Raw genomic sequence first — 957500 nt, forward strand, 5'->3', positions numbered from 1 at the left:
AACACTTCAGATACGGTGTTAATTGGAAAGTATGAAACATGACGCACGGTTTTGAACAGATTTAATTTCAGATGCTAATAATGACAGGTTAGGGTCTCACACAGATGCTGCATATTTCAATTTAGGCTGTCAAGTGTTTTATAAAGAAGCAATTTTATGGAAGTTGAAGAAAGGGAGAAGTTTCTATGCAGGTGCCCCAGCATGCGGTTAGCATTGTTAGAAATAAATTCCACGTGCAGATTCCAAGAAAGATTAGAATTTATGTGCACACCAAGGCACTTATTCGAAGACACAGTTTCAAGAGGAGTATTATTGACGTCGTAAGTGGCTATTACAGTTTTACGTCGAGCAACACGCTTATGTTTACACTTATTAATTTTAGGTTAAATGTGCCATAAGTTACACCATTAAGAAACCTCGTAAATATCAGATCAAAGGACCGATGTGTCAAAGCGACAGTTAATTTCAAGAAAAAAAAATCGTCAGGAAAAGGACATACGGAAGAAGAAATGTTGTTAGGCAAGTCAATAATATAAATGAGAAAAAGTAGGAGCCCTAGGACAACCCTGGGGAATGCCTGAGCTCACTGGAGAGGAACGATAGTTGGATTTATTAGCAGTCACGTATTGAGAACGAATAGTGAGGAAAAACTGAAGGCATGAAATGATATTAGAGTTGAGATTGAGATTATTTAATTTGAAAATATAGTAATTGATGATAAACCTTGTCAAAGGCTTGGAGAAACCGATGAACATACAGTAAGCCATGGAACCACGGTCAAGAATGAAATGAATATCCTGTGTAAAACAAAAGCAGCGTCTCGCATGAGAATGATTTACGAAACCCATGTTGGCAATCACTGAAAAAAGAATTTGACTCACGAAAATTGGCAAGGTGAGAGCAGATGACATGTTTCATGCTCTTACAAGGGATGCTAAGAAGTGAAATGGGCCAATGATACTTAGGTGAATGTGTGACCCCAGCCTTGTGAAGCGGAACCACCTCGCCCCCTTCCAGTCCTATAGGAACACAGCCAGAATCAAGAGATTGTTGAAAGGGTTCGGCAAGAATAATAGCGCTATAGACTATGATATTTCCAAAAGTTTCGAGCTGATGCTATCCACTACGTGTTATGATGACATCTTCACCTGTTCAATTATTTTTTCGACGCCAACAAAATCCATTCTGATGGGGTTCATAATCAAAACGTCTTATGATGGGTACTGAGAATTTGCGGTGATCAATTCGATAGTAAAGAAGCTGTAAACACATCATTAAGAAGATCAGCACACCTTTCACTGAGAATTACTTGATTGTCTAAAGTGTTAAGAATAATTGTAGATGAATCATTTTTTAACGACGTTTCAAAATTATATGGGATTACTTAATAGCATCGATAGAGGAGTACGAATAACAATGACTCCTTAGCCTGTTTTATTGCTGACTTATATTCAGACGCAGCGGTCTGATAAGCATCCCACCGCGGCACAGAATTGGATAGTTTTGCGGAGCGAAACAGACGTTTCTTTTTGTGAGGTAGCCTTCTTATTTAAGACCTAAACCAAGGCGAACAATTGTTAGTTATTACTTTTCTGAGCGGCACATAATAATTTGTCAGGGACGCAACTTTGTGCTTCAAAAGGTCCAAGTTACTTATATAGGGGAAGTATACATCCATAGAAATAGGGGTTCACGATTTGTGGCCTCGATGTTTGTATTTTTGTAGTCACGGGTGTATTTAGAATTGTTATTTTGACGTGGTGACACGACGTTCAATGAAAAACGGAGTGTACAATGATGACTTAAGCCCGGCAAACAAGATATTGGAGATATAAGACCAGGCGACTTGGTATGAACAAAGCCTAACAGGTTGGACGATGAAGGCGTAACACGGGTAGGCTGAGTAACAAGATGCGAGAGAATAAAGGGAAGCTGAAACGGTTTTCAAATCGCTTGAAATGCTGTCGTTGGGAAGAAATTACCTTGAAAATCATGTGCGTAAATTTTGTCCAGATTCTTTCCACAAACAGAGCTACAACCGGTTCTTAAAACCCGCCGTCGGCACGCCCTCATGGCTTCCGGAAGCGCCGGGTGGGGGGATGGCCGAGAGGGAGAACTTGCGGAAGTGACGCCATTCACGAAGAGTCGGCTGGCCGTCCGACTGAGCTTGTCCGCTGCGGCCAGCGCTTTGGCGAACCACATATCAACGTAATCTTCTGCCAGTGCCGTTTGCTTTCTCTCGTTCGGGCGTTCCTTTTAATCCTTGAAGCCTGCATATAAACCAGTTTTGGCATGGCACTTTTTTCGAGCAGCGCTCAGCACACACCTTGGTAGAAACCGTCGGTTGTTCTTCCCCAGCCTCTTTCACGTTCACCAGGCAATCTGGTAGTACGCAGCATGCCGAACTGCCTGCACAAAATATGTGCATCAATACTTCTCCTTTTGTTATATAACTTTCTAACCTGTTTTTAAACTCTGCCTTTTCCAGCGGGTTCATATCCATGCTGAGCCAAGGCCACTTCCAGCACTGTATCTGAGGCACAGTCTTGAACTCCTTTGAGCTTGTTACACACTGTGTGCCTTTTTGCTTTTTCCTGATTGCTTGTGCCTCATGGAAGCACAAGGAATTCTCGTACTCTTTCATCAGCGCGCAGCACACGCAGCTGCCCCTAACTGAACAAAAAAGCGATTATATAGGCCTAGAATATTTGAGCAAAGCCAACATTTGCATTCATGAGTTCTTGGTTATGGTTGACGATCGGCAATGGTGCCAGAAATTATCATAATTTGTCTGAACAGGAATGGCAAAGTTGTCGAGCCGCGGGACGCGTACATGTATATCATCCACAAGTAATTCTGCTGGTTATGTCGATGCGCAACAGCAGCAAATATATGTCGCAGCACACTAGTTTTGATGAGCAGCACTGCAAGCTTCGAAACTCAGCCATAATTATTGTTCAAAAGCATGTTCGGCGCGCAAAAAGAAAACAACGCACGGGGGTAAGTGCAGGAGTTTCATTGTTGAACAGTAGCCCGAACATGCGACAGGAGCAAAGCGCACACGGGAGCTTCCTCCCGGTCGCCTCGTCTCTTCGCGCTGCATTGCAGCAGTCAACCCACTCCAGCTCATCAAGTGTGGCATTCTTTTGTAGTTCTAAATGGCCTTCGGGACTAAACAGGCAAGTAACTATAAATATATGAACAAACAAATGCTCTGCCTCGCACGACATGTGTAAGTTTGCCGTTGATCTGATTTAGGTCATGCTTACAAGCGTTACAAGTTGTTGGTCAAGAGACAAAAAAACAGCGAAAGAAAGACGCAGGACAAGTAGAAGAAACACACAGACTGTCGCCGGAAAGAAGTTGGTGGCCAGGCTTTTATGCAGCAGCGGTAGACAGCAACGTTCCGGCGCAATTTCCTTTTGCGCATGCACTTACCCAAAGATATGCGCACGCATGCCCCTACGCAAACATACGTATCAGTCATGATTTGGCTTTCGTGTTACCCTGGCAGGACGTGAAAGGCCCATACTCGGTTAATAAAATTTCCGGCTTGCAGGCACCACCATGCGGTCGCTTCTCTATTACTTAGCTTCTGATCCGGCTGTGGCGCCAGATTTCTCTTTAGTCTGAGTTCTCAACGATTCGGAATAGGTTTTCGCGCTCTCCTCCAGGTTCCGACAGTCCGGCGGTTCCACGGTTTCCCGGAAGCAGAGAATATGGGAATGCGCTGACTACCCCGTGGTCGACGCAGTTAGCAGAGAAAGCTGGGAAGACCTGCTGCGCAGCGAAGATCCCGCTCGGCAGAAACAAACCCATCCCTCTGGCGGCTGAGGCCGCTAAGAAGCACAAACTCTTTGTTTTCCTTTAGTAACGGAGGCTGCGGCCCCCACCCTTCCGGACTGCGTGCCGGGGGCGGTGAGTGGCAAGAGGTCTCCATTTCTGGTGGAAATAAAAGCTTTCATTCATCCATCCATCCATCCGTCCATCCGTCCGTCCGTCCGTCCGTCCGTCCGTCCATCCATCCATCCATCCATCCATCCATCCATCCATCCATCCATCCATCCATCCATCCATCCATCCATCCATCCATCCATCCATCCATCCATCCATCCATCCATCCATCCATCCAATCATCCATTTATCCAGTCGACATTTCCAACACGAGACTTCACTTTCGCTGCCCACGCACTCCGCGGCGTAGTTGGTTCCGCCGTTTTATGAAGCTGCTGATGGTTCGAACATATATGGTGAAAGTCCAAACTGTTTAACACTGCTAGAATTATCGATCATTTCCAAAACATAGTCCTTAAAAACCAGCTAAAGCAACGCACTGCGCAGCAGCGCCGTGGGTGCCGGCCGAAGATCCCCGGGGATGACGTCACGACAGTCCCGGCCAATCGCGGGTATGAGCGGGGTTCGCTCGGCGTCCTGAGGCGATGGGGTGCGCTTTGTTCTAAAAAACAACTCTTTGCGTTTTTTTTATTGCCCTCTTTTTGAATGAAATGTTCTTTTTCAGCGGACTAAAAGCTATGAAATGAATTTAAAAAATAAGAGCGTGGAAAACGGGGACTAGAGGGTAGAAAAACACAGGACAGGCGCTGACTCTCAACTAAAGTTAAATCACAGTAAACAGGCAAATATAATTGATGACAAATATAAGCGATCCTTCCACTATAGTGACATTGTATAAACACCCCGATCATTTGACAAGGGAAATCGTAGAAGCCTACAAAGTGAGAAAGAAACCAAGATTGTGCATCAGAAAATCATTCCTGCTCCTGCGTGACAGTGAGGTTGCTTATCTTGACTCAACATAGTGCACGTGCCTTATGGTTTTTTGTTTGGTTGTTGGCTGAGCGCTTATATTTGCCTGTTTCCTGCGATTAAACTTTAGTTGAGAGTCAGTGCTTTTCCTGTGTTTTTCTACCCTCTAGTCCTCGTTTTCCGCGCTGTTTTTTTTTTAAATATATGTCACCAACTCGCCCGCCTTGCTTTTGTGTTGTATGAAAGGAAGTAGAGAACTCACTTTTTTTCAAAAAGTGCGCCGGTTTCCCTTTAAAGTCGGCACATAAGCGCAAAAAACCATCACATTCAGAAGAGAAGGGTCGGCATAAGAACGTATATTGGACCAAATAATAATTGAGAAGTTGAAGTTTCCTACCAAACGAATAGGAACATTTGGAGAACTTACGAAAACCGCGCAAACAGCAGACAGATTTAGCTGAGAGTTTTAACGGCCAGCGGAGAGGAGCGGACGAGCCAAGAAGCCACTGCGCATCCTCACGTCGCTGTGCCGGCCAGCGTTTTTGGGGAGCGAATCTTATGCTCGCTAGGAAGCTCTCTCCAGCGGAACGATAGGCAGCGCGCGAGCGTGCGTAAGAGCGCGCGCGACTGTATGGGTATTCAAGATGGCAGCCGTCAACACAAGCACCCGCGCTGCTGCGCTGTCGTAAAATTAACTAAAAACACATAACCTATCATTATTAAGCAGTTTCAGGGCACTATTAGCAATATTCTTTTCGCTCTAATTCAAATTGTGACCGATACGTGGAGCAGCAGAGCAAGCGACTCTACTCCGCTCGAGAAGACGGGCGATCCGCCCAGCTAAAACTCTGCTCGCGGGCCTCTCCGCTGGCGTATCCACTCGCCCGCACCGCCCCGCTGGCCGTAAAAACGCTCCGATAAAAGTGTCCAGGATCATGAAGTTCTGCAATGACAGCGGCACTGTACGAGGTAGGGTGATAGCAAACGCCCAAAAGTTAGTTTTTTCAGGTGCCTTTCCCGTTCAACCAAAACAAGTTCTAATCTGGTAACAACATCAACAAGAGAAGAAAAAATTGTGCCGGCGACAGCTATCGAAACGCCACCACCTCTTCTGTCGCCCCTGTCGTACCGATAAGAGGTAAAGTGCTTGTGGAAATGAAAGATTTCCGAGCTATCAACTTTTGCTGGAAGCTACGTTTCAGTGAGCCACATTTCGTTGGTACCCGGAGTCTGAAGTAGTGCTTCTGCGTGCTACTTGCTACGAGGTAAGTACGTCAGTATATATAAAAAAAAATTACGTGCCCTACGTTCTAGAGTTTTCTCTGGAACGGTAGCTGATCAAACAATAATCAAAATGTGATAAATTACTTGCCTCATTGTAACCTCAGCACTGATTACAGAGCCACATTGTGTACAAGAGACTTTTGTAAAAATACTAAAAATTATATCTAGTGGTCCACTGCCTCCATAAGACTCTTTTTAAGAAAGTAGTAACAACAAGTTATGAACGGCGTAATTGGGATAGATTCCAATGAAGAATTCCTTAACAACATGGGTTTCACTGATGATATTGCGTTACTAAAAGTTCAAGAGACGAATCGAAAAGAATGATCAGTGACCTAGACAGGAAATCCAAAAGGCTATTTAAAATTTCGATAGACACAAAACTTTGGCGAAGCGTTGGAAGTGGTAAGTAAATACATGAACTTAAGAGCAGGCTATCCGAACCAAGATGGCGCCTACCTTCGAAAATACATCCATGGCGGCACTCTAAACAAAATTTCAGGGCTCAACCTTCGCAGCCGCTGCTCTACATGCGCTTTCTGGACAATTTCTTTCTGGTGTGGCCTCATGACCAAGCTAGGCTACTAACATTGATGGCATATTACAACAAATTTCACCCCTCAATATCATTCGCCCAGAGCATGTCAAGCACATCTATAAGTTTGTGGACGTTACAATACTGAAAAAAAATTACCTGTGATTTAACTACTGCTGTAGCTGGTGAGAGAGCGAAAGGTGTGGTGTATCGGGCAAGCAGACGCGGCTTGATGTCTTCCACGTTGAGTGCGTTCCGCGCACTGGATAGGCAGCGCGCCCACCCTGCCTTGTTTGCAGTTGGCAGTTAAAAAAATGGTTGATGGCGAGAGATTTGTCGCCCAATGAACGCTGTGGCCTATTCCACCCTCTCTACCAGCGAATTGAAAGGTCAAAGGTCACGTGGTAAGAAACCATAATGGAGCACGTACGGTTAATATATCCACTGTTGGCCTTTCGCTCACGTGAAGGTAAATCGGCAACGCATGACGAAATAGGCTTTACCTAGCGTAGTGAAGCTTCCGCTGCGAAAGGAAATGTGCTTAAGACAAGCCCTCTACAGGAAACCCATCAACCGCCAGAAGTATCTACTAGTTGAGAGCAGCCACCAGTACTACTCATACCTGACTCACAGGCTCACAGATAACAGATATGCACTGCGCTCCATATCTTTGACCAACGGGCTGAGCAACTAAAGAGAATTGTATGTTTTACGGTAGGAACATTTCGCTTTCATCGTCGCAGACGCTATCCTGAAAACTGTAGGGTGGTCTAGACGGGAAAAAAATACTCAGTTTAGAAAAATCGCAGCAATAGGAAAGGCCATCCAACCTCGTTCTCACGCTTTCATTAAACATGCCACGCGTCAGAAGAGCCCACTCGGAGCATTTGAAATTTATCAAGCAAAGCAGTCACTTGTCACTCATTTTAAAACAGCCACAAAGCTACAAAGGTGCATTGGGAACCTCAACAACATTTTCGTGAAGTCCAAAAGAATGCACACTTGTTTGGTAGACATTTTGGACCCGTTTTACGCTATAGCCCATGATGAACGTTTTATAGCGATGCATGAATTAATTGAAAGACCCGGGAGAATTTCCTTCCAGAATAAGTGCGGCACCCTGTGCAATATTTTCTTGAAATCTTGAAGGTGTGCTTGAGTCCAACAATCTGCAAACATGACAACCGTGGCATCTATAGTGCCTCTCCAGTCTTGCCAGTTGCTTGTAACATATGTTTAGCTAAGTTCGAATCCTGCTGGGTAATCTTTAAGAAACAAGCGATGTAAGGGCTTCTATGTATGTAGACAGTGGTTAGAAGTTGTAAAATTTACTGAACCTGACCATCTTACTTTTCTGGCAAGCAAGATTTTAAACTCTTTTTGCATGCGCTAAAAAACCTGCTTTTCACTAACGATGTCCCTCATGACAGTACTATTATGATCCCAGATTTTGACCAGATTTTTTTTCTCCCCTGAGCAGTGTGTAGGAAATATATACTTTTCTTAAAAGGTGCTGTTGCCGTATTACGAGACCTATTCGAGGTTGGTAAAGCACATCATCGCGAATTTGAATTTTTATATGCTTTGAATAAACGTAGCCCGCATGTGATGCAGCAATAACTGGTGGGGGATGGCGACCGGTTTAAGTCTTCCTGGTTCCCTCCTGAATTATTCTGGCGGTCGGTAAATGCTTGGTGAATAAAATAATATGCTTTCCTCAAAGTCTGCAAGTCTAGCAGAAGAGGTCGGAAAAATATTTAAGAGGTCTTTTACTTCTACAAGGCGTCACGGGGGCTGTTAAATGTGGCTGAAAAATGCCGTGTCATTTTGATGTTTATTGCTTGCAGTAAACTCTGACGGTTTGGCTAACAAATATTTGCTGGCCAACCGGAAACTGGCGCTTGCAAAGCAAACCACCAGACGATTTCCTCTATGTGTGCATTGGATGTGGTCGATTTCACCAAATTGTCTTGCAGCTAAACCTTGGCGAAATTGGAAGATACCTAAATGAACGTCTGAGGCAGGATTGAACAAGTTTAATCTTAGGCAGGGGAACCCACTTAGTCATTCATTTCAAAGACGTCCGCCACTGTTCCCTTTGATTCTACCTCTCTAGATTTATCGGTCGGATGACACCAAGACGTGAGCGTGAGCTGCTGACAGTGCTTTCAATCAGAAAATATGGACCTCCTTCACCCCGCGACGTCACGAAGATGCGGTGGCGCTGATGTTAGCAGCGACTTTCGCATGGTAGGCAAAACAGGTTCCGCTTGCCAGTGCCTACCGCAGCTGCCGCAGTTACCGGCGGCTGCTTCAAGCCTGTGCACTGCAGAAGCAGCGTGTATTGACCAGCTGCGTCACTGCTGGATCCGCGTAGTAGCATAAAAATATTAAATTAGCCTCGATAGGTTTCTCGCGCATAAATGCCGCATTCGGAAACTGGCTAACAGGCATTGGGCCACGGTAGTAAAGCGCGAAATCAGGGAGTCGATAGGCACTGCCACTCAATGCACTTAATAGCATGCAAGTTACTGCGTTCATTCACCTGAACTTCAGGATAGTAGGCTGATAATTGCTCAAGTAAAAAAAAGACATATGTAGCTGCACAGGTACTTATCACCTTGAGCCGGAGTGCACGGGGCGCCGACAGGTTCACTCGCCCCCAAGGAATGCGTTTTTTTTGTTAATAGCACACCATGTTTAAATGGTGCGTTTTGTGACATTTAATATTTACTTGAAACTGTTTCTTGTTATGACGACGTAATTATTTCATTCGAGCAGAAACAAGTCTGGTACGTTGTGTCAATCTTGCGCGGTCGCGTTGGTGTGCTTAGAATAGCGTACCTTAAGTGTGCTAAACGCCATATGCTTTTTCATTGCATCATGCATGTGTCATGTTTCATGAGGTAATACATGATCGCGAAGCTTGTTTGGAAAGAAGTAGCCGTAGGCGTGCTACTAACAGACACGTGGCGAGATTGAGAGGGGACGCGGCATGAAAAGTGTTTTCGTTATTCATGCATGCGATATGTAAGTAAACTTGGTGCAAATATGAAATTCCTACGCTAGTTTCAGTCGTTCCTTTTATTTATAGCTATACCTGGTGGAGTTCTGGGTAATTATATTTAACACCGTCGTCAAGTCCCTCAAGCTAGGTCTCAAATAATTGAGTAGATAGTGCGCAGTTTTTTTTATGCCAGCATGTGCATAAAGCCCTGTTCTGTATGATGACGCGATTAGTTCTTTTTTCTATATGATCAGTACTTATGCATGCATAGTTACATGAAAACGTTTCTTACAAAATATAACTAACACAATACTGCATGTGTGGGGAAAAAAATCGAGAGATTTATTACGCTCTTCAACGTCTCAGGAATAGTTTGCGACAAATGGAATCATTTGATTTTCATGCGAATTACGAAGGTGAGTGATCCAGTCGCAGAAAATGCGAGAGGTCAGAAAACGAACCTTAAAGTTTATTCCCTCGTTTATGCATCTTCGCTTTCGCTTTGGTCAAAGAAATGCGGCACTGAAATCAAAGAAATTACCTCACAATTTTTTACGACCACACTTCTAAAAAGTGTAATTTATAAATTTGTACTCAATATTTTGCTATAATTTTTCGTCACGAAACTAGACTTCAGGGCTAGGAAAGAGAATAATTCTAGAAATCAAAAATTTTCATCAAATCGACCAGCTTAACAAGAGGACAAGTCGGCCTGGCTGGTGCGTGGTCATGCGGCTAATAACAGCGCTAAGCGAGACAGGAGATCGGGGACACGACGCTGTCCCCACTTTTCGCGCAGCGCGACACGTACGTATGTCAGCAGACGGTGAGCGCATGTCTGCTCCGACGAAACAACGCCAGCACTTCCCCTCACTATTGTCCCGAAGTAAAATCATTCCGGCTAGTGCAGAGTGTCAAAACTTGTTTTATTCAATGACTAGCGCATAAATAAACGGCAGGAACGCTTTCTACATGTTTACTACTAACCATATATACAATACCGAGTGGCAAACTATTTCTCTTTATAGGCCGCACGTGGCCAACGCGAGCTCGTGTACTTCGACAAATTGCTAAGTTGGAAGCATCGACCATTGCTATGATTCGCAGAAACTGAAAACGCGCCTACAAGCCTTGAAAACCCGCGCACAACACCTAACCGCGACGCCACTCCCCGACCTTTTGCCTACCACGAGCTCGCTAGCGACTGCAGCGCCACCTCGTTTGTTTACAAACATGCAGGAGGTCCATAGGAAGACATGCTACGGTAATCCTCCAATTGTTGTAACAAAAAACGAGTGTCTGTTTTATCGTCGTAAACGCCGTTCCGTCACCTTGATCTGATTGTGCACGTGGACAGGAAAATGATATATCTTCATCGCAGTAAATAACTTGTAATACCTGCAGTGGTGTGTGTGTGTGTGTGTGTGTGTGTGTGTGTGTGTGTGTGTGTGTGTGTGTGTGTGTGTGTGTGTGTGTGTGTGTGTGTGTGTGTGTGTGTGTGTGTGTGTGTGTGTGTGTGTGTGTGTGTGTGTGTGTGTGTGTGTGTGTGTGTGTGTGTGTGTGTGTGTGTGTGTGTGTGTGTGTGTGTGTGTGTGTGTGTGTGTGTGTGTGTGTGTGTGTGTGTGTGTGTGTGTGTGTGTGTGTGCGCGCGCCCGCGCCTTTCATGTTTTGTCCAGCGTCCGCATTCGACGGGTCCACCTTCTTGGAAGGTATAGCGCAAGTGGCGTCATCTTTGTGGCGTCATCCTTTCTTACGGGCGGCACATTTATCGTGATGAGCGGCAAACACGGTACAAAACCTACCATTAAAATATCTAACCTTGACTTCATGAGTTTTTCTCCTTTATAATTAGATGTCTTCAAGTAATCTTTCAAAAAGCCCTCAGTTTGTTAGCATTCGTGCTCACAGTTCAACGAGCCTCCCTGTCTCTACTGGCATAACAAAAAAAATGTTGTGGGGTCAATTCTCTTTTCAACCAGATATTATTTATGTTGCCGTCATGCAAAATGAATCGGTTTTTTCCTTAGGAAACTGCCCCATTGGTCGAGTGGATCATTCCATCAGGAGCAGAGCTGAATTCTAAAAACTGAGGACATGATGTTCTAACACTTGATAATAATTTTTTTTGTGTAATTTATGGACCCAACCATCTCGTCCACCACATTTCAGGAATTAATCTCCACTTTTCCATCCACAAATCCCCAATAATTCATATTATTCTACCCCTTAATCTCCAATTATCCGCTTTATTTTTCCCACTAATCGCCTCAATTAATTTTCTATTGTTGGCATACTTACAAAATTCAGGAGCCCTAATTTTTTTGCTTGTGGTCTAACGTCGAAATGGTCTCGCATTTTCTTTTTTAGGAGCTTGGCTAATATGACCACAAGTTTCTGGCCCACACAAATGCCATTGTTGGTGTAAGTAGTTATTCTCTGCAAATCAGGTTCCTTGCCGATGAGTGTGTTTTGTTCGAAGAAGAATGTCCTGCGAAGGTAAAGTGATTGCTATTTCTGACATTCAGAAGAATCGTGCATGGCTCAGTCGTTGGCAAATGAAATCATCAGGACAAAAGATTTTATGAAGTCTGCTAATAAAAGAAATAGCCATTAATTTCCATATAGATTTCTATATTACCCGCCTGAAGAACGCAACGAATACAAAAAAGAATATTTTACTCTAAGCAAAAACGTCCGGTAGAATGAGCACATAGTACTCATTTGCTCGTCATCCTTTGGAAAACTTGGCTTCCTGAGGCATGAATTAAGGCTGCGGTGCTCGTGCAAAACTATTAGCCACACATCAAGCATCAAACGATCGAACAAGTCGTAAGACCAACGCGTAGAATACGAGCAAGCGAAAATCAGTTGAATTCGTTTTAATGCAACGTCGTTCTTTAACCTTTGTCAGTGAAGTTCCGCGACTGAGTTCATTAAAAAACTGCTTTTAACTTTGAAGTCATTTAAGCAACACCCCTTATAATAGTCTCTCTTGCAGTCTATACAAAGCTTACAAAGCTTCTTGAGGTCTTCGAAACAGTTGGAAAACGCTTCTGTTGAAAAGACTGCGAGCTCCTTTGTCGTGGCGTCTTTAATGGCCTCCATGCTCTCCATCCAGCGACCTTTTCGAGTTCTCTTCACACGAGGAAACAGAAAAAAAATCGCATGGGGAGAGGTCAGGCGAGTATGGCAGATGGGGAAGTACAGTAATGCTGTGCTAGAGGAGAAGTTTTGTCACGCTTAGAGTAGTGTGCGGATTTGCGTTATCGCGGAGAAAGCTCCATTGTCCAGATGTCCATAAGTCGGAGTGACGGCGTCGCAGTGAATCACGCATGCGTTGGAGCACCCGGATATAAAACTCCTGATTCACCGTCTGCGCTTTTGGGACGAACTCGTGGTGTATGAAACCTGGCATCGAAAGAACCTATCATCATCGTCTTTGTTTTGGTCTTCTGTCGCCGCACTTTTCTCGACACCGGCGAGCTTGCGGACCACCATTCGGCGCTCTGCTTCTTTTTTGAGGATCGTATTGAAAATACCTTATTCCGTATTCAGCAATGATGCTGTCCACGAATGCAGCATCCTTCTCTGCCTCGGCGAGCAAATCAGCGCTCACTGATGCCCGCGTGTCGTTCTGGTCCTGTGTGAGGAATTGCTGCAGAAGTCTGGCATTCAGCTTTCCTTTCCCCAAGTTCTCACGCAAAATTTGCTGGCACGTTGTCTTACTAATGTCGAGAGCATCTGATAGCATGCGGACTGTAAGGGTGCGGTCTTGCTGTACGATTTACCTGATACGAGACACGTTGTTTTCATTCCGTGAGGTTGAAGGGCGCCCCTGCCTTGTGCCGTCGTCCACCGACGTTCTCCCCGAAACAAACCTACTGTGCCATTCGAAAACTCGCATCCGCGATAATATCTCGTTTTCGTAAGCGTCACGAAGGAGCTCATACGTCTTTGTGGCTGTCTTGCCAAGCTTCACACAGAATTTTATGTTCACACGCTGTTCGAGGTGGACGTACACCTGTCCACATTCACTCACAGTAGATTGAGCAAACGACTAGCGACAACGTAGTTTTCTACATGTTGCGCTATCAAGCGCCTGCCTCAGCAATTAACATAAATAGCTCGGGCTAGCCTGAGAAGATGGCGCTACACATACGCACTAACATTTGTTTTGTGGAATCTTTTCTAGAGAAGAAAATATATTAGTCTCGAAACTTTACGGACAAAGGTTATAGTAGCTTTCCGAAGACTCTCATGGCACAACACAATATGTAGAACTGCGAACTCAAAAAGAATTCTGATATTGAAATTTGATTTCTTACCCAAAAATCACATTTCAAACAAAGCCCACCACGACGCGACTAAATCAACGTCCTCACTAGAAGCCACAAAGCGCTAGAATCAGTGTTTTTAAATACTCGTTTTTTCTGTGCACAATGACGGATTGGAATGACCGGCCCCCTAAAATAACAAAGAGCATCTATTTAATTTAGGAGGTTGCAAACTAAGACCTGCTAAGTTTCTTATTATTCCTTTCTCGGCGCTCTCAATAGCGTTTTTTTCTTTTCGTATATTATTTTGCTCCTTTCTTTTACGTGCTTTGACCCTCGGGATAGGACCTATTTGATAGTCCACGGTATACGGCATTTAGAAGAAAAAATAAGGGTGCAGGAAAGTCTTTATTCATATTGTTATGATTTCAGATACCCATATTCCGAGTAAATCATTTCATAATAACCAGAAAATCATCGTTAGCAATTCCTTTTTCAGTGTGGATAGTGTCCCTCTGAGAAGTGTCATTATACCTCGATGATATAATACCACAATATAGTATATGTGAGTTATATGTCAACTACTACACACTGTCTGAGCGCAGCGGCGGCCTAGTGGCTCGAGCATTCGCCACGAATGCTCTAGGTGCCCGGTTCGATCCGCAGAGCCGCCGGGTACCCGCCGGTGATACAATGAGTACAAGGTCGTGATCGGCTTCTGAGGGTGAAATGAAAACAAGCTTTTGCCATGGCGCTCTTTGGCTAAAGGTGCCGTTGCGCCAAAAAATCATCATCATCATCATCATCATAATCATCATCACACTGTCTGCCTTAAAACGAATGTCTTCTCATAAAACACAAGCACGGCAAGCCTCACTTAAAATAAAAACCTCGCTCGCAATTATTTCTTACACTCGACAATGTGAAAATACGAATTTTGATTTTTGAGTAATGAACAGGCCTCGTGGTTGACGCGAGGAACTTCAAAACAGACGACACGCTTAAGCTCCGCCTTGAGGGTATGGCGTGATAGCGCTACTGGATCTTTTAAACGGCTATGGGGTCCTCTTTTCTTATAATTTCGCAGGCACTGTAAGTATCTACTATCCATTCGTAGAACAGCGGAGAGTGCTCATGCAGTGGTGCACTAGTTAAGCGATACGCCACTGCCCCGTAGGCGACTGTTTCGAACAGAGCCATCGGTGATGCTTGTGAGAGCTATGTTGCTCTTTCCGAGCATTCTCTCTAGGCCGATCATTAAGTTAAGTACCGCCTGCCATGGTGGGTAGTTTGTCGAAACTTCGGTGGGCAGCTTGTCATTACATCATAAGGTCACGTGACCTAGGCTGGAATAAGGCCAGATCTGTTTTCGGTCACAATGACGGCATCGAGAATGCCGGATTTTCTGAAGAACGGTAGTCTGACCGCCATCGCGTTTTAAGTTATACGGAAAGAAGGGAAGTGGCCAATAGTGCAGTGGGCTGCTATATCACTGTCGCTAGCATAACCAGCCTTGCAATTGGTCATTGTTAGTTAAGGTGCGCTCTTTTTTTCCCTGTCTGCTTCGTCAAAGCAGCGTTTGTCGCTTGCAGGCGCAACGCATCCAACGCAAAGGGAGTCTAATATAAGCACGTTGCGACTGCTAGACTCAACCTGCCACCAAATATAAACTAAAAACAGTATTCTTTTACGATAAGAGAATTTTTACTGCCCTCTGTTTTCGGGCTGAGCTTTATTTCGGAAAATTGTTTTTTATCGCCCAGCTCGCAACCAGAACGACGAAAACCTATTATTTTCTTTATGAAGAGTAGAATCAAGTCTTGCTATTTTTTTTCCTTTTTGATTAGTTAGTGTTCTGGTTGTGAGTTTTAATTTATGAAGTGAGAAATTTCATTTTTATGTTCAGTGAAATAACGTTTGTCATTCATTTAGGGTGTCATTTGCACTGCTGCTTTGATGCTCAAAACGTTTTCGTCGCCAGTTCCTTGACCTTGCCTGGCAGCGACGATAATGGGCATAAAAGCACAGCGCGCTCTGGTTTCGCGTTGGCTGCAATACTGAGAACACCGCTAATAAATATAAAAAATAAGGCAAAACAGCTAAAAAATGGCATTGCACATCATGTATCAAAATAAAATTTCTGACCCATATGTCTGCGGTGGCTCTCTATGCTCCCACGACGAAGAAAAGAAAGACAACGACAATCTGCTATCCCGAGGTTTTCGCTTGAAACCATCGCCCAGGCCATCTTGTACGGCTTCCGACAGCCGAGAGCAACAATAAAATGGAAGAAGGTGAGTCATAAACCTCCGCCCTCTCTATGGTAGCACTGCCTGCGCGGATTTGCGTTTAGCGTTGCTTTTGAGCCGAACAAGAGGGGCACTGATCAATGATTGTTGCAGAGCTGCACCCTTTACTCTTAGGAGGGCGTCTGTAGGAGGCGATTAGCTCAGTGGGTGACTGTGCTGCATAATGAAAAATGAGCCCCATGTCTTGACCCCAACCACCTCGGCATTGTCTAGCTCAAGGAGGGTTGTTCTCTATTGAAAGAGCAGTCCGGCGCACAGTAGTCCTCGCAAGTCGCGAAAAAATTGTGCCCCACCGTGTGGTTACCAATTGCGAGAGAGAACACTTACGAATTTCATTTATAGCGAAACAAAGCCTGACAGAAAATCTCCACAGTGCACCGCCGTTTTGCGCTTCTGAGGAGCGCAAGCTGAGGCGCTTCCATAGAGCCAGCAGAAATGTTATTCAAAGCTATATGGTGTTCGTCAAGCGTGCTGCTTTTGTTACGGTACGTACGGCTTTTCCGCAGTAAAATAATTGCCATGAAATAAAAAGTATTTATTTTATCCCTAATTTAGTAGCACGTGCGCTACCCCGTGTCGCGAAAATATGCTATTGCATTCGCAATTCGCTGAAGTATGAATGCTGCGCTCGCGAATGCGGTTCCAAATCTGTAATCACTGCTCACAATGAATTGAAATAAATAAATAATTTTCAGACGATTTTATGAAAGTTGATAATTAATAAAATCTAGTTATTTTCAGTGCGTTCACAAGAGCTTCGTGTCAGCCAGTCGAGTAAATGTTCATGTGAAGGCTTTAATATTTCTAGTTTTAAACTATAACTGCTTTATGACGCTGACCTTATTGTTCATTTTCCACGTTTGCGTGAGATTTTACAGACAAGGTATCGGCGTTGTGCTGGCGGCGGTATTTTTTTTACTAATGTAAAGTAAGGGCTTGCGGGGAACAGGATCATGAATTACTGCACCACACACAATGAGAAGGGACGCACAGAGACAAGTTCACAGCAGAGCGCCGACTTTTAAATAACCTTTATATAAAAAACTACGACTTCTACACCTATTCGTAGTAATTACGCAAACAGCCAAAGAGCGATACTAGGTTCCTCATGAATATTCTCAACTCTGCTTTCACCAGGAAAACCAAACGCGGGTACACTAGCGCAGTAATCATGCAGTGTACTTATCTGAGCCGCCTCTACAATCTCCAGCACTACGCGTACGCAGTTTCCGCTCACAACAGAACAGCTAACATATCAACTGCGAGAAAGTGAGGTTTAAGGCCGGAAGGCATTGCGCATTGATCTTGCCAAATTTCCTCTGGTTGGCAGGTATTCTCACCAAATGGCGTCGGAGAACGTAGAGGATGCTGAGATATCAAGGAGTATGTTTATTGTGGCATCGAACGGCGAGTTTATGTTTATTAAAACACTTTAGCTTTGAATTTACAGAAATACCTACGGGTCAGGGACAAAAGGCACTAAGAAGTGCCTGACACGGTCCACTGACCCCTCAAGAATGCTGACAGCCATGCCTGGAACACCAAATGATTTGAAGCAACGGAAATAAGCTGAGGAACGAAAACGCAATAAAATACACTTCAAGAAGTGAACAGTTGAAAAAATTACTTGGATAGGTTACGCATTACTCCTAAAAATCACTGAAAACACATAAAAATAATTCAGAGGAAAACTAGATATTTAATAAAGACCCACTAAAACACATTCAAATCATAGAAACACAGTAAAGATAAGAATCAAATTATTAATCACATGTGTCATTGAAGCGATAAACAGTGAATAAAGAAAAAAAAACAGAACACAACAGAACCTTAAAAGAGTTTTAGGTAATAGACCAAATTACATGTACATCTGCATAAACAAACATTCACGCCATACCCTTTTTAATGCTATAGATAGCAAGTGAATTTACGATTTCAGCTGGAAAAGCGTTCACATTTAGAGTGGTAGGAATAACATGTTTTATACTTTGCCCTCCGCAGTTAGTCCGAATACGTGATAATATATAACTAATTTTTCTCCAGCCAAAGCTCGCCTTCTTTACCCGATATATGTTATTAAAACTGCGGGTATCTTGTGTTTCTTGGGTGTATGTGTTTAGTGCAAGTTTTTACAGAGCCGCTCAAGATAGCACAATATTTATTTGAAAGTGAACTACGTCGTGCTTTACTTGTAATTCCGGTGTTTCTATAGCCCTAGTGGATTGTTATGTTTCCTCGCGAAAGCAGAGCTGCACTTTTTGATGAAGTAATGCATCATTTATCCCACAAGTTATTGTGCTTTTCTTGTTTGCGTAATTTATTCCAGAATATCCACTGGTATTTTAAAATATATTATATTGCATGGCAGTCAGCTCTTGTGTATATGCTTATACCGTTACGTTGTTTTTCTTCTGGTTTGCAATGCAATTCTTCGTCATTATTTCTTTCTTTTTTCAAATGAAGGATCTACTCTTATAAAATAAGCCTTCCTTGTTTACGATCAAATCCCACAGTCTATGGCATCTGCGTTGTCAAAGTCCTCTTCCTATAGGGACACACATATTTTATTAGTAGTGAAAGGGGGTTTGTACACAAATAAGTCAGGGGAAAGACTTCACGGCGGGCGACTCAAAACAACGAGCAGGACAGCGAGCAGCGCCGACGGCCAGTCCCAAAAAACCAAGCGATCTCGTGCCGCGCGGCGCAACTTCGTCTTTCATCGGTGCCTTGTCTTCATCGGCGCTTGGTCAATGATCTGCCTATGCGGCATCAGGCGAGGCCGTCATGGTTCGCTACAAGAGTGTTACTTGTGCACTGGAAATTTTGGTGTTAGACAAGGGCGAAAGCCATGCTGGAGAAAGTAATCAAAATATCATGGTGCCTTGCATGTTTAATGGAATAAATTTTATTCGCGTTGAGCACGCAGCAACAAGCCTTGTAGCTGATTGTTTCAATGTTTTTCAAGAGAGCGGAATAGCCTGCACTAATTTTTTAATTACGCTTTCACAGTTATGTGCACATCATCATCATCATCATCATCAGCCTGACTACACTCACTGCAGGGCAAAGGCCTCTCTCAAGTTTTTCTAATTAACCCTATCCTTTGCCAGCTGAGCCCACCCTATGTCTGCAAACTTCCAAATCTCATCCGCGGCCACTTAACTTGATGAGACGCCCTGCTACGCTTGCCTTCTCTTAGAATCCACTCCGTTGCATTTAAGGAACAGCGGTTATGTTTTTGCATTACATACCCTGCCAGAGCCCATTGCTTCGTCTTGATTTAGACTATAAATGCCATTAACACGCGTTTTTACGGACACTATGTTGTTATAAACAGGATTTGAGGGTTACTAACGCCTTGTGCGAGGAGATCACGATTATTAATTGTGATATTCGTGAAAAAATACGAAAGATGTGCTGCAGTGTTAGGGTGCGACCGAAATAGTATCGTCGGTTTCGATTATATGTTTGAACGCACCGAAAGGGGGCGAACAATACTTCAAACGTAAAGTTGAATTGACTTTTTTAAAGAATCTTGAAACTTTGTTTCGAATGACAATAACAGGGATTCACATTTTCTCTCTGATTCGCGAAGGTAGCAGAAAAGCCTATCTCGCACTGAGAAAATTAGGTAGTTCCGTTTTATTAGAACTCAACTCAATAGATGAAAAGCAAGGAATGACAACTAATACCGCGGCCCTGCTGCCGCAAAACCCTGTTATGTTTGTGGTCGCCGGCACACCGCCTTATTGCTCTCACTGCGACGTACGATTCGACAGAGTTCCACGCAATATACTAATTCCACTCGTTTTTTTTCCAATTTTCGGGATTGTTCTGCCTGTTTTCAGCGTCTTAACAAGAAATTTTTCGGCCATCTCTAAACGAACCATGGCCAAAGTTTATGATAGTATTAATCTCGATTAGTGTTCACAACGTTTGTCGCCATTCCCGCTGCGAAATTTTTGTACGGCTTAAGTCCTGCAATATGCCCAGTTTTCTAAGCAAGACTTCTGAGGTCTTCATTTCTGCATTATTGTCATATCTACCCGTGACATCTGAAAGTAGTGCCAAAATATTGTTCTACTGGGCATCTCGAACATATCTTGGTGCACAGTTCGAGCTGGTTGCGTTTTCCAGCACCGTGGTCTGTAGACTATCTCAAGATGATGTCGATTTGAATGATATTTGTACAAATTTGCGGCTGATAAAGCTGTGAAAAATCACACACGTTGAAATTTCTTATCTGCATAAAACTGTCTACGCCAAAAAAATTATGGAATTGTGATTGTTCACCAGAGACCTGTAAAGATTAAATAACAACAACGCGGAAGCCGTTGCAAGGCTATTACGTAAGAAAAGAGCCTGAATGCTTCTTAAAGTTCGTTCGAAATATCAACCCGTAAGAGGTATGTGTACGCCAAAGGATGATAATTTTTTTATTTATGAAACAACGTTTTTTTCAAGAGCGCTTTTACCGAGTCTTTTTTACGCTATGTTTGCGTCAAAGGAAAGTCCACAATTTCAACCGATGTACAGCAATAAAAATATGTTAGCTGAAAAGCGCACAGAGCGAAGATCTCATGCGTACAAGCTAAGGAAAAAACCTCTAAATATTATTGCTGAGTTCCTTAACGAAGAGGCCAACGTCAAGGGGCCTCAGGACTTGAGGCGAATACCCATATGAAGTTGGGAGTATTCTCACCAAACCATTAAGATGCAACCATGAACAACACTAACATTGAGGAGTTCATTTACGAGGTCTTTTGTGAAGAGCTGTGTCAAATTTTTTTGTCAGTAAAAAAATTATGAACATTGCTCTAAGGGGGTAGCACATTTGATTAGGAGGAGTGAATCATAGGGTCGTATTAACGCAGTCACCTCTAAAGGTCCCAGCCAAAATCACTAGACCGTTGGATGTAAATCACATTCCAACAGCCGAGGCTGCCTGCTCGACATATCTCTTGTCCGCGAACCAGGCAGTGCGGAACAAGTCGGCGCCTCTTGTAATCACAAGAGCCTCTCTGACGCCTGCTCTGTTGGGCTGATGCCCCACCATGTCCCTTGAATTAAGACCTCGGGGCCACGGCACCGCTTGCATACTCCTTAGGAAGCGGTGCTGGCGGTCCAGGGCAGAAGAGGGAGGCAATCATCTTCACGCCTTCCCTCTTACACGCTGTGACAACTGCAGCGGCTCGAGGACGAATGCGAGGTCAAGGGTACTGCAGACGGCTTGCGTCAGAAGGACTGCAGATTTCGTGGCTGACCTCCCCCATTGACCGTGCCCCCAGCGGCAGTGCCTGCCAACCGACGGGCCAGCCTTCCGTCAAGCGACGTAGTCCTGCTGAAGAAAAATAACTTCATCGTCATCTCTAGTCGAACTACGTCCGATTCTCGAGAAACACCACCAGCATTTCGTTCCAATTAACCGTCTCCGGCAAAACGATCATATGAACAGCACCTAATCCGAAAACGGGGCGAGATTGCCCAGAGTAGAGGTCACAATTCAGAGAATAAAGGGGCGGGAATCTGCTGCTGTCTTCGCCCGCCATGAGTAGTTTATATCTATTCTGCAATTACTCACCCGTCTATACTTCCGTCCGGCCTATCTAGGCGGCTACAAACCAGCTTCAACCTTGTATAGATCGCTATCTTGAGTGGAGTGAACCATGCTAACGTCGATTTTGCGCAGCTAGGTTGCCACGTGATTCCGCTTGCTGTGGCAGAGAGCAGGCTAGAAAAAATTTCTGCTTTTTAATAGACACAAACCACTTTGTTTTGTTCAATTTTAAGTTTTCGACCTCCTGCGCTGAACATTGTGGTTAGTGGCAATAGGGTGACGTAGTTTATGCTTTTTTCACGGTAGTTTTTTAGTACCTTACTGCTAGACGTACGCGGCAGTACTCTGTACGACTTATTTCAGTCCGAAAGAAGGCAAACAACGACAATGATGAGATTTTGCGCTGACAATGGAGTTAATGTCAAGTTCATATTGTAGTGTGTGCATAATAACCTCAGGGAGCAAGTTTACAATCATTCAGATTCCGCTGACAATCCTGTGCATATGAGCCGATGCCGGATCAGCTTTATTAGGCACACTTCCACAGTTGAACTTTTTACACATTGGGCTGTGCTGTATAATACCTGGCACCGTTCGACCTGATTACTCAAAAATAGTGCAAATAAACAGTCTAACGGTGTTCAGTCCGCCGCCACTTACCGAAAATCACAGGCTCAGATTTAACCTGCAGTGCATCGATATGTCGCGATTTCTGCGCAGTGAGCCACATGTAGAAATCTTTCCATCAGAACTTCACCTAGTGCTCGCTCATCTGCGGCTTATTTCAGAGCAGACTGAGTTCTCTACAACGACCGCGGCCGGTATACTTCATGATGGATGCGGAAGGTTGCGCGCTGCACAGTTTAAGTGTCGAACAAAAATCGCCTCGTTATGCAGCGACAAACGGCTGCACTCGCTGAGGTGCTTTGTTGCCGAATCTTCTACGTCGTGACAGAGATTAAGTGAAAAGATAACCTCTCAGCCACTCTTCTCCACCAACAGCAAACACTCTAGCATCACTTGTGTCCTTGGAACGGAGTATCAAAGATGCTAATATTATTAAAAGAAATGGAGAGAAATAGATGATCCCGCCTTTTTGCACTTTTTACAGATATCATTCCCTTGAAAAATATCCCTGTCGCACTCAAATACTACCACTGATGGCTTGCTTCAGGCGTATGCAGTTGCGCTCATATTTTATATTTTAACAATCCATTATGTGTAATTCAGTTTCCTTCGTTTCAAATTTAGTTATCTTGCTTTTAGAGGACCTTTTGGTATTTAATCCTAGAGTGATCTTTATTAGTTATTTTCCTGAATAATATCAAAATCTTTTATTTTTATTCATGTAAGTTTTTTTTTACATTCTGGGTGAACGTCCCCTTAGAGTTTTGCACCCTCACTGTTGCCCTGTATTGGGCCTCCTGGGCCGCGTCAAGATTGAAAGTTTAAGCCGTGAAGACTTTTCCAGGTTTTGGAATAAAACGTGTGTGTGTGTGTGTGTGTCTGTGTGTGTGTGTGTGTGTGTGTGTGTGTGTGTGTGTGTGTGCGTGCGTGCGCGTGCGTGTGCGTGCGTGTGCGTGTGTGTGTGTGTGTGTCGCACTCAAATATTACCACTGATGGCTTGCTTCAGGCGTATGCAGTTGCGCTCATATTTTATATTTTAACAATCCATTATGTGTAATTCAGTTTCCTTCGTTGCAAATTTAGTTATCTTGCTTTTAGAGGACCTTTTGGTATTTAATCCTAGAGTGATCTTTATTGGTTATTTTGCTGAATAAAATCAATATCTTTTATTTTTTCTTCATGTAAGTTTTTTTACATTCTGGGTGAACGCCCCTTTAGAGTTTTGCACCCTCACTGTTGCCCTGTATTGGGTCTCCTGGGCCGCGTCAAGATTGAAAGTTTAAGCCGGGGAGACTTTTCCAGTTTTTGTAATAAAACCTGTGTGTGTGTGTGTGTGTGTGTGTGTGTGTGTGTGTGTGTGTGTGTGTGTGTGTGTGTGTGCGTGTGCGTGTGCGTGTGCGTGCGTGCGGGTGTGTGTGTGCATGTGCGTGTGCGCGCGTGCGTGTGTGTTTGTGTGTGTGTGTGTGTGTGTGTGTGTGTGTGTGTGTGTGTGTGTGTGTGTGTGTGTGTGTGTGTGTGTGTGTGTGTGTGTGTGTGTGTGTGTGTGTGTGTGTGTGTGTGTGTGTGTGTGTGTGTGTGTGTGTGTGTGTGTGTGTGTGTGTGTGTGTGTGTGTGTGTGTGTGTGTGTGTGTGTGTGTGTGTGATAGAGAGAGAACCCCCTGGACACTAAACGGCCTGAGGTGAAGCGGAAAGCAGCAGGCTGGCACATGTTATCCCTCCTCTGCCGTAATGCGGGAGCTGCCTGCAGTTGGTGCCACGCTACGTCCTTGCGCCCAATATTATTCATTTCGTCTCCCTTACTTTTAGTTCGTGCGCATCACGATATCGGCGTAGAGAAGCATTTCAGAAAAACACACTGGCGGTGATTGCGCAATTAAACCCCAGGCAATGCTTAACGTATAGGCTCGGATTTCGTGAGCACATTGTGCTTACGGTCGTGGTTCACACCACTGACGTCTTAATTTATTTCCCTGTGCTCGGCTGGGGTGGTTCAAATCTCCCTCCATTCATCTTGCCTGCTGCCCCTGACTACGAAACGTCGCATCAAATGCTTTGCACCTCATGCACCTTCATGCCATGTCACTTTGTCCACACGGCATGACGCAGATTGCGCTTCCTTGACAATTTAGTTTTTAGTTTAGATGACCTGTCACATCTCAGTTCAGAATGCCGCATACAAGAAGACGCCAAATATGACGACTGGGTCTGCGGGCGCGAGGCTGGCAGAGAAGGAAGCTGAAGTGCAGGACGCTTTCTCGTTGACCAGTACACCGTTTTTATCTTTAAGCCCTTCATGGGGCTCTACGGTGTCGTGACAACATGAAAGCACAACGCAATAGGAAAGCAATTCAATGCGCCGGGCGACTATCTGCAGAGGCACCGAATTTGATCTGTTCGCTCTTCAGCGTGCTCGCACCCAGCTAGAGGGCGTAAGTATGGCATTTTTTACAGTGGCAGGTGTTATTTCCGGCTCCTATGTTTGTGTCGGTGTTGTAGTAGTAGAGGTTGTGGTAATACTAGTGGCCGTAGCCCATGGGTCGTTGCCATGGGAACCGCCTTGAGTGTAGTTACCGCGCATGAAGGACAGTCTGGCAGCAGCGAGAGTCCCCAGCTACAGGATGGCTACTGTGAAAGAAGAGTATCGAATGCACACGAATGAGAAATTGGTTTGTGGTTACCTCAGGAAACAGGAAGGAGGAGAGTGCGGTGAGAGTGGAGGGTTCCCCAACCGGAGGATGATAACCGTGGAAATATAGTATGGCGATAACGTACGGATGCTTAACCTGTAGGCGGTTAACACAGCAACCATCCGGTGGGGGTGGTTATCGTCAAAGGAGGAGGGTATACGAGAGGTAGGAATCAACTCCAGGAAACGGGCTGCCTTAAGACACGTCCGGAGAGAGGTGACTGCGCAGGGAGGAAGGCATGGCGAGAGAAAAAATCCCCAATCCCACGATGGTTGAGAAAGGCGATGGTCGAGGATCGTATGCGGACAGTTAGGAAGCTGGCAGATTGAAGAAATGCACCGGATCAACACCGTCAGATATACTCAAGAACTTGTGTGCCTCGGACGAAGTCAGCCCGTAGGACGAACTGATATAATGGCCCGGATGCGAGTTGCGCAGTGCGGTCTCCCACTGATACTCGGAAGTGACAGAGGGAATAAGGTGATAGAACAGGTCCTCATTAATGTGGGATAGCGCACACAAAATCTCTTCGCGCCAGCTCAAACGCACGCCTTCCCAAATCATGCTTTTCTCTCATATATCTAGCGCACTCTCTACTCTCCGAACTGCATATTCTGCTGTGGGCGCGCTTCCCTACCTGCAGGTGGTTACCTGGAAGCAAAGTAATGTTCAAGAGTCTAGGAAAGAAACAGCAGTTCACAATTAGCAGCCGGGTGCTGGAAGTGGTAAAGGAATAAGGATTACGTTTACTTAGGGCAGGTAGTGGGAGCTGAACGGGATCATGAGAGGGAAATAACTAGAATGATATGAACGGGGTGGAAAACATATGGCAGGTTCTCTCAGATCATGAATAGCAGGTTACCAATATCCCTCAAGAGAAAAGTGTACAACAGCTGTATTTTACCGTCACTCATGTACGGGACAGAAACGGGGAAGCTAACAAAAATGGTTCAGCTTAAATTTAGGACAACACAGCAAGCCATGGAAAGAAAAATGACACGTGTAAGGTTAAAAGACCGGAAGACGGCAGAGTGGGTAAGGGAACAAGCGCGTTTTAATGACATCATAGTCGGAAACAAGATAAATAAATGGGCTTGGGCAGAGCATGTAACGCGAAGGCAAAATAACCGCTGGTCCTTAACGGTAACGGGGTGGATTCCAAGAGAAGACAAGCCCAGCAGGGGGCGGCCGAAGGCTGGGTGGGTGGATGGGATTGGTAAGTTTGCAGGCATAGGGTGGGCGCAGCTGGAAAATGACAGTGTTAAATGAAGAAACAGGGGAGAGGCCTTTGCCTTGCAGTGGGTGTAGCCGGGGTGATGATGATGATGATGATAGCCTGGAACCAACAGGATGCGGCGACAATGTGGGACTCGCCAACCAGAGAAGGGTTACCGTAGAAGCATGATGGTATGGCGAGAGTGTAGGAATGCTTATTCTGTGGGTGGTCACCACAAGAACTCTTCGGAGGATAGTTATATTGAAATCAGCAGGGCAATGTGAGAGCGTAATCAGGTGCAACCGGAGGATGGCTTCCACTGGATCTGCCTGGAGCATAGCTACCTTCTACGGAAGAGCGTTGTGGGAGGAGGAGGGTATTGCGGGAGCGCAAGAATGCATAACATAGTGGGCGGTTATCAAGGAAACTATATAGAAGGTGGATGCCGTGGAAGTAGAGGGAGTTTACGGCGAATATGGATCGAGGTAGCATGGCCCTTGTGTGGCCGAGGCTGCAAAACGAGAGGATCCGCGCCAGTAACGCAGCGCCCCAATGCCATTATTCAAAGTAGTAGTAGTGTGTAGAACAGAAAAGTGCTGTGCACACCTTCAAAGATTTCATGTCACTCTCGCTTTATCTGCTTCGTGAAATGTAAAAACGTTAGCAGCGCTACGGAGTCTAGCAGAACACAGGGGTGACTACACTATGAATTCATTTTTTCTACTTTCACAGAGGCTGGCGACCGACAGACGGCATAAGCGCTCTAATCCGAACGCTTTATTACGGCTAAAACGAAGTACATTCATTTCATTTGTTTATATTCAAGCCTCAGTTTTGGAGGAATCAAGTTAGGAGTGGGGTAATCATCCACTGTTATTATAAATTGACAAGATGATAAATGATATGGCATTGAAGTGCGATGGGTAGTTGACAGCAGCGGCTGAGTTTGATAGGCGTTGTCTGACGCGGCGCATTGAAAGCAGGACGTGGAGAAGGTTACATCACGGGCGCAAGGAACGAGTAAGTTTAAGGGGATGGCTAAAGCCATGACAATGCGGGGCACAGATGCGCATACATGCTTCTTGACGGATGGGGTAAACAATTATTTAAAAAGAGATAGGATTGTGTTCTTGGGACGGCAATAAATACGGCACCGCGATTTCAGAGACACACACTAATTTCATATTTTAATTGGCAGTTAAGCAAAGCCTGTTGAGTTCAGCCTCTGTGGCTAGTTTTGCTAGCGCCGTCTATAGACGCGTCCTTTAATAAGAGGCAGTTCACAGATTTGTTGTAATAAAAACTGTTTCTCTCCTTGCATTTATAACTTGAAAGTTGGCTCTTTATACGAAATATGGCTTTAAAAATCCGTACTTATATATGCTGTGTTTTACAAGAACGCTAACTCCAAACTAGTGTGAGAAAGGGAGAGGGCGTGTTTCTGGCCCGGAGCTTCTTCTCAAATGCTAAAGCAGTTGCAGAGCGCAGAATACTTGATAGGAGCGAAGCCCTCCTGTGCGCAGCACCTCGCTGGATGACAGCTCTGAAGCTTTTTTTCTTTCCCGCTTGCTGGTAGTGGCGTGCCTTTGGGCTAGCTCAAAGGCAGTGTTAAGAAAATTAGAAATCGAGAATAACGCATTGATAATGGTGGAAGGAACGTTTATGTGCGGGCTGTTCATTTTAATCGATACGAAGAGGCCAAAGTGAACTAATACGAGCTTTTGGGCGAGTTGGTGTAGTACTTTATTCTCTTTGCAGCAGCGCTAGGTGTCAAACAGCGTGTATTAAGCCTAAGAGGACCTCAGCAAATGTACATTTGTGTAAACTTTATTTATTGTGTCTGCATATATTGTTGGATTGGAAAGGCGATATTTGTGCGCGCTGCGCCGTTGACCAGGGTAACCGGTTTGTTCGCCCGCTCTGTTACGGCTTTGACACTCTTAAGTGTGCCTGGATATTCGAGATTTGAATGCGTTACGCAAAGAGCTTGTTATTGATGCAATTGACGGCGCACCTAAACGAATAATGACAAGTTTGTCCTGAAGGTTACCAATGTTTCAAAGTTCTAGCTTATTTAAGCTCGCTGCTTTTCATCACAGCATCGTTTCCAAGGGAAGGTTACGAGCAGAAATCATTCGCTCTGCTCAGACTAGTATCTTGCTTTTATCCTGCGAAATGGACTGCCAGTACTTATTACGCACGTGCTGTAATGCTAAGTTTTTCAAAAAGCAGGTCTGGCAGCCATCGATAAGCCGATGCGCCTCCCGCGGCGGCTGCGTGCTGCCTGTGGTTGGGGCCAGCGGAGCGGTCTTTCCCTTAATGATGCTGTCCCAGCATTGATAGAAACAATATAGAACGATACTTTCACATCAAAGAATTCTTTGGAACAGCAATCAAATTAAAAGGAAAGGAAAAACTGCTTTAAAATTTGCAATTCCGGATGCTGATACGAGGTGAACCAAAAGCATTCAATCTGTTCCAATTAAAGCGATTTGTGACGATAGTTTAAAATTTTCCTGTTATTTATTCAAGTGGGCCAATTCAATTCGTATCGCATACAATAATTTTTATCTATGTAAGGTGCCACATCAATGTCGCCAAGAAAAATAACCGGTCAACAACGAACCTAACGGTATCCATGTACACTCAGAAAAATTACTGGATTCCGGAAGTTTTTGAAAAGATATAAAAACGCAAAGAAATGCATTTCGACATCTAACGCACGCCAAATTTGAAACATTCCTGCTCCCGCTTTCCCGCTGATGTGTCTTATGGTGTGAAGATGAATTAACCGTTTTTGTGTTCACTTTGGAGGCATAATGGAAGGGACGTTCTGCTTTCCATTCCAGATCCAGAGATGTTCGTAGACTTGGATGTTCCGGTAGAGCCTGAGTAAGTGCCGAGATAGGGGTTTTGTCCGCCATGTGCATCACGGGGGCGCATTCAGTGAGGCAGAATTAAAGTCAAAGTTTTCATGTTGATGATGAGGAAGAATTGCTACGTCATATTACATTTCATTTTGCTGAAAGCTTCAAATCAGAACCTGTGTTGTATTGGAAATGACGTCACTGTGAAAAACACTGATCGGGGGATGGTCCGAGATGAGAAATTAAGGAAAGTACCAAAGGGAAAACGCAACCTACGTCTTAAGTTTCTGGTTATTTTGAGATAAGTTGTTATGAGGTTTCCTCTACTGGTTATCGTTCGGGAAATACATACATACATACATACATACACATACGTACGTACATACATACATACATACATACATACATACATACATACATACATACATACATACATACATACATACATACATACATACATAAGCTGTCACGGTGGCTAAATGGTAATGGCGCTTGGCCGCTGACCCGAATGACAATTGTTCGAACCCGGCCGTGGTGGTCAAATCTCGATGAAAGTGGTATTTTAGAGTCCCGTGTAATGCGCGATCTCTCCGCACGTTAAAGAACCCCAGGCGGTAGAAAATTGCGGTGACTTCACCACGGCGCCCTTGATAGCTTCAGTCACGTTGTTATCTTAAACCCCATGAACCACGCATACATTCATGCATACCTACATACATACATACATACATACATACATACATACATACATACATACATACATACATACATACATACATACATACATACATACATACATACATACATACATACATACATACATACATACATACATACATACATACATACAGACATGCATACATACATACATACATACATACATACATACACACACACACACACATACATACATACATACATACATACATACATACATACATACATACATACATACATACATACATACATACATACATACATACATACATACATACATACGTCGTCAGCCTGAGTACTCCCACTGTAGAGCAAAGGCCTCCCTATGCCAGCTGCGGCCATCATATTCCGGCCACCTTCCTTATGCCGGCTGCGGCCATCATATGCCACACAAACTTAATCTTATCCGAGAACCTAAGAATTGTCCCCTTCTGCTACGCTTGCCTTCTCTTGGAATATACTCCGTCATCCTTACCTACAGTTGGTTACCTTGGCTTTGCATTACATGCCCTTGCCGAGCCCATTCCTTGCTCTTAATTTTGAGTGGGATATCATAAACCTGTGTTTTTTTTGCTGACAAATCTTACCCTCTGTATCTCTCTTAACGTCACACCTATCATTTTTTCGTAGCGAGTTCGCTGAGTTGTCATTAACTTAAGCTGAACTCTTTTCGTTAGCCTCCACTTTTCTGCCGCGTAGATGAGCGTCGATAAGATATATCTCTTATATACTTCTGTCTTGAGAAATATTGATGAACTGCCATTAATGATCAGAGACAGCCTGCCAGATGCGCTCCACCCTATTCTCATTCTTCTGTATTCCTAACTCTCGTGATCCGGCTCTCCGCTCCCCAGCTGTCCTAAGTATACGCATTTTGCATCTCGCTAACAATTGAAACTGCCGTTCTTTTCCGAAAGGGTTGAACAATTCCGCTTTCTGCACATTTTACACGAACTTGTCTAGTTTGCTTTTCTAAGTTATTGATATTGTTTTGAAAATCATGTTCTGAGCAAATTAGGGAGCCATTCTCATCAGCGAATTGAGATTGTTAAGCCGTTCTCCGTTAATTCTTATGTATAACTGTTCCCAATCAAGGCCTCTGAACACGCCCTGAAAAGAGGTGGTGAATAGCACTGTTTAAATCATGTCTCCATGCTTTGCAGGCTTCTTATTGGAATTTTATTGCTGATTTTAAGTAGCACAGTGGTAGCTGTGGCGCGATTAAAGATATATGCGAGTATTTTTAAATTAGACTAGGCTTCTATACTTTATTATTCAGTGGGTAAAAATTCTTGTGCCAAATTGTCTTATCAGATGCGTTCTCTGCTCACAGCTGGCCTAGAGGGAGAGTTTCGCCGCTCTGCACTGCCCACTCATCGTCGTCTTCTACGTGGCACTTATCCGATGGTTCTGACCAGAGCAAAATCGTCTCCTCCATGTCCACAGCTGGCCTAACGCGAGTGCTCAATCCCATTGCACCCACCGCTTATCGCTGTCTTTTGCGTAGCGTAAATCCTTGCTTTCGCGCTAATTCGAATGTAGTAAACATTCTCTGGAGTCTATTTTTGCGTACGGATCTCCGACACGTTGATTCCGCATTGCCTGCTGAAGATTCTACTTAATCGGATGCTTTCTAATAATATATGAGGGCTGTATATAAGGGTTTGTTGCATTATGCACATTCCGCTATCACCTGATTGATAGCATAAATATTGTCACGGAGTGGTGACGGCATTAAAGGGAGCAGAACGAAAACCAAGAAGGCGTCAATCAAAGCTCTTTATTTGGGCTGATTTCCGCCCACAATGGACTGAATCACTTGGCGGCAGAGTAGCAACAAGCGTGCTCGGCGGTCGTCGAACAGTATCGCCTGCGCTGGCGGCCCTGTAAAATTTAAAGCTGGAAGAGAACTTTCTAGATACGGTGTGAAAAGCTAACTGCAACATTCATGAACAATCTAGAATAGGCTCTGCCTCGGTGCGCATAATCGAGATAAATCTCGTGGTGTCTTGCACTGCAAAGTAAGCGATAAAGTGGCATGCCGGCAGCTTTGAAGAATGAAGAAACACGCACTAAAATGATTCGCGGCATTACTGCCCTCTAAAAGAAGCATCGACCATTTGCTTGAAAACAAATAAGGCGGCTAGATACTAATAAAACGAATTGGGCAAAAATAAACAGCGAGTGTGGAAACACAGTTCGTTTAGACCACATAACAGGACATTACACGGACGGCATGGACAACCTCTGATCGCATGCGGCGTCGGTGGGATGCAGTCATTACATCAGGGACGACTTCATAGTCCAGTTCGACTAGCCGACGAAGAACCTTTTACGGGCAGAAATAGCGGCGCGAAAGCTTTTAACTCAATCCGAGCCTGAAAATGAGCGTCCAAACAAGACTCGGTCTCCTGGCTTGTATTCCGCGTTGCATCTCCGTAAGTTGTAACGTCTGGCGTCTGTCCGCTGCTGGTCTTTGATCCGCAATCGGGCAAGTCATCGGGCTTCTGCGCGTTCAAGGTAGGCAGCGACGTCGACTTTATATTGTACGTTAGGCAGCATGGCGTCCAGCGTGGTCGTGGCCACATTGCCACGGATGAGCCTAAAAGGCGTCATCTGGGTGGCCTCTTGCACTGCGGTGTTTTAGACGAAGACGATGTAAGGCAAGATTATGTCCCAGGTTTTGTGTTCGGGATCGAAATACATGGCGAGCATATCGGGGATAGTTTTGTTCAGACGCCCGGTCAGTCCGCTGGTTAGCAGAGGAGATGCAGTTGTCCTTCGGTGGCTGTTTTGGCTGTAACTCAGGATGGCTTGCGTCAGACCCGCCGTGAATGCTGTTCCACGGAGCGTAGTGCCAGAGGATACTACACTGCACGAAGAACTTGGCGATTTCTCCTGCTGTTCCGTTCGATAGGGCTTTTGCCTCGGCATAGTGGGTCAGGTAGTCTATCGCTATATTGATCCACTTGTTTGCAGACATCGACTTTGTGAAAGGGCCATGCTAGTCTAGGCCGATCTTCTTAAATCGCCTTGAGGGGCTTCAATGAGTTTCATAAATCCTGATGGAGGGGTGGGAGGGGCCTTTCGTCGATGACAATCTCGACAGTTTTTCCCAAAATGTGCGACATCGGCAGCCAGTCGGGGCCAGTAATACTTGTTCAAATTAGGCGCAGGCTGCGAGAATTCCCGAGATGTTCAGCCCCCGGCTCGTCGTCTGAAGCCCGAAGAACTTCACTCAGACTTGCCGGTACCATAAGAAGGTACTCTGTTCCAAGAAGGAAGACAGATGGAACACAATACTCGTTTGAACGACGCGGGGAGTCAATAAACTTTGCCTTGCGAGTACTCGAGGCGTTTTAGGTCGCGGTCCGGGCGTTGATGCTGTGTTAAAGAGCTGCAGCTGATTGGTCCCAGGAAGGCATCCTCATCGTCGTGCGGGGCGGCGCATCTGCAGGGGCTTGTGATAGGCAATCGGCGTCAAAGTGCTTCCGTCCGGACTTTTAAAAGACGGAGACGGCAAACTCCTGGAGGCGCAGGCTCCATCGAGCGAGCCGGCCGGATGGGTCCTTCAAACTTGCAAGCAAGCACAGTTTGTGGTGATCACTGACCACAATGAACGGCCGTCCGCACAGCTAGGGGCGAAATTTCTACGTAGCCCAGATGATGGCAAGACACTCCTCAGTTATCGAATTGTTACTCTCGGCCTTGGACAAGGAACGGTTAGCATATGCGATTACTTTCTCAAGTCCGTCAGGCTTCTGAACGTGAAGGGCTCCTAAAACCACTCTACGTGTGTCTGTATGAATTTCAGTCTCGGCATTTTCACCAAATGCGCGAGGATCGGTGGGGACTGTATATGACGCTGATGATCCTTGAAGGCACCTGCTCGAAGCGCTTCCCATTTTAATGACACGTCTACATTTGTGAGTTGGGTGACAGGCTCCGCGATGCACGAAAAGCTTTTTTCGTCGGTAATATTTGCACAGACTGAGTGTCACGGACCTCTCTGGAGAACAGTCGGACCGAAAGAATGAACTAGGTGACGGGTGTACCAACACAAACGCACATTTATTACACCCTACGTGACACACACACTAGAACACAAAACTAACACAATGCACTAAGACTATAAATACACACGACCCGGGCACACTACTACCAGCGTCTACTACTAGCGTTCTACTATTCGTGGTCGGCGTTCATGCTCACGGTTGGTTCGGAGTGGCTGCGGCGTTGTATGGATCCAGTAGGCGGCGTCGAGGCGGCGTTCGCCGTGCTTGGGCTGGCGTCGCTGGCGGTGTTCGACGTGCTCGGGCTGGCATCGCTGGCTGCGTCGTACAAGCTCCATGTCCAAGCGCCAGTGGAGGTGATGCCGGTGTTGTTCGCGTTGGGGGCACCACCCGGATGGGTTGCAACAGCTCTGGAGACACCCCTGGCCGTAGCAGGTGGTAGCGTCCTCTGTTGACTCTCCGGAACGGGCTCAGGCACGGCAGAAGGTCCCCGACGCGGTGTCATAGAACGCGAGCTCACCGGAGCACCAGCCGAAGTCGCTCTCTTCCAGCCAGTGTCCCTGACCCGCCGGAGCCTCCGCTTCTCTGCTGTTCCCTCCTGTGCCTCGCTCTCGCTCGCCCTTTTATAGCCTCGGTGTTAGTCCACGTAAGCCTTGTCGTCGTCTTCTCTTCTCCACCAATCATCTCTCTCCACGTCACCGTATGCTTCTCCACGAATAATATCCCTCCACCTCAACGAGTGCTTCTTCTTCCTCTTCTTTATTCTTTGGTTAATTCGCGTCGTCTTCATCACACCTCTTTCGTTTAAAATTTAATTTAGGCTCCTTAATATATGTGACAAGGGCCCCCTCTCTCAAGAGTTTTTCCATGAAAAACTGGTCACGTCATCCTCATCTTCAAGCCATCCAGCCAACCGACTATCTTCTGTGACGATTCTGGACCCAGCACACACCACACCGAAGATGTCCATGACACACCAAAAGCACACCACTAGCTCAGCACACCAAATTGCGTTTTCAGAACACTTGCACTGACATCGCACAGCACACGGGGGCCTTAGCGTTTTTCCTCCATAAAAACGCAGCCACCGCGGTTCGAACCCGACCGCGGTGGCTGCGTTTTTATGGAGGAAAAACGCTAAGGCGCCCGTGTGCTGTGCGATGTCAGTGCACGTTAAAGATCCCCAGGTTGTCAAAATTATTCCGGAGCCCTCCACTACGGCACCTCCTTCTTCCTTTCTTCTTTCACTCCCTCCCTTATCCCTTCCCTAACGGCGCGGTTCAGGTGTCCAGCGATATATGAGACAGATACTGCGCCATTTCCTTTCCCCAAAAAACCAATTATTATTATTATTATTAACACTAACACACCACCGCCGCTGTCCGCACAGAGTCCTTTATAAACATGTTCATGTCCACAACACGCTCCCTTGTATGAACACATAACACCAACAATAGCAACAACAACAACAACAACAAGGTAAATCCCAGAGACGCCTTAACACAGCAACAACATGATATATCGCAGAGACACCCAGAGCTGACCAGTTAGCTCTATCTCTATACAAGTGTAATTTGTGACATATGACCTGAATTTGGCTTGGCCCATCCCAAAACGTCTCCATCTTGATTTGTAGTAGAGCTGTAATCCTCTGTCTGCATTCAAATTGGGCTTCTCAAGTACTTCATCCCCTCCTGCATTTTTATTCTCACTGAACGTAGACACCTCGACAGCATCACCTGTCTCCTCGGCCACTACCGAACAAGCTTCTCTGGGGGCGTACCGCAGCACAGGACCTCTTTCTTCATATTTTTTCAACATATTTACATGTAAAATCCTCTTAATGTCATCTATCAATACCTCATAATCGATATCCTTTTTCTTCCGTGTCACAAGGTATGGGCCCTTCTATTGCATCATTAACTTATCATGATCCATGTTTAGCAACACAAGAACCCTGTCGCCCGGAATCAGATTTCTGTGAATGGCTTTCTTTTCACAACATCCCTTGTGGCATTCACGCGCCTTTTCCAGGCTTTGATGTGCAAGCCTGCATGATTCCTTCAATCTATCCCGCAACTCAAACACGTATGTGTAAGATGTCTTGAGATCTGATGCAATCTCTTTAATAGCCCAAAGCTCATTGAGTATTGCAAGTGGACTTCTAACAGTTTTCCCATACATCTCGAAGGGCGAGAAACCAAGACTCGCTTGCGGTACTTCGCGGTATGCGAACAAAAGAGCTGGGAGATATCTATTCCAATCAGTAGACCTCTCCTGGCACATTTTCTTGGTCACATTTTTGAGGGTGCCATTGAACCGCTCTACAAGCCCATTACACATGGGATGATAAGGCGTCGTCAGTAACTGCCTCACTGACAAAAGGCGGTTCACGTCCTTCATTAGTTCCGATGTGAAGTTCGAGCCCCGGTCACTCAAAACTTCCCTCGGGAACCCATAACGCGCAAGCATTTGCACGAGACCCTTCCCCACTTGGATACTGTCAATAGTTCTCAGTGGAACAGCGTCAGGATAACTAGTGGCCAGGTCGACTAGAGTAAGCACATATCTATTGCCTTCGGCGGATTCTGAAGATATTGGCAACACAATGTCAATAGCCACTCGCTGAAACGGTAGGTCGATGGCTGGCATCTTTCCCAGAGGTACGGGACCAACTCTTCCCTTCGGAACTGTGCGCTGGCACACTTCACATGAGCGAACAAAGCGCTTAACGTCACTCTGAACACCCGGCCAAAAGAACTCGGTGATCCTAGACACCGTTTTTTGAACACCCTGGTGGCTGGCCTTAATGGCGTCATAATCTAATCGCAACACGGTCTCTCGCATATCTCTCGGTAACACGAGATGTTGGACCCGCCTTCCTGAACTAAATACGCATTCTCTGTGCAAAAGACCATTTACCAATTGAAACTCGAATGACGTCCAACTCTTCTTTCTTATCACCTTTTCCTCGACTCTTTCGAAGCAAGCCTTCAAGCTCGGGTCTTCCTTTTGCCTAATTGCAATTTCGCGCGGTGTTACGCTCAGGCACATCGTAACAGGAGCAGAGAGCGGACGCTGCGTTGCTCGGGCTGTCGCTTGAGCTCTTGTCTCCACTGCCGACGAGAAACTTACTGCATCCATCTGAGCTGTCACGGGCCTTTCCTCCTTAGGATGTTCCTCAATGCCGAGCATCCTCCACTCGGGATCGGGGTCTTCGACACCTCTTGCACCCGAAATGTTTCCAAGGATGAGATCATAGATGGGTTGGTCTACGCATTTTGCCACTACCTGCCCAGTATAATATGGCGTGAACACTAGAATCCTTGCTGCAGGAAGGTACCTCACTGTGCTATCTACAAGAGTGACGACCGACGCTTCCCCTGTAAGATCCTAGTCCTTCACCAGGCTTCTACGAACCAAGACTGTTTTAGCTCCGCTGTCTCTAAGCACCAATATAGGACGGTCCCCTGTTTGCTCAACCACCACTGGCATTGCTGCTTTCGACTTGGGTGTTCCACTCACTGCCTCACTTTCCAGCGGCGTTTGCTCTCCTTTCCGCTGTGGAACTTCGGGTGGCGTGACATGTTCTACCGTAGAGTCGACAACGCATGCAGCTCGGTCCTGCGTTCTGTGTCGGCACTCATCCAGAGTATGACCCCTCCTCTTACAACCTTGACACACAACCTCTGTTTTCTGGCAGCGTTACTAGTCCGACAGTCAGCTGCACGGTGTCACACCTTGCTGCAGAAAAAACGCCTTACTGGCGCCTTAGACGCACCGCCATAAGCTCTTGGTTTTGCCGCATCTGTCTCTAGGACATTTTGGGCTTTCTCCTTTGCCTTACTCAAATTTCTTAGCCCTTGAGCCTCGAGGAATTGATCTGCAGTGTCGGCGAACTCTTCTAATGAACACAACTTTCTTTTCTTCAGGAACAGCGCCAGCTTTGAGCTGCAACACGCTAAAACTTGCTCTGGGACCAGCTTGTCACACACCCCTTCAATAGTCTTTTCTTTGTTTGACATATCAAGCCACCTGTCGAAATAGTTGGTCAGCCTGCAGGAAAACTGCTTAGAGGTTTCCGAATCCTCAGGTTTCGCGGTGCCAAATCTCTCACGAAAAACCTCTGCCGTAAGCCTGAATCTTTGGAGGAGTGCCTTTTTGACTTTATCGTAGTCCATGGATACAGCAGCGGGCATCCTTCCAAAAACATTTAGCGCCTCTCCGACTAAACACATGCTCAATGCCGTGGCCCATTCACAGCGCTCCCAGCCTTGCCCCAAAGCTATTCGATCGAATCGTTGCAGATATGCATCCAAGTGATCCTTCTTGTCATCAAAATGAGCCATCAGCAACCTTGGGCAAACTCTGGCTGGTCTAGGAAATTCTGTACCCGCTAAGGAACGCTGATCATTGTCCGTGAACTCCTCATATCCTCCCGCGACATGCGCCTGTTTCCACAAAATAAACTCCTTCTCCCGTTCTATCCTTCTTTTCTCCTGTTCTTCTGCCTCGCGAGCTCTTTTCTCTTCTCGCTCTTCCGCCTCGTGAGGTCTCCTCTCTGCCTCGCGAGCTCTTTTCGCCTCGCGTTCTTCTGCTTCACGAGCGTCTGCGCGTGCTTGTGCCCTTTCCTCTCTCTGCCTTCCTGCCTGTTCTTTCTGCCTCTTTCCCTCCTCGTCATATAGATACAACGCCTCTACTTTGCTTAACCCCAGCTTGAGCGCCAGTTCTAACGTTTTTTGCCAAATCCATACTTTCTGCCGTCGAGAGATCGGAAAAATCCGGGAAGAAGCAAAAAAAGGAAAACGAAATGTATCCTGGCAGGCTCGCCACTTATCTTTGTCACGGATCTCTCTGGAGAACTCTCGGGCCGAAAGAATGGACAAGGCGACGGGTGTACCCACACAAACGCACATTTAATACACCCTACGCGACACACACACTAGAACACAAAACTAAAAAAACTAACACAAAGCACACAGATTATAAATACACACGACCGGGCATACTACTACCAGCGTCTACTACTAGCGTTCTACTATTCGTGGTCGGCGTTCATGCTCACGGTTGGTTCGGAGTGGCTCCGGCGTTGTATGGATCCAGTAGGCGGCGTCGAGGCGGCGTTCGCCGTGCTTGGGCTGGCGTCGCTGGCGGTGTTCGACGTGCTCGGGCTGGCGTCGCTGGCTGCGTCGTACAAGCTCCAGGTCCAAGCGCCCGTGGAGGTGATGTCGGTGTTGTTGGCGTTGGGGGCACCACCCGGATGGGTTGCAACAGCGCTGGAGACACCCCTGGCAGTAGCAGGTGGTAGCGTCCTCTGTTGACTCTCCGGAGCGGGCTCAGGCACGTCAGGAAGTCCCCAATGCGGTGTCGTAGTACGCGAGCTCACCGGAGCAGCAGCCGACGTCGCTCTCTTCCAGCCAAAGTGTCCCTGACCCGCCGGAGCCTCCGCTTCTCTGCTGTTCTCCCCTGTGCCTCGCTATCGCTCGCCCTTTTATAGCCTCGGTGTTAGTCCACGTAAGCCTTGTCGTCGTCTTCTTCTCTTCTCGACCAATCATCTCTCTCCACGTCACCGTATGCTTCTCCACCTCAACGAATGCTTCTTCTTCCTCTTCTTTATTCTTTGGTTATTTCGCGTCGTCTTCTTCACACCTTTTTCCTTTGAAATTTAATTTAGGCTCCTTAATATATGTGACACCGAGTAATCTGCGCACAGCTTTCTTGTAGCAGCTGTATTTTGCAGCGATAGCTACATTATGCCAGCCACTTCGCGAGGTCAGTGTGACTGCGCTTTGAGCTATGGCACCACCACTCCGCCAGCTGTACGCATGCGCGGAGTGACATCAGAGCACGCAGCTGGTGTGCGCGCCGCGCGCGTACATAACGCTAGCATTTCGAGCCTTTAGCGTAGCCTCCGGGGCAGCTGGCGACAGCGCGGCGCGCGGCGATACCGAGTGAGGGAAGGGTGAAGACGGGGAGAGGAAAAAAAGTGAATCCCAGAGCAGGGTCGAAGATGAAGAAGGGAGAGGCAGTGGCAAACGACTCACTTTGCAATTCGACTGAGCAAGTTCCACTCGGCCAGCTGTCGCTATCGCGTCACTCCAGGTTTAACCAGAGCTAAACCGCAGCCCTTTTTGTGAGTCTGAGTGTATTCCCTCCTTGCTAACGATGTGGCCTGGAAACAGCAGTTTTTCATTTGACAATGTGGTACTTTATTGGTTTGAAGGCTAGGTCGGATGACTTGATTGCGTCTAGTATTGTTCGAAGGCTTTTCAGGTGCACTTCAAAGTTCGAGAAGATAACATCGTAATCTAAATATACCATAAAAATTTGGACCTTCAGTCCTGCCAGCACTCTATCCATTACTCGCTGAAACGCCGCAGGTGTGAAACAGACACCAAATGGCGTCATCTTGAACTTAAGAAATCGATCTGGAGAGAGGATTACGGTTTTCCGGCGATCTATTTCATCGACCTCAGTTTGCCTGTAGCCGCTCTTGAGATCCAGTGGTGAGAAATACTTGGAGTTGCAGAGCCGGTCCAGTGTGTCGTCGAGGCGCGGGAGGCGGTACACGTTCTTCTTTGCTATGTTGTTCAAGCGGCTATAATCGATGCAGAATCGAAGTGTGCCGTCTTTCTTTCTCACTAGAACAACCGGTGCCGCCCAGGGGCTGTTTGAAGTCTTTATGACATCGTCGCGACGCATTTCTTCCACTTGGTCGCGGATCGCTTGTCATTCTCACGGCGACACACCGTAGGGACTTTGGCGGAGAGGTGGGTCGTGCTCGTCGGTTATAATGCGATGCTTGGCAATCGGCGTTTTTCAGACCTTCGGCGATGGCGAGGAACACTCACTGTAGCTTTGAGCAGATGGCGGATCTGGTATTGTCTGTTCCGGGGCGAGCTGGGTTGATGTCGAATGCGGGCAAGTCGTCTTGGCCAGGCGAATCTTCTGCAGATGAATCGGAGAGGGCGAACGATTCTCGTAAGTCGGATATTTCGCCGAAGAAAGCAATCGTCGTTCCTCGGTTAATGTGCCGGTATTCTTCGCTGAATTTAGCAGTACTTTGGCCTGGCCATTTCGGAAATGTGCAATGCCTCCTGTGATGCTGATACCGCGGTCTAGAAGAAACTGCATGTTCCCCTCGATGATGGCTTCACCTTTAATGGCTTTCGTGGCGCCTAAGGTCAAGATTACGCTTACGGTATAGAAATCGTGGGTACAACGGGTATGGAACGGGTATGGAACGGTTAGAATGGGTATGGTAATCGTGGGTAGAACGAGTCGTTGAAGCTTTCTCGGTAGCGGCGTCGTTTTGAAGGCTGTTCGCGCCGCAGTGGTGGCTGTCATTTTGTGCGGCGTTGGCGCAGCGTCTTCATGGGACGTGGTTGGTGGAGGATCTTCATTGTTTCGCTCGTGCTACGTCCGCTCCAGAGGTTGCTCCAGGCGTGGTGACGCAAAGCGCAAGGTTGGCGGCGATGGATGGTGAGTACGAAAGGCAGTTCGACGCGTACTCCTCGCGACGAAGGTGCTCTTCGATTTCCTGCGAAGTTGGCCGATCCTTGGTCGTCGGGAGTCAACGGCAAATCCTCGAAGACCGATGCGTCGGTACATGCAGTGACAAAAAGTATGGCCGGCCTCACTGCAATGGAAGCAAAACGGCCGGTTATAGGAAGTCCTCCAGGCGTAGTATTTCCTGGTGCTCGAGCATCGCTCATAGGCTTGGCGGGCGGCTGCAGACAGGCGGAGTTCGCAAACAAGTTGTTGTCGGAGAGGACGTAGGTATTGTCGTTGGAGCTGAGGAGTGCGTACTGCAGTGGCGTTGTTCATGGCCTTTGGTTCTGTGGCCATCGGGGCGCCAAGTACCTGTCGCACTTCTCGCACCACATCCATGATAGTCGCTGCTTGCGGTTGTGGGGAGGATGGCAGTAATTGGCGCAGCTCCTCGCGGACGATTTCGCGGATAACTACCCGCAAGCTGACATTTGTGGCGGTCGTCCTGTGCGTACGGATTGCACAGACAGAGGAAGGGCGGTTGTAGTGCCACTCCCGGTCGTCTAGGGTCTTTTCGATCGTGCAGGCTTCTTGCATGAATTCTTCCACTGTTGTTTGACGAGTGGCGGACGAGGCAGCCAAAAAGTTGTTCGCTTAGGCCGCGCATTAAAAACTGAACTTTTTTTACTCGGTCATCTCGGGGTCGGCGCGGCAAAAGAAGCCCTTCATCTCTTTGACGTACTCGCGAATGGGCTCGTTCGGAAGCTGAATTCTGGACTTGAAGAGTGGTTCGGCTCTTGCTCCCTCACGACACTGGAGAATACCTTCAAAATTTGCTTTTTGAATTGCTCCTATGTTGTTAGGAACGACTCGTGGTATTCGTACCACGTACGTGCTGCGCCCTGCAGGGAGATAAATACGTGTCCAATTATTCCCGCATCATACAATTTACTGGAGGATGCCACGGGCTCAAATCGGTCCAACCATTCTTGGGGGCTTCGTCTAGGGATCCACTGAATGTTGGCGGCAGCCGCGGTTGTTGCTGTATGATCGGTGTCGACACGTTTGGCGAGGTTGTGTTCCTCAGAGTAGCGTCGTTTCGTTGCGGGCTGTGGTCCGGCCGGTTCCCTAATTCAGGTAGCTCTCCATGGAGTCGTCGGCTGGACCGCTGAACTCGGGACTCATCCTCCGATGGGAAGCGCGGGGGGGGGGGCGGCGTCGCGAGTTCAAGTGAGCATCCTGAACATCGTAGGCTACCCAATACCTCCAACAGATTTCACGAAATGGTGGCGACAATCCGGAGAGAAGAACGACAGTGAAAATCGCGTCTCAACAAAACTTTATTTGGGCTGACTTCCCTGTATGGGGGCGTCTGCAGCCTCCAGGCGTTGGTGATTGGCGACCGCAAGGACATCCCCGCAAAGGGATGACGGTGAACAGTGCACCACCACGGACCCGAGCACCCGCGCTTCGCCGTGCGTGGCATCGCTGTGTTCGGGGAGAAGTGGATCCTGGTGGTTGAGCCGATGACCAGCCTTTCGACCTTTAAGGCGCCTCGGCGGAGGCAACAAAGCACTTTGGCCCCAGCTTTTTTAGACGCCTCCTCCGGCCTGACCCGGCCGGGGGAAATCGGCAGTCGCCTTTTCCTGTCCTCCCCTTCATCTTTCACTTTCCTAACTTCTTTCTCGCAACTTTCATGTCCTCTCCTCTCTGGTTTTTCCTTCCTTCCTGGTGACTAGGGTTAACCTTGTGTGACGAAATACCCTGCGTTTAGTCATATTTGGTTATAGTTGAGGTGTACAGCTGGCATGGGCAGGACATACCTGCAAGTTTTTGTCTCGTCCAGCTCTTGGGCTCCGTGGTGGGTGGCTGGCACCATGACCGAAAAGCATAATTTTTTATGGCTCCACTTCATACCAAACAAGATCGCCCTCGAAAAAGAGGGCAGAACAAGGCAGACATTTTATTTCAGAAAGAAAGATATCATTTCCGAAGTTTCACGTCATCCATAGCCAAGCAGAAGAAAAACCAGCAAATCTAATATCCCCACTTTTTGTAGTAAAGTGCCTGACAGATGACTTGGGCCTTAAGTACAAGGTATCAAATTTGACCAGCATCGACTTGCTGCTCGAGCTACGTAACACCGTCCAGCATTCAAGGCTTGCAAACATTGAATCTATAGGGTAGATTCCTGTCTCCATCATGTCACACCTATCTCTGAACACAGTATGAATCGTCATATCTGAAATTGATTTCATCCACCTTTCTGAAAAAAAAAATGCTTGAAGCTCTTGCCATCTAAAATGTCATGAATGTTAAGCGGATAAAGATCCGGAAGGATAAAAGGAAATAGACACGAAACACCTGACCCTCACTTTCAACACAAGCACACTGCCTGAAAGCATTGAAGCAGGCTATTTGAAATAAATATCAGACCATATACACCAAACCCACGCAGATGTTTCAATTGCCAGAGGTTCGGCCATGGATCACAGGTTTGTCACGGCCGCAAAACGTGGGCACAATAGGCTCCGAAGGATCACAATTCTGATGAATATAACACAGCCCTACGCTGCGCAAAATTTGAAGGAGACCGAGCTGCATAGTACAGGGCGTGTCCGTCCTGGAAAAAGAAAAGAGAGATAGTCACCATAAAGCCCAAGGAAAACATTTCATTCAAAGAAGCGAGGAGGCTTTTTGCGCTCACCAACACATTCTCCTTCACAGCAGAACCCAACTTTGCTGAGGCGATGCGCAGGGGCGCAGCACCACAGAGCACTCCGGCACCTGCCAAGGCCGGTTCTACGAAGCCGATGGCAGGGCTATCCACGCCCTAGGCAGGGACAACGAAGGCTGCTCTACCGCCCCCAAAGCAGGGAGCGCCGGTCCTAGGGACGGAATCCCGCGAGACTTAACCCGTCGGGGGAGGTCTGAAGGGCACACACCCCCGGCGAAGCCGCGGTCTTTCAGTACCTCTCGTGATGTGATGAACACAACTCCTCCCTCGCCCCCGCTGCAGCGGCGGCAAAGCTCTCTTGAGCGCAAAAAAGGGATGAAGTCCCTGTAACTGGTCCGGAAGACCCACGACCTAGTTCCTAAAACTTATCCCCGACTTGTCTAAAATCGATGCATTCTACTTCTTTGGAACTGGCCAGGACTATTAAAAATCTAAACTGACGTAACAGATATTTTAACTTCATTCTCCCCGGTAGCACTCTGTCTCTAGCATAATAACCTAAGACCACAGAAAAAATTCTTAAAAAGTATCAAGTCTTTCGCTGCGACCGAGCGAACTCGAGCAGGGTCTCTGGAGGTGCCGCTGTTGCGGCCCACGGGGTTTTGGAACTCAAAGAATTGACCTTGAATCAATAACAGTATATTTCATATACATTTAACTTCACCTAGCCATCACACTTCACGACTTAGAAAGTCTTTTAAATACAACTGCTGGAGATATACCTTTTAGTTGGGGATTTTAACGCTCACTAGTTGTTTTGGGGAAGTGAGCAAACGGACATCAGAGGACGGATTTTAGAAGATTTTATCCCCTGGAACAATGTCTGCCGCCTGAGCACAGGCAAACACATTTATTTTCCAAGCAGGGGGAAAATGAGCTGCCCGGATTTATCTTTTTGTTCACCGAGTGTTTCACCAAATTTAAATGGGATGTTCATGACAACTTGTTTGGTAGCAATCATGTTCCTGTCATAATAAGCCTGTCATCCTCACCAGCTGTCATACCAACCAAACCACGTTGTTGGAAGATACATTTAGCTGACTGGGAAATGATTAGAGCAAAGGCTAGTTTGGAGAATATTGCTTTAGAAAATCTCAACATAAACGAAATAAATAAAATTTTGACAACATGCATTCTTGCTGCTGCTCACTAACAATTCGAAAATCCTCAAGAGTGGTCTGCCAGAACCACAAAGTGTGGCACACATGTTAATGCAAGGAGGCAAAAAAGCAACAAAATAAAGCCTCTCGAGTCTCTCGCAGATACCCAGCACACGAGAACCTTGTCCTTTTCAGAAAGGCGAGGACACAAGCCAGATATATTCGCGCAATGCCCAAAATTTATTCTGGAAAGCTTACGTGTCTTCTAAAATTAGTTCTAACCCATCGAAGAAAATGTGGGAGCAAGTTCGAAAATTAAATGGTAGCAACAAACCTTTCACAGTTCCTTTTTTGTCAACACCCGGCACACAAAAAGAAGAACAGGCAGACATATTGGGGGAGCACTTTGCTGCAGTTTAAAGTTCGTCACACTATGTACCACCTGGAGGTTTGAGTTTCTTAGCGACCTTGCAGACATAGGAATCCACAGAAGGATGTTGAACTGTATAAAAGATTTTCTGTCTGAGCGCTCTTTCAACGTACGTCAAGGTGCCACCCTTTCCAAAAAATTCCTTCAGGAAGATTGGGTACCGCAGGGGTGCATTTTAAGTTCTACTTGTTTGCCGTGAAAATGAATTGCAAAGGTAAGTTAATTCCAAGGTCTATTATGTATTCTCTATATGTTGATGACCTGCAAAATGCATGCATATCCTCCAGCTTTCAACCTGTGAGCGACTGATACACCTAACAATAAATAGAAATGCGGATTTGGCAGACAGAAATGGGTTTATGTTTTCCCCACAGAAATGTTGCTGTTCTGTTCTCGCTTGACCCACCCTTGACTTGAATGAAATAATACTTCAAGTAAAACAAGAACACAAATTTTTGGTCGTAACATTAGACAAAAAACTCGCACTCGTGCCACACATAAACATCACCAAAAAAAGCCTCCCAATTGCCTAATATACGAAAAATATTCTCAAAGGAACGCTGGGGATCTGATAGAACAAATCTATAGGTTTATAGCACGTTCTACCCTAGACTATTAATGCGACTTGACCCAGTGCATAACCTCGGCTTACGTCTTGCGACTGGCGTATACAGAATATCCCCATAAATAGTCTCTATGTCGAAAAAAATGAACCCTCCCTTACAGACAGAAGAACTATGCTCACACGCAAATATGTCCTTAAAATTCATTCACTCCCAAAACATCTCTGTTATCCCATGGTTATGAAGTGCACCTCCTGGACACTGTTCAACAACACATCCCACTCAGTCAGACCTTTGCTTCTCGGCTTCGAGGATATTTTCCAAAACTTGGAAATACAAGATGCCCTTCCTGACATCGCCTCAAGGCACGACCCACTGCCCCCATGGTACATCCTTCGCACATTATGTGACTTAACGTTGACACACCTCCGAAAAACAAACATCATACGAGCATATATAACAGAAATACCGAGCACTGTAAGAAAATACGCCAACTACAAGGATTTTTACACTGATGGCTCAAAAACAGCAGAATATGTTGCAAGCGCAGACGTCAAAGGAAACTGGCAAAAAATAGGCTGCCAAACTGTACATCCATTTTTACAGCGGAATGTTATGCTGTCTCTGTAACTGTAAGCAGAATAATAAAATACATTCATAACATTAAAAACAGCATAATCTACACAGATTCACTTAGCATGCTCACGGCATTACACTGCATAACGCATTCGAACCGTTCATTGGAAATATAATACACAACATAGAAAGGTCAGAACACGGGGACATATAATAAAGGTCTGCTGGGTACCGAGCCATATTGGAATATATGGTAATGAAAGAACCGGCAATTGCGCTGCACAGGCTGGCAGTCGTGCAAGCGACGATTTCAACATGCCCTTTAGAGACTGCAAGAAATGAATACACAGTGATCTCAAGGCTAAATGGCTAGAAACCTGGCACATAGAAGTAAATATCTGCATGTGATAAAGCCCGTACTGGGCGAATGAAAAAACTGTAGTCACCAGGATCGTTTCGTGGGAGTAATTTTATGCTGCCTCCTTGTTGGACATACACACTTTATCCACAACTTCTTACTCACAAAAGGAGACAAACCTATTTGCGACAAATGCGGAGATGAAATTACAGTACACCACATCCTATTCTCATGGAGAGTACATGAGCCACCAAGGAAAAAGTATTTTACTCGATTCTACAAAGAACTCATTCCCCTTTACTCAGCATTGATTTTAGGTCAAGATGCATTTACTGATACCCCAAACGTTTTTAGCTTTTTAAGGTAAGCAGACCTTTTTGAAAAAAAATTCAATTCGGACCCTGCGCATTCCTACGTATGGTGGTACACCTCAACCACTTTCTCATTTCTGAGAGGAGGGCAGAGTTTTTTTATATTGATGGGTGGGGAGCCTCGAGATTCTTGCCGGGGCAACGATGGTTGCTGAGGTTACCCGACTCACTTTAAAACTTTCTCTAATAGCCATTTTAAAGTTTCTTTACTTTAGCATTAAAACAAACCCGAACTAAAGTTTTTGGCCATCTACACCACTAATATGCTTTGCACGCTTGTAATATCCTGCAAAAAGCAATTTTCCTACATCTTGAGTTTGGCGCATGATAGCCTTAGATGCTTATGCGTCATTAAATCCAACACAACACAACTTTGGGCAGACTTGCGCTCAAAATTAACTTAATCACACGGCGTTGGCGTAGCAACAAGCGTGCTCGGCGGTCGTCGAACCGTATCGCCGCCGCTCTCGGCCCCGCTCAATTCAAATCTGGCAGCGAACTTTCAAGATACGGCGTGCAAGGCTACTACAACATTCTGGAGCAACCTAGAATCGGCTCCACCTGTGTGCCAACTATCGAGATAAACCTGGTAGCGTGTTGCATCGCAAACAAAGTGATAAATTTGAGTGTCGAGAGCTTTGAAGAAAGAGCAAACAAACAATACAAATATTCGCGGCAATATAGTCTATTGTCGAGTAGCCTTTAAGAGAGCCTGCCTGATCATTTGTTTGATTGAAGTCTGTGGTTGTTTTACTCTATTAGCGATAACCTGGTAATTATCTTACAGACAGCTCAAAGTAAGCTGATCGGTTTAATTGCTGAAGTATACGTCTCTTTTCGTATGAATGAAGGTTATGCATGTTATCGTCCTTGAAAGCTTATGGTACGCCGGACGTCATATGGCATTGCGTATACAGGTTGGATAATTTTATGTGAAAAATCTCCCCGCCATTCTTACAAGGCATCTCTGATCCTTACCAGCGGCTTCCTTCGAATTGCGTAGCTCAAAACGTTTTCTTTACTTACTTTTTCTTTACTGGCGGTATGTCCCATTTGCGTGCCCTACGGCCTATTCATTAGCATCCTCAATATATTGGCTACTGCATAGATTCGTGTAGAACTATTCGCATACTGTACCTGTCTTGTGCACATTCGTAATGACATTTCCCTCTTCGTCGCTAAACAAAGACATGTTATTTCTGCCTACCCCTAGATTTCCCTACACCGCTTTTGGGTTGCCTACGTTCTTCAGAGCATGCTCGAATCTCTCCGTATTACGCGAGAGTGTATACAGCTCGTTCAGCAGAAAAGCCGTTGCTTAGTTCTAGAATTGAGGGGAAGGCCTCAGAAAGAAGTATGGGGAAAAAGCAGGGAGGCCATGTATTAAGGTTATGACGCGATCTCTGATAATAGTTCATAGTACTATTATGAACAAATTATCAAGAATTTGTCGAGCTGACGCTTGTACGAGTCCTTGACAACTGCACCGAGTGAAATCGCCAACCCATTCAACAGTTCTCTGCGCGTTCCTTAACATCCTTAACTGGTGCACAGATATGCTGCTATGAAGCACATGGTCCTCAAGCAACGATCTGAATAGAGTAGCGTGTAGCTACACTATAGTTTCTCAGCTAGTTTTAATGTAGACACCGCATATAACTAGTTGTGCTGTACTATGTCGTGACATAAAATAGAGATATAACAAAAGCGCCGGATGTAATGAATGCGCTGTAGTAGCTCACACCGGAAAATACAAACAAGAGAACACCGGATATTATGAACGTGGTGCAGTAGGCCATGGCCGAAAGCACGAATATATGTGGTAAAAGCAAACACGGAATAAAAAGTATCTGATATAATGAAAAGTAGTGTAGCACATCGGAGCCGGTCAGCTTCTTCCTCATCAGCCTCACTAAGCCTACTGTAGGGCAAAGGCCGCCTTCATGTCCCTCAAATTAACCCTCTCCTTGGCGAGTGGCGACCACGTATCCCCGCAAATTTCCTAATCCGATCCAACCACCTAACTTTCTGCGGCCCTTTGCTATGATATTGCTACGGACGCTGGGAGGACGACGAAGTGGTTGGTAACGAAGACGACGCTGAGGTGCGCGCTTGTGTGCTGAGAGTCTACTCGAAGCCATCGGTTCCTTGCGTAGCAGGTTACCTCTGCTCTTTCTACTGCTGCTTCTAGCCGCCACGTATCATTTGGTGGAGGTTGCTAAATTCGATCCCCGACCTCAAGCTGGCTCTCCGTCGTGGCCGCCGTCTCGCCAACAGGTCTACCGAGTCCGAGCCATCTCCCTCTCCGTCAACACCGCCAGCGGTCGTCGTCGGCCACCACCTCGAACCGGGCACGTTCTGCGGCACAGACGACGTTGATGTGGACGACTGGCTGGCCCTTTACGAACGCGTCAGCACGCACAACAGGTGGGATCCAACGCTGATGCTCGCTAATGTGATATTTTACCTGACCAGCACCGCGAGAGTGTGGTTCGAAACCCACGAAGATGACTTGACCTCATGGGACATATGTAAGCAGAAGCTCCGCGACCTCTTCGGAAAACCCATCGGCTGCCAACTCGCCGCCAAGAAGGCACTCGCGTCCCGTGCCCAAAACTTCCTCCGAGCCATACATAGCCTGCATACAAGACGTCCTCGCCTTGTGCCGTAAAGTTGATAAAGACATGTCCGAAGCAGATCGAGTTGGCCACATACTGAAAGGCATTGCCGACGATGCTTTTAATCTGCTTCTATGCAAACACTGTTCCACGGTCGCTTCTGTTCTTGAGGTGTGCCGCCGTTTCGAGCAAGCCAAACACCGGCGCATTTCTTACCGGTTTGACCGGCTGCCGAACACTGCTGCTAGCTCCTCCTGCGAAGATCTGCCAACATTGCGGCAGCCTTTCGACCCGGCTAACTTAACCCGTATCGTGCGCCGCGAACTGGAGGCGATGACGCCCGCTGTTTCTTCCTTGCCACTGCCGGACAACACCTTGGCCCTCATCCAAGCCGTTGTTCGCCAGGAGGTTGCGAACTTGGCCGTCCCTTCTCCTCGCGTCGTGGACAACGCTCATGCCAGCTTTCCCCATTAGGTCACCGCTCCCGTTCTCCTCCCACACGCCGCAGCCCTTCTCCTTCGACCTCCCGCCATTTCTCGGAATACTAGCCGATGCAGCCCCCGGAGGTGACGCTGCATCATTGACCCGGCCTGAAAATCCTCTCTTGACCCCCGCTGCCTAACATAATCTCTTGAATGTTCTCGTGGATGGTGTCCCGGTCCTTGCCCTCATTGATACTGGCGCCCAAGTGTCTGTCCTGAGCTCTTTGTGCCGCCGTCTGAAGAAAGTTTTAACGCCTGCCGCCATGTTCACGGTTCGCGTCGCTGATGGCAGCCCCGCTGCCGTGATTGGAATGTGCACTGCGAGAGTCAGCATTGCCGGGCGTCATATACCCGTTCTGTTCACCGTCCTGATCCGGTGCCCTCAGGACATAATCCTTGGCCTTGACTCTTTAACCGCCCATTCAGCTCTTAATTACTGTTCCTCAGGCCTTCTTCGATTGGATCTGCCCCTGTGCAATGACGACTCCACCAGCTCACCTCGTCTTCAATCCACCGAGTTTGCTCTTCTCCCGCCACAAACTGCTGTCTACATCCCTCTGTCGCCTTCTCCTCCCGTCTCTGATAGAGACTACGTCGCCTGCCCTATCACCGCTGTGATTCTGAATCGTAATGTCCTCTTTCCCCACACCATTGTCCACATCACCAACAACTGCACCTGCCTCCCTGCGCTCAACTTCAGCCTGTCCCCTCAGGTACTTCCGACCGGCATTTCCCTTGCTGATCTGTCCCCATTGACCGATTGCACAGTTTCTGTCCTGGCTCCTGACCCAACGACTGCCGTCTCCAATGTCCCTACATCGCAACCCTCCCGTGAGGACTCTATTTCCCGGATGATCGCGGCCGATCTGCCCTCTGCTGATTCTACAGCTCTTCACAGCCTTTTGTCCTCCTACAGTGATATTTTTAACTTTGGGCACCGTCCCTTGGGTCAAACCTCTGTTGTCGCCCACCACATTGACACCGGCGAAGCCCGCCCTATTCACGGACAGCCCTATAGGGTCTCCCTCGCCGAGCGCCGTGTTATTCAGGCCAAGGTGGACAAGATGCTGGCCCGCAACATCACCGAGCCTTCGAGTAGTCCTTGGGCGTCCCCTGTCGTGCTTGTTAAAAGGAAAGATCAAACCTGGCGATTCTGCGTCGATTACCGCCATCTGAATGCCGTCACAAAGAAAGACGTCTACCCTTTGCCTCGAATTGACGACGCTCTCGACTGCTTGCACGGCGCCAGTTACTTTTCCTCCATCGATCTTCGCTCAGTGTACTGGCAGATCGCTGTCGATGAACGGGATCGGGAGAAAACCGCTTTTGTCACCCCGGACGGTCTGTAAAAATTTAAAGTCATGCCTTTCGGCCTGTGCAATGCCCCTGCGACCTTCGAGCGCATGATGGACTCCCTCCTGCGCGGTTTTAAGTGGACGACATGCCTCTGCTACTTAGATGACGTGATTGTTTTTTCGTCCACATTCCAAAGCCACCTGCATCGCCTTTCAGCCATCCTTGCCGTCTTCCGCCGCGCTGGTCTTGAGCTGAACTCGAAGAAATGTACCTTCGGCCGCCGTCAGCTCGAGGTCCTTGGCCACTTGGTCGATTCTGCTGGGATCCAACCCGACCCCGACAAAGTCCGCGCCGTGCGTTCATTTCCTACTCCGCGCTCCTCCGGGGATGTGCGCAGCTTTCTCGGCCTATGTTCCTATTTCCGCCGGTTCATCCAGAACTTTGCGGAAATAGCCCGACCTCTTACCACGCTCCTCAATAAGGACATCCCGTTTTCTTGGGGACCCCCCCAAGCTGACGCCTTCAGAGACCTTATCAGTGCCCTAACTGCTCCACCTGTGTTGGCGCACTTTGATCCTTCAGCCCCCACGGAACTTCGGACCGATGCGAGCGGCCATGGCATTGGTGCCCTACTTGCTCAGCGGCAACGCAACAAGCTTCGCGTTATTGCGTACGCCAGGCGTCTCCTTTCTGTGTCAGAGCGCAACTATTCTATCACCGAGCGGGAATGCCTCGCTCTGGTTTGGGCTATTGCAAAATTCCGCCCTTACTTGTTTGGGCACCCTTTCTCTGTTACCACGGATCACCACGCCTTATGCTGGCTTTCTTCGCTCAAAGACCCTACCGGCCGGCGGGGGCGCAGGGTTCTTCGCCTTCAAGAGTACACATTTTGTGTCGTCCACAAGTCCGGCCGCTTGCACCAGGACGCGGATTGCTTGTCCGGTTACCCTGTCGAACCGCCTTCCTCCAACGAATGCGAGGCTGACGCCTGCGTCTTATCCATCTCGGCCTACCGCAACATTGCGCAAGAACAGCGCTTGGATTCGTCGCTACGTTCCCTCATCGACAGCCTCACTGCCAACCGCTGTGATGCGTCCCTCGCCCTGTTGGTGCTCCATGAGAACGTCCTCTACCGGCGCAATATGCGGCCTGACGGCGCTGACCTCTTGCTCGTGGTCCCTCAACACCTGCGCAGCAGCGTCCTTGAACAGCTCTATGACGTTCCCACGGCCGATCATCTTGGAGTCTCCCGCACCTACGACAGCGTGCGTCGCCGCTTCTTTTGGTCCGGTCTATACCGTTCTTTCCGCCGTTATGTGGCCGCTTGCGAACTGTGCCAACGGCGTAAGACGCCCTCTGTTCTCCCTCCCGGGCACCTTCAGCCGATTCCCATCCCCGTAGACGCGTTTTCCTGTGTCGGCCTCGACCTTCTCGGCCCTTTTCTGGTGTCTGCTATGGGAAACAAATGGATCGCTGTCGCGACGGACTACTCCACGCGCTACGCTATTACTCGAGCGATCCCAACCAGCTGCGCAACTGATGTCGCTGACTTTCTCCTGCACGACGTCATACTCCACCACGGTGCTCCCCATCACCTGCTCACCGATCGCGGTCGCTGCTTTCTTTCCAAAGTGGTCGCCGAACTCCTCCGCTCCTGCTCCGTCCGTCATCAATTCGCCACGGCCTACCATCCGCAGACGAACGGCCTCACTGAACGTCTGAACCGTACCCTCACCTACATGATTTATATGTACGTCTCCGACCATCACCGCGACTGGGATATTAGCCTCCCATTTGTTACATTCGCCTACAATTCTACGCGTCACGATACAGCCGGTTTCTCCCCTTTTTACTTTCTCTTTGGCCGCGATCCTTTGCTGCCCTTCGATAGTGTACTGCCCGCCACCGCCTCCACGAGTCCTTACGCTCGGGACGCCATCGCTCGCGCCGACGCTGCCCGTCTTGTCGCCCGCCAGCGGCTGTCGGCCTCCCAAGTCAATCAGAAACGACGTCAAGACTGTCGCCGTCGTGAAGTCACCTACTCTCCTGGCTCCCTTGTGTTACTCTGGATCCCTTCCCGCCGTGTGGGCCTTTGTGAGAAATTGCTCCCCCGATATGTAGGCCCTTATCGGGTCGTACGTCCGGTGACCGCGGTGACGTACGAGATCACCCCGCTACATCCGGCTTCTCCGGCCGCTGCACCCCGCGCCGACATCGTCCATGTGTCCCGCCTCAAACCTTACAACTCGCCGTCTAGCTCGCCGGTGTAGTGCGCCCCGGGACGGTGCTTTTGCCGCGAGGGGGTCATGCTACGGACGCTGGGAGGACGACGAAGTGGTTGGTAACGAAGACGACGCTGAGGTGCGCGCTTGTGTGCTGAGAGTCGACTCCAAGCCATCGGTTCCTTGCGTAGCAGGTTACCTCTGCTCTTTTTACTGCTGCTTCTAGCCGCCACGTATCAATATTATTCGCTTGAAATTCACTCAGTTACCCTTAAGAACCAGCGGTTATCTTGCCTTCGCAATAAATGCTCTGCCCAAGCGCATTTCTTCCTGTTGATTTTGACTAGGATGTCATCAATTCGCATTTGATCCTTAATTTAGTTTGCACTCTTCCCCTCTTAACATTATACCTGTTATTTTTCTTTCAAGAGCTCCTTGTGTTGTCCTTAACTTAAACGTAGCCCTTTTCGTTAGCCTCCGCATTTTTGCCTCACAAGTGAGTAGCGGAAAGATAGAGCAGTTATATACGTTTATTTTCAGTTATATCTGTGAACTGTCATTCATCACCTTCGAGAGCCTGCCATATGCGAACAAACCTTTTCTTATTCTTCTAGTTATTTCATTCTCATGTTCCGGATGAGTGTTAACTACGTGCTCTAAGTAGAGGTACTCCATTAGCGCTTGCAGCATCTCGCTACCAGTTGTGAGCAGCTGTTTCCTTGCGAGACTCTTAAAGATTACTTGGGTTTCTGCATGCTTTATCTGGTTTTCTCTTACTTACTCATCATTCTTTGCAGCTAATCTAATGAGTGACTCATCAAGGCAATCTCTTAAGCGAATCACAGATTACTTAGGTATTCTCTGTTATCTGTTATCGACAACAGTTCTCAGTTCATTCCACGAAACACCTCCTTTAAACAGGCGCTGAATAGCATTGGCAAGATCGTGCTTTCCTGCCTGGCGTACTTCCTTATATGTTACAGCTTGATTTAACGCGGACTATAATAGCTGTGCCGTCGTTATAGATATCTTCCGTTATTTTCACATACGACACTACACCCTGAACTCTCGCTGCCTGCATGACTGCTGAGTTTTGCACTGAGTCATATTCTTTCTAATAATCAATAAAGGCTCTATGTGGGAGTTGGTTATATTTTGCACACCTTTTATCGCGTGATTGATTGTGCGAATATGGTCCATAGTTGAATATCTATTAGTTAAGCCTGTCGGATGATTTGGTTGATTGAAGTCTAAGTTAGCTCTATTTCTGTTAATTATAACCTTCGTAAATTGATCGTCGGTAACGGACAGTAAGCTTGTCTCGGTAACTTTTAAGTGTTTCGTGTCTATTTTGTTACAGACACTCTGAGATAACAAACTTCTGGTACGCTCGAGATTTTAAATCACTGCATATGCTGGTTGGCTAGTTTTTCAATCGCAAATTCCCCCCATCTTTGAAGAGATATGTTATTTGTTCCTCACCGGCTGCTTTCATCATTTCCATTGCTCCTGCAGCCTTCTTTACTTGCTCTATTTTTAGCCTAGGAATTTTCTATTGCAGCGAGCTAATGCATCTCTCATTAACGTCCTGATTACATTGGCTACTGTATAGGTTCGTGCGGAAATTTTCGCCTTCTTTAACACTCTCTCAATATTGCAAACGTCATTGCCGTCTAGGTAGTCGGCACCACCTGTCATAAATAATCGGGAGCTCCGTAAAAATTTAGCATCAAAGTAATTAACGCTTATCGTGACTGATTGGTTTCTGATCAAATATGATGAGTTAATGAATTCATTGAAATTAAATAAATGATTATTGAAAGGAAAAAATGACAAATGGGGAAATGGGGGCTCAAAGGTGTAATACTGCTCAAAATAGAACGTTACACCTATCATTTTTGCCATGGATCGCTGTTCTGTCCATAACTTGTGTTGAACACTTTTTGTTTGACTCCACGTTTCCGCCCCGTAGGTGTGCACCGGTAAGATACAGCTGTTGTGCACTTTTCTCTCTTAGCTAATATTGGTAACCTGCTATATTCATGATCTGCAAGAACGTGCCATACTCGCTCCACCCCATTCTTCTTCTTCCAGTTATTTCCCTCTTATGATCCGGATCAGCTGTCATTACCTGCCCTAAGTAGACGTATTCCTTTATCACGTCCAGCATCTCGCTGGTTATGCAATTCCATCGACACGCGTTTTTTTTTAAACCCGGTGGAGAATTGGCCGGCACCGGGATTCGATCCCTGGTCCACATGCACGCGATGCGGACGCTCTACCTCTACGCCATAGCTGCATAACCAGGCCTGGTGTGCGGCCTGATCTCGGTGACAAGAACCAATAGCACACTTCCTCACCAGAACAGGATTTGGTCACTCTGGTGTAGTATTTGGCCAGAACCTTTCATGAACAAACCAATTAATCCTCGGCCCTCAGTCCCTAGCGGCTGCGGAGCCACTGACCACGGCGGCGGTCAGATGTGTGACGCAGCTGAGGGTGCGAAGAATTTCTGGCTCCGGACTGGCCGCCATTGGAATCTGAACCCGGCAACGTTTAACGCAAGATCTTTATCCACTGAGGCTAGTCTAGCAGTGCTGTTCGAGGAAAAATCGAGGATTAAATGGGATGTCATAGAACGTAGTAATGGTAGGAGGACAGTTGAAGCGTATACACTACTAAAGGACGGACACATGCAGTGCTATCGCGGATTTGCGAATAGACGAGAACTAGGTGTGGGATTCTTCATTAATTAGGATATATCTGGCAACGTAGAGGAGTTCTATAGCAATAACTAGAGGGTAGCAGCTATTGCAATAAGGCTATGTAGGAGGTACAAGATCAAAGTGTTGCAGGCCTACATGCCTGCATCCAGCCACGGTGGCAAGATTTTTGAAAGCTTGTGTGAAGATGTGCAATCGGCAATGAATCAAGTAAAATCACAGTACACTGTACTGATGGGTGATTTCAATACGAAGGTGGGCAAGAAGCAGTCCGGCGACCACGCGATAAGTGACTATGGGATAGGCTCTAGAAATAGAAGGGGAGAGTTACTAGTCCAATTCGCAGATAGAAATAATTTACATATCACGAATAGCTTCTTCAGCAAAGGAGAGAACAGGAATTGGACCTGGAAGAGCCACAATGGTGAATCTAAGAATGAATTCGACTTCACACTATGCGCTCAGCATGGCATCGTTCAGAATGTGGCTGTCCTCGGAAAGGTGCGCTGTAGCGACCACACAAAGGAAAGGTCTCGAATAAGCATGGACTTGAACAGGGAACGGAAGAAGCTAGTGAAGAGGCAGTCCATTAACGAGTCAGCGGTAAAAGAGGAAGTTGACGAATTCAGAATATCGCTGCAAAACAGATATTCGGCTTTTCTGAGGACGAAGATTGGATGTTCATACAATTAACGATAATCTGACAGCCATCATTACGGAGTGAGCAGTATAAGTAGGCGGTAGGACCTTTCGACAGGATACCGGAAAGCTTTCTCAGGTGACGAAAGATCTGATCAAGAAACGCCAAAGCATGAGGGCGTCTAACCCTACCGACAAAACAGAACTGAGAGAGCTATCGAGGTTAATAAATAATCGCAAGGTAGCCAACATAAGGACGTTCAATATGAAGAGAATCGAGCAAGCTCTCAAAAATGGAGGAAGCCTAAAAGCAGTGAAGAGGAAACAAGGCAAAGAAAAAACCACATGTATGCGTTAAAAGACAAGAGCGGCAATGCCATTAGTAATATGGATAAGATAGTATTGTAGACGAAGAGTTCTCTAGAAATATGTACAGAAGCCAGTGTAATCAGCGAATTAATGAGAGAGACAGTAGTGCACAGCAATGCGCCATCCCGCCAGTAAAGAAAGAGGAAGAAAAGAAAGCCTTGGGAGCAATGCATAGGGGAAACGCAGCTGGGGAGGATCAGGTAACAGCAGATCCGTTGAAGGGTGGAGGAGAAATCGTGCTAGAAAAACTAGCCACCCTGTATACTCAATGCCTTATGACCTCGACCGTACAAGAAACTTGGAAAATTGCAAATCTTACCTTAACTCATATGAAGGAAGACGCCAAGGACTAGAAAAATTACAGGCCGATCAGCTTACTATTCATTGGCAACAAGGTATTTACTGGGGTAATCGCAAATAGAGTCAGAAAAACCTTAGACTTTAATCAACCAAATGGATCAGGCAGGCTTTCGTAAATAGTATTCTACAATAGATCATATTCGCACTATTAATCAGGTGGCAGAGAAAAGCGCAGAATATATAACCTACCACAATATATAGCCCAATATATTAAGAGAAAGCATTCCGCTAGTGTAAACCTCAGCAGTCATACAGGCACTGCGTAATCAAGGTGTAGAAGAACCTCAAGTCAAAATATTGGAAGATATATGTAGAAATTGCACAGCTACTATAGTCCTCCACAAAGTCAGCAATAAAATTCCAATAAGAAAAGGCGTCAGGCAAGGAGACACGATCTCGCTAATGCCAATCATCACATGTGTACAGGAGGTATTCCGACGCCTGAATTGGGAACATTTAGGAATAAGAGTAAACGCTGAATACCTAAATAATCTGCGATTGGCCGATGGCACTGCCTTGCTGAGTCACTCAGGAGGTGATCTGCAAAACATGATCAATGAGTTAGACAGGAAGAGCAGAACGCTGGGCTTTAAATTTAAATCCAGAAAACGAAGGTAATGTTCTACAGTCTAGCAAGCGAAAAGCAGTTCTTGTCATAGTAGCTTCTTTAGCGTTCGCGCGTCGTTTCGAGGCCTTGATGTGCAAGCCTGCATGTTTCCTTCAACTTGTCCCGCAACTCAAGAACATCTTTTTTATTTATTTATTTATTGATTTATTTAGCAATACTGTAAGCCTTTGACAGGCCTATACAGGGAGAGGGCTACAAAGGTATTCACAATGTACAACACTTTGTAAAATATATTAACACTAGAACTTGTTATCTGAAACAGAACATCATTCGAACCAAAATCAAACGGTAGAAAAGAGAAAAAAAAAGCTTCCGCGTTATGGCACTGAGTGAAAGAAAGATTCTACCTTATTGACAAAGCTAGACACAGAATCGTCGTCAACAACATCCCCCGGCAAAGAATTCCAAATCTCTACGGACGACGGAAAACAAGAAAACTTAAAAGTATTGCACCGTGTGACGTATGGCCGGATGTGCTTATCATGATTTTTTCGTTTAGTGTGACGGTGTGGTGGCTGCAGATACTGATCTTTATTGATACGGAGCGACCCATGGTAAAGCATGAAAAGAAACTTCATGGCGGCAACGCGACGCCTGCTCGCAAGTGTGCGAATGCCTGCTTGTGTTCTATGAGCTCTGACACTTTCAAACCGGGAGTATTTCGTGTAGATAAATCGTAGTGCTTTATTTTGCACCCTTTCCAAGCAATCTATCAGGTACTGTTGATGCGGGTTCCAGACTATGCTACCATACTCCAGAATTGGTCGGACTAGTGTTTTGTAGGCTTTAAGTTTTACTTCAGGAGGAGCCTTGCCTAATTTTCTTCGTAAAAATGCTAGTGTTTTAAACGCTTTTGCACAGGTGTTGTTAATGTGTACATCCCATTTCATTGTGCGTGTAAGTGTTACCCCTAAATACTTAACAGTGTCTGTTTGGCTGAGAGCGGACCCCCTAATGTGTAGCTAAACCTTAACAACAATTGTTTATGACTTACACTTAAATACTTAGTTTTTTCTGCGTTCATTTTCATGCCCCACGTTTCGCACCAGAGAGCAATGTTATTTAATGACAGATTGAGTTTCCATTGATTCTCGACTCCCCGCACGACTGTGTAAATCACACAGTCGTCAGCAAAAAGTCTGATTTTCACTCCATTGACAATACAAGAGCTAACATCATTTTTATATATAAGGAATAATAAAGGTCCCAGGACGGATCCCTGCAGTACACCTGAAATTACTTCGAGGTTCTCCAATTCATTATTATTTATAACTACATATTGGGTGCGATTTGTCAGATAAGCTTCTATCCATGCTATAACTTCCGAATTAATGCCAATGAGCTTTGGTTTGTGAATTAATTTACAGTGCACAACACGGTCATAAGCCTGAGAAAAATCAATAAAAATGCTGTCAACTTGTTCTCGGGAATTGATTGCTCTCGTGAAGTCATGCGTTATTTCAATTAATTGCATGACTGTGGACAGCCCTTTTCGGAAACCGTGTTGGGTCGGATTCAATAAGTTGTTTTCTTCCAAGTAACTCATAATTGCTTTGTTAATAATGTGCTCCATAAGCTTGCAACAACCACTTGTAAGCGATATTGGTCTGTAGTTGTCAACTACTAATTTGTTTCCGTGTTTATGAATGGGTATTATTTTCGCGCGAAGCCAGTCAGCAGGGAGCATGGCAGTTTTCAGTGACTCGATGAATATAGTATGCAGGAAAGGGGATATCTGCTGCGCATATCGGTTCAAAAACAGATTTGGGATACTATCTGGGCCGGATGATTTTTTCGTGTCAACCTGCAGAAGTAGGTTTAGCACGCCTTCCTCAGTTATTATTATCTCGGGCATCAAAGAATGAAAAGTTGTCTCAGCTATGCTTACCGCATTTGTTCGCGTGAAAACTGATTGGAAGTACGTGTTGAAGGAATTGGCTATTTCGTGTTTGTCCTCGAAGACTATGCCAGCAATTTCTAAGTTTCTGGTGTGGTCTCTTGGTTCCGCCAAATATCGCCAGAATTTCAGCGGTTGTGTTTTCAAGAAATTTGCTAATGTGTCTGTAAAAAATAACCTCCTTGCTGCCCTGATCTCCAACCTCAGTTGACTTGACAGCGCAACCACCTCTAATCTATTGCCTTTTCTTTTTCTCTTTCTACGCAATTTTCTTTTCAGGTGAATTATTGAACGTGTTAACCACGGAGCTTTGTGTTTAATTATTTTATGTCTCGTCGGAATGAAGTTGGATTCGCAGTGCGCAATCGCATTGTTTAGTTTTACCCACAGGCTGTTTACGGACACTGGTCCTCGGGATTCTCCGGTTGAAAAATCATCTAGCGCTATGTCAAGGAAGTCTATTACACTCTCATCTTCAGCCCTGCTGTAGTCTTTCACTGCTTTCATCGAAAAACTTTTACGGCGTTTATTATCCGCGCTGAAGTTACAGCATGTTAATACAAGCATCTTGTGATCAGAGATACCTTCTTCTATTGTTATTACTGGATTTAATGATTCTGACAGGAAGGCAAGATCAAGAATTGCGTGGGAGTTTCCTTGCACTAGAGTAGGTTCTTTAACAATTTGTGTCAATGAGAGACTGAACATTATATCTAGGAGCCGCTCACAGCTATGCACTTCTTTATTTCCAATCGTCATTGTATCCCAATCAATTCCCGAGAGGTTGAAATCCCCGCTTATCAACAGTTTAGTCCGGTTGTTGACTTTGCTGTGTAATAAGTCATGCATTTGCGTAAGATAACCTTCAGTCTCCCCAGGACGTCTGTATATGGCACCTATTAATATCGATGATTCTTTAAATCTTAAATTGCACCAAGTACTTTCATGATTAGCTATTCCGGGGTCTTGGTGGAATGTCAGACTTTGTTTAATGGCAATCGCCACCCCGCCTCCCCGGCCATCACGATCTGAACGAAGTAGCGAGTAGGAGGGAGGGATTATTTCATGATCGTCTATACTGGAATGCAACCATGTTTCTGTGATTATGACCACATAGGGGGAATACAACAGCAAAAGTTCTAATTTGTCAGTTTTATTGACAATGCTTCCGGCATTAAAGCTTAAAATTGTAAGTTGTGCTGTAATATTCTTGTGTCAGTCCTGCTCACTTGTATTGCCGTTGACAGTGTTTTGTTTTCGATTCACTAGAATTCGCTTGTTTTCTGTGTCGTCCCACACATACATATCATCATTAACCTTGAGTTTGTAAACACTAGGGCTACCTTATCGCCTTTCGAGCGCTTGATTTCAGATGATTCCCACAACTTTCGACGCGTTTCTCGGACACTTGCCGAGAAATCCTCTGATATCGATATGGCACTGTTTTTCAACTTGAAGCAATTGCGCAATACTTCCATCTTTTCAGCAAAATCGTAAAATCGCAGGATAACTGGTCGTTCAGGACGGGCCTTTTTAGAACCAATTCGGTGAATTCGTTCTACAGAACGGACCTCGATGCCCAGAATGTCTTTAAATGTCTCTTTTATGACTGCTTGTTCCAGTGCTGCTCTATCTTCTTTAGCGCCTTCCTTTAAACCGAAGATGACCAAGTTATTCCTTCGACTACGATTCTCTAGATCGTCGATTTTCCTGTTTACTTGTGTAAATTCTTTTTCCATGTCGCTGACTGCTTTCACGCAATCTTTTACCCTTTCATGGTCTTCCCTCAATGTGGCGAGTGATGCTTCCATTTCGGTCAGCCTACGCTCCACACATTGCAAGCCATTTTGTAAAGTAATATGTGACGCCCTAATCTCTGGCACCATAGCGTGTATCTCATCCAATTTATCCGGACCGGGGTTCTCCTCTACGTCACCGCTAAGCTTCAGCAACAATTTGGCTACACAGAGCATTTCACAGCAACAGCACAAGCACTGCGGGCTCGGCAGCACAAGACCAACGCAATTGTTCTTTACAGATTTGACATTGGACCATTTGTCACTAACCTGAAGAACGAAGAGCACACAGTTTAGCATTGTGCGCCGATAGGTGCCGCCGAGCCCACTGAGTCGTCCGCTGTGCTGGATCTTTCTTTTAAAGGCTTCCCACGAAGTCCCGGATGACGCAGGTGTCCCGGATGTCGCACCGAAATCGTGTTCCAGCCGGGGGATATCGTCCACGTGCTTCTGCGTTGTCGGCTTTAGTGCCAGCATGATGACCGGGCGGAACATTGCAGCGTGTCCTGTTGAAGTTGGCAAAGTGTATCTGCCCGAGGGTGGTGGAAAGATGCCATCGCCGGGTGAGCCTACCGCCAAGAATACCTGAAGAACGAAGAGCACACAGTTTAGCATTGTGCGCCGATCGGTGCCGCCGAGCCCACTCTTTGATGCATGTTGTCTTGAGGTCTGGCGCAATCAATGTATTAGCCCACAGCACCTTGAACACTGAAAGTGGATGTATAAGGGTCCTCTCATATAACATCTCGAAGGGCGAGAAACCAAGCCCCATTTGCTTTACTTCGCTGCAAGCGCACAAGAGAGCTGGGAGATATCTATCCCACTCAGTAGGACTCTCGTGGCACATTTTCCTGCTCATATTTTTAGGGTGCCGTTGAACCGCTCTACAAGCCCCTTAGAGATGAGATGGTATGGCGTTGGTAGTACCTTCCCTTCTGACCAAAAGCAGTTAACCTCCTTGATTAGTTCTGACGTGGAGGATGAACTTCGGTTACAAAAAATTTCCCTCAGGAACCCATAACGCGTGAACATCAACACAAGACCTTTACGCCACTTAAATATTGTCAATAGTCTCCAATGGAATAGCGGCAGGATAACTAGTGGCCACCCCAACCAGATTAGACACATATCTATTGCATCTAGCGGATACTGGAGAGCTTGGCCCCACAATGTCAATTGCCACACTTTGAAACAGTAGGCCGATGGCTCACATCTTGCCCAGAAGTACGAGACCAATTCTTCGCTTCTGAACTTTGTTCTTGCACATATCACACGAGCGAACAAAGCATTTAACATCACTCAGGACACGTGGCCAGAACTCCTCTTTGATTCTAGACACCGTTTTTGAACACCCTAGTGTGCTGCCATAAAGGCGTCATGCCCTAAGTGTAACACTGTCTCTCTCATGTCTTTCAGTAACACGAGATATTGGACCCGCTTTTCTGAGCTAAATATCTAATCCCTGTGCAGAAGTCTGTTTACCAATTGATATTTGAATGACGCATGCCTCCTCTTTATTTTCAGTTTTTGCCCCACTCTATCGAAGCAAATATTCAAGCTCGGGTCTTCTCTTTGCTTAAGAATAATTTTTCTGGTGTTACGCTCAGACACGTCGTAACGCTGCGTTGCTCGGGCTGCCGCTTGAGCTCTTGTCTCCACTACCGACGAGAAACTTACTGCCCCATGACCCACCTGAGCTGTCGTGGGCCTTTCCTCCTTTGGGTGTTCTTCAACGTCGAGCATCCTCCACTCGAGATTGGAGTCCTCAACCCTCGGACCCGCAATGTTTCCCATGATAAGGACGTAGATGCGTTGCTCTACGCATTTTGCCACTACCTGAACAGTATTATGGCGTGGATACTAGAATTCTGGCCTCAGGAAGGTAGCTTATTGTGCTCTCTACAAGAGTGACAGCCGGCGCTTCACCTGTAATATCCTCGTCCTTCACCAAGCTTCTACAAACCAAAACTGTGCTGGCGCCACTGTCTCTAAGCACCAATATAGGACGGCCTCAATTTTTCCAACAACCACCCGCAATGCTGCTTCGACATGGGTGTTCCACTCACCGCCTCATTGTCCAGCGGCGTTTGCTCTCCTTTTAGCTGTGGAACTTTAGGTGGTGTGAAAAGTTCTGCCCGAGAGTCGACAACGCATGCAGCTCTCTCCTGCGTTCTATGTCGGCACTTATCTAGAGTATGACCCCCTCTCTTACAACCTTGACACACAGCCTGCGTCATTTGGGCAACGCTAACAGTCGGACAGTCAACTGCACGGTGTCCTACCTTCCCACAGAGGAAAAACCTTAATGGCTCCTTAAACGCACCGCCATAGGATCCTGGTTTTATAGTATCTGTCACTAGTACCTTTGTGTTTCTCCCTTTGCCTTACTATAATTTCTCAGCCCTTGAGCCTCGTGGAATAGGTCTGCAGTGTCGGCAAACTCTTCCAGTAAACACAACTTTCTTCCTTTATTTCTTTCAGGAATAGCGCTAGCTCTGGACTGCAACGTGCTTTGCAACTGCTCTGTCACCGGCTTGTCACGCACCCCTTCAAAATTCTTTCTTGTGTTGGACATATCAAGCCACCTGTCGAAATATACATTGACTTGGTCAGACTGCAGGAAAACTGCTTAACAGTTTCAAAATCCTCAGGTTTCGTGGTCCGAAATCTCTCGCAAAAACCCTCTGCCGTAAGCCTGAGTCTTTTGAGGAGTGCCTTCTTGACTTTCTCGTAGTCTATAGATTTAGCAGCTGACATCCTTCCAAACACATTCTAGCGCCTCTACGACTAAATACACGCTATATGCCGCGGCCCATTTACTGCGCTCCCAGCCTCGCCCCAAAGCTATCCGCTCGAATCGATGCAGATATGCGTCCAAATCATATGTTTGGTAATCAAGTGGAGCCATCAGCTTTCATGGACAAAGTGGCCTGTCTAGGAGATTCAGTACCAGCTAAGGAACGCTGCTCACTGTCCGTGATCTCTCTCATATCCTCATTCGACGTGTGCGTGTTTGCAAAAAAGAAATGCCTCCCGTTCTATCCTACTTTTCTCTTCTGGTGCCTCGCGAGCTCTTTTATCCTTCCGCTCTTCAGCTTCGCGAGCTATTTTATCCTTCCACTCTCCTGCTTTGCGAGCGTCTGCGCATGTTTGCGCCCTTTTCTCTCTCTGCCTATCTGCCTCCTGTGTCTGCATTTTTTTATCCTCGTCATAAAGGCGCATAACCTCTGCCTTGCTTGACCCCAGCTTGAGCGCCAGTTCTATCATTTTTGCCAAGTCCATACTTTCTGCCGTCGAGAGATTGAAAAGATCCAAGGCAAAGCAGAAATAAACAAGGAAAATAATCCTGGCATAGGCTGGCCACTTTGTCATGGACATCCGAAAGCACTCGGGCCTAAAGAATGGACAAAGCGACAGCTGTACCCACTCAGATGCACATTTAATACACCCTACGTGACACAAACACTAGCACACAAAATTAACAAACCTCACGCAAAACACAAAAACTAACAATGCACAAGACCAGACCCAGAAACGCTACTAGCAGCATCTAATACTATCGTTCTACTGCTAGCGTTCAGCGTTCGTGCTCAGGGTTCGGTGCTAATGCAGCGGTGCACGAGTCTAGTAGCCGGCGTCGATGTGGCGGTCGAAGTGCTTAGGCTGGCGTCCCTGGCAGTGTCGTTGGCGGCGTCATACAAGTTCCCGGGCTAAGTGCGTGTAGAGGTGGTGCTGGTGACGCTGCCGTTGGGAGCACCACCCGCATGCGTTGCAACAGCGCTTGCGGCACTCCTGGCTGTAGCTGGTGGTTGCATCATAAGCTGAATCCCCAGAACGAGCTTAGGAACCGCAGGAAGTCCTCGGCGCGGCGCTGTAGATCTTGAGATCACCGGAGCAGTAGCCAGCGTTGCTCTCCTTCATCCTAGGCGTTCCTGACACGCTGGCACCTCCGCTTTTCTGTTCTTCCCACCCTTGCCTTGCTCTCTCTCCCGCTTTAACCTTGGTGTTGGTACACGACATCCTTATCGTCGTTCTCTTCTTCCCCACCAGTCATCTCTTCCGACTTCACCGCATACTTGTTCATCTTCGTTATTCTTCCGTCAATACACATAATCCTTATCTCCATCCTCGGCGTCTTCAAACATCTTTCGTTGGTACTTCTATATCAAACCCAGTATTACATGTGACAGTGAGGGCGATAGGTTTAGCGGCGAATGCTAGAAAGTATGGCTCTCGGTTACCTGGCAAAATTATCGTGAAATTGAGTACAGTTGAGTGGTTATTGAGTGAGGGCGTATGGTTTAGCAGCGAATGAAACACGTGTGGCTCGTTGTTACCTGGCAAGCATTATAGAGAACTGGAGTATAAATATGAGTGTGTCGTGAATGACACGGGTATTTTGCGTCCCATCCTACTACTCTTTAGGCCATTCGATGGGTATGCCTATTGTCGACGCACTTATGACGCACCGTGCATTAATTGGCAATATTTATGAATAACTTGAGTACAATTTGAGTGGTTCTTGAGTGAGGGTTTATGGATTAGCGGCAAACGATTGAGAAGTGTGCTTATTGGTTACCTGGAAAGTATTATGCAGAACGTGAGTAAAAGATTAGTGAGTGAGCGCGAATGTTTTAGCGTGCCAGCCCACCACTATTTATGCCAGTTGATCGGTATCTATTGCCAATGCACTGATGATACCTCATGGGTTACCTAGCACGGATTATGGAGACATTGAGTACAGTTTGAGTGGTTTGTGAGTGAGAGAGTGTGGTTTAGCGGCAAAATTAATAGAAGTGTGTCTCTTTATTACTTGGCAAGAATTACGGCGAACTTAACTACAAGTTGAGCGGTTCGTGAGTGAGGAGAATGGCTTCGTGGTGAATGAAAGGTCTGGCTATTTGTTACCTGGCAAAGATTATTGGGAACATGAGTAACATTTGAGTGGCTCGTGAGTGAGCGCGAAAGTTTTGGAGTGCCAGACCACCACTGTTTAGGCCAGTCGATGGGTATGCCTACTCTCAACCCGCTGATGCTGCGTATATTACCTGGCAAGTTTTATGGGGAATTTCCGTGCAACTTGACTAGATCGTGAGTAAGCGTTCGTGGTTTCGCGGCGAATGAGAGAAGTGTTGCTCTTGTTTACCTGGCAAGGATTATGGATAACTTGAGTACAATTTAAGAGGTTCGTTAGTGAGCGCGAATGTTTTACCGCGGAAGCCCACCGCCGTTTTGGTCAGTCGGTCGGTATGCCTATATTCGTGACTCTGATGATGCAGCGTTGGTTACCTGGGAAGGATTATGAAGATCTTGAGTACAATATGCGTGATTCGTGAGTGATGGCGTATGGTTTAGCTGTGCATGAAAGAGAAATATGGCTATAGGTTACCTTGCAAGAATTATGCAGAACTTGAGTAGTGTTTGAGTGATTAGTGAGTGAGAGAATATGGTTTAGCAGCGAATGAAAAATAAATGTGGCTGTTGGTTAGCTGTCAAGGATTGTGGAGACCTTGAGTACAGTTTGAGCGGTTCGTGAGTGTAGGGTACGGCTTAGCGGCGAATGAAAGAAAAGTGTGGCTCTTGCTTACCCGGCAAGGATTATGGAGAACTTGAGTACAATATGAGTGGTTCGTGAGTGAGTGCAAATGTTTTGGCGTGAAAACCCACTCTGTTTAGGCCAGTCGATCGGTATGCCTATTGTTGACGAACAGACAATGCAGCATGGTTTACCTGGCAAGGATAATGGAGAACTTGAGTAAAGTGTGAGGGCGTTTGATTTAGCAGCATATGAAAAAATTGTGGCGATTGATACCTCGCAAGCATTAAGAGAACTTGAGTACAATTTAAGCCGTTCGTGAGTGAGATGATATGCTTAGAGGCGAATGAAATAGAAGTTCGGCTCTGAGCTACCTGGCAAGGAATATTGAGAACTTGAGTACAATTTGAGTGCTTCTTGAGAGAGGGCGCTTAGTTTAGAGCCGAATAAAAGAGAAGTCATGATTTTGATTACCTGGCAAGGATTATGGAGCACTTGATTACACTTTAAGTGGTCAGGGAGTGAGCGCGAATGTTTTAGCATGCAGGCCCACAACTCTTTAGGCCAGTCAATCGGTATGCCTATTGTCGACATCCTGATGATGCAGCATGTGTTACCTCGCAAGGATTACGGAGAACTTCAGTACAATTTGAGTGGTTTGTAAGTGAGGGCTAATGGATTAGTGCAAATGAAAGAGAAGTGTGGTTCTTGGTTACATGTTAAGGATTATAAAGAACTGGAGTTCAATATTAGTGGTTCGTTAGTAATGATGCATGGTTAAGCAGCGAATATATATGAAGCCTGGCTTTTTGTTACCTGGCAAGCATTATAGAGAAATTGGGTACAATTTGGTTGTTCTTGAGTGAGGGCATACACCTTGATGGCGAAAGAATGAAAAGTGTTGATCTTTATTGCCTGGCAAGGATTATGGAGGACTTTAGTACAATTTAAGCGATTTGTGAGTGAGCGCGAATGTTTTAGTGTGCCAGCATACCACTGTGTAGAACAGTCGATCGATATGCCTATTGGAGACGCACTAATGTTGTATCATGGGTTACCAGGCAAGGATTATGCAGAACTTGAGTTCAGTTTGAGTGGTGCGTGAGTGAGCATTTATGTTTTGGCGTCCCAGCTCTCCAGTTCTTAGGCCGGTCGATTGGTATGCCTATTGTCGATGCACTGATGATGCAGCATGTTCTATCTGGGAAATGTTTTGAAGACCTTGAGCACAATTTGAGTAGTTCGTGGGTAATCGTGTATGTGTTAGCGTCCCAGCTTTCCATTTCTTAGGCCAATCGATCGGTACGCCTATTTTCAACACACTGATGATGCTGCATGGGACACCTGGAAAGGAATATGGAGATCATGAATACAATTTGAGTGGTTCGTGAGTAAGGGCGTACAGCTTGGTGGCGAAGGAATGAAAAGTGTAGATCTTGATTGCCTGGCAAGGATTACTGAGGACTTTAGTACAATTTAAGCGGTTTGTGAGTGAGCGCGAAAGTTTTATCGTGCCAGCCTACCACTTTGTAGGCCAGTCGATCGGTGTGCCCATTGTCGACGCACTAATGTTGCAGCATGGGTTACCTGGCAAGGATTATGCAAAACTTGAGTTCATTTTGAATGGTGCGTGAGTGAGCGTGTATGTTTTAGCGTCCCAGCTCTCCACTGCTTAGGCCGGTCGATTGCTATGCCTATTGTCGACGCACTGATGATGCAGCATAGGCTACTTGGCAAATATTATGAAGAACTTGAGCCCAATTTGAGTGATTCGTGGGTGATCGTGTATGATTTAGCATCCCAGCTCTCCACTGCTTAGGTCAGTCGACTGGTACGCCTATTTTCAACGCACTGATGATGCTGCATGGGACGCCTGGCAAGGAATATGGAGATCATAAATAAATATTGAGTGGTTCGTAAGTGACCGTGTATGTTTTAGCATACCAGGTGTCCAATGCTTAGGGCAGTCGATTGGTATGCCGCCTATTGCCGACGCACCGATGATGCAGCACGGGTTACCTGGCAGAGATTAAGGTAGAATTTGAGTGCAATTTGAGTGCCTGGTGAGTGAGAGCATAAGGTTTAATGGCAAATAGAAGAGAAGTATGGCTCTTGGTTGCCTGGCAACGATTATGATTAACTTGAGTGCAATTTGAGTTCGTGAGGGAGCATGAATGTTTTACCGTGGAAGCCCACCACTCTTTTTGTCAGTCGATCGCTTTGCCTATATTCGAGACTCACATTATGCAGAAGTTTTTACCTGGCAAGGATTATGAGGAACTTGAGTACAATATGCGTGATTCGTGAGTGAAGGATATGGTTTAGTGGTGAATGAAAGAGAAGTGTGGCTCTAGGTTGCCTTGTAAGAATTATGCAGAACTTGATTACAGTTTGATTGATTAGTGAGTGAGAGCGTATGGTTTAGCAGCAACCTCCTCGCAACCTCTTCTAGTCTCACACTCTTCTGCCTCGTAAGCTCTTTTATCCTTCCGTTCTCCAGCTTCGCGAGCTCTGTATCCTCCCGCTCTTCTCCTTCGCGACCGTCTGTGCAAGCTTGCGCCCTTTCTTCTCTCTGCCTATCTGCATCCTGTCTCTGCATTTTCGCTTCCTCGTCATAGAGGCGCATCGCCTCTTCCTGTTTAACCCTTGTTTGAGCTCCTGTTCTAAGGTTTTTGCGAAATTCATACTTTCTGCCATCGAGAGATGGGAAGGATCCGAGACAAATCAAAAAGGAGCGAGGAAAAAAATCCTTCCATACGCTCGCCACTTAACTTTGTCACAGATCCCCAGAAAATACTAGGGCCTAAAGAATGGACTAGGCGACAGGTGTAACCACACAGATGCGCATTTATACACCCTACGTGATACAACCACCAGCACACCAAACTAACTAACCTCACACAAAACACAGACTAGCAATTCACACGTCGAGACCAGGGAACACTACCATCAGCATCTACTAATGTAGTTCTTCTACTAGCGTTCGCAGTTCGTGCTCACGGCCCGGTGCTGATGCAGCGGTGCATGGGTGTAGTAGCCTGTGTCGATGTGGTGATCGAAGTGCTCAAGCTGGCGTCGCTGCCAGCTTCGTTGGCAGCTTCGTACGAGCACCCGGTCTAAGTGCCCCTTGATGTGCTGCTGGTGATGTTGCCGTTGGGGGCACCACCTGCTTGAGTGGCAGCAGCGCTTGCGGCACCCCTGGCTGTAGCAGGTGGTTGTGTCATTCGCTGACTTCGCTGTCTCGCGCGTTTAAAACTTTGGCATTGGTACACGGCATCCTTCCTGTGGTCTTCATCTCCACCAATCATCAGTTCCCACCTCACCAGGTACTTTTTCTTCTTTAATCTTCCATTTATACACACCATCTTTATCGCCATCCTCGGCGTCTTCTTGAAACATCTTTCGTGCTTACTTCTATTTCAAACCCCCTATTATATGTGACTGAGGGCATTTGGCTAAGCATGGAATGAAAGATTAGTTTTGCTCTTGGTTACCTGGCAGGAATTATGGAGACCTTGAGTACAATTTGACTGGTTCAAGAATGAGGCGTATGGTTTTGTGGAAAATGAAAGAGAAGTGTGGCTCTTGGTTACCTGGCAAGGATTATTGAGAAATTCAGTCCAATTTGAGTGATTCTTGAGTGAGGTCGTATATTTTAGCAGCAAATAAAGAGATTTGTGTCTTTAGTTACCTGGCAAGGATTATGGAGAACTGCAGTAAAATATCAGTGCTTCGAGAATGGCACGAATGTTTCATCTTGCCAGCCCAGTAGTGTTTAGGCCAGTCGATTTGTATGCCTATTGCCGACGCACTGATGACACAGCGTTCATTAACTGGTAATGGTTATGGAGAAGTTGAGCACGATTTGATTGGTTCTTGAGTGAGGTTTTATGGTTTAACTTCAATTGATTGAGAAGTGTTGTCCTTCGTTACCTGGCAACGATTAAGGAGAACTTGAGTAAAATTTGAGTGGTTCGTGACTGAGCGCGAATGTTTTAGCATTCACGCCTACCACTATTTATGCCAGTCGATCGGTACGTCTACTGCCGACTCACTGATGGGTTACCTGGCACAGATTATGGAGAAATTGAGTGCAGTTTGAGGGGTTCATGAGTGAGCGCGTATGAATTAGCGATGAATGACATAGAAGAGCGGCTCTTGTTTACTCGGCAAGGATTGTAGAAAACTTGAGTACAAATTCAGCGGTTCGTAGAGTATGAGCATATGTTTTAACGGCGAATGAAAGTGTGGCTCTTCTTTACATGGCAAGAAGTATGTCAATCTTGAGTACAATTTTAGCGGTTTGTGAGGGAGGCTGTATGGCTTAGCAGCGAATGAAGGAAAAGTGTGGCTCTTGGTTACTTGGCAAGCATAATGGATAACTTGTGTAAAATTTGAGTGGTTCGTGAGTGAGCGCGAATGTTTTAGTGCTCCAGTCCACCACTGTTTCGGCGAGTCGATGGGTATGTCGTTTGTACTCGCAATGATGACGCAGCATGCATTACCTATCAAGGGTTATGGACACCTTGAGTACAATTTAAGTGGTCCGTCAGTGAGCGCGAATGTTTTAGCGTGCCAGCCCACCACAGTTTACGCCAGTCGATCGGTATGCCTATTGTCGACGCTCCGACGACGCAGCATTGGTGACTTGGCAACGATTATGGATAACTTAAGTACAATTTGAGTGGTTCATGAATGAGTGAAGAAGGAAACCAGCGCAAAAGACGAAGACACAGGAACAGGGAACACAGGACACCGCTGGTTCCTGTGTCTTCGTCTTTTGCGCTGGTTTCCTTCTTCAATCATGTACCGACTGGCCCAGCTCTCCACTCTACTAATTCATGAATGAGGGCGTATGTTTTAGTAGCGAATGAAAGACATATGGTCCTTGGGTACCTGGCGAGGATTATGGAGAACATGAGTACAATTTAAGTGGTCCGTAAATCAGGGCATATGGCATAGCGGCGAAAGGGAGAAATGTGGCTCTTGGCTATCCTGGCAAGGAGTATGGAGAACTTTAGTAAAATTTGAGTGGTTCTTGAGTGAGTGCTTATTGTTTACCGGTGAGTAAAAGAGAAATGTGGTTCTTGTCTACTTGGCAAGGATTATGGAGAACTTGAGTGCAACTTTAGTCATCCGCGAGTGAAGGCGTATGGTTTAGCGGCGAATGAAAGAGAAATGTAGTTCCTGGTTACCTGGCAAAGATTGTGGAGAACTTGAGTAGACTTTGTTGTTCGTTAGTGAGGGCGTTTGGGTTAGCAGCGAATGAAGGGGAAGTGTGGTTCTTGGTTACCTCACAAGGCATATAGAGAACTTAATACAATTTGACCGGTTCGCGAGTGAGGGCATATGGTTTAGCAGCAAATGAAAGAAAAATTTGGCTCTTGATCACTTGGCTTGGAATATGGAGAACTTGAACACAACTTATTTGGTTCATGAGCAAGCGCGAATGTTTAGCGTGCCATCCTACCACTGTTTTGGCCAGTCGATCGGTATGCCTATTGTCAACCAACCTATGATGCAGCATGGGTTACTTGGCAAGGATTTTAGAGAATTTGAGTACAATTTGCGGTTTTCGTGCATGAGGGCGTAATGTATAACAGCGAATGAAAAAGAAATGTGGCTCTTGGTTACCTGGCAAAGTGAAGTAGGACTTGAGTATAATTTAAGCGGTCCATGAGCAGCGAATGAAAAAGAAGTGTGGTTCTTGGCTACCTGGCAAGGAATAAGTAGGACTTGAGTAAATTTTGAGTGGTTCGTGACTGAGGGTGTTTTCATTTAGCAGGGAATTAAAAAAAAAGGGGCTCTTGTTTACCTGGCAAGGATTATGGGGACCTTTAGAACAATTTGAGTGGTTTGTGAGGAAGACCGTTTGGTTTAGCCTCGAATGAATTAGACATCTAGCTGTTGGTTGCCTGGCAAGGATGATGGAGAACTTAAGTACAATTTAAGTGGCCCGTGAGTGAGGACGTATGGCTTAGCGGCGAACGAAAGTGAAGTGTGGTTCTTGGCTACCTGGCAAGGACATCGAGAACTTGAGTGAAGTTTGAGTGGTTCGTGACTGAGGGCATTTGGTTTAGAGGCGAATGGAATAGAAGTCTGTCTCTTGGTGACCTGACGAGGATTTTGGAGAAATTGAGCACAATTTGAGTGAGGCGAGAGTGGGGCATATTTTTTAGTGGCGAATAAATGAGAAGTGTGGCTCTTGATTACCTGGCAAGGATTATGGAGAACTTGAGTATATTTTGAGTGGTTGAATGAAGGCGTATGGCTTACCGGCGAATGATAGAAAAGTGTGGCTTCAGGTTACATGGCAAGGATTATGCAGACCTAGGGTAAAATATGATTGCTTTGTAAGTCAACACGAATGATTTAGCATGCCAGCCCACTACTGTTTACGCGAGTCGACGGGTATTGCTATTGTCGACGCATTTTTGACGCGGCATGCATTAACTGGCACTGGTTATAGAGAACTTCAGCACAATTTTAGTGGATCTTTAGCGACAGTTTATGGTTTAGCGTCAAATTATTGAGTAGGAGAGCTTGAGTAAAATTTGGGTGGCTGGTGAGCTAGTGTGAACATTTTAGCGTGCCAGCCCACCACTATTTATGCCAGTGAATAGGTATGTCTATTGCCGTTGGACTGATGATGCATCATGGGTTACCTTGCACGGATTATGGAGAAATTGAGTACAGTTTGGGTGGTTCAAGAGTGAGAGAATATGGTTTTGCAGCGAATTAAATAGAAGTGTGGTTCTTTCTTACTTGGCAAGGATTGTAGAGAACATGGGTACAAGTTCAGAGGTTCGTGAGTGAGGAAGTACGGTTTAACAGCGAATGAAAGAGAAGTGCGGCTTTTGTTTACCTGACGAGAATTATGTAGAGCTTGAGTACAATTTGAGCGGTTCGTGAGGGAGGGTGTATGGCTTGGCAGCGAATGAAAGAGAAGTGTGGCTCTTGGTTACTTGGCAAGAATATGGATAACTTGAGTAAAATTGGAATGGTTCGTGCGTGAGCGGTACATTTTTCTGTTCCGGTCTACCACTCTTTAGGCCTATCTATCGGTATGTCTAGTGTCGATGCACTGATGATGCAGCATGGGTTACCTTGCTAGGAATGATGGAGAACTTGAGTAAATTTTAATCGTTCCCGTGTGGGCGCATATGATTTAGCAGCGAATGAAAAAGTAGTTTGACTCATAGTTTCCTGACAAGGAAAATGGAGAACTTGAGTACAGTTTGAGTGGTGCTTATGTGAGGGCGTGAGGTTTAGCGGCGAATGATAGAGAAGGGCGCCTCTTGGCTACCTGGCGAGGATTGCACAGAACTTGAGTACAACTTGAGTGGTTCGTGATTGAGAGCGTTTGCTGTAGTGGCGAATGAAAGAGAAGTGTGGCTCTTCGTTACGTGGCAAAATTTATGGAGAACTTGTGTACAATTTGAGTGGTTCGTGAGAGAGGGCGTAGGGTTTGGCGGCGAATGAAAGAAAACTGTGGCTCTAGGTTACCAGGGAAGGATTATGGGGAATTTTGGTTTAGCCCTGATACATGAAATAAACTTTGAGTGTAACGAGAAATTATTTTCTGCCTTAATTGTTAGTAGAGGAAACAGCGATTACGAAAAACCTTTATTGCGTATAATCGAGAGCCCTGGTATCACATATCCGATCTGTCCCCAAATGAAGACCACAGGCTGTAAGCAGGCATTATTCTCTGGTTTAAGTACACAGGAAATATATATGACAAAAACTTATTGAGCATCCATACTAGATCACTGAAAGAAACAATTGCAATTCAAATTGAAATGCTGAAGTTTGGACTTGCCCATTCCGCATAACACTGTGGAAGGACTCTAAGAACGCAGGACAGAGAGGGACGTTGCAGTGACCGCAGAGGTACCTTTTCTTGCTGCGGCTGGAGAGACTTCGACAGCGGCTTTCGTAATTTTGGTAGCTATTTTTTGTGAAATGGCACCCTCCACCTTGCCTCTTTCCAGGGACACATGATGGAGCACTCTTTTTAATACATGCTGCCGAAAGATTGTTCGACGGCCAGCCTCCGCGTTTCGAGCTCTGTGCTGCTTCACCGCGAAATCTGAGCGCCTTGGCAACACGACGACGGAGCACAAGTTGGTCCATATATATCTGCGCATGTTTTTCAAACCTCCTTTCGATCCAGGCGCTCACATCTACGGAGTTTAGTATGTGAAAGACGATTCTAAAGCAGCCCTTCTTGTTTCGGACGTCATTTTCATACATTGAAATCAAGAGATCCAAGTGGTCGAAACCTACCATGTGTTTATTGGAAGCTTCCACGGAGTACGGCCTGGTGACATCTGTGACATTCCTTGTGTGTGCTACGAGGTACATTCCTTGTGTGTGCTACGAGGTACATTCCTTGTGTGTGCTACGAGGTACATTCCTTGTGTGTGCTACGAGGTTCCGCGTTCGACGGCGCGGCGTAGACGGAGACCCAGATGACAGCGGCATCATCAATTACCCAGCCATGCTCTGAGTGACGACCAGAACGAAGGGACCCGCCGCCGTCGCCGCGGGGAAACGGGCTTATCCTCCCCAATTAACGTGGCGGTTCCAGGGGCGGCCCTCGCAAGCACATTCCAGGACAAGGGAACTGTCAGCGGGCCAGAGCGCGCCTTACCTTGAGGAGCGAGTGTCAGTTGATGGATGGAGAATGGAGGCCGGAGACCCGCGGGAACTGTCAGCGGGCCAGAGCGCGCCTTACCACAGCCGACGCTATGCGCTACCTCGAAGACAACATTCTTTCCCTCGGACTCAACACGTGAGGGGGGCGAGACAATAAGTGCGGTGGTATGTTTGTGCGCCCAAGTGAAAGCCCTAGCCCCCCCTCCTTCCCCTCCGGCGTGGGCGTCCTCACCCTAGGGAGTGTGGAGAAGAGGATATAAAAATCGAGAAGCAGTACGGAAGGGGAACGCTCAGGACGACATCGTTCGCCAAGAGGGCCTTCAGCGCCGAAGCCCGACGGCGTGCAGCTTCTGCCAGCAACCGCTCGAGCCCAACTCCGGAGCCACTCCATCGCCCCCACGAAGTCGTCGGCACGTAAGCTCGGACGCCCCAGCCTCGGATGTATAATCTTAATCATGTGTAATTATTGAATATACCTGTTTGTTTAAACTGAGCCATACGGTGTCTCTTTGCCTCTCCGTCCCGTGTGGACCTGCGCATTATGGGGGTCATCACACTGGTGTCAGAAGTGGGGTCTCAAAAGCAAATGTCCTCTGAATGCTGCGACATTCATGACTTCAAAATTGTAATCAAAAGGGAAACACGGGACTGATTGTGGGACTTTTACCCCCATTTGAGAGGCTTGAGGCACCGGAGGGCTTGAAAAAAAGTCTTTATCTGAGGGAGCTCCCACTCCACAGCCGTCGCTCGGAGCAAGCATGCTGGCATTAGGAAGCGTCATTCCGACGTTTACGGGAGATAAGACAGGGGTTCCAATCTGCGATTTCTTTTCCATGCTAGAAGAGATTGGGAAAATGGGGGGATGGTCCGATGCTCAAATGCTGGGAATGGCGAGGTGTAAGATGGCAGGAGCTACTCATGATTTTGCATGGCGAGACGAAAAAGTAAAATCCACAAAATCATTTGCGGAATTTAAGAAGCTCGCGTTTGAGCATTTTGACACTGAACCACGTCACGTGCGAGTACAGAGGTTCCGTGACGCCGGACAGATGGTAGGGGAGGACGTGCGAACGTTTGCGTCGCGGCTTCAGCGCTTAGCGCGCGATACGTTAAGCAGGGAGGAGGAAGGAGACCAGCTTAAGAAGAAATACGCGGAGGATATACTTAAAGAGGAAATGACCGCTTTGTTCGTGGCTGGTCTGCAAGACCCCGTGCGCCGGTTCGTGCTCTCGCGCAAGCCGAGCAATTTCGACCAAGCCGTGGAGGCCGCATTGGATGAGGAACAAAATGAGGCGTTAACGACAGCCGCAGCGAGAGTACGCGTCATAGAGAGAGCGGTGCTCAACCCTGAGGTTGCTCTCTTGACAGAGCGGTTAGATCGCTTAGAACAGCTGCTATCTCAGCAGGTAGAACGCCAGGTTGAAGCGCGCGCTCAACAGCGCCCATTCGCTGGAAACCGGAGACCGCCACAAAGCTACAGGCGCGGTATGCGAGAGTTTGAAGAAATCGTATGCTTCGCTTGCCAGGGTCGCGGACACATCGCCAGGTTCTGCCAAAACGTGCGCCGTGGGGAGCCACAAAGAGAAGCAGGCGAGACACGCCCTAAGCAAGCCTACAGCGGGGCTCCAGATACCGAGACAAAAAACTAGATAGTCCTCCCCAGCCTGAGGAGCGTGGGGAGGGAGCAGTGGATGATGAGGTGGTTGTAGTTTGTGTGGCCGACGAGGCATGCCCTGTTGTGCGTTGCAAGTTAAATGGTTGTTGCATGGAATTGTTGATAGATACGGGGTCAAAGGTGACATTGCTTAAGGAGAGCAGTTTTAACACGCTTCGAAGGAAGGGGGACCGCGAGGTGTTGGAAGCGTCTGGTGGTATGGCAACCAAATTTGTAGGCATAACGGGGGATCCTCTTGGCATAAGTGGACTCTACCGGTTACACTTCTCTCTCGGCGGAATTGCATTGGAGCACCCCTGCTACGTATGCTCGGACACGGTGTCTCTGCCAAACGGAGTGTCAGGTATATTAGGGCAGGATTTTTTGAGAAAAGGGAAGGTAGTAGTCTCATTCTCTGAGGAAGAGGTTAATGCGGGCGGATCAAAAGTTCTGTTTTTGAACAGGAGAGGGGCTGAGATTCGCGTTACCGATATTGACACCCGTCAAACAGTGGGATCTTTGGAGAAGGTATATTCGCGGGTTGCCGTCAGGCTGATCGATGAGGCGGTCGTCCTTCCTTGGTCGGACCACATTTTGTACGCGTTTGTGCCTTCAGATGTAGAGAGCGGCGCCGTGGGAGTGCTTGAGCCGGTCGACTCTCTCAGCAATGGCCTGAAGGCAGCCGCGTGCCTCGTGACAGTTAATGACGCCCACAGAGTGCCCCTACGGGTGGTTAACTGTAGCCAACAGCCACTGAGTCTTCCCAAGAACAAAACAGTGGCTTTCTTCACCTCTGCGATAGAGAAACGTGAGCCCACCGATACGGTACTCGCAACTGTAGAGCATGCTAGTCCTTCGGCTGCTCCAAAGGGGTCGTTCGATCTTTCTCACGTAAAATCCAGGGAGAGGGAGGCTCTGGCTGGTTTGCTGAACGACTACTCGGAGGTATTCGCCGCGTCCAACCTGGATTTGGGCTGCTGTGGCGTTATAAAGCACAGGATAGAAACCGGCACTTCATCGCCCGTTTACCAGCGTGCGTACAGGATTCCTTACTCCCAACGTGAGGAGATAGAGCGGCAGGTGCAGGACCTGATTGATCGCGGCATTGTCGAACACTCAAAGTCACCCTGGGGAGCACCAGCACTATTGGTGGAAAAGCCAGATGGCTCGTATCGATTGGTAGTGGACTACCGCAAACTAAATGCCGTAACTCGCATCGATCCATACCCCATCCCCAATATACAGGAGACGCTTTCTCAGCTGGGCTCTGCCAGGTACTTCACGGTAGTGGACATGGCGGCGGGATTCTGGCAGATAGCAATGGATCCGGCAGATGCCGAGAAAACGGCATTCAACACGCCCTCAGGGCACTATGAATGGAAAAGAATGCCGATGGGTCTGGCCAACAGCCCTGCTGTCTGGCAGAGAACCGCTGATGTTATCCCGGCAGGTCTTCTGGGGAGGCTGTGCTTCGTGTATATGGATGACATTATCATATACAGTGACAGTTTTGATAACCATTTGCGCGATATTGAGCAGGTTTTGGTGCGACTAAGAGCAGCGGGTCTCAAGCTGAAGCCCTCTAAGTGCCAATTCCTCAAAAACGAGGTGAAATACCTCGGGCACGTTGTTTCAGCTGACGGCGTGCGACCGGACCCTGAGAAACTAAGGTGTGTCTCGGATTTTCCATCCCCGACTAGCGTCCGCCAGGTCCGGCAGTTTCTCGGCCTGATCGGTTACTACCGAAGGCACATAGAGGAGTTCGCCAAGCTCGCTAAGCCGCTCACCGCCTTAACAGCCAAAAATGTCGCCTTTCGCTGGGACGAAAACGCGGAGAATGCTTTTGGGGCCCTGAAAAGGAAGCTAATGAGTGCACCGCTGTTGCGCCACCCGGATTTTAATTTGCCCTTCGTTATGGCCACAGATGCGTCAAAGTTCGCAGTTGGTGCCGTGCTATCTCAGGTTATCGAGGGCAAAGAACATCCCGTTGCTTTTGCTAGCCGACAGCTGAGCCCCACAGAGCAAATGTACGGAGCTACGGAAAGGGAGTGCCTCGCCGTTGTCTGGGCAGTAAAGCACTTCAGATGCTACCTTTACGGCCGCAAATTCAAGCTAGTCACAGACTGCCATCCTCTGAAATGGGTGATGAGTGTCAGAACCCTAGCTCGCGACTCGCTAGATGGAATCTACACCTGCAGGAATACTGCTTTGAAGTTGAGCACAAGTCAGGAAAGACACATCTGAATGCTGATGCACTCAGCCGCACAGCTGCCGTGGCAGCTATAGATGAGTTTGTCCCCGTAGTCGACCCCGCCGAATTACGCACAGAGCAGTGCAAAGATCCTGACCTGAAGCAAATAATCGAAAGCTTAGAGGGCGCACTGTCTCACCCCAAACAGCTAGGTTATTTCATTGACAAAGACGGCACCCTGTGTCGGCGCACGAGGACAACCAGGAAAGGGAGACCAGAGAAAACCGCTTGGGAGAGAGTCGTCATACCTCGGTCGTGGACAGAAAGGGTTCTTCGCGCGTTTCACGATGCGCCATGCGCCGGTCATTTTGGCGTAGCGAAGACACGCAGGCGTGTGGAGCGTTTGTACTTTTGGAGTGGCATGCGACAGGATGTTAGAGACTACTGTGCGAAGTGTCATTCCTGTCTCGAAAGAAAAACACCCAAGGGGCGAAGACCAGCTCCAATTCAGCCGTTCTCTGAGGTTTCGGCTCCCTTCGAGCGGACAGGTATGGACATAATGGGCCCATTGCCCACGACCACTTCCGGAAACAGGTACATTTTAGTATTTGTCGATCACCTTTCAAAATACGCGGAAGCGGTAGCACTCCCAGATCAGAAGGCAGGCACGGTTGCAAGAGCATTTGTCGAACAGATCGTGCTCCGACATGGACCCCCGAGGCAACTCTTGACAGATCGGGGAACGAACTTCGTGTCGCAGCTAATGAGGAGAGTTTGCGAGCTGCTTAAGATCGCTAAGAAGCAGACAACACCGTACCATCCGGCTTGCAACGGCGCGGTGGAGCGACTGAACCAAACCGTGGCCGGGTTCCTGTCGCATTTTGTTTCGCGCGACCAGCGGGACTGGGACTTGTAGCTCCCGTATGCAATGTTTGCCTACAATTCCGCAGCACACGAGAGCACGGGGAATCGCCATTCTTTCTTCTCTACGGCCGAGACCCGGACCAGCCTAGTGAAGTGCCAGAGGGCCCCCGTCGTGTCCCATACGCTTTACTGGACGACTATAAGGTTGAGCTAGAATCGCGCTTGCAATTGGCGAGGGACATTGCAAAGGAGGCCTTAAAGAAAGCGGCGAAGCGCAGGAAGGAGGTGCACGATCGCAATGCTAGAGACGCGCCGTTTAATGTGGGGGACAGCGTGTACATTGAAAACTGCCAAAGGCAGATTGGGCTAGCTCGTAAGTTCCAGACGAAGTGGAGAGGACCGTGCGAGGTTGTCGAGAATCTTTCTCCGGTAAACTTCAGAGTCCGAGACGTAAACCGGCGCTTGATAAGGATACACGCAAATCGCCTCAAGTCGGCACCGGTTCAGTATTCAGGAAATGAGGAAAGGGAAAGCGCGGATTTTGATGGGGACAGAAGTGAAGCGGAGCGCGCAGATAGTTCGCAAGAAACGCCCTCTCCTGCATTTGTTCGGCAGGCGCCAGAGGTGACGGCCGGAATGCCACCGGATTTACTTCATGCATTGCTAGAAGAAGAAGCGCGCGAGGTTGCCGCGCAGATAACGCCAGGAGAGGCTCCTGCCACGAGCCCTCGCGAGTCCCAAAGCAGACAAAGGGTCACAGACTTACTTAGTATGACTCATGAAGGCCGATATCCGCTGCGAAATCGGAAAGCTAAGTCGGACTAATGGCGTAAACAGAGCGGAGTTTTGAACTGGTTAGAATTGTGTAATGCCACAGCTCATAACATTGCTATGTGCTTATGTGTTAAGTTATCGGAGTTGGTAGTTAAACCTTTCTGTCATTAAGTAACACCTTCACAGGAGAGCATGCGGAGCGCATGCAGAACCTGCCCTACTTCCTTTCGTTATCTATATTTTTGTCTGTGCCGTGATCGTGCTAGAAGTGGGAGCTCCTTTGTAACTGTGGTAAATTTATTTCGTCCAGTTTGGACTAGAAAGGAGAGGCTTGGGTGCTGAGTTTCATGTTTATCTGTAAAAGAAGATCAGTGCTGCCCCTGGAGACGCCAGTTATGACAGCGGAGGCATAAGGTGTTGTGCAGTGGTGTTGAGTGCAGCGAAAAGTGTTTTGTCGGACGCACTGTGCGAGGCGATTCAGAAAGACAAGGGGAGCTGCGTGGACTCAAATGTTCGGAGAACATTCTTCTGGAGGGTGAGCGAGTGTGACATTCCTTGTGTGTGCTACGAGGTACATTCCTTGTGTGTGCTACGAGGTACATTCCTTGTGTGTGCTACGAGGTACATTCCTTGTGTGTGCTACGAGGTACATTCCTTGTGTGTGCTACGAGGTTCCGCGTTCGACGGCGCGGCGTAGACGGAGACCCAGATGACAGCGGCATCATCAATTACCCAGCCATGCTCTTTGAGTGACGACCAGAACGAAGGGACCCGCCGCCGTCGCCGCGGGGAAACGGGCTTATCCTCCCCAACTGGCGTGGCGGTTCCAGGGGCGGCCCTCGCAAGCACATTCCAGGACAAGGGAACTGTCAGCGGGCCAGAGCGCGCCTTACCTTGAGGAGCGAGTGTCAGTTGATGGATGGAGAATGGAGGCCGGTGACCCGCGGGAACTGTCAGCGGGCCAGAGCGCGCCTTACCACAGCCGACGCTATGCGCTACCTCGAAGACAACATTCTTTCCCTCGGACTCAACACGTGAGGGGGGCGAGACAATAAGTGCGGTGGTATGTTTGTGCGCCCAAGTGAAAGCCCTAGCCCCCCCTCCTTCCCCTCCGGCGTGGGCGTCCTCACCCTAGGGAGTGTGAAGAAGAGGATATAAAAATCGAGAAGCAGTACGGAAGGGGAACGCTCAGGACGACATCGTTCGCCAAGAGGGCCTTCAGCGCCGAAGCCCGACGGCGTGCAGCTTCTGCCAGCAACCGCTCGAGCCCAACTCCGGAGCCACTCCATCGCCCCCATGAAGTCGTCGGCACGTAAGCTCGGACGCCCCAGCCTCTGATGTATAATCCTAATCATGTGTAATTATTGAACATACCTGTTTGTTTAAACTGAGCCATACGGTGTCTCTTTGCCTCTCCGTCCCGTGTGGACCTGCGCATTATGGGGGTCATCACACATCCATTGCTTTGTTTTCTTTTCTGTTGCACCTTCTGGCGGTCCTTTCCGGCTGCCGTCCTGCATAGCTAGAAATAACGTGAACAAGCGAGATTTCCAGCCACCTTGTTACTCAGATGTTGTCTGCTCAGGTGCAAATTGATGCGCTTCCCCTTCCGTCCGCCTTCAGCTCCTTGCAGGCGGTTTGCACGGCATGTCCCAAGAAACATTCCTCCATCGTGTCTGATTTTCCGGGAGAGGGCCATGGATATGAAGAAGTTATCGGCGAAAAGTTTATGATTTTTCTCGTCAAGTCCCTCGGACAACCTGATGAAAACATCTCCGGCCATAACAAATTCGCCTGAAACATTGCATCTCCCGCCAGCTGCCCCTTGGTACACCTCAAATTGATAAATGTAGCCATAACTTCTGCTCTAACCCGCCCCTTGACGCCCCAGCGTTTCGGCTCACTTGGGAGGTATTTTTTTATGAAGGAGCGCCTCTTTGATGGAATCACCATCTCGTCCACGGATTGATATTTCTCAGAGTCAACTGCCGATCAAAATAATTTGCCTCGGAATTGTCATCAAAGTCAGGTAAGAGGTCTAAAACAGCATCGATATCCTCTCTGAGCAGTTCTTGCTTTGAAGACATCTTGGAAAACTCGTTTTTCCTACGGTCTCCGAAAATGCGGCACTTATACACACCCAAATACTTCCTCAAAAGCTGACTCAACCGCACCCATAAAGTGCGGCAAATTGCAAGCGCTTCCAGCCCAGGTCTGGCTTTCTGCGATAACAATTTTTTTGGTGCCGCTGCAGGTGAGGCTACCCAATTCATGCATAATGCCCCACTCAATGACACCTGTTCATTTCCTTGTATTAAGCCCATAGTCATGAAAAAATGGCAACAAAAGCAGATAATATAGACCACCAGTTCTGCTTTGCGCAGATAGTTGAGTCCAAGAGCACCATAGCGTGTCGAGCAATTATTTTTTGTTTTTTGCCACATTGACTGACCTCTATCAAGACTACTCGCTTAAAGACAGAGTTTCTTACTATTAATAGTAAGAAACTGTATGCATTCAGAGCCTCGCGCTTCAAAAAACATGGACAGCAAGCGCCATCTGTGTAACAGTTTAGAAACCTTGGCGTGTCCTCAAATGAGGACACCCTGTATCTAGTGACTCGCCGCAAGCAACTCAACGACTTTTATAGCAGGATGAATATGTGTCCTCACATGAGGCCCGTATGCATATGAGTTAGCGGGAAAAAAATAGAAGTGTGGCTTTTGGTTACTTGGCAGGAATTATGGAGAACTTGAGTACAATTAGAGTGATTAGTTAATGAGGGTCACGATTCCCTGGAAAACACTCGGGCCTAAAGAATGGGCTAGACGACAGGTGTATCCACACAGACGCATATTTAATACACCCTACGTGACACAAACACTTCCACAAAAAACTAACAAACCTGACACAAAGAATGCCAATAACCACGTCCCGGGTAAACTAATACAAGCGTCTAGCAGCATCGTTCTACTACTAGCGTTCGGAGTTCGTGCTCACGGTTCAGTGCTGATACAGCGCTGCAAGGCTCCAGTAGCCGGCATCAAGGTGGCGTTGGAAGTACTGAGGCTGGCGTCGCTGGCAGCGTCGTTGGTGGCGTCTTAAAAGCTCCCGGTCGAAGTGCCCGTAGAGGTAATGCAGCTGATGTTGGCGTCGATGGCACTCTACGCACAGGTCCCAACAGTGCTTGCGGCACCCCTGGCCGGAGTAGGTGGCTTCGTCACTCATTGACTCACTCCACAAAACGAGTAAGGAACGGCAGGAGACCCACGTTGCGGCGCTGTGCAACTCTAAACCACTAGAGCAGTAGCTGGCATTGCTCTCTTCATTCCCAGGCAATCCTGAGCTGCCGCATCTTCCGCTTCTCTGTTCACCCCCTTCTGACCTGGCGAAAATTATGCATAACTTGATTAAAGTTTGAGTGGTTCGTGACAGCACGATTGTTTTAGCGGCAAATGAAACAGAAGTGAGGCTCTTGGTTACCTGGCAAGGATTATGGAGAACTTTAGTTCAATTTCAGTGGTTCGCGAGCGAGCGTGTATGTTTTAGCGTACCAGCTTTCCACTGCTTAGGCCAGTCGATTGGTATGGCTATTGGGGACGCTCTGATGATGCGGCATCAGTTACTTGGAAGGTCTAGAACTTGAGTACAATTTGAGTGGTTCGTGAGTGAGCCTGTATGTTTTGGCATCCCTGCTCTCCAGTACTTAGGCTAGTAGATCTGTATGCCTATTGCCGACACACTGATTATACAGAATCAGTTGCCTTGCGAAGATTATAGAGAACTTGAGTAATTTTAAAGTGGTTCGTGAGAGAGGGCGTATGATTTAGCGGCTTATGAAAGAGAAGCGTTGCTCTTGGATACCTGGAAAGGATTATGGAGAACTTTACTTTTGCGGTGAATTAAAGATAAATATGGCTCTTGGTTACCTGGCTAGGATCATGGAGAACATGAGTAAAATTTTTGCTCTTCGTGAGAGGGTACACAATGCTTAGTGGCGAATGGAAGAAATGTGTCGATCTTTTTACCTCCCAAAGATAAGGATGGACTTGAGTAAAATCTGATTGAATCGTGAGAGAACGCGAACGGTTTAACGGGCCAGGCCGCCACTGTTTATGCCAATCGATCGGTAGGCCTATTGTCGATGCACTGATGATGCAAAATGGGTTGCCTGGCTAGGGTTATGGAGATGTTGAGTATAATTTGAGTGTTTCGTCAGTGAGGGCGTATGGTTTAGCAGCGAATGAAATTGTGTGGCTCTTGGTTACCTGGCAAAGATTATAGAGAACTTGAGTAGGATTTGAGTGGTTTGTGAGTAAGCGCGAATGTTTATCTTATCATCCCACCATTGTTTAGGCCAGTCGATCGGTATGCCAATTGTCGATGCACTTATGATGCAGTATGGGTTACCTGGCGATGATTATGAAGATCTTCAGTACAATTTGAGTGGTTCTTGAGTGCGGGCTTACGATTTAGTGGCTAATGAAAGAGAAGTGTGGCTCTTGGTCACCTGGCAAGGATTATAGAGAACTTGAGCACAATTTTAGTGGTTGGTGAGTGAGCGTGTATGTTTGGGCGGCGAATGAAATAAAATGCGGAATTTGTGTACCGTTTGCATTATTGGCAATGTTTCCGTCCGCAAAATGATAGCATGACACTACGCGCCCGCTGTGCTGCAGCAACAGTGTTCGCAGTGTGCAAGAGAGGAATATTGCACTGGTGGTCCGAGGTGAGCGATGAAATGTTATCGAAAACGCGACAAAATCATGCATTCGCCACAAATAAGTTGTTCAGCCTCCATCTATACTTCTCAATTTTTATACAATAAAATTTACACAAGGAAAATACCTGTAAATACAATAAGTTATTATGTTATCTGAATTATTTTGCAGTATTTAATAAAATAATGTATTATATTTGATTGCCGCATGGGCATTCACGGACGCTTTATCAGAATTAGGATGTTTCGGCTGTTTAGATGATCATGTCAGGTAGTTTCAGCGTGGATTTTTATTGTTGATAGGTCTTCCTCGAACAAGCAGAGCTAAGTGCGACTATTTTCGTAATAAATATTGGCATATCGACTGCTTATCGACGGCATACTTTATTGCATGCTTACTGCATCGGTTTGTACGCAGGTTTTTCTTATTGTTCACTTACTTCTACCATCGAATTGCGGCCGTGCATCCGCGATTAGATACCGTCCCTTCGTTCTCCGAAGCCGGAATGCGGTTAAGCCGTTCACGCCCTTCACTCGCAAGGCAGTGCACGTGTACAGAAGAGGGCAAATACGGGCTGGTTGGTACATGTTTTACGAATTTGGAAAACAGCGCAATCAAAGACGAGACACAAGAGAAGCACAAAACACCAGCGCTGAATAACAACCAAATGGTTTATTGCTACAGGTGAGGCAGCATACAAATGAAATGGCACGAGTAACAACACAAAATAAGCATGAGAGAAAGATACCGCACAACCACACAACTTGACTAAAAAAAAGGGGGAACGTCACTGATTAAGATACGCAAGTTCCTTTGATAGTAGATTTATCGATGTGCTGCCGATACAGGTGTTACCGAGCTTTCTGATATGGAAAGCCTCAGAAATGAGCCTTGTGGTCTCATCTTTATAACGGGCGATGATAGTGGTCCTATTGAGGTGCGCTTCGCAATCATCACACCCAGCACAGTGCGCAGCAAGATGGTTTCTGCGAGACTTGTTCTCTATATCTTTTGCATGTTCACGCAGTCTATCATTGATGCATCGTCCCGTCTCACCGATGTAGAAACTGCCACAATGCTGTGCACTGTGCTGGGTGTGATGATTGCGAAGCGCATCTCAATAGGACCACTATCATCGCCCGTTATAAAGATGAGACCACAAGGCTCATTTCAGAGGCTTTCCATATCAGAAAGCTCGGTAACACCTGTATCAGCAGCCCATCGATAAATCTACTATCAAAGGAACTTGCGTATCTTAATCAGTGACGTTCCTCTTTTTTTTTAGTCAAGTTGTGTGGTTGTGCGGTATCTTTCTCTCATGCTTATTTTGTTTTGTTACTCGTGCCATTTCATTTGTATGCTGCCTCACCTGTAGCAATAAACCATTTGGTTCTTAGTCAGCGCTGGTGTTTTGTGCTTCTCTTGTGTCTCGTCTTTGATTGCGCTGTTTTTCAAATTCGTAAAACATGTACCAACCAGCCCGTATTTGCCCTCTTCTGGAATTCATTTCTTCTACGTCGGGCACTTTTCTACCCTCTTTATGCCTCCGCTCTTCAGTTATATGTGTCAACCTTTTGGCCGCAACCACATGCCGGGCTCGTCTTCTCACGTTTTCAATCAAGAACTCTTATCTGCCTCCTGATGTTCTCAGCTTATTTGGGGGACTCGCACCTTCAGATGGTCATGCAAAGCGAGTGTGCCACATTCTGCGATCTGAGACTTGGAGGCAAGCCAGGTTCTACACCGAGTGCCTGAGCATCGCGTGCAGAAGCGAGTTATCTACACAAGCAGGGTACAAAAGATATGGACAAGACCTCCGATTGTCATCTAATACAGCAGAATTCATGTGGCGCCAGATAGTTCCTTGGCTTCCACGGAAAAGGAGACCTCCAGGGCCCGTTTAACAGGAAGTGGTTGTGCTTGGCAACGTCAACATCCCTACGAAAGTCAACAGCCTTCTCAAGCAGGGACCGAAGTTCTGTGAACATCCGCGTCTGGACAAAACTGAGCTACTTTCTCTTGTGCGGACGGCTGCAAAAAGAGCCACCATAGATGACGCCAACAGGTGCATCTTGGAAGGAGTTGAGTGCCTCCCAAAAGACGTCAAGAAAGGAAACACACGTCTTCTCACCTCCGCTGCGGAAGTCCTCAGAGATGCAAAGGTGAAGCTACTACAGTCAGACAAGGAAGGTGGCTTTGTCATCGTGTCTAATGGCCTGTACAAAGAAAAGGCTCAAGAAGCAGTCCAAGCCAACTTCAGGGAATTAAAGTCCGTCAAACCTGCCAAGGTGCAAGAAAAAGCGGTCCAGCTTTGTGAACAAGCCGGCCTCTCGAGGCTGGCTTCGTCTGTAGGGTCATCGAAAGGAACCTGCCTTTCTATGTTCTTCAGTGCGAAGACACACAAGGATCAGTGCCCATTCCGCGCAATCGTGTCTGAAAGAGGCACGTGGCAACGTGAAGTCGCTGTTTTCTTGCAGAAGTGCCTTTCTCACCTGGAGGTGGACGACCCATTCCTCATCAGGAAGCCCGAGACTGTTTCAGACTTCCTTCGGGAAGAGTGCCCACCACATGTAAGCGCTTTCTCAATTGACGTGAAGGACCTTTACTATTCCTTGCCTCAGCGCTCTGTGACCGCGGAAGTCAGCCTTTGCATCGACCGCTTTGGCGTAACAAAATTCCAAAACGCATGTGGAATGGACGTTAGCAGGTTTTTAGAATTGCTAAGTTTTTACATGAGATCAACTTTTGTCACTATAGACAGCAAGTTTTTTATCCAAAAACAAGGAGTCTGCATTGGCTCGAGCATCGCTCCTGTACTAAGCGATTTACTTCTAGCAAGTTATGACAGGCGTCTTCGAACTAAGCTCGATGACGCGCCCATTGTTAAGATAATGCGATATGTTGATGACTTTCTAATTTTATATCGCACTAATGACGCACAGCAAATGGTTGCAGAGATTTTTGATGTGTTCTGTTATGAACTTAATGACCTCCATTTGACTTCAGAGCTCCCCTCTAATAATAGGCTCAGGTTTTTAGAAATGGAACTGACAATTTCTTACAACCATATTTGTTGGGCATACTCGCCGCGGTCCAGGAAGAGCCTTCTCCCTTCACGGTCAGCTCACTCGAAGATTGTTAAGCGCGGTATCGCTAAGGCATGCCTAAGAGCCGCACTGCAAAGATCATGTCTCCATCAGACAAAAGGCAGTTTCCACGCACAGGTGAACAGGCTATCTGCAGCAGGATACCCCACGAAGATGGTGTCAAATGTTGCTGAGTCCCTGCTTGCAGAATTTAGTCTGCGAAAGATCAAGGGCACCGATGCGGGTCTGGCAGAAAGAAAAAACAGTGTGCATCCCGTATGTGCACAAAGTTTCGCACAATCTAAAGACGATAGTGAGCAAAGGAGGCATTAGGCTGGTTTTTTCAGCCAGGAATAAACTTAGCGGATTGTGCAAGCGAGTTAATGAGGATAGAAGCAGAAAAGGCTGCCAGAAGAAGCATAAGCGGAAGTTCGTTCAGTGTCGTGTTGGTGTCGTTTACAAGATCCCGACCTCTTGTGGCAGTTTCTACATCGGTGAGACGGGACGATGCATCAATGATAGACTGCGTGAACATGCAAAAGATATAGAGAACAAGTCTCGCAGAAACCATCTTGCTGTGCACTGTGCTGGGTGTGATGATTGCGAAGCGCACCTCAATAGGACCACTATCATCGCCCGTTATAAAGATGAGACCACAAGGCTCATTTCGGAGGCTTTCCATATCACAAAGCTCGGTAACACCTGTATCAGCAGCCCATCGATAAATCTACTATCAAAGGAACTTGCGTATCTTAATCAGTGACGTTCCCCCCTTTTTTTTAGTCACATTGTGTGGTTGTGCGGTATCTTTCTCTCATGCTTATTTTGTGTTGTTACTCGTGCCATTTCATTTGTATTGCTGCCTCACCTGTAGCAATAAACCATTTGGTTGTTAGTCAGCGCTGGTGTTTTGTGCTTCTCTTGTGTCTCGTCTTTGATTGCGCTGTTTTTCAAATTCGAAAACACGTGTACAGAGCCGGACAGATTCTTGTACAGCCTCTGTAACGCAAATCTAAGGTTTAAAATATTTCAAAACACCAAGGGAGTATGTGGCCTACATGGAGCACATATTCGAGCAGGGCAGTTGGCGAACAAACACAATGGCTGAAGAAAGAAAGAACTACTTCAGTGAAAGACAGCGGCTTTGAATTGAATCGGATGAAATAAAGGACCCGTTGAGGAATTAGATAAGCGACGCAAAGAAAAAGACGCTGAAAAAATCAAGGAAATGTGGGAAGGAAATCACAGGAAAAGAAGAACAGAAGAAAAATCAATATCAAAGGCCAAGATAAAGACAAATACAGTATCTGAAAATGGGCAAAATATCTAAACGTTGAGCACAGTTTTTAATTCATTATTTTGAGTGATCATTACATAGACAACGCGTTTTGGGTGGCAATTCCAGAAGCTATTGAATCTCGTAAATTTTGGAGAAAACATTTACACAAAGAAGAACACACGAGTATGGGCGCTGAACTCAATGATGGCCGCTTACAAAGCGTAAAAAATTCACGTTTGAGATCTAAAGCTCGTCTCAAAGATTGTTCAGCACTGTGCCCATGTCAAAGAGATTCATAAATTATTTGGATCCTTCTCTTCTTGCATGGCGATAGATTTCAATCTTGTTATCGCAGGGACATGGCATGTGGGCAGTAAGCGATATAGAGAGCCCGCGAAAAAGTTTCTATGCTGATCTTTTCGCCGTGACAGAAATATTATAGCGACATGGGGAAGCACAGTTTAAGCGGACCCAAACAGCTTTTCCAGTCCATCTGTCCACGCAAATAGGCTTTAGGTTCCGCGCCTTATTAAAGCCACCCGTGGCGTGCGTCATTCATCCGAGGTAAGAAAACAGCACCCAAACGAGCAATATTATATACCAAAAACGCCCTTACAATCCTTTAAAAACATGGGCACCTGTTTCTGATTAAATGGCTGAGAGAACCGGTTTCTATGTGCGGTCGCAACAATGGCAGCGCCACGTGCGCGGTGCAGGGAGCGGATAGGCAAAGCACAAAGCCGGCGACAAATGGACTTGTGCTGGTTTGGCCGCAGCAGCGTTTCTTCTCTTTTACTTCGTAACATAGTACACTACCTACAGACAACTCGCTCTGACAAAAACGCGACCACGCTCTTAACTGTAACTGTTACAGGCATCGTAGCGTTCATTGCTTTTGTGCATAATAGCTGGTTCAAGGGAAGATATACATTGTGAAGCTTCGATATTGCGTGGACGTTTCTGCGTCGATAATACGCACGCAGGCGGTGTCTTGTAAATGCTGTGCATCCTTTTGAATCTTTTTGTAACGATAGCTACATTACGGCAGCATTTCGAGCCTTCAGAGTGGCGACGCCGCCACCCTGTGGCTGCGCCGCTACGCTGCCACGTGTCACAGTGTCACGTGGTTGGTAACGTGGTGCGAAGTAGCTGCCGGGGGCGCGGTGCCTTGGCTGATCACGTGGTTCGTCATGTGATATGTCACGTGACGAAATTTAACTCGGCCAGCTGTAGCTACCGCGTCACTCCCGGTTTAACCAGAGCTAAACCACCGCCAATTATTTCTTGTCTGTTTTAGTTTTTCTGGCTACGGTAACATTAACAGCAATTTCGATATACGCGGCCTCGCCTGTCAGCGGATCGTCATAGGCGATGGTGGCTTGTCCAGAGAGCGCAAGCGGACTCTTTAGTACCATAACAACCGCGCACATACGGCAATCAGACCATCGCTTACCACCGCTACTTCCCTGAGGAAAAACATTTTAAGGCTTGTGGGGAGCCGCACTCATGTTCTGGTAGGCCAGTCGGCTTCGGATTGCTGTGCAACGTGTCCTATTGAGAGATTTTATGCGCCCATGCGATGGCATTGTCGTTCGTTCTGGCTTCTTAAAATCTAAGTTAGTTTGTCGAAACCGAAGCTCAGTGAGTAAACAGAGAAAGGTGAGTTTTGATAGGTTGAAAATTGCGGATTTCCATTGCTTAAAGAAAAGCTGAAGGCCTTTTCGAAAAAAATCAGTTCTCTACGTCATTTTATAGCTTTTGGTCCGCTGAAAAAGAATATCTCACTCAGAAAGAGGGGAAATAAACGCAAAAAGCTGTTCTTTAGAAGAAAACGCGCCCCGTCGCCTCAGGGCGCCGAGCGAACGCCGCTCTTGCCCGCGATTGGACGGGACTGTCGTGACGTCATCCACGGGGATCAGCTGCCGGCACCGACGGCGTTGCTGCGTAGCGCGTTGCTTCAGCTGGCTTTTAAGGACTACGTTTTAGAAATTATGGTTAATTCAAGCAGTGTTGAACAGTTTGGACTTTCACCATGCATTTTCGAGCCATCAGCAGCTTCAGAAAACGGCGGAATCAACGGAATCAACGACGCCGCGGAGTGCGCGGGCAACGAAAGTCAATTCGCGACATTTTCACGTGTTGGAAATCTCGACTGGCTGGGTGGATGGGTGGATGACAGATTTTATTTCCACCGGAAATGGAGACCCCTTACTACTCACCGCCCCTGGCACGCAGGCCTGGAGGACGGGGGCCGGAGCCTCCGTGACTAAAGGCAACAAAGAGATTTGATCTATTCGCGGCCTCAGACGCAGGGCGGATTGGCTTGTTTCTGCCGAGCAGGTTCTTCGTGGCGCAGCAGGGCTTCCCAACTTTCTCTGCTGTCGATATCCACGTCGACTCCGGGGTAGTCAGCGCATCCCATATTCTTTGGTTCCGGGTAATTGTGAAACCGCCGGACTGTCGGAACCTGGACGAGCGCGCGCAAACCTAATCCGAAATCGTTGAGAACTACAGACTAAATAGAAAACTGGTGCCACCACCGGATAAAAAGCGAAGTAATAAAGAAGCGACCGCATGGCGGTGCCTGCAAGCCGGAAATTTCCTTAACCCAGAATGGGCCTTTCACGTTCTACCAGGGTAACACGAAAGCCAAATCTCGACTGATACGTATGTTTTGCGTAGGTGCTTGCGGGTGCATTTCTTTTGTGTAGGTGCATGTGCAAGTGGCAATTAAAAAAATGAAATTTCACCGAAACGTTGTTGTCTACCGCTGCTGCATAAAAACCTGACCACCAACATCTTTGCGGCGATAGCTAGTCTGTGTGTGTCTTCTCCTGGCATTAGCTGCGTCTTTTTTTCGCTGTTTTTTTTATCTTGACCAACTTCTTGTAACGCCTGTAAATATGATCTAATTAAGATCACCGGGAAGCTTACACGAGTCGCGCGAGGTAAAGCATTTGTTTGTTCATTTATTTATAGTTACTTGCCTAATTACTACCGAAGGCCTTTAAGGACTACAAAGAATGCCAAACTGGATGAGTTGGAGTAGGTGCACTGCTGTACCGCAGCGCGAAGAGACGAGGTGACCGGGAGGAAGCTTCCGTCTGCGCTTTCCTTCTGTCGCATGTTCGGGCTACTGTTCAACGATGAAACTTCTGCACTTACCCCCGTACGTTGTTTTTTTTGCATGCTGAACACGCTTTTGAACAATAATTATGGCTGCGTTTCGGAGCTCGCAGTGCTTCTCATCAAAACTAGTGTGCTGCGAGATATAATTGCTGCTGTTGCGCATCGAGATAACCAGCAGAATTACTTGTGGATGATATGCATGTATGCGTACCGCGGCTAGACAACTTTGCCGTTCTGACTCAAGGACAAATGAGCACGAATTATGGCGCCATTGTCGATCGGCAGCCATTACCAAGCGCTCATGAATGCAAATGTTTGCTTTGCTTAAGTATACTAGGCTTACATAATCGCTGTTTTGCTCAGTTAGGTGCAGCTAGGGGTGCTGCACGCTGATGAAAGATTAAGAGAATTGCTTGTGGTGCCACGAGGTACAAGCAATCAGGAAAAAGCAAAAAGAGGCAAAGTGCGTAACCAGCTCAAATGAATTCAAAACTGTGCCTCAAAGACAGTGCTGGAAGTGGCCTTGGCTCAGCATGGATGTGAACCAGCTGAAAAAGGCAAAGAGTTTACAAACAAGAAAGTAATATTACGAAAAGAGAAATATTGATGCACATATTTTGTGCAGGCAGTTTCGGCATGCTGCGCACCACCAGATTGTCTGGTGAACGTGGAAGAGGCTGGGGGGAGAACAAACGAAGGATTCTACCAAGCTGTGTTCTGAGCGCTGTTCGAAAGAAGTGACATGCCAAAACTTGTTTATATACATGTAGGCTTCAAGCATTGCACAGAACGCCTGAATCAGAGAAAGTGAACGGCACTGACAGAAGATTACGTTGATCAGTGGTTCGCAGCCAATGCGCGCGCCGCAGCGAAGCTCGCGCAGCCGGACGGCCGGCCGACTCTCCGTGAATGGCGTCACTTCCGCCAGTTCTCCCTCTTTGCCGTCCCCCCACCCGGCGCTTCCGGAAGCGACGAGGGTGTGTCGGCGGAGGGTTTTTAAGTAGCGATTGCAGCTCTGTTTGCGGATAGAATCGGGAAAAAATTTACGCACACGAAATTCAAGGTCCTTTCTTCCCGACCACAGCGTTCCACGCGATTTGAAAACCGTTTCAGCTTCCCTTTAAAGATATTACCACATAACTGTAATCTTAGGACGATCGCGTTAAGAGTCCCGTTGTACAGAAAATTCGGCGTCGTTGTAGTCGGAATCGCCGTTGTGAGTGAAAAATCCCCACAGAAGCAACATAGGTGGGCAGACTAGGTCACCTCACTTTATTAAGGCATCACAACCGGCCCATCAGAGACGATGAACAAATCGACCACCCTGACAGTTGGTAGCTAAAATATTGAATTTTGTTGAGAAGTTTCTGAGAAGGAGCAACATTAGTGGCAGAAGCTCTATCGATGACAGTATCTGCCGTCGCAGGACAATCGCCTAAATATTACACCACTGCGCCATGTGTTGTTGCCCCGCCGCGGTGGCTCAGTGGATAGGGCGCTCGACTACTGATCCGGAGTTCCCGGGTTCGAACCCGACCGCGGCGGCTGCGTTTTTATGGAGGAAGAACGCCAAGGCGCCCGTGTGCTGTACGATGTCAGTGCACGTTAAAGATCCCCAGGTGGTCGAAATTATTCCGGAGCCCTCCACTACGGACCTATTTGTTCCTCTCTTCTTTCACTCCCTCCTTTATCCCTTTTCTTACGGCGCGGTTCAGGTGTCCAACGATATATGAGACAGATACTGCGCCATTTCCTTTCCACCAAAAACCAATTATTATTAATATTATTATTATTAAGTGTTGCATGAGAAGTATAAGACTGAATCAATGTCAAGTTGATGATGACCAATTCCGCATATATAATCGTTATCCCACTAAAGCTATCGCGTCGTACAGTTAAGGCGGAGCTTAAGTGGCCTCTCCAGTTTTTTTTATAGTAGACAAGTCAACCGTAACCAACTGTATACGCTACACTTTCAGGCATTCCATAGAAAACATTTTTTTCGGAATGCATTGTGGCGTTATCGTTTAGGCAACTAGTTTAAAATATTTCAGTGGGTCTCGTCGGTTACAAATAATGCGTAAAATAGAGTTGGTCTCGTCGGTTACAAGTAAAGCGTAAAACACCTCTTTTGTTCATCCTTGTTCTCGATGAAACCAAAAAGGAACGTGATTTATTGCGATAGAGTGTATTCCTGAACGATCTCATCTTCAGTTAAAGGAAGAAAATTTTATCAGGTATTTCCTAAGTCGTCGGAAAACTTTTTTTAGCGTTATGATAATTGCTGTTCATTAAGTGCCTTTAAAGTCACCTATTTTTTAACTTTGCACAGGTTCATAGAAAAAGACAGCGAGGACGACGTGCAGACCTCCCTGGTATACATGATACTGCTCAGCGCTCTGGCTCTTCTCGGAATCATGGTTATTTTTGTCTTTGCATTGGCTGCTGCTAGCTCAGGTAAGGTTTGTTTGCGACACTTCACATTCATCATAATACAGCGCAATGTGAAGGAACTGTTGTAAGATAATACTGAGGTTGACGATTTGATTTCAGTCTGATTTTGAAGCAACAGTTGGCTGAAACATAACCATGACAAGCATGTTCCACCTAAAGTTGGTTGTGTTAAGAACAGAATAGGCAAATTTGCAATAATTCATGTTCTCAGTATCATAGTAATCATCAGAGCCCGTAGTTATTTCAGACATAAAATATATGACAACATATTACAATAAATGAGGCGTTGGTTTCTAAATGTAACCCAGGAAAACAATCGAGTTCAACCACGAAAACTCGCGTAAAAGATAGTTTCGCATATCCTAAACGCACAATTGGTGTTAACTTAGTCTATGTGGTCAAATTGACAGCTTGATGATAAGTTAAAAATCAATTTGACATGCGACACCTCATGTGAGACCGAACAATAAAATTCACGTAACACGAGAACGCACAATTGGTGTTAACTTAGCTTATGTGGTGAAATTGATGGCTTGGTGATATATTAAAAATCAAATTGGCATGATCTCACATCATGTGAGACAGAACAATAAAATTCACGTAACAGGGTACGCAGACGGGGATCAACGATGGCACCTAGCATATCCTAGGAAAGGATACCTAAGGCGTTTTTTCTGCTTGAGATCACTCATACGAGCGTCAGAGCCGAGCAGAAATTTTGCTAGTGCATCTTGCCTGTGCATCGCTCGATGCCATAACAACTTGACGCCAAGCCGCAAGAATTTGTCACAGGCCATCCACAAAATTTGACCATGGCGGACTTGAGCAAAAATCGATGTCCAACCTGAATTGTGCGTGACTGACACAACGGTGTCCTCTCAATTTGTCCCAGACATTAACCAAGTTTGGCCCGACCTACCTCTGAAATTTTACTCTTGCCGATTTGGAACGAAATCAACATCGAAACATATTTTACACGGCTAGAACCGGTAGCGACCACGAAATTTGGCCCACATCATTTTCAGAAATTTGAAAATTCGGCCGAGGCGACCCTCAAAATTTGACCTTGGAAGGTTATGATCAGAATCTGTGTCCACCATAATTTAGCATGCCCTGCATGATGGTGACCTCCAAATTTAGCGCAACCTTTACCAAAATTTCGCTTTGGCCACCACCACAAATTTACCAAATTCGTTGTGCAGGCTTAACTGATTGTGCCAGACGTAATGGCCACTCCCAAATTTGTCCCGTGTCGCCCCAAAATCCGACCTCGGTCTATCTCTGTTCAACCATAATTGATCGTGCCCAACCCGATGGCGACCTCCAAATTTGACCGGAGTCATTTGCCAAAAATTTTTTCAGGCGAGTCCCGAAATAATTGTTCATATATCTCTGGGATTTGCGCCACCTCGTTCTAAAGGTGCCCCTCTGGCGTCGCAATTTACGTCACGGCGCATTTGCACGTGATACATCAGTGATACTCCGGCTAATTCTTATAGCGCTTCAAGGCCTTGAAAACCAAGGGCAACTTCCAGCGACGACAGCGGCAGTTGATTCTTGCGAAGGCATGCATACTGCCCGGTCAACATTTACACTGCTACTCTGCCCTTTGTTTACGTCAATCCATAGCATTATTGAAGAGGCTGAATAACGCATATCTACTGGCGCTCCTCACCACACCCTGCAAGAAAAGCCACAGTAATGACTCCTGGCCAACCGGTGTTTTTGGAGGCCATGGTGGAGGTTAGGGTTAGCCATACCGGCTTCAGTTAGGCGAACCTTTGAAAATCAGACCAGGGGAACCTAAGAATTGGAGTGTGACCTTTTTGCGCTAATTTTCAAGTGCTATAGCGCGAAATGTTGAGCATGCATCGGATGATTTGTTCCCCCGTCATTGCTATGATTATTGCCACGATTCATGGCGACGGCCTTAACTACGTTGAAGTCTTATCAATAACTACGAACAAATACTTCGCCCCAGGTTGTGGGCACGCGACGAATGCATGTACAACATGATTCCCCCTACCCAACAGTGAAGTATTGATAAAGAGTAATGAAGCTTTATTGAAATCGTGGAAAACGTGCACCAGCGAACTGATAGCCATGTTCTCCAGCCAGCGCCGCCAACACTGTACTCAAGACGGGCTCCCTTCCTACCAGATGCCAAACAAGTGCGCCAGAAGCCACATTTAGGACGTACTTGTGCCTCTGAAACAAAGGTCATTCATTTTTACAAAGAGGAATTCTATCCAAAAATATCACACCAATTAGTATGTCTCTGGTAGGAATTCATGTTTTGCATGCTAGATATATGAGTCCCTGATTTGTTTCGTATGAAGTCGCATGCAGTCAATATAAAGGATTTATCTCAAGATGCGTGCATCGTGTAAACGCACATATTTGTCACATATGATTCTCATATGAACTAATTTCAATGTCCGTGTTATTTCGGTGGTTTTTCGACATTTTAGACATAATTAATTAACTAGCCGTTCTATCGGTACCAAAATTTTTTAGCATTATCATCACAACCTCTATGATTGATTCTACTTTTTATGAGAATGACGCCGATGCAGCGCACACGTTTTGAGGACGAGCCCTTGTCTACATAGCGTTCTACTGCTTTCGCATTATTAATATTCTATACGTGACACATCTGACACGTATAGCATACATAGGCACGTATGGTATATGTGAAAACAAATTAAGCATGTACCAACATCCCGTATGAGCTAGACACGATTGACACAATTACGAGATTTTTCGATAGGAAGGGATGAAAGCACCGTAATGATATGTTTAGAAAGCTGTTTAGAAGGCCGTATGCACTCTAAGAAAAGAACTGCAGGAATAATTCCCGAACAACTAGAGCGCGGGGGCGACATGGACTGTTCTCTGCAAATGAATAAGCTCCTACACCAGCCCTTCTAGCCTGGCACCTTCTAGTCTGAACATCGTTAGCCTCGCCAGTTATAGGCAAATTTACACTCAAAGATGTACTACAAGAGGTCAAGTTGTTCTTGGCTCAAGAACCGTCTGCTCCTCTTTTCGTCTTGAAAGCGGGGTGAAGTGCAGCTACAGGCGGTCTGAGTGCAGTTCGTTCCAATTGCGTCAACTGCCGAACAACAAACTGGCTGTTTTGTAATTCTGCCGTTCTCTATTGGGAGCCTCAGTCACTCGCCAGTATCACCAGTTTGCCTACGCATGCTTTCTGCGCCAGGAGCGCATCGAGCAGCTTGCTGGCGGCCGGAAGACTGATGACCAAAATGGACCGATAACAACCGAACTGCAGACGAAGCGTCTATTAAGATTTCATTGGAGTGATGACGGCCACGCGTATCGCGCTGCCCTACCGTGAGCCACGCACTCCCCACCAAAGCAAAGGGAACGTCTGTGACATATACACAGGTGACTTCCACTTTATCAATAGCTGGACCGATCCGTACATTGAATCTAGCTAGTGATCTCTCGGTTAACAAGCTGCGCATCTTCGCGGGCTTTGCAGAGAGAAATTCTCCCCTCTGCCCCGTAAGGGAGTCCAAGTACAGCGACGGCTAGAGGTGGCGCTGCCATAGTCAGACACAGACAAGACCTTCCTTGTATGTTGGAATAGCGCAGCACAAGCCAGGGCCATCCCGGAAATGACAACATATTTTAAAAATATCTTGTATATGTATCTTACGTGCCAGGTCTATTCCAGGCGCATATGATGTAGGTGTCTTATCATATGTGATTAGGCGAGGAGAGAAAAGCTTACTGAAAACATAGGACTGAAAAACAGATGTCATATCATATGAAAAAACTTACAGGTGAAAAAAACATGCCTTTAGCGCGAATTCAACTGCGACGCTTAATATTTTGCAGCTGAGCGCACCATCCAGTACACCATCTTCACCACGTGAGCACCGCAACAACGCAAATTTATGCAATCTTTAACATCAGTTTCAAAAGATTTTTGTCAAGAAATCCAAAGTGCGAAAGGCATCAATCTCCAATGCTTCAGTCATTGATGATGGTGCAACTCAGCTCATTGGTCAATTACAATATTGAGCTTCCAAGGAGGAAAACAAAACATACGGACTAATGCGTGGAATGATAAATGCGGATGCCATACAGCATTCGCAGCAATTCATGGTCCTCACATGTAATGACGCTCTTCTGGAAACTAGCCACATATGAACACCACAGAATAAAATGCATTCAGTTTCAAAGGCTGTTCACCTTATTCATAGGCATGTCCGAACGCGCACCTCATTTCGATATATTTGCTCAATAATTTGAAAAAAACCTCTGCTCTTGCCAGCTTTGTCACAGAAACCTTAAAGGGAGACTGAGGCGGTTTTGAAATCTGCTAACCTTTTAGGATTTTGAAGTATACTCATTGTTGATCATGCTTGTGAAGTTAATTTTTCAGTTGTTACAAAAGCACCGCCACAATCACAGATTGAATGCGCGCCGTTCAAATCTCCCGCGTCCCGAGAGAGCGCAGGAGAGAACAGCAGAGAGGAAAACCTCCTCCTTGTCGGCGCCTGTGACGTCATTATGAGGAGCCGGAGACTCTCCAAGTCACCTGAACGTGCTTTCAGCGCGCGTTGTTCCTCGTGCTGCCTGCGTTGTGGTCGTAATCCCAAAGTGTTTCAGCCAAGTTTTCAGCATCCGACCACGTGCAGCCGATCTAACATGAGGTACTGCTGTGCGTTCGGGTGTACGAGCACCTACGGCCACGACGATGTCGTCTTCCACACCTTCCCGAAAGATCAAAAGCTCGCAGCGCAGTGGGTCGTTGCTGTGAAGAAGGAGAATTTCAAGCCGACCAAAGCAAGCGTACTCTGCTCGAAGCACTTTCGTGACAGCGACTACGTGCAGAGCTTGTCCCTAATGCGATCGCTATAGGGGTTTCTGTCAAATGGGCACGGCTGAACCATGACGCGGTTCCTTCGCTATTTTTGCACAAAAGAAGCATGCCACCACCGCCAAGAAGTGCATTTGCTAAAAGAAGGAAACATGAAGTGAGTGCTTCTACTTCCGATTTTAAATTCCTTACTCTGCGGCAATTCTGGTCTCATTTGCGTGTGGAGCTTTGCATGAAGCGTTGACCGCAAGTAGCGCACGCGGAGAGCAATCCCGCGAAGGTACGGGCACAGCGCCGCGCGGCTGTACTCGGGTTTCCTTTTCTTGCGCAAGGGGATATGCTATAGAGACCCCTGCGCTAAACGTCACTTAACTCATCAATGAAACACTGCTGATGATTCCTCGCGTGCAGACGGGACGGGCAATTATAATGGTAATTGTCCTGCGCATGCGCACTGGTTCCTCGCTATTCCCCTATGTCCCTAACCGATAGCTTCACACTTTTTAAATCTGTCCAATTCCTATGTGGTTATGCAAATTCGATAAGTCGGCAAGCGTCATAGTATTCTTACGAGGTAAACATACATTTCGATGATCACCAAACAGCCGAGAACGACTTTACATACGCGGTTTTCTTGCTTTCGATAGAAAAATTTTCAGTAAAGAGCAATTCAGTAATTCAGTACGCTTTTTATCCTTTCAGGTCCTTGCAGAACTGCTTGGAGAAGGATCAAGCGTGGAAAAACTTGATCCAAGATTGGGCAATCCCTCTGCTAGCTCTACAGGTAATGACGCTACATTTAGTCTGAACATTTAGTTGTGCATGCCTATACTGTGCATCAAATCATGTCTCAGTCTGTGCTGCAGATGTCACAACAGAAGCTGGAGCAGATCTCTGTGCAATGCCACATGAAAACTTCGGCGTGGAAAATTCACTAAGTATCCTCGCTCTCACTGGTAATAACCAATCTTCAGCAAGCAGAGTAATGCAAGGCATTGACGCCTTACACATTATATGATAACCTGCTCATTATTGTAGATCAGCACATGATGTAACGCTGGAGGTCAAACTGACAGAGTCTTGTGAAGGAAGACACAAGTCTGTCCAAGCAACGATGCGGCCAACGACCAAAAGCACAGCTGTGCAGGCATGTGTGAAACGAAGCATGGCATCACACCACTCTCAGACAAAACCACACACTGTATCTATCGGTATGTGCCTCCAAAATCAGCGTGCATTTTTGATGCATGCATTTGTACAATGACGGAGAAGAGGGCAAAGCGTTATATAGAGGTTTTCAGTTGTACTAAAATTTCTGCATATTCTATGTTGCGTGCAGTGGTAACAACTAATAAATGCAGCTGCACATATCACATGATTTTTAGGCATTCAGGTTGGCAGCCCCATGATAAATGTAGCCACTCAAACTACCATGCCAATCCAAAGAGAGGCCATTGAAAATGATGACAGCACAGAAGACGAAGGTGGAGATGAGATCTACGATGATGAGGACTACAGTCCATGCGAAGAATTTGAAGAGAAGCATGCGATTTATTAACAGTATGATAAAAACCTGTTTGCCTTACTTTTACTCTGGTGCCATAAACATTCACTCCTAATGTTTTTCATGCAAGGTAGCGTGTTTAGGCTGTCCAGTGCGATAGAAAATTTGCCCATTCTCTTCCAGGCAGGGATGTGTCGGAAACTCCCGAGATGAACCCGGCAACAAAATTTTTGTTGGTGCAGGAGAAGTACCTTTGGAAGCTTTTCCAGCTGTGCACAGAGTGCCTCGCACATCGTACAGTCAGATTCGAGTGTTAAGGCACACTCCTAGAAGTTTATGGGGAGTGTGCATCTGGCCATTTCGTTTACTGGTGTAATCAGGACGTCGAAAAACAGCAGCCGATGCTCAACCTGCAGCTTTGCGCAGCAGTTCTCTTCTCTGGATGCAATCCAACAGCTACACTGAGAATGCTGGCTTCAATTGGTGTACCGGTTGTGAGCAACAGGGCATTTTTTTGCAATCCAGCGTTCATATCTGTGGCCTGCAATTGAAAGGTAAGGAGTCACTGTGAAGAAGTTTCCAGCTTTCTTTGCATGGTCAAGGTTCAATGTGCACCGTTTTTTTTTTCAGGTTTCGAAAGAAGAGCAGAAAAGTCTGCTGCAAGAGCTGCAAGGCCAGCAGGTGAACCTTGCTGGAGATGGGCGGGCTGACTCACCAAGATTTAGTGCTAAATATGGCACGTATACTCTGATGGACGTTGAACGCCACAAAGTCTTGCATTTTGAAATCGTGCAGGTGCGTTTCCACTTTGCTACAACAACGTTCTGTAAATTTCTATAGCTCACTAATGCCGCCAAATGAACTGTAACGCAACATTTAAATAATATGACTTCTTTCTACAGCACATGCATTATCATTGGCTTAGCCTTGAATCCCCGTGCTGGTAGATGAAGCATCAGCACAGCACTGCCATTGTTAGAAATACAAAAATTTATTTTCTCAAAAATAGTTACAGCTGGGAAGGAGAGACCTCAATACATGCAGTCTTTTTTTTTTAATTGGTAGACACACTGCACATCACTCAATATCCTTTGCCATTATCCTTCCACAGTCCAATGATGCTGGCGGGAGCTGTCGCATGGAGTTAGAAGGCATGAAACAAGGCCTTGCTTTTCTGGAGAGTGAGAGCATCAAGGTAGCAGTGCTGGTGACCGACCGTCATACACAGATCAAGTGCTTTCTCCGCAACAACAAAGCTGCAATCACCCATGAGTTCGACGTGTGGCGCATGGCAAAAGGTATCTATCTAGCAGCTGTGGCTTTACGGTGGCTGATAAAATGTTATTTTCAGCATATTTATGGAATATATTACATTAGTTCTATTTTTTTTGCATGCATTTTAGGTATCACCAAGAAACTGCACACAGCTGCAAAACAAAATAACTGCAAGGAACTTGCACCCGGGATTAAGTCTGCGTGCAACCATCTGTATTGGGCGGCAGCATCTAGCGAAGGCAAAGCAGAACTCATTGTGCCCAAATGGCTGTCACTTCTTAACCACATAAGGGACATCCACACACACGACCAGGCATCGTTCCCCACGTGCTTGCACGTTCACAATGAACCCAAGCAGTAGCTCAGAGAAAGTATGTTACATTTTGTAATGAAAATATGTGAAAGGCCCTAGTAAAGCATAATTAGGCACATCTAGGTTTGATATATAAAATAATAAAATTACAATAAGAGAGGATTACAGGTAGGGAGACATAATCTCTAGACTACTATTCACTGCGTGTTTACATTAAGTATTCACAGACCTCAAAGGAGAAGAACTGGCGATAAGAGTTAATGAAATTTGGTGATCACGTTGCCTTGCTAAAGAACTCGGAACTCCAGAACAGTGGCAAATCGGGCTAGTTGGTGCATGTTTGTCATTTTTCGAAAGCGCTAAAACGACATGGACAAAGAAGAAACAGACAGGGATGAGCGTTTACCCATGTGTGTTCCTTCTTTGTCCGTTTTGTTTTAGTGCTTTCAAAAAATGAACTCGAACAAACTGCAAAGCATTATCGATGACCTCGACAGGCAAAGCAGAACAGTGGGTCTAAACACTTTATGCATAGAACTTTAGTAACGTCCAACAGTCTCTGAAGCGAGCAGTGGTTTAAGATAGGCAGCAAAGCATTAAAAGTGGGAAGTGTAGGTAATAACCGCAGATCCAGACCATGAGAGTGAAAGAAACAGGATAAGAAGAATAAGGACCAGTGCATTTAACAAGTATGCTGAAATCATGAATGGTAATTTACCAGTATCGCTCAAGAGGAAATTGTACAACAGCTGTATCTTACCAGTACTCACTTATGGTGCAGAAACAAAATTAGCAAAAAAAGTTGAACTTAGATTGATTACAATGTTGGAAGCTGTGAAACTGAAAAGTGTAACATTATGATATGAAGAGAGCAGAGTGGGTAAGTGAACAAACGAGTTAATGATATCCTAGTAGAAATAAAGAAGAAATGGCAGGGAATGCAATGGAGAGGCTGGAAACCTATGGTTGTTGAGGTAATAGACTGGATTCCAAGATTTCAGCAGCCTGTGTAGTGCAGCAGAATTTCAATAAAAAGCTTCATGAGCTAAGTAAATAATGGCTGTTTCAGTTTCTTCCATACCATTTATTACAGTGCACCTCAAATACCAATGTTTATTAAAACTATCGAAACTTATAAGATGTGCATTACTGAGCAAACGTTTATTTACAAGTGTACTGAAACACTTTTTAACTGGTTGATGCAAAGCATACAGCAAGCCGCACACTTAGAGCTTTACAAAGAGATAATAATGGCCGTTTCTTTTTAGAATCAAAAGCTTTCCAGAAGCTTCAAGACATTTCAAATTCTAAGGCCCTTCTGCAAGACATGCCGCGGCTATCTACTAGACATCAAGCCTATGGATTAGAGGCTTTTCATAGCCTTCTAGTGTATTTTGCACCGAAGACCTACCATTATTCGTATTTGGGAATGAGGGCCACGTAAGCTGTTGTTTTCTATTCTCTACATTTACAGTCAGAAACCATCGATATCACAAAACAATTGTGTTAAACAAAACAAATGTTAGACATGCATCTGCAGATAAAGTGAAAGGCATGTAGGCACGTGGCACAACTATATGAACAGGTGCCCATCTTAAATTACACTTACTGAAATTGTCGATAGTTGCATCATTTCTTATGTCGTCTAAACAGAAATTAAAAACACAGTCGACCGAATCGGAAGGGATTTTACATGCCGACACTTTGTGGGCATTTAGAGTTTCGGCTGTGTTCACCATGCAAGCACTGCATTTTCATTTTGAATCCGCCCGGCAACTGAGGCGATGCTTTGCTCTCATAGCTCTTCAAAAGTAGTACTTTGCTCCTTCAGTATTTTCATCACGCGTGCTCATGGTGCTTTCAAGAACTAATTGCTAGCATGGTGTGCTCAACGCCCATCAGCGACCTTCTTTTGTCACACGATCTTTACAGTTGGACTGTTTACATATATTACAAGGTAACACGTTTTCATACTGTCCTGTGCAACTTTTTCAGGACCCAACTTGCTGTACTTCACTACAACGAGAACAGTGGACGTGGTCAGGCACGCACAAAGGATGTCACACTTCGATGGTGTGTGCGTTACCCAAAGGCAGTAGGTGGTGACCCAACAGCTGGTCCAGTAAAGGAGCCACCCACTCATGGTAAGCTTGCACCACCTAGTTTATTTGATCACGAAGAAAGTGAATATTGCACAAGCTACAAGATGAAATGCTCACACAGGCTACGTCAAACGCCTCCTCGACAAGGTTGTGGCCATGGCTCAGAGCATGCAGCCTCAGGAGAGGAAAACTGCTCCAGAATCTCGTCCACCACTCAGCAGCAGTTTTCCAAAGGCTCAAAAAGAGAACCTGGTCGAGAAAAGAAAGTCAAGGTTCAACAGACAATGATAAGTTTATACCATCTGCAGAGAAAATACTGGTAAGTAGTATGGGGTTTACCACATGTCCCAAATCTGAATGTGGCTTGATAGCCATTGTGACAGGTAAAAATGTACAGCAAAGGATGTGATGACATGCACCGTATACTTTAATTAGAGAAAACTAGTCACTAAAATGTTTGGTTCGTCAAAAAAAAGAAAAAGAGATATTACTAAACATAAGAAGGCAGAGTAGGAAAAATCATGCATCCACTAGAAAGTATGTAGACCACTGTGCAGTATATGCTCGGGATTGCTTAGATTATAAAAGAAAAGAATGCAACCTTGATAACCACTTTAACGCCTCTATCCTTTCCTTTATAGCATTTTTTTCTTTTAGCTTTTTTTACTTTTGCTCTTTTATTGGCATTGTTCATTTTGATTCTGTTGCATATATTTTGAAAAAGGGGGTCTGTTTATGCATTCTCTTCATGTCAGTATGGCTATTAACCTGCTTCTCTCCTACCTGTAGGTGACAGCCTCCATGGCCAGACAAGAGCTGTTCGAAGACCAAGTGCACCATCTTCCCACCCTCCTCACTCCACTCCTCACCATAATCCCAGTCCATCCTCCTTAGAGTGAAGGGCCTATATAACCGCTGGCAATGATGACCGCACTTGACCTGACAAAGGCCAGTCCTCTTGTTGGAACGCTGGTCGCTGGACTGAGGCTCTCCCTTCATTTTATTTTTTTCAAGATTGAAATCTCCCATACTTCTTATCTGCCATTACGAAAGAAGAACCAATGCACTACTACCACATATTTAGCAACCATTGCTGTCTTCTAGAAAATATTACTAGCGACAGACTGTGGTGAACACACCATACGCTATACGACAGTATCTGCATGATCTTAAAAGCACTATGCTTCTCATTTCTCGATAATTTGCAGGCTAGCACGAAAGAAGACTTAATCACTTTGCTTAGTGTGCTTCATGGAATAGTCATTTGGTAAGCAGAAAAAAAACGTTTTCTTGCCACCTTTCTGCTCTGCATTTTTTCGGTAAGCATTTTGCAATTTTTTGGGCCTTATTGAATGGAAGGGCAATGATGGTGAAGAAATGGACACAAGGCACATTTATAGCTAGGAGATCAGTGTGTTGGCCCTCGACTACGGCACTTTCCACCAGACTGTAGACGTACCTCAATTTTTCACAAAATTTAGTTGGACGATATTGTATCCATCATTGTATCCAGTGTTGGATATCTATGCCCAACCATTTAACCATGCATGAACTGCAAACAGGCCTACTACCTCAATCCAAAGCCATACTAGGGAGACAGCTAGATGCCAGGGCAGACTACAAAGGAAAGTTTCACCCCAATTACAGATATTCAGAGGTGATTTTTTGTCCTTGACACAAGTAGGTTTTTCATTGCCAACAGGCTTCCAAAATGGTTTTTATTTTTTCTGTGACAGTGTTTAATTTATTTTATTATCCGCAGTAGCAATTCTGACATGATTAGAGTTTTATTGCTTTAGCTTGCCCTTCTAAGTGTTCGATAAGCCAAACAGACCTCTCTCTTATTTCATTTCCCTAAACAAGTGTCTACTGTGCATGCATCCATATGCTGCTGGCGTATAATTACTGCATGGAGCCCTCATATTTGCATATATGCCCAAGATTTAAAAAAATAATTTAGCTGCCTTAAAATCTCATTGAAGTGGACTTGCGAACTCTTTCAGCGGTAGAAGCTATGATTTTTTTAGTCCCTGCAGCTGCATCTTTCAAGTTGGTGTTAGTTCAGCCTAACTGCCTTATTTTTTTCTGTCATACTGAAGAGCCTCATGTGATCGAGAATTCTAGGGCAGCGTCATCAACTCCCCATAAAGGAATGAAGTTTTGCTAACTCAGACATACTTGCTTGGCACCGGCGGCAATAAATGCCACAATACAGCTATTCAGTGTAGTAAAATGCAACTTGATATTGGTTCAACATGTGCCTAACTGTTTTGTTGCTGCTGACGTAGTGGATCATCACAAGCAGTCACTGAAATGCTGGATGCCAGGAGGCTGTCGCCTACTACCTATAGCAGAACAACGCTCGGCCAGCTTGTACATGACCGCTCAATGGCAGTGGTCATTGACTGAAGTTACAACCCGTGTAATTCCTGCTGTCTTATCTTGCAGGTTGGTATTGGGACACAATTATCTTGTGTGACCTCGCTGAATAGTAAGAGATGTTCTGCCAATCTTCGCAAGTTAATGCACCTTATTAACATTTTTAGAGGACCACAAATACTTTTTCCTGGCTTCAAAGCGGAATAAAATTCTGGTTTTTTGCCATGTGGTTTCTTCATGTCAATCACATTAGTGCCAGGTTCCTGCACAGTGATTGCAAGAAAACCTGCCAGAACTTAGCAGACCCAACTAATTGAAATTAGTCTTCACTCCAAACAGCCCTTTTTCTTGCTCTCAATTTGCAAAAACCTCAAGCACTGAAAACAACACACACCTCTGTAGAAACCTCTCTCTGCAGGAACACATAAAAAAGGGGGTTTTCTCAGACTGTATCCAGGAGACAACTTGGTAGAAAGCGTCGACTGTTTCTCATTTGTTTTCAGATAAGCCAAACAGCAAGTACACTGCATTTCGCTATAGCCTGTGAATGACAAGTGCTAAAATTTCCCCCAGGGTTGATTCAAATTTCTCACTCATTAGTGGAGCATTTGCTGTTTGTTTTTTTCAAGAATTGTTGTGTTAAACCAAAGGCTATCATAAATTTCGCAGTAGCCGCACAGAGCAGGTCTCTCCTAGCGATTTCTGGCACCTGGTAATAAATGCTACAGAAGTACTCATCTTCAATTCCGTGCATGCATACAAACACCTGCTATGAACGAGTAATATTGCAGCTTGAGCGAAAATACGGTTATGCACAAGTGGGTGCCACCCTACATGCGAAAAAATCGCGTACCGGCATCAGACACGTACCGGACATTTTTTCGCGAATGGTGCCGGTGGGCGCACGCACAACTAACTACGAGAGCACTGTGGACGACTCCTTTCGAAAGGGAGGCCCCTACCGACAGCAGCGAGTCTTGGCGCAGTACATGTGAGCTAGCGAAGTCGCCTTTCCATTGCATCAAGCTTCGGGTATAAATGCCGCTATCCAGCGTAACCAAAGCAATATTGCGAATCACATCGCAGCAGACGAACGCACTCAGATCACGCACAATCAATTAATTGTGCAGCAAAATAATACTTTCTACTCCATGCAACGCTTTGTACGTTGTGCTATTGCCAGGCGAGAAAAATGTGGCCGCGGGTCTTTTCACACACCATGCCACAGCACGATCAAGAACATCGTAGGGCAAGCGAAAGCAAACACATTCCGGTTTAGTCGTTTCAGTGGACTACAGGCGCACTGTCACGACCTTCCGAATCTTCCTCAAAGTCCGGAAGGCATTGTGCGAAGTGGCTTATCGCGAGAAAGTTATCGGACAGTCGTCAAGCTTTTGCCGATAACGACATGCAACTTCGAAAAATGATGTACTACGCACCAGAGCAAGTTTCAAACCCCGGTAGACGTTCCCGGCTGCCCTTCGCTCCCCGCCACGGAGATACTGCGTCGTTTGTGTACGCAACTGGTACGAACACATACAGTGAAACACCGATGTTCACGTGAGTGTCAAAAGTGCCCTATAATCGCTTTTACAACACCGCGAAGAGCTGCAATCAGCACGCAACGCAGCCCTACGCAGCACAGGAGCCATATCGGCAGCTTCGCCCGTCCTCGAAATGTCGTCACGTCTTCGCGGCCAATCAGAGGCGCCGCGCGACCCGCGATGTGCACAGAGGCGCCGGCTGCGTATTTCTGCTAAAAACGACAATTATCGATTGTTTTTATCCAATTTTAGTTCGATATTCGAGTTTGCAGCATCAAAAACTCTAAGGGGCCGCCGCAAGCCCAATTTTTGCAAAAAGTGCTTCAGTCTCCCTTTAAGAGGTTTCTCGCACTGCTTCAGCCTTTGCTGAACGATGACGTTCGACATGCCACTTGCGCTTTTACTTCCGCTGCAATGTCGAGGGAGCGCTCGTAAACAATGAAACGCTAGATTACGCGAAACGCAAATTGATTAGAAAGTACAATTTTAGACAGGAGCTACTAGAGCTTTGTCAGTAGAGCGCACGTACCCTATACAAAGCATCGATTTCATGAATTCGGATTTGATGCTTGTCCTTTGGCCGTTATTTCGCCCACATTGTAACTATTTTTTTTCAAGTAGGAAAGGTTGGTACCAATAAGTACCCATTAAAAATACCACATAATGTTAAAAAGCACAATCCCTGATGATTTCGTTCATTTTTAATATCTGCTGGCTGCCTTCATATGTAGCACATGCCTCATAACAGTCTTCTCATTTCTCTACCCTTGTACAATCGTCAGCACGGCTGTCTAGAGCGCTCGAAAGGGCCGCTTTTGGCTGCATGCGCGACGCCTACCTATAAAGCCTGGTTTGAGATAGCCTGCATCTCAGCATGTGTCGCCACACTGATGACAATACATTCGCCTTTATCGCCGCGCTGGTCGGCAGCCGGGAACGCAAACAATTGCCGCTGAAGGAGCTGCAATTGTTTGCGTCGCCGCGATAACACGTCTCAAGGCGCGCTGCAGCAATTTTTTTTTGCATGCAGTAACTCTGACGCTGAGTTTCCCCGGACGCCGTCTGACTCAAACTTACAAAGCAGGCATACACAAAAGAGCTGCAGCAGAGAAGACATACCTTGAAGAATCCCATAAAGAACAGCGCCGCGTGTTTGCTTTGGTTGTCGAGGAATGGACGCCTGAAATCTGGAGGGCTGAGGTTTTTATCGATGAAGCAACTTTCGACAGCTGTCGAAACCAGCAGAAACGTGTGTGGAGCCCCGTTTGATATATCCTTTTAATACACTATTATTAAGTATAGTAAGTATAAGTAATAAGTATACGTATATAAGCATTAAGTATAGTAAAATCACAAATTTGATCGGAAGAATTTGCACAAGCTATAACCCGACAGACTTCCCTCTCTATCACTGCTTCCTAACGTTACCCATTCAACAATTTCAAATATATCCCCTACTTTGCAGGTAGGTTGAGGACTAGGTGTTGAATGTGCGGTCCAGCGGCCGCATGTCACTCAGCGTCTGGGGAGCAATAAGCTACAAAACACTCAGACCCTTCTAAAGAATCGAAGGAGGATCACAGCTGCTTCCTATGTGGACATCATACAGGTGGTCGTGACTTCCTATGTGCTGGATGTGCCATTTCCGAATAGACTATTTCGCTTCCAACACGATGGCGCTTCTGTCCGCATTGCAAATGTTGTGAAAGATTGAACAGAATCAGCAATAATACTTTCGACTCGCCGCCAAAGAGTCCGGATTTAAACGTTATTGATAATGTGTGGGTGCTTATGAAACAAGAATCTTTCCGATAGTGCGGCCTCACTACTGTGAACTCGGACTAGATATGAGAAGCTGTTAAATAAGAGCGGGAACGCCTTCCTAGAGACCCCACAATTGTAGGACTAGTTTATGAGTCACTGCCGAAAATGATTTTGAGTGTGACGCAATCGAGAGAAGCCGCGACTGGCTACTAGAAAAAGTGATTTTTTTTCATGGTAACAGGCTTTAGTTGTTACTTTATTAGTGAAGTGTCTTATTTTGTGTTTTATTGGCCTTTTGTTTTTCGAGCTTGTTGATACGATGTGTACAATATCAACAAAGCAATCTAAATATCTACACGATCTGTGAGATGATAGCTCTGAACGCGATATTCGGAAGTCGTGATATTCGGAAGTCGTGGGTTTGGATCCCACCTGCGCCTTGGTGGTTTTTTCAGTTGCTGTATAAGTAATTTTTTTTAAGCGATAGATTAATCTAAATTATATTATCCCACTGATAAGCACAACACAAAAAAATTAAACATTCCCCTATGCACGTTCGTTTCGGTGACTGCTAGCTCCCTTTATAGGTGTATATATATATATATATATATATATATATATATATATATATATATATATATATATATATATATATATATATATATATATATATATATCAAAAGTGAATTCTGCCAGCTGATTTGGTCAATATAACATAAAATCATCACCAAAAATTGAAGAAACCTAACAGAATTTAATTCACGACGTTTCGGCTGGAGGACTAGCCTTTTTCGAATGTAGTACAGCATATGAAACGGCAGTTTTTATAGAGCGTGCGCGAGGTACAAGTTTTACAGCAAAGCGTGAGTTCAAAACACTAGGGGGGGGGGGGGGGTGAAGAGACCAGGCAGAACAATTTTTTTTTAACAAAGGAAGAGAGAGAATCGGTGACAAGCGTGAAGGGCTCGACCCCTATACGAGGAGGAAGCTACATTCCAGAGAAACTGGTAGGGGGGGAAGAGGGGGAGTAAAGAGGAATGCAAACGAAGCCTCTAAAAAGAAAAAAGACAAAAAAGAAAAAGAAAGAAAGAAAGAAAGTAGTGAAGAAAGGAGAGAAGAGCCATTGTACAAGGCTTGGTAATATGCATTCAGAGAAGGGTGGTGGCAACACGAGAGAATACAAAATCGGACATAAAAAATGGGGGGTGGCAGATTCTTTTCCACCACCTCAGGGCTGCCTTGGAAAGGCGTGAAGGGCGCATTTTGGTGACAAGCGTGAAGGGCTTGATCTCTCTACATGCAGAAGGCAACATTCCAGAGGAAATGGCAGGGGGAAGGGAGGGGGGTAAAGACGAATTCCAACGAGGCCTATAAAGAAAAAAGAGAAAAAGAAACAAAAAGCACTAAGAAAAAGAGAATAAGAAAAAGAAAGAAAATTAAGAAAAAAAAGAGAGAAGAGCCATTGTACAAGACCTGGAAATATCCATTCAGACAAGGGTTGTGGCAACACGAGAGAAATAAAAAAATGCAAGCTCCTAATCAATCCTTAGAAGGGCACTCCGTACACACGCATGCAGATAGAGACAAAAGACGAGGCTAACAATAAATCCAACACCAGAAACGAACTGCAATGAATCGCAAGTACAATCTACTTTTGTCAGTCATAGACGATTCAGTCAAGAAAGCTTCAAAGAATGACCGGCGCGAACTCATATATGGCAAAAAGCAGCAACGCCCGGACTATCAAGTCAATCTGGTCCTTACCCATTCGGCTTCAATGCCCAATGTTAGCACAATTCTTAAAAAACACCACAACATCCTTCAGCAGAGTGAAAAGATGAAAGAAGTTGTCCCTGATCCCCCACGTGTTGTGTATGGGCTCCGTGCGCTGCAGTTTGGCGGGCGCGAGTGGCGCCACCTGGTGAACAGTGGTGGCGAAAGGCGGACGCAGCCAACACAGCTCTCTGGTTCAGTTTGCAGTGAGCGAGGCGAGCGGTGAGGTGTTTCGTCCGAAGGCGAAAACAAACTTGGATAATTATGGGTGCTCGACCTACTGCTGTATTTACCAATGTCGTAACAGCTACAAAAACGCTGCAGCCAAGGTACCGAATATATTTTAAGGCTTTCCTTGGACATCGCGCATGCTCGCTCATGCACAGAGGGTCTGCTGGAATTGAGTGCACTGTGAAATTAAATTCATGAGTGGGAACTGGGAAAGGGTTTACACTGATGGGTGTTTTGAACGTGCCATCATTGGTAGGAGTTGGTTTATGTCTTTATGTAGAGGGAAAGAATACGCTCAGTCAGTCACTGGAAGTGGTCTACGGTGAAGTTCTTGGAGCCATCATCGGAAATTTAATACTTCGTTTGGTATGGTGATCTGTTGTTCAGCATGTCAATTTTGTTTCTTTTTTTTCGTGCATGTGTGTATGCTGTGGGAGCGACGTCGTACTTCTGAAAATTCTTAAGTCGTTTTTCACATTGTTTCACCTAAGTTTTTGTGCATTTACTTGCATCATTTTATTTCCCGCAGTGGTTTAAAACTTTGTGTCTTTACTTGTTGCATTTCTGAGATCTCAAATCCTTTTCTGGATGAATAAAGAGAAAAACAGAGAGTGGTTCAAATTTGCCTATATATATTTCTTGGATTTCACAACATCGCTAAACCCTTAATTTCTGGAATTAATATTTTGATTTTAATGGGGTTTATCGTCGCAATGTGACACAGACTATAAGGGGCGCCATAGTAGCAGGCTCCAGATAATTTCGACCCCCTGGGTTCTTTACGTGCACTGATATCGCGCATTACGTGGACCGCTAGCATTTCGCCTCCATCGAAATGCGACCGCCGCAACCAGGATCGAACCCGAGTCATTTGGGTCAGCAGCTGAGCACCATGACCACAGAGCCACCGCGACGGCCTTTCTAGAGTTAAGTATTTTCAAAAAAATACGACCAAAATAATTCATGTAATTGGTGCCTTCATGAAATTCCTGAAATGAAAGTCCTCTCACTGTGGAAGATAATCAGCACGAAACCCATCGTCTTTTTGTATGCTTCTCTGAGGGGAATACACAAAGTAAAGCAGTGTCGATCCTGCGGTATGTAGATCACTGTCATCTGATATGTGTAGTAATAATAATAATTGGTTTTTTAGGGAAGGAAATGGCGCAGTATCTGTCTCATAAATCGTTGGACACCTGAACCGCGCCGTAAGGGAAGGGATAAAGGAGGTAGTGAAAAAAGAAAGGAATAGGTGCCGTAGTGGAGGGCTCCGGAATAATTTCGACCACCTGGGGATCTTTAACGTGCACTGACATCGCACAGCACACGGGCGCCTTAGCGTTTGTCCTCCATAAAAACGCAGCCGCCGTGGTCGGGTTCGAACCCGGGAACTCCGGATCAGTAAGTTTTCGTTTTTCGCAATTCTCGCCAACCATTGTCGTAGTGGATGTCACAGTGGATGTAAATTACATAGCTGATTTCATTATCTGAGTTAATCAGAAATTTGTTTCTCAAACTGTAAAGGCACTTAATCTCAATAAGCTCAACTGCGCTGCCCGATATTGCAGTGCCGTCGGCACTGCAACACAATCACGGTTGCTCGCAATTGGTGATCAGCCCAACCTGAAAGCAATTGAAACTAAATTTAGCAGCGGTGACGCAGCGGTAGCGTCAAGGCTTTCAATGCGTGGTAATCCGCAGAGAAGCAGGCGTTGACTCAGAATGGCATCGCGGTCAGTGCGCGTCTGCTATGCGACCGGGCTGACGCGAACGCATCGGGCATGGAGGAAGGCGCAGGGCCACCACGGCCAGTCTCGAGGGTGGCGCGCGCTCTCCCCTCGAGAGACCGGCCGTGACTGAGCATCCGGTTAACGCGGCGAGTGCCACGAGGCGGCGCTGGCAATGTGGTCGCTGCTGGCGCCACCATACCAGCGCACGGAGCCCAAGGAACATCCGGGATATAACATCGTCTACAATCGGCAATCGTAGCTTCAGAGGATCCGCGCCATGCAATAAACCTAGGTGCAAACTCTGTGTGATGATGTTAACAACAACCAGTGCTAAAAGCACAACGTCATTCTTCTCATTTCAGATAAAAGGTAACTTTTCATGCGAAAGCGCTAATGTTGTCTACCTCCAGGAATGTGGCACCTGTAAAGCTCAGTACGTAGGGCAGACAGTTACACCTATCAGAATTCGCATCAACAACCACAGATCGCATGTGCGGACCACCAGCCAAATTTCAAACTTTCAAAACACATGAACAACCTTGGGCACCCATTTGATAACTTTAAAGGTATTGTACTCCAATCGGGGTTCAGAACTAATTATGAACGCGAGAGCTGGTAATCGTACCTGATTCACAAATTTAACACAGTCTCGAGTGGCATTAACGAAACAGTAGGCTGGCTATCATGCTTACACACTCAATAGATGTAACCAATAGTTATCCCAGACTACTAGAATAATAATTATTCCAGACTATCCCAAATAATTATCCCAGACTCATAGAACGGGCGGCAGCAAGCATAAAAAGCATAGCTTCCGACGTGTTTTCCTTCTTTCACTTGCATTGTCCCCATTTTTTTTCACTTGCATTGTCCCACATTTACTGCTATTTTCTTTCCCCTTTATATTAATATTCTAATCTTGTATTGTCGCGCTTTGTATTATATTGTCACGCAATTGCTGTTATCCGCCCTCATTTTTTTGCGGTCATGTCGGTCTTCGCTTCATACTTTGATGAACTGCCATGGTGACCACTACATTTTTTACTCTGAATGGTCATTTGTCTTGCGGTAGATTGTAGTTGCGACTCATTGCAGTTCGTTTCTGGTTTTGGATTTATTGTTAGCCTCGTCTTTTGTCTGTATCTGTATGCGTGTGTACAGAGTGCCCTTCTAAGGGTTGATTAGGCACTTGTACTTTTTTATTTCTCTCGTGTTGCCACAACCCCATGTCTGAATGAATATTTCCATGTCTTGTACAATGGCTCTTCTTTCCTTTCTTCCATATGTTCGTTCTTTTTTCTTATTCTTATTGCCTGCGTTTTTTTCTTTTTTCCCTTCTTTCTTTAGAAGCCTCGTTGGCATTCCTCTTCACCCCCTCCCTTCCCCCTACCATTTCCTCTGGAATGTTGCCTTCTGCATGTACAGGTGTCAAGCCCTTCACGCTTGTCACCAAAATGCGCCCTTCACGCCTTTCCAAGGCAGCCCTGAGGTGGTGGGAAAGAATCTCCCCCTTTTTATATTTTATTATCTTAATCTTTTATTCTTTTGTTATTAAAAATTTTTTTCGGCTCCCTGGGAACACCTGCATTCAGGTTAGGAGACGCCTTCTTAGATTGTCACCGATTCTCTCTCTTCCTTTGTTAAAAAAAATTGTTCTGCCTGGTCTCTTCCCCCCCCCCCCCCCTAAGTGTTTTGAACTCACGCTTTGCTGTAAAATTTGTACCTCGCGCACGCTCTATAAAAGCTGCGCGTTTCAAACGCTGTACTACATTCGAAAAAGGCTAGTCCTCCAGCCAAAACGTCGTGAATTAAATTCAGTTAGTTTCTTCAATTTTTGGTGATTTTATATATATATATATATATAAACCCGGCAGAAGGACGCATCTCGGCTTCATCGCTGTCCTGCTTTCGATTGATCCCACTGTAATAAACCCCAGTGCGTGTTAAACGCGTAACAGTTTTTGTGAGAGGTACCGGGTATCGACCACGGAGCGTTCCATCTACCGACAGAGCCGTAGACTCGCTGGCTTACCACCTATGACATCGGACATGACAGGAAACAATACCGAGAAACCAGGACCATCCAAAAACTATCCACATTATCGAGAGCCCCGGACATTCTTTGGCAAACGTGACAGAACGTTGACGAATAGCTGAAACGCTACGAAAGAGTGAGCAAATATAATCGCTGGAACGCTGCTACTAAACTGGCTAGCGTGGTGTCCTTCCTTGCCTCCGCTGCCTTCGACTGGTACAACAGTCATGAAGATTGCACGTAAGTACACGGACTACCCATACAAGCAAGATCAAGAAAAAATTTGGGAACGAATCGGCAAGAAGCATGCGGAACAAAAATTGCTTCACCGGGTGCAAATACCTGGAGAAACTTCCACTCCATATCGAAGCTATCTTTAAGCTGTGCAAGATAGTGAATTACAGTATGCTTGAAGAAGATAAAGTCGGCCACCTCCTAAAAGGAATTGCGAATGACGTTTATAATTTCCTAATTAGAAAAGAGAGTCTAGCACCACAATTGACGTTATAAAATAGTGTAGAACAGTTGAGGCTCTCAAGCTGCGTCGAATCACTCGTAAACTCGGAAGACTGGTCAAAGCTACCTCTGTAGCCGGCGTTGAAGCCTGCCATCTACATTCTTTAACTGATATGATACGGAAGATTGTGCGCTAGGAATTGTCCAGATTCAGGGACACGTTGTGCCGTGCAGAATATCTGCGGCATAGTTGTGCACTGCAGGCAGATTTCGCCGCCCTGTCCACTTCGTGGGCCCAGCCTAGCGGCGCTTCGCATATGGAAGATCGGAGCAACTACGCTCAACGTTATGCCCACCAGGCGACGGGAAAGCGGCCCGCCTACCCTGAAAACGTGGTTCGTCAGCAGCGAGAGCCTGGATACCACCAAAGTCGCGACATTGTTCGCCAGGATACTTATGGCGATCGCTGGCGCTCTCTACCTTTGTGTTAACGCCGTGGCATTGCGGGCCATTTCGCTAGATACTGCCGCCGCCATTTCCCGACTGCTCAAGACTACCAACCCCCGACTAATATTCACGAAGAACTGCACACCGAAAAGCAGCGATCCCCGATTGTGTCCGCTTGGGACACGTACCATTGTGTTTAAGTCATGTAAAGTTAAAAAAAATTTTGCACACATCAGTAAAACTCTAATACGCAACATTCCTCCGCCGTCACGTAGTGTCCAGCGCTAACAACGAACACTAAGGAGAAAACACTTGTCCGTGTTTGCGCTAGAACACTCTTCATTGACCAGAGCGCAGTGTCAATGCGTTGATGAGCACTAGTCGAAATGCGAGCGCTGAGTTCGCGATAAGGTGGACGCACCTCCACGACGTCTACCAACAACAGCAAAATGTCTGCAAAAAATTAAGGACGACCCTGTGCCTCGTCTCGAGCGTCACCATCAGTCCCTGGCCCAAAGGCTCACGCTAAATGACGCATCTATGATGTTGGCGTTCACAGTGTTGCTTAAGCGACCATGCAATTACTGCCAATTTAGCTCTAGATTGATGAACTACGTGCCATAAAACTTTACCCTGCAACGACACTCCGAACTGTGAGGTACTGTGTAAGCCCCGCTTAAGCATATGCAAAAGATTGGGAGAACGGCTTGCCTGATTATTTACTCGTTGTCGCGCTTGTACTTTCGCTACCCCTTATTGCGTTCCACAACGACAGCGAATCACTTGGAGAAAGTGCCAACGGCCTTGATCGTAGAAAATCTCACGCCGACATCAAACGCAGGTGCGAGTAAAGTGTAAGAAATGCGGCAGAGTGTGCGGACAAAACCCCTGTGAACAATTTATATTATCAGAATTAAACAGGGCTGTGACAGGTTGCCGTAGATGCAAGAAATAAATAACACACGCTACTAATAGAGGAGAATATTTTGGGGAGGAGTGTATGGCACACATTAAAGCTATTTTCTTAAAAGAGGCTGAACAAGGTTTGTGAGCCTATCCCCAGGATTCTGGACCATGCGCCTCGAAAAACTGGTCGCGCCATCTCGCGACAGCCGGCGGCGCGGCGGCGCGTAACTCAATGGCGACGAAAAATAAAAATTGATACTTCGTCGCGCATAACAGTTAGAAATTAGCTCTCTCGCCTAGATGTTAAATGCATCTTAAAGTTTCATTTAGTCGAGTTTCATCGATGTAGCTTACATATTGCGTTTGCCATGAGCAATGATGTATGACAGCATGGAGCCTATGGCGAGGTCCTGAAAAATACCCCACTTGACTTCAATTTATCGCTCACTACAGCCCTATTTTAAAATATATCGACAAGCTCTAGCAGGTTCACGTAGGGTAATGTCCTACCTTTAAGGAAGTATAAGGTATTTTACATTTCAATGGCGTAAAAGTCTTCCTGCGCTATTTCACTATTGATCATGCATCATCAGCTTTTTCATGAAACTTGTGGCGCCCTCTCTGGGTGCGTTGGAAAGGCACACATCCCTGCTCGCGGCCGGGCTCGAGTAGCGGAGGCGGCTCGATTCCGGCCGTGCCCTGCTACAGTGTCCCTGCTTTGGTAGGTTGCTTCGGGAGGTTGAGCCTGCCGTACGAATGCGCAGTTTTATCAAAAAGTGCCCCCATCAGAGGGAGGCTATGGCCATGGGCTGCTACATAAAATGCTACAAGAAAGCGTGTGCCTTCTATGAGGTATATAGAGGAAATTATAAGAAGACTCTTTTGCTTGACAGGTACATTTTTCATTAAGCGCGTACAGTGACCACACCGGCATAGGTGATAGTGGAATTGCGTACGCAATAACAGTGCAAAGCAATGAAGCTTCTAGGTACTTTCGTTCAAGCAGTGAAATTTGTAATTCCCAGACGCTCATACTTAGAGCTCACTCACCGATACTTGTATATGGTTCTTGCACTGTGCATTCAAAATTGTAAAATCGTGTCTTAATGTCTACATTTCAACACTCATGTTATTAGCCTCAATAGCAGAAAGCTCTTCCAATCTTTTGTCGATGTGGTGCAAGTGCAGCAAGGATGCGTTGAAGTGAATCTTGCATGTGTTGCACATAAGAGGCGGCAAACCTGATGCTGCGTTTTATGCCAGTAGGTTATTTGTCCAATGTAACAATTAGTAGTGTGGTAGTTCACATTTTTGTCTAGGTTGGTAAAGTGCTTCTCACGATTCGATCGTTCGCCGTCGAGAAGGGGTTCACCATTGCTGTAATCGATGCTAGTTTCGGCAATTCTGTCAAAGATGTACGTGAAGGATGAACCGCTAACGAAGACTTCATAGAGTGGCATGCCGGGAACTATTCTGAAGAGTGTGCCATCAGTTCGGCAAGCCAGTAACTACGCCGTTACCCAGAGCAGCAATCAAGAGTCAAACTCTAGTTAAATGTTCTTGATTATAATTTAAATCTGCTAAGAAATGAACAGAAGTTATTGTCGGATAACACGATGTTTAAAAGATTACTGGTTTTCTCCAGTACGGTGACTCGGCACTCCACCCAACCCGTTTGTGCAATGCGCCGCTAGCGCGATTCATTAGCGACAGGACGCTACATGCTCGCGGCCCTGAATATGCAGTGAATTTACCGTGTTGCGAATATGTGCAACAATACCCATAAGCACTTTCGCACGAGTGGCGCGAACATATTTTTTTTTTTTTGCATAAGTTCCAACCTACCCTCGTTTTTTTTTTCTGCCGCTCTCCTATCTACTTTTCGCTATCCTCTCTCTTTGCTTTTAATTCCACCGGTTGCAGTTCCAGTGCTTTAGATAGCAATCGCTGGGCCGGCAACATTTTCAGCTTTCTTTTTGTATTCTCGTCAGTTGTTGCCTCTGAAGTTGTTGGAAAACTACTACTTCTTGGATGTGTGACTCCAGGGGAGTTAGCGCGGCTTTTTAAGCGCACAAACCGCGGGAGTCAGAATAGGGAGCCGTTTCCACGGAACCATCCAGCGACTTTTAAATGCGCCATGCATCTCCATGTTCCTGGTGCTGGCTCCCTTCCCCTGTCGAGCGGACGGAGAGAATTTCAAGTCGTGGAGAGAAGAGGTTGGGGGGCGATGAAAGAACAACTTAAACCGCGAAGAAAAGTTCGGGGAACCTGAAATAGCTTCAAGCCATGAAGAAAAGAGCCACCGAGAGCCCGGCGATCCTTCCATTGTTATAAACCGGACCCCCCTTCCAACGCGTACACAAGCGCCCGCGCGCTGATGCCGACATCTAGCACGGACGCCTCACCTAGGCTTGCTGGCGTCTCCTGCAGTGCGCATGCGCAGACCGGTTTCAGCTTACGCTAAGAGCGCGGACGCTGAGCACGTACGCTCAGGAAGGGCCCTTCGAGTTGGCGCCTTTAGGCCTTTTTTGGGGTGGGATGACTGTCTTTGAAGTGGCACAGGAGGCCTCCGATAATGATGTCCGGCTTGTGTGTAGTTTGCATCCCTTCCTTTCTGAGAACACTGGCCAAGGTTTCGCAGACACCCTTTACGTACTAACTGCATACGGGTTTTCGCCACCAGCGTGTCCTTAGCTTAAGCATATCGAGTTGTTTTCGTTGCATCCTTTTCAGTTTTAGATGATACATCGAGTGAAGAATCTTGGGTATCCATTGCCTGGAAATGTTTTCTTTTGCTGATGATGAGTTTTAATGGCGCACTGGCAAGCTCGCACCAAGCGCAATGGGTTGAAGTGTTTTCTTCAACACAATGTTAGGTGGAAGACCATTTTCCGAGCACTTCAACTCAATGAAACCAAGCGCCAGGCTTCGAGAAAACTTCTACCCATTGGAAATCAGTGGGTACACGGCGACACTGCGGAACGAATCACACACCGTCCTCGAGCCGCATGCTCAACGCGATGTGTCATTGCTGTTGTCGCTGATTTTAAAACAAATATGCAAGAATTGGGAATCGTCTTAACCAAAACTTGCTTGAATTCCACCCTACCCTTAGGGCACAATTTTCAGCACTGTTCCTCCCAAAAAGGCTACGGGAACATGACGCACAACACGCAGCATCAAACGGATGAAGAACGTGGAGAGGCGGTAACGGAAAGGGCCAAGGATGATTTGAGCAGGTGCTTAGGTACGGAGAAATTCTTTTTCAAGAGCTACACGGGCAGCCGGTAGCAGGGTGGTAAGAGGGAGGAAGAAAAGGACAGTGGGGAGGGGTCCCCTGCTGTGCCTTTGCCTGCCTTTCTTGTTTTTTCTCCTTTTGCTTTTCCTCGAATCGTGGAGCGCAGTCCATGGTTGCTTTTTGGATGCGCTATGTTTCTGTTCCCTATGGTGCGAAGCACGAGCTGCACGACATAGTCGGCGCCTCTGCGAAAACGGCCCGGAAAGGTCATGGACGCACTCTTGCCTCCAGGCTGTCACAAAAAAAAACTTACAACCGCTAATGTGTCAGTCCTGGCAAAGGGTTTCTCCACACGCAGACAAAAATCTCCCCAAAAAGACATCAGAATTTCTGCAGAAGATTCTTTACTGCCTTCCGCCAAACTAAGGAATTCCACCAGCCTTGTTAAAAGCACAGCGCATGGCACAGGTAGACAGTGCCACCAAAATCAATTTCGGACGAGTTAGCGTGGTTACGCCAGTTGCAACTCGGAGTGCTAGCACTTCGGTTTTCAGTGGTGTTTCAGTGTTCGGTTCCGTTGCGCATAGATGCAGCTGATGAAGACGACGATATCCAAAATACAGCGCAAGAGACTGGTATTTTATGACGCAGAATGTTTGGCTGCGGTGGTGTGGCAGTCGACGGCGGCAAAAAAGCGCTCCGCTGCCGCCGACGCCGGCGAATCTTCCGGAAAAACGCTCCATGCGGGCCACGCTTAACGCAGTAACCAGCAAAACGTATGCCTTCTCGCCGCCTCGGGTTCGAAACTCACTCGCGGCCGTAAAACATTTTCGATTATTTTATTTCAGGTCAAGTAAATTTCAGACATACAAAGAGGCCACGTCGAAATCCAAATATTGAAGCCTCAGTGCTGCAATGAAAAATGCGACCCCGTTAGCCCGCTGTTTTACCAGCTTGTGGAGGCAACGGTTGGTACCAATACGGCCACTCGATGGAACCGCATCACTGAGTGGCCGTGGCTCTCATCTGCTCACTCACTGAAAAAGGCAGCGCGTTGGAAATGTTTTCCTTAAGCCCCAACTCGATGGGCGCATCCTAGGCGTACGGCAGAGCGCCTGCGCGCCCAGCCCCGCGCCGCGACGAGGCAACACAAAGCGGACGTCCGACAAATGAACCGTGACCGCAGCGCTGCGGCCGAACACTGCGAGGCATGCGACCACCGAATGGACGTTGACGGCACAAATGTACTGGAAACCGAAGCTAACCCGCACAGGAGGCTTCTACTTGAGTCGTGGCACATCCAACAGACAGGGAAGAATGTTAATCGCTCCCTGGGGACACTTCCCGCTTCTTACATCCATGGTTTGCAGCCACTGACCCGGATGTCTTCAACACGAGGGCTTAAAAAGCCGAGGTTCGAACCATCCGAGGGTTTGTCGACAGCCCGGCGCCAAGATGCGGCGATTTCCCTGTTAATCCCCGTCAGCAGAAAGCGTGCATGGCGAGGCAAGCGGGCGTAGACCGGCGAAGGCAAAGACCGAGCCAGAGGAAAGGAGCCAAGGCGTTTTCCCGAAACCGCCTGCCCCCTTTCGCCCGTCTAAGGAAACCACCGCAGTGATAGCGCAGCATAGCGCATGGTCAGCGCGGACGCGGCAAGCAGACGCCGCGTCTAAGCCGCGACGGCGTCGAAGTCAGAGGTTGGGGCATACCAACGGGTCCCGAGAAGCGGGCCTGCTTAACGAAACGCTGAAGCGTGTTCAGAGGCAGCAACGACAGACTGGCGCCTCTTTCCAGATTTTGCGGGGATGCCTGTCAACAGTCGTCCCGAAGACGAGTAGTCTACTACTCGCAGCGGTAGCGATCGGTTGAATATCGGTAATTGGCGTAAAGCTGGGAATGTTTTGATGTATTTTCATATGTTTCTCTTTTTACTTTTTAAGGGAGAGAGTTTGAGTAATACTGTGGAAGAATGGGGCGTGGCACGTAATCCTGTTGGCCCAAGCATTTCGAGGGTTCATTCCCGGAATTACATTTTCTTATAGCAATTTCGATGTGCTGTGTATTTCAGGGAGAGAGTTTGAACGTTGCCGAAATTGGAGGGCGTGCCATGAAGTTTGTAAACCAATGATGGGTTAGTTTGCTGTTGATTGGGCGATGCAAGAGGTGGGCTGGGTTTCTAGGTCTTTAAAACCAGGGTCCGGAGCCATGGGAGATCGTTCTGAGCTAGATTTAGATCCCTTGAATCTTCGGCGGTGCCAGTGAAGGAAGATTTTCCCTTAGCCAGTTCCATGTAACCGCCATCGCCCCCCATACACCTTGCCCTCGTCTCCCGCATTCTTTAAGCTCCTCAGGACCTGACTGTCTCGCTACTGTCTGTCATCAGCTGCATCTGGTTAGCCAGTTCCCTGCGTCCATTGACTTTCTTCTGCTGAAGTTTTGATGTACCACCTGGTCGAGAGAGTCATTGCCAAAACGGTAAGTAACAACCTTCCCAAGCCATTTTTTTAAGCACCTCGGTCCATGTTACGTTTTGTGTTTGTTTGCATGTCCTGATTACACAATTCAGGGCGGTCTGTAGAGCTTGTTGGTAACTTTTTTTTAATTCCTACAGCATGACAAGCGTAGAGATTACATGCGTGTGCAATCACTGTGGATTTGGTTTGTGTGGAAGGATTGTCACGGAAATTCAGTGTGGGGTCATCGTTTTGATTAAAGAAGATAAGAGGCTTAGGCAGAATTCGACACAACCACTAGGTTGCGAACCAAACGCGCTCGAGGCCACAAGCACGCTTTGGTGTTTTGGGGAAAGGAAATGGCGCAGTATCTGTCTCGCATATCGGCGGCCACCTGAACCGCGCCGTAAGGGAAGGGATAAAGGGGGGAGTGAAAGAAGAAAGGAAGAAAGAGGTGCCGTAGTGGAGGGCTCCGGAATAATTTCGACCACCTGGGGATCTTTAACGTGCGTTGACATCACACAGCACACGGGCGCCTTAGCGTTTTTCCTCCATAAAAACGCAGCCGCCGTGGTCGGGTTCGAACCCGGGAACTCCGGCTCAGTAGTCGAGCGCCCTAACCACTGAGCCACCGCGGCGGGTAATGACCTGGGAACAAGAACAAACAAAGGACGCGTCTTCGTTTGGAGCTATCCACGAGGGCCACGATTAAACATTAATTCTTTCGCATTCCATGATTTCACAAGCAGTCTTCAGTGTCCTCAAAATTTCTTCGTTTTTTTTCTGATATATAACTGCGAATTTGTAAAGATAATACTTGTACATAGTTCCTGACCACTCTCCCTCCTAAAGTTTATGGCTATAGTTATTTCATTTCTCTAATCTGCCTGATATCCCTTTATTTGCGCTGCCCCAGCTCAGGTGCTCGCAGCAGGAAAAATCTTTCCCTTCTTTTCTTTTTATTATTTGGATAAAATCACCGCTACTACTACTACATAGAATTGCCACCCATCACAGTTAGCATTCAACATTGCACATGCGACACGTGACACGCCGCCGCGGTGGCTGAGTGGTTATGGCGCTCGGCTGCTGGCCCGAAAGATGCGGGTTCGATCCCGGCCTCGGCGGTCGAATTTCGATGCAGGTGAAATTCGAGAGCCCCGTGTACTATGCGTTGTCGATGCATGTTAAAGAACCCCAGGTGGTCGAAATTTCCCAAGCCCTTCACTACGGCGTCTCTCATAGCCTGAGTCGGTTTGGGGCGTTAAACCCTCATAAAACAACGACCATAAAAAATGTACACAACGACCGGTCGTTCATGTTTATAGCATGCAAACAGCTTAAGGCCCTTTCTTACATGGTGCTAATTGCGGTTTACGTAGTGCTCTCATATTTTATTCGGTAAAATTACAACATTTGGCCAGAAAAAAGCAGTACAGGGAGACGTCGGAGCAAATGTATTATTATTCCAAAGGATATGCAAGGCACTGCAGATAATTTAGCGAAGCTTAAAAAGATAACTTGCAAAGGTCCGAATAATGCAGAAATACAGCAGGCGCCTTCTGCTGGACATAATATTTCTGAAGTACGTAATTAACAAGTAGCGCTATCTCTCTTGTTATTCATAACTTTAGCTCAACATTTTCAACATAAATGTAGACCAAGTGAGGACATTATTTACTAATGTACGCATGCCAGTGTTACCAGATACGTTGTCATTCACAAGTAGACATGATGCAAAGCATGCAAGGCGAGCGAATTAAAGAGGAATCGCTCGTGGGCGATGTAAAACGGTATAGCATACCTACTGACAGAGGAGTGAAGCGGCAAGATTTAACACATAAAAAAAAAACCTGCAGCTGGTTCGCTTTCCCATCTCGAGGAATAAAAATAAGCGCACAACAATATGTTTGGATAGAACAGATGACAACCTAAACCTTGCAAGTGCAGAATATTTGCAGCGCGCGCATTTGTTTCTTCAAGCTTTCCTTAGCATTAGCTGAGCGACTCTGAATACCAGGTGTTACCTGGAAGACGTTTCAAAAATATGCGTTTTGGCTTTAAAATATGGCTTTTACGGCACAGTATTACCAGTGTGAATTGTTTCCGGTGAATCGTTTTAACTATTCAGCTGGTTAACTAGATTTTAATAATTAACTTTTAACAATTGCAGTTAGGCGCTTAGTCGTAATTTCAGATTTGTAGCCGGTAGTTAGTAATAGCCATATAAGTTTTTAGAATTTCCAAAACATGGTTACCTTTGGCCATATGGATCGACAAAATTTGGCTGTTTCGACTAGTTACGCGCACTGGAATTGGCGCTAACTGGTTCTTGAAAATTGGCTTTTGAGGAGAGGAAATGACACAGTAACTGTCCCGCCTATCTCGGCGGGCACCCGAATTGCACCGTAAGGGAAGAGATGAAGGAGGAAGTTAAAGAAGAAAGGAACAAATAGGTGCCGTTGTGGAGGGCTCCAGAATAATTTCGACCCACTAGGGATCTTCAAAGTGCAGTGATATTGCACAGCGCATGGGTGCCTTTTGCGTTTCGCCTCCATAGAAGCGCAGCCGCTGCGGTTGAGTGCCAACCCGGGTACTCCGGCTCAGCAGATGAGCACCTTAACCACTGAGCCATCGCATGATGTAGCCAAATTTTGTCGAGCCACTGCGATGAGGGTAATCGCGTTTTCGAAATTCTAAAAACTGATAGGGATATTAGTAACCTACCTCTAACTGCAACTAGGCGCCTAACTAATAGTTAAAAGTTAATATCAGAATTAGTAAACCAGCTTCCTCCAGGTTTGCTGCCTGTTAACTACTGGGAAACTACCGGTTAGCTACAGTTTGCGGGCACTGGTATACTATGCCGCAAAATCCATATTTTAAAAGCGAAAGCTTTTCCTGCTTTCGTCGGAGCGATTTCGCCGTCACCTCACGTTTGATCTTGAACGTCCTTGCTGCGCCGCTGCCATAGCAACCCAGCAAGTGACTTCGCCGCGCCGCCAAGCCTAGTCTTCGCCGTCTCTGCGCAGGGGCTCCACAGCCGTGCAGCGGCTGCTGCCTGACCACGTTATCTAGCCGAGTATCAGCTGGATAAAAAAATATTAGCTGTTGCTCAACTACTGCTGAACCTTGTTAGAGAGCGAGAGCTGTGATGTATCGTCCAAGCAGACGCGGCTTAGCGTCTGTAGCGTTGAGTGCGTTCCGCACACTGGATGAGCAGTGCGCCCAACCTGCCACCCTGGCAGGTGGCATTTGAATTAATGGCTGATCGCGAGAGGTTGGTCAGGCTGCGGCCTATTGCTGCAGTGCCGCGTGTCTGCCACAACGTTGTCAGCGCTAATGCATGCAGCCCACATCTTTCTCTCACCACCATCACGTACCTCAAAGCGCTATTGAGGCGCCCACTTACACAGGTGGCCAGTTATATGCGCCCTTCCTTTCCACAAAATCACCAAGAAAGTTGTCAACGCCAACACCAATGAACACAATGAACGCCGACGACTTTCGCTTTGTTAGCTGAGCTAATCCGAGAAAGCTTAATTTTGATGATGACTTAGTCTTCCCTGTAACACCTGGTATGTGTTACTGCTGTTATCTGTATAAGAGAGCCCAGAAAAATTCAAACCTTTTTCTTTTGCATTTGTTTATTGATGTTTGAAAAAATGTTGTTAGCTTGCATATAAATAAGCTGCGAGGAATATAAACTTAAGAGGTGTCTTGATCACGTTTTCTTTAGGTTTTTAGGTTTTCATTGACTAAAATGTGTTAGAGAAATTGGTAAAATTGCACAGTAGGAGGCCCCAAAGCGCGGCAGTCAGGGAGACTTCCTATAACAAAATGTCTCCGCAATTGGTATACCGCCAGTTTTCACTCGGACTCACAAAAGGGACGACGAAAGGCGCGAGTGGACTACCTGCGCCGCACACACCGACAGGCACGAAATGCTGTATACGTCGACGCAGCCATGTACCCCAATTCCACGAACGCGGTGGCGGTAGTTTTGGACACCAACTTCAAGAAAATCGCCAGCGCCCCTCTACGCAACTGCTCTCCCACAGTAGCAGAAACGGCCGCAATCGGTCTCGCCATCCAGCACGGCGATACCACGCGGAACGGACTAAAAATTGTTACAGACTCCCAGTCGGCGTGTCGGCTCTTCCTCACTGGCAGACTTCCACACTCCATCGCTCCCATTCTGACTACCCCACATGTTAAAAATTCCACATGCAAGCACCAAATCACTTGGGCTCCTGGGCACGAGGGGCTCGAGGGAAACGAGGTCGCGGACAGTCTAGCTCGAGATACACCAACCGAGCGACTAACCTCCCCGACGTCACCCCTCTTCCCTCTATGTACGGCGAACGCCTCCTCCTTCTCCGAACGCAAAGGCAAGTCTATCCCCCACCACACTCGAAGCTAACGGCGGCAGAGGCGAGGGGCTGGCGACAACTACAGACGAACACCTTCCCAAACCTACACAAATACCATATCATGTTTCCCGATAGATACGACGGAATCTGCCCCTGGTGTGGCGGAATTCCAACATACCATGTAACATGGGGCTGCTCCGGTAGCAAGCCCCCCGAACTAGACAAACATCAATCCGAGGAACAGTGGGAGTCTGCCCTGCTCAGCTCCGATTTGGTGACCCAGCGTAGCCTGATATCCCAAGCAAGAGCAACTGCGGTGGACATTGGGGTCCTGAAATAAGGACTCCACCCAAAATCTGTTTTTTTCCCGCCTCTTTATCCTACCTTTCTATGAATAAATGTTTTCTACTACTACTACTACTACCGCCAGTTTTGAACACTCGACTTCCAAACTTAGTGATGATGCCAGAGACAAAGCATTTTTCATAAATATATTTTTTCGCGCTAAGCGGGCAGCCTGAGTTCAGTAAGGTAGATAACGCGGTCAAGATTTTGAGCAAACCCTTCAATCCCCAGTAACTTAAGTCCTCTAAGGCACTCATTTCGTCACAAATGGATATGTTAACATTTGCATAAATTACCATTCAAGTTCATTGGCTCTTCATTTCGTAGTGACATATATTTCCTTTGTCTTTTCTTTGGTTCACTTGTGCTTCGTTTTGTCGTTCCTCGGCGTGTGTGAGTTTTCTTGCGCTAAATGTTTCACCATGCCATCTTTTTTTTTCCAGAGCAAGGGATACCTTATAAAATGGAAAGGATATTCCAAGTGGCATTGCTCCGTTGAACCAAGAAAAAATCTGAACGGCGCCTGTCTCCGGGAATTTAAGCACCCAAGCAAGCCATCGCCACAACGACTGGAAGCTGCTGCTGAGGAATTAATTTACGCTGTGCAAAAGAAACTTTCCAACAGCCGTCGATCCAGCGGGCTTGTCAAGGTGAACATAGACCTGGACATCTTTAATGGGTTTTCAGTAGGAAAGGAAGGCCGCTCGAAAGGGGTTGGATTGTTTGCAATGAGTCAGACTTTTCAAAGCTGAATCTTCCCTTTGGGTGGCATACTCGAGAAACGAAACTTGGCAGTGTAGTGGCAATTGAGTTCCCAGTGCGTGTGAAGGCTGCTGTGACACGACAGAAAGCTTGCAAGCTCTTTCCAAACTTCTATCCTGTGGAAAGTCTGCAAATGTTCCTTGTGTCGAAGGTTGTTGCATGCAGAACCTAACCCACAGAAATAGTGAGCCTTCCGCCTTTCACATATATGTTGCCAGCAAACGTTTTGGAACGTTGTTTTTTTTTCGATATAGTATTGATTCTTGCATTTCAATTTGTGTTGTTTAGAATTTCTTAAAAATGAGTTCGGGAGCTTTGCGCTTAGAGATTTCTGAATGTGCAATTTCATTTACATTGACAAATAAGACAGTTCTGGAAATCTTTAGCAACGAAACGGTTTTGGAGAAATCTTATTTTGAGACAATAACATCTTTTATTCCACTTGGCATGTCCATCCCAGAGAGTTTAAAGGTTGCAGTAAAGACAAGATTTAGAAGCCTCTGCTCCTCGGTAGATACTCAGTACAGAAAAATTAATGGCCGAGCAAAAGAGGGGTTCCTTAAAAAAGAGCGCCATGTAAAAATTCCCTTCGATAAGGAAAGTTCTGTTCAAAATTCAAATAACAGTATCAAGGACATCATTATTCAAGCTTTACAAGAAGAAGTGAAGCGAATGGAGGGTGTATCAAAACGGTCTCTTTCTGAACTGCGTAAGTCCATTCAGGATTTTGAGGCAAAATGCCTTCAGCTGCAAAAAGAAAACAAAAGCCTGTCATCACAGGCAAAAAACTGCCGCTTGCTCAACAACTGCGGAAAAAGGGTGGGGGAATTTCGAAAAGCACCGATAGAAGAAAGCTGCATTCTGTAGGCAGCGTGATAGTTCAAGGGCTAGAAGAAATTTTGGAAAGCTATGGCTTGGACTTATGCCAGTTGGTAGTTGAAGACCTTCGATGGCTACTGCACAAAATTACCTTTTCTGACATTGACGGAATCTCCGTGGAGCGAGGAATCAAAAAAGAATACCGCAGTAATGGTAAAACTGACTATCAGGATCTTTCTTCCCCCGAGAAGATAAGCGTCCGTGCAATCACCGCGCTCTTAGACAACCACTTTGTAAGCAATGTTTTTTGGGAAAAAATGTCTTCAGCTGTCCCTAATTTACCCTCGCTCCGTGTCATCAATTGACACAGGCAAAAACTAGACGAAAGCACAGCTGTGTTTAAAACCCTAGGAGAAGCAGCTGGCGCTCAGGTGTCTTTTGTGCACGAACTTGAAACTGCCGTTGCGGAGTACGCAGTGAATAGAGGTATGACAGGAAAACAGCTCAGGTCGCAGCCAATTTTGGTCAAAATAGAAGGAGATGGCTGTGTAGTCAGCACACGAACAAGCTGGACAACTCTATCTTTTCTCCTGATTGACAGCAGCCGGAGGCTGCAGAGCCATACCTTACATCGCCTGCTCGCAGTCGTCGAAGTCTCTGAAAACTATTTTCAGATTAGAGAAAGTTTGAAGGATTTGATAGACGAAGTTAACAGTGTTGTGAAAAGGGGCAGTGTCAGCTTGGAAGGACAGGAAGTTGCCGTCATAGTCTGTCTGGGCTCAGATCTAAAATTCTTGCTCATGGTTCAAGGATTGCAGTCAGCGTCTTCTAGGCACCCATGTCCTTTCTATCGTATTAATTTAAAGGAACGAAGCAGAGCTGGGGCAAACACAGAGGAGTGTAATAAGCCGCCTCTTCTGCGCACTCTAAAAAACATGAGGGAGGACGGCATTGTTGAAGAATTCGGAATGAAAGTGTTCCCCTATTTAACATTGAACCTGCATTTGTGGTTCCAGACATTTTACACGTGCGCATTAGAGTCGTTAATCGCCTGGTTGATGGATTGATTGTCGAAGCAATGGACAAAGACAACCGCGATAAAGTTACGAACTTAAACACCAAGAGCACTCATGTGGAAGCAATAGTGCAGGCAATTAATAGCTGTGGTGTAAAATTTGAACTGTGGCAGGACGAAAGAAAAGGAAAAAAATTCACCTGTATTCAAGGAGACTCCTGCGAGCGCCTGCTCGAAATGCTGCCAGAGAGGCTCACTGGAAAACTCAGCCCGGAAACAGAAAAAAAAATCATCTCACTTTGGAAAATGCTTAGTCGCATTTTTGATCATTTTGAACATAACACGACCGGCGAAAGCATCGAGCAAGAAATAGCCAAATTCCATAAAACGTACTTAGAACTTAGAGAACGAGGGCATAAGGGTTACGGGGCTGAAAGAATGACGCCATATATGCATATTCTTGTCTGTCATGCCTCAAATAAGCACAAAGAATTCAAGTGTTTGGGGTGGTTTTCGAGCGAAGGCATTGAGAAAAAGAATGATATTCTGAAGCATTTGCATCATGCAAGATCCAATAAATGGAATGCGGCCGCCGATGCGCTGAAGCTGGCAAAACGCCTTGAGAATAGCGCGCACGTAACAACAAGTCGAGCGTACAAAAAACACGATCGTTCATACTGGGTTGAGGGTATGATTGAAGAGAGTCGCACAAATAGGGCTCGAAGCGCTCCTGAAATGGAGCGCGAGGATACACCTCCCGCTTGCATCGAGGATATGGACGCGGTTGAACTGCGGACCGAATTGAAAGCTGCTGGCATTTCAACGAAAGTAAAATCAGTTCCCAAACTGCGTGAAATGCTTCGCAAAGAAAGAGAAAAACGATGTTTTCAGCAGTCGACTTGACTTCTATTAGCAAAAATTGTCTGCAATTAGCAATTGCCTGCTCGCGATGTTCCACAAGTCTGTATGCCTCAGTTTTTATCATTTCTTACTTTTTTAATGAAATATTCATCAAAAATTTTTGTAGTGCAGTATGTGCACACTTGCAGCTTGAACGGTTTATTATGTCTCTTCACTCAATGCTAAAACTCGCATTCTCGCTAGTACGACTAAACGAGAGTGAAATGCTTTGTTGTAAATGTTCTTCGTTCTTCGCCATATTTGTGATAATCTTCCTTGATGTGCAATATTTACACGCTGTATCTGTATTCACGTAAGATATGTTTATATTTTTTGTGTCGCGCCACGCTGTGTTGTTTTGGGTTTTTTGGGTTTCATAAAGATTAGGCCAATTGTGTTTTATAATTACTGCAGTGCACGCTTGAAATGCCTTCGCAGTGCACCTCTGGCTGCCTATGTTCCCTGCGAAACGGCGCGGTTCATGTGGCTGACCTCATTGTAGCGCGAATGTTGCACCTCTCCTTTCCTCACAACCAGCCTAGTGATGTGTGGCGGTTGCAAGTGGTACACGTCTATGTAGAAAGTTTAAAGTTTTGCCATACTTAATATTTACTACCGACACTTTCTCAAGCTGGTTCTGTGCATAAGTGCATTGTGTATTTCTAGCAAACTGTCGAAATGTATCGTTTAGACTTTTTCTGCGCCATGATGTGATGCGATAATAAATGTATTCTGTCATGTTAAGTAAACTGCCGCTTTGATTTTTTGTACGAGTTTTTGTAGCGAATATTACGGCAGCATTTCGAGCCTTCAACGTGGCGGCGCCGTGGTGGTGGCGGCACCGCCACCCTGTGGCTGCGTTGACACCCTGTAGATGCGCCGCCACCCTGTCACGTGGTTGGTCACGTGGTGCGGCTGATCACGTTGTTGGTCACGTGTTTGGTCACGTGACCAAGTTCCACTCGGGCAGCTGTAGCAGGCGCGTCACTCCAGGTTTAACCAAAGCTAAACCACCGTTATTTTTTTTTGCAACTTGCACAAAAGGACATGAACAAAGAATTGAGCAAAACACTGAACAGGTTAGGAAATTCGGTAGGCTGAAGAATTTAAACTGAATGTAGGCATTGCTACATTTAATTTTCGCTATTTTCAACTTCACTCCTGAACCTAATATGGCCTCCTTTTGGAGATTCTCATTTGCGATGGCATGTTCTATCTGCGGCCGCCTCAGCATTCACAGTTGACGGCGAGGGGACCGAATTCCCGGGGGTATTCAGCGTCGGTCGTAATCGAGTCACGTCACCGTGCTGGTGAGTAACGTCATGTAGATCCGGGCGTCAGGGTACGTTAGTGAATTTCAGCTTTAACATAAGTGATGTGTCTCCACTTGGATCCCAATTTAGATCAGTTACGAAAAACAACAGAAGGAACGAAGAGGACCGGGTGGGACGCATTGCTGCCGTTATATGATCTCTAATCGTCTTTGAAACATTTGTCAGGCAGTGCTTTCAAATACGTGAAAAGGTATGTTTGGCGCATCACAGCTCCAGCTGCCGCTGAGCGAGTTCTTACAACGTGAAAAAGCAATGCTTGCTTTCCGATCCCTCATAGTTATGTCACACCCAAAAATAATTGTGGAATCTCCTTCATCACGCTTTTCCATAAGCCGTATAATATTTCCATGCGTTTTGGTTTATGGTTTATCGTCCCAAAGCGACTCAGGCTATGAGGAACGCCGTAGTGAAAGACTCCGGAAATTTCGACCAGCTGAGGTTCTTTAACATGCACTGAAATCGAACAGTACGCGGACCACTAGCATTTCGCCTACATCAAAATCCAAACGCTCCATAACGATCGCAAAGTACAACATTGATGATTTGACTACACAACTCCTCATTGCGGCAGCACTATGAGCAGTACTTTTGAACAAAGAAAAGAAATCGCGCTGAAATTAAGAAATTTGGGGAACACTTAGCTCCGCCTTGTTGGTATGATGCTATAGCATTAACAGGTCTTTTCTGCGGCTTGGTGTCCTCTGCATATTTTGTATTCGAAATTTCAGGCTATTTCGCATGGTCTCATGACGTAACGTTTAGCCCGGCGAGCAATGAGCACTCGACCGTATAACCAGCCAACAGCCACCCGCTAGTGCACCTCCCATCTCGGACATGTGACGGCGCTTGGTCATGTCACCAGGTATCGTAATCTAGTATCTTAACCCCGCTCAGCCACAGCGTTTAATGCAGGGATGCATGAGGCGTTTTTACGGCGTGAGGCCGGCGATTTTCACCCGATGGTGAGCGCCGCCACCAATGTGGACCTACCAGATAATTTTCGCACGTCGTCCGACGGCGGTTGATGAGGCGGCGGCTGACGCGAGCGAGTAGGTGCGCAGAAAGCCCGCTCTTTCCCGATATGACTGCTTGCGCACGTCGCCGTCGACGAGGCCGCCATGGCCGACGAGCACGTGGCGACTTGGGGGGCGGGCATGGAAACGTGATTGTCTTGAAGATAAACGATTCATCAAGCATAGCTTGTCTTTTTTTATGGGGACATGAATTACTGTCGTATTAAAATGGGCGCGCGCTTTTCCTCAAGGCCGGTGGAAGAAAACCACGCGCGCAAAAAGCCTGTGTTGTCTCGAGCGTGTGGTTCTCGATATCTGGACATGTTCATGCGGAGTAATGTGATGAAAAAAAAAAATCCGAGGGATCTGGTTGCATGTTACATTCTCGAATTCCCTGTTTACATTATCCCTACGTCATAAGACAGGCTGGTGATCAGCCATGGAATTTAAAAGCTTCACATCCTGAGCCGGCCCTCGCCCTCCTAACCAAGCCAAACTTGCGACAAGCCAAGTGGGAGCTCCGCGTTTTTGCACCACTGCATGCAATGGACTCTACCGTGGCGCGCGCGCGCACACCCACACACTCAGCCCAACACACACACACACACATATGCAGAAAAAGGCAGTGAACTAGGGCGCCAGAAAGTCACGTGCATGCAGGTACAATTCCTATACAAGCGCATCCCGAAAATGGTTACACGTTTAAATGGTATTATTCAATAATTTGTACGCTGAGCAACCTGTCACCATGCTTGTGTATAAATGCAGGAAACAAATGTTGTGTGCAAGCAGCCTAGGTAAAATGATCAGCGCCGTTCGTAAGTAGAAGGCAGCATATTTTCATTTTTGCGAAAGCATAGCAGCTCATAAGGAGGAAAATCAGGCGTTGTCCTCCCCAGAGGTTTGGAAAAACCACGTGACCTAATCAGAAAAAGAAAAATTAAGTTTCGTAAGTAAAATACTTTCCGAAGTGGGTTCCGCACCCACGAAGGGAACCCGCCGCATTGGCTCAGTGGATAGGGCGCGATGTCAGTGCACGCTAAACATCCCCAGGTGGTCTAAATTATTCCAGAACCTTCCACTACGGCACCTTTTTCTTCTTTTTTTTTCACTCCCTCCATTTTCCCTTTACGGTGCGGTTCAGGTGTCAGCCGACATGAAAGACAGATACTGCGCCATTTCCTTTCTCAAAAAACCAATTTTCAATTTTTACTTTCAAGGTTAGTTTCTAAAATTGGTTTTGAGGAAAGGAAATGGCGCAGTAACTGTCTCAAATATATCGGTGGACGCTCGAACCACGCCGTGAGAGGACTGACCTCTGGCCCACTTGAAGGTCAAAACCGTAAGCACCGCGAAATCGTTACGAGGTAGCATAATGAAGCTTTCGCATCAAAAGTGAAGGAAAATAATGTTGCCGGCCGTGGCAATTGCTATCTAATATCTTAACCACCCGAGCTGCAGCCGGCGGAGGAGAAAGGGAAATGATATCGAGGAGAAATATAAAGGGGAGCGATAGCAAGGAAGCACAGGATCGAGTATTCGGGTGTGGCTCAATCCCCGGTCCGCTTTCGAAGGGGGATGCCATTCACATACCTGGCTTAATATCTCATATGGGCCCTTGAGGCTTGGGTGTTACGCATATTTTTAAAAGTATGGCGGAGTGCTTGGCGTAACGCACTCTGGCACAGGTCAGCCCGGTATTGCACTGCCTCCGGGATTGGCCCGTGGCCTACGGGCTATTACGCGTGCTTTTCTTCTGTCTCTTTACTCCCATCTTTCACCTCCTACTATCAGCACGCAGGCAGCTGGGCGTGGCTCCGCATTGAGCCAGTAAGCAAGCCCGTGCTTTTCCTTTCGTCCTTCTGTCGACAACTCAACTCGAAAAAAGGAAGCACAGGGGCTCGAGCTGGGTTTGGGTATCGTCGCCTTCATCAACTTCCATTCGGGCGGCGTGAACTGATCAGCTTGGCTGGCCATTGCATTAGAGCAGCACGCCATCGCCGCAGCCGAACACCACGCTGCAAGCTTTCTCCTTCACAGCTCGTAAGTAGACTTAATTGTTGTCCGTAATTTTTTTCCCCGTTGCGAAAAAGCTTGACAATTATGGTGAGTCAGGTTATAACTGCAACCTCTTTCGAAAAAATAAAAACACCGACGTGTAAACAAATGCGCAACACAAGGTTCTTACTGATGCTTATACGGCCGCTAGTTCTGTTCTGTCACCAGTCATCAGATTTTCTGTACAGCAAAACACCATTTACCATGAAGACACAGACCGTCCCACGGGGAGAAGTTGGGTGCAGCGCCAAAAAAATTCTATTCCACGCATTAGGCTCTGGACTCACTGAGTGATAGCTGGGCCTTGGCACAATTCTGGAACGTTTAGCCATATCTTGTGTGATGTGCATATATACCGCCAGTAGTTTTTGACAAATGGCCCCTCAAAGTCGGACAAAGACGGGGCGTGTACACCGCTTCAACCCCAACCCGACTTCTTTCTTTTCTTGCACCGCAGTAAAGGAACAGACTAGGGGAGCCGCACAGTCAGCCCGTTTCGAACACGCTGGGTGGGAAAAAAAAAACAGAAACGCGAAGGGTGCCCCCCTCCCGAGGAGCTTGGCTTGAGGGGAGGACACACAAAGCGGACAATGGGCGAAGCTTACTAGCGTCTCTCTCTCAAACCGGGAGGAAGAATGTAAGAGAAGGAGGAGGAGCTCAACTTCATGCGGCCCGTGGTGGCGGCGTTGTGAACTAGGAGCGGATGAACCAGAATCCTGGCCATGTTTTATGTTCCCAAACAATCGCTGGGCTTCACATCCGAGGCGCCGAAAGTTTTGAACCGTGGATTGCCTACCGGCATCAGAGATTGCAAACTGTGGTGAAAGTAGCAGTTATCTGATTCTGGGTGCACTTACTAGTAAACTGAACACGATGCTTTGAAGATCGGGTGTAAAAGCGCCTCCTAATGTCACGTCCATTGTTTTGCCCCAGTCATTGTGGACGTCACCGATACACATTTTTTAGAAGTGCATCTTTTTAATGGGCGACATAAATTATTCGCGCTTGGAGCTTTAAAATGTACTTTAGAGAGAAATATCGCTGATGTGAGTGCAGAAAGACAGGACCGCATGAATAATGTACACCCGGCCTATTCTTTAACAGTACGACGCAAGCATCGACTAAACTGCTTCTCAGCGCCTTATCACGGCGCGGAGCGGCGAAGTCAGTGAGAATAACCGCGTGCGCACACGTTTTCCCACAGAGGAGAATTGTTTTGTGATCGAACTTGCGCGCACGCCGTGATTCTCGCCCTCTTCGCTGCTCCGCGCCGTGATAAGGCGCTGAGAAGCAGTTTAGTCGATGCTTGCGTCGTACTGTTAAAGAATTGGCCGGTTGTACAATTGCAAGTGTAATGAAAAGAACGGGATATCTATCGCATAGCCTGCCATGACATCTATATCGAGCAGACCTTTAGGTAATCCCTCAGAAGTCCCAGTAGGAATAACGCTTTGTGCCAATGATTAGATATCCCTGGGACCTAGTTTTGTCACCAGCATGGGGGTTATAGCAGTTACCTCGTCGGGTACTTCAGCATACGCATCACGAATATCATTTCTATGCAGGGTAAAAATATAAACGTAAGTGTCATGTAATGCTTTAGTGGGCAATGAATGTCAAGTGGCGGGGCTGATCAAATCGCCATGCCTACATTCTGTCGTGCATGATGTTCTTTTTTTACCGAAATTTTAATATGCGTACCCATTATTTTGTCTTACATACTCATATAGTGAACACCATAAACCTCAGAAACGACACAGAAAGGGAAGATGTGACTCTGACGCTATTACAAACTTTAAGAGCGTTAACTCTTTCGGCTTACATTTGTCAAGCACGCTTCTTTCTTTAGTGATGGTCAAATTGAGCAGAATCGTTGCAGTGTGACCGCACTATATCGCATAGAAACAGTGATACCTATACTATTGGTACCTATACTTTCGATTCGGTACGTATATGTGCCGGTATAGCAACCATCGAAGCGGCCATCGCAACTGGAACGTTGCGTTTCCGAAGGCGTTGTCGTGCTCAATCGTTGCAAGTCAGCCACGAAGAGACTGCCTAAGGAGAAGATTGTGACCTACCTCAAAAAAATGAACTTTGCCTTCGTCATGCAGACAAAAATAAGGCTTTGCAGTTTTACTAAAAGGACACTGCGTGCTTAAGGCCCTTCAAGCCACCAATTCGTAATTTTTACAAATGCAGCAGCGTGTCTTTAGCCAAGGTAACAAACAGGGCCAAAAAGCTGTGAATACCTGAACCTTTGGAATTTATTTATCGCAATGGGTCACAAGTACTTGTGCTCACAGAGGATCGACCCATAAGGTCCATCCTCTATTTCGTGTCACTCTTTTTTAAACAGAGACTTGCAGAAATCTTATGCATTATTTTTACAAAGCAATTGTTGGTAATAAATGCTAAACATGTTCATTTTCTTAAAAAAATTGAAGGCGTTAGTAGGAGTTTTTGTTGACATAAAGGACTAATGATATGCCATCCGTCATCACGACTTGATCAAATGCATCAAGTGCTGCATAACCAGCATAGAGATGTAAAATTGCATAACGTGAGTAGTATCTCCACTGTTGGCTTCCTTAAGCTGCTGGCCCCTTAGGATAGACCTCTGTGTAGCCTAGAGGTTCGTTTTTTATTAAGAAAAATAGGATTTTCACAGGTTTGTCTATTGCACCGGTCCTTAATGATCATCACTTCGCGATGCAGGATAGGGCGTTATACAGGTCGTTTCAATGCATCAATGTTACGCAACTGCTTCGATTTGTCGACGATTATCTTCTGATACTAGAATACGAACATGAGGCCGCCAGTCTGAAGGTTCAAAAGTCCTTAGTAATTTTTCAAGCACTCTGAGCCCAATTTTGGAAGAATTCTGTGTCCACAAAACACTGATAAAGAATAATTTTGCTGTGTTGAGCGGTATAGGCTTATTACGCTATTTGATGTAGGTTGATTTTTAGAAACGTCTTTGTGAAACGGCTGCAGTTCGTTATGTCGAGTTCTCCTCGACCTGACCAAAAATAAGGCTTCACGGGCAGTTTCACTCAAACTGACCAAAACGATGTCTAATAATGATTCCGACTTTTTATCACGCACATAAAATGGCACGCCGTGTCCTTGTTGCGCCTATTTGCAGTAGTAGGGAAAATGTTCCGAAACCCAATTGCAGCTCTAACTGGAGGCATTCACTTTGTGGTTGCTTGTGCTATTCCTTTCCGTGCATGCCAGTAGCTGATCTGACAGTATGAAACTATGAATAGCGACTTCTATGCGCAGCGCCGTAAGGCATAATTTTTGTGGAAGGAGGATCCGAGCTCTGGATAATCAACAGCCATTACCGGGAGTGTGGGGCGAGCAGGCAGCAGTTCGAACCGTTTGTAGTTTGTGGAAGGCTGAAAAAACAGGACACAAGTCAACAGTGATCGGGACCAAGCCCGCACGTGCGCCGACTGTGATGACGCCGTGCGCGCACACAAGATGCAGTAAGAGCTTGTGGCGATAGCTGTCACGGTTTGTCAGGAGATACCCTCGACTCAGTGTAAAAACCTCAGCCGGAAAGAAGCGAAGTGTCAGAGGGGTGGCACGTGCTGCCTAGCTTTCGCCGAGTGCAGGTCAGACGCTGAGTTATAGCCAAATGTTCAAGAAAAAAGGCAAGCTTTATATAGCAAACCGGCGATACAGAGCAAATACACACCACCCATAAGGGCTTTCAAAATGATCGACAGAACAATGCATTAGATACAAAACAATCCTAGACAGAGTATTCAAAAACTGCAGCTGATACTTGAGCTTCTCCTGCAAAGGTATAAAGCGATAGTGGTGATAGATTTAAGTCCATATATGCGGAACTTATAGCAATACATGCAAAATATTCTTAGAGTCTGCAAAAACTGGACGTCACACTTAAGCTCTTCCTGAATAGTAAAGCTCGATAGATTTAATGGATTCAAGTTCATATATGTAAACTTTGCCATACTTTACATTCACAGATAACTGGGAGTCCTCATGCCACTTGTGGCGCAGTGTTGCTATTAAGCGACGCGGCACTTCCTCGGCAGGTGGCTGTTTCAAACATAACCATCGGTGGGGCTTGCGAAACCCAGATTGCTCTTCCCAGGCAACCTCCAATGACCAATCATTAGTTCAGCCGGCGCCTCCTGCGCTGAGCATTTTGTTATAGTGTTACAAGGTAACTAACACAGGTGGCAGGTAGGCCACCTAGTTTTGCACTCAAAGCACCACCGACTGTTGTGTCTTCGTCATGCTAGAGCGCTGCTCGTGCGCAGTACACTTCCATTCTTTCTTTCCGCTCCCACTTCCCTTCCCACTTCAGGGGATAAAACCTATCACACGCCCCAAATAAAGGTCTTCTATGTTCGAGTTGTCTGTGCCTGGTAACTGTCCGTGCCGCAGGCCTTGGCTATTCTACAGTGGCGACTAGCCAGGATACCCGTCATTCGATGAAAGAAGACCCGGAATCGGCAACCGCAAAGGCAGCCTCGCAGAAGACAAGCATAGTTCATCATACGCTCCCTGCATTCAACGAAGATACAGATAAGTGGAAGCCGCATCTCACTAAGGCAGATTCCTACTTTGAAGCTAATGAAATCACCGATTCAGCCAAGAAGAGAGTACTGCTCGTGGCTGCATGGAGCATTCAAACCGTGCAAATATTAGCCTGCAAGGTCGCACCGCGAGCCCCAAATGTTTTGAGCTTCGAGAAAGTTGTGAAGGTGCTGAACGGGTACTATGATCCGAAGCGGCATAAAATAACGGGGAGTTTCAAGTTTTTTAATCGCTGCCAGGCGGAAGGCGAATCTCCCACGCAGTTTCTAGTGAAAATACGGCGCATAGTCGATAATTGCAATTATGGCAACGCCCTGAAGCGGATACTCAGGGATCGTATTGTGTGCGGTGTCCGGTCAACGACCCTACAGAAGCAACTACTGGAAAAGGCCGACCTCACGCTAGCGGAAGCTGAGGCGCTCACAATTTTAGTTGAAACTGGTGAGAATGATGCTATGAAAATGTCATCGGAGCCAAAGGCGTTTTTGAAATTGCAAGCGGCTCTAAAAACGCCCTTCGGGGAAAACAGAAACCTTGAAGAACGTCTAGAGTGCGGAAGGTGTGGCAGCTCAAAACACGATGATGTCAGTTGCGGATGGGCAAATGCGCGTTGTTATAGCTGCGGGCGGTGGGGACACCTTGCTAAGAAATGTCAAAGCCACCCTAACGCGGAAGGTTAGGTGCCAGAGCTAAGCACGCAAACGCACTAGCTATAATGGAGACCACTCCAATTGAGGATGGCAGTGACGAAGTCCACCTTTGGAAATTGGTTCCCAAGCGTAAAAAGTTTCTTGAGACTCCAATCCGCCGCTCATTTATATAGGGCGGCGTTCAAGTAGCAACGGAAGTCGACACTGGGTCGCCAGTTTGCGTCGACTTTCGGGAACTGTACAAGAAGCATAAAAACCATTGGCCATGGCCTTGAAGCCGTCACGTGTGAAGTTGTGCTACGCAGGGCGGTTACCGGTGCTGGGCGACCTGTCATTACGTGTCGGCTTCAGAGACGTGCTCGTGGACTGTCACCTCACAGTGCTCGACTGCTAAGTGCTAAGACTATGCGTTTGAGACCTGCTGACGCTGCCGGACAACGCTGGCGCTCCGGTGCTACATGTGACACCGGCCTGCGGAGCCACAGAAACGAGCGAAACGGACACCTGCAAGGTTAAGGCCATTTTCACAGACTACCAGGACATCTTCACCACGGAACTCGGCTCAATGAAGAGTCTTCCAGCAAGCCTGCACCTCAAATATGGGGCAATACCAAAGATTTGTAAGGCGAGATCTCTTATGCCATACGCGACAAGGTAGCTTTGGAGCTAGACCGTTTCCCTTGGCGTTTTATCGCCAGTCAGCCATTCGGATTGGGCAACGCCCATAGTAACGGTTGCGAATGTTGTGGAGGTAGAGCGTCCGCCTCGCGTGCAAAGGACCGGGGTTCAAATCCTAGTGCGATACCGGTGGTCTACCAAGGCAAGCAGCACGATGCTGCGCCTGTGAGAAAAAACAGCATTAAAATAATATTTCCAAAATCATGGACATGTGCAATGACTTGTGAACTGAAGAGTTTTGCACTAGCAAATTCGTAATGCTGCAATGCTGCCTTTATGGCTGCAATATTTAAGCTCTACATAAGCAAAATATGTAGCAAGCTTCGACTATATACCGGAACGTCGAAAGAGTCACACGGAAGTTCTGTGTAAAGTACCGCTCATCGAGATGGGGGAGAGTGTCCTCGAACCAGCGTTCTTTTCGATTGTGCATCCAACTTCCCCGCTGGCCTGTACCATCGCATGCAACCGCAGCTGCGATACACAACCCGTTCGCAAAAAGGAGCCGCCTTTTTACACCGTCTGTCTGACCTTTAGCCGCCTCAATCTCGACTTCGAGGTCAGCAGCAGCCACCATCATAAGAACAATCTCACGCTTCCTTTCCAAACTCATAAAAATCTACACAGCTGTGACAACAAAGCTATTGGTTTTGGTGCCAACCGCTATCACGTCTGGCTACGGATTTGGCTGCTGCTGCCCCAGACTGCACAGTGTTGCCGGACATCATCATGTTATGGCTGTCGGTGGAACATCTGGCGCCGCCTAACACACATGAGGGAAACTTCTTAATGAGCACTGAAAATGCCCTTGTAGAACCGGATGTTTCGAGCGTGCTCGAAAATCTCGATGCAGGTCGAGTTCAATGAGGATCGAAAGTGCCCGTGTGACAGGGGTATAAGCAATAATGGGGGACGACTAATGGGACAGCTAATGAGTGTGCCTGGATGCATGCGGTGAACAACCAGCGGGTGAACTTGGGCGGGAAATACTGGGTAGACAATGAGTGGCTGGATGCCTGTAATGAACCACCAGTGGATAAGCTGGGGCGAGAAAAATTGGAGAGCCGCTGAGTTGGGCTGGCTGCCTATAATAGATACGCCAATGAAGAATTTTGAGTGGCTAATATAGGATGCAGCGATGACCTAGAGGTAGAGCATCCGCCTGGCGTGCAAGAGGACCGGGATTCGAATCCTGGTGCCGCGCAATTCTCCACCGGGTTTCAAAAAAAAAATCCGCATGTCGATGGAATTGCATAACGAGGCCTGGGGAGTGGCCTGATCTCGGTGACCAGAATCGACCACACATTCCCTCACTAGAACAGGATTTGGCCACCCTGGTGAAGTACTTGGCCAAAGCCTTCTATGATCAAATCAATTAACCCTCGGCCCTCAGTCCCCAGCGGCTTCGTAGCAACTGACCACGGTGGCGGTGAGACCTGTGACGCAGCGGGGAGTGCTAAGAATTTCTGGCTCCGGACAGGCTGCCATTGGAATCTGAATCTGGCAACGTTTAACACTACAATTTTATCTAATGAGGCTAGCCTAGCAGTGCTGTTCGAGGAAATAGCGGGAATTAATTGAGATGTGATAGGTCTTAGCAAAATTAGGAGGGCAGGTGAGGCGTAGACAGTACTAAAGGGCGGACATATACTGGGCTATCGCGGATGAGAGTACAGACACTAGGCGTGGGATTTCTCATTAATCATGATATAGCTGGCAACGTAGAAGAGTTTTTCAGTATTAACGAGAGGGTAGCAGCTATTGTAATTGGGCTGAATAGGAGGTACAAGCTGAAAGTGGTGCAGGCCTACGCGCCTACACCCAGCCATGATGACCAGGCCGTTGAAAGTTTCTATGAGGACGTGGAATCAGTAATGAATAAAGTAAAATCACAGTACACTGTACTGATGGGCGACTTCAATGCGAAGGTGGGCAAGAAGCAGGCTGGCGACCACGCGGTAGGCGACTACGAGATAAATTCTGGAAATAGCATAAAAAGAGTTGTTGGTAGAATTCGCCGGTAGAAATAATTTACGGATCATGGATGCGTTCTTCCGCAAACGAGAAAACAGGAGGTGGACCTGGAAGAGCCCCAAAGGTGAGATCAAAAATGAAATTGACTTCAATTATGCGCTCAACCTGGCATCATTCAGGAGCTGGCCGCCCTCGGAAAGGTGCGCTGTAGAGACCACAGATTGGCATTGTCTGGAATTAGCTTAGACTTGAACAGGGAACTGAAGTAGCTAGCGAACAGGAAGTCCATTAAGCAGTCAGCCGTAAGAGGGAAAGTACAGGAATTTAGGATAACGCTGCAAAACAGATATTCGGCTTTTACTGAGGAAGACGATCGTGATGTTCATACAATGAACGATGATCTGACAGCCATCATTACGGAGTGCGAAGTAGAAGATGGCGATAAGACAGTTCGACGGGATACCGGAAAGCTATCTCAGGTGACGAAAGAGGTGATTAATAAATGCCAAAGCATAAGAGCGCCTAACCTTACAGACAGAATAGAACTGACCGAGCTATCAAAGTTAATAAGAGCAAGGTCGCCGACATAAGGAAGCTAATTATGGAGAGAATCAAGCATTTCCTAAAGAAAGGAGGTAGCCTAAAAGCAGTGAAGAGGAAACTAGGCATAAGTAAAAGCCAGATGTAAGCGTTAAGAGACAAGGAGGGCAATGTCATTAGCAATATGGACAAGATAGTTAACGTAGCCGTAGACTTCTACACAAATCTGTACAGTAGCCAATATAATCAGAGCGTTAATGAGAAAGACAGTAGTGTACAGTGATGCGTCACGGCGCCAGTAAAAAAAAATAGGAAGAAAGCATCAGGAGCAATGGAAAGGGTGAAAAGAAGCTGAGGAGGATCAGGTAACAGCAGATCTATTGAAGGATTGAGGGGAGACGGTGTTAAAAAAACTAGCCACCCTCTATACGCAATGCCTTATTACCTCGACAGTACCAGAAACTTGGAAGAATGCAAATTTTATCTTAAGTCATAAGAAGAGAGGCACAAAGAACTTGAAAAATTACCGACCCACCAGCTTGCTATCCATTGCCTACAAAGTATTTAATACTGTTTGGTTTATGGTTTATGGGGGTTCAACGTCCCAAAGCAAGTCAGGCTGTGAGGGAGGCCGAAGTGAAGGGCGCCGAAAAATTCGACCACCTGGGGTTCTTTTACATGCACTGACATCGCACAGCACACGGGCCTCTAGAATTTCGCCTCCATCGAAATTCGACCACCGTGGCCGGGATCAAACCTGCATCTTTCGGGCCGGCAGCCGAGCGCCATAACCACTAAGCCACCGCGGCGGCTGTATTTACTATGGTAATTGCTAATAGATTGTGGGCAAACTTAGAGTTTAATCAACCAAATGATCAGGCAGGATTTCGTAAAGGATTTTCAACAATAGATCATATTCACACTATCAATCAGGTGATAGAGAAATGCGCATAATGTAACCAACCTATATATAGCCTTTATTGATTACGAGAAAGCATTCGACTCAGTGGAAACCTCAGCAGTCATACAGGCATTGCGTAATCATGGTGTAGAAGAGCTTTATGTAAAAATACTGGAAGATATATATAGCAACTGCACAGCTACTATAGTCCTCCATAAAGTCAGCTATAAAATTCCAATAAGGAAGGGCGTCAGGCGAGGAGGCAAGATCTCGCCAATGCTATTCACCGCCTGTTCACAGGAGGTATTCCGAGGCATGATTTGCGAAAAGTTAGGAATGAAAGTAAATGCCGAATGCCAAAATAATCTGCGATTTGTTAATGACATTTCTTGCTGAGTCACTCAGAAGTTGAACTGCAAATCAGGATCAATGAGTTAGACAGGCAGACCAGAATGCAGGGTCTAAAAAGTTAACACGCAGAAAAATTAATGTTCAACAGTCTAGCAAGGGAACAGCAGTTCACAATTGGCAGCGAGAGCCTGGAAGTGGTAAAGGTATACTTTTACTTAGGGCAGGTAGCGACCGCTGATCCTGATCATGAGAGGGAAATGACTACATGGATAAGAATGGGTTGGAGAGCATATGGCAGGTTCTCTCAGATCATGAATGACAGTTTACCGATTTGCCTCTAGAGCAAATTCTACATCAGCTATATTTTACCGGTACTCCCCTACAGGGAAGAAATGTTGAGGCTAACAAAAAGATATCAGCTTAAGTTAGGAACAACGCAGCAAGCCATGGAAAGAAAAATGATATATGTATCGTTAAGACACCGGAAGCAGGCAGAGTGGGTGAGGGGAAAACGTTGGTTATTGACTTCCTAGTCGAAATTGAGAGGAAGAAATGGGCTTGTGCAGGGCATGTAATGCCAAGGCAAGATAACCGCTGGTTCTTAAGGGTAACGGAGTCGATTCCAAGAGAAAGTAAGCGTAAAAGTGGGCGGCGGACGGTTAGGTGGGCGGATGAGATTAAGAAGTTTGTAGGCAAAGGGTAAATGCCGCTTGCAAAGAACAGGGTTAATTGGAGAGACATGGGAGAGGCCTTTGTTCTACAGTAGGTGTAGCAAGGTTGATTATGATGCTGATGATGATTATGAACGTCCATGATGCTCGTGCTAAAGATAGATGGCTTGGTATGGATTTGTGGCGATTTTGAAGTTACATTGAGCCCTGTTTGCGCAATCGAACAGTATCCTATTCCTGTAATCGAGAATATGTTCGAAGTTTTAAGTGTCGGTGGATGTTTCAGCACCCTCGACTTGCGAGACGCTTACAGTCAGGTGCCTCTAGACAAAGCCGCACGCAAACTTTGCGTCATCGATACGCACAAAGGTGCTATAATCGGCTCCTGTTCGTAATATCGTTGGCACTGTCGACGTTCCAGAGAAAAATCGACACGATGATCCGTCGTTCACTAGGCGTTCAATCCTGCCTTGATGGTGTAATCGTGTCCGAGAAGAAAGCCGATAACGGAGAGCGACTGAAAGTCGTCTTGAAGCGATTTGGGAATCATGGAGTTCAGTTACGGTATGAAAAATGTAAATTTCGACAACCGCCAGTTATATTCCTCGGACATCGCATTGACGGCTAGGGCCTCCATCCAATAAAAAACCGCGTGGAAGCTATTATGAGCCCACCTTATCCGCGGAACGTGACCGAACTGTTGCAATTTATCGGGATGTTGAAGTTCTACGCGAAATTATTGCCAAACATGTCAACGTACCTAGTACAGCTGTATCAACTATTGGGGAAAAAAAAGCGTGGTGGCAATGGGAAGAACCGCAACAGGCTGCCATTGATGCAGAAAAAGAACGTCTGAAAAATGCTCCAATTATTGTGTATTTCGACCCTACAAAGAACCTCAAGCCAGAATGCGATGCTTCGTCGCTCGGGGTCGGAGCAGTTCTCTTTCACTCTATCAACAACGTACATAGACCTATTGGTTTTCGCTCAAGAACACTGACTCAAGCAGAGCGGAACTACTCGCAGTTAGAACGTGAAGCGTTGACGCAGATTTTTTGTGTAAGAAAAATCCGGGATTATTTTCTAGGTCGTGAATTTGCGTTGGTAACGGATCATCAACCACTAGTAAGCCTGCTGAGACCTGACCGCCAGACACCGATTATGGCGGTGCGCGAATTCAACGCTGGGCACTGTACCTCGAAGGCAACAGTTACAAGCTTCAGTATATTCCTGGGAAGCAACTACTCAATTCGGATGCTCTCAGCAGACTACCGCAGCAGACCACCAGAGACGGAGGGGAAGGTGAGCCTCCGAAATACGTCCTCGCACTCGAAAGCTTTGATGAAGGTGTGGTCTCAACGCCTGAACTGAACAATCTAACGGCTGTCGACTCGACATTGCGTAAGGTTCAACATTACGTGTAGCGCGGTTGGCTACCAAGGAAGACAAACATACAGCCCGATTTAGCACCTTATTATGGACGTAGACTAGGTTTGTCCTTGTCCCACGACCTCGTATTACAGGGTAATCGCGTCGTCATACCACGTGACGCCAGAGAGCGCTTCCTGCAACTTCACGAAACCCACCAAGGATCATCGGCTATGAGAGCAGTGGCACGCTCTCTATTCTGATTGCCAGGACCTGACCGCGACATAGATCAGCGCGCGGCCAACTGTGGAAATTGCGCAGCAATTTTACCTATGCCACCGGCTGCACCTCCCCTAAACTGGCCGAAGACGGAAGAACGGTGGTCTCGGATCCATGTCGACTTCGCAGAACCCGTAACTGGGAAGATGATCCTTGATGCAGTGGACGCGCACTCCAAATTGATCGTGGCGATTTCTAGGAAGCATGCAGACGTGGAAAGCACAATAAGGGCTCTGAATAGCATTTTTGCCCGTTTTGGTGTGCCACGTACGTATCTAACAACGGCACAGAGTTCAAGTAAGGATGTTACCGCAATTACAGCAACAAACAACATTACGCATCTGTGCACGGCACCTTTTTATCCACAGATAAACGGAGCTGCTCAAATGGCGGTGCGAACAATAAAGGATGGTATTCAGAAATTAAATGGCGGCGATCTCGATGAGAATAGGTAGGGCTACTGTTCAATTATAGACGAACACCTGTAAAGACTGGGAAATCTCCTTCAGAGATGCTCTTCCGGTATCAAATAAGATCGCGTCTAGACACCTGCTTCACTGTGAATGTTGGAGTTTCAACTGAGGGGAGCCACGACTGGACACTGCCGCCAGTCAGCAGCGTGTACGTCCACAATTGCTGACAGGGAGAGAAGTGGGTCTCTGGTCGTGTCAAATCGGCGACAGGAGCACGGATGGTAACCGTAGAGACTCCCACTGCCATCGTCAAGCGGAAAGTCGATCAGGTGCGCCGCCATCGGATCCATGACCAAGGTTTCCGGTCACCGATACGACTGCTTGTAGTCCAGGGTAAAACGAAACACCATGTCCCAGCACGGCCGCCAATGCAACCACTCCGTTGGAAGCGGCCGCCCTAGATAATTCTCCAGATACAGCCCAAATGGTGGGAAACATCATTCGACCTAACACCCCTCCCCTCCCACCTACCTTGAGTCCGGCTGAAGATTCGCAGCAAGTCCTGCGCCGGCCAACGAAGCAGCGCAAGCCAGTGCAACGGTTCCATTTTTATGGAGAGGGCAGTGTTGTGTCTTCGTCATGCTAGAGTGCTGCGCGTGCGCAGTACACTTCCATTCTTTCTTTCTGCTCCCACTTTCCTTTCCACTTCAGGGGATAAAAGCTATCACACGCCGTAAATAAAGGTCTTCTATGTTCGAGCTGTCTGTCCCTCGTAACTGCCTGGGCCGCAGTCCGTCGCTAAGCTACACCGACAAAGGCGAGGACGGCACCGACAACACGGGCTTTTCTGCAGAACGATAGCCTAAGGCTATCAAATTAATAAAGAAAGAAAACCTGCAACAAAACTGCACTGATTCTTCAAAGAGGCAGCCAAAAAGCAACAATTTCTTCAGCGGGCACTGAGAAGGTCCGAAGACCGGATGATTATTATGAAGCAGTCACAAAATTAGTCCAGAAGATAGTGCGGTTTCTCTCGCATGCCCGTAGCTGGACGAGTGGCGTTGAACGGGGGATCCTATAGTGGAGCACTTCCTCGTTGCTTAAACCATGGCACTGGCTGAATAATGAAGCTGAACATTCTTCATTTATTGGTCTCGCCATATCTGTTCGCCATTCTATGCACGTCTCACCTATCACGTAGTTCATAGACATACGAAAATGGCCTGCCACGTTAGCGCATAAAAATTTTTGACAGGAGACGGTGCCTTCAACGTGTGTCGAGGCCATTTGTTTACGCCCTTATTGAAAAACCCGGTGCAGTTGGGGGCCAGCGTCCCAGCGCCATACCTGATTATGGGCCTAGAATGGCGCTATCTACTGGCACGCGGTAGAACGCTGCGTACTAGGTGCATGCTGGGACGCTGCACTGGTTTCCGGGGCCGCAAAAAATGAGCCTGGATTTTAAGAAATAAAACATGAAATAGGTGGCATTAGGTAAGAAACTAAAAAGTTAAAAAGGGGCCATATGAGTTTTGGCGCAGAAGGATTCAAACTAAGCACCTTAGCACTATATGAAGGACGGACAGTACCCTGCATGGAAGGATTTTAATTTAACAATTTTCATCGCTCTGGCTGTTTCGCAGTGCTCTTATGCCGCGCACGAAATTGTCGCTACACACAGAGCTCCAGCGCAAAGCTTGCTGGCGTACTGCGCGACGTAGCTTCACAACCGGCCTACGGAGCAGCGAAGGCCAAATTTTGCCTCCAACTGAGCCTGGTATAAATGTCAACACATCAGGAAGCGTTGGGCGATTGATGGCTCAGCATTGGTACTCAGGGCAAGGAATAGTGCAACACTGAAGAAGCACAAATGAAACAGCGCACACACGCGCTGTGTGTTTTGTATCGATAGCTACATTACGGTAGTATTTCGAGCCTTCAGCGTGGCAGCGCCGCCACGCTGTTACGTGGTGCGGAGCAGCCGCCGGCGGCGCGGCGCCGTGGCTGATCACGTGACCAAGTTCCACTCAGCCAGCTGTAGCTATCGCGTCACTCCAGGTTTAACTAGAACTAAACCACCGCCAGTGTTGTAGCTATCGCTACAGTACGGTGGCATTTCAAGCCGGATGGATGAATGGAAGGTAGGAGCGTCCCCTTTGCAACGGGGCGGTGGTAGTTGCCACCATGATCAGTTTTTTTTCCTTTATTTTTGTTTGACTGTGCTGTGTGTTAATAAAATTCGCCATTTTCTTTAAAATACGTTTTCCTACAGTTTAAAACTTATGTCACCTCTCTGATTTTGAGCCACCGATCCTCCAATCGCTTTTTGCTAATTTCCACCGCAGACTTATTTACATGACTATTATCTCTAAACCCGAAGGCCTCAGGAAGAGTGACTGTGCCTGCATCGACATCGGGATGGATACCATCACATTTTACACTGAGGTGTTCTATTGGTTCTACAGATTTACCACGCCCAGCACATGTGTATTTTCTTTGTTAAATTTCTTTTTGCAGCTGCGCGTTCTAATACACCCTGACCTAGCTTCAAAGAGGAGGGCACTGCCTCATGAGTTATCATAAAATGTTCCCTTCCTGATCTATCTATTCCATTATCGATACAGTTCCACACTATGCTTCTTTTCCATTGAATGTATCCAATTTTTACCTTCGACGTTTTTAACCTGTCGTTTAATGCTCTTTCTTTCTCCTCCCTCGTGTCTGGCAAACTTACTGGCCAGTTTTCTAGTTTGTTTGCGCCACTGTGAGTCAACGCTCTTTCTGTATAGGTATTTAAATACCTTAGCTGCCCACCTATAATCATCGAATTTCCCCAGGCGTTCTTTGTATAGAATTTACCCTGAGCTTCTCGTGGTTCGAACGTTGCCCAGCCCATATCCCCCTGTACTGCCTCGTTTGTGGTTTTCCCGTTGGCACCTAGTGCTAATCATCCAACAGCTCTCGGATTTACTTCTAATCGCGACTGAACTTCATCCCTTAAGCATAGAACCGCATTCCTGAAAGTAATCCCTGGCACCATTATTCCTTTCCAAATACCTTTGAGGACTTCATACCTGTTGTACCCCCACAATGCCCTATGTTTTATTATTCCGGCATCTCTTTGCCCTTTTGCTATGAGAGACTGTTCGTGCTTTTCAGTGTACATATGCCGTTCATTTACCCATTCTCCGAGGTATTTGCATTCGGCCACTCGGGGTATTTCATGGTCTTGTAATGTAAGCTCCTGACCAGTTGTACCGTTGAAAACCATCACACCTTACTTAGTTGTGCTAAAACTGAAACCTAAACTGTCTTCTTTGTCTCCACAGCAATTAACCAATGTTTGCAAATCTTCCTGGCTATCTGCTAACAGTACAATATCGTCCGCATATATTAAACCCGGTAGTCGTTGCTCAACAACCTTTCCGCCTAACCTGTACGACAGATCATAACCTAGACTGCTTCCTTGTAGCCTTCTTTCCTCACTTATCACATAAAGCATGAACAGCAGCGGTGATAGAGGACAACCTTACCATAATCCTTTGTGTACCTCGACAGTAGTTGTACTCTTAATTCCTTCTCAAGTTATTTCAACTTTACTTTCTCGATATATTTCATATCGAAAATCAACAACCTCATGACCAAAACCTTAACATTTTAATATGTTCCACAGGAGTTCCCTGTTTACGTCGTATGCACCGCTTATGTCCAGGAAGGCTAAACACGGAGGTCCGTTTTCCGCCTTAGCAATTTCTATGCACTGGGTAAGCACGAACAGGCTATCATCCTAGCGCCTACCACTTCTGAACCCGTTCTGAAGTTCTCCGAGCATTCTATTACTGTGTACCCGTGACCGCATTTTTATTTTCCCCGCCTGCATCGCCAGCCTGTATAGAACTAATGTTATCGCAATCGTTCGGAATCATTATATGTTCGTCTTATCGCCTTTCCATTTATAAATGAAATTCATTTCACTTTATTTCCAGCTGTGCGAAATTTGCTGATTTTTCATGACTGCCTCCTATATTTTTAACACCGTTTCCATGCCTCTTGGGCCAAGTTCATTAATTACAATGACTGTAATTTCGTCTATCCCTGCGGACGTACCTCTTAGAATATTTGTTTCCGCCTTTTTCCTGTTAATATTCGTTAGTTCCAGTCTGCTTTTTACTGTGCTGTCCTGTATTGATCCCTCATTTGAGGTGATTACTCTATTGTCTGTCTTAAATGACTCAGCTATAACTGATGAAATCTAGTTCACAGCGTCATCTCCCTGTGACCATTTTCCCCCAGCATCGTGAATCTGTTCCTGCTTTCTATGATTCTCTTTGCCCAGCCAGCTTATATGGTTCCAGATTTTTCTTGGCCCCCCTTTAGTTGCATCGCGAACGTCAGCCGGCCAGCGATCGGAAGACTGCTTTATTTTACCCTGGACGAGGACCAGCACTTGCTGTTGCTTTTGTCGATTAGATACCCATTTTCGGCATATTATCTCTTCAGATAACTGCGCCCTCTTTGCTTCTCTGTGTTCCCGTGATGCCAACCAACCGTCGTTGTTCGCTGGACTCCCTAATTTCTTTATTCCACCAACTTCATTGCTTCCTCTTTTCTCTCCAGCGGTTTACTTCTTTTATTTTGGTACTAATGAGTAGTTCTAATTGATTATAATCCCACTTTTCCATGAGATGTGTCTCTATTGCTTCTTCTCTGCCGGCCGCTATTTGCGCTATTTGTTCGTCATTTAATTTTGGTACTCTTTTTGACTCCCCTTTATTTCTGTTTTGAACAGGGCTCCCAACTTTAGACTAATACACTTATGATCACTACCGAGGCTGTACTTCCCTCTTCGTCTAATTCCCTTATTGCGAGCTTGCTATACATCCCCACCGAGATGAAGCACTGGCCAATGGTCTTTTGCTTGTTACATCATTCCCACCTGATTTGCCCCTCACCCTTATTTTCTCTATTTAGAATAACTTGATTGCGTCGCTCACAGAAGTCTAGCATCAACTTCCCGTTGCAATCTGTGTATCCATCCAGATCCTCGATGTGGCCATTCATGTCCCCCAGTAGAAAATATCGGCGCCATCTCCAAACTGCTTTATATCGTCATTGAGACACTTAACTAGATTCCTGTTCCTAAATAAACTACTCCGAGTGATGTCCTTTTACCGGCAATTGTACCTGATTCCGAGACATGTTCTTTGCAAGTTTGCTTTATTCATTGCCAATTAGTTCCTTTGTGTATCAGCATACCTACTCCTCTTCCCTTCCTCTCCGTTGTTGTTCTGTTGCTCCCTTCCCAGACGTAGCCAACAATATATGGTGGCTCTTCTAGATCCCTGCGATATGTCTCGCATAGCGCGTATACACCTACTTCTTCGTCCTTCAACCGCTGTTCTATCTCTACCCCCTTCGCTCTCTTTCTGCCGCCTTGCACCTTTATGTACCTAATACTGGTGTTGAATTTCTTTTTTGTAACTTCTTCCTTGGCCTCCTAGTGGCCATTTTATAGGCGCCAGCCTCCATTGTAATACTTTCTACTTTGCCTCTACCTACACCTACACCCTGAGATGCAGTAGACCCCCTAAAAAGCTATTGCCCGGCCTGCCAGACGCCACCCGATTTCGGCTCCTAGCCTTCCAAAAAGTGGATGCCATCTCGTGTAAGGTCTCCACCAAAGCCTGCTTTCTGCACTTCGCTGTTTATGTCTGCCACTTCAAACCCTTTCTCCTGGCCTAAATTTCTTATCTCACGATTAACCGCCACAATGTCCGTGGCAATTTCTCCCTTCCCTCTTTGCACTTCCGGCACTGTGCACACCATGATCTAGACATGCTGTGCTATCGCCCTTTAATCGTCAACTCCCTTCGCTAATCTTTCTACTACTTTTGCGGCTTCACCATTCAGGACATCATTTAGCCCCACCGTTACCACTGCCAAAATGCGCTCTGCAACATTCTTAGAAAGTTCGCTTTTTGTCTCTCTCAGTACTGCATCCATTTCCCTGCCTGGAAATTCCCCGACTGATGCCCACTTAACACCATTTACAGGCTCCATTATAGTTCTTTTGCACATACTCATATTTGAGTCACCACCGATAAAAACAAGGCTATTCCCTTCCTCCATGCTAACTTCCGGATTATTATGCTGCCTCTTATCTGTGACTTCATTCCTGGGAGTTAGCTTGTTCCCCTTCTCTCCATCTCCTCCAAACTTCCCACCTGCCACGTGTGCGTAGCTGTTCCTGTCTGAACCTGCCTAGCCTAATTCCTTATCGCTGTCCATGCCAGCGCAGGCCACATCCACGCGGCTCGCGCTGGAATGTCCGCCAATGTCACTTCGCTTGGAGGTGTAAGTCATTTTTGCCTCCAACACTGACTAAGCTGTTCTTGAAGTTTTCGCTTGTCTGCCCTCTCTACCTCTATTTCTCGGGCATCCATACGTAGCGCCTAGCTGGTGTTCGCTTCGTCAGCCCTGTCCAGGCGTGCACTTAATACGCAGAATTTGCACATTAAATCCGCGCCTTCGGCCTCCTCTACAGATTCGAACTGCATTTTCTTCCAATTCACCGACGCTCACAGTCCTTGCATTTAACCTTCAGTTGCTTGACCATCTTAGCAGCACTCTATCATTACTGCCACAAAATACTAGAAAAGATAAAAACCACTTGCAACCATGTGCTCAAATAAAATTCTGCCGACCGCAAAAGCCAATCACCTAAAAAGGAATACTAACTACCTGTTAAAACCAGTTAACTCACAACTGAACTCTGCAAATCTATAGCTGCCGGCCGGAAAAGGCCCGGTCGCTGCGTCAATGACCTGCTCTTTCGTGAGCCTTTCACCTAACTAGCCTAGATCTAAAACTAGGCTAATACTAAACTCTCAAAATATTGAATAAAAGAACTCATCTATTTGTCGTAGTCACGGCGCTCTCGCAGTCATCCGTTCGTCAGGTCCCGGTCAGCACGCGTAATCCGAAGAGCACCGAAACAAGCGCCCGCACCGCACGGCTGTCAACTGTCAACTTCAGCGTGCCTTCAGCGTGGCTGCGCGCCACCCTGTGCCTGCGCCGCCTGGCTGTCACATGGTTGGTCACATGGTGCGGAGCAGCTGCCGGCGTCGCGGCGCCGCGGCTGATCACGTGGTTGGTCACGTGACCAAGTTTCACTCGGCCAGCTGTAGCTATCGCGTCACTTCAGCTTTACCCAGAGCTAAACCATCGCCGAATTTTTTATCTTCTTTTAAGAGGAAAGCCTTGAATGACTCATTGTTGTCCGTCCGTCCGCGAAATCTGTCACACTACGGCGTCATCAATGGCATAATTGCTATAACCAATTTACTGTTAGCGGTTACTATGTAATGGGCGATTAGTAATTAGCCAGTCATTAATTAGTGATTATAAAATATTTAATAACCAAAAAGCTAAAACGTAAAAATATAGAGTACAAAAATAAACAAATAAATTCTTTAAACAAAAAACAAAGTAATAAACAATCAAGAATTAACCAAAAATAAAAGTAAAGAACGAGAGAAAAAATTTCGATGCCTACAAAAGCCGTAGAAAAAACCCACGCTCTAGAAAGTTCCATGATTTCGCATTCCTGCACGTAAGCAGGCTTAAGTGCCGTCATATTTTTACACACTACTGTATAATTTTTCTGCAGACTACTGTTTTCTTGAATTACTTTTTACTTAGTCCGAGAGTGTGCTCCTAATTTCCTTGATGCGACGGACGTGCTCTGCACGATGTCTGAGCTTCTGTCGTTTGTTCGCGAACGCAAAACGGTCTTCGACGCTTGGCACAAATGCGGCTGAACAGTTATCTGAGCGCTAGTACTGGAAAAGGCATTTTGATACTCGTCTTTATTCGCTGGAATTTTGTTTGCCAACTAGAGAAGACTGCTCATGAGTTGGACTTATGACCTAACAACAGAGAGTACTTGACAGTTTTAATGCATAACCAGCATGCCTTAGAGGAAATCGACCCATGAGACACTGATGGCGGTAGCCAAATATACCCCACCACATCCTGTCATGCTGCGCGTCATTGTGATTGTAAGCGCACCTCACCAAAAACTGATGGGTCATGGCCTTTGTCTTGTCACGACACCCAACCAAAAAGCAATAATTTAAAACAAGTATTCGATGTAGGATAGCGCAATCTGATATTCATGCCAGGGCAAAGTTTGCGCGGCATCGGAGGTAATTACAGTTTTCATGTATAAATATATACGGCTAAATATTATGCCACAGATCATACATAGGCTACTTCTTTCCTCGTTGTAAATTGTTGAGTCCTTTTGTAAACAGTTTTTTTTCTCTAACAGATATAAAGCATAAACGAAGAGAACAGGTTGTGTGTGACAGGAACCGCATTTGCAGAAGCCGTGGTGTCAATATGTTAATATATTCCGTGTTTCCTAATTTTCCAGCAAATGCATGTTTAAGAGATTGGTCCGTAACTAAGTGGTGATGATCGGCTTCCTTATTTGCAGACTAGTATAACGTTCCCGTTCTCTGGATGTGAGGCTAAAGAAAGCGACGGTTGAAAAATGACATGATATCGCATTACACTTGACCTTAGTATTTTTTTGGAATTTCGTGTATAATGCCAATAATAGCTGCGAATGGTGAATTTGCTAATGAATCTATAATATCTGGTTCTACAGTCGCCTCAAAACTTTTGTTTTTCATCGGGTATTTGTTAAAGCTGGGGTCTTCAGGCAGGGTATCAAGTTGTTCATGAGTGCGTATAGAGCAAAACTGCTCAATGAGGATATTTGAAATGTCTGTCTAGAGATGCAGAAGTCCATAATTTTCAGTTATTGCAATTGGGATAGATATAAGGTGAAATAGTTTTCCAGAAACGCTTTGAATTATTATGCTCCATGTTTAGTAAGGTGCCAGAAGAGAAGGTATACCCTTAGCTTGGGCAACTTTCGCATCATAGTGAACAAAGGCAGTGTAATATTTTTTAGAGCGTGGCCCTTATAAATATGTTTAGCTGCACAAAATATTGTGCCACAAAAGTAAAATGTATGGGCCAATTATTGTAGCATATGCATTTCAACTGCACCTCTATGCTGGTGTTTATGAAGATAATTCGTAGACAAAGCAGTCCGCCTGACTTCGCATTCTGCTACATCTTTTCACTCCTAAGTAAGGTTGAATTTCTGGTTAATGTTTACGATAATATGGCTAGAAAGCAATTTTTTCATTTTTTTTCGTTGTACGCGATCATGGGCTATAAGAGTTTTCTATTCATTTCGTTGCATTCGGTTAAGAAAAAGGTACCCCACCAGGGAGCATGGCAACTCGCCCTAGACATTCACACAGTCCCACTCCTTAATCCTTGCCGGACCTTACGGTTTTCTGTTTTATATAACGCTTTGGCTTTTTTTCATTCCTCACTTTGAGGTTCTGACTCATTTGTTATAATTTGTCACTAAGATTAGAATTTGTTTTTCAGGGGGCCATGAAAAGCAGTCTGCAGGTACGCACTTATTCGTAATTTTTTCAACTGATAATAACTAACGTTATTCGGCATTACTATATATTAATTTTGGACATGGTGGCATTATGGTTCTGTCAAACATCTTATTTTGAAACTAAATAGCTGCCCAGTATCTAATATTTGCATTCCTAACATTTTGTATTTAAGGAACTTTTTTTACCTATTCCCGTTTGTTCCAGGTTACTCCTTTGAGCCAATCACAGGTAAGCTTTAATTCTCTCCAATCAAAGCAGGGTAAAACTAGAATACTATAATAACGCAGCGTGTTGCCTAGAAAGCGAGAACTATTTTTTTTTTCAGTCGTTGATCTGTACTTTGCGCGCTATGATTGCGCAGAGGGCTGCTTAGGGGCCGAAAAATAAAAATGACTTGTCATGAGATAATGCGTTAATGTGATGCACTTCATATTGCAACGGTCGGGACGACAATCTGATACTGTTTTTTTATATTATAGGGGAGCGCTTAACTTCAGAACGGACAAAACGGACGAAACAACACGAGACACCAAGCGCAGTGCACCGTGCGCGCACTGCGCTCGGTAGACAGTTTTAGCTGTGCGTACGCAAAGAGTTAGCGTACGCGAGGAGTTTGCGGGGACGGTAGTGCGCATGCGCAGAACGCAAGCGCAAGCCTTGCGTCTTGCGTACGGTAGCCTTGCGTACGCTAGCCAGCGGAGTTTGCGTTGCGGCGCTTGCGTGGCTTGCGTACGCTAACTTTGACAAGATGGCGGCGCCCTGCTCGCCCGCTTCTGAATAAATACATGTCGCCGCTGGATTCTCCGACGCAATAGCTCGCTAAAATGGTAGCGGTTCGCTTTTATTTCGCCTAATCTTGCCCACACGTAGCGGTATAAGCGATAACTAGCCCCTGTTTTTCAGATAATTTGGCGATCTTCAAGCTCCTAGGCCTTACTATATTCAGTGTGTTTTCCTCGTAGCAACGACACCTGGCGAAGCAGTTTTCTAACTTTTAGCCAGATGTTGCATTTTCTTCGGTTTGCATAGTTTTTCTTCTTGGAACAAAAAAGGCGCCCAATGCACTCACAGTAGTTATCAGTAATCACGGATGAAATTTTCTTCAACCGAGCGTTGATGTGGTTTGACTTCTTGTCACTAGATGGCGCCACGTGCGCCTGAGGGACGCTACGGCACGGTCAGCTAAAACTATACTTCGGAGCGGACAGCGTAACGCACGCAGCGCCGTAGCTCTTTGCGTACGCAAGCACTTGCGTACGCACAGCTAAAACTGTCTGGTGTCTCGTGTTGCGCGCCCTGCGCTTGGTGTCTCGTGTTGTTTCGTCCGTTTTGTCCGTTCTGAAGTTAAGCGCTCCCCTATAATAATGAACGACCAACTAGTCCTTAAAGCACTGCTGATAGTACCATGTGCCTCCTAAACAACAATACGTTCCCGGAACTCACGCGCTAGGCCCAGAAGAGGCTGGCTGCTGGCACAGGGAATCCAAATGGACCCCGTCTTCCCTGAGCGCTCGACTCGTAACAGCTTGGTGAAAGTGCTGGGTATCACATGCCAAAACCAACGATGGGAGTTTAGACAGAACCTCGCCAGAGTCGCTATTTTGCCAGCCTACCACCTTCCTTACCTGAGGTGTGCATTCACGGAGACGCCACTCCAGGTTGGCATCGAGCAGATTCTGGCCCTTGAGACCACGCTTTCGCTGTCGCAGCCGTTGAGGACGCTGACAAGTGGCTCACCACTATCAATGCGTCAGCCGACATAATAAGCAGGACAGGAATGCCCAGCAGAGAAAAGAGGTGGGTGGCCTCGCTCAAGACAATGCTTATTGTCTGGAATCAGAACCATTAAGATGCCTTCACGTCCTGGGCGCTCTTTCTGGAGTAAGTGACCAAGTTCTTCTGTGACTTCGCCGCGAAGAAGCGAGCAGAACGAACACTGGCTAACATGGCTCAGCTGCTTGGAATGCCCATTATATACAAGCGATCCTTATGCCATGCAAGGTGGTCTGCCCTTGTTTGCATGATGAGGAGACAATTGGCCACCTGCTCAAAAGCTTCGACGAAGACATCTACACCTGCCTGATCAGCAATAGGCATGGCTCCTGGCTCAAATATCATCGACCACTGCCCCACATTTGAGAAATTGAAGGTGTGGCAAATAACACCGAACCTTCTTCACTTGGCCAATGCGTCTACGATGGCAACAACTAACACCGCTGCTTCCAGCGATATTGCAGTCACTATTGGCCAGTTTTTCTGTTAGGTCGCTACCAGGAACTTACTAGTCTTCTCACGCAGCTCTCATCAGCATAAGCGCTGGATGAGGCAAAGCCTCATTCTGAACGCAGCAGACTTGGCTGGTTACCGCCTCCTCAGCGATCCCCCAAACGCCGTGTCCCATTCTGGCACTAGGAACAATGTGTGCGAAACAGCGAGCAACCGCCAGCCATTCACGAAGGTGAATCACAAAGAGATGCCTTTACTTTGGGTCCAGAAAATAATGACGACTTCAGGGCGAAGACATTCTTTCGTCTGTCTGTGGTTTGCTACCGGTGTAGGCATCTTGGCCACATTTAGCGGTTTCGCCATCAAGTCAGATCATCTCACTGCAGATCCATGATGTTCATTGAGTGGCCAACTTACTGGACTGTTCCTCTCCGGCGGTCTGCCCACTGCGCTGCTGGAGCAGACATTTGCAATTCGAGCCTATGGACTCCTTTTCCGGCACCGGGTCGTAGCCTGACTCGTGTTGCGACCCACAGCTCCCGTTTGTCTCTGTCAACTCGACGGTACTGCTCCTTCTGTCATCCAGAAAAATGTGTGGTCTATGCAGGTGAGGTCGCGCGGCGTCCTGTATGTGCCGATCCAAATCCGCCGGCTTTAATGCTACAGAACATAGTTGTGTCCGTCAATGGTGTGCGTATTTCCACTCTTGTCTATACGAGTGCACTGTCGTGTCTAAGATTAAACCTCTTTCTGGGAAGCAAACATGTGTTTCAATGTCAACAAGCGTCAACGTTTCGTGGAGTGACCGGCGAGTTGCTGCCTCTTCTTGTAGTCTGTTGTGTGAAAGTCATGTTGGCTGCAGCTGTTTTCTTAGTGGAATTCATCGTTCTTTCTTGCACTACACATGTCATCAGTTCGGTGATCCGCATTTCTATAATGCCGGCGACTACATTTTTTTATGCTAAATTTATTGCCCAGGGCATCAGTGATGGGCTATATTTGACTGTCGAAGTGCAGCGGTTCATTTTGAGCGAGGTGTTGTGCTCGGTCGGCTGGAAAGTCCGTGAAACAAAGAAAATGTTTTCTGTGTCCCGTTCGAGGCAGAGTCAAAGTATCGAAGTCCGTTGTGTACGGCGTCATTAACCTGCTACAATGGTACTTTTGAGGCAGTTGCAAACCGGTCTATTCTGTCTTCGTGAAGAAGAATGTTTATTTCCCCACACTGTCTGATATCTGTTGTGCACGGTACCGTGTGTGTGTGGACAAATATTTCTTCCACGGAGGCCGCCGTTTTGCCAACAGGCTTGAAGATTGACTTCTGCGGACACGATGGCAATGGAGGGGAAGCTCCGGCCTATCTCGCCCAGCCTGAGTCCGCTAAACGTAAAATAACTAGCGAGGTCAAATCCGGCCTCCACTCCCCGAAATGCCGGGCACTGGTAGATCTGCTCCAATACTCTGTAGCTAACTTCGCTCAGCTGACTGCGCATCCCTCTATCTCTACAGCTCGCACTCGTCACACCATCTACATCGGTTCTTCCTGACCGATCGACCAAAATTTTTAGCTTGTGCATTCATAAGAGCACAATGCGATTAAAGAACAATTTATGAATAAGATCCACAAGCATGTAAATCAGGACTCATATATCCCTCGGGCGGCTCCAGTAATTCTGTTGCGCAACAAGGATTGAACATGACAGTTTTATGTTGATTATCGCTGTTAGAATTTCATTGACAAAAAAAAACGCACCTGCTACTTGATGTATATGATGGCATAGACTGCATTTCTGCCGCCTCGCACTTTTCTTTCTTTACCTCAGATCCCGCCAAATGCAGATTCCTGCGCACTCAGAGGATAAAGCAAAATCGCCCCTTTTCAAGCCTAACGGTCTTTTTAATTGAATATTGCGCCCTTTAGGCTTTACAAGAGAGAGAGAGACTAATGAAGAAACAGAGAATTTAGCCGGCGTTTCAATATCGCTGGCATGCTACTCTGCGTAGGGAGGGGAATTTGGGAGATAAAGACTGAAGGAGAGCAGCGTGGAAGAGGTGGAAAAAAAACGAAGATAAAATGCAGCCATGAAATGGGTACTAAGGATGCAGTGGCGAGTATTGATGTAACCTATGGAATGATGGAGTGCATAGTCCGACGAATGGGCTGACGAAGTTCACTGCAAGAAGAATGCATGAAGGTAACCTGCTAGTGAATTTAGAGCTTATCGAGATGTCCAATGTCTTTAAATATGTAAAAAGAAAGTTCATTGCAAGTCTCTGTTGCCTGAAGCAGGCTAAGGGACCTAAAACGTTGTCCATTGTTAGGGGCACTGGGCAGAGCTTCTGCATGCAATGTTCATAGTACGCACGCTCGTTAGCATACGCAGGGCACTCAAGCAGGATATGTTCCACAGTTTCTATCGAAGCACAGTTGTCACAATGCGGACTGTTCATTTGTCCAAAACGGTATCGCAGGCCATTTGTATATGCAGCATTCAGACGAAGTCGGTGATAGTGTTTCGAGTTGTCGAGGAATTCTGGGTGAGAGTATTGATCTAAGATGTGGGTCGATTGAGTGAAGAAATTGGTACTGATGTGTCGGCAAACTCCAAAGCCGATACGTTTCTTCGTACGAAAAACTTTTAGCCATTTGGGACGCATAAGATTTCGTGAGAAAACTTCGAATGTATCTCTGATGTTGATGGCCCTTACGGACCGCTTCATCTGCTTTTTCATTAGCCATAATGCCACAGTGAGCAGGTACCCACTGAAATGTTATGCAGTGGCCTGCGGCAATAGCTAAATGATGGATATACCCAATGTCCAGGGAAACTGGCTGGTGATTCGTTTTTTTCAGCAGGTTGGCCAGGATCTGCAGAGATGCTTTTGAATCGGTGAAGATAACCCAACGGCCGGTGGTTCGGCGCAGGATGTAAGAAACAGCTTCCTTAATGCCGTGAAGCTCAGCTGTTGTAGAGGAGGTCCTCCGCTGCAGCCGGTAAGAAAGGGCATGGCCTGTTGAGGGCACATAAAGGCCACAAGAAGAAGTTTCTTTAGTTGTTGAACCATCGGTGAAGATATGGGTGTGCTGCGTATAATATTCGATTAAGTAGGCGAGAGTAGCTTGCAGAAGTGCTGCCTGTGGCATGCGGCTCTTTGCATTCACACCTGGAACAGACTTCTTCACCTTTAGAGGAGAGAGTGTCCATGGAGGAAAGGCCAGAGGTAGTAGTTTTTGAGGCTGATTAATAGTAGGAAGGGGCAGGAGCTGCACTGCCTGGCCAAAGCTAGAGTTGCTGTGAGTTAGGTGGACACGGTGTAGGAAGTGCTTCTTCCCTTGCAGGACATGGCAGAGATGGGTACGCATAGTTTCCTGGGCGGCATTTACCTATAGTGGGAGACATCCTGCCTCCGCTACTGTTCCTGATGCAGAGGAACCCTTTGGGAGGCCAAGACATATTCGCAGGCAGTTGTTCCGTGCGGCATTGAGAGTCTTATTGCTTGATGTAGATAATCTTTGAAGCACTGGTAGACAGTAGCGCAAGATTCCTTCAACCGAGGCTTTTTCAAGCAGAAGCATTGATCGGCAGTTGCTACCCCACCTTGTTCCCGCCATGAACCTGAACACTTGCGATGCTGCAGTAATCCTCGCACGGAGTTTTTTGATCTGAGGTGACCATGACAGATTATAGTCGATTACAACACCCAGGAATCGCTGAGATCGTACATATGGCAGCGATCGTCCGCCTAGGAGCAGCGGATATCGGGTCATCGTTTTTCTTGTAAACGCCATTGCAACACTCTTTTCTGGCGAGAGACCAAGACCTCTGGAAGCCAGGTACATCGAAATGTCCATTAGTGCTCTCTGAAGACGTTGTTGGGTAATATAGCGCGAACGTGACGCGGTCCAGATGCAGATATCATCAGCATAAATTGTTATGCGGACCCCTCGCGGAAGGTGTCTTCTTATGCGAATAAGGACAATATTGAACAGGAGAGGGCTGTGCACCGCTCTCTGTGGTACGCCCCTCTCCACTGCGTGAAAGCGTGTTGGACCGTTTGGAGTGGTAATAAAAATTTGTCGTTCTTTTAAATAATGCCCAATCCACTTGTATAGCCTTCCTCCAAGGACTGCCAAAGGCTGCGAGAATTGCATGGTGAAAGACGGAGTCAAAAGCGGACTTGATGTCTAGGAAAACGGCTGTTGGGATGTACCCAGCATGAAGGTACTCCTCAATTGATGAGACGAGGGCGATGATATTGTCAGTCACAGACCTGTTTTGACGGAACCCGTTCATTTCTTGGGGGAACTCATTTCGGCTTTCTAGGAACAAAGTTATGCGCTTGCAGATCATGCGCTCCATGAGATTACCTACACAGCTCAGTAGGGCAATGGGCCGGAATGATGCGTAGCTTGTTGGCTGCTTAGAGGGTTTCAAAACGGGCACGATTTTCGCCAGCTTCCAATCCGTGGGGACCTCACCAGCCATCCAGGAAGAATTGTAATACTCCAGGAGTCGAAGACGGGAGGTGTGGGGTAGCTTTGCAATGGCTTCATAGGTCACCTCATCATGACCCGGAGACGTGTGCCTGTTTGTCTCCGCGATAGCTGTGGATAGTTCTTCCATTGTGAAAGGCAGGTCTAACGCTGGCACTGCCGCCTTTGGGATGCCTGTTTGACCATCTGCGGATAGTGTCGAATGCCCTGACTCTGCCTACAGCAGCTTGCAGTATTCTTCTGAGACTTCTTTTATAGATTTTTGTTCGTGAAGGGAGAGTGCAGCGAAGGGGTGGAGTTGTTGAAGTGGCGTGCGCATACCTCTAACTATCTGCCAAATATTGGTTACTGGTTTGCGCACATCCAGCGTAGAACAAAAGTCACGCCACTTTTGCCCACTGAGTTTATCCATGTAGCGTCGAATGTGACGTTGTGCCCGTCGGCATGCACGTAGGTCATTGAGGCTTTTTGTGCGCAGAGCTTTCTTTTCAGCTCGCCTGCGTATAGCGCAAAGCCTTTGAATATGTGATGTGAATATGATTTGAAGTTAGGTTATCATATTCAGCTGTAATTTGTGTACTCGCCCTCAGGCAATACGCAATTGTCGATGCTAATTCCTCATTGCGAGTTGCCGCAGTAACTCCTCTGCTTACAGCGTCCTTGTATGTGTCCCAGTCTGTAGATTTTATAAGGAATTTCTTTGGGTTCCTCTGCGCATGGAAAGCCGATATGAGGATTGGGTAATGGTCGCTTCCACGTGTCTCCAAATCAGTGCACCAGCCAAAGTTGTGGGCGAATGAACTTGTGACAAATGTCACGTCGATGCTGCTGGTAGTCGTCGGGCCTCGGAGGTAGGTGATGCTGCCGTCATTTAATGGCTGAACTGAATGCTTGGAGAGAAGTTTTGCGAGGTTGGCACCTCGGGCACATGTATGTCAGCTGCCCCAAATTTCATTATGAGCATTGAAGTCTCCGCAAATAATATGCGGAGAGGGCGTCCTTGCTATCAAGTCTTCAAGTCTTAAAGCATCAAATGGCGTGCCTGGCTCAAGATATACTCCAATCAGAGTGTACTGTTGTCCGGCAATAACTGTAACAGCGCATACGTATTCATTGGCGCTGTGAGGCGGGACATCAACCGGTGAGGCCGGGATATCCTTGCGAAAGCCTATCAGCAATCTGCTGACGTTATCTGGTCGTTGTGAATGATGTAAATAGTATCCATTAAGTCGGAAAGTTTCCTCGACGCGTGATTCACAGATGACTATGAAGGGGAAGCGGTACGCTCGCACGAGCTGTCGGAAATCTGAGAGTTTAGAGCGTAGCCCGCGAGCGTTCCACTGGAAAATGGTGCATGTACGAAATATGTTGTGGATTGGCAGCTGCGGTGATGTTCTCGCTGTGGAAACCATGATTACTGAAGTGTGGTATTACGCCCCTGCGGAGCGTAGGAGACCGACACCAACGGCTCCATTGCAAGGACAGCTTCTACTTCAGGGAGTCTTCCTGACGAGGGGTTTGCACGGATAAGAGCCTTGATGGCTGCAAACAGCATCGCAATCATTTGGCATGTGACATCTTGTTCAGAGCTTCCGGTTTGCTGCCTGCCGCTGATCTTCTTGTCATGTTGTGGCACTCTAGGGTCAGAGCAAGCGACGCTGTTTGTCGGGTCTTGTGTAGTGCGTTGCAGTAGCTTTTATGAAGGAGAAGAACCAACGGACTTCCCACGCTTCTTTTTTACCGCATCTGCGTAGTTCTTGTCAGCTGCTCTGCCACGCTGTGTTGACTGAGTCTCGGAAACAGCTGCCGTAGTCGGGAAAACCACGTCGGGGTTAGGTGGTGGTTCATGGCGCTTAGGGGGTTTCCCTTGTGTTTGCTCTGCCGTGCGAGCAACTGTGGCTGCTTTTTTTTTATAACACCCTCCATTGGAAGCAGGGTGTGGGCCACCGCAGTTAGCGCATTTAGGTTGCGCTCTCGAAGTGCATTCTTTGTGCGAGTGGGAGCCAGCACACACTTTGCAGCGCACGAGGCCGTTACAGTGTCTTGATATGTGGCCATGCCTCTGACATTTATAACACGGAGTTGCTGCTCCGACGTATTCAGTTACAGGGTAACTACAGAACCCCAGCGTTACTCGTTTTGGTAGCGGCGCATTTTTTACGAATTCCAATATAACTGTGCGACGGCGTACCGCTTTTATCTTTCCACCATCGTCAGGAGTGTAGGCCATTAGCCTCCTTGCTGAGAGGACACCTTGGTCGCGTAGATATTCCTGCAGATCTTCGTCTGTGTAGGTGACAGGTACATCTTGTATTTGTCATAGCTTGCCATGTAAGAGTATGGGACTCTGGCCTCTACAGCCACTCCAGCCAGCTTAGTTACCGTGAGCAGACGGTTGGCGGCGGGCAGCGTCGATACTGTAACCATCAGGCACCCATCCTTGTGAATGCGATGGCTGAGGACTTTTTCTTGAGCCGATGCTACAACCGCCGAAGCCACAATGTTGGGGTTGGCTTTCCATAGGCTTCCTTCTTCCTCAGTGGGCCTGAAAACTACAGGAACACCGGTAGCTCTCTTTTTCTTGTACGATACAACTGTAAATGATGCTTGGTCCATGTCCTCTGGATGGTCGGTCAGAGGCTCGTTGCTGGCTTGGTATTCGCGCAGTCTCTTGTTTGGCGGGGCCTGGTCTGTAGCCGCAACTACAGGGGCCGCTGGACCCGCCGCTGGCGCTGCTGCCATCATTGCAGGATAGAGTTGAGCTGGCGGTGATGTTCCGTGTGGGCGTTGATACGGCGCACAGCGCCGAGGAGGTCGCTTGACGTGCTTTTGCCGGCGGCCAGGGACCCCCAGGTCGTCGCACGTCGAGGACACACGCCAAAAAGACTGGAAAACCTCTGAAGTGAGAAAATAAAGCCGAAAATTACGGACCGGTGTCAGACAGCCGGCCCACTAATCGCCGTCTTCTTCTTCCTTCCTAGGCTTTACAATACGGCTGCAACTTTCGAACGATTCATGGAGACTTTTTTCCGTGGCTAAAAATAGGACATTTGTATGTTCCTTCTCAATGACGCCGTCATACTTGCAAAGACCTGCGATGAATATGACGAACGCTAACTAGTTTTCTTGAAGTGCTTGCCTCACGCCGTTTTAGTCTTCAATTGGGAATGCCGCAGAAATGGCAGAACAAGTGCATGAAGAGGGAGTGCGGCCTGCCTGATCCCCAGGAATTTACGGCTGTGTCATTTAAGCCACCATAGAACGTCAAAGAACATCGAAGTTTCCGGGTGTTATGGCTTTATTAGAGCCGTTTTATACTCCGCTTCGTCGATTTGACACATTGCGTCATACAGAATGTCTCCTGTGGTAATGTCGGATCAGCTCGAACTCTTCGCCGTGCGCAAGGACGGTTTTATGGGCCGAAAATGCACTCCACAACTGAAGGGTACGCAGCCAGTTGCCCGCAATTTGAACGCTACAAACGCCCTGCTGCCGCTTTAGATGGTGTGGTGCAGCCTGCGACGTTTGCCTACGCTCCGCTCGAGCAAGTCAGAAATATGATGGGTCCGTTTCCGATGACATCCGATGGCAATCGGTAGGTCATCGTCAGCGCCGATCATCTTACTCGCTACTGTGAAATGACAACCCTCCCATCGGCCACTGCGCAGTGTGTCGCTCATGTAACTATTTCTACTCCGCAATAACATATTACGTCATGAACCACTGCAAGTTATAAGCTACCGAGGCCGTCAGCTGAGCTGCGGATGTCGTGGAGGCACTCGCGCACCGGGACATAACTTTCCATCACTACGCCCCTTATGACAGACAAACGAATGGTATAACAGCGACCAATACCACAACTTTAACTTGTATGGTATCAATGTATGTGGCCCCGATCACGAACACTGGGACACCATGGTGCCTTTTGCAACCTATGCTTTCAGCACTGCGACGCATAAGACGACGGAGTACAGCCCTTTCTTCCTCATGTACGCCCGGCCATCGCGCTACACCCTGGACACCATCTAGACTTTTTCCGCCCGTCAGGTTTCCTGCATCGCAGAGACACTTTGTCTTGCTTCGCTAAAATGCGCTAACACGCGCTATAATGGGCGCCATCGGCACGTCAGCTATGTTGCGATCTATGTGGTCTGGGTTCGGCGACCGTTGAGGTGGCGCAGACTTGTCCAAAATCAGTTGGCGCACAAAGACGTTCCCTACGTCGTTACTGCATCCTGAGTCACGTCACCTACGAGATTGGATGTCTCACTGCAGCTGACCGCAGTTCCACAGAAACCGAACATACTCACGTGGCATTGATGATGCCCTTCCACTCTCGTGAGTCGCCTTTAATTTCCCCGTAGGCTGTGACCACGTACGGGAAAAGTGTAGCGGCCACGACGACGTTCAAGCACAATGGGTATCCGAAAAAAAAAATCGGTGTCCCTGATCTCGCGCACTAGGTTTTTAAGGCACACGGTGGTGGCAGAGGGGCTTAAATTGGTCCCGGTCTCCGTAAGGGCTTGACCCGTAACAATAATATTCTATCGTCGGGACATGTTAACCACAAAGAAACAGTTATTTTCGATGAAGCTCTATCTGTGCGTATAACACAGCTGAACGAGATCACTAAAAGCGTATTGCTATGCGAAAAAAAAGAAACGCATAAGAAAGCATCCCGTTATAATTTTAACGTGTTCAGAAATGCTCCAGTTTTTCTAAGGCCAGTTTTCTGCAGTTGTTACATTCAATAAAACGGGAAATTTTCGTTGGTACAGCACAGTTTGTTAAAATACAATAGATTGCACTCCCTTACGCTTCGCGCAAAAAAAAAAATCAGTATGTTCCTCACAATACAGCATTATTGATTTCGGATGTCACAGTCAGTTTTTTTGGACGTGTAATGTGTAGGACAGGGGCTTGGGTTGACGCCGGCATCAGCAAAAAACAGTGTCAGCCAGATCGAGCATAGGCACATGTGGCCATAGCAACGCTGCTGAAGCGCATACATCTTCATGTTTGTCAGTGTGTCTTCGCTCATAACGTAGAAGCATTGAGGCACGCCTGCCCCCGACAAGAGAGAGTGGCAGAGGCCGACACCGAGGTTGGAAAAGCGGCTAAGCCAACCCGGTCCATAGAGACCACGGTTCCCCGTGGTTTGGTCGCAAAATTGAGAACAATGCCCGTTTGCTGGCACCGCCCGCATCCGAGGACCCCCGGCCAAATAGGACTGTCTGCGACAAAAAAAATCTGTGGAGAAGGTCTTGTGGCGTTCTTACACATTAACGGTGAGAACTGCGATTGGCTCCACCGGGGCATCGTTAAAAGCTAAGAGCCGCGTTTTTTTGTGGCTGTCAAAAGGAGGTGGGGCGCGTTAGCGACAAGCGATTTGTCCAGTACATTGATAGCCGCTCCAGTGTCTAACAAGGCCCTCACATGCGGTCAAGCAGAGCAACGTCGACGAGCACGTAAGGCGCATCAGGTGTAATCGCAGGTGACGAAAGGAGGGGACGCAGAGAACGAAGAAGCGGGGAGACGGAATTTATTCGGCTGTACTCCAGTTTCCTACGTTTCCCGACATGCGAGGACCGGCACAGTCTCTCGCCTAGTGACCCCGCTGGCCGCAGCTGTAGCAGGTCACGCTGAGGTCGCTGCGAACATGTAGGGCAGAGACCGCAGTAGGGGCTTTGGATTGAAGAGCCTGCACCGGCACGCTGTATTCGGCAGACGGTAGTGACCCCCGCGTGGCCAGCAGTCATTGCCGCCTCGTTGACAAGTGCCATAGCGACGCGGATGGAACCAGGGCGCCCAAAACGAACCACGCGCTGCACCTGGGGATCACGTATGGCGTGCACAAACTCCTCGATCACCATCATTCTGACCAGCACTCTTAGGCGCGACCGACCGCGACTGCCGAGCCAGCTGCTCATCGCCTGCGGTGAGGTCATGGTACGTCTCCTCAGGTTTTTGACGGCGGGCCCCCAGGCGGTGGTACAGCACCCGGGGGCGACCTGATGCACTGTAGTGGGCGTCAAGGAGGCACGCCATAACAGTGTAGGAGCCGAGCTGGTCGGGCGGCACATTCTGAAGCAGCTATATCACCCGGCCTCTCAGTGGCAATGTCGTCGAGCTGGATGCGGTAAACATTCCACAAGACATTACCGCCAAACGCGTGTATATCCACAGCTCCCAATGAATACTGCGGCGAGGACGTACCCACACCGAGCACACCATTGGTGGCTGCGACAAGAAGCCCAACGATAGCAGTGTCGCAGGTATGCTGGCACTACGCGATGAACGTCGTGCCAGAGAGCTTCCATATTCACAGCCTGGGCAACCAGTAGAGCCTTCCGTGCATCCAGTCGCTAAGAGACTAGATCCAGAAGACGCTCAGAACCGGGCTCTAAATGCTGGGAAACACCGAGCCCCTCAGAGCCTCGAAGCCTAGCAGCGCCGGCCGCTGCGTTGTCGGCGCCATCGGCTGGTGGTGGACTCCTGTCGCCCTCTACGTCAGGTCTTTGGGGCACCATCCCTCTGCTGCTACCAAATATGTTGGGGTACGGAATGACACAGGAAGAAACGAACTCAGGGTTCTCCGGCAAACCGCTGACTCACTGTCCTTCTCTTTCACATTCTCGCATTCACGCCCTCGCACCGCGCTTCATTCTGGTACCTGTCCTGCGGCGCGGCCTCATCGTCCAGTTCTGTCGTTACAATATATTGCCATATTGATCATTTACCTTTACTGAATATGGAGGCCATTCTAAGCAATATTATCTATCGTATCCGTTAAAGGTCTGCTAGGTCCTTTTCCTTGCACAAGAGGCCTGCCATAGCTTTGCGAAGGGAAGGCTGGTCGCACCTTAGGTGCTCCGTCGGTGGCGGGGTATTGACGATCACGACGGCGGCAGTTAACGAGAAAATGAACTGAAGTTTAATTCATGAGGGTTACAAAATGTTCAATCATTTAAACAGAGTGGCAATAATATGAAAGAAGCCAACAGCGAAATCTTCCCTCATCGGCATAGCCCAGAACAAGGGATTGGCCTCCCGTGCTCGGTTTTAAGCCCTAAGGAGCCCGTCTCGCACTTAGAACCCTTAGCAAAAACTAATATGTCTGGAATTACGGCGGGATATTTATAATGTATTTTAAACATATTTTATATTAAGGAATGCACTAAAAATATGCTGGATGTAGGTTCCAGAAATTTATGCTCGGTATTCGAAATACATTCTTGAAATTAACCAAATATACGTCACTGAAAGCAATCTTCGAGAACGTTTCATATACATAAAATAATATGTATGCGGTTTTAGCATCTTGTCAATGTATCGAAAGTGTACTTTCGTAAATATTAAATTAATTCTTCTGAAGTATACGACAGTTAAAGCATGTTTTGAGCACGTTTTAAATACGTGAAAAAATTTATATGCGGTTTTAGCATCTTGTCAATGTATTAAATTTGTACTTTTGTAAATATCAAATCAGGTTTCAAATACGTCGAAAAATCTTTATGTGGCATAAGCATCTTTGTCAATGTATTAAATTTGTACATTTGTAAATATCAAATAATTTTATACGTATTTGAAGAACACTTTTAGCTGCCGTGAAACAATCCAGTCCTCATGATCACGTTCGAGGAAATGGCCTTTGCATGTTGGCAATTTATTCAAAGTGTACTTACGCAAATACGACATTTACTTGTCCAAAGTATGCTTCAATTATAACGAATGAGCATTCCGGGTAAACTTAGCTGCAGCACACGTCAAGCTGCCGTTAAGCATTTAGTGCTCAAAACAATGTTTCGGCAAATGACTTATTGTTAATATATTTAGTGTACTTTCGTAATTACTTAGTTAATGCGTCCAAACTGTACCTAAGTGTAACAAATGAGCTGTCCGCGTAAACATATTTGCAGCACACTGCAAACTGCTCTTGAACAACCTGGTGTTAGTAATCGCGTTTTGGGAAAGCGGATTTGCATGTTGACAATGTATTTAAAATATGCTTTCCAAAATACAAAACAATTCTCCAAAGTATACTTAAAATCTCACAATTGGATAGTCCGCGTCACCATATTTGCAGCCTACTTCAAGCTGCCGTGGAACAACGTAGTGGTCAAAATCACGTTTCCGGAAACAGTGAATACTCTCCCTTTTCTGTCGTGCATTCGTTTATGGTAACTTCTAGGAGGAAGGCTATCCCCACATTTTAAATTACGTGTGGACAGCGTGATAGCATTGTATCGGCAAGAGAGCCATGCGAACCTTCGGGCCCAAACATGCCACCGAAAAGGACAGCGGCTGGCACGGCCGACCGGCTCCCATAGACGCCCATGCATTTGTTGGCTAACAGTTCGACTTCCACTGAGTCGAATGGCTTCTCGTAATCAATGAAGGTAATATATAGAGTTTGGTTATATTCTGCGCATTTCTATATCACCTGATTGATAGAGTGAATATGATCTATTGTGGAATATCCTTCAGGAAAGCCTGCCTGATCAATTGGTTGATCATTTGGTTGATCCTCGTCAGTCATAGACGCATTGCGTAATCAGGGTGTAGAAGAGTCTTATGACAGGAAAATATATATAGCAACTGCAAAGTTACCATAGTCCTCCATAAAGTCAGCAATAAAATTCAAATAAGGAAGAGCGTCAATCAAGGAGACACGATCTCTCCATTGCCATTCACCGCCTGTTACAGGAGGTACCCCCATGCCTGAATTGGGAACAGTTGGGAATAAGAGTAAATGGAGAATACCTAAATATTCTGCGATTCACTGATGATATTGCCTTGCTGAGTCACTCAGGAGGTTAACTGCTAATCATGATCAATGAGTCAGACAGGTAGAGCAGAATGCTGGGTCTAATAATTGACATGCAGAAAACCAAAGTAATGTTCAACAGTCTAGCAAGGGAACAGCAGCTCACGATTGGCAGTGAGCGCCTGGAAGTGGTAAAGGAAAAGGTCTACTTAGGACAGGTAGTGACAGCTGATCCGGATCATGAGAGGGAAATAATTAGGATAAGAATGGGGTTGAACGCATACAGCAGGCTCTCGCAGATCATGGCAGTTTAGCAATTTCCCTCAGGAGAAAATTCTACAACAGCTGTATCTTACCAGCACTCGCCTAAGGGGCAGAAACGTGGAGGCTAACGAAAAGAGTTCAGCTTAAATTAAGCACAACGCAGCGAGCCATGGAAAGAAAAGTGATAGGTGAAAGGTTAAGAGACCGGAAGTGGGCAGAGTGGGTGAGGGAGCAAACGCGGATTATTGACATCTTACTCGAAATCAAGAGGAAGAAATGGGCTTGGGCAGGGCACGTATTGCGAAGGCAAGATAACCGCTGGTGCTTAAAGGTAACGGAGTGGATTTCAAGAGAAAGTGAGCGGAGCAGGAGGCGGCAGAAGGTTAGGTGGGCGGATGAGATTAAAAAGTTTGCAGGCAAGGGGTCGATGCAGCTGGCAAAGGATAGGGTTAATTGGAGAGACATGGGAGAAGCCTTTGCCCTGCAGTGGGTGTAATGAGGCTGATGATGATGATGAGTTCGACTTCTGACTAACGCCTGACGCAAGTTGCGACTAATAATTCGTTTCTAGATAGGCCACAGATTCGAACGCGAAGACTCCGAAGCTTGTGCGACAATTTGGGGGCACACAGTCCTCGCGCAAAAACCGCCTCACCGTGCAAGATAATGTGTCTTCTCTGGGGGGGGGGGGGGGGGGGGTTGCATATCAGCCGAGCCAGGGATCGCGCTTGTAGGAGCAGTTCCTGTTTGCTGTCGTCACTTTCCGTCAGCATTTGCTTGCGTGGCGACATCATTCCCGTTCAGGCCCCGGCGCGTGACCTTGCCTTGTCATAGACTTCTTGATGACAACGCTTTTTCTCTGGAAATGTCTCCTGAGGCTTATTACCAGTTCAGACATTACTTCTGATGTTGAGAACATTCATCAGTATTATCCGGTTAATTCGACTGGTACACCCTTTTTAATCCGAACCGAGGTTCATGTATTTTAATGTATTATATGTATATTTTTAGTGTTTCTTGTAATGTAATGCGTATTTTAATGTGTATTTGTAGTATATTTTATTCTATAAAAATACACTAAGCGCACAAAAAATGTATTTCTGATTCAATCCTAAGAATGCCAGAAATAATACTTCTAAAATACTCAGAAACCATTCGTATTGCAATTTAAGCATAGGGACAAACGCAAAATTAATATGAAATTAATAAATATAGTTTCAGTAAGTAAGTGGTTTTAATAAAATAATATTAAATAGGAATAAAAAAGATTTTTGCTAGCCCCCGCATCTGCTATCGATACTGAAGCACCTGAGCTGGGGCAGCGGAAATGAAGGATAGCAGGGAGAACGGAGAAATGAAATGAAAGAGGTGGGGGGGACAGGAAGAGATGATAGGGGGGAGGTAATACCCGCAAACTGTTTATACAATAAGAAATGTGTCCAGGTTCTTCGCGTGATTAGTTGTCGATGGAGCAATAAAACACACGTACACAGAATTATGTTTACTGCTGGAGTTGGGCGTCCAGTTGTTAACCGTCCAAGGTAGAACTCACGGAGCGCTCAGTCACTGGGTGTAACTACCTGGCGGAGAACAGACGGGATGTCAAGACCGTCTGTTCGAGGAATGCACAGAGGCTCATCAAGGTGCGCTCACGGGTACGCGCACTTCGTTGCGGCCACAATAGCTTCTTGAGGGAGTCTGATAGTATGCCTAGAAGCCTATAGGCCGCAAGCATATCGCGAAGAGCATCGGCGAACGCGGCACAGTGAAGGAGAGGTTGCTCTACTGTTTCCACTGCACCGCATCCGTCACACATATCACTCGTCGTGGTCCGTGACGCTCCTGTCGCTCCCCGGGCCACGCGCAGCCAATGCAGGCGCGGATGATCATTGCATGTTGCACGGCGTAAATGTGCTACAGCCGGTGATGCTGTCGATGCGCTCACCTCCTGCGATGCGTGGGTCGGGTTTCTGTTTTCAGAGATGTTCCTGGATGACCGCACGCAAGTCTTCCAGCGCTAGGGGAAGATCACTGGGAGGTAGCAAATGTGCAGCGGTCGCGAAGTAGTCAGCTTCTTCGTTGCCGCCGATGCCGCAGTGACCGGACACCCACTGTGGACGCACAGCGCTTCCTCTCTGCGCAAGGCGCTCGATGCGCGAGTGAATGTACCGCACTAGTGGGGTACCGCAGCCGTTGTATCGCAGGTGGCTAAGGGGGCGCGGGAGTCGCACAGCAGAGCACTCCTGGGCGGCGAAGAGCCAAGGGTGAGCAGCAGGTCCAGCCCTAGCCGGATCCCCATCAACTCCGCCGTGGTGCAGGAGCCCAGGAAGGTTGCGTGTTGCTGGCTGTGCAGTCGCAGGGCGGGGATGGTATCCACCGCTGCAAGGGAGCAGCTTTCGCGGGTCACTGAGCCGTCGGTGTACACGAGGAGATGGTCCTGGAGCTCCTCGTGTATTACGGCTCTACACACCTGCTGCACAGCACAGAGGGGTGTGCTCCGATTTCCCGCTATGCCGACGATCTGTTGATGTACCTCCGAGGCAGATGGCCAGGGCGCGCAGGAACAGCCGGGGGGTGGGCCTTGTGTCAATTGCTCATACTCAAGAAGCGCCGCGGCCATTCGCGATGGCGGGTGCGAGCGCATACGCTACAGCAGCGAGCTTCCATCCGGTGCGCGGTGAAGCCGGTCGATGTGATTCAGTGCCCTGCGCGCTGATTGGTGGCCAAGTGGCCACGTTCCTGCCACGGCCGACGTTGCGGCGTAGTGCGAGTTTTTTGGCAGGCCTGACCACAGGCGCTGGGACTTGCGGTGCTGGAGCTCGAGCTTCTTTCAGCATGGCTTGCGCACCGTGACGAGTGGCAACGCATAGAGCACCGCCCCCAAAGCTGCGGCATTGTATAGCCGCAGCGCTGCTTGCTGGGAGATGCCCTGGCCTTGAGCGGTTAGTTTGTGCATGGCTGCAGTGACCCTCTTCATCTGCAGACAGGCCTTGGTCGATGCAGGGCGGAAGGAAATGCGCCAGTCGATGTCCAGGTCAAAGTACCGCACCGATTTACGCCTAAGAATCGGAGTCCCGTCCAGTGACAATGGCGCAAGGTGCGCGCGCGAGCGCGAAACGAAGGCCATGACCACCAACTGGTCCAAGATCAGCGACAGACAAAGGCCGCGCAAGCCGGCGTCGATTACAGTCAGAGCTATCTGAAGACACCCCCGCACGTGGAGCGCCTCGCCCGGGGGTCCCTGGCACCACAGAGCTATGTAGTCTGCATATATGGACATGTACACATGGTGTCGGCCGCTAGTGGGGAGGGAGACCGCTACCACCGACATGGCAACATTAAACAGAAATGTTGATAAGACAGAGGCCTGCGGCACACCCAAGCCGATCGGACGAGGCTCGGAGAGCTTATCCCATACTCGTATGCATTGTTAGCACAGCCTTTTTTCGCTAACGACAATGCTAGCATATGAGCAGTATGCATAGCTGACTTTAGTATGGTGTTGAAGCAGAAAAGCTTACTACGCAGTTAACTTAATCTTAATCGTGCAGTGATAACGTGCAATAATTTAGCGCACCAAATTAAGCACACGCGAGACCACAAATCCATCAGGTTGATCAAATTACAGAAAACAAAAAAAATACGAACGAGCCGCCCTCTCGAATCTCGAAACACTCGAGACCACGCAAATAGGCCACTTGACAAGCGGAAATAGCCGTTTGCTGGTGCCTTCCTCCTGACACCCTACAAAAGTAGGGGTTAAAAAATAAACCAAACGCAATATCGAAACCTCTGTAGAAACGAGCATACGGGGCCTGGTAAATTAGAACAAAAATTGCATCACCAAAGAGAATTTTAAAACCTTGTAAGACCTCAATCCTGAATTTGAAGTGTGTAAGTCACTGCGTTAGCAGGCCTTACGCACCGACATAGCGCTGTCGAAATGTACCCTTGGCCGAAAGTTCACAGAGCGCATCAAGGAAATTTTGCCTACGTAGTAGTAATTGCTGCTTTTGAGCCTCGCGCCCGTCTACCATCGTGGACCTAGGTGACGCCCCCCCCCCTTCCATACTGCGAATCAAGCCACACTGCATGCGGGTTCGAGCTTACGTTGCACTCCTGTAGAAGTCGGCGCTGTGACTTTTAACGCGACAGTGTTAATGATCTCCTGTCGAAGAAAATCCGGCGTCGTCGCCGACGATGGTGTCCGTGTCCGTCGGTAACCCAGTAGCGTTAGCGAAAAATCCATACAAAATACCAAGAGAAGCTACCTAGACAGAACATAGGCAGCTTGGTCACCTTGGTACGTAAAAATGTCGCGTCACGACCTGCCCACCTAACTGTAAGCGCACTGCGTAACATAGCAGCTGCCAGGTAAATTAAGACCTGGTCGCCAGAGCTTGCTCGGAAAGAGCAAACTTGGCCACGTAAGCCCCGCCGGTGGCAGCAACTGTTATTGAAGAGCAGTGGCGCATCGCATAACCGTTGCTCCTCTACGCCCGGTTGCTCCTCCGCGCCCGTTGCTCCTCTTCGCTTCCGATTCGCGACAATTGGCGTCCGCAGCAGGACGAAGCTGTTTAACTTATATTGAGGGACTTTTTTTAAGAATAAGAACCAGATGGGCGCGCTAAAGGAGTTAATTGAGTTAGGGAAATTGTTGGGGTTGACAGACGCCGAGCTGCGCACGTGGGTGGCTGCTGAGCAAGAGAAGGAACGCGCAGCACGTGCAGCCGAACGCCTGGCTCAACGCGAGCATGAAAATGTGCTAGCAGATGCCGAACCCGAGCACGCCAAGGAGCAAGCAGAGGCTGAAGAGCGCAAAACACAAGCCGAACGCGAGCATGCAAAGTTTTTAGTAGAAGCTGAACGCCAGCATGCCAAGTCGCTGAACAGCGTAGATTGCAGCTCCAATTAGGACTCTCAGAAGCTCGTGGGGTAATCGAGAACACGCACAGGGCGATCAGTAGCGGTTAGCCCACACAAGTTGATCCCACCTTTCGACGATCGGAGGGATGACTTGGACGCATAATTTAAACGTTTTGAGCGCATCGCAGAAGGGCAGAGCTGGCCCAAGGAAAAACGGGCTACAGCAGTTAATTTGTCTTTGACTGAGGAGGCTCTGCGTGTGTCCAGTCTCTTGTCTCCAGGAGATTCATTGGGCTATGATAAGGGAAAAGTAGCCTTGGTCCAACATTTTCGGTTCACAGAAAAGGGTTATCGCAAAAGGTTTCGTGAAAGTTAGCCGCTCGGTAAAGAAACAGGCACGCTTGCTCAGTTTATTGATCGATGGGTCGAGATGTTGGGAACTGCCACTAATTACAATGATTTAGGTAGCTTCATGGTAACCCAACAGTTTATGAGGAACCGTCATAGTCGCCTGGCGATTTTCCTTCGAGCAAAAAAGCGCAAGCCGCTGTACAAAATGGCTGAGGCAGCAGAGAACTTTCTGAAGGCCCAGCGGCAAAGAAACCTGTCTTCGTTCAAAGAATCGTTCGAGGTGGGCATCCCGAGAGAAAAGGATGTTCTATCAAATAGATAGTCAGGAAGGTGCCTCATGTGTAATCGCCCTGAACATAAGGCTGTCGACTGTGGCTCTATGCCAAAACAAGTTTATTGCATTTATTTCCGAAAAACAGAACATGATGCAAGTTCCTGCTCAAGGAAGCGCGAAAACCAGGAGAAGTCGTCCTTTTTCGTCGGACCAGAGAGTGGTGCGTCTGAAACGGTGTCTACAACAACAGGTAGGCTTGAGACAGCGGAGGACAAAGAGGTGGTAGGACTTGCCCGGAAAAAGCCTGCAGACGCACAACACACGCCTGTTCTAGAGGGGGAGTTCCAAGGGCTACCCGTGCGTGTTTTACGAGACTCTGGGAGCAATACGGTGGTTGCACAGAGAGCCCTAGTTTCAGGGTCCGCTCTCACTGGCTCGAGATCTACGGTGTTCCTTGATGACAGTAGCCATGAAGTTCCCGAGGCAGAAGTCCATATCGCTTCCCTTATTTTACTGGCACAACCCTGGTGAAATGCATGGAGACACCATTGCAAGATGTCATAATTGGAAATATACCGAAGGCCCGTGAGGCGAAAATCCAGATATTAATTGGAAGAAATCAGAGGGTGCTGCTAAACTGTGTCTTGGCATAGACAATGAGGAGCTTGCCAGTGAAATTGGCAAAGGCGAGAGCCCAAAATAGTGTTAGCTGGAAATAAAGTATTGAACGAAGGCCGGAAGAAATTGCTTTAAGCGTTGGTTCTAAGAGGTTCGCCAAGGAAATGGTAGAAAAATAGTAAAGAGACGATGAGTCGGTGAACGCGTGTTTGGTGAAAGTAGGAAATGTGTTCCATGGAAAGCACGGCACTTCGCCCTCGTATACTTTTGAACAGGGTTTGATGTACCCCCTCTATTATCTCGCCTCTGGAAGAGAGGTTCAGCAGGTAGTACTTCCAAAGTCTCGCAGATAACAGGTCTTAAGCCTTGCCAACGATAGCCTGTTGGCGGGGCATCAAGGCAATAAAAAGACAAAAGATTGAGTTCTAGAAGAATTATACTGTCCAGGAGTGCAGGAGGCAATTAAGAGGTACGTGAGATCGTGCGACACCTGCCAAAGAATGTGCACGAAAGGCAAAGTATAGAAAGCTGCATTGGGGCGCCTGCCTCTTTTCGCAACTTTGTTTGTTGTCGATATTATCGGTCCCCTGACGCCCACATTGGGGAAACGGAAAAGATATATTCTCACTCTTGTCGATTTTGCAACGCGGTATCCCAACGCCGTGGCTCTGCCAAATATATATATTCAGAAACCATAGCAGAAGGTTTGGTAGAGACGTTTTCACGAATCGGTTTTCCGAGACAGATCCTTTGACCCAGGGCTCCTGTTTCACTTCCGAAAAGATGAGCGAGCTCAACGATTTCTTGACGGTGAAAAATCTCAGCACAACCCCTTACCATCCAATGTGAACTGGGATGTGGAAAAATTTAACGGCACACTCAAACAGATGCTGCGGAAGCCCAGTCAGGAACAGCCCAAAACATAGGATCATTATATCGCTCCACATCTGTTCGCATACTGAGAGGTGCCGCAAAGAAGACTAAGGTTTTGATCGTATGAGTCAATAGTTGGACATGTGCGAGGACCGCTCGCAGTGCTTAGAGAGCTCTGTAGAAGGTAAGAGCTGGGAGAAAACATGAAGACGACGTGTGGTTACGTTCTAGATCTAAGAGACGACTCAAGAAGTCTGACAGCTGCGCACCAAAATTTCTTGCGTGCGCAACAGTCTCCCCAGAGATATGATAGGAACCGCAAGAAGTGGCATTTAAGTGTTGGAGATCGAGCCCTCAGTCTTTTGCCGAGTAGCCACAATAAGCTCTTGATGCAGTGGAAAGGTTCATTCGTGGTTTCTGGCACAAAAAACCACATAAATTATTGGAGCGACTTGGGCCACACTAAGAAGCTATTCTACATCAATATGCTCAGACGTGACGAAGCGCGTGCGTGCCAAGAGACAGTGCATGCGCCATCGTTCGTCGTAATCGAAGGTTACTCAGAAGAACAACTGCCTAAGGTTAGCACGGACGATGGCAAAGGGATTGAAGCTGTGCAAACCTCCATCATGCTCGATGAAGACAAACGGCAGAAGATTTGGAGCTCACTTGACACGTATGCCAACATTTTTTTCGAAAAACCCGGGAAGACTAATCTAGTGAAGTGGCAACTTACGTTCTTCACTTCCGAAGTTCCGAATACCCCGAAATACCCGTTGCCGTTTGCCATGTTGGACGTGGTCGAAAAGGAGATAGACAAGACTATAAAATTAGGGGTCATTGAACGTTCTGAATCTCTCTACAATCCCCCCTGTTTTTAAATGTAAAGGCAACACCTATCGGGATTGCATCGCTTTCAGTGCATCAATGATGCTCTTGTGTCTAATGCACAGCCCATTCCAAGAACAGATGTCATATTTACCGAGGTTGGAACCAATGTGTACTTTTCAAAATTTGACCTTGCTAAAGGGTACTCGTAAGTACCCTTGGAGGAAGCTTCGAGACCGAAAACAGCGTTCTCTATCCAATCGGGCCACTATCAGTTCGTCTATGTGCCCTTCGGCATTAAGACAGCATCGGCTATCTTTACGCGCCTGATGGGCATTCTATTACAAGGCCTAGACAATGCCGTTCATTACATCGACGATGTTCTCGTAGTGACCTCTACATGGGAAGAGAATCTTTGAACTTTAAACAGGATATTTAGCAGGGTACGCGAGGTCGGCGTCATTGTCAAACCGCATAAAAGTGAAATCGGAGCAACTAATATGTCTTTTTTTGGACACCACCTTCGAGAAGGGACAATCCGACTGTTTGAAACCAGCCGGAAATGTTTGTCAACGTACCGCTTGCGAAGACAAAGAAGCAAGCACGTTCCATCTTATTGCTTACCGGATGCTACCGAAATTTCATCTCTGGCTATTCCGACAAAGTCCAACCACTCGTGGAGATGACACGCAAAAATGAACGCAACCTTGTATCTTGGACACAACAGCAGCAAGCCGTTTCTGACGAGCTCAAGAACGCGTTAACTTCCAGGCCCGTATTAAGAGCTCCAATTCTCTTTAAGCAATTCGTGCTTCACACAGATACTTCCGAGGTCAGCGTAGGCGCCGTTTTTCTGCAGAAAAAAGATTGAACCCTCCACCCGGCATCATATGGGAGTCGAAAGTATTACCTCGCGAATCTCGCGTCTCAGCGATTGAACGCGAATGTTTGGCGATAGTCTGTGCTGTTCGGAAATTCCTCATATTCTTGTACGGGACGTCCATCATTCAGACTACCCACCAACCCTTGCAATATTTAAGAAAGGCAAAGCACTTGAACAGCAGGGTACTGCGTTGGAGCTTTACATTACAAGAGTATACTTTCCGTGTAGAGTACACCAAGCGCTCCTAAAACGTTGGCGCCGATTACATGAGTCGTTTTTAAATTGCCGGAGGGTCATGCCCAATGTATAGTGCTACTATCCGGTGTTTGCATTGGTTACCTGTGCAAATGCAGTGTGGTTGTGTTTGTGGTTGCTTTTCTTTCTTCTTTCGTTCTCCGGTTATGGGTTGTTCAGTGTGTGAATATTCATATTTATTGTAGAGACGTGTCTAAAGCTTGTGTCTGATGTTTTGTATGTTTTTTATTTTTCCTTTTGCCAGATGTGTAATGTTTTACCCCATGTTCCCTCTGTGCGCGTCTCCTTGTGCCGCCTGCGTAAAACGCCTTCGGTGACTTCGGCGCCGTCTAACTTGTCTGTTTACCACATGAACATAACTGCTGTGTGCATCAACGGCATTCTTTTCTATGTAAAAAAAACTTTTCCGAAGGCGGGGGCATATTTGATGTGCACACGGAATTGACGGGAGATTTTCGAACGCTGTGCGTCCACAGTATTGCGTGGGACAGCGGAGCGCTGCACGTGCCAGCCCAGCGTTGTTGCGCGTGCGAATGATGTGTGCGAGGAGACGGCGACGAAGAGCGCGGCGAGCACGAGGAGCGGAGAGCTGACGTGTCAGAAAAGCGAGGTGTGAAGGGAGGCAGCGTAGCGGAGGTCGTATCATTCAAGCGTGGACGTGGCAGCCATCTGAGTTGGGTCCGTGCTGCCGTGGACCTCTCTTGGATCACCGACGCAAGCCCCCTGCGTTCCTTGCCAGCGTGAGAGAGGCAGCCGATGGACTGAAGGTCTGTTCTGCCGAAAGGCACTCTTGAATAGCCTGTTTTAAGCCTCCGGCGTTTTGGGACGTCGTCGACACGTCATGGCTACATTTCTCCTCTTGCTGCCAAGTTCTTTGGGCTGTTGACTGGAGACCACCAGCGTCTTCCTGCCGTTATCTCTACTCCTAATACCATCTGGCTCTCTTTAGCCGCTTCCATGGACACAACGCTAGCGACACGTCGCAGTTCATCAACCCGCGTTCCGTTCTGTCTACAAGGCCTCCTTGCTTCACCTGGAACGCTCAGTACCTGAACTTCTTACTTTAATCTGTAGTGTTGTACGCGTGTTCAGTTAGTGTTTTTTTCTTGTTTTCGTTTAGTATCGGCTCTTTTTTTAATTATAAATACGGCTTCGTTTTGTATTGTTTGATCTCTGTGTTCTCTTGTTCGAACCTGCACGCGATAGCGTTCCCCTTCGGAAAGTCGGTGACGCGTTTTTGATTCGCGACACCATCCTGGCGACTCAAGGCGAGAAAACAACCTGGGGGTCGTCGTAAGGCTTGAGGCGGCGGGCGTGGACAATTTCACGCTCACGACGACGTGGATCCAATGAGGAGGCATGCGGCTCGACAAGGTACTTGACCGGCGAAGTTTGCTCACTAACACGGTGGGGACCGTTATAGTGAGATATAGGTTTTGTGCAAGGCTGGGGTTGAACAAAGGGACCCAGGGCTAGACAGGCTAGTCTAGAGCGTAGAAGCGTGCTGTAGTGAAACTTTTTCGGCTATGGTGCTAGCGTTGCTGAGTTTCGGTGGTGAATTCACGGAAAAGTTGGTGGCACTCTTCGGTGCATTGAGCAGCCTCAGAAAGCGGTATGTACTCGGAAGCGTCAGGGCGGTAAGGAAGGATGACATCCAGTGTGCACGTAGGGTCCAAACAGTATAGGAGGAAAAACGGCGAGAACCCAGTGGTAGCTTGCACAGGAGTATTGTACGCGTAATAGGAAATCGAAGCACTTTGTTCCAATTAGAATGATGCAGGTTCACATACTTAGCGAGCTTGTGTCCGAGAGTGCGACTGAAACTCTGAACTAAGCCGTTGGTGTGAGGATGGTAAGCAGAGGTAGTGAGATGAATAATTTAACATTCCTTGAGGACTGTCTCGGCGAATTCCGAAAGAATGACGCAGCAGCGATCACTAAGAAGTTCTTTGGTTGCGCCATGCCGAAGGATCAGGTGATGAAGGATGAAAGATGCAACATCAGTCGCGGAAGCAGATGCCAAAAGCGCAGTTTCCTCATAACGGGTGAGGTGGTGCATGGCGACGATGACATAACAATGGCCGTCAGGAGGAGGTGGAAGTGGACCGTATTGGTGGATCCAAACTTTCTGGAATGGGCGGGTAGGGCATGTGAGTGGCTGCATGGGTGAGGTGGCAAGGCGAGGCGGTGTCTTCAGGCGTTGGCAAGCTGGGAAAGGGCGCACATATTGCCGCACAAAGTGGTACATGCCTTGCCAGTACTGCCGCAGACGCAAGCCTGCATATGTTTCAACACACCGGCATTAGCACACTGGGGATCGGCGTGGAAATCGCGCAATGTCAGAGCGCAGTTGGCGGGGAATAAGCAGGAGCCACGTGCTCCCCTCGGAGAGGTAGTTACGGCAGTAGTGCAGGTCATTGCGAACGGTGATGTGACGAGCTTGGCGTTGAAGAGTTCGAGAGACAGAGAGGTGGGAAGGAGACTGCAAAGTGATAAGGGAGGCAATCCAAGGGTGTTTGGGCAGTTCAGACAGCAGGTTAGATGTCAAGGAACGACGAAGTGTAAGCGCTGAGGAATGGTAGAAACGGGCCACGCGGAATAGGTGAACTGGAAAGGGCGTCATCATCGGAACGTTTGCGGCCGGAGCGGTGAACGACATCAATGTCGTACTACAACAGGCGGAGGGTCCAAGGAGCAAGACGTCCAGACGGATCCTTCATAGAAAATAGCCAACAGAGTGCGAGGTGATCTGTCACAACGTATCACGGGCGGCCATAAACGTAACGCCGAAATTTTCCTATCGCCCAGATGATGGCCAAGCATAAATTTCCTGTCACCGAATAGTAATTCAACTTTTGTTCACCAGAAGCCGATTACCGCTGTACGAGCATTCGGCCTAGACCCACTCGGCTGGCGTCAGTGTGGATTTCAGTCCGTGCAGTAAGGTGTAAAGGTCGCAGAATCGGATGTGAGACAATAAAGCGGCGTAGGTTGGTAGAGGCATCATCGCAAGCTGGTGTCCACGTCGAGACATAGTCGCTGGTAGCGAGGAGGCGTGTGAATGGGTCGATTATGGAAGCAAAATCCCGAATAAAGGGCCTAAAATGCTAGTATAAACCAATGAAGCTGCGCAGTTTTTTTAAAATTCGATGGTTTGGCAAAATCAGAAATGGTAAGAAGCTTTGCGGAATAGAGAAAAACACCCGCCTTCGAGACTGCGTGGCCCAACATATAGTGCTTAGCGGCGAAGCAGCACTTCTTCAATTTAGTTGCAGTCCAGCAGCAGTCAGGCAAGTAAGCGCGCATTCTAGGTGGCAAAGATGGGTAAGAAAGTCCGATGAAAAATGCGGCAATATTATCAAGGTAAAAAAGTAAGGCGTGTAACTTGAGGCCGCTGAAAATAGTGTCCATAATTCGTTCGAATGTCGCATGTGCGTTGCATAACACAGCGGCATCACGCTGAATTCATATAAGCCGTCTGGAGTGACAAAAGCTGCTTTCGCACGGTCAAGTTCGGCCATCGGGACCTGCCAGTAGCTAGATCGTAAGTGCAAGAATGAGAACTCGGCTCCCTGTAATCAGTCCGCAGCTTCATCGATACAAGGAAGCGGGTACACGGTTTTCCGAGTAATTCTGTTCAGCCGTCAGTTGACGACAAAATAAACGGATGGAGCCATCTTTCACCTTAACGAGGACCACAGGGAGGCCCACGATCTGTGAGAACCCTCTATAAAACCACGCTCAAGGATGTCGGTGACGTGGGTGTTGACCGCATGCGCTTCGCGGACGATACCCGATATGGGCGCTGACGTAAAGGGGCATGTGTACCGGTGTCATTATGGTGGGCTACAGTGGATGTGCGACCCAAAGTCGTCTGCGGGCAGTCAATCGACGCAAGAAAACGGTGAAGCAGGGTGACGACCACATCACGTTGGGCAGGCTAAAGGTTGCCGTCGATGGCGGTGGAAAACAGAGTAGGGTTGTCAGGGGCAGGTGTAGAAGAACAATGGCTGAAGGCGTCGACGTGAAGCGAATGTGTATCTTCGGGAACCGGATAGGTAACGGCGGAGTCGCATGCTTCAATGCGGCCGAGGTATTCGCCACTCCACGGAGTAAGGAACAAGGAAAGAAAACGTGTTGGACACATGAATTGCTGTAAAGCCACTAAGAATCGTCAGAACTGCGAACGGAAGCAGCAGGGTCTTGCGTTGCACTCCAGACTCCGTCGGATTGAAGAGAAAGGCACTATCAGGGCTCGAAGGAGAAGACACGGGTCGAGGGTGAAGAAAACAGAGGAATTTCTGTGTCGGTTACGAAAACTGGTTGGTGGAGCACAGGGAGACGTCGCGCAAGGGTGGCTCACAAAGCGGAGAAAAGGCAATGGAACCACTCACACAGTCAATCAGTGGATCGAAAGAGAGTCGCAACGTAAAATGATGTAGTGAGAACAGCGCGGAGGAACAATAAACTCAGTAACATATAAAACGTCCTGAATAGTCACTCGGGCGATGCACGCGCCGATGGGGTGGATGCGGTGCCATGTTGCGGTGCGGTGGGAAACGTTTGAGACACGACTAGTAACCTTTTGAGGCGGGCGACAGAGTGCTTTGTTTGGAACCGACGGCGCAGCTCTGGTGTCACCGAGGGCAAAAACAGCGATACCGTCGACATGTACAGGAAAAAATGGAGGACTGTTAAAGTTCGACGAAAGCGCAGTGTTTTCCTGAGCAGCTGGAAGGGCTGACGGTTCATAGGAGAAAGTTATCGGCGGCGAGGCGAAGGTGACCTTCGGGTGGCGTGATCATTACCCCCTGAACAGCTTTCAGGCCTGCGCGTCACGTGACGCGACGTCAACGACGTAACTGCGCGCCGACTGAGAGCCGCGAGTGATTGCCGCGCGCTCGCCTCGCGGGAGCTGATGCCTCAGACAGACTCGTCAACCGCCAGGTCCGCGCGATTTATCAGGGCAAATAAAAATAATTAAGATTACGGACAGAATTATACATATTTATTTATCACAGCAGACTCTGTATGTATGCATATTTACAGATATTTACGACTACACATCGTTCGTAGCCAAAATACATGACAGACGGAAAAACGATATTGCGCTGTAATGAAGACGGATATTGCTTTTTATACTGCGTGCTATAAAATTGTAAACAACTAACAGCCGAAACAAGTTGTTACACCGATAAGAGATACACACAGTTACAATACGAATCTGTATATTAAAGTAGGCTCTTTGGCACGGTACGAGTTTCAGATGAATGAGAGGAGGCATAACATAGCGCATTGCAATGCCAAGAGGTAGAAAACGAAAACCATACTCGCATCTTAACTGTAGGTTAGAAGAAAATATTATTTCATCCATTTTTCAAAGTAGGTGGCCTCCCTTCAATGGCATAAAGCACAGCATATTACTTTGTAGAGTCGAAGACATGCAAAGAATCCACAGTACATTAAACACACTTGTGACTAAACTGTGGACTAGGTTATAATAAGTGACACAAAGAACCACTTAGTTAACTTCTGCAGGTACAGGAATGCACAAGGAATCCACTGCACAATTTGCATTGCACAATAATATAGACAGTAATACAATAATACATAATAGACACTGCACAAGAAGAGCACACACAGACAAAAGGTGTGACAAATAAGTCATTCACCTTCCACAGCAGGCACTGTCAGAGGCTCAGCTCAGTAAAAAACAACACCACTGCAGTTAATTGCCAAAATACTTTAAAATTTCAGATAAAAACAAACCTGTCATTTAAACTCTGGGCTAAAAAGCATGCATGACGCAAACAAATGAAGGCTCATTGCACTACAACTGGCAGAAGTTCTCCAAAGAAATCACATGAGGTAACTGCAATAAATTGCCTGCAGCGCAATTTAAAGTAAATAAATGTGCGGTGTACAAGTTATGGAAAATTACTTTTCAAGAAAGAATTCGGCTTTTCTGTTTTTTGCCTTCTGTTCTTTTATATTATGAAGTTGACCATTCCTTTTTTTCCATAAGTTGTTCACCATTATGTTTTCTGCCTAGTTTGCAGCAAGTGTGACAAGGAGCTCGTAGACATGCCCATTTTCACATGCATCTATGTCCTCAAGCCTCAGTAGAGAGGTGAGCGTCAGTTGCCTAACGAAATTCCTTTGGTTGGGCCCATAGAGAAATTGTGTGCAGGCACGTTGTGTCACAAACTTTGTAACTACAACCTCCTTGTACATGACTATTGTGATCACGAGGGCAAAGAGAAACTTGAGTCCACCTCGGTGCAGTTGTGCGATTAAGGAACAGGTGTCTTCTTCCATTTCCGTCTCACTTCCTCTAACAACCAAGTGTCCTCGGCAACTTTCACACTTTAAAACTTTCATTGTAGCAGGCGCACAATACCCGCCAACATAACCAATAACTGGCATTCGTTCTCTGAGTGCATCAAGGTCGGCGTCTGCATCTTGAACACTAAAGGAGGTTCCTACATCTCTGACACTGTTTGTCTCTTCGATGTTTCTAAAGTCATCAGTGCTCATCTTTGGCAGGGCATTTTGAAGGCGAATCCTGCCCTCTGTCTCACAAAGCTGTCAAACAGATATGTGGTACTGCCCACCAGCCATTTGCCGGTACTGTCCAAAACAACTCTCGAGAGGATCCGTTTGAACTTTCCTTAGTAGGACGTAGTTAAAATGAAGTTCACTTACGCAGTACTTTGCCAATGGCAGTAGGGATTGAGCAGATAGCCTTAGGGCACTCAATGTGTCCTGGGTAAGGACCCCAGTGTCATGCCCATTAAATACCCAGATATCAAGCTTGGTAATGAAACCATTCAGAAAAGCTACTTTTGGGTCATCTGTACTGCAAGACATAGGTTCTTCGTGAACAGTACGATGATGGAAGCTTTTATTTGGCGTTTTTACGTTGACAATACTACACCAGCGAAGAATGATTGTGATGAAAACTGTTGTTGCGGCCGGATGTTGAAAATCAGCTTCCCCATTGCGAGCTGCCAGGGCTGTGGCTACGTGCGGATTAAAACCTGCAGTACCAGCTTCACATTTTGCCGTTCCAAGTTGTTCGAATTATGTGCCTTGGATGTCAAGCTATACCCAGACTTTATCATTATAGATGACTCCTCTTTATGTAAATCTCTCAAATTCTTAAATGAGGCAGTCAATTTGCATTCAGGACGAACAACATTGTTTGATAGCTCAAAGCGTGGGTAGAAAAAACAAGTCCCCGCATTTTCCTGATTCAGCTAATTGTTTCTGATAGACTTCAAAAGATGTATAGCACCTACCATATAAAATAATGGCCGATCTAGATCTGCCGGATGTGGATAAACATGACGAAGCATTGGCTTTGGCAGAAACATCTTTATTACCTTTCTGTTTAGAGTTATTGTCACAAACAATGGCTAAGACCCTGTACCCAATCTCTTGTAAGCGTATGATCACCTTCTTCAGTATGGCATGAAGTTGGTAGCCCTGTATGGTTTTTACCGGAAGAATGTGTGCTACCTCCTTTAATGAGCTCATCAGAATTTGTATCATAAACACGTGTACAGATGTGGCTGCCTCGCTGGAATTCACTGCAGCACCACATATGCTGCCCCCCTTATATTCAAAACAAGGTTTGATATGAATTTCGTCAAGCATAAACGTCACTGTCTTTTCATGTGGCTGCAGATGTGTAAATCTCTTGGAAACATACTGAAGAAAAGTTGCATCACAAGAATCAATTTCTGGCCACATTTGTAGAGATGAGCGCACTTTCCTAATAGCGGTCGGATGGGGCAAGGCTAGTGCACTTGTTTTTTTCAAATACTTGTAGGCATGCGGCGATATTGTTTGGAGAATGCATGCAAACACCATTACCTGTGTGCTGTACTGATTACGCTCTGCAGAGAGCAGTGTTAGCTGTTTCTTTAAAATTTTCACAGTCATTTTCTTGTTTTCACTAATGCTTACTTCCAATTTGTCTAGAAGAGAATTTACTGAAAGCGACAGGTGGCGAGAACTACAACGCTCGCCAGACTCGTCAGACAGCATGCACAGGTTGTTCAAAATTTCCAACAAGGAGCTTACTTTGCAAACCGAGTCGGGTACAACAGCGCTACCAAGATTCTTGATCGCGGATCCTTGGTAGCAGGCTGAGACTTGGAGGTTTTCGAGCACTGTCAATGACACCTTTATCCAAGGTTCACGATCGTTGGTGATGTTCAAAAACATCATACACTTTTCTTTATGAATCACAGTCCACTGCACTCACACTGAGGCCACTTGCAGGCGCGCCTTTACTTCGAGTGACGAAAGTTGGTCTCTCTCCTGCTCCGCTTCGTATGATGCCAGTGATCCTTTGACCACATGGGCGAGTTGGGAAGCTTCTAGCTGGCTCCTCTTACCATCAGGTGCTTCTCTCTTGCTGTTGTCTGGTGCTGAAGGGCACGAAGGGCAGTTGGGAAATACGGTGGGAACCGATCCACGGCGCAACCGCGGTACTGGAAATAGATACGTAAGAACATTTCCTGTTCTTGGATCCGTGTACGATGTCGTTGTCTCGATGCATGAAGCGTCGAAATGATCGGCGCAAACCTGCACAAACGTACAAACGTTTCGTAAACATCTCAGAATTCACTTATTAAAATAGCCTAATGCCCGCCCCTTTGTCTATAAGCGTGTTTTCAGCAAATAAATGTGGCCACAATCAATCTATCTGGGCTTCGGAAGTATTACAATAAACGTGCTGATTAAGCAAAAGCAACCAGGAGCACATAACAGTACCATAAACATTATTTAGCTTAGTGTACGAAGTGGGCACGAAGTCCTTCCATGGAATGGCGCGTAACCACCTCTTGAAAGTGTCGTCGTCTTTTCGGAAAGAAAACACTTGTATCTTTCTGCCCTCATCGTAATTGCCTGTGCACTCCAGCACACAGAACTTGTTCGGAATTCTACTATTTACTACACATCGCACACGGAAACAAAATAGCCGCAAAACAACGACGAGAGACGACAAACGCAACCACGCCGCTGCAACCAACCGGCTCGCGCTGCGCAGGGAGCGTGAAAGCAAGAACAGCAGGGACTAAAATAATGTCGCTGGCGATGGGGCTTCTGCAAGTGTCAGCCTGCCGGATGTAACGTCAAAATTTTGGGCGCAGCCTGAAAGCTGTTAACGGGGTAATGGCGTGATCCGAGGAGAGAAACGCCGGAAGAGGGTCAGAGAAGGCTGGCGTGGGTGCACCGTAGCGATATGCTAATTCAGGAGCCCCAAAATATGACATCGGCAGCCGCTGACGGCACAGCCGGGTCACATGTCCTGGGAGACAATATGCGTAGCAGATAGGGCGGTTATCCAATGTGCGCTGCGGGTTAAGAGCGCTTGAGCGAAGCCGAGGCACCAGTCGGGGAGGTGGCGGCGGTAGTGCAGTGAATTCTGGGGAACGAGAAATATAGGCGCTCACAGAAGCGTAGGCGGCAGGGATGAAAGGGCGCCGCGGTTGTGCCAGAGCTTCTGCGTACATGAGCGGCGGGCTCACCTGCGCGGCAGACGAAGCAGGTGAAATTGCCTCTGACGACGTGAGCACCGCGCTCACCTGCCTGACAAGTGAAGCAGGGGGAATCGCCTCTGTGATCTGCTCCTGGATGACTCGGCGGATTAATAGAGCAACCGCATGTGGGAGCTGGGAGATGGACGGCAAGCGAGACAGTTGGCGGGCAACCTCTTGACGAATGAAATCCTTCACTTCAGTTAGCAATCACGGCTGGGCGATGCCACCACAGGACAAACCAGCGAGGGCCTCCACAGAGTTGGTAGGAAGGCGGGTGGAAGCGTGTTGCTGCCGCAGTTCGTCATAGCTGAGGCACAGGGTGGTCACCTAGGCAGGTGTATGAGGATTCTTTGCCATAAGCATCTGGAAGGCGGCGTCGTCGATACCCTTCATTACGTGGTGAATTTTGTCTGCTTCGGTAATCGACGGGTTGAGACGGCGGCAAAGGTCTAAAACATCCTCGATGTAGCGAGTGAATATCTCGACGGTTTGCTGAACGCGACCACGGAGCCATTGTTCGGCGCGAAGCTTGCGAACGGCAGGCACGTCGAATTCGTTCTCAAAAGCAGTCTTAAGCGCCAACCAACTTGGAAGGATAGTGTTCTGATTCCGGAACCACTGGTGGGCAACCCACACTAGATAGATGAGGACAGACGACAGTTTAACGGCGTCATCTCAGTGCTTCTAGCGGCTCACGCAGTCATACGTGGAGCGGCAGTCGTCGACGTCTTCATCGGCGTGGCCGAGAAAGAGAAGTCGGTCACGTTAACGAGCGGTACCGGAAAAAATGATGGCGGCGGGACGGGTGGGTGTGGTCTCTCTGTGTTCGCGAGGTGGAGCGGGCGCCGGCGGCAAGGTTCTGTTACGATCTTCTAGTATGGGGATTCAGTAGCACCTCCACCAAAATATAACGGGGCTCAGGAGTTCTTGGCGAAGAGCAGAAGGGAGCGGCAGGGCAGCAACGAAGGCGGCATCAGCGTAACGTTCAGTTAATTAAAAAGGCAGTTCAGCTGGCAGGTCTCGCGCATCGGACACGACCGTCTTTTTCCTCTTCGGGAGATGCCTGCACTGGGACAGCGCTGGCCTGCTATTTTACAATATGAAGAAAACCGCGCACATTCATACATTTTAGGAAACCAAGTGAGAGATAATCGCAATACCAAATTAAAACACTAAAAATACTTAATTTATTGCAAGTAAAATGGAAAGCGATTATTAGTGAGCAGTCGAAGGAGAAGTGAAATTACTTTTCACGGAAGTCTCAGAGATCGGAATGCAAGAAATTTAACACAATATAGCAAAAAGCTAAGTAAATTGCAGTTCTTGATAATGCGACATATCAACTCTAGATAATGAGACCTGTGATTCGTGTAAATCAGTTTCCGTTAGTGTTTTTTATTTGCTCGGTTATGTTAGTGACTGAATGGTCCAGTTTGCTCCAAAAATTCATCTGGGGAAAATAATAAAATTTAAAACTATTTTTGCTGTGTGATTAATAGGAGAATGTTTGCGCCTGATTATAAAGCGTAGGATTAGTGCTTAGGAGAGTCATTTAGCCTGTACCTTATCAATATAATTCTCAATGCATTACGCTGGTACCGCTTCGATCTGTCGCTTAGTCACTGAGCATGAGGGACCAATAAAATACCATATTCTGGTGATGATGTTATCAGCGTGTCACAACCAAGTTGTTTTGTTGCCGGCGGAACGACGCGCAGGTGTCTGCTGATGTAGAAGAATCGTTTCAATGCTCTTGAAGTAATGTTAATATGAGCGCCCCTTGGGAGGTTATGCGCATGCACTCAAGGTATAGCCTGCCGAAGACTGAATATGTGCACTTATATCTTTGTTTTTTTCCCCGGTTATCGTTTGGATGGGAAATTAGATAATGCTGCGAGATATTTATCTTAGCACAGCTGCAAAGAGAATTTAATTGATTATTAAAGCTATTATTTCGTGGTCATCGGGCCAATCATTTCTCGGTGGAGGATGCAATCATATGGAAAAGCCGAATGTTTACTTAGCACTTGGCAGCAAGAAAGTATCAGGATTAAATGTTACAGGTACTAATGCTACAGGATGTTACAGGTACTAATGTAGATGTTTCGCGGTGAGACTGAAGAAAATGAGAGCAGTCAGACTTTGTCACATATGATTTAATTTTTGAATACGTTTTTTGTGTAATACGCAATCATATGCCTGAGAGAGGTATGGCAATATTATGCCGATCTCTTTTTGATTGTCTATTCTTAGGTACATATGTATAGCGTTAAGTATATGTATATGCTTAGGTATTAGTGTATATTATATGTTAGCTCCGTTAGGTGAGTAACATTCACAGCCCTCTTTGGAAATCGTGTTGAATCACAGAAATGACATAGCCCTCTTCCTGATAAGCTGTTAATTATTAATTGTTTCAAGACGAGGCCTTCAACGAGCATCCAGGCAGTGCAGTTTGAAGAAATGGGCCTGAAGTTCTAAAGCTCAGATTTGCTGCCAGATTTCTACAGAGGAATGATTTCAACTATTTTACTGTCTGCTTGAACAACCATCGTTCTGAGAAATTTGTTTAAAAAAAGGTGCCGCTTTTTGCAATTTCGCTCGGCATATCTCTTAATAAAGATCCTTGAAATTTTATTTGGGCCAGTGCACTTTCTCGTGCCTGTATTTAACAAGATCTTAAATACGCTGCAGTCGATGTGGATTACAGAAATGACTTTTTAGTCCTGCGGGTTGCCGCGATCTTTGCAGGGCTTGTTTGTTCATCCTTGAAAACTGCGGGCACTACGCTTTATCGCTTCGTTTGCGATGCAAGATGCGGCCAGATTTATCTCGATTGATTGCATCCAGGCAGAGTTGATTCTATCTTGTTTCAGAATATTCCAGTAACTCTGCACACGTTATCTCAAAAGTTCCCTATCAGCTATCAATTGAGCACAGCCAACAGCGACTGGCATACTGGGCGACGACCGCCGAGCGCGCTTGTTGCTACGGCGCTGCCGAGTGATTCAGTTCACTGTGGGCGCAAGTCAGCCCTAATAAAGAGGTTGGTGTAGACACCATTTTCGCAGTCTTTCTGTTCTCAGGACTGCAGTCACCGCTTCGTACCGGACACCTCCTGCAAGTCGTAACGCCAGCCCTCTGCGCTTCGCACCCGAGGGCGATCCAGTAGCTCACCGAGCCAGCCGACATCTCCAGGGAGAGCAGCTTGGGTTCGGCACCCTACTGGACGGCACCAGACCGCGAAAAGACGCTGCTACAAGCACCACAACCTCGCAAAAAGGTGTCGACGCCGATTATACTGTAACAGCCGCGGGTGCCGCCAACATTCAATGGATCCCCATGCTAAGACCCCAACGAATGGTTGGACCAATTTGAGCGCGTGGCTTCATTTAACAAGTGGGGTGATGCGGCAAAAATTTAACATATTTTTCTCACTGGAGGGCTCAGCACGTACGTGGTACGAATACCACGAGTCGTCCCTCACGACATGGGAGCTATTCAAGACATAATTATCGAAGGTATTCACCAGTGTCGCGAGGAAAGAATGAGCAGAGCGACTCCTTGAGCCCTACATGCAGCTTCTGAATTAGCCCGTCCACGCTTAAGTCGAACAGATGAAGCGCCTTTTTCGCCGCGCCGACCCCGAGATAAGCGAGGAAAACAAAGATCAGTTTTTAATGCGCGGTGTAAAAGAGCAACTCTTTGGCAGCCTCGTCCGCCAGCCGCCAGAAGCAGCCGACGAATTCATGCAAGAAGCCTGCACGATTGAGAAGACCCTCGAAGTCCGGGCTCGGCAATATAACTGCCCTTCCTCTGTCTGCGGAATGCGTCCGGGCACAACGATTACCACCAGCGACAGCTTGCAGGAAGTTATCCCCGAAATCATCCTCGAAGAGCTACGATGGCTGCTGCCATTTTCCGCACAGCCACATGCAGTGATTCTCATGGCTGTGGTGCTGGAAGAAGTCCAAACGGCACTTGACAACCCTGCGGCCACAGAACCCTAAGCCATGACCTACGCCGATTCAATACGCACTCCGCATCCCAAAAGTCCTCTCCGAGATGAGCCACTTGTTCCATAACGCCGTCTCCCTACCCCAACCCGCCCAGACCACGAACGACGCTCAAGCCCCAGGAAATTCGACGCCTGGAACTCTGACAACCAACCGTCGTACTTCAATTGTGGTGAGGCCAGCCATATTCTTCGTCACTGCCCGTACCAACGCGTCGATCTTCGTGGATTTGGCGCTCACGCGCCACCGCTCCTGGGCCAACGTCTCCAAGATATCGACGAGTACCTGCGTCGAGAGGAGTACTCGCCGAACCGCCTTTTGCGCTCACCACTGCCATCATCGCGCTTTAGGTCGCCACGCCGCAGCTACCCAGCCGCGGTACAAGAAAAGTCTCCCAGCCCACGTAGGGAAAACAAAAGTCATCAATCTCTGGAGGTGAGGTTGCTCCCGTGCGAGACACCGAAAGTCCTCCAACGACCATGCCGTGCGAAGACGCCGCCCCCTACACGCCGATGCCGCATACAATAATAACCTCGACCACAACGCTGACCACCTACAAAACGATGCCTCTACCGAGAAAAGCTTCAACGGCACGTTGTACCGACGATTCTCAGATCCGAATAATCCGTGACCCGACGCCCAGGATAGCGTGCAACGCAAGAACCAGGACATCCTAATTAGAAGCAGTTATCGGCGGCCCGGAAAGTTACCGCTCTAGTCGACACAGGAGCCGATTACTCGCTGACTAATGGAACATTCGCTGTGCATCTGAGAAAAGTTATGTCCCCCTGGGACGGCACACAAATTCGCACCGTCGCAGGTCACCTCATTACACCATTTGGGCGATGCACAGCGCGAGTAAACGTCAAGGGACACACCTATCCTGCGACCTTCGTTGTTCTACTGCAATGTTCGCGCGAAGTGATCTTGGGCATGGAGTTTCTTGACGAGCATCAGGCGATCATCGACCTGTGATCCAAGCTGATCACGCTTTTGACGGACGAGGCTATCCCTTCGGTGACACCTGTAGAAAATCACGTTGCCTTGAGTGTCCTGGAGGAAGATGTGAGCGTCCCACCCCGTTCAAGCGTTATCTTGACTGTAGGTGCCATGAAAGCCATTAACGCCGAAGCCATCATCGAGGGGAACATGCAGTTGTTTCTAGACCGAGGAATAAGCATCGCAAAAGGGATCGCACATTTCCGCAATGGCTAGGCCGAAGTGCTGCTGATTAACTCCAGCGAAGAATATCGGCACATTAGCAGAGGAACGACGATTGATTTCTTAAGCCAAATATCCGTCGTACGAGACTCATTCGCCCACTCCGACCCATCTGCAGAAGGATCACCTGACCATGAGAACTCGCCCACCTTTGACATCAAACCCAGCCCTGCCCCGCAATAGACAAGTCCACATCCACAATCTACTTCGAAGCTACAGCCAGTGTTTCTCGTCGTCGCCGAAGATCCGACAAACGCCAAGTACCATGCATCGCATTATAACTGAGCAGCAAGCGCGACATCTCCGTGAAAGCCCCTACCGTGAATGGCCGCGAGAACTCCCAGCCAAGTAGAAGAAATGCTTCGCGACGGCGTGATCCAGCCTTAAAACCACCCATGGGTGGCACCGGTTGTTCAGGTGAGAAAGAGAGACGGCGCACTTCGATTCTGCGTTCATTGCCGCCGCTAGAACAACATAAAAAAGAGGGACATTACCCCCTCCCCCGCATCGGCGACACACAGGACGGGTTCTGCAACGCCAACTATGCAACGCCAACTATTTATCTTCGATGTACCTCAAGAGCCGCTGCTGGAAAATTCAGGTCGATGAAAGAGATCGCGAGAAGACCGCATTTATCACTTCGGATAGCCTCTTTGATTTCAAGGTGAAGCAGTTTGGTCTTTGTTCCACACAAGCGATGTTTCATCGAGTGATGGACAGAGTGCTGGCAGGCCTAAAGTGGCAAATTTGTCTGGTATATTTACATGACGTCATTTTCTTCGCCTCGAACTTTGAAGAGTACCTCAAAAGACTTCGCACAGTACTAGACGGCGTCAAGTCGTCTGGCCTAAGCTTGAAAGCAAAGAATTGCCACTTGGCCTATGAAGAGCTGCTGTTTCTAGGCCACATCTTTTATAAGGAGGCAGTACGCCAGACCCGCAGTAACTAGCTGCTTTTGAAAAGTTTCCACCGCCAGCCGGAAAGAAAGCAGGGCGCAGATCCCTCGGACTTGACGAAAGAAGAAGGCGCCGACCAAAAGAAAAGATGGGATGACGTTTCGGCTCCCCCACGGGAGCCTTGTTCACAACAAGGCTCCCACAACAAGGGGGAGGCTCGTGAACAAGGCTCCCGTGGGGGAGCCAAAACGTCATCCCATCTTTTCTTTTGGTCGGCGCCTTCTTCTTTCGTCATGTACCATCCAGACCAGACGGGTTTCCGTCAGACTCTAATCCCTCGGACTGTGCGCAAATTACCGGCTTTTCGCGCGTCGCCGAGCCCCTTACCCAGCATACGAAGGCAGGCGTGCCATTTAAATGGGGAGCGCCGCAAGCAGGAGCCCTCAAAGATCTTCAGCGTAGTTGACAGTTCCCACCGATCTTCGCGAATTTTGTTGAAAACGCCGATACCGAAGTTCATACCGATGCAACAGCGTGGGCGCAGGCGCCGTCCTCGTTCAAAAAAGCGACGGGCTGGAGAAAGTCATCGCATACGCTAGCCGTTCCATTTTCTACGGCACAGGCTAACTATTCGACAACTGAGGATGAGTACCTTTCCATCATCTGGACTACGTCGAAATTCCGCACGTACCTGTACAGATGACCGTTCAAGGTGGCCAGCGATGACCACGCGCTGTGCTGGCTTGCAAATTTGAAGGACCCCTCTGGCCGTCGTGGTCTATAGAGTCTGCGCCTCCAGGAGTTTGACGTCACCGTCGTTTACAACTCCGGATGCGAGCGCTCTGACGCAGATTGCTTCGCACTAGCGCCTGTAGATGCACCGCCACCGGACGACGATGATGACGCCTTCCTGGGACCCATCAGGCACAGCTCTTGTGCTCAGCAGCTACGCTCGGACCCGCACCTAAAACGCCTCCTCGAGTACTTGGAAGGCAAGATTGCTTCATCCCCCCCCGTTCCACTCGATTCTGTACACAGAATGATGTCCTCGTTAAGGAGAACTTCGCAACGAAGGAAACAGCTTACCTCCTCTTTGTACCTGCTTGTCCGTGAAAAAATTCTACAGGCTTCACACGGCGAGCCGATAGCTAGACATCTCGGGTTTTCTCGCAACCTTCGCCGCATTCACGACTAGTATTACATGCCCCCCCCCACCCCCCCACCCCCCTGTCTGCCGATGTCGCACATTATGTGAAAACTTGCCGAGATTTTCAGCGACGAAAGACCCCTCTATAAGACCAGCAGGACTTCTTAACCCCATTGAACCCCCCACCCCAAAGACTTTCAGCCGATCGGCATGAACTTGCTTGGCCCTTTCCCAAAGATAACGTATGGACGACCAAGCTAGACGCCATGCTGCCTAACTCTACCAAAGAGAAGAACGTCGACGTCGCCGCCTACTTTCAACACTTGCTCGATTAAGGAACGAAGACCAGCAGCGGATTGACGCCAAACGCGAAGACGCAACAACCTACGAAGAGGCAACGCGGAATGCAAGCCAGGAGACAAAGTCTTTGTTTTGGACGGCCATTCACCGCCATGAATTTAGTGAAAAGCTTTCGCGTAACTATTTCGGACCGTAAAATATTCTTCATCTGCTAGGTCAACTGGATTGTGAATCATCTCTCACGCAATGACTGCATCTCAGCGACGCAGCGTACGACCGGACGTTGTTGATGTCGTCCGTCTAAAGCCCAATTATGCGCGCTAAAGGACGCTGTGTCACCACTCTTTGTGCTTATTTTCGCACGATCCGTTTTATTTGTTCCTAGTTGCCTTATTTGTGTTAATGCATGGGATCATCTTCTTTGAGAGGAGAGTAATGTCGCGAATCTTTCCGGTGTTCGTTTCTTTATTCTTCAAAGCTGCCGTTGCACCACTTTAGCGCTTTGTTTGCGATGCAAGACGCGACCAGATTTCTCTCGATTGATCGCATCCAGGCAGAGCTGATTCTACGTTGTTCTAGAATATTCCAGTAACTTTGCACGCTTTATCTCGAAAGTTGGCTATCAGCTTTAAATTGAGCACGGCCGACAGCGGCGGGCATTTTGTTCGACGTCTGCCGAGCGCACTTGTTTCTGCGCCGCTGCCGAGTCATTCAGTTCATTGTGGGCGCATGTCAGCCCAAGTAAAGAGTTTTGTTTAGGCACAATTTTCGCAGCCTTTCTGCTCTCCGGACAGCAGCCACCACTTCGTGATATCAGTTAATAAAAATAAATATTAAGAATTGGTGTTGGGGCAAATGAAATGGTGCTATATCTGTCTCACATATCGGCGGACACCTGAACCGCGCCGAAAGGGAAGGGATAAAGGAGGTACTGAGAGAAAAAAGAAAGAACGACGTGCCGTAGTGGAGGGCTCTGAAATAATTTTGACCACCTGGCGCTCTTTAACGTGCACTGGCATCGCATAGCACACGGGCGCCTTAGCGTTTTGCCTCCATAAAAACGCAGTCGCCGCGGTGGGGTTACCACCCGGGAACTTCGTATCAGTTTCCGTTTCCAACAGTGAAAACTGACTGCGGCATTGTTGTGGGCATTTTTTTATCATCGTGGAAAAGCCAGTGATTGTTCTGTGTTCCAGCATTTAGACACTTCGAAATATCGGTGCAGCTTTATTGATAAAGCTGTCGGGTGGGGATAAAGTCCGGAGGGTTGGGAAACATCAGTTGACTAGTTTTGAGTTTTGGGCTCCCTAGCACCACACAATGTGCTGGTGAGCGCGTTATGCCGTTGTATATTTTCTTGTCTCGTGTTACTGCTCTGTTTTTCCTTATCATGAGGAGGGTTTTAGCGAAATAACCGTTTTCCTAGCGTAATTTGTGTTATGCCATGTGTGGCACTGAACAACTTGTTACTAGGTGTGATGATGGGCCTAGGCTTATGTAATTTGCTTAATCTTTTCGCTTTTCATTTTGCGTGAATGCTGTTATCTGCAGTTTTTTTGGTTTCGTTGGTATATTGTTATAAATACAAAAATACAAGCCCCTTGAGCTTACTGCGAAGGATGTTGGTATCTGTGGGGTCATTACTGGACAATTCTCCGAACTATCAATACTGAAAAATCGTTAGATGAAGGCTTAGGTTTATGAGGGCTTAACGTCCCAAAGCGACTCAGGCTATGAGGGACGCCGTAGTGAAGGGCTCCGGAAATTTCGACCGCCTGGTGTTCTTCAGCGTGCACTGACATCGCACAGTACACGGGCCTCTATAATTTCGCCTTCATCGAAATTCGACCGCCGCGGCCAGGATCGAACCCGCGTCTTTCGGGATAGCAGTGGAGCGCTATAACCACTCAGCCACCGCGGCGGCCCTTCTTAGATGAAGGATACTCGTGTCACCTTCCATAGTAAAATTATAGAATGTAGAGTGCATTTCTAACAGCCTGCTTTTTTCATATACGTAAAGTGAACACATACTAAGGTGGCATTCAGATAATGCTTTACATATTTTTAAAGCAATGCTGTCATGTTGACAGGGTCGACTTACAAAAATAAAATCCAAGAATGTTCGAAGCGGTACCGATTATGCGCGTGGGCTGCTTGACTACTTGTGAGGGAAAAAAATGAAGCATCTTATCTTCATCTTATCTTTATCTTGTCGTCTGAGTCGCAGAATTGCTGATTCCTATTTGTAGCTTTTTTATAGCGCGCATTCACCCTCGACGGGAACTAGATTACCTTCAACGTCCTCTTGATACTAAGATCAAAATTAAGCTACAGTTTGGTGCACATCAGCCAATCCTTCTCTCTAGCACTTTTTCTTGGGTATCCGTAGTTCTGAAGATATATCCTTATGTTAAGGTCTCTTATGTAATAAACATTCTTTTTAGCAGTGTTATTGCTTTACAGAAAATTTATACAAGAAGCTTTATAAGTTGAAAGGACAAAGGGACCGGTCGAACATTTTGGCAGCAGGAGAGTGGGTGATATAATATCTATCCGTATCTCGGTTTTGTCACCCTCGGAGGAAACAGTTCTAGGGGAACTTTAAAAAAATGACATAAAAAACTACAAAGATTGATTTAGGTGTATGAACAATGCATTTGGCGTAATAGATCCGTAGTGAAATATAGGCTAGCAAATCGAAAATTGTGAAGTACACTTTCAACTTCAGGTTTCTAATTCATTGTAAAGACAGCTTGTGTTTTCTGTAACGTAGGTAAAATTTGAATGTTTTAATTTATTGTTGGGCATAAACATATCGTTAGTGCTACGACCACGGCCGCCGGAGATTGTTTCCGCGACCAAACTATAACCACGGAAAAATTCATGTCTCCTTTTTTGCGTGTGAGAGCAATACTTTGTTCTCTTTCAGATCACCGATACCATGCCCGTGAAAACTACTCTGGTAAGCGTAAATAAATATAGAACTGCATGCTATTTCGTAGTGCTTGTCGTTGATGCTAGGTTCTCAGTTCCGGGGAATGACTGGGCAAGAACTTAGTTTGTTAGGTCAACATAGAGCATAATTACAATAATGCAAGCCATACTGAACCCAATGGCAAATTATTAAAAAATCTTTGAAAAATGCAGTAAACATAAATGTCACGAATCACAAAACTATAGCTTGGGCGCACAATTTCAAAGGCCTGTGCACCGATAAATGCAGTAGTGTTACTTTACCGCCTGAAAGCACAACGTATATTTGAAACATGAAACCAGACGGCACTTTATAATGACACTTCTCGAGGCTCACAAATAATGACAGTTCACTTGCTAAATTTTCTGGCCAATTTCGATCCAGAGAGCCTGGGACATATCTTATCCCGATCAAATTTGAGTATCAGACGATAGTAATAAAAAGCACAATGAGCAACATTCTCATTTTCACACTGAAACTTGACTTCTGGTTGACGACTCTGCTGCTTTTGGTTATATATAGAAGAATACGTAATGGGTACATAACCCGTGTCTTGCCTTTTTTTTTTTTGGCGTGCACAGTTCTTGCTAAAATACTATGCAGGAACTGGAGGCGCACCACACAATCAGCTGGAAATCAGGAACATTGTAACGCGGTGTGATGGGTCCAGGGATAAAACGCAGCCTTTGATCTTTGTGCGTACTTAAATGCCATGCTTCGCATTTAGACATTAGAGTGAGGAGAAATACCGGCCGGCAAGACACGCATTTCGAATGCAGGAGGAAGGCAGAGAAATAATTATGTCTGTCGAAGAGGGCAGTCAATGCGAAAACGATGAAAAGTTTTTAGGACGGCTAAATTTCAAGTAGAATCGTCTTAATACGGACACTGACAGGATGAATTTTGGTATAAGTGGGAAATATTTTCATAGAAGGTTAGGTTAGGGCTCGTGTGCATGCAGTAAGGTTTTATGAGAAAAGTTGTTTAAAACTACTTAAACCGTGCTGGAACACATATATTGAAACACTTTACTCGCCACACCAAATCACGTGGTTGAGCCAATAAGGACAATGAACGTGGACTAACAGGAGCACACTTTGCCTCTGATTTTTGAAGTACTTGGCCCTATCGGCAGCTGACGCGCTTTTTTAGAATTCGACGATATTGAAAGATTCCAGTCTAGGCTGCTTTAACGCGCTCGTGGTGTTCCTTCTGTTATTTTTTTTCGTTGTATTTGGTTGCGCTACAGTGTTCTGAAGTTCAAAGTAAAGCTTGCCAAGTTACAATACGCTAACATTTAAAATGGCGATGTAACCACGAATAAACCCCATTCAACTGCGGAGATGCTTAACGGGGACGGCACGGACGTTGAGATTTAAACTCTCTGCCATTTTTTCTACGAACTGCTGTGGGTCGTCGGGTGCCCGCAAGCAATGCTGCACTTGCTTTGCCTAAGCTGCCGATCTTCTCGCTTCAAACCAGCCGTTTCTGCCAGTGTGGATGACGCCATCAATCATCCTCCCCCGGCGCTGTACGTTGCAAAGAAACATAAACCTGTGGTTGATTTTAAACAGCGATTACATAATCACTTCAACATCAAGCCAAAATATTTCACTTGCTATAGTTGAGATTTTCATACATTCGACGCTTTTAGAGAGGAAACAAAAGCGCCTGTAAAGACAAACACCACGGAAGAACGGCGCACGCCACATGTTAACTTCATCTAACTTTATTCCCTGTGAAGCTAACGAATATAAAAAAACCAAGGCGTGTGCTGAAGCAAACCCCGCAAAATCAATAACACCAATCATGATATGACATCTCGGTCTTAAAAAGGGTCACATGAGTATCACTGGCACAGTCTTTACCTTCTTTTTATGTGGTAAGCTTGCAAAACGTCCCGTGCCTTAGTACCTTCGCACCCTTGTAGAATTTTTTTTACACGAAGTATGGTTCGCATTGTTTGCAAGCATTTATCTGTGGCGAGTGTTCTGCTAATCGGTGACTCAAATTATATTCAGCACAATAATGCCAAAGATGCGTGCCTCCTCCTCCTTTTAGGAACCGCATGTGTTAAGCTACATGATCATTTACGCATCACCCCGTTGGGCCCGCATATGCCTTCCCGCGGGCCAGAGGTATCTCATACACCACACTGGTGCATCACTTCACATACTGTTTGCCAAGTTTCTTTTTACTGGAAATGCTCTTCGTACCTTCACCGTCTACCAGAGCTCAGCAAGCTTTCGTGGAGCCGAAAATACAACAAGAACGCCCCGTCTGTTAGCCACCATTTTCACAATGTGAGCGATGCGATGAACATAAGGAGACGCTTCTGGTTTCACAGCTTGTTTTCTTTGCTGACACGGCTTTGCAAACATTGTACATTTGATCACTGCTGTTTCTTAGGAGGGCCACAGTAACAGCGAGGTTATTAATTATGTTATTATTGATCCTTTGCCTGTTTACAACATTTGAAATAGCGGTCTTATATTATAATCAAACTGCGAACCAAGAAATGTAAACATACAGCGGATCACCTCAGGGATGTTAGAGACATTTCGATGCAAAAAAATGAACGTATATTAGGAATAATTTCCACTTCTTCGACTACTGGTAGGGCGTTTAGTTGTCCGGAGATATTCCTTTGCATATATCGTAACACGTTTCAGTACACAGATATAAAAAATACCAAAATGAGCTCGTAAGCCTTCGATTACCTCGCATTTTCTTAGAATGATTTCCAGTAAAAATCCTCTTACCGAAACAACTTGAAAATAACTGAGGAAAGCGAGGAATGATTATCACTTTGACAAGTTCGATGGCGGGACCGATGAAAAGAAAGATTGGAATAGGATGAATCGACTCTTAAACCGTAAGTCGGCAAGTAGAACTGACAGTATTACAATGAATGACATTAGTTATAGTGGACTCGCACTCGCAATAGAGTTTAATAGCTGTTTCAGTACACTTGTTGATAGTGAACACAAAATGGCATTGAATTACACTGCTAACCATACAAGCAAAACTGCTCCTCTAACATGCTGTGATGTAAATGGGGTGATTAAAGTACATAAAGGCATGAACATTGCGAGCAGTGAAGACGCCTTTGCACTGAAAATGAAACCTGCCATGTACGTCTTGGAAAATATTTGCCCGATTTTAACTTACATTTATAAATCGTCTGTAACTGCAGGAATTTTCCGTTCACACAAGAAAATAGCGAAAGAAGTTGTTTTCTATAAAGCTGGTTCAAAAAACGATCTCGGCAGTTATAGGCAGTAACTATAATGCCTATACTTGTTAAGAAGAAAAATAAAGCATTAATGGCTTTTTAATTTTCTCCGCAAGTACAATGTGATAACAACAAAAGAGTTTGGATTTACACCTAACTACTCATCTGAGATGGCTGTCCTCAAGCAAAAAGAAGTAATCCTAAATAACATAGAATGTAAACGAATGACTGGGAATATACATAGACTTCTCCAAAATTGTTGGCAGGATTAATCATGAGACTATTCTTAAACTTTATGAATACGGTGTCCGGGACAAGGCACTATCTCTCATCACCAGGACTTTAACTAACCGAGATCAGTATGTTTCCATAGACAACAATAGTTCAACTCATAATAAAATATAGCATAGTGTACCTTAAGAAAGTATATTTGGCGCCCTATTATTCAAAGTATACAATAATGATTTAGTACAGACTAACTTTGAAACAGAATATGTAATTTACGCTGACGACCCAACCTGATTTCGTCGGACACCAACGCGAACGATACAGTCGAAAAGTCGAACAGCGTGGTGGCTAGACTTAACTAGTGGTTTGAAAAAATAACTAAAAGACACACGTATAACGAAGGCGAGATTTTTAGAGCCGAAATTGTGAAATGGATTGTAAATACAGATTGTCTTGGGTGATAGTAGGATTAGAAATAACTAGTGTTGTAAAAAACCTATTTAGCTATTTCACACTACAGTGAGCCTTTGCCAGGCTCTGATAGGAGTGAAATGATGTAACATAGCATAAAAAATCACGTTCAATGTGTTCCGAAAAATTAATCAAGGACACAAAGCGCATGTGAATTGTCGCATCAGCGGAGAGCACAGCTGTAAATTGAGTCAACGACACTCATGAACAAGAAATACGAAAGCATTGGCTAGCAATAATTTTTTCAAAAGTGAGTTTTCCTCAAAGAGGGAGTCAAGATTTTTAACAGAAGCATAAACTGACAAATCATTCATAAGATAGTGGGGCAGGCTATACAATAACTGTATGGCGCGAGGAAAAATGAAAACTTAAATACGACGCACATTGCAGCCAACCGTCTAATGCACATGTCGTAATTGATTCTTTCAGAGCGGTGATGAGGTGGCCTTAGGTAGGCGTTTTTATCTGTGCTAATACAATCGTAATAAAGCAGAAGAAATTTTATGCTTGCTACCTGACGTCGGCAGTCTAACGGCGATATGCTTGCCCTATTGCGCCGAAGTGTCACCCAATCGCAACATGAGTAACGCCAAGAAAACTAACAGCAAGGTTCTAAATTCTTTCTGATTTCTTTTGGAGATAACAATGTTAAGAGTTACAAACTATGGCGCTGCACTAGAGAATCGATCTTATTAGGCGCTTAGCTTTACATGTGAGGGCGCAGCTGAATATTTTCGCTCCAGGAATACATGTTGTCAGTGTGCTTTTGTACAGATGTTATCCATGCGTGATTTCCAGCTAAACCTTTCAGTGAATATCACGCTTAAGTATTTTAAGGCGAAAGCCTTTAATGACTCATACTCGCGGTGTCCGTCCGTCCCTGACTCTCTTCAACTCGATAAAAAAAAAATTGTGCACGATGGGATTGGAACCACTATACACACGTTCCGCAGCTGCGCGCGCTAACGACTACGCTACTTCCTGCCAACACATATGCAGTTCTCCTTGTCTAGGACGCTGGAGAGTGTTTGCAGAAAGGCGTCGAATTAGATAGATGCCTCCCGAATGCCCTCCAGTGTCTCCAGCATTTAGGCTCCAAAACCATCGTTTAATAACATCTAAACCACACATCAGTTACACAAGCAGAAACACCACGATAAAGGCTTTCACCTCATCGCACCTTTTATTTGATTATTATTTATAACAGCAGATATTGGCAACAAATGAGCAAAATAAATAGGATTCCTGTTTATCGTAAAGGTAATTGACAGTGTTTTATGGACATTTATTTTCATGCTCCAAGGGTCACACCAGATCACAATGTTAGGCAGTGTTAATTTTATATTAAGTTGGTCATCTTCAGAATGAACGATAGTGCCCACAATGCCGTTGTGTGCGAACAGTATTAATGCTAAACTTGGAGAGACGCAAAAAGAATAACATTGATGTATATTACAAAAAATGCAGGCCCTAATACGGATCATTGCGGTACACCTGGTGTTCACTTTAATGAATTTATGTTATGTGATAACAACATCGAGCAACTGGAGGGTAAACTAGCTCGCGTTGTCCTCATACTCAAAACGTAAAAATGCATGGCACCTTCTAGGACGAAACTTGTAATCTAGCACACTCTGTTTTACTCTCATGTTAAATGCTGTCAATGTGTTCGGTGTACATGACACAAACTAATATTCAGACGATGTTAATATTGCAAAAATGCAGTGACAGCAAAAGCAGATGCTTCATATTCAGCCTGTACAAGTTATTATTTTTAAAATACCGCATTATTAATTGAAGGGTCGTCCATCAGTACCGTATGATTCAGCTGCATAATTCTAAAGTACTCAACGGCACTATTTTTTAAATGACTTTGCTAATCTACGGAAAAATATCTTTCTTCATAATACAAGACCCTATAAATACCAGTATGTACCTTGTCGAAAGACAAATTGCGGACTTTAAACACCAAGATATGTATTATCACCGTTCCTAAACAGATACACTTTCACTAAACCAACAGCATGAGAAATACAGCCTTTGTTCGTAAATTTCCGACACTGAGTCAATTAAAAAAATGACTAACATTGAAATCATTTGTGCAGCACCCCTTCAAACAGTCGCCCTTGCAGTATATATGCAGCTTGCAACGCTTCATGAGGTCTTGTAAAGAGTTGAACAACGCTTCTTTTGGCAGGGCTGTCAGCTCCATTGTCGTGGCGTCATAAGCGGCCTCCACGCTCCCCATCCAGCGACCTTTTAGAGTTCTCTTCACACGAGGAAACAGGAAAAAATTGCATGGGGAGAGGTCAGGCGAGTATGGCGGATGGGGAAGTACAGTAATGCTGTGCTTAGCGATGAACTTCGTCACGCTGAGAGCAGAGTGCGGCCTTGCGTTATCTTAGAGAAGGCTCCATTGTCCATTTGCCCATAAGTCAGGGTGACGGCGTCGCAGTGCATCACGCATGTGTTCGAGCACGCGGATATAAAACTCCTGATTCACCGTCTGCCCTTCTGGGACAAACTCGTGTTGTATGACACCTGCGGCATAGAAAAAAGCTATCAGCATCGTCTTTGTTTTGGTCTTCTGTCGCCGCACCTTTCTCGATGCCGGACAGCCTGTGGACCGCCATTCGGCACTCTGCCTCTCTCTTTGAGGATCGTATTGCAACCACGATGTTTCGTCTTGAGCAGTCATGCTGTCGACGAATGCAGCTTCGTTCTGTGCCTCGGAAAGCAAATCAGCGCACACTGATGCCCGCGTGTCCTTCTGGCCCTGTGTAAAGAAGTGTGGCTCATGTCTGGCTTTCAGCTTTCGTTTCCTTAAATTCTCGCGCAAAATTCGGTAGAATGTTGTCTTACTAATGTGGAAAGCACCTGATAGCTTGCGAGCTCTAATGGTGCGGTCTTGCTGTACGATTTCCCAGATCCGAGCCACGTTGTTTTCATTCCATGAGGTTAGAGGGCGCCCCTGCCTTGTGTCGCCTTCCACCGACGTTCTCCCCGAAACGAACCTCTTGTGCCACTCGAAAACTTGCTCCCGCGATATTTGTGTCGTTGCCGTAAGCGTCACAAACGAGCTCATACGTGTGTGGGGTTCTCTTTCCAAGCTTCACAAAAAAATTTGTTTTTACACGCTGTTCGAGGTGGACGTCCATCTCTCTACATTCATTCACAGTAGAATGCGGAGACGGCTAGTGACAACGTATTTTTTACATCTAGAGCCATCTAGCGGCTGCCACAGATATTAACATAAATAGCTCAGGTTAGCCCGAGAATATGGCGCTACACATGCGCACCAACATTTCTTTTGGGGAATCATTTCTAGAGAGGCGGCTGCGTTTTTATGGAGGAAAAACGCAAAGGCGCCCGTGTGCTGTGCGATGTCAGTGCACGTTAAAGATACCCAGGTGGTCGAAATTATTCCGGAGCCCTCCACTACGGCACCTCTTTCTCCCTTTCTTCTTTCACTCCCTCCTTTATCCCTTCCCTTATGGCGCGATTCTGGTGTCCAACGATATATGAGACGGGTACTGTGCCTTTTCCACTCCCCAAAAAACAATTAAAAATTAATCGCTTCTAGAGAAGAAAACAAATCAGTCTCGAAACTTTATGGACAAAGGTTGTATGTTCCTTCAAAACAATGAATAGTATCCAAATGTACGAAGTACATAGTTTCCATGTGATGTGAATAATTTGTTGTCACTTTCCGGTTTGTAACAGTACAGAGACTATGCTGGTAATCTATTATCAAGCTATAGTACATATGTGTTAATTCACGCATTTTCTTGTTTTTGTTTTTACTGTTATCTGCCATGGCCGTGTCGAACCTCTACAGGAGATGGGAGCTTTGTCAGGACTAGGAGGGGGGGGGGTCCTTTCTCCTCAGTCATTGTACAACATGACGGAAATGAACGCAACTGAATTGAATGACCGAGCATGGGAACCGAGCCGTTATCAACAGTTGTACTCGCTTTTCAAAACTCGCCTGCATGGCATGGTGGCACAAGTTCACAGTAATTCGAGGCAAAGACTTTCAATGATGCGTTGCAATCTTTTTGAATGAGTCGAATTGTAAGGTGCAGTATGCCCCTCTGTGCTTAAGGTGCATGCTGCCTTCATAAACTTCGAACACAGTGACATTGAAATTGAACAAGTTTATACACCCCAACGAAGGGAGCGCATCCAAAAACAGTTAAACACGGCGTTGCTAGTCTTTGCCTTTAGCTTGCTTTCTTCAAAAAGCGTCACCATACCATGTAGGCGAGTTTGTGAAGCGCATAGAATGGCTGGGGACGGCATAGCTCCTATGTATGGTCATTACAGCATTACTGATACCCTCCTGCGAGGAATCCAGGGAACAAAGTTTGCTAAGCCGCGCGAGGAATAAAGCAATCTGTGAAACCAGAAGTGGCTCCTGATGTTCGAAGGATCCCCCACAATGTGAAAAATGGCCAGCAGTCAAGGCGCGCCAGTAATGTTTTGGCTCCACGAAAGCCTGCACAGCTCAAAGCGTGCCCTGCTAACGAAAGTACTAAGCGCGGTTGCTTAAAAAAGAAACGTAGCAAAGCGTTTGTGAAGTGCTGCTCTGGTGTGGTGTATAAAACCGCTGATCTACGGAAAGGCATAAGTGGACCAAGCCGGTGTAAAAATCTGTGCGGCTGAACACATAGAGCAGCTGAAAGAAATAGGAGGGGCGCATCATTCGCAACTTAGTGCAAAAAGCAATATGTGCCACTGACCAGCACGGCATTCGGCACGGGAAAAATGCTCGCACTGCAGAAAGTGTGAAACGCGGTTGCGTGAAATGAAGGATCTGGGCAAGAACAAATATACTAAGGTATTAAGGTTTTCGTAGCTCTCCACCTAAGAACGGGAGAAAAAACAACTTTATTAGCGATATTTCTGTGACCCTTTTAAGACCGAGATGCGATGATTTCAACGGTTTTTGTTGACCGTGGTTTGTTCAGCTGCACGCCTTGGAGTTTCTGATAATTGCTGGCTTCCCAGCCAATGAAGTCAGATGAAGTCTATGCTCGTCCTGCGTCGTTCTTTCGCTCTGTTTGCATTCGTAGATGCTACTCTTTCCTGTCTCAAATAATATACATACACATACACATATTCTTTAATTCTGGAAAATAGAAAAATGCCACTGCGCAAAAAGCTACTTCAGAGTAGCTTGACAAGGCCCGGAACTCATTATAATGCAGCAGAGATATAGGGAGGTCAAATTTTCTGTTTATAAGGAGACATTGAGGGTGTACAGTCATGTACAAGAAACAAGATTTAAGAGAAAAAACTGGCATTATCCTCGATAGGACTGAAAAAATTTCTCATAAAAACATGCCTATTCTGGCCGGCATTTGCACACCACCATTCATTTGATTTAAGTTTCGTAGGATCTAAGAATTACATCATTTCTCTGCCATAGTTTTTGCGAACTTGAGATACCGTGCATTTCTTTTCGACGTATATCTGGGTGGATTCATTTTTTGCAAGGGTGCAAGTTTGAGAAAGAATTTACTACGGTGGGAGGTCATGGATTTCATAAAATGCAGGGCATTGTTTTCTAACATTTTGTTTACTTTTAGAATACTGGGACATATGAATAACGGTGATGCACGTGCCACGTAATCGGCGGAGGAAATAATACGGATGACATTTTTCTGCGTGATGTAAATGCGGTTGATATCTGTAAGGCTGTGGTCCGCCAGAGTAAGTGGCAATAGTTACTTTGAGAGTGAAATACTTCATGGTATATCATTTTCTTAATTTGTACAGGCAGTATATCGTGACATCGACAGGCTACCCCTACAGGTTTCCTTAAGTTCTCTATCATCTATCATCTCTACCTCTACCATCTTGTCCAAATTGAAGTTCATCATCTTTCGAAAACTAAGGGTCCTTCTCTGTATGACACCACGCCATTTGCTCGGTCTGATGCGCTTATTCCCTTCATAGTGGCGTCAACATGCCGCGGAAGGTGAATATCGCTTTCCCTTTCAAAGAGACTTGTACGAAGGTTTGCGATTTATCTTCTTGGCTACTATGGGCCACCTGTTGGACCTTTGAAGCGTATTTAAAGGGTTTCAAAACTGAGCTGTGGCAATAAATTGGAAGATAGGAAGACTATGTGCGTGCTCCTTTTTACATCATTCCGTCATAGCCGGGAGAGAACAAGCTTCATGCGGTTCGCCACTTGACAAGATTGAAGTGTGTTTTGATGCAGAAACAAATGCGGATGTGTGATGTTCTGAAGAACAAAATGCCAGCGCTTGGCGTTCGTCGGAGAACAAGAGTTTTTGAGTGAAGTAAACTGAGTGTTCAACAATGGTTTCAAATTTAGACATGAACCACACGTTAAGGCACTGGGCGCCTGCCACTGAATAGGTGCATAGCAGGAAAAGCTTCAGAAGAAGAAAAACAAATGTGCCAACTGGATGGCATGCATGCATTTTCTGAATTCTCCAAATTCCACTGCCTCGATGCCCAGCAAGGATCCAACGGCAAAGGTAGTGTCGCATTTTATACAAAACAGTCTCCGGCTTGTGCAAGCGCCTAGTTGGTGGTTCCGCGGTCTTCTCCGGAGAACTTCGGTTTGGTTTATGGGGGTTTAACGTTCCAAAGCGACTCAGGCTATGCGAAAATCCGTAGTGAACGGCTCCGGGAATTTCGACCACCTGGGGTTCTTGAACGTCCACCGACATCGCACAGTACACGAGCCTCTAGAATTTCGCCCCCATCGAAATTCGACCGCCGCGGCTGGGATCGAGCCCGCGTCTTTCGGGCCAGCAGCCGAGCGCCATTACCACTTAGCCACCGCGGCGGCTCTCCGGAGAACTGTTCTGGACAATAGCAGGGCAGGGGAAGCGAAGACCAGCAAGTTTATTCCATTAAAACCCTTTGCGAAGAGATTAAAAGGCAGGACTGCTGGTATATGTGACGACTTACATTCGAGTATGTTGGCTAACTACATTGGCAAGAGTAAAAGCAATGCTATTACTGTATTTTTTGTGTTATAGAGCAGGAGTTAGTGAAATGGTACATGGCAGCTTGTTCTGAGCAAATACTTCCAGAAGCACCGTGATTTTAATCGTGCTCATGATTATTGGGCTACAAACAGTTTGAAGGATGTTAGGTTTTTCGATGGAAATGCTTCTATTGGTAATTGTTTTTCACTAGATTTTAAACAAGAATTTTATTATGCGCCCCACGGTGCCTTTCATTCTTCTTTAAGGGATGCTGCAGAAATTATGCCACCAGCGTCTGGAAGACGTTGAAGTAACGAGCGTTAGATGTTTGCTGGCGCCATCTATCGCTCATGCGATGTTTTACCACGTCATTAGGCTACTTTTCTATATCTCATGGCGAGCGGGCGCCTACCGCCTTGTGAGCTTCCGAGTGCTAACGTCCCGACAGCTATGTTAAGCCTAATCTTAACTAAAAATTAACTTAATTAGGCGATATTGGCGTCTAAGATATTCTACTCATTGATCCCGTTACGAATATGCCAATAGTTAGATAATGACGTCATCAGTTAATTAATTAGAAGTAATAAAATTTAAGCCAGAGCATAAATAAATATAAATTCATTAGTTTATATTTGTGTTTAACGTGTTCTAGACATCTGGACTATTTCAAATATATAATTTGTTTAATGATGAATTCATTTTTACTGAGTTATAGGCGATTAAACATAGTCACGTGACTAGGTAATTTTGACGTCACCAAAATCAGCGACCTCGCCAATAAATCACCAGTTCGATATACTAATGATGTCACCAATCAATCACCAATTGGGTTATTTTATCGATTTACTATGGGGGCCACCTTATTGAATTGCTCTGACTGAAAATTTTATGCCCAAGGGAGGTGGTAGCAGACTCCAATAAATCAAGAAACGTGATGAATAAGAGCTAACGCTCTTAAGAGTGGTGTTGCTCTTAGTTTCCAGAACTCATCAGCGTGTCAGTAGGTAATCTCACGTGGATGGTTGAATTTTACGTTAGTGTGCAGTTAATCTTATTCGAGAAGAAATTTTATCGTCAGAAACGAGGCAAATGTATCGGGTCAAGCAAAGCCCCGGTAGTTAGTAATATATTCCTAGCCTTCAATAAACGAGCCCTAGAACTGAGTTTAAGACGGAAGTTACTACTGAAAGTGTTCTAGTAGCAGAATATTTTTTCTATATTTAGAAAAAAGTGAATAAATTTAGAATGATGCTGTACGCACTTTGACAGCTTTGAAGAGTACGAGCGGTTCTTGGTTTTTATGCGAGAAATCTTATTGTGGTGGTGACTGCATGTTTTGGATCTTAATGTTTCTTTGGGCGTAGATCATGCATGTTGGCAGTACTTACTTAGTGCTGGCAAGGAGCTGTTGTCTTAAGAGTCGGCTTTTTCAAAACCAGTTAAACACTAGATTGCAAGCATTTGGCGCTAGTCTGCTGTCAAGAAATTGTGTCGTCTAGCCATGCAAGCGTGCTTTGTCTAGCAAGTAAAATGTTTGTTACCGGCTTAGTTTCCATGCTCGGCACTCAGAGCTCAGCTATTACGGAGGCCGTCCTACGATATATTAAATGTACCATGCTTGAAAAGCCGCGTCAGCACAGGAATCAAGATTTTAAACCAGAATGCATTTCTAATGTTCACAGGATCCCCAATAACGTTTAATATGCACCACCTGGCTCAAATTGAATTTCTTCTTACTAGACCCCTTTAAGCTCGTCAATTTCCAATATTGGTTCGCCTGGTTTGCACCAAGGACATTTACCCGTTAGAAAAGAAAAATGAAAAGCGCCACTCACTAGAGTGAGTACGTTTTCCTGGCTGAAGTACGACGCACTCTTCACGTGACATTTCTTCCTAGAGAAATAAAAAAAATATACTATTACTGACTGTACATCAGTAGCCTCATGCCGCTACCACTCGTGGCGCTTTTGGCGCAACAAAAACGAACGCTCAGAGTGCGCGTTGAATTGGAAGTCCGCGTGTGCTGTAAGCGTTGAATTGGAAGTTCGCTTGGGCTGTAAGACTTGGACTGGAAACGCTTCGATTGAAGTTCCTTACAGCATAACGGGTGCTTGAAACTGAGGAGCTATCTGGAACAATAAGGTATTTTCGTTCCAAAGAGACCTGAGACTATTCAAGAAAGGTCAAGCTATAGTATTTAATGAAATCAAAAAGAAACATGTTTCGTCGCTGCCAATTTAGTAGCGAAAAAAATTAAGCAAGCTGTACTCATAGAACAAGAAGCCCGATATGTAGACAGCAAAAGAAATCGCTTTAAGTTTTACCTCCGATTTATTGTAATGTTCGTGACCACCACAATTGCAGAGCATCTAAACATGAATCGAGGACTCACTACAGAGGAGATATTGGCTCATTAGTTGAAGTGAAGGTTTGTTCCCGCTGGTGTGGAAGGTTAGACGATAAGATTTTTTTGTGAAGCCGTACGCTATATTTGAAAGTTTTAAGAAATTCCAGTGCAGATATTTTACGCCTGGAGAAATAAAAAAATCATGACAATGATGCGTGTTACACCGTTGTACATTTTCGATGCAAATAACGTGCTGCACTTCAAAATAAACAAGACAAAACGACGTGCGCAAGACAAGCACGCACTGAAAAATGGGGTTATTTAAAAACGGATGCATTAATACAGATCATACACATGTGCAATTCAGTCCATTCAAGCAGCTCTCTACCATCACCTATGTCATATTCATTACGCTCCTTCGCTCCTTTATAAGTTTCATCCCCTCATCTGTTTTCGTTACGCGCTTGTCTGCGGCAGCCTCCGATGTCTCAGAAGCTTCTTTTATTTCTTTCTTTGCCGTCTCTCGGACGAGCTAGTTGATTCAAAGCAAAATGATCAATTGGGTGTTGCGCAAGGGTTGGATGGCGTCGAGAGTTCGCCATCTTGTACACAATATTGCTTTGCTCTCTCAAACTTCAGTTCGGACATCACCGGGTTGGCCTATTTATGTCTTGTCGCATGAGAGGGGAATATTATAAAGTATACCTCAAATAACATGCTGCGAATTATTCCTGGTGTGCTGTTCCTCATATATTAGTACATTTTTTTGTATCATTATAAATTTCCTGCAGAGGCTCAATAATCTCAGGGAGCAGCAAACACCAGCTGAATGTCATACCTACTTGCCATTTGTCTTAGGGAATGGAAAACATTGTGTACATATGGCATGGCGACCACACTAGTAGCAATCCTTGTATTCTCCTTTTGCTGCGTTGCTTAGTTCTCAACCGGCTTCTGTAGGTTTTTTTGCCATGGATACTATAGCCGCTTCCCGGTACCTTTTCAGTTTTAGCCTCTGGACACGTCAATTTATCCTATGAGCTACTTGATGAGAACATGATTTCTTAACGCGTTTTGACAAACTGTTATATGCTACACTCTTTTTCACTAGCGCAGAATGTTTTTAATGACTTATGAAAAAGTTTTCTTAATACTTTGTCAAGTACGTCCAACACGTGCGCTTCCACTTTGTTTAATCGCTTGTCCAGTTCTCTAATCTCACGACTGATTTCTGTGGAACCTCTTACATGAATTCGAGGCCGGGGAAACTTTCCCGGCTAGTGTCTGCCTTCGTAACACGGAAGCAAAGCATGAAATGTTTAACATATCTAAATGCCTTTAGCAACTTTAATTTTGCCAACTTTGATTTCAAGGCGTTGTTCTCATTTGACATGTATAAATCAGAAAGTACCGGAACAGTGCAAGTTTCTCCAATAATACCACTATTGTGAACGTACAATATCGTGTCGAATTTTAGAAACAAGAAACGAGCGTATTTTTCAAGCTGCTGTAAGAACCCTAGGACACTACTCCAACTCCCATCCTGCAACTGTACTGCCCCAAACCGGTCAATGCATTCTTAAACTACAGCTAAGGCTGCCACTTCAGGGATACAAATTACATGTCTTTTATGTCAGCGGTCAAACAGGTGAACAGAGTGTCTTTCTTAGAGATTGCAATGACGTCCTTGGAGCCTCCAAGAAGACCAGGAGAATATTATACATATCGAGCAACACCCGATCTTATCGACATATCTAAACGCCTATATAATTATAAATCTTACGGATGTGATTTCAATTCCCGGTTCTTTTTTCCATGTATACGTATATCCGAAATTACCGGCGCAATGCAAAACCATAATACCACTCATTAAGACTCATGTCACTAGCGTGCCATTCTACAAAAACGGAACGACGTCCACATAGCCTCCGAAGAACACATTTTTGAAGGAACGCACACCGATAACCTGTGTGCCCGTGGATGTAGGAGGCGCGCAGTCTTGTATCCTAGTCCGGCCAGCTTTGAGTGCGTAAGAATAATGGATTAGTTGATTTAAGAGAATCAGGTTTAAAATTGAACGCTTCATTTGTGTCTCAAGTTTCTTACAGTTGCTCGTAAATTACCTCAGTTCCTTGTTCGCAAAATTCAACTCAAATTTATGTTAATGATAGTACGCTTAGTATAGAGTCTTTCATTGTGACGGTTATTTTATTATTTACTTTGGAAAAGGAAAGTGGACCTTCAAAATCACTATTGGCGCAGTTTGAATTACTAGAGGCCTTATTTTATGTTGGTGATTTCATGTTTGGCTGCTCTGTCGCGAAGCAAATCGTTAGTCAGTAGGCAATACCTTCACGTTTTCCAGGAAATTTTCGCCGGCCTAGAATTGATGTACGAGCTTCCGCACAACTCCATGATTTCGTTCCTGGAATAGACATAGAGATAAAAGTGCACACATTTGTGTGGATTGTACTTGACGAAATATCGAAAAAACTTGTTACGCTATCATGCCGCGACATCTAAGCTAGTTTAAAGGAGCATAGCATGCACAAGTTTGTTCAATTATGTAAAGACATCACGTTTTCATCAAGCAGAGCGGACCATCAGTTGACAAGTTGAAACGATAACACTCAGCAAGTACCCGGAGTCTGTTTAGCATCTAAAGTGGGAAAAACCTAGAGAACCAACTATATAGTAAAGCAGCTCATGAAAGGAAGAGTGCATAGCATGGTACAGGTGTGATCGTCATGCCATATGTATGCACGTTTTCTATGCCTTTAGGGAAGTAACAAGTAGGTGCGATGCTCTTCTAGTCTTTACTGCACCTGGAATATAATGCGCCTCCGCCATAAAATGAGTACAATGAAAAGAAAAGCACTAACACATGTTCAATAGCATATCAGAAAATCGCGGAATGTGATGCAGGTATTGTTTATAATATTCCTCCTCATATAGATGCAATGAACGATAATCTGACAGCTATCATTACGAAGTACGCACTAGAAGTAGGTGGTAGGACGGTTCGACATGATACCGGCAAGCTATTTCAAGAGACGACCGATCTGATAAATAAACGCCATAGCATGAGGGCGTCTATCATTACAGACAAGATAGAACTAGGAAAGCTACCGAAGTTAAATAAGCGCAAGGGGGGTGCGGGGGCTGGCCGACATAAGGAAGTTCAATATGGAGAAAATCGAGCAGGCTCTAGAGAACGAAGGTAGCCTGAAAGCGGTGAAGAGAAAACTAGCCATAGGTAAAAACCAAATATATGCGTTAAGAGACAAGAAGGGCAATGTCATTAGCAATATGGATAAGATAGTTAAAGTAGCCGAAAAGTTCGTGGGATGTCGTTTCTACTGAAGGACGAATCCCAACAAAAAAACGTAACAAGGGTTTATTCGATTGGGGATGGCAGTGGACGAGCATATTGACGCTACGCTCGTCTCGGTAGCGGAAGGTAGACTAGCGATCTGCCCAGCAGGGCAGCCTGTTTTTGTAGCCACTGTCGGCGACGCATGTCTCGGGTTACGCAGCGGTGGCGATGTGTTTTATCGGGAACGAACTCCAGCGTGTGGCCGTGTTATGCTGGACAAGATGATAACAAGGCGGAGGCTGCGCGGAAATATGGGCAGAGTGTGTCGCCACATCACTCCGCCGCGGAGTGGAGAGCTCTCAGGGCTTGTAAAATCGGTGCAGCGTACCCGACGTTCATAGCGTGTCCATAACAGAAGCAGGCTGCGATGTCGGGGGTGGTGTATGGACACCTGTGGGTGCGCTGACATTTCCTAGTTCCTAGAGACGCGCACGTCGTTCTCGTTAACGCGCAGGTTGGTTTTGTCGTCGCGACGGAGAACTGAGTAGGGTCCGCTGTAAGATGGCTGCGGACGGTAAGACCTGCGGACGGTGTCTTCGCACGGAAAGGTGTGCGTGCATGCTGCCAGATCCTTGAAGACGAAAGGGACAGCCTTACAGTGGTGAGCAGCAGATCACGGGTGGAGGCAGTGGTGGTGCGTTGGAGCCGGGCGTCATAATCGGTGGCACCTGACGGCACGGTGGTGGATGGTGGGGCAGCAAGAAATTCGCCTGGGCGGTGGAGCGGTTCCCCGTAGACGAGCTCTGCCGGTGTGGCCTGAATGTCCGGCTTGAAGGTGGCGCGAAGACCTAGGGCGACGGCTGGGATAACTTCGAGCCAGGTTGAGTTCTGGTGGCACATAATGGCTGCTTTGAACTGACGGTGGAAACGCTCGATCATCCCGTTGGCGCAGGGGTGGTTACTGGTGGTCCTCGAGCGCTCGAACCCGATGGTCAGCCCTAGGAGCCGGAAAAGGTGCGAATCGAACTGTCGTCCCTGGTCGGTGGTGACGCGGCGAGGGGGCCCGAAGCGAGCAATCCAGCCGGCGAAGAAGGCCGAGGCGACGTCTTGGGCGGCGATTCCCTTGAGGGGCCATGCCTCAGGCTATCGAGTATACCGATCCATGGCGGTGAGGCAGTGGCAACAGATTCCAGTTGAGGAAAAGGGACCTCTGATATCAAGGTGGACGTGTTGAAACCGACCACAGGTCTGGGGCAATGCTCCAAGCGGTGAAGTGAAATCCCTGATCACTTTAGCGGACTGCGTTGAATGCAGGAGCGCGCCCAGGTGCGGCGATCCCGCTGTATGGAGGGCCAGACATAGCGGTCGGCCACGAGGCGTGTAGACGCGCGTATGCCGAGATGGCTGAGATTATGCAGCTGGTTGAAGAGGCCACGGCGATGGGAAAGGGGCACGTAAGGCCTGCTTCGTACTGTTGACATATCGCAGTAGATAGTTGTTGTCGGTTCAGTCATGGAGACTTGTTGCAGCTGTAGTGAGGACCCGCGCTTAAGAAGTTCTTGCAGTCCGACATTCGTAGTCTGAGCCTCGGCGAGGATGTCAGCTGTTATCTGCGAAGAGCTGATAGCTGCCACTCATGAAAACGCGTCGGCGACCACGTTGTCCTTCCCGCTGACATGTTGGATGTCGGTGGTAAACTGGGCAATGAACGAAAGCTAGTTCTGCTGGACCGACGGGAGTTTGTCGCGGCATTGAGAGGAGGCGTAGGTCAGAGGTTTATGGTCGATGCAGATAGTGCATTGCTGTGCTTCGAGAATGTGGCGAAAGTGTTAAACTGCTTCGTATATCGCCAGAAGTTCTCTCTAGTAGGCTGGTGAACGCGACGGCGCGGTGGTCGTGGTTTCGTTGGTGGGACTGGCCCTCGTTTTCCGAGCTGAGACTTTCTAGGAGAAGAACGCCAAGGGATGCCAGGTGTTGCTTACGCGTTGCATAAGGGCGGCGCAGACGGAGAACTTAGAGACGTCCGTGAAGAGCCCCAAGAGAGCGTCTGCCACGCATGGGAGAGAAGTGTGGCGTTGCAGGGAGCAGCTTTGCATTCTTCAAAAAGTTACGTTAAAGCCGGTGTCCGCGTGACTGGTTGGTTTCCTCGTAGTCCAACCAAGGCATCATGGAGGGTAGCCTGGTAGTCGACTGCGTGTGGCAAGAAACACCTGTAAAAGTTCGGCATGCCGAGGAAACGGCGAAGGTCTTTAGAGGTTGTGGATTGGAGTAATTTGGCAGGCATGAGATGCGTTGAGGCAAAGGTCGAATTTCCTGTGATGAAACTTTATAGCCGAAGAATTTGACGACTGAAGCGCCGAGCGTGCTCTTTGGAACATTGACGAGTAGGCTGCGGTCGAGACGTTGTAAAAGCAGACGGAGGTGCGTGTGATGTTCGTCAGCGTTACGAGAAAATATCAATATGTCGTCAAGATAGACGAAGCAGAAGTCGAGGCCGCGATCTAGTTCGTCGATGAAGCGTTGAAAGGTTTGTCCAGCGTTCCTCAGGCCAAAGCTCATGAAGGGAAACTCGAACAAGCAGAGAGGGGTAATGATTACAGTTTTCGGGACGTCATCCGGATTGACGAGTATCTGCGTGTAGGCCTTCACCAGGTCTAGCACGCAGAAAACATGGCAGTCATAACTCCGGGGGGCGAAGTCCTGTATGAGGTTAACGGGGTACCTGTCCGGAATGGTGAGGGCGCTGAGGGCACGGTAGTCACAAGGCCGCCAACCTTCGATCTTCTTCGGGACAAGGTGAAGTGGCGAGGTACATGGGCCGTCGGAGCGGCGGGCGATTCCCTCACGGAGCATGGCTTCGAACTCTGCATCGGCTATGCGCGTGCGGTCCGGGGCAAGACGACGGACGCGGCAAAAACCCGGGGGCCCTGGGGTGGTCCGGATGTAGTGCACAGTGGTGTGCTGCTGCACATCACGTGGCAACCCGCTTGGGCGCGTCAAACCGGGAAATTCGGCGAGGATTGCATAGTACGGCGAATGATTTTCAACACCGAGTACTTTGATGCTCGGCTGGTGGGTAGTCATTCGCTTTCCTGGCGAAGAATTTCCCGTCGTGGCGTCGATGAGGCGGTCGTGGCGGCAGTCCGGAAGGAGGTTGTAGTTCACCAAAAAGCCTGAGCCGATTATTCGCTCCTTGACGTCGGCGATGACAAAATTCCAATGAAGGCTATGGCGTAGGTTTTTAAACTGGACGTGCAGACGGAGCAAGCCGCAAGTTTTGATTGTGGACCGGTTTCCCGCACTTAGCCCTAGAGACGTAGGAGGGCGGGTACGTTGAAGGCGGGTTCGTAGGTAGCAGCAGATGTCGGAACCCCTGTCGACAAGGAACCGCTGCTTTGTAATATGGTCGGTGACGAAGATGCGACGGCCTCCAGGTTGGCAGCTCGCGGCCGTGTCTACGAGCTGCCGTTGTCGTTTCCCTTATGTCCAGCGCAGCAGGGTGGTCGACATTTTTGTGCTCTGCCCCTGAAGCGTCGATGGTAATAGCGCCGGTCATCGTCACCAGGCTGCTGTGCAGGGGTGGTATTAGGGTCACGGATTTGCGGGTGGCGCGTCGGCAAATGTTGATCCAGGCGTCGTTGAATGGCGCTGAGCTGTCGATTGATGTCATCGATACGGCGCGCAAACTCTGTGGTCTTCTGCGGTGCGGCTACTGCATGGACGGTGGGCTACAACTGCGGCAGAGACCTCGATGACGCGATCAGCGATTTCGCCAAGTTGGTTGAGAGGTACCGTAAGCTGAGCCTGCAGAATAACCTGGGCCTGCGATGGAAGTCGTTGAAGCCAAAGTGCTCGCAGAAAGCAATCGTGCACTTCCATGTTTCCCGCGAGAGCACGCATGTGGCGGAGTAGCAGAGAAGGCTTGCGCTCGGCAGGTTCTGCTGACTGTATTGGTCGCACCTTCTGGTCTTCCGAGAGTGGCAGGCGGCGGATAAGTTCAGTCTTTAGATATTCGTAGAGGTTGGCCGTTGGTGGATATCCCGGACCTCGTTGGCGTAGCGGCAATCAAGGTGAGCGACGACATAAACGTAGCGGGTCTGGTCTTGCGTAATATGCGCGAGGGAGAACTGGGCCTCGACTTGGGCGAACCATACCTCGGGTGAGTCGGCCCTAAACGTCGGAAGTTTCACAGCGACGCGCCACACGTTGTGCGGGGCAGCATGCGGGATGCAGTCCGCCGGGGTTCTGACGTCCTCGGCGGAGCCGGCAGTATGGTGCTGCATGGAAGCATTAAGTTGGCCGTGACGTACTTCCTGAAGCTGTTGGTCTTGCTTCTCCATGTCCATGGCTGTGCGTTCTTTTCCGTTGTCCGGGTCACCTTGGTGTGGGATGTCGTTTCTACCGAAGGACAAATCCCAACATAAAAACGCAACAAGGGTTTATTCGATTGCCGATGGCAGCGGAGGAGCATGCCTCCGCTACGCTTGTCTCGGTAGCGGAAGGTAGACTAGCGATCTTGCCAGGCGGGCAGCCTGTTTTTTAGCCACTGTCGGTGGCGCAGCCACGGGTGCCGCAGCAGTGGCGATGTGTTTTATCGGGAACGCAGTCCAGCGCGGGGCCGTGTTAGGCTGGGCAGGATGATAACAAGGCGAAAGCTGCGCGGAAATATGTGCAGAGTGTGTCGCCACAAGTTCTACACAAATTTATACAGTTGAAAATGCAATCAGAGCATTAATGACAGATACAGTAGCGCACATATACAGTAGCGCGTGGCCGTGTTAGGCTGGGCAGGATGATCACAAGGCGGAGGCTGCGCGGAAATATGTGCAGAGTGTGTCGCCACAAGTTCTACACAAATTTATACAGTAGAAAATGCAATAAGAGCATTAATGACAGATACAGTAGCGCACAGCAATGTGTAATTCGCCAGTAAAGAAAGAGGAAGTAAAGAAAGCCTTAGGAGCAATGCCAAGGAAAAAAGCCGCTGGTGAGTATCAGGTAAAAGCAGATCTATTGAAAGACTGAGGGGAAATTGTGCTAGAAACATTAGCCACCCAGTATACGCAATGCCTTACGACCTCGACCATTCCAGATGCTTGGAAGAGCGCAAAAATTAATGTAATCCATAAGAAAGGAGACGCCAAGGACATAAAAAATTGCAGGCCGATCAGCTTACTGTCCATTGCTTACAATGTATTTGCTAAGGTAATACCTAATAGAGTCAGGGCAACCTTACATTTAGTCGGTCAAACAATCAGGCCGGCTCTCGTAAAAGATATTCTACAATATATCGTATTCACACTAGCAATCTGGTGATACCGAAATGCGCAGAATATAACCAAACCCCAATTATAGCCTTCAATGATTACGAGAACGCATTGGACTGCGTGGAAACCTCAGCACTCATACAGGCCCGCGGAATCAGGGTGTAGTAGAGCCTTATGTCAAAATACTGGAAGATACATAGAGCGACTGCACAGCGACCATAGTACTCCATTAATTCAGCAATAAAATTTCAATAAGCAAGGGCGTCAGCAAGAAGACACGATCTCGCCAATGCTGTTCACCACCTGTATACACGAGGTATTCCGAGGCCTGGATTAGGAACAGTTGGGGATAAGATAAAGAATACCTGAATTATCGGCGATTCGCTGATGAGATTGCTTTGCTGAGTCACTCAGGAGATAAAATTCAAAGCATGATCAATGATTTGGACAAGCATAGCGGAACGGTGGGTCTAAAAGTTAACATGCAGAAACCAAAGTAATGTTCAACGGTCAAGCAAGGGAACAGCAGTTCACAGTTGGAAGCGAGGTGCTGGAAATGGTAAACAAATACGTCTGCTTAGGGCAGGTAGCTACAGTTTATCCGGATCATGAGAGGGAAATGACTAGAAACATGAGAATGGCATGGAGCACATATGTCAGGTTTTTTAAGATCACGAAGGGCAGTTTACCAGTATCCCTCTATAGAAAAGTGTACAACAGCTGTATCTTACCGATACTCACCTACGGGCAGAAACGTGTAGGCGAATGAAAAGGGTTCAGCTTAAGCTAAGGACAACGCAGCCAGCCATGGAAAGATAAATGATTGGTGTAACGTTAAGAAATTTGAAGTGGGCAGAGTGGTTGAGGAAACAAACGCGAGTTAAAGACATCCTAGTCGAAATCAAAAGAAATAAATGGACTTCGGCAAGGAATGTGATGCGAAGGGAAGGTAACCGTTGGTCCCTAAGTGTGACGGAGTGGATTTCAAGAGAAGGCAAGCGTGCCAGGGGGCGGCTGAAGGTTAGGAGGGCGGATGATAGTAAAACGTTCGCAGGCAAAGGTTGGGCGCAGCTGTCAAGGAAGAGGTTCTGTTGGAGAGGCATGGGAGAGGCTTTGGCCTTGCAGTGAGTGTAGTCAGGCTGAAGGAGAAGATGATGATGATAATACAGGATTAATTACATAGTCCAATCTGGCAGATGTCTCAAAACAAGGTGAAGATGGCGCAGCAATAATCTGAATAAATTCATAAAACCTCGATACGTTGTGCCTCTTTGCGGAAGGCACAACAACTTGGTTTCTTTAGTTGCAACAACTACCATATTAGCTCGTGCGAGAGATAGAAATAATAATGTAAATAAAAGAAGCTTATGAGAAATCCATTCCTGCTGTAGACAACCGCCAAACCGGAGCCTCTGCCTTGTTAAGAGATGAGACGACAAAACTAATAAAGAAGCGAAGGAGCAATCGGATGGGACACAGTAGGCGCTAATGAGCTGCTTGAATACACTGAATTGAGCACGCTCATTGCGAATGGAATTTATTAATGAACCCTTCTTCTAATAAGCTAATTTGTTAGTTCACGCTTGTTTTGTGCATCCTGTGTTGTCTCGTCTTTTTCCTTGTTTAGGGCGTTAATTCCGTCAAAAATTAATTCCAAGTCCTTAAGACACACTGGCACAGTTTGCGCAGGAAGATTTAAGAGTGCTACTAACAATAAATACATTATAGAGGAGCTCAAACTGAGAAAATTGTTAAAGGAGCTCATTAATCAACTGTTTATTTTGTTTGAGTGCGCAGTCTTTTATTGCGAAATTTAAGGCCGTCAACTTGAAAGACAACTCCGGTATTGAATTTTCTCGAGCAGCACTTTTAAAATACCGTGCTGCCCGAGATCTTGTAACCGAAAAAATGCTAACTTCTTTGACCGTGTATGTTGTCAATTAGTAATGTGAGCAAAGTCAATTTATCATCGTCAAATGCAAGAAAACTAAATTAGCCAGCTTTTTTTACCTTCGCGCGCATTGGTTACTTTCCATATTTTGATCCACAGTGCGGATTCAGAAAATTTAAATATTAGACTAGAATACGCCTTAGAAATTTGTCCCCTAATTTTCAGGATCCAATCTTTTGGTTGCTTTTAAAGTTTTTAGGTAAATGGTGAGCAATTAATAGAGCTTTGTCGCCTGCCTACGTAACGCCTATCTTCCATATAAAGAACATGCACAAAGAGCACCGACTTACCTTTGTTTTAAACAAAACTATAAAGTGAGAAGCTAGTCACCCAGAACATTAGAGGCAGAGAGGACATTAGAGAACATGATGTGCAGAAAATTCTAATAAGATAGGGTGCCTGCTCAATTGAAAGCGAGAGCCGATAAGAGAACCGCGATCCTCGTTAGTATGTGAAATTTTTGCTTTGAATGTATTGAAATGGAGTGAGCCCTTCACTACGGCGTCCCTCATAGCCTGAGTCACTTTGGGACGTTAAACCCTCATAAACCTAAACCTTCATCTAACAATTTTTTAGTGTTGATAGTTCGAAGAATTGCCCGGCAATGACCCCACAGATACCAACATCCTTCGCAGTAAGCTCAAGGAGCTTATACATTTGTGTTTGAACAATATACCAACCAAACCAAAAAAACTGCAGATAACAGCATTCACGCAAAATGAAAAGCGAAAAGATTAAGCAAATTACATAAGCTTATGCCCATCATCACACCTAGGAACAAGCTGTTCAGTGCCACACATAACATAAGACAAAAAATTACGCTAGGAAAACGATTATTTCGCTAAAAGCCTCCCCATCATAAGGAAAAACAGCAGTAACACTAGACAAGAAAATATACAACGGCACAACGCGCTCACCAGCACATTGTGTGGTGCTAGGGAGCCCAAAACTCAAACCTAGTCAACTGATGTTTCCCAAGCCTCCGGACTTTATCCCCACCCTACAGCTTTATCAAAAAAGCTGCACCGATAGTTCGAAGTGCCTAAATGCTGAAAAACAGAACAATCACAGGCTTTTCCACGATGATAAAGAAATGCCCACAACAATGCCCCAGTCAGTTTTTCCTGTTGAAAACGGAAACTGATACGGAGTTCCCGGGTGGTAACCCGACCGCAGCGACTGCGTTTTTATGGAGGCAAAACGCTAAGGCACCCGTGTGCTGTGCGATGTCCGTGCACGTTAAAGAGCGCCAGGTGGTCGAAATTTTTCCAGAGCCTTCCACTACGGCACCTCGTTCTTCCTTTCTTCACTCAGTACCTCCTTTATTCCTTCCCTTACGGCACGGTTCAGGTGTCCGCCGATATGTGAGACAGATGCTGCGCCATTTCATTTCCCCCAAAACCAATTATTATTATTTATTATTAAAGAACCCCAGGTGGTCGAAATTTCCGGAGCCCTTCACTACGGCGTCCCTCATAGCCTGGGTCGCTTTGGGACGTTAAACCCCCATTAACCTATCCAAATTACTTTATTCAGAAACAACATGCATTATTGTTGGCAACGAACGCGTGCCAAAAATGTGTCATCGAGTAAACCGCACGCGCAAGGGCCCCTTACGTTCTCTTCCTTGGTACAAAGATAACCATTCGGCTTACTCACGCATGGCTGCCTTTTCACGTGTTTAGGAAAACAATTTGAGTGCGTCTCACTCTTTCTTGTCTAGATTGACAGAATTAACGTACGTTTCTTCTTAAAAGAACGAACAGTCTTCGTCATCGTGTTTACATTGTTTTCAGCGCGCCACCAAATGCCCAAGTCCTGATATTGAAGCTACAACAGTCTTGTGCTCCATTAATCGAACGTTGATATATCTACCAGTTTGGCCAGATTAAAATTTTCCGCATGATAAGAGTTTTGTCGTCCACAATATTCCAGCAGGCGATAATGAGACTGTCTTTGTTTTTTGGACGGCAGAGCAATTTTTTTTGCTTGGTTGAAATATTACTACTTAGCAGACTGCATACTTTATTGAGTGCACTAAGCTCGGCTCTGATCTTCCCTCACACTTTCACTTTCGAAATGTGGCGCGTGAGCAGTGTAAAATCTGACAGTGCGACGCATGAAGCCGCGTCTTCAGCTTGTCACGCCAGCGTCGTTCTTATTTCTTCAACTTTCATCTCCTTCATCCAGCTCTTAGCCACCGAAGCCACTAGTCCTTTATATGCCTTGCGCGAGCAGGACTTACATGAAGACGTGGGCATCAGGAAGGAAGTCCTTAGTAATGCCTTTTGTTAACAATTTTTAGAGAGCGAAAACGAAATGAAAAACTATTTTTTGAAGCTTGGCTTGTGCATGAAGCAAACGGGTTAGTTACTCAAGGAGAAACGAAAGTATAGAAACTATAGACTTGTATAGGAAGCAAGTTCATGGTTGAAATCAAGAAAATGGGCACATGGCCTAAATAGTTCTAAGGTATGTCGGACAATATCTTGTTTCTGTTTTCTTGACAGGCTTATATGACTACTGACTGCCAGAAAATCTTCCATAAATCTAATAATCCTTAAAAAACATGTTGTTATTAGAACGTGCTTCAATGCGCTTGTCCAGGCCGGCTAGGGATAGTTCACACAACAATGCGGCGACGTGCATAGGAATTCACACGCGCTGGCGCTGAAAAACTGGCCGCCTCTGAATTTACTTGGTAAAAGATAAATAAAACACTAATAATGGGAAAAAGGCTCCCCAGTTAAATTTCTGCTTTATTATGAAAGCACTATTTTCGAACTATATTTTGAAATGATGGGGCTGTAGGTTTTCAATATATCGCAAGAATTTTTCTGGACAACGTTTTATCGCTTTTACTGTTTTGTTTTGCGTACGGACGTGAACTGCTGAGACAGGAATTTCTTCAGCGTGAAGGTTTCTGCCTAATCACGTGCATTGCCGAATTGTTGAGTGAACAATGGCCTGGGCATGCACAGTGAAGTCCGCCCTCACTGAATCCTGCCCATAGACTCCCATATTTTCACCCGCATTGAAACCCACTTTGAAGCCAGCCCACAGACAGATTGAAGAACTACTTAATAGCTGCAAGATTTTAATGCTTTTAAAATTATTCGAAGATTCACTGGTAGTTGTACCAGTAACTTGTGAACACAGAAAGCAGGATGTACTCCAGAAACTCTTAGAATTATTTAAGCCGTGTGCACATGTTCTTAACACAAATGTATGTACTGCAAGAATGCTTAAAATTATTTATTTCGTGTGCACATGTTCCTAATTTACCCGATGAAATTGCTGACTACGGTAGCCTACAGCATCTGGACGTTCGTGTTTTCTTTAGTGCCTCCCATGTTCACATCTACAAGCCAAGGGCTAAAAAAAATCTGGACTTCTTATTCGGGCCGCTACAAATTCGTAAAAATATGCACTGATAAGGCATACCTGCTTGCTACACTAGAAACCCCTGCTCGCGCAAGGTTTGAATGTCTGCAAATGCCGGCACATCCCATGAGAAAGGCAAGGTTCTCTACAGAAGTGATAACATCACTGGCTGACAACCTGATAAACAAAAGAAAACTGGGGAACGGATTACGACGGTGGCGTGACCACCTCAAAACGGCGTCATAGATTCTTCAGACTGCCCAATATTCCCCTGCTTACCCGCCGTAATAAGAAGGTGGCGGTGAAAGGCTACGTCGAAGTCGTGCTTACGACACGGAGTAAACACGGCAAGCTGTAAAAATGTCAGTATTCAACCAACCTAAATCTGCTATGCTAAAAAAAAGGAAAGCCGTTTGTGGCTTGCATGACTAATGCCGACTACAGAAATCTACAATGTACTCTACAGAAGGAAGCACTTGCTATACAGATGAATAGACGCAACATGCCCAGCCGAACCACATGTTTGCAATTCAAATTTTTTAATTACGGATGTTTTTCTGCACCAGAGCAGCACTGGCGGCTGTATAGAACTCTGTATCGGAACGCTTCAGGACTGTCATCGCCCGCTTACGGCGGCAGCTTTAGTCTCATAAGTGCTGATGCCTCGTGTGACCATGTACTCCAACGCCCGAAATTTAGGCTGGCATGTGGCTGATTGCGCGAAGTTGCAAAGAAAATAGGAGAAACTAGAAACAGTTGTATGCGTAGTCTGGGTGAAGCCCAAGTCGATGAGCTTCACATCTGCCTAGCATTCACAGGTCTGCGGGTATCCTACATGTACTTGTAAGGAAGCTCGAGCCTCTAGATAAGGTGGTCATTCCTCCTCTTTTACAGAATGCTTGGGTCATCAAAAGGGAGCCACACTTAATAATTGCAAAGAAAAGTCGCCAGGATGAAAGTCACAGTGCTAAACAGATAAGTGACAAAAAATTAACGCAAACAACCAGGCTTTTTAAGTTCACAACAAAGAGTTTAGGAGAAAAAGAAAGCAACCAAAATTTGACAAATTAAAATAACACAATACGTACCCTGAACTTCGCAACAGGCAAGCGCTTCTCTCGCCGAGAGCAGGAGCCGTGCACTGTGCCAACATTCATACGATGAACTTAGGTACCTTGATGCCGCCTCGCCCACCGGTCGTTATCCTACACCTGCTCAAGTCATCCGCATCAATTTATCCTTATATTGATTAACCCTTTCTTTTGGAATTCTTGCAGGCCGTGCTGAGAGAAATCCCCGAGGTGAGCAATAATCGTTTCATATTTCTTCTAATGTTTGACAGAGCGGCGTTTATATTTGAGAAACGTCCTCAGAAAACTGTAGATGTCTGGTCCAACGGCGATACACTCGCTAGCCGAGGAGTTGTTATACACGTGTGATCAAAAAATGCGCACAGCAAAGCACACGCAGAGGACAAAGACGCTTCACAAAAATATAAAGTACCAACTGCAGTGTTTTATTGCGAAGCAATACTACTTTAGGTCGCACTTCAGCCCGTTCCGTGGCGAGGCGGTGGTAGGCACCATTGACTTTTAGCGTGACCTCGCTGCGTGACGTCACACCACGTGACCTAGAGTGACGTCACACCAGCTGTGTAAAAACGGGGCCCCATCTCACGCCGTCGCGAGGCGAGGCGGTAGCCACCAACGGCGGCCTAACTCCCGCTCCTCTCACCAGGGGCGCTACGGTCAGAGTGACGTCACACCAGCTGTATAAAACAGCTCCGCTCCTCTCGCCAAGGCAGTCATACAGCGCGATGTTACGATGGTGCCTACGAACCGTACGCTACAGTACTTTAACGAACGCTACTGCAAGCACCGAGTGGGCATATCTTACGACGCGGAGAAAATGGAGTGTTACCGCACCGTCGGCCAATCGATACTGGAAGATTTTGTAATGGGCCCGCTCGTGAGGGAAATGTTTGTCGGCATACACGGATTCGACGGATGACTTCCTCTTAGATGATTCACTGTAAGCCGTAACACTAGCATGACAAAAGACTGCCACCAGCCATACTACCAGCTGATCCGAGAATAACACACTATTGCTTCGCAATCACCAGGCTTAACCAAGCTAAGCCACGGCCATTTTTTTTCAAATGCTGTATTGTGTTTTGTTCAAGTGTGGGTTTGTCAGAATTTTTATTATTCTTTTGAATGTACTAATGTGCTTCCCAAATTTTCTTGTGCCTAATGCCATTATCGCAGACATTTCTTTTTCTATTTTCTTTCTTCTGCTTCAACATCTAACATATCCACAGCATTTCATTAATGCTATAAAAATAAATGAACTTTATTCCTAAGCAGAGTTGAAAATTATGCAGAGAAAGAAAACAAAACGTAAAAAAGATGGAGAGAGTGCTTGCCAAAGCACGGGCTCAGAAAAATTTGCTTCTCGCACGGCTCCATCTGGGAGGCAAAGTCATAAGAGTAAAACGTAATAGCAGACTTTTACTTTAGATCATATTCTAAGGCAAAGTTCGGATAACGACCGAGCATTGCAGATATGCGGCTCAGCGTCTCTGGCAATTCTGTATTTATAGTAACGTAGAAATATTTTTATAAACAGATAGAGTGGTATTTTCGGCATTTATTGACTTCAGTGCTGCTGGTGACAGGGTAATTATTCTGAACTAGACATGCGCTACGGTACTTTCAGGCACTCAGGGTTAAGATGTCGGTAACTGGCAGCTAATTCCTGTTCAAATATCAAACTGTGGCTCGAAATGTACTTTCAAAGGAGATAAATTTACAGCCCTGGAATATCCAGGATTGTATTCAGAGAGAGCGTGAACTATACTGATGCACGAATGATATTGGATGAGATTGACTCAATCAACCAGCAGGTCAAAGTTTTTTATTTACATTTATTTCTTACTAAAAAATAAGAAAATTGCAATTTTACTTCACAGAGCTTCGCAAGAGTTCCGCAAGAACAGTCAGGTGATGAAGTATTCATTAACCAATAGATACTTTTTCATCGGTGGGCATAAAAGAATTAAACCGCCAACAAGGCGATTAGTATTGAACCATCTCTTGCAAAAAAAGAAAATTAATTGACGTGTTAATATGCTACAGGAAGCAAACATTACTGGAGACAACTTCGGATTTTAGAGTGAGAAAATCTTATCATCCTTCACAATCAGGTATTGAATATTACTTTTAAATCAGTTTTGCTCACAGATGATTCTAATTGACATTGAACCTATTACGCTAACAGGGAACCTGGAATATAGCGATAGTTAATCAGAGGGTTTTGCACTCTCCTGATGAAGCATTCTGGACAAAGTCAGAATTGCTAGTCAGGAATTTTGACATATTTTCTAAGCTGGTCGTTGTAAAAAAAAGCGAGACTAATAATTCTGGCTCGATTTCAGCATGCTGTCGTTCATAGACTTGTCGACTAGGTATGCAGATGTATTGCATTTGCGTGTACCCCTCAATTGCTCTTAGCAGAACTTTTTCCGACCATGGGCCCGTCATAATTTCTACAAGTCTCATACCCAAATGAGAATGCAAGGTGCTGAGTTTCCGAAAAACACAATGCATAATGTAACTGACCGTTGAAACACAGCAAAATTATGCAATACAAACGATTTTATACCTTAGGCAACCGTCTTCTTTAAGGAGATTGTTACCAGGCTGTGAATTTGTTCGCTTAATTGTATTCTGTAGCTTTGGAAACGATTGTTAGTGCGAACGCATCAGTAGGCTATGTCAGCAGCGGAAGTGTCCGCAAAAGGTGGATACAAAATGTTGAAGCAAAATGTGTCGCACGATATGACATCATCAGCTAGTGTATAGTAGTCATGACTTAATGTGTGAGACAATTCGTTTATAATGTCAGATCATGTCATGGTCATGGGATTCATTGTAGCTGAGTCATCAGTCCAAAATCATGAGTTATGACCGCAACCGTAATCAATGTGGGGATGACTGGAGTCATTTTCTGAGGAAGGAATTGAGTCGCGGTCATCAAAGTCTTGTGTCATGATCTTAAGTCATGGACAGAAAATGGGTCACACAAAGCGCTGAGTCATTGGTCGCAAAGTGAGTCACAAATTGTACTGAGTCATGAGTCACATGAAGCGATGAGTCATGGGTCAAAAATGGGTCACAAAAAAAGTTTAAGGCGAAGGTGACCTGTCTACCCAGATGTTGAGATCTCAGAGCTACTGTGCCCTTTCTTTCCTTTTCATGAAAAACGTGTCCTTTCCTCTAAACACATGATTTCACATTCCTTCACGTAAGCAGACTTAAGTGCCCTTTTTTATTGCCAGTAATTTCTTGAATTTTGTATTTTAAATGTGGCGTTAAAAGATGCTCTAACGAGGATGAATCAGTCGGAGTATCAGGCAGAGATGCAAGATTTTGCTAATGCTGTTCACCACTGGATGAGAGGAAATATTCAGTGGCCCTAAATGGGAACAGTTGCGGATAAGAATGATCAAATACCTTAGCAGTATGCGATTCCCTGATGACATCGCCTTGCTAAGGCGTTCAGGATATGAGCTGCAAAGGTTGATCAATCAATTATACTGGCAGCGCACATCGATGGGTTAAAAAGAATATATTGCCGCGTATCTTTGTGGTTTGTTGGATCACGCTCAGAGATGCTAGCATACGGGTTTATCATTTTGTTTTGACGCGAGCAGCAGCCAGACATTTATCGATTGATGGTGGCCAAGAACAATTGCTTCCACATTTTCCCTCATTGGTGTTGTTTCATTTAGTTACCTATCTCCAAAGTACCTTGAGAGATTAAATTAAGAGCGACAAGAACAGCAAACATTCCGTCCGACGACCGCCGAGCACGCTTGTAACTTTTGCCACCGCCGGGTCATTCAGTACATTGTGGTCGCAGGTCAGCTTCAATAAAGTTTCTCTCAGAAACATTTTTCACTGTCTTCGTCACTACCCGGACTGCCGTCACCACTACGCAACGTCTAGTGGAGGTACTAACATATCTCCTTATCATCCTCATCATATGGGAGCGGCCAAAGCAGCCCGAGCTACCCAAAGTACTAGATGTCCAGAAAGCCACAGCAGCTGTCCTAACCGAAGACGAAGTGCAAAGCAGCTGTCGTCTCCAGGAGCGTTCACCTGAACACGCACTACTAACAGATCGCAGGCGAGCCTAGGACTCCTCACTGCCGATGTCAACCATGGCTAAGACACCAACTCCCGTTATTTTGCACTAGCCCCGACTGCCGCCTACGTTCAGCATATTACCGGGCGACGATCCTGAACAATGACTACACGAGTTCGAGCGTGCCTTCCAATTCAACAGTTGGGGTGGCAAGAATAAAATGAGCTAACTTTTGGACCAGCCAGAATTTGGGTCGAAAACCCTGAATCTTCTCAGGCCACGTGGAAATCATTCTAGCTAGAGTTTCTCAAGGCGATGAGAAGCATCGCCATGAAAGAAAGAGCGCTGCTCCTACAGTCATGCTTGCAGCACCTGAATGAGACAGTGAGAGCTTACGTAGAAGATCTGAAGCGCTTTTTTCAAAGTGCTGATCCTGCCATGGCGGAAGAAAATTAGGTGGAGATTTTGATGCGTTTTGCTAAAGAGGCACTTTTCGTTCGTCTGACCTGCCATCCCCCGAAGAACGCCGCTGAATGCACCAGTGAAGCGGCCACCATTGAGAAAACTTTGGAAGCATGAGCCTGCAATTTCCCTCGACAGCTCCAAGAGACCATGACAACCCGCTCACAGGGCACAGCATTCAAGGGCAACCTGGGGATGTTATGCACGAAATTCTACGAGAATATTTGCGTACCATGTTACCATCTTCCAACTAGCCTCAAGTAGCAACCCCCGGGGAAATCGTCCGCTAGTAAGGGCACCACGCGCGTGTCCCCCCGTCATCGAGACGTCAAGCGGAAGCACAAGCCATGCCCTACGCCGTTGCAGTACGCAGTCCATGACCCCGAACACACCTCTTAAGCCCCTTTCGAGGTGAACCAGTTATACCAGAACGCCGCCGCTAACCCACGCCCGCGGAGACAACGAAGGCAGCCGCTCTGCTTCCATTGCGCGTAAGTCGGCCATATTCTTCATAATCGCCCATAAGGATGTAACGGCCTGCGTGGTTTTGCCACTGACACACTGCAACCAGGCTTTGACCAACGCCCGCAAGAAATGAACAACTACATATTTTAAGAGGAGCATGTACCTAATCATCATTCCCGCCACCATAGCCGTCAGCCTCGCGCTTCGCATCACCGCACAGCACCTGCCCAGCAGCTCTTCGCGGAAGGTTCCCCAGCCCCTGCTGGGAAAACTAAGGAAAGCAACCTTTGCAGGTGAGGTTCGTAATCAGCGAAACAACGCAGATTTTAAACCGATCACGCCGCATGAAGACGACGCACCAAAAGCGCTGATGCCGCACACAAACACCAGCTCGACCAAGACACGATCCGACTTCGGAGTGGCGCCGCTTACGTTGTTGTTCTCGCTTTGAACTTTGATGACCACCTTTAAGGTCATCAAAGTTCAAGGCTATGAACAGTGTTCGAGGCATTGAAATTATACGATCTAACCTTGAAAGCAGAGAATTGGCACTTTTTCTTTAAAGAGCTGCTGTTTCTAGGCCACATCCTGACCCAAAGATGGAGTACACGCAGACCCACAGAACACATCCACTATTGCACTTTCGTCACCTACTGAAAAGAAAGCAATGCGAATATTCCTCAGACTGTGCACGTATTTTTGACAATTTATCAAGACGTTTTCGCTTTTCCAGCCGTCTTACCCAATTGACAACAACAGACGCGCCATTTAAATGAGAATAGCCGCAACCGGAAACCTTCACAGAACATCAGCGTCGTTTACAGACCCCTCGGGTCTTCAGGCAGTTTGATGAAAACTCCGACACTGAAATTCATACCGACGATAGCAGCGTGGGATTATGGGCCATCCTTGTTCTGAAAAGCGACGGACTGCAGAATGTATTCGCATATGCATGCCGTTCTGTGTCGAAGGCTGAGGCTAAGTATTCGACGATCTAGAAGGAGTCCCTCACCATTGTTTGAAGTATGTCGAAATTCCACCCCTTGCTGTGTGCAGGACTATTCAAGGTGGTCAGCGATGACCCCGTACCGTCTTGGCTTTCCATCTTGAACGATACCTCTGGCAGCCTCGCTCTGTGGACCCTGCACCTCCATTAGTTTGACATAACGTCGTCTTCAAATCTAGACTGTAGCAGGCCAATGTGGTCTGCCTACCTCGAGCCGCTGTTGAGAAGGCGCCTGAAGAGGATGACGAGAATGCCTTTTTAGGGGCGATTCGGGCCAGCGACTTCGCGAGGTACCAACGCACGGATTGCAACTTCTAGCGTCTTATCCAATATCTGGAAGGCAAGTTTTCTTCACCCCAGCAGCGTTAGAGCGTGGTTTATCCTTTTTGTGTCTGCGAAATGGCAGGCTTCCGAAGAACTTTGCCTCTAGCATGATCGCCTACCTAGACACCACAGTTTTATCCGCATGTTTTGCCCCACATGTCGGTTATGTGCTGACGTCGATGTATGTCAAAACATGCCGGAAGTGTGAACGACAAAAGACACCAGCGATGAGGCCAGTTGGACTTTTGGAGCCCATACCACTACCATGCAAGCCTTTGAACAGATTGGTTCTCCTCGGCTCCTTTTCTACGCCAACGTCGGGCCACAAGGGTATGAGAGTAGCGACCGACCACTTTACCCGCTACGCCGAAGCAAAATACCTGCCGAGTGGTACTGCGGTTGAAGTCGCAAAATTTCTTGTCGATGAGATCCTTTTGCGTGACTGCGCCCCAGAAGTTCTCATCACGGATAAGGACACGGCATTTACAGCCGAGCTCATGCAAGCCATTGTTAGCTAAACGCACGCAAGGCACTGGCAGACTGCTGCGCACCATCTGCAGGGCAACAGTCTAGCAGAGCGTCTGAACCAAACTATCGCTGACCTGCTCGCCATGTACGTCGACGGCGAACAGAAGACCTAGGATGCTGTCCTCTCTTACGCCGTCATTCCCTACAATACCGCAGTACAAGAGACTACCCAGATGCCATCGTTTAGGCTCGTGCATGGCAGGGAGATAACCAAAATGCTTGACGCCATGCTCGCGAATGTAGCATATCAAGACAACACTGACGTAGCTGCCTAACTTCAGTGGGCAGAACCTCCACGACTTGCCCGATTGCACATCAAGGATCAACAGCGCACCGACGCCTGCAGTACAACCTACGCCGACGTCATGCGGAATACGAGCCGGGTGACCGCGTTTGGGTGTTGACGTCTATTCGCTACCGCGGACTTCGTGAAAACCTTCTGCGCCGCTACTTTGGCCCAAAGAGCACAATTCGCCGACTTGAAGAGCTTGACCACGCAGTGTCCCCCGACGCAGCGACATCACAGCGGCGCCTCTTACGCCCACAAGTTCTGCATGTCGTGCGCCTAAAGACTTATCGTGGACGCTAACGGACGCTCTGTATTTACAGTGCTAGTGTTTTTCTCTTTTGTGTTTACTTCCGGTTGTTTGCATTATTTTTTTTGTTGCAAAGCAACGAAGTGATGCTCATTTCAAAGGGGAATTCTGTCGCATATATTTGTACTTTCTTCGTTCACGCTTCAAGTCGCCGGCAGGCGGCTTTATCATTTTGTTTTTGACGAGAGATGCAACCAGACTCTCATCTGAATCGACCGTGGCCACGAACATCTACTTCCAAATTTTTCCAGATTTCTGTAGTTGCTTTTAGTTCCTTATCTCGAAGGTTCCTTGCCAGCTTTAAATTGAGCGCAGCCAAGAATGGCAGGCATTCTGTTCAACGACCGCCGAGCACACTTGTTGGTTTCGGCCCCGTTGAGTCATTCGGTTCATTGATGGAGCACGTCAGCCCAATAAATTGTTTTCTTTCGGAAGAACTTTTGTCTGTGCTCCTCACCGCCTGGACGGCCGTCACCGCTACGCGAGAATATGTAAAAACCAAAGTAATGTTCGACACTTTCAACAAGTTCACAAGTTTACAATTGCTGGCCAGGTCCTGGAAGTGGTGTGGCAAGACGATTACTTCGGGCGGGTAGTGAATGCAGGTCCGAATAACGCGAGTGAAATAGCTAACAAAACAAGGATTGTATCAAAATCTTTTACCAGGTTATGAATAACTTATCAATATATTACCAATAGCTTATTACTATCTCTCAAACGATAAGGACATAATAGATGTATCTTGTCCGGTAGTCGCCTGAAGAGCAGAAACAGCAAGGATAAAGAAATGGGTTCAAATTAAGGACAACACAACGAGCTATGAAAAGCAAAATGAGAGTTGTACCATTAGGGTTCAGGAAGGAGGCAGACTGGGTCAGCAAATAAACGAGTTTTATGACATTCTAGTCGAAATCAAAAGAGTAACTTAACAGATACGCCCACTCACCGTGATGAATAGTGTGGGTGAAAGAAGAAGACAGTCCAGAGGTCTGAAGATCGCTCGTAGCCCGAACGCTTGGCCTGACCCTTTGTTGGGCATTTCAAAGCGACCTAAGTTCTGGTGAGTCACAACCCTCTCTTACATTTCGTGGAGGCTGCGGTATGTTCCCCCTCTCATCCAGGAGCTCCGTAGCCGCACCTTAGCTCTGGCGTCCGTTATTCCCGAAGTCACCAGCATGACAGCACCTATCTATTCGCCTAATATCCTCTGTTCTGGCGCGCTCCGGCAGCGCGATCCAAGCGTCTTCAGTGGCGCCGATGACCACTACGTTGACAACTGGTTGTCGTCGTGGGGGTGCGCTGGTGCGCACTGCAAGTTGGACGATACTACCAAGCTCGGTAACACCCTATTCTATCTTACCGACGTAGCTAACTATTCGTTCGGAAATCATGAAGCCGGCTCGCATACCTGGTCTTCATTCAAGACCAGTTTCTCGGAGGTATTGGCACGCCCAGCATGCGCAAACTGCGCGCCTAACATGCCTTCGCGCTCTCTCTCAGAATACCAACAAAACATTTGCGAGTTATATAGATGTTGTCGACCTGCGCAAGCGCAACAACCCTTAAATGTCTCAGGCGGATAAAATTAATAACATCATGAAGGGTATCGCCGACAACTCGCTCGAGATATTGGTTAGCAAGTGTCCACAAACAGTCGTGGATGCTATCCAGCTTTGCAAAACCTTAGCCGTCCTTAAGAAGCATATGACTTCAACTCGCCGGTGCGGCGTGCAGGACGAGTCGTTTCATGCGCCGGCGGATGGCAGTCTGGTTTTTCACCCGGCCTAACTGCTTGTCGAGGCCGACACCTTTATACGGGAAGAGGTGTCTCACCAAGTGTCACTCCTGTCTGTGTCTGGCGGCCCATCGCCATGAAGCACCATTCATGAGCAGGTCGCGGATGATTGGCCTCCCATCCTTGGGCTTCCGCCTGTGATTGCCCCATACACATACGCTGAGAGGGGCAGCTTCGTGTCGCCAGATCATTATGCAGGACATCTACGTGTCCCACTCATCCGCCGCGCCATTGTCACCTCCACCGGCACCTATCCGCCATAACCCGCCGCCTTGCCGCGCTTTCATGAACCAATGACGCACCAAGGAAAACCGCCCCTGTATGTTATTCAGATTCCGGGATGGGGAACACCTAATCTACTGCAACCCTTGCCTGCTTCGCTATCCATTTTCTCCACGCCTCTGCAGAATTCTTCAAACTTGACCGTTCCTCCTACTCTACGTGCCGGTCGCCTTCTCTCCGTCGCCAATCACTCTCTCCCACCCGCCCTCATTCTCCTTGCTGCCTGGAAGAAAACTAACAGCCGCAGTTACGGTGGCCAGAACTGCGCTTCTATTGATCTAAGTCCTCCGTCTTGCACCGCCAATATTCAGGAGGCGTTTATCTATGCCGTCGCTGTACTCGCCCTTGTGGCCACGGGTGCTGCTTTATCAGTTAGCGACGCCTTTTGCCGAAGACTACATAAATTGAAGACGCTGTTTCGAACTTTTGCCTCCGCACTGCAAGCTCGCACCGCATTCAACAGTTTCCACCGCTGGCCTGCTTATGCAGGACGTTATATTCATCGCCGAGTTTATTGCGCTGCCCCGCTGTTCTTACGATGTTATTCCAAGCTGTGAGCCTCCACAGTGGCACAGTGGTTATAGCGCTCGGCTGCTCACCCGAAAGACGCTGGTTCGACCCGGCCGCGGGGGTCGAACTTAGATAGAGGCGAAATTCTAGAAGTCGATGTGCAGTGCGATGTCAGCGCAGGCTAAAGCAGCCCTGGTGGCCGAAATTTCCGGAGTCCTTCACTACAGGGTCCCTCAAAACCTGAGTCGCTTTCAAAAATTAAACGCTGTGAACATTAAACCAAACCATTTTGGGCTGTGTCTTTCTCACCTTTCACCAAGCGATCGTCGGCTATGTCCGTGCCAGCTTTGAATTGTCTGCGCTCTGTCCAGCCCTGCATTGCAGCACCTCTCCGCGAGCCGATAAAATGTTTGTCACTGAAGATAGTGACCTCCCTGCCTTCTCTACAGGCCTGATCTCCCTCACGTGTGCCTGAAGTTCGGATTGCATGGTTTCCTTTATGCCGACTTATATTGCTGCCCTTCGCTACTGTTTTCTCCGTCCTTTGTCTGCTGTGACTATCTTTGTTGGCCGCAACGATATTTACGTCGCCAACCTTTTTTCTTGCTCATCAACGACTCTCCGTGGTGAATGGCCGGGACATATCGATTCAGTCGATCACGCTTTTATGTAATCTGTCTCCGAAGATCCTGCCCTCTCCAGATAGATGCCATCGATTCACCCCCTGAGGCGCTAAAGCAGTGCACCTCTTCTGTTTTCACCTGATGTTTCGATGCTAGCCTTTCGCCAGCCCAGGTCGCTCAGCTTGTCGCATTACTTCGTTTCCGTCCGTACTTCGACTTTCCGCACACATCTCTTGGCCGCACATCCGCCGTCACAAACTGCCCCGACACCGGCGCGCGTCCCCTTTGCGCCAGCACCCATATCACGTGTCGGCCCCTGAAAACTACGCAATTACCAAAAAATTGGACGACATGCTTCAGCCCAGCATTATGTAGCATTCCCACAGAGCCCTGAGGCTCCCCCGTTGTGCTCGTCAGGAAGAAAAACAAATATTCTTCTTTTGCCTTGATTACCGTGGATTTAACAACATTACGAGAAAAGATGTGTATCCAATTCCCCGTATTGATGATACCCTCGGCTACCTGCAAGGCACGGAACTCTTTTCATCACTTGACCTGCCCTCTGTCTACTGGCAGGTGCCCATGGCTGCTGCTGACCGGAATAAAATGGCCTTTTTTACACCTGACAGACTCTAACAATCTAACGTCATGCAGTTCGGCTTGTGTAATGCGCCGGCTACATTCGAGCGCAAGATCGACAGAATTCTTCGCGGACTTAAGTGGTGCACGTGTTTCTGTTGCCTGGAGTATGTCGTCGTCTTTTATAGAGACTTTTCATTCCACCTGGTCTGCTTGGAGCTTGCCGTCACTTGTTTCACCGAGGCCGGCTTGCACTGAACTTGTAGTGCTGCATCGCTGCCCGCGGCTTACCATCTCGGGCCATGGCGTCTCAAGAGAAAGCGTCACTCTCGGTCCAGACTCGACCCATTTCACTGAAAGAGCTGCGCAGCTCTATCGTGCTGTGCTCTTATTTCCACCCGTCCTTGCGCAATTTTGCTTCCTGTCGTAATAGACACGAGCCTGTGAGGCGGCTTTCAACACACCTCTGCGCCTGCTTATGTCCCCTTTTATTCTTCGCCACTTTGATCCAAGCCAACACACTGAAATTCCCCCTGATGCCAGCGGCGTGGGCGTCGACGCCATTCTGGCAAATGCTGCTGCGAACACGTTGTTGCGTATGCCAGCCGCACTTTGACAAAGGCCGAAAGAAAGTGCCCCGTAATGGCTGTCGGCTGTCGAAAGCTCCGACCTTTAATATATGGTCGCCCAATCTTAGATGTACCGATCGCCGCTCGCTCGGCTGGTTCTCGGCCGCTTTGCTAATTGGGCGCTACACTTACACAAATATGACACAAGCATTCTGTCGATCTCGCCGTAAACGTTCTTCTGCCGACGCTCTATTCAGCTAGCTCCTTTATCCACCCAGGCTGCACAGCAGCATTGGCGAACACCGCGCGATAATTGGCAAGAATTGGCATGAACGCTGGTCTTACACTGAAACTTAGGCAAAGCGCTACCACTCTGACACGTTGGCCGCACTTTCAGGCCAGTTTTGGGCGAACCTTCGGCTGGTCAAACGGCCAACGCAGGCCTGGCGTTCATTCCGCGACAAGGGCCAGTAAAGACCTCGGAATGTCTTTCCAGCTTTCGAACACTGACACCCAGCTTTAAAATTTGGAATCCAGCTTTCAATCTCTGGCATATCCAGATTTCGAACATTAGTATCCAGCTTTCAAACACTGATACCCCGCTGTCGAAAATTGGTCCATGCAAGATAACAACCCACTGGCCAATGGCGAATTGTGAATGTACCAGTCAACCTAGTAAATATTCATAAATGAGGCTGCAAAAGAATTCAGGAAGAAGACCAGTTTATTGCATCGAGTTAAAAGGATCACGCTTCTAGGGCATGCAGGATGCTTGCGCTGCTGCCAGCTAACCTAGGAATAAAGGAAAGGAGGATTCAAGGGCATGATGATAGAGGCTTTGAGAAAATCGTTTATTATCACTTTTGCTGCGTGCCGATGATTCATGTCGGACAAATCAGCTCAGCAAGCTGCTTTGCATGGCTAAGGCACTCATAGAGTGCTTAACGGAGCAGTCCTCCACTGAATTGATCAATCAGATCAGAAGTCATCGTTGCAGTCCTCTTGCAAGAGGACGCTTGCACTGCATTCAAACGAATTTCTCGTCCATCTCTTGCACGATGATCTCACGACACGTCGAGCCTGCAAAGAGATGCGCGAGGTTGTCATGAGCCTAACTATGGCCGTCACAGAACATAAAAAGCAATAATTAAATAAGACTGATTTTTGTGTAGCGCAGTCGGCGTGAAGACACTCGCAACGCATTTTACAGGATCATTCGTAAAAAACTAACACTGCTCTAAATGCACAAAGGGAAATTTTATTCGCCTTGTAATAAATAGCTCATTTTTAGTTTAATGCGTCGTGTCGCACCTAAAAATATTGATATTCAATGCGACAAAAACAAATTCTTGTGCCATTGAAAGCAAATTAATGTATCATTTTGTTTCATTATCATAACTTCGTATCACTAAAATTGAGAGCTCATTTTTTATTCAGATGAAGATGCTCAGGTTATAGCACCTCCTCCACATGGACGTCAGGACAAGTTTTTAACAAAGGTTGTTTTCTTGGATGTGGTTAAAAATAAATACGCTGGCAAAAAGAAATTAAGGCACCTTTTTGTTTTTTTAAATCGAACAGTTTATCTTAGTCGCTTCGAATCCATGCAATATTGCAATTGAAACTGACTTTAAAAACACGCAAAAACACCCATCTGACAGTCCAGAGTAATGCCTTCTTGTCATTGACAGAAATCTTGGGCAAAAGCTTAAACCAGGTATTGCGGATTTTGTGTTGCACCTGCAAATGTGGAAGCCAAAAACAAACAGTGCTGAAGTAGCACACAACACCTTACCGAGTGGCCTGCAATAGAATACTAAGCAGCTCTGATTACTATCCTGAATAAGCGGTACATAACAAACGTATTGCTGAATACATCGGATGTCTGGTCACATGAATTCAAACCCGTTCTTCGAAAGAGTAGTGAATGTTTCGTGAATTCATCGCACCGACGACGAAAAATAAAGTTCTTACTATTCGGGCAGATTTGCACTGCGCACGACGTCAAGCCAGACATTTCGCAATGAGAGTAGGTACGTAGAGGTCGTCCTCGTGCTTTGCATTGTTCTCTTTTCCTGCTGGACAAAATAAAACCGTATGTAGTCAAAGCAACACTTACTCCCAAAACTGCATTCATTTCCGAACGTATCTCAAGATAAAATATTTGTAGTACTTACAATGAAGGTATTGCAGGCCAGGATAGTGAACCGCGTCAGAGCTCTCATACAGTATCAGATGTGGCTGTTTGCTTGCGTAGAATACGAAAGGCTCTAGCTCGAGTGTCCATGCTTTTTAGTCACGCTGGTTGTGGGGTTGGGCGCCGCCATGCCAGCCAACGGAAGTCCCCACCAGTCACGGATGTGTCGTGGTGATGCATCGCACTGTGACGAGTGGCAGGGGACGACGGTAGGGGGGGGGGGGGGGGGGAGCTTCAGGGGCAGGGTAATTGGGTAATTATCTTTTACACAGCTTTTGTGGTCGCAAGAGAAGGTATCCAGCTGAAATGTGCAGAAATAAAGATCTTGGGGAGGGGGGGTTCACGAACGGCGAAGCGCGTAGCTGTGCACGGGGGATAGAGCTAGGAGAAAGTTAGTAAAAGTACAAAGAAAAAAAAACCTGCTTTGTGGGGTAGGGGTTAGCTGGTTAATGGAAAAAGGCACTGCCGGCAGAAGAGTTGGGGAGAGAGAACGGGGGCCGAAACAAGCAAAAGTGGTTAGGAATTCTTGGAGAACGAGTCATGGGGAGTTTAGTAGGCAATATCTGTAAGAAACAACGGCATGGGAAACGCAGAATCATCAAAGTATTGTTGCGAAGCCGCAGGAAAAGTATCATGTTCGGCGGTCGAAAATTTTCAAGCGAAAAACGCGGAGCTTCGAGATGGTTTTCGCCAAATGATTTCAGACACTCGCGTATTTTGTGGGACCGTGTGTTAGTTCAAGATGCCTTAAAATATTACCATAAAATAGCAGAAATATATACCATCATTAAAATACTATACAAGCAACTTCGCACTTTTTCATAATTTGTTATGCGGGACATGTGGCAAACAAGCTAGATTAATATTCCGCGCCTAACAACATTTGTCAGTATATTTATTCGCTGGTCGTCGATGAATCCTGTTTTTTCTTGGTGTGGAAGTTTTATGCAGAAAAGCTAAAACAATCAAAAACGTGTTGAATTGTTATTCGAAACTCTTTCCTAAGCTTTTAATCACTAAAGCTAATGTCCGCAAGCAAAAGACAAATAATTTGCGAGCAAATAAGCAACGACAAGAGCAAGAGCTCTTGCCCTCGATCAAATTGCAGAACAATAAAATGAACAAAAACGACAATTTGCAACATTACGATTTGCAGAAAACGAAGGAAAAATCAAAACGCAAAACACAGGGAAAGGCGCAATCACAGGGAACGACGTAAGGAAGCGTAAGGATCTCACAGCGCGTGATCACGTGTGTTTATAACGCGGCGGCGTAACATTTCGCGCGTGCGCAACTTATGATGGCGCGGCAGTAAATTTTCTAGAGTGAAGAAAAAAAAGTACTTTTTCTTTAAAACAATTCATGAAATGAAACTTATTCCATTTTTTTAGGAGGATGGGCTTTAGGCCTGGTTTTCAGATACTCGCGCATGCAGAGCGTGCAAAAACGCTTCCAAATGCATATATTCTATAAAAATAGGCGGATTATTATGCCCAGAAATGGGACAAAAATAACAGCGTGAGCTCTGTGTGTGCACATCTCAAAGAAGAACATGCTTTGTTGATTAGCGGCTTGGGTCAGCCATACATAATTACAAGCATGATTACCACTAGGTCTTGCCAGCGCGCATTCGTTAGATTAAATTTATGGGACCTTTTATAAGAAATTTGAATTGTTAGTTGCAACCGCTTCTAGTTGCCCATTATTAACGATTGAAATCTATAGATCTGTTGTAGCTGGTCTGGACTATGTCGTCGTCGCTCATATAAGACAGACCGGTTCCTCTGTGGCGGAAGAGTAAAGTCCACTGGTCATCACCGAAGTCGTCATCACGCCGTTGCACCACTCAAAATCAACAAACGGACAGAACAAAACTCTACGACAGCAGCACCATTACTATCCAGCAAGAGAACGCGTTTGGGACGCTGCCGAATGTGTTTTGAAAGTGTTGTGAAGCACCTTAGAACTCCATTTGGTCCGAATGTCATTCGAAGTGTCGATTACTATCTTACTGAAATGCAACTTAAAATTCCGCGTATCATGAGTATTAGATATAATTGCAGTAGTAATAGAGGGATAGCACAACGCTACCACTATAATACTGCTCAAATATTATGGTGTGCTCTCGAAACATGTGTTTTGATTTCAAGGATAAATATAAGACATCTAGTTTGGACGCGTATACATGCCAATAAGAGTAAAACTGAGATGAGCCATGCCTATAGAGAGGTCTGAAACCTCTTATGGAGAGCTCAAGTCAGTTTGTACGAGTGCGAAAATTACTCTGTCTCTTGTGGCATTATTGAACGTCGCCATGTGGATTTTGCAGATGGAACAATGCTGACCAGTGATCGCCAGTAATAGTTTAACTGCGGAATAGTAATGGAAAAGTTAGGCCAACATAGACAGCTTTCTAGATTGGCATAGCCAGTTATGGCAAACATTGGGCAAACTCTGGCTAATATGGCACGTGATGGCCATGATTTCAAGATGGCACAGTCAGTGATTGCGACAAATGGGAGAATTCCGGCTAGCGTACGTGGCCCGTGATAGCCATGAGTAGATGATGGCACAGTCAGTACCGGTAAAGCGATGGAGAACTATCATTGGGTGGCCATTATTGGATGTATAAACGAGTGGTTCAACAAATCTCAAATGCTCATTTGGAACTCTGGGCCTACATAGGGCAATGCTTTGCCAACTGATTTTTAATATTGGCGCGCTGTAATGTGCTACTTGGGCTTTTACTAAGATTCCACATCTCTCTCCGCCGCTGATTCCTCTTCCTTTGATATTGCCGACATGAACTTTTAATAGAGCTAGAATCCCTTGAATAGGTTCCCTCCTCGTTCTCCTGTGTGAACCCTCTACGCGTGCAGCGGTCTGGACTCTCAGCCGTCAAGCCCGCCACTTTTCAATACGAGAAGGCCTGGTTTACTACCGAAACTACCTTCCCGACGGGCGCAAATGTCTCCTTGTCATTCCTCGGCACCTCCGTTCCGACATATGCGCCTCACTCCCTGCCGACCCCCACTGTGCTCACACCGGTATGGCGAAGACTTACAAGCACCCTAGACTTCGTTTATACTGCCGGGGAATGTTCCCTGTAATCCGATAGTACATCCGCTCCTGCCCGCAATGCAAAAGTCACAAAAGCCTCCTCGCCGCTACATTGCTCCGATCCCGTTCTCACCTTGCCCAAAGCGCCCATTCGAACGCGTTGCGCCGAGCTCTGCGCGCCCCTTTTCATCTCTCCTGCTGGGCACCTCTGGGTCAAAGTATCAGTGGATCACCTCAGTCGCTACGTTGAAACCTCATCCTTTCTATGTTCCTCTGCGCAAGACATTGCGTTTTTCTCATGCACCATCTCGTTCTGCGCCATGGTTCTTCTAAGGAACTTCTTAGTGACAGCCGTCGTGTCTTCCTCCCAGACAACACCGAAGGCCTACTTAGCTAGTGCCGCATTGTACACCGTTATGCAACTGCCATACACACTCCAGCAGATGGCATGACTGAACGTTTCAATCCCACATTAAGCGACATGCCCGCCATGTATGGTGCCGCTGAACACTCAAAGTGGGAACGCATTCTCCTTTCGTAATATAAGCTTTCATCACTGACGCACGGCCACGAGCCTACTTGTACCTTGTATACCGTGCTGCCGTAGTATCGCGCTGGTGTGTCTGAGTCTAACAATTTCTCAAGCAGCGACATATGTTGAAGAATGCCGCCAGCTTGCCCGCTCTCTTAAGAAACGAGCACTTTCACGCCCATACTCGTCCTCTTCCTTCCTATGTCCCTGACTTGCTCGTCTGGCTTTAGGTTCCGATAAAAGGTCCTGGTCTCTACACGACACTCATTTCAAAGTAGTACCAAGACCCGTACGTGTTATCTGCCAGAGCTCAAACGTAAACTACGTGGACTACAGTGCACGTCGATAGCCTCAAATAGTACTACGATCCCCCTGTAGTGCGTGCTTCCTCAGTTGGGAGGATGCCTCCTTTTTTGCCGGGAGGTAATTGTACCAGAGCAGCAAAGCTCACTCTCTGTGTTGAATTGTGTGGGTGAAAGCAGACGATGGTTCAGAGGTTTTAAGGTCTTTTGGAGCCTTGACGCTTGGCCTAAATCTTTGTTTGCTTTGCAAAGGGACCTAAGTTCTGGAGAACCACAGTCCTCTCTCCTCTCTTGCAAGAGGAATAAATTGGATTCGGCAGATCACTGAATGCAAATGCAAAATAACCGAAGCTACTTAAGGGTAACGGACTGGATTCAAAGAGCAGGCAACCGTAGCAAAAAGCTGAAAACTTCTGTGGTCGTATGAGATATTTCGAGATAAGGTGGCCGCAGCTAGCACTGATCAGAAAAAATAAGATATGGAAGAGTGTTTAGGCTTGCAATGGGCCTAGTCAGACTTATGATGATGAGACAATCTCAAAGTATTTAAAAACATTGCTTATAGCGTTATCGAAATCTATAGGTACCGATGATATGATATCCAAAACTGCTTTCCTAAATAGTGTCAAAGGAGGGTAAATGCATGTTTCTTGTATCTAAAAGCCTCCTTCATTTCACAAACTCTTCGCGACAGACTGGAAAAGCAGCAAAATTGTCGTTTTGCTTAAGATTACGTTTAGAAAATTGCAGCCGATTGGCAGCTATTCAAATGCGTTGTAGGTGCGCTAGCACTGCTTACCCCTACTATATTGCTCTATGCATTGTTACACTTTGTTATGCTTTGGTATTAAAGGTTCTCTTGCAAACTATGCGGTGAGCGGCGCGGAGCAGAGCTCTAGGGAGCATCGCGCGTACACGTCTGCAGTCCGTAAAATCTGACTGGTAAATGTTGCGAGGGGAGAGAGGCCGCGGTTGACGGCGCAGGAGCGACAGTGGAGTGACACGCGCTTATACAACACTGCCCGAAGACGCCGTGACGGCCGCAACTGTAAAGCCCCAACTCGATGCACACATCCTAGGCGTACGGCGGAGCGCCTACGCGCCCAGCGCCGCGCCGTGCCCGGCGTCCAAAAAAGTCATACACCTCCATGCTCCCTGTGCTGGGGCGTTCACCCTCTCGAGCCGACCGAAGGAATTTCAAGCGTGAAGAAAGGGGATTTGGGGGGCGCTGAAAGGACAACTTAAACCGCGAAGAAAAGTTCCAGGAACCTGCGATAGGTTCAAGCCATAAAGAAAAGAGTCTCCGAGAGCCCCCGCCTTCCTCCTATTGTTGTAAACCGGACCGACGCGCGCGCAAGCGCGCGCGCTCAGGCGCGGATATCTAACATGGACAGATATCTGCCCCTGCTCGTGCCTGCGCGCGCGTCGCGCTTTGCGCATGCGCAGACAGGATCCAGCGTACGCCCGTGCGCGTAGGCGCTCCGCCGGTACGCGTAGGATGTGTCCATCGAGTTGGGGCTTAATACTTGCCTCTCTCTTATTGGCGTCAGCTGTGCTGCCTCACACACTCATCTCGCCGCCTGACGCGTCCGCCGCCACTTTCTTTTTCGCGCTTCAAAATCACGGAGAGAGAGAGATCGGCCTCGGACAGAATGCGGCGAAATCCGTGATTGCAGCTTGAATCTTTATGCCCTAAATCAGCGTATTTTCTACTTTCAGATAGTTCTGACGTCTACAGCTTGCTAACTGTTTGAGTATATTGTTTGCAATGCCGTAAGAAAATATAGAAATCTTAACAAGTTTTTACAGATGGTCCACATGACGTCCAGCAGACAGTGCCTACTGTCATTCATAGAGAAGAAACAGCACACGATATTTGAGCAGGATTGCTTCGCAGAATCAAAGACAATATATTCTCTCTAGATTTGAAACGGTTAGCCACCAAAACTCATGCTCAAATGCTAAATTCTTCTAAGGAGAAATGCTGTGCTATCGAGAAAGAGAGAGATAGAGAGAGACTTTATTTGGTCCATTAAGGGTATAGAGTTCGGTCTTCGTCTTCATAGCTGCAGACTCTTGACCTTCATAGCAGGGTTGGGCCCCTAGTCCAGGGCTCCGCTATACTAACTCTTGTCTGTGCTAAGGTCCAATTCCTCAGTGTCGCATGGCACATAGATCGATTACAGTTTACTGAGCAGCTGCCAGATAGCTGCGAAATTGGCGGCTGTTTTACCAAAAGAGGGCAAGCTTAGCAGTCACGAGATTAAGATGTCACCCACTGACGGAGCTCATATGCCCTTGCTGATTCACCGAGGCTCTTAAACTCAGCTTTGCTTAGGAGACGATGTCAAACGAACGAGTGCAAACTGCGCGACCAAAACGAGACGTAAGACAAACAAATGGACAGACAAAGCGCAGTTCGCGCAGTTTGTAATCGTCCGCTTCATTATGAGCTAACTAGCCCGCCAGAACGATGACAAGGACGGGTGAAGGGTTCGGTGTGCTATGATAGAATTGCTTGCTTATTATCTTGAAGGTGGTCGTAGTTTGTGACGATGTGGTTCCCTCAACGATGGGCCTCCAGTCTGGTGACTGGGTATGCCTAGGTGATCACAGGTGCTCGGCGTCAAGTTATACAGACGGGGCCAATGGAGAGCACATTAATTGCTTCCGTCAGCTCTTTGGTGACGTGAGATGGAAGGTAGCCTGTTTGAATGGCTCGGATAGGTGCCTGAGAGTTTTCGAAAACAATGCATCCGCGCGATTTTAAAGCAAACTTTGCGGCACCTTTCTCCAGCAGACCTTCTGGCATCGTCTGTGTGAATAGGCTGGGAATGGTTTGGTTTATAGGTGTTTAACGTCCCAAAGCAACTCAGGCTATGAGAGATGCCGTAGTGAAGGGCTCCGGAAATTTCGACCACCTGGGGTTCTTTAACGTGCACTGACATCGCACAGTACACGGGCCTCTAGAATTTCACCTCCATCGAAATTCGACCGCCGTCGCCGGGATCGAACCCGCGTCTTTCGGGCCGGCAGCCGAGCGCCATAACCACTCAGCCACCGCGGCGGCCTAATAGGCTGGGAATGGTTGAAGATTGCATATTTTTTTATTGCGCCCATGTAAGTGCGCGAAGCGTCGATGTAAGCGCGGCTGCTACTAGGAACTGTCGTCTGCCCCGGAGCTAACAGAAAGTATGCACAACTTGAGTAAAGCCATTAGATCGCCATAGTCATAGTTCGTGCTAATAGACGTCTTAAAGCTTTGATTCTGTAATTCACAAAAGAAGCTATAACGTCATAATGTTTTTTATGGTGATTGTGAATACTAAAGCCAGCAATCTTTCCGGTGTGCTTTTACTGAAAGGGCAGAGTCAGTCACAGATAAATCCTCTGACTGCACAAGGGCTGTGTCTCTCGATCGTTCCTCCCTTTTTTCTTCGGCGGCATGGCAGTGCTGTATTAGATTGTTTAAATCAAAATAATAGCTCTTATCAGGAAGAGTGCAAGTCTGCAAAGATCGACGCCTTTGTTTATAATAGGCGGCTGTTCTTGAGTAAGAAGCGGCACAGACATCATACTTGCTGCGTGTGCCGCGGCGTTTCACAAAGCTAGATCCTTGCTCCATTGCTTATTTGTGTTATTTGCACTGAAATCAGGCATGTAAAGCCTAAGTGTTTCTTTTAGATTGTAATATCTCACACTAAACTGAAATCAAGAAGTGTCTAGATAAGGCTTAATGCTCAGCTGATAAGGAGAAATGATAAAAAGAAAAAAATGGTACAAAAAATTATAGAAGAAAATGATAGAGAGAAGATATCCTTCAACTTGAGCAAAACATATTGAATATTCCGCGAAAACGCTCACCTCACGAACATAAATACACACTGAGAGCACAGATTTCGTAAACGGTACAGAACATAACTGTTTAGAGGTTACAATTTATATTCTTCGTTAGTCCTTGCCTATAGGTAGCTTATTAAGGAAATAAAAAAAAACACATATCGGAGATCGCTGCTGAGACTTGCGACAGGAGAGTCAATAGGTTGGCAAAAATTTTGTTGCCTCAATTCTGGAAATACGGCTGTGTGAGACTGGCATGCTTATACTGAGTGCCTAATCATAAAAGCTGAAGATAGGGCAAAGGTTCCCGGCAAGGTTCCCGGAGAAAGCAATACTGCTCTAGCCAAACATGGCAAGAAATGTAAAAGCGACACCTGCGTCCCAGTGTACGATGGATGCGTGATTGTCGGCAAAGGACGAGATCGTTTATCTAGGGAGATAATTGAAGCCATTGAAATCTATCGTGCCAATCACTACAGTGTTAGCACTCCATCTATCTGCCTATCTGAGAAAGAATTGATGTTCCTAAGGGCAGCTGGCCATGCGTTTTGAGCGGTGGCTTGACCCTTGGTATTTCTGTGTTTTAGCAGCCAACCTTCCTCGTTTTTAGTTTTAACAGACATTTTAACCCTTTTGGACAATATAAGCTTCAGATTTGTTGAATATATTTTCCTTTTTATGTGTTTGGCCCTCTACACCGCGACAATTTTATCGTTCTTTTACTATCGTTTCCATTAGTATTAAACACTAAAACCCCCTTTTGCGCCGTACTTTCGCATCCTGTTTAATCCTTCATCCGTTCCCTCTTAATTTGCGTGACGGCCTCAACACCGTGCAGATATCAGTTTTATCGCCTTCATCCATACGTCATTCTCAGCTTCAGGTTTTTATTATATTTCGTTATTTTAAGTGGTTATCCCCTGTTTACCTGTGACCGCGCATGCCTGAATGTACCCCCCCCCCTTACTGCCACGTTATATATGTTTGTGCTCCAAAATAAAGATTCACTTGATAGTCAGCGCTCGTGTTTGTGCTTCCAGGTTTGTCTCCTGTCCCGTACTTAGCGCTGTTCCTTCATTATGTTTTTTCAACACTGGCGTCATACTCGAAAAAAATTTGTCCAGCGCACTCGGTGGTTACTAAGCATGAAAATTTCTGGAAAAATCATGAAAATGCAGGGGAAAATCATTAGGTCAGCGATTCCTGTAACATGGGAAGGCATATTTGCTTTGACAGAGGACGCACGCGGCACAAGAAAAATGCAGTGAACATTGCTTAAAACTGATAGGTACGATCAGTTGTACACCAACATACACCATGGCTTTCAAACTTTTCTGCTTCGGGCGCGAGGCCACTTTAGTAGCTTTTTTAATTGCTTTGCTGGCGTTTTCTCCAATCCAAATACGCAGTTCTTGATTTTCAAGCCCTCAGCCAGTAGCTAAAAGCGACTAATTGACGAATCCTTGAGGAAAGTAAAACGGGTTGTTCTGAAGACAACCTTAGCAGCACAGGTAATCAGCCTAAATATTGGAAATGTCTTGGCAAAGACTATTACTAGAAAAGGCCAGTGTGAAACCATCACTGATCCTCAGTACGAGGTTGATCCTCAGTGCCGCCGTGTACCCACCGGCCATACAATGGGTATAACTTTTCCCCTGGCCTGGTGCTCGGCTAGTAAGGGTTGATATACATGGAAAATGGGCTTTGACCCCACCTTGAGTAATCGAAAAATACCTTGTGCCATGGTGCTCTTTGACCATGGACGCCCTTGCGCCATAAAAATTCATCATCAAGTTAAACGGGCTATCTTTTTTTCCCTGTCCCCATCGTTAAAATTTTCGCATTTACGACACTGCACACAGGCTTCGTGGCGAGGAATGTGATAGCCTTAGGTCTGCATTGTAAGACATGCAGTCATCATTATTCTCTGTTTGAAAGGCAAGAAGTGACATGCATATTTCATCGGTATCGTAGTACGCCTCACTACGCCAACTGTAAGGTAAAATCCTTTGTCATAGCTCAGCAATCGACCCGGTCCTGTGGCAACTGTAGGCACCTTAACGCCGTAAAATGGATGATCTTATCTTTCCACATATATATTCTGCACCAGTGCTCATTTCTGCTTATTTATATGTATTAAAAGAAAAAGAGAATCGGCTGTAGCATGGTTGAACTTATTTCGTCAATCCCCTTGCTTCTACGGTTCCTACCCTCGTATTTTGACAACTAGCTGTTCGGGCGATGCTATCGGTTCGAGATGAGTCTAGCAAAGGCATCGCGCGTTCACTTGCGCATTGCGACAATATATTTTCTGCTCCGCCTTCAGATTGGCTTAGCGAGGAAGGGGGCATAGAACATAAATGAGCAATGTCGCGCGTTCAGCATCAGGCGCGATTACAAAGGCGTAAGTGTAGCCTCTGTTTTAATTAAAATTTTAGGTCAGGCCTTTTACGCCAAAATGGCTAATGCGTTTCACGTATTTCCTGTTCGTATAGAAGCCGTATTGAGGGAGCTGTCAACCTTCGTACCCTAGTAATGGCGGGTAATCTTTGTTTGTTGATGCAGCACACGCGTCTCGCTTGTACAGATGGGAAAATTTCAATTTTCGGTTGGCAAAACTCTTTGGTTCCGTGCATCTCTCAGTGCACAGAAAAGGCTAAAGTGAAGCATGGCTATGTGCACACTTGTTGAAAGCCCTCGATAGTAAAGAAACACGTTTTAAAAATTCGTTTCCCAACGATCGCTCCGGCTCTAGTACAGTCAGCTAGACGTATAAGGGTCCCGAGCACGAGCAACTTCTCTTTGTATTAAGCAGATGTACTCAAATTTCTCTCTGGTATACGTTAGCATCAGAAGGGTGTACGCGAATCGCGACCGCCGCCAGTCCCTAGGCGGCGCCAGGTGGCCCACCTGCCACGGTTGGAAGGTGGCGATCTGCCCGAGGGGCTACAGTATAATAGATACTCGAACTTGGTATACTACCTGAGATACAACGACCCTAAAATGTCACCTAATTTATAATGAGCTTTCCTAGGTAGGCCTCGGTTGTAAAGAAGATGAGTGCGCCACCTCAAATACAGGAAACGTTGGATATACAACTCATTTGGCTCCTTATCCAATCACGATCCATCTAAGATCGCCTCATGGTGTTTAGCGCACTAGAATTCATAATGACCATTCGTCGCATTTGGGCATTGTGTGTTTATTTGCGTGTCTGTCTGTGTGTCTGTTTGTCTGAAGCCGGTTTAGTGGCAGGCTTCTCAGGTGCCCACCGGGTAGTGGGCTACCTGCCCATAGTGTCAGGTGGCAGCCCATTTAATCGTGAGAGGCTTCTCAAGAAGAGCAACCTCGATTGCAGTCGAACCCAAGCAGCCTAACTCCCACCCATGGCAAGACCTGCCATAGCACCTGCCTTTTGCCACTGCGCTACTTATCACCTGCCCGGCGTGTTCCTTATTTGCTAAGGAGTAGCCCGTGGTAACCAGGCGGGAACCTGGGGCGTTGCACGAACGCTCACATACCCACCGGTTGCCTTACTTGCCAAAGTGTTGCCGGTGGCGCGGTGAGCAGTGAAAAAGGGTATTTGCTATGGCAAGTGTTTCCATGTCCTCCTCACATTTGCATGAAAGAACACATGCACCAACAACAAGCTTAGCATGTGAGAGCTGCTCTGCACATAAACTTATCATGTTTGCGCACTTATCATCATTTCGCCTAATTAATGAAATAGTTTGATGTTTTTTTCTTTAACATTTCGCTCCACCCATCCTGATATATTTTCTCATGCATCTATCCATTTCATCAAAAAATGTACATGCCAAAGATATTTTTTCACATCAACGCTGGATCATGTAGCCAATTGGCCACATTATTTAATAGCATTCATAACTTCAAATACTCTAAAGGTAATGATTAAAATTTTCTCATCTTACTTGAAAGCCCCTTGACCTCGTTTATATCAATTGCAGATACTGGTGGACCGAAGAGGAGCAGTAAGTATTTTTGCCTTATATTTTTTCCGGCAGCACTGAGTAGTCTTAATTGAAATATTGAGCTTGCTTTTAGAGTAAAATGTCCTCATAAGTGATAATGGAATCAAATTTTGCACGGAAGAATCACAGGCCAGTGTGGAAAATACGGATCCAGGAAAATTTTGCGTTGTGTATGTGTACTGCTGCATTTATCTTGATTTCATTATTCTCAGGCCACGAGGGCATCACAAAGGAATTTAAAGATCATAATTCATAATATTGTCGAGCTTCCACCTGTAACGAATCTAAGAGCTATATCCGGCGTAGCGAAGCTGGTCAGATTACTCATGTATTGCGTGAACTGCAAAAAGGAATAATGATGATGAAGTGACTTTTCGGTATTTTTCTGGGTGCCAGACTGTGCGTTGTGAAGTAATTTGCCTATGCGTGCGCTCAGCTAAAGACTGTAATCAATGTTCTACGGCAATTGTCTCTTTTTATATCATTTTTATACGATCTAATGTGTCGAGACAAACTAATCAACCGCGGAACTTGTAGAACGGGGGTCACTTTTTTGTAATTAGAGCAGAAAACGTCTGCAGGATGCAGCGTCAGCAAGCTTTTTGGCGCTCAGGAATTGAGAGAAAAATATTCTCTAGGATCGCTCAAAAAGGCCAGTGTTCCGGCCAGTAATAGAACCCAAAAAGAAGGAACTTTATGCTTAAACTTCTCCTTTGTACACACCACTTTTTCTACTACCAACAGAGATTATTCGTACTTATATAGCAGCAAGTTTATTTCTTGTTGCTTCTTGAAACCTACTAGAATTAAACAATTCCGAAAGACAACAGTTTTTTCTCCATTTAAAGGCACAATCACTGCCTATTTTTTGTAAATCTTCCCTCCAACCTTATCAGAACATTGTGAATCTAGAGCAGCAATGATGTTGGTATTATACTGAGTGAAACCCTAAATACCTTGTGCGGACCCTATTTTGCTCTGTTCCCATAACTGGGTGGTGTCCGCTGAAAACATTAAGAGCCACGAATTTCATTTCGAGCTGAGAGCATATTGCTTCATTTTAATTGCCCAATAGCACCATCTCAAAAATATGTTATAAACAAAATTTTGTTATGCTCGTTAATAAGTCCCAATACCATGCTGGACTTCTTCGAGAGGCTTCTGAAGGAATGGCTTATGCGACTCGAAATTTGGCCGTAATTCCTGGGTATTCAACGGAATCTGCCTTGCGAGCAGGTTTTCAAAACTCTTGAATTTATCTTTCACGGTCTTCTGGCGAAGAAGAGCATATCGTTTAGAACGTAGACCAAAGCTGCGCGAAAATATGCAGTTGAGCTTTCTATTCCTGGCATGGTGTCAAACAAGATCCCAACCGAAGGCATAGACTTTCGCCACCTTGAAACTGAACTCGAAGAGGAATTATCGAAAAGAAACCTTTCGAACTGGTCGGGGACTCTCTTCAACCCCACTTTTCTTTCAGAGAATATTATATGTGTTAAAGTGGATATTTACTCACCAAAACACGTGTCCACCAGGCGGTGCGAAAATGGCATTCAGTACGCGAGGAAACCTGTGAGATCTGGAGTGCGGGAAAATACGGAATTGCCACTTATTTTTTTTGTGCTTTCCGCAATTCTAAAAAATTACATCAAAATAATGCGAAATAGTCCATTCAATTCACATGTTTGCAGATAGTTTCAATATTTTTAGCACTGCTCTAGCACATATGTAGCAAGTGAGAATAGCATCCGTTTCTTTGCGCCACTTAACATAAACATACGAAACGTAGCTGCAAATAACCACCACTTTGCACAATGTCCACTTTCGTAGGCATTTGTTTTCTCAAACCGGAGATACAAAGTAGGACCCGCCACGATAGCTTAGTGGCTGTGCAACAAGACTGTTCAAGGCGAGGCGCATGTTTTGACTCAGTCCACATCATCACATTTCGATTGTGGTGAAATGCAAAAGATACGCGTGCGCCATGAAATGACAGCTCAGGTTGAAGAACTCCAGGTGGCCAGATTTAAAGTGCATTCCTGCGGTACAGCTTCCGTCGAAACCCCCGTGTCGTTTGAACACGTGCTACTTAGATAGTATTGTTACTATTGTAGAATAAACGCTTCAGAAATTGATAAGCTTTCATTTTTCAGAGCCAATACATTCTTTGTTGCACGCGACGCCAATGGGCAAGGAAAGTTCGGAGCACTCAAGCCCCTCCTTGGATTTCATGACGCGATAGCGTTAATAAATCGCGCCAGCGAGACTACTTGCAAGTATGGGGAGGGGCTGTCTTCCCCCCCCCCCCCCTGCGCACTTTCACTCCGCGCATGCAGCATTCCCGCCCGCTAGGCGCGGAGAGGTTCGAGCTCGAGGGAAAAAAGAGAAGTGACGACAGTGTAAACACTCACATGCTATTTATTAATTTTGCAATTAATACACAGAGCGAGCCAGTTAGCTACAAAACATGGAGGCATTCCTCGGAAATAGAAGGCTACGGAAGGTCTTATGACTTACCGGCTGGGGCAGGGGCCTCGACTTCGGAAGTATTGGCGGCGAACGCATGTATGCGCCTACAACGGAGGCCGAGTTTTTCCGTGCGCGCTGCACTCTTCGGGCAGGGCCATTCCCGAGCATATGCTGGGGAAGGTGACGAAAGCGCGCGTTTGCTGGGCTCGCTTTGCTGCCAGGAACCAGAAGTCCAGCGGCAAGGCACGACGGAACTCCATGCGCCTGCCGCGGAGGGTGACGAGAGTGTGCAACAGCAAACGCTCTTGACGCTTGCCTGATCCCGAAGAGGCTCTAACCAGTTCCGTGGAGTTCCGCGCAGCCTTCGAGGTGGCGCTCCCGTCGCTGCTTTTGCTTCTCCGTGAGGAAGACTTCCCTCCTCGCCACCCGGTGCTGTCCTGACGCACGATGATGAAGGTGGTAAGCCGCGTCGAAACGGACGGGGGAACAGGTTCTCAACATTCCTCCCTCCATAAATGTTGGCCTTCAGTTGAACTCACCCATGGATGCCAAAGACGAAGTGTCCACGAGCGCTGCGGTGGTGACTGCAAGCGAGCTCGTACAGGCGGAGTGCCGGGGTCATCCGATGAGCAGCAAGGTCACCGGGCACCGGCACCCGTCTTTGTCCCGCGGCAGGCATCCAAAATTAGCGTGCCGGGAGGGTGTTGTTCGCCCTGACGTGCCTTTGTTGGAACGTAGGGGGGCTGGCCCCCCGCTGTCGTGTCCGCTGCAAACTGCTCGCCGGAGACTCCATAGCTCGATTGCTAACGGCCACAAGACAGCATGCCGGGGCCCATACAATGGACCGCAGGCCGGGGCAGCTGCTATCGAACTCTTCATTCTACTCCTATAATCTCCAAAAGTTTTATTTGAAGGCAATAGAGACCGCGCGAACTGACCATTTGCTAAAATGTGGAGAAATGCGTGCTACACAACTCTATCCGCACTGTCCAAACGGTCGGTTCATCTGAACGTACCTGGCTCTCTTCGGTCGCAGCACATTCGCGGTTCGCTTTCCGTCATGGTGGTGTTAATTTCACTTGAACTGCATTAGCGTCTCTGGTTTAGCGAAATTATCAATTAGCTTCGCAGCCGTAAAAAAAATACGACGTTAGTTTGAACAAAGTAAGCTTTCTATAGTTGAGCGAGACTTCTCGGCTCAGTGAGGTTCATATAAAACAAGCACACAAGTTTGCGCTTGTTTGTGCTACGTTACACGTTACGACTATGTTCTCGCAATAGCGACAGGTCGCCTCCGAAGCATCTTAGCCTACTCGCTGTGACACTTGCCGGTGCCAACAAAGGGCCAAAGACAATATCTAGAACACGACGCCACGAGGAAATACGTTTCTGCTAAGGGGACCGTACTCGCTCGCTGCTATGCCAGCAACTTCAGGGAGAAACCACCCCTACCGCTTCCCGCAGTGTCGGACTGCCCCGGGGCTTTTCCTGCAATCACGGCTGAAATGCAAGTCAGCTGATTACGGAACCCGGCCTCCAGAACAAAGGGACGGAACCGAGAATATTTACAAATATATACAATAAAAATTGGGTCACCCTTCAGGCTTCCGCATTCACTGGCTTCTGGCTTGCTATTCTCCGTGGACGGCTCGGTCGCGTTCTCCATGTGGGGAACTCGTAGGTTCACCTTCAAAAAGGTCTCTCGATTAAGAGATCATCAAAAGCGTAGCATGCATGGCAATTCTCTCATGCTGCTATTCCGCTCATCACACTCTTAAGAAATCATCTTAGCCTTGTTGCAATTCCGAATTCGTGTCAGGCCTAATGCTGTTATAAATCCGGGCGGGCATTCCACGAACCGAACCGACTCCCGTCCCTCGTCACAACAGCTTGCCACACGTTGGGCTGCCATTGAGAAAATATGGCGGGGACAAAAGGGAGGGACGACAAAATGTGAACACTCTTATGCTATTTATTACACTTGAAATTAATGCAGAGTTGGCCAGCTAGCTACAGAACACCTACGAGGCATTCCTAGAAAATAGAAGGCTCCGTAAGGAGGACTTTTGACTTACCGGCTGGGGCGGGAGCGCGACTTAGAGGTATCGGCGGCGAACGATGTAAGCGCCGATAATGACGGCCGGGTTTTCTCATGCGCGCCGCATTCTTGGGGCCAACCGATCCCCGAGAATTTGCTGGGGAACGTGGAGAGAGCGAACGTTGCTGTGCTCGCTTCGCTGCCTGGAACCATAAGTGCAGCGATAAGGCACAACATATCTACGTGCGCCTGCCGCGGAAGGTGAAGAGAGCGTGCGGCTGCGACCGCTCGTGACACTGGCCCTGATCCCGAAGAGGCTGTAACGGGTTCCTCGGAATTCTGTGCAGCCTTCGAGGTGGCGGTCCCATCGCTGCTTTTGCTTCCCCCTTAGCGAGACTTCCCTTCTCGCACAGCCGTGCTGTCCTGACGCACGATGATAACGGTCGGCCGCGTCGAAACGGAGGGATGAAACAGGCTCTTCACAATCTCATTACTATATTGCCGAGTATCAGCCTACCTACTTGTACCTGCAAGTTTCCGGGAAGAGGTTCTAGAGGGTTCACATGATGAGCCGATAGCTGGACATCTCGAATTTTGTCGTACCCTCCGCCGCATTCGACAAGTACTACTGGCCCCGACTGTCAGCCGATGTCGCACATTGTGTGAAAACCTGCAGGGATTTTCAGCGCAGAAGGACCTCTGGCACCCGTCAGCAGGATTTCTGATCCCTGTTGAACTTTCTGAAGGCCCTTACAGCAAATGTGCATGCACTTGCTTGGTACTTTTTCGATGTCGACGCCTGGAAATAACTGGATCATCATCCACACTAAACTCGAATCAGACAAGATAGAAATTTTATCGTTGTTCTTCTGCCCTAAACCAACGTATCGACAGACGCGAACACCGGTAAAGCAAAGCACATGATATCATGTGCACCAAAGTAACACCAGCTAGATTTGACGGCGTGCTAACGACGTACGCAATCGTTCATCAGCCGTCTCTAACGGAGGGTTACCAGGAATTTCTAACCTTACGAACGGTGAAGAAAAAACACCGTACGTCAACTGAGACGGCGCAAGGTCGAATTGCTGCAGCTGTTCAAAAGAACGCGCCATGGGAACTGTTTACTTTTTTCTGTTTTGCTTAGTTCAGAAACGAAGCCGCAATTTTTGGTTTCGGTCGAGTCGGAATCGAGAGCAGGTGGCGCAACGGATCAGAAGACGGCGAGAGAGTTGTCAGTGCGGACGCTGCTACTCTGAGCGGCCTAGGCGCTGGGCCTAGCAGCGCCAGCGGGGCCGCCTCGGATTGCGTTGCAGAATTGAGCACGGCGGGTTGTCTGGAGCCTCTCTTGGAACAAACATCGTGAGGGGCGACTTCGCGTTTGACTCTCCTGTTTTTTAATGTGCGACGGAGAAAGGAAATGCGAATGCTTAACCGAGTTTTCTGAAGCGAATATCGTAAACGACGGCTGAGCTTGCCTCTCGCTCTGGTTTGAGAATGATGGTACGGCGCCATTGTGAGCGAATCGAGGAAATCGCTGGCTTGGTCACGCCCTTGGTCACCGGGAAAGGTTGTGCCCGGAAGGATATTCTTGAATTCCTGCCATCTCACTACCGTCTCGCCGTCATGGTAAGTGATTTTGCATCTTAAATATTGTTGCATGATAATGACGTGAGCAGGCTTGTGTGGAGCGCTGGAGGACTGTGCTGCGGAATGGAGCAAAATATTAGCGCAGTTATCTTAACGACACGTTGCTAGTGTATGGGTTGTATTATATGACTTTGCACCTGTGTTTGAGCGCTGCACTGTCGGTCAATCCCACTGCCTGCATAATAAGTTCACCTTCATTAGCAAAGCACGAGCGCTCTGTACAAGTCTCCTTACGTCCCCTTACGAAGTACACCTTGCAAGCGGATGTAGCGTTTCGGCATTTATATTTTAGAGCTCTCTGAAGCATTTGTCTCATTTTAGTTTGGATATGCGCAGCAATTTTTGGAAACATTTATTTTCATGCCTGTTCGCAGAACGAGGTACGCAGCATCGCTATTAACACAAAAAAATCAGGCTGCGTTTTCTAAAATCGAACGGTTCTCCACAAAAAAAACATAGTGGTGGTTCGACAGCGCAACAGCACACACAGACCAAGTAGGAGACGAGACACACGCGCTGGTTTGTGTGTCTCGTCTCCTACTTGGTCTGTGTGTGCTGTTGCGTTGTCGAACCACCACTATGCATCACCAACTAGCCCAATCTGCAGTTCTACAAAAAAAATAATTTTGATTATCGTGCGCGTCGCAGCAAATGAATGTGCCCAAAGATTCTGTAGTGCATACTTGTATTCGTCGTCATAGATTCAGCCGCCACATTTAAAATTCCAATCAGATTACTTGTCGCTTTTAGCACAATGGTGAAATCACTTTGTCACTGGAACACGAGTGAGAGCGAGAAAGAAACGGCTGTCAGTTTTTGCCTTATGCTCTGCGGTTCGTTGCGGCATAACTTCGATGGGCGCAGTATAAGTGTGTTGTCACTATTTGTGAAAATATACCAGCTGGTTTAATTTTAAAGCATCACATACTTCATTGTCTTGTTCACTATCAGTATTGGAGTCAGTATTTCGAACAACATACATTTTATTCATAATGATTTACTTGCTACCAAACCTGACTGAACTTTGTTCTATTCAGTTTCTAATCTATGAAGAACTCCAAGGTTGCATCAGTTTAATATACAAGCAGTACCATACATTTCAGAGTTAAGTCGCAAAGAAAGATGCTGCCTGCAAGACTTGTAGGTATTTTTCTGCAAATGACTGATGCGCATAGCCAAGAACGAAAATTTTTGAACGAAAATAGCAGCTCAGTATTTATCTGAGCATATGATGACTACCTTCTATCCGTAGAATTTACTCAGATTTAAGCACTGATGTGAGGAGCTTTAGCAAAGTTTGGAATTTGTGATTATTTTTTTAGAAATAGGGCCGTCACAAGGCCTTGGTGTTTCGTATCTTGCAAAGAGGCGGAATGCAAACAGTGACAGGAGCTGTCGAACCCCAAGAGATCTTTAAAAGTCAGGCGTAGTTACCTGTGCAATTAAAAAAAAAATAGTAGGAAGAAGGAGCCAGTGTAACTGCTGTAACTATGCACAGCTCTCAAAATAGATTACTTTCATGGACTAAGTCAGATACAGCGTACTGACACGTTGCTATTTTGGGATTTGCATAGCTACTTTCTAGTCTTCCCGCATGTGCACTCCCACTCTTTTCAAATAACCAATAATCCAATGTTGAGACGGATGTCCTTTCTTTAGACTTGCATGAAACTATGGAGAGGCGATCGCCATGATTTGCTTTTGCGACTACGGTTTTGTCATTTCATTCACAAATGGTAGTCATATCTGGATACGGTGCACCTATTTTTTATTTTCAGTTGGAAAAGAGTGTTTTGGCTTGTAGTCTTCATTGGCATCCAATCCTTGTGGAGTGCTACTTCATAGGCTGTATTAAATGGCGATACACACTTTGAACAACACCAGACCAGTTTTGTATTCTAGGTCTTCATTATACACATGCATATATGATTCATGAGCAGTAGTGATTGTTGGTTCCCGGGCTGTTATAAGTACTCTAAATCTGATTCCATAGAGAAATTTTGCTTCTTCGATGCTCGGCTAAAATTCCTGTAGTTGCCATATGTATCAAATGTCAAGGAAAAACCCAGAGTGATAGTTTTTTCTTGTGCCGCTGTACCTTTTGAATACGCACTTTGTACCACACTCCCGTGTGGGCAGTGGCGCACCATTGTTTCTTTAGCCTCTAGTTCGATTAGAGTTAGGCTGTTGCTCCACTGGTTGCAATTAATTTAGATTGAGCAGCTCGGTTGCCTTACATCTAGAATATGATTTTCAGATCTTTGGTAGAGAGGCCATTGCAGCATTTTGATTAACGTTTGGATAGTTGTGGTGGCCCACTAAATGTGATCATGGCTGTGATGAATAAATCATATGTACAGTCACGCCTCTGTAATATGAACACTGGTTCTTGAGCAAAATTCTCGCGAAGGGATTCACCCATAATAACGAATCGGGAATTAAAATTTTTTTATACAAAACTTGTCGCCAAGGTCTCCTGCACATAGTGGTGGGCAATGAAGTGGAACTAGACAGTGTTGATAGCTGCAAGTACATTAGCCTGGTTACCATTAACTTTAATAATCGGTCATTGACATATTTGAACCTTGAATTTATTTGACTTCATTCATAAAAAAGATGGGTTGAGCATGGTTTTTCTATGAAGAATTTATCACTTTCGGCAGGGAAGACCACTCCTTCCTGAATTCATCCCTCTGATACTTAATTCATAATGTAAATGATACTGGAATGCGACAGTATTTCTTTGCACTTCCACAAGTGTTAGAAATGTCAGTGATATTTCGTTTTTAATTTTGCAGGACCAAGCACTTACAGCATGCCTCCTCACCTATCAAGGCGCAGTTTTCCTCTTCATTGGCCTGCACCTTGTAGTGAAATCGTCATCGCTTCCGTGGGGTTTGTCCTGTTTGCAGCTTTCTGGGTGGTCTGGAAAATCTAAACAAGGCACTCTGTCTCCTGAGCTTTCTTGAAAGTGCTTTTTGTGGTTTGGATGAAGATAAACCACGCTTCGATGGTATTGAGCTCATCAGTTTTTAAAAACCACTTCATCTTTACTTCACAGCTGCCTCTTCTATCTGCTTGTACATGTGGTACATGTCTCGTTTTTTTAGTATTGTTTTCAACACTTGTAGTGGAACACCAACTGTGCTGCTATATTTTAGCAATGTTATCTTGATAGGTTGGCCAGAGTGAAGAAAAAAGATAACAATAACAGCATGAATCTGTGAGAAAACTGATGTATAGCCTTTCTCATAAAGTAAACAGCCAAAGAGTTTGGCTTCTAAGCCATGTAATAATTCCTCTGAGCATCCATGGACGTCCAACATTCATGGTGGTCAGGGCAAAATTTTCTGTACGTTCAAGAGACCTGGAATGCTAGCGATACACAACAAGGCTCAGAAGAACATTCCTTGGGTTCTAAACGTCGGCAAATGCTGTACTTGCATTATGTGGCAGCATGGCAAGACATGACAAACAGGAACAGCAACATTTCGTTGACCCTAAGGATCGTCACCCCATTGGTTTCTTCCCCCTGCATGGGTTAAACATAGTTATTAACTTTTTGTATCTACCTCGGACTGCTTCCTGGCTGAACTGTCAGCATTTTGGTATTTCTCTGTTTTGTAATAGTTTTCCCGTTCTGCCACATGACGCAGTTGCAAGAATATATGCCTATCTTGCAAGTAGAAACAAAATTAATCGTGATAATAGATTTGGTGAACAATTCATTTTTCAGCAAAATTGCGCTTAGACACAGGTCCTCAGAAATTCAATTACTTGCTTAATCAAAAAGTTAGTAGTCATTAGTGTGGTCAGTTGCCATGGGAACTTTTCTGGAATTTTACTTCACTTCGCCCTAAAATGAACTTTCTGAATGCCTTTCTCTCGATGAAACACAATGCCTGTGCCCTTATCGCTTTTGCCTTTGGCCATGTGTTTTTTTTTGCTTGTAGTGCCCGCCGTCAAAGTAATACCAGGTTGATTAACGCCTACTGTTTGAGCATTAGTCATTACTTGTTAGCTAGATTGAAACGCATGTGTGCATGTGTTTCTGTATTCTAATTTTCAATATAAGTTACGAGTGCTGCAATTTATTTTCGACAGGCTCCAAGAAATGGGTGGATAACATAATTTTCGGGGCACATAATATTTCTCCACAGCGTAGAACTCCTTATATTGAGTGTATATTTTTGTTTTATGATGTTTTTAGGTGGTTGTGTGTTAAATTGAAAGTATTTTATACATTTTTAAGGCTATGTTCTTTCAATCTGTTTCTCGAGAACAAACGTGAAAGTTAGATTGGTTTTGGTTTATGGTTTATGAAGGTTTAACGTCCCAAAGCAGCTCAGGCTATGAGAGACGCCGTAGTGAAGGGCTCCGGAAATTTCGACCATCTGGGGTTCTTTGACGTGCACTGACATCGCACAGTACACTGGCCTCTAGAATTTCGCCTCCATCGAATTTCGACCACCGCGGCCGGGATCGAACCCTCGTGTTTCGGGCCAGCAGCCGAGCGCCATAACCACTCAGCCACCACGGCGGCTGAAAGTTAGATTGGATACCTGTAATAATTTACTGTAGATTTAGTGGGCTGCGTTATGATGTCTGTTTAGTATTTCTTTTACTGTAGTCTGTAGATCTGCATCTTGAAATTAGCCACTTGAATTAGGCACTGGGAATTGTCTGGTGCATAATATTTTTCAGCTAATCTTACCTGAGTGCATAAACCTGAAGTGTAGTGAAGTTTTGAAGTTATCTCTTTGTGATTTTTCAAAATTTGCTGTTATATCGTTTTGAATAAATCTAGGTGCTGATTTCAACTTCGTCCCTATTTCTAATACCTGCCCAAGAATTGTGGTTGGAAATGTTGTTTATTGTCCTACATTGAAAAAAAAGAAATTGTAATCTAAAGGTCTTCATGGCCTTTTCCTTACATTACGCAGGCTATTAGATTTCTTTTCAGTTGAATAAATTTGACATGTGATAGTTAAGCAGCCTTGTAATGCTGATGGCGTTAATATTACAGGTATATGTGTAGGTTAGTAACTGACATTTGTGGTAATTCAGTGGTATTTGTAACAGTGGTCTCTGTAATTGAGTGTTTTCGAACATCCAATGAAATGAATATGTCACAGGAACAAGTGAAATTGTGAAGAGTGTTTTGAGGACGTGCTAGTAGCAATGTTGTGTAAAGTGCTTAAAACTACAGTCTCGAAAAAAAGTCTAAGAAACTTATACAGCTACCTTGCATATGAAGGTAAAACTCATGAACTATAATTTTGTTCGAAAATAAAACCACGGAGCACAAGCGATATGTCATGTTTTGGTGTGATCCTTACTGCGAATCCTTCTGCTTTTATATTTCAATTTTAAGGACTCATAGACTGGATTAAAATAGTATTCAAAAATAATTTCAATGCGCGAGTGGAGCATGGCATTCAAAATTCTCTTTAAAAAGGCCCATTAAGGACTGAAAAAATAAGCGCCAGTAAGAGAGATAGCAGAGAGATAGCAAAAATTATTTGTCCAATGCGGAGATACCCGCAAATGGCTTCCTTGTGCACCGTACAGGATCTTTCACTTTAGTGATTCGGTTTTTAGACCACAGTGAAGAGACGGTAGACATTTACGACCAGAAGAAAAAAACAATGTGTAGCAGCAATTTGGTACGTAGATTTGTTACGAAGGTCTTGTTTTCAGTTTCATTGCCTGCCGTCTCCCCAACTCCTCTTTTCTTGTCCATTGCGGACCATACTGTCAAGATTATTTCCAGCTTGCGGCGGTGCCATGGTTTTTGTATTTTTTACAGAAGAGCCGTATACACAGCGGAGTAAGATTAAAGACGTTTCCTTGCCGCCACCGCTGGTGTCGTTTTGTTTCCGCAATGTACGGCAATACGCTCTGACTTGACTGCGACGTCGTGTGTATGCATGGCGCCACGATCGTGCAACGCAAGCATCTAGGAGAAGGAGGTGAAGACAGCGGTCCGATGCAAATTGTATCCAGCGTTTTTGCCCTGTTCCTTACAGTACTACTTTTAACGACACGGACGAATGGGGTTAATTGGTATATCTCTGCATTAAGGTTTGATTGGGCTTTCTTCTTGATTGCGAAGCGCATTCGAACCTTATTAGTGTGATTAACAAACTAGCACCGTTCCGCCTATATCGATCTCTAGATTTTCTAGTAGCGCTGTAAGAAAGAACAAAAATGCAATTTAGAAAAACGGATCCTTGTCACCACCTCCTCTTTTTTGATGCTGGCGTTGCGAAATCTTGGCGCCTGTATACATACGACACCGTAGCCACCGCTCGCGCATCGCCGTGGTTGAAACCTCCCATTGCTAACCGTAAGTGCTTCGTATTTTTTGTTTTAAACGTCTACACCAAATCTTCTGACATTTTTAACCGCAAGTGATTCGTATTTTTTGGTGTAAAAATCAACACCAAATCTCTTTCGTTCGCCAACCGCACGTTGCTCCGAATTTTTTGGGGCGGAAATCTACACGAAATATAACGGTGTATTTCGAACCTCGATTAGGGATTTGATTTCCAGTGAAACAGCGCAACGGCACAAGGCCAGAGGACAAGAAAGGACGATACACAGCGCTGACTAACAACAGAATGTTTTATTCAGTGAGCCATGCTTATAAAGGCGCTAGGGACACTGAAAAAACAGAAAAACAGGAAAAAAACACACACAGAACCGTGACAGATATCCCTCCAACCAGGCACGTATATGATAACACAAGGCTAACACGTGTGCAAAAATTCATGTTCTTTCTGCAAGATAGCGACAGAAGGGGTGCTTACGCACCTCTGACCCATCTTCAAGATCTCAGACGCTTCGATAAGTTCTCTAGTCATCTGATCTTTGTGTCTATCAACAATTCTGCTTTTGTCATACAGAGGCTGGCACGAACAATCACGACAGTGAACACCAATGTGGCGGGCAGCGTTTTTGACATCATTGTTGTGTTCCCTCAGCCAATCGTTCAAACAACGACCAGTTTGTCCAACATATGCACCACCACAACTCAAAGGGATCGAATAAACCAGATTCTCTACGCACTTCACAAATTTTACCTCATGCTTTTTTGTGCAGATGGGTTCACCCTCATTTGACTTTTTGGGGCCATTTACACGCGCGCACAGACTTCTCAATTTCACAGGAGCTGAAAAGACAACATCTACTCCGGCTCTCTTACCAATTCTTTTCAAATTATGCGATACAACATGAATGTAGGGTATCACAGACACATTTTTTCTTCTGGTACTATGGTCGACAGCGGCAGAAAGTTTTAACTTTTTCAGCATCCCCTCCGCTACAGCCGCTAAGACGTTGAGGGGGTATCCTGCAGTAACGAGCCTCTGAACCTGATAATAAAAACTTTTGGCAATCCTGTGGGTGCAAGATTTTTTCATGGCGTTACTGAAGCAAGACGCTATAATGCCCCTTTTTACGAGCTTCGAATGAGAGGAACTGTACGGAAGCAACGGCTTTTTGCTCCTAGGTTCAAAAGACCAGCACATATGTGCAACAGTGAAGTACAGGGTCAAGTCAAGACATTTTATGCAGTCATCAACAGGTACTTCGTGTGTCACTTCAGGAGGCGCGAGGACTTCAGAAAAAACTGAAAGAATGACATTAAGTTCTTGATCAAAATTCACCGCATCGGATTTTATCAGAATCAGGTAGTCATCTACAAAACGGAAAACTTTTTCAGCATTTGAGCTAATGAGACGATTTTCAATGGTCCTGTCTAGCATGGCTAAGTAAAAATCGCTGAGCAATTACCGAATAGGGAGGAGCTAGAGGACAAGCCAAAAACACCCATCTGGGTTGATTTGTGTTAAGTGTGTAGTGACCGACTACCTGACCCGCTACGCCGAGGCAAAAGCCGTACCGAACGGACAAGCAGCAGAAGTAGCCAAATTTTTCATGCAGTGCATCCTTCTGCGACATGGCGCCCCCGATGTGCTCATTACAGACAGAGGAACAGCATCCACGGCAGAACTGACGCAAGCCATCCTGTGTTGCAGCCAACCGAGCCACCGGAGGACAACTGCATACCATGTGCAGACCAACGGACTGACCGAGCGCCTGAACGAAAGCATCGCCGATATGCTCGCCATGTATGTCGATACCGCACACAAGACCTGGTTCGTCATCCAGTGTTACGCCGTCTTCTCGTACGACACCGCCGGACAAGAGATCACCCAGATGACGCCTTTTGGGCCCGTCCGTGGCAGGGAGGCCACGACCATGCTGCCCAACGTTACCGAGGAAGGGAACGTGGACGTTGCCGCCAACCTTCAACGCCCAGAAGAATCCCGAAAACTTGCCCGATTACGGATCAAAAAGCTGCAGCGGACCGACGCCAGACGATACAACCTATGAAGACGCAACGCGGAATACAACAAGGAGACCGAGTCTGGGTTTGCACGCTCATTCACCACCGCGGATTTGGTGAAATGCTTTTGCGCCACCATTTCGGCCGATATAAGCTCTTTCATCGGCAAGGCGACCTGGACTATGAAATCGTCCTTGACGAAATGGCTGTAACACAGTAACGTCGCGTACGACGGGAAGTTCTCCATGTCATTCGTCTAAAGCCCTATTATGGCTGCAAGAAATGAAGGATGCTATGTTTCCACACACGGTGTTTATTTTTCACAACGTTTTGTTTGTAGTCGCCTTATATTTTAAAATATCGGGTCGATGCTTCTTCGAGAAGAGAACAATACCAGAAATTTTTGTAGTGTTTTTTTACTCTTCATAGCTGCCGGACCGCCGCTTTATCGCCATTTTTGCGAAGCAAGACGCGACCAGATTTATTTCGATTGATTCCATACTGGTGGAGACGACTCTACGTTGTGCCAGAATGTTGTAGTATCTTGCAACTCTTTATCTTGAAAGTTCGCTGTCAGCTTTAAATTAAGCACGGCCGAGAGCGGCGGCCTTTTTTTCGACGACTGCTTAGCATGCTTGTCACTACGCCGCCAAGATATTCAGTATATTTTGGGAGCATGTCAGCCGAAATCAAGAGTTTTGTTTACACGCCATTTCCGCTTATTTTTGCGCTCCAGATTGCAGTCACCACCACGGGACCATTCTACCCGAACACGTGCTCTACTAATGTTATCAAATCTCGTGACACACCAACTGTGACGTGACACAACATGAAGTCGTTCTCGAGTCGTTCGCGTACGCTCTCCCTGACCGAAATGAATTTTTCTGCTCGCTTAGTAACTAATCTCTTAACAAGTGCCTTGAATCACTCACACACTCCTTAGCATAGAGTCGTAATCTACTACATTATGTGAAAGACCACTATAGATATGTGTAAAAACTTGCTTTAAGCAAGCCCTAACAGCATGCCTGCATGGCCTACTGTGGCGTGACTCGAAGCCACAGTGGTCAGGGGTTTGATTCCCTGCTAATTATCGCCGTTTCATTTTGAGCGCTACTCGTTTTCTTTATACACTTTTGAATCCCGCCGCTCCAGTCAGGAGTTTCGTGACACAGCACCGAGAGCCGCCAAACGACAGCACATTTTCCTCAGAACGGGAGCCTTAAATCTGTCGCTTCAAAAAACGGCATTGTGGGAGCGGTATAGATAATGAAGAGGAACCAATTCAAATAGCGATTACAGAAATAGGTAATGCGAAAATGCATGCCATTGCTGGCAAATGCGATATTCAATATGCACAGAAAGTTACCGCTACAATGAACTTTTATTGCATCGTTGGGCTGAAATGGTTATACATGTAAAGGATGGAGGGGGTTTAGCATTGCTAACACGAATTTTTGAGCGAAAGCACGGTGGGTCACACAAATTTCGGTTTGGGCCAAGTCCATTTTGGGGGTGTCCCTAGATGGTTCCCAATATGGGTCGGCTCATTTCTCCAGTTTTCATGAGAATAAACACAAATTTCACGGTACGCAAGGACCATTTTTGGGGTGTCCCAGTTCCGAACGTGTGTCAACTCGTTTGCCAATTTTCCGGGTGGAGGGCGGTCGATGTTGTTTTGAGATGCGGTCAAGCATGTCTTCCACCTGATCTTACTCAGATTTACCTGAAGTCCAATTCGGCCAAGGTGTTTCCGAAGCCAAGATTTCAGTTAGCCCGTGTCATATGTGGGCAAAGGCCACGCTGGGGATGTCCTATATTACCTCTTATGAACGCACCGTTAAACTTTTGTCGATTTTGGCCGAGATCACTTCATGGTCAAACATCAGGTGGCTCATGCCATATTTGGGCACCGGCCACGTTAGGGACATGTCATACTGGCTCTTACGCTCCCACCATTATATTTGAGTCGATTTTGGCGAAGGTATATTCAGAGTCAAATTTATTGTTGTCCATGACTCACTTGCGCTAGGGCCGCATTGGGGCCGAGCCACGCGTATTACCTCTCTGGAACCCACCATTGACTTTTCGTCGATTCTGGCCAAGCTCGCTTCAAGATGAAACCTCTTGCTCATGCCATACTTGGGTATGGACAATGTCAGGGACTGCATAATCCCATCCCCAACCTTCAGGGCCACTGCCAAATATGCTCACAGCTGTTTTTACATTCACTGCAAGTTTAATCATGTGATGCGAAATCAGGCTTCAGATAAGCGACGGCTATCGGCGAGAATGAAGCTAAAAGTGATTTAGCACTAAAATAAAGATGTCAGTTTGTAGCCGGCAGGTTCGGATCGCTGTTCTCGAACTGCTTAATACTGAACTTTCTGCTGGCCGGATTATTTTATCACTGGCTAGCGCAGAGGAGCGGCATATGCTTATTGGCGTCCCTCCATCGAACGCTTGCCGGACGGCATACTTCAGCAATCACAGACAACCTAGGCTGCACGATATCAAATGTCCTAAGTGCCCATTGCCAGCAAATAATGCAAAAATAGTCGTGAAATCGCAGCTGATGTGAAGCACAACACGATGGCAAGCAAAGCCGAACATGAAGCAGATTATATCCGATATATCACAAAACATTTCCATGGAAAGGTATCCGCCGTAACAAAAAATATCAATTTTACACATAGTGCATTCAATTTCCTATTCGGTGAAGATTTAACTGTAGCTTCTGTGTATAAGGGTACTTCTCGAAGATGAAGGAATTCTCGAGGGTGTAGGTGTTGTTATGATCATACTTTTTGCCACGCGGGACTGTGTAAGCGACATTTTAGAACTGTGAAGGAAGCCGACAGCCTCACGACGGCTGTATACTGGATGCCCTTTTTCTTGAGAACAAAAAGGTTCCCACTATCGCGCCTGCTGGCCGCTTCCATGAGGCGCTGGAAGACTTAGTCCTCCGCGACTGCAGCGGACTCTCCCACGGGCTACCAATGAGTACCGGGAAGCGATGCGGAGCCAATTTCCGGCTAATCCTTGACAAGGGTGCTAGTTGGCATTCATTTAAAGCCGCCGGCGCAGCTCTGCCAGCCTGTCAGAAGCTAGCGCCACACTGCGGCGGGCGAAGACGCTCAAGAGGAAGCAAAAAAAAAGAAGGAGACGTAGCGAAGAGCGCGTGGAAGAGAGAACGGTTAGGACGCGGTCGGCGACGGACGTGGGTAAGATCTGCTGGCTCCCCGAATATCCAGACTTGGGCCTTAGCCGCAGACGTCCGGGCTACCAGACCTGGACAGCCGTCGTCGAGGGCCAGGCCCACCAGATCTAGGCACCACGGTTCCCTTCCTGTGCGGCAGCTTCAGAACACGGGCCGCTTGGTCTACTCCGCTGCTTCCCGGACTACCAGACCTGGGGGCCGCCTTTCTATCCACCACGGCATCCCCGGATTACCAGACCTGGGGGCCGCCTTTCTATCCACCACGGCATCCCCGGATTAACAGACCTCGGGGCCGCCTTTCTATCCACCACGGCATCCCCAGATTACCAGACCTGGGGGCCACCTTTCTATCCACCACGGCATCCCCGGATTACCAGACCTGGGGGCCACCTTTCTATCCACCACGGCATCCCCGGATTAACAGACCTCGGGGCCACCTTTCTATCCACCACGGCATCCCCAGATTACCAGACCTGGGGGCCACCTTTCTATCCACCACGGCATCCCCGGATTACCAGACCTGGGGGCCGCCTTTCTATCCACCACGGCATCCCCGGATTACCAGACCTGGGGGCCACCTTTCTATCCACCACGGCATCCCCGGATTACCAGACCTGGGGGCCACCTTTCTATCCACCACGGCATCCCCGGATTAACAGACCTCGGGGCCACCTTTCTATTCACCACGGCATCCCCAGATTACCAGACCTGGGGGCCACCTTTCTATCCACCACGGCATCCCCGGATTACCAGACCTGGGGGCCGCCTTTCTATCCACCACGGCATCCCCGGATTAACAGACCTCGGGGCCGCCTTTCTATCCACCACGGCATCCCCAGATTACCAGACCTGGGGGCCACCTTTCTATCCACCACGGCATCCCCGGATTACCAGACCTGGGGGCCGCCTTTCTATCCACCACGGCATCCCCGGATTACCAGACCTGGGGGGCTGCCTTCCTCTCCACCACGGCGTGCCCGGACTACCTGACCCTGTCGTCCACTAGAGCGTCGACCTGAGGGCTTGATTGCGCCAACGCCCCGCCACACCTCCTCGCCCGGCGCACCACCTTCACAGAGCACACTCAGGACGATAAACATTCCACCGTACGTAGAGTGAACGCTTCCTCTTTGTCCTTCTACCTTTCCTTTGTCGCGAGTGTTCTCTTTGTCAGCTTTCCTGTTTATGTGTTTTTACCTCCTTTCCTGTTAGTTTCTCACAATAGAGTTTCCTTTTTTCCCACATGCCGCATGGGTTTATTTCTTCGACCTTTTACGCTGAGATAATGTGAACCTGCAGTCCTCTTTCCCATCACAAATTTGGCGTCCACGACAGGATACGGCGGGTTTTTTGTTTTTTTTCCCTGTGATCAGCGAATTATTTTCCTTCAGCATGAGTGCGTCAGAGTTGGTTGATTTAAACGAGCGCATGGGCTTGCATGACGCCGAGTTACGCGCGTGGGTGGAGGAAGAGCTACGTAAGGTGGGCGAATAAAGAGCGGCTGAGCGTGAAGCCACAAAGGAGCGTATGGCATTAGAGGCTCAGATTTCTGAGTTACAAGTGAGGCTTATGGAGGGCGGTGAGCGACTTGCAGATGCTGAACCAAGCATTCCCAGGGCTGTATCGTTTGGGGCCATCAACCCTCATGGGGCTCATTCTCGTTTTCAATGAAGGGCGCGATGATCTTGACGCGTACCTCAAGCCATTTGAGCACGTGGCCACTGGTCAATGTTGGCCAAGAGACAAATGGGCCACGGCATTAAGCCTGTGCTTGGGGGGAGAAGCTCTTCGGGTGTTCGGAAGGTTATCGCCGGAAGACTCTCTAGATTACACCAAAGGTAAGCTAGCGCTCCTGTAATGGTTCTGTTTCACGGCGGAGGGGTACCGCGAAAATTTTCGCCACAGTAAGCCCCACGACGGCGAGACCGGTAGGCAGTACTCTACGAGACTGTTTAGTTTTTTATCGTTGGGTGGAAATGAGTGGTCGTGGCAAAACATACGAGGAGGTTCGCGACATGATTGTCACCGAAGAAATTCTGAACAACTGCCACGCGAGGCTTGCGTTTTCATTCGCGAACGGGACTGCAAGACAGTCGACGAGATCACAGTAGCTGCGGATAATATTATGGAGGCTCAGCGGCAAACTAATTTGCTCATTCTCAAGGAGAAGGTGGAACCCAACAGCCGGACGTCGAGGGACAGTACTCCGGAATCCAAGACACAGGTGCGATGCTTTCTGTGCGATAAGGCGGGACATAAAGCTTCGGACGGCAGGACCCGGCCGAAACAACCGTACTGCATGGTCTGCCGCAAGCAAGGGCACGATGCACAGTCTTGCCGGCGCAAGAACCCAGGAGACCACGAGGTGTCAGCATGTTGTATGCATCTTTCCAGGCCCTTGGTTGAAGTTTGTCTAATGTCGCCAGTGTGGATGTGGGTTACCGGCCAGCTGGATTCAGTGTCAGCATGCCTGTGCAGGCAGGCGAGCTGTTTGGGCAGCCGGTTTCTGTTTTGCGTGATACCGGCACTAACAGTATCGTGATGCGGAGGGACCTGGTTCCCGAAGCAGCTCTTACGGGAGATAGAGCTACTCTACTCCTGGCGGATGGCAGTAGTTTGAAGGTCCCAGAGGCGGAGGTCCTTATCTCGTCGCCATATTTCACGGGCAAATCCATCGCTCGGTGCTTGGAGACCCCACTGTACGACGTCATCATTGGGAACGTGCCAGGCGCGAAGGAGCCATTTTCCATCAACGGGACGGGGCCGCCAAGACATCTGACTGTCCCTGAGGGGACGGGAGAGACTGAAGACTCTGCCATGCTGGGAACGGCGAAGGTTGCTCCGGCGCACACGGATGAATCCCTCAATGCGTGGGAGGTGTCCAGTCCCACCTTCCGAAAGAACCAAGAGTAGGACACCACACTGGATGTGTGTCGGAGCAAAATTGGCAAGACTTATCCAAGCAGGAACAACACCGTCTATACGTTTCATTTCGAGGGCAGAATTTTATTCCGTTCGTTCCAGTGTTGTCCAGGAAAAACAATACAGCAGGCTGCGGTACTACAAAATTTGCGTAATCAAGTCCTAGCACTTGCGCATAAAAGTGCTCTCTCCGGCCATCAGGGCATCCGCAAGACCACTGAAAGGGTTCTCAGTGAGTTTTATTGGCCAGGAGTGCAGGCGGATATCAAGAGGTTCGTAAGGTCTTGCGACGCATGCCAGTGGACACTACCCAAAGGGAAGGTAGGGAGAGCCCCCTTGGGTCGTCTGCCGCTCATTGATACACCATTTGAGCTAGTGGCTGTAGACCTGATTGGCCCGTTGCACCCCACTTCATCCAAGGGAAACCTTTATATACTTACGTTGGTGGACTTCGCAACACGATATCCTCGACGCGATACCTCTACCTTCGATCGACTCGGCCACGGTGGCAGAGGATCTTCTGGAAATATCCTCACTGATTAGTTTTCCAAGGGAGGTCCTCTGTGATCGAGCATCGAGCTTTTCGTCTTCGTTAATGAGGGAAGTTAATGGAATGCTTGCAATCAGGCATCTGTCTTCCACATCATACCACCCTATGTGTAATGGCTTGGTGGAGCGATTCAACGGGACGTTAAAGAGCATGCTCCGCTAGTTGTCTCAAGAACAGCCCAAAGCTTGGGACCGTTACCTCGCGCGTCTGCTCTTTGCGTAACGGGAGGCACCGCAGGCTAGCCTGGGCTTTTCCCCGTTTGAATTAATTTACGGCCGACAAGTTCGAGGACCTCTGACGTTTCTCAAGGAGCTCTGTACCGCGGGCCAGCTAAGCGAGTCAGCGAGAACCGCAAATGGCTACGTGCTGGACTTGAGAGCGAGGCTACAAGAGACGTTGCGACTTGCGCATGACAACTTGGCGAAGGCGCAGAAGTCGCAAAAACTATATTATGACAGGCGCACTACCCGCCGGCACCCTCGCGTTGGAGATCGCGCGCAGGTTCTTTTGCCTACGTGGCAAAATAAATTGCTAATGCATTGGAAAGGCCCCTTTATTGTGACCGGCAGGAAGAACGACTTTGCTTACTGGCTTGAGGTCGGCCACGCGGAAAAACTTTTCATATCAATATGCTAAAAAAGTATGAAGAGCGTCAGCCGGTGACGGCTCTCCAAGCGCCGTCATTCGTCGTCGTAGAAGAGGTTGAGTCGGAGCAACCTATACCTACCTTCGCTGCGAAGCCGGGTGTCGGCATTGAAGCCATCAAAAGGTCTAATGCGTTAGACAGTTCCCAGGCGGCCCAGCTGGACTCGCTGCTGGCTTCGTACGGTGACATATTCTCGGAGGTTCCAGGGCGGACCAACCTTCTTCAATGCCGCTTGGACCTGATGACAAAGGAACCTATCAATACTCCTCAGTACCCGCTACCGTTTGCCACGAGGGATGTGGTGGAAAAGGAAGTTAGTGACATGTTGGCGCTGGGGGTCATTGAATGCTCCCACTCACCATAAAATTCACCTTTGGTCCTTGTGAAGAAGCCGGAAAACACATACCGCACTTGTGTCGACTTCCGGCGTATCAACAGTGTGCTCGTCGCCGACGCCGAACCCATCCCGAGGAGGGACATTATGTTCGCGGAGGTTGGCACTAAGAACTACTTTGCGAAGCTGGGCCTCACAAAGGGTTACTGGTAGGTTCCTATCGACGAATCATCTCGACCTATTACTGCCTTTTCGACTCAGTCAGGACACTACCAATTCCGGTCTATGCCTTTTGGGATCAAGACCGCGTCTGCTATCTTCACTCGCTTTAAGAGATCACTCTTTGTAGTCCTTCCAGACGTAGTTCATTATATAGATGACGTCCTAGTCGCAACCGCTACTCCGCTACTTGGGAGCAACACTTGCGCACCTTGACAGAGTTGTTTCGGCGCATTCGAGCGGCTGGTCTTAAAGTCAAGCCTAAGAAATGCGAGATTGGTGCGACCCACGTTATTTTTCTGGGGCATACGTTGGGTGATGGAGCTATCCAGCCGGTAGATGCTATCGTGGCAAAACTGCAACTTGCCGCGAGACCCGAAACAAAAAAGCAAGTTCGGTCCTTCCTCGGTTTGGCTGGCTACTACCGCAGTCTCATTGCCCACTATGCTGATCTCGCTTAGCCTTTCGTCGAGTTAACGCGGAAGACGGAAGGCAACCACGTACGGTGGACGCCAGAACGAGAACAGGCCTTTGACAGGCTTAAACAAGCCCTGACATCCAAACCAATTGTTAAGGCGCCTGACCTCACAAAGGATTTTATTCTCCGCACGGACGCTTCTGGTACCGGTCTCGGGGCGGTCCTTCTGCAGGAGTACGACGGCAGCCTTCATCCCGTGTCTTATGTGAGTCGACAGCTCGTTCCCCGAGAAACGCGCTACTCAGCTATAGAGCTAGAGTGTTGCGCTAGTTTGGGCGGTAGACAAGTTTCACATCTTCCTTTATGGACGCATGTTCACTATTCAAACGGACCATCAGCCCTTGGCATACTTGGCTCAGGCCAAGCACTTAAACAGCCGGGTGTTGCGTGGGAGCCTTGTACTACAAGAGTACACTTTTCATATTGAACAAATCAAAGGTTCCGCGAATGTTAGTGCTGACTATTTGAGCCGGGCATGAATGACAGAAATGTTCTCATCCTCTAACTCTGGTACATAATGGTCATTGTATTGATGTTTTGTGAGTGTGTTCCGGGGCTTCCCTGTTGTGTTCTATTGTGTCCCCTTATGTTTGGTTGACTGCCGTGTGTTCAGTGTTTTCTAGTCCGAACTGAGGTTGTGAGAACCGTTGGGGCGGTTCATCGTGCGTGTGTGGGGTGATGTGATGTGATGTGATGCGTGCTCAACAGTGACCAGTGTCTTCTCGTCGCGTCTTCAACTTCTGTCTTGTGTGCCGCTGCCCCACGTTATAATTTTTTCCTATGGAAAAAACTCTGAAAAGGGGGCCTTTGTCAGAACCTAGCGCCACACTGCGGCTGGCGAAGACGCTCAAGGGGAAGAAAAAAAAAAGATGGAGACGTGGCGAAGAGCGCGTGGAAGAGAGAACGGTTGGAACGCGGACGGCGACGGACGTGGGGAAGATCTGCTGGCTCCCCGAATTTCCAGACTTGGGCCTTAGCCGCAGACGTCCGGGCTACCAGACCTGGACAGCCGTCGTCGAGGGCCAGGCCCACCAGATCAAGGCACCGCGGTTCCCTTCCTGTGCGGCAGCTTCAGAACAAGAGCCGCTTGGTCTTCGCTGCTTCCCGGACTACCAGACCGGGGAGCCGCCTTTCTATCCACCACGGCATCCCTTGATTACCAGACCTGGGGTCCGCCTTCTTCTCCACCACGGTGTGCCCGGACCAGCTGACCCTGTCGTCCACCAGAGCTTCGACCTGAGGGCTTGATTGCGCCAACGCCCCGCCACACCTCCTCGCCCGACGCACCACCTTCACAGAGCACACTCAAGACGATGAATATTCCGCCGAACGCTGAGTGAACGCTTCCTCTTTGTCTTTCCACCTTTCCTTTGTCTGTCGCGAGTGTTCTCTTTATCACCTTTCCTGTTCTTGCGTTTTTACCTCCTTTTCTCTTTGTTTCTCACAATAGAGTTTCCTTTTTTCCCACATGCCGCCTGGGTTTATTTCTTCGACCTTTTACGCTGAGATACTGTGAACCTGCAGTCCTCTTTGCAATCACAAAGCCTCATTGACCGTCTAGAGAATCTCCAGGGTTCAACGGGGTCCAGTCATCGTGTTTTGACATCGGAATTCGTCTCCAAAAAAGCTGACAGCCTGGTCTGTGCATTGAAGAGAAACATGTGCGACCACCTGCAAACCGTGGGCACGTCACTTGTGGAGATTTTGGTGTGTGCACGACGTAGATGGCAGACTCCTCTCAAGTTCAACACGTGACGGTGTCGTGTTCCTCGGAGAGAGTGCGTAATGAGCTGTCACAGTAAACTTGTTGGACACGCCTGCCTCGGCAGACCCGCCTTCCATCTGGGACCTTCGCAGAAGAAAATACCTATCAAACTCGGTGCAGAGTACGGCCATGGAGCTTCCTCATATCTAAAAGTCCCTAACATCTAGAGCTCCCTTACATCGAGAGCTTCCTCACATGAGATTCTTTCACTGAGAAGCACTCTCAGCTGTTTTACGTGTACGTAATGTAAATAGTTGTATGCCGTTTTCCTTGCCTTCCTCCTAACCCGGTGTCCGACCATCCTCATGCCATCCCCTGTCCGCTCATGCTATCCGTGTCGCAAGAACTGGTTGGCAGCGGTGAGATCGTCTGCGTAGTGTCCTGGCTCCGGTTTTGGTGAGTGTTTCGCCTTCTATCTCTTAGGTTTGCCAGGCTTAGCATTTGTGCGACTCTTCCTGATAGGAAACGTTTGTGGCAGTAGCCTGTTTGAATTTGAACTTTGCTCTGCACGAACGTCCTTGAGACACTAGTGATTAATTTACTAGCGAGCACTTAAGGACATTCATGGAATGGCGCAAGCTGCGTAAAACGGACCGAATCTTCTTATGTCGAGAATTAAGGATTGATTGAGAGCAAAGAGTGAAGAAGTGGCTGGTTGCCAGTGCGATAGATGACCTCGTTCTCGAGGACGAGGAGATGGTGGAGCAATGGAAGGAAATAGAAAAAGAAGTATTGGAATTGAAGCAACGAAGAAAACAAGGAATTGGAGGTATGGAAAGGAAAAGAGGATTTGCACGAATAGTTCAGGCAAGCGGAAGTGGAGTTAGAGGAGAGGCGACTCCAGATTTGAGTGGTAAAACTCAAATCCGGAAAATGCAAGGTGAAAATTTGGAAAAAGGGAAAGAGCTAACCGCAAACGAGAAGCCGACAGGTGAGACAGACCATGGCTGTGTTGGAAAATTGTAACGCCGCGAAGGTATCACAGGGCGTCCGACTTGCGGGGAGAAGATGGGGAACAGCTGATCCTAGAGAGAAGTGTCAAAAGGGCGCGAGTGTCCGTCGCTGTGTCGGTCAGTCATGACTCAGTGAGCGAGGCCGCCCGCGAGATGGACAGTAATGGTGCATTGCTTCGGAACCACACGTATGCGGTAAGCATGATAACAGTAGTGGGTCAACTGAAACCAGAGTGATTTACTTTGAAACAATACCAACAGACGGAAACGTCTCAGCACAGGCATGATGCCCAAAGTGAGTCTTCAGCAGCTCAGATGGTCGATTCGGGAGTGTTGACGCACTGCTGCGAGAACAGTGCTCTGGATTACTGCGGGCTGCTCAAAGTTTCATTGTTACTTGGTCGGCTCTTTATTTGCACATCGATACCATTCCCAATTACATACATGGCCCCAGTCTCCGTAAACCGAATGTATGCCGCCCTGGAGTCTCGCCTTACAGGAGAATGGTTTTGAAGTGTCCGATTGGAGGAGCAAAGAAAATTGCAGTGCTGATGGTCTCAGCAGATGTTTTGTACCCAAGAGAAGGTTAGATATTCCAGGCGCTCTCTAGGCGCAACTCCCATTATCAAGGGAGTCGATTTTCTGTGTATCTCTTGAAACACTTTAAGGACAGCATTTTAGCGTATTGTTATCCGCAGTCGCAGTGGGCAGGTGATGCTTTGTACGCCGTATGCTATGTAAGGTTGAGCGTTTAAGGTTATGATACTTATAGTTGTAGTATAGTTGCACTGTACTATCCTCGCAACAATCTACCGGCCGTCCGTGTGTGGATCGCAACGGCACCTGTATATTCTTCCAACCTGAAACCTGATTCAAAATTGAAAGATGCGGTGACAATAAATCGCCCGCATAGGTGATGTCCGCTACTCATCCAAGCAGACCTCCTTAGAGGGGGAGCCAAAAAGAGGAGATATTCTGGAAGCACAGTTAAGGCATTGTTCTTTATTTGCCTGGCACAACTAGGGAGTGGGCGGTGCTCTTGCGTTACCCGGTGGGGGGGATGTGCAGTCTTGATCGCTAAGGCTCTACTGCATACCCTTGGCCTGCAGATAACGGCCCATGGATCACCCAAGAAACAGGGGAACTGCCCAGCTGCTGCCGCCTTTTCGCTGGACACCGAGGAGCCGTAACCGCTTTCGAGGCCTCTACTTGGCAGCTATTGTGACCCTACTTCAGGCCACGCGCGCCGGAGCAAGTGACATTTGAGAACTGTCAAGAAAAACGACATCCTCACGACGGCTGCATACCGGATGCCCTTTGTTTTGGAAAACAGGTTCCCTCTATCGCACCTGCCGGCCACTTCGACGGGGCGCTGAAAGACTGAGTGCTGCGTGACTGCAGCGGACTCTCGCACAGGCTACCAATGAGTACCTGGAAGTGATGCGGGGTCAACCCCCCCTTATCCTCGAAAACAGCACCAGTTGGCCTTCCCTGAAAACCGCTGGCGCAGCTCTGCCAGCGTAATTGACCGTCTCGAGAAGATCCAAAGGTAATCGGAGTCCAGTCATCATGTTTGGACATCGGCATTCGTCACAAAAGGGGGAGCTGACAGCGTGGATTGTGCATTGGTGAGAAATACGTGTGACAACATGCAAACCGTAGGGACGTCACTCGTGGAGATTCCGGTGTGTGCAGGATGTAGATGGCATCCTCATCTCAAGCTCAATAACTACGAGGGTGTGTTCTCTGAAGAGAGAGTGCGTGATGACCTGCTAGAGTGAACATGCCGGACACATCTTCTTCGGAAGACCTGGCTTTCATCGAGAGATATCAGGGAAGAAGAATCCTATAAGACTCGGCGCAGAATACAGCCAACGAGATTCCTTACATCTAGAGCTTCCTCATATCTAGAGCTCCTTCTCGTTGAGAGTTCCTTCCCATCGAGAGCTTCCTCACAACGAGACTTTCACTGAGAACTCTCAGTTGCTTTACGTGTACATAATGTTCAAAATTCTTATAATGTTTGCTTTGACTTCGTAAGTCCGTATTCATTCATCCTCGTCCCATCTCCTGTCCGGCCATGCTACCCGAGTAGCAACAGTGTGCGGAGGAGCGTATTCATGGGAGATGTATATTTTTACCGGCCGGTACCAGAAGGTGCACCCAACGAGCGATGCTCCCGGAGGGTAGTGTAGGAATGCCTTTCATAGGATAGGGTTCGGCAGGTTTCGGATGCTGTGTCTTAAGTGGGAGATGCATTTTTACCAATGTGTGCCCAGAGTTGCATCCATCGGTGAATCTTTGTAGAGAGTGGAGATGGCCAGTCGGTGAAGAACTTCTGAAGAGGAAAAGATGTGGGAAAATTTATTTTGGCAGCCTTCACTCTAGAAGGCCTCCATGAACTAGTGAAGGTGCTTCAATGTGGGGTGAAGGGTCGCAGTTGGGAGATAAATATTTAACAGTAGATGCCCGGAAGGAGGCGACTGTTCGGAGAATGCTACCGGAGGCTGCAGGTTGATGGTGGGTGTTTGGTGGCTTGAGGCTTTGTGGAACATGGAGGTCATGGCGGGTGAAGGTTGGTGATTGGCGAAACCCTCAGAGGTTCGAGCTTGTTGTGGCTAAATGTGTGAAGGGGGCACGGAAGCCTAGCAGCTGGGACACGCAACCCTTGGTTGCCTCGTTAATCGAAAATTCTTGTATGGGTCTTTGTGGTGACAATCAATGTTTCTCATAAAACACTGCGTCATCGTGCAACCTAATAGGTGTATGGTAAATTAAAGACTGTCCGAGCGAGGTCGCTCAGCGAGAGCTACCTGGATCACACAAACTGCTCCTGCCATGCCAGGGAAGTGGTGACGCGCCATAGCGTTCACAAAAGATGGCGTCCACATGTAACCTGAAAGGTTACGGGTAACCTAATGGCTGGGAGCGCGTGGCTACTGTTAAATTCCTCACATAAAGCATGATGCTGCACCCGGCCCATGGTTTTGTGCAGGTTATCAGCTTTTGCTTCTCTTCGGCCTTTATGTGCTCGAGAGTTCATATTTCAGGGGGGAGGCTTTACGGTTATCCTTTTTCATATGTTGTTGGCATAGCTTGGGGGAGATCTTGTCTGAATCCCCAGCCTCTCGAGTATTCTCCTGCCGGCGGGAGTGCTAGATAGGCGGGTTACTGGGCAGTTTGTTGTGTTTGCTTGAGTTCATCTTAGGTATTGTGGACACCAAGTTTGAGTAGCTACTCGTTGGGAGCCGAGCGAACCAGGCCCATGGCTATTTGGTAAGCCATTTTCATGATCATTATTTAAAACTTTTGCTGGGCGAGTTGGTTCATTTTACTTCAGGGGTTACTTGTAGCACGACATAAAAACCGACAAGGGACAGAAGTTGAACGAGGCAAGCGCTTTTCAAAACTTTTTGCTTGGCAAATTTGTTAAGTTTACTTGATGGGATGCTTGTAAGGCGACAAAACACAAATGACAGACGATGAACAGTAGAACCGTTTTTAAAACTTTATGCTGGGAGAGTTGCTTCACTTCACTTCAGGGGATACTTGTAGCGCGACAAAAAAACAGACAAAGGACAGGTGAACGCGGCAAGCGCTTTTGTAAAACTCTTTGCTGGGTGAGTTGGTTCATTTTACTTGTGGGGTCGCTTGTAACTCGACAAAAAAAACGGACAAGGGACAGAAGATGAACGGGACAAGCGCTTGCCCCGTTCATCGTCTGTGCCTTGTCTGTTTTTTTTCGTGCTACAAGCATGCCTTCAAGCATTTTAATTATGGCGTCAACTGTTTCCGTCTATTGTGAGTTTTAGATACGGTAAATGTCAGAAGGAATACACAAGGCTACTACGGAGCTCCAAAACGAAATGTTCGCACCATGACCTTCGAAATATCCGCGTTACCAAAGGAAGTTCTGGAACTGCGATACTCCTGGCAAAAAACGTTTACGTATTTTTTCTGGGGTAAAACAAGTTGGCTCACGTGTCACAGAAGACGAGAGGTCTAATCTTATGAATTCGTATTTTACGTCAAAATTTATCGAAGAAACCACACACAATATTTCTGCATTACCCGACTCAAATTTTTCACAAATGCTTCCGTTCAATACCACACCTGAAGGTAATAGCAAACTTAATGAAAAGCAGAAATTTTTTAGTGTTCCGGGACCAGGTACCTAACTGCCAAGACACTAAAGGGAACGAAGTCAATTTATAGCTTAATATTGCAAATCATTTTCTGGTAGCATTTAGGTAATAGTGAAATTCCAAAAGACTGGAAAGTAGGTAACGTTACCCAGTGTTTGAAGGAGGCGAACGTTCCGATCTCTATATATCATCCCACCTCGTTAATATGCATTTCATGCAACCTTCTTGAACGTATAGTACACTCTCAGTATGCATCACACCTCGACAACAGCACTTTCTTTTATGATAAACAGCAGGGTTTCCGGTCAGTATACTGCTGTGAATCCCAACTTTGCGAATTTAAACAGACCTCCTTGTTTCCAAACTGACATCATTCTTGATGTTTCAAAGTGTTCTGATCGTGTTCCGCATCAGCAATTGAATAAACTTTCATGCCTTCAATTTAATGCCTTAATCTAATCGTGTATTCATTGCTTTCTTTGAGACCGCTCGCAATACCGCGGCAATCAAAACTGCGGAATAACGAAAGCTATCTAAGGCGTTCACCAAGGCTCGGTGCTAGGACCACTGCTCTTAATATTTATTAACGATCTTCATAGCACCATATCATCTAGTATACGTCTTTATGCGGATGACAGCGTTCATTATTGTCGCATTCCCACTAACTCCAACCAGTCCTTGCTCCAGCGCGATTTAAGTCTCATTGAATCATGGTGTTACAAATGACTCCTGCAACTTAATGTTACAAAGTGCAAGTTTCTGCATGTTTCTCGAAAGCAGCAAGCCTCAGCGACCCGTATTCACTAAAAAGCCCACACTGAAACCGTTTCCTATCGTTTCCTCGGCTTCACTATAAACTACAAACTAACTTGGTGAGATCGCATTCACAAGCTTAGTGCAGACGCTTCCAAATTACTCAGTTTCATCACAAGTTCGCTCTCTGTTTCCCCTCCTTTCGTTCGAAAACTCGCCTATGAAACATTCATCCATACCAAACTCGAGTACGCATCGACAATATGGAGCCCCCCTCTAGCACACCGATTTAATACTTTGCAATCCCTTCAGGATTGTGCGGCCCGTTTCATCTCATCCCTGTACGACTTTCGCCTTAGCATTACTGGTATAAAAGCCGCTCTCGACCTTCAGCAAATGAAAATCCGACAAAAAATTTCACAAGTTTGTCTGTTTCATAAATTTTACTATCATTTTCTTCATCGACCAAGCACTCTTTTACAGCCACTACTACGAAATTCTCGTCGCCATTTTAATTCAATCAGTGTTCAGCGTCTGAATTGTCACACTGATGTTTTCAACACGTCCTTTTTTCTAGCAAAACTAATTAATTACATGAGTCAAAAGCCTCAGAGCGCGATGCACTTGAAATTAAGTACTAAACTAGCTGCTCATCTCAAGGAATACCTACAATGGTTTCCTGTTTGCGCAATTAATATTCTTTCAAGTTTACGTGATTGTGGTCCGTGTTGCGTTTTTTCCTAATATGGCACTTATACTTCAATAGTAGGTTTAGGAGTTTCCAGTTTTGCTTTGGTACAGTGTTTGGTATCCTTGTATTGTTATTGTATTATTGTATTGTTGTGCCGGATCTCGTTTTTCTTTTACTGACAATTGATATGTATGTTATCGACCCCCCCCCTCTTATGCAATAACCCACTTAGGTTCCTTTAAGAAATAATAAATGATGATGATGATGATGAGGTGGGAGTACATAATCGTATGATGAAGGCGCCAATTAGATTCAAGAGGTCGTCTTCTTTCATTCCTCTTTTCTATTGATAATTCTGTGCATTAGTTTGGCTACTTCGCGGACTCCCGTTTGAGTATATTGATCATGCGCGCATTTCTGTTTGCAGACTGATCCCATGGATGCTAAGCTCCTGGACCTCTTTGACTTCAATGCGTACTATAATGACTGCCATGAAGCGCGCGTTTAATATGTGTTTGTTCAATACATTCGAGGCTTTTTTTCTTGGCCGCTTCACCGAGGAAATCGGCGGCGTGGAGATGGCCCTCTATTTCGCCCAGAGAGCACTCTATTTCCCATACTGTAATATCGTTCGCGTATGGGCTGTAATCCGCACCTGAGATGCAATCCGGTCTATTCACGATCTTGATGTGTGCCGGAATAAACAGGAAAAGAGAGGGCAGAGCCTTTGAGGGATGGCCCTGCTTCCCAGCTCTATTGCGTCGGAATTGGGAGTGCAAAGTGGAGTTATACTGTGCGCTCATTAAGAAAATCCCTAATGTAACACTAAGTCTTTTTCCCACCAATAATTTTGTTTAGGTGCTCCAGTATAGTATAATGGGAGACATTATAAAACGCTCTTTTCGCCGATACCCAGGGTGGCCCGTATGTTTGCCTTTAAGATTGTCAATGTCATCCGACAGTTGCATCATGATCCCCTGCGTAGAGTGTGTCTTCTGAAGCCAATCAAAGTCTGCGGCGGGAGCGAATGGTCTTCGGCATTTGCTCGCAGTCTGTTAAGTACGTGTTCCGTTAGCTCGCTTAAGCAGGTGTTAGGGATATCGGTCTAAGTTATCAAGGTTTTTTCCTCTTGTTGGGTTTGGTAATAAAAATCATCTTTGCGTGCTTTCAGGATTGCAGTATGCTCCATGTGTCCCAGCACTCGTTCTAGTAGTCCATAGATGCGGTGACCGACTTCACACCTAGGTTCCAGCGCATATTATTGATTTCATCTGGTCCGGGCGCAGATTTCATCTCGAGACAGTACGGCCCAGATCTCGGGGCCCATGAAATGCTCGCCCAGAGTTTAGTTATCACGTTCAGTGGGTTGGGGTAAATTTCGGCATCTTCATGAGAGTCCATGGAATTGTCTTCTAGCGACGAGACTAGGTCTTCTGCGCTACCTTCGTATGCGTAGATGACCTTTTCTTTGGCGTTTCTGGCGACTATCTTAGACTGAGCTGGGTAAAGAGGCTGGCGAGAAGATTCCATGTGTTGTTTCGCAGGTGCTCGTTAAGCGTGTCCCATACTTAATACCAGTTCTGCCTTGTAAGACTTGGCAAGGTCTTCAAATTCCTTATATAGCAGCGCAATGTGTAGCTTGAGCCTTCGGTTGGTTGATTCTCTGTTTCTTCCATTTCGTCATGAGAGCGCCTGATCTCCCACATCTTCGCCATCCTGCAGTCTATGACGGCTTGCTCTCCATTCGTTTCTATGCTTGTGCTTTGAATAAGGGCATCCTTCCATATCTTCTAATCGCACTTCTCGAGACCGAGGATGCTTCACGAAGCATTATTGTCCCTGCCATTCCTAAATTTATAGCAATCGGTGTGCTTGCACGAGTTCGATGGATTCTTTTACTTTAGTTAGTTTATACCATAGCCGCGGTTATGTAGTGGTCGCTGTTAACGTCTTCCCCGCTTTTGAGCCATGTGGAGTTCATTACGTTTCGAGCTATTGAAAGATCTGGATTGATGTCCCTCGATATACTACTGCCGACTGTCGTGTGTTTGGTACTGTCATTTAGTAGCATGAGGCCGAGTTCTTGAATCTTCCCCAGTAGTGCTGTGCCTTTACCGCTGGGTTTCGGGTGCGCCATTTGGTATGATGGGCGTTGAAATCCCTGACTATGACAAGCTGATTCATTCTGGCTTTCCTCAAGGTATTGTCTATGTGTTTAGCGGTTTCCTGAGTGTGTTTTTTGGCAGAGCTGTAGACGCAGAAGATTCAGGTGCTCCTCGGTCCCTTCTCACAGGGGACACTTTCTATTAGAGTATAATCTAGGTTTACATCCTCAGTTTTGCGCTACACATAGCTGATGTCCCTTGTGAATAGAATAGTGTTTGCTGGGCGCCCGCAGAAAGTTCGGAGTTGAGTAAGGTTGATGTGTCCTGGAAGAGTGGCCACTATGGAGGGATTGTTTAGTGCGTTAATATCCGGTTTGGGTGCGGCGTTGTGAATGTGGATCTGCAGGTTGACCTTCTTGCACTGCGTACCCACTGGAGTTCCACTGCAGACTCTAATTAGTTTCTAGTTGGCGGAATCTATGTTTTATCTTGGGGTGGCATCATGCCGTGCAGGACGGATCCGATCTGCTTAACCTGCTGATCTCTGCTCTTATGCTCGATCTTAAATTCTTGCAGGATCTGGTGGCCTCCTGCTGCCAACGCCTGAGGCCAACGCTTTCTTACCACATTCACAATATTGGAGACGGGTCCTTTGGTGCACCGCTGAGAAGCTGTCCTCGTTATTCTTCCAAAGGGAAGGAGGGTCTCGGACTCCTCACTGGGCGCCTGTCTTTTTGATGGGAAGAGGAGATGCGTTTCCATAGCCAGATTTTGTTTAGTGTGTGTGACGAGGTCCTTATCAGAACCCTCATTTCTTAGTGCTCAAAAGAATTCTCAGTGATTTTATCAATTGTTCTAGCTTATCTATGCTTGAAAAAAGCCTCTCTATAACTCGCATCTTATCCTTTAGCTTACGGCATTTGTCTCATTTTCTTCTTTGTTCCATGAGCTGGCCTGTCCGTACGCTGCGTTCCAGGGGAATTTTTTGTCTTATTTTGGCTGGGGTCCTTTGACCTTGCTCTGGATTGGCTTCTGTGGTTGGACTTTACCCTTCCCTTTTGCAGAGGCGGGAAGGAAAATGAATAGTCTCTTAGGTAGCTGTATGCATTCCGGGTCTTTGATCCTTTCGCTTGGCTTTGAGGGTCTTTGGTGCCTGTCTTGTAGGTGTTTGTCTCTGGTGTTTGGCCATTCACAAAGCGGAACATGCAGTTTCTGCTCCCGTTGTTATACTATGCTAGATGTTATACTATGTTTGGTGTTTGGCCTGTCCGTACGCTGCGTTCCAGGGGAATTTTTTGTCTTATTTTGGCTGGGGTCCTTTGACCTTGCTCTGGATTGGCTTCTGTGGTTGGAATTTACCCATCCCTTTTACAGATGCGGGAAGGAAAATGAATAGTCTCTTAGGTAGCTGTATGCATTCCGGGTCTTTGTTCTTTCTCTTGGCTTTGAGGTGTCTTCGGTGCCTGTCTTGTAGGTGTTTGTCTCTGGTATTTGGCCATTCACAAAGCGGAACATGCAGTTTCTGCTCCCGTTGTTGTAGGGAATTTTGCAAGCGATGCATTAGGACTGGCCGGTCAGTTTCTGGCATTCTGGGAGTGGTGGGCGATTATTTGCGCATCAGTGGCAAGTTGCGCGCTTGGCTTGGGGACATACGTTGTGTCTATGCTTTCATCTGCTATTGAAGCACGCTTCTGCCCGGTTGTGGAACCGGGTCACTTTATGTAGGGCTCTCGGATATCGGAGCCCTCTGGTTAATACACTGCCAGCCGTTGTTACTACTGCGTGGTTGGATTTTCCTTAACTTCTTGCTGATGTAATAACTCACCCGGGTTCTTTTGTATGGAGTTGTTTCAGCTGAAGTTCCAGCAAATGTCTTGATAGAGAGATCGCAGGCCGATATGTACGCTTTGATGGGACACATCTTGCCGATTATAATCAACGCCTCAAGACATCCGTATGCTTCGCCCTGAGCCCTGTTCAGTTTTCTGCTGACTAATCCTTTGGTTGACCGGTAGTCGCTGGACCATATCTTCTTCGAGCACTCAGCCGTCCTGGATACCAACGGCGGTGTCGAGGACATGAAGTAGGGCGGCCGCTCGCTTGAGAGGGGAGTCGATCCAAACTTGCGGTCAGAGAAGTGTTTGGTCGGAAGCGGCGGAAGTTGCATCTCCTTCATGATTGGCGGCCTGGTTTTGTAGCGTTAGCTACATTAGAGTAGTTTTTCGAGCATTCAGTTTGGTGGCGCCACCACCCTGTTGCTGCACCGGCACCCTGTGGGTGCACTACCATCCTATGGCTGCGCTGCCAGTCTGTCACGTGGTCGGTTACGTGGTGCGGAGCAGCTGCCGGCGGCGTGCTGCCACTCATCAGCAACGGCGGAGCGCCGCCGTGGCTGGTCATGTGGTTCGTCACATGGTTGGTGACGTGTCCAGCCACATGGTGCGGAGCAGCTGATGCTGCTGGTGGCGCGGCTGGCCGGCGAAGCCGAGCTGTAACAGCTGTGCGGATGCGCCGTGTCAAGAGGCAAGAAGATAAAGAAGAAACGCCCAGCTAAATGGAGCGGCGGAAGACTGCAATTCATTTCAGCATGTTCCACTCGGCCAGCTGTAGCTATCGCGTTTCTCCAGGTTTAACCAGAGCTAAACCACCGCCAGTTTTTCTTGTGTACAGTTGTCCCGCCTGGCGTTGTTGTTGTTGGGGCTTGCATCTACGCTCGTTTTTTTCCATGGCACGGCTAAGGCACAGCGTCCACCAGTGCTGCCGCTTCCACTAGTGCTTGCGGCGTTAGGCTTGCGGTAGAGCTCCTGGTACCTGAACGGAGTAATCCGGGAATCGTTTTTAAGCTCTTCAGTGGTAATGAGGCGCCCCTCCACCGTGACTTCTATAGCGATAGGTTCCGCCGCTCGCGGAAGGCCGAGAACGCCGACGAAAATGGCGGGAAACGCAGCGCTCCTCGCTTCTGTTAGTTTTAAAAAGTGCGTCACGCACCGATGTCAACCAAAATATAGGCGTAAAATTATACAAATCGGTCGCATGCTCACAAATATTGGCTTTGCCGGGCCTGAGCCCGCTTACGGAGTTGTGAGACCAATAAAAACTGAGCTCACTTAAGTGTGCTTTAATGGAGGAGTGCGAAAGCATCTTTGATGTTGTCGTTTTTTCTGACCCACAACATAAAGTGTGGCATTTAGTCATCTCTGGTTACGACATAGCTAACCTGGTCTTCAATTTCGATTATGACATAGTACACCACTTCAAAATTTCAGGTTACGACGTACTACGACATTTTGTCATTTATGATTACAACATACACTTCGTCATATCCGTTTACGACATACTACCCCACTTCGTAACTTCTGGTTACGTCAAATTTTAAGCAATGTGGTTTTGTAGAAAAGAAACGGCGCAGTAGCTCTCGCATCTCAACATGTCTGTGGAAACCTGAGCCACGTCTAATGGGAAGAGGTAAAGTGCCAGAAAGCATGCAATTGAAAGAGCATGTGTTATCGGCCCGAACCCTTGTCGCAAGCTAGCCTCCAACTTGACTAAAATGTAAGCTACATGCAAAGAGAGATGTTATGACACAACCAGAAAACTGCACAACGAACGGTTCCGCATAATTATGGTGCGCATTTAGTCGGGAATACTGCCACCGCATTGATATAAGCCAGTGATGACATCGCCGAGATTTCATCTACTTTATGAACTTCAAGTCTCATTGAGCCCATTAAGTTTGACTCAGACGTATGAAGCCACATAAGGAGTACCATTTCCTGCGGACACATTTTGAGGACACAGTTTGTCGACAACTTCCGGTGGTGGCTTTTCGATCGCATGGCGCTTACAATAGATCCAAATTAAAAAAATAGGCAAACACTTAACTCGCCTAAACCTTTTTTAACAAATCGTAAGCTTGAAAGTTATGCGTGGCAAAGCTCGGCTAGACTTCGTTTTTGCTTGCTGGTAATGACTGATATATAGCAAAAGTTTACCAGGCTTAAATTTAAAGCTTTCGCTTTGGTTACTCTTCGTCTCTGCGGCAGCCTGTAGGCGAGCTACGTCCACCGGACGATCGGACTCAGCCAGTCATCTCCGCAACCTCTGAGACTCAAACAGTTCACGAAGCACCTCGCCTGGATCCTCTATGTCCGCTGTTGCGGTTAAATTGTCGAGAGCGGTTGCAATACGCTGGCACCAGCAGATAGGCAGCGGAGGCTGTCAGAAAGGCCCAGCACACGGCTCCGGCGCAGCTGCGGTTGTTACGTCATGGATTTCACGAGACTAGGGACAGGCGAGCGATTGATTTCGGCAGCAGGTGAGTGACATCATTGTTGCCACATGGTTTCCTGTCGTTCAAAGCAAAACTCGCGCACACGGCGAAGAAGCTACAGAGGGTAGTGAAAGCTATCGCTTTAAATATGACTGTGGATTAAACTGCTAACCCTGAAATTCAGCGAAAAGCAAGTACGCTTGCTAAGCATCTGAGGATCGTCCAATGTCAAAGATGAGAGCACAACTCAAGTTCAAAGGTCAACTAACAGTCATGGGTCAAGGTCAGGGGACAAAAGTTCCACACGCAATTGTACCACATATTGTCATACATGGCTAACATGGTTGGGCAGAAAGTCGTTCAAGGTCATTCTCCTGCCTACGCGACTTCTTCACCCAGCGTAGTGAAGCTTTTCGCTCCATAAATAGCTGCGTTCTAGCTACGGCTGAACCTGGTTAGAGAGCAAAAGCTGCGTTGTATCCGGCAAGTAGACACGGCTTGGCATCTGCAAATTTCAGTGCATTCCGCACACTGGATACGCAGCGCGCCCGCCCGGCCACCCTGCCAGGTGGCAGTTAATTTAATGGTTTATCTAATGAGGTTCATCGCGAGACCCTGCTAAGAAGCCCGGTCCCTAAGCTCCAGCACACCACAATCCATGTGGCGGAAGAGGCCGCCACTAGTCAAGGACTGCCAGCCAGCCTCTAACAGCGGACGCGCAACTACCCGTCTTCCGGGCCGGCGCGCCGAGGGCGCCGAGAAACGTCTTTTCTGATGGCAATAAATGTTCTTCAGTCAATCGATCTGAGGCCACGGCAGCTGAGTGGCGTTATAATTTTCAAGTGGTTTCTCCTAGGTTCACGGATACACTCACCCACATGGCGAAGAAGCTGCGAAGGGGAGAAGTAAAGATTTCGCTTGAAAACAGAGGGGTTCAACGCTTCTGAACTGAGAGCCGCCGCGGTGGCTGAGTGGTTATGGCGCTCGGCTGCTAGCCCGAAAGACCTGGGTTGGATTTCGGCGGCGGCGTTTGAATTTCGATGGAGGCGAAATTCTGGAGGCATGTGTACTGTGCGATGTCAGTGCACGTTAAAGAATCCCAGGTGGTCGAATTTCCCGGAGCCCTTCGCTATGGCATCTATCATAGCCTGAGTCATTTTGGGACGTAAAACCCTCATGAAACGAACCATCTCAACTGAAGGTTGAGCGATAGTTCCGAAGACACAACACTCTCCTTGCCCGGCCGGGAGCTTTGCCTGTGGGAGACCGGGCGTTGCATCGACCGCAAGCAGCGTTCCGTTGAACGCATCAAAGTTTACCGTCGTTCTATGCAGGCCTCACTTTCTGGCCCTGCACATGCGACGCCAGCAGAAGTTTAACCGCTCCACTCGGTCAAGGTGTGTCACCACGAAAGGAGTACGCGGCACGTCTGCTGTGCATCATTTTCTCAAGAGTGACAGATTGTGCGAGCTGGTTTTGCATAGTAACTCATAAAACAGCGCTAGGAACACAAGACTGAAAAAATAAGGACGAACATTGTGTGTCCCCTTCTTCTCTGTCGTGTGTTCGTAGCGCTATTTTATGGCTACCTTCTTTTATCCTCTCTTAAACGCGGTGACGTGCTATAAGACGTTCCAGAGGCGGAACATTGAGACTGCAGAGGAAGTTGTTATAGCGCTCGATTGTGTAGGAACAGAAGCAAAATGAGTAGTCAACGACAGTAAGACTGTAATTAAATGGTTTGGAAGAGGAAGGATCTCACTGGAAGCACCCAACATTTTTAGCCAACGACCGCTGGTAAGGAAAATTTCGTTGATTTCGACACCCACACGCGCCGGCGTTCCTTGTAATGAGGCGGCTCACGAGCTAGCCCGAGTTGTCTACTTTCGGCTTGCTGTAGAGCCCCCAGAGCACAGAGGGAAGAGGAGCGTCTACAACATTACGTGGAAATTGCTGACGATTGCAAATTTGGACCTAGGCTTGTTCCCCCACCAGACCTAAAATTAGAGAAACTGTCTCGTGGAGGCGGTTACAAACTAACATTTATGAATCCGGTATAGGCTTATCACGTATACCCAGAGCTGAGGTCGCATAATCAATGCAAACACTGAGACGAGAGGCACCCTCGACCACGTAATTTCGGAGTGCTGAAAATCTCCCGGAGTGGGCAAAAGTATCGATAGTATAGACGCCTGGGAGACCCTGCTGTGAAGCCCGGATCCTGAGCTCCGGCGCACCACCATCCATCTGGCGGGAGGCCGCTGGAAGTCATGGACTGCCAACCAGCCTCTAACCGCGGACGCGCAACTCCACGTCTTCCAGGCCCACATGGCGGAGAAGTACTTGCAACTGGGCTTGTTGGTGCATATTCGTGAAAGACATAAGAGCGCAAACTGGCAACACGGACAAGGAAGGGAACAGGACGTGCGCTACACTTTCAACAGGGTTTATTCAGGGAAGAGCGTATATATAGCCTCTGACCTTATCCATGCTCTTTATCTCAATTTGATAAACATCTACCTTTCACAGATATGCCTCAAGGAACATCAGTTCACTGTGCCGGATAATAACCGAGGTATCACTGATGCAATTGTCCCCTCGTTTTTTGATATAAAAGGCTTCCACGAGCTCACGTTCTGAATAAGAAAGGAGCCGATCTTCCAGACCACTGCCAAGCATGCTCGAAAGAGAAACGTATAGTCTGCAAGCCCCGACTGCCTGAATGCAAAGTGCTACTGAAAAGCCGTGATAAGACCGAACGTGAGCTCGTGGAAGCCTTTTATATCAAAAAACGAGGGGACAATTGCATCAGTGATACCTCGGTTATTATCCGGCACAGTGAACTGATGTTCCTTGAGGCATATCTGTGAAAGGTAGATGTTTATCAAATTGATATTAAGAGCATGGATAAGGTCAGAGGCTATATATACGCTCTTCCCTGAATAAACGCTGTTGAAAGTGTAGCGCTCGTCCTGTTCCCTTCCTTGTCCGTGTTGCCAGTTTGCGCTCTTATGGCTTTCACCACATGGCGGAGGCGGGTACAAGCGTCTTTTGTGATGGGAATAAAAGTTGTTCAAAAATTTTAAATTGGGGTCCAGAGGCCGAAATTCATGAAGCCCATGCGAACCACTTCCGCTACCGTCGACTCCCTCTTCGTTATTCGGAAAACAAAAGTGCATCACTGGCTTATCTTTTAGGCGGACATATGAATCAAGCAGTGAACAAAATCTGTAATGGGTGAGAGTGAACGCGTTACACGTAACGCATTACATCTGCTGTTGTAACCTCAAAGTTTTTCTTGCTGCATGGTTTGCGCAGGGCTATTAGTGCTTTCCATGTACACTCTACACCTACTTGTTTTTAAACCAATGGCGTCGCAAGCAGAGAAGCTTCATTTTCCAATGCCCTAAAGTTCTCGGCCTCCTTTTAGTTTGAAAGCACTCTCAGCCTTCTACCCCACAAAATACGTAGGCGGACGTGAGGGCGCTAATATATTCTTGAAATGAAAGTAAACGCGCATAAATGGAGATAATATTCTGGGCGCACTTATGATTGCTTTGGTGTTGTAACGGCAAATGCATGTGTGTACCATCACGACTTTTGGACCACAATACTGGTTTCCCAATGAAATAAATGAATGAATGAGCCCTTTATTTAGAAAGGAAGGCTGGAGGGCATTTGTTGGGGTATTAGGTTGTGAAGGAAGGGAACAGTTTGGACATATTGAATATTAATGAATGGCTGCGGCGGTCGAGCCATGCTTTAAACTGCTTTGTAGAGGCCCTTAATTATATTTTTGATATCTTCCCTAATTCATTTCGCTCCGACACTGTTAATTGTACGAAATTCCACGCCATCGGTGGGAAAACCATGCTTGGTGACGAGGTTATTGCGTCCTTAGCAGAACTCTGAGCAGCGTCAAACTATGTGGTGCATATTAGCACTGCACATACAGCCGCGAGTACGGTAACTTCATGACGGCTATATTGCTCCCATGATGCCAGTGAGAGCTGGTAAGCCATTTAGGTATGATGTTTGGTGTGTAGGTGCAATAGGCGATGATATTAATAATAAAGATCTGCTCATGCCGTGTAAGAACAGTTGAGGTAGCAAGGTAATCCGGTGGTTTAACTGCCTCTAGCCAAGCAGGGCTTGATTATCGCGCTAAAGTTGGCACGTTAAGAGAGGCAAGTTGGACATATCCGTAGGGCCGTCGGTAACGGCGGGGTATGCCAGCGGAGGAACGAACGAGTCACTCTCCCGAGCCGCGTTGTGAGCGAACTGGTTCCCGTCGTCATGGCCCGCGTCTCCACAAATAAACGTGAGGTGAATGCGCACATTGCGCGTTGAGCGGGCTCCGCGTATTAAGTAAACTGCTGTGTAATTGGGTGCGTCGATAATGGTTTGTGGAGATGATGCATGGTTTCATGTTAATTTGGGAGCATTAGAATTTTGCGTGACATCTATGTTTGTAGAAGTGGATTCCCGGCCTGAAGTTTTTCCAGACGTAGGGGAGTCCCGAATATCGTGAGCTGTAGCCCTTTATGCATGCAGCCATCGGGTGCATGATTAATATGGCAGCCGTTGCATTTAAGATTCTCACGGCTGCGCTATGCGATTGATAAGCCACCGTCTTTCGAAGATGCATCTACGCATATGTCCTGCTCATTTTGTTCCCTATCAATGGCCATGTGTCGAGCTAGGCGAAGCCGTGAAAACCAAATAAAAGAATAGATGAAATTAAGCTCAGCTAAGTGTGGTTATGAATATGAAAGGTTTGTTATGCTTGGTTGTGTTGTGGTTTAATCCAGGTTGCGCTCAAAAGGCTATAAACATGTGTTTCATTGTTCAGCATTGTTTAATATTTTTTTGTTCCTGATTGTTTAGTTTACAGGTGCGGCATCCCATGCGCATTGCATGAAAGTCGGTTCTTCACCGAACGGAGGTGCACTTTGATGCGTTCAACGAAACGCTGGTTCCGTTCAATACAACGCCCGCCTTGGAGATTTCCGGCAGGTGTGTGCACCGTCGCCGTCACCGTTTTTCAGAAAAGAGGAAAGGAGGCAACCGAGGTGTGCTCCCTACTGCCTCCGTATAATCACACACATTGACCATACCTTCACCGTGTAGAGCGGGAAAGCGTCTGCCGGCATCGCATGCGCAGAGCATGAAACTTGGTTCTGCGTACAACGGCGGTGAACTATGACGCGTTCGGCAGAACACTGGCTGTGTTCGTTGCAGCACCCAGTCGCCGAGAGTGAATACTCCTGGCCTGGCAAGGAGTGATGTGGCATGCCACTTGGCTGCCACACCTCCACTGCTCCTCCACTTAGATGACACATTGCGGCACCGATGACCTTGACTTGCCTAATCCAGCATAGCTTTACCTAAAACGTACGTCTGCAGTGGACGAGGTGTGGACGAAACCAGGGTGGTGCCAACCAGCCTTCATAATCAACCGGGGCGGACACTTGGCTGTCCCAGAGTTTAAAACCTTGTCGTCGTTTCGTGCAAATTCTGCGCGTTTGCTGCCGAGTTTCGGTTCCCTCAACGACGTGTTTAGAAGGATGGGCCACCGCTTCTGCTACAGCCTCCTATACGCGTGTGTGGTGGTACTTCAGTTATTATTTTAAAGAGATCCCTGTGCATTCGAGCTCGGTTTCCGTGAATTTTTGTGGTCAGTTCGTATGTGGCAGCGCCTTAGTCGTTCTTGCCGACTGCTACCACTCAAGTCAGCGCGTGACCGTCTTGCTTGTCTGACATGCAAGCGAAGAGATGTAGGGTACTCTTACTGGTGCTCTTGAGGCGTTTGTTTCAAGTACGAAGACTGTTACAGCTGCCCATGGGTACACCAAGAAGCTTGACTGATCAGTTATGAAATGTGAGCGCCTTGCCTGCAATGAATAAACGCAACTGTTGGGATGGATTAGTACGAATCTTGCCATCAACGCTAAAGAATTTGGTCTTCTCATGCGCTAGCTCGAGGCCAAGCTCTCTTCGTAATGTCTTCAGGCTATGCACCGCCTCTTGAAACTCGGATTGAGTGTCATCAACAGACTTAAAACCTCTACACAGCTTCGACCCACACTGTTGTGTCGTCCTCATAGATCGGGAATAATGCTGCAGCGTCTTGTTTTAGGTGTCATGCTGCCTTCCACAGAAATAAGCTGTAGAGATGCGTGGCTTGAACCCTATGGAACTTGCTTGTTGAGGAAGTATGCCCGAGGGCTCCATTCTTGGGTACTGCAGATGAGACCTACTCGGCTGCCTTGAAGAAATCTCCGGATCCAGTTCAGCGCCTGTGTACTGGGATATGGTTTTGCAAGTTCCGAAAGGATGACTTTTAAGAGTGTTAGCTCTTAATATTTACGTTTGTCAGAGGACGTGTCTGTATGCAATGAGGGTCAAATTGACCGAGACCGTTATTATGTGACCACACTATCACAGGAATAGTGGGTGCGTGGTGGCTCAATTGATTTGATGCGAATACTCTCTATTCGTTTTATACATGCCAGTATACCGGCCATCGCAGTGGGACTCCCCCCCCCCTTCCCGAGAGAACCATTTGCATAAAATTTGTGGGCCACCCGTTTGGCCCAAAATGTTCGAAGTAGTGTCAAATGACTTGGATAAAATTGCTAATTGTGCTGAACTCAAAAATATATGTTGGACACCCAGTGACGACCTTTCCGCCCCAAACCGAGAATTCTGACACCCTTAAGACAGACATTACGGGCGAAGTGTTTTTCGCAAGGTGTACCAGATGGTGTCAAATGCATCCTCATATTGAGAGGCACACGCTTAAAAAGTTTATTAACTTATTAAACGAGGAAATATGCCGAATATAGTGAAGGTGGCTGTAGGTCACAACAGTACTGCAGAATCTTTTAAGTAGATAGCGCTGATTTCGACTTTGAAGGGGTCCTTCGGAAAAGGAAACGTCAGCGGATGCTTCGATTTGGTCCTCTCCACGTTTGCTGAGCACACTGGTGTAAGCAATTGAAGCTCCGGTAGATATGGTTCTTAAGTCGAACGCTGATGCAGTGTTGGCGGAGAATTTTAAAGGCGACAGCATTTACTGCTTCCCTCCGTTTCCAGGCAGCACAATAACATAGGGCGAACACTGGGCGACCATTAGCAGAACGTGGCAAGAACGGTGGTCCTACATTGACAATTAGGGAAAGCGCTACCATTTTGATTCATTGGCCGCACTTCCAGGCCAGTTTAGGGCCAACGTTCGGCCGATCGAGCGGCCAAAGCAGGCCTGGCGTTTAACCCACGACATGGGCCAGTAAAAGTCTCGGATTGCTTTCCATCTCTCGAATACTAGAGTCCAGCTTCCGAACATTGTATCCAGCTTACATACACTTGTATCCTGCTTTCGAAAATTAGCACATGCAACATAAGCCACTGCCCAATGACTGGAACTTTGAATGCACCATTCAACCAAGCAAATATTCATAAATGAGAGTGCCTAAGAATTCAGGAAAAAGACCGGTTTATTGCATCGGGTTACAACGATCACACTTCTAGCGTATGCAGGATGGCTTGGGCTGCTGCCAGTAATCCTGGGAATTAAAGGAAAGGAGGACTCAAGAGCATCCTGGCAGATGCTCTGGGAAAATCATTTATGTTCAACTTTGCTGCGTGCCGATGATTCAGGTTGGACAACGCAGCTAGGAAAGCTGCTGTAACACGGATAAGACACCGATAAAGTGCTTAACGGAGCTGTCCCCCTGTGAACTGATCATTTACATCTGAACTAATTGTTCCACTCCTCTTGCAAGAGGACTCTCGCACTGCGCCCAAAATCCTCGTCCAGCTCTTGCACATTGACCTCACAATGCGTGGAGGCTGCAAAAAGAGGCATGATATCATGATGAACCTAAATATGGCCGTCACAGGACAAAAACAAATGATTAAATAACACTTAATTTATTGATGCACAGATGGCTTGAAGACACTCAACACACATTTTACAGGATATTTTGTACCAATAGGACCGCATTTTTTGACAAAGTGATATTTATTCGCCTTGTTTCAAAATTGGTAATTTTAAGTTTAATGCGCCGCTTCGCACATCCAGCGAAGATATTCAATGCGCATAAAAAGCAATGTAATGTGATATTGAAAGGAAATTAATGTTTTATTTTTTAGTATCATAACTACGTGTCTCTACATTGAGAGCACATTTTTTAGTCAGGTAAAGATGAACAGGTTGTAGCATCTCCTCCGTATAGACGTCCAAGCAACAGGTTTGAACGAAGCTCGTTTTTTTTATGGGGTTATAAATAAATACGCTGGACGGAAGAAACTCAGCACACCTTTGATTTTTAAATCCAACAGATAAGTTTAGTCACTTCCAAAGCATGTAAAATAGATTCAAAACTGGCTTGAAAATCACACAGAACGCCAGTCTGACAGTAGAGAGTACTGCTTTTTTTAACTGAGAGATAACTTGGCAGAAGCTTTAACCGTATATTGCGAAATTTCTACAGCACCTGCAAGTGTGTTACCCAAAGAGAAACAGTGCGGAAGTAGTACACATATCCTTACTGACTGGTTTTTAATGCAACACAAACAGTTCCGATTCTTATCCTGCATATGCGGTACATGACAACCGCATTCCTGAATACATCGGATGTCAGGTCACATGAATTTAGACCTGCTGTTCAACAAAGTAGTGAATGTTTGGTGAATTCGTTGCAACAAATAATAAAAATAACGTTCTTACCATTCGGGGCAGATCTGCACTGCTCACAGCGTCAAGCCAGACATTTCGCAAAAAGAGTAGATACGTTGAAGTCGTCCTCGTGCTTTGTCTCGTTCTCGTTTACTGCGGGAAAAAATAAAGCTGCATGTAGTCGAAACAACACTTACTCCCAAAATCACATGCATTTCCGAACGTATCTCGACATAAAATATTTGTTGTACTTACAAGGAAGATATTGCAGGCCAGGGTAGTGAACCGCGTCAGAGCCCTCATATAGTTCTTGTAAACCAGCGCAACGGCTCGAAGCCTAACAGAAAGGGACAAAACACAGCGCTTAACTAACAGAATAGATTTATTCAGGGCACCATGCAGTGGTTAAATACACGCTGGTATCACAGAATAACGGAAAAACAGAAAAAAACAAGACAAAATAAGAAAAAATATATAGCGTTTCACAGCCTATCATTGTGATTGTGCGAAAGCTTTGCCGAAACACGTAATCTATGACAATAGGTATCCGTGTTCTTTTTCCGAGATAGCAACAGAAGGGGTGCTTATGCATTGCGTACCTATCCTCATGATTTCTGATGCCTCAATTATCTCCCTGGTGAGCTGGTCTTTGCTTTTTGCTATAATTTTACTGCTCTTGAACATTGGGCGGCATTAGCAATCACGACAGTGAATCCCGATATGGTGGACGGCATTCTTCACATTATTGTTGTGCTCCTTAATTCTTTCATTTAGACACCGACCTGTTTGGCCAACGTACGACCGAGCACAAGACCGAGGAATTGAATATACCAAGTTGTCATGGCACTGAACATATTTCTTCTCATGCTTTTTTGTGCACACAGGAACATCGCGACGTGTTTTGTTTGGCCGATTTACACGCGCACACAAGTTCCGCAGTTTTACAGGGGCTGAAAACACAACATCTGCTCCAGCTCGTTTTCCTATTCTTTTCAAATTGTGCGATAAAACATGGATGTAAGGAATTACGGATACATTTTTTCCTCGGCTAACTTGGTTGGCAGTAGGTCAAAGTTTCAACTTCTTCAGCATTCCCTCCGCTACCGAAGTTAACAAGTGAACCGGGTATCCTGCAGCAACAAGCCTTTCAACCTGGCATGAAAAACTGTGCGTGGCCTCATGCCTACAAGATTTTTTCATGGCATTGCCGAAACAAGATGCGGCAATGCTTCGTTTCACTAGCTTAGAATGTGAAGAGCAGTATGGAAGTAGAGGGAAAAGAACACGGATACCTATTGTCATAGATTACGTGTTTCGGCAAAGCTTTCGCACAATCACAATGATAGGCTGTGAAACGATATATATATTTTTCTTATTTTGTCTTGTTTTTTCTGTTTTTGCGTTATTCTGTGATACCAGCGTGTATTTAACAACTGCATGGTGCCCTGAATAAATCTATTCTGTTGTTAGTTCAGCGCTGGGTTTTGTCCCTTTCTGTTTGGCTTCGAGCCGTTGCGCTGGTTTACAAGAACTATGTCTGACCATCTCGCCCACCAGTTCATGTTGTACAGCCCTCATATAGTATCAGATGTGAGCTTTCGCTTGCACAGACTGCGAAGGAAGCCAGCTCGAGTGTGCATCCTTTTCCGTCACGCTGGATGTGTGGTTGACCGGTGCTGTGCCAGACAAAGCAAGAGCCGTCCAGTAAAAAATGTGTCATGGTGATGCATCGCGCTTTGAAGATGGCAGGGGAGACGACAGGGGGGGGGGGTAGTGGGGGACGGGGGAAGAGTGGTGGCTGCCGGAGGGGAGAGGCACTATATTTTACACAACTTTTTTGGTGGCGAAAAAAATTGCGAGCTGAAAGGTTCAGAAAGCAAAATCTTGGGGGTGGGGGGGGGGGGGGGGCGGGTGTATCAACGATCGGCGCAGCGCGTAGTTGTGTACGGGAGAAACACCTAAAAGAAAGTGAGTAAAAAAGATGCTTCGTGGAGTAGGGGGTTAGCGCACTGCCTTGAAAAGGGCACGTCTGGGAGAAGAGTTGGGGAGATACGAGACTTCAAAAGAGATGTGACAGGGGCCGAAACATGAGAAAAAGGTTTAGAATTCTCGGGGACTGAGTCACAGGCAGTTCAGAAGGCAATGATGTGGCAAACGCGGAACCGTCAAAGTATAGCTGCAAAGCCGCAGGAGAAGCATCATATCCGGGAACCTAAAATTTTGAAGCTAAAAACGTGGAACTTCGAGATTAATTCGGCCAAAACGACTTCAGACACTCGCGCGCTCGTTCTGTGGGACCGTTTTTTAGTTCAGGATGCCATAAACTGATATGACATAAGAAAACATAAAAAAATAAATAAAATATTATGCAAACAAATTCGCACTTTCATAGTAATGCCACCGTACCAAGCAATCCAGTGGCGCCATACCTCAGCCGAACTGTTTTAGATGGAACTTGCCATGCCTTACGCACTCGAGGGGCAAGGGGATTCGTCTTCTTCCTCGCTCGAGCTACCTGCTGTCTTCCATTCCCAGCACGTCTAATTAATCCTGGTTTGCGTGCTTCGCCCGTTTGTCGGTGACATATTTGGTGGAGGTGCTGGTAGCCGGTCCGCGTACGCTGACCTCGAGGACACTCTTGACGTTAGTTCTCAACGCGTGGCTACAACACCAGTCGACAAGGCGAGCCGCCGCCTATGAGGCCTACAGCCAGAGTTCGGCCAAACTTGCAAGACCAGCAAGAAACATGACGTCCACTACGGCTAGCTAGACAAGTCAGCATTCCGGGAATGCCCCGCCGTTCGTCGTTCACACGCCTCGGTAGCCCCCATTATTCCACGGCGAGAGGTTTGAGGACATTGAAGACTGGTTGGCCAGCTTTGACCGAGTGGCGAGTTTCAATGAGTGGGACGGCGAGCGCCAGCTGCGCAACGTCTACTTTGCGCTGCAGGACTCTACCAAAACATGGTTTCAGAACCACAAAGCTTCCTTTACCACCTGGGAGGCTTTTCGTCGAGAGCTGCTAGCGACGTTTACCAGCAGCGAAAGAAACGAGAATGCTGAAATCGCCCTGCGCTCAAGATCACAGCAGCCGAATGAGAGCGTCGCGATGTTCGTAGAGGACATGACGCGACTGTTCAACCGGGCAGACCCTGCTATGCCCGAAGCCCGGAAGGTACGCCACCTAATGCGTGGCGTAAAAGAGGAGCTATATGCCGGACTGATCTGTGACCCGCCACGAACACTGTCCGACTTCAACAAGGAGGCAATGGGTATCAAGCGCTCTCTGCAGGGACGGGGCGCCCACTTCGGACGTCAGGCTACTGTAGCAGCCGCTTCCCAGTACACGCCTACGTGGCTGCCCACGGAGGATCTTCGTGAGCTTGTAAGAAGCCTTGTGCAGGAGTCAGCGCAAGTCAACGTCGCTGTCGTAACGGGCACGGTCCGCGAAGAAATCCGACGAGTTGTGCAGCCACCCCCAGCTCGACATCCGGCGCCCTCTGTTATGACGTACAGCGAGGCGATACGAAGTCCGGGCCAGCGATGCGAGCCTTTTCCTCCGTCGCTTCTGTGCCACACCTGCAGGAGCCAGTCGCAACTGTACCCTCCGTGCGGCAGGAGTTCAGGCCATCCGTGAGCAAAGCGCACGTTTGGCGTAAGCCAAACAATCGGCCGCTCTGTTACCAATGCGGGAAGCCCGGCCACATCCTTCGCCACTGCCCCTAGCGCAGAATGGGTTTAAGAGGGTTTTCACCTGTCGCACCTCGACCACGCTATGGTGAAAGATCACAGGATATCGAACAGTACTTGGCTGATAACGTGCAATCTCCGACCTCGCAGCGACGGCAGTCCCGATCGCCATCCACAAGACGGTTCTCTTCGCCCGGCCGCCCGTCATCCTCTGGCCAGTTTAGTGAAGACAGCGTCCTCCGGGGGTAAGGCTGCCGCTACTGGACCGAGTCAAGAGCCTCCACCCGACGATTCGCCGCGATGCTCCGACCGACGGCGACCTGAACCGACGACCTCGACGACGCACTGCGACCGACTGGTCTCCACCGAAATACCGGTATCCGCCGACAACGACGACTTTACCGCACTCGTGGATACCGGCGCCGATTTTTCTGTAATGAGCAGACGGTTAGCCACGGCCTTGAGGAAGGTTCTGACCCCTTGGTCTGGGCCGCAGATCAGGACAGCTGGTGGCCACGTGGTAACTCCGATCGGTGTCCACTTCGCAAACCAGATCCGCGGTGTTACTTTCCCTGGCTGCTTTGCTGTGTTACCCGAGTGCTCCAAAGACCTCATACTCGGTTTGGATTTTCCTCAGGAGTACGGTGCCGTTATCAACCTTCAGGAGCTAATAGTGTTGTTTTCCACCCAAGGCCCTGTCGACGACGACAGCGAGCCACACAGGGATAAGTTAGGCGTCTGTGACGACCACGTATTGATCCCGTCCAGAGCCAGCATGTTTGTTACCGTCGAGTGTGATAACAGCCCCAGCACTCGTGGCATCGCTGAAACCAACATCTCACTGCTCCTGAGTCGGCAAGTCTGTGTAGCTCGCGGAATTATTGAATTGAACAGTGGGCGAACCGAACGTTTAGAGACCAATTTTGGTTCTGAACCCCAGTCTTTGCCTTGCAAAACAGCTATAGCGTATTTCGAAGAACTTAGCGAATTTGTGGGACAGCACTCGCTTTCCTAAATCCCGGCATCAGTGGAGGCACCGACCACTCCCATAAAAACCGACGGGAACCCGAACCTCCCGTCTAATCAGAAACGCTGTCTCGAGAGCATTATCTAATCTTTCCGCGACTGTTTTGCCTCGACCTCCAAGGTTGGGCAGACTCCGCTCATAAAGCACCGCATTATAGTTTACGCAAACCAGCGACCGCTATGCCAGCTGCCTTATCGGATCTCTTCGAAGGAACGGGATGCCATTCGCCGACAAGTTCAAGAAATACCCCATCAGGACGTGATACAACCGTCGACAAGCCCGTGGCTATCGCCTGTTGTTCTTGTGGCGAAGAAAGATGGAACCGTATGGTTCTGTGTTGATTACGGGAGTCTAAACAGTCACCAAAAAAACGTTTATCCTCTGCCACGCATTGATGACTCCCTGGACAGGTTACGCCACGCCACGTACTTCTGGTCACTAGATTGACGCAGTGGCTATCGGCAAATCAAGGTGGACGAACGCAACCGGGAAAAGACCACCTTTATAACACCGGATGGTCTGTACGAATTCCGGGTGCTTCCTTTCGGGTTGTGCTTGGCTCCTGCTACCAAGCAGCGGATAATGGACACCGTGCTTGCCGATCTAAAATGGCAGTCCTGCCTCGTGTATCTAGCTGACGTAGTCATCTTCTCCGCCACGTTCGAAGAGCACCTGAGGCGCCTGCGAGCTGTGTTCGTAGCAATTCGTTCGGCCGGTCTTTTCCTCAAGCCCGAAAGTGTCAGTTCGCCTTCCAGGAGTTGAAGTTTCTCGGCCACATCGTGAGCGCTAAGGGAGTCAGCCCTGACCCCGATAAGACAACCGCCGTCGCTGCTTTTCCCGTGCCAACCGATAAGCGCAGTGTGCGCCAATTTCTGGGTCTCTGCGCCTATTATCGGCGTTTTGTGCCGAACTTCTTCCAGATCACTGAGCCCCTCTCCCGCCTCACGAAAGATGCCGAACCGTTAATCTGGGGCCAGTAGCGACAACAGGCCTTCGAAGACCTCCGCACTAGTCTCCAGAGTACGCTCATCATTGGCCACTACGATGAGTCAGCCGATACTGAACTGCAAGCCGACGCCAGCAACATCGGCCTCGGTGCGGTCCTTGTGCAGTGGCATGATGGTATCGAACGTGTCATCGCATACGCAAGCCGCACCTTGTCACGCTCGGAGGAGAACTATTCCACTACTGAAAAAGAATGCCTGACAATTCTGTGGGCAGTGACCAAATTTCGCCCGTATTTATACGGCCGCCCTTTTAGAGTCGTCAGGGATCACCTTTTCGCTTTGTGGGCTGGCGAACCTCAAAGATCCCTCGCGACGGCTTGCACGCTGGAGCCTTCGCCTTCAAGAGTTCGAGGTCACCATCGTTTATAAGTCCGGTAGGAAGCACAGGGATGCAGACTGTCTATCTCGTGCTCCTATCGAGGATAACCGAGCTGATCCCGACGACGATTCTATTTTTCTTGGCGCCATCTCCACGTCCGTCCTCACTCAACACCAAAGAGACGACAATGAACTGCGGCCTCTCATTGAGTATCTTGAAGGAAGCGCTGCGTCGCCCCCGCGAATCTTCTCACGTGGACTGTCATCATTCTGTTTGCGCGATGGCGTTCTGTATAAGAAAAACTACAACCCGACGGAAGCTGCCCATCTGCTCGTCGTACCTGTGGCCTTGCGCGACGAAGTCCTGCAGGCGTGCCATGATCACCTATCTTCTGGTCACCTGGGTTTTTTCCGCAATTTGGCGCGGATACGCCAAAAGTACTACTGACCCAGGGTTGCTGCAATTGTCCAGTGTTGCGTCAGAACTTGCCGAGAGGCCAACGTCGCAAGACGCCGCCGACTAAGCCAGCCGGACTACTGCAGCCTATTGATCCGTCACAAGTCCCCTTCCACCAAATCGGCATGGACTTACTCGGCCCATTTCAGGAGTCCTCGCTGGGTAAACGCTACATTGTGGTCGCCACCGACTACCTCAGCTGGTACTGTGAAACTAAAGCTCTTCCTCGTTGTACCGCTGACGAAATTGCGAACTTTCTTGTTCAAAATATTGTGCTTCATCATGGTGCACCCATCATCGTCGTAACTGACAGGGGAACGGCGTTCACCTCGGCCCTTACGCAGGAAGTTATGCGCATGAGCGGCACAAGTCACCGCAAAACAACAGCTTACCACCCTCAAACGAACGCACTCACCGAACAGCTCAACAAGACAATCGCCGTCACAATTTCTATGTATGCTTACGCAGACCACCGCAACTGGGACGCCATACTTCCTTACGTCACATTTGCCGGCAGCACTGCTCTACAAGAAACGACACAATTCACTCCATTTCATTTAGTGCATGGTCGCGAAGCCACAACCATTCTGGACGCCATGATGCTTCCGACTAGTAGTACCTAATATGTTATGGGTGCTGCCCAATTCGTTCGTCACACCGAGGCCGCCCGCCAACTCGCCCGACAGCGCATCCGACACCAGCAAGCCCTCGACGCTCGCCGCTATAACCTCCGCCACCAAGCTGTTAGTTACCAGCCCGGCGAACAAGTCTGGGTTTGGAGCCCAATCCGCATGCGTGGGCGCTCCGAAAAGCTTCTGCGCCGATATTTTGGCCCCTACGAGGTACTCCGCCAAGTCAGTGAGGTGAACTATGAAGTTCCCCCCAGAGAAAAGTTTGCTCCTCTAGACGGCCGGCCCCCGAAGTCATCCATGTCGCACGGATGAAGCCTTAACACGCCCGCTAGCGCTTCAGGCGTGTCTACACCAGCCGCCAGAACATTCGCCGTCTCTTGCCTTCCTGGTTCTCATTGTTGCGGCACCGAGTCGTTGCCCATCAGAGAGGGGGAATAATGCCACGGTACCAAGCAATCCAGTGGCGCCATACCGCGGCCGAACTGTTTTAGATGGGACTTGCCATGCCCTGCGCACAGGAGTGGCTAGGGGATTCGTCTCCTTCCTCGCTCGAGCTCCCTGCTGTCTTGCACCCCCAGCACGTCTAATTAAACCTGGTTTGAGTGCTTTGCCCGTTTTTCAGTGACAGTATTATATACAGAACATGTAGCTAAAAGCCAGGTTAACATGCGCCTAACACCATTTGTCAGTAGATTTATTCGCCGGCCATCGGATTCTCCATCGAAGAATCCTCAAACTTTTTGTTCATGCGGAAATTGCACGCAAAGAAGCAAAAACAGGCACAAGTGCATTGAATTGTGCCTCGCAAGTATTTCCAATGCTTTTAATCAATAAAGGTAATGCTCAAAAGGAAACAATTAATTTGCGAGCAAATAAGTAAAAACGTAAGCAAGAGCTATAGCTGCCAATGCAAATTACTCAGCAGAACAATAAAATGCACAAAAAGCAACAATTTTGAAGCATTACAATCTGCAGAAAAAGGAAGGAAAAAGCTAGTCGGAATACACAGGGGAAGATGCGATCACAGGGAGCGACATACGGAAGTGTAGGAATCTCTTACAGCGGGAGCACGCGTTTATGAAGCCGCGGCCTAATATTTCGAGTGTCCGCATCTTATAATTGTAAATTCCGATGCCACTGTTTCGTTTCTGGACGTTGCTATAATTGCGCACAAACTCGGCTTTGGGAATGCACTCGCATTAAGTTATTAGGTTTCATTTATGATCTCCATTAATCAGACACCCACTAAGCAGTTTGGCAGTGAATACTCTAGGTGAAGGAAAAAAGCGATTCTTTAATTAAAAAAACCTTATGAAATGAAAATCATTTGATTTTCTTCAGATGAAAGCTCTGTTTGGCTGGCTTTCAGATACTCGCACAAGCAGAGCTTGCAAAAATGCTTTCAAATCGGAAAAGGCAAGAGCATGAGCTCTGTCTGTGCACTTCTCAAAAAGTATATATTTTTTAATTAGCGGCTTGGCTAAGCCATATATAATTACACGATTCATTACAAAAGAGTTATGCCAGTTCGCATTCGGTAATTCCTAAATTTACGATACCTTTTAAAAGCAATTTTAGTGGTTACTTGCAGCCACTTCTAGTGGCCCTGTATTAAAAACAGAATTCTATAGATCTGCAGTTGTTAGTGTGGATGGTGTCGTCGTCGGTCTTGTGCGACAGACCGATTCCTCTGTGGCGGAATATGCACAGTCCACTGGCCATCATGGAATTCGTCGTCACGTCGTTGTACAGCCAAAATCAGCGAACGGAGAGAAGAAAAGTCGATGGCAGGAGCATCATTGATATACAGCGAGCGAATGCGTTCGCAATGCTTCCGAATGCTCTAGGAAATTATTGTGGAGCAGCTTAGAACACCGTTTGGTCGGAATGCCATTCGAAGTGTCGGTTAGCATTTGACTGAAATGCGACATAAACGTCCGCGCAGCGTCGGTATTATGGTAGAATTCCGCTAGTAGTAGTAGAGTATAGCACAGCGCTAGTACTCATATACTTCTTAAATGCTACAATGTTCCCCTGAACATGTGTTCTTATCTCGAGGATCACCATAAAAGGTCTACTTTGGCCATGTATAAATGTCAATTATAGTTAAACTGACATGATAAACACCTATACAGGTCCCAAACCTGTTATAGAAGGCTCAAGTCAGTTTTTGCGAGTGCGAAAAATTATAAATTATCTCTCTCTGTTTTGGCAATATTGAACGTTGCCATGTCGTTTTAGCAGATGGGACAAAGTTGACCAGAATTTGCCAGTATATCTGTAGCACGATGAGTGATGGCAAAGCTACGCTAATACATGAAGCTTTCTTGAATGGCATAGCCAATTCTGGAAAACAGTGGGAACACTCTGGCTAACATGTTTTTTGAAAGCCATGATTTCAAGATGGCACGGCCAGAAACGGCAACGAGTAGCAGAATTCTGGCTAACGGGGCCCATGATAGCCATGATTTGATGACGGCACAGCCAGTACTGGAAAAACGGTGCAGAAGCAGAGCTATCATTGAATGTGCTAGTAATTGGTTAAGGATATATCAGATGCGCATTGAAAAATCTTGGCCTACTTAGGGCCATGCTTTGAAAACGGATTCCTAATATTGGCCCGCTGTAATGTGCTACCAGAGCACATCTCTCTCTCTTTCACACCACCGCCACGTACCTCAAAGGGCAAATGAGACGGCCACTGACCAAGGCAGCCAGTTATGCTCCCTTCCTTTCAAAATAATTTGAATCTAGAAAGTTGTCAACGTCAATGCCTGTGAAGAACACAATGAATGCCTAGGGCTTTTAGCTTCAGCGCCGCATTTCTGCCAAAACATGGTCAATTCTCAACGCATGAAGCCCGCATGTGTCACTATCGCCACGTAGCTTAAAGAGGGACTGAGGTGACCACTGTCCCATGAGCAATTGCCGGCAGCATCAGCAAGGCTAATCCCACCTGTAGCATTCAACACCTCAACTCAACTCCAGAGGCCAGTTACGTGCCTTTCCTTAACTTTCGAAGCTCCCGCCATTAATCGGTTTCGGCGACATCAGGTGGTTCTCCTCTGTTCAATGCCATATCATACACACACCAAGTAAGCTAGAGAAGGTTATACTAAAATTAGGCAAAGTTTTAACCCACCTAAGCTTAAGTAACCAAAGCGAGAGTTTTAAAGTTAAGCCTGGTTATCCTTAAAGGGAAGCTGAAACGGTTTTCAAATCTCATGAAATGCTGTGGTTGGGAAGAAAGGACCTTGAAAGTCATGTGTGTAAGTTTTTTACCGATTCTGTCCGCAAACAAAGCTGCAATCGCTTCTTAAAATCCTGCCGCCGGCACGCCCTCGTCGCTTCCGGAAGAGCCGGGGGGGGGGGGGGACGGCAGAGAGGAACAACTGGCGGAAGTGACGCCATTCACGGAGAGTCGGCCGGCGGTCTGGCTGCGCTTCCTTCGCTGCGGCCTGCGCTTTGGAGAACCACAGATCAATGCAATCTTCTGCCAGTGCCGTTTACTTTCTCTCGTTCGGGCGTTCCGTGTAATGTTTGAAGCCTGTATATTAACGACTTTTGGCATGGTACTTTTTTCGAACAGCGCTCAGCCCTCAGCTTGGTAGAATCCGTCGGCGTTTCTCCCCCAGCCTCTTCCACGTTAACCAGACAATCTGGTGGTACGCAGCATGCCGAAACTTCCTGCACAAAATATGTGCAGCAATATTTCTCTTTTCGTTATATTACTTTCTTACCTGTTTGTAAACTCTTTGGCTTTTCCAGCTGGTTCACATCCATGCTGAGCTAAAGCCACTTCCAGCAATTTTTTACTGAGGCACACAGTGTTGAACTTTTTTGAGCTCGTTACGCACCTTGTGCCTTTTTGCATTTTTCCTGATTGCTTGAACCTCCTGGCAGCACAAGCAATTCTCTTAATCTTTCATCAGCGCGCAGCACATGTAGCCGCACCTAACTGAACAAAAAACCGATTATATAGGCCTAGTATACTTGAGCAAAGCAAACATTTGCTTTCATGAGCGCCGCTTGGTCATGGCTGACGATAGACAATGGCGCCAGAATTCATGCTAGTTTGTCCTTGAGTCAGAACGGCAAAGTGGTCGTGTAGCGGTACGCATATATCTGCCACAAGTAATTCTGCTCGTTATCTCGATACGCAACAGCAGCAACTATATCTCGCAGCACACTAGTTTTGATGAGCAGCACTGCGAGCTCCACAACGCAGCCATAATTATTTTCAAAAGCGTGTTCAGCATGAAAAAAAAAACAACGCACGGGGGTAAGTGCAAACGTTTCATGGTTGAACTGTAGCCCGAATTTGCGGCAGAAGGAAAGCGCACACGGGAGCTTCCTCCCGGTCGCCTCGTCTCTTCGCGCTGTAGTACCGCAGTGCACCCACTCCAACTCATGCAGTTTTGCATTCTTTTGTAGTTCTAAAAGGCCTTCGGGGGTAATTAGGAAATTAACTATAAATAAATGAACAAACAAATGCTTTACCTCGCGCTACTCGTGTAAGTGTGCCGGTGATTTGATTTAGATCATGTTTACAGGCGTTACAAGAAGTTGGTGGCCAGGCTTTTATGCAGCAGCGGTACACACAAACGTTCCGGCGCAATTTACATTCTTTTATTGCCAGTTGCACCTACACAAAACGTATGCACCTACGCAAAACATATATATCAGTCGAGATTTTGTTTTCGTGTTACCCTGGTAGGACGTGAAAGGCCCATACTGGGTTAACGAAATTTCCGGCTTGCAGGCCCCGCCATGCGGTCGCTTCTCCATTAGCTTCTTATCAGGCGGTGGCCCCAGTTTTCTGTTTAGTCTGTAGTTCTCAACGATTCCGGAATAGCATTGCGCGCGCTCGTCCAGATTCCGACAGTCCGATGGTTCCACGGTTACCCGGAAGCAGAGAATATGGAAATGCGCTTACTATCTCGGAGTCGACGAAGACATTGATAGCAAAGAAAGCTGGCAAGACCTGCTGCGCAGCGAAGAACCCGCTCGGCAGAAACAAGCCAAACCGCCTGGCGGCCTCAGCCGCGAAGGGATAAACTCTCTTTGTTAGCCTTTAGTCACGGGGGCTCTGGCCACCGCCCTCCAGGCCTGCGTGCCGGGGGTGGTGAGTAGTAACAGGTCTCCATTCCCGGTGGAAATAAAAGCTGTCATCCACCCATCCATCCAGTTGAGATTTCCAACGCGTGAAAATGTCGCGACTTGACATTCGCTGCCGGCGCACTCAGCGGCGTCTTTGGTTCCGCCGTTTTCTGAAGCTGCTGACGGCTCGAACATGCATGGTGAAAGTGAAAACTGTTCAACACTGCTTCAATTATCCATAATTTCCAGAACGTAGTCCTTAAAAGCCCGCTGAAGCAACGCGCTACGCAGCAAAGCCGTCGGTGCCGGCCGGAGATCCCCGTGGATGACGTCACGACGGTCCCGACCAATCGCGGGCAAGAGCGGCGTTCGCTCGGCGCCCTTAGGCGATGGTGCGAGTTTTCTTCTAAAAAACAACTTTTTGCGTTTATTTCCGCTCTTTTTGAATCAGATATTCTGTTTCAGTGGACTAAAAACTATAAAATGACGTAGAGAACTCATTTTTTTCGAAAAGTGCTTCAGCTTCCCTTTAACTAAACGTCAGTCATTGCTACCAAGCAACAACTACGTCTAGCCAAGCTTTGCAAGCCTTAAATATAAAGCTTTCGCTTTGGTTAGTTTTTTTCGGTTAAAGCTTTCTCGTATTTTTTTTTATCGACGTTGTCAAAAGCTTTTCACGTGTAGAGTGCAAGGAAGTAATCAGGTACGAAGTTTCGGGAAATTCGATTAGCGATTTGCCGAATAAGGCATAAGCAATCTTATTCTTGTGAAATGAAACGACGAAGTGGCTCCGATCGCTTAATCGACAAATGGTGAGGGCCCTCAGCGAACGCGCAGTTCAACGGACGTGCCTCGCCTGGACTTCGGGCTTCTTGACTCCTTTCCACCGGAGTTCTTTGATTTTTCTTCACTAAATTGAACCAGCGCATACTTGAAGGTGTGGTGATCTGTTTCGCACTTTCGGAGCTCAATTACATCCGTTTGCGACGATTTGGACCATTTTTCTGCTGCGCTGTGACCCCGACGCGCCAAGCCTTGGGCGCGGCACAGTACAGTGCTCTTCGCCACCCCTGCGGCCATCGCTGCCCAGCTTCACCGCCTCCGCCGATGCATTTAACAGAACTCCAAGTAATCAACATGGCATACAAATTCGAAGGCATCTCCGTCACACCTGCTGACTTTGCAGCCTACTCACTCTGGGTACGCGTACGGAAGGCACACCGTGCAGCAGTGGCACCCTAGCTCACCGTATCGCCATTGCCTGAATCGAACCCAACCACCTCGTCTCCTCCACTGCTCAACACAAGCTCCTGTGCTGGCACTCTACTTCGCCCCGCTCCCCTCCCTCGCTTCCCAGAAGAGGACTTCAAAATTATCTTGAGACCGGGAGAGAGCCTTGACCATCGCACTACCACCAGCGGAGCCCTGCTGAATCATATGCAACCTTGGCAGCGTCGACTACTCAACCGCCCGCACCACCGCCCTTGTACAGATAAATCCATAAAATAATCCATTACTGTGAGCACTCCATCTGAGCCGCGCACTTGTCTCTACCTTCAGGTTTTCGTACTTCGTCTTGATTCCATTTTGTACCCCCTGCGTGCCACATAGGCGCAAACGACAATGCCCTCCACGGCATCATATACACTATCGAATCCCAAAGTCAGAAAGAAATATTTCAAGGCCATCAATCTATGAATGTCAACAACCCCTACGAATCGCCGACGCGCACCAGATAGGCACTTCAAATAGATACTCATCACCTTCATGTGCACCACCATACTCGCCAGCAACATCGTTTTCAACTGCGGGATCTACCGATGCCATGCATTCCGCCCGAAAGCAGAGGCCTCCACGAACTACTGGGCTCCAGGCCACCGCGCCGGCGTCTGTATGAGGCGAAAGTCCGCCATCTGCCATCGCTGCGGCCATGCTTACAATGCAGTAGACACCACGACCGCGGTCCCCTGCTTAATCCTGTGCAAGCGGGCACATGTTACGGGCTCGCACCTGTGCAGGCTCCGATCCGGCTGGATCGTTTCTGGACGTTCTGGACGTTTCAGACTGTGCCCATTTTTTTCCTGAAATCCTTCCCATACGCCGCACTGAAGCAGGCTTGTTTGTTCTCAATGTGTACAGTCCTCCGAAATCCCCTCCAACTCCTCTTCTACTCGTGCTCATAAAAGCGCTCTCCTGCGCTGGCCGCGATGCCCTATTAGTTTTGAGCGACGTCAATGCACCTCATACCTTTTGCGGATTCTCTCAGAACACCCGAAAGGGCAATTCACTTTTGACTTTCGTCCAGAACGCATGCATTTCTGTTCCTAATGATTCGCCCGCACCACCATTATCTGATACAGTCTTCAACCAGACGTCAATCCAGACGTTCCCTCGCAAAAGTGTTGAAGATTCACCAAAAATTAACAAAGGGGGCCTTACTCGGTAGCGACCCCTACGTCCGTTGCACTGATCTCTCTTCAATCTCTTGCTCGTATCTCTACTTGTCTCACCCAGATAGCTAACTGGGACCGTTTCCGCCCAACTAGTCTATAATTCCTCTTCCGATCCTGTCACCAATATATCTGGCTCGACTGATACTCTATTGGTGGAAGTCTGCGCTGCCACATCCGCACTCCCTGCAGCACCATACTCCACTATGGCAGGCAACTATCTGCTGCACCTTTGAAAGGCTACTCGCACTGTCCACCGCCGCTGGCAGGCCCAGAAACACAATTTGCGCCTGCGCCTCCGTTTGGACCAGCTGCTTGGCCCAGCTGGCCCGTTTGGCCCGTTTGGGCCATAACAGAGCCTTACTCTGTGAGGACGCTAGAGGTCGTCAGCCTATTGTGGTGGCCACCGCTGCTTTTTTCCATGCCGTATGCTTGCCCACACACACACAACTAATGCACGTCTCCGACGTTTCTAGTAATAGGACTTATATTTCGGCATATTTAATCGGGTGATTTAAACAAGATAGCGCATGACGCACGAATCATGCCGAAAATTTCAATTTGAGAAAATATAATATATTTTATTGTTATTGAGATTTAAAGAGAAAGGAAAGGACAGTGCACCGGCATGCCCAATGGCTCAGGCTGTGCCATAATCGCTGCCACGTGAAGATAGTGGAGATTTATAAGGAATGTTAGAGGAAAGATTGAAAGAAAGTAGACACGTTGCGACAGCCACATCATCCGAAGCTACGGTGGTGGTTTAGCAACAGATACACCCGGTGACCTTCTAAATTCCAGCCCCATAGGGCCAAGAAACCACTCTATATACTTCGTTCATCCAAATATATATACTCCCCCATGGCAGATCTCAATGTCGCGCCAGATTTGCAGACATTCGTACCGAAATTGTGGCGCAAGAGTTTGTCGCACTGCTTTCCAAGTGGTGTCACAATGTTGGACGTTGTATATAGCTTACATGTGCTGGTAATGTTGTACGATATCTTGCGAAAGGGATTCGAAACGACAGCATATGTACCTACACTTGCATGCCTTCCAACAATACCTATCCTCTAGAGGCTGGATTGAGGTGTCCACTTGGATGTGATACAGTTACTGCGCCATTTTAAAGTTCGAAGCTTGAAGTTTATCTTCCTTTCTGTAAGAAATGAGGGATCCGAGACAAAAAGTGAACGTTAATTCATTTGATGGCGCTCGGGCCCCATTACATGGCAAAACAGCGAGGTGTCGGTAGTAACATTTGGTGCACTTACGATTTAGGCAGTACATGCCAGTGCATTTACAGACATTTTAGCTCTTACTACGCATAGTTCAGTCTTTTTGTTGTTAAAAGTAAAGGCACAATATGAATGACAAACATGATCAGCGAATAATAGCAACTGTACATAGCAACAAACTCGCAAGAAATCCAAAAGACAGGAGAAACACACCTCACGAAAAGCAGAAAAATTACATTTGCGAGAGAAAGAATGAATGTATTCTTATTTACGTTTTCAATATTAACTTTATTTTGGTGAAAATAGTTTAACAGGGTGGGCACAGTATGTGCGAGCATTTGCTGGCCAAACGTCGTTCTTACGCAAGGTACCGCCCAGTTTTGAGCAGAACGCGAAGGATATGTTCGTGTAAGTGTTGTTAGATTGGCGATGGAAAGCATTATACTCTCAGAGGTAGTTACGTGCTGTTTGTAGCAAACTGCTAAGTTAAACGAGTAGAGATAGTTTATTGACATTACTTTAAAATTCTGAAAAAGCGGTGCAGTATTAGTGCAGCAGTCTTTTCCAGCTATATGGCGAGTAGCTTTTTTTGGAGCACATATGTTCGATTTAGATTTGTTTGAGTAGTTTTAGCCCTTACAAGGAAAAAGTAGTTTAGTTGAGACAAGAATAACTATATATATATATATATATATATATATATATATATATATATATATATATATATATATATATATATATATATATATATATATATATATATATATATATATATATATATATATATATGAAGCTTAATTTTCGGCGGTAGGAATAAATGGAGTTTTGCTAAAATACCTACTGTTCTTGACAAGCGTGAATTTACTTCATTAATGTACCTATCGCAGGACATATTATTGTTGAAATAAACACCGTGTTTTCATTTCATCAACAACTTCAATAGGAGCATGGTCAAAAATTAGATTATTATTTGAGGACATGATAGGCATCGGACACTGCCTTCTGGAAAAAAGCACGGCTTTTGATCTGGTTACATTTATCTCCAGTGTATTAAGTTTGCTGCAAGCGCTTAAATTTTCCAATGATTGAATAATGTTATATAAAAGCTGGCTGTGATCATTGTTTCGAAATAAAATTGTTGTGTCATCAGGGTATAATATACATTCCGGCTTTGTACTAATGTTTACAATGTCACTGATATAAAAGTTAAACAATAGGGGCCCTAGGATGCTTCCTTTAGGCACGCCTGTAGTAAAACGCTTACAAGAAGAAAGATTTTCGTTATTAAACCTTTTGTGCACGATGCTTCTAGTATGAACGTATTATGTCTAGGGGTATACATCGAATTCTATGTTTCTAACATTTTTAGTAAATTGTGTTGATTTATGCTGTCGAACCCTTTGGAGTAGTGAATGTATACACCAGCAACCATCTCTTTGTTTTTAAATCCTTTCAGAAGAAATTCTTTCTGTGCCAGGAGAGTTAGTTCCTCAAAACTAATTTCTTATTAAAATGTGATAGAAATGCTCTTAGTACACCGTTGCGGGTTTTTCCATACGATTTCTTGCAGCCTGCAACATGCGTCTTAAAATGAAACCTCGTTCTAGACAAGTGTCTCCCAACGAGTGTCTATATTCGAGCATTTCTGGAATCAACGTTCGAAGGCGCGTGGACGGTTAACATCTCAGTGCAAAACCCTCGTCGAAGTCGAGCCAGGAAATAACACAATAGCCTCGTGTACCTGGGCAATATGTTGCGGGTCAAGTCGTGGAACGCCAGATATCGGTGGTGGTGGTAGAAAAACTCACTATGCGAGAGATGTTTGGGGCACTCAGGCCTAAGGCCCCCGAACCACCCAACTTCACTCAAACTTTCATGTTTCTATGGTTCAAGACGTGGGCAGCCAGGTCCATGGCGGTTTACTGCCGGACAGGGTCCTTAGAGCGTAGCAGGGTCTCCCAGTCCTCCAAGCTGGTGAGGTGCTCCAGGCACCGCGAGAAAGTGTGCCCTGGGCAGTGCAATAGAATGGGAGCGAGGGTGGCGGTGGGGTAGTTGCAGAGTGCAAGAGGGGTTCGTGAGCGTTTGATGAGAGGTTTGGCGGCTCGGTGAGCATGAGTAAGCTCACTGAATCTGTGCATGCGCTCCCGGGATAACTCCGACGCGGGGCCCTCCTGTTCCCGGTGTATCAAACCTCGGGCTATGCTATAGCCCCGCTCATAGCCGGTGTGTCTCTAGTGCGCAGGCATTGAGAGCAGCTCCACGTGGCGGTGCGGGTTGGCACCGAGCGAGGTCAGTATGCAAAGAGCAGGCTCATGAAATAGCCCGTATGCGACATTTAGTAGGCTGTTTTCGAATCAGTCAGAATATAACGGACTTCCGTGAGGGTAATTGCAAGGGTGATGGCTTCCTACTCCGACACGTCTGAGGAGGAAACGGAAAAAAGAGGCAGCGCAGCAAGGTATTGAATGTTATGGCCCACCCCGGCTGCCGCCGCTTCCTCGCTCGAGCTTGTGGTGTCCACCCAGACAGCATACTCCTCGGAGCCGTAATATTTGTGGACTGCATTTTCCCTTCCTCGGCGGCGTGGTGCGTGGCGTTGCAGATGGGTTTTTCTGTATAGGGGTTTGACGAGGCGGTAAAGTGATGCGGTGTGGTATGGAGAAGAGCTTCGAGTCGTTAGCCGGGATGTGAAGGCCGAGGGTGTTGAGTATGTGGTGTCCAGTGGTAGTCTGTGTTAATCAGATATACTGAGTCTGTCTTGGGCTTCCACAAGCTCCCCAACCGTATCGTTCAGAACCAGCTAAAGCGGTTTTTCTGTGTAAGTGTTTAGGGGTAAGTGGAGGACTGCGGTATGAAGCATCGCGTCCAAGGTTGAGACCTCACCGCTAAGTCTGGGGTACGGCAGCGTGTATAGCAATCGGCTGAGGATAAAGGCGTGAATGAGGTGATATAGGTCGTGCTCCTTCATGCTCTTATATTGACCCGGAACTGCTAATGAGGCGCGAGGTCGCACCTGTCACCTGCTGAAAGGGTCCTTGAAAAGGGTGTTTGAGGTTGCCTATACAAAGATGGCATTATGTACAGTACAGGTCAACAAGCTTTCATGCCGCGTACAAGACCTCAAAAGCGGGCCGATAATCTACAATACAATTTTTAACACTACCGCTTCCGTGCCTAGCGGCGACCTGCGGTGCTGCTCTTTCACCCGAAGAAGATGAGAAAGATGAAAGTTATTTTCTGCTGATGTAGGAGGCCCCTACTGCCCGCCGCTGGCACGCAGACTCAAGGGACGGGGACCGGGGCCTCCGCAACTAAAGACTGGCAAAATTACAGGTATTCTTCGCGGCTTTCGTCGCCGAGCGGATGACTTGTTGCTGTTCGACGGTGGACTCGCTTCGCAGCAAGGCGCCTCCCAGGCATCTCTATTTTTAATATTCTTTCTGACGCCTGGAACCTCAGAAAATTGCCAGATTTTTTGACCAAGTGCCCCTTTCTCTGCATATTTTACATTTATAATCAGGTATGTCTTATATTAAAGCGAGGAACAACCAGACTGGATTTGGGAAATTCCCAGCTTGCAAGCGTCGCAAAGTGACAGCCTCTCTGTTGCCTAAATCTCGGTTCGGTGGTGGCAGAGACATTATTCCAATTCTATAGTGCTCGACAATTTCAGGGTAGGTTTGCGCGCGTTCATCCAGTCTCCGGCAGCGGGGTGACTCTATCGCTACCAGGAAGTAGAGAGCTCGGGCGAACTCGTGTGCCGCGTCATTGCCTGGGACTGATTTGTGTGCGGGGGTCCAGATTATTGTAATTTTACGATTCAATTCAGATCTTGCTAAAATATTCTCTGCCTCTTACGAGACCCTTCCTTAGCCAAACCTCCAGGCAAGCGTTTTGCTACCGCTGATTATGCTTCCCCAGGTTTCTTATTTTCTATGCGCTTCGTAAGCACCTCCTATCTTTTTGCCCCCGTTCCTTGTTGTAGGTCGGGTGTGTGTTTTGGTGAAGAGGGGTACGAGTATGTTTTCGCGACATTTTAGATGAATATCTGTTTTACCGTTCGCACTCCTGCCTGACTGCAGCCCCACCCAGCCCAGGATAGTTCTGCCCGTGTTAGTTCGGCTCAATCTTTCCAGCTGCGCCATTTGCACTCCTTCCGCCAATTCAGTCCATTATTATGCACCCCGATTTCGAGGAGGCGGTTCGTTAGGTCGTAATGGGGAGGTCCAGCGCCCTGTTTACGCATCGCCTGTTAAGTGCGTCTATTTTGTTTTGTTTTTTCATCTGTCCTCATGTTCAGATGTGGAGTGGATAAACATATGGGGCTGATAATATAAGCGTGCATCACTTTCAAGAGTCTACGTTCTTTTAGGCCCCGACTCTTTTGCGAGACTTCTGAATATCCCAGTTACCTCTGCGGTGAAATTGTTGAGCTTCTTAATTATTGTATCATTATATCCGTGGGCTCGTAAGAAAAGCCCTAGGGTTCTAATCTGTTTGGCTGTTGGCACCGTTTGTCCGTCTACTGTGATGCTGCGATTTATTTCGCGCTTGCACGTGAGCGCTTTTGGATTGTATATAAGGAGTTAAGATTTCTGCGGAGAGCATAACAGGTCCCTCTCGACCGCATAGGATAGGACAATATCCTCTGCTGCCTTCAGACGATCCTTTATGCTCGCGTCGATGCCCTGGATGATCCAGAGATTGACACCATCCGCGTACATGCTGAATTTCAAATATTCCGCTTCTTTTAAGGCTACCGGGAAGTCTCGCTAGTCTACTTTGAAACAGAAGAGGGAAAGCACCAATCCCTGTGGCATACCCCGGCTCCCCAGTCGGAGGGTGGGGAATTCTGTGCCCTCAAATTTCTTTTTTATTGTTCTTCTCCATAGAAAGTCCTTTATGTGGACATATGTTATCTTTCCAGCCCAAATTTCCTGGAGGCCAGTGGGAATCGCTGCGTGTTTTACATTATCGAAGGCTTTGTTCTGATCTAGGCCTAATATCACCTCAACATCTTTGGTCCTAGTCTCTATAATGTCGTCTTTTAGACAGATCATCACGTCTTCTGTGCGCAGGCCGGGCCGAAACCCAACCATTTCGTGCGGCCACAAGTTGGTTTGCTTCATAAAGCGTGTTAGTCTAGTTTCCATTACGGGTTCTATTAGCTTCCTAACACAAGATGTTAAGAAAATGGGCCACAAATTTTCCAGTTTCGGGGGTTTGCCTGGCTTAGGGATAAGGACTATATTTGCCGTCTTGCACTGTTGTGGGAGGCAGCCTTTGTCCTATACTCCCTGCATATACTTTGTGAGAGCTGTTATAGATTCATTGTAGTTCATCAGCATTTTCTTAGTAATCCGGCCTGGTCCCGAGACCGATTTTATTTTTAGAACTAGTATTTCGGCGAGGACCTCCGCTTCCCGGATCGGTGCGTCTAGGACCTTGTTTAGAGGAACCTCGTCCCAGGAGGGCAGAGGTCTGTGTGTTGCTAATGTAAAGGTCACTAACCTTGTCATGAGCTCCGTGTCTGTCCCTTCAAACGCATGTCTGGCCTTCGCTTGCCTTATTCGTCCTTGGGTTTTCATATTAGCTTGATCTAGCAGTTGTAGCAGATTCCACGTCTCTGAGAGACTTATGCTACCCTTCATATCGTCGCATCTGCTGCACCGATTCTGTTCACAATCTTTGATTACGGAGTACTCAATTTCTTTGTTATGTCCAGCTATCCTACGTCGGAGGTATCTATTCCATCTTTGCGAGCGGAGTCATTTTTTGATGCTCCGCTTTGCTTCCCACATATGAAGGAGTATGTTGTCGGCTAATGCTGGCGCATCATCCTCTTGTAGGACTGTGGAAGCTTTATCGGATTGTTTCTTTAGCGCCTCTGCCCATTCGTCTATGTTTCGGATCTGTTGCCCTGTTTCATTTTCCTAATTTTCCTAAATTTGTCCAGCCTAGTGTTTTTTTGTTTTTTTTAGGTGACGCTTCTTAACGCCGTTGCCGAGAGTTAGTGCTACGACAAAATGATCACTGCCAAACTTTAGTTCTGTGTTTCTCCGCTTCATTTTTCTTACGTTTATGTTAAGGGTGACGTCTGGGGTGGAGAGGTCTGAGGTCGTGTCTGTACACATGCTATTTCCCACTCTGCACGGACAGCAAAGGTCCGTTTGTATAGTAAGACTTTCTTCCTGTATTATCCACCCATAATCACCTTCCCTTTGGATTCTGTCTGTTGTATCCCCCTTCTTGAAGGGCAGCGTTAAGATCAACTATCACCAGGGGTTACTTCTTGGTGATAGATCGGTCATGCGACCACCTGCCCGCTTCTCTCTAATGGTGTGGAATCTATCACAAGCAGTAATTTTTACCAGGTTTGTTCTGCGTTTGCGTTGCGCCGTGTCAAAGGTAACAGGCAGCACATAGTAGTCGCTGCCCAATGGCACGCCTGTATTGAGCAGCTCAACCTTCTGAACATTACCCGCCAGCGTGAGGCTGAGGCTCGTATACTTACTAACTCTATTGCCTTTACGGGTTGGTTTTTTTCGAGTCGCTCAGGATGGTTAACCCCAGGACTGGAATAATTTCCCACATCTTTGCGCTCTGCGGGCCGGCTCTAAGATATCCCTACGCAGAATTTCGCGCGTGAAATTCTCCTGAAACGACAAGCTGCGCTCTACCAGAACGCTTTAACCGAGCTCCTGTCCTTAGAGGGCCTGTATATGTTAGGGATGGAAACTTTCGGTTCCCCTTTTAAGACGAAAGGCTTTATATGCGGGGGCGTTCACAGAAAACTGTCACACTCTCGATCTCAATCAAAAAAGGCGAAGGTGTCCACCGAGATTTCGAGATCTGAGAGATACCGCGTCCTTTCCTCAAAACACATGGTTTCGAATTCTTCTGTGTAAGCATACAAGTGCCTTCACAGTTAAATAGGAATAATAATTAGTTATTTTGAGTAATTTAAATACTAATTGGTAATTATTGTTGAATGATTAGTAATTTGTAGTTATTAATTCCTCAATTGGTAATTGGTTAATTAGTAAATTATTAGTCAGTGATAAGTGTTACTAGTGGTTGCTTAGTATGTCATAAATAGGAACTCGGTATACGATAATGCACTCTGCATGCGCTTGGTGCGAGCAGACAATGCACATGTGCTTCATCCTACTGTGCATATGTGTGACGTCATGGAGTGGCGCCATCATCTTTCGAGAGGAGTGCTTCGCAGGAAATCTTGCCAGACGCCTCCTGAACGCTGATCAGGAAGGAGCAGCCTAAACGCTCTTCTGGGTCTGCAGAAACTAAGGCTGCGCGCTCTTTTGAACGTTAGTGAAAGTGTCATGAAGCGAACAATTGTGTAGTCTTTTATCAATATCTTCAACACACTTTGGTGACACAAGCAGCAGCACCGCGCTGAACGCTTTCGTCCCGCCGCACTTTAGGTCAGCAAATTGCCTCGCCCCTCTAAAATGTTATATAACAGCACCTTTTCCCACGAGTTATAATGTATTGTACTCTTTTTTTAATTAGCTAAGTTGTTGACATTCAATATTTGTTTTCTGTTCTATATTTCTTTTTCCACTGTTTGTGTGCGAATGAAAATTTCCATTATATTTTTCTGGGAACCACTTCTACTGGCGTGTAATCCGCTTTGGCGCCTTCTATCTCATGCTCAATCGCTGTGATACTTCTGGGAGCTGGGATGGTAGTGTGCCTTAAAGTTCGCCAGGTAAACTTGCCCTCTATTTTATTGCAGTGTTATAATTTCGTGTTTCACATAGGTATTTTGAATATGCAGCTGGCTCTTCTTTCAAAATCACCTGCAGTCGCCCTGCCGGGTGCTAATTTTTTATGGGAGTATTTAGTTGCGTGTCATCTTGAACTCCTAATTTCTGACAAAAGAGCTGCGTGAGCTCATCGAATCCTTCATTCATGAACACAACTAAATGCTCCATTTCGCTCTCTAGAGCAGTGACCGTAGCCTCCAGCTGATTTCTGAAGCCGTTTAATCTAGCATCTTGAGCATCTATGCTCTCCTTCAGCTGCGTTAAGAGGTCTTACCTAGACATCAAAGTACACCCGCCCTCCTGCGAGCGAACCTGCCTCCTCTTCAGCTCGTTCTGCTCAATCTCCTCCTGTTTATTGAGACAGGTCTGCCTTTTGAGCGCGTTCACTGTTCCGGTGCCAATCGCGTTGTTGCTCTGGCTTCCACCCGCTCTCACCGTGCCTTCATATCGTTGTAGTTGTGGTCTTAATGGTTTTGGTGCCAGTACAGGCGCGCCTGCTGCCATTTATGCGCCCGATTTTGTTTTGGCTTCTTGTCCTTCAGGTGGGACTGCAGATCTATTAATTATGGAATTAGACATATCCCTCACCAGTTAACAACAAGCTTCTATTTCCGCGTCCTGTTTACACTCGATCGACTTGCGCCCGACCGATTGACTTCTCTCTCGGCTGGAACTCCTCTTTCTTCAGGGGTTGGGGCCTTTCCACGAGGGCCATCCGCGATCATCAGCGAGGGGCAGCAAGAAGGATGACCGACACCTGTGCACATTCTCCTGCTGGTGCTAGTCCCGGGGTCTCATTGGATGGAAAAACTTTATTTTTGTCAGAACTATTGTGCGGTCGATTCCGTGCCATAGGGCCATCAAACCATGCCTGATGGCGACCTGGGTGGCCCACTCTATGGCCCTAGTCTGGGCGACCGAGTTTAAGGTGGCCGACACGGCTTCCCACTGCTCGTGAGAAGGGTCACACATAATATCCGCCGGAAGTCCTCTATGCTCCATAACATGCGGTCATAAAATGTGGTCATAGGTTGCCATTTTCTGACACCATCTTCGTTCCCACTTAATGTATGGGTATATTTTGCTTAACACGTACAGGTTAAAGAACAATCTCGTCTGCAATCTCCGCCAGACGCGTTTCTGCGCCTTTACCAAATGCTTGACCGGGGCGGGTAAATTCTGCCCTCAAGTTTGTAATGATTAGCAAAGAACACCAGCCCATCTCCCGTGGACTTCCCTGGAACGTCCGGCTCACCTCCTAGGCTCAAGAAACTCTGAGCATTCATGTCAGCCGTCTCGTTCCCAGGGTTGCCAGAGTGTGCCCGAAACCAGGCAATTTCCACCTCCCCGCCCTTGGCCCCCGCCCGTGGCCCGGTATACGAATCGTGCCGCTGTGTCAGATAATATGCAGGTCGCCTAATTTCTGATAGCTGTTTTTGTGCCGCTGAAAATCAGGTCAGGTTTAGTGCTAGCTATAGCTAACGCTATCGCCGCCTCCTCTACAGTTTCTGGGGAACGGGTTTTCACTGATACAGAGGTGGCCAAGCGTCCCCGCCCGTCCACCACCGCAACTGCAAATGCGTCCTTGTCTTTACATTCGGTGACATCTATGTAGACTGCCCCGTTTTAGTTCCATTATTTATCATGTAAAGCTCTGGCTCTTGCCTTCGTGTGGTCCTCGTGATATATCAGAGGCATATTTTTGGGCAAATGTTTTATGTACAAGCCTTTGTCCATTTCCCGCCTCACCTGAATTTTTATGTCCGCGGCTGGAGCATCAACTCCAGTGCCCATCCTCTCCAATAAATCCCTTCCTGCTCTCGTTTTTGAAAGCCTACAGAGCTGCATCACCAAGTGGGCCTCCCGTAGTTATTACAGGATGTTGTGCACCCCTAATCCCAGCAGCTTTCGGTAGGCGCATTGTTAGGTATCACAAGGGCTGCCTTATACGCTTGCCTAATCATAGCCTCTATCTTGCCTTATACGCATGCCTAATCATAGCCTCTACCTTGCCTTTCTTCCTCACGTCCACCACAAACGCCTGCACCAGCTTACACAAGTCTTTTCCCTTCACCCATTGTTTGCGATTGATCATTGTACGGGTTCACCTCACGGTAGCATTGACCGTATTTTTAAGCCTTTCATTGGTCTCCCTATTCTTCCTGTTAGACTGCATATACACACATGATCCTCATCGTTCGGACCTCCGCGACGGGTGCTCCCCCCACTTTCACTTTTAGCCTGTATCCCTTTTGGTTTATTGCTAAGCGCAAAAAGCTCGAACTTGGGCTGAGAACAGGGGAGTCCTGCTTCCCTGATAGCTACTCTACAATACTGTTTCCTCCAATTGTGAGTCGCTGCCCCTAGTTACCCACCGAATAATTTCATCGGCATGAAATGTGTGTTCAAGTCCCGATTATCCTGTCAGCCTCGGTGGTATCTTCATCAAGGCGAGATTTAACAGGAACGGCGATAAAACCGACCATTGCGGTGTACCTACACCCCAACGCGAAGGGATCCGATTTACCTTCTCCGTCAACAATCTCCGCAGTCCTAACCTGCAGAAATAATCTGATGTACCGGAAGGTTCTACCCCTCGGCCCTATAGTTCGATAGGTTCCTTACTATTGCGTCATAGGTGAGATTGTCATACGCCTTAGTGAGGTCAAGCCCCAAGATAGTTTTGGTGCTCTTGCCGTACGCAAGATATACCACGTTATTTTAGAGCTTTGTCATGATATCCTGCGTGCGTAAATTAGTCCTGAAGCCAATCGTTTCAGGTATCTACCGTGCCTTGATATCGATGCACTATCCTAGCCATTTGCCCCTTCTTCGCCGATTTGGTTGCTGCCGGATCTAAAAGGTGCCTCAACAACTGTTATGATTTTTTCATCCGAACTGCCCATACTTCCGGTCAGAAATCGCCCCCCACTGTTTTACTGCAAGTTCAAACGTGTAGGTTTTGATTTCTCGTTCTAGCTTGGCCACCTTCCTATGGAGGACACCATTATGCCTTTGTTTCTGCCACCTCCGAAGGAGACTCGGAAGCGCTTCCCACATGTGTAACAGCCCAGAGTCCGCCGTAAACCCTCCTCCTCCGTAGAAACTTCCTCTGTGGTACCCTTCACGTCCTGCTTGAGCACCAAAACTCTGGCTGCCAAGTCCGCGGTTTCTCATCTCAGTTCACTGTGTCTCCTCTGACTTTCCGAAATATGTCCTAATCCATCACTCTAGTTCTTTTCACATTGTCTTTGTACATAGCAGCTATAAATACACTGGAGATGATATAGTGATCACTTCCCAGTGGCTGTCCCGTGTTTACTCCCTTTGCATATCTAATACCCGGCAGAATTGTGAGGTCCGGAGAGGTGTATATGCTCACGCTGCTGCCTATTCTCATATGATCTAGTGTGCTGTTCGTCTTTCGCAGGTCCTGAGCTACCTGCCAAAGACTATTTCTATTTGGGCTGGCTCGGATGTAGCCCCACTCCGGATGAGGCGCATTGAGATCCCCAACCACGATCAGTTGAGCCCTAGCCGCTAGCCGCAACACCTTTAGCAAGAGGTCTGGGAAGCCCACTGCATTATCTTCTGGAGAACGTTACACGTTAAGAACAAAGAGACTCTTATCTTCATTTCTTTTGGGCAGAATCTCTAGCAAGACGGAGTCCTCCCTGCTGCTGTCTTTAGTATGCTTAATCGGTGTGGTGTTGCGATGGATTAGCGCGGCCGTGAAGACGCTCGATACCCCCTCTCCCCCCGATCGATCTCTGGCACCGCAAGTGCCTCAAATCCCGGTAATTTTACAGATTCACTAGCCTTTTGCAAAGCTATAATGTCCGGATTGTATGTGTAACTGCGGGTTACCCCGCTTGTAACGGAAGCCGCTGCAGTTTCTCTGCCAAACTTCAATTTGCTTGCGAGCGGCGATGATTAGGAACTAGGTTCACTAACAATGGTCCCTGGCTGACTACTGGAGGCAATTTAGCCTCTAGCATAGCATTGGGTAGTTGACGCAAACTCATACCTTGGGTTTGGAAAGCCCGAAAGTCATTGATGAAGGCTTCAAGAAGCTCCTGAATCTTTTCTAGTGTGGCTTCGCCCCTGCCGACATGAGCTTCCAACCTATCCTGACTCTCCTCCTGTTTTTTTTACTCTGTCCGCAAGAGTAAGCATGTCCCCTTAACAGCAGTGACTAACTACTGGCAGCGGTGTGTCCGCCGTCGAAGCTTCTGCTCCTCTATTTGCATTATCAGCTTGATTCGCCGGCGATGGCCTCTAAAACGTCCCCCGATTCTCCCTTTAAATAGCTGTGCTTTCCACCGCGCCAGAAGCTGTCGCCTGCGCCACTTTCTGTGGAGTCTGGACCACCGTTGTCTGTACCCTTTGTCCTTTGCCGCTTTTAAGTGCGCGTTCTATATCTCTGCCATCCTGGCTTCCATCTTTTCAATCGTCTCGGCTTGCTGCTGCACCTGCCTTTGTAGCTCAATCTCTCGAGCAGCCTCACTCTGGGAGCCCGCGTTGGGCCAGCTCACCTTTTTCCTCGTGCCACTTTTCCTCGTGACTTCTTCCATTACTGGAACCTTGTCCTACTCCTTTGCCAAGCTCGGGTCCGGGCCGTGGTGGGAAGGAACCCAACTGCTCCCTGCTCTTGTTATCTCCTCTCGCACCGCTGGATGACCGCTCCTCGGACGTCGAGCGCCGTTCTTCCTTGCCAGCCTGGCTGTTATTCTGGCTGCTTTGCTGTAGGCCCGTCAGCTGCTTACGGGCTAGACAAAACTCTCAGTTCTGCCTCTCGGTGCTGTGCGCCTCAAGACACACGATGCGTTCCTGCGTGCACACTCACAATTTCACCAGCGCTGCGACTAGGAACAAGAACAGAGAAGGTCAGCCATTCTCCTTCCGGTGGTACAGGATGGTCCTTTCCGCAACGGCGACACAGATTAGTCTTCACAGGATAAAGAACGGCCGCCCGATGTCCAACTCGTCTGCGCTAGTCTGCAGTTATAGCAGGTCTCGGCAAACTCTCTTTACGGATTCACAGCGTACAAACAGTTCCAGTAAATGACATGCCTGGGAAGATGCTTCCCCACTGAACTTGATGTGAATTGCCTTCAGCTTGCCCAGAGGTCTGGCATCCAAAATTTCCATACCTTTGTTCTCCTTCAAGAATCGCGCCCGAACTTTTGCCTGTAGTCATCCGATGTACGCATTGAAAATACTCCGCGCACTGAGTTTTCCGGCGCCGCTACGTATGCCAAAACCTCAAGTTCACGACCGCCCAGCTTGAGCTTCTTTACATTCGCATATGTCCCACGATTCATACACGACATGCTCACTGTCATTTTGTTGTTTGTCTCGTTGACCTGCACCAGGTATTTTTCCGCCGCAGTCGCATTCGTCAGCTCGGCTGCCAATCTGAGATACATCCGAGCTCCCTCGACGTCAGCATACTCAAGTCCCAATTCTCGGGCCGGCACACAACCTTGAAATTCTTGGTTGGCATCTTCAGAAACGGTCCCCAATTCTTCCTCACAGGCGCTTTCCCTCGCTTGATTTGCTCTGCTGTGGGCGCCTGGCGCGCGTCGCTGCCCGCATGCTTCTCGCTAGACCTACTCTCGGAGTGGTACCCTTAGACAAAGTTCTTGAATCGATATTGCACCCTGAGAACCTAGGCCCATTCTACCGCCTCGAACTCTTCGGTCGTTATAGACTCTCCCTGTGTAGAGTATTCCATGGTCTCCAGCCTCACAAAGGGCGCCAATCATATTTCAAAGCCCCTCCGCCTGGTGCCGCCGGCGTTTTTTCGGCCTAATGATGAAGCGTATCCTTGGCGCACCATGGTTGAGTAGAAAATCGTGAAAAAAGCCCTGAAAAGGAAATGAATTTGCCAAAATTAGGTGTCTGTCGCTATGGGGCAACTTCCTGTGGACGATCCCGCCAAAAGCAAGTCCAAAGCACCGCTTGTTTTGCCAAAAATCAATCTCAAGGCGGGAGACCGTGGTCAGCACGTCCGCACAGCGCCCGCTCAAACGCCAATCAACCCCCAGGGTCTGGACTTGCCTAGCTCTTCCGCTCGTCCAGGCGTTCATTGCTTCACGTCAGTGTCAACGGTACTCCCGTATTGCGCTTGATAAAGTGGTACTTGCAGTTTTGCTAGCGCTGTTGTGGCTTCCAGTGCATATGATGCACTTGGAGGTGCATGTATTTCGGTCCTTTTGTGGGGTGGTGGAGGGGCTGTCGGATGATCTCCGCCACAACAGCGACACAAGTTCCGGTGAAGTAACGGGCACACAACTGTCTGATGCGCCGTCTTCTGGCAGTTATAACATGAATCGACACATCGTGAAATTGAGTCAAAGGTCACACGGCAGGTATCGGATCGACCACGGCAGCTGCGTCCCTGCTATCCTATTATGTGTATTGAATTGCTCAGCCGGAGTCCACCGTCTACGTTTGAGAATAGCATTTCGCTTCCGGAAATCGGCATAAATCTTTCCTTCGCTTTCGTAACTGTTGGCATTGAAAACGGATCCTAGCCTTGAGTGGTCTGGCGGTGGAACATACGCATCCATCTTGTACTTTTTTCTTTCCGACGCTAAGGCTATTAGCGCTGCGTAGGCTCGGGCACGCGTCTCGTCCGGCTTGTTTTTAGTAACGGTGTTACTTTCCGGGTGGATCTGCAGGTGATCATTTCCAGCCACCACCGGTCCCAGAATAATCTGTATGGTGCAAACCATGTGCAGTAACTGACACACACCGAAGTCAGTGAGCTTGACTGGGTAGCTGGGACGAAACGCGCTCTTATACTCCCCATCCGGCAGTCATAGAATGGGGCCCTTTCTCGTCTTGGATGGTGGTCGGGGCTTCATTTCGCTTGCTGTGTAGGATGTCGTGTCCTTTGTTGTTGCGTCAGCCCTTGTGCTAGCGGCTGGCAGCGTCGTTGGTGGGGACGCAGGCGCTCCGGATAGGTAAACGAGGCGTCCCGCTTCGGCCTTGCTCTCTCTCTCTCTCACTTGTCTTCGATTGGATGGCAGTCGATCGAAAATATCAAAAATGAGATAAAAGAGTATTAGAAGGCACAAAACTGAAGGTGCACACTGCGTCGGCTCGAACCCGTCTCAAGCTATGCTCCAGCTTGCCTAGCACATGTAAGCTATATGCGACGAGAACTTTTATGACATGTCGAAATGTCTCTACGACGTATGGTTGCCACATAACTGTGCACGAAAGTAGTCGGGAGAACTGGCGCCACATTTGAGATCTCCCGGTAGGTAGTATACATAGGTGGACGAACAACATTCACATGATTATACCTGATTGTGAGTGATGCACAGGTGGTAAACCGGTTTTAAAAGCGAAACCTTGTACTACTCCCTTCGACAGCTTCTTCGCCGCGTGCGCCGTGTACGCCTGTTTGAACTTGAACTTGAACCAAGGAGAAAGTTTAAGTTGAACTTGAACCGAGGAGAAACCACGTGACAGTTATGACATCACTCAATCGCCGCCGAAACTGAGCGGTGGCAAATATTATGTTACTCAACGGCAGCTGCGCCTAAGCCCGTGCTAGCACTGCTTCCACGGGCTCCGGCGTGGCTGCGGTTGTGTGGCACCATGCCTCTGCCACCACTGGAGCAAACTTCAAGCAGCAGAGACACTATAACTTGGCGACGCCTGCAAGCTGGGAATTACTTAAATCCAGTCAGGCTGTTCCACATGCGAATAAAAGATAGAGTTTATAATAAATGTAAAATCTGCAGAAAAAGGAGTACTCTTGATCATATAATCTGGCAATGTACTGATCGCCAGGCATCAAGAATAACAGTAAAAGTAGATATGCCTGGGAGACCTTGCTGTGAAACGAGTCCCCCGGCCAACAGCAACGATTCATTCTCCTCGCAGCGCAAGTCGCCAAGATTCACTAATTTCGCCTGTCTTTAGTCGCGGAGGCCATGGCCCCCGTCTTTTGAGCCTGCGGGCCAGTGGCGGGGAGTAGGGGGCCTCCTGCATCGGTGCAAAATAAAGTTATTCTACGCCTGAGCCGTGTGCTTGGTCTGTATAGATAGCCGCTGCTGCCTCTCAGCCGGTGCCAACGGATTGCAATAGCACTCGACAATTCAATGGCAGCAATCATCATGGACATTCGTTAGTTTGGGCAACCTAAAAAGAATGAAAAATATTAAGCCCCTGCCTGCGTCACTAGTGTACAACAGGTTTATTTCACTCTCAAGATAAATGAAAAGGCCCGAAGGCAATGATTTATTTTTAAACTCGTAAACGGGGAAAGTGAAAAAATGAGGGGGGGGGGCTAAAAAGCTACATAGCAACCGAGGGAGTGAGCCGGGGGAGACTCATCTGATCACCCCTGAGATGGAGCGGAGAGGAATGGGTGAAATAGGTTATAGGAATTGGGATGGGAAGATGACAGCGAGTGTTTTGCTCTGATCCTTCAAATATCTCGACTATTACTGGCCTACCTGGCCAGGACAGGGAAGGAGTCAAGATTGCGTAATGATGCTCGCGGGATGCCCGACTACCCACAAACGCAGCGGGCTTCGACCGCCAGGGACAAAAAACCCTAACCCGGGGTCATCTACCTCGGGCCCTTCCACGAATTTTAGTGTTTGTTTCGGACGTGCCAACTACTTGCCGTCGAGTGCTTTTCGCGGATTTTCAGAGACCGGAAGTATGTGTGTTATGATCCGGCCAGTAGAGACAGTTCGTCAGCCTGTCGGCCCTGCTGCCCTTGGCACTATGGCTTAACACCTCCGGAAAGACGCACCTGTGCTTCCAACCAAACAACCATGCACTAATTTTCTCCCTTAGCTTGCTCCACGCCTACTGCGGAGGGTGTGTTCAAGGATGGGCTGACCGGGCCACAAACCGAGTACGTAGTTTAGGGTGAGATGACCCGGGCTTATGCCGCCAGCACCCCACAACATCGGCAGTTTTTGCACTGGTCGTACTACGCACCCCTACCTCGGCATCCCACATTGGCCACTACAGCCCCGCGGTCAGCCGTGAGGCCGCTTCTCTGAGGCATCACTTCTGAGGAGCCCGGCTGCCTCTTAGTAGCCAGAGTCACCTACGCCGCACATGCCAGGCGCCGTGGAGAGGACTGGATGGAGTATTGGCGTACGTAGAGAGCGCCGCGCCGCGGGGAAGCGAGGAGAGTAGTTGCCACACTGCGCATGCGCGCGCCGCAATAAACACTGTTTTGGGTCGTAAAAGTAAAAGTTCCCTTCCGGATGTTTTAACACATGAAGGTGGTGAATTGAACGGTAAAGCGCTTGCGGATTACCTTAACAATCATTTTGTGAGTATTGCAAATCCTTGTGACTATCCTCCAGATACAACTGGAATCTCCACTAGTACAATGAAAACAATATACCTTCAGCCTACTGATGAGCAGGAGATTTATAACACTTTCATGTTGCTCCGAAACAGTAAGGCGCTTGATTTGAAAACATTCAAATCATGCCGATAAAGTATGTATTGACCTTACTTACATCCGTACTTGCTTACATATTTAATTTAATACTGGATTCGGGCGTCTTTCCTGAAAAAATGAAATGTGCCAAGGTTTCTGTAATCTTCAAGGGCGGCCACCCAAACTTGGCAACAAACTATCGCCCAATTTCAGTCCTCCCTGTATTTTCTAAGACACTAGAAAAAATCATTTTTGCTCGTATAACTAACTTCTTTAACAAAGCAAACATAATAACAAATGCACAGTTCTGGTTTAGGAAGGACAGATCGACGGAAACTGCTTTATTAACATTAAAAGAAAATATTTTACGAAACATAGAAAGTAATTTGTTCTCGTTGGCTGTTTTTATAGATTTCAGCAAGGCTTTTGACTGTCTGGACCATAACATTCTTCTATCCAAAATACAAGCTTACGGGATCCGCGGCACGTGTCTAGCTTTGCTGAAATGCTACCTCAGCAACAGGTTCCAGAGAGTGTTTGTCAAAAACTGCAGCTCATCCCTTTTTCCGATAAAGAGTGGCGTACCCCAGGGAAGTGTGTTAGGTCCGCTGTTGTTCAATACATACGTTAATGACTTGGTGAATATTGATAATACAGTAAAACTAGTGATATATGCTGATGATAGTACTATTCTTATTTCTGGCCCAAATGCTGATGGTTTAATCATGCAATGTAATGAATTTTTAGCTAAGCTATCCACATGGTCCAAGTTAAACAGACTTCAAATCAATTGCACTAAAACTAAAGCTATTATATTCCGCGCTAAAAACAAATTAGTTGAAATAAATCACACTATAACCTATGAGCACCAAGAAATTGAAATCGTTGACAACCATAAAATATTAGCTGCACATTTTTCCTCACATCTAACCTGGGATGCTCACATTGATCACCTTCGTAAAAAACTTTCCTCGATTACAGAAGTTATATCGCGCTTTTGTACTGTACTTCCACCCAAGATAAAACTTCAAGTATATAATGCTTTGTTTAACTCTCATTTAAGATACTGCAGTCTAGTTTGGTGCACAACCACAAAAACCAATTTAAATAAACTCCTGGTTTTACAGAAAAAAATCATCCGTTACATAGCAAATATTGAGCCCATGGAAACTACAAAGGGTGCATTTGAATCATTCAATATCATAAGTGTAGACAAGTTGTATGAATTTCGCCTATTACAGTCAATCTACTTTTCCTCCCCTGAAGTTACTAACCTTCTAATGTCCTTGGCATCCTTAGAGCGACGAAATATTAGCGTGCAAACAAGAAATGTTGATGCGTGGGCAGTTCCTCTTTTTCGTACATTTTATAAATATCAGTCACTTACCCATAACCTCCCTACAATACTAAACAAATATAGACACACAGTGGGCTTGAACAAAAAACAATTACATTCCTGTTTTGTGCAGTTGTGATCCATTAATTTTTGTTTGTTATTTCCGCGTATGTGCTTTTCAGTTGTTTTATTTTGGTTTCAGTTCATTACTGGTAGCTTTATGTGATTGACATCATTATTACCTGTCACAGTAACTGTTTTATTATTTCCCTATTACTGTCTACCTATGTACTATTCATCTATTATGCTTCTATTCATTACGCTGCTGCCTTGTAATGGTCTCTTAGGCCTCGTCAAGCTTTTGTGTAGCTTTTAGCCCAAGAGACCATCCAGTTGTCTTCTGGAAATAAAGATAAAGATAAAGATCTGCCGTAGAAGAGCGCTCCGTCGCCATCGCCGCGTTACAAAGAGGAGAAATGTAGAAATCCCAGGTGTGCTGCGTCAATGGATGGATGTCAACATTTATTTCCACCAGAAATGGAGACCTTTTACGGCTCCTTGCCCCCGCCACGCAGACCTGAAGGACGGGGGCCGGAGCCAATGCGACTAAAGGCTAACAATGTGATTTTGTTTCTTCGCGGCCTCAGCCGCCATGCGGAGTACTGCCACCGTGTTGTCACAAACCTTGACCGACTGGAGCAGATTCTAAATTTAAATTGGTTGTTGGGAAAAAGCAATCGCACAGTATATGTCTAACATCTCGGTGGAAAGCTCAACCGCGCCTAAGGTAAGGGATAAAGGCGTGGGGTGGTGAAAAACTAACTGCTTGCAGAGAGGTGACTGGGTTGCGTTCTTATGGTCCCCTTCTGCTCACAATGCAAGGTAGAGCCCCTATTCTGAGGCCCCATTGGCAACCAACGCCGTCCGCGTCAGTTGAACCGAGGCCTTTTGAAGCGAAAATCTTCACTATGCTAGGTAAAGCAGTCGTCACGTAGGCCATACAGTGACGCTGAACGACCGTGAGCACACCCACATTAGGGGCGCATGATCGTATGTGGTACAGTTATGGTGCCGAACCCTTGACCCCTCACCTTGACCTATGACCTTCAGTTGACCTTCGACCGTGTACATTAGCCGACCTTTGGGTTGACCTTTGAGCTTAAGAACGTCCGATAGCTGGATGTGACCTCCCATGATGACATCCGATGGGGCTGTCGTAAACCATGTGACACCACGTCGTAGACACGTTTTCGTGTGGGTATAATAACAGAAGAATGGTGAGTTGGGCCAGTACGATGTAGTTCATTTTGGCGGCTTATTTTGTCCCCTTTCTGTCTCCATCGTCCGTCCGCGCTGAATTTCCCTCCAAAATGGGTATAATAGAACGGCTGTCGCTAGCGAGTAGCGGAGCTGCAATGGACCAGCCTCAGACGCTTGGCAAGCGTCCTTTCTTTTCGCTAATTCCAGGGTTAGACAAGTTAAGCCACTATCAATTATTTTGGGTCTTGAGGTATTGACAGCGGAGCAGGGCCGCCTCGCAGGCCACTCTGGTGGGGCTGGGGTTGTGCAGGAGTGATTGGTTTGATTGACACGCCAAAACAATGTGTACGGTGTCAGACATCTCCCCGCAGAACTGGCACACGTCATCAAAGGATCGGTTGAAGTGCTTAAGCACCGCTGCGCACAATACAGTGCTGGTGAGGAGTTTGATAAAGGAGCGCTCGTCAGCTGGATCCAGACTCTTCGGAGGGTCCAGATAGCGCCGGTGCTCCTCTTTGTACTAATCGGGTCGTGTTTGAATTTAAGGGTCTAGTTTTGATTGAGAGTACGCTTCCAAAGACAGGGAGGTAGCCAGGCGACAGACTGCGCGGGTGGCCTGATCGGCCTGTTCGTTTTTCCAGCAGGCTCTGGTGACCGGGGGCCCAAATCAGGTTCCGCGAAGTGGGATCTTCGTATTGGCAGCGGGATTTCAGTATGCGCCGGGAAGCGGGGGAGCCTATCGCAGCTCACAGATAGGCCGCTCGCGACTCGGCTATGATGTGTTTGACTTGGGACTAGTGCGAGCCAGAGCAATGGCAATCTCTTCCGCGTGTGTTGCACTGTAGGCTTTGGAAGTGAGTCCGTTAGCTGTGTTTGTGTTATGTACGAGTGCGACCGTGTATGACTACCAACAACACTTGTATTACATGGACGCTGCTGGAGCGGGAAAGCGTCTGCCGGCATCGAATGCATACTGTATGAAAGTGGGGCCTGCATAGGACACCGGTGCTTTGATGCGCCAAACGGAACTCTGAGCTGTGTACGAAGCAACACCCGATCACTCACAGGCAAAGTTCCAGGCTGGGCAAGGCGATAGAGTTTGAAACCGGAGCTTTTTCATATCACCGAAGCTATCGCTCGACATTCGGTTCAGCTGCGTTCAGCCTCTCTAAGTATTAAGGGTGTTAGCTCTTACTACTTACGCTTCTCAAGGACACGTATACCTGCAGAAAGGAGGGGGGGTGGGGTGGGCTTATGGCGCTTCAGTCTCGCAGCGCTGACCAAAACATTCACCGGTGTCGGAAGTCATTCTGATTTTTTTCATTTACAGTGTCTTTTTCAGATAATAAAAGAAATTTTGGGGCGCACATTGCTAAATCGTGTTGGATTTTATGGCAACTCCCATGGCCCTGGAGTCATGTAACGCAATGGGCCCCATCCTAGCACAAACTTTCAAGGGCCTATCGATGGCTAACTGTTGTGACTAAAATTTCGGTGAAATTACTCGTAATACATGACCGGTGACAGCTGCTGCGGAGCAGTACACTGGAACGAAGGACAGCGTCATTGACACTTTTCCCTGGCCGTTGCATATGTACAAAAATGTAGTTTGTTGAACGACAAATATACATTAAAATATTTGCCCTGTACTTGCTAATTTCATGGCCTTTAGGTTTCTCATATCAGCGGCATGCACTGCTTTGCTGGTTACGGACCGTTACAGCTCCAGGCTTCGTGTGATATTTTATTTACTTATCTAATACGCAAAAACATGGAAGCATTGGTATCAGTTATGTCTGCCACGAGTGAACGATAAGGGGACAGTTGTTATGACATGATTACAATACATAAAACTGAGCACAGGACCGGACACAGAAGAGAAGCAAACAGGATGAACTTGTATTGCTTCCTTCTCTCCTGCGTGTTGGCTCCTGGTCAGTTTTATGTTTTAATTATGTCTGCGACGTTTTTTAAGAGATACGAACCCATTATTTTTTTTAAATACATATTTCACTTCTTTATATAGTGCGTAGAGTTATCTAATACACAATGGCATTGTCAATGGCAATGCAGTTATTATTGTTTCGTTTGATACTTCCTTAAGTTCTTTGAGGAGGCCGCTCTGCAAAATGAGCCCCCATCCCCCCATCAAAATTTCTGGCTATGCCACTAGTCTGCAGTGAAGATCAAATTGACGAGACCGCGCAATAGTACATGGTAACGGTGGGTGCATCGCGCCTAAATTGAGGCCTGCACTTTCGATCTGTTAGATTTGCGCCAGTATCGCAGCCATTGAAGTGCGATCCCCAGGACGGCCATTTCCATAAAATTTGAGGGCCACCCGTTTGGCGCTTACAGCCGAACCGTTTATCGCAGAGGGTTCCAGATGGCGTCAACCGGTTCGTCGTGTTTTGACGCATTGGTTTATAAAATTTATGAACTTACGCGACAAGAAAACATACCAGATAAAGCGAAAATGGATGTAAACTGCAAAATTTTTAGGGTAGGTGGCGCTACTTCTGTCTTAGGAGCAGCGCCATGGATATCAACGGAGCCTACGACAACGTTAATCAAGAGTATCTGTGTTACATACTGGGCACACTGGACGTCGAAGATGAAGTAATTAATCTTTTAAAAGATATATATTAAGGTACCAGAGTGCTTATAAAATGGGGAAAAATGTATCAGCCTGTAGAGGTACAGCGGGGGCTTAGACAAGGATGTCCTCTGTCTCCTTTGTTGTTCATGCTATACCTGTAAGGATTGGAGACCAAGCTAGAGAGGAGCGGTCTAGGCTTCAACCTATCTTTTTTCAAGCAAGGAAAATTGGTTAAACAGTCATTACCGGGACTAATATACGCCGATGATATTGTGCTAATGGCTGACGACAAGGAAGATTTACAGAAGTTGATAGACATATGTGGTACAGAGGGAGATAGATCATGTTTCAAGTTTAGTACGAAAATATCTGCACTCATGATATTTAATGATGAGGACGGCGAGCATAGAATACAGTAGTTCACGCTAGAAATAGTGTATGCGTACGTGCATCTCGGGTGTGGATAAGGGTGTTGAGTATCTGACAGAGCACGAAAAATATGTAAAGAATAGAACTAGTAGGAATGCAGCTGTCATGAAAAATAGGGCACTGTGGAATTAAAATAGGTATGAAGTGGTAAGAGGGATTTGGAAAGGGGTGATGGTTTCTACCCTGACTTTCGGTAATGCGGTCCTATGAATAAGACGAGATGTTCAAGCAAATGTTTGAAATTAAACAACGTGGCGTAGGGAGGCTAGCTTTAGGAGCAAAAGGCGATACACCAAATCAGGGGGTACAAGATGATACGGGATTGGCGTCGTTCGAGAAAAGAGAAGCTAGCAGTAAGATAGCCCTTGAGGATTGATTGAGAAAAATGGGGGAAAAGCATTGGGCTAGGAAGGTTTTCAAATACCTGTATATAAGGAATGTTGATACGAAATGGAGAAAGCGAACTAGAAAATAGACAAGCAAATATCTGGACATCTGGGGGGGGGGGGGGGGGGGGGCAAATCAACAATGATCGGTTAGGAAAAGGGCTAAAGAAACAGAGAGTGGGGGCTCTGTGGAAAAGAGGAATGCTGGCGAAATCAGCACTGGGAACATACTCAAGATTTTTAAGCAGCAAATTGCCAAAGAAAGTATCTATGATGATTCTAGGGGAAGCTCTGTTGTTTGAGGCAAGGACGGGAGTTCTGCGGACTAAGGCATATAGAGCCAGGTACCACGAGATAGACATGTTGTGCTTTGCGTGCGGAGAGGAGGAGGAAACGGCTGAACACTTGATACTTTTCTGTAAAGGGCTTCACCCTACAGTGGAAAGCAGGGGGGGGGGGGGATGATTTCCCATACAAAAATGTCCTATGGCCGGCTATAAAGTTTTGGCCCAAATAGCTATAGACCTTTCCTATTTCTGTCTATAGCTGTCTATACAGGCTGATATATTTTTCTATAGAGAGCTTAAGACAATTGTATGGTTCCAAAGCTATAGCTTTAGTGGCACAGATTTTTCAATAGCTGTCAATAAGCACCTCTATGGGTGCTTATAGACGTTCATAAAAGGCCATAGACGGACATAGCTTTTTCCATGGACGCCCATAGGACTTTTTGTATGGGTTATCCAAGGCATGGGGGGTTTAAAGACAGTGAAGGGAAAGTAGATTTTATGCGGGTAGAATTAACCAAACAAAGGTTATCTGATTGGTGGCTAAAATCAAGAGAAGAGTAAAATTTCATAAGTCATGGCTAGGTGGCCTGAGCCACCGCCCGATGTAAGGGGTTCGGCCGTGTTCATCCATCCATTCATCCAAGGGACGTTTCCGGAAAGTAAACATCGCGTATGTTTGCATATGGTCTTCTCCACCATTCCTCAGCACACCGATCTAAAGACTCAGAGCTGCCGTAGCTAACGCTCTTGAGCCGAATTGTGGGACTGTGTTGCGGGATGATTTTGTTTTCGGGCGTCAGTAACCGTTTCCTACGCGCGGTCTGACAAGGGAGGCTTAGGCGCGTGTAGCCATATTTTCTTGTGTTCACCAATCACGTTTCTGGGAGGATTTTTGGTTACTACACAGAAATTCGTGTTGTTTTCTGAGAACGCGCTTCTTAAACGTGTATTTTTGTCAGATAAACAGGGAAACTACCGGGCCATGAGCGATATTGTTTTTCCGAAGCTATTCCTAAAGGTCTTGCGCAGTGGAGGCGCACGAATGATGTTATTAGAGTCAGGAATAAAGCTTCTAGGGGGAACGTTACCATTTAAGAAGATTTTAGTTGTAACAGTTTTCTTTGCACCGTGGAGATCACACTGCCTCATTTATAATAGACTAAATTTCCTAAAATGTTGGGAAGAGAGAGAAAGAGCCAACTTTATTGAAACACCAGTCACTGAACGCCAGGAGAGAAGTCAATCTCTCCCGTCGCACGTAGCCATCCGGCGAAATCCCTTGGCACAGAGCAGCAGCAAGAGCTTGACTGATAATTTCCTGCTTGACGTCAGAGTCTGGGCTACAGAGCAAAGTCTCCCAGGATGTTAAGTGTGCGACCTATCGTATTGAGTCGGAAATGTTGACAACATGTGGACCAAAGTTACTTCCTTGTCAGAAATTTCCTCAAGATTTTAGGATGCCACTTGCTGTAGAGTACTGGGCTAGGAAAAACCACCGGCTGTAATTTTCTCCACATAACCTCCCCTTTATTATTGAGCATTTTGTCAGCTGGCTGATAAATCTCCCCGACATAGTATGTAGTATAGTGCGACTTCCTGCTATAAGCGTATATCCTGTCTCATGTTCATAGTTTCGGTGACATGGGAGGTTACAGGGGTCGACAGGTAAGTGAGACCTCGGGTAATAGAATGATCCTCCTCTTTTGCTCTATGTCCCCCGTGAGCTGGTGCCCAAACGAGCAGAACCAGTTCTTTAGGCCTTCCTTGTCTGTTTATTACACAGATGGCAGCCTCCGTCACCCTTTCCGATTTATTTCTTACAGATTTCTTTAGTCGCTGCTGACCACCTTGACCACGCCTCGGTTGGCGGCCAAGGCTATGGGCACTTCTTGATCTTTACCTTCTCGATGCCATAGACTGCGCAGCATGCCACCGGAGTTCCGTCTTTTCTAACCGCCACGGCCGCGTGTGCCGCTTTGATCTCGTCTACTGCAGCGTCCGCATATAGGACGGAAGAAAAAATTTTTGGATTTATTACAACGAACAATAAAGTGGTTGTCATGTTTGACGAAAGAAATTGGCACAGTAATTGTATCATATATTGTTGAATACCCGAGCCGTGCCTAAGGGAATAGCGGAAGGTGGGAGTTTGGTTTATGATTTATGGGGGTTTAACATGCCAAAGCAACTCTGGCTATGAGGAGCGCCGAAGGAAAGGGCTTCGGCAATTTCGACCACCTGGGGTTCTTGAACGTGCAATAATATTTCACGGTACACGAACCTCTAAAATTTGACCTTCATCAAAATTCCACCGCCGCGGCCGGGATTGGCAGCCGGGAGTTAAAGAACAATAATAATAATTGTTTTTTTTTGGGAGGGGGGGGGAGGAAATGGCGCAGTATCTGTCTCATATATCGTTGGACACCTGAACCGCGCCGTAAGGGAAGGGATGAAGGAGGGAGTGAAAGAAGAAAGAGAAATAGGTGCCGTAGTGGAGGGCTCCGGCATAATTTCGACCACCTGGGGATCTTTAACGTGCACTGACTTCCTACAGCACACGGGCGCCTTAGCATTTTGCCTCCATAAAAAAATCAAGGGCCGTAGTGGAGGACTGCGGAATGATTTCGACCACCAAGGGATCTCTGTGTACTGACACCGCACAGCACATGGACACCTTTCTGTTTCGCCTTCATTGATACACGGTCGTGGTGGTGATGGTAAAATACTTTTATTGCTCTGAAAACAAATGTACATGGAGGGATGTATGAGCTCGTTCATAAAGTTCGCCACTTAAAAAATAGCACTAGTTTAACTACCGCTGAACCTGCGTAGAAAGCAAAATTTGTGGTGTATTGCGAAACTGGAAACCTCGGCATCTGTGACGTGAAGTGCGTTGCGCATAATGGATTGGCCGCGCGCTCACCCTGCCGTCTGGACAGGTGGCCGTTAAATAATTATTTATTGCGAGAAGTTCGTTACCATTGAACGCTCAGGCCTATTGCTGCATGCCGCTGTCTGCCGCAACGCTGATCCAGTTCTGGTTTATCGCTGCCTTCATCCGAATAATCCTGCTCGCACAGGTCTTGATCCTGGTTGAGGAACTGTGAGCGCAAGACGTTCGCTAGCTGCTCTGTTTCCTTGAAAGTTTCTATCGAACGACTGAGGTGTTTCTCGGTTTCCGATCTTGCTCGTGTAGTCTACGGGGCTCCTAAAGAGCCGCGAAGTTTTACGGCTCGGCATCTTTCTTGCTGCGCTACAATTTTTCACGGACCACTTGATCAATATACGTAAACAAGAGACCGAGTACGGCCCGATGTTAAAACAGGGCACACTACAAGGCGCAGCTTTTCCCCCGCTTCTCTTGAACATCTCCGTAATGCACCTTCAGGCACAGCTGGCCGGTATCGGCGGTGTTCAGCATGCGCTGTAGGCCGACAATATCACCATCTGAGCCACTACGGATGCATGGGAGAGGTAGAGGAATGCATGCAAGCAGCGGCGAGCATAGTAGACCACTATGCTACGTACTGCGGTCTCCAGTGCTCCGCGTCTAAGTCTGAATTTGCGCATATTCTATTTTCTCCGAAATACAAAATTTCCTTTGAGTCAGTGGCCCCATTCGTGAAGCGCAGGAGCTTCGAATACTCGGTCTCTTCATTAATCAGCATTGCAAGACAGCCACAACTCATCCCAAACTCCAAAAAGTCAACAACCAGGTGGGCCGAATGGTTCGCCGCTTTTTTCAAAAAGCGAGGAGTGTTGCATATTAATAATGCAGTGCGTCTCGCCCATGCCTTCAAAACTAGTCGAGTAGTGTACTCGACTCCTTACCTTCACTGACAGAAGCAATACGAAGATTGCTTGAAGGTTGGACTCCGCAAAATTTTCAAGAGAGCCCTTGACCTCCCGATCTCCACTTCGACCGCGTGACTCCTCGCGATGGGGTTGGTGAACACCTGTCGGAGGCATTGCAAGGCGCATCTCGTTAACCAACACACACGTCTCACCCAGACTGTGTCCAATCGCTGTCTCTTGAGACAGGTTGCATATCAAACATAACCACCGAAACATGGAATGGTTTTGAGTGCCCCAACTGTGTAGATGAGCTCTCTGCGTTCGCCCCCTTCCGACATAGATGAACAAGGGAGACCATAATGGCCAGCGCCAAGCGCCGGCGGATGCTCTGCACCGCCACTGTGGCTCAAAGAAACACGTATTCTGCGTCGATATTGCGGACTCTTAAAACTCCAGGGGCGTATGACACACACCTGCAGTCATAAACGAGGGAAAACAGTAAGACGGCCTCTAGTTTAGCTCAACGCATGCGGAGGTCGTAGAGATCGCCCTGACAGCCCTCCATCCCGACAGACTCTTACAGAGCTTGTCGTAACTTCTGTTCGGTTGGATCGCTCTACTTGCTCACCAAACCCTTCGCCACAGCACTCGCGATTGCGATCCAAATCATCACTCAATCATATGGGTCGCCGGCCACCAATGCATGCCCAGTAACGAAGCCACCAATGAGGCAGCCTGCAGAGCACCTTTTCAAATATTCTATTAATGACACTTAATAACAAATCTGTCTATAGTTTGAGAGAATGCACCGCTCACAACCTTTAAAGACAGGCGCGACCTTCGTGGCTTTGAGCTCGTGAGCATACACTCCACTTCTCAGGGAATTATTAAAAAGATGCAACAAATGTGTATTGTAGGGTTTGGCGCGCTGTCGCATCTTTTTGTACATGTGTTGCGAATATTCCGCGAGAGGGCAGTGACCAAGGCTGCGCGTCCGGCTTTGTTTTATTTTGTTTTGTTTTGGTGCACGCCGTTAGAAGGGGACTCGTGCCTTTGGTTAGTCTCCCCATTCGTCTTTGCGGTTTCCTTCGTCGCTCCGGACGGCGGGGCAATATGCCGGCCTCGACCTTGGACCCCTATCCCCTTGGCGAAGGATTGCGCGATCACCTAGGGAGGAACTCGGGGGTAAGGGAAAACGCTGACATCAGTTCTGAGCTTTTCCATTCGTCAAAACTGATGAGCCGCAGGTAGCAGTTTATTTTTACGTGTGGGAAGGAGCGCGGGCATCTTCGGGGTGTACCCGCGAAGGGAGCCGCGCCCGTGTGCTTTGGTCTCTAGCTACTCCTAGCTGGCAGGCGCTCGGTCTGGCCGAGTGCGGAGGAAGTGGCCGTTGAGAGCCGGTGTAAGGCGCGCCAGTTTGACTGTTGGGACGCGGTGTCCCTCGCCTCTGTGCAGGCGGTCGGCTATGCCGGCCACGGGTAGTTGTGGCCGTAAACTGACTTTTGTTTGTACCCATCTGTAAATAGCCTGTATAAAAGTTCGTTTCTCTATAAATCGCTTCGCCCGCAAGTCGTATCAACGAGGAGGCTTCAAGCGGTGCATCCAGTTTCTGGAAATCACCGGACCAACACCACCGGCAAACCTTTTACTGGCGCAGTCGACAGTACTGGTACCGCTAGAGCGAGCTCAGAGCCGATCACCCCCTCCGGGTAGAGGAGACGGCAACGAATCGCTGAGCAGTGTAACAGAGGATGTGGTTAGTTGCTGCAGCTTGAAGCCGGTAAGGATCGAAAGCGCTTCGAGCAAAGCGCAAGTCCCGGCAGACAATGTAGAGATCGCTGCCGCATTCAGGTGTTCTAGTAGGCATTATGCCAGGTTCGCCTTAGGGTCCGGGCGAGGTAGTTACCTAGAAAATAAGCTGGACGATGTCAGCCTTGAATCTTTCGAGCGCAAACTAGCGATAACCAAACAAGAGTACAAGGAGATGAAAGAAAATCTCCAGAAAGAGCGAAGTGCGCAGCAGGAGGTGGTACCGCTAGAGCGAGCTCAGAGCCGATCACCCCCTCCGGGTAGAAGAGATGGCAACGAATCGCTGAGAAGTGTAACAGAAGAGATGGTTAGTTGCTGCAGCTTGAAGCCGGTAGGGATCAAAAGCGCTTCGAGCGAACCGCAAGTCCCGGCAAACAATGTAGAGATTGCTGGCGCTGAGTTGCCGGATGTTGCTCAGTCAGCAATCCAGGTTGAAAGAGAACAGTGGTCCCTACCTGCCGGCTAGGAGATGAGCCCCGTGGAGGGGAAGGCCGATGAAACCCACCCAGTGGGAGACGCACGCGAAGGCTGACGGACTTTTGCGCTGAACCTCATGAACATGAGGAAAAGGGCGGCTCGCCATGCGCAGGCGTTCAATGTGAACTTTCTTTGCGCATCGACATGGAAGGGGTGCGTCGGGGGTTTTTCACCAATGACGCGGATGAAACATCGAGCTCAGCGGTAGCGGCGTCGCTTGAGGCGCAGGTGTCGCAGCTGACTGGAGCTGATTCTGAGACAGCGGACACGGGTACAAGCAATGCTACAGTGGAGAGATTGCCATGCGGCAGATCAGCTGGGGTGGACAGTGTATGCATCCTTTACCGTGAACAGAGCACGGAAACACCTCAAAAGTTAGCGACGCACGCCAAATCACGGCACGATCTTGGCGTGCTTTTGCCTATGCAGCCCGAGGGACTGGCGTCCAGCGTAAAGACGCTACAGCAGTTCAGCACGCAAAGCATGAAGGCCTCAGAAAACATGGCTCTGTCCATAGTGAAGGCGCGTGGCCTAAGTGCGCTGACTGCCAACGAGGGTCGTAAGTTAGATAGACAGCGGCGCAAACGGAATGTCACTGCGCTGACCGCCTGTGTCGCACCGATATTTGGTCGTAGACGGCGGGTGCGAGTGTTCAACCCGGGAGGACGCCGCTGAATCGTAGGCTGCGTTGGCCATGCCCACTCCACCTTTAACAGGCCTCGCCATGTCCAAACAAGGCCCCGTGCGCAGGTATGCAACACGGCTAGCCTTGGTAGCACGTCTCGAGATGAAACAAAAGGCTCGAGTAAGCGTAGATGCAGTAGGTGGGTATGGGGGATCCAGAGTTGTCAGGATTCAGTGTTCAGGGACTACAGACATGGACATGACCGAATGTTCTTGTGCGGCAGTTATGCTGATTTTACCTTGCGTGCTTCAGTCATTACGAACAGTGTGATGTAAACAGCTCCAAACTGTCTTTTTTTGCATATTACAGACCTTTGAGTGCCCCGAGAATGATGGGCTGTCTTAGTTACAAGATTGAGAGTATTTGTCATTGGCACAGTCATTAGCATTTCCATAAGCATTGTCATTAGCATTGTCCTCGGGATTGGTGTGAGTGTGTGACGAAGGGTCGCAGCATGCGGGCTCGCAGGCTCCGGTTGCTTGCTCATGCATAGGTACTCAACCGCCACTTGCCGAACCTTTTTTGTTGTTTGTTGCCTCGGCTTATCTCTGATTAGATTAGCCGAGTCTTGGGGGGAAGGTGTAGGGTTCGGCGCGCTGTCGCATCTTTTTGTACATGTGTTGCGAATATTCCGCGAGAGGGCAGTGACCTAGGCTGCGCGTCCGGTTTTGTTTTATTTTCTTTTGTTTTGGTGCACGCCATTAGAAGGGGACTCATGCCTTTTTGGTTAGTCTCCCCATTCGTCCTTGCGGTTTCCTTCGCCGCTCCGGACGGCGGGGCTATCTGCCGGCCTCGACCTTGGACCCCTGTCCCCTTGGCGAAGGATTGCGCGATCCCCTAGGGAGGAACTCGGCGGTAAGGGAAAACGCTGACATCAGTTCTGAGCTTTCCTATTCGTCAAAACTGATGAGCCGCAGTTAGCAGTTTATTTTCACGTGTGGGAAGGAGCGCGGGCATCGTCGGGGTCTACCCGCGAAGGGAGCCGCGCCCGTGTGCTTTGGTCTCTAGCTACTCCTAGCTGGCAGGCGCTCGGTCTGGCCGAGTGCGGAGGGAGTGGCCGTTGAGAGCTGGTGCAAGGCGCGCCAGTTTGACTGTTGCGACGCGGTTTCCCTCGCCTCTTTGCAGGCGGTCGTCTAGGCCGGCCGCAGATAGTTGTGGCCATATACTGACTTTTGTTTGTACCCATCTGTAAATAAGCTGTATAAAAGTTCATTTCTCACTAAATCGCTTCGCCTGCAAGTCATATCATCGAGAAATCTTCAAGCGGTGCATCCAGTTTCTGGAAATCACGGGACCAACACCAGCAGCAAACATTTACTGGTACCTAGAATATCAGTGTCGTTTATAAACGTCACAGGTATTGCGTCTGAATTGCCACTTTGCCAATTCAGAGACTGCTAACTGATGCTATAAATTCCTCTATTGATAAGTGAGGCAATGCGAATGTACTTGCAACTCACTCAGGCATTCTTAACGAGGCTATACCAATATTAATCCGTGAAGCCAGCGAAGCTCCTAGGGAGGCAAAATGGGCATTAAATAATTGAGCCATGCCTTCGTTACCTGATTCAGGCAAAATATGCACTCTTGAACGAAGGCCAATTGAATCAATTACTACGTCCCACATTTCTTTCGTATTACCCCGAGTCTGCTCTACATGTGACGAAAAATATTGTGTTCCTCTTCCTCATAAGAGACACAGATAGGTTGCGGTGGCGTTTTGAAGTGGCTTAGATAATAGCCGTTTGTTTTTAACTGCTTCCATTTATGGTACCATTTGCCCTTTTCCTTCAACATGTTTAAGATCTCAGTTCTCATCCTGAGACATGTTGGCTGGCTGTATTTTTAGCGGCCACTCTAGAGCTCCGGGAAATATTGGTTTTTGGAAGAGCTAGGAATTGTGCGCACTCAACATTAACATCCTTGTCATAGGCAGAAGTAAATGTGGTTTGTTTAAACACTTCGCGCGGTAAAACGTAATTGAATTCTTATTATGCATTTTTCTGTGTGATGTCGGTGTTTGCATACGTAGATCTGGTTCAAATAAGATCAAAATCGGCAGGTGGTCAGCAATCATAAAAGCACAAGCACCAGCTTTCACACCTGCATCAATGTTGCATAGGGCATGATCTATTAAAGTGCATGAGGTACTCGTTTTATGGGTTGGTTCTGAGATGAGATTACGCAATTCGAACTATTCGAGGACAAGGGCAAAGTTTTTCACTGTGCCTGATGATGGATCAATATAAAGATTTCCCACAATGAATACATTGCATTTCCCACCAAATGAATGCGCAAGAATGGTTTCAAATATTTCAAGAAATACGGTTATTGATGAGTTAGGTTGCCAGTATAATGCCCCAACAATAAGTCTACTGGAAAGCTTTGCAAAAAGTGTTTCAGTGCAATTATTGCAGAGATGCCACGGTGAATACTTGGTAGATAAGGTTATCTTTAACACAGAGTGCAAGCACAGCTCTTGTCGCATGTGATTCACGAAATCCAGATAAGAATTTATAACCAGGAATACAGACTGGTTTATCATCCTTGAGCCACGTTTCACTCAATGCAATGGCATAAAAAGACGATTCATAGCTTACCAACTGTGCAACCAGATCATTTAGGTTTTTTCTAACCTTGGGTACGTTGCAATGAAAAACTGATAAGAAATTTTTCGCGCATCATTTCGTCAACTTCAGAAAATGAAAAAGCCATGATGAAGGACAAGAAAATTCCACATCGGGAAAAACAGACCCACACAACAATCACTAAGGCATGTTGTTGGGCTAGTTGGTTTTGCGCCAAGGTGGATGTTTTCCAAGCTTCAAAAAATCACAAAACATTCATCAGACCATCCTCACATGTGACGTGTAATATAGAGGTATTTTTTGTTCTGCGCATGAAGGCCTTTCCCTGCGTCACCAAACAGATCTCTATCATCTGCCCCGCTTTGTTTGCTTCCTTTCACATGGTTTGCGCATGTAAGAAAAATCCTTCTCTTCCCCCGACACCCCTTCCCCAGGCACAACGGGCCGTTGTTCGGGCGGCCTGCGCAGCGGTCAGGACCAACGGAATCCCGGAATGAGAGACTCTACCTTGTATTGTAAAGGGCGAGACCCACTAGGAGGCTCTCCCCAAGCACCTCTTTGTATATACATCCCAATATATGCTTTTTACCACCACCTCCACAACGCTGTCAGGGCTAATGCATGCAGCACACATCTCTCTCTCACCACTGCCACGTATCTCAAAGTGCGATTGATGCGTCCACTGATCCAGGGAGCAAGTTATGCGCCTTTCCACAAACTCATCAGAGTCTAGAACGTTGTTAAAGCCAACGCAAATGAGCACAATGAACGCCGAAGGCCAAAGCTTCAGTGCGCGTTTCTGCCACAAAGCTGATAATGTTATGCAGCCGGCAAAACTCACGGCCTTCAGTAACTATCTGAATTTCGGGAAGATGACATACAACTATGTCACAGTCTTCCTGAAACACAGGATCGCACAAATCCAATTCGACTCCACCTAATTCGACGACCCCTTCCATCTAGGCGGAACTGGTACCCCACAACGCGCAGTCTTCTGGCTGTTGCTTTTCAACGTCACCTTCATCCTACTGGCCAATAAACTCGAAGAAATTCCGAAACTACAATATTCGCTGCACGCGAAGGACATTACCCTAACGGCTGCTACCGAGAATTGTGGCCAAATTGAGCAGAAACTTCAAACCACCGCATATGTCGTCCCGTCTCATGCTAGGAGCATTGGCTTCACCTCGTTCCCGAGTAAATCAGCACTCCTCTTCTTTCGTTTAAAACCCCGAGACTTCAACACCCTAATTTGGTAATCACCCTCAATAATGCCCAAATGCCTGAAGTACAAACCATCTGGGTACTGGGAATGCTTCTACAGAGCAGTGGAAGAAATAATGCGATAATTCTCTAACTCAAAGCAGGGGCCAACGCTACGTCTCTCCTAATTCGCAGAATTACTAACACGGGAATGATGAAGGTGGACACATGGTAACTACTGCAGGCCTTCGTTCTCAGCCGTATAACCTATACTATTTCTAATGGTCATGTCTCCTGAGCTGAGAAAGTGTCCTTTAGGCAATATAATTTGCGCGGCCTACAGAACGTCGCTCCATCTACCAAAAAAATACTCCCACGAAAACCTGTTCCAGGTAGGGGTACATAACACGGTCGATAAACTGGCTGAGGCACATCTTGCCGCTGACTACAAACGCCTCTCCCACACGACCACAGGAAGGGCTACCCGTAGAAAACATAAAATTGCGTACGCTACCACGGCCCCCCCCCCCCCCTAACTTCAGCTCCCTAATGAAATTGCCAACCGTATATTTATTCCTCCACTTCCCAAAAACATGCCCCAGTGCATTACCAAGGCCGGCACGACAGCAGAGCCAAGGCACCGAATAAAACCTTTCCCCATTTGCCGGAAACGGTTCACATGAATGCGGCATAATACCCCGACAAGGAGCATTTGCATTCGTGGTCGTATGCAACCACGGAAAACCCGTGGTGACGGCAACCTCTCTCAACATGCGACTATCAGCAGAGGCTGAGGAGGCGGCCATAGCGCTTGCCATAGCTGCAACAATGGCCGGACACATCCTCAGTGATTTGAAGACAGTGATCAGGAACTTCACTAAGAGAAGGCTTCGTGCCCCATCTCTCCCCACCCTAGTAGGAGCTAAATTTTCCACCGAACTGCTCTAGCTCATATGGGTGCCAGCACATACCTCCCACACAAGAAACATTGCAGCTCATGAATGTGCCTGGGGATTCGTCAACCGCACACAGGGCGACCAGTGCTCCTGGTTCATTAGGGAGCGCCTGGTAACCTACCATGAGATCACCCTCCATTATTAAAAAGATCAAATCAAATACCCAACCCCGCATAAATCTCTCACCAAAGCAGAGCAAGTTCCTTCGCGGCAACTTTAGACGGGGACATTCTCAAATCCTTATATCTACTTTTTGATGGATCCTGCAGAATACGATTTTTGCCGCACACTCTGCAATCTTTTAAAATTAAATCTCAATCACACACTACTCGAGTGCCCTGAGGACCCACCACCTCTGAGTTTCAAAATCTGTAACCAAAATCCGTGGGAGACTACATTCCCCTTATCCGGGAGCTCTTACCCGAAGGTACAACTCCGGATAGTGAGCTGGGCCCTTGAGGTCGACAAGAAGCGTGGTCTTCTAGCCACCAAGCACCGTCGCGATGGCCCGCGCACCTGTATAAGCCTTATCTCTAACCCCTACCATCATTGTCTTATGAAAAATAAAAGTTTCTTCCTCCTTACGTCAACTTCCTCTGTGCGCTGCATGCCTAGGCATGGAGCGCACGTCTGTCACTACTGCCACGTAGCTTAAAGCGCGATTGAGGTGTCCGCTGTCTCAAGGGGCCAGTCATGCTGCTTTCCTTCGATTGCGAAGCTCCCACTCTTTATCGGTTTCAGCGCAGCTGCAGCTAAGCGACGTCAAGTGGTCCTCCTGGGGTCAAGACCATATGAAACACACATCGAGGAAGCCATGGAAGGTTGTAGTAAAGGTTTCGCTTTAAAATACTAGGTGGGGTCCCTATTACGCGCCACAGTGGCGTCTTCAGCGTCTCGAGCGTGCTCTACCAAGAAATTTTGGGCCTACAGTTCATAGCTGCTGAGCAAGTTCGCCTCCTAGTCCTCCCGAGGAGGGTTTGGTGAGGGGGAAAACCGAGGTTGGATGGGCAGGCCCACATCATATGCTAGATGTGCGAAGATTTTTCGGCACAGTGCGGAGAACTGCCCTCCACGGGCGGAAATTTTCATGAAACTCTCAATACGCTCACTAATTACGCGCAAGAAATGAAGACGGGATGCACATTGAGCTGTTATTGCCGATCCTCCACTCTGTATGGCACTAGAGAATAGCAGGAAACCACATAGATTCGGTTGTGGGATCTCCTTGAATATATTTGCATCAAAGCATGCATTGGTTTTCCGGAATCCAAGAAGAGGTGGCGTAAACTCAAGAGTAGAATGAAGAGTCGCTCTCTCTCAAGATAGGAGCCCTTTATATCTGCACGATTTTAAAGAGGACGAAACAGACCTGTGGATGGCGGATGCAGCGTCGCCAGATGTACGTACTTCATGTATATAAACATAGCGTTCTGATTATGCTATATTTGAGTTTCTTGTAGCTGTGTATTGTTTGTTGTTTTCCTGATTTTGCTGTGCAAAAGTCCGGTAGTAAATGAAAAAAAAAATGGGGGCGGTTTAAGTACTGCTCAGCCTTGTTAGAGCGCGGAAGTTTTAGTGTACCGGGCAAGCAGACGCGGCTTGGCGTCTGGAACGTTCAGCGCGTTCCGCACTCTGGATAGGCAGCGCGCCCAACCTGCCACCTTGCCAAGGGGCAGTTAATGGTTGATAGCGAAAGGTAGATCACCAAATAAGTCCTGTGGTCTATTCTACCGTCTTCTACGGGTGAATCGAAAGGTCAAAGGTCCAATGTTAAGGCCAAAACTCAAGTGTGTGACACTACGAGGGACCACATTGGGCGTTTACGTAGCGCAGTGAAGCTGTTGGTGCAAAAGCATGCGTCCTACCACTGCTTCATACTGTAAGCCTATTTTTGTTGCCATCGCTCTGATTTTCTGTGCCATCTTCGTGTATAGCACAATAAGACACGCCGCCTGCTTTTCACCTAATGGGATATATAACACGTTCGCTTTAAAAACTCTTGTGGTTTAGCATTGCTAAGCATAAAATAATATTCGAAAAACTAAACTTTCAGGGAAAGAAATGGCGCATTAGTTGTCTCACATCTTGATGGACACCCGAATCTGGAAGGGGTGGCTTCCTGGCCATACGAGGCTGGGATCTCGGGGTTCTCACACATCTGGTGAGGGCTCCTTGTCACAGGGGGTATTTTTTGATAAACCATCCTCATCGCTTAAGATGACGCGGTTGTTGCGACGCGCGTCATTTCTGTTCAATCTTTCCTCTCATATCTCTTTCAAATCTGCTAATATCTGCAGGTGGTAGTGAGAGAAGCTCAGCTTCAGTCGATGAGCAGACCCATGTACTTTCTGTTTCATTCTTCCTGCAGTCGCAAGAGACGACAAACTCGAATCGCACCGTAAAGGAAGGGAGCAAGGTGGGAGTGAAAGAATAAAGATTAAAAAGAGGCTCTGTTGTGGAGCTCCGGAATAGTTCAAGAAGTACTTTGGTTTGTGCTAGTTGGTGCATAGCTTTTTGATAGTGCCGACCATTTGGGGGATCACCAACCAGCAGTCGCGCTGCTAGCGGGTAGCTTTTGCATTTGGCCTCCACCCAAACGTGGCCGTCGCTGCCGGGTTCGAACAGTGAAACTTCGGGTCAGTAGCCGAGCGCTCTAACTACTAAACTACCGCGGCAGGTAAATTATTTGCGAAAGAATGGCTTTACAGCGAAACCTCTACTACTTCCTTCCGCAGCTGGTTCGGCGTGCGTTGCGTGTGGCATTGAACAAGGGATATGTGTATGTTTGGAATCTTCTCCACGCGACTACGTGTGTATTATTTAAAAACGGGTCTGGTGCCGATCCTGACGAACCATATGTACCCGGAGGTACGACCAGTCGGGTGTACACGCTGCGGGTTCAGAGGATCCCTCGACCATATAATCTTGGGATATCAAATTCTCCTGGTTGGCCGCGGAATATAAATTGCAGAGTTCTGGGAGACCCTTCTTCATAGTTCGGACCCTTAGCTCCAGCTTCGCCTCGTCCGACTGGCTGAAGAGGCCACCGGGACACAAGACCTTCCGGCTAGATTGTAAAGCGGTGCCTCCTGCCTCCTCGGGCTAGTGCTGAGGGAGGTAGTGAATGCCATATCTGCGGGAAAATAACGTTTTTTCCTTCTCCTTCTTCGTCAGTTGTATTTGAACCTACGTGGCGCTGGCAACAGATGTTCGCTGAGTGCGTTGGCAGTCACAACGTTGTAGCAGAAACGTGGAACAGAAGCGAAATATCGCGGCGTTCATTGTGTTCGCTGCCGGTGGCGTTAATCACGTTCTAGACTCGACAATTTTGAGATACAGGAAGGCGGAGAACTGGCTCCCTGGTACAGTAGACGCCTCAATCGCGCTTTCAGGAATGTGGCTATGGTGGGAGAGACTTGTGCTGCCTACAGTACCGCTGACAACGTTGTGTCAGTCACGCGGTGCTGCTGAAATGGGCCGCAGCGTTCATTGGTAGCAGCCTCTCGCGATCAACCATTAACTTAACTGCCACCTGCCACGGGCTCAGTGCCTCTGCTGTGCTCGCTCTCTAACCAGGTTTAGCAGTAGTTGAACCAGAGGTAATTTTTTTTCAGAAAACAATAATTCTTCAGAAAACTATAGTTCTCTTGAGGGAGCCTCCACTTCAGTGCTCCATGTGCCTCCGCGATGCTGCGTGCCCGCCAGAGCAGCTGTTACTGGTCTTGCGGAATTGTCCAGGTCTGGGCGGTTTCAAGAAGTTCTCAGTACATGGCCCCGTTTGAGACCGCTATTTTCTCGGCACGCTCGATGAGCCGGCGGTAGTCGATCGGCCCCGTGCCTGGCAGGGCATTCTCAAGAGGAAGGAGAGAGGAGCGTTATGGGCGGGGCGCCGCTGGGTGGTGCTGTGCAGGTCCAAACGGAACGGCACTACGTAGGTCGGTATTCTTGGCAGCTGGGACATTTTCTGTGCAGAGGGTGGGAAGGAACAACTTAAACTCCATCATGCATATTTACGTAAAAACGTCACTCTCAAAAATAAATTTCTAAAGTCATGCCTTTTGTCTTAATAAATTTATTTTATTGCGTAGTGTAATAAAACACTCCAGAACGTTTGAGGATCATGTGCATGAAAAGAAAACAGATATTGTAATTTCATCCCTCAAGAAACTCTGAGTGATGAGTGATATGAAGTGACGAAAAATGAGAGCTGATACATTCAGTCTTCATATTTTATTCCCTCGTTTGCCTTGTTCATCCCCTCGTATGATTATGCTTTTGTTGAAAACAAAAGCGCCGTAGTAACCAACGGAAGCTCTGGTCTGTCCGCATTATGGTAATGCTAATTTGTGGGTGTTGTGCCGCCGTACTCCGGCGGAATTTACAATTATAAATGAATATATGAAAAAGCCAGTGGCCTCTTCGACATACTCATAAGAAAGGTAAGCGATATAAATATTCAAGATTTTCAGCACAGGCAGAATATTGGCATTCAGAACCCGATGAAAGAGTATAAAAGTGCAAATAAATTGCCGGGTAACGAGGGGCTCAGCATATAACAATGTTAATGACAATGCAAGTGACTGTTACGTGGCCTACACCACCGTTTCGCAGAAGACTCAGTTCTGCACTGGTGTGCGGTTTTTTGAGCACCCCTCCGGTGTCAAATAGCGACATGAACGTTTACATTTTATTAGCAAGGCAGTTTGTAACGACTTCATGTATATACTGAGTTAAGAGGTCTGTGCACGATGCATTCTGTAGGCTAACTTTGCCCTTTAGGATCAACTTATAACCTTAACACGCTATACAAATGTCCAGGATAAATGCAAACAGTCATTTCAGAGAGATAACCTCCTACCCAATAAATCCAAACAAGGGCTGTTCAGAGTCGCGCGGCTTAGCCTTCAGAATTTTTCGATCTTCACTGTTAATAAAGAGTAAAGATAACTTAGCCAACTTTTTATTTCTTGGATTCAGAAACGGCGCGTCATTACAGAAATGGTAGATTGCCTCAAAAGACATCTAACAGCGGTGTTCCCACCTAGGGACGTTTCCTCAAGTTCTCATTACTGGCCGACCAACAAAGCTAACATATGACTAACGGCTGGCTCACAACTGTGTCCCAGTACTCGCGCAGAGCTCTCTACTGGTGGCAGCACTTCATACGAAAGTGGATATTGTTCGCAGAGATCCGCCTAGGGGCATAAAGTGGCGCCATTTTCACGTGACGGTGTTTTTATTTTGCCGTGGCTTACGGCCTGTTAAAAGCTACTTTACGCAAGGCATATCTTGGCGCAAGCTATTCATTCAGCTTTTTTTTTTATACGATCACCGCCTTTTGTACTGACACTATTCCTGAAGCCGATAAATAAATATAAAGTCTCTACACAATGAATTGCTTGGAGAATGAAAAAAACTGGAAATTCTTCCAGCAGAAGTCAAAAGAAATCAGTGGGTTCCTTGGAGAAAGCCTTGACAGTCTCATGACTCGCCATCGGGGATGTTCGCAGAAAAGTGCCACACTACTCCTGTCAATTAAACATGCTTGAGGTCTCCATCGAGACTGCAACATCCGAGCACTACTGCGTCCTTTCCTCAAGCGCCTTTCCTTCCTTCAAAAGACATTCTTTCGCATTCCTCCACGTAAGCAGACAAGTGTCCTCACAGTTTAATAATAATTAGTAATTAGTCAACCGGCAATTGCATTATTTGTTAATTAGTAAATTATAAATTAGTTAATTAGTAATACTAGCGGTTGATGTAGTAGGTCGTAACTGCGACTCAGTATACGATAATAGACTGCACGTGTGCAAGGCGCCAGCAGACAATGCACCTGCGTTTCAACCTACTGGGCATGCATATGTCACCAAGTGGCACCACCTTCATTCGAGAGGAGTCCTCTCCAGGCAATCTTTCCAGACGCCTACTGAACGCTGATCTGCCGCCTAAACGATCTCCTGTGTCTCCAGCAACCAAGCATGACACGCTAATCAAAATCAGCGAAAATGCCGTGAAGCAAAGATGTGCAGTCTTTAATCAACATCCTGACCACACATCAGTGACACAGTAAGCAACACTTCTCTAAAGGCTTTCGCCTCACCGTACTTTATGTCAACCATGTGGCCACCTGAAATTTTTAAAAATCTGGCACCATTTACCAGGCACCTCTTATCACTATTGCATTAGAGCATAGTATTCAAATGTGCTCCTGCTGTGCTGTCTGGTAATAGCATTTCGCGCACTGACTTGCTCCTCGGCCTGAATCGACCAACCAGTTAAAACTGCCTTTCCCATTCAGGGATTTAGATTAACATTAGAAAAAACGCCCTTCTAAAAAGCACCAGCAATATTATCTGCTGCTAGCCAGCGGCCATGTAAACCTTATATATAAGAATACTGAAACGAAAGATACACAATAAACAATATAGCTTCAGGCAGGTCGGTGGTCGTAGATGAAAGAGCGTCACGACGAGCACACTCCCAGGAGGCACTCAGGATCTCCCACGGCACTTCGTCTCCACCATTGTCCCGCTGCTTGAACTGCTGCAGGCCGTTCCGATTATAGTTACTTCCTCGCCGAAAAAGAAGCCATCCTGGAGACTTACGGGGAGGAAAAAATGACCGGATCTTAGTAGAGCTAAAGACATTCGACGCGTACTGCTCCGCGCCCCCGGCAACGATGATCCGGAGAGGCGTCATGGGGCTGCCCTATGTGATTCACGGGAGAAATTTGTTGTAGAACACGGTAAGGTACGTGATAGCGGGAAAGAAGTTTCGAGACTAGGCCGGGAATGCAGGAAGCCACCCAGATCCACACAAGAGCGCCGCAGGGATATGGCGCGGGAGGGTCTGAGGAGTACCGACGGTGCTTCTGGTGCCACTAGAGCTGTGCGGCGAAAGAACGCGCAAGTTGCCGACATTTTTCGGCATACATGCGAGCTTCGGAAGGGGTCTGGTCTGGGAAGGCTCAGGGCGACAGGGGAGGACGGTGTCCATGATGGATGCAGGCTCTCGACCATATAAGAAAAAGAATGGGGAGAATCCCATCGTTGCCTGCGTAGCCGTATTATACGCGTACATGACGAAAGGGAGTACTTGGTCCCAGTTGGACTGGGGCGGTATCAGTGTACATGGCGACCATATCACTCAGTGTGCGGTTGAACCGCTTAGTCATGCCGTTGGTTTGGGGGTGATATGCGCTGGTACAGCGATGGACGATTTTGTCTTGCTTTAGCAGCGCCTCGACGGCGTCCAGGAGAAAACATGGCCGCGGTCACTGAGGAGTTCTTTCGTGGCGCCGTGACGAACCAAACGGCAGAAGATGAAAGAAGCAACATTTTGTGTGGTGGGATGGAGAGCCGACGTTTCTACGCAACGCGTAAGGTGGTGAACGGGCAAAACGACCCTGCGGTTGTCAGCAGAAGTGGCTGAAAGCAAGCCATAAAGATCAATGCCGACGATGCGAACAGAGAGGCGGTCAAGGCAGGACAGCGGCGGTAACGGAGCGGCGCCGTGGCGGGAAGGGTTCTTGCGGCGTTGGCAGTCATGACAGCAGCTTTACATACCTTGTCAGCAGTATCGCACACGCACGTAAACATAATTTTCAATAGACTGGTGTGGCTGCATTGTAGATCTGCGTGGAAACAGGCGCATATGGCAGCGCGGAGTTGGTGAGTGATTACCAAAAGCCCTTTCCTCCCGTCGCAGAGGTAGTTACGGCGGTATAAAATGCCTTTCCGAAAGGCAAAATGGTGGGCTTGGGGGCGTAGAGTCCGGGACGAAAAATGCGGCAAGGGATTAGACAGGAAGTTGAGCAGCGAGGCGACCCAAGTATTTTTCAGATTTCGGAAACCATAGCAGGGGCGTCGAACGAAGAAAAATCGTAGGCACAGAGGAGGGCAGTGTTTGTATAGCATGGGAGCGGTGAACTAGAAAGGGCCTCGGCGTCAGAGTGCTTGCGGCCAAAGCATTAAATGACTTGAATGTCATACTCCTAGAGGCACTAAGGCCGTTGGGCGAGATGGCCAAGAGATTTTTGAGGGAAGACAGCCAGCAGAGGGCGTTATGATTAGTGACGGCAAAAAACGGCCGGCCGTAGATGTAAGGGCGAACTTGGCAATCACCCAAATTATGGCGAGACATTTTTTTAGTGACAATATACAACTCCGCATTGTTGAGGATGCGGCTGGCATAAGCGACAACATAGTCCGGCCACCCAGACCCGCTGGGCGCCCGAGCCCACATCGCTCGTGTCAGTGTGAATTTCTGTCGGACAGTCGGGATAAAAATGACGAAGGATTGGGAGAGAGGCCAGGAGGTGACTTAAAGTGTTGAACGCGGCATCGCAGGCTGATGAACAAGGCGGAAGGGTCAGGCTGCCGTCAAGTAGCTACGTCAAAGGGGTATTGATAGAGGCGAAGTTGTGGGTGAAACGGCGAAAATATGAGCTCAAGCCTATAAAACTGTGAAGTTATTTTCTGGTGGTGGGTTTAGGGCAGTCTTTAGTGATGGCGCGAAGTTTGGCAGTACCAGGAAGACCTCCGTCATTGAAGATGATATAGCCTAATGTGATCAGCTCGTAACACCAAAGTAACATTTTTTTTTTAAGTTGAGTTACAGCGTGGCGTCAGAAAGGCACGGGAGTGCGCGCTGAAGGCGTGGCTGATGGTAGGGGAAAGCTTTTGAAAATACGGCATTGTCATCCAGGTAACAAAGAGAAGTTTCCCATTTCAGCCCGCTAAGAATAATATGCATCATTCTCTTAAATGCGGCTAGGGCATGGCATAGACCGAATGGCATTACATTGAATTCCTACAAGCCTTCCAGGGCGACGAAGGTGGTCTTCGACCGGTCAGCGGCAGCTATGATGACTTTCCAGCAGCCGGAGCCTTAATATAGGGATTAAAAATGCTCCGCGCCCTGCAAGCAATACTGTGCGTCGTAGATTTGAGGTAGAGGATAAACATCGTTGCGGCTAACCTTTTTGAGACGGCTGCAGTCCACACAGAACCTCATGGAACCATCTTTTTTCTTCACCAGGACAACAGGCAGGCCCAAGGGCTGTGCGAGGGCTGTATGACTGTGCGCTGAAGCATATCGCGGACACTGTCATGGATGATCCGGCGCCCAGTGGGCGAGAAACGGTACGGTCGCTGACACAAGGGGGCGTGTGTACCTGTGTAAATTTCCTGGGGCGGCCAACGCATGGCCGAATGAAGGTTGGGAATGGTTGAAAGACGTGCTGAAGTGCTTAAGAAGTATGAATATCTGCTCAGGTAGAGCGGGCGGAAGGTCGGCTGCGATGGCACGATTGAAGACGTCGATGGGAAGGGGATCGGGCGTGGTTACACAACAGGCGAGAGCAGCAACCTCGGGACAGGCTCGGGGATCAGAGAACTCGTAGGGAAGAGCAGGGTCCAGTTCTTCAATACTGTCGAGGCCTTAATCTCGAAGGACATACGAAGGGCAACCAAACTGGTTTGAGACTGCGATGGCACAGTGACCATCGAAAATTGTGAGAACCAGAAATATCATAACATTGTAGCGGGTCGCTGCTGCAGTGGACGTAACGAGAACAGGGCTGCTACGTCGTTGATACAAATGCGAACCGTGCAGGCTGCGATGGGGTGTATGGACTGCGAGCTGGCTGCACGGAGCGAAAAGTGAGACAGTGACGCCGTCACCTCGCGATTTTGTGGCGAAGTGTCACTAATATCCGACACGGCAGCTCGCGTCTCAATGAGTCGACAACGAAAACGCTTTCGACAAACACCCGAATCAGGTTAGCGGAAGGAAGCGGAGGACTTTAAGAGTTCGGAAAACACGCAGTTCCTCCCTCCTGAACTGCGGCATTTAGTATACCGATCGTCGATCGCCGGAGCAATGCTGAAATTGAATGTCGGCTAGGGGAACGCGAGCGGCAGTCGAATACTGAGGGCCAGGCAGAGACTGAGTGAGTTGATGATACTGAGTGAGTTGATGGGTAATACAGACTTTAGTAACGTTAGAACGTAATGAAAATGAATCTAAAGTAAAGCAAGTTGACATATGGTTTCATCAGATTCTCCCAGTGTGCTAACAGAAACGTTGCCACATGGAGAAAAACTAGTGACCGTTACTCTCTTTACTGAACCGCATTGTTACAAGGAAATACTATTTGCATTTATTTACAACTGTTGGGGTTAGAATGAAGAGTTCCTAGCAGGGAGCGCCAACACGAACAGGGAGCTGCATTAATCTCCTACTCTTCGTTCGTCCTTTCACGCGAGAGGCCTATTCGGCTTCCACTGTCACATCGTCGTAACATGACTCCCGGCGGCGCGGGTGCCGTTTCGGCGCTAGGCCGGTGGTCGAGAAGCGAAATGGTAGGACTTGAGGCGCACGACGTGAACAATATCGGCGGGTGGTCTGCTTGACGAGGCTGCAGGCGTATGAGAAGGAACTTCATACGTGACGTCGGTGATCTGACGCACCACACAATAAGGACCATGGTATTGAGACAAAAGTTTCTCGGAGAGACCGACGCGGCGGGAAGAACGAGCGACCCCGGTTCGTAGGTGACGTGGTGATGGCGATTGTTGTACAGAGCCTTCTGTGCTTGCTGGGACGCTTGGAGCCGACTACTGGCAATTAGGTGAGCGTCTGCAGCTTGAACAATGGCGCCACGAGGTAGGCGTTGACGGCACGGTCAGCGGATGGTACAAGTGTGTCTAAAGGCAGGACGGCGTGTCTATCATATATGAAATAGAACGGAGAGTAACCAGTTTTGTCATGCCGGGAGGTTTCGTAAGTGAACGTTATATCGGGCAAGGCGAGATCCCAGCTTTTGCGGTTGGGGAAGACGTACATAGACATGTCTGTTAATGTCCGGTTCACACGCTCGGTTAGCCCGTTCTTCTGCGGGTGGTATGCTGTGGCAATCTTGTACTTGGTTGAACGTGAGAGCAGGGTGTTGTCAACAACTCGAGACATAAAATACCTTCCGCTGTCCGTGAGTAATAGACGAGGGGCACCGTGTCGCAGAATAGGATTGTGCAAGGAAGTTAGCGACATCGGTCGCGCAGCTCGTAGGCAATGCACGGGTGATAGCGTACCGAGTGGCATAGTCGGTGGTTCATCATCATCATCATCAGCCTTACTACACCCACTGCAGGGCAAAGGCCTCTCCCATGTCTCTCCAATTAACCCTATCCTTTGCCAGCTGCATCCACCCTTTGCCTAAAAACTTCTTAATCTCATCCGCCCATCTAACCTTTTGCCGCCCCCTGCTACGCTTACTTTCTCTTGGAACCCACTCCGTTACCCTTAAAGACCAGCGGTTATCCTGCCTTCGCATTACATGCCCTGCCCAAGCCCATTTCTTTCTCTTGATTTCGACTAGGATGTCATTAACCCGTGTTTGTTCCCTCACCCACTCTGCCCGCTTCCGATCTCTTAACGTTACACCTATCATTTTTCTTTCCATGGCTCGCTGCGTTGTCCTTAACTTAAGCTGAACTCTTTTCGTTAGCCTCCATGTTTCTGCCCCGTAGGTGAGTACCGGTAAGATCATGCTGTTGTACACTTTCCTCTTGAGGGAAATTGGTAAACTGCCACTCATGATCTGCGAGAATTTGCCATATGCGCTCCACCCCATTCTTATCCTTCTAGTTATCTCCCTCTCATGATCAGGATCAGCTGTCACTACCTGCCCTAAGTAGACGTATTCCGGCACAATTTCTAGGCTCTCGCTGCCAATTGTGAACTGTTCTTTCCTTGCTAGGCTGTTGAACATTATCTTGGTTTTCTGCATGTTAATTTTTAGACCCATCGATCTGCTCTGCCTGTCTAACTCGTTGATCATGATTTGCAGTTCACCTCCTGAGTGACTCAGCAAGGCAATGTCATCAGCAAATCGCAGATTATTTAGGTATTCTCCATTTATTCTTATTCCCAACTGTTCCCAATTCAGGCCTCGAAATACCTCCTGCAAACATGCGGTGAACAGCATTGGCGAGATCGTGTCCCCTTGCCTGACGCCCTTTCTTATTGTAATTTTATTGCTGACTTTATGGAGGACAATAGTAGCTGTGCAGTTGCTATATATATCTTCCAGTATTTTGACATAAGGCTCTTCTACCCCCTGATTACGCAATGCCTGTATGACTGCTGAGGTTTCCACTGAGTCGAATGCTTTCTCGTAATCAATGAAAGCTATATATAGAGGTTGGTTATATTCTGCGCATTTCTCTATCACCTGATTGATAGCGTGAATATGATCTATTGTGGAATATCCTTTACGAAAGCCTGCCTGATCAGTTGGTTGATTAAAGTCTAACGTTGCCCTGACTCTATTAGCGATTACCTTATTAAGTACTTTGTAGGCAACGGATAGTAAGCTGATCGGCCTGTAATTTTTCAAGTCCTTGGCGTCTCCCTTCTTATGAATTAAGATAATGTTTGCATTCTTCCAAGCTTCTGGTACAGTCGAGGTCATAAGGCATTGCGTATACAGGGTGGCTAGTTTTTCTAGCACGATGTCCCCTCCATCCTTCAACAGATCTGCTGTTACCTGATCCTCCCCAGCTGCTTTTCCCCTTTTCATTGGTTCTAAGGCTTTCTTTACTTCATCTTTCGTTACCGGCGGGATGACGCATTGCTGTGCACTGCTGTCTTTCTCATTAGCGCTCTGATTACATTGCCTACTGTACAGGTCTGTATAGAACTCTTCGGCTACGTTAACTATCTTATCCATATTGCTAATGACATTGCCCTGCTTGTCTCTTAATGCATACATCTGGTTTTTACCTATGCCTAGTTTCCTCTTCACAGTTTTTAGGCTACCTTCGTTCTTTATAGCATGCTCGATTCTCTCCATATTAAACTTCCTTATGTCGGCTACCTTGCGCTTATTTATTAACTTTGATAGCTCCGTTAGTTCTATTCTATCGGTAGTGTTAGATGCCTTCATGTTTTGGCGCTTCTTAATCAGATCTTTCGTCACCTGAGATAGCTTCCCGGTATCTTTTCGAACTGTCATGCCGCCTACTTCTACTGCGCACTCCGTAATTATTGATGTCAGATTATCGTGCATTGAATTAACATCAAGATCATCTTCCTCAGTTAAAGCCGAATATCTGTTTTGCAGCGCTATCCTAAACTCCTGTGCTTTCCCTCTTACGGCTAACTCGTTAATGGTCTTCTTCTTCGCTAGCTTCTTCCGTTCCCTCTTCAAGTCTAAGCTAATTCTAGACCTTACCATTCTATGGTCACTGCAACGCACCCTTCCGAGGACGGCCACATCCTGAATGATGCCAGGTTTAGCGCATAGTATGAAGTCGATTTCATTTTTAATCTCACCATTGGGGCTCTTCCAGGTCCATTTCCTGTTTTCTCGTTTGCGGAAGAAGGTATTCATGATGCGTAAATTATTTCTATCCGCGAATTCGACTAATAACTCTCCCCTGCTATTTCTAGAGCCTATCCCATAGTCACCTACCGCGTGGTCGTCAGCCTGCTTCTTGCCCACCTTCGCATTGAAGTCGCCCATCAGTACAGTGTACTGCGATTTTACTTTATTCATTGCTGATTCTACGTCCTCATAGAAGCTTTCAACGGTCTGGTCATCATGGCTGGATGTGGGTGCGTAGGCCTGCACCACTTTCAGCTTGTACCTCCTATTCAGTCTAATTACTATAGCTGCTACCCTCTCGTTAATACTGTAAAACTCCTCTACGTTGCCAGCTATATCCTTATTAATGAGGAAACCCACACCTAGTTCTCGTCTATCCTCTAACCCGCGATAGCACAGTATGTACCCGCCCTTTAATACTGTATACGCCTCACCTGTCCTCCTAACTTCGCTAAGCCCTATCACATCCCATTTAATTCCCGCTAGTTCCTCAAACAGCACTGCTAGGCTAGCCTCACTAGCTAAAGTTCTAGCGTTAAACGTTGCCAGGTTCAGATTCCAATGGCGGCCTGTCCGGAGCCAGAGATTCTTAGCACCCTCCGCTGCGTCACAGGTCTGACCGCCGCCGAGGTCAGTTGCTCTGCAGCCGCTGGGGACTGAGGGCCGGGGGTTAATTGGTTTGATCATAGAAGGTTGTGGCCAAGTACTACAACAGGGTGGCCAAATCCTGCTCTGGTGAGGGAGTGCGTTGTCGGTTTTGGTCACCGAGATCAGGCCGCACTCCAGGCCTGGTTATGCAATTCCATCGACACGCGGATTTTTTTTTAAACCCGGTGGAGAATTGCGCGGCACCAGGATTTGAACCCCGGTCCTCTTGCACGCGAGGCGGATGTTCTACCTCTACGCCATCGCTGGTGCGTAAAATTGAACTTCATTCCCTCTGCATGCCACCACTCGAGAGTTCGAGAAATGTGCTCACCTCTGTACTACGTGGACAGAGATTCACCATGACTGTGTTTGCTGTGATTATGTAATTTGAAGTATGTGTATATTGCTTGTGTTTATCACTTCGGAAGCAGTCTTCTCGTGCAATAAATTATTGTTTGTTGCATCCATTGCTAGTTATTTTTGTTCTTAAAAAAACCAGTGGCTTGTCGAGACACTGAGACACAAAGGATGCAGAAACAGCTAGAATAACCTGGATATGCATCCAACCCTTTGATGGTGCGAGAAATGTCCGAATGTCCGCGTTCGGATGTCCGTTGGATAAACTACAGTCTGCTGTCTTGCATCGGATGGTTCGACGGACGTCTGGTGGTTGACTTTGGGTAAAAAGAATGGGTCTTTCAAAGGCATCCGAAAGCCCGAAACGGGATAACTGTCGGACTTCCATCGGACATCAATGGCCGTGTAGGTGCAGTCGGATGCATGCGGAATCCCCATGCACAATCCACATTGGTTTTTGGGGAATGGAAATGGCGCAGTATCTGTCTCATATATCTTTGGACACCTGAACCGCGCCGTAAGGGAAGGAATAAAGGAGGGAGTGAAAGAAGAAAGGAACAAATAGGTCCGTAGTGGAGGGCTCCGGAATAATTTCGACCACCTGGGGATCTTTAACGTGCACTGACATCGCACAGCACACGGGCGCCTTAGCGTTTTTCCTCCATAGAAATGTAGCCGCCGCGGTCGGGATCGAACCCGGGAACTCCGGATCAGTAGTTGAGCGCACTAACCACTGAGCCACCGCGGCATTTATAGATGCATTCAAATACATCATCCGCATGCCTTTCGATGCATCAAAAGAGGTTGACCAGTTACCCCCTGCTCGTCGAGCTTGAGCAGCTGCTGCTCGGTGGCCGGACCAGGCACGGCCAACCGCAGGCACGACGTCTGCAGTTCAGGGGCGGCCAGCTCAAGCAGCTCCCGCACGGGCAAGCTGCCGCTGCTGCCTCCGCCCAGCCGGCCGTTGCTCACAGCACCACCCAAGGACTCCTCCGCCAAGCTTCACCGAAGCACGGCCAGCTCGCTTGTTACTGCTACCTATTTATGTCCGGATTCCGAGGTCGGTAATGGTCCAAAGAAGTTGAGCCGTACATGGTGGAACCGCTCCACGGCACGTCTATAGGGTGCAGAAGACTAGGAGGTGGTGCCGAAGGCTTCTTCCTGCGTTGACAGAGGTCGCAAGTGGTGACATAACGCAGGACTGTGCGGTATAAGTCAGGCCAAAAGAAGCGGTACCGTATCCGGTCGAAGGTTCTTGCCACACAAAGGTTTCCAGCTGCAGGCAGGTCATGGAGTTCTGCAATCATAGAAGAGTGCAGCTGCTGGGGAATGACCAAAAAGGTGGGAGGCCCGTGAGGACGGCAGTTGCGGCGATAGAGGATGCCATTTTTCGTATCGAAGATCTTCAGGGAGCACATCGAGCGTCCAGAGTTGCGGCCGTCGATGATGGTTTGCAAATATGTGTCCTTGCGCTGCTCCTCCGCGATGTAGTGTAGATCAGAAATGCCAAACATGGAAGGGATATTGTCAGTGTCACTGAGATCAGGTGGCTCGACAGGGTACCGAGACAGGCAGTCAGCGTATTGATGAAGACGTCCAGACTTTTACACAACAGTTTACGAATACTCCTGAAGGAATGGCGCCCAGCGGCCAAGACGCCCGGAGGGGTCTTTCATTGAGGACAGCCAGCAAAGGGCATGGTGGTCTGTGACAACAGGAAAAGCACGCCCAAACATGTATGGCCAGAATTTCGCTACCGCCCAAACCAGGGCGAGGCACACCCGTTCGGTAATCGAGTAATTTCGCTAAAGCAGGCGGCTAGCATACGCAATGACGCGGTCTGGACCCCTGGAGCAATGTGCGAGCACTGCTCCGATCCCGTAGCCACGGGCGTCTGTGCGGAGCTCAGTATGGGCCGCGGGATCAAAATGTGCCAGAATCAGTGATGACGCCAGTATTCGGACAAGCGTGGAAAACGCACTTTGTTGATCAGGGCCCCAGGTAAACTCTGTGTCGGTCTTCAGTAGGTAAGTGAGGGGACAAGTGATAAGAGCAAAATCTTGAATAAAACGGCGAAAGTAGGAACACAGTCCATGGAAACTGCATACTTCTTTTTGGGGCTGTGGACGAGGAAAGTGTTGCAACGTTTGAATTTTAGCGGGATCAGAACGTACGCCTGAGGCGTCGTCCAGATGACCAATAATGATGAGTTTCCGGCGGCCGAATCGGCATTTGAACGAGTTGAGCTGTAGTTGAGGTGTACGAAATACAGTCAGGATACTGCTGAGACCTTCAATGTGCGAGGCAAATGTGGGTGAGGAGACAATATCGTCGAGGTAGCACATACACGTAGTCCACTTAAATCCGTAAAGCAGGTAGTCCATCATCCTTTCGAAAGTAGCTGGTGCATTACAAAGTCCGAAGGGCATGACTTTGAGCTAGTATAAACCGTCAGGTGAGAAAAAAGCTGTTTTTTCTTGGTCTTGCTGCTCATCGACGGCGATTTGTTAATAACCGGAATGAAGATCAGTGGTAGAAAAGTATTGAGATCCGTGGAGGCAGTCGATAGCGTCATCAATCCTTGGGAGTGCGTACATGTCTCATCTTGTGATGCGGTTCAGGTGGCGGTACTCAACGCAGGAACGCCAACTGCTGTCTTTCTTTTCAACAAAGACTACAGGAGAGGCCCAAGAATTGGAGGACGGTTCGATGATGTCCTTAGCGAGCATCTTTTCGACTTCCTTTTGTGTCACTTGGCGTTCGGAACTGGACACCTTGTAAGGTCGGCGGCGCAGAGGAGCGGCGTCACCGATGTTGATACGATGCTGCACAATAGTCTTAGGCGCTAAAGAGCGGTCATTGAAATCAAATATGTCCTGAAAGGATGCCAGTAAATGGGTAAGCGCCTGTGCTTGGTCTGCGGAGAGATCGGAAGCGATCATATTGGCATAATGGTCAGGTCTCCAAATTGCTGTGAAAGGACCGTCCAAAGAGGACTATACACAGTTTGTGAATGCGGAGATCACGTACTCGTCGATCGGGGACAGCGTGGCAAGGCACATGCCTTGAGGAAGCGTCTGGACGTGCATACTGAAGTTGAGAACAGGTAGACATGCGCTGTTTGCCGATACTGTGACAACTGTTTGTGGAAGGGCAGCATTCTTTGTGATGGGCAAATCAAGGTCAGGAGTGATGACATAGTGGTTGTTGGGAAGAGGTGGAACAAATTTAAATGAAACGTAATTAGCGGCTGCAGGTGGTAAGCGGGTGAACTCGGCAGTAAAAAGACGGTGAATAAATGGGGCAGTTGGTTCTGAGAGGAATGCTAGGTCCAACTTAACAACACATTTAGCGCAGTCAATAAGGGCTCCGTGCTCACTAAGGAAATCAAGATCGAGTATGATTTCATGACGGAAGCGGTTGAGAACGGTAAAGAGCACGCTGGTTTGGCGATCAGAAATCGTCACACGAGCAGCACACAGGCCGAGGACTGGGGACGTCGTGCCATTGGCCACTCGAACAACGGCTGCAGGAGCAGACCTCAGTACTTTGCGGAGGCAGCGACGTAGGTCGGAACTCATCACAGAAATGTGGGCGCCCGTGTCAACCAGAGCAGAGACGACAACTCCGTCGACTTGCATGGTCAGTAAATTCCACGGGGCACGAAGAACTAAACGACGATTTTGGTGCCCGGTCGTCAATGCAGCATCCCCTCTAGACGCTGAAGAAGCTAGTTTTCCGCCTGTTATCGTCTATAGGGGCTAGGAGAGGAGCGCGTGGTCATTGGGGCGAACTGGACTGGCGCCGCTGTGGGGATGGTGAGCGGCTGAAGCGGGGCGCCGAAACGTCAGTGGTGGGGCTTGATGGGTCCAAGGATCGCGAGAAAAAGCTTGAGCGGGCAGCGTCGGGGCGAAAAGGGGGAGTCGAGGAACGGGTCCGCTGGGAGGAGTACCATCGACTACGGCAATGACGGGCGATGGGGCCTACACGGGAACAATTGAAACATATGGGCCGGTCGTCAGGCCTATGCCACTCGGAGGGATTGCGTGGTCGAGAAGTGGCGGAAAAAGGCCGGACAGGATAAAGAGGAGGGACTTCGTGTACTTGGGGGGAATGAATAGCGACGACTGATTTGAAACCCAAGTTAGCAATTTCCTGTCGCACGACGGCTTGAATAAGAGGGAGGGTCAACGACTGGTAGGCCACAGGAGTTGCTAAGGGAGCCGGACCAATTTCTTCAAGCTCACGGCGCACAATACGATTACGTTCTCAAATGAGGTCGGCTGGTTCCGAGAACAAAGATCTTGGCAGGAGGAAGACGCAACCGTGTTGGGCATGCTTGCGATATGCAGGGTGATCCGTCGGCTTTTGGCGTCCTCGAAGCGGCGGCATTCTTTTATGATGTCGGCGATCTTGTCGCAATCTTTGTAGACGAGCAGATTGAAGGCGTCGTCTGCGATGCCATTGAGCACATCACCGATTTTGTCAGCCTCGCTCGTCTTTGTATCCACTGTGTAGCACAGAGACAACACATATTGAATATAAGAGACGTAAGACTCCGTGGATGACTGGGCGCGACTGGCAAGATCTCTTTTAGCGGCAAGCTGCCAGCCGAGTGGTTTGCCGAAAAGGTCGATAAGCTTCGGCTTGCAGTCAGCCCAACTGGTCAATGTCTCTTCATTGGCATCATGGCACTTGAATGCCGTGCCCATATGGTAAAAAACTATGTTCGCAAGAATCAAAGTTTAGTCTCAGCAGTTGTAGGCGCTGCACCGTTCATTCCTGCGAAGCCAAGTCTCGACGTCGGCGTCATCGTCCCCAGAGAAGGGTCCGGGATCACGAGGGTGATTGAGGATGACAAAGGACACCGATGCTGCCGAATCTTGGGGGGATGCTTCCGTCATTGTCGGCCGTGGTAGGTATCGTCCGCTACGTAGTTCTGTCTTTCCGCACCTCCACCAAAGATGTTACGGGGAAATACTCTTTACATTTATTTACAATCGCTGGGGATTAGAATAAAGAGTTCCCAGCAGGTAGCACCAACACGAACAGGGAGCTGCATTAACCTCCTCTTCGTTCGTCCTTTTGCTCGAAAGGCCACTTGGTCTTCCAGTGCCACTTCGTCATAACAGTATCTACTGTGGAGAACCTGTTTCCCCCTTCCTTTTCAACGCGGCTCATCTTCACCATCGTGAGTAAATACAGCACAGGCTGGGCGAGGAGAAAAGTCTCCCTCAAAGGGGAAGCGGAAACAGCGACGGGAGCGCCACCTCGTATGCTACGCGGAATTCTGTGAGACCGGGGAGGGTCTCTTCGGGATCCGAAAAACGTCACGAGCGGTTGGAGCGGTTGCATAAGCGGTAATAAATAGCATATGAGCGTTCTTCCTTTGCCGTCCCTTCCCTTTGTTCCTCGAGCATGAAAGCTTCCGCTGTTAATGAGCGGGAACGCTGCATCCACGGTGGGGAATGTGACGGGGGCGGAAGACTGTCCCCCATATTTCCAGAATGGCTTCTCAACGTGTGGCAAGCGCTTGGGACGAGGAAGAGTCACTCCGGTTCCTAAAATGCCTGCCGTGATTTGGAACAGCGTTAGGCCTGACCCAATTTCGGTGTTGCTAACAAGGCTAAGATGCTTTCTTGACAGCGAAATGAGCGTAATAGCAGCATGAGCGAATTGTCGTGCATGCTGCGCTTTAGATGAGAAGTTCATCGATACACATTTCGAAGGTGAATCTACGAATTCCGCACATGGAGAGCGAGACCGAACCGTCCACGGAGAACAGCAAGCCAGAAGCGATAAATGCGGAAGCCTGAAGGGTGGCCCGATTTTTTCTTGTATATAGTTGTAAATATTCTTTGTTCTGTCTCTTTAGCTCTGGCAACCGGGTGCCGTGTTTTATATGAACCCCGCTAGAGGCGAGAAGTCTCGCTCAACTATAGAGAGCTTACTTTGTTCAAATGACTTTCGTATTTTTTGATGGCTGCGAAGCTAATTGATAATTTTTGGAACCAGAGACGCTAATGCAGTTAGAGTTTAACATCACCATGTCGTAAAGCGAACCCCGAATGTGCTTCGACCGAAGAGAGCCAGCAACGTTCAAATGAACCGCTCGTTTGGACGGTGCCGGATAAAACTAGTTGCAAATCGTATTGCTTCGCGTTTTACCAATTGGTCAGTTTGCGCGGTATCCTTTGCCTTTGCTTCAGACTTATGGAGATCATAGGAGCGATGTGCAGAGTTCGAGAGAAGCTGCCCCGGCCTGCTGTCCATTGTATGGGTCCCTGCCAGCTGCCTTGCGGCCGTGAGTCATCGAGCTGCGGAGTCTCCGGTGGGCAGTTTGCAATGGCTACGAGCGCGAATGGGCCAGCCAGCCCTCCCTACCTTCCAAAAAAAAGCGCGTGAGCGCGAACAACGCCCTCCAGGCCAGCTAATTTTGGTTGCCTGCCGCAGGACAAGGGCGGGTGCCCGGTGACTTTGCTGCTCATCGGATGACCCCGGCACTCCGCCTGTACGAGCTCGCTTGCAGTCACCACCGCAGCGCTCGTGGACACTTCGTCTTTGGCATCCATGGATGAGTTCAACAGAAGGCCAACATTTAAGAAGGGTGCGTTGTGGCGAACCTGTTTTCCCTTCATTTTGACCCTGCCCGCCCTCCCCATCGTGCGTCTGGAGCACTGGCTGGGCGAGAAGGAAGTCCCCCTCATAGATGATTCGGAAACAACTACTGTAGCGCCACCTGGTAGGTTGCGCGGAATCCTGCAGAACTTGGCAAGGTCTCATCGGGATCCGGCCAACGTCACGAGCGGTTGCAGCCGCATGCTCTGGTCACATTCCGCGGCAGGCGCACGGAGATCCGTCTTGCCTTGCCGCTGAACTTCTGGTCCAGGCAGCGAAGCGAGCGCGGCAAACGCGCTTTCTCGTCGCCTTCTCAAGCAAATGCTCGGAGATGGGTTTGCCCAAGAATGCGGTGCGCATGGGAAAACCCAGCCGCCATTGTCGGCGCACAGAAATGTTCGCCGCCGTTACTTCCGAAGTCGCGCCCCTGCCCCAGCCGGTATGTACGAAGCCCTCCTTACGTCGCCATTTTCGAGGAATGCCTCGTATATATTTTTCATAGCTAGCTGGCCCAGTCTGTGCATATCCGCAAGTGTAATAAATAGCATAAGACGTTCAAGATTTTTCGTCCCTTACCTTAGAGAGCGGGAACGCTGCATCGGCGGTACGAGAGTGCAGGGGGGGGGGGGGGGGGGAAGGCTGTCCCCCATATTTCCACACTATGAAATCTGAATTTCTAAATTGTAAATTCTAAATTTCAAGATCCTATTCATTAGAAAGAAACTAATAATTTTGCTGGTATGAATGGGCAACCCGGGGAAAATACAATCAACTATCTGTTATGCTCCACTTGACCGACAAAACAATTTTCTCTTTCACAGGTGTACAAACGAGGTGACAGCTGTGCAGTCTGGCCTGAATGAAACGCGAGCAGTGCCTGTCAACTAAACAAAATATCTTACCTGAGTGGCTTCGTCCACAGTGCACAGCTATCCTAATTCCTATTTAATGGCGAGAAGTCTTCCGGAGTCAATATTAATAGGCTGATAGTAAGAAAATATCTCACTGCAATTTGGAAAAGTACGGCATATGCGTGTTCATATTTTATTCTGACCTGATTGTACATAAGTACAATAAACCCCACCGAAAGAGTGACTGAAGATCCTTCTGCATTGAAAGTTTTAATCAATCTTGTGTAGTTTACTTGAACGGCAAGATCATCTTTGTTCGTATTTAGAATCATGTTCGATAGTTCTTGTGCCCGGCACGAAAACATGGTTATCTCCCGCATTCCTGATTCCAAGCTCGCTTAGTACATTCAATATGAATATTCCAAAAACATTAAGTCGTTCGCTATAGAGCGGGGTGCAAACTACTGCGGAAAGAAAAACAAGTTCATGTGAGTATGTCACGGATCTCTACGGAGAACACTCGGACCGAAAGAATGGACTAGGCGACGGGTTTACCCACACAAACGCACATTTAATACACCCTACGTGGCACGCACACTTGAACACAAAACTAACAAACTAACACAAAGCAAAAAGACTATAAATACACACGACCCGGGCACACTGCTACTAGCGTCTACTACTAGTGTTCTACTATTAGCGGTCGGCGTTCGTGCTCACGGTTGATTCGGTGTGGCTGCGGCGTCGAGGCGGCGTTCGCCGTGCTTGGGCTGGCGTCGCGGGCTGCGTCTACAAGCTCCAGATCCAAGCGCCCGTGGAGATGATGCCGGTGTTGTTGGCGTTGGGGCAACCACCCGGATGGGTGGCAACAGCTCTGGAGACACCCCTGGCCGTATCAGGTGGTAGTGTCATCTGTTGACTCCCCGGAACGGGCTCAAGCACGGCAGGAAGTCCACGATGCGTTGCCGTAGAATGCGAGCTCACCGGAGCAGTAGCCGGCGTCGCTCTCTTCCAGCCGATGTGTCCCTGACCCACGGAGCCTCCGCTTCTCTGCTGTTTCCCCCTGTGCCTCTCTCTCACTCGCCCTTTTATAGCCTCGGTGTTAGTCCACGTAAGCCTTGTCGTCGTCTTCTCTTCTCCACCAATCATCTCTCTCCACGTCCCCGTATGCTTCTCCACCAATCATCACTCTCCACCTCAACGAATGCTTCTTCTTCCTCTTCTTTATTCTTCGGTTAATTCGCGTCGTATTCTTGACACCTTTTTCCTTTAAAATATAATTTAGGCTCCTTAATATATGTGACAAGGGCCCCCTCTCTCAAGAGTTTTTCCATGAAAAACTGCTCACATCATCCTCCTCTTCAAGCCATCCAGCCAGCCGACTTCTTCTGTGGCGATTCTGGACTCAGCACACAACACACCGAAGATGTACAGCACACACCAAACGCACACCACTATCACAGCACACAAAAATGCATTTTCAGAACACTAACACACCACTGCCGTTTTCCGTACAGAGTCCTTAATAAACATGTTCGTGTCCACAACACGCACCCTTGCATGATCACATAACAGCAACAATAGCAACAACAACAAGGTAAATCCCAGAGACACATTAACACAGCAACAACATGATATATCCCCGAGACACCCAGAGCTGACCAGTTAGCTCTATCTCTATACAAGTTTAATATGTGACATATGACCTCAATTTGGCTTGGCCCATGCCAAAACGTCTCCCCCTTGATTTGGAGTAGAGCTGCAGTCCTCTGTCTGCATTCAAATTGGGCTTCTCAAGTACCTCATCCCATCTTGCGTTTTTCTTCCCACTGAACGTGGACACCTCGGCAGCATCACCTGTCTCCTCGGCCACTACCGAACAAGTTGCCCTGGGGGCGTACCGCCGCACAGGACCTCTTTCTTCATATTTCTTCAAAGTATTTACATGAAAAATCCTCTTAATGCCATCTATCAATACCTCATAATCGATGTCCTTTTTCTTCCGCGTCACAAGGTACGGGCCTTCCATTGCATCATTAACTTATCATGATCCATGGGTAGCAACACAAGAACCCTGTCGCCCGGATTCAGATTTCTGTACATTTTTTTTGTTCTCATAACATCTCTTGTGGCGTTCACGCGCCTTTTTCAGGCTTTGATGTGCAAGCCTGCATGTTTCCTTCAACCTATCCCGAAACTCAAACACGTATGTGTATGTTGTCTTAAGATCTGATGAAATCTCTTTATTAGCCCACTGCTCCTTGAGTATTGCACGTGGACATCTAACGGTTCCCCATATAGCATCTCGGAAGGCGAGAAACCAAGACTCGTTTTGCGGTACTTCGCGGTAAGCGAACAAAAGACCTGGGAGATATCTATCCCAATCAGTAGGTCTCTCCTGGCACATTTTCTTGATCATGTATTTGAGGGTGCCGTCGAAACGCTCTACAATCCCATTACACATTGGATGGTAAGGCGTCGTCAGTAACTGCTTTACTGACAAAAGGAGGTTAACCTCCTTCATTAGTTCCGATGTGAAGTTTGAGCCCCGGTCACTCAAAATTTCCCTCGGGAATCCATAACGTGAAAACATTTCCACAAGAGCCTCCGCCACTTGGATACTGTCAATATTTCTCAGTGGAATAGCGTCAGGATAACAAGTGGCCACGTCAACCAGAGTAAGCACATATCTATTGCCTTTGGCGGATACTGGAAAGATTGGCCCCACAATGTCAATAGCCACTCGCTGAAATGGTAGGTCGATGGCTGGCATCTTTCCCAGACGTACGGGACCAACTCTTCCCTTCGGAACTGTGCGCTGGCACACATTACATGAGCGAACAAAGCGCTTAACGTCACTCTGAACACTCTGAACTCCTCGGTGATCCTAATAATAATAATAATTGGTTTTTGGGGGGAAAGGAAATGGCGCAGTATTTGTCTCATATATCGTTGGACACCTGAACCGCGCCGTAAAGGAAGGGATAAAGGAGGGAGTGAAAGAAGAAAGGAACAAGAGGTGCCGTAGTGGAGGGCTCCGGAATAATTTCGACCACCTGGGGATCTTTAACGTGCACTGACATCGCACAGCACACGGGCGCCTTACCGTTTTTCCTCCTAGACACCGCTTTTTGAACACCCTGGTGTCCGGTCATAATGGCGTCATGACCTAAGCGTAGCACGGTCTCTCGCATATCTCTTTTTAACACCCGCTGTTGGACACGCCTTCCTGAACTAAATATGCATTCCCTGTGCAGAAGACCCTTTACCAATTGATATTCGAAGGACAACCGACACTTCTTTCTTTTCACTCTTTCCCCGACTCTTTCGAAGCAGGTCTTCAGGCTCGGGTATTCTTTTTGCCTATTTGCAATTTCTCCCTGTGTTACGCTCAAGCATATCGCACCAGGAGTAGAGAGCGGACGCTGCGTTGCTCTGGCTGTCGCTTGAGCTCTTGTCTCCACTGCCGACGAGAAACTGACTGCACCCGTCTGAGCTGTCGCAGGCCTTTCCTCTTTTGGATGTTCTTCAACGTCGAGCATCCTCCACTCAGGATCGGGGTCTTTGACACCTCTTGCACCCGTAATGTTTCCCAGGATGAGATCGTAGATGGGTTGATCTACGCATTTTGCCATTACCTGCCCAGTATAATATGGCGTGGACACTACGATCTTGGCTTCACGAAGGTACCTTACTGTGCTATCTACAAGAGTGACGGCCGACGCTTCCCCTGTAAGATCCTCGTCCTTCACCAGGCTTCTACGAACCAAGACTGTGTTAGATCCGCTGTCTCTAAGCACCAATATAGGACGGTCCCCTATTTGCCCAACCACCACTGGCATTGCTGCTTTCGACTTGGGTGATCCACTCACTCTCTCATTTTCCAGCGGTGTTTGCTCTGCTTTCAGCTGTGGAACTTCGGGTGGCGTGACAAGTTCTACCCTTGAGTCGACAACGCATGCAGCTCGGTCCTGCGTTCTGTATCGGCATTCATCCAGAGTATGACCCCTCCTCTTACAACCTTGACACACAACCTGTGTTTTCTGGGCAGCGCTACTAGTCCGACAGTCAGCTGCACGGTGTCCCACCTTGCCGCAGATAAAACACCTTACTGGCGCCTTAGACGCACCGCCGGAAGCTCTTGGTTTTGCCGTATCTGTCTCTAGGACCTTTTGGGTTTCCTCCTTTGCCTTACTCAAATTTCTTAGCCCTTGAGCCTCGAGGAATTGCTCTGCAGTGTCTGCGAACTATTCTAACGAACACAACTTTCTTTCCTTCAGGAATAGCGCCAGCTTTGAGCTGCAGCACGCTAAAAATTGCTCTGTGACCAGCTTGTCACGCACCCCTTCAAAACTGTTTTCTGTGTTTGACATATCAAGCCACCTATCAAAATAGTTGGATAGCCTGCAGGAAAACTGCTTAGCGGTTTCCGAATCCTCAGGTTTCGCGGTGCGAAATCTCTTACGAAAACCCTCTGCCGTAAGCCTGAATCTTTGGAGGAGTGCCTTTCTGACTTTCTCGTAGTCCATGGAATCAGCAGTGGGCATACTTCCAAACACATGCTTAATGCCGTGGCCTATTCACTGCGCTCCCAGCCTTGCCCCAAAGCTATCCGCTCGACTCGTTGCAGATATGCACCCAAATCATCTCTCGTCATCAAAAGGACCCATCAGCTTCATTGGGCAAACTCTGGCTGGTCTAGGAGATTCTGTACCCGCTAAGGAACGCTGATCATTTTCCGTGATCTTCTCATATCATCCCGCGATATGAGCCTGTATCCACAAAATAAACTCCTTCTCCCGTTCTATCATTCTTTTTTCCTGTTCTTCTGCCTCGCGAGCTCTTTTCTCTTCTCGCTCTTCCGCCTCGCGAGCTCTTCTCTCTGCCTCGCGAGCTCTTTTCGCCTCGCGCTCTTCTGCTTCACGAGCTCTTTTCTCTTCTCGCTCTTCTTCCCCACGAGCTCTTTTCGCCTCGCGTTCTTCTGCTTCACGAGCGTCTGCGCGTGCTTGTACAGTTTCCTCTCTCTGCCTATCTGCCTCCTCTTTCTGCCTCTTTCCCTCCTCGTCATATAGACGCATCGCCTCTTTGCATAACCTCAGCTTGACGTTTAGTTCTAACGTTTTTGCCAAATCAATACTTTCTGCCGTCGAGAGATCGGAGAAATCAGAGACAAAGCAAAAAATAAAACGGAAATGTATCCTGGCAGGCTCGCCACTTATCTTTGTCAAGGATCTTTCCGGAGAACACTCGGACCCAAAGAATGGACTAGGCGACGGGTGTACCCACACAAACGCACATTTAATACACCCTACGTGGCACACACACTAGAACATAAAAATAACAAAACTAACACAAAGCACAAAGATTATAAATACAAACGACCCGGGCACACTGCTACTAGCGTCTACTACTAGTGTTCTATTATTAGCGGTCGGCGTTCGTGCTCACGGTTGGTTCGGTGTGGCTGCGGCGTTGTATGGATCCAGTATTCGGCGTCGAGGCGGCGTTCGCCTTGCTTGGGCTGGCGTCGCTGGCAGTGTTCGAAGTGCTCGGGCGGGCGTCGCTGGCGGCGTCGTACAAGCTCCAGGTCCAAGTGCCCGTGGAGATGATGCCGGTGTCGTTGGTGTTGGGGCACCACCCGGATGGGTGGCAACAGCTCTGGAGACACCCCTGGCCGTAGCAAGGGGTAGCGTCCTCTGTTGACTCCTCGGAACCGGCTCAAGCACGGCAGGAAGTCCACGATGCGTTGCCGTAGAATGGGAGCTCACCGGAGCAGTAGCCGGCGTCGCTCTCTTCCAGCCGATGTGTCCCTGACCCACCGGAGCCTCCGCTTCTCTGCTGTTTCCCCTTTTGGCTCGCTCTCGCTCGCCCTTTTATAGCCTCGGTGTTATCCCACGTAAGCCTTGTCGTCGTCTTCTTCTCTTCTCCACCAATCATCTCTCTCCACGTCACCGTATGCTTCTCCACCAATCATCTCTCTCCACCTCTAAGAATGCTTCTTCTTCCTCTTCTTTATTCTTCGGTTAATTCGCGTCGTCTTCTTCACACCTTTTTCCTTTAAAATTTAATTTAGGCTCCTTAATATATGTGACAAAGTAATACATCTTCTCCCTTTGAGACTCTTGAGAATCCGAGCGTTAGCCGCCTTCTGTGAGCTGTGAAGTCGGAATCTGCAACGTCCGTCTGATTCATCCGGAGAAATCACTGAGTATGTGTATGAGTAACGAAGCTTCGTGCAAGACTAATTTTGAGCTGTCGGTGACTACTCTGAGCGGTTATGTTTCTATCACTGACGTCATGGGCGGCTCCTAGGTGGCAGAATAAAAATAATAATAATAATCATAATTGGTTTTTGGGGAAATGAAATGACGCAGTATCTGTCTCATATATCTTTGGACACCTGAATCGCGCCGTAAGGGAAGGGATAAAGGAGGGAGTGAAAGAAGAAAGGAAGAATAGGTGCCGTAGTGGAGGGCACCGGAATAAGTTCGACCACCTGGGGATCTTTAACGTGCACTGACATCGCACAGCACACGGGCGCCTTAGCGTTTTTCCTCCAAAAAACGCAGCCGCCGCGGTCGGGTTCGAACCCGGAGAAGTTCAAAATTTCCTGCACATTGTCTCTTCGATTGATTTACACCCCTCGCTTTATGTCCTTACGTGTCATTCGCGTTAAAATCTTGTACTGATCACAGAACCGGACAGTTAGACAGTGACTTTAATATACAGCACTAGTATTAACAGCTTTCTGCAGTTTTATAGTAGCCAAGATTGGTTTAGAATAACGAACAAAGTTGTGTAAGAATAGAAAACGCAAACACTGACTTGCTGAACAGTGAACATCTGGTCAGTCCCCGCACTTATTCAGTCTTCAAGACAGAAAAATTGATTCTAATAGATGACAAACAGATTTCGGAAAAGAAATCTCTTATACCCTAAATCACCACTGCACACTTCACACATACCCTGTGGATCTCAAAGCACTTAGAGTGCAATATAAGCAAAAAAAAAACATTATATTGAAACATCAAACGGCTGGGTTCCATGGAAGATCGTAGGCTTCACTTCAAGCATGGGCAACTATGTCAGTCTAAATTAAGGATTCAAAGGAAAATTTTATAAACACATGTTTGGAACATGCGCCCAACCCAGGAAAAAGGAGATTAAATGTTATGAACCCCTCGTACAGTACGCAGTCATCTACATCTTTGCAAAATGAAAGGAGTCTTCTTCTCCTGAAGCCACAATGCATTTTTGTTACATCTTCATCTCGACATCTATAAAAGAGACTCTGATGGCAATTGACTTCTATTTGCAGTCTGTGATGCATGTAGGAGTTTAATATTTTTTACTCCTGTAGGTAACTGGTTCCCCTCTGATCGTGTTCTGGAGAATGTAGAAACCCGCCTGGATAAAATGTGCCCCAATTTACATAACTCTTTCATTGCCGAGGTTTTATAAATGGTCTGACAAATCTTGTTTGTCAAGTCTTTATTTAGAATGTTCACAGTGAAGATGTAACATTTTTTCAACTAATATTTCTAGAAAGAAAGCGACGAGAAGACTCGTTCCGCCAACCAATAGGAAGACATGCTTTGCCAGAACATTTATTTTGTTTATGGTAAGGTGAACTGCACAAGAATCAAGAATTGTTACTGCACAGGGAGACAATAAACTCTCTGAACAGTCCCTCACTTATAAAGCAGCGTTTCATCCAGCATGTTTTCCTGGGCTCAACGGTAGATAACGGATGGAATCATGCCTTCGTCATTCATCGGGCCGGGCACATCATCCCGAGTTGAAAATCCAGATTTTTTCTTTGGCCTGTTTCCTCCATTTTACATAGCATTTCTTGGGTCAGGGGGCATATCACATAAGCATGAATGGTTCACGTCGCATTTTACTTTCAGGCCGCCTACGAAACGGCTAAAAAGCAAAAAAGCGGAATCTGTCATTATCTTCCAGCGGTCTTTCAACACCGTATCGATAGAGGATGTGTTCCAAACTATTCGAAAGTTTTTAATGTCTTCTCATGTTCAAGTAAAGTGTCCAATTGAATGCACAAACCTATATATATATATATATATATATATATATATATATATATATATATATATATATATATATATAGTTGCTGATACTTTCCTTAAATCGTGGAAGCTTAAAAGCTTAAAAGCGCACCTCTGGAAAGGATGTGTTATGTTTCAGAAAGGTTAGAATTGATGGCGGACATGTCATGCTTTGCAGCCATAAAAATACTAACACCGCACTGCTATATTTCACATGTAAGCTGCGTCCTATTGAATTGATCGAGGGAACTCTGTTTGATCTCTATTGTCACTACCCATTAAGTTCTAATCTGAATGCGGAAATACATTTCTTTCGGTAACTCAGTAGAAAACCTGAATATGAAGTGTGTTAATATGAGAAGGTTGTACTTAGCATAGTGAAATAAGCCTGAGTTTAAACTCAGAATATCTTTAAAGACCCCTTCCTGTCAGACGTTTAGTGCGATGCTGGAGCTCACTCATTTGGTCAATCATGGTGTAGAGTGCGTCCTATCGACAGCAACCTTCTTGTTACGCAAATCTTTGTAAACCTTGTTTGGCACCAAGCTTGACTGGCTTTTGGCGGGACCAATTGGTGTACACAAATAGATTGAGAGGAGATAACGGAGAGACAATGGAATAAAAAACTATCCGCAGCCTATATATTATTCATGTTCTAATTAAACAGAGAGTAACTACAATGCATAGCTGACTATGTGTCTTATACTTCTCACCTGAACAGAAGATTATTCATGGACATGAAAAAATTGCGCCCGGTTCGTCTGTTCATATATAATTCCATTCTAGAGCGCTGTGGAAGTCTATTAGCCTTAGACCGTAAGCATTTCTGGATAACCTAAAATTGAAGCAGTTTCGCTGCAACTCTTGTATAGCGTGCTGGTAGCACAAATGTGCTTATTGACAGAAGGTCATCTTTACTGTTATTCTGTGTATCTTGCTATAGACGCTTACTACAAAGCATAGTCTAGCAGAAATGGACGCGTCATATGAAACAATAGTTTTAGAATACTGTTTCTGTTTTAAAAATGTATTAATCTTTCTTACCGTCTTTTGTAGGTTGCCAATATATTTTAATATATCTCATATCAATTTATATCTTCTGCCACGTGATGCTATGCAGTAACTCAGAGAGCTATACACAAATATGAAATACAGAATACGCAAAAGTGTTGAGGCAAAACTTTTAAGGGCTTTTGAAAACCTGTAGCAGCAATACGGTGCACTTTTCAGAAAAAAACATTGAGAGTTCACTAAGTAAAGAAAAAGGTTTAATAATTCGTTTAATAACTATACCAAAACACTTATTGTCACACTGGTCACTTCCCATTTACAAACCGTAGGTATTAAAAGTACACCTACTGAACGCTAAATTGAAGCTAGTAAAGAGCACTATAGTCACGAATAAAATGCTAATAGTATAGAGGAAGAAATTTGGCAGCAACTGCTTTGCATATTGCCACACTACTGACTCCTATAGTGACGCCGTATTGCGGCTAAACTGTATTACCTGGCAGCTGGCAACCCTTGAGCCATCTCGGGGCTTGGTGCCTCCTCGTCTTCTTCTCTAGAGCTGCCTGCTGCCTTGCGCGTTCCAACCGCGTCTGGCATGTACAAGTAAACGAGTTCTGCGTACGTCAACCATTTCTCGATCACAATATGTAACTTTGTTCTTCGTATGGTGTACTCGTATGGCTTAAAATGTTATGCACTCAGGAAAAGTCATCAATGAACTATATGTTGAAGACAACGTCTTCTAGAGAACGCATTCCGCGAGCAATGGTTTAGCCCGACGAGGGGCACGCCCAGTCAGCGCAGAACGTACCAGCTTACTTTGCACCAAAGCAATGCTTCCCAATAATCGGATCATAGACCAGCGGAGGAGACAAAGATACAAGAGAACAGGGGCTACATCTGATGGCTACAGAAAAAACGTGCAACATGTATAGAAAGAAGCTAAATAGAACTAAAGAGAAAATACCGTGAAACATCAATGGACGAAGCGGCAATTTCAAGTGCTAGAAATAGTACGTACAAAAAACCTGGCTGCTCGCATGGCATCCACTGACGCCAAAAAGCTTTTTCATATTTTCAGATACCAGTTCTACCTTTCCACTTTATCCTCGTAGGGTGCCATCCATGGACATAGTGATGGCTCGTGCTGGATATATGATGCGTGATCTCTCCCAAGCAGCGCTCCCGCACGAACCCTAATTGCGCTGCATTTGCTGTCCTTTTAAATTATTCACCACAGCGGTCACATTCCACGTCTTGTGATCAACATTTCAGTCATACGCCGTTGCTTTTCACGAACGCGCGCAGTTTAAATGCGCTAAAAAGCGGCGGTACAGCGGCTCAGTCTTCAGTTCGACCAATTCCTGCTCCAGTCAGAGCTAACAGATTGTGGTGGCAATAAAAACACACTTCTCTTTAGACACGCTGCGCAATAATTGTAAAAATATGTCATATCAAGGCATCAAACAACCTTACCACGCAAAACAGAGGTTCATAATGCAAGAAAAGCATAAACCTGAAAGGCAAGGAAATAGAAAGAGGCACTCGTTACGAAATAGATGACAGATGACTACAGCATCCTGAACGAAGGAGCATAGGGGAGTTTGTTCAGTTTGTAGGGTTAATTAGAGATTGATAGACTAAATATTATATCTCCTAAAGATCATTGATAATAAACCAAAGATAACAATTACATGCCCCCGATGGGATTCCAGCCCACGACCTTCTGATTTCGCATCCGGAGCTCTAACAACTGAGGTACGGTGACGACTGTCCGATCTTCTGCTTTCGAGAGTATTTGTGCCTAGTTTAATCCAACCTTAAGAGTGCTCACTAGAGCCACTGTCATTCATAGCGGTGGTGATGGTAGTGAAAAACATTTTTAATGTTCAAAGAGAGAGCTGCGGAGTCAGAAGACCCGCTACATTGCCGGTATCCTTACTCCGGTACACCTCACGTTGAGGCCCTGTCTCGCGCCCGCTTTCCCAGAGCACTTTGGGATTGCAGTGTGGAGGAGTTGAGAAGTGCAGTCTCCCATGCCACTAGGGTACGGTTAGAGGAAGGGGGAAGGCGAGGATTCTGAGCATATGCCCACACTATGCGGAAGATATTACAGATATTTCCGAAGTGTCGGCAACGCCAGGCTATCTTGGGATCAAAGTGTTCCACTACGACAGGACAGAGAAAAGCTCCTGTCTCCAAGCGGCGGAACTAGTGCCTCCTGTATTACCTCGAGTGCCACATAGGAACGAAATCGAACAAACAGTGAGGGCGTAATATGGGCGAGGACCCTCTTTTGCTGCCTTTGACATCAAGAATGCCAGCTTAGAGACACACATTAATAGAAAATGTGGTAGATCTGGGTCTTTACACTAAATGCTTTTTAGGTGCGCTAGCAGTTCGGCTTTCCTTTCGGTCGCCATGTTCATATCCAGCATTCGCAGACGCTATTTGTTCGTGTCGCAATGTTAACGTCCATATATGCGGATTTGATCTTTCTCTCTATTGATATGTCCTTGAGATTCTTCCTACCTCTTCTGGCACACTGGTGCAGCGTCAAGCGATGTGTCACTGCCCTTCTATGACATGTACTGTCATCGGTTAGACTTAGTTGCTTGGGCCGGGTTGCGACCCAGTTAAATGGGCTGCTGCCTGAAAAGGCGGGCATGTATATACATATATCTCGTTAGACTGTGGTCAGAGCGAGCTTTACTGCTACTCCCAAGTATGGTGGTTACTCCTCCGAAGACGGAAGATGAGCGATTATGATGAATATTTACAAATAGAAACGAAGGTCGCTTACTGTGCTTACTCTTTCTCCCCCACGGACAAAAGCGACCATCCCGGGCATAGGTTAGAGAGAAGTAAGACGACGAGCGAAGGGCTTTATTTGCGAAACGGTAACAATCTCTACACGGCGACAACGACTGTCATTGAGAAGATGAGCAGGGGCAACGCGATAGTTCACGGGGGACGTTTTTTCGAGTATAGTGTACGGACCAGTAAAGCGGCTGCGGAATTATTCGCCCAAGCCGGGGGTGCGCACTGGAGGCCATAGCAAAACTTCATCACCTGGAAAGAAACACACTAGACGATGTTTGAAGTCATAGGTGCTTTTCCGGTAGGCTTGGCAGGCTTCAATGTTCAGGCGGGCAATGGTGCTGGAGTAGGCAAGACGGGAAGTAACTTCGTTATAGGAGAGTCCAGAACAGGTTGTGGAGGCAGAGAAGAAAGATGCTTCAAGATACACAAGAAAAAGCGGGGAGAAACTTCGATGGCCACTGTCGCAATTATGAGGCTGGCTGGATAACTCCACTAGCTGAACGAATACTAAGTAACTGCAGCCGGAATGCCGATCCTACACCCCGTTGCCTGGTTTGGACTCCGGGCCACCAGGGCCTAGAAGGAAACGAAGCTGCAGACGCGGCGGCCCGAGCACTCATTCACCGGGCGTTCCCATTGGCTCCTGAGCACCTGGAACCTGAAGGTACCTACTTACTCTCCTTCAAAGCTATCACATCCTATTATAAGCATAGGCATCGCCTCTACCCGGCCCCTGCAAAGGGACTGGGGAAAGAAAACAAACGCGTTCTACTACGATTATTCACGAAGACAATGCTGTGCCCGGCAGTACTAAAACACTTCGATCCCGCGTTCACTGGCAGGTGCAAACACTGTGGGGAGGTGGCTGACACCTACCACATGGTTTGGGCTTGCCAGCGCAACTCAGCTCTCTCCCCCCAGCCCAACCCTACCAGAGAGGAATGGGAGGCGGCCCTGCTTTGCTGTTCGGACCTTCAGTCACAAAAGGCTTTGATCAAGAGGGTTAAGCTGGCGGCTTCGACCAATGGGGTCCCGGAGTAAGAACTCCGCCCATTGCGGGGCTCTTTAAAGAGCCTCACCTCTTTCATTAAATAAAGGCTTTTTCACCACCACCACCTGGCACTTTTGCGTCGCTTACCGCCACTTCGACGAAATTAAAAAAAGACGTGTATGCCTTACCCCATATAGACGATGCCTTCGACTGACTTCATGGAGCCCCTATTTTTCATCTTGCGATCTTCGTTCCAGGTATTAGCAGATTTCTGTGGATGATAATCACCGCGAAGAAAAGACTTCAATACTCCCCACATTCTGTGTCAATTTAAAGTAATGCCGTTCGGTCTATGCAATGCTCCGGCCACTTTGAAATGGCTGATTGACTTGCTTCTTGGAGGAACAAATGGTCAACATGTCTGTGCCACATCGACGATGTTGTAGTCTTCTCACCGTCCTTTGAAACTCGTCTTGAAAGGCTATCAGTAATCCACGCCTTTTTTTTCGATGCCGGGTTCCAGATCACCTCCTCGAAGTGTCAATTCGGTCGCCGCCAGCTTACAATCCTCAGCCACCTCCTCGATGTGTCCGGAATACGCCCGGACCCCAAGAAAATCTGCGCTGTCGAAGGCTTTCCTATTCTCCAATCTCCAAAAGAGGCCCGCGGCGTTAGTGGCTTTTAATCATTCTTCCGCCCCTTTCTTCGAAATTTCGCAGTTATCGCCCATCCGGTCAGAGGTCTTTGATGAACGAGTTTTGTTTTACTCGGGACACCGCCCAAGTGGAAGCCTTTTCAACGCTCATCACCTTGCTGACCACACCACCTATTTTAGTCCATTTTGACCCGTTCGCCTCTACTGAAACTCGCACAGACGCCAGTGGAAACGGCATCGATGCTGTGTTAGCCCAGCACCAGCAGGGCCACGAAAGCGTCATTGCATATGCAATCGTTTTCCTTAAGCCGCCGTACGCAACTAGTCCATCATTGAGCGTGAATGCCTGACTCTTGCTTGCGAAGTTGCTAAATCTAGTCCTTACCTCTTCGGCCATGTTTTCACCGTCGTGACCGAACACCACGCGTTTTGCTGGCTTTATTCTCTCAGGGACCCCCCTGGACCTCTTGGTAGCTAGAAAGTAGACTGCAGGAGCAATCGTTCAACGTAGTGTACAAGTCCGGACGTCTCCATCAGGACTCTGACTGCTTATCTCGTCACCCGTCCTGGTCCGGGGAGCTACAACGTCCTATGTCAGCCGTGGTCGTCAGCCGTGAGTTTTTGGGCTGTGTGGCTCGGTCGTACTCCAGCCTTTGAGACCCGAACCGACCTCGCCGTTGTGACCCCCAGCTCCGTCCCCTGCCCAGACCACTCAACACGACGAACTGAATCCGACCCAAGGACCTGACCTGTCGACCCCATCGATCCGAGACGCCGCTAACATCTGAGATACCGTTCCCCTGCCCAAGCCGTTCGGCGCGTCCTGGGGCCTCGACCGTCGGCTCTTGGCGACTTGCGGCCAAGAAGCTTCAATACCAGGAATCATTCAGCCATCTAATTCATCGCGGCGGCCAGCATCTCACCCCTTTTTCGTCCCTGTCCCGCCATCCTCTGAAGCCCGTCAACACTTCGCGCGTATCTTTGTCACCGATCGGGACGATCGCTCGGTGGCCCCGGGCAGTGTGACGAAGACGACGAAACATGGTGTTTGTGTGAGGCGGACGAGGAGGACAAAGCGTGTTCCAGCACTGACCCTTACTCTATGGCTTCTCTGCTGTTTCTATATACATCAATCCCCTTCTGTATCAATCCCCTTCTGTAGGTATTGTAACTTTTATTTGTGTTGTTGACTGATGGAGAGTACAACTGAGTTAATATTTTTTATTGTTTATAATAAAATGGGTTAAAAAAACAGCAGAAAAAACAACCACAAGTCGCCGGTGGGAACCGAACACACGACCTCCGAATTATACGTCCGGTGCTCTACCAACTGAGCTACGGCGACGGTTGCGAAATCTGCTGCTTTTCGGGGAATTTAAGTTCACGGGTCACCTGACCTTGATTTTTTCACCAGCGCCGCCCTCGTTCATAAGGGAAGGACGTAGCACGTCCTGCATTTACCACTGGTGTGACGTGGAACGACATCGAACAGCGAGGGCTGTATGTGAACTCTCTTATCCTTCCTAAGGTATCAAGCCTGCGAGAACCGAGGCTACCGATAAGCAGTTAAGCCGACAAGGGAAGAGAAATGAGGGGCTCGTTATACATATGAGACAAGCCAACAGCCACAGCCACAGAATTTGATATGTGTAACGAGCCCCTCATTTCCTTTCCCTTGTCTGCTTTATTGCATCTTGAGCGCCTCGGTTCTGGCAGCCTTGATGCCTTGGGAAGAATAAGAGAGTTCTCATACAGCTCCCGCCCTCGTCGTTCGATGACGTTCCACGTCACACCAGCGGTAAATACAGGACGTACTATGTCTGCCACTTATGGACGAGGTGGCGCTAGTAAACACTATCAAGGTTAGGTCAACCGTAAACTTAAATAGCCCCAAAAGCACTACATTTGACAGCAGTTGCCGAACATCTGTTGGTAGAGCACCGGACGCGGAATTCGGAGGTTGTTGGTTCGGTACCCACTGTCGGCACGTGGTATTTTTTCCTGCTGCTTTTCTAACCAATTACCTTAAAAGCAATACAAAAAATACTTGAATAGATATCTCGATCACTCAACACCACAAGTAATGGTAATAATACCTCCCCTCTACCCATGCTTCTTGGTTTCTGTAGCTGTTGGCTTCTCTAATATGCCTAACGATCCCCTCATTTCCCTTCCCTTGTCTGCTTAATTGCTTGTCGAGGGTCTCGGTTCTGGCGTGCTTGATGTCCTAGGAATCATGAGGGTTACTGTACAGCTGCCGCATTCGCCATTTGATGCAGTTCCACGTCACACCTGAGGTAAATGCAGGACGAACTACGTCCGCCGCTTATGGACGAGGCTGGCGCTAGTGACCACTATAAAGTTTATGTGACACCGTAAACTGAAATGCCACCAAAAGCAGCAGATTTGACAGCCGTCGCAGTAGCTCAGTTGATAAAGCACCGGACGCTGAATTGGGAGGTCGTGTGTTCGGTTCCCACCGGCGGCTTGTAGTTGCTTTTCTGCTGCTTTGCTAACAATTATTTTGAAACCAATAAAAAAGTAATAATTCAATTGAAATCTCCATCAATCAACACCACAAATAATAGTATTAATACCTCCCCTCCCCTCATGCTGCTTCGTTTCTGTGGCTGTCTGCTTCTCTACTATATATGTATGTGTATATATATATATATGAACCAGACGCGGTATTCGGAGGTCGTGGGTTCGGATCCCGCCGGCGGCATGGTTGTTGTTTCTGCTGCTTTATAAGTAATATTTTAAGCGAGAGATTATCGAAGTATTAATATCCCACTAATCAGCACCACACATTAAAAAAAATTAAACATTCCCCTATGCACCTTGGTTTCGGTGGCTGTTGGCTCCCTTCATAAGTTTGTCAAACGAGCCCCTCATTTCCTTAACTTTGTCTGCTGAAGGAAGCCAACAGTATATATATAAGTGACGATGCACTCACCACCGCTCGTTTTCCAGGCTGTTGCCACATGGGCCGTATGCGCCGGGATTCTCCGTTCCTGCCAGCTCAGCTCGGACGTTCCGTTCCTGCCATGTCCTACCCTGGATTCCATACCGCTACATCTGGTGTCAGTTGGCTCATCTATCTGGCAACCTTCGTCTACAACAACCGAAGCAATCACACGGCATATAAGCGCGCATCGGAGGCCTCACCCTTCGGGCATGACACCGCGCAAGCGACGATGCACTCACCCCCGCTCGTTTTCCAGGCTGTTGCCACATGGGCCGTATGCGCCGGGATTCTCCGTTCCTGCCAGCTCAGCTCGGACGTTCCGTTCCTGCCATGTCCTACCCTGGATTCCATACCGCTACGTCTGGTGTCAGTTGGCTCATCTATCTGGCAACCTTCGTCTACAACAACCGAAGCAATCAGCACGGCATATAAGCGCGCATCGGAGGCCTCACCCTTCGGGCATGACACCGCGCAAGCGACGATGCACTCACCACCGCTCGTTTTCCAGGCTGTTGCCACATGGGCCGTATGCGCCGGGATTCTCCGTTCCTGCCAGCTCAGCTCGGACGTTCCGTTCCTGCCATGTCCTACCCTGGATTCCATACCGCTACATCTGGTGTCAGTTGGCTCATCTATCTGGCAACCTTCGTCTACAACATCCGAAGCAATCAGCACGGCATATAAGCGCGCATCGGAGGCCTCACCCTTCGGGCATGACACCGCGCAAGCGACGATGCACTCACCACCGCTCGTTTTCCAGGCTGTTGCCACATGGGCCGTATGCGCCGGGATTCTCCGTTCCTGCCAGCTCAGCTCGGACGTTCCGTTCCTGCCATGTCCTACCCTGGATTCCATACTGCTACATCTGGTGTCAGTTGGCTCATCTATCTGGCAACCTTCGTCTACAACAACCGAAGCAATCAGCACGGCATATAAGCGCGCATCGGAGGCCTCACCCTTCGGGCATGACACCGCGCAAGCGACGATGCACTCACCACCGCTCGTTTTCCAGGTTAGTTACCTGAAGTCTGCGTCTTGTATTAGAAGCAGCAATTACTACCTATTAGCGGTGTCTTGCCCAACAGAGCTTCTTGATGTGTCAAAGCGACTATGTGGTCTGGCAAGTTGTTTGTGGATGTCATTATCTGAGGTACTTCTGATGCTTTCGGGTGACGTCGAGTCTAATCCCGGTCCCATGACGAAGGCGGAATGTGAGGCATTTGCCCTCGTCTTAGAAAGGGTACAAAAACTGGATGAAGGATATGCGTCCTTACTCGAAACAACCCGAAAGCTGGAAGAAGGTCGAGCTTCATTGCTAGAAGAATTGAAATGTTCCAAAGAGAGGGAGGAAGCCGCAGACAACGCAATTAGGCACTTGAGTGAAAGGGTGGCTGTGCTTGAAGCGCGCGACACTGAGGAAAGTGGGGCACAAATTGCGACAGTGAAGGAGGCGGCCGCACAAAGTGAAGTCACCCGTTTGAATGAGCGAGTCGCGACGCTGGAAACATCTTTGGCCAACCAACGTTCAGGTGTAGCCAGCACATCTGAACAGGCGGATAGCTGCGTCTCGCAACAATTGTCGCTCATTACGTCTAGGTGCGATGATGCAGAAAATCGTTTGCGACGATGCAACCTCCTTTTCTTTGGATTGGAAGACGATCCTGAAGAGGATTGGGCTGCTTCTGAACAAAAAATAATTCAGTTTTGTTCTGATAAACTAGGAATTGAAACAACCGGTACACAGTTCGAACGCGTTCACAGACTAGGCAAACATAACGATGATAAGCGGAGGCCAATTATAGCAAAAATGATGTTTTTCAAGGATAAAGTGCACATTCTTTCATGTGCACGTAAACTGAAGGGAACTTCGTTTTCCATCGGCGAAGATTTCTCGCTCACAAGAGACAGGCAAGGAAGAAGCTTTATAAATTTGCCAAGGCGTTGAACAAGCCTTTCAAACTATCTTTTGACAAACTGCACATGGGACCCAAGACGTACATATATAACACCACTAGAGACAGTGTTGTGCCGTCCAACAGATAGCTAAACAATAGTAAATGCCCGAATGATACCCATGAGTCGAGTGCACGTAACATTCAATCACTATCTTTGTCATATGCCAACATCCGAAGCCTAGTGCCAAAACGCGATCTGCTTTCTTCTTTCCTAGACGATAGTGAATCGCACATCATCATTCTTACAGAAACTTGGTTGAATCCTAACATTACAAACAACGAAATCATTCGCGGTGCGCATTCATACAACATATACAGGCATGATCGCATTGGAAAGAGAGGCGGTGGCGTCCTTTTAGGCATAAAGAAAACAATAACATCATACGTAATTAACACCGATTCAAATCTGGATATTGTCTGGGCCGCCTGCCTACTATCTTGCACTAGGATTCTGATAGGCGCTTGTTACCGCCCGCCAGATTCTAGTCATTCTTTTGTTAATGAATTCCGTATCAGTATTACTAAAGCAACGGAGTTATGTCCTGCTCATAGCATCTATCTAATCGAAGATTTTAATTTTCCTTTAATCAACTGGGCTCAACTATCATCACCTTGTCATATTTCCACAGAATTTTGTAACCTGACGCTCGATTTCAACCTATTCCAGGTTGTAAACCAACCTACACGCGACACGAACATACTAGATCTGATACTGACTACAGCACCGGAAACGATAGGATCAGTAACTCATTTAATGGGATTAAGCGATCCTCATTTACTTCAGCTAAGTATTGACATCCTGGATCAGTTTATGGGCTATGTAACAAAAAAGATTCACGATTATAATAAGGCTAATTTCACAGCTATCAACACAGAACTAGAAACCTTCTTTTATCACACATTTCTATCTTCAATTAACAACCGATGCGTTGAGGAAAACTGGATACTTTTTAGAGATAAGATTTCGTATTTGATCAACCGTTTTGTCCCTGTGATCAAAATAACTAAAGATAAATCTAATCCCTGGTTTACTAGAAGGCTTAAACAACTAAGGAACAAGAAAAAGCGGCTATACCGGACTGCTAAGCGTGCCTGTACCATTTCTGCGTGGAACAAGTACAGTGATGCACTAAAACTCTATTGCTCCGCCTTATCTGCTGCAAAAGACAAATATTTTTCACATGATCTTCCAGCCCTTTTGAAAACTAACCCCAAAAAGTTTTGGAAACAAGTATGCCCTGAGCGTGATGATAGTTCCATCTCTCTACAAAGTAACAACACCCCCATCTCAGACAACGAGTGCCCCACAATATTTAACACCTTCTTTTCATCTGTGTTCTCTTCTGAAGATCATTCCACCCTTCCGGAAGTTCCGGATCTTAATTACCGCTACATGACACCTATTCAGATAACTGAAGAAGGCATCAGGCGTCTCATAACTTCTCTTAAGGTATCTACTTCGGCTTGTGTTGATGGCATTAATTCAAAAATTTAAAAAAATACAGTTCCAATGGCAAGAAGAATTTTATTTCATATTTTTCAGCAATCATTAACTACAGGAATACTACCCTCAGACTGGAAGATAGCTAAAATAGTGCCAATTTTTAAATCTGGAAACAAAAACTCCGGTGAAAATTACCGTCCTATATCTCTCACGTGCATCTGCTGCAAAATGCTTGAACATATAATTTCATCGCATGTCTTTAGTCATCTTGAGCAGAATAATTTTTTTTTACACTAATCAACACGGGTTTAGAAAGGGTCACTCCTGCGAAACACAGTTATTCGAACTAACTACTGATTTGCATTTTAATATGAACAATAACCTTCAAACTGACTGTATATTCCTTGATTTTGCCAAAGCGTTCGGCCGCGTAGCTCACTGCCGCTTGATTTCGAAATTATCATCACTCCGTCTAGACTCGCTAACTTTAACATGGCTTCGTAACTTCCTCTCGCATCGCCAACAGTTCGTATTTGTTAATAATCTGTCCTCTAACCTTTCCCCAGTTAACTCCGGTGTACCGCAGGGCAGTGTGCTTGGTCCCTTATTATTCCTTATTTTTATCAATGATTTACCTAATAATATAACTTCTAGTATGCGAATTTTCGCGGATGATTGCATTACATACCACCCTATTAGATCTACTAATGACCACCTGGCGCTCCAATCAGACCTCCTTACTATTAACGACTGGTGCAACTCATGGTTAATGACTCTTAATGTATCCAAGTGCAAAGTCATCTCTTTCACCCGTAAAAATAACAAATCTAGCTATACATACCGTATTCAAAATGATCTACTCTCTCACGTATCACATTACAAATACCTCGGCGTTAACTTTTCTTCAGATCTTTCATGGTCATACCATATCTCATCCATATGTGCCGTCGCCTCAAAGTCATTAGAATACCTACGCCGTAATCTCCGAAATTCACCATCTAATATTCGAAAACTAGCATACCTCACTTTTGTTCGTCCACAACTTGAATTTGCTTCTCCCATTTGGTCTCCCTATCATAAGAACATGATCATCGCGTTAGAATCTATCCAAAACAGGGCTGCACGATTCATTTCACGAAACTTTAACTGCCGCTCAAGCGTCACTCAGATTAAAACAGATCTTTCTCTACAATCATTAAGCACGCGCCGTGACATCGCTCTCCTCACACTATTTCACAAATATGCGCACTTCAATAGAACTACCTCATTTCAACTCGATGTCTCATCCCGCACGTCGAAAAGATTATATAATCAGTTTAGTTTCGCAAGAATATATGGTGACACATTGGCTTTTAACTCATCTGCATTACCACGAGCCATCAGATTATGGAATGATCTGCCAGGCAACATCGCTTCCGCGTCTAATCTAGAATCTTTCCATTCTAAACTCATCACATGTTTCACTGAAACCGTCATTTAGCACACCTACGTTCAAGTCTATTATTGTTCTTTGCTTTGCTGCTACACTCGTGCCATTCGGATGTTTTCTTACTTATGTTTGCTTGCCATGTTTCCGTGTTTGCCTTAATCGCGCTTTGTTTCCACGTTCGGTGAGCACATTATCCTGTATTGTAGTGAATTATTTTGCGTCGCGTACGTTTCCTTTTGTTTCCTTTGGTTATTAATGCACTGTATTATATCTTTTTTTCGCCCCCCTTACACAATGCCCAATGGGCCTGTAAGAAATTTCAAATAAATAAATAAATAAATCTATATATATATATATATATTTATATATATATATATATATATATATATATATATATATATATATATATATATATATATATATATATATATATATATATAAGTAAGACCTCATGGTAGGCATTTATTCCAACCATTGCTAGAGACGCGTCCCAAGCGAACAACCAAAGCAATGACGATGGCTGGTCACTGGTGAAACAAAATGAAGTTGCAGCGAGAGCCATATAGACGACAACCACGAAGCCCCATACAGTGCTCACACTAACTACCCGCGCGGTTAGACACGGCCAGCCTGGCCGCGATTAGTCTTATTAAGGGCACCGAATGAAAGGCTTCAGGCGGGAAGCATGGAATATTTCAGTCCCGCGGTAACGGGGGTCCGGAGGAGGATCAAGAGGATTGACGCAGTAGTTCACTGGAAATGTTTCGTTGAGAACCAAGTAGGGGCCAATGAAACGAGGCAAAAACTTGTCACAAAGACCAGGCGTCCACAGCGGGGTACAAAGCAAGAACTCGTTTTCAGGGTGGAATGAGACAGCGCGGTGCGTCTTGTCGTAGTGACTCTTGCGATCTTCCTGACAGGCTTCAGCGATCAGGTGAGCAAGGCGGCGGCATCGAGCAAGTTGAAAGAGGAACTGGTCGGGGACAGATGTGGACGAGCTTGTAGGTGTCGAGAAGAAAGGTGCGTCGAGAAGAGTACTGGGAGAACGGCCGTAAATGAGGAAAACGGCGAGTGAGCAGTGTTGAGTTGGAACGCGGAATTGTAGGCAAATTCACAAAATGAAGGACTGCCTCCCATTTCCGCTGGTCAGGTTCGACGTACAGGGCAATCATATCTGACAGTGCCACGGAACCGCTCAGTCAGACCTTTAAACAGGTGGTCGTAGCTGGTCGTCATCTTGTGAAGCGTAAATGAAGCTTGAAGAGCTTCCGCAGCAATAGTCGAAAAGAACGTCCGGCCGCATTCACTGAGAAGCTCCTGAGGGCCCCATTGCGCAGTACGATTGATTGTGAACAGAATATGGCAACTTCTTTTCCCGAGCCATCAGGCAAGGCAGCGGTCAAGGCATAGTGTGTCACATGGACGATGGCAATGATTTTTAATCGATTGCCTCCTTTAGAGAGAAGAAGTGGGCCAAATAAGTCGATGCCGAAAACGGCGAACGGGTTGGCATACAGATGTCCAGCAGAAGGTGAAGTCGGCTTTATTGCGGCGCTGGCAGAGCGGGCAAGATGCGCCGTATTCAGCGACACTGGATGAAAGGCGAGACCAGAAGACGCGGCTCTTCGCGCGGTAATAGGTCTGGTGAAAAACTAAGTCACGAGTTATCGCATCATTGTGGAGGGCATCCAAAATACGGCAGCGAAGTGTAGGTGGTACTGTTGAAACCCAGCATGTGCCATCAAGGCAGTAAAGGTATGGGCAGAGCACACCATTCTGGACTATGAACTTGTGAAGCTGCCTACGCATCTGACGTTAGGAGGATAGGACGCTCCGGTGAAACTATTAGAGAGTGGGAAGACGCATCGTTGCGATGTTCTGACGCAAGAGCGTTTAAATCTTCGGAGGAGACGAAGAGTAGGGTGGCGACGTGTAGATGAACTTGCGGCGATGAGGAGTCGTGGTAACAGCTGGATGGTGGTTAGAAGAACGGTTTAATGACTCCAGAAGCGGGCAGCGAGGCAGTAGATCGGCGTCTTGGTGCTTGCGACCTGACGTTTAGATGATGTCGAAACTGTTTATTGTTTATGGTTTATGGGGGTTTAACGTCCCAAAGCGACTCAGGCTGTGAGGGAGGCCGCAGTGAAGGGCTCCGGAAATTTCAACCACCTGGGGTTCTTTTACCTGCACGGACATCGCACAGCACATGGGAATCTAGAACTTCGCTTCCATCGAAATTCAACCTCCGCGGCCGGGTTCGAACCCGCATCTTTCGGGCCGGCAGCCGAGCACCATAACCGCTCAACCACCACGGCGGAACGTCCAAACTGTATTTTTGGCGACGAAGAACCCAGCAACCACGCGTCCAGTCAAATTTTTAATTAGAGACAACCTGCATGAAACGGGATGGTCCGTGACGACCATCAAGTGGCGGCCGTAACGGTAGGAGAGGGATTTATGAACTGCTTAAACAACGGAAAAACATTCTGGCTCATTGATAGCGTTGCTACGTTAGAGTGCGGCTGGCGAACGTAATAACTCTTTCGCGAGAGGTACTATCACGCTGCAGAAGGAGAGCAGCAACGCCTTGGCCGCTAGCGCCATTGTGTATAATGGTGGGAAAAGCATCGTCGAAGTGGCCAAGGACCGGGTCTGACGTGAGAACTTACTTCAGGTCTTGAAAAGAACTTTAGAAATGCTCAGGCCAAACGAAAGCACTGCGAGAGGTCAGAAGCTGATGCAGTGGCTTGACAATGGTTGCGAAATTTCTCATAACGTGCCCAAAATAAGGACAGTCCGAGAAAACTAAGCAGCTGTTTAGTCTGCTGTGGACAAGAAATCTTCAGGACAGCGGCAACCTTGTCGGGATTTGGTCGAATGCCATCACGGCTGAGGAGGTGGTCCAGGATCTTCAATTACTTCCTGCCAAAATGACACTTTTTGTGTTGTTTTGTAGGCCGGCAGAAGTGAAGCAAGTGAGCATTTCATCGAGGCGGCATAAGGGCGCACGAAACGTTGGAGCAAATAACAATGCCCTTTTAAGCAGGATAAGACTTTTCATTTCAGGCCACAGAGGACTGTATCAATCATGCGTTTAAAAGCAGTGGGGGCGTTTCTATATTATATATATATATATATATATATATATATATATATATATATATATATATATATATATATATATATATATATATATATATATATATATATATATATATATGCTTATTGCTAAATTTAGAGCTACGGCGTGCAAAGCTACCACAACGCTCTGGGAAATCCTAGAATCAGATTCGCCTGGATGTGATCAATCTAGATAAACCAGGGCGCGTCTTGCAATAAAAGCGTTAAAGTCGCGGTCCGGCAGCTTCGTAGAATGAACAGTACACAGATTCGCGGCATTACTGCCCTCTCAAAAAAGCTTCCACCCGATGCCTTGAAACAAATAAGGTGACTATAAAGAGATAAAACGGACAGTGCACAATAAACACTGAGAATAGAAACACAGCGTCCTCTTTTAGCCCGCATAATATAGCTTGAATGAGACGACGTGGGCCAAATATGCGTGGTCCTACGCGCGGTCGCAGGGATGCAGTAATTTCCTCAGGGAAAACTTTATAGTCATTTTCACCTAGTCGACGAAGAACATTCTGCGGGCCGAAATAGCGGCGCAAAAGATTTTTACTCAATCCGCGGCAGCGAATGGTCATCCAAACCAAGACTCGTTCTCCTGGATTCTTTTGCGTGCTGCCTGGTAGTAAAATGCAGCGTCTAGCGTCGGTGCGCTGCTGATCTGTGTTCCCGAATCGAGCAAGTCAGCCGGTTTCTTAAACGCGTTAAATGTAGGCGCCGACGTCGACGTTATCGTCTTTGGTAACGTTTGGCAGCATGGATTCCAGCATGGCAGTGGCCTCTCTGCCATGGATTAGCGTAAATGGGGTCATCTGGGTGGTGTTCTGCACTGCAGTGTTCTACGCGAAGACGACGTAAGGCAGGATGACATTCTAGGTCTTGTGTTCGGCATTGATGTACGTGGCAAGCATATCGGCGATGGTTTTGCTCAGCCGCATGGTCACTCCGTTGTTCTGCGGATGGTATGCAGTTGTCCTCCGGAGGCTGGTTTGGCTATAACGTAGGATGGCTTGCGTCAGTTCTGCCGTGATTGCTGATCTTCTCGCCATAGGTGCCCGGGCATCGCGCGAGCGGGGCCTTACCATTGGGCAGGCTTGACGATCTCCCGGTCCTTGCCAGGCAATCCAGTAATGGAATCGAGACAAATGAAGGATCAGAGAAAAATCTCGCCGTCCCTATTCCCAACCCTATTTCCATAATCCGTTCATCCAACCCCTACCGCTACGTCCCATGGGAGATCGAGGGAGTCTCCCCGGGCTGGCTCCCCCGGCTGTGGGTCGCTATGTAGCTTTTACCCTCCCCTCATTTTTACCATCTTCCCCACCTACGGGTGGAAAAAGTATACCATTGCCTACAGGCCTTTTCACTTATTATAGGATTGGATGATTTAGGCTGTTATATGTCAGTGGTACAAGCGGGGGCTTATTATTTTTATTCTTTTTAGGTTTCCCCAACCTAACAATTGTCTATAGTGAGCACCTGCGGTACTTTTGTGGTGCAGAAAGCCGGCCTCCTTTAGGGCTCATCTAAATTCGGTCTGTAGTGAGCATATCGCGGGCGCCTGTCGCTGAATAATTGACTTCACAGAAAACACCGTCCGGTAAGACTTTTGCCTCGTCATAGCGGGTAAGGTGGACGGTCCCTATGGCAATCCACTTATTTCTAGACGTTGACATTGGGAAAGCGCCAAGCAAGTCCATGCCGATACCCACGAAGGACCATGAGGAGGGTTCAATAGAGTTCAGAAATCCTGCTGGGCAGGTGTGAGGGGTCTTTCGTCGCTGACCATCTCTGCCGGTTTTCACAGAATGTGCGGCCACGTCATACAGTCGAGAAGAGCAATACACGTATTGAATGCGACGAAGGTTGCGAGAAAACCCGAGATGTCCTGCTGTCTGCCTGTCTTGTGAAGCTTAAAGAAGTTCTTCGCGCAGATTTTCAGGTACAACCAGCAGGCAGGTTGTTTTGATCTCTGCGAAGTTCTTCACGAGGACATTATTCTGTACGCAGAAACAAGGCAATCCTCGCTTGAATGAGGAGAGGGGGGTGAGAAACGTTGCCTTCGAGGTGCTCGATGAGTACTGCTGAGCAAAAGAGTGGAGCTGATGGTTTCCCGGGAGGCGTCTACGACATTGTCAAGCGGCAATGCATCTATAGGAGGTCGTGAGAGGAAATCGGCGTCAGCGTGCTTGCGTCCGGACTTGTAAACGATGAGGACGTCATACTCCTGGAGACGCATGCTCCATCAGTCGAGGTGGCCGAAGGGGTCCTTCGAACTGCAATTCAACAGAATGTTCGGTGATCGCTGACCACCTTGAATGGTCATCTAGCAGGTAAGGGTGAAATTTCGACGTAGCCCAGATGCTCAGTTGATGAATAGTTATCCTGGGCTTTGGACAAGAAACGGCTAGCATATGAGATTACTTTCTCTAGTCCATCGATTTCATAAACGAGGACGGCGTCTAACCTTACAATGTTTGCATCAGTATGAACTTCAATGTCGACGTTTACACCAAAGTGCGCGAGGATCGGTGGAGACTGTAAACGAGGCTTGAGTTCCCTGTAGACTTCTGATTGAGGCGCTTTTATTTAAATGGTACGTCTGCCTTTTTTAGTTGGGTTCCAGGTTCGGCGATGCTCAAAATGTACTTGACAAACCGTCGGTGATAGGCAAACAGTAAGATGAATCTGCGCAATGCTTTCTTATCGGCCGGCGGTGGAAATTCTGCGATATCAGCTTTTTTCCGCGTGTGTAGGTGTAATCCCTTCTTCGTAACGATGTGGTCCAGAAAGAGCAGTTCTTAATATGCAAAGTGACACTTCTCTCCTTTCAAGGCCATATCGGTCGACTTGATTGCCTCTAGTACGGTTCAGAGCACTTTTAGGCACTCTTCAAAGTTCGAGGGGAGGACACCAACGCCATCCATATATACCAGGCAAATTTCCTGCTCCAGGCCTGCCAGCACTGTATCCATTACTCTTTGAAACGTCGGTGGTGCGGAACGGAGACCAAATGGCATCACACTGAACTCAAAAGGGTCATCCGGAGTAAAGCATGCGGTCTTCTCGCGATCTCTTTCATCGACCTTCATTTGTCAGCAGCCGCTTTTGAGATCTATTGATGAGAAATACTTGGCGTTCGAGATGTGGTCCAGTATGCGTGGAAGCGGGGAAGCGGGTAAACATACTTCTTCGTTATGTTGTTCAAGTGGCGGTAATCAACGCAGAGTTGAAGTGCGCTGTCTTTCTTCCTCACTTGAACAACCGGTGTCTCCCAGGCGCTCTTCGATGGCCGGATGACGTCATCGAGAAGCAGTTTTTACACTTGGTTCCAGATGGCTTGTCGTTCTCCGCCTTCGGCAGAGAGGTCGGCCGTGCAGGTCGGTTACAGTGCGATGCTTGGATATTTGCATTTGTCGAACCTTCGGCGACCACGAGAAGCACTTTCTCTATCTTCGAAGCAGATTGCAGATCTGGTCTTGTTTGTGTCGGGGCATGGCTGGCCTTATGTCGAAGACGTGCTTCTGGTATTGCATAGGTGAATCTTTGCTGCTCGATCGGAGAGGGCGCAGGCGTCGCAGTCTTCAAATAGTTCGTCGAGGGAAGCAATTGTTCTTTTGTTGATTTAAAAGGAACAAACAATTAAGGCCGCCGCGGGGGCTCAGCGGTTGTGGCACTCGCATGCTGTCCCGAAAGACGTGCGTTCGATCCCGGCCGCGGCGGTCGAATTTTGATGGAGGGAAAATTCTAGGTGCCCGTGTACTGTACGATGTCAGTGTACGTTAAAGAACCCTATGTGGTCGAGATTTGCGGAGCCCTTCACTAAAGCGTCCCTCATTGCTTGAGTCGCTTTGGGATTTTAGACCCCAATAAACCAAACGAACCAAAAGGAAGAAACTGCGCGACGAAACACGGACACACAAAGAAACGACACACACGAGCGCTGACTTGCATCTGAAATTGTATTCTGGTAGAATGACGTTTAAATAGAACACATGAGAGGGTGGGTAACAGGACTGCTGCAGCGATAACCGACAATCAGTGTGGTCGCGTCACAAAATTGGAAAATGCAAAAAAAACAGTGAACAAAAGAAGGTTGTAAATAATAACAAGGCGGTGTAAAGGGCGCAAAAAGGTGGTCAGGTAGGCAACATCAGCATAATTAAAAAACAACGAAAAAATTAACAGTGGCTTAATTCAGCTTTGCCAGAATATACGTAGCCAGAGCTGCACTTCCCCCCTGGTTACGCATGTTGTCGATCTTGTTGGTGTGACTATAATATTAGGCATTGAAGAAGTATTCGGTGAAACCCATTTTTTAATTATTCAATTGTTTTGACAGAAATGAACACTGCCCGATTATCGATAAAGTAACAGGCCGTTGTCTCAATCTTGCCTACACAGTATTTAGACTGGTTGGTTTATCTGAGACATACCTCTTCAATTGTAGATGATAATGTTGTTGTCATTGCTTCATCTCGTTTTTCTTGCGAAGAAACCATGCGAGGCGCTATGCGACGCTTGTTACGCTCCACCTCTATGTGTCTCCGCTTGGCAAGACATTCTTCTCTTTGCTCAGGCGTCTCCGCCACTCGGTTTACCCTTTGGATTTTTAATATTTCTCCGCAGAGCGGCGAAGTGCCAGGCGACCACTTCTAGGTCTGAATAATTTATCTTCTGGCAATACCGCCGCATAGCGGCTGCTTGAGTCTCGTTTTCGTCCCCATACGAAGCGATTCTGATACGCCGAGTCGTGTCACCCCAGGTTTTATACACACAACCGCAAATACGCAGTTTACCCACACGACCCTACAGACGGCCGCGGCGGCGGTCGAGCTCTGACGACCTGCGGCGCGCACCAGTTGCCCTTCTCCGGTTCCGCGCATGCGCATTCACGCGCGGCGCTGGCGGGCGTAGTCGTGCCGGCGCGCCTCCTCGCGCGGCGGCGGCGGTGCACTCTGAAGTCCTGCCCCGCGCACCTGCGGCTCGTCTGTGGTTTCGCGTATGCGCACTATTGGCTTCGCAGGCTAACGGCAAAATGCTCGACTGGATAGCATAGTGCAGCTCTTGCTACAAAATTACCCAAAAGGACGGGGAATGGGTTAAAGCCATACGCGACACAGAGAAGACTATAAAACTGAATACATAAAAACGTGTAGAAGGTGAATTATTTGAAAACGTGTATAAAATAGGGAACCAAAAGCGCTAAAATCATTCAAGACGCTGCAGAGGATAAAATAAGATAAAGGCAGTACCAAAGAGCGATAAGAGAATTATTCAGCTGTGTGTGGTACATAAGAAACCTTAGGTGTTGGTCAAATCACCCAGAAAATCCAGCTCTTTTTTTGACAAGGAGAGCGATGGGGTACTCAAGCAATGTTCACCGGCATAATGGATTTTGTGGCATTTGACGATTTGCCTCCTCAACGTATCCCTTCCTCGGCCAATAGCGGTGCAGCGATTTAAGTAAGGGATGCAGATTTTTTGAGGGCTGTTTCTCTGTTAAAGTGCTTATCCAGATGCCGAGAAATGGCTATACTGTTAACATTGTTTTGATATTCTCATAGTCGGGTAGAGGTTTACCTTCCTGTTGGACCGATATGCCTCTTCCCGCATGACACTGGCACAGAGTGAATAATTTCTGAATCACTAGGGACATATTGGTCAGAGTGTGTCACCCTACAGCTTCGGGGTTCCAGCGGGTTATTCAATTTGGAGCAGAGGGTGGACGGTTTGTTGGGAAGCGTGAAGACGACATTCACACCGACGCGCTTTTCGACTTTCTAGACGATAGCTAATTTTGTGGAGGTACGGTATTATCCCAACATTTCTGTACTTGTTTAAAGTAGCAGTCTCGAGGTGCTGCCGGCAGTTCTTGATCATGGAGCCAACTGCGGATACTAGCAGATGTAAAGGGTATCCTGCTGTTAAAAGGTGATCGGTCTGGTTTTTTTAACTGTCCAAGAAGAAATGCTCAGATGATTTTTGCTGCGCGTTTTGAAAGTCTACATTTACTAGGGGGAGGGCGCTTGACAAGGTTTGTGTGGGCTGACGCGAACAGCAGGAGTGCCTTTTTGCCTCAAGGTTGGTAAGACAAACAGGTGTGGTTATTCGAAAATTGGCGGCACAGGTCAATAAATCTGAGCAACTGACCGTTAGGTGTTTCATGCGTTAAAGGGAGAGGCATGGATCGGTCAAATAAGGAAAGGGCCTGCGATTCCGCTTAGGTGAAAGATTCGTGGCTGCAATTTAAAAGGACGAGATAGTCCGCAGTCGTGGTATAGGTGCTTGGGCGTCCGCCTCGGCTGCGGATGGTGGTTCGCTCGAAAAGCATCGCCCGCTACCCAACGTTAAAAATGGGTACAAGCGCCCGCCGCCTCGGCGACCGGCGCCGCCACCACTGCATAGCTGTGGCGCGGCGAAGTAAAACGTTGCGTGGATGGCAATGGTGAGCGGGAGAGACGGCTACATGACACGTATTTCTCTAGACGCAGGTACTCGTCAATCTCCAGCGGTATTTGGCCGGAACGGGGTCGTGGGGCATCAAATGGCAAGCCACCCAAGCCCATTATTTTGTAGGGGCAGTGCCGATAAATGTGGCTGGGTTCGCCGCAATAGAAGCACAGTAGGCGGCGCTCGTAGGAGGTTCTCCAGAGGTCGGCTTTCCTTGGGTTAGCTCGCAACTGATATGGGCAGGAGGGAGATTGGGATTTTTTGGGCGGTGTTCATGGCTCCTGGAGATGAGTGTGAGGACGCCTTTGGCTGCGCACCGCCGCAGCGTTAAGTGATGGCCTTGGGTTGCGTGGCAGTCGAAGCCGCGATGCCAAGTGCCAGTTGCACTCTTCTCGCACCACATCCCTTTGAGTCACTGCTTCAGGCCGTGGGGAAATTGGCAGAAGTTGTCGTAGCTCCTTGCGGGCAATTTCGCGGAAAACTTCTTGCAAGTTGTCGTTGGCGACGATCGTCGTGTTTGGATGAATTGCACATACATAAGCAAGGCATTTGTACTGCCGAGTTCGGATATCGAGGGTCCTCTCGGTCGTGCATGCTTCTTGCATGAATTCATCGACTGTGTTTGGCGGCTGCCGGAAAAGGCTGGCAAAGAGTTGTTCCTTTAGGCCGCGCAGTAAATCTGCATTTTATTTTCCTTGGTCATCTCGGTGTCGGCGCGGTGAAACGGGCGCTTCATCTTTTCGACGTAACCGCGGATTGTCTTGTTCGGAAGCAGGATCCTGGATTTGAGGAGTAGTTCGGTTCTTTTTTTTTTCCTCAGAGTGTTGAATACTGATACACGTTACTTCTTGAATAGCCCCAATGTCGTTCGGGACGACTCTTGGTTTCTGTGAGAAATACGTGTCTAATTTTCGCCGCATCATCCCCAATTGTCGAATGATGTCGCGCACACAAATTTCAAATTGGTCCAACTAATCTTCGATGTCTTCACCTAGGGATCCTTTGAAAGCGCACGGGACCCGCGGCTGCTACAGTATGATCCGGGTCGTCATCTTTGGCCTGGGTGCGTTGCTCGTAGTAGGGTCTTTCCTTGTTGGGTGTAGTCCTGCACAATTGCGAACTCAGGCTCCTCTTTCTGGAGACGTCGGCTGGCTCGGTGAACTGATGGCGCGTCCTCCGATCTGAAGCAGTGAGGGCTGGCGACACATCTTAAAGGCGGCGTCCGATACATGAAAGGCTACCCGGCACCTCCACCGCTTGTCACGTTGGGGCGACTGCCATCCGGAGAGCAGAACGACAATGAAAAATGGCGTCTAAACAAAAATCTTTGTTTGGACTCACTTGCGCCCACAAGGGATTGAATCCCTCGGCGGCGTAGGAGCAAGCGTGGTCGGCGGTCATCGAGTAAAATGCCCACCGCTCTCGGCTGCGCGTAATATAAATCTGATAGCGAACTCTCAAGATACGAAGAGCAAAGTTACCACAACGTTCTGGAACATCGTGGAATCAGTCCGACTGGATGCGAACAATCTAGATAAATCTGGACACGTGTTGCAAACAATATCGACAAAGCCGTGCGCTGGCTGCTTTGCAGAATGAAGAAAGGGTACACAGGTTCGCGGCAAGATATCTCTGCATGGGCTAGTTGTCAACTACCCCTTAGGCAGATGTTCAACATGCCACAAAAACGGCTTTCGGAAAATAGACACACAAACCAAAAAACACACCGCGACTGAATACGGGCAAGGGCCATTAAAATATTGGCGCTTCGATTGGAGCTTAAATGGCTGTTTCCTTAAGGCAGGGAATGTGTCCTTAGATTTATGAAGGTTCTGTGTGCGTGCAACTACTTAATGCAAGTATATGATAATCGAAGTGGGCGGCGCCAGAAGTTAAGGCAGGGAGCAATATATTGCGGCAGGCGACGAATTATATCTGTAAATTGAGCGCACATCCGAATTGCCTGTATTTTTAGAGATTTATGAAGCGAGGAACACTTCACGAAAGGTGGCGCAGTACTGGAAGTCATAAGTATACACGTCTCCTTTTTTTATGTACAGTGAACGAAGATCCCGGTCATTTAGAATGTTAAGGTATTGAGCAATAGCTCTCGACAGACGCAGACCGATGAAGGTACTATGCACGTGCATCTATTTAAGGCAACTATAACGACTGTGGATCTGGGTCATGTCCACAGGGTAAGGAAGGCCGCAATGTTTCACGACAGGCGGACATCTACCTAACGCAGGTAAATTTGCCGCATGTGGACTATCCTGCTAATTTGGTGACGGGAGGAATAGTATACGGCAGGCGGCGATATATTGAACGTTATATGTGTATACATCTATATAGGACATTTACAGTGACTTCATATGTTGACTAAATTAAAAATTAGAGGGGCACAGCAGGTTAAGACAGGCGGCGGATTAGAACAAATTTCATCTGGATCAGTACAATACAGAAAGTACAGTGATCGCCAATACGGGCAATCTTCAGAAAGGTATTGAAGGAAGGAATAATTTTCACCACTTGGCGGAATGTTATAAAATATATCCCTATATGATGTTTTAAGGCAGGGACAATAACCGAGGATTCAAAAAAATTTGCAAACTTATTGAAGAGAAAAGAGCTCTCGACAGGCTGAAAAATAATTAACGTTCTAAGTGCGAACGTCTACTTAAGGCTAGTTTAGTGACCGCGGATCTGAGCCATTCTTACACCAAGGTCTCTTACCTTGTGCCCCCCCCCACCCCCCCCCGCTCCTTATTAGGGCGAAGTGTTGGGCGATATCGTCAGGCGAACCAAACTTTACGAAGTACTGACCGCCGGGCTTTCCCAAGTTTCGGGACTGACTGGCCTCCCTTGTGGGTCATTTACTCTGTCTCGTACACACCCACTTAAGACAGGCATAATGAGAGCACTTATGTGCCACGCTCAAACTTTAAGGAAAGCAGGACTGGTTTATGACAGGCGCCAAAATATTTGATGTTCTTAGCGTATGCACTCACTGAAAGCTGATATTGCGGCCGCATGAAATATTCCGAAGTTGAAGAGACGACTACTTTACTACTGGTGGTAAAATATTATTATTTTAATGACGTTCATATGTTTCAAGCCGGTATGCAGATCGCACACTAGAATCATGTTTCAAAGCTAAGGAATGAAGTAACTGTTAACGAGTGTCGGGAAAATATTGAAAATTCCATCGGCTTATATAAATATTCAGGTGAATTATGCTGACTGAAGATGCGTGCCATGTAGGAACACAGCAAAAGTATATAAAATAGGTGAAATTCTAGATTTTTTATGCGTACCGACCTCCTGAAGGGGGAAAGTGGTAATAAAACAACTTTAGTCAGTTATGCACGAAATATCACCAAATATAGTGAAAATATGTAAACATTTACGCCCGTTTCAGAGGTCTATATTATTTTACACTAGTTCTTGCATTTGCTTCGTAATTGCAGTACACGCCCCTGTAAATTCGTCCTCGAGGCGTTCAATAATTAAATATTAAGTTTCCAAGTGCTTCAATTGAGCATGCTTTCGACGCCTTTAGATAAAATAAAACACAACGGCGCTCTGTTCTGCACACATTTGTATCCGCACAGTGCAATGCGAACGCAAGTTTTATTGTATACTGCGCTGCCGCATTTATTCATTTATATTTCCCCCTAAGAATTCAGTCGCGCTAGCTAAATCACTCGCCTTTTAGCTACTAATACAAATGAGGTACGAATTGTATTGGTTTGTTTTCCTAGTAATAGCAGTAACCAACCAGCCTAAGCTTAGATAACGAGCAAGAAACTAGTCAACAACTAGGACCTTTCCTGGCGTTCGTGTTTGACGCTGACAGTTTCTTACTTCTGCAGAACATCAAACGTTGGTATGTGTATTTGAGTACATAGGAGAGAACCTGTGGGATAAAAATTATGAATGCACAGATTATGTGTTAATCCGCATATTCAGCATTGAAATGAAAGCAACAGGAAAGGAATTCGCCTTCCGAACCAACCTTAATGGTAAGTACAGCAATACCTTCTATGCCTGAAGCAGGCAAAACTTTAGGGTGTGCTGCGCTTAAAAAAAAACTTACGTGGTACTAAATGTTTTAGAGAGACAATGAGGAGAAGTCTATGAAAATATTTTTTCAGCAAAATCTGATTTCTCAGCATTTCATGGCTTTGTTCCCGCTTGTCCGGGGGCCAAAGATGCATTTATTTCAAAGCAATTATTTTAAAGGCCATCGGAGGCTGGCCGAGTCTTTGGGGCCATTTGTGATTCCTTGAAAGGCGATGTTGCACGGTGCAGCAGGCGCTGTCGAGGAGGTTTCGCATGGTTGCAAGGGTCAGGTTATTTATTTATTTTTTTGCCACAAATCGGATGGGTGCTCAAGGACGCTCGCGCTTGAAGTTGGCGGGTTGAAACTAAAGCCGACGCGCGACGCTTCAACGGCTTCCGCGCGTTGCCGGAGGTACGGGGTCCACTGGATCGGGCTCTCTCGCCCATTTGCATGTACCTTCAGATATGCGCTGTGAATGGATTAAATTAGCCGAGAGCTCCAAAAGAACAGTTCCGCCCAACTGCCGAAGCTATTGAATGACGTCACAACGGGGACCTTGCGGCGGAGCCGAATCGGTCTGGCTCGGCCGGTGGCGGCTGGCGCACTCGGCGCGAAATAGAGACATGCTCCAAGTCTCCGCCAGTGCGGTCAGAATGCGCCGAGGCCGCTGAAGCTACCGAGCCCGTCGGCGGTCAAGCGCAGTTGGAGTATTAAGTGTCTTCCTTTGGCCGACGTGACGTCGCCATGCAGCGCGCGCCTTACGCCGGAGTATAGGCGCGCATTAGCAGAGCCTGCGCTTAACCGCTAACCAAGGTATTGAATGGCGGCATCTATGCGCGCCACTGAAACCCCCCGCCCACTCACTGTATGAAAAAAGGTACTCTTCCAAGGCTCGGAATCGAACCAGGGCCTTTGGCGTTTGAGGCGGAGACGCTACCACTTCGCCACGACGGCTCGAGATACAACCATCAATAAAGGTGGATATAGTGAATTCACTCTTCCGATACAGAAGTCTCCTCACTTTCGCTACGTATATCATGGCTTAACAGAGCTAGGCCAAATTTCCGTTAAGGAGTTTGAATTTTACTGGCACAGCGGGAATGTTTCGCCGGGCGGGCGTGTGAAGACACAAGTGCTCTTTATACTGCGAACTGCCTTGTACGATCACCTGCGATCGTGCCATCACAGTTTTTCATCGACCGTGGCGATCATCTAACTTGCCTTAACAGGCTCTTTCAAAGGTTAAATAGCACTTGAAGCGGCACTTCTAGTTCCTCTGCTGTTCGGCGCTTGTTAATCTAGGAGCGTCAAAAACAAAACCACGGGGTACGCAAAGCTCATTGACGCGAAGCGCCATAACAAATCGAAACTCTCTTGGCCGCCAGTGGCGCCGCCAAGCATAGATTTTCTTTGCTTCCAACATTCAGGTTGCCTTATGTCTGTCTTACTTGTGTGATAAAAGTGCAGTATCGGTTTTAAAACAAAATTAACTTCAATATTGAGCCGCGCAACCTTCCTTTGTCAGCCACTGAGCTTCGTGGCATCAATGGAGGAAGGAAAAATTGCTCCATGGTGGCGTCTCTTGTCCTATAACTTCATCACGCTTGAGCTTGCGAGATTGGCCTGTGGCGGCGATACCTGTATTTTGGTTTTTGCTATTATCTACCTTACAAGAGCTTTGTTTTCAGCAATAGTGGCATTTTTGTGATCAGGAGCTGGTATTCTATGGATACATGCCAACTTCAATTTCTCGTCAGTGTCCTTTTAAAATGCTCTGTCCCGCTCGGATGTTGCGACCCTGAAATGTGATATTTGTGCGCTTTTTATTGCACAAAGGAAAACTAGGAATGTAGCATGTTTCGCCTAACGTGTAGCAGGCTGATGCTTTCTCACGCCACAAAATGTCTAAGCAGTACATCCATGTAAGAGTGATGGATTAAAGCACGCGTATGTTCACGTCTTTTAAAGACCGACACCGATTTTGGCTTTCCGCAGAGACATACAGAAAACGTGTAATAAAACAAGAAGCTGCATTTATCGAACGTATTGTTTCTTTGACTGTATTTTTTTACTCATAAACACCAAAAAGGTCTCGATCGTGAGGCACAGTATGGTATAAAATTCATTCTTAGAGTGTCATAAACTTTTACTAGTAGAAAGTGGTGAGAAGTCCTTACAGAATAGGAACGTGCATACTTTTCTGCTGTATATTTTGCGTGATTCAGCACGAACTGTAACGAAGCTGCGCTTCATCAATGCATTGCATGTACACATTCCACTCTCGGCGCTTTGTTTCGTTGCGTTAAAATATATGAACGAATCTATATATTACATGACGAGAGCATCATATTGCTTCTTCTCGTGTGCTGAAATGCTGTGAAAATGCGACGCTAAACCAGCCTTCTCATTAACTGGTGGTAGCAAACTACCAAACAGGACACCTTAGAATGTATTGTGAACTAAGAACAGTTAACGTCTCTAAGCATAATGCATAGGTGATGAATCCGCTACGGTATTTAACTTTTCATAATGTTTATGGTAAACTGCCGTATCACAAAACCCACGGCCCGTGGCGTCCAGCGTCTCAGAATTATGAGCGATTATGGGATATAATGGGCGCTGTAGAGTGGGAAGCGGCATACTGGGACGCTTCGTACCAGGCAGGTCTCCTTGACGGGTGAAGAAAAAAAACAGACCTGATTTAACGAGTGTTAAACACTGCAAAACTGTTCACATGCTTTGAAAAGCTTGCAAACAAAAATCTACAGAAACGTAGGTGGCGACAGGATTATAAACAACCATCTTCATACTCTGAGGCTAACACGCTAAGTGTTATATTTTCTTTTTAAGAAAAATATTTATTACAACGAAATTGTTTTATTTGCATCAATTAAATTCAAGGGTATAGGTTTTTAAGTGGATCTAAAAGGCTTAACGTCCTAAAGCGATTCAGGCTATTAGGAACGCCGTATTGAGAGCTCCGGATAATAACTACCCCTACTCTTTGGGGTTCTTAACCTGCACTGATATCGCAGAGTCCACGCGCCTCTAACACTTGAAAAACAACGAAATTCAACCTCCGCCGAGATCCAACACGCGTCTTTCGGGTCTGCAGACGAGCACCATTATTACTTATCTACCGCGCAGGCTGCAAAAAGAGCGCTTTGAAATGCTGTGAAAGCGTTGCCAAACAGACAGATCTGTAGAGCACTAAACGGGATGTCAGGCCAAGAACAAAACAAGACGGAATGCCATTCCGGCCAAAGTCGGTCTGTTAATACAATTCCCAGAGATGAGCAATCATATGGCTGAAATGGCATTGCGTCGGCACAATTGATTCGCAGAACCGTTCTACCATTCTATTTTTCCATGAGCTATCAAAGAAACATATCAAGAGGTTTACCAAAATACTGGACTCCGTTCAGGAATCACATGGAATAAGTAAAAAAAATTGGCATTTCAAGATTTCTTTAAAGAATCTGAGAAAAAATTGCGCCCTAACATTGTTCACTTTTTTCAGGAACTCGCAGAGGCGGCACAGTCAGGTCGATGATATCCACCACGGGTAGCTTGACAGCTCAGAATTCCGGGACCCTCCCACCATTCGTCCGTCACGCATCTTGGTCGCCGCCATCGTTCAACGGTCATAAATAAGTTCGACAATGTTGAAGATTGGTTAGTCATTTTTGGCCGTATGGAGGGCTTCAACGAGTAGAATGGCGAGCGTAAATTGCGAAAAGCGTACCTCGCGCTGCAGTACTCAGTCAAGACATGGATGCGGAACCACGAAGCTTCTTTCACCACCTGGAATATTTTTCTCTGAGAGCAGTTAGCGACGTTTATTACCAGTGAAAGTCAAAGGCTGATAGCGCGCGGCATTCGGGGGTCGCCGCAGCGGAACGAAAGTGTCGCCATGTCTATTAGGGACCTGGGGCGTCTAGTCAATCAGGCAGTCCCTTTTATGCACGAGGCCAAGAAGATAGAGCTTCTGGAAATTGTGTTTGTTGGTTGACAAATCTGTGCAGCTGGCTGACTTATTTTTGATTGGCAAACTTCAGATTTTTAAACCTCAATGCTTGTCTAGAAAACAGTTTTTCGATTTCGAAGAACTCCTCGTATGCGGGGCAAATAGACATGGCTGTAAATAAATTACTGTAATAAAAGTACAGTAAAAATTACTTTTTGGTAATTTGAGATTTTATTCATTAGTTTCCTGAGCTGGTAATTGAGTAATCTAATGAATAACTTGGGGCCTCTAATTTCATGGCCAAAGTAATTAATTCCTAGTGAAATTAGCTTTCCTGAATATTGAGTCCGTGCTCGTTTTTATTCCCGCCATGCTCTCGATCAGCGTTCGCTAGGTTGAGCGTCTCCAATGCAAGAGAAATGTTCGCCCTGCAGTAGCCGGCACTCCAGCAAAACGTCGCACGCGAACGAGAGGCGATGTGGGCGCGGGCATCAACACCGCCTTCGCGAAGAGTCTGTAGGACTGCTACGCATCTTCAATCAGTGTGTACGATCGCACACACAGACGCACCGCACCAGAACAACTGCATGACCATGGCATGCCGTATTTCACCTTCCCGCAGATCAACTGCGAGTGCTTGACGGTGCGCTTACCTCCAGCTTGCTCCATATGTACTGTCCCGTCGCCGCACTGACAAGAGGTCTCAGCTTACTCTACCAAACTTGGAAATGAGTTTCTGAGAAAACTAGCGTCTGTTGCCTGATATGAAGCCCAATATTTACCTCAAGGGCAACGCGGGTGACAGAGTCACCACGATATGCAAATTTATTTCCGTCAACATGCCTCCAGAACGAGTCAATTGAACAGAAGAATTGGTAACTTCTTCGCACTGTGGTTCTTGGGGCGATGAGCGTCAGCAGGCAGTCCCACTGCACTCTCACTCTTTCTGCCTACAGCAAATTCCTCAAAATCAAGAGTGCGGGGCCATAATACACAGTGAACATTGAACTTCTAAGGGTGTTGCGTGAAACTGCCAATGCAAATTTTGCGATTAAGCTGACCTCATCTATGTCAGCAAAGCGGCTGCTCAGTGGACTATGGCTATCATTCTCCAAAGAGGGGGAAATTTTTTGACGCTCACTTTGAAGCTCATTGGTGGTGCAAACGAATCTGAAAATTTGTTGGAGCTATGACTAATGTGCAACTTTTGACGCATTGAAACTAAAAAGTAGCTGAAAATTGAAACGTAATGTCATTACATTTTGAGAGCACTAATTTAGAATGCGAGATTATAGAGAAAGTAATTAGGAATGTAATTTTTTTAGTTTTCGAAAGTAGTTTTGTCATGTCTTTCTGAAAACAAGGCACCAGAGAAGGCAACAAACACTACCATAAAAAAGAAGGCCTGAACCTAAACCTTTCAATAACGAAAAACGCGGCCTTGAGACTATTATAGACACCTCCGCGCCTTTTTTGCCTCGACGTCTAAGATTAGCCACATCGCTCAGAGAGCACCAAATTGGATTACGAAACTAAGGTATCTTATGTCAGCCACCTTATCACGTCTCTATGTGAGCAGCTTTATCAGGAACCACATGCCATTGACCCACAAATGCAAGAAATTATTTAGCACGACGTGATACAGCCGTTTCGAGTCCACATGCGTCGCGTGTTGTTCAGGTCACAAAGAAGGACGGAACTCAGAGGCTATTTACTCATAACGAACCTTTAAACACAGGCACTAAAAAGACGGTTATGCTCTGCCGCGCGATGATGATTCGCCGGCCCGGCGGTGCCGCGTCACATACTGAGTGATCATCGCTAGATTCACGCAGTGGCTGCTGGCGAATAGAGGTAGACGAACGGGAGAGAAAGAAGACCGACATATGGTTACAAGTGCAGGAATAAAAAGGTATTTTAAAAAAAGGGTGATGTATAGTTTGATTCATTAAACTGTTAATAATGAAGTAAAAACCGCTAGAATAGTGGGACCGCCAACACCGCGCTTCAAAAGGGGAGGCCCTATCTTCCTTTCGCACATCCAATTATTACCTTATCCCCTGGCCGTCCGTCTATCTGTCCGTCCTTGCACACATTCGGCCGTACATTTACCTGAAAATAGGCGGCAGAAGACTACTGGCAAAGGAAGAACATACATACACCTTTGCACTGGTGTTGGCTTTTTCCTCAGCGTACATCGTCTGTTTCCGCTCTTTCTTTCTCAAGTTTTTTTATATACTCGTTGAAATGCCAGTATTACTGGTTGTCCTTGACAAGCTGTCACTCCACATCAAAATTGCACATGACTACACATTCAGACCTACAATTACTAAATGTGAGCAATGGGAAAGAAACAATTCTTCCAGCTCAAGAGCTATCTCTTAGTACGCACAGATCTGGGCTCAAAAATTGCACCACATGCGCTGAATATTTAACGAAATTTTTCGCCCATATATTCAATAAAGAGGTTAACCTGCAGAATAACCTGCAGATGGCCAAAAATTCCGAAAGCTATGTAGTCCGCTCCTCAGTCTGCAAGCCGGAGCCTGTAAGTTGCCTTCTTTGCGGAGAACACCTAAACGATGTCAGCAAACACATGGAAACAGTCGCACTTGTTGAAAACATTTTAATTTCAGAGATTCCATTCGTGAAAAATTACAAGTCAGTTAAGACTGCTTGCATTAGTTGAATGCGCAAGCTTTTCTATGTCATCGTGGGCTGCTAGTAAACTACGTGTGTTTACTACCTAGCGCTAGTTAGTAAATAGTACTAATGGCTTTCCGGTGCACGCCTTTAGGAAAGGCCACTTGACTACGCGTACATAAAAAGTGTCCTGTAACCAACCCACGATATAACACCTAGTTTAGCTTATGCGAAAAGTGGTGTGAAGACGCCATCTCTAGTTTTAATTCCGGTCCAGTGACACCACTTCCGGTTCGGCTGCTACCAGTTGCAGTCTGATGACTTCATTTCTGGTTCCTCAGACTTCATTTCCAGTACCGAGCCGCCACGGCGTCTTAGTGATTATGGCGCTTGGCTGCTGGCCCGAAAGACGCGGGTTCGAAACCGGCCGCGGCGGTTGAATTTCGAAGGAGGCGAAATTCTAGGGGCTGTGTACTGTGCGATGTCAGTGCACGTTAAGGAACACAAGGTGGTCGAAATTTCCGGCTCTTCACTACGGCGTCTCTCGTAGCCTTAGTCGCCTTCGGACACTAAAAACCTGCTTCTCAGTGGTGCGCTTCCTCTTTCTCACTAACTAACCCCCACAATCTACAGTAAAGTGTCCGGAAGATTTGTATCTCTCTTCCATACACACACAAAATTTTTGACTCAGCCCTCACTATGTCATCGGAGGTCAGAGCAAATGGCTGCTTGCTTGCACCCGCATTCTTTATTTTCTCTGCCTTGCCCCCTTTTGCCAGAATTTTTTCCTCCCATTTTCTCAATATGATCTAGGTGACTTGAAATGGAACCTATAAAGTTCTTAGGTCGGCTTTTTTTATTTACTACTCGGTCCTTGTATACTGCATTGTGGGTAGTTAGTTGCCAAGTCCTTTCTCCAGCACTGTCACTTAACGAACTGCATATAAATTTTGAAATACCTTTGCTGACAACCTGTTACCGTCTCTTTTCCTCGGGGGCACACAGAGCTCTATTTTTTTTTCCGGTGCACATATTCACCTAGCACGACGCAAGGATAGCTAAATTAGTTTGTTCGTTGAAGCGGTTGGTCGTTGCGAATAATGTTCATTTGCATATTGTGAATGGTTTTCACTGGGGGACTGAACACCGTGTATTTGAATTTGCTGTAATTCATTGTTAGCTTGTTTGTACGAAAGCAGCTTGAAAGTTTTTCTAATTCAGCGTTTGCTTTCACTTCTTAATACTCGTGGTTGTCAGCTGTAACTACGACTGCAGTGTCATCAGCATACATTAAAATCTCAGACCAACTTAGCACTAGTAGCAAGTCGTTCAGATATAGTGATGATAGTATGAGCTCTAAAGCGGATCCATGCGGAACACCGGTCTGTGACTATTGTAAGTATTGTTTTCTATAACAGCAGCTTGATGGCGTTATTTGATAGAACTTTAAAGTAAGTTGCATACTTCATAGAATCCATAGTGGGTTAGTTTGTTGGGGATAATAGAGTAAGCCATGCTATCAAATGCATTTCCTTTAAATCAATAAATTGTACAGCGGCCAGAAGCCTTTCCTTTAATGCTGTACTACTAAGTAAAACATAGGACTGCGGATGCCGTTGAATGGTTAACTTGAAATCCATGATGCTCCCGACAGAGGACGTGAAATTTGTCTAAAAATTTGGAGATGTGGATATATAGAACCTTTTACCAAATATTGTCGAGAACACTTAAGACAGAAATAGGCCTGCAGCTAGACGGTTCGGATGTGTTTCCATCTTTATGTACGGGGACTACTTTAGCAATCTTGAATGTGGAGAAATACGTCGCACATTGAAAGGAGTTATTAAACAGGTTGCGTAGGATGGGTACCAAGATATCAATCTTTTCCTTAATCATGCGTGGGAAGATTCTCTATTCTGGCAGATTTATTCTTTGGTAGGTTAAGAATAATACATGCATTTTCATGGCAAGTAAATGGCGTTCGACTTCAAACACTCCAAAAATATTAGACTGGATCGGAAAAAAATACCTTCATTCTGTGAAGCGGGAAATTGGGCAGCTGATGTCTGCCCAGTACTGGTGCAAAATTAGTTAAACTATTTTGTTTTATTATGGCAAATTTTCATCGGGAGTACACGGCGCAATGTGTGTTTTTCAGTAACTTGATTTATTATTTCCCAGATTTTCTGTGAATTACCGGATGCCTGTTCTACAATATTCGTAAATTATGTTTTTTTGCGAGCCCTCATCATTGAGAAGCCCATACTGCGCATCACTTTAAGTTGATTTAAATTTTAAGCGTTGTCTTTGTTCTTGTTCCACTTCCAGTACCATGATTCCTTTTCCTTGAGAATTCTGAGGACTCGTTCAGTCATCCATGGGATAGCGGCGCCTGATAAGAGCGTACCCTAACTTTCCGGTTGCAGTTTGCAAATCCTGAGCAAGGATATCTTAAGATTGGGAACTCCATATCGATATCGTCATAGTGAATGACATCAGGATCGGTTGATAGGTTTTGACATTGCAGAAAGTATACTAATTTAGTGGCGTATTTGTTGTTCTCGTGCTTCGGTTTTGTATAATTGTCGACGGCAACAAAAACTGAGAGGTGATCAGAGATGGGTTCATGGTAAACCCCTGCGTGTACCCGTCTCTATGTTCGTTAAGGCATGATAAATAATTGATTAAGAGAAGATAGTTACATGCGTGGTTGTATTAATAATGTTGCGGAAGTTGTATAAAACCAGCAGGTCTTAGTAGCCTTTGTGGTGTTCAGTACTTTTGTCAATGTTGAAGTCACCAACAATAAGTATGTGCTGTGTATAGTTGGAGGTGATAAAATACATTCTAGTAATGCTAGAAAGGACGAGAAACATGAATTTGATGGACCGTAAATAACACCAAAAATGAATGAGTGCTCCAGCTTAATGAACACTGCCTCTATGTGTGGACAACTTCGGGTGACTGGTGCCGAACACGAGAAAATAAGACCATTTTTAACAAAAGGGCAACACCCCCTCCTCGGTGTTTCGATTCCCTCAGATTAATTATTGCCGCGAATATGTGTAGTGTTTGTTCATTCATCAATACAGCCGATTGTTCTAGTAAGACACCGGTTGTTCTAGTGAGAAAGAAAGATGGCTTACTTTAATTCTGCGTCGATTATCGCCGCTTGAGGAACGTAATAAAGAACATCGGCTAGAGCTTCCCCGCATAGAGGACACACTGAACCGGCTCCGCAACGCCGTGCTTCCCATCGATGGTCTGGTTTGGTTTGGTTTATGCGGTTTAACGTCCCAGAGCGACTCAGGCTATGAGGGACGCCGTAGTGAAGGGCTCCGGGAATTTTGACCACCTGGGGTTCTTTAACGTGCACTGGCATCGCACAGTACACGGGCCTCTATAATTTCGCCTCCATCGAAATTCGACCGCCGCGGCCGGGATCGAACACGCGTCTTTCGGGCCAGCAGCCGAGCGCCATAACCACTCAGCCACCGCGGCGGCTTGTTTCCCATCGATGGATCCCAAGAGCCGCTACTGGCAAATTGAGGTCGATGAAAGGGAGCGTGAGAAAACCGCATTCTTTCCTCCGGATGGCCTCTCCGAGTTTAAACGATGTTTCAGCGATGTTTCAGCGAGTAATATATACAGTGTTGGCAGGCCAGAAGGGCCAAATTAGTCTGGTGTATTTAGATGGCGCTGTTGTCTTCGCCTCAAACCTTTAGGAGCACCTAAAATGGATTCGAACAGTACTAGATCAAATCAAGGCGTCCGGTCTGATCTTGAAAGCAGAGAAGTGTCACTTTTGCTTATTAACAGCTGCTGTTTCTACGCCACACCGTTATCAAGGAAGGAGTACGCCTGGACCCGCAGAAAACAGCTGCTATTGAACAGTTTCCGCCGCCGGCCGATAAGAAAGCAGTGCGCAGATTTCTCGGAGTGTACGCATATCACCGACGATTTGTGAAAAACTTTTCGCGCATCGCCGAGCCGCTGACCCAACTGAGGAAGGCAGACGTGTCTTTTAACTGAGAAGTGCCGCAAGCAGAAGCCTTCAAGGAACTTCGGCGTCGTTTACAGTCCCCACCGATCCTCGTGCATTTTGATGAAAACGTCGATACTGAAGTCCATACCGACGCAAGCAGAGTAAGCCTAGGTGCCGTTCTTGTTCAAAAAAGCGACGAGCTAGAGAAAGTCATCGCATACGCTAGCCATCTCCTTTCCAGGGCACAGGCTAACTATACGACAACTGAGAATGAGTGCCTTGCCATTATCTGGTCTGCGTCAAAATTCCGCCCCTACATGTATGGTCGACAGTTCAAGGTGGTCAGCGATCACCACGCACTGTGCTGGCTTGCCAATTTGAAGGACCCCCCTGGCCGACTCGCTCGATGGAGCATGCGCTTCCAGGAGTTTGTCGTCACCCTCATTTACAAGCCCGGACGCAAGCACTGTGATGAAGACTGTCACGAGCCGCTGTAGATTCACTATCGCCGGACGACAATGCTGAGGCCTTCCTGGGATCCATCAGCTCGACGAACGCTTTTGCACAGCAGCAACGGTAGGACCTAGACTTAAAACGGCAACATTTCTTCACCCCCCGCCTAGTTCAAGCGAGCATTGTCTTTGTTCCGCGTACAAAATTAAGTGATGTTCTCGTGAAGAATAACTTCGCCGCAAAAAAAAAAAAAAACAGCTTCACTCTATGTTTTATCTGCCAGCCTTCGTGAAGAATTTCTAGACGCTCCACATGACGAGCCGACAGCTGGACATCTCGGGTTTTATCGCACCCTCTGCCGCATTCTTGACGCACTTTACGTGAAAGCCTGTCGAGATTGTCAGGGACGAAGGACCCCTCTCACACGACCAGCAGATTTCTAAACTTTATTGAAAACCCTGAATGCCCTTCTAGCAGATAGGCATGAACCTGCTTGGCCCTTTCTAAAATAAACGCCTGAAAATAAGTGTATCATAGCAAGCGTCTGCTTAACCCTCTTTGTGAGGCAAAAGCCCTACCGAGCGGACCAGCAGCAGAAGTTACCAAATTTTTCGTCGAATGCATTCTTCTGCGACCCGGTGCCTCCGATGGGCTCATGATGGACAGAGGAACAGCGTTCATGTCGGATCCGATCCAAGCCACACTGCGTTAAATCCAACGCCATGCCATCGGCTGACCAACGGACTCACGGAGCGGCTGAACAAAAAGATCGCTGACATATCGCCATGTATGCCGATGCCGAACACCTGACGTGGGACGTTATCCTGGCTTACATGGTCTCGCCTTCAACACTGCAGTGCAGGAGACCACTGAGATAACTACATTAAGGCTCATTCGTGGCAGGGAGTCCACGACCAGGCTAGACGCCATGCTGCCCAACGTTACAAAAGAAGAGAACGTGGACGTCGCCGCCTACCTTCAACGCGCAGAAGCTCAAAGGCTTGCCCGATTACGGAAAAAAGACCAGTAGCGGACTAACGCCAGTCGCTACAACCTACGAAGACGGAACGCGGAATCCAAGCCAGGAAACCGAGTCTGCGTTTGGACGCCCATTTGCCGCCGCGGATTGAGTGAAAACCCTTTTCGCCGCTATTTCGGCCCATACAAGGTTCTTCGTCGGCTAGGTGAACTGGACAGTGAAATTTTCCCCTGGTAATTGACTGCATACTTGCAACGCCGCATACGACCAGCAGTTGTTCATGTCGTTCAACTAAAGCCCTGATATGCGTACTAATGGACGCTGTGGTTCCATTTTCTGTGTTTGCTGTGCACTGCTCATTTTCTTTGTTTCTACTCACCGTATTTGTTTTAAAGCATCGAATCGGTGCTTATTTGAGGGAGTAGTAATGCTGCGAATCTCTATAATATTGGTTCATTCTTCAAGGTTCCCGGTGCACGGCTTTATCGCTTTGTTTTCAAGACGTCACCAGATTTATCTAGATTGATCTCAACCAGGTGGAGCTGATTCTACGTTGTTCCAGAATGTCGTGTAATTTTCCACGCTGTGTCTCTAAACTTCGCTATCAACTTTAAATTGAGCAGGTCCGAGAGCGACGGCGTTCTGTTCGACGACCGCGGAGCACGCTTGATGCTGCGCCGCCGCAGGTTGAGTCAGTCCAGTGTGGGCGGAAGTGAGCCCAAATAAATATGTGTGTTTAGATGCCATTTTCGTTTTTTTATAGCTCTCCGGATTGCTGTCACCACTGCGTGGAAATATTAACTGTAGTTAAGAATGAAAAGTTGGTCTTCCATTATCACCCATATTTCGGTAAGCGCTACGATGTCAAATGATGCGACAGACTTCTCAAAGATGGCAACAGTAGGCTGTGAATTTTTCTTACACTGCGGGCATTAAAAAAAAGCTGGCCTATTTTTACACTGCGTAATGGGTCAATTTTATCTATGGTCAAAGACATTGCTACAGAAAAGAGTCAGTATCAAAATATGAGCTATAGAAATCAAACAATTTTATTCAGATAATTCTCACAGTTAAAGAGCATGACCTTCGAAGCTTCCATGTTGCACGCCAAAATTTTGTTCTATGGTACCCATGCAAACTTTCTCACCTTATCGCGTTTTGCTCTGACAACCATGCCGAGTAAAACCGTTTATTTAGGACAGAAGTGTTCGTTGACAACAATTCGGTCATTATCTGGTATGCCGAACAAAGAGGTGTTTAGCTTGTTTTTTTTTCGCAGCTTGGAAGATTTTGTCTAGGAGGACCTTGACTTAAACATCACAATTGCATTCCAAATTTCTTTGCACTTTGTTTGGAGACGATGCATTGCGTCAATGTCCTCAGGAGAAAGATCACCATGCAGACGTGTAGATATCTGCGTCGTCCTGTCGCCGAGGTTCTCATTATCAGTTTCAGGATAACCTTTCAGTTCACTGTTATTCCTTCTACTAAATTTCTTCAGTTAAACCAGCTGGACATTTAGCTCGTTCACTTCATTTGTCAGCTACTTGTTTTGTTGCTGATAATCCAGATTGTTCTTGTTTGCCTCTTTGAGTTCTTCCTTCATCGTTTTGACTTGTGTTCTGAAATCCTCAAAGGCGGTGTTTATAACACATCGATTATTTCACGTCTACCGGCTCAACCTGTACAGCAGCGCTGGATGACTTCATGTTGCTTAATGTGTCTTTGATTTTAGTCATAGCCTCAATAAATATAGAAGTTATATCAACTTCAACTTTGACAACTTCTTTAATGCTTTTGGGCGCCTAGTCTGCGAGTGCCTTAGCAAAACTGTCAAGTGGAGTAGCCTCGACGTCCCCCTTTATAAGTACAAGTTTTAGCAAATATTTCACAGACAGGAATAGGCAAAAACAGACACACCAGAGCAATATAGCAGCCGTATAATTCAGTACAATAAAATATCACAAAAACGCGCGTTTGCCCACCCGCACCGGTTCAGTAATTCGGTTAGGTTCACAGACGGCCGCCAGCGCCGCTGTGATGTGTAAGTTGTTGTCGCCGGCTATTTTTATAGGGTTGGTGCAGGGGCATCGAGATCCTTGCATGCACATGTGTCACCACTTCGCACACTTTTTGCGCGCACTCCCAGACACTCTTAGAGCATGTGGGGTTAGCGGTCTCGGTCCAAAAAGAGATGCCCTCGACTCAGCGTGGCAAGTTCAGCCGGAGACAAGCTACCAAGTGACAAGGGGGGTTGGTCGTTTGGTGCCCAGCTTTCGCCGGTCGCAAGCCAGAGAATGGGTCGGAGCCAACGGTACACAAAACAATATAAAGTTTATACAGCAAAGAGACACTACAGAGGATTTCACAATCTCTGTTACGAGCACATATAACATGATTTACAAATACAATGCAACTCTTTCAAAGTAACAATCGAGAGAGATTGCAACATAACAGAATCTTTGCACCTAAAATGCACTAAAACAGAGAGAGACAAACAAAAAAAGACTATTTGTTCACCGGGCACTGCGACAGTCCGACGACCTGAGGAGCACGACGGGGTCGATCCGCAGGCTGGCGCAAGTTGCCTCGCTGGGGTCCGTGGCTGGTCGAGTGGCATTCTCCCCGGAGTCGAGCGAGCGCGCTTTTCAGAAGCTTAAATGGCAGCTCGAGCTAACAGACAGCAATTAAAGCCCTCATTTATAGGCGCGCTCGGCGTCTGTTCGTTCTTTGCCCCAAGGCAGGCGCGCACATACACGCAGTTTGAACTGCACAAGCTCCTCCTTCTCGCGCCGGGCGCACGACCCCATTGGTCAAGCTCAGAGACCGGGTTCCAGAAGTATCGAGGGCTCTCTGCTCTTTCACCGTCGGCGACCCGAGGGAAAAAAGAGAGAGGGGACCGTTTAGCATGATCGAGGCCACACCCTCTCCGTCAGCAATGAGAAAAAATTACTCGGACATTCTAGAGATATCGACGGCGCGCGCGGCCATGGCCTCGTCGGCGCCGCGCCACCGAACTCAGTCGAAAGGGCAGCAACACACGCAAAGTTGCGCGCTCTCCGGGGTTCCTTCTTCTCTTTTTTTGTTTAATTTTACAGCACGAGGGCGCGATTGCTTTCGCGCTGCGTCCTTTCTAATATGCGCCGAATTTTGTGACAAGAGGTCACGCTGAAGCCACGCTTCGGAATGCTGCGACTGCTTTCCGATAGGTTATCAGCCTTGCATTTGGGTAGGATTGTCATGCGCCGGTCTGTTGATCTATCTTAGAATGCCTGCATTGGTACTGTAATTCGGTTAGAAGTCGCACACTCGGCCGCCAGCGCCACTCTGATATGCCGTTGTCATCCAGTGACAAGCTTCATGCAGCTCTGAAATATTTCTAGTCTGTATACTGAAGTTATGCTGTTCTTCTCAAAACTGCATTTCCATATGTAAACCGCGGTGCCAAGTAAACGCCTAATAATGGCTTTGCGCCGGTCGAATACCAGGCAGAACTGGCATCACTAGTGGCTTATAATTACGTCTGATTGGGGCGATACTAGATTTATTTTTTGAGCCAATGCCCTACATAGGGTTGTTAAGCAGCAAGCAGTAATTTCATAGAAGGTTATTGACTGGCTCCATTGGGATTCCTTGCCTATTTAATATTAGCCGTCAAAGTTACCTCATTGTCTTCCCCATCGCAGGCAGGCGGCCAAACTCATTGGCTATCCAATATTTCCCGCCGAAGCTTATCCACTGGTTGTTTATCACAAGCATCTAGACACACTGCTTGGCTACCGAATATTGCCCACCCAAGCTAGTCCACCGGGTGTTCGCCTCAGGTATCCAGCCGCACTCACTGGCTACCGAATATCTGCCACCCAAGCTTACCCGCTCGTTGTTTATCACGGGCATACAGCCAGACTCATTAGCTAGCAGTCTCAATAGTCGTTCCAAAGTTGCTCGTCATTGATTCTGTGCGTTGCACTGCCAAATTTATCTGTGGCCATTGTTTCCTTCCGGCAACCATTTTTATGCAATGATATAGTGAATGCAACTTTATATTGTCACATGCGCTTAAACTGTGTAAGCCAGCAAGTTGTATGTTTGAACATTTAATAAACCTTAACAAATGACTGCAGGTCTATGCGGGCATGCGGAGGCTGCGCGGGAGCGATGAATTATTCCGGTCCAGACTTATCAGGGCTCGACCGCTTCGACAAAAGGTCCGCTGCTGGAGCAGGTCCTGGGTACAAGGGAACGGCTAAATTGAGGGCAGACTCAGGTGCTATACCACCCAGCACCTCAGCCTTGCGCATTGTACGGCTTCCGCCAGCCGATTTATGCCTGGAAAACTTGCACAGCTTTCTTCTTCTTTTCGGTAATCGCAACTGCACATAGAAGCATCAAAATAAAAATATATTTGGTGATATGCATTTGCGACAATATTAGCTAGGAAAGCTAACACATGTAGTAAGGAGTACAAATAAAATAAAGCCCTGGGCACAGCTTTGTAAAACTGAATGCTTTCTTGCTGAAATTGTGCTCGACGGGAAGGCCTATACAGCCTTCATAACACTGGCCGCAACCTCTCTCAGGGTGCGGCCCCCTAGCTGGGCGAACTGCTTGCGCTGAGAGCAAGATGCAAATAATCGTGAATGGAAATTTGAAATCACCAAAAAAATAGAATGTCCTCATTCTGAAAACAAGCTGTTCGGCTTGTTGATCATGCATGTTGAATTTTACGGTGCAAAAAGAAAAGATAAAACAATTGAAGAAGCTCGGCGATCTTTCTCTTTTGTTTTTTGAGAAGACGTGATATATGCGTGTCTCACAAACCAGCTTCAACGAGCAGCCGCTTTCTTCCACAACCCAAAGACCACGTCCACGCAGAAAAACAGCAGGATGTAATTTAAAAATTGTCATGCTCCATGTGACCGGTCTTATTCGTCCGCGAAGTGAAAAGCCTCAATCAGAGAATCAGGTGACACAAGAATGACGTCCGATCAATCAGTTTCGAAGGCAACACCTTCGGTAAGTACTGTGAAGGCATCAACCAGAGAATCACCTTCGGGGATGACCATCTTGGCTTTGAAACGCAGTCCGCTCAAGAGGATGCACTCTGAGTCATGTAGTATCCGGTTGACAAAGGCGAATTAAAATAGGGCTTTGTGAAAGCTCCCCTCCACGCAGTTGATTCCTTCGCAACATATTAACAGAATGAAAACTAAGGCCATCCCCTGCTGCTATTAACTTACACTTCAGTCACCCCTCAAGAAGAGATCGAGTTGGTCTCGAAATGTTCGGCTGAAAATTAACTACTGGCTGTCTCAGCATTTCACAACTTTTGTTCCTTTCAAAATACTATTTAGACAATACGAACATTTCGTAAAATCTCTGCTCAAGACATGCGCTGCTCCAGCGATGCCGCTTCGAGAGAACTGCGGTTGAAGACGGACAGCTCAAAAATTAAGTTCCTGAGAGCACTTAAGCCTTTTTACGTGCAGGAATGCGAACGCATGGAACTTTCTAGAGCGAGGGATAGCACTACGCTGTGTTTCCTTTCTTTCTGTAGTTATTTTTTTATTTTTGTACTGTGGTTTATTTTTGTTAATATATTTTCTATTTTTAATACTTATTTTATTTTCATTTTTATTGTGTTATTTTGATTTTATTTATGTTAGTTTCGATGGCGTCATTTGATTGACAGGTGAGGCGGACACTCTCCACGAACTCATGAGGCACGTAACACTTTCGCCATAACAAATTATATGCAACATCCACCCGTACGCGATTATGCATCGGCTTGCTGCCATTAAATATATCAAGAGAAAAAGAAGAAAAAGTGAGGCGGCCACTAGAGCCCATGGCAACTGAATCCTATCTCAAGAAAAATAACCTTCCCGAGGAAGAATTCCTTGAAATATATGTGACGTCGACGGGTACGCAATGGCCCATGTTTTTGCTGCCATTAAACAAAATCATGTGCAATTGCAGCGATTGAATATAGCAAGGGACGCCGGAACCTGGGGGCAAGGGGCATGGTCGCCCACCAACATTTTTTCAGAGGGGGCAGGGCCACCCCCCCCCCCCTAATTTCGGACCGGTTACGGTGATATAAAATTTTTTACAAGAGCCGTAGTTAAAATTTTAAACTGTTAGTTGCGTTGTTCAGTGCTTTCGAAAAGGCCGATGATCGACTGGACGTACAACGGTGGCACGATGGCCGGTTAAGAGACCACAAATTATGACACGTCACTCAACCGACCAGTAACCAATATTTTCACTGAATCATAACTACTTAAACAGATGCGCGAAAATTGACGGTCTATTCACTTACACGTGTAGGGGGAACAACCACACATCAACGAATAAGAAATATCGCTCTCATACCACCGCACCACCCTACAAAATAATACACTAACGAGGCAATCACTGGATACTGTAAACATCCGCACTACCCCTTAAGATCCAACAAAACTGACCGCAACTTTTTCAAATTTGGAACATTTGCACAAAACATCCCTGACTAACTTATAGACTGCCCCTAACAAGATAGGAAAGACTACTCTTGACACGCAAATGTCCAAACACCACAAAATTCAAACACCTGGTGTTTAAAATATTGAAACACCATGGTACATACCAAGACCTTGAAGAGCTCGTAAAGAAGATAAACCAGAGCATTGGCCAGGCCTAACTCCCCCAATGTTGGCAGCAAGCCCCGGCAGCGTAAGCTTCGCTACTGAATAGAAACCTTATGAATCCGGTACAATAGCGCATCCTGAATTACAACGCTTTATTCTGTTCCCTTTTTTTGTTGAAATCTCCCTTTTCTTTTTATTTTACAATCCGTCTTGTTTCATCTTTCTTAATACATATTGCCAATTAGCTACTTATTAATTGATATATTTTATTTATTTCACCAACCATTTAGTCGCACATATTATGATTTATAGACGAGCTAAAAAATGGCTGTTTCACTTAAGGCTAATGAAAATATTTAATATAGGCTTTAGAGACATAGCAATGGTTTCTACACCATACAATTACCTGTGCTGGTGGACATCATGTGTTGGCAAACCGCAGCGGTGGCCATGTGGTTGAGCATCCACCTCGCATGCGGGAGGTGCGGGGTTCGATCCCCAGTGCCGCTGGGTACCCACCGGTGATACAATGGGTACAAGCTTTCCTCAGGTTCTAGTGCTCGGCCAATTTAGGGTGAAATGCTTGAGAAATGGGTGTTTGACCACACCATGAGAAGTCTAAAATACTTTGTGTCATGGCCCTATTTGGCCATATATCACCTTGCGCCATTAAAACCGATCATCATCTTCATCATAAGACAGGTGATTAATGTCAGCTGTAGTCGGTTATAACTAATTCCTGGTAACATAACTTTTCGCGGTTTGAATTAGGCATTCGGTTGATATGGAGATTGCTAACCAGTTGTTAGTAAATGCCATATCAGTTTTCAGTGTTTCGAAAACGCGGTTACCCTGGACGCTGCGGCGGAAGAAAAAGGCACAGAACGAAATTCTTTCCTTCGCACGGAGCGCGCTCTGCCAGCTCTTCGCCTACACCCTCTCTTTCCATGGTCCAGTAAACGGTGGGGCAAATCCAACTGACTCTTGTCAACCATGCTCCACGGTAATTGCATCGGCAATTGCTGAAAGTACCCATACGGCGGCTGTCTCGGGCTGTCTGCTCCTCGAGGAGCTTCTTCCCAACGTTCCTTCTGCCTGAAGCTGCGCATTGTACTGACGGTGCCACGGCGCTGAACGTCACGAGCTGATCCTTCCGTACTATCTTTGTTGCTCCACGCTCGTCTCTTTCTGAAACCAGCCTTGCTGCGAGGTCAGCGTAGTTAAGAATGAACGCTGCGTCTAGCCTGCGATAAGTAGGCAAGTAAGCAATGGCGTAAAGCGGGTTCAGAAAGCAATCCTGTACTGGGCGACTCTGCACAGGGAGGGCTATCGGTCTGGGTCAGCGAAAACTACGGAAGCAGCCGGACTGACGCCGGTGTTGCAGGTTCCAGCAAAACACAGGAACGGACGCCTGTGGCGGCTTCAGTGAGACGGCGCCGAAAGACAGAAAAGGGATCAAAGGATTAGAGCTTTCTTCGCGCGACTCGGTAACCCTCCGCGTGCCGGGCCGGTCCTGGCACCAGTCGTTCTTTCGTATTCAAAAATAAATTTTCTGTCGTAAATGCATAGGCCCTAGTTATTTATTCAAATGTAATGGAATAAACAAAAATCTTAAGTGTCGTTCATTTTCTTGTGGTTCAATTACAGCAGCGCCCTCCAATTAAGTCATGCCTCTTAGCACATTGTCTTGGCGACAGCCTGCCCAGAGAGTTCATGACATTTCTCGATATTATTGTTAAAAGATCTGCTTTCATGATTTTCACACATTCCACGTCGGATGATTAGTTTCCAAGACCTCTCACCTCTTCAGCGTATTTTTAATAGCAGCAGATTACAATAATGTTGCCACGGAAGATGTCCGGGTCTCAAAAGAAGATCAAAAACTTCGTGCCTGGGCCGAAACGTTTAAGCCTTGAAAGCGAGGTTTCACAAGGTATATTGCGTCACATTTTGTTGCGAAAGCAACACTACGCCAGTTAGCTCTTCTCGTCGTGTGGTCGCACTTCAGCCGTATGCCGTGGCCCACAAACGACCTTGAGCCGCCGTTGCCTAGCAACACCGCAGCCGCGCTCCAACAGATAGCTCCGCCGTCGACGCCGCTGCCTTCGCCGCTCGCTCCACCAGATGTGCTCCGCTGGGATAGAGGGAGAGGAGGTGACGCCTCGCGGGGTCTATATATATATATATATATATATATATATATATATATATATATATATATATATATATATATATATATATATGCCCTTCACCTCAGTGGATTCTAGTCGTTACGGAGGGCGCGAAAGAGAGGCAACAACGAACGAACATTGCGAGGAAGAGACAACGCGCTCAAGAGACAGAAGTACGCGCCGCAAGACTCGAGAAGCATTGTAACGAAAATACGGCTAGAAGATACCGTGCCACTTCCCGGAGTGACTCTTCAATTACGGAAGAAACCGGTTTGAGTTCTCGAAAGCATCGAAATGAGACGCTGCGTAGACGACGTGCCGACGAAAGGAAGCTTTCGCAATTCAACTAGGGTAAACCAGAACGAAACCAGAGCCAATTTTTTGTAACCATTTTGATTATTATTGTGTTCCTAATGCCCCTTGTGTTTGCGCTGGCAGGAGGAAAAAATTTCACACCACTAATGAAAGTCAACCAGATGACCATTCGACAGGAACAGCAAATATTGACGGTAAGTTTCTGCAATATTTTGTTTCCGTCATGCTCTTCATGTACCTTTCATGAAATTTCTGCGTGTCATGCATTTTAGCACTTCCAGCTATTTTTATTGAAGAGATTGTAAAGAAGGTGTAGTAAACAAAATTCTCAAAAACCTCAGCTCATTAACTGGATATTAGATTACCTAATTGTACATAAACGATACGTTAGTTTCAAGTCACAAGACTCAGATAAACTATCCGTTGAATCTGGCGTTCCCCAGGTAACGATTTTTGGACCTCTTCTTTTCCTCCTCAATATGAATGATGTTGTTAAGGATGTTGCCGTAAAAATAAAATTATATGCAGACGACTGTGTCCTGTACAGAAAATTAGAAAGTCCTTTGAATCTAGTTTTGGTAAATAATCCACTTCAGAAGTTTGTTGCCTGATGAGAGAATAATCAGATGTCGGAAAATTTTGAGAACACTGTATATAAGTCTCTTACTCACAGAAAGAATAAGCTTAATTTCAATTACACAGCTAGCAATATTTTTCTTTCTGAACTAACAGAATACAAATACCTTGGCTAACAACCTCAAAAAGAATCTACATATTGATAAACTAAGAACTAACACCTGCCGTAAATTGTTGTTTTTTTTCTCTCAGAAGAGCCTTATTATACTGTCGGTAATTGATTGCACGGCAATTATCTTGTACCCTTTCAAACAAACTAACATAAAAACCTTCAAGGGGCGCAGAAAACGGCGGTTCGCTTTATGTACAAGAATTTCTTCCGCGTTTCAGTCACAGAAGTTTTAAAACAAGCCAACTTGCCGCAACAAACCCAGCGTAATCTAGTTTCCCGACTAAAATGTATGTATCAGATTGCAGACACTACAACGTTAGCATCTCTGATATAATATTTTGTCAGATATGCTGCGAGGCCGAGGCATCAACTACATATGACACCATTTCGTGTAGAAAATTATTCTCTTAAATATTCTTTTTTTCCAGTACAGTAATTGACTAGAATAACCTTATTAATACGACAGTGAAACAACTTTTCCTTTATTTGTTTACCGGCAGTCTCTGCTGCAGGCACAAAAGCACATATATGCCTCTTTTTTTGCTTTTTACAGTGCATTTTTTGCCTATTTACAGTGCATTGCATTGACAAATTCTGTTTGTTGTAGTGACCAGAAAGTGTATTTTGTTCTTCACTTTGTTCTGTTGCATTCGATTCTTTTTGTATTTTGTAATATTCACACCCTGCTAAATCCCTTGTGGATCACAGTATCTCTGAATAAGGACCCATACAGGTTATGAATGTTTTTTATCTCAAAGAGATCGACGCAACGGTGGTACCAGGTGAAGAGCCCCTCTTGGCAACATCAAATTACGGCGCCTGCGCTCTGCTGGAAATCGCACGCCACGATGACATGCCCCAGGATTTTCGATGACTGCCACCAAAGAGCTACAAATTTCCAAGCAACCACACCGGAAGGTCTTGTAAATATGCATGGTTTGAGAAATTCACGTGACTGTCGTACGACTACGAACGCGACGTCGTGTTTTGCCACTTGTGTCAAATAGCCTTCAAGGGAAGAGGAGGAACCGTTGCAGCGGTAGAACTGCGCTAAATTCATAACGGGTTCAGTAACGGGTCCTGTTTGGCTTCGCGCTTAGCATTGAAAGATTCTTCTATTATTCCCGCACATGCAGCAAGAAGAAAACTAAATTTGCACTCCTAGCAGTGAGTGGAAGATGGGAAGCAAAACAACCAGGTATAGTACGCTCAGATCTTTTACACAAGCTCATCCACTTAGCAGCGGCAAAGACATAAAAGAAAAACAAAATCACATTGAGTGAGACATAATTATGCACAAACCTAAACGAAGACTGAGACGGTTAAATGATGCTCGCGATTATCGTCACCACTGCCAAGCGAGGTCCCGGTGGAATTAATACTTTTTGATAGCCCACGGTTAACCGATTACGCTGTGCCAGATATACGGGTGACGCCGACGACCACGCCTTCCTGGTTGGTAGCTAGAGACTACCGTCCGTCTGCAGGGCACGTGCGATGACCTGCGAGATGTACGGGTGCGCAGTGGGTAATCGGGACAAAAGCACAGACGGGCACGTGATTAAGGGGACATATTAGTAGCGCTAAAAAATACAGGGACGACAGGATAGAAGTAGACAACACAGACAGTAGTGTTGCCGAATATCCGGGTGACAACGACGGTCATGCCTTCGTGCTCCGTAGCTCAAGACTATCGTCCGTCTGCAGGGCACGTGCGATTACCAGCGAGATGTACGCCTGCGCAGTGGGTAATCTGCACAAAGGCAGAGACGGTTATGTGATGCTCGCAGTTATCGTCGCTACTTCACAGTGGCGACGATAACTGAACGTAACTTCACATAACATAACTGACAACTTCCCATAACTTGAGCACCATAAGAACACAATAACCACTGAGCCATCGCGCCGGATTCATCATTTCCGTAAATACGCATTAGAAATTCTAAGTGGTTACAAGAAAACATTGTAACTAAGACCCATATTCCGTGGAGCACTCTACATCTGCACTAAATACCTACTGCCAATACTGATCTCTGTATGCATTCTCTTTACATTAATCGGAATCGAAGACTTAGAAGAATTGTGCAACTTATCATCATTGACTCGCTACGAGCTGTTGAGAATGCCGCCCCATAAAACGTACATCGAGGGCTCCTTGCTAAAGGATCCCAACAGGAGAATATTTCAGCATTTTTTCTACTACAAGCTATTGAACAAGCGCTTCAAAATACACTGCATGAAGCCTGTTACGTACGCTGTACTCATACGGGGACAAGCCATGCAAAACCTACCAGGCAGACTCTGAACCAGTTCACCACGGTTTTGCGCCCACAACCTGAAACACAAAGATGAGATAGCATGCTCATACACCAGCATGCGCTCTTTGATACAAGCGGGTTACAGCGTTTCCATGCTGTGCTCATTATCCAGAAAAACTCAAACAGCACATATTGGCTGCAGCTGCGCCATTGCAGAACCAGACGTGAGCTTCAGACAACAAATGCATTATTTTAAGGATGAAATACCATCTCAAATTCACTTTGCTTTTCCTTCAAGTGCAACCAAAACAGAGCACTAAAAAGCTGATTCTTGCATGCTGGTACCCTAACCGAAAGCTGGTAGAAAAATGAACAAAAGAAACAAAAGGCGCAGCCATTATAAAACAGCGCGCGCTGAACAAGCATTCGTGTCGCAAATAAGCGCCAAATTACATTGGCGTTTTTGTAATATAGGAGTCTGAGATCAGAACGCATACTCTGCCTCTCGCACAATTGGTATTTTAGAAATTTGTGCACGCGTAAGTGGGGTTCATGAAGGAGAGCCTCGGAATGAAATATAAGCCATCTCTTGTCGGGGCGACCTTTACTCAGCTTTCAAAATGAAGTGCCCGCCGGCCAGCGGAGGCGGCCAAATGCTCGAATAACAGGGATGGACGAATCCATACGTGTGCAACAAAAGAGGAGACGGGATGCAGCTTGTAGGTTCTTCGCGGTGTTTGTACACGCTCGCCATTTGCGGCGGCAGGAACTTTTTTCTCAACCATCAATCTATTAGCATTCCTTCTGCGCCGCTTGACATCAACTTTGACAAAGTCCACGAGCTCCAGTCAATAGCGTCACAAAACATATATGGCAAAAAGTCGCTGCCCACGAAGCGCACCGTCTGAGCGGGTACAACTAACAAGAAATTACTGCACACCTCTCAGTGAAGAGTACTCCATTGTCCCTAAAGGCGACAACACTAAGAATAAAAAAATAAATGTAGTATACCTCAGACCTTGAGTGTGCGTTTCCGGAAATGCCAAGTAAATCGTGCTCACACGGCACTAACGCATAGTTTCCTTTCGGCATTCATTCACAGGCTAAGCGATATTTCTGGATATGCACCTACCTTTCAACGCGGAAAAGCCAGTAGACAGCTCGCGAGGAGGGGTTACCGTCACTGGTATCGCACCGACTGCCATTCCGCGCGTTAGTAAAGACAGCGGCACAGACATAAGTAGCATTAATCGAGAACATGGTGGCTGCCACTGCTTATAACGCCGCTTACAAACGTGGGTAGCAAGTTTGTCGCTGCGTACATAATCTGGTCTCCACACACTGCACTGCTTACAGTGGTTAAGGAGACCAATTGAATAAAAAATAATCGTTTAGACTTACCGTAAGTGGATGATTAATTTGAATTTCAATGAAAACGTAATCCACGAGAGAAAACGCCGCTGACACCGTTGTTTGCTCCCCGGATGATTTTCCGCCGCTTCGCGGCAAAATGGGTAAAAAGTGAAACAAACAAATTTCACGGTCGTGTCCATATCGGTTTATCGGTTGCACTCTTGCCACGTGTAGCTTGATCTAGCATCCAGGACCCCAAAGGGCAGTTCGTTTAAAGCTTAAATTCTCCACTCGCGTTTTAAGACCCTATTGTTTTCGCGAAAACCAAAACGGACACCTTAATACTTTGACCATGCACGCCGCATCTCTCATCGAATTGTATGTTGCACCCTTTTTAATTAATATAATGTTGCATAGCATAACGTCTTTTTTGCGTGTCCTCGTGAATGTAAAATCGCTAAGGACGACAACACGGTGTTACCGCCTCCGAACCAGCAGGTGTATGGCGAAGAACGAAAAAATACTTGGTTTCTGATTGTTCAGTCGCAGCACTTTTTCGGTGAATGCAAGCTGCAAAGGTATAAATGGCACATCTTAATTTCGCAGACAACGGTGATCAATCAGACTTTTCTAAAGATGTTTCTAAGAGATGGGCACATCCATAAATTCTCACCTCCGTTATTCCTTCTTAATTTACAGGAGGTTTTCAAGAGAAAAAAAATGTACAATCACTGATTAAATGCTTCCTAATTAAGCGCGTTGGACCGTAACGATAGAACAATGTAATGGTATGTTCTCGAGTTATTCCTTTAAGGGAGAGCGTGTTCTTTCGATGTAGTAGTTTGCAGCATCCTTACTTCGGAAATGGGTGCCTTTCCTCGCTATACCTCTCGGCATTAAAAAATATTGAATTGTATTCACAATATACGTCGCGTTTTGAGGAAAAGGAGCTTTTAAAATATTCCAAAAACAATATACAGGAAGGCATTGCATTGTCCAGCGATAATTTTTTTTTTATTCTTGAAATAGCGAGGGAGGCGGGGGACTCTGGCAATAGTTGCGGTCACCCGCTGCAGTTTGGTTCGTGGGGGTTTAACGTCCCAAGCCAACTCAGGCAATGAGGGACGCCGTAGTGAAGGGCTTCGGCAGTTTTGACCGCCTGGGGTTCCTTAACGTGCACTGACATCGCACAGTGCACGGCTCTCAAGAATTTCGCCTCCATCGAAATCGTACCGCTGCGGCCGGGATCAAAACCGCGACTGAACCCGCGTTTTTCGGGTCAGCAGCCGAGCGCCATAACCACTCAGCCACCGCGGCGGCTCGATGCAGTCCTGCTCAACATGCAGTGCGAAAAGAAATGGATATTTTAATGGACTTATTCGAAAGGCAGTGTATACTTTGTTAGATAAAATTGCGAATACTATAAACAATAGACAATGTATATAGACCATAGTCTATATGCAGACTAAAGATTGTCAATAGACGATGGGAAGTTAAGGCGGTTAGAGACTTTGGTCTATAAATTGTCTATAGACCGTCTATAGACAAATGGCTATTAAGGCGGTTATAGAGTTTAGTTTATAGATATACAGCTGACCGTCCACAGACAAAGGAGAACTATGTCTGTTATATACTTTAGTCTATAGATGGCGTATATACTGTCTATGGGCAAAAGGAAATAAGCGGTTATAGACATTAGTCTATATATAATTATTGACTGTCTATAGGCAAAGGAAAATTGTCCCTTATAGGCTTTAAGTCTACAGATGATATATAGATTTTCTATGCACAAAAGAAAATATGGCGGTTATTAGATTTCAGCCTGTAGAAAAAGGAAACTTTTGTCTGTTATAGATTTTAGTCGATAGATACTCTATGAACCATCTTTAGACAAGGAAATTAAGGTGGTTATAGACTTAAGTCTCTAGATAGTCTATGGACCATCTATAGACCGAAGACAATTAGGGTCGTTATAGGCATTATTCTATAGAATATCGATTGATCAAATATAGACAACGAAAATAGTCTCTTATCGACTTAAGTCTTTAGATTGTCTACAGAAATTCTATAGACAAAAGAAAATAAGGCGTATATAGACTTTAGTTTATAGATAATCTATTGCCCGTATATAGACAAAGGAAAACTATTTCTGTTATAGACTTTAGTCTATGCATAGTTTATGCACCATCTATAGGCACAAGGAAATTGAGGCGGTTATAGACTTTAGTCTATAGTTGTTATATAGGCTGGCTACAGACAAAACGTAAAGTCTAAACGATGGCTATACGGTCTATAAAAAGTATATATATTGTCTATAGGCAACTTTCATAAGGAAAGATTGCTGGCCAGCTATTCAACATCCTGTCAGCTGTTCCATCGTCGGATGCCCGGAATATAAGGCCGACGATCGTGGTCCTCGGCTTCACTCGGCACACAGCAGCAGCATCGAACCATGCAGACTATCCAGATTGCTGATCAGCCATTCAAATTTCTCGCAGCTGATCCATCGTCGGATGCCCAAGATAACAAGCCGACAATCGTGGTCCACACCTTCACTCGGCACACAGCAGCAGCAGCAGCAGACCTTGCAGAATATCAAGAATGCTGATCAGGTATTCAAATTCCTCTCAGCTGAACCATCGTCGGATGCATAAGATATAAAGCCGATGATCATGGTCCTCAGCTTCGCTCGGCACACAGCAGTAGTAGCGGGCGTTTTTCGAAGTGCTGCGTCTGTGGCGCTCTTCATCGACCTTGCAGACTATCAAGATTGCTGGCCAGCAATTCAACATACTGTCAGCTGTTCCATCGTCGGATGCCCGGAATCTAAGACCGACGATCGTGGTCCCCGGCTTCACTGGACACACAGCAGCAGCAGCGGACCTTGCAGACTATCAAGATTGCTGATCAGCCATTCAAATTCTTCTCAGCTGATCCATCGTCGGATGTCCGGAATATTAAGCCGACGATAGTGGTCCTCAGCTTCGCTGCGCACACAGGAGCAGCGGTGGACGTTGTTCGAAGTGCTGCGTCCCTAATGCTCTTCATCGGCTTTGCAGACTATCAGCTTTGCTGGCCAGCCATTCAACATCCTGTCTGCTGTTCCATCGTCGGATGCCTGGAATATAAGGCTGACGATCGTGGTCGTCGGCTTCGCCCGGCACACTGCCGCGGACCTTGCAGACTATCGAGATTACTGATCATCCAATGAGCTTCCTGTCAGCTGAGCCTTTGTCGGATGTCCAGGATATCAAGCAGGCAATCGTTGTCCTCAGCTTCACTCGCCAAAGAGCAGCAGCAGCAGTGGACGGTTTTCCGAAGTGCTGCGCCTGTAGCGATCTTCATCGAACTTGTAGGTGTGTAGCTTAGTTGTTGCTTCATTTATAAAAACTTTTTCCGCTGCTGCTGCTGCTGCTGTTCTGATGTAACTAACTTAATATATTATGAGATCAACACTTAAACACTGCCTTGCATGTTATTACTTACTATATTGATTTTGTTGTGTTTGATGTTACTGTTCCTGTTTAATCGTGTACAAACTATTTTTCCTTGTTTTTCGTTTCCATGTATGAAATATGTTTTCCTATATTGATTTTCTACATGATATTGAAATTCTGCGCCCCATACTGAAATTTTAAGTAGTGTCTGTCCTGTATTTGCAATGTACATTGAGTGAAGTTCACGCTGCCCTGCCTTGTTGTGGTCTCATGGGCCCAGTCAAGCTGCCTCGAGCAGCTTTTTGCCCAAGAGCTCCTTCCATGTATATGGTAAAATAAAGGAATTGAATTGAATTGAAATTGATGAATAACGACGTCGAAATGTTTGTCTTGCCATCGTAAATACCAAAAACCAGTGCCTCAGTTACATGCGTGGCATGCAAATTTTTATATCACATTGGTGATGGTTCTGGTATAAGTGCTACCAAGCATCGCAATTATTCTTACCGCGTCAAATCTAAGTGGAACGGTAAGACCTGTAAAAACGCCCGTAAATTAAGTGGCTCAGTATCTAACGCGACGGGAACTTCAAACCTAGAATTAAATTTCAATGACAAATGAAGATCTTTCGTTACTTCTTCCACTTGTCGCAAAGATTTAGGCCCTTTCCGAGCTCATTAATATTGTTGATCGAATTGAGGCTTCAATTCAACTCGTCTCAGAGAAGTACGACAAAGTACTGGAACAATTAGGTGAGCACGATAAATACATTGCTGCATTGAAATGAAAATGCAGAAAATTGATTCTGGGAACCCTCCTTGTATCCGGCAATGGAGCCTTCATATAAACGAGCTAGAACAATACAGCGGTCGGCATAATTTTGAAATCCACAACATGAAGCCTGAAAATAATGAGCACCTACGCAAAAAACTAAGTGGCCTTGAAAAAAACGAGACCTTCCTTAGCTGGCACACTCGGCTGTTGACTCCAATCACCGTCTCCAGTTAAAGAAAGGTATAGAACCAGCTGTGATTTTACGTTTTGCATTGACAGGTCTGAAGGACAGCTAGATCTGATGTCGCCTTGAGATTTGGGATAAAATACCATGAATTCAATTGTTTGACAATCTCACTGCATTGAACACTTTTTATGGTGTGTGAAGAAAAAGTACCGAAAATACATTAAATTCGCATGGCAGAAGAACAGGCGAGTGTTAGGGAGAAAACAAGAAGGTGATAGTGCAATTCAGAATCATGATGAAAGTGAGCTAGAAAAACTGATACAAATCAGCCTGTAGTCGCTTCACGGTTTGAATAGCCCAAAATTGTGCTATCAAGTGCACAGCGCTCTTATCATGATGCTAAATATTTTCATGCCACCATTTTACAAAAAGAACTATGTCGATGCTGTTCCTTTTACCATATGAATGTGCGCAGCTTAAGTAAGAAAAATGACGAACTGGACATCGAATTGTTGCTAGTTCATGAAGTTGACATTTTAGATTTCAGGAAGGCATGGTTTACTAGCTCAAATGACACAATTGAGTTTGATGGTTATAACTTATGCAAGATGCAGGGTAAATATAAAAGGGATGGTGTTGCTCTTTGTCCGCAAAAACCTATCTTATGATGTTTTACCCGAGTACAGTTTTGCACGTTACTGTTTCGAGTCTCTTTTCATTAAATATCGCACTTTTTATTTGTTGTTATTTATCGCCCTCCATCTGGTCAATTCAATGAATTCTGCCGTCTTTTCGAACCATTCTTGGATCATTTTATTACCGTAAAAGTCCCAGTTGTTGTTATCAAAAACTTTTTACACGAACCTTTTTCACCCGTCTACATCTGCTCAAAATCTTAAGGATCTTTTCGCATCATTCGGTTTCGTAAATCTATTTGATGTTTCCACAAGAGTTACGGAATATACTAAAACTTTGATTGGCTTATATTTAACCTAACAGAGTATACTGAGGGGCCAGTTGGTAGGACATATCATAAACGAAAACGTAGCATATGGACGGGACATAGAAGGGCGAAGACAGGACGATTGCTACACTTACAACTGAAATGAATGAAATGCGACAGTAAACCACACCCCATCGCAGAGCAACAACACGCATGCGCATAACATAAAACAAGGTAAAAACAAACTGATAATCTTAAAACGTGTGGAAAAAGATAAAAAAGGAGAAAAGAGAAAGCGATAGATAATAAAAGGTGCTAAGAAAACTCAAGTGCGTTTTAAAAACTTCAATTCCTTCTCCATCAGACACACAGATGGGGTACTAATGCACGTACCTTCACTACATTTCGAAATTTCCTGGGCTTCCAAGATTTCCCTAGCCAATTGGGTTTTACCACGCCCTACAATCTTAGTACTATTAAGCAGGGGAAAACAACCATTGCACTTTTTGCAATGCACTGGTACGTGTTCTCCAGTTTGTTGGCGAAGTGAAGAGGCATGTTCACCCAGCCTCACGTTTAGACACCTGCCCGTCTGCCCAGCGTACACAGACCCACATCGGAGAGGGAACTCATAAACAATATCTGTTGCGCATGAGACGTACGGTTTTCTAAGCTTTGTGCCACAACCTGGTTCTCTTTCCCTCTCTCGATCTGCTAAAGCACATAGCATTGCCAGCTTGAGGGGCGTAGAAAACACGAGAGGAAGGTGATTCTTTTGCACATAATGAGATTGATGGGATATATCCCATCTTTTTCGTTATCTGAAAAAGAGTCACCTTTCTCTGTAGTTTTATCTGCCACTCATTACATAGGGTGATTCTTGTTATTTTTGATGAGGTGGAAACGTGTTGGTCCCAGTTCGTTCGCGCGCATTGATTACTCCCACTGGTGGACTTTTGTCTGGTTTGTGTGTATATAAGTGTGGGTTCATTTTTTCAGATAATGAGATGGATGGGATAAACATCTTCAGAAGAAATCACCTTTCTCATTGGTTTTAGCTGAGTTTACCGGCTATTTAGAGGCACACTTCACATGCTGCTTTTTCTCTCTAGCTGTGCTAATTGTTGGCGCTCATCCTTCGCATCGCTAATATTTTTTAGCTTCTTCTCGCCCTGTCATGCTTTATTTGGAAAATTTCGCGCTCTAAACTCTTTGCTTTTTCATTTTTTACATTTTTAATTCATGTTTCATCGTTCGCGTGCCCTCAAACCTATTTTTTCATTGTTTATTTCATATGTTTATTTATTTATTTATTGCAAGTACCTACAGCACCCATAAGACATTATTGTAGGGGGATATAGCTACATACAATAACACATGCAAAGATGATATTGGGAAACAAGCCAGTAAGGTAACAACAATACTCTAAGTAGACTAAAAAAATACGTAACATAGATCGGCACAGCGCTACTAAAACGTACGAGACCTGGAAGAAATACATCAGATCGCGATTTCAACAGCACTTTGGAAATAAGGTGCACAAACCACATCTTTCGGAAGCTTATTTCAGTCCAGAATTGTGTTAAGGAAAAACGAATACTTAAATACAATAATGCGGCATTGATAACTCTGAATCTTTTTCATGTTCTCTAGTCTCTCCGAAATGTAAATGGCTTATTTAAATAAGTGTTTTTATTATTTGTTATTCATGCTTCATGTCATGCAACTCATTGTATAGTGTGATTCTTGTTATCTTTTGATAGCCTGGACAACGTGTGGGTCTGAGTTCATTCGTGCGCATTGATTACTACCTCTGTTGTCTTTTGCCTGGTGTGTGTATACAAGTGAGCGTTCAGTTTTTCTTCACATAAAAGTTAAGTTCAGCGCTCATTCCTATCTTCGCCTTCTTGTTTGGTGTTCGCACTGGTAATACATAAGGATCGCAGCCAACTAGCCTGCAGATGGTGTTATTCGGTAGAGCTGGGGCCAAAATAATCGGCGTCATACGCGGGCTTAAGTATGCGAGACACCCAGATGTCCAGAAATGGCGAGGTCGTTGATCTCGTGGGGGCAGCGGTGCGCAGGTGCTTGGGCTCAACGAGCAGGAGTTCGGGGCAGGCGGGGTTAAGGCTTCTGCGGTATAGAGTACCATGATACAGCGCAAACCGCAGCAGAGCAGGGTCTGATGAGGAGTTCAGGCGGCCAATAATAGAGCGCCACTCAGTACCCCGTCGCTTTTCAACATCAACGTTAGCAAAAGCACAGAGCAAGAACCGGTCGGCGGTGCAATCAGTGCCAGGATGATCAGAAGGGTCAATAGGTTATCAGGAGAGGCAATCGGCATCCACGGTGTAATCGTAGCCTTTTCGGCGTAAAAGCCCAGCGAACTAGCTGACAAGGAGGATCAGTAAGAGAGCAGAACCAGCAGAGCGCATGGGGGTCTGACAACCCTAAAAGGGTGGCTGTATAAATACTGACGAAGTTCTCTAACGACAATCACGAGTGCCAAGCACTCGTTTTCCTTGATGGAGTATTGCGCTCTGATGTAGAGAGAAGGCTGCTGGTGTAGGCGATGACACCGTCAGACCTATAATGAGGCAGCGCCGATTTCGAGGCCACTGGCGTCAGTGCGAATTTCAGTGGGAGCGCTCACATCGAACTGTGCCAAAAGTGGCGACGGAGTGAGCTGCAAGATTAGCGCGGCAGAAGCGTTTGCTTGTTGGGGTCCAAGTCATGTACTCTTTGAGCAGGTCAATGAGGGGGTGGGTGATGTCAGCAAAGCGGTGGCATGAATCGAAAGAAGTAATACTATAGCCCTAAGAAGCTGCGCATATCGTTGTAGGAACGCTGCACCCGAAGTCAATCGGCAACATGGCCCTAGGTTATTTTCTGACGACGTGCGAAGCGGTATCTGAAGGAGTTGAGCTGCAGGCCGGCAAGACGTCAAAGTGAAACATTGGTGAAAAGGTCATCTGCGTGAGAGAAAATGCTGGGGGAGAATACATTGACGTCGTCAAGATAGCTGTTAAGTGGAACTTTTGAATCCTTGTTGAAGACCATCCACCATACACTCGAAGGCTGCCACCGAGTTGTAAGCCAAAAGGCATAACCCTAGACTGATACAGCCCATGAGCCGTTGTAAACACTCTATTCTCAGCGTCCATTTTATCGACTGCTACCTGCAAATAGCCGGAGCAAAGATCTGTGGAGGAGAAGTATTTCTCACCGTGAAGGCAATCAAGGGCGTCGTCTATGCGCGAGATCAGGGTACACCTCCTTTTTGGTTATCTTGTTGAGGTATCGACAGTAAACTTAAAACACTATGAGCCGTCTTTTTCCGTCAAAAGGACGACTGGCGAGGCCCAGGGCTGTAGGAGGCTTGGATAATGTACTTAGCTAGCATCATCTTAACCTCGGCTTGATGAATTGGCGCACAGAGTAAGAGACTCGATATCGTTGACGACGAATAGGAGAGGCATCCCGGGTGTCGAAGCGGTTCTTCACATAGAAAGCTTAGCCCGCCTTGATACTACTGAGATCAAAAATGTCCGAAAAAAAAACTTGACAAAGTCTAGAAGCTGTGCAGTTTGGGCGGGACAGAGATCTTAAGGCATTACGGTCGTGAAGGCGTCCGTAAAAAGAAAGACAGGCTGGTGATGGGCTGCGTGATCATGAGAAGGGGCGGTGTCGAATGCGGCGACTTGGCACTGTGCAATGGGAGAGATAGCAACACCAATGCCAGATGTAAGAGGTTCACAATAGAAGCCAAAGTTTAGGAATAGCAGATGCAGTGCATTCGCCTTGACGGAGGCGAATAATCAGCAGTGATGTGAGCATAGTCCGTCACCAGCAGGTGTGCCTCCTTCCGGAACGCGCACACGAGATGTTTCAGGCTCAATGAGGACTTTGTGGAGGCGAAGGCGAAGGGCAGAATTAATCACAGATACGCGCTCACCGGTGTCAATAAGGGCGCGCGCAAGAACACCGTCGACTTTGATGTCCAGTAAGCTCCGTCGAGTGGTCAGTAGAGGAATTCTGATCAGGGTCATTGATGCAGCCTCACGTCCGGGAGCTCCATCCGCTATTTTTCGAACGTGGAGCGGATGTAGGGGGCAGCTGCCGAGAGATAAGGCGACTGCGGCGAGCGTGAGCGACTGGGGCGACGGGGAGCGGGAATTACGAAGGAGGGTACAGAGTGCTCTGGATATGAGCGGGGCGAGAAGCGGCGCTGAGCGTCAAGTCGGTTATTGAGGCCAGCGCGGGGAGGCGAAGACCATGGGCTGTGTGAGAAGAGTCTCCGACGCGCGAGCAGTGAAAGCAGATGGGTCTGTCGTCGGCCGTGCGCCCTTCCGCCGGAGTGCGGTAAAAGGGCGTGGAGTAGTTGGTGGCGGAAAGGAGGGGGAGCAGGCTGGCGAATGGCGGGGCAGCCAATTGAACACACCTGCGGAGAAAGATTCATTTTTGCCAGTTCCGGCTTCACAACGGCCTGAATAAGCGGCACGACTAGGAGCGTCATATCACGGGCGTGTGGTGGGGATATCACAGAAGTTGAGGACCTCCAGTTCACGTAGGACTATCGGCGTGATCAAATCTGCGTCAGGAGGAGGGTCCGAAGGCGTGCGGGATGTAGATAGCTGGTCCCCACAGGCGAATGTCGCGGATGTGTTAGGAAGGCGGCAAAACGGCTGCGGAATGCGGCAGCCTTATACTGGCTCAAATCTACGGTACTCCTTAATGATGGATTCAACAGTGGAGCAGTGTTTGCAAACAAGCAAATGTAAAGCACCGTCTGCACTGCCTTTGAATACGTGGCCCACATGGTCTCTCTCACTCATGGAAGCGTCGGCCTTGTGCCAAAGTGTCAAGATATCCTGGATGTAATCTGGATGTGAGCGCGAGACGCAAGCTGTTTGGAGGCGAGCTGTCAGCATCAGGCCTACCGAACAGCGTCCTTAACATTTCCTCGAAGGTGTCCAAACTTCTTAGGCCGTCCTCGTTGGTTTCGTACCACATTCGTGCCATGCCATTCCAATGAATATGTAATTGGCGAGCATTAATGCAGGGTCCCACGTGTTTTAAATGCTGATGTATTCGTAGTGGCTGAGCCAGTCTTTCACACTGATGTCATCAGTGCCGTCCCGGCAAGGAGGAGCCATGGCCACGAAAGGAGTGGTCGTCGGGCTCCTTGACTCGCCTGGTTGAACCATGGTGGTAGACCCGGCCTGACGAGCACTCTTAATCTGCGTGGTGTGGTGTGTAAAATCCGCACCTCCACCAAAGATGTTACTTGGACCAAAGCGAGAAGGACCGCAAGCACGACCCGGGCACAGCACACAGGCCGAGAACACATGACCCGCACAGAGCACAGGGCACCCAAGCCTAGAACACGCGCACCACCGAGACTTTTGCTCATCCAGTCTTCTTTCACAATATCTGCTGCAATATTTCACTGAAACTTACGGCGACTGCATACTATGAGTTCAATGGAGCTATGTGGCTGCAGAGCGGAAACAGAACGTGGCAGTATCTGTGATAATTGGCATGTACTGGTGTAGCTTTCTGCCTTGTTGGGTTCTGAGTCAGTAATTCCATACATTGAGACGAGCGAGAATTTTATATCCCAATAAAGTTTCCACCCGGTAAGAAGTACCGTAACTATATCGGCCGGTCTCCACAGAATTTAATTTTTTTTCATTTCATTTATTCCATTATTTTCGTTTAACATGCACTATCGCGCAGTTGTATATAGAAAGCCTGCCATCCTTTTCGCAACGTCGTCTTTGTTTGTTCCAAACGTACACTGTATCAGCACAATAGTAAGAGGGAATAAAACATTAAGAAACGAGCTCTGCGCAGCATTGTAGTGAAATTTCGGACTGTAAGCTCCTCAATCAAGTCTTTTAAAAAGGAAACCTGGAAGGAATTTTAGGTTCATTTGGCTATCACTTAAACTTATCAAGAGATTTTGGCTACGTCTAGAAAAAGACGCATTTTACGTAATTCGCCTAAGCTAGCAAGGGAAAATTCTGTACTTGCATATTTAATGGCAATTGAATTTGTTGGACACATAATGAAGACATTTACACGCCACAGACGATATTTTAATATGGAAATGTTCTTTATGGCTGCCACTTTTATTGAGTAGTATTCGAAAGCCGCAGTCTTATTTTCTATATTGCATGGAAGTACAGCAAAACCGACGGGCTTCTAACTTTGCTTAACAGGCCGGATTCCACGTGCCCCTCAGAATTGCCGCCGCAAAGTATCCCGAGTTTTTGCCTTCTGCTCTCTCGCGCTTTGCTTTAAATGTCATCGTCTTCATGTACTTCCTTCCGTGTGCGTAGAATCAAAAACACACCGCTATCTAATTTTCAACTTAAGATCTTTTAAGCGGCGGCAACATTGATTATTTGAGGTGCACTGCCATACCACTTAAGCAATTGGTACTGGCGGATTTCTGGCCGTATTATTGTTCTTCATATCCAGCAATTCTAGGCAGAACCATTTTAACAGCAATAGCTCTTACTCATAACGTTTATGATTTCTTTGGGTCTGCTACCAACTCCCTTGGGCCATCTAAGACCGAGAAATTCAAGATCGCAGCCCCTGTAGTAAATTAATACAGCAACCCAATTTATGATTGATTGGTAATATCATTTGTATGTCGAATGCGTGATTGCTTGGTGACGTCACTTATATCCAATTGGAGATTGGTGATGTCACTTATAAATCCAAGATGTCGGCAAGTATTGGTAAACAACTGATCAAATGAACAATTAATGCAAGGTGGGGGCTGACTTAGGCCAACATGTGAATATAACTTCATAATCCAAGATTGCGGCCAATTTCGGGTGCCAAAGAAAACGTCAAAATTTAATGTGGCGGACGTAACTGAAACCACGTGATTATGATGTCATAGTCAAAGATGGCGGTAGGGTTTTGCAATCTGAAATCCAAGATGAACTCTATGAACGCCGTCGGATCACTTGTTTTGTTTGGTTTTTGAGGAAAGGAAATGGCAAAGTAACCATCCCACATATCACGGTGGACACCAGAACAGCGCGTAACGGAAGGGATAAAGGAAGGAGGGAAAGAGGAAAGCAGAAACTGAAAATTGAAAGTTGGATTTTGAGGAGCCCGCCGCGGTGGCTCAGTGGTTAGGGCGCTCGACTACTGATCCGGAGTTCCCGGGTTCGAACCCGACCGCGGCGGCTGCGTTTTTTTGGAGGAAAAACGCCAAGGCGCCCGTGTGCTGTGCGATGTCAGTGCACGTTAAAGGTCCCCAGGTGGTCGAAATTATTCCAGAGCCCTCCACTACGGCACCTCTTCTTCCTTTCTTCTTTCACTCCCTCCTTTATTCCTGCCCTTACGGCGCGGTTCAGGTGTCGAACGATATATGGGACAGATACTGCGCCATTTCCTTTCCCCCCCAAAAAAACAATTATTATTATTATTATTATTAAATTCGTTTGGAAATGATGACCTTACAGCCCAGTATGGCGGATATAAGATGAACCACGTGATTGTGTTGTCAGGGAGCGAATGAGTTTAGGTTTCCAAATCCCAAGATGAGGCCAAGCCCCCGTCTCGGCCAAAGACCGAGACAGGGGCGTTTCTAGCAGTGACAGCAACACTTTCTGGATTCTCTTCTGTGACGTTCATTGTGTCATCATTGAAGAGGGGAGTATGTTGTCTGCCGAAATATTCTACCTAGTCGACCGTCGTCTCCGAGAGATCAGGCTGAGTCACATAAATGAACCATTCGGTGGTTTTATGCCATCTTGTGCAGTGATATGCGCCAGCTTCCTCCAGTTCGGGCCGTCGAGGTCTACAAGAAACCGAAAGTTAAAGGGTGCGTGCACAACACTAGCATCCTCGCGGGGCACCATCTGTCATACTTTGCGCTGAATCACGTGGTTACACAGAGCGAAGCCACGTTCTTAACACTCCTGAACCAAATTGGGGACTCTCATGTGCTCACCGAGGAAGAAGCCAAAAATCTTGAACTCTAGGTTTGTGACCCCTTTGGAGGCACAGATGACGTGTCCATCTGCAGTAAGGCTGTTCTGCAGCAACAAGAAAGTGGACGCGTACAGGCTTACATTTCCGAAAATAGCGAGGGAGTAGTTGAGAACCCGGCTGTAGATAAAGTGGTCGGTCATCGTCTGAGAGACCAATAAATTAAAGCCAGAACAAAGATCACGGAAGCGGTATGGCCGAGAGTGGGAACCTACGCAGCACGTTGTCTGCGCGTGGGGATGCCGTATATGTTACTGAAGAAATTGCGGATGGTGTGCTTAACGGAATATTCGGGATGCTCAAGGAAATCGAATATAGAGGTGACGACAGGCCAATTAAGATATGGATTCAGTGCTCGCCCTAACATCGGCAAGGTGGCACCTGCGACGGTGCGAGCCAAGCCCGGCAGTGATTCCACACGATTAAAGTGGGCGTCGTTGGATCTACAAGGCATGTCCTTCTCGCTTAAGTCCACGCGGCTCAGGCACGTGTCTTTCAACCGCACCAAGTTCCCCGTCGTGCCTGCCAGTGCAATCACCATCCCCAAATCCCAATGGGGTGCCTATGACAAAGTTTTCTACGAGTATTCCATGAAGCTTTCCCAAAAGCTTGATTATGGGGCATTGAGTAGGGTCTCTTCCTTGGACGGATTGTACTTGACAATCTCGGAGCTTAATCTTCGTTTCTATCATGCAGAGAGCATTCCAGATAAGAGTTTGGACACCGAATTTGAATGGTTGCAGCAATATCCCCTCAACAAAGCCTACTCTACATGTTTGAGTTTGCTTGAACATTTAAAAAGAATACGACTGTGGCTTTGTTGAACATGCGATCTATAGAGGCTCATTTCAGTGACCTCTCCAGTGATCGTCTCTTGGCCAAGGCGGTCGTTCTCTTGCTTACGGAAACTGGCATTCACCTAAATGACGTGGACTACTTCAAAGACTTTTGTAAGGTGGCCACTGCTGGGCGACCGATAGAAGGCTCCTCGAGGAATGCCGGTGTTTTAATGCGCAACCTTTATCCGTAAAGTTCTGAGACTCAATACATTAAAAATTGCGTTTAACATTGAAATAATTTGTGCAGCACCCCTTCGAAATAGTCTCCCTTGCCGTCTATACACCGCTTACAATGCTTCTTGAGGTCTTGGAAACAGTTGGAAAACGCTTTTTTTTGCAGAGCTGTCAGCGCCTTTGTCGTGTCGTCTTGAATGGCCGCCACGCTCCCTAATCAGTGACCCTTTAGAGCTCTCTTCACACGAGGAAACAGGAAGAAATTGCAAGGGGAGAGATCAGGTGACTATGGCGGATGCGGAAGTACAGTAATGCTGTGCTTGGCGACAACTTTTGCCACGCTGAGAGCAGTGTGCGACCTTGCGATATCGTGCAGAAGGCTCCATTTTTAAGATGCCCATAATTAAGGGCAACGGAATCTCAGTGCATCACGCATGTGTTCGAGCACGCGGATATAATACTCCTGATTCACCGTCTGCCTTTTTGGGATGAACTCGTGGTATATGACACCTCTGGCATCGAAAAAAAAGTATCAGCATCGTCTTTTCGTCTTTGTTTTCGTCCTCTGTCGCCACGTCTTTCTCGACTCCGGAGAGCTTGTGGACCGCCATTTGGCGCCCTGCCTCTTTTTTTGAGCATCGTGCTGAAAACACTAAATTTCTTCTCCAGCAACAATGCTGTCGAAGAATGCTGCATTCTTCTCTGCCTGGGAGAGCAAATCAGTGCTCACTGATGCCAGCGTGTCCTTCTGGTCCTCTGTGAGGGAGTGCGGCACAAGTCTGGCATTCAGTTTTCGATTCCCCAACTTCTCACGCAAAATTTGGTGGCATGTTGCCTTACTAATATCGAGAGCGTCTGACAGCATCCGGACTGTAATGGTGCGGTCTCCCTGTACGATTTCTCTGATCGGAGCCACGTTTTTTTTATTCCATAAATTTGAATGGTGCCGCTGCCTTGTGTCGTCTTCCACCGACGTTCTCCCCGAAACGAACTTTTTGTGCCACTCGAAAACTCGCACTCGCTACCGTAAGCGTCACGAAGGGGCTCGCACGAATTTGTGGCTGTCTTGCCTAGCTTCAATCAAAATTTTGTTTACACGCTTTTTGAGGATGAACGTCCATCTCTCCACATTCACTCAGAGTAGAACGCGCAGACGACTTATGACAATGTTTTTTTCTACATGCAGTGGCATCTAGCGTAATCATTTTTAAAAACGAACATAATTATGTCCCGCAACTTTACGGACAAAGGTTGATGTAAACCTGAAAACATCGGTGGCCGAAGAACTCAACCATGGTTGTTTCGCGTAACACGTTGAGGGCTGTTCTATTGTCGCCATACAGATCATAGTGGTTGGTGGCATATATTCGGCGCCTCATATGGGCATTCTAGATACGACAGCCGCCGTATCAAAGTGTGCTTACATGAATGGAAGCGTACCAGTGTCACTCGAGGGTGATCGCAAAGAAAATAGCTTTCACGCAAGAATCAAAGACTCGTTCGGGTTGAAAGTAGGATCAGGCGTTAACGATCCCACCATCCAGTGGGGAACTGCGTTGGACTTCGTTTTCTCTGACTTCAATGGGAGGGAGGCGGAATTCGTAGCGGACCGAATTACTTCCGTACCTAACTACTTCACTGATCTTAGTACGGTGTTTGTGCTAATTGAGAAGAGCCGAGAAGGAGTGAGTGAATCCATGAATAACGACGAAAGTGTTGCGGAAGAATGCAGTATGTGTAACTAATCAAGTGAAGAATTTGATTAAGGTGCCAGTGAATATGTTAAGCAGTGATGTGAGTAATAGTTGGTTGTAATATGTACAAGTGATATGTTTGCGAGTGTGTTTTTTATATTAGAAAATTAACGTAAAAATTCGTATTTTTATTGGTGTAGCTCACAATAATTTCATTCATATCAATTCTAGTGAAGCAAACAGCTAACGCTCGTTACTTCAACGCCTTCGAGACGGTGACGGCATAAAGGTTTTGAGCGGGAAACCGTTTATCAACGGAATGTTCTCATATGCTGTAAGATTTCACTATACCAATCAAAATATCTGCAGTTCACCCGACGACAGTTTTTTGTATTCATGTTATTGCTATCGTCAGAACTTTTCCTTTTTGATTTACTATTGCAGTCTTAGCTGTTCGATGTGATGGCTGGAAAAAGTTTAAAACAAATACTTTGCTACTTATCCGAATAATGGACCATTACCTTCAAGATTTGCAGTACGGTGTTTTACAATTTTCAAGTTTAAGAAATTTCCGGCCGGGAAAGCTGGACTTGGCAATGGAGCGTGTCACAACCAGCATAAAGGCGATTTCGTCTCGTGAAGTAACATTGCTTCCAGCGGGCGCACGCGTAATAGAGGTGCTAAAAAACTGTAATAACTCTCTGTGGGCTGAAAAAGAATTCGCGGCCAGTATTAGCAACTATCTGAGATACCGCAATGGGTAGCACACATGAGAAATTTCACACATGTTGCACACATGCGGACTTTCGAAATGAATACTTGTTTTTTCGACTACTTATACATGTAAAGAGTACATGAGTACAAATATCCTGATGTCATTTTTACTCCCAATATATCATGGCCAAACGCGTCATTCCGTCATTGCGAAAGCACTTAAAATGTTAGGTTATTTGAGGCGCATTGTAACGAATTGCTTTAATCCGTCCTAATCTTGAGTGTGCTTAAAATTCCTGGAATCCATGTAAGCATTCTGCAAGTAACAAAGTTAAATCTGTGCAACGGAAAGCTATAAGATTTTTTTACAATCGCTAAGACTATCATTTTTCATCCTCATCTGCCATGTCTTCTCTTAATTTTTGTCTACACTCATCCCGCCCGAAAGCTGATTACCTTAACATCTCCATTTCATAGTGAATTCTGCCTGCTGCCTTTAAGATGTTAAACGTATCTTTTTTTTCAAAACTGTGCTATTAGGAGATATAACAATCATAATATCCAAGCATTTTTTGCCCGTACTAACGTCTTGAATTAAAGTTTCTTTCCATGTATAATAGATACTTAAAAAAACTTTAGACGGCAAAACACGCCAATTGAGCCTTTCTGACAGGCGGAGGTGTTGTGTTCCCCTGTACTGTTGCCACGTGCTCTTGGTGCGCGAAACTGTATATTGTAAACTGATTTATGTAGCCCACTTCTGCTATCGGCCCTGCATGAGGATGCAGTAGTTTCGAATAAATAAAAATAAATAAGGTATTCCGTAAGCGTGACGAAGACAGGCAGCTAAGGGCCTACAAGATTGCTGCGTCCGTACATCACATCATGGAATTTTTTATTTTTTGTGTTATTGTGTTTTGTGTTTGTTCCGCTTCATGCGAACTTCATTGCTGTAAATTCATGTGTTAATGTGTATATTGTTATTTTGATGCATCTTATATTTTTTATTGCTCTTGGAAGCATCTATAAGATTTTTTTGGCTTATAAATATGGATTTCTTGAAGAAAAACATTGAAAGTTGCTACCAAGCGCAATTATTCCTGTTTTCATTCATTTACACTTTTCCTTTGCGGGAAGCTAAAATTACGTCGCGCCATTTTGACATAGAGGAGGCGCGCACGGACGGGCCAGATATTCATGGCAAACGTCGATTTCTTTACTTTGGTAAATTATTTTCAAAAGTAAAAGATTCTGCGCTCATATCTATCATATTTGAAATACTGAAAGAGAGCGGGTTATGCGTGAATAATAATTTTATTTCTGCTTTACATTTTTGTATCCTGTATAGTGACATTTTCCCGCTAGCTTGAACCCACACAGTCTACAGTACACGGCGCCCGTATTACGAATGTTTTTAAGGAATATTGGCAAAACAGATGACGAAGGTCCATGCTTTCCGTCTCAAAGCCTTTTGGTGCGGGACAGCAGGGTCGCTGTTCATCTGGCGTTTCCCTGGAGCAAATTCAGGCCTTCGCCTCTGTTTGCCATGTAATGGGGTGCGGGCCTAGTCAAGCCTATGTCAGGCTTTTTGTCTGTACTCCAAACATCCTTGAGATGTTGAATAAAGATTGTATTGTATTGTATTTTCTTGGTTTTTATTTCTTTCCTAGCTGTCTATCAAGCATTTTTTGAGCATCCCCTTTCATTTGCTCCACCACCCCACCCACCTTTCCCTTTTGAAGCCAAATCTGTGGAACATTTTCGTTTGGCCGAGAATTTTTCGGGGAAGAGAGCTACTTCACAATGCGTGAGGCACTATATTTTTCTTTTTAATTGAACATGCTCATCTGCTCCAGCCTATTCTCTTTTATGCTCCGCTACGCCCTGTTCTGCTCACTCGGATTGCCTCGAATACGCTGCCGCCAGCTTTCAGCAGCATACTCTATCTTTCCATGGCAAAAAGATGCATTATTGATCCTATCTACACTTTGTCTCTACGTCATTCTCCTTGCCGTGGTTAGAAGCATTGCCGAAGCTTCGACGCGACGAGCGAGTATTGCCAGTAACCGGCAGAGCGGCACCCAGTTGCACAGCCAGTGGTCGTAATACAAAATAGAAGGTCTCCACGTTCTTAGCCTGCGCAAAATAAAAACCACATCTGAAACATCATGGGTGCTCTCAATTAGTTCAGTCACCTTGTCATCGTGCTATGAGCCTCAGATGAGTTAGAAAATTACGATCGTATTGGGAGTAACGGTTGCTTTGAGTAAGGGCTCATTTATTTTACTTCGGCTTGCGAAAACGAGGAGGCAGGCTACCGGAACGACGTTTGTATACAAACTGTAATTGCGAAATCGTTACTTGCCTTTCGTTAAAAAAATAAACTGTCGCAAGAAAGAGATGTACAAAAGAGACGTAAAGAAAGGACAGATCCGACAGTGCGCTCAGTCCTGTCATAACATTTCTTCTTGCTTCTCTTTTCACGCAAGTTTAGTCCTTTATTGCAAAATTAACAAACTTGCTGGAACGAAAGTACAATAAACCCAAAGACGAATATTCTTTATGCGTTGGCATTACCATTGCTGCGCATGATGCGAGCTCGACCTGGCTGACCACGGACTGTTTCCGTCCCCCCTCGTGAGGTTCCAGTGCCTCCAACAAACCCCCGTCTTACATTTTGTAGAGTCGCCGGGTAACGACATCGGCTCTGGAGCTCCGTAGCCGCACTCTGCTAATACCTGCGATGCGTGAGGACATCCAGCGTCAAGCCGTGTGAGCAGGCCCACCGGCTATCATCTGTATAGCGGCTCCATTCGCCAGCGAGGCCCGGCTATCTTCGTCGGACCAGACGAACATGACATGGAAGATTGGCTCACATCCTGCGAAGTGGTGAGCCTGTACAACAAATAGGATGACGAGACACAGCTAAGAGATGCCATTTTTATCTTACCGGCGTCGACAACTTCTGGTGTCGTTATCACGAAGGGAACGTTCGAACTCTGTCGGCCGTGAAGACGAAGTCCTCTGAAATTGTTGATTGCCCGGCTGTCGGGGAACGCTACGCCAAACAGCGCTTGCGTGAACGGTCGCAGCCCGTCGATGAAAGCTTTACTAGCTGTATAAATATCAATGACCTCTGCAAACGAGTGAACGTCTGCATGTCGAAAGCTGACAAGATAAACTCAACTTCAAAGGTATTGATGACGACGCCTTTCAAATGCTGCTAGTCCGTAACTTGCGCACTGTTTCGGAAGTCATCACGCTCTGTCAGAACTTCGAGGAGCCGCGCAAGCAGACGGTCTTGACCCATCAGCACCCAGCCCAGGCAGAGTCACTTGCCGGACTGACATCTGCAGCTGATAACTCGTCTCCGCTGCAGCAAATCAAAGACTAAGAACGTCAGGTAGTGCCGCGTCAGCTTAACCTTTTGCCGAGCCCTCAAGGGTCACCACCACATTTAGTCCCGGCTATAGAACATGCTGTTCGAGAGCAGATTGTTGACGCCGCGGTTCCGTACGTTCATTCAACATCACATGTCGCTGCTCCGCAGACATACACTTACGCCGCCGGAAGACCTGTAGCCATTCCGCTGGATTATGCTCGTTGTCCCAAGACCTGTCGCCGGTCCACTGACTTACGCCGAAGTCCTCGCACGAACTCGGCCACCTAAGTACCGTACAATTTCAGTGCCCGTACCAGAGCCGGTACCTTATCTCAGGCCCTCTTCAAGAGCCCGAGATCTCTGGCGTACAGCGGATAACCGGCCTATTTGCTGCACTTACAGATTGCCTGGTCACATAGCATGTTATTGTCGTCGCCGTCTCTCATCTTCGGCACGGCCTACACAAGCATTCGAACATTGGCCTCCAAGGCTTCAGTACTCCTCGTCTGCTGAGCCAAGTATATCAACTCGTCCTTTCTCCAACGACTGTTCAGCGCTTTCCGACCGCCGTTCCCCCTCGTCGCGACGCTGCTCCATTGCTCCCATGCGTTGCAGCCTTAATGGTTCTCGAGAGAAAAACTGGATGCCGGAATTCCTGATGCAAGAACTGCTTCCGCGTTGAACTACCAAAGACCTCAGCTTTCTCCTGCCAACCTTACTGACGTTTCGGTCGAGGGAATTTCTGTCATGTGCCTCGTCGAGACGGGTGCGGCAATTTCATTATTAGACGGTAATCTTTGTCACCGCATGAATAAAGCTGAGGCGTCAATTGCAGGTCTCACGTTGCTCACTGCCGGCGCTCAGACATCAAGCCGTCAGAAGCTTCTACCGGTCGAGTCTCGATTCAGGACGCTCTTTACGAACGAGTTCATGGTACCGCAGTTTTGTTCCCACGCGGTTAAATTAGGCTGGGAATTCTAGTCTCGCTGCCGCTGGAATCTACTGCGCTCGCTCTGAAGCCGGGTTCTGTGCTCTGCGTGCCCCAAGCCCTGCCGGACTCGTCCCCCTGAAAGCCATGTGTTAAAGCGCTCTTCGCAGAACACGCCGGCCTGCATTCATGCTCTTCTGTTCTTGTGCGTCTCTAAGTGATGACACTGTCCAATTCTGTGCCAGAATTGGTTGCATTTAAGAGGCAGTGCATAGTTATTCTTTCTGGCTGTCTTCCTCAGCAGAACTGTGGGTGAAAATTGCCACTACTTTCTTGATGTTTTATTCCTGTGCTTTTGCTTATTGTTACGTCTTTGTGCTCTGTACACCAGTGTGGGATGAATTTATGAGGATATACATGTTCATGTTTTATTAGTGTTGATTTATGAGTCAACTGAGTACATTTGTGAACGTTTCGTTGTCCGGTGTATGGTGTGCACTGCTTGTGCCAGCCCACCCACAATAACCGAGGTGCTTAGGGGCGGTAGAAAGTTAATAGTATAAATTATTGCGGACAATAAACCTTCTATTCTATTCTATTTTTCACACCAGCCCACACTTTTCTCCACCGCAAGTGTCTTCCCCTGCCTTACACCATATTGATTTTTTCTGCTTCCTCTTCACACTGCTGGCCTGTAACCTGTTTTCATGCCCTAACGCGTCGCGCCGTGGCGAATGTGTCGGCAATGCCCAGCCTATCGTGTCTGTCCTAATCCGTGAGGAGACTGCCTATGCATCACACATCTATCTGACTGCGCTCAGCCCACCATATTCTACACCCACTCTTTCCTCTACAGGACTGTTTCTCCGCACCATCGATGTAAATCTTTCTCTGCCGCAGCAGATGAAGCTTCTGCACTTGCCTCACCAGTTCCGCGCCTCCTTCGACTGTCATCACAACTCAATGGGTCAAACATCCGCTATTGCACATCGCATAAGCACAGGTGCCCACGCTCCACTGCGGCAGCGCCGCTATCGTGTGTGCGCAGTCGAGCGCCAAGTTATTGAAGATCAAGTCGACAAAATGCTCAAGAAACGCCTCATCCAGTCCTCAAGCAGGCCTTGACCATCGCCTGCAGTTGTCGTCAAAAAGAATTACGGCTCCATCCGTTTCTGTGTCTATTACCGCCGCCTTACCAAGATTACACACAAGGACGTCTATGCCCTGCCACGCATCGATCTGGGGCTAGACTGCTTGCAAGGTGCCCAAAAATTTCTTCTTTACATTTACGTACCAGGTACTGGTACCCATGGAGAGGCCAATCGCCCTAAAACTGCCTTTGTAACCCAGGACGGCGTATATAAATTTATTCTGATGCATTTCGGCCTTTCTAATCCTACAGCTAACCTTGAGAGGATGATGGATTCCACTCTGCGTGGACTAAAGTGGATGACCTGCCCCTGTTACCTCGACGACATGTCGTGTTTTTGCCCGTTTGACAGTCACCTCTACCGCCTGAAGCACGTTGTTACCTGCCTCTCAGGCGCCGGCCTCCAGCACAACCTAAAGAAGTTTCATTGCGCCGTATGCCAAATTAACATTTTAGGCCACGTTATCACCAAGAACGATGTCCGTTTGGACATTACACACTTCGTGCTGTGGCTGTGTTTCTTCGACGTACTGCTATCAAAGAACTGCGCAGCTACCTACGTCTGTGCTCCTACTTCCGTAGGCTTGTACGCGTCTTTGCCTCAAATGCTACACCTTTGAAGCAACTTCTGTCCGGCAGTTCCGATCTTTCCGAGCGGTCTTTAGTGTGTGATGACGCCTTCGATTCTTTGAGCCTTATCCTCACCGCGCCACCGATACTACGCTATATCGACCCGACCTCAACAACCGAGCTCTATACTGACGCCAGTGGGGTAGGCCTCGGCGCCGTAGTCGTCCAACGCAAATCTGGCTTCATTGAATACATTGTTGCCTACAACAGCCGCATGACCACCAAGGCTGAATCTAATTACTTGGTCACTAAATATGTGCGTGGCGATAGTTCCGCCCTTACCTCTCCGGCCACCCGTTTGATGTCGTGACCGACCGCCATGCGCTGCACTGGCTTTTCCCTCTGGATGACCGATCGGCAGAGGCAGCCGGATCGGTAGACCTCTTCGCCTACAGTAATTTGGTATCCGCTTCATGCATCTCACTGGCCACAAGCATCAAGACGGCGAGGCTCTATCTCGTTGCCCACTTCCAGCCATTATTTCCAGCCTTTCCACGTCCGACACCTCCTTCTCGACTCTTAACATCAGCGCCATGCATTTGGCGCAGTGTGCCGACCCATGGATATCCTCTCTTCTTGACTTCCACTCCAACCCAACAACCACTTCTTCACCGCGTGCTTTTCGCCGTCATGCTTCCCATTTCTCAATTCGTGATATCTCCTTCATCGTCACAACTACACTTCAGATGGTCCCAAAGTGTTTTATAGAGTGGAAATCAGGGCTTCCCGCCGTTGGCTTTGCGCGGCTGTTGCCGGCATCCCGCATTGTTCTCCTCTTTTCCTTTTCCCCGCCTCAGGTGGCGGAGGGTGGCCTGGGTGACTAATCACTTTCATTCGGCCGCAGCTCCGCCCCAGCTTCCCAACGGTCTTTGCCATTGGTGCCTTTTGGCGGGAATTCGGGGCCCGCTTGGGCGGCCGCGCGCCGCGCAACCGTCCGAGCGGAGTCCAGAGAGAGAGACTCCTCCCAGACAGCGTAAGGTGAGTACGCTACTGTTCGTCCGGGCAGGACTTCACTGTTCGGACCAGTGCATACTCGAAATCGCCAGCACGGGTCCTCAACCCGCAGCGGCTCGAGCCTGCCCAGGGGTCCAGGGACCTCCGACAGGTTCACCTTGCGTTCACTGCCCACTCTCTCTCGCAAACGGCCCAACGGCCGACACGAGACAGATCACAGCACTGCCTCCGGGACAATCTCGTGCAGCAGCGTGCAAGCGGATGCATTACTCCGGTCGCTCCGTGCGCGCAGCGCAGCCTTGCTCCTTACGCGCCCCCGGCACGGGGTGACTGTTGAGTCTGTGTATTGCTGGAGGACGGCGTGAATAAGCGAATCCTTCGTGAACTTGGAGGCCTGTATTTGCGGCGAGTCGCTATCCTCTCTAACCGCTAACAGCCGGCAAGAGAGGCCCTCGAGCCACGCTATGCTTGAAGAGGGGCCATGCCCCTACCCTACCGGCAACCGCCCGCACAAGCTGTCTTTGCAGCCGTTAGTAGGCAAAACAAAGTATGGGACTTTAGTGAACGAGCTCTGGATCCCTACTCGTACAGGAGACAGACAGCCTGCGCTGCATCGTTTTCTGAACCGCGTGCCGAGGGATGCCAAGCGCTCCAACGCACAGCGGAGGGGGAAGCCTGAATCAGCCGGCCCTTTGGCCGTACAGCGGACGGACCCAGGTAGGGAGAGGCGCCATTGTCCCGGGACCAAGATCGCCGCGGTGTGCGCTGTTTCCGCTGTCAAGACAGGGGACACTTAGTGAGAGGATGCCCCGTGATGAGGCGCCCAGTGAGGCAGGAAAACGGAGGCGCGTGCTGGTCGTAAAGGGACGACCGACCCAATCTTTGCTAATTTCTTCAGCATACAGCGCAAGCTGTCTTGCTAGTGCGCACACGCCGTTTATTCCAGTCACCATTGATGGCCGCGAATTTTCGGCGTTACTGGATGCGGGAGCCAGTGCCTCCTTGTTCAGTGAAGTGCGATTAATTGTCCCACTTGCAAAAGCACTCGGTACGCTTGCGGGACTGCCGTATGGCAATCAACCTTGCGAAAGACGTAGCCCATTCGGCTGGCGCCGCGAGGCTGACTGTCAGGTGAGGAGAGCAGACGAGACGCACGCGTTTCATCCACCTCCCAGGGCTTAGTGTACACATGATTCTCGGAAGGGAATTTCTCCTGAAAACCGGGATCGTGGTGGACATTGCGAATAGCGGCTATCGCGACGGGCCATTTTCCCAGCTTAATACCGTTCATCTGCCCACCGGCGTCACTAACTGCCGGCGCAGTGACGGCGTTCTGAGAGTGCCACGCTCAGCGACCAGGGTCAAGCCCTTGTGTCTAGTGTTCCGTCGTTCACGGTCCCCTTACAGACCGAGCGGCGCGGCGCGACCAGGCACCACATCCGCTAGGCGCCATTGCAGTAACGTTTGATGACACGCAGTGCGCTAAGTTGGCTGATGCGTCTCCTCGAGCCTGTGGCTCGGCAGGTGCGCTTGACTCTTCTGATACAGTATTACTTTTTGGTGCAGTATCGAAAGGGGAGCACGAGCGTGGTATCTGACGCGCTATTCCGTGCCCCACTCGCCAGTGGCGCCTTGACGCCGGCAATCGCAGGGGGCGAAACAGCGTACGAGCCACCGAGCGGCAAAGAGGAGGAGCCCGCAAACGGGCCAAACCATTCCGCTAACCAGGCAAGCAGCGCTTCGCAAAGCGGGCGAGAGGCAAATCTTCTTGTGAGCACCTCGAAGACGCCGCCGCGAGCGGAAATTTTGGCAGAGATCCTTGATGGGGACAAGACCAGACTCCCCTCTGGCATGACTGGAATCGTTTTCATCCGGAAAAAGCTGCTCAAATCTCCGCAAAATGACCCCTTTTGTCGCGAGGTGAGCGTCAGACTCACGGAGACGGAGCGCCGAGAGGCTACTGATATTGTAGCGGGCGCAGGGGGGGGGGGGGGGAGGGGGGAAGCCAGCTTGTGGCGCGGCGAGCCCCGGGGATTCATATTTGCTGCCCCATGACGAACTCGCGCTGAAATACATAGCCACCGATGATGTGTCCATTGAGCCGTTCAAGGTGGTTATCCCCAAAACTCTGCGAGGCGCACTGTTGCGATTCTCTCATGACGAACAACTGGCTGGTCACGTGAAAGGCTCCAAAGTTTTTGCAAAGGTGAGTCAATTGGTGACGCGGCCCGGCATGAAGCGTGACATTTTCCTCTATTTCCGTTCATGTCCGTAAAGCGGTGTAGTTACGGGGTGGCAAGCCACCAGACATGATGAAACCAATTGACAGTGTGCGTCCGTGGAAGATGCCACCTGCGATTTGATGGGGTCTTTCCCCATGAGTAAGCACGGGTTCATTTACCTGACGGTAGCCGCTGACCATTTTTCCAAATCGGTCGAGTTGTACTCGGTTCGGAAAGCGTGAGCACGAGGGGTGCTGTATAAGCTCCAGGAAGTGTTCTGTCGGTTCTGCTTTCCGGAAAGACTGATCACGGACAATGCGTCTTATTTCACCGCTCGGGTTTTCGGTAACACATGCCGTTCCCTTGGAATTCAGCACTACACCACTTCACCGTACCATCCCCAGTCCAACTTGACCAAGCGAATCAACCAAACGCTCAAGCAAATGCTGGCGTCCTTTGTCGAGTGGCAAAGGACTGGGCAGACCATTTGAGTGAATTTGCGTTCACCATTCGCACAGCTGAGAATTGCTCAACTGGCTTCTCTCCCGCCTTCCTCAATTTTGGGAGGGAGCTGGCGAATCCGATGTCAAACGTCGTGCAGAACCAGCTCGGGGATGCGCAGATGCGGGCAGACTGCTCTGATTGTGCGTCGATGCTTCGGAACCGGCTTGGTCGGGCTCTCAACAGAGCAAGACAGAGTTTGGCGCCAGCCAGAGGCCAACAGAAGGCTCAGCACGATGGCAAGCACCACAGGCTGACTTTTCAGGAGGGTGATCTTGACCTGAAGCGCAACCACGTTCTCAGCAATGCAAGCAAGGGGTCCTCAGTCTCGCTCGCTCCTAAGTGGCTTGGTCCGTACCGAGTGGTCAGTCTGGTCACCCCTCGCTTACCTGTTGGGGATGCCCTTACGGGGAAAACTAGCCATGCCCACACCGCAGAACTGCGGACCTAAGAGTCACGGTCTGAAGAGCTTGCGTCGATACCCATGGGTATCACACACAAGCGCAAAGGCACAACTGGTGCTGCGGAACGCAAGCGTACAGAGCACCGGTACAATCTGAGGCGACGGTCACTCATGCGATTGATGCCGGACGGTGGACTTTTCCGCAACCGAAGGCACGCAGGCTCAGCTAGCTGGCGACCTTTCTCGTCGAGCCCTACCCAGGTGAAGCACGGTGTCTTCCTTTTTCTTTTTGCTTGCCGCATGCTCAGTTCCAGCCTTGTGCATTTATTTTTTATTTGTTTGTTTTAGTCAGTTCGTAGCCTCTTTAGTTTCTTGTTTGTCTGTTGTTAGTTCCAACGTCCCGACATGTATGTATGTAATATACGTTTGCGTTGGCGTTCAGGTTTTTTTTTTAACCCGACTTGTACAAACGTATGATTCAGCCCACCTGCGCTTGCGCTTATCTGCTTGCAACGCAGATTGCCTTCTTTTCTACAGCGCGTCTTTTGGCTCTTCCGTTATCTCTGGGGGTGGCTTGCTTGTAAGGAACCCGTGTCTCGCGGCGCGGGGTTTGTGCGGTTTGTGTGGAGGGGAAGTTGGGGCGGTGCGTAGCGTGAAAAGTGCGTCCTTTGAACCCTGCCGCGGTGCCTCGGGACGCTTCTGACGAGCGGATCGTTGTCGCCGATCGAAGTATGCTTCTGTGCCATTGTATGCTACTGCGTGAGCGTGGGGACAAGAAAGACCCCTCGTTGTTTACACATCAAGACGCCGCTGAACGCCCGCTCCTGTTTCAGCCGGCGCGAAAGGGGCGCACTGGCTCCCTTGTGCCACAATGTGACGTCGTGTCCGAGCGCTCGCTTAGTGGTCTCCCGCGGCGCAGTCTTCAACGGAAAGAAGACCAAAGTCACTCCTCGGCCCTCCCTACCGGTCCAAGTTGAAGTCAGCGTGCGGTGAGTCGCCGACAGGCCCAATGGGTCACGCCACCAAACTTTGAGGCTGCCATCCACCTGTCAGATAGTTGTACAGTTGTATTCACATCGCCTTGTGCACAGTGTGCAGTGTATGTAATCTGCATGTTTCTAGTTTTTTTTTTCCTTGAAGCGTATGTAAGTGTTTGTTTTCTTCTCTTGGCTGTGTGTTCTTTAGGAGTTTATGGGTGGAAATGGGTAGGAGGGCATTTAAGGAGAGGAGGATGTGGGAATCCGGGCTTCCCGCCGTTGCCTTTGCGCGGCTGTTGCGGCCATTCCGCATTTTTCTTTTCTTTCCCTCTCTCCCGCCTCAGGCGACGGAGAGGTGGCTGGGTGACAAATCACTGTCATTCGGCCGCAGCTCCGCCCCGGCTTCCCAACGGCGTTTGCCAATGGAACCTTTTGGCGGGAATTCGGGATCCGCTTGGGCGGCCGCGCCACCGTCCTAGCTGAGCCCAGAAAGAGAGACTCCTCCGAGACAGCGTAAGGTGCGTACGCTACTCTTGGTCCGGGCCGGCCTTTGCCGTTCGGACAAGTACATACACGAGCTCGCCAACATGAGTCCTCGACAACTAGCGGCTCGAGCCTGTACAGGGGTCCTGCGACCTCCGACAGGCGCACCTAGCATTGACTGCCCACTCTCTCTCGCAAACGGCCCAACGGCTGACACGAGAGAGATCACAGCACTGCCGCGGGAAGAATCACCTGCAGCGGCGTGCTAGTGGCGCGCATTAAGCCTGGACTCGGTGTGCGCGAAAGAGCGAGCGACGCGACAAGGCGGCAGGAGACGTGAACCCGCGACGTGCGCAGCGGACTCCGTGATTTGCGCACTCAAGCTTAGAAACACGTCCGTAAGCGGTTCTCTCTCAAAATTTTGTGAGTGTGCCTCATAGTCAGGGCCAAAGGAATATTTCCTCTACGGCAGCGGTGTAGCGGCAGTGGAGATGAGCAACGGCGTGCAGCGGGCAACAAGGGACATCTAAGCGCTATTTGCTTATTGCTACAGATAACCCGAGGAAACGACGCAGTCTGGCCGTGCCTTGAGTCATCTACACGTGCAACGCACAGTCTGAAGCTACAACGCGCCTTCACCACGGCACCGCCCCCTCTGCAATCGACTACCGCCAGGAGCAGCTCGCCGCCTATATAAACTGAGCGCCGCTTGGACCCGGATCACTTGGCAGCAGCGGGCAACAAGGGACAACACCTAAGCGCTCTTTGCTTATTGCTACAGGTTAGCATTTCAGCCTTACTTTGTTAATACATTTTCTTCCCTCTCAATTGCCTTGCTGCTGCCAACTGTTCCAACTTTTTCCTGTGTCGCCTATTCGTGTCACTGAACTGCTGTTCAAGGTATGGCTTCTAAAGCATGGGAAGAGTTTAAGGAAGAACTTAAAAGGGAAATGAAAGAGTTTAAGAGCAAGATTGAACGCGATTTAAGGCATGAATTGAGAGAAATGAAGGATAGTTTGGACTTCGTTAACAAAGAGTACGAAGATGCTAAAAGTAAGAATGAGCAGCGCGAAAGAGAAAACGAAGCGCTGAAAGAAGCAAATAAAACACTTCTAGATGAGAGTAACAAGGCAAAAAAGCAACTTGAGGAGCACGAAATAAGAATAACAGCGAGTAAGAAATACTCAAGAAATCGAAATGTTGAAATAAAAGCAGTGAAAAAGGAGGATAGTGAAGACTTGATGAAGATCGTCAGTCTAATTGGAAATGCCGTGGAAGAACAAGTCACACCAGATGACATTGAAGTGTGCCACAGGACGAAGACTCGCAACGAGTCGTCTCATAATATTGTGGTAGAATTTAAGACCAGATCAAAGAGGGATTCCTTGCTTCTCAAAGCAAGGAAAACAAGGCTTTCAATGAAAAACCTGGACGAGAACAACGAGGAGAGTCCCATTTATGTAAATGAGCACTTATGTCCCGTAATGAAGAAACTGTTGGGAATCACTGTTGCAAGGAAGAAGGAATGTAAATGGAAGTTTGTGTGGACCAGGGACGGAAGGATTTTTGCTCGCAGAGATGAAACCTCTATTGTCATTAATGTTCGAAGCGAACGGGACATTCAGTTAATTGTCTAATGCACACCTAAAACTGTATAGTGTCGACTCTTTTGTCCAAAATGGCATTACTGCCGCTGGATATCAATAACATTTTTTATTCAGAAGCAATAAACGGCTTGAAATACTTCCATTTGAATATTAGATCTGCACTGAACAAAGAGGATCAGTTGCACGTCCTTCTAGAAAATTTCACATTTAGTTTTGACATAATGATGTTGACAGAAACTTGGTATTGCTGCGACAGTGATGTCATGGTGGACAGGAACTACAGCACCTATTTCTTGAACAGATACAATAAGAGAGGAGGTGGTGTACTGCTAAACGTGAAGAAGAGCCTGAATTGCAACTTGCATGAAGAGTTCTCTTTTGTCAATGAACACATTGATTGCTTAGCTGCTGTTAGTTCTAAACACTTTTTTGCTGTCATCTACCGCCCTGCTGATGGCAATATAAGTAGTTTCTTTTCTTGCTTAGAAAGGCTCCTCTCTTATACAAATGAAAATTGTCTGACACTGGTATTGGGAGGGGACTTTAATATTGATTTGTTAAGCCAATCACCAGTGCAACGTCACTTCCAAACTATACTCTCTTCAAATGGGTTCTACAATTTAATAGACACGGCAAACCGCATAACGATAAGCACGAGCACATTGATGGACCTCTTTATAACAAATCTTCCAACCCATGAGACTTTAGCAGGCGTTTGCGCTGAAACCATAAGCGATCACCTACCCATTTTTATGTTCACTAGGCTACCCGTAATGAACTCTGATACCAAACATGATGTTCGGTTTACAAAGCAGAACATTAACAAAAGAATGTTAGACAATTTTCGGGGGAAATTAATGGAGCTAAACTGGAATCCTGTTTACCGACTAAACTCGGCAAATGAAGCCTACAACGAATTTCTGAAGCTCTTTACTTTCGCCTACTATCAGTCTTTCCCGGTGGTTCACATTGAGAAAGCTACGAAGTCTCGCAAGCCTTGGATTACAAATGAGTGCCTCGCAATGATAAAAAAGAAAGGAAAACTATATAAAAAGTTCCTGACCACCCGTGAACCAAATGACTGGAAGAAATTTAAGCAACACAGGAACAAAACAAACGCACTGCTAAGAAATGCAAAACGTAATTACCTGTACAATATTTTCGAACCTGGTAGGAACAGAAATACCCAAATAATATGGAAAAATCTAAATGAACTGTTAAACCGTTTTCCCCAAAACAATGGCCCCACCGAAATAACAATAAACAATGATGTACTACGTGATAAAGAATTAGCTGAAGCCTTTAACCATTTTTTCATAAACGTGGTTTCGAATTCTTGCTCGCTGTCAAGTTCTTGCCCTTCAGCGACGAATGCTGTAGTCAGGAACCCTAACACACTTTTTTAGGTCCAACTTCTGAAAGTGAAATCTACACAGTGTTTGTTTCACTTAGTAACAGCCATGCCACTGACATAGATAATATTCAAATAACCCCAGTTAAATATGCTCTTGACCTAATTTTTCCACACCTCAATCACGTATATATTCTTGCCGTTTCAACAGGCGTCTTCCCTGACAGAATGCAGTTATCTAAAGTTATTGCTGTGTTTAAATCCGGTGACAAAAATTCTTTATCTAACTACCACCCGATTTCTATTTTACTGGTATTTTCAAAAGGCTTAGAAAAGATAATACATCTCCGAATAACAAAGTTCGCCAATAAGTTTAATCTTATCAGTACCTCTCAGTTTGGCTTTCGTAATGGCCGTTCTACCGAGACTGCTCTTTTAGCGCAAAAAGAAATAATCCTCAAAGCATTTGAAGAAAGAGAAATAGCTGCTGGCCTGTATATTGATTTTTCGAAGGCATTCGACTGCCTGCACCACACAACACTACTAAAAAATTTAGAATTGTATGGCATACGAGGAACTGCACTACAACTAATAACGTCATACATGCAAAAACGGAAGCAATGTGTAACAATCGGAAACTACATGTCAACCTACAAAACAATTAATGCAGGCGTACCTCAAGGGAGCATCCTGGGGTCCTTGTTATTTAATTTCTACATCAATGATATCACAAGGATCCCTACAGCAGCAAAATTTGTAATCTATGCTGATTGGAGTGTCGCAAGTTCGCTGCAGATTAACAGCAAGAAAACAAAAGTCGTTATCTTCACTCCAAGGCAGTCATCAGCGCAACGTATTAATTTAACCTTCGGTGACACAATAGAAGTCGTGGATACAATAAAAATACTTGGTGTACATTTTCATAAACACATGTTATGGGACACTCACGTTAACAATATTGTTTCCCGAACCAAAAGCGTCGGCTTATTAGCGAAATTCAAATATTTTCTACCGACCCTAATTAATTTACTTTTGCTCAATGCATTGTTTCAGTCACATGTAAACTATTGTTTTCTGGTATGGGAAAGCACAACAATTACAAATTTACAACAGATTCACATGCTACAGAAAAAAGCAGTTCGCCTTATCGCAGAGGCAGATACTTATGCACACACTAGAAGCCTGTTTACGCAATTGAAAGTACTTTCTGTGCATCGGCTTTACTCTTATATTTTAGCCAAAAGATATAAACAGGATGTCCAAAACAATGAGGACCTCATTCAAACCATATCAAATCTAAGTTTAAGAGAAGGTAGATCACATCGCGGTCACCTGAAATTTGGAAAATTCCATTCATACGCACAACCATCAGCCGTCAAATGCTCGAATATTCACTTCCAACTTTGTTAAATTATCTCCATAAACATAATATTAACATCCGAAGTGTTAGCACCCAAACTCTGAAGAATTTTTTTACACAACAAGAGTGATGGTTATGCTCGCTATAATTGTATAATGCTTTTCCTTTCTCAGGTGTATTCTGCTGGTCTTGATGTGATGGGGATATCTTATTGTTGTGTAAAATGCAATTTTTTCTTTTCAGACAAGTAGGTCTTGACTCACTTTCTATGTGTGTATGTCCTCGTGACTATGCTGCCATACATGTAAATGTGCAACTGCTGTATGCCTTGTAAATGGGGGCTCGAACCACGTCAAGTGATATGTTTTCACTTTTGTGCGAGTCCCTTTCTGCCTCGACGGAATAAAGTTCAATTTCATTTCAATTTCAAGTCACATCACGGGATCACGCGGGATGTGTGCTTTCGTTCGGTGCCTGTGCACTCCGGCTTAGTAAAAACACTCCCATAAACAGTCACCGCAATCTGATTGTAAGTGAGCAAACTGTAACTTACAAATGAGAATGCGCGCCGCGAGTGTTTCTGCACAGTTGGAGAGCAGCGGCACGGTGGATCGAGCGCCGGTACCCGCGGCTCGACACGCATCTCTCCCTGCAGTACGCCCGCTCTCGTAGCCCGCTCCAAATGCTTTTAGGCATCCGCGCTAAACAAGCAGATTGTTTTAATTATTTAAATTATACGGGTCTGCCTCTCAGCTACATTAACTAAGAATTTTCTCGACGGTGGCGATGACAAAGACGGCGGGCTGGATCTCGATTCTGTCAAGCATTGCCCAAATTTTCGAAAAGCATCTACGCTTTAACGAATTTGTTTAATACTCAGTGTTCTATCACCTTGTTAATACGGCTTCATACCAGGAAAAGGAACAACAGTCCTTGAAGAACTCACTGAGTGCAATATTCAGCTATCGACAAGAATCAAGCTTTATGCAGGATCTTTTCCGAGTCCTGAATTGAGAACAGTTGGGAGTAAGAAGAAATGGAGAGTATCTAAATATTCTGCGATCCGCTGATTACATTTCCTGGCTGAGTCAGTCAGGAGGGGAACTGAAAATCATGGCCAATAGATTAGACAAGCAGAGCAGAACACTGGGTCTAAAAATTACCATGCAGAAAACCAAAATAATGTTCAACAGTCTAGCAAGGAAGCAGCAGTTCACAATTGGCAGCGAGGGTTGGATGTGGTAAAACAATACTTCTACTTAGGGAAGGTAGTGACAGCTGATCCGGATCATGAGAGGGAAGTAGCTAGAAGGATAAGAAGGGGGTGGAGCGCATATGGCAGGTTATCTCAGATCATGAATGGCAGTTGACCAATATTCCTCAAGAGAAAAGTGTAAAACAGCTGTATCTTACCGGAACTCACCTACGAGGCAAAAACGTGGAGGCTAACGAAAAGCGTTCAGCTTATGTAAAGGAAAACGCAGCCAGCTATGCAAATAAAAATTTAATGCAAAGAAAGACCGGAAGCGTAAAGAGTGGGTGAGGGAACTCTGTAATGACATCCTCGTCATAATAAAGAAGACAAAATGGGCTTGGGCAGAGCATGCACTGCGAAGGCATGATACCGGCTAGTCCTAAAGAGCAACGGAGTGGATTCGAAGAGAAGGAAAGCGTAGCAGGGGTGGCAGAATGTTAGGTCGGCGGACGAGAACAAGATGTTTCCAGGAAAAGGGTGGATGCAACTGGCAAAGTAGAGGGCTAATTGGAGAGACAGAGGAGAGACCTTTGCCCTGCAGTACATGTAGTCAGGCTTATGATGGTGATGATGATGAGTTGTATGCTCTCTTTTTCTTGACGTAAGCAAGGCTTTTGATATCACCAGCCACGTTCTTTTCCGTGATAAGCTTTCTGCACCAGGATTCCGGGGTTCATTTCTGCAATTGCTTACTTTGTAGAAGAGAGGTGCCAATATGTCTCGATTTCTAGATTCAATAGCGATTTCATGGCAATTACATCCGGTGTCCAGCAAGATTCCATATTGATTCCTTTGCTATTCAATTTATACGTTAATGACCTTGCTAATAAGGTGATCGCTTTATTGTTCCAATATGCTGACGATACTGTTATTTTCACGCTCAAAGATGTACAATGGTGCAGTTAGAGCATTACAAATGGCAGCTATTGAAGCCACGATATCCTAACCTTATAAATGCTAATACTTCTAGAAAGCATCTTATATGCTTTCACAACTCATTAAAACAATTTGAGTTGGGACATCCTGTTTATTTGCATACTTCCTCCTGTCTTCATTGTAACTGCGTACCAGTAAAATGTCCGGAGTTGGCGAAATATCTTGGCCTGATTTTCGACCGTCATCTCTCTTTGAATTCACAGTTTTCTTGTTTGCCAAGGACCTCGCACTCTGTCGTGTGTGCTGTATAATATTAGATATTTTATGATTTTTTGTCCGTAAATGTGTTAGATATTTTAGCCTATAGTGGTCTTACATATGGAATCATGTTTATGGTCACTGCATTGTTCGCTGGCAGCACAGGGTGATTTCACTTCTGCGTTCGCTTTTGTAGAAAAATGCCTACGAGTTGACAATTGGTAAAGATATTGGTATTATTAGAAGACTAAAGCTTTTATATTTTAACGCTTTGTTAGCAGAAACTATTGTGCTAAAAAATTACTGGTACATTCAATTCACTATTCTATATTTTCCTGCACGTGATTTAAGAACAAAATACCGTTAATGCATTCCTCGCTCCTCAAGCCGGTAAGGAAAGCGAACACGCCAATACTATGTACCTCCTTTTTTCAATAGTATGCCAACATGTATATTCCGGACTAAAACAAAATACATACTGATAAAAAAGTGCGGTATGTCTCTGCATTGATTCCTGCCCCGCAATTATTTTATCTAATGTCACTTACTTAATTTCAAATTAATGAGATCCCTCTTGATGTTCTAATAGTTATGTCTCTAGATTCGTCTCTCTGTGGTAAGTTTTTTAAAAGTTCGTTGCAACATTTTCATTTTCCTCTGCTTGGCCAATGTTTGCTGTCTGCCACGCGCTGCCACATAAGCACTTAGAGGCATTTGTAGACCCGATTTATGGTGTACGAGAACTTACATGAATAAAAACACTAACTTCCCCAATGACACCCTCGTGTGGCTCTGGATTCTGCCAATACTCCGGGCCTTTCCTGGAAGTTTCCCGCAAAGTACCATGGCCCCTACTGTGTCCTGGATCGCACACTCCTGTTAATTACAGAGTAGCACCTCTCACCCTGTTTTCTGAACTCCGCCGACGTGGACGCGAGACTGTTCGCGTTCGGCGTCTCAAGCCATTTTACGTCCTTGCCATCCTGCCTGCGCCTTAAATCCCCAACTTGATGGGCACATCGTAGGTGCACGGGCAGAACGCCTACGCGCACGATTGTGCGCTGGAGCATGTCTACACATGCGCGAGGCGCGAGCAGTCGCGAGCGGGGCGTAGATATATATGCATGCCAAATACCGGCGCCTGCGCACGGGCGCGCGCACGCGCGTCGGAAGCGGGGTCTCGTTTACAACAGAGGACCGCGGTTTTTTTGGAAACTATTTTTTTCACGGCTTAGAGCTCTTTCAAGTTCCCGCAGCTTTTCAGCACGCTTTAAGTAGTCCTTTCAGCGCCCCCTAACCCATTTTTTTCACGCCTCCAAGTTCTTTCAATTAGCTCGAGAAATTGAGCCAACCAACGCCAGGAGCATGCAGATGCAAGACCCTTTTCGAAGTTTGTCGCGGCTAGCGCTGGCGACCAGGCGCTCCGTAGTACGCGAGGAAGTGCTAATCGAAATTCCGCTTAAGTCGCCAGGGTGGCTCCTTTACTCCCCGCGCACAACTGTAAATACGTAGACGAACATTCTTTTTAGCTGCGGCATTGCCATCGCTGCGCGTGCTGTGTGCTCGACCTGACTGACCACGGACTGTTGCCGCCTCAGCTCGTGAAGTCCAAGTGCCTTCAATAAACTCCCGTCTTACAGTACTTATTGCCGTATAGGAAAATTTGGTGCCTGAATGGTAAGAAATTCCTTATTTGTCTTTGATGAGATGGATTTATCGAACGTTGACGATTGTGGTAGTTATCGCGAGGGTGCGCCATGGGGTCTCGTGTTGGGGTGCAGAAGAAGCTGTTGGTCATCGGCTGTTTTTGTATCACGAGTATCGGAACCGCTTCTGTTGCAACAGGTCAGTCCGCATATTCGTAAAACTCGTACAGAAACTTGTGCAGAAAATGCCCTATTGATGTTTGAGATAATTAAAGCCAAGTGGTTCCTCAATGACAAAACCAGATGGCTGTCCCGTCAAATGGGTATTTTTGCGTCGTTTTCGATTAAGAGTTTTGTCTCGCAATTTGTTTACAGATATGCGGTTGACCATTACTATTTTTAAACAAAAATGCCCTCAGTCTCTTGCTATCAGCGCATTTTGCCGAACTGCGAGCCCTCTTTTACATGAAATGGTTTCACCGAAAGAAAAAAAACCTGCGTTCAAAGATTTCTTTTTGACGCTGTTTTGGCACATATAGATTCCACTATTACTCCATAACTTTGGTAGCATGAAAATGCTTGAAAACGAGGTCATAATTAAGTGAGACGTAGTTCTTATATTTAAACAAAAAACTTGTTTGAGTTAATTGATGTATGTGTTTTATTTCACTGCGTATCTTTTTGAGAGGGCGCGAAACCTGCGCCTATGGTTAGAACTTAGAGCGGTTTCGTTCAAGCTAATCTTACATGTTACATTTTATGAGTAGTCTGGAGAGTTACAGATAACTGTGTCAAAACCCCGCGTATCGGCACTCAGCCTGTGCGTCACAAAATTGGGTGCGTTATTCATTAAGTTTGCACTTTCTCCTGGGATTGTGACATTAATAAGCTATAATCGCGATATCATACATCTCTTTCCAGAATCAATTTATATGAGGGTACCATGCATGTACAAAGAAAAGAATTGGTTCCAGGGGATTGCTACTCTTTTGGAAAAGCGGCGGAGTGATTTCTGCCGGTTTCGTGAATAAGTTCACTGGAGAACAGCTCCAATAAGCCCAATATTTATTGGCCCTTGAAGCGTAGGAAACATTAAGGCGGCGTTGGGCGGTATAGCGGCCGTACACTGGAATAATTTTGGCTATATAGCTGTAAAACGAGAGCGCTGGAGCGCCGATGCAAAGTATTTTTGGCAGTGCTCACTAGGCGTTGGTACAGTTTTGGTGTATTGTCTCAGAGGCTAATTTAGAGATAACTGTCTTTGTGTTAATGTGTTGAGCGAATAATAATAACGCTGTCAAGGAAAGAAATGCGTGATTGTTCCTGTGCAAATTATTTTTTTCGAGAGTCGGCAATGTTATGAGATAGCAAATTCATATCTTGTAGCAGCTGTGAGCTCATTAGTGCCGTAAAGAACGTAAAAATTTAATGGCGGCTACACGAATTTAATGCTTCGAATATCTGTGTATGCCATATGAGAGAGTGCGTTGCAAACAGGTTAGTTATTTTTTAGAAAGATCCTACCTCGCTGAGCGCCAGGCGTGCATAGTATAGAAAACATTTCATGCATAGGATCGTCTCAGTTCACCTTGAAGACGAACTAAACTAGCATTGCGCCAGCAAGCTGCAAGTCAGATTGCAGAACAGGAACCTTTCGAAGCAAGAAAATAAGAACAAACACGACTGGCAAACAGAAAGGAACGATATGAGAAAAACATAGCAAATGGGAACACTGGAGCGCATTTCGGCATTCAGGATGATGTACGCGAGATTGAAGATGCGTTTGCACAGTGACAAACATCAGCACACAAAGGTTGCTGAAAAGAAACAAAGGCTGCTGAAAAATATTAGTTCTAGGAACACTACTTATTATTTCCAGGGTGATTGAAACGGGCGTTCAAATTGTCAATTTGAATGGGAAGGTCCCGTCGACGCTAAGGCCTGGTTAACTATACGGCTAAGCAGTTTGAGGAACAGGTTGCAAGACAGCATTGTTCCTGCGAGTTGGAATATTAAACCTAATTTTCACATTCCGGCGTTTTACATCCTGTGTTGCATGACATATGCTTTATTACAACTTGATTACCACAAACGATTTTATCTTGTACTCTTGTGATTTCAGAGTTCAAAGAGGGATACGACCATACCAAGTCTCAAAGCCTTGAAATAAGCTTTGCCACAAATTTTGCGAAGGCACGTCGACAGTATCATTATGCAACATGGTATATCGGAATGTGGGGCGCTATGTACACACGAATGAGGTAAGATGGTGATAAATTTTTATTCCCATATATAGCCTTTGATATGCTGACGCAACATTAATACTTTTGTGCACTCGAGTATCCGGCACCAAATTACCGAAGTGTGCTCTTATCACGATCGACGGAATGACACATATTATTTCAATTGAGTTTATGTTGCAATAGAGATATATAAAGCCAAACTATCGGGAACCAGGAGCACAATTTTCAGGAATATTGTTGCGACGTGGAGAAACCACGATTATTTCGCTACCATACTCTTACCACAGGTGTATTTAATCAACCTCAAGCGCATCGCTACAGCGTTTGGGAGATAGCTGGGCATGTCATAAAAATTCGTCGAAGATCCTTTTTTCACATCTCCAAAAACTTAAATATGGCTCTTTGTCACTCGGCATTGGCCTTTCTCTTGATTTTTTTTTGCACCGAAAATCACTTTACATACGTTAGCTGAAGTGTCCTGCGCCGACAGATGATTTCCCTTAAAGTGCCCAGAGCGCTAACTTTCCAAATTGCGTTCATTGTAGTACAATGCGGCCGCTTTACGGAATTCTATAGTGCGGTAGGCAGTGATACAGTGAGCTGAGAGAATCTCTGTATGGCAACCAGAAGAGCATGTGTGAAAATATTCAGTCTGTAGCAACTCTCTCGACCAAAGTGCAACGTGCAGTAACAAGCATATTGTTTAGACCCTTTAGTCGGCTTCTTATTCACCATTACCAATGTACTTATCTTAAGTCGTTGCGCTGACCAGAAGGAGATAATCTTTGTACTGCAGTGTAGCGACAGTTTAAATTAATCTGGATAGACAACTTGCATTCGACGTTATGAATTTTTCGCTTCAGTGCTTTCAACATAATTTAGAATCTCATGGGATAACAGGGCGGTAGACTCTCAATGATTTTTTGTTGTCCCGCAATGGGGTTATAATTCCACGCAGAGAAAGAGGGCTTGGGAAGAGCAGAAAAACAGCAGCATTGACGCTCGCAGTCTGGGTCCTGGTCTCGCGCTCTGCGCATTTGGTGAGCCAACCGCTAATTACGGTTTTTTTCTTTAGTTTCCTCGAGATGTAAATTGGGCCAATCTAGAGGCCTCAACTGAAATACAGCACCCGGGAGTCCTAGTACCAACATTGATGTGACATAGTGCAAGTCATGCACACGCGCCTAGCCGGACAGAAGCAGCCCCCATTTCTGTTATCTAACCACTTGCCTATATAACCGCTCGCCTTCTTCAATAAAGCGTCATTCGTGCACCATGCTTCGTCGTGTCCACATGGTGTCAGAAGTGGCCGGTTAGCGATCGCGCAACGCAACCGGGCAACGTAACCGACGGCAGAAGCACGGCAATCCGGGAGGCCCGGGTAATTTCATCGGACCAGAGCCATGATAGACGCCGAGCAGCACCGCGCCCAGCCTGCCGCCCCCGTCACTTCGCTGCTGCCACCACCGAAGGCCCTGGATACAACGGGAGATGTCTGGCATAGCTGGGAAGCATGGAAGCAAGAGTTCGAGCTCTTCTCAACTGCAACCTACCTGGACCAACAACCGAAAGAGGTACAGGCAGCCACTTTTCTCATCAGTATTGGAGAAGACGCACGCAAAACGTACAGCACTTTCGTATTTGATGCTGGAGAGGATAAAAGCGACATTGCTGTACTGAAGCGAAAGTTTGAAGCGTTCTACAAACCAGCACTAAACCTAGCTTATCACGAGTTTCGATTTGGAAAGCGTGACCAGAAGGAAGACGAACATTTTAACGATTGGTTAACGGAGCTGCGTGTACTAGCAAAAAGCTGTGAATTCGGTGAGCTGGAAGAACGCATGCTAAGAAGCAGAATCATTCTGGGAATGAGAGACAAGAAGCTTCAAGAAACGCTTCTTTCTGAAAATGCTTCCTTGGCCAAAACTGTTGAAATGTGTCGAGCTCGGGAACACGGCAAAGAGCAAAGTGAAGAAATACACTCCAGCAAGAACTGTCAAGTGGAGGTCAATGCGGTCCTCCAAATGAAAAGTCGCTGTAACAAATGTGCTCGTGTTCACAGTTCACAACAGTGAAACATGCCCTGCAAAGGAACGAACGTGCTTAAAATATGGCAAAAGAAATCATTTTGCAGCTGCGTGCAAAACGAAGAGCGCTAACCTCTGCGTGAAAGAGCAAAAAGTGGCGTCACTGGAAGCGAATTCAGACGGACAGGCAGATAATTTCTGGTTGCAAACTTTATCGCCAAGCAGCAAGAAAGACGACCGCTGGACTGCAATCGTGAAAATAGAAGAAACGCCCGTTGCCTGCAAGCTTGATACAGGAGCCAATTGCTCGGTCATATCACGCAGCCAGCTGCAGAAGATAACTCAAAAGCAACCCGAAAACTGCGCTGTCGTGCTGAACACATTTTTTGGCTTTCGGAAAAAAGCAACGAAACGTAGTCACCTTCATGTGACCGGACCCGAGGGAACATTTGAAACGACATTCTTCGTAATGGAAGACGACATACCCGTGACTCTTAGCGGCTCAGTTGCCGAGAAGCTAGGCTTGATTCGCCGAATTGCTTCACTGGAGCACCAAGAGCTGTACGACGTAGTCAAGCCGTATGAAGACGTCTTCTCCGGATTAGGCGAGCTCAAGGGTGTCATCTACCACTTGAAGCTCAAACCAGGTTCCCAAGGAGTGGTCAAAGCAGCACGCCGGATTCTGTTCGCACTCGAGGACAGAGTAAAAGCGGAACTGGACCGCATGGAAGCAGCCGGAGTAGTTTCCAAGGTGACCGAGCCAACCGAGTGGTCCAGCCACATGGTTACCGTCATAAAGAACGACAAGGTACGCATATGTCTCGATCCATCTGATTTGAACAAAGCGCTGCTGAGGGAACATTATCCTATGCCAACGCTAGAAGACATTGCACCGTCTCTGTGTGGAGCACAATACTTTTCGACTTTGGATGCCGCTACGGGATTTTGGCAGATAAAACTGGATGAGGAAAGCTCCAGAATTTGCACAATGAGCACTCCGTACGGTCGTTACAGGTTCCTACGTATGCGTTTCGGCATTTCTTCGGCTCCCGAAATATTTCAGCGCGCCATGCACAAAGTACTAGAAGGTCTCACTGGCACAGCAGTCGTAATGGACGACATTCTAGTCTGGGGTCGCACTAAAGAAGAGCATGACGCAAATCTTGTCAATGTGCTGACAAGATGTCAGGAGCACAACTTGAAATTGAACAGAACAAAGTGTAACTTCTTGCAGGAATCCGTCAAGTACCTAGGCCACGTGTTGACGCGCGACGGGTTGAGCCTGGATCCAGGGAGACTGGAAGATATTTTCCACGTGCAGGCCCCTTGCAACCGGAAAGAGCTACAGACATTCTTGGGTATGGTGAACTTCCTTTCCTGCTTCATTTCTAATATGTCAACGCTCACAGCATCGCTCCGAGAACTTTTAAAAAAGAATGCTGCATGGGTTTGGGAAGACAGACATCAAAAAAGCTTTGAAGCACTGCGCGAAGCACTAGCAACGGCTCCCATATTGGCATATTACCAGAAGGGCAAACCAATCACCCTATCTGTAGACGCCAGCCAAAACGGAATTGGCGCTGTGATAATGCAGGATGGACACCCTTAGCTTACTCATCTCGCTCGCTGACAGAAACACAGCAAAGGTACGCGCAGATAGAGAAAGAGATGCTAGCAATCGTCCACGGCTGTGAAAAATTCAAGGACTACATTTTCGGGCAGCCAGAAGTCATTGTGGAATCTGATCACAAGCCGCTCGAAATGATTTTCAAGAAGCCATTATGCCAGTGCCCTCTCCGCCTGCAGCGTATGCGTCTAAACCTACAAAAATACCATATAAATGTCAAGTATACTCCGGGAAAACAACTGTTCATCGCTGACGCGTTATCACGTTTTCCTAATAAAGCACAGCTCGTAGAACATTGCGCGCATTTCCACGTTAACACTATCGCTTGTCTTCAAGCTTCAGACAGGCGCCTGGAGCAAGTTCTGCGGGAGACGGACCGTGACCCAAGCATGGTGAAACTTCTCCAGTATGCAAGCACAGCGTGGCCCATTGACAAGGCTGACGTCACTACCGAGCTACGCAGCTACTGGAGCTTCCGCGACGAGCTGCATACTGAATCCGGCCTTGTGTTCCGGAGCAATCGCCTTATCATTCCTGCCAGACTGCGCAGTGAGGTACTGGCTTCTCTTCATGCTGCGCACACAGGAGCAGAAAAAATGAAGGCACGCGCCCGAACCGTTGTCTTCTGGCCAAGTATAAACAGCGATATTGAGGAAGTCGCTCAACGCTGTCAAACATGCCAAAAGTACAAATCAAGAAAAGCGCGACTACCGCTGTTAAGTCACGAGATACCAACTCTGCCCTGGGAGTCAGTAGGAGCTGATATTTGTCATCACAACGGTGCCGAGTACTTAGTCGTTGTTCACTTCTACTCTTTCTTTTTTGAAATCAGGCTTGTGCAAGCGCCTTCAGCCAACAAGGTTATTGCAGCATGCAATGACATCTTCGCAACACATGGCTTCCCAAGGCGACTTTGCACAGACAACGGACCACCCTTCAGTAGCCAACAGTTCAAGGATTACGCCGATAAGATTGGCCTGCAACACGTCCGGTCTAGTCCGTACTATCCCCGCTCAAATGAAATGGCAGAAAGAGCAGTACAGGAAGCTAAGAAGCTGTTAAGGCGGTTCCGTTTCGGCAGCACTGAGTTTTGTGCCGCATTGCTTGAGTGTCGAAATTCACCTCGGGACTCTTCTCTCAAGTCCCCTGTGCAGAGGCTCATGGGCCGACAGACAAGAACGCTGCTTCCTGTACCAACCAGCCACCTACAGCCACAAACAGTGCCACCCAAGACCGTGCGATGAAGGCTAGAAGACATCAGGAGCAAGCAACGCTGCTTCTACAACAGAGGTACACGGCCTCTTCCAGAGCTTCGCACTGGCTCGACCGCAACTATGTACAATGTGCCCTCAAGATCATGATCCCCTGTCACGGTCGTACAGCGGGCTGAGACTCCTCGTGCCTACATCGTCAAAACGGAAGAGGGTCAACAGTTTCAGCGCACAAGAGAACACCTCAATCCGGCTCCTCGTCCCTCGTCTCCAGACCACAAGACTCCCGCGCCGCTGCCAGCTGTGGGAGTCCCAGACACTACAGGGACATCCGAATCTACACAACTCCGCAGGAGTGAACGGAAGCGCCAACCACCACGAAGATACCCGGCGCCTGAGTTCTGAAACTCTACTTGATTCGACGATTAAAAAAAACAGAGAGAGGGGAGATGTGACGTAGTGCAAGTCATGCACACGCGCCTAGCCGGACAGAAGCAGCCCCCATTTCTGTTATCTAACCGCTTGCCTATACAACCGCTCGCCTTCTTCAATAAAGCGTCATTCATGCACCATGCTTTGTCGTGTCCACAATTGATTACACACTTAGACAGTCAGGTAAGGATTGTGTCGTAAATTTGATGACGGTCTTGACAGATACAAAATTCGGTTAACTGGGGAAGTCGGCTCAGGGTTATTGTATATTCCGTGCTATTTAGAGAGAAGCTTTACAGAAAGGCCTTGATATGTTTACGGCTCAGGTAAGTAGATCCAGAAAAAAACGGTCATGTTTGTGGAATTTGTCGGAGCTATGTTTATCACGTCCCTTGTGGTTGAGAGTGAACAGCAAAGCATGCCGACTACATTACTCTGGGTTCTAGAACGCTGTACACTGAAACAAACATCCAGTATGGAAGCATGATGTTGAGTGGAACGATTGGTGCTCCATCGCGGGAGAAAACACAATGATGAGTGTTTGGAAAAGTCTGGAGGATGAAAACGATGTCGCCGAAGAAGCGCACCGGCCTATTCACATGACGGCACGCAACTTGTTGTCTTTCGTGTGCTCGATAATCGTAGGGGCACAATAAGTAAAAATTATGTGACGTTTCATTTTGGGTGCTAGTGACGACAAATGTCACAAAAGCCCTCCTCGGGAGGTCAGCGTCGGCCACCTGTGAAGCCCTTATGACAAGATTTTCGATGAATAAATTGGCGTCTCGGCTATATCATGTGGCACGTCATCAAAGCTTGGGTTCCAAATAATAATAAATAAGAGGAACCCACCTTAGACCGATGAAAAAATAAGGTTATGTATGAATGGAAGGCTACCCTAAAACATGGTCTAAAAAAATCATAGGGGACTTGCTTTTACAAGAGCTACACCCGGTAGTCTCCTGAATGCTAGCCAAACAAAGAAAAGAATTTTGCACCCTACAAGTAGTAAATTCGGGTAAAGTTATAGGCATCCTTGCGGGAGATTTTATGGAGGCCCGGATATTGGATATGAAACTGGCTGTCCTTCTGTTTGCTTCGGACGGCGCCTGGTGAGATCTAGAAGGTAATTTAACACTGATATTCGCCAGGCTGATGCATTTAGGCTACATAATCGCCTCTATGAAGCCTCTGTGAAATCTTGGAATCGGCACTGAACGAAGTGAAATCACAGTACTCTGTGCTGATGGGCGACTTCATTGCGAAAAGAGGTAAGAAGCAGACTGGCGACCAGGTGGTCGGCGAATATAGGATGGGTTCTTGAGAAGCAGGAGAAAGTTATTAGTAGAGTTTGGAGCTAGAAATAATTTACGGATCATGAATACCTTCTTCCGGCAACAAGACAACAGTAAGTGGAAGTGCAAGATTACCGTCATAAACAAACTTTAATATCGAGAAAACCAAGCATGCTCTAAAGAACGGAGGTAGCCTAAAACCGGTGAACAGAAAACTAGGAATAGGTAAAAAACCACATGCTTGCGTTAGAGACAAGCAGGGCAATGCCGCTACCAATATGGACAAAATAGTTCAAGTAGCCACAGAGCTCTATACAGATCTAAACCGTGGCCAATGAAATGTTATTGATCTAATAACCAGGATCCTAACGACGGAAAAAAGTACCGTTCTCTCTCGAGACCTTACATTTTGCCCTACCACCGATAAATAGAACGAATTCTGAGTGTTAAAGGATTTCGACAAATTTTCATGAATTTTACGGCTCAGGGAATACTTTTCTGATCGAGCACAGGTTACCGCGGATAGCAGAGAATTCTGAGTTACTAACAACCACTGGACTCCTAATATAGGAAGGGACAAACACTTGGATATGTATGTTAACGCCGTCCAGAAGGACATAATTTACACCGAAAAAACATACTCCGGGGAGAAAAGACTTCTCTAAAAACGAACGGGATGCATTGGAAGTTCTCAGCAGAAGGGCAAGTAAAATCTTAAAGCCAGTGGATAAGAGAGGTGATATAGTTGTCATGGAGAGCAAAAAATACATTGAAGAAGGCTTGAGACAACTTTTTAACATTTGCTTCTATCAACGTCTTGAAGCAGACCCAACTCCGCAATACCAACAATTTGTAGCAGAGACACTGGATCAACTTGCAATGAATGGGGACATATACGAACGGTTATCTAAAGCCCTCACCGCACCACACCCGTCGCCAGGCCGATTCTACATGCTACCAAAAAATAATTTTGGCCGCCCTATTGTATCCGGCATTGGCACTATTACGGAACTAATTTCAAGTTAGAGTGACGCACTCAATATACATATTCCAACCACACACCCATCCTACATACGTGACACAAACCATTTCTTCCGCGAAATATCAGGTCTCAAACTTCCGAAAGAAGCCTTCCTGGCAACATTAGATGTAGTCTCTCGACGCAAACACCCGTCATTCCAATGGCATCAATCTTAGATCGAAACGTATGAACAAAAAAAATGAGGAATGCCCTGCTCCACGTGTTTTAGAAATATTGGCGAAAATCGTACTCGAACGTAACAAGTTCTAAATAAACAATCAACACAATTTACAAATTAACGGCTTAGCCAAGGGTACAAGCATGGCCCCAACCTACGCCAACATGTTCATGCATAGTACTGAATCTAAATCTTTGCATGATTGCCTCATTAAGGCCACACTATGCAAACTCTACTTGGATGACATCTTAATTTGGACTGACACAGAGCAAAACCTTCTACATTTTATTGAACAGTTGAACCTCGTACACTCCAACATATCTTTCACTTACAAGTACTCCCACACCACAATTAAATTCCTAGATGTCGAAATTTCGGTGAACGAAGGTTCAGTTACCACCGCTGTGTACAGAAAACCGACGGACCGTCAACAATACCTACACTTCCAAAGCTGTCATCCTAGTCACTCTAACACTGAGCCACTCGTCGACGCATTCATCCCATCTTCCAGCAAAGGTGCGCGGTTCGCGTTGCTCGGCGTCGCCATCCTGAGGCATATCCAATGAAACGGGAGGTAATCTAACATCTCTGCGGCTCCGTCGAGAATCATAGGGATCGTTGTTGGTACCCAGCACCTCCGCTACAATTGTTGCGTAATCAGCAGGCTCTGAGCACGTCTGGGGTGTCTATTTAAAAGGCTTAATGACGGGGGTGGAGCGCTCAACCTAGCCAGGCCGACCACCTTCTCTTTGCTCTACGCTTCCGATTTCCTTCGCTTCGTCGGCGACACAAAGCACGTTACTATATACATATATTAGTAGTTTTATAGGTTAAGTGAATTAGGCAGTCCTGAAAGACACATTTATTGTCGGCGCTTCGACCACTGTGCGACATTTTTCAAGTCTTCAGCACAATCGCCTCAGATTGCCGTTTTATGTTTAAGAGCTGCACAGGAGAGTGAAAAGTATGTAACACGCAAATAGCAGCAACAGTTGAATGAAGACGAAGGGAAAAAAAGATGGTGAAACGAGACATGGAAGAAATGGACATGGGCACCACAGCAACGACAAGCCGACGAAAAACTAACAAAATGCAAAGATGGGTGCTGCTGTCGATGCGTGGCCAAAGAAGCGCCGCTGCAAATATTACTGGCGGCGATCAACATACAAAACCAGGCGCCTTTTTTTTTTGGGGGGGGGGGCGGTCACTAATTACCTTCAGCGGAGAGTTGGAAATGTTAGGAAAGGAATGGGCTACGTCGTCAGTAGCACGGAGGTAAGAACACACATGAAGGGATCTTCCTGCCCACTGCCAAGGTTTATTCTCCCTGGCCGGGTCGTCGAACCTTGTTCATCGAGATACCTGTTTGAAGTGGCGGCGTGACCAGGCTGGGTACAAAACATTAAAGTTCTCGCAAGAATCAAAAGGGCAAAAAAAAAGCAAGGAAGGGTGGGCAAGGTTTCGAAGAGTTGCCAATACTGCACGAGGCCAGATATTATGAGTAAGGAGGGGGTTGACGGACTGGGATGTATACTGCTAGTTATAAAGCGTATATCAAAGTTAACGATTTAACGAGAAATGTACGATTATTTTGTTTGGAGGACGCGGATAAAAGAAAGTTTACCAGGCTTCTCCTTAAGGCCTTCTTGAATAGTTTTAAACTAGCAATAAAGGACAAAATAGGTTTCACGTTCACGTTCTCGCGTGTTCTTGAAGCCCCCTTGAAAAACTGTTACTTTTAGGTGGTCAAGAGAGTGTCCTTCTGGGTTTACATTATATAATAAGGGAAGATTTGGAGAGACTTGGCGTGAGCGCGGTTATTGTTAAACCGAATGCTGAATGGAATGTCTGTCTCTCGTGTGTATTGCTGGTTACACAGCGGGCATTCAAGGAGATAAATAATGTTTGATGAGTCGCAGTTAAAGTGTCTGTTGATTGATTGTCGGAACTTATCTGGCACTCTGTTGCGGAACACGTGGTCTGCATCCTTTAGCATACTTTGCAGCGACCTTTATCGCCGGGCGACATGTATATTTTAGGGTGTTGTGTTCCTTGGACTCTACTAGATAGTTCTGAATGTTTTTGACACGCCTGTAAATAAAGCCGGTATCCCTGGACGGCCAAAAATATCAGGAATCGGACCCATCACAGATCCAATAATAATGTACATTGACAAACTAATTAGTCACATTCCAGCTACATATTCCTCCTACATCAAATATACAAACCACTTTCTCCGCCAAATATAAAATATATTACCTTACGAAGCCTTTCTTGCAAACATGGATGTAACATCCTTGTACAGAAACATTCCCACGCCGACGGCACTGCAGCCCATTTAGAATCTTATGAACAGGAGAGATATCAAGGATCTCCAAGTTCACACGTCTTAGGAGCATTAGCCAAAATTGTGTTAGAATATAATAGCTTCTACTTGGATCTTCAATATTATTTAAAGGTGGCACCGCTGCGGCAAGAGATTGTTCCCAAATTATGTCAACATCTTCCTGCGTCACAGAGTCACATAATATGGATGAACACAGCGCAACAGATTCTCCATTTCATTTACACTCCCAAACATCAAGTTTAAGTACACCTACTCAATTATTGGCGTTCACCCAAGGGCAGCCATATCTACCTTGTGGGCTTCTCCTATAAATTTGACACGCACTTACTCAACCAGTAAAATCAGTTTCCTTGATGTTGACATTCCGAAGGATCAGGAGCGACTTCGCAGAATAATTTATACGAAACCAACAAACGCACAAAAATATCTACATTTTCCACGCTTCTATCTCCGAAACTGCAAACCCAGCATCCCTTATTCGCAGCATCGTTGTTTAAAAGAATCTTCTCTAACGACGTAGGCTTTCATGACAACCCCAAACACGTGCACAAGCTGATGTTAACACAGCGCCATCCAACTTCATTTTTTTGATGACGCCATAAGAATAATAATAATAATTGGTTTTTGGGGAAAGGAAATGGCGCAGCATCTTTCTCATATATCTTTTTGACGCCATAAGAAGAGCTTCCAATTTGAACCGTAATCAAATACTGCAGGGGCACAAAAAAAGGAAACCGAAATAATTGCACTACAAAACTTTTTTTCACATTTAACCCTAACGCACCGACAGAAAATAAGCATAATTCTTAGTAATCACTTTAATATCCAGCCACAAAGCCAACCAATAATATATTGACATCCTCACCCCGCGTGATTTACAGGCGTGCCAAGAACATGCACAACTATCTACTCCACTCCAAGCGACACAGCATCCCTAATTATGGATCCCCCCGTGGTAAAGGTTGCTGCAAAGCTTGCAAAAACTTGCAGACAACTGCTTCCGAAACGAGTACGCGAGTCACGTTTCCGGCATTGAATCAATGAAAACTTTAACTGCGACTCATCAAACATTTGAAGAGCGATTTATTGTAAGGCCGAAAGTGCTGGCGGTGTAACCGTGACACAAACTGACCCAGCAGCGGCTGCACCAGTACGGATGTTTAGAGCCAGCTCGAGCTCTCCAACGCGCGCCGCAGCCGGCCGCCGTGGCCGCCCGAACCTCTTCATTGTCGCTCGAGGTAGCGCACTGTCGTCTTCTTTATTGCAGCTGCCCCGGCGACAAGAGGGAGTCATCGTGGCCACTCAAGGCGAAGAGATGAAAAGGGGGTCGTAGTACGGCTTTAGCCGGCTTGCATGAACAATTTCGCGGCCCCGGCAGCGTGATCTGAAGAGAGGGTCACTCGCTCGACGGTGTAGTTCATAGGCGACGTGCGCTCCAAAACACGGTAAGGCCCGAGGTACTGAACCGTAAACCTGGAGGCAGCCGGCACAGACAACCAGACGAGTGAGTCAGTGGGAAAGCAATGGGTGGACTGGCCGCGGTCACTCGCAGATGTGTGGAGGCCTCGAGTGGTACTCGTCAAGCGAGCTAGACGGCGGCACTGCTCGGCATGACGTGCAACGTCAGAGAGGAAAGTGCATTCTGAGCTGGCTGGGTGGTATAGAAGGATGGTATCCAGGAAACAAGAAAGTTGGCGGGCATATAAACGGAAAAATGGAGAAAAACCGGTTCTGGCTTGATAGGCAGTATTGTAAGCTTTAGTGATGAAAGGAAGTACTTGATTCCAATTGGAGGCGTCGGACGAAATGTACATGGCGAGCATGTCTCCAAGAGTACGGTTGAAGCGTTCAGCGAGGCTGTCGATTTGGGGATGGTAGGCAGTGGTCTTACGATGAACGGTGTGGCACGCATCCAGTAGCTCGTGAACGACGTCAGATAAGAAAGCACGGCCGCGGGCGCTGAGGAGTTCCCGAGGGGCGCCGTGACCCGGGATGAAACGATGGAGGAGGAAGGATGTGACGTCGCGAGCACTAGCCGAGGGCAGGGCTGCCGTCTCCGCATACCTAGTGAGGTGGTCCACGGCAACTATAATCCAAAGATGACCGGCAGCGTGGACGGCAGGGGACCATACAGATCGATGCCCACGCTTTTGAACGGGCGACCTGGGCAATGCAATGGCTGTAAAGCGCCGAAAGAGCGGCGAGGAGCGGATTTGCGCTGCTGACAGGCAATGCATCAGCGTATATAACGGCGAACAAAATTGTACACTCGACGCCAGTAGTAGCGCTGGCGCAGACGTTCGTAGGTTTTCAGCAATCTTGCATGAGCGCTTTGTGGCTCGGAATGTTGATGCGCACAAACTACACAGCGAAGCTGGCGAGGAATAACCGAGAGCCATTTGCGGCCATCTGGGTGACAGTTGCGGCGATATAGTACAAAGTCGCGAATCGTGAAATGAGAAGCTTCACGACGAAGGGCCCGAGGTAACGAAGCCGTTGTCTACGCATTGAGGACATCTAGGAGCGAAGAATTCCATTGATCTCGACGCTGTTCCATGGGGAGGTCCGTGTGCGTCGAGGCGGACCAGGACGAATAGGGCGTAGGATGTGGCAGAGGTGAGCGCGACAAAGCGTCAGCGTCGGAGTGTTTCCGGCCTGACCGATATACGACGTTAATGTCGTATTCCTGAAGACGAAGGGCACAGCGGCCGAGGTGTCCAGAAGGGTCTTTGAGGGTAGCCGACCAGCAGAGGGCATGGTGGTCAGTAACAACGTGGATTGTGCGGCCATGAAGTTAAGGACGAATTTTTGTTAGTGTCCTCACTATGGCAAGGCTCTCCTTTTGCGTAACGGTGTAATTAAATTTTGCCTTGTTTAGCGTACGACTGGCGTAAGCAACAACGCATTCGGGAGAGCCGGTCTCACGCTGTTCAAGGGCGGCTCCGAGGTCTACACCGCTGGCGCCGGTGTGCAACTGGCTTGGCGCACGGAGGTCGTCATGGTGCAGGATCAGTGGTGAACTCAGAAGACGACGGAGGGTAGTGAAAGCGCGTCGCAGGCTGAGATCCAAGACACAGGTCGGTGGGCCCATACAGGAGCTTCGTAAGCGGTGCGATGATAGAGGCTAAGGTGCGCAGAAAGCGGCGAAAATATGAGCACAGGCCCACGAAGCTTCAGAGCTCCTTAAAAGAAGTCGGTTTGGGAAAGTTTGTGACAGCACGGAGCTTCTGAGGATCGGGCAGAATGCCATGTTTGGAGACGACATGGCCGAGTATGGTTAGTTTGCACGCACCAAATAGACATTTGTTGAGAATGAGCTGGAGACAAGCATCGGTGAGACAGCGCAATGTCTTGTGCAAGCGCGCGAGATGCGTCAGAAAATCAGACTAAAGAACGACAACATCCTCTTAATAGCTAAGGCAAATGTTCCATTTGAATCTACGCAAGATGTTGTCCATCATGTCCTCAAACGTTGCGGGAACATTACAGGGGCCGAATGGCATCACGTTGGATTCATAGACGCCGTCAGGGATGACGAAAGCTGTTATCGGGCGGTCAGATTCAGCCATGGGGACCTGCCAATAGCCAGAACGGAGTTCCAGGGAACAGAAGAACTCGGCTCCTTGCAAACCGTCGAGGGCGTCATCAATACGGGGTATTGGGTAGACGTCTTTGCGCATAAGTTTGGTTAGACAACAATAAACCCAAAATCGAATCGAACCATTCTTTTTGGTGAGCACGACGGGCGACGGCCACTGAATAGAAGAGAACTGGATAACGCCGCGGTGCAGCATGTCGTCAACCTGGTCAGCGATGACGCGGCGACACACGGTAGGGGCGCTGGTGGAGAGGAGCGTGAGGTCCTGTATCAATGCGGTGAACTACGGAGGTCGTGCGGCCCAAGAAAGTTGTCTGGCAGTCAAAGGAAGAACGGAACTTGTGAAGCAGGGCAAGGAGGTTCTCGCGGTGAGCTGGGTCGAGGTCGCTGGCCACTGAACGGTGAAACATTTCGTGGGAGAGCGGGTAGGAGACAGCTGGGCGATGTGAGGGCGGCAACGGAGGTACCAGCACAAATAGCGTTATCGTCGAAGGGCATGAGCAGGTCAAGGTGTTCAATGTGTCCAAGACATTCTCCACAGAGCAAGGTGAACTTACAGGGCGACGGATTGGAATCTATGAGTTCGGTGCCACCCTGGCATGTGCCAAAAACGGCAAATGGAAGAGGTAGGTGTCGATGAAAAGCGAGGACGGGCGACGGCGCAGAGTACAGTCTCCTTGGACCCAGCGGTGGCGAACACCGGAACGAGCACGGTATTGGCGGGGGAACATCGGTGTCCGCGGCAACAGCAAGTTTGGTACCAGAGCAGGACGGCGGGTCGTCGCGGAGCGTGTCAGGGAGCACGGAGATGCGACATGAGCACGGGCACAGTCTATGACGGCATGATGGCGGGATAAAAAATCCCAGTCAAGGATGAGGTCATCGGAGCAAGAGCTGAGTATTAAGAATTCCGCGACATACAAAACGTCCGTGATAATGACACATGCTGTGCAAGCAGCGCAAGGATAAATGGTCTCGGTGCTAGCGGTGCAAAGAGATAGTCCCGAAGGTATAGTGGTGATTTACGCAGCAAATGACAGAAGTTTTCGGCTATAACCGAAAGGTAGGACCTGTGTGCACAAGCTCAAGTGCTCTCACGCCGTCAACTAACACATTTAAAAATTTCGAGGGTGAAAGGCGAGGACTTCAGCTGGTCGAAGTGCGTGCAGTTCGTACCCCAGGAACTACTGCTCCTAGTTTTCCGGTTCCACGGGGACGCTGTGACGCCACATGGGTGACAAAGAACAACAGCGAGGGGAAGGTGAGCGGTGCGAAGCGAATCGCTGGCGGCCGGGAGCACGGCCAGAAGAGGGCGCTGGGAGTGATGATTCTGATGGCGGGTGAAAGGTGTGGTACGATGGGATTTAGGCCGCTGTGGTGGCACTGGGGAAGGCAGAGTACAGCGACAAAGGGGCGCGACATAGCTCTTTAAACCGCAAGCGTAGCAAATTGGTCGGTTATCAGTCATGTGCCAAGGGTTGTGAGCAGCCGGCGCTGGATGGAATCGGGGAGCAACAGGTGGAGCCGCTGGTGCGGGAACGTATGCCAAGGCCTGCGGCTACCATGGACGTGCGACGACTTCGGCATACGTGAGAAGCCCAGGCATAAGGGCAGGAGGCATAGCAACGGTTGCACCGTAGCCCAAAGGTGCAGCAACGGGAGCGGGCTGCATCGCGAGAAGGTTGACTTGAGGAGCTACGGGAACCGGCTGCCGACGAACTGGAAGTGCATCGGCTACCTCCTGAGTGATGGTGTGCCGTAACTCAGGAGTAAGGACCTGGGTAGAAGAGAGTGTGCCCGAGAGGAGCGAAATCTGTCGGGCCAGCTAATCACGTACAGTCTTTGATTTTACACAACAGGTCACTGTTGACAGCCAGGCCTGATATGAACTCGCCAGGCACGACGGGTGAGCGACGAGCGCCAAGACGTTGCTTTCGTAACTCGTCATAGCCCTGACAGAGGTTGTATACGGAGGCAACGGTTGCTGAACTTTTCGCCACCAGCATGTGGAAAGCGTCTTCATCAATCCATTTCATAATATGCTTGATCTTGTCGGTCTCAGGCATAGACGGGTCGACACGTTTGCAGAGATCGACATCTTTGGTGTAGGCGGTGAAACTCTCTCCCGCATGCTCTCACCGCGCACCTACACTAAGTGAAGAGCGTTTTGTTGTAACGCTGAAAGGGCCAGCGATGTAACCGTGGCACAAACTGACACAGCAGCGGCGGCATCAGTACGGATTTCGAGAGCTAGCTCCAGCTCTCCAACGCGCACGACCGCCGGTCGTGTAGGCCGCCCAAACCTCTTCATCGTCACTGGTAGTGGCGCACTGTCGTCTTCTTCATTTCACATTATTTATCTCCTTGAATGCACTCTGTGCGAATAGAATTACATATGACAGACAGACACTCCATTTCACATTCGGTTTAACAATCACGCTCCCACACTAAATCTTCCCCTACCCAAGCACGTAAACTCAGAAAAACACTCTTTATTCAAATAAATAAAACAATTCTTCAAAGCGGATTTAAAAATGCAGGAGAACGTGATGAACTTGAATCAAATTTTATCCACAAGTTAAATAGTATTCGTGAAGTTCTTAACGAAAAGCCTGGTACTCTGTTTTATCCACGCCCTCTAAACAAAATAATCCTGCACTCCTCGTTAATTCGCTAACTTTCGTATACCACTTAGAGTCCATAGTATACACCCCAGTCCTTCATACCTCGCCTTACTCACACTATTTTTTCTCGTGCTGTATTGATAAAGCTCCGAAACTGTAATCATCATTCCTTACTTGTTTTTTTTCTTTTTTTCACTCTCACGAGAACTTAAAAGCTTTTTTTTCCCAGCCTGGCTTTGCCGCCACTACAAAAAAGCACTCTCGACGAATTCGGTTCGAAGACCCGCCTAGGGAAACTAAACCTGGGCCGCAAGGAAGAAGCATGGTTCGCTGAAACGCATACTCCTCATGTGCGTTCTTATGCACGTGCTCTTGACGACATAGCGCATTCCTTCTTTAACTCTTTCAACTCTCCGCTGAGCGGAAATTAGTGACACCCCCCAAAAGGAGCCCGGTTTTGTATTTTCGTCGCCGCTGGTGTGATTTGCAGCGACACCTCTTTGGCCACACGTCGGCAGCGGAGCCCATCAATGTATTTTGTTTGTTTTCGTAGGCTTGTCGTTGCCGCGCTGCCCATGTCCCCCGTACCGTCTTTCTCCCCCTTTCTCTTGTTTCTCCTACTCCTTTTCTTTTCTATTAGTCCCCCTATTTTGTCGCTGCCTGCTCCCCTCACCCCCTTTTTTATTTATTGTTCTTTTCAACTGTTGCTGCTAATTGCCTGTTACCCCCTTTTGCTCTCCTGTACATCCCACTAACTTAAAACGTCAATCTGATGCGATATCCCCTTTTATAGAGGTTGTACACAGGAGTGGTGAGCGTACGGATAGAGAGTACAGAAATAAGTACATAGAGAGTACATAAATAAGTAGATAGAGCGGAGAAATGTACAAGTTAGAATAAAAAAAATAAGCATAAAGAGGGAAGCTGGGAGTGGGACCCAAACGAAAAAGATGGAGAGTACGCAGAACCTGTAAGGACTACGGAAATACAATAACCAGATGCGAACTTTGGTTTGTTAGGCGCCCCACGCTTGTTTATTAACAAGAATTTCGGGCTGAGCTAAGATGGGCGAAAGCGTGTGTGACCGTGCACGTACCTTCGTGGCAAAATGCAGGAACCTTTTCGTTCTTCTGGCCGCGAGCGCAGGGGAAAAGAATTTTGACCCAACAACAGAAGGAGCAGATAACAAGGAGAACCCTAAGTTGTGTTTTTTTTCTTTGCATTCGGCAATAATACATCCGCCGCTGGTTTAGCAGCTGAAGCTGTACTATGCGCGGAAAACTCACAAAAAGGTAAAACAAAAAGTGGGAGGAGGGAAGGTACCAGAGGGAATGTTGGCAGTGAAAAAACAGAGCATATAGAGTAGCCTTATTTCTCCTCTATGGCTACTCTATATGCATTTCTGGCTTTTCTATAGAGGAAGAGGCAGGCGTAAAGCCAGTGGACCGGTTTACTGTTGTCCTTGTTTCAAAGGCCATTTCCTGCATTCGGTCGTCCCAGTACTTATAACGCTCCGTAAACGCCACCAGCATCGTCTTATTAAGATTTATGTTGACATACTGCGTGATGTTGGCTTGACGATGGTGCGGCATCGTATTTTTGTGCTGGACGCCTAAACCCTCAGAGGTGTCACCGAATAACCTGCCCGCAAAATAAGCAGCGTTGTCCCGCAGAAACTGCGCGGGAAACCAGCACGATCGAAAGTGTCTAACAGCTTATCCCAGATTGCCTTCTAGTCCAGTTTGCGCAGTGGGTACAATTTCACCCATTTCAAAAAATGATCCATCACCACTAATAATGCCGGTTTTGTTTAGGCGAGCTTGGGTAAGGGCCGATTATGTCACATGCTGCGATTTCCCATGCGCATGTGCTCTCCACTGGTCGCCAGATGTCCGGTGGTATCCTTTCCCTATGCTTTGCTGTCTTACATGTAGCACAAGATTGAACGTAATTCAAGACCTCTCTCCTCCGCCGCGGCTATGTAACGATGCGACACAACTTCTCGTAGGTTTTATTATCACCGCTATGGCCCGCAGAGGTTTGTGTCATGGAATTACTGCAGAAAGGACTTGCAGAGGCTCATACGAACGATAAGAAAGAATGGGAACTGATCACTGTCCGCATCGGCGGCAGGTATATAACCCAAGAGCAAGCCGTCCTCTGCTTCCATGCAGCAATCGTAGTTTCTGTTAACCGCTACGCTCCCGACAGAGTTGGCGATGTTCAGGTTTTGGCGTATCTCGTCACAGTTTCTGTCGGTGAGCTGAGCATCGAGCAGCCGTTGACGAGGCACCACTGTGCCCCAGGCGTCTACGGGTGCTGTCACAGCCAGGACCGCGGGTGTCGAATCGCCAAAACCAGGAGGTGTAGCTCGACACAGGGCTGTGGCTGCTTTGTTCAAAGTTTCTTTCCTGTATTCCGCACTGTAATTGTATTTGTAAAGGGCGGATGACCAGCGGGCTAAACAGCCAGCTAGGTTTTGCAACCTTGAGACCTCTAATAACGCCTAGTGGTCGGTTTCAACGCTGATTTCCGCCCTATCAAAATACATGTTATATTTTTTAGTGTAAATACAATCGTGATACACTCCTGTTCTTTCACACTATGACTTGCAAACGCCAATATATGATTTGCCAATGGGCCTGACTTGCAATCGCGAATGAGGAAAGCTTTCCTTGATGCTCTAGAAGCAAAACCACTCCATCGCCGTACTCACTTGCATCGGTTTGCAAGACATAAGTCTGGTTCAGGTCCCTGAGCCGCGGGCGTGCAGTATCCCGAATGCTTACACACAATGCTCAAAATGACCCGTGCTCCTCCTCTATGAACAATGAGTACCTTTCCGGAGGAGCTGAAGTGGTCGCGTTAGGCCGGTGCTGTTCGGCATGAAGTGGCGGTAGAAACGCACCACGCATAATACCCCGTGCACACTTTTGTTGTTCATTTAGGGTGAGAGGGGGGCGGCAGTCTAACCCTGAGTTTCACTTCGTCTGGACGAACTGTGCCCTGATCACAATGAAAGCAACAAGGCTGATCTTCCTTGACTTCAACTGGACCGTGCTGTGGTTATTAGTGATTACCGCTTTCTACATTCTTTGAAGTACATTGATTAGATGAACGAGATGCTCCTCTACGTTTTTTGATAACACTACTACGTCATCGATACCCTACTACGTCAAAAATACCCTTCACTCGCCGAGAGGTCGCATGTGAATTGCACAAACCAAGGGGCAGTGGTTCAAATTCGAAGAATCCACCATTTCAAGACAATAAGGCCTTTTCGATGTCAAAGCGATCAATCAGAATTTTCAGGAAACCCGTGCTTGAGTCGAGAGTAGTGGAAAACTTTGCTGACCCGAGTGAATGCATCGCAGAGCCGACTGGGGAAAAGGGGTGCGAGTCTCTCACTGTCACAAAGTTCAGCCATCTATAATCGACGCACAATCGTCCTGTGCCGTCTTTTTTAGGCACAAGAGCAACCGGAAACAACCAGGCGGTCTGTGAGTGTCTTACCACACCGGTAGCCACCATTTGTCGGGAGCACTATTCAGAAGCGCTCGCTTGTACATGCTCAGGAGCCTCGGGTTGAAGGTGATCAAGCGGCCACAGCAACTGTCAACCCTGTGAGTTAGCATGTTGGTTTTCCCAGGAGGATCGGTGAAGAGTGTGGCAAAGATCCTGAGTGCCGTCTCGACTCTGCATCTTTACGCTGGTATCCCCTCAAGAAATTCAAAACAGTCAGAATACCACTTCATGTGGCTTTGACCGAAGGGCTGTTTGCGCCAAGCAAGTGTGACTCCTGCTCAGGAGGCTTAGTTAAGAATGTAAATGCTTGTGTATCGGTGCCATGCCGGTAGGTACCGTTGTGGAGATCCATCATGATGCTAGCCTTTGTTATGAAATTACGACCCAGTATGACTGGATAAGACTGATTGGAAAGTTGTAAGGAGCACTGTCTAATCTTTAGCCTGTTTTTGTAACCTTCAAATGGTCAAAACTTCGGTATCGGGAGGATGCAGACATGTTGCAGCCTCAAGCGCGTAGAAGTCGGAAGCTGCTGCAGGAGGCTTCCCCAATTCCGATGTCAAGCTTGAGCGCTGGGTTGTGCAGTGGCCGTGGCCTCCGCTAACTCCACAAGGAGGCAAATTGAAAGTGGATCGACATGACCAAAATTATATCCGCTTTTACCTGCAGTAAAGACAGAGTCCGTGTGGTTCAGGGACACCAAGCCGTGTGCAGTGAAGGATCCGAGCAAACCACAAGAGGGCTTGACGGAGGCTTTAGACAGAAAAGGTGGCTTGCCCTCAAACGGACGGCACCGGAGATACGGCTGAAGCCTTGGTTCTACCTCTGCCACATGTAGTCCAGGATCCGCTCGCTCTTGGAGCTCTTGAAAGCAGCGCTGAAGCTCAAGCAGGCCCTATGTTTGGGCTTGCGTTCTGGCGCAAAGCTCGTGTTTTATATGTATTATGTAGTCAGGCGGCAAGAATTATTTCCGAAAGCACTCTGTGAAATCTTGCTTTGCTTCGAACGGCCGCTGCCAACGTCTTCAAGTTGCGTTGGAAACTACTAATTAGGCGGGTAGTACACGCCTCTTCAAAGCGTCGTCAGAAATATCTATTGCTTTCTCATAGTACTTCAATTCGAAAAGGAAATCGCAGACAGATTTCTTGTCAGCATACTCCCCTATCGAAAAATCTCATATGGATCCATAAGTGTCTCGACTGAATTTATATATGTCTATTATATCGTCATACGAGATGATTTGTGTCCAATATGTGTCTCGTTTAGGGCAATATGTATCTTGTATGGGCTTATATGTGTCCTTTGGATACCTCATATGGACTCATATGTGTCCCCTTATCCCTCGTATGTGCTGATACGTGTCCTTCGTATTCCTCGTATGGGCTAATATGTGTCCTTCTTATCCCTCGTATTGGCAATATGTATCCCTCTTATGCCTTGTATGTGCTCATACGAGTCTATCGTATGTTGTTTGAACGAAATTTGGCTCTCGTATCACTCGAATGGGCCGATATGTGTCTTTCGTACCACTCATTTGAGCCAATATGCAGCTCTCGTATCATACATATGCGTGAACTGCGTCCCTCCGTCAGCTCCTATGTGTGCCTTTTATATGGCACATATGAAATAAATGGATTACATTTCATCTTGTCTTTCACGCGGTCCACTTGAGCTCATGATTAAAGAACACAGGTTGTCAAAATCGGTCCCTCTAACGTGGTGGGATGTTAAATGCCAAGTATAGTACCATTCCACGCAGTATCAGCTTAGCACAACATGTATGAACAAGCATATGGCAATTTGATACTGTCCTGTTTCAAAGCTACATCGCAGCTGAAGCACACAGATTCGAAAAAAAGTTTTAGAAAACCATCAGGAAAAGAAGTATAATTGAGCTAAGGACACCATCTAAAACATAATAGATAATGAGGCCACAAAACATTGGTCGATGGCATAAATGACTCAAGTAGCCTCCAATAATAAGGAAGTCACTATACAGATGGAAAAATTTCCCATATATCCCAAGCTTGAGAGGAGTGTTGAATAACTTGCCTCCTTGTCTATAACATGATAATTACTGAAAGTGAAAGATATTATTATAAAAATAAAGCTTCAGATTTTTTTTCAGAGGTGTAATGAATTTTTTTATATAGTCCCCCACTTGCACTGATGTCCTTGCGTCAACAATGCACTATTGATTACATGCCCTTAGAGAAGAATGAGGCTCATGGCCCCAACTGGGCACTAAAGGTCTTCAAATGTTTTCTTCAGCTACCGAATAGCCAGCAGCTACAAGGCACCAGGTCAGAACTATTGGTGGGTGAGGCAGAACATCTCGAAAATTCAGCTTATTCAACACGGCGGTATTGCCACCTAACTTGTTGTTATGCCAAGCATTGTCACGTTAAATTATGGATTTTTTGTACAAGCTTTAAGCAAAAGTGCACGGTCCTTCAGCATCCTCAAGTTCAAGAATGCCCGCAATAACCGCCTGCTTAATGAGACAATCATCAAATATAATTTCATCCACATGTGCTACGAGCTCTGATGTGAGATGCAGACAGCGGGCATCCACTGCGCTCCTCGTCTTTCACACTCAACACAGCTGGATCTTGCTTTTACGTACAGTTTGTACCCACCTTCTGACTGGAAACAACATACACATTACCATAAATAGAACTCATTCGACGGTGGATATTGATAAGAGGAACACCTTCTGCCATCCAAAATTTGGTTTCGGAAAACTTATATCCGTACTCTGATATATACTAAAATTTTCCTTGTGACTGCTTCAATATCGGTGGTACCATGTGCAAAATGAAAATATCATGAAAGTGGGAACATCAAACTTTATTTTCATCGTAACGCCTTTCTCTTTCATGAGGTAATAAAAGTGTTACAGACCAGGAGGTAAAAAATATACTGATCACCCTCGTATAAACAGAATCCACCAATACCATCTGTTTAAGGAAACAACCCTGCATAATACACAAAAACACTACATAATATAACATGGCACAAGAGTAACAGCTTTGTACACAGACCAAACGAACAACGCAGCAGCAAGTGACATACAATATTAGTTACTTTCTTCATATTTACTATATTCGAATACAACTTAGGAATGAATTTGCAGATGCCTCTCAAAGGAGCAGGCATTGTAATGAGAATGGAGGAGGAGGACACAGCCAGCAGTGTTCATGCGAGTTTTGATGATGACGATGAGATGTGAGCCTACTAAAAGGCCAATGTGATGCATTAAACGTCTGCGTATACAAGCCGAGCACGTCGAGTACTGCCGCGATGAGATTAGCGAAAATTAGAATGACAATGTCTTTGATGAGCTATTGTAGACGCCATGGTGGATGGCTCCAGATTAATTTCAACCGCATATGGGCTGACAAAGCACAGCAAAGAGGCATGTTTTCCACTTCACCTATATCATCATGTGGCTGCTCTCGCCTGGATTTGACTCGGCTTCCTTGGCGTAGACCAGAATGGAGCGAATAAATGTCCATTCAAAAAACTGTGACGTGACAGCTAAAGAACTGAATACGGACAGGTAACGACAAAAAGAAATGTGGGCGATATATGCCCTCTTCTCTGTGTGAACATGTACCCATCTGAAAACAAAACAAAAATAAAAATTAAAAGACATCAAGTGTCACATGCTGAAGAAATAAACAACCTAATCCCTAGTACACCTTCGTTCACAGAAATGGAGCCACCTGTCACAAGGCGATGGGTGTGGTAGGCACGCAGCAACCCAATTATATAGTGTGTGCCATCTTCATTGGCTCAGATAGTCGTACATTCCATGCAAACAACTTGCGAGGTGAATTATAGAGAAGCATTTGCCAAATCATTCTTGAGTTGTATTCAACTATTGTTTACACAACACGCAAAAGAAAATACATACAACTTCTCAAAGGGACACTAAGGACATGCCCACACAATTTCTGTTCTTAGTAAAATGTATTGTACGGCCCTTTCTAGCCATTCTGTTATTTCTTCAGCAGCAAAACATATATTTATTGTTGCGAAAAGTGGATTTAAAATGGAGTTTTTTTCTCTCGCTGCTTCATTCAAAATTTTATCTAGACGGAGAAATGCTCTGTCATCCTTGCTAGAAAGTGAATGGTGGGAAACCAGTCTTGGCACCACCACAATTTTCTTGAGAAAAGGACTGGTGGTGGTAATACCTGTATTCAATTTTTTACCTTTACCAGCTTAAGAAGTTTTTAATGAAAGCAACTACTTCGCAATTGGAATGCAGGAATCTGTTGACACATAGCAACTCGAATTTGTCTTCAGTGTCCATTTAAACATGCTACCTAACACAGCACCTTTGGTGTTCACACACTGACAAGTCAAAAGTTAGTGATGAGCTGCCATGAACTGAGTTGATTGATCATGTAAATCAGAGGTTGCAAAAACAGTTTACACCAAAAATTGACCTGTGTACAATTAAGGTTTCTATACTACAGTCCCATCAAAATGATATCAGTATGGCAGAATTATAGCCAGAACTCTGCAGCACAAAATGTGCAGAAGAGAGGAAGGGGCCTGAGCATATGTTACCTATTGGCATGTTTTTTAACTTTATTCTAACATAACGATCATTGTGCAACATAACTGCTCAGCACCTGCAAGTGTCATAGTGATCAATCACAATAACATGGAGAGCTAGATGAGTTAGTTGTTTGATTCTAAAGAGAAAAATAACGAATCAATGATGAACTTGCCTTTAATGCCAAGTGCTATATTTCTGTTGAGGGCATGTTCGGAGCTTCTCAACTTTTATTTGTATTTTGCGTGCCACAGTTGAATCATGGGTATCGAAACTGTACATACAAAAAACCAGTATCTGCTAGTGTCTTATGTATTGTGAACAAGATTTTTTCCTAGCTATAAAAAGAGGGTGTTGCAAACTGCATTGGAAAGCTTTGATATCAGGATTTTGGAGTATGTCAGCGACTATCTGTTTTTTTATGGACAGAAATAATGGGCAACATTGGCTGCAACAGGTTCAAAATGCTGTTGAGAGTATCTGACAACTCTCTTGGGGATTAGTAATCCGTACAGAATGGGCCTCGACAAGCTCACCCTGACTGCCGGCATTGCTAATGACCACAAAAGAGTAGCCATAACTACCACAACTACTCAGTGTCACTAGAAGGCAGGGAACCACGAGCAGATGCCAAAACAAATTCCCGTCATCTCCCATCTCTCATTTATTTCTTTAGGTTTGCACAGTACCCCGGTAGTGTCTCTGATTGAATGTTTCAGGGTGGCTGTTTGAATCTGCGAGCCTGTTACATATCGGAGTGGCTTATCCACTACCATGCTATCAACTACAAGTTCTATGTAACTTGCTGTGATATGCAGTAAAGGTAGCGCAAAATTTAACTTAGGCACACAATGCTACCAGCATGAGTGTTACTCTACAAGTGGAAGCATCAGATTTGTGTGGTCAATTATTCGCAGAAGAGAAGCACAAAAGCTGGACCTGCGACAAGCGCTGTGCTGGAATATGGATGCCCTGAGGAGCACGAAGCATCACATGCTCATCACACAGCACCAGTGCTAAGTTAAGAATAACGTAGTGCTCAACCTTGAAGGCATTTCGCAATGGAGAGATGGGTTCTATCCCTGGACAGAGTGGGAAGAGATTACCCCCTTTCGTCTGCCACTCCCTGCTTGGTCACATCAGCAGGGTCATGAGAATCGGCCGACGCCACTGGCTAGAAGGGGGTCCTTTGACGTGGAAAAGCACCGCGTTCTTAAGTTGTACCCGAGTATAGCTGTTGTCCATAAATGCGTGAATGTTTGCGGTATGTCTCTCTGCTTAAGGGCAAATATGCTGGCTTGTCAAAATCACTTCACCTTTGTAAGTGCTTTACGCTTCTGTGCCTTTCATGAATTAGCACCAATAAGCTTAGCTACAAGTACTCCTTAGAAAACGTGTTATGTTAGGTGCGCTTCTTGAAGGAGCAACCAAGCGGTGTTCAGCGGAAAATTTTTTGTCCGTGAGAAGACAAAGTTGTTCCCTGAGGTTCATTATCACAAAAAACAGCCTCTTTTCTTAAAAATGCACACTTCTGGTTGTGTTATGCACGCTTTGCAAGCCAGCTTCTGACTGTCTTTGCTGGCCTGGAGGGGAGACATGCACACTTCGCAGTAAAAATGGCTTCGAACGAAGCTTTCACATTTTGGCGCTCACAACTTTCTGAAGAGGTAAGGCAGGCTCGTCCGGTAGCCGAACAAGGCACTGCCCAAACCAGGACGTTAGCGACAACAAAAGTCATTATCAGAACAACTGCCTCAGAAAATGCCGTCGACGAGCCAGGCAGTGTTTCTGGCGTCATAAGTCCGGTACACATTGAGCAAGAAGCACCGCACCGTTAAACTGTGGCACAGCATCACCGTGCGGTCTACCGGCACCGTCATCTTGGCCGCCGTCCGGGTCACCGCACTCATCACTGCTGCTACTGCAGTCATCCGCGCTTGTGACATCTATCTGTGGTTCCACGTAGTACGTGTGTGACAGAAACCATCGTGGGCCCCTCTGTTGTCGTCGTCTCTGCTTTCGTACAGTTGACAGCATTCATCGCTGCTGTCAGTTTCGCCTGTGGCGTCCGCCAACGGCACAACCCCAAAGTTGGATTCACTGCTACTATCAGCGGCACTAGAGTTACATGAAACACGGGCGGAGCAGGAGACAAGTTGGGTTCCGGTTACCAGACGTCAAAGGTGGCGTTTCAGCAGCCTCGCTCGACGTGAGTGACCGCTGCGCTGCTTTCGTTAGCCAAGTACACCTTGCGATGCTTTGGAATTTTAGGTTGGCTGTTATAGCTCATGGCGGCATGATGTAAAGGGCTTTTAGGCCACTGCTGACCCAGAAGACACGCCACACACGCTTTGCAAAGCTGGATCAGCTGGATTGGCGTGATACATGACTGAATGGATTGATAAATAGATGGATGGATGAACAAAGCCGAAGCTTTGAAATCGGATTGCGGCTCGCGCCATCTAGCCAGCAATGCAGCGCTTTCAGATGAACCGCTAGCAGGCGAAACACAATGTTTTTGTACTGCCATTGTAGAAAAAGTAGCCCTCACTTAAAGTTCTGTTTGAGTTTATTTCCTTGATTTGTTTCGCGATAGCCTGTTATCAGTGACGCATCGAGGATTGTGCTTGTAACCATACAAAGATTCACAGCTGCAACGTTCCAAATCTTTACTTCAAGTCAGAAGTACAAGAAACAGCGGTCGTTTTCACATTCAGGTTATCCTTGTCGCCAAAAGTTATAGGGAAAACGGTTCAAGGTTTTGCCCGACAATCGAGCTACTATAAACGCCTTGCAAGCGTCCGCAAAGTTAGTGGCATCTTGTTGCAATACAGGAAGCACATTCAGAAGCCTCTGGACGCATATTGCTTGCTGCACGTGAATGCTATTCCCGCTTACTTTTCCAGACCTCTGAACACAAGGATAGATGCGATTGGAAATAACTCCTGCTGTTAATTTGCTAAAATTTTTGAAAGCATTTTAAACAAGCCACACCAAAAGAAATTAATCCAGACGTGAATTCAACATACACTAGAAACGCAGCTTTCCGTGAAAATTGGTGGAGATAATTTCCGCCGGCTGCATCGAATTTGCGCATGCCGTTTTTCCTCTAAACTGTACACGTACGAGACTGTTTTATCTAGTCCAAGTAATATATTAGCATGTCACATGTACCTCTCGTTAATTCTCATAGTTGCTGCGCACGTCCAACGATCGTACTTCGCAATTTCTCAATTACCTTAATTATTTGTCTCTTATAACTGAGAGGAGACTTTCACGAACCTCGTTTCATTGTGTTTTTTTTCCTGCAGAAATGAAGGCTTTATTTGAGATATGTCAATAAAAGATGTCCATAAAGTTCCTAGTTCGACAAAAGCTAAACATTCAGAAAAAACAATCCGATACACTGCGCACTCCCTTCAAAGATCTTTCCCGACCTAATGCTTCATCGAATCGAACATCTCTCAGAACACCTTGGACGTTTTAATCTTGTATACTAATGGACATCGGCATTGCGACGACTATCAGATATACAATATGCGAGATACCCACTCCATCGGGCCGATCACGTATCTATAGGGCCGCTTACTCGAGTTCAGGTGTGCTATACTCCAAGAACCACGGAACAGTGGAGGGGGGGCAAAGGAGGCGGTCGCCATCCCCCCCTCCCCTAGTCTCCAATTGCTTCTACTTGGATCAGACTTCTCAAAATTGAAACACATTAGTTCTAGGACTGAACATTCAAAGCACAGTGAGGCTGAGCTGCTTGGCTTATTAGCCAGTTGTAAAGCATTTCGTATATGAGTAACCTAAACCAGTCATTTCACTACAGAAATTGATCGACTGTCGACCTGACCGTGTATATGATCACGATTAGCAGAATTTAAACAAACTATGCACAGACGTTTCTATTGGAATTCATAACTCCTCGTGCGTACAGCTTCCCACCTATTAATTAGGATCCTCATTTCAATTATTTTATAGTGCCATTAATCTTTGCACCGTTTCTCCGTTCGCACTCACAACCGCCGGCACGCGGCTTTATCGTTTTGTTTTAAAATGCGAGATGCGACCAGACTTATATCTATTATTCATGGCCACGTGCAAATGATTCCACATTTTTCCAGATTCTTGCTGCATTTGGCTATTTATCTCGAAGGTTCCTTGCCAGCTTTAAATTCATCACGACCATGAACTGCATGACATTAAGTTCGATGACCGCCGAGCTCGCTTAATTGAGCCTATTGCCGCCGCCGAGTAATTCAGTTCTTAGTGGGTGTAGTTCAGCCCCTAAAACAGTTAATTTTCGAAGCCTGTTCTTTCTCTTCCTGACAGCTGGAGTGTGGTCCCCGCAACGTGACACTTTGCATTAAGCTTCGAACATTGAGGAAAAGATAAAAATTCAAACTTTATTATGTAAATAAGAAACAAATAAATGAATAACAAAATAAGCTCGAAGTCCTGCCCTTCCACTAAACAAAAGTTGCGGAGTCCCTGGCTACACTAATTGTCTCGAACATAGAACAAACCTTCACCCGCTGCCGTTATGGCCCTGACACGACAGCGGTGTGCCGGAGAACACTGCGAAACTATACTTATAAAACTCAACGAAGCACCTCGATCGAGGGCGGGCGCAGTTGTGCTACCCAGTTCCGTGTTCTAGCGCACACTAGCAGTTTATTTTTGAGAGCCTCTTCCTCCTCGTACCTTGCACTCTTCGGTTTTCTTAACATAACATATATTCTTTCAGTGCATCAGTTTACCTATTCAGCCATCTATATTTCCCCCACTGCTGGTCCTAAATCGCTGATTTCAGGTCAGTGGCAATATAGTACTTGCGATATCTACCACGCACCGTGCCAGAAAATACCTATTTTGCAGCAATTACCGACTTTGCGAGCACTTGCTGGATTTAGGGGCGTTCTAAAAAAAGTGTTTATTTTATCGTAGATGACAGAGAAGTTGCTGTTTACAGCGCAGAGAGAAGGAAAGGGCCCATCGTTATGAACAAGAGCCGCACAACAGGCGCTTTTGTATTTCCAACCCGAAAATTAAAATGTTTTAGCGTCGTCTGACGGCTAGGCCCAGACTTTATTGGTGCATCCTGTTTGTTGTAAGCCACACAACACTTTCTGCTTAAAGCATTTAGTAGAAGGCGTAAAGCACAATCAGGCACCACGCACCAGTAGCTTTCAGATTACAGCTTTGAAACTGATACTGAAGGGGATTTGTCACATAGCGACTACTTTGTGTAATGCAGTGGCGATCAAAAATAGCAGAACACTTCAGACATCTAGGTTACAGGGCTACCGTAAAGCTCATACATGATAGAGCCCATAGAGTTACACTAAACCACCCTATTCACACTCCATTGGCGGTAGCAGGTACAAGACGGACTCGACGGGATAGTTGGTACTGCAGTTGGTCCTGCTTGTGTTTGACCAACGCTCTGTGGCACGGCTTGGCACGTCGTGGCACGGCGCCCACAACTATTTCTCCTTCAAAGTAGTATTTCTAACTTTTCAAATATTATAAGTATTTCATGGTGTGTAGAGCTCGGCGTCGTCTGCTACTGCATGTGGTCAACCAGCAGTCAACTGGATGACCGGATGCGCTGCACGAGGAGGCTGCGACATGGAGCAGGATATAAATCATGGTCCGAGACGCAAGTTCGGCCGCAGGAAATAGACAGACGAAAATGAACGAATTAAACGTATTTTTTATTCTGGTTTGTAACGAAGAGGTCATCATCAACATCGTATGCAGCGCTGTGTGCGGTCCGCGTCGCCAAGCCAATCCAAGTCTGTGGTCGTTTGCGTCCAACGTTGTGTGCGTCATCACTCAGCACTAGGTTGGTTTGTCTGTGGTTGTTACCATTATTACATTGTGTGCTTTGCAGTAACATGTGACACTTCCACCATGAGTTCGTCCGCTACGGCGAGCTATGCGTACGTGAAATACTTCGACCGACGGCGCAAAAGCTAACGTACACTTCTCTATGTCGTCCTTGTTTCCTTTGCGTTTCACCTTTACATGATGCCTCACCGACTGGCGTTAGCGACCTGGCGAAAAAAAAGGCGTCTACTGGCGCGGCGGAAAAGATGAGAAGGCATTCTATTGCGCCCAAGTAATGGAGCTTGGAGGTGAGTTTTGCAGTTACTTCGCTACGTGGTTAGATTTCAGAAGTGCCAAACGTGTGATGCGTGTACAGTCTAGCCTAACGCTTTTAACAAAGCTTGGTAGCGGTTTACGTAAAATCAATGCACGTGCTTTTTTTACTGTTGCGAGCGCTTGCAGAACGCTTACGTTACCACTTAATCTGTGCTTGCGATCCGTGCACACAGCAGCCGAGCGCACGCTTCCCAAAGAAGGGAAAAACTGCGTGGACGCGTTGTAGCTGGTCTCGACGTAAGCGTCACTCTAAGCGAAAGAACATTTCGTGATTTTTTTCATGAATTCATGTAATTGCATAAGGCAGGTAGGAACCGGCTGTTTTCAGGTCTGCTAATTTTTCACATTTTTTTGGAAAGCAATGAACGCGGCACACTAACAGATCCATTTTCGTAGCTTGCCCTGGGTTTGCTGTTGTTTTTATTTTATCTTCCATTTTAATGTGCGATGTCAGTGCACGTTAAAGAAGCCAAGGTGGTCGAAATTTCCAGAGCCCTTCACTACGGCGTCCCTCATAGCCTGAGTCGCTTTGGGACGTTAAACCCCCATGAACCATTTATCTTTCATTTCTTATGTTCCAGCAACAAAAGCGGAGCATATCCAGAGGATGTACAAAAGAAAAATCACTGCGATGGACTTTGAAAAGTCTGAGCCAGCAACAACAGTTGCACAGGTACATGTATGCACTCAGCGAAGGTTTACTGCGGATACCTCTGCTAGGGCCACTCGCACGCTTACCAGTCGCAATATGTTCATTACATAGCAGCATACTTCAGAGCTAGACAGGTGTCTCTTTCTGTGTGTCTAAAATATTTATGCTTCGGGAAGCAGCCAGGCTCCCTTCAGCAATAGAGAGCCTTGTAGCAGATCTTTGAATTGTAGTGTAAACATATTGCATAGATGCTAACTTTTGAAAGATTGCGTAGGACACTAGAGAACAGCATGTGGAATGGAAGCATCGTGCTGTTTTTTGTTCTCTCGTGTATTGTGTGCTTGATGTCAGGTCAAAGTTTCATTTTTCGTGTTGCCTCCTCGCGTTGTTGTCTAAAATATTTATGGTTTTGGGGAGCAGCCAGGCTGCCTTCAGCAATACAGAGCCTTGTAGCCAGCCCACCAATACGGCGTTACGGGACAGCGCACTTCTCTCATTGCAGCACGTTGTCTTAGCCTCGGCTTGCACTTCGGTGGCCTGTTTTCTCAGTGCCACGATGCCGGTTTAATATATGTATCGCTAGAAATTTATAAGCCGTGCTATTCTTTGGTTATGCGGCTTACCAAAGCGAATCGGGCCACGTGAGACGCGTATAGGGCTTCTGATAATTATTATTCACGAGGGCTCTTTAGCGTGCACGCACATTGCACAGCGCTTAGGCATACTTGCATTTCTTCATCCATTGAAATTCGGTACCCATGAGCCAATCCGCAACCTCAGCTTCGTTGACTGCTGGCTTCGTTCTTTTATATTATCGGGGATCAGAGGAGATCCAGGAAAAGCGACCAGCTTGGCAGGCTATTACAACGCGCTACGAATAGGGTCTTGTGAGTGGTCGCTTGAGCTTCCAAATGCATTGTCGTACAGCCTGCTTAATGCTGGATTCAATGACATCGAAAAAACAAATATTTCGTGATGATTTAAACGTATTCTTAACTCTTTCAAACTCATTACAAGTGTTGATGTTTATGAGTTCTTTAACAAAATTCAATGCAGAGCGGTGCAGTCAGGGAACACTTTCACGCGAGGGTGAGAGAACTGTCGCCAAGAAGAATGAAATTGACTTCATCAATCTGCTCAGAGATTTCCTGCTGTTGCAAAGTATCTCATCCGCCTCACACAGCACGCGCATAAAATGAAGTTCTCCGCTATCCACGTCACTTGCATAGTGCGGTAAATCTCTGAGGAAGCCTTGCCGCGCTGGCTCTATGGAGACTGCCCGAATGCAGTGTCGGGGCACCCGAGGTCGATCAAAGCTGCGGAGACCCCGTTTGAGTGGAAGTCAAACGCGAAGTACCTGTTTAATGCGCGATGTCATTGCAAGTTACCCCCTCTCCATGGTCGCAATCGTTCGGGGCCGCATTGACGTCCCAAGAAGCCCGATACGTTTTGGTAAGCTGCATAACCGAACAATAGCAGGGCTTATAAATTTCCAGCAATACATATATTTAACCGGCACCCTGGCACTGAGAAAACTGGGCACTGAGTTTCAAGCCGAAGCAAGGACAACACGCTACAATGAGAGAAGTGCGCTTTCCCGAAACACCGTATCGGTGGGCTCGGACGCTACGGCACACAGTCTGGTGCGCTTCACTGCAATGCAAGCAAAGTTCCTGTGCGCTTCTGCACTGTAGCAGACGACACCAATCACCGCCTCCGGGCCCCTGTGCGCCTGCGCCGCTTAGTTTCGATGCGCGCCCGCGCTGGATGCGCTCCGCAGAGCGCGGCCACGCTGAGACGTGTTCTCACATATTCTGAACGACCCTATACACTGCTTCGTGTTCATTAACCTCGCACTTACTGCGCTTTTACTGTTTCAGCGCAGTTGACAGTCACGCACTCAAAAACGCAGCAAATACAAACATGCAGAAGACATGCACACATGTGTAGGTTTGCTTTCCAAGAAATGCCGGAAAGTTTTCGGGTCCCTGCGTCGGATATCCATTGAGGTCAGACTATAGACAAAGGGGCCAGTTCTAAGTCGGGTAACAGCATCGCACCTCTGCCACCACTTGTTACGGTGAAGAGTAGCGTGGTTGGGCCGGAGAGGGGATGAGGAACGATAGAAGCTTGACGTTTGGGAAAAGCACAAAAAAGCGGGTTTACTGGCACTTTGAAGAAACTTATTTACATAATTTAGAAAAGAGAAAACAGTCGAAAATTAACTTCATAGCGTTGAGCCCGCCGGATGAGCCTTATCGCCAGCGCCTAGAGCGTTCGTTCTCACTCAGGACGCTTGTTAAATACCCTAAGGTTCCGCCCCTTCACCCAGCGGGGGTCAATGCAATACGTGACACATTTCTTCACGATGAGAAAATTTGCACACGGCACTTAGCAAGCGGAAACACTTGTGAGAATGAGTGAGGAGGGATCACAGATCCGCTGCTCTATCGCACCGTGGTGCAATCGAATTGCAAGCGGCCCATGCCTATCGAGAACACCAGTGCCGCGCTGTGGGCTAGAACTGCGGTGGGCTCTCTCCATTCGGGGCGGCTCTTGTCGGACACGATTAATTACTGGAAGGCAGTGCTCCCCTCTTCCCTTCGTTTGTTTATCGCCGGACTCTTCTTGCAGGCAACTAGTCAAAGGGGGGAGGTCATTTGTATCCAACCCTAGCGTGGGAAGAATCCGACAGGCTCCTTCCCAGCCAGTCATCCTTTCTTTTTGTGCAGTCGTCGGCCACATGAGGCTGTCGAAATTGCCACTGCTGTTGCTGCGCCACCGTGGTCATCCCTGTCGATGGCATTCTGCACCTTAATCCTCTTCGGTTGGTGTGTATTCCGTTCATAACAGGCCCAACGCGGATGCCATCAAAAGCTCCCCACGTGACTTTCAAACAAAAAGGGGTGCTGTCTACACTTGTAAACGCAAGGGCAGCCACATAGAACAAGCAGGGTGGAGGACTAAAGCTTGTCGACCAAGCGGAAGGGAGAAAAACCTCAGCGAGGGAATGGAAGGAGAGGAGCATGGTGACGTAGCTTTTTTTACCATATATGTAACTCCAATATAATGAGTCTTTTATTAAAGAATTGTTTGCGGTTGTGTGTTCCGGGGACGGTGCCTCACAACAACCTTGGTAGAGGATGTTTTCAACCAGAGGGTGGTCGGGGCCCTTTAACTAGTGGCTGCCGGCTGGCGTGCATTTGTGCTCTGCCAAATTTGTTGTTCAAAATTTTTATTCTCTACGGAGGTCATTTTCATTTGATAGCTGAAGATCAAGTCTAACCTTCAAATCAAATCAAATCATATCTTTATTTTCTCTCTCAAAGAGAAAGAGGGGGTGGCTGGTAAAAGCCACATGATTGCGGCTTGACGAAGCCCGGCCCCCTCATGTACAATTCGGCAGCAGTTCGAAAAAACACATTTAACTTTAAAAAGATAGAAACACATCTCGTTAAATAAACTTCAGCTTAAACAACTTGTGTGTGCCGATTCGGTCGTTGCCATAAAACTTAGGGCTCAGGCCTCCCGTCACAAGTGCTTAAAATGCCTTACACATACCGTATGCTTACTTCACCTTGGATATGTCAAATTAAAAAGAAAAAATTCCCAGTGTGGATCATCATGCCTGCCCACACAGTACGGTGCCGACATGCAAGGCCAGATTGTAATGCCTTTCATACGAGTGCTAGCTCTGCAGTAAATGTGATAGCATACAGACACGACGTGCAGCTAAATTTGAACAGTACACGCACTTAAAAAAAAAATGTTCAACCAGCTGATATGCACGCTTGGCAAAATTATGCGTGCATTACTTGCTGGCAGCAATATGAACAGCTGGAGGGCGGCAGACAACAGTTGAGCGGAACATATCATGATTGTTTTCTGCCTACAGCCCACAGGAATTAGTTCACAAACAGAAATTGCAACTATCACAGGAGAGTCTGTACAGGCAGGGTTGATCATTGGTGTCCAAGTAATTAGTGTGTAGTCAACAAATATGCAATATTCTGAGACTACGGCATGTTGTTTGAGCAGTGCACGCGTAGTGTTTCTCTCCTCCTTCTCAACATCATCAGCCTCACTGCGCCCACTGCAGGGCAAAAGCCTTTCTCATGTCTCTCTGTCCAATTCACCCTGTCCAATTAACCTTACAATGTGGTGTCAAATGCAAGTCTAGGGTGCGACTGCCCGTCACATATGCTTTTGAGGATATCTCGAAGATTACATGCAGACTTCACGACAGCACACAACGCACTGAAGGACATAAACTTGTGTTGCCGCCGCCGATGATTGCGTCTGAGCGCAAGTGTCCGCGACTGCCCTCATTAACTCATGTCCTTTCTTTCGCTCCCCAGGATCAGATTTCTACCGTACGCATGAGAGCAATGAGACGCGACAGCACGCGATGCAGCAGAGACCATGGACGGCCTTGGCGCCATGATTGCCAGCGGGCTGGTACTGGCGGGGACCAATTCATGTGAGCATGACGCACCTTCCTGTCAGGAGTGAATTTTCTGGCAGCGAACAGGCTCTCGGAGTGCGGCAATTTGAAGAAGCCCAATAGTAATTTGAAGGTGTATAGACACCTAATTTTGGTGGCATGTTTTCTTCGCTACAATGATGCAGAAGAAACTACTATGAATGAATCATCATGTGGTGTTTGCCTGCGACCTATAAATAATATATAATTATAATTTTCTGTTATTCTGTCTCGGTTTCAGCAGCCGAGCAAAGACTGTGACATCGGAGAGGTTATATGTAACGTGAAACATGGAAAAATGCGATACAATGCTGCTTGATCGTTTTAATTCACTACAGTGTTGAAGCCAGCCTTCCTCATTTCTCAGAAAGACGAATGTAGCAGCACCGATTATATTGCAGTTTTTCATGCCTCGAATGACCTATAAGCTCACTTTGACGTCATAGTCTCCGTTCAGCTCTTGAAACTGAAACAGCGCGAGCTATGACAGCAGTCATAGGATAATCATAATCATCATCAGCCTGATTGCACCCACTGCAGGACGAAGGCCTATCCAAGTCTCCCTAGTTAACCATGTATTTTACCAGCTGCGCCTACCTTATGCCTGCAAACTTCTTAATTTCATACGCCCACCTAACCTTCTGCCGCCCCCTGCTATGCTATCCTTCTCTAGGAACCCACTCCTTACCCTTAAGGACCAGCAGTTATCTATCTTACCTTCGCATTACATGCCCTGCTGAAGCCAATTTCTTCTTATTGATTTTCACTAGGATGTCATTAACCCGCCTTTGTTCCCTCAACCACTCTTTCTGCTTCCGGTCTCTTAAACGAGTATAGGCACCTAATTTTGGTGGCATGTTTTCATTTCTTAAATGATACAGAAGACGCTACTATGCATGAGTCGCCATGCGATGTTTGCCTCTGTCCGATAATTATTTTATAATTGTTTTTCCTGTCATGCAGTTGCAGTTTCAGTTTCAACAGCCGAACGATGGCTGTGACGTCAAAGAGGGCTTTTCCTTCACGTGAGCCGTGTAAAACTGTCCAGATAATCCCTGCTTCATTGTTTTAACTTACTGCAGTGTGGAAATCAGCCTTCCTCAATTGCCGGAATGACAACGAATGTGCAAGCAGCGATTATATTGCTGTTTTTTTTTGTCTCATGTGTCGTGTAAGCACACGTTGACGTCACTGTCCTCGTTCAAGTTTTGAAGCTGAAACTGCACAAAAATAAATGCGATTATGAATTATTTAGGAGCAATAAGAGAATGCTAGCTGGCACTCTATGTAAAATTATGCCTTACGAATCATTATAAACAAGAAAACACTCACCCAAAAGGTAGGTGTTATACTTCTTTAACGTTACGCCTATCATTTTTCTTTCCATGGCTCGCTGCGTTGTCCTCAACTTAAGCTGAACCCTTTTCGTTAGCCTCCACATTTCTGTCCCATAGGTGGGTACTGGTCAGATACATCTGTTGTACACTTTTCTCTAGAGGGATAATGGTAAACTGCCACTCATGACCTGAGAGACCCTGCCATATGTGCTCCATCACATTGTTATCCTTCTAGTTATTCCCCCATGATCTGGACCAGCTGTCACTTCAGATACCTGCCTTAAATAGACGCATTCCTTAACACTTCCCTTACCTCGCTACCAATTGTGAACGGCTGTTCTCTGGCTAGACTGTTGAGGATAGGAGAATACCACAAGGTAATCCAAGTGAAATAATGCCTGATGCCTCATTAGAAAGGCAAAATACACACACCCAATGGATAGGTGTTTATACTCCTTTAAAGCTAGTTGGTGCATTATAAAATGTGACAGCCACCAGTCACCAGTGTTACCACTCAAATCCTTTAACATCATATTTTGATCTACTGATTGATTTCGAGTCTTTTTGTGTTCTAGTTAATGGTGTTTCATTATTTCCTTGCTCCTTATTTTGAAAAACTACTTCTTGAGACTCGGACCAGGCTGAAGAAGTGTAATGTGATGGTAAACACAAAATGTTTGAAAATCCTTTGAAGTTGCCCTTTAATTTGACTTGTACATTAGACTTTTGCAGCAAATGCGAACACTTTTCATGCTTTGCAGTCTTCCACTAGCATGGATCCTGCTGCACCACTAAACCCGGATGCCTTGCTGAAGTCAGCACCCAGGTATGATGGTGTCGCATATTTGGAATGCAAAACAGACAATTGGGCTTTGATGCCACATCAGCTAGTGCTGACGAAGAAGCAAAACACAGGCGGAAGACCAGGCTGACAAAGTTCAGTTTGGCGCTCAGAAACGCTTGGCTACCGGGGAGAGCCGCGCTAACAAAGCTGTGGCCGCCCACACTTGTTTGATTTGCGTCTTTACACTTGGTGGAGGGGATGGGTGACCCATGCTAACAAGAAGTGTCGAGGGCCACAATATTTGCTAGCACAGCGCACCTCGGCAGCTAAGCATTCCTGTGCGCCAATCTAAACTTTGTCAGCCTCGTCTGCCGTCTGTGTTTTGCTCCTTCTTCAGCACTGGGCGCTGGGGCATCAAAGCCCAATTGTCGGTCTTACAAGAATGATTTTCTAAGGTTCAAAAGCTTTTGGCTCTCATCCTTGAGAAATGCTGGCAAACAATCTAGAAACTGGAAACATGATGGTGAGCATCACTGCAAACCTCTCGGAAAAGGGAAATCTTCCGTCCGAATGACATGAAGCAGACAAACGTGCCTGCAGAGCAGCCCCAGGCACAATTTTAACCTGTGGCCGCTCAAAGCAGTTTTGCTTAGCGATGGCTTTGTGGTCGAAATCAATTTTTTTGTTTGTGTTCTGGTTTTGACATTTCATTATTTTGCAGAATTATTCCTTGCAACTGAGACAAGGTTCAAGAAGTGTAATGTGATAGTAATCTCAAAATGTTCTAAAATCCCCTGGAGATGCCCATTAAAGGGACACTGAGGAGAATTCTGTCAAGTTTCTTTTTGTTAGCAAAATATGATAGCTCGGAATTTCATGGCTTTGTTGCCGCTTTTGCGAGACCGAGAGATGCATTTATTTCAAAGAAATTTGGATTCGAAGTGGAAAAAGTTTTTCCCGCCGCTCCGATTCGAACTCGATAACATTTATGACGTCACGGAGAACTCTTATGACGCCATTGGACGGAGTTACGTGAAACGTGACGTAAACGGAGACTCCGTGATTTCAGGCGGCTAGCAGTGCGGTCTAGCAGCTGCCGAAATTAAGGCTACCCTCGCCGCGCGTTGCAGGCATCTATCGGGGGTCGCTTCGTTTACGTTTACACCGGTGTCTTGCCAGCGTTACGATGGATCACGTTCCCGAACTCGACGACAAAGTTCGCGCAAAAACTCCGGCCTGCATTTCAGCGATCTCAGCCCTACAGAGCGTGCGATGCTTTTGAGGGAGCACGGTTAGGTTAGGCGCCGGCGGGTCGTTTCCCCCTTCCGCCCTGAGCAGCCGTTGTAAACTAAATATCATAACCCCAGTGCGGGGAGTCGCGAGGGACCAGGAAAAGGTCGGCGCGTTGCGCCCATCGAAGGCTGGCCAGGGCTTTGGCGCCAACGGATTGTGACTCCTTGAACGGCGCGGTTGCATAGTGCAGCAGGCGTTGTCGAAGTCTCTCACGGCTGCAAGGGCAAAGTTATATTTATTTTGCCACAAAAAACGGATGGGTGCTGAAGGGCGGTCGCGTTTAAAATTGTCGGCTTGAAGCTCAAGTTGACGCACGACGCTTTAACGGCTTCCGCTAGATCCAACGGGTCCACTGGATCAGGTTCTCTCGCCCACTTGCATGTACCTTCAGATGTGTACTGTGTATGGATTAAATTAGCCGAGAGCTCGAAATGAACAGCTCCGCCCAACTGCCGAGGCTATTGAATTATGTGACAATGCGCACCTCTTCGCGAAATAGAGACATGCTCCAAGTCTCTGCCAGTGCGGTCAGAGTGCGCCGAAGCCGCCGAACGCGCCGGCGGTCAAGCGCAGTTGGAGTATAGAGGATCTCGCTTTAGCCGACGTGACATCGCCTTGCAGCGAGCGCGTTACGCTGCAGTATAAATGCGCCTTAACAGAGCCTGTGCTTAACCGCTAACCAACGTAATCGGTGGCGGCATCTATGGGAGCCACTGAAACCTCTCGCCTACTCAATGAATAAAATAAAAAATCCTGTGCCGAAACTCGGAATCGAGCCAGGGCTTGTGGTGTTTGAGGCGGAGACGCTACCACTCCGCCTCGACGGCACAACCTTTCAGCATGAATAAAAGTGCACCTGGCGAATGCTCTCTTTCGATGAAGAAATCTCCGCGCTTTCGCTACGTATAGCCTAACAGATCTAGGCCATCAGCATTTTTTCTTAATAGCCTTGTGCCTTGTCTCCTGTCCCTAATAAACAATTTCCGTTAAGTAGTTTGAAGTTGACTGCCACAGCCGGGAATTTTTTGCCGGGTGAACGTGCTAAGACACAAGTGCTCTTTATACTGCGAACTGTCTTGTGCCATCAGTTTTTCATCGACCATGGCGATCATCTGACCAGCCTTAACCGGCTCTTTCAAAGGTTTACTAGCAATAAAGCGGCACTTGGTGTTCCTCTGCGGTTCGGCGCTTGTATATCGAGGCGCGTCACAAACAAAACCACGGGGCACGCAAAGCTCATTAGACGCGAAGGGCCCATAACAAATATAAACTCTCCTGGCCGCCTATGGCACCGCCTAGCATCGGTTTCTTTTGCTTCCATCATTCAGGCTGTCTTTTGACTGCCTTCCTTGTGCGATAAAAGTTCACTATCGGTTTCAAAACAAAACTTACTTCAATATTGAACCGCGCAACCTTAATTTGTCAGCCTCAGAGATTTCAAGCCAAATTCAATCAATAGCATACCAGTTCTTGATCACAAGAACGCCGCTCTTACTGAAACAAAAGCTCTTGTAAGGTAGAAAATAGCAAGAACCAAAATACATGTATCGCCGCCACAGGCCAATCTCGCAATTACAAGTGTGATGACGTCATAGGACAAGAGACGCCACCTTGGATGAATTGTACTTCCTACATTACAACGCGAATCTCTGAGGCCGACAAACGAAGGTTGTGCGGTTCAATATTGAAGTAAGTTTTGTTTTAAATCTGACAGGGCATTTTTATCACACAAAGGAAGACAGACAAAAAGCAACCTGAATGTTGGAAGCACAGAAAGCCTATGCTTGGCCGCGCCACAGGCGGCCACGAGAGCTTCCATTTGTTCTGTCGCTTCAGGTCTATGAGCTTTGCGTGCCCCGTGGTTTTGTTTGTGACGCGCCTCGATTTACTAGCGCCGAACAGCAGAGGAACTCCAAGTGACGCTTCAAGTGCTAGTTAACCTTTGAGGCTGGTCAGATGATTGCCATGGTCTTTGAAAAACTATGATGGCAAAATAGTCGGTGATCGTACAAGGCAGAGCGCTGTATAAATAATAATAATAATAATAATATTAATTGGTTTTGGGGGAAAGGAATTGGCGAAGTATCTGTCTCATATATCGTTGGACACCCGAACCGCGCCGTAAGGGAAGGGATAAAGGAGGGAGTGAAAGAAGAAAGGAAGAAATAGGTGCCGTAGTGGAGGGCTCCGGAATAATTTCGACCACATGGGGATCTTTAACGTGCACTGACATCGCACAGCACATGCGCGCCTTAGCGTTTTTCCTCCATAAAAACGCAGCCGCCACACTTGTGTTTTCGCACGCTCGCCCGGCGAAACATTTCCGGCTGTGCCTGTCAACTTCAAACTACTTAACGTAAATCGTTTGTTAGGGAAGGAAGACAAGGTACACGGCAGTTAAGAAAAGTATGCTGATGGCCTAGCTCTGTTAGGCCAGGATATACGCAGCGAAAGAGCGCACACTCTAAAAAAAAGAGGTGTAAAAATGGGGTAACAAGAGGGTAACTTCGAATTTTACCCCTTCTCGGCAAGCATGGAATAACTTTGCACCCTTGAAATGCCTGCTGCGAGACGTTTAGTCTGTTTCGTGAAAGTTGCACCTTTTTTATCCCTTTTTGTCAGTGTTGAGAACTGTGTTTCGTTTTTTATGCCAAATATGGCGGAAAAAATGCTTCCTGGGATTTCTCCTAGAGGGCACTTTGGGTTTAGTGATTGAAATGTTGGAGGCGAAAACAATACTGAGGCATTGTTTGCACTTGCGCAGTATCTCCATGCTAGCGCGTTCTTTTTACTGAAAAGCGCAGTTTTCTTTTTTCTTAAGAAGTAAAATTTGAAGCACTGCAGTTCTAGTTGATCAAAAAGACATCTTTTATCTATGTTGAAGTAAGAGCAAAATGTCATATAAGAAGAAAAAGCTTTGCACAGAAGCTTTGCTGTTTTTATCCTCCGAGAGTTGCTGATCATAACTTATCACTCTAGGTGTAATTTTCCCTTTAGCAACAAAACTGAAAACAATGACAATGACGAATCTTTTTTTATCGTGCAATGCTCAAAGAGGCAGCCACAAGAAATACATGTATGTGATGTCAGGATTGATTTCCGCACCTTCGTTTTTTAAACTTGCGTGGATCAAGGTTTTTGTAATTCTTAATTTCTCAAATACGAGGTAGCACATTGTTTTACTTATAGCTTTAAGATGGTGCCGTGACCAACGTTGTTTTTTTAAAGCACGTCGAATGAGGGCAGTTCCATGAACACGTCCTTGAAACAAGTTGTTCTTAAGCGGTGAGCACCCTCAGCGATGTAAAGTTTAGACCCTCGTGGTAGTATGCGCGACGCGTTTGTTCTCCGACGTAAGTGCGTGCGGCACGGCGACGTCACGCTGGCCACAGCGAGACCCTCTACACTCCAACGGCGTTTGACCGCCGACGCGTTCGGCGGGTTCGGTGCACCTCGACCACACCAGCGGCATCTTGGAGTGTGTTTCGATTTCGCTCCGAGCGCGTCAGTCTCCGCCGGCCCGGCCAGACCGGTTCCGCCTCTCGTCGAGGCGGCATTTTCCCGTTTTCCAAAAATGATGGGAACCGTCTGGAGTTCAGGTTTGCACAGATTAAGGTGAATACCCCTCTTCTATTCTGAAAAGTTACAATGGAGGGCGACTGACTCATCTCTCTTCACACTACCCCGGTTCTGGGTAGAGTAGGAAGTGAAAACCAGTCTGTGAACGAGTGTGTCTGTCGGAAAGCAACTTGTTTTAGGTCAGTTTTTCTGGAATTTTGAAAGTTGAAACTGAAAATTCTTCTTCACGTGAATAGATGCTTTTAATTTCCTGCTCCGCCAACAGAGAGATTGTGAGTCAATCGCCTTCCATTTTATTCTTTTTATAAAAGGAGAGAGAGTGACGGCCCTTCTCAGTGAACCTGAAGCCCCATAGGTTACCATCAACTATCGAGATCGAGTGTAGTGGGTGGTTCACATGCAAGCGATTCGGCGAATAGAGCGAACAGCGGCGCGGCGCTACGAAGCGTTTCGCGAGCTTTCGGTTCACATTCGTCGCCACTGCGCGTTTCCCACCGCTGCAGTGGCTAGAATTCCAGCCACAGCACACCTACAGTGAACTAGAAGTTTAACTGTTGTACAACCGCTGCGAAAACCAAAGTTGCTGGCAAAAGATATGCGCTTGCAACCGGTTTTGGTGCCCTGCAAACACAAAAAATCGTTATATATCAGCACAATTTTATTGTTTATTTTCATTGTTTATTTGAAGAAATATAAATCTTTCGTTTTAAGCATTCAACACCACTTTATATAATTTCTTTTTTTAAACAGCACAATCACTGGTCTATGCGCATGCTTTCTTGCACGAGGCCTCTACTGGTCACGTGGCAACGCCGAGCCGTCATTGGTTGAGATGCGGTGCTGCCGCGTCGCCGCCGCGAAAATTTTCAACTTGCCCGAACCTCGCCGCTTCAGCCGCTGGAGCTTCCTTCGCCACTTGAGAGAGGGTGTATGCGCCGCGGCGGCGGGATTCGCGAGCGGTTCGCTTACATGTGAAAAGGGCAGTCGCCGAAGGGTACTCTGTTGCACCGTTTTACCTGTTCCAACCTGCTCCTCGCGTTCGTAGCCATGCTTTGCACACAAAAGAAGAGAGAGCGAGTATTTATTGTGGATAAGCTAGAGACTAGTGCTGGTACAGGAACGGAACTTGTCGTCCTATAGAGTCAGTGGAAATTTTGGATTCACTGGAATATTTGGCTACTCATTGTGTCAACTCCCCTCTCATACAGATAAAAAAGCATCTTCCCTCTTCCTTTTCGAACAAGAATGCGGAAATGGGAACAAGGGTTTTCGTTTTAAAAATATGTGCTATATTGCAGAGGATGTTACTAGAAATTCTGCAAGTTGTCAACTGATCACTTGCGGATACCAGTAAATCTTTTCCGGAAAGCTTGTTTTCCAACTAAAATGTCTCGAACCCAAACGACACACTCACATTCTTCTTGAGAAGTAAAACTCCGGATGGTCGCGCGCTGTCTGCGGCAGAGGCTAGGCAGGGAGAGGAAAGTGCCTTCGTCGCCGTTCCGTGGTGTGTGGGTTGTTCATTGTTCGGGCTACAGGTGCAGAGGGGTGAATGGAGGAAGTTAGAGCGCCGGAAGTTAAAGCGCAGGCGCGATAAATTTTAGCGCCAGGTACAAAAAGCAGTCCAGCCAGCAATATGGCGGTACGTGGAAACGTGTATAGCAAGAAGGAAAAGAGAAAGAAGGGCTTTAGGAGGAGAGAAAAATCATGAATGAGAAGTGCACCCTTCCTTGCCTCTGAAAAACACCGCTCCTATTGCTGACATGCTGACTTGGAATCCCCTTGAGAATGCAGCCCTTTTGAAATGTGTTGCTTTTATGGAAGCTCCTTTCCCGATCTTTTCACACTGCACTCCTCTCCGGGGGGTAACAGACGAGTTGGTACCTGCTTATAGTGGCTTTGTCCTGTGTCTCGCTGCATGTTTCATTAGCTTCCAGTTCCTACATCCCTATTATTATTCACAATACAGTTTTAACCAACGTCCTAGCGGCCGCCTCCTCTGGGGCTAGATTACGGCGGTGAAAGGCAATCCGTTTTCCGTAATCCGCTTATCGCCAACCTTTTTCCGCGTACGCAGCGGAAGGTAGCCTGTGCGACCAAAAATGACTCCCGTGACGTCACGGCTTCTTAGAAAAACAAAATGAGGCACTTTTTTTCTCGTGTAATTGACTGCTTTCCGTCTTGTTAACACCTGTAGTCTTTTAACGATTATTTCTACTAAGATTGAGGCATAGTTTCTTGCTTTTCATAATCTCGTCCAAGCTGATTTCAGTGGAAACCACTTTACAAGAAACTACATCACGAGAGCGTCCCCAACACATTGAGTCGCTTTTCAAGCGTATCAAAACGTAGTTCAACAAAACTGGCCCTCGTTGCAGAAACTGCTTTATTTTTATAAAAGTGTTGAACAAGAATTAATAGTAGATCGACGCGACGCAATTTTTTTTCGTTGCTGTCGATCGCGTTTGCGAGATGCCTTCAGAACGATGGATTCGGATAAGGGCAGGAGATAGAGCTCAATCGTGACATTGAGTAGCCTCCGATTTCCTGAGGACATAACTCAGGGTCTAGGGATGAATGGGCCATGGTGTAACGCCAGTATAAGCACTGAGCACAGAAGGTTCGGAGCAAAACTAGATGAGAATAAAAGTTATTATTCACTGGCCGGGAATCGCAAAATAGTTGCACGGCCGTAGGTCCGGACCACCGGCATGAAATCGCTAGGAGAATATGAATGAGGGAGATGGAGAGCACTGACAGGCACTCTAAGATTATGTCCAGACCTGAAACAAATCTTGCCACACATCGATCAAAAACTTCAACGTTAACGAAAAGGCTTCAAACTGAAATGTGGAAAACAAAGATGTCCATTTGAGTGTTTTAAATAACGCGACAATCTGGACACCTTTACCAGACATACAGTATCCGCTATGCATACTTTCAGGTTCTGCACAATGGCATGCAGCTGGTTAGAACAGCCACGCATTTTTTTTAGCACAGCTGCGTCAAACCTTCACTCTGAGATTGCTTTGTGGTTCGTCACGCGTAACATTGGTGCACTCTTCTGAAGCAAGGCAGCCGGAATCGAGACTGGCTCCATAGGCACTATTATATCACGTTCAGACACGCACGGACCGTTTACAGTAATGGCAGTGTTATTACGTGCAAGCCCGCGGGTGCGTTTTTTAACTGCATAAAATTTCGGGCTGATGTCTTTGTATTTAAAACAGTGTTTAAACACCAGTTCTCGAATCCCCACATGCATTTTCCCAGCTGAAGCACAAGCCATGAAATAACATGGAATCAACTTTAACGCAGCAGCACCTCTCCCAACTTCGGCACACGCAACCTAGTGTTCCTGTATATGCTCCCGCACGGAGCATATACAGGAACACTAAAGCAACCAGCTTCCAGGCTCCCTCTGCAATATGCTGGGCGACAACTAATTTCACATAAAAATAAATCGGAAACCTTTGTTAGCAACAATGAGCCAGACCGTCACGTAGTACTATTTTAAATGATATATTTCAGGGTACATAAAAATGATGAGCACTTTTCTACACGTATTTTTATTACGCAGCTATATAGTATAATGTCCGAAAATGGCAATATTTAGGCCATTTCCCTGGCGCTGCTATCTTTATTGGCCGGAGCACGCTGTGAACATCGTAGGTTAATGGTGCAAAGCTGAAGCTGTTGATAGCGCAGATTGGTAGTTTTCTCGTGGTGGAGCGTTAAAAGCCAGTTCCGACCGTAGCTTTGTGGCGCCAGTAAATTCCGGAAGTATACCTTGGACATCGTTTCGTCGAATCACATATATATCATAGAATTCGGATATCGAACTGAACTTCATTTACTGAAACGATCGCAACTACACCAAATAAATCCATTTGCTACTTTTGTCACAACAAAGAACGGTGGCAGATAGCTTAAGCCGTGTTAGATTATTCAAGCATATGGCAGGCTAATATGCGAAATAAACTGAACAACTAACTTAAGTTAGACTCGAGCTAGTTAGAAAGGACTTAGAAGCTAGCTAGCTTCCACGCAGTTTCACTCGCCCACGTGATCAGTGCATATAAGCGTTGCGTTATTTGCTTTAGAACCTCGGGCCCCCTATGGCTCTGCAATTCAACTGCAGTTGTTGTCATTGCGTTTTACCTGTGTTTCTCATTTTCTGGTTCATGTTCCTTTTGTGGTTGTTCAGTTGGGGACAAAAGTCTGGAGACCACATGTTCCTCAAACGAAGCCAATAGCTCTGCTATTAGCCGGCGGCTGGAGACCACACTTGTGGAGGTGAATGTCAAAATTTTGTTCTTTCATCTCCACAAAAAATAAGCGCGGTCTCCAGCCGCTGGCTAATAATAGAACTATAGGCTTCGTTTCAGGCACACGTGGTCTCCAGACTTTTGTCCCCGGCTGTATGTTCTGTACATATGTGTTTCGAGGGCGGGGGGGGGGGGGGGGGGGGGAGTATGCATGCGTTTTCCAATAAGAAAATAAGAATAAAATTGTCGCTTAAATTTTGTTTCACTGTAATTCCTCATATGACATCGAGCCGGCGCTTTCCTAGAAGTAGTACCGAGCCACCAGTGTCGCTCAATTATTCAAAAACAACATAAGCAGCGCACCGTTGCACAGAGACAAAGTTTCAAGCAAAGAAAGGTAGGATTCGGAGGAAGAGTGATTAATTAATAGAGGAGGTAAGCCCATCGCAGCGGCGAAGCGATAGGACCGAAATGGCCCGCTTTCAGCACCGAGATGAAGAGAATTATGGAGACTGCGAGTTTCAGAAGAAAACGGAAATACAAAATGAGCGCTAGAAGCTCTAGGAACCAGTAATGGGAGCCCTCCTGTTCGTGATTATTTTGTTGTGCTCATTAAAAAAATTATTTTGAACTATTTTCGTGATACATGTCATTTTCACATTTGGCTACATTTCGGCTACTTTTTCTCTCCCTTTGGCGTTTAGTGCTAGGACCCATTTGACAGCTCTGCTTGAGGCGCATCCACATGCTTAGCCGCGTGCGCCTCGGTCTGAACATTCTCTCGGGACTATGCCTCCGCCTCTGTCGCAAAACAAACGCGGACTCCCAATTCTTGCCCTGTGGGTGTTGCGCAACGGAAGTGCAACCTTTTCTTTCGGAGCAACCTCGGTGCCAGTATTTCGGTTTGAAGGGGGCTTGCAAGCAAGTGTTTTTTTTCTTTTTCAGGCACACACACAGCACACGCACACTGACCCTTAACACCCCCCCCCCCCCCCCCCCCCACAAAAAAAAAACAAGGCCGGAGCTGCTTGAGTCTCTTCGAAACACGTAAGCATGGTTAAGTCAGCCACGTGGTTTGAGTAAAGCTGCGTTTAACTGAAAAATACAATTCAGCCCAAACATGTGAAGAAAACAAGTCGTGATTGGTTTACACGACCCCCGTTGATATGGACGACTCGAATTAGGGACAATTTATAAAAGCTAGCCGGCGTGGCAAAAAAATGTCGACATCTGACGCCAAGGCAGCCAAGGGCCTGTGCTCAGTTGCTGGCGGAATTTACTAAATCACACACACAAAATAAGCAGGCATATTTGGCGCCGTTCCTTTCTACCCCTGTGCAAAGACTGCGGGGAGCGAGCACCGACGTGCCGACATGGCCTTGAAAACAACCCGGCATGCCGGCCCGAACCGCGTTTCCTTCTCCTCTCTTTTTCTTTCGCCACGTGCGCGCGGACAGCGGCGGGAACTGCTAGAAAAAAAAGGAAGAAAATAAAAATTTTTCTCGTCACGTGACCAAAGAAGCTGTATTTTGACGGCATTGGAAGCCGAAGCCGAAGGCAATCTTTGCCGGCGGCATGGCCTGCATGGCCGCGATAGCCGCGGTACGTTAGAATGTTGGGCACAATTCGGCGTTTGCACGGACGTTTGTCTGCTGCCTGTAGCTGCTTCGAGTCCTATCGTGTCTTTTTCCACTGTTCCCTCTGTGGCGAACGTGTTCAGTTCAGGATGCTTGCTACGAAGACGGATTTGGGTTGCAATGACTTAGCGTGTGCGACTTCGTGAGGCCACCAGCGAGGGCGGATCGAGCACGCGAGAAGAGTGGAGAGTTACTTCCATCTTGACTGCGTCGATACATGTAAGTCATCAAGCAGTGCATGCACAAGCGTAGGAAGTTGGGCTTGTTGACGTGAGTTCGTCTTGAAAACAGCGCTTAAGTTGGACAACACGAGCGCCTCCGTCTTTCTCGTCCCGTTCAGCAAGGCGGAAATTTGGGCGAGTTGGATAAGTATTCATCATTTTAGCTCACAGCGCAACAAGAACGGGACACGGGGCTAAAGACAAACACAAACAAGCGCTTACTATCAACAGTTTTTTTTTAATTGAACGAAATGCGTATAAAGCCGCCGCGATGGCTGAGTGGTTATGGCGCTCGGCCGCTGGCCCAAAAGACGCGGGTTCGATCCCGGCCGCGGCGCTTGAATTTCGGTGGAGGCGAAATTCTAGAGGCCCGTGTACTGTGCGATGTGAGTGCACGTTAAAGGACCCCAGGTGGTCGAAATTCGCGGAGGCCTTCACTACGGCGTCTCTCATAGGTTGAGTCGCTTTGGGACGTTAAACCCCCTTAAACCAAACCATGAAATGCGTATACATACAGACAATGAAAGACTTATCAAGACAACAAAAGTTATCTGGAAGGCACGTGGGAGGTCAGATAACTCAATTCCCTCTCGGATAATGTATATATGTACGCCTTTTCTTCAATAAAAAACCAGTGAATAGTCAGCGCTTGTTTGTGTTTGTCTTTCGTCTCGTGCCCCGTTCTTGTTGTGCTGCGAGCAAAAATGATGAATATTTCTCATCCCGTCTTACCCGCAGTTATCAAGACGAAGCTGGGTGATTCCACGCAAGATCAATCTGCCTAAATATTTCATATTTTAATTTTTCTTGATTCAGTAGGCCAACAGTGAATTTCGTTTTGTGAAAGTGCTAATATTTCAGAAGAAAAAAATTATAAACGACGCCGTGGCAGAGGCAGCGTTTTCAAGCACAGCTCATTTTCGCAATATTGTTATGACGTAAGAATCTAGATGTGAAAGCTATGGTGGATATATTTCTCGTACTAAATTTACAGGTGAGATGGAATATGTCAGGCTTATTTCCGCATTTTTGAGGAAGTTGTTTGCTGGAAAATATTTCGAAAACGAGACGTCACAAAACGAGACTATTTTCCGGAATTTTTTTCGGCACAAATATTAGGCACGTTTCCTTCAAATTTGTACAATAGATAAACATTGAGGTGCTAAAACGGTGTACTGGCTTTCATTGTTATATAATATAGGGAAGTGCAAGAAATAATGCCCTAAATTTGGCATTTCTGAACATAGTAGTGTTTTTAAAAAATGTTTTCAACAAAAAACTGCATCCCCAATTTTTCTTAAAACTCTGGAAACAAGTCTGGAGAAGGAGGTGAAAAAAAATGTATTAAAGAACATGTTGCATTTTTTTGTTTCCAACAATGTTATCCTAGCTCAAACTTGTAATTTTTTTAGCGCCAGCAGGAGTGCCCAAATAAGGGGACGGAAGCTGCAAACACGCCCTCCGCTGCTCTAAATTTTCTCCAGATCCCAACACTGAGACCTTTTCCATCAAGAGAGAGCATACCTAATACGTTTTGAGGACAGACACTGATCTGTGATGTAAGAAGGATTCGATAGTGCCGTTATGGCCGGGTGCAGGTAACAACTTGGAGTGCACCCCATAGGAATGCATTTAAAGAAAAGTTTTGTATGTAATTCTATTGCTGCACAGTGCACCTATGAAGCTGTGTGTGTCCCCAGGCCCTCACTTTGTCGTTTGACTGCAGGCATAATGTGGCTAATCTTCTTTTCTAATTCGAGTTTGATTAAAAATACATTTTGGTTTCTTTTTTAGCCGCTGTTAATTTATTTGGATTGGCTATGCTGGTATATCCTAGATTGGTGATAGCTATGCTGCAGTAGGCATTCGTTCAACTTATGTACAATTTTTTTTAAGCTTTGGCTTATCACAGAGCCTCCAAAATGCCTATGGTAAAAGCTATGGTACAGAATGTGGATTTGTAAGCACCTGTGGCAAGCACATATTGGGATGTTTTTTTTTAGAAAAAACATTGACTTTGAAATGATGCTGTTTACTTCCGCGTTCATTTCTAATGTTTAGTTGGCTTTTTTTTAATGAAAGACAACCTTATAGGGGCACTGTGCAGTCAGAAAATTACATTTAGAACTTCTGTTTACCTGCACTCAGCGATAGCAGTGCTACTGAAATCTGTTTATGTTACAGATCGCTGTCAATCCACAAAAAGTATTAGGTACGCTCTCTCTTGATGGAAAAGGTATGTCTTGGGATATGGGGAAAATTTAGAGCAGCGAAGAGAGTTTGCTGCTTCCGTCCCTCTCATTTAGGCACTCTGGGTGATGATCAAAAAACTACAATTTTGAGCTAGGATAACATTTTTGGAAACAAAATAATGCAACACGTTCTTTCATACACTTTTTTTCTTTCTAGAGGCTTGTTTCATGAATTTTAAGAAAATTTAGAGATGGGGTGTTTATTCATTTGATTTTTGAAAAACACCAATGTATTCAAAAATGCCAGATTTACGGCAATACTTCTTGCACTTCCCAATTTTGTGTAATGATGAAAGCAGGTGTACCTTTTTAGCACCTCATTGGTTATTAATTGTGCAAATTTGAAATATACGTGTTATATACTTGTGGAGAAAAAAGTGAAAATAACATCGTTTCAGACTTGTGTCGTTTTCGAAATTTTTTCCAGCAAGCGACAACTTCCTCAACATGACGGAAATAAGCCCACATATTCCTTCTCACCTGCACATTTAGCACAAATATTTTACATATCACGCTTTCATATCTAGAAAATTACGTCATGGCAAATTAGCGAAACTGAGCTCTGCGTGAAAATGCTGTCTCTGCTTTGATGTCGTTTATAACTTTTTTCTCTCAAATATTACATTTTCACAACGCAAAATTCACAGTTGGCCTACTGAATAATGTGCGCATAATAAGTAAATTAATTGAGAAAATTAAAAACGAAATATTTAGGCAGTTTGATCTCATGGAATCACCCAGATGTCAGAAGCGATAAGATGTGCATCTAAAGTTATAAATATATGACCCTTACAGTGCAGTGATTAAGCATCGACTGTACTCGTTGCCATAACCTGGAACTGAGAAAGCGTGAGTACTGCCTCTCATGTTTATTTGGCATTATGTACACTTGCAATCAGCCATGTTTTTTTGTGAAGTTAAAAGTTTGTTCTTTGTTTTGTACGGTTAGTTTTACTAGCGGAAACATTTTTCTTTTATTTGAACCTTATCGTTTATGCTTCATGGGGCTTGATGTTCCAAAGTGACTCGGGCTATGAGGGACACCGTAGATGAAGGCTCTGGAAATTTTCGACCACCTCGGGTTCTTTAACGTGCACGGACATCGCAAAGTGCACGCACACACCACTCAGCACTGAGTGCATATACATTTTTAGAACTCTGTAAAACTAAATTCTGAACACTCTGCATATTAAAATTTATGCCTGATGATGCACAGTCTGTCTTTCCAAATGTGGGGCATTAGGTAAATTTCGCACATTTTGTTGCTAAAGCAGTGCTAGCATCACTGCTCCCCCCGTGGCAATTATTTGTTGTGTGATGCCTCAGCATGTAGTAAAAACATTCATTAGAGTAAGAGCTTCTAAGTAATCATCGAGGATAAATCCAACTGCTTTCGCTTAATTGTCGATTCAGATGTCTGATTGTACCGTAATTTTTCACATGCAGTTCAATTTAAATGCAGTGCTCTACACGTGGTACGTCCAAGAAATCAGGGAAATAAAGAAAGGGTTGAATTCTGGTTTATTATAAGTGCACTAAGCAGTGTTTAACACTGGCAAAATTTAAGCTATGCATCTTCACGACTTTGGGTGCTAGCGTGGCTTATGCTTTTCGTAAAAAATACAAGCGTGCTGAGACATTACATGCTGCAACCCCAGCTGCAACTTGCTCGCAGTGTTCTTGGCATCCAGGCTCTATCTTCTACTCTTTTTTAAAGTGGCCCAGGATATGAGGTACACGGTTAGAACGCATTTCCAACAGGCAAAAGCATTCATTAAAGACTATTGCCTATCTGTGCTCTGTGATGCCTAGTGGGCTCAGCTTCCGCGCTGTAGTATGAAAGAGAACAGCAGCACTTCTGGTGGCTTTCCTGAGCGTAACCGGCTGCCGGAAAGGTAGATGCGCCCTCCCTGTAGAACCACTGTATTATATTCTAGTTCACTATAATGATATCATTCTAACTGTTACAATGCTGCCTGTGAAATAAAATGCTGTGGCTTCCTAGACAGTACTTCTGTGCAGTAAATTTATATGAATAGGCCTGTTTGCATTGAATTGTTACATATTTGTGGTGATAAAAAGATGGTATGCATTTTTCAGAGGATTACCTACATCATCGTGTTCATATTTAATGCAGGTCGCCAGCTGTTGGTTTTGCTGCTTGCCCTACAAGCAGTGCCACTGCCACCACTGGTCCAGGCCCTGCCCTTGTTAGCGCTTTGAAAAGCTGGGAAAGCTGGGATTTCTTCAGTGAGTGCATCATTTGGAACTTTCTTACAGATTTTTGAACTTATTAGATGTCATTAACACATTCAACACTGCTTTTGAAATGAGCAATGTTTGGATGTTTGTATGTGAAGACTTCTGCTTGCCAATTTATTGTAGAAGGTGCCTTTGTGAAATGCTCATTGGACTACACAGCCCACCAGTCCTTCCCTTTGGTCAGAGTGACTGAAAAACTATTGTTACTGTTGTTGCTATGTCAGCAGAATATTCATTAGAGCACAGGCTTGCATTGCCAGCTTGAAACAGCTAATAGAAAGTTTGCAGTAGCAGTACCAGTTACTTATTCCCTGTAATTTTTTTTCCGTCCTGTAATGTACTCCCATAATAACGTGGACTGATGGAGGATATGAACTCATAGCAGTGTGAACTAATATTCTGCACATAGAGACTAAAAACTGTTTGTGTTCTGTCATTCACAGTTTATGAATATTGGATCCTTCTGCTTTTTATGCCTTTGTGATTGTGAAAATGTTCACTTAAGCGTTATAGGGACACTTACAATGGATTGAAGTTTACGTGTATACAGTCTATGTAATTCTAAACACAATGAGACCACTCTCACCAAAAGTGAAGCTTTTGTAAACTAGCGATGACCAAACAACAAAATACAAGTGTTACCATGGCCAGCCGAGTTAGCAACTGAGCTTGTCTACAGTTAATTTGTGGCAGGGATAGCACTGGCTTTGCTACACTGTTATTCACTTGAGTATGGTGGCATGCAGTCTTTGGGTGTGTATGTCAGGAGTTTGAATCGAGTATTTGGATCACAAGTTTGAATCAAGCATTAGGAAATATTAAAATTCAATTACCTCAGTCCTAAATTGGTTCTGGCTGGCATACAAACATTAATGTGCCAAGAAAGAGCCAGATAGTGTACCAAGAACACTAATTAGAATATAATTATCATGACTGGGTAGAAGTGAGATTTATGAATTCGTCACTCCACTCCAAATGCCCCACATATTGCGCTGAACCATCTCCAGTTTGTTGATGAAAATTCATTCAAACTAGACCCAGCGTGCATTATCAAAGCTAAATAATTTTGCCCCAAAAAATTTGTGAGGTGATGTCATTTTCAACATTTCTGAAACGTGTGAAACCTGCCACTCCTCAATAATGATCAAACAGATATCTAAATTCTTAGAAAACACTGCACAAATGTATTAATAATATTTGCACATATTCTGGTTTTTGATGATTCAGATCGTGTATTTGCGGACGGTATAAGTAGTTTTAAGTTTAAATAAAATGATAAATTTTACTATTTCGACATTATAAAAAATATCAATTTCTCAGAATGGAGTGCTTGCCTACATAGATTTCTATTACCAATAAAAAATGTTACAGCTGATGAAACTGAATGCGTAGAAGTGAATTAAAATACTGAAGTTGCAGAAAAGTGTTTCAGAACATAAGTAAAAACTTTTCTTTTTTCACTCTGAGGTGGCCCAAGTCAAAATACAGACGATGGCGGGTTTAGTAGAGCAATTTATTGGCTTTCATTTCGTAAGTTTTAATTGAGGTGGTTATTGTTCAAAGCGAGAAAAAGATTTTTAAAAATCGAGTTCTCGTGCTGCAAGTTGTGCATCTCTTAACGCTTCGAGTAACACAGCACCTCTCATGAATCATTTATGGCCACATAACCACTTTCGTTTACCCTCACTCACTGTAGTGCATGTTTACGGCTGGAGCGAAGGCAGGTATCGCATGGCATTCGGCGAGTGGTTTGCGATAAGCGAGTTGATTTTCGCTTCTGAAGTTCAAACGAACCCGCTATGGTATAAGGCACTTTTCGTGATAAAAAGATGGTATGCATTTTTGAGAGGATTACCTACATCATCATTCTCTTATTTAATGCAGGTCGCCAGCTGCTGGTTTTGCTGCTTGCCCTACAAGTAGTGTCACTGCCACAACTGGTCCAGGCCCTGCCCTTTTTTGCGCTTTGAAAAGCTGAGAAAGCTGGAATTTCTTCAGTGAGTGCATCATTTAGAACTTTCTTACAGATTTCTGAACATGTAAGATGTTATTAACACAATCAACAGTTTGCTTTTGAAATGAGCAATGTTGAGATATTTGTATGTGAAGTCTTGTGCTAGAACATTTATTGTAGAAGATGCCTCTGTGAAATGCTCATTGGACTACACAACCAGCACTCCTGCTTCCCTTTGGTCAGAGTGACTGAAAAACTTTTGTTTCTGTTGTCGCTGTGTCAGCAGAATAAGCATTAGAGCATGGTCTTGCATTACCAGCTGGTAACAGCTGATGGAAAGTTCACAGTAGCAGTACCAGTTACTTATTCCCTGTAATTTTTGCGGTACTGTAATGTACGGCCATAATACTGTGATCTGATGGAGGATATGAACTCCTAGCCGTGTGAAGTAATTTCTGCACATAGAGACTAAAAACTGTTTGTGTTCTGTCATTCACGATGTATGAATATTGGATACTGCAGCTTTTTATGCCTTTGTGATTGTGAAAATGTTCACTTAAGCATTACAGGGACACTTACAATAGACTGAAGTTTACTTGTATCAAGTCTATGTAATTCTAAACACAATGAGACCACTCTCACCAAAAGTGAAGCTTTTGTAAACTAGCGATGACCAAACAACAAAATACAAGTGTTACCATGGCCAGCCGGGTTAGCAACTGCGCGTGTGTACAGTTAATGTTTGGCAGGGATAGCAGAGGCTTTGCTACTGCTATTCACTTGAGAATGGTGACATCCAGTCTTTGGGTGTGTATGTCAGGAGCTTGAACCGAGTATTTGGACTAGAGTTTGAATCAAGCATTAGGAAATATCAAAATTCAATTACGTCAGTCCTAAATTGGTTCTGGCTGCCATACAAACAATTATGTGCCAAGAAAGATCCAGAGAGTGTACCAAGAACACTAATTAGATTCTAATTAGCATGACTGTGTAGGAGGGAGATTTATGAATCCGTCACTGCACTACAAATGCCCCACATATTGCGCTCTACCATCTCCAGTTTGTTGATGAAATTTCATTCAAGCTGGTCCCAGCGTGCTTTATCTAAGCTAAAATAATTTTGCCAAAAAACGTTTTTGAGGTGATGTCAGTTTGAACATTTCTGAAAGGCGTGAAACCAGACACTGCTCAATAGTGAAGAAAAATCTAAATTTTTAGAAAACACTGCACAAATTTTGTAATGACATTTGCACATATTCTGGTTATTGATATGATTCAGATCGTGTATTTTTGTACGGTATAAGTAGTTTTAAGTCTAAATAAAATTTAAAAATGTACTATTTTGGCAATTAAAAATATCAACTTCCTGAAAATGGCCTTCTTGCCTACCTAGATTTCTATTACTAATAAAAGTTGTTACAGCTGATGAAACTGAATGCGTCGAAGTGAATTAAAATACTGAAGTTGGAGAAACGTGTTTCGGAACATAAGTAAACACTTTTTTTATTTCACCTTGAGGTGGTCGAAGTCAAAATACAGACGATGGCAGGTTTAGTAGAACAATTTATTGGCTTTCATTTCGGAAGCTTTAATTGAGGTGGGTTTTGTTCAAAGCGAGAAAAAGATTTTTAAAGTCGAGCTCTCGTGCAGCAAGTTGCGTCATCTCTTAACGCTGCATCGAGTAACGCAGCACCTGTCATGACACATTTGTATCCACTAGCCACCTCAGTTTACCCTCACTCACTGTAGTGCATGTTTAGGGCTGGAGCGAAAGCAGGTATCGCATGACATTCGGCGGGTAGTATACAATATGCGAGTTTTTTTTTCGCTTTTGAAGCTCAAACAAACCTGCTACGGCATAAGGCAGCCAAGAGCAGCAAAACTATGGCTTTCAGTGTGCTGTCTGGCTTGAGCCACAAGCAAGGAACGACCACCTGGCACTATCGTAACACCAGTCCTTTTTATGTCCAAATAAGATCATGGAAAGCATGTGCCCCGGAGCGCACGTGACGGTACGAAGTCCTCACCATGGCTTCTGGTAACGCGAGACACGCTGGCGCTGGCACGGTCCGATCGAGTGGAGCTGTCTTGCTTTCGAGTGGTCAAACATACTGCAACAGTGGCATCGGCATGCAGTCGCCTCCTCCTTGAATTCTGTATACACTTTTTCTTGCATAGCAAGCAACGCTGCCAAAGCTAGCACGCCTTTTTGAAAATGTCAAGTCCGTGCCCAAAATGTAGTTCACCATAAAAGCACAGTGTGACACCATGCATATTTTGTGCATTAAATCTCAATTACCGTGAGTTACTGCCTCCTGCCCTTCGTTTTACCTCTTGCCACATTTTTGTTCTGCGGCTCGAGACTTCGAGAAGTAAAAATGACGTGCTGATATGATATGCATCTCATAGGGCGAATCGCATATACACCATCTGTGCCTAAAAAGTTGTCCTCACTCAGTGAAAATTATATCCAGAAGTACAGAACACTAAGCGCCTCACTGCTTTTATCGCAGTTTTCAGTGATGCCAGTTCATTTTATACCGCTTTGTTTTCATTCAAACACTCAGCGAGGCTTTGAGAAGAACAGATGATATGTGGTGGAGTAAAACGGTTTTGCGAACACACTACACCCGCAGCGTTGCCTGTTATGTCTTTCATGTCTCTGACAACAGTGACTTAGTGTGGCGTGAATAAACTGAATAACAATCTCACTGGTGCAAGTGCCACTCCGGCAGCACAAAGAAAATCTTTTCTCACAATTATCAGTTCGTGTACACAATGTTCTGAGGGCTGTGCTGTGCTTTGTGTTGAAGAGGCGCAAAGAGACGACGCAGCTCACGGCAGACGAGCTCTACTTCAATAATTTTATTCTCGCTTTAAACAAAAATCACCTCGATGAAAACTTCAGAAATGAAATGCAATACATTGTTCTGCTGTGAACGAGTTTTTATGGTCCCAAACGCACTTTTCTGCAAATTCAGCATTTTATTTCACTTCGACTCATTCAGTTGCATGAGCTGTAACATTTCTTATGGGTAATAGACATCTAAGGAAGCATGATGGCTTTTTCTTAATTTCCAAAAAGGAGTTGATATTTTTATAAATGTCATAGTGGAATTTTTACATTTTATTTAAATTAAAAAAATAATTATACCTTTCAAAAATACAAGATCTGAATCATATCAAAAGCCAGAATCATTGCAAATCTCAATAAAAAAATAAGTCGTGTATCTTCTAAAAATTTGGATTTTCGGTCGATCACAGAGCGATGCCGGTTTCACACGTTTTCTAATTGTTCAAACAGCGCTCACCTCATGATTAAGTTGTTTCTGACTGTAGCATGCTCTGATGGAACTCATATCACTTTTGTGTTTTCATGTCACACATGCTCGTGCACCATATTATATTTGCAATGCAGAAGCTCCCATTTAGCTGTCATCTTAAATGATTAAATTAAATTCTGTGTAGCTATTGCAAGGAGGTTATGGTACATAGAGGCATTGGAAAATGCTCTTCTCGAGACAATGCCATTGCTACATTATATAGCCCTAGTTAAGGTTTTAGTTCACACATCTAATAGCCTCAGAGCATGAAATGGTTTTCACCTACTTGTAGCGGTTGATGCCATTTTGTGATGGAACGTTAATTTGGCACAATGCTGTGGCACATGGACCTATCTGCCTTACTTTTTCTGGAAACAAGGAATTGTGAGAACTAAATTTTTTTTGCGCTGGTTTATTTCTTTCTTGTTTTCATGTAAACACTTGAGCACAGATTGTTTCATGAATTTTGTAACTGAAAAACTTCAGTACATTTAAGTTACTGTACTACAAAATCTCCCGTCCTTCTATGCCTCATTATGTGTTGTCTAAGTGTATTAAGTGCGTGTGTACTATCTGCTGCCCAGGTCTCTCCTGCTGTCTGGTCCTCCAGGATAAGAAATAGGTGGACTTGTGAGCTGTTTGGCTGAAACCTTATTTAAAATAAAGCCCATATGTGGTATGTTTTCTTTTCAGTTGTGAAAAATCTTGTTCAGTTATTGCACTGTGCCTAAACCAAAACACGCAACTACTACACATTATACATGCCTGCTTCTCGTGTACACATTGCACCACTACTCTGCATGATTAGAAGGCCAGCCATTGCATTCTGAAGAGAAATATAACCCATAGCAGCAAAGCTTTATGCTGCTGTGGAAGTAAGTTATGCTGTCTGGAATAAAACATACTCGTTCTCAAAAATGTATCAATACTCCTAGACAGCCTAACATTGCACTGGTATTGATGGCATAAATTTACGCTGCTGTGGGAGTAGGAGTTCACCCCCTTTGAACTAAAATATAGTCTTCCTGAAAAGATGTAACTATAATCTTGGGCAGCATAAACTTACACAGCCTTTGAAGATGTAACTTTACACTAGAGAGAGTGTAACGTTTACGCTGTCGTAGACCAAAACATAGTCTTCCTGAAAAGGTGCAACTGTAGTCTTCGGCAGCGTAAATTTGCACTGCCTTTCAAAGTGTAACTTTACGCTGGAGAGAGTGTAACTTTTATACTGTTGTAGACTAAAACACAGTCTTCCTGAAAAGGTGCAACTATAGTCTTCGGCAGCGTAAACTTGCACTGCCTTTCAGAGTGTAACTTTACGCTAGAGAGAGAGTAACGTTTATATTGTTTGTCGTGGACTAAAACTTTAGTCTGGAGCAAATAGCTTAACATTACCCTCCTAAAGGTGTTAGCTCAGCGACAAGTAGTTTACCCCAAAAAGACTAAAATCGCACTTTTTTTAGAGTGCAGACTTCTGCATCGGAAGAGTGCATTCACTAGATGCGCTTTTATTCGTCCTCAAACCTTGAGCCGTCGCAGTGGAGTGGTAGCATCTCCGCCTCAAACGCCAATGGCCCTGATACGGTTCCGAGCTGAGGCACAGTTTTTTATTCAGTGAGTAGGCGGGGGGTTTCAGTGGCTCGCATCGATGGTGCCACCGAATACGTTGGTTAGCGGTTAGGCGCAGGCGCTGTTAAGGCGAGTTTATACTCCGGTATAATGCGCGCGCGCCCGCTGTACAGCGACGTCACGTCGGCCAAATCGAGACGCTCTCTGTTCCAACTGGGCTAGACCGCCGACGCGTTCTGCGGCTTCAGTGCACTCTGACCGCACTGGCGGAGACCTGCAGCATGTCTCTATTTCGCGCCGAGCGCGCCATGCGCGCCGGCCCAGCCAGACCGATTCGGCTCCGCGGCGGGGTGCGCTTTGTGAGTCATTCTATAGATTCGGTAGTTGGGCGGGGCTCTTTTTTTTGAGCTCTCGACTAATTTAAAGGGGCCCCGAAACACATTTTCAGCGCATTGTTTTGCCTGTTGGTTGCACAGTATGAGCTATAGTGATGCTATTAGCATCGGTCATTCCACGTGTACTGCGGATTTTAATATTTTAATTAGGTCGCAAAAACTAATTCGTGACGCTGACGGTGTCACCATACAGTAGTTTTAGCAGCGGATATGACATCACTGTTAGTGGGAACTTGATGATTGGACAAATAGTAAATATATTGCAAATTGTGTTAATAACTAGAGGTACGTTTTGTCGATGTTCTTTGTTTTATATTACATTAACAAATCCAACTTGTTTGCGTTAGAAAAAAACACCATAAAGCAAGTAAAAGAAAAATACACCACCAGAGGCGCTGGATACTTTTTGCATCCAAGGCCTTTGCGCCTCTTTTTAAAAATCCTACGAAATAGCACTCAACACTTATGGCTACTTTCTATATATCTGGGAGCGGCTTTGCGGAATCGATCCGATCTAGCCATTGCACTCTGTAACCGTTCGTTTCGGTCCCAAAGAACGATGCGTGCGTTTCACATTTAGCATGCAGTGCGCATCGTCAGCTTGTGGAGGATCACCGGGCGGCGGCGCCAGATGGCGCCACGTTCCCGTCAACACCGCGCGCTCCTTGCTCGCTGTGACCAACCAGCGTGTTAGGAGCGGCGGGCGATGGTAGGCGGTAAGCAGTAGCAGTACCCGCTTTGCTAAATGCGTCTGATATCTTGCGCAGGCTGTCACACCGTCGCAGTATCTCGCGCTCGAGTTCGGATCCATAAGTAAGCAAACGTCACTGATCAGTGTTCCCTTCTGCGCCGTCGACGTGACGATGAAGCATCACTGGGTCAGCTGGGCGTTCAAAAGGTTCTAACCATGCAAACGGCGCTGCCAGCTTTGGCATGAACGAGTTACAGAGAACAGGCAACCATGGAGTGCAAACTTCCACCACGTGCTCAGATAGGCTCTTTAGATTGTTCGCGTTGAGCGTTGTCATTCAGAGAGTGAAGAGAGAATGGAAGGTGCGCGAAAATCGAGTTGAGGGCAGCATTTTGTTTGCTTCTATTTTGAAATTTCTTCCTTGAATAACTCCCGTTCCTATACAGCCATTCTCATCTCTTTTTTGAGTCAGCATCTGTGTGACATAAAAAGTTCATTTGAAGTGTAACCGGCATCCGTTCAAGCAGTGTTTTGCAGCCTCTTTAATCCATTCGCAGTACACATCTGAAGGTTCATGCAAGTGGGCGAGAGAACCCGATCCAGTAGAACCCGTACCTTTCGGAAACGCACGGAAGCCGTTGAAGCGTCGGCTTTACTTTCAAGCTACCAACTTTAAACGCGAGTGTCCTTGAGCATCCATCCGTTTTTGTGGCAAAAATATAAATAACCTGTCCTTTGCAACCGTGGGTGGCCTCGACGCCGCCTGCTGCACCATGCAACTGTGCCATTCAAAGAATCACAATCCGTTGGGCCCAAAGCCCCGGCCAGCCTCCGATGGGCGCGACGCGCCGACCTTGTTCTGGCCCCTCGCGACTCCCCGCACTGGGATTATGATATTTAATTTTCAACGGCTGCTCAGGGCCGAAGCGGGAAACGACCCGCTGGCGCCTAACCTAACCGTGTGCCCCCTGAAAACATCGCACGCTCTATGGGGCCTAGGCCGCTGAAATGCAGGCCGGAGTTTTTGAGAGAACGTCGTCGTCAGGTGTGGGAACTGGTATCATCTTAATGCTGGCAAGACGGCGGTGCAATCGTAAACGAAGCGACGGTAGCGACCCCCGATAGATGCCTTCAACGTGCGGCGGCGGTTAAGGTGCCTCGATGCCAGCGCATCCGGGTTGGAGACAACTTCAATGGCGCCGCCATATTGAATCGCACGGGATCAGCGGCGCTAGCGTTTATAACGGCGCCGTTCATGCTCTCGGCGCGCTTCAAAGTGCTTTAACTTGATCGGCCTTTTGCAGCGAGAGCTACAGTGGGCTACCAGTCGATCATTTCGCGGTACATGGGAGAGTCCAGTCATGATCCAATATGGCGGCGTCGCTTAAGTTGTCTCTACCCGGCGCTGGCATCGAGGCACCCTAGCGGTGGTATTTTTGATTTCGGCTGCTGCTAGACCGCACCGCTAGCCGTCAGAAATCACAGAGTCTGTGTTTACGTCACGTTTCATGTCACTCCATCCTATAACGTCATAAGAGTGCGCCGTGACGTCATAAGAGTTCCTGAGTTTGAATCGAAACGGCGGGAAAACCTTTTTAAATTTCGAATCCAAATTTTTCGGAAATAAATGCATCCTTCAATCCTGGACAAGCAGCCGTGACCTTGAGCAGGCGAATAGGCTCTCTGGAGGCGTGGCTGTTGTAGGTCAGAGCGGTGTTGCAACGCATGAGATCAAGCTCCAGACGAATTATGAACCTGTTGCGGTCACTGTCATTAGCTTTAAAATAATTACCATATGCACTGTGTATCTTCAACCACACATCACAGTAACACTCCATGACCTAGAAACACTTTTTAATCAGTTACCAGAGCCATATCTGGTAGTTGGAGATTTTAATGCGCACTCCCCATTTTGGGGGAGCGAACAGAAGGATGGTAGAAGCTAGGTTGTAGAAGATTGTACTCTGGGCAACAACTTCTGCTTGCTTAATGCAGGCAAATCCACATATTGCTCTTCATCCTCAGGTAAGATGAGTTGCATAGACTTGCCTTTTAGCTCTCCATCCGTTCTTACAGAGTTTAAGTGGAATTTTTCTGATAAGCCGTATGGAAGTGATCACTTTCCAGTGGTAATTAACTTTTCATCACCACCACCAATCATTGCAACTAAACCCCGCCTTTGCAAACTGCACTCAGCGGACTGGCCACTATTTAAAGGAAACTCCTGTCTGGGGAAAATATTTTTTGATAATTTTAGCGTCGATAAACTAAATGAATTTTTTACATGTATCATTGCGGCTGCACGCTTAGCCATTCTTCAGTTGTCAGGAATAGTACGAGAAAAAAACAAGCTCTGCGACACACAAGAATGCATAGAAGCAAAAAAGAAACAAAACAAAGCCTGGGGAACTTTCCGCAGCTACCGCACACACGAAAACCTCATAAGTTTAAAAAAAGCGAGAGCAAAAGCACGTTACTTACGTCGCAATGCTGAGAAAACTTCATGGAAAAAATACGTGTCGTCCATAAATAGTTCAGTTACATCGAAACAAATGTGGGAGCCAGTCCGCAAACTTAATTTCAGCTTCACCCCTTTCACAAATACTTTCCTAACAGCTCCGGACACACAAATCACCATTAACGAACAGGCCGACAAACTAGGCGAACACTTCGGCACAGTTTCTAGCTACTCACACAACAACCAATCATTTTTAAAGCACAAGAACACAACTTATAAACAATGAATGCCGACAAGTGGCAGTGCAAATAAATTAATTACACTACAAGAAATCCGTACAGTACTTTCCGTCGGCAAACAGACTGCACCAGGTCCGGTCGAAATTCATTATGAAATGGTTGCTCACCTCTTCGAAGATGCAGTAGAAGCTCTTCAAAAATTCTTGAATAAAATATGGCAGTCCTGAAAAATGCCAGAGGCGTGGAAAAACGCCGTGGTTGTTCCATTCCTGAAATCTAGAAAACTGCCAAATTCGGCGTGTAGTTACAGGCCAATAGCACTTACGAGTTGTTTTGCCAAAAGTTTTTGTGTGCTAAATATTAGGTTAATGTTCATCCTTGAATCGCGGAAACTTCTTGATATCCACCAATGTGGTTTTAAGAAAGCATGCTTTACATACGACCATCTCGTCCGTCTTGAAAACACAGTCCGCGAAGCATTCATACACAAACAGAAATGTCTGGCAGTATTCTTTGACTTCGAAAAAGCTTATGTCACCACCTAGAGGTGTAGGATTCTTCGTGACCTCGCGGAAGTAGGTATCCGTGGCAGGATGCTGAACTGTTTAAAAGACTTTCTGACTGTGCCTTTCGTGTACGTCTAGGTTGCACGCTTTCGAACAAATTCATCAAAGAAAACGGCGTACCGGAGGGGTGTATTCTAAGTAGCACACTCTTTATTGTAAAAATGAACTTAATATCGCGAATAATTTCAAAGTCCATCACGTATTCCGTGTATGTTGACGACCTTCAAATTTCATTCACATCTTCCAGCTTATCAACATGCGAAAGACAGGTACAGGTTACACTGAACAAACTAGCGACTTGGGCAGACGAAAATGGATTTAATTTTTCTCCACAAAAAACAGTTGCTGTCTTTTTTTCACTCAAAAGAGGCATGCAGACTGATCCCACCTTGCACTTGAATGAAAGCGTTCTACAAGTAAAACAAGAGCATATATTCTTAGGCATAACTTTTGACAGAAAGCTCACATTTTTACCCCACATAATAAGCATCAAAAAGAAAGCTTCTCGATCTCTAAACATACTGAAAGTACTCTCACGGAAGCACTGGTTGTCCGAGAGGCTATGCCTTTTACAGATCTATCGCTCTGTAGTAGGGTCTACTTTGGACTATGGATGCATTGTGTATGGGTCTGCAAGACCATCATACCCCAAAAAACTGGATCCCGTACATAATCTGGATGTTCGTATATCAACTGGTGCATACAGAGCATCCCCCATATAGTCTATATGTAGAAACAAATGAACCATCTCTTGCAAACAGAAGAGCAATGCTTACCTGTTCATATGTACTAAAAATAAGATCCTTACCAAAACACCTTTGTTACCCCATAGTTACCAAGTGCACATCTAGAAGACTGTCCAATAATAAACCACAATCGATCAAACGTTTCTTACCACGCTTTGAAGACGCATGTCGTGAACTCGGAATACTAGATGCTCTACCAAAAATTGCTCCGAGGCACGACCCATTACCACCATGGTACTGTCTTCCCGCTGCTTGCGACTTCACGCTAACAGAGTTTCGTAAAAAAACAAACACCACATAAACATCTACTGCAAGAATACTTGGCTTTGAAGGAGAAATATTGGAGCTACATGGAGTTTTACACAGATGGCTTTTGAACAGCGATGCACGTTGGAAGTGCTGTCGTGGTACAGGAGAAATTGGAAAAATAGTAAGATTGCCAAGCTATGTATCAATATTTACTGCCGAATGTTATGCAGTTAGTATGGCTGTAGACAAAATAGTACATGAGAATATTAAAAACAGTATAATATACACAGATTCTCTCAGCCTACTTAAAGCGCTGCTGTCAAGAAACGCAGTTGAACCTTAAGTAGGCCACATAATACACAGCACAGAAAAAGTCACAACACAAGAACATATGATAAGGTTCTGCTCGGTCCCGAGCCACGTCGGCATAGAGGGTAATAAGAGCAGACTCAGCAGCAGTGCGAGCTCAAAATGTTGAAATCAAAAATGTGGACATACCTTTTAAAGACTGCATGAAGTTGATACATAACAAGTTAAAGAACAAATGACTGAAAGAGTGGGATAATGAACTCAAGATCAAACTACACTTCATAAAACCTACCTTGGGGGAATGGAAGTCATGCAGGCACCAGGAACGTTTCACTGAAGTAATCTTACCTCGCCTTCGCATAGGACACACACATTTTACACACAATTACTTACTTACAAAAGAAACCAAACCTGTTTGTGAAAGATGTGGAGAAAAGCTCTTACGAAACCATATTTTATTTACATGTCCAAGCCTAGAAAAGCTAAGAAAGAAGTATTTTGGTCAATTTTATAATCCAATCAATGCATTCCATTTCACTCAGTGCTACTCTTGAGTGGTAATGCAACTGTTGACATTTTCAATGTTTTTAACTTTTTACGAGAGGCTGGTTGTCTTAATAAACGGTTAATGTCTCACTTTTATTAGATAAACTTAAGCCACTTTTTTAACTCCTGAGAAAAAGGTTGAGGGGTCTATTTCATTGGTTGGGGGCCTCGACATCCTTGCGCTGCAAAGGATGGCCGCTGAGGTTACCTGCCTTTTTTAAAGCTTTTACCATTAGTCATTTTAAAACTTTTTCTTCCCTTTACTTTCACTACGCGATATGAAATAACATTTTAGTTCCTTTAACCCACCGTTCTCTTTCCTTTTTTGTATAAAAATCCAGCACAAGGTAATTTTCTGTAGCTTGCGTTTGGCGCATGATGGCCTTGTGTGCCATATATGCCATAAAACCCAGCACAATACACTATTGCCAATTTTTAGAATTTCGAAAAAAACGCGATTACTCTCGCCGATAACTCTTCGTCAAGCAGGTCAGAACAATCTTTGGAATCCCTACAATGGTGCGAGAGACTGAATGATGCCGCTTTTCTTCAATGAGCTGAGGTGCCCTCATAGCAGCACAATGAGGCAATGTTTCTGTCTTAAGTACTCTTTCTCATTAAGAAGCAACGTATAGCAGGCAACCATCCTTTCGCAGTTAGTGTAAACTACTTGTCGCGACGTTCTGCCTACGCTTTCATTGCTATTTTTGCTTTTCTGGCTGGCTGGATATGGGTGCGCACACCTTGCTAATCTTGTTGTCAACCGCAAGCGCAGCCTGAGCATTAATTTTAGGTATTATGTTTCCAACCTGTGTGATACAGTATGTAGATAAAGAACAACTACTGCTTTTCGCGCAAGTGGCTGTCGTTTTAAAGCAAAACTCTGATCATCAAATGTTGTACTGTAGCTGAGAAACTTTCCGAATACCGCGCAATAGTAGTTTTGGAGATGCCAGCGCTGCATAGACGAGAACCCTGCTCCTGTGAGTGACATTTAAGGTGGTTCATGCGCTTGTTTTGATGTGACGTTCGCAAGTAGAGTGTTAGAAGCCGTCCTTTACCAGTCACAATTTTCCACTATGGTCCCGACTTCCTAGTTCTTGCGCTGGAGCAGCACCAAAAGAACTAACCAATCGACATTTTGAGAAGTGGTCAAAGAGGAGACAGTGCCTGTCTTTCGCAGGTTAATTGCCGAAAGTCTGCGATTTGTAGTTTCTAGACAGAATTTTTTAAGTCCAAGACACGTGTGATGGCAAAACGCGTTACGGTGGGCGAAGCCGCTTCTCAGTTTCAAATCAGGCCACTCCAAAGTGGTAAACTACGGCATGACAATAGCTTGCTTGTGACGCCACCTCAGAAGACCTGCCTCCAACACCCTCAAGCTGCCTTCCTTAAGGCGGTTCCACATCTATCAAGTGCGGGTTTCTCCAAAACATCTGCAGCTTGTGTTTCCGAAAGGTTGCTCCCCACAGTGGACGCGGGTAATGACCGGAGTTACTGTGTAAAATGAGATCCAACCGCGCAAAAATATGGCCCTTATTGCTTGTCGACGTACTCTATCACGCCTGTGGAAAAAAAAGCATATCTAACTTTATATGCAGGTAGTATTCACGACGAAGATGATTAGTAAGTTATGTGTAGCAGTACACAGAAAGCTGCAGAAGCGAATTCACAACTGTGAAAACTTGTGCTATATATCGTATAGGGTACAGTGCATTGATTATGAGAAGAAGCCGGTCTGGGATGATGCCACTCTCTTGTGCCAAGTACTTCCTTGGAGAGAGTGAAGATTTCTCAGTGTATGCCTAAGAGAGCATTTAAGATCGCAGAAGAAAACGCCGTCACCCAATCTCTCGGTGCACTGTATGGATTGCAAAGGTTGTTCTTCATTGCTTGGTCAAGCAAATGTCATGTTCAAGAATGGCAGTCATAGTTACTATAAGTTAGTCGAAGCATTTCAGATGAGCAAAATGAAAAGAACTTCTGAGGGTGCGCCTTTCCTTTCACTTCAAGCGACGAAACTGGCATTTCGAGACGAGCATTATAGGTGTTATCGACAGTTGTGGCCTTCTATCGCATGGAGCACTGCGGCGGCGGCATCTTTCTTAAATTCATCTTTTAAGATGATAGCCTTCAATTGCTCATACTCGCGATGACCGTCTGTGCGTTTCATCCCCACGTAGGTCACGTGATCTTAAGATCTTGTGACGTTAAGGTCACCGACCCGCTGCGCATGCGCAGCGTGACTTCAGCGCTTCCTCTGTCACCCAAGCTTCAGCTGCACTTCTCCTTTGTCGCAAAATGAATTCAAGCGCGGCAAATTCAGATCAGTGCAATGATTCGCAAATGGCTTTTGCTTTCCCGCAGTTAAGAGATATCTAGGTGTCTCCAACAAATTTTTTATCTAGTTTTATTAGTATAAATTATTGTGGCCCAGCGATAAATATTTCAGATGTGAAGCGCGTGTAACGTTCTTTTCTCTGTCTTCGTCTGTTGCGCTTGAACTATGCAGAAACAGTACCAAATAACAATACTTTCAGCTTTACTGGATGAGAGCTATGCGGATTGATTCGAGTGAGTGCAGCACGGATCGATTAGCTAATTGCGGTTCTTCGCAAATGTTGATTTCATTTGCTGGATAAAGTGCTTTCCAACCCTTGACCGCGTTCATCGCAAGTGGGCAGGCAAGCTACTGAGCCAGCATATTGCTAAGAAAGTTTGTAAGGGCAGCAGTGATCAACCATAGGGCTACTGATCATTGGTTCAAGGCTGAGCGCGGCACCTAAGGCCGTCAGGGTAGTGCTGGACGCTATCATAAATTGCAGAGCGATGTTCCGCCTGTTGGTCTGTACGGACTATGAATGCACGGAGTTGGAGTAGAGTGGTGCAGCATTAGATAATCTCAGTCACTCTGTGCACTTCTAGGGCAATAGCGATGGGTGGCATTGCGCATGGAGCAGTTCTGTTAGTGTTTGCCATAGGGAAGGAAGAGTGAAGGATTTTGGCTCTGTGGCGACAGCAGTTTCTGTGGGCAATCCATCAATGGATGGTGGCTTGTGGCTTTATGGATGGTGGTTTGTGGTCATGTTACATGAGAGGGGTATCCTAAGTGGAAGTCGGCTGCTGGAAAATGCAAGCCTGAAGGCTCGGAAGCTCAATTTTTGCGGTTCATTACCTAATAAGCCTTTGTAGCAGCGCATGCACAGATGTCCCCTTGAGGATTTTTAATTGCTATAATTTTTTCAAACTCTAGTGATAACAAGCGTACATTCCGCAAGTTGAATTAATAGGGCCTTAGGCTTGAGGCAGCAGCCTCCTCATGCCTTGCTACCTCCACATAAAATTTTGAACCCTATGGTACCGAAAGCCCTCACCCTATAAGCACATGCAGTTAAAATTACTCTCAGGCATCTCGCTAGGAAGGTAATACGGACTTGTAAGCCTTAAAATGGCTCCCGTAGAGATAATAGAGCAATTCGACTGTGAATTATGCAGCTGATTTGCAACTATAGCATATATGAGAAAAATGTGAAAGAGGGTAGATTTGACAAAACAGTATAACAAACAACAATTTTCGGGCATTTGTCCACCGTGTGTGCTTGCTATGATAAGTTTACTACAGGATGCATTTTCTTTACTGCCTATTTTTGGTCACATAGGAAGTTTCAACTGCCGTTTTTAGAATTTGCATTTTGCAATTTATTCTCCTTAAGTGCAATTTCCTCGCAGTTTTTGTACTCCGGGCATGGCACAGCTGCGCTGCCTCCACAAACACAAAAATGAACCTGAAATTTCTATTTGGCTCCACCATTTAGAAAAATCTGTTCCGAAAATTGATTTTTGAAAGAAAGAATGGCGTAGTATCTGTCTCAGATCTCGCTGGACAGCTTAACCGCACCGTAGAGGAAGAGAATAAAGGAGGGGGTGAAAGAAGAACGGAAGAAAGAGGTGCCGTAGTGGAGGGCTCCGTAATAATTTAGACCACCTGGGGATCTTTCACATGCACTAACATCGCAAAGCACGTGGGCGCCTTCGCGTTTCGCCCCCACAGAAACACGGCCGCCGTAGCCATATTCGAGCCCGGTAACTCCGATTCAGAAGCCGTGAGGCCTAACCATTGAGCCACCACTGAGGGTTCAGCCTTTGCTCGAGTTTCCTTTATTGTTTCACAGGCTCACTTGTTTTACCCATTCGTGTAGCGCAAGTTTCATCCTTATCTTCTCGAGCAGCATTCTAACAATGGCGACTACAGGACAAAGGCGTCTCCGATATCTCTGCAATTAACACTGTCGTGTGCGAGCTGCCACCATCATTACGACGCAAGCTTTTAAATTGCCGCCTAACTTTCTGCCGCCCACCGCTACACTTGACATCGCGCAGTGAACAGGAGAGGAAACTTATGCCTAATTTTAGAGCACACGACTGGCAGATATATTTCCGTCCTGGTCAATACATAAGTTCGCTGGCCGCAATGGTTATTTCACTCAATGAAGAGGGACACTTGATTTCTTTGAACGTACTTTGAACCAACGTTTAGAAGCCAAGGGTTCCCTAAGGACCTTTTGAAAGGAGTTGCTGAATCGCTGCTTCAAAAGCTCAAGAAAGAACGGACGAAGCCGGCTGATGGTGGAGCAACTGAGCGCAAGAAATTTGAGGTCATGCCGTACGTGCATAAAGTGAGCCATAGCATCAAAAATGTTGCGGCCAAGCAGGGAGTAAGTGTGGTGTTTTCTGCCCCTTGCAAGGTTTCGGGTCTGTGGTCGCGCATTTCTCGAGGCAGGGAAAGGAACCACGTTTGTACAACACAGCACGAGAATCGCTTCACGGGGTGTGTCGCTCAGGTCGTCTACAAATTCCCCCTCACATGCGAAATATTATACATAGGCCAAACAGGTCGATGTAATAATGACCGGCTGCGTGAGCACCACTCCTCCCTGGGATCTGATGACGGTGCCAACTTGCCTCGCCATTGCAATGAATGTGGGTGTTATCCACTGTTCAGCAACTTATTGATTCTTGGTAGAGGCAAGGGTAAGCAAGAACGAGAAATCTTGGAGGCATACCATATCAGTGTGTCAGGCCAAGATTGCATTAGCACAACTTCGGTGCGCTTACTCGAGAAGGATTTCCTTTTTTAGGCCGGTCATGGTAGAGGTTTATTTTGTGTTCCCTATGCGCTGTGAGTTGTGATACGGCTGTTGCGCATGCTCGGCTGGCATTGCTTGGACTATGTTTTGTCTAATAAATCTCAGTTGACAGTCCAGTCATTGTGGCGTGTACACTCCTTCACTTGTCCATTGTCTTTTGTGACTGGTTTCTTTCCAAGTTACTCCAATTAACCGTGTCCTGCGCCAGATGCGGACACCTTTCCAGGCCAATTTAATTATCTCATCCGCCCATCTAATTCTCTGCCAACCCGTGCTACTCTTGCTTTCTCTTGGTATTCAGCCCACTACATTTTATGACCTTCAGTTGCCTCCCCTCCCCATTACACGTATTGCTCAGTGCAAATTGTTCTTGATTTCGACAGGGATGTCACTAACTCGCGCTTTTCTCTGACCCATTCTACCCTCTTCCTGTCCTTTAACGTCGCACCTATCATTTTATTTTCATAGCTCGCTTCGCAGTTCAAATTAAGGTTGAATTCTCGTTTGTCTCAATATTTCTGCCGCAGAGGTGATTATCGGTAAGATACAGCGGTTATATATTTTTTTCTTGAGGAATATTGGTGATCTTCCATTCATGACCTGAGACAACAAGCCAAATGAGCTCCACATTCTCTTCATAGTTATTTCTTTTTCGTTATCTGTACCAGCAGTCACTACATTCCCTACGGTGTACGTATTGCCGTATCAATTCCAGCAATCCACTACCAATTGTGTACTCTAATTTATTTATTGAACGCTAGGTAATTTTTGCATATTAATTTTCATAGCAATGGTTCTGCTCTAAGCATGCCTGTATCGTTGATTACGCTTTGCAATTCACCCTCTCAGTGATTTAGCATGACACTGTCTTCAGCGAATCGCAGGCACTAAGGTATTTCCGATTAACCTATATCCCCACCTGTTCCCAATCCAGAGTACTTAATATCTCTTCTCAAGAGGGCACGATTAGCACTGGCGATATCTTGTATTAGTGCCTGTTATCCTACGGTAGTGGAATTTTATTGTTTATTTTGTGAATGACCATGGTGGCTAGAGGCCCGTCGTAGATATCTCCCATTTTTTACTGAAGGCTCATCTATACTTTGTTTCTAAAGTGCGTCGATGATTTTTCGGGTTTCTACTCATTCATATAATCTATGAAGGCTTTATATGTGCTAGGTAAATTGTGCGCATTTCTTTGCGATCTGCGTGACAGTGTGATTATGGTCAATTCTAGAGCAGCCTCTACAAAATGCTGCCTGATTTTTTTGCTTCACGGAAGTCCATAAACGTCCCGACTGTATAAGCGATGAACTTTGTTAATACTTTGTAGGCAACGGAGAACATGCTCATTGGTCTTTAATTTTAGATGCCTGATGATGATGGTGATGTTGGATTTTTATGGCGCAAGGGCGCCTATGGCCAAAGAGCGCCGTGACACAAGGTATTTTTCGATTACTCAAGCTGGGGTCAAAGACCCGTTTTTCAAGCGCATCAACCCTTACCAGCCTAGCTCCAGGCCAGAGGAAAGCTTGTACCTTTTGTACAACAGGACATTGTCAGCTGGCTTGTTCTCTGCGTCGCGTCGTCTTGTAGTACGGGGCGTAAGCTTGCCACCAGACTTTGATTCGTAAGGTAACCACACGACGGACTTCTGCCCGCTGGAGACAGGAGGCGACGTCGAAATTGTCCTCCTCGGTGGCATTTGGGAGCATGAAGAGGAGCATAGTCTTTGCTTTCCGGCCATGGATGCAGAAATAGCGGCATCTGGGTGCCTCTTGCACTGCGGTGTTTTATTTGAAGGCTGCGTAGGACACGACAACATCCGAGGTTTTGTGTTCCGCGTCAACATACATGGCAAGGATACCTGCGACGGTGTTATTTATGCGCTCCGTTAGATGTTTTGTCTGTGGATTGTACTCAGTCGTCCTCCTGTCACTTTTTTCAACACCGCAAGATAATCAGCCGTACAAGCTGTCCGCGATGAGCCCTTAGGGGGCTCAATGTCGCAGCATGACGCATTCCACAAGTTACCTCGCTACTTCTGCTGCTGTGCCCTTTGGTGTGACTTCTGCTCCGGTGTAGTGGGTAAAGTAGTCTGTCGCCCAAATTATCTATGTTTCCGGACTTCGGCGTCGGAAAGAGGCCAAGGAGGTTCATAGTGACCTGCTGAAAGGCCTTGGTGGGAGTCAGACAGACTTGAGTTCTTAAGTTAGCTTGATCGATGATGTCTTTTGTCTCTGGGAGTATCGGCAGGTGCTTACGCACAGTTCGACTTCTTAGAACAGTCGTGGCTGGTAGTATTTGTCTTGAATGCGGGGCAGGACGCAAGTGAACCTGCAATGCCAGATGTTCGTTCGTCGTGGAAAGCCTGCAGAAATTCTTCTCGTAAGCAGTTGGGAGCCACACGGATGTACGCGGTATTGTTGGTGCCAAGCTCTTGTTCACGAAGATGCAAAGATATAGTCATAAAGAGAACAAATAAAACGAACCATGCTGAGGATGAATAAGCCTTACCTTGTAGGTACTGAACCAGACACTATAGGCTGGGGTCTGAGCATTGCTGTTGTGCGAAGTGATTTGGGCCGAAAAGAAAATTTTTTCCTCCTCTTCCAGTGGCTTGTAGAAAGGGGCTCACAACAGGTTAACCATCTGTCAACCACCTTGCATGGTCGGCAGCAGAAGTAGGGGCGGAATTTCGAAGCAGCCCACATGATAGTGGGGAATTATTTCTGTGTTGTCGAATAGTTACCCCTAGCGAAAACTGATACGTTTGGAATACATGGCAGGATATTTTTAATGTATTTTAAACATATCTTGTATTCATGAATATACGAAGAATATGTCGGAAATAGGTTCCTGAAATTTCATGCTTGGTATGCGAAATATATTTTTAAAAATCGCCAATAATACTTCACCAAATGCATGCATGCTTCGAGCAGGTTTAAAATACGTCAAAAATATGTATGCGGTTTTAGCATCTTCTCAGTGTAATAAAAGTGTACTTTCCTAATTATTAAAATTGTTTCGTCTGGAGCATACTTCAATTTTCACAAACGGGAAGTCCTTTAAGCATATTTGAAGCACACGTTTATCTGCCGTAGAACAATCTAGTGCTCGAAATCGTGTTTAGATAAATGGCTTTTGCATGGTGGCAATGTATTAAAAGTGTATTATTATTATCAAATACGACACTCATTCATCGATAGTATGCCTCAATTCTAACGAATGAGCTGGTCCGCGTAATCACAACTTCAGCCCACTTGAAGCTGCCGTTGAAGAGTTAGTGCTCGTAATCGTGTTTCGGTAAATGGCTTTTGCATAGTGGCAATATATTGAAATTGTACTTTGGCAATTACGACACTCATTCGTCCAAAGTATGCTTCAATTTTAACGAATGAGCTGGTCCGCGTAATCATATCTGCATCACACTTCAAGCTGCCGTTGAATAGTTAGTGCACAAAATCGTGCTTCCGTAAATGGCTTTTGCATGATGGCAATGTATTGAAATTGTACTTTGGCAAATACGACACTCTAAAGTATGCTTCAAGTCTAACGAATGAGCTGGTCCGCGTAATCATATCTGCAGCACACTTAAAGCTGCCATTGAAAAGTTAGTGCTCGAAATCGCGTTTCGGAAAATGACATGGTAATATATTTAAAGTGTACTTTCGTAAATACGAAATTTATTCGTCCAAAATATACTTCAGTTCCAACGAATGAGCGACTCGCGCAAACGTATTTGCAGCACACTGCAAACTGCCGTTGAACAACCTCGTGCTTGAAGTCGCGTTTCCGGAAATCGCATTTGCACGTTGGCATAGTATTTTAAGAGTGCTTTCGTAAATACGAAATTAATTCGTCCACATCATACATCAATTCTGACAAATGGGTAGTCTGCGTCAGCATTTTTACTGGACACTTGAAGCTGCCGTAGAACAACCCTGTTCTCCAATTCACGTTTCCGGGAACAGTGAAAACTCTCCGTTTTCTGTTGTTCATTCGTTCATTGTAACTTCAAGAAGGAACGCAAGCACCACTTATTTAAATCACGTGTGGACAGTGTGATAGCATTGTACTGGCCAGGGCGCGATACGTACCTCCGGGCTCGAACATGCCAGGGAAAAGGACCCCGACCGGCAAGGTCAACCGGCTCTCATAGACACCCATGTATTTGTTGGTTGACAGTTTGACTCCTGACCGATGTTTGATGCAACTTACGCATAGCAGTTCGGTTTTGAATAGACGGCAGATTTGAAAGCGATCACTTAGGCACTTGTGCGACAATTTGGGGGCCCACAGTCTTTGTGCATAAAGCGCCACCGGGCAAGATAATGTGTCTCCTATGGGAAGGGGAGGGGGATCAAGCCAAGCATCACGGTTGTCGAGCAGCTCCTGTTTGCTGACTTCACTTTCCGTCGGCGTTTTCTGCCTAGCGACATCTTTCTCGTTCAGGTCCCGTCACGTGGCCTTGCATTGTCATTAACTTCTTGATGACAACGCGTTTTTTTCTGTGATTGCCTGTCTCCTCGTGCCTAAGGTCAGTTCAGTCATTACTTCTCGTATTGACAGCATTGACCAGTACCATTCAGCGAACCCAACTCTATCTTTAATGTATTAATAGTGTATTTTTAGTTTATTTTTGATGTAATATAATGTTATTATAACAGGTGTCTCAGGGAAGGGAGCCCTCGTGTTTAAAAATAGAGATTTTGAGGTAAACAAAGTTTTTCCCGCATAGTAATGCCACCGTTAGCGGACGTCAAAAAGCAGGCTAATCATCGTAGCTGGCTAAATGATTAACTAAATTCTAATAGTTAAATTTTAAATGTTACCAACAGCCACCTGAATACAATTAGAGATCTGTAGTCGGCATTAATAATCGTCATATTAGTTATCAGAATCTCGAAAACTCCATTGCTGTCGCCGCTGTGGTAGGACAATGTTTGGCTAAATCGGGCTAAAATACATGCACTTTCTAAAAAAAAATCTTAGTATACTGGAGAAATCTGCCGCTTCAGACCTGGCAGTTCAGCACCCTGCACCCGTTGGAGCGTAGCTGGCTTGGAACAGATTCGAAATCGCATTACCTGGAACATTAAAAGGCAATTCGGCATCATCAATCTGGCCTTTTCTCTGTCACTTTCATCGACATAAATTCACCAATAGCTGCTTTTGACGCCCATCAACGAGAAGTAGACGGCAATGGAGGATCAGTATAATGAGAAATTCATGCGGAGAGGGGGAGGGAAGGAAGCGGGCAGTAGGGAGTGGACAACCTTCCTCGTTACACCGTTCTGTGGAGAACTCTGCGGATATTGTCTGCTGTGTGCCGGCGGGGGCAATGATGGGTTGATTTCGAAGGTGCAAGTGTGGTCTTTTTTAAGCGAGTCCTCTGCGGGTCGCTTGGAGAAGCCGAGGACGACCAAAATGTCTGCCGTTCGTACAGGAAAGCAGTCGTTGCTCTTTTATTCAGCTGTCAGCACTCTTCTGAATTTCATTACTAGAAGCTTAGCTTCCCCATACTGGAAACGGGTGATGTGTCTTGCGACGCGGTGTCCTTGGTTTAAGAGCAACTGTGGGATTCCCTTAGTGATGCCTTCGATGACCTCGATGTCCCCGACATCCACGTCAATAATGGCGTTTTATTGGGCTGGGATGCTCACTTGTACATCGAAGACAATCAGAGCAACGTCACGCGTCACGAATGTGCAGGAAGCCATGGCTTCCTCCGTCGAGTGATGAACTTGGATCGAAGATTAATGATCAGTCGATGTTCAACCAGGAAGATTCCCTCGAGGAACAACGCTACATGATCAAGCAGCGGGCAGGATAAGTAGGTCAACTTAACGTTTGTCTTTGAGTGACTACCGAGATGGGGATATATGGCTGCCTCCAGTGGTGAAAAATTTCTGCCGTCTTGTACATTCGTCACTTTCATGAGCTCAGGCACAAATGGGCCGCTCATTTCAAATAGTCCAATGCTGTCGTCACCAAGGCAATTACCGCACAGCCGTAGATATCGACTTCAAACGCGGTTGTTCTTGTCCTCGAAGTACAGTTTGACCTTAGTGTCAGATCTAGGCTTTGCCGAGCAGGCGATTTAAAGAAGGTGCGTCTGGTCACACACGTTTCTGCTCATTCGGGTCGTCGTGGGTTTTGTATTAGTGCGTAGTGTCATCGTGGTTGGAGGAGCTCCTTCGTTTCCTCACGAGGCAGCCTGAATTCTTGCTTTCAATTTCTCCTACGAGGGCTAGTCGACCTGCCCCTGGTTGCCAGTCTTTAGGTGCTGCTTTGCGATGCGAAGTAGTAGCCTGGTCGAGATAAGGACATAGACCAACTGTGGGGCAGGTACAGCTTCGTGGCGCAAGTAGTCTTCGGTTTGCTTTGATTGCTATCTGGGTTATAAACTATGAGCGCCGTTGAAGATTCTTTGGCGAGAGAGGGGGTGTACATGGGGCATTTTTTTGGTATGGGCAGTGTCGGAGGATAGCCCGCCTTTTCTGCAGTGGTGAAACTGGAGTGCACACTTGAACTCCGCCTTAAGCGATTGACGCGTTCGCGGCAATGGGTTGAGCCCCGTATTTTTGGGATTGGTCATTTTCTACAATCACAGTTCACTGGGAATGCTCATAGTGCTCCTGGCTCAGTGGTGCAGCAGATAAGCCATGCGTCATTGCCCTGCATGGGCAAGTATTGCAACCACTGGGGCTTGTAAGTTCCAGGTTGCTATTCCCGAGCCACCTCTCGTCACCAATAATCAGTATAACTGCCGTCTGCCATGCAGGGAAATTTGCTCACAGTATGGTGGGATATTGTGGTGGCATCACAAATGAGATGACCTATGCTGCCCGCGCAGGCTGGTTTTTTGGGGCTTTTTCGCTCATGCCGGCGTCGATCACCACTCCGGGTTTTTCGTTTAACGGAGCCCCTATCACTGTAGCGTTAGGACAAACAGGACGGCAGTGACTGGTTTGCCAGGCCTCGTTCTTTCTGGTGCAATTGCCTCGTCTGGTGCTTGCGAGTCGACTTGCAGGTCGACTGCTCTTCGTCATGCGTTATTTCCTCAAGGTTAACTATTTTATTCTGAGGCGAAGATGGCAGCAACCAATGCATTTTTTTTGGAGAAAATCTGCTACGCCCTCTTGTCGCAGTATATTGCGGATGGCTAGCAGCGGGGACTTACGAGTTCTTGTTGCAAGAGGCGGGTTCGAGCATCCAGTGTCTTCATAATAGCGGTTATGTACTGAAAAACTCGACAACGCTCTTCAGCCCTATGGTTGTTCAGGTGTGCTGTCATACGAGACCGCCTCACCATGCCGTGATTTCGACCATCTCTATCTGGACATCGCTGGACCCTTACATGTGGCTGAGACCTCTCGCTATATCCGCCGGCGTGTGTTTGAAACACTGGCGCGGGGCCTTTCATTTGGCGACATCACCGCTCAGAATGCTTTCCCCGCTTTTATTTCTATGCGGGTATCTCGCTTGAGTTGTCCCGAGGCCCTGTCAGCAGATGGTGGTGGCCAGTTTGAGTCCACCCTGTTTTCTTTCGTGAGCCGTATTTTTGGAGCTAAGCAATGCCGCAACACCGCTTACCGTTGATGCACCAGCGGTATGGTGAAACCGCTTTACTGCCAACTGCAGGGTGCCGCAGCTACCAAGCTCAATCGTTACAATTAGGTTGACGCCGTGCCTTTGTGCTCCTTAGCCGAGGGGCCGTCCTTCGAACAAAGCACCAATTCTCGAAGGAAGTGCTTATTTACGGGGGTTAGCAGCGATTTCTCGCAGATTTGCTCTCTTCGGAGGAGTCACCAGGTCAGCCATAAGAATTCCAGGAGGTATTTGTGCAATACATTAAGAACTTCTAACTAGCTCCACCTCGCCCTTACTGCCACCACATCACCTTTTTCTTTTTGCACTCGGATGTCGCCAGCTCCACGCACGTTTTTTTTTTTGCCGCGTCACCGTCTGGGCGGAACTTGCATGTGCCTACTACGGCCCGTTCTGCATCATTCTCCGCACCAATAAAAAATGCCACCCTGCTGCACAATGGCTGTGGGCGGGTAGTCAGTGTGGACCGACTCAAGCCGCCGTACCCGGAGACACCGACTGAGTGCTTCGCAGCGCAGCATGACTTGGACAGCACACCTTCTGCCAACTGTATCTTGCCTTGGCGCCGTCTGCGCCGCCCGCGCACTGTTCGGCTTTGGCTTCCAGTCTAGGTGGTGTAGTCTAAAGCGGGTGTCACTGTAGTGTCCTTATTTCTCTTCACCCAAAAGCATGGCCGCACGTCTAATAGAGCAACGAAGGAGTGCCTCGGCTATAGCAAGTGACGCCACGAGATGGCAGTTCGTTTCTCATGTTGAGGCATGTCGGTGTTATTTTAATTCTGTAGCGCTAAAGGCCCCGTAACGTTGAAAATGTGGTGTACACGTCGAAGTTGCCGTTGTTGTGAGCTATAAAAAGGGTGGTATCCATGGCTCAAGCTACCACTCCTGGTAAAGCAACCTAAGTTACGTGACCTTCTGGAGTTATTACAATTTACCCAATGTATTGTAAGCAAACTATCCTCCTGGCAGGCGGCAGCTCGGTGAGGTGAGGTGAAGGAGGATGGGCGCGTGAAAATCCGCCAGGACGAGGGTAATGGAGGAAAGACGTGATGAGGTGAGGGCAATGGAGGGAAGACATGATGAGCTGAGGGTAAGGGAGGGCAAGATGCACTTCCTGGGGGCAACTGCGGTGGCCCGAACCGTACTCCGGGCAAACGGTTTTTGTCTGTGCAGCCAGTTATAAATTCCCGTTTAAAGCGCTAATTCTTAAGAGAGAGATTCCTGGGAAGACGTAGTTTGTACAGTTAAGAGGTACACGAGGCGAACACAACACGGGGGGTTTCGCATACCTTCTCCATCGCTTCGATGTACTACACCGCTGACAGCGCTATGCCAAAAAAGCTCTGCTGTTACTTAAAATGCCTACATTTTAAATTTGTAACGACTTAGGTGAAACACCCCCTATAGTGCGCTAACAACAGGGCACTGGCCGGGCCGTGCTGGTGGCCTTCGTTCCAACGGGAACCGTGGTAGCGCAGTCGACATTTTCAACATCAGCCCCGAGTTTGTCGAATGATAAGAGCTTTTAAGCCTTCTGTATCGGAATGCTGTCTTATTTAAGGTCAGTGAGGTTTCCAAGAACTGGCTGCAGTACAAAAAATGCTTCTGCGAAATTCCACTGCCAAATCAAAACCTGTTGGCGGCGTTGTTGTGGAATTATTTTCATTCACACTGTGAGTAGTTCAGTACAGTTGTATGTTCTTTATATTTTCTATGTCAACTGTAATTGCGGTATAGGAAAGCGGTGAAGCAGTGTGATGGGCAAAGCCAATCACTGCAGTCTTACCGTTGAAATAAAGGAGCAGCTTAACCAGCTTTGAATCATCGCTCCCTCCACCTTGCATTGTACGATGTGCTGAAAAAAATTGGTACTGCTTTCCAAATAAGAGGAAGATCTCTTGGTTTATTTCTGTCCTAGTAAGATGTGTGACCACGTAATCACACGTCTGCTTTTATGAACCAAGTTTCATGCCGGCGTAGTAACAAATTTGATATTCACCAATTGAGTAAACCGTAAACCTACAAGCAAATAGTCACGGGTGGTTTAGCTTGGGGTTAACAACAATTTGTCGTGCGCTAGCACCATTATCCCTAGTTTTGCATAGTTTACCTTGATTTTCTATGCTTTTGCTTGGCCAGACCTACCTTACCTTGGTTGATGTTTGCGTGATATTGCGGCATTTTAGATTTGTACTGAGGTAAAACTGGTAACTCTCTGCATTCACAGCTACCTGGGAGTCCTGATTTCGCTCCTGGCGCAGAGGTGCAGCGGTTAAGCCACGTGCCGGTGCTCTGCGATGGAAGATGCTGCCATCGGTGGTACTTGTGAGACCTATGTTTTTCCTGAGGAATCTCTCGCGACTAACCATTAATGTAACTGCCACGGTGGACAATTTTCTCACAATCCGGTGGGCAGCTTGTGATGACGTCACAACGTCACTTGGCCAAATTGGCCCACGTGCTAGAAGCAGGCTACGGACAGACAGACAAACAATTTTCGGCAGATTGGAAGCGCTTGAGCATTAAAACAGTAAATAATGGAATCGTTCACTACAGACTCGGGGAGTTAGTGATTACCATTATCCAGCCTAAATGCTGCAATTGAGCAGGCTGTTGGATTTTCAATTGGCCTGAATTTTTGTTTATTTTAAGCCACAGCATAAGAGCCTCACTAGAGCGGAAAGCTGTAAACACACTGGGGAACGACACTAAAGAAATAAATATATTCATAGCTGGGGAAGTGGGATCTTAAACCGAGTCGGCACAGAGAAATCAGTCCCGCTGGCCGCTGCTTCAGACCACTACGCCTTCGCCACTGCTTTGTTTTTAAGCGGGGCATTTATTACGTTGCGCTTATATTCTCTTTACATAAACATAATCACAAAGCCTTTAGGAAACTCCACGAAACACATCGCAAAAATACAGAACAGAGCACTAGACGCGTTGTGCGGCTGAGCACATCACAAAGTAGGAGTGCTACTCCAGGTTTAAAGTCGGTCGGTTCATGAACTTCCCTCTGACGAACAATCAGCTCGAAGCAATGTTAACACCCTGCCTGTAGGAAATGCTAAGCTCTAGAGCTCGTCATGTAGCCGCGTTCACGCGTGTTAAACTGCCAATCTCTCGCGCGGTAGTTTGAAAGCGTGGTCGTCATCATCTTCCATCCGTGGCATGGAAGCGTCTTTTTTTAAGCGAAATTCAGACGAGCATGCTGAAAACCGCACGAAATGGGAGATTAGAAGCAGTGAAATTCAGAAGACCTAGTGCTGTCCCAATGTCATCGGATAATGGTAATTAAGCGACCTACAAACTTTCCTTGTTCTGAGTATATTCTGCGCTTAGCACTTATTTTAAATGTCGTGTAAGTTCTACTACATTGTTTTCTAAATATTCTTGGCATACATATGTTTTACACTGACACAACAATGCGATGACTCCTTCTAGCAGTCCATATAGATTACAATGAAATGTTATAAGTACAGGGCACTTTTATGCATGCAGTGCGTGCCAGAAGTAAAGGCACTGTCTAGGTTTTGTCTCACGTAGCTCAAAGAACACACGCACGCACACACACGCACACGATTATAACCATGTAGCTTCTCATTCAACAGTGCCTTGGCGCCTTATCTTGTATGTTTATTGCTCAGTAATACCGCCAGAAGTTGCCGACTAGAAAATATAACTCGAGTTTTAAAACGACTGTTAGTGAGGGTGAGGGAGGAGCCAACAATGTGAAGGCGAGGACAAGAGAGGGCCACCAAATATTTCGAAGTGAGGGCGAGGTTGAAGGAGGGCCATGGATTCAAAATTGAGGGTGAGGGAGGGAAAGTAAAAATGAGAGCATCTGCCCACTTTTGCACTTAGAGGGTCACGGAACCTCTCGCGTTCAATAAAAAACCTTCGTGAGAAAGCCAAAATTTTTCACCCATACTACAACATCACTGCTATCGCATTAAGTGGTTCAAGTTATTGCAGTCAAAGTTTTTGAACAAGGCCGCACGTTCAAATTAGGCAAGGCAATCATTGGAATCTTTGGTGAGCTTGTGAGATCTGGCAGCAATCGGGGCTGCTGCAGGATAACGGACGCACATGCCGCTGTCATGCTTGATATCGACAATTAATATTTATTCTGCACATGCCGTGGGTCAAGTGCAGGTGCGGCCCTGTCTTCCGTATTGGCGTTCCCGTGTTCAGGTGGCAGCCGCTAGAGATCGCGGCTTCTTCGCAGTACGTCTTGTGTTGGGCTGGCTTCTGTAGCTTTCCCAGTGTCTACTTCCTCCGGACGTCTCGGGCTGCGTCGGCGGCTCCCAGAGCGTTAGGTGCTGTATATTGGACTCACTTGCGGCAAAACCAGTTTAAACCACCCGAAGCTGTTAAAAATTATCAATACAGCAGTCATATATTTAGCCCTAGCAGGAGTAAGATACATGAACGTTGTACACAAGCAAGAAAATAAAAAAAAAACAGATTATAGCAGTGATTGTGACCAACAGAGGCAATGAATTTAGTTTACTAATGGGGAGAGGAGAAAAAACTATAAAGCTGTCAGTACATCAAACTATCCAATACATAAACAAAAAAAGTAGAAGCTTAAGAAATCAATCCATCATGCTCTAAACGAAATATATATTGTTTCAGTGGGTGCTGAAATTGCCTCGGATTCGATTTTACACTCAAGAGAACTCCTATCAAACAATAAGGGAAAAAAATGAGTGCACTTATTAATTTCTTGTAACGGTTAGATGTAGCGAGTGATTTTGGTGATGATATGCTCGTCATGTGTTGAGAACATTGATACACCCCGGAGGGCTGACGAATAATTTTTGTTTAAAATTATATACATGAAGAGTAGACCTTTCTTCCTGATAGTTGCTATCAAACAAAATTTTTTTAGATAGATATTTCATTGTTAGTATGCTAATTGGCCTAAACCATCGTACACCTTTTCAGTACAAACACCATGACGTGAACAGACATAAAACAAAAAAACGATCAAAAATAGAATAATAATAATAAAATATAGAAAAAAGCATAATAATATGAACAATAAATACACGAAATTAAGCAAATATATCTTTGTCATAAAAAGTCGAATTTTATGTTATTCGCAAACGAGTCATGGGTGAAATCGCGTGTTTGTCAGGAGAAAATTTATCACAGAATTTGGTTATTTTTTCTGAGGCATGCGTAATCGCAGTGGCATCGTTAACTGATCACAGTCAATAGAGCCAAACAAAACTTTATGTAGAAAATGCATGTCACGCGTTAGTCCTCTGTCATGAAGTGTAGACATACCAAGGTCTGCCAGAAGAGAATCGTAGTCGTAGAAACGACGGAGCCCAATGTATCTATCATGAAAGATGCGTACAACTTCCGCTGAACATTTTCGATTTTTTTTCTCATGAGTAACCGAAACACTATTCCATTCCATGCTACTGATGCAAACTCGAAACGTGGCCACACAAGAGCACAGTAAAGAATGCGCAGACATTCGTATCTACGAAATTTTCTTGTTAAGCGAGAATTAACACCAATATGCCTCAATGCTCGAGAGACAATCGACGAGACATGTAACTGACAATTGAGCCTTGATTAAACAACAATACTGAGGTCTCGCGCATGGGCAGCACGAGATATTTGTCCGCCAAGAAGAGTATAATTAAATATATTTCTGTCGCGTTTTCGAGTAAGAGACAAATCGAAAGTTTTCCTAATGTTCAGTTTAAGCCTATTCATCAAGCACCATTTCTTGATGTTGCTGTATTTCTCAAATTTCTTATTTCTCAATCTTACGGAATAATTTTAAATCAGCAGCAAATAATAAAACGATTGTGTATAGGTGTAGGGTGAAATCATTAATAAATACTAAACAAACAGCGGTCCCAAGTTGGAACCCTGAGGCACTCTTGACGTTGAAACAAACTCGTCAAACACATAGTCGGAAAATGTGACCACATTACGGCGGTTGCGAAGGTAGGTTTTGAGCCATGGGCAGTAGGTGGGGCAGAGTCCGTATTTTTAGATCTTCGTCACAAGTATCTCATGGAAAACACCGCCAACAGCTTTAATAATGTCAAAGTAGACTACAAAGTACAAAGGTGCGTAGATTAGATTCAACGGATCGTCCTTTTAAAAAAGATAATATGAGAGTTCTTTATATCGCAGTTACCAAAGGTGTACCTTCCCACTTTTATCTCTAGCTGCTAAAGTTCATAACTCTCTTTTTAGTGCGGAGCTCACTGAAAACCTACGTAAAGTCACGTGACATATGTGTTGCAAGCTAAAAGATTAAGCTTGGATGCGGCATCTTTCAGTTTACGTCTGAGAAAACAATCCTTCAAAAAGCAAGTGAACAAATATTAGAAACAGAGTTGCTGTATGGGAGATTATTGGCAATAATGCCAACAATATATTTTAATATAGATACTTCAGAAGTAAGACATTCGTAGAAGTGATGCTGAAATGAAATACATGCACTTTGCGCATTACTTTGAGATGCTGTTTTCTTAGAGTTAAAGGAGCTAGAGATAAAAAAATTAGGAATAAGCAGATTTATGAAAAACAGCTTTTCTGGCATTCCAATGCGCCAAGCAATCCATGCAAAAAAAAGTTTCAAGGAGCAAAAGAAAGAAATGCATAGAGAGTGGCCCGGCTAAAAATGAATGGTTGTCAAACAGCGCAAAGGTGATAAAAAGGAAGAAACAACGAAAGAGACACACACAGGCGCTGACTAATAATTGAATTTTTATTTCGAAGCACAGAGAATATACTGCCGCGAATCATTGCAGTGTTTGCTCATTCCTCAAATCTACCGGCACGCCGTTTATCGCTTTGTTAGCGATGCAAGTCGCGAAGAGATTTATCTTTATTGCTCGCATCCAGGCAGAGCTGTCTCTAAGGTGTTTCAAAATGTTCTACTACCTTTACCTCGAAACTTCGCAATCAGCTATAAATTAAGCACGGCCTACAGCGGCGGGCATTCGGTTCGACGACCGCCGAGCACGCTTGCCGCGTCGCCGCCGCCGAATGATTCAGTCCATTGTGGGCGCAAGTCAGCCCAAGAAACAGTTTTCTTTCATAAGAACTTTTCTCCGCCTTCATCGCTCCGTCGACTGCCGTCACCACTACGTGACATCTGCATGAGGTGCTAAGTAGCAAGCCCCCTGCGGTTAGCATCGCAGGGTGAGCCAGTAGTTCACTGACCCAGCCGACGTCTCCGGGGAGAGCAGCATGAGTCAGGGACCTTAGCGGACCGCCCCAGATAGCGAAAGGACGCCGCTACGGGCACAAGTGCCTCGCCAAAGATGTCGACCCCGACCATACTGCAGCAGCCCCGGGTGCCGCCAACTTTCAATGTGTCCTTTCGCCTGGAACGAGGCGAAAGAACAACACGAAAAACAAAAAAAATAATTCAGAATCAATCACAAATCTCCGTTCGTTACATGTGCCAGGGGGTTGTGCACAAATTGCCGTTATCGTGTGGCGCACTATACATCGGCCAAACTGGACGATGCGTCAATGATAGATTAGGAGAACACCGAAGATTGCTCGAGGGATATACCCTTGATAATCTCTCTAATCATTGCCGCACGTGGAGTAAAAACGACAAGAAAGAGAAAATCCAGTGCAAAACGCTTTTCGAAAAAAACGACTATACTATTCAGGCAGAGTGATCAACTTACTCATCAGCTCATGGAAGCGCATGAGAGGGGATAAGTGCGTTAGTAAGAGTTCTGTCCGCTTCTCTGACAGGGAGTATCTATTACTGACCAAATAATCGTTATTCACGGGGCAACGTGGCATGTTAACGATGTGTTTGTTTTGTTCTTGTTGGTTTCACTATTTATTCGAGCATTGTCTGGAAAAAACCTTCAGTTGTGAGTAGCGCTCGTCTTTCTTTGTCTCGCTTTTCCCAATTTTTTCCGTGCCAACTTCTTCAGTATGTGTCCCTACGCGAAGACCACGAAGAATGATTGGACCAATATCAGCGTGTGGCATCACTCAACAATTGGGATGACGTGGCGAAACTTCGGCACGTCATTTTCGCACTGGAGGGCTCAGCACGCACGTGGCATGACAACCAGGAGTCTTCCTTAGCAACATTGGAGGAACTTTTGAAGGTATTCTCCAGTGTCGTGAGAACAGGAAGAGCCGAACGACTCCTCGAGTCCAGGATGCAACTTCGGAATGAGCCTGTACGCGGTTACGTGGAAGAAATGAAGCGCCTCTTTCTCCGCGCCGACCGTGAGGTTATTGAGCAAAAAAAGTTCAGGTTTAATGCGTGGCGTAAAACAACAACTCTTCGGAAACCTCGTCCGCCAGCCGCCAAAAACAGTCGAGGAATTCATGCAAGAAGCCTGCACGATTGAGAAGACCCTCGACGTCTGGGCTCGGGAGTACAACCACCCTTCCTCTGTGCAATCTGTACGAACACGACGACCACCACCAGCGACAACTTGCGGGAAGTGATCCGCCAAATCGTGCGCGAGGAGCTACGCAGGTTACTGCCGTCCTCCCCACTGCCGCAAGCAGCGACTCTCATGGATGTGGTACGAAAAGAAGTGCAACAGGTTCTTGGCACCCCAATGGCTACAGAACCCCAGGCAATGAAGCACGCCGCTGCAGTAAGCACTCCTCAGCTCCAAAGACAGCCCCTACGTCCTTACTGTCATGAACAGCTTGTTCCCGAACGCCGCCTCACTGCCTCCACGCGCCCAGCCTAAGAACGCCCAGCCTAAGGACTTCCGACAACCAACCGTTGTGCTTCCACTGTGGTGAGGCCGGTCATATTATTCGTCACTGCCCGTAGAGACGTATCCGTCTTCGTGGATTTGCTGTTGACGCACCACGACCACGCTTCGGCCAACGTCCGCAAGAAATCGACGAGTACCTGCGTCAAGAGGAGTCCTCGCCGAACCGCCTTTCGCACTCACCACCTTCATCAGCCTGGCGCTTTGCGTCACCACGCCGCAGCTACGCAGCCGCGGTACGAGGAAGGTCTCCCAGCCCCTGTAGTGGAAACTAAAGACAGCAACCTCTGGAGGTGAGGTTGCTCTCGAGCGAACCACCGAATATCCTCTGACAACCATGCCGCACAATGTCGCCGCCCCCTCTACACGCCGATGCCGCATACAAGGAGACCCTCGACGACGACGCAAAACACCTTCAAACCGACGCCGCTGCCGAGAAAAGCTTCGACGACACGTTCAACCCGTTCAATACCCGTTGTATCCACGATTCCCATACCATAAGCGTTATCTTGACCGCAGGCGCCACGAAAGCCATTAACGATGAAGCCATCATCGAGGGGAACATGCAGTTGCTTCTAGGTCGAGCAATCAGTATCGCAAGAGGCATCGCACATTTCCGCAACGCCCAGTCCGAAGTACTGCTGACTAACTTCAGCAAAGAATACCGGCACATTAACAGAGGAACGACGATTAGTTTCTCCGAGGGAATATCCGACGTACACGACTCCTTCGCCCTCTCTGACCCATCTGCAGGAGATTCGCTTGACCAAAAGAACTCGCCCATTTTCGACATCAATCCAGTCCTGCCCGGAACAGACAAGACCAGATCCGCAATCTCCTTCGAAGCTACAGCGAGTGTCTTTCGTCATTGCTGAAGGTCCGACCAACGCCAATCGCAAGCATTCCGTTATAACCTACCAGCATGTCCGACCTCTCCGTCGAAGCCCCTACCGCGTGTGGCCGCCAGAACGACAAGACATCCGGAACAAAGTGGAAGAAATACTTCGCGACGACGTCATCGAGACTTCAAACAGCCCATGGGCGGCACCGATTGTTCTAGTGAGAAAGAAAGACGGCGCACTTCGATTCTGCAATGATGACCGTCGCTTGAACAACATAACAAATAAGGACGTCTACCCCCTCCGCCGCATCGACAACACACTGCACCGCCTCTGCAACGCCAAGTATTTTCTCATCGATGGATCTCAAGAGCGGCTACTGGTAAATTCAGGTCGATCAAAGGGATCGCGAGAAGGCTGCATTCGGAACTCTGGATGGCCTCTTTGAGTTCAGGGCGATGCCATTTGGCCTCTGTTCCGCACTAGCGACGTTTAAGCGAGTAATGGATAGAGTGCTGGCAGGCCTGAAGTGGAGTCCGGTGTATTTAGATGGCGTCGTTGCCTTCGCCTCGAACATTGAAGAGCACCTCAAAAGACTTCGAGAAGTACTAGGTGCCATAGAGTCGTCTGATCTAACCTTGAAAGCAGAGAAGTGGCACTTTGCCTATGAACAGCTGCTGTTTCTAGACTACATCGTTAGCAAAGAGGGAGTACGCCCAGACCCGCAGAAAACCGCTGCTATTGAAAAGTTTCCACCGCCGGCCAATAATAAATCAGCGGGCAGATTCCTGGGGCTCTGCGGATAATACCGACGAGTTGTGAAAAATGTTTCGCGTAACGCCGAGCCCCTGACCCAGCTGACGAAGGCAGACGTGCCATTTAAATGCGAAGCACCGTAAGGAGATGCCTTCAAAGAAGATCAGCGTCGTTTACACACCCCACCTACCTTCAGGCATTTTGATGAAAAGGCCTGTACAGATGTTCATACCGACGCAAGCAGCGTGGGCCAAGGCGCCGTCCTCGTTCAAAAATGCGACGCGCTGGAGAACTTCATCACATACCCTAGCTGTTCCCTTTCCGGAACCGAGTCTAATTATTCGACAACTGAGAAGGAGTGCCTTGCCGTCATCTGGGCTGCATCGAAATTCCGCCCCTACCTGTACGAACGACCGTTCAAGGCAGTCATAGATCACCACGTGCTGTGCTGGCTTGATAATTTGAAGCATTTGTCTAGCCGCCTCGCTCGATTGAGTCTGCACCTGCAGGAGTTTGACGTCACCGTCGTTTACAAGTCCGGACGCAAGCACTCTGATGCCGGTTGCCTCTCACGAGCCCTTTTAGATGCACCGCCGCCTTACGACGATGGGAACGCCTCCCTGGGACCTATCAGCCCCAGCTCTTTTGCACAGCAGCAGCTCTCAGACCCCAAACTAAAACTCCTCATAGAGTAGGGTGTGTTGGTGGGCTTGTTGGTTTCATATTGTGAACACTGAAGCGCTGGCAGACGACGGACGAAAGGAGGACGTGACACACAGTGCGCTGAACAAACAACTTTATTCAATGGAATCCGATCCCCACGTTTTTGTACCGTGACCCAAGAATAGCAGTAATTACGGGGCGCATGCGCAATTCAAAGCAAAAGAACTCAAGTGGAAAAGCAGGGGCAGCGCGGAGGCGCATTTTTTGAACCCACACCATTAAGACACAAAAGACACAAGGGTGCCCGACCCACTCCGGTTGGCCAAACGTCATTTTAGGCCGTGTTCTTCGTTGGCTTTCATCGCTCGCTTTTAGGTTGTTAACTGTTTTCCCATTCCAACCACCCTTTCAGTTCATTCTCATTGCATGTCTTCACGCCGTTGTCCGAGATTTTAATGTCTATTTTGCGTCTTTGCCTTTTGCTTTTTATTGGTTTTATCTTTTTCCCCTGTCATCGCCGGCCGCACAGGACTGCTGGTGTGTGTAGATAGTTTTTTTATAGTTTTTGACAAGAGTTGTTACTGCGCCCCTTCCCCCGCCCCCTCTCTCCTTCGCTGCCACGTCTTGATTTCGGTGTGAATGGGGATGTGCCTGATGTTTGGCCAACCGGAGGGGGTCGGGAACCATTGTGTCTTTTGTGTCTGCATGGTGTGGGTACCAAAAATGTGCCTGCGCGCTGCCCCTGATTTTTCGCGTGTGATCTTTTGCTTTGAATTGCGCATGCGCGCTTTAATCCCTGCAGTTCTTCGGTCACAGCACAAAACATGCGGATCGCCTTCCTTCGTTATTAAAGTTTGTTAGTTCAGCGCACTGTGTGTCACGTCCTCCTTTCATCCGTCGTCTGCCAGCGCTTCTAAGTTCACAGCCTCATAGAGTACTTGGAAGGCACGGTTTCTTCACCCCCGCCTCTTTCAAGCGAGGATTGTCTTCATTCAGTGTACAGAATGATGTCCTCGTGAAGAACTTCGCATTGAACACAACAGCCTACCTCATTGTTGTACCTGCTCGTCTGCGCGAAGTAGTTTTCGCTTCACACGACGAGCCGACAGCTGGACATCTCAGGTTTTCTCGCACGCTCCGCCGCATTCAAGACAAGTATTACTGGCCCCGACTGCCTGGCGATGTTGCACATTGTGTGAAAACCTGCCGAGATTGTCAGCGGCAAAAGACTCCTACCCCCCGACCAGCAGGATTTCTGAGCCCCATTGAACCCCCTCAAGACCCTTTCAGTAGGGCGGCATACACTTCCTTGGCCGTTTCCCAAAGTAAATGTCTGGACATAAGTGGATCATCACAGCGACCGACTACCCGACCCGCTAGACCGCGGCAAAAGGCCCAGCGAAAGGAAAAGCAGCAGAAGTCGAAAAAATTTTTGTGCAGTGCATTCTTCTGCGACACGTTGCCCCCGATGGGCTCATCATGGACAGAGTAACAGTATTCACGGCGGAACTAACGCAAGCCATCCTGCGCTACAGCCAAACCAGCCACCGGAGGCCAACTGCATACCATCCGCAGACCAACGGACTGACCGAGCGCTTGAACGAAAGCATCGCCAATATGCTCGCCATGTGTGTCGATGCGAACACAAGGCCTTAGATGTCGTCGTGCCTTACGCCGTCTTCGCCTCCAACACCGCAGTGCAGGAGACCACCCAGATTACGTCTTTTAGGCTCGCCTATGGTAGGGAGGCGAAGACCATGCTAGCCGCCATGCTGCCCAACGTTACCGAAGAAGAGAACGTCGACGTCGCCGCCTGCCCTCAACGCGCAGAAGCAGCTCGATGACATGCCCGATTACGGATCAAAGGCCAGCAGCGGACCGACGCCAGACGCTACAATATACGATGACGCAATGCGGAATACAAGCCAGGAGACCAAGTCTGGGTCTGAGCGCCCTTTCACCGCAGCGGATTAAGTGAAAAGCTTTTTCGGCGCTCTTTCCGCCATTACAAGGCTCTTCGTCGGCTAGATTAATCGGAATATGAAGTCATCCCTGATGCAATGACTGTATTCCAGCGACGCCACGTGCTACCAGAAGTTTTTCATGTCGTTCGTTTAAAGCCCTGTTATGCGCCCTAAAGGGCGCTGTTTCCACACTCTGTGTTTATTTTCGAAGGATCTGTCTTGTTTTTTGCTAGCCGCAATAATTGTTTGAATGCATGGGGTCGATACTTTTTTGAGAGGGCAGTAATGCCGCGAATCTTTGCAGCGTTTGTTGATTCTTGAAATCTGTCGCCACGACAATTTATCGCTTTGTTTGCGGTGCAAGGCGCGACCAGTTTTAACTCGATTGGTCGCATCCAGGCAGAGCTGACAGTACGTTTTTACAGAATGTTCTAGTAATTTTACACGCTTTATCTCGAAAGTTTGCTATCAGCTTTAAATTGACAATGGCCGACAGCAGCGGGCATTGTGTTCAACGACCGCCAAGCGCGCTTGTCGCTTCTATGCCGCCGAGTGATTAAGTCCATTGTGGGCGCAAATTAGCCCAATAAACAGTGTTCTTTGAGAATAACTTTTGCCCGTCTTCATCGCTCCTTCGACTGCCGTCACCACTATGTGTAAATATATAACGATAGAAAGTAAGCGATGCATCGATAAGAGGGCTGCTGGTGAACAAGGGGGTGGGAGGGGGGGGGGGGTGTACAGGACCGTCGCGCGATACAACAGAAGCAAATGAAAGGTGGGATTGAAGTTACGGATAAAGAGGCTACAAACAATAAACAATATTTTTGTTTTTATTACGAACATCAAAAACAAAGTTGCGAGGTGTACAGGGACTCCAACCATAGAATATTAAAATCCAATTGAAGGTAAATTAAATACCCCCAAAAGAGGCCAAAAATTTAAACCGAAAGACCGCGAGGTGTACAGGGTCTACAAGGGATGAAGAGTGGAACCGGTATGACAATTAGAAGACCAAATAGCCAGGATTTAAGCAATAATCACACTGAGAGGGCAGTAAAGCATTCGACCTTAGTGACCAGTCACAATGCATGTCCAGGTGTGATTAAAACTTCGATGTTTTCTCGGACAAACAGAATGACGGAGTACTAATACAGTGGTCTATCACGAGGCTCATACCTAAAAGCTGCAGTTATCTCTTTAGACGTACAGTTTGGTGCTTTCCAGATAAATACACATTCGTCTAGCACTGGGGTGACGCTTTTGTGTTCACATTTTCTTTACTGTTTGACCAGATTCCCAGTGATTGCTGCGTTACCCACATTGTCATGTTCTTGCAACCTGACATTTAGCACCCTTCGCGTTCGACTAATGTGCTGTTTTCCGCAGGAAACTGGCACCGAATAAACGACACCGGAAGCACCGGAAACTTGGGGACTGGCGTGCGTTTTCCCCTAGCCACGATAATTTTGTTTTATGTTAGTTGTCCTTCCGGTGTCGTTTATTCAGTGTCTTTGTCCTGCGGGAAAGGTTACATTGATCAAACCGGAAGGTGCATAAATATCTTGCTGCAAAAATAATGTAACAATGTGGTTAAAATTACAGTCACGAGATATCTCTCCAAACACTACAAAAAAATTGTGAAAACAAAACCTGCGCCCCAGTGTTTGATGAATGTGTGATTATCGGGAAAGTACGAAACCGTACATCTCAAGAAATAATTGAAGCTTTCAATATCCATCCTGCGAAGGACCACTATATTAGTACCCCGTCTAGCTTTTTATCAGAGAAATAATTGAAGTTCCAAGGCACATCTGGTCAAGCGTTGTGACTGGTCACTTGGCTCGAATTTTTCACTGTCCTCTCATTGTGTTTATTGTGTAATTCCTGGCTATTTTTTGTTTTAGCTGTCAAACTGGTTTTATTCTTTGTCTCTTGTACGCTATGTACACCTCGCGGTCTTTCGGTTTTAATGTTATAGATTCTTTTTGGCCTCTTTAATTTCACCTGCCATTAGATTTTAATGTTCTGTGGTTGCAGGCCGTTTACTCCTGGCAACTTTGCGCTTTCTACTCATTTATTTAAAAAGGATTGTTTTATTTTTATTGTTTCAGCCTCTCTTGGAGCAACTTCAAATTCACCTTTCATTAACGTTCGTCTACTGTTTGGCGTGATGGTCCTCTACCCTCCCCCCTTTTTATCGCCTTTCGATCACTGCCACCTCAGTGCATGTTCACTGCCACTGCTCAATCACAGCTACCTCAATGCATGTTTTTTCTACTGACGTGACTATCTTCTTTCTGGATTCCGGTTACCTAGCAGCCCTCTCTCTGCAGCTATATTTTCTCCGTGTTTCCAAATAAAAAAAACCTGTTTATAGTCAGCGCCCGTGTGAGTCTTTATTTTTCTTTCCTGTATATCGTCCCTTGCGCTGTTCCTACATCGTGCAAAAGTACCAACTAGCCCGGCAACTCGCTCTTCTAGAAAATGAAGCGCGAGCTTCAATATCACGTTCCAGTTGACTTAATCGCAATTCCAAAACTCTTTTCTGTGCAACGCCATTTTGCTGCAATTTCAATGCCAGTTTCGCGGCGTTTTTGACTTTTATGAATGCAGCGTCACATTAAAGCAGCCTTAATTATTGGTGTTCTCCCGCGACTCTATATTCTGATAGTGAATCAATACACACCGTCTTCAAGCCTTTTTGCACTCGTTTGTGCTTACAAAAACACAGCTCCTGCCACACAGGGTTTTTTCCTATATTTTCTTGGGAAGTCAAATGAACCGTGTTACAAAAAAGCAGTCTAGTGATGTTATTTTTGCTGGCTTTTACATGATGTATTAAAATAATTTAGTTCCGTTTCTAAATTACCAGCCAACACTATTTGCGCATTGGATTTTATTTTGCCCGATTTGCACGATCATCGATGTCCAACCATAATTTAGCCGGCCCGGCACGATGACGACCTCCAAATGTGGCTCGGGCATTACCGAATGCTATTGCTTGGCCTTTCGGCATAACCATGGCTAAACGCTGCGTAACGTTTTGCCAAGAAAGGTGTAATGTGAGCTCCGTAGGCTGAACCCTGCACTTCAATTCAATGTGAGAAATATTTAAATCATCGTTTATAAATATATTTCCTTTACGCAAGGTCTCGCGGTGATCTCTCAGGAAATAATCCGGAGCATTGTGCGGAATAAGCTGCGCATGGAAAGAAAAAAACATACAATGTAACAATAAAAAAAACAACGTTACGCCTTATGATAAGCGAACTGGCTCAGCATTGTCATAGAGGTGAAAGATTTAATCATAAATACAATACCCCCCCCCCCCCCCTTTGCACTACGATCTCGGCTGAGTAAGATTTAATGGGGGGGGGGGGGGGTTATCTCATCATTCCGAATCCCAGCTTTTAGCAATGTAACAGCTATACATTGAAGATCATGAAAAAGAAGCAACAGTCAATTCTAGCGACCTTTCGGCACTAACTGCTGGCAGATAATATCATGCATATCGCCTCAACTGGTTTTTATTCCTTCAAAGATTTTTCCCATGTGAAGTACCTGCTTTCAGTTCTTAGTCTGTCGTTTATGACTGTAAACTTTTTACCTATTTTATATAATACCACTTTTCCTAAAATATACGCACAAAAATCGTATTGAGCTTAAATATTCGACCTCTTCAGCTTAGCAAAATTGCGTAAAACGGGCTGCTTAATAGTCCTGGAAGCGCAACATTATTGGCTGATGTCTTCAGTGCTTCCCGATGTGGTGATTGTGTGCTACAGATGAAAATGTGACAGAAAGTCATCACGAAATATATTGTTTATCGCCTTGTATATTCTTTCATTCCTGTTCGTCCGTTTCGACATGAGCCCCGTTTTACAGTACCTTACTGCTACGCTAAGTACGGCCACTTCACTGGAGTTATTATATACACAAGATTTTAATTCTCTGCCTTATTCAATCTTTTGAGTTTCTTCGATGTCACAATTAAAGCACTGCTTAAAAACCCTTATGTCGGTAACTTAAGCTGTTTCCTTGTTCTTGTTTACTTTTGGTATTAAGCTTACTCTTGTTTGCTTGTTTCGTGCAGCCTGTTTTGCAATATCTTTGTCATTCACCCATTGTCGGGTACTGTGGAGACCCATACAGACCTCTCCTGAAATTGTAAACATGCTTTCTGAAAAACAAAGGCGTTTATTATTATTACTATTATTATAATAGCATGGTGGCATCGGTCTCATCTGGAGTTTATTTTATTTCAAAAACAACCAAATTAACTACTTTGGTCGTATTCCATAGATCTATTATTTTTAATGCGGCTGTTAATTTTTTGAGCCCTCGTAACCTAACCACTGCAGCTACAAATAGCATTAATCTTTTAAGATACTGCTTTGATACTGTATTCAAGCAAAGTATCTTAATGTTATTGCCATTTCATTCAGTGCCTTTTTTCCCCACAGCTAATACCTGTAGCAAAAAGTCTAGCATTTCTGTCTCTGCAATACCAAAGCTTTCCTCCACATCATCGCATAGTGGAAGCGTGCTTGCATGAATGAACTAATATATAAATGACTATACATGTTTATACGAAGGAAGCCAACAGTCACCAGAACCAAGAAACACAAGACACTGTTTCAAACTTTTTCCTTACGCTGTGGAGTTGGTCAGTGAGAAGTTTAAGTCTGGACATTTTATTGTTGAAAGATAATTGATTAGGAAGTTCAGCCTCCGCTGTAGCTCGGCTTGTACAGCACCGGGCGAGAAATTCGGATGTTGTGAGTGCGGATCCAACCAGCGCCAAAATGGTTCTTTTTTTCTGGTACTTTTAAATGAATCATATTTCAGCTAGTAATTATTCACACTAATATTTTTCGTTTATCAATGACAGAATTTAAAAAATAGAGCACGAACTGTTCCCATATGCTCCTTACTTTTGCTGACTGCTGGCTTCCTTCATATGTACATCCCCCGTCATAACTATACAGCCCAAAGGGCTTGCTTGCGATGCCTTCAGTGCGCCTTGTTATGTAATCTCAGTGGCCATAATATCTTAACAGATTAAGAGCTGCGCGTCCTCGATTCTCCCAAGCTGTAGAGTGCTAGATGCTCTAGGCAGCTCCGCTAAACAGCATAAAAGAGAACTCCTTGGACTGTATACCTTCGATGGCGGCGGTTTCTCATAATGAGCCCCTTGCCTTGTATGCTCAGTAACTTAGCGAAGGCCTTGATAGTGTCAGTATTGGTGCCATAAGCGGCATTAAAGGGTTCCCGGAACTGCTTACGCCTTCACCGGTCGTCGTCCACGTTACGCTCAGAGTAATTCAGGACGTACTATGTCAATAAATATGGAAGAAGATAGCGTGGACGAACCAACCCAGGCTTAGCTTGCACGTAACCTGAATACCCCAAAAATGTAAAATTGGACTGCCGCCTACATAGCTCAGTTAGTGAAGAACCGGGTGCGAACATCCGAGGACACTGGTATTGCTTTAAGCTATCTTTCGGCGATACAGTAATGACAAAAATACTTCCACATAATGGATGCCACAAGAAAGATAGAAACGTACCCTTATGCCCATTTGTTTCGGTGGCTGTTGGCTTCCTTCACAAGTATGTCATAACGAGCCCCTTCCTCCGTTTTCTTGTCTGCTCATTTATCGCGAAGAATGGCAACTGGGTGACTTCCTACTCCTTCATAATTTTCGAGCAGTGCTTGAGAATCAGGACCGAGAACAAGAAGACAGCGCCGTGTGTTTGTCCCTTCTCGTTCTCTATCTCGGCTCAAAAGAACTGTTTGAAGTTTATCATTCGCTATTTTTTTCAGACAAGAATCCGAAGGCAGTTACGTGTCATGCAGAGGAAATTGGAGTAAGTTAAAGCAGCAAATATTAAAAAGGATGCAGATGATTACTTAGTGCTTTCAATACGAAAATATTTTCTAAACGTCAGTTGTTTTGCGCGGTTCATTAAAGATTCCTTCCTTTCTAATAGAAGACTTACCCATTAACATACAATCGTAAGGAAACAGACAAATTAGGTTCCCCCTTTTTTCCAAGAAAGAACGTGGGTTTCGGCCTACCATTGACCTGCTTGGCTCGCAAACATAAGCTGCTGGGTTCTATTCCCCGCACGTTCGGACGAAAGTTTAGATGTTTTTTTCGGATGATATCATCGGGTTTCCCGACGGTACTTTCTTTTCTGGGCTACTGCTAAAGTCATGCGAAACCATAGAGAGATTATTGAAGATTACAGACCACTGCTCCTGTATGGCGACGCGATCAGGTGTCGTGTCGGATGTCCTGGCCGAAGGCCCCCATCAGACAAGCGTCAAGCCTGCGTTTTGACACTGCATGTCATATTTTGCCAGCAACTTTTTTTTATAAAACTTTAGAAGCAAACCTAAGCAATACCGCTCTAAATATTATATAAGGGTTTGAATCATAGAGTGAAAGTCCGTCTTTAGTTCAAGGTGCGTACATCAGCACACAAGACAGCTCTGGAAATGTTGGTGAGAAACCAAGAAGCTCAATGGATTGGTGCGCCGTTAATTCCGAAGTGAATTTTGCATGAAATTAACAGTGCCTAAACACATTCGGGACGTCTTCTACTACACTATGGCAACAGTAAGTTGAGCAAGATTTGAAAATTTCTAATAGTTCATAATATATGTGACAATCGTACACCACTCGCGTCGTATGTATTGCATAGCACTAGTCTCGGCAAATCGAATTCTTTCGAGTATAAAATGCATCATGTAACTCAACAAGCATCGAAGAAAAGTAGAGAGCGAGGAGCTCCAAAATGTTTTAATTTTTATTTACGTACCGAGTTTGACATTGCCTTGATAAGGCACTCACGAGATGAAGTTCAAAGCGCGATCAAAGAGTTAGACAGGTAGAGCAGATTGGTGGGCCTTAAAATTAATATGTAGAGAACCAAAGTATTGTTCAACAGTCTCGCAAGAGAACTGCAGTTAACATATGCTAGTGAGGTCCTGCATGTGGTAAGAGAATACGCCTACTTAGGGCAGATAGTGACCGCTGATACAGATCGTGAGAGGGAAATAACTAGAAGGATAAGAATGGGGTGTAGCGCATATGCAAGGTTCTCTCAGCTCATGAATAGTAGTTTGCCAATATCATTCATGAAAAAAGTATACAGCAGTTGTATCTTACCGGTACTCACCTGTGGGGCAGGAACGTGGAGGCTAACGAAAAGGGTTAAGCTTAAAGATACCGCAGCGAGCTATGGAAGTGAAAATAATAGGCGTAGCTTTAAGATACCGGGAGCGGGCAGAGTGGGCTAGGAAACAAGCGCGGGTTGATGATATCCTAGTCGAAATCAAGAGGAAGGAACGGGCTTCGGCAGGGCATGTGCTGGGGTTACAAGATAACCGCTGGCCATAAGGGTAAAGGAGTGGAGTGTTATAGAAGGCAAACGTAGCAGGGGCCGGCAGAAATTTATGTGGGCGCATGAGGTTAAGAAGTTTGCCGGCATACGGTGGCTGTGGGTGGCAAAGTACAGGGTTAATCGACGGCACGTGTGAGACGCCTTAGTCCTGAAGATGGCGTAGTCCGGCAGATGATGTTGCTGAACGCTTTGGGAAGGCAAATTAACTGGCCTTTTCAATAAATTCTCACAGAGTGGAACACTCTGTCATGAGTGATAGTGTAGAAAATGTCGTCGATGTCTACTGAAATGGATATTTTAGCTCCCAAAAAGGTGTTCTTGAAGTTTTTGCGAGCTGCAGAACTCTTTATCCCGAACGAATCTTCTAGGATAAGACTGGGATAGATTTCTGGGATTTAAAAAAAAAACTCATAAATTTCAGCTGCTAGTCCTGTTTTTGCCCTATAATGTTCTCGTTTGCGTGTACGCAATATAGTGGTTGGCAAAAATTTCTCTCCAGGATGCCATATCCACATGCCCACTAGTCAGCCTTGTGTAGAGATACAGAATGTATGCTGCTGTCCGCCGAATCCCTCGCGTTTGCTTTTCCTTGTAGGAGACAAGCGTAAACGGAGCTTCATCACACTCTACATCCTCGGGGTAGCTCTGCATTTCCCGTAAGGTGCTCTCACTATAATTGGCCTTTTCTTGGAGGTGAGGTGTTTTTTCTGCACCTCCTCTTCTTTCTCTGCTGGAGGATGCGTTGTCATAGCTCCCGCTCCGTCCATCATCAGTAATGGTGGCTTGAGGATGTTATTCACCACATGACGGCCAGCCGGCACTTGACTGCACCCAGGATTAACATTTATTATGCCCAGGAGAGCAGTCGATACATGAGGCTGGGAAGAATGGGCGGTTGGGGATTGTTCCCCAAAAACCGCGCTGGCAGCGGACGCGCAAAACCAAAGAGCGCACTCCGTACCTTGCACTCGAGGCACCGAATCCCCCCTGGAAATTTTGCTGGCCACACGAGGACCAGTGGGCTCAAGAAACTGCGGTCAGGCACAAAATGCAAAATAGAAAACTTGACGGAGCGCAGAAGAACAGCGACTGAACATATATATAATTGGTTTTTTGGGGAAAGGAAATGACACAGTATCTGTCTCATATATCGTTGGACACCTGAACCGCGCCGTAAGGGAAGGGATAAGGGAGGAAGTGAAAGAGGAAAGGAAGAAGGAGGTGCCGTAGTGGAGGGCTCCGGAATAATTTCGCCCACCTGGGGATCTAAATTTAACGTGCACGGACATCGCACAGCACACGGGCGCCTTAGCGTTTTTCCTCCATAAAAACGCAGCCGCCGCGGTCGGGTTCGAGCCCGGGAACTCCGGATCACTAGTCGAGCTCCCTAACCACTGAGCCACCGTGGCGGGTCGCCTGAACAAACCACAAACCAGAAATCTTGATTTTATATGCCTGTATGTGCATGCCAAAAAAAAAAAAACCCGTTGCGAAAGTTGAGCCGCAGCGAACAGACGCCTTAACTTAGGAAGCGTTGTTCCGTGCTACGTTAATGGGTTTGTTACGCTTAATGGGTTTGTTTGTTCGTTCGAGGAAGTGGTGAAACGCTTGTCACTGAGACGTCACACCGAAAGGAAAGATGCCACTTTAGAGGAAAAGGAGGTTGGCTGCTCGAGATGAAGCGCGAAAAGGCAGCAATTCAAAATGTGCCGTCTTTTCGAGGCCACCAGAGCTTTATCATTTATCGCGCACTATCTTCGACTTGCGGTCTGCTGCCTACGCTTAATTAGTAAAAAACTGGAGGAGATACTTAGTCTCCACCTTAAAGGTTTGACGCGATAGCTTAATGGGCTCATGCCCATATTTGCAGAACTGGTCATTCTCATCTTGACATAATAGATCACTTAGAGTTCTCACACCACTCCTTGTTCTGCAGTGCAGAGGTAAAGCGATGCGCCACTGGCCTGCGATAGCAGACCTTGCCACCGTTGCGGTTGGCGCGACCCAAGTTGCTCTTGCGGAGCACCCTCAAGCGACGAATCATTAATTTACCTCTCTTTGCCGCGGTGCACAGTTAGCTCACAATCCGATGGGAGGTTGCGATGCCACAAAGTTTCGCGAGTTAGGTGGCTCACCTGCGTGCTAGAATACTTCTCTGCGTTTTTGTGTGGATTGTTCGCTCATGGTCAACGATGCCGATGGCTTCAAGGGAAATTCTGCGTCAACGAGATCCAAACGATCTCGCGTTGAAATGCGCCATCCTGGTCGCGTGTCCTTTTAAGACGCCAATCACATAACCGTGTGCTGTGTCCAATAGCCTGTATATCAACCGGTCTCCGGATAAAATGGATGAGGATTTTGATTGTGGTCGGCTCGCCATTGTGCTTTGACGACGGAAAGTGACCACCGCACGTAAGATACCGCGAACGTTTATTGCTATCATTTCTTTTTCTTTCGGTGCCGTCTATCTGCGAAAGTTAAAATTTTTTTCTTACATGTTTTCAGATCAATTACAACTCCTAAAAAGATCGGTGAGAATATACGAAAATACATCAACAATGAAATGCAGCGAGATGATTTGAATAAGACATACTTTCAAGGCCTCGCAATCGTGAACACACTTCCACCTGATAACCCGCAAAGATATCTTTTAGAAGAGGTGAGATCTGCATGGATTACTTTCGTCTGTAAAGCATTTTCTTCAGAGGAAATTGTTCTGTTTTAACTGTCCAACATTAAACCTTGCTAACAAAAGCATATTCTGATGGTTGTTTATGTTTCAATACATTTAGAAACAGGTTGTTTTCTCCACGAGACATGCGGGCATGTGTTCTCCCTTTTAATATTCACCAAGCATATTATACAGTTTGCGATTTCGTCAGAGCCTGTAATTTGCTCTGAAATAAACTGCACGCATGTATTACTATATTCTGGTCACCATGCACAAAACAAGTGCTGAATGCAATTTTCTGTATCCCACCAATTATTCTGAACTCTGAAGAGACGGTAACCGACAGCGATGGTTTCCTGCACGAATAATACAGAGAAGTGCGCCGTATACCTCCACCGCTGCCCTGTACTGCCTTACACACGCAGATTTACCAAGTTTATTCTTGCCGCCCGCTTTACTAACTTGAAATTTACTGTGCGCTGTTCAGATAAATTATGATTTCAAATTTGCAGGATTAAACAATTAAAAACTTTTTCTAATACATTTACGGCGAAACTGATTATTTGATAAATGAAGACATGGAGGCGTTCCCTTTTTACAATTAAAAACAAGACAACTTTTAAAGTCACGTTTCAGCAAAGTATAACGCGTATTGCACTTGTTAATGAGGCCAGAATCAAATTTGTGGCCACCTGACTACGAAGACGCCTCATTTTTTGTTATAAGCTTGAGCAGGAACCGTCCAGCTGTCTTGCGCATGTTATACGACAGGATAAGTTAGAGGAGCGCCAAACACACACTTATATTGGTGCGAGCCCGTGGGCTGCTTTTTTTCTGTCGGCCATATATCTGAATATTAAAGTATGCTTGTCCTGCGACCAACTGCATATTTTAATATTTATTTGTTTTAATAATTGAGAGTTATTACAGTTTACAGTTATGTACAGTTCACAGTTCCTATACATTAAATTAAACTCACAAACTAAACGAGGGAGGGGAAAGCCTCAGGTTACTCCCACCGTTTCAAGAGGATTGTCTTCGTCTGGGCAAATCATTCATCATTGGCACGGCTTAAATAGGGGCTTCACTCTGAGGTGCAAGACCAGTTGAGAGGAAGGAGTGCATGAAGAGGAAACGGTGAATCTTGTCCAGTCATGCGGCTGCTAAAGAGGATTAACCGGTCCACCTGCTTAAATTAATATTAAACAGCCAGCTCAGGCTTCAACGCTGCAAAGACAAAAAATACAGAGCGCATTCCTAATCTGCAAATTTAACACCTTACAACCAGCAGGGATTACCATATCTAAAGGACATTAAAATCTCTCAAGTACATTCATGTTGTGGCGTAATTCTTTAAAATGGCATTCAACACGGTCAAAGCATTTTTTACTACTTTTCAGCATCGTTTATTCTATTTACTTCTTAAAGGTACCTACCTCGCCCGAAGGCATTATTTTAAGAGATTTAAGTTCATCAAAAGCATATAAAAAATTTATAAACACAACCCTTCACCGTTTCTTTCGCTTTACCCTTCCTTCGCAACCCCCCAGCTGCACAAAATGAATATCTCGACATTGGCGTTAATTGGTTTGACCATAGAAGGTTGTGGCCAAGTACTACACCAGGGTGGCCAATCCTGCTCTGGTGAGAGAGTGCGTTGTCGGTTCTGGTCACCGAGATCAAGCCGCACTCCAGGCCTGGTTATGCAATTCCATTGACACGCGGATTTTTTTTTTTGTTTTTTAACCCGGTGGAGAATTGCGCGGCACCAGGATTTGAACCCCGGTCCTCTTGCACGCGAGGCGGATATTCTACCTCTACGCCATCGCTGCATCTGCATTGGCGTAATGGTGGCTAAAATTGGCACGAATATTGGTCTTACAACAGCTTTTGGGGAATCTGAGACGTCTTCCAACAATGGGCTATCATTTATATCATGGCAGAGACTATAATCAATCAGTCAATCGGCAATGGCCCATCGTCCACTCTTGGGCTGGGATATGTTCAGACAGTCTGTCAACCATTAATGGCCCGGCGTTCGTGCCAAGACTATGCGTGGGCACGTGAGCCAATCTATGCATAACGGCCCGACATTCGCGCCAAGACTATGCCCAGTTTCGACCAGCCTTTTACTGATGATCCGACAATCGCACCGACACTATGCCCATATTCAGCCTGTCTGTAAATATTGACCCGACGTTGGTGCCAGTTTTGTCAAGTGTATGCGACTGAAAAGTGTATGCAAAGGAGGACCCTTGTTACATTCCACACCGCTTGCAGTGTATTCTGCAAAGGTTTAGGTCAGAACAGCCAAGCTTTCATGCGAAACTGCAAGCAGCCTTTTGATACATGTGGGCTGGCCAAGAACAACGCAGACTTATTCGGCTTGTTTTTCATACCCGGAGCTTGTATATGCGACATTTTACACATAAAGAGCCAGCGGACAAGGAAGATCGAAGGGAACAAAGTTTACTGCATATATAGTTGCCAGTACGTTGTGAGATGCATGACGTCTGGTGAGCCTGAGGAGCCATATCGGCTGATGAGCCATATCGGCACTAATCGTTGCACTCCTATTGTAAGAGAACTTATGAACTGCCTTGAAAAAAGTTCTTTGAAAAGATCTTGCACCATGACCTCACTATACGTGAAAGCTGCAAAGAGATGCGCAATGTGAAATCAGCGTAAGTAGAGCCATTTCAGGAAAAGGACAAAAACTAAAATAACACCGTTAATTGGTGGCGCACAGCATACGAGAAGATACACGCAAACATTTTTGATAGAATAATTTCTAAATGATGCTTTATAAACATTACCACATTAATTGCAATGTGTGGAATGAAATTTGACTTCCACCGAATGCCTAATTTCTAATCTTATTTTGCCGTATCACACTGTGAAATACAAAATATGTCACAAAAGGAGATAAATATAGTGCACAATACAAATCAATGAGGTTATAGATTGATACCAAATTTACGTTTCTAAACCGCGAGCTGGTTTCTTGCCTTTTAACATTCGAGCAAAGTTATCACACAGTCGGTAGCACTTCCTCGCTGTGGACGTCAGCACAACTTTGAGCAGTTTTTTGTGTGCTGTAACGGGCAGGAGAGGCTCTGCCTCAACGAATATTAAAGGAAGCATAGAAAAAAAAACATAATAAGCTTGGCAGTAGTTTTTTGCATGTTCATGAGTGCAAATGCGTGCCGCGCTTTCAAGAAGCAAAGATTCTTGGCATTGGTGCTAGTGCTAATTTCAGACTATTGCTAGAAGCCTTTTACACTAAAAAAAAACGCAGACCAGTGCAGCAGCAATGCTTCTATCTTATTGTACTGTCAAGCGGAATTTTGTTGATAAGTGCAGGAAAAACTAAGGGCTGAATGGCTTTCTTTTCTCGATTTACTGCTTTCTGTTGATTGATATTTCTGTTTATTCTTTTTTCGTGCATTAATATCTGACCCATTTCTTGTTAGTCGCTAAGCGAGACAGTGAAATTAGATAAGAGTGTGAGCAATGACTGTAGCATGTTTATGACTTGCGCCACCCTACTGAGCGCATGTTTTGTGATGCCTATAAATATACATGGAGCAAAAAATAACTCCGCTGTTAGTAGCGTTCTTCGTTTTACGGCCTCTTTTTGTGGTCTTCCTAATAGCTCTCCATCCAATCGTTATTATGACCAACGAGCCCAGCATCTAGTTACACTCAAGTGATGTGGGCAAGAGGAAAGCCCATACACCATGACAGCCTGTAGGGTATTTTTAGAAGAGGAGTATGTATAGTGTGATCCGGCCAATAGATGCTTAGGTCGTCTACTTATCAGCCGTCCTGCCCTCGGAACTATGACCTAACACATCTGGGGGAACCCACCTGTGCTTCCAACGAACCAACCATGCACTTAATTTGTCCCCTAGCTTGCTCCACACCTACTAAATGGGGAGTATTCGAGGCTGGCTGACCGGGCCACTAACCAAGAACGTCGCTTAGGGTGACATGACCGGAGCCTACAACTCCGGTACCCCACAACATCGACGGTTTTTGCACTGGCTGTACTACGCCCCCGCACCTCGCCGTCCCGCAATGATTCCAATGACCCCGCGGTCAGCCGTGAGGCTGGCTCCCCGAGGACATCGTTTCTGAGGAGCCTGGCTGCTGCAAACCTCCCCGAAGATCTGACCTATCCGGAGCCAGAAACTGGCGCTTCGGTCGCCAGACGTGCACGCCCCGCGTGTGTCGGCGAGTATCAAGTATTTGAAATCCTTTTGAAATTTGACACCAGCCTTCCGTGCCGGATTTCGTGGGTCCAGCCTGAGTGTGTCGTCAGGCCTGCCTCTGCTCAGGCATCATACCACACGAGCACGACCATATAGCCGAGGACTTCAATTTCCCGTTGGTCGAAGCTGCAGCTCTTGGCGCTCTGTAGGAGACATGCGCGGAGGGCGACACAGACAAGATCAAAGACAAAAAAGGGCGCTATTGGTTCTCAGCGTAGTGTAGTGCCTTGCGCTTTATATTCACTATGCAGAACCAAGTAGCCCGTCAACTCGCTTTTTTTATCTTCTTGAGCGACAGCACACTCGGCTGAAAGCTACCTCCTTTTGTGAGCTGAATGTTTTGGTGTATTTAAATTGCAGCGCGGAAGCGCCATGTTTTTTGTTTTTTTTTTGTTTTCGTAGGCAGGTGCAGTAAGGAGAAACAACACTGCCGCGGAGCTTCACGTTTTATGTCTTCGTGCTAAAAGCCCCCGGAAAGTGGCTTTGTGCCTTTTCTGATGAAAGATACGACCAGATTTATCTATGCCGATCGCATCCAGGAGAGTTATGGTTCCTTGCCACGCCGTATCTCGAAACCTAACCATCAGCCTTTAATTGGCTACGACCGAGAGCGGTTGCCATCCAGTTCAACGACCACCGAGCACGCTTGTTGCTACGTCGCTGTTGGGCCATGAAGTTCTTTGTGCGAATATTTCAGCCTCAATAAATAGTTTTGCTTAAAAGCCATTTTTCTTTCCTTCCTTCTTTGTGGGCTGCCTTCACATCTGGTGGATGTGCTTAACTGCAGCAGTGCAACGACTCCAAGATAATCACTGGTAGACAGTCAACGTCCGTCGTGCTTTGTGAGCCTCGTTGGCCACCGACTTTCCATGAACAGCCATACGAAGATGTCGCAGCTTGGCTGCATATCTACGAGCGTGTGGCCATGTTGAATACCTGGCACGACGAAGCCAACGTTCAAAACTTTAAATTTGCATTGAACAACCCAGCCAGAAAGTGTGTTGAAAGCCACGAGCTTTCTATGACGACCTGATAGACCTTAAAGAGTTTCTAGAGACGTTTAGTAGCTTTGTTCAGAAAAGAAGACCGGAGGCTCTACTGACCTCCAATCTTCATTTCGGGATGATGCTACTGAACGTCTCCATGGGCAGTTTAAGGTCTCTTAGTTCTTAATGAAAACCTCGTGGCTTCCAAAACACGCTTTCTCAGAGTCGTTCAAAGCAAAGTAAAGGTTTCCAACCTTAGCTTTGTCTTGCCAGACATTCAGCGCCGCAAACTTTCGTAGACATCTGCCCAACCTGCACCATTTTTTAAACCCACGAGCTTCCAATACGACCTCCGAGACCTTAAACAGTAGTTCAGAAACGAAGGGCGGATGTTCTACAGTTTACCCTCCTAGGTGGTTCAGTGCTTGGCGAGCTCGGCTACTGATCCGGAGTGCCCAGGTTCGAACCCGAACGCGGCGACCGAGTTTTGATAGACGCGAAACGCAAAGACGCCTGTGTGCTGTGCGATGTATATGCACGTTAAAGATCCCTAGGTGGTGGCACCGCTTTCTTACTTTCTTCTTTCACTCGTTCCTGTATCCCTTCCCTTACGGCGCAATTCAGCCGCTTGCCGACATGTGAGACTGTACCTCTGCCATTTCCTTTTTCTTCTCCAGTAAAAAAACAAGTTTCTATTGAAGTCCTGAGTTTAGCATCTCCACGAGGTCATGACTGCGCATTCTGAAGAAATATCACGTCCTTTTCGGCTGGCAGATCCCTCTCAGATGCGAAGAGACGAGAGAGGGATTTCTGATGTCGATATTAGGTTCTCCGCCGTCCCCCGAGGGCCGTCCTAGAATTCTCCGCATAAGTGGCTGCCATAGAGAGGTCACTAGATGCCAGAGCTAGCCTGCATGACAGGCAGCTACACGTATTCGCCAAAAACCATCTGCTCTCAATCAATACTGAAAACGGCGCGAAATACGGGACAAGGCCGTTTTCAGTCTTGAATCATGAACCAACTGGCCCAACACTCCCCCTTTTGCTGTAAGTTCACGACGGCAACCATCAAAGAGAGCTTGCGAGAACTCATTCGCAAAATTGGCCACGAGAAACTGCACCGATTGCTGCCGTCGTTCCGGCGCCCTCAAGCATCAACTCATCGGTGCAGTGCAGGAAGAAGGGCGACTAGAACTTGGCTTCCAGAATCCGAAGGCCATAGATCCCCAGGCTATGAATTACGCATCCGCGGTGCGCAGCCAAAGTCGTGTCGAAGGCGCACGGCTGGGCCATATGTCCCGCCCTAAAGACCCCAGTCGCCCGTCCACCCTGCTCTCAGCGAGGTCGTTTAAGAACATCAGACCTCTGGAGAACCCCGATGAACGCCACTGGCTATGCTTGCACTCAGACACATCTCCTGTCACTGCCGATAAAGAAGAATGTGCCTCCAGTGTATCTCCTGTGACGCACAAGGACGCCAACCCGTACAACAGCCACGCCAGGTCACTAGTTGCGTAGCGCCGACTGCACACAAAGACGCGCATTGAGATCCCCGTCGGCGACATCTACTCGGTTTGCATCGCCATGTCGCAGCTCCGCAAGTGCTTTGAAAAAAGATCACCCAGCCTGTTTGGGGGAACTGAAGACAGTAGCTTCAGGATATGGGGTTGCTTTGCAGCGATCCGCCGAAGATGTTCCACTTACAACGATGCATGAACACACCACCCGTAGTACGCCGACGCCGCACACAACCAAGGCCACCACCTCGACACGATTCAGCTTTAGAATGGCGCTGCCACCCAGAAAAGCGCGCACGACACACACTATCCACAATTAACTAATGAAGCTGTAAACCGATGCCACGACGACATCGTCCTTAGAAGCGACTATTGGCGGATGGAAAGTTAGCGCTCTACTCGACAAAGGAACCAATTATTCGGCAATAAACAGAACATTCGCCGCACAGCTGAGGAAAGTCACGACTCTTTCGAACGCACCACCCTCCGCGACTGCTAGAGGCCGCCTATTCCCACTGTCCCGACAATACACCGCACGACGGACTGTGCGCGCACATTCATAGTCCTACAGTAATATTACCGATACCTGATCTTAGGCACAGAGGTTTTGAGTGAGAATCGAGTGGTCATCGCTATTCAGTATAAGTCTATCGCATTCTGGACAAAGGAAGCGTTAGCCTCTCTGATAGCGTGACGCTGTGTTGTGGCGTCGTCGCGGTCTTTGAAGAACAATGATTTCGTGCTGCGTTATCACGCTTCTCAGGCCTATATATTCCCGCGTGTGGTTGAATAAACGTTCTTCGTTCGTCGTCCACGTCTGGCACCAGTCTTAGTGCCGCGAAATTTTGCAGTGTTTGTTATGTACGAAAACAACTTCTGTTGGCTCGAGACATCGAGTCAAACCCTGGCCCCGACATGGCCCAAGTGATGAAACAACTTCAAGAAATAGCGACGAACCTCAAAGAAATCAAGGAGAAACGTTTAACTTCCATAGATGAAAAGTTAGAAAATCTTGCTATCCTTGATAACAAGATCTCGCGCTGTTTGAACGAGGTGGCCAGCCTACAGGGGGTGGTTTCAGACCTTGAACTGCAACTTGACGATTTAGAAAATCGCTCTAGAAGGAACAATTTGATAGTTTACGGTGTCCCGGATGATTCTGAAGAGAGCGACGACTCTCTTGACAAACTAGTGACCCAAAGCATCTTTAACAAGCTCCTCAAAATTAAACCTGTAACAATCGAAAGGATACATAGGCTAGGAAAGCCGGGAAAGAAAAAGAGCAGACCAATAATAATGAAACTCCTGAACTTCCGGGATAAAGCCCCAGTGCTGAAAAATTGCCACAAACTAAAAGAGAGTGACTTCTCAATTGGCGAAGACCACTCGGTACGGGTACGCGATATCAGGAGGAAACTATGGCAGTGTGCAAAACCAAATAAGGATAGTGGAGACATTGTACATTTGGTATACGATAAAATACGCATAAACGGAAACCTTTACCGTTGGGATGACACAACAAACGATAAGGTACTCATTGAAACAGATTCACACGTTCCACAGGAGCCTGATTCACTTCCGAGCAAAAAAAACGAACAGGTCGATGCACCGGCGTCGCGCACCCGTCACAATGCGAACCGTCCCAAATAGGCTTCCTAAACATAAATGCCCGCAGTATTATCAACAAGACAGACTCATTGGAATCCTTGCTTCTGTGTCTGGAACCTGATTTTGTGGCCGTAACCAAAACGTGGCTATCACGCGATGTCCGGAACGCTGAGATTACGCCACCTACGTATTCTGTCATACGAAAAGATAGAACAACACGTGGCGGCGGAGTGGCTATCTCCACCAAAAATAAAATACCATACACAGTCTTGCCGGACGTCGAAAACGTCGAGGCGTTATTTTGCAAACTAATCTTTGGCTCACGTAGCATTACCGTTGGATGTGTTTACCGCAGCCCTACAGCCGATCGTGACTGTATGTGGTCTCTATATAATTACATGCGCCGCTATGCTCTTGGGTCCAGATTAATACTACTCGGCGATTTCAATCTTCCTGACAACAACTGGCAGACGATAGAGTTTAATTCTCCTTCCTCAGAAATTATCATTGATTTCATGCTCAACTTCAACCTATCACAAGTAGTAAATCAATCCACACGATCACAGGGACTCGCATCGAACATCCTTGACTTAGTATTTCTCAGCGATCATTTTCCTACTGACAAAGCTCTAACTAAAACCCTAGATGGAATATCTGATCACAAATTGGTTTTATGCAATGTTCCCGTTCATGATGCCGTAATCTCGTCTCAAACGCAAATTTTGTACCCTGATTTTTGTAACGCAGACGACACCAGTATTCTAGATCACCTGAATTTTGAATTCTCACATTTCGAGGTTTTTTCTTCCAACGCTTCAACAGACATTGAAATGTTATGGCTTAGGTTCAAAACCATTGTATTGCACTGCATTCAATGTTTTGTTCCAACTAAAACAAAGAAAACAAATAAACAAAATTCCTGGATTACGCGGAACATCATTCACGCCAAGAGGAAGGTGAAAAGACTGCGAAAGCAATTGAAGTCAAATCCACAAGCCAAAAATCAACTTACAATAGCCATCCAAACAATGAAATTAAAAATCAAAGCAGCCAGAACTAACTACTTCGCAGAAACGCTTCCTAAGCTTTTGGAACGCGCGCCCCAGAAATTTTGGGATTATATAAACTCTAAAAAGAGTGAACCTGAAGGCTCAAGAGAAGTACACCTTATTACTGCCACATCCCTAAACAACTACTTTCAATCGATTTTTACTAAAGCAGCTAGAACCACTCACTGTGACCGAGTCAGGAATACTAAATTTATTACTTGCTTTAGACACAAAGAAAGGACTAGGCCCAGACAACCTGCCGAACTCATTTCTTAAAAGATATGCCGAATGGACAGCCAAAAACCTATGCATAATCTTTAACAAATTATTGTCATCCTGTGCTCTTCCGAATGAGTGGAAAATTGCAAAAATCATACCGATGCACAAATCCGGAAACAAGGATGATGTCGCAAACTACAGGCCCATCTCATTCATTTCGACGACTTGTAAACTCCTGGAACACATCATCCTAAAACATATAACGACATACCTGGAACGGGAACACATCTTATCACCATTACAGCACGGATTTCGAAGGGGGTTGTCCACAACTACGCAGCTAATTGAATTAGTGCATGATTTATCCTCCGGTATCGATAATAAAAGACAAATAGACCTATTACTATTAGATTTTTCGAAAGCATTTGACCGCATATCCTATCGTAAACTAATAATGAAGCTGGAATCTGCATTAGGAAATAGCCCCATAGTTACTTGGATCAAAGACTATTTAACAAACAGATCACAATACGTCTCGCTTAGCCTGGAAAACTCGAACTTAGTGCCTGTAACATCCGGAGTACCACAAGGTTGCGTCTTAGCCCCTGTCTTGTTCCTCATCTATATTAATGACTTACCATCAAATATTTGTTCTAACATCAGGCTCTTTGCCGACGATTGCATAATGTACCGCGAGATCAGTTCAGCCGCAGACAATGTAGCTCTGAACGACGACCTTGAAACAGTAAATAAATGGTGTAATGATTGGCAAATGAACCTAAACGTAAAAAAAATCCGCCGCGTTATCAATAACCAGGAAAATAGAAAAACTAGCATCTCAGTATGTCATTAATAATATCCCACTCCCCCAAGTCGTAGAACACAAATACCTCGGTGTAATCATATCCCATGACCTTAGATGGAACTCCCATATAACTCACATTACATGCAAGGCTCTAAAAAGACTCTTCTTGAGAAGGCGCCTCAAACTAGCCCCATCAGAGACAAAACTATTAGCCTATAATACCCTTGTAAGGCCAATTCTTGAATACTCTAATATTGTCTCTTTTCCCTCTACTAAACAACATGTAAGTAAACTAGAACAAGTACAAAGGAAGGCAATCAGATTCATTTTTAATAAATATAGCCAAACTGACTCACCAACTGACCTACTCCAGAAAGCTGGTATGCTTACCTTGCAGAAGAGAGCCAAACTAGCACGTCTTAGATTCATGCACCAGTTGCTCAATAATCAGCTGCATATTGACACTTCTACATAGTTATCCCTTACAGATACCAGGCCCACACGCCATAAGCACTCTCATACTTTAAACGAGTACACTTTCCGGACCGACTGCTTTAAACACTCATTCTTCCCGCTAACCATACGCGAATGGAATACCCTTTACCCAACCATCACAAGCTGCTCATCATTAAATAACTTTGTAGCCCTCGTCGAACACCAACTGGGTACGGAATAAATGCTTTACGCACCTTTGCATATGTACCCGCCTTCCAGTCAGGCACAGATCGTGTTCATTGTGTGCGCATTTCTACATGTTCTTCCGTTGCATTACCTTACATTTTTGCATTTCATTTTTAAAATATTGACTCATTGGCTTCCAGTGCTTGTTCTCTGTTCCTTGATTACTGTTGTCTGTTCCGTCCATTTGAAAGTTTATACACTTTTACTTCTATTCTTGAGTTCTTGTTAAACATGTTACCCTCCCAACGCTGAGTGTTTACCTTTGTGTTATGCTTGCTTGCCTTATTGTGCTTATTTATTAGACTGTTCAACTTATGCCCTTCCTGTTATAATCCCATATGGGATTGACAGTATGTACCAATAAATAAATAAATAATTCTTCAAATCTGCCACCACGGTAATTATCGCTTTGTTTGCGATGCAAGACGCGACTTGATTTATCTCGATTGGTCGCAGACAGGCAGAGCTGATTCTACGTAGTTCCGGAATGTTCTGGTAACTTTGCACGCTTCATCTCGAAAGTTCGCTATCAGCTTCAAACTGGGCACAGCCGAGAGCGGCGAGACCCCCGAGCAGGCTTGTCGCTTCGCCGCCGCCGACTGATTCAGTCCACTGTGGGCGCAAGTCAGCCGAACAAACAGTTTTCTTTTGGAACTTTTGTATGTCTACATTGCTCCTTCGACTACCGTCACCACTACTACGTGGCGTCTGGTGGAGGTGCGGGTGGCCTTCCAAGTTCCGGACACCCGCTTGACGCCAGCCCTCAGCGCTTCGCACCCGAGGACGAGCCAGCAGCTTAGCGAGCTAGCAGACTTCTCCAGGGAGAGGAGCCTGAGTTCGAGACCCTGCCGGATCGTTCCAAACAGCCAAAAGACGCGGCTAGGAGCGCTGGAACCTCGCCAAAGATGTCGATACCGATCATGCTGCAGCAGCTGCGGATGCCGACAACATTTAATGAATTCCTAGGCGAAGACCCCCAAGAATGGTTGGACCAGTTTGAGTGCGTGGCATAATTCAACAATTGGGATGATGCGGCAAAATCGGACACGTATTTTTCTCATTGGAGGGCTCCGCACGCACGGGATATGAAAACCCTGAGTCTTCGCTAACGGCGTGGAAGCTATTCAAAAAGAAACTCTTGAAGGTATTCACCAGTGTCGTGTGGAAAGACCCGAACGACTCCTCGAATCCAAGATCCAGCTTCCGACTGATACCGTCCGCGGTTACGTGGAAGAGATGAAGCGCCTCTTTCGCCGCGCCGACCCTCAGATCCCCGAGGAAAGGAAAGTTCAGTGTTTAATGCGCGGCGTAAAGGAACAGCTCTTTGGCAGCCTAGTCCGCCAGCCACCAAAAACAGTCGAAGAATTCATGCAAGAAGCCTCCACGATGGAAAAGACCCTCGACGCCCGGGCGCGGCAGCACAACCGACCTTCTACTGGCTGCGCAATCTGTCCGGACACGACGACAAGCACCAGCGACAACTTGAGGGAAGTGAGCCGCGAAATCGTCCGCGAGGAGCTACGCGATTACAGCCATCCTCAACACAGCCGCATGGAGGAGGTACGGGAAAAAGTGCAACAGGGACTTGACACTCCGATTGCCACAGAACCTCAGGCCATGACCTATGACGCTGGAGTGCGCACTCCTCAGCCCGAACGACAACTCCTACATCCTGTCCGACATGAACGACTTGTTCCCGAACGCCGCCTGCCTGACCCGGCCCACCCAGCCTACCAGCGACGCTCAAGCTTCATGAAATGCGACGTCTGGAGGACTTCCGACAACCGGCCATTGTGCTTCCATTGCGTTGAGGCCGGCCATATTCTTCGTCACTGCCCGTACCGACGTATTGTTCTTCGACGATTTGCCGTCAACGCCCCATGACCACGCTTCGGCCAACGTTCACAGAAAATCAACGAGTACCTGCGTCGAGAGGAGTACACGCCGAACCGCTTTTCGCGCTCACCACCGCCGTCAGCCTCACGCTTTGCGTCGCCACGCCGCAGCTACCCAGGCGCGGTACGAGGATGGTCTCCCAGCCCCCGGAGGTGAAACTAAAGACAGCAACCCTTGGAGGTGAGGTTGCTCACGAGCGAAACGCCGTATACTGCACCGACCATGGCCCATGAAGACGCTGCACCCGCTACGTCGCATGAAGATGCTACACTCTCTGCACCGCCGCCGCACACAATGACAACCCCGACTACGACGCGAACTGCATTCAAAACGACGTCGCCACGCAGAAAAGCTTCGACGACTCGCCTCACCCACGATTCGCATAAGCGATGAAGCCGTGACCCGACCCCGAGGCCGAAATGCAATGCCAGAGCCATGATATCCGACTCAGAAGTGAATATCGACGGCCGAAAGTTACCTCTCTTGTCGACACAGGAGCCGATTACTCGGTGATCAAAGAAACATTCGCTGCACAGCTGAGGAACGTCACGACCGCTTGGGAAGGCCCAGAAATTCGCACCGCAGGGGACCACCACATTATGCCACCAGGACGATGCACAGCGCGAGTGACTGTCAAACGACAAACATGTCCTGCGTCTTTCGTTGAGCTATCGCAATGCTCCCGCGAAGAGATCTTGGGCATAGATTTACTTAAAGAGCATCAGGCGATCATTGACCTGCGATCCAAGCTGATCACGCTTTCGACAGACGAGCCCATTCCTTTGTTGAAAACTCTGGAAAATCACGTTGCCCTGAGTGTGCTGGAGGAAAAAGTGAGCGTAACACCCCGTTCAAGCGTTATCGTGACCGTCTGCGTCTCGAAATTCGTTTAAGCTGAAGCAATCATTGAGTATAACAAGCAGGTCTTTCTAGACCGAAGAATCAGCATAGGAAGAGGCATCGCACATTTCCACAATGGCCAGGCCGAAGTACTGCTGACTAAATTCAGTGAATACCTGCGCATTAGCAGCGGAACGATGATTGGTTTCCTCGACGAAATACCCGACGTACGAGACTCCTTCGCCCTTTCCGACCCCTCCGTAGAAGGGTCGCCTGACCAAGGGAGCTCGCCCACTTTTGACATCAACACAGCCCTGCGCCGGAACAGACAAGACGAGAGCCGCAATCTGCTTCGAAGCTACAGCGACTCTTTTTCCTCATCGCAGAAAGACAAACAGCGATTGCCAAACATCATATTATAACCGACCAGCACGCCCGACCTCTCTGTCAAAGCCCCTACAGTGTGTCGACGCCAGAACGACAAGCCGTTCGGAATAAAGTGGAAGAAATGCGTCGCGACGACGTCATCTAGCCATCATGGGCGGCACCGGTTATTCTAGTGAGAAATAAAGCGCACTTCGATTCCGCGTGTATTACTGCCGCTTGAGCAACATAACAAAGAACGACGTCTACCCCCTACCCCGCATCGACGACACACTGGACCGTCTCTGCAACGCCAAATATTTCTCATCGATGGATATCAGGAGCGGCTACTGTCAAATTGAGGTTGACGAAAGAGATCGCGAGAAGACAGCATTCATCACTCCGGATGGGCTGTTTGAGTTCAAGGTGTTGCCATTTGGTCTCTGTTCCGCACCAGCGACGTTTCAGCGACTAATGGATACAGTGCTGGCAGGCTGAAGTGGCAAATTTCTCTGGTATATTTAGATGACGTCGTTGTCTTCGCCTCGTAATTTGAAGAGCACCTCAAAAGACTTAGAAGAGCGCTAGATGCCATCAAGTCGTCTGGCATAATCTTTAAAGCAGAGAACTGCCACTTTGCCCATGTGGAGCAGCTGTTTCCCGGCCACATGGTTAGCAAGGAAGGTGTGCGCCCAGACCCGCAGAAAACAGCTGCTATTGAACACCTTCCACTGCCGACCGATAAGACAGCAATGCGCAGATTCCTCGGACTCTGCGCATATTACTGACACTTTGTGAAAAACTTTTCGCGCATCGCCGAGCTTCTGACAAAACTGACAAAGGCAGACGTGCCATTTAAATGGGAAACCCCGCAAGCAGAATCCTTCAAAGGACTTCAGCGTCGTTTACAGTCCCCACCGATCATCGCGTATTTGATGAAACCGCCGACACTGAAGTTAAAACCGACGCAAGCAGCATTGGCCTAGGCGCTGTCCTAGTTCAAAGAAGCTACGGGCTGGACAAAGTCATCGCATACGCTAGCCGTTCCCTTTCCAAGGCCGAGGCTAACTATTCAACGACTGAGAAGGATTGCCTTGCCATCATCTGGGCTACGTCGAAATTCCGCCCCTACCTGTACGGACAACCGTTCAAGGTATTCAGCAATTACCACGCGCTCTGCTGGCTTGCCAATTTGAAGGACCCCTCTGGCCGACTCGCTCGATGGAGTCTGCGCCTCCAGGAGTTTGACGTCACCGTCGTTTACAAGTCCGGACGCAAACACTCTGACACCGATTGCCTTTCACGAGCCCCTGTAGATGCGCCGCCGCCGGACTACGATGAGGACGCCTTCCTGGGACCCATCAGCGCCAGCTCTTTTGCGCACCAGCAACGTTTGGACCCCGACCTAAAACGCCTCATCTAGTTCTTGGAAGGCAAAGTTTCTTCATCCCCCCGCTCATTCAAGCGAGGACTTTTTCCTTCTGGATACAGGATGATGTCCTCTTGAAGAAGAACTTCGCAGCGAATAAAACAGCCTACCTCTTTGTTGTACCTGCTTGTCGCCGTGAAGTTCTACGGGCTTCACACGACCAGCCGACTCTCGGGGTATACTCGCACCCTACGCCGCATTCATGACAGGTATTACTGGCCCCGACTGTCGGCCGATGTCTCACATTATGTGAAAACCTGCCGATATTTTCAGCTACGAAAGACCCCTCCCACCCGACCAGAAGGATTTCTGAACCCCATTGAACCCCCCTCATCGCCATTTCAGCAGATCGGCATGTACTTGCTTGGTCTTTTCACAAAGTCATTGTCTGGAAATAAGCGGATCATCATAGCGACCGACTACCTGACCCGCTACGCCGAGGCGAAAGCCCTACCTAACGGAACAGCAGCAGAAGTCGGCCAATTTGTCGTGGAGTGCATTCTTCTTCGACACAGCGCCCCCGATGTGCTCATCGCGGAGAGGGGAACAGAATTCATGGAGGAACTAACGCAAGCCATCCTGCGTTACAGCCAAACAAGCCACCAGAGGACAACTGCATACCATCCACAGACCATCGGGCTGACCGAGCGCCTGAACAAAACAATCGCCAACATGCTCGCCATGTATGTCGATGCCGAACACAAGACTTGGGACACCATCCTGCCTTACATCGTCCTCGCCTACAACACTACAGACCAGGAGAACACTCACGTGATGCCTTTTAGGTTCGTCCATGGCAGGGAGGCCACGACCAAACTACCGCCACGCGGCCGACGTTACCGAAGAAGAGAAGACGTCACCGCCTGCCTTCAACGCGCACAAGAAGCTCGAAAGCTTCTTGTGCGCGTTACAGATCAAAGATCAGCAGTGGTCCGACGCCAGACGCTACAGCCTTCGTAGACGCAACGCGGAATACAGGCCAGTAGACCAAGTCTAGGATTGGATGCCCATTCGCCGCCATGGATTGAGTGAAAAGCTTTCGCACCGCTATTTGGGCCCTTACAAGGTTCTTCGTCGGTTAGGTGGACTGGATTATGAAGTCATTCCTTGACGCAATGACTGCTTCCCAGCGACGCCGCGTACGACCAGAAGTTGCCCATGTCTTCCGTCTGAAGCCGTATTATGCGCGCTATAGGACGCTGCATTTACACACTCAGAGTTTATTTTTGCACGATCCGTTTTATGGGTCGCTAGACGCATTTTTATTTTAATGCATCGGGTCGTTGCTTCTTTGAGAGGGGAGTAATGCCGCGAATTTTTGCAGTGTTTGTTCATTCTTCAAATCTGCCGCCACGCCTCTTTGTAGCTTTGTTTGTGACGCAAGACACGACTAGATTTGTTTCGATTGGACGCAGCCAGGCAGAGCTGATTCTACGTTGTTTCGGATTGTTCCGGAAGCTTTGCACTCTTTATCAAGAAATTTTGCTGTCAGCTTTAAATTGAGCACGCACGACAGCGGCGGCCATTCTGTTCGACGACCGCCGAGCACGCTTTTCGCTTCGCCGTCGCCGAGTGATTCAGTCCATTGTGGGCGCAAGTGGGCTCAATAAACAGTTTTCTTTTACAACTTTTGTCCGTCTACATTGCTCCTTCAACTGCCATCAACACTACTACGTGACAATATAAACTGCCGACTAAGCACTTCGGCCGCGCGCGAAACTGGCTCGGCATTGCGGAAGCAACGTTCTACGCGGGAAGACCAGCCAGAGCAGCCGGCATGTTCGTCTACTGTCGACTAAGCTGTACATGTTCAAGGAGCACGACAGCGAATGGAAGCGTCGACTGAAGCGCAGCGGGAGTGCTGACGGATGGAGGTGACTACTTCGGAAGCAACGTGTGATGAGTACTGTCAAAATGCCTTCTTCCGGGAAGATAGCGGAGTTTGATGCTAAAACTGAGAACATCGAATTATTTGCGGAACGTTTTGAAATTTTTGTCAGCGCGAACGAGATGTCTCAGGGAAAAAAAATGTCTATTTTTGACTGTTATTGGCGCAGAAGCTTATACGGTGCCGGAAAATCTGACTGTTCTGGAAACGCCCACCGAACAAACGTAGGCTGAGGTAAAGCGGTTGCTTCAAACCCATTACTGCCCGAAAAGCTTTGTTATCGCCTGAGGTTGCAAGTTCAATCGCCCCGTACGACTAAAGCATGAAGATGTAGAAGAGTTCATTGTTGAACTGAAACACCTCGCCATGAAGTGCGACTTTGGCACATTCTCGATAGATGCGTTACGGGACTGATTGGTTGCAGGCTTGCGGAATGAGGGAAGCCAGCATGTATTGTTCACTGCAGATAAAATAACTCTTGAGGGGGCGAGCAAAATTGCATTGGACCGTGAGCTGGCAGAAGAACACGCCGCTATAATGAAAACAAGAGAAGTAAACTTATCGTTGCAGCCCTTGCAGGTTATGAGCAAGAGCAGAAGGAACGAAAGAATGGCGAAGTCTCCTGACCAAGTTTCCGTCAAAGTCTCTTGTGAAAGTTTTGGCAGGAAGCACGAATCGCAGAAGTGCTGGTACAAAACTTTTAAGAGCCGTAAGTGTTTAAAAATCGGTCACTTGCAGAAAAAGAGGCCTAAGGCAAAGCTTCTGAATAGAGTGGATGACACTGAGGACGAGGCAGAAGAGTTAGACATGTCCATTTTAAAAACTCGATGCGATCAAGTTACGAAGTAAATGTTATAGTGTAAGGCAAGCCGATAAAAATGCAGATTGACACTGGCGCGGCTGTTTCAATTGTTCCTGACAGTGTGTACAATTTCGTCTTTCCGCACGTGAAATGTGTGCCCCCTAGACGTTCATTGCGCACGTACAATGAGAAGAAAATGTCTTTGAAAGTCCAGTGTGACGTATCAGTTGTCTACGGCAATCAAAACATGAATCTGCGCGTTTTCGTAGCGCGCGATAACGGGAGGCGGCTGCCAGCACTGCTAGTTCGCAACTGGCTTGAACGCCTTCAGTTAGAGTGGCAGGAGATCAGTCACATTTCGGGACGAGGAGGAAAGGTAGGGAGGTTAACCAGCCGAATAGCCGGTTTTCTATCCTGCACAGGAGAAAAGGGGTGAGAGGAAATTAGGAAATTAAAATAACTATAAAAAGTGACAGCGTGCAGTAAAGTCACAGCCTATTGTGCAGGCCAGAAGTCCTCAAAAAGCGGAGCAGTGCCTTGGAGGCCTTCACCACCGACGACCGCCGCGGCCAGTGGCCGAGACTCTTTTGTTTCCGTCAGCGGACTCAGGTCTAGATGGTTCAGTGTACAGCCAAGAGACTGTCTTTTGGCGCTGTAGGCAGGGCATTCACAAAGAATGTGGTATATAATCTCATCACACCCGTAGATGGCACATGCAGGGCTGTCAGCCATACCTATTGTAACGTGAAGATGTGCACACCAAAAGGGAAAAAATATATTTACAGGGAAACAGCTTACAGCCACGCAGCCGAACAACCGGGCACGCGAAGCCCAGCAGCAGAAAACGCACTTCGTCCTCTTCGCGTTCCAAGCGCGAGCGCACCAAGCACGAGCGTTCCAAGCACAAGCACAACCGTAGCATAACTCCCGGCGGCAAAAGCACCGTCCCGGTGCTAAGTGGATGATGTAGCAGGCGTGTGGTACGGTTTGAGACGGATTACATGAACGACGTCAGTCAAAGGGCTAGTGGACGACGTCGGAGCATGAAGAGGTGTAATCTCGTAGGTCACGTCGGTCACCTGACGGAGAACTCAATAAGGGCCACTGTACTGACGTAGAAGTTTCTCAGAGAGGCCGACATGGCGAGAAGGAGACCAAAGGAGGACGAGGGAGCCCGGCGGATAGTGTACTGGGCGATGCCGGCGGTCGTAAACTGACTTCTGGTAGGTCTGAGATGCGGTGAGCCGGTCTCGGGCGATTTCACGGGCCATAGTTGCTCGGGAGATGGCGTCACGTGCATACTCTGTGGTCGAGGCAGTAGAACTCGGTAGTAATGTATCCAATGGCAGCGCAGGATGCCGACCAAACAGAAGGTAGAAAGGAGAATAGCCGGTGGTATCATGCCGCGACGAATTATAAGCAAATGTTACATAAGGCAAGGCAATGTCCCAATCGCGGTGGTCGGGCGAGACATACATGGATAGCATATCGGTCAGAGTCCTGTTGAGGCGCTCGGTAAGCCCGTTCGTCTGGGGATGGTAAGCTGTATTGAGCGTATGCTGCGTGCCACAGGACCGGAGGATATCGTCAACTACTCGGGACAAAAAGTAGCGGCCGCGGTCCGTCAGCAATTGGTGTGGAGCGCCGTGGTGAAGGATTACGTTCTGCTATAGGAAGTCGGCGACATCGGTTGCGCAACTTGTTGGTAACGCACGCGTGATAGCGTACCGGGTCGCATAGTCGTTCGTGACAGCAATCCAACGGTTGCCGGAGCAGGACGTCGGGAAAGGTCCGAGAAGGTCGAGTCCAACACGGTAGAATGGTTCGAGAGGTACGTCAATAGGCTGTAGAAGGCCAGCAGGCAACGTTGATGGTCTCTTCCTGCGTTGACAGAGGTCGCAGGAGGCAACGTAACGCCGAACAGAGCGGTACAGACCAGGCCAAAAGAAGCGGCGTCGGACCCGATCGTATGTGCGGGAGACGCCGAGGTGGCCTGCGGTCGGTAGGTCGTGTAGTTCCGCTAGGACAGATGAACGAAGACGCTGGGGAACGACTAGCAGGAGCGGAGGTCCGTCAGGACGAAGGTTGCGGCGGTATAGGACGCCATCCTGAATGACGAACAGTTGCAATGAAGGATCTCGGCTGGCACAGTTGAGGCGATCAATGAGAATACGCAAGGAAGAGTCTTGTCGCTGCTCGTCCGCGATGTTAACCAGATCGGAGATAGCGAAGAGGCACGGGCCGAGGTCGTTGTCTCCAGGATCAGGCGGCTCTACAGGGTGCCGAGACAGGCAGTCGGCGTCTTGATGGAGACGCCCTGACTTGTAATGAACAGTGTAAGAATACTCTTGGAGGCGCAACGTCCAACGTCCGAGCCGGCCTGTGGGGTCTTTCAGTGAAGACAGCCAACAAAGGGCGTGGTGATCGGTCACTACGGAGAATGGACGGCCAAACAGGTACGGTCGGAACTTAGCTACGGCCCAAACAAGAGCTAGACACTCGCGCTCTGTAATTGAGTAATTTCGCTCAGCTGTAGAAAGGAGGCGGCTGGCATATGCAATAACGAGTTCTTGCCCTTGGTGACGTTGGGCTAGCACGGCGCCAATCCCATAACCGCAGGCGTCTGTGCGAACTTCAGTCGGAGCCGACGGATCAAAATGGGCCAGAATAGGTGGGGAGGTGAGTAAGTCGACTAGCGAAGAAAAGGCCTCCTCTTGGGCAGGGCCCCAGGTAAAAGGGGTGTCTTTCTTTAGAAGGTCGGTCAGGGGGCGAGCGGTGCCGGCAAAATTTTTGATGAAACGGCGGAAGTACGAGCAGAGGCCGACGAAGCTGCGCACATCCGTAGACGACTGGGGAATAGGGAAGTCCTTGACGGCTTTAACTTTAACAGGATCCGGGCGGACACCAGAAGCGTCGACTAGATGTCCGAGAATGGTGAGTTGGCGGCGACCGAATTGACATTTCGACGAATTGAGCTGTAGCCCGGCTCGACGGAAGACAGAAAGAATGCTCGCCAGTCTTTCGAGGTGCGTGGTAAACGTGGGCGAAAAAACCACAACATCGTCGAGGTAACATAGACATGTGGACCATTTAAAGCCGCGAAGCAAGGAGTCCATCATTCTTTCGAAGGTAGCTGGCGCATTACAGAGACCGAATGGCATAACTTTAAACTGATATAAGCCGTCTGGTGTGACGAATGCCGTCTTTTCGCGGTCATTGTCATCAACAGAGATTTGCCAATACCCGGACCGAAGGTCAATTGAAGAGAAAAATTTGGCTCCGTGAAGGCAGTCCAAAGCATCGTCTATTCTTGGGAGTGGATAGACGTCTTTTTTTGTTATGTTGTTTAGGTGCCGGTAATCAACGCAAAAGCGCCAGCTGCCGTCCTTCTTTTTAACCAGCACAACTGGTGAGGCCCAAGGGCTCGACGAGGGCTCTATGATGTCTTTACTGAGCATCTTGTCCACCTCTTGCTGTATGATGGTGCGTTCTGTACTGGACACTCTGTAGGGTCGTCTGTGAATAGGAGCTGCGTCACCGGTGTTGATGCGATGCGTGACCACAGATGTTCGAGCCAAAGGGCGGTCATCGAAGTCAAAGATGTCGCGAAAAGACGACAGAAGATACCGAAGGTCGTGAGCTTGCCCTGGTAAGAGGTCAGCAGCAATCATTTTTGCATATTCATCAGGTGGTGGGACGTCAGAGTCGCGGCAGTTCGACGAGGGTGGGACGCTTCTCACCGCCGATACGACGCATTCGGCAGCAGGGCACAGCGTGGCGAGCGACATACCTTGTGGGAGCGGCTGAACGTAAGAGGCAAAGTTGAGAACCGGAAGGGACGCTTGATTTGCCGACATGGTGACAACTGTATGCGCAAGGGCAACACTGCGTGTAAAGGGCACATCAGGAACCGGAGTAATGATGTAGTCACCATCGGGAACTGGCGGGACCGAGGAGAAACGGACATAAGTGGCGGCATCGGGGTCCAGGCGGACAAAGTCGGCGGTGCACAGTCGGTGAACAATTGGATCCGGTGGCTCTGAAGGAACAGGTAGAGCGAGTTGAACGATGCTTGTGGCGCAATCGATAAGGGCGGAATGGTCGGTGAGAAAGTCAAGGCCGAGAATGATGTCATGAGGGCAGTGTTCGAGGACAGTGAAGAGCACAGAAGTATGGCGGCCGGCTATTGAAACACGAGCAGTACACATTCCGACGACAATAGACATACCGCCATCTGCAACACGGACCACAGTTGAGGGGGCAGGAGTGAGCACTTTCCTTAGGCGACGGCGAAGACGAGCATTCATGACTGAGACGTGCGCTCCAGTGTCGATCAGAGCGGTAACAGGGACCCCGTCCACGTCGACGTTAAGGATGTTCCGATGAGCATGAAGAGTTAAGGAGGGTTTTCTGGTCGGGTCGTCAGAGCAGCATCACCCCCAGACGCTGCAGCCATCAGTTTTCCGACCGGGAGCGGGCATATGGGGCCGGCGACGAAGGGCGGCGAGGTCGGGGCGATGGAGATCGACGGCGCTGAGGTGACGACGAACGGTTGGTAAGCGGGGTCTGAGCGTTGTGGCCAGCAGAGGTCGTTTCCGAGGGCGAGGGAGAGCGGCGGGAATATGCAGAACCCGGCGGGTAGCGGCTGTAGGTCGAGGACGGACGGCTTCGGCAGTGTCGAGATATGTGGCCAACTCGGGAGCAGTTAAAGCAGATGGGCCTGTCATCAGGTGTTCTCCATTCATCTGGATTGCGGCTGCGTCGAGGGTAGTATGCACGTTCAGAACCGAGCTCCGGGGACATGCGGCGAGCATATGGGGCACTAACTGAGCAAACAGGTTGAATCCCAAGATTGGCAAATTCTTTGCGAACGACAGCCTGTATAAGGGATACTGCTGGAGTACTGTCTGTTGCGGGTGGATGAAACGCAACGGGGGACATTGCCTCTACTTCTTGGCGCACAAGTCGTGTCAGGCTCTCAGATGTCGGCAGACGGCTCGGTGGAGTCGAGTCTACACAGGACGACGTCGCAGTCGTATTCGGCAACCGCGTGAACTGCGGAGAAATTCGGCGGCTCTTCGCTTGTTCGAACCGGCGGCATTCCTTGATGATTGCGTCAACCGTTCCGCAGTCCTTGTATACAAGAAGGTTAAAGGCGTCATCTGCGATGCCTTTGAGCACGTGACCTACTTTGTCGCACTCTGACATAGTGGCGTCGACTTTCATGCAGAGAGCTAATATGTCCTGAATGTATGATACATAGGACTCTGTGGACGTTTGTGCACGGCATGCGAGCTCCTTCTTCGCAGCGAGCTGACGCCCGAATGGGTTACCAAACAGGTCACAAAGCTTGCGCTTGCAGAGATCCCAGCTGGTGAGTTCATCCTCGTGGGTCTCGAACCATACCCTGGCAGTTCCCGTCAGGTAGAAGATGACGTTGGCCAACTTTAGGGTCGTGTCCCACCTGTTGTGTGTGCTCACGCGCTCGTACATGGCGAGCCAGTCCTCCACGTCGACGCCGTCCGTTCCGTTGAAGGTCCCAGGATCTCTCGGATGGGCAATGATGAACGCCGGGTTGGCGGACGCCGACGGAGCGGCCCCTTCTCTGGTCATGGCTGAAGAGCCGGCGAGCTGACGACCGCTGCGAAGTTCCGTGCTTGCTGTGGCTGTACCCCGCACCTCCACCAATAATGTAACGTGAAGATGTGCGCACCAAAAGGGAAAAAATATATTTACAGGGAAACAGCTTACAGCCACGCAGCCGAACAACCGGGCACGCGAAGCCCAGCAGCAGAAAACGCACTTCGTCCTCTTCGCGTTCCAAGCGCGAGCGCACCAAGCACGAGCGTTCCAAGCACAAGCACAACCGTAGCACTATTAAGGAGTAATGCTTGGTGAAAGCTACACCAAGCCATAGGCGACGCAGTAAAGTTGCTTCACATCGTGGTAGGCCGCATGGAAGCCGACGCTTCACTTCTGGGTCCAAGGTTTTTTAAACGCGAATGCAAGATTTGGCCTGAATTCCACGCGGCAAGCGTGATGTCCCGCGACAGTGGTCTAAGCCTACCCGCTGCGTCGGCTCTCGAGATGGGGATGGGCACACAATCACCCTCATGGGGAGCAGCTCGCGCGGCCTCATCCGCGCGATGGTTGCCTGCGATGCCGCTGCGTCCTGGCAGCAATATCGTGCCCTTTGTTGATAGCTGTGTGGCAGAGCTCTCATATTTCCGCTACAAGTTGTTCATGGGACCCATGAAGAAGAGCAGATTGTAACGCTTGGCGGGCTGCCTTTGAATTCTTGAAAAAAGACCACTGCTGGGGTGTTTCTTTTCTGATATGCACAGTGGAAACACGAAAACAGTAAGTTCAGAGCCAGTCGATGAAGTCCAGTGTGATGTTTTCACTTTCTTAACTATGGTCCTTACGGGGATGTCTACGGAGCCCGAGGAACCGAAAGGGGTCACTGAGCGATCGGTGTATACGTGCAGTCGGTGTCCGTTTTTCTCATGAAAATATTCTAGAGGTCTTTTTGTGCTGTCGACGCGAAATGAGCCTTCTTTTTGATGCCCTGTATGGAAAGAAGCACACGAGGTTGGTGCGACTTCATAAAAAAGAAGACGGTCTAGAAGCTTGTGTAAATTGGGTTGGTAGGAAACCGTGATGGGCATCAATAATTTTCGCAAACGATGTAGTCGGCCGTTTAGCAGAAAGACTGGTAAGATGGTGCGCGGGAAACCGAGAGAGGTGACGCATATGCGCTCTCAAGGCTTCGGGAGAAAGTCGCGTCGAAGAGCTGCGTGAAAAATTTCCTTAAGTGTTCTCGGGCACGTTGGGGGTAGTACGTAATTTCGAGGCGAGAATGGTGCTAAAAGAGAATGCTGCTCCTGTTTTCAGTTGCGCACGGTCAGTTCCCTTCGCCCTGCATGAAAGAGTAAAAAAACAACTCGGCCAAATGGTAGAGACAGGCATGCTTCGGAAAATCTCACACAGTGATTGGGCAACGCCAGTTGTAGTGGTTCAGAAGAAAGATGGAAGCCTGTGGTTATGTGGTGATTATAAACTAACGCCAAACCGAGTGTTGACAACCGAACGCTACTTCCTACCAAGACCATAGGACTTGTATTCAACACTAGCAGGTGGAAAATATTTTTTGTACTCGACTCTTCTGCTGCATACCAGCAAGTGCCGCTCGCTCCAGAAGCAAGACCACTTTTGACCATTAACACTAGTTTGGGGCTTTTTGAATTTCAGTACATTCCGTATGGTGTGGCGAGTGCTCCAGCCGTTTTCCAAGCCCGGATGAATGAAGTGTTAAAGGACATTCCGAGAGTAAGCTCCTACATTGATGATGTCATTGCGGCACGGTCGGACATAGATCACTGTCAAAAGACGCTTGAGCGTGTCTGGCAGAGATTATGTGCCTACAAAATCACAACGAATGTCAACAAGTGTCGTTTCTTCCAAAGCTCGGTGCCTTATATGGGTCACAACATGACTGCGGAGGCCATTTACTCAATTGACGCTAAAGTAAAGGCAGTTCGGGAAGCTCCGGAGCCAAGTTCAGTTTCCGAACTGGAGGCTTATTGGGGGATGTTGAGTTTTTGTTCAAAATATTCGGATAACGTGCCTACTGTAGTACAGCCACTTTACCAGCTTCTAAACAAAGATCAAGAGTGGTCATGTAAAAAAATGCAGCGACTCGTTCCGATCCACAAAAAAGCTGCTCACAAGCAGCAAAGTGTTAGCCTTCTGCGATGTCAATAAGCCAATCGGCACGCTTTGCGACGCCTCATCTTATGGCCTGTGCGCTGTTATGTTTCATGAGACGCCAGACGACAGCGAACGTCCTAGAGCTTTTGCCTCTCAAAAGCTGACAGCAGGGGAAAAAAAGTACCCGCAATGTGAGCGCGAACCGTTGGTTTAAGCTTTTGGTTTGAATAAATTTGATTGGTATTTATATGGCCGGGAATTTACACTTTACACCGACCATCAGCCATTGCTGGGAATCCCTGGCCAGGACAAACCAACGCCTAATTTGACCGCAGTGTGCATGCAGCATTGGGCCATGATGTTTGCTGCCGACAGTTATCGGCTTAAGTACAGCAAAGCAGGAACCTGGGAGTTGCGGACGCGCTCTTCAGACTACCGCAGGTTGAGAAGGAAACTGGTGTTTAAGATGAATGCTTGGCAGTGTACGAGAGCCTGCCATTATTTGCTGCGGATGTTGCTATTGCCACACAGTAGAACTTGACTTTGTGTCGTGTGTCTTAACACACACTGAATGGTTGGCCAAACGTATACCCTGAATAAAAGAAGGCATATCACATGCGGCATATCACAACAGTGGCTTGAACAAGGATAGCTAACACATGGTACTCGTGTAATGATACCTGATCAGCTTAGAGAACGCGTGTAGGACTTGCTTCGTGACGAGCATCCTAGTAGCACTCGCATGAAAATGATGGCCAGAAACTTTGTATCGTGGCCGGGTATAGATCAAGGTAAAGAGATGTACGTCAGGAAATGCAAAATCTACCGGGATGTCCAACCAGCTGCCCAACCCGTGCCGCTCCATCTGTGGAGCTACCCGTCAAAATGTTGGGCACGAGTTCACGCTGATTTTGCGAGCAGCAACTCTAATTTCTTCAATGTTTTAGCTGATTCTTGTTCTAAATGGGTGGAATTTTGGCAGATATCCTCAGCGTCTACCACGATGACGGTTGAGAGACTAAAGAATCTTTGCAGCCTACGGGCTGCCTCAAATGTTAGTCAGCGACAATGGGCCTCAGTTCACGTCTATTGAGTTCTCGGACTTCTTAGAGTGCAATGGTGTGAAGCATGTCCATACCCCGGCATATCACCCCGCGTCCAGTGGTGTGACGGAGGCATGATGCAGATGTCAAAAGGGGCGATGCTAAAGTAAGTCATGAGGGTGATTTCACTCGTGTGCGGTCGCTTCAGGAGTGTGCTGATAATTTTTTTTATCGCCTACAGAAAGACGCCAAGGAGTGTGACGGGGCCAACACCGGCACAGTTGTTTCTAAGGCGTCAACCGCGCACAGAGCTTTCTTTGCTCAAGGCCACTTTGTCCGTTCCAGGCAGCAAAAATAAGCTGATATGAAAACCAAGCATGATGTGTCGCGTGGCGCTGATCGTGCGTTTCGCGAAGGTGATCGCGTCTATGTGCAGACGGTGCGAGGGGAACTTGCCTCTTGGGAGGCAGGTGTGGTTCACCAAGTTGTGAGTGCTGTGACGTACATGGTGAAAGTGCACGGGCATCTTCGATTCACCCACGCCGACCATCTACGCCCGCACCATGCAGCCTCAGAGCGACCAGTTGCAACAGTGCCATCAAATGGGGGGCCTCCACTTAAGTGTCCGTTGCCTAATGAAACGACCCAATCGGCTCTAGTACTAGAAGAACAGAGTCCCACCACTCTTCAACCTCCTCTAGAGGATGATGTAGTGCCGACCTCTGCTAGTGCAGACTTATATATTCCTGCGCGCTGTTGAATAAACGTTCGTCGTCTACGTCCCTCAGTCATATCAGCTTCGAGACAACTTTGGAGCAACCTGTCACCTTGAGTGTGCTCGGTGTTCAATGAAGGAGTGAACGTTTCACCCCAGATGGGCGTCATAAACCCCGTGTTGGCCAGTGTTTCCGAGAACGTCAAGTGCATCATCGAGGGAAACACGCAGTTGCTCTTAGAAGAAGGACTGGCCATTGCTCGAGCCACCACCCGTTTTCAAAATGGAAGAACTGATGTGCTGCTCAGAAACTTCCGCGATGAATACTGACACCAAACGAAAAGGAGGACGATTGCCTTCCTAGACGAAGTATCCTACGTTCGAGACGCCTTCGCTCGCTGCGACCGATCCGCTAATTATTCCCATAAGGACAAGAACTCACCCTTTTATTACATCAACCCAGCCCTGCACAGCAAGGAGAAAAACCGGATACCAAGTCTTCAAATTTACCGAGAGGGCTTTTTGCCGTCGAAGGTCAGAGAAACGGCCATTTTCAAGCATCGCACTGTAACCGACGAACCCGCCTGACCTCTCCGCCAGTGCCCCAACCGTATGTTACGCGAGAAAGCGAAGCTGTCCTGTAGCATGTGGAAGAAGTCTATCACAATGACGTCATCCAGCGTTCCAAGAGCCCCTCGGCAGCACCGGTTTTCTGATGAGGAAGAAAGACGGCGCACATCGGTTCTGTGTCGAATACCGCCGCTTTAACATAAATAAGAACGTCTACTTCCTCCTCTGCATCGATGGCACACTGACTGGCTGCAACGCCAAGTACTTATCTTGGATAAAGAGCGGCTACTGGCATATCAAACACGATACACGTCTCGATGCAGGTCACGTCTTTGCGACGGTATTCACAAGGTACTCCGGCAGAACACCCACGCATGTACAGCATTCGGGACACTTCGTGCAGCTTGTCTCGGACCTGACGATTGAGGAAGACGAAAGACTGGTCCCGTTGGACATGGTGTCGTTATTAACCTGCCTTCGAATGCCCCTGGTTATGTTTGTTGCTCACCGCTCACTCCAAAACGACCAAAGCCTGCACGAGACAACACCACTCAGTGTCGATGACTTATGCCACCTTCTTTAATTCTGCCTTCGCAGTACCTCCGTACCTATTTCACCTATAAAAGAAAGTTTTTCAAGCAAACAACCGGAACTGCCATGGGGGCGTCTATATCAGTCACAATGGCTAATTTAACCGTGGAAGACGTCGAAAGCCGGGCACTTACAACCTTCAATCCCAAGCCAAAACTGTTCCTTCGGTGTAGATGACTTTTTGTGCGGTGAACACGTCAGAAATAGAAAACCTCCTAACACACCTAAATTCAACTGAACCTGCCTTACAATTTACTGTTGAACGTAAGCAGAAGGGCAGTCTGCATTTTCACGAAGTTCTATTCACAAGGCACGAAAAAGGCTTGCGGTTCTCGGTAAGCAGGAAGCCAACCTAGACGAGACCGTACCTCCATTTCAACTCGAACCACCCCATTCACCACGAAGCATCTCTCACTACATCTTCGCTGAAGAGAGCCGACACCATGTGTTCTTTCAAGAAGGAAAAAGAAAGGAGAACAGTCAAGTAGTCCCGATCTCCAAAAAAATTGGTACCCCAGTTCATCCGACGCATAAGACGAAAACAAAAAGAAAAAACACAAACAGCTTTATTCTTTCCCCAAGCACGCGCCAGATGTGGAAATTCGTTTGCATCCTATACTTGAAAAGGCGTGAGCGAGACGCTGGCTCGCATTCTCGATAAAGAAAGGGTGCTAACAACACACAAACCGACTACAACCATCAGAATCCTTCTGCTCCTCCCGAAAGGTCGTCACCCAAAAAAAGGGGCCCAAGGCGTTCTGTACAAAATCTCCTGCTCTGTCTGCCCAGCCTCGCACGTAGGGGAAACGAGGAACTTCGCTGAAAGAATGGGGCAACACAAAGCGGATATCCTACAGATGAACCGTCAGCGCAGTGCTGTTTCCGAACACTGCGAGGCACGCGACCACCGAATTGACTTTGACAGCACTGCTGGATACCGAGGCTAACCCTTGAAAGAGGCTTCTACTCGAGTCGTGGCACATCTAACAGACACAGAAGAATGTTAATCACTCCCTGGGGACACTTCCTTCTTGTTGCATCCATGGTCTGCGGCACTGACCCAGAAGTCAACACAAGGGCTTAAAAAGCCAGGCTGTGGATTGCCCGTAGTTCCGAAACGTCTTTTTCTAAAAATTAACTCGGTTTGTGTCAATCATCTTTGTACTGAATTGCACTTCCCAACCAAACAGACTTCTGTCAAATATTTTGTTTTGGAGAGAATACCGCATTCATCCCACCAGAGTGCCTATTCGAATAAGATGCCGTCATTTGGACTCTGCTCTGTGCCAGCGACATTCCAACGAGTAAAGGATGTAGCACTGGCACCGCTGAAGTGACAGAGTTATCTCGTATGTTTAGGTGACGCCTTTGCCTTCGCCTAATAGATTAATGACCACATCAAAAAGGAAGAGAAGCAAGCGGGCTAACATTTAAAGCAGAAAAATGCCACTTCGCTTATGAAGGAATGCTTTTTTAGGCCACATCGTAACCATGGATGGCGCACGCCCAGATCCGCAGAGAACAGCTGTTATACTGCCACCGACCAACAAGAAAGCTGTGCGCTTATTATTTTGACTGTGCGCGTATTAACGAGAATTTGTCAAGACCTTTTGCGCATATTGCCGAACCTCTGACCCAAATGACAAAGGCAGATGGTTCACTTAAATTACAAGCGGCGCAAGCGGAAGCCTTCAAAAATCTCCAACGTCGTTGACAGTCCCCTTCGTCTCTCGGGCACTTCGATGGAAACGGCGAGACTAAAATTCATACCGACGCAAGCAGCATAGGCCTAGGCACCGTTCTCGTTCAGAAAAGCGATGAACAAGAGAAAGTAACCATATACGCCAGCTGCTCTCTCTCAAAGGCGGAGGCTAATAAGGAGTGCCTTGTAATGATCTCGGCTAAGTCGAAATTCCGACCATACCTAAAAGGACGACCATGTGGGGTCGTCACCGATCACAACGCACTGTGCTGGTTTTTGAGTTTAAAGAACCAGTCCGGCTGCCTCGCTCAATGTAGCTTGCGCCTAAAAGCTTTCAACAGCTGAAAGCAAGCATGCCAATTCAGACAGCCTGTCTCGAGCACCTGTCGACAAGCCGCAGGATCACGACGCAGAGGATGCCTGTTTGGAACCGATAAGCACCAATGACTTCGCGCCACACCAATTTTCAGACCCCGGAGTACAGCATCTTGTCAGTATCTTGCACGAAAGGCTTGTTCACTCCAGCAGCGTTCAAGCATGGCTTGTTCTCTATCTGTCAGCAAAATAGTATCCTCATTAAGAATTTTGCCACCAACTAGACCGCGTACCGCTTCATTGTTTCGAACAACTTACGAGCAGAAATTCTGTAGGCTTGGAAGACGAACCAATAGCTCAATATTTCGGCTTTACTCGCAGTTTTGCGAGGTGCGCCATAAATCCTCAGGAGTATTTTCTGGAGTATGGGGCGCCGACAGTAATGCGTCGACACCGGAGCGCTACATGCGCCAGCCCAGCGTTATGCGTGTGCACGTGCGAATGGTGTTTGTGAGGCGACGACGACGAAAAGCGTGGCGAGAGCGAGGAGCGGTGATCTGACGTGTCAGAAAATTGAAGTGTGAACAAAGACAGCACAGAGGAGGTCGGGTATTTCAAGCGTGGAGGTGGCAGCCGTCGGACGTTGCGTCCATGTCGCTGTGGACCTCCACTGGATCGCCGACGCAACCTTCCCGCGTTCCATTCAAGCGTGGAGGTGGCAGCCGCCGGACGTTAGGTCCATACTACCGTGAACCTCACTTAGATCACTGACGAAAGCCTTCTGCGTTCCTTTCAAGCGTTGAGGTGGCAGCTGTTGGACGTTGGGTTCGTGCAGCAGTGGACCTCCCTTGGATGACCGACGCTAGCCTCCTGCGGTTCATTTAAGCATGGAGATGGCAGCCGATGAACAGAGGGTCCGTGCTGCAGGGTGGCTCCCTTTGATAGCCAGCATTAAGCTTAAGGTGTCTCGGGATGACGTCGACGGGTCCTAGCGGCTGTCCTGTTGTGTTCGTGTGCCTCTTTGGCCCTTGTTGTTTTCGTGCCGTCCTGAAATCATCAAAAAGCTATGCACCAACTAGCCCAAAATCAAAGTACTTCCCTAGCTACACTTCTGCTGCTGCTGCCAAGTTCTTGGGGCGGCTTACGGGAGTCCACCGGCTTCTTTATTTGGTCCTTTTCGCTCCTACTACCACCTGGCTCTCTTCCGCCGCTTTCTTCGACGTAACGCCAGATATGCGCTGTAGTTTATACACCCGTGTCCGTCCTGTTTACAAGGCATCCTCGCTTCACCTGGGACGCTCAATATCTTGTGAACTCTTTCCTTAGTTACACCTGTAGTGCTGCACGCGTGTTGAGTGTATGTTTCTCATTATGTTTTCGTTTCTTATTGGCTCTTTTCTTTTAAATTATAAATAAGACTTCGTTTTGTTTTGTCTGATCCGTTTGTTTTCTTGTTCTAGCCAACACGCGAGAACGTTCCCCTTCGGCAGTCGGAGACGCGTTGCAAATACGCGACGATTGGCGTCCGCGCGACAGGACTAAGCCGTTTAACTTACATTGAGAGTTTTTTAAGAATAACAAAGCAATGAGCACACTAAAGTTGTAATTGAATTAGGCAAAGAGCTGGGGTTGAAAGACGCTGAGCTGCGCACCTGGGTGGCTGCCGAGCAAGAGAAGAAGCACGCGCAGACGAACGTTAGGTCCACCGCTACCGGAAGCCGAACACTAGCATGCAATTTCGCTGGCAGAGGCAGAAGAACGCAAATTGTAGCTCCAACTAAGGCTTGCAGAAGCTTATGGGGGTAACTGAGAAACCGCACTGGGGCCCTCAGCTGCGTTTAGCCCGAACAAATTGATCCCGCCTTTCGACAATCGTTAAGATGACTTGGATGCACACCTCAAACGTTTTGAGGGTATCGCAGAAGGGCACAGCTGGCCCAAGGGAAAACAGTCTACAGCACTCAGTATGTCTTTGATTGGGGAGGCTCTCCGTGTGTTCCGTCCTTTGTCTCTCACAGAATCAATGGACTACGATAAAGCAAAACTAGCCATACTCCAACAATTTAGGTTCACAGCACAGGTTGGTCGTGAAATGTTTCTCGAAGTAAGTCGCATGATAAAGAAACTGGCAAGGAACATGCGACACTCTTGCTCAGTCTTTTCGATTCATGGGTCGAGATATTGGGTACGGCCACAACGTACGATGATTTATGTGACTTGGTGGTGGCCGAACAGTTCATGAGGAACTCTCATAGTAGTCTAGCGATTTTCCTTCGCGGAAGAGAGTGAGCGACGCTGGATAAAAAGGCTCAGGCAGCAGACAAATTTGTAGAGGCCCAGCGGCAAAGAAGCTTGTCGTCGTTCAAATAATCATTCGCGGTGGTCATCCCGAGAGAAAAGGATGTTCCATCAGGTAGACAGTCAGGAAGTGCGTCATTTGTAGCCGACCTGCTCAAAAGGCTGGCAATTGTCGCTCGAAGCCGAAAAAGGCTTATTGCGTTTATTGCCGAAAGGCCGGACATGATGCAAGTTCCTGCTCAAGGAAACATGAAAACCAGAAGCAATTGTCTTGTTGTGTTCAGCCAGAGAATGTTGCACCTGAAACTGTGCCCACAACAGCGGGTAGGCTTGAACCAGCTGAGGATAAATTGGTGGTCGGTCTTGTCCGGAAAAAGCCAGCAGACGCACGACACATGCCTGTGCTAAAGGGAGAGCTCCGAGGCCTACCCGTACAATACACTGGGAGCAATACGGTGGTTATGCGGAGGACCCTAGTTCCTGACTCAGCTCTCAGCGGCTCGAAATCTACGGTATTCTGTGTTGATGGCAGTAGTCTGGAAGTTCCCGAGGCGGAAGTCTATACGCCTCCCCTTATCTCACTGGCGCGGCCCTCGTGAAATGCATGGAGACGCATTTTAAGATATAATTGGAAACAAACCAGAGGCCCGTGAGCCGTCAAATCCAGATAATAATTAGAAGAAATCGGAGGGCGCTGCTAAATTATGTCCTGGCCTAGACAATGATGACGTTACCAGTGAAAAAGACAAAGGCGAGGGCCCAAAATTTACGTTGGCTGGAAAGGAAGTTTCCCGATTAAGTAGGAGAAACACTGCTTTAAGCATCAGTCCCATGCCGTTCACCAAAGAAATGCTAGGAAAAATGCAATGAGAGGATGGGTCATTGAAAGCTAGTTGGGTAAAAGTAGGCAAGGTGTTCCATGGCAAGCACGGCACTTCGCACTCGTACTCTGTCGAAAAGGGTTCACTGTACCGCCTCGTATCCTCCCCCCTCTCGCAGTGAGGTTCGGCAGATCGTAGTTCCAAAGTTTTGCAGATCGCAGGTTTTAGGGCTTGCCCACGATAGCCAGTTGGCGGTGCATCAAGGCATTAAGGTGACTACAAATAGAGTTCTGGAAGACTTTTACTGGCCACGGGTCCAGGAGCATATTAAGAGGTATGCCAGGTTATGCGACACCTGCCAAAGGACGTCCCCTGAAGGCAAAGTCGGGAAAGCTTCTTGGGACGCATCCCTGTTATCGACGCTCAATTTTGATTGGGCAGCTGTCGATATTGTCGGTCTGCTGTCGCCCACATCGGTGAAAGAGGATATATATATTCTCACTCTCGTCAATTTTCCCGCGCGGTAACCCGACGCCGTGGCTTTGCGAAAGATAGATTCAGCAACCGTGGCAGAAGGTTTGGTGGAGATGTTTTCAAGGATAGGTTTCCGAGAGAGATCCTTTATGACCAGGGCTCCTGTTACACTTCCGAAATGATGAGAGAGCTATATGATCTCTTGAAGGTAAAATATCTCAGCATGTCTTCTTACCATCCAATGTGCAATGGTATGGTGGAGAAATTTAATGACACACTCAAGCAGATGCTGTGGAAGCTCAGTCAGGAGCAGCCCAAAACATGGGATCTTTATATCGCTCCGCTTGTGTTCGCATACAGAGAGGGGCCGCAGGCGAGTTTAGGGTTATCCATTTGAGTTAATTTTTGGACGACACGTGAGAGGACCGCTCGCAGTCCTCAGAGAGCTCTAGACAAGGAAAGAGCTGGGACAAGACACAAAGATGACATATGGTTATGTGTTCGATCTTAGAGAACGTCTTGAGCTAACTGCGAGAGCAGCACATCAAAATTTGTTGCGTGCCTACGTCTCAGAAGAGTTATTTTTGATAGGAACAGCAACAAGCGGCATATATTGGTTGGAGATCAAGCCCTAATTCTTTTTCCGAATAGCCACAATAAACTCCTAATGCAGTGGAAAGGTCAGTTTGTGGCTTGTAGAAAAAAGAACGACGTTGATTATTGGATCAACTTGGGCCACACTAAGAAGCTATTCCACATCATTATGCTGAAGCGATACGAAGAGCGTTCTTCCCAAGATACAGTACAAATCTAGTGCGAAGGTAATGTAATGTTCGTGCCTGGCTGCTTTTTTCCTCGTTCTCCGGTTATGAGAGCTCCAGTGTGTAAATATTCACCTTTATGCTAAGTCTAAAAAAGCTTGCCCAAAAGGGTTTGATAGGCTTTGATAAAATAGTTACTCGTGCGCCACAGCGTAAACTGTATATCTGCGCTGCATTCGTCAATATCGTTCGGTTTATGGGTTTAACGCCCAAAAACAACTCAGGATATTAGAGATGCTGTAGTACAGGCCTACGGGTAATTCCAGCCACCCAGTGGTCTTCAATGTGCACTGACGTCGCATTGTACACCGATCTCTAACATTCGCTCTATCAAAGTGCTACCGTCGTGGTCGGATTGAACTGCCGTTTTTCTGGGCAGCAGCCGAGATCTGCAACCACAGAGCAAGTGCGGCTGCTTGGTCTACATTCGTGTTAAGAGTGTGAGACATTGTTTGCGCATAACTCATGTCAATAATAACCACAAGAAATATACAGGACTCTTAGTTTTTGTGGCTTTATACATTGTGCATCGTCGTCTGTAACTTGCCAGTTATGCGACTGCTGTTATTCTGGCAAGGTGCGTTTCCATGTCTGCGATTTGATTATGAGCAGCATGTTAGAGCAAAGAGCAACCGTCAAATTCTGCATGAAAGTTTTCTTCGCCTCAAAAGATATCTTCCTTCCACACCCATCCTACTCCTCAGATTTAAAAAGAGAGTGATATTCAAGGTGACAGTGTGTAAAACTATATGGCAGTGCATTTGTCGTAAATCAAACTAGCCTCGAGATTTCATAATGCCACCACTATGATTAGTGGAACGATGAAACAAACACCTTGACTTCATAAAGAAAATGCACTCGAAGTCTCACCGCTTATCCTAGTTTATAACATTGATCAGCAAGAGAAAGCGCAAAATATCATCGAGTAGCGGTGCTACTGTAGACAATTAGGGTCCTGACGTGGTAAAGGTTGGTGTAATGTGCGGCGTCAGAGCACACTGAAGACCACTAGGTGGCTGAAATTACCCGTGGGCCTCTACTACACGGAAGGCAAAGGAACACCTTTCCGGATGCGGCTTCACACAGAGACCGATGCCTACTCTACTGGAGAATTTTTGCCTTCATGACCCTCGTAAAAGATCGCGTTAAAAGAGCGACCATCTTCCCGAAAACGGTTCATGCAAACTTTTATTTGGGCGCAGCGAAAGGCGTTCCGTCAAAATTAATATTATATACAGACACAAAAAAGGATGCTCTATACCCTACAGACATGTAGCCGTATAATCGGGGGCAGCCCGTAGATCCTGCACTGTTCTTGGCAGGATGGCCCAGAATGGCGCAGAGAGTAAAAACATGTTAGACAGGATATCCGAGTATTGCACTAACGTGCACCTTCTGAACTTTTACAGGAAAAAGAAATTGGAGAGGGTGGTTTAAAAGATCTGCTAGTGCCTACAGGATGGCGGTTCCTTCACACAATAATCCCTTTTACGGACCATATACAATACTGGAATGCCTACTTGTACCACAGCCTCAAGTAAGTAATTTTATGTTTATCCTTTAATCAAGAATATCTGTAGCATTGCAGAGAAGTATAACTGCACTCACACAGTTATCGAATGCGATTTTTTAGTCCCATTCAAATTTTTGTTCTCTACTTTGCAAAAAGTGTGTATTCGGCAGGCCTGGCCCCATGCAAAGAAGACATTCTTCACTCACCTGTCCGCACCTTGTGTACAATGCGGAGGTTCCACATAAAAGAATTTACGCAGCGCTAATAAATTCCTGGAAGCAGGTTGCGTTGAAAGCTCTTTAGAAGGCACCACGCCGGTTTTTTCGAATGCGCATGCTTCGCACTTCATCCGTGATGAAACACCCACCAGAGCATGCAATATAAAACTAAGCGGCCTGTGCTTGGCCACTTGTTCCTTTCTTCACTTTAAAGTCAGGTCAGGAAGACAACATTCTTCCAAATCAAAACGTCAACAAGTGACAGCATGTGCGCGTGAACAGCTCATCTGCGCTATGGAAAAAGTTCAACAGCGAAAGCATGAGTGTCAAAAATTCCAAACCTGCGTTAGAACTAATATTGTGTTGACAGATGATGCTCTGGAAAGTCCAAATTCTAGGCCGTCTCAAAAATCAAAAACTTTATATTTAACCAAAATCTACACTGTAGTTTATCGCATAATTCATTAGATGATTTGGAGGCATTTAATTTAATACTGATGAAAGAAAAAATACTCAAATCAGAATATCACCGCATCTTGGAGACAACGCATGCGACAAGGCGGGCAGACAGGCGCCCCTGAAACTAGCTCTTTAGTGCGCTGGTTTTCGCCCACAAAAAAAAAACTGAACTTGGACCTCAAAATGCTCTGTCATTACATTAAAGAGATTGAGTCATGACACTCAAAAATTCTTATTCATGAACCACAAAGTGCTCAGTCATGACACTCACAATTGCTTAGTCATGACACACGAAAGATCTTAGCCGTGACGCTCAAAACTGCTTAACTATGACATTCAAAAGTGCTTTCTAATGACAGTCAAAAGTGCGAGTCATGACATTAAAAGCACTGCACCATGAGAATAGACTCAAAAGTGCTCAGTGATACTAGTCAAAAGTGCTGTGTCATGGATCTCAACGTTCTCCCCAAAAATGGGTCACAAAAAAGCTAGCTCCAGAAAGTTAATTATGAATTCACATAGGCCACTGCTTGTCCATGCATAAAAGCAACGCAGTGCTTTCGTATTTCTCCAATGCCGGTCGCCGCAGTGGTGTCAACACATTTTAGAGTTAATTCTGGTCGCATAGCAGAAACAGCGGTGACACATGACGAAAAAAGAACGCAACACATGCCCTGACTAGCAACTGGCATTTACATGCAGAATCACACGGTGCACAAAAGAGGGTGAAGTAAAAGGAACGTGCTCATCTGATGATAAATGAAACCTGAAGAGAGATAATCAAGGAAAAGGGGTGAACAGGAGTACCGAACAGGTGAGCGGTTGACAACAAACAAGAGAAAACAAAAACAAGAGTAAAAAAAGGTTAACTTGCAAAAGGTGTGCATCAAGTGTAGATAAACAGGATATGAAATAAAGAGATATTGTTTTTGTCGCCTCATATTCAGTATATATACCGCAATCTTTGCTTGCTACCGCTCCCCACTTTCTTTCATCCCCCTGTCCTCTACCTGTTCTTTTTTTCAAGCTAGCCGCAGCTCAGATGCTTTTGAGTTTCGATGGCAGATGGTATAGCTAGCGACATCGTTTTCTTCCGTTGTTTTCAATAATAAACAGCCGCTAATAATGATAATAATATTAATTTGATGTCACTGGATACGTTGACCTGAATACACAGAAAAAAAAATAGTATGTCAGAGCAAAACACAAGGAAAAAATGATGGTTGATTTGCGTAGTAAAGCCAAATGCGAATTACTTGCGCTGGAATTTCGGTTTTCACTACGGTTCCAATGTTCAGATCTGGGGTGCTTGGATGGCAGTTGTTCGAATAGCGATAATGGGTCGTCGTCCATATATTCGCACTTGGCATTTCTATAGATTCATAGACTCGTCGTAGTCTTCCTACCTCTCCTGGAGCAGTGCTGCAGCGCTCAAGCGATGCGCCACTACCCTTCTAGGCAGGTGCTGCCAGCGCCGGAATTTAGGCTGCTTGGGTTCGATTGCGATTCAGGTTGCTCTTCCTGAACAGCCTGTCACTATTAGCTGAGCGGCCCCCTAGCACTGTTTGCTGGCTGCTCCTGCCCACCACTCGGACGGTGTGCAGCCTGCCACAAAAACAGCTTCGGACAAACATACAAAACCCGCCGTGGCGGCTCAGTGGTGAGGGCGCTCGGCTACTGATCCGGAGTTCCCAGGTTCGAACCCGACCGCGGCGGCTGCGTTTTTATGGAGACGAAACGCTAATGCGCCCGTGTGTTGTGAGATGTCAGTGCACGTTAAAGATCCCCACGTGGTCGAAATTATTCCGGAGCCCTCCACTACGGCACCTCTCTTCCTTTCTTCTTTCACTCCCTCCTTTAGCCCTTCTCTTACGGCACGGTTCAGGTGTCCAACGATATTTGAGACAGATACTGCGCCATTTCCTTTCCACAAAAAAAATTATCAATTTATATAAACAGACAGAAACTGAATGGCTAAACGCAGGCTACGGCCCCTATGAGTGCTAGCGCACCAAAAAAAAGTAACTGAAGGATGAAGGAAATGGGGCCAGGTTCGGAGAAAGGGCGAAGCGAAGGAGACGGACAGAGATGTGGAAGGCGAGGGTTCCCATGAAATGATAGCAGTAGGTGCAGTGCTTTAGGTAAATGTTGGACGATCAATTAGTCAAAGAGAGGAGAAAAACGAAAGGTCCGTGGTTTGCGCGTGTTTAACGTGCCTTAGGTAAAAGTTGGACGATCAATTAGTCAATGAGAGGAGAAAAACGAAAGGTCTGTGGTTTGTGCGTGTTTAACATCCCGAAGCTACTCAGGTTATGAAGGGCGTCGTAGTGAACGGCTCTAAATGTTCGACTATTTGGTGTTCTTTAACGTGCACTGACATGGATGGGAAAAGTTGGAAGAAGAGAAATTGATTGTAAGAAAGAAAAAAGGAAAGTATGGGTCGGGGTGGAGGGGAAAGAAGTGACAAAGCGACGATATTAAGTTTAGAAAAATATCTGACCAACAGCAAGACCTGTTTTAAAGAATTAAACCAGCGGAACCTACTAAATGGTGCGGTGTAAATTGTTCAAGCGCCGACGAATCATTAAAAAAATGACGTTTCGGCCCCGGCTCAAGAAGCCGGAGCAGAAACGTCGTTTTTTTTTATAAGATTGGTCGGCACTTGTACAATTTCCTCATTGAACATACCCGACCAGGCGGGTTTCCGTCAAACCCTGTATTTCACCATATGGTGTGAACCTGCCTCTGCAACCCTGTTATCCCCTTACCCCAACCCCACCCAGGAGGACAGGCAGGCTGCCCTGCTCGGCAGCTCTGACCTACATGCCCAAAAGGGCCTGTAAAGCACGGCCACTCGCCACCTAGTGTTTGTGAAAGCCGGCCCCTTAAGAGTCAGTCCAGTCATACCTCCTTGTACGCACTCTTTTCGAGCCAATAAAAGTATTTCACCATTACAAGCAATGTACCTCACCAAATTATAAATTTCCTCTCAATATCTCCACGCCTGGTGGTTATAGGTTATAAATTTGCCGATTAGGAACATCTTTCAGTATTTTTCAACTTTCATATTTAAACCCGGATTGAAGAATGAATAGTTTAAGCTCATCGAAGTTGTGACCAGTTCGATTAAACTGTATTTTACGTGATACAAATGTAGTCAATGTAACGCCGGTATATCAGGTATTCCTAAAAACTTATTGAGAAGTTTAGGGTCCAGTAGCCCTTTCAGAATCTGTACGCCTTTTGCTGTGACAGCTGTGTCAGCTTGATGGCCATTTAGTCTGGCGCTCATTGATAGCCGGCTTCGCCAATATATTGTTTCTCATTAGAGGAGCACTGAAGCATGGAGATAACATTAGGCGACGCGTAGTTTAAGCTTGTCTTTATATCGAAGATGAAGTCGTTTGCAGGGATTCGAACAGTAGTGTTGTTTTCTATTTGTTAGCATATATTTTGCATCTATGTCAAGAGCATGAGCTTATTGTCAGTGGAGGTTCCTTATCGAGCCAAACGTGTAGTAGGGCGTCGCTCACGTTTGTGTTCTGTCTGTCATCCTTGGTGCGTCGGGGAATATTTTATTGACAATTGCCAGTTAAAATCCCCGGGATATTGTTTATGTTCGAGAGGGAGTTCTAATATTTCGTTATAAGTGCGGTTAGCCAATCTCTGATACCTTCTGGTTGTTTTTAAGCACATAACCTCTTTTTGGTCGTTTCTCGTTACAAAGACTTTGTTCAGAGAGTTAGTGGGATGGTTCCTATCAATTGGCATTGTTTAGTGAGTGTAGTTCTTTAAAACAGTCGTCGTTGTCATCATATATCCTTTCATGCGCGTCTCCTGTACCACAAATATACCTCTCCTATGCCTTGGATGAGGGCTAGTGAATTAAAGGTATTGCTGCATGTCTGTGAGCGTCGTGTAGAGAGTGATTTAAACTTTCCATTTTCTAAATGAATAATAGTGCAGAAAAAAATTGACGCGTTTTAGAGTAATAGAAACAAAATTTATTACTACTGTGAAATTAATTAATGTACTAGACGAAAACATTTACTGTACAAGATCAATGTTCTTACATGATAAAAATGCTTTCTATGTAACGCTTGTATATGAGGCTTTTCTAAAAATTAATTAGGAATTTAAGACTGAAGTAGGCAATTAAATTTTTTAGATATTTCTGTGCGAATGGAGTACCCATATTTGTTCCAGATACTTTAAGGTAATAAGTATTTGAGCTCCTAATAGTTGAGCGTCAGTATGAATTCAAGTACCGAGCAATACACGAGTTTTATGCGTGTCTCGATTTTGTGTTCGAGTGTTCGAGAGCCTCGATCCCCACTTTTGTAGGAATAGTTATGTCCGAAGCAGCTACATCAAGTGTGGCCAGTACACTTATCGCTGAGAAAATAGCTGCGTCATTCAGCGAATCTATTATTTAAAAGAAAGTGCGCTGTCATGGACAAGAACAGCAATGAGAGTTGGAACGTATGCAAGGAAATGGTTCTGAAAAAGGACAGGTCCTGTCTAGGTGTATCATTGTTGGACACAATAGGCATGCCCGGGATTTCTGCTGTAAAGAAGTCTTCGGCAAAAACAATATAGATTTTAGGAAGTAGAAGATTTCAGCTTATCAAAGGTATTTAGGCAGTTGTCTGAATCGTTATTATTTCCCTGGATGATATATATGCCAGTTTGCACAGAACTACTTTGCAGAGCCCTAAGCCAGGTCGGAATCAATTTCTTATAATAAAAGTGTTGCTGAGCTTCCTAATGGCCTGTTCATTATATTTTTGTGCTGGCTGCATGCCTATGCTACCTGCTTTGTCCGCTGTCTTAATCACTAGATCTTTTCTGGAAAGGAACTGGTTTATGGTATCCTGTTCTGTCAAGGAAAGCTGTCCTCACTGTGGAGCTTACCTTTTTTTTTATATATTTTTTAGACTGATTTACTCACAAGCTTTGTTCTCGATTCTGTTCCGGGTCCGGTGTATACATGGCGTGAGCTCTGACAGTGATAGAATTAATGTTGGCCGCTTCGGATTTATTGCTTTTTAATGAATTACTCCTTATTTCACATTCATCCTCAAAATTTTTTGAGACCTCGCAGAAGTTCATATTTGTTGAAATTGTTGTCATTGAAGTTAAATGTTGGAGTAATTGTTAAATATAAAACGAAAAATAACAAGCCAAAAATTCGTCATTGAACATTTTACACGAAAAACACTATCTTCCTGTCGTTTTTGACTTACAGAACGCACATGACGCAACCTGAAGGTTTGGAATTCTTCAAGACCTTGCTCAGCTTGGCATTTATGGCAGTATGTTGAAATGCCTAAAAGACTTCTTGGCTAACCGTTCGTTCCATGCATGCCTAAGTTCAACCTTTTCAACGAATTTCAATCAAGATTGTTCGGTTGCGCAGGGTGTATTTTAAGCACAACAATCTTTATTCTAAAGACGAATTCTATTAGCAAAATAATCCCAAGGTCTGCTATGTATTCAGTCTTGGTAGGCACTCTGCAAATAGCTTCCACTTCCTCCAACATATCAACATGCGAAAGACAAGTGCAGTTCACAATAAATAAACTAGAAACATGGGCGGCCAGAAATGGTTTCAGCTTTATGAAAAGAAAACTGGGGCCATCGTTTTCTCATTGAAAGGATTCTTACGGACAGGTCTCGCACTAGAACTGAAAGTAACCGAATTGCCAATAGAAAACGAGCGCGAATTTCTTCACAAAAGTTTTGCCAAAAAGCTCAGTTTCCAGCCTCACATGAACTCATCGAAAAAGAAAGCTTCGCACTCTCTCGACATACTTAAACTCTTTTCACGAAAGCACTGGAGTTCTTACAGGACATACCTGCTGCAAATTTATCGCTCTGTTGCGCGCTCCTGCTTCGGCTAAAGGTGCAGAGTTCGTGGTTCAGCAAGGCCGTCATACTTGAAATGACTGGACTCAGTACACAATTTAGGTTTATATCATCAACTGGTGCAAACAAGACATCACCCATAAAATCTGTAGGTAGAAACTAATTAACCACCTCTTGCAGACCGACGAAGAATGCTCACACTCTCATACGTTCCAAAAAAAACAGTCATTGGCGAAACATATGCCTTATCCAAGGCTTACAAAGTGCCCATTTCGAGCACTGTTTGCCAACAAGCCCCAGAAAAGCAGGGCACTTATTTGTTTTAAAGAGAAAATGCCATGAATTAAGCGTAACTCATTCATTGCCGAACATTGCCCGCAAACCTGATTCACTCCCGCCTTGATACTGTCTGCCCTCTCTATGCAACTTCTTGTTAACATCACTTGAGGAAAAACAACGGCACATAAAGAAAAATTTTAAGACAAGACTTCATAATGAACAGAAATTTTAGAGGTTTTTCACATTCTCCACGGTATCAATTCGCTGTGGTTCCAGTAAAAAAGCGGTAAAATTTAAGTCATACTGCACATCAGCACACTGGAAATAATTCAACGCAAACATGTAGCATAACAATTTCAGAAGGCATCATTGAATCAACCACTGATCTTGAGAAAGAATTCAGCAGTACTCAACAGCTTATATATAATCGTTGCCTTTGTTCACTAAAAAAAATAACCTCATTACCGTTGCGATCGCTTGAAATCTCCAGAAACTTGATCAACAAAGCATACAAATATCTTTAAACGAATATTTTTTCCTCGATGCACAAGAAATAGTGATCAGCTCTCACTGCTGACTAATGAGCACGAATAGGAGTAGCCTATGTTGTTGATCGCCGAAGTTACTAGATTGCCCATTTTTCGAGTTTATGTTGATTTTTGTCAGCGTCAATTGTTTTCTCCTTTTAGTTTGGAGAAAAATATGGCCTTTTTTTCTGTTACGTCATGTGTATAGCATAAAACTGCGCACGTGTTTTACCACGAAGGATGTTAGTCGACCAAGCATTGGACGCACTTCAGGGCAATAATTCACTGCAGTATTAGCAGACCCTTTCCTGGGAATGAAATAGGCCGCCGAGTGATTTCGTGGGTGCTGCATCAAATGATGCCTTCTTTTCTGTGTTGTAAACCTATATGCATGTCTAGCGCTTTACATTTCATTTGTCTTCGTCTGGTGTTTGTACTTTTTACTCTGCCTAGGTGCAAAGGTGTCATAATTTGGATAGTACATGTATTTCTTATTATACCCTCCCCTCCCCCTCGCCCAATGTAATCTCTTGGAACTGAGGGTTATTTGATAAATAAGTAATTAAACTACGTAAGTCACCTTTGCTGCATAGCAAAAATACTTTTACCATGGCAATTGTGGCCCGTCCTAGGGGCAGGAATTGGGTGCAGCGCTGAGAACTGGCAAATTTGCGTTTCGCTCTTCCGTCGCAATTGCAGCGGGTTGAGGGTGCATTTAAGGTGCGGAGAACTGTCTTGGCAGTACTGCGCCTACCAAAGCAGCACAGGTAATTTGCCTAACATTGAAGCCGTATTGGGAAAGGCGGGCCCTACAAAAGGCCAGGATGGAAGCATCCTGTCGCAATATTGGGCCGATTACCTGTGCTGCTTGGGTAATTATTTTCTTGACTGAACAACACAAGGCAGAAGCGTGTGCACTAAAGGCGTGCAACATTTTAGATTTCTCCAGCGCTGCACCTGATATCTTCCCTCCACACAGACTTGGCCTGAATGGTAAAGACCCCTTCCGTTGTAAAGGAAAGCTGAGCTGGCTTTGAGAGTTTTGCAAAAATAAGTGTCATGCCCATGCAGATTCCCACGTGGTTCCAGCACGCCCCAGCTTTGAGAGAACATGCAGCCTCGCTCTCAAGTCTTGTTGCGTAAAGATCAAGCGCATTAAGTACAGCGCTGCCAACGTAGTGTGCGAAAGGCATGTCCACGGGCTCGTCAAGCACATCTGTACCTAGACGGGCTGCCTACACTGCTCTTGACAATTCCTAACAGCAACCCCAAGAAGATATTGCAGAGCGGCTTAAAATGGCCGCATCCAGCGCATTCGTTTCCCGCAGAGCAAATCTGCAGTTGAGACTGGCGGCCCTCTACACTAAAGAGGCCAATTATGTAAGCGGTGTTCCTGGTTATGGGGCCTGCCGCGCAAGAGGAAGTTTCGCACCCCAGAATAACCTGTTCCGAAGAAAAACAAAACTGCCGCCAGAAGCTACGGCAAAAAAAGCAAAAAAAATCACGTAGAAGCTATAGTAAATTCTAGGCACTATATCGAAGCCAATCCAGTCCAATCGCCAAAGTTGCCGGCTCATAGAGTTTCTTACTATTAACAGTATGAAATTCTATCTGCCGGTTGCGGGGCCATGTTTTTTGTTGCAAGATTGCGTTTCGGGCGTCGTTTTTTGTGTTCTGCCTTCTGTGGCCTTTTCGTGTTGTGGTTTCTTTATATGGTTATAAAATATAGGGGCTAATTTTTCCGCTTCGAATGACCTTCTGAAGCACCTGAAGCTGTTCTAAATATGTTGGACGTAGTATTGCGCCTTGCATCCCGCTGTGAAAACGCCGGCATAGACGTGGAGGAAAGAACGGACTGGCGTGATTGCTTATTGTTGTGAGTAGAGTCCGTGACACTATCTTTCAAAATGTTGTGGTTGGTGCGTGAAGTGCTGTAAATGCTGCTGGGTGTTGTCTGACACTTTCTTCAATGTGCAGTAGAAGTTCGAGTTCGACGCAACGGCTTACGTAAGTGCGCTCTTTTCAAGTAACCGCGAGCCAGTCACACAGCCACGGAAACCATCGCTGCGCTTATAACTTCTCCGCAGCGAAGAACTTGTGACATGTAGTATAGTTGCATGTTCTTAATTTCATAATATCTTTGCGCTCACTAGTGCTATGAATAGAACCAACGCGCGGACATCACTGTGTTGGAACGACGTATGCTTCTCAGTGGCAGTGGTTTCCGGCATTCAGTTTTTCTTGCATGTGTGTATGTGTGTGTCTACCGGGTGTTATTGCAAGAAAACATGGTCTGCCGATTGCACATTAGAAATAAGCATAGTACGCAGCTGTTCAGTGCCTGGAAGGGGAATGACGATGTAGCTACAGCTGTCTGAGTTGCGCACGTCAAATACCCAATAAATTTTGTCGATGACTTTCACCCCGAAAATAACTTTAATCCCGGTCCGCCGTTCTTCACTCTAAGAGTGCATTAAGGCTTTTTTGGGCACTGGCTTTGGTTCCTTGGTTTATTTTTGGCATTTCATGCATACATCGAACTGGTATAGTAATGAGCCTCTACAAAGGAAAAAATAGTAACACACCTTTACAACTCCCAAAGTCGCTGAACAGCGATTTGAATTCTTTCGTTTTCGTAATTGCACACTTTGGCCTCTACCGTTGCAAACAGCGCATAACGTTTTCGATTATGCTTTAAAATACTTTTATTTAGAAGGTCTTTATGTGTGCAATGGTGACACATGGAGTTTCATCAGACTTTTTCACTGAGAGAAGTACTGACACATAAATTTCGCAGAGATATGTATTTAGAGCTTCCACTCGCGCTGTAGTGTCCTGCCGTAAAAAGCTTCCTATTTTATTAATAATCTCGCAGCGCGTAGCGAGACAGGACAACAGAAGAAACACAGAACGACATGAGCGCTAACTGTCAACTGTTTATTTCTTGCCTTTGCTACATATTAATACCTGAACCACAGCATGAGATGGGAAACAGAGATCGGGTCATCCGATACAAGCTATACATCTCAGCCTTTCGCTGGTTGCCATCAGTTTAGAAAAGCGAGTTTTTTTGGCGATAGTGTCAATAATGCTGCGCTCACACACTTGGTGCCTGCGCGTGAAATATTCAGTCTCAATTATCCATCTAACATGCTTTTCATTTTGGCGGTTGATAATTTGGCTTCTTTTAGACAGGGGCATGCACGGCTTTGGACGGCCTCGTTTATAGAATAGATTTGGTAGTGGCGACAGTGCTGGCTTAGGTGGCCCGATTTGCTGTCATTAACATTGTATCAAGTTCTTTTAAGCTGCTATTTACACATCTCTCAGTCTGTCCAATATACTCATGTTCACAAGACAACAGTACGCGGTAGACAACATCCTATTCACAAGATAGAAATCGTTTCTGATTGTCCATTACACATTTTTTTCACTTGGTTACCGCACGGATTTGTATTTTTGCAAAGCATAGACAATTTTATTGGCGCTGAAAATTTTACTTCAACGCCTGCTCGTTTTCCTATTTTCTTTAGGTTGTGGGAAGTCTGATGAATATAAGGAATGACAGCTACTTTCTTGCGATCCGGTTGTTCACTTGTACCTTCCTGGTTGTCGAACTCTTGTAAATTTTTCATTTTTTGGAGCAGGCCTTCAGGCACAGAAACCGCCACTGGCCCATGATACCCAGAATCAGTTGTCTAATCTGCAATGCCCAGAATTCTAGCATCGTGTGCTCGCATGAGCTTTTTATCGCATTTGTCAGGCAGTACTTGATAATGCCTCTCTTTACCAGTTCCGAATGCGCTGATGCCGCTGGTAGTATGCCTTTTTTTTGCAAGAGGTTCATAACCCCAACAGATGTGGTTAGTGTGAAATTTAAGTCTAAGATCTAATAACTTGATAAAGTCCTTGTCAGGGAGCTCATGCTTCAGAATTAATGAGACTAAATGTTTTTTTATGGAGTGGAGCACATTCGCAGCATCCTGTCTTGTTACGCGCTGCTTTATTATTATGCATCACCATCTCGCTCAACAAGCAACACTTTTTACTATTTTATATTGTGCTTTGTCATGTCTGTGGTATTGGCGCTGATTCGTTTGCCTGGCTGTAATCTCACTGATTTTCTACAGCGACTGGAACAATTGATCTCACTACCAGATTGCTGGGGGTGTGAGTCTTTAATTTGTCTGCAACTGAATGTACTCTGTATTGTGCGTTTAGCAGTTTTTTTTAAAGCAATATATTCAGATGAAGATTAACTTTTAGGGAGCAAGGGCAGCTTTGGCCAAATACCACCATAGCACAGGTAGGTTTCATTTCATAAAGTAGGGTCAAAGACCCATTTCCCAAGCATTTCAACCTAAGAAGCCGAGCACCAGGCAGGGTAAAGCTTGTACCCGTTGTATCACCGATGGGTACACGGCGGCATTGGGGATCGAACCCCCACCTCCCGCATACCAGGCGGATGCTTAAACCACCGCTGCTGTCGAAAATGACCAGAATGCGACTGCTTAAAGATACTGATCGGTTTGTTGATTTTGTCTGCATTAGTGTGAAAGCAGTTGTGTGCTTAGTCTGACTGAAAGATATTTTTCTTTGGCCTATATGCAGACATCTGGGTACTTCTGACTAGCAAGCAGACGTGGCGCCTACATGATACCTATTCATCATCTCTGCAAAGAAAAGAATTACGCTCCTAATACTCTACCAGCCTAACCGCATCATTGGCTTTTGCAAGTCATCAGCACATTTTACGAAAGAAAATACTGGTGTCTAAACAATGGAATCATTTTACTGTGAGATGTGCACAATGAAGATCACATCCAAAGAATAGCTGGAATTGCCGATTTAAACTAACTTCCTCCTTTTGCCCAATTTTTATTTTAACAATAATGCACTCGACTAAATAGTATGATTAATATACTAAATATGTCTACACCAGCAGGGTAAGAAAGGCAGACCTCGTGTCAAGCGTTTGCATATTTTAAACGTGTGCTTTTAGTTGTTTGTTAAACGCCCAGCATACCTATCATCCTTATAATTATTATTATTTACTGCAAAGGAATGCAACCTACATGGAACAAATTGGTTTTAGGAATATTTGTTTTGTTTTCCTCTAAATCGAATATGGCTGTTATTCTCTTTTTCTTTTTGTTCACTTGATTACTACAGCACAGCACACTTTTCTTGAGCAGTGAATTTGGCGACCTGCTTCCGATGATCTCTTAGATTGTTGGGAAACAAGCTTCCCACTGTGAATCCAGGTGAGATGTAAACGCAGCTCAGGAAAGCAGGTGCATAAGTATAATATTGGTCGCACATTGACAGCTGCAGTTGAGTGAAGAAAGGGAGCTGTAACATATGACATTCACAGCTTATGTTGTCACTAAACAAGGATTATCGAACAGACAACCCTAAATCGTCCTATTCTGTACACCCTCTATTCTCTATGGCTGGACCAAGTTTACATGTAAAGCAATTTAGGGAAGACAAGTGACGTATATGTAAAAAAAGAAGCAAGTCGTTTTGTTGGGTGCAGGCATGGATTTGACGAACAGCTTTTTTGTAAATAATAGCAGGCAGTGAAAAGCGGTCGGAATTAAAATGCCAACCAAGGCGCACCCACTTAGTAAGCAGTAATATACGTGATGGTAAATTGGTATTGATCAGTGTCAGATAATATGTGCTCCTTGAATTTCGCATTCTCATGAGACGGTTTTTAGTATGTAGAGTAGAAATGAATGTTCTACTTTTCCGTAAGCTTATTCTTGTATGTTGTGTTTTGCTTGAATTAACAATTTATTCGTGCTCAAAGGAGTACAGGCACCTAATGCTTGGTGCGTGTTTTCTGTTTTGTAATGGTGGATAAGTCATTATTATACATGAATAACAACGTGGTGTTCTAGTACGACTAATGAATTATTTGCAATTAAATTTCATTCTCACGCGGTTTCGGTTTCAACAACTTAACGATGACTGGGATATTAAAGTGTGCTTATACATCATGCGAGACATAAAGAAACTGCGATATAATCGTGCTTTGTCGGTTTAATTCGCTAGGTTGTATAGCCAGACGGTCTCAACAGCCGTATGACAGCGGATGTACAAGCAGCAATCTGCTCTTTTTGCACACCTCACGTGACCTATAAGCACGCTTTAACGCCACATTCGTTCGGCTTTTTAGAACCAAAAGAAGAAAGTCATTTATGAGTTATTTATATGTTGTAGGCGAATTCCACGCGGCGATTCATTCATACTACAAGCTTCCCCGTCATTGTAGAAACGAAAACATGCCACCAAAATTAGGTGCCTATACTCTTTAAAAAGCGTAGAGTTTAATACTGCCCAGAACATCTCTCACGTGCTGTTCAAAAGATATTTGACCCCTTCATCATGATCATTTATTTTTTGTGCTCATAGTCTTTGGAAAGCTTTAAATGATATTCTTTAAGAATGTAGTATAAACGTAACAAAGCTTTCTGACTTTTAATTCCCACGGAATGCACGAGCTTTTGCTGAGGCTCCGACTACTTTTTTGTACCGTATGTGTGACATAAATAAATAAAAAGTCTGCCACCGTCTGGAAGACGTTGAAGTAACGAGCGTTAGCTGTTTGGTTTACTAGATGAAGAAAGTGAAGAATGCGCTGCTCGTTTCGAGAAACGGAATGTATTACCCTTTGAAACGGGGTAGATTGCCAACATGCTCGATGGATGGATGGATGGATGGATGGATGGATGGATGGATGGATGGATGGATGGATGGATGGATGGATGGATGGATGGATGGATGGATGGATGGATGGATGGATGGATGGATGGATACGGCTGAACCCTTTACATCGGGCGGTGGCTCAAGCCACCTAGCCATGTCTTGTGAAATTTTACTCCTGTCTTGCTTTTAGCCACCAATCAGGTAACCTTCGCTTGGTTACTTCTAACCTCTTAAAATCCACTTTCCCTTCACTATCCCTAAACCCTCGGCTCGCGTGCACGCACGCCACCTAGCGGAACGATCGCCGCCTAGCGCCATCTATAAGAAATCACGACGCACGTCTACCCATTGTCGAGTTGCACTCCCATACGTAACAAACGAAATATGCTTTGCTTGAGGGGGGGGGGGGGTCTAGGTGGGCCTAGAATTCGGCTTGCGGTGCGATATGGGAACGCTTCAATTAGTAATTTCATGTATGTAATGTTTACCTATTATGTAATTGTGATTTTGTTTCTATGTACAACCCATAGGGTTTTATTTGCCTTCCAAATTCGGTATACAACTGTCCCAGGATTGGTGCTCGTTGTTGTCGGAGTATATATAGCGGAACGAATGTTGCATGTATGCGGTCCCGTAACGGGACAGTTTTTCTACCCGTTTTAGGATATGTTTTTGGTGAGGAGAAAATTGGTTGAGAGGGCACAATCAACTTTATTGGCGGCCATCTTGGATTCAAGAAACCGAAACTATGCTGCCGTTTCGTCCCCTGACGTCATACTTACAGAGTTCCACCTCTATCCACCATATTGGACCGTCACGTCACCATTGGTACACGGCAGGTGGTCGTTTCTACATTTCCATTGTAGATGGCGCTAGAAGTCTGGATGCAAGAAACGCTGTATTCTAGTTGCAGCCACAAATTGTGCTTTTATTTCAGGGTTATAGGAGACCTCACAAAACATCGAAACGTGATGAGCAGTTGCTGCCACAGATGGCGCGGTGATCGAGGGTTGTAGCAGGCCCCACGAAATCTCGAAACGTGATGAGTAAGAGCTAAGCTCTTAAAAATTCAGGCAGGCCCATACTGAGACGTATTCAAGGCGGAAGGCTAGGTAGAATTTGTTTGAGTCGGTACCACGCTGCTGGTTTTCAAGAAAACATTCCCTCTTTCAGACGTTATCTTTTTTGCACATATGGCGTAGAAAATGAGTTTAACACAATTTTACTTGTCCCAAATTAAAATGTGCTGGTACTGCTGATGTTCCATGCCTCCTATCAATTTTCATGATAATTACTGCAATTTTCTAAGGCTCGCCAGGAACTGCAAACACTAAATTCCATAATCTATTGTAAAAGTTCCTTAGAGAAAAAAGTTATTTGATTGCATGTGGTGCGCTGTTGCTGTGTATTTATTGCACTCTAACATCAATAACAGTGTATACATTATGCTCTTAAAGGTTCTTTTCTTTCTCACCAGGAAATTATGATCAATGTGTCCCCCCAATCCATAGCAATGCTGTGGCCAAACGCTTTGCAGAATTATCTGCAGATTCAAAAACAACAGGCTGCAAAAAAGAGTGAAAAGCATTATTAAAAAATTCCCGAAGAACATTCTAAAAAGAGCTATTACAGTGTGTCTCTTTAAAGCCACTAGCGGAGCTTCTGTCGGAATGTGGTGGACATTTATTTTTTGGAACTAATTCTTCAGACTTTATACAGGGTCAAAAGCGTCACATTACTACGAAATGAATGCATGCAAATGGATTTCAAAAACATTTACTTAACTAGTTTCAAAACAGAGCTGCTACAGTGTTTCGTTTTAATTACGTTATCCGTGTTCCAATAACTAAGCTGTGACCATCAGTTATTGCAACATAGCACCAAATTCTATGGTGAATAAAAGGGGGCACATTACAATGAAACGAGTACCCTCAAAAGGGTTTCTAAAGAAACTACACTAAGAATTTCTAAAGCAAGTGATTCCAGTGTTCCTTTAAAGGATGTTGGCCGCATTCTTACAATAACGCGATGCCGAAATAATTATTCGAACTATAGAAAAATTTCGTACAGATCTAAAAAAAAGACATTGCATTCTAATGAGCAAATTTAATATATTTTCAACAAAATCATAAAAAGAGTTGCTTTCCCCTTTGCATCGTTCGTTATGCTGTCTTTTCATCCGCTTTCAATAAGCGGGACGTCCAATTTTTTGTGCGTTACAGCTTCTCTCAATTAAGTCCTGATTACATTGGCTGCTGTATAGACTTTTTTATTCTTTGGCTACCTTACCTATCTTCTCCACACCCTATCCGTATGGATGAGGTAGGTAATGCAGCTGAAGAGTCGAAAAGAATGTGTAAAGTAGCCAACGTAATCAGGACGTAAATGAGAGTGGCAGTTACGCACAACACTGGCACATCCCGCCAGTATATAAAGCGGAACTAAATACAGCATTAAGAACGATGCAAAGGGGAAAGCAGCTGGTAGGAACCCGGTAACAGCAGAGCTGTTGAAGAACGAAGGGAATATTGAGGTAGAAAAACCAGCCACCCGGCATACGCAACTCTTTACGACCTCCAGCATTCAAGAAGAATAAAAGAAAGCAAAAGAATTCTTAGCTGACAAGAATGGAGACGTAAATGACATAAAGATTTGCAGCCCAAACACATATTTTCTGTTGCCTACGAGCAACTTACTAAGGTAATCGATATCGTGTGAGAACAGCATTAGATTTCAATCAACGTAAGGAACGGATTTTTATTTATTTATTTATTTATTTATTTATTTATTTATTACAATACCTTGAAGGCCCCTGAAGGCCTTACAGAAGGAAGAGGAATGCAGGAAAATTATCTATATATATATGCAATTATAACACAGATATTGTGGCAATACTGAGACAGAGTTTTTCATAATGTATACTCGAAAATACAGCATTTTTACACAATCAAGCAGATGGCAGACAGCTCCGCGGGGCCATATGCAGCCTGCAGGAGTTAGTGAGTTGCGACACCACGGGCTCCGCATGGACATCCCCTCAAGGGTACGAAGGTGAGCAGTGCGCCACCAGAGACCCGAGCACACGCGCTTAGCCGTGCGTGGCATCACCGTGTTCAGAGAAAAAGGGGTCCTCATGGATGAGCTGATGCCGAGCGATTACCTTTAAGGCCCCTCGGCGGAGGCAAGGCACCACTTTGGGCCCCGCTTCCTGTATACGGCACCTCTGGCCTGACCCAATCTAGGAAACTCGGCAGTCGCCTTCCTATCCTCCCCTCCACCTTTCAGATTCCTAACATCTTTCTTACAACTTTCCAGTACACACCTCACTTCCTGGTTTTTTTACTATCATAGCCAGCTAGGCTTTAGTTTCTGTGGTGTAACTACCCTGAGTTACCCATATTTGGTTATAGGAGTAGTGTGCAGCTGGCGTGGGCAGGACTTAGTTTTAAGTTTCTCTGTAAGCCCCCCCCCCCCCCCCCCCACCGCAGTGCTGGTCTATAGCAGTTGAGCATCCGTTTCGCATGCGGGAGGTGTCGGGTTCGATCCCGAGTGCAGTCGGGTACCCACCGGTGATACAATTGGTACAAACTTTCCCCTCGTCTGGTGCTCGGCTTATTTGGGATGAAATGCCTGGGAAATGGGTCTTTGACCCCACCTCTAGAAGAAGAAAATACCTTTTCTCTTGGCGCTATTTGGCCACAGATGCCCTTGGGCCATAAAAAAGATCACAATCAAGTTCCTGCCCCGTTCTCTCGTTGAGCTCCGTGTTAGCCGGCTGGCGCCATGTCCGAACAATACACACATTTCTTGGCTCCCCCTCCAAACAAATTGGTCGCCCTTAAACAAGAGTGCGGACCGATTTAACTTTGAGGGCACGGAAACATTGCAATAAATATGGCTCCTGATTTCCCCTTTGCTCCGATGCCGGTTACGCTGACGCTTTTCTTCACCTTGCTGATACCTGAATCACTATCCCCCTCACGTCCTTCAGCTCAGATGCGACCAACGCCACTGCTTGAGAGTGGCCCCGTCAGCGTATCTTTCATCCCTGCGCACCCGATGGAATCACTAGCTTTCGGCCGTTCAATCCCGTCGACACCTGCATCATCGCCCGGAAGGAATTCAAGCTGTGACCTCTAAAATTGTTTTTTTGGGAAAGGAAATGGCACAATATCTCTATGATATCTCGGCGCACACCAGAACCGCGCTGTATGGGAAGGGGTAAAGGAGGGAATGAGAGATGCAAGGAAGAAAGAGGAGCAGTAGTGGAGGGCTCCAAAATTTCGACCACCTGGGGACCATTAATGTACACCGACGTCGCACAGCACATGGGCCCCTTTGTGTTTCGCCTCTATCGAAACGCGGCCGCCGCGGTCGAGTTCGAACTCGGATACTCTAGATCAGTAGCCGAGTGGCCTAAGGGAGCGTGGAGTGAGGACGCACCTCTCATCGGCTCCGCAAAAAGACGGCGGAATTCGCCAATGGGCGGCATCACAGACGCAGTTTTCACCCCCAGTGATATTGAAAGTGAGCGCCGCATGCCTATCAATTTTTGGCCCAACTACGCCATCCACTGGGAGCCCACGGCACTTTCTTCCCTGACCCACCGCCTAGTTTGAGCTAGGCATCGCTTCGCGGGGAGCTAAGGCTACTCAGACGGAGGCATCCACCAGCAGCACCACATGGAGGTGAAGGTGCAGGGAGACTCTTCACCCCTCGACTTGACCCGAGGAACTGGACTCACGTCCTCAGTGTGCCTGCCCGCTCCAAGTACCTCTGTTCGACAGCCTCATGCCAGAAAGCCGTAGCATGTGCAAGCAGTGCTCACATGCCACCTGCTGCCTGTCTTGACACGTCTCACCTATAAGCAACGCTCGCAGCTGCGCAACATTCCCGGCAGCAGGTGCCGCTCCCGGCTGCTGACTACAAGACCGTCTTCTGATCCCGAGGAGGGCTCCAGCCAGACCTGCTTCTGCCCCGACTACTGTGGGAGGCCATCCTCCAAACGGCGTCCCAGCTTCAGGAACCAATGCCTACCCATCTCAAGGTACAACCACTGAAGAATATATGCGCAGTAAGTACACCCATACAATCCGATGCGCTTGCGTTGGTTCGCGTAAGCCACATCTGACACCAAGCCATGGACTTCGCACTTACAGCTTACACAGCCCCTGCCGGATGGAGTGGTACGCGGAGTCTTTTCCAGTGTGTACTGGAATGAGACCCCGACTTCTCTCCTTCAAGACCTCAACACTGGCAACCAGGAAGCCACCATCGCGGACGCCCGCGCAGTGGGCACCACACGTTCTATTCTAATCACCTTCCGTGCGGCACCTGTCCCACGCGCCATTCTTTATGGAAGAGTCCTCCACAGACTGTACCGAGAACATGTAGACGCCTGCACGAACCGCCGTGTCCGAGGTCACCGGGCGGATGTGTGGGTCCACCCGAGGTCTCATAAGTGCCCCCGTTGCAAGACGTCCCATCCCAGAAATGTACCCTCATGCACCTCCCGCTGATCTCTGTAAAGCCTCACACATGACTGGATCTAGAAAATGCAAGGCATGGGGCCGTAATCTAGCGTCGTCGAGGAATGCTTTGTCTCCTCCGCTACATCACAGCTGTCCTGCTGTGATCAACAAAGCATAGCCAACGAACGAGCCCGACGGCTTCCCTGTCAGCTTCCAGAGACCGATAAAACAGCATCAAAACTCTACGCGTCTCACGTTTGCAGACCGCGATTCAGGCAACGCCACCCATCATCCTCGGCCACCCCAGTCCTCCCAAGAACGTCCGGTACACCAGGAACTCCAGGCTCTGCGCGACGAGGTAAGCCGGCTCTGCTCCCTCCTGAGCACCCCCACCCGCTCCCTGCTCCATAAACCAGCATCCTCTCTCATTAACCCGACGTGCCATTCAGACACACTTCGAGCCTTCCACCCGCTGCAAAGAAGCAGCGCACCTAAGATGCGACACCCCCTCTCATAGCCCCGAAATAGACGCTAAATTTGCGGCACTCGATGAAAATTTCAACGAAAACTAAAACAGCTAGGCGAACGCCTCAATGCCAGACTCAATCACCTTGCCGCGAGCATCAGCCTCACGCTCGCGACAGCCGCTATATATTGGCACAGGTAGGCGTGAGAAAGGAGGGATTATAGCGGGCCAGCGTTAAAGGTAAAGGGAAGAGTGTCTATCTGTGGTCTGCGTCAAAGAGTTGCATGTTTATTATCGCTAAATATGTACAAAGCGGGCAGGCACGGCGCAACCTGAGAAACGAGGCATGAGCACCGAAGACAAAGACGATATTGAGGAGAGCCAGCGATTTTCTCTGACCGGATGCCGGTGCCACGAAGTCGCCGTCGGTGTAGCAATATATATCCACATGACGAGGTGGCTATGACGTGGTATCATATGGTCTCATGACGCTCCCATAGGATGTCATCCCGCGGCTTCACAGAACCCCATGGGATGTTCTTAAGGTGAAAGACCAGTCCATAGATCACACAATGTCAAAGGTCAGAGGTCAACTGAATGTCTGAGGTCAAAAGTCAGCTAAAGTTATTGAGTCAAGATCAGGGATCAAGGGTTCAACGTCATAACTGTAACACATATGGACATACACGGCTAACATGGTTGGCCTGAAGGTCGTTCAACGTCATTCTCTGGTCTAGAGGATGACTGCTTTAGTTAGCGTAGTGAAGCTTTTCGCTCCAGAAATTCAGCAGCGCATGGACGCTACGCTTACCAAGATGATGAAACTTATGGCACACAGCCATTTAACTTCCGACCCACTCTACTCCACAACCCTACTTCCAAAAGCACAAGCCAGGTTTCCTGAACATCACATACAAATTGACACCCGTCTGACTCGCCTCCTCAGCCCCCTCTCCCGATCCAATATTGCTGGACGGAACACCCCCCCCCCCCCACATCTTAATTTGGAACTTCCGCGGCTTCTGGGCCAAGTGGGCACTTCTCACTTCTTCCCAACCACATCCACTCCGCACATACTCATTCTCCAGGACAGTGCGCACTGGGCAACCCTCTCCAGCTACACATCGACACAATGAGACACTACGAATACACTCAGGGCGTCCGCACTAATCCGCCGCAGCTTCGCCTATAAAACTCACCATATTGCGTCTGAGGCGCCCTGCGTGAGCGCTGAACTTGTACATTTCACACATATACTTCCTTCAATCTTTGTGCCAAGCATGTACCACTCCCCGTTCCAGCTGACGGCCTCGTTCGAATCCCTTCTGACAGAGCTACACCACCTAGTGGGAAACGCATCTCTTAATCGGTGGGGGCTTCAACAGTAAGCATACTAACTGGGGATATACAACCACCACACATCGAGGTCGCAGGCTGTAGCTACTCCTGCAAAAGCTCCAACTCACTGTTCACAACACATTTCAGATGGCCGCGCGGATCGGCAAGAGTGTGAGCATGGACACCAGTCGCGACCTGACGCTGACCCGAACATCCGGGTTGTTGCCTAGAACATAGGACAACACACATTGGGCAGTGATCATTATAATATAAAAATTGACGTACTCTACAGACTACCCTGGGATCAATTTAGTGCTGCACGCACCGCCCACCCACACACTCCTATCACAGACCTTGACGCCTGGGTTCAATCATTCAAGCATGACACTCGCCGCAACACGCAACGCATTAAAACTACCGCCGAAACCTCCACCCTGGACACATGGCCAGCCAACCTATAGGAGACTTATCACCTCATCGACCCTGCAAACACCAAATAAGCAGCACAACACCACTTGACACGCCTCACACACGAGCAAACGGAATATTCTGAGGTCCTCATAAACACGCTTCAAAATACACACAACACTCAAACTGCCCCCACACACCTACCCCCTGCACAGGACCAGCCAATCCTGCGCACGACACAGACATCATGTAGACGGAAGTCACAGCGACCCTCTTGATTCTCCGAACCAACTCTGCACCTGGTGCAGACGAAATTACAACCGCCATGCCACGTAATCTCGACGACCAATCCACCACCCAAATTACGCAATATCTCAACCATTGCTACTGACAGGGTATCCTTCCACTGTCCGGGTGCTACATGACAGTAATATTCACTCCCCAAACCCAACAGTCCAAATACAATCCAATACCTTAATTCGATTTCGCTAACTTCGTGCTTCGGGAAGTTTCTGGAGCATGTGTTAGCGAGATTCAAACACACTTGAAGGACCGCAATCTATACCCGCCTAGCATGGTGGGATTCCGCCCCTATATAACCACACAAGACAGGACGCCATGCTGCTACTCACACACATTTTCTACCCGCTTCTGCCTGCTCACACCAAGACAGTCTTAGCTTTGGATCTCTCTAAAGCTTTTCATCGCATTGAACATCAAGCCATCATGTCTGCCCTATCCCCATTGAATGTGGGTGTGCGCACGTTCGCCTACATTCAAGCATTCCTCATTGACCGCGCGGCTAGGATACACTTTGGCCGTCTCTCTTCCTCATCATACACGCTTCAGAGTATCGGAATCCCTCAAGGCTCTGTCCTCTCCCCCTTCCTGTTTAACATCACCGTCATCCACCCCGCCCAAAAATTGGCACCTATATCCCACCTGAAGCACACTTAGCTGACGGCAGCACGCTGGGGACGACCAACGGCAGTAATGGTGGCATTGATAACACCTTAGAGGAAGCAACCTCCCTCACCCAAAACTACGCACTGCAGTATCGAAATGTGGTGCTCCCCCGAAAATTTCTAGCCGCTCCTCATCCGGCCGAAGGACCACCGATCCTCCCGCTTCCCTTCAATCGAGATTGAACTGAATAGGGACCCGGTACCGGAGGTTCACATGCAACACGTACTGGGCTTGCGTATTCAGAATTATGACAAAAGCACCCCTACAATTAAGAAACTCAAGCGGATTGAAGGCGCGATGTCACACATCATCTGCTGAGTTTCGGGGCATAATTGACGCATTAAAGAAGGCGACCTCTATCGCCTCATTTCTGTCTTTGTCCTCTACCTTGCGCTCTACACACTGTCCCATACCTATAACAATCTAAACACGACAGAAATGCTTTGAATCCCTTGATCTGCAAGGCATTCAAGGTCGCCTTTCATGTTCCCATCAACAGCCCGACAGACAGATTACTAGGCTTAGCCTCCACAACACGACCGGGGAAGTCGTGGAGGCCTATCGACAGGCCCATTGCATTAGGCTGAAGCAAACCTACACAGACATGTATAACCTTGACTCCAACGGAATAAGTATACCGGCTAAAGACCCAGCCCTCCTCCCCATTCATCGACCTTTATTCGCGGGCTGCTCATCAAGCTACTGCCGAGAAATACGCACCCTTCTCATTATGAGAAGCGCCACAGAGTCCGCGCCAATGCACTCCACCGAGAGTGCGGCTCTGAGCCGGACGCCGTATAAGTGGACGCTGCCTGCACGGGTGCTAAAGGACCGCAGCCGTGGTGGACTGCTCTTCATCCGCCCTCCTCATACTACCTCTCCTATCAGAGACCCCCTCAGAGCCTGCAGAGGAAGCCGCCATTGCAATTGCCATCACTCGCCCAGACGCACGATATATTTTAACGGACTATAAAACTGCAATTCTAAATTTTGCGCGAGGCCGGGTCCACATCTCTGCTTTCGGAATATTGGGCTCACCCGATTCTCCACCCTGCCATGTTGAGCTGATATGGGTGCCTGCGTACTCCGGGATCCCTGCCAACGGGGCCGCCACTATTTAGCATGAAATTCCTTAAACTGGGCTCAGGTGGCTTGCACTTTCAGTGAGCTGACGCCGGTCTATAGAGCCTTGCGCCAGCTCTACCCCCGCTGCACCCCTCACTCGATAACAAACATGCAACGTTGACGCAGACCACAGACAGACACTCTTCCCTTTACCCTCGCATGCTATAATCCCTCCTTCCCCACGCCTACCTGCAACCTATGCCCAGAACCCTTGACCTCTGCCCTCCTCATCCTCTCCCTCTGCCGGCGGAGCATTCCGCACGAGCTCCAGAGAACATCAAGACCTGGGAGGACTGGGAGATCCTGCTGCGCTCGTAGGACCCGGCCGTGCAGACCGTCACCACCGGCCGGGCTGCCAGGACCTTAGGTTCATAAACACTTCATTGCAGTGGTGTCGATCCCCGGATTCACGTGCAATAATAAAGTTTTTTATCTCTCTCTGACTTACGGCGGACGTTGTACTCTCGAGCCAACTCCGCTGCGCGTTGAAAGTTCCTCTCGGTTGGCCTGTCTTGAATCCAGAAACGAATCCGTAGACCCAACTAATCGTAAATGTGCTCAAGACAGATCATCTCCGCTACATTGTCAGGATCATCATTGGTCCCTTCGCCCTTCAGCCACTCCACCAGACTGGCCTCCATGTTGAACGCTACCTCTAAAATGTTTCGCCCGTATTCGATTGTGCCTCTCTCAACCGGCGGTGAATCCCTCTACCCGTACACCGGAATTTCTTGAGGAGCCCTGCTTTCCCCTCTTTCTAATCATCTGCCTCGTCAGCTGACAAACCTGTCAACGCATGAGATGCCTCGCAGAGCTGCACCGTTAACAGTTTCCGAGGCCAGATATCACCATCAAACATCATCCTCTCACAGGTTCTTTCAAAATTTACCAGCAACAGACCGACGTTCTCGTTCACTTTCTAAGGCTGCAGGAAGTACTTCATGTTGGCTCCCTGACCACAGGCGTCTTTCGAGTGTGTGATCCGGTGTTCTAATCCTCTTTTATCTTTTTTTTCATTTAGGTTCAGCGCTCTCCTGCTCCTCAGCTTTCCTGCGTTCAAGATGTAATCGTTCCACTCTTTCACCTGGTGCTTTGTGTTCGAGGCGCTCTAGTTCGTGCTCCTTTCGTTATCTCTCTGTCCTATCCTGGATATGCTCTAAATATTCGTAAAGCTCCTTCTCATTCTGCAGCGCAGTCTTTAATCGCTTGGTTTAGATGTTGCTTTCTTCGAATGGTCATAACATTTATCCCAACTCCTGCAGACAAGTACCAACTCTGGCGCTTTCAATTTGCTCAACTCCATGGTCACCTGTGCAGACTTTATTTTTCCAAGCTGCAGTGATGGAGTCTTAATAAGTGCAGACTTTCAAACACCAGTAACCCACTTACCCTTTAGGATAAATTTCATCATTTATCCCAAGAGAAGGTATAAACAGGCAGAAGGTTGAGCACATACCCGCACCGGTTTTAGGAGTGAACGCGAAGCATCTCACTGCTGTCAACGAGTTCATTTTCCTCGAAGAACGCTGAGGACAGTGTCGAAGCTCCAATGAGGAATCGATGCTCCGGGAGGACTTGAAGGAACAAAGAAACGTTTCGATTTAAATGATGTAGCTCTATGAACAAGAAAGCACCATGTATCGTCTTAAAACCAAATAAGGAGATCATCAACAGAGTCCGCACTTCGCACACCCACACCGGTTGCTGTTATTATTGAAAAATAATGGAGATTCTACCGGCCTGCCCACTGGTTCGAGCTAAGCCACAATCGCTCCCACATGTAGACAGAGGAAAGCTGAAAGCGACGTGAGAGGAAACTTTTGAATTGACGCGCGTCACAAAACCGCATTCCGCTGAAGCGAAGATGCTGATTACAAGAACGGATACCACAGTGCCGTGCGGGTTGTTCTTGCGACTGAAGGAAGGATGAAAATGAAAGTGCACTGGCCTGCCCACTGGCTCGACCTGACCAACAATCACTGCGATTTAAAGAGCAGAGTTGAAAGATTTGCGAATCAGGGTTGAAAGAACCGATGCCCTTCGCAAACAAGGCGTCCGCCTAAGAGACAGAGCACGTCATCTCTTCGCCACTGAATGAGCCCCTCAATGAAGAGTTGAGGGGCATTATAACAGATACATCAGTGGCGCCCCCTCCAGGTCCACCTGCGCGCGTTTTGTACAAGCAGCGATGTTTGATGAGTCCCTAGGAGTGCCTAGGTTGCAGGCCCGGTACGGGCACGAAACGTGATGGAAATTTTCATAGTGTGCCCCGACGGCCAGTTCTTGTTGATTCCCGCTTGAAGTTACAACGTGTGACCAGTCCTGCGACGCCACCGAGCGTTCGCTTCTTTTTGTCCTCCTCCTTTTTGGCCTCCAGGTGAGGTCATAAGATCTGCAGCAATGCCCTGCCATATACCGGCGCCACTGTCGAGGCGAACGCACTCTGCCATTTCTAAACTTACGCTGACGGCTATAGAAGGGATAGTGGGACAGATCGATGGGCACATTTCTTATTTCGTATGTTTAATCTGCGAGCCTTGTCGCTGTTCATGGCAACTCAACGAGGAACTCACGAATGATGTAACACTAGGGTAATAATGTCGCTAGAATGGATGTTGCGCGAGTGATGGACATTAGAAGTGGCCATTCATCGCGGAAACAGAAATATTAAAGTTCTATAAATTACTAGGTTGGCTTTTCAAGACTTCTGGGCCTCATGAACTCTCAGTGCCCTCTACTCTACGCAGTGTATGCATTTTGTAGTCACCTTCAAAAGCGTTGCAGTCCCCCTTTCATTGAAACGGTCGCTAGATTTTCCTTCAGCCCAGGTTGCGCACAACCGATTACCTCACCAATACTGCTTTACGGAGTGGTTAAATCACTTTGTGTATTAAGGAAGAGTATCGCAATTGCAGTGACCAGTGTCCACTTTTAGCAACTCTGTAAAAGCTGACATGCTAAGTTACACCGTAAACGCAGGCTGGCATGTGTTATGTTGAGACTTAGGACAACCATTAAACATCGCTAAATATAGCTGGATAGTCATAGCAAGCCATGACAGTATTCTGAAATAATCACCTTGGTCGGGAATGTCTGCAAATAGATGCTCTTCTTCCGATCGTGCTTTTCTGTCTAAAGTTATTTTCGCTACCCTCGACGAAGAGCGTAGGCGGCACTTGTCGTGTAGGCTCAAAAATTAGGTAGATGTCCTCCCCGCCTTTCTGATTTTTTTTCGAAAGTGTTACTAATGTCATTGCGAAAAAGCCAGCAGCGTGCTTTTTTGCAAGTGTGTATACCCGCAAGATGATGCAGAAAGCCCAAACGGTTGCAAGAAAAGTAGAATAAATTCATCAAACGGCCGTAGGATACACGCAGCAAGCCGAACACTGCAATTTGAGGCAATTATAGGCATGTCGTTCATTTATATATACATCCACTGGCCGCCCTCATTGGAGCACCAGCTTTTCTGACTGTAATCGCACGAAAATTGTAACCAACCGTTTTTCTTAGGGTGCCCATGGTGGAGTAATGCGATTTCTTCTAGCATGTACGCGTAGGTTGCACGTGGTTGTTAAGCTGGCGGCTACTTTGCGACAAGGATTTGCACCTTCAGTTTTATGCTTTACGCATGTTTTACCTCTTCTATGAAGGTGCAGTTGAGGTTTCCAGCGAGATGTGAGACAAGTACTGCGGCGTTTGTTTTCCTCAAAAGCCATTTTTCTTGTCAAAATTGTGGCGCAACCGTTCGTTACCGCTTCTGGCGGTGTCATAAGATTTCTCGCTGCACGTAGCATACGCCTTTTAGTCAGATTAAATGCTAGCTCGTGACAGGTGATCGAACCGAATGACTAGTCGTACCTTTGTGGATTCATCATTTGCGGAATCGCCGTTCCGATGCGAGTCTTTTCGTTTCTCAGTCCACAGCCTGTGTCGAGGACTAACGCTCTCCCTGACACATTAATGTTTTCTCCTTCACAGCACGTAATAAGTTTTAAGTGCCCCCTCAATATTTTGGTCAGTCACAGGGGCTGTGGAGGCTGATGAGTAACCCACTTGCAAGCTCTTGCTTCGACATTGCCTTAACGCGTATGCCATCAATATAACATTTCTTGCCGTGAGATATAAAAAGCCTATTGCCCTCGTATTATGCAGGGTAGTAAAAAAAGCTCAATACCTAGGTGAACATGGAACATCGCTCTGTTGCTTCTTCATGCACTATATGCGCTTCGTGGACCGATTTAGTCTATTTTCCATTTAGTACTGAATTCTTCAACGGCAGTGAACTGTTGTCAGTGTAAGTAACTTGATTTTACTTCAAGAAAAAAGAAACAATCTAACTGTTCGTTAAGAAGGAAATAACTCGATAACATAAGGCTATTTTTGAGGCCTCCCGCTCGTTCTGTCATTTGTGCTTGCACTTCCACAAGAAGGAGATCACTGCTTGATTCGCTCTTTAGTCGTCTACTCGCCTCTGAGCTCCTACAGTCCCGTCTTATTAGAGGGGAGCCGTCGGCAGTCACAAACAAGTGGGAAGTGTCAGGGTTAGGCATTGCTAGGCAAATATAATAAAAAAGCGCACAAAAACACGCAAGATAAAGTTGCAAAGAAACGTTCCAACAGACACACCGCCCTCGCCGACGTCACGACTTCTCGTCGTTTACGATGATAGCCCCTGCTGATTTCCGCGGCACCCGCCCCTGTCGTCCCACTTGGCTGTCGGCGTGCGTGCGATACGCGCGCAAGGGCATGTCTCAAGCTGGGTGAGTTCCCTGAAAACAGTTTTCGCCATAAAAGTAATACTCCGAACTTGAAGAGCATGCGCCAAAAAAGAGAGCTGTTTACAATAGAAATCGTTAACCTTATACCACTGCCGTCGACATGCAATCTAAGGGGGGGGGGGAGACTGTTTATTTCATTTGCGTTTTGAACCAAAATATGACTGTCCCTTACACAACATACAGCTGAACACGTAAATGACAAAAATTAATTTCAAGTGGGCTGAAGCTATGCGTCGTACCGCGCTTAGATTTATAACAAGTGCCATGGAAAATCGAGCTCATGCAGCTTAATAAAAAGTGCTAAATTAACCGAGTCAATAATGCTTGCTTGTTCAGAGCGCAGAGGAGGTGGTCTTGTTGCTGCTTTTATTTTTTGCATAGATTACGAAATCTGATATTGTATTTACATTCGCAATTGTGTTAATAGCAATCACTGCTGCGAATAAAACCGAGCGGTTGTTCATTGAAAGCGTCAGCGACAATTACTGTCAGGATTTCAGCTTGCCTGCTTTTTGACGTGACAGTCTCAGTGTCTTTCGCGTCTCCTTGTCTTAACACAAAAGCCCGGTTTTTATCCTTTCTTATTTACATCTTTACAGTTATATTTTCATTTACATTAAATTGTTAAGCGAGCTGGTTTATGTTAGAGCAAAAAATAACCAATGAGAAACAAGATGCAGGATCAGAAGGCGCACATGCACTGTTACAGGTGTGTGCGTGAGGCTAATATGAGCACAACTTTGGAAACATTAATTGCCCAATATTTATGCTTCAGGGCTCGGCGAGTCAATACTGTTATAGCTATACTTCTGGGATATACTTGACCCAATGTGAATATTTTTTTTGTGTCAGCGTTTGTAATAGGTTTTCTCTACATAAGGTATGTAAATATGTGTTGCTTACCTTTACCTTATCTAATTCACCTAGCGACGCAGCAATGAAACTATTAGCACTAATTTTTCTAAAACGTTCTTTATAACCTGATTTTCCACGGACGAGCATGCGCCCTAATACCAACAAATACTGAAATATTACAGCGAAAATAGTCTCGCAAGAAATTTCGCCACAATTGATAAGCCTGAAGGGCGTCACACCTAGGAATTACCGCAACACGGCTAGTTGAGCGAGTTGGTAGATACTTGAACATAAAAAACGGTGCAACAACAGGGAAAAGAAAGAATAAGACGGGACAAGCGTTGGTCCCGTCGTTTTTCTTGCCCCTGTTCCTGCGCTGTTTTTTGTTCGCCTAGAAATTTTTTGTTTCAAACGCATTTTTATAGACGCTGAGGTTAAATCACAACGCTTCTCTTTTCTACAGGCACGCCGACATCGCAGGAATCTCGACCACTCATACGATGCATTTACCTAGAGCGGCTGTGCCTAATTTGACGCAACTTGAAGTTTTTCGGCCACCAAATCCAAATTATCATGATACTATACATATAAACATGGTAAGTACTGCATGGTAAAAGAATGCCTCATCCAACACCATCTTCAAAAGAAGGGGTTATGCCTACGATTCGTCTTAGTTCCCGCAAACAACAGCTGTTCTATATCGTACCTTCCGCGTTAAATAATTACCTAAAAAATGAAATAAACATATATGCTCTCTTTTATCGCAAACTTGAATGTGCTGTGCGATCCGTGATATCTAGCTACGTAATTTCTCTTTAAAGAACTACTGTATTTCTCTTTTCTTTCTTCTTTGTTATTGCACTATTTTCTATGTCATTCTTACAATGTGTGATTTATCGTGTAACCTTCATTCATACTGTATGCCTGCTGCTGTTAAAGCAACTGTTTTAGTCGGCCAGTCAAGCTGCCAAAGGACAACATTTTCTCAAAGCCTTTTCATGTACCTGCGCATACAGTATGAGAAATAAAGTTTCTATTTGATTTGGTTTACTCGCAAAAACATTTCATGCCCTTATAAGTGCCTCAAAAAGTGCTTTTACAAATTTTTTCCTTTCAGTAATGAAGTAATTAACCGCAGTAAGCTCTTCCATGTTTTCCTAAAGGTGCCATTGAACGCAGTGCCATTAATTTTTTTTATGTTGAGAACGGCAAGATAAACGATACACAATGGTAATGCTACTACTAAAACATAAAAGGCAACGGCGTTATTATACATAGTTTATTTAAGCTCGATAATACGCTGAAAAAATATACGCACTTTGGAAATCCTAAAGTGTGTTCGGCGAAAGCCTGTGGCCAATCGACTAACTGTGCCCATGTCTTTTCTTTGCAAATTACACCCCTCTTCGAATGGCTACAGGCTTTCCCCGAACACACTTTAGCATTTCCAGAGTGTCTTTTAATTTCTTCTGGCGTTTGGTACTGGGGAAATCCGCGTTCCTGTGGCGCTTCTCTAAATCGCTTGCCTTGGAATCACGGGGCCGCTTGGGAGCCAGCCGACTCATCCGACTGCAACGAGACGTTTGACAAACGAGCGTCGCCGCGCCTGCCACTGACACGCGCACTGGCTCCATTTGGTGCACGAATGATGTCACTGTTGCTATGCGCAGGGAGTTGAGATTCTTGTTGTTGGGATTGCAAAGAGGGACACAGCGCGTGCATTTATCTGCCTCTTCTGAAAGGATGGTCACTGTGCTGTGGGTGGAGGGGGAAGGGGGAGTCGGAGAGAAAGGAGTGGCGGTGGCCTATGCGTCGCGCGGGGTGAAGGTGTTGGCTGCACCGCCACCTGTTTTGCTGAGGTGGAGCATGGATGGATGGATGGATGGAAAAACTATTTTCGTCAAAACGCATGTGCGGAAGAGCCCTTGCTAGATGGCCATCAACCCATGGCTGGCGGCGACCTGGGTGGCCCACTCCATTGGCTTGGTCTGGACGGCAGGTTCTGAGCTGGCCAACACGGCCTCCCACTGCTCGAGAGAATGGTCACGCATAATATGCGCCAGTGGCGGCGCTATGCTACAGCGCTGTGTTTGTCTCTTTCTCAGTCCCGTCTTTCGTGCATTGTGCCTTCATTTAGTACCATGTACCGACTAGCCCAGACAAACAACTTCTTGCTATGCTACAGCTCCATAATATGTGGTGATAGGTTGCCAGTTCATGGCACCATTTGCATTCTGGCTGAACGTCCGGGTAGTTTTTGTTTAACGTATGGGTTATAGAAAGATCTCGTCCGCAATATTCGCCAGCCGCATTCCTGCGTCGTCACCAATTGCTTATCTGGGGGCTGGTAAATTCTCCGCTCAAGTTTCAAACGGTTAGTAATGTCGCCAGAGGGCACCAGCCCATCTCTCGTGGACCTTCCAGAAAAGTCCGGCTCAGCTGCTCGGCTGATGAAACCTCGAGAATTCATGTGAGCCACCTCGTTCTCAGGGTTCCATGAGTTTGCCGGCGCCCAAACAATTTCGATCTCTGTAGTCCCTCACTACGTGGCCCGATTTGGTAATCGTACGGCTGTGACAGATATTCCGGCCCTCCCCTAGTTTCGGATGGCTGTTTAGAGTCGCTGAAATTCCGCTCGGCGTTATTATTACCTACTACTAGCGCTATCGTAGCCGGTTCTGCAGTTTCATAGAAGCGAGTTTTGACTGATCCAGAGGTGACCAAGATTCCCGCCCGCCCACCCCCGCAACTGCAGATACGTCCTTATACTCTGCGACATCTACGTAGACTGCCCCGTTGTACTTCCCGTGCTCAGCATGTAAAGCTCTGGCTCTTGCCTTCCTGCGGTCCTCGTCATGTATCGGATGCACATTTTTGGGCGAAGGTTTTATGTACTAGCCCTTGCGCATTTCTTGCTTCACCTGAGTTTTCATGTTCCCGGCTGAGGCATAAACTCCAATGCCGATCCTCTCCAGTATGTTCCTTCCTGCTCTCGTTTTTGAAAGTCTACTGAGTTGCAGCACCAAGTGCAGCTCGCGCAGTTCTTTCAGTGTGTTGTGCACCCCTAATACCAGCAGCCTTTCGGTGGACGCATTGTTAGGCAGCCCAAGGATCACGTTATACGCCTGCCTATTTATTGCTTCCACCTTTGCTTTCTCCGTCGCGTCCATCTTCATATATTCCGCCTATTACACTACTCTTCTGAGCACAAACGCCTCTTCCAGCTTACACAAGTCATTTTCCTTGACTATTCGCTCACGATTGACGATTCTGCTGATTAGCTTCACGGAAGCATTTGAAAGGCTTTTGAATACGGTCAATGCTACTGAATTGGAGGATGATGTGCACCGATGCGACAGGGAGAGGCCACAACTGGCACTATTCCAGGCCAGGGACAGACGGACTCCGCATGTATGAGCCAATAAAGCATGTCGCCTTATATCGCGGACCCCCTTGCAAAGCACTACCAATAAAAGACTGTAAACTTATACGAAGGTTTTTGTGAATTACGTCACATGCAAATTTATGACCCTTGATTTATACATCTCCACATAGAAAATTCGACATACCTTTAGTGAGTGAGTGAATAAACGCTTTTGCCTAATTGAAATTACTGAGGCATAGCGGAGCGGCGTGGCTCCAAGATGGGGGTGACTGCCTGGGCCCCCAAAGTGAGAGCCACTTATTGCGATTAGTCTGTAGTTGTCAGCAATCTAATCCACCCCTCTTCAGTGGGTGCTGATAGTAGGGCGCACGAAGGCGGTTGCTTTGCGCATCCCCATAAGATGTGAACGTATGTTCCAGGGGTACCATTGTTGCAATTTGGGCAAGAAGGGTCGAATACACCGTTCGTGATAAGTGGCAGACGGGAGTGACTGAGTAAAGAATCAGTTTGCAATCAACGGTACAGGGTGGCTTGTGCTCTGTCGAGGTAAGGATGGGGGGAGCGTATCTTCCGCGTTGTTTTCTGTATAGGTTGCTAATTTCAGCGTAGGTCTGGGAAGTCTCCACGGGGCGTCCGGTGAGGACAGCACGTCGTCCTCCCGGTTGGTAAAACCTTGAGTTAAGTGGTTGAATCCCGCGTTCGCGAAGTTTCCTTTATAAGCAGGAACCCACACTAGGCTTATCTGTCGCGTAGGGACGGAGTCCTTGTGAATGTGCACTGCGGCATTCCAAAAGGTGTTGTTGAAAAAATTGCGTATAGTGTTTTTAGGTGTTACGGCGTTAGGTGTAAAGTGTGTTTAGGCGTTCCGCGCAGTATTATGAGCGATGGCGAACGCTTTCGCAACTTCTGCAGCACTGGGAGGCAAAACCTTCTTCGTGGCTGAGTTGAGCGGGGTAGTAGGAAGTGTAGCAGCAGATGCTATGTAGGAGTTAGTATCGTGTTTGGCGGCGTATACATAGACTGCGAGGGTGTTTTCTATATAAGTGACGTTGAGGGTTTGGGCTTAAAGTCGCCGGCGTGTTTAATGTTGTGCAGGTAACTTTAACTTTGGAAGGGGCTGGACCACTGGGCGGCTGCATATTTTTTTGAGAAGGTGTGTGGGGAAGGTAACGTCGGCGTTAGGGTGGATATGTAACTTTTTGTAAACATGCTGACCACGACGGTGCATGAGAGGCTGTGTATTTTGGCGGACTTGTGGGCCTCGACCAACTGGGTGAGAGGGTTGTGCACGCCAAGCTGAAGGAGGCGCTGAAGGAGGGCAGCCGAAGGCCTGCCTTGTAGGCCGCATGGATGACACTGTCTACTGGTTCTATGTTTATCTCTCGAAGGTTATAGTAGGGGTAGGTGTTAATGATGTGGCCAGTGAGGTGAGAAATGCCAGCTTCGTGCATGCCTCTGTGTGGAGTGGAGAGTTTTTCAGACGAGACCAGCGCTCGGTGTCCCAGTGGTACGGAGGCACAATATGGCTTCCGAGTTGTGTGTGTTGTTTTGCACCAGCGTACCCAGTACTCGGATGGTGAGGATTTGGGAAGTGGCATGCACGTCAATGTGGAGGTGAATGGGAGCCGGGATATCTGTGCCTGATTTGCGAGAACACCTTCCACGAGTGCCTTAAAGGCTCTCATTTAGGAGGGGAGTTGAGGATCGAGTCCGTTGACATGGACATATGTGTAGACAGTTTCGATTGCTCGTTGAAGAGACTTCTGTATTTCTTCATCAGAACCGGTGTGAGTCCAGATAGTGATGTCGTCAGCATAAATGGAGCGGTCGATATGCAAGGTGTTGATAAGGAGTGGGTAAGGGGGGGGGGGAGGAAGGCTCCGCATGGCGATTTTATAAACAAAACGGGGAAAGCATTGTTCCATGGCTTTCTCCCGTGTGCCAGTTGTGAAAGTACCCGCGCAGAGGTCTCCAGTATGGATTTCTGCGGAGTGGTTGTAAAGGAAACTAGTGGTGTAGCTGTAGGTGCTGTGCCCGACATTGAGTTGTGGGAGTTTGTGCAAGACAAATGCGTGCGATACAGTCTCACAGGCTTCGCTTAAATCGAGACCGAGTATTGTGCGCGATGCACGAATAGGGCCGTGATTAAGAGTCTCACGTTGGACTTGCCGCAAGATGTTCTGGGTGGAAAGGTCTGCACGGAAACCTATCATTCAGGCCGGACGAAGGTTGTTGTCTGTGAAGGCCTAGAGTCTTTCGAGGATAACATGTTCCATGACATTACCTAGGCATGAGGAAAGGAAGATGGGGCTGAAGTTGCCCAACTAGAGCGGTTTGTTCTATTTGGGGATGATGATGGCTGCAGTGTTTCGAGGAGTCAGGTATACTCCCGACCGCCAGCAGGAATTAGAGAGCCGTCGCGGTGGCTCAGGCGTTATGGCTCTCGGCTGCTGACCCGAAAGACGGGTTCGATCTCTGCCTTGGCGGTTTAATTTCAATGGAGGCGAAAGTGTAGAGGCCCTTGTACTTTGTTATGCCTGTGCACGTAAGAGAACTTCAGGTGATCGAAATTTCCTGAGCCCTCCACTATGGCGTCCCTCATAGCCTGACTCGCTTTGGGACGTTAAACTCTCATGTATGCATTTTTTTACTTTGTGTTCCTTGATATGTGCTTATCAACGAGGCAAAAACAAAATGCGTCCTTTTCAAGGCTCGAGGAACTTGCGCCAAATTGACAAATAGTATCAGATTAGGAACATTTAGTATATTGTGCGATAAAAGTGTAAAAACAATTGGGGTGACTTTCTCAGATGACGTGTCTTGGAACGAATATGTCAAGAATCTTAGCAAGAAAGTGCAAAAAGCTAACGGTATTTTAAATAGGTGCCGTCACTCGTTTCTAACTCGCGTAAAAAAACTTCTTTATAATTCTTTAATCCATTCGCAGCTTGATTACTGCTCACTGATTTGGGGGAACACGACAGTAAAGAATATACATAGCTTAATTATATTGCAGAAGAAAGCAATACGAGAAATTGAGAATGTTCCTTACTTAGAACACACTCAACCACTTTTCCTCAAAAACAATATCCTCGTGAAACCTGAGTGACGAATTTTTGTATGCAGATCAAGAAAACGCATTTATTAGACCAATGAGGCTATCTTATCACGATAAAAAAAGTTTTGTTGATGAAGTATTTTTTGTTTGCTTAGCAAAGCATGTGCAATATATTGCACATTGGGACTCAGCGGATGAAAAAAACAATATCATGAGAGATTATGGATAATGGGCAAGAAGGCTTTTATTGTGCCCTTCAATGATATCTCTAGGCATGAAACTGTTTAAAGCAGTTTCTTGAAGAAGTTATACAAAGAAAAACGTCACAGCGAGTGCAACGAAACTTTGTGCGTTCAGAACAGGAGGGGTTACGGCATCTTGATGCGGACTTCTGCAATGAAGGTGTTGTCTTACTGGCAGGGCGCTTCGCTGGCGGCTCATCGTCGTCGCTGCCCACATCCAATTCTGCTCTCAGCAAATCATTAGCAATTATCAGTTTGAAGTCCAGTAGACTTAGTGTGTTCTTGCTGGCAACTCCTAGGAGTTGAGAGTCTTCTTTATACTGCAACCATGCATTAACGACAGCCACGTCCGCAAGAAAACAAAGAGAACGAAGAGTCCAGCGCGTTGTCCTTGCCTTGCTTGGGTAGAGACTCACCATTCTATCGCAGAGGTCAACGCCTCCCATATTCTTATTGTACTCTTCTACGATAGCTGGCCGAGGTACATCTTTATAGACCCTCTCCTTCTTGCACCATCTTTTGCATTCTCCTACTGGCTCCTCACCAATGTGTGAAGAAGCGAACGTAATGGTCTTGTTGTCGACCCACTTAACGAGGCAAATGCCATCAGCCACATTGACAGTTTGGCAAAAGGATCCGCGGCCTTTCTTCACCAAAGCTTTGTCCTCAGGGAGCTTAGAATCCTTTGGCACGCGATTCTTCATTATGGTGCCAGTTCCACGCAGGCCTTGGCTCGAGAGGTGACGAAGCAGGGGTGCAGAAGTGAAGTAGCGATCAAAAAATAAAGAACTGCCTGTTGGCATGGACTGTGACAATCTAAGCACAGCACAAGCACCCACACCAAGCTCTGATCGGTCAGCTGCGAGCGCAGACTTTCCCTGATATATTTCGAAGTCTAGAACCATTCCACATGGGCTGGAGAGCACAAAATTCTTCAGCCCTGTTGGATGAGGTTTACCAGGGACGTATTGCTTTAGTGTAGTTCTGCCTGTAAACGGTATTATTTGCTCGTCTATGCTTGCTGACGGGCTTCTTGGAAGCTGGAGGCAAGCCGTCCTTATCATTTCGATGAACGGTCGCAGTCTCCACAGCCGGTCGGCTTTCTTTTCCTCATCACTGATGTCCAAGTCATTCACAACTTTTATGTTTTTTCGCAACAAGAAGAAGCGATCGCGAGTCACAACATCAGCGATTGCAGCAACTCGTGTTTGCCTTGCCCAGTAAAGACGAATCTGTGGGTATCCTAAGCAACTCATCATGAACGTTGCACCTATGAAATGCTTCATTTCGGCAGTGCTGCTATTGAGCAGAGTCCCCTTTCTTTGATGGTAGCCCACCTCACTCTTTTCGTGCATATTGCGGTAAAATTCTTCAGAAAAATATTGCTTGAAATAGTCCAGAGCTGTCCAATTCGTTCGAGAATCGGTCTCAGTATCCGGAGTATCCGGAACATCGGGTAGAGATGACACAAACGGAGCATGCCTCCAAGGAGGGAATTTCCCCACACTTGTTAATGGCCCGCTGCCGGAATCTTCCTCGTCCGAGTCGTCTTAAAAAAAAAAAAACGGCGTCAAGTTCCGCATTTTGCACTTACATTGTAAAAACTTATATTAAGAAACTTACCTGAACAGGAAACATCTGGTTGTGGCGCTTGTGTTGACTTTTCGTTCAACTCGTCATCCGACAAGTCGAGATCCGACCCGTCCTGGGAGGCGATGGCCTCCAAAATCGCCTCTGCCCTGCTCAGATTCAACCCTGGCAGGGGCCAAAGAAAGCCTAAATTACAAACGTTGCTTACATATCAATTGGAAATAACTTTTTGAGTAAAACTGAACATCATCATAACGTCTTCCCACGCAGGAAAGCACTTACGGTGAACAGAATGAAAACAACCCCATGTGCTGTAGTTCAGTCCCAGTGTGCAATACAATGTACACAAAAAAGTTCAAAGTGGCCACGAACAAAATAAGCGCTTGCCTCACGATAAATTATGCTCAAAATGATGCCTGTACATTCCTGAACCTGTTCATTGCAAAGTTCAGAACATTTAGCAAAGGGTTAAGTAAATAGGGGCAACTTACTTGGTCGCATTGAATAAAACGACGTCGTCGGTATGGACGCCATTTTCGAACCTGCCCAGCAAGCGCTCCCGCGCGATTGACTTCTCTCAATCTTGGCCAGATGGCAGCACATGTCTGTGCAATACATTGCACAGGAGGACTTAGCGCGTACCGCAGCTGCAGCAGGGCTTCGACGCTGAGACCGAGTGTGCAATAAATTGTACACTGGGTCTCACGAGGATATATTAAAAGCTACTGACATATATAGCTTCAAGTTAATTAGATGCTACAAGCGAGCAATTAAGGGGAAACTTGAGACATTCCTAACACAGGCAAACTTGGAGAGCACGCACAGCATCTATCCCTATTGTCATCAGGTACCCTGGAACATTCCTTTTTCGCGTACATACTATGGCCAACAAAGAATTGCGCACACGCTTTCTTAACCGCTTCCACTCGGAAGGCGTGGATGTGGAAAGGCTTAAAAACAACCGCATTTCACTGATATTATCATGTCATAGCGAACATTTGTGATGTCAATGATATAATCAATGTGGATAAGTTTTTCATTTCATTGAAATTATATTATTAGTCCTTTCGCATTAGACAGATGCGTTGCGTATGTATGTCTCTCTTCCACGTATATATCTCCGAACCTTTCATATTTTATATTTCTTTTTTTCCCTGTAAAAAATGATTGTCCTTTGCCTGGTGCCTTTGTAAACTTCTAGGCTCCGAAACCTGTAGCCCTGTATGCAGTATTTAATCTTTTTTTTTCTGTACTCTTGTAACGGGATATATGCAAGCTGTTACTTGTGCCTATGCCTTTGGGGGGATGGAGCGCCGTCAAGCTGTGTTCAAACAGCTTTTTCTCCAACCTCTCTTTTCACTTTTTGTGTGGAATAAATAGCTGTGCAAATCAAAATTCAATTTATTTCTTTATTTTCCTGCTTGTACATTTTTGCCTGTATGCAAAAGCTTGCATTGTACTTCATATTGCTGCGTAATCTTAAAATTGCGATACTTTTGTTTAAAATTTTTGAACACTGCTCTTTGTAATTACATCTTCGTATTAGTTTCCCGATTTCCATAGCCAAAGTAAGGGCTTGGGGATATGTTAAGCTGCTTTACGGCAGGTTCTATTCGAAGCCCCGGCCGTCATGTACATAATTATGGCAAATAAAGAGATTATTTTTATAATTATTAATATAAACGAAACCGACCAAAATAAAGAATGCGGCCAGGGCTTCAATCATCTAGATTTCTAAGCACCTTTCGAGACTGATGCGCCATCTGTGGTACATTACTTTTTGCGCCCTAGAAATATATTACAGGAGTCTCCAGTGGCATTGACACCTCGTCTGCCTTAATTCACCTTTATTGAGAAGAAGTGACTTCCTCTAAATCAACAATATAACCGGTCCCGGTATCCATATTTTTGGCTCAGGCGATGCAAAGTGTATCGGCTCTTCTCAAACATCACTTAGGCTTAGAAAAAAAATCGTCTTGCAACAATGGAATGCTTCCTACGTAGCTACCATTCTATAAGGTGAAAATATAACTGGCGTTTTACAGTGCATAAAAAGCTCTAAATATTTTTGTATGACTAACATTTTGCTGATTTAAGCATGTTAGTTATTAAAGAAAGCGGGCAAAGCGTTTTTGTTACAAGCTAAATTTTTTTTAAAGCTACAGATTGTCTGGGCGACAGAATCAGCGCATATAGATGGCACTAACTGTCCAAAAAATCACAATCAGCCTAAATACGCTCACTTCAGGGCAAAGGCATCTCCCATGTAAATCGAATTAACCCCCTCTTTTGCCAGCTGCGGCTTCCGCACCCACAAAAATTCTTAATCTCGTCCGGCCACCTAACTTTCTGACGCCCTCTATTACGCTTGCCTTCTCTTGGAATCCACTCCGTTACCTTTAAGGACCATCGGTTATCTGCCCAGGCTAGCCCAAGGGAGCTAGCCTAAGGGAGCCCGGATTGGGCTAGTCGAAGGGAACCGGATGAGCTAACCCAAGGAGCCCCGAAATGGGCTATGCCAAGGAGCCCCGAAATGGGCCAGCCCAAGCAGGCCCGGAATAGGCGAGCCCAAGGGGGTCCGGTACGGACTAGCCTAAGGGGATCCAGCGTGGAGTGGCGTGGTCCTATGTAGTAAGCCCACTGGGCTGCCCTTGTGGGTCACTCCACCTCCCGATACCGAGTTGCAAATCTCGCACATGTCCCCGTCAGGCCTCTATGGACAGCCCGTGCCGGGCCCACAAGAGCCCGAAATTCAGAGCCCCATCTGTGCTACTGGGGTCGGTGGCCCCGAGTAATGTTACAAATAGACGTAGAACCGGACAGCGGCTCTGGACGAAGCGCTCGCCATAGGCCCGCAGCCATTAAAAAATATTTGATCTGTCATCATGCCGTCCTGCGGCTCGGATTGCCACTTCGTGCCAATATAAGCAGCTTCATCTTCAGTAGTCAGAATAGATATCTGGTCCTTGCCGTTTCTTTCGATTAATTGCTTAAATTCCTTAGAACGATCTTTTTCGTCATAAATGAAAATGAAAGGAAATGTGTCTTGCTTTTTTTGACCGCCATCTTCACTGCAGTTGTCACGAATTTCAATATTTTTCTTATGCGCAGAAGAGTAGTCTTTTTATGCCCTGTATGCAACCTGCCTTTTATGCCTGAGTATGTGCATAGTTATGTGGAATCATGGTTTGCTTAGCTTCGGTGTGACAATAAGATACAACTAGGATCTACTTTTCCAGTAGCTGCAAAACTTTTGCTTTGAATACATTCCACCACTCGTGCACTGTCATTGTGTCAGATAAGGTCTCAAACACATTAAAGTCGGATTCGGGAGAAGCAGAGATATCAGCTACTTGTTTCTCACCGCAGCTTTACTTGCTACGCCGCCCCCGGTCACAAACCATAGCGCACTCCAGTTCCACTTCGCTTAACTATGAACAATAATTTCTAGTAACAGAGGAGGAGGCTGTGCAAGCACTGGAATGTTAGTTAAGAAAAGATCAAGCATGGTATTCAGTCGCGTCGGCTTCGTCATTATTTGAGGCAAAGCAAACGAGGCGCATATTGTCGCTTAGAGAAGGCAGAAAGTTATTCGAAGACGGCAGAAGGGCACACCAGGACTTGCACAGCAGCCACGTTTAGACAACTAATAATCGAGCACAGTAAGAAAGGCAACACAAGAGAGTTTTGTTACGCCGCACTGCGGCGCCAGTAAACGACCAACAGTGTGGCGTTGCTCCTCCCCTTCGAAAGGCATCGACCCGATGCCGCAAAAAAAGTCAAGGAGGTGCGGAGTCACAATGGGCAGGAACAGAGCCTGTGGCGCCGGACTTAGCCAAATCACTCCTAGGGGCGTGCTAGGCTTCATCCCGGCAGCGTGTACAATTTCGCCTGCCGCCTGCTGCCTATAGGACCGAACAGACTCTTGCGGGAGTGCTTCATATTTAACCTAACTGTGCGGCGTAGTTGGCAGTATTTATGCGGAATAGATGAAAACAGAGTAGATTTAGAACAGACTAGAATAGAATTGGAACAGAAATATTATTTAAATAGAGGAGACCACCACAATGCCTTCTGTCGAGATTCACTCCCCGTTTGCACTCCCCGTCCCCGTCAAAATCTTCCTCTGTTTGTGACGTCCCTCCTTGTTTACACGCCAGGAGCGTCCCCTTCAGTACCCAAGGCGCCGTCGGCGCCGCGGAGTCCTTCGAAAGCTGTAGTCTCCTTTGTAGTAGTTCCTGCGACGACTATCCCGGAGCCTATCGACGATGCGGCGGCCTCATAGTTGGTTTGCAGGAAGTGTACTGTGTTCTGCACATGGGCGTACAGTCCTTTGAAGTTACTGTCAAGAGTCAGGCCTCCATGGCTCTGATCATTGGCGCCAGCTGCCTAGTCATAGGCAGCGAGCTCATTCCCATCGTTCCTGTGGGGCCTCAAGTTACCGCCAAGTTTGCGTTTTCCTGCCTTCGTATATTTCCAACGAAGGGGTCGTCCAGATTCTGAGCTAGCACGGGAAGGTCCTCTCCGTCACCGTGGGCCAGATGGGATCACGCATTGGGGTGCTGACCATGCAACGTTCGTCCGCATGGAAATTAGCAGCGCAAACCGTGTTTCAAATTACCAGCGGCTTGCAGGCCTCTGATTCACATTCGACTATCGTGGAATGCAGCGTGTCTGTCGGCGGTATAGCTCTTCGGGAAACTTCATCGCGCAATGCACGGTGCCTTTCTGAGTACGCTGTGGTGTCAATGGCCGCCCGAGTGACGGCTGAGTGCGTCCCTGTCGGCGCTACATTGAACGCCACCCAACGGTTGCGTGCCCTGTGCGTCGTCCATATTTGAACGGTACCACTAACGCCTGCCCCCCGCTGGCACCACCTGCAGCTGCAACGGCGGCCTCCTCTTCCCATCCTATCGTAGCGGAGGAAAATCGTCTGGAGGCCCATAAAGTTCCGAGAAGGCTTCATCGCCTGCTGAGGCGCAAAGCTTGGCATTTCCCAGGCCAGGGAGCAAACGAGCTGTTTTGCTGACGTGGCCCTGCTACTGCCTGAGGCTGCAGCAATTAAGCCTGCGGGTGCAGTCGTGGCTGCTGGTGAAGAAGCCGCACATCCTGCTGCTGCTACTAACACGGGTTCTACTGATGCCTCATTGGGAGCTCCTGAGGGAATGGCGTGCAGTTCTAAAGCCCGCAGTGGACTTGCTAGAAAAACTCGTCACGTGGTTGGTCACATGACCATGTTCCTTTAAGCCAGCTGTAGCTATCGCGTCACTCCATGTTTTACCAATGTTAAACCACCGCCAATTTTGATTTAGTTGTTCCTCAAAGGTCCACATGGGACATTACATGAGGGGCGGGCTGAGAAGGCAATTAGCATGAATACAGATGATCTTCGATGGCAGTTTTGAATTTGCTGAAGTCGATGATGGTTGCCACTTCGGATGGAATGTCATTCTAGTCTCGGGCAGTTTCCCGCAAAAAGACTGGTGATATATTCTGGTGCGGGCTCAGATGTCAGACGTATTGGTCAGATGTCATTTCCGCACTATACGTTTTGCTCGGCGTAAAAAAGAAGGCACGCTTCAGCGTCGAATCGGTCATTGCCTGGCGCTTCCCTGTTTGCATCCAAAATTGCATGACACAATGTTTTCGCTCGTGAATGCGTACCAAACGTGCTTTCGCCGCTTCTGTTCTGTAGAAAATGCCTTTACGAGGCGCTTGTCAGCGAACCGCGGCAGGCAGAAATCAAGGCACAGAGGTGAAGAAGAAGCGAGGGCACATACGCGGTTGCAATTACTGTGCATCTGGCTTGTCTAGGAACCAATACAGATTATTTACTTACGATTTTTGAGTTTTTGACACGTATGCTGCGTTGGGTAGCGTGCACTGACTGTTAGCCCGATGCTTCGTCCAACGACGCCGCTTTAGGTCAGTAAATGAGATTAACAGAATATGCTGTTGTGTGCAGATTGAGCGCTAATTAGCGTAATTCGACTGATATTTTTGGACTACTTTGTTTTCTTGCGTGCTTTGTTTACTCTTTTCATTTTCGAGCAGGAAATGTGCAACTAATTTCAATAAAAATTTTATCTGCAGGCGCCCGCGAAACCAAGATGCTGTGTCATTGACGGCGTCTGCTCAGTTTTCTTACCCATTCATTGCACTTACTTGTGTTGGGACATTTATAGCCAAAAAATTTTAAAAAGAGCGCCAAACAAGCTTGGACAGAAATCACCCGTTGCGTTTCAGCAATTCTATTATTCTTGGTAGTTTGAAATTAACTACAAAAGAAGTGAACAGAAATAAATACTTTCAATTGAGGGAGGTGTGCTCTAAAATAAATTTTCCAAATCCCACCTCCACGCAGTTGTTTGTGGCTTTTTTGAAGCGTTTTGTTCTCCCGGAGGTTAAACGTGCGTATGAAGGACAGCACAAATAGGTCTGCCAAAAATCCCTGTGGTATGCAGAATATGCCCTGACGTAACCGCCATCGAGATGTAACTCATTTTAAAAGCGGCTCAAAAATTTTCATTGCATGCTCCACTGCTTAGTAACGGTTCCCTTCGTCCTAATCTATCGCAAAACTTGGTAAATGAACGTTTTCAGGATTTGTTTTTCCTCTGCTTATCTAGGAGGATGGTCGCTTAACGCGAGTAAGCTAGCTGACGACGCAAATTTATGTTGAGGTTGAGGGCTGTCTTGACGCACCAAAGGGGTCAGTGCATGAGATAGGTTTTGAACTGTAGCGATTGATTCTAGAAAAGCTTCACTGATATACTTAGCGCATATCTTGCATACGCGCTTTCCTTGTTGCCGTCGACGCCTTGCTGTTGGCTGCTTGTCCTGTTTTTAAAAGGAGAAGGCTCTCCAACAAAATTTAGTATTCTATTCCCATGTTAAAGAAAAGGGCACCGGGAGACTCTTTACTTTTTTATTTTGAGCGCCCACGGCAAGCGAGGTTCGAGCAGCCCTCCCCCCAACGATAACGAAACCTTAATGGCGCGGGAGCAACGATGGCGGCCGCCGTTGCAGACGACGCAGATGTCCTCACCCTGAGAGGGGGCGCGCGCATGAAGGTACCCTATATCCAGCTATCTAAACTGCTGAAAACCAGGTCATGAATCGCCCAATGTGTTGTCGCAGGCTGGAGGTCGTGATCAGTTTCTGACGCATTTAGAGACTATGGCACAAAGAGCGATCACCGTAGATGGGGCGGCTGCTACAGTACATTCCTTGTTGACCACGTTGCCGCAAGTTGCCTCTGAGGTATATGACGCGCTTTGCGCCCCTCCGACTTTGGAGGCGGTCAAGGCTGCCCTAAATTCAATGAAGCGGGGATCAGCGCCTGGCCCGGATGGACTCCCGGTGAAATTTTCCCTGGCGTTCTGGGAAATCGTAGGCCCATCTTTAACAACTGTTGTGCGCGGTGTTTCGAGAGCTGTAATTTTCCTGGCAGGTTCCGGGGTAGAACACTTGTCCTTCTAGCCAAACGCTATCCAGGGTCGTTTCGGCCGAAAGCCTGGAGGCCACTCAGAGTGGACTACAAAACTTTTGCAGCTCTTGTAGTCCGGCGCTTGAAGAGTGTGATGGCCAGTCTGATTGTTAACCATCAGCTTGTTCAGTTCCTGGCAGAGAGATTCACAGCCATTCATTCGTCACTCGCGATATCTCGTACACTTGAGCGCTTATCGCGCGGTCTCTTGGATTCTTTAGATCAGGAAAGCGCACCCGGCCGCCTAGAACATAGTTACATTTGGAGCCCTCTGGGCATTTGGTCTCCCGAAAGGCCTCATTAAGTTCATTCGTAAGGCCTACGAGGGCATCCACAGCACTGTGACCATGGATGGCTGGGATAGTTCGGCTTCCCCGGCACCCGTGGGGCTAGGCACGGTTGTCCCCTCTCGACATTACCGTTTGCGCTGAGCATCGAGCCTTATCTTTGAGCCACTATGCGACATCCTGGCGTTCATGGGCTTCCTCTCCTGGTGTGATGGAAAACACTGACGGGACAAAATTTTATCATGCGTTAAATGTAAAAGAACTAAACGAGGTGGCATGTAGAGCAAAATAACTGTATTGTAAATATTGAGAGTAAATGAAGAAACAAAAAAAATAACGGCAAAAATAAATAACGCTCGCGTTAGGTAAAAGAGACAGCCTAAAAAAAGCAAATGTCCACACAATTATTAAGTGTCCCAGGAATGAGACTCGTACGTAATTGATGCATCGAGCGAGGAGGTGTGGCGGGGCGTCGGCGTAGTCTGTGGACTGCAGTCGATGCCCTGATGGAGACGTAGTGTGGGCGGCAGTCTCCACGGCAAGCATCAGCGTCACAGCGCTGGCATACGGTTGACGGCGCTGTCCGCGGCGGGCCTCAAATTTCTCGCAGGAAGCCGTCTCACCTGTGGGATATGGGCGCGGGCCGCAGGTCAGGGCTGTCGGTTAAGAGGTTGCCGGGCAGGAAGGAAATAGCGGTACCTGGGTCTGGTGGCACAGGCTCTTGACGACGGGCTGTCCGGGTCTGGTAGCCCACACGTCTGATGCTCGGGGAGACAGCAGCTATCGTAAACTTCCGTCGCGGACCACGATCTTTCTTTTCTTTTTTGCACAGTCACTCCGCCACGTTGCTTTTTGTAGCGATAGCTATATTACGGTAGCATTTCGAGCCTTCATCGTGGTGGCGCGTCACCTTGTGGTTACGCTGCCACCTTGCGCCGCTACGCCATAGCTGCGCCGCCACGCTGTCACGTGGTGCGGAGCAGCTGCCGGCGGAGCGGCGCCGTGTCTGTCACGGATCTCTTCGGAGAACACTCGGACCGAAAGAATGGACTAGGCGATGGGTGTACCCACACAAACGCACATTTAATACACCCTACGTGGCACACACACTAGAACAAAAACTAACAAAACTAACACAAAGCACAAAGACTATAAATACACACGACCCGGACACACTGCTACTAGCGTCTACTACTAGTGTTCTACTATTAGCAATCGGCGTTCGTGCTCATGGTTGGTTCGGTTTGGCTGCGGCGTTGTATGGATCCAGTAGGCGGCGTCGAGGCGGCGTTCGCCGTGCTTGGGCTGGCGTCGCTGGCGGTGTTCGACGTGCTCGGGCTCGCGTCGCTGGCTGCGTCGTACAAGCTCCAGGCCCAAGCGCCCGTGGAGGTGATGCCGGTGTTTTTGGCGTGGGGGCACCACCCGGATGGGTGGCAACAGCGCTGGAGACACCCCTGGCCGTAGCAGGTCGTAGCGTTCTCTGTTGACTCTCCGGAACGGGCTCAGGCACGGCAGGAAGTCCACGATGCGATGTCGTAGAACGCGAGCTCACCGGAGCAGTAGCCGGCGTTGCTCTCTTCCAGCCAAAATGTCCCTGTCCCGCCGGAGCATCCGCTTCTCTGCTGTTCCCCCCTGTGCCTCGCTCTCACTCGCCCTTTTATAGCCTCGGTGTTAGTCCACGTATATCTTGTCGTCGTCTTCTCTTCTCCACCAATCATCTCTCTCCACGTCACCGTGTGCTTCACCACCAAACATCTCTCTCCACGTCACCGAATGCTTCTTCTTCCTCTTTATTCTTCGGTTAATTCGCGTCGTCTTCTTCACACCTTTTTCCTTTAAAATTTAATTTAGACTCCTTAATATATGTGACAAGGGCCCACTCTCTCAAGAGTTTTTCCATGAAAAACTGCTCACGTCATACTCTTCTTCAAGCCATCCAGGCCAGCCGACTATCTTCTGTGACTATTCTGGACCCAGCACACATCAAACCGCAGAGGTCCACCACACACCAAACGCACACCACTAACACAGCACATCAAATTGCGTTTCCCGAACACACCACTGCCGCGGTCCTCACAGACTCCTTAATAAACATGTTCGTGTCCACAACACTCTTCCTTGTTTAATCACGTAACACCAACAACAGCCGTTGCCCGTACAGAGTCCTTAATACGCATGTTGGTGTCCGCCACGCACTTCCTTGTGTAATCTCATAACACCAACAGCAACAACAAGATAAATCCCATAGATACAAACCAACAACATGATATATCCCAGAGACACCCAGAGCTGACCAGTTAGCTCTATCTCTATACAAGTCTAATTTGTGACATATGACCTCAATTTGGATTGGCTCATCCTAAAACGTTTCCCTCTTGATTTGGAGTAGGGCTGTAATCCTCTGTCTGCATTCAAATTGGGCTTCTTCAGTACCTCATCCCCTCCTGCGTTTTTATTCCCACAGAACGTGGACACCTCGGCAGCATAACCTGCCTCCTCGGCCACTACCGAACAAGTTGCTCTGGGGGCATACCGCCGTACGGGACCTCGTTCTTCATATTTCTTCAGCATATTTACATGTAAAACCCGCTTAATGCCATCTATCAATACCTCATAATCGATATCCTTTTTCTTCCGTGTCACAAGGTATGGGCCCTTTCATTGCATCATTAACTTATCATGATCCATGGGTAGCAACACAAGAACCCTGTCGCCCGTATTCAGATTTCTGTTAAAAGGCTTTCTTTTCATAACAACCCTTGTGGCGTTCACGCGCCTTTTCATGGCTTTCATGTGCAAGCCTGCATGTTTCCTTCAACATATCCCGCAACTCAAACACGTATGTATATGTTGTCTTGAGAGCTGATGCAATCTCTTTATTAGCCCACAGCTCCTTGAGTATTTCAAGTGGACTTCTAACGGTTCTCCCATACAACCTCTCGAAGGGCGAGAAACCAAGACTCGCTTGTGGTACTTCGCGGTAAGCGAACAAAAGAGCTGGCAGATATCTATCCCAATCAGTTGGTCTCTCCTGGCACATTTTCTTGATCATGTTTTTGAGGGTGCCGTTGAAACGCTCTACAAGCCCATTACATATGGGATGGTAAGGCGTCGTCAGTAGCTGCCTTACTGGCAAAAGGCGGTTAACCTCCTTCATTACTTCCGATGTGAAGTTCGAGCCCCGGTCACTCAAGATCTCCCTCGGGAACCGATAACGCTAAAACATTTCCACATGACCATCCGCCACTTGGATACTGTCAATAGTTCTCAGTGGAATAGCGTCAGGATAACGAGTGGCCACGTCAACCAGAGTAAGCACATATCTATTGCCTTTGGCGGATACTGGAGAGATTGGCCCCACAATGTCAACCGCCACTCGCTGAAACGGTAGGTCGATGGCTGGCATCTTGCCCAGAGGTACGGGACCAACACTTCCCTTCCGAACTGTGCGGTGGCACACATCACATGAGCGAACAAAGCGCTTAATGTCACTCTGAACACCCGGCCAAAAGAACTCCTCGGTGATCCTAGACACCGTTTTTTGAACACCTTGGTGTCCGGCCATAATGGCGTCATGTCCTAAGCGCAGCACGGCCTCTCGCATATCTCTCGGTAACACCAACTGTTGGACCCGCCTTCCTGAACTAAATATGCACTCCCTGTGCAGAAGATCATTTACCAATTGATATTCGAAGGATGTGCGACTCTTCTTTTCACTTATTCCCCGACTCTTTCGAAGCAGGTCTTCAGGCTAGGGCCTTCTTTTTGCCTAATTGCAATTTCTCCCGGTATTACGCTCAAGCACATCGCACTAGGAGTAGAGAGCGGACGCTGTGTTGCTCGGGCTGTCGCTTGAGCTCTTGTCTCAACTGCCGACGAGAAACTGACTGCACCCGTCTGAGCTGTCGCAGGCCTTTCCTTCTTTGGATGTTCTTCAACGTCGAGCATCCTCCACTCGGGATCGGAGTCTTCGACAGTTCTTGCACCCGTAATGTTCCCCAACATGAGATCGTAGATGGGTTGGTCTACGCATTTTGCCACTACCTGCCCAGTATAATAGGGCGTGGACACTATAATCCTGGCAAGGTACCTTATTGTGCTGTCTACCAGAGTGACGGCCGACGCTTCCCCTGTAAGATACTCGTCCTTCACCAGGCTTCTACAAACCAAGACTGTATTAGCTCCGCTGTCTCTAAGCACCAATATATGACGGTCTCCTATTTTCCCAACCACCACTGGCATTGCTGCTTTCGACTTGGGTGTTCCACTCACTGCCTCATTTTTCAGCGTCGTTTGCTCTACCTTCAGCTGTGGAACTTCGGATGGCGTGACAAGTTCTACCCTTGAGTCGACAACGCATGCACTCGCTCGGTCTTGCGTTCTGTATCGGCACTCATCCAGAGTATGACCCCTCCTCTTACAACCTTGACACACAACCTGTGTTTTCTGGGCAGCGCTACTAGTCCGACAGTCAGCTGCATGGTGTCCCACCTTGCCGCAGAGAAAACACCTTACTGGCGCCTTAGATGCACCGCCATATTATCTTGGTTTTGCCGCATCTGTCTCTAAGGTCTTTTGGGTTTCCTCTTTTTCCTTACTCAAATTTCTCAGCAATTGAGCCTCGAGGAATTGGTCAGCAGTGTCGGCGAACTCTTCCAACGAACACAACTTTCTTTCCTTCAGGAATAGCGCCAGCTTTGAGCTGCAGCACGCTAAATATTTCTCTGTGACCAGCTTGTCATGCACACCTTCAAAACTCTTTTCTGTGTTTGACATACCAAGCCACCTATCAAAATAGTTGGATAGCCTGCAGGAAAATTGCTTAGCGGTGTCCGAATCCTCAGGTTTGGCAGTGCAAAATCTCTCACGGAAACCCTCTGCCGTAAGCCTGAATCATTGGAGGAGAGCCTTTTTGACTTTATCGTAGTCCATGGAATCAGCAGCGGGCATCCTTCCAAACACATTCAGCGCCTCTCCAACTAAACACATGCTTAATGCCGTGGCCCATTCACTGCGCTCCCAGCCTTGCCCCAAAGCTATCCGCTGGAATCGTTGCAGATATGCATCCAAATCATCTCTCTTGTCATCAAAAGGAGCCATCAGCTTCCTTGACTGTGGCTGGTCTAGGAGATTCTGTACCCGCAAAGGAGCGCTGATCATTGTCCGTGATCTCCTCATATCCTCCCCCGGCATGCGCCTGTTTCCACAAAATAAGCTCCTTCTCCCGTTCTATCCTTCTTTTCTCCTGTTCTTCTGGCTCACGAGCTCTTCTCTCTGCCTCGCGAGCTCTTTTCTCTTCTCGCTCTTCCGCCTCGCGAGCTCTTCTCTCTGCCTCGCGAGCTCTTTTCGCCTCGCGCTCTTCTGCTTCACGAGCGTCTGCGCGTGCTTGCGCCCTTTCCTCTCTCTGCCTTTTTGCCTCTTCTTTCTCCTCCTCAAGGAGACGCATCGCCTCTTACTTGCTTAACCCTAGCTTGAGCGCCAGCTCTAACGTGTTTGCCAAGTCCATACTTTCTGCAGTCGAGAGATCGGAAATATCCGAGACAAAGCAAAAAAGAAAAAGGAAATGTATCCTGGCACAGGCTCGCCACTTATCTTTGTCACGGATCTCTCCGGAGAACACTCTGACTGAAAGAATGGACTAGGCGACGGGTGTACCCACACATACGCACATTTAATACACCCTACGTGGCACACACACAAGGATACAATAAGAAAACTAACACAAAACACAACGACTATAAATACACACGACCCGGGTACACTGCTACTAGCGTCTACTACTAGTGTTCTACTATTAGCGGACGGCGTTCGTGCTCACGGTTCGTTCGGTGTGGCTGCGGCGTTGTATGGATCCAGTAGGCGGCGTCGAGGCGGCGTTCGCCGTGCTTGGGCTGGGGTCGCTGGCGGTGTTCGACGTGCTCGGGCTGGCGTCGCTGGCTGCGTCGTACAAGCTCCAAGTCCAAGCGCCCGTAGAGATGATGCCGGTGTTGGCTTTGGTGGCTGCGTCCTATAAGCTCCAGGTCCAAGCGCCCGTGGAGATGATGCCGGTGTTGTAGGCGTTGGGGGCACCTCCCGGATGGGTTGTAACAGCGCTGGAGACACCCCTGGCCGTAGCAGGTGGTAGCGTCCTCTGTTGACTCCACTGAACGGGCTCAGGCACGGCAGAAAGTCCACGATGCGATGGCGTAGAACGCGAGCTCACCGGAGCAGTAGCCGGCGTCGCTCTCTTCCAGCCGATGTGACTCTGACCTGCCGGAGCCTCCACTTCTCTGCTGTCTCCCCCAGTGCCTCGCTCTCACTCGCCCTTTTTTAGCCTCCGTGTTAGTCCACGTAAGCCTTGTCGTCGTCGTCTTCTCTTCTCCACCAATCATCTTTCTCCAGCTCGCCGAATGCTTCTCCACCATTCATTTCTCTCCACCTCACCGAATGCTTCTTCTTCCTCTTTTTTATTCTTCGGTTAATTCACGTCGTCTTCTTCACACCATTTTCCTTTAAAATTTAATTTAGGCTCCTTAATATATGTGACAAATCTAAAAGCTTTACAAGCGCCGAATTTTCCTCGAGAGAGGTTTATGTGTAAGAAAATTGTTTTCCATTGTCGAGTTCAGGTTGCTAGCCCAGTTCGTCAACAATGATCTTATGAGCTTGCTCAAAAATAATCTGCAGAGGTCCTCAGCGTTGTTGCAATCCTCTTTTTCACAAGTCAACGCCGGGCATTGTATGAAATGAGGAAGTGTTGCGGACGTCTAGGTGTTGCATAGCCTGCTGGTTTCCCTCACGCCCGAGCACTTCATGGCCTTCTTGACGAATGTGCTTACAAGCTTACAGAGGCCACCTGCTTCCGTTGTTGCGTACCTTAGCCGCCCATTGTCAACGTTGCGTACCAAATTCATAAATTATTCCAGCTGGCCTCGGTGCTTGAAGAAGGAGTCCGCAGGAATCACAAGCCAGCTGAAAACGAGTATAACAATAAAAAACGGTACTAAAAGAAGGCAGGGATAATATATAAATATATGTGTGTGTGTGTGCGCGCGTGTGCGTGCGTGCGTGTGTGTGTGTGTGTGTGTGTGTGTGTGCGCGCGTGTGCGTGCGTGTGTGTGTGTGCGCGTGTGCGTGTGTGTGTGTGTGTGTGTGTGTCTGTGTGTGTGTGCGTGCGTGCGTGCGTGCGTGTGTGTGTGTGTGTTGGTCATCTAAACAATGGACAAAAAATTCAAGCCTAATTGAAATTCTTGAACTTGTAAACCAACTGTACCTTTTTCTCACATGCACCTACAACGTATCCGGCCAGGTATGCAAGTGGTGGCAACTCTGTGTAAACTATCGGCTCACTGCACATAGCGATGAAGTCAAGCTCACTCGAGAGCTCCTTGGCTGCAGATTAGGTGGCAGCTGGCAAGGCGCAAGTTTCATCACCTTGGATGAGAAGTTCAAGAGCTGCTTTCGCACCGGAGTTCATGGGAGCGTTGCTCTCTATGCTGCTTGCAGGATTCCAACCTGCATAAACAATGGCAAATCATGTAACTCCTCACCTGCCTAATTTTTCTTACAGATGGTGCCTTCAGCAGTTATTCTGTTGTGAACACTGCGGCCCATGCGTCGACGCTGTCATTTCTTCCAGTGAATTGTCTCAGGCTGCTGAGGAGCGATTAAACAGGATCGCCTATAAGTGTTTGTGTCAGGACATAGTGGGAGCTGAAATACAAGATTCAGTTAAATGAAATGCAATAGTATGGGCTTGAAAGGCTCAACTCAGAAGACACTTACTTGACGTGATCCAGGAGGTCCTCAGTAGTGCCACTGTTGATCTCGTCAAGAGCGCAGATTTGTATGTCTGCTTGGTGAGTTTTCTTTAGGAACTGCGGCCTTGTACCTAAATGTCCTCAACATAGCACACAAAGTCCAACTCTAAACAAGACAGTCTTTCGTCGTCATATACAATGAATTGCTCTTCCTGCTGTTTCCATGACTTCACTGAAGCGATGTTGTGTAGAGCGTACCAGTTTGCTAATATCCTCATAAAGTTCCTTGTTTCAGAGCAGTCTTGGCATTCATACGCATCCAGGTGGCACTGCAACAGTTCTTGAAGGTACTGGAGGTTAGCGAGAACAGGTGGAGAAAATATTTGTATGGCCCAGCGCACTTTCATCTTTATCGAGCTTGTTTGTTTCAACATGAGTCCGTCCAAGGAACCTTACTGGTTTAACAAGGAGTTGAGTTTGAATATCAATATGTTTATTTAGGTAGAATACACATCGAATGGCTTGCGCTTCTACCATTTCCCTTTTCTTGGAGGTTGTTGTGGAGATTCTTGAATAAATAGTTTGGATCAAAGGACAAGAAGAGTGTATCACCTTCCTTAAAAGGGTAAGGTACAGCGTGGGCAAGTGCATCATCCTCTGTAAGACGTCTGAATAGGACAGCATTATTATGATGGTTTTTGTCATTATTCTGTCCACACGAAAACCAACTTCTTCCACTGTTTTTATTTCTTCCATAATCATAGATTGAAGCTTCTCATTTTTCAAGCAGCGGGTGACAAAATAGCCTACTGGTCTAACATAAGGTGTCGACAGCAGCCCTGAAACAAAGCACAGCAGGCGATTTGCCACCTGAGTGACTGTTGCAGCATGCTCTGTAGAGCCGACGTCTACGAATCCTTGTCAACCTCCCAGTCAGAGATTACTTTTTGTGCAGCCGTTATTTCATCAATGATGAATGAACGGAAAGCCTCTTGCGGCACACTCAAGCTTTCGTACTCAACAGGAAGACGTTCTTTGATGAAGGATGTGACTCCATCTACTCCTGTTGAAGGACCCACATACTTCTGTAGTGTGGTACGACACGGTGGCTTGTAAAGGCTGCTCGAGCGAACATGCTCATAGTCCTGGTTTCAGCTCGCTTTTCATAGCACACACTCTCTCGAGACAGGTTCATTGTACACTGATTTTTGCGTGCAGCAATTAGCAACTTGATTTTTCATGAAGAGAGCTGCTTTTTGCCCAGCTTCGGATGATCTGATTACACTTTTGAATTCTTGAATGTCCTTGTTTACTTCGTACAATTGCAAACGTTCTTTTAATTTGTCGCGCTCGGCTTGCAGATTATGTACGGTTTTAAACTGACGTGCTATTTTCATTTTCAGCCTGCGCTCAGTGTTCTTCGCATCCTCTATCACTCTCGCAATATCGAATGTTGTCTGACAAGCTTCATCAACCAGCGCAGAATTATCGCAGCCGCCTTTTAATGGGAGCTAGGATTCATTTCCGACCAGCAAGGCACTTTCACTAGAAACTTCGGTGCATGCGTCTGCCCAACGTTCATTTCCATTCACATTTTGACCCTGTTTCTTTTAGCCGTGCAGTCAGCAGAGCAGTATATTCGTGGCCTCTTCTTTCTGATTTGTTCACTTTCTTTTTGCATGTAATTCAGATTGTTCGGAAACAGTCATAACCGCGGTCAGAAGTAGAATTTTCTGTTTCGCTGGTTTCTTGTAGTCCGCGTCCGTAAAGTGCATTGAGCATACCAGTGATTTATCACTTGGCTCCCACCTGGCGCCTCTTACACCGGGGCCCTCCCGGGAAATGTTATTCAACCATGCTGCGCGCCGTTGAGGATCGCATTGAAATTCATGATATCGAATCGTCTGTTCTCTCCTTGCGTTGGTGCTGCACAGCGGCACACAGCAGTTGCGCGGCATGGCACTGCATGTACTAAAACACCTGCTCGCACCGTACATGATCACACACGTGCGTAGATCTAATACAGCAGTCGTAAATCGGAAAGAAACACGCTGCGACACGTGAGACCCACTGGCTCTGCGGCGCTCTCCCCCTGCAAAGTGTCCCAGAGCAGTGGCGCCCTGACGACGGAAACTGTATACTCTCGCATTACGCTCTCGCCCAGTAAAATTGGCGTGACGCGACAGGAGACCTTGCTGCGCATTGAAGCGATGATTGCAGACGATGTTGGTCCGTGTGTGCCCATTGATGTCACAAAAGTATTCAATATGGCAGTTGCTACTAGTGGGAGGCGTAACCCCGGTTTCAATTTCGTTTACGTTTCTGGAATATAGAGTGCGTCCAAGGCGCTAAAATTTCGAAATTGAATAATGGGCTTTTGTATTAGTTACTGAATTACGAAGCTGCAATATAAAGAACGACTGTATCACGGCCCCTTTAAGCCTTCACCTCCAAAGGTGGCTAGAAATAATGAACAAAATACAAAAGGCAAAAAAAATATTTCCCCTAAAAATAAATCAAATAATAAATAATTCATATCAAAATAAAAATAATTCTCACCTCTACTACATGTGACCTAGATAGGGTGCTTCTTTAAATTTTAATCTAAAGGCTGGATACAAACTTCCTGGAGAAGGCTCATCTAGAATGAGTACCTGACGGCCATCAAAGTTTCCGTAAAGGTTATATAAAATGACATGTGACGTTATTACGTGTTGGACCTTGAATTAAGTTCTTGGGCACGCGCTTCGTTTTTTGGTGGAGTCGTGGTCACCCAGACAGTGTTACTTTTCTTCATCATGGATGATCGGAAATCTATGCTTGCATCAGGGCAATAATGGAACATCACCATGTGGCAAAGCAACCTCCGTACTTAAGCTCGGCCACTAATATCCGCACAGTGCACTGTTCTGACAGAAGCCAACATGAAAAAGAGGCAGCATGGATAAAGCACAGCCGGACTATCAAGCGTCACCTGCCACATACGGTGCACAATGCAAAAAGAACACTTAGCTCAGTTTGCGCCTTCTTATGAGCAACCACTATAAGTCTATGACCAACTTTGTGTAAAAAACTTCTCCATTGGGGTCATAATAATAAGGCTCCTGAAGTCCAGCTCTCCAGTTTCACAGAGGCACTGCTCTCACTAACTAGTTCAATTCTGGATTAGAGATGGAACTCAGCCCACGACGCTGCTAGACCTGTTTCCTGACCTCCGCTAGAGCAACGCTAACCAGCACAGCTGCCCATCTCAAGAGGAATTCATTTATGACATAGTTTCTGGCGGCTGTCGTGCGCAGCAACTACCGGCCAAATCTCCAGTGATCATGGATTCCATGCGGTAATTGGAATGCAACACATGAAGAATGCACGCTTGCAGAGCAGAAGTTCTTGTCTGCTATGTGCACTGCAAAAATGGCAGGCAGTGATGTCATACTGCAGCGCTGCGACTGCACGCCAGTGCATATCACCCATATGAAATCAGCGGTGTCATTAGGGCCAGCAGCATCCACTGCAACAACTAGCTTGTGCCCCCCCGCTCCTCCTCAACTCATGCATCGCATTAGTGTGAAGCTCCCTACATAGCATAGGGCTGATATATCTGTAAACAATCACATAGCCTACCTAATGAATACCATAATATCTGCATGTAGATATTACAAGAAGCAGGAAAGCCAGCATGTAAAATTGCTTTGGAACAAAGGAGCACTAAAAATTAAACATCTGTTTGTGACATGGATGAATGAGGCAACTGACAGTGAGAATCACATGAGCCAACATTTAGTAAATAAAAGATTAAGAACTGGAAATATTGTTTAGTATTTAAAAAAGTTGCCGCAATGAGAGTAGGAGTAGGTAGGGAAAGTTAAAATGGCAGCCAGCCAAGAATTATTCAAAATTGTGCTGAAAAACCGGATTCACATCAACAAGCACTACAAGAAAGAAACCAACAACCAACTGATGCGAACAATGCCCGAGCATGTGTAAATGCGTGTACTGGCTGACATGAGCAATCAAGGCTAACTAAAGTTGTGATAAGTATAGGGCCCACATGGACATACAGAAAACTGAACTTATACCCCTGTCACATGGAATTCCTCGCAGGCCTTTCCAGCAAAGGCACCTCTTTTAACCTAAGGGCTAAAAGTTCAAAGGAAAAGCGACGCAGCTGCACTGTTGCAGCCCAAAGGTGACACAGTCATTGAGGCTTAGCGCCTGCTGTTTTATTATTTTTATTTTTACTTGAAGTACTCTCAGGGCCATACGGCATTATAGAGGGGTGTGGTTATACAATGTAGTAAAACATAGAAATATGAGCACAATATTACAGAAGCTTGCTAGTTATACAGTGTTAGCTAAGGCATTTTGAAATAAACGGTGATCATCGATTAGTGCCAGTGGTGCTGGAAGGTGATTCCACTCGTCGGATGTCCGGGGTAAAAAGGAATGAAAATAGGTTCTCGTTCTGCAGAATGGTATTCCAACCTTGAGGCGGCTGAAGTGAGTGTTCTTAAATTAGAAGAGGGGAATTCTGTTTATTCGTCGAGCTCAGAACGTTTTTATTCTGATTGCTTCCGTAAAAGAACTGCTGCAGCTACTCTCATCAGCATCATCTGGTTTTGTCTATTGTCATGGCCACCAGGGGCTCTTGGTGTTGTTGCAACACTTTTATCCTTTTACTGTTTTGAAAGGTGGGCATAGAATATAAACACGCGTGCAAAAAACAAACCCACAGATCCCATTCTTATTTTTTAAATATGTTTTCAAACATTGTTGGCTGCATCTATCTTGTTTCATTGTTCTACTTTTTGATCTTGGATAGCACGGCGATTGCAGGACCCGATTCTCATAGGCCTTTGTGGTGCTCGTGTGACAGGAGTATTATATGGGCAGGAATGACCAAAACGTAATCAACCAATCCAGGCAATTTACACAGCTAGCGGAAAGGAGCTAAATTACGCAAATAATTACACTGTGCAAACATTTATATTTTAAAACACACACTTTCAGAATGTCGCTTGTTACATATACAAGGGGTACTGAAGTATCTTCTGTCAGCATTACAGAGTTCAGCTTTTTTGTGCAGGTTGTGACAAGTCTAAAAATAAACAGATTAGCTGCACAGTCTAATTAAAATATTGGAAGTGACGGGACAGCAAGTGCAGTGAAATATGGGCTAGGTGGAAACGAAACCCCATTTTGGAAGTAAATTGGTTGCAAAGAAAATAATAAAAATGAAATATATGAAAGGAACACTACTGAACGTTTATAATGCACTTTCCTACAACCAAGTGAAGTTTTGGGTTAAGCAGCCCTTACGAAAACAAAATACAGGTGTCCAATCTATGGGAGATGGAACACGAGTCAAGCACCATGATTGATAGTCTAAACAAGAGTGCAGGCTATAGAAAAAGGGCCATAAACTCCAAAGAATTTCATGAGGCATTGTCAGCTGGAAATACTATGCAAACAGCAATCCAGAATATAGAAACTGTCTTTTTTACTAAAGTTTACGCCACACAAGCAAATAACAGGATACACCTATGCTTCATAAATAAACCTAGGCTTTGCGTGGTCACTCAAAGCGAAATTGTGGGAAGTTGTCAGAAATTTTGCTGCTCTTTCACAACAATGCCCTAACTCACAAGTCTTTAAAACTGCACTATCTGGGAATATGACTATGAAGCTCAACCACTGAACCTGCTGTGCAGGCCTGTGTCCCGGTGGTTACTTTTTCTTCCGTAACATGAAGAAACCTCTGCACAGGCTACAATTGCCTGATGATAATGCAGTCAAGTAAGCAGTTACAAGTTTCCTCCTGCAGCAGCAACACATCTCTTTCTCTTGCAAGGGAAACCATATGAGGTGAATTGAAATTAGAGCGCTAATGTCAAGGTTACACTGATAAGTTGAAAGTTTAATTTTTTCCTAAATACTTTTTATACATTTTGGCAAACAATTAACTCAGCACCTTTGGTATTTGCCTGGTCAGGAAATAACCGCGTGGATGCACCCAGTGAATGCCTCCACTAACGCAGATCGTGTATGGAGTAAGAAAAAAAAGGAAATTTTTTCTTCTTCTGCCATGGCTTTCAAGCTGATGATTGTCTCGTAAAGGACTGTACACACCAAATTTTGGTTGCACGTTTCAGTGTTTTTAATGATGCTCAAGCTTTTACTATATACGGATCCCCATGTCATATTTGCCTATGACCACCTAATAGTTTATAACATAATTTTTTCTCGCCTATTTTGGTTTCGATGTGAAAAGTTCAGCGATAGCTATGATGTCAAAGTCAAGTCTAGGTCATGTGACGGATAAAAAACTGCGATATAATTGCTGCTTCTTCACTCCTTGCGATTCTTGTTTCTGAGGTAGGCTGGCTTAGCGTTTTAGTGAATCAAAACGGCGAAGCAGCGATTATATTGCGGCGAATCTTTGCAGTGTTTGTTCATTCTTCAAAGCTGCTGGCACGCCGCTTTATCACTTTGTTTGCGATGAAAGACGGGGCAAGATTTATCTCGATTGATCACATCCAGGCAGAGCTGATTCTATGTTTTTCCGGAATGTTCGAGTAGCTTTGCGCGCTTCATCTCGAAAGTTCGCTACCAGAAAGTTCGCTATCGCTGAGCACGGCCGAGAGCGGCGGGCATTCTGTTCGACGACCGCTGAGCACGCATGTTGTTACGCTGCCGCCGAGTGATTCAGTCCGTTGTGGGCGCAAGTCAGCCCAAATAAATTTTGTTTAGACGCCATTTTCGCTGTCGTTCTGCTCCCTGGAGTGCAGTCACTCCTTCGTGACAACATTGCAGTTTTTCATCTGTCACATGCCCTAGAAGTAAAAGCCATCGCTCGGCGGTTGAAACCAAAACGGAAACAGGTGACCTGAAATTCGATTAGAAGTTATACAGCAGGTGTAGGCAAATACCACATGGCGATCTGTGTATAGTAAAGTATTGTGCATCAAATAAAACAATAAAACAAGCAACCAAAAATTCGGCGTCTAACGTCTTTTAAACAAACATAATTTTTGTCTGTTCGCTAACAGGTAATACTACAAGGCCTGAGAACCTAGGCATGTAACCGTAGTAGAAGTCAGTTTTCAAGTTTCCAATTTGAACCTAATGCCCCATCTCCTCATGCCAGAGTAAGGAATTATCCTCAAGAACATTTGCGGGTGTACTGAAAAGTATATGTGAAACAAAATCCGCGTGATTTATGTATGGGCTTGGTCACTTCAACGCCATCACCTGCTGCTCTGTGGTGTCTCCATACCAAATGAAACAGAAGAATGAGAGTTTCCGACTTGAAGCAATGAGCTCATAAAGAGGTAAATATGACCATTCGACAAGTGCAATGTCACCACCACTGTCACTGACCCCCCCCCCCCCCCCGTCGCTCACTCATGCGGTGCAGCTGTATCTGCTTGAGCCATGCAACCCTCACCACTCCATTGTGATGTCACTGCCTTAAAACAGTAACATACAGACTCAGAGGTTGTACATAGGAAACAATATGATACTATAGTTGGACACAACTCAAGCAGCAACGCAGCTTTTTCCCCTCAAAGGACTTCCCTGCAGCCAGTGGTGTTAGCGGATTCTCATTCTGTCGTAGATAGTAATCCCCTTAGATCTGCTAGCTTGACACCACAGGGTATGGCAGATGAAAGAGGGTTCATCATCATCAACCTGACTACACCCACATCAGCAACAAAGTCTTTTCCCGTATCCGTCCAATTAACCCGGCCTTGTGCCAGCTACATCCTTATAATCCCTAAAAAATTTCTAACCTCATCCTGCCACCCGTCTTTCTGCAGCCCCGTCCTGCACTTCTCTTCTCTTGGAATTCAGACCGTTGCCCTTGCCTTCACATCACATGCCCTTCCTATTTCTTCTCGAGTGCAACCCTACTATCAGAAACGTAGCTTTATTCGCTGACTCACTCTCCACGTTTGATGTCTCTTAAAGTTACACCTAATGCTTCTCGTTCCATCAACTTATGCCCCATACGCGAGCACCAACAAGATAAAGCTGTCATGTGCTTTCCTCTTAAGCGATACTGGTAACTTGCCATTCATGATCTCAAAGTATGTGCCAAATGCACTCCATCCCAATCTGATCAGTCTAGTCATTTCCATTTCATGATCTCGCTCGGCGGATACTACCTGCCCTAAGTAGACATATTCTCTTATCCCTTCCATTACCTCGCTACCTATCGTAAAATGCTGTTCCCTTCGGAGGCTGTTGAACATTAACGTTACATTAGAAAATCATAGATTCCTCAGGTATTCTCCACTGAAAGGGGGTTAAGGGCACAGGGTAAGGTAAAATTAGAAAAAAAATCGTTTTTTTTTCTTTTGGAATTTTAGAAGTTCAATTCTTTCTACACACGTTCCATGATCGCACTTTCCTCAGAAAGCCATATTTACGGCTGAAAAACGCTTTTTCCGAAACCAAGTAGTGAGCGGCCACGCCCCCTTTCAGGATTAACGTCAATTTTTTCAACCAAAAAGTCCACCACCTGATTTTAAAACTTGTCTAAAATCAGCTACATATAAAAAATTGTCTGGCAACTATTGTACAGCTCCTCTTTTTTAGCCAAGACAATCCTGAGACGCTTTGCACGTATTTTCCACGTTTCTGCAACCTTCATGCAGCTGCGTCCGAGTGCTATCCCTTTCGATCAGTATTGTAAATTGTGCCGGTGTTGGTTGCTGCTGATAAGTTGAGAAGCCCAGGGCAAAGAAGGCCTTCGTCAGGCGTGAAATTCACGGCAACCGCTACGCTCATCGTGAAAAAGCAAAAGGATGTCCACGACCGAATGAGATCCCGAACGCCGAACGCGCCAGCTCCTCGACATCGAAGCTTTGAAGATTTTCTCTGTGCTTCCAGGAAGAGGATGTGCTACAGAGCAGCAGCCAGTATGCCTTAATGGACATGGACGGCATTTGTGCCGCAGAGAAGTGCCTGCATGGGCGAACTCAAAATGCAAATGAGTCGTTCAACCATGTTGTTTGGGAACGCGCGCCAAAGAATGTGTTTGTTAGGCTTCGGACCTTACGGATGGCAACACTGGATGCTGTTCTTTCATTTAATGATGGTAGCATCGCACGCGCCAACGTTTTGAAGGCGTGTGGATTGAACCCAGGGAGCAACACCATCATGTAGCTGAGGGAAGCTGACCATAAGCGCATGTACTTTGAGGACCGAGCAACACGACAGCTTACAAGAGGCCCGACAGTCAAAACGACAAGCCGAAAAGCGAAAAAATGACGTCGACAGTGACTACGAAGCAGGGGGCTATTAAAATAATTACTATGGAGGCGTTTCTGCGAATAAAAAATGGTTTTTCACATCTTTTTTTTCTTTACGCTCTATTATCTCAAAACAGTGTTTTTTCTTACAAAGGTACCATTATTTCCAATGCCTTTCAAGACAGACGGCTGATTTTTTTTTTCAATCATCTACATAAGTGTTGCCAACTACTGAACAAGAACTAAGCAATTTCACAGAGCAGTTATTCTGTTATGAATTTTGAAATGCGCAAAGAAAGGCCAGATTTGTGTACTACCGGAAAAAATTTTATTAAAAATCGAATTTTCAACACATTTCAAATATTCTAGTTCAGTAAAAAGAGCACAAAATTTGGCAAACAATGATATATGTATTATTAGGCTACTTTTATTAGTTAGTGAGAAACATGTACCTCAACATGGCCTAAAATGCATGGGAAGTATAGGGCTTACCCTGTGCCCTTAACCAGGGCTTACTCGGATTAACCGCGACATCACGCATCTACTGTTTTTTTCTTCGGTTGTATACAACTACACTCCATTATATATATGCGCTATGAATAAGAAGGAGAAGGGCATCATCCTAGCTGCACTGCCATCGCTCAGAGCGAGCGCCTGCTGACCTGAACAGACGAGAGACTTGATAGTCGCCGTGGTTTCGCCACCGCCTGAGCGTTAACCTAAGCCCCCGTTACATTTGGTGGAGGTGGGGGATGCCAAAAACACCGCCATGACGACAATCAGCTTGGTCCGGATTTACCAGCCGGTTCACTCCTCTAGCTGTGGATCCCTTCCACTTCTCCCGGCCTCTCAAAAAAATTATTTCCAAATACCAGGACCCCTACTGCGTCCTGGAGCGCACATCATTCGTGAACTACCTTACTGAGCCCCTCACACCGTCTGCCGATCTCCGCCGACGTGATCGAGAGGCTGTGCATGTTCAACGACTCAAGCCATACTATGACCCTGTTGTGTTTTCGGCACCATGGGTCGCACCAAAATGGCTCCTTTCTCTCTGGGGCCATTGTGAAGAAGGCCATCATCCTAGCCGCACTGCCATCGCTCAGAGCGAGCGCATGCTGACCTGAAGAGACGAGAGACTGTCGCCGCCGTGGTTTCGCCGCCGCCTTAGTGTTAACCAAGCCCCCGTTATAGCGCCTGCAGTCTACACTTAAGCAAATTTTGATAAATGCACAAACCTTAATAACCAACAAGACTTACCCATTCTTGGCAAAACACAATCCACGCCACTAGAGTCTACAGACTCCAAGTGTGAACTCTGTTCGGCTAGTGCCATTTTTTCGCAGGCTTTCGCATAGGGGACTAGATTGTAGGAGATACAAGGCAGAAAAATGATGCACGGAAAGCACCAAGGGGTGTACTCAAGTAACACTTGTGGCACACAAAACCTAATACCAACACTGCTCGTTTCCAACACAGCTTGCCTCAGAGACACTCATGACTTACAGAAACCAAAATTTGTAAGTAATTTGAGTTCAGGACTCAGGCAAAAAACAAATTATTGAAAACTGCAGACTCTCTCTCTCTGTAAACTATTCTCCATGCCTACAACTCCATTCAGAATGCCCTCCCACTAAGTGACTTGTTGTATTAATAACATTTCAATCAAAAGGGACGAAAGAAATAACATTTGGGTATATGGCACTGTGGGTGATCCTTCTGAGCAACTAGCCTGCGGATTGTAACGAATAAAAAGATGGTTTCCTGGATTCTAACCTAGGCAGAAAGTTTGGTAACTGGCAATCTGCAATGGGTACATGCAAATGGAATAGTGCCAATGAACATAGACAGCTTTGATACCTCGACTACACTCTCTTTTGCTGGAAGTGAAAAAACCCCTACAAATGAATTAATAACCAGCTAACTTACATTATTATGATCTCAGGGCTTACAGTGCCATTTTTAACTGCATCTGAAGTTCACTTCGGTCTTCCTTGCCAATTACATATTCAAGACATCGTTGTGTGGATATGAACTTAATCTAGTCCAATTTCTGTGGCATATTGTTTTGTCACGTACAAGATATCACGATGTGGGTACAAATTTATTCCAACCCAATTTTTGTGGCATAATTTTTATTGTAATGAACAAACAGCCACAAATTCATCTTCAAAAAGCAAGCAATTCATGTTCCAGCTTAACAATATTAAATGGGTTGAATTGCCAAGGCTCAAAAACAATAATATTGCTTACTTGAAATGTAACACCGAAGCCTATTGTTTTTTTTTCAGATTTTAGTTTCGGCTGTAGCTAAAAATACATCGTACAGATCCAGCATATTCATATTTAAGACACGTCTATCCAAACTGAAGGCTCAGGCTAAAGGCATGCCGGATGTACCCAGTACCCAGTACATTTTTTTTTTCTTGAGGACACAGCGAGACTGATTTGATCCTATCTGTTTTTTCTCAAGGAATTGATCCCACAATATTTTCCTAGCAATTTTGACTATGTGAAGCGGATACATTAGCACCCCTTATCCAGTATGGGTTGTAGCAAAGAAATGAAGTCGATACGCTTTGTTAGCGTGAGTGGTACACTTCTTAGATATGCCCTGGGCATTTAATTCTCGCACATCTGCTCGATTTTACCCTAAGTGTCCTCCTAGCTGCTTCTTTCATTGCGGCAGTTATATCTCTGATTTGAGAATATTTACCTGCTACCCGGAATCAAGCTACTAGTGTTGAGTATGCAAGCTTCGAGTGCTACGCGTCCTATTGCACTTGCACGACAAACGCCTGGTTACCTGTTGTAGAGCTTGCCGTTCACTGTTAGTTGCAATGAGATAAATGCGGGAAACACTCCTGGTTACCCCTATGTAAACATGATGTGCATGTGTTTGCCCGTGATTACACTTCAAGCAGGCGACTACTGCTCTGCGATGTCTCCATCTCTTATGGTGTCTTCGACTGGTCGATTTAGATCGCTCTAGAGCGCTCTGAGAGGCAACCGCACATTCGGCTGGTGGAAACTGGCCGCTCTGACTACATTCGGCTGGTTCTTTCTGAGGGCACGCCTCCAGCTCGGAGCGCTCTGACGCGCTCCGAGAAAAAAGTCGGAGCGGATCCGAGATGAGTCCACGTGACAGAGCCTCTTCCGCCATTTCGCAAAAGCGGTGCGAGGCCTCGGCGTCCGCTGCGCTTAGGCAGAAGCAAGTGTAGGCTTTTTACGCAGCAGTGGCGTCCTTGTTGTGTTGTGTTTTTCGGGTGCCGCGCTCTGTGATGCAAAATGTCCAAGAGATGTCGGATAACTACGCTTGGAATGCGGTCTGTGTTGCTGTCGCATGACAACAGTGATCCCAGCAGCAGCTCAGACGAGGACGACAGTGCTATCCACAAGGCGAGGTTCGAAAAATGAGCTTCCCGTGGGGCGGAAAACTGGGGTAGCGATCGATACACGCTAAGCGACGACCGCGATGCAAACTGTGTGCGGCCACGTGCGGGTAAAGGTAATCAAGGGACCTTACGTGCGGCTACTGTTGTCATCAGCAGCGGTGCCGCGTAGTGGCTCCGGAAGTTGCGTCCCCCTTCTGCCTCCTGGGCTTCCGCTCTAAAAAATCACTGACCATTCGGCTTGAGTAGTCTCGTTAAGCGCGCAGAGCGAGAGGGGCTCCCACTCTGCCATATCCTAACCGGGTCGCAGGAGCGACCAGTTGAAGACACCATTATTGAAATCCATAACTTAACTTTTTTTCTTCAACTCTGTGACTAGGGAAGAAAAAAACTGAAAAAGAATGTTCTCAGTTTCTCTAAAGCACGTCTCTTTTCTTACCTGCATATCCCAACATCCTAAAAGGGCATCGCTGCCAGTCCAGTAGTGGCTCTACCCTCTTCCTCGCCATCTGCTCAATGGCAGACTGTAGTGCCTTGAGGTGGCCACAAGCACTTTTGTCTTGACTTCATCAGTCAGTTAGTCGGCACTGCACCGACTGAATCCATTTCTTTCGTGTACGCTACCACGCAGAAAAGGTACTGCGGGTTTAGCCTCTTCCTTTTTCTGAAACGCAATTATGCAAGGTAAAGCCAAAAATATGTAGAGCAAGCTTATGCTTGACTCGTTCCACACTGCTCTTGTCGACGCTCGCGAAACATTTACACGTGTCAGGCGTGTACGCACTCGCTAAAAAATGTACGTTCCCGACAGGAATACTATGGTACAGCATGAGTACTAGGCTTAAAAATACGGGTTATCGGGGCTTAACGTCCCAAAGCGACTCAGGCTATGAGGGACGCCGAAGTGAAAGGCTCCGGAAATTTCGGCCACGTGGGGTTCTTTAACGTGCACTGACATCGCAGAGTACACCGGCTTCTAGAATTTCGCCTCCATCGAAATTCATCTGCCACGGTCGGGATCGAACCCGCGTCTTTCGGGTCAGCAGCCGAGCGCCATAGCCACTGAGCCACCGCGGCGTATTTCTGAGAAAAAATAAACACGGAAACCTTACTGCCATTATGCAAACATTCCTTGCATTACTAGCAAACCTTGTAAAACGCCTAGGGACGCTGACGCTGAGCGGACGCTAAGCGGACGTGTTCCGCATGAGCTCCCGCCTTGAGACCGTTTTTCGGTGGAACGCGCTGTGCCTTGGTCTTGCTTTTTGTGGAATCGTCTGCAGGAAGTTGCCCTGTACCGGTGGACACCATATTTTGGCAAGTGTTCCCCTTTTTAGGGGTTTTCTACACGATTTGTACTCGACCACGGTGCGGCAAAATTAGGCCTACTCTGTAGGCCAAGCCGACGCCTACGGCGCCGGGCTCCAGGGCCGTGCCTTGTGGTAGTGGGCCTATGCGAGGCTAAAGATGATGGAGTACTCCGTTGAGGGTTGAGGGAGAATCTATAACGCCCGAAGAATTCGAGGAGGGAGAATGGGCCTGGGTTTTGAAGGCGCAAGATCGCTTCAAGAAGACTGTGTACGGGGACCACACCGAGATTAGGCCGACCGAGAAACAGGCGGGCAGCGACGGGCGTCAGACGCACGGAGCAGCCCAAGTCAAGCGGGGGAAAGCGCCGGTGTGGAAGAAACGGGGACCGTTTCTTCAGATGCCAGCCAAGGATTTCAAGGTTGTGTGCCGGCCCAAGAATTGGGACTTGAGCATAGTGACGCCGAGGGAGCTCGGATGTGCCCTGAGAGCGGCAGCGAAGCTGACAACGCGACTGCGGTGGAAGAAGACCTGGTGCGGGTCAATGAGAGAAACAACACGATGACGGTGAGCACGCCGTGTATGAATCGTAGTGGGGCATATGCGAATGTCAAGACGCTCCAGCTGGGCGGTCGTGACCTTGCGGTTTCGGCGTACGTGGCGGCGCCGGAGAATTCTGTGCGCGGAGTAATTTACAATGCGTACAACGGATGCCCGCTGGCAGAAATTCGCGCAGGATTCTTGAAGAGGAATGAAGACATGGAAATTTTGGATGCCAGAGCTTTGGGCAAGTCAAAGGCGATTCAGATCACGTTCGGGGGGAAGCGCGTTCTCCGGCAAGTCATCTATTGGAACTGTCTGTACGCTGTGATCCCATATAGAGAGTTAGTCGAGACCTGCTATAACTGCAGACGAGTGGGACATCGGACGGACGTTTGCTATCGTCCGAAGACTAATTTGTGTCGCCGCTGCGGGAAAGAACATCCTGCACCACCGGAGGGAGAGTCTCTGACCTGCACGTCGGACTGCATCGTGTGTCATGGGGCGCACAGCACGGGAAGTCGGAACTGCAAGTTTCGCCTAGCCCGTCAGTAGCCGACGGGTCTGCAGCAGAGCAACGAGGACAAGAGCCAAACGGGCAAGGAGGAGAGGCGTTCGAGGCCCAGGAAGCGGTCATCTAGCGGTGCGAGAGGCGATAGCAAGAGCAGGGACCGGTCGGCTTCCTTCCCGCCACTGCCCGGACCCGAGCCTGGCAAAGGAGGAGGGCAAGGTTCCGGTCATGGAAGAAGCCCAAGTGCCACGAGGAAAAAGGTGGGCTGGCCCAACGCGGGCTCCCAAAATGAGACTGCTCGAGAGAAGGAGCTACAAAGGCAGGTGCTGCAGCAAGCCGAAGCTATCAAAAAGATGGAAGCTAGGATAGCAGAGATGGAACGCGCGCTTAAAACCGGCAGAGTAGACAGGGTACATACGCCGTTGGCCCAAGCCCCACAGCAAGCTGCGCAGGCGAACGCTTCTCGCGTGGACGATAACACAGCTATGGAAGTGGAGAAAGTGGAGAATCGTGGGACGGTCAAAAGGCCACCTCCGGCAGATGAGGGAGCTCGTGCAAAGAGAGTAGCAGAAACTTCGGCGGCGGACACGCCGCAGCCAGTATTTACAGTCACTTGTCTTAAGAGAGACATGCTTACCCTTGCGGAGAGAGTAGGAAAACTGGAAGAAAGACCGGATAGGCTGGATCGCCGGGTCGACAGGATAGAAGCTAGACTAGGCAACATTGAGGAGCGTCTTGACGCCTTCACCAATGACATGCGGGGTTTCCAGACCCAGGTAATGGACATGTTTAAACAGCTAAATGCTATGCTAGAGATTAGATTGCCTCCCGTAGTCGGCCAAGAGCCGATGTTAGTGAACCTAGGGCTTCACCATGGCCCCTCGCCAGCAAATTGAGGTTTGGCAGTGGAACTGCAGGGGCTTCCGTCGCAAGCGGGGGAACCTGCAGTTGCACATACAAAATCTGGATAGTAAGCCGGACATTATAGCTTTGCAGGAGGCTAGCGGCTCGGTGAAATTACCGGGATTTAAGACATTTACACCACCAGAGATTGATCGAGGGGGCGTATTGAGCGTCTTCACGGCCGTGTTAGTCCATCGCAACACCACAGTGATTCAGCATACCATAGATAGCAGCAGGGAGGACTACGTCCTGCTGGAGATTTTGCCCAAAAGAAAGGACGATAAGAGTCTATTTGTTCTTAATGTATACTCTTCTTTAAAAGATAAGGGGGTGGGCCTGCCAGACCTTCTGATAAAGACGCAACGGCTAGCGGCTAGGTCTCAACTCATCGTGGTGGGAGATTTCAATGCGCCTCATCCGGAGTAGGGCTACATCCGAGCCAGCCCGAAGGGAAATAAGCTTTGGCAGGTTGCCCAGGACCTGCGATGGACGATCTTAAACAACCCGCTAGATCATACCAGGATAGGCAACAGCGTAAGCATAGACACCTCTCCAGACCTCACATTTGTGGATGGTATCAGGGATGCACAGTGGGTAAACACGGGACAGCCACTGGGAAGTGATCACTATATCCTTTCCACGATATTTAGTGCTGCTAAGCACAAAGACAAGGTGAAAGGAACTCGAGTGACGGACTGGGACCGATTTCGGCAATACAGGAGTGACATAGTGAACGGGGAAATCGAGGACTTAGGAGCCTGGATTGACACGCTCAAGCAGGCCGTGAAGAGTACCACAGAAGAGGTTCCGACGGAGGAGGAGGGCTTTACGGCTGACTCTAGATTGTTACACATGTGGGAAGCACATGCGAGTCTCCTTCGGAGGTGGAGGAAACAAAGACATAATGGTGTCCTCCGTAGGAAGATGGCCAAGCTAGAACGAGAAATCGAAGCCTACACATTGGAGTTGCAGTGTCAACAGTGGGGGGCAGATTTGTGACCGGATGAATGGGCAATTCGGATGCAAAAAAACATGGCAGTTGTTGAGGCACCTTTTAGACCCGGCCGCAACCAAATCTGCGCAAAAGGGGCAAATGGCTAGGTTAGTGCATCGGTATCAAGGCACGATTGGGGAATTTATACACGAACTCCGAAGTCGTTACATAAACAGAGAGGCGGGCGGTTGCTTGCCGGATTACTCGGGAGAGGAAAACCTTGAATTGGATGCAGACTTTACGGTGGCGGAAGTGGACTTTGCAATGGGCCAGCTTCGTACCACGTCAGCAGCGGGTCCGGACGGGGTTACTAATAAAATGCTGAGGAACCTGGATTTCAAGTCAGTGGGGGCACTCACGAATTTGATGAATAAATATTGGGCGGCCGGGGAGATTCCGCCAGAGTGGAAACATGCTAGGATTACATTTATTCCTAAACCAGGGAAGAAGCTCTGCATTGAGAATCTGCGTCCCATCTCGCTAACGTCGTGCTTGGCCAAATTGATGGAGCATGTGGTCTTGAACAGGCTTCAGGGTTATGTAGAGGACAATGAGTTGATACCTGAAACAATGATTGGCTTCAGGGCTAATTTATCGACGCAGGACGTCATGTTACAGCTCAAAAAAGACGTGGTTGATCCTGGGTACGGCACGGGCACCAAGGCTGTCTTGGGGCTCGACCTCACTAAGGCCTTTGACAATGTTACCCATGAGGCAATATTGAGGAACCTATCAGACATAGGACCGGGGGGTAGAACCTTCCGGTACATCAGATCGTTTCTGGAGGGTAGGACTGCGGAGATTGTAGTCGGAGAAATGAAATCGGATACCTTCCCATTGGGGGCAGGGGGACACCGCAAGGGTCGGTATTATCGCCCTTCCTATTTAATCTCGCCTTGATCAAGATACCACCCAGGCTCCAAGGGATATCGGGACTTAAACATATATTTTATGCGTATGACATTACTCTATGGGTAACAAGAGGCAGTGACGCACAGTTGGAAGAAACTCTGCAACAGGCGGTGGATATTGTGGAGGAGCTAGCAGGGGAAGCAGGACTCTCGTGCTCTCAGCCCAAGTCCGAGCTTTTTGTTCTGAGGGATAAACCAAGAGGGATACATGCGAGGCACTATACGCCGCCACCACCTTTAGAGGTGAAAGTGGGGGGAGTACCGGTCGCTGAGGTCCAAACGATCAGGATCCTGGGTATGTATCTGCAGACTAACAGGAAGAATAGCGAGTCCTTGCAAAGGCTTAAAAATACGGTCAATGCTACCGTGCGGCTAATCAGGAGAATTGCCAATCGTAAGAGAAGTGTTAAGGAAAAACACTTGTGTAAGCTAGTGCAGGCATTTGTGCTCAGTAGAATAGTGTATGCGACGCCTTATTTGAAGTTGGACGCGGCAGAAAAAGGAAAGGTGGAGGCTATGATTAGGCTGGCGTATAAAGCGGCTCTTGGGTGGCCTCAAAATGCGTCTACCGAAAGGCTTCTGGGATTAGGGCTGCACAACACCCTAGAAGAACTACGGGAGGCGCACTTGGTGATGCAGCTCGGTAGGCTTTCAAAAACAAAAGCAGGAAGGGACATATTGGAAAGGATCGGCATTGGAGTTGACGTTCCAGCCGGTGACACGAAAATTCAGATGAGGCGGGAAATGCACAAAGGCTTGTACATAAAACCTTTGCCCAAGAACATGCATCCAATACATCATGAGGACCACAGGAAGGCAAGAGCCAAAGCTTTACATGCTAAGTACGGGAAGTACAACGGGGCAGTCTATGTAGATGTCGCCGAGTATAAGGACAAGGATGCATTTGCAATTGCGGTGTTGGACGGGCGAGGACGCTTGATCGCCTCTGGATCAGTCAAAACCCGCTCCCCAGAAACTGCAGAGGAAGCGGCGATAGCACTATAGCTATGACTAGTAGTAATGCTGACCTGATCTTCAGCGATTCAAAAACAGCCATCCGAAATTTGGCGAGGGGCAGAATATCTGTCACAGCGGCGCGGTTGCTGAATCGGGCTACGGAGCGAGGGATTACGGAGACAGAAATTGTCTGGGTACCTGCACACTCTGGGAACCCTGGGAACGAGACGGCTCACATGAATGCTCGAGGTTTCGTCAGCCGAGTAGGTGAGCTGGACGTCCCGGGAAGGTCCACGAGAGATGGGCTGGTATCGTTTCATGACATTAATAATCATTTCAGACTTGAGCGGAGGATTTACCCACCCCCGGACAAGCAATTGGTGAAGGCGCAGGAATGCGTCTGGCGACGATTGCAGACTAGATGTTTCTTCAACCCATACGTACTGAGCAAAATCTACCCGGACATTTCGCCGGAGCGCAAATGGTGTCACGAATTGGCAACCTATGACCACATATTATGGAGCTGTAGCATAGCACCGCCACCGGCGGACATTATGCGTGATCCTTCCCTCGAGCAGTGGGAGGCCATGTTGGCCAGCTCAGACCCGGTCGTCCAGACCAGGGCCGTGGAGTGGGCCACCCAGGTCGCCGTCAGCCATGGGTTGATGGCCATCTGACACGGAATCGTCCACACATGCTCTCTGACGAAAATAAAGTTTTTCCATCCATCCATGTAAAACGCCTAAGTAGCCGCTTAACATTTTACGTGGAATCCTGAGCGATCCTGGAACAACGTCGGGAATACCGTTCCAAAGACATCCAAGTGCTCCGGCGTCAGTTATCATTGCTGTCGATAAATGTAGAAAACGGCCAACCGCTTCAAAGCAAAACGCGGCACTACGGTGGAAATATACAGCGTTGTTAGAGCCCGCGGTTTACAGCAAGGCGGTGGTCACATGTTAGGATTGTCAGCATGCAAACAACGCTAGTCATAATGCATCCGAGAAGTGCAATAGAGATTTATGTATAACTACAAATTGCACACAAGCTGATAGTTTAACCACGTGAGCCAGGCACTCGAGCGCAGTGGTGCAGCTCCATTGCAGCCTTTGCATACATACATATGCGTGTTGTCCCATTTCCACGTGTAGCATCCCAAGGGGCTACTGAAAACCAATGCTAGTACAGACAAAAATTTACTTACCTATCTTGGATAGCAGTCTTCCAGAAAACGGATAATAAAGTTGACAAAGCTGGCGCTTCAAACTGGACTGCACGCACTGCACGCACCTATACAAGCTCCAACACGGGCACGGCGAGCACACGGGGAAGAAATTTGAAATACGAGCCGTGTTTTTAAGTGTCAATGCGCTTAGTAGTCCGGGCCGGAAGTTTCGGTTTGTTTCCTTACCGCTGGGCACTGAAGACCAAATGGTTGTCAGCTCAATTCCTTGGGCATCTATAGTTTTCCATCAGTATTTTTATTTATTGGCATAAAGTGACGCAAAATATTCTGTACCTATTTTCAGCTAGGTATCTATTCCCGTCATTATTCGTATTATATACTGCCACGGAATGACATTGTGCTTCGGTCTTCTAACATTGTATATGTGGATAGATATGTTTTTTTTTTAACATAGCAGTCGCTGGCGCCACCATGACTACACTGTACTATGACCATTCTCTGAAATAATTTTTAATGCTTTCTTTCTTAATCTGGATGGCCATTCTCATGAAATCCTATGATGATATTATTTACTGGCGTCTAAGATTTCTTGACCTGGTAGTGGTGGCTTATCAAAGCAACACCAATTAGAAGGAAAGAATGTGTCTGGCTGCGGCATTGAGTGCAGACACCAAATTCTGGCTGCATATTTTCTTCGTGTTAGAGATGCGCAAGACATTTTATCGATGTAGTAAACCACAACGACGAAGGCGTGATTACACCGCAGTCTTTTCATTCCTATCATCACCAGTACTGAACATGGACGACGTACACTTTTTTTTCACCACTCCGCTGTTGAAATCGAAACATATGAATGGCGAAAACCAAATGGTGATCAGTGTATAGTAATTTCTTTACGCATCATTGCAAAGAATAAAACACGCAATTAAAAGCTATCTGTCTATTATCATCATCAGCCTGACTACACCCACTGCAAAGGCGTCTCCCGTGCCTCTCCAATTAAGCCTGTCTTTTGGCGGTGGAGCCCACCCTATTCCTGCAAATTTCTTAACCTCATCCGCCCACCTAACCTTCTGCCGCCACCTGCTACGCTTACTTTCTCTTGGAATCCACTCCGTTACGTTAAGGACCAGCGGTTATCTTGCCTGCGCATTACATGCCCTGCCCAAGGCCATTTCTTCCTCTCGATTTTGACTAAGATATCATTAACCTGCGTATGTTCTCTCACCTACTTTGCCGCTTCCGGTCTCAACGTTACACCTATCATTTTTTACATATTTCTAACAAATATAACCAGCCGAAGGACGCAGACAGACACAGAGCACGACGCTGGGTCGTCCTGTGCGCCTCTCTTTGTGCCATTTTTTTTTATCTTGTCTTTAAAACAAGCTCTCTATATATTCCTGTAAACACAGAATCTACTGCCTATAGTGTACTGCCAGGGTCAGGGAAAGAACGAGAAGTAGACCAGTGATACGAAAATTGCCTTTTCAGGAGAGGAAAGCGCAGTATATCTGTCTCAATTCTACGCGGACACTTGAACCACGATGTAAGGGAAGAGAGGAAGGTGGGAGTGAGAGAGGCGCCGGAGTGGAGGGCTCTGGAATAAATTCTACCACCTGCGGACGTTCATCATGCACTGATGCCGTTTCGCCGGAGTGGAGGGCTCTGGAATAAATTCGACCACCTGCGGACGTTCATCATGCACTGATGCCGTTTTGTGTTTCGCCTTCATCGAAACACAACCGCCCCGGTCGGGCTGGAACCTGGGTACTCTGGTCAGTAGCCCAGCGTCAGCCACCACGGCGGTGGAAGTAGACCCAGACCGGCGGTGCAAGAACACCAGACCGTATAGTGATACTGATCTGGCTGGCATCGACAGATCAAAGCGTCTCAATAAAATATATGTTCAGTCATGTATTCCTGGGCATATTTTTGTTCATATGTCTGTGCGCTCTGAAGGCACCTTAGTTCCAATCAAACAATAAATACTGACTTTCAAACCGTAATTTCTTGCTAGAGCTTCGCGGCCGTGCAGCCGAGCACAACCTACGGTGGTCGGCTGCATATGTGCATAAAAAGGCGACACCATTACCCTAAGAGTTGGCGCCTTAGGCAATGTTGCACATATTGCAAGTTGCACAAAAGTGACCAAACAGTGCATTCGGTGTTCGGAAACTTAATAAAGAAGATTGAAAGACAGTTAGTGAATAACCTCTATATAGCCAACCAATATTGTGCCATAAATATTCAACAACATATGACAGCCGAGGTTCAGTGCATGCGTTGGTGGGATGAACGAATATTATGCACAAAACTGCCGTAACGTGGGAGAAACATAGAGAAGCACAAAACAGATTTCTTTGTTTATACTCTCGTCTTCTTAATGTTTTGAGTTTAAAAATTTTGTAACAGTCGAGGTCTAAATGCAAAAAATAGTTTCGTGTGAATGTTAATTGTCTGTACACATTAATATTGAGAAGACGTTCAGCAATCACCGAGCACAGTGTAGAAAAGCGAGAGTAGACGGATTCTAGCGTCCAAGTATCGACTGTCCATCCACATTTAATGATGTTCCGACCTCATTTCGGCGATGGGCCACTGAAAACGAAGTTGTGCAAGTTGGTAGGAGAAACATAGATATATTGCGACGTATCAAAGGGGACATGCAGCCGTTCCCCAGAATGCTCCTTCTTTGATCACCTCGTCTTCGTCGTCTTGCTTTCTCTTCTTTGCGGCTCCTCTACGAAAATACAGGGCGAGCTTAAGTGCGCCAGGCGAAAGCCATTGTGCACCCAATTTGCCTTATTATTCACTAATTACTAAATAATTAGTGCTTGTTGGGCAGCACGGCTACAAATTCAGGATCACTAAGGCGGACGTTAACGATCCCTTCTTTTTATTTTTTTTTCATTTGTTCTTTTTATGTTTATTTCTTTCAACTTTTTTCGATTTTTTTATTTTTCATCAGGTTCTTTACGTATGTCTATTTTCAACTTTTATTTTTAATCAGCCACTAATTAATACCTATATAGTAGGTAATGGCTGATCACTACTTGATGACTAATTACTAACCGCCCATTACTTAGTAATTGCAAGGAGTATGTGCATTATAGCAATTATGCTATTGATAACGTCATAGTGTGACAGAATTCGCGGACGGAGGGACGGACGGACAACGATGAGCTATTAAAGGCTTTCGCCTTAAAAAATTACAGGAAGGCACTTCAGTCTGTTTAAGAGCGGAAATGCGAAGGCTTTTTTTTCTTCCTGAATTTTTCATTTTTAATTTTTCTTAATTACTAGAATTTCTGTTGGTTTAAGTTTTATTTATTTTTATTACTTTTCTGTTCCTTCTTTTAGATTTATTTTACTTTTGCTATGTTCATTTTCTTTTTATGCTTAATAAGCCTTTTCACGCGTTTACATCGTTTTTTATCCAATCAGTCACAGAAAACCTGCTTCAAACACAAAACATAAATAGCAGAAGAGCTGCGATCAAACTTAGCATTGCTGAGTACCGTAATCGTCGGTCAGTTCCTGGTCGCCAGAAAACGTCATGGAGGGGCTTTAATCCCATGTATCACTGAAGAACTTTACGTAGCCGCTTCTACCGCTTTCCTTTTTTTGCGCAAGCCGCTGACCACTGAGCCGGCTAAGCAGAAGAGCCTATTGACTCACCGACATTCGAAGAGCTCCATCTCGTTGCACGCTCCACTTGAGTATTCTCGATTGCACTCGTTCTCATTTTGAATGGCCAGTAAGTGGCAGAAATTTCGGCGGCTGAACCGGGAGGTCAGCGAATTTTTACCGCGACATTTCCTCCCCCACCGAGGGGGACGTTGGGTCTTCCACAACGGCACGCGAAGACAGTGAAATCGACGCGACAATGCGGACACACGCAAAAGGCCCGAAGAATGCTCTGAAGCATCCGCCGGACATATCGGCGTTTCTGAATGTTCTCACTTGCCAGCCGATTCTGATGGAAGTGCCAAATATTTGTGTTCGTCCGAGGAGGATCCATCTACCGCGCAAGAAAGCACAGAAACAAGTCTCTCAACGACAGATGCCGCACGAGAGCTAGCGGACATAGCTCGGAAGCATTCACTCACCCACTCGGCAGTCATTGACCTCTGTCTGCTTTTGCGTCGCCTTGTCATCCGCTACCTCGTGACGCTCGCACGTTACTGACATCTGAGCGAAAATCTGATGTTCTTATTGACTACGGGAATTTTGGCCTACAAAGTTAGATGATTGAAAGAGTGAAGAACGGTCTTGCGATGTTGCAGGTACTAACGTTGACCTCCACGTGAACATCAACGTATTGCCGATATTCAAGAGCTCTTCGCTGGGCTTCTGGGTTTTGCTGTGTTCACTGGCGAATGCAGCTGACAGCCGACCTTTTATTGTCTCTATCTATTGTGGCAAAAAAGAAGCCTACAAATATTGAATAGTTTTTGCGACCATTTCTATAGGAAATGAAAAGTATGGAAGATTCTGGTGGAGTAATCATCAAAGGTGTATGTCAGTGTTTCACTTGCTGCAGTAATCTGTGATGCGCCAACCTGTTCGTATGTCAATTGTACCAACTAGTACTGGTTACTACGGTTGTGACTGCTGCTCACAGAAAGGAGAAAGAATTGAGCACAGGCAAACATTCTCCATGTGTGCTGCTTTCAGGAATCGGATCGCAGATATAATTCTTTCCACACAATGGCCAACGCTGGCCACTACCACGCTGCAAGTCCACTTTTGGAGTTGTATGTGGACGCGGTGAAACACTTTCCGGCAGATTACATGCACACGGTGTGCTTGGGAGTGGTTCGTAAGTTGCTGCAGACGTGGACATTGAACCATTGCCGCATCGTCTCGGCGCACAGCAGCAGAGCATTACGAGTGCCAAGACTGCAGCAAACAAGTGCACCGTCAGGATTTGCTTGGCAGCCCCGAGGCCTTGATGAATTGGACCGATGAAAGGCAGTGGAGTTTAGGTCCTTCCTTCTCTACACTGTCCCTGTGGTGCCACGCGGTTTGCTGGACGACAACCAATACAAACACTTCCTGTGCCTTCATGTGACGATGTGCATTCTGCTCAGTGATGTTCTTGCGACAGAAATGAACAAGTTTGCCTAAGATCTCCTGAAGTATTTTTCACAACAGTGTGGGGTTCTTTATGAACCTGAGTTTCTTAACTACAATGTACACATGCTGTGTCACATTGCGGATGACGCTTCAATTTATAGTCCGCTGGAAAATGTTAGTGCCTTCCCGTTTGCGAACTGTTAGGGGTGAGTTAAACAGTTGTTGTGCACCAGCAGAAAGCCACCTGGACAGGTGAGCCGCAGATTGTTCAAGTTGGCTTATTCCCCGAGAGAACTCCCACCGACTGTGCGCTCGACAGATGTATCATCCTTGAAAGGAGGTGTAGAGAAGGACTCGTGTTGCTTACTAAGCAATGACAGCATTGTCAGTGTGACAGAGGTGTCTCCGAAGTTTCTTCTTGGTTATGAGTTTCTTCATGCAAGGAATTTCTTTTGTGCTCCGCTTCCATTAGCACAGCTCCAGATTTTCCGCACAGAGAATGCTTCACATGAGATAAGGATGTGGCCTGTGGGTTCATTCCGCTTGAAATGTGGGAAAGTTGTGTGGAATAATGGATTTGTTTTGTTTCCTCTCCTTCATCATAATTAATAGCTAGGACTATATTACAGTTTATCTTGAGCATTGTGTTCCATCTTCATAGCCAGAAGAAGTCTATCATGGTAGAAGTGTATTCTCAGTGTGGTTTTTCTGCTCTATTATCATATTTAGCAGAAGTTTAACTTGGCTTAGTGTATCATAGGTAGTAGCTATTTACTTTGAGCGCTGTTATATCATAGCTGTATTATCTGAGTGTTTTGCTTAACTGAGTGTTAAGGGTTGCAGGCAGTAAGAATAGCATTAATTGTTCTGTTCAAACAAAATATCTACTTTTGTGTATCTTCTTCATGAGTTGTAGTGATAATGGTGGAATGCACATGTTACCGATTCTCTTTCGGTTGCAGACACGTGCTTCATGTCTTTCTAATGCCTACTGAACTGAGGACGTCTTCTGGGTAGTGCTCACAGATATGCTATCTCGGTCTGGCCTACAAATTTGTGGTTAAGGTGAACACACCGATTCGTTGTAGAGGGAAAAACCACAACTTCAGACAGGGCGTAAGACCACCTCTCAGTCTTGCATCCTCTCTGAAGTTGCGGTTTATTTTTCCTCTACATCATGTCTGACCAAGTGGCCCAAAACATCCCCTTGTGAAACATGAGTCAGCTGCATAGCAAACTGAGAGGCTACACGCTGTGTAATTTAGGCTGTCTGCTTAGTGTTAACCGCGGTTGCAGGCCGATGCGCATTGCACGTTGCTTCGCTCGAATTGCAGCACAGCCGATGCATTGTTTTTTTAGCTGGGACTATCTATGAAGTTTTCTCGTGCCAGAAATAAAAGCCCTCCTCTCTTAGGGTTGTTATCTCTATATCGAAAGCTTCGGTTAGCACAGCCCTAATATGTCTTGCTTCTGCTATTACTTGACAGCATCAGTTTGCACAAAATCGGTGTTCAATACCCCTTGTCTGGGCTACCAGTGCCCCTTGTGTTACTACTTTACTGTGATAGAGCCTTCTTATCTAGTAGAAGTGATGCTGCATGATTTCTCCTCTTTCACTTTATGTGCTACGTGAATGAAATGTTTTGGTGGTGCGCGTTGCCCCTTTTGGTACTCGGTACTTTTGTGCTTATTGCAGGCTCTGTGTTCTTTGCCTGTGCACTCTGTCAGGGTCGCCACATTGTCATTCGCCACTTAAAATTGTTGGGGAAGGAGTTAGGTGTACGATTGCGCCATGAAGCTTGAAGTTGTCTGACCGGCACAGAGTCACGTAGGATGGATAGCGCTCCTTTCGTAGTCATGGTGTCACCCTGATACCCCAGCATGTTTGGAAATAATGACACGGATGTTGATGACTCGCTGTGCTCATACGTGCCAGTTATCATCTATAACATGTGTGACCCTACTCTGATGCCCGCGAATGTCATCTTTTACCTTACCGGCACTGCCAGGGTGCAAAATGAAACACACAAGAATGAGCTCATGAGCCGGGACACCTGTGAGGAAAAACTACGTATAATATTTGCAAGACCTGATGCTTGCAAGGTGACCTCGAAACAACAGCTTTCGTCGCGTGCCGAGTCCGCCACAAAGGGCTACATACCTATATTCTGGATGTCCTGGCACTTCGCCACAAAGTGGACGTTCCTTTGACTGAATCAGACAACGTGGGCTGCAATGGCATTGTGGATGATGCTTTTCATTTGCTGGTCTGCGAGGACTGCACTATCATTGAAACCATCAAGCAGTGCCATCGCTTCGAGCAAATTGAAAGCTGCTGTATTTCGCAGCTGTTTTCTTGGCTTCCTAATACAGCAGCAACCTCTTCCTCTGTAGACCAGCAGCTACCACCACGCCCACTCTCTGCGCCTGCCCTCGTAGACGCAGTCGCAAGGATTGTGTGACTTGAATTAGATGCCTTTGTGCCTATCGCAGTCGCATGTCTCTGCCTATCGTACTCAGAAGTACTTGTATTTGGGCGTGTTGGTTCATATCTTTTCAGGAGGACAAAGGGGCGCAACAAAAACACACGGACATAGAAGTAGACAGGGAAAGCGCTCGTCCCTGTCTACTTCTATGTCCGTGTGTTTTTGTTGCGCCCCTTTGTCCTCCTGCCTATCGTGTTGCTCATCCAAGCATTCGTGTAGCAAGAAGTTGCCAACTGGAACCTCAATCCGGCAGTGTGTGTGCTCTTGGTAGCCCAGCTGGCACTGAGGTTCCAACTACCAGTATCTACCCCCACTGTTTCTCCGGAATCCCGCAGACAACCGACCAAACCGCTTTCACTACTCTCACATAGGCTAGATTGCTCGGCACTGCTGCAGCGCCTAGTCGCATCCCTACGGCAACTCCACTATGCGTTCTCCATGCTTATCACCTCCCCACAGTGCCTTCATTTCTAGCTCTCGCCCAGACTTTTCCTGCCGCTTCTGATCTCAAGCTCCACGACAGACCTCAGAGGCATGCTTCTCAACAATTTTTCCTCTTGTCGCTTCTAGGCTGTTGCCCTCAATCCCCACAGTCGCTGATGCAGCCGCCAGAGGTGACGCTGCATATATGCTTTCATCGACACTGGCATGCATGAGTCCGTGATGAGCTCCAAATTTCACCCATGCCATCGCAATGTCCTTATTTCTGCGACATATGGTCTGTGCGCTGTGGATACTGGCATTCTTGTTGCTGACGGCCGATTCAGCGCTCGTGTTGCTACTGCCGGCCACGGCACCCCAGCTTGTTTGGCCGTAGGACACATGTGCGCACATGATCTGATTCACGGTTTAGATTTCCTGTCGGAACATTCACTCCTCGTCGGCTGCTTATAGGAGGACGATCTTCAGGTCTCATTTTTTGATAACTGCCTTGTGGGTTTCCCACCTCTATTATTCTTGCCATCTCAAACTGCATTCTTTGTTGCCCTGTACCTATTGCGGCCAGTCCCTGATGGTGACTATATGGTTGCATCTATTCTCGATATACTGCTCATCTGCAACTTTGCGCTGCCCCTTACGTTTGCTGCTGTAAAGGCCAACACAATGTTCCTACAAGTTCTGAATTTCAGCTTCTGCCTTTTAGTACTTCCATCCGGAATTTGTGTCACCATGCTTTCTCGCCTTTCTTGTTGTCAAGTCGCTGCATTAGATGCTGCCCTAGTTCACGGCCCCGATGCCACCCGCCAGCATTTTCTTTTCTCAACAGACGTGTTCACTACCATGTAAGCTACTGACCCCTCACCTGCCTAATCTGTCCAGCTTTTCACACTTTTCTCCTCTTTTTGGACATTTTTAATCCGCATAAAGCTGCCCTCGGTCAAGCTGTCACACATCACATAGGAACTGGTGGTGCCCCTCCTGACTGCTGGCACTCGCACAGTCACACCCAAAGCGCCAGGTTCCCTGAAACGAGGTTGTAAAAATGCTTGCGAAGAACATTACTGAGCCTTCCCGCAGCCCTTGAGAAAAACCAATCATCCTCTAAAAAATATGGCTCTTGGCACTTTTGCTTGGATTACCTACACCTCAATGAGAATAACCAAAAAAGATGTCTAGCCATTGCCATGAATCAATGACACCCTTGATTGTCTCTAAGGTGCCAAATGTTTCTCCTCCACTGGCCTGTGCTCTGGCTGTAGGCAAATTGCCATGGATGAACAAGACCGTGTGAAGACGGCATTTGTTGTGCCTGCTGGGCTTTATGAATTTAAGGTTATACCTTTCGGCTCATGCAATGCCCCTGCCACCTTCCTTCGAACACATTATAGGCACAAATAGCCCCACCTAGCGCCTTAGCAGCACTCTTACCGTTATGCTCACAATGTACATTTCACTGGATCTTAGTGACAGAGATATTGCTTTCCCTTACGTTATATTTGCAAAGAACTCTTCCCTTCATTACACTGTGGTTGCTTCTTAGTCTATCTGTGGGCACTGCTTCCTACCTTTACTGCTCTACTTTCTGAATACGCACACGACGTGATTGCCTGTTCCGACCAAGCCCACCATATAGCATGCTCCTGACTACTCGCCTCACAGAAATCACAACAGGACTATTACAACTGCCTTCACCACATAGTTTATTTCACCCCTAGCTACCTTGTCTTGCTTTGGTCACCATCTCGCTGCATCAGGCTCCCTGTGCGGTGCTAGGTATCTGCCGTCACCTATGAGATCACTCCGGCTTTCTTGGAGACTGCCTTCGACCAACCTCAACCTGATATTGCGCACCTCGTGTGCCTCAGACACTACCAATCGCTGTGCCCTGATGTGCCCCAATGTGATTACACTGCGACTATGTTTAGTGCCTGGAGGGCCATGCTGCGGATAATCAGTGACATCGAAGTGACAGAAGTGTTTCAGTGGCCCATGTTCCTGCTCTCAGTGCTCGCTGCTTCTGTGCTCAGTGCGGGTTCTTTGTTCATTGCCTGTGAACCATGTCCAAATCATCACTGCATCTTTCATCACATACCGTGTTTACTGTTGTAAGTCAATTTGAATTTAAGTCGACCTCCCCGCCGCGAAATATAATGTACGAAACAAAAAAGGGCAAGTTTCACAATGGAAATTTATTATCCAGAAGCTCCCCACTTGTGTCGTTGGCCTCACTGGTGGTGCTGTTGTCGTCACTGCTGCGGCCCACAACACATTCGCCATTGAGTGAAATTCCACACTTTGCAAACGACTGCATCATGACATCACCTGGAACAGCCGCCCATGCCGAGAGTATCCACCCACACACAGCCACCCGAGAGGGTGTATTCACGCACCGTGTTGGCGTAAGTTCCCTGCCTTCCAAAGAGCGTCCAGATTTTGTCCCACGGAAATCTCTCGCTTGCTTGGCATCACAGTCGAAAATTTTGCGCCACTGCCGCCGCCACTCCCACGCACCACCTATTCAGAAACGTTGAACTGGTGGCCACTCGTGAATTTTTTTGTTTCTTCGTCAAAAGTAATGCGCGGCCTACAGTGAATAAACATCAAATGCTTTTTGGACTAGGGATCTTATGAAGATTGACGAAGCACGTGACTGGCACTCAAGTCAAACGTGCCAACATCAAGAACTGAAGTACAAACCTAACGCTTGAAAAAAGCATATTCAGGGCAGAGCTTAAATCATGGACTCCGAGAGCACAGCAAAGGCATTGAATCATTAACAACGTGTGGATTTCTGGCAAAAAATTGCAGGCATTATGAGTTTGAGCCAACCAACTGTGTTACACATCTGCTTGGTAGGGGAGGCACCTAGTTACAATGGGAAATCTGTAAAACCTTCCACATTATAAGAAGGCGAAAATTGTTTAGCAAGCGATATATTACTTTGTTGCGAAAGCAGTTGGGATATGTATGTGGCAGTCTGCCTTACGTGTTTAGAAAGCAATACCTTTTGTATTTTTCCTGTTTTTCTGCTAATTCCAGCGCAGTGTACACATGTTCTATTGAACCCAACTTGTGGGTCTTTCATCACGGTAACAAATTCAGTTATCTTTTTACTGCACCTCCTGTCTGTGTTTCTTTGTCCACATCTGAAGTGGTCATCTTTCATTGTAGAATGATTTTATGGTATTCAGATATATGTAATATGGGTAGTTTTGCTAGTCCAAAAGTGATGCTTAGTCTATGAAGGATATTGTAGTAAAGGGTTCCAGATAAGACCAGCTGGAGCCCTATAACTTTCATCAGAACTGCAGGGCAAATGGTTGCTATTAGATTTTGCCTCTATAAAATGCTGCTATCATATCTGGACTTCATCCCATGATCTTAAGCTTTTCTACTACATGAGATACACGGGCAAAATTAAGCGCTGAGGATAGTAGCTAGGCAAGACAACTGCACATATGAGCTAGCCTGCACTCTTTCTACCTTTTTCCATCCATCTTTTCTTTCCGGAAAGTATTTATTCATGAAAGAGATGACTATATTCAATGATTTGCAATCTGACCAGCACATGTTCATCGCAAATGCACCCTTGAGTTAATAGTTATCTGTGATCTGATTTAGCTCCACTTCACAGCAAATTTAGCGAATTATAGACAAATTTTGGGGGACTAAACTTTTTCATGTATTTTTGCCACGTTATATGAAAATTTGCAGTGTAGACCATGGCAAAGTGGAAATTCCCAGCTCCTTTTGGTGTTAATTTATTCTCGCCATGTCACTCTAGGCAATGATAAAGGCGGAACCTCATTTTCCCCATTCATATATTTCCTTTCCTGTACTTCCAAATTTTAATGAAAGTTTGTATAAATGCGACGATGATGCATTAATTTTATCTTTTGTGCTTTCCAATTCGACAGTGCTCCGTCGATGCGCCTTACCATTTGTTACATTGTATGAATGACTATGAAGGAAACCTTCTATGCAGAATTTGCCATATCGAAAGCCACCTTCAGCACGTATTGGTCGACTGAGTACAAATATGTAGTACCAGCTAGCTTACACTATATTAGCATTCATACTAAAAAATACATATGTTACGTCATGAGACGCCATTATGCATCTTATAACCCGCTGAGCACTTCAGAGAGGATCAAATTATGAAAAATAAAATGACCGTCTGGATGATGCAGTTGGGCCTTCCAAAATTTTAACAAATTACAACATCGCTGCAAGCTACTCTACACAAAAGCGAACTGAACATTTTTTTCTGAGCATATTTCTTGTTTTTTCCTCAATTATTTATTTCAGACAACTTGCTTTATGAACAGTTTTACTGAGGAACCTGGCGCACATATTAACAAGCCCCAACTAATTATAATATTTATTTTGCATACAGCAGAAACAGTTCATTGTTTCGCTGCTGTCTTTATAATTTTTCTTTATTTTTTTGTTCACATCTATGCCATTGCTTCGCAATGCCATTACCTTGCTATGCCATTGCTAGCCTTATTCTAATATTCTTGATGGTTTGAAGCAGACGGCACATTGCAAATCTATAAGCTCACTGAAACACCCAGGTTTGGAAAGTAAATACTTAAGTATAATATATAGTTTGGCGCCAGCAGCTCTGGAGAAATATGGCTAGCTGTCATGCGATCTATGTCAGTGAAGCGGCACTAAATTCCCATCATAAGTGTTGCGCCGTCTCCGCTTGCAACACGCACTGGTTCCTGCTGCGCGGAGCCACGCGCTAAGGAAAATAAGAGCAGTTTCACATATTTTTCTTAGCTTGTTTTTTTTGTCCGCGTCGCACTCGTCTAATTTGTAGGGAACTCTACAGTCTCCGCCGCTCTAAACTACATAGGGACGGACCCTCCAGCACACCTGTCAGGGATTCTCTTGGACAAATTTTAACACATAATATGATTCACATTTTGGTTTTCTATACTGTGAACATCACTGAGTACACTCTGAATATAAGAAATGAACTAGCCTCGTAGAACATTAATTGTCATGCAATTGAGTGCTGCAAACTGAGCTGTTCATTGTGCACTTTTGCCACGCTTTGTATGCTTATATTATTTATTTTGTAAAAATCTACTTAAGCTGATTATCATCTACCGCATAGTGTTTCTAAGCAACTCATGCTGTTATGAAAACAATGAATAACTGCGCAAAAGAACGGGACAAGAGAGAAGAATCACACAAAAATGAACGTGAAGTTATCGAAGCCTTGAAAATTACGAGATTAGGGTCTGACAAATGTGTTAGCGAGTCTTCCATACACCTGCACCGCAAGGAGTTGGAGTTTCTTGGTTTTACATGATGATTATGTCTTTTGTCTTTGAAGTTGGTGCGCATGCGCTTTGTTGTCGAAGGAAGGAGCGGTAGTGCAATAAACCAGTTGTTAGTCTGCGCTTGTCTCGTGTGATTCTTCTCTCTTGTCCCGTCCTTTTTGCGCAGTTATTTATTTTTGCCACAATGTCGTACCAACTATCCCCTCACCGCACTCTTTTAGATTACACCTTATGCTGTAGTGAATGTAGCAGTAATCATCTGCGCCACCCCAAGTGGCATCCTATCCATTTCTGTTCATCTACTGTTCTTGTTCAGTTGCTGGGCTATCAATGCGGCATCTTTTACTCACAGATTTTGTCAGCTCTGATTGCTCATTAAAATTCTGAGTAGTGGAGTACACTCTTGTTCACAACTACAAAAGACTAAAAAATCAGAGCTCAATTGAGATCATGCTACAGATTTCTGAAATATTACTCTGTGCATTGACTTAACGGCTTACCGTGTCAACTGTTGAAGATATGACCGTTATCTAACATCTTTGCAGAGAGTTAGTGTATGATCCTGCAAACGGCTGGGATTCTGAAAACAGCATGCAAAATGATTTCGTGGCCCCATACAAAGTAGTGCACAGTTAACAAAAATTGCACGTTGGCGTTTGAGCGAGGGGCTTGCTACAAAATTGGTGCTTCAGTCAATCTAACATGCTAAAAGATCGTAGGCAAGCCCAACTTGGGCGGCCCATGTAATACCCCAGCGCATGCCACATGGGCTCTGCACGGGCTACACAAGCTGGACTGGAGCCCTGTAACACCCGCATATCGTCTCGGTGAAGTAGCTGGGCTGCCTATAGAAAAACCGTGGGCAGGCACAACTTAGATGGCCCACTTAATACATTAGCGGGTCGCACATAGGTTCTGGAGAGGCAAACCAGTGCATGTGTCCATGTAATACATAAACATGGCGCTTTGGTAGGTATATACTTGGGCTAACTTTGTGTAGACCTGCGCTATGGGATGATAGGTGGACTGCCCATGTTGGGCTTGCCCCTAGTTTTCCTGCACTGAGCCCAACTCGTTTTCAAGTTTGAATTGTTGCTGGCAAGGGACATATGCGGGCTGAATTTGGCAGCATGGGCTCACATTGCCCCATAATTACCCATATGGGGCCCTAATTGGCTTCTCATTGGCCAGCCCAAATTGTCAGCCCACATGATACCCACGAGGGTCTAAGCTGGGCACGAGATGGGCTGCCCAAATTGGGGCTGCCCGTCATGTTTCTGTGTATAGCCCAGTTCTGCATCAAATCAGCCCGATCACAGCCCATTAAGGCCCCATTCGGGTTTTTTAGGGATGAAAACTAGTTTAGCCCCTTTAAAGCCCATGTCGGACCAATTATGGTGCTAGGCGGGCTGCCCAAGTTGGCCTTGCCTCTAGTTTTCCTGCAGTGAGCCCAACTCGTTTTCACGTTTGCCCTAATGTTGCCCGCAAAGGACCTGTGCGGGCTGAACTTGGCAGCATGGGCTCACATCGCCCCAAACTTACCAATATGGGGCCCTAATTGACTTGTCATGGGCCAGCCCAAATTGTCTTTGCACACATGATGCCCAGAAGGGTCCAGGCTGGGTTAAAAAGGGTTTCCCAAGGCCACGTTGCCCACATGGGACCCAGATGGGCCCTAAACGCTGTGTTACTTTTGAGAATGCGATAGAGCGCATATGGCAGGGTCTCTCAGGTCATGAATGGCAGTTTACCAATATCCCTCAAGTGAAAAGTGTACAGCAGCTGTATCTTACCAGTACCCACCTATGGGGCACAAACGTGGAGGCTAACGAAAAGGGCTCAGCTTAAGTTGACAATGCAGTGAGCCATGGAAAGAAAAATGTTAGGCTCAACGTTAGAGGAGTATAACACCTACCTTTTTGGGGTGTGTTTTCTTGTTTGTAATGCTGCGTAAGGCATTATTATACATAGAGTACCAGCTAGTATTCTTTTAAGACCGCTAAATAATTTATAATCGCATTTCTTTTTTGTCCAGTTTCGGCTTCAACACCTGAACGAGGACAGTGTCGTCAACGTGGGCTTACATGTCACATGAGACATGAAAAAACAGCAATATAATCGCTGCTTTTATACTCGTTGTCATTGCGGCAATTGAGGAAGGCTGATTTCAGCACTGCAGTAATTTAGATGGATGGAAACAAGGATGGAAATAAAAATGTGAAAAAAGACAGGGAGAAAGGATAGGGTAACAGTTGGTGTTGCGACCCCGTCTATTTTCTCAGCTGCACTGGCCAATGAAAAAAGCGGGGGGGGGGGGGAAGGTGTGAGGGGGGGGGGGGGGCAGGTGCGCTCACCTTTCGCATATGTCCGCGCGAAAGCATCTTTTGCGCAAAAGCGCTGAATGTTCTCGATGAGGTCGTGTTCGGCATCAGTCGGTCGTGGCGGCTTCAGTCTCCACCGGTGGAGACCGAACAGAAAACTGGTCGGTCGCCGCGCTTAGCTGAGCGGCCTCCTTTGATGGGCAGGTGTTTCTTCGTTCTTGAGTTGTACCCCACTTATAGGTCCATTCGACCCACCTGCACCTTATGTACTGGTTCTCGCGGTGCTGCACATCACATGGATTCACTTCAGCGGTGAAACATGGCGCCCTCTGAATCACCGCATTTGTTTGAAAGAAGTGCGAGTCTAGTTCAGAAAAGCTGCACCTTCTCAGTGATTAGTGCCGAAATAATGCAGCTGAAGCCGCCATGAAGGCATGATGGTTTGCACGTTGTGATAAACGGCTGAGACTCAAGCAATTCCACTCGTCGACAGGCTAAAACGCTGCTCTAGTTCTCAAATCAAACGGCTAAGCGTAATTGACACCACTCTAAAAATCAAAGACGTCACGAAGTGCACTTGCAAGCATAGAGGCTGGTTCGTGGCAACTTTTTATTGTGATGCGCTGTTTGAACATTTCTTCACGAGGTGCGAGATGTTGGCAGCCGCTGATGTTGACTGCAAACAGCTAGCTGCAATTCATTGCCTTCGCCAAGGCTAGCAGACGAACAGGCCTGCACTCGACCATCCGTTTTGGAAGCGGACAGTGCCAAACTGCGCTCAAACTGCCGGAACCAGCGCTACACACTTGGCAGCACCACCGCAGAACTTTGCCGAACTGATGCAGCGAGTGCAGGCGAATAGAGCACTCTTCAACTTCCCCTCCACACCGCTAGCCGGAACAATGAACAGCCGACGGCACAAAGCAAAAGCATGTCTTCTTCCCTTTCCTGTCCCTTTAACAGTGCCAAAGCTGTCCTAAAAAAATAAGACGACGCCCAGAATGCGTTTCGTAGCGTCAAGTGAAAAAGGAATCCACCAAAGCTATATGGCGGAAATCTGCCTGGAAGTTCAACACATGTTTGACACACAGTACAGAAGGAAAAATCGAGGGCAACGTGCAAACATCGTAGAACCATCATACGTTTTTTGCATACCGGAGACGTATACCGGTTTACCGGACGCCGTCTGCGCACGCGCAGTGGCTCCGCCTCACCGCAACAATGCCACTGCGCATGCACAAGAGTGGTCCGGTAAACCGGTAGGTATACTTCGCTAGTACGTCTCCGGTGTGCTCAGGAACACCTCCCGTTTTTCGCTAATTTTAGCTAAAGTGACTGGAACGGGAAAAGTACCGCAACCATCGTCGGAGCCGCCGACCCGCCGCCGTATTTGGTCAAGCGCCGGCTGAAGGGACGGCCGTGCGCTGTGCCATTTGTGCAGAATAAGTTTGGCATTGCGAATTGTGCGAGCTTTTACAGCATTGAATGAAGCATAGTTTTTCACTTGCTAATTAGGCAAAAAGGGCTGCAATCATTCGGACGGAAGCCTTTCTAGGCTTATGGAAGAAAACTCTGTCCGCGGCTGTATGACCGGATGTGTGACTCGTGCATTAAGGCATGTTGGAGAGAAATTTCACCTTAGCTGATATAGGCCAAAACCGATGTCCAACCTAATTTCAATACAGCGAACACGATGGTGACCTCCAAATTTGACCCGAGCCACTTCCAAATTTGGCCCACCCGCCACCAATATTTGACTTTCGCCGGTTTGCATCAAAACTAATGTCCAACTTAAGTTCACTACAGCAAACACGGTGGTGACCTCCAAATTTGGCCTGGACCACTCCCAAAATTGGCCCTCAATCCCAAATTATTAATTCAGCCGAATTGTACCAAATTCAATGCGCAACCTAATTCGATTATGGGGAACACGATGTGGACCTCCAAACTTGGCCCCGACCACTCCGATATTTATTTGCCCGAACCACTGGCATTCATTCAGGCGAAAGCCTTTCTTGCCTGATGAGTGGCGTGAACAGAAGTTATAGAAAGGCCATGCGCCCAAATATGTGCACATGAAGTGTGGATTCTGTACAGCCATATAGCTCATCGCTTGAAGTTTTTTTTATTTTTCCACTTGCAATTTAAAACAACGTTTTGGCCGACTCCAGCCGATAGCGGCAACCAAAAGCGCAGTACCCAGCTATTCCTCGATGTCTTTATGCAGGCATCAAATGCACGAGCGTCATACGCGACTGGATTTTGTTCCTTCTTTTTCTTTTAAACTAATCTGAAATTTTACCCAAGGTTCTTTAAATAGGTTGACGCGAGCTTTTCCTATTTACGAGGCATCCCCTCCGAACCCTGGCCAATCCCCCGTCGTGGGTATGTGCCATGCGACCAAGGCAACAACAACAACAACAAATGCTGTGCACGCTTATCTCGGCCTATAAGAGCGAGTGCTGAGTAATGCTCTGGACGATCTGTGTGCCGGCGGCCACGAGAAAGAACCGAGCGGACCATTTATGGCGGGGAATGCCCACGTGACCACGGAGAAGGAATCAGGAGCGCGCGTGCGCTGGCGCGGGGGCAGGAGAATACGAATGTGGTAGTTTTCTTTTATTTTTGCTGTTTGGCAGCGCCACACTCGTCATTTTTCTGAACTGTGGCCATTAAGTTGTACATGTACAGATGGCGCTAGATACTACATTTATCGCATGTCGCTGCGTTATTGCTATTGCTGTCTGTATTCGCGGAGCTTTGTAGCCGATAATTGTTACAAATTGGTTATCAGAATGAGAGCCCGATATTTTAAGAATGTAATTATAAGAAAAAAAGTACCCGCGGAACGTTTCAAGATCTTGTGCCCTTCATAAGCACAACTGAAAAGGTAGCTGAAATCAACTAGACAGTGCACATTCCGCAGCAGACGTAGAGTAGAGGCGTTGCTTAGCCATATAGAACGAAGTATTAGGTTCTTCACTCAAGGTCCTCTGGCTTGTCAATAGCTTGTTACCTGAACAGTATAGCATTTTGTTTTCAACTAGTTCCAAAAAAAACGCTTACTTTGATCAGGAATAACTTTTAAACTCTATAAGGCAGATGAATGGTATTCTCAGAAAGGAAGTACGATTACAGGATCTCGCCACCGCGGTGGCTGAGTGGTTATTGCACTCGTCTGCAGGCCCGAAAGACGCGGGTTTGATCCCGGCCGCGACGGTCGAATTTCGATGGAGGCGGTATTCTAGAGGCCCGTGTGCTGTGCGATATCAGTTCACGTTAACGAACCACAGGTGGTCGAAATTCCCGGAGCCCTTCACTACGGCGCCTCTCATAGCATGGGTCGCTTTGGGACGTTAAACCTCCATAAACAAAACCAACGATTACAGGATCTCAAATTGTACAAAAAGTCGCGGCAGAACAATGTACATCCTAAAACCTATTGGAGATTGCATTGTTCTGTTTTCTACGTTTTTCAAACATGCTTGACTAATAAACTAACCTATCCACATATTTCTAAATGCTTAAACATGCTGATTGGCATCAGATCTCCAAGTGTCTGGAAAGATGTTTCCCTGGGTGCAACAGGTTTTTCACAACTTTACATTTCCTTAGACAAGTTGAGCTAAACTGCCACTTTTTACCATAGCGTTATTTTACTGTTGAAAGAAATTTGCACTTATCGTTAAACCAGTTGCATATTTTGAAAGCTTAGAGAATTTGATATTTGAATATATCTCAATTATATTTATGAATCTAACGATCGAGGTACAGTCAACGTACCAATATTGCCAAAAATGTTTTCCGTTCACCTTCATAGTGGGACCGCCAACTTAATCGTTCGCTTAGGTTTTTTGTTCCGCGCACAGTGCGTGAGACCCGCTTTGTCTAGGTACCTGGGCATTAGTGTGTCTTTTTTAACGAGGTGGCTGATTTATTGCCAAGGTCAGCTCTCAGCGCTCCTGTAATCTATCCCGTCCCTCACCTCATTCTGTTCGAAAATTCACGTTTCAAGTGGCTCCAACATATTTCAGCCAGCTTGAGTGATCCGTTTCTTAATACCGTGGATTTTCGTCACTTAAAGTACCCATGGATTATGTGGTGGTGTAAATAAAGCATTTGTGAGATCTCAATGACGCTTCGGCGATGCACCATCTCTCAATTAAATTTGCAGTTATGCAGATGCGGGTTCGTTGCGACAAACCCTTGTGCCTCATGTGGACCAGTTGAAACAATAGATCATTTTTTCTGTCTTGCCAACGGTTCGCAGTTCAAAGAAAGCAGTATTTGGAGGTCTCTCTTTCGAAGTAAGGACTCCCTCTGTCTCCTCCAAGTCTGCTCTCCTTAGGTGCGAGCGCCAAGGGATTCCCTTCATTCTTACATAAGTACAACTGATCGATTACCTTGTTAGCTGTATAAAAAATTCTGTCGCATGTTGAAAAATGATTGATTCTATTCCTGGTAATTCATATTTCTTTTTTCATTTGAAATTTCCTATTTTTATCTCGATTCAGCCTTGCCACGTCTATTCTTCCCCGCGCAAATAATTCATTGCCATTCTCCACTGTACCTTGGTCAATCCCCCGGCGTGGGTATGTGTCATATTTACTGAGGTGAAGAAGAAGAGGAAAGAGGAGCCGTACTGGAGAGCTCCGGAATAATTTCGACCACCTGGAGATCTTTAGCGTGTACTGACAATGCGCAGCACTCCGGTGCCTTGTCGTTTCGCCTCCATCTAAACGCAGCCACCGCGGTGGGCACCGAACCTGGGGGCTCCAGTTCAGTAGCTGGTTCAGGCGTTTGTCGTTTTTGGTGCTTGGGCAGTCGTAATGCTATCGTGTAGATACACTTTTATGTGGCGTCCACGATTTGTATCAATCGTTTGTTAAGCCTCAAAAAGCAGGGCGTAAATGATTTTGCGTATGGCGAAGTCACCGATTAGATTTAAGATCTCTTGCTCTGTTAGAACACTGTGTGTGTTAGCAGTTCTCTGAATCACTCTCGTCATTTCCTGCGCTGAGGTCATGATCTTGTTCAGAGCGTTCTGGCTCCCAAGTCATTTGTTAAGCGTTATGCCTAGAGCCCTGATCTCTCTCATTTGCGGCGCGGTGAAACCCTTGCCCTGTTGAGGAGTCCTCTCGTGCGTTAGCTCCTCCCTGCTGGAGCGTGGTGCGCCGTGCTTGACTCTGTGCTTCAAGGATGAACTCTGAAGCCAAGGAGGATAAGTCTCCGCTTGGAGCGGGCCACGACGCGCCTAGAGCGTAAATGCGTAGTAGCGGGTGCCCCTTGCCATGGTAAACAGCGTGCACTCCAAGAACAGCCACTATAGACGCGTTTGTATATGCTGGATGATGGTTCGAGTGCTGATTCATGAAAATAAGTTTTGAGGAAACGGTATGACGCAGCAACTGTCTCACATAACCTCAACGACATTCGGACCGCGCCCCAAGGGAAGGGGTATTGGAAGAGTGAAACAACAAAGGAATGAAGAGGTGCCGTAGTGAAGGAATAACTTCCAGAATAAATTCCACCACCTCGGAATCGTTAACGTGCACTGATATCGCACAGCACACTAGCGCCTTTTCCGTTTGGCGCGTATCGAAGCGTGGCCACCGCGGTTTGGCTCGAATCCGGGTACTCCGGCTAAGTAGAACGCCTTAGCCAGTTAGCCACCGCGGCGGGTTTATGGCCAACGCAGCTTGCAACTATGAGTTTTGTGGCTGAAGTTATGTTAATTCGAACATAATCAGTCGCGCATCTGTGCTAAAATTAGGGAGCTCAGAATCTTAGCTTAAAGAATAGCCTCAGATGGGCAAGGCAGCGCAGCGTTTTTCACAAACCCTCCAATGTGTACCGCCTCAAAAGGAGTGGTTGCTGGGGCTTCTGATACTACCGCATCCATCGAGTCCCTGATGCCCTGATGGTTGTGGTGGGCGTTCTAAGCTTTACGGTCACATCTACACGCGCTTAAGAAGTCATTACGCAACAGCCACAACGAACTGAGCACGCCCCATCTTTCTTCTATACGAATTTCAATCCTGCGCATCCGCCTTTCTCTTTTTCACATCTTGGCACTCCTGCACTTTTTATTGTCGCCCTCCCTTTCTTTATCCAAGTCGACAACGACATGAGCCCGTGAATGGGCGCCTTTGTAATGTGTTCTAGAATATTAGCTTCCCTTGCCTACAGCCTGGAGATATAGTTCAGCCTGCACTGTTTTTCAGCGCTCACATTACCGCTTCAAAAATTGAACGCAGGTTCGTACGTACCAACATCGTTAATCCTTCGCTATTACTCCTCGTGACCCATTACTGGGACAAGCTACCCGCAGATATCGCTTCTGCAATAAATCATGAGGCATTTCTTCGGAAACTCTTGTGTTCTTAAGAGTTCTGCAGTGTTTTTTGTCTGTCTCAATAGAGAGGGTTAGCTCGCTCGCCGGATCGATTTTGCATCTAGTTGCTTCAATTAACCAGGCTTTGCCCTTCTAGTTTAGTGTGCTTTTGTATCTGTGTTTTATTTTTATATACAGGGTAGACTAAGAATATGAACGAAAATTTCAGTTCACTTACTACTATATTTTCGGTCCTTGCATCTCGTTTTATGCAAATGGAGGCGAAAGACAATTTCACCCTTCGGGCAGCTCTTCAATTTATAAAGAATATCTGGAGATGTTGTGCCTGTCGAGAATATGTCGAACGTATTGGGTACATTTATTTCAGCAGATGGATACATCAACATGCTCACCATTTAATATAACTGCTTTGCTACAGGGTGAACAACCAATCACCGCCAGACGAAACCAGCATAACATCTGATCATTGAGTTATACTAAGATGCGTTATTTCGATCTTAATTTTTTACACTTTATCATCGTCATGTCGTGCTACTGACACCGTTTCTGCACCCCGTGGAATAAAAAATGTTCCACGCATAACGGCGTCTTTTATAGATACGAAAAAAGAAAGAATAAAGAATATATACAAATAGCAGTGCAACTTTTTTCTGCAGATTGCTGGCAACCAGGGCCTCATTTTTGTGGATGTTATTCTGGAGTGTTTAGCGCATATGTGCTTTATGGAGCCGATATGCGTCTAAAATTATTTTATAGCATAGCTGGCAGCAGCAGAAGCCTCTGCGGCGGCTCAGTGCTTTTTCTCGCTTGGACTGCTGCCCGAAAGACGAGGGTTTTATCCCGGCGGCGGAGGTCGAATTTCGATGTAGGCGAAATGCTTGAGGCCCGTCTACTGTGCGATGTCACTGGACGTTAAAGAACGCCAGGAGGTCCAAATTTCCGGAGCCCTCTACTATGGCGTCTCTCATAGCCTGAGTCGCTTTGGGAAGTTAAACCACCATTAAGCTAACCTCGTAGCCGCTGAGGGAGACGATTGAGAGAGGATATGGTAGCCACCATTCCTTTAGACTTGAGCAGAGCTTCATAACTGAAGGAATCACGCATTTCACCTGTTTCGACCTCTCTAAAACTGCTCCACACCTAGCCTCCCCTCTCCCTCAAGTTTTAAGGTGTTCTCGACCTTAGGTATATAGAAATCTCGAGATGTCTCAGAAATTCTTATTACCGTAATTACGAAAATATATTGAATTAAAAATTGTTTTAAATTGCTCTTTTGTTTGAGGTCTTACGTACAAAAACACTGCATCTATCATATCTTTCTTTGTCCATTTTGGCGTATTTTCTATCCGCAGGAGAAACTCGTCAAAGAATTTTCGTCGTGGGCCAAAGATCTAGAACGAGAAAGTCTCTGCTTTAGCGTCACAACGGCAGTTAACAGCATGTATGGAATACCAAAGTCAGGATGGCATTTTGCAAAACACAATGAAAGCTACTTGACAAGGATGAGCCGAAATGCGGTAAGAAATCTGAATTTTTATGGTAAATTTATTTTCTGGAAGCATTGTCTTTAAGCGATCTCGGGAGCAGTGCTTCAGACTGATGTCAATGAAGTGCGGTTTGGTTCCTTTATACGCATTTTTATTAGCGCAGCAAAACAAATACAACTCTACATTAATCACTCGAGACGACTGATCTGGCGCACGCCCGCAGTACATGATCAGTTTCAGTGCTGCAAGAGTTTCAAGACTTGGAAGACTCGCACGATATTGTTCCTAGATCAATTAGAAATCGAGAATTCTGTGGGTGAAGGGCGAGCGTAAATATACCGACAATATTCTATACCGGCGGAAACGGCGCTGCCATCAAGACCGCTCGAAAAGTTTTAGAAATGTCACTCCTGAGAAGCTGCAGGAAATGCTCCTTGTCTACCAGCTCAAAGCCTGTTCTCAAGAAAATCTGATTCAGAGGGAAGTGAAACACATTTTTACAATGTACCGCTGATGCCCGACGTCAGAGGTGCGGCGCCGCTGCTTGTGAACAACATGGATCCGTTGCAATAGGGCTCTGTTGGGCAGAGAAACCGCATAAGGGCGCTGAACAAATCTCTGAGTGATGAAAGCAGCCAATCACTTCAGACAGCTGGCGAAATTCCGTACGAATTGATGTTTTCCCGCCATAAAGTTTGGTACGCCAGCGCGAATGTTTTCTGGTTAACTAGCCGGCACACTAGACTGATGCAGCACATGAAAGCGACCCTCGGCAATGGTCTAACATTAAGCTTGGCTGGAGTTTGCATGGTTTTAGCATTAGCCGTTGAGCGTTGGGAGAAGATGAACCTTTACAGACGCAAGCTATGCCTTTCTTCTGAAATTCACTCCGCACAGCTTAAATCTCATAACCACTTTCTCGGCTCCTCGTTTGGTGGCAGGCTGATATCCCCCGCCATTCAGACGTATGATACCGTTCAAAATTGCTTAGCCTTGGATGATGTAAATTTAGAGACTATTGTCCTTGACAAGCATCTAAGAAACGCCATATGTGGCAAACATGGAGCTCAGCTCTTGGGTTGCAGAGGCTGAAATTAAAAGTTCCGATGTGGCGAACCTAACACCATTTTATGGCCGCGCCAACCAGAATGAGGTAATAGTTGCCATCAACAGGGCCTGCAAAGTCAAGGTAATGAACAGACCAAGGAGTGTGTGGTCTATTGCATGTTAGCATAGGAGCCACTGGTCTGACTGTGATGCAAGTTTGACATACATGGCATCGATGCACATACTCTTCAATACACGGGTCCAGACACTACTGCAAATTGACTGCGACCGGTTTGTTTCATGGCCGTCATTCCTCTAAGGCTGGCATATATAAATCTGAGGGCTGCTTCCCGGAGACCAGCTGGGATTACAAATCGAGAGCCCCAGAGTATGCGTCTCTCCTTTATTGACTGCTCAGATTTACGCGGCTTGCACGGGGCAAACTCTTCTCCAACCCACGTTGTGGAGACAACCAACAAAGCTCCAGAATACAGCGGCCATGAATCGGTGGCACCCCCGGCAGTCCTCTATTTTAATGGCCTTCATGTGAGCTACATTCGCTGCCTTTATCAATCGCATATCTCCTGGTGCCATTTACCTGCCTTCAGTGCACTGCAACGACACGGCATCGGTGTTTTGGTTCTTCGTTCCTGGCCGATACGACAAATTGTAGTCATAAGCGCCCAGTGTGAGGAACAAATGTAGAACGCGTGGAGATAAGATCGGCACAATTTTAAGATGCACTCCAGTTATGCCATCAAGAGGGTCGTAATCTGTATTGTAAACGACAACGTTCCGTCCAACGAGATACTGAATTAAGTCATAGCGAAGACTATATATATCATTACCTTCTTTGTGAAGTTGAGAGTCGTTTCGTTCTGACTTTCCGACTGTTCTGTAAACATAGGCCACTGGAACGTCTTTGGCACAGTCGTTTCGCTGGGCGAATACTGCGCCAAAATTCTCTGGAGATGCGTCACATGACTTAAAAGTTGGCATTTCTCGTCGTTCCGCCCCAGAGTCTGCGGTGCTATAAACACCTATTCGAGTTTGTGCAGAACCAACTGATATTTGGAAGTCCACTTCTGACTCTTTTGTCAAGCCGTGGATGCAGACTGTCGGCGATAGTAGTGAGGCCCTTAATAAACCGGCAGTAGGACGCGAGTAATCACAAATACCCTAGCACCTCATTCCTATTTGTTTGTGCAGGTGTTTCTACTATAGCGCGTACCATCTGTAGCGTAGTCTAAACTCCGTATGCGGAGATTCAGGACCCCTGACACTCAAGTTTGGATACAGCGAACAGACGCTTGGCTACGTAATCTTTCCAACCGGACTGTTCCAGCGTTACATTCCGGAAGCAACTCGACGGCCATGTTAGCTTTCTGTTTCTCTAGTGATAAGTGTGTTATCTAAGTAGGCGACGACACATTCGAACCAGCTAGGAGACTGTGCATGAACTATATGAAAATCAGAGGTGAAAGAGACACCAAAAATCAGGTGTCTCAAGTTGTAAAGTCTCTTGATAATAGTGATTGTCAGCACCTCTGTTGTAGCAGCATCCACAGACAGCTGTTAATAGGCCTGTCTGAGGCATATCTTTGTAAAATCTTCCCCCACACAGCGCAGCCAGTAACTCATTTGCTGAAGGTAGGAACTATGAAGGAGACTGAACTTTCGAATTCACGGTGAGGTAATAATCTTCGCAAATGCCGAGATTATCATGCTTATTTCGAACTACGACCACCGATTTTGCTAAAGAGGAAGCCTGTACGGGTTCTAGGATGACTTGGTCTTCAAGCTTTTGCAGCTCCGTCAAAACGCTTTCACACTGTGCTAAAGGAACTTGGCGACCATTCAAAAACTTTAGACATGCGTCCGCTTTCAGTGGAGCATGTACCAGTTTGCTGATATGAATTTCGAACGTATATTTCAAAACGTAGGTGTACTTGGTGTATTTGATTTGATTTATTTCTACAAACAAGGAGGTACAAGGTTGTGGTGGACAACAGGGGAGAAAGCTGCAAAGCAGGCAGCTTGGCTGGCCGCAGTTTGCGATTACAATGGCAGCAGCAGGGAACAAAAAAAAGGAATCTTGTTATACAAAAATTAAAAGAATGCCAAAAAAGGTTGGAAAGGAAAGGAAAAAGTACAAGTACAACCGTACACACTCACGAGCGCAGAAACACTTCATGCAGATTTCTTTCGGAGCAAGAGAGCACGTCGTTATTATACCTGTGAAGGCCATTGACTAAACTGGGCAACCGGTGGCTTAACTTTTTCTAACCATAATTAGCACGTAGGTAAGGAACCAGAGGTGGGCATTCTCACGAGGTCGAACCCTCATAAGGGCGTCCTTACCGTCACCTCCTGAGGATACCACTGGGTGAGGTGAGGTTGAAAGAGGATGGGTGGAAGAAAATTCGTAAAGACGAAGGTTAGAGAGGGAAGAAACTATAAAGCGATGGTGAGGGAGGATGGGCGCAAGAAAATTCGCGAGGATGAAGGTGAGGGAGGGAAGACGTTATGAGCATGCGGAAGAGAAAACATGAGGAGATGGCTAGGGAGGCGGTGGTGGTGGTGGTTGTGAAAAACGTTTATTTTGCTCTATTTACATATGTATTTGGCGGTTCTTTAGATGGCTTCTTCCATCTTAATATCCAGTGTTGGTAGCCCTAATACAGGGCCCCACTGAGGGTAGCTGCCGTGCGAGCACGCCTTACTAGCCCTTGCTGGATTTTCAGGGTTTTGTTGGAAAGCATTCTTTCCCTCTGTCCCACACTCGGGTTTTCTGTTATGGCTATTTATTTTGCTTTTTGGCAGGCCTACGTGATATGGTATAGAGTGGGCTTGTCCCCGCACCAGGGGTGTGTGTTTTTATATTGGGTAGGGTAAATTACGTTTATTATGTGCAAGTTCGCGTATGTCCCTGTTTGTAGTTGCCGCCAGATTACGGTTCCTCTGTGGAGTTGTTTGTCTGGCGCCGCATTCTGGCACCCCTGGAGTAGTTTACTCTTTCCGCGTATGTTTGGCCTGCCGGTTCTGTGTCCTCTATGGCGGCAGTGATTTTGGACGCCCGGCTTGTCGCGCACCCTTGAGCTATCCTTTCTGCCTCCAGATTTCCCTCGACACTCATGTGTCCCGGTATCCAAACTATCGCGTGTTTGCTTGGTTTCTCTGTGGGTCGCCCGTTAGAGCGAAGAATGTTCAGCGCTTTGGGGCTGATGCTGCCGTTCATGTAATTACAGCATGCTGCTTGGGAGCCTGTCAGAATCGTTAGGAATTTTACCTAGTCGATAGCACTCCACTGCCGCTAGTGCTACGGCCGCTTCCTCGGCTTCAACTACCACGCAGTTCCTTATTGACGAGCCAGTTATTTCCCTGAGGTCTGAACCAATCACCGTCGCCATTTTATGATTTTTGCCTTCTTCCCCTTTGCAGGTGTATGTTGTGGCGTCAACATGCAGCGTTTCGTTCCGGGTGGCCAATGTCCTTTGCACGTACTCTTCGCTCGCCTCCCTGCGTGCCTTGTGCAGGTTCGGGTCCATATTTCTGGGTATTGGTGCTTTCCTGATGGTGCAGTGGTACTCGTCCGGGATCTTCATGTTATACTGTATTTTTCGTACGGTTGATTCGCTGCCGTACCTGACTAGAAGTCTCCTACCAGTTTCAGTTTGTTGTAGTCTTCAGAATTGTGCGACCCTTCCGGCTTCTTGCAGTTCCAAACAGCTCTTGTGCAGCCCTAGGGCTAGCAGGTTTTCGGTCGGTGCTGTTTGGGGTATTTTTATTTATTTATTTATTTACTTATTTCAGTACCCTCAGGGCCCGAGGGCATTACAGAGGGGAGTGGGGTACAATAGACAAAATAACAAAGGAACAGCAGTCACAAGTAACACAATAATGTGAACAAAAATATGGCCCTCGCAAATCGGTAGGTTACAGCAAATACAATCAAACAAATTAACAGTCATTTAAAACAAAATTATGAGCAAAGAATAAAAGTAAGCATAAAAGTAAGCACACCACGCAAACAAGCATACCACGCAGACCAGGTCTGTTCGAACTACCACATAAGCTGAAAAGAATAAACGGCAGGGCGCAAGAATTACATGGACTATGTTACCATCAAGTTAGCTAAAGCCGATTTAAACACAGAATGGTAACTTATTTCGACGACCCATCGTGGAAGGTGATTCCATTGTGCCGATGTGCTGGGGATGAATGAGTTGTAAAAGTGGTTTGTTTGGCATGAAAGAATACCAACTTTATGACGATGATCGATCCGAGCTGAAACGTAGCAAGGTGGCGTTATAAATTTTCTCTTAAGTATGGGGTTATCGTTGTAAATCTTATGGAATAGACAAAGGCGGGATATATTTCTACGCTGCGACCGTAGTGGGAGTGATAAGCTTGATTTCATTGCACTGACACTAGAGTTACGGTGATAATTCGAGAGAATAAAACGGGCCGCACGGTTCTGTTTAGATTCGAGTTGGCATATTAGTGTCTCTTGATAGGGGTCCCAGATATATACAGAATATTCTAGTTTACTACGAACCAACGACTTGTAGAGAAGCAGTTTTACGGAGCTAGAAGAAAGATTCAAGCTACGGCGTATGTAGCCCAGCATGGGGTTAGCGTTATTGCTTACATAGTCTATGTGTACTTTCCAAGAAAGATTATGGGAAATGAAGACACCTAAATATTTGTAAAAAGGCAGAGACTCAAGGCTGCAATTATTAAGACGATATGAAGGCAATGTGGTGTTACGACGAGAAACCCGCATGTACTTGCGCTTTTTTATGTTTAGTTCCATGTTCCATTTGTTAGTCCATTCAAGAGCATGATCAATATCCGACTGAAGAAGAGCTATATCAGAGTCACTGTTAATTTAGCGGTATTAGACGCAGTCATCAGCAATAAGATTTATTGTTCAACATAGATTGTCAGGTAAGTCATTGATATATATAAGAAAAACAGAGGCCCTAGAACAGAGCCTTGTGGTACTCCAGATCGAACTGGAGAAGTGAAGGAAGAAGCATTATTAGCGGTGATAAATTGTGAACGATTAGTGAGAAACGAATGCAGCCACCTAAGAACGTTAGGGTCGAGGTTAAGTTTACTAAGTTTAAAAAAAAGCAGTTGAGAGACCTTGTCAAACGCCTTTGAGAAATCGAAGAATATGCAGTCGACAACGAAACCCCTGTCGAGGAATGAGTTTAGATCATGTGTGAAGGTAAAAAGCTGTGTTTCGCAAGAAAACCACTTCCGAAATCCATGTTGACTGTCCGTAAAAAACGCATTAGAATCAAGGAACGATGCAAGGTGAGAGTAAATAACATGCTCCATGATTTTACACGGAATGCTGGTAAGTGAGATGGGTCGATAATTATGCGGGGAATGTTGATCACCAGATTTATGCAAGGGAATCACATTCCCAACCTTCCCGTCATCAGGTATACATGCTGTTTCAAGAGATTGCTGGAATAGGTTAGAGAATAATATTGTGCTGTATACTTTGGTTTTAATCAAGAACTTAGAACTAATGTTATCAACACCACATAATGAAAAACCTTTTGTTTTTTGACTATTTTTTCCACTCCAGCAGGATCAAAGACAATAGAATCCATCGGTAAAAAGTCAGCACTGTTATATGCAGGGGTTACCGAACACTGATTTTTGGAAAAAACTGAAACGAATACACTGTTTAGAGCATTTTCACATTCATTAGGATGAATTAGTTGGTCACTAGAGTCTTTTAGGCTGATAGATGAATTGTCTTTTTTGTTAGCTACGCTCCAAAATTACCTAGGTTTATTTATCAAAAGGGAAGGTAATGTGTCATTGAAAAACAAATCTTTGGCATCCTTCAGTGCACTTTTATATTCAAGGGCCGCGGCCTGATAAGCAGTCCAACGTTCTTGGGAACCGGGTAGTTTTGCAGAGCGGAACATGCGTTTTTTTCTTAATACAGAGCCGTTTAACGATTTAGTGAACCATGGTGATTGACGGTTAGAGGTGATGACTAAGCGTGGAACATATTTTTCAGTGAGCGCAGCAACTTTTCCTTTAAACAGGCTCCAGTTAGCATTCACGCAGCGATCATGAAAGCTTAGCAAATAATGGTCTAAAAAAACAGACAGTTCAAGGTTAATAGCATCAAAATCAGCATATTTGTAATCATTGATATATTTACTGCGGTTACGTTGATGGGGAACTACGCAGGTCAAAGAAAAATGAAGGAGTAGGTGATCACTTAACCCTGGCAAGTATGATATGGGCTGGAAAACATCAGGCGATGTGGTGAGTACCAGATCGAGGATATTAGACGCAGTAGGTGACATTCGAGTTGCCTGCGTTACAAGCTGTGATAAGTTAAAATCACTGCACAAATTCAAGAACATGTCGCATTCACTTGAAAAAGGTTCACAATAAGAACTCACATTAGACCACACTATGCTGGGGAAATTAAAATCACCCAGTAAGATAAAGGGACTGCTCGGATAAAAGACTGTAATCATATGAATGACATCATGAAGATCGTCTACAAAGGTGGGGGAGGTAGACGGCGGACGATAGCAAACACCCACTATCAATTTCCTAGAGCATGTGCGAATTTCAACCAGTACAAGTTCCAACGCGCTTACAAAATCGATCGGAAAAGACATAACAGTATCAGCAGCAGCTACAAGCACGCCTCCGCCACATCTAGAACCCCTGTCGCACCGATAAATGTTATATCTCTTTTTACAGGTAACAAGTTCACAGCTATCTATCTCCGCCGATAGCCAGGTTTCCGTAAGACATACAATGTCAGCATCGCAAGCATCAATTACAGAACAAAGATCAACTCGTTTAGGTATCATGCTGCGAATATTTGTGAACAAAAAAGAAAGTGGGGTAATGGCCGGGGACTTAGTTGCACTGTCCCTCGCGCAGTGCTAATTGGTAACAAGTTCGGTCGGTGGCGCGGAGGCGCTGTGGGTATCATTCGTAGGGTCCTCCGTACGGTCGGTTGGCAACGGGAAGGCGCTTGGTATTTCATGAACGGAGTCATCAGAGTGATTGTAGGAGTAGCATTTATTTTTTATGTAAAGCTTATTGAAGCGAAGCTTGAAAGTGAGCGGCTCGGATTTGCCAAATTCGACCAGTTTTTTTCTAGCGTGAAGGGTGGCGAAAGAAAAATCCTCGCTAAGCGTAATTTTTTCATCCTTGAGCTTAGAAAAGTTAAGCAGTATTCTCTGCTTTACCTTGAAGGATAAAAATTTGGCAATAATTGGTCGACATTTTTTCGATGCGAACTCACCGAGCCTGTGCGCTCTATCGATCAAAATTTCAGAGGTCGGAATTTCCAAGCAGGATGAAAGAACCTTGACAAGCTTTTCTTCTGACTGAGCCCAGGACCCTGATTGCGCGTCAGGTATGCCATAAAACAGAAGGTTATCGCGTCGCTGCCTGTCTTCAAGTTCAGACAGGCGCGCGCGCAGCTGAGAGTTTTCACTAGAAAGTTGGACAACTAACTGCTGAAAGGGATGTACTTCCTTCTCGGTTTCGTCAATGGTAACAGTTTGGTGCTCAACGTTAGTTAATCTTTTGTTCATTTCGCTCAAATCTTCTATCTTCAGCTGGGACTTCCTAAGATCATCAATAGACTTTATGAAAGCCTTTTGGTCCAGTTGGATTTTCGCAGTTCGCGTGTTCAAAGTCTCCAGTATTGCAAACATATCTTCCAACTGCTTAGACTGGACGTCAGGAAGAGAGTCCTGTACCTGATGCCTCGTGTTAGGCCCAGGGTTGAGCTCGACGTCCCCGGACAACGCCAGCAGTTGGTTTAGAATATCAATGCATTCACTGAACACACAAAGCAAAACTCCCGGGCGTGGGAACAGCAACAGGCACACGTCATTCGATTTCTTAGCGCACAGGGAAGTAACAGAACTAACCTGGACGAAGAAGCAGAGCGGATTAGGTGGCCGCATCCTGGTGCTGTTCTCACGCCCACTAAGGGCGCCGGGGGCCCGCCAGCTGTTTATATAGGCAGCAAATGATGTCGCTGTTGATCTGGATCTTTCATGCGATGGAGAGACGGCGATGAAAATGAGCCTGTCTTGCGGACATGCGGCATCACAAGTGTCGTTGAAGTGGCAGGGAAGCTTGCTGATCTCATGGGTAGGTGACGATAGCGGCGCATTGCTGAACAGAGCCCATGCCGTAACCTGGACGAAGAAGCAGAGCGGATTAGGTGGCCGCATCCTGATGCTGTTCTCACGCCCACTAAGCACTAATTTGAAGCGCCCTCTTGAGTGCTTTCTTTAAGATGGCATCAATTTGCTGGATTTCGCTTTTGACGCAGTTGTAGTACGATAAGCTGTACATCAATCTGCTGAATACTAGGCTTTTTATCAGCTTGAGTGTCTGGCTCCTTCCATATCTTCTTCTCGACACCCGGTTTATCATTTTTCCCGCTTGGTTTACTGCAGTCCTGGTTAGGGCCAGGGCGTGTGGGCAGCGCTTGTTTGTTTGCACCAACATCTCCAGTATTCTGCATTGCGTCACTTCCGGGATCTGTTGTCCCTCTAGGTAGATTTCCAGGGGATCATCCTCGTTGCTGGTCTTGCGTCTCCGGCATACTCTAAGGAGCTGAGATTTCTCCGTTGAGCATGCGAGTCCTCTTACCCTGACATATGTTTCTACGCATGCTGCGGCCTCTTGCAGCTTGAGTTATTGGTATCCTAACGGAGCTTTTTCCGCCCAGATGGTGATATCGTCGGCGTACATTGCATGACATATACTCCCAATTTACTCTTATTGTTTGGCCAGTCCTATCATTGCCACGTTGAAAATATTGGGCGGAATAACTGACCCTTGCGGTGTGCCTTTGTTTGGAGTGGTGAACTGTCTGATCTTAGCTGTCCTAGCCCGATGGCCGCTTTTCTGCCCGCCAGGAAGGCTTTAACGTAGCCGTGTGCCTTTCTGGCACAGTTCAGATTGTCTTCGCTCCTTAGTATGGCTTCGTGAATGAAATTATCAAAGGCCCCTTTGATGTCGAGTGCCATGATAATATTTTCTCCGTAGCGTGGGATTTCGCTGAGTATTTTACTTTTATCTGCCGCAGCACATCTTGTGTCGACAGCTTGGCACTAAAGCCCTGCATTTGCATTCGGCAGTAGCAGCAGTAGCACATCGCCGACGCTTGTCTTGGAAGGCGCTTGACGCTTTTCTACCACTTCGCAGTTTTACGGCTGGGCCTCCGTTCAAGTTGAACCTTTGGCGCATTGCTCCTCTGCGGCTGCGCTGCATCTGAAGAATTTCCTGCTGACAACGACGCACGGTTTCGAAGATTGCGGACCGTATCTCCTCGTATCATCCGGGAAACCTAGCCTGCTCCCATTGGCCCCAGCAACCACGTTCGAACTACCGAGGTTTCTTCGGCGATACTGGGAATCATTGCTCCGCATTTGCATTCGGCAGTAGCAGCAGTAGCACATCGCCGACGCTTGTCTTGGAAGGCGCTTGACGCTTTTCTACCACTTCGCAGTTTTACGGCTGGGCCTCCGTTCAAGTTCAACTTTTGGCGCATTGCTCCTCTGCGGCTGCGCTGCATCTGAAGAATTTCCTGCTGACAACGACGCACGGTTTCGAAGATTGCGGACCATATCTCCTCGTATCATCCAGGAAACCTAGCCTGCTCCCATTGGCCCCAGCAACCACGTTCGAACTACCGAGGTTTCTTCGGCGATACTGGGAATCATTGCTCCGCATTTGCATTCGGCAGTAGCAGCAGTAGCACATCGCCGACGCTTGTCTTGGAAGGCGCTTGACGCTTTTCTACCACTTCGCAGGTTGGTGGCTTTGCTTCCTTTATTTTTTTTTTCTATTGCATCGTCTGCTGCTGCTGCTGCTGCTGCTGCTGCTGCCGGGTGCTGTTGCTTAGTGATAGCCATGCCTAATCATACGGCTCAAGAAGAGCCTGACCCTTGTCTTTCCTGCCATGCTGTTATCCCACCCGATTCCCCATTTGTAACCTGTGTAGCGTGCGAATTCAACTACCATGTTGGAAAAGCATGTTCAGGTCTAACAGCCAGAAGCTACAAAAGCAAAAAGGCCGATAGCAGCATTGCGCAGTGGAAATGTCGGACATGTGTAGTGGCGTCAGTGCGCACTTCTCGACCGTCCAGCGATCAATGTCGCTCACGTGGCTCCTCCTCTACGCATAGCTGTTCAAATAACGAACAGCAGCAGCTCTCTCAACAGGCACTAATGGGCATCGTGACAGATATGCAAAAAAAGCTATGCCTTCTGATGCCTTTAGTTGAGGCGATGAATGCACTTCCCGAGTTAAAGCAAATAGTGACTGATGTACAAGTGTCTGTCCAACACATGTCGGATAAGTATGATGAAGTGCTACAGCGCCTAACCAAGCAGGACCGTGAACTAACAGACATTAAGGAGCGTATTACAGCAGTGGAAGACTCCGTCAGTGCGAAGGAGATTTCTGATTTAAAGGATCAAGTTAACGAACTTGAACAGTATGGTAGACGGCAGAATCTCGAGATTCATGGGGTCAAATGGGAAGAAAATGAAAACCTTTTACCTAAAATCCATGAGTTGGCCGCTTCCCTTGGCCTTCGTTCGCTTGTTGAAGACGACATTCATGGCATTCACCGTCTTTCCACAAGAAAAGGTCGAAAGGCTCCCATTCTAGTGCGGTTCGTTTCTCGAAAAACAAAAGATAACTGGAAGAGCAAGAATAAGCAACTGGTTGACAGTGAATCAGAAGTCCGCTTCTACGATAACCTTACCAGTCGAAACAAGCATCTTTTGTGGCTGGCACGCACAAGGGCACAGCAGATGGGTTACTGCTTCACGTGGCAAAAGAATGGAAAGGTGATGGTCCGCAAGGGCCCAGGTGAACCAATTCTGCGGATTTCGTGTGAGGCAGATCTGTGTAATATCAAGGAAACTAAGCAGGCTGAAAGTGATGATTCGGAGGCGTGAGCGTCCATCAACTTAGTTTTTTTTTCTGTGTTTCTTTATCTTTTCTAGCAGTATGGATTACGAAGCATCTTCACAAAACCGCAGTTACTACGCGATACATGAATTTAACGAGACAGTAATGGGATTACTTTCTCATTCAAATAAGCCTCTTTCTATGTTTTGTTTAAACTCACAAAGTCTTCGAAACAAAGGAGATGCCGTTGGCGCTTATCTGAACTTACTTCACCATAAATTTGATGTTCTAGCATTTACAGAAACCTGGTTCACTGATTCCTCTGACGTTGCTCAATTTGAAGACTATTCTCATGTGTCTTTGTTCAGAGACAACAAAAAAGGGGGCGGTGTCTCTCTGTATTTTCGTGATGGCGTATCACACGCCTCCCTAGAGTCGTTTTCCGTTGTTGATTGTGATTTTGAGGTACTTGTTGCCGAATCTTGTGGTGTTATTATAATTCTTGTTTATAGACCCCCGTCTGGTAAAGTTGAACGCTTTTTTTCCTACCTTGACAGTGTACTTCACTCGTTTACAGGACATAGCCAATCTGTTGTCGTGCTGGGTGATTTTAACATAGATATATTGACTGAGAATACAGTTTCTAAGAGTTTTATTGGTATGATGTCTTCCTACAGCTGTGCAAATGTTATAAACCTGCCAACAAGAATTACCACAAGTACCAGAACTGCTCTCGATTTATGTTTCACTGATTTCTTACCAAATGATGTACAGTCGGGTGTGATGGCCTGCGATGTTAGCGACCATCTTCCATTTTTTGTCTTTTTGTCCCATTCGAGGAAAACTTTTTCTAATAGCACAGCTAACACTTTCTATCGGAAAGTTAATGACGAAACTATATATTGCTTTCGACGCATGATTTCAGAGGTGGACTGGTCACTCGTTTTTAATGAAGATCCTAGTCGCTGTTACGATGTCTTTGAAAAAAAATTTCAAGATGCCTATTATGAAGCCTTTCCTCTAGTCCGCCGCTCTAGGTACAAAAAGTCTAAGAAACCGTGGGTTACGAAAGAGCTGTACAAAAGAATAGGGCAAAAACACAATCTCTTTGCTGATTTTTTGAAGCACAAGGACATCAATATACTAAACTTGCATAAAGCTGTAAGGAATAAGCTCAACACTGATCTAAAAACCGCAAAACAGGAATATTACGCAAAAGCGTTCGCTAATAAACTTGCCCCTAATCAGATATGGAGGTCATACAACAATTTAGTATCAAAACGAACCGAGCCAACTCCAGTAGAGATTGTGGTAGATGGCGTTCCACTCAGAGGTCGTCCCTTATCAGACATGTTTAACGAACACTTCCTGACGGTTGGTGACAATCAGTCTGCGCAAACAACATGCACTGATCCAATGTCATATCTTAAAGGCATACCAAAGCCTTCGATATTTCTTTCCCCAACAACTACAGCCGAAATCTCTTCGTATATAATACGTCTAAAAAATAACTGCTCCGTTGGAGCTGATAACATCAAGGGTGAGGTAGTAAAAGCCGTATCTGATATTATCGCACCTTTGTTGTCCCATATATGCAACCAAATGCTCAAAGAAGGCAGGTTTCCAGATAAATTAAAGATAGCAAGAGTTTGTGTGGTACATAAGACAGGAAGCTATAATGATCCTAACAATTATCGCCCAATATCCGCTTTACCGGTCTTCTCAAAAATTGCTGAACAAGTCATCAATACCCGCCTTACTTCGTACTTCATTAAGATCGGAGCTATTGCGAAAGAACAATATGGCTTTCAGAAAGGGAAATCTACGGAAAAAGCTTTACTTCACATAAAGGATAAAATAATTAACAATATAGAAAACAGAATTTTTACACTTGGACTATTCTTAGACTTTAGAAAAGCCTTCGACTCGGTCTGTCACAAAATTTTACTGCGCAAATTACAATTCTATGGGATACGAGGTTCCGCACTTAATCTTATTCAGAGCTACTTATCATCCAGAGTACAATTCACAATGATTAACGACATACCTTCAAGCCACGGCCTTATACGCACTGGTGTGCCACAGGGCTCAATACTGGGTTCTATTCTATTCCTAGTTCACATAAATGATATTGTTAATATTCTTCCTTCCTCCGAAACAGTTTTATACGCTGACGACACAAATATTTTCTTTCATGACGCGAGTTTACAAGCAATAGAATTTAGAGCTAATCTCTGGCTAGAAAACCTTACATTATGGTTGAGGGCCAACAGGTTAGAACTAAACATCGCGAAGACAAAGTATGTAATATTCAGAGCTAAAAATAAAGTCATAGATAATGAGCCAATCATATTACACAATTCGAATATTTTACAACGAGTACAGTCAATAAAACTCCTTGGAGTTATATTTAATGAACACCTGTTGTGGACTGACCATATTAATCAAGTAAGAAAAAAAATTTCGCGATCAGTGGGCCTTCTAAATAAATTTAGACTTCTATTGCCAGTATGGCTCAAAAAGCAACTTTATTTCAGTTTAATTCATTCACATCTTCACTATTGTTTACTGATATGGGGAGACTCAACACAGACTAATTTAAATGCTTTGTTTTTACTACAGAAAAAGGCCATACGAGCAATTGCTAATCTAGGCTACTTGGATAGCACTAACTCGTGGTGGAACAGCTTGGGGTTACTGACAATTTTTCAATTAAAAACTCTTCGGCTAGCACTTGAAACATATAACAGATTTCATCTTGAAACTAATTTTTGTGCAACACCAGAACTACCGCAAAACCCATATCCCCTTCGACACATGACAATAAGAGCACCAAAATCAAGAACAAATTACGGATTCCAAACGATTAGATATCAGATGACTACCTTTTTGAATGAAAACAGAAATTTTCATGACCTCCTCCATCAATGCAGAACTCAAAAAATATACAAGAGAAAAGTGATTGCACTGTTGACTTCATGACTAACCGGTACATCCTGTGACATATTATAAATTGATAACAGTCAACATGATTGTATATATATTTTTTTCCTTTTAATAATTCCCTGTAACCCAACAGCACGCATCTTAACAACTTCGAAGATACCTTAACATTGTTGTACAGTTTTTCCTTTGTTTTTCTTTTAACATGCCAGCAAGTGTAATGGCGACCGCTACATTTATTGTATTTGTTTATTTTGTGTGTGTATGTGCCGAGTGCAGTTTGCTTACCCCCAGGGAGGAAGGCCCTCGTCAGGCACCACGCCTTTTGGCCTCCTTCCTGAAGTGTATGAAACACACTTCAAATAAATACTTTTCAAACAAACTTTTCAAACAACCATGCTGATCGGGTATAATTCGTTATCGTCCATGTAGTCTTGAAGTCTTCGTAACCACTCTTTCGTATATCTTGTCCAAGCATCATGTGAGAGAGATTGGTCAGAGGTTCTCTACATGGAGTTTTTTTCCTTTCTTTGGAATCACGATGATTTCCAGGGTGTTAACATTCTTCTGGGTCCTTCCGCTTACCAATGTTTGTTGAGGTATTCGGTTAGTTTTTCGACTAACTCCTTACTGAGGTTGCGGATAAGTTCGTTGTTAATTTTTTTCCGCACCCGCTGCAGTGTTGCTTGTTGCGCTTCTTATTGCCGCATAAGATTCTTCCTTTGTTATGGGCCTGTCCAATGCTTGGTTTTCTTCCCCTTTATAGCTTTCTGTGTAAGCGGCCGGGTTTCTGTCGCCAGAGCATTTTTGCGCACTTTTTCGAGCAGTTATTCATCCCTCCCTTCATACTGGTGAACCAGTCAATGGATGGCTATGTTGTTGTCATTTTGGTTTTGGTCAGGCCCAGTAGGACTTTGAGTATGCTCCACATCTTTGGTGTATTCAGGGTCCCGTTCAGTGAATTGCTGAACTGCTGACAGTTTTGTCTCGCAAGCTGCTCCGCATACTCCTCTGCTTTCCTTGCGATCTCCACTATTTTTATATTGAGCTTTCTATTCAATTTCTGCCTCTTCCGCCCTTTCGTGAGTCTCTTTCTTGTTTTCCATTGTCTGAGTAGCCTAAGGTCTACGTCTGATGTTTGCTTCTTGCGTTCTACTTCTTTCGTGAGCTTTTTTACTTGTTCTTTGAGTTTATCTTACCTTTCGGATATCGACTGAATTTCCCCTCTTCTCGTGTCGCTGTCCGACACTTTAAAGGCTTTCGAATCTGTGGTTCTGGCTTTGCGTATTTGCCGCCTCATTTTATCCGATGTCGTGATTTGTGTTCCTATTACATAGTGGTCACTTCATAGGTTTTCCATCAGGTTTTCCAACTCTGCTTGTTTTGTTCGCAGGACGAAGGTGAGGTCTGGGCAGGCATCTTCGGTTACGCTGTTCCCGGTTCTTGTCGGGTTTTCGGTGTCGGTGATTAGCTCGCACCCCGTGTTATCTGCCGAGCCGGCTACTACCCTGCCTTTTATTTCTGATGTCTTGTATCCCCAACTTCCCCCTCTGGCGTTGAAGTCGCCTAATATAACTAGCGCATTTCCTTTTGCGATTTTGTTGGCTCCTTTAAATAGCTCTTCAAAGTTAGCCTTCTTTGCTTAGGATAACTATATACATTGACTACGAATGTGCTTTCTCCTGCCCTTTCTGTTTTGGAATTAGTTCGACTATTACATGTTCTACGTCCGTGTCAGCTATCCTGTCACTTTGTCTGGCCGTGAGGCTTTTGCTAACTAGAATCGCTGTCCTTTTTCGTTCTTCCTCCAGGTTTTCGTAGCCCGTACAGCCTTGTAATTTTGGTTCTACGTTTGTTTCTTGTAGCGCAATTATGTCCGGAGGTAATACTCGCGTGTCAATGTATTGTTGTAATAGCCCTTGTTTTCTTTTATAACCTCTGCAGTTCCACTGCCACATTGCTAGTTTTTCTTCTTTTTTCTCTTTTTTCGCTCGACTATCCTTGATTATATTTCCTAGTCGTCTCTAGTACTGTAGTGAGGGAAGACATGAAGAGGTGAGGGTGATGGAGGGCAAGAAAGACTGTTTGAGAGCAAGGGTGGGAGCCCGAGTCACACTGCGAAGTTTTTGTCTGTGAAGACCGGTATGAATTCCTGTTTTAAAGCTCTAGTTTTTAGGGTGAGGGTCCCTTGGGAAGACGTACTTTCTGCACTTTGAAAGCACACCACGAAAGGCGGGGTGCCGCACACCTCTTCCGTCACCAGTATTTACCACACCACTCACTATGCTATGCCGAAAAAAGTGATTTTCTAACTTAAAAGGCTATTTTTAAAAATTTTATAAAGTCTTAGGTGAAACACCCTGTACAGTGCACTAACAAGGGGGCACTTGCTGGGCCGTGCCCGTGGCAGCCGGTCCAACGTAATCTCTGGTACTGCAGTCAAAATTTTCATTATCAGCCTCGATTCTGACAGAGTGAACGGTAAAGCTTGTAGAACTTATACCTAGTAAGGCTGTTGAATTCCCAAATTCTGAGCCATGCTTTCCGGAAAGAAATCAATTTTTTGCTCAGTGATGGTTCAAAGAACTGGCTGCAGCGCAGCAAACTACTACTACGAAATTCCACTGTCAAATCAAAGTAGAGAATATTCTGTTGGCAGCGTTGGTGTGTAATTTTTTCATTCACACTGTGAATAGTTCAGCACAGCCTTGTCGTCTTTCTACTTTTTTATTTTTGCTTGAATACTGGTATAGGAACCCGGTGCCACAATGTGTTGGCAGAGCCAACAACTGCGCTCTTGCCTTAGAAAAAAAGATCAGCAGCAGCTTAACCAGCTTGGTTTGAATCATCGCTCGCTCCGCCTTGCATGTACGAGGTGCTAAAAAAAAGAAAACGTTTTTCTGCTCTTCAAATAACAGGAACATCTCTTGGTTTATTTCGGTCCCTGGCGAGACGTGTGACCATGTATTAGCGCATCTTCTTACGAAAGAAATTTCTTGCAGGCATGGTAGGGAATTGAGACTCAGCGTTTTGATAGTGCGTAGAAGTAGAAGCAAAAACCACGCGCTGTTTTGCCTGGTGTTAATTATGAATTATAATGCACTAGCAACATTAGCCCTGGCTTATCATAGTTTAATCTTGACTTTCAATGCCTTTGCTTGACCTTAACTGGCTTACTTGGGTTGATAATTATATGATGCAAGTTTGCTGAATATTGCATTATTTTAGACGTACTGCGGTAGAATTGTTTTTTTTCTACATTCACAGATGGCTGGGAGTCCTGATTCCGCTTCAAGTGCAGAGTTGCAGCAATTAAGCTACGCGCCACTGCCCTGCAATGGCAGGTGCTGCCATCGCTGGTGCTTATGGGACCCATGTTCTTCCTGAGCAATCTTTCGCGACTAGTCATTAATTTAACCGTCACTGTGAGATGTTTGCTCATAATCTTGTGGGCAGCTTGTGTTGACGTCACGCGACGCAGGTGACCCACGTGCCAAAAGCAAGCTTCGGACAGGCAGACAGTTGCTTGTCAGCGGAGTGGAAGCGCTAGAGCACTGAAATGGCGATCACAGGAATCGTTCACTGCAGACTCAGGGAGTTAGTGATTACCATTATTCAGCCCAAATGCTACATTTTAGCGCCTTGCTTTATCATCAAGTCCCCTGAATAGTGTTTTATTTTAAGCGACAGCATAAGAGCCTCAATGCAGCGGAAAGCCGGCATCGCACTTAGGAAAGGCACAAACAAAATAAACTTCATAGCTGTGGGAGCAAAATCCGAACTTGCGGCGGCGCTAAAAAATCAGTTCCGCTGGCCGCTACATCATGCCATTACGCCATCGCCACAACTTTTTAAGCATGGTATTTATTTAATTGAAAATATATTGCATTTACAATAACTAAATAATTTGCAAAGCTTTTAGAAAACGCCACAATAGACAGACTAGAAGACAGACGCGATACTAGAACACTAGACGCGAGGTAAGGCTTAGCACATCACGAAGAGGCAGTGCCACTCCAGTTTAGAGTCGGCCACTTCAAACACTTCCCTCGGATGAGCAGTCAGTTTGGAGAAATCTTAACATCCTGTCTAAGTGAACTGCCAAGCTCTCGAGCTGTGCTTGCAATGTAGTTGTCATCGTCACGTACCCGCGTTCGTAATTTGCTAAACTGTCACTCTCTCACGTTGTAGTTTGAAAGCGTTTGAAAGCGTAGTCTTCATCATCTTCGATCTGTCCGCTTGGCAGCGTCATCAGAAGATCATCCAGCAAACCGCAAGAAATGACGGAAGATTAGAACCAGTGACATTCAGAAGACCCAGTGCTATCAGAATGTCATCTGTTAACGGTGATTAAACGACCTACAAACTTTCCTTGTTATGAGTCTTTCTGTGCTTAGCACTTATTGTAATTGTCGTAGTAAACGCTACTGCATTGTTTTCTAAAGATTCTTGGCATACATAGGTGTTTGTACACACACAACAACGCGCTGACTCATTCAAGAGTGCTCATAGATAATAAAATGCTATAAGTGCAGGACACATGTATGCATGCAGTTCGTGCCAGAAGTAAAGTCAGAGTGATATTCTGGGACTCAACTCGTAGCTGTCGTGGTTTTGTCTCACGTTTTAGCTCAAACGTACATGCGTACGAATACACACACACATATATAAGGATCTAGCCTCTCGTTCATTAGTGCCTTGAGGGCTTGTCTTATATGTTTATTACACAATATTTTCGCTAGATGTTGCAGACTACAAAAATAACTCCATTTTTAAAAACACTATTAGTGACGGTGAGTGAGGGCTGATGATGTGATGGCGATTGAGAGCTAGCACATTTTTCGAATTGTGGCTGAGGGTGGGTGGGATAACGTTTAAATTGAGGGTGGGGATGAATAAGAGCCATGGATTAAAAACTGAGGGTGGGGGAAGAAAAGTAGATAGGGGAATTTGCTCACCTCTCTGACGAACACACCAAGTCTCGGGAGCTCCAATTGTATCAGAGGCTATGTTTTTTCAGATTAGTGACAAAGCCTACGAAGCAATATTTTTATGTCTTCTAGTTATTATTTTATTAAGGCAGGCAATTTTAGGGTTCTGAGCGGACTCAAAAGAACACTGGAATGAAAGTCGTAAGGCTTATTTCAAGTCACACGGAGAACATTCTTCTGAAAATCAAACAACTTATGAATGTTTGTATTTGAAGGTGGCCTCATACGTGACAGCACTAACTAAGGTGAGAGAGAAAAAGTGCATTATAAAATAGCAGTTTTATGAATTGAGGCAGGTACCTGAGAGAATCGACATCCAGGATCTGTGACAGTTTGCAACGAAGAAATTTTTATGGAACTGCTAGAGCGTCTCGTGATCAAAGTGCACGTCCAAACATTTGATTTATCGTACAACTTCAATTGAACATGTCTTAAACACAATATCTCCAGGTAATGCGATAATCATATTTTTTATTGATAGAGTAAGGCATTGGTTCTTTCGGTGTTGATTATTCGTCAGTGTTCGAGATAATATTGATGTAATTTAGAATGCACGCTGTTAGCATGTAGGACCAAACCATATGGGGAGTTAGATGAAAAGAGAAGTCTGATGTCATCGGCATAGTAATAAACGTGATGTCGAGGTCAATGTCAGTAAGATCGTTGATTGAAATGTTAGACAAAAGAAAGGGCCAAAATGGTTTTTTGAGGGACATCCACATGAAGAGGAAGGACATTATATGATAAGCCGTTTACATACACAAATCGCTTTCTGTGACACAAGCATGACTCAAGTAAGTCGAGGGCCTTATCTCGAATGCTATAATAAGTGAATTTACGATGCAAATGTATAGTCAGTGGAATCGAAAGCTTTGTAGAAGTCGACAAAAGCGCCTAAAGTTAATCAACGTGCCTCAAAATTTTCTAGAATTAGTTCTTTTCGCTTAAAGCACGCCAAATTCAGTCGGAATGCATTTGCAGAAGGCATGCTGATGTGGGGTTATAAGCAGTGCTTGTCAAAATATTCGAGATAACCTAAAAATTATTATCTTCTCAAGTCCTTTTGACAAAAGCTAGAGCATGAAGATTGGCCTATAGTTCGATTTTTGTGATTTGTTACCTTAATTGCACAGAGCATGCACCATTGCCACCTGCCTTCTTCTCGAAAATTGGCCTTTTGAAAGGCAATGTAAAGATGAGGAAGAACAGGTGAAATAAAATCAAGCACAAACCTGACAGGCTCGATCTGCACGCCATCAGCATCACAGGCCCTACTGTTACCTAGCTGGTGCAAAAGAAGTTTTATTTCAAGTTTATTTCAAGGGTTCAAAAATGTCGACTCCGTGCAGTGAGCATCAATGAAATGGATTGCTCTCAGGCCGGCAGTTTGCGGACAGATACTGATGAAATGGTCTGTGAAACAACCGGGAAGCACATCGCCACAGATTTTCCCACGGTTCATGACAATGTACAGTTCAGGGTTCCTATTTAGCTTTTGTGTCATAAGAAAAAGCGTTACAACCTGTCGCAGCGGACACACCTGATTGGTCGAAATGGCGGAAGCGGATGTGGTGGTTCGAATGCAGCGAAAAGGCTCGTAGAAACCGGATGGTGACGTCAAACACATAGCTTACGCAGCAGATGCACGACACCCAACATGGCGACGGGCTTTGAAGCAGAGCCTCTAACTTCGCAGTGAACTCGTCGATGTTACTGCGTTTTTCAGCCCGTGAACTGGCTATAAACTGGGTATGAGACTTACGCTTCGTCTTGTCTTGCCTATAACAAATTGAATGGACGAAAAATTCGGGCTGTTTTTTTATTTCGTTGGACGATTCGGTAGCTCGCAGACCTAACGAGCACCGGTCTGATGCACAAATTGCTGTCATCATTCAAACCGGAAGGCGCCACTCTCATTGGGGTTACCTCCTGTGCGTACACTGAACAATGTAACATAAACCGTAATGTCCCGTAGAATGTTTGCTATTACTGCGCTCAGAATATTATTTTATATTCTAGAACTCTCTATTATGTGTTGTAGCGTCCAGCATCATGACCGTGTGTAATGCCTTGGCAGCTTGAAACCGCTCATGTGCACAAATGGTCAGTCGCCAGCGACGCACTGCAACACCGCCGCGTTTGAAATGCCAGAGGAGGTTTTTCGGCGTTTCTATTGGTTTTCGATAACTGCGGCGGTGTGGCTCTGCATTGAGCTTTCGAGTTAGCTTGCAAGTTAACTTTCAGGTGTCAATGGGCATGCGTGCGCTTCGTACCATAGCGAGCCTATGAAAACATCGTCTGCGGAGTCTCGCTACGCACATATTAAGAGAAACACAGCAAAAAAAATTATCTCATTCCTTTATTTATTTGCTGCAGAAAAACTAAAAAGCGGAGAGCAGCATCTGGCCGTTCTTGCAGTGCCTGCATCAATGAAAAAAAAACGTAAATTACCCTCTGCACAACCGTCCCACCACAGCGCCAACTTACATTCAGCGATGTTGCAGACTGCAAGTAGTCACGGCATCTTGGTTGAGCACGGCACGGCTGGAAGAAGAAGACGAAGACGTTTCTCGATCTCCTGTCGCCTCAGATCTGTGTATTTACCTAATTTTCCCTAATTTACCTAGTTTTATTTGAATATTCGAGGACGGCAGCATCTTCAAGGCGGTACTGTCCCTATGGGAAAAGTACGGCTGCTCCGGCGCCGACAAGCCTAAAGGGACCACGCCATTCAAAAGAATCTGGCTCGGAAGAGGCGGCCATAAAATCCCCAGGCTGTCGGGCGACCAGAACATGGACACAACCACCCGTCCAGCGACACCTCATCGCTTAGTGGGGATGAGTCAACGATCGTGGACAGTGACGAGTCAGTGGCCGATATAGCTGACGTGGAAAACGAGGGCTTCAAGTTGGTGAGTCATCGCAAACAACGAACAGTAGGGATCCCGGTAGTGGTTGAGCCCACAGAAAAGAGGGTTAAGAGAGAAGAATCCCATCTTACTTTTCGCGCCATTCAATCACTGCTAGGATCAGCTCCGATTCGAAGTCGGTTCACCATGCACGGGGCTCTTCAGCTGGATGTCACGACGGAAGAGCAGGTTTACAAGCTCCTGCAGAACTCTCAGATTTTTGGCATCACATTTAACGTGCGGTTGTCCCGTTCCTACATGAAGAACACCTGTGTTATTAAGGGTGTACCAAAGTGGTATTCAGAACGCCACCTACATGATTATCTGAAACCACAAGATGTTCTGCACGTGAAACGACTTGTGCGTCGTGTGGAGTCTCCAGGAAAAGAATAGGCTGCGAAACCTACGAACTCTATGGTGTTGCCATTCGCTCACAACTCAGAGCACCCCGGAAAAGTTGATCTGGGATTCACAAAACACGCAGTTGCAGATTTCACTGAAGCTCCTCCACGGTGTTTAGATGCCAACGGTTTGGGCACGTGGCCAAAATTTGCACAAAGGATCGACGCTGTAAGCGGTGCAGAGGCGACCACGACTTTAAAAACTTCAAGGCCGATTTTGCTTGCGCCGACTGCAGTGGTGATCATCCAGCGAGTTTCGCAGGCTGCCCCTTCCGTCTGAGTGCACTGCACCGTCGAATATCCTTTAATGGTGGTCCCAAAACCCAACCGACTGATACGCCTGTCCCAGGATTAGACGTGTTCCCAGTTTTGGAGTCTGATGTTGCTTTACCCAACACTGTCCCTAAGAGACCTGAGCCCAGCAAGACGCCAAGGTAAATAGCGTGCGAGTCGGTTGTTCGACTTCCAGCAAAAGTGTCCATGTTCCTGAGCGACCGGATAACAGCCAGACTTCACGGCAAGGGGGACCATCATAAGCACAAGTGACAAAATAACCAGCCACTGCTGCCAAGAGGGTGTCCCCGTCGGCATCTTTTATCGATGTTGTGAGTGCATTGCGCAAAATAAGGAGCTCAAAAATCAAGGTATGTCTGACCTTCTTCATGTTTTGTTTGGAGCCCTGCGTTCACATGTTCCAGCGATGGCGCCTGGTAACCTGAAGAACTTCCTACAGCTAGTGCTTTCTTTTGAGTCCCTAATTAAACATTCGCAGCAAACTTCCTTGCGATCTAAAATGGATGGTGTTAAACCTCGTGGATTTCATATGCACTGAAAAGTGCCGTTTATATTGCAGTGGAACTGCGCTGGGATTTTAAGTCGGTTAGCTGAACTAAATCTATTCTTGAAATAGACTTGTGTTCCAGTATTGGCCATGTCACAATCTGGCCTACCAAGCGGAAGATGTTTGACTGGATAAGTCGCCCATAAAAACTGCAGCATAAAGCAATTTCCTGCAGGAAGTGCTGCGCTTTACATAAGAGGGAAAATTCCACATTTTTCTTTAAGCGTTGCCGATCTTTGCACAGATGACATTGAGGTAGCGGCTGTGAGAATACAGCTCGGCTCTCGAACCTTTTCTATTGCATCCGTGTACGTGTCTCCGCGGAAGAAGGAAGCATTGGATTTGTTTCTACAGCAGCTCTGCGACCGCTGCCCAGCTCCTAAAATCATCTGCAGTGATTTCAACGCCCATCATGCCGTTTGGGGTGGCAAGAACATGGATTCTCGAGGACGCAAACTCGTAGAGGTTATTGATAGTTTGGACCTGTGTGTTGCAAATGACAGAAGCCCCACTTTCTTCCGGCCTCCAGCCTCAGCGACAGCTATAGACCTGACACTGCATTCATCTGACGTCCGCGTGAGTTGGTCAATAGCGCCTAACCGCATGGGAAGTGATCACTATCCGATTTTTGTGTTTGCTGCCGACTTTCTTATGCATGGTCCTAAAATTAGCAATGTGGTCAACTGGGACAAGTACAGAGAGCACCTAGAAAGTGTTTCTGGTGATGTTGTTGACAAAATGAATTCATGTAAGCTAGCAGCAACTACGGCGGTCAAGCTACCTGATCATTTTCCGGCCCTGGATTTAAAACTCATGAACCTTTGCGCAGCGAGAAGGGCGGAGCGCCAACTAATGCGAAAGAAGAACGACATGCAACTGAAGACGACCTTCAATGGTATGAATACTGCTATTAGACGGCACACGAACAAGCTGTACAGGTCGCAATGGGCCTCATTCTGCGCTAGTTTGACTGTGTTCTCACCGATGACGAGAATGTGGTGAGTTATTGGCAACCTTGCTGGAGAATCTCGCCTTTCGAAGCCTTTTGCAGCTCTTGCAATACGCAAGGAAAACCTATCGCGTGCTTGGCAGAGGATTTTGCAGACGCACTCGTACGCGCTGATTCTGGAATATATATATATATATATATATATATATATATATACACAACCTGCTTCCTCCAGGTCTATCATGGACGTCCCGTTCACGCTTCGTGAGCTCCAGACTGCGTTCAGTGGTCTGCGGCGCCGTTGTGCACCAGGTCCCGATGGCATCACCAATCAAATGCTGAATAATCGGCCCTTGCAACTCAGAAAGGAGCTCCTCAACTTCATCAATCGAGTTTGGGAGACTGGCGATGTTCCTCCGTCATGGAAGGTGGCACATGTAGTTCCAGTACAGAAGCCTGGCAAAGACATGACAGACCTTGCCTCGTATCGCTCTGTGTCATTGACCTCCTGCGTGGCTAAGTTAATGGAGAAGCTGGTAAATGAACGCTTATCGTGGTGGCTTGAGGACAGCAAGGCACTGCCAACATGTATGACAGGATTCCGCCGAGGTCTTAGTGCCCAAGATAGCGTCTTAGACTTGGTCAGTCACATTGAACAGCAGAGAGCTTACGGCCTTTCCACCTTAGCCATTTTTCTTGACGTTGCGAAAGATTACGACAGCGTGCTTCAGAGCTCAATTCTAAACAGTTTGCAAGACATGGGCATACAAGGCCATATGTTAAGATTCATTTAAAAGTTTATAAGTGATCGCGCGGTTCGTGCATGGTTAGGGAGTACGTTAAGCAACGAAATGGTTCTATCACGAGGTGTGCCTCAAGGAAGTGTTCTTTCCCCCACGCTCTCTTTAACGTCGTAATGGCTAGCCTTCCCGATTTGTTGAAAAATACTTGCAGGCAAGTGCGTACGTCACTTTATGTTGACAATATCTGTATTTGGATTACTGGCTACCAACACAAGTGATTAGCCCTGATAGCTCGACAGGCTCTACTTTCGGCACAAGCTTACCTTCAAGGTGTAGGGTTGTCTCTGTCAGTGGAAAAATCTGGCTTTGTTCTGTTTCCAGGTGTAGGAAGACGTCAAGCGCGGCTGAGGATAGACCTCGGCCACTCTTGCATCCGTCAATTCAACCACACGCCTTTCTTGGGCGCTATTATTGACTCCCGTCTACAGTGGCGAAAAGCTGTAGACGCGATTGTTTCATTAATATCTTCTCGTTTCAATGTGATCTGTAGATTTGCCCGTGAGCAATGGGGAAGCCATTCTTCAATGGTCAAACTTCATGAAGCGCTGGTGGTCAGCTGCATAATGTATCAATTACCTTTAATTTCATCCTCGGCATCACAACTTGAACGTGTTGAAGTTGTCCACAGACAGGGCCTAAAAAGACTCATTAGAGTTCCTCAGGCGGCTGCGAATAAGGCAGTACTTCATGAGTCCCTATCGAAACCTCTTAGCCTTATCTCTTCTCAGAGGCTACTAATGCATCTTGACCGCCCTAGGAGAGACGGTAGCTGGGCGATTCCTTCTCCAGCGGCTCTGCAAGAGATATGAGTCGAAGGCTTACTTGGCACTCAATACTCTTATTTCTTTAGGTATTAATGTCCGAAAGCAAAGGAAACAGTTGAAACCCCCTGGTTTTTTCCGACCCTCGACTGTAAGGTCACAATTCCCAATGTGAGTGCAAAGTGCAGCTCTCCTTTGGCCGCAGCGCGTTCTCTTGTACTTGAACACTTGGAAACAGAGTATGCCTGCCATCTTCAAATTTTCACGGATGGTTCTGTGGACAAGGTCAAACAAGCCAGCGAAACGGCTTTTTACATTCCTTCTTTGGACTGTAAGTGGTACGTACGCTGTACTGCTGTCGCATCCTCCACAACGGCTGAAAGTGTTGCTATTGAGGCGGCTTTGCGGAAATTAGGGTATTGTCCGGCTCAACCTGTTGTCATCCTAACTGATTCAAAATCTGCCTTTGAGAGATAAGAGTGCGGATTCCTCACTGATGCCTTGTCTATAAGCTCTTTGCGCTTGGTGCTGAATCTGCACAGCCGAGGCTTTACTATACAGTTCCAATGGGTGCCCTCTCCTATAGGAGTCAACGGTAATGAGGTGGCAGACAATCTCGCCCATAAAGCTCTCTCAATTATTTCATCAAAAAAAGTACCTCAAGATGGAAAAAGTCGCTGCAGGAAAATGGTGCTCGATCACTTCAGTACCCTGTGGAGAGCGTCCCACAAACCATGTGTGCCCAAAGGACTGAAAAGATCTCAGGCGACCCTTCTGCATCGAATTCGCACGGCCTCTGCTCGCAGCATAACATCGTCTCGCGGCATATGCGGTATGCAGTATGCAGCATTCGCGGCATAGCATCGTCTCCGCTCTGCTCTTTATGTGGTGTATGCGGGATTATCGAACATTATATTAGTAGTGCCCAGAATACAACGCGGAAAGGCATGTGATGTTCGCTAACTTCAAGAAGACAGGAACCCGTCACAGCACAGTTCAAGACATTGTCTACCCGAGTGGAAACCAGACATGCAGAAGGGAGGCTGAATGCCTTCGTTTAACGTGTCTGCAGGACACGGATCTTGTTTCTAAATGGTGACAGCAGGAACGGACTATGGCCTACTGTGATGGAATGTGCGCGTACATGGTGTCTTCCGGAGTGGACTACGTTATAATGTGAGTGAATGTGTGTATGGATTGTGGCACTACAATAGCCTATGTTCTACTGTGACTGAATATGTGCATAGATGGTGACTTCTGGAGTGGACTATGATGTGGACTGTGTGGATTGATTGTGTGCATAGATGGTGACTACGGGAGAGAATGTGGGCTATTATAAGAGACTGTGCGCACAGCGGTGTAGATGCGAGAGGCTTGAGGACATTGTTAATATAGAAGGAACGCTACGGTGGAGCAATTGCTGGCAGATAAAGCAAGGCTAACCCCACCTGTAGCATTCAACACCTCAACTCAACTCACGGCATGGAACGCGCATTGTGTAGCTAATGAGTGCAGGCTACAATTTTTCCTCTCCGCTACCTTTTTCTCAATTTTAGAGTAAAACGCCTTGTTGTGCGAAGAAACTAGCTGCCTTTTATTGACCATCGGCGATCGACGGCTGTAGGTTCCGCCTTCTGTCAATGAAAAGCAACACTTAGTTGCGAATAATATTTACTTCTTTAGGTACACATCTGGCCGTTATGGTGCAGAAAAGAGAGTCTGAACTATTTTCTATATTTGTTAAAGTTAATTGGACAAATAAAGGTTTGGTTTGGTTTTGGAGGGTTTAACATCCGAAAGCAACTCAGGCTATGAGAGACGCCGTAGTGAAGGGCTCCAGAAATTTCGACCACTTGGGGTTCTTTAACGTGCACTGACATCGCACAGTACACAGGCCTCTAGAATTACACAGGCCTCTAGCATAAACAAACTCCCGCCAACTTTACGCAGTTCTTAACGAAAGCGATCTAGGTTATCACTGGTGATTGCTTCAAATATAGGAGGACGTTGATTTTGATATTATGTTTTACGTTTGAATCTTAAAAACTGGAATGTGGCCGCTGACACGATATGAAATAACAGCATATTTCATATCGGCCTGACTGCTGTACGTGATGTCCTAATCAAGACATGATGAAGTATCGGAAGTAATTCCAGTAGGGAAATGGATGACACTACGGCAGCCTTAAGAGCGCAACACGAGCTCAAGTCCATGCCTCAGAGTGCTGTAAGCTCTAAGATATGGTTTGTTTCAAGGGGGTTTAACGTCCTAAAGCAACTCAGGCTATTAGAGACGCCGTAGTGAAGGGCTCCGGAAATTTCGACCGCCTGGGGTTCTTTAACGTGCACTGACATCGCACAGTACACGGACCTCTAGAATTTCGACTCCATCGAAATTCGACCGCCGCGGCCGGTATCGAACCCGTGTCTTTCGGGCCAGCAACCGAGCGCCGTAACCACTGAGCCACCCCGGCGGCTCATAACCTCAAAGATATATACTGAAGTCACCACATATGATAACACCGCACTTAAAATCAGGAACACTTTCGAAAAGCCTCTGAAGCAAGCGCGAAAAGCAATCGGTATTACCATTTGGTTGACGATAAAAAACAGCATACTATACGCGCGTGTCAGACGGACAGCCATTCATAATGATTACTGACACTTAAAAATTCTTAAACACTAGCACGAAGACGCCACTATTCCGTGAAGCACTTCTCGATCGAATAAAACAATCGTAGTTTGGAAGCCGCTGGGGAAGTGCTCTTCGGTCATACCAAGTTTCTGACAGCATGACAATATGAAACTCAAGATCGAGGGTGCTAAACATGGCCTCAAGTTCAGCCGCCTTGTTTTTCGTCGATTGACAGTTTACATGAATACAAAAAACTGATCCATAATGCTCAGAACCGGCGAACGCCATCAATTCGGAAGGAAACACAAGGGTCACCCAATGATGACCACGTTATGTAATAATAATAATAATAATAATAATAATAATAATAATAATAATAATAATAATAATAATAATAATAATAATAATAATAATAATAATAATAATAATAATAATAATAATAATAATAATAATAATAATAATAATAATTTTTCTTCTATATTTTGTTGCATAAAGTGAAAGAGCACCTCAAAAAGTGGTAGAGGTAAATCCAGAGTGAGTGGATGAGCGGCGCAGCGCGTAGCTGGGCGCAAGAAAAAAAACGGGTTGGAGAAAGACAGTACAAGCAAAATAACAAACAAAATAGGGCTTTGTGCGGCGAGTGCCAGTACTCTTGCGAGCCGCGACAAAAAACGACTGTGTGTGACATCTAGAAGAGGAGGGATGAAAGGGGTGACAGGATTACGCAATGCTTCAAGAACGCTTGATAGGCAATTCGGAATGTTAAACGTGACATGGAAACGACTGTGTGAAGATGTTAACCTACTGGCTGACTGCATGCGGGAAAACTAGAATGAAGAGCAAGCTTCATGCTCGATTCCACAAAACTTAGAAGCGGAAAACATGGAGCGCGGTCATCGATTGCTCCAAAACGGCTCCAAACGTTACAGTAATGTATGCCGTGGTGTGCCTCTTTGGTTTAAGTTGAGACAAAAGTGTTACTAAGAAAATATGATATAAATCAATAACTAAAATTAGCATGCATAATGATGCGCTCTTCGACTGTTTAACGTTGGATACATGTGGCAAACAAAGTGGGATAAAACAAGCCCAAGCAACACCATTCATCAATACACCCAGGTTGCACATCCCAAGCAGCACGCTGATAATGGCCCGGGATTGGTCGAATACATTGGAAAACGGACTCCAATATTGGCCTATAATGGCACCTGACTGGGGCTCTAGCCGATCCAGTGTTTGAGCCAGTGCACCCCACAGGCTTTCAAATCACCATGCATTAATGGCATACAAATGAACTGCCTGGCTTGAATAGCATTCCTTGGATATTCATTTTTGTCATCATCATCATCATCAGCCTTACTAAACCCACTGCAGGTCAAAGGCCTCTCCCATGTCTCTCCAATTAATCCTGTCCTTTGCCAGCTGCATCCACCCTTTGCCTGCAAACTTCTTAATCTCATCCGCCCACCTAACCTTCTGCCGCCCCCTGCAACGCTTACTTCCTCTTGGAATCCACTCCGTTACCCTTAAGGACCAGCGGTTATCTTGACTACGCATTACATGTCCTGCCCAAGCCTATTTCTTTCTCTAGATTTTGACTAGGATGTCATTAACCCGTGTTTGTTCCCTCACCCACTCTGCCCGCTTCCGCTATCTTAACGTTACACCTATCATTTTTCTTTCCATAGCTCGCTGCGTTGTCCCTAACTTAATCTGAACTCTTTTCGCTGGTTTTCACGTTTCTGCCCCGTAGGTGAGTACCGGTAAGATGAAGCTGTTGTACACTTTTCTCTTGATGGAAATTGGTAAATTGCCACTCATGATCTTTGAGAACTTGCCATATGCGCTCCATCCCATTCTTATTCCTTCTAGTTATCTTCCTCTCATGATCCGGATCAGCGGTCGCTACCTGCCCTAAGTAGACGTATTCCGTCACAACTTCTAGGCTCTCGCTGCCAATTGTTAACTGTCGTTCCCTTGCTAGGCTGTTGAACATTAACTTGGTTTTCTGCATGTTAATTTTTAGACCCATCGTTCTGCTCTGCCTGTCTAACTCTTTGATCATGATTTGCAGTTCACCTCCTGAGTGACTCATCAAGGCAATGTCATCAACGAATCGCAGGTTATTTAAATATTCTCTATTTATTCTTATTTCCAACTGTTCCCAATTCAGGCCTCGTAATACCTCCTGTAAACATGCGGTGAACAGCATTGGCGAGATCGTGTCTCCTTGCCTGACGCCCTTCCTAATTGGAGTTTTATTGCTGACTTTATGGAGGACTATAGTGGCTTTGCAGTTGCTATATATATCTTCCAGTATTTTGACATACGGCTCTTCTATATATATATATATATATATATATATATATATATATATATATATATATAATTGGTTTTTTTGGGGGAAAGAAAATGGCGCAGTATCTGTCTCATATTTCGTTGGACACCTGAACCGCGCCGTAAGAGAAGGGATAAAAGAGGGAGTGAAAGAAGAAACGAAGAAGAGGTGCCGTAGTGGAGGGCTCCGGAATAACTTCGACCACCTGGGGATCTTTAACGTACACTGACATCGCACAGCACACGGGCGCCTTAGCGTTTTTCCTCCATAAAAACGCAGCCGCCGTGGTAGGGTTCGAACCCGGGAACTCCGGATCAGTAGTCGAGCTCTTCTACCCCCTGATAACGCAATGCCTGTATGACTGGTGAGGTTTCCACTGAGTCGAATGCTTTCTCGTAATCAACGAAAGCTATATATAGAGGTTGGTTATATTCTGCGCATTTCTCTATCACCTGATTGATAGTGTGAATATGATCTATTGTCCAATATCCTTTACGAAAGCCTGCCTGATCATTTGGTTGATTAAAGTTTAACGTTGCCCTACTCAATTAGCGATTACCTTAGTAAATACTTTGTAGGCAACGGATAGAAAGCTGATCGGCCTGTAATTTTTCAAGTCCTTGGCGTCTCCCTTCTTATGAATTAAGATAATGTTTGCATTCTTCCAAGCTTCTGGTACAGTCGAATTCATAAGGCATTGCGTAAACAGGGTGGCTAGTTTTTCTAGCACGATGTCCCTCCATCCTTCAACAGATCTGCTGTTACCTTATCCTCCCCAGCTCCTTTCCCGCTTTTCATTGTTTCTAAGTCTTTCTTTACTCCATCTTTCATTACTGGCGGGATGACGCATTGCTGTGCACTGCTGTCTTTCTCATTAACGCTCTGATTACATTGGCTACTGTACAGGTCTGTGTAGAACTCTTCGGCTACCTTAACTATCTTATCCATATTGCTAATGACATTGCCCTGCTTGTATCTTAATGCATATGTCTAGTTTTTACCTATGCCTAGTTTCCTCTTCACAGTTCTTAGGCTACATCCGTTCTTTAGATCATGCTCGATTCTCCCCATATTAAGCTTCCCTATGTCGGCTACTTTGTGCTTATTTATTAACTTTGATAGCTTTGTTAGTTCTATTCTGTCGGTAGGGTTAGACGCCCTCATGCTTTGGTGTTTCTTAATCAGATCTTTCGTCACCTGAGATAGCTTTCCGGTATACTGTCGAATTGTCCAACCGCCTACTTCTACTGCGCACTCCGTTGTTATTGATGTCAGATTATCGTGCATTGTATGAACATCAAGATTGTCTTCCTCAGTTAAAGCCGAATATCTGTTTTGCAGCGCTATTCCAAACTGCTGTGCTTTCCCTATTACGACTAACTCGTTAATGGTCTTCCTCTTCACTAGCTTCTTCCGTTCCTTTTTCAAGTCTAAGCTAATTCGAGACCTTACCATTCTGTGGTCGCTACAACGCACCTTTGCGAGGATAGCCACATCCTGAATGATGCCAGGTTTGGCGCATAATATGAAGTCGATTTCATTTTTAGTTTCTCCATTGGGGCTCTTCCAGGTCCACTTCCTGTTTTCTCGTTTGCGGAAGAAGGTATTCATGATCCGTAAATTATTTCTGTCCGCGAAGTCGACTTATAACTCTCCCCTGCAATTTATAGAGCCTATCCCATAGTCACCATAGTGGTAAGAGGCGCAAATTTGAGATCGTAAATGGCGTGGAATTGCGAGAAGCCACCGCCAACCATCAGGCATGTTTTGTGGCGGTATAGAAGGCCATCCTGAAGGGCAAAGTGTGTAGCTTGGCGCCGTAATGTTCTTGAAGGCGCAGCGTTCTGTGACGAAGACACGGCGTCTATTAGGGAAGCAAGCCACGGATCTTTCCGCTGCTCCGCAGGCATATTAGCGATGGTAAGAGACGAAAGCACGGGATCTGTCGCCGAGGAGCAGACAGCGTCGCTGGGAATGGGAGACCGAGACAAAGCATCGGCGTCCATGTGCTTACGGCCGGAACGGTAGATGACGCGAATGTCAAACTCTTGAAGGCGAAGAGGCCATCGAGCGAGGCGACCGGATGGACGTTTAATAGACGATAGCCAGCAGAGCGCATGGGTGCCCGTGACGACATCAAACCAGTGACCGCACAGATAGGGCCGGAATTTTATTAGTGTTCATACAATAGCTAAACATTTCTTCTCCGTGAAGGAATAGTTGGATTCAGCTTCGGGGAGCACGCGACTCGCATACGCAAGTACGTATTCTTCAAACCCATCTTTTCGCTGAGCCAATGCAGCTCCGACGCCAACGCCACTCACATCCGTATGGACCTCGGTAGGTGCTGTTGGGTCATAGTGCAGGAGTATCGGCGCGAAGTCAAAAGATGGCGCAGGGTAGTGAACGCTTCGTCGCACTCGGCCAACCAGCCAGACATGTCATTGTTTCCGCCAAGTAGCTTCGTCAGTGGCGCAATGATCGACGCGAAATTGCGTACAAAGCGCCGGAAATAGCAACACAAACCCATGAAGCTTCGAAGTTGCTTGGGCGACAGAGGTTTCGGAATTTGCGCCACGGCAATGAGCTTGGCCGGGTCAGGGAGAATGCCTTCTTTGGAGACGATGTGGCTCAAGATGATCAACTTCCGAGCGGCGAAGTGGCACTTCTTGAGATTCAGCTGCAGGCCGGCCTCAGTCAGGCAAGTCAAAACCTGTCGTAAGCGTACGAGGTGCGTGGTGAAATTGGCGGAAAAGACAACAACGTCGTCCAAGCAGCAGAGGCATTTTTGCCATTTGAATTTCCTTTGATGTTATCCATCATCCTTTCGAATGTGGCGGGTGCGTTGCACAGGCCAAACAGCATCTCATTGAACTCGTAGAGGCCGTCGGGTGTGACAAATGCCGTCTTTTCTCTGCCAGGTGCAGCATCGGTACTTCCCAGTAGCCGGAACGTAGGTCGAGAGAACAAAAGTACGCAGCGCCTTGGAGGCAATCAAGAGCGTGGTCGATGCGGGGAAGAGGGTAATTGTCCTTGTGGGTAATTTTGTTGAGGCGGCGGTAGTCGACACAAAATCGGATTGAGCCATCTTTCTTCTTTAAAGCTACCACCGGTGAAGAGCAAGGACTGTGAGACGGACAGATGACACCACGGTATAGCATGTCCTCAACTTGTTCACTAATCACGCGGCGCTCTGCTGCCGACACACGATATGGCCGCTGTCGAAAAGGCGGTTGAGAACCGGTCTCTATGCGATGAGCGACGGTGGAAGTCCGGCCTAGATGAGTGTGGGCAATATCGAAAGCGGAGCGAAACGTGAGCAGAAGGGCTGAGACCTGCGTCCAGTGGGCGGAAAGAAGAGCGTCGTCGATGGCGGCTTGGAAAGCGGCGTCGGGCAATGGATCAGGTGCCGAATCGGAATGAAGAGCGTTAATGGAGGAACGGCGGGAAGTAACGGGGGCATCCAGATCAGAGAGAATGTGGGCAGGTTGAATTGAACCAGGAGATTCGCCACGTAGCACGGTAAGCGGGCAAGAAGATGGATTGTTCATAAGCATCTTCGTGAGACCTCCGTGAACATCGAGAACAGCAGACGGCAGCGGCAGGTTTTTGCGATGGACAAAGGAAGAAGACGGCGTAAATAAAATGGTGACGGCCGGCGTGGCAGGGCACGAGAGGGATACAAGCCCTGAAGCATCCGGAGCGATATGGACGTCTTCAGTGACGGTGAGCTTCTGCGGACACACGAAATGGAGGTAGTCGGCCAGTTCGTCGCTCAATGCAGAAAATTCTACCACAGCGCGGGCGCAATTGATCACGGCGTTATTTTTTGACAGGAAGTCCCACCCTAGAATCACGTCGTTAGAACAAGACGGCAAGACCAAGAATTCGACACAGTACAAAATGTCAGCAATGACAACCCGCGCTGTGCATGTTGCCAAATGCGCGATCCTCTCTTCGGTTGCAGTGAGAAGCGACATGTATAAAATGGCCTCGTCACTTTCCGTAGGCGACGGCACAGTCTCTCATTAATCACTGACACAGCAGCACCTGTGTCGACAAGCGCGGACAAAGACAGACCGTCGACAGACACCACTTGAATGTTCGTGGAAAAACAACGAGGCCTTCAACTGTTCGAAAAGCACGCAGTTCTTGCCTCTGGAACAGCGTAACTTAGTTTACCTCGTCAGCGGACGTAGGGCTACGGTGCATGGGCGACAGTGAACGGCGACGTGGGGACGGGGATCGACGGGTCGTATACGGACGCTGGTCGCTGGCGCACGCTTCCGGAGGTGGAGCAGCCCGAAGCAGCTGGGGTGAGCAGGCAGAAGGCGCAAACGCTGGAGCGTCGACCATGCGGCCACGACAGTGGCGGGCCACTTGGCCGAGGAAACCGCATGAAAAGCATATAGGACGATTGTCCGGTGTGCGCCAAGGGTTATAATGTCGCGAAGAGGGAGGATGAAGCGGGGCCGCTGGTGGGACCCGTGCCGGACGCAGGTCAGGCGGACTGGGTGAAAACGCCACAGCCCGAGGCCACGCAGCCACGACGGCATATGTCAAGGGCGCCGCCACAGGAGTGGAGGGCTATAATGTGCTGCGGCTTCAGCGTACGACAAAGGAGGGACGGAAGTAACATCAGGCAGGGTAGGAAGAACCTCGGCGACTTGTTCTCGGATGACGCGCTGAAGCGGAGGCACAAGAGTAGAGGGAGCGTCGGGACTCGGGTGGACGAGAGAGAGCTGACGAGCAACTTCGCGAAAAAACTGCTTTATCTGGTGTAACAGTGGCGAGTGGTCGGAGTCAGACGTAAAAGCCCCCAGAGGCTCCGGGTGCGAGAGTGGAGAGAGAGTGAGAAGACGGCGCTTGCTTAGTTCGTCGTAGCTTTGGCATTGGGCAAGGACGTCGACGAAGGTTGCTGGATTTTTGGCGAGAAGCATCTGAAACGAGTCGTCGTCGATGCCCTTCAGGATGTGATCGATCTTGGCGCGCTCCGGCATCGAAGAATTCACACGCCTACACAGGTCTACCACAGCAGCTGCATTCGTCCATAAATGCAGCTGGCGAAATTTTCACCAGGCAGCTGAGCCCGAGCACGTAGGCGTTGCTTGGAGAGCAACTTAGGCACCGAAGGCCGGCCGAAGACGTCGGCGAAATTTTGCTTGAAGGCGGACCACGATGTGATGTCAGCTTCGTGGTTTCCGGCACCACAGATTCGCAACGTCCGTAAGATAGAAGATGACGTTGTTCAGTTTGAGGGCATCGTCCCATTTGTTATGGGTGCTTACCCGCTCGTATGAGGATAACCAGCCCTTGACGTCATGGTCCCCGGTTCCACAGAATACAGCAGGATTGCGCTGGCGAAAAGCTCCAGCGCAGACGACGGTCGGTGGCAGCGCGGCAGAAGTGGGGCTGGAATCTTTAGGCATGGTGATGAGCGGAAGCGTACGACTTCGAAGCTGCAGGGTGGCAGAAAATTCGCACCTCCACCAAGTGAAAGGGGGTTTGTACGCAAATAGGTCAGAAGAAAGAGTTCACGGCGGGCGACACAAAACGGCGAGCAGGACAGCGGGCAGCGCCGACAGCCAGTCCAAAAACCAAGCGATCTCGTGCAGCGCGGCGAAACTTTTTCTTTCATCGGCGCCTCGTCTTCATCGGCGCTTCGTCAGTGATCTGCCAATGCGGCACCAGGCGCGGCCGTCATGGTTCGCTACAGAGACAAAATCTCGAGTCATATCAGATGTCATATTTCATGTGGTTAACATTGCCATCAATAACACAAATTGCTGCTCAACATCGCGCAGGCACTTGCTTATATGAAAGCAGGAGCAAGACGTTAAGAAATCTTACGAGTCTGAAAACTAACAAAAAAAAACCATAGTCAAAGTAAAAACCGCCGAAATAGAAACATATCACACTGAAAATTTAGAAAAATTATTAACTTGATTCAAAAAACTTTGTTATGGCATTTACCAATTTCTCTTGCAGCGTCAAGTGCCGCTGCCTCATCTACATCTCTCTGCTGTGACACGCTTCAAGGCTCTTACGCAGCATCCTCTGCTACGTGAGCAAAGCTTGCCTTAAGTCAGAAGAAGCAGTCGGCAGCTTTTTTCTGGTATTTTGCTGCTTGCGGATGCCTGCCTGCCCCTCTGCTCCTCCGTCTTCAATGGCCGCCGACTCGGCTACAAAACCTCAGGCCCGACTGTCGTCCGCGTTCAATGCGGGCTCCTGTAAATTTTCCAGTGCGGGCTGCCATCCTCAGCGGTACCGGTGTCGGCGCCCATCAACGTGTCAAGATTGATCGGCATGACAATTTATGATGTTTGCCTGCCAATGTCTTCGGTCCATTGAAATCCGAGAACTGTGGGATTAAGAGTGTGGGAAACAAAGAGGTATCCAGTGACCAGCTGTGAACTTTGCGCAGTGATTATTAGACGGATTTTTTTCTGACCCACTTATATTCTTTTCCCATCTAGTGGATAGAAGTTTACCTTTAATCAGGCTTTCCAAATACATTGACAAGGTTTCTTTTAAGGTCATCTTTTCTTTACTTACTGCCTCAGCAAATGCCTTTAGTTGCCACCTAAGGCTGATTCCATTGACATCATGACCGCACCTGAAACATAAGGTGGTTGATGCTTTGGATTATGTGATGGTTTGTAGTGCTAAAAGACAGGATGACAGCACTAACAAATATGTTGTTGAGATGATGGAACTAGAAATAAACATCAATGTGGTTCAAATGCAGTCTAGCGCATGCTGTGTGCTAGGCAACGTGCAGCAGTGCTAAAAGGCAGACTACAAATGTCAAGCTGTTTGCATTTTGTAAGTGATGTCCCCTTGGCACGTTCATTTAGTTTTTCAGCGTGCCACATATTTTATGACCACAACAGCATAGCTACTCTAATAAAGGCCAATTTTCAAAGTATTCGGTGATATGAATGAAAAGGTGAGGAAATGATAGAGCACAACTTTTTTTGGCAAGTGCATTGCCAAACTCAAATTTGATCTACATACCTCCTCTTCAGTGGCTTCCCCAGAGAAGCGGGCTTATTGAACGAGTGAGGGGTCGTTCATTGGTTACGACCCCAAGAAAGAATGGATGCGAGTGTAATGGGGCCATTGGATGGCGCCAAAGCCTGTGGTTGTTCCGTTTTTGTTGAAACCCCTAAAAAGGAAGGAAAGTAGCGCAAGTTTACATAATTGCAGAAATGCAGGTCAGTGTGCATTTAAAAGCAAAAATAAAGGCCTGTCGTTAGGTGCATATTAAACAAACACAAGTCTACCAGATTTTACGTTCAGACGCCGTGCTTGAAATGAATGGAGACGTAATGAATCAAAATTTCACGCTAACGCTAAGCAGTGGGGAAGCCGTCTGGTGCTGCCAAAGGACTTTTTTTATCACTACTTATAATAGCTAAATGAGCAAGGCGAGTTCTCGGCGGCGATTTGCGGGCAGCTTCTCCTAGGCGTCGGAAAATATGCTGGTGCCTTGAAGCGCTCCGAAGGTTCTTAGAACGTCTCTCTCAGTGTCTGAAGAGCATCGCGAGCTCGTAATTGAAACAGCTTGCAACCATGCTTTTGTAACACTTCGGAATTCAACTGCCATTGGTCCAAGATTCATTTGCGGCAAAAGACAGCACGGGGTCGGTTTCCTAGTATCCACTGTGCGAAGAGTAGACCTACTCCATAACAAAAAACTATGCCATGTCGTCACCCTCTGCCATGGTCACCTCCATGACCGACTTAAATATTGTTAGGCCTGAAATCGAGTGCACACAAAAAATACACGCGCGAACTGAACACCTCCACGGTGAGAAGAAGACAAAACATGCTTGCCTGCGCTCGATTGAAAATTGTCGCTGCTGACGCGCCGAACCTGCAACACAGAACTGGTTCAGCACCGCGCTGGCAACACTTTTTCAGGATTGGTGCTGTGAACCAGCACTGAATCGAATGCAGCTATAGTGCAATGACATCTCGTGAAGCGTGAATTCAAAGCAGCGAAGCAGAACAGGTGCAGGTGAGAAAGCCAATGCCGGCGAAGTTGGAGGCCGTCTAAAAATGTTTACTTACCGGTACATCTGCGTCAAATTTCTTATCTTGTGGCGCACCTCTGCTGCTGTGCGATCGAACCCGAGGGTCCGCAACGCCTCTGCGATTTCCGCACATACTGTGGCGTTCCTTTTCTGGCGCCGCAAATCATTTAGGCGGTCCTGCCAGGAGTCGATGAGAGCGGCTGTCTCGCGCTCGCTGCACAGTTTGGGCGCCGACGAGCAGGAGGAATCCATCTTTGTTTACTTTGACGGCGAAGCATTGAGGGTGGTGTGAAGATTATTTTCAAACATGTTTGCATATAAGCAGGCATAATACCTGATAATGCTCTGTATTTAATTTTATTCAAATAGAAGAACAAACATTGTGGTTTTATTTTGTTAACTAGTGATTATTTTTATAGGTTCGTGAGAGCGAGAGTGCTTTTGATTGTGCTTGGAACCTCAAGCGCTCTTGAGGAATCGGCATCGAGTCAAGCTAGATCCAGCTCGACTGCGCTTGAAAGAGGCCGGGTGACAACCGTCGATCTGCGCTGAGCTCGATGAGCATTGACTCATTTAAGATCTAAAGTGCCCATGTGACAGGGGTATTAATATGCATTCTGTGCTTAGCACTGTACCCCACCGCGGTGGCTCAGTAGTTAGGGCGCTCGACTACTGATCCGGAGTTTCCGGGTTCGAACCCGACCGCGGCAGCTGCGTTTTTATGGAGGAAAAACGCTAAGGCGCCCGTGTGCTGTGCGATGTCAGTGCACATTAAAGATCCCCAGGTGGTCGAAATTATTCCGGAGCCCTCCACTACGGCACCCCTTTCTTCCTTTCTTCTTTCACTCCCTCCCTTATCCCTTCCCTTACGGCGCAGTTCAGGTGTCTAACGATATATGAGACAGGTACTGCGCCATTTCCTTTCCCCAAAAAGCAATTGTTAATAATTATTATTATTAGCACTGCCAAATATATCTCTGACGAATGTTTCATTTTGACAACCATTCTCTATGCAATGAGTTTGTAAATCCTGAATTCTATGGTTGCATGCTTTGGAAACGAGAAAACCAGCAATGAAGTTTAATGTTTGAAAATTTATAAAAAACATAATCAAGAGCCGCAGGACTAGGCGGGCTGCGGAGGCTGCGCGGAAGCGATTAATTAGTCTTTAAGGGCCTCATCAGTGCTAGACCGCTTCGTCAAAGGCTCCGCTCCTGGAGCAGGCCCCAGGTTCGAGGGAGCAGTGAGGGCAGGCCTACGTGCTGTCCCAGCAAGCTAGCACCTCAGCCATGCGCTTTTTGCGGCCGCCAACCCCGCTGACCAGCTGCGGACAACCTGCACAGCTGTCGTCTTCTTTTCGGTGAAGGCCTCTGCTCATACAACAAGCAAAAGAAAACGTTCTTTGTCAAAGTGTATTTTGTATAATAGTAGCTAGGATAGCTAGTACATGGAGTAAGGATTAGTAATAAAAATATCACCTGTAGGCCCTCCGCGGAGGCTTGCCAAATAAAGGCTTTCTTGCTGAACTTGAGATAGTCGCAACCTGTTGCAGCTTGCGGGCCCCTGGCTGGACGAGCTGTCGGCGCTGACAGCAAGAAGCATATAATTTTGAATGATGATTTTAAATCACAAAAATAGAATGTCTTATGCGACAAAACAAACTGTTCGGCTATTTGTCATGTATGTTAAGTCTTAAAGCGCTAAAAGGAAAATGAACAAGCTTGAAGAAGCACGGTGATTCCTGTTCTTTTCAGCGAAAACATATCTGCGTGTCTCAGACCTGTTTCAACGAGCAGCCAATTTCTTCGACAACATAAGGATCGCGTCCTCACAGATAAACACACAGATGTAATTTAAAATGCCATGCTCCATGTGCCCGGACTAATTCATCGGTTAGACAAATAGCCTCGATCTGATAATAGAGCAGTAAATAATGAGGTCCCATCAATGGATTCGAAAGGAAACGCCATCGTCGTGCACCATGAACGCATCAACTACAGATCCCTAAAGAGATGAGCGTCTTAATTGGCCGTGAAGTGTAATCCGGTCAAGAGGAGGCTGACAAAGGCGACTTTGAACAGAGAAGAGTTGAGCGACGTCAACGATCTGCCGAAATCTGCCCCTGCTCTTGGATTCACGATTCACATCGGAAGCAGGGAGCAGCCGAGAGGAAACAGCGGCACGTCCAGGTGATGGAGGCAGAGGTGAAGTCTCTAAATAGAAGGGGCCAAATCAATAACCCCTTGAAGGGTTGTGTTGGTGTGGACATTGGAGGCGAAAAAAAAAGACGTAGGGAGAAACAGAATAGATGCGCGTAAGGAAGATAGATAAAAAACCCCGAAGGAAAACAGACAAAAAAAAGAAAGACGGCAGCGGGATCCACTCCACGCATGCCACCGAAGGCCACACCTCACGGAGAGGCAGAGACAAAGTATCTGCCGAACGAACGGTCCCCTCCTCGGTCGGCGGCGGCGGCCGTCGGGGCAAAACCGGAAGCTGCGTCGACGCGAGCACACTTGATGGCGGGACTTCGCCATGTGTTAAGAGAATGAAAGCGAAGGCTGTTCCCTGCTGCTACTGGCTCCCATTTTAGTCACCCTTTATGAAGGGACCGAGTTGGTCTCGAAACGTTCCGCTGAAAATGAATTATTGGTTATGTCGATATTTTCCAGCTGTTGTTTCCTTTCAAAATATTACTTCGACTGTACGACCATTGCACAAAATCTCTTCTCAATACATGCTCTGCTACGGCGATGCTACTTCAAGAGAACTTCGTCGAAGACGTACAGCTAAAATACCTTATGCAACGCCCGCCAGTGCGCAGTGTCCCGCCGGTGAAAATGAAAAGGAGCAAAAGTGAAGCGCACACAAGAGCCCTTGACACCTGTATTATATCTAACGCGAAATACCACACCCGAGGAGGAAATTCTTGATGATATGTAACGTCCACTGATGCGCAATGACCCATCGGTTGCTGCCATAAAACAAAGTCATGTGCAAAGTCAGCAATAGAATATAGGCGTGACAAATTCACCTATACAGGGTGCTTCACCTGATATTGGCAGCGGTGTAATGCATTATATTACGGTTAAAACGAGTTAACTGGCAGGCTGCTTAACTAATAATGAGTAGTTGAGTTTTCAACTATTTCTGTTAAACTTCGTAATCACTCAGCGCCGTGTAGCCCACCGTAAGTAATCTCCTTATGAGATTTCGAATTTTGAAAACGTGGTTACCCCTGATGCTCTGGCCCAACAAATTTTTGGCCACATCGCGTCAAAATACGTGCGCTTTCGTGGAGCTACCACGCAAAGCAACTTCAGCAGCAAAAGTAGCAAAAAAGAGCCAAAAGTTTTAGGGCCACAGCAGTGACAGTAAAAACGTTTTTAAACGCATAAAAATTGATTTGGATATTACTTACGTTTTGGGTAATCGCCTCTCAATATATAAGGAGCTTAACAGTAATGGCAAAAAGTTAATTATTCTATATTTGTTAACCAACCTGCTAGTTAGCTCATCTTGTTCTGATGTGCAACATTACTGACAATGTTATGCCAGAAAAAGCGCTCTTGTGGCTCAAGAAGCACATTTTAAAAATTTATGAAAGTATTAGGTGAGCTAACTCATGGCGTGTACTATGAAGATTGCGGATCCCGAGTTCTATGTATGTGCGAAGCAATCCCTTGAACAATTAAAATATACAAGGTATCTACTCACGTATCAACCAGCTGCCCACAAATAGTTGGCGATATCCATGAAAAAATATAAACTGTACAAGAGAAAAAACAGGTACGACGGGCTCTGTGCGCCTTCAGTCAACCGATGTAGAGGTTGCAGTAGGGGCGTGGCAAGCCCTGGGAGAGTTGAGAAACAGGCAGAGGGTGGACACAACAGAGAAGCCTCAAAAATCTCGCAAGGTCAAGAGAAGAGAATTTCGTCCTTGGCGACGGCGGGACAGAGGGGGATGCAGCGCGGGCATTAACCTGTCTCTGACGAGGCGCCGCGTTGGGGTGGCGGGAGGGAGGGGGAATTTTAAGGACAGTAATGCGAAGGGCCCTTCTTATGCCAAGACGGAGGGGAAAAGGGCAAAAGGTAAAGACGCGCGTGTCTCCTCGCGGGGTGTTGTGAGAAAGGAGGTTGCAATGCAAGCTTAGAGAAAAAGTCCATAAAAGAAGTGGACTCAACGCCGCGGCAGCCATGGAGAGCCCATTGAAAAATTTCGTGCAAAAACATGTGTCCGCGGCACTCCCGATCCTCTGTAAGCGCCGTGCTCTGCAGCGTGTGACTCCGCCAAAGGAGCTAGAAAGAAACTTAGTTCTGTAGGATATTTCTGAAGTGTAAAACTTCACATTCACACGAAAAAGAGGTTTTGGTACCTGCCAACGCCATGGGCTACTTCTTTTCTCAACGGGAGCTGCGACAAGCAATACACAACACAGAACAAATGGACACGCCATAAATGCATACAGACAATATAAATGAATTTTAATATCTTGAAATGAGCGAAGATAATCATATTAAAAAAGAAATAAGCAATAGGAAATTACCTCAATAAATAATAAACAAGACTTTAATTGGAGTAATATACGCATATTAACCACAGGCATATGGGCAAAATTCAATAAAATTTAAAGGGCGTAACATCCGGAGGTAAAGCGACAGATTGAGACAGTCAGGAAAAATGAAATGGAGCTAAGTACTTGGAGACAGGACAGAGACAGTGGGCCATACAAGAATTGTACAGTTTCGGACAGAATGGTATGGACAACACTTCAGCAGCCAAACTTTTATGGAGTGTTTGGAAGTGAAAATTACCGGAATTTTACATTTATGAAAGCAAGCGCGGCTCTCACTCTTGTGCTCAAATGAAGACAGCAGTCTGTCTATTTCTGTTACGATATGCAAGTAAGAGTAAATTGGAAGCTGGCGCCTCTCACCAAGACCTTAAAAAAGGGGGCCCTTGCACATTGTGTGAAACCGACTAGGTGCTGCTACGACCCGTGTGGCCTAGTCTGCAGCATTTTTACATCCTGAAATGATGTTCAGTTCTTAGGCTAATTGGCTGATGTTTCACAATTTCGCTGAGGAAAATCGCATTAAAGCAATAGCTAGTGCGCAAGACCCACCCTCTCTGAAAACAAAATCCGCTCCTTTCCGGAGCGCTGCCCCGACTCTATCGGCTTTGCGTTTACAGCCGCCGCAAATATGCGCCAGCAATGTGCTAACCCTTTGGTTGGCTAGTTATTTTAGGAGGTTAAAAAAAGCTACGTAAATGGTGCCTTGTAGAAAACATTTCACTTTTGTTCTAAATTTAACTTTTTTCCCCAGTCCAGTATTTAGGAATCTATTTAAAAACTTTAACTTACGCTTATATTGCCAAGTAATTTTTCAGATTGAACAAACTGCACAATATGCCATACGATTCCCAACAGTCCATAGATTGTTTAGCTGAGACACTTTCATAATGTTTGCCCACGGCTTGCAAAAATTTATATACTAAAGAGATTTCAGGTGGGTGAGGAGTAATGGAATGCCAATTGTTTATCCACTGTTCTTAACCGCCCCATAAGCATCATGTCATGCTAAGAGGGTGAAAAGGCACCTTGATCATGAAGCATACAGGGGACGCGCGAAGATCGCTTGCGAAACTAAATGTATGAGCTTATAGAAGCGATCACGGCAGGAAGAGGGGCACAAAATGCGCGAGTAGTCGTATCCAAATAAATCTTGTCTTAATAGCGCCTGACGAGGTGAAAAAAAATGACATAGGCACCACACAGTATTGTGAAATGTTTCCGTGGGGTAAATAGAAACTCTGAGGACAGTTTCGCGTGTGTAACGTGATCGATTATTCGACCGTTCGCTGCAATGCGAGCAAATAATTTTTCAGACTTCTTCTATTTCGGCAGTTACAATTTCTTAATGTAGCGATGACGGCCATGTGATCACTGCATGAGATGTTGGAGGCTGAATATCATAGATCATATCATGCGTATTCATCTTATCGCCCACCCCGCCTGAAAATTAAGGATATATAGGGTAAGGCGGGGTAAAACGAGACAAATATTTGCAAACTCGTCCTGTTTTTGCTCTTTTATTTCAAAACCCGGAAACGTTTTACAGGAGCCTTCCTTGTCATCTTAGCTAAGCGGTCAGCAAAAATAAGAACTGTAGCAACAACAATAAATATTGATCAATTATAAAAAAGTCCCGTTTGTCTCATTTTGCCCCGACCCACGAGGCAAAACGAGACGTAAGGTAAGGAAAAACGAGACATTTTGTCAAAACAAAACAAAATAGGTTCTTGCACTCGGAGCACTTGAAGTAGAATCCATGGGACCCTGCGTACTCTTCGTGAGCCCATTCGTGACACATCGTGCATTGGATCCAAAAAAAAAACGAGGCGCTGTGTTGCTCCATAATTTTTTTTGCGCATGAGGCACTTCCCAGTTACATTGGTTGCTTGTTAATTGCTTCGCAGAATGTTTTCCTTTCAGTGCGATATCCTGCGATTGAACACTGCCACCAAGAGCCCTTTCGTTCATTTCCCGCTTCGTTTTCTTGAGGCCATACCTGACTCCTTGGGATGTATGCTGCAACTAGCTTCGCCTTGTAAGGCGATGAGGTCAAAATGGTGCTTGTCTCCGACTTCCCTCTTTTTGACATTTCTATAGCAGGAACAGGAGAAAGAACTTGAAAGATCCTGTCACTATGAGCGGGCTCTTCATTGTCTTCGGTAGAAGTAGGCGGGAAGCAGTTAGCGCGGATTCCTAGTGCTGACCGTAAGCCTTATGTCACGCTGTTCTTGCCAATGGCGCTTCATCGAACACAGCATCATCCAGCGGCGCACGAGAAATTGGGCAAACACCACACATCCCCAATCTATTGGTTATGGCACCGATGTTTCCTGGTAGTTCAAAGGCTTTGCTTACCAGCTACCTACATTCTCCATCGTGATGAGGCCCCCAATGTTGCTCAGAGGCGACTCCATGCATGGGTTGTTGTAGGCAGCTTTGGAGGCTTTGAAAAAGCTGATGTCAAGTGGCTGTAGCTTTTGTATCTGATCCAAGCTGCTTCTTGCAAAGCACGTATGAACCACGCGTCTTCAGTCGTTTTTCTCACCGTTCAATGGCATCCTTAGTCACAGAAGGCTTTCGGTGCAGCGCGAATAGAATGTTTCCGCTTTCGCACGCTTTCCAGAGCCTTCTTCATATTGTCCTCGCTCCATGCAGCCCTCGTCGTCTTTCGCTTGAACGTGCGGGCAATTCTAGAAAACGAGACGAAAACACGAAAGCTAAAGAATGCACTTTGTACGAGCGGAGACTGCAATTGCTTGCTCCAAGCGACGAACTGTCGCGCTTTGCCCCTTTCATAGGCTCTTACTCAATCAATTTTATAGTTATGAAGCTTACCAGACAGGGAACTGTAATTGTTTCCACAGCTAGCCAAGGAGATTCACTAACAACACAAATACGTACCTTGTCGCAGTAAATCAGGGCTACGCTGTTGCACAGGTCCAAAGAAAGAGGACGTCCGAATTTCGCACCTTTTTGGCGGGACAGCCACTCAACGTAAGTCGCTCCAGAATTTTTTTGGAAGTGAGCTACGGAAGATTGCCGCCGTTTTTAACAAAACATTTAGTGGACACTTAGCGGCACCTAAAGGTGGTTTAAAATACCTGTTTATTCTAAAACATTTTGCGCTAGATGTCGCTAGACGAGACATGTCTCATTTTTCCCCATGTCTCATTTTACCCCGCCCTACCCTACTTGTCACACTGCCTCAAAACAAAGATATCGATCGGGTCCACTCAAGTGCATGATCACAATTATTGAGCGGCTTGGGGCTATGCGCGAAAAATCACAAAGGCACTCGAGTCGAAATTATCGCGAGATAATTAAGTTCGTTTGCTACGAGACTGCAAAGATGACAGAAAACGCGGCACTAACAGTCGCAAGGAGAACGCTTTTTCTGAGGGCACAAGATGCTGGCCGCCCATACCACGCCATATATGTGGCGGCGCATTCGAACGAACCATCAAGCGGAAAGTGGCGTTTCTCATTACGGCCACCCGTGGATACGTTGTCTGTCTTCTGCCGTACATGCGTCGACCGCGCCTCCTTGTTGGCTCCTTTCTCCTGGGGATCCCTTAACCCAGCGGTTCATTCGCCGCTCCCGCAGATGCTTACTTCGCACAGGTGAGGCAACGACCCCGCATTTTTGCAGGAAATATGCAGGTGTTGCACCGAGTTCACTCCGCAACACATCGGGCCACGTTTCGGAACAGCGGGGGGACCAGGAGACGCACAGCGTCTTGTAGAGTGATTGGGAAGCGCACACGCGTACCCACCCACACGGTGCTTGTTTTGCTTGAGGTTGGGGGAGGCTCAACTAAGCTCAGTGAACCCAGCGTAGGAGGATCAAGAGACAAAATGGTGATTCTGTCCTGCGGGGGGCAGTGCGGCCGCCGCCTACGACGATAGCGCTGATCTGAGGGACTGAGGACAATGAGCAGACGTTTTAAAGTTCCCACTCATAGACCCGAGTACATAAACAAACGGCGACCGGCTCGCACACACCTGCCAAATAGCTCGGCCGCGCTCGGCACTGTTTATTTGAGAGCTCACAATGCGCATATGGCTCTCACCGCTATATCGACAAAACTCAAATGTGCATTTCCATATGTTTGATTATATTTTAGAGCGCTGCGGTCTAAGCAATATCTAGTTTGAATGGTTTATGAAGTAGTATATTACAACACATGGCTCGCACGACATCAGACGTAGAGGCCAAGTAGTGCAATGATCAATGTCGACGAGCCATCGAAATTAGTGGGAGAATATTTACCAAAATATGCGGCACTGTATGCAATTTCGGCGGCAAATCGCAACAGACAGGAAAGTGCTGAAAACATATGACAGGATACACTTTTCTTATAAGCCATCGTTACTGCAGGATTTCCTGTACGAAGGGAACACTGAGCAAATGTCTGTCAGCAGCCAGGGGGAGTTCGATGACCTGTTGCAGCCACCACGCCAGTCAACCCCACAACCACCTGGGCCGGTGGCACATCTCACCACTGACTACGACATACCAGACGCAAGTGCAGACTCCCCCCCCCCCCCCCCCCCCCAACCTGAGTCAACTGATGCCGCACAGCGCTTGAAGACGAGCTGCAGGCGCGCCTCGAAGTAGTGGAATAATAAAAACCAACAAGCGAAAAGTACACCTCCTCTGCATGCGCATGATGCGTGAGGGGAGGAAAGAGCAGATAGCTACAAATGCTCAGAAGCTTAAGAATGCACAAGCGAAAGTTGCTACTGTACAGCTGCAATTGCAGTTGCTGCGGCGACAGAGGTAATAAATGATTCAAAACAACAAAGAAGGCAAAAAAACTCAACAGACAAAAAGGGCACACGAGTGCTTTCTTTTCACTTTTGTTTCTTTTTGCCCTGTTTGGTGTAATGGTTCACTACCAATTCACTTTACGTCTGCAATAAATGACTGCTTCACTGAAAAGTCAAGTTCGGGCTGTTTGGTCCAATTCATCTGAACTGTGTGGCACACAGCACACAAGTTCAAACACACGTTTAGCAACAACATAGCATTTACAATCAATCTTTCTTCATTCAGCCTTGAACCTTTCAGGAAGGCATCATCATGAGCAAACCGCAATCTTAATATAGAGGTACATCCAATGCTTCAGGAGGTTAAGAATGGCATTTTATCAGTAGAGCGCCTATACGATCAGCCGAGCACATAGAATCGCTGAACTGAAACGTTTCAATGTAGGATAAGCCGAACACATACGATCACTGAGTTGAAATGTTAATTGCAAGTCTGATCCTAGGTGTGGACCATACCGAAAACTAATTTGCCATGCTTCATTTCCTGCTGTATACGAAGTTTTAATATAGCAAAAACAAGATTGCTTGTGTGTTGATCGTTATGAGGTCTTCCTGTGAAGTGCTTAATACAGATGATTTCAAGCCAGCAATGTTCCTTGGCATACATTTACAACCACCGCCACAAGTAAATGTAAGGCAGCTGTGTGGAATAGATTTAGTTCATTTGAAATAAACACATAATCGTCAGCACTTAATGGTGCACTATGTAATTCGCAAAATCACAATTGGGAAGCTTATGTCTGTTCAAGGATACATGACTTTGGCAGCAGCGGCGGAGCGGGGCGGACGTCGAATAATTCAATCTTCGCCGTGTTTTAACAGTAGCAGTTGCTACAGTGTTTCGCGGTGCTTCGGACTAGTCTCCTTAACGGGGCCTGTTCTCCTTCGGAAGACTGAATCCTCAAAAATTGTTTTCAGGCTCCGTTTTCATATCAGCAAGACCGAGCCAATCAACGGGATCCGACGCCTGTGACGAAAGCTGTGGAAACGTTTGCAACGGGGGGGGGGGGGGGGGGAGGGGGGGAGGTGTACTTCGCCAGGAACTTTGGCAGCAGCGGCGGAGTGGGGCGGTCGTCGAATAATCGGTTCTTCGCTGAGTTTAACAAGTTGATCAAGCCTTTTCATACAAGTTCGTGCATGTTATTTAGCTATCTGCCGCTGCTGCCAACCTGTCAGTGGATATTGGCCACAGTGATGCGGTGGTGCAAATGCTGCGAAAAACTAAAAAATGACGATAACGTCTTCACATGCAGCGAGTGTGAATTTTTTTTTTTCATGGCGCGATATGTTAAGGCATGATTGAAACGACATTCGCTTCAAAACGAGGGTCGACTACGAAGGCTACAAAGTGTGAAGCGTGTAAACGTTCGAGTGGAGGCAAGGGTGTCGCCTCGAACTGTGACTCTAATGCGGATGCCGACCTGAATTTCCTTATTGCGGAAAGGAGCAGGAATTTGACTTCCTTTCTTCCTCTTACTGAAAAGCCAGATGCAGTGGAGGGCTCAATCCAGATGCTGCATGAAAAGTTTGCCATTATAAAAGTGCGTCTTGATACAAAGGATAAGGAAATCAGAGTAATTAAATGCAGAGTTGACAAGCTTGAAAGATATGGAGACTCACAAGATGGTATAGGTCAAAACTCAGTGTCCAAGACTTCGAATGGCGCAGCAGGCGCTTCAACATTGCGATTAATGATATTCCTGAGGCCGAAGGAGAGGAGCTCTTGTCATCAAAGAAGTGGCGGACAAGAATGGCATGAACCATCTCACTGAGGCAGACACTCTCGCACTTCATAGGATGTCGGCGAAACCAGGAAGAACAAAAGGTGTGATTGCCCGTGTTGCTGGGCGGGATCTACGAAACGCTTGGCTCCAGAAAATGGTGGTTCTTAAGAAAAAAGGGAACTCAGTGTATATCACAGAAATCATGACTACCAATTCGAGAGTGTTGTTGCAAGCCACAAAAGAGTGGGCTAAACAAGCTGCCTTTGCATATGTGTGGCATGTCAACGGAAAATTTTGGTACGTAGAAAGGGTGATGATGGCGCTAGGGTTATCAAGATTGTGAGTGATCTCTCCACATCTGGTAACTAAATGCCTTGTCCTGTAGTCGGGAAACCATCACCCTTATCTTGAAATCGGGCACCTAGGACACGTCACCTTAGAAGAACTCTTAAAAGAGCATGGCGGTCAGACACAAGGCTATCTTCGCGGTTCTCACTAAAATGCAGTCTGTGTTTAACAACGTTGCTGAACTAGAATTTTTGTTAAAAAAGCTTGAGAATTGTTTTGATGTTCTGATGATAACAGAAACATGAAAATCAAGCACTTCTGACACTTTTTGCTTGCCTAACATGACTTTTTCTGTTAATAGAACCACTCAGCGCGGTGGTGGTATGTCTGTGCTTGTAAGCTGTATACTACAGCTTGCCTTGCTTTCACAATTTTCTTGTGTCACAGATAATTTTGAGATTATTTGTCTTCAAATGAAAGACGCTGTATTTGGAACTTGCTATCGCCCTCCAGATGGTTCTCTCCTTGAAGTTTTTGTTTTTGGATAATTTATAGTCATTTGGTAAACAAAATAGGTACAATGTGATACTTGCCGGGGATTTTGTTGTTTATATGAGTAGCAATAGTACGAAGACAACACGATGTTTAAAATTTATTACTATCTAATGGGTGAATAAATCATATTGTTTCTCCCACACGACTAACGACATCAATGCAAACAATTTTAGATTTATTATTAACGAATATTGATGCTAACCTCGTCGGTACTGGTGTTCTCACTTATCCTATTAGCGATTACTTGCCTCTTTTTGTAGCACAATATTTAGTACTCGGCTGAACTTCCGCCATAAAGCGTTTAAAATTTATCAACCTGTTACACCTACTCTCTTAGAAGCGTTTTATCAGGCGTTGGAAACAGTTCCCTCGGAAAACATCCGTCAGGCAGCAAATGCAAACATAGCTTATGATGCCTTCTTAAGTTTGTTTCTTGCGCTATACCAACGTCACTTCGTTTTCAAACACTCGGTGAATCTCTCCAACCGCTTCAGTGCGGCACTTCACAATATCGCTCTGCTGCTAAACCTAGTTTACGACCACTTCGTAAACTCCTTCTGACTCTCTCCGTTCTCGGCGCTTGCAAAGCACCAAACGTCCTGTGGCGGACGTCAGAATGTGTCACCTCGTCGCGCACTTTAGCGTGCACCCCCAGATACCCTTAGAGCGTTTGGAGGTAGTGGTCGCTTGCACAAAAGAAATGCCCTCGACTCAGCGTGGCAAGCTCAGCCGGAGACCAGCTACCAAGTGACAACGGGGGCAACACTCCCAATCTCGGGTCCTTTAAAGTAATAAAGTGGTGAGCTCGGTAGCTGTGCTCCCGCACAAGTCACTAATCCTCTGGTATTCGTCATGCAGGTGTTTGCCATCGCTGCCAACGCGCTGTTCATGCCCTTTTCGCCCTTCCCCTCACCACGGTGTCGACTGCAGCACCCAGCTGCTGTGATCACGGCATCCAATTCGTGCTTCCGCCCGACATCAACGCTTCATCCTGTCCGGCAGCGCCACTACCCGGTTTTCTATTCCTGGAGGCTCAGTGGAAAGCCGCATCACCACAGTCATCAGCCGCCGGCATAAAAGTGCTGCAACCACCTTCGCCGCTCTGTGGGTTCGGTGGCTGTGCTCCCGCACAAGTCACTAATCCTCTGGTATTCGTCATGGAGGTGTTTGCCATCGCTGCCAACGCGCTCTTCACTGCTCTTCTCGCCCTTCCCCCCACCACGGTGTCGACTGGAGCACCCAGCTGCTGTGATCACGGCATCCAATTCCTGCTTCCGCCCGACATCAACGCTTCATCCTGTCCGGCAGCGCCACTACCTGGATTCCTATTCCTGGATGCTCAATGGAAAGCCGCATCACCACAGTCATCACCCGCCGATATAAAAGTGCTGCAACCACCTTCGCCGCTCTGTGGGCTCGGTGGCTGTGCTCCCGCAGAATTTACTAATCCTCTGGTATTCGTCATGCAGGTTGGTAACAAGTATTTTCTGTTTAAAAAAAAGCTAGCAACTATTTCTTAGTGCAACTGCCGAGCCCGCAGTGCTGCGTTTTTCTAGTAGCCGATTGCGGCAATGTTTTGCGTGCCTTGTTGCTCTTGGCATGTGATGTCGAATCTAACCCAGGCCCTAATACTATCGAGGATGTGCTCGCTGAACTAAAAAATATATCCGCGTGGTCAACCCACGCTCATTTCCGAAATAAAAGACCTCAAAACTCAGGTCAATTCCACGGAGTTTCCATAGCCGGCATGACTAAGCGAATGACCAATCTAGAGGCTCATTTACAAGCTTTTTCAGGTCTTCAAACCAATTTCGAAGCAATAAAATCTGAGAGTGTTGGATTACTATACATTTAGACGTTCTAGATGCGCGAATTGAGGATGCAGAAAATCGCTGGCGTCGCAATAATCTTATATTCTATGGAATTCCTGACACTAACCCATCAGAATATTTTGCAGGCTCTGAGGAAGCAGTCATCAGCTATTGCTGTCAGAACTTGAATATAACAATTAACCCTGAGAAAATTGAACGCGCTCATCGCCTTCGGCGTTACAAATCTAACCACACTCGTCCAATCATGGTCAAGTTTACTTCATTTAAATTTAAAGATGCCATATTATCGAATGGTCATAAGTTTAAGGAAACTAACTTCAGCGTCAGCAAGGACTTTTTCCTCAAAGTACGAAATGCGCGAAAGCGCCTTGTCTCGTTCGCTAAAGAAAGACCAACAAAATTTGCTCTGAACTTTAAGACATTGCATATTGGTCCCAAGCGCTACGTGTTCGATGAAACCACGAAAACAGTCAAAGAAATAGTAACTCGTCCCTCACAATCAGATTAGCAATCACCTCATCACGAACCGTTTGTAAACCGTACCAAGAACGCTTCTTTATCTAGCCTCTCGCTTTCCGTTATATAACTAACATTCGTAGTTTTATTCCTAAGCGTGAACTTATTTCTAGCCTTCTTTCGTCATCAAGCAGCAACCTACTTATACTGAGACTTGACTGAGCAGTGACATAACAGACAACGAAGTACCGACTGATCTACCAAACTTTCAAGTTTTTTCGGAAAGACAATAAAGATTCGTGAGGAGGGGGTGTACTCATTGCTGCCAGCCAAGATTTATCATGTTCCCTAATACAAGATTCATCCGACCTCGAAATGTTGTGGCTAATCTTTCGCGCAGCACCTAACACCGTTTCACTAGGCGTTTGTTATAGGCCCCCACATAGTATCCAGGATTTTTGCCGTCAGCCTAATGACGTACTAAGTCAACTGCCCACAAAGCATCCTAATTCACATATCATCCTCTTCGGCGATTTCAATTTTCCGAAGATTGACTGGCATAACCAGCCCGCCCCTATATATAACAATGGAGAAACAAGAGAATTTCTTGATTTTTGCAACATCCTCAACATTACTAAGGTAATACTTGAACCTACCCGCGTAACACAGAACTGCGCAAATATTTTAGATCTCTTATTAACCAATCACCCAGACAGCGCACAGCCCATTCCATACCTACCTGAAATAAGCGACCACAAAGTAATTCACGCTAACCTTCTTACGCCAAACCAGTGCCGCAAATACCATAAAACCATCCGTCTTCATGACAAAGGTAATGATAACGTCATAAATAATGAACTTAACGCGTTTTTTAAGTTTTCTCGTCACGTTTTCATTTCCGCAGTGTTCAAGAAAATTGGTTGCTCTTCAAAGACAAACTAGAAAGTCTAACTAATGGATTCATCCTCCCAATTAGTGTTCGCTCTAATTCACAAAAGCCATGGTTTACTGAAACCTTGAAACGTTTGGAAAACAAAAAGAAGCGCCAAGTCTCAGGGGACGCGTAGTGCATGGGTAAAATATCGCGAAACTGAAAGATCATATCTCGCCGCTATTTCTAATGCCAAGCATATCTTTTTTCACTCGGACTTGCCGAATATGCTAACTAGTAACTCCAGAAAGTTCTGGAAAGTTATCAATCCGCATCACGCACCAGAAATAATCCTCACCGATGAGTCAGGTACAGCTTTCAGTGATGCTGAGTGCGCTGCCATTTTAACTCTGCCTTCTCATCTATATTTACGAAAGAAACTGATATACCGCCATCATTTTCAGCCCCACCCTCAATGATAAATTATGATATGCCACCAGTTGTCTTCACGTCATCTGTCATTTCGTCCCTAATTGAAACCATGAAAATTTCATCTTCATCCGGTATTGACAATATTAGCTCAAAGTTTTGGAAAATAGCAAGGATATTTGTACGCAAATTTTTATGCTCACTTTTTCACAGTCACTGTTATCAGGTCAACTACCACGTGGTTGGAAAAGCGGTAAGGTCGTTCCAATCTTCAAAGCGGGTAAAAAAAATCACCGCTGAACTACCGTCCCATTTCCCTTACCAGCGTACACGGCAAACTCATGGAACACGTCATCTACTCCAATGTAATGAGCTGCCTCGACTGTCACAACATTTTTCATCCTGCGCAACACGGTTTTCGAAAAGGCTTCTCATGCGAAACACAGCTGGCCTTTTTTATTCATGATCTGCATGCTGCTAATCTTGACTCTAACCTGCAGACCGATGCTATTTTTCTGGACTATGCAAAAGCCTTTGACAAGGTTCCTCACAAACGCTTACTATTAAAACTTTCATATTTGAGCCTCCCATCTAATATCTTTAAATGGATAGAAGAATTCCTGACAAACCGCTCACAGTATGTCACCGTTAACAACCACAACTCTTATCCTATCCCAGTAACATCAGGCGTCCCGCAAGGGTCTGTCCTCGGTCTGCTTCTGCTTCTAATTTATATTAACGATTTACCAACGCATTTATCTAGTAATATTCGCATGTTTGCCGGTGATTGTGTAATTTACCGCAAGGTTAATAACGCTTCTGACCAAACATCTCTTCAACACGACCTTCATCGCATCCAGTAATGGTGTGCCAATTGGTTAATGGAACTTAACCCTCAAAAATGTAGAAATCTTGTCCTTCACGCGTCGCCGCAACCCACTCTATTTCCCATACGTCATAGCTAACGTCCCTGTACACCCGGTTCTATCATACAAGTACTTAGGCATTACCTTGTGTGGCGACTTGTCCTGGAGCACACACGCTGCGAACGAACAAGCCACTACTTTTTGTACACATAAATTAGAAAGGCCAGCTTCAGCTATTGTCATGCGGCCTCCCGTGCGTGTCTGACTGCCGCAACCCCGACTCACCGGTATTAAAGCTTCGCGCAAAGAAAAAGGAAGCAAAAGCGAGTGGAATTGCATTGCTTACAGCTTTTGAACTTTTATTAAAAAAGATGCCCCCACCGTCTGGAAGACGTTGAAGTAACTAGCGTTAGCAGTTTGGTTTAATAGATTTATGACGTCATAGTAACATGGCGGCCTAAGTCGGCCACCAACTTGCATTGATAAACGGCGGCATCAATTAATTACCGTTATTGGCCGACATCTTGGATTTATAAGTGTCATCACCAATCAATGATGAATGGGATATATGTGTGACGTCACCAATTATTCATTAATTGGGTGCTATATCAATTTAGTATGGGGACCGCCATCTTGAATTGCTCGGACTGAAAATTTCACGCTGAAGGCACGTGGTAGCAGACCCCAAGAAATCATGAAAGGTTCTGAGTAAGAGCTAACGCTCTTAGTAAGGATATTTAAACGCAAAAGCGCATGCTACCGGCGTAATAGAAAATGCACAAATGTACAGTAAAATACCGAAACAATTTACAGCAATGAAAGCTAGTCACCTTAGATTCGCGGCTGCTGGAGGCAGAGTCGTTTTTTAAGCTATATATCCATTTTCTTTAGATTCTTGCATCGTCAAGCCGTAAATTTGCAGTGAGTTTTTCACATCGGCTGGTGTTTATGCTGCTTCACGAGCCTTTCATATATATGTTGACTAGGTAAATTTTGGTAACTTATAAATAACGAATTTATTTCGTTTTTTACGGTGAGAATCAGGCAGGTGAGGCATAGTATCGCGAGGATGTTTTTCTCTGGGTTTGACGAGAATGGGTGTAATTATGAATATGAATATAATAAATAATGCATAAACGCGCTCGAACAATGCACGCAGCAATCTATTAAGAGACATTAAGTCTTAAACTACAGTAGTTACTGCCGATGACATATCGAAACTGTGCAGTGGGCTACGGTTGGCTCCAGGTAGTAATATCTAATAATATTTGATGAGTAAAGGTTTCGGTTGAGGAAGAGCCAGTGTCGTGACAGCTGCTTCTTTTGATAGCCATTTTTTGTACCTTGTCCCCGGCGATGGAGATAAAAAATATGATTTGTTTGAAGTTGCCCGGGTTTTCGGTTACACAAAAGCGCTTGTAGCGCTGAAAATTTAAAATATTACTATAAGTAGTTGTCAATATTATTGTTTAAAAGCATTAAATGAGAGTGAAAAAAGTGCATAGCATCTACTGTGGCTGATAAGCCGGTGAGCATGATTGAGACAGTTATGGATCGTATCAGGTATCGGGGGCATCGCGGTCTTGTAAACAAGAAAATTGCGCCAGGAAAATGAACTAATATTCCAGGCAGGGGCAGATCCGGAAGGAAAAGTACACTTATTCAATGAATGAAAACAGGTTTAGGGGCACCTATCAACCTTCTTGGAGCGCCTACAGAATACCACCTCAGATGGAAAACCAGAGCATGTTCAAGATGGGAGCGCTGCCTCCGCTGCCTTCTGACGTCACATCTCCTGGTAGCGAGTCCATCAACCCCGGCGCATCAGGAGCAGACGTTTTCTTCAAACACATTGGAAGCGCATAGAACCCTTCGACAGCGTGCCGTACGCATTTGGTAGCCACGACAACGCCTCAGAACAACGCCTGAGCGCCTTTCTGCTCCCTGTCGCAGGTTAGTGCCCTGTGTGCACTCTTCCGCTACACGCTTGCTGGTGCTGCTAGATACGTGTTTTTGCTTTGCGCTAATTTATGAGTGGTTTGTTTTTCCTTTTTATTGAGGTGCACGCAAATGTATAACATCCTGACTAAGCTTACAGAATACATAAAAACCAATTTCCAGAAGCTCAAAGGGGAGCTCCAACAACTAAAGTTCTCACATGAAGTGTCAGAACGAAACCTTTGCACTGAGATGCGTGAAATATGAAATTATCAAAGAACAACAAAACAGAGTATGAAATACACGAATTCTACAATTATAGAAATGAAAGCGAAGTTAGATGCTCTAACAGCGAAGAAAGCGCTGGAAACCGAATTCGAGCAAAACATGAGCTTTTGGAGAGCCACGCATATTAACGCGAGGAGTGAACCGTAAGCTTGAAGCAATATTCGAGGAAAGCGAACGTTTCAATCAAAGGCATTGAAAAACAAGAAAACAGGAATATTCTGGACATAGTGCCTCAAATAGGGGACGCCACTGAACTCCCCACTAATCCTGATGATACTGATGCTTGCCATCGAGTGTCAGCTCTCAACACCAAAAAAATCCAAAATAACTGTACAATTCAAATTCCGTGTAAAGCGCGGGACGACGCTCCGAAATGTCAAAAAAAGCCACCCAGGCAGCACAAGTCATCGGCTTGATATTGTAAACGCGTTGGCGATCCGTGGTCCTATGGTGGCCCGTTCTTGCCAATGCGGGACCAATAATGGCGATGCGGTTTTGGTAGACGTCTATTAATGGCCCAGTTATGCTCTCTATTCCCCAACATTGGCATACCCAGGTGAACAACGATCAATGGTGGCCATACAGGAGTATTGGTCCGCCAACATCGCGTACAGCCTGTCATTAGATGACGAATGTTGATCGGGCAGTTGTGATGGCTTGCCAGAGATGCATACATCATGGCATACGTTGGTTGATGCTGTTATGCCAGTTTCTATGGCCAGTGAACATCAGACGTATCTTGGTATAATTTGGTCAATATTGCTCTGGAAGTTGGGATGGCTTCCACACAATGTTTTACAAAGTGGGCTTCGCTGCCTAATATTGACCTACCGGTTGCGATGGGCAGCCAGTGTAGCACACATATTTGAGATGCGTTGGTCAATATTGTCCCACAAGTAACGATCGCTTATAAGAAATATGCATATCTTGGCATATGTTGTTCAACATTGTCCTGCCTGTTGCGATTCGACGCCGAGATTGCATATATCCCCGCATAACTTGGTCAATATTCTCCCACCATGCAATTTTGATGGCTCGACGACATAGATCACAGCACTACTTGGCCTCTACATGTTATGTCGCGCCAGCCAAGTAATGCAATATTCTACTTCATAAACCATGCAAACCATACTTTCCTTAGTCCGCAGTGCCCAAAAAGAGAGAAAGAACAGCTGGAAATGCGCCTCTGAGATTTGTCGATATACCGGTGAGAGCCATATGCGCAGTGCAAGCGCCGATCGCGGCCGAGCGGTTGGGCAGGTGTGTGCGAGCCGGTCGCGTTATGCACTCGGGTCTTTGATTAGGAACATTTTAGAGCCTGCGCTCTTCGTTTCTTTGTCCCTCAGTTTGCGTCATCGTCGTCGGAGGCGGCCGCACTGAAATCCGCAGGACAGAATATTCCATTCTGTATCTCTTGATCGCCGCGATCTGGGCTAACTGAGTTTGGTTGAGCCGCCCCAAGCTCGTGCAACTCGAGCGCCGTGTGCGCGCGTGCTCGCTTCCCAATCGCTCTATAGGACTCTGTGCGGCCCCTGGTCCCCTCTCTGTTCCAAAACGCAGCCCGATGGGTTCTGGCGTGAACTCGGGCAATACCCGCGAGTTTCCTGCAAAATTTCGGTGCCGTTGCCTCACCTTGTGCGAAGTAAGGATCTGCGGGAGCGGCGAATGGCGCGCTGGGTGAGGGGATCCCCAGGAGAGAGGAGACAACAATGAGACGCGCTCTACACATGTACTGGCAGAAGACAGAGAACGTATACACGGGTGCCTTTATTAAAAAAGACCACTTTGCGCTTGAAGATTCATTTTGACGCGCTGCCACATAAATTCTGTGCTTTGGGCGCTCAGCATCTTGTGCCCTCAGAAGCGGCGTTCTCCTTGCGACGGGTTAGTAATGCGTTTTCAGTAATCTACCTTTATAAATATGAGTCTTGAATTTATGTTGACGCAATTTTAAGCATGTGTTGAGCCATAAGAAATTCAATGAAATTTCAACTTGTGTTGAGTTTATACAACACTCAACCAACCAAATTTCTGTGCCCAAAACCTCAACACAAATATGGTGCATAATTTCTGTTGAATTTCAGTAGTTTTTTCTTGGAGCACCCAGCAGAAAAAGGTTCACAGTAAGTGCTTTGCAAACATCCCTAGTAATGTGTGCGACGTCATGGGCTTTTCTAGCAGGAGAATGTAATGCTATGTCAGAAATCGGCTGCTACTCTTGATTTATGCACAAACAAAATGGCGCGAAATACGGGGACAAAAGAGAAATATACACGAAAGACCAGCGCCACGGTGTCTCCGCGACGACGCCTCCCCTCTCGCAAGACGCACACACCGTCGCCTGCAGTTCTCTCAAAAGAACGCACGCACCTCTTGCTGGACATTGATCCGTTGGCTACAAATGGACTTCTACCGCACGAGGCGGCCTCATGGTTGCTTGACGGCGGAAATTATCTTTGATCCGGCAAGGCAACTATTTGGTCCCAGACCCTTTTCTCAAGCATTACACCTTAGAAGAGCCGAGCACCAAGGCAGGTGAAATCTTGTACCCATTAAAAAACCGGTGGGTACTCGGCGGCACTGGGATCCAACCCAGCACCTCCCAAATGCGTTGAGCAAAGGAAGAATCTCCCACATCATTAGCACTAATGACCTTCACAATAGCCACTTGAAAGCATGCACAGCGTCTGCATGCTGGCAGCTAATGCCGCCCTTTCTTGTTTGAGTAAAGTTATCTTATACCCAACCACATTTGCCTTACGAGCAATTGCTGTGGATCGACAAGTTATAGTTTAGTTCATCAGGGTTTAACGTCCCAAAGCGACTCAGGCTATGAGGGACGCCGTAGTGAAGCGCTCCGGAAATTTCGACCGCCTGGGGTTCTTTTACGTGCACTGACATCGCACAGTACATGGGCCTCTAGAATTTCGCCTCCATCGAAATTTGACTGCCGCGGCCGGAATCGAACCCGCGTCTTTCGGGCCAGCAGCCGAGCGCCAAAACCACTCAGCCACCACGGTGACCCCGGTTCGACAACATGACATTCGTCAAATGCTCTAATAGATATGATAGAAAATGACATAAAACTAGCATATATGAAATGCTTATTCATTGCCTGTAACGTTCTTCTACTTTTGTTTTCTCAACATGTCAAAGTAAGGACTATGAAAAATAGAAGCTGGTCCTTTGAATAGTTGTGTATAAATATTTCAGTAGCTATAGACGGATAAAACTCAAGAACAAAGCAGCAAATGCCCTTCATATGAGGCATGGCCCCGACCTATTGTCATGATGTCTTGGTTTATCCAGGATTAATGCCCATGCACCTGCGAGCCGCCTTTTGATATGTCATGCTACAACTTGCAAGGGGATTAATCGTGATGTCATAACAATTGGTTGACACTATTGGCTGAAGGGCCCGCTTTAAGAGTACTTGTTACATCATCATTTTGCTTCATCACGCTGTAGTAATCAATACGTGCTTTACACAATATTACTTAATAATAATAGTGCTGCAGAGTAGGCGGAACACAAGAATGATTGTAATGAGCAGCAGCGTTGTGCCTTTGTATTGGTATTCAGAGGCAGGAATTCAGTTCAGCACTGTGAAGATGGGATTCCCACAAAAAATACTACCAGAGTACAGGGTTGAAAAGCGAGCAGCAAATTGCACACAAGCTAATTTTTCAAACGCAATATTCAGATCTGAACACATTTCTCAACAACATTCATGGCCAGACTTACTTCAACACATAACGTCTACACAACACTACGCCTTTAGTCACTATTTACACAACTGTACAGGCAATACCAATGAGCTATTTACATGCACAGCAGAACAATTGCAAAATAAAGTGCATGCACAGTGTGTAACCCCCCCCCCCCTCCACGGCATTGATATTTGTACCTCACAAATGTAAAAAATGCTCACATGACACTTTTCTGCCAAGTGCTCCTAACATATTTGCACACACAGGAAAACATTTAAATGACAATTTCCACGTGTATATTTCACATTCTTCTCACACAAGGTCTGTTTGATTCAAGTACACTCGCGGCACCAGTTCCTTTAATTTCTTGAGCGGAACTATAAACGTGCAGTGTCACTTCTGGCAGCTGAAATGCAACTTGGCATTGGCTGTTCAAAAAAGAATGGATAAGTGCAGGCCAGGTCAACAACGAACTGCATCCAGGTGCGTGTCACCCACATAAACAGCTGGCAATATCTTGAACTATGTGAATTTTGCCATAAACGAGCCTCAAGTCACGTGCACCTCATGGCAGCTTGAGCAAAACAAACGTGTTCTTTTACTTTTTATTGCACATTACCCAAGTGTAAACGTGCGAAGTGCTGAAGCGAAGGACCGCTCAGGTGATTTGATGAATAAGGGCTTACTATACTGAAGTGATGATGACCACAACTTTGAAGAAGTTGACTCATCTACAAATGGAAATGATAGGCTCCAACAACAGGCGTCGCCTCAGACAGACAGCACTTGGGTACTGGGCACCCAGTGGGGCTGGCAAACAAGTATACGCATTAAAAGTCAAAGGAATGTAATGGCTACCGCATAGCGAAGCAAAGCTGGAAAGATCTTGAAGAAGTGCATGAACCACTATGTGCATCACATGAAAGGAAAAAAGAAGCCTTGGAGCATGAATTTAACGCCCTAAAGGTTTCGAAAACATAGCAGCTTGTGCCACAACCAAAGGTGTCACAGGCTTTTGTATGAGAATTACCCGCAAATGGGATACAGAATTGCTAATTACGTGTGACAAAATGATAGCATAGCTAGTCCCCTTGGATACCCGTATTACGGATGCCCTTGCATGTGTTGGTTGACAGTTCGACGGCCGAACGATGGCTGGTGCAAGCTATGATTAGCAGTTCTGTGCTAGATGTCACACAGATTTTAACACGGTCAGTCCTGCACTGGTACAAAATTTGGGGGCCCAGAGTCATTTCTCCGGAAACTGTTGTCGCACTGAATGTGACAGCCACACAACACTGCCAAAATAACGCATGAATGGGATCCTTATGCAATCACATAAATTGGGCAGTGCATATTACACATTGCAAACGGTCACTTGGCGTGACATGCCTGGTAGCCAACTAATACTGTGGGCGCTTTCACTAAGGCTCTTAAGCATATGGACATTTCGGCATGAAGATAATGGACAAGGTCTATGTTTATTAAGGAAAGGTGTCAGTGGTGTGGCACGTCTACAACAACTGCTACCTTTGACAGTACAAAAGGTAAATATGGACTCATAGAGGCTCTGGCATTTCATTTTCAATCACTACACACAAGTAGAGAGGTTCAGTCTCTTTCGGACATATGCACTTTTACGCTCTGTCTTCACAAACTGCAAATTCTCATCCACTGGACATTACTGAACACTGCTTGCTTTGAACTCAGAACAGCAACATACACTTTAACGTTATCACTTCTGCTTGAAGAATGACTATAAGTTAAAAGGATTCTAACAATTCGACCAAAAATCCCGTTCGTGAATACATAGGAATTTCTTCTGCGAGATTTGTCGAGGCCTGCAGTGCAGAATTTGAGAGGCCCAAGCACCATCTTTCGGAACTCTGTACCACCCTCCACACGTTCACCTTTGACCAAAAGTCGATTGCGCCACACTTTAGTGCAGTTCTTTCTCCTAGCATACCCTTTCATCAGACATCTGAAGTCGAATTCTAGATTGTGGCGCCCTTTTCGGTTTAGTGAGTGTGTTGACCATAGTGTTGAATGTGCCTGCTGAATACAAAACTTCTGAACAATTTCGAAATGAGGGTACCGATTTCTTTTCACAAATCTGAATAGTGTCCCGTTCATTGCCTCAAAAGGAAAAAGGGAATAACCCCACAATTACCCCCAGTTTTTCACTTTCCACGAGGTGAAGCAGGAGATTGGAGTTATATGTCATAGTCTGTGCCGTGTAAGGTTTCATAATCTATGGCGAATTTTACCATTTCTTTCTGAATTCCGAGTTGTTCTTCTATGTGTACTGACGCGCCAAGCAAAGAGTGCATCTTGGCAGCAAATCTTAACCAGTGCTTGTAGTGTTTTTCTGGATCAAAGTCCTTGAGCCCAACAGGCGAATAGAATAACATCCAGTTCTTCCACTGTGATGCCTTCGATTCTTTTTTCTGTGATAGTGACCTTGGGAGTCTCTATATCTCCCATATAGGAGCCAGGCTTAGTAGCAACTTGTTTGCATCCTCAAGGTGCTTGCGCAGTCTGAACGTCCGACAGCGATGTGATTTGAGCCGCAAGAACAATGTGCTTCGAACGAAGCCTAAGCACACCGCGTGCATATGGTAAACTGCGAACCCTCTTCAAAATGTAAAAAATCCAAGCATTGTCAAAACATTTGCGCCCTTAATACCGCAGCTTGCCTGCCGACTGACCTTTGCCTTAGTAGCATGGTCAGCAAAAGAATCTTGTGTCCTCGGCTTGGACAATGGTGTGGCTGGTGGATACACACGGCTAAAACCAGTACCTTTAGCTACAACTTGGGTAAGGTGCTCACACCAAGCACAACCATTTGCCCCATTAAATTGGGTCATATTTATAACATCACACCTTGCGACGCTGTCCATTGAGCAGGGTCCAGGAAATGCCTTTGACAAGTCTGTATTTCCATCTCTGTCCTGCCATGCGACTCCCTCAGCAGAAAACCCATTCATTGCCTTCACAAATGGAATAAAAAATGTATTTATAACTGGCTTTCCAGACCCTACCCACAAGCCTGCCAGAAGAAGCATCTCTCTCCGGTGCTTGTAAGGCAGTTCGTTCACCATTACCAGCAGTGGCCACTTACAGAGATTTGAGCTCTCAAACAGAGACACACCATCAATGTTTAAGACGAGTTTGATTTCATTGTCAAACAAAGGCAATTTATGATAATGAATTCTTTGTGTAATGTCTGCCACTTCGTATTGAACCGAGGGTCCATCTCTTTTAGGCACGGTGGATTCTAGCAACTCACGGAGCAGGCTTTTGAGGTCTATGTCAAGGAAAAAGGAAGAAGATTTGATAAGACTCTCATGTGTGTGCACTAAATTGCATTTAGGACATGAAATATCTTCTTCTGCCGTCACTTCACCTATGTACTCAGTACAAGCAGTACAGTAAAAGTGTTCTTGTATAACTTTTCACAGGCAATATAATGCCTAAATAAGGCACATTTCGATCCTGGGTATGTCACTCCTGAGGGCAAGTGGGCACCAATAAGTCGTACTAGGCTCTCTGTCGCCTATTTGGAGCAGCCATGTCGCAAGCTATGAGGCATCACCATAAGCAAGATTTCTGCTTGCGTTATATTTGCTCTTGGAAACAGCAAGTCATCCTGAAAAAAGAAAGAACAGTGCACAACATTTGAAGTGCAATGTGAGGGTGTTCTGAGCAAACGAGCAAGGTTTCATGAAAAACGCTGTGCGTGGAAGGCGCCCTTGCGACTGTACATTAATACATTACCAATCGTCTTCATGGCATTCCAACTCATCTCGTTGCTATACTGTATGCGGTTTAGAGGACAAAAGAAAAAAGTGCACTTCAGAATGTCTAAAAATTAAATGTCATCACTTTCAAGCATTTCAACCACTAGTTTGTAGAAAAAAAGTGGTACACATTTGTGGCAATGACTGTGTGTAGAGACCTCAATTGTGCTCTGCGCCCATACCGCAGTCCTCTCGACATAAAACAGCACCTGAAATAGGACTGCAAGTTATGTCAGGAAGTATTGTAAGGCAGTTTACTGATAGAAGACGCTCAAAAACTTTTGAATTTTATTTCCCCGTCTTATTGGGATATGACGAACTGTGCACCTGCACTTGTGAATGCAGATAACGATGTGTGCCTATTAGTGAAAGATAGAAACATGCTAAGTGATGTTTTGTTGTTTGATAGTTTTAAACACGCAAAAATGTGGTATTATCAATACGCAACTTTGATGTTTTATTAATTGGTAGTTTTCAGCATGCAAAAATGTGGCACTATTGATACGCAACTTTATGTGCAACAAACAATCTATTCACACGGGAGCCTCTTATGACTGCCACATAATTTAAATACTGCATATGATAGCACGTAAGCCAGACTTTAACATCTAGAAGTGTGGCCTCAAGCAACCGGGTAAAAATTATTTTTCCATTTCTGTTCTCACTCGCTGGTCCTGCAGACTTTTCTTCCCGACAGTACATAGGTGCACAGTTGTCTGTTTTCCAACACTTCAAGCAAGGGCAACACATGTTAAGCTCTCTTACAAAGGGATAAGAACTCTGTGGGCTCCTTGCCTCTTAAACAAGGAACAGCATTTAAATCGAAAAATACTATATTCTCCTGTCAACATTACATAGGGGCTCTAAAAAGTTAAACTGAAAATAACCTAACTATAAGTTTCTGCTATAAGGTCCTGTCAAGCAACATATAATCCATTATCCCTTTTGATACTGCGGTACAGTACGGACTAAAGTTAAACGACCTGGCCTATAGTCTATCGGGGTAGAAAATCCCAAAATGACTCCGGCTATGAAGGACGCAGTAGTGAAGAGCTCCCGAAATTTCTACTACCTGGGGTTTATTACATGCACTTACATTGCGCAGTAGACGGGCGTCTAGAACATCGCCTCCATCGAAATTCCACCACTGCGGCCGGGATCTAACTCGCGTATTTCGGGTCAGGAGCCGAGCGTCATAACCACTGGGCCACCACGGCGGCTAAAGAATACACACGACTGCGTGGCCTCGACGCTTCGTGAAACTCTACAGCCGACTGACGGCGAAAGCAGCACCAGGCACATGCCCGGAAAAAGCAACCAAGAGTACTAACGGCGCATGCTTCTTCTCCTGCGGTCTTTTCTCGCCAGCTATCGCGGCAGCGCTTCGCGAAACTCGGAGGCCATGTGATCGCGTGTTCCCTTCGGCAGTACATCGCACAAGCAGAAAGAAATGGCAAAGGCTGTTACCAATTCACCAGTCCACTGATCCGGTGAGGCCTCGTGACTCTCGTTTTCAGGCGGTTCAGGCTCGCTTTCATCGGATGAGACGTCGTCAACTTCGTCCGATGAGTCGACTTTGTCTGATGAGACATTGTCGGGAAAAGCGCCTTCCAAAGATTCACAAGAACGTGAGCGGTTGTGCGCAGTCTCCTCAGTACAGGTTCCAGAGCTGGAATCTCTAACGCCGGCTGTGTTCTGTTCTTCACTACTTGCATAGCAGTTCTTTTCATCATCCCACTGATCAGAGTCACTATCAGCTCGAGAAGCTTATGGCGCGCCATGTAACTCCCGCTGCGTGAACCTCGGCCGACGAGTCCCACAAATATTTACTGTACTGCCTTTTCGGAGGGATGGTGGGAGCAGGCACCACAGTACCAGGTTAACTGGAGATTACATGCAACAGGAAGTTATATATATATATATATAATCACCAAAAATTGAAGAAACATAACAGGATTTAATTCATGACGTTTCGGCTGGAGGACCAGCCGAAACTTCGGTGATTTTATATTATATTGACCAAATCAGCTGCCAGAAATCACTGTTGGTATATATATATATATATATATATATATATATATATATATATATATATATATATATATATATATATATATATATATATATATTAAAAAAGCCAACCGTCACCGAAACCGAGGTGCATTAGGAAATGTTTCTAATTTATTATTTTTTAATTTGTATTGCATATCAATTGGTTTTGAAAGATTACTTATAAAGCAGCAGAAAAAACAACCATGCTACCGGTGGGGTCCGAACCCACGACCTCCGAATATCGTTTCGGTGCTCTGCGATATTCGGAGGTCGTGGGTTCGGGCCCCACCGATGGCATGGTTGTTTTTTCTGCTGCTTTATAAATAATCTTTGAAAACCAATTGATAGGCACTACAAAAAAAATAGGAACATTCCCCTCTGCACTTTGGTTTCGGTGACGGTTGGCTTTTTTAATATGTTTGTCAAACGAGCCCCTCATTTCATATGCCTTATATATATATATATATATATATATATATATATATATATATATATATATATATATATATATATATATATATATATATATATATATATATATATCCCGTGTTATGGTCACCCGTGCTTTCCAAGAAGCTTTCAAAGGATTGTCGGTCGCTTCTACCAGTAACAAAGGAAGGGCGCTCGCACGTGCGCTCGGATGTTGTTACCATCGCACCCCTTAGATTTACCACGCTCGGGCAGCCCACTGGCTGCCAGCAAGTACTCCTCTGACAGGAAAGCTCATCATGGTCACATGGGTTTGCGGCCACCGGAACCAGCCGACCAGCAATCACGGTGGCAAGCCATACACAGATCACGGAGGGCAGATGCTCTCCGTAGCGTCGCGTTCTGCAGCTTCTCGTTGCTACGCACTCGTACGGCACAAATAGGATGCTTGAGATCGAAAACAACGGCCTGAAGTTATTGAGGCCTGCCGCAGACTGCAGAACAAACAGGTGATCATGCTCGCACCCCTACACATTAGCGACAACAACGCTAGCGTGTATTCGGTTCGAAGAGCTGTGTAAGCTTCGAGAAATCCTCTAAAGCTTGCGATTAGCATTCGCAATCTACCGTCTTTAATTTGACACCACATGAGAGGGAAAAACTGCCCGTGCGTTGCTCATCAAACGACACGCCGTGCTCTCGAATTATCGCGTGTTTATTTATTACGCAGTAAGTATATGACTAGTATAATTATGACCACGGATGATCGACCCTGCATGGTGATTGACTCTGCACTGTGGTCGTTGCAATTTTGACGTTCCTGAACTCCTGAGAACTGTAATCAGAAAAAAATCGGGATACGTTCCGTTCAACTTTAGTCTGTCGGCCGCCGGCTTTTTCTGCCGGCAAGGAATGCTTGCATAACCTTGATAAAAGCGATCAGCTGATTGAACGTTCATCTAGAACAAGCGGTGTACTGTAAAAATTTAGCTGCGCATCGTATCTGTAGTACTACAGCTTTACCGCAGAGGACTAGCACTCGAATAAAAGCGCTACAATCTGGCCTTGCGTATCGGTGCCGCACGTACCCCGTGCGCATGCATGATGAACCGCGCTAAAAAATTCTTTTATTTCTTTAATGGGCCAACTGTAAGGAGATGCATGCATGCGTACTGTTCTTCTCAGATATTTTAAGAATTTCTGACGGAAGGCCCGAGCATCAAGCTGTACGACAGTTGGCGACGACAGAATTATTCTGCACTCGCCTAGATCTGATGCCGTAAGTGACAGCTGTGTGGCCGCATATATGCGCGGTGATATACATCAAGCTGAGTGCTAGGGAAGGCTTTTAATAAACGACACGTTTAAATCAATCAATCAAGTGTTTCTCAAACCATATGCGTCTTTGTATTGCACAGAACGCAATGAATACCATACGCTCTTGCATGGCGTTCAGCTAACACCTCGCCAAACACGTTCAGCACATGCATATATGCGTGCGTCTGAGCGCGTACTCGGAGCTCGAATCTGCGTCCGCTCTCGTGAAAGGCCTCGTACACCATCGCAATGTCAGCCGGGTGCACAAAATTAACAGCTGATTTTTTTGTGAATCAGGGCTATATGCGATCGTAATATGAAACGAGAATTTGTGCTTGCGAGCTGGTGATACGATCAAAGTGCGATCACACACACGTACGCAAAACAAACAGCTAGAAGTATCACAAAAGACGCCATTCCAGACAACACAGACGATATGCACCGTCCAGTCGAAATAAGCGCCTTCAGCGCGCAAAACATCGCCTGAAGAACAGCGGTCTTTCTAGTCCATATAAAAATGGCCGCTCGCGCTTCCCGCTACCATACCACCTCTCCGTCGTCTGCTAGTAGCCCGAGCGCTGCCAGCACAAAATCGTCCTGGCGAGTCTGGCTGCCCGCTGGGTGCCCGAAACCGCCCAGCCAGAGAAAAACGAACGCGTTCTGGGCAGCCACAGGAACTGCGCGGTACAGCCCGATAAAATCATGCGCATGGCTCAGCGCTATGGCAGCCCGCGGGCTCCGCGCTCTGGCAAGCCGCAGGCATCTCGCGGGCTGCCAGAGCACAGAGCCATGCGCTCGATTTTCTCAGGCTGTTACGCGCACTTCCTGTGGATGCCCAGGACGCGTTCGTTTTTCGATGGCTGGGCGGTTTCGGGCACCCAGCGGGCAACCAGATTCACCAGGACGATTTTGTGCTGGCAGTGCTCGGGCTGCCAGAAGCGGATAGTCGAAGAGGTCCATCGTCTGCTATGTATGACGGCGCTACTGGCATTCGCGTATGCAATTTTAGAACGCGGATTAAGTGCATGCGCTAAGATAAAAGATTTCTCCCTCTCACTGCCTCCCGGTGTACTTTTCCTGTCTTATTATTTTTGATAATCTAGTAATGAAGCATGCTTGAAGTAAAGTAATGGCAAATGCAATCGTCCTCAACAGGTTGACTGTAGCGCCACGCCACCCGTAGGTGTGCTTCCCTAGCGGCAAAAGACATGAGTGCAGAAAAATACCGCAACTGTATTCCCAACCATCCAAGCCAAGCCACCAAGCTATGTGTGCAGTCCTGTCGGTTCAGCAGGTGCTACGGAAAGACCTCTATCCTCGTGTTTCTGCTCAGTCCGGAACAATGGGCCACAGTTTGGTCAAATTGGCGGAGGCGTTGAGGTGGGACATTTATCCTGTTAAATCCCTCGAGGATCCTGCCATCGGCATCCGGCTTTTAACGAAGGAAGGCGCCATAAAATATGAACGGCTCAATTTTTAGCGTTTTCTCGAACGAGAGCGAGCAGCCAGCGGAAGCTGAATTGGTATACCTAGGTGAGTACTTGTATTTCTTTTGCACGTTTAGTCAATTTTACGCATTTTCAGGTAGTGAAGTTCGTTTTCATCGTTTCTGTCAGGGAAACAAGCCTCGCTGGAAAACAGAAGGCTAAGCTTGCCGCGGAAGCGGCAGAATGCATGGACAGGCGAACAGAGGCCAGCCAACCGTCAGTCGGGATGACAGCATGCAATATGCGTATCAATGATGATATTGGGTGTGTTATTTGCACTGTCGTTCATTTCAAAGCGATTTCACTTAAAAGGGGGTTCTTTGAATATTTGTGCGTGCGCGGTGGCGGACGCAATATCAAGGATGTGTGGGCATTTCACCACAGATGCTGTTATTGTAACATGCATTTAATGCAAGGCAATATACTATATCAGGTTTACTAATAACTTTGTTCTGGTGCCTCTTGAGCAAGGCAACAAAAATGTGTTCCGCGTGCATTCGCAACCTGCACGCAAAAGTTGCAAATTTTTTCTGCCTTTCCTGCCTAGGCCATCGCTTCTTTTCTCTGTGTGGGTTTAAATAGTGCAACGTATAAATTTTGCCGCAAAAGAGGACAGAAAGGCGGGAAACCAAACACATTAGAGGACATCGAGGCCTGGGTTGTTTGTACACGCCTGAGAAAAAGTGGGTACCACAAGAACAACCACACAACTGCATGCAAGGGCTATAAAGTAGCGAACTGCTCAGGGCTTTGTCAAGGTCTGTTGCCAATTATTGCAATGGCACAGATGGTAGTTTGTTGCATGTGTTTAGCATCCCAAACCCAGCTTATGCATAGGTGCCGCTGCTGCTACGACGATGAACTGCTAATCATTTGTAATAGCATGATCTACAATGCTGCACTTTGCAGTTGATGGCAGGGCGCTTTGTGTGCGGGGGTGTGCATTGATCAAATTCTCATGACTAACTACGCTACTTCCACTGCAAAACAAAGGCCTCTCCTACTTCGCATAACCTGACCCTGTCGGATTCTAGGCATAGCCAACAATGTCTCCTTAGAATCATTCAAACATCTTATAATGTCTGGGTATAGCTGTGTAAACCTGTGCAGTCATGAAATTTGAGCATTAGTACTGAAGTGCGTGCCGAGCTGCCTCGAAATCTACTTGCGGTGATGTACGGCGAATGCTTTAAAAAACAGTAGGAAGGTAGGTGCGTTCCTTCGTTTGCCAGAAGCAGGCAAAGCCGCAGAACCCTTGTTGTCACATTGTGAAAAGCAGCCACCACGCATTGCCACAAGTAGGGATTGTAGCTATCAGCCATGGGTTCCTGTGTTCACGGCCATAAGTTCAGTGACTGCACTGCTGTCGGCACGCTTAACACGAATGCTTGACAGTATGTCTTGGACTGACGCCAGTGCCATTAGGCGTTGGCCACTGTTGCCGAGATGATATCGCAGTATGTTTATGGCAGCTGACGACAGCCGGAGTTAAGCTCGATTTGACTGGTCGACTTGTCTTTCTCCTGGGTCTGACCGGCGGGGGGAGAGCGCCCACTTGACAGTTCCGTTTTGTCGGGCCCATTTTTCGGTCGTGGCTGCAGTCTCACGCGCTCCCGAAAATTGTTACGGTTTGCTTATCTCAGCAAAGCAACATGGTGTGCGATGACTTTCGAGTTTGGCCTCAAAGTGTGCATCGAAGGGTTCTTTGCAGGCTGGCTTCCTGCTTAGTCCATGCTGCTGTGGAGATCCAGTGTCAGGGCATAAGAGCTGCGCGTGTCCTGAGCTAGAAAGAATCGTCGATGCGATTGAAACTAAGCTTTTATTAAAGTTGAGTTTTTGGCCAGTTGGTGACACATGATTTTCAGGTTGCCTAGCGTGAGACAAACGAGGACAAGAAAGGGACACAGGACGAGCGCTCGTCCTGTGTCTATCTCAACACAGACTGCTGTACAGGGCAATGCTCGTAGATGACGTCTCGTCTGGAATCTCCAAGTCTGCAGTGTTTTCGTTTCCGCGATGCTCTCGGTTCTCCGCAGTTTCCTTTGCGCATTGAGCGCGTTTCCTTAATATTTGGGTACCATTCTTTTCATTCAGCATGCAGAAAGTGCAAAATATGATGGACCTTAACCCTAGCCTTACCACTTGTATTAGCATCATATTATTGAACAAAGAACTGCAATGCTCTAAAGGCTCCGCTACGGTACCTGTTTCTTCCTTTCTTCTCTTAGTCCCTTCTTTATCTCTTCCCTTATGGCAGGGTTCAGGTGTCCGCCGATATGTGAGACAGACGCTGGGCCATTTCCGTTCCCAAAAAATCAATTTTCAATTTTCTGTAAAGGGTGTTATTCCGCCAGTCTAGCGAGCATTGTGCAAAGTCTGCCATTTTCTGGTCTGCAAGACACAAGGAAAATAAATAATTTCAGAGCATATGACAAGAAAATTGGTAGGGTTTGAACGCGGTAAAATTCAGCAGAGGTCATGGTTTCGCTTTACTGGGCCGTCGACACGTCTGGGGACAATATTACACTCCTGCTAAGCAGGTAAAGTGTGTTCACACTGCAGATGTGCAGTGCACAGCATAACTGTATTCTGCAGTTTAAAACAAGGCGTCTTTGGCTGCGGTGATAGCCTAGTGCTCTCGCACAGCGGCTTGCGAATCTGAGCAGTTCACCAAGCCGCGAGTTCGACTGCCAGTGGTGGGCGTTATCTTGATTTCTTTTTACCTTACCTTATGTGTCATCGCTATTGCTAGGAAACGACCAAGGTCGAATGATCACAAAATTCCTGGTCGATGTTAGTGAGCAGAACAGGGCTTTTGCACTAAAAGCTTGTGGGCTGTGTGTGTACTCGCAGATGTTATCGACCATCGCAGCGATACAAATTGAAAAAGGTGATGTCATCAAGCGTCTTTATGATACAGCAAGCCGAGCACTGCCACTTCAGACAGTCATATACATGTCACTCCTCTATACAAACCTGCAACTGGCCGACCTCCATGTGGCGTCTTTCATGACATAACATTCGTACCAAAATTGTGACGTGACCTTGTGACGCTTCGCAGCGTTGACGTCAGTCCAAGCCATGCTGCTGAGAGTTCATGTTAAGCATGCTGATGGCGGTACAACCTTCTTGTTAAGCTTAAATACAGTTATTGTGAACCTCTCATTAAGGCTGCAGAATTCCTTTTTGTTTCCAGCTTTATCTTTAGGATCAGGGATATCACATCTAGCTCTCGCCTTGCCATCAATCAGCAACATAGTACGGTGTCACCCGTTGACATTTTATATGCTTCATCTTCCCTCCTAACATCACTAAACCCTAGACATCCAATACCCCGAAATTCTTCTAACACTGCTAGGCTAGCGTCACTCTTCAGGTTTTTGCGTTACATGTTGCCAGGTTTAGTTTTCAATGGCAGCCTGTATGGATCGCGCAATTCTTAGGACTCTCCACTGCATTGTAGTTCAGAATGGCGCCTTGGTTAGTTGCTCTGCGGCTGCTGGGGACTGAGAGCTAGAGGTTGATTGACTGCAATTAGCCATCGATTAACCACAATGGCATAAAGATCGGTCGATGCCAAAGTATGAAGGTCCTCCTTTGGGGCATTTTGCCGCTTCTTTCTTGAGCTGTATCTGAATGTAGTAGTTGCATAGTTTAAAGCCAGAAACTCAACTGTGAGAGCTTAAAAAGTTTCAAAAGCGCCTTCACTGCTTTCCTCTTATATTAATGTTAGGTACAGTGCACTACATATCTTGCTTATTAGGGTGGGGGACAATGATCCAAGTGGTCGGGAGGGTGCACTCGCACTCAAACCATAGGCAGTCGCTAAGTAGGTACCCAATCCGCTCATCAAACTCGTAGTTCTCACGTGCAGGAGAGTCTGTCATTGTGATGGGGTGAGAAAAGGCATTTGTAAATGCCACTCTGAGCCACTGGTGGCACACAGCATAGCTTCGCATCTGGAGAGGTCATACGGCATGTCTAGTCTTTAGGGTCAGGAGCCGAGCACCATAACTACTGAGTCACCCTGGCAGAGTAGATGGCAGTTGTATATTGGCATAAAACCACTATCAGGTTTTCGCTTCGTCCTAAAACTTCCATTTGATAGAAAAATAAAGGCGCTGTACGCAGTACCTCCAAAGTAAAGTAGATCAATTTGCTCTTTTTAATTTCACATTTAATATGACTGAACTGTTTAATAATCAACAAAACTGTCACTAAGCATGGACTCGCAAGTTATTTGCTGCCATTCTATTAATTGTAAGAGTGCTTCCAGTGGTCGCGGCCTCAAAAAGTGGCAGAGAAATGGCTGAAATAGTCCTTACATTTTTTTTGGTATATTTGTCCTTTGTTTTGGTGGAGTCAAGTGGTAGTTGCATATGTGTGCACAGACACGGTTGAACTTTAGCTTTCCTACTACCAAAGCATGCCTTTGCCTACAAATTGCACAGTGTGTGCTTCTCTTTTCTTTTCAAACCGTATCATAGGCAAACCTGTAACGCTGATTACTTGTGCCGGTTCAAATTATGAACTAAGGGATGGAGCATTATGTTAACGCATTGGTTTCTTGGTTGAAGATAGTATTTTGCATTTAATGCATGTGCTACTTGATGAGAATATGCAACAGCAGTAAAGTGCCTTCTAAATTATAAAGGCAGTTTTTTGCACATGGTGCTTGTTTGTTTGTAACAAGTGCACACGTGAGCAGATTATTCATGTTCGCCTGTGTCCTTGATAGTGATTGCTTTTTCTTGTGGATTCTGTTTTTCTACCTCAATAATCAAATGCACTCTGAAATACTGATACTTTTCAGTGCTGAATGTTTCAGTATGTTAGAAATGTGTAGCTCTTGCTATTAGCGCATATCATGTGGACATTAGAATAGCTGAAGTGAGTGCTATTCAGTTTTAAGTGGGCATGCAGTCAACGACTGCAATCATTACAAAAACGAAACCCTTTTTTTAATACTGAAAACATCTGGCATGTATACTGCAGCCAGCATTGGTTGAAACTGCACAAGGGTATGTTTCAATTTTTATGATGTTTTACATTTCAATAAAATTCATGCCATTTCTCAGGAACACCCATGCTCTAGATCAGCTGCGCAGCAGCTCAAGGAGCGACAAGATGAAATTGCCTGCCTTAAAAGTGAGAACGAAAGTTTTAGGAGCCAGCTGGAAGCGGCCGAGGAAAACTCTGGTCAGAATTCTGGGATGGCTTCACATTAGCTGCACTTGAAATTTTAGTTTTGGCATGAAACCTGTTCTTGCAATAAATCATTAGGATGCGTGCATTTTTACCTGAAGGTACTTTCAGACGTTTTATGCTTGGAGGCATTACGTCATACATGTCTGAATTCTTAGCATAACTGTGTGCAGTCTGCTGGTTCTTGATCACCACTTCACGGATTCAAATCTTCTATGCCCGAAGCATACATTTGTACTGTGTTCGTGCTCAGTGGGTATAAAGTTTCTCCTACAGCACTTTTTATTCTTTGCCTTCAGCTGTAAACACTTTCAGATCAAGATGGTCTCTTTATTAGCACGCACCGTGGAACATTTTTAGCAATGCCATTTCTATTGCTTAGCACAAATAATTAACTGCTTGCGTTTTCAAACTTGTGTCTATGCTGACTGTTTACTGATTTCATTTTCCCCTTGCTTCTTTTTCTGCTTCACAATTGCTCCGACACTCCTTTCTCACGGTGCAGCGCGGCAAAATGGTTTCTTCTGGTTAACCTTCTATGTTTTTCCTTTCTTCTCCTTGCTAGTAAGCACAAGTCGTAACAATCTTTTTCTTGTTCATTTCAAATATGAGTGTTTTAAATAGGCTCGTTAACAATTGCAATATTCGTTTTTAATGTAAGACGTATGTGTTTGTTTTTAAGCAGAGCGACATCTCTGACGTATCTTGCAATTTGAGATTTTATTTATACGCAATATACTGCTGGCCCTCTCAAGGACTCAAGCAAGGCCCATCATATGAACTGTGTGAACATGTTTGCAACAATTTCTTCAGTTGATATCTTGTGGATTGGCTGTGCGCTTCGCGATGTTTCTTCATTTTTAAAAATGTGATTATCGGCCAGTTGTTTAGATGACAGATAGTGTTTAACCTAACACCCAGTTTGTGGAAAATCTTTGAGAGAGCCTTATTACAGTACACTCCACTGAGACGGCTTATCATTTTGAACATGAACTAGGCTGAATTCTAGCTTTATTCTCGTAGCCAGAAAGCTTTGGTTCCACACATTGCCGAGCAATATTCGCTACTAATGATAAAAACTTTCCTAGAATCCATGCGGCTGCTACAGCATAGCTAGGCTCAATGCGCATTTTGAAGGAGGAAATAAATCCTTGTGGCAGTATTTTTGTTCATTTAGATTTAAAATATAGGCCTGCCATAGGAATACCTCATCAATATTTGTGTATTCTGGAAAAGATAATTCACGAAGCCTGCTCTGCGAAACAGGCATTGGCTACCCACAACAAGCCCCGGAACTAGTTTTTTGGTTTACAGCGGCCCTGATATCAATTTGATGGGCTCATTCTAATGGGCCAGATCTGTAGAGGTGATCTTTGTGGGCATTCCGGTCATATTTGAAAGCTCTACGTGGACCTTATAGTTTGGAAATAATTTTTAAAAATCTCTGCTCGCAGTAGCTCGCTACCGATTACGGAGACACACCTAGCCGCCTCTTGCCCACTGATGTCATCTGGGTAGGGGACACACGATGAGGTGTGTCTCCTTAATCCATTGCGAGCTACTGCGAGCAGATATTTTTTTAAATTTTTTTTCCACATTATAGGGTCCATATTGCGCTTTCAAATATGAATCCAATACATACAAAGACCACCTCTAGAGATATGTTGCACTAGAATAAGCTCATCGAAATCGTTTCTGGGTCCTTTTAACCGATTCCGTACTTCTTTTTAATGGTGGATGTTTATAGGTGTTTTCTGCCTACAACTGGAAAATAGACTATTTGCTTGCGGGTCGCTGCTTGGGTTTTGAGTGGTGTGCTCAAAGTCTTCCTGTTTTAACAGAATGCTAACAACTTTCCTTCCCTGTTCGTTGCAGTGCTGGCCAAAATAGGTAAACGGCTGGAGAGGCTGCTGGAGCCCAGAAACGGTCCAGATCATTCTCTTGTGCCATGCGCACAGGTATGTGAGGTGAAATATGATTGTTGCACATACTCGAATATACAGGTGAAGTACTCTTCAGCGTTGGAAGTTTTCACGGGAATTCGATAGTGAAGTTATCACGGCTTCTTGCATTCATGTGAGAGCACATAAGGGGCATGTCCTAAAATGTATGCCTGCATGTTCGCAGACCGTCGCCCCACCGGACAGTGAGAGGGAGAAACGCCAGAAAGAGGGCATTGCGGGTGATCGGCAGCACACGCATGTTGCTTGCTTAGCCAGCTGCGTGCAATCATCCTTGTTGCTTCCTGAAAGCATGGAGACGAAATGCTAAATCAGACACACATTGGGGGCTTAGTATGCCAATTGAGCAGTCTACAACCATGAATTCCTCAAACCTCTGCCGCGAAGCGCTGAACAGAAGTACGAACAGGTTATGAAACACATATTGAAGAAATGACCAAATTCAATTATGACTGCCTGTGCAGTGAACGGTTGCAATGGGATCAGTCCTAAAAATTGGCAATTGAAAAGGTTATTTTAGAGTCATGCATGTAAATAGATGCCCAGGAAACCACAAAGAGCCCTCCAGCGTGTCTCGGTGTACCATGGATCAAATTCGAAGTCCCCTGAAATAGATGGTCATATAGTGAAATATGCTCAGGTAATGTGAAAGAGCCCATGCTTTCCTTGCAGGCGCTTCGTCTAGTCGCTAAGCTATTACAGCACTATTGAACCCATTAATGCAGGATCTCTTTTGAAAGAAATTTCTGCAGTTGCAGTGCATTTATGTAATTTTCTCGCAATAAGAACTGCTCACATCCTATCTGCACAGAGCATAATGGGCAATCTAAATTTTCCATTGAGACAGCCGAATTCGCTTGCTTACCATTATCTTTTATTGATGTGCTCTTTGCAGGTTGACATTGGGAGTGGTGTTATTGTTGTCCGCACCATCCTTCAGCTGTTGAAGCGGCATTGCCATAGCAGCCCTGGGAAATTCGCTAGGACGCTCCTAGAAAACTTATTTACTTAGGAGGAGTGGGGGGAGTTCCTCTATGGGATAAAAATAAGGTACAAAAGGGCCTTCCTGCGAAGGAGTCCCTAGACTCTGTTCGGCTGCCTGCCGTGATAGGTGAGTGTTCCATAACTTCTCTGCTTGCTTGCTTAAAAATTAAGAGCCCAAGACATGGCAAAGCATTGAAGAAGGAAAAGTATAGACCATATAGATTGAAATTTAATTTACCAGAATGACCCGGCTGCTTACAAGACTTCTGAGCAGTCCCTTCCATCTCTCCACTGCCTCGCTGCTCAGAAATTTGGCGCACTTCTTTTATGGGCTGTACTGTCATAGCTTCAGCCTAGAGGGCAAATTTTTCTAGCGCCAAATTAACATATTCCGCAGCACAACAGCACTTGCAAGTGTGCGTGCATTGGTTGTGCCCTTGGCGACAGCACTGTGATTTCGTGCCATACGATGGCGCCCCCCTCTTCTACTTCTACATAAACACCCTTCCATGGATAAGGAATACAAGGTCCACAAATTGCACAAACCGCAAAACGCCTTGTGATCACATTTGTCATGGTTGTTTATTATATTATTTCTACCAGAAATATGTGCTGGAAGATATCTTATCTCACATGGTATGCTGAAAACACCAAGCCTGGAATGCACAGTCATGTGGGAAAGTGGCGAGACCACACGAGTGGAGATGATTGTGTGGCTGGCAGAAGTGTGTGGGCAAATAGGCTGACATATTTTATCGGTCACCTAATACATACCTTAAAAACAGGCGCCGCAGCAGGAGAAAGCGCTGGCAGGTACCGCATTTTCTCACATATAACCTGCACCAAAATTTGAAAAACGCCTTTAATAAGCCTGATTGTCGTCAATGCTAGTGAAGTCGATGAGGTGCCAAAGAAAGTCGTAGCAAATTACGCATTCATAGTCTGTTTATTCTTCCCCCCGACCTTGGCCAAGTTTTCTTCAACCAGTGTTGTTGAGTCTAGTGTCGGGCGCTCTTTCATGTACTGCACCCCAGATCGCACTGTTTCCCTGCTTTGTTTTGGCATCATGCGTGCTACTCGGTGGCAGTGTTTCGCAGCGAAAGAGAAGCTATGCGGCAAATTTCTCTAGATGCCGATGATTTGCGCCTGTATTTTTGCCTAAGCTGTGTTTTCACTGTCCACGCTAGACAGCAAGGTAACAGCGTTTAGCTGAATACTTCCGACGCTTCTTTGACGGGCCCGGCGGTACCGGCGGGGCTATGTTATCCACAACCCGAGTGTGCACCACACCACTATTCAAACACACGCAAAGACAAGGCACTTTTCGCTCAAAGCAGTGGAACTGCCGGACAAAATCACAAAATGACGAACGGATGTAACTTCGTGAAAACGGAGTGCCACTCAGTCGATACGGTTGGAGAACTCCAAGCGACGAAACGGCGAATGATAACGCATGAGACCCGCCGTGGTGGCTGAGTAGTTAGGGAGCTCGGTTAATGATCCGGAGCTCCCGGGTTCGAACCCGACCGCAGCGCCCATGTTTCGATGGAGGCGAAATGTACGTACAGGCACCCCTGTGCTGTGCGATGTCAGTGCACATTAAAGATCCCCAGTTGGTCGAAATTATTCCGGAGCCCTCCACTATGACACCTCTTCTCTCAGTCCCTGCTTTATCTATTCTCTTAATGCACGGTTAAGGTGTCAACCGAGATGTGAGACAGATGCTGCGCCATTTTTTTTCCCCAACCAGTTTTCAGTTTTCAACTTACAGGCATGCGATAACTGCCCCCAGCAATGCTGGCAACAAAAGGAAGTTGACGGCCATGACATTCCGACTGTAACCTTGAAGTGTCAGAGATCGCAGGGACCTCTACTGGCAAAAATGAGGTACCAAAAGTATGTCAAGCTAATCTAACTGCAGAATAAATCCACTTCAATCCAAGATGGTGCCTTCTGCGCCGAGAAAAAGCAGATAAGATGGCCGATTTTAGCCCGCAGGCGACTGAAATTAGTCCGACAAATTGAAACTTCAGAGGTTGAGTCCAAAATATCCGTCGCTAATATGTATGCGCTTCTATGGGGTAACTGACAGTGCGACGTCGAAGCCCGAATTACTCGTCGGCTACGGCACTTTATTACTTGCTAAGGAAGCACAAGATAAACTGAGCGTTCATGAAAATTAGCGTTGTGTAAGCTCTCTCCTCGTAACTCATTTCTGGTGCAAATAGCTAAAGCAAGCATGAGCCCATTCAGTTGGATTTGGTATGCGAGATCTGCCTTACCACTATGAAGGTTACCATAGGCCAAAAAAGGCTACTGTAAAATAATAGAACTCTTGAGCAGACTGTTTTGTTTGAAGCAGAGCAAGACATCTGTGCTGACATGCTCTATTTATGGAGTTTCATGAAAATCAGAGCTACAAAATTGAATGTTTGATACACAAGCTGTAATTAATGCACAAGCAGCATGGCAGTGGTTCTCTAGGAAGGTAGTTCTATCTGCTTGTGCAGTTTAATTGCTATTGCTGCTTTTGTGTACTTAGCTTTTATCTTAGTATAACCCCGCCTGCCCAACATTGTAGTCTATTTTTTTTTTCAGTTACTCTCTTTCAGTGTTTCTGGGTGTCGAATTTTGCATTAATTTTCCAAAACAATTAATATTGCTGAAAATGTTCAAAGCAGACAGCATTGAAGTGCACATTCTGTGTATTACCCGATGCGTTGTTGTACTCTCTTCAGTTTCATGTACAAGGAGAAAGTAAGCATAGTATGGTATTGTTCGCCGACTTGAGGCAGCTAGTTAATGGCAATAGTTTCAGTTGATAATATGCAAGCAGTGACAGGCATATTGACTCCTTATTGACAGCACATGTAATTTCATGAATGTCCCAGTGCAATGGCTTAGTGGTTAAGCACTCGGCAGCCATATTTCAGTGCAAAGAACCCCCTAAGGTCCAAATGTGGAGCCCTCCACTACGGCGCCCCTTATAGCCTTGTGTTGTTTTGGGCTGGTAAACCCTATATATGATACCAGTATCATAAGGTGATCAGGGGCAGTGCACACAAATAATCTTGCCTTTGTATTTCAGTTGATATGTAGCACACCGAAATTTTGATTTGTTTTTATCTTTGCAGGACACGCGTGTGACCATATCCCAGTAGTGAATGTAGCATATTTGAAGAACAGTCTGGCACCACGACTTGCACGGGAACTGAAATAATAAACTGAAATGAGTTCGCCAACTACTGTGTTCTGCCTTCTGTTAGAAAATAAATATCCAACTACATTTGTTTTCGGTCAGTAGCAAAGCACAGAATATGTTCATATACTACAGCTGACAGAACTACTCGTCTCTAAGCTAAGCATATATCTGAAATATCACTTCGTGAAAGATTTGCGAGTTTAATGAGTGTGAGGCAGTAAAATGGTTGTTTCATCCAAAATAGTTCAAACCAGCTGCGCACGAAAAAAATTAATAATGGGTTCCCATGTTATTCAAGGTACATACCGACTGCAGCACCTAGAAAGTGCACTAGACTGTCTGGAGGTGAAATGTGATATGACGCAGCTAAATTATCATGACGCACATACTAAAGCTTGTAGCTGTACAAAAATGATGGACATGGGGATAAGCCAGGCAATCTTGTGCTTATCTGCCAGGTGGTAGTAATTATAGAAGGACAAGTTGTTTCTATAATGCATAGTAAGAGACCAGGCATTGTGTTGGGGAGGTGCACCTGCCTGCCACCGGCTATGGCTGCAAGTCCTGGCTGCTAATAGCAGCTTGTCAGACACGAGGTGGTAGTGACCGCTGTACAGTATGGACTGTACAGTGGTCTGCGGCCTGGAAGTTTTGCGGACTAGGAATAATTCGCCCAGCTCATTCATTGTGGCACTCAATTCTCCCCTGAATCTCATCACTATTTCGTATGTCTCTTCAATGATCGGGGACCATCGCTCATGGCCCCAGGTAGTGTTACGAAGACGACGAAGCTTGCGGTGGTGTCTGGCGTAGCGCTCGCGCCCAACTGCCATTCCATCATATCTCTTCCATTGCTCATCGCGCCTCATTCTTCGTCTGGCCGCCACGTGCTAAGTTAGCTGCTGGCTAAATTATAGTAGCACGCGTTTTTTGTTGTTTATTGGAAGAAGTTCAAGAGAAAATCAAGTTCTAGTTTTTCAAGATCACTTCAACAGAAAATCAACAGCAGTTTGTGTTGTGTCAATTCAACACATGCTCAACAGAAACTCATGTACCAAAGTTTTACCATGTGCTCAACATGCTGTCAACACTGCGTTACCAAAAACTCTCCACCTTTTCAACATAATTTCAACAGTGTGTGTTGACACGGGTTGCTAGAATTTCAAAACAAAGTCAACATGCATTTTTTTAAGGGTATGCGGTCACCTAGCAAACAAACTTATATTTGTCGCAAGAATTTGGACTCGAGTGCCTTTGTGATTCTGCGCAAATGGCCCCAAGCCACTCAACAATATTGAGCATCCGCTTGAGTTCAGAGGGCACGATTAATATCTTTCGTCTGAGGCAGTGTCACAAGTGTATATCCTTAACTTTCAGGCGGTCTGGGCGATAAGGTTAAAACTGATGATGTGATCCATGATATTCAGCATCCAACAGCTCACTTCGCAATCATAAGGCTGTCACCGCTACATTAAAAAATTGGAACTGTCAAAATAGAAGAAGACCAAAAAATTGTTTGCTCCCACTGCAGCGAACGCCCGAACGTTCGATCACGTTACACACCCGAAACTTTTCAGTGTGTTTTATTTACTCCATGCAAACTTTTCACTCTACTGGATGGTGCCTAAGTCATTTTGCTTCACCTCGTCTTGCGCTATGAAGACAAGATTTATTTGAACACGACCTATTATGCATTTTATGGGCGTGTTCTTGCTGTTATCGGTTATACAAATTCATCCGCTTAAGTTCTCAAGCCATCTTGGCAAGTCCCCGGCATGCTTCATGATCGAGGTGTCTTTTTGCCCTCTTATTGACATGATGTTTACTGCACGGTTAAAAGTGGATGAGCAATAGGTATTCCATTGCTCCGCACCCGCGCGAAAGTTCAGATGTATAAAAATTTTTGAAAGCCATAGGCAAATATTATGAAAGTGTTCAAGCTAAACCATCTTTGCACTGTTGGGAATCGTGTGGCACAGTCTATAGTTTTTTGTTCCGGAAAACTACTTTGAATGATAAGCCTAAATGTTAAATGCTGGCCCGGGGGATGAAAGTATATTTGAAGCAGGCATAAATGTTTTCAATAAGGCACAATTCACGTAATGTTTCTTGCCCTCCTAAGTGAACTGGTCAACGAACTGGTTAGCATATTCTTTGCGCATATTTTGCGGCCACTGCAAACGCAAAGCCGATCAAGTGGGGGCAGCTCTCGGGAAATGAGCGGATTTTGTTTTCTGAGAGCGTGCGTCTTGAAGCGCTAGCTACTGCTATCACGCGATTTTCCCAAGACGAATATATGAAGCATTATCCAATTTTCCTAAAAGCTTAACACCTTTTCAAGGATGTAAAAATGCTGCAGACTAGGCCCCACGGATCACAGCAGCTCCACACTAGTCGGTTTCACACAGCTTGCTAGGGTACTCCTTTATTATCTTGATCACATGTTCCAGGTTCCAACTAACTCTTACCTGGCATATCTTAACAGAAATAGAAAGGCTGCTGGATTCATTTATGCACAAGCGCAAGAAATGCATTTGCTTCCATAAACGTAAAAATCCTGTAATTTTCACTTCCAAACGTGTCATAAAAGTTTGGCTCCTGAAGCATGGTTCATACTATTCTGTCCACAACTGTACAATTCATGTATGGCCCACTGTATCAGTCCTGTCTCCAAGTACTCAGACCCATATTTTTTCCAGACTGTTTCAATCTGTCGCTTTACTTCCGGATCTCTTATAATGTCCTTAATGCTGTGTCCTTTAAATTGTATTGAGTTTTGCGCATACGCTTGTGGTTAATATGCATATATTACTGAAAATATCGTCTGAAAATTTGTTATTTATATATTATATTCCTTGCTTATTCATTTTTTTAAATTGATTATCGTTACTCGTTGCTGGAATAAACATACAGCGATTAGCTTGGGCGGGAAATACGGGATAGTCGCTGAGTCGGGCCGGCTGCCTATGATATATACGCCAATGAGGAATCTTGGATGACTAACACTGAATAGCCAAGGAATGCCATTCAAGCCAATAAGTAACGTTGTATGCCATTGCTGGCTGCTGAATGGAAAGCCAGTTGGGTGCACTAGCTCAATCACTGGATCGGTAGCGCCCACGTCAGGTGGTATAATAGGCGTTTATTGCAGCCAATTTCCCCCGGCATCCGACCATTTCCAGGCCATTATCAGCATGCTGTTTGGTCAGGTTCCTTCACGCTGATACAGGAGTCGACCGCTCGCAATCAGTCCATGTGAACGAGTATCGGTGTCCGGCTCTCAAAAAATTGATTCGCGCAACAAGAAAAAGGGAACCTAAACACAAATTCTAATCCCTTCTTTGCAGAGCGTTTCTCTCCTTCACATTGTTGCATGCAACGTGAAGGAGAACCACCGGAGCAGAGATAAAATATTGCGGCGGTCCCTAAGTCGGCCGAGCGCGCGAGCGACAGGCAACCAACTTTTGCCTGCACTATTGCATGCGCTTCTAAAGGTGCTTCTACAACAGCACGTATCACTGCCCCCCCCCCCCCCCCTTCTGCAGCATCTTCATGATCCGACTAGGATCGAAAAGTCAGCGAAAGGGGAGAAGGCAGCTGCAGTGAACCACATTTCAGTCAGGTAGCCTGTCGTGGTAAGCCTTAATGCGTACACTGCGCACGACTTCATCACTGTGCGACCAGTGCAATGAGCAGGCCGCTTGGGCCGGAGCAACTGCATAAGTGACATCATTGATGTGGCGCACTACTTCGGAAGGGCCGAAGTATCAGCGCAGCAACTTTTCAGAAATGCCGCGGTGAAGAACAGAGTTCCAAATCCACACAAAGCCGGCGGAAGCGTAACTGACGAAGCTGCCTCCGAGGCAGTACCTAGCGGCGTCAGTCTCCTGGCGTCAGTCTCTACGATTAACTCGCAGACGTGTCAGTTGCCGCGCTTCCTCAACACGCTGAACGAAGATGGCTACGTCGAGGTCAGCGCCAGATGCCCAGTAGGGGTCAACGGGCAATGTAGCATCCAACGGAGTGGTCACCTGCCGACCGAAGACAAACTGCAAAGAGGTCAGTCGAGTTGTCTTCTGCAGAGCGGCGTCGTACGCAGATGATACGACAGAATGGTGTCCCAAGATCGATGCTCGACGTCAACATACATTGAAAGCATGTCGGCTAGTGCGCGGCTGAGACGCTCTACCAGCCCGTTTGTCTGCAGGTGACACACCGTAGAACGTCGATCACTGGTGTGCATCAGAATCATAACGGACACGGTTAATCGCGCCGAGAAAGCATTCCCCGGTCACTACCAACAACGGCAGGGGCTCCATCACGCAACACAATGCTGCCGACGAAGAACTGTGAAACTTCCGCAGCAGTGCCTTTGACAAGGAACGTGGTCTCAGCGTACCGTGTCAGGTACTCAGCCGCGACGACTATCCAACGCTTTCAAGAAGAAGACTTCTGATAAAGGACCAAGTAGGTCCATGCCCACCCTTAGAGAAAACAAATGCGTTTGGAATATACGGCGGGATATTTATAATGTAATTTAAACATATTGGGTATTAATGAATGCACTAAAAATATTCCATGATAGGTGCCAGAAATGTAATGCTTGGTATTTGAAATCCATTCGAAAAATTTTCTAAAAATATCTGACTTGAATTGTCTTTCGAGTACGTTTCAAATGCGTGAAAAATATGTATGCGGTTTTAATATGTTGTCATTGTATTCAGTGTGTACTTTCGTAAATATGAATTTAATTCATCTGAAGAATACCTGAAGTTAACAATCGGGCAGTCTTTTTCAACCTATATGAAGCACACTTTTAGTGGCTCTAGAACAATCTAGTGCTCGAAATCGCGTTTCATGAAATGACCCTTGCATGTTGGCAATGTATTTATTGCAAGTGTACTTTCGAAAATACGACAATAATTGGTCCAAAGTATAGTCAAATGCTAAAAAGTGAGCTGTGCGAGTAAACATATTTGCAGCACAGTTCAAGATGATGTTGAAAAGTTCGTGCTCCAAATCGCGTTTCGGGAAATGACCCTTGCCTGTTGGAAATGTATTGAAAGTGTGCTTTTGCAAAAACGACATTAATTGGTCCAAAGTATAGTCTCATTATAACGAATCAGCTGTCCGCGTAAATATATTTGCAGAAAACTTAAGATGCCGTTGAACAGTTAGGACTCATATTCGCGTTTAGGGAAATGGCCTTTGCATGTTAGCAATGTATTGAACGTGTACCTTCGCAAATACGACATTCATTGGTCCAAAGTGCAGTTCAACTCTTACGAATGAGCTGTCCGCGTAAACATATTTGCAGCGCTCTTCAAGTTGCCGTTGAACAGTTAGTGCTCGAAATTGCGTTTCAGGACATGACATGTTGGCAATGCATTTAAACTGTACAGTCGTAAATGCGAAATTAATTCGTCCAAAGCGTACTTCGCAGCACACTTCAAGCTGCCGTTGAACAGTTGGTGCTCGACATCGCATTTCGGGAAATGACGTGTTGGCAATCTATTTAAAGTGTGCTTTCGTAAATACGAACCGCTTCGTCCAAGGTACACTTCAATTATAACGAATAATTTGTCCGCGTAAATATATTTGCAGCGCACTGCAAGCTACCGTTGAGCAACCTGGTGCTGGAAATCCTGTTTTGGGAAATCGCATGCGGATGTTGGAAATGTATTTGAAGTGTGCTTCCATAACCCCGAAATTAATTATCTAAAGTGTACTTCGATTCTACCAATTGCGTAGTCCGCGTCAGCATAATTGCAGCACAATTCAAGCTGCCGTGGAACAACCTAAAGCTTGAAATCACGTTTCCGAAAACAGTGAAAGCTTTCCCTTTTCTGTCGTCCATTCGTTTGCAGTAATTTCTAGCAGGAAGGCATTCACCAATTATTTAATTACTTGTGGACGGAGTGATAGTGCTGTATTGACAAGGGCGCCATGCAAACCTCCGGGCCCGAACATGCCAGCGAAAAGGACCTCAACTGGAAGGGCCGCCCGGCACCCGTAAATGCCCCTATATTTGTTGCTTGACTGTTGGAGTCCATACCGATGCGTGACTCAAGTTACGACTAGCAATTTGGTTCTAGATAGACCGCAGATCTGAAAGCGATCACTTCAAACACTTGTGCGACAATTGGGGGGCCCACACTCTTCGCGCGAAAAGCTCCTCACCACGCGAGATAATGCCTCCACTCCGGTTGTATATATAAGCGAAGGCAAGCATCATACTTGTCGGAGCAGTTCTTATTTGCCGACGTCAGATTTAGTCGGCAATATACTGTGTGGCGAAATCTTTCCCGTTCAAGTCCCGTCACGGGACTTTCCACTGTAGTACACCTATTAATGGCGACGAGTTTTCACTCGAATTGTCTGTCCCTTGATGCTTATAACCTATTCAGTGACTACTTCTGCTATCGAGAACATTGATCACTATTCTCCGTTGAATCCGACTAGTGCATCTCCTTCAAGCCAATCCCAAGTGAATATATTTTAACGTATTGTATAATATTGTGTATTTTTAATTTAGTGAAATGTATTCATTGTATATTTTAGTGTATGGTAATGAGAAATTGTGTATTTTTATATATATTTTTAATGTACTTAATCTATAGTTTAGTATATTTTTATTGTTTAATAAATATACTAAGCCGACAGAAAATGCATTTTTCATGCATTTGTAAGGATATTCAAAATATTACTCCTGAATACTTAGAAAACATTCGCACTGCAATTTAAGCATAGGGACAAAAGATGAAAAATCAATGTGGTATAATAAATGTGGTGAAATGCATTTTTAGCGCAGCCTTTTTTCGCTGAGGGCGCACTTGGTAAAAAGGGGTTTTCGGTGTATCGATAAGTGAGGAAATCTGGCTGGTTCCAATGGAGGAGACTACCGACGTTGGCAATAACCGCTTGTTTTTACGTAAGCCCGCACTAATGGGAGTAACTTTGGTAAATAATACTTTTGTCTAATCCGCGCGAGTGTACGCTGAATCCGAGGTGGCCGGCGGATGATTCATCATGACAGAGAAGCAAGATCTCAGGCCGCAACTGTGATAGTACGAGAAGTAGGAATGCTTCTTTGTAGTCGACATAGCTGCGCATGCAGAGAACAACACATCGTGAAGTGAAGGTGTGTAGCGCACGAAGAAAAACACGCGGAATGCGAGTGTTGATGCCGTCTAGGTAATCAATGAGCAGCGCGTAATCAGAGTCCGCCCTCTGAAGCCGCGCAATTTAGTGGTAATAACAGAGGCCAGGAAAGAAAATCGCGGTGGTTTGTTGGGTATTTTTTGCGATAGGCAGGTGTGACAAGCAGTTCGTATCCTGATGCTTACGGTCTGACATGTCGACAACTGTTAAGTCGTATTCTTGCAAGCGTAAGCTCCATCTAGCCACGCATCCTGGGGGGTCTTACGGGTCACCAGCCATCATAGGGAATGGTGTAGCTCAACCCACGCAAGGGTGGCCCGTAGATGTACTGAAGGAACTAGCTGATGGCCAATATCAATCAAAGACGTTCTTTCTCCGTCGTAGAATAAATGGTCTAGGAGCGCGTATGTGCTCGACTGGCGCAACTGATGATAACTTGTTCTACGCTGTCGTGCTACGGAATCTGTACCCCCCCCCCCCCCCCCCCAAGGCCAGAATTTCTGGCATCGTTGTGGATGTCCGTAGCAGCGTATTAATCGAAATGGCTGAGTGACGGAATTCTTTGTAGACGGCTCCGAAGCTCGACAAATGCACCCTCTCGGTTGGTTCTCTACAGCAAGGGCGTGTCGCAGCGAGTCGGTGAGTTTAACGGCTCAGCGAGTCTCAAGAAATCTTGAGAAAAACGCCTGTAATCGCAGTCCAAACCCAAAACCCGGCGGACGGCCTTCTTGTCATCCGGGCGTGGAAAACCTGAGGCGGCAGAGGGTCTTGTCAGGGTCCGGGCGAACACGTCATGCACAGACAACGTGATAGAGAAGGCGAAGTTACTCAAATCCATAATAACATTTCTCGGCTTTGACGGAGAGTTGAACTGATTTGAGCGCTTGTAGCACAACGCGCAACCACTCCAAGAATTGTTCAAATATGGTCAAAAATATAACGACATCGCCCAGGTCCACCAGGCAGTACTGCCACTTCAAGCCGGAGATATCGGTCTCAATCTTGCCTTGGAACGTGGACGACACTGAGCACAGACTTAATGAAAGCACCTTAAACTCTTAGAGGCCGTCGGGTGTCACGAAAACCGCCTTCTCCCGGTCTCACTTGTGCACTTCAGCTTGCCACTTCCCGCTTTTAACATGCAATGACGAGATGCATCGGTCGTCCTGCATTCGGTCGATTGCATCATCCTGGGCAGCGGGCAAACGTCATTTTTGGTCCCGTTATTAAGTTTCCTGCACTCGACAGATATGCTGGCCTTCTTTTCACAAGAACCACAGAAAATGCCCATGAGCTCGTGGACGGCTGAATTACGAGACATCGTCTACAAGCGTTTCAGCAAAGTGATTCTGAATGGCGACTCGCGCAATCAGAGAAACACGGTATGGGCGCTGGCAAACTGGTCACGCAATCTCATCAGTGATGATACGGTGCTTGGCGAGTGAAGTCCGGCCAACCTTCGAGCAGTTATCGAACAGCCCGCAAAGTCTGCCAAAAGGTTCGTCAGAAGGTCCTTCTGAACCGAGAGCAGCGCCGGATTTATTTAGACAGACTGAAGAACATGGTGTTGGCAGCAATGTCTGGAGGGGGTCCTCCCATGGTGCACAAAGCTGGGACCCCAGCAACGTCGTGGAGGAAGGGTATAGCTGTGCCTTTGACGAGGCACTGATATTCGTTGGCAAAGTTGGTTAGGAGGATATCGGTACGGCCATCACGTAGTCGGACGGGACCTCTTCAACGACATCTCCCCTCTCAAGCAACAGGAGAGTATAGCCGCCCGCCGGGCCCTAGTATTCGTGAAATAGATCATTCCGCACGATCCCCAGTAAACTGCACCGCAGCCGCACCATGACGTCATTCTCGACAATGCGCGGAGCTTTGCTGCAGGGACCTCAGCAGTCAAAGCGGGTCGCAGCCTGTTTGGTCGAGAACGTGACACGTGCGTCCTGAAAGTCAATCACAGCGCCGTTCGCCTGCAGGAAGTCTGCGTCCAGAATCAAGTCTCTAAAACAGTCGGGGAGCGTGACAAATCGACCAACGTATGTGAAACTAAATTCCAACTCTAGCCTGGCACTTTTGCCATAGAGGAAATTAGGTGGCCACCAGCGGTGCGAATGTGGGCCCCGTCCACGGTGTGAGGACTTTGAGTTCTCAAGCAAAGGCACGGCTCATAACAGAATAATCAGCACCGGTATCGATCACCGCCAAAGTCTCAGCACCATGAATTGTCACGCGCAAATCAGATGCAGTGTATTTTATACCCCGCCGCGGTGGCTCAGTGGTAAGGGCGCTCGACTACTGATCCGGAGTTCCCGGGTTCGAACCCGACCGCGGCGGCTGCGTTTTTATGGAGGAAAAACGCTAAGGCGCCCGTGTGCTGTCCGATGTCAGTGCACGTTAAAGATCCCCAGGTGGTCGAAATTATTCCGGAGCCCTCCACTACGGCATCTCTTCTTCCTTTCTTCTTTCAGTCCCTCCTTTATCCCTTCCCTTACGGCGCGGTTCAGGTGGCCAACGATATAGTAGACAGATACTACGCCATTTCCTTTCCCCCAAAACCAATTATATATATATATATATATATATATATATATATATATATATATATATATATATATATATATATATATATAATTGGTTTTGGGGGAAAGGAAATGGCGTAGTATATATATATATATATATATATATATATATATATATATATATATATATATATATATATATATATATATATATATATATAATTGGTTTTGGGGGAAAGGAAATGGATATATATATATATATATATATATATATATATATATATATATATATATATATATATATATATATAGGATAAATATATATATATATATATATATATATATATATATATATATATATATATATCTGATACTGTCGCTGCCTCTCTCTGTCCAGATATCGCGGTATAAGTAGTACCAGAAAGGCTTACGGTACGGTGTACGCCACGCACCCGACTTCCGAATGCGTGGCACAGCTTTGGCAGGTGCGGTTGCATAATATTGTCACGAAGTGGTGACTGCAAACCGCGGAGCAGAACAGCAAAATTGGCGTATAAACAAAACACTTTATTTAGGCTGACTTGCGCCCACAGTGTACTGAGTCACTCGGCGGCGGTGTAGCAACAAACGTCCTGGGTGATCGTAGAACAGAATTCCTACTGCTGTTGGCCGTATTCAATTTAAAGTTGATAGCGAATTTTAGAGATAAAGGGTGCTAAGTTAATGAAACATTCTGCAACAACTCGCGAGAGGCAATCGGCGTCAGTGTGCTTGCGTCCGGACTTGTGAACGACGGTGACGCCGAACTCCTGGAGGTGCACACTCCATCGAACGAGATGGCCAAAGGGGTTCTTAAAACTCGCAAGCCAGCACAGCGCGTGGTGACCGCTGACCACCTTGAACCGCCGCCCATAAAGGTAGGGAGGATTTCTGACGTAGCCAAGATGATGGCAAGGCGCTCCTTCTCAGTTCTTGCAAAGTTAGCATGGGCATTGGAATGACAACGGGTAGCGTATGTGATGATTTTCTCCAGCCCGTTACTTTTTTGAAAGGGTGCGCCGATGCTCGTGCTGCTTGCGTCGCTATGAACATCAGTATCGGCGTTTTCATCAAAATGAGCGAGCGTCGGTGGGGACTGTAAACGACGCTGAAGTTTTCTAAAGGCTTCTGCTTGCGGCGCTTCGCAATTGGGTCAGTTGGGTCAACCGCTCGGCGATGCGTGAAAAGTTTTTCACAAATCGTCGGTAATATGCGCACAGCCAGGGGAATTTGCGCACGGCTTTCTTATCAGCCGGCGGTGGAACTGTTCAATAGCAGCCGTTTTTCTGCGGGTCTGGGCGTTCCCTCTCCTTGCTGACGATGTGGCCTAGAAATAACAGGTCTACATAAGAAAAGTGGTCCTTCTCTGCTTTCTGTGTTAGGCCAGATGACGTGATAGCGTCCAGTGCTCTTGGAAGTTTTTTGAGGTGCTCGTAAAAGTTCGGGGCGAAGACTACGATGTCTTTTAAATATACCAGATAAATTAGCCGCTTCAGACCTGCCAGCACTGTTCCCATTAGTTGCTGAAACGTTGGTGGTGCGGAACAGAAACCAAATGGCATCACCTTGAACTTAAAGAGCCCATCCGAGGGGATGAATGCGGTCTGCTCGCAATCTCTTTCACAAACCTCAGTTTTCCAGTAGCCGCCTTTGAGTTAAATCGATGAAAATACTTCGCGGTACAGAGCAGTTCCAGTTTCTCGTCGATGCGGGGGAGAGGGTAGACCTCCTTTGTTATGATGTTCAAGCGGCAATAATTAACGCAGAATCGAAGTGCGCCTTTTTTCTTTCTCTCACTAGAACAAACGGTGCCGCCCATGGGCTGCTTGAAGACTGGATGAGGTCGTTGCGAAGCCTTTATTCAACTTGGACCTGGATGACTATCAATCTCGCTGCGACACACGGTAGGGGCTCTGACAGAGAGGTCGGGCGTGCTGATCAAATATAATGAAATGCTTGGTAACTGTCGTTTGTCGGACCATCGGCGATGACGAAAAAACAACAACTCGCTGTAGCTTCGAAGCAGATTGAGGATCTGGTCTTGTCTGTTCCCGGGCAGGGCTGTGTTGATATCGAAAGTGGGCGAGTTCTCTTTGTCAGGAAAATTTTCTGCGAATGGGTCGGAGGGGACGAAAGATTCTTGTAGGTCGCATATTTCGTCGAAGAAAGCAATTATATTTTCACTGTTATTGTGCCTGTAATATTCCCGGAAGTTGGTCAGCAGTACTTCGGTCCGGCCATTGAGTAAATGTGCTATGCCTCTTGCGATGCTGATTCCTTGATCTCGAAGCAACTGCAGGTTTCCCTCGATGATGTTTTCAGCAGTAATGGCTTTCCTGGCTCCTACGGTCACAATAATGCTTGAACGGTGTAGGACGCTCACTTCTTCCGCCACGACAATGAGGACGACATGATTTCTTAGAGTTCTCACCGAAAGGATGGTCTCATCCGTCAAAAGCGTGATCAGCTTGGACCGCAGGTCGATGATCGCCTGATAGTTCATTAAGTAAAATGGATAACCTAATGTCACTTTGCGAGAACATTGTCGTAGCACAACTAAGGTCGCAGGTTAGGTATTTCCTTTGCCAATCACTCGCGCTGTGCATTGGCCTGACGGCGTAATGAGGTCGCCCCCTGCGGTGCGAATTTCTGGGCTGTCACAAGCGGTCGAGAATTTGGTCAGCTGCGTAGTGAATGTTCTGTTCATCACCGAGTAATCGGCTGCTGTGTCGAATAGGGCGGTAACTGTACGACCGTTGATAAATATTCCTTAGTCGGACGTCCTGGCTGTAGCGTTGCACGTCTTCCTATGCGTCGGGTCACGTCTTCGTCAGGTATGGGAATCGTGGGTAGAATGTGTCGTGAAAACGTTTCTCGCTATCGGCGTCGCTTTGAAGCGGTTCGCGTTGTGGTCGAGGTAGTCATTGTATGCGGCGTCGGCGGGGCAGGGGCGGCTTCTTCGTGCGGCATGGTAGTTCGAGGATCTTCGGTGTTTCGCTCGGGAACAACCTCACTTCCAGAGGTTGCTGTCTTTAGTTTCCCCAACGGGGGCTGGGAGACCTTAATCGTACCGCGGCTGCGTAGCTGCGGCATGGCTAAGCAAAGCACGAGGTTGACAGCGATGGTGAGCGTGAAAGGTGGTTCGGCGCGTACTGCTCTCGATCCAGGTACTCGTCGATTTTCTGCGAACGATGGCAGAAGCGTGGTCGTGGGGCGTCAACGGCAAGTCCCCGTAGACCGATACATTGGTACGGGCAATGACGAAGAATATGGCCAGGCTCAACGAAAGCACAAAGGCCAATTGTCGGAAGTCCTCCGGAAGTCCTCTGGGCGTCGCATTTCCTGGGAACTTGGGATCGCTCTTAGGCTGGGTGGGTGGAGGCAGGAAGGCGGAGTTCTGCAACAAGTTGTTCGTGTCGGAGAGGACGTAGGGGTTACTGTCGAGGCTGACGTATGCGTACTGCAGCGCCGTAGGTCATTGCCTTAGGTACGTTGTCCGTCTAGGTACCAAGTGCCGGTTCCAGTTCTTCACGTAAGACATCCATGAGAGTCGCTGCTTGGGTTTGTAGGGAGGATGGCAATAATCGGCGTTGCTCGTCGCAGACGATTTAGCGGATCACTTCCCGTAAGTTGTTGCTGTTGGTGGTCGTCGTGTCCGGACGAATTGCACAGACAGAGGAAAGGCCGTTGTACTCCCCAACCCAGACGAAAAGGATCCTCTCGATCGTGCAGCGATCTTGCATGGATTCATCGACTGGTTTGGCGGCTGGCGTACGAGGCTGCCAAAGAGTTGTTCTTTTAAACCGGGTATTATAAACTGAACTTTCTTTCTCCGGTCATATCGGGGTCGGTGGAGCGATAAGGGGCTTCATCTCTTTGACGTAACCGAGGAGCGGCTCATTCGGAAGTTGGATCCTGGACTCGAAGAGACGTTCAGCTCTTTATTACCTGACGACACTGGTGAATACCTTAAAGAGTTCCTTTTTGAATTGCTCCCATGTCGTTAGAGACGACTCGTGGTTTTCGTTCCACTAACAAGGTAACCATGTGGGCTAGCTGGTATTTCAGACAGAACTTCACCAGCGAAAGCCCGAGACATCAGGAGAACACAGGACAACGCTGGAATAACAACAGAAGCTTAATCGACAAACAGCCAACTTAGGACACCAGAAGATGCATGCTTACCACGTAAGTGCTGAGCCCTTTACGAAAAAAATACGTCCAATTTTTGCCCCATCATCCCACTTGTTGAATGATGCCACGCGCTCAAATTGGTCCAAGCAATCTTCGTGGTCATCACCAAGGGATCTACTTAAAGGTGGCGGCACCCGCTGCGGTTGCAGTACTATCGGGTGGACAGCTTTGGCGACGTTGTGGTGCTCGCAGCAGCGTCTTTTCTTTGTCACGTGCGGTCTGTCAGGGTCGCAAACTGAGGATTATCTCCTTGAAGACATCTGCTGGCTCTGCTATCTGCTGGCTCATCCTGCGGTACGATGCGCAAAAAGCTGGCGCTGCGACTTGAAGGGGGCGTCTAGAACTTGGAGGGCAAGATAGCACCTCCACCAGATGACACGGAGTGCTGAGTGCAATTCGGAGAGCAGAACAACAGCAAAAACTGCGTCTAAAAACTCTTTATTTGGAGTGACTTGCACCCACAGTGGAACTAATCTCTCGACAGCGGCGTAGCAACGAGCATGCTCGGCGGTCGTCGAGCAGAATTCCCGCTGCTGTCGGCAGTGCTCAATTTAAAGCTGATAGCGAACTTTCGAGATATAGCATGCAAAGTTACTAGAACATTCTGGAAGAACGTAGAATCAGCTCTGCATGGATGCGATCAATCGGGATTAATCTGTTCGCGTCTGGCACCGCAAACAAAGCGATGAAGCGGCGCTCCGGTAGCCTTGAAGAATGAACAAGGACATCAAAGATTCCCGGCAATAATTTGTGATGGAGCTCATGGGAGACGTCGGGGTAATACCGTAGCCTTGTGTTGTTGCGTGACTTGAGCCGATAATGCTCGCGGCAGGCGTCGGAGTTATGGAAACGTGTCCAGCCATGCGGTATACAACTGATGCGTACGTGGGTCTTTCGTCGAGCCCGGTTGGTGCTTCGGGGACAGGAGGCGCCCGAGCAACCAACCACACCTCGTATTTCGTGACTTCGGTCAGCGCTGCCAGTGGTGCAGGCTCAACCTGGGGCAGACGAATCCGTTGGAGTTCCTCCTGGGGAACTAAGCAAATCAGTTTGTGCAAGGTGTTTCTACTGCCGCCGAGGCACGATAAAAAGGATTCAGGGGCCATGCTGTTGATCTCCCGATTGTACTGACGGGCCCATTATTGGAGTGTCTTCTCTATGGTGGCCGCCTCCGCATTAAATTCCGCTTCTTCTCTGTCATGTTAGGGTCGGCACGCTTGAATAGGCGGGCGATGCCCTCGATGTACATGAGCACAGTTTCGTTCATGCGCTGATTTCGGGAGTGGATCGCAGCTTCAGCCTTCTCCCGGCGGTCGATGTTGAGGAATATAGCCAGAATATTCCGGTAAAACGACTTCCAGGTAGGAAGGGTCGTCTCGTGGTTAATCAGACCATGTCGGGTCAGCCTCTTTCAGAGCAAATTATGCATTGTGGAGCCTGCGCTGGTCGCTCCAGCCGTAATGGAAGGCGACCCGCTCGAAGGTTTCCAGCCAATCCTCAGCGTCTCAGAACTCGTCACTGCGAAAAAATGGCGGTGTTCGCGGCGGGAGGCAAAGGATCGGCACCAGGGGCCGGGTGTCAGTAGCCATGGCAGTTCGACTCAACGGGTTAGGCTGGATCGGCGCCGGGGACGTTTTGTCAGTGGCCATGTCAGTTCGACTCGGTGACCGAGGCAGCGTCGTTCTTGTGGGCGGGGGAAGGAACCCAAATTGAGGCGACTCTTGGCGGATACCGCGGCTGGGTCGCTGGTGAAGAGGTGTGAGGTCTTTAGTGATGATGTGCGGAGTACGGAGGTTGGGAAGCGTACCCAGCACTGCTCCACTAAACTGTAACGTGCACCGCGAAGGAGAACCTCTGGAGCAGAGACGGAAACTGTGGTGCTCCCTAAGTGGTCCGAGCGCGCGAGCGAGAGACAAGCAAGTTTTTCCTCTACGAATGTAGGCGTTACTACGGCTTCTACAATGACACATATCAATAGCATCCGTGAACTTATTGGTTTAGTTAACGCCTAAACAATACAACCGTGCACATCCTCGCAATGTACGTGGGCGCCGAACACAAGACCAGAGACGGTATCCTTCCCTACGTTGTCTTCGCTTATAACACCACAGTGCAGGAGACCACCCAGAAGATGTTTTTTTGGTGTGGAAGACTTCAAGGACCCAAAGACTTCTCTCGATGCCGTGCTCCTAGATGTCACCGAAGACCACACCGCTGGCTGCTTGTAGCGTGCACAAGAAGCCAGTTGACTTGAAAGATTGCGGTCAAAAGATTAATAGCGCACGACGCCAACGCTATAACCCACGAAGAACGAATGCGGAATACATCCCAGGAGTAAGGGTCTGTGTTTGGACATCTGTATACACCCGCAGATTTTGCGAAAAACTGATGCGCAACTGTTTCGGACCGTACAAGGTTCTTTGTCGAATGTGTGAACAGGAGTTTGAAGTCGTCATGAATGAAAAGCCAACATCTAAGGGGTCTTGCGCGATCAAATGTTGACCATGTCGTGCGTCTAGAGCAGTATTATGAGCAAGTAAAGGACAAGTTTATTTTTGTATCCAATGTTTAGTTTTGTAGTCAAGGTTTATTTCTTGGCCAACATTCTTGTTTTTAGAATAGAGCTGAGGAGTTTTCGAGAGGAGAGTAATGCCACGAAGCCTTGCACTGTTGTTCTCGCTTGAAGCCACTCTCACTCGGTTTTTAAATTTTGCTTCTGACGAAAGTTGCCACCAGAATTATGTCGCATCACCAAGACCACGTGATTCTGTTTCCATATTGCTCCACATTTTTGCGGTTTCTTTTAATGCCTTACATCGCAGGTTCCATGCCAGCTTTAAATTGAGCGCGGCGAGAGCTGCACGGACCCGTTTCTGCGACGAGCGCTGAGCACGCTTGTTACTAACGCCGCCATCAATTGTTTATTTTTCATTCGTGCAAAGAAACACCAAAATTACCGAGGACCCTAAAAACCACGCACGCGCTTGGAATGTGAAATCATTGTGTCTTTGTGAGGCTGTTGAGAGGCCTAATAAATGTTCTTTCCATTTATTATTGTTAAAGAAACACGTATGCATTGGAATGCATTCGTGACAAAATGCATATACCAGGTTAACCTTCATTTACGAAGCAGCGACAGGAATTTGTGTCCTTATCACCTTTTACCTGAACTTGCTGTGTCTTCTATTATTCCTGATCGTCCGTGTCTGGTGAAGGAAACGGGTGTGCTAGAATTTAATTTGTATGCACTTCTCTTCACGCATGCACCACTCTCCGAACTTTGGTTTACCAGGATCATCACGTACTCAAAAAAGCAGGCAAAAATCCTCTTTCACCATGTGGAAAGACATCACCGAGCAATTTTTCGTTAACGCGCAGTAGAAACAAAGGCCATTTTTGTGTACGCTAAATTGCCGCCACATTTGTGATGCACCAGACAACACTAAACAACGTTTGATCGATTCCAACGGTGGACTATGCTTTTCGGGTGCCATGCAAGGAGTATTGAAAAAGACTTTTGGACAGCACATTCGCTCAGATAACTCACTGTCTGCCGTTGCTATTTGTCGGTAAACGCTTCGATATTGCTGGCCACAATACTCTGACCTCTCATACTAACCGTCAGATAACCTCAGCGAAATCGATTTCTATCACCGCGACCCCGCCGCTGGACGTCTCCGGCTCCATATGACCACCCCCGGCCGGTAAACTGATGGCTGCAGCGTCTGGGGGTGGTGTTGCTCTGGATAACAGCCCAGAAAAGCCTCTAATTCTTCGTGCCCATCGGAACGTCCTTAGCGTCGGCATGGACGGGGTTCCTGTACTGGTCTGGTCGACACCGGACACCGTCATGAATGCTCGTCTTTGCCGTCGCCTAAGGAAAGTCCCCGCTCCTGCCCCCACAACAGTTTTACGTGTCGCGGATGGCGCTACCTCTACCGTCGTTGGACGGTACTGCTCCTGTGTCGATCGCCGACCGCCATACTTCGGTGCACTTTACTGTCCTCGAACAGTACCCTCATGGCATCATCCTAGCCGTTGAACTTATCTCTGTCAATTCCGACCTTATCGATTGTGCCAGAAATGTTCAAGTCGCCCTATCTCTTGCAGGGGCGCCTCTAGTTCTAATTGTGCATTGACTGTGCACCGCCAACTTTGTCCGGCTGAACTCCACCGTCGCCCTTTACGTCCGTTACGCGTCTGTCCGGGCAGTTCGCCTTTGTGACTACAATATTACTCCAGTCCCTCATGTGCCCCTCACACGAAGCGTTGTCCTTGCACGTACAGTTGTCACCATGTCTGCAAATTAAGCTTCTCTTCCGGTCCTCAACTTTTCATCGTGCGTTCAGCCGCCCTCGCAAGGTATTTTGGTCGCCACGCTTTGCCCAGCTTCCGAGTGCGTCATATCGTCGGTGACAAGCTGCATGCCACCCTCGTCACTTAGCCGCGAGTCTGACGTGCTAAACTTTGATGAATATGCAAAAAAATGATTGCTGATGACCTCTTACCAGGTCAATCTCACGACCTTCGCGGTCTTCTGTTGTCTTTTTGCGATGTTTTTTTACTCCGGTGATCGCCCTTTGGCTCGAACGTCTGTGGTTATGCATCGCATTGACACCAGGGACGTTGCTCCTGTACACCGACAAGCGTGTCCAGTGCCAGTACAGAACGCACCATCATACAGAAGGAGGCGGACAATATGCTCAGTCGTAACATTAAAGAGCCCTCGTCGATGCCTTGGGGCTCACCTGTTGTCATTGTTAAAAAGGAAATCATCTGGCACTTTAGCCTTCATTACCGTAACCTCAACAGCATCACAAAAAACACATCTATGCTCTCTCTAAAATAGCTGATCCTTTATAGGGCCTCCAAGAAGATAAATATTTCTTGTCAATCGATCTTCGGTCCAAGTATTCTCAGATTGCTGTTGATTGCAACAATCGCGAAAAGGACCCATTCTTCACTCACGACGGCTTATATGAGTCCAAAATTTTGCGATTCGGTCTGTGCAATGAACTAGCTACCTTTGAAATAATGTTGGACTTCTTGCTTCGCAGTTTAAATGGTCCACACATCAATGTTACCTACAGGACGTGGTGTTTTTTTCGCCCACGTTTTCCACGCACCAGGAAAAACTGGCGAGTATTGTTTCTTCCGAAGAGGTTGGCTACAGCTGAACTCGTCGAAATGTCAGTTCGGTCGCCGCGAAATCACCATTCCCGGACATCTGGTTGACGCTTCTGGGGTCTGCCCAGATACTGTTAGAGATCGAGCTGTCAAAAACTTCCCTATTCCCTAATCGTCTACGAATGTGCACAGCTTCGTCGGCCTCAGCACTTACGCCGTTTCATCAAAAATTTTACCGGTATCGCTCGTCCCTTCACAGACTTCATCAAGAAAGACACCCTTTTACATGAGGCCCCGCCCTCGGGAACGCCTTTACTTCGCTAGTCGACTTAATCATCTCCCCACCATTCTTGTCCCACTTTGAATTATCGGCTCTAACCGAAGTTCGCACACAAGACTGCGGATATTGGATCATCGGGGTCAAGAACGCGGTATGGCATATGGGAGCCGACTCCTATCGACCGCTGGGCGAAATTACACAATCATCGAATTCGAGTGTCTCGTCTTTGTTAAGGCCGTAGCTAAGTTTCGACCCTGCCTATTTCGCCGCCTATCCGCCGTTGTGACCGATAACCATGCCCTTTGTAGGCTTTCTTCACTGAGGGGCCCCACAGGCCGACTTGGCCGTTGGGCGTTGCGCCTCCAGGAGTATTCTTACACCATTTATTACAGGTCAGAGCATCTCCATCTATAGGCCGACTACCTGTCTCGGCACCTTGCGGAGCCGCCTGATCCTAGAGACATCGACCTCGGCCTGTGCCGCTTCGCTATCTCCGATCTACTTAATATCGCGAACAAGCCACACCGAGACTCTTCCTTGCGGTTCATCACTGATCGCCTCAACTGTACCACCTACGGTCCTTTACTGCAACTGCAACTCTTCGTCCTTCAGGATGGCATCCTCTACTGCCACTGCCTTCGTCCTGACAGCCCTCCGCTCCTTCTTGTCGTTCCCTAGCGCCTCCGTTCATCTGTTCTTGCAGAACTACACGACCTACCGTACCGAGGACCATCTGGGCGTCTCCCGCACGTACGATCGCGTCCGACGCCGCTTCTTTGTGCCCGGTCTGTACCACAGTGTTCCGCGTTACGTTGTTTCTTGTGAACTTGGTCAACGCAGGAAGAGACCATCCACGTTGCCTGCTGGCCTTGTACAACCTATTGATGAACCTCTAGAACCCTTATATTGTGTTGGAGTAGACCTTCTCGGAACTTTCCCCATGTCCCATACCGGCAACCGTTGGATTGGTGTCGCGACCGAGTATGCGACCCGATACATTATCACGCGTGCATTACTAACAAGTTGCGGAACCGATCTCGCAGATTTCCTGTTGCAGAATGTAATTTTTCACTACGGTGCTCCACACGAATTTCTAACGGACCGCGGCCGCTATATTTATCCGGAGTAGTTAACGACGTCATCCGGTGTTTTGCCACGCAGCATAAGCTGACTACAGCCTACCATCTACGTATGAACGAGCGTACCGAGCGCCTCAAGAGTACCTTGGCTGACATGCTGTGTGTCTCACCCGACCACTGTGATTGGGATGTTGCGTTGCTATACGCCATCTTTGCCTATAATTCGTCGCGGCATGACATAACCTGCTATTTGATGTTATTCCTTGTGTTTGGTCGGCATCCTGCCCCACCCTTGGGTACATTCCCACCGGGTTCTGCTCAATCTACCAGAGTGTATGCACGTGACGCACTCTACCAAGCACCATGGCCCTACAAACCGCCCGCGACAGGCTCTCTGCTACTAAAAATTCGTTTAAGACCACCAGCATCACGCAGTATACTACTCACCGGGCTCAATCGTACTCGTGTGTACCCCTTCTCGCCATGTCGGTCTCTCTGAGAAACTTAATCAGTCCCGCGGCCCGTATCAAGTGTTCCATCAGATGACCGACGCGATCTACGAGCTTACTCCCCTCCATTCTTCAACGTCGTCAACCCGACCTGCGACTAACATCATTCATGTCGTTCACCTCAAACGCTACCACGCGCGTGTTGCGTCCTCCAATTAGCATCGGGACCGTTATTTTGACCCCGGGAGTTATGTTACGGCCGTAGGCGTGAACCACACGTTCCGCTCGTGCATGCAACGCGACGAGAACGAAGTAAAGCGAAGAGAACGAACCGCGTTGGTAGTTCTGAACCCTGCCATGTTTACTCTAATAAAGAAGAAAAGAAGTGCTGAACCCAGCTTCCACGGTTGCTCGTCTATGATGGGCGGTTGTGGTTTCCCTCTGTACATATATTCCTTGTTTTAGGCACTTTCACGGTACATTATTTTGTTTTTTTTAATAACATTCAGAAAATTACCTTGTGCCACGAAGCTCTTGGCCCCAAATATCCTTGCCCCATAAGAAATCACAATCACCATGATATTTCTTTGTAATTTACAGTTTCTTTTGAAGGTCTTTTGGTGAAATCTTGGCTAACAGACTGCCGTCACCACTACGTGACGGATTCTGGGATGCAGGCTACGCATAAAACATAAAAGGGATAAGGGATAAAATAATGGAAAAGTGTGTATGTGCGGGCAAAGAAAATACCACTTTGCTCCGCTGGCTGTCAGGAAAATGCAAAAATTGGATGAAGTGAACTGAGTGGGATGTAAGAGTATGGAAGAGTGTGGCGTCAGTGGCACTCGCAAGAGTTTTCTACTTTGTGTTAGACATGGCAGGGATGCGGTCTGGCTATAATTAGAAACAATAAATGCACCTCCGTTGTTTTAGGTAGCTCTGGAGACGCGTAAGAGTGACCTTGCGATGGCCCAAATTGGTCCAGCATGTTCCAACATAGAACGCACAGTAACCAGCCTTGCTTAACGTTTAGAGCGAAAATACCAGCATGTGGATAGTACTGCTGTGGTAATCAAGACGACCGACCTATATCACAAGTAGACAAATATGAATTAAGGATTCGAGAGCGCGAATGCGCCTGCCAGTAGGAACGTTTTAAGAATCCCTGGCCATTCCTCCGGAAGGTGAGTGTAGCCAATTTCCTAGTAGCACAAATGGGGTTCTGAATTATGGCCCTGTGTGGGCCCGGGACGGGCTGCCCTTGGTGGCGCAACGTGCTATGCATTTCTAACTCAGCATCAGGCGGGAGCAAGAGGGGCAGACCAATGGGGCTATAATGTACAACCAGAAGGGAACCCCAATTGTCTGAATGCACAAAAACTATAAGAGGGCTTTGCTCGTTCCATTGAGGGACCCAGATGGGCAGTAATGGGCTTCTAAGAGGAGACCTACGTGGGGGCTAAGGTGTCTGTACAACGGTAACCAATATGAGCTACCCCATGCCAGGTCCACATGAGGAAACCTATGCCTGGCTGACAGGAAAAACTATCCATTTTCGCTTCTAAACAGGTCTTTCTTGAGACGATCGCTCCACCGCTACATTTGCTCCCGATTAGAGACGCCGATTACCTCGCGTCACAGCAATTCTCTCGATTATAGCCCCCTCGGTGTGCAGCGTCTTTTTCCTAACGGACCAGAAACACGTGCTGTGATGTAGGCCGGGAGAGGTCTTTGGACCAGCGCAAGTGTTACGCGACAGCAAAAGGAGCTCGTTGTGCTGAAATTGCGGCGTCACCTGTGGTGAGTCGGAATAATTCCCACATTTAGTTTAATCTGAAAATAGGAAAAGGAAATAGCAGGCATTTGGGTTCGAACCCAGCCCCACTGTGTGCCAAGTGCGCACGAAACGCATATACAATGAAGGTTATTTTTCTTATTTATTTCCCACAGGCCACGAATGGTCGCTGGTTCAGGCTTTATTCAGGGGCACACACTGAACTCATTGTGGGATGTATATCTTTGTAACAAGTGTTGTAGATGTGTTCAGTTTTTATATTATTGAAAAAAATTAAGTATAATAATTAGGCACCTGAAATTGCACGCATATAAAGGGCGGTGTTATGGTGCATCTCTGTGCTAGAAGAAATGGTCTGCATGTGTATGGAGTGGCGTAATATGTAATGCACATTAACCTAAATAGTGATTGATGATTGGTAATCGATAACTGGGATTGTAACCGACAATCGTGATTGGTTATGTGATTGTGGATTGGTGATCGCTGAGAATAAGAAGAAGAAGGCAAAGTGTCGAGACCTTTGCGATAAAGTTCCGCAGCAATAAAGGCAGCCGTCAGCGGCCTTAAAGTTGCTTAAAGGAGCAACCCAGACGGCAGCGCCAGCTATCGAGCTCAAATATTAAAAAATTGACGCAATTTTTAGTTTTGAAACCGTAAGAAATATCTAATTTATCTAATTCATTGGTTAATTTTGCGTTACAGTGCACTTAACCGTAGAGGATGCTATGACTAAAGGCATCCACACTGCTAAGAAAGGACTTGAACGCTTTTAAGCAGCCGCATCGACACACACGTGCTTGCGCATCTCGCTTTGCTGTTTTTTCTTCGTTTGCTCTTTGTTGTGTGCGTGTTTTGAGTTTGCTTGTGTGCACAAAGACACAAGCAACAAAGCACGCTTCTCGAACACAACGAGGAGCCGAACGGAAAAGTGCGCCTACCGTGGTCGGACCGAGAACGATGAAATAAAAAAGAAACTTTGTTTCAAAACATCCGTTTCTCACCGTCAGAACGCTAGTTTATTATCGTGATAGCTACTTTTTCCAACATAAACGAATGCACTTTTAGCTGAAGTGCTACCGTCTGCTTTAATTTCATAATGTTACTAGCTCCGCTTCAGACACAGAGGTGACTTTTGGCATTCACGGAGGCCGCGTTCTAGCTCCTTTGGATTTTCCGTGTAGCAGCGTCGCTGCTCCTTTTCGGTTTACCTCCTTTAGTGCAATAAGACAACTTTACGGCAAAGGCCGAGAAGAAGTCCCGTGTGACAGGGGTATTAGTCTTCTCACGCATATTTTTCCCCACGCAAATACCTCAATGGGATTATCTACTGAACCTTGGCCAATCCCTCTGTGTGGATGTGATAGGCAGGATACGATTTAATGCTCTAACAAGGTCTCTCGGTGATGCAGAGGTCTTCATCTTCAAGCAGACGTCTCCCTCCCTCTTGCAGAGGTTGGTGCCTCTATTGCCGGGCACCGCTGAGTTTAGCCGCTCGCTGAGCATGGATGACCAATCCTCTTTAGAGGATTCGGTTGCCGCTGTAGAGCAAACTCACCCACTGCTCCGCACTCTGATTTGTTTAGGCATAGAATGCTTTATTTATGTCGCATTCCCAAGTAACATGGTATAGGGTGGGTGTTGCACCGCACCATGGGCAGATGTCCCTATATGGGTTCGGGAACATTTTGCTAAGGTTGTTTAAATTGGGGAAAGCTCCGGTTTGCAGCCATGTGCCATGCTTACTAAGGAGAAGAAGAAGATTCTCATGTAGCGGAAGTTTAATATGAGTACAAAATAGGTAATAGCGCACAAAAGAAGACAGGACGAACGAGAAGCCACGTTCACGCCAGGCGTCAGCATCATCTTAGGATTTCTTGTGACACGCTTCGTGATGTTGGCCTGTGAATGGTAGGGCATCGTCTTTTTGTGCAGGAAGCCGAAAGCCTCACAGGTATTAACGAATACCCTGCCGGTAAAATAACTGGCGTTGTCCGTGATAAGCTGCGAAGAAACACCAAAACGAGTGAATGTGTCTAACAGGTTAATCCAGATTGCTACCGAGTCGTTTCCGCAGCGGGCACAGTTATACCCATTTTGAGAAATGGTCCGTCACCGCTATTAATTCCCGGTTTCCTTTGGACGATTTGGAGTAAGGGGCCATTACGTCGCATGCAGCGATTTCCCATGGGTATCTGCTCTCAACGGGTTGCAAGTAGCCCGGTGGCTTCCTTTCTCTCGGATATGCAGTCTGATATGTAGCACAAGTTCGAAGGAACTTCAAGATGTCCCTTCTCATCCGCGGCCATGTAACGATGGGACACAACTTCTCGTAAGATTTTTCGTCGCTTTAGCCGCGAGGCCCTGCTCCACAATGAAACCAAGGAGGTCGATCTTGCTTGTCACCAAGTGGACCCTGTCTGGGTTAATGGTGATGCCTGCGCTCTGCATTTGCTGTAGGATATCGGTAAGATGAACGAGATGATCTTATAGGATTTCTGAGAACACTACTATGTCATCCATGTAAGCCATAGCGTAGATAAATTTAGCGTCTCCGAGCACAATTCCTATTACTCGCTGAAAGGTCGCAGGTGAGTTGCACAAATCGAAGGGCAATCGAACAAAGTTGAACAATCCCGAATTGAAAGTGAATGCGGTTTTCTTGATGTCATAGCTGTCAATAGGGATTTGCAGAAAACTTCTGCTGCAGTCGAGAGTAGTGAAGATATTTGTTGACCCTGGCGAATACATGACAGAGTCGACTGGTGAAAAGCAGTACGTGTCTCGCATGGTCCCAGCATTGAGTCATCGATAATCGACACAGAATCGTGCTCTGCCATTTTTTAGCGTAAGAACAACCGGAAACGCCCAGTGGATTTTGAGGGTGTTACCGCACCAGTGGCCACCATTTCTTCGAGGGCATCATCCAGAAGGGCTTCATTGAGCTCGCTCAGGGGTCTGGGGTTGAATCTGATTGGGTGGGTACAACCAGTGTCGATCCTGTTAGTTCGCACGTTGGCTTTCCCGGAACCCTGTGTAAACATTGTAGCAAAGGGTCTCAGTGTCGTCTCGATTCTGCATTTATTTGGTGGTGACCCCCACAATGATTTCAGAACAGTGAGAATACCAATTCTTGCGGTATTGACCGAACGGGTGTTTGTTGCAAGGAACTGTCACTGCTGCACAGGAGGCTTGGTCGTGAACGTACCTGCTTGTGCACCGGTGCCGTACCAGTACGTGCCAATATGGAGATCCATCACGATGCCTGCCTGTGATATGCAATTACAGACCAATATGACAGGACAAAAAGTATGGTGGGGCATCCAGAAAAAGGATGTAAATATTACTGGACAGGACTAAACTCCCCAGATAAGCTTTGCTATGTAGCGACAAATCCCTCCTCTCCTAACGCTTTTTGCCCTGCGGCTCGCGTTGTCCGCCATGTTCTTCCTAACGCGCTCGGGTGATGCGGCTGCATGCACTGGAACGGCGGACCTTGCAGAGTCGCGGTTTTGCTGCAAGGGGCAGTAAGAAATGTAGCAAATTAGCTTGGTATCAGAAGATGGGAAACGTGCCAGCAATGCGCTTCGAATGTGATCTGCGTTGTGTTTTGCCGCAGTCTTGTCAGCGTCTTATCACGGCGCGGAGCACAAATCAAGGGAGAATAAGCGCATGTGTTTCAGATGCACTGATTCTCGCTCGTTTTCCGCTCTGCGCCTTTATAAGGCGTTGAAAAGACGGCTAGTTGAAATCCGCGCGATACTTGGCAGGGCGTACTGCAGAACACTTCGAAAGAAGCTACGGTTTGAGGGCCCATTACTGAGCGAAAAGGTTTTGGCTACTTAATTTCAAAGGACCAGTTGCTGTGGGTACCGGAGTGTGGCCTTGGGCTGAAATACGCACGCATAGTGCACTGACATGCATGTTTACGAAATGACAAAGGCAGAGCAGCGTGTACTAAAAAAATCGGGATACACAGTGCGAGCTGGCAGCTCTACCAGTTCTGACTCGCCAGCCAGTTTTCTTCTAAAGAAAAGAATAACAACGATGGAAATCAGAAATGGAACTTACCTCGCTTAGCTTGCTAGACTTCTTTGGCTTGAAATAATTTCTCCCAATACTCTGGAGCCACGCTTTCTGTCGTACAATACCGTTCGTAGCAAGCGGCACTGCAAACAACGCGAGCGTTTTTCCTGACAGGGTTGAGCAAACGCCGGCGCAACAGGTCGGCATTTCGGCTGCGGTATCGGGCACAAAAAGGCACCCGAAGAAGTAAAGTGACTTCCAGCAAACAGCGACAAATATAAAAAAGTAACCTCCGCAGAATGTCGGTCGCCAGCACAACTATACGAGCAAGAAACGTAGCGTGCAAGCGCCGTCGAACTATGCGGGTGGGCGAATTAGAAAGAACATGATGGAACGAAACCAGTTCCCAACCGGAAGTGGGCGCGGTCATGTAGTGTGCGTCTTGGGCACCGCAAACGTTTTCAATACTTAGCTTTTTTTAGAAAAGCTCATGAAAGGACTGAAGTCAGGACAAGCTAGGAAGATGTAGAAAGCGCTGTCTAGTATTTCGCCCTTTCCTAGTAACTGTTAAACGGTCTGCTGAGCTTGCAGGTGCTATGTGAGCCGACGCTGTACGGAGTTTCGTGTTTATACACCGCAATTGGAGACGTTTTGTCTTGCAAGCTCTTTAGACGCGATCGCCAAAAACAAACAGCCAAGCCTGTGCCTAGGAGGGCGGGGATTTCTATTCCGTCCTGTCTGACCGCGACTATTGGCGCGTTGTCCAGGCTGTTTGGGTTAAGGCGAGAATTTGACGCCACTGGGTTAACCTTACGCTTTGGGGGTTTTTAGGCTTTGATGTCTGCCCAGCCGGCGGTGACGATGTACACGGCGATGCATTTTGCACCCATGGCAGTTTGCGCCGGAAGGGCAATCCCTGTCTCAGCTGATCCACCGGTTGGCCGCGGCTCTGTTTTCTGGCGCAGGACGATATGACGACCAGAACAATTTGCTCTCTGCTGTGCCTTTTGCGCCAGTGGTCCCAAACATGAGGACCGGTAGAGAAGTGCTCAGTATTCTCGTCTTTGCCACCGGTATGGTGCTGAAGGCTTCCACCCAGCCATCCCTGAGCAGGAGGGGGCAGACTAGTTGCACCCACACCTCCCTGAGTGGGAGGGGGCGGACGCGTTGCACCGACAATCGCGTGGCAGTCGATAGCTGCTGCAGGAGGCTTCCCCAATGTTGATGTCAGGCTCAGGCACTTGGCCGCGTAGTGGCCACGGCCACCGCAACGGAGGCAAATTGGAAGTAGATTGGCATAAATAACATTAGGTGTGTGTTTACCTGCAAAGTAATTGGAGTCTGTGTGGCATTGGGACGCCGAGCTGTCTGCGGCCGTTGATCCGAGACATTGCACAAGATGGCTCGGGGGAGGTTTGAGCCTTAGGATGTGGCTTGTAGGGACCTGTATGCTTTAAGTGGATTGTACGCTTCCATCGCTATGTCGTCGCAGTCCTCAAACGGGCGGAGCCGGCGATACGGCTGGAACCTCAGGTGGCACCGCTGTATGGCATGCGTCATCTTCTCCACCTCGGGTACTCCGGGATCCGCTCGCACATGCAGCTCATGTAAGCTGCGCAGATACTCAACCAAGCCCTCAGTTTCACCTTTCATTCTTGTGCAAAGCTCGTCTTTTATACCAATCATGTAGTCAGGCGGAAAGAGTTCCATCCGAAAGCGCTTTGCGAAATCCTGCTTTGGTATGAACGGTCGCTGTCTACGTCCAAATTTCTGCCGCACCTACAATTGCGACGGGTAGTACACACGCCTGCAAACCACTGTCAAAAATTGCCATTGCTTTCTGGTAGTCCTCAAATTCGTAAAGAAAATCGCAGACAGATTTCTTGTTGGTATAACCCTCATACCTTGAAACAGGCAAATTCACCAGCAGATCGTGATCCATCTACAGGGTTCCTCCACTGCTGCCAGGAGGAGAAGTTGGAGCCCAGTGGCCAGCAGCAGGTGCTCCTTCCAATGCGGTCGTCTGTCTCCCAACATCTCTGTGTATTCAACCTTTGATTGAAGATCAGACGACAGGACAAGTACTCGCCTTATAAGATCGGTGGAATCCTGCCATGTTTCTTGTATATGCACCTGCGCACATTCTGTATTCAGGGACTGCTCTTTCACTGCAGACTAGGAGGTACAAGAAGGTGCTCTTGAAGTTAATGTCATGGGTAAAGGCGAGGAAAACAATGATTTATTATCTGCTATGGATTTTATTAGCACCCAAGATATTAAACTTACTTTTCGAATGCGGCGGAGTGCTTGAAGCACTCCGGCACGGGTTAGCCCGATATTTCACTGCCTCCGGGATCGGCCCTGATTTCAGAGCGCGCGCGCCTTTTCTTTCTATCTTTGCTATCCTATGCTTTCAACTCGTCTACTTTCAGCACGAGGTAGCGATTGTGGCTGAACTAGAGCCAGTGGGCAGGCCCGTGCTCTTTCTTTTTACTCTTCCTGTCAGCAACAGCAGTAGCAGCAGCAGAAAAAACATGAGGCCTCGGAAAATTAAGAGCAATTTGCGACACCCGCGGAGCGAACCTGTGCTCCTAAAATATTCTTGTTGGCGCCAAAGGAAGGCTTCGCCTTCTAGGGAACGGGGTCCGCGAGCCGTGCTCCCGCCCGACGTGTGACACACCCACAGTCACAGCCAAATTACCGGTTTATTCCAGACCAAAATAACGCTTTAAAAGAAAGAAAACATGAAAACAGGCGCTACGCCTGAGCACGGCAGAACAAAAAAAGACAGTCGAAAAGGCAGTTCAAAAGAACTACACAGAAAATAGAGCAAGACGTTCATAAGACCCAGCGGCAGCGACGAGTGCTTGTAACGCTACATGAAACCTGGCTGCTTGCGTAACAGCCTCTCACGCCAAAGTTCCGTTCCATCCTTGCAGATGCCACTTCAATCTACGCTCTTAATCCCGGTACGGTGCCGCCCCACTGTCCCTGCATATCCTGCTGACTCGTGCTAAGCGCCCAATCCGTGACAGCACTCTAGCAATGCTCCCGCAGGAATCCCCCCGCGTGCCGCTTCGCTCGCCTTATCAAGGATATACCGCAGCGATCGGCACATCTGGCGAGCAAATGTTCAGTCATTCGCAGATGCGCAGCCTGGGCACGCATCTAGATGACTCGAAGAATGCGCGCGGATTTCAACTGGCTAAAAAAGGGGCCGTAGAGCCCTACAGCCTACACAAAACCACTGCGGCTCCCTCACGGTAACGTAGGGGCAGCCCCTTTTGGAGCTACCCGCACTTCACCATAATAAAGCCCACATCTTTGCCCGCATGTATCTGCGGTGGGACCCAGCTGGGCTCTCTAGTCTAAGCCCACGCATTGTCGACGAGTGTCCCATTCAGGCCGGACCCGCATAGGTCCACCACCTTGTGCTACTGGGGTTCCTTGAGAGGCAATAAGAAGAATGTCGACCGGAGCAGCGACTCTTTACTTCATGGTGAGGTCTATCCTCTGGATAATATTGGGCATCTTTCATTAAGAGATAAAGTACTAAAATTATTCGAAGTGTTAGATCTATTCTACTTTCGGACTTCGTTCAGTCCAGAGTTTTTCTCACCGCATACCTATTCCGGGTTCGGCCTGGATGTTCGATATTGAGTGCGCATGCCGACCTTGAATGTCGATTTCTCCTCTCTTGATTTCACCGGAGTTGTGCCGCTTTGGTTACGGTAGGTTTATCTAAAACATCTGGGAGCGCTGAATGCTCCGGGCTATTCCCAGGTTGCAGACTCTTGGCTTTCCATTTTTTTAGTAGCGTGGATATCGGCATTCCTAAAAAATAGAATTTTTCTCTGCTAAAAATGGCTGACTATCCGGGAGAGGTTAACAGAATCATTTCATACCTATCACACTAGACATGAATAATCGACGTAACCATATGGTAGCACTTTGCTGCTAGCGCTGACCGCGAGGCGGCACTTGCGGTCGCAATTTAGCAAGGGGGAAGGCGCCGGCTGTTGGGAGCGACGAGACGCGCTCGCATCGTGATTGACTGGCACGTACTTTGTATAGCTTACTTATTTGTAGTGCGAGTTTTAATGCGGCGTGGGACAGTAGCGAATACGAATATTTACTGTGCGCCGCGCTTCCTAGTGAGCTGCAAAACAATGAACGAAAATGTATCGTTGAGTGACAAGTCAACGAGTGATTGACTGCGAACGGCGCCGAGTGCGTAATTAACTACGCAACGGCAGGAATTCGGGTATGTGTCTTTCGGCACACTGAACGCCGGCGATCTCACCGCAACGTAAGTGCTAGCGAAACTCGCATCTCCAACTAAAAATAAAGGGCGGGCGAACTCTCCTGACCATGCTCAGGACCACAAACGAGAATTCAAAGGGGCATTGGTCGAACGTAATCGATATCTCTACCACTACTGATGCGCCAAATACGTGAAGAGTCCTATCAAAGGCATTCTCGCCTGCAAGACACAACAGGAATTTCCGCAGTCGCGTACCCGAGCGTGTCGAAAGCAGGTCATTATCAACGGCTGAATGTAGCAGTGCAGTGAGCAATTACCACGCGATATGCGCTCACCATTCGTGAAGATTTCCGAGGAATGGAAACTCCCGCCACACTCGCGCACACACACTTCCCATTTTAGAACTGACAAATCTCCTTCTCACAGACCGGGAGGAGCCTGTTTGTCCCAAGGGTCTCTTGTCTTTTGTCGGGAAGCAGTGCACGCGACGGATCATTCGTCTGCCCAGTAGACCACTGCCTTCAAACCATCATTCGGCCAACTTGTGCAATTGATCCTCATAGACGGTGAGCGAGTAGATAAGAGTGGTTAACTTGCTGTTCCTCCTCACTGTCGCGGGCGTTCCCCGTTTTGTGATGTTAACCTCCGCATGTGAGCGGAAAGCTTTCTCGCAAATTCGGAGGTATGTTCATTGTATTGTTAACTCGCCCAAGGTCAGGGCAAATACGCTTTGCGTTTTCCCTTTCCGTAGTGCACAGAAGGTCTTCCATCAAATGTCCCAACAGCTCGAACTGGGCTTGCCTCTTTTCCATCAAAGTGACCTTTCTTCTGCTCAGTGCTGACGATGTAAAGAAGCAGTGGTAATGGCACGCCGACTTGCTCCCCGCCGATCGCTGGGGCTTCCGAGGGAATTCCCCGCGCAGTGCATAGCTGCTTGATTTGGGCGGAGCTTCAGCCGCAGAGTCCACGAGACTGAAACGCGGCTCTCTTGCTGCAGCTTTCGCTGTGCTAGACACGGGTTGCCGTTCCACAAAGTACTCGGTGTCTTGAGCCTTGGGCCGTCGCAGACCGCGAGCTGTTTTTGCCTATTGATCAGTTGGGACATGACTTGCTGTCCTCAACCACGCTTAACCCTTGTCTTCCGATCCTCCATGGTGTATGTCTGTCTGCATTGTCTTCCTGTCCTTCGGTGGTTGTTTGCTTTGTTTGTGTGTACTTGCGGGGAACAATAAACGCTCATTCGAATAGACGTCTTGCATTTATCTTACGTGGCCCGGACGCGCCATGGTGCCGACTTATCGCATCGCTGGAAGGCTGTGACAAGGCGGCCTTTTAAGATTGGCACGATGTTGCTTGAAGGCGACGAACGCTTCTAGCCCTGCAAGTAGACAATACAGGTAGTCTCTGCCCCGTATCATTGTTACTCAGAAGCTTCATGGTCAGTGAAAGTTCGTGAAAGATTATTGTATAAATTTGGAGTTTACCAGAAGATGCCATTAAGCGCTTTGCCGTGTATTGTTTTACGGAGCTTGGTAGCTATTGATCACAATGTTCGCACTCGCGCCTTTGCTGTTGACATTTCGATTTTTGGCGGCTCTGTCTGACATCTAATCCTTTTACGATTCTTTGCAATTGTAATTTATTCTCACATACTCCGTACGTTCAGTCCCGTCGCAGGCGCGCTCACCCTGACGTTCGCGTGTCTTACGCGCCGAACTGCTAATGCGAAAGAGAGGAGACAGGTGTCGTTGTAGCCGACAACCTTCATCATGATTTCGCCATAAATAACCGGCGCGGCATCCGCCACGCCGGTTTTCTCCGTATCTGCGTTTCTATCGTAGCATACCTCCACCTGATCCTCACCTTCCCCGCTGAGGCTCTCATTCTTTCGTGCTTTCCTTCCGCTGCACTTCCCCTTTCTCCACAGCCAAGCGGCACCGAAAGAGCGCATTGAGATGGAAATTGCAGCTTCCGTGAGCACAAGAAAACACCACGCGTTGCTCTGTTGCCGCTAATAGCTCTTTTATAACTGCGCTGGGCTCGGCAATGCCCCTGCCGGCCGGTTATAAAGAGGACGGGCCGCCACGTTGGCTCAGTAGTTGTGGCGCTCGGCTGCTGACCCGAAAAACGCGGGTCTGATTCCGGCCGCGGCGGTCACATTTCGATGGAGGCGAAATTCTAGACGCCTGTGTACTGTGCGATGTCAGTGAAAATTAAAGAAGCCCAGGTGGTCGACATTTCTGGAGGCCTTCACAACGGCGTTCCTCATAGCCTGAGTCGCAATGGGACGTTAAACCCCCATAAACCGCAAAAAGAGAAATTTCTATAGCCTGCTACCCAGGAGGACGTCCGGTGAAACACAGGGCGAGCTGACTGGGCAAAGTGCGACTGTTCTCTTCGGCACCGCAGCAGTGCGGTTACCATCTCACGCTAGGCTAGATCTAGCCATGGCGTTGTATGCAGCCACTCCTCGTCGGTGTAATAAGGACTCTTGACCATCGTTTAGACTTAACGCGCATAATTTAGTAAGCGTATCATTCGTCCTTCCTCTTCGAATTTTTTCAAAGAATGCGGCAAGTTCCGGACGCCATTTGGAAGACGTGGCCGTTGTGCAGGCGTATAACAGTAGCGGGAATGCCACCACAGGGACCACTTTTTGATTTATTTATTTATTTACACATACTTTACTGGCCTCCGGAGAGGTATTTTGTAAGGGGGTAAAACACAGAAGTTTGAGCAAAATAGGTTAGAAATAAAAAACAATGGTAAAGTACAGCAAAACAAAAAAATTGGTGAGTTCGGATACAATGTGCCAATTCACAAAAAAAAGATAAAAATAACAAAGACCTACGCGTCATGTAACAAAAATAGGGGAAATCACAAAAGCTATACAAAACTAAAAGAGTATATCAGGCATGCATTAGGAAAGCTGAGCATCAACAGAACAAAGAGGCTGTCTCAAGCAGCTGAAAACAAAGTTATATGAATCGTGACTATATAAATGACGTGCTAAGCGTTATCAAAGAAGTGCTTGAGTAGATGTTTGCGAAAGGTGTCATGATTGTCCGCAGAGAGATGCAGTCCGGAAGATTGTTCCACAGACGGATGGAACGCGGGAGTGATGAGAAGTTGAAAGCATGAGTGTTGCCATAAATGCGAGCATGGCTGTAGTTATTATGTAATCTATGTGATAAGTAGGAGCACGTTGTATATGTGCTGGCGGTGAATCATTGGCATGGACGTATTTGTGAAAGATAGATAAAAGGGCAATGTCACGAAGAATTTGCAACGGATCGAGCGAAATTTCGATCTTTAGTAGGTTACACTGGAATGATAATTGTAATTTTGAGAAATGAAACGACAAGCCCTATTCTGGTCAGCGTCCAACTTCTCTATTAGACATTTCTGATGAGATGACCAGATGGATGTAGCGTACTTTAGCGTCGGTCTGACAAAAGTAATGTAGGCTTGTTTACGCAGGTAAGGTGTAGTGCATTTCAGGTTACGGCGAAGAAAAACTATTGACCGGGAAGCATTAGCGAAAATGGTGTTTATGTGTTCAGCCCAAGAAAGGTTTGCTGACAGATGGACGCCTAGATACTTATAGCGCGTAGTCCGAGCCAATGTATCGATATTAATGTGGTAAGGAAAATCTGAATTGACTGAATTTTGGCTAAAAGAAATTACCTTACACATAGAAATGTTTAAAATCATTAGCCACGTTTTACACCAGTCGTTAACGCGATCGAGGTCACTTTGAAGTGCAAGGTGGTCGTTAGTACTTTTTATTGGTCAATAACTAAACCAGTCGTCAGCAAATATGCGTATCCAAGATGAGATGCTTACTGGCGGTTCATTATTGTAAATTAAAAAGAGCAAAGGACCAAGGACGCTTCCTTGCGGCGCGCCTGATGTAACATCGAATATAGGAGAGGAATAATTATTAACTACGGTGAACTGCTGGTGATTAGAAAGAAAATTACTAAAATTACGGAGCCATAACAGAGTTAAAAAATCTAATTTGACCGCACAAAGTTTAGATATTAGTCGGCAACGTGCTATCCGAACAAATGTTTTTGGCAAAGTCCAAAAAGATGAAATCAGTTTGTAAGTTACTGTTCATGTTGAAGTGTAGGTCGGTTGTGAGCCCAAATAGCTGCGTCTCACAGGAAAAGCATTGTATGAAACCATGGTGCTTACTGAAAAAAAATGATTAGATTCCAGGTGATTGTAGATGTGTGATGCTAAAATGTGTTCAAGCATCTTGCAACAGATGCAGTTAAGGGAGATGGGCCGGTAGTTTCCGGTTCTCTGAATTGTTAGTAGTAGTGAACAGCTTAGCTGAAATGCTTCTTTCCTACACACCGCCCCGCAAAAGATAGTGACATACCAACCTAAACCGATTCTTGAGTTAAAATGTCTAAACTATTTTGGCTTCGTTGGTGCTGGCAAATTTACTAGGCGGCCACGCATTGACCCTGATGCGGCGACAGGAGCTCTTGGCATGCGCATGATGCGCAGGTTGTGTAATAACCGGTCCGGAATGCGGAGAGAAAAACTTTCAATGATTATCACAATGTTACGTTTGGCAATTATAATTTGCATTTGTGTCCTTTTCAACCTTCGTATAAACTTAACATCTTTTTCTTTGAAGCGACGCCTGCTTTAAATAGCCCTTGGCCTCCTCAGGTTTTTACTACCATCATGTTCTAACTTCAAGCACGAATTCCATCTCTCTTATTTAAAATTCAGTATGTGAATGTACGCGCTTAGCTGAGGATATATTAGCTACATTTGTCCCGCTCAAAGTAAATTTTCTGTTGCCAGCCGCCTTCCTGTTTTGCGTCTATTGGCTGCTTTTTCGTTTGCTACAGGTTATTTTTTGCGAAGCCGACATGATCCTCTAAATATTGAAGTTTAGAACGTCCTTCTGCCGTCGGCCAGCATGTCCTGCATTCAATCTTTCTTGACACTACTTTTTCCAACAAGGAATATCTTCTACCAGCCTGCATTATGAATGAATTATCAGGGGTTTAATACATTTCCTGGTAGTTTGACTGCAGCTGCTGTTTTGCAATGTAACTAAGAGGAATGTGTGAGAATATTCTTTCGCCTGCGAGATTACTCATTTTATCTGCGACTTCCAGGTCGCAATCTTAATTTTCCATACAGAGCTTCGACGCATAGCGCTTGCTCTATGCAAGGTAAACCTCTGCACCGGCAGCCATTACTGATTCTTCGTCATGGAGGTGGTCCCATGTTTCACCTGCTGAGTGTCCCATACTAAGCCTATTGCATTGACTGCTTCCTACAGATTTGCTCCTCGGACATTGCGGGTGGGTTCTTTGTTACAGTGCTGTGTCACTAAATGATGTTGCTGACAAATGGCCGCAGGCATACCTCAGCTTCCTGGCTACAGTGAAATTCACAGCCCGTAGGCTGCGGAGATGTCCAGGATCCAGCGTGCTGAGTGTCATTTTTGGCAACAACTAATTATTTACACATTAAACATTTTCCATCACTAAATTTTAAAAAAGACGAAAACATGAAGCCACTCACAAGGCTTGGCTTCTGTGTCTCGACGCTAAATTTTTATCCGCACGTCTTAGTCGGTGCTTTCTCCTCTTTGCGCAGTCTCCCATAAACTGAATTTTGTATATCTCTGACCCTTTCAGCAACGCTTCTCTTTCAGAAAAAGGCTTTCACAGGAGCCCTTGCAGCAGCTCGCCCTTGGCTCGAGAACTCATGTTCTTTTTGCATTTGATACGAACATACTTGGTTGCAATAACAAATGTGCGTCACGAATCAATCTTTCTAACTGAATTCTCATGAACTGCCCTGCTAAAATTTCCACTATAACCTATTCTGTATCTAAACTTTAGTGCGATCGCACGAGGAATGCCACCTTTGCAAAAACTGACCACCAACGTCATCCATTGAAAGCCTCAGGTACAAGAAAGAATGGGAGAAGTCACGTGGAGAAGGCGAGGTGCTGCGGCTAATCGCATACCTTGAAAATCTGCACAAGAGTATTTTCGGAGAAGAAATAGTTTACTAGCGCAGCTTTCTCACTAGACTAAAGATTTAATTATAAAAATTGTAAACGTGTTTATTTGAAGTGCAGGTCTTTGGCCGTTAGTAGAACAGTTACACGACGGACACAATCACTGGCGTCACTCGCAATCGCAGCTGCACTTCCTCTTTCTCTTCGCTGCGCTGCTTGAAATGCTGCCGAAATGCTGAACAACACAGCCAGAATACGTGGAAAAAACATATCTTTACTACACTGCTACATTAGAAGTCTGCATAAAAACTATGACTCACTCGCTGCCTTTCTTTCTCACCAGAAAATGCGATATGACGTCATAGCAATTTCAGAAACGTGGCTTAAAGGAGACGAATATCTGAATCTACCTGGTTATAAATTTGTGTCCTTGCCAAGAGCGGCTGGTTCTAGAGGCGGTGTTGTAGCTTTTTACCTGTCATCGAAAATCACTTACAAAAAATTACTGGACATTACAGAGACCAGTATGGGTAACTACGAAATGCTCTTTATAGAACTAGGGAACAACATGGTTATTGGTGTCATGTACCGTCCACCCATGTCTAGAACTCAGCCATTTTTGGACAAACAAGAAGAGGCACTGTACAGCCTCACAAATAAGGAAAAAAATGCGGTTATTTGTGGCGACGTTAACATCAACACAGCTGTTTCATCTAGTAGTGAATACGTAAATCTTTTCTCATCCTACGGCTTTCAAAACTATATAGCAAGTCCAACCAGAATAACGCCAACATCATCATCTACAATAGATCACATAATATCAAATTTGGATGTCAGCCCCTTGAAATTTGGTGTGATAAAATATAACATTACAGACCATTTCCCGACCTTTCTTATCGCTCCTACAATAGCTGTACATCATTCCAAGGACAACACTCATATGTCACCTAGATGGGACTATGAGGCAACAAAAATTTCTATCCAAGAAAAAGACTTTTCAAGCATCGATTTTGATGACGCCAACAAAGCATATAATGCATTCAGCACGCTGCTTTCATCACGTTGCGTCCAAAAGCAATACAACTCTCGCAGAGCATGGCGCCTTCATTCACCTATTTGTCCTTGGATGAATGAAGAAATACTCTCCATAATCAGACTAAAAGAGCATTGGCATACTAAGTTGATGAAAAATCCAAACAACAATTATTACAAGGAAAAGTACAGAAGCATACGGAATATATCACTTTCTATGATGCGGAGGCGAAAAAAACAGTATTATAGCAACCTGGTTAAGAAAGCCCAAGGTAACTCAAAAGAAATATGGCGGATAATCGCTTCCATTACTAGATCCCTCGAGAAATGTAGTATTTTGCCAGAGCTCAGTGCCTTCAACTCTGACCTAGCATGTCTTGCTTCAACGTTCAACCATTTTTTTCTTAACATAGGTAATAGTATAGCTGCCACCTTGCAAATCAACTCTTGTACTGTTTTGCCAACTCCGTGCTCTAATACTTTTGCTTACACAGAGATAACAGCTGCCGAAATTGTTGCTGTCGTCCGCCAGATGTCGCTTAATAAAGCTATGGGTCATGACGAAATATCAGTGAACATCATTAAGGACAACATTCATATTTTGTGCCTTCCACTGGAAAAAATATTGAATCAGGCTTTTTTATCGGGTATCTATCCTGAAACGCTCAAGATTGGGAGAGTTGTACCGATCTACAAAAACGACAATCCCAATGATGTAGAAAATTACCGCCCAATCACCATACTGAGTTGAATTAATACGCTCTTCGAAAAACTAATAGCTAAGAGAATACAGGATTTTGTTGAAAAATATGGCATCTTAGCCAGAGAACAGCATGGTTTCCGCAGAGGTCATTCTACAGGCACAGCAGTACACTCAGCAACAGAAATAATTAACCGGGCTTTAAATTCAAACAAGATTATTATAGGCATATTCCTTGACATTAGAAAAGCATTCGACACTGCTAAACATGACATTTTGTTACAGAAACTTGAAAGTTATGGATTTCGAGGACCAGCCAGCAATTTTTTCCGTAGCTACCTAACTAACCGCATGCAATTCGTGCAAATCTCAGATCAAAGATCTTCAATGGGGGAAGTTAGGACAGGAGTTCCGCAAGGGTCAGTACTTGGCCCCCTGCTTTTTTCTCTCTTTATAAATGATTTTCCTCGTTTCATTGAGCATGGACAAGCAGTCATGTACGCAGATGACACAGCTCTACTAATACCTCATCAGTCGGCAGAAAAGGCTGAATCAGTTGCAAATGATAGCCTATAAAAAGAAGCAAATTGGTTTAGCACTAACAAACTAGCGCTAAATGTTAAAAAAACAAAGTTCATTGCTTTCACCTCCCGTCGTAAATCGACCCCCGTAGAATGTAGTCTGCATCTCGATGGATTACCAATTGAACGGGTTCAAAGCTACAAATATTTAGGAGTAACTCTTGATGAGAATCCACACTGGGCACCTCATATAGAAAACTTATCCAAAAAGTTAACCTCTGGGTGCTATGCACTAATTAAAGCACAAAAACATTTTGACAAGAACACACTACGAATGATATATTTCAGCGTTTTCCATAAACATTTAATATACTGCATTGAATCCTGGGGTTTCACCTTCGCATCTTACTTAGCAAAAGTTAGCACTCTCCAGAAAAGGGCTGTCAGAATAATATCATATGCACCGAGAGCAATACCATCCAAACCTCTTTTTGATGAATTAAACATAATGCCCTTCACCAATGTACGTGAGTACAAAACGGCCATTTTAGTCCGCCAGATAATTAGCACGAACTCTCCACATCCTTCTTCCATATTCATCTCTCCCAAACGTGACACTAGGCAGGCACAGCACAATAATTTTAATTTACCCTTAGCTCTCAACATATACGGGCGGCGCTCAATTTCTTTCATCGGGGCTAAAATATGGAATACCGTGCCGTGTTACATGAAATACACGTCCAACTTTGTTTCTAAACTAAAACGCCACTACCTTAACAAGCAATCTGATGCACCAAGCTAAACACGTGTTGTTGCTCATAGCAATGCTCCATATAGTGATAGTTTAACTCTCAATGTTTGTAATGGATCCATCACTAGCCATAGCGGCTAAGGATCCAGATGACTACACAGCATTTTGTGTATCAATTTCTGCGTGAATAAACGTTCTGATTCTGATTCTGATTCTGGCGACTTATGGGGAGGAGAGCATGGGCAGGTCATAATAAGGTTTGAGGCGCTCGACGTGCACATTTCGAGCTCCCTGTGACGGTGGTCGGCAGAAGTGGGCGAGGGGCTCTACGATGTAATTCACGGGAGAAGTTTGCTGCACAACTCGGTAAAATCTGTGATAGCGAGAAAATAGTTTCGTGGCGAGGCAGGGTATAGATAAAGGCACCCAGAGCCAAACAAGGGCGCCAGGGGGGTGAAAGGTCTCGGCTCTGTTCTGCACTGTGCACATAATCCGCAGAAATTCGAAGAAGCCAAAGGGGGTTGTAATGCCTGTCTCCGCAATATCTTCCTCGGCCACTACGGCCAAGGTTTATGCTGCAAAAGATTGTCGTGCCATAAAGAGCTGCGGTGAATCCTGGACAAAAGGCGTTAAGTATAATGTGGGTGTTAAGAGCGTGGTAATCGCGACATGGCTGCGAGTCCACGCTCTTTTGGAGGAGCATGTTGAGTAGAGAGGCCCAACTGATAGAATAGAGCATAAACGGCGACCCACATGGAGCGAACTTCGGCTGCAGATTTTGAGCGGCGCGGCGGAACGCCGGCGCACAGCTGCCGTGCAGCGCCACAAGCGGCGGAAAACGGGTAGCTGCCGCCAGGATTCTAGTATTTCTAGAAACGGCGTGAATCTATAAGCTTAGCAAAATTCTGAAAAGAACAGCTGTGCATTTAAAAGAAAGCTATTATTTATTCAATGACGAAAAAGAGGGCAAATTAGTCTATGTGACCTCTTTCTGAACCAAAATAGTTAACCTGTGTGAACCTCCCGCGCTTCCTGACATCAACTGAAGCGTAGTGGCTCAGCCTAGTACCTTTGAAAATTCACAAACATTCCCAAAATCTGCCGCGTTTCAACTCTAAATTTTTATGGGGCGGGTATCTTCAGACAAAGCGAAAGCTTCATGAAACTTTTGTTCGCCGTGAATGTGAGGCACGATGTAGAGGCAACGACGAGTTTGTGGTGATAAAACAGGCCCTGCTCCCCGCTTCGACAGACGCGGCCAAGTGTAGAAGCGGCAGACGTCAGACACCGTAGCGGCTAATTAATCTGGGCTGACAGCTTTGACCACCGCGGGAACATATCTAGCCCCGCTTGATCGACGGCGAAAGACCGCCGGCGGACGGACGGAGGACACCGGACGGCAATTAGCAAGTTCGTCGCCAGAAAATCACTCCTCGTGGGTCGCCCTTAATAATGCAAATCTCGAGAGTGTGCTCAAACTTTGCCTGCGCTGTCTTGAGCTTATGCGGTGCAAGTCAGCGCGGGCGGAAAAATATAGGCAGCCGGCCTGTGCTGATCAATTAAAGGCACACCTTTTGCGCAACAAGTATAATAGTATCCGGTGTGGCCTTCACGTACACCGGACAGGATTATACTCGATAAAGGGGCCGAATGAAGGGTAGAAAACCGCTGCACAAGGAGAAGCTGCATCAATAGTTGCCTGCGTGGGAAGATCTTCTTCCGATAGGAGAGGGGACGAATCCAGATGACGGCGAGACTTGACGTCGACAAGGACACCATGATGATTGGGGAATTAAACACCGAAGGTAGGCGTGAGGACATTGGAAACCTCAAAAACCCTTCAAAAAGGTCGACGAAAACCCAAATTAGTGGTACAAAGCGTTGCTTCTAGATCGGAATGCATGTGCCGTTCCAGGCGACCATGTAGGAAAACGCGCGTAACGTTAGGTCATAGTGTGTAGAAGAAAGAGCATTAACTTGAGCGCCGGCTTAAATCAAGAATATCGTGCCGGTGGCTCAGTGGTTAGAGCGCTCGGCTACAGATCCCGAGTTCCCGGGGTCGAACCTGACCGCGGCGGCTGCGTTTCGATGGAGGCGAAACGATAAAACGCCCGTGTGCTGTGCGATGTCAGTGCATGTTAAAGATACCCAGGTGGTCAAAATTATACCTGAGCCCACCACTACTGCACCTCTCTCTTTCTTTCTTCTTTCACTCCCTCCTTTATTCCTTTCCTTACGGCGCGGTTCAGGCGTCCGCCGATATGTGAAACAGATACTGCACCATTTCTTTTCAAAAACCAATTTTCATTTTCATGTCTGGTGCCCTTTTATTACCCTGCCACACGGCAGATTTAATGTCATTCCCATCGAACAACTTTAGGACCTAATGCCATTATTCGGCTGCTACACGGGAAAATTTAATGTGATTAGTTTGGAATGACATTCGCCATCGAATGAATTTGGGGAATTCATTTACATTCTATCTCGAACTGAATGTGTACTCTGGACACCAGGTACGGAGCAGAAACAAGCGACGCGAAAAAATAGCATGCGCACCGCAAAAGTTAGAAATTCTATTTATTTAGTTCTGCTAAATAATTATTAGTTTTGGTGCGAACCTCTTGACACTAGAAGCTGTCGGGGGGATAGCTGTTACTCTCGGTCCCAGCAGCAGCCAACGGCAGCGGCCGACCGTAAGGCAGGGCCTTTCCCGCAACCGTCGATGATATTGAGTTGCGTGTTTCTTGCTGGTTGGCGTTCCATGTTCGTTTAGCTCGCAAGTACTTAAACATGTAACTCAGCACTTCGCCTTTCGAGCACTTCACTTCACCTCCGCGCTCGTCCGTGCACAGCCGCGTCAGCCATTTTGTTTGTTTGTTTATCAAATTTGTGGTTTACTTTGTAATTGACTTGGCTTTCGATGGCTTAAGTGCTGGAGAATTGCCGAACATAACATTTTAAGCTGATATTATTGTACCGAAATGCTCTCACCCACTTCTGACACACTACATAACAATTTCAAACATCTTTTATGCGCCCTGATCTCTTTCAATTGTACTATTTTTTTCAGTGATCGTCACTGCCATCAGTTTTGAATGACTGTATTTTTTACCTTGTAGCACCGAAGGAGACCGAATGATATTCGATGCATCGAATGACATTCGGTTGGAATGACTAAATTTTCCGTGTGGCAGGGGTATTTGCCATACATTTTCTGAGTGGGGCTACAGTGCTCCTGGCCTCGCGACCGCTCGTCGCTGCTAGAGTTCGGACATCAGTTTTCCTCCCAAATTCGATGGCTTTGAGTGTGACGTTCAATGGTTCTTCTGGAAATCGGGACGGGATAGGTATACGCCGTTGTTGGCGCAGGCGAGGTGCTAGTGATTAGCTGATGGATGTGGTTTCAGTGCTGATCGAGAGATGCAGACTCAATCTTCTGCTTCGTGTAAGGGTGTGAGTGGTAACAACAGGGGCGGTGCTAGAGCCAACAGTGGCAAACAGTGGACAGGAGTATAACACCTGCATGATCTGCTCGGCTAAGAGCGAGTAAGGAGACGTCCATAATCAAGGCAGCGGCCAGGGTAATCTGGACTTTTGACGGCCGCAGATAGAGGAAGAACAGTCGCAGAAAAGTGTCATCTACCTTGCGGGCTCGCGTGATGGGCAGCTGTTTCATGACACGCAAAAGTTGGCTCGGGTGACGGTCTCCAAGCTCCTCAGCGGAGAGAAGCTGTTGAATGCGTGTTCGCTCCGATGCTCTAGTGCGAGCAAGGAGCGCTGCCTTGAGCTGGCGTACTGTTCCGGAGGGGAGGGGGGGAGGCATGGGCGGGGGGGGGGGGGCGGAAACCGTATCAGGCCAGGATCGGCAACCTTTTAAGCCGCAGTGGGAGGTAGTCAAGGGGCGACATGTAAATACCGCGTAGTTTGTCATGTTATGCAGGTGAGGTGGAAGTGTGCCTCGATCTGGAGAAAGCGCTGGGTTGCTCTCTCAGTTTGGCGGCACACGGACAACAACAGTTGAGAGGCGTTCTGGAGCCTGGGACGTCGGAGTCAGAACCGAACTGCGTTCCGCATTCTGCTTAGATATCAGGTCCTGGTGGTGTTCCATCGCTGTACTTCGTCTCAGCAAGGGCCACTAGGACCACGTCCGGAGGTCCCCAACTGTAGAGCGGAGAGGAAAATAGGAGCGGAATGAGTCCTTTTCTGGACACAATAACTGCTATTTTACTCTGCACTCGAGCCAACTTGGAGCCTGAGCCTGCCTGCCACGGGCTCGTGTATCTTCAACCTTCTCGCGTAGTCCCTTCCCTTCCCCTACCTGAAAACGTGGAAACGAAAGAACAGCATGCGTTGAAACAGCGCTCAAAAAACAACACACCACATAAACAGCACAGGAAATAGGGACACAGCGACAGAACGGCACAGGAAAAAAGCAGCATGGGGACAAAACAGCACACAGAAAAAACAGCACGCCAGGCAAAACGGCACAGCGACTAAACAGCGAATCAAAAAATCGGCAAGAGGAGAGAAGAGCGCGAGGAAAAACAGCACGAATACCGAACAGCACATTGGAGAACGGTGCAGCTGCTGGAAGGCTGAACTATGATAGTCATAACCGCAAACGGTAAATCACAACACTTGCGGCATCGACTTTTGGAGTTAGCGAGTCCTGGTTTCGCTGTTACATTAGAAACAGGGCAGGCTTATTGATTGCGTAACAAGGTGTGAGGTGCACAACAAATCCTCGGAGGATTTTTGAACGTGCTGCGTCGACAATAGTGTGCGCGAGGCGACGGCGACAGTGAGCGTGGCGAGCACGAGGAGCGGAGAGCTCACATGCCAGAAAACCGAAGTGTAAAGGAAGACAGCGCAACAGAGATCGGGTCATTGAAGCGTGGAGGTGGCAGCCATTACACGTATGGCCCGTGTTGGCCTGGACCTCCCTTGGATCACCCACGCAAGCCACCTGTGTTCCTTGAAAGCGTGTAGGTAGCAGCCGATGGACGGAGGGTCCGTGTAGCCTAATGGCACCCTTGGATAGTCTGCTATAAGCCTATGGCGCTTCAGGCCGCCGTCGACGGGATCTGGCTACGATTCTCCTGCTGCTTCCAAGTTCTTCGGGCTGTTAACGGGAAACCACCGTTGTCTACCTGTCTTCCTGTCCGCTCCTAATACCACCTTGCTCTGTTTCGCCGCTTCCCTCGACGCAACGACGCCAGCGACGCGTCTAACTACATCCACCCGTGTCCGTCCTGTCTGCAATGTATTCCCATTTCACCTGTGACGCTCAGTACCTCGTGAACTCTTTCTTTTATTCTGCAGTGTTGTACGCGTGTTGAGTGTGTGTTTTCTTGTTTCCGTTTCGTATCAATTCTTTTCTTTTAAATATAAAGACGTTTCGTTTTGTTTTGTTTGATCTCTATGTTCTCCTGTTCTAATTTGCACGCGATAGCGTTCCCTTTTGGAAAGTCGGGAACGCGTTACCGATTCGCGATAGAGAGTTCCTATTTTATTTGTGACGCTAAAGTTGCCACTCGAGACAACTTTGGGCGCTAGTGGGTAACAGCGTTGCGTGAACGGTGCATTTGGCAGAATTAGTGCACACTTTAAAAGAAAAGAAGTAAAACTGTCCTCTAGCGCATACCCTTTTATAAAAGAATGTGCGCTAGAGGTCAGTTTACTCCCTTTTTGCTCCCATTTAGGCGTATTTTTGCTTAGAGTGTGGTTAAGTAGTCCTTACTTGCTTGGCTTCAATGATCTAGTTTCTTGCTGTATTATATGTAAGGTGAATCTGGGAAACCGAGAGATAAAATGACTCCGGGCATTCGCTCTGAAGTCAAGGGCCCCTGGTAGTGTATCTTAGTGCACTAGCTGTTGGCGCGGGGTTTCATGACCCTGGCTGTATATTGCTTGCTGATAATGTGCTTAGAGAAGTTCACGCACATTCGGAGAATGAATATTAAGGCGAAAGCCTTTAATGACTCATACTCGCTGTGTCCGCCCGACCGTGACACTCTTCTACTTCATAATAAAAAAATCTTTGTGCATGATCGGATTCAATCCACCATTCTTTCGTTCCGCAGCTGATCCTACTTAACGACGACGCTACTTCTTGCCAACTCACATGTAGTTCTCCTTGTCTAGGACGCTAGATATTGCAGAAAGGCTTCGAATCAGATGGATGCCTCCAAATACCCTCCAGTGCCTCCAGCATTTAAGATTTAAGATTAATTAGGCAAACAATTGTGCACTTAATTATCATCTTAACCACATATCAGTGACACAAGCAGAAACACCGCGCTAAAGCCTTTCACCTCACCGTAATTTAGGTCAACAAAGTACCCCTGAACTTTTCAACGTCGTAGCTACCATTTAAACACACAATGGCATTATAGCAGGAAGTCATTGCTTTTCTATAGTAGTTTATACCACGATATTAGTAGCGCATCTGGTCAGTATTTTAGTTCAGGCGGCTTTTTTATATTGGTAGTTCTTAAATACTCTGAAAGGAAGCCCTGCGGCTGGCGGCCCTTTATACGACTATCTGCCAGAAATATGCTCAGCCTGTAAGGCATGGCTAAATAAAGGTCTTATACTACTACTACCACTACTACTACTACTACTACTGCTACTACTGCTACTAAAGCTACTACTGCTACTACTACTACTACTATTACTACTACTACTACTACTACTACTACTACTACTACTGTGAGAGCTGGATTCATCCCATCGATATAATTATGAACGTTTCTTGCTCTCTGTAATGAAGCAACCCAAAGCATATTACCAATTCGTTATTCCTATTTTTTCCTACTGGACGCTCCAAATCATGAAGCCCAATTTGGCAATAAACATCCTGTGAAACGAAATTCTCTGCGTTCATTCTACAACTCTGCTTCAGTAGACTACCACCTATGTTTGTTAGGTTAGGTGTGTGTTAGGTGTTTCTTGTTGTTTCTGAGCAAAAGAGCCAAATTTGGCGAGTACTGATGTCTTAATACGATCGGCTTCCAAAGAAAAATGTAGTTTCGTTCAAACGTGGCGAAAATTTCTTTCAAGATAAGCTTCTTTGAAGTAAAAAAAGGGCTTGAATTTAAAATTACGCTCAACAAATGCACACTGATGCAAGAATTTTCTGGTTAGCAGTGTAGCCCATGTCACAAAGTAAAGTATACGCCGGTCAGCCTCATACATGCAGTGGGTAGCGTCCTGGTTAAACCCCAAACAACATGAAAATGGCTCGGGCAATCCTGCTCTCTTTAAAAGTAAGCATCGCATACTGCATATTTTGAGTGTTTGAAGGCTCTGCAGCTAGCTCCAAACAAAATTGCAGAAGATTCAGTTGACGACAGCGATGTTTTGAGGAAAGGAAACTTCTGGTACACCCAGAGCCCTGCATCGGGCACATTCGTCAGAATTCGGCTCCAAGATGGTCAACACGCGGAATCAATGCTTCCAGAACCACTACATCAGTGTTATTCTTTTCATTACACGCCATAAAAAGCCAATATTTCAAATCGGGATTATAACTCTACCATGTTCCTTATTGATTCTGCGAAACGAGATCTCGCTTACTCCGGAGGCCGCTGCCGAATGTGTTGTAATTTACCGTTTGCGGTTACGGCTATGATAGTTCACCTGTCCGGCAGCGCTGCACTGTACTCCGACATGCTGTTGTGTCGTCGTGCTGTTTTTTTTCCGTGCCCTTCTGTCATCATGCTGTTTTTTTCGCTGAGTTGTTTGGTTATTGCGCCGTTTTGTCTGGTGTGCTATTTTGACGCGTGCTGTTATTTCCGTGTGTTGTTCGGTCGCCATGCTCTTCTGTCGCTCCGCCGTTTTTTCCCTGCGCGGTTTTGTCGCTGTGCTGTTTTGTGTGCGTTGTTTAAACGCATGCTGTTTTATTTGCGTGATGTTCTTTCAAAGCGCCCCTGAATTCGTGGCACTGCTACATCCTTAAGAATGCTCGATACACAGCCCGAGACCCGACCTTCCTGAATAATTCTTCTGAGCGCTTGAAAATCAAGTTTCGCGCCCGCCCGTGAAGGTGAGCGCGGCCAGAACAATGGCCGCCTCCTCAGACAAATCATTGTCGTTCTTGACCACCGACGCCGCTTCGAGCTCGCGTCATTCGTAGTACCCAAATTCTCCCATTTGCGAGCCTCGCGTCCGACGCCTTCCCACCGGACTTCTTTAGGCCCTCTATCTTGCCTCTCTTCTTCCTTGGTAATTCGCGAGCTAAGTGTCCCTCGGTCCCCGCAGGGGGGCGTCTGCAGCTTGCAGGCGATGGTGAGTGGCGACACCACGCGTTCCCGAGCATTCGCAGGGACATCCTCGCAAGGGGATGATGGTGAACAGCGCATCACCACTGACCCGAGCATCCGCACCTAGCCGTGCGTGGCATCGCCGTATCCGGGGAAAAGGGAATCCTGGTGGTTGACCCGATGCCGAGCGTTTGGACCTTTAAGGCCGCTCGGCGGAGGCAACACACCACTTTGGCCCTAGCTTCCTGTAGACGGCACCTCCGGCCTGACCCGACCGGGGGAAATCGGCAGTCGCCTTCTCTTGTCCTCTCCTCTATCTTTCACTTTCCTATCTTCTCCCTCGCAACCCTCCTGTCTTCTCCTCTCTTAATTACTTTTTCCTTCTTCCTGGTCGCGAGGGTTAGCCTTGTGTGACCAACTACCCTGAGTAGTGTCATATCGAGTTATAGTTGGGGTCTACAGCTGGCGTGGGCAAGACTTGCTTGCAAGTTCCTGTCCCGTCTCCAAGTTGGGCTCTATGGTGGACGGCTAGCATCATGACCGAATATTAAACACACTTTATGGCTCCGCCTCCCTCACAAAATGATCGCGCTCTAAAAAGATTGCGGACCGAAGACAAAACTGCCCAATGTTTCCAAAAAACAAAAGAACATTTCCCTAGGTATCATGTTGTACACAGTGAAGACGCAGAGCAACCAGCTAGAAAAAGCTCTCTATTCATTGTTTCCCAATCTCTTACTGAGGCCCTGGGCCTTGGCTACAAGGTGACGAAGTTAGCCAGTGGTGACCTCCTTATCCAAATCCGCGACAAAGCACAATACTCAAAACTCCCAACCTTAGTGTCCTAACCCTAACTACACACCGATCACTGAACACAGCCAGAGGAGTAATATCTGAACATGATTTCCTGAACTTTCTGAAGAAGAGATGTTCGAGGGTCTGAAAGAGCAGAACGGCACAGAAGTCCATCGTATCAAAATCCGAAAAGACGACAAGGAAACAGCAACAAAACACATAGTCGTGACCATTGCCTCCAGCCAACTTCCCGAAACCATAGAAGTAGGATATCTTAAAATAAATGTAAGACCATACATACCAAACCCCAGACGCTGCTTCAAATGTCAAAGATTTGGTCATGGCTCACAGAGCTGTCGTGGCCGCGAAACATGTGCCAAATGTTCGTCAAACAATGATGAATCCGTGGACTGCAGTGCTGCACCACTGTGCGTGAACTTCGAACGGGATCATCCCGCGTACTCGAGGTCGTGCTCGACCTGGAAGAGAGAGAAGGAAATAATAACCATAAAGACAAAGGGAAACAGAGCTTTTCACGAAGCAGGAAAAAGACTCCCCTAAGCCTTCCAGTTCACAGCAAAAACAAATTTCGCCGATGTGGTGCGCAGGGGCAGCACACCACACCAGGCTTCGGCCACTGCCCAGGCAAAGCCTGAGGCAGGGCCACCCCCGCCCACGGCAGACGCAGCGAAGGCTGTAATGCCACCTCTAAACAAGGGCCCACCAGCCCCTCAGTCGGCCGCCCGCAAGGCTTCCCCCAGTCGGGAGAAGCCCGCGAACCGTACACCCGCGGGTGCACCGCGGAAGTCCAGAGCCTCCAGTGAGGCGATGGACACAACTCAGAACTCGCATTTGCTGCAGCAGAGGTACAACTGTCTGGAGCGAAAAAGAAAAAGACCCCAGCACTGGCACCCCAAAAACCGGTATCTTAAGTTTTAACTACGCTCATCAAACATGGCGTTCCTTATACAGTAGAATTGCCGAGGACTAATCAAAAACTGCGATGACATAAAAGAAATTTTAAACAAATTTCTCTGGTGGCATTATGCTTACAGGAGACCAAATTAGGTCCAAAAAATATTTTAATCAAGTACAATGACTTTCGGTTTGACCGAGAGCAAGCAAGCAAGCTGTCTGGAGGTGTTGCTATTGTCATCCAGAATGGTGTAGCAACCCGCGAGGTCAAACAAAACCAAATACGAAGCCGTCGCAGTCATCATCCTTCAATTTAAAACACTCACAATATGTACCGTATATCTTGAACCACACCTAACAGTAACACTTCCTGATTTAGAATTCATTTTAAGACAGCTACAGGAACCATATCTGCTAGTTGATTTTAACGCCCACTGCGGTTTTTGGGGAAGTATACGCACTTATACAGGAGGGCATATTTTAGATGTTATTCTAAGTAGTAATGTTTGCCTCCTAAACACCGGCAAAGATACATACTGCTCTCCGAGCACGGGAAAAATGAGCTCCATATATTTATCTTTTAGTTGACTCTCTCTCTTTTGTGATTTTAAATGCGATGTCACCGATAACCCGTACGGCAGCGATCACCTCCCTGTAATAATAAGCCTTAGATCCCTACCCCATTTCACCCGAACGAAACCCTGACGATGGAAGTTACATGTAGCCGACTGAGCACTTTTTAGAGAAAGGGCAAGCTTAGATAAAATAGTTTCAGACGACCTCAGCATAGATGAACTGAATGAACCTATCACAAACTGTATTTTAACCGCTGCACGCCTAGCAATTCCTCGATCATCTGGAGTAGTAAAGCAGAATCGCAAAATTTGGTATACACAAGAATGCCGAGATGCAAAAAAGAAGCAAAACAAAGCATGCGGAATTTCACGTAGGTACCCAGCGCAGTAGAATTTTATGAAGTTCAAAAAGTTCAGAGCAAAAACTCGATACATTCGCCGTAATGCAGGAAAAGTTCATGGCAAAGTTACGTGTCCTCAATAAACCGGTCTATTACGTCAAAAAAAATCTGGGAGATGGTAAAAAAGATAAATGGCAGCTACTCCCCATTCACAGATCCGTTTCTATCAACCCCTGGCATACAGACAAATTTAGAAGAACAGGAAGATATTTTCGGTGAACATTTTTCCGCAGTTTCCAGTTCATCTCACTATAAAGATTCATTCCTCAAATACAAAAAGACAGCTGAAAAAAAGACTCCCGACAAGTGGCAGTTCAAATGAACCCTATAATAAACTACTTTCATTCCAAGAAATTAATAAAGTACTGTCCGCTGGAAAGCAAACTGCACCTGGTCCAGATGAAATACATTATCAAATGCTGGCTCATCTCTCTGAACCGGCTGTGGAGGCACTTTTAAATTTCTTGAAGAAAGTATGGGTATCGGGGAAGCTTTCCGAAGCCTGGAAGATGGCCATTATTGTTCTACCATTAAAACCCGGAAAACCCTCCACCCTTCCTAACAGCTATAGGTCCATAGCTCTGATTAGCTGTCTAGCAAAATCTTTTGAAAGTGTATTGAATATCAGACTATCATTGGTATTAGAAGACCGGGAGCTTCTGGATGTCCATCAATGCGGTTTAAAAAAGGCTTGCTCCACCACCGACCACCAGGTTCGTCTTGAAAACACTGTTCGTGGGGCTTTTATATACAGACATCATTGTGTCGCTGTCTTCTTCGATTTAGAGAAGGCGTATGACGCAACGTGGAGGTTTGGGATTATTCAGGACCTGGCTGAACTGGGCATCCGCGGCAGGGTGTTGAACTGCCTTAAAGACTTTTTGTCTCAAAGTACATTTCATGTCCGCCTAGGCTCAACCATTTCAAGCAAGTTTAACCAAGAAACCGGAGTACCTCAAGGATGTATTTTCAGCACAACGCTCTTTATTGTAAAAATTAACTCTATCAGGAAAATAATCCCAAGGTCCGTGATATATTCTGTCTATGTAGATGATCTTCAAATAGCTTACACAACCTCGAATACACCAACATGGGAATGAGAGATACAGCAAACAATAAACTGGCAACATGGGAAGACCAAAATGGCTTCCGTTTTCTATTCTTTTCTCACTCAGACGAGGCATGCAGATAGATCCCACCTTAAACCTGAACAAAATAGACTTACCCGTGAAAAAAGAACATAAATTTTTAGGTATAACATTCGACAGAAAGCTCACCTTCCTGCCTCACATAAATGCGTTGAAAAAGAAGGCTTCTCGATCCCTGAACAGACTAAAAGTGCGGTCGAGAAAGCACTCAGGAGCCGATAGGACATGTCTCTTACAAATATACCGCTCTGTAGTACGCTCTACCCTGGATTACGGATGCATAGTGTATGGGTCAGCGAGACATTCTTACCTCAACCAGCTAGATCCAGTACATAATTAGGTTGGCGTTTCTATAACTGGGTTCTAAAATTTTCTATACCTGGCAACTGTTAGCAATACTCTGTATGCTGCTTCGATGCTGCAAACGCATTCCAGCTGCCGTACACATTTAAGGCAAAACTGAAAGCGAAACTGAATTTCTGCTGCCAGGCGTCCACCGGTACCGTCGTGCCTCTGTTGGTTCTTTTTTATCCAGCCTGCAATAATGTCGGAGCGTCGTCACGGCGTCGTGGTGCGCGCTCTTCAGCGGTTGACTTGAATGCGTTTTTGACCGCGTTTTTCGAGGTGCGGTAGAGAACTGAAGTGTTTTTAGTGTGCGTATATAACTGGGGACGTGCGTAGGTTCGTTCAATGCTCTCCAAGTACCGTATATGACGTGTCAGGGCAGAAACAGCCTTTGGAAGCTCTCCCGAATGCGTTTCTTTATCTAGATTGGCAGAAAGGGTGACGGTCGCTGACATTTTAAAAATTATTTTATTTATTTATTTTATTTACAGACTTCTGCAAACCGACTCGGTCCAAACAGGAGAGGGTACATACATTTCTTAGTAAGCACTATGCCTTAGAATCAGCAGCAATGGTGAAGTTACAATTTGCAAAATGAAACTAACATACATAGGCAAGGTTATAAACCAAATACACTTTGTGAAACTGCATGCCCCAAGCACAGGCACATAGAAAAAAAGCACACTATGCACTGTTAATAAATAATCATCATTTCTAACCGTACAGTCAGATGTATAGGCTCTCAAAAGGTTGAAGAAAGGAGAGGTGAATCATGAGGCAGGGATAATAATAATTTCCAGACAGATATTGTTTTCGGGAAAAATGAATATTTGTAGAAGTTCGTGCGGGCAAATATTGGCTTGATACTATAACTATGTTTGTGAAGTGAAGGTCTTATTGAGCTCCTTCCGAAGTAGTCCTGTCGCTGAATACTCAGTTTTTTGAAAATACAGAGTGAAAAAAACGCAGCCGGGCAGCCTTTCTTCTTCCAGCCAATGGCTCAAGGGCTGCTTCATGTAACATGGCGGACGGAGAGTTCCTTTGCTTATACCGGTTATATATGAACCTTGCTGCTAATCTCGGGATTTTTTCTAGTTTTTCAATGTTGATTGAGGTCTGTGGGTCCTATACTATGCTGGCGTATTCAAGAGTTGGTCTAACAATTGTTTTGTACTCTTGAACAAATGCCAACTTTATGTTTTAAGAAGCAAAGCTTTTTCCTTGCAGAGGAGCAGATATTGGAGATATGAGATGACCATTTAAGGTCAGACGTTAAAGTCAGAAAATCAGATTTAAAGTCAGAAAGCACAGGGGAAGTTCATTCGGGCGCGCGTTCATGCGCCAGAATGTATTTTTAATGAAGCAATCGTTGTCCTGAAGTCGACGTGAGTGAGAAATACGAGGGTTGCCGTGATGTGGAGACGTGAAGCAGCTCGGCACGACTGTGCACCTACCTCTAATGGTAAGCAGTCCTGTATCTTCATGCATGCTGGTTCCCATTTTCGAAAGGTTATTTTTTGGAAGAGCGGGCTCAGGGCGTGCCCCTTCTTAGTACCTAAGTGCCAAGAACTGCAGTGCGAGAGGCCACTCTTTCCTTGTTTCCTAGCGAGAGAAGCAGCGCTGAACAGAGTTCGCCGAGAACCATTGTGCACACAGCAGTGTTTTAGACGAAACGAGTGTCGCGGAGTACTGCCGCATGCTGCTTAAAAGCTCTGGTATGTGTGTTCTGTCAAATTTGAAACCATTTATCGCTATTTTGTCAAATTCCTTGCCTTGAGGTTTATTTGTGCGTGGTAATTTCTGCAGCTGTGCGTATAGGGACTGTACCTTATCTCTGCGCAAAATGCATTGCGTAAGCGTGACGTCTGAGATAAACTATCAATTTTGTCTCCTGCACAGGCGCTGACTGCCGGTCGTTTTGCGCATCAGGCCGCTTTGTAATTTCTCGGCGCTGCCATCAATTTTGCTTTTTAGCTGTTTTTAGAACGGCACCCAGATTATGGAATCTGGTGCTGTTCAAGCTAGGTATATTTAGCTTGCTTTTTAAAGTTATTGAAAGCTTGATTGCTTGGCCACTGTGACCTAATTAATAAATTTTGGCTGTCTGCATTAGTGATTGTATTAAATTGATGTATGCAGGTGAAAAGATCTACATCTACATGGGAGTCCAAGGCTTTCACCTTGTTGCCACTGGGAAATATTCATGAGCACTATGGAAGCAAAGCTACGGTGAAGCTTTTTGGCAAGCTTTTGTTTATGTTGTATGTTAGGTTCTCTTTCGGTTCACCTTCCCTTCTTTTCTTCATCAAGAGGCTTCATGAAACAGGGAACATAGCCTAACCATGCCCTCATTTATTTGTACATTCTTGCTAATTCTTTGTCAGCACAGGGTTATCGCAAACCAATTTGTGTGTTGTTGAATGCAGTTTTCTGAAACCCTGCATTGAACGAATAAGTGCCAATTGTGTGGATGACATTTTTACATTTCGATAATATTCAACAAAAAACATTTCCTATACCTTGTGCTTGGTGCATGATGGCCTCAGTTGCCTATGTTCCATAAAACCCAACACAACAATAACAACAAACAAGCTGATAAACACAAAAGCTGATAGACAAAGAAGCTGAAAAATTGTTTCAGAGATGAAAAATACGTACGGCATGTCAGCCAAAACATTCTATTTCTGAGGCGTATTTATCCATTTCGTGCACAGTGAGGTGGTCCACATTTGTTTTCTAATGGAAATGGGATTTTTTTCTGAACGTTTAATTGGAACGATTTTTCATTTAGGAGAGAAAATAATTTTGCAATTTGTGTACCTGCGTTCAACCCCAGCATTTCTCGCTTCGCGGTGCTCCAGGTGGATGCTCCTCATATTTTGTTTTGAAAGGTCGGCTCGCATGTTCACTCACATTTTGTCACTTTCAACTCGAGCATGATGTAAGTCCAGTATGCTCCATTGAGAGAGAGATAAAGGCTGGATATGGTGAGACTTGCGTACTCCTCTGAGTGGTAGTGCTCTTGTAAACTGCCTAGTGAGTTCACTCTCGTTTTCTACAATAATTTGTTGGAGCACTCAGAGGGCTACAACACGCTTGATAGCTTTCTCTGTCCATCTAAACAGCCCATAGATGGCCAGTATTTCACTTTTGTGGTGAGTTGAAGAAAGCAGGAGCGATGAGACGCCAACCGGACTGCTTTATTCCAGCCAGGCGAATACCTGTCCAAGCGCCAGATGCGTGTCAGTCGCCGCGAGCCTCGCGCGAGCCGCAGCGTAGACAAGCCAAGCCAAGCAGACGGCCTAGCTACTGCATGTGGCTACTGAATACATCTAAACCGCTCATAGAGGGTCTGTATTTCACCTTTGTACAGCCTTTGAATACTTTCTTCTGCCAAGGGCCTGACAGTTCCTCTAGTGCAGTCACGAGCACAATTCGCATGTGACGTGGAGAAAAAGACCTTCCCACAGAAAAATGGAAATTATTTTCTTAGTAGCAGAGGTTTTTAACTCCGATTGGTCTCACTACAAAGTGTGCTTCCCGGCTCAGCACTGTTTGTGTTGAGGAACAATAGCAGTTTTTCCATCCGGCCACTTAATTTTTATTTTTGTAAATGTACCCTTCAGCGTTATTGCCGAACCTGGCAGCATTTAAGCCCAGCACACCATTGTATTCGAGCAGTGGAGTGCTCGTTTTGCGTATATTTGCACCAGGCGGCATACTTTGGTGCAGTAAGGAGAAGGCACAGCGAAATGTCGATGTTGAACACAGGACTCAACCAGCAAAATTGTTTTCCCACTTAAAACAAAATTGCTGCTAATAAACTGCTAGATATAAATGTCATTAAACGCTATTGTGCAACATCCAAGCTTTCAGAATTTCATTAAGGTCCCCTCGTTATAGAATAGGTTCCTGAATATCTCAAAAAGCAAATTTTTGAAATTTAGTATTATTTTGATGACATGCCTTATGCTTTTTGCTCTCTGAAACATTTTTCTTGCCTTATTTTTCTTCTGGATGGCTTAGAAAAATAGTCCGAATAAGTTCTGCGTGAATTTAAAATTTAACAAAAAACATTTATTTTCATATTCTGTGCGTACCTTCTTCCATGTTTTGTTTGATACAAAATACGTTCAATTTACTGCATATGCAAGCGCAATATCTTGTATTTATATATCAAAAAGTTTAACAGTCATGCATAACAATGTTTTTTTTTACAAATCATTTGCAAAGTTAGGTTTGGCTACCACTTCGAAACAGAAGATGGTGGCCACGACACGAAAAAATTTATTCGTCAAAAAGAAGCTGGGCTAATGTTTTTCATAGTGATGCAATAAGGCATGATTTTTTATACAGAAGTCGAAGATGGTCGAGTACTAAGTCTGGATCAGTTGACCTGCAATCACTCAATGACAATTAAATGCCGACTGTGTGGTGGTTTGAAGGAGCCGTTGTGTTATTTTTCTAGCTCGATTAATATTGGAGGTCGAAGGCAATTTTTTCTGCTTGCATAATTGTAATGGTTCCATATCATGCTGTTTACTATGCCTCTTTTGTGCAAACTTGTTTTGCTTTGGAACTAATTTTTGGTGCAGGCATTCACCCCATATGAACACTGCTGCTCCTGAACAGTACACTCAACTGGACCAGTGGATTGGTATGACTGCTTGTACCTTTACTAAGTTTCCGAGAAAGATTTATGCATTCCACTGGCTGCTTGGTATTTTCGTGCTGCATTTCATTAGCAAATGCAGGTGCAATGCAAGCTTGTTCTAATGATGAATGTGGCCATTCGTTAACACCATTTTACAGTAGCGATGTTTGCGAAATGATTTATTCTAGTTATCTTGCGTGAACTTTTGTTTACTACTTAGAGCATGAATGCCTTAAAGGAAGGGAACCAGAACTCGTGAAGTAAAAAATTGGCGCGACTTGTTTGTTGCGAACATTGTGATGCCACAGCTAACGTTTCTGATCTCGAAATGCACACTTTTATCGTTATGTATTTTTCAAGAGTGGGTGCAGAAAAAAAACATCTGCTTGGAACCCCCTTGAGGTCGTATTCCAGATCTAGACTTCATCTTTTCAGGCGTTACAGTAATTTAGCCTGGCAAAACAGCACACTGGGTAACAGGACACAGGCAAGACAGAGATACCACCCGACATACAACTTAGGAATTTATTGATTTGCTGAAAATAAATACAGGAAGCACCATCCAAAATTCGGAGGAGAAAAGTCATGGAATCATCATTTTGTCACACCTGTTGTAATTATTTACCCAGATAGCCAATGTTTTTGTTAACATTACTGATATGGGCTTACGCAGTTTGGACACTTCTTATCTGTGATGTACGTCTGGTATAGCTTGCGCATGAGCAATCGATTACATTCCCTGATACTTTTACATTCTCGAACTTGTGGAATAAACTCGTAGTCCGATAAGTGTCTTGCTACCATGCTGTCATGTCCTTTTTGGTTTGTCGACATGTTCCATTAGATGAATGTTGACACACCGACGTTATTCCCCAGCGTAATACGCTCCTCATGACAAAGGGATCTTTTACACTTAGCCACTGTCGCATACTGTGAATTTGTCTCTGTGCTTCTTCTTACACAGGGCTGCCTTTGAAGCACCTTTGCTGGACGTGTTGCCTATAATATCAGATACTTTCTGAAAAAACAAAAGAAGCCATTGCGCAGAACTTCTGCAAGCTGCAATAGAAGGTTAAGAGCCAAACTTTGAAGAACGAAGCCCAAAAAGTTGTGTGAAGCCAGCAACTTGACCGAACTACGGCTGGCTGTGAAGACAGTTGAAGGCCTATGCCTTAGTACTTTATTCATGGAATTAACACACAAGGATAACTGGCCTTTCGGTGCAATTATCTCTCAAAACCGATCGTGGCGGCTACTCTTAGGGTGGTATCTGCTAGAAATGCTGTCCTTGTTTACAGTGGAAAAATTTTCCTGGTAAAGAATCCAGTCCGCATTCCTCTCGAACAGCTGTCCAGAAGTGACTGCTCCATTTTAATCAAGGACTTAAATTACAAGCTGCCACGTACCGCCTTGTTTGAGTTGGTAAGAGAAGGAATTGATTCCATGGGAGTAGTAAGATTAAATAACTAATGCAGAATTAATGCGGATCAATTCCTGGAGTTGTTAGCCATCAATTTGCGTTCTACCTAATTACAGTTTAATGATTATCTTTACACTCAGTGGCAAAGAGTATGCAGCTGTTCCTGCGTTGCATTAGTTATCAGTGACCTTCTTCTGGCCTGTCAAGATCGCCAATAGAAGATCTTCGTGACACCAATATGAAAATGACGTTCTGTTTTGTGTACGACTTCCCAGTAATCCACAAGCTAACCAAGGGAAACACAACGACATTGTTGACATTTTTAAGACCTCCGAAGTTCTTGCCAATTTTGGGCTGACCAGAGAAATGCCAGTGGAGGAGCAGCTATAGTTTCTCGATCTATGACTGTACATCGGAAAGGCCCATATGTTCTGTTGTTAAGTTCCGCAGTCGAGAAAAAGGCTGTGGCTACAGACTCAGTGGAAAATGCCCTAAACAGATCGTGTATTGACCGTCAGCAGCTTAGGAATTTAGCTGTCATGCTATATGGGCATGGTGTCAGTTACGCGCTAAAGAAACTTGTCGGCCGGGCTGCTGTGAACTGATCATGCAATGCGTCCAGCAAAGGTGTTTGAAAAACAGCCTGGTGTAAGACGAAGCACAGAGACAAATTCACAGCATGCGACATTGATTTTGTTTACAAAATGTCTTTGTTATACAAACTCTCCTTGTCATATATGTTGGGAAAAAAGGCCTTCATGTCAACATTCGTCTAATGGCGCATTACGTCAACGCAGACAGGATATGGTAGCAAGAAAGCAAGACACGTGTTGGACTGTGAGTGCATTCCGCGCTTTCGACGTTGTAAAATTCTGAAGAAATATAGCCGATAGCCCAGGCGCGAGATATATGAGGCGTGCATCATATATACGAACTCTTCTACCCTCGCAAGCACATCATCGCTAAAGTTAATGAAAGAAGAAATTGAGAGGATACATATTCCACTCACGGATATAATCCGTGGCACAATCCTGTTGCAATATTGGGCGGACTACTTGTGCTCCTTCGGTATAGTTTCGTCTTTGTTGTCGTGGTGTTTTGTGCCATTTATAGTCAGTTAAATCTCCAGTCAGGCCAGTGGGTTGCACTAGTTTGCAGCAGTTCATGCACAAATAATTGCATGTCCTGACCACCTTCAATACATTTCCTTACAGGTACCTTTCTAGCTCAAACATCACTTTTGTAATGGCGTTTAGAGCTATTTTCCATGAAAACACAATGACCTCTTTGGAAAGGTTCAAACAATAACAGGCGGTGCTTGCTTTCCCTATGAGCACATTTTATTCTTTCCGTTAGCGTTGGCATGCACAATATCACACAACATTTATGAGAAATATGTTGTCATTTTATAAGTATCATTGAGCAATGTAAACTTATATGAAATGTTGTACTGTTTTTGTGTAAAATGCAGACTCGCACCAGGCGTGCCGCTCTCGGAAAGAAATCCTGAGGTGCCTGAGAACCTGTTCGTCTAGCGGGGATGACTACTCAGAAGGCTCACCACTGCGGCTCACTCTACAACTTTCGTACTGTCAAGTTTATGGATGTTCAGCATAAGCTACCCTGTGTTTGTGTACAAGCTATTCGTTGGAGTTAGTGTCACAATCAAAGTCTTCCTCAAGCTGGTCCATAATGCTGCAAGGGCATGGATTTTTTTATTATTTTCTCTGGAAAAATTAGAAGGTACATATAACTGCAATTGAATCTGTTTGTTGCAGCACATTAACACCATAAAAGCGGGTATGGTGCAGTCGTTCCTAGAAAATATTGCAATAGTGTTCCTTGGATGGCAGTAAGAATCCATTGGCGAACCTTCTTATAATAATGGTTTTGGGGGGGAAAGGAAATGGCGCAGTATCTGTCTCATATTTCGTTGGACACGTGAACCGCGCCGTAAGGGAAGGGTAAAGGAGGGAGTGAAAGAAGAAAGGAAGAGAGAGGTGCCGTAATGGAGGGCTCCGGAATAATTTCGACCACCTGGGGATCTTTAACGTGCACTCACATCGCACAGCATACGGACGCCTTAGCGTTTTTCATCCATAAAAACGCAGCCGCCGCGGTCGGGTTCGAACCCAGGAACTCCGGATCAGTAGCCGAGCGCCCTAACCAGTGAGCCACCGCGGCGGGGCGTTGTTGTGCTTTGTTTATCGATTTCTTTGTTGTGATGATAAAAGTTTCTACATTTCCACCGTATTGCGATTTGCGTGTGAATAAATATTTTTCTTTGGCGCACAGCCTGCCTACTGCAATGAAGAGCTCCAGTAATACAGGTATAATAAATTATGTAACTATTATAATGGTAAACTTATTGAACACCTAAGGAAATTATTAAAAGTGGGAACAAATTATGAACCCATTGCTTGCATTTTTCCAAAAGTGTGTACAGGGGTTATTACCGTTATTTTTGCAGTAGAAGCAAGAAAACGGTGAAAAATGCGTAATCTTATCCAGTGTAACACTTTTTATGCAGTGAAAAAAGGTATACATTATTATCTCTATGAAAATATACAAATGCTACTCTTAGTGGCGCGATAAATATAGAAATACGAGAGTTCTAAAAAAATAAATTCCACTTCAAACCGTCAATTGCTGTAAAACAGAACCGTTCCAATCGTCATATAGATGCCAATTTTTTTGTGGTGCGACATAAGTAACTGAAGAATTTTTACAAGCACTGAGCTCGGATGGAAAGAAGATATAAACGGTGATGCTTTTCTGGAGTGACGAAAAACATTGTTTCGTTCATTTTTACAATTTTGCTTCGAAGAATGAAGCTGTTTTGGGTCATTAAAATGGGCAACTGATCACAAATAACCAAGCTAGAAAAAAATACCAAAACAGGTTGAAAATAATGCCATCCAAGGTAGCAAGGAGATTGTTGGGTGTGTCATGGATAGGCACTGCGAAACAGGGAAAGCAGCGGACGAGTATAGCCATCGTCGGACGTGTAATGAACTGGCATTGCGAATATGGGAAGCGGCAGACAAGCATGGCTGTCATCGGGGGTATAATGACTGCTAATAATGAGGGGACATGTTACAAGTAGGGCCATCGTTAGACTGCCAATACTGGAGCAATGAAGTCAGCAGTGGTTTTATATAGGAGCGGGCCTAGCCAGCATACTTCCGATATTAGTTCAATAGTGCGTGCTGCCTGGGTGGCGTTGGCGTTGTGAGCGAAAAATAATGAGCATGACTCTGCCAGGTAGAGCCCAGAGAGCAACCTAGGAGGCAGATGGGCCATTTAATTCACGTGATCTTGCGGTGTCGTTACAAACTGCCAATCAGATAGAGAGCAAAGTGCCCACTGTAGCAGGCGACAGAGCAACCTAGGCCACACACGACCCAGCGCAAGGAGCACCAGCCAAAACAGGGGAGTGGCGCGTCGCTTAATCGCTGCACCACTGCGCCAGAAGGGCTATGAGGACTCCCAGGTATCTATGAATGTAAATTATAGAATGACCCTGTGCTTATATGGGAAATAATTCATTACGCTACCGCAGCTGCACTTAAGGTGGATCTTAAGCGTCCCATTCAATTTTTTTCTAAGCGCATAGAAGGGTCACGCCTTTATAGGAAGCTTTCTATGTTAAACAGAATGTGCTTGCTGTCCAGGTTCCTGAAAAAGAAATTATACGTTCAGAACTCGTTCCGAAAATAGCTAGGTGTAACTCTATGTGTAAAACTGCACATCACACACAGGTTCGAAATAGCACACAGGTTAAAATGAATTCTATTGCTTGAGCTCTGTGTAGGTAAAACGTATTAATATTCGAATTTATATAAATTGAGCGAACGAGTGACGAGTTTTACCAGTTATTTTGCTTGGTTAGTTTAAATTTTTGTTTTGTCGGACAAGTATTTTTATAACATCGGCTCATATAACGATGACCTCTTGTTCGTCGAAGTACATTTTGTTACTGCTCCAAAATTCCCTTAGTGTTTGGCAGTCAGGATTTGAATAGAGCCCTAAAGATGTTTAAATCTGGTCAGGTATTCTAAATAATTTATTTTTCTTGGGACTGGAATGGAGATAGGTCCTATTGCAGGTTACGCACCAGGAGAACTTGGTTCACAGGCTGAACGGGAGGCGCTGTTGTTACTTGAGACGTTCAACTTGCATTCTTCCATAGATCGCCCATTTTCATTGAAAATTTGCAGTATTTACGCAGGAGATAACCACCGCGTGAGGAGGAAAGTTAATTTTAAAAAGACAGAAATGTCGTCTAAAGGGAATTCTTAAGAGGGCAGAAGATCTTTTGCATTCCATGGTGAGCTGCGTACAGAGTGTGCGTACCGAAGCGGAAAGGTCCTTTAGGCTTTATAACATCTATCTTTTTTGAGCGTGCGACACAGTACAAATGAAAATAACTCTAAAGAGAACTGAAAAACGAGAACTAAAAAGTGTTTAACAGAATAGGACTCACTTCGGCTTCAATGAGAAAAACTTCGTTAAACTTTCTTGTAGATACTGAATGTGTTTTTAGCCTTCTTAGCAACTAGCACCAAGTTTCGGTTGGCGTTTTTGTTCTCTTAGTTGAAATTCCTGCCCGAAGAGAGGGAATATCAAGAAACTTTACATTTCATCAAATAAAAATAAATTTGCTCGGTAATTTACGCTGCGCCCCAGCTGCGCTCGGTAGGAGCACAAGAGTGATGGGAATGGTTTTGCTGGCTGAGTAAATCTCTTTCTGTCTGCTCAATCGTGATCTAAGTTGTCTGCAATCACATGTGGAGCCGACCGGGCTCCTGTCGCTCTGCCGAAGAATCAGTGGAAACTTTTGCCCATTCTGAGGCAACTGAATGAGCTAGTCGACGTGACGCATTTCATTCGAACACTTCATCTTGATACACTGCCTGTGAATTGGCCAGATTCATCTTCGGGCAAGATCTTCAGACACCAATAGGGTGCCTCGATGCCAGGGCCGTCAGGGTGGAGACAACTTCAGCGGTTCCGCCATATTGAATCACACGGGATCAGCGGTGCTAGCGTTTGTAACGGCGCCGTTCATGCTATCATGCGCTTCATTGTGCTTTAACTTGAACGGCCTTTTGCAGCGAGAGCTACACTGGGCTACCAGTCGAGCATTTCGCGGTACATGGGAGAGGACAGTTGTGATGCAATATGGCGGCGTCGCTTAACTTGTCTCCAACCAGCGCTGGCATCGAGGCACCCTAGACACCAAGCCTCTGCAGCACCGCATAAGATCATCATGCGAAACTCGGTGCACCCTCCAGAAAAGAGCTCCATTTTGTCGAGTACAATCCACTCGCATTATTTGGGGATAAACCACATAATCTCCACTTTTAGCGCTCGGGTGCCTATTTTTCATTAGCGTAGCTGTAAATTATTAGTGTTTATCTTGTATCTCTTGTGTGCGCTTCTCTTTTCTGCATGTAGTTTTTCTGCCCTGAAGCAATCCTTTATCAACGTTCAACATTCGGAAGTATTTTTCGCAAAATTACGGCTAATGGAAACATAGACCTGGCATTGTGGCAATAGCTAGGATGGTTCGAGTGTCAGGCACGCGTTCGGTTGCCCTCGGAAGGGGTACTGCTTGGAGGGGTGGTGAGGCTAACGTGTTTGCCCCCTTCCCCCTCCTTCATCTTCTTCCCTCCTATTTTCTAGGGAAGGAGGAGCAGAACCAAAGCAGGCGCTCAGTGCTTAATTTGCGGAAAGAACTAAATTCGTGGATTAGAGGGAAATTATGCTGGTCTTCAATTCTTCTGGGGGCTTAGTTTCAGTTGCGGTGCCATGGTGAATTGGTGAAAAATGTCATCTAAACAGCGTGCCTTATCACGAAGGCACTCACGGTTGTAAAGCTGCCTTGCGTGTTTCCTGTCATTGTGCACAAAATTTCGTGAGACCAGCACATCATGCAGACAAAAAAATTTGGCTGTGCACTAGCAGCAATGAATAACAATGAAGCTCGTGTAAGATATGATGGAAGTAGAGTGTTGCAGAAAAGTAATTCGTTGCCTTTTCACGCGGAATTACTATATGCCCATTTCATGAAGCCGCCGTCTGTCGTTTCATAGCACGAAATTCGTAGGATATCAGATTATCTCTTGAGGCGGCACCGTATTTAACGTCAGTGCCTCGTCATCGTGGTGAACGCATCTGTGAATCACCCCCGTGGGTTGCTTGGACATGCGGATCACGATTTTTGCCCGCTAGCGTTCGATAATTAGAAGTGGCAGCATCATTTTCTGTTCATATGTGTAGTACTGTGCACTGAAACTCTTGGTGTCGGACACACAGTGCAATCCTGCTATAAAAGGGGCACGCGCTGGATTCCAAATAACGGACATCGGCAGCACCGGAAACATGTGGAACTCTAATCTGTGCGTCTGATTTTAGCGGTTGAACCTATAGCGCTTTCGAATTCTCAAACGGCCGACTTTAGTGTCTCTGCAGGCTGCAGAGCGTTATTCTCTTTTGTATTCGCTCAGCTGGCATTTTTTTTTTTAAACAAATGTTGCTGAACAGCTTTATTTTCTATTCTAGCTACATCAAGAGAGCATTCGGAAAAAAATTGACTTCTACAAATCTAGGCAATACCAATCATATCTAAGCAGAACTGGAGATGAATTTCACGTGTTTGACTTAAGCGACACCATAAGATCTAAGGTAAGTTTGAGTAAATGAACCTCTTTCATATGCCAGCATTATTTCTCTGTGCTAAGCGGATTATATTACACCCAAGAGTGAAGTGCATACATGCATGTTTATCAAAACAAAGTAGACAAAAACACCAATTAAAAGAAACAGAAAAGGCTGAAGAATTTCTCGTAATGCGGCAAAAATATATCCGCACAAATCCGAAATATATACCCTACTCCTTCTTCAAACAACACAACTGGCGATTCATTGCAAGTCTCTACAACGGACAGATACTGAGAATTCGCTGAGTCATTGTGCAAAAATATGTGATATGAAAGTCTATAAAAAGCAGAAGCAAAAGATTACAGTAACTGACCAAGTCAAAGTAAGAACAATTTGATGCTTCGGAACATGCACGGGTTCCTTGTTCACACACAGGCTAAAAGGGCAGTGGTCGAAACTTACATACGCAGAATATGACGTAATGACTGTATGCACACGGGTGGCATCGTCCCTTCCTTCCGGTTCATTGTATCAGGTGTCGTCTGGATTAATGACGACTCGAGCAAAAGGCGTGTCGTCAGGTTCCGCTCTTTGGATAGAATTGCGGCGGTGTCCCAGGCGATATCACGCGTTTTTTCGTGCGCGTGCTCGGCAATCGCATTGGAAGCCACGTTGTTGTTATCAACATCGCGCTGATGTTTAAATCTCCAAGGGAATTTTCCCGTTTCCCCTATATAAACCTGGCTACAATCACCGCATGGGATTTGGTAGACAACGCCGGGAAAGAAGTTATCTGGCAGGGGGTTCTTCACACTCACCAGCAAGTTTCAAAGTTTGCTGCAAGGCACGTGTCCGATGTGCAGGCTATACATCGCGAAAATACTTGATAAAGCTTCGCTTATACCACGTACATACGGAATTCTAGCAGTGGTGGTGAAAACCTTACGACTGGAAGAGCTCGGTTGCAAAATATGTTTTTGGATCATTTTCACAAAGTGGTCGTGATAGCCGTTACACGAAAGTTCTCGGCGTATCATTTGTAGCTCGGCTTGCAAATCTTCCTTTTCTTTGGAGATTCGTGTCGCACGTGTCACCAAAGATGACACAACGGATCTTTTGTGGGCAATCGGGTGCTTCGAATTAAAGTCTAAGAACTTTCCTGTGTGCGTTGCTTTCCGGTATACTTCTAAGGAGAGTCCATCGCTCTTGCGTTGCAACAATACGTCGAAGAACGGGAGAATGCCTTGTTGGTCATATTCGACTGTGAACTGCAGTGTCTCCTCGAGTGAATTCAATTGTTGCAGTAACCGGGAAATGATACGTCCTCTTTGCGTAGGATGCAAAAACAATCATATACGTAGCGGTAAAAAAGCTTGGTTTGGGGTGTGAATTTACTGAGGACTTCCGTTTCTAATGCTTCCATTACAATATTTGCTCTCGTTACGGAAATGGAGGCGCCCATGGCAGTGCCGTGTGTCGGCGAGCAAAACTTCGAGCAATATGTAAAATAAGTATTTCTGAGGCAGAACCGGAATAAGTTAGAAAGGTCTGGGACGTCAAAAGGAGTGTGTTCAGCGAGAGCGGTGTCCCTCTGGAAATATTCTTCGCACTTAGAGACGGCCAGGCTGAGCGGCACGCTGGTTAACAGTGACGTGACGTCGAAGGACACCATTATATCTTCTTCGTCCAGCTGTCCGTTATGTACATTTTCAACAAAGTCGCAGGAGTTGGCCACATGTGTTGCGGTTTTACCGGCCAAGGGGCCTATTACACTGTGCAGGTAATTAGAAAGGCAGTAAAGTGGTGACCTGCTGAAATCCACGATGGGCCAAAAACATATTTTGCAACCGAGCTCTTCCAGTCGTAAGGTTTTCCCGGGCACTGCTGGAATTCCTTATGTACGTAGTAGAAGCGAAGCTTTATCCTGTATTTTCGCGAAGTATAACCTATGCATCGGACACCTGCCTTTCAGCAAACTTTGAAGTATGCTGGTGAATGTCAAGGACCCCTGCCAGATAACCGTTTTCCTGGCGTTGTCTACCGAATCCCGTAGCTGTGATTGTAAAGGGGTTTATATAGTCGAAACACGGAAATTCCCCAGAAGATTGAAAGAGCATCAGCGCGATGTTCATAACCAAAAAGTGGCTTCCAACGCGATTGTCGAGTACGCACATGAAAAAAAAAACGCATGATATCGTGTGGGAGAACGCCGCCATTCTATCCAAAAAGCGGAACCTGACGACACGCCTTTTGCTTGAGCCATCATTCATCCAGACGACACCTGATATTATTTACCAGAAGGAAAGGACGATGCCACCCGTTTACATAGTCATTACGTCATATTCTGCGTATTTAAGTTTCGTCCACTGCCATTTTAGCCTCAGTGTGAACAATAAACCCTTACGGGTTCCGAAACGTCTGATTGTTTTTACTTTGACTTGGTCAGTGACAGTAATCTTTTGCTTCTACTAATGCCTGACCAGATGAACTTTCGTCGAACCCTCGTCTACGAAAGTCTGTAAAACTGTCATGTGCCATAGCATGTCGGCTATAGTGTATGTCGTTGATATCATTCTACATAGTTCAATAAATCCTTCCTTAATGCTTAATGTATCAATTCGACAGCACTCCTAGGCTCCTTCAGAGAAAATTTCTCATTGCCTGGAAGCCGTGGTAGGCATGCGTGGTTGGAACGTGGCCCGCGATCGACGTCATCACCCCGTAGAGGCAATAGGCCATCACAATGCAGGCGTTGATCGAGAGCGGCAAGCCGACTTTCGCGGTGAATTCAAACAGGTTCTTAAGCGCTCCTTCCTACAAATGAAATGCGTGTCTACAATATACAAGAAAACACTCTAGCGGTTGCTCATTCATTATGGCGCTCGGTTGCTAATCTGAAAGAAGTGAGTTAAATCCAAGGACCGGCGGGCGCAATTCGATGGAGGCGAATTGACAGATGCCAGTGCACTGTGATCGTCAGAGCACGTTAAAGACCTAAAGGTGGTCTAAGTCATAAGGATTCCTCCGGCATCACTCGTAACTGGAGTCGCTTTAGAACGTTGAACCCGAAAAAAAACGAAACTATAACAAGATAGAAAATTACTTAAAGCAATAAATGCAAATGTATACAAGATGGGAAAAAGTACTAAAAAGAAAAAAATTAAAAAACGAACGATCTCGATACCAGAAGAAAATACACCCGAAAAAAGAAAATGAAAAGCGTACAAAATGTACTAGCAAGAATAGATAATTCCTGCTGTAGCTTAAACAACCTTCATGACAAACTGAGAATAGGCCGTATATTTCCGCAAACCTTTATGCTATTTTTTCGCTCTCAAATCCGCTGGCACTCTGATTTATCATTTTATTTGCGACGCTAGATGCCACTAGTCTTATCTCAAATATTCCCAGCCGCGCGCATCTGCCTCCAGGCCGTTCCAGATTGTTGCAGTTGCGTTTAGCTCCTTAGCTCAAAGGATTGTTGCCAGCTTGAAATGAAGCGAGCCGAGAGTTGCACGAATTCTTTCCTGCAAGAACTGAGAAGTACGCTTGTTTCTGTCGCCACCAAAGATTCTTCAGTTCTTGACGAGCGCGAGTCGGCACGGCAAAAAATTTTCTTTCGAGCCCTTTCGTAGCATTCTTCACGGCCGAACATTTGTCGACGCGCCATGATCTTTTATAATTTCTGGGTAGCGTTAAAGTGGCGGCCACCCCCAATAATTCATGAGACCAGTCCACCTAGCTTGGCCCCAGAAAATTTACAATCGTATGAAGCCGATAGTCTATTTCATGGGCTGCCTGCTACCCGACCTCGCACGCGCTGCTGCCCGAACTCACCGAGCGAGGAAAATGACGATGGCCTCGCCTATAGCGTCGGCAGCAGTCATTGTTCAGCAGGCCTGAATACCAGCCATTTTTAGTAGCACCCCAGGTGAAGGTGATAAAAACTGGTTGGACCAGTACAGGCGTGTAGCAGCCTTCAAACAAGTATAAGGCGCTTTGAAGCTACAGGGCATTGTTTTTCCGCCTTAAGGACCTGCTTGTAGTGGTACCGAAGCCGCGAGATTTTTCTACCAAGTTCAGACAAATTCAGAAATTAGTTCCTGAATACGTTTTCAAGCCTCCTGCGAAAGGAAAGGGCACTTGTCTGCTCTAAGCTCGCATTTAAATCCCAAATAAAATAGTAACAGTTATCATCTAAGAAGAGACACTCTGGATCTGTCGTGCCGACCCTGCAAGGGCTGAGGAAAACCAAGGTAATCTCTAGGTTTGGGGCATGAAAGAAACTTTCACTTGGACTCAAGGGCAATCCCCCAAAGCATGTCGCGAAGTTCATCAGGAAAGGAATCACTCAAGACACCCTGTACGTTCGCACCCACCAATAAAGTCACCTGGCGCAGCTATTCGAAATACAGCTGGACACACCACCTGCCAGTCACTGGAACCTGAAGCAAATGATACTGAATTTTGCTGATAATAAACTGCGCCATCTAGTGCTGACATCAACGCAGTCTCATTACGCAACACTGACAGATGCTGTCTGCGAAGAAATGCACCAGGAATTGGTTTTACTTAAAGCTCAACTTCGACCCAAGAACCAAGCGCCATCACTTAAGCCGCTGCGGTATGCAGCTAAAGGCATACTGTTAACCAACCTGATGTGGCCCTATATACCACCGCCGGGACGACCACTGGTGAGTTGCCGTCCTGCCATGCTTCGAAAGGCCGCACCAAGGAAAGCACACGATTGGAGGACCCCCACCCAGCATCGTTAACTCTGCTTTCACGGGGGTGAAACCGGCCATATCCTCGACTGCTGTCCATACAGAAGAATCCGACTTCTCGACGCTTATATGGATGCTCAGGGCGCAAGGTCACAGCTATGCAGAGGCCGTTCACAGATCTCTAGCCGTGTAGGGGAAACTTGCTGACCAGCAAGCTTCAATGGTACCTGACAAAAACTACGAAGGTTTTTTATCAACCACGTCGCATGAAGACGTCGCAAGCACTTCACAGATGTTGCATACAATACCAACCAGGACGAAAACATGACCTGAAGTCAACACAATGCCACTTCTGCGCAAAATGATAACATCGTACCCCGTCCGCGGTCACAGCACCCGGCGCAACCATGAACTGACAACAGACCGATGTGCAACTCGAAAAAAAGGACGTGTAACCTGAAAGCAACTATTGAAATCCGTAAAGTTACTGCCTTACTTGACACGGGATCGCACTCTTCAGTGATAAGTTGCCATTTCTCCGCGCACCTCCACAAGGTGAAGACCACTTGGGATGGCCTGCAGACAAAGCACAGCTGGAGGCCTACTCATTACCCTGTCGGAATGATCTACTGCAAGGGTGATATTAAACAGACACACATACATTGTGATTTTCTTTGAGCTACTACAGTCCTCCTGCGAGTGGTTGTAAGCATGAACTTCCTTGATACATCGAACGATTATCGACCTGAAGTTGAAGTCCATCGTTCTCTCGATGAACGAGACCTTACTTCCTATCTCGACACGGAGGAATTTACGCAACGCTCAGAGTGCTGAATTTCCCCCTACTCCACTCTCTAATTCAATCATTTTCGTTTCTGCAACCGGTGGTACTGCAGAACACATCGCTGGCATTATCGAAGGACACGTGCAGCTACAACTGGCCCGGATAATCGCAATTTCAAGAGGCGTCTCAGAGTTCCGGAATGGAAAAACATCTGTATTGGTAACAAACCTCACCCGGGAGTACGGACGCCTGAAAAAAATTGCAGGTTCGTTGCCTCTTTGGAACAAATTGCTCAAATAAACTACTACAAAATTTCTTCTTCACCCGTCGACAGTGGTTAACTGATCCAAATATTAGAGCCAGCATTTACTGCAGTCCTGCCCTGCCCCGGCACCGACTACTTCTGCAGAACCTCCTTCGAAGTTACAGCGACTCTTTTTCCGCTTCCTCAAAGGTCAAAAATTAAATTATACCCGCAGACACCAGCCTTCTGGGATACCTTCTACTGTATGTGGACAAAAGAACGCCACGTCAATCAGGATCAAGTTGAAGAAAGGCTGCGTAACCATGTCATCAAGTTATAAAAGAGCCGCTCGGAAGCACTGGTTGTACTTTTACTCATAAAAACGAAAGACGGAAAGTTTTGGGTTAGCTTCGATTACCGCGTGTTCAACAGCGTAACATTGACCGATGTCTAGCTCCTTCCCAGAGTTATGATACCTTAAAGCGCCTTTTGGAAGATAAGTGCTTCTCATCCGTGGATCTAAAAGGGAGTATTGGCAAATCGCTGTCAATTAAGAGGATGGAGAGACGCCCACCTTCATAAGGTCGAATGATGTGTTAGAGTAGAGTTGAAGATAGTACTAATTGCACATGTCTGATCCAGCATGGTTCCAGCACGTAATCCACACACTGAATTGACAGGCATATATGTCAAATTTGCCTCGTACACATATATGACGTCGTTGTCTGGCCTTAAAAATTGATAACCTGAAAAGGTTTCGTCAAGTGAAAAGCTAATGGTCAAGTCGTCATGTAAAACTCTCATGAGCAAGGTTCCGGCCTAGTTGGTAATGCACTGTACTTAGAAGCAGCGCGATGAAACGCGGACAACACGAAACAGCACTCGTGCGTTTCGTTTCTTCGTGTTGTCCGCATTTCATCCCGCTTTCAAAGTAAAAAACTCTCAAGAAAAAAGAATGCTTCTCCTCTTACGAGGAGATCATGTTTCTTAGTTACATCGATAGAATATTAGATATATGCTCACCCGCAGAAAACAGCTGCTCGCGTAGTTTCCACTGGCGGCATTGAAAACAGCGGGCAGAATCTGTGCGGCAGGCCCTACAGGGTTGACCGCAATCATGACGCTTTTTGGTACTTGGCAATTCGAAAGACCATTTCGGGTGCCTCGCTCAATGGAACTTTGGAAATCTTGATGTAGATGTGGCGTTCATGTCTACGTAGAAGCGCTGTTACGCCAGCTGCTTATCAAGAAATCTCGTTGATGCGCCTCCAAAACACTGTGACGATAACGCTCTTGGTCCCATCAGTAGCAGCGCATGCGTGCAGCAGTAGCGCTCAGACCCTGACCTCCACCGTCACTTCGAGTACCTGGAATGCAGCACTCTTCCTCGTGCGGCGTTCATGCGTGAGTTACTTTGTTTTCGCCCCAAAAATGGTATTGTGGAGAGTAACTTCGCGTTGAACAAGGCCGCTTAACTTCTTGCCGTTCTGACAGCCCTCGAGAAGCAATGCTGCGGCTGGTCACACCGCGTTTACTCTCACCCACTGCGTTTTTCCAAAAAATGTCGCCAGCCTGCTCTTTCTGATGACGTCGCACAACACGCCGAATGTTGGCTTGGCTAACAACACCTCAAACACCGCTAACGTCATCTCCAGATTTCTTTAAGTAATAAGTTGTCAACAGAGCAGTTTGAACAGATCGGCTTGTATGTTCTTGACCTTTTTCGTGCTTCGGAAACCGTTAACAAGCAGAGAATAGTAACAATAGACTATTTAACTCCCTACGACGAAGCGAATGGGCTACCCCATGGTAGCGACACAGAAGTATCCATTTTCTTTGTTGAAAATATCCTGGCTCTCCGCGGTGACCCCGAAATTCTCTTTGCCAGCAAAGGAACTGTCTGTACTACCGAGCTCACCCAAGCCATCCTCCAATACAACGAAACCAGCCGTCTCAAGGCTACTGCATTTTGTAATCTGCAACGGAGAGAAGAATCTCCGGAGCAGAGACTGAAAACTGCGGTCGTCCCTAAGTGGTCCGAGCGCGCGAGCGAGTGGCGACCAACTTCTTCCTCCACGAATGCAGGCGCTACTTCTGCTTTTACAATGACACGTATTATTGCCACCCTCTTCTGTAGCATCGACGTGATTTGCCGAGGAGAGAAAATTCAGCGAAAGGGAAGGCCACAGCGGCAGTGCGCCGCCGTTCAATCAGGTAGCCTTAAGGCTACATGCGAACAATGTTCACACGTTCAGTACGGTGCGACAGCCACGATGAGCGAGCCGCCGGGGTGGCAGCACTGCAAATGTCACATCACTGATGCGTCGCATTATTTTGTAAGGGCCGAAGTATCTCCGCAGTAAGTTTTCAGAAAGCCCGCGGCGAAGAACGAGTATCCAAACTCACACAAATTTGCCGGGCGCGTAACAGACGATGCGGCATCCGAGGTTGTACCTAGCAGCGTCAGTCTCCTGTTGACGATTAATTCGCAGGCGTGCCAGTTACCGCGCTTTCTCAGCACGCTGAACGGTGTCTACGTCAAGGTCACCGTTTGAATCGCAGTAGGTGTCAAAGGGCAACATAGCATCCAACGTAGTGGTCACCTGTCTACCGAAGACAATTTGACAGGTGGGCCAGTCGAGTTGTCTTCTGCAGTGCTGTGTTCAACGCAAACGTTACGTATAGCTGAATGGTTCCCAAGTTCTATGCACGACGTCAACATACATACAAAGCACGTCGGCTAGTGCGCGGTTAAGTCGCTTTACCAACGCGTTTATCTGCGGGTGAGAGGCCGTAGCACGTCGATGACTGGTGCGCGTCATCACGGACTGGGTTAAGTGGGCTGTGAAAGGAGATCCCCGGTCATTAATAACAACGGCGGGGATCCATGACGCAAAAAAATGTGTGGACGAAGAAATGCGCCACTTCAACAGCAGTTCCTTCGACAAGGGACATGCTCTCAGCGTACCCTGTCAAGTAGTCAATCGCAACGACGATCCAACATTTTCAATACGAATATTTCAGAAAAGGACCAAAAAGGTCATGCCCACTTGGTGAAAAGGAGACATTGCTGGATCGACGCGGTAAAGAAATCCTGTTGGTTTCAATGGAGACAATTTCTGACGTTAGCAATCGCTCTATGTTTCTATGTAGGCCCGCATCGATGAGGGTAACCTAGGCCAATAGTACTTTTGTTTAATCCGCGTGAGTGTACGGCTCACTCCAAGATGGCCGGCGGTTGGCACATCATGACAGGCACTCAAACCATCATAAGGAGTAGTGGTCGCTAACCACACGGAAGGGTCGGCCTTTGAGGGATGGTCGGAGCATGCTGATGATCCATATTACTGAGAGACATTCTTTCTCCGTCGTAGAATAATTGCTCTAGGAGCACGTATGTTCCCGACTGGCGTAACTGATGATAACTTACTCTGCAAAGTCTTTCCACGGGATCAGTACCGCACCAAAGCCAACATTTCTGGCACCAGTGTGGATGTCCGTAGCAGCGTGTTAATCAAACTGGCCGAGTGCCGGAGTTCTTTGTAGACGGATGCGAAGCTCGAGAAATGCGGCCTCTCGGCCGCTTCCTTACAGCAAGGGCGTGTCGTCGCGGCCTGGTGAGCTTAACAGCTCAGCGAGTCTAACAAATTCTTGATCAAAGCGCCTATAATTGCAGGACAGACACAAAACCCAGCGGCGCACGGCCTTCTTGTAAGTTGGGCGTGGAAAACCGAAGACGGCAGAGGTATTGTGAGGGTCCCGGTGAACACCTTCTGCGCTAACAACGTGACCAAGAAGGCGAAGTTCCTAAAAATCAAAAGTGCAATTCTCGGCTTTGATTGTAAGTTGCGCAGATTTGAGCACTTGCAGCACGATGCTCATACGCTCCAATTGCTGGTCAAACGTGGTTGGAAATATAAACACATCGTCCAGGTACACCAGGCAGGACTCCCACTTCGAGCAGGAGAGAACACTGTTCATCACACGTATAAACATGGCCGATGATGAGCACAGGACAAATGGAAGCACATTAAATTCATAGAGGCCGTCCGGCATCAAGAAAGCTGTCCTAGCTCTTCTGGTCTCTCTCATCTAATTCGATTTGCCAGTACCAGCTTTTAAGATCTAACGACGAGAAGTATCGGGTGTCCCGTAATCAGTACGGCGGGTCATCTATCCTAAGCAGCAGGTAAACGTCCTTTCAGGTCAGGTTATTAAATTACCTGTAGTCGACAGAGAAACGCAGAGTCTGCTCCTTTAAAAAAATGAACCACGGAGAATGTGCATGAACTGTTGGACGGCTGAATTACGAGACATCGTTTTCAAGCATTTCGGCAACCTGATTCTGAATGGCTTCTCGCTCCATCGGGGAGACACGGTATTGGCGTTGGCACACGGGACAAGTAGTCTCATCAGTGATGATACGGTGCTTGGCGAGTGGAGTCCGGCCAACCTTCGAGCAGGCAGCGAACAGTCCGCAAAGTCTGCCAAGAGGTTCGTCAGAAGGTCCTTCTGAACCGAGAGCAGCGCCGGATTTATTTGACTGAATGAAGAACGTAGTGTGGACAGCAATGTCTGGAGTGGGTCCTCCCATGGTGCACAAAGCTAGGACCCCAGCAATGTCGTGGAGGAAGGGAATAGCTGTGCCTTTGACGAGGTGCTGATATTCGTTGGCAAAGTTGGTTGGGAGGATTTCGGTACGGCCATCACGTAGTTGGACCGGACCTGTTGCAACGGCATCTCCCCTCTCAAGCAACAGGTGATTAAGGCCGCCCGCCGGGCCCTCGTATTCGTGAAATAGGCCATTCCACACGATCCCCAGTAAACTGCACCGCAGCCGCACCATGAAGTCATTCTCGACAATGCGCAGAGCTTTGCTGCAGGGACCTCAGCAGTCAAAGCGGGTCGCAGCCAGTTTGGTCGAGAATGTGACACGTGCGTGCTGAAAGTCAATTACAGCGCCGTTCGCCTGCAGGAAGTCTACGTCCAGAATCAAGTCTCTAAAACAGTCGGGGAGCGTGACAAATCGACCAACGTATGTGAAACTAAATTCCAACTCTTGCCTGGCACTTTTGCCACAGAGGAAATTAGGTGGCCACCAGCGGCGCGAATGTGGGCCCCGTCCACGGTGTGAGGACTTTGAGTTCTCAAGCAAAGGCACGGCTCATAACAGAATAATCAGCACCGGTATCGATCACAGCCAATGTCTCAGCACCATGAATTGTCACGCGCAAATCGGATGCAGCGTATCGGATACTGTCGCTGCCTCTCTGTGCAGATATCGTGGTATCAGTAGTAGCAGAAAGGCTGACGGTGCGGTGTACGCCACACACCCTACTTCCGAATGCGTGGCTCAGCTTGGGCAGGTGTGGTTGCATAATATTGTCACGAAGTGGTAACTGCAAACCGCGGAGCAGAACAGCGAAAATGGCGTGTAAACAAAACACTTTATTGAGGGTGACTTGCGCCTACAGTGTACTGAGTCCCTCGGCGGCGGCGTAGCAACAAACGAACTGGGTGCTCGTCGAAGAGAATGCCCGCTGCTGTCGGCCGTGCTCAATTTAATGCTGATTGCGAATTTTAGAGGTAAAGCGTGCAAAGTTAATTGAACATTCTGGAACAACTCGTGAGAGGCAATCGGCGTCAGTGTGCTTGCGCCCGGACTTGTGAACGACGGTGACGCCGAACTCCTGGAGGTGCACACTCCATCGAACGAGGTGGCCAAAGGGGTTCCTAAAACTCGCAAGCCAGCACAGCGCCTGGTGACCGCTGACCACCTTGAACCGCCGCCCATACAGGTAGGGAGGATTTATGACGTAGCCTAGATGATGGCAAGGCGCTCCTTCTCAGTTCTTGCAAAGTTATCCTGGGCATTGGAAAGAGAACGGGCAACGTATGTGATGATTTTCTCCAGCCCTTTACTTTTTTGAAAGGGTGCGCCGATGCCCGTGCTGCTTCCGTCGCAATGAACATCAGTATCGGCGTTTTCATCAAAATGAGCCAGTGTCGCTGGGGACTGTAAACGACGCTGAAGTTTTTTAAAGGCTTCTGCTTGCGGCGCTTCGCATTTAAATGGCACGTCTGCCTTCGTCAGTTGGGTCAGGGGCTCGGCGATGCGCGAAAAGTTTTTCACAAATCATCGGTAATATGCGCGCAGCCAGAGGAATTCGCGCACTGATTTTTATCAGCCGGCGGTGGAACTGTTCAATAGCAGCCGTTTTTCTGCGGGTCTGGGCGTTCTCCCTCCGTGCTGACGATGTGGTTTAGAATTAACAGGTCTACGTAACCAAAGTGGTCCTTCTCTGCTTTCTGTGTTAGGCCAGATGGCTTGATAGCGTCCACTGCTGTTGGAAGTTTTTGAGGTGCTCTTCAAATTTCGGGGCGAAGACTACGATGTCATCTAAATATACGAGACAAATTAGCTGCTTCAGACCTGCCAGCACTGTTTCCATTAGTCGCTGAAACGTTGGTGGTGCGGAACAGAAACCAAATGGCATCACCTTGAACTCAAAGAGCCCATCCGTGGGGAAGAATGCGGTCTGCTCGCAATCTCTTTCACCAACCTCAGGTTGCCAGTAGCCGCTCTTGAGTTACATCGATGAAAATACTTCGCGGTGCAGAGCAGTTCCAGTCTCTCGTCGATGCGGGGGAGAGGGTAGACCTCCTTTGTTATGATGTTCAAGCGGCAATAATTAACGCAGAATCGAAGTGCGCCTTTTTTCTTTCTCTCACTAGAACAAACGGTGCCGCCCATGGGCTGCTTGAAGACTGTATGAGGTCGTTGCAAAGCCTTTATTCTACTTGGACCTGGATGACTATCATTCTCGCTGCGACACACGGTAGGGGCTTTGACAGAGAGGTCGGGCGTGCTGATCAAATATAATGAAATGCTTGGTAACTGTCGTTTGTCGGACCCTCGGCGATGACGAAAAAACAACAACTCGCTGTAGCTTCGAAGCAGATTAAGGATCTGGTCTTGTCTGTTCCCGGGCAGGGCTGTGTTGATATCGAAAGTGGGCGAGTTCTCTTTGTCAGGAGAATTTTCTGCGAATGGGTCGGAGAGGACGAAAGATTCTAGTAGGTAGGATATTTCGTCGAAGAAAGCAATTGTATTTTCACTGTTATTGTGCCTGTATTATTCCCAGAAGTTGGTCAGCAGTACTTCGGTCCGGCCATTGAGTAAATGTGCTATGCCTCTTGCGATGCTGATTCCTTGATCTCGAAGCAACTGCAGGTTTCCCTAGATGATGTTTTCAGCAGTAATGGCTTTCCTGGCTCCTACGGTCACAATAATGCTTGAACGGTGTAGGACGCTCACTTATTCCGCCACGACAATGAGGACGACATGATTTCTTAGAGTTCTCATCGAAAGGATGGTCTCATCCGTCAAAAGCGTGATCAGCTTGGATCGCAGGTCGATGATCGCCTGATAGTTCATTAAGTAAAATGAATACCCTAATGTCACTTTGCGAGAACATTTTCATAGCACAACGAAGGTCGCAGGTTAGGTATTTCCTTTGCCAATCACTCGCGCGGTGCATTGTCCTGACGGCGTAATGAGGTGGCCCCCTGCGGTGCGAATTTCTGGGCTGTCACAAGCGGTCGAGAATTTTGTCAGCTGCGTAGTGAATGTTCTATTCATCACCGATTAATCGGCTGCTGGGTCGAATAGGGCGGTAACTGTACGACCGTTGATAAATATTCCTTAGTCGGACTTCCTGGCTGTAGCGTTGCACGTCTTCCTATGCGTCGGGTCACGTCTTCGTCAGGTATAGGAATCGTGGGTAGATTGTGTCGTCAAAACGTTTCTCGCTATCGGCGTCGCTTTGAAGCGGTCCGCGTTGTGGTCGAGGTAGTCATTGTATGCGGCGTCGGCGGGGCGGGGGCGGCTTCTTCGTGCCGCATGGTAGTTGGAGGATCTTCGGTGTTTCGCTCAGGAACAACCTCACTTTCAGAGGTTGCTGTATTTAGTTTCCCCTAAGGGGGCTGGGAGACCTTCCTCGTACCGCGGCTGCGTAGCTGTGGCATGGCGAAGCAAAGCACGAGGATGACACTGATGGTGAGCGCGAAAGGCGGTTCGGCGTGTACTGCTCTCGATGCAGGTACTCGTCGATTTCCTGCGAACGCTGACTGAAGCGTGGTCGTGGGGCGTCAACGGCAAATCCTCGAAGACCGATACATTGGTACGGGCAATGACGAAGAATATGGCCAGCCTCAACAGAAGCACATGGGCCAATTGTCGGAAGTCCTCCGGAAGTCCTCTGGTCGTCGACTTTCCTGGCAATTTGGCATCGCTCGTAAGCTTGGTAGGCGGGGGCAGGAAGGCGGCGTTCGGCAACAAGTTGTTCATGTTGGAGAGGACGTAAGGGCCACCGTCGAGGCTGACGAGTGCGTACTGCAGCGCCGTAGGTCATTGCCTGAAGTACTGTGGCCGTCGAGGTACCAAGTGCCAGTTCCTCACGTAGCGCATCCATAAGAGTCCCTGCTTGGGTTCGTAGGGAGGATGGCAGTAATCGGCGTTGCTCTTCGCGGACTATTTAGCGGATCACTTCCCGTAAGTTGTCGCTGTTGGTGGTCGTCGTGTCCGGACAAATTCCACAGACAGAAGAAAGGCCGTTTTACTGCCCAGCCCAGACGTCCAGGATCATCTCTATCGTGCAGAGATCTTGCATGGATTCATCGACTGTTTTGGCGGCTGGCGTACGAGGCTGCCAAAGAGTTGTTCTTTTAAACCGGGTATTATAAACTGAACTATCTTTTCCCCGGTCATCTCGGGGTTGGTGGAGCGAAAAGGCGCTTCATCTCGTCGACGTAACCGTGGGCGGGCTCATTTGGAAGTTGGATCCTGGACTCGAAGAGTCGTTCTGATCTTTATTACCTGACGACACTGGTTAATACCTTAAAGAGTTCCTTTTTGAATTGCTCCCATGTCGTTAGGGACGACTCGTGGTTTTCGTTCCACTAACAAGGTAAGCATGTGGGCTAGATGGCATTTCAGACACAACTTCACCAGCGAAAGCCCGAGACACCAGGAGAAGAACACAGGACAACGCTGGAATAACAACTGAAGCTTAATCAAGAAACGGCCAACTTAGGACACCTGAAGACGCATGCGTACCACGTACGGCCTTAGCCCTTTACGGGAAAAATACGTTTCCAATTTTTGCCGCATCATCCCACGTGTTGATTGATGCCACGTGCTCAAATTGGTCCAAGCAATCTTCGTGGTCTTCACCAAGGGATCCACTTAAAATTATCGGCACCCGCTGTTGTTGCAGTACTACCGGGTGGACAGCTTTGGCGAGGTTGTGGTGCTCGTAGCAGCGTCTTTTGTTTGTCGCGTGCGGTCTGTCAGGGTCGCGAACTGAGGGTTATCTGCCTGAAGACGTCTGCTGGCTCTGCTGTCTGCTGGCGCATCCTGCGGTGCGATGCGCAGAAAGCTGGAGTTGCGAATTGAAGGGGGCGTCCAGAACATGAAAGGCAAAATAGCACCTCCACCAGGCGTCACGGAGTGCTGAGTGCAATTCGGAGAGCAGAACAACACCAAAAACGGCGTCTAAAACTCTTTCGACGGCGGCGTAGCAACCAGCGTGCTCGGCGGTCGTCGATCAGAATTCCCGCAGCTGTCAGCCGTGCTCAATTTAAATCTGATAGCGAACTTTCGAGATATAACGTGCAAAGTTACTAGAACATTCTGGAAGAACGTAGGATCAGCTCTACATGGATGTGATAAATCGGGATTAATCTGGTCGCGTCTGGCACCGCAAACAAAGCGATGAAGCTGCGCGCCGGTAGCCTTGTAAGAATGAGCAAAGACATCAAAAATTCCCGGCAACAATGGGCGATGGAGCTCATGGGAGACGTCGGGGTAATACCGTAGCCTTGTGTTGTTGCATGACTTGAGCCGATGGTGCTTGCGGCAGGCGTCGGAGTTATGGAAACGTGTCCAGCCATGCGACATACAACTTATGCCTACGTGGGTCTTTCATCAAACCCGGTTGGTGCTTTGAGGACAGGAGGCGCCCGTGCAACCAACCGCACCTCGTCCTTCGCGACTTCGTTCAGCGCTGCCAGTGGTGGAGGCTCAACCTGGAGCAGACGGATCCGTTGGAGTTCCTCCTGGGCAACTAAGCAAATCAGTTTGTGCAAGGTGTTTCTAGTGCCGCCGAGGCACGATAAAAAAGATTCAGGCACCATGCTGTTGATGTCCCTATTGTACTGGCGGGCCTTTTCTTGGAGTGTCTTTTCCATGGTGGTCGCCTCTGTATGAAATTCCTCTAAAGTACGAGGTGGGCTGCGCACAAGGAGAGCGAAGAGCTCCTGCTTAACCCCACGCATGAGATGGCGAAGCTTATTCTCCGTTATCTTGGGGTCGGCACGCTTGAATAGGCGGGCGATGCCCTCGATGTACATGGACACAGTTTCGTTCATGCGCTAATTTCGGGACTGCAGCGCAGCTTCAGCCTTCTCCCGGCGGTCGGCGTTGTGTAATGTAGCCAGGAGATTCCGGCAAAACGTCTTCCAGGTAGGAAGGGTCGTCTCGTGGTTTTCAGACCACGTCCGGTCAGACTTTTTCGGAGCAAATAATAAATACATTGTGGAGCTTGCGCTCGTCGCTCCAGCCGTTATAGCAGGCGACCCGCTCGAAGGTCTCCAGCCAATCCTCAGCGTCATCGAACATGTCACCGCGAAAAAATGGCGGTGTTCGCGGCGGAAGGCAAAGGATCGGCTCCAGGGGCCAGGTGTCAGTAGCCTTGGCAGTTCGATTCAACGGGTTAGTTTGTATCGGCGGCGGGGGCGTTTTCTCAGTGGCCATGTCAGTTCAACTCGGTGGCCGAGGCAGCGTCGTTCTTGTAGGCGGGGGAAGGGACCCAAATTGGGGCGACTCTTCGCGGATACCGCGGCTGGGTCGCTGGTGAAGAGGTGTGAGGTCTTTAGTGATGATGTGCGGAGTACGGAGGTTGGGAAGCGTACCCAGCACTGCTCCACTCAACTGTAACGTGCACCGCGAAGGAGAATCTCTGGAGCAGAGACGGAAACTGTGGTGCTCCTTAAGTGGTCCAAGCGCGCGAGCGTGAGACAAGTTTTTCCTCTACGAATGCAGGCGTTACTACTGCTTCTACAATGACACATATCAATAGCAACCGTGAACTTATTGTTTTAGTTAACGCCTAAACAATACAACCGTACACATCTTCGCAATGTACGTGGGCGTCGAACACATGACCAGAGATGGTTTCCTTCCCTACGTTGTCTTCGCTTATAACACCACAGTGCAGGAGACCACCCAGATATTTTTTTAGTGTGGCAGACATCAAGGACCCAAAGACTTCTCTCGATGCCGTGCTCCTAGATGTCACCGAAGACCACATCGCTGGCTGCTTGTAGCGTGCACAAAAAGCCAGTTGACTTGAAAGATTGCGGTCAAAAGATTATAGCGCACGACGCCAATGCCGTAACCCACGAAGAAGCAATGCGGAATACATCCCAGGAGTAAGGGTCTGTGTTTGGACATCTGTATACACCCACAGAGTTTTAGAAAAACTTATGCGCAACTGTTTCGGACCGTACAAGGTTCTTTGTCGAATGTGTGAACAGGAGTTAAGTCGTCATGGATGAAAAGCCAACATCTAAGCGGCCTTCCGCGATCAAATGTTGACCACGTCGTGCGTCTAGAGCAGTATTATGAGCAGGTAAAGGACAAGTTTATTTTTGTATCCTATGTTTAGTATTGTAATCAAGGTTTATTTCTTGGCCAACATTCTTGTTGTTTTTAGAATAGAGCTGATGAGTTTTCGAGAGGAGAGTAATGCCACGAAGACCTGCACTGTTGTTCTCGCTTGAAGCCACTCCCGCTCGGTTCTATAATTTTGTTTCTGACGAAAGTTGCCACTAGAATTATATCGCATCACCACGACCACGTGATACTGTTTCTATATTGTTCCACATTTTTGTAGTTTCTTTTGATGCCTTACATCGCAGGTTCCATGCCAGCTTTAAATTGAGCGCGCCGAGAGCTGCACGGACTCGTTTCTGCGACGAGCGCTGAGCACGCTTGTTACTATCGCCGCATTCAATTGTTTATTTTTCATTCAAGGAAACACCAAAGTTACCGAGGGCCCTTAAAACCACGCACGCGCTTAGAATGTGAGATCATTGTCTCTTTGTGAGGCTGTTGAGAGGCTTAATAAAGGTTCTTTCCATTTATTATTGTTAAAAGAACACATATGCATTGAAATGCATTCGTGACAAAATGCATACACCAGGTTAACCTTCATTTACGAAGCAGTGACAGGGATTTGTGGCCTTATCACCTTTTACCCGAACTTGCTGTGTCTTCTATTATTCCTGATCGTCCGTGTCTTCGGGGCTGAATGCATCAGGTGTGTGTGACTCTTCGTTGCTTGCTTGTTAGTTCTTTTTCCGCAGTTAATGTTTTCTTTTTGAAGGAAACGGGTGTGCAAGAATTTAATTTGTATGCACTTCTCTTCGCGCATCCACCACTCTCTGGACTTTGGTTTACCAGGATCATCACGTACTCAAAAAGCACGCTGAATTGCCGCCACCTCTCTTATGCACCAGACACCACTGAACAAGGTTTGATCCATTCCAATGGTGGAGTATGCTTTTCGGGTGCCATGCAAGGAGTATTGAAAAAGACTTTGACAGCACATTCGCTAAGATATCTCACTGTCTGCCGTTGCTGTTTGTCGGTAAACGCTTAGATATTGCTGGCCCCAACACTCTGACACATCATGCTAACCGTCAGATCACCACAGCGCCATAGCTCTCTATCACCGCGACCCCGCCGCCGGTTGTCTCCGGTACCTTATGACCACTCCCGTCCGGGAAGCTGATGGCTGCAGCGTCTGGGGGTGATGTTGCTCTCGAAAACCGCCCAGAAAAGCCTCTAATTCTTCGTGCCCATCGGAACGTCCTTAGCGTCGGCATGAACGGGGTTCCTGTACTGCTCTGGTCAACACCGGACACCGTCATGAACGCTCGTCTTTGCCGTCGCCTAAGGAAAGTCCCCGCTCCTCCCCCACAACAGTTTTTCGTGTCGCAGATGGCGCTACCTCTACCGTCGTTGGACTGTACTGCTCCTGTGTCCATCGCCGACCGCAATACTTTTGTGCACTTTACTGTCCTCGAACACTACCCTCATGACATCATCCTAGGCATTGAAGTTATCTCTGTAAATTCCGTCCTTATCGATTGCGCCAAAATGTTCAACTCGCCCTATCTCTTGCAGGGGTGCCTCTAGTTCCAATTGTGCATCGACTGTGCACCGCCAACTTTGTCCGCCTGAACTCCACCGTCGCCCCTTACGTCCGTTACGCGTCTGTCCGGCAGTTCGCCATGGTGACTACAATATTACTCCAGTCCCTGATGCGCCCCTCACACGAAGCGTTGCCCTTGCACGTACAGTTGTCACCATGTCTGCAAATCAAGCTTCTCTTCCGGTCCTCAGCTTTTCATCGTCCGATCAGCCGCCCTCGCAATTTATTTTTGTCGTCACGCTGTGCCCAGCTTCCGAGTGCGTCATATCGTCGGTGACAACTTGCATGCCACCCTCGTCACTTAGCCGCGAGTCTGACGTGCTACAATTTGATGAATATGCAAAAAAATGATTGCTGATGACCTCTTACCAGGTCAATCTCACGACCTTCGCGGTCTTCTGTTGTCTTTTTGCGAAGTTTTTTTACTCCGATGATCGGCCTTTGGCTCGAACGTCTGTGGTTATGCATCGCATTGACACCAGGGACGCGGCTCTTGTACACCGACAATCGTGTCCAGTGCCAGAACATAACGCACAATCATACAGAAGGAGGCGGACAATATGCTCAGTCGTAACATTGAAGAGCCCTCGTCGATACCTTGGGGCTCACCTGTTGTGCTCGTCAAAAAGGAAAACAGCTGGCATTTTGCCTTGATTACCATCACCTCATGAGCATCACAAAAAAAGACATCTATTTTCTCTCTAAAATAGATGATCCATTAGACTGCCTCCAAGAAGTTATATAGTTCTTGTTCATCGATCTTCGGTCCGAGTAATAATAAAAATAACAATAATGATTGGTTTTTTGCGGAAAGAAAATGGCGCAGTATCTGTCTCTTATATCGTTGGACACCTGAACCGCGCCGTAATGGAAGGGATAAAGGACGGAGTGAAAGAAGAAAGGAAGAAGAGGTGCCGTAGTGGAGGTCCGCGGTATAATTTCGACCACCTGGGGATCTTTAACTTGCACTGTCATCGCACAGCACACGGGCGCCTTAGCGTTTTTCCTCCATAAAAACGCAGGAGCCGCAGTCGCGTTCGAACTCGGGAACTCCGGATCAGTAGTCGAGCGCCCTAGCCACTCTGCCACCGCGGCGCGTATCCGTCTGAGTATTCGCAAATTGCTGTTGATGGCAACGTTCGCGAAAAGGACGCATTCTTCACTCCCGACAGCTTATTTCAGTCCAAAATCATGCGATTCGGTCTGTGCAATGAGCTAGCTACCTTTGAAATTATGAAGGACTCCTTGCTTCGCAGTATTCATGGCCCACACATCTACGTTACCTGCAGGACGTGGAGTTTTTTTCGCCCACGCTTTACACGCACCTGGAAAGACTGGCGAGTATTATTTCTACCGTAGAGCCTGGCTTCAGCTGAACTCGCTGAAATGTCTATTCGGTCGCCGCGAAATCAACATTCTCGGACATCTGGTTACGCTTCTGGGGTCCGCCCAGATACTGTTAGAGTTCAAGCTGTCAAAGACTTCTTTATTTCCTAATCATCTACGGATGTGCACAGCTTCGTCGGCCTCGGCACTTTCGCCATTTCATCAAAAATTTTACCGGTATCGCTCGTGCCTTCTCAGACTTCATCAAGAAAGACACTCCTTTTACATGGGGCCCCGCCCTCGGGAACGCCTTTACTTCGCTAGTCGACTTGCTCATCTCCCCACCATTCTTGTCCCACTTTGATTAATCGGCTCTAACTGAAGTTCGCACGCAAGACTGCGGATATGGGATCACCGGGGTCAAGAACGCGGTATGGCATATGGCAGCCGACTCCTATCGACCGCTGGGCGAAATTACACAATCATCGAACGCGAGTGTCTCGTCCTTGTTAAGGCCGTAGCTAAGTTCCCACCCTGCCTATTTCGCCACCTATCCGCCGTTGTGACCGATCACCATGCCCTTTGTTAGCTTTCTTCACTGAGGGGCCCCACAGGCCGACTTGGCCGTTGGGCGTTGCGCCTCCAGGAGTATTCTTACACCATTTATTACAGGTCAGGGCATCTCCATCTATAGGCCGACTACCTGTCGCGGTATCCTGCGGAGCCGCCTGATCCTAGAGACATCGACATCGGCCTGTGCCGCTCCGCTATCTCCGATCTACTTAATATCGCGAACAAGCCACACCGAGACTCTTCCTTGCGCTTCATCGCTGATCGCCTCAACTGTACCACCTCCGGTCCTTTACTGCAACTGCAACTCTTGGTCCTTCAGGATGGCATCCTATACTCCCACTGCCTTCGTCCTGACAGTCCTCCGCTCCTTCTTGTCGTTCCCTAGCGCCTCCGTTCATCTGTTCTTGCAGAACTACACGACCTACCATACCGAGGACCATCTGGGCGTCTCCCGCACGTACGATCGCGTCCGACGCCGCTTCTTTCTGCCCGGTCTGTACCACTGTGTTCCGCGTTACGTTGCTTCTTGTGAACTTGGTCAACGCAGGAAGAGACCATCCACGTTGCCTGCTGGCCTTGTACAACCTATTGATGAACCTCTAGAACCCTTATATTGTGTTGGAGTAGACCTTCTCGGAACTTTCCCCATGTCCCATACCGGCAACCGTTGGATTGGTGTCGCGACCGAGTTTGCGACCTGATACACTATCACGCGTGCATTACTAACAAGTTGCGCAACCGATGTCGCAGATTTCCTGTTGCAGAATGTAATCTTTCACTACGGTGCTCCACAAGAATTTCTAACGGACCGCGGCCGCTACATTTATCCGGAGTAGTCAACGACGCCCTCCGGTGTTTTGCCACGCAGCATAAGCTGACTATAGCCTACCATCCACGGATGAACGAGCTTACCGAGCGCCTCAAGAGTACCTAGGCTGACATGCTATGTGTGTCTCACCCGACCACTGCGATTGCGATGTTGCGTTGCGATACGCCATCTTTGCCTATAATTCGTCGCGGCATGACATAACCGGCTATTTGATGTTATTCCTTGTGTTTGGTCGGCATCCTGCCCTAAGCTTGGATACATGGCCACCGGCTTCTGCTCAATCTACCACAGTGTGTGCACGTGATGCCCTCTCCCAGGCACCATGGCCCGACAAACCGCCCGCGACAGGCTCTCTGCTACTAGAAATCCGTTTAATACTGCCGGCATCACGCAGTATACTATTCACCGGGCTCCCTCGTACTCGTTTGTACCCCTTCTCGCCGTGTCGGTCTCTCTGAGAAACTTCATCAGTTCAGTGGCCCGTGTCAAGTGCTCCGTCAGATGACCGACGCGATCTACGAGCTTACTCCCCTCCATTCTTCAACGCCGTCAACCCGACCTGCGACTAACATCATTCATGTCGTTCACCTCAAACGCCACCACGCGCGTATTGCATCTTCCAATTAGCACCGGGACCGTTATTTTGACCCCGGGAGTTACGTAACGGCCGCAGGCGTGAACCACATGTTCCGCTCATGCATGCAACGCGACAAGAACGAAGTCAGGCGAAGAGAACGAATAGCGTTGGTAGTGCTGAACCCTGCCATGTTTAAGGAAGGAAGGAAAGAAGGCCTCAGACTCTGCTGGCACTTACCCACTACGGGGGAGTGGCCAAGACACAGGCGGTTAATTGCTGGATACAGGAAAGTTTTGACGGGAAAAGGAGTGGTAATAGGATGTAGCCTGATAGATTGGAAGACGGAAGGACAGGGGTCCTGTTAACTTTGAGATCGAAGACGGGACAATGGCTTAATGTGCATAATAGTATACAATGCCTGTAATGTTCCAATGTCGTACTGACTGAGAGCGGGAAGAAGAAATTAGAATGGGAGGCGCTGCTTTTCTTGAAGAAAATTTTGAACAGCAGAGCGCACACTCCTGTCGCTTCGTCCAAGCAAAGAAGTGCCAATTGAAAGAACAACCGCTGAAGACACAGGCAAGCCCAGTTGATGCAATGGAATTTGCAAAAGACGCTTCCTCAAATGAGGGAAGAGGCAGCAGAACAGCAGGAAATAATCTATTGTCGCAGGTTCGGCACAAAAAGGCCACAGTGGGGAAGCCGCCAGGCCAGATCTGTGAAGGTAGAAATTTAGAAGTGGAGCCCGGCAACGCAAGCCGTGAAAGAGACCTCTAGTTTGCGTGAGCGCCAGTTTTTGCTACTCCAAGGATGCAGAAGATGCTGATATTCGGGAGATGATGTAAGAGTCGAGGCAGCTAATTCCTGAAATATTCTGTAGCTGCGAAACCTCACCGCAGCTGTATATGCACACGTTGGTAGGACAGCAACAATTGGGCCGCAGAGAGAGGCTCTAGCTAAGGAATCTGCAACCTCATTTAAGTGAAAACCCATGTGACCTGGTACCAAAAGCAACCTTACCGAATTTAGATGGAGCGGAATCAGGAACTTAAAGAGGCGTAATGCCCCAGACTCAGTGGGTGAGGATAAGGAATAGCTAATGGACAGAGAGTCTGTCATAACCACAACCTGAGAAACGGTAGTTTCTAATTTTCGTAAGCCTAAGATTACTTATAATAATTCAGCCAGAAAAATGGGAGTGAAGTCAGGAAGACGGAGAGAAAAAGACCAATCCAGTGAAGGCGAAAAATTTCCCAACCTGCCTTCTCGTGGTCCTGCGATGCATCGGTAGCAATAAGAACAAGAGAGGGAAAGGACCTTTGGTGGTCCTGCAACAGACCCTGAAGAAGCGGGAAGGGCTGCAGCTTTGCATTCGATGGAAAAATGTCATCGAATTCAATCTGGACAGATGATGAGTTGTTATACAATTGGCGGGCATCTGTGAAATGAATGTTTATGGGATAAAGGAGGGACTGCACGTAACATATCTGCGGGGTATGAAAACGAGACCAGGCAGCGGCGGAAGGTTGACTAAGAAATATTATAGTGGAAGCGTGAAGAGGTGAATCGCACAATTTTAAAAATGTTTGAACTGTTTAAAGGCGAAACCTAGCTGATAACGATGGCATTCGCGCCTCAAGGTGCAGAACAGCATTGGCGACATATTTTGGAAGCCCAAGACAAAGGCGCAACGCCTCGCGCTCCAACAGCACAAGAGGGCGAAGTTTAAGGGCAGGAGCTCCCGAGAATAAAACACACTCGAACTCTAAAATAGGGCGGACGTACATTTTATAAATCATCAGAAGTGTATGCCTTCTCATGCCTGAGCTAGCACTACAAAGCCTACGCAGGATACCAATGGCCCGAACTCCTTTTGCAGAAAGTTGCTCAATGTGTGGCCGCCAGGAAAGAGTAGAGTCGTATATTACTCCGAGATACTTCACCGTCTGAACTAGGAGTATTATATTATTTCGATAGACCAGGCAGATATTTACAGGAACAGAAACCGGAAATACTAACAATGCACATTTCTTCACATTGAGGGACAGATGAATTGTTCTTAAACAGTTGTCAAGAACGTTGAGGTAATGTTGCAGGGTTCGATAAAGAGTATGAATGTCACATGCTGATGCAAAAAAATGCAATATCGTCGGCGTACACATAAGTTCTCACATTTTGAATGCATGGAATTGAGCTTAGGAAAATGTTAAAAAGAACAGGTGTGAGAACAAGTCCTTGCGGTACACCTCTTGTTTCTGAAATTTCCTTGAGAAAACTTCGTTTTGGCAGCAGTAAAATTCTCTATTTTTCGAAAAAAAAACAGAAATCAAGGCTACAAAATAGCTTGGGAAGTTCAGTTCCTGTAATCTTAGTAACAGAGTCGAGTGCTCAACGCTGTCGTATGCTTTACTGATATCCATGGTGACAAGCGAAGCAAACTGTTTTCTATTGCGAGCTAATTTAATACGACTCTCTAGGTCAGTATGAGCACACCAATATGAACAACCTGGCCTGAAACCAATTTGACATGGATTCAATATAGCATTTTCTGAAATTAATGACATGACACGGCTGAGAAGGACCCTTTCCACCAATTTCACTAGGTTCGATGTTAAGGAAATAGGGCGTATATTGTCTAAAGTTAAGCCATTCCCTTGCTTTTTAAGCAGTGGAACCATTTCAGCAAGACGCCACTCATGCGGTATCCAAGGACCTTTAATAGAATGGTTAACTAGAGCCAACAGGTCTGCAGGAGATTCATTGAACAAAATTTTGATCATAGATGAAGTGACCTTATCGGGGCCAGGAGCCGCTGGGGATAAGCGCAGAACAACTTGCGATAGCTCAAGCATAGAGACATCAGTGAAATCACTTGAGGTGCATGTAAATATAGTAGGAGAAGGTAAGGCAGATGTAAAGCGAAGCTCTAAGCCACACGCAATATCCTCTAAGGCCTTTGCGATGTCAGCAGGGGACTGAACGAGGGATTCAATGTTGGCAGCCGGTAGAATCACCTGGTTGCGCCTCATGAAGTTAAACAAAGCTCGTTTATTCCCTGATTGTGAAAGAAAATCGTAATGGCGACGGTGCGCTTATATGTTGCTGCAACATACTTACAATCCAACCAATTTTTTGGGCATTGATTGATGAGAAGTTTCTTCCAAGCTGCTTTCCGTCGTCTATAAGCACGAGTGCACTCAGCATTCCACCAATTGTTCGCGATTGCACCCTTGGTTTTCTTAACCAAAAATTCAGATTTTGCCTTGCATGGTCCAGTACTGAACATAAATGTGCAGCCTTGCTTTCGGCACTTGTCGGAATGAAAGTTTCTGAAGTGATTTGGAGGGCTGATTTTATCGTGTCTTTAAAGCAACTGTAATTTATTAACGTACGCTGATGTCGCTCAGGAAGAGTTAATTTACACGCAAACTTGAAACTAATCGGTAGATGATCACTGTTGGTTGCATTGTCAACAGGCGCCCAAGACATAACAGAGCCTCCTGGGGAGAAAAAAGTTAAATCCAAGGCAGAGCGGCATTGGCTCAGAACAAACGTAGGCAATCCGGAATTTTTGCAAATTAAGTTGTTATCAGAAGCCCAATCAAATAGTCTAGAACCAAAGCTGTCTGTTTTAAACCCCCACGCCACATGACGCGAATTGAAGTCTCCAAGAACCTGAGATCGGCTACTAGACATGAGTGAGTCAAGGGGCCGAGTGTCACGCACACCAGACGGAATATATGCATTTGCTACCGTAAAGGGCTGGTGACCTGGGACGCTGAGGTCAACCGCAAGGATTTCACATTCATTGTCGGCATATTGGAAAGAAAGCTATGCCCTGTGGCAAAACTTTGTAGAGATGAGAACTAACAACCCTCCCCCTCGTGATGACCGCTCAAGCCGGAAAGGACGCAAATTCTTGAGATTATAATTGAAATTTGGAGTTAGCCATGTTTCCTGTAAATAACTAAATCTGGTAGAAGCTAATTGCATAGGGAATTTAAATCTGTTGAAGCTGAGAATATAGATCGACAATTCCACTGTAGTACACTTAAGAACCCTATCTTGGCGGGAGTGCCGCAGCCGCGACTGTGTTTTCTAGAATCCTGGTCTTAGCATTTTGACTTGCGTTACTTTTCTTTGTCTTCGATTGGGGGCAAGATGGGCCTGGAATATTCAGAGGAGACCCACTTCGTTTTTGGGCGCGGAGATCAGACTCTATATCCATACAGTCCATAGAGGATGAGTCCATAACGCTGGTCGAAGGAGAGGCCTGAGAGGTCTTTTGTTGCTGACATTGTTTTTGGCCCTGTGGAGCGGAATCGATTACTACAGAAGGAGGGGTAGCTTCCGAAGCCAAAGAAGACAAGAGCGGAGCGGTGGACGCTTGCAAAAGATTGGTCATCTGTGCAGCTATGACCTGCGAAATGCACGCGGACACGGTTTCCATAATGCGATCCATTGCATTTGCCACAACTTTCTCAACTTAACATGACTTGTCGGGCTAGTTGGTTGATCATAATGCAAAAAAGACGAACTGCGCAACAAGAACACGGACGAAAGGGAGGCAGACACACACTAACGCAGACTTACAACTTTACTAAAGGAAGGAATACAAGGCAAATATATATAGCGATCCCCAACGCACTTCAAATCTGATCAATATGGCACGTGACAATCTGCCCAGGCGATAAACAGACCACACAAGAACCAACTGTTTACAAGATAATCTTATACCGGGCCGGCCCTTTCTATGAAAACAAAAAGCAAAGGAACGCCTAGCGACAGTGCACACTTGAGAATTACGCGTTCTGCAAAGTAAGGAAATTCATAACAAAAACCACACCACTGTAGCCATCTGATACCACTGAAGCTCGAGGTGGTGTCAGCACCTGCGCTTGTAAGTGGTTCGAGCTTCAGTGGTATCAGATGGCTACAGTGGTGTGGTTTTTGTTATGAATTTCCTTACTTTGCAGAACGCGTAATTCTCAAGTGTGCACTGTCGCTAGGCGTTCGTTTGCTTTTTGTTTTCATAGAAAGGGCCGGCCCGGTATAAGATTATCTTGTAAGCGGTTGGTTCTTGTGTGGTCTGTTTATCGCCTGGGCAGATTGTCACGTGCCATATTTATCAGATTAGAAGTGCGTTGGGGATCGCTATATATATTTGCCTTGTATTCCTTCCTTTAGTAAAGTTGTAAGTCTGCGTTAGTGTGTGTCTGCCTCCCTTTCGTCCGTGTTCTTGTTGCGCAGTTCGTCTTTTTTGCTTTCTCAACTGCCGCTGTAATAGCCTGGGACCAACTAGAATCCATTATGGGTGGGCATTTGGCGGCCACACTAGAGTAGCCTGAGGCTCTCTCCTTGACTGCGGCAAAAGCCTCTCTCCGCGTGCATCTGCGCTTGTCTATAACCTCGAGCACCTCAACTTCTTGTGCTCGTGCAGGACAGTCAGGTGAATCAGCAGGGTGAGCACCGCTACACAAACAACATTTCTCTTGCTGTTCAGGACATTCCTCTCTGCAATGACGTTCCCCACAGGCACAGCAGCGTAAGGCCGATTTGCAGGCTTTGCCGCTGTAGCCAAATCGCCAGCAGTTTGGACACTGAAGGGGCCGAGAGTTAAAGGCATCTACTCGAAAAACCAATGGCCACACTTTAATCTCTGATGGGCAAAATATTCCTGCAAATGTGGCAATGACGGACTCCGTAGGAATTTTTACTCCGTCAACCATCCTGCTGCATCGATGGACAGCAATCACTTCTGCAGGCGAGAGGTTCTCAAGCGTTTCCACAGGGCTCAATCGAGTGTCGACCCGTCGGACCAAGCCCTTGGAACATGCTAGATGAGGCGGAATGAATGCGCTCACCGGGTGGTTGGCGAAGGTCGTACACTTTAGAAGGTCTTCAATACAGTCTTCATCCGGCGACCTGCACAAAATACCACCCCTGCCGAACTGCCGGACATCGGTAATGTGCATAAAGTGCTTCGATGTGGACTGCCTCCGGGTTGTTTAGTCGGATAGCGCCTCCATCGGTAGGCACTAATGCGACCGGAATGCTTGAAACACCACTGCGGAAAAAGAGATCATTTGGGAGCTGGTATTGAGGAAGAGATGCCGACCAAGGGGAAAACCCCTGTCCGGGAGAAGAAGTAGACATTAAGCTCTTGTCCCTCGCCCGATCACCCCAGAACAGGAGGAAGTAGGCACAGACAAAAAGAAGGAGAATTTAGGAAGCTAGCGCTACACCGCCTGGTACTTAGCCACTGCCCCGAATCCTGGTTGCTGGGCCACCTCACCAAGAGCGACCAAGGAGCCAAGTCTAGAACTGACAGCTCAGACCACAGACCACACACGGAAGGGCTTCTTCTGCTTACTGTGGTAAAGAAGAAAAAGAAGTGCTGAACGCAGCTTCCACGGTTGCTTGGCTGTGGCGGGCTGTTGTGGTTCCCTCTGTACATATATTCGTTGTTTTAGGCACCTTCACGGTACATTATTTTGTTTTTTTTAAAATAACATTTAGAAAATTACCTTGTGCCACGAAACTCTTGGCCCCAATTATCCTTGCCTCATAAGAAGTCACAATCACCATCATAATTCTTTGTGATTTTCAGTGTCTTTTGAAAGTCTTTCGGTTAAATCTTGGCTAACAGACTGCCCTCACCACTACGTGACGGCATTCTGGGAGGCAGGCTACGCTTGCGTGGATGTTGTTCAACTGTTTCGATGTGCTAAGGATAAAATAATGGAAGAGAGTGTATGTGCGGGTAAACAAATACCACTTTGCGCTGCTAGCTGTAAGAAAAATGCAAAAATTGGATGCAGTAAAGTGAGTATGGTGTAAGAGTATGGAAGAGTGTGGCGTCAGTGGCACTCGAAAGAGTTTTCTACTTTGTGTTAGACATGGCAGGGATACGGTATGGCTATAGTTAGAAAGAATAAATGGACCTCCGTTGTTTTTAGGTAGCTCTGGAGACGCGTAAAAGTGACCTTGCGATGGCCCAAATTGGTCCAGCGCGTTCCAACTTAGAACGCGCAGTCACCGGCATTGCTTAACGTTTAGAGCGAAAATACCAGCATGTCGTTAGTACAGTTGTGGTAATCAAGACGACCGACCTGTATCGCAAGTAGACAAATACGAATTTAGGATTCGAGAGCGCAAATGCGCCTGCCAGTAGGAACGTTTTTCGAATCCCTGGCCATTCCTCCGCACCGTGAGTCTAGCCAATTCCCTAGTAGCACAAATGGGGCTCTGAATTATGGGCCGTGTGGGCCCGGCATGGGCTGCCCTTGGGGGCCCAACGTGGGATGCATTTCCAACTCAGCATCAGGCGGGCCTCAGAAGGGTAGACCAATGGGCCTATAATATAGCACCAGAAGGGAACCCCAACTGTCTGCATGCACAAAAACGATAAGAGGGCTTTGCTCGTTCCATTGAGGGACCCGGATGGGCAGTAATAGTCTTCTAAGAAGAGACCTGCGTGGGGGCTAAGGTAGCTGTACAACGGGGACCCGCATGAACTACCCCATACCAGGTACACATGAGGTAACCCATGCCTGGCTGACGGGAAAAACTATCCATTTTCGCTTCTGAACAGGTATTTATTGAGACGATCGCTCCACCGCTACATTTGCTCCCGATTAGAGACGCCGATTACCCCGCGTCACAGCAATTCTCTCGATTATAGCCCCCTCGGGGTGCAGCGTATTTTTCCTGTCGGGCCAGGAACAGGAGCTGTGATGTAGGCCAGGCCGGGAGAAGTCTTTGGACCAGCGCAATTGTTACGCGACAGCAAAAAGAGCTCGTTGTGCTGAAATTCCGGCGTCACCCGTGGTGAGTCTGAATAATTCCCAGAATTAGTTTAATCTGAAAATAAGAGAAGGAAATCGCAGGCATTTGGGTTCGAACGCAGCCCCACTGTGTGCCAGTTGCGCACGAAACGCATATACGATGAAGGTTACTTTTCTTATTTATTTCCCACAGGTCACGAATGGTCGCTGGTTCAGGCGTGATTCAGGGCCACACACTGAACGCATTGTGGGATGTATAACTTTGTAACATGTGTTTGGGATGTGTTCAGTTTTTATATTATTGAAAAAATTCAGTATTGTAATAGGCATCTGAAATTGTATGCAAAGAAAGGGCTGTGTTATGGTGCTTCTCTACACTAGAAGAAATGGTCTGCATGTGTATGCTGTGGCATAATATGTAATGCACGGTAGCCTAGATAGTGATTGATGATTGGTAATAGATAACTGAGATTGTAATCGACAATCGTGATTGGTGATGGGATTGTAGATTGGTGATCGCTGAAAATAAGAAGAAAAAAGAAAAGAAAACAGAGAAAAAGGAGAAGGCGCTAGCGAGAATCTCATTTCTTTAATTCATTTGTCTTTTCCTATTTTTATATTGATTTAGTCTTCTCACGCCAATTTTTCCCCACGCAAATACCTCAATAGGATTATCTACTGAACATTGGCAAATCCCCCTGCGTGGATATGATAGGACCGGATACAATTTAATGCTCTAACAAGGTCTTTAGGTGAGACAGAGGTCTTCATCTTCATGCAGATGTCTCCCTCCGTCTTGCAGATGTCGGCGCCCCTATTCCAGGGTACCGCTGAGTTTAGCCGCTCGCTGTGCATGGATGACCAATCCTCTTTGGAGGATTGGGTTGCCGCTGTAGAGCAAACTCTCCCACTGCTCCGCACTCGGATTTTCTGAGCCATTGAATGCATTATTTCTGTCAGATTCTTAAGTATCATGGTATAGGGTGGGTGTTGCACCGCACCATGTGCAGATGTCAATGTATTGGTTCAGGGACATTTTGCTAAGGATATGTAAATTGGGGAAAGCTCCAGTTTGCAGCCATGTGCCATGCTTACTAAGGAGAAGAAGAAGATTCTCAAGTAGCTTAAGTTTAACGTTATATGAGTTCAAAATAGGTAATGGCGCACAAAAGAAGACAGGACGAACGAGAAGACACGGACACGCCACGCGTCAGCATCATCTTAGGAATTCTTGTGACACGCTTCGTGATGTTGGCGTGTGGATGGTAGGGCATCGTCTTTTTGTGCAGGACGCCGAAAGCCTCACAGGTATTTACGAATACCCTGCCGGTAAAATAACTGGCGTTGTCCGTGATAACCTGCGAAGAAACACCAAAACGAGTGAATGTGTCTAACAGGTTACCCCAGATTGCTACCGAGTCGTTTCCGCAGCGGGCACAGTTGTACCCATTTTGAGAAATGGTCCGTCACCGCTAATAATTACCGGTTTCCTTTGGACGATTTGGGGTAAGGGGCCATTACGTCGCATGCTGCGATTTCTCATGGGTATCTGCTCTCAACGGGTTGCAAGTAGCCCGGTGGCTTCCTTTCCCTCGGATTTGCAGTCTGATATGTAGCACAATTTCGAAGGAACTTCAAGATCTCCCTTCTCATCCGCGACCATGTAACGATGCGACACAACTTATCGTAAGATTTTTCGTCGCTATAGCCGCGAGGCCCTTCTCCACAATGAAACCAAGGAGGTCGATCTTGCTTGTCACCAAGTGGACCTTGTCTGGGTTAATGGTGATGCCTGCGCTCTGCATTTGCTGTAAGATATCGGTAAGATGAACGAAATACTCTTCTAGACTTTCTTAGAGCACTACTACGTCATCCATGTAAGCCATAGCGTAGATAAATTTAGCCTCTCCGAGCACAATTTCTTTTATTCGCTGAAAGGTCGCAGGTGATTTGCACAAATCGAATAGGAATCGAACAAAGTTGAACAATCCCCAATTGAAACCGAATGCCATTTTCTTGATGTCACAGCTGTCAATCGGGATTTGCATAAAACTTCTGCTACAGTCGAGAGTAGTGAAGAACTTTGTTGACCCGAGCGAATACATGACAGAGTCGACTGGTGAAAAGCAGTACGGGTCTCGCATGGTCCCAGCGTTGAGTTATCGATAATCGACACACAATCGTGCTCTGCCATCTTTTTTCAGCGTAAGAACAATCGGAAACGCCCAGGGGATTTTTAGGGTCTTACCGCACCAGTGGCCACCATTTCGTCGAGAGCATCATCCAGAAGGGCTCGGTTGAGTTCGCTCAGCGGTCTGGGGTTGAATCTGATAGGGCGGGTACAACCAGTGTCGATCTTGTTTGTTAGCACGTTGGCTTTCCCTGGAGCCTGTGTAAACATTGTAGCGAAGGGTCTGAGTGTCGTCTCAATTCTGCATTCATTTGGTGGTGACCCCCACAATGATTTCAGAACAATGAGAATATTAATTCCTGCGGTATTAAACCGAACGGGTGCTTGACGAAAGCAACTGTCCCTGCTGCACAGGAGGCTTGGTCGTGAACGTACCTGCTTGTGCACCGGTGCCAAACAAGTAGGTGCCATTATGGAGATCCATCACGATGCCTGCCCGTGATATGAAATTACTGACAAATAAGACAGAAAATGACTAAACCCCCTAGACCAGCTTTGCTAAGTAGCGACAAATCCCTCCTCTCCTAACGCTTTTTCCCCCCGCGTCTCGCGTTGTCCGTAATGTTCTCCCTAACGCGCTCGGGTGATGCGGCTGCATGCACTGGAACGACGGACCTTGCAGAGTCGCGGTTTTGCTGCAAGGGGCAGTAAGAAATGTAGCAAATGAGATTGGTATGAGAAGAAGGGAAACGTGCAAGTAATGCGCTTCGAATGCGATCTGCGTTGTATTTTGCCACATACTTTTCAGCGTCTTATCACGGCGTGGAGCGCGAATCAAGGGAGAATAAGCGCATGTGTTTCACACGCACTCATTCTCGCTTGTTTTGCGCTCTACGCCTTCATCAGACGTTGACAAGACGGCTGGCTGACATTCGCGCGATACTTGGCAGGGCGTACTGCAGAACACTGAAAGAGGCTGCGGTTTGAGGGCCCATTACTGAGCGAAAAGGTTTTGCCTACTTTATTTCAAAGGAACAGTTGCAGTGTGTACCGGAGTGCGGCCTTGGGCTTAAATACGCACACATACTACGCTGACATGAAAGCTTACGAAATGACAAAGGCAGACAGCAGCGCCTAATCAAAAAATCGGGAGACAGTGCGAGCTGGGAGCTTTACCAGTTCCGACTATCCAGCCAGTTTTCTTCTAGAGAAAATAATCTCAACGATGGAAAGCAGAAATGGAACTTACCTCGCATAGCTTGCTTGACTTCGCCGGCTTGAAATATTTTCTCCCAATCCTGTGGAGCCACGCTTTCTGTCGTACAATACCGTTCGTCGCAAGCGGCACTGAAAACAACGCAAGCCCTTTTCCTGACTGGGTTGGGCAAATGCCGGCGCAACAGGCTGGCATTTCGGCTGCGGCTTCGGGCACAAAAAGGCGCCCGAAAAAGTAAAGTGACTTACAGCAAACAGCGACAAATATAAAACGTAACCTCCGCTGAATGTCCGTCGCCAGCACAACTATACGAGCAAGAAACGTAGCGTGCAAGCGCCGTCGAACTATGTAGCTGGACGACTTAGAAAGAACATGATTGAACGGAACCAGCTCCCAACTGGAAGTGGACGCGGTCCAATATTGTGCGTCGGGGCCACCGCAAATGTTTTCGGTACTTAGCTTTTTTTAGAAAAGCTCATGAAGGGACTTAAGACAGGACAAGCTAGAAGATGTAGAAAGCGCTGTCTAGTATTTCGCCCTTTCATAGTAACCGTTAAACGGTCTGCTGAGCTTGCAGGTGCTATGTGAGCCGACGCCAGACGGGGGTTCGTGTTTACACACCGCAACAGGAGACGTTTTGTCTTGCAAGCTCTTTAGACGCGATCACCTAAAACTGAAACAGCACAGCCTGTGCATAGTAGGGCTTCGATTTCTATTCCGTCCAGTCTGACCGCGACTATTGGCGCCTTGTCTAGGCTGCTTGGGTTAAGGCGACAATTTGACGGCACTGGGCTAACCGTACACTTTGGAAGGTTTTGAAGCTTTGATGTCTGCCCAGCCGGCGGTGACGATGAACGCGGCGATGCTTTTTGCACCCATGACAGTTTGTGCTGGAGGGGCAATCTCTGTCTCAGCTGATCCACCGTTGTCCGCTGCTCTGATTCCTGGCGCATGTTGATATGACGACCAGATCACTTTGCTCTGTGCTGTGCCTTTTGCGCCAGTAGTTTCAAACTTGAGGGCCGGAAGAGAAGTGCTCAGTATTCTCGTCTTTGCCGCCGGTACGGTGCTGAAGGCTTCCAACCAGCACTCCCTGAGCAGGAGGGTGCAGACTAGTGGCACCCACAACTCCCTGAGTGGGAGGGGGCGGACGTGTTCCACCGACAATTGCTGCGAGGCAGTCGGTAGCTGCTGCAGGAGGCTTCCCCACCGTTGATGTAAGGCTCAGGCACTGGGTCGCGTAGTGGCCACGGCCTCCGCAACGGACGCAAAGTGGAACTCGATTGGCATAAATAACAATAGGTCTGTGTTTACCTGAAATCTAATTGGAGTCTGTGTGGCATTGGGACGCCGAGCTGTCTGCGGCCGTTGATCCGAGGCATGCACAAGATGGCTCGAGGGATGTTTGAGCCTTAGGAGGTGGCTTGTAGGGACTTGCATGCTTTAAATGGCTTGTACGCTTCCATCGCTATGTCGTCGAAGTCCTCAAACGGGCGGAGCCGGCGATACGGCTGGAACCTCAGGTGGCACCACTGTATGGCACACGCCATCCTCTCCGCCTCGGATACTCCGGGACCCGTTCGCACATGCAGCTCATGTAACCTGCGCAGAAACTCAACAAGGCCCTCAGTTTCGCCTTTCCTTCTTGTGCAAAGCTCGTCTTTTATACGAATCATGTAGTCAAGCGGCAAGAGTTCCATCCGAAACCGCTCTGCGAAATCGTGCTTTGGTGTGAACACTCGCTGTCTACATCTCCAAGTTTCTGCCGCACCTACAAATGTGACGGGTAGTACACGCGCCTGTAAACGACTGTCAAAAATTGCCATTGCTTTCTGGTAGTCCTCAAATTAGTAAAGAAAATCGCAGACAGATTTCTTGTTGGTATAACCCTCATACCTTGAAAGAGGCAAATTCAGCCGCAGATCGTGATCCATCTACAGGGTTCCTCCACTGCTGCCAGGAGGAGAAGTTAGAGCCCAGTGGCCATCAGCAGGTGCTCCTTCCAATGCGGTCGTCTGTCTCCCAATATCTCTGTGTATTCAACCTTTGATTGAAGAAGATCAGACAACAGGACAAGTACACGCCTTATAAGATGGGTGGAATCCTGCCATGTTTCTTGCATATGCACCTCTGCACATTCTGTCTTCAGGCACTGCTCTTTCACTGCAGACTAGGAGGTACAAGAAGGTGCTCTTGAAGTTAAAGGCATAGGTAAAGGCGATAAAAAGAATGATTTATTATCTGCTATGGGTTTTATTAGGACCCAAGATATTAAACTCATTTTTGGAATGCGGCGGACTGCTTGAAGCACTCCGACACGGGTTAGCTCGATATTTCACTGACTCCTGAATAGGCCCGGGTTCAAAAGCGCGCACGCATTTTCTTTCTATCTTTGCTATCTTATCCTTTCAGCTCGTCTACTTTCAGGACGAGGTAGCGATTGTGGCTGAGCTTGAGCCAGTGGGCAGGCCCGTGCTCTTTGTTTTTTATTCTTTCTGTCAGCAACAGCAGCTGCAGCAGCAGAAAAAGAAATGAGGCCTAGGAAATTTGAGAGCGATTTGCGACACCCGCGGAGCGAACCTGTGCTCCTAAAATATTCATGTTGGCGCCAAATGAAGGCTTCGCCTTCCAGGGAACGGGGCCCGCGAGCCGTGGTCCCGCCCGACTGGTGACACACTCACAGTCACATCCAAATTACCGGTTTATTCCAGACCAAAATAACGCTTCAAAAAAAGAAAACAAGAAAACAGGCGCTACACCTGAGCACAGCAGAACAAAGAAAGACAGTCGAAAAGGCAGCTCATAAGAACTACACAGAAAATAGAGCAAGACGTCCATAATACCCAGCGGCAGCAACGAGTGCCTTTAACGCTACATGAAACCTGGCTGCTTCCGTAGCATCCGATCGCGCCAAAGTTTGTTCCATCCTTGCAGATGCCACTTCAATCTACGCTCCTCATCCCAGTACGGTGCCGTTCCACTGTCCCTGCATATCCTGCTGACTCGTGCTAAGCGCCCAATCCGTGACAGCACTATAGCAATGCTCCCGCAGGAATCCCCCCGCGTGCCGCTTCGCTCGCCTTATCAAGGATATACCGCAGCGATCGGCACATCTGGCGAGCAAATGTTCAGTCATTCGCAGTTGCGCAGCCTGGGCACGCATCTAGATGACTCGAAGAATGCGCGCGGGTTTCAACTGGCTAAAAAAGGAGCCGTAGAGCCCTACAGCCTACACAAAACCACTGCGGCTCCCTCACGGTAACGGTGGGGCAGCCCCTTTTGGAGCTAACCGCAATTCGCCATAATAAAGCCCACATCTTTGCCCGCATGTATCTGCGGTGGGACCCAGCTGGGCTCTCTAGTCTAAGCCCACGCATAGCCGACGAGTGTCCGATTCAGGCCGGACCCGCATAGGTCCACCACCTTGTGCTACTGGGGTTCTTTGAGAGGCAATAAGAAGAATGTCGACCGGAGTAGCGACTCTTTACTTCATGGAGAAGGCTATCCTCTGGATATTATTGGGCATCTTTCATTAAGAGATAAAGTACTAAAATAATTCAAAGTGTTATGTTCATTCTACTTTCGGACTTCGTTCAATCCAGAGTTTTTCTCACCCCATACCTAATCCGGGTTCGGCCTGGATGTTTGATATTGAGTGCGCTTGCCGACCTTGAATGTCGATTTCTCCTTGCTTGATGTCACCGAATTTGTGCCGCTTTGGTTACGGTAGGCTTATCTAAAACTTCTGGGAGCGCTGAATGATCCGGGCTATTCCCAGGTTGCAGTCTCTTGGTTTTCCATTTTTTAGTAGCGAGGATATCGGCATTCCTAAAAAAGGTTATTTTTTGTCTGCTCAAAATGGTTTACTATCCGGAAGAGGTTAACAGAATCATTTCGTACCTATCACTGGTCATGAAGCATCGACGTAACCATATGAGAGCACTTTTCTGCTAGGGCTGACCGCGAGGCGGTGCTTGCTGTCGCATTTTAGAAAGGGGAAGGCGCCGGCTGTTCGGAGCGAGGAGACGCGCTCGCATCGTGATTGACTGGCACGAACTTTTTATAGTTTACTTATTTGTAGTGCGAGTGGAATGTGGCGTGGGACAGTAGCGAATACGAATATTTACTGTGCGCCGCGCTTCCTAGTGAGCTGTATCGTAGAGTGACGAGTCAACGAGTGAATGACTGCGAACGGCGCCAAGTGTATAATTAACTCAGCAATGGCATGAATTCGGATATGTGCCTTTCAGCACACTGAACGCCGGCGATTATGAAAAAAAAAACAAAGGCGTTAGTCATATCATTCTGGCCAGGTTTTCATCTCATCGCAGCGTAAGTGGTAGAGAAACTCGTATCTCCAACTAAAATAAAGGGCGGGCGGACTCTCCTGATCATGCTCAGGACCACAAAAGAAATTCAAATTAGCATTGGTCGAACGTAATTGATATCTCTTCCACTGACGCGCCAAAGACGAGAAGGGTCCCATCAAATGCATTCTCGCCTTCAAGACACAACGGGAAATTCTGCCAGTCGCGTACCCGAGCGTGTCGAAAGCAGGTCATAATCAACGGCTGAATGTAGCAGTGCAGTCAGCAATTACCACGCGATATGCGCTCACCATTCGGGAAAATTTCCTAGGAATGGAAACTCCCGCCACACTCGCGCACACAAAATTCCCATTTTAGAACAGACAAATCTCCTTCTCACAGACCGGGAGGAGCCTGTTTCTCCCAAGGGTCTCTTGTCTTTTGTCGGGAAGCAGTGCACGCGAGGGATCACCCGTCTGCCCTGTAGACCATTGTCTTCACTGCATCATTCGGCCAACTTGTGCAATTGATCCTCATGGACGGTGAGCGAGTAGATAAGAGTGGTTAACTTGCTGTTCCTCCGCACTGTCGCGGGAGTTCCCCGTTTTGTGCTGTTAATCAGCGCATGTGAGCTGAAAGCTCCCTCGGAAATGCGGAGGTTTGTTCATTGTATTGTTAACTCGCTCATGCTCAGGGCATATACGCTTTGCGTCTTCCCTTTCCGTAGTGCACAGAAGGCCTTCCATCAAATGTTCCAACAGCTCGAACTGGGCTTGCCTCCTTTCCGTCAAAGTGACCTTTCTTCTGCTCAGTTCTGACGACGTAAAGAAGCAGTGGTAATGGCACGCCTACTTGCTCCCCGCCGATCGCTGGGGCTTCCGAGGGAATTCCCCGCGCAGTGCATAGCTGCTTGATTTGGGCGGAGCTTCAGCCGCAGAGTCCACGAGACTGAAACGCCGCTCTCTTGCTGCAGCTTTCGCTGTGCTAGACACGGGTTGCCGTTCCACAAAGCGCTCGGTTTCTTGAGTTTTGGGCGGTCGCAGACCGCGAGCTGTTTTTACCTATTGATCATTTGGGACATGACTTGCTGTCCTCAACCCCGCTTAACCCTTGTCTCCACGATCCTCCATGGTGTATGTCTCTCTGCATTGTCTTCCTGTCCTACAGTGGTTGTGTGCTTCGTTTGTGTGTACTTGCGGGGAACAATAAACGCTCATTCGAGTAGACGTCTTGTATTTATCTTACGTGGCCCGGACGCGCCATGGTGCCGACTTATCGCATCGCGGGAAGGATGTGACAGGGCGGCCTTTTAAGATTGGCACGATGTTGCTTGAAGGCAACCAACGCTTCTAGCCCAGCAGGTAGACAATACAGGTAGTTTCTGCCCCGTATCATTGTTACTCAGAAGCTTCATGGTCAGTGAAAATTCGTGAAGGATTATTGTGAAAATTTGGAGTTTACCAGAAGAAGCCATCTTAAGCGCTTTGCCGTGTATTGTTTTACGGGGCTTGATAGCTATTGATCACTATGTTCGCACTTGCGCCTTTGCTGTTGACATTGCGTTTTTTGGCGGCTGAGTCTGACATCTAATCCTTTTACGATTCTTTGCAATTGTACTTTGTTCTCACATACTCCGGAAGTTCAATCCCTTCACAGGCGCGCTCACCCTAACGTTCGCGTGTCTTACGCGCCGAACTGCTATTGCGAAAGAGAGGAGACAGATGTCGTTGTAGCCGACAACCTTCATCATGATTTCGCCATAAATAACCGGCGCGGCATCCGCCATGGCGGTTTTCTCCGCATCTGCGTTTATAGCGTAGCATCCCTCCACCTGATCCTCACCTCCCCCGCTGGAGGCTGTCATTCTTTCGTGCTTTCCTTCCGCAGCACTTCCCCTTTCTTCACTGCCAAGCGGCACCGAAAGAGCGCATTGAGATGGAAATTGCAGCTTCGGTGAGCAGACGAAAACTCCACGCGTTGCTCTGGTGCCGCTAATAGCTCATTTATAACTGCGCTGGGCTCGGCAATGCCCCTGCCGGCCGGTTATAAAGAGGACGGGCCGCCACGGTGGCTCAGTAGTTGTGGCGCTCGGCTGCGGACCCGAAAAACGCGGGTCTGATCCCGGCCGCGGCGGCCGCATTTCGATGGAAGCGAAATTTTAGACGCCTGTGTACTGTACGATGTCAGTAAAAATTAAAGAAGCCCAGGTGGTCGACATTTCTGGAGGCCTTCACAACGGCGTTCCTCATAGCCTGAGTCGCAATGGGACGTTAAACCCCCATAAACCGCAAAAAGAGAAATTTCTATAGCCTGCTACCCAGGAGGACGTCAAGTGAAACACAGGGCGAGCTGACTGGGCAAAGTGCGACTGTTCTCTTCGGCACCGAAGCAGTGCGGTTACCATCTCACGCTAGGCTAGATCTAGCCATGGCGTTGTATGCAGTCACTCCTCGTCGGTGTAATAAGGACTCTTGACCATCGTTTAGACTTAACGCGCATAATTTAGTAAGCGTATCATTCGTCCCTCCTCTTCGAATCTTTTCAAAGGCGGCGGGTTCCGGACGCCATTTGGAAGACGCGGCCGTTGTGCCGGAGTATAAGAGTACCGGGAATGCCACCACAGGGACCACTTTTTGATTTATTTATTTGTTTATTTACACATAACTTACAGGCCTCCGGAGAGGTATTGTGTAAGGGGGGTAAAATACAGAAGTTTGTGCAAAATAGGTCAGAAATAAAAAAAACATAGTAAAGTACAGCAAAACACAAAAAAGGTGAGTTCGGGTACGATTTCCCAATTCACAAAAAGAGATAAATGCAACAAAGAACTACGCGTCATTTAACAAAAATAGGGGAAATCACAAAATCTATACAAAAGCAAAACAGTATATTAGGTATGCATGAGGAAAGCTAAGCATCAACAGAACAAAGAGGCTCTCTCAAGCAGCTGAAAACGAAGTTATATGAATCGTGACAATACAAATGACGTGCTAAGCGTTATCAAAGAAGAGCTTGAGTAGATGTTTGCGGAAGGTGTCATGATTGCCCTGCAGGGCGATGCAGTCCGGAAGATTGTTCCATAGACGGATGGAACGCAGGAGTGATGAGAAGTTGAAAGCATGAGTGTTCCCATAAATGCGAGCATGGCTGTAGTTATTATGTAACCTATGTGATAAGTAGGAGCACGTTGTATATGTGCTGGCGGTGAATCATTGGCATGGACGTATTTGTGAAAGATAGATAAAAGGGCAATGTCACGACGAATTTGCAACAGATCGAGCGAAATTTCGATCTTTAGTAGGTTACACTGGAATGATAATTGTAATTTTGCGAAATGAAACGACAAGCCCTATTCTGGACAGCTTCCAACTTCTCTATTAGACATTTCTGATGAAGTGACCGGATGTATGTAGCGTACTTTAGCGTCGGCCTGACAAAAGTAATGTAGGCTTGTTTACGCACGTAAGGGGTAGTGCATTTCAGGTTACGGCGAAGAAAAGCTATTGACCGGGAAGCATTAGCGAAAATGGTGTATATGTGTTCAGCCCAGGAAAGGTTTGGATGACAGATGGACACCTAGATACTTATAGTGCGTAGCCCGAGCCAATGTATCGATATTAATGTGGTAGGGAAAATCTGAATTGACTTAATTTTGGCTAATAGAAATTATCTTTCAGAAAGAAATGTTTAAAATCATTAGCCACGTTTCACACCAGTCGTTAACGCGATCGAGGTCACTTTGAAGTGCAAGGTGGTCGTTAGTAGTTTTTATTGGTCAATAACTAATCCAGTCGTCAGCAGATATGCGTATCCAAGATGAGATGCTTACTGGCGGGTCATTAATGTAAATTAAGAAGAGCAAAGGACCAAGGACGCTTCCTTGCGGCGCTCCCGATGTGACATCGGATAGAGGAGAGGAATAATTACTAATAACGGTGAACTGCTGGTGATTAGAAAAAAAATTACGGAGCCATGAAATAGTTAAAAAATCTCATTTGAGCGCAGAAAATTTAGATATTTGTCGGCAATGTGCTATCCGAACAAATGTTTTTGGTAAAGTCCAAAAGATGCAATTAGTTTGTAATTTACTGTTCATGTTGAAGTGAAGGTCAATTGTAAAATCAAATAGCTGCGTCTCACAGGAAAAGCATTTTCTGAAACCATGCTGCTTACTGAAAAACAAATGATTAGATTCCAGGTGATTGTAGATGTCTGATGCGAAAATGTGTTCAAGCATTTTGCAACAGATGCGGTTAAGTGAGATGGGCTGGTAGTTTTCGGTTCCCTGAATTGTTAGTGGTAGTGAACAGCTTAGCTCAAATGTTTCTTTCCTACACACCGCCCCGCAAAAGACTGTGACATACCTACCTAAACCCATTCTTGAATTAAAATGTCTAAAATATTTTGGCTTCGTTGGTGCGGGCAAATTTACTAGGCGGCCACGCATTGACCATGTTGCGGAGACAGGAGCTCTTGGCATGCGCATGTTGCGCAGGTTGTGTAGTAACCTGTCCGGAATGCGGAGAGATAAGCTTTCAATGATTAACACAATATTACGTTCGGCAAATATAATTCGCATTTGTGTCATTTTCAACCTTCGTAGAAACTTAAGATCTTGTTCTTTGAAGCGGCGACTGCTTTAAATTGGCCCTGGGCTCCTCAAGTTTATACTAACATCATGCTCTAACTTCAAGCACGAATTCCATCTCTCTTATTTAAACTTCAGTATGTGAATGAACGTGCTTAGCTGAGGATATATGAGCTACATTTGTCCCGCTCAGAGTAAATTTTCTGTTGCCAGCCGCCTTCCTGTTTTGCGTCTATTGGCCGCTTTTTCTTTGGCAACAGGTTTTTTTTTTTTGCGAAGCTTACATGATCCTCTAAATATTGAAGTTTAGAACGTCCTTCTGCCGTCGACCAGCATGTCTTGCATTCAATCTTTCTTGACACTACTTTTTCCAACAAGGAATATCTTCTACCAGCCTGCATTATGAATGAATTATTATCAGGGGTTTAATACATTTCCTGGTAGTTTGACTGCAGCTGCCGTTTTGCAATGTAACTAAGAGAAATGTGTGAAAATATTATTTCACCTGCGAGATTACTCATTTTATCTGCGACTTCCATGTCGCAATCTTAATTTTTCTATACAGACCTTCGACGAATAGCGCTTTCTCTGTGCAAGCTAAACCTCTGCACCGTCAGAATTTACTAATTCTTCGTCATTGAGGCGGTCCCATGTTTCACCTGCTGTGTGTCCCATACTAAGCCTATTGCATTGACTGCTTCCTCCACATTTGCGCCTAGGACATTGCGGGTGGGTTCTTTGTTACAGTGCCGCGACACTAAAGGATGTTGCTGACAAATTACCGAAGGCACACCTCAGCATCCTGGCTACAGCGAAATTCAACGCCCGTATGCAGCGGAGATGTCCAGGATCCAGCGTGCTGAGTGTCATTTTTGGCAACTAGTGATTATTTACTCATTAAACATTTTCCAGCAGTAATCTTTAAAAAAGCAGAAAACATGAAGCCACTCACAAGGCTTGGCTTCTGTGTCTCGACGCTAAATTTTTATCCGCACGTCTGAGTCGGTGCTTTCTCCTCTGTGCGCACTCTCCCATAAACTGGATTCTATATATCTCTCACCCTTTTAGCAACGCTTCTCTTTCAGAAAAAGGCTTTCACAGGAGCCCTTGCAGCAGCTCGCCCTTGGCTCGAGCACTTGTGTTCTTTTTGCATTTTATACGACCATACTTGGTTGCATTAACAGGTGTGCGTCACAAATCAATCTTTCTTCCTGAATTCTCATGAACTGCCCTGCTAAAATTTCCACTATAACCTATTCTGTATCTAAACTTTAGTGCGATCGCACGAGGACTGCCACCTTTGCAAAAACTGACCATCGACGTCATCCATCGAAAGCCTCAGGTACAAGGAAGAATGGGAGAAGTCACGTGGAGAAGGCGAGGTGCGGCGGCTAATGGCATACCTGGAAAATCTGCACAAGTGTATTTTCGGACAGGAAATAGTTTACTAGCGCAGCTTTCTCACTAGACTAAAGATTTAATTATAAAAATTGTAAACGTGTTTATTTGAAGCGCAGGTCTTTGGCCGTTAGTAGAACAGTGACACGACGGACACAATCACTGGCGTCACCCGCAATCGCAGCTGCACTTCCTCTTTCTCTTCGCTGCGCTGCTTGAAATGCTGCCGATCGGTCTCATTCTGGCAACTTATGGGGAGGAGAGCATGGGCAGGTCATAATAAGGTTTGAAGCGCTCGACATGGACTTTTCGAGCTCCCGGCGACGGTGGTCGGCAGAAGGGGGCGAGGGGCTCTACGATGTAATTCACGGGAGAAGTTTGCTGCACAACTCGGTAAAATTCGTGATAGCGAGAAAATAGTTTCGTGGCGAGGCAGGGTATGGATAAAGGCACCCAGAGCCAAACGAGGGCGCCACAGGGGGGTGAAAGGTCGCGGCTCTATTCTGCACTGTGCATATAATCCGCAGAAATTCGAAGAAGCCAAAGGGGGTTGCAATGCCTGTCTCCGCAATATCTTCCTCGGCGACTACGGCCAAGGTTTATGCTGCAAAAGATTGTCGTGCCATAAAGAGCTGCGGTGAATCCTGGACAAAAGGCGTTAAGTATAATGTGGGTGTTAAGAGAGTGGTAATCTCGACATGGCTGCGAGTCCACGCTCTTTTGGAGGAGCATGTTTAGTAGAGAGGCCCAACTGATAGAATAGAGCATAAACGGCGACCCACATGGAGCGCACTTGCGTTGCGGATTTTGAGCGGCGCGGCGGAACGCCGACGCTGGATGGATGGATGGATGGATACGGCTGAACCCTTTACATCGGGCGGTGGCTCAAGCCGCCTAGCCATGTCTTGTGGAATTTTACTCCTGTCTTGCTTTTAGCCACCAATCAGATAACCTTCGCTTGGTTACTTCTACCCTCTTAAAATCCACTTTCCCTTCACTATTCCTAAACCCCAATGCCTTGGGTAAGTCAGCCCCGCTGCCTTCCACTGTAGGGTGAAGCCCTTTACAGAAAAGTATCAAGTGTTCAGCCGTTTCCTCCTCCTCTCCGCACGCAATGCACAAAGTGTCTATCTCCTGGTACCTGACTCTATACTTCTTAGTCCGCAAAACTCCAGTCCTGGCCTCAAACAACAAAGAACTTCCCCTACAATTATCATAGATATTTTCTTTGACAATTTCCTGTTTAAAGGTCCGGTATGTTTCTAGTGCCGATTTCGTCAGCATCCCTGTTTTCCACAAAGCTCTCTCTGTTCCTTTAACCTTTTTCTTAACCGATAATTGCTGATTTGCCCCCTTACTGCTGTCCAGATATTTGCTTGTCAATTTTCTAGTTCGCTTTCTCCATTTCGTGTCAACATTCTTTATATACAGGTATCTGAAAACTTTCCTAGCCCACCGCTTTTCCTCCATCCTTTTCAATCGTTCCTCAAATGCTATCTTACTGCTAGCCTCTCTGCTCTCGAAAGACGCCCATCCCATATCACCCTGTACCCCCTGATTTGGTGTATTGCCATGTGCTCCCAAAGCTAACCTCCCTACTCCCCGTTGCCTAATTTCCAGCCTTGCTTGAACATCTGGCCTCATACACAGGACCGCATTCCCGAAGGTCAGGCTAGGGACCATCACCCCTTTCCAGATCCCTCTTACCACCTCATACCTATTGTAATTCCACAGTGCCCTATTTTTCATGACAGCTGCATTCCTACTAGCTTTATTCATTACATATTTTTCATGCTCTGTCAGATACTCAACACTGTTATTTATCCACACCACAAGATACTTGTACTCATTCACTACCTTTAGCACGAACTCCTGTATTCTATGCTCGCCGCCCTCTTCATTAAATGTCATGACTGCAGATTTTTCCTTACTATACTTGAAGCCTAATCTATCTCCCTCTGTACTGCATATGTCTAACAACTTCTGCAGGTCTTCCTTGTTGTCAGCCATTATCACTATATCGTCCGCATATATTAGTCCCGGTAATGTCTGTTTAATCAATTCCCCTTGCTTGAAAAAAGATAGGTTGAAACCTAGTCCGCTCCCCTCTAGCTTGGCCTCCAAACCTTACAGGTACAACATGAACAACAAAGGGGACAGAGGACATCCTTGTCTAAGCCCCCGCTGTATCTCTACAGGCCCTGATACATTTTTTTCCCATTTTATGAGCACTCTGTTACCTCTATATATATCTTTTAAAAGATTAATTACTCCATTTTCCACATCCAATGTGCCCAATATGTCCCACAAATGCTCCTGAGTAACGTTGTCATAGGCTCCCCTAATATCCAGAAATGCTAGCAATAAGGGCCTATGTTCCTTTTCCGCAATTTCTATACACTGTGTCAATAAAAATAGATTGTCCTCCAACCTCCTTTGTTTCCGGAAGCCATTCTGTAGTTCCCCTAGCACCCCCTCGTTCTCCACCCAAGCCTGCAGTCTATCCTTTATAATTTGCATCACCACCCTGTAAAATACAGACGTCACTGTTATGGGGCGATAGTTACTTACGTCTGCTTTGTCCCCCTTTCCCTTATATATCATGTTCATTCTACTTAATCGCCATTCATCGGGGACTTTCTCATCCACTATCATTTTGTTCACTACCTGTATTAATGTTTGCTTGGATTTTGGTCCTAACTTCTTTATCAACATAATCGGGATACCATCTGGTCCGGTTGATGTGCCACTAGGAACCTTCTTCTCTGCCCTTTCCCACTCTCCTTGCTCAAGTGAAGCTATTGCTGTAACCTGTCTATCCTCCTTCGATAAATTATGTACCACGTGCTTTGCTGAAAAATTTTCCGTCATCCTTTCCGTCACCGCCGCCGTGCAGCGCCACAAGCGGCAGAAAGCGGGCAGCTGCCGCCAGGATTTTAGTATTGTTTTAAACGGCGTGATTCTATAAGCTTAGTAAAATTCTGAAAAGAAGAGCTGTGCATTTACAATTAAACTATTATCTATTCAATGAGGAAAAAGAGGACGAATTATTCTTTGTGACCTCTTTCTGAACCAAAATAGTTAACCTGTGTGAACCTCCCGCGCTTCCTCACATCAACTGACGCGTAGTGGCTCAGCCTAGCACCTATGAAAATCCACAAACATTCCTAAAATCTGCCGCGTTTCAACTCTAAATTTTTATGGTGCGGGTATCTTCAGACAAAGCGAAAGCTTCGGGCGATTTTTGTCCGCCGTGAATGTGAGGCACGGTGTAGAGGCAACGACCAGTTTGTGGTGATAAAAGAGGCCCTGCTCCCCGCTTCGACAGACGCGGCCAAGTGTAGAAGCGGCAGACGTCAGACGCGGTAGCGGCTAATTCATCTGCGCTGACAGCTTTGACCGCCGCGGGAACACATCTAGCCCCGCTTGATCGATGGAGAAAGGCCGCCGGCGGAATGACGGAGGACGCCGGACGGCCATTCGCAAGTTTTTCGCCAGAAAATCACTCCTTGTGGGTCACCCTTAATAATGCAAATCTTTAGCGTGTGCTGAAATTTTGCTTGAGCTATCTTGAGCTTATGCGGTGCAAGTCAGCACGAGCGGAAAAATATAAGCGGCCGGCCTGTGCTGATAAATTAAAGGCGCAAGTTTTGCTGAACAGGTATAATAGTGTCCGGTGTGGCCTTGAGGTACACCAAACAGGATTATACCCGATAAAGGAGCCGAATGAATGTCAGGCAACTGCTGCACAGGGAGAAGCTGCATCAATAGCTGCCTGCGTGGGAAGATTTCGACCGATAGGAGAGGGGTCGAATCCAGATGACGGCGACTTGACGTCGACAAGGACACCATGACGATTGGGGAAGTAGACACCGAGATAGACGTGAGAACATTGGAAACCTCAAAAACCCTTCAAAAAAGTCGACGGAAACCCAAAATAGTGGCACAAAGCGCTGCTTGTAGATCGGAATGCGTGTGCTGCTCCAGGCGACCAGGTAGGTAAACGCGCGTTACGTTAGGTCATAGTGTGTCGCAGAAAGAGCATTGACTTAGGCGCCGGCATAATTCAAGAATTTGGTGTCGGTGGCTCTGTGGTTAGAGCGCTCGGCTGCAGATCCCGAGTTCCCGGGTTCGAACCCTACCGCGGCGGCTGCGTTTCGATGGAGGCGAAACTATAAAGCGCCCGTGTACTGTGCGATGTCAGTGCTTGTTAAAGATACCCAGGTGGTCAAAATTATTCCGGAGCCCTCCAATACGGCACCTCTCTCTTTCTATTTTCTTTCACTCCCTTTTTATTCCTTTCCTTACGGCGCGGTTCAGGTGTCCGGCGATATGTGAGACAGATACTGCTCCATTTCTTCTCCTCAAAAACCAATTTTCATTTTGATTACCGGTGCCCTTCTTACACCCTGCCTCACGGCAAATTTAATGTCATTCCCATCGAATGACATTAGAACCTAATGCCATTATTCGGCTGCTACACGGGAACATATAATGTGATTAGGTTGGAATGACATACGCCATCGGTTGCGTTTGGGGAACTAATCTCGAACCGAATGTGTACTCTGGACACCAGATACGCAGCAGAAACAAGCGACGCGAAAAAATAGCATGCGCGTTGCAAAAGTTAGAAATTGTATTTATTTAGTTCTGCTAAATAGTTATTAGCTTTGGTGCGACCCTCTTGACACTAGAAGCTGTCGTGGATAGCTCTTACTCTCGGTCCCAGCAGCAGCCAACGGCAGCAGCCGACCGTAAGGCAGGGCCTTTACTGCAACCGTCGATGATTTTGAGTTGCGTGTTTCTTGCTTGTGTGCGTTCCATGTTCGTTTAGCTCGCAAGTACTTCAAGGTGTAACTCAGCACTTCACCTTTTGAGCACTTCACTTCGCCTCCGCGCGCGTCCGTGCGCCGCCGCGTCAGCCATTTTGTTTGTTTATGTTTATCGGATTTGTGGTCGACTTTGTACTTGACTTGGCTTTTGATGGCTAAAGTGCTGGAGATTTGCCGAAAATATTATTTTAAGCCTATATTATTGTACCGAAATGCTCTCACCCACTCCCGACACACTACATAAAGATTTCAAACATCTTTTATGCGCACTGATCTCTTTCAATTGTACTATTTTTTTCACTGATAGTCACTGCCATCAATTTTGGATGACATTATTTTCTACCGTGTAGCACCGAAGGAGACCGAATGACATTCGATGCATGGAATGAAATTCAGTTGGAATGACTAAATTTTCCGTGTGGCAGTTGTATTTGCCGTAAATTTTCCGTGTGGGGCTACAGTGCTTCTGGCTTCGCGACCGCTCGTCGCGGCTAGAGGTCGGACATCAGTTTTCCTCCCAAATTCGATGGCCTTGAGGGTGACGTTCAATGGTTCTTCTCGAAATCGGGACGGGATAGGTATACACCGTCGTTGGCGCAGGCGAGGTGCCAGTGATCAGCTGATAGATGTGGTTTCAGTGATAATAATTGTATTTTTTTTTTGGGGGGGGGGGGGGGCAATGAAATGGCGCAGTATCTGTCTCATATATCGTTGGACACCTGAACCGCGCCGTAAGGGAAGGGAAGGGATGAAGGAGGGAGTGAAAGAAGAAAGAGAAATAGGTACCGTAGTGGAAGGCTTCGGCATAATTTCGGCCACCTGGGGATCTTTAACGTGCACTGACATAGCACAGCACACGGGCGCCTTATCGATTTGCCTCCATAAAAACGCAGCCGCCGCGGTGGTGATCGAGAAATGCAGACTCAACCTTCTGCTTCTTGCAAGGGTGTGAGTCATAACAACAGTGGCGGTTCTAGAGCCAACAGTGGAAAACAGTGGACAGGAGTATTAGACCTGCATGATCTGCTCGGCTAAGGGCGGAGTAAGGAGACGTCCATAGTCAAGGCAGCGGCCAGTGTAATCTGGACTTTCGACGGCCGCAGATAGATGAAGAACAGTCGGAGAAATGTGTCATGTACGTTGCGGGCTCGCGTGCTGGGCAGCTGTTTCCTGACACGCAAAAGTTGGCTCGGGTGACGGTCTCGAAGCTCCTCAGCGGTGAGGAGCTGTTGAATACGCGTTCCCTCCGATGCTGTATTGCGCGCAAGGAGCGCTGCCTTGAGCTGGCGTACTGATCCGGAGTGGAGGGGGGGAGGCATGGGTGGGGGGGGGGGGGGTGCGGAAACCGTATCAGGCCAGGATCGGCAACCTTTTAAGCCGCTGTGGGAGGTAGTCAAGGGGCGACATGTAAATACCGCGTAGTTTGTCATGTGATGCAGGTGAGGTTGAAGTGTGCCTCGATCTGGAGAAAGCGCTGGGTTGCTCTCCCAGTTTGGCGGCACACGGACAACAACAGTTGAGAGGCGTTCCGGAGCCTGGGACGTCGGAGTCAGAACCGAGCTGCGTTCCGCATTCTGCTTAGATATCAGGTCCTGGTGGTGTTCCATCGCTGTACTTCGTCTCAGCAAGGGCCACTAGGACCACGTCCGGAGGTCACCAACTGTAGAGCGGAGAGGAAAATAGGAGCCGAATGAGTCCTTTTCTGGACACAATAACTGCGCTTTTACTCTGAACTCGAGCCAACTTGGAGCCTGAACCTGCCTGCCACGGGCTCGTGTATCTTCAACCTTCTAGCGCAGTCCCTTCCCCTCCCCAACCTGAAAACGTGGAAACGAAAGAACAGCATGCGTTGAAACAGCGCTCAAAAAACAACACACCACATAAACAGCACAGGGAAAAAAGGACACAGCGACAGAACGGCACAGGGAAAAAACAGCATGGTTACAAAACAGCACACAGAAAAAAAACAGCACGCCAGGCAAAACGGCACAGCTACAAAACAGCGAATCAAAAAACCAACAAGAGGAGAGAAGAGCGTGAGGAAAAACAGCACGAATACCGAACAGGACATTGGAGAACGGTGCAGCTGCTGGAAGGCTGAACTATGATAGTCATAATCGCAAACGGTAAATCACAACACATGCGACATCGACTTTTGGAGTTAACGAGTCCTCTTTTCGCTGGTACGTTAGAAACAGGGCAAGCTCATTAATTGCGTAACAAGGTGTGAGGTGCACAACAAACCCTCGGAGGATTTTTGAGCGCGCTGCGTCGACAATAGTGTGCGTGAGGTGACGGCGACAGTGAGCGTGGCGAGCACGAGAAGCGGAGAGCTGACATGTCAGAAAACCGAAGTGTAAATGAAGACAGCGCAGCGGAGATCAGGTCATTGAAGCGTGGAGGTGGCAGCGATCAGACGTATGGCCCGTGTTGGCCTGGACCTCCCTTGGATCACCCACGCAAGCCTCCTGCGTTCCTTGAAAGGGTGTAGGTGGCAGCCCATGGACGGAGGGTCCGTGCAGCCTAAAGGCACCCTTGGATAGTCTGCTATAAGCCTCTGGCGCTTCAGGCCGCCGTTGACGGGATCTGGCTACGATTCTCCTGCTGCTTCCAAGTTCTTCGGGCTGTTAACGGGAGACCACCGTTGTCTACCTGTCTTCTTGTCCGCTCCTAATACCACCTAGCTCTGTTTCGCCGCTTCCCTCGACGCAACGCCAGCGACGCATCTAACTACATCCACCCGTGTCCGTCCTGTCTGCAAGGTATTCCCGTTTCACCTGTGACGCTCAGTACCTCGTGGACTCTTCTTTTTTATTCTGCAGTGTTGTACGCGTGTTGAGTGTGTATTTTTCTTGTTTCCGTTTCGTATCAGTTCTTTTCTTTTAAATATAAAGACGCTTCGTTTTGTTTTGTTTGATCTCTTTGTTCTCCTGTTCTAATTTGCACGCGATGCGTTCTCTTATGGAATGTCGGGAACGCGTTGCCGATTCGCGACAGAGAGTTCTTTATATATTTGCGACGCTAAAGTTGCCACTCGAGACAACTTTGGGCACTGGTGGGTAACAGCGTTGCCTGAACGGTGCATTTGGCAGAATTAGTGCACACTCTAAAAAAAAAGGAGTAAAACTGTCCTCTAGCGCATACCCTTTTATAAAAGAGTATGCGCTAGAGGTCAGTTTACTTCCTTTTTGCTCTCATTTAGGCGCATTTATGCTTAGAGTGTGGTTAAGTAGTCCTTACTTGCATGGCTTCAATGATCTAGTTTCTTTCTGTATTATATGTCAGGTGAATCTGGGAAACCAGGAGATAAATTGGCCCTGGGCATCCGCTGTGAGGTCAAGTGCCCCTGGTAGTGTATCTTAATGCACTAGCTGTTGGCGCGGGGTTTCATGATACTGGCTGTATATTGCTTGCTGATAATGTGTTTAGAGAAGTTCACGCACATTTGGAGAAAGAATATTAAGGCGTAAGCCTTTAATGACTCATACTCGCTGTGTCCGTCCGACCGTGACACTCTTCTGCTTCATAATAAAAAAATCTTTGTGCTTGATCGTATTCAATCCACCATCCTTCCGTTCCGCAGCTGATCGTGCTTAACGACGACGCTACATCCTGCAAACTCATATGTAGTTCTCCTTGTCTAGGACGCTTGATATTGCAGAAAGGCATCGAATCAGACGGATGACTCCAAATACCCTTCAGTGTCTCCAACATTGAAGATTTAAGATTAAGTACGCAAACAATTGTGCACATAATTAACATCTTAACCACATATCAGTGACACAAGCAGAAACACTGCGCTAAAGCCTTTCACCTCACCGTGATTTAGGTCAAAAAAGGGCCCCTGAATTTTTCGACTTCATAGCTACCATTTAAACACACAATGGCATTATGGCAGGAAGTCGTTGCTTTTCTATTGTAGTGTAAACGACGATATCAGTAGCGCATCTGGTCAGTATTTTAGTTCAGGTGGCTTTTTTATATTGGTAGTTCTTAAATACTCTGAAAGGAAACCCTGCAACTGGCGGCCCTTTCTACGACTATCTGCCAGAAATATTCTCGGCCTGTAGTTCATGGCTAAATAAATGTCTTATACTACTACTACTACTACTACTACTTCTACTACTATTACTACTACTGCTGCCGCTACTACTGCTACTACAGCTACTACTGCTACTTCTACTACTATTACTACTACTATTACTACTACTACTATCAGAGCTGGATCCATCCCATCGATATAATTATGAACAGCTTTTCTTTCTCTCTGTAATGAAGCACACCAATGCATATTACCAATTCGTTATTCCTATTTTTTTCTACTGGACGCTCCAAATCTTGAAGCCCAATTTGGCAATAAGCATCCTGTGAAACAAAATTTCCTGCGTTCATTCTACAACTCTGCCTCAGTAAACTACCACCTATGTTTGTTAGGTTAGGTGTGTGTTAGGTGTGTCTTGTTGTTTCTGAGCAAATGAGCCAAATTTGGCGCGTACTGATGCCTTAATACGATCGGCTTCCAAGGGAAAAAAGTAGCTTCGGTTGAACGTGGCGAAAATTTGTTTCAAGATAAGTCTCTTCGAAGTGAAAAAATGGTCTGAATTTAAAATTACGCTAAAAAATTGAGCACTGATGCATGAATTTTCTGGTCAGCAATGTAGCACATGTCACAAAGTAAAGTAACCGCCGGTCGGCCTCATACATGCAGTGGCTAGCGTCCTGGTTAAACACCAAACAACCTGAAAATGGCTCGGGCAATCCTGCTCCTCTCAAAACTAAGCATCGCATACTGCATATTTTGAGTGTTTGAAGGCTCTGTAGCTAGCTCCAACCAAAATTACAGAAGATTCAGTTGACGACAGCGATGTTTTGAAGAATGAAAACTTCTGGTACACCCAGAGCCCTGCATCGGACACATTCGTCAGAATTCGGCTCCAAGATGGTCAACACGCGGAATCAATGCTTCCAGAACAACTACTTCAGTGTTATTCTTTTCATTACACGCCATAAAAAGCCAATATTTCAAATCGGGATTATAACTCTACCGTGTTCCTTATTGATTCTGCGAAACGAGATATCGCTTACTCCGGAGGCCGCTGCCGCATGTGTTGTAATTTACCGTTTGCGGTTACGGCTATGATAGTTCACCTTTCCGGCAGCGCTGCACCGTGCTCCGACATGCTGTTGTGTCATCGTGCTGTTTTTTTCCGTGCCCTTCTGTCGTCATGCTGTTTTTTTCGCTGAGTTGCTTGGTCCCTGCGCCGTTTTGTCCGGTGTGCTATTTTGACGCGTGCTGTTATTTCCGTGTGTTGTTCGGTCGCCATGCTCTTCTGTCGCTCCGCCGTTTCTACCCGGCGCTGTTTTGTCGCAGTGCTGTTTTGTGTGCGCTGTTTCAACGCATGCTGTTTTATCGCGTGCTGTTCTTTCAATGCGCCCCTGAAAACGTGGCACTGCTACATCCTTAAGAATGCTCGATACACCGCCCGAGACCCGACCTTCCTGAATTTTTCTGCTGAGCGCTTGAAAATCTTTAAGTTTGCCGCCCGCCCGTGAAGGTGAGCGCGGCCAGAACGATGGCCGCCTCTACTGACAAATCATTGTCGTTCTTGACCACCGACGCCGCTGCGAGCTCGCGTCATTCGTAGTACGCAAATTCTCCCATTGGCGAGCCTCGCGTCCGACGCCTTCCCACCGGACTTCTTTAGGCCCTCGATCTTGTCTCTGTTCTTTCTTGGTAATTCGCGAGCGACGTGTCAATCGGCCCCGCCGGGGGGCGTCTGCAGCTTGCAGGCGTTGGTGAGTGGCGACACCACGCTTTCCCGAGCATACGCAGGGACACCCTCGCAAGGAGATGATTGTGAAGAGTGCATCACCACGGACCCAAACACCCGCGCCTCGCCGTGCGTGGCATCGCCGTGACCGGGGAACAGGGAATCCTGGTGGTTGAGCCAATGTCGAGCGTTTGGATCTTTAAGGCCGCTCGGCGGAGGCATCACACCATTCTGGCCCTAGCTTCTTGTAGACGGCACCTCCGGCCTGACTCGACCGGGGGAAATCGGCAGTCGCCTTTTCCTGTCCTCCCCTCTATCTTTCACTTTCCTATCTTCTTCCTCACAACCCTCCTGTCTTCTCCTCTCTTAATTACTTCTTCCTTCTTCCTGGTGGCGAGGGTTAACCTTGTGTGACCAACTACCGTGAGTTTTTTTCATATTGGGTTATAGTTGGGGTGTACAGCTCGGTTCGGCAAGACTTGCTTGCAAGTTCCTGTCTCGTCCCCAAGTTGGGCTCCATGGTGGGTGGCTGGCATCATGACCGAACATTAAACAAACTTTATGTTTCCGCCTCACTCACAAAATTATCGCGCTCTAAAAAGAGTGCGGACCGAAGACCGAACTGCCCAGTGTTTCCGAAAAACAAAAGAACATTTCCGTAGGTATCATGTTGTACATAGTGAAGATGCAGAGCAAGCAGCTAGAAAAATCTCTCCATTCATTGTTTCCCAATCTCTTAATGAGGCCCTGGGCCTTGGCTACAAGGTGACGAAGTTAGCCAGTGGTGACCTCCTCCTCCAAATCCGCGACAAAGCACAATACTCAAAACTCCCAACCTTAGTGTCCTTCGGAGACAGCCGTGTAACCCTAACTACACACCGATCACTGAACACAGCCAAAGGAGTAATATCTGAAAATGATTTCCTGGACCTTTCTGAAGAAGAGATGTTCGAGGGTCTGAACGAGCAGAACGTCACAGAAGTCCATCGTATCAAAATCTGAAAAGACGACAAGGAAATAGCAACAAAACACATAGTCGTGACCTTTGCCTCCAGCCAACTTCCCGAAGCCATGGAAGTAGGATATCTTAAATGAAATGTAAAACCATACATCCAAAACCACAGACGCTGCTTCAAATGTCAAAGATTTGGCCATGGCTCATGGAGCTGTCCTGGCCGCCAAACATGTGCCAAATGTTCGTCAAACAATGATGAATCCGTTGACTGCAATGCTGCAGCACTGTCCGCGAACTGCGAAGGGGATCCTACCGCGTACTCGAGGTCGTGCCCGACCTGGAATTGAGATAAGGAAATAATAACCATTAAGACAAAAAAAACATAACTTATCAAGAAGCACGATAAAGACTCCCCTCAGCCTTCCAGTTCAAAGCAAAAACAAATTTCGCCGAAGTGGTGCGTCGGGGCGGCACACCACACCAGGCTTCGACCACTGCCCAGGCAAAGCCTGAAGCAGGACCACCCACGCCCCCGGCAGACGCAGCGAAGGCTGCCCTGCCACCTCTAAACAAGGTCCCGCCAGCCCCTAAGTCGGCCGCCCGCAAGGCTTCCGCAGTCGGGAGAAGCCCGCGAACCATACACCCGCGGGTTCACCGCGGAAGTCTAGGGCCTCTAGTGAGGCGATGGACACAACTCAGAACTCGCCTTTGCAGCAGCAGAGGCGGAGCTCTCTGGAGCGAAAAAGAAAATACCCCTTCATTGGCACCCCAAAAGCTGGTATCTTAAGTTTTAGCTTCGCTCATCAAACATGGCGTTCCTTATGCAGTGGAACTGCCGAGGACTAATCAATAACTACGATGACATAAAAGAACTTTTAAACACAATTTCACCGGTGGCTTTATGCTTACAGGAGACCAACTTAGGTCCAAAACAAAAAAAAATATTTTAATCAAGTCCAATGTCTTTCGGTGTGACCGAGAGCTAGCAAGCAAACTGTCTTGAGGTGTTGCTATTGTCATCCAGAATGGTGTAGCAACCCGCGAGATAAACTTAATACCAAATTCGAAGCCGTCGCAGTCACTATCCTTAATTTTAAAACACGCACAATATGTACCGCATATCTTGAACCACACCGAACAGTAAGACTTCATGATTTAGAATCCATTTTAGAACAGCTACCAGAACCATATCTGCTATTTCGTGATTTTAATGCCCACTCCGGTTTTTGGGGAAGTACACGCACTGATGCAAGAGGGCATATTTTAGAAGATTTTATTCTAAGTAATAATGTTTGCCTCCTAAACACCGGCAAAGATACATACTGCTCTCCGAGAACGGGAAAATTGAGCTCCACAGATTTATCTTTTAGTTCAGCCTCTCTCTTTTGTGATTTTAAATGCGATGTCATCGATAACCCGTACGGCAGCGATCACCTCCCTGTAATAATAAGCCTAACATCCCCACCGCATTTCACCCGAACAAAACCCTGACGATGGAAGTTACATGTAGCCGACTGAGCACTTTTTGGAGAAAGGGCAAGCTTAGATAAAATAGTTTCAGACGACCTCAGCATAGATGAACTGAATGAACCTATCACAAACTGTAATTTAACCGCTGCACGCCTAGCAATTCCTCGATCATCTGGAGTAGTAAAGCAGAATCGCAAAATTTGGTATACACAAGAATGCCGAGATGCAAAAAAGAAGCAAAACAAAGCTTGCGGAATTTTACGTAGGTACCCAACGCAGGAGAATTTTATGAATTTCAAAAAGTTCAGAGCAAAAGCCCGATATATTCGCCGTAATGCAGAAAAAATGTCATGGCAAAGTTACGTGTCCTCAATAAACAGGTCTATCACGTCAAAACAAATGTGGGAGATGTTAAAAAAGATAAATGGCACCTACTCCCCACTCACAGTTCCGTTTCTATAAACCCCTGGCATACAGACAAATTTAGAAGAACAGGCAGATATTTTGGGCGAATATTTTTCCGCGGTTGCCAGTTCATCTCGCTATAGAGAATCATTCCTCAAATACAAAAAGATACCTGAAAAAAAAAGACTCCCGACAAGTGGCAGTTCAAAAGAACCTACAATAAAATACTTATAATCCAAGAAATTAATAAAGTACTATCCGCTGGTAAGCAAACTGCACCTGGTCTAGATGAAATACATTATCAAATGCTGGCTGATCTCTCTGTACCGGCTGTGGAGGCACTTTTAATTTTTTTAACAAAGTTTGATTATCGGGGAAACTTTCTGAAGCCTAAAAGATGGCAATTATTGTTCCACTATTAAAACCCGGAAAACCTTCTACCCTTCCTAGCAGCTATAGGCCCATAGCTCTGACTAGCTTTCTAGCAAAATCTTTTCAAAATGTATTGAATATGAACTATCATTGGTGCTAGAAGACCGGGAGCTTCTGGATGTCCATCAATGCGGTTTTAAAAAGGCTTGGTCCACCACCGACCACCTGGTTCGTCTTGAAAACACTGTTCTTGAGGCTTTTATATACAGACAGCATTGTCTCGCGGTCTTCATCGATTTAGAGAAGGCGTTTTACACAACGTGGAGGTTTGGGATTATTCAGGACATGGCTGAACTGGGCATCCGCGGCAGGATGTTGAACTGCCTTAAAGACTTTTTGTATAACCGTGCATTTCAGGTCCACCTATGCTCACCCCTTTCAAGGAAGTTTAACCAAGAAACCGGAGTACCTCAAGGATGTGTTCTGAGCACAACACTCTTTATTGTAAAAATGAACTCTATCAGAAAAATAATCCCAAGGTCCGTGATGTATACAGTCTGTGCAGATGATCACCAGATAGCTTACACATCCTCAAATACACCAACATGTGAACGACTGATACAGCTAACAATAAATAAACTGGCTACATGGGCAGACCAAAATGGCTTCCGTTTTCCTCCACAGAAATCGATGGCCATTCTTTTCTCACTCAGACGAGGTATGCAGATAGATCCCACCTTACACCTGAACGAAATAGACTTACCCGCGAAAAAACCCCATAAATTTCTAGGTATAACATTCGACAGAAAGCTCACCTTCCTGCCTCGCATAAATCCGTTGAAAAAGAAGGCATCTCGATCTCTGAACAGACTAAACTGCTGTCGAAAAATCACTGAAGAGCAGATAGGACATGTCTCTAACAAATATTCCGCTCTGTAGTACGCTCTACCCGGGATTACGGATGCATAGTGTATGGGTCAGCGAGAGCATCTTACCTCAAACGGCTAGATCCAGTACATAATTTAGGTTTGCGGCTCTCCACTGGTGCATATAGGACATCACCCATAAACAGTCTCCATGTAGAAAGCAATCAACCATAGTTTACAGATAGAAGAGCCATACTCACATGCTCATAACTTCTAAATCTCCGTTCACTGCCTAAGCATTTAGGTTACCCTATTGCCACAAAGTACCTTTCTATAAAACTCTTCATCAAGCCGCAAGCTACTCGGCCTCTCCTCCTGCGATTTGAAGAAAGGTGTTCGAAACCTTGGCATACTAGACGTGTATCAGTGCCACGAAGCGCTTCGGGAAAGCTTTCTCTTGCTCAGGGCCGCGTTTATCGCCACACAGGAAAAGGGCGGTATCGCTCTGGGTTGGGTTTTCTCGCGCACTTTGGATGATCTGAACGAGAGATGGGTGGGTACTTGGCGACCAGCCTTTCTTTAGCATCCTCGCGGATTATTTAGTTCCTTTATACTTGGGAACGACACTACTGATGTGGAACCCTGAAAGCTATTGCAGGCGTGAATCCAGTTTTCTCTGCTGAGTTCAGTTATCTGAGCCGCCTGCTAGTTGATGTCAGAGATGCGCTTTTTAAGCATTCGATTTCTGTTCTATTATTCTAATATTCCAGGACTCCGAGAGGCGGAGCGCCATTGGGTAGGCTTCCAAGTGGTCCTTCGTTTGTGGTAAATTCACATTCCCACACTTTCTTCACGATGGTCTGCACTAGGGCGGCCTTCCTTGCGGAAACCTTCCCACTAGGCGATCTTGGTTTTTTCGAGTCTTATATGTGCCATCCGATAAACGATCTCTATTTGCACGCCTTGTCGTCTCATTGAGACTTGTCTACCCGACCTCTGCAATGGCCGTAGCAAAAGTCAGGGCGGTGCTTGTGGCCCTGTAGACTGTGTTGCCAATCCAGGTTGAAGTGCGCTGGTCATCTGAGCAGTTTAATTAATGTTGCTGGGTTGCGCTGTGTGCATCCATGCCTTTCTTGTCTGTCCTGTAAACCTAGCTAGCGTTACGTGCGTTGAAGTTTCGGAGAAGTACCACCTTTAATCTTCGTCTTCACCCCTCACAGAAATATATCAGTGTCGTGAGGGTTCTCGGCGCGCTGCCCACCTTGAGGACATTTGTCTGCTCCTTCTTCATCCCCGGGTTTTTTCATATAGGAAGTGTTCGACCCGATGGTCGGTCTGCTGTTCCTTCTTGACGGGTGAGGGCGGCAGTCCGTGTCGTCCGGTCTGCGACGTGAGTTTCGTAACTTGTAATTATGATTTGTTCGGGATCGGTTTTCTTTTAGTCATTGACACCCTGCTTGTCTCTTATAGTGAGCTAGAATTATTCTTGTTTTTACAATAAATGGATCTATAATTCTACTTCCAGGTCCTCACTGCTTAAGGCGCATTATTTTTCTAGTTATTATTGGCCAATGGGTTATTTGACAAACGTGAATTGCGTTCTCGTCGAAATGAATAGGGAGAGAAAGGATTGGGCCGGACATGTAGCGCGAAGACAAGATAACTGCTGGTCTTAATGGGTTACGGAAGGAATTCGAAGAGAAGGCGAGCACAGGAAGGAGCAGCAGAAAGTTAGATGGCCGAATGAGATTAAGAAGTGAGTGAGTATATGGTAGCCGCAGCTGGCAAAGGACAGATTTCATTGCAGAGACATGGTACACGTTTTTGCCCTGCAGTGGATGCAGTCAGGATGATGATGGTCATGATGAATGGGCACCTTTATCTTCTAGGTTTTGAAATGAGCGCTTCAGCAGCCGGTTAGATCGGCTTCTTTCTCCTGTTCTCTTTCTCTTTTTACACGACAGTAACTTTCTAATCCAGGTTTATTGCGCTAGCGCTCATGTCAGCGAGCATTTGACGGGTTTTTGTGATTTTTCCTTTATCATCCTCAATACAACGATTTCTTTTCACACAATTTATAGTTTTTGGTACACTTTTGTCATATCATTAGTTTTATTTCCTTATTCGAGTCTCAGCTCGCTACACTTCTCATTTCCGTCAATTTGCACCTTTTTAATCGTGTTATGTTCTTTCATAACATGGTGATCTGAGAGTAGACTTCTCTTTGGTTTTCAATTGCTCGTTAAAGTCTTATCACTTCATGTTGCGGCTCGGCTCAGCGAGAGTCACTCATCCTCTATAAAAAATCTGGAGACCATTCCCATCCTGCTCACTTACACGCCATCTCCTCGGCTTTTCGACGGAAACCTGGATTTCAGCCTTGAACCAGATTTCTAGTCTCTTTCGCAACGAGCGTCTTTTTCGGACTGGAACGAAACAGCGCGAAAACACGGGACCACAAAAAAGAAATACACAGACACAACTGTGTCTGTGTACTTCCTTTCGGCAGTCCTGTGCTTTCGCGCTGTTTCGTTCCACTATCATTAACGAATTAGCTCAAATATCGCCCCTTTTGCAGTCTTTCTTGGAGTTTGCTCGCATCGAACAAGGAGCTCTCACTGATGCTCGGGAGGGCTTACCTGGCTCTCTTTCTCTGTTCTTTCACGGTTAGAGCTTCTTCCTCCCCTTCCTCCAATGACGTGGGGAAGTCCACAGATTTTGTATTCGTGGCTGCTCCCATAGTTTTCTGTCATGTTCTCATTTTTACAGTTGCTGCATAGGGCGGTCTATGGGATCAGGCAAATGTGTTGCCAGCGTGCGTTTTTGCATGGTTGGCAATATTACATGGTATTACTTTAGGGCCTACATTTTCTTGGTCCACTGTCGATTTTCATGTAGATGTGCACATCTCGCCAGTTTAAGGAAAACCACCGCAAACGCCGACTTCCCAGCATTCTTCCGCCGTAAACCTCGTGACTATCTGCTCGTATCAACAAGCGGAGCTCTTCCGAGGTCGTTTCCGGTTCTAATCCAAGCACGACTGTCTTGAGGTATCTTGCTCATTTCGCATGCACTTCACAGGTTGTGAAAATTACCTCGCAATTTTACCTACTTGAAGTTCTGGCTGCGTCTTGAATAAAATATCAATTTAAGTGACTACAATACTGATCTTTCGACTGTACTGCGATTTAACCGTGATCTTTGAGAAATTTCTTACGTGTGTAGCTGGCCCTCGTTTTAAAGCCACGTTCAATCACTTCGATCGTTGCGGGCCCATTTTATATCTTTGAATGATCTTTGCTAGAGAGAAAACAATGTTTGTTACCGCTTCTTGTTGTTTTGTTTATATTTTGTGTTCTTGTTTATTGCCTCCTCCGCATGCTTTGTTCATTTTACTTTGTTCGTGTCGCACACCTTTGTTAATTTGTTTTTATTTTGCGTCACGGTGCATGTGCACAAATCTCCTACTCCCAGCGATGGATCACTGTTCTCGTGGAAGCACGTTTTTATTAGTCTCTTGGCGCTCTAAATTCACTGAAATGGCCTCCGGATCGCTTTTCGGCGGTTGGTTCGGGTGCATAGCCGGTTGAGAGGGCATTGCCCGACTGCGGGACCGGCATGGGGAAGGTAGCATGATTGCGCAAGATATAGGCCAAACCGGAGACTAACAGTCGTAAGGTGAGTATGAGTAGTATGGCTGGCCTCCGTACTACTTACAATACCTTTTAGGAATACCTACGGGTTCCCACGCAGCACATTTCAGGGGCTCGTAAGTAGCCGCAAAATACATCTACGACCATTTACTTAGTATCAACGTACGACGCTTTTAGTTTTCTTGGAGTGACACCACTGGTGTCAAACTCCAACGTGGAAATTCGCAGATATTGGCAGCAATAGGCGTGCAGCCTTCATTCCTCTGTTTGGCGGTAAAAAAGTGTGGAAGGAAATTATGGAACTTTGAGAAAGACAGAAGCGGTCGGCAGTCTCTCTTTTCCCTCCTCGTGAGGGCTGTTCGGATTGCGGAATGTATATTACTTGAGCTAACATCTTGTCATGCACAATAGATTGGATTTAGCAATGTATGCACCTCATTTCTCAACAAAAGGAGGACCGTAATATGTACTATATCTCTTAACAAAAATATAAAATGCATGCCTTTAAACAATGTTTGAAATACTTTAAGCTGTAGCCTCACGCTTGGCACGTATTCACCAATAAACGAAACAAAAATTATTTGAATCCAGCTCTTATCCTCTGTCCAGTGATTCATAAGATTTCAGTAAAAGAACACCACGTAGTCGAAATTCTCTGCGCCATTCACTATGGCGTCTCTCATAGGTTGAGCCGCTTTGTGACACTAAACCTTATAAATCGAACCAACCAACATAAAATTTTATCAAAAAAGTATTCTCAAGGCATTTCGTGCCTACTCCATACTCATAGGCTTTAACTTGGCGCGATATGTTTTATGTGTCTTACATTCTGTCTTTAATGCTGATGCGCAAAAAAAAATTTCCTGAGGGGCACCCCAAGCAGACATGACCGACTTCCGACGCCTTGCTGACGTTTGCGGACAGGTTGAGAACTGCTCGATTGTCTATTTTCTCGCAAGAGAAGCGCGGGCAGAGCTACAATGGCGGCCGGCTACTGAAAATATAGGGTGGCATTTAGACAGATGAGCTCACATGGCGTATAATTGGAACCGAGTGCCTGTTTCTTCCCCATGCCGGAATGCAACGTTCTAAGTCTAGCTTTCAATGGCGAATGCTAACACGGTGCATTGCTTATCACCGTTCTGTACTGCAGAAGTGCTATTATTCTTCATAAGACATTCAACAATAGCCATAAAGCCCACCGCCGCTCTGCGGTCTTTTTGTACGGTCTTATCTACACGTGACATCGACTAGAGGTCGCTCTGGATCGCTTGATTAATACTCTATACGTGCTTCAAGCATGGTCCGGACTCGTCCAGAGAGGCGGGTTCCAACCACTCGAGGATGCCTATCAAGCCGAGTGGGTAAGAATACACTGCGAAGAACAGGTGCTTTATTGTGTCTGCGTTGTCGTTGCGTCCCGCCCCTTTTTGTCAGACCAGTCATACAGACGCTCCTGGTGGTGACCAAGAAATGACCTCTTTTTTTGTTCCGTCGCGCAATATATACAAAAAGTATGGTGGGGCAGCCAGAAAAAGAATGTAAACCAATAATATATACAGCCAGAACGGTCACTTGATTTATGAGAGAACTCGGTGAGGGAAAGGAAGGCATAGCGCATATCTCAGCGCGTATCAGCGGGACGGCCACGCACACAGTGCTTATCATGATGACTGTTACATCTTCCCCGGTTTTACAAGTACTGTGTGCCCACAAAGAAATATACTTCAGCATGCAGTCACTGATACAAAGTTTTTCAGCATTCGTACGATGCGCCCATATCGCGTTGCACTGATGTTAAAGTTTTTCTCAGGTACGTTCGCTTTGGTGTTGTTAGGTGACTGTTCCGGCACGATGGTCTTGTCAAGCGAATCAGAAGCAGTTCGTGTGATCAAGTCGTTGGTGCTTGTTTCTGTAAGCTGGCTGAGCACTTTGCTCACGCTGGTCGACCTGTGCGGGGTTGGTTCTTCGTCAGGGAGCAACACCAGATGCTGTCTGTTTCGGCGTATGGCTCCCCCTTCAGTCTGGACCCAGTAGGACCTTGGTGTCGAAGATGGACGAAGGACTTTACCTTGGAAGCACCTCTCTCGCAGCCACACCTGGTTACCTGCAGAAAAACTGGGAAGAGGTCTAGCAGCTTGACGTCTCTCAAAATACAGCTTTTGTTTCTGTCGGCAATTTTCGTCTTGTTTTTTTCCAAAAAGCGTCGACAGACTGCTCGAGGCTTTAGCGCGGAAGGCATGCATGGCACTCTTGAGCGTAAGCGACGGCTCATTAGCAGTTGCGCTGGACTATAGCCGGTTGGCCCCGCGGAAATTCTCTAGTTCAGCAAGGCAATGTAGGGCTCTTGCTTCTTCTTCAGCGGCCTTTTGAGAGCCCCTACCTTGCGCTAAGCTTCCCCGTTAGCCTGCAGGTAACGAGGGCTCGTCGTAACGAGCTTGAAGCTGCAGAATCTTGCAAAGTTAATGAAAGCAAATGAGATGAACTGTGGACTATTGTCCGATATCACCGTTTTCAGGATCCCGTGCCTGGCGATGATACTTTTCAGATGCTTGATGCCCACCTCTGACCATTTTCCTCGATCCAGCAGGACCAGCTCAGGATACCTGGAGTGGTAATCGACAACAGCAGGATAGACAGCTCCTTTCATCTCGAATAAATCCACTCCGATATTTTTTCCCATGGAACCTCCGTTGTTTCAGCATGGATGACCAGTTGAAAAAATTGGGCGTGCTCTTGCCCACACGTTGGGCAGCTGGCAAAGGTTCTTGCTATTTCCTCGCTTATGCCTGGCCACCAGACTGATTCTTTAGCGTTTGCGCAACAGCGGATGACGCCCTGATGTCTTTCGTGGAATCGTTGCGGCATTTCTTTACGCAGCGGTCGTGGAATTACTAGTCTGGAGTCCTTCAGAAGTAGCTTCTTGCACACCGTGATGTTGCCACGATATGCCGAAAACTGTTTTAGAACTTGTGGTGCCCGGCCTTTTTCAGAGCAGCAACCGTGCACGCACGCTTCGAGCAAAGAGGCGTACTCTGGATCCTTTGACTGCTCTGAGCGTATGCGGTCGAGTATGTTTTGTGAGAGCGCATATCTGAGAGCGTGGACAACTCCGTCACCGTATGCCGAGACATAAGCTTCAGACAGTTCTCCGGTGGCTAGTCTCGTGTTCATCCCTCTAGCCCGAGAAAGACTGTCCGCCGTGCGATGCTTTTGCCTGGGACGTTTGTAAGTGTGAACGACTATCTCATGAGACGCATCTTGAACCTTTGAATTCTAGCTCGAAGAGAGTTTAGGGGATCACGACCTAGCAACGGGAGGAGGGGCTTGTGATTTTTCTGAAACATGAGCGTGAGACCTCTCAGGAATTCTTCGAAGCGCTCCACTGCCCACGTCAAAGCCAACGCTCCCTTCTCGAGCTGTGAATACCTCTGCTTAGTCTTCGTAAGCGATCTAGAGGCATATGCTACAGGACGTCTTTCGCCTGAGGGCTGATCTTTGAGTAGAACAGCACCAAGTCCTTGCGAAGAGGCATCCGCAGACACGATTCGCGGCTACCCTGGGTTGTACCGTGCAAGGCACTTGTTCCAGCTGAGAGTAGTTTTGATTTTTTCGAAGGTGTCTTGTTGTTGGGCTTCCCAAGACCAATCGCTTTTTTTTTCTGAGGAGGCTGCCCAGTGGCGCCGACATAGACGCAGCGCCAGGAAGGAACCTTGCGAGGTGGTACATCATGCCTAGCAAGGAACGAACTTCAGCTACGTTTTCAGGTCGGGGCAACTGCTTGATAGCCCTAAGCTTTTCAGGATCTGGGCGCACACCGCTGCCGTCGAAGATCATACCAAGAAAGGTTACCTGCTTGACAGAAAAACATTTTGCTTTGTTAAGGGTCACGCCAGTTTGTTGCAGCCGGTTGAACACTTGACAAAGGCGGCTGCCGTGTTCCATTTTGTTCTTGCCGTACACGAAAATGTCGTACATATAGTTCAGCACACCACCTGGGCCTCTAGGACTTGCGAGAACTTTATTTGGAAAATTTCTGGTGCAGATGCGATCCCGAACGGTAACCTGCAGCTGCAGTACCGCCCATATACGGCGTAATGAAAGTGGTCAACTTCTGACAATCTTTGGAAAGCCGTATTTGGTAGAATCTGGAATTTGCGTCCAGTTTAGAGAAGACCTTAGCTTCCTGAAAACTGCGCATGACTTGCTCCACCGTTGCCAGCTGATGGCGCTCCCGTCTTACAAACTGGTCCAGTTGCGTTAAAACCACGCAGATTCTTACTGCTCCAGACGGCTTCATTACGGGGACAATAGGCGCGCACCATTCTGTCGGCTCTTCAACCCTTTTTATCATTCCTTCTCATTCTAGCCTGTCCAGGTCTTCTTTGGCCGTCTCTTTCATGGGTATAGGAGTCCGCCGGGGTATAAACACCGCGTACGAGATTGCATTCGGCACGAGGCGTATCATATGTTCCCGAGATAAGGACCCCGTCTATTGGAATACCTTACTATACCTGCTTACTACGTCACCAGCAGTAAGCAATTCATCTGGAAAGTGTAGAATTCCTAGGACTTTGATAGGCGGCAATCCCAACAAGGGCGTGCGCAAGTTCTGCACAACGTAAATAGTTTGCTGCGAACGGTTTTATTTCGAAACTTTTCAGCATTAAATTTTCCGATTGCACGGATGCTTGCGTTGCTCGGCCCGATCAGATCGCCTGCTTGGTTCAGGAAACACGGAAGGAAAAGAGACTTTTCACCTGCGACAGTCACTTCTGCTCCAGTATCTATTCATGCCAACCTCGTGGTCGTTTATCAGTACTTTGAGGAAGTGCGCAGACGTTCTGTTCTGTGATTTCTCGACCGTGCCAAGAAATTTCTTATCAGGTTCGGCAATGCCGTCGAGATTCCCATCTGCATGCTTTTATCGGAACGTTTTTTCGAAGTGGCAGAACTTTCAGCAGAACCTGCACCTTTCTTGTAGCGCTGGGCAACTGCTTCTCGGATGAGACTCAGCTGCGCGGAAGCTGCAGCTCTTTTTACGATAAGCATTCTTCTGTCCGCGTGAAAATCCCCTTTCCTCCGGCTTTCCTGGACTTACTGCGCCGATACAAGCTTCCGGGACCGTACAGTCGTCACGTTTTAGCGCGGCTTGCTGCTTCACCGTTTTGCTCGTACGCGCTTTTGCCAAAGCCGTGTTTAGTGTGAGCTTCGAATCCAATTGTAGTTCTTCCGATAGAGTCTTATCCCGTAGACCGACTACGAACCTGTCTCTAATTAGGCGGTCCTTCATGCCTTTGAACTCGCATCTATGCGCTAGCCTGTTTTGCTCGGTTGCGAACTGGTCTACTTTTTCGCCCAGCTGCTGACGGCCTTGAATAAACCGAACATTCTCGTAGACTGTATTCCTAGTGTGGACAAAGTAGCTCTAAAACATTGACTCTACAAATCTGAGGTACCACATTTCTTCATTTTTGACATTTAGTGACCGAACAATCTCCCGCCACTTTCTGCCCATTGTAGAGAGAAGAGTTCTTGCTTGAACTTCGGCTGGCTTCTGGTGTAGTCCGGAGGCGAATCTGTAGTCAGATTCGTCCATACAGGCGGGCGAGTCCGCGACGTTCTTGAAGTCCAAGGGCCTGGGATTCTTCATTCCTGCCATTCCGAAGTGTTGCTTGTCGCCTGCCACCGCGACGACTTGCTCTTGTTTCAGCAGCTTCTGGTCATCCTGTTGTTGACGGTGCTGTTGCGGTGCCTGATCACAGCCGGCCTTCATCCCACTTCAGACACCATGGCAGACCAGTCACACAGACGCTCGTGATAGTGACCAAGAAAGGACCCTTTTAATGTTTCGTCATGCAATATATACAGCCAGAATGGTCACATCACTTATGCGAGAACTGGGTGAAGGAAAGTAAGGCATAACGCATATCTCAGCGGGTATTAGTGGTATGGCCGCGCGCACAGTGCTTATCACGATTATTGTCACACTTTTCGATGACTGAAACAACCGTGGAGTCTGCACCGTCGAGAATACGCCTATGCATCAAGCCAGGCATCGGCGCAATGGTCGACTGGAATTTGAACCTCTACAGTTTAGCCCCACAAGGAGGCTAACTTATGGCCTAGTACGCTCTTGAATAACCGCTCAAGAACCAATAACTATGCAGACTGCCGTCACTCCTTCGGCCCATGTTTTAGATGGCCATGGGGCCTACGATCCTTCTAGGTTTTTCAGTCCAAGACAAGGAGGACATGCTCGAGAAATTTTAATGTCTGGCCCTGTAAAATAGGTGAGCTGACGATTCTAAGCTGCAGCACATGCTCTTTTTGCTGGAGCGCGCTGATCGTACGAGGATTTGAAACTGTAACTGGTCATTACCAATAAAGAAAAACTTGAAGGCTCTGTTCAAAAGTCCTGAGCACGGCGCTTTGAAAGGAAGAAACTGAATTGCTCCAGCAGGCATGAGTAAATTGCCAACCGCGAGCCTCTTCGTGTATGTCCATCTCATGAAAAAGTTGTTTGGGCGGGCTGACCCGGACATGCCCGTAGTGAAGCAACTTATTAGTCATCTCTTGAGGGCCATCGTTGAGTCTGTGCACGAGGCTGCTTTCACTCTGCATGCGTACAACGGAATATTCCAGCGAAAGTTTGTCCTCTTTGTTCATGCTCTATGTCTCCGGCATGCTGCTTTATTACCTTGTTTGTGAGTGCAGTTGCGGGTTTTTCTCGATTTATCGCAGCCACTTGAAACTGCTTCTATATTGTTCTAGACTACTGTAGTTGCTTTAGTGCTTAAAAGTATCAAGTTCCTTATGTGTTATAACCTCTTGTGACCTACGGGGGTGAATTAGCGATAAATCCTTTACTAGCTCGTGCAACGAGCTCGAACGCACGGCCGACGATACCCTTGTTTTAGATAATGTTTCAAGGTGCTCGGCCACCACATAACGGCGAAGTGACAACTGTTGCCTTATAAGCGAGCTTCTTTACGGACTTGTTTGCGCGTTGAAAAGGATCTTTCAGCCCCGGTCTTTTTTTTTCACTTCGGTCGCCATAGCAACAAACAATGAGCTGCAAAATAATGTATTTCAGTACACCTGCTTCTATATAACAGCTCCTATTCAAAAAATAAAAACTGTTGTAACATGCGGGCCTAACTTAAGTTGCAAACGGTATGTCGCGTTTTCGAGCCAACGGGCTAAATGGAATGGTTTAGTCGTAATTTTGTACTGCGTAAATTACCAATTAACATCAAGAAATCACGTTATACTGGCTAACAGGCAACTTCCTAATGTTTGCAGTTAGACCCAAAGGCTTTAAGTACCATAAGTGTGCTCTGCGGAAAAGAGGATGAAAACAGCTGTCGTAGTGACAGACAGCTATTGGGACTGCAATTCTGCTCTGCTAGCGGATGCTGCTGATGGTGCAGACATCGCATCGAGACAGTCTTAGAGCGGACTCTTACCTGCATTTTGGCCGCTGATGCGGATATGTGGAAATAAGTAAGAGAATGTTATGAAATGAAAAAAAACTGTGTCAGTGGAGTAGACTTGACAGTCGGGAAATGGTATGACAGCCGAGGCGGCACACAGGTTACCACAAGCGATAAAGTTGTGCCAACAAAAGATCGCAAGAGGTATGACAAGGAAGGAGCAGGAAATCTGGAATGTGCTTCCTGCAGAGACTATTGCTATATGAAGATCATTTATCCTTGGTGTCGACTGACTGGTGGACAGATGGCGTATTACAGGATTCCGTTGAAGTAGGGGTGGTTGAAACAATTACTAAAAGAGAGGAAGAAAGGCTGCCGAGGTCGGGTTAGGTTCCCAGTCTCGGGTTTCAATTCTGAGGGTTGTGCAGCGTACGACAATCGCCAGCCATAAGCCACACCTAAGATACAGCGGCGATTCAAGATCTCATGGTGCAAAGGTCAACCAGGGTGGAATTGGGGGAAATAGAAACGTCAGCCTTGAATTAATGAAAACTCTTTCACTAATTTCCGCACAATGTCAGCCGCCGCTCGTGCAAGTACAAGGACGCATTATAGTGAGCGAAAGTCATGCAATGGACATTTTTTACCCTTGACCCCTGTTGTCGCGCCTTCTAGAAACTGCACACTAAGGCACCTAATGTTCTGAATATTTTGTTTGCTCCTATAAGACAAAAAAATAGTTTAAGGTGCAAATAATACTTTTTCTGCGAATAAAAAATTCAGGACATTGGATGTAAAATAATTCGTAGGCGAAAGCACCCAGGATTCTGTCAGATGAAAGGCAAGCGCACTTGTAACCGCCACCATGAATTTGCTCAGTTGTGATTTCTTTTGTTTTATGGGGTTAAACGTCCAAAACCGACTCAGACTATGAGAGACGCAGTAGTGTAGCACTGCAGAAATTTTGACCTAATGGTGTTCTTTAACATGCACTGCCATCGAACAGTATACAGGCCACTAGTACTTTGCCTCCTTCGAAATGCGACCGCCGAAGCGCGGATCGCATCCGTGTTGTTCGCAGCGGAGTACCGTAACCACTGAGTCACTCTGCAACTTTGCTCAATTCTTCGCGGGTGTAAGTTAACCAAATAAGGAATATCTTTTTGGTAGCCTTTCACTGCCGTTCTCCCGGGCTGCCATCGTCGCAACATAACAGCTCTTTCAGCGCTGTAGGTTTAGAGACCTGTGGATCGAGCGAGTTGTCGACAACAAGGCATCGAGTCTGAGTTTGGACGCCTGCCATATTATCATCATCATTATCAGCCTGGCTTTGCCCTCTGAAGGGCAAATGCCAGCCCCACGTCTCCCCAATTAACCCTGTCTTTTGCCAGCTGTGCTCATCGTACACGCGCATTCTTAATCTAATCCATCCACCTAACTTCATGCCGTCACGTCCTATGCTTTCCTTCTCTTGAAATCTATTGCAGTACCCTCAAGGACTAGAGACTATCTTGCCTTCGCATTGCATCTCCTGCCCAAACCCATTTCTTCCTCTTCATTTCGACTAGGTCGTCATTAACGCTCATTTCCTCGCTTGCTCGCTCACCCACCCTGGCCACTTCCGGTCACTTAACGTTGAACCTATCATTTTTTTTTTCAAAGGTCACTGAGTTGTCAATAACTTAAACTAAAGGCTTAAGTTTCTCCACGTTTCTGCCCCATAGGTTAGTACCGGTAAGAAACATATTTTCTATTCTTTTCCCTTCCGAGATATATTAAACTGTTAGTCATGATCTGAGAAAACTTGCCACATGCGCTCTCCCCATCCTTATCCTTCTAGTTATTTCTCTCTCACAATCAGGATCAGCTGTCCTGCCTACCCTAAGTATTCATATTGTTTTACCACTTCCAGCATTTCCCTACTAATTGTGAACGAACTCGCGTTTGCTTGCTAAGCTGTTGAACAATACTTTGGTTTTCTGCATTTTAAGTTTTCTGCCCAGCATTTGCTCTACCTGTCTAAATTATTGATCATGCTTTGCAATTCATCTCCTGAGTGACTCAGCAAGACAATGTCATCAACGAATCACAGATTATTTAGGTATTCTCCACTAACTCTTATCCCTAACTGTTCCCAATTCAGGCTTCGGAATACCTCCTGTAAACATGCGGCGAAAAGCATTGGCGAGATTTTGTCTCCTTGCCGGACGCCCTTCTTTATAGGTTTGGTTTGGTTTATAGGGGCTTAGCCTTCCAAAACAACTCAGGCTATGGGAGACGCCGTAGTAAAGGGCTCCGAAAAATTCTATCTGGAGTTCTTTAACGTGCACTGATATCGCACAGTACACGGGCCTCCAGAATTTTGCCTCCATCGAAATTCGACCGCCGCGGCCGCGATCGAACTCGCGTGTTTCGGGCTGGCAGCCGAGCTCCATAACGACTCAGCCACCGCGGCGGCCCCTTCTTTATTGAATTTTTATAGCTGACTTTATGAAGGACTGTGGTAGCTGTACAGTTCCTGTATATATCTTCCGGTATTTTTATATAAGGCTCATATATACCCTGATTCCGCAATGCCTGTATGACCACTGAGGTTTCCACTGAGTCAAATGCTTTCTCGTAATCATTCAGAACTATATATAGGGGTGGGTTGTATTCTGCGGATTTCTCTATCACCTGATTGATAGTATGAATATGATCAATTGTTGAATATTCTTTGCGAAAGCCTGCCTGATCATTTGGTTCATTAAAGTCTAAGGTTGCCCTTACTCTATCAGCGATTACCTTAGTAAATACCTTGTAGGCAACAAATAGTAAGCTGATCGGTCTGTAATTTTTCAAGGCCTTGGCGTCTTCCTTCTTATGAATTAAGATAATGTTCGCATTCTTCAAAGCTTCTGGTACGGCCGAGGTCATAAGTCATTGCGTGTACAGGGTGGCTAGTTTTTCTAGCACGATCTCCCCACCATCCATCAACTGATCTGCTGTTACCTGATAATCACCAGCTGATTTCCTCCTTTTCATAGCTCTTAAGGCTTTCTTTCTTCCTCTTTTATTACTGGCAGGATGAGGCATTGCTCTCATTAACATTATGATTACATTGGCTACTTGATAGATTCGTGTAGAACACTTCCGCTGCTTTCACTATTCTATCCAAATTGATAATAACGTTCCCCTCCTTGTCTCTTAACGCATACATTGGTTTTTACCGATGCCTAGTTTCCTCTTCATCGGTTTTAGGCCACCTCCGTTCTTTAAAACATGCTCTAATCTCTCCATATTAAACATTCATATGTCGTCTACCTTGCGCTTATTTATTTACTTCGATAGCTATGCTAGTTCTATTTTATCTGTAGTGTTAGGCGCCCTCATGCTTTGTCGTTTCTTAATTAGACCTTTCGCCTCCTGAGATAGCTTACGGGTATCCCGTTGAACCATCCTTCCACTTACTTCTACGGCGCACTCCGTAATAGTAGTATTGAGATTATCATTCATTCATTGAACATTAAGATCGTCTTTCTAAGTTAAAGCCGAATATCTGTACAACAGCGAAAGTCTGAATTCCTCTACTTTTCCTCTTTCTGCTAACCTGTTAAGAACTTCCGCTTCACTAGTTTCTTATGTTCCCTCTTCAAATCGGTTCTAATTCGAGACCTTACCATTCTGTGGTCGCAACAACGCACATTTTCGACGGTCTCCGCATCCTGCGCAATGCTGGGTTGAGCAAATCGTGTGTTGAGCAGCGATGGCGTAGAGGTAGACCATCCGCTTCGCGTTCAAGGGGACTGAAATTTGTATCCCGGCGCCTCTCAATTCTTCACCGGGTTCTAAAAAATAACTCCGTGTGTCGATGGATTTGCATAACCAGGGCTGGGCTACGGCCTGATCTCGGTCAACAGAACCGACAACGCACTTGTCACCAGATAGCTGGTGAGTTCTTCCAATTCTATAGATAAATTTTGCGAGCAACGCAAATTGATTATTTCGAAACCACATCCCAGCTGCTCGTAACAGCCAACATAGTCCATGTGTTTAAGATGTGCATTTGCCGCAGGAAAACCCCTGTTTCTGTGGTGATTGTATAAGATGCTTCCTAACAAGGAGAAATGAGTGCTTTCATAATTCGGTTTCAAATTTTATTGAAGAAAGCTATCGCAAGGGCCTTTGAATTGCAAAACTAACCATTGTAGGCATCCGAATGATGACAATGTTCAAGGATGAACATGGTGAATTACATGGCTTCTATGCTCCGGCGTAAAATTATTAATGATACCGGATCGAACTACTATCATCTGCCGCTGAAGAGAGACATCGAGCGGTTTTTCCTGCCAGCATGGTGCAACAACTATGCAAGCAAGAGCAGTGATTTTCATATCAGCTCTTAACCTGCAGTGCCAGTGAAAAACTATGCCCTTCGGGTTTTTTTATGTATGTAACGCACTCAAGAAACATACTTCTTTTGGAAGGAAAAACTAACTATTGAACACGGGTCAATCTAGTTATCCACTTAGCAACGAGGTTGCAGAGCGCAAAATAGAACAAAGCAAAATCCAAATAGTGGAAATCGTGCAGTGCACGGTCGTTATAAGCGGCTAACTTGAAAATTTATGCTGTACTACCTTCACCCTCTGATCAAGTAGTGTTATTTTAGCTAATACAGTCCATGGAATATTTTCCTGAATATCTCTCCTATACTCTTCGGGGCGAGTACTAGTACAGCAATTTTTCGGTTTGTTTATTAAAACTCAGAAACTCATCTAAACATAACGTTCTCTGCTGGAGAATGGTGGACGAAGAGAATATTTCAGAGACTGTAACATGAATGTCTAGAAACGGACTTTGAATGCAACGCATCCGACTTCGAAGTTGTAATTTGCAGATGTTGACAAATTAATGTTTCTTTTAAAGGCGTAGCAATTTATGTAGATCTATCAGTGCGGCGTTCTTCGTTGCATGTCACCAACAAGCGCATAAACCTGGTGCCTTTATAGGTTTATGGGGCTTGAACGTCCCAAATCGTCTCAGGCTATCAGGGACGGCGTAGTGAAGGGCTCCGGAAATTTTGGCCATCTGGGGTTCTTTAACGTGCGCTGGCATCCCACGGTACACGAGCCTGTAGCACCATGCCTCTATCGAAATGCAACCGCCCCGGCCGGGATAGAACTACCGTCTTTTTTGTCAGCAGCCGAGCGTCCTAACCACTGAGGCACCGCGGCGGTGCTCTTTAATATGGTTAATCAGGCGGTTTTATCTATACTTGTGAAGGGACGTACTTATGATTTTCTAAAAGTATATTTGATTTCTAAAATCATTTATGGAGGTGTCCAGGATTGTGTGAACGCTAAATATAGATCTTGTTTCTTTTTTGTGTAAAAGGTGCACCGACTCCTCCGGCTGAGCTACAAGAAAAGGTGCGTGCTGATGGAAGACCTCGGCGAGGACAGCTTTAGCATGAACCTGGGAAATTTTACCGTTGAATCTTACTCATTCCTGAAGGCAATTACCGAGGAAATGAGATATCTCTACGGACCACTGTACTCATCACGCTAAAAAATACATTGAAGAGGCAGTGAGCATAATTAGATGGATATTAGAAACGAAATAAAAGATTTAGTACATCTTTGCCTGTTGCGTGTCATGATGTTTTTTCTAGTAACTTGGTACATCACGAAACTAGAAATAAAATGTGTTTTCTGCGTTGCAAAAGATGAAAAATATTGCGGCCAGCTTCTTTTTGCGCATTTCTAAGCAGTCTTCTGTAGGACATCCAAAACATTGGACGCAGTAAATGTTTAACAAGTCTACTAGAACACCAGTTATGAATGAGCACAAATGTGAGGCGTTTCACATGCCCAGAATGACGAAAGTGCTGACAGGCGCGTAGTCGCGCCTTATTTGAATTAATGGAAGTGCAAGGCACGGAAGCGGGGAAAACAATGCAGTCTGAAGGAAATATGTTGGTTGCATATTGTAAGCATTTATAGGCAGATAGAGCATGTTTTTCGATTTTTGAATTTAATTTCACGCAACACAGAGCTTTGTAGCTATCGCGCATTAAATAACATTGATCATCCCAAATGTTACCGAAACCGCTGTGGTTCACTGTGGTCTTTCAAGGCCACAATAATTGTATCTTCCCTATTGAGCAAAATGAACTAACTGCTTCCGCCGTGTGCTGGCACCGGCAATACCTACACAATACCTTAGGACCTTAAACACATCCTTAATGAAAACGCAATATTATTCGCAGCTTTCGAATATCGAAATTTTACAAAGTACCCACCAAATTTTGGGAATAGGCCTACATCAGGAGAGAGATTAAGTTTCATTATTTTGTGGGTAAAGGTTGATTAGAGAGGATTAGCTGGTGGAATATTGTGGATTAGTGGGCATTACCTGCTGGATTATAGTGGAAGAGCCGGTCAGTTTCGTACAGTGTTATACGATAATCTAATTGAGGGTGCTGGAATATTCCAGTCTTAAGATTTTCAAATTGGGCTGTGCTGCAGACACTGCGATCCTCTCGACTAACCAGGAAATTTGTTGCGAAGAAACCAAATGGTTTGCGCAAGACAACAAAGTAAATGTTACAGCACTTAAAATAAGAAGAACCGTTCACAGCAGCATGTAGTTCTGCATCAAAGGCATACATGTCAAACCATGAGCAAGCAAACATGTGTAATAATATGAGGTGCAAAACTACAACCTTCCTTTTATTTTGTGTGGGCGGAACATGCGCCAGAGAAGGCAGAATACTTCGAGACTTCAGCCAATTTTGCATTCTGCCCTTTGCCTGTGAGCAACCATTTGTCAAATATATGCGCAGAATGGCGAAGAAAAGTTCATTCAGACTTGGTCATACTCCGCTGGTTTTCTTTCCTCGCCCCATATCTGCTCGCCCTAAAACTGCTTCAAAGCTCTAAGCACGTAATAGTCGTAATTGCCTATTACCACCTGCAAATATTAGGATGTAGAAAATATTCAAAGCCATGATTCATTGTTTTCTTTATTTGAATTTTTGTATTCTGAATGAAATCATAAGATAACAGATATAACCGCGCAACCATATGCTGCCACAGAACGAGAAAAGGTTTAGGGGACTAGCGCAGACTCTGAACTGATTTTTATAGATGGAAGCCTTATGCCTTATGTAAGGCAAGAAAGAAGTGTAAAGGATAGGAGCGAAACGATCAGAGATGATACCAACCAGCATCAAAAAACGAACACGCACCAAGAAACAGCAAGAAAACCAGACATACAAAAACAGAAAAAAATACCACTTCATTGTTTGCTACTTCTAACTAGTCGAACTTTACGGCGAAGAGCCACAAAGATGGGGTTCACATACCTACAGCCATATGTCTTTATGTGGTACTCTTTCCAGCTAACATGCCATTCTCACCGCTACTCTGAGAAGTCTCCCAACCTAGCCACGCATCCTTTGCATTTACTGATGTGAGCAACCAAATCTGCGCACTTGTCTTTTAAATCATTTATATTTCGGATACGGTCCCCCAAAAGTTCATGCTTGCAATCGCCGCTTTGGCCGACATAAAGCTTTTAACACATCATTAGAATAGCATAGGGAACTCCTGTGGAACAGTTTAGACCCGAATCGTCACATTTTATCTGGCATCCACGTATTCCTGGTGCTCACGTATTTTCAGCTCTAACGAATGTGGATGCCAGGAAACATGAAACTTCGTTTTTTGAAGCTGAAAATGTGGACATGTCGGATATATGGAATTCAGAGAAAACATGCCACTCTTTTAGTCGTTCACGTCTATTTTATCTCTTCCTCAATTCATATTACCTTCAATCAATGAAAAGCAGTTGAGAGTGAGCACCTGTGTTTCGTAAATCTTGTCTCCTTGTGTGGCCTCATGTGTCAGCGGTGTTATCCATCTTATATTCAGAAAGCACTACCTTGCCCACAAACATTTCATCAATTAGGCAGAGTACGCCAGTACCGAGCAAGGTAACTAAGGTTTTGATTTGATGGCTAGGTTAACACTATGGCCACACAGGCGAGTTAATGATACATTTCTTAGGGTTTTTCGCGAATCGGTAGCGCGTCCCCGACTTTGCGAAGGGGAACGCTATCGCGTGCAGGTTCGAACAAGACACGAGAACAAAGAGATCAAACAAAACAAAAGGAATCCGTGTTTATAATTTAAACGAGAAGAGCCGATACGAAACTAAAACAAGAAAAAAAACACACACTCAACACGCCTGCCACACTACAGAATATAAAGAAAAAGTTCACCAGTCACTGAGCGTCCCAGGTGAAGCTGGGATGCCTTGAAGACAGGGCGGACGCGGGTGGTTGTAGTGCGACGCGTCACTAGCGCTGCGTCGAAGACAGTGACGGAAGGGACCCAGGTGATATTAGGAGCGGAGAGGCCCACAGGGAGACGCCGGTGGGCTCCCGTCAAGAGCCCGAAAAACTTGGCAGGAGCAGGAAAAACGTAGTCATGTCCCGCAGACGGCGTCACGAAACGCCGGAGGCTTAAAGCAGGCTATCCAAGAGTGCCTTTCGGCAGCACGGACCCTCAGTCCATCGGCTGCCGCCTCTGCGCTTGGAAGGAACGCTGTAGGCATACGTCGGTGATCCAAGGGAAGACACGGCAGCACGAACCCAACGTCGGACGGCTGCCACCTCCACGCATTAATGACCCGACCTCCACTGCGCTGTCTCCCTTCATACCTCGGTTTTCTGGCCCGCCAGCTCTGCGCTCCTCGTGCTCGCCACGCTCCCTGTCGCCGTCGCCTCGCACGCACCATTCGCACGTGCACACGCGCAACGCTGGGCTGGCAAGCGCAGCGCTCCGCTGTCCGACGCACCACTGTCGATGCACCGCGTTCAAAAATCCTCCGAAGATGTGCTGTGCACCTCACAGGGATAAACAGCGGGAAAGACGCTAACAGAAATCAGAGGAAGCGCAAATCAACCGCTGTTCCTCTGTTTTCTTTCTACGTCATTCACACTGTTTACCCTTTAGCCTTGATTAAAATAGTTCTGAAGCATATCAGACAGTGATTTTGTGCACAGTGCATGATGTGGACCCGTATTCTGCCAGACGTCTACCGCTTGTGAATAACATCAGCGTCATATTGTTCAAGGAGTAGCAGTGCGGAACGTTTCGTTTTAGCGGGACATATAAATATTTCATTCTGGCTTGCTAGCTCTCTAGCCGAGAGTATCGCGCCAAACAGTTGTTCAAGCATTCTTTATTCTCATTAAGTCTTCTTAAGTTGCTTAAAAGACGCACAGGCTGCGTTTCGGTTCATGGTAAGCTCTCTGAGTAGCCGATTATTGAAGGCGCCGGCACGCTAGCAGTATTAATAGCGATAGGATGCGGTGCTATCATAACTTATATTAAAGGTAAGTGAATCAGTGGCAAATTAAGTGCTTGTGAGGTAATATGTGTGCTATGCAAGCTGAATGTATACAGTACAGCAACAAAGGCAAAACTATTTTTTTCCAAACCTTGCACAACGTGGTGCTACACACTGCTACACATTTAAACAAGAGATTTGAGCCTCTCGAGCCATTGTGCAAGCAGAAATTTTTAATTAAATATTAAACAAACCTGTCAGACCAATAGGGTACATATTTGCATATTTTTTCTCAAAGCGGTATCAGAGGACACACATCCGCAGCACTTGCTGTCATTCTACCATGATAGCAAGTAACTAGCCGATCAGTAGAATATTATTAATACTATGGTGCCGCACTTCGGGTACCATAGTCTACAAGTAGCAGGTATGTAGCTAAGCCACACCGGAGCAACAACATCCCCAGTCATTTTTTAATTATGTCATCTCTAGCACCCACCTGAAAAAAAAAGTTTGAGGCTATGTGCCTGGCATGTAAAAATTTCTATTCTAGAGTGATGTTCTAAGGTTAGGGCGCTCGACTACTGATCCGGAGTTCCCGGGTTCGAACCCGACCGCGGCGGCTGCGTTTTTATGGAGGAAAAATGCTAAGGCGCCCGTGTGCTGTGCGATGTCAGTGCACGTTAAAGATTCCCAGGTGGTCGAAATTATTCCGGAGCCCTCCACTACGGACCTATTTGATCCTCTCTTCTTTCACTCCCTCCCTTATCCCTTCCCTTACGGCGCGGTTCAGGTGTCCAACGATATATGAGACAGATACTGCACCATTTCCTTTCCACCAAAAACCAATTAATATTATTATTATTATTATGTTCTAATACATGGCATTTCCCTTAACTTCAAACAAGGATTACAAAAAGACGGCGCATCGGAGCTTCCCGTAGTGTGCATCTGCTCAGAGAATTTTGTAACTCCAGATGAATTAAAGAGAAGCTAATGTTGTGTAAAATTTTATTCATAATGCCGTCACGTGCGTCCCGGCTATGTTCTAGAATCTGTTAAGAAATAACATATTCTCGTTTTTGTGGTAACCTATATTCTAAGTGGTCATCTTCCCCGGCGTATGTTAAAAGCACTCGAAATTTAGTCAACTAGGGGCAACAGCAGCCCGGCAGTCAGGAAGGATGCAAAGAGGCCTTCCCAAAGAAATTATTCAATGGGGCTGACTTGCACCCACAATGAACTGAATGACTGGATGGCCGCGGTAGCAACAAGCGTCTGCAGTGGTCGTCGAAGAGGATGCCCGCAGCTCTCGGCTGTGCTTAATTTAAAACAGAAAATGAACTAACGAGATAAATGAAGCAATGTGTCCACAACAGCCTCGAAGAATGTCGAATTGGTTCCGCCTGACAGCAATCCTTGGAGGTTAATCGGGTCGCTTCTTGAGTCCTAAACAAAATACAGCCGCCTTTGCGCGGCATTGTGCTTGATCAAAAACATCACAAGCCTAACGACATTACTCCCTTCTTAAAGCAGCATCGACCATGGACGATGCTACAGAATGGTCTATGGTTTTGTGAGTGTTATGCCAAAGCGACTCAGTCTATGCGGGGCACGGTAATAAAGCGCTCAGGAAATTTCGATAACCGGGAGTCATTAACATGCACTGATATTGCACAGTACTCGGGCCTTTAAAATTTCGCCTCCATTGAAATTCAACCACCTCGGCTCGAATCAGACCCGCGTTTCCGGCCAGCAGCTGAGCGCCAATGAGCCGCCACGTCGGCCAATGGCATACAATGAAAATAATATGGGCATCAACAGAACAGAAAGCAAAAACAATCACAGAATGGAAGCAGTATTCATTAGCGCGCACAATAAGACTTTAGGCGCACAAAATTTCCAAATGCAGGGCGTCGCTCTATTCAGCCTGCTCATCGTTCTTCGGCACGCACAAGGCACCACAAGGCTGTTTACCCAGCTCCTGCTCGCACCTTAACCCATTTTCATTCCTTCTTCATCCAAACAGCGCGTGACTGGAACAGTCTTACCAGTGTTAACATCCTTCTCGCTAACCCGAACCATTTCATGAAAGCCATCGAAACAATGTTGTATTAACGCCAGGTTGCTAGCTCACGCCTCATGTAAAGCCCTCACCCAAGGTATCTATAATAAATAAATGAATAGTAAATAAATAAACAATTCGTATTCGAGGTCTCGAAGTCGACGAACGATTTTGAACGAGCGAAAAGCGGCTCTACAACTTTTTACCCAGTGTACGGCGTGATTGGGCTTCCGCAGCTATACACGGTCGCGCTGCTTCTATCGTTGTCCGTCGGTGCGGTGTTCCTCGTTTTAATGCTCAGCTAGGCCTGGCATCGTGCCTTTTCTGCGCATTGAATTTAGGCGGGATAGTGTAGGTGAGCTTATCCAGCGATTGGGCAGCGTGATGTTGAACGCGTTCCTGGCCGTCCTGCCACTGGCGAGCTTAAAATTCGTCATCATTGCGGACTCTTAAACAGCGTTGTTTCAGGCGAAGATGATGCAAAGCAGGCCGACGCCCAAAGTATTGTGTTCGGCGTCAACGCACATAGCAACCACGTCAGCTATGGCCCTGTTCAAGAGCTCCGTTAGGCCTTTGGTCAGCGTATGACACGCAGTCGTACTCTGATGGCTTGTGTGACTCTAGCGCTGCGTGGCTTGCGTCAGCTCTGCCATGAATGCTGTTCACCTGTCTACGGTGACCACTTCGGGAGCGCTGTGCCGCGGAAGGATGTGTTCTATGAAAATTTTGGCGACTTCTGCTGCTGTTTTCGCAGGTTCATTTATCTTGCAGTAGCACATCAGAAGACGGCCGCTTCAATGATGCACTTATTTCTAGATGCGTACTTTGGGAAAGTGCCTAACAGATCCATGCCTATCTACCGGATGGGCTTGACGGAGATTCAATGCTCTTCAGGAATCCTGCTGGTCGGGTGGGAGCGTCCTTAGTCTCCGATAAGCTCGGCAGGTTTTCAAAAACGTGGCATCGGCAGATAGTCAAGGCCGGTAATACTTCTGGCAGCAGCAGCGGACACGCACACAGCATATCAAGATATTGTCTTCAATTTTTTCAGCATTTCATCGACGTACTGCCCCGTGTCATCGTCAGAGGATAACCGAGGTGGGCGTGTCTGGCACCCACAGTGAGCGCCACCTGGACTATCGCTTACCTGCAGCCGTGCGAAACACGTATCTTCACATTCTGGCAGCAGCAGCGGACACGCACACAGCATATCAAGATATTGTCTTCAATTTTTTCAGGTACTAGACGCTGGACGGCTCTTCTGTACGCTTTACCGGTGGTGCTCTACCGGTGGTTGCCTTGGCAGCTGCCTTGCCTCTTCCGTTCTCCTGGCACTCATCGCGACGCCGCTTTTACAATTTCCTGCAGCATTTCATCGACGTACTGCCCCGTGTCATCGTCAGAGGATAACCGAGGTGGGCGTGTCTGGCACCCACAGTGAGCGCCACCTGGACTATCGCTTACCTGCAGCCGTGCGAAACACGTATCTTCACATTCTGGCAGCAGCAGCGGACACGCACACAGCATATCAAGATATTGTCTTCAATTTTTTCAGGTTGGTGCTTGTTCGTATGCTTTATTGTAAACGGCATCGTGACCTTGCCGTCGCTGCTGCTGCCAGGTGTGTTGTGGTGTAATTTTTGTCGCCTCTAGGACTAACTTTGTCGGGTGCTTTCGCCGAGCTCCTCAGCGCGAAAATGGACAGTGCAAAGGATGCCCTACAAGATTTCAGGGCTCTCGGGGATAAGCCTCCAGGGAGCATTAAGGAAGTAGCGAAGATTCTTACCGAACTTCTAACTAAACTTGATGTATTTGCATCCGACATGAAAAGCAGCGTCGAAAAAATGGGCGGCTCAAGCACTGAAATTCGCGCTGAGCTCTCTGGCATTAAAGAGTCAATTGACTTCATGAATGAGGGGTTTGAAAACTTCAAGGCAGATGTGGAGGGTTTTCGTCGGGAGCTTGCGGAAGTCAAAAAACAAAATGAACATTATCAGAAAACAAATGAGCTTCTGAGAAATGAGCTGCAAGAGACAAAAAAAGAGATGTTAGAGCTAAAACAGTTCACCAGGAACATAAATCTTGAAATCAAGGGACTTCCGCTTGCTCCGAATGAGGACCTTGTAAACTCTGTTCAGAAGGTGGCTTCTTGCCTGGGTGTCGCACTTGCCGAGTCTGACATTGATGTAGTGCATCGAGTGCGCTCTAAAGATAAGGATAAGCCAAACGTGGTGGTCAAGTTTGTCACAAGGTCTATCCGAGATAAAGTGCTCAATGCAGCTAAAAAGACCAAACTGAACACGAGACTGCTTGGTTTTGAAGAACAAGAACCCTTGTTTGTTAATGAGCACCTGTGCGTTGAAAACAAAGTACTACTATCTAAAGCAAAGAAAGCAGCTAAGGACCACAACTGGAAGTTTGTTTGGTTGTCACAAGGAAAAATTTTGATGCGTAGGGCAGACAACTCTACTGTTCTGCACATCACAAGTGAAGGTGACTTGGCCAACGTTGTGTGACTTTTCTTTTTTTCTGTCGTTCAGATCTTAGCATGACATTTTTCCTGTTTCTTTTGACATGGCTTTTACGTTTCAACAAGTTGACGATTTGATGCGTGATAAAAGCTTTTCAATTTTGCACTGTAACGTGCGCAGCATACGAAGTAACCTAAATAACTTGATTGTACACATGGCAAGGTATGAATCCTGTTTTGATGTAATAGCCGTGAGTGAAACGTGGCTTAAGCGTGATGAAGTAGTCTCTTTCCCGGGTTATAAATTTTTATCCCAGCCACGGGATACACGAGCAAGGGGAGGTGGGGTAGGGATGTTTGTCAGAGATAGTGTCTCCTACCAGCTAATGGGAGTGGCGTCTGTTAGTTTTGACTGCATTGAAACCCTGTTCATAAAACTTCAGGATGGTTTGATGGTTGGTGTGGTTTATCGGACACCAAACACATCGATAACGGAGTTTCTTGAGAAGTTTGAAATGATTCTAACAAATTGTTTTCATGGGCGTCGCTCTAATATTGTCATAATGGGCGATTTCAATTTAGATCTATCACATGGAGTACAGAACAGCTACACTTTCCTTCTCGAATCATTTGCCTTACGTAACCTTATTACAGAACCTACCCACGTAACAAGTACTTCAAGTACTCTAATAGATCACGCCCTCTGTAATATTGTCCCAGGTGTGCTTGCCGGTACCTGCGCTGAGGTGGTAGCCGACCATTCACCCATTTTTCTTGTAATAGAAAAAGACCTGCCTCCACAAGCGCAGTTGACGCAGTGTAAAATTCGTAGTAAGATAAACTATGTAGCACTGCGTGAAACATTAGAACAAGCCGACTTCACTACGGCATATGATGAAAACGTCAATACTGAGTGTAAGAACTTTTTAGACATCCTTAAAAATGCCATTGAACAGAGCTCTCTGCCGAACATTAATAAATACAGCCAGCCAACGTGTCCTTGGATGAATACTGAAATATTAGCCGTGTTAAAAGATAAGGACAAATGGTATCGCAAATGGAAGCAGTTGAGATCAAACGAATACTACCTAACCCAGTATAAGCGCTGCAGGAACTTGTCTGTATCTCTTATGAGAAAAAGAAAAAAAGAATATTATTCATCACTGGTGAAACAGGCGCATGGAAATACAAAAAAAATTTGGGATATAGTGAACAACGCAATCGGCCTGCGATCCAGTACGGCAACACTCCCTGAGACAGTTGACGAAGACACAGTAGAATCATTCAATACCTATTTTACCTCTATTGGGCCTACGGTTGCCGCGCAAGTTCATGCTGACGCACCTACCGCGAAGATGCCGGAACGTGTTAATAACAGTTTTGCTTTGCCTGACATAGACATAGAAGAAGTAATCACTGCAGTCGGCAGCCTTTCAGCCGGCAAGGCGGCAGGACCTGATGCAATACCCGTTAGACTGATCAAAAACAACATTGATATACTAGCGATCCATCTACTACACATATTTAACCATTCATTGGCAAACGGAATATATCCTGACGAGCTGAAGGTTGCAAGGGTTGTACCTATTTATAAAGGCGGTGAGCGATCTGATCCGCGAAACTACAGACCAATATCAGTATTAAATGCAATTAATACAGTTTTTGAAAAGGTTCTTTGTAAACGTATACAAAATTTTCTAAATAAATATAACATTATATGTCATAATCAGCATGGCTTCAGGCCCCAAAGGTCAACGTCATCCGCAGTTCTTGTTCTTTCACAACTTATAAATTCTGCACTGCATAATAACAAGCTGGCCATAGTAGTATATTTAGACATATCAAAAGCTTTCGATACGGTTGATCACAAAATACTACAACAGAAATTGGAAACCTACGGTTTAAGAGGGAAAATTCGTGATCTAATTAAAAGCTATTTTACAGGACGGAAACAATATGTTGTCATGAACAATTTAGCCTCACTACCGCAAAGCATTAATCTAGGTGTGCCTCAGGGCTCCGTGCTTGGGCCGCTATTCTTTTCCCTGTATATTAATGACCTTCCATCAACGCTGAAATATTCGAAAGCTGTAATATATGCTGATGACACTGCACTGCTTTTTACAGGGGAAAATTTAGTGGCACTTAAATGTATAATTAATGAAGAGCTTGGTGAAGTTTCGCAGTGGTTTAAAAGTAATCGGTTAACCCTTAATACTGAGAAAATAAAGTACACCGTGTTTCACTCGCGCAGGAAGAACATGAACTACGAACGTATATCTGTAACTATCGACAACACGACTCTGCTGAGGGTGCCTCAATACAAGTATCTTGGTGTCCTGTTCGCGTCTGATATGCACTGGAAAGAACAAATTAATAATGTTTGCTCCAAATTAGCCTATGGGTGTCATGTTTTACTAAAGGCCAGGGACTGCTTTGATCTTCCAATTCTGCGCGTTCTGTATTTCGCCTTTGTGCACAGTCAATTATCTTATTGCCTGGAAACGTGGGGTGGTACATATAAAACATACCTAGATCCTGTTTCTCGCCTTCAAAAACGAGCTATTCGTATGATAACTTATTCAAATAATACACACCCCAGCAGGCCACTCTTTCAGCAGCTTCGTATCTTACCCCTATCAATGGCATATAAACTGAAGATAGCTGAAATAGTAAACAATGTAATAAAATCTAACAACCCCCTGCCCCTTAGTTTATTTAGATTACCAATGAAACAAACAAGAGCTGCAACTAACAATCTATTTAATTTACCACCTTGTTACAATATGTACGGCCGGAGACTCCTAGAATACAGTGGAGCCCATGTGTGGAATGAAATCCCGAATGAAGTTAAAGAAAAAAATAACTTTTCAACATTTTTAAAACACTATTTAAATTCCATGGAAATGTAGGAATCAATTGTGTGTGTTAATCTTGAAGTTTTTTATTTTACACGGTCTGCGGTAGTATTGTGCTTGTGTTGTATTTGGACCCCTCACTAGCCGTAAAGGCTATGGGTCCAACCAACAGTTTGTGTACTGTTTCTGAGAATAAAGAAAGAATAAAGAAAAAAAAAAAATTCAGCGGATGGTGCGATAAGACACGCAATTACCAGCTGCCGGCTCGTGGTGTGAAGCCTGTAGATATCGAACTTTGCAAACACTTTCAGGTACAACTAGGAGGTAAGCGGCTTTGTTCGGATCTTACAGTGATGCTCACAATGACAAGAATATACGGATGAAGAAGACAGTGCAAAAACTCTCTGAAAATGCAAGAATAGAGACCATTACCGGTTTAATAGCCATAAGTGCGTAATATTGCCAGGTGGCGCTAAAGCAAAAAAGACGACGCTGCTGGCGCGCGGATTGAAGGAAGTGGAAGTTCGCCGTTTCTCCCGAGCGCTCTGCCGAGCGCTCTCTTGTCGGGTCCCTGTCTTGTGGCCAACACCGTGACTATATGTACACAGTTTTCTAATCAACCCGTCTTCGCCATGCAGTTTGGTGGCCATTATAGTCTTTTTTCAAGAAAAGACTATTTATTGGAAATACCTGCAGCGCCCGAAGGCATTATTGCAGGGGGGATGAGGATACATAACAGAAGAATAGGCCAGAAAAAAAAGAGGAAGAAAAAAAAAGCAATACAACAAGGCATGACACAGCAAGTACAAAATGAATGAAATATGAAACAACAAAAAGACATGACGTTGAGTTTGGTTGAGCTTCTTAGCCCTAAGTGTTGCCTTGTTATCAGTGTCCAGTGCCTTCATGTTGTTAGGGCCTTAATACTGTTGTGTGGTGACATTTAGAGCAACACTGGACCCGATAAACTAGACGTTATTCTTAGCTAACTAAGAAAGATGACCTCCCGCCAGACAAAATTAGTAAACGAAGTGCACTAGCTCAGGGGCCAAGTGCTCTCAATGGATAAAAAAATGACAGATTTAACCACATGGCTTAGCACTCTACAAACCCGCTTTGAAAGTCTGTCGACTTTGCGCGCAGGCTTAGAGGGGATCCAAATAATAATAATAATAATTGGTTTTGAGGGGAAAGGAAATGGCGCAGTATCTGTCTCATATATCGTTTGACACCTGAACCGCGCCGTAAGGGAAGGGTAAAGGAGGGAGTGAAAGAAGAAAGGAAGAGAGAGGTGCCGTAGTGGAGGGCTCCGGAATAATTTCGACCACCTGGGGATCTTTAACGTGCCCTGACATCGCACAGCACACGGGCGCCTTAACGTTTTTATGGAGGAAAAACCCCTTCAACCGAAACGACTCATCTAGTTAGTGTGCTAGAGGCTCGTCTGGACAACGCCGAAAATCGCTCCCGGGGAAACAAGCTAATTTTTTTATGGTTTACCTGATACTAATTCATCTGAAACCTATTCGTAATCCAAGGACTGGGCACTGCTCTGACCTGGGCCCTGCTCTGACCGCCTGGACATTCAGATCAGACCAAGCGAGGTTGAACGCGCCTACCGCCTCCTCGTACGACACTCCGAGGACCGGCAGCGTCCGATTAACGTAAATTCTACATCCTTAAAAATAAAAAGACAGTTTTTTCCAAAGGTTCGAAATTCAAAGTCTGCGTCTTTCCTCTTGAGGTTTAAAACACAGCATATCGGCCCAAAACGCTTTATTTTGGTAAAACTTCTGGAACTCTCAAAGAAATATCTTAAGAAGCAACTCATCCCCGCCGGTCATTGCATTATCTGTCACGTACACCTCGTGTCTTGTTTTCCCTATCGGTACTTTTTACGAACATTCGCAGCTTCCTGCCGAAATGTGATATCGTGCCCAACCTTATATCACTAGACAGCAATATACTTGTACAAACTGAAACATGGTTACATAATAACATAAATTACTCGGAGATTCTGTCTAAATTGCGAAATTTTAGTCTTTTCCGCGCCGATCGCAAAGAACCTCGCGGAGGGGAAGTTCAAAATGCTGTCAACGACCAATTATCTTGTTCTGTCATCAATGTCGCATCGGACTTAGAAATTTGATGGCTCATGTGCCAAGCTTCACCACTGACACCCTTAATTGGTGTTCGTTATTGGCTACCTCGCAGTAGTCCGGACTTTCCTGGCAAGCTTCGCAACATGTTAAATCAACTGTTGTAAAACATTCTAAGGCACATAGTCTCCTTTTTGGGGATTTCAATTACCTCAATAACGACTGGATTAATAAGCCGCAGCCCATAGTCCGCCAGGAGGAGCCAAGGGAATTGGTTGATGTTTGTCTAAATCTTAATTTGATCCAAGTAGTATCAGAACCGACACGTGTCGCAGGAAAAGCAGCTAACACTCAGGCCCTCACACTGACCATTCATCCAGACAGCGTACAATCCATCACATATCTCTGAGAAATCAGCGACCATAAAGTAATTCATGCCACTTTCGACTTCACAACCTGTATTAAACGAAACTTCTCGGAAAACTATTAGGCTCTACGACAAAGGAAACTACGAAGTAATCAACACAGAAATAACTACCTTTTCGTCAGTATTTGAAACGTCCTTTCATACGAGAAGTGTAAATGAAAATTGCAAAGTTTTCAAGCATAAAATTGCCGAAGTAACCAGTAAATATATCCCGACATGCAGTTTCAGGAAAAGTAACCACAAGTCTTGGTACACAAAAGCACTAAAAAAGCTTGAAAATAAGAAAAAAGCTCATTTCGTAAAGCTAAGCGACACGAAAGCCCAAACGCGGGGCAAAAATACAATGACACAGAGCATGCATACTTGTCAGCGATTGTAAACGCTAAGCACCCTTTCTACAAGGAAGACCTACCAAAAATGATCGTCGGTAATCCCAAGTTCTGAAAAAGTCTTAAACCCAAAATATTCGCGCGTTGTCACCCTCATTAACATTGCTTGTGGTGCAATGACCGACATCGAATGTGCAAACGTTTCTAACACTGCTTTTTCATCCGTTTTTACTGATGAATCCGAAGTGTCCTGTTCTCCATTACCCTTGCCATTACTACAGCAATGGAAGCTCTAACGCTCAGGCCTAGTGGAATTGCTTGCACAACTGAAAAAATAAAAAGTTCATCTGCCACCGGCATAGATGACATCAACTCAAAAATTTTGAAGAACATTAAACTCGTTTGTTCGAGTATTTTTTGTCTACTGTTTTCCTACTCTCTCTCTCGAGGAACCATACCAGACGACTGGAAAGTGGGCAAGGTCGTTCTCGTCCACACAACAGGTACTACTGATTCTCCTCGTAACTATCGCTCCATTTTTTTAATACGTGTACCATGCAAACTTATAGAGCATGTCAGTTACAGGCAAATCATACAATTCCTTCATTTCAAGAGCTACTTCCATCTGTCGCAAAACGGATTTCGCAAGGGTTTGTCCTGCGAAACTCAACTAGTCGTTTCTTTTCTTGACATTCACACCAACCTTGATATTACCCTACAAACTGATGCCATATTCCTAGACTTCGCTAAGGCATTCGACAGAGTACCTCATTCACGCTTGCTTCTTAAACTTTTCCAGCTGAACCTTCCTCCAAATATCATCGCATGTATTAAAGAATTCCTCACGCATCGCTCTCAGTCTGTCTTCATTAATGACCAACCCTCCCACGCACTTCAAGTCATCTCCGGCGTCCCGCAGGGCTCCGTCCTCGGTCCCTTGTTATTCCTCATATACATTAAGGACTTACCACACCACCTGGGCCGCTCTGTCTCACCCCCATTTACAGGGGAAAGGACTTAGGAGCAGCCCAGCCGCACGGGATGATCGCATTCGATGCTGGCCGGGTTGGTTTCGCCGGCGGCCTCTTCTGCCAGTTGGACGGCGGTGATTTGGAGCTCAGGGTCCGAGCTCCGCAACAAGGTTTCCCAGGCTTCCCTACTGCTAATGTTTTGCGCCCTGCCTGGGGAGTAAGCGCACTCCCAAATTATATGGTCGACGGTTCCTCTCGCCCTACACTTTTTACATTTATCGTCCTCGCAGTCCGATCGGATATGTTTGTTTAGTACTGGGTTTGGGTATACTCCAGTCTGCAGGCGTCTCCACGCCGTCGCCTGACTCCTATTTAACGCCGTGTTTGGTGGGGGAAAACACCTCCGGCATTGCTTGTAGTGTTGTGTAATCTCTTGATACGAGATTAATCGCCCTTCTCTATCATGTTCGGCCTGAGCCGACCCATCCTGTTTGAAGTGGCTGGTGACGGTTAAATTTAGAATACTTTAAAATACCTTTAGAATACGTTTAAACGCCGTCGAAATCTTTATCTTCCAGTGCACCATTTCCAACTCCCTTGTTGACCTCGTCCAGTCTTGCAAATTTTTAGGTATCACCATTTCAAATTATTTATCTTGGCGCTTGCATGTCACTAACCTGATATCATCGGCTAACAAAACACTTGGCTTCTTAAAATGTCGCCTGCGGGATGCCCCTCAACATGTGTAATTACAAGCGTACATTTCGCTCATCAGAACTAAAATGGAGTACCCACCGGCCATCTGGAATCCTCATGAATCATATTTAGCTGATGCCCTGGATACTTTACAAAACAGAGCCACCAGATTCATTCACTCTTCGTATTCATTTAACCTTAGCATATCGTCATTAAAATTTCAGTCAGGTTTGTGTAATAATTCTGTTCGCCGTCGTTTTGCCAGTATTGTCTTATTTCACAAGTTTTTTATTCACCACTCAGACAAGAACCCTACATCTGCGCACCACCACCATGCAGATCCCACCGCATCCGTCACCCTTTGCAAGTCCTGCGCCCACGTGCGCGTACCAAAGTCTTTGCTAACTCTTTTTATTGTTGAGTAGCAGCTGACTCAAACGGCCTTCCCCATCATATAACTGCCATAACTTGCCTATCATTAATTATGACTGCTGTCAACTCCTGCACCATGTAATTCCCACCCCTTATGTGACACCAAACTTGGAGTGTTCAAAGAAAATAAAGTGGCATAAAATGTTGTGAACTTCTGAACGTGCGCGACGCCACAGCGACGCAGTCGTTCCGTCAGGGACTACGTCTTAGTCAACCTCTCCAAGTCGAGCAATGATCTTATACGTCCCAAAGTAGAGGCGGAAAACATTGAGGCTGGGGGTAAAGAATCCTGCTTTTTTTCCTGCTATCTAAGAGCAATTGTGTCTCAAATAATGATCCAATGACATAAAAAGTATTGGAGACATTGGACTTCGGGGCCGAAGCGCTGCTGCTGCGCAGAAGTGCTGGAGCTGATAGGTTCTAGGAAGGCGCCGTCATTTCCGCCCAGCGACAAGGCATCTAGAGAGGCTCGTGAAAGGCATTCGGTGCCACAGTTCGGACTTGTAACTAAGGATGACGTCAACCCCTTGGAGCCGCAAGCTCCACTGCGGGATGGACAGACGGGCCCTTCAGATTGGCGAGCCAGCACAGGGCGTGATTGTCGCTAACAACTTTTAAAGGGCTACATTATCTTTTGGGTAGAATTTCGGCGTCAACCGCACTATTGCAAGGCACTCCTCTATCATAGAATAGTTGGCCTCAGCCTTTTAGAAACGGCGGCGGGCGTACTCTCTTAGTCTCTTGCAGCGTTTTCGCACCTAGACGTGAACAGCGCTTGCCCCAAGCTGCTTTCCTCTGTTTGAATTTGCCGGCGGCGACTGTAATCAAAGGTTTTCTTCCTCGCACGCTTCATATTGTGAATCTTACCCCTTAAAGTTTGCATCTGACTTCATTAGCTGTATCAAGACACCGCCGATGCCAGAAAACATCTTTACATATTATCGGTAATATGAATAAAGCCCCAGGAACCGGCGCTCAGCCTTCCTGGTGGTAGGCCGTGGAAACTGTGCGATGCCGTTTTCTGCGGGTCCGGTTGTATGCCATTGTTGCTGAAGATGTGGCCTACACAGAACAGCTTCTTGTAAGCGAAATCACACTTTTCTGGCTTAGGTGTTAGTGCTGATGATTTGACTGCCCGTAGCACAATTTGAAGGCTTTCGGGGGATCACCAAACGTCGATAAGACGACGGCGTCATCTTAGTATACGAGATACGTTTGCCACTTGAGGCCTGCAGTATTGTCCCAGTTACACACTGGCTTTTTCTGGCACTAAATATTCAATATGACATGTCCTAAATATCATAGAGGTGATCATCAGCTTCATTTTGTCAATACCCGCTCTTTAGAAACAAGGACAAGAAGTGTTCGGTCTCATAAAGGAGGTCTGAGGCGCCGTCGATGGTGGGTAGGGAGAAACATCTTTGGTGGAAGCATTGTTTGATAGGAGTAAACGACAATGAACCGCAGCTAACCATTTTTCTTCACGAGGCTGTCCGCGATTGCCCGGGGGTCGACAGCTATTCCTCAACTTAGTCTTCTCACATGGCGTTCGCGCGTCGAGATACGGTACTGGCTATCACGCTGAGAGCGGGTGCCTTCATGGGTTATAATACAAGGCTTTGCAACACATGCTCGTCGGACTGCTGATGATACATAATACGAGTCGCTGTAACTCTGAAGGAGACTGCAGATCTGGTATTGTGTGTGCCCGCACAGTGCGGGGCTGATTGACGAGGGCAGCGATTTGGACTAGGGAGAGCGGAATATTTTCTGCATGAGACAGAGTGTCGAAGACAGGCGTTTTGTCTTTAAAAAGCGGATATTTTCTAGATGAGACAAAGTGCGAAGGGGTCTCGGAAGTATGTAATTTCGTCGAGAAATGCTATCGTCGTAACGTGTGGGTATTCTTTGTTAAATATAGTCCGCTTGTGGAAGTGGGTAATGCCTTTTGCGATGCCAATTTCGCTGTCTGGGAGAAACTCCATGTTCCCATCAACGATGATGTTCTTCTCCCCAGTGGCACTTGCGGTGACCATGACGCTTGAGCTGTGTGGGAAGCTGACTTTCTGATCCACGAAATTTACGCAAGTGTTGCTCCCCGGTCGCCATCGAAGGGTGGCTTCGTCTGTAGAAAGTCTGCTGAGCTTAGATGAAGGTCCCCATGAAGGCAATTCATGAATTTTCCTAGTTCTGTTGTCCGCATTCGTTAAATATTGTTCTTACCGTGGTTAATTATAAGGTAAAATGTCGGATGACAACGTTATGCCCAAGATCGACATTCAGAAAGAGCTTAGTGGGTCGACGCAGCTGAACGATATGACGATCACCGAGAGGGAAAACATGGAGAGGGTGCGGAGGCTGAAACGCATTCGCCATAGGAACCTGCTGACGTGATTTCTGCTCGCTGGCGGAGTGTGCGGAATATTTGCCTACTCGATACATACGTAATGTTGATGCGAACGTTGCCACTACCAGGCCAGCACGATAGGTTTTACGATTGGCGGTCACTAGAGCTCTGCATGCCTGCGATTGTGCAGTTAGGTTGTTCCTGCTGTGCAGATTTTTGGGGCGTCCAGAGCTGTTTGGATTTTCTTCAGCTTCCCAGTGAATGTTCCATTCATGACCGAATAATAGTCTCCTGTGTCGACTAGAGCGGTAACATTCCGGCCACCGACAGGCACTTCTCACTCGCATGTCCTGGCTTTTGTGTTGCGCGTCGTCCTCGGCATTGGGTCAGGACTTCTCGTGGTATGTGAATCATAGGTAGGGCATATCGTCAGCGATTTTCTGGTTGGCGGCGTCATTCCGAATTCCGGTTGCATCATGGTCGAGCTCTTGTTTATATCCAACGTTGGTGTAGTGGGTGGTGAGGGTTCATACGGCATTGTCGATGGCGGATTTTCGTTGTTTCGTCTGCAGCAAACCAGATATCGACAGGTTGCTTTTGTTTACTTTTCTCTACGGGAGCAACGACCCCATCGTCGCCAGCGTTTACGCAGCTGTGACCCGGTGACGCAATGCGTGTGGGGGTCGGCGATAAGTTGCGGTACAGACGGCTTGACGACGCGTACTTTCCGCTTCCCAAGTAGCCAATCATTTCTGGTGATTGCCGGCCGTTCCGCGGTCGCGGGGCGTTGGTATCGAAACCCTGCAGGCCGATGCATCTTTACGGGCAGTGACGAATGAAGTGGCCGGCATCAACCCAGTAGAAGCTGCGGGGTTTAGTAGGGGGATAAATACGTTGCCTCTTCTTAATCGCGGCTGACACAGTTCCAAACCACCTGACCCCACCCGTGATCGCGTACGCTACAGAGCGCACGCCGACCACGGCGGGCACTGCTCTGAGGGAATCAAAGGAACGACACTCTGACTGACATGAACAGGCATTTATTGCTGCAACAACCCTAACGCCAACTAGCAACAAAATACGCTAAGGAATCCAGGTCGTCCGACTCACCAGCAAGGTTACGAGCGAATGTTCGCTCATGCTAGGGCAGGGGATACCCCGCGGTAGGACGGTACGAGTTGCGGGGGAACGTTCCTTCCCATCAGGGCCTCGCCAGGCTGTTGGAGGGCGGAGCGCCCCGGAGCCACGTCCGCATGCCACGAGCGTCCAGCCCAAGAGTATGTGCTCCAGTGTTGCTACAGTGGTCAGAAAATAATTAGCAGATATTGGCGTAAAAAATCAATAGAAATCAGTATATTCCCGTATATGTTGGGTTCTTATTATTAAACATTTCTCTTTACGGTATAGATTATAAATTGAGGTATGATGCAGTGATAAAATGAAGCATCACTGTGACAGTAGCAAAAACCGCTGAGTAGCGACTTGGTAACGGCATCAAGTGTACCGCTGACAACGTCGTCTCAGGCGTTTTAGGATCATGTTAAACTATTTAGGTCGCGGTTGTGAAGCTTCACCATCCAGTCCTCAGAAAACGCTGCGTCTCAAAGCTGATACAGCACAATTAGAAATGACCGTAAAAGCATGCGTTTTGCAGTCAGGTCAGACGCGTACGACATTGATACATGAGGCTGAACACACGTCGAGAGCACACCCACCGCAAAAAAAAAATGTTTCTGAGAAAAGGAAACGGCGCTGTAACTGTCTCACTTCTAGTCAGAGACTCAACCGCGACGTGAGCTAAAGGGGGAAGGTGGGAGCACGGAGTAGGATGGATGGATGGAAAAAAAACTTTATTGGCGACAAATTTACAGTGTTCTTGACTCTTGCGGGTTACTGAGCGCCGTTGTCGATCCTCGGTCAAGGATGCCGCACTTGAAAGCTGCCAGCATGGCTCGGCGTACGAGAGATCGTCGCGCTTCCTCGTCGTGGCTGGCCAGCAAGTGCTCCCACTTCGTCACAATCGGGTGGTCTATTTTAGGCCCGAAGTCTGCCTTACCCTTGCACAGCGGACATTCGTCTACATATTGTGTAGGGAAAATCTGGTGCAGTTTGAGCAGGTGCGGGTAGGTACTGGTTTGTAGTCTGCGCCAGTGTATCGACTCCTCTTTGTATAGCCTTTTGTGTGGGGCTGGGTAGCGTTTCCGCTGACCCCTGTAATGATCTAGTATGAGTATGCGGGGATAACAGGGTCAAAGGTACCCGTGGTGCAATGTGTTGTGTCTGCTCGGTTGACATACCCTCAAGCTAACTCGTCTGCTGCCATGTTGCCTTTCATCCGCCCATGTCCCGGAAGCGATACTGTATTATGTTCAGTGTTTACGTGTCTTCTCATCGTGTGTAGAATATGATTGGCAATGCGGTCGATCCGGCCTCTTGTGTACTTTCTGCATGCTTGTTTGGAGTCCGTCACTGTAGTGAGATTTTTTTCCTGTTGCATTGTCGTGCGATATTGCCAGAGCAATGGCGGCTTCTTCAGCTGCCTCTATGTTTAGGTTGTTATCGTCGCGCTGTTTATTTCTTTCCCTCCTTCATCTGTTACAACGGCGATCGTTTTGCGTTGGTATCGGTACTTTGCTGCGTCCATGTAGACTACGCTGTAAGAATAATATACTGAGATGTTTGCACTCTCCTTCCGCCGCGCGAGAGAGCGCCGCCCGCTCGTGGCCACAACATGTTCGGGGGTGTTGCCACGGCAACCGGTTGCTAACTTAGAGGGCGCTGCGAAAGGTGGGCCCAAGTTGGG

The 957500-nt window shown here is 46.6% G+C and overlaps 2 protein-coding genes, 1 non-coding gene and 1 pseudogene across 3 annotated transcripts; 1 reads left to right on the forward strand and 3 right to left on the reverse strand.

Annotated features, from left to right (window-relative positions):
- The first annotated feature begins 16070 nt into the window (after positions 1-16070).
- On the forward strand, positions 16071-936214 carry LOC144129564 (uncharacterized). The gene is made up of 16 exons (XM_077663706.1): positions 16071-16161; positions 29113-29155; positions 96744-96868; positions 160364-160387; positions 160588-160611; positions 205144-205176; positions 233636-233659; positions 259145-259168; positions 413028-413177; positions 477606-477744; positions 579822-579975; positions 616814-616941; positions 646853-646985; positions 713473-713637; positions 861042-861164; positions 936041-936214. The coding sequence occupies exons 1-16, from the start codon at positions 16152-16154 to the stop codon at positions 936212-936214; spliced, it is 1473 nt and encodes a 490-aa protein (XP_077519832.1). The 5' UTR covers positions 16071-16151.
- On the reverse strand, positions 393050-393122 carry TRNAI-UAU (transfer RNA isoleucine (anticodon UAU)). The gene has a single exon. It is a non-coding gene; the product is annotated as a tRNA-Ile (tRNA).
- Positions 721596-726412, reverse strand: LOC144127664 (uncharacterized). Its single transcript, XM_077660609.1, has 2 exons — positions 726366-726412; positions 721596-722505 (listed from the first exon to the last, which is right to left on the reverse strand). The coding sequence occupies exons 1-2, from the start codon at positions 726410-726412 to the stop codon at positions 721596-721598; spliced, it is 957 nt and encodes a 318-aa protein (XP_077516735.1).
- LOC144130172 (uncharacterized) lies at positions 927773-928890 on the reverse strand (annotated as a pseudogene).
- Positions 936215-957500: the final 21286 nt, after the last annotated feature.

The sequence above is a fragment of the Amblyomma americanum genome, chromosome 4 (assembly GCF_052857255.1).
Source record: "Amblyomma americanum isolate KBUSLIRL-KWMA chromosome 4, ASM5285725v1, whole genome shotgun sequence".
NCBI lineage: Eukaryota > Metazoa > Arthropoda > Arachnida > Ixodida > Ixodidae > Amblyomma > Amblyomma americanum.

Bases quoted from the DNA above. Each gene is read 5' to 3' on its own strand.
- LOC144129564 (XM_077663706.1), top strand. The intron at 29,156-96,743 runs GTAAGTGCCGAG...AACTTTGCACAG, and splicing joins GATGTTCCGGTAGAGCCTGA to GTTCATAGAAAAAGACAGCG. The intron at 233,660-259,144 runs GTGAGCAATAAT...TATCAATTGCAG, and splicing joins TGCTGAGAGAAATCCCCGAG to ATACTGGTGGACCGAAGAGG.
- LOC144127664 (XM_077660609.1), bottom strand. From the start codon at position 726,412: ATGGTCGCTAACATCGCAGGCCATCACACCCGACTGTACATCATTTG. The intron at 722,506-726,365 runs GTAAGAAATCAG...TTGTGTGTTCAG, and splicing joins ACCCGACTGTACATCATTTG to TGAATGCATTGATATTCTAA.